Source organism: Eleutherodactylus coqui, chromosome 3 (genome assembly GCF_035609145.1).
Source record: "Eleutherodactylus coqui strain aEleCoq1 chromosome 3, aEleCoq1.hap1, whole genome shotgun sequence".
NCBI lineage: Eukaryota > Metazoa > Chordata > Amphibia > Anura > Eleutherodactylidae > Eleutherodactylus > Eleutherodactylus coqui.
In genome coordinates, this window is record NC_089839.1 from 279,257,364 (window position 1) to 280,410,796 (window position 1,153,433).

General features: G+C 44.9%; 3 protein-coding genes and 1 non-coding gene across 5 annotated transcripts; all 4 read left to right on the forward strand.

The window, feature by feature from the left end:
- The first annotated feature begins 18,335 nt into the window (after positions 1 to 18,335).
- On the forward strand, positions 18,336 to 199,004 carry COP1 (COP1 E3 ubiquitin ligase). Its single transcript, XM_066597491.1, has 20 exons — positions 18,336 to 18,781; positions 27,742 to 27,801; positions 37,088 to 37,185; positions 39,525 to 39,589; positions 41,875 to 41,994; positions 46,647 to 46,715; positions 53,741 to 53,800; positions 55,950 to 56,026; positions 59,859 to 59,916; positions 61,079 to 61,193; positions 70,275 to 70,410; positions 94,768 to 94,911; positions 111,039 to 111,147; positions 113,369 to 113,450; positions 134,873 to 134,989; positions 151,179 to 151,296; positions 152,888 to 153,012; positions 155,123 to 155,283; positions 196,357 to 196,401; positions 198,542 to 199,004. Exons 1-20 carry the CDS (start codon positions 18,501 to 18,503, stop codon positions 198,557 to 198,559), a joined length of 2,058 nt encoding a protein of 685 aa, XP_066453588.1. The 5' UTR covers positions 18,336 to 18,500; the 3' UTR covers positions 198,560 to 199,004.
- Positions 171,381 to 171,514, forward strand: LOC136622686 (small Cajal body-specific RNA 3). The gene has a single exon (XR_010791878.1). It is a non-coding gene; the product is annotated as a small Cajal body-specific RNA 3 (non-coding RNA).
- A 254,191-nt stretch (positions 199,005 to 453,195) lies between the features above and the next one.
- TNR (tenascin R) lies at positions 453,196 to 963,022 on the forward strand. The gene is made up of 23 exons (XM_066597493.1): positions 453,196 to 453,374; positions 596,841 to 596,955; positions 712,972 to 713,490; positions 724,795 to 725,265; positions 777,842 to 778,117; positions 791,201 to 791,316; positions 808,479 to 808,629; positions 809,034 to 809,303; positions 818,279 to 818,464; positions 864,291 to 864,380; positions 879,374 to 879,637; positions 885,616 to 885,882; positions 886,020 to 886,139; positions 886,856 to 886,999; positions 891,308 to 891,427; positions 891,664 to 891,807; positions 926,847 to 926,977; positions 928,231 to 928,363; positions 932,905 to 933,056; positions 936,439 to 936,535; positions 944,757 to 944,918; positions 946,757 to 946,920; positions 961,436 to 963,022. The coding sequence occupies exons 3-23, from the start codon at positions 713,010 to 713,012 to the stop codon at positions 961,544 to 961,546; spliced, it is 4,050 nt and encodes a 1,349-aa protein (XP_066453590.1). The 5' UTR covers positions 453,196 to 453,374; positions 596,841 to 596,955; positions 712,972 to 713,009; the 3' UTR covers positions 961,547 to 963,022.
- A 97,585-nt stretch (positions 963,023 to 1,060,607) lies between these two features.
- KIAA0040 (KIAA0040 ortholog) lies at positions 1,060,608 to 1,121,602 on the forward strand. 2 transcript variants are annotated; one of them, XM_066597494.1, is made up of 3 exons: positions 1,060,608 to 1,060,742; positions 1,101,674 to 1,101,735; positions 1,120,625 to 1,121,602. In XM_066597494.1, exon 3 carries the CDS (start codon positions 1,120,771 to 1,120,773, stop codon positions 1,121,065 to 1,121,067), a length of 297 nt encoding a protein of 98 aa, XP_066453591.1. In that variant the 5' UTR covers positions 1,060,608 to 1,060,742; positions 1,101,674 to 1,101,735; positions 1,120,625 to 1,120,770; the 3' UTR covers positions 1,121,068 to 1,121,602. The 2 variants fall into 2 exon arrangements, with proteins under 2 accessions (XP_066453591.1, XP_066453592.1); XM_066597495.1 differs by lacking the exon at positions 1,060,608 to 1,060,742 and adding an exon at positions 1,061,147 to 1,061,179.
- The last annotated feature ends 31,831 nt before the right edge of the window (positions 1,121,603 to 1,153,433 follow it).

Genomic DNA, 1,153,433 nt, shown 5'->3' on the forward strand with positions numbered 1-1,153,433 from the left:
ATATATCACCGTAGGACAAGATGACCAGACTCAGACTCATCGATTTTGGCCGTGTAATGCGAGCAGATTCGCTAGAAACATCTAAAATGCTTGGACAGATCAGTGGTAAAAGAAGACCCGTCTGACGATGGCTGATACTGTCAGAGCTGATACTGGCATGGATATCACACAACTGAAAGAAGCAGTGCAAAACCGAAAAACATGGAGGGAGTTTGCCTTTAGGGTCACTGAGGGTCATAAATGACTAAACAAACGGTTAACAACAACAGTCCTTGCTCTCTTGTAGTGTCATGTGGTACCTCAGTGCAGCTTTTGTGAATGGTGGAAAGCACTCCAGGAAGTAGACTTAGATGGTGAAAACAATGTAACTATTTGCAGGAAGAGAGAGAACTGTTGTACTTGCAACAGTAACAGAGATTAAATTACATTTACTTGAGGTAGATGATTAACTTGCATTAAATTTACAGACATCGATTTATTCTGTACTTTTCTCAGGGGATTGATACCAGGCATTGCATTTGTAAATTTCCAACTTTTCTCCCCGGCTTTGACTATTACTTTGCTCATGATGAATTATTGACTTGACAACTTGCTGCTGTTTCCCTCTGAGGCTCTGACTCTTCTGCTCTCCATCTATCTCTCTACTCTGTCAACTCTCCAGGCTAAATTGATTTGGTACTCACACTTTAGATGTTCTAGCTTCCCACCACACTGGCTGTGGTAGGTTTTCTTCTTGTTCCCCCCTGGTCTTTTTCTCTGGGACCTCTTTGCTAGGCAACCTCCAGGACTAGACTAAGTTAACTCCACCCACTCTACCTTTTATATAGTCATTCTAGTCCAGCCTATATGTAACAACCACAAATAACAGACCAGCTGTATCAGGTTAATCACTCCCCTGATTGTTGCTAGGCAACACATTACAGTGGAGATATATGCACAATAAATGTATAACTTTTTACACTTGCCACACACTGCGTAAGCACCCAATAAATAGGATAAAGTCAAGACCAAAAGTGCTGGAGTACCCAACTCTGGCGTACTACAACATCCGGGGAAATCGCATGTTGGCTAGTGCAATATCAGTCAGCAATTCATGGCTCAGTATCGCACTCGCCCATGTGAAAGCCTAAGTGTAATGGGAGCAAGTGAAGCGTATAAAAGTGGCTTTATAAGGAACAACCATCATGTGAATAGTTGCTCGACAATCTGCAGTTGCTTCGTGTACATAGTGCCGCTGACCAGCCACCAACTTCGACTGAACAGTCCCTGCTGGTCTTCAAAAAAAAAAACACTTTCAGCTATGGTCTCCGGCTGGTGTGCCCTTCAACAGAACGCTTGGTGCTGCAGCCTCTTGTATCAGCGAGTGTTCGCTCGCAGACCATGTGCGTTCAATGAACTCGGCAACCAATGAAGAGGGTCGAAATTTACATTACATGCACACAAAGGAACGTCACGCTCCCTAACTAGTCAATGAACAATATTTTGGCCCGTGTAATGCTCCCAACAATTCGTTCTGCGATCATGAAATTGAGCAAGTAATTAATGATCATTAATAACAATACATTGTTTCACTGCAAGAGGATTGCACACAAAATCACACAGCTTCAGTATGAAAAAAACATTCTGCACCCATTTCATTCTAAGGGTGGCTTTACACGGGACAACTATGGTCTGGAGTATCACTTGAAATTGTTGCAACAGCATACGAACATCAGTTGTTTGTATACTTTTATACAGAGTGATTGTTCACTTGTTGTTCAATTTGCTATAGCAAGTAGGACATCCTAAAACTACTTCTGTATAGTAACTACAGTACGTGTACTAAAACTAGAGTTAAGCGAATCAAAACAGTCATACCCTGTTTTGGGTTGAACTTTGCAAAAAGTTCGGTTTGGTGTGAAACTTCGAGTGGTTTGTCTCTACTCAACCCACTAAAATAATCTTCTTCCTCTTTTTCCTCTCCCTTTTCTTTTTTCTTCTTTATTAACGTAGCCTTAAGGCTCATTTACATGCAAAGACAATCTTTCAAACGATTGAAAGATTGACTGTTTTAGTGACCAATTTGCATAAAGTTGTAATGCCCATTAGTACTTTATCAGCTTCATTTGCCTCCGGGAGCTGTTTGCAGAGCCCAGCACGTGGTCTGAGCTCTGCAATCAGCTCCTTTGTTCTGTCAGGGGCTGATGGCATGAATACAATGTAATCAGCTGCTCCTGTGCAGAACACAGCATGCGGTCTGTTTTCTCACATGGGCTGCAGAGAGAATACAATGTTATCTCTAGCTCCCATGGAGAACACAGCGTGCGGTCCGAAAGATGATTTTTAAAGCCACCTAAAAATCATCATTCAGACGAAAAGTATGCGATAGTAGCTTTTACACAGAAGGATTATCGCTCATATGCCTTTGTTTTCACGAATTGTGAGCAATAACCGTTGCGTGTAAATGGGCCTCAAATGTACTTAAATGCACTCTTAGATGACCTATGACTTCAATGGCTCTTATGGCTGTTATACACCACTTTTAGGGGTATTGGTGGAGTTCCGGTTCAGTTCAAACAAGTTTGGCAAACCGATTGAACCGAACTTTTTAAATGTTCATTCATCACTGGACAACAGGAAAATGATCCAGCATCCATAAAACCATGGCTTTATTTATAATCACTAATTACTGGTCGGTGATCAAGGGATTATTCTGATTGCCAGATTGGAGTCAGGAAGGAATGTTTTTCCCTTAAATGGGGAAAATTCACTTTTACCAAACTTAGTTTATTTTTGCCTTCCTCTGGATCAACATTGGGGAAGGAAATAGGCTGAACCGGATGGACATACGGTATGTCTTTTTTCGGCCCTTTATACTATGTTACCATTGAGACCTATTAAAATCCCTACAGTAAGTACATACAAGGGCGCAACAATCTTTTTTCTCTGCTGATTGGTTACACATTTCTTTTTAAACTGAGCAGGTGCGGCACGTTCTTCTACTATGACTAAGAGCTGCTGTGACAGCTTGAAACGCGTCAGTGACACACCATTGTATGACTTTCCTATTGGGTTTTAACTATGTCTAAATAAACCGTGATTTTATGGATGCCGGATCCTTTTCTTTCCGCCTTCTGCAATTGATTTCGGTCAAGTCCGTGCGTCCTGCTGGTTCGTTTTCTCTGTACGTTCACTCATCGCTTACTAAAAAAGCCTTTCGCTTAGACAGGTTGACGTCTATTTGCCAGGTAATCTGAATTGACACAAGCGGCAGAACGAATTAAAAGGTTGCAAAAACAGAACATAGACTCGATACAATGTAGCCTATTTAATACTAATTACATTATGTGTATGCAGTTACCGCATTGGAAAAAAAAGCTTTAACTTAGAGGGAATATTCATGAGACCAGTTCTATGCTTATGAATAAAGAAGAATAAGTGGTTTACCCCAATGATAAGGAAATCGACTATAATGGAGATGGAAAGGCAGAGGTAAAAAAAAACCCATCATCATTATCACCCATGAAGCATTAGCCTTAGGTCCCTTATGTCAGTATCACAGATTTATAGAAGCATCAAAAAGCTTTTTGCTTTAGAAGCGTAATAGAAGGCGACGGTTTTGTACTATTAAGTAAATAAGCGTTTATGTAGATTGCGCTGTGATAATCGGCAGGTTATTGTGTGATTCTCTCCCCCCTTCTATGTCTCACTGGTAACAGTTTGAAAGCTTTACTATTACAGTAATTCTTTTTTCAGCATAAATGTGATTTTTTTGATGTTGACATCTTAGAACTGGAGGGGCTTAAGTTTCAGGAGCTGCTTTGTAATTCCCGGGAGCCTTGTATAAAATGTTCTTGATGAGCAAAGAGAAGACTAGTAACAGGATCTCTGCGCTATCGTACCGAGCCAGATCCAGCATTAATCTGCATTCAGATGTGACATTCATTTTTAAACAGGTTGTCTCATCGTAGACAGCCCCTTCAAGATGAGAGCAGCCTCTGGGGTCCGTCTTATAGAAAATAAGGCCCTTGCCAACATAAGTAGCAGCGCCCACACTTGTTGTTTTATACAGTTTTTCTTGTCATCGTAGCTTACATAATACCGCCATATAGTGCTAAGACGTAGCGGAATAAGTTGACGCTATACAAGTAATAGGTCCCTTCCCCCCTTTCCCTTAAGACCAGACTACCTTATACAGCCTGTATAATACTCCCACAAATAGTATGTAGGATCCAAATAGTACACCCCTAAAGAGTCCACATAACACTGCAATTCAGTTCTCTAATGCCACCTGAGAGTTTTGGTCCAAAAGGTCCGGAAACTTTTTTAACGACCTTTATGCCCCCTATTTTTTTTTTGGGCTGCCAAAATTATTTTTTGCAGCATATTCCCTTTTTTTTGTTTTATTACAGGTAGCGTATGGATAAAGTTAAAAGACTTTTTATATTTTTGGTTCTTAATTTTTAAAATTGGTATATTTACACTATAATAGGGTCAGGAATGGCTTCCCTGTTTTGTTTCGGACATTTATATATATATAATTTGCTTAGTCTTGGATTACAGGGTGGTCATGGTGACGTTTTGGTGACGCAGAGTGTTACGGCAGCAGTATGCAGTCCTAAGCTGACCTGAAGGTTAGCCCAGCCTAATACACGCTGGTGCATGAACCCATTGAAATCTAGGGGCTCTATTTTCTGTGTATTGCACCCACATAATGTTCGCGCACACGGGCCTTCGGTTGTGAATAAATTATCACTGTCATCCTGGCACACAATACATCTCTGGCAGACCCCTCTGAGAGGCGTGTAACTATAGGGGTTGCAGGGGATACGGTTGCACCCAGGCCCACGAGCTTAAGTGGGTTCATAAAGTCCTTTTCTCCATATAGGGAGCCCTCTTACAGGTTTTGCATTGGGGACTAGAAGTGTGGTGCCCCTGCGGCCACCCAGACACAAGGCCCACGCTGAGGAGCTGGGAGGGTAGAGTTGGCACTTGTCACGATGGCTCCACCAGACTCCTCCCCGGAGGGACGCACGCAACCTCGGCCCAAGTACTGCTAGGCCTCTTCCAGACAACGCATGTGGTGAACTGTAGACTTGTCACGCGTGACGCCACCGTTCCTTACACACTGGTAAGATCCTCAGCGGAGAAATGAAGGAAGTCCACACACACAATTAAGTTTAATTCCTCAGTCCCCGGGAACAGACAGGGGCTGGAAAGACTTTACCTGTAACTTGACAGTATTCAGGGGAAAACACATCAGTGCAGGTGCAGTGACCAAGGAGCGGGCCACGGCCTAGGAGACAGCGGGGTAGAGTTTGGGCCTTGTGACAGTAACCCTACCGTCTCCCACTAGGATGGTAACCGGTGACACGTCCAAAGGCTGAGGGCAGGTTAGTTAAGGGGAACCCAAATAATGGATTACTTTTAGTCCTGTTTTGTCTCATGACGCCACCGCTTCTTCCACAGCAGTTAATTCCTGGATAATGGAGTAAATCCTCTCCTGTGTAGCTTCTGTGGGGTAATTGCTAGGTGATGGAGTAAATCCACACACGGGTACTGTTTAAGACACAGCCTCCAGAAACGGACGGGCGACTGGTCGTTTTACTTAACTTCAGAAACAGAAATAGTTCAGCAGTTTCTTGACAAGTGATGAGACAGGGAGAACTCACAGGGTGACAGGAGAAACCACACGCTTGGTTACCTGTAGGTACCACACTTCTCTCTCTTTCTCTCTTTATCTCTACCGGGTCACATTAACGGACGGAAAACTCGCTGCAAAACTTCTGGGGAGTAGTAGTCCCCAACATTCACTAGGCCATCCTCTTGGCCTCCTCCATTGTGTGTCTGTGGGTTGCAATCCTCTTCCTGACCGAACCAGAGCAGAACTCAGAATAGACTCTCCTCTCTCACAGCTTGCAAACACATATATCAAGCATCATCAGACAAAAAGATACAAAACCAGACAGTCATCCACCTACCAGACACTTAACCCTTACAGTGCTGCAGCTATGCAATGCACACCAATCTTGCAACATAAAAGACACTGGTAACACAACACTGGTCAGGGAGGAGACACAGGATTACACTGGCCCTACAGTCCTCGTTATCTGTAAGATACCGCTCCTGGAAAGGGAACACCCTGGAGGAGGATGGGGGTAGGATAACTCCACAGACACTCACTTGATTCAGCACTTGGATCACTGCACGGAGGACTCTTCTCTCCACTCAGCTCTCACTCTCAGATGAAGGTTCCTGGGATAGGGACATCAGGATACCTTTCCTCAGCCTCCATGCTCTTCACCACATGAAGGTTGAAGGTACCCCCATCTGGTCGGCACTCTCACTCCTCTCACTACCATTGAAAATTATGGACTTTCACACCACACCCCAATCACTCATATCACGTGACTAGACAGATAATGATACATTTCCAGACATATCCCAGCCACTTTCAGACATTAACCTCTCATATGCTGCAGCGGTGCAATACATATAACAAGAGACTAGAAATTTCGCACAGTGCATCTACACAAAAGTCATGACATGTACGGCATTTATGGAGGGGCCAGAAATATAGAGTTCGGGCCACTACAGAAGTGTCATGTTACGCCTCTGACAATCATGTCCACCGCTAATATATTAATTATATTGCTATATGGCATTAGAATGCCATATCCTTTGTGCTCTTTATTGACTTAAAATTGAATTTGCTGTAAATGGTCATGTGGAATGGATGGCATATATTGTATCTATGAAGATACCTATTCTCCTATACTCACAAAAAGTAATTATAGGGGCTCCAGTTGTCTGGAAGATTCTCTGAATACCTGAGCCAGAAAAGCCTTGTTATCTTTCAGCTAATTTCAATTATTACACATAATATGCTGCTCACCAGCTCAATGAGCTGACTTCAGTAAATTGCTCATGCACGAAAGGCTTCACAGTAGAATCAGGTTTCTCTTTTTACCGAATGCAAAGATTCGCCTACTTTTTACCTATAAGATCATTTCCGAGCAATGACAGATTATATCATGTTTCAATGCATGCATTCACCATTGAATAGGATCGCATTAATTGCATTAGGTCAGGAGGGCAATGGAAATTTTAAATTGCAGGTGAATGGCAAGGAATGTGAAGAATTCTGCAATATGTTCGTTGGCATTGAAATGACTCACAAAGTGAACGATTCTACCGACATTACATGATTTTTAGGCATTGACATCATACAGGGATTTATTGAAAAAATAGAAACACCTAGACGTTTCATGAGATTTTTTTATTAGCAACATGTGGGACGCCTTTGTCAGTAAATACAGACTGAATTCGGTTTGGAATGGACTCATACAGGGAATGTTTCTGTAGGACTTAGTCCTGCAAGAACCAATTAAGAAAAGATATCATACAGAGACATAACAGTCCAAGATGGACAAAAGCGATTTACATATTAGGGAAGGTTATCCCTAATTAACTCAATTAATTCTAGTTCCTGACTCCTGGTCCTTAGCCTGCCTCTGTTCCTGATTAGGATCATTATAAATGCCTGACTGTGCCATTGCACCAGCACATGATTGTTCTGCTCCATAGCATTGTTCTGCTCCAAAAGCTCTACTTTTACCTTCTCCTCTTTGATTGCTACAAGACCTCTTGTTACCGACTTCTGGCTTCCCCTCTGACTACGCTACATGCCTCTTTTATCTGTACTGCAAACCAAGACCTCCCGTTGCCCACTCCTGGCTCTCCCTTGACTACTCTCCAGACCTGCGGCTGCTACACCTGAGGTTCCACCCTAGTGCCACAGAGCCGCAGACCGAAAGGGAGTCAGGCCAGGTCAGGTGTCCACACAGCCGCAGACCGAAGAGGAGTCAGGCTAGGCAAGGCGTCTGCTCAGCCACAGACCAAAGGGGAGTCAGGCCAGGCGTCCGCACAGCTGCAGACCGAAGGGGAGTCAGGACAGGCATCCGCACAGCCGCCCGAAGAGGAGTCAGGCCAAGCGTCCGCACAGCTGCAGACCGAAGGGGAGTCAGGCCAGGCGTCCGCACAGCTGCAGACTGAATCGGAGTCAGGCCAGGCAAGGCATCCACACAGCCGCAGACCGAAGGGGAGTCAGGCCAGGTCACGCGTCCGCACACCTGCAGACCGAAGGAGAGTCAGGCCAGGCCAGGCGTCTGCACACCCACAGACAGAAGGGGTACATTTAGACCAGATTAGGCGCCGACACACCAAGGGACATAGGGGATACATTCAGTCGAGGCATCCGTACACTCACAGATGGAGGGGAATCAAATAGGACAAGAGATTCAATATGCATCAAGGCAAACACCATCAGAACATAGAGTCTAGATACAAACACCAACAGAAAGACTACATCAACCAACAAAACATAGAGCTAGACCACCACCAAACTGGATCCAGACAAAGCGCTGCAAAGCACACATGCCCATACACAAACAGGTAGACTACAGAATGAACCACACCCAGGTATGGACATGACTAGGTTAAGTATACTCAGAACCATGGATGATTGGCCAACTAGGAGACACACCGCCCTGTCCACTAATCAGTCCATTCACCAGAGTGGAGAGGTAGGCCCCACTGAGGAATTCCCAACAGACAAACCTTTTGCAGCCACAGTTAAGAAACAAACATCAGGGCTCAATGCATAGCCATGTGGACTAGGCTGATGTCATAACTAGAGATGAGCGAGCATACTCAATAAGGCAAACTACTCCGGTGAGTAGTGCCTTATTTGAGTACCTGCCCGCTTGTCTATAAAGATTTGGGTGCTGGCAGGGGGCGGGGAGCGGCGGGGGAGAGCGGGGAGGAACAGAGGGGAGATCTCTTCCCCCCCCCCCGGTTCCCTCTGCTCACCGCCGCAACTCCCCTGTCACCCGCGCCGGCAGCCGAATCTTTAGAGACAAGCGGGCAGGTACTCGAATAAGGCACTACTCGCTCGAGTAGTTTGCCTTATCGAGTATGCTCGCTCATCTCTAGTCATAACGCCACCCTGATTCCACAATCTGTTACGAATGGCACACCAAAACAATACAAAAGCTAAACGGTGTGTAATGGCCCCTTGTCATGCAATCATTATTCAGGCCTCAGTAGAGAAGTTGGTGGGAGATAACGTGTTGTCACTCTTGTTTGTGATGATGTTCAGGTCTGGTGACTGTGCTGGACAAGGAATATGTAGAACCTCATCTTCATGCTCCAGAAACCACACCAGGACATAGTGAGCTGCAAGAAAAGGCATTATCAACCCAGAAAATCGCATCTATGTCGGGAAACAATATCTGCACTATTGGGTGGACCTGATCAGCCAAAAGTTAGTCTAGTCCTTGTCAGTCACTCTCCTTTTTAAGGAGATGATGGGTCTTGCAGAAACCCATCAGTTGGCTGCCCAAACCGTGACGGATCCACCACCTTGCTTGTCTCTGTCACTGAGTTTACACTTCCGGGCACTATTGCGTTTACTAAAAGATGTTTTGTCTAGTCATGACTTTTGATACCAAACCTCTGGATACACCAAGTAATGCTAATTTCAGAGGAGGGCGATATCGGGTCGTGAAACTCAGCCAATATCAAGCTCACGAACGTGCGATTTCCCAGAGGATGTGAGGCGTTTCTTCATGCAAAAAAGCCTCGCATCACTTCAGGAAAGTAGCGATCAGCTACGCCAGACGATTGGCAAGTGTTTCTCATTGTTTTGAATGGGAAACCTCGAATCGCAATTGCATGCACCTCACACGCCGCGCAATGCTTTTACTGGCCTCATTCAAAACAATGGGCGATGTGTTCCGAGGAAACACCCAAAGATAGCATCATGATGCGGGAGAAAAAAAAAGGATCGCTTCTGTAGCTGACCCCATTCAAAAGAACCTCTCGCGATTTTCTTGACTGTGTGTAAGATGCCGAAACTGGCAGCTTTCCAACTAGAAGGCACCACCAATCTGCCAGTTCCATAAGGTCAGACATCTCACACGATCCACGATATAAGACACCAAATGGAGATGTTGCACAGACCCTGCACAATAACAGCTAACCGGGGGTATCAGGCTCCACGTGCGCATTATTACGCAAGAGCATTGTCAATCCAAGGTGTTCCTTTATTTTGATAAAGCCCTGTATACTCTAGTGTAGGTCACTAAATAGAAGAAGGGCGGGCTATGGACATACACATATATGCACATGGACACACACCCACAACACACGTGTGTGATAGTTAGTAGCCAACTTTCATAATATTGACAGCCTGTCTGTGAACTATTAACAGACCCCCATAAATGTGCAAGCTACAGTGCCCTGGAAAGAGTTGCATAAGTGCTCGGGAGCACCTCAGCCACAGTGCCCCCGCATCAGAGCAGATCACCTTACGGGTGTCCTCAGACATGGCGGGATTGGTGCAGATGTTCTGCATTAAGAAATTTGCAACAAATTTTGCAACAAAAAATACGTGAAAATCCGCACCATTGGTGATCACATGACCAGCTCGTTCATTCAGACATACGAGAATCCTGAGAGTCTCGGCTGGCATAAAAGGGGCATAGAATTCTCCGTTGCTAGCACAATGATCCCGCTGCCAGCCACAGTGCCATTATTATTGCCTGCTGCAGAGCGTTCACTGCCACAGTGCTCCGAGTAATTCAATCAGCATTCATTTCCAGCCAGAGTCCTAATTTGAATCACAGCACCCCCATTAGGATGCTTTCACACCTGCAATGGGGATTCCGCTTTCCTGCTGGGTTCTGGGAGGAGGAAAGGGGAATCCCTGCGGCCGAATGGTTCCGTCTTTTGGTCTTTTCCGGTGTTTGGTCTCTGAATGGAACTAAACATTGCTGGGCGGACCTCATTGACTATAATGGGGTTCGTCTGCTTTCTGCCCAGCTGACCGGTTTTGGGACGGAAGAAAAAGCGCTGCATGCAATGATTTTTCTGTGGGTATTTGCAGCCAGATCTGCGAAAGAACCTCCGGACAGCGATTCCAACGCAGATGTGAGACCGGCCTTAGCCATTGTTAGGTTACCTACACACGGGCAAGTGCGATATCAAGCCGAGAAACTCGTCCTGATATCATCCTTGCCGGCATGTGTTGTATCGCTGATGCGATGCGTTTTTTTGGCAAAAACGCCTCCCATCAGTTCTGTGAAGTAGCAATCCTCCGGCGCAACTTTCAGCCACGTTAGAGGATCAACAAGTATTTCCCAATGTTTTCCATGTGAAATCTCGCATCACACTTGCGTGCACATCGCACACTGTGCAGTATGTTCATAGAATCATAGAATGGTAGAGTTGGAAGGGACCTCCAGGGTAATTTGGTACAACCCCCTGCTCAGTGCAGGATTCACTAAATCATCCCAGACAGATGTCTGTCCAGCCTTTGCTTGAACACTTCCATTGAAAGAGAACTCACCACCTCCCATGGTAACCTGTTCCACTCACCCCCACTGTCAAAAAGTTTTTTCAAATATCTAATCTGTGCCTTCTCCCTTTCGGTTTCATCCCTGCATTGCTTCTAGTCTTTGCTTGTACAAATAAGAATAGGGCTGATCTCTCTGCACTGTGACAGCCCTTCAGATATTTGTAGGCAGCTATTAAGTCTCCTCTCAGACTTCTGTTTTGCAAGCTAAACATTCCCAGATCCTTTAACCGTTCCTCATAGGACATGATTTGCAGACCGCTCACCATCTTGATAACTCTTCTCTGAACTTGCTCCAGTTTGTCTATGTCTTTTTTTAAAGTGGGGTGCCTAGAACTGAACACAGTATTCTAGATGAGGTCCGACTAACGAAGAATAGAGGGGGATAATTACCTCGCATGATCTAGACTCTATGCTTCTCTTAATACATCCCAGAATTGTGTTTGCCTTTTTGGCTGCTGCATCACATTGTTGACTCATGTTCAGTCTATGATCTATAAGTGTACCCAAGTCTTTTTCACATGTGCTGCAGCTTAGCCCAATTCCTCGCATTCTGTATGTGCGTTCTTCATTTTTCTTGCCCAGGTATAATACTTTGCATTTCTCCTTGTTAAATACCATTCTGTTAGTCACTGCCCACTGTGCAAAGTTTTTTTAGATCTTTTTGATCTGTTTTACTGTCCCATTATAAACAATGGCAATGCGTTCCGAAGCGATATATATGACTCCATTCAAAAGAATAGGGTCCATATTCGCGCAAGATTTGTGTCTCGCAAACGCACAAATCTTGCGCAAGTTTCTAGACTGTGTGAAACCAAACTTACGATGTGTTACAAAAAAATACACAATATTTATTTACTAGCAACAGAATGAAAATAAATACTATTGTAATAGCAAATAGGCAATTAAATGGTCACTGTAGATCCACCTCTCGCTAGCGGCGGCTAACTAAATCCTAGGATCAATAATGCTTTAGACATAAGAAGTAATACAATTGGTGAACAGTAGCAATAATCCAGTGCTAGGATCAGTCCGGGGGAAAAGTAATACACCTAATGAAGCACAACGCACAGTTCGTAGTTTACAGATTAACACTTCACGTGTCACCATGCATTAAATCAGCAATACTATTTAAACAGACTCCAATAACAGCGTCTCCGAGATCCCGGGCTTCACTCTTATTACTGTAACTATCAGTCCTCTCTCCAATGCCCAGATACAGAAAGTTGTAAGAACTGTCTGATCACGCCCTAATGTCTCAGTCCTGATCTGCAGCTGGCCTTTGTCCCTAGCAGTATGCGGGCTGCACCTATAGTCAAGTTTAGGCTAGCCTCACTAACTGCACGTCGCGTAAGAGAGCTTACTTTGACTGACCCAGGCTAGCTTCTATATCACGGTTTCCTTGAATCTCTACAACAGTCCAGATGCCTCTTAAACAGTCTACGTTGCAGACTCTAGCACTCTGCAGGCTATTGCACCTTCCAACAGCTCCTCAGCTGCCTGTTGAACCTCACCGTCCAGCAGCAGCTCCCAGGAGAGTCTCTCTTGCAGCTCCTGCACCATGTGGCACAGAGTTAACTCTTAAGGCCACTTTCGCGCAGCCGAGAAAATCGTGTGTTGCATGATACACAAATATGAACCCCATTCTTTCGAATGGGGTCAAACGCGAGTGATTTTTTTTCTCACATTACATCGCAGTGCAGGAAAAAAGTCGCGGTATATCCTACTTTTGGGAGTTTCCTTGGAAAACCTTGCCCATTGTTTTCAATGGGAAAAATATTGCACGGCGCGAAAGTGCACGCGAGTGCTATACGATGTTACCCATTGAAAACAATGGGAAACACTTGCTGATCCTCCGGCGCAGCTATCAGCTTTTAGCCTGATAGGGTGTTTGACAGCTGCAGGGCTTATTTAGACGACCGTATATCGGCTCGGTTTTCACGCCGAGCTGATATACGGTGTCCTTGTCTGCAGGAGGGGGGGGGGGGGGGATGGAAGAGCCAGGAGAAGGAACTGAGCTCCCGCCCCTTGCCACTATTTGCAATGGGAGGGGGCGGGACGGGGGGTAGAGCTAAGCGGCGGTACTTAGCTCCGCCCCATCTCACCCCCTCCTATTGCAAATAGTGGAGAGGGGCGGAGAGTGGGCGGGAGCTCAGTTCCTGCTCCTGCCTCTTCCATCCTCCTCCCCCTGCAGTCAAGGACACTGTATATAGGCTCGGCGTGAAAACCGAGCAGATATACGGTCATCTGAAATAGCCGTAAGCTGATTTCATTCGAGCGAGTGCAATATCGGGCCCGATATTGTACTCGGAAATGTGTGATTTCCCAATCAGCAAATTATCCCCTATCCATACTTGAAATTGTGGTAAAACCCCTTTAAGTTAGTTCTGCCCTATACAGAGGATCTGAATATACCCTTTGAAGGAGTTTTCCAGTTGTAAACTATTTATCAATAGTAGATCGGCGGGGTTTTCTGCCAGGGACCCCTGATGATCAGCTGTATGCTGGGCTGGTCCATTCAAGCATTGAATTGTTTTCTGAATGAAGCAGATAGCTCTATTCTCATTACAGTGGCCAGGCTTGGTATTACAGGCAAAGTCCCCATTCACTGCAATACCAAGCCGGGCCACCACAGTGGGAATGGAACTGTCTACTTCCTGCGGAAATCAGCTCAATGCATAAGCACACCAGCCAGGCGAACAGCTGATCGACCAGGATCCCTGGCGGCAGACCCCAGCCGATCTACTACTGATGGCCTAATAGTTTATAACTGGACTACCCCTTTAACGATTCTACTATATTGATGCCATGATTGCATGTGGAAGGGAAGGTGTGAGAGGAGTCCATTGACTACAGTACATAAAGGTCTAGCACCACGGATCGGAAAGTGCAGCTGCAGTTGTTTCTTGACTCCCGCCTGATAAAAATCCATACAGGAGGTGAAGTCTTGGAGACGGGATCTCTTTGGCTGCAGAAGAAGGACTTAGGAGTAAAGAGACAGAAGTAGAGGATATGATGCTAGATTAAATCACGAGCTGCAAAGAGGTGATGAAAATTAATCAAGACAGAAAAGGTGATAAAGGTGTCTATAATTCGACCAGATTAATATAGATAAGGGAGACGGGTCAAAAACGAGCTGAGCCTCATGCCAGGAAAGTCATCTGTGTCTGTGTGTAGTCAGGAAAGCCGCGGGATGCCTGCATATTTAATCTTCACCAGGTGCAATAAGTCACGGAAGCGATTCAATAATGAAGATAAGGAAGACGCATCAGGAGAAAAAAAATTTGGAAAGCAGTGCATTGTGGGGAATTTCATTTTAATTAATAAGCAACAAAGCTTTAATATTAGTGGTAAGAAATTTGTGATAGAACAGGAGAATAACATACAACTAACCTAGCTTCCTAACAGTCACATTAAGGCCGCCTGCACATGAGCGGATTTGCATTGCGGTATCTAGAGCGGGCGTCCGCCTCCGGATTCCACAGCAAATACTGCCCATACCATGCTATTGAAAAATGCTTTTTCCTCCACATGAGCGCAAAACGATTGTGATTTTGCGCTCGCGGAGGAAAAATTGCGGCATGTTCTATTTTTGCGCAGATTCTGCGTGGACAGCTTCCATTGAAGTCCATGGAAGTCGGCCCATCTTCAGCCCTTCTGCAATAACTTTCCAGAAAAGTCATGGATTCTGCGCAATTGCTAGCCGATGATGCGGGAAAAGCAGGAGTTAAAAAAAAAACTGAACTGCGTATATCTGACGGTGAGCCATGCGGACCATCCACAGTACAGATGAAGAAAAAAGTAAGCAGGTATGCGTGGAATGCCGCTACTGCCAGGGCCAGATTCCGTTGTGGGATTCTGACCCGCCTGTGTGCAGGCAGCCTAACCCTTTACAATCCAATTTCCCTGCCTCCCGCACACTTCCCAGCTCTTATTTATTTTGGAGCAAACATATGCAGAACAGCTCCCGACATCGGAGCTCTGTCCTGTATAGTGTAATATACATATGCAGAATAGCTCTCAACATTGGAGCTCTGTCCTGTATAGTGTAACATACATACTGTATACAGAACAGCCCCCGACATCGGAGCTCTGTCCTGTATAGTGTAATATACATATGCAGAATAGCTCTCAACATTGGAGCTCTGTCCTGTATAGTGTAACATACATACTGTATACAGAACAGCCCCCGACATCGGAGCTCTGTCCTGTATAGTGTAATATACATATGCAGAATAGCTCTCAACATTGGAGCTCTGTCCTGTATAGTGTAACATACATATGCAGAACAGCGCCCGACATCAGAGCTTTGTCCTGTATAGTGTAATATACATATGCAGAACAGCCCCCGACATCGGAGCTCTGTCCTGTATAGTGTAACATACATATGCAAAACAGCCTCCAACATCGGAGCTCTGTCCTGTATAGTGTAATATACATATGCAAAACAGCCCCGACATCGGAGATCTGTCCTGTATAGTGTAATATACATATGCAGAACAGCCTCTGACATCAGAGCTCTGTCCTGTATAGTGTAACATACATATGCAGAACAGCCCCCGACATCGGAGCTCTGTCCTGTATAGTGTAACATACATATGCAAAACAGCCTCCAACATCGGAGCTCTGTCCTGTATAGTGTAATATACATATGCAGAACAGCCCCCGACATCGGAGCTCTGTCCTGTATAGTGTAATATACATATGCAGAACAGCCCCCGACATCAGAGCTCTGTCCTGTATAGTGTAACATACATATGCAAAACAGCTTCCAACATTGGAGCTCTGTCCTGTATAGTGTAACATGCATATGCAGAACAGCCCCCGACATCAGAGCTCTGTCCCGTATAGTGTAACATACATATTCAGAACAGCGCCCGACATTAGAGCTCTGTCCTGTATAGTGTAACATACATATGCAGAACAGCGCCCGACATCGGACCTCTGTCCTGTATAGTGTAACATACATATGCAGAACAGCCTCTTACATCGGAGCTCTGTCCTGTATAGTGTAATATAGATATGTAGAACACCCCCTGACATCAGAGCTCTGTCCTGTATAGTGTTAGAAATATGTGTCGGACCTTGCCTGGCATCGGAGCTATGCAGGGAAATGTTGCACGAGGTCCGATACTGGATTTAAAAGATTTAAAACTGCAATAACCTTTCCAAGAAAGTAACTTTTTTTATTGTAGATTTTGAAATTATGTATCATGTAAATATATTTGCCACACAACACAGCCCACCTGCACACGGGCGGGTCGGACCCTGCATGCAAAATTCCCGTAGCGGAGTTCAACTCGGTGCCCGTCCGGTGACCTACGCATACCTGTCCAGAGTCTTCTGCGCTGCGGATTTTATGGCAGACCATCCGTCACGCATGCGCAGTAGCCGCCGGCACTCTGCGATGATGCAGATCCCACGATACTTCTGCAGTGCTCGCTGCGGACGGGCCGCGGGTCAGATGGCTTCCATTGACTTCAATGGAAGCCGCCCGTCCGTACAAAATCACAGCATGCTGCGATCTCTCACCCGTAAATGGAAAATCGCAATCGATTTCCACTCGTGGGGAGGAAATTGCGGATTGTCATTGCATGATATGGGCTGGATTTGCTGCGGAATTCGGCTTCGGATTTTGCAATGCAAATCCGCCCGTGTGCAGGAGGCCTTACTTTACGTGCCACCTGGCTGCCTGACTTTGGGGCAGAAGAAAAAGCGCTTCCGGTATTTTGAGTCGGATCTGCGATGGAACCTCCGGACGTAAATGTGAAACTAGTCTGAGACTTGCCTCAGACAGGCGTAAGCGAATTTAATTGCCTTTGTGCTACGGGCGTTGCGTCTTTCTGCATGCCTGCACGTGTTTTACTGCGTTTTTTGCGTGCGCAAAAAATCATGCTCCTATTGGTTGCAGCGGGCAATAAAGTTAATTAGTTCGATGTGTTTTTTTCGTACGTGAATGTGCAGCTGCGTATTTTTTTTTATAAAATGCGCGCAAAAAAAATACTCTTCTGTGAACGAACCAATTGAAACCAATGGTTCTTATTCACTGCATATCGCCGGCGCAAATGTTACGCGTTCAAACTGCTGCACAAATATATCCATGCGACACGGGCCTGTAGGCCGCCAACACAGGAACGTATTTACGCACGCATCTGTGGTGCGTTTTTGAAGAATGGACGTTGCGTGTATTTCCCCGCCCAGCTGCATTCTTTTTACTATACTTTTTGTGCCCGCAATTGTAGCGCATTTGCGTGTGAAAAACCACACAACGATATTCCCAACCATTGAAGATGCTAATTCGTTTAATGAGTTCAATGTGTGCGCAAATGTGCACGAAAATAGAACACGCTGCGCATTATGTCGTGCGACTAAAATGTGCACGCAAAATAGCGAACGAACCTATTGAAATCGATGGGTCCTATTCTCTGCGTCCGCAAATATGTCCACGTGAATCCGGCCTGCGACCGCGTATTATGTGCCTAGATGTGACGCAGACGTACGCATGTACTTGCCGCATACGTCCGATCCCCACAGCCTACCTTGGCATGTATAATACGCGCCATATTCTTTTTTGCACGTGTATTCCGTATGAGCGGCTCTACGCGATATTAGTACTGCGCGTTATGTGCGCTAAAACTGAATGCGAAATACTTCGTGAACACACGCCGGCGTGAACGAGCCCTGATAGGTCGCTGTGCGCCACAAACACCTCTGCGTAAAGCAGGAAAATGTGTTTTATTCACTCCTAGAGCGCATTGAGCAGCTGCGCCCATTGACATGAGGTAAATATGGCCTTTCAGCCACTACATCTGTGGAACCACAGGTCTCAGCATTAGTTTTACACAGCAGCCTGACTCCCATAGCTCTATAGGCGTCCGCTTCGCTTTCCGGCCCTTTTTGTCCCCTCTCGGCCGCCCTAGCTCCAGCTGTTTCGTCGCGAGCGGTGGGCGTGGCTGCCGCCTGGCGCCCCGTCAATGGCCGGACGCTTCCGGTGTCGCTCTGGCGCTGCTCCTTGTTGACACTTTATTGTTCCCCGTCGGTGAACAGAAGGATGCGGCGGGCCTGAAACGGGAAGCGACTTGTCACAGCCCCAGCAGCGAGGAGGATGTCCTCGGGCCGCCAGCAGCTGCCCGGCCCGGGAGGGGGGACAGGCCCATCGTCGTCCTCTTCTTCTTCATCCGCCACCCCCTCTAGTTCCTCTTCCTCGGCGGGGCCCCTCAGGCCGGCGGCTTCCAGTATCTCCAGACTGGGGGTGACGGGTAACGGCTCGGCGCTGACCAGCAGCAGCAGGGCGGTGAGCTCGGGGCCGAGGAAGAGGCCGCTGCCGACCCCGCTGTGCAACGGACTCATCAACTCGTACGAGGACAAGAGCAACGACTTTGTGTGGTGAGAGTCCTAGTGCCCCCTCCCCCCCTGTAGTCTGGTGAGATGGTACGATCCTGCGGGGAAACTCCAGAGTTCTAGAACTACAAGCCTCAGCGTGCAGAACTCGGGAGAATACAGCCTAACCCCCAATAACTACTACTAACACATCGCAGGGGATGCTGGGAGTTGTAGTTCCACAAGTTGGCGCTACATATTCTCATGGGCTACTTTACTCTTAAAGGTTTTTTTTGTGTGCCTGTTATTGTCATGTGACCTCAGGGTAAGGGGCTGCCGGTGGATCAGCTGATTGGCTGCACGCTGTCAGCGCCGCTACTCAGGGATATGGATCTTAGTGTGGCCCTCATTAAAGTCAATGACTACCGTGCCTGTAATTACAAGTACTGGCCACTACATGTGGGTGGCGCTGTAACATCTGCTCCGTACCCCTGCGTGTCACGCCACTGACGGTCAGCATTCCATCAGCTGGGGTCCCGAGTGGCAGACCCTCGCTGATCCACTACTGACGACCTATGTATATTTCGTATCGCTGCGTCCGGAAAAGTCCGATTTATCAACGCCACACGTTATTTATTCCGCGCAGGGAATGCCATCAGCTAAAAAAAAACAAGCGTAATGCTAGAATTGTACTTTTTGGGGGGCCGGCATCTGTCTCCAAGAAAGAAAGAATGTAATCAAAAAGTTACAAGTTCTGCAAAGTGGTAGCCATAGAAACGGCGAGATGGACCGCAAATAACCCTTAGGAGACGTCAGCAATAATATTTCCCTGGAACATCCCTTTAATGATATCGGTACTGCTGGACCCACAGGATAACTATGGCTGCCCCGTCCGTGTCTGCTGATCTCATCAGCCCTGCGGAGATGAGCGGTGACAGGCGCCTCTTATCTCTTCCCACTGATATAAAGCAGCAGGTGTTTGTACTCCCGGGCGTACATTTACGTCATGGGGTTTGTATAGAGCATGAATGCTGATCGCAACGGTTAACCCCATTTCAGTGCACTGATCGGTATGCAGGGGTCCGGAATGCCCCCCACCCATCCAGCGTGATGAGATCGTGAACTGCCACGGCTGTTTGCCTATCCAGCTGTATGCCTGTGCCATGACGTTATAGGCTGCCTGTGACGACCCGCTATAATGCAATACTTTGGTATTGTAGTATACTGTACATACAAGTCCTCTGTGGGGACTAAGGCCGCTCTCACACACAAGGTCCACAAAAGGCTGCGATTTTTACTGCCGTTTTTAGACACAGGCTCCTGCCTTTAACAGCGTTTTTTAACGCACCATGCTGATGGCTGATGAGGTATGTTAATTGCGGTAAAATAGAGCAGACGGCGCTCGAAAATCGTTGCGCTAGAAAGTGCTGCATTTGGGCATATGTCTGCGATGCCCCAGTGACATCAATGGTACTGCGATTACCGCGGCTTTCAAAAACGGATCCGTGAGAGGGGCCTAAGAAGAGAAAATCAGTAAAAATAAATGGTAAGCAAAGCTTAAAAAGACAGCTTTTTCCCATAGTTACGTTTTTATATATATTAGTAACATAGTTCGTAAGGCCGAATGAAGACAAGGTCCATCTAGTCCAGCCTGTTTATCCTCCTGTGTTGTTGATCCAGAGGAAGGCAAAAAAAAAACCAAGAGCAGAAGCCAATTAGCCCTTTTGTGGGAAATTCCTTGCCGACTCCCTAATGACAATCAGACTGTTCCCTGGATCAACCCCTAATAGTTCCTACCTGCCTGTATACCCGGATTAACAATTAACCTAAGATTTATATCCTGTAATATCCTTCCTCTCCAGAAAGACATCAAGTCCCCTTTTAAACTCCTCTATGGATTTTGCCATCACCACTTCCTCAGGCAGAGAGTTCCACAGTCTCACTGCTCTTACAGTAAAGAACCCTTTTCTGTGTTGGCGATGAAACCTGCTTTCCTCTAGACGTAGCGGATGCCCTCTTGTTACCGTCGCAGTCCTGGGTATAAACAGATCATGGGAGAGATCCTTGTATTGTCCCCTCATGTATTTATACATAGTTATTTGGTCAGCCCTTAGCCTGTGTGGCCTCTGTCATGCCAACCCCGCGTTGCTGCTGTACACAGAGTGGGGTGGTGTCTTCCGAATCAACGCACAGGGCACGGGCTTTCAGGTGGCCCAATGCGCACTGACCTCGCTCTGCTCTTCTGCACAGAGCGGGTTGCTGTCTTCTGAACTGGCGGCGGGGAAACAGGCTTTCTGGTGGCCCAATGCGCAACTGAAGAGGGATACGTGAACCTAAGCAGTGCAGTCACCCTTGCATGCTAAGCAGTTCCACCGGCAACTTTACGTTAGTGGGCTGCCAGGACCTGCAAGCAAAGCAGTAGCAGAGCCAATCAGGTACAGGGACCGTCACCCACCTGCCAATCTTGACTCCACCAGGACTGCCCGGTGGCGTCAAGATACACTAATACCAGGGACCCCTAACTATGACGCTCTTGTGCCCTAATAGGGCATATGACCTGGGTGTACCTGTTTAGGACAACGCCTTATGGCTAGGGTTGACTATGACTCTATCTAATGCCACTCGGACAAGGACCGGCTGGATCTCATAATCTGGTGGCCAGTAAACCTAGAAGTGCGCCGCTGCCGTCTTACTTTATGGGCCGTTTTCTGTTGACGTCTATGTGAGGCTTGTCCAGACTTCCATCTGCTTGTTCCGTCCTAAAGACTTGGGCAGCGAATACTGCAGCGTGCTGGGCTGTTTCCTTCTGATTAAATGACCGGCCCCGTTATAGTAAATCACTCACGTGTATGACCCCAGTCAAAAGAAGTTACCGTTTCATATTCATACGTCTCGCAATGCACAAATCTCGCCTGAGAATCTCTGCCTTAGTCAATGGCACACCAGTGTGACCGCGAGTCGTGCCTGAGGGATGCCGCTGGCATCGGAGGGCACTTGGACACTAGTTATTGTGCTCTCTGGCGCATTGATATTTCCTACTTCTCATCCGTGTAATGGACAGGATGAATACGTGCCATGAGCTTATTCACAAAGACTCGTGATAACGCGTCCGCGTGTATCGCCTTATGGCATATAGTGGCGCTGCGTGCCATCCGTGGAATTACGTTGATACTGCATTGCTCCAAAAATGCACTGGTGTGCCCCTAGCCCAAGTTGTACATCCCTGACCTGTTCTATGGTTTAATTTACAGAGGTCAGGCTGGGCTTGCACGACTGGGTCAGATTCTGCATGCGGTAGCCCTTAGCGATGCCGGCCGGCGAAACCCCCCCCCAACCCCCCCCCCCCCCCCGTACCTGGATTTTTCTGTATTGCGGATGACGGTGAGTTGCGCCCGAGAAAAATAAAGGAGATGGAATAATACCTCCACAGCGCCACCTATTGGAAGGCAGCATTTCTTTACGAGCCAAAGTCAGACTCTTTCTACAAGCCTTGTAACAATGACTGGGAATTAAAAGCAAAGCCAGACTCCATGCACAGACAGCTGTTTCAGGGTATTTGCGCTTCATCAGTGTACAGTAGGAGTCTGGCTTTGCTAGTGAGAGGCCTGGGACGGGGGTCAGAAACGCTATCTGACTTGCACCCGAGGGGCTTGGGTGCAATTTGCATTGGACAGCACACAGACACTTTGTGTATTGGCCAATTTACATGGATGCTGCATGTAGACCTGCATGAGCATGTCCTATTTTTCGCCTGTGATACGGGCAGGAACAGGACGCGTGAGGAGGATTTTTCATGGAGACCATCTGTCTGAAAACCGTCAATCTGCATCGCTCCATAGGCTAGAATGGGGCCGGGTGCCCTCTAATCAACTTGGCCCCAAATACTCTTAGGCCTGCGACACAACAGCCAAGCGCAGAACATTATCTCCATAGACTGGGAATGGAGTGGTTTTCACACATCTGTGGCTCCGTTCATTGGGACTCGGAGATGCGCCATTCTCATGACTACCAGCGGTCGGATCCCAGGAATTCTACATTTATGATGTATCCCGTGGATGGGTGCTAAATAATTTTGGTGGGACAACCCCTTCAAGGGTGAAAGCGGCAACATTCGGAATGCCTATTGCTCCATAATATCGCTATACAGGGTCTGTGGATGAACCCGTTGTGTAGACACCTAAGCAGGTGAGCCCCTCACATCTCGGGTGAGTCTTCTCGGGCCAAACTTTACTTCTCTCAGATGTGATTTTTCAGTTTTCCCTGCCCATTTATGAAATCTTCAATAAACCCCATGTAAGAGCGGTTCGTCCGATTATCATGTCGGCGTTTCCGTTTTTCCACAAACAAGTAATTTCCTGCTTATTCTCGGCCTCGCACTGATTCTTGTGTTCGGATCCAGAGTCCTCGTTCCCGAGGATCTAGCATACATGATGCGTCCGTAGGAAGTCGGGAGAATACATACAGTGAAGGAAATAAGTATTTGATCCCTCTGGCAAACAAGACTTATTACTTGGTGGCCAAACCCTTGTTGCCAAGCACAGCAGTCAGACTTTTGTAGTTGATGAGGTTTGCGAACGTCAGAATGAATTTTGGTCCACTCCTCTTTGCAGATCATCTCCCAATCATTAAGATTTCGAGGCTGTCGCTTGGCAACTCTGATCTTCAGCTACCTCCATAGGTTTTCTATGGGATGAAGGTCTGGAGACTGGCTAGGCCACTCCGTGACCTTAACCCTTTCCAATCCAATTTGTATCCTGGTTTTCCTAGGGGGGCTTACTCTTTTTCTGATATTATACAACAGCGTTATATGCTGGCTAAAACCAGTACTGCATGAGGTGACACACTGGATAGGCTTTGACAGTATAGAGGCTGGCAATATACAGTAAGAGAACCCCGACGGGCGTCTTCCAACATCGGAGCTGTACAGCCTTAAATCATAAGGTCTTTAGATGTCAGACAGTGGATTGGAAAGGGTTAATGTGCTGCTTTTTGAGCCACTGCTGTGTTGCCTTGGCTGTATGGTTTGGGTTATTGTCGTGCTGGAAGACCCAGCCACGACCTATTTTTGATGTCCTGGTGGAGGGAAGGGGGTTGTCACTCAGGATTTTACGGTCCATGGCTCCATCCATTCTCCCATGGATGCGGTGAGGTAGTCCTGTGCAGATAAAACACCCCCAAAACGTAATGTTTGCACCTCCAGTTGATTAGGAGCGTCTAACTGCTCTGGAGGATCCGGAACTCTTAATAGTTGGTACGGGATCAAATACTTATTTCTCTGTGCAAAATGCAAATAAATATATATATAATTGAGACAATGTGATTTTTCAGGATTTTTTTTTTTTGGATATTCTATCTCTTTGGGTGCCTGCACACGAGCAGAATTTCAAGCGCGTGATTTTAGGCACATAATCCGCCCCAGACCGCAGCCAATATACTCCTATGAGGATCCGCAGTTGTCCCCAGACGGACGGATGTGTATCGCGTTTTTTCACGCGCGTGAAAAAATCTGCGACCTGTTCTAATTTTGGTCGGATCATGCGCGTGAAGCCTCCAATACAAGTGAATGGGTGCGTTTTTTCACGCAGTACATCCGCAGTGCAGCTGCGGATGGAGTCACTGGTTGCTATGACTACAGGAAGTAGGCATGGTAGGAGGCGTCCTAACACACAGCACAGAGCTTCACAGGCACATTTCAACTGCAGATCTGTCCTTTCAGTCCCCTCATCTACCAGAGAGCAGCCAGCAGACACCAGCCTGCCACAAGCCATAATGATCGACATGGGGAAACTTGTGGCAATCATGCAGGACTTCCCCAGCCTATGGGACAGTAACTCCCCAGAATACCTCGACAAGAACAGAAAGGAACAATCCTGGCGTCTACTGTCCGCGCAGGTTTATGGGGATGCGTGGACGAACGCAGTAGAAGCAGAACAGAAGAACTTGCATGAGTATTATTTGCTATTGCGTCAAATGTACTTTTTTTTTTTCATTTTAACCCCTTAGTGGCCAAGCAGTTTTACTTTTGTTTTTATTGTGCTTTTTTCCATCCTCACTTTTAACCCCTTAGTGACGGAGCTTTTTTGCTTTTTTCCTTTTTTTCCCCCTACTCCCTAAAAAATCGTAGTTCCTTTATTTATCCATCGACGTCGCTGTATAAGGGCTTGTTATTTTTTTGCGGGACGAGTTGTATTTTGCAATGGCACTATTTATTGTACCATATAATTTACTGAAAAACCTTTAAAAATTGTAATCGGAGAGAAAAAAAAAGACTTTCCACCATCTTTCGGTGCGTCCTGTTTCTGCAGCGCGCAAAGTGCAACAAAAACGACCCGATATTTTTATTCTATGGGTCAGTACGATTACTACGTTACCACACTTATATAGTATTTTTATAGTACGTCCGAAAAAAGTTACATGGATCAACCATGCCCACAAAGACATCTGCTTACCGGGTGAAAGCATGTTGCCAGAATAATTTAACGGTGCTCGCACAAGCAAGAGGGACAAAACGGAGTCTGGGTGTTGGTTTTTAAGCTGTTTTCCAGGGAATGGGCAGTTCTCTAGGGGTTGGGTTTACAATAAGGGTGTCTTCCAGATTTTTCTGCGCGGTTTTTTCCGCAACACATCCGCGTATATCCGCGCGTGATTTTTCACGCATCCGCACCTATCCGCAAGCACATTTAGGTACCATACGCACGTGAAAATCCGCTAGTGGAATCCGGAACGCTCGTGTGCAGGCGGCCTTACTGTTAAAATTAACCCTAAAAATGATAGTCTGTTCATGTCTGACAGCGGGCAAACTTACCAAATCGGCAAGGGATCAGATACTTATTTCCTCCACTGTATGAAGCGCTCGAGCTCCAATGCATCGTTCTAGCGCCAGTAATGATCGCTGCTAATGTTTTCTTATGAGAACCGATGTCTGAAATGTTCAGCTCAGTTGTGACAGGGGGCGCACATGAGCGCACCGCCTCACTTCTGTGCCGCCACTAGCGCATCGTTAGCTGCTCGCTTGCCCTCCTCGTATCCCCAGTTTGCTCATTTTTTTCACTAGCTGCTCCAATGAACCATTTTAATAGTAATTCAGTGTCTGTCGTTATCAGGATTACGTCTTTAACTCCTGGCGAGATGTGAACTCAGCCGCGATCGTTGCCCAGCAGACGGGCTGCTGACGGATCTGCAGGGTAGCAGGTGGCAATGTACAACTCCCTGCATGTTACTGGAGCCTACCTGCAGCGCCGGGCCGTTCATATTGTGGAGGAGGTTCCGCCGGGAACCGCCATCACTGAATTCCGCTAAACTAAAGCTACGGACTTGTAGGCAGAGGGGCTGCTGAGTCCGGGGATGGGGCTATCGAGTCTGGAGATGGAGCTATCCTACTGGTCTGCCACCGAGTTCCTTCGTTGTCTGCCTGGGAAGCCGGACCTTGTTGTATGCATCAGACTCCTCTCTTCAGTGCACACACAGTCCTATCATGGACGGAGGGAAGAGACTAGTCCAACTTACGCATCGGCTTACCGGGCAGACTATGCAGTAAGTTTGAAAGTTGCATCCCCAGACTTGGTAGCCCCCTAACCTATGACCCTATAACTTTAGTTCATGGGGCTCATAGGATCTGGCTCCTTTTAAACCCCTCCAAGAGTCGATGTTCGTATGAAGGCGGCCATTCACATTAGTCAGAGGTAGGTTGAGAGTTGACCAACCATTGAAGAAATGATCACCAGGTTGAACGGTTGCTTTGCAGATACATTTTAGTCCGTGTTGGCTCCTACAGTCATTCAAACTGGCCATACATGTTCAGTTACACACAGGGCGACGGATAAGCCATATTTTTAGGAACATTCTCTCAATTTTTTTATTTATTTTTTGGTGGACAAAAGTACTTTCATCTGTCGGGCAAAAAACTTCAACATGGCCAACGAGGTGACATTGTCAACTTTAGTCTTAATTAGTATGGGGTTTTCCAATATATTGAAACATTGGTGGGGGTGGGGGGACTGACATAGATGCAGAAAAAATAAATACTGACCCCCCTCCACTGCCCGCTGCTCCCCGACTGTTGCTCAGGTCCTCCAGTGGTCACATGGTTGTTTACTCATGTGATCACTGCCGCCTATGGGAGGCCCAACAGAGAGGTCGGGGATGTCCTGTAAACCTGATGGGGCTTCTACATAAGAAGCCCATGTGATAGGATGTCACCAGGCCAGAAGACCCGGTGACGTCACCTCTCTAATGCCATGGCTCTAGAGTGCCAGAACTCCACTTTGGCACCATGGTAAGTATATCAATAAAGCAGATTTTGGGCGGGGGGACGAGGACACATTTAGGAGGGGAAAAAAAAGTGACAACCCTGTTGAGACCATTCATTCACATCTAAACGTGCCCATACGCCTTCAGTACCCGTTGAATGAACGTTCGGCCGACTGCTATTTCTTCCACCTTCTTCATACTTGTGAATGCCCGGGACAGCGGAGCACTTGTGTTCTCCATGGAGAAAGGGGCAGTTCTGGCAGTGACTTCCAATGAAGAGGCGTTAAAATTCGGCAAGGCCAATCCTCCGCTTTCCTCAACATCATCTCGTTGGGAGGCCCCATAGACATACAAAAATCGACAGTCAAATGGATCAGCTGAATGGTTTTCCAAAAACCCTTTTAGCCAATAGCATTACGCGTATGGGTCAGGTTTGTCGGATGTTTCCTATTGGTGGCCATTTAAATCCTGATGGATAACCGGCAACAATCGGTCTGCTGGAAGAAACACGTACGACTAGAGGCCAAGAGTTGATGGAGGAACAAGTGCAATCGATGGCCAATGTAGTGCATGTCGGTGTAGTTTCTGGCATTTTTGGAGTTTTTTTTTTCAATTCCTGTTGAATTGAATAGTCAGACTGGGAGCGGAATCTTCTCAGACGCTCTCGTATATATTACTTGTGGGACTCCTCTTCAGACCTTACACTTTTAGGGACTGATGTAATTTCACTGCTCACCTCTGTATTATCTCACCTGCTTCTGTTCATTGTCTTTCAGCCCAATATGTTTCGATATGATCGAGGAAGCCTATATGACAAAATGCGGGCACAGCTTTTGGTAAGTAGACTCTTCTCCTTGTGTCTTGTGTATGCTCTCAAAGAACTCGTAACAGAAGTCCTTAAAGGGGTTGTCCCGCGAAAGCAAGTGGGGGTATACACTTCTGTATGGTCATATTAATGCACTTTGTAATGTACATTGTGCATTAATTATGAGCCATACAGAAGTTATTCACTTACCTGTTCCGTTGCTGGCGTCCCCGTCTCCATGGGGCCGTCTAATTTTCAGCGTCTAATCGCCCGATTAGACACGCTTGCGCAGTCCGGTCTTCTCCCTTCTGAATGGGGCCGCTTGTGCCAGAGAGCTGCTCCTCGTAGCTCCGCCCCGTCACGTGTGCCGATTCCAGCCAATCAGGAGGCTGGAATCCGCAATGGACCACACAGAAGACCTGCGGTCCACCGAGGGTGAAGATCCCGGCGGCCATCTTCGCAAGGTAAGTAAGAAGTCACCGGAGCGCGGGGATTCGGGTAAGTAGTATCCGGTTTTTTATTTTAACCCCTGCATCGGGTTTGTCTCGCGCCGAACGGGGGGGCTATTGAAGAAAAAAAAAACCGTTTCGGTGCGGGACAACCCCTTTAATCTAGAGTTGCATTTCTTGCTTTACCTTATTGCCCATGTTCACTTCTAGGTTCAGTAGATCCTTCAAGGAGCACTTTAATTCTGGACTTGGTCCCGTCAGAGCCCTGTTGTTGGGGTTCTTTATACTACGGTAGTTACAGCATTTTAAATGCCTTGTTCATAATGCGAATGTGAACAAAGCCTATTTGGGGACTCCAAACCACAAATATGTTGGATCATTGCCAAGGAGGGTTTGGGTAACCTGGCTGTCTCGGGTGCCAGCATTATATAAGTGGTCTGTCAGTTTGCAGACCCAGGTCCTTGTAACTTCTGATGCCCCTTTAGGATATACAATGAATGTCCACTTTTTGTTAGAGACACCTGCCCTTTTGTGATTGGAGCTTTCCCGGACCAGTAATCCCGGAGTGCAGCGTTAAATCAAGGGAGCAAGTTTTCGGTGGATTAGTTTCAGTGTGAATCTACATAAGCATGAGAAAATCGAATGATCTAAGCGACTTCCAGTTGAGGCCTGGTCATCAGTGTTAGATGGTCCAGGGCCTGGATTTCATACATAGTTAGCCTTTAGGGGTTTTCTGGTGTATATAGAGAATGGTGTGATTTGGGAAAAAAAAAAAATAGAGTAAAAGGGGATCCTGTGGATGTAAATAACATTGACAAAAGGGGTCAGAGGAGGATGTTAAGAATCGTTACGATGAACAGACAGGGCACAGTCAAACTGTAGCCGAATACAATGGTGTATTAGACTGGGTGATCTAATAAAGCGGTCCTTCATTGTGTATGTTCTGTACCTATAAGAGAGATACAACAATACCTCTGCAGCGCCACCTATTGGAAGGCAGCATTCCTGCAAGTCAATGTTAGACTTTTTATACAAGCCTTGTAACAATGACTGGGAATTGAAAGCCAAGCCAGAACACTATACACAGACGGCTATTTCGGAGAGGGAGGGGATTGCCCCTCGGCAGTGTGCAGTAGGTTCTCCGCCCCTCAGCAGTGTGCAGTAGGTTTCTGGCTTGGCTAGCGAGAGGCCTGTAATGTGGGTCAGGAATGCTATCTTTTCTCCTTAGGGTGACCAGCTAGAAGGTGAGTGAGTGAGGAGACTATCCATGCTCCTCTGGGTAATATGCAAATAAGGGATATGGAACAATACCTCTGCAGCGCCACCTATTGGAAGGCAGCATTCCTGCAAGCCAATGTTAGATTCTGTTCTGTGCCTGTAGCAGAGGGGACCATAAAGGAACCACCACGTCTAGTCACCAGGGAATATAGGCCTTCTGTGACATGAATAGAAATGATAGCGCCGGCTTCCACCCGTTCTATATTGTTTCGGGCACGTTGGCTTGTCCGGATGTCAGATCTCTCCATTTCTGAGCTTTTATGTGAAACCTAGAACGCTGCTCGGAGTTGGACCCTTCATAGGTTTAGTGGTCACATCAGATTTTCTTCCAGAGGGGAGAGGGGTTTAAACTTTTTTTTTTTTTAACGATAATTCCATAATTATACCGTATTCTTTTCTTTTGATGTAGCGGCCAGTCCTCGGAAAAATGCACTGTACGAGAATTTCTTTTATAGACTTTGCAAAGATGTGTTTGGAGCGTGACTGCTGCTGGGCACCAGAAGCCGCGGCCTCCAGATTAGACTTCCTGCTTTTTATAGTTTGTATCGTCGTGTTCCTCTCCTAGGATCTCTAATATTCCCCCCCCCCCCCCCCCCCCCCCCGCCCTCCTTTCCCTTTGTCTTTGGCATTTGTTGGAGACGTGTAAACTATGTAAATTGATAGTTGACATCACCACTAAGTATCTGGAGTTTTTGGAAGCCGTCAATTAGCGGATTGTGCTGGGACAATGAACTTTTGAGTTCTATGTGCCGTTCACAAGCAGAGTCAGTGTTTTCTAATGTTCTCTGTTGACGGACTGCACTCAATTGTTTGCATTAAGCTAGAACATTCAATTCCTCTTTTCACAACCCCTTTTTTTTTTTTTGGATTTCCCTCTCTAGTTTTATGCACTTAACCCACCCTTCCTATAGCAATGTTTGTATCCTTAGATGAACTCTGAGGTCCCACCGAGATGTACTGCAGGCTTCCAAGATCCCAAAAAAACGTAATACCTTGTTTAGTGCTGACCGCAACGAAAGTCGTAGTGATAATCAAGTCAGTCGGATATTACCGATGTACGGTTAGGACCTTTTAAATCCTATGGCTTGTTTCAGAAAGTCTCAGGTTTAACCCTTTTGAATGCTGGAAAGGTAGCAGGGGGGAATTGTGTCTTCAGACTACAAAAGCACAACCAAGAACTTGGTGGAGAGCGTATGAACGTGACGCGGGGGGGACTATAAAACTTCATCCCCCACTCTGTCTCATGTACCCTAACAGCACCACAACTTTGGTGCTGCGGGACGTGACCGGTTCCCTTTTAACACCTTCCTGGCACACATACTGCTGTATACGTTCTAAGTGCACATACACTCAGTAGTTAGGATGTATGTAGACGTCAGAAAGGACAGCGGTATTTAAATGTCTCGAACGGCCCCGCCGCTATAAAATCTTGGGTTTGCTATTGGTGTCATTGCAGCCCTGGGGCCTATAAAGATTGCTTGCCTATTAAAAAATGCCTGTAGTGTGCCTTTTTAATAGGCAGTCTGTAGTACAATATAATGCAATACCATAGTATTGCAGTATATGATAAAAGCGATCAAATGACCGCAATTTCCAAAAAAAAAGTAACAATAAATAAGACCTTTCAATTCCAAAAATGAAAAAAAAAAACCTTTTCCAAGTTTTCATGTAAAAAAACACAGACAGGAGAAATTCCACTTGCTGTGGTCTTTACAGTCATTTCCGGAGGACCCGGTGTAGTCATTCTCTTCAATTTCCTTTTTAAAATGAAGATTTTCAGTGAATGTTTTCCACAGGAGATAGAAATGTTGGTGGGGAGGTCATTTACAGTCCCAATTGGGCATCTCCTTAGCTTTTTGCCAATCGCCTGTCTGTTCACATGCTGCTTTGCAAAGACTTGACATAGTAAGAGTTGTGGTCCCCAGGAATACACGGAGGGTCAATGTCATACATGCAGCAAATACACTAGCCTACCAAAAGTGATTGGACACCTAAACAAGACTCAAAAATAGTATTTATTTCCATATTTTAATACTTAGTGACCCTAATGACATCAGATACTCTCTGTGGCATACTTTCTACTAACGTCTTGATACAGTTTCAGCTGGTATTTCCCTCCAGTCACCCTGCAAATGTCTGGGGAGTTTCCCTAACGAAGATTGACACAATTTATATTTCCTGACCCGATGTACCAGTTCGTCCCACAGATGTTCAGTAGGGTTCAGGTCGGGACTCTGTGCAGCCGGTCCAATCGTGGAACATCGATATCCTCAAACCATCGTAAAACAGTGTTGGATGTGACAAGGCACGTTGTCTTGTTGGAAGTATGGCCGACCATTCCCAGAGTATTACCACATTGTCGGCAGCACATTATGTCAAGGTACACCTCCGTGTCCATGGTTATTCCACTACAACCAACTGACCAATGCCATGCCACGTAAAACAAAAGCCGTTCCCCAGACGTCCTCCATACCCAGATACGTCCACGCCATTGAACATGGAGCAGCGTGATTCATCACTCCATAGAACGTTCTTCCATTACTCAACTGTCCAATGACAACCCTCCTTGCACCAGTGTACGCTGGCCGACGTCTTGTCTTTGAGAGACTCTCCAGACATTTGCAGGATGAATGGAGGGAATTACCATATGAAGTATATGACGTTAGTAGAAAGCATGCCACGGAGAGTATCTGATGTCATTAGGGCCAAAGGAGCCCCACTAAGTATTAACATATGGAAGTAAACACTACTTTTGATTCTTGCTCGGGCGTCTAATTACTTTTAGTAGGATAGTTCTACGTCAATGAGAAAAACAGGCGATGGAAAAAGTTGCAAGTCCTGTGACAGCTGCTACCGAAGGCCTCCTACAGCAGGTGTGTCTGTGTGGGGTCCCAATTTTCACTAGGGTCTCCCTTCTAATTGGGTTTTATTAGTTTCCAGCTTTCTTTCTGCAGAACAGCAACGATCTCCAGTGTCTGAATGGGTTAAAATCCATTTCCTAGTTATAACTTAACGCTCCTGTGCTAAACTTACACGATTCCCAAGTTTCTGTAGAGGGGAAAAAAAAAAAACCCCAAACTAGGAGCGATCTCGGTGAAATCACATCCAGGTGTCAGTCTGGATGCATATCTCCTATTTTTTAAGACCTTTTATAAAACTAATAGCAGCTGCCTCCCTGACATTGGAGAAGTTTTATCCCTGGCCCCCATCCATGTTCTGCGAGAATACAGAGGGGGAAAGATGTTTTTGTTTTTCTGCGGCTCATCTTAAGCCCTTTGTTACTGAAGGGGCCTCATGGTGTTGTGGAGTAATGCAGTGTTGGCCCCGCTGCCGGTACACGGAGAGGTCCTCTGATTTGTCTCTGCTTACTCCGCTCGCCGCTTCCAAACACTGTTCATTGTTCGCAGCTGAATGGGACACTGTTGTCGGCCGTGTTCGCGCTCAGGACTCTGATTTAAAGTAGCAGCAGTTTGTCTTTGTGTGAACTTTTTTACATCTTCCCGTTTAATCATTGGTTTAACTTTTTGTTATTTCTTGCATTGTTTCTGCATTTTGAGAGTCGCTTCAAGTTTAAGGGGGGGGGGGGGGGGGGGGTCTGCCACAAATGGTTATTTTAAGGCTCTATTGGGGGGTATTCGCACATTCACTCCCATGATGTGCCATACACTGATGGCTTGTGTGTGCCCTTTCTTATGCCCCTCACTTGTGCCCATACATACTACATAGGTGTTGCCCAACAGCTTTTTCTCCCAACCCCCTGTATACATGCATGCTCAGTTAGGCTGAGCATGCATGTGTTCACAATACGCTGCGGCCGGGCTGGACTAGCTGCGGTCGACATCCTCCTGTTAGAGCAAAGGATTGGTAATATGCAATGTTAAAGGTGTTTTCTACTTAAATACTATTGATGACCCATCATCAGGATAGGTCATCAATAGTTGATCGGCTGGGGTCCGCACAAACCTCCCATGTAGCGGCCAGCACTTGTAACGGCAGGCATGGCTCCCATTGATTTCAACGAGAGCCGTGCCTGCAGTTACAAGCGCCCGCCACTACACAGAGGTCAGCGCTCCCGCTTCCGCTTCGACTTCTATGGTATTGTGGCGCTAACAGCATGCGCCCGCACAGCTGATCGGTCGGGGGTCCCGAGTGGCGGACCCCAGACGGTGAACGATTGATGACCTATCCTGATAATAGGTCATCAATAGTATTTGAATGGAAAACCCCTTTAATATATCCCACTCAAGAAAGAATGTAGATGCCCCCAGACTCATTCGATCAGCTGGTTTGGCAAATGTTGAAGGGGTTCTCCAGGCAAATGCTATTGATGACCTATCCTCAAGATAGATCATCAGTAGTTGATTGTCGGGGGTCTACCGCTCAGGACGCGGGCTGATTGAGTGGCCGCTGTCAGTGCCACAACACTGAGGTGCATTGTGAAAGTTGCCAGTCCAACCCTCGTGTAGCGGATGGCACTTGTAATTGCAATCACAGCTCTCGTTGGAATAAAGGACAAGTGCCGGCTGCTACATCGGTGGGGTGAGCAGCTTCCATCCGTGCGCAAGTACTGCAGTATTTGGTAGAAGTGATCAAACGCTCGTGAGTTCAAGTCTCTGTTTTGTTAGTATTGTAACAAATAAAGGATATTAAAAGTAAAGTACAGATTACGCCGCGCCATCGCTACGCGACGACGTGGACCCCGAGACCTTTCCGCAATGATGATTGCAGAAGGGCAGCGAGTCAGACGGCTTCCATTGATTTCAGTGGAAGCCGTCCGTGTGGAGTCTGCACAGAATCAGAGCATGCTGCGATTTCTCCTCCGCTTGTGTAGTTGAAATCGCGTTTTACTATTGCATGCTATGGGCGGTATTTGCTGCGGAATCCATCGATGTGCATGCGGCCTAAAAGTCCGATCCATCAAAATAATGCGTTATTTATCCCCTACAGAGAACATCATTAAAAAATACACAATGTCAGAACTGTTTTTTTTTTTGTTTTTTTTTCGGCGTTTGTATTCCAAGATCGTACCGATAGAAACTACAGGTTGTTGCATGCATAAAAAAAAAACCATGCAACTATTTTGATGGAAAAATAAAATAATGGTAGTCAGAAAATGGTGACAGAAGAAAAAATTAAATTAAATAAATTAAAATATATATATACGCGCAGTCTTTGTTAAAAAAAAAAAAAAATCTCGTCCCTAGAAGTTGCCGTAAACTCGTCCTGCAGTTCCATCTCAAGCAGATATACAAATGATGAGAGTTGTGGTGATTAGATGAACGGTCTTCTCACCTGAGGCCCTAAAAGACCTATAAAAGGCTCTTGGAAGCTCCTTGTGCCGCAGTGACCTCTTCTTCCGCTTGTGTAGAGCTTGTTGACCACTAGACGCCTCTACGATGCAGAGAAGAGATGTCACCCGTTACCAGAGTCTGAGAGGAGCGCATTATTGGGATGTAAGAAGCTGGACGTCGTATTGATGAATTGTCCCCCACCGGGCCGTTCTGACCAGACTGTTAGGGGGTGTTGGGACCAGTGGATGGGAGCACACAAGGTGACCGGGCTCAGGACCCCCGTACAGACCACCAGTAGAGAGGAGCGTCTGACCAGACTGTTAGGGGGTGTTGGGACCAGTGGATGCGTGATGGCACACAATGTGACCGGGCTCAGGACCCCCCGACAGACCACCAGTAGAGAGGAGCGTCTGACCAGACTGTTAGGGGGTGTTGGGACCAGTGGATGCGTGATGGCACACAAGGTGACCGGGCTCAGGACCCCCTGACAGACCACCAGTAGAGAGGAGCGTCTGACCAGACTGTTAGGGGGTGTTGGGACCAGTGGATGTGTGAGGACACACAAGGTGACCGGGCTCAGGACCCCCCGACAGACCACCAGTAGAGAGGAGCATCTGACCAGACTGTTAGGGGGTGTTGGGACCAGTGGATGCGTGATGGCACACAATGTGACCGGGCTCAGGACGCCCCCTACAGACCACAAGTAGAGAGGAGCGTCTGATCGCTCAACAAGCACGAGCAGCTCCAAGTGTTCCGTTGTTCATCATCCAGAGACAGGTGGCGCCATCATTACACCCCTGTGACTGTTGGAACCACTTCCAGGCGCTTGGCTGAAGGACATTTGGTCTCATGGCATCCGTTACATGTACGGCCTTTGACACCCACGGTCATCTCTGTTTGCAGTGGTGCCATTAGCAACAAAACTGGGCGCTACAGAGAGGAACCGGGTTGTCTTCAGCAATGAATCCAGGTTTAGTTTGGCCATCGATGACTGCCGTGACCTCGAGGTGAGCGCCCCAATCCTGCCATTGCTGTGGAGCGGCACACTGCCCCCTGCTGGTGTAATGGTCTGGGGGGCCATTGCATACAACAGTTGGTCACCCCTAGTAGTGGTACGAGGGACAATGACAGCTCAGCCATATATTCAGGACATCCTGCAGCCACATGTGTTCCTCTCATGGCGGCTTCCAAGAGGCAGCAGGATAATGATTGGCCGCACACAAGGGGGTCACAGGAATCACCTACTTGTATCAATGTTACAATCACACATAGAAAGTTTCATTCTATTCTGACAACTTCTTCTATGTGGATGATGATGATGATGATTATTATTTTTTTTTTCAGTGTGTGTATATATAATTATATATATTTTAAGAAACTTTATTTTTTAAAAGTAGTACAGCCAAAAAAACTGTAAATTTTGGTATCGACATTGGTGTTTGACGAGCTTTTTTTTTTACGAAAGTGGGGAAGAAAAACCCAAAAAATCAATGAGGGGGAAAAAAGGCCGTGTCTTAGAAGGGTTAAAGATCAGTTCTTTGGAAGCGGCGATGGTTTCCTGTGCTCGCGCACCTCTCTCGTATGACCTCTGGAGCGCACACACGGTTTCATCAGCTTTTTATGTTATGCCTGTCTGCGTTATTGGCCCAAATCTGCATTTAAAGAGCATTTAGCTCCGTCTGTATTGAGGCCCCCCCTGAGCCCAGCGCCGTACAGAAGGGGCCGTTCTCTCTTTATTTATGTACTCTGTGCATGTATAATAATCCTTCCACGCTGAGCAGGAACTATTCCCAGGCTTTAGATACATTTCACATTCACATGTTGCAATCTTTAACGCTTTAATAGACCCGGAATGAAACCTGTTCCCTGTAAGGCGCATGGTGACGTCGGCGCGCCCGAGGACATAAACAGCAGCAGGAGGCTCTGTGATAGCGACTATCGGACATCTCCTTCCCGTGTCGCTCCCGGCGTCTTAGAAGTATCTCGCGGGCGAAGCTCGGTATCATCACAGGCCAGACGCCCAGTTAAAAAGCATCAATTCTCACTAAGAAGCTGCCGACAGCGAAGGCAAAAAAAGCTTTTGATAAAAAGCGCAAATAAATATTAGAACGCAGGCGTGTAAATTTTTGAGTGTATAGACAGCTTATGTCATCTGCCGCAGTCCCGCTGGTGCGCCGCCACGTGGTGCACGCTTTACACCTTTTTAGGTATACACTGTAAAGAAACCTGGTTATTTGATAGATTTTTTTTATCCTCTTCTAGTCGCTGACTACCCCATGTGTGCTTTGTCTCTTCACAGCTACAAGTGCATCCATCAAAGTCTGGAGGACAACAACCGCTGCCCGAAGTGTAACTACGTGGTGGATAACATTGACCACCTCTACCCAAACTTTCTGGGTGAGTGGAATCCTCCTGTCTCGGATGCCATATTTGAGGCCAACGGTATTTTTCATAAGGTCCGCATGCACCAGCTCCATCTTAAGAGCTATTTACACAGAACGATTATCGCCCAGTGTGTTCAAACAAAAATTGCGCAATAATCGTTACGTCCGAATGCACTGCCATCGCACACTATTGGTTTACTCTTCGCTTGTCGCTTACTTTTCACGTAGCTTAAAAATCATCGCTGGGTCCCTCGCTTCTTGCTGCGTTGAAGCGAGCGATACTTGGCGCTGATCTGTCTGCCCAAACGTTCTGCGCGAACAACTAGTGGTGACATCGGCGCTCGTGCAGATGGTTTAGCTGACAGTTATCCCTTGTAAATGGGGCATTAGGAACCAAAAAAAAGTGGCGGATCCAGCACGTTTGTCTCAGAAGGAACCCGTTGGCTATAGTGGGCTCTGTCCACTCTGTGTAAACTGGAGCCTCCAGTGCAGATGTGAATAAAGCCTTACATAAAAGTGACTCTTGGGACCCCATTCATCTGTCAGATCAGTGTATGGCGGTCTTCTGTAGAGAATAACATAGCTGACTATACTATTTTATATAGAGGCATTCAGTTTTTAGTTAAAAGCGTATTCTGCGCAGTGTATGTCTGGTGTGTTTATTTTTTAGCCATTTCCTCCCTTCATTACCAGGCATGGATCTCCTGGACAGTCAGGAACTGATTAGCGCGAGCGCCTATGCTTATACGCTGACGTAGGTCGCAGGCATCCATCAGAATTTCGCATCGCAAAATCATTCTGGCGCAGCCTACAAACAGTGTAACTAGATCGTAGTCTGAAGTTACATGTACCATTAAAGGGGTTGTCTGGGACTCCAATGGACTTTTACTATTGATGATCAATCCTCAGGTAATTAATAGTTGGTTGTCAGGGGTCCGCCATGCGGGATCCCCACCGATCCTCTAATCCCCGAGCCTGCTGTCAGCACAGACAGCGCTGTCCGTATTGCAGTGGCCTAGTTTGGTAGTGCAGGCACGGCTCCTGTTGAATTCAGTGTGTGCTGTGCTGGTAGTACTAGATCGGACTGCAGCAATGTCTGCAGTAACGGTGAGCCCAGGGATCAACTGATCATCCATTGATGACATATGCTGACCATAGTAAGTGTTGGACAGCACCGCTTAATTTTTCCAAGTTGGCCGAGGACAGAGGTGTTCTTATTATGGATATGATAAACTTTTCATTTTATTAGCCAACAATGTAATGCTGCATTTTACGGTTAGCTATGGCCACAGAGAAGCCATAACTGCGGTAATCAGCAGATCGTAGGGATGGCTTTTATTTTGAGATGACCCCTGATGAAGGGGTTGTACCAAGAAGAGAACCCCTGTTAGCCTATGCTTACACCTCGCTGACTTGCTACAGATTTGGTGCAGATCTGCAGCAGATTTCACCCTCCCAATTGGATTCAAATTGAAAGGATGAAATCGGCTGCAGATCTGCAACAAATTTAGCAAGGTGTAACATAATAATAAATAAATAATAAACTTGTATAGCGTCAACATATTCCGCAGCGCTTACATAGACGGGGGATACAGAAAGACAAAGTACAAACATTACAGAACCACGGTTACATAGTAATCAGTTGATGGAAACAATAGGGGTGAGGGTCCTGCTCCAACGAGCTTACATACTACAAGTGATGGGGGTATACCGAAGGTAAAGGGGCTGGAGATGTGCATGGTATGGGGGGGTGGAGAGTGAGGGATTCTATACACACAGACAATGGTCAGACACTTGGCCGTGTGACGGCAGAAACGGTGTGACTGCAGGAGCGGTTTATGATGGCTAGCAGGGATTGCAGTCAGTAGGTCAGGGAGCATGTTATCAGGCGGAGTACAGAGGGGTTTGTTTAGGGAATGCGGTATGCCTCCCTGAAGAGGTGCGTCTTTAGAGCACGCCTGAAGTTCTGCGGGTCCTAGATTGTTCGGGTAGCCTTTGGTAGTGCGTTCCAGAGGATCGGTGCTGCTCTGGAGAAGTCTTGGAGGTGGGAATGGGAATTTTGAATTAAAGGGGCGCTCAGTCTGGTTTCGTTTGCAGAGCGGAGAGCTCGGGCTGGGTGATGGATTGAGATGAGAGAACATAACCTCAATGTGCGCGATTGGTGCACATGAGCGTCCTAGATCCAAGACCACCCGCCCCACGGCCTACTCTGTGACCTGGAACGGAGAGCCGCTCCTTTTCTGGCGTGCTTTGTATTGCAGGACGGTCCTTGCTATGAATGGCCGTCCTGTAATGCAGCATTTTCCCTCCAGTAGTTTCAACAAATCATCTCGTGTTTTTTGTGTTTTTCAGTAAATGAACTTATTCTGAAACAGAAGCAGAGATTCGACGACAAGCGGCTGAAGCTGGACCCTTCGGTAAGACGCGACTAAAGCCTTACTAAATGAAAGTGACACGGGTTATCAGAAAGCAATCACACGGCCCGCGCTCGGCTGATAGCAGGTGTCTAGCGGTTAACAAAGCACCGAGTCCTGTCCGTACTTCACTCCAAGAAGGAATATGTCTTGGGCAGCAAAAATTGGTAAACTTTTACAGAGCAGGCGGCAGGCCATTACCTTGTTGATATGTTGCATCCTTTCGCAAGTCTCCACAACGATGCTCGGGGGACGGAGCCGGCAGGTAACTCGGGCAGCAGAATAGACATCGCCTCCTCATCTGAGGCTTTGTTTGATAGGATTTTCTGCAAGTCAGACTTAATTACTGTATCTAGTCGCAGGTTCTGCTACTTCTTGAGGTACTTTGTTTGTTACTCACCAGTTTTAAGATTGTTTCACTGCAAGAAAGCAACATTCATGTTACAATTCAGGGATTGAACTTGCTCTTTGAGGGTAATCTCGGATCAGTCAGAATATTAAAGCCACCCAACTTATATACACTATCCTACCACTTTGTGGTTCGGTAGCTGTCCTGTGGGATTGGACCAGATTGGCTAGCCCTTGCACTCACGCACATCAGTGAGATTTATGTGCCAGTGACCCTGGCTCAGGTTTATTGGTGGTTCTTCCTTGCACCACTTCTGGTAGGTACGAACCAGGAGCTACCCACGGGACCTGGCGGTTTGCACATGCTCTGATCCAGTCATCCAGCGGTTATAGCCCAGCCCCGTCAGTCCCTCCGGTTCTCATAAATATTCGAGTAAAGGTAATGATCTCCCCTATGGAGCAGGTTATGTCAGCTCCCGTCTTATATTTCTTGCTGTGTCCTCTTTTCAGTATGAAGGAAGCAGTCTCTCATCCATACCGCTCGATCCTAGGCGGTTTCTTGACACGTGCATTTAAATGATAGGAGCTTGGATGCATAGAGATAAAAGCTTTCTTCTATTTATTCAGTATGTGCCCATAATACCAAGAAAAATACAACCGTCCTGAGGACGCGTTTCAACCTTCTCAGGTCTTGATCACTTCACCTGTCGGTGGTTCTAATGTTATGGATCGTTGCTGTATTGGTTGGTCTTCATTTTCTTGTAATACCCAGATTAAGAACATATAGGGCAGTTCTCAGTGAACATATTCCAGTACTGATCTGTGTTCAGGACCTAAAGTCGGATGCCGCCTTCAATTCGGGATCAGTAGAAGGGTTTCTTAATGACCCTAAGTACCCCTTAGGCCTTCAGCACTGCACCCTGATGGCATGCTTACCCATATTGTTCCATGTGTAACACACGCTCCAGAGCGGTTTCACACGAGCTGAGTGAAAATATATCACACGCACTGTTCTCATCCGAATTGGCGGACAAGACTCGCCCAATTCAAGTCAATGGGGATGGAGAAAATAACGCACGGACGGCACACACAGACTATCTGGGCAGTTTGTGTTCTAATAGATGCAGGGGGAGAAAAAAGTTGGGCGTGTTTTTCAGTTTTTTTTTCTTTTTTCTCTTCTTCTTTTTAAATAACGTAACTGCATCTAACGTAACGCAAATCCCCTAAGCTTCCCACCCAAAGCTTTGAGCATACGGGAAGTACAGCATGAGCACGGCTGGGTTGCGATGAAACGTGAAAAGTTTTGCACTGCGGTCGTCGTTGCTATCGTCCGGATGAATGCATGTGGATGGCGCTCTCCAAACCCCTTTCACATGTAGTAGTGTCTGTTGCAAACTGTTGTAGCCTTGTATCGAGTGTTTGGCAGCAGTTGATACTCACAGGGGTTAATACGAATGCTAAGTAGCGCTATCTATATTTTCAACATCCATTTGGTGCCACATATCAGGGTGAAGGCTAGCGCTGGCCGCCTTCCTTCTCATGGTGTGTAATCAGCATAAGGAGTCTTTGTCTTTTCCATCACGCATCGTTGAACTCGTTTTGAAGCACTCGGATTTCAGGATTAAATCGGGTTGGAGAGCTCCAAAAATGTGCCGACTAAAGATCACGGTGGAGAGCGCGGCCTGACATTTACTGCGGGAGCCGGGGAGCAGGCTGCCATTCTGTTACAATGGGAAGGTATTCGGTTGACATCCAGATTGCCAGAGAGGGAAAAGTGTCTCGATATCAAGATCATTCCAGGCCGACTTGTTCTATAATGTTACTTCTGACATGACTTGTCCGGACCGCCCGGCTGATCAGGTTAAGTGAGCAGCATATGAATGTTACATCCGTAAGGGACGAGACTTGTCTGATGTGTTCAAACCTTCTTATTGTCTTAGAATGGCCACCGATGGCAGATCTTGCAAGACCTTCTGGTAACCGATCAAGATAATCTGGATTTGGCCAATGTGAACCTGATGCTTCAGCTGTTGGTGCAGAAGAAGAGGCAACTTGAAGCAGTAAGTATAAATGTGAAGTGATTGTTTTTGCTCCTGGAGAAGAAGGAGGTCGGGGCTGAGGCTAATACCGCACTGTTTGGTCCTGTTGGACTGAATGGTAAGGAACAGTGTGGCTCTTCCCGTATGGCTCTTCCCGTCTAGAGTTGTTCTAGTGTTTTAGACTGGGTGTCCATAGGCTGCACTGCCATCACTGCTGTATTGCCAGGCACTGGCAAAATGTGATGGGCGGTTTATCGGGTGAAGCACGTATGATATGCTAATATAATGTATCATTTTCTATTTATTTTCCTGCCACTTCTTTGCGCTAGCTTGAAATTTTTTATTTTTTCTTGTATTTCCCCTGCATAGCTCCTTACAAGTGGATGTCCCCTCTCTAATTTCATACCTCCTCCTCCAAATGAGGACATGAATGCAGAGCTTGTCTATGCATGGTGCTGCTAACCTCCCTTATCTAGGCCTCCATTACTATAATGGAGCCATTGTTAACCTGCTTATCCTCTGGTATAGGTGAGCAAGGTCATCTCATTATCCTTGGGCCGGTCTCGCACGTCCAGATTTGCATTGCAGAATCCGCGATCCTCACCCGCTCGGTATTCTGTATGCCTTCAGAAAATAGAACATTAGCTACGTCCACTCAGACAGCGATTGCAGTTTTTGCAGGCGGCTATTAAATCGCATCCTCTTCGATTTTCTTGCCGATTACACACGAAAGGCTTCCATTTAAGTCAACAGAAGCCGCCCGGCCTGCGGCCCATTCACAATTGACATTGCGGATAGGTTGCGGGTGCCCGCGGCATTGCCTAGCGACAGTACAGAAAAAATGACCATTTGAAGAATGCAATCCGCAGTAGTGATAAAGCCGACAAGAGACAGGTACGCGCTGACGACGGCTGGATTTTGCTGCCGGCTCCCGGCCTTAGTCTGTACAGCAAAACTGACAAATGAGCTGCAGAAAACTGCCTTATCCTTGGTCAGTGTGAAAACTGGAAGATTTCAAGATCTTGATTAATGTTTGTTACCATCCACAAATATATAATCTTAGGCTGCCTGTCCACAGGCGTTGCGGTATCCTGCGGCGAATCTCCGGTGCAGGAGCCGGCAAACGGATCTCCGCCAGTCAGCCTATCTGACAGGCTGACTGCGGAGAATCGCGGCAATTCGCAGCAAGCTATTTGCCAGCCACGAGCGGAGAATCGCAATGATTCTCCGCTCGTGGACAGGGAAGATGCGCCCTCCATAGAAACGCTATGGAGAGCTTTGACTGCGTTCCCCGGGGCCGGATTATCGCCACGGGGAACGCAATCAAAACTCGCCTGTGGACAGGCAGCCTAAGGGTTCCCTCACGTTTTTACAGTGTATTACACAGGTGGGTTTTGCACACATAATGCACGGTAACTAACCTTGCATTACTTTCCGTAGTGCCTCTCGCACATTGTGGGAAATGCGCATGCAAAATGGTAACTTTATGGTTTTGTAGTTTTTATCAACACTTGATCATCCGAAAGGATCGCCTTTATTTGTCTCCTAACCGTCATCGTGCCGTACCTGTCAGATCGCGTTATTGCCAGACTAAAGGAGTCTTACTGTGTTTTTGAGGGCAGTATAGCCGCCATCCATCTGTCTTCTGCAGGTTTTACATATCCCTGTATACACACTGCAGTATAAAAGTACTTTCACACGGGCCAATAATCGTTTGGTTTCCCCCGCAATCCAGTGAAAATGTTCGTTCATGCACCGACTGAATGACAGCTCATTCGCTTCTCTTTCGGTTTCTACTGTACCAGTGAATGTGAACCTCTGATTGAGCGCTGTTCACTCGTAACGGTATGCCAGCATTCATTTTTTTTTCTTCCTTTATGCCCATAAAATGAATGATGAACGATCGTTCCCTTGTTGGTTGCTTAATCAACGACTATTGCTGAAATTTGCACAATCCACAGATTTTTTTTTTTTGAATGACAATCGTTCTGTTTAAAAAGGCCCTTAGACTGCAGTTTCCATGTACAGGGATATGTAGAAGCTGCGGAAGACAAACTGCAAAGTTTTTTTAATTTAAACCCCTTTTGCAAATTTTTTTTTTTTTTACCCCTAAATGCATTTCTTTTGGGATAACAAACCTTTTGCTCCCCAGAGGTGTCCATTCTCTTGAATTACCACCATACGCTTTCCACATTGCGTAAGATGCAGGTGACCCTTTGTTCTCTCATGTAGGGAACACTTGGTGGACAGGTTTAATGGGATGACTGCTGACGCTGAAGTGACTACGGTTCAGGGTTGACGTTTTCCAGGTACCATAGTCCAACAGGTGTATTCGCAGAGTTCTTGTTTTAAGCGATTTTCCAGAAAACACTTTAGAGGCATGCCATTCCGACAGAACGGTAAGTTTGTTAGGCAGGTGGTCAACTATTTGGAAATTCACTATGGCTGGGAGCCAAGCAACCCCAATATTGTCTATCGTGGGATTGTGGTCTTAGACATACAAGGTCTCTATTAGACTCAATGAAGAGGTCAAAACTGCACTCCTAAGTATTGGAAACCAGTGATCATGGTGTATGACCATTCCAACATTTGGAATCGGGGACTTTGCCTCTGGAACCCAAGCAGTGTGACTTCTATGACTTAGTTGGCTCCATGACGGTTGCTGAATATCTCTGACTTTCGACATTTTGGATGACGTATATCATTTATTTTGTATATCCTTTCTAGATGGAAGAGTAGTATTGACCAGTTTATTTTTTTCCGTCCCTTTCTTGACTGGTTGCATTTCCACAGAGGGTGCCGGTGCCCCCGTTTTCTGTCTCCTGGCAGTTCCCCCTCAGCCTAACGAAGACAGTCTCATGGAACTGATAAAGAGGCTTTCTGTCCCGGTTGCATGCCGTGCCAGTAACAGAGCCTCCCTCCACAGCACATATTGTTCAGCTCCGCTGCCAGGACGGCCATAAAAATATTTGGCCAAATATCACAGCAGCAAAAGGGAAAATAATATAATCTTCAGATTAAATTTAGCTTCAGAGAAAAAAAAAAGAGGGGTCTGAAAGGCAGCCTTACGTTCTGTCTACTAGAGCCTGGCACAGGAGGAAGTTCAGCAGTCCGCACCAGGAGGGTAAAATTAGGGATAAACACGAAGCTGGGAGATCTGTCGTAACTTCTACTCTCAGTTGGCCAGTGATGTCAGTGTTGTTGTAACCTATGGCCAAAACTGATAACGGCCACAATAATCCCAGTTTTCTGGCAGTTCCAACGCTTTGTGTGTTTTGTTTTTTTTTTATTTTAAATCTTTTTTTGTTCTTTTATTAATAAAAATTGTGTTTGACGATTTCACACGATCTTTTACATAATTCTGTTTCTACACAATATTGCCTACAAATGTGGCTTGCATTATGTGTGAAAGGGTTCTGTAGTATGCGGGTTGAACATTTATACACTCAATGGCCACTTTTTTAGAGCCCTCCATCCAGTAGTATGTTGGACTCCGTTGGCTTTTCGGAACCGTAGCTATTCGTTATGGTGTCCGTTCACGGGTGTTGGAGTATGTGTGCCCAGCAAACATTCCCCACATCGTTACTTCACCTTCATAAGCCTCAAGCGTTGACACCTGACTGGAAGGGTTCATCGATTTTATGCGGTTTGAACCAAATTCTGACCCACCAATCAGCATGGTGCAACAGAAATTTGGATTCATGTGACCAGGCGATGTTTTTCCACTGCTCAGTGATACGATTTGGGGGGGGGGGTTTGGTGGACGTAAACAAGTAGTCAACAAAAGAGGTCAAAGGAGAATGTCAAGGATCGTTGTGATGACCAGGCGGTGCCCAGTCAAGCGAATTGTAGCGGATTACAATGCCGGTGGTCAGACTAATGCGTCCAAACGCACAACTCATTGTTCCTTGGTACGGGCTCACCATAGTAGCAGACAACCAACTGCAGCGCCATTGCTAAGAGGAACGGAAAGATGTGACTCCAGTGGGCAAAAAAAAACGCCCAATAGTTGGATCACCAGGCAGTGGAAAAACATCGCTTGGTCCGATGAATCCAAATTTCTGTCGGACCTTGTGAAGGGACGGTGGGAATTTGGGCAAACGGGTGTCAACACTTCAGGCTGATGAAGATGAAGTAATAGTGTGGGGAATGTATTTTCTTTGCGACCGTTCTCCTATATCTGTGAATGGACATCATAACTAATTTTCCCTACTGGCAAGCTCCAACCATCAAAGGGCCGCTAAAAACTTGTACAAACCTGTCGCTGATGGTACTTTTTGGATTGCTGTATGACGCACCTCTATTGGCCAAACTGAAGATTACGACCTACAGCAGCTCTAAAAAAAAAAAAATCATGTGACGAACCAATTTTTTTTGACCAATAATCTGTCACCAGTTGGACAAAAAAATGTGAACTACTTGTTGACATTTTGAAAAAACAGTTATTCCAGCCAAAGGAGACCTGAAAGTCCCTTTAAATTTGGGTTCAAGCTCTTTTGTGTGAGATTTTGCATTGAGCATTAATACCATTGTAGACTTGAGCATTCACCCTTTATATCGGACTGTCAGTATCGCCGTTTTCTCAATACATGTTGTTTTTTATCTACAGTATACCAGCAGCCATTCTTGACACTCTATATAGGGTAAAAAAATGTATTTTTCCATCTCCGCAGGAATCGCACGCTGCTCAAGTTCAGATCCTGATGGAATTCCTGAAAGTGGCGCGACGGAATAAGAAAGAGGTAATACTGGTTTAATGTTAAATGCAGACGTCCTGAAATAGTCTTCATTTCCACAGAGGATTCTTGGTGTGTTTTATAGCTCCCTTCAGTTTTTGAGACGTACGCCGAGCGCCACTGTTTAAAGTGTGTTGTAAAACGGTGGCAGAGCTAAGATTTCGTTGTGTTTTTTTTATTACCCCTTGGAGCTTATAGGGCAGCCCAGACGGTAACAGTAAAAAGTGTCCTATAGTTGTAGGAGCTGTAGAGGCAGCAAATGGGTGTCCTGAGGAGCCTCAAAAATGTATTTTTGTAATTTAGGGCCCTTGCCTTTAGTGGCCCCCTTGCCCCCACCCCCTCTTCTGTTGACAGTAATTATACTAGGCTTCCTTGCAATCATACAGATAGGAGCTGCTAGTGCACATCTCACATTACGTGACTTCCTGACACAGCCGAAGTGGGATAGTGAACTTTCTCCTACCGTTGACGGGTGTGGGTAGCATTTGTCCTCAGGGGGCAAATCTTCACTTTATAGATGTGCCTAGCTCATGTACGTCTGCTGAATGCAAAAGAGAGGCTTTATTTCACTATAGCTGTGCTGTATTGGAGCTGGCTTCAAATGGCGACCAGACTGAAAGGTCTGGGCCGCAAATGGCGACCAGACTGAAAGGTCTGGGCCGCAAATGGCGACCAGACTGAAAGGTCTGGGCCGCAAATGGCGACCAGACTGAAAGGTCTGGGCCGCAAATGGCGACCAGACTGAAAGGTCTGGGCCGCAAATGGCGACCAGACTGAAAGGTCTGGGCCGCAAATGGCGACCAGACTGAGAGGTCTGGGCCGCAAATGGCGACCAGACTGAGAGGTCTGGGCCGCAAATGGCGACCAGACTGAGAGGTCTGGGCCGCAAATGGCGACCAGACTGAGAGGTCTGGGCCGCAAATGGCGACCAGACTGAGAGGTCTGGGCCGCAAATGGCGACCAGACTGAGAGGTCTGGGCCGCAAATGGCGACCAGACTGAGAGGTCTGGGCCGCAAATGGCGACCAGACTGAGAGGTCTGGGCCGCAAATGGCGACCAGACTGAGAGGTCTGGGCCGCAAATGGCGACCAGACTGAGAGGTCTGGGCCGCAAATGGCGACCAGACTGAGAGGTCTGGGCCGCAAATGGCGACCAGACTGAGAGGCCTGGGCCGCAAATGGCGACCAGACTGAGAGGCCTGGGCCGCAAATGGCGACCAGACTGAGAGGCCTGGGCCGCAAATGGCGACCAGACTGAGAGGCCTGGGCCGCAAATGGCGACCAGACTGAGAGGCCTGGGCCGCAAATGGCGACCAGACTGAGAGGCCTGGGCCGCAAATGGCGACCAGACTGAGAGGCCTGGGCCGCAAATGGCGACCAGACTGAGAGGCCTGGGCCGCAAATGGCGACCAGACTGAGAGGCCTGGGCCGCAAATGGCGACCAGACTGAGAGGCCTGGGCCGCAAATGGCGACCAGACTGAGAGGCCTGGGCCGCAAATGGCGACCAGACTGAGAGGCCTGGGCCGCAAATGGCGACCAGACTGAGAGGCCTGGGCCGCAAATGGCGACCAGACTGAGAGGCCTGGGCCGCAAATGGCAGTCCAAACACTGTCCCCACCCTTGCCCCCCTTTTTAAAGGGGTTGTTCCAATATGTAACCTAACCCTTATTCACAGTATAGAGGATAAGGATCTAATTCGATGGTCATCCAACTGCTGGGTCCCCCACTGATCACGAGCCTCAGACTCTGCCTTGCTGTTGAGGAGTTACCTGAGGACTATATTTCTCAGCAGTACAATCGGCTTGCTTTTATATAATCTGCGGAGTAATGGGATATAGAGATGTCCTTTTTTTTTTCGGACACAGAACATGTAGGTGTCCCGGATACACGGCACACTAGAACAGCCGGGGGGGATCGGACAGTGTTTTTCCACGTCGTGTTTGTAATAGATGCCTAAATGTCAGAGCCAGGACCCGTAGTCTGATACTGGAAACGCAGGTCCTTGAAAAATGCCTCTATTTCCCCTCCGGTATGTTAGAAGGCGACCTCTTGCTTTTTACGTGAAACCTAACCTTCAGGAATGTGACAGATTTCAGAGCTTTCATTGTAGAGCTGTGGAATATTCATTCCTCTAAGTACGAGATTTTCAGTGCGTGACGAGCGGAGAGCGGCGTTCTGACATATCGGCTCCTGATGCGCCGAGTGGATTAATTATTATATTTTTAAATATGTAAATTTTAAATGTAACGGGAGCCCCACGATGTGGATTCGGCCGTGTTTTTTTACTATATGTGACGTGTCACAGAAGGGAGAACCTGGACGCGCGTAAGTTGTCATTATGGCAGCAATGTAAAGGGGCGATAGGGCTTAGAAAAACTTTTTTTTTATTTTTGTAAATACCTTTTTTCTAGCGAAATCCAAATTAAAGGGGTTAAGTGGAGACAAAGTGAAAGAGCCTGTACTTTCCTCTTCTACGATGATGTCCTGACATTGAGGCATATGACTGCTGCAACTTCTCACCAACCAAAGTGAGCTGGTAATTTGCTGCAGCGGTCACAAGGTCTTGTTGCTGCAGCAGGACATGAAAGTTATTTTACAGGGGGTTTCAAAAAGGTGGACCAAAGCAGTATATTTCTCAAATGGCAGCATGTTACTAATTGTTTCAGTTACCATTTTAGAAATGCTCTATGTGCCCTCCGCCTACTGTATGGGGCGGATCGAGGTGACCATTGAATTTGTCCCAGACACCTCTGTGTCTTCTGCCACTGAAGTCATCACTACTATGATTTTGTTTTTAAGGTCTCCTGGATAGGTCATTAATGGTGGCACAGAAATGCAGTCTTTGACATATATTATAAGAAAAAGTTGCACAATTTAACTTCTGGTGATATTGGGGGGGCCAGGAGTGTAGTGCCAAGTCTTGGGGTCCCATGAGACCTATCAACATTGAAGCAGTGTGTCATTTTGAAAAAGTCGAACCACGAGGTGCTAATTAGGTGCTACTCCGTCATACTGAAAAATGAAGTAATTGGAGTCTTCCTTAAGTTTGGCAAAGGGACAGTTCTGCAGCATTTTGAGATACATTTGCCCTGTAATGGTTTCCCATAAACCTATCTTCGAGAAATCGCGCATAACACGCTGACTGATCAATGAAACCGCAACTGAAACCAACTCTGTACCCCAACTACGGATTCAGTCTTGCTGAGCGCAGAACGCCTTGTGTGGCGGGGTCGGCATCTTGCGAATGACTGAAGCTTGGAGGCTGTTGTTGCGCCGGAAGAAGCATCTGGTGGTAATCGTGCTTCACTCTTTCAAGTCGTGAGAGTTTCATTCATGAACCGTTCGTGTTTGTGGAGATCTAGTACTTTCAAATTGGGTCCATCTTTGATGGGAACTCCCTGTGTACTCTACAGATAACAAAAACGAACGGCAGCTTTTTGTCAAACCAACGGCAAAGCGGTGTCCGTTCCACTAGTGACGGCGAGCGGTGTCCGTTCCACTAGTGACGGCGAGCGGTGTCCGTTCCACTAGTGACGGCGAGCGGTGTCCGTTCCACTAGTGACGGCGAGCGGTGTCCGTTCCACTAGTGACGGCGAGCGGTGTCCGTTCCACTAGTGACGGCGAGCGGTGTCCGTTCCACTAGTGACGGCGAGCGGTGTCCGTTCCACTAGTGACGGCGAGCGGTGTCCGTTCCACTAGTGACGGCGAGCGGTGTCCGTTCCACTAGTGACGGCGAGCGGTGTCCGGTCCACTAGTGACGGCGAGCGGTGTCCGTTCCACTAGTGACGGCGAGCGGTGTCCGTTCCACTAGTGACGGCGAGCGGTGTCCGTTCCACTAGTGACGGCGAGCGGTGTCCGTTCCACTAGTGACGGCGAGCGGTGTCCGTTCCACTAGTGACGGCGAGCGGTGTCCGTTCCACTAGTGACGGCGAGCGGTGTCCGTTCCACTAGTGACGGCGAGCGGTGTCCGTTCCACTAGTGACGGCGAGCGGTGTCCGTTCCACTAGTGACGGCGAGCGGTGTCCGTTCCACTAGTGACGGCGAGCGGTGTCCGTTCCACTAGTGACGGCGAGCGGTGTCCGTTCCACTAGTGACGGCGAGCGGTGTCCGTTCCACTAGTGACGGCGAGCGGTGTCCGTTCCACTAGTGACGGCGAGCGGTGTCCGTTCCACTAGTGACGGCGAGCGGTGTCCGTTCCACTAGTGACGGCGAGCGGTGTCCGTTCCACTAGTGACGGCGAGCGGTGTCCGTTCCACTAGTGACGGCGAGCGGTGTCCGTTCCACTAGTGACGGGGAGCGGCGTCCGTTCCACTAGTGACGGGGAGGGGCGTCCGTTCCACTAGTGACGGGGAGGGGCGTCCGTTCCACTAGTGACGGGGAGGGGCGTCCGTTCCACTAGTGACGGGGAGGGGCGTCCGTTCCACTAGTGGCGGCGAGCCGTGTCCGGTTTTGCCCGTGGCGGTGAGTGCTTCCTTTTCGGGGGTCCCATCACACTACTGGTTTTGACATGTATGACTGAACCCCCTAGACTAAATCCCACAGCGTAGTGAAAACCTCTGTAGGAACGCTCCCTGACAGAATAGCCAGCCTCCGTGTCAGACTGTCCTATTGATGGAGTTGTGTATTGGCCTTGTTTATCTCGCCTCTTGACTATGAGGTCAGGCCGCACTTCTCATTATCCAGCGTTACTGGCGTTGGATCGCTCCAGTGGTTTCATTGACGAAGTTTGCGGTCTAACTTTCTGATCGGGTCAAGAGATGCTAAACAGATGCTTGGTGTCTCTCATCTGTCAGAGTTACAGATTGCATAACCCGCCGCCTCCTTCCCAAATTTCCTTGGTCCTACTTTTCAGCTTCATATATTTCCTATGTTTTGGTCAAGAATAATTAAAAACAAATGACCAAGCTGCAATGTTGTTTATGTTGGCAGGAAGGGAAGGTAAAGGAACTCCCTCTACACCCCCGGAGATAAACATCGTGCTGATGATATAACCTCCGTACACCGAGCTCCTTGCTTTTTAATTTTAATTTCTTTTTATGCGTTTTTTAACTTTTTTTTTTTCTTCCCCCTACTCTAGGAAACTGTCTGTTTGGGTTTCTAGTTTTGGCATTGGGGATGCTTATTCCTTTCTAGAGATAGGACTCCGTCCATGTTCTGTCCGGTTACTCATTACACCCTTTGACCTCCTATAGTTTTGTTCCATCCAAGAAACCCAGAGCGTGCGTATGATGGGTTTTGGCCGTATTTGACGTGTCACGGCCCAGAATTCCTATCTGCGTTTTGAGTCACAAATGAGGTGAATGGGTTCCTGGGGTCGTAGAAAATAAACATCCCCAGCCCTTTTTTTGCTATGAAGCTCGGTAATTAGTTTGCAAATAATCATGAAAACTTGTTTTTGGCATTTTTTTTCTTTTTGCACTTAGTTACTCTTTTACGTCATCTCCGTTTTAATCAACATATTTGTTTGCTTATGGCGGGATGATCGTAAGTATACTGCGTCAGGAGTTCCAGACGCTCTATTAAAGGGACCCTGTCGGCTCTTGTGAGCCATGTAAGCTGAACCTGGGGGCTGAATCTGACGATATGGGTTCACACGGATAGAATTTCTGTCCATATTCAGCCCATAGACCCTTTGAATTAAGTTGGTGTATTCAGACGTCCTCCCCCCCCCCCCCCCCCTTTTTTTTTCTTTTTACCCGCGAATCAACGTAGTGCGTGAAAAAAGAAAAATTGCAGCATTTTCTATTTTGGTCCGTGTTCACACACCTAAATTGCCTATTAAACTCTGTGGGTGTTTTAAAAAAATGCACTGAGCATGCATTGACATTCATGTTCCCGTTTTCTTTCTTTCTTTAATGTTTTTACACATTCATGAGCCTTTGATATTTGCCTTCCCTGTTAAAGCCACCACTAAATGCATCCGGCGGACTACCTGGCATGCACACAAAAGCAGTGGGCTATAGCATACAGCGGCAGCTTTGACGTCAATGGAAGCAGTCATATCCGCGGCACAGCCACAGCTGTCGTCGTGGCTGTGCCGCGGATCCGCGGGAAAGCAGGGTATTAAAAAATAAATAAATAAATGCACTGCGCATGCATCTGGCTCGTTGCCGGGACGTCCGGACACATCCGCTGTGCTGAAGAAAGAAGATCCGGCCGGCACAGAGGAGGACCGCGCTGGAACCAGAGAGGTAAGAAAAGTTGTTTTGTTTTTTTTACGTCCGTCCGTGCGTGCGTGCGTGCGAGGCAGTAAGTATATATTGGGCCTAAAGAGTCACATCGCCAAATTCAACTTTCCAACTCCTATGAGCCCAAAGGATTTTAGCTTCTGGGTCTCACAGGAGTGGACAGTCCCTTTAATTACATTAGTGGAGCTTTCGACTTTCTCGGGCACTTGCCGTTATGTATAGAGGTTTAGGCCATTTCTTAAGAATGCCAGTTAATAAACATGTTTTTGGTGCATGGGTAGAACATTGAATACTTGGAGCAAACCGAAACGGCCGGCGAATACACAAGTGGAACACAACCCTTCCTCCAACATTCCTTCAAATGTTCATACGCACAGCAGAGCCAGGGCTAGTGGTGGCTGGCTAATCGATCGTTCAGCTGACGGCCGTGTATGGGCCACTTTACCTTATTGTGATATTGGTGTAGGTGAGAAGTTCTCTGACAAATCGGGAAGGCACGTGTTGCCCTCAGCATCTTAACGGTGCGCCCCCGGGCTCTGGCCGCTGAAAGGGCGGGCGCTCCTAACTCTGCATGCAAGTAAAAATCTACATGAAGTGTTTCACGTCTTAATTGTATACTAAACACTCTTTTTGGGTAAGTCTTACAGTGAAACCTTCCCCTGTCATCTGTAACAGTCGGTACCAAATATTAGGATGTAATGGCTGAATCGCTGTGAGTGCGGCTCCGCGGCCGTCTGTCATATAACTCTGTTTTATGTGGCCTGTAAATTTGTAGATGACGAGAAGCGAAGCCGTAAAGTGTTTTGTTTCTTGTCTTTTTCTTCTCGGTTCTTGACCTCCCAGCAATTGGAGCAGATCCAGAAGGAGCTGAGTGTGGTGGAGGAAGACATAAAGCGTGTAGAGGTGAGAGGCTTGATTAAAGTTGTCTGCCACTGGATGCTCTTGGCAATCTCTGCACTAACATCTGTCTCCCAAGCTTAGGTGGCTTTACATGGGGATAGAGAGACCACAGCGTTGTCACGTCTCTTCCTCACGAGAAGCGCTGGCGGTCGTTCTTCTTGCAGCTAAAATGCAGATTTTATTAACTTTTTAAAAAAGTTTTCCAAACTTCTTCATGTAAAGCCGACACTGCGTATCTCAATCTCTAACATATAACCGTATAACTAAATGGTTTTTCCACCATAATCATTGACTTGCGTACAGAGTCTGGGACTGGGACCCCCATTGATTGTTAGAATGAAGGGGCTTCAGCAGCTGCGACTTTTTAAAAACTTTTTTAACGCAGCACCGTCTGAAATTGTAACACCAGTTTCCCTAAATTTGGATGTGTTCCAATTGCTGACTTTGCTGTAGGCTGTTTTGGCATCAGCTTTGGGTCAGCGAGACTTCTGTATACCATCAGGCTTATGGTGACAATAACTTTTTTTTTTAAGTTTCTGACTTTTTTTTGTAGTGTTCTCCTCTGTTATTTCAATTAGAAAAATGCAAATAATGACCATTTTATACTCTCTGCACAAAACTTTGTAAGTGGGCAGCACTTTTTCTGCAGTCTGTGCCTTTACCTATTTCTCATTCTCTGTAGGGGTATAGTGGCCGGACATGGCGGCGGGGTCTGTGTGATAATTTCTTGGATTCCTCGCAGGACTCTGCTTACCATCTCCGAAGCCTCTGCATGTAGTTCGGGAGTCTCGCTGTGTGATCCGCCTTCGTTCTGCATACAGAGGCTTTAGAGACAGTAAGTATGACTGTCGGAGTTTAAACAGTCTCCAAGAGGTCACACTGCCATGTCTATAGACAGAATGAGAAGTAGGTAAAACATGAAGAAAGGGACCAAATAAAAGTTATGTCTAATGATGGTCTTTTTTTATTTTTTAATTCCTTGGAGCACAAATCCTTAAGTTTAAAGGGGTTATGCCACAAAAAATATTAATAGTGTTGGGACATGTTAAAGCAACGTTTAAATGTAGAATTGCTTCAGTTCGGGGTTTTTGTTTCTCTCTGCTCAGTTTTTAGAGGATGTAAAACTGAAAGGCATTCCGCTTTCCTGCGGCCGAGCTGTTCCGTCTCTGGACAGAAGCGAACGGCGCTGGATAAACCCCATTGATTATAATAGGGTTCAATAGTTTTCTGTTCAGAACGCCCAGCTTTGGGACGATACAAAAGCGCTTTTTCTTCCAGTTTCTTGAGCCAGATCTGCACCAGAGGTTCCATTAGGACTGAGCAGAACAATGGAAAACCTATCACAGATATGAACAGACCCTTACATTGGTGTGGGTGGTAGCGCACATCGTGTGTGGTATTTCTTTTTTTTACTTCTCTGTGTACATTTACCTATTGCAAGAACTAAGCTGCACGCTTTTCAGGGCGGCAGGGTTACACTTGCATTAAAGGGGTACTACGGGCATTTACTATTGATGACCAACGTGGGCATAGGTCATCAATCGTAAATGCCCAGAATACCTATTTAATTGCAGTTAGAGATGAGCGAGCATACTCGCTAAGGACAATTACTTGATCGAGCATTGTCCTTAGCGAGTATCTCCCCGCTCGGAAGAAATGGTTCGGCTGCCAGCGCGGGTGAGAGGTGAGTTGCAGCAGTCAGCAGGGGGGAGAGAGGGAGAGAGAGATCTCCCCTCCGTTACCCCCCGCTCTCCCCCGCAGCTCCCCTCCACCACCGGCAGCCGAATCTTTGCTCCCGAGCGGGCAGGTACTCGCTAAGGGCAATGCTCGATCGAGCAATTGCCCTTAGCAAGTATGCTCGCTCATCTCTAATTGCAATATATTACTTGTAGTGTGGTACCGCTGCCTACCCAACCCGTGGACAACACAAAAGAGTTGGGTATCTAACTTGTAAAAAGAGAAAAAAATGAAACCCTTAGAATGAGGCTTTCTGCTAATGCCTGATTATTATTATTTTTTTTTAACTACATTGTTGGGATCGCGCTTTTAATTGAAAAGGAAATCTATACCTATTTTCCCCCCCTAATGGCAGCCATGTGTAATGTTGGTTTTGTAACTGTGAACTGAATTGTATCGGCCTTTTGTGCTGCAGGAGATGAGCGGTTTGTATTCTCCCCCCAGCGAAGACAGCACCGTGCCGCAGGTTGACGACCCTTCCCCGTCACACAGGTAATATTCCCTCCTCACCCAGTGATAGAAATGATTGGTTTCCTCATTATCCTTATGTGCTGGTTTTAATGTTACGAGAGTAAATTCCCCTTTGACCAATGACAAGTACTTCAGTAGTAGATCAGATTGTGCTGGGAGGGTGGGGATCCAACCGCTGCAGACCGAATGACATGGAAGGGAATTATACCAAAATCTGATAAAATGATTCACCCGGAAGCCAGTTTATAGCGTCTACAAGGCAAATGCCTAAATTACCTAAAAACGTACTGCCTTGGACTCCGTGCATGCCCCTATTATAACCTGCCGGGCATTGGAGACCCTCAGCTTCCCGCTGACCTCCTCGGTTGTCAGCACAGGCCTGTTTCATGATCCAAATCAGACGCTGGTTTTCCTATTTTCTGACCGTTGTGATAAATTGGATAAATCAATTTGCATGTTTTAGACTTCCTTTTGGTAAATTTAAAGGGGTTGTACCAGAATTTCAAGTTACCTCCTATTTATAGGACTGGGAATAACTTGCTGATCATGAGAATGGGGGCGACGTGCAGTAAGCCCATTGTGAGGACACAAGACCCCCGTTCTTGAACGTGTCAGCAATGAGACCCCCACCGATCAGCAAATTTGGGGATCGCTTGTAGTTCTGGTACAACCCCATTTAAGTGAAGATTGGGCACCTCTATATGCCCACTGTGTCCTGTAAGCCAAGGCGATCTGCTCATCTCCGCTCTGGAGTACCTGCTGTCGGATGGATCTGTGAACGACGGCGGGAAACTTGGAATTACAATAACTTTGTATATTAGTAAGTTACTATTAATAATTCCTCCAGCGTGTTTAAAATGATGCATTACATAAAAGTAAATGTCAGGTTCCAGCAGAGTCACTACTAGATAGAGGGACCCAGATTAGACAGCTGTTCCATTTCCGGCGTCCGACCGATTACAATTTGGTATAAAACAAGCATCAGTACTTGCCACTTTTTTTTTTCCTGCCGTCCTCTCGTTTTTTTGGGTTTTTTTTCTGCGGTGGCCAGCATGTCAGTGGTCATGTGCCCATACTACTGGCAAGCACGCTCAGTGATGGGAACTATGATGCCAAGAGTGTGGTACGTGACCACTGACTAGCCATAGCAATGACATACTGGTCTCATGTATATACAGACTGGAGGAGGACCGCTGGAGCTTCATCACTGGAGAAAATGAGGCGAGTAACTGTTTGCTTCGTTTTGTTCTTTTTGGGAGCTGATTTTCTTCTTTCTTTTTTTTTTTTTTTAAAGTTGATGACCCCTTTTAAAGGGATGTCCGGGTTGGAAAGACAGTGTTTTTTTTTTTTTTTTTTCTCTTCCAAACCCCACCCTTGTCCGTGGATTGTCTGGTATTGCAGCTCCGCTCCCATTCACTCCGATGGGGTTGCAATACCACACACAGCTCTCAAGGCAATGGAGGTGCTGTGTTTGGAAGAAAGCAACCATGGTTTTCTAACTCTGGACATCCCTTTTCAAGGGGTTATCAGCTCTTTTTTTTTTTTTTTTTCCACTGATGATCTATGCTCTCGCTAGTTGACGGACGGGGACTGCCGCTCAGGACCCCCGTCCGTCAGCTGATCGTCCAACCCTCTGTCAAGTGTAGCAGGCTGGATTTTGACCTAAGAGGACAGGGACGGACGTGCCGACTTCACTCCCATTGAAATCCATGGGAGAGCGGCGCTGCTGCGGCACTTCCTGCTGGTTGGGACGTCACATCCAGTCTGGCCATTGTGAAGGTGCATCCAGTGTGTTGTGTTCTGGGAGGTGCAGTTCAGCCTCACCTGAAATACACGGCGGCAGTCCTGGTCTCTGATGAAACAGTTTGATACGTCTATTAAATCAATGCGGGAACATTAGTTTTGCCGGTGGAACCGTTTGTCCCTCCTGTGTGTACAGAACAGCAAGACTCTGCCAGATATATTAAAATGTCAAAGCATTGAATCAATCAGTGGAGCCCCTGTGTTCTGTCTATATGTTACCGGCCCCAAACGCAGAAGTGCCTCTCAATGTGTGCGGGGCCCATGGAGAACTCCTCCAGATGTGATTTACACCCCTAACACGCAGCGTTATTAATGGCCCCCGCCGCCATGTCTGTACGGAAGGACGCATTGTGCAATTAGATTCTCCTCTGCCGTGGGAAAGCTATCTGTCCTAGCAGCCGGCTCTTGGACTTTTAGAGGAAGATGAGTCTTTCAACTTAATCGACTCCTTCAATCTGTCATCACTCTTCCCTGCTTCCCACCTTGGATCTTCTCTTTGCTCTTGTCCCAGCAATCCATCTCCCTCTCCTTCTATTTAATTTGGTCCGAGCGCCGGTCAGCACTTTCCTGTGAGTTATGAGACACTAAGCCTATCTTTGTAATGTAGTTCATTCATTCAATCTATTGTTCCCTGTTAGCAGCCATTTCAGAGAAGATGAAGGCGACGCTGCTGATTAGGATGAGTCCAGAAAACTTTCCTGTCCCCACGATCACTTCCATATATACATACTTACATATATGAGTGCATGTTACCCGCAGCATACTTTGGGTCTAGTGGGGCTCTGTAGAGGCTTTGTGTAAAAGGACTTTTTTTCTCTTTCCCCTCCTCCAAACTGCACGGATCCTTCCCGAATAGAAAATTGCTATTAAAGTCAGTTGGTTGTCTTGCAAGCTATTTGGGCTTTGCCTTGCAGGATTGTGCCGCTACTCAGGTGTCCCTGGAAACGTGGCGTTTTCAGAATGTCGCTCACTAAGGCCCCTCAGGGTGCGGCCACTTGAGATCGGGTCCGCTGTGGATTTTCCATGCAGTTTCCACATGGGAAATCCACAGCATTTGCAGCAAGGTGGATAAGATTTAAAGGCAGAGGCAGGGTAAGGCTGTATTCGTACGGGCAATTGCGATACATTAAAAAGGGCCTATTTTCCATATGATTTTCATCTATTTATGCTTTTTTTTTTTTTAACTGATGCAAATTATACAGGTTTTGCACGTCTTGGTTCACTTTTTAAATCCTCTTTTTACTCTTACTGTCCAGAATAGAAAAAAAGCCGTTATGAATATCCCCATTTTAAATCTATCTGTTCTATTTCCAAGCATTTTCGGCCCTTTTTTTTTTTTTTTTTTTTCTCCCAAGCCAAAAATCGCACATTGTCAGTATTGTCAGTGTTTGAATGCAGCCTAAATTGAATTGTGCAGATTTTAGGTCTGCAGAACATCAATTCATGCTGTGGATTTCAACCCTTCAGTCGTTGGGGACGGAATCTGTGGTGAATCCACGTTAAATCCGAATGCAACACGTGGATTTTGCAGGAGATTCATTGCGGCTTTTGCTGCTGGAATGCGTCAAAATCTGCCACTTCTAATCCATCCTGTCTGAACGTCCCGCGAGGCTGATTCTGCCCTGCAAATCCACAGCACGTTCCAGTACAATACATGGGGTTTGGGTTCGGGAACCTCGTCCGTACGTAGCAGAACAAAAGCAGCTTCTAATCTACCAAATACTCGATATGCTGCAGAAGACCTTCCCTCCTTGGATCTCACCTCCTCGATGTGGAAAGGTGAAATGTACAAGGAATCTGCAGGGAAATCCTCGGCGGATTTCTTCTGCTATATGGGGATCCGGCCTTAGAGACCTGTTAGGGGCAGACCTCTTTCTCCTGGGCTCGTCTTAATTCCCGACCACTTTGTGAGCAGCAGTAAACTATTGTTTTCATTCAGACAGCAACCGGGGATCTTTAAAATTAAAGAATTTAAATAATCGCAAAGTTGCGGAGGTTTTTATTATACAGTATTTAGGCTTTTACATCATACTTTTTCCTCTTCTTGCAGTAGCATAATCGACTCCACAGAATACAGCCAACCTCCTGGATTCAGTGGGAGTTCTCAAGTAAGTGCTTTTGCTTCCCTTTTATTGCTTTCCTTGCAATCCCTTTAAGAACACTGGGGGGTTTACCTCTGGGACCTCCACTAATTCTACGTCTAGCTTTGCACTGTGCCCTATTCGCTGTACTTGCCCGTCCAAGTGACTAGAGCCCACTGCAGTGTCCTGCGTGTCCGAGGCGCCTCCCTGCAGGTAAAAAGGAGCCCCTTTCATTCTCGGTATTGCTACGGGGCTATGCGATTGCCCTAATATGTGATGGGAGAACTCCTGTAATCCAGATTTAATAGGCAAGAATTTCCAGTAGTTCGGCATTTGTATTTTGCACAGGTAATCGGAACTAAACAGAGCGTTATTAAATTTGTTGGTCATCGTCTTCTATGATTGGTCTACTTTTTCTACGCCTTATTATCCAGCACCTTGTAGTTCCTGTTAAAGGGGTTGTACCACAAATAACTTTCATCGCCCTGTTGGATTGGTTGGGGTCTCACTGCTGAGACCCCATTGATCCTAAGAATGGGGGTCTTGTGTCCCCTGTCCTCATAACTGTGGCTTCGCTGCACCCTTTGCAGTGAGGAGGAGATTGAATGGCGTGATGGCCGTTCATGCATGGTAACCCCCCATTCACGTTCAATGGGCTTGCTTGAGATAGACAAGTACAGGCCAAGCTATTTCTGTCCGCTCCGTTGAAATGAATGTAGCGGCGGTTGCGTATGTGTGGTCATTTCTCCATTTAATGTGACGTGACTGTGGGTGGCAGAAGCATCCCCGCAGTGATGAGAAGAGTGGGACCCAAGTCCCCTGTCCTTGGAATTGGTGGAGGTCTCATTGGGGAGACCCCCACCGATCCTAAGGGATAGGTGATAAAAGTTAATTCTGGCACAACCCCTTCATTGTTGGAGTAGAGGAATGTTACAGTGTTCACGTTATCAGTAGCTGAAGACCTCATCCAAATGCTTCATATCTTCCCTTCTCATTCCTTCCAGTTGTAGAAGAGATTGCTAGTCTGATAAGGATTGTATTCATACGGCTGCAATAAACAGAAGTGTAGAGCCTGCGTAGCTTCATAGACTTTAATACTTTCCATTCTGTATGTAATCTGGGCATAACCTATTCCACTCGTCAAATGGATAATCTACTATTTCCTAATCTCTGCCTCTGTTACACGCAGACAAAGAAGCAGCCGTGGTATAACAGTACGCTGGCGTCCCGCCGGAAACGCCTCACAGCACATTTTGAAGACTTGGAACAGTGCTACTTCTCGACCAGAATGGCCCGTGTGTCAGGTAGGAGCTGATGTCTCGCTAGTGGGACTCTTCCTCTGGACTCTCATTGGAATCTTATCCAGCATTATATATTACTAATATGATAACATGAAATCCCTCATTCAGTGCACAGGGATGAGGGATGAAGGATCTGCGATAACGTCAGTCATGTGATCAGGGGCGAAGCTCAGAGCCCCGATGAATGACTGATCACATGAAATCCCTCATTCAGTGCACAGGGATGAAGGACCTGCGATAACGTCAGTCATGTGATCAGGGGCGAAGTTCAGAGCCCCGATGACTGATCACATGAAATCTCTCATTCAGTGCACAGGGATGAAGGACCTGTGTTGACGTTACCGTCATGTGATCAGGAGGTAGCTCAGAGGCCCGTTGACTGATCACATAACGGTGACACCACATGTAACTCACTCACGGACGGGTAGTCGTTACTATTTTGATTATTGTGTTTTCCACGTCGGAGGTGGTCAATGTGACCTCCTTTGTCGCTCGGCACATATTGAGTTTGTAGTTCCTGCCATACATGTAGCGTATGAAACCTAGAAGCAAAGGGGTAGAAGCATTGGGGTGAACATTGTGCCCTTTAGCGATTGATTTGGCTTTCTTATACAGGCCGACAGTCATTTAAACGACTCCAGGAGCGCTGACGTCACCGCTAAGGTCATCGGCGCTCGTGCAAAGTGTCTATACTGAAAGATATCGTTGGCTTCTCGCTCCGTGCTTTACCTCCTATGTGAAGTGCTGAATGAGAAGCCAGCGATCTAGTGATGGTGTTTTTTTTTTTTTTTTGTTTTTTGTTTTGCTCACTGACAGTCAGCAATCAGAAAACACGACTGAATAGCGAGCGTTTTTTTTCATATTCGCCTTTACACTGAACGATTATCCCTCAAATTCTTTAGTTTGAATGAATTTTGAGCGATAATAGTTCATGTAAATGGGCAATAAGCGGTATGTGGCTTAAGGACGGACTTCAGGCCCTAAGGGCCCATTTACATGGGACAAACAATGCCCAACAGCGCGTTCCAGTGATGCTTGCTGCTTTTTAGAAAAGTTAGTGACCCTAAGGGCTCAGTCACATAGGAGAATGTGAATTCGGTCCATAAAAAAAATGCACTGCTTTTACTATGTGTACATCGCCTTTTTACTGTCATACGTTTTTTTTGTTTTTAATGTCCGTGTTGTATCCATGTGTCATCTGTTTTTCACGTGCACAAAGAAGCAAAAAGGCTCAAGTGATGTCCGTTTTCTTACAACTCACATTAAAACAAGGGTGCGCAAATAAAAGCTGCAGTGAGCACAGATACTAAAGCATATTCGCTGCTTTATTTGTGCACCCATAGACTATAGAGGGTGACTTTGGTTCATGAATATGGACCAAAACGGGATCCACTGCAAAAAAAAAGAGAAAACGCGTTGAGGTACATTGTGAGCCTATGTGCTGTCCGTATACAGTCAGTAAGAAAAATATGGACTGAATACGGAGAGACAATACGCCGGTGTGACGCTCGCTCCCTCCGCTTCCCTCCGGTACTTTTTTTTTGTTTTTTCTTACCTGCTGTTAAAAGGCTGAATGATGTGAAGCACAGAAAAACTAATTCTGGGACTTCAATATATATATTTTTTCCTGCATAGTTGTTGGAATGTGTTTGACTTCCCCCTATGAACCGATCGTTCCTTAGGTGTTGACAGCAGTGAACAGAAGCTCCTCTTCCTTCCGTCTCCTTATGCATTCTTCCCTGCATCCTGCGAGGGTCACTATTTCTATAGTTTTTCATTAACTTTTTTTAAAAGGGTTTATTTATCGGCTGAACAGTGACATCTGCTGGAGGAAGGGAGACATTACCCAACTGACAAACGGGTATTGCAGCCAAACTATGGGACGAAAAATTAACTTTTGTGCTTTCTTGTTCTAGTCCATGTACATGTCTCTTGTAAAGCTCCTTGGATTGGTGTTGGCTTTCCCCTTCGCCTTTTGTAGTGTTGCAGCTGGAAGTTGTATCGCCCCATATTAGGATTAAGCGGACCCCACAGCTGTCTGCTCCAGCTTCTCTGGACACGGCGTGCTTTCAGTAACCTTGGGTAATGTGATCAGGATGTAGATGGGACGAGGGAGCAGATGCGTTGTACTCCAACAGGTGCCCCGGCGCAGACCTAATCCTGGATCCCCCCCTTGTTGTTTGCACACGGACTACTTTATCATCTCTATTCCCAGCCACTTATCTGGTTTCAATTTTTCCTGCTTGCACAGCTGAAAGGAATGGATTCCGATAAAGTGGCCACTGGCTGCAGCAGCCCAGATGTGCCGGCTGTTAAGCCGCCTTTGAACTGCAGGCAGATCTGCAATAATCTTCTCAATGATTTACGTATGTGACCGGAGATAAAGATCTCTTAGCGAGCAGGTGCTAGATGTCTATTGGAGTCCCATCAGCGACTTAGGCCTCATGTCCACGGGCAAAAGAAGAATTAAAATCCGCAGCGGATTTTAACTCTTCTCCCGCCCGCGGATCCGCACCCCATAGGGATGCATTGACCACCCGCGGGTAGATAAATACCCGCGGATGGTCAATAAAAGGGATTTTAAAAAAATGGAGCATGAAAAAATCTGGACCATGCTCCATTTTCGTGCGGGTCTCCCGCGGGGACGGCTCCCGCAGGCTTCTATGGAAGCCACCCGGATCCGCGGGAGACCAAAATCGGAATTTACTCACCCGCTCCGGATCTTCCCTTCGCCGCGGCTTCATCTTCTCTCTGTCGCGGCCGGATCTTTTTCTTCGGGCCGGCGCATGCGCGTGGCACGCAAGCGACGTGCTCTGCGCATCCGCCGGGCCGAAGAAAGAAGATCCGGCCGCGACAAAGAGAAGCCGCGGCGAAGGGAAGATCCGGAGCGGGCGAGAGGTGAGTTAATTCTTATTTTCAGCGCTCATGTCCGCGGGGCAGGAGGGACCCGCTACGGATTCTACATGGAGAATCCGTAGCGGGCCTGATTTTCCCCGTGGACATGAGGCCTAAGGAGGCGCTCGTGGGTAGCTGATTTGCTGCGGATCTGCAGACCCTTTCATTTGACTACAAATCTGATGCAGATCTGAACCAAAATCTGCAGCAAATCGTACCGATCCCTAAAAGGCCCATTTACACGTAGCAATTGTCGCTCAAAATGCGTGCAAACAAAAATGGATGTCCGTACCGTATGCAGTATATACAGCGGACTCGGGAGGCAAGCCAGCTCCATACACGGAAGGTACAACGGCTGCAGTGAGAGAACTGAGATTGCTGAGAACCCTTTATATGCTGCTGTCAGTTCTGATAGCGGCATTGAGATGCCCTGAACAGCCCCACCGCCATAAGATCCCAGGGCTGCTGTTTGGGTGTCATGGCAACTTTGGGCTTTTTGAAGGCCCCCAAGGCTCCAATACTTGTCTGCTTATTAAAACGAGCCTGGGGCATGCCTTAATAGGATACCTGTAATACAGTATAGTGCATTACCATTATACTGTATAAGCGATCAAATGGTCACAAGTTCAAGTCCCTCGTGAGGACTAAAGAAAAAAAGTAAAAAGTCATAAATTTAAAAGTCTTTGCTAGCTTTATATATATATAAAAATAAAATTTGGTTGTTGCATAAAAAAAAAAAGAGGCCATAAAGGTCCAATTTATTAAAATATCGCCTTATTAATCCCACATGGTAAACGTCGTCCGAAAATGAAATGCCCAGTATTGTGCTTTTTTTGGTCATCTGTCCATGAAAAAAAAATAAAGGCGACACAAAAAGGTCATGATAACCCTAAAAATAGTACTAATGAAAACTACCAGTGACTCTTTAAAAAAAAAAAAAAAAAGGGCCCACACACCGCTCTCCATGGTCATGAAAGGGTTAAGGTTACAGCAGACTTGTGGAACAATGTCTCCATCGCTTCTTTCCCAGTAGCTCCCCCCTTTGTTTTCGAGGGTCTTCTACTGTTGGTTCGCAGGCCCATATTGGATGGACCTTTGGCCTGAAGTAACTCGGCTGATCTCTGGGGTTCTGCAGCCATTCCTGCTCTTATCCACAGTTGTCCTCCTCGGGGGTAAACCTTCAGAGCTTTGTAACCATCTCAGTCTATATGTATGGCAGCCCGGATACATAATGCTTCCCAGCGGACGTCTCATTCCTTATCAGTCAGTGATCGTCTCAAAAATGATGATTTAGGAGAAAATTCATGCAAGCGGGAGGGATGATTTCAGCTGGTGAACTAGTCATTTTTTACTTGAGAGGTTTCAATAAAGTAGCTGATTTGCTACATATTTTAGTATTAAAAACAGCGGTTATCCATAATATTTTTTAACCCCTTAGTGATGGAGCTTTTTTGCCCTTTTCCATTTTCGTTTTTTCCTCCTCCCTTTTTAAAAAAAAATAAAATCGTAATTCCTTTATTTATCCATCGCCGCCGCTGCATGAGGACTTGTTTTTTTGCGGGATGAGTTGTATTTTTCAATGGTGCAATTTAACGTACCATATAATGTACTGAAAAACGTAAAAAAAATTCTAAGTAGAGAGAAATGGGATTTTTTTTTTTTAAATAATAAAACTTTGTTTTTGTTTTTTACACTTTATTTAAGTCCCCAGAGAGGACAACAACCAGCGATGCTTTGATCGCTCATGCAGTATGATGTAATGCTATAGCATTACATCATACTGCATTCTGACAGGCAGTCTATCAAGCCACCCCACGGGGACGGCTTGATGGGCAGTCTGAAATGGTATAACTTTAACTAATGCTGAGTTGATAGATCACGAGATTGATGTGACACAAAGTAAAAAAAAAAATAAAAAAAAAATAAAAAATCCTAGCCTCAAGATAGTCTGATAAGCATGAGGCAACACTGCAAGGAAGTGACTGTAATACATAAAGGAGACCTCCAAAGTGCGACAGACGATTGGTTGAAGTGGCAGCGATGGGGAAAAAATGTCTTTTTGCCAGAGTGGCTGTTTTAAATCATATGCACTGATCAGCTGTTAAGTTACCACCTTTGGGTCAAGAGGGGGGTCGTCTCACCTTAAGGACAGGGTACTGGTTTACCTTGACGCCACCAGAAGTGGTGGGTGTATCGAAGTGCTAGGCAGCTTGACAGCCAGCTGACTGCCCCAGTGCCTGATTGGCTGCACTCACCACTCCAGCGCTGATAGACTGCGCTCACCCCTCCGCCGCTGTGTCTTCTGCTGGGCTGCTGACAATTGTCCCTGCCGGCTGCGATAAGTAACCCCAGCGCTGTGGCATGTCCTCGCCTCCTCCTCCTGGGTGCTTGCACTCACCCCTCCTTTCTGCCTTAGTTGCTCAGGGTGCGGCAGGGAAAAGTAACCTACACATGACTACCAGGACACGAGATTTCCCAGCAGAACATTGGAGGAGCGTTGCACTGCCTCTGTGCATCCTTATGCCATCTCTTCCCCAATTGAGCTACGCCACCCGGTCATATGCATGATGTAGAAGAAAACGTGATTCATTAAAAAGCCCATATCCTATTGCTCCATGGTCCAATTGTGATGCTCGTATACCCACTATAGGTACTTTTGGCAGTGGGCAGGGCGCGGCATGGGCACGGTGTGTGGCTACTCCATGCCCCGTGTTATGACACCTTTCTATCTTCCCTAGCAATAACTCTTTTGTAGGATCAGACCAGACTGGGTAGCATTTACTCCCCACACGCGTCATTGAGCCTTGGGCGCCCATGACCCTGACACTGGCTCATTGGTTCTCCTTCCTTTGACCACTTTTAGTAGCTACTGACCCCTGCATATAGAGAACATTCTTCAACACCTGCCGCTTTGGAGTTGCACGGAGAAGGACCAGTAGAAAAGGCTAGATGACTGGGTCAAAGTCTCTCGGGATGTTTGCCCATTTTTCCTGCTTCCAACACGTCAACCACAAAAAATGATTTTTTTTTCTTGCTGTCGAACATTCTACCCCTTGACAAGCGCCGCCAATTCCTGCCGCCATTAACCCTTTCCAATCCACTGTCTGACCTCTGAAGACATTATGACTTAAGGCAGTACAGCTCCGATGTTGGAAGACATCCGTCAGGGTTCTCTTACTATATATTGCCAGCCTCTCAGCTGTCAGAGCCTATCCAATGTGTCACCTCATGCAGTACTGGCTTTAGCCAGCATATAGCGCCATTGTATAATGGCAGTAAAAAGTAAGCCCGCTAGGAACACCAGGATAGAAATTGGATTGGAAAGGGTTAAAAGGACAAACTGAAGACCAATTCAAAGAATCGCATTATGCTCAAGGAACTCCCACAGTGTTCTATTAAGGGCACGCATACACAGGCACATTTTTGGTCCGTATTCCGTGTGTATTTTTACACGTAATACGTACAACATAAACCCCATTGATTTGCATTGGGGTATTCAGGCTGTGTGTTTTTATGTGCGTGTATAAAACCCCCCAAAAAATACAGCATGCATGATTTTTGCTCCATAACTTGGACCAAAATTGCCCATTTTTTAGTCTAAGATCTCGCAAAAACAAAGTACAGTAGAAAAAAACATACACACCAATAAAATAAAATAAAATGTATATATGCAGGAAAAAATGCTAAGTATTCAGGGACTGAGATTGCGTACTACTGCGTGAATGAGGCCTACGGGTATTGGTTAAAAAAAGTGAAGGGTGCTCTTACTGTATTGAGGATTTTGTTATTGGAATATGCTGTTGTGCTCATCAGTGGGATGAGCTCTGATACTTGCACTGTCTCTGGTTCAGTCAGCAGGGGGCAGTATCTGAATGCTTGCCTCTCTGGTTTCCCAGGACAATTGGGCATTTTTAGACACTCTGGCCAAGTGGTTTTGGTAAACTCTGTGTGCGTGCCGACATTACACACATACTCTGTGAGAGCAGGAGAGTCAGAGACTTTAGAGATTATTACAGTGTCTGCAGATCTGTCAGTCTGCAGCCTCTTGAGTACATGTGAGCTGCCTGTTAAAGCCCCTCCCCTGTTGTGGAGACTTTATGTCCTTGTTACTACAGCAGCTCTATACCAGAGTGGATTGCAGAGAAGCTGGAAGAGAGGCCCCTAGTAGCAGCCACTTCAAACTTGATTTATAATGGTAAAGCAAATAGAAATTAATGTAAGTGCATTACTGAAATGATGAGACTAACACAAACTAGTAGATAAGCATAAACTAGCTGAAACGTTGGTTTCCCTTTAACTTTCCCCAATAGCCTAGGACGAGCTCAGGTTGTTCTGCAGAAAAAATGACATTACAGTTTTTGGATGAACAGAACTTATTCTAAAGCCAAGATTCTTGGCTTTAAAGTGGCAGCAGAAGCAAGTCTGCAGTCCTTACAGAACCGGAGGCACAGCTGTTTGAAGTGGGGTCGGGAATACTGAATTTACAGCTTTTCCTTTTTCAGTGGTTGCACAGAGGGCAGATCTGTGATTCTCCTGTATATAGTTCTGTCCCAGGGAAGGGGGTGACATGAAATTTTGTTCATCACTCCCCAAACTTTGCTCTCTGTTTTTCACATACAACTTTGATCTTTTGCTTAGAAAACGAGTGAAAAAAAATGAGGACGGGCTCATCTAATCCTTCCTCTACACCATTTAACCCTGCAGTGAATGTGAATAACTGAACCATTTCTTGCTTTAACAAGCCAACAATGTATCTGCCCGTATAAACAGGCTGCCCAAGCGAACTCTGACATGGTTCGCTCATGCAAACGGTAAATCATTTCGTGTAAATGGACCCTTAGCGGTTCTTAAGGCGAAAATTAGTTTCGTCCTTAGGGGTTAAAAATACACTTATAGTGGCTAAGTTCTGTGCAAAATATATTTATATGACACCTACATTCACAATCTATTAGTGACCTCTTCAAGAGGGTTTTCCCAAATCTGTTGTGATTCTTGGGGGTTAAAGGGAATGTTTGGGTTTTTAAAGGGGTTGTCAGAAAACTGACAATCTAGTCGAAAGACTCATTTTCAGATAAATCCATCACCGTTTCAGCATCATCTTCTGAAACTGTCATACAGCACTCAGTAATATTAGTTTTCTCGCTCCAGACGTATCGCAGGGTTTTATTTATCCTCTTTTACTACTTGTGACTTGGAGTGAATGTAATAAACAGACACATAGAAGCTTTCCATAGACTGCGGAATGTTCACATGAACTTACAAATAGTAGACAATGTACTGCCTGTCAATGCACAAACCCTCTGAGTGGTCGCCTGTCAGAAATCCCTCAGTGTGAAATGTGCCGATTCCCTCCCAGACCTGCTATATGTGCTATAGCTGCCAAGGGGCCCAGTGGAAAGTCGGATAAGGCTGGCGGGTGGGATTTCACATGCAGGATTCCACAGCGGAATCCGACCCTGTGCCTGACTGGTGACCCCGTGTACCTGTCGTCGTCTTTATCAATGCTGCATATAGTCTGGATGGCTCTACGTCTGACATGCTCAGTACAGATGTTTCTCGTGCCGTTGCTAGGCGATGACCCAGAATCCGCAATGTTAATCAGACGATCAGAAATGCTCAGTGAAAACAAATTACAAAAACTCTTCATTTCCAGAAACACACTGATAAAAAAAAAAAATAATATATATATATATATATATATACTTTTTTTTTTTAAATCAGTGCAAAGGTGTACATGGCTTTTTAACTCTTCACATTCCCTTTCATTTGAAAAGAAGGAACAAAATCCATTTAATTATAAAAAACACAATTGGGGGGATATGTTCCCTTTTACCCTTTCCAGTCCAATTTGTATCCTGGTTTTCCTAGGGGGCTTACTCTTTTTCTGCCGTTATACAACGGCGCTATCTGCTGGCTAAAGCCAGTACTGCATGAGGTGACACGTTGGATAGGCTCCGACAGCAGAGAGGCTGGCAATATACAGTAAGAGAACCCCGACGGACGTCTTCCAACATTGGAGCTGTACAGCCTTAAATCATAATGTCTTCACAGGTCAGACAGTGGATTGGAAAGGGTAAAAGTGGCTCATTACTCGTTCCCTTTGACTTGGCTCCTACAAAGTTTATAACAATGTGTCTGCTTTTGTATTGTCTGGTCTTACATTTGAGCTCCTTTCTCTCTCCTGGGCAGATGACAGTCGGACGGTGAGTCAGTTGGATGAGTTTCAAGAGTGTTTATCCAAATTCACCCGCTATAACTCTGTGCGCCCCCTCGCCACCCTCTCCTACGCCAGTGATCTGTATAATGGCTCCAGCATTGTATCCAGGTAAGCCTTTCCAGTTTACCTTTACTATATGGCCTCCATAGAGTTGAGTTATTTAGCTCGAGCGCCCGAGTCTCACTTTTTAGTACTGTATTTTTCAGACTATAAGATTCACATAAGTTTTTTAGCTGGAAAAAGTATGAAAAAAATTCCAAACCAAGCGGTGTGTAAAAATGAGTCCCCATCTGCGGCAGATACACTTTTTAGGTCTTTACTATAATGCAGGATATATGTATATATTAAGGAGGGGGTGGGGGATTGGTATCTTGAACATCACACTGGTTCGTGCCCGTCTCTTACAGCTGCTTTAATAATAATCTTTATATAGCGCCAATGTATTCCACAGCGCTGACAAGACGGGGGAACAGAAACAAAACCACGGTTACATGTAGTAATCAGTTGATGGTAACAGTAGGGGTGAGGGTCCTGCTCCAACCAGCTTACATACTACAAGTAATGGGGTGATACAGAAGGTAAAGGGGCTGGAGATGTGCACGGTATGGCGAGGTGGAGAGTGAGGGATGCTATACACAGACAATGGTCAGACTTAAACCGTATAGTGGCTGAATCGGTGTGACTGCAAGGGGTGGTTGCTGGCGGCTGGCAGGGATTGCAGTCAGTAGGACAGGGAGCATGGTATCAGGCGGAGTAAAGGGGTTTGGTTTAGGGGATATGCTATGCCTCCCTGCAGAGGTGCGTTTTTAGAGCACGCCTGAAGTTTAGTGTGTCAGTGATTGCCCGGATAGTTTTGGGTAGCGCATTCCGGAGGACTGGTGCTGCTCTGGAGAAGTCTTCGAGGCGAGAATGAGAGGTTTGAATTAAAGGAGCGCTTAATCTGATTTTGTCAGTGGAGCGGAGGGTGCCGGTTGGGTGGCGGATTGAGATGAGGGAAGCAATATAGGGTGGCACGGTGCTGTGAAGGGGCTTTATGGATGGGGGCATATAGGGCAATGTTGTAAGGGAAGAATGTGGGAGTGATTGTTGATTGACAGAGAGTGTAGAGTCTATTCTCTGTCCCTCTGGGTATTACATTCCAGGCCCCTGGAACCGAGTGGTGATGGGGAGCCAGGACAGAGAGATGAAGTGGCAGATTTTCAGTGCAGAGAACCCCTCCTAACCCCTCTCCCTCCTGGGCCTTCCAACGGACAGCAGCAAGGCAACAAAACTCTCTGAAGACTCCAATGAATTGTGGCACAGCGGGGTCCCCCCTGATGCACATATCCCTCCAAACTACAGCTGACCCACACAGTGAGAGAGAGAAGAAGGTGATCCCTCCGCCATGAAACCTCCCTGAAGAAGACAGACCGCTGTTTTACAGGGACCCTCAGAAGATAAGCTGCCCAGAGATGTTCTCTCTCTGTTCTGGACATAAAGTATGCTTCTTATAGTCAGACAAATAAGTTGTGCAGAACTTTCCCGGACTTTGTTTATCGCCGCGAATGGGTTAAATTCCCCAGTTGCTTCAAACCCATTTGAAATGAAATAAGCCGCAGAATCCCATTTAACCACTTTTTTTATGCCCCAAGTGAGAGGCGCGCAGTGATTTGTCACTCGCCCGCAGCCGCGCATCGGCAGAATGACAGATTTATCGCTGTTTAGATGCCATTGGACTTTATTTACAGATTTATTATTGCAGCATAGAGATTTTTCTCCTATGATGTATATGTGCCTTCAGTTGTCGGCGTGGTCATTCCAGCCTAAGACACTTGGTGGCGCTCTTGGCATATCTTTTATGTCCTGTATTGCAGCTAATGTCCAACTGCCCTGTGTCTATAGAGCTTTGTAAGGTGCATTTGTATATTAGCAAGTCCAGATCTACGGCTCAGAATTTTCATTTCCACCCTACTTGGAATGAGAATTCTGCGCATCTGATGGTCTTCTGACAACGGTGGAGACTGAGGGGGAGACGAACCACCTTGATGCGAGGGACCTATTGTGCCTTCATGCGGATTCAGGGGCCGCTGCCAGTACAGCTTTAAATCCACGGAATACAATATTAACCCTAGAGCCAATGACCGTTGAGGTTTTGGCAAGTTTTAACCCCTTAATGACAGGTTGCTGGCTTGTTTTGTGAGAGTGCTGTTTTGCAATACCCATTTTCACTGAATTTCTATTTTTTATATATATATATAATAAAGGAAATTTGTTCAAAATATTTATAAAAAAATAGCAAATTATAATTTTTAATTTTTTTAAATTATTTTGTTCATGCAAAATTAAAGTTTAGGGCGTTGCGTTTGATGCCCTGCTGTATAATTTGCATGGTCTTCGATTACAGGGCGACTGTTTGGGTTGGCGTGGGTGATGGGTCGTTTTCTATAAATGTTTTATTTTCATTTAGAATTTAAATCTGTAAATTTTTTTATTTAAACTTTAACTTTGTAACTTTTTTTATTTTTATTTTCACTTTTTTTTTAACATCTTTATTAGAAATGAGCGAGTATACTCGCTAAGGGCAATTGCTCGAGCGAGCATTGCCCTTAGCGAGTACCTGCCCGTTCGAGATAAAAGATTTGGCTGCCGGCATGGGGGAGCAGTGAGTAGCGGCAGTCAGCGGAGGGGGGAGAGAGATCTCCCCTCCGTTCCTCCCCGCAGCTCCCTACCCGCCGCCGGCAGCCGAATCTTTTGTCTCGAGCGGGCCGGTACTCGCTAAGGGCAATGCTCGCTCGAGCAATTGCCCTTAGCGAGTATACTCGCTCATCACTAATCTTTATACTACATGACGCCATAAAGGATCTCCGGGAGAACAATCCCTTTTTCTGTTCTTGTATTCTGTAACTGCTGGGGCATCCATAGGAGCCTCACCTACAGGTGAAAACATCTAGTGTGGCAATAGTCACTGCGAGAGCTGGGCTCGGGGTCTACCAAGACCCAGCAGCTCTGCCATGCTAGGAGTCGTTGGCAGTCACTTGATCGCCAGGGTCCATAGAGGAGATGGTACCTCTGCTTTCCGCGTCCTCAACATGGCGCTCATTGCATGCTACGGGAAGGCAGAAGAAGCTACGGTCTTCTCCTCCTGGTCTTTGGCTCTTTGTGAGAGTCGGACTCCTGACCTGACCCTGTTAGATTGCAGGAGCTTTAACAGGGTAGTCATGTTTTTTTTTTCTACTGATCACCTATCCTCTGGATAGGTGATTAGTAGTTGATGGACATGGGTCTGCCGCTTGGGAGTCTCGTCCATCAGTTGATTGTCTGGCCCGCTGTCCAGTCCAGCAGGTTGAACAGTGTCATCAGCGGGCAGGGGAGGAAGTATGGGCGCTGGCTTCACTCCCATTGAAATCAGTGGTAGAGCTGCGGTACCGGTTCTGAGATGGAGTAGCCGGGTGCGTGCGCGGCCGCTGCTCCGCTCACACAGGAAGACACGGGACCCCTGTGGTATCAAACCAGGTCACTGCAATACAGACAGCAGCGCAATCTGCTTCCAGCGCTGTCCATGCTGTCAGCGGGCTCGGGAATCAGCTGATTGGGAGGGGGATTATTCCAAGTGGCGGACCTCCTATTAACTATTGATGACCTGTCCTGAGAATAGGTCAATCAATACAAAAAGCCCGGAAGGTCCCAAACAACCCTTTTTTTAATTAGTACAATTTATTTTTGCCCTGTTCTGAGCGTGTCTTGCGGCTCGTACTCGTCTGCATCGGAGGCTCCATTCAAAGCCTTTATCGCAGATTTCCGTTGGAAATGCAGGGCCGAATGGCACTAGGAAAAATGGCGTAGCATAACGGAATCTAGATGGACCCTATTAAAGTCAGTAAGGTCCGTTCTGCATGTGCCGGCACTTCCAGGTTTACCATTGTTCAGCTCCTAGGATTGAGCCGAACAATGGAGTGACAGAGAGGCGGTGTTAAGTTGAAAAACCTGCATTTGTGTCTGAGTGTGTTTGTTTGCTTTTTTGAAGTGGCCTCGGTGCTCCGTCTTCCCCGCCGGCTTCTGGAATCGTTGAGCTATAATGAGTCCAACCGTTTTCTGTATTTTTCTTGTGTTTATGTTATGTGGTGCCGTAGAACAGAGCAGCAGGCTGTGCTAGTTCGGCCATCAAAGACCAGTAGGAAACTGAGAGAAAATAATTTGTGCAAGTGCAAAATATGCTGAGAGTGACAAAAGGTGTCCGGGAAACAATCACCGGGAGCGTCCGAGCACAATAACAGACGCCATGACTAATGCAGAGTGAAACGGCAGCGAGCGCCACGAAAAAATAACAAATGTCAAATAAATGACCTCCGATACCCGGGTCAACCAGGTGACCATAACCGGCGGTACGGAAAATACAGGCAGATAAAAAGAAACGTACTAATTATCATACATAACAGCCAAAGTTAATGAAGAAACTTTAAATCTATGGAATGTAATACTCTAAAATGACCAGTGGGGGGAGACTGCGCCTTTGTCCTAGAGGGGATCACTTGAAGGGTAGAGTAACGAGAGTGTCAAATAGGAATTTGGAAACATGAGAAAGAACAATGCACATGGTCAATCAAGTAAGACCGACAGAAGGCAAAATCTCTCATGGTTTCCTTGGGTTGTCCGGGGCTTGAGGTACCCATACGACTTCAATCTGGTGAAAAGGTAACAAGACTGTATATATTTGGCGTGGGGGGGAGGGGGGGGGGGTGGAGCGCCTTCTGCGGTGCTGCCGGCAAAGGCGCGTCACGGCACTGTGTCCTCACTCGTGCCGCTTTTTGGTCTGCCAGGGAAGGGTTTTTTCAGCTGGCCCAATCCTCTGCTGCTGCGGGGGGCCATGAAGAAACAGAGCTGCAGGCCGCCGTGTATTAAAAGGACTTGCAGCTGTAGCATTAGGTTACTGGCCTGCCAGGACCTTCAGGCAAGGCAGCTGTCCAGCCACTCACTACAGGGGGCATCACCTCCCCCCGTCAATCTTGACTCCACCAGGACTTTCTGGTGGCATCGAGATACAATAGTACCCAGTCACCCAAGGTGATTGCTTACGCATGGTGCAGGGTTCTTGCAGTGATAGCCCGGAGTACGGTCACCCAGTGTGATTGCTCATGCATGGTGCAGGGTTCTTGCAATGATGGTCCTGGAGTACGGTCTCCCAGTGTGATTGTTCATGCATGATGCAGGGTTCTTGCAGTGATGGCCCCAGAGTACGGTCACGCAGGGTGATTGTTCATGCATGGCGCAGGGTTCTTGCAGCAATGGCCTGGAGTACGGTCACCCATGGTGATTGCAAATGCATGGTGCTGGGTTCTTGCAATGATGGCCCAGAGTACGGTCTCCCAGTATGATTGCTCATGCATGGTGCAGGATTCTTGCTGTGATGGCCCAGAGTACGGTCTCCCAGTATGATTGCTCATGCATGGTGCAGGGTTCTTGCAGTGATGGCTCCGCAGTACGCTCACCCAGTGGGATTGCTCATGCATGGTGCAGGGTTCTTGCAGTGATGGCTCCGCAGTACGCTCACCCAGTGGGATTGCTCATGCATGGTGCAGGGTTCTTGCAGTGATGGCCCCAGAGTACGGTCTCCCAGTATGATTGCTCATGCATGGTGCAGGGTTCTTGCAGTGATGGCCCCAGAGTACGGTCTCCCAGTATGATTGCTCATGCATGGTGCAGGGTTCTTGCTGTGATGGCTCCGCAGTACAGTCACCCAGTGTGGTTGCTGATGCATGGTGCAGGGTTCTTGCAGTGATGGCACAGAGTACGGTCACTCAGGGTGATTGTTCATGCATGATGCAGGGTTCTTGCAGTGATGGTCGTGGAGTACAGTCACCCCAGTGTGATTGCTCATGCATGGCGCAGGGTTCTTGCAGCAATGGCCTGGAGTACGGTCACCTATGGTGATTGCAAATGCATGGTGCAGGGTTCTTGCAGTAATGGCCCCAGATTACGGTCTCCCAGTATGATTGCTCATGCATGGTGCAGGGTTCTTGCTGTGATGGCTCCGCAGTACGGTCACCCAGTGTGATTGCTAATGCATGGTGCAGGGTTCTTGCAGTGATGGCCCCAGAGTACGGTCACGTAGTGTGATTGCTCATGCATGGTGAAGGGTTCTTGCAGTGATGGTCGTGGAGTACGGTCACCCAGTGTGATTGCTCATGCATGATGCAGGGTTCTTGCAGTGATGGCCCCAGAGTACGATCTCCCAGTATGATTGCTCATGCATGGTGCAGGGTTCTTGCAGTGATGGCCCCAGAGTACGGTCTCCCAGTATGATTGCTCATGCATGGCGCAGGGTTCTTGCTGTGATGGTCCTGAAGTACGGTCACCCAGTGTGATTGCTCATGCAAGGTGCAGGGTTCTTGCTGTGATGGCTCTGCAGTACGGTCACCCAGTATGATTGCTCATGCATGGTGCAGGGTTGTTGCTGTGATGGCTCTGCAGTACGGTCACCCAGTGTGATTGCTCATGCATTGTGCAGGGTTCTTGCAGTGATGGTCCCAGAGTACGGTCACCCAGTGTGATTGCATATGCATGGTTCTTGCTGTGATGGTCCCGGAGTACGGTCTCCTAGTGTGATTGCTCATGCATGGTGCAGGGTTCCTGCAGTGATGGCCCCAGAGTACGGTCACCCAGTTTGATTGCTCATGCATGGTGCAGGGTTCCTGCAGTGATGGTCCCGGAGTACGCTCACCCAGTTTGATTGCTCATGTATGGTGCAGGGCTCCTGCAGTGATGGTCCCAGAGTACGGTCACGCAGGGTGATTGTTCATGCATGGCGCAGGGTTCTTGCTGTGATGGCTCTGCAGTACGGTCACCCAGTGTGATTGCTCATGCAAGGTGCAGGGTTCTTGCAATGATGGTCCCAGAGTACGCTCACCCAGTTTGATTGCTTATGCATGGTGCAGGGTTCCTGCAGTGATGGCCCCAGAGTACGCTTACCCAGTTTGATTGCTCATGCATGGTTCCTGCAGTGATGGTCCCGGAGTACGGTCACCCAGTGTGATTGCTCATGCATGGTGCAGGGTTCTTGCAGTGATGGTCCCGGAGTACGGTCACCCAGTGTGATTGCTCATGCATGGTGCAGGGCTCCTGCAGTGATGGTTGTGTTTGCTGGATCTCCGCTGCTTTGTGTCATCTCTATTGTTTTCTAACACTGACAAATGTTGAATGTATTGTGGCTACGAGCACCTCGGCCAACTGCTCCGGTGTTTGACCCGTAATCATGTCTCATCACTATGATGAATGTTCGCGCCTCGCAGTTGGTGACCTTTTGTGTCAGGCAGTACATGGAAAACATAAAGTAGTAGTCCAGGTCTTATCATCGTCCTGACCGGCCAGGCCGCTTGTAGAAGGGGATTGGGGAAATCATTTGTCATCTGCATGGGCCGCTGTCTCTCTCTCTCTCTTCTGTGTATCTCTCATCTGCACGTGCGGCTGTCTCTCTCCTCCTCCGTGTATCTCTCATCTGCGCATGCGGCTGTCTCTCTCCTCCTCCCTGTATCTCTCATCTGCGCGTGCGGCTGTCTCTCTCCTCCTCTGTTTAGCTCTCATCTGCATGGGCGGCTGTCTCTCTTCTCCGTGTATCTCTCATCTGCGCGTGCGGCTGTCTCTCTCCTCCTCTGTTTAGCTCTCATCTGCATGGGCGGCTGTCTCTCTTCTCCTCCGTGTATCTCTCATCTGCACATGCAGCTGTCTCTCTTCTCCTCCGTGTATCTCTCATCTGCACATGCAGCTGTCTCTCTTCTCCTCCGGTTAGCTCTCATCTGCATGGGCGGCTGTCTCTCTTCTCCGGTTAGCTCTCATCTGCACATGCGGCTGTCTCTCTTCTCCTCCGGTTAGCTCTCATCTGCATGGGCGGCTGTCTCTCTCCTCCTCCGTGTATCTCTCATCTGCACAGGCGGCTGTCTCTCTCCTCCTCCGTGTATCTCTCATCTGCACGGGCGGCTGTCTCTCTTCTCCTCCGTTTAGCTCTCATCTGTATGTGCGGCTGTCTCTCTCCTCCTCTGTGTATCTCTCATCTGCACGGGCGGCTGTCTCTCTTCTCCTCCGTGTATCTCTCTCCTGCATGGGCGGCTTTCTTTCTCCTCCTCCGTGTATCTCTCTCATCTGCTTTTCGCTACCTCCTGGGTTTGCATTCACAATCGTGTACAGCGCCCCGTTACCTGCGTCGGGATTGTAGCAGGTGAAAATCTACCTGTCGGAGACCACAGTGACTTGTATTACAAGTTCACCTGGTTTCCCACCAACTCTGACCCTCTACAGTCAGTGCTGACAGGAGGAATAACAGGGGGCTAGCACAAGTCAAACGTCTAAGAATTATTTAAAAATCCTATTAAAGGGGTTGTATCAGAGTTACAAGCTATTCCTTATCCACAGGATGGAAAAAGCATGCTGATTACGTGGGTCTTATCAAGCTTTAGAGAAGGGATCTTATGTCCCCCTCTGTGTATTGCGTCCGCCCCAAATTTTGCGTGCGCAAATGTTCCCCTGGAAAGCTAGGCTAAGGCTGCCCATGCACATTAGATAGCTGTCGTTTAGTTAAAAGCCATTTCTCCCATTCCCTCATACACATGTAGACTGTGCTCAACTGGTGGGATCATTGTTTTTTGTATCTAGTGAGGGGAGAAAGGCATTGCCAGACCCCCCTGCCGGGGGCTTATCTCCCAAGAGCTGAAGGATTTGAGGTCCAACTGCTCTAACCTTATTCCCCTTGACATCCGGGAAGGATCAGGAAGCCGCCATGCACATCAGATCAGTAAGTTTGGCCAATGCATAACTAATATAGATAGACTTAAAGGGGTTGTCCATGCTTTGTACATACAGACACACTCGCTAACAGCAGGAGCGGCAGACGCTGCAGATCTGTCGGCCTGTGAAGATGAAGAAAGTGTCCCAGTATCCTTGTAACTACAGAAGCTCGATACCCGCTGGAAGGGAGACCCCTAGTGGCAGCTGCTTCAAACTTGATTTAAAGGATTAAGGCCTCATGTCCCTGAGCGGGTTGGATTCCACCAGTGGGAGCCCGCAGCGGCCAAGGTCATTTCTTTTTATCTGTGCGTGTCTTCTCCGTCCCTGTCTGGATCTTGTTTCTCCTGCACCGTGGATGTCTGCGCAGTTCCTTTTTTTTTTTTTTTTTTTGAACCCCTGCTTTCCCGCAGTATCCGTGGCCCATCCGTAATTCAATTACGGGCAGGCCGTGGATCAGACGGCTTCCATTGGCGCCCCTTCAACCTCAACAGTCACGTTTAAAATTGGAAGAACCCTCCGGCACTTTTTTTTTTGTAGTTTTTGAATTTGTCTCATGGAACTATATTTGACGCAGAACTCGGTCGCCGTAGTGACAAAACTAATTTTAGCTTTAAGAGCCAGTAAATCGTTTCCTCCTTCTGGGCTCCAGCGGCCATAACCTTTTATTTGTTCATCAATGTAGCCGTTGTATTTTGCAGGTCAAGTTGTAGTTTTAATGGGATCCAATTTCAGTTGCAGGTCCGGTAAATAACTTTATTTTTATGTGTTTTTTATTTATTTATTTATTTTTTTTTCACGCCCGCAAAATTTTTTTGCAAACACAGTTGTCCGGATTTAGAGCTTAAACATACAAGAAGTACACCCGTGTGAATGGGCCTTTATCCTTATAGAACTGGAGGCAGGGAGGGACGGCTCGGCAGGATGACGTTGGAGGCCCAATGTCCACGGGCGGATCTGAATTGCGGAAGATCCGCATATCAAGCCACCCATATGGGAAGCGTGGGCGTCCGCAGATGACTTTAATTAAGCATGCCGATTTTGTTTTCCGGAAATCAAATCGCAGCATGCTCCATTTCAGTCCGGTTCTCGCACAGACGGCTTTCATTGAAGTCCATGAAAGCCGTCTGAACCGCGGCCGTCTGCAACTCCGTTGCGGTCGGGCCGAGGGAAAGCAGGAGTTTAAAAAAAAAAAAAAAAAAAACTCCACTGCGCTTGTGTGGCAGATGGCGCTTCCGCACGTACCCGCAGTAAAGAAAATGGAAGATCCGAACGGGTAAGCAGTGTCCTCAGCTGCGGGCAGGCTCCGCTGCAGGCTCCGAAGCGCCCGTGGACAGGAGGCCTTAGGCTTTACTCTACAGGCTCATGCACAGTCCACCACTTTTCGGTGATCTCCTCGTACGCGGCGTTGCCGGGGTAAACCTGCTCAATGGTTAAAAGTCAGCGCTTATTTTCTAAGTAAGTTTGTCAGCAGCCAGCAGAAAGCTTCCTGGCGCTGGACTTGGTGTCAGGAGCCTTTGATGTATCCAACCTTGATCTCCCGCTAAAAGTGGAGGGTCAGCACTGAAGTTGCAGAAGTGACGAGCAAGAGATTTATTTGCACAAGAAGGAATCAATGTTGCATCCGAAGAAGAACGGTCTCCTTGTGTGAGATGCCACTCGGAGATGCTTTATCCCGCTAATAACTCCCCATCTGTCATCGCCCTGCTCCAAACACTTGTTCCATGCCTTGTTAGCACAGTAAAGACTATATACCTATGTGTCTGCCTTTATATACCGTAGCAAGCAGATGGATGCAAATGAAGAACTCTTGAACTGTTTCCCATCGAGCAGGAAAAATACAAGATTGTAGTGATGGCGTTACTTCTTGCAAGCGAATACCTTATATTAGAATAGAGGATTTATCGCCTCTCCTGACATGTCTGTTTTAGTCAATACTTGTATTCCTCATGAGCGAACCATCCTGAATTAACTTTTCTCAAATCTCTGCATTGTGGTGTTCCTCTGTTGCTCCTCCTGGAAACGTATAAATAAATAAATAGACAACTGGGTGGTACCAGCTAGAAGTGTGTCCCTGCATAGTCCAATCAGTATCAGGCTGTGGGACACCCTTTGGCAAGGCAAATGTTAAAGTGACCCTCTGATTTCAGGACCAATTCTATCCTGGGCTGTGACATAGGGCGGCGTATATTTCCCGCAGTCGTTCTTCTCTGCCATACCTCTGATCTGCCACTTCTTCCTGGTTCTGTTTTCAGCCATCGAAGATGATGGACACAACCAAATTCTTCCAGTGTTAGACTACTAGTGAACTATACCTTCTCCCTGATTGGCCAGGGCCGATCATGTGACCCGTATGCATAAGGTAGTTAGATAATTGCAGCGACCATCAGGCGGTGGAATGGAGGGACGGCAGAGAAGAACCGCTTCGGGTAATATTACCAATCACCCCTTTGGCCCAAAGTAGAATTTGTATCCTGCAAGCAGAGGGTCACTTTAACACCCCGTTGACAATTTATTCATAAGTACTTGGAGAATTAGAGAGGAACAGCACAACGCAGAATCATGAGACCTGATGGTCCACAATGGCTTCATGACTAATGAAAGTATTTGCTAAGCCAGGGGTCCCCAACTCCAGTCCTCAGGGACCCCCACAGGTCATGTTTTTAGGATATCCTATTGTAAGAACATCTGTTATTATTGTCAGCGCCTCAGACATTGCCACATCACCTGTGCAATACTGAGGAAATACTGAAAACCTGACGGCGGTCCCTGAGGACTGGAGTTGGGGAACACTGTGCTAAGCCAACCGCAGAGCTGACGGGTCTTCTATAGTGTGGTGACCTATTCCCGAGGCGGTGCCCATAGCTACTGCATAGTCTCACGTTATGTCCGCCACGAGATTGGGTCCTGTCCCATGACTTTTGGCAGGTCCGTGTATAAGGTCCGTGGCCGGAGGTTCCATCGCAGATCTAACTGAAAATCTGTCAGCGCTTTTTATTTCCTTCCATCCAAAAGTGGGCAGACCCCATTATGGTCAATGGGGTCCGCCTGGCACAGGATGGAACCGTTCAGCCACAAGGAATCCCCAGTATAGATCGGAAAGCAACGCCACTCTAAGGCCGGGCTCACACGAGCGTCTGCTAATAACGGAATCTGCGATTGGCGCCGTGCAGAGGATCTGCGGTAAAATACGGGCATTTCTTTTTTCACCCCCCCACACTTGCAGGCACAATTTGTGTATTCCGCCATCCAAAGAAAAATCACAGCATGCTGTATTTTGCCGCGGATGGGCTCGATTGAAGTCAGGGGAGGCCGTCCGATCCACATTAACATTTCGTATGGTCTGCAGACCTTAATGACCTTAACGATGCAGACCTTAGGTAACGATGGCGCAGGAAATGCAAATATACAACCCAAAAAAACTACTGCGCATGACTGACGGCGAGCCACGATGGTCATACGAAATACAGAAATAGCAGGTATGTGGGGTCACCGGTCGGGAGCACAGTCGGAATCCGGTCTGCCTTTTTGAGCCTGCCATCCTTCCTTCCACCCGATGGGTTTATTTGCTGTAAGCGTATTTCAGAGGTTCTCCTAAATATATGCCCCTTTCCATGTAGCGGCCGGTGACCCCCGCTGGGCATACACGCAGAGCAGTGGCTCTTGCCCTGGTGGACCGGTCACGTGTTTTGTGATATGCACTTCCTGCCATGACCAGCGCCGACATCCCCAGGGACGACCATGAATCCTCCTTTAGTCGGACTCTGCGGGAACGTTGGCCGAGCTTCCTGTATCGGCGGCCGGAGATCCTTTTGTGGGACCCGCCTCTCTGTACAGTAAGCAGATACAATGGCTGCCTTTATGCGCTGGTAATAAGGGGTTTCTGGGCCCCGTTACGGTAAGGACACGTTCATTCTTCATAAAGGCTGCAGACTTTTTATAGCCAAGTTATCGGTCTTTTGTAGCTTCTCAGCGCTGCGTTTTGCATGTTGTACGGCCGGGGAGATAATTGGTATGTGTATTGTTACCGACATCTTTCCCTGCTTAGCGAGATAACGAGTTACATTCTGCTTACAGGGGATAAACTGGAGGGTGAAAGCCGGCGAATAATTGTTAATGTCTTATTTTTCCACATGCTTACTGATCAGAAATATCTGTCTGCAACCGGCTTAGTAATTGTCCAGTCGTCTGGAGTAAATTCGCCTTCAGGTTCCGTCCTCATTAGCGCACATCTGGTTGCCTTTTGCCTTCAGAGAATACATGATTATTCCATCTCATGTACTATTAAGTTGCTTTATTGACTCGAATTGACTTTTTGTAATTCCAAATGCACTGGCGATATCTGGTATCAAGAATTTCCCCTCATTACTGGAGGACCTTTTACATGCGAGGAGCCACATCCCAAGAGCCGCAGGCGCCTCCTAAGTGACAGCTCTTGGAAAGTTGTTGCGGCGTAAGTCTTTATGGCGGCCAAACACCTTTTAGGGGCTGCAGACCGGCGGGTGTGTAATGCAGATTCTACACTGCCGATCCGCAGCCATGTGTCATGCAAGACGAGTCTGCAAACCTCCCTCCACTTGTAGGAGGAAAATCGGCACAGAAATCGGAGCATGCTGCACATTTTTGCATTGACAACCGCTGCAAGAGCTGCAGATTTATTCTTTTTTTTCACCCTTTGCAGTGAAGAAGGTCAAAAACTGCGTTTATTCTACATGTAACATGTGGCGTTTGCATGGGATTCACAGAGAAATCAGCGGCAGAAATTCTCCACCATGTTTGAGCCTGCAATAAATTATAGGGCTTTTCCAAAGAAATACTATTGATGACCTATCCTCTTCAGGACTTGTCATCAATAGTTGATAGGTTGGGGTCCGCCGCTTTGGATCCACTCGACCAATCCGTATTAAAGCACCCACTGTCAAGGGCAAAATACACAGGGTATGGAGTGAAAGCAGTTGGCACAGACTCCTGTGTAGTGGCCGATTGATTGTAATGGAAGGCACAGCTGTCATTGATCTTAATGGAAGCTGTGCCTGCAGTTACAAGCACTGGCCACTATGCGGGGGTCATATCAGCAGATTCCGCTCCATACCCCTGTGTGTTGCGGTGCTGACAGCAGGCACCTGATCGGCCGGACTTATGAGCATCGGATTCCCTGGGATCAACTATTAATGACCGATCAAGAGGGAAATGTCAGTTCTGGCTTTCTGAAGAGAGGAGTTCACCCTTTGATCCTGAAAATAAAGAGTCTGTAGTGCTGGGTTAGTATTTTCCCCACCAAGGTGCTCGTGGCCCCCCAGTCTACTTGAATAGACAGAAGTCAGGGTGAACACAGAGGCTGGCGCTACCTGTTGGTAGGTGGCGACTCAAAGAAGGGTGTAGTCAATGGAATTGGGTTTATTAAAAATGTACTTTATTTCTAACCAGCAGGTAGTGCAGACCTCTTCACCAGACAGCTGGAATACAAATTCAACAGGGTCCAATATTCAAATTTGTCATGACTATGGCTGGCTGAAGGCCCTCAGCCGTCCAAGGCTTTCGACGGACCACCAATGGTGATGACTTACACCAATAAGTGTGTATTCCAGCTATCTGTTGAAGGGGTCTGACTTACCTGCTGGTTCGAGATAAAGTGCATTTTAATGGAAACCAGTTTCACGGACTGAACTCTCCTTTTCAGTTGACACCAACCAAAAGGTTGCGTCAGAGCTTCGGTTCACCCTGACCTCTGTCCACCTCAGTATGAAACGCGAACATGTCTTTTGGGCGACCAACGTTACTAGCCTGGCAGCACCAATAGCGGTCCTTAGATTCTGCACTTGTGCCCCATCCTTACCTTGAATTCCACAACTTAAAGGGGCGCTCTGCCCATTTCCTCTCTTCTGCCCCATTAACTTGAATGGGGTTGCACAGTGGATTGCTGAGGCGTTGCTGTGCATGCAAAAAACAAGGAGTAGGAAACTGAGTAAAGTCGGCACTGAGGCCCCTCCATTCTCAGGATTAGCTGGGTACAGGTGGGCCCCCACAGATCAAAAATTGCTGGAATAGCCTAGTGATGTACCATCATTGTATAACACAAATAATGCGTTTAGAGTCTGGAATTAGCCTGCATGGTAGTCAATGATAGGGGGCACTAGAGACCTAGTAGAGCACATTTACCTAAGGGTCCCTTCAGACATGACTGTTGTTGGGCGCCTAAGTGCCTGCTAGTAATTCCAATGATTAAAGCCCCCATGATTTCACACAGCAGCCATAATTGTTCAAAAAATGAAGTCAAGTATCCAGAAGTGATCTCCGCCTCTATTCACTGAAGGACTGCCTGTTTACTGCAGAGGTTCCCAAACTTTTTTGCTCCGTAGACCACTTGATGTTTTTTTTTTTTTCTCCATAGACCCCCTGCCCGCCTAAAGTTGTCTGCACACGACCGGGTCGGATTCCGCAAGTGGAAGCCCTCAGCAGAATCCGACCCTGTGCCCAGTTGGCATCCGCACGTCCATGTCATTTCTTTTCGTTTCTGTACTGTGGATCCATGCGTCTTGCCGTCGCACATGTGCAGTACAGATTTAGTTTTTTAAACCTCTGCTTTTCCCGCGTTGTTGCCGTCTCCTGTGGGTCCTCGGCTGTGTCTGACAGCCGAGGACCTGAGCTGCTTCTGCTTGATAGCACGGGATTAAAGCTTCTGCAATCAGCTGTGATTAAATCCCAGGACCAAATGCTGTATGTGTGCGTGTATGTAATATATATAGTGTTTCGTCCTTAAGGGGTTAATTGCCTTTATTCCCCCCCTTTCCCTGTTTTTCTCTTCTGGGGGCGAGTTGTTTTCCATCCCCTTTTTTTTTCCTTCTCTTTTTCCCCCCCTAAGAATCCCTTACTAGCCGGCTCTAGAATCGCTATCTTCCGGGTGAAGAAAGAGCTGAAATGGTTAACATTTGCAGCATTAAAGAATTGATTCCTTGCATAAAGGTTCGGCTATGGAGAAGAGCGTTTATGTAAATGTGCCGCCACAAATCAGTCTGAACTGTGAGGGATGTTGAAAGAAATGATTATTCAAATCTATTCCCCCAAAGTTCGACGAGTACAAAGTAGCGGTATATGTTAAAGAGCCCAGACTCCGGTGGACACATCAGTCCCGGCAGACCCGAGGACAGTCACTTCCCAGCCTTTTTATGTCCTTCCTTTCATATCCATGAGAGTCACCCTGCGCCGGGGCAAGGTCGCAGACAGCGGATCTCCACGGGGGACGACCTCTAGTGTGCCTCGTGTAGGACGGAGCCGCCCTGGGGAGCGGAGCTGTATTAATCACATGTGTTAGGTCACCTCTCCAGGCCACGCTCCACACGCTCCAGTACTCGGGGTCACCAGCCGGCACGGCTGATGTCACCAGAGGGATTCTTATCAGCTAGGAAGAAGCTTCCGCATGTCTGATTTCCACTAGCGAGCGACGTCCTCGCTTCATAGCAGCTGTGCAAGGAAAGGGGTCTCGGCTCTCAACAGAAGCACACGCTGCGGAGATGCCCGGGACATGTGCTCCTCCTAGTCCAGCCTGCTAGAATCTCTGTATATGCATTAGAGGGTACTATTAACCTGTTGCGCTTGCAAGTCCACTTTTTCCGTGTTGCATCGTGGCAGAAACATGCGCCATTTCTTGCTCCAGTTTGTCACTTCTTTAGGCCCACTACTAAAATAGAAATTAACCTGCTACCTCCCAAAATTGTCCATGGTGCTTCTTCTACTGGCCAGCAGGTGCTGCTATAGAATCACAGACGGCGGCCATACTTGCCAATATACTGATCCATAATACGGGTACCGGTGTAGACGCCACACCCCTTAGGGTGCAGATGGGCAAATCGCTACACGGAGGAGCATCGCACAGGTGAACTGATGACCAACCACCCGCCACATCTTACTGCTCCTTGCGCTGCTCTCCCGGCGATTCATAGTTCTCCACCTACCAGTCCATTTGGTGCTGCTCATTCGCCATGGCGTTACTGGGAGTGCCTTTACCAGGATTGCTGAAGGCACACTGCAGATTGTTCACCTATGACAGGTGGTTTATTATGCCGCGATCAGCAGAATTATTGGGAAGATGTTCCCCGTTGATGTAAATATCTCCGTGTCTCATGAATTGCGCTGAGCTGTTTTTCCGCCTTTTTCTTATCAATGTTCGGATAATTGTCTCGTAAGACCGCGGTAAGACGACATATGAGAGAATCTTTAAAGGGCATGAATGATTTAGAGAGCTGTAGTAAGTTCCTTTTACTTCTTCCGCTGACACCCTAAGCAGAGCGATGATCTATACATCAAGTCTGGTGTGAACAGCGGCTCACAAAGGGAATTCATGAATACATTTCGTAGATCCTTGGGTCACGTTCTTCAGTTCTTGCTACATCAAGACAACTTGCTTACTGCCGTTCAGACCTGGTGTGGGAGACGTTCTGTACGGGGTTAATGGGAATCTAAGGATCCGCTGCGGATATTCATGCAGATCTGCTTTGGAAAACTAATTTAACGCACAGATTTTAACCCTTTCCAATCCACTTTCTGACGTCTATAGACATTCTGATTGAAGGCTGTAGAGCTACGATGTTGGAAGACGTCCGGCAGGGTATTCTTAAAATATATTACTGGCCGCTCTGTTGTCCGGCATGTCACATACCGCAGTACTGGATCTAGCCAGCAGATGGCGCCATTGTATAATGGCAGAAAGAGAAAGCCCCCTAGGAAAACCCTGAATCCAAAATTGGATTGCAAAGGGTTAATCATTTAAAGATGTGAAATCTGCGCTGAAAATCCACAGCATTAGGGCTCATTCACACGGGCGTCTGCGTAAACTGCACAGCGCTTGAAATGCATACTGTTCAATTTTTCCTACGTATGATCGTGGAACGTAATTGCGAATGATCTCAGAAGATTTAGGGATGCGAGCGGTTTTCTGCGCAGAAGAAAGATCTCTCTCTCGCCTCCAGCCTGCATTCTGCCTTTTCTGTTTTCCTATGAAGTTGCGAGCGGTTTTGGCACTCATACGCAATGTTAATTGCGTATAGGCTGCGGATCACTCGCATCCATTGAGGCCGTCTACGCAGAATCCGCTCTAAAAACTGAGCATGCGACGATTTCTCTTTTGCTCGTGGAATACGCAATTCATACCCACAAGTGTGAAGGTAGATTCAAAAATGCACGTTTTTCGATACCTGCCTTTTACAGTGAAACGTCTACACGGGCGGCAGTCGCGGCTTCTGCAGTTACAATCTGTGTGAGACCTTCCCTGAGTCTATTCACTGCAGATTGCGTTCCTTGATATACGCGGTTAAATACGCCCGTGTGAATGAGCCCTGTTGTAATCTCCACTACAAGTCAGTTTACACTTTGCTACAACGTGCCAATCAGATTTCTGGAAGTCTCATCTACGCTGCTGGGATTGGTAACGCTGTGGATTTCGCTCCATGGAACTGGCTGCAGAAGGACCCCAGTAGTGGTGAGATCGCCCCCTTGGGTCCTGTTCACACAGCATACGGATTTGGGTGCAGTCTCCATGCCCAAATCTGCAATGAAATCCACCACATTCCAGCGTTCCATTGAAAACTGCGTCACAGAAGAAGAGAACCGACCTGTCCATTCTTTAGGGCGCTATTGCGCAACGTGTTCGTTCTATGAATGTCTTTTTGTGTGCGCGCCTAACGACATAGTTTACTGTACTTTTTGTGCATTGCATGCAGGGCACGTTTTTTTTTTCTTCTTGCGCACTGGATACAATCGCACCTGATTTAATTGGCCAAGGAGTTCCACATGTGTTCTTTTCCTCATGGAATTGTGCATCCCGTCGCATGTTGCATGCACACTTGTGCAGCTCCTTAACTTCTATGAGGACCTTTGTTGCGCAAATATGCAGAAACAGCATGTTTTTTTTTTTTTTTTAGCGCACAAATAAAGGGCGTGAACAAACCCATTGAGATCGATGGGTTCTATTCTGTGTATTGTGCACCCGTGTAAAGCCACCCTTAAAGCCGTTTCCACGTTGGGCGGCTGCACCCAGATTTACCGTGATGACTGGGACTGAATCAGAGTTGGAATATACAGTAGAATTCCGAAGCTCGGCCTCTGCGTTCTGACGCGGGTTAAAGTGTCTGATCCAAAGTGGATCTCATCCTTCAAAGACCTTAAAGGGGGTTTCAGCTATAAAATACATTACTAACAGTGAGGGGGAGGGACAATAGATTGGGAAAGAGTAGAGCTTTATTTTCACCTCTCCGCAGATGCTCCAGTTGGTCTGTTTACATTGTTTACAGCCGTCATGTGATTGTTTACCCATGTGACCGCAGCAGCCAATAGCAGGCCCAACCGGGGATGTCATTTGTGGAGTCCTGTAAGCAGGCTGGGGCTTCTGCTTCCGAAGCTCATGTGACGTTTATCGGATGTCACCAGGACAGAAGACCTAGTGACGACACGGGTCACATACTCTGGCGCTAAAATGGCACTCCAGTGCCACAGGAAATACGTTGAGCTCCCACTGCTATGAAATATTTACAGTCCCCATGAAGAAACAGCCCTGAGACATCGTCTTTTCTTAGAACCCTTCATTGCGCCTTTACTTTGTCAATTAATTCACACGCTTACAATGGGGACACATCCAATTGTCAAAAGGATGTGTCCCTTGACGGATAAGTTGGCACCAGGACTTGTACTGTTGGCATTGGACACTATTAGACAGTGTAAGGACAAATCCCATTGACAAGCAGAATGCTAACAGCCAGTTTACTCATATTGCCAGGAGGAGTGACAGAGGAACAGCACAAAGCATTGTGAGCTATTTCACAGGAATAGACGTATTTACGGAGTAGAGCCGGCCGGAGCCTCTTAGTGCCTGTCATTTAGTTAGTCAGTACCTTTATTGGCAATCAGTTGACCTGATTTCTGAAGCGAACAATTGCCCTTTGTGATTTGCCATCTTTTTATGTAGCGCTGTGTATTGTAGTCCAGAAGCCTCATTCACGGCACATTTACAAGTGGGTCAACGCATCGAAGGGGAGCGAATCTTACTTTTTCTGAACCTAAACATTCTGCACATTAAGCCAAACATCAGCAGCCTCTCCTATTCGACCAATCGGGACGGTTCTTGTCTCCTATTATCATGAAGTCGGCCTCCTCAGACATCTGTTAGAAACAAACCTAATCCCTCTATGATCCTCTAATCTCGTTTGCATCTTTGTATAGTTTGTTGGGTTGTATAAACTGGTCCCAGCACTGTGGGACGACTTCTGTTAATGATGGCTAATGTAATGACGAGTAAAAGTGTAAATCATTTCATTTACTTTTTAAATGACTTTTTTTTGTAGTGAACTGTGATTTACTGTGCTGCCGCTACTGAACTCGTATCTACACTGCTCAGTACTGCTGTATAGTGTCCTCCATGATATATGTGTGTACTAGAGGGAGTTGGGGGGAAAAGAACCTGCAGTTTTACCAATGTGCTGTGTATAAAAGACATCATAACATCCAGTCTCCTCTCACCAGCTCAGAGAGAACTGAGAATTAGTGAAACAGCCTGCAGAGGGGAAAACTGGTAAATGCAGCATGTAAGTCATATGATGGCTAGATATAGCGTTATGCCTATGTACACACAAAACCAACCCGGGCGGCAGCACTATAGACAGCACAGCCTGCTTCCTGCAATGTCCTTGATGACTGTTTTACCGGAAGTAAGCTGATCGGCGAGGATCCCGAGCCGTAGACCCCCACGATCATCAGGATCTATTCCAAGGATAAGTCATCAATAGAAAACCCCCTACAGCCTGGAACAATCCCTTTTAAACCGCTTTATACAAGAAAGTATTGAGTCAAATCCTAGAAATCTATTTATCCCCAAAACCACATTTTCCATGCTGCTACAACCGGAGACCCGGCAGAGCCATTTTAACCCTTCCTGTGTCCTAAAGCATTGTTAGTCCAGGCTCACACGGGCGTCTGTTTACCAGGTATTCGGCAGGATCAGTATGCCCGTGTGATACACGGTAACTCGCAGGCAGCCAATTACATTCTTATGCAGTTCCAATCGCATTCGCCTATCAGAATTGCGTAATACAAGAGTGCAACAAAAAAAAGTTTTTTTTTTGCCGTGTATGTACACAGGACAGAGCCCATTGTTCTCTATGGGGGTGTATATACATTTTTTTAAAAATATACATTTCCTATGCTGCCATTAAGCAAGCCACTAAAAACAGGTGTACTGCGCCCAACAGCGTGTGAGTGCACGGTTATGCATGGTACAATTTCACCGCCATAAGCGGCAGTACGTAGGGTCACTGCCGGCTCCACAGCAGTAAAAACGCTGCAGGAACTCTGTCCCCCTGCGACCGCCCCACTTCATGTGTCCTATTTTTTTTATTAGCCCACTTTAACACTTTGCAATCCAATTTTGGATTCAGGGTTTTCTAGGGAGTTCTCTCTTTCTGCTATTATACCATGGCGCCATCTGCTGGCTAGAGCCAGTACTGCGGTATGGGACATGCTGGAGAGGCCCCCGACAATAGAGCGGCCAGTAATATACAGTAAGAATACCCTGCTGGCCGTCTTCCGACATCGGAGCTGCACAGCCTTCAATCAGAATGTCTTTAGATGTCAGACAGCGGATTGGAAAGGGTTAATACCACATCTTCCCTGATGCAGACTTATATGGGGAACATATGGCCGAAAGCGATCTGAGGGTTTCTGTAGCTGACCTTTACGTGACAAGTGGACCCTCATAGGGCCATTTGTAGGGAATAATTTTCACAATGCACAACTAGGTGGACCCTTCCATCATCGCGGTCGTTATGCAGATGCTGCCTTTTGGCCCCCATATGGCCAGCCCGTCACCAGATCTCTGCTGCGCCCCCACCCAGGTAATCGGCAGTAATCTTTTACAGTCACACCTGCCCTCGGCACTGTGATCTCATTAGTTGCCACGCGGCCGTCATCTCCCCTTCTATCACATTGACTTATGGCTTTACCACCCTGCTGGAAAGGAATTGCAGGGGGCAAGAATTACAGGCTGCCCTCTCCGCTCCACTTTCACCAGCCGGCTTCTTCTCTGAAGAGGGAACTGGAGTTCCTTTCCAGGCTGTCTGTTCTTCCCCTCCCTCCTTTATGGCCATTATTCTTCCTCACACCCTGTGCCACTACTAAATCAGCCTCTCTGCAATGATGTGTCATGGGAAGCTAATGGAGCATTTCAGCCAGGGCACCGGAGGAGGGGAGATGTTACATAAAAATAAAGACTGCGTAAGATGGCTAGCGGACAATTATGTTGTGTAGTGCTGACCTTCAGGGACCGTCAAAACACCGGGGATGTGACCATATCTGTCAAAAGCCAAGATTGAGTTGGCACTACGCACAAATCTACAATTACCAGTGCTGCAATACTAAGCGGAGATGTTCTGGCCATGGACCGCCGTGCGCTCCCATCAAGGACTTTCGCTAGGTTTCTGTCAATCTTAAAGGGAATGTGTCATCAGAAAACGACCCACTGTATAAAGTTAATTATCTTTTTTTTTAAGATTTTTTTTACTTTTTTGTCCCCATATGTATGTTTAGTAAAAGAAAATCCTGAAATCCTGCAGTTTTCACCCCGGCCACTAAGCAGAATAGTCCACTTGTTCTCTAGAGAGAACTTTTCAACAATCGTCTCGTTCTCACATAAGGGATTACAATAAATATAAGGGTGCTTTCACACGGGGACGGCCTCTTGGGCGTAAGATGCCCGGCAGGTCGCCCAGAGATGATCGTTCCTATGTTCTTACATTACCGCTAGTGAATGAGGGTGGGGTAGGTCGGGGATCGTTCCGGCCCGCCAACCTCCATTCACAGTAAGCAGACAGTCGACCATAAGTAAACAACTGCTTGGTTTCACGCAGCGATTTATTAGTTTTCTGCAAGCCAAAATCGAATGACGAAGGAAAAGCGAATGACTTCTCATTTATCGTTCAGTCAGTTCATGCATTTACGCTGAATGATCGTTCATCTAGATCGCAGGAATTCAAATGACTTATCGGCCTGTGTAAAAGCACCTTAACACCTATAGATAACACAGGATCCACCATTCACAATAGGGGATGGTCACAGCTCACCTCCTCCACCTCCCTGCGCAGTGACACCTGCAGAGGTCACTGAGCATGCCTACAAAACGCTCCTGTAAAATTCCATGAACATCTCCCAGATGGGGCTGCTGTAAATTAAATTGTGACTAGTGTTGGCTGCTCAAGTAAGAAGGTCGCCCCCTATAGGCATGTAAAGAAAATACAATTAAAATAAAAAAAAAAATACAGGCAGAAAATAAAAATGTCAGTATGTGGTTTCCATTATTTAAAAAAATAAATAAAAATGCACGTTTCCTTTTAAAAGCTGTTTCTTCCCAGTCTTTAGTGTGCGGCTGGTGTCACTACATGACAGGGTACCTACCCGCACTGTAATTACAGTAATTTACTGGTATTTTTTCTCCTAGCGTTGTTCCCGCAGTGACGAGTATTCAGCATGTTTGTAACAACAAAGTAATCCCACCGCATCGCTAATCTGCACTTCTTATATCATCATCTGGCACAATTTAGACGCCAGACTTCCTTTTTACTTTTGCGTTTTTTTTGTTTTTGTTTTTTTTTTGTATTTTACGCTCAAATGTGTATTGTGAAAAAAAAAAAACAAAAAACCCCGTTAAAGCCTTAAAGGGCTATTCCTTCCACAGCAAGTTCTTCCCGATCCACAGGATAGCGGCTAACGTCCTGTTTGGTGGGACCTCCCAGGTCCTGTGAAAGCAGACTGGGCTTGTCCTGCTGGAGATGGCAAGCATTTTAACTTGGCCTCTGAAGTGAATGCAGTGGAGGTGAGCATACGCATCCTCCGCTGCCCGCACTTCAGGATACGCTGCCTTGGGATTGGTGGGGGTCCCCACGGTCGAACTTCCCCACCCCCACCAATCCGCTCCTTACCCTGTGGATGGGGGATAATTTATTGTGATGCAACAGTATTTTTCAAAATTGGTTAAAGGGCAGATTTAAAAAAATACTCTATTTTTAAAGGGATATTCCTATCTTGACTTTTTATTGTCTGAGATGGGAAAAGCCGGCAGGAGAACCCTGGACAGGAGATTTAAAGGGATATTCCCATCTCAAAAACTACTCGATCTTTAAAGGGATATTCTCATCTTTGCTTTTCATGGCTGAGATGGGAAAACCCAGCCTTCTGTTTCTGTAGATCTCATTGAAGAGAATGGGGGCTACGGCAATGGCGCTGGGCTGAAGCACTAGGTGGTCGGAAATAACTGGGTTTTCCCATCTCGGCCATGAAAAGCCAAGATGAGAATATTCCTTTAAATGTCCTGCACTCCTCTCCAGGGTTCTCCTGCCATTCACATACATGACCACTGAGGCCGCTGATCTGGTTGCAGTGGGCACGTGGCACAATGTTCTATAGCCCACCGTGACCAGTTATCATCTCTGGTGGATTTGGCAGCCATGCATCCATCCCCCCTGCAGGAAATGTAGCATTGTGTTTAGTAACAAAGCCTATTCCTGAGGCTGCCTTTCTGAGACAACCACTTCATTAGGTGATCTGCATCAGGGGTCCAGAACAAGCCTAGATTTACACTTTCTGCATATACGTCGGATGCCCCGGCACGAGGAACGTACTCTATTTACTTTGAGTCTACATGTAGGTCTCTAATATGTTTTGCTCTTGTTCCTGCAGCATAGAGTTCGACAGAGACTGTGACTACTTTGCCATTGCCGGCGTGACCAAGAAGATCAAGGTGTACGAGTACGGCACCGTAATCCAGGATGCCGTGGACATTCATTACCCCGAGAACGAAATGACCTGCAATTCTAAAATCAGGTAAGACGGCACGTTTTTTAATATCGTATTTGCAGTATTAAATGCAATTTATATAAAATTCCCTGGGCATTTGATAAACCGTTTATGATGTCAGTCAATGGGACCCACCACATATCTGCTCCCCTTTTCTTGCTAGGGAGGTAGCTGCTCACTCATGGTCACTATCTGGTGAGATAAAGGGATGTTACATGAACCGGGGGAAAAGGGTCACAGTAGGGTTTTCTTGTACATTCAATGTATATGCTACACTTTTGAACTATGTTTCACCATAGATAGTCAATCGGTATGTCAAGCAATGTGCTTTTTTTTTTTTTTTTTTTTTTGGGTGGTGAGGGGGGGGTCTGTTTTGCTTTTAATTAAAATATATATATGCTTGATGGATAGTAAAATCCTAATGTGAATAGCCCCTAGGGCTGGGTTCACACAGGGCGGAATGTCATGGCGGCAAATCCACCTGCGGCCGCTATTCCTCGGGTTACCCAGCCATGTGAACGAGATTTCTCAGAAATCTTGTCCACACGGGACGGCGAATTCGTCGTCGCAAAGTCGGCATAAGCCAGCGCTGCGGGGCGGTTTTGCCGGCCGCGGCATGTCCATTTTTGTTGCGGCTGCGCTCTCCTCTATGGGAGCGCCGGACACAAAGGAAAAGCGTGCAGCCGAGCCACTCCAAAACCCGCGTCTAATTGCCGCTGGTTTTGAAGCAGTGCTTTTCCGGCGGAAATCTCTCTCTTTTTTTTTTTCCCCGCTGCGGCCAAACCGCGAGACCTCCGCCAGGAATACGTCCCGTGTGACCCCAGCCTAAGAGCAGCTGAAGGTTTCCAAAGCTGCATTTTTTTTATTTTTTTTAATGAGTTTAGCTACATGACCCCTCTCCTCTAGATTAGGTGTTGGAGATCCCAGCAACCACACTTTGATCACATGTCTGACTTGGATGTGCAGATTTTTTTGTTTTTTTTCCCAAGAGATAAGTTAACTGTGAATGTGCACAATAAGCTATGGCTGCAACAAATACTGTACAAACGCATGCTTAAAGGGGTTGTCCCGCGAAAGCAAGTGGGGGTATACACTTCTGTATGGCCATATTAATGCACTTTGTAATGTACATTGTGCATTAATTATGAGCCATACAGAAGTTATTCACTTACCTGCTCCGTTGCTAGCGTCCTCATCTCCATGGAGCCGTCTAATTTCAGCGTCTAATCTCCCGATTAGACGCGCTTGCGCAGTCCGGTCTTCTCCCTTCTGAATGGGGCCGCTCGTGCTGGAGAGCTGCTCCTCGTAGCTCCGCCCCGTCTCGTGTGATGATTCCAGCCAATCAGGAGGCTGGAATCGGCAATGGAATGCACAGAGCCCACGGTGCACCATGGGAGAAGACCTGCGGTCCACCGTGGGTGAAGATCCCGGCGGCCATCTTCGCAAGGTAAGTAAGAAGTCACCGGAGCGCGGGGATTTGGGTAAGTACTATCCGTTTTTTTTTCTTAAACCCCTGCATCGGGTTTGTCTCGCGCCGAACGGGGGGGCTATTGAAAAAAAAAAAAACCCCGTTTCGGCGCGGGACAACCCCTTTAAACACATCTGCATAAAAATGCGTGATTGTTTATACTAACATGAAAAATGCAAGGTTTTTAGCGTGCGATTTGATCAAAATAGTGTGGGCCCATCTGCCACGCCAGGCGAACCTTAATGGATGGGTACCTAGCTCAACAGACACCTCTCATTGGGCTAAAAAGCCTCCGTTGCAATATACATTGCTTCTTTGTAGGAGTGGCATACACTTGTCATGTATTTCATTTCCCCATCTGTCCCAGGTGGTTCAGTAATGGTGTACAGGCAGGTTTCCAACTTTCCCATTCATGTGGAGGCTTTTTAGCTCAAAAAGAGGTGTCTGTAGAGCTAGGTACCCATCCATTAAGGTTCGCCTGGCGTGGCAGATGGGCCCACACTGTTTTGATCAAATTGTGCACTAAAAACCTTGCATTGTTTTATGTGGTTAGTATAAACAATAGTTATGAATTTGTATGCAGATATTAGGTGTGTACGAGTGCTGAAGCATGTGTTTAATGTCTGACTTCGGCTGTGATGGTGTCTCCATCAACGCGCCTGTCAGATGTAATGAGAAGAATACTGCTGAGTGCATCACCGCAGACACCATGACCAAACCTGATGGAACCCATTGTAAGACCATCAGGTCGACCACGTATGGCTCAGTGTAGTGTAAAGTAAAAATCATAAGAAGGTTATATTTGCCGGTTTCACAGGTTCTCCACCAGTTCCTACTTTCTGGCCCTTGTGGACATGCATATGTGACCATTGCAGCCAATCACAGGGTGTATTGGTAACCTACTGCAGCGATTGACTATAGAGGTCACTTGCCTGTGTCTAGAGGGATCAGGAAGTGGGTATCAATAAGGTGAGCATGACTTTATTACTTATTTTACAACAGTCTGAGCCTTAATTTAAGGGGGTTGTTCAATTATAAACTATTGATGGCTTTTCCTCAGGATAGGTCATCGGTAGTGGTCTGGCTGCCTGGGAGCCTTGCCGATGTGCTTGTGCACTTAGTTGATTTCAGCAAGAAGCAGACAGCTCCGTTCTCACTGCAGTGGCCAGACTTTTTATTACAGGCTACTCAGCTCAGTGGGAATGTGGTCTGCTATATAAAGTCTGACCTCTACAGTATGAGTGGAGCCATCTGCTTCCTGCAGAAAACACAGAGAAAAGCTGATCAGAGGAGGTCCCAGGTGATGGACTCTAGTCTATCTGCTAATGATGACCTATCCTGAGGATTGGCCATTGATGGCTTACGACTGGACAACCCCCTTGTCATTTAATAAATGTTTGTTTTTCTGTACAATGGTGTCAGCAGTAATGAAGATCATCCCCAGCCTTGTTCTCCAAACAGGAAAGAAGGGGTCCAAAAAAAGATAAAAAAAATAACTTGAATAAGTTGCCTTATCTCCGTTTGGCATGAGTGCGGTGGAGCTGAATGGTAATATCAATGTCCACTGCAAGCTGGCACCTCTTTAAGTGTGTGCATTGAGTTATGCCGAGAGAAATCTCCTTTTCCCATCAGCGTGTGATACATGTCTGCTCCCGTCGGCGCCGTCCTGAGCACTAATCTGCAGCGTGCCAGCTGTGTCCCCCAGCCCTGACTGCCTCCTCTGTACCAGCATGTACTTGGAGCGCTGCCATACACCAGCTGGATCACCCATTCTCTTCACCTGCTTCCTGAACAAATTTATCCCCTGTCTCTTCCCAATCTCTCATTCACAGCAAGGTCCCTGGAGAACTGCACTTCATTTTCATTTTGTGTGGCATTCCTCCACTCCTGTTGTAGCCACCGGAGCATAGAGGCAATCGGTATAAAGTAGCATGACGTTATGTATGGGTTCTTATAGCAAGTCACTGTCTACTCTCTGTAATAACCCGTCTCCACTGAAAATTGACTCCAATTAAAGGACCACTCTTGATTCTTTTTTTTTTTTTGTTTGTTCTTGAGTCATCATCACCCCCCCCCCCCCTACCCTCAAGTATATATGTCTGCTAGTGTTACCTTGGTTAGTTTATTCCTGAAACTTGTGATCTCATTCTGACCACCTGAGAATCTTTGCTTTATGTACTCACAGAACATTAACCCTTTCCAACCCACTGTCTGACCTCTGAAGACATTATGATTTAAAGCTGTACAGCTCCGATGTTGGAAGACACCCGTCGGGGTCCTCTTACTGTATATTGCCAGCCTCTCTGCTGTTGGAGCCTATCCAGCGTGTCACCTCATGCAGTACTGGATTTAGCCAGCAGATAGCGCCGTTGTATGACAGCAGAAAAAGAGTAAGCCCCCTGGAAAAACCGGGATATAAATTGGATTGGAAAGGGTTAAGTCACTTTTCAGTCAGCATAACTTGATATTACATAGACTCTACCACACGAGCTCTTCATAAGGGGGGCAAACGCCAATCACAGTTACCGATGAGTATTAGATGCTCCTGAAAGCACAAATGCAAACCAGAAACCAGTTCTTCTGCAGTCGCTCCCACACAAGGACTGCCTGGAAACCACAGCAGATGCACAGGAAAAGGGAGTAGGTCCCTCATAGGGTGAAAACTCTTAGGCCTCATGTCCACGGGGAAAATCAGATCCGCTGCAGATTCTAGATGTAGAATCTGCAGCGGGTCCCTCCTGCCCCGCGGACATGAGCGCCGAAAATAGCAATTTAAAAGAATTTACCTATCCGGCGCGGGCGACGAAGCTCTGCTCTTCCTCACGGCCGGATCTTCATTTTCGGCCGGCGGATGAATTCCTGACGCCGGCGGCACGTCGTCGACGTGCCGCGCGCATGCGCCGGGGACATCCGCCGAGCCGAAGCAAGGGAGATGCGGCCGTGAGGAAGAGAAGAGCTTCGCGGTCCGCTGCGGGTGAGTAAATGCTTTAAATTCCTATTTTAGGTCTCCCGCGGATCCGGACGGCTTCCATAGGCTTCAATAGAAGCCCGCGGGAGACCCGCATGAAAATGGAGCATGGTCCAGATTTTTTCATGCTCCATTTTTTTTTAAATCACTTTTATTGACGATCCGCGGGTATTTATGTACCCGCGGGTGGTCAATGCATCCCTATGGGGTGCGGATCCGCATGCAGGAAATCCGCTGCGGATCCTAAATCCTATTTTCCCCGTGGACATGAACCCTTAATCTTTATTGGAAAGTCCAGATAACTTTGAAATTATCACTTAGCTTCTGTATTCACCTAAATAAACAGCAGACCATAAATACACCGTCAGGAGGATGAGCTGTGGTGTCCTTCATTATAACCGAGGAGCACAGGAAAAGGGAGTAGGTCTGGTGTAGGATAAAAACCCTCTTAATGGAAAACTCATAGACTAGGGTTAAGGGCAACATGCTTGCCTGAAACATGTAAGATAGCACCTGCGTCTTGTTCCTCTACACCTCTCTAGATTTTTCAATTAAAAATAATTTTTATCCTACGCTGGACCTACTCCCTTTTCCTGTGCTCCTAAAAGCGCCGTTATAATGGACAACACTGCTCCTCCTCCCGATGGTATAATTATGATCTATAGTTTATTTAGGGGAATACAGAAGGTAATGATATTACAGTGTCATCCTAGCAGGCAGAGATGGTACTGGCTCTAGCTGGTCATGTGATCCTGTGCTGCTACATCATGGGAGTGTTAGTAGACCATAGGCAAAGTGAGAAGGGAGAAATCTCAGCGTCATGATGGTGTCTGTATTAGAAAGGAGGCTGCACTGCATGGAAGTGATTGCAGTATACATAGGAGACCTCCAGAGGGTGACAGGTGAGGGGGCAGGGATGGAAAAAATGTGTGTTTTATCGGAATTGCTCTTTAAGTACAATTCCCTGTTCTTCCCAGTGTGATTAGCTACACAATGGTGAGTTGTCTGGTGAAGGACAGTTTTAAGGTGCTTAAACATTTATTTATTGTTTGTACGTTTTATGACCTGTTAAGTTCAACCCCAAAATATGATAGTTGGGGGTCCAATCCCTTAACTTTGTCCTTTATTGAGAATAAGTCCCATTTATCCATCGAAATGAGTGTTAAATCTATTAAGCACTTTTCTCACGTTCAACAGTTTCTCATGGGACTCTTATTCTCTACATCGTTTTGTAGTGTAATATCCTGGTAATTCGGCATTTGATAACTTTGGTGACAACCTTGTGCTCTCCATGTCACAGGAACGTTTACGGTGACCCGATTTCCTTCACTAGAAGCTTTAGGGCTCATGTCCACGGGCAAAATATGATTTAAGATCCGCAGCGGATCTCCCGCATGCGGATCCGCACCCCATAGGGATGCATTGACCACCCGCGGGTAGATAAATACCCGCGGATCGTCAATAAAAGGGATTTAAAAAAAAATGGAGCATGGAAAAATCCGGACCATGCTCCATTTTCGTGCGGGTCTCCCGCGGGGACGGCTCCCGCGGGCTTCTATTGAAGCCTATGGAAGCCGTCCGGATCCGCGGGAGACCTAAAATAGGAATTTAAAGTATTTACCATCCGGCGCGGGCGGGGAAGGTCAGCTGTTCCTCACGGCCGCATCTTCCTTGCTTCGGCTCGGCGGATGTGCCCGGCGCATGCGCGCGGCACGTCGGCGACGTGCCGGCGACGTGCCGCCGGCGTCAGGAATTCATCCGCCGGCCGAAAATGAAGATCCGGCCGTGAGGAACAGCTGATCTTCTCCGCCCGCGCCGGATGGTAAATACTTTTAAATTCTTATTTTCGGCGCTCATGTCCGCGGGGCAGGAGGGACCCGCTGCAGATTCTACATGTAGAATCTGCAGCGGATCTGATTTTCCCCGTGGACATGAGGCCTTAGAGAGTCAAAAGAAAGTTCACATAATCAAGGACTTCTATATCTGATCTCTAGATCAGGTGTCTTAAAGGGGTTGTCCAGTTGTAAACTGTTGATTGCCTAGCCTTTGGACAGGCTATCAATAGTTGATCAGCGAAGTTCTGACACCTAGGAGCTCAGACTATTAGCTGTTTGCCAGGCTGGTTTACTCGTGCACGGAGCTGATTTCTGCAGGAAACACACAGCTCTGTTCCCACTGCAGTGGCTAGACTTGGTATTACAGGCAAAGTTCCCATTGATGTGAATGGGAACTTTGCCTGTGATACCAAGCCCGGGCACTGCGGTTGGAACAGAGCTGTGTGCTTATTGCAGAGATCTGCTCCGGGCTCAAGCACACCGGCTGAGCAGCTGATCTACTATCCTAAGGATAGACCATAAATATGTCGCAACTGGACGACCGGGATGACTGTGCTGCGTGTTTTACATCAGGGGGGTCCATCACAGCTGCTGAAAACAGCACGGTGATGGAACCCTGAGTGGAGCAAAGTAAAAGGTCTTGTATTGGTGAAACGGACATCACTTTAGTGTTTGTATTCCAAGGGTTCCGTTTCCAATATATTTAGAGGATAGCATAGCGGAGTCGACTACATTATTCTACACTCCGATTATAACGGAGACCAGTGGAACCCTTGTAGTAATAATGGACATCAACGTTGTATCCATTTCACTAATGGAGGTGAAGTCTTCTTGGGGGTTTAATCACAATGCTGTTTTCGGCTCCTGTGACGGGAGCTTCCTGATGTAATCGCACAGCGGTTGTGGTTTGCCTGATCTCGCTACTCATGTTTTCAAGGCTCTTTTAAAGTGGCCTATCTGAGGCAATTAACTTGCCCAAATCCACTCTGGGCTAGCAGTGTTAGCACTTCGTCTTCCAGCCCGATTTGGACAACAGGTCATGTGATGTAGAGCTTCCTCTCCTTCTGCTATTGCGGCTTGATAATGGGGCTGTGCACTTCATTTCAGTAATTAAGCCAGTCCCTTATAATCACGGCACTGATGCTGAGAATGAACTTTATATCACATGAACTGGTGTCAGATCCGGGCTGTAAGTAGAGGCGCTGGCACTGTGGACTCAAACTGGACTCTTTTCTCAGACAACCCCTTTAACGGGTTGGAGATTGACATAGAGTGGTTACCTATGTTATATGTGGCACTAGATGGAGTTTTCTTCCTTCTGAAGGGAAGCTAATTTGCATATATTCCCAGGGGGCTTTGCCTGTAAAGGCCCATTTACACGCAACAATTATCGCTCAAAAGCCATCGTTTGATGTGCTTCCTTTCCATGGTGCTGTATCCTCCATGAGAGCGCTGATTACATTGTATTCCGCTTGCAGCCCGAGGGCAGAACAAAGGAGCTGAATGCAGAGAACAGACTACCTGCTGCTCTCTGCATACAGTTCCTGGAGGCTCATTTACATGCAAATTAAGGTGATAAGCTGCTAATGGACAATAGTGTCCATTAGCAGGTTATGCAAAACAATCGCTCAAAGCCTATCTTTTGAACGGTCATCTTTGCGTGTAAATGGGCCTCAAGTCTCAACAACCGCTGGACTTCTGCAAGAAGTACTACCAAGGCCAGTGGATAAATTCTCTTGACCTTCAGCTACAAATTTTTACCACCCCATACAGGAAAACCCCTTTTAGGTTGTGCAGCAATGTTTGCAATAACTATTAATTTTAGGCTACTTCCATACTCAGCGTATTGTATGTTTCAGGAAAGCCCCTGGTGCATGCTGCAAATGGAACCATAGGCTCACATGCTTGTTTTTAATGCAATGGCAGTCTATGGATGATGAAAGCTTCCATGTGGCATCTGTTAAGTGAAAACGTCAAAGGTTTCCATCATAGATCCTTCTGATGCATACCTTGGACATAAAGAAAGGACAATGTGTGAAAGAAGGCTTACCTTGCCCAAAAGTCTTGCCTAGCCTTACCATCCCTGTTCATTCTGTACATACAAGTATGTCAGAAGCTTTCAGAAGCCAAAGGTTCACCCCAAGGAATCTGGTGTCTACAGACGACACTGATTTGCTATGTATTACGGTCGGTTGTCAGGTCTTCCCGGAACTGCGTTTAACATATTGCAGCTCTTAACCTTGTCTGGTATAACTGGAGGTCGGTGTGTTGGTGTCCACTGTGAATATTGAAAGGATCTCCATTATTCTTCCAGTTCATCAAATCCATCAGTTCTCTTGGAGATAGGACAGATGCCGCTGATACCTTATTAAAATGCTGGAAAGTGACCAGCTAATGTTCTGTACGAGATATTAAAGCGCTGCAAGCTCTGAGAGGTCGTTCATTAACGGTGTTGTCCCAGTGTTGACCTTACAGCAAATGCCTCCTCATCTTGCTGCTTACAGGTCTAATGTACACTGTGCTATCAAAAGTAATTGGACACCTGAACATTTCCCTCTATTCATCCTGCAAATATTTGGCGAGTTCTCTTAAAGAAAATGCATTAACCCATCTACAACTGTACAAGGAGCATCATCATCGGGCAGTTGAGTAATGGAAGAACATTCTACGAAATGACAAATAACGCTACTCCATCTTCAAATCATATGGATGTACCTGGGTATGGAGGATGCTGGTTAACAGCTTTTGCCTGAGTGTGTTGTTGCAACTGTTAAGTATGGCATGGTCTCAGTATGTTGGTTGTAGTGACAAGAGCCATAAACATGAAGGTGTACCCTGATATTCTAGATGATGATGTGCTGCTGACAACGTGGTAATACTCTGGGAATGGTCGGCCATACTTCCAACAAGACAACGTGCCTTGTCACAAATCCAATGCTGATTTGTATTGGCTTGTGGATATAGATGTTCCACGATTGGACCGGTTGCACAGAGTCCCGACCTGAACCCAACTCAACATCTTTGGGATGAACTAGAGCTTCAGGTCAGGAAATACGAACAGCGTTCATCTTCTTTGAGAGAACCCCACAGACATTTGCAGGATGAATCGAGGGAAATACAAGCTGAAATGCATCAGACGTTAGTATAAAGTATGCCACGGAGAGTATCCAATGCCACTAGGGTCAGAGGAGTCCTACTAAGTATTAACATATGGAAATAAATACTATTGATTCTCGCTCAGGCGCCAGATTATGTCTAAAAGGGTCAAATAAAGGAATACATCCGGTCCGGAGCATAAAATCTGATGTGAACAATATTATACATGGGGAAAAATATAGTTCAGAGAACGAGTAGAAGTTAAGAACATATATTGGAAAATGCTTCAGCGCTCTGTACTTCTACAAGTGTCCAATTACTTTTGGTAGTATAGGGTAGATATTCGGTTTTGGTGAAATGCGCCAAAATATGGTAAGCTCTTCCTGAGTTTTCGGACCCCATCCCTTGTTGGACTCTTCTTGCCTTGGTGTAGCTTGGAGCCTGCCGACTGCACTGACCCACCCCGTTGGCTTCTACTAGGAGTTTCTTGGACTTTTCTGCTCTCATTTTGGAGTTCGCCCCTTCATATAAGACTGTTGATTAGGTTTCACAATCTCTCGATCTGGCGAACCGAAGAATGATTTGTAGGGTTTGGCTCACTTTCTAAGCACCAGTTATTGTTGTGCTCCGTAGATTACGGTTGGTATGAACTTTATGGCAGAACAATCGGATTACATGAGTAGCTTCTCTCCTTCCCGCTGACTCTGGTAAATGGTTTTCTGGGGTATAACATATGTATCTGTGCACACAGGTGTAATTCTGGCACTTGCAGTAGGTGGACAAACACTTGAGTGATGTCGTTATCTCTTTGGTTTCTCCATGTGTTCTTCTTGTCAGTCATAATTACACTCTTGATTGAGCGATTGTATTGACTGTAGTTACTCTTCAGCAGTCGCCCACCTTTCCTTCTCATCCAGTTTTCTTGCAGTTCATCTGAATTGTCAGTTATTTCATTTTATTTTTTATTAAAGTGACTCTTTGAGAAACTGTTGCTTTTTGCCCGGGTAGAAGCGCCCGCTGTTCCACCCACAGAGTCTTATCTATAGCCCAGCTCACCTGCTGCTAATGGTCAACGCACTGTAAACATACCCTTAGGCAGAGCAGAGGGGCACTGAAAAGAGCGTCCCCCAATCTAAAGGACCGGGCATGACAAAGGGCATATTCATCGTTGCACTCTGAGCATGCTTGGGGCATGGAAAACGGAGAAGCCAGGACTGTAGTACCAGGCGGTGACTGCTATCGCTAGTCTCCCTCCCTCTCCCCTGGCATCATTACCATTAACCCTTCCCAATCCACTGTCTGATGTCTAAAGACATGATTTAGGGCGTCTTCCAACAGCTCCGATGTTGGAAGACGTCCGTCGGGGTTCTCTTACTGTATATTGCCAGCCTCTCTGCTGTCGGAGTCTACCCAACGTGTCACCTCATGCAGTACTGGCTTTAGCCAGCATATAGCGCCGTTGTATAACAGCAGAAAAAGAGTAAGCCCCCTAGGAAAACCGGGATACAATTTGGATCGGAAAGGGTTAACACGCCCCTTACCTGTGTGCTTCACTCCAGCAGCGTATCAAATGCCGGTCTTAATAAATTTTCCCCCATAACTCCTCTGTACACCCCAATTCTTCTATACACTAACACCTAACGTTGAAATTCTAGTCTGTCCTATGCTGGCCCCTTGAACCATGCACATATATCAATATAAGCTACGTGAACAAAGCGCTAGCTGGTGCCGGTAGCGGGGGTCAAGGCGATCTGGATAACACGGAGCATTCAGATACATCAAAGGTGTTACAGTATATGTCCCTGCAGGAGAATGTTGGTGCCTTTTACATTCCGCTCACCGGGGAGTACGTGAAAATAGGACAGGAGTATTATTGTAGAGTCCAGACATCATTATGGAATTGGGTGACGTCCCTGTGGGGATTCTTACATGTGTTCGGTGTAAGCGGCTTACTGCACCTTGTATTATAGATGGGGTCTTGTCAGACAAGACGAAATGTCTTAATCAGCTGAACCGCCGCAACTCGGAATTTACTTTAAATTAAAAAGTTTGTCCTCTCGCAAACCTTCCAGGAAAGAAGCTTTTTATTTTCCTACAAATCTCCCTTTTCTCCCCCACTTTTTCTATGTCGTACATCTTGGGCGCCGGCAGCACGCAGGATTCAGCTGGGAGCCTCTCGCTCACAAAAGAATGGAGGATTGATGTGTGGAAGCATAAAACTGTACACAATACGGGCGACTGATAACTCATTTGTCTGCTTTAGAAACTGGAATTCGGAAATGTTCCCTTTCGCAGTGGCAGTTTCCTCCACTTTGTACTCGGCTGGTTACAAAGCGCCGCCCGGAGTGAGACGTCGCAGCGCTTCCTTTTAAAACGTGTTGAGATTTCTGACTCTCAAAGACGTTCGACCACATATCAAGGGCCGTCGGATGGCGCTGAATCATAGCGCAGCCATCATGGTTGCCGATTCCAAACCATAAATCTTTCATCGAAGTTCTTTAATCAAAACGGGTTTTGTCTCTCGCGCCTCCCGTGCGTCGCCTCCAGTGATGTCACTTAATTTTTCATCCTTAATTGAATATTTCGAGAGTTGGTAAATTGCTGCTGTTTTCGGCTCGCGTTCGGGAAAACAAAGGCCTTTCTGTCCCCCGGAGAGCAGAGAGATTGTTCGTTACGTGCAGATGGATTCCTTTTACTTCAGCGCACGCTTTTGGATTAAAAATATTATGTTTTCCCTATTTTTTTTTTCTAGGTTTTTGTATACAGAATTGCCATGTAATAAGCTCTTGCGAGGAAGGCCGCCTGCAGACGGGCGGGTCGGATCCGGCGGCGAGGATTCTTGCTGCGGGACCCGACCCGGACGCTTGCAGGGACCGGCGCGTACTCACCCGCGGCTCCGGCTGCTTGATGTGCGCATGCACAGACCGGAGCCGGGTGAGTGACATTTCTGTGCGGGGCTCTGCAATCCTATGCAGGCTTCCAGCGGCGGAAATTCCGCGGGAAATCCTGCCGCGGAATTTCCGCTTGTGTGCAGGTGCCCAAAGGTTTTCATTTATTTATTTTTTTTAAGTGTCTGTACATTGAATGACCCCTTTTAATGGAAACAAACAATAGTAGCATGTTTAAACCTCCCCTGGTCTTCATAACCGAAGAAATTCGTCGTGGCGTCCGTCCTACCATTACTCTATGTTGACCAACCTGACAGGAAGGGTTCATCGATTCATGCTGCTCGCACCAAATTCTGACCTCCCATCAGCTCGGTGCAGCAGGGATCTGGATGCATCTAGCAGGGCGATGTTTTTCCACTGCTCTGTGGTCCTGTTTTTGTGCACGTTTGCTGGCTGACAACTCTCGTTTCTGTTACAATGGCCCCAGAGCTGGTTGTCTGCTCTTAAGGCCATCCGTGCTACAGAACGCCGAGTTGAGCGTTTGGACTTGTTTTTACTGCGCATGTGTGCGCCTTTTTTTCATGTGTACTTGGTGTGTTTGGTGCGTATATCCATTTTATTAACTTTTTTTACATGCGTGTTTCATCCATATTTACTGCATTTTTCACATGACCAAGAAGGACCAATTGATGTCACTTTTTTTTCCTTAACCTCACTGTCTCCTGGTAACATGCGTGAAGAATTTGGTGAATACGCATCCAACTGCTAATTTGCTACTTTTTAAGACCATTCGATAGTTTTTAGTGGGTGATTTTAGTTTGTGATACAGACCGAAATGCTGCGTTCAACACCCTCCCACCCCTTCTCCAGCCTTAATGCATATAAAATACGCACTTTTGGATGCAGCAGTGCAAATCAATGTTGTCTGTATTATTTGTGTATGTTTTATGACATATTACGGACAGAAAATAGTGTTGTATTCACACCTCCTGTTCGTCAGACTGATTCTTGACATCCTCTTCTGGCCTTTTCATTGATGCGCTCGTTACACCCACACGATCCCCTTTCTCTGGATGTTTTTCTCATTCACACAATTCTCTGTACGCTCTCCACACCATTGCATAAGAAAGTTGGCAGTAAGATTCTGGCCTCAGCTAGTCTAGCATTGATAACCATGGTGGGCAGATTGCTATATGGAGAAGCATTGCACAGGTGCAAGATGCTGATGAACATCCACTCTCTCGGAAACCCAGGGTGGCATTACCAGTTTGGTTCCCTTTTAAGGTGCAGGGCAACCCACCAGGCTGAATGGTGTGTGGCGTCATTAATGGGTTGTAAGCCTGCATGGTGCACTACATGTGTCAATGGAACTGGCACCTTTTTGTATGCCTTATCTATGAGCAAGTATAACACTGAGCATCCACTCACCCCAGTATGTGGCAGCTGTGAGAGTGGTCGTTCATCAGTATTTTACACCTCTGCAATGCTCCTCCATATAGTAATCTGCCGAGGGAGGTGATGTCTATACTGGTCCTTGTATTTTATATCAATACTAGTAATTGTTAGAAAATTATATAGTACCAGTGTTTTTGGTGACGCATTGTGCCACACAACTCTGCTTCATGCACGTCACACACACACACACACACAGCTCTGCTATATACGTTCTTCTTACAGCAGGGATGAAAAGCAGCACAGCAGAGTCCTGCACACACTGATCACCTCCTAGTCATGTGACCCCAGACTCCTACCACACAGGTTACTGATCACACTTGGGATGAATGACCTTTGATGACGTCACTGTCATGTGATCGGGGCATGAAGAATGTAACTCACTCACTTTTGCTACATCCCTGATCAACCGGAGTGAGTTACATGCTCTTCCCCTAATCGCATGACTGTGACATCATCACAAGACCTTCATCCAGAGGTCACCCCGAATGAGTGAGGTATTCATCCCCTACAAATCCCTGTGGCCTAAGTTGCTATGGAATGGGACTTGTGATGTCACCGTCATGTGATCAGGGGCGAAGCGCGTAGCTCACTAACTCTGCATGAAGGACCTTTGATGACGACAGTTGTTCGTCTGTGAGTGAGTTACAGGCTCCGCCCATGATCACGACAGTGTTGTCATCGAAGGTCCTTCATCCCAAGTCAGTGAGTTACATGCTCCGCCACTGATCACATGACTGTGACATCATCAAAGGTCCTATTCCATAACAACTGAGACCTCGAGGGTGGGAAGGGGATGCATAACTCACTCATTCGGGAAGACCTCTGGATGAAGGACTTGTAATGGCATCACAGTCATGTGATCAGGGGCGGAGCATGTAACTCACTGACTCGGGATGATGTAACTCACGGACGGACAAGTGGTTGTTAATAGTTTGATACTAGTAAGGGTGTTTTTACACGAGACTGTTCTTGTTTGAGCGAGTGACATCATTGTTAGCTCGTTTGTTCTCAGGCATCCTGTTTAGATGGACACTTTGTTGGTTCGTTCAACCAAGAATCGTTCAGTCTTTCACATTTACTGTATAAGTGACTGAGAGGGACTGAACGAGCGCTGGTTAAACTGAATGATAAGCGAATGACCCAATGATTACGACAAAAAAATCAACGATTCTCATTAGTCATTGTCGTTAGCTCGTGTTTAAACTAAACAATTATCATTCACTTTCACTCGTGTGTTGTTTTTTTTTGTTTTTTTTTTTGTTTTATTCATTCCATCTAAAAGCATTTTACTTCTACCCCCAAAGCTGGAAACGAACAGCTTTGAACACTTGGCAGCGGCCCCAGTTCGTATTCCATTGAATTCAAAGATTACATGAACTCCAATACCAACCCAGGTCACTGCCAAGAGTCATAGAGTTGGAAGGCACCTCCAGGGTCATCGGGTCCACCCCCCTGCTCAGTGCAGGATTCACTAAATCATCCCAGACAGATATTTGTCCAGCCTTTGTTTGAACACTTCCATTGAAGGAGAACTCACCACCTCCCGTGGTAACCTGTTCCACTCATTGATCCCCCTCACTGTCTAATATCTAATCTGTGTCTCCTCCCTTTCAGTTTCATCCCATTGCTTCTAGTCTTTCCTTGTACAAATGAGAATAGGGCTGATCCCTCTGCACTGTGACAGCCCTTCAGATGTTTGTAGGCAGCTATTAGGTCTCCTCTCAGCCTTCTTTTTTGCAAGCTAAACATTCCCAGATCCTTTAACCGTTCCTTATAGGACATGATGTGCAGACCGCTCACCAGCTCTCTACATACTGACAGACTCCGGCAGACGCCTGGCAATCAAGTATTGCTGAGCTCTCCTGAGGATAGGTCATTAATAGTCAAAAAGTGGACAACACCTTTAATTCCCTATTGGAAGAACCTTATCCGTGATTTTATATGTACAGCTATCATCTACATTGACCTTCCAGATCTACGGACCATCCTTTTAATTGAATCACGCATGATGCGACAGATATAAACGTCCATGTAAATGATCCTCCTGTTAAGATTCTTCCCACCAAGGGGAGAAATGCAATATGCTCTGATAAATGAAGCCAGACATGAAACAAGACGCAGAATCCAATAGGGACGATGGCAGTTTACCAGCCACATCACTCCCCCCCCCCCCCCCTCCCATCTCTAAAGTCCTCTTAGGAAACCAATTATTTAACAATAAGGAAAAGCTCGGCGACCGTCTCCAGCTTAGAAATCTCTTAGCGCTCAGGAGTGAATGTGATGCCGCCAGGTGTTTGGCTCGATCCCATGCTAAATGGGCCCTCGTTGTGTTGAATGAGTCTGGTGTGGGGAGCGCGGCGCCCCTGTGGACATAATACGCCGCGCTGACTGAAGCCGCACGGTTTTCTGAGTCTTGTGCTGTAATATATTTTTATCTCTTGCAGCTGTATAAGCTGGAGCAGTTATCACAAAAACTTACTGGCCAGCAGCGATTACGAAGGGACGGTGATTCTGTGGGATGGCTTTACGGGGCAGAGATCCAAAGTATACCAGGTAACGTTTAAATTCAGCTGCTTTTTTTTTTCCCTCTCTAGCGGGTGAGATCCTCGAGCCTCCACTCCGTCTCGATTCTTCTCTTCTTTATACCCCAGGGAGAAAATGTGTTTTGCTAGTTTTTTGTGTCTTTACCTGAATATTGTCATTTTTATTCTTTTTTTTGGTTTGTTAGTTTTTGTTCTTTGTATTGTAATATAAAAGAAACACAAGGAGATCCGCTGGTGGTAAATCCCTTTTTGCAAGCAGAGCAGTAAGTTTGGGCCCATTTTACATGGGATGACCTATCGGACGCAGATGTCCAACAGGTCGAGCCAGCGATAATCTTTGCACAGGAACGAGCATCGCTCAGTGAACGTTGGCGGGACGGGCGGGCCCGCCTGCCTCCTTCATAATAAACGTGCTGTCGTTCATAAGGGAATGGCTGCCTTTTACACGGGCTGATCCATTGCTCAGTTTTTTTGCATGCGGAAGTATTAAGAGCGAGAAGCAAACAAATTCGTGTTTGTGGTTCAGTTGGGCCTGTACTCACACTGAATGATATCGCTCAGATTTCCGCTGGTTGTGGGAATCTGAGTGATTTATCGGCCCGTGTAGAAGAACCCTTTTTTTTTAGTTTTATTTCCCCCCCTTCTTATATAGAGGTCTAATTGCAAAAAATAGCACTTCTCATCATAATTGCACAAGGCTTTGTACAAGTTATGTGATTTAACATAGGCTTGAAGGTAGACCTACTGCACTACCTTAAAGGGGTTGTCCAAAGAAACCTACTTACATCCAGCCCACATCAGTGGTGCCAACACCTGCCCCTCTGGTCTGGCTCTGACACGAAGGCTGCCTGCACAAGGCCATATATGCATTGCGGAATCCAGGGCTGGCCTCCGCTCCGGGTTCCGCAGCAAATACTGCCCATAGCAGGGGGAAAAATCGCAGCATGCTATATTTTTGTGCGGGCTATGCACGGACGCATCATCATTGCGGAAGGGCCTAGCGACAACGCAGGTAAATTTGTAGTGCGCATGTGCGACAGCTCATACATCCACAGCATGGAAGAAAAGAAGAATGACAGGTATGCAGGGGGCACCGGCCGGGCACAGGGTCGGATTCTGGTGCTTGATCCCGCATCCGTAAACTGACTTGGGCGTGTGCAGCCGGCCCAATTCACATGGTATAGGGTTTTTCGCTCTTGAGATCGTCTGGAGTCACAGCAATGACTCTGCTATGGATGGCGGATAACTTAAATTTTAGGTACAACCCCTTTATTGTGTATTCGACATGGATTTCACACTTGGAGGTGAGGTTCTGTGGATTTAAAATCTGCACCGTAGGTCAGTTTACAGATTTTTTTGTCCCACGGTGAGTGGATGAGATTTCTTGAAATAGTATCCACGCTGCTCGCACTTTAAAAGGCTGCGGATTTTCCACATCCGATTCTGCTGCAGAAAATCCGCAGCATCTCTGCAGTGTGTGAACACATCCTTAATGTGGATTTATTTCAGATTTTTACATTCTTACTAAAGTCATTGGGAAAAACCCATAATAAATCCATGCCCATCCCACAACAGAAATTAACAGGCTGCGGATTTAGGAATCGGCACCGCAGATCACTTTCCACAAAAAAAAACTTTTGCAGCAGCGTGGATGAGATTTATTATAATCACTTGACTTACCATTATACATACATGCATCTTCTGATCTTGGGAAAGCCTTTAAAGGGATTTCCAGGCAAAAACTATTGCTGACCTATCCTGATCGACCAGGGACTGATCACCTGGCCCCCACTGTCAATGCAGCGGACTGGACATGGTCATCGGGGTCGTTAGCAGAAGTGCCATAGCAGGCTTTACTCCCATTGAAATCAATGGGAACTGAAGCCTCCGGATTTCAATGGGAGTGAAGCCAGCCATGACCCTTCTGCTTCCGACCCTGATGACTACCTCCAGCCCATTGCACGACCAGCGGGTCAGCTGATCGCTGGAAAACCCAAGTGGTGGTGGGTCCCCTCTGATTAACCATTAATGACTTATTCCAAGTATAGGTTGTCAATAGTTTTTGCTCTGAAAAGCCCCTTTAACCCTCTTCACCCTAGATGATGAGTTATTGAAGCTACTCCCAGTTCATGATTTACGGTCTCTCTGTAGAGTGTCTGCCTGTATCGTGCTTCTCAATGAGTGTCCTGTTTTAAAACTTTGTTTCTTTGTGTCCCAACTTGAAAAAACAGGAGCATGAAAAAAGGTGTTGGAGTGTGGACTTTAACCTCATGGACCCCAAACTTCTGGCGTCCGGTTCTGATGATGCCAAAGGTATGTCACATTTGTTTGCTCTTAGGTTTCATTGTACGGTACACACAGCCCTACATTAAAGGGGTTGTCCAAAATGGAATTTCATTGTAAAAACTGGTCTTCGTATGAAAAAATAAAAATTAATTAGGATCTTGTACTCCCTGCTCCCCACAATCTACAAAAAAGGGAGCAAAAGTGAGCCTGGTAACTACAGGCCAGTAAGTCTCACTTCAGTAACGGGAAAAATTTTCGAGGGGATTCTGAGAGACGCCATCGATGAGTACCTCAAGGAGATTAAGGGAATAACTCCTCACCAGCATGGATTCATGAAGGGTCGCTCATGTCAGACAAATCTGATCAGTTTCTACGATGAAGTAAGCTCTAAGCTGGACCAGGGAGAATCTATTGATCTTGTATATCTGGACTTCTCTAAAGCCTTTGACACCGTGCCACATAATAGGCTAATATACAAAATGAGGCAGCTCGGACTGGGCGAAAACTTGTGTAAGTGGGTAAAAAATTGGCTCAACGATAGAAAGCAGAGGGTGGTAATAAATGGTTCGTACTCTGATTGGACCACAGTCGCTAGCGGGGTGCCACAGGGTTCAGTATTAGGCCCCACTCTGTTCAACATATTTATTAATGACCTGATAGAGGGGCTGCACAGCAAAATATCAATATTTGCAGATGACACAAAATTATACAATGTAATTAATGCAACGGAGGACAATGTGCGGCTACAAACGGACCTGGATAAGCTGGGGGCTTGGGCAGAAAAATGGCAAATGAAGTTCAATGTTGAAAAATGTAAGACTATGCACATGGGCAAGAGGAACGGATGTCACAAATACTCACTTAATGGGGTACCACTAGGGAAAAGTGATATGGAAAAGGATCTGGGGGTATTAGTGGATAATAGACTAAACTGGAGTAACCAATGCCAGTCAGCCGCTGCAAAGGCAAATAAAGTCTTGGGGTGCATCAAAAGAGGAATAGGGGCGAAGGACGAGAACATTATCCTCCCACTATATAAGGCACTTGTCAGGCCTCACATGGAATACTGCGTACAATTCTGGACACCGGTGCTCAGGAAAGATGTCACAGTGCTTGAGGGGGTTCAAAGAAGAGCGACTAAACTAATACATGGAATGACGGGACTGGAATACCCAGAGAGGCTATCCAAATTGGGACTATTTACTCTAGAAAAAAGAAGGTTAAGAGGCGACCAAATAACCATGTATAAGTACATGAGGGGACAACACATGGATCTCTCCCGCGATCTGTTTACACCCAGGACCACGACGGTAACAAGAGGACATCCGCTACGATTAGAGGAAAGTAGGTTTCATCACCAACACAGAAAGGGGTTCTTTACTGTAAGAGCAGTTAGACTGTGGAACTCTCTACCGGAGGAAGTGGTGGTGGCAAAATCCATAGAGGAGTTTAAAAGGGGACTTGATGTCTTTCTGGAGAAGAAGGATATTACAGGATATAAATATTAGGTTAAGTGTCAATCCTGGTATATAGGCAGGTAGGAACTATTAGGGGTTGATCCAGGGAACAGTCTGATTGCCATTAGGGAGTCGGGAAGGAATTTTTTCCCCAAAAGGGCTAATTGACTTCTGGCCTTGGGGTTTTTTGCCTTCCTCTGGATCAACACAGTAGGATAGACAGGCTGGACTAGATGGACAATGTCTTCATTCGGCCTTACATACTATGTTACTATGTTACTATGTTACTAAGTCTCCCTCAGTCTGCCCCGTGACAAGTTGGTTGCAGCGGGCTTTTTTTGGAACAGTTGCTGAGCTCTGTCGTTGGCTGCTGCAGCCTATGATGTCCTATACACCAGCTGCTGCAGCCTGTAACCCATACATCAGCAAGAAGAGACGGAGCAGCCCACAGGGGCCTTTCAGAGAGGGGTGAGTATAAGCTGTTTATTTTTTCACGCGAGGGGCATATTTTTACAAAGTAATTGTATCTCTGACAACCCCTTTAATGACACAGAGCTGAAACATTATATGGTTATTATAGTTTTAGTCCTCTGAAATACCACAACGTGTGAGAATATTGCCGGCTCATGAATGGCCTACAATCGGACTGGCTTTGTAAAATCTACAATCCAATGTTTCACTTCTGCAAACCCTAGGACATTTCCTGTGTATAGATTCATAGCTTCAGCTGCGTGTTAACTTGGACCATCTGATGGCCGGTGTAAATTGGCAATTTGACTTCTTGAATTTTAGGATTATTAAGACCAGTTTCATACAGGTGCATTTTTTGCATCCATAATACGGACAAGTGCCTTGGCCCAACCGTGGGTCTGCTGACTTGGGTTCAGAACATCATAGATCTGATCCATCATGATCTGACTTCAGGTCAGAAGACCCACGAATAGGACATTCGCCCGTATTATGTATACGTTCAGCCATAACATTATGTGAAACTGGCCTTAGGATAAAGAATGTTTTACAAGTCCTGCATACATACAAAGGGAAGACTTGATGCCCGCTTCCCCTGTAGATGGCAGCTGATCACTGGTGGTCCAAGGAACAGAAGACCCCGTGATCAGCAAATTGTTGGGGATCCTTATAACAGGAAAGAAAAGATTGTTAATAGTGAGCGAACCATTTACATCCTACAAGGACAACCCTTTTTGAAAAGTAGGGATTAGTCGTAAAAAGTTTGTACCAGAATTACAAGTTATCCCCTATCCAGAGGATGGGGGAATAACCTGCTGATCAGTAGGGGTCTCAATGCTCAGACACCTGCCGATCTCGAGAGTGGAGGTTTTGTGTCACTACAGGGGTCACTTCTACCCCCATAGTGGCTTCCGAATAAACGGAGCACTGGCTGAGCATGTGTGGTCGGTGCTCCATTAAATTCAATGGGGCTAACAGAAATACCCAAGAGCTTACCGCTCGGCTGTCTCCGGCAGTCCCATTGAAAGTGTCCAGCAACCTCATTGTGCGAGGTGCAGTAAGCCCACAGTGAGGAGGACGGGTAGGCATGGGACCCGATTCTCAAGATCAGTAGTGGTGGTGGTGAGACCCCCACCCAACAGCAAGTTTTTCCTTTTCTGTGGATAGAAGTAGGTAATTCTCTATGAATTGAGGAGAAGGAACTGGAAATGACATGAAAAATTAGTGTTTCTACCTAATTCGACTATGATAAAGCAGAGCATTTTTCATGTCGTGTGCAATCCCAAAATGTCAATTCCATTGACCGCTCTATTTAGTGATGTCAGGGTAAGGGCAGATTAGTGGGGGGTTTTGGTCTGTGTGAGTCTTTTTTTACATTTTCTTCCTTTTTATTTAATGGATGGTCTCCTCACTCCGCAGCCTGGCATGTATTAATAAGGCAGCGCTTGGAAAATCTATATTTCCAATAGTGTTGTGCCAGCGGCCGGTTGGTTTCTTACCTCGTCAATGGGGAAGTGATATGTGGTAAGGTTTAACAAGCCTGCAGTTAATGATGCGGACAGCAACAAATGAAGTCTGATCCTTAGGTCTCATGGACAGTTGAATTGCAAGTTCACTTCCAAAGAGCCTGCTCGAGTCTATTAGAGAATTGTTCCATGTCCGCTTCCCTGTGAGTGCTGAAAATAATACTTCTTATAGGAACGCCCGACGACAAGCCGCATCTAGCGGAGCAAAGCTGGCGATTGCTGAAAGGTGTTGTGTCACCGCGATCTCCAGAGGGGGTTGCAGCCTTTCATTTGAATGGCTCTCCATGTAATATATGGGGGATTGGAGTCCTCAAGAGTCACTCCTTGTAAGGGGCTCTCTGCACTGCCAAGAGGGTGCATGGATGGTTGAGGTCTTGATGAGACAAACCTATTAGAATTACTTAATCTTCTCCAAAACGTGTTACTTCGGTTAACTTAAAGGCATATTTGCACTTTAATGATCTTTTTTTTTTTTTTTTTTTTTTTTTTTTTTACAGCTGTGGGCAGTATAAGGCAACAGCAGAGATGGTACTCCCTCTATTCAGCTCCCTGGGAAATAGCTGAGCGGCTCCTGGTAAATACAGCTGGCGGAAGTCAGGTGACCACTGCAACCAATCGGAGGCTGCAGTGTCGCTGTCCCAAACTCCTGGCATCGTGGCACCCAGTGCCGATGCCAGGAGGCACTGCAGTCTGATTTGCCTGCAGCAGTCACCTGACTTCCACTGGACTAATATACCGAAAGCAAGAACTGCTCTAGAGGGCTGGAGAGCAGGATGTATTCCTCTTTTTGTTGTTTTATGTCATGCCCAACCACTAGGGGGGAAAAAATGATAAACGGGAAATCCCCTGTTAAAGGGGTTGTCAAGCTTTTAATCGTTGCTAGCCTGTTGAAGCTACAATGGACCGCTGCAACTCCATCTCACCATAGCCATGCAGAAAAACAGCGGAGCGCTCTACCCGGGGCTATCTAGTTCAGAGGGGCGACCTAATAACTGTAACAAGGGAACGCCCTCTCCATCTAGAAAGAAATATCGGCGCTCTCTTCTGCGCAGTGTAACGCACATATTCAGTAGAGCGTTCCAATGTCAGACCTTTCTTTCGCATAGCATTAGAAACGCGTCGGTCCTCGCCCAACGGGAAAGCTGGGAAATCTCAATGTCGGATGAGATCCGATACTGGATTGGAAAGGGTTAAATGTCCGGCTACTGCTCCGCACTGTAATGGCCTGACGAAGCCGCCGGTCCTTTGCGGAGAAACTCCTTGCCAGATGTCTTATTGTTCGCCCTAAACTTAGAATCACATTTATTCCATATCCCATTTCACATCGTTGCTTCCGGGTCCCGGCGCTCAGGTCCGTAGCACGGCCGGCGCCAACAGTCATACCGTGTATGAGGTACCTTTAATTGTAGTTGTGTTGGCCCAAAGCTGTGGCTTCCCTGACTTCAGATGCAGATCGGTGATGCACATAGTTTTTTTCTTCCCAGCCTCCTATCCTGACAGATGTGCTCCGCGTTTGCTTGTCGCGCAAAATAGCTTCTTTTTAATTGCTTCTCTCAAACCTTCCACGGAGCAAAATGCTTCTGTCTGCTGGTTTAAATAATAAACAGTCTGTTTGCTGAGCCGGCGACTCCCTGACCCCGGCCGTCTACTGGACTTAATTTTTTTTCCCGTCCCACCGTTGTGTTTGCATGCGGAGGGAGAAGTCATTAGAGCCGGCGGTGCATATTACAGCTGTTACCGCTCTCGTCGAGGGGCACCTCGCCCGCTCACATCTGCCATCCGGCCTCGTCTGCCTAATGGGTTTTGATTGGTGAGACACAACTGTATTGGTCGCAATTACATCTCCATGGCAGCCTTTCCTCTTGCATCAACATCAGCGCGCTCTGCCCTGACAGACCTTCCTCTCTAGCTTTGCTTGACATGTTTTGTGAAGTGTTTTGGAAAGAACTGGCAAGCGCTTTAAGAAATCGCAAGATCCCGGACAGGCGAGATCGCTAACAAGTTATCTATTCATTAATACACACCTCAATGCAAAATAGGAGCGGACTTGGAAAGGAGCCGCTAATCGCATAAACACCGATGTATGATGTATGATGGAACGGAGGAGAAGACGTGGAAAGGGGGGAATTAATCTGAACGGCTTCTTCTTTTCTCTTAGAACAACCATCTAATGATTATCAGTCTTCCCCCTTGATTAGGAGGAGGCAGTAAAAGTGAATGGCTTTCCGTACAGGGTGGCGCCGAAGTAGTTTATAGCATTTTAATGCCATGCGAGTACAACACCAGTGCAATGACATAAATTGTAACAAACGAAAATGAAGCATTCAGAAAGTAAAGCGAAGGGTGGGTTTTACATCCCCATGGTTGAACGGCTCAGTCTTAGGATGGGACCCAACGGACCCCGTTGACTATAATGGGGTCTGTTCACTTTCCGTTCAGCATGCAGCAGCTTCTCTTCCAGCATTTTGCGCTGGATCTACAATGAAACTCCTACCGAAGGTTCCAACGCTGATGTGAAACCACCCGAAGATCTGTTTTCGACATAATGATCAACCCTTGCACCCTCAAGATCGATACATGCGACCACTTGGCTTATTGCCTCCCAGCTTGCATCCCTAGACATTTGAACCGTACTGTTAATGAATTCCTCAATGATGGCAAGCTTCAATTCATCGATTTGTTGAAATGGGATGCCCCAAAGGAAAATCGGGTCGGGGAAGATCCAGTGGCCCGTATCTGCCTATCCAATGTTCTGGAAACATCTCCTCTAACCAGTCACAAAGGCATAGTGCATGATGAACTGGGACCCCGTCCTGCGGCCACCACCTTGCTGAAAATCTCTCAATACTCGAGGATGGGATAAAGTGTGTTGAAACCGATCCAAATACCACTTTAGTGTCACAGATCCCCCAAAAAAAGTTTGGGTTAAACCATTTCTGAAGCGAAATTCCTGCCCAGACCATCAAGCGTGCTGTTACCCACCTCCGTTGTCACTCCAGGGGTCTCAGGTCACCAGTAAACACAGTTGTGTCCGTCTCTGGACACATGAACCTTGGCCTCATTGGTCCCCGGCACTCGTCGGCGCAACTCTGCATTATTTTCAAGTTTTGTAAGCCAGGTTTCAGCAAAGTCAACCTGCTGTTCTTCCCATCATCGGGATATTTTCAACATGTCCTCCTGAGGACCGGTAGTGGGGCCTGTGCTCACAGCATACCACCGTGCAGTAAAATTGGCGGGTCCACCATTGGCACCCTGTGAGTGCAGGTTCAAATTGGGCACATCTTGCGTTCCCAATCCAATGTGTGATTTACACGTTCCCTAGCGGTGTAACCCCCGTCCTCGGCTTGCTTCGTCCATCTCTTCCCCCGTTGTTATGTAGTACGCAGCTAGTATGAAAGCTGTAATTTCAGTACTACTAAACAAAGGAGTATCCGATCTGTAACGCACCTCCCGGGGCCTCGCGCACATTCATCCTTCAGATGCCAAAACACTCGATGTGAGTTTTAAGTGACACCATAAAACATTAGGCACATAATGAGTTATTCATGGCATTTGATCAGGGGAGGCTGTAAAAACTTACTATAGAAAATGTTCACTCAACTTCCCATAAACTGGAGCCAAAGTGATGATATTTCAGCCTTTCTTCTAAAAGACACGAACCGTATTGGGTTTCCCTTAAGGCGCTGAGTATTGTAATACTGTTGGCATTCAATGGGGGGCTCTTCTGCATGGGGCCACACCAGCGTCTCTGTGCCAGGACCTCTACCAGCTGGTGTATAGCACAGTTACAGGCGAATAAGTACAGACCGCTTTATTCTAACTTGCATATATCGCTGTTCTGGGTTTATTGACCTTAATTAGTACAAGATATTCAAACCGTAGCGCTGTAAAGGCAGGAGAGGTCTAATCAAACTGGGGGAGAACTAATGCGAACCAAACATCTCCTTTGGAGGGGTCTTACACGAACATATTTAAATTGCGGAATCCGCAATCGCCGTACGCGCCGGCATTGAAAGTCGTGTAGTTTCAAGGTTTCCTTCACACTCATGGATACGAATTGCGTATTCCGCAAGCGGAAGAAAAATCGCTGCATGCTCTATTTTGCCCTTAGTTCAATGAAGGCATCCAACCCGCAGCCCATGCGCAATTCATATTGCATATGGGCACCTGCGTCATCGCTAAGCGGCGGTGCGGGAAATGCACACTAAAAAAAAACCACTACACATGACTGCCTGTGAGCCTAGGCAGCTATATGGAATACAGGTTAGTACCGTGCGCGGGGTCACCGGCCAAACTCGCAACTGGAATCCGCAGTGGGCCTTCACATGCGGAATCCAATTTGGTCGTGTGAGCCCGGCCCTACTCAAGTAATTTGGAAGATGGCAGAGGGACATTTGGTTCCCTTCAGCAACTCTTCACTCTTCCCTTGCTGCCTAACTTGCATGAGGACATCCCAAGCTCTCTTCCCAGGACCGTCCATGGTTTTAATATGTTGCATAATGCATGTTGCATATGGATCAAGGCAAAAACATCTGTATGCAAGTGTACATAAATAGTGGAGTAATGTTCCTTGACGTGGGCGGACCCCTGAATATTCAGCCGAAGGAGAAATTATAAGCAACGCTTGGCCCCGGTGCACACAGCCACCACCAGGGCACTGAGCGAGAAGTCACTCGGTAGTCGCTCGTCGTACCATTTCATTGAGCTGGAACGGAATTATTGCTCAGCGGCTTCTCGCTCGGTGTAAGCAGGAGGCGTTCAATCTTTGAGCAACTGCCTGTTTTGCAGTAAATGGAGGCGGTGGGCGGCCGGGAGAGATCTCCAACCCGCTCCGCCTCCATCCTCTGCCCAGACTATAGCTCCTGTGTGCAAGCGAGGAATGATGGTCGTTGCTGCTCCGGCAGTCGGGTACCTTTTTTATGAGAGCGTATGGGTCAATCCAAAAATGCATAACTATTTTAATAAACCCACAGTACCTGGGACCAGATTAAAGGGGTTTTTCCACTACTTAAAAATGGTTGTCCTGGTTGCTGCAGCTAATCGGTGGTTACAGTAGTGAGCGATTGGCTAATAGCATCACATGCCCTGGCCAGCAGCAACTGGGAAATACATGGTGGCCGTGAAGCAATCTTAAGTCATGGAAAAACTCCCTTTAAGTTTTTCCTGTGGTGGTTGTGAGATGGCCAGTAGTGTCATACACAGAATGGTCACTTCATTAGAAACACCGGCCCTACACTATTGGAGCTTCTTTGTATGGGAATAAGACCCATCAACCCGGACCGCAGCATAAAATCAAGTGAGCAAGGTTTCCAAAATCTGTTTGTGTAAATCCACATTAGATGGGAAAATCCAGCGATCGGAGCGACTTCCAAAGAGGTCTGGTCATCGGTGCGAGACTAGTTGTGGGGTTCTTGTGCAATAGTGTGCAGAATATACCAAAATTGCTGTGATCAAGGAAAAACATCCATTGAAGGGGTCGTGTGGCTGTTAACTCATTGATGAAAGGGGTCAGAGGAGGATGTCTAGAATCGGCCCGATGACCAGGCGATGCACAGTCAAGAAAATTGAATATAACGCTGGTGCTCAAACTAACATATCTGAATTTTTTGCATCATTCACAGCAGTTTGTGGTGGAAAATATAAATAATTTTTTTTAGTCCTGGGTGGCCACGCTCCCTCCTAAAAGCCTAGCCCATTTTTTTGGAAAAGTGTGTGGAGGTGGGGGGCTGGTGCAGTAAGAAGAAAAGTTGCAAAACTTTTCTGCAAGCTCGGCTTGCGCAAAATTTTCTACTTTTTTATGTCCACATTCTGACGTTCAATAGTTGGTCAATGTCCGACTTAGTCCCTTATGCGGATGATCTATAGTAGCAAGCAAACAATTTGAGCACCAGTGCTGCCCTTGATGAGCAGAAAGGCGAGACTCCAGGGGGCAAAACAATGCAACAATTATACCACTGAGCAGCGGAAAAACATCACCTGGTCAGATGATTCCAGATTTCTATTGCACCGTGCTGATGGGAGGGTCCGAATTTTGTGCGAGAAGCGTGAATCGATGACCCCCTTCCTGCCTGCTGCTGAGAACATGGCAGCACCTCCATCTAATTTGTAGCAACTACAAGAAGCTTCCTGTCCGCAGGGGCCGACATTCCTGCAGTATGATATCGGCATCTAGTGAAATCTACGCCACAATCAATTCACTGCTGTTACAAAGGGCAAACGAGGTCCAACGTGCTACTAGACGGGGTCTCTAATAAAGTGGCCATTATACTATGTAACATATTCTGCACAAAGAAGAATTCGGACTGCGGTGAGCAGCGCTGTATTAGTCGCCCCGAGTCCTCTAGTAGTAACACCCATGGATAGATGTTGGTCTGTATCTTATCATATCGTTAATGCCTTGTATCACCCGTCCTCTATGACGGCAGCCACTTACCTGCTGTGACTGCAACACAAGTATCAATCGCGTTATGGCAGAGATTAATTACGGCTGCATTGCAGATCGGCGCTCCGGCCGTTCGCTACAGTTATCTGCGACATATTCCATGACATCTAGGTGGGAGAAGCAGATTAATACCATGTACTGAATCACATTTACAAGCGGCAATGAAACGGGTCGCCCGGCGATTCCGGCTAATTTAGGCTCGGAAATCTTGGATGTAATCCTGCTGGAAATAATTTGCTGATTAATTACCGGTGTCTCTCTGGGCCTTCCATCCAACGGAGAGGCGCACAAATAGAGGATCTATATATATAGGTCGTTCTATCTGCGATCTCCCATAATCCTTCCACATAATGGACGAGGTAGTAAAGCCGCAGGATACATCTGGAGGCCCGGCCATGTGTAAATCACACTCCATTCACATTTATTATTCCCATATACTTTTTGTAAGTAGGTTTTTTTTCGGAGCAGGCGAACGCGCTGATAAGTGCGTGGCTGCAAGTGGCGGCCTCCTCGGAGGAATAATTATACATGCTTCATAATCACAATGTCTCGTACTTCACGCAGTGCATAAATATTATACAACGAGGAGTCCATCTGATTGTGGGAGATTTAATCAAATCCCCAGCTCTGTGTCATCTTAAGCAATTTTTTTTATTGCTGACGAGTAAGCAGTAATGGCTTTTTTTTTTTTTTTTGTTGTCTATGAAATATTACAGGCTTTATTTTAACATAATAAACTTGGCTCACCGAGGCGCGTTCCGCATTCATTAACATGACTTTTTAATGGGGAACGGAACGTGGCAAATAGAAGCTTATGCAAAATCTACTGACTCTCAGCCACAGCAAGGATACCCATTCAGAGCGCAGTGTTTAACGGGAAGGCGGAAGGAATAAATGTACCGATTGCCGCCCATATGATGGGTTATATATGTTTTTTGGTCTAAAGCATAAGGGTAGGTCCAGACATGGTGCGTAAGCTCCTTTTGCAGATTTTGGCTGTAAGTGCTTGACAAATGTCTGCTGTGCCTGCATCATTGCAAAGGAGAAAATGCATTGCATGTGCCTAGGAATGCTGTCATCCACTAGGTGGCGCTGCAGAGGTATTGTTCCTTTTTCCTTATTTGCATACATTTCCCAGAGGAGCATGGACGTCTCCTCACTCACCTCCTAGGTGCTCTCCTTAAGGTCCTCTCCTCTCGACACACAAAAATGCTGCAAGTTTGAAAACTTGCTCTGATTTCTCTGCTCGCTTGTTGGTTGGATTTTGAAAACGCCATCCGCTTGTTCTGTTCTGTAAAATAAACAAAAAAAAAAAACCATGAGCACCAATAAACTCTAAAAAAAAAATCCAAAACTTTTTCTTATCAGAAATATTTAAAATACAGTACCCCGGATCACATTAAAATCGTAAGCATACAGGATAAGTGTATAATCCTAAATCCATAGTCACACAGAAATCTATAATGAAGAATGATTAAGAGACAGGGAAATAGGGACATTATAGATCTCAAAAGTACTGCAAGTCCCATAACAGGAGAAGAATATAGGTAATGTAACCTCAAAAACATAAATGCCACAAATAGACTCATTGTAAGAAAGGGGAAAAAAATCCCCCCCTGGAAGGAGGAGTTGGGATGGAATAAAACTTTCTCTGTGTGATTGTAAGAGAGGAGAATTTATTGCAGGAAACTGAACCCTTGATACAAGATGTGATATGGGTGGGCATGGAGGCTCTAGTACCCTGTGGTACTGCCTCTAGCTTGGATACAAGATGTGATATGGATGGGTATGGAGACTCTAGTACCCTGTTGTACTGCCTCTAGCTTGGATGCAGGATGTAATACAGGTGGGCATGGAGGCTCTAGTACCCTGTTGGGCGCCTCTAGCACCCTGTTGGGCGCCTCTAGCTTGGATACAAGATGTAATACGGGCAGGCATGGAGTCATATAGGTTCTGTATGGTATCCTGTGGCATATCAGTCCACATTTGCTGTAACCGAGCCTCTAGATCGTGCAAATTCTTAAGCTGTTGAAGTTGGCATCCCAGATGGTCTCATACATGCTCTACTGGAGATAAATCTGACTGGGCAGCCACAGAAGTGTGACAATGTCGTGGGGGCTTCTGTGACCCCCTTGTGTGTGCGGCCGAGCATTATCCTGCTGCCTCTTGGAAGCCGCCATGAGAGGAACACATGTGGCTGCAGGATGTCCTGAACATATTGCTGAGCTGTTATTGTCCCTCGTACCACTACTAGGGGTGACCGACCGTTGTATATGATTGTCCCTTCCCTCACAGACCATCACACCAGCAGGGGGCAGTGTGCCACTCCGCAGCAAAGGCAGGAGTGAGGTGCTCACCCCAGGTCTCCAGACATGAACACGGCCGTCGTCCGTGCCCAAACTAAAGCTGTATTAATTGTTGACAACAACCCGGTTCCACTCCGTAGCGTCCAGTTTCGTTGTTCACAACACCACAGCAAACAGAGGGGATGGTGCATGGGTGTCAAAGGTAGAATACTCATTCGGCAGCCTGCGACCAAATGTCCTTCAGCCAAACGTCTGAAAATGGTTTCGTCAGACCCATGTGCCTGGAATGATGGTGCCACCTATCTCTGGATGGCGGACAAGGAAACCGTTGGAACTACTCATACTTGTTGGACGATATTCTCTACTGGTGGTTAGTGGAGGGTGTCCTTAGCCCGGTCGCCTTGTGTGCCCTCCCACATCCACTGGTCAGAACAGCCCATGTGGCAGCAATTCATTACTGTGACCATCCAACTTGGATTGCGATAACACACCCCTCTCAAACTCTTCAATTCTGTTGTAGAGGCACATTCCCTTTTAAAGCGACCTTCCGGTTTTGGGACAAAACTGAGTCAGGAGGATAGATTACCTGCAGTTATTCTTCTCTGTTCCTCCAATTTCTGGCTGTATTTTTACCCATCCAAGATGGCTACAGCAATTTTCTAACTACTTTCAGGCACACTGTGCACGGTCTCTGATTGGCCAGCACTGATCACATGACCAGCTATGGCCAATCCGAGAGCAGGTATAGTCTAAAACTACCAATGCACTGAAGTTTAGGTCTTCCAAAGTTTGTGTTGGCCATCTTGGATGCCTAAAATCAGGACCTGGAACTGGCGGGTCAGAAGGACGGCAGAGAAGATAACTGCAGGTAATGTGCTTCCTCCTCCTCCGGTTCCGAGTTTTATCTCCGAACCGGAGGTCACTATAAGACTTGACTGAAGTTTCTTTCCCCAATAAACACGTTGCTTTCCTATTACTGACTGTGAGCTATACTTCCATCAAGGAGTCCCCGAGGAAGAGAACCTGAGTTTACAGCTCCTGAATTTTCTATAATTTTTGTGTCTGTAATTACTGCCCGGGAGCGGGCTCCTCTGCCAATCCTAACCGCGGACAAAGCAATATGTAAGTTACTGAACAAACCGGCGCTCCAGTTTGCCTCTGAGGAATTCTCTGCCGCGGCTTCTTGTGCACATCTGAAAGCTTTGCGTGAATTCATTCCCTTAAACTGCAGATCTCGTCTCTCGGTAGAACTATAAATTCTGAATTGCTTCTCTTGTATGAAAGCTGAGGTTATTAAATATGGTCTGGTTAAACTTGTGCAGCGGGAACATGTGGACCATACCAATCGGCCCGGTGCTGCCGGCCACCGTTGGCTTGCCGTATTGTCGCTCAGAATGAGGTGAACAATGCAATCCACTTGAACGGAGCAACGTGGTTGTATTTTCAATGCTACTTACTGCCCTCGGACAAGAGTGGCTTAGATTCTGCATGAAAGCAGACCTATTTCTTAACCCTTTCCAATCCAATTTGTATCCTGGTTTTCCTAGGGGGCTTACCCTTTTTCTGCCGTTATACAGCGGCGCTATCTGCTGGCTAAAGCCAGTACTGCATGAGGTGACACATTGGATAGGCTCTGACAGCAGAGAGGCTGGCAATATACAGTAAGAGAACTCCGACGGACGTCTTCCAACATCGGAGCTGTACTGCCTTAAATCATAATGTCTTCAGAGGTCAGACAGTGGATTGGAAAGGGTTAATCTCATATAACCCTTATAATGAATGCTTGTACCTAAACGTGCCAACTGCCTGGAATGTACAAAAAGCGAGGAAAGAAAAAATACACCACTACGGTCTAAAAATGCTTACGGATTTAGAGAACTGAATGTGCTTTTTGAACTTGGCTTGTAGTAGGGAGGAGCAGGAGCTCAACGAAACCGAACCTCCATGCCATACAAATTGGGTCCGACGGATGAGCGTTGTGGCCGTCAAAACTGGCAGTGCCAAGTGAAGTCTCTCTGCACACCTGCACTGCCTTTTTCAAGGGTTTTCTGCCATAAAAAAGTTCCCCAGGGTAGAAAATGGCTATTCGCACAGTATGGTTTGAACTTCAGGCCTGTTTTACACGGGCGCCAAAATTGCGCGATTTTTCTCGCGATGCAACAGCGCTACAAATCGCATTTATGTGAAGCCCATGCTTTCCAATGGGTTCCTTCACAGTAGTGATGTTTTCTAGGCCACTACATTGCGAGCATGTGGTGATTTACAGCCATGATTTGCGATGTTTTGTAGCCTGTGTTTCCCTATGGAGCCTGCCTTTCTGTTGCATCACACGAAAACATGGTTTTTGTGCACTACGATGCAATGTTTACAGTAGAAAATCCTACTCTTTCCCCTAAAATAATCCCTAGCTGCATCTAAAAAAATCAGACAAACAATACATCACCTAAGAGGCGCTGTCCACTCTGCACAAGTTGTCTCTGCAGCTCCGGCACTTGTTTGTAGTCTTCAGGGAGTGCTTCCTGGTCGGGGGTTTCAAAAACCCTGCCTCCCAGGAAGCACTACCACTGATTGGCTGAGCTGCAGCGCTCGGAAAACCAATCACTGCAGCGCTCAATAAACCAATCCCAGCCATCGCATTGAATGGCTGTGATTGATGCATCAAGCGCTGCAGTGATTGGCTGAGCCGCTGCGCTCAAGAACCAATCAGAGGCAGTGCTTCCTGGAATGGTTTTTTTTTTTAAACCCCTGACCAGGAAGCGCTCCCTAAAGACTACAAACAGGTTCCGGAGCCGCAGAGGAGACTGCGTCGGAGCCAACAACGCCTCTAGGTGATGAATTTATAAATTTTTATTTATTTATTTATTTTTTTTTTTTATGCAGCTAGGGCTTCTTTTCGGGGTAGGGCTTATATTTCAAGCTCCTCCGAAAAAAATCCTGGCAAAAGAGCGCTACAAAGTTGCGCGACACAAAATCGCAAGATCGCTGTGATAAAATGCAGTGAAGCAGAACACGGATGTGATATTGCGTCTATTTCCTCACGGCGAGATCTCGGTCAGCCTTGTGGAAGAGGCCTCACCAGCAAGAATTGACTGAAGCGCGGATTGTAAGATGGTCACTACTCCTGTTCCCAGGCGGAATGTCGGAGTCCATACTCAAGATCTCTCTTACAACCGCACCATCAGCTTCTTAGCCACCAGTAACCATCTCTCTGATACAGCAGCACTGACGCAGATGATGTAGGGCAGCAATGATGTCACGTTCATCACTCGCATGACCGCTGCAGCCAGCCGCTGGCCTCCGCAGTCATATATGCACTTGAGCTAATGCCTGCAATTGGCTTGACCGCAACAATGATGTGAGTGATGAATGGGAGGTCATGGTTTTCTGTATCCGTGGGGAGCGGAGGGAATGTGGGAAAGAGTAATGGCTGTTTTTAATTTTTTTTTTTAAGGGTGCATTCACTCGTACATATTGTTGATTTCGGTCGCGTAAGTACGCTGCGCAAAAACGCAGTATATATACACAATCGCATGCATATTTGCACAGCGTATTTACACGCTCCATATACTTAATACAGTATCTCAGAGCATACATACGCACAACGATAGACGGGCCATGATTTCCATTACGCGCCACAAAAATACGCAATTTTGAATAAACTCCATAGGAAGTCCTAAAAAGGTTTCTTTTGATCTTTTCAATCAGAAATCCCATTAAAGAGCACTTCAGTCATTTTCCACTTCCCGAAATGGCTGTTGACCAACAACCTGTTAATTTGCACATTTTATGCCAAAGGGCTCTCAAAATGGGTGGCACCACCAGGCGTATAATCTGTGAAGGAACAGTCGCCGCCGCAAGCAGTCGAAGTGGAAAATCAATAGTATGGCTCTTAATATAGAGCTAATGTGTATACAGACTGTGTCTTAAGTCACGGACTTCCCTTGTTTTGTTAAGTAGATTTGCTGAGATGTGAAGTTTCGCTTTGTTACTTTACTATTCCCATTCTGTCTGCAAGAATCCTCTAATGCTCTGTAATAGATCTCGGTGCACGGCGCCTATTACATCTGAATGGTAAAGGCCCTTGAATGCAGCCTGAATGTTAATCACTGCCTTGACATTCAGTAGTATTGACTGTTGAGAGTGGCCTGACACCCGTGGTTCCTTAGAAATCTGAGTATTAAATTGCCGTATGAATGAGAGAGTAATTTCCACTCCGTGCATGTTCCTGCATGACTTCCAATCCAGAGGCTGGGGATAAGTTAGGAATAGCAAACCAATGGTGATGAGGAAGCAAATGTGTTAGCAGCAGTAAGGTATAGAGAGAAAGTCAATTCTCTCAAGAAACAGAAATGCTTCGGCAGCAGGATATTTCATGAGGTTGTCAAATACAAACAACCAGGAGTCATTAGATGGACACACTTCCAGTCATGAACAATTGAATTTAAACTGACCTGCTAACGTCTCAAATCAATAGTCCATCTACACCGAGCTGCAGAAAACCTTGTCTAATGCAGAATAGAAGTTTGCGATTTCGGTAATGGGGCTATGCCTATGTCCAATGAAGAGACTCTGTCAGATCGAAAGAAACTGATATGTTCTTCCACCCAAGACAGGAGCTCAGGTTTTGAGTTTTCTGCTTGAGTGGGGATTACAGCAGGCACGCTATTGCTATAGGTGGGCATTGAGAAGTTACTCAGGTATTTTGGCAGCATGGTGAGGGGAGTCTTGTGGCTGGAAGAAATCTTCATGGTGGTCTGGGTCAGATGGAAAAGTGAAATCATCCATTGACCCTTAGTGGTGGAGACCACACATATGGTCCACACTAGTATTCTTTCATAACCTGAGCTGGTGTGGGTGAGCGAGGGGCTTTGCAAGAGAAAAGAAAATCAATGTTTGAATTAGCGGAGGCATGGCTGTAAAGCTATGCAGCCCTTCCTACTGATCAGAGAATGGGGCATTTCCTCTTTAAGAGAGCTAAGATAACTTGAATACCCTATGGAAACAGCTGTTTGCATGTCTGTACCAGGAGCTGGCTAGTTAATATAGACCTGGGACTTCAGCAGCCTTGGCACTGATTCTAGCTGTATATGGAAATGTACTAAAAAGGGAAGAGAGTTAGGGGTATCGAGTATAATGTGAGTGAGCAGGCTTTCCTAGGTACTTTGACCATGACATGGTAGACAATGAATGATGGGTATTTCATTGTTTTCAATCCATATTTTATTTTTGTGTTGCCATCATTATCTTTACCATGCTGAGGATGCACATAGTTGTAATGCTGGCACTATGCAGATACGAAATATGGATACATATTGTTCAGGCACCATTAAATAAATTGAGAGATGAATATTTAAAGGGACACTAATAGAGATGAGCGAGCATACTCGTCCGAGCTTGATGCTCGTTCGAGTATTAGGGTGCTCGACATGCTCGTTACTCGAGACGAGCACCACGCGGTACTCGTCTCGATTAAACGAGCACTGACCATTGAATTCAATGGAGCCGGCAATACAGCCAGCTCCATTGAAAGCAATGGCCTGCCGGCGATCGCGGGATGAATTGTCGGGAAGGGGTTAAATATATAAGCCCTTCCCTGCAATTCATCCAGAAATGTGTAAAAATAAAAAATATATATATACACTCACCTGGTCCCGGCAGACGGAGTTCAGTGCGGCCAGCGGCAGTCCTCCTGAACTGCTCTGAACAGCTGTGAGTAGTATTCAGCAGCCGGGGATTTAAAATCCCCGCCTGCTGAATGAGCTGCCTCTAATTGGTCACAGCCTGACCAATCAGAGGCAGATTCCACTCACACACCCATTCATGAATTTATGAAGGGGTGTGTGACTGCTGCCTCTGATTGGCTCAGCGGGACCAATCAGATGAGAGGCAGCAGTCACACACCCATTCATAAATTCATGAATGGGTGTGTGAGTGGAATCTGCCTCTGATTGGTCAGGCTGTGACCAATTAGAGGCAGCTCATTCAGCAGGCGGGGATTTTAAATCCCCGGCTGCTGAATACTACTCACAGCTGTTCAGAGCAGTTCAGGAGGACTGCTGCTGGCCGCGCTGAACTCCGTCTGCCGGGACCAGGTGAGTGTGTATGTATATATATATATATGTATATGTATGTATATGTATATATATATATATATATATATATATGTGTATGTATATATATATATATATATATATATATATATATATATGTGTATGTATATATATATATATTTTTTTTTATTTTTACACATTTCTGGATGAATTGCAGGGAAGGGCTTATATATTTAACCCCTTCCCGACAATTCATCCCGCGATCACCGGCAGCCCATTGCTTTCAATGGAGCCACCTGTATTGCTGGCTCCATTGAATTCAATGGGCTAACATCGTTCTGCCGGGACACGGTGAGTATATTTTTTTTAATTTTTACACATTTCTGGATGAATTGCAGGGAAGGGCTTATATATTTAAGCCTTTCCCGACAATTCATCCCGCGATCGCCGGCAGCCCATTGCTTTCAATGGAGCCAGCTGTATTGCCGGCTCCATTGAATTCAATGGGCTAACATCGTTCTTCTCTGCCACAGAGATCTTTATGCTGACAGTGGGGGGGGGGGTCCTCACTCTTGCCACTATTGTGGCTTAATAGTCGGACCTGGGAACTTGAGATGCAGCCCAACATGTAGCCCCTCGCCTGCCCTATCCGTTTCTGTGTCGTTCCCATCATTTTCTTGAATTTCCCAGGTTTTCACAAATGAAAACCTTAGCGAGCATCGGCGATATACAAAAATGCTCGAGTCGCCCATTGACTTCAATGGGGTTCTTTACTCGAAACGAACTCTCGAGAATCACTGAAAGTTCGACTCGAGTAACGAGCACCCGAGCATTTTGGTGCTCGCTCATCTCTAGACACTAACTTTTCAGACAACTTATGTTCATGTAATAGCTTGTTTGGCTCCAGAATCGTGTGATATACTTCTATTAAAAATGTTTTTTACCAATGTAAATTAAATTTAAAGTGGCTGCCACTAGGGGTCTCCCTTCCAGACCCTCTGCAGTTCACTGCCTGTTGTTAGGTCCTGAACTTCTGTAGTAACAGGGAAAATAGAATGTGAATGAGGGTCTGTGGGAGAGGTGCTATCTTTACAGCCTCAAAGCTCTGCACTCTCATAGCTCTCAGATCTGCATACATAGTGTCTGCAGTATCAACAATCTCGGCCTCTAAATGCCTGAATTGTCCTTTCAGAGCAGAAGATCAAGCATTTAAATACAGCCTCTGTTGATTTTGTCAAAAAATGAAGTGAGGGAAAGGAAGTTCAGGACAGTGAACCACTGTCAGAGTAGTAGGCTTGCAAAACAACCCCTGCCTGAAAGTGGATTGCACATAGCAGTTCAGCAGCACAGCGTGAAAGACCACCTGAAAATCAAAACTTTAAAAGCGTATAACTGGGGGCAAATGATCGGATACGAAGGCCCTGGTATATTTTAGAAAACTTGTTGAAGTTCAGGTACGCTTGAAGGTCAAACATGGGGTTGGCTGACCGGTAATGGAAAAGGGTTTCCTAAGTAAGCTTTTTTTGGGGTTGTGAATGTAGCCGGAGGCTCAGATCGCACTTTACATGAAAACTGCTGATCCAGTCCTTGGTGCTAAATCTACCACTCAGGCATGGAATTGGATCTAATTCAGTCATGTTCACAAACTATTAGACCGACGCAAATAAAATCTAACGGTGAGACCGTAACACGTTAATGGTTCAGTAATTAGCAGCCAGGTGTGCATTCAGGCTGAATCCACCCCCCGCTGCCATCTACACCTCTTATACATATTGCAACTTAAACCATGAACATCCATAATAGTGTGATTTACATATCAATGCCCCGATGCCTGCAGCGCATGTGCTAATAACATAGGGGCTTATAAAATGAGTAATGAGCCCGGGAGCCCAATTCATGCCCGTATATTTAGTACTTTGTAATGATATAGATACCTATAAGCAGCCAAGTGAGAGCGGCTCGGTGATTGTATTACAGTATCAGCCGGTCTCCGTTTTCTGCACAGAAAATTAAATTGAAAAATAAGTTACAAATGTAAAAAGTTAAATGAAGGTTCAGCGATGCTGGATTTCACTTCCCAGCAGTTGCACACTAGACCGTAAGACCCCCTGTCCACGGGTGTTGCGGTACCCCGCCACGGGAGCCGCCGCCTGGGAGCAGGAGCCGCAGACAAATCTCCGCCAGTCAGCCTAACCTGATAGATAGGCTGACCGCCGAGAATCGGGGCAATTTACAGCATGCTGCGAATTGCTGGCTGCGAGTGGAGAATCACAATGTTTCCCCGCTCGTGGACAGGTGCCGTCGATTTCCATAGCAATGCTATGGAAAGCTTCAGATGACGTGATTCACCGACTGTCTACCGCCGGCGAAATTACTGCTGTGGACAGGGGGCCTAAGGGTGCTATTATATATTAGCACTTGTATTTGCTGCAGAGGGGGGCTGCACCAAGTTGGCAGTGATGAAAAGTAGGGCACACGAGGCACCAGTTCTTGGGATCAGTGGGGAGTCCGGCGGTGAGACCCCCAACATTCAGGCTTACCGTCTATCCCATAGGTAGTTGACAAAAATGTAACCCCCCCCCCCCCCCCCCCAAGAAATCGCACCCCACTGCTTTACATTCGTATATACCGTAGATGCCTTGCAAGAGGGATGGCCTAAAAACCTTAACTTCTGTTTTGGGCAGTAATGGCCGTATCAGTCACCAAGCAGGTAGCGTACACGTATCTGGTATCTTTATACTCAAGAGAATTGGAGGATTACTTTATGGGATAAATTAAATGAGTACAAGGGGAAAGAACCGAGGAAAGTTGTGTTTAGCTTTCCAGTTTGTGTCCTTCTCCCCAAAATATTCAGGCAAATCGAAAAGATGCTGCTTCCTTTTTGCTCATATGAGAAAGGCCTGCCAAAAAGAAAAATAAAACCAAAATATTGGTATAGTGAAATAGTTTTTTTTTTCTTCGACCTTTGAATGTCTTGGTTCAAAACTTTTGGTTTTGAGAGGGTTAAATGCAGCAGTGAAGCTAGTCACAGAAGTGAATGCGGCTAAATGATCATTAAGAGATACTATTTGTTGCTAGTATATCTCCTGACTACAGGTAATGCTAATCAGAATTGGCCCTTATGTGGGCTGTTTTCATAGTCTTGACTGCCTCTTCTCGTCACAGTGTATGATATTTGTCTTTTCCCTTCTCTCCTCTAGTAAAGCTATGGTCTACCAACCTGGATAATTCGGTTGCTAGTATTGAAGCCAAAGCCAATGTATGCTGTGTGAAATTTAGCCCCTCTTCCCGTTACCACCTGGCGTTTGGTTGTGCAGGTAAGTCTTACTTGTTATAATGCTATGTTTAAGAAGTAAAAATGATACTCTGTCACGAAGATCCGTCAATAACATATTACATATGTATTGGAAAGTATATACCATTTATAACCAGTATACAGTCAAACCTCTAGTTTTCGTTGGTTCCAATTTTAGCCGATTTGCTTTCGGACAGATCGCCAGTGAAACTAGAGACAATTAGTTCCATAGGAATCAATGTAAATCCAATTATTTCGTTCTAGACCTTTCAAAAAACACACCAAACTTTATGTTTGTACAGCGGTTGGCTTTCTCAGCGCTAAACTCTGTACAACACTCCCATTCAGCCCCAGCTACACCTTCTAAGAGAAAAAAAAATGATTATACTCACTTCGCAGGTGCCGTATGGGTCCTGGGGGCAGCCCTCCAGGGCTCCGTGGAGGCTTGTCAAGCTGGCAGAGCATTTTGCTAGTGACGGGGGATTGAAAGTCCCCGCCTCTAGCCAGAGATTGCTCTGATTGGCTGAGTCACAGACCCCTCAGCCAGTCACAGCCCCCTCAGCCAATCACAGCCCGCTCTGGATGCTCCAATCACAGCTATTCATGCAGGGCGGGCACACACTCTCTTTAGCATCGCCATCTTGGATTCAGTTCAAGAAACTTCAATGGAAAGGGCGTCATGGGATACATGATATAAGGGTATTAATAACGAGTTTGAAACTCCACTTTCTAGACTCTCTAAGGCCGGTCTAACATAAACGGAATTGAATTGCGGATTCTGCGATCGCCGTCCACATGGCAGATCCGCGCGTATTGAAAGCCACGTATGCTCGAAATTACGTTCAAACTCACAGGAAGGAATTGCAGATGCAGTGAGCGGAAGAAGAATCGCAGCATGCTCTATTTTAGCGCGAATTCTGCGAGGGCGGCCTCCATTGAAGTCAATGCAAGCTTGTGTCCCGCAGCCTAACGCAATGAAAATTGCATACGAGTGGCGGAATCATCTATGAGGATATATAGAAAAGCCAGAGAGATAGAGATAGATTGCCTGCACAGTCTTCTAATGTCATTCCCTGCTTGCCAGTTTTCATCCACGTGGAAAATCGCATGCATCGGCGATCTACCGCGACCGTGTGCAATTACTATCCGCGATGGATCGCTGGTCGTCTGCATGCAGAATCCGACCCGTTCATGTGAGCCCGGCCTGAGTCGATATCTACTCAGATTAAGCAAGAATCCTCTTACCGTAACGCCTGGGGGCTGCATATCAGCGAAAACTACTGAAATACTGCAGGTGACGTTGGCTGGGGAAGCTTATACACTCGTAAGCGAGACCTGGAATGAACTGAATGCTCCCTGCAGATGGTACAAAGCTAAAATCAGAGCCCTCACCTCTGGCCTCCACCTGCCAGCTGCTGGAATATCTGCGCCGGTCTCCAGGTGTGAGGTTGGCGTTCTCCCTGCACCTCTCTATGCAGAGGTCAGTACGTTTCATCTGCTCGCCCGCCGTCTCCGCAACGTGGAGAGAGATACGAGGCATATGCTTCACAAAATGTGACCAGCAGATTTTAGGGATTTTTGTACATCAAGGTGCGAGGAGAAAACTATGTCAAAATCCGTGGAGTCTTCCAGTTTTTCATAGCGGCTGAATTGTGGAAGGGGAATCAATTATTACTAGACCTGCAGCGTTTAGAAGAGACCTATCACTGACCGGGAAACAGATGAACCATCAGCTACTACCAAGATGTTAGCAGAGCAGCATGTGGGCAGCCCGAGAATTAGGCTTATTGTATCTTCTTGACCTGAACTTGCGTTCGTGTAGATGTCCTTCTCATCTTCTGTACCTCGTGTGGCGCAGAGTGTTAAGGCAGCAGCTCTCGCTCACGACCTGAAGGTTGCTAGTTCAATCCCCACTTGGTTGAGGCAGCCGGCTCAAGGTTGACTCAGCCTTCCATCCTTCCGAGGTCGTTAAAATGAGAACCCAGCTTGCATAAATTACCTGAAGGCGCTGCAGAATAAGTTGACGCTATATAAATAACAAGCCCCCCCTTTCTGATGAAGCCTGTAGGTCCCATAGAGTAGTGAGCGGGTCCGATGACTCCTTTTGGGCAGCAGTCTGGCTACCCATATAGGTTAAGAGAGAGAACTGACTCCTCTGCACAATCTCTGGACCCCATTCAGTATTCATACATCTTGGTTCCTTTAACAAGTTTGTTTTGCAATTTTTGCAACTTTTTTGTTCAGTGTGGGACAATGAGTCTTTGTCTGTTATGTTGTAAGTGAATGATGGACTAGTCCTCCACAGTGAATATCTGGCTTACTCCTCTAGCTGCAAGTCCTGTCCATGACCGCTGTTTTGTGGTTTTTGCCCCTAATGGGTTCACAGTACAGTAGGATTCTGGAGTATCTCGGTGAGAGGCCATCAATCCAGGAAGATAATGTTTGCCCTTGTGGTTAGACCTGTAAGGGTGTGGGGTGTCTTATATTATAGGCTATGCAATGCTACCTTGGAAAAAAAGACAGGAGTGATGGAATAATCCTCCACAGCTTCACGTATTGTAATAGTCGCTGTGGAGAATTAGTCCATTACTCATTTGCATGGCTGTTCCCAGAAAGCATTGCATGACCAGTGTAAGATTTCCCTACACCTCGTAGTGGTCACCTTGTAGCACTTTAATAAGCAATCGTTAATGGCAACCCTTGGGGACCCTTCAGAAGAGCACTGCTTGCGATCTCCATAGCAAGGGGAACTGTTCTGGAGCTCCAACCGCCAATCGAGGTAGTAGAAGGGTTAACAGCCGGGATCAGCATGTTGCCGGCAGGTGTCGGCTATCAAAGATAACTGAACCCGCTCTGTATGTAGCGGCTTGGCTTTTAAGCCCACCTCCTATACAGACACCAACATGTGCTATACACAAGCGTTTCGGGGAGGGGTTAGACGGTGTCGGAGGACTTTATCTTCACTTTTAGGTTAGGATGTCGAAGCTCCTTTTGAACAAAAGTACTTGGATTTATATTGAACGTCAGCAATTAGAAGTGAGTGAATGTGTAGAATGCAACCGACCCCCCCCCATACCCCCACCAAAAAAAAAAATAAGATTAGCAGCATCTTGGCAGTCATGAATGTATCTGCCTTCCTTATGATCCATATCAAGACAATCCTCTATTTTGAAGCTTTCCTCCCTCTCCGCTGCGCACGTATTGCTCTCTTGCATTGACATTTTTATCGCCTGCTGTGTCAAAAGCATTTGACAATACAATTAAAAGGGAAAGGGCGCATGTCCCCCTCCCCCAAGCACTTGGTGTCAAGCCCATTATCCAGAGCTGTCTGAATGTCATCTATAACCTCCAGCCATTGCTGGGGCCTGTCAAACTAGAAGGTTGTAAAGAAGAGAAGGGCAGGACATACTCTGTTCAACAGCGGCACATCCATGTGATCACCGCTCCTAGGTAACGAGCCTCGGTCCCCTTACAAGCCAGCCGCGTGTTCGCCGTGCCCCTTGAAGACACTAATGGGATGCTTTTTGGTTTTTGAGCTCGGATCTGTGACTCTAACTGTGAACCTGCAGGCCTTTAAATGACTGTCTGCTACTTGCCGTATCGTAATTATCCCTCTTTTTTTTTTAGCATTGCAAAACCCTTTATCTGAACACCAGTGTCTTCTAAATACCCTTAGAAGAAATGACTACTTAGGCTAGCATTAATTCCAATTTCTGAGTGCACACAGCCATGTAATATCACATATTACATTGTTCAGCCACAAAATAAGATACTTTTTTTCTTCCCCCTCTAGATCGAATATCACTTAAAGCTTACAAAGTGCCTAAAAAGAAGACTTTTGTATCAAGGCACTAAGCGGCTTCTTAATGCACAGTATGATTAGGGAGGCTAAAGTGTGGAATTATACAGAAGCATCCCGTATCTATTTAACCTGATTGGACATTAGAGTAATGGGCATCGTTAGTTAGAATTCTCTGTGTTCTACCGTAACTGGAAAGTAAGAAGTTTTGGTTTTAGTCACAAAAAGAATATTCAGGTTTCTACTGATCTGCCCCTTTTTACTTTAGGGTATGTTCACACGTAGCGGAATCGGTGCGGATTTTCCATAGCCGAAAGCCAGCACCAAAATCGGCGTCCATTTATGCGGCAAAAACTGTACGGAATTTCAACACGGAACATCCAGTTTTCGCTTGGCATGTCACTTCATTTGGAGATACTATTTTCCATATTGGAATTCCGCATGCGGATTTTGCCCATTGACATGGCAAATTACCCAAAAACTGAGGCAAAAAGCGCTAGTGTTTGAGGTGGAATTTTCCGTGGGAAATTCCATAGCGAATCCCGCCCTGTGCACATGTCCTTGGAGTGTTTTTTTTTTTTTTTTTCGCTTCTTCAAAACAAAAGGCCTTTAACACAGTAACCGGGAATGTTAGGCTGAAAAGACATATGTCCACCTAGTTCGGCCTTTAACCCCCTCCACCCAATGTTGATTTCACAGGAAGGCCAAAAAAAAAAACTATAAGGTAAAAGCCAATTTTCCTTATTTAAGGAAAAAAGCTCATTCCCAACTCCAAGTCTGACAATCAGAATAATCCCCGGATCATCGACCCTTCTGAACCTGCCTGACGCTGGTTGTTCCAGTTAAGCTTACAGTTGACTAAGACCAAGCATTCTCATTATATATACCAATCTTCTATGCGGCTCAGTATCAAGCGCCTTGTAAAAGTCCAGATACACAAGATACAGTGACTCCCCGATCCAGTCTAGAACTTGCCTCCTCGTAGAAGCTGCACAGGTTGGTGTGACAGGAGCGACCCCTCAAACCCGTGCTGATAGGACTTATACAGGTAATCCCCTTGACGGCCTCTAGGATGGCATCTCTTAGAAACCCTTCAAACAATTTACCTAGAATAGACTTGCTGGCCTGTAGTTCCCAGGTTTACATTTGGACCCCTTTTTAAATATTGGCATCACATTGGCTATGCGCCAATCCAGTGGAACAGACCCCATAACTATAGAGTCCTTAAATATAAGAAACAATGGTCTGTCTATTACATTACTTAATTCCCTTAGAACCAGGAGGGTCTCTTTTGCTTGTTTTTTTTTTCTTCCTTAAAGGGGTTGTCCCGCGGCAGCAAGTGGGTCTATACACTTCTGTATGGCCATATTAATGCACTTTGTAATGTACATTGTGCATTAATTATGAGCCATACAGAAGTTATAAAAAGTTTTATACTTACCTGCTCCGTTGCTGGCGTCCTCGTCTCCATGGTGCCGACTAATTTTCGCCCTCCGATGGCCAAATTAGCCGCGCTTGCGCAGTCCGGGTCTTCTGCTTTCTTCTATGGAGCCTTTCGTGCAGGATGCCGACTCCGTGTAGCTCCGCCCCGTCACGTGCCGATTCCAGCCAATCAGGAGGCTGGAATCGGCAATGGACTGCACAGAAGAGCTGCGGTCCACGGAGGAAGAGGATTCCGGCGGCCATCTTCACAGGTAAGTATAGAAGTCACCGGAGCGCGGGGATTAAGGTAAGCGCTCCGGTAAGCTTTCTGTACGTCCCTGCATCGGGGTTGTCTCGCGCCGAACAAGGGGGGGGGGGTTGAAAAAAAAAAAAACCTGTTTCGGCGCGGGACAACCCCTTTAAATTATTTTTAGCCATTTCTGCTTCTCTGGAAGCTAGGTGACCACTAAGATGCCATGTCAGCCCTGGCATGGAGTGTTACCTAACACTCTTGTGTTGCCTTATGAATGGGCAGCTTTGCCAGTAAGGAGACTGGGAAAACTCAGTGGTCTTCTGCTAGACACTGCTGGCTACAACAGTCCTGTGGGGTATATGCATTTTCACCTCTGCAGCCATTAAAGTTTGCTGGGGTCATTCCTCTGATTTATGAATCATTTTTTGCATTTGCTAAATCACTTTTTATTCAGATTTTTCACGTTGCATTTTTACAGACAATAAATCTTTTCCATTTTCATGCATCAAATTTTTTGCATTTGTGGCAACCTTTTAGTCTGTATTAAAGGCTACTTCAAGTGCCCCGTGTGGGGCAGATTGCTAAGGCAGCAGAATGCAGTCCTAAGCTCTCGCTCACGACCTGAAGGTTGTGCGTTCAATCCCCGCTTGGTTCAGGCTCAAGGTTGACTCAGCCTTCCATCCGAGGTCAGTAAAATGAGTACCCAGCTTGCTGGGGGGTAAAGATGACTGGGGAAGGCAATGGTAGACCACCCTGCGAAAACACTCACCAAAAAGCCTCACAATGTGCTTGCAACTGGGAACTTTGTCTAAAGCGGACAAGCACTTTAATTACATCTTGTTAGAAGGATTCTAGTTAAAACAATAAAACCAGCAGAACTTTACCATCCTCAGCCCCATGGTGGTCCTGGATTTTGTTGTGAAGTAGACACCACACGGTCCGCTGCAGCCAATCAGAGGTGTGGTGGCAGTTGGGTGCCATTCTCCTGGCATATCCACTCAAATAACTGGCAGCCATAATGATAATTGCACAATGCCCCACATACTGTCCAGCTCCTAGTCCTCCCAGCTATCAGCTTTACTTTGTGAGGAGCTCTGTGGCACGTATTCTGTTTTTTTGTATTGTGCCTTCACAGGGGCATTGAAGTATTATACAGCTTCCTTTATAAGCCACATGTCTGTAATACATCTACTGTACATGTTGGGCAAGAAATTCTGAATGGCTGCTGTTTAGAGATGAAGTTCCTGAGCAGCGGACCCCTCTCAAATACTCAACATTATTCAATGGGGTGTTAGAAAATGGTTTTTCTAAACCTCACAATCCAAGTTGGTTGTTTTACCGATTTTGTTTCTCTCGTTACTTTTTAGAAGACCATAAGTTTTTAACGATGCTCTTACCTTAGATGCCTCCCTTCTCTGTACCGTAGAATAGGGTATGTTGACTGTACATATGATGCTACCCTTTATAGTTTAACCCATTATTACATTAGTAAGATTGTGGCATTCTGCTTTGCTATTGTAGAGCATATTGCCCAAAGAAGAGTCCTCTCCAGTACGGAGACGGAGATTGGAATGGAGAGCTTTGTTCCCTGATGTATTTGTAAGTGATGGCCGCAGATGCCTCTCTTGGCCCGTGTGTACAGTGATGCTGGAAGCGATGGCGGACAGTCTAGCCAGCTCTGGGTCTGTCCCAGCTGAAAAATATTCTGGGCACTGAGGCCAAAATGTAGGCATGGACCATGTAGTAGGCGAGCTCTGGGAAATCTGTCCGGTACAGCAGCTGTTCTCTCCATATAGCTCCTAGTAAACTCTTCCAGCCGTTGAACGTCTTGGTGATCTTTCCAGCATCTCATCTTATGATGCCAACTAAACTTTTGCTACTCCAATTAGATGCTGGCACAGTGCGTTGTGAAGACCCCATACACATTAGTTTAGTCATCAGAACTTGCCAATAACTGTGGAGCCAGACGACTTTCTGATGTATACGGAGGCTGCTCAACTTTCCCCGACAGATGATGTTAGGAGGGGAAAAAGGATCGGGAAAGTTTAATTTTAATGCCCAATCTTTTTTCCCATCACCTGACATGTTGCGGCCTAAATCCCTAAACACACGAGCGTTGAATGTTCATGTAGGGGAGCCGGTGGAGGAAACTGCTATTTGATGGACGAATGACCCGTTGTTGAAGGTATAAGGTCAGCTGAAGGTATATGTGGGTTGTGCCTCAAATTCTGAGAGCTTACTTCGGACATCTGTGTGCTGTCCGAGTCCTGTGGGCGTTGAACATTGCATGTCTTTATTCTGGTCTGTAATATGGTTAAAAATTAGGTATAATACGATCCTTTTTCTTGGGGTGGGGGGGGGGAATCACGTCTGAAAAGCCCCATTAAAGTCAATGGACGAGTGTGCCGTCTGTATGCTGCCTTTTGCAAACATAGACTGCACATGAACAGAATATATGGATGTGCGAATATGCCCTAAGACTTTTTGGCAGAGGTGAGAAGAGAGGTTACGGAAGGACAGCTGTTTTTGATAGATGGCTCTATGAAAAGAATGTCCTTGAACCTTGTATGGCCCAACCTTTTGGGGAAATGTGGGCTGACAAATCCCAGGAGATAAGATGCTTCCAGACAACTTTATCACTTAACTTCCATCCCTTGTTGGGTCTAGTAGCCCAAAGGACTGACCAACTAATTGTGCCATTTAGTATTAAGGAGACAGACTCCGATTCCCTTCTGGTCCAAGGTGAATTAGACGTGCCAGATGTATTTCCTGGGCCCCTCTTGCTTTCCAGTGAGCATATCCAAGGTTTTAGGGAAAGAGGCCATCAGTTGAACTTGTCTACTTGCCGTAGGGAGTGTCTGACTCCATTGAGGTTGTCTCAGTGGCCTTTTCTTTTATTTGCACATCACACTGAGCTCATCTGTTGAGCCTCCGAGCGCTTGGCTTTCGGTATAGGCCTCCCCTGTACTCTCTAAAGCATAGACTGGTTGAATATGTATTCTGTTTTAGATGAGCCTGGCTGTTTGAACCGTGATCAAAGTATATTTTCTTTTATAGCTTGTTGTGTTGTCAGTCACAGTATTTTTCAGTTTTGTAGCTTTCAAGGTTTTATAACAAATTTACATATTGTGTGTGTATATATACTCGGTATTCACGTTCTCATTATTGGTAGTATGGGTAATCTCCATATTAGAGACCTTTTAAAGAAACAGTAATCTTAGAGATGAATGATAGAGTAGATAGGAGATAATCTTACCCCCACTGATTGTCTACAGTCTTGTAGAAATCCTGCTGGGAACCTAGGGTTAACTTCTGCTAATATGTTCCATTTTCAACTGGGGAACAGGGTGAAGCTTAAAGCTGCTCTCCCAACATCTCCCCTGAGATGTAATGTCCACGAGCTGCAGCAGCCGGCGTATGGGATGTCACAGGCTGCTGCAGCCAATGACCCAGCCTGGCACTCGATCGCAGAGCTCTGTGGCGTCCCGTACCCGAGCTGACTGCAGCCTGTAAGCAAAGACCAGGTTCAGAGAACACAGCTGTGGCGCAGAGGATGTTGGGAATCAGGAGAGGTGAGTATGAGATGGTTTATATTCATTGATGGGGAACCTCTGACGGGGCTGGCCGGCATTTTTTTTCTTTAATTAAGCGGCAAGGCAAAAGAATTATTACTTTTTTTCTCCGACTGTAAACTCAGCAGAGGGAGAAGGCTTCTGTAGTCACTTGTCTTACAGCCACACAAAGGATGTATGTGTGTATATATAATATAGCGTATATACGGGTATACACTGTTTTGTTAAAAAAAACACACCTAGGAGGAGTTTTGCTGCAAAACTTGACCTGCAGTTCCATCTCAGGTAGAGATTGTGGGGTGATTAGATGAAGGCTCTGGTATTAGTGTATCTTGACACCCCCGGAAGCTAGGGGTTTGACAGGAGGAACGCCCTTCTCACACACCCCAGTTTCCAATAGGGTCAAGGCTGCAAGGTCCTAGTAGCAGCATGTGCATTGCTTACTGCATGCCCTGCTGCCTTAGGCTGACGGTCACCGCTGTAACATGGCAGCATTAACTTCTCATAATGTAAGGCTAAAAAGAGAAGAGTCCGCATTATTGGGATGTGAGAAGCTGGATGGTCATATCCACGAATTGTCCCCCATTGGGACCGTTCTGACCAGACTGTTAGGGGGTGTTGGAACCAATGGATGCATGATGGAGAACCAGTAGAGAGGATCGTCTGATCGTCCGACAAGTGCAAGCGGCTCCAACTTTTTCATTGTCCGCCATCTGTGTGAACCATTTCTCGTCACTTATGGTATGAAGTCCACCCCCACACCCTACATTGTCGGTGACGTCGTTGCAGTGAGCTGGATATTCGGCTCATTTCAACAACTAAGCGGTCCCTTCGGTCGCTGCTTCAGCCATGATACGGAAGGGGATTGGCTTAATTATTTAGGTTAGCTTAACAGCCAGCCTCTAATGATGACATCACTGGGAATGGCGCTCTATACCATGTGACCCATATCTGAATCGGACCATAAGTAGATGTGTTGCCGCTGCTGGACTGGATCAGATATTTCCATTCCATGAGTAACCCCTTTAAGGGAAGATATGCTAGAATTTTTTTTTTTTTCCCGTTCATTTTCTGTTTTAGTGTTCCTTTTGTAAGAAGTCTAACATATTACATACATACGGTATGTCTTTCACCTGGTGTGTCTCAAGCATTCAGCAGAGTCACACTTCCCTTGGAGAAAGGGAGCTTCCTGTTTTAGGAGTCAGAGGGGGGGGAGGTTTTGTACTTTTTGATTTTTCATCTCAAAAAGTTTTATCTTGCTGACTTTTTTTTTTACCCTTATATTAGATATTTACCAGAAGACGGACTCCCAGCATTCACCAAGTGATGGCATATCCTAGCTATATACCATATCCCAGCTATGTATACCATCACTTTATGAGATGAGAATACCCCTTTAATGTTGCATCTGCACGTTCAGAGGTTTTTTTTCGTTACCGCCGGCTCCACCAAGTTCCGTGCAGTTGACAAACTTCAAGCAGAGCCCGCTAGCCGCACAATGCGTGTTTTTGCTTCTCTTCAGGACGGCTGCTATTCCACTGTTGCTTTTGATAAATGTCACACCACCGTTCTCCATTGTTCATACGGCTTAGAATCCACGCTCTTATCTTCCATTTTCCATAAGTCGCGCTTTGTTGTAGACTATTATTGGAATGCGCTTAATTAATTTCGCGAAGCAATATTATTTTACGCTTTTTCTTTCTACATATTTTTTTTTTCGTACGTCTAATATTTTTTTTCTTACTTTTTTTTTTTTTTCAACGCAGATGGTATTTTTCTCCCTTTTTCTTTAATCTTCTCGTCTGACGGCCCATATGGCAGAGAAGCGGCGCTGTCTCTTTAAAGCTCGGCCAGCTGTTCTGTTGCATTTCCCATTAATGCTTACAGCACCGTTCCATTCTTTTTATAGTTTATAAAGCGGGGATAGGGGGGGGGGGGTAAAGATCGCTCGAATTATGTGTATAGGGAAAAGAGGCGAGGGAAACCAAAACTCATTCACGGAACTGTCTGTGTCAGAGTAATCAATTAATAATTAGGCAACTAATTTTAGCCAGCCAAGGAATGATGCCGAAAGGGATAGAGAACGATTGCCCTGCGTTCACGTGTCGGCACATCGTGTCCAGGCCGGACGCCAGGAGGCAGAGGTTTGTTTCACTTGCTTACACATATCCATAGGGGGTATCAAGGCTACAAGGAGAATGGGTCATTTTAAAGCGATGTGCGCCGGATGGAGCATTGGATACATAGCCTTTTGTTATTTGCAGTGTTCGCAACCTTCGTAATGCCGGCGGCGCGTTCCAGGAGCGCACGTATTGTAGGAGTGCACCTTTTTAAACTTTCTCGTATTCTTCTCATCTCCACTAATGCCTTAGTTGGTATAAAAGGTTAGACATCATTCCTTCTTGAAAGACTCCGCCGCTGCCTTTAATCTTCCCATTTTACCGCAGTTCTACCGGAGCTTTGATTGAACGAATCAATATGTATTTGGAGTGTTGAATAGCGATCGCTCATGTGTGCCTTTGGCAGGTCATGGCGTGGAAGGTTTAACCGTTTAGGGCAATTCTAGAAGTGCTGCGCCTTTGTGCGCGATCGGCTACGCTATCATCTCCTCATCAGTGGCCCCACTTTGTCATTTTGCTTGAGGCAATGCTCTGGAGGAGGCTCATCTTGTCACTTAAATGTGCTTTTATCATATGAAAATGACATCAGAGGGACAATTGGTTGCCATTTAAAAGAGGGGAAAAAAACGGAAGACACTTTGTATCAAACCATCCGCCTACACATAATGTTAAGTGGGTTGTGTATACAAGCTGACAGCAGTGAGCTACTCGGCTTCAAGTTTAGAGGGGTTAGCTGAGAGGAGAACAAAAGGGTCTGGCCGGCCAAAGACGTCACACTTTTTCACAGTCCCTCGAGTATTTCAGCTTGGGCCTGTTCGAGCTGCAATATATAGACAGAAGCCCATGGAGAAGAGTGTGTGCTGTTTCTGTTGCTTCTCTCATACATAGGTACCCATTTTCAGTGATACCTCGGGTTAGAGTGCCCCAGCTTACAAGCTTTTTGACTTGAGAGCAGGCTCTTTCCAGAATTTTTGCTCTGATTTAAGAGCAAAAACTTGGTGTTACAATCCTTGTTCTCAATGGGGCCACCGCTGCAGCCGGTGGTCCCGTTGAAAGCAATGGGCTGTACTTTATATCAACCATAAATATGGCGCCCCGTTGTCATATTGCTGTCTAGCGGGTCAAAGGTTTCTAAGTATATGACTGTTCATACATATCGGTAATGTTGCAGAAGATCAATGCAACAGATTTAGGCTGGATTCACACCTTGCCATTAGAAATGCAGTGAGAAAAGCTACAGAATGCTTGTAGCGGATTAAGTCAATCCCCATTGCAAAATAGATGAAAGGTTGTGAATTTGGCAAATATTCCTGTTTTGTAAGAGTCCAATCAAAGAAGAACAATTTAAACAGCTCAACACAACTCCATATATAATAAGTGGCTTCTGCAAATTCAACACACAATGCCACTTTAGTACCTACTGCTTTCTCAGAATTATTCAACCCACTGAATAGAATCACTCATAAGCGTACACATTTGCAAATCAGGTTTTGTCTCAAGCACACCTGATGCAACTAATCAAGATCTTCATTAGTTGTATCAGGTGTGTTTGAGATAAAACACATCACATACCTGGACTGCGTGGGACTTTTTTTGACAAATGTTTTATTGCATGTTAGATTTATGGCGAAGTCTAGAGAATGGTCCAAAAAGTTAAGAGATCGTTGCACTAGTATTATAAACAGCACATGGTAGGTAGGGGGCCCTGTTACAGATTTTGCATCGGGACCCAAGAAGTTCTAGTTGCACCTCTGGTGAGCCCTTTAAAAAGTTTGTTCAGGACAAGAAAAAGTATGTGCTCTTCTAATCAATTACATCGCACATACATATTCCGCAGCGCTGTGCGCAGATCATCATCGTTCACATGGGCCCGTGTCCCCATGGAGTCTCAGGATTGAAATTCGCCTATTAGAATGTTTCTGAAGTATCATCTGGCCATAGATCATCTGCTATTGCAGTTCAGCTCCATTCACTTGAATGGAGAGGAGCCGCACCACCAGGCGCAGCCCATGGACAGATTTGGTGCCGTTTCTGCAAAACCTCTAGACCTTTTTTTTCTGTCCAATCCTGAACCAAACCCCTTAGGCCTCATGTCCACGGGGAAAATCAGATCCGCTGCAGATTCTCCATGTAGAATCTGCAGCGGGTCCCTCCTGCCCCGCGGACATGAGCGCCGAAAATAAGAATTTAAAAGTATTTACCATCCGGCGCGGGCGGAGAAGATCAGCTGTTCCTCACGGCCGGATCTTCATTTTCGGCCGGCGGATGAATTCCTGACGCCGGCGGCACGTCGCCGACGTGCCGCGCGCATGCGCCGGGCACATCCGCCGAGCCGAAGCAAGGAAGATGCGGCCGTGAGGAACAGCTGACCTTCCCCGCCCGCGCCGGATGGTAAATACTTTAAATTCCTATTTTAGGTCTCCCGCGGATCCGGACGGCTTCCATAGGCTTCAATAGAAGCCCGCGGGAGCCGTCCCCGCGGGAGACCCGCACGAAAATGGAGCATGGTCCGGATTTTTCCATGCTCCATTTTTTTAAAAATCCCTTTTATTGACGATCCGCGGGTATTTATCTACCCGCGGGTGGTCAATGCATCCCTATGGGATGCGGATCCGCATGCGGGAGATCCGCTGCGGATCTTAAATCATATTTTGCCCGTGGACATGAGCCCTTAAAGAAAGTAGATATTTCCTTTTTTGTTACTTGAACTGCTTTTCTCTTATGATGCAGATTGAGTCATAAGATAAAAGCTCTAAAAGCCTACGGAGGGGGGGGGGGGGTGCTGATCTCCGGATAGACCGTTTTCTAGGATCTGTTTCAGTGATTTTATATATTTCTGTGCTGTAAGACTGGTAGATAAAGCCTAGGCCTCTTGTCTCCCGCCCACACACAGTGATTGACAGCCTTGCTGTATGAGATTGTACATGACGGGAGCTGTCAGTCAGCGGTGTGTGGGCGGGGGAGCAGCGCCAGTGCTGCTTCACATCATACAATCCTCATGCCTCCAACTACATATCGCTAGGCTAAATATAATAAGACTTTTCAACCTTTTGTTAAATATTTCCGAGCCGGTGAGTGATCTCGACTTTAAAGGAAACCTCGCTGAAATCCAGAGTTTTTACTTAAAATCCTGGTTTTTGATACTTTTCTTTTGCATAGTAGGATAAGATCTATTGGACTTCAGGCTGTTGCATAGTAACGGTCCATGTGTGCATCAGGTGGCGGTTGCAGACCTCCATCATTCTGTGTGATCTCCTTGTAAACGATGTACGGATATTGACATCCCATCACTCCTCCTCCTCCAGAGCTGCCGGTAGTTGGCTAATGACACTGCTTCCTGCCATGGGAAACCATGATGAGTTTTGTCAGCATAATTAATGAACAGCTGCATTATTATGGCAGGTTAGGTATATTCGTATAGAGTAAAAACCAAGGCAATACGGTGTGTCAGCCGTGCAAGAATCAGACTCTTGGTTTGTAATGCCTTCCTTTTCGCCCATTGAAGTAAATTAAACTAAAAGGGGGGTGTTGGCCAACTTTTAGCAGTTTTGCTGTAGGAAGCGGACAGCTCCATATATTGCACAGTGGCCCAGGTTGGTACTGCAGGCTGTGTTCTTGCTGCATAAAATGTCTAGAAGCGGGACAGGCCCCTTTAAAGCAACAAAACTGCAACGTTTGCGGCACCTTGCAGTTTTTAATATCCAGAAGCTCTTGCAACAGCACGGTTTTCGGATGTAAAGTGTCAATGGTTCTAATTCTTGTTCATCAGCTGGAAACATAGACAATCTGCACTGCTGGCATGAGGATCCAGGGCTATGAACCATTGGCCTAATCTAATTGTCCCCCTAAAGAGCATTTGGGGAAACATTTATTCTGTGTCTGTCATTTTGGTCCTCGCAGCTCCAAACTTCCTTAGTGCACAATCCTCCTTGTTAAAAAGGTAATACCAGCAGCGATGGCCTGTCCCCCCAAAATATCACATGATCCCCATTACAGCTCCTAAGTGGCAGGTCTGCTTAGTCATGCAGTAGTACAATAGTTGCCGTCGCACTCAGCTTTCCACATGGCTTTCCATGGTCCTTGAATAGCAGATGTCTGGTTATGCTGCAGCACAGTTATGTATCCTCGCATGAGGCTCTGCACCCGCTCGGATACATGACCGCTATGACTGATCCATTTTCTAGAACATCCCTAGAGACCCCCATTACCTTATATGTGGTCATATTCCAAAGACCATAATGAAGGTTTATTTCATTAAACTCAGCCACCAACTTGTTGACGAAGGAGAATTTGTTGCCTAGTCGTTGCTTTTCAGCTCAACTAAAAAAAGTCGCTGGTCGATTCATTTTCGTCAGGTGTTAATAGGTCATCGTTGTCTTTCAACGGCTATCCAATGGCTTTGCAGGAAGGTCTCCACTTGTTAACCATGCACCTCCCACCCAATGCTGATTGGAGCCATTGCTATATGTAAAAGCAAACAAAAAACTGTCCGCTATCCATCACCGACTAGGACCGCCCCCTGGACTCCTAAACACAGACTGAGCAGAGATTTACATCAATAAACATACAAGTTATGCTAACTCTCTTCCCACACAGCTACCGTATATATCTGATCTAGTTAGAAACGATTACCAGTTCTTGGGCAGACGTCCAGTTCATCCCATTGTAATTCTTGTAGCCCTAGATTAGTGTTCCCTGTGTTGCTATGGGAGTTGTTCTGTGAACCCAGCCATTGGTGTGCATGGGCCGGCAGCCAAGGAATTGGGTTCCGAGTAACCTGACCCCTGGCCACAATCAATCACCACTAAATAGCTCCCACATCCTCTGCCTTAGTAACAAATTATCCGATCGCTTAAATTGCCAACATGTACTAATTTTGATTTGTTGTTACAATTTACGAGCCTCCACATAAAAAATGGATGTACACTAAAAATCAATGGAATTGTAGTGTTATTAATTTAACGGATGTGATGGCGCCTCGCCGCTTCATTGTAATCCACACTGCAGTTTAACTCCTTTTATCCCCCCTCTATTCCTATCTCCAGATCACTGTGTCCACTATTATGACCTCCGGAACACTAAACAGCCGATCATGGTGTTTAAAGGGCATCGTAAAGCTGTCTCTTATGCCAAGTTCGTCAATGGGGAGGAGATCGTCTCTGCGTAAGTAACTTTTGCGTCTAGGAGGAAAAATAGACTTGAGTGCTCCATGTAGATTTATCCTCAGATGCTTCCCGCTGTCCTCGGATAAGATCCGGAAAGGTGAAATATTTCCATTACCGTACAAATAATGGTTGAGAATGACTGCCTGGTGTGCCGGGCTGCATTGTGTCTGTACGTTGCAGGCATCATCAGCAATTAATGGGCATAATGCCTTCGAGTGGCTTTCCGAGCGGCGAGGAGATCTCCATGGAGACCCGCCAAGTGTTTTCTGTACTTTTACACTGAAGTGCAGCAGCTTATTAACCAAGTGCTGGAGATGGCGGTCCAGTTGGTGCTAATTATGAACATACAGAACTTGCACAGCCCTGATGACTGAGGAGATCTCAAGCCCTGTCCTCAGGGGCCGCAAATTAAGCATTTTCTAACATAGCCATAGTTACTACGGTTGATCGAGAAAAACGATTGCATTACACGAGATGTCCTCTTCTCAGATAGTTAGAAACGTATTCAGACGTTTCTTGCTTGATTCCCTAACAGGCTTCCAAAAGTGACTACCGGAAAGGGCTACTATTTTAAGGGGGTTAACCCACCATAATCATTTATCATCTATCCACATAAAGGACTGAATTCTGGTGTCCGACTGCTGGGAACTCCAGGGTTCATGAGAATTTGAGGCGCTTGTGTTCCCTCTCTCCATTTTCTCCTATAGGGATGACGCAGATAGCTGAGCACTACCATTATGTCTCCATAGACTGTGAGTGGCGCTGTGGTCACATTTGCACACCACCACTCCATTCACCTGGTGACTTCTCCTGATCTCTAGAGTTCTCAGCAGTCATACTTCCAGCGATCAGTCACTTTCCATGTGGGTAGGTGATAAATGATTTTGGAGCGATAACCGCTTTCAGTTCTTGCAACGGTTGCACACGGGGTGCCTTCACACACAGCTGATTTTCCGCAGCGGACAATCCGTACCAAATCTTGCATAAAAAATATTCACACCATTACCTGTGGCTGAGCATTTTTCTAGCCACGGGCACAACATTGAAATTTGCAGTTACCCTTTAATATAGTTACCTTCATGTGTTCTATGTCATTAAGGAATTGAAGAAAGCACATTTTTGTAACCCTTTTGGACACTCAACACAGGAATAAACATTTCAAAAGGTTTCATGGTGAGGTGGACCATATGAGGAACCTGGAGCAGAGATAACACTCTGGCCTGGTGACCCTCTAGAACCAGCATAGAGACCATAAAACTTTCACATCCTTATCAGTGGACTAATTATGACCTCCTCTACTCATCCTGTTCTAGTATTAAGTGCAAATTAATCTCACCATGTCAGCCATTGAAAGGTATCATATCTACAACATTACTGTTGTTTCTCTTACTGAGAACAATCATTTTTCCCCTTTGTTTAACTCTCGCCCCTGTAGGGTATATCGACATTTTGTTTTCTACACTTGACAGATACGTGAAGAATATTGTTGGGTTCCTGCATGTGTGTATAATTTTGTGTCTTAGATTATCATGTTCACTTGTCTATACTGTTCCACATACAGTCCCTGCTCAGTCTCCTTTATTTTGTAGGTCCACGGACAGTCAGCTGAAGTTGTGGAACGTCACCAGACCACATTGCCTGCGCTCCTTCAAGGGTCACATCAATGAAAAGAATTTTGTTGGTTTGGCATCTAATGGAGATTATATTGCCTGTGGTCAGTATTGTCTTATTTGCTTTTATCACAGTGATCGCCGATTTTTATGATCTGATTGACTTTATTTGCACACTATTGTTTTTGATGATCTTGCATATGCAATTAAAGGGGTTGTCCAGGAAAAGCATAATATGTCATGGGGCGGAACAATTCATGTGCAGCCTGGAGTGGTAGGCAGGTGGGCTAACGTTGTACTGTTCTGAATAGTGTGTGGTCAGTCTCCACCCCTGGCTTCCCTCTGCTGTCGGTGTGCCATTAGGTTCTGTCCCTGCCTCCAGTCTACATATTAATTTTCCTGTGCACTGACAGCAGTGATTTTATACCTACCCTGGAAAACCCCTTTAACTAGGGATGTGCTTTCCCATAGCAGCAGTTTTAGGTAACTGCCACTAAAGTCACATGATTATATAAAAATAGGTTGTTTTTTTTTTTTTCCACCAAGTTCTTTAATCTCTTCCGGTCCCAGGACATGCGTGTTACATTCTGGGTGTGCAGCATTTGTGTGGAGCGGGTCAGGAACAGAGTCCGCTCCGACACAGTCGTTGTAAGCTGTCTTTAATAACTGGCACACAGTCACAACAGCTGCAGTCTGCGTTCATGCCAATCGCAGCTGTTATATCCCCTAATCAGGGTGCCTTCCAGATGTCATTGTAGCCGGGGCCCTTCTGAAGCCCCCAGAGATGCTTTGTATTTCCGCTCATTAAGATAGGCCTGTCGCCTGTTTTAATAGAATGCTGGCAGATAACACAATATACTGCAATACTAAGGTATTGCAGTATATGGTAGAAATAATCAAACAATCATAAGTCCAATACACAACGCCAGAATAATGGGGTTTTTTGTTCACTCTGTCTCCAAGAAAAAAAGTGTAATAAAAAGCTATAAAAAAAGTTGTGTGTACTCCAAAATAGTACAAGTAGAAACTACAAGACGTCCCGCAAATTATCCCCACGCGCAGCCACATCGACTGAAAGATTAAAAAAAATAGTATTGTCTGTCTGTAGATGACAAGAAGAAATTGCATTTATTTTTTTAGTTATGTCATTTTTGCTACAGTGTGAACGCTGAAACGCCAAGAAACAGCCCCTCCCCATTAAAGATGGCGGAATTGCATTTTTTCCATTTCACTCCACCTTGGACAGCTATGGTTGACAGAAAAACAAGAGTTTAGGATTTATTTATTTATTTTTTTTTTTTTTTTGTGGGGAGGAGAAACTGAAAATGACAAAAAATAAAAGGACAGGGGGGCTCCGTAATTAGGGGGTTAATGCTCCTACCTTCATCACTGCTTCTAAGACTAACCACTCATTCACGTGAGCACGTGCAGTTTCAGTCTGCAGAATAGTCAGCATTTTCACGGACTGCAGCTGAGCACATTCACTGGGTATTGCATGTATTTTGCATGCATATTCATGGTTTTCCACATGCGCAGAAAAAAAACCACAAGAAGGCGCACGGATTTCATGTGGGAGTATTTTCGTGATCCCTTGTGTGAATAAGGCCAACGTTTCCCAACCTGTGCTTGGCTGGAGGCTGACTGGTCAGACGTGGGCTGCTCATACAGCCATGGGAATGAAACCTACGGCTGGCTAAACTGAAATCCCTGCCGCTGCGCCATATTGGGGACTCTCTTCTATGACCAAGCTAAAAGAAATCAACCCTTTAATACCCAATCCATACACACATTTTTTGGCCAGACACCCCGGCGTAAACTGCTGATCGTTGTGGGTTATAGAAGCTGGATCCATGGCAATCAGCTGAAATCTGTCTTATAAGGCGTCATGTCTTTGAGGTGAACACTTTAACCTTGTATGAAAACATGAAAAAAAAAGTCAGCGTTTCTTGCTGATTTGTAGTCCAACATAGCGTTTTCTTCACATTATACAGCGCGACCAAGATGCCGATTCAGCTTTGGATATAAATTATGAGCGGACTGCCATGTGCATTACAAGTATGAAGTGCAGAGCCGCAGCTTTCCCCATTACCGGCATACATGTGACGTTTGTCCGTAGAGTGGAATATGTTCTTTCTCTTCCAGTGTCCCATTGTGATGCTTGTTTCGGGGTTGGTTCACTTTCAGGACTGATGATATATCTCTTTTTTTTTATAGGAAGTGAAAACAATTCCCTCTACCTGTACTATAAGGGTCTCTCGAAAACCCTTCTGACTTTCAAGTTTGACACTGTTAAGAGTGTGCTGGACAAGGACCGCAAAGAGGATGACACCAATGAGTTTGTGAGCGCTGTGTGCTGGAGGGCTCTTCCCGATGGGGTAAGACCAATCAATGTCAAGCCACTTCCAAAACTTCATTCCATCCATAAAAAAAAGTGAAGGAGTCAACTTTGTTGCAGATAATATGTACAGTAAATGACCCTAGGCAAGATGACAACCAACCGCACTCACGCCACAAGGCGTACCTAAAACCAGTGGGTTCCTCATAATGGAAAGATGTCTTGTTGGTCAGTCTTGAACAGGTTGTCCGGATACTAAAGATCATTTCCTTCATGGGTCCAGTTCTGCTGAGATAACAAAAGGACCTATGCTTGGGTGTTCACAGCCCTCAAGCTCCAACGCCGCCGCACCGCCGTCCTCTCGGCGATTGTTGTGTAGGGTGGCGTCACCGGATGTCACTTAACCGCTGCCACCAGTGCCATCGTTCTGAACTCCTGGCATCATTCTGCCCAGGATGTGAGCACTGATGCCAGGAAGTCAGAATGACAATGCTATGGCAGTTGGGTGACAGCAGGTGACGACCTCCTCCACCACAAACGCCAGGAGGACGATGGGGCTGAGGAAAGGTTTTTTGAGCACAGCTATAGCCATAGAGGAAATGTCTAGTAACTGGACAACCCCCTAATGGGAGGACCCTACCAAAGTGCCCCTAATATGATCGTGGGCTTGTGTGAGGATGACCTGGTGGGTAATGGGAGACACATTTTAGTGCACTTGATTCATGTGGGAACATTTTATAACAATAGCCCATAGACTGAGCTGCACCACTGAGAAATGTGATGACCTCGCATCACCTCGTTATACCTGGAACGTTGTCGTGAAGACCTCGTATGCATCCAAATGACTCCATACAATAATATCTGCATGTAACCTGATCTCTTCATAGTAGCTGTTGTGTGTATATGTAGGGACTAGAGGTGAGCGAGCATGCTCGGTTGAGGCAGATACTCGAGCGAGCATCGCTGTTCTCGAGTATCTGCATGCTCGTCCCAGCAAATGGGGGGGTGGGGTGGGCTGCGAGAGATTTCTCACTCTCCCTGCCCCCCCCCCCACCCGCTCGCTCAAGTATCTGCCTTAACCGAGCGTGCTCGCCCATCTCTAGTAGGGTTCAACGGTGCCCATAGCAGTCTAAAATACAGAAAAAAAAGCATACTCTCTTCTGCAATAGCCGCCTCCATCCTGCACTCTACTGTCTAATCCCACGAGAGACTACAACATTCTCACATGCCCTCTTAGCTAATCACTGGGTTCAGCGGTTGTGTGCCGTAGACGCCCAGTGATTGGCTGAGCAATGAACTGCATGTGACTATTGCAGTCTCCTTAGGGCTCGGACCGGAGTGGCGGCGCTGGACAAGAGAGGCCATTGGAAAGTGTGAGCCTTTTTCTTCATTTTACAGTTACCTGCCCCATTTCTTCTACGCCACTTTGTAGCATTTTGTCGATCGGCTATCTGCTGGGCATGTAAGGTGGCAGATTCATGTAGCAGACCTTTGTTCTACTAGTTACACCACAAAACACCAAAACCGAATCGCATTCTTACTGCTTTTGAAAGCAAAATAAAGTCAGCAAGCGAATCTCTCCGGTATGAAGCGCTGAATGAGGTTCCGAACAATCGCTGAGAAGCTTTCAGAAGTTCTTTTGAGAATCCATCTTCTTAGACCTCCTCACCGCTGAACTTCAGTAAATGCATAACTGACTCCACCGCGTCTAGAAAAAAAGATATTGTTTTGCCGTCCCGCTCTTCGCCGGCGTTGACCTTCAATGCATTCTTACCGCAGACTCTTGTATAAATAGAAGGGCTCAAAGAACTCCGTTAAACAAATGAAACAAACGCAATGAGAATTGTGCTACCCGCTAAGTCCGTTCCCATCACCGCATTGAATTTAGATCAGTTTCAGGTAATAGATGCTGAGCGAGATTCTTGTTTAGTAGGACTTTTTTTTTTTTTTTTTGTTCCTAGCTCCGGCGCTTCCAATAGCTTAAAAACAATACAAAAGGTGTTCGTGCACAAAGCCGAATATGACTCTGCATATTAATTTCTCTTCTCCGACCCTTCTACTCGTTAGGATAAAGCGGAGCAAATTGCTGGCTGTTTGTCTGAAAGAGTTCATTACTGCAGATAAGGCAATTGAGAAGAGGAGGAAGGAAAAAAGGAGGGGGGAGGGGGAGGCGATGCAACTACTAGAAGTACCAAAGAAGTAATATCAGCACTGCAATCAACCAGTAGATCCAGATAAAGAAACTGCAAGCAGAAAATTAGCTTAGGTAAAGGTTAATGCAACTGTAAGCTGGTGGAGAGAGAAAACGCTCACGCAGGCATTGGCTAATGAATCCAGCCTTTTTTTTCGAACATGTACGAAACCTTGAAAAGTGGTTGCAGGGGGAAAATAACTTGCTGCTCAGCCGTGGTGGCATGTTACGTATGTGTGTGAAAGGAGATTTATGAATGCAACATAGATATGATACATACATATAGATAGAAAAAGCCCTTTTTGTGCATTTGGTCTGTCTGTCTGTTTAGTTTAGAATGCCAATGCTATGATACACAGCATTTGCCCTCACCAACCCCGCTCATTGGCTATAGTCCATTTGCACCAGCTGTTTACCTTTTGACCAGCAGTACCTCTTTGTCCGGCCTTCAATAGGACAGCAAGGCACAACATATATGAAATCTGTTAAAGGGTCTGCCCACTTTGGACAATCCCTTACGTTAGGGTGACTTTACGCTGTCCGAAAAAAATTGCTCAAGCGAGTGATGAGAGAAGCAAAGGCCAGCAAAAACTCACTGAGAGATCAGGTTACAGCCGCTACCTATAGAAGGGTATGAAGAGGCAAAAAAGTAGGAGGAAGCTACTGCAGAGTTAGAGCAAAGCATAGAGACGCACACAGACACTGCTGCTAAAGGCTTTAGTAAGTGTTTTAGATCACCCCAGTGCTTTATTCAGAGCTGTACTGCTGTATAATGTCCTCCATGCTTCTGAGGATGAGCTACAGAGAGATAGGAAAGCAGGATCTCCAGGAAACAAAAATCACATAGATGGAGCCTGGTGAGGAAAAAATGGTGATAAATACAGGCTACAAGTCATGTAATGAGCAGATCTGGGTATTCCTCACATACACGCGAGGCAGCTCTCCCCATAGTGACAGGTGTTCTTCAACATTTTGATGACGGTCTACAAGTTGTGGATTGATGTATAATGGAAGACGTACTACAGGGTCAGTCACTACATCTACCTTGAGGCTCCTGGGTAAGGGTTTTTATATTTGGGGCACACATTTCCTTCTCCAGTCCTCTCTGGACCAAGAATGGTGGGCTATTTGGCCGTATGAACCATCACTAGGGTGGATGATCTTGAGTTTGGCTCCCCTGCACTCCTTATATATAATGAGATTTGATTTATTCTCTCCTGATACTGTAGCGTTGTGTTTATGTGCTCCATATTTCATAGATATTAAGACGTACATGGTGAAAACTCTTGATTAGCGCGATCTGCAGAGTAGTCGGGTGAGAGCCGGGTCACACTTCCATCATTCTTTTTTGTCTTCACCGGTTAAACTTTTCACCTTGCTACTTCAAACGCCCCCTTTTTTTATTCCTTCGTATCACAAAGCAAGATAAAGCCTTTCATGTACCACAATCCTTATACACGAGCGATCTAAAGGAATACACACTAAATGCTAGAATTGCAATGTCTTAGCCGACTGGATTTGGAAAGCGCTCAAAAGTTCCTTTTAAAGTTAATTTATAGCAAAACAGGCAAGGGGGAAATAAGAGGTGATTTATTAGTAATCAGCGTTGTGGTCCCCAGCAGGGATATCTGCCGGCTAGCGGTTGACATTTACAGAAGAACAGAGTCTGCAGACTTGTGTTGCTGCTCCGCCAGACCTTGTAGAAGCGGTTTGAAGCCAGGTAGAGGCATCTCATGTTGCAGACGTCTACATTTTCTTCTGTCTCTGTGAAGTTGATCTATTTATTGTGAGTGTAGGATGTCAAAAACAAAAGACAGAGTGATACTCGCTCGAATAACAGTAGCCAGGACAGATTGTATCCACTGGAAATCATGAAACATTCTGATGAATGACCGTAAGCAGCCACTATCAGAGATCACGCCGATCACAGCTGTTAACCATTTAAAGGCCCGACAATAGTAGGGAACTTCCTCTTGTTTCTCAAATGGTCCCCCTACAAGGAGATCACAGGGTGCCGTTCGGTGTCAGGGTAGCCTGGGGTCTTGTGAAGGCCTCCAGGGCTGGCATGTATTTCTGCCTATTAAGCCGTACCTGTGGCAGGGCTTAATAAAATGCCTATAATAATATATACTGCAGTACTGAAGCGTTGCAGTACATTCTATAAGCGAGTAGATGATCGCTTATGGGAACTTAAAAAAAAAAAAGTAAAAAAGATTTTATTTTTGAAAAGTAATACAACAAAAAATATATAAATTAGGTATCCTAGTAATCATACTGACCCACAGAATAAAGTTAACCTCTTGTTTTTGCTTTACCATGTGCGCTGTAAAAAGAGGACCACCCTTCCTTAAAAAATTTCTAAGTGGGGCGAAATGGAAAAAAAATGCGATTTTTGCCTTATTTATTTTTTTTAACGTTTTTTAGTACATTAAATGGTACCGTTAAAAAAAAAAAAAAAAAATACAACTTGCCCCACAAAAGCAAGCCCTAATATAGTTATGCTGTTGAAAAAAAAGGTTGTTTTTTTTGTAAGGAGGCAGGAAAAGCAAAATAAAACCAAATTAGCTGTATCGTTAACGGGTTAACATCCTAATGAGCTTTGGTTCCGGCCCTCTTTAAAGGGATTGTCCAGTTGTAAACTACTGTATATATGACATATCCTTAGAATAGGCTATCACATAGTAGACCAGCGATGTTCCACCAACCAGGACCCCTTATGATCAGCCTAATCGCTGGGCTGGTACACTCGTACTCTGTTGATTTCTGCAAGACCCCTACAGCTCCGCTCCCACTGCAGTGGCCGGGCTTGGTATTACAACGCTCCTATTCCCTTCAATGGGCCCTTTTACCTGTAATACTAAACCTCGCCAGTGCACTGCAAACGGAGCTGACTGCTTGCTGCAGAAATCCGCTTAGTGTAGGAGCACATCGACCCAGCGGACAGCTAATTGGTCGGGGTCCGTAGCCAGGAACCCCTGTTAATCTACTATTGCTGGCCTATCTGAAGGATAGGTCATTAACAGTCAGCAACCTCTTTTATATACTATAGCTTTAATTAATGCACTAACTACTGTTGTTAACGATAGCCCATCATACATGTTAAAGGGGTTAACAGTCAGGCCTACAGAACTCCTTGGAACATGAGCAGCTACCGGATAATTATGACTTTGCTCATATCGATAGAAACAATAGAATCAGGCGGAAGGTAGCAATTAATTCAACTGAACCAGAATGTATGCAGGCGCCACCCGCACTTGTTAATATTACATCGGTACCCAGCAGAAGCGCTCCAAGATGCTACATAGTCTAATTATTTATGTATGTTCTGTCCCTATCAATATGTTTGTGAGGGTCTGTAGGGAGCCGGGGCTGCAGCTCTACTATTCTGCGTCTCCTTGAATGTGAATAGGTGAAGCTGCCAGTAAACAAGTCATGCTGGTCCTGATGAATGTGATCCCCCTAGCACACCGACATACTAATGATCTGTGCCGCTCCCAGCACCAAGGACATTTCCATAAAGCCACATTTTTATCAACTAGTTAACATTAATGTAACTGAGAAAGGAAGGGAAAAGTTTGCCTGACACTGGTGACAACTTCTAGGGCTTCATATGAAACCGGTATTGTGGTACTCCTGCTTATACATTATTTAGCATCTGCTGCAATACTTCTGTCTGTTGGCTCGGTTGTGGGGGAAATAGTCCTAGATCTGCTCCTGTGTTAGACCTGATCGGGGACACTGCTTGCAGGAACCACCACCTGCCAAGGAACCGTGCACGCTATGGCGTAGGGCCATGGCAGGGATAGGAGCAAGCTCTAAAAACTACGCCGCTGTCATCTCCTTGGATCGTACGGGAAGAAGCACTCAGGCGGAATTACATACGGCGGAATTGTTGCAGGTTTTCCCTGCTGAACTCCCCACCAGAAATCTGCATGAATGTGCGGTGCAGTCAAGAATGGCGTTTGCACCCGAAGAGTTAAATTAATCTTAAAGTAACTTTCTGGTCCCAGACCAGCTGAGATGGCGGCAGCGTTCCTTGGAGTACCTGATGTCGTGCATTAGTAGTCTAAAAGTACCTTTTAAAGTTACCTGTGATACCTTGTAGCTCAGCAACTCCGACAGGTGAACGATTTATTCCTCAGTGCCCCGTCGGCGGCCACTCCTACATGGGGCGACTATCTCCTGAATTCGCTGTTTTCAACAGTTATTAGGGCAAAGCTACCTTAATATACTCTGCTTGATTGGCCAGTCCTAGTCACATGAGCACACCGGTCAGAGTAGCATACAGTGTCTTAGACTACCAATGCATACTATACCTCAGGTAATCGGATAAGTGGGGCGGCCATATTGGTTTGTCCAGAAATCGGAGGGTACCGCCAAATCCCTCTCGTGGCTATAGATCTTAGATCTGAGATAGCCCTGTTGCTAGAAATCCAGCACCTTAGACCTTCAGAAATAACCAAGCTGTGCTTGGGGCTCATTCACACGGGGGTATTTCTGGTCCGTATTACGGACAGCATAAGCTCAGTTGACGTGAATTGGGGTGTTCAATCATGTTTTTATGCTCGTATCTTACGCACGTGAAAAGAAAAAACAGCAGCATGTCCTACTTGATCCGTATTACGGACAAAAGACGCCCATGAAAGTCTATGGGAGTAACGCAGAAACAGCATAGCTCGCTGTGCTGCACTTAAGCCTCATTTACACGCAAAGATGATCACTCAAAATTCATTCAAAAGATAGGGAGAGTGACCGTTTGAGCGATCATTTTGCCTAAGCTGCTAATGGGCACTAATGCCCATTAGTAGCTTATTAGCTTCATTTGTATGTAAATGAGGCTCCCTTAGCTGTATGCAGATAACGGCAGGTGGTCTGTTATCTGCATACAGCCCCTTTGTTCTGTCCTGGTACTGCAAGCTGAATACAATGCAATCAGCTGCTTCTGTGGAGAATCACAGTATGTGGTCCCTATCCGCGCTCAGTCTGAACAATGGATTTTAAACTCAACAAAAAATCAGCATTTAGACAAAAAGCAAACGATGGTAGCATTTACACGCAACGATTATCGCTCAAATGCCATAGTTTGAGCGATAATTGTTACATGCAAATGAGGCTTAAGACTAGCTCCACATGGGCAAGCGTGATATGGAGCCGTGAATCTCCATATGAAAGCCCCGTGGATGGAGAGGTGTTTTCTTGTGAAAACAGCCTTGCATCACTTTGGGGAAGCAAGGAATCCCGAGGATCGCGGAGTTATGCTATTGCTGCTGCCACCACCCCATTGAAAGCAATGGAACTGCGATGCGAGATCATGCAGCTAGATAGAACATGCTTTGTTTCCTGCATCGCGGTGCCATACGGGAAAACTTCTCTCGTGTTTAACCTTATTCAAAAGAATGGGGTTCATATTTGTGCGTCTCACAGCGCACAAATCCTGCACGATATTCTTGGCCATGTGAAACCAGCCTAACCCAGGGGCTTCGGAAGCCGCGTAGCTCCCTGTGCTGCGCTGTTTGGGTAACTCCCATTGGCTTCCATGGGAGTTACAGAAACTGGGTCGCTCACCCAAGCTTGGTTCTTTCCATCATCCCAACCACTCCGTAATCACTGGTGTTCCAATGGCAGCCATATTTGACCAAGATGGGAGTGTTCCTTTAAAGGGGTTGTCCCGCGAAAGCAAGTGGGGGTATACACTTCTGTATGGCCATATTAATGCACTTTGTAATATACATCGTGCATTAAATATGAGCCATACAGAAGTTATTCACTTACCTGTTCCGTTGCTAGCGTCCTCGTCTCCATGGTGCCGTCTAATTTCAGCGTCTAATCGCTCGATTAGACGCGCTTGCGCAGTCCGGTCTTCTCCCTTCTGAATGGGGCCGCTCGTGCCGGAGAGCTGGTCCTCGTAGCTCCGCCCTGTCACGTGTGCCGATTCCAGCCAATCAGGAGGCTGGAATCGGCAATGGAACGCACAGAGCCCACGGTACACCATGGGAGAAGACCTGCGGTCCACCGTGGGTGAAGATCCCGGTGGCCATCTTCGCAAGGTAAGTAAGAAGTCACCGGAGCGCGGGGATTCAGGTAAGTACTATCCGTTTTGGTTTTTTTTTTAAACCCCTGCATCGGGTTTGTCTCGCGCCGAACGGGGGGGCTATTGAAAAAAAAAAAAAACCCGTTTCGGCGTGGGACAACCCCTTTAAGTGTTACTGCAACTACACTTTATAGCTAGCAGTTGGATGACCTCCTAGCAAAGCCTTTACTACCTTCCATTTTCCCTCTATTGTTATACTAGTTTGTTTTTTCTATATGTACAAATGGAATACATTGTTCCTGCGCCGGGATCACAGATCATTACCCAAGGATCAGCTCCAGTGTGCTCATGCTATACTAATGGTATTATGCATGTAGACAAATCCATGGGATTGGCATAGACCAATATCGCTAGATTTCACTTTGTTTTGTTGTTACAGCTCAGAACATTAAGCCGATTATTATAATTGGGGCTGTTAAGAAAAGATGATCACATCTGTTTTCAGCAAATGTTGGTTCTGCAGCTACAAGGTATTGAACATCACAGCGTGATGAGAATGAGCGGCTGCATTGTGTTCTATACTTTGAAGCACAGACTTATTGACCAACTCCGAGTGTAGCCGTTACATGTTCCAGGACTGGAGAAACCAAGATGGCCGCACCAGCTTCACTGAATTCTCGATGCACACTGTGTATTAGTATGCATCACTAGGCTAGGACACTACTCTCTCTCTCTGATTGACCAGCGCTGCCCACATGATCATCGCTGACTAGTCAGATCAGCCTGTAATGTCTTAGACTACAGAAGCGTACAGCGTGTATCACATAATCGGAGAAGCAGTTGAGCCATCTTTGTTTCTCCAGGCCTGGAGGGTTGCTTCAAAGCAGTTGTCCACTTACTGGACAACATGCCCCCTGTGCTAAAATAAAAGGAGCCGTACTTACCTGTTCCCTGGTGCCGCACTGTAGCCAAGCAGAAGCTGCAGGCGCATCCTCCTGGACTCCTGGCATTGGGGCGCTCGGGATGTGAAGGCCAATGCCGGGAAAACAAATGGTGATGCTGCAGCCGTAAGTCACCTGGTGACATGTAACATAGTATGTAGGGCCAAAGAAGAGACACATGTCCATCCAGTTCAGCGCATTACCCCCCAATGCTGTTCCAGAGGAAGGCAAAAAAAAAAAAAACAATGGGGTAGAAGCCATTTCCCGTTTAAGGGGAAAAAAAAGTCCTTCTTTACTCCAATCTGACAATCAGGATAATCCCTGGATCACAGACCCTTCTGACATTATGAATGATTTTAACATATAATATTGTATCGCTTAAGAAAGGAGTCCAGACCCCTCTTGTACTCTACCCATTCCATTTATTACTTTAGTTGCCCTCATAAGTCCTTCTTGAGTAACGGTGCCCAAAACTGTCCACAATATTCCATGTGTGGTTTGACTAGTGACTTGTAAAGAGTAGGAACAATGTTCTCCTCATGTTCCCCTAGACCTCTTTTAATGCACCCCATGATCCTGTTTGCCTTGGTAGCAGCTGCCTGATACTGGTTGTTTCGGTTTAGTTTACAGTTAACTAAACACCCCCTCATTTGCCACTTTTCTGCCCCCAACTTATCCAGATTCTCTTGCAATCTCCTTGTGTTAATTTCTTTACATAGTTTTGTCATCTGCAAATATTGCTATTTTACTGCACAATCCTTCTACCAGGTGATTAATAAATGGATTAGAAAGAATAGGGCCCAAAACTGACCCCTGTTGTACCACACTAGTAACGGTGACTTAATCAGAGTATGTACAATTTATAACCCCTCTCTGCTTTCTATCACTGACCAGTTACCCACTTACACACATTCTCGCCCAGACCAAGCATTCTCAATTTATGAGACACGCCAGATCCAGTGACTCCCCGATCCAGTCTAGAGCTTACCACCTCATAGAAGCTGATCAGATTGGTTTGATAGAAGTGACCCCTTATAAACCCGTGCTGATACGGAGTTATACAGCTATTTTCCTTGAGGTCCTCCAGGATGGCATCTCTTAGAAACCCTTCAAACATTTTACCCACAATAGAAGTCAGACTTGCCGGCCTGTAGTTTCCTGGTTCACTGGTGCCAATCCAGTGGAACAGACCCCGTCTCCATTGAGTCCTTAAATATAAGAAACCACGGTGTGTCGTGATCTGGCGCAGCAAACGCCAGCACCACAGCGGGGCTGCAGCACGGTGGCAGGAAATAGGTAAGTAGTGCTCCTCTCGTTTTAGCACAGAAGACAGTAAAGGGGCATCTTGTCCAGTAACTGGACAACCCCTTTAAGCAAAGAAGAAAATACCTGCCATTCTAAGTTCGGAATGTAGTACTTTTTTTGTGAGGTCTTTTTATATCCTGTTCAGCTGTTTCTACTTTAACGTTGCATGTGATGAGGCATGCAATGCGGATGTATCTCCGCAGAACTAGGCACATTTTCCGTTCGGCACCTCCATTTCAATGGGGCTTATGGAAATAGCCGAGCACTTTGTACTTGGCAATGAGAATGAGAGAAGGAACACTGCTCATACGCAACCGCGGATCCATTCAATCTCCTCCTTACTGCATGGGTAAAAAATGGGTAAAAACTTGACAATGCCCAGTCTCCAGAATACCTCTTTTCCAAAATAAAGTAATGTACTGCTTGTTGATGAAAGACTTGGAGTAACCAGTGACTTGAGTCTGTCAGGTTCCCATTTACACTATTCTGGCCATCAAAAGCAGAAGAAACCTGACAGAAGTTAGAAGGGGGAAAAGTGTAAAAGTTATCAAACTTTATTTTTTGTTCCATCATGGTAATCCATTCTGTCTCCTATTATTTAGCAAGAAAAGCCTTTCCTTCACACTAATGATCTTTACTTCTCACAATATGGCTATTCCGCAGCGAGACGGCTCCTTGTGTCAGACAACAAGAATGAAATATGTATGTGGAATGGGAAACCTCCCCTTACATTGGGTGTAGTCTAATTCAGTCAACGAACTCTAATGAGCTCCATAGTGTACGCATTACTGATCAATGGCTGGCAGCCGCCCCGAACTCCTACTTCAGCTGTGATTGATTTTATCTTTATTGCATTGGAATATTGCTCCCCCGTACAACCTCCTCCTCGTCTCCCACGGTGTAGAGAGAACTTCGCCAGGTCTCCTCAGCCGTTCAGGTTGAAGTTGCGTTGCTACTTGATATTTTTCAACCGTACTAAAAATATCTTGAAATGGCCGCTGACAACTACAACACCTACGCAAGTGAGAAACGCAACGCACAAACACCGAGCCAAAGCTACATTCAGCTAGATTAACCCCTTGTTAACTATTCTAGACCCGTAAAATAGAAATTTACATTGAAAAGTATCATTGTTGTAGGCTGCCTGTCCACGAGCGTTGCCATATTCCATGGTGGATCTCTGCCGCAGGAGCCACCACCGGGCAGCTGGAGCCAGCTGACGGATCTCCGCGGTGAGCCTATCCGACAGATAGGCTCACCACAGAGAATCGCAGCATGCCGCGATTTGCCATCCACGAGCCAAGAATCGCTATGGTTGTCCGCTCGTGGACAGGGGGGCTGCGCTTTCAATAGTTCACTGCGTTACCCGTGGACAGGAGCCCTAACAATGTACAGATCTGTGACATGGTAAGCTGAAGGTTAAAGGGTTTTCCAGCCACATATAAAATTGATGCCTATCCTCAGGTTCGGCCATCAATATCTGAGCGGTGGGGGTCCGCCACTCAGGAGTCCTGGCCATGAGCTGATGGAAGGGGCCGCAGCACTCATTCACCTTAATGGGACTGACCTGTAGTACCCACAAAGTGTTGTTTTTTTTCCCCCCCATTTCAATCCACTTAGAAGTTTTTTTTTAAGTTTTTCAGTATATTTTATGGGGCATTAAATAGTACCACTGATTTAAAAATGTAACTCGTCCCTCGAAAACAAGCCGAAGACGGCTACGTTGGCAGAAAAATAAGTTATGATTTGTTGAAAGTGGGATGGAGAAACCAAAAAATGGGGCGGAGAGGGGCGATTGGCTGCGTCCTTAAGGGGTTAAAGATAAACTGTGTAATGATAATCAAATACCGCCAATGCAAGCAGCAGCAGGGCATTGTACAGAATCGCCGCCCCGATGTGCGATTTAACCATTATCCTTTACAGCAGTTAATCCCAGAAACAAGCAGAGGTCAATTCTCTGACGTATGGCTACATTTTGTGGTGGCTTGTATCTATCGAAAACGATTGGGCTGCTTGCTGATGGTGTCCACATAGCTGCCAGAAACCTTTAGACCGGCTCCACACAACCCGATTCCTATTGTGGAATCCACGATCGGCGTCCGCGCGGAGGATCCACAGCAAATCGCACACTTTGAAAGGCGTGTAAAATCGGTTTTTTGCTCACAATCACTTATAGGAACTGCGTGAGCGATGGAAAAATGGCGACATGCTCTATCTTGCTGCGGACTCCGCACGGATGGCCTACACTGAAGTCAATGGAGGCCGTCCAACCTACAGCCCATGCGCAGTTAACATTGTGTATAGGCCACAGGTACCTTGTCATCACTGAGCATTGGAAATACAACTATTGAAGAAAAATATACTGCACGACGGCGAGCCGCCGCGGTCATACGCAATGCAGAAACCACAGATACGCGGGGTCACTGGCCGGAATCCAACCCGGTCATGTGAAGCTGGCCTTAAGCTGACCATAAATAGTCATTTATATTTGTTAGCCCTCGTCCAGCAGGCTTCTGACCCCAGTAACTCCTGTAGCAAGAAGCGTATACTTTCATCTATACTCTCCATCCACTCGCTTATACCTGCTTTACATCACTCCTTATAACTCGCCTGACAATAATAAGCCTTTAGCTCACGGTTTCTTCGAGCCTCCCGAAGCCTCACACAAGCCCTGACAGCCTCTAATAGCTGTTCTCAGGGTTTTAGTCCGTCTCTGCTTTTATCTAGATGGGGACATTTATAATTATCTAATGGCTTATGTAATTTACCTGTCCCGCATTTAGTAGGCCTCTCGTCTGATAACTCCGCTTTATGATATGGGGCGCATTAGTCTAAGGCAGACCATTGCTAATTTCAATACATCCTGGAGGAAGCGGTTAACGCTCCCCCCACCACCCCCCACTTTCTTCCTCCGACGGATATTGAAGGTTGCCGAAGTGCCGTTGTCCGTCTTTTTTATGGCTGGCACCTGGAGAGCGTGATTAACGGCACGGTGTAATTTATTTATCAGAAGATCGCAAGACAACAGGAGAAGCAGAGGAGATACAATGTTAAAGATGTGCTTTGGCATGAAGGTGGCTGAGCAGGGCATGGCTACATTATGACATCCCGGTCCAAACCCATATATATTGCTAAGTGATGTGGGATGAGGCAAGGTAGAACTTTGAAGACACTTCTTGGCATTCGAGCGCGAGAAGATAAAATGCGTTGGCAGCACAGAAAGCTTTTAGATCACACACATAGAGCATCCAAGTCAACGGGGATGTGTTATTAAAGATGTTCTTTGGCAGAATAAGCAACATTAAGGTGGCTAAAGAGCTCCTCGAAATGCCTTCACACCGTTCAGAATAGATGGGGAAGTGACTTGTAACTGGCACAACCTTAATGACTCAATGTAATAAATCCTAATAACTAGTGTGCGGAGCCCTGCGAAGTGCGTAGGTCCTTTCAAGTACACTGGGGCCGTAAATAAATACGATGTAGTGCTAATCCTAGAAGCCGGTGTACTTCTGATACTAAGCCTAGGTGTGTGCAGGGACTAGACCGACGCTTAACCCGTCCCTCCGCATACTGCCACTGGGAAACGTTAGGGGAGGCGCGGTTGCTGACCCAATGGCTTTTCCAGTGGAGGCTTTCAATCCGGAGGCATAACACACTTGCTGGTGGTTATGATGCTGCTATCTGTAAGCAGTAGGGCCCTCTTCTGGTAGTTTAGTATTGGACATGGCACCAACTCTTGCAGGGTAATGGTTGCTCATTTCTGGTAAGGTTTTCCTCCCATTTCGAAGGCCATATGATTTAGTGTTTAGTAGGCACGTTGTGTGCCGTTCTTGCGATAAACACTTGTGCATATGATGATTGTCTTTACACCTTTGAAAACTAAGGCCGCCTGCACACGAGTAGGTCTGATTCCGCATGTGGGATCCCCCAGTGGAATCTGACCCCGCGCCCGGTCGGTTACCCCCGTGTAACTGTCCCTGCAGTCGTCCTATCTGTGCCGGCCGGCACGAATGCGCAGTACAGATTATGCCATGCGGTCACTAGGTGTTGACGCGGATTCTGCGACCTTTCCACAATGATGTTTGCAGAAAGGCCGCAGGTCTGACGGCTGCCATTGACTTCAATAGAAGCCGTACGCATGTATTCCGTTTTGAAATAGAGTATGCTGAAATTTGTTGAATTGAAAGTGAATGGGGCGCTTGCACATCCATTGCTGCATGCAGTCTCCTCTTTATTGCGGGGGGTGCAGGAGGAGAAGGGGGGGGCGGGGTACAGGACCCCTGATTGAGATTGGTGAGGGTATCTGCCGTGAGACCACCACTGATCAGCAAGTTGCCCCCTATCATATTGATAAGGGAATAACTTATAATTCTGCTACAAGCCCTTTCAATGAGTTGGAGTTCTGTCAGTTTCCGTCTCAGACATTATTTTGCCCGTGTGAATAAGCCCTAAAAGCAAACCGTTGTTCAAACGATAACTCCCTTCAATACCTGTTCCAAGCAACTCTTCGGATGATGGTTGTCCAGTGTAAAGCCACCCTTAACTTTGAGGAACAGTAGGATGTTATATGCCCCGCGGCCGCCCTATCCGATGTGGTTTATGGGATATAGGTGCAGTGTATGTATTGTGGGAGCAGATAGACGAGAGACGGTCCTGATGGCAGGCTGCGTACTAGAAGGGTGGATTCACACTAGCGCTTAATCTCGGTTTGGATTCCTGTCTCTGTTCCGTTTTTTTTTTTTTGAGCAGAGAGATTAAATTAAATGGATCTGTTTTTACCACCATTGATTTCAGTGGGGTTTGTAACAACTGAAAGCTTTCCATTTGCTTCCATTTAACAAATACGGCCGTCTGCAGCGCCATTTGTTCCATTTAGCAAAAAGTACCGTAACGGAACAGAAGCAACTGGAAAGCTTTCAGTTTTTAAAGACCCGTGCAGAAAACAGATCTGTTTGATTTCTTTGTTTTGGACTGAGAGGCAGAATTAAAATAAACAGAGAGATGGGAAGCCCAAAAGTAGATGAAACGCTAGTGTGACTCCACCCTGACGGACAGACTATCACTTGTATTCTGCTGATGGTGTCTGGTCAGCAGCCTCTCTACTATTGCACAACGTAGGTTGCGGTAATAGATGTAGAAAATAAAACGCACCAAAATACAATTCTCTAATATCCTATTTAAAGAGCCTAGTAATAGCGCAATGCGCCACACAGCTCTGCTGCATGCACGTCGCACACACAGCTCTGCTACATACATTGTTCATTCCATTCAGCAGGGATCAGAAGCAAGACAGCACTGGAGATGAAGGACCTGTGAGGACATCTCCATCATGCTCCGCCCTTGATCGCATGACAGTTATGCCCTGTTTTTCCGCGATCTCATAGACTTTAATGGGCAGTTTCGCTCCAACATAGGACATGCTGTAATTTTTTTCACGCTTGTCAAACATATGCTTAAAAAAAAAAACACACACACACGTCTGAATAAGTCATGTGATCAGGGGCGGAGCACGCAAGTCAGTCACAAACTCACGGACAGACGGGTTGTTGTTAGTAGTTTGATGGAGCTTCTCTTGATTCTGAGTTTCCAGGTGCACTAGAATTATTGGTCTGATGTCATTGTATCACAGCTGTCACACACAATATATAACCATGCACAATGTATCGGTTTATGGAAGCTGACTGACTCGTCGTGTGCCGGTGAAGTGTCGGCCCACGCTATGAGGCTTCCTATAGTAATGTTCTGGAGATCTCTGTCTGGTTCTGTGCAGCCCCCAGAGCCGGATCGTTCCCCTCCAAACACGCTGTTCCCCAATACACTTGTGGAGTTAGAAGAACCATGCAGGTCAGTGCGCCAACAAGAAGTAGAGGATGGAAGTTGGGTTGTACCTAATGATGCGTTAGTAATGAGTAGTTTCTCCTCTCTCACTTTTGTTCAACGTTTCTTCGCTGCCTGTTGCGTCACATGCTTATTATCCGTTGTAGACGTAAGCCATACCATCAGCGCTCCACCAAGAGAACGTTTCCATATGTTTGTACCACCATATTGGTATCGTGGCTGAAGTTTGCTTTGTTGTGATGCAGTTATAGGAAATGTCCCAGAAGCCATTGTGGAAGAAATGTAGAGGATGTGGCATGCAACAGTACAGTAGAACAATACAACTGTGTCCGTGCGGAGAGGCAGTAGAAGACACCTCACTTATCTTTCCAAGAGGGTTTTAGATGACCGCCAAAGAGGCCACAACATTAGAGGTCAATTTGATTGGCTTTAAAGTGGCCGACCTGGGTAGGGCTGTGGGCAGATCTGTGCCCCCACCTTTGAGTTGCTGATTAGAGTGGTGTAGCCCAGAATCTAAGATGGCGCCTGTTATTCGGGCCCAGAAGCGCCAATCAGGGCATTTAAATACCGCTGTAAAAAAAAAATGGCAGTGGCATGCAAAGGGTTAACAGCCACAGTCGGTGTGAACGCTGATCACAGCTTTTGTCGGCAAGTGTTGGCTGTCAAAAACAACCGCCATGTATGGAGCGCGATCGGATTCTGCGCCATACAAATCCCGCCTGGGAGTGAACATGTATGCCTCTTAGGGTTATGGGGTTAATCCTGTTTCTCTGTGATAACTCCTTGTGGTCCCAATGCTGTACCCCGTGTGCAAATGACCTCACTTCCTGTCTCATTCTGTTAGGGCAGTGTTCCCCAACTCCAGTCCTCGGACCGCCAACAGGTCATGTTTTCAGGATTTCCTCAGTGTTGCACAGGTGATGTAATGATTGTTGGTGCCTCAGACATTGCCACAGGTGTTCTTACTACAGGATATCCTGAAAACATGACCTGTTGGTGGTCCTTGAGGACTGGAGTTGGGGACCCCTGTGTTAGGAGACTAGATCCTGTGGTGGTTACAGGGAGAACAGAGTGGGCAGAAAGCTCCACCCTTGAAAACTTGTATCCTTAAGAACTGCGACAAGCGTTTACTTTCTTCCCCACGTCTGACTTCTCTGCAGTCGCTCCACTATGATCAGGAAGAGAATTTTACTTTTTCGAAAAGAATGTCAAAGATGAAAAATGATTAGTACCATGAAGGAAGGCAGTTACCTCGTTAGAGAAGTCACTAGATTATATTGTTCTCTGTTCTTAACTAATTTGGGCTTTACACACTGCAGGGGGTGATGTTTTTTTTCTGATTCTCTAACCCCTGATAAGCATCTTCTGTGTAAGAATTTAAGCAGAGCCCACTTCACTAGGTGTACTGCGCTTATAGAAGTTCTATGTTAATGTGTGAAGATATTGGATTCCTTACAGTCACATTTTTTGAAACCTGTTCAGGTACTTTATCTAGTCTTATCTGCTGAGACTTGTAGTTTCATCACAGCCGGCGACCAACAGATGAAATCACTGCTGTAATAACTAGCAGCCCTTGCGTGTTCTGTGATTGAACAAAATGTACATTATTAAAAATTTAATATCCACAACATGCTATATTGGCGTTACGATTATACCCTTGAATGGGTGAAGCTTTTAGCCAGTGATGAATACGTTCTGATGAATGCCGCCTGCATAATTGAGTAGCCAGTTTCTTGGGTAATGGTGCTGTATGATGTATTAGAATACAGGTTTGTCTACCAGCAATGGCGGCAGCCAATAGGGTTACATGGTCCATGCTGTATGTATTATGTATTAACGGCACGCACGGAACGTCTCGTCATTTAAATCAGGTTTTTATATTTTAGAAGAAAAAACTTGAAATCTTCCAGTTTTCACTCTGGCCACTACAGCCAATTGTCCTATGCTTGTTTTCTGCAGCTCAGTTGTCAGCTTGGCTGTTTAGAATAGCGTAGGATAAGCAGAATGAATTGGACTGAGCTGGAATAGCGGGCACGGACCCGGTACAGGAAACCCCTTCAGTTGTAAAAATGTCAGTGTGCTTTCCTATATGTTGGTTTGATGCAGTTTTACTGACCATTCATAAGCCATTTCCAGCCCTGAAATGTGCAGCATTTTTACTTAGTATATATGCGTGTTTGGTGTATATGCAACTTTTTGTGCATGTTTTTAGTTTGTTTGTTTTTTTTCATTTGTACAAAAAAAAAGTCACCCTTTTTTTTTCTACACGGTCTACTTTCAACATATGTACAAACACAATATATAAACGTGCAACTGCGTATTTGGTGCGTTTTTACGCGATTTCGTAGATTGTAATGGGCAATTTACGAACCAAAATAGGACATGCTGTGTTTTTTATTGTTGCTTTTCTTTTTCCCCTATGCGCGTAAAGTACACTTCTGAATACCCTAATCCAAATCAATGGGGTTTATGTTATCCGTACTCCACAATACACTTTTATGAGTTCACATAGGCAAATGCAATTTCGCTTTCCGAAATCCACAGTATTTTTACTACATGTATATATGCATGTTTGGGGCGTATGTGGGTTTTATTTATTTATTTTTTTTTTTGCCTGCGTCTTGTATTCCCTTTTTTTTTTAAATGCGTGCGTAAAAAAAGCCACCATTTGGTATTGCTAATTTTTCCTGTCTCCTGCAAACGTGTGTAAAAGCAAAGTGAATAGGCATGCAACTACCAGATTTGCTCTGTTTTTACGCATTCTCATGGGCAGTTTTTGGGCAGTTTCGGTCCAAAATAGCACTTGCTGTAATTTTTTTCACGTTTGTCAAACACACTTTAAAAAAGAACACACGTCTGAATACCTCCATGCAAATCAATGGGGTTTAGGCTGTTTTTATTGCACGCTGTAGGAGTACAGTGTACAGAATGGCCTGCAGAGGGTGACAGACAGCCATTCTAATACCTGAGAGAAAGGGAACACCTGTGGGTGTGGCCGGAACTACTTAAAAAGATCAGTTCTTACCACACTCAAAGGGAGAAAGCTGACTGCTAGTCAGAGAGGCTGTAGGAGCAGCCATCAGGACTGGGAGCCTGAGGCCCGATGTGGACCAGTTTGGGCCCGTTACCTGTCTGATAGAGGAGGACGCCCTGGGTGGGGTTAGTGACTGAGACCCTGTGGGTTGTGAACGCTGGACATTACGTGCTGTTGCATCTTTCACGTTTGCTCTGGAGTGTTTGTACACGTGAGGTGTCCATCCGCGAGTAACCCCGACATGCCATGACACGTAAAAACGTAATATGGTCCGAAAATACGCCTGCTTTAAATGACTCCTAAGCCGAAATAAAATCTCATATATACTTGCCTTCATTTATTACTCAATGCTGCCATTGGCTGAAGAATCTGCAGCACCCGGGAACGCAGCCTCATCGCGGTTTACCAGCCCTTTAAGCAAATAGTCTGGTTTATGGTAGAGACGCATCTCAAAGAGCTTTACAGGTGCAGTTAATTAATTGCCTTTATTGGCTTTGTGCTCGGCGTTCTGCGCTGTGACGTCACGCGTTTCCTGAAACGGCTGGCCCCGAGCCTTTTGGATCTGACCCGTGGAACATAAGCAAGCGCTCGTCTCTGCTCTCCACACGTGTTTGCTGCTGCGCTCCACTAGGAACATGATGACCTGGAATCCACATAACCCTGCGAAAGCTGAAAATCACCCCCACAAAGTGCCAACTAAACAGCGTGTTTCTTGACAAGCTTCAGCAAGTATTGTTACATGAAAAGAAGAAAAATCCATGCCAATTCCCAGTGACTAGCGGCTTCTTATCCATTCCTCCCATATAAAAACCTTCCTGCTGGGCTCTACACAAAGTGACTTAGAAGTGAGTGGGAGCGGGGGGGGTGTACAGCCGCACAGGTTATCATATATAAAGTTGGGGAAGAACTTGAGATGAGATGACTTTACCCTGTAAACTTCAGAGGAGATATGTAAGATGAGGCTGGTAAAATATACCAAGGCTTGGCTATAAATATAGGCACACAGAGATGAGTTTGTCATTTTATGCATTTTTCCAATTTTTTTTTTATCCTGTTTTTCATGCAAAGTTTTTTTTATGCTGATTTTGTGTTTTGCGCTTTTCTGTATGAAGCGTATGAGTTTATTGAAACTGCTGGGATGTATACAGTATAAACACTGTATTTCAGAAGGTATTTTACATCCTGTACTTAAAGGGCCACTCGGGTGAATTCATTCTTCATTCATTATGTAACTAGCCCACCAGTATTTAGAAGTCGGCTAGTGTGATTTTGCTGAGTTAGTTCTTTTTTACCCGGAGTTCTTCTCATGGTCATGTAATCTCAATTCTGACCAGCTCAGATCTACTTAGGTTTATGTCTTCAGTTTTTAGGTAGTTTCTAAGTTTGTGTGATGCTGTTACATGATCCCCAGCACAGACATTGCCTAGAGGGGGACACAGGCACTCCGACCACAGTTACTGATGATTATCACACAGATATAATGAGGGAGATCATAGCTCATCCTCCTGACTGCATACTTAGAGGCTGCAGCTCAGGGGTCCCCAACTCCAGTCCTCAGGGACCACCAACAGGTCATGTTTTCAGGATATCCTATGGTAAGAAGATCTGTGGCAATGTCTGACGCACTGACCATAATTACATCACCTGTGCAACACTGAGGAAATCCTGAAAACCTGATCTGTTGGAGGTCCCTGAGGACTGGAGTTGGGGAACACTGCTGTAGCTTATTTAGGTGACTATAGAAGGTGATGATTAAACTGCCCACTCAGCAGGCAGAAATGGTGCGGCCTCTAGCTAAGGATGTGTTGATGCATCTTGGGATTGATGTGGAAGTGAAAGCAAAATTTTCACCATCAAAATGGTGCGTGATCAGCATCAGACAAGGGGCTGCACTGCATGGAAGTAGCTGGAATATACAGGAGAGACCCCTAGATTGTGCCAGGCAGTCAAGTGAGGAGAAAGGGAGAAAATGTGTTTTCACCATAGTAGCCCTTTTAATATTCAGGGTTGCCAATAATAATGCCCACAGCTCTATGTGTTCCATAGGACTGCGGATTATAATTAGTGTTGTAGAAGTAGCGTTATCTAATGTTGACCCATGCTGTAAAAACTGCTGTATATGCATGATGAAGATTGCTATTCTGCCGCTTGTATGAAGAAGCTACTTGCCTGTAAAATATATAGTATACCCGACAGAGGGAAAGAAGTTCTAATAAGTTATATAATGTGTCCATTTAAAGTACATTTCCTGTTGGAGGTCTCAGCAATCGCTTTACATGTGTTCTCTTCAGGCATATGAATGCTATTATAGGGGTCCCCCTTAAAGAATCAGAATAGAGCTCCCACTCTCTTTGAAACACTTTAAACCCTTTCCAATCCACTGTCTGACCTCTGAAGACATTATGATTTAAGGCTGTACAGCTCCGATGTTGGCAGACGTCCGTCGGGGTTCTCTTACTGTATATTGCCAGCCTCTCTGCTGTCGGAGTCTGTCCAACATGTCACCTCATGCAGTACTGGCTTTAGCCAGCACGTAGCGCTGTTGTATAACAGCAGAAAGAGTAAGCCCCCTAGGAAAACCAGGATACAAATTGGATTGGAAAGGGTTAAAGGAGTTTTTCAGGATTTAAGTATTGCTGACCTATCCTTAGGATAGGAAATGAATCAGATGATTTGAGTCTGACTCACAGCGCCCCCACTGGTCAGCTGTTTGAAGGGTCCAGCACCGTTGCCTCTTCTTTATATACTAGGCACAGCACTATTTTGTAGTGTCGGTGCCTGACCGTGTAGCTCAATATCATTCCAGTTTTTTTGGTGCAGTTCCTCCTATAGACACCTGTAAAGGTAAAACAAAAATTTAACCCTTTCCAATCCACTGTCTGACGTCTGAAGACACTATGATTTAAGGCTGTACAGCTCAGAACCCCGACGGACGTCTTCCAACATCTCTTACTGTATATTGCCAGCCTCTCTGCTGTCAGAGCCTATCTAACGTGTCACCTCATGCAGTACCGGCTTTAGCCAGCAGATAGCTCCGTTGTATAACGGCAGAAAAAGAGTAAGCCCCCTAGGAAAACCAGGATAAAAATTGGATTGGAAAGGGTTAAGGCTGGGACAACATATAATGAAAATGCACATTTCTCCTCTGTGTAGTGTGATTTTAATGTCCTAAAGCCCCGTTCACAGGACTGCAGTAAGGAACTGCATGGAGCCAGACCACAAAGTAAGGAGTGGGCCTTTAGGCTTATCTGTACTCGATTAGTGGTGAGCCTTGCTCCCTGATACCGGCGGGTATGGCTGAACCCTTGCGGTTATCCGGCCCGGTCGCCGACTCTGCTGAGCATTTTTAATTCCTCGCTGGTTAACCACAATGTAGCAGAGAGAAAAAACACAACCATTGAGAGCAATTAAATAACTCGGAGTGACAGGATGAGTAAAATGGTTCGAGGTTTTTAGCGCTCTTCCCATTTTCTCCAGAAGCCGCCGCCAGTTCTAACGCTTTTCCCAGTACTCGTCTCTTGACAACAGCTCTTCATTGATTGCTATGAAGAGCTGAAACAGCAAGCGTGTCATCTTTATTAGAGTATGTTATCTGTATGCACGGCGTAGGGCAGAATGTAATTATCAAAGAACACTGCCCGTAGAACATTACAGATAATACGCGGCTCAGTAATGTCGTAAGTGCACAATTTAATCCCTCTCGACTCCCCAATGGAGTTTTTCAGTTCAGTTTCTATTTACTGGATCGTGGTAACATTGGCGGGATCTGCTTTTGTTGACTGGTCAGATCATTCTTGGATCCAGTGTTTCTTGCACGCTATACCACCTGAGCAAGAACCAAAAGTAGTATTTATTTCCCTATGTTAATACTTAGTGGGGCTACTTTGGCTCTAATGACATCAGATACTTTGTGGCATACTTTCTACTAATGTTCTATACACTTGAGCTGTTTTTTCCCTCCATTCATCCTGCAAACATCTGATGAGTTCTCTCAAATGACACGGTTCATATCTCCTGACCCGACGTTCCATTTCATCCTAAAGATGTTCAGGTTGGGACTCATCCATATCCTTAAACCAATGTAAAACAATGTTAGATTTGTGACAAGGCGCGTTGTCTTGCTGGAAGTATGGCTGACCATTCCCAGAGTATTGTCACATTGTCTAGAACATCATGGTACACTTCATCTTTCTTGTCCCTATAACCAACGGACCGAGACCATGCCACGTAAAACATCCCCAGACCATAACAAAACCTCCGACCTACTTAGAGGTATAAAAAAAATGGTGACTGAGAGCAGCATAAGGTAGGGACTGGTAACACATGCATAGAAGGCTCCATAAAGTAGTCCTGCATATTCATAAGCCGCAGACTAGCTGCACCCACACTGCCCTCCAACCCCAGATTGACCGCTGTGTGCTCATTACTTTGAATAGAATGAGAGCTGTCAATCATGGGCTTTGACTGGAGGCTGGGTGGGTCTGGCTAGGCCACAACTTATGAATATGGATAACCAGTACTGTGCCTGGCGGCTACTAATAGTCTTCTGCACAGATCTACATAGCAAACGTATTGGTGCAGTCAGTGTGACTCGCCTTATGGTGCTCTCAGTGAGGGCTGCAAGAAAATTGTTATGGTCTCTTTAACTGTTGGCACAGCCCACTCCAGCAAAAGACGGAGTAGCATGATTCATCACTCCATAGAACTTTCTTCCAACGTTGCTCAACAGTCCAATGACGACGCTCCTTGCACCATTGTAGACGGGCCAATGCATCCTCTTTGAGAGACTCGCCAGGCATTTGCAGGATGAATGGAGGGAAATACCAACGTTAGTAGAAAGTATGTCACACAGAGTATACGATTGGTCATTGGGGCCCCACTAAGTATTTACATATGGAGATAAATAGTACTTTTGATTCTTGCTCATGTGTCCAATATACTTCTGGTAAGATGGTGTATGTTTACCCATTTCTATTTGATTATCACTACAATCCGTTATTTCCCGATCGGAGCCTTTACCCATTTATGTCCCATTCCGAAAGCCCTCCAGTATCTCGACAGAAGTGGCAATTGAAACGCCTTGTCTCAGAGAGGACGGTTTTCTTAAAATCCTAGTGCTGGTAAAGCAGTTTCCCTTACTCCAGATTTTAGAGATTTCCCTCCACTGTTTCTGGAGTGTAATTGCTAGATAGCGGGCTCCCAGGTCTAAAGCTTCCTAAGCTGGAAGGTGGATCTCCCCCCAGGTTGTCTTCTGTGCACAAATATTTTCTGCTTGAATCACGTTTTTGGATTTAAGGAAGGGGAAAAAAAAGAAAATCTGTTAGGATTTTTGCTTCTTTAGTGGCGAGCTGTGCAGCACAGAGGGGGAGTGCGGCGGCGAAGGAAAAAGCCATTACACACTCAGCTGGTGCAAGATATTTCTGGTCCAGCATTTTCCATTGTCAGGTTGGTGGCTTTAACGCTGTCCTCGCCGGAAGGTAGCAGAGTTGAATTTGTCATTTAAGTCTTCGGGGCCTCATCATTAGCGCATCGTGACGACTCTATTCCTTATTCTGCCCTGAAGGCAGCTAACAGAATAGACCGTAGATAATGGTCAACCTTCCAAAGTGATTTCAGGCACTTACATTGAGCTGACCGCTACTGCTGCCCTTTAGTCCATGCTTCAGCCCTCTGCCTCGGGGCCCCTTCACACACAACAATTATCATTCAGTTAATCGCTGGCTTGTCCAACACGGAGCGATGAACAATAAGAGAATTATTGTTAGTCGTTCATTTAACGTAGGCATAAGAATCAAACTATGGTCAGCCCATGTAAACAGGCAGTCAGGAATCTATGCACAACTGCCTGTTTACGCTGAATGGAACGGGTGGCTGGAAGAGATCTCCGGTGGGCTCTGCCTCCGTTCAGTGAGGGGTTTACCACTCCTGCATGGGAAAGCTCTGGAACGTCAGTCATTGGGACGGCTTACTGGTGCTTAAGTTCCCGGCAGTCGTTCCATGTAGGAGGACCCTTATTTCTGCAGCCGTCCTACAGAGTACGGAGAAAATGACCAAAAAAGACAACTGATTATAGAAGGTAGGGAAAAAAAATGTGCAGCTGTCCCAGTGGAGGTTGGGTGCAGTAGGAACAAATATTTTTGTCCTAGTTCGATATCTGAATGATGAGTCATATATGCATGAAGTGGTGCAGCCAACCCAGGAAACGTACAAGCCATGTATAGCACAGAATGGTATGGACCAAAGACTGGGAATAAGGCGCAACCCTTTGATGCACATACGCAAATGATGTTAGATTAGTTTCTGCATTTTTATTGATAATACCAGCTTTAAAAAAAACACATTTCGAAGCTAAGTACCATGTAGAGAGAGGACACATGCAGCTTTTTGCATAGCAGGGGCTGGACGCGCATGTTGGAGAAATTGGGCCATACCATTCCGTGCAAAAAGGAACACAAACACATTTAGTTCTGCTGCATCCAACAAACTTGGCTGCGCTACTCTTCAAGCATTAGGGGGTGGGGATGTTCTGGATGCACATTGGCTAGAATTAGAACCTTTCCCCTAGATGGCGCTTGCCAAACAATCCAGGAAAGCAACCATTGTATAATAAGAAATGGAAAGGTTATACCTCCTTAACCCACAAGGATCCTCAATCAATGGTTCTTGGTTAATCTGTAGAAGGGGGAGATCGGTGTTGAAATCTTTGTGTACAGGTTAGACCAGGGTTCACTTCTGCGTTGGAACTTCTGGTCAGAAATTCTTTCACAGATCTGGCTCAAAATATCGGAAGAAATGGCATTGTATGCTGAGCTTTTTCTTCCGTTCAACAGCCGGGCAGTTGGGCTCAATCCGAATGGACCTCATTATAGTCAATGGGGTCAAACCGAATGGACCTCATTATAGTCAATAGGGTCAATCCGAATGGACCTCATTATAGTCAATGGGGTCAGTCCGAACGGACCTCATTATAGTCAATGGGGTCAATCCGAACGGACCTCATTATAGTTAATGGGGTCAATCCAAACGGACGTGATTATAGTCAATGGGGTCAATCCGAACGGGCCTCGTTATGGTCAATGGGGTCAATCCGAACGGGCCTCGTTATGGTCAATGGGGTCAATCCGAACGGGCCTCGTTATGGTCAATGGGGTCAATCCGAACGGGCCTCGTTATGGTCAATGGGGTCAATCCGAACGGGCCTCGTTATGGTCAATGGGGTCAATCCGAACGGGCCTCGTTATGGTCAATGGGGTCAATCCGAACGGGCCTCGTTATGGTCAATGGGGTCAATCCGAACGGGCCTCGTTATGGTCAATGGGGTCAATCCGAACGGGCCTCGTTATGGTCAATGGGGTCAATCCGAACGGGCCTCGTTATGGTCAATGGGGTCAATCCGAACGGGCCTCGTTATGGTCAATGGGGTCAATCCGAACGGGCCTCGTTATGGTCAATGGGGTCAATCCGAACGGGCCTCGTTATGGTCAATGGGGTCAATCCGAACGGGCCTCGTTATGGTCAATGGGGTCAATCCGAACGGGCCTCGTTATGGTCAATGGGGTCAATCCGAACGGGCCTCGTTATGGTCAATGGGGTCAATCCGAACGGGCCTCGTTATGGTCAATGGGGTCAATCCGAACGGGCCTCGTTATGGTCAATGGGGTCAATCCGAACGGGCCTCGTTATGGTCAATGGGGTCAATCCGAACGGGCCTCGTTATGGTCAATGGGGTCAATCCGAACGGACCACATTATAGTCCCGTCTTGGTATGGAGCCATTTAGCTGCCGAATTCTCCTTTCCTGTTTTCAGGAGGAAGCGGCAGCGGTCAAGTGCATATCATTGTACATGTGATAGCCTGGTCAAGCATACGATGAAGAGAAAGTGACCACTGCAACTTGTTCCTGGATCAGGGCGGCTCTGTTTGATGTGAGGGGATTTTTAAGAGGGGAGTATGACTTTTTTTTATGTTACATCATTCCTAGCCCACCCCCACCCCCTCCTCCAACCCCACCACTCCAGTCGCTGAAGCAACTGCAGCAGTCACATGCCATGCATCGCTCGCATACGATTGCCTGCTGAGGCCCGTGATTGGTCATGTGATTGATGGCTGTTATATGAACAGTGTAGTCGCTTCCAGGACCATCGCCCCTGCCGATCAGCCTATTGGAGCTGCTGTTGCCTCCTTTCAGGCCTATGACATCCCGTTCATCATTCACATGGCCCGAGAGCAGCATAGTCCGCTTCAAATGAATGGCATTAAGCTGTAATACCAGACACAACTGCTATATACAATGTACAGCGCTGTGCCTGGTATGGGCTGAAATAACAGCAGCGCTCAAAACTGGGGATCCCAAGTGGTGGACCCCTGCCAATCAACTATTGATGACCTGTTTTGAGTATTGGTCATCAATAGTTTAGGGATGGACAACCTCTTATTAATTTGTGCTTCCTTGAACTTGAATGGGGTCTTCGGAAAATTTGGGTGACTACCGGCATGCCATCTATTTCGGTGTGGCCGAATTGGTTCTCAAGAACTGGTATTTTTTTTGTTTTACGGTAGATATTGCTGCCCCTTTTAGATGCTGGTTCATTGGAGAGTGACGTCTAATGGAATTTATTTTGCGGAGCGTGTGATGTTGTAAAGATCCCCGGCTTTGAACAATCAAAAGTCCTATGAATACGGGGAGAGGCGGCTGTAGCTGCAGGGCTGCTCCTACTGGGATAGTTTGGAGTAATAATAGGTCCTGCCTCGGGCATGTTTAATTTACAAGCTTTCAGGGTGGAGCTGTGCTGTGAACCGCATGTGGGAGATCTACAAGAAAAGAAATTTGCACCGCTGTGCGCACTTGAGGTGTATCGCCTTATCCAGGCATGAAGGCTTCTTTCAGCACTCGGGCTGCAGGTGAATTAGCCGGTGGAGCGTTCCTGCTGCTCCCAAGCTCTGCGAATTGACAGGTTGTCGGTATCAGATCAGCGGAAGACGCTTTAGACAGGTTCGCCGGTAACGACTTGCATGTTTGCAGAGAAGGTAAACAAGTGCTTGATGAAAGACGTCTTCAAGGCTATTAACAGCTTTTGGCCCCATCGTAGGCTATAATACATAAGGAACAGCAAGCTAATCCTGCTTTACTGATCACAGCTGCAATTCTTTGTTTTTCGGTCTTGTGCTTTTGTTGTGACACCGCCACGTAATGGCAAATTGCAGGTTTTGTCAGGCTTGTATTTTCAATAGGGCTGTAGTGTCATAAAATGACTGCGGTGCTGCAGACTGCAATCCACCTGATAACCAATCCCTAGTATTCTACCCCTGCATCCAGCGTCTTCAGTGTGCAGTATAGGGATTGGTCCTGTTACTTCACAGCATGGTGGCTTGTGGGATTTCTTTTAAGGGTACGTAACATTTCATAATAAATGGTGTTATAAGAGATAACACTATTTCTGATTTGTGTGCATATTGCATTTATCACCCTTTCCCCCATCTGCAGGCTGTATCTTTTGATTTTCAGTTTTCTCTGAGCTGGTGGGAAGAGACTATGGTTTTGATGTCTTCTATACACTGCACATGGAGAAAACTGCAGATTCTACTGTTTGTAGCACACACATGCAAATCATTGAATCGTGGAGGACATTAGAGAAGTACAGAACTGTAAAGTTTTCAGTAGCTGTAGCACAGCAAATAACTTATTTCTATCAACAGGCTGTCCTTGTGAGTCTCTGCCTCTCCTCACCTCTTCATTTCTTCCCTATAGATTACTATGGGCAGCATGAGTCTTCATCCTCCTCCACTTCCTGTTGTTTGTCTTATCTGTTACTAGAGACAGACTTCACTTGACAACAGGCAGTGGATGGCAAATTAGGAAAGGAAACTCCCAGTGGCTAGAACTTTAAAGGGATTTTTCAGCACAAAGATGTAATTTTAGGGTGTTAAATAGAGATGAGCAAGCATACTCGATAAGGCAAACTATTCGAGCGAGTAGTGCCTTATTAGAGTACCTGCCCGCTCGTCTCTAAAGATTCAGCTGCCGGCGCGGGTGAGAGGTAAGTTACAGCGGTGAGCGGGGGGGAGAGAGGGAGAGAGGGAGAGAGAGATCTCCCCGCCCCTTGCCAGCACCTGAATCTGTAGAGACGAGTGGGCAGGTACTCTAATAAGGCACTACTCGCTTGAGTAGTTTGCCTTATCGAGTATGCTCGCTCATCTCTAGTGTTAAAGTGATTCGCACTTGTGCTATTTATCACATTGGCTGTCATATAAGCAAAAGAAGTTTGAAAAGTTAGATCCTGAGGGAGTTATATTGTCACTATTTGCCATAACCGCTTTATATGAACTAGATATGCCCAGGCTAAGCTATTCCTAGTCTGTATAAATCCTTACTATAGGAAGCAGACCTAATTAGTGAACCATGCTGATGTGAAGGCTCTTGTAACCATCATCAAAGAACAACCCTGTGGCACTGGTCATTCCAATGTTCCTAATAATCTCAATGTAGGATAGTTTGAGCGAGTCGCTTCAAGCGCTATACCCAACTCTAGTTCTGTAATCCCAGATAACCCATTTACAGTTTCCACCATACATTCTTTTTATGGTGGCTTTTTTACCCATTAAAACAAATATAGTTTTTTTTCACATGTAGCTGATTTGCCAAAGACTTTGGTGCAGATCTGAGTTGAATTGAGAGGGTGAAATCTGCTGTAGATCTGCACCACGGAGCATGAGAAGCACTCACATACTAACGGACAAGGGGTCATTAGTAGTTTGATACAGCCTTAAAATAAAGAAAAATTGAATACTTGCCTATCCCAACTGCTCCGTGTCTAGTGCTGCAGCCTCGGTGCCCACCACACGGAAGCTGGAAAAAGCGGTGGGCGGACATGTGCTGTTCATTATGCATGTGACTGCTCGGCCACTGATGGGCTTCAGTGGCCATAGAAGAATCACCGTTGAAGCATAGGAGTGGCTGCACGGACATGCGCACAATGAACATCACGTGACTACCCTCCCCTTCTTCCGTGTTTCGAGCGACGGGTAACGGGGCTACAGCGCCGGATGGGGAGCTGCCAGAATATGCAAATATTCAACTTCTCTTTCCTTTTAAGGCCGTAGAACTTTTTTTTTGATGTCCTGGAAAACCCCATAGTGTCTTGAAATCGCACCCCCATCCCTACTTTTAAAGCGTATGTTCTTAAAACAAACATTACCAACCTAGCTACGTTGCCTAATATGGCCTGACGAGTAATGTATATACAGTATATGGTGTCAGAATGGGAAATGGATTCTGATCAGATTAGCTTCTTATGGTGCAGAATAAAACGGTGCTAGGAGAATGTCCCCTTTAAGAGTTTTTCTATATATTGAGAAACGTCATTCTATCCAGGATAGCTGACCATTTTTTTTTTCTTTTCATGTCATTGTAATAGAAATCTGAAGTGTTGATTCAATAAACGTCTCTCCGGATCTATATAATACTGTTGTGTGCCGGCATCCTCAGCTAGCGGATTGTCATAAAATAAACTGTCAAACTCAACATTTTAAGGAAATGAAATCCATGTTCTTTGGAATGTAAAGCACACAAGGCAATTTTCAGTCCAACGTCAGATAATATAACCATGCTCACTCTTCTGGCTGGATGTGAGATTAATACCGCATTTCTATAGGACTATGAATTACCAGAACATGGAGGTCACCCTCGCTTTTTTGTTTTTCTTTTTAGAACAAACCGCTTTTATTTTAATGTTGGCGGTCTGCATGGAAAATGCTAAATGAGGGATAAAATAGATAGAGAAAGTCTTTAATCTTAAGGTCATCAAATAAGACTAAAAGTAAATACCACAATTTCTTGTGATACCCTTTTGCTTGAAAAAATGCATTTTCCGTGTAAGGCAGGAATCAAGGGCTCTGTGAATGTTTTATTCCTACCTACTTATGGCTGCCTAGGTATTCTGGAACTTGGAGCTCTTCAAAACTCGTTGGAAGTGTGTGGCTTCATAGGTATAGGGTCAATGGAAATTCACCCGTATCAAACCTTATCTAAACATTTTCTGTGATTTGCATAATGTAGGCATGGTTCTTCACTTGATGGACACTTTATTTTATAAGGTATGACAAGACTCAAGTAGGGATTGAATGATCTATCCTAGTGAAGTTGGAATTGAGCAGACTAGAACAAAAGTTCTTCAGCTAGAACTATCATACGGTGTTGTGGCAGGAACTGCTACATGCCCTAAGGTAATGCTGATAGTCTTGACACTTGGGTAGTCTCCAATGAGGACAACCCAGTCCGTTTAGGATAAGGATCCCATCATTTGGACCAGTTTTTTGGGGGAAAACCTGCTCTACCTCTCTAAATGATCTCGGTTGTGAGATGGTAGACATCCCTTCTACTGCTTTGGCTACAGTTGGAGTATTCCCATCTCATTGAATTGTGGCATACCACTGGGCTATGCCATAGCCTTATAACTGTGTCTGCCTGACTTCTGGGACCTCAAGCAACCATGAGACCCGAGGTCCCTTTGATTTATTCCCTGCACAGCACATGACCAAAAAAAGTCACCGCTCCATAAAAGTGAATGGGGTTGTGTAGTAGCTCCGGCCACCCCCTGTGCAGGGGAAATTAATTTTGAGGATCAGTGTCAATTCTGGCAGTCAGACTTCCACCAATGACAAAGTGATGGGTTTATCCTAGCGGCATGCCATTACTTACTATAGGGTAAAATAAAAATCCTTTGAGGGGTTGTCCACTTATCAAAAACATTGTCCCTATAGCTCCAATTGTGTTAAAAAAAAAGAAGAGCAATACTTTACTTACCTCTCCTCTGGGATCCAGCGCCGTAGCAGTGCCACATTCCCCGGTGTGTATTGTGGAAGTCACTTGACAGCTGCAGCCAATCAGAGACTGCAGAATCCCCTTTCTGAACTCCTAGCATCCTGGTGCCCAGTATGTGAGAATTGGTGCCTGGAGAACGGGCTGTGATGCTGCGGTGGTCAGTTGACTTCCGGTGATGACCTCTTCCACAACAAACAACGGCACAGTCACTGGACCACAGGGCAGGATCCCTGTGGCAAAGGAGGGGCAAGTGCTGCTCTTTTTGTTTTAATGCAACCTAAACTATAGGGGCAATGTTGTCCAGTAACCAGACAACCCCATTAAATAGATTGTCCCATCAGAGAAAACCCCTTTCAGCATGTGGATCCCTTGGCAATAGACTGATTGGTCAGGGGAAAGAGCTATCAGCCTGTAGGGGAAATGTAGCAGTATATGACAGCCATTGAGATGAATGGCCATCCTTGGACTACAAGGACCGCTCAAGCTGCCAGAATCGGCGACACTCTTTGTTCAGGCTCATACTGGGGTTGTCCCAAGAAGACAACATCTGCTCTGTTAGAGAATATGGATGTGAAGTTCCATCACAACAGCTGGAACATGGAGAAAACGAAGATGTAAAAGACCCTTGTTACTCTACCGGGAACTCGTAGAGTCCCCCGCCAACCGGTATACAGGCAACACTTTGCTATTTGTCATCTAGGTTGACTGTCACTTTAACACATCCGATTCATCCAAACCCATTCCCCGGTCGTGTTTTGGATGCTGTCACTGTAGCATTTCCCAGGCAGATTAACAGCAAGATGTATATTTAGACCTTTTGGAATTTATAGTTGAGTGCGTCGAGGCGAAATCACAGCAGAATACAAACAAGTCTGGCATCGGAAATGGCAAAGCAGCGCTGGCGCACAACGTAGGAGCCAAACGGGTGACATTCTATCTGGATGCCACAGCGTTGAGGATATGGCAGTCCTTTTTGGCATTTGAATTCTGGAGAGCTTTTATTCGACAGGCCTCTTAGAAGTAATTGCTTTGCTCTTTTTTTGCTCAGTTTTTATAGTCTTGAGTTATATTTTTTTTTTTGTGTGTTTGTTCCAACATTCACCCTGAATTTGACACGACTTGAACTATTTAAGAATTACTCGTCAAAAGCAATTCGCAGTTCCACCGCTTTGACTCTTTAGGGGTTTCCGCAGAACGAACGTAAAGCGGCAGGAAAAGTATGCCCCCTACGGCCCGTTCTCCCATTCTTGCAATAACTTGTCATTGCATTTAGTTAATATGCCTGGAAATGTTTTTTTTTCATTTCCTGCTTGTGGCTCGGCTTTTAGAAAGCAAGGTCTTCGCCCACAGCCATGACATCATATTATATCATGTAATTACATTCACAACCTCGGGGTCGCATGCAGGAGATTTCATAATACAGCGCATTATATCCTCGCACAAAGAGCAGCAGCGAGTAGAGCCGAGCGCACGTCTCCGGCTGCTAAGTGGTTAAGTGCTGCACCTCCTACCATATTGCATTTGAGTGCAAGCGCATAACCTCTTAATTATCTGCCAGTGATTCAGTCCATTAATACAGTTGGCCTCACTTTTATATTTATCTTTTTATTAGCGCTTTAGTCTCCACATTCCGTTTTATTTACAAGGCCACCGCAATCACTTCATCTGTATGCCTTTTACAGCCTACCATCTGATGCATCAGAATATTACGCCGACAATGGAAACCGTAATCTTTCACGATCAGAAGCGTGCCCGGGCTTCTGAACAATCCTCGGCGGAAGGAGGGAGACCGGGCTTGGAAATGGTCTCCGCGTCACAATACCACTAATATGAATAGAAGTCAGCGATAGGGTCACACGGGAAGGGGAGGTTCACCTCCTCCTATTTAAGGTTTGTCTTTTAGGCATTTTCTAGCTGTGGTTTAATGAGAAGTGCAGGAAAATGTCTCCATAATTAACAGCGTTTCAAATTTAAAGGGGCTTTATGGATTTCAGAAAATGTGGGGCTCACTATAATTAAGGGGTCGCAACACAATATAATTGGATGCCTCTTGGTCAGGAATTGCTGTGCACAAAGCAAGGATGATCAAGGCCAGGGGTGCATAACCTGCAACCCGTAATGTCGTCATGTGTTGCCCCCAACCACAGGATAGGGGATAACTTGTTGATTGGTTGGGGCCTCACCGCTCAGACACCTGCTGATCCCAAGTACGGGGGTTCCATGTGCCACGTCGTCCCTACTGCAGGGTTACTGCACAACTGCTCTAGTGTTCCATTCGCTTTCAATGGGATTGCGGAGATGGCCAAGTGAGTGCCACTCAACTGTTTCCATTAGCCCCTTTGAAATGAATGGAGTGCTGACCATGCTTGCTACATTAACAGTGATATGGGGGTCCTGTTTTCAAGATCGGGGAGACTCCCACTGATCCGCAAGTTAAGCCCTATGTTGTGGATAGGGGATAACTTATAATTGCAGTACAACCCCTTTAAAAGGACAATGTAATCATCCTTTTTATTCACTTGTGCGGAATGACGCACACTGATATTTATCGGCAGTTGAATGAGATATGCGGTGAGGGTGTCATGGATGTGAAAAATGTGCATCTGTTGGTTTGAGAGTACTAAGAGGGCTGAACATCATTGTGGGAAGCAACCAAAGGAGCCTCGGCCATGCACTAACTGGTCCAACAACATGATTGCACCAGTGGACCAAGTGGCTATACAGAACCGTTTATTGCCTGCAAAGTCTGCATCTCCATAGAATCTGTGCACACCGTTCTGTATGAAGCCCTGATGATCCGGGAAGTTTCCTCCAGGTGGGAGCTGCAAATCCATCAATACGGCGATCCTGCTCATGCAGCAGCCCTATTTAGGGTTTTCTTCGTGACAACTTTGAAATGGTTTCTTATGCTCCCTACACACCTGACCTTGCACCAGCCATTTTTTTTTTGTTTTACTTTTTTCAAAAACGAAGGAGACTCTCCTTGGTTGCACATTTACCATTTGTGCCACTCTTGCGTCAGCTAATTATTTATTTTTGTGGGCAAAACAGGCCCCGTAAAGAAGCATTCATAGCGGCCATGCAATCTGTACATCAGGAGAGACCTTATGTTAAGTGACAATACTTAAATGGGGTTGTCCCGCGCCGAAACGTTTTTGGTTTTTTTTCAATAGCCCCCCCGTTCGGCGCGAGACAAACCCGATGCAGGCATAAAAAAAACAAACCGTCCAGTACTTACCCGAATCCCCGCGCTCCGGCGACTTCTGACTTACCTTGTGAAGATGGCCGCCGGGATCTTCACCCTCGGTGGACCGCAGGTCTTCTGTGCGGTCCATTGCCGATTCCAGCCTCCTGAATGGCTGGAATCGGCACGTGACCGGGCGGAGCTACGAGGAGCCGCTCTCCGGCACGAGCGGCCCCATTCAGAAAAGAAGAAGACCGGACTGCACAAGCGCGTCTAATCCGGCGATTAGATGCTGAAAATTAGACGGCACCATGGAGACGAGGACGCTAGCAACGGAACAGGTAAGTGAATAACTTCTGTATGGCTCATAATTAATGCACAATGTACATTACAAAGTGCATTAATATGGCCATACAGAAGTGTATACCCCCACTTTGTTTCGCGGGACAACCCCTTTAAGCTTTCTGGGCTAAGTAAAAAAAAAAAAAAAAAAATACTAAAGAAAAAAAAATTAGGAGACCTCAGAACTTGAATACACCTCAGAGGTAGAATGGGTGGGGGGTTCCTGATACTCCGGAAAGGAGTAAATTAGGTTGAGTGGTGGCCATGCATGAGTGCATCTCTCTTTATTGTACTTTACGGGAATATTGAAACATTCGGCTATTTCAGCAACTCATGGAACCTAAAATGGAGAGCGCTGCATGGATTTACGGTCTCCTTCTTTTCTGGAGTGTAAATGGGGAAGATACTCCTGGAAGGTGGGAGTCCTCGAAATGGAACCGGCTCCTTTCAAATATTTACATTATATACTTTTGATGCCCCATAAATATTTCAGCGGATAAAGAATTGTTGCGGCCCTTGTTATTGGTTAAATTTGACAATATGACCCTTGGACAAGAAACCGTTGTGCGTCCCTGGCCTAGGTTTAAGAGGTCCTATACTGAAAGCTTGGGACCCTTTCATTCATGGCATTCTTCAGTGACTACTCCAATCTATGGAGATCAAAATTACAGTGGTTGTACCAAGATTGAAAGTTGTCTCCTGCCCACAGTGGGTCAGAATGCTGGGACCTCACCGATCCCAAGAATAGGGCTCCAAGACATCCAGAAATGAGCAGTGGCAGGCGCACATTTCGATGGGACCACTGGAGATGTGAGAGGTCAAACACTTAGCTATCTGTCCCGTTGGAATGAATGGAAATGTGTTATTACTTGGCACTCCTAAAAATCACTTGACAACTGTGCAATATATGATCACTTTGAGACCTCCAAGCAGAAGACATGTTCTTTTTTTAAAGACCTTCCCCCTATGGAAAAGGAGCCGTTTTGATGGCCTTACGCTAATAAAATGCATTTTGCTTTAATATTCATACTCTTTAAAACTTTATATTTGTATCGGTGTTAGATTCTTTCCGATGTATTGCTTGTGGGCACATTATGGAAAATGACCAAAGACTACTGCATTTATCCTGATCCCTTCGCAAAGCTACACACAAGCCAACATTCACTTCTCCTCTGTGGTCTCTTGCATGGAGGATTACAGAAACCGTTTTAACAATTAAAGGGGTTGTCCCGCGAAACAAAGTGGGGTTATACACTTCTGTATGGCCATATTAATGCACTTTGTAATGTACATTGTGCATTAATTATGAGCCATACACAAGTTATTCACTTACCTGTTCCGTTGCTAGCATCCCCGTCTCCATGGTGCCGTCTAATTTTCAGCGTCTAATCGCCCGATTAGACGCGCTTGCGCAGTCCGGTCGTCGTCTTTTCTGAATGGGACCGCTCGTGCCGGAGAGCGGCCCCTTGTAGCTCCGCCCCGTGCCGATTCCAGCCAATCAGGAGGCTGGAATCGGCAATGGACCGCACAGAAGACCTGCGGTCCACCGAGGGTGAAGATCCTGGCGGCCATCTTCGCAAGGTAAGTAAGAAGTCACCGGAGCGCGGGGATTCAGGTAAGCACTATCCGTTTTTTTTTTTTTAACCCCTGCATCGGGTTTGTCTCGCGCCGAACGGGGGGGATATTGAAAAGAAAAAAACCCGTTTCGGCGCGGGACAACCCCTTTAAGTTGAAAGTTCATTCTGCTACCCAGATGTTGTTTCCGTATTCTCCCATTATTCGAGTCAATGGGTTTCGCTGTGCGGTGCTACTTTTATGATCACAGAAGGATCAAACCACAAGGAGGTTAAAGGATCCTTGTAAGATCAATGCTGCGGTGTGCCATGAAAGGGCCAACATGATTGCTGGGATTTCAGCTTCCACTGATAGAATTCTGTATCTTCGCCTTGAGAAGAAATGACTGGGATTCATTCAGTGCAGAAAGTGGAGCATCTTCCCATGTGCGGTGATCAGTGAGCGACCTGCCCGGGCTACCGGCGGCTGAAGTGTAATGAACCTGTCCTGTGTGATGGGAGCTCGGCAGCGTCCTTGGCTTCTGGACTTGACGGCATCGGTCAGCTGGGGGAGGTGCAGAAGATACGGTCTTTGCTCTTATTGCACGTGTGTTTATGGCAGTGCCTGTATCACGTTTCTGTATGCACAATGTGGTAAATCTGCTTATTGTTGGCCTGGCATCGGAATAAATTACAATTTTGCTTTTCTAGGCTAGTAAAACAATATTGCTTGTGGATGTATCTCAAGAAGGGGGAAATCTGTAGAAGGATAGAATGGAATCGGTTTTCCTTATACTTCACAGCGAGTATACACGCCTACTTTCATTTAGCATTTCTTTATCTTGCACCCCTACCGAGTCTATCCACACCTCCTATAATTTTTTGCTTTACTCCTAATCCATCTTCGCCTCGTGGCGTTCTGCTAGGAGACTCCAGTTTTCTCGCAAGCCCCATCTACTCGGATCTAGTAATTTTCTTGGAGTATTGTGATTTTCTTGTCCTCAAAATACCATGCATGAGATTTCTTAGAATGCTTACTTAAAGTGTAACTAGCATGTTCTAAAACTTTTGACATGTCCGAAGTTTTGATCCATCTGGTTCTGGGTGAAGAGTCACAGACTGATCACTAAAACAATGGGGCAGAAGCCATCAGCTGAGTGCTAGGCACCTTCGGCTTTGAAGGTCTTTGCTTGGTTCTCCTCGAAGAGTCGAGCATGCGGTGTACAGACTCCTATACTTGCTATGGATTCATACACTGAAGCCAAGGGGGCACAGCACTCGGCTAACAAGGGGTAGAAGTGATCGGCTGAGCTCTATTCACTTCGGCTTTGATCGGTTCCCCTTGAAGAAACGAACAAGCCAATAGAAAGTATGAGTCTATACACCACATGCTTGGCTCTGAACGAAGACTTTCTAAGTTGAGTGGGAACAACACTCGGCTAGTTACTTTTTTGTGCCTTTACTTTGACAATCAATGGGGGTAACTGTGCCCACCAATAAAAACTTGGAGAAAGCAGTGGGTATCCTTTTAAAGAGTCCACTTGATGTCTACTGTTCCTGAGCTACAGCTTTTACTGTAATCCAGAGCTGTATTCAGAATTCTGCAGACTACGGAGTTGAAATCTACCTGTATTTCTTGCTGGATCAGTATCTGCACATAGATTTGCAAATTTCTTTTTTTTACTTTAAATCCTGGAAAGTATTCATTTTTGCACCAGGTGCTTTACAGTTTTAGAAGCTCGACCAAGCTGTTAGGGATGTTTTTGGCAACAAGTTTGACCGTTTCCGATGATGACTATCGGATCTGTGAAAGGAATTCAGGACCGACACAAAATCGAGAGGTGTGTTTTACATACCTGTGTGTTCTAACCCTTTGAGAACCAACGGACATATGTGTTCCATAATTTTAAACTGTTTCAAATCTAATTGAATAAATTAAGTTCCTGGAAGGGTTAAAGAGGTAGTCCAGATGTATACGATTGATGGCCAACCCTTATCAATAGTAGATCTATGCATGGTCCATTAACAGCGACCCCCCACAAATTCTGTTCTCTGGCCCTCGCAGTCATGGACTAAGCTGATTTCTGCAGGAAGCAAACAGCACAGTTCTCACTGAAGTGGCCAGGCTTGGTATTACATGCAAAATTCTAAGTGAAATGAATGGTTCCTCCAGTGGACAGCTCTGAACTGTAGGCCGAGTTTCCAATCAGCAAAGTGCATGAGCACATTGGCGTAGAGAACAGCTGATCAGGGGAGGTTCCGGGCAATGGACACCTGCTGATGTACCATTGATGACGTAATGAAGAGTTTACAACTAGACCACCCCTTTAGGACTTGGATTAATTCTATATATGTTCTCTAAAACAAAGGTGGACGTTGCGCGTTTAAAATCTTTTGTATCTCCATTTGCTGTATGGCAGAACGCTCATTATTTACGCCACCTTGTAGTGTTCTGCAGTTGGATTATTAACAGAAATGCCCCCCAACAATCATTAAGTTGTCATATATTCCTGGTTCTGAGCACTTCCAGAAAATATGTAAATAAATATGTGGGAAAGTTTTAGCAGATTTTCTTCCTAGACTTATTTTTAAAGTTTTTGGACATTTCACCCCATCTGTCATCAGGAGGCAAATAGATGTCAACAGAGGTAACTATTGCTGTATTATATTGCCTTGCCATAAAGTTCTGACCGCAGCTAGAGGAGGGCAGGGGTCAGTGTATCCCTATTGGTTTTGATCAGCATTCATGGATTTGTTACGAGTAAACAAATACCCCTTCTCACCATCCCGTCGGTGCCGGAGATCAGGACATTGCTCATAAATTCTAACGTAGAGCATATGGAAAAATCAATGACCAAAATCATTACAGGATTGTTGCATTGAGTATATTCGGAAACTAAAGCTGGTCTTGTGCTCTCCTAATTAAGATGTATTCTTGTACTCCCGGACAACCCCTTAAATATTTAATTTTACATCCTCATTTCCGTTCTCTTGTGTGCCACCAAAGTCAGCAAGGTGCGTTCTCTCTTTATGTGCCGTAGGGTAAGGCTTGTTAAATTAGACTTTAAAGGAGTTATGCTGTTGATGGGGGCTGGTTTTAAACTTGGCACAAGTGCCTGATCGTGAGCATCTGACCACTGGGACTCCCATAGATCAGGAGAAAGGGGGTCCCACGTGCCCATTATGAGTGGTCGAGCATGCAAGCTGCTGTTTCATTCATCTCCCTGGAACACCAAAATTGACGAGAATTTATACTCAGCTATGTCTGTTAGTCTCATAGAGATGAATGAAAAGGCAGAGTACATGCTCAAGTGCCGCTCCATTCATATGGGGAGAAACGGGACCCCTGTTCTTGTTATCTGCGTTCAAACGAGCAAAAGGGAACGATGATAACCGTTCCATCTAAATATGTGCCAATGACCAAACGACGAATGATGCTTCACTTTTATGCTTGCATAAAATAGACAAGCGAAAAGTCATCATTCACTAATAGTTCAGTTAAAACAGCGCTCATTTAATCGTTCTCATTCACATATACAGCGAATGTGAAATGCTGAACAATTTCTCGTTGAATGAGCCAATTATGTATCTCCCTCTATGAATGAGCAGACTCTGACAACATTCGCTTGTTCGAGCGATATCAGCTGGTGTAAAAAGACAAATATCCTGTTTGGCGCAATCCTTTTAACAGAGAACATCCATAAAACCCGCTGCTTCTCCCATTTATTCCAAGTAGTATCCGCATTTTTGAAGGTCACAATGTAACAGGCCTCCTAAAGTAGCTTTTAATGCCATCAATAGTCCCACTTTTTGAATAGATGTTTTTGATGATTCAAGTATCCATTTACACAACTTTTTTTTTTCTTTTTTCATAGGAGTCCAATGTTCTTATTGCTGCTAACAGCCAGGGCACAATCAAGGTAAGTAGTACCATTCATCTCTGTAGGCATTAGTCATGACTACCAATTTGGTGGTTATACAAGTTATTTGTGTCCACTTGCACCTGTTATCTTTAACCCTTTTAGTGACTGGCCTATCGTGTTTTTACATCTTGCAGCTGCAGGACGTGTATGAAGGGAGATCGCAGGGTGATCTCCCTCCATACATCGCGGCTGCCGGCTGTTTCTTACAGCCAGCACCCAGCGGCAACAGCTCCGATAAGCCGCGCGACTCATTGGAGTTGTTAACCATTTAACTGCCCCTGTCAATTCTGACAGCGGCATTTAAATCCCCCCTTGATCACTAAGGGGTTAAATATCATACAAAAAAAAATGTGAAAAAACATCAATTCATAGAATTATTCCTTAAGATCTACAGATTAGGAAAAACTGTGTTCGTTTTGCAGAAAAAGGACATTGAAAAAAACAAGCTTTGTTCAGAACTGTAGACGGCTGTAGCTCCGGTTTGATCAGTGCTACTGACATGCTTTTGGTGTTATTTTAAAGCCAATTTTCTTGGAATGTCTTTAGCACTTGCTGAACCGCAGCTACAGCTGTTTGATGTAGGGTTGAGAGTGCTGTATTTACAGCTGTCACTTTTGAGTCAGTGTGCAGAGCAGAGAGGGAAGGAGAGGTGGATGAGCAGGCAGCAGAGATTTGTGAGTCTCCTGCCTCTGGCCCCTTTCCCAGCAAAGGTGTGACATAGACTTTTCTTCATGTTATCGCCCCCATGCCCCAGTATCAAGCAATATATTTGCACTCTAATTGTCATGTATGGGTTCTTTTTTTCCTACCAGAAAAGGCGTGAAATCTCCCCTAATCTGTCCTTTCTTTAACCCTGAAGATGCTGACTTCAATATTTTACTGAAAACTTTAAAAAGATTTTTCACCTTACTGAAGGCTTTAAATGTTGAAAAAATTACTGAAGAACTATACATAGTTGATATCTAGAGATGAGCGAGCGTACTCATTAAGGCAAATTACTCGAACGAGTATCGACATTTTCGAGTACATGCCTGCGGGGGTGAGCGGTGAGTTGTGGGAGTGAGCAGGGGCGAGAGAGATTCTCTCCACCCCCCCCCTCTTCACCCCCCCGAATCTTTTTGGGCAAGCAGGCATGTACTCAAAAATGCCCATACACGCTCAAGTAATTTGCCTTAGCGAGTACGCTCGCTCATCTCTATTGATATCGCCATAACAACCTATACTATTAAAATATGACATTACTTATCCAGCACGGTAAATTATGTAAGAAAGAAAATTACAAATTAGCAAATTTCAGATGTTTTTCCCCAAAAACCGGAATAAAACATAAATAAAAACCACAAGTTGTCCTGCAAAATAACAAGTTCTCATAAAGCTGTCAATGGAAAATCCGGTCGTCAAATGTGGCGCCCCACACAAAAAAAAAAACATTTTTGTAGAGAATAGTGTTTATATTGTGCAAAAGTATTAAAACAGAATAAAACCTTTATAAATTTGGTGTTTGTCATAAACATAATGACTCGTAGAATAAAGTTAATATAATAACCACATGATGCACACTGTAAAAATGAATCCACAAAACAATGCAGAAATTGCAATTTTTCATTTCTTCCCCCCCCCCCCCCCAGCAAAAATACGTTATTTAAAATATCTGTACCAGAAATTGATTCCTATTAAAAACTAAAACTTGACCCGCAAAATACAAGGTGTCATAAAGCTACAATGAGGAAAAAATAAAGTTATGACCGCTAAAATGAGTAATGTCATTAAGGGGTTAAAATTGTACTTAAAGCGACTGAGTTCTGCGCTAAATATATTTACATGAGGCATAAATTCAAGATCTGCAATAAAAAAAAAATTGATATTTTCGATAGTATTTTTCTTAACCAGGCAGGTTTTTTTTTTAGGACTTGTTGTCTTGAACTACCTCATTATTCTTGGCTCCTTTTCATAGCTACAAATCACCTAGTATATACCCGCGTCAGGTATTTTACGTACCTAATGCAAATATACCTTTTATCTTGGTGTGGTGGTTCGAGTTCAGATGATTGAATATTATGGGGGAAATAAGATTTTTTGTTCTTTCTCAGTAAGTTTCTATTGCAGAGACCATAATGTTCTTTCACCTTCTTTTCAGGTACTGGAGCTGGTATGAAACATGGACATCTAGTTCACAAATGAAGAGTTCTTCAAACTGTCTTGTCCTGTGCAGGATCTCCACCTGCAAAAAACTCTAAAACTCTTCCTGATGGAGACCATCAAAGCATTATGTCACTTCTGGACTCTCACGAGAGGGGAGGGCAAAAGTGGGAATGAGCATAAATAGACTCAATGGTTTATGCTGCCATCCCCGGACGCTCAAGAACTCTCCCACCCTTATAACTGTGTACTATTTCTCTTCTGGTGCTGCTTTATACCTTAGTAATTGGAGGGCCTGTATCCTGTTGCTTTGTGCGCGGTTCCTACCAACACTGAGGACATAACCTGAGAGGTAGAGAAAAGCTTCATTTTTATCGTAGGGGAAGCTACTAAAAACAGATCACGCAAAAAAAGTCCCAAAAAACAAAAAAATAAAGATTTAAATATTTCTAAGGACACCATGTGGTCTGAGTATAATGTCATTTTATTTGTTTAAAAAATGTACATTTTCGAGTGTAATAGGGTCGTGTTCAAGGTAAATCTTATCCAATCTTACCTTCATTTTGTTCCCCCTCTCTTTTCTGGACATGTGTTAATTCAGTACAACAGAGCGCACCCAGTGGGTTATTGAAGGGAACTATGCACATGCCATGTGATTAGGTACTTGTTCTATGTCCCATAGCCATGTTGCAGACTGACTGTCCCAAGACTTATGACAGCATCCCCACACTATTTTTTCCTGTGGGATTCCATTTAGAGGGTACCGTGACAGCTACCGAAAACTGTATTGTTATGGAATCTGTCACACTCTGGACATCTCCTATCTATATTGCAGTGACATCCATTCATTGTAGCCTTCCATCTGATCAACATCATGTGAGTAGCTAGAGCCAGTACCATCTCTGCCTGTTGGGAGGACAATATGATAAATTATAATCTTCTGTATTCACCCTGAATAAGCTACAAACCATAAGTTTACAGATGGGAAGATGAACTGTCCTCTCCTTCATTATAGCGGTGGGGTGGGAGCCTCTAATCATTAGCAGTAACTTGATAGGAGTTTGTGTCCCCCTCTAAACAGCTTGTGTGATAGGGTCCATCACACAAATTATACTGACTGAAGAACTGACCCCTTGAGAGACCATAAAGCCAAGTAATTCTCACCTGAGGAAAATGACACCAGGAATTTATAACTAAACTAGGTAATACTAGTTGATGTATATATCATAGAATGGTAGAGTTGGAAGGGACCTACAGGGTCATGTGGTCCAACGCCCTAGTTATATAATGAATGAAAACTTTTCTTAGGGTGGTCCTTTAAAGGGATATTACCATCGGAGGCATTTATGGCATCTCAGTCTGACCAAATAACAGTCTACAGCACGATGTGTTCTGTTAAAACAACAGAAACCAAAGGAAATAGAAGCAAATGGAAAGCTTTCTGTTTACTTCCTGTTTTACAAAAACCCCATTGACATGAACTGAGTAAAAAACTGATCCATTTAGCCCTTTTTTAATTCAGTTTCTCTGCGCCAAACACAGGGCTTCAGTCGTAATTCCGTTTCTCTGCTCCAACATGTGAACTGAGCCTTATTTAAAGGGATTCTGTCTCCAGGTTCATGCTGCCTGAACTACGGGCAGCATCAACTCAGGACAACCATGCTCATTACCCCCTGTATGTTTTTGTTTTGAAACAATGTATCGTTCCAGAATACACACTTTGAAGTTTAACCCTGTCCCCCGATCATGTAGAGCAGCAACTCTACCCCCATGCACAAAAGGAGAAAGAACGATCACTCTGCATAGTGTGGGTAGGGAGAAGTCTGCGTGGCCCGCCTCCCTGACTCGGAGCTTAGCTTTAGACTTCAAAGTGTTTTTTATACTGAAACCATTACAGAATCCCTTTAATATGACAGGATGTTTCAATTCTGCAGTTCTATTTTAGCATTAGCATATGTTTTCTTCTCTGATGGCACTCGGCCTGGACGGCACCTATGTTGGTTATTTCTGTAAATGTTTCATCCATAATAAAGTGGTTCGATTTACATAAAATAAGGCACGTCTGTAAGTGCGCTTGGCATTTGTAAATGGATCTACTGGTTAAAATCACATCGTATTTTCAGTTTTTTTCTCTTGAAAATGAGGCTTAAACGTTATGCCAGTGCGTATGATGCCATTATGTATGCAAATCCCTAATGCGTGTTATGTACAAGGGCAGACAAATAAGATCTATGCTGCTTATCGTTGTCTCATAGATTGAAATCCGAATGTAAGAGGGGAATAACTCAGTATTTTTTCCTTTTTATTCCTTCTACTTTCCAGCAGAAGAGCTGTGTTATAAATGCTCTCTGTCTTTGTTCGTGATAAAAGCACTGCTGGTCTGCTCATAAAAGGTTTAAAAACCCAAATTACTTCCTTCATTACCACTCGTAATTGGCCCTGGTCCTTGACTGGACCTTTTCTTGACACTCCACTACTTAGCTTTCTCTGAGCAATAACATGGCAAGATAGGAGACCATTCATCCATATCTTCTATAGTCACTGTGTAAGATTTATGCTATGTCAACACAGGAATATATATATATAAATTACCTTAAAGGGAATCACCAGATTGTTGCTGCCCTATCTGAGGACTGCATAAACTGATGGCGGACACCCAGATTATAGTGCCCAGGTCACTTTTCAGTCTTTCAGCAGTTTTTTTCATAAAATCACTGTCTCCATCTTGGTGCATGAGTAACGGTGTAGTCCTCATTCATGAACTGCAGCTACCCTGCTCAGCACAGCTGACTGATAACTTTCTTCCTGTATCCTGCATAGAAAGGAAGCTACAAATCCACCAATGGGAGGCAGCCATTGGCAGCTCGTGAATATTGACGACTACAGAGCATGCATACAGCATTGAGCAGGCTAACAGAGTTCGGCCCACTCTGCAGCACAGATGGATTTTATGGAAACTACTGAAAAATAAAACTGACCCAAAATCAAGGTTTTTGTCAACACAGTAGCATTTTAGCTGATAGACAAAAAGATATAAAAAGTGAGCGATGCAACTAAACTAACTACTTAAATTTCATAACCAAACAGGGAATTACAAGTTGCATGTCTGTAGAGGAAGATTTCTTAAGTCTTGGGATCACAGCAGCCTCTGCAATGCGAGAGGGACAGAGAAACAGACTTTTGTAGATATGGTGACTGGGGTTGCAGCTACTCTATATCTGTAACATGGCAGACAAGAACTGTTTAGTAAATTAGAAAGTAAAGGGCCAAGGAATTTTACACTATTAGGACATTTTTAGGACTACTGAAAATTTAGGACTAGATCTTACAAAGGAATAGAGTGATGGGGAAGAGATTTAAAGAATGACACCTCTTCCTTGTAACAGCTTGCCACTTGGTTCTTAAATGTAACACTTCAACTGAATATTTTCATGTTTTAGGGTGCCTGCACACGAACGGAATTTCCAGCGCGTTATTTTAGGCACATTATCTGCCCCAGACCGCAGCCAATATACTCCTATGAGGATCCGCAGTTGTCCCCAGACGGACGGATTTGTATCGCGTTTTTTCACGCGCGTGAAAAAATCTGCGACCTGTTCTAATTTGGGTCGGATTCTGCGCGTGAAGCCTCCAATACAAGTGAATGGGTGTGTTTTTTCACGCAGTGCAGCTGCAGATGGAGTCACTGGTTGCTATGACTACAGGAAGTAGGCGTGGTAGGAGGCGTCCCAACACACAGCACAGAGCTTCACAGGCACATTTGTAGAGGGAGATAGGTAGTATTTCTTGCCAATGCAGGATGTAAGAATGCAAAATCTGTAGTAATGAATTCCTCTTGTGAATTTTTTTGCAGTGACTGAAATAAAGTCACGCTGGAGAAGCGCCTGAAAAAAGTTACATGGATCAACCATGCCCACAAAGGCCGCCTGCAAACGAGCGGGTCGGATCCGGCAGCGAGAATTCTCGCCGCAGGACCCGACCCGAGACCCTGCAGAGACGAGTGCGTACTCACCCGCGCCTGGCGGCCCCGGCTCTTTCATGTGCCGGCTGCCGCGCAGCCGGCGCATGCGCAGACCGGAGCCGGCGGCCGGGTGAGTGCGAGCCCCGCACAAAAATAGGACATGCCGCGGTTTGTTTGCGCGCGGCCAAACCGCGGCCGTCTGCATAGGAGTGCGTATTGTAATGCACTCCTATGCAAACTTTCAGTGGCGGAAATCCCGCGGGAAAAACCGCCGCGGGATTTCTGCCCGTGCGCAGGCCGCCAAAGACCTCTGCTCACCGGGTGAAAGCATGTTGCCAGAATAATTTAACGGTGCTCGCACAAGCAAGAGGGACAAAACGGAGTCTGGGTGTTGGTTTTTAAGGTGTTTTCCAAGGAATGGGCAGTTCTCTAGGGGTTGGGTTTACAATAAGGGGTGTCTGCTGGTTTTTCTGTGCGGTTTTTTCCGCAACACATCCGCGTATATCCGCGCGTGATTTTTCACGCATCCGCACCTATCCGCAAGTACATTTAGGTACCATACGCGCGTGAAAATCCACTAGCGGAATCCGGAACGCTCGTGTGCAGGCAGCCTTAGTCTTTTCACATTGGCTCTCTCTGATACAACTGGATTCGAGGAACATTATTTTATGCTCTGAATTCCTATTGTTCCAATACACCACAGAAAGGGTGAACTTCAGATATGGCTTGATCATGATTTCTAGGCATGCCCATTCTAGTACGGCCTCTGGCCTTTCCTATAGATAATGCATCATGATGTTTAAGCATCAAAGGACATCAGGAAAGCTGAAATATTATGAGTGAAATAAGCTTGTTCATCAAAGGGCCCACAGCAAAATGTTTCTGTATACACCTGACAGGTAATGTCCTAGCATTCTTATTATCCGGGTTCCATTGTAGTGAAGCATGGCAGCATACTTTATTTTCCTTAATGGCCAGAAAAGGTCCCCAAATCTGAACCATAATTATTTTTAGGATTATATGAACCCATCTAATTTTGCAAAAGTGGTGTGCAATGTGCTGTAATGCTGGCATGATATAACATCGTTGTTACATTAGTGGAATCCATGATGCATCTTATTGGGTGTCATGTCAAGTACCGTTGGTAGCCACTAGCCATTAGTGAATCAACCCCCGGCCATCTTTCCCAGAGCATAAGATTATACTTTTAAGGCTATATACGAGCTGTAAGTGCAAGTTGCACCCAAGAGACTCATCGGACCACACACAGACACCAGTCCCTGTGGTATACACGGACACAGCACATTGACATGCATTGGCATGTGCCATTTCTTATCCGTAAAACAGATAGGAATAAGATATGCCATTACATTTTCACGCAGACCTGCAGTCCATGTGAATAATTGTCCATGTGTATAACCCCATAGGCTGTAACGGGACTTTATGCTGTCCTTGGAATTATACGGCAGTTAACGACCTCAAAATACACTAGTATGCCCAAGCCCTAAGTCTGTTCTCATAATATGTGATCCAGCACTTTAATCTGTCAAGGAAGAAATGTTGACTTCCTCTTTTCGAATTTAGTAGAAATCTAGTATTAGCTTTTGGAGAGATTTGAAAAGGTGTGCATGCATCTCCTGTACTTTTGCCCCCTGGGTGGCTGATGATAACCACTGCATGGGGCCTAGACTTGCAGCCTTGGTGAAGGAGTTGCCAATTTGAAGACCCCAATGGCTCTTCAGAAAGGCAAGTAATAACTTTAGGGATGGGATGGGGCCTTCTCTCTGGCTTTTCAAGGAGGACAAATAAAGATGGTCGAATTACTTCAGCATCTACCTGATGTATATTGTGCATAGTATGCATTGGTAGTCTAAGACGCTACATGCGCCTCTGGCTGGCCAGAACTGTTTATGTGGACAGCATTGGTCAATCAAAGCAGGTGTAGTGTAGACAATGCATACTAATTAGAGATGAGCGAACGTGTCCGTTACGGACACATCCGCACCCGGACACCGGCTTTGCCGAACACTGCAGTGTTCGCGCGTAAAGGTCCGGGTGCCGCCGGGGGGCGGGGAGATGCGCGGCGGCGCGGGCGGCAGTAGCGGGGAACAGGGGGGAGCCCTCTCTCTCTCCCTCTCCCCCCCACTCCCCGCCGCACCCCCCCCGCGCTGCCACGGCGGCCCCCGAACTTTTTCGCCCGAACACTGAAGTGTTCGCAAAGTTCGGTGTTCGGGCGAAAAAGGGGCGGGGCCGAACGTGTTCGCTCATCTCTAATACTAATACATAATGCGCATCAGGTAGAGAAGCTGGTGCAGCCATCTCTGTTCGTCCAGGCCCAGAGGGTCGCTTTAAGCAAACATTGTGTTAACAAAAATCGGAAAATTAGACAAATGTTTCCAGCATGGATCTTGAGTCGTTGCCTGTGATTTGGCTTTTATTGCCTGTATGGAGGCGGAATATTGCCTTGATTTGAACAGTTTTCGCCTCTATATTTTTTGAGACATGGTCTTCATTCTTCACACTATCGTGTCGTTGTAATAAGACGTGCCGTGGCCTCTTCATATACAGTGTTTCAGCAGTCTGCATACTCCAGATTGTGTAACTAAGCACGTCGGCCGAGCATGTTTCCTGCGGCTTTCAGCTCTTCTGGCTTTAAAGACTAATTTATTATTAACCACCTCGTTTATTTCCAGGATTTATTATTTGCAGCCACAGAAAAAAAGCATCTGGCTCTATTTCAATAAACAATGCCTGTGTTCTGCTCCCTCTCGCTGTTGTATATTGAATATGTCTCTGAATATTACACCACCAGCTTGGATTCGGGGTAGTCTGCCAGCAGTATGCACAGCTGAAGTTTATTGAAATATGTTTTATGGAATATGAATATCACAAGAAAATGAATTAATGTTTAAAGGTGCTAGAAATGTAATAACTGTCTGCCTTAAAAAAAAAAAACAACTTGCATATAATGCTTTAGAAGCAACTCAAGAGTCTAGACTGTGAATACGGTAGCAGCTCTCTCTGCCTCTCTCAGGAGGAAACCCCAGCAAGTTAGCACCTCTCCTAACAAGCTATGACAGTTGGATATTCTGTAAAGTGAGGGCTTGCTTCTAGGCAATCCCACAAATCAATTGTTGGAAGACACTTTCCCTGTGTGCAAATGGGAGATTTCCCCTCGTCATTGTGACAGCATACACATGGAGGTTGTCCTCTGAACTCCTGTTGGGACAGGAAGCGGAAGCTTATAAAAGAACTTCCCCCACCAGTGTTTTCCTGTCCCTACAGGACAGTCCAAATGGATGAACCTCCATGTGTAGGAAGGAGACTTCTAGCAAGTCGCAGCCCGTCCGCCCAGGGGGGGTCTCCTCTCTTTTTGGGCTGGTGGGGACTGCGTGGGTGAGACTCCATATGCGGGGCTCTCACCCGGCAGGACAAGCGAGGCAGCCGGCTGGACAGTGGCCAGAGCGTGGCACTGTGTAGCGCCATGCCCGGCAGGCAGAAGGAGCTGTCCTGGAGCTAGTAAGCGCAGGGCTGGGAGCGGTCTCCATCTTCACAGCCTGGACCTCCCCAGGGGATGGCATCCCACCTTGGCCTCGCCGGTATCGTCATTGCGGCAGCGGCCTCGTAAGACTCGCCAGTGGCAGGAGCTGTCGTCTTCCTGGTCTTGCGCGACGGTCAGACGTTCCGAGCCTCGGCCCCAACCCGAGGGGGTTTGACTTAGCGCAAAGGTTTGAAAATGAGATACTGCAGATGCAAGGAAAGCTCTGCCACTGGGATGTCTGCCAGAAAGAATCTGAGACCTACAAACCATGAGTGGTCCAATGGGCTGATCAATGCACACTACCACCATGTCGCACACTAGAATATCTGCACTCCATCTCTCGCGGAACAGGAAAAAGTCTAACCCCATGTCCAGTCTCCATCAGCAATCCTTTCTACATTTACTAGAAGGACAAGGCTCACGACTCCGGATTCAGAGTCTAGGTTATGTAACAACCCCTCAGGGGGCAGATGAAGTAAGGAATACAGCAACCTTGTTCCATACAAGGACGAGATGTTTTCAGGTCTTGGTGTAAAAACCTGTGTTTCCGGTAAATGCGATTCTGAAACGCCTAATTCAAAAACACGGAGCATAGTCCTGTGTTTATCAAAGGACTTTAAAGATAGACTCCTATTTTCAGAGACAGATATATCAGTCTTTGAAAATATCCCCAGGGTGGATAAAACCATGTCTAAAATATCCAGGAAGTCTGCCTTACCTGTTTAGAGTGTCTCTCACTTACTGGAGCCCATGGGTAGTAAGTGGATAGTGTGATGCAGGAAGCTGGGGCTACAACCGCCCTAACAATTACATCTAACAGTCCACAGGTAGATGGCTCCGAGTGAGAGCTACCAACTAGAGCTCAGGAGATCCTCAGTTAGATTCCTGACACAAAGTGTTGTAAACCTGGGACTCCTCAACTTCTGCTTTCGTTGCATTTAGTGGAAACACTTCCCCATTAAAGGGTCAGCAAAAGAGTACTACTAACCTGAAATTCTACACAGACGTAGACAAATATGTACAGGAGAGGTAGCAGCATAACAGGTGCTTCCAAAGTATTTAAGAACAAGAACGTTATTGTTTCATCCTTTTAAAACGGGCAACGTTTCGACCTTTTACGGTCTTTCTCAAGCCGATAAGAAAATGAAACCGGGCAAGAGGTCCAGACAACTCATGCAATACTTGCAGTCGTGGCCACGTCTGTGGCTAGATCGATGTCCGTATGGCGGGATCAACTCATAGTAACATATGTAAGGCCGAATGAAGACAATGTCCATCTAGTTCAGCCTGTTTATCCTCCTATGTTGTTGATCCAGAGGAAGGCAAAAAACCCCGAGGCAGGAGCCAATTAGCCCTTTTGGGGGAAAATTCCTTCCCGACTCCCTAATGGCAATCAGACTAATCCCTGGCTCAACCTCTAATGGTTCCTACCCTCCTGTATACCCAGATTAACAATTAACCTAAGATTTATATCCTGTAATATCCTTCCCCTCCAGAAAGACATCAAGTCCCCTTTTAAACTCCTCGCTAAACTAATTGACCAAATAGCCACAAGGGAGGAAATTCTCTATCTTTTGCACATCATTGGCCACAGGGTTCGTAATAGTCGCCTCTATGGAATTAGACTGCTAGAAGAGTTATGGGTTAGGGCCCAGTATGGAGATAGCTCGTCAAAGAGTGTACTCTGCACCTTGCCGTTCCAAGGCCACCACATATTTGGCCAGGACTTAGAACGACTACTGGAGTAAGCAGCCGCTGAAAGCCAGCAGATACAGCGGCCTGAAGAGACCATACACCCCCAATCCCTCATCCAGAAGATACAAGGGGAAGGGGAAAACTGGATGATTGTCTTACCCTAAAGGAGGAAGGGGATGATTCCAGCCAAAAATCCCTGTAGTCCTTCCGCTCAACAAATGGACGGAAGTCTACCTTATTTTCATAGCGCATGAGAGAATATGACATCTAACGAGTGGGCGACTAATCGCAAACGGCATGGGTTGACTTCTCCTAGTTACTTCCAAGGAAATTTGTGGAAATCTCCCACCAGTCACCCTCCCTTCAACAGGCCTTAGGTTAGGAATTCAGATTCTGTTGGCACTAGGGGCTATCATTCCTGTTCCAGAGCAAAACTACCAAAAAAGGTTTTATTCCCTGCTGTTCTTGATAAAGAAATCAGACGGTTCTTATCAAACCACAATAAACTAAAAAAATAAATAAAAATGTTTTGCCCATTAAAGCAATGTGCCCCTGGATTAACGTAGACAGTGCCATGTCCAATATAGTTTAAAGTATGCATCTTAGCACATCTCTATGCATCCTAACTCTCTGAGATATATCTGAGGTTCACATTGCAAATAGAGGGTTCGGTCCACCACTTTCAGTTGTTTGCCCTTTTTGGATCTCCTCGGCCCCTCGCGGTTTCTCTAAAGTAGTTGTAGAGATGGGAAAACATTTGCACAGACTAGGTATAATCATTATTTTTTATCTAGTTGATTTCCTTATCGCAGAATCTAATCCGATTCCATAGTAGAGGAACACAATCCTTCATCCTTAGAAAATCTGGGTCAGAACTCAATTTTTCACTAAATCGAGTGGTCTCAAGGTCTCCTAAGGTCAGGCATTCCCTTGTTGGTGGATGTCTGTAGATAATATTACTAAAACTAGAAAGTGGAATCAAGATGATCAGTCATTATGACCATTGCCAGCTTCTACATGGGTATGATTCTCACTTTGGATGCTAGAGGTCCCGGGTTCAGATAAGTGGAAAACATGTCAACATCTTTTCAGATACTATAACTGCTGTATCACTTATTCATCACCAGGGATCCACCAGGAATTCTCCTCTTCAACAGATGGCAGCAGAGATACTATGGGCGGAACAACTAACACGGTCACTATCAGCTATTCATGTAAAAGCAGCAAACTACCTCCACAGGAGGAAAGTGGATCCCAGATATTGGACACAGCATTTGAACCTTTGAGGATGCACACCGTGGAATGGGGATTCCCACAAATAGGCTTATTCACTTCCAAGGGAAACACCTAATGTCCCCTATTCTTCTCAGGCCGTAGGCACAAACGCCCTCTCTCACATATGTGACTGGGACCTAGCTTACGCCTTTTTTCCCCTGCTTCTAATCTCTCTGGTGCCAAGAGGTCAGAGCTACTGTGATGATGATGGTTCCCTTTTGGTCCAAATGGCCCAGGTTACCACCGCTAAATTTCATTAGGGTTCCCATTCACCTACCGATGAGGACCCGGAGATTCAGTTTCAGGCTAACTGCCAGGATGCTGAGAGGGTAAAATTCTTAGAGCTAGGTCTATCTAATAAAGTCGTATCAACCCTCTGCGAAAGCCTCAAACCCTTGATTAGGAAAATCTACTCAAAAGTTTCAGGGAGATTTTCCAAGTGCAGGGGTCAGGATACCCAGGAATGTCCTCAGCCAGAGACCTCCAAAATCCTTAACTTTTTACAGGCAGGATTAGATAAGGGTTTAAGCCCAAATACTCTAAAAGTGCAGGTTGCGGCCTTGGGGGGCTTTCTTTGACTTTCCCAGGCAGAAGACAGATGGACCAGGAAATTCCTTGTGTCAAAAATGCCTCACATCCCTTCAGCGAAGTAGCGATCCTTCAGTGTGGCTGAAATCCGCGCCAGAAGATCGATCAGCGTTTCTTATTGTTTTCAGTGGGAAACGTCGCACTTGTGTGCACCTTGCCTGCCATGCAATGCTTTCACCGGCCCTATTGAAATCAATAGGCAATGCGTTCCAAGGGACCGCCCAAAAATGGCACCTGCCACAATTTTTTTCCCGCACCCGATGTGGTAAAATATTACTCTTCTATATGACCCCAATCAAAAGATATTCTCGGCTGCGTAAAAGTTGCCTAAATTGTCAAATTTTGGAAAAATGTTCGGTCCAGTCCAAACTGTCCAAACCAAACTTTTGACAGGGGCACAGGCTATCAACATATTAGTCCCAGAAAATCCCTTTTAATGTCTTTGTAATCAGCACCAGTTTTAGAGACGTTAGGGATGTGCCATTGAGCAAAAGAAGACATACCCACATGCAAACTTTTGGAGAGTTGCTCTGATAATTCCAGCAGATAATACTGCCACTTACAGCTCCCATTGTACCAATATATAGTACCCTAATAATCTTTAATAAATAATACTCCCTGAAAGATCCATGTAATACCACCGTACACCGCTAAATCATAGTAAGTGGTTTGTTTGCTCATGTGAACCCCTAGTAAAACCAGCCTGATCTGCAGTTGGTAAGTGACTTTTGTTCTTACAAAACGCCTCCGGCTGGTAGCCGCTTGTCTGCTTTCGGCTCAGACTCCGTCCCACTGTGGCGCCTCAAAACAGCAGTCACCTACACAATCTGAAGTGCGAAAAGATAAAATCGTAGCTCACGTAAAAGAGAATAGAAAATAAAAAGGTGCGTTTAGCCCACTGTGGTGTTGACGTACGCTTACCGCATATTTCAGCTTCGGTATTCCACAGACTTTTCCTGGCGCTCTTTACAGTAGCAATAAATAATGAACAACTCTGTTGAGCTCTTTGTATGAAACACCTACAGCACTCCAAGCCGATGTTCAGGCTCAACTACCCATTTACTCTACAATCATTATTTTACTGCGTCTTGTACAAGTACCAAGCGCTACGGAATTTCTCTACGTGCTTTGCTACCCATTACAGCAAACCTGACAGGCCTATAGACCCCATGCGGGGTTTATTACATTACTGGGGGGAAGTGAAATGGATATACTGTAGATGTTGAAGATATACTGTAAGGTGGAATATGTTGTATCTTCACGGTTATTGGCTGGGCTGCATCTGCCGACTCAATCCGCGGCATAATTGACATAAAATAGATCCACAAAAGTCAATCGTTGCTCAGCTCCATGTGCAACATGTAAATGCCCATCAATACTTGTGTAACCGCTTCATGAACTAATTAGCAAGTTGCACGCACAGTAGGCATTGAAATCCGCATTCGTCTATGCCGGCATTGATTTACGGCAGGATACATACAACGGGACAGGAATGGAGTTTCCAGATTTTTTTTATGTAAGATTTAATTAAATTTACTTCTATTGTGACCTTATGTATCATGGATTTCAATGTACTGTTAATTGAAATCGGCCATGTTTACTTTCCACTTAAAGTTCGCCATGCATGGCATTTTATAATGATTTCTCTGTACTTTTTGGTATGTTTCTATGGAGACGTGTATTAATGAATGTAGTATGAAAATAGAAGAAGGTACGAGCACAAAACTATTCTCCAATTCATTTATATAGTAGAGCAGCACAGTAACTCGCTGTTCTAGCACTGTTCCCTTGCTGGTTTTAGGTCTGACCATGGACAACATCTGCATGGAGGTTGTATGTTTTTCCAATGTTTGCGTAATTTCCACTAGTTACTTTGCTCTTCTCCCAAACTCCAAAAACATACGGGTAGGTTAATTTGGATATGAGATTGCCATCACTTACTGTGCTATTGAGGCTGACAATCTCTGTGCAGCACAGTGGAATAGGTATGTGTTGTATACATGCATTAAATAAACATGGAGGACTCATTCACATGGGCGTAAATGCAGATCGCTGAATCCCCATTGATTTGTATTGAGGCTTTCAGACCTACGTTTTTCATGCGCACGCGGAAAAAAAACACAGCATGTCCTGTTTTGGTCCGTATTACAAACCGAAATAGCCCAAATGCATACCACATGCTTATTAACTGCACATTTAAAATTAATGGGACCTGCTTGAGGGTTATTTTTTGCATGCCTAAAATATGCTAACAGGGCCAGATGTGCAGTGTTTTGGTCCATGAATCGTCCTGAGCCCGGTTGCCTTGTGTGCCCTCACGCATCCACGGGTCCCAATACCGCCAAACACCTGACAACTGATGACCCTTCAGCTTCTCACAGTCCAACAATTTGCCCCCCTCTCAAACTCTGTTAACTGGGCAAAATATCTTCGACTGCATCGTAGAGGCGTCTAGTGGTCAACAAGCTCTACACAAGCAGAAAAAGAGGTCACTACACACAAGGAGCCTCCAAGAGGGTGGAACTACTTTTAGGGCTTCAGGTGGCAAGACCATTCATCTAATCACAACTCTACTCATTTACATATCTGCCTGAGATGTAACTGCATGCCGAGTTTTGAAGCAGAACGCCAGCTGTGAAGCATCTGTGGGGGTGTGAGTGATGTTCAAGCTGGAAGGTAGAACATCCAACACCATTTGGTAGTGCATTCTAAAGTGAGACATGGAGCGACGTGAAGAAAAGAGCTTCCGTGCCTTTGAGGCTGAGAGGAGTGAAGGCAGATCAGGAACGAGCTGCTCGAGAGACGAGATATTTAAGTATGGAATCCAGTAAAAAGCTGACCACCAGCCAAAAATTTAAATTCCTATTTGCGCAAACTCTTTGGTTTGAGGGAACTCAACCCATGCGGCTGCCAATATTGCAATTAAATACTGTCGGCAAGCAATTATTTGATGTCCGTGTGAGCCTATGCTGGCGTTCCGCCTAGTTCCATGTCGCCCGTGCAACCGGAAATTCTTCAAGTGTTATGGCACCAGAGAAGGTGAGGTAATCCCTTAACATTGGGCCTAATACTCTTCAAGGTGAGACTGTAAATTCACCAGCTTAAAGTAGATTGAAGCATGCTAAGGACACGGAGTGTCCTCTTCCTCACATGGCTGCTCCTGAGTCACCAACGGTCTGTTTAGAAAAATTGTAGTGTGAATAGCCCCATTGACTGCTATGTCCATCTGAACAGGCTCTTACAATGACATGTAAAGATATCGGGACATAATGAACTTTAATAGACTTTAGAGACACTTTCTCATTATGTACCTTGCGTGAGTACAGATAATACTTGGTTGACGATGAAAGAAGCAGAAAACCGTATACCTGAAGGGTCTGACTACACAGGTTTTGTTGTCTGTTACCATGGAGACACATATCTCTGGTTAGGAGCTGTATGCAAAGTGATAGGAATTTTTTAATCAAACCTATTTACAAAATAGTTGGGATGTGGTCATAGACCTTAAAGAATGAAGCCATGTATATCCTAATTTAAGATATGCATGTGACCTATAAAGTTGTTTGGTTTGCTTGCCTACTTCATTTGCAATGTAAGCAACACCATTCTGTAAAATACAATCCTTCCAACATTGTACATACATCTGTTGCCACAAATCTTCTCCATTTATTGACCACCTGAAGAATTATGTTTAAATGCATAACTTCTGACACCACTATTTCTCATGTGACAAGTGCTGACTCATTAGTTGTTTCTCTTTGTGATAAATTGTTACATATAGAGAGCCCTGAATGTATTAATTAGTCATTATAGATGGATTACCTGATGAAAACCATCCCAGGGTCTTTAAAGATTTGGGTTTAGTACTTTATTTGTTTATGCAAACAAAGAGATGGAAGAACACCTCTACAGCGCCACCTATTGGAAGGCAGCATTCCTGCAAATCAATGTCTGACCCTTTATACAGGTCTTTATAACACTGATTGGAAATTGAAAACCAAAAGCCAGAAAACCATACCCATACATTGTTTCGGGGTTTTTGCCCCTCATCAGTAGGTTTCTGACTTGGCTAGTGAGAAGCATATGAAGTGGGTTGGGAAGGGTATCATCTCTTCTTAAGGAGAAAACCTAGAAGGTGTGAAAGGAGACACTTTGGAGGTGTGTGAGTAGACTGCTTCTCTGGGAAATATGCAAATAAGGAAGATGGAAAATACCTCTGCAGCGCCACTTACTGGACAGTAGCATTCCTGCAAGCCAGGTATTCTTCCATCTTCCTTATTTGCGTATTCCCCAAAGAAGCAAGCATGGCCTTGTAATTCTTCTATATAGGGCCTCAGGTGGCAAGACCATTCCTCCAATCATGCCACAACTCTAATCATTTGCATATGTGCAACTGCATGTTTTCAATAGGGCTGGCAAAGTATTGCATTGCGTGTGAGGTGCAGATAAGTGTGGTGCAAGGTTTCCCATTGAAAACAATGGGAAACCTTTGCCGATCCTCCGGCGCAGCAGACAGAAAAACACTTCCCATCCGTGGGAAAATTGCACATTGGCAATACAGTGGTGTCTGTTAAACTCGTCCCGATATCGTATTCGACAAAGTTGTCCTCCACCCACCTAAGTGTTCTACAAACTTTCCTGTTTGTATCTTTGTTCAGAAGCTCCTAACTTTGAGGCACCCAGTGTAACCTCCTGAGAATGGGACTCTGCTAATTAGAAAAGGCAACAATGTATGGTGGAGTGACCAACAAAATGAATGAAAGACTAAAGATCTTGAATGTTGAGAAGGCTAGAGATCTAAAGAAAAGACCATCTTTTGACGATATGTTGTTCAAGACTTTATGATGTGAGAGGAGGGTGAGGTTACACACAATATCAGGTGACCCACTCCGGACCAGGATCCCATCACACACTTCCTGTTTTGAGAACGTATTTGAAGAGTTCCATTGTACAAGCCCTTAGTTCCTAGTACTGTGGAATCTGCAGGGGTCGAAATTGTCCCAGACCTTTGTGCTAGATGCAGTCACCAGAGACTAGAATCCACAGGCTTACTAGTCCAGTAAAGAAGTTTGTGACCGCATCTCACGTGCAAAAGAAAATGTTTTTCCTCCAACATGGGAACATTTCAATGGTAATCGTCTTTGTTAGTGTTGAGCGAACCAAAACAGTAGAACTGTCTTTCGGGTCAAATGTTGCTAAAAATGTAGTTTAATGCAGACCCAAATCTTGGATGGCGCATATTGGCCAAGTTTCATTAAAATCCTTCCCTGTTCATTAACTTTGCCTTAGAAACAGCTCAAAAGTACTTAAATACAACCCTAAGTGACCTAAGCATGTTATTCAAAGCTTTTATGTCTCTTAAACACTGTTATACACCAGTTTTAGAGGTCTTGGTGAAATTCTAGTTTGGTTCATATTAATTTGGATTGAACCACACTTTTTGCCTAAATTTGGCGAACCGGCCAAACTGAACTTTTGAAAAAATTGTCCGTCTCTACTCTTCGTCAACACTGCATAATGGAGAAATAAAGATTTTTCTTTTGCACATGAGATGCTATCACAAACCTCTTTTAGAAAAGGTCTGCTCTTCATCTACAACTAGCGCCATTCTAGTCCATGGGTTGTTTCTGGATATTGCAGCTCATTTCTTTCAAGTGAAGGAGGCTAAGCTGCACCACCGGAACCAGCCCAATGACAGGAGTAGCAGAGCTGGTGCTGCTTATGGGATAAAGCAGACCTAGTGTTCTAGTACCGGACACCCCTTTGGAATCTGCAGAAGGAATCCCAATGTATAACCATAAATAAGATCGAATCTGTGAAAGATCAAGCAGACTTTTAATATTACAAGGAAAGGAATACAAGAGAACGCAATGTTTTTCCTAGGGCAGGACCAGATGTCAGGACACGTTGCCTCCCTACGATTGATGATTGTATTCTTTTGTCCTCTATAACTCTAACATGTTTATTGCCTGGAAAACTGTAGCGGTCAGCATCCCTCCGAGGTACGAGTTGTAATAGATGCACTGGTGTGAACTGGACATTATGAGTCAATAATGCTTATACCCAGCAGCTTCCTTCGGGGTCATGAAACGCGTATTGTACACTATTATAAAGAAAAAACAATGTATGACTTGGAATGTGTGCAAGTAATTAGTGCAACCGTATTCACGTTCAGAGTATCCTTTACCTATGAGTTACATCGTGAACCCTTTATTGTTATCTTTTTATTTTTTAGGTAGGTTCGTTTGATATCCAAGTCACATTTCAAGGCTCTTGAACAATCATTTTTTGGTAAATAAAAATATTCGAACAGCTTGGCGTGGCATAAAATAAAGAGACAATACTCAACCCACTCAGGAAAGAGCTGAGCAGCTCAAGCTCCCCATATGTATGTCTAATGGAAGTTAGGTAAGCTGAGGAACCAGAGGCTGGCTGCAGCATCAGCATTCTGAATTTCTTCCATTGTGGTACCCAGCATGTGAGCGCTGATGCCAGAAGTTTAGACAGTGACGCTGCGGCCTCTGATTGACTGCAGCAGTCAGCTGACTTCCGCTGGACGTACATATTGGGAGCCAGAGCTGCTCAGCTGTTTTCCGGAGGGCTGAAAGGAGGTGAGTATCGTCAATTTTTCTCGCCCGTATCATTGGGAGGCACAGCAAGACCTTGGGTATAGCTTCTGGCACTAGGAGGCGACACTAATAATTAAAGTGTTAACTCCTTCTGCCTAACTATACCACTCCTGCAAACATTAGGCTAGCTCAGTTTTTAGCTTGGTGTCTGCAGGAGGTATACATGTTAGTGTTAGGTCTTCACAGAAGACGTCGGTTTGTGGGCCTTCCCCTGTCCTCCCAGGGAAGGGCAAACAGTGCTGTTACACCCGACCCAAAGAAGAAAAGGTGGCTCGATTATGCCTGTGCTCAATAGATCGCTGCCCGCCAGCCATAGTGTAACCCACCCTGCAGCAACTCCCATCCTCCGTGAAGGCGAATGCGGTGGGAAACACTGAAGACTGAGGCAGTGACGGAAGTTCGACATGGCCGCGGACGGATCTCTACAGATCTTCTAGAAGAGGCGTGGGTATACAGAGGTAAGTATATTCCTCTCCCACACTTCTTCCCCCTGGAGCGAGGCAAGCTGTTGGCAGGAAGAGAAGACTCCCCCCCTCCTCTTCATATCGGGAGGACTTCTCTGGAAGAGGCCCCGCACCTCCCTCCTGGTCAAAGATTATCTTTTCTCTCCCACTTTCTTCCTGATGGTCACAGCTCCTTTGGGGTCACCACAGCTGCGAGGATTCCGCCAGAGGTGGTGGTGGCGGCGAGGGCTGTGCTCCTTGGGCCATTACTCTAGGCCCCGGCTATTCGCTCTCACCAAGCCCAGCTTGTTTTTTGCTGCCTATATGGCAGCCTGTTTGGCACTGTTGATGGCCCCCGAGTCAGCAAGGGCCCCCATGGGCTTAGCGGGCAGCAGCGGCACAGTGAGCTCGAGTCCCCAGCTTCAATTTGCTTCCTGTAAGGCATTGTTAGTGCCCTCTGAGGCGGCAGGGGTCCCCATCAGCATTGCGGGCAGCAGCGGTGGCATCAGGTGCCATGGCTATAAATTTAGACCCTGGCTTTTCGGGCCTGCCTTTTTGCTCACCTTCAGGTAGTTAGGGCGAGGTGTTGCTGCAGGCCAGTGGACTCTGCGGGTGCAGTGGTGGCCCCCTTGGACAGTACTTGCTTGGAGGGAAGAATGCAAATTGAAGTCCCAGCTTGGGCCTGCTCTAGGCAACGCCCATGCTATGTGAGTGCAGGAACTTTAAAGGAGGGCCCTTGAAGCCAAGGTGATCAACTCGCCTCTCATCTTCTGGTGCTGCTGTGCAAGGCTCTCACCCCTCCTCGCTCTCCCCTTTGCCTGTTGTTCCATGTTTTCTCTGACACCTGTGAACTGCTGCAGCTGCATTGGAGAAGTGCTTTTACAATCCAGAAGCTCCAGCTGTGATCCGTGTGTCCTCTGGCATTGGGTAAGCTCTGCCTGAGGCAACTTCCACTGCGCTGTACCTCTCCTGCAAGCCATACTGCCCAGTAATCTGTGCGCTGTATTGTGCAAACTCCATGTCCAATCCGACACCAGAAGGTTCGGGACAGGCTACAGCCAGAGCCAAGTTTTATGCCTGTGCTCACTGTAACGCAAAATTTGCATGCGGTCGGTATGAGCCATGCTGTGTGGACTCCTCCCATCATTGGCGCTCTTCTGCAACGACCCTTTCAGTTTCCCCTGCCACCTCAGTTGCCAAGTGGTCGAACCTAAATGAGCACGTTCCCTTGCCTCGGAGGTCTCCAGTCTAGCCTGCACGTCTACAGCCATTTTACACAGCATATGTTAGGAGGAAACTTACCGGCAGCGCGTTCGCATCTCGGCGGCGTTCCGGTCCAGCTACGGGGGTCCAGGCGCGACATTCTTCCTTCCGGGCCCGGCGCTGCTTCCCTTAGGGTGGCAGTGTGGCTCTGAGAGCCTTTTCTGATGTGAGTGGGTGGGTCTTCTTCCTCCACCCACCAGCATGTCATGTGCTCCGCCCCCTTGCTAGGGATAAAAGGCAGCAGCTGGCTAGGTTCATTGCCAGTGTCTGTTTGTACCTAGTGAGGTTAACTAGGTCTCTCTGGTCCTCTTACCCTTGCTTCAAACCCATGCTTTAACCCTTGCTTCAAACCTTGCTTTAACCCTTGCTTCAAACCTTGCTTTTGCCCTTGCTCCATCCCTTGCTGTAGGTTTTTTCAGCCTCGAGTTTCTCTCAGTTTTTGTGCTCCTTTTCCCCTTTAGGATCTGGGTTCCCTAGACAGTATAGGGACCGCCGCCCAGTTGTCCCCCTGGGTTTAGCCAGGGCGAGGCAAGTAGGTAGGGTCAGAGGGGTGGTTGGTTTTTAGGGACTCCCAGTCTTCTTCTGTACCCATCTAACAGAAACACTGGCCGTATAAAAAAAAAAAAGGGGGAACCTTTTTTTTTCTCTCTTCCCCTCTCTCCCCAGCGCTCAGCGCTCCAGTTTTTGTTTTGTATGGATGCGCTTACCACTCTTACCGAACAGGTTAGAAACCTAACTGGTGTGGTACAAGAATTGTCCAGCAGAGTTGTTCTCCAAGAACAGACCATCTCCACGATGCCCCGTCCGGTTTCTGAACCCAAGATTCAGTTGCCGGACGTTTTTTCTGGGGATCGGCGAACCTTTTTTTCATTTCAGGAAGGGTGCAAATTGTACTTTAAGTTGCGGCCCCATTCTTCAGGTACTGAAGCACAGACAGTAGGTCTCGTTATTTCTAGGTTAAGAGGGGGTCCTCAGAATTGGGCTTTTTCCTTGCCGGCCGATTCTCCCGCGCTATTGTCGGTTGATAGTTTTTTTTAGAGACCTCGGTCACATTTATGATGAGCCTGATCGTGCCGGTTTTGCCGTCAGCAAACTTTTAGAATTGCGTCGGGATAGACGTTCTGCAGAGGACTATTGTTCTCTGTTTAGACAATATTCGGTGTAATCTGGGTGGAATGACCACGCTCTTAAAGATCTGTTTCTCATTGGATTGTCAGATTCACTAAAAGATTTGCTTTTGTCTAACCCAGAGCCTAGAACTCCGGAACAGGCCATGACGTTAGCAGTCAGAGCTGACCGTCGGCTTCGTGCTAGACGCAAGCCTCCCAGGGGCCCGGTCATTACACCTCAGCGGAAGGAGCCCCAGGATTCTCCTTCGTCCACAGCTGAACCTATGGATGTGGATTCCATGTCCCCGCTAGAGCGCAGAGAGTTTCGCGTCAAGAATCGGCTATGTCTGTATTGCAGCAAACCAGGCCATGGGATCGCTGCATGCTACAAGAGAAGACAGCAGGTAAACTCCAACTCCTAGACGATTTGCGGAAGGATCGTCTAGGAGAACAGGTACTTCCGAGATTTTCTAAATTGTTTGTTCCTTGCGTATTGCATTCAAAACTTTCAAGTTAGAGTGGGATTGCAGGATTGACCTCATTCCTGGTAGCAAGATCCCCAAGGAAGGGATTTATAATTTGTCTGTTCCCGAACGTAGTGCCATGAAGGAGTACATAACTGAGAGTCTGAATAAGGGACACATCCGACCCTCTAAATCACCCGCTGGGGCGGGATTGTTCTTTGTTGAAAAGAAGGATGGTTCTCTCCGTCCCTGCGTGGACTACCGCGCGTTAAACGAGATCACGGTTAAGAACCAGTGCTCGTTGCCACTTATTCCCGATTTGCTCAATCAGATTGTTGGAGCCCAATGGTTTTCTAAGTTAGATCTTCGAGGAGCATACAACCTGAGTCGCATAAAAGAAGGTGATGAGTGGAAAACTGCATTTAATACGCCCTTAGGGCATTTTGAGTGTTTGGTCATGCCTTTTGGCTTGTGTAATGTTCCAACCATTTTTCAGAGTTTCATGAATTCTATCTTTCATGACATTTGTGGGTCCTTTTTGGTGGTCTATCTTGATGATATACTGATTTTTTTCCCCCGACTGGGAGACACATGTAAAACACCTACATATCGTGTTATCTCGTCATCGCACTCATAACTTATTTGCCAAGTTAGAGAAGTGTATTTTTGGGGTTCAAAAGATTTCCTTCTTAGGGTATGTAATCACTCCTACTAACATCCTAATGGATTCTGACAAGGTCAAGGCGATTTCTGAATGGGCACAACCCACCAACTTGAAAGCCTTACAACGGTTCTTAGGGTTTGCAAACTTTTATCGTGAATTCATAAGGAATTTTTCCACTATAGCCAAACCTTTAACTGATATGACTAAAAAAGGGGCGGACTTTAGCGCTTGGTCAGTAGAGGCAGTCCAAGCCTTTTCTCAGTTGAAGAAGGCCTTTTCTTCGGCACCAGTTCTTGCCCAACCTGATTTTGATCGGCCATTCGTTGTTGAGGTTGATGCGTCAGAGCATGGTGTGGGTGCAGTTTTGTCGCAGGAATTCCAAGGAGGCTCGGGCTTGCAGCCTTGTGTTTTCTTCTCCAAGAAATTCAATCCAGCCGAGCGAAATTATAATATTGGCAATAGGGAGTTATTGGCCATAAAATGAGCCTTTGACAAGTGGCGACACTTTCTTGAGGGTGCCCGGCATACTATTACAGTGCTTACCGATCATAGGAATTTAATTTACTTGGAAACGGCTAAACGCCTTAATGCCCGACAAGCTCGGTGGACACTTTTCTTTTCTCGGTTCAACTTTATGGTTACATACATTCCGGGTACTAAGAATGTCAAGGCAGATGCCCTGTCGCGCAGTTTTGAGGCACCTGATTCCATGGAGTGCCAACCAGTAAATATTTTACAACCAGGCACTGTAGTGGCTACTCTCTTCTCTAGCTTGGCAACTCAACTTCAAGTGGAACAACGGACAGCACCAGAAGGTGTTCTGGAAGGGAGGTTATTCATTCCCAGTACCATGAGATTAGTGGTTTTGGAGGAAATGCATTCGTCAAGATTAGCAGGGCACCCAGGTATTAGAGGAACCCTGAGTTTGTTTCGCGTCTTTATTGGTGGCCGCAAATGTCGCGGGATGTTAAGAGCTTTGTTAGGGCCTGTTCAGTCTGCGCCTGAGGGAAGGCTGTTCGCAGACCTCCCGAGGGTCTGCTTCTGCCTTTACCCATTTCTAACAAACCGTGGTCGCACCTTTCGATGGATTTTATCCCGGACTTACCCGAATCGTTAGGTAACTCCGTCATCCTAGTGGTAGTCGACAGGTTTACCAAGATGGCTCACTTTGTTCCTCTTAAGAAGCTACCCACCGCTTCTGAGTTGGCCACCGTTTTCACCAAGGAGATTGTTTGGTTACACGGCATTCCCACCAACATTGTTTCTGACCGTGGTGTCCAATTTGTAGCTCAATTTTGGTGAACTTTTTGTAAGAGGATCGGTATTGAGCTATCTTTTTCCTCCGCCTTCCATCCCGAATCTAATGGTCAGACTGAACGGATGAATCAGGAACTTCTTCAATACCTTAGGTTGTTTGTGGGTGACAACCCCAGTCATTGGGCAGAATTCTTGGCGTTGGCAGAGTTTGCCATTAACAATCATGTAAATTCTGCTACTAAGATGACTCCGTTTTTCTATAATTTCGGTCTGCATCCTCGATTCTCAACTTTTCAATTCTCTTGAATCTAACGTGCCGGCGGTAGAGGATTGTATTCAGGAATTTCAAAAGATTTGGAATACTGTGCGTATTAATATCAAAAAGGCATGTTAGGAAATGCAGGATCGTAGCAGAAAGAGGTGTACTATTTCTCAGCCTTTTTCAGTGGGTCAATTGGTATACTTGTCTACCAAGAACCTTAAATTAAAGGTACCTTCCTCTAAGTTCATGCCTCGGTTTGTGGGACCATTTGTTAATACTCGGGTCATCAACCCGTTGGCCTATGAGTTAGATTTGCCCAAAACCTGGAGAGTCCATAAGGTGTTCCACAAGACATTATTGAAGGAATTCATTCCTGCGGTGGTGCCCACCTCCGATCCCCCACCGCCCACCCTCGTTCAGGGAGAATTAGAGTACGAGGTGGAGAGGATATTAGACTCCAGGATGCTTCGTGGTTCCCTTCAGTATCTCATTGCCAGAGAAGTTCATGCTCCTCGTCTTGTGCGCTCTTTTCATAGAAGGTTTCCTCAGAAACCTGCCCCTATGATCGGGGTTCCGGAGATCTCCCGTAAAAGGGGGAGTAATGTTAGGAGGAAACTTACCGGCAGCGTGGTCGGGTCTCGGCGGCGTGCTGGTCCAGCTGCGGGGGTCCAGGCGCAACGTTCTTCCTTCCGGGCCTGGCGCCGATTCCCTTAAGGCGGCAGCGCGACTCTGAGAGCCTTTTCTGATGTGGGTGGGTCTTCTTCCTCCACCCACCAGCATGTCATGGGCTCCGCCCCCTTGCTAGGGATAAAAGGCAGCAGCTGGCTAGGTGCATTGTCAGTGTCTGTTTGTACCTAGGGAGGTTAACTAGGTCTCTCTGGTTCTCTTACCCTTGCTTCAAACCCATGCTTTAACCCTTGCTTCAAACCCATGCTTTAACCCATGCTTTAACCCTTGCTCCATCCCTTGCTTTTGCCCTTGCTCCATCCCTTGCTGTAGGTTTTTTCAGCCTTGAGTTTCTCTCAGTTTTTGTGCTCCTTTTCCCCTTTAGGATCTGGGTTCCCTAGACAGTATAGGGACCGCCGCCCAGTTGTCCCCCTGGGTTTAGCCAGGGCGAGGCAAGTAGGTAGGGTCAAACAGGTGGTTGGTTTTTAGGGACTCCCAGTCTTCTTCTGTACCCACCTAACAGCATAGCAATTCGTTTTGCCACTGTGCAGCATTTGCATTCCGCTTTCCCTATGTGTTTTGCACCGTGTGGCCTATGTATTTGTCGTCCATGTGCCTTCAGTCAATTGCTGCCATATGGCTTGCTTGTGTGCCGCTGTATTGTGGCTGGTGTAAATTGTGCACCGTGCAGAGTTTTTTGCTGTCAATGGCCATCATGCAGCCGCCGCACAAACAGTCCCTGTTTTGGTCTGCAAGGCGGACGGTGTTCCCATGTGGCAGGTACTGTGGCCTAGACATGGCCTTTGTGTGGCGCTGCAGCTTATGTGTCGCAAGGCGGATAGTGACAAACATTGCTCCATAGGTGGCAGTGCTAATTAAGTCACACCCAAGGGTGGGCCTCTGCTATGGATGCCTGCTGTCCAATCCGTTCACAGCTTGGCCTCCCCTTCCTCCCCAACCATTATTGGGCTCTACTGGTCTAGGCTCCATAGCCCCACGTCTGCTCTGCCCAATCTACATCAGCGTAAATCTGGTTTGGCTGAGACCTGTAGTACCATCCTTACTGGAAAGAGTACTTTGCACAGCGATTCTCTGGACACATCGAGCCTCATGTCTGCTCTGCACTGGGTGGAGCCTTGCCTAATGGCTAGCTCCCCTGTTGCACTCAAGGAGGACTCTGTAACTCATAGTAGTCTCCAACTAAGTTCCTTGAGCATTTCTCCACAGATCCTTCCTCCGCAGGTACAATGCGTAGGGTTCTGGTCCAACTTCGGAGCCTGTCCAACAATTGCTTCACTAATTCGAAGAGTTGGGATGTCGTGCATCCTCTGGTGTTTCGTTTGACGACACTCAGTTCACTCTATGGCTGACGTGCCTCCCTTTAGGTGGGTGAATTTGCATCAACAAAGGATTTACTGGAGTTCCTCAAGAACTACGCACAGACCAGGTAATTTCTGTCCCTTCACGGGACGAATTGTATAGGGAAGTTAAGAGCTAAACTTCCCATATATGGACAATTTTTAGCTTGGCCATCTCTGACATGCTTGCACTCTGCCCCTGGAGTTACTGTCACTGGGATTAACATCTCTAGATGCAAATGCTATCTTTCAAGGTCCTTTCGTTTGGCACAGGTCTTCTGCAACTAGTATGGCCGGGAGACGCTGGTGGTAGGCATTTCTGCTTATCACAGGTCTGGTTCAGTTTTGAGACTATGCCTTATACTGCGCTGTCTGATAGACAAAACGTTTACATCAGACAGATGCGGAAGTATGCTGCGATCCTCCTGCACTGTTGCTTGCAGGAGGCCGTGGAACAGTATACACTTATACTGCTTTCCATTATTAGCGCTTGTCCCTCCCTCCCTACTTCTGAGGTTTGCATGATGGGACCTGCAAGATTCATGTACTTGTGTAATCTTGTAGTAATGTCAACTTTTTTTGTGCCTCATTAGTTATGCGGTTGCTCTGACATCTTTGTAAGTGGCCAATCCTAGTTGTCTACCTAAAGAGTTTCCATTCCAAGGCTGGACTTCTTCAAAAACCCATAGGCTTCATGCAGAAGGTGGCATTCTCTGTGGTAGTTGTAGCTCCCATGCATTCACCTTGGATGCATCCTTCTCACCCTTCAACATCGGTACGGTTGCTTGACAACAGCCTGTCTGTCTGGGATGGGCGCAAAAACCTCTTGGTGCAAGTCCCTTTCACCCTACAGCTAATAAGACAACCGATGTCGCGTGTGGGGGTTGTCAGAATATGTCGAATAAGGGCCATGCTTCAGCTATGCAGTCTTCGGCCAGACAGCGGTGCCGGTGTTCTAGGTACCCCATATTCTGAAAGTAGTCAACTGAATATACGACTTTCTCAAGATAGTTGACCTGGGGAAACATGAGCTTCTCCTGGCAAGCTTTCCAGCCATGGTCATCGTGGGACTGCAACCAGACACGGTTGTAAAACGCAAGGGGTCTTTGTTAGTGTCTGGAATTGATCTGCCTCCTTCACAGCGGGACTGTAAAGGCAGTGTTTACAGTCTGGATATCGGTGGAGGCTGCCATTAAACCAGATCCACAGCTAGAAGGCCCCAGCGCTATGAAGTTTTCAGCTCCTTTGGCTGCTGATGGCACCACAGCTTTTTTGGATACTTATTTGTACAAAAGGTGTTCCAGGTGAGGTTTTTTTTTTCACTCCCTGAGGTCATGTACAGCTCACCCTAGGTACCAATCTTGATTCCGAGCAAAAGGTTCTATCAGGTGGACTTTTCTACAGTCCTTTTGTCATCAGGAGTAGGTTGTTATCCTCCTGTTGCATATTCCCTCATGGTAGGTGGTCTCGGGATCCACTTAAAGGATAACTTCGGTTGTCATCTTTATCGATGGCAGCTCGTCCCAGGGATGCGACGGTCACAAGTAGCCTCTGTCTGACTTTGCAAGATTACCCCTCTCAAGGGGCATTCTTCAGTCTCCCTAGCTCTCTGCTGGTCCTCCTGACAAGAAAAGTCATGTCCTTGAATTTCCAAGATGGGCTCCTTGTACGAACTCTGTTCCGCGGTAGTACAGGGTTACCGGATGCCCTCGCTTTTGCTGAAAAAAGCAAGAAAGAAAATATCAGGAAAATCCTCCTAGAAGAGCCAAACTTTATATGGGGGAAATCAGAATCACTATAAATAATGGCAGCGGAGTGCTGACTACTGTTTATCATGAGTTTAAATGTGATTGGCTAATAAGAGGGTGTTAACACTTCTATAACCACATTATTCTAGTTTTGGTATTTTTATTTTTCCACCCTAAATGATTTCAGATAATTTTTTTTGTGGAATTATACAGATAATGGGTCACAGGGAAGGTGTAAACCTGAAATGATTTATCTTTGTCCAATAGTTTAGCATGACATAAATATGGCAATTTAACAGGTATGTAGACTTTTTCTACCCACTGTATGTGTGTGTATCACTTTAAGGGGCAGAGGTTGCTGTGAGCTGTCCACAGAGAAGCTGAAGTGCTTTGTGGCACCAGTGTGAGACAGATGCAGCATTGTTGGCCTCCAGCACCAGGGTAAACCTTGACTATAAGATTAAGGATGCCACTGACCAATCTAGGTCTCCTAAATTCATAAGTGAGAAAGACCTGAAAGTCGCCAATTCTCTTTGCAGCTGGGACATTGAGATGGTAATCATGGTGGCTCTGTTGTTCCTGCTGGAAAGCTGGTAGAGCGGGTCTGGGACTGAGACCACTGCAGTTGAAAATTATATTGGCAGTTCTGATTGTGTGCTACCTGCAGAGTCAGGCACGGTAAGATGTTAATTTGTCGTGATGCCAGCTCGTCTACAGGTAGGGACCTATTCCGAGCAAAATAATAAATACAAAAATTTTGAGAATTAAACAAAAATGGGGGTAGTAGGTCTGGCTGTCCTGTGGGCATAGTGTGGTACCTCAGTGCAGTCGTTATGGATGGTGGAAAGCACACCAGGAAGCAGACTTGTTTGGTGTAACAGTTTTATTGAGACGGAGTTCTTATCGTGGTAGCAGTTGCACTGATTGCAGTTGCATTAAATTGAAGTAGATCATGACAGGCATTATTGGACATAAACTCCACGAGCATCATTCACTATAGATTTAGTTAGCTGTTTTGGACTGGTAAGGGATAACTTGTTACTGACTTGCTTCAGTACACTGACTCTGACTTCTGTTTCTTCTCCCTGAACTTTTTTCTTTTCTGTCTCTCTGTTTCTCTTTTCTGCTGACACTTCAAACTGACTTTGCTTTTAGTACTCACACTTTAGGTGTCCTAGCTTCTCACCCCACTGACTTGGGAGTTAAGATAGATACCGGGGAGGAAAAAGGAGACTATCTCAGGCTTCTCCACACTAGACTCTCTCCAGGCCTGGACTAGACCCTTGGATCCGACCACAGGGTCAGACCCTGAAAAAGACCTCTAACTCCGCCCACTACTCTCCTTTTACACCACCAAGCTAGCTTAACCTATGATGAGAATTTAAACTACCAATCCCAGGCTCTCTATTCTTGCTAAGCTTGGCTAAACACTCCTTTGACTTTTACTAGGTGACCTGTACACACCAGGGGCTGGATAATATTGTCAGAACATACATAACAGGGGATAAACATAAATAATGACATCATAACTTTTCACTCTTATTAAACATCACCTTAAGACCTGATAGTAAGGATTTAGTGGGCACAGACCATGCTAGGGTACCCAACTCTGGGGTACTACACAGCTATTGCCTTGTTTAGCATCGCCTACCACAGCCTTCATCATGCAAACACTGTAAGATCTCTCCAGCTCAGTCAGTGCATCAAACTGTATATTCATTTTACATCAAAAGTTGCTTGCAGCATCCAAATATGGAGCAACAATGCTCCTTATTGCAACCTACGGAGATGTAGATTCGGGAGTTGGGATTGGAGAGTCGCACAAGCCTGGGCTTCTACCACGTACCTAGGTAAGCCTGGTGCCTCAAAGCTCACCCACATGCTAGCTTCTGGTGGAGTCCTGAAGCTCGGAGAGCCTTCTAATGGCAGTTATAGTCTCCATTGAAGGCCACATATGGTCCCGGCCTGAGTCCTGGGAACCCCCTGCGCCCCTCTACAAATGTAGGTGAGGTTTTGACAAACCCACCATTTGTATTGTACTGAAAATTGCTGTTGATTTGTAGTACAGACACCGAACAGTAAATCCACTATGTCCAACGTAACCTAGTGGAGCAATCCAATCCAGATATGAACACATCCTCATGCTGTAAGAGGGGAGCAGGAGCAAAAGGGCAAGACAGCTGATCGGTTAGAGAACAGCTCTATACCTAGAAGATCTGGCTCATTCACCGAAAAGAGTATGAACATTACAGACATTATGCGGGGGTTCGGAAACACCCAGAATATGCAGGTGACACACATTTATGACTACTCTACATCCAACATAAATCAACCTACATGAGGAGACATTGGAAATTCTTAAAACTACAGGTATTCCTTAATAAACAGCACATAATTAGAAATAATTTTTTCAACTAAACATTCACCATAACTTGGTGCAGAAGGGTGTGAAGCTGTAATTAAACAAAAAAGTGGCAAAACTGTGCTATAAAGGTGTGCAAGAATACTTTCTATGTACAGCCAGCGGGACTCCATGGAAAGACTCCACAGTAAGACCAATTATCTCCAAAGACTTGGAACAGTGGTAACTCAAAACTGGCTGACCTAACAAAGTTTCTTTAAGGTACAATGCCAACTCACTGAAGAAGTCTTAAAATATCTGAAGAGAACATCCAAGAAACTACAAATTTCGCTAGACTCCGCTAAGGTCAGTGTTCACAACTCCATAAAAAGGAACAGAATGAGCAAAAGTTGGGAAATTAGAGAAGTAGAAAAATGCTATTCAGCAGTAACTTTAATGGCCAGGTACACATAATATCTGGATATTTTTTATATGAAGGTGGGACTCTCTAGAGTCTAGACTGTTTAGGTCTCTTTACAGATGTGACAATTGTTAACAGAACTGGTGCATTGTGATTAGTGTTGAGCAATTATTGAAATAATTGGGTCAATCGAGTCAGGAGTGACCGACCCAGTTGTTAAAAATAATTGCAAATTGGGACTCGTGATTCGATTTCCATTAAAATCAATAGAAGTTAAAATCAGGTTCTCTAATTTGGCCTGCTTGAACAAGAGTGGAGTTGGTGGCAGCAGCCCAATGGTCAGCACTTCTGCCCTGCAGTGGTGGGGTTCCTGGTTCAAGACTGCATCAAGGTCAGATTCAAATCTAGGACTCTGGCACTACATGGCTAAAAAATCAAATTGGGATAATCCGATCCGATTTAGCGAAAATTGGTCTGAATTTATCGCCCAACTAACCACGACGAGCAACACTAATCATAGTAACTCGATTTACAGGGTAGTAATACATTGTGGTTACATTATCATAACACATTAAATGTCAAGTTCGTGTTTGAAGTGAATTTTCAAAAATTCTGGATATGAAAGGTGTTTTCACCATATTTTATGCACAGCTGTTGCATAAATAGTGCAGCCATTACCTTCTTATCCTGCCCTCCATTTCCGATGTTTTCCAACACCGCTATTTTCCAGGATGGCTGCCGCATTTCTGCTGACATGCAGCTTGAAACTACATTTTGCACAATTCCCTGCTCTCTACTTCCTTCCTGTGTGCGACTCCACTAAGTGCTGCCCTGCTATTGGTCAGCAATCTGGTCCCGCAAGCTTAAAGGGGTTGTCTCGCAGCCAAAACGAAAAAATTTTCACACCGCAGTCCCCCATGTTAAGCAAGCATCACAAACTACCCATGTAAATCGGTTTTTTAGAGCGTTTCTACTCACCATGAAGCTGTTTCATCTATATATATAAAAATGAATGTATGTCTGTGTGCGTACGTGCGTGTCTGTCTGTCTGTCTGTCTGTTTGTCCTTTATGCGCTACTACACCATTCATCCGATCGCCATGAAACTTTGGGAAGTTGTTGAGTGCACTCCTGGGAAGATTATAGGCATAGTACAAATATTCTATGATAAATGGCGCATGCTCGAGCGTCATCGACGGTTTACGACCCCCCACGTAGATCGTTTGATTTCCATCATTGCCACTAATTCTCTCACTTCCCGATGTCATAGAAACATGAAATTTGGCACGAGCATTGAATATGTCATAACTAGGAAAAGGTAATGGGTCCCAACTTGATTATTCAATTCTATGCGCAAAAGAATTAGCGTCCAAATTTTATGTGCGGAATCTAATTCTCTCGCTTCCCAATGTAATAGAAACTTGAAATTTGGCACGAGCATTGATTATGTCATAAATAGGAAAAGTTAATGGGTCCCAACTCGATTATTCAATCCTAAGCACAAAAGAATTAGCGTCCAAATTTTATGTACGGAATCTAGCGTCCAAATTTTACGTACGGAATCTAATTTTCTCGCTTCCCAATGTCATAAAAACTCGAAATTTGGCACGAGCATTGATTATGTCATAAATAGGAAAAGTTAATGGGTCCCAAATTGATTATTCAATTCTAAGCGCCAAAGAATTAGCGTCCAAATTTTACGTACGGAATCTAATTTCCTCGCTTCCCAATGTCATAGAAACTCGAAATTTGGCACGAGCATTGATTATGTCATAAATAGGAAAAGTTAATGGGTCCCAACTCGATTATTCAATCCTAAGCACAAAAGAATTAGCGTCCAAATTTTATGTACGGAATCTAGCGTCCAAATTTTACGTACGGAATCTAATTTTCTCGCTTCCCAATGTCATAAAAACTCGAAATTTGGCACGAGCATTGATTATGTCATAAATAGGAAAAGTTAATGGGTCCCAAATTGATTATTCAATTCTAAGCGCCAAAGAATTAGCGTCCAAATTTTACGTACGGAATCTAATTTCCTCGCTTCCCAATGTCATAGAAACTCGAAATTTGGCACGAGCATTGATTATGTCATAAATAGGAAAAGTTAATGGGACCCAACTCGATTATTTAATTCTAAGCACAAAAGAATTGGCGTCCAAATTTTACGTACAGAATCTAATTTCCTCGCTTCCCAATGTCATAGAAACTTGAAATTTGGCACGAGCATTGATTATGTCATAAATAGGAAAAGTTAATGGGTCCCAACTCGATTATTTAATTCTAAGCGCAAAAGAATTGGTGTCCAAATTTTACGTACGGAATCTAATTTTCTCGCTTCCCAATGTCATAGAAAATTGAAATTTGGCACGAGCATTGATTATGTCATAAATAGGAAAAGTTAATAGGTCCCAACTCGATTATTCAATTCTAAGCGCAAAAGAATTGGCACCCAATTTTTACGTACGGAATCGAATTCTCTCACTTCCCAATGTCATAGAAACTTGAAATTTGGCACGAGCATTGATTATGTCATAAATAGGAAAAGTTAATGTGTCCCAACTCGATTATTCAATCCTAAGCACAAAAGAATTAGCGTCCAAATTTTATGTACGGAATCTAGCGTCCAAATTTTACGTACGGAATCTTATTTTCTCGCTTCCCAATGTCATAAAAACTCGAAATTTGGCACGAGCATTGATTATGTCATAAATAGGAAAAGTTAATAGGTCCCAACTCGATTATTCAATTTTAAGCGAAAAAGAATTAGCATCCAAATTTTACGTACGGAATCGAATTCTCTCACTTCCCAATGTCATAGAAACTTGAAATTTGGCACGAGCATTGATTATATCATAAATAGGAAAAGCTAAAGGAATTAGCGTCCAAATTTTACGTACAGAATCTAATTATCTCAATTCCTGATGTCATCTATATATAAAAATGAATGTATGTCTGTCTGTCTGTCCTTTATGCACTACTACACTAGATATATAAAAACGAATGTATGTATGTCTGTCTGTCTTCGCAGCAACGCGCGATGGGCAAGCTAGTGAAGTTATAAAAATCTTCTTCCAAGATGGCTGCCGTCATTTCCCAAGGTGCACCGCTGGTCTTCTCCCATGGTGCACTGAGGGTCTTCTCCCATGGTGCACCGTGGATGTTCTTCTCCAGTCTGAGCTCCACTGCCGATTACAGCCACCTCATTGGCCAATCGGCACCATGTGATGGGGGCGGAGCTACGCGATGATGCTGAGAAGGGGAGGAGCCAGGATGCAGCTCGTGAGCCCGGACCCTCCAGAAGAGTATTCCTCTCTGCGCAAGCGCGACTGTTGCGGCGACCAGAGGATAAGTTTGATCGTCGCCATGGAGACGGGGACACCAGCATCGGAGGGGGTAAGTGTATAACTTCTGTATGGCCAATATTTAATGTACGATGTATATTACAAAGTGCATTAATATGGCCATACAGAAGTGTTTAACCCCACTTGATGTGGCGGGACAACCCCTTTAAGAGAAAAAAAAGTCATTCCTTACCGGGCATGCCCGATCTGTAACATTGGACTGCCTACAGGTTATATCCAGGGCAACCTGTAAATAAACTCTTCTGAAGTGCCAGAAGAAGATGATGGCTTATAGAGCTACAGACACAAAATCCAAAGCAGAACTACACTGAAAACTTTAATAATATTTCATTAACATTCATTTCACAGCAATGTTGCATAACCGGAATACCCCTTTAAGAATACTTTACACCAAAGGAGGCACAAAGCACAGCAGTTACGCTCGAAATGGGTATAAGCTTGTTGGTTGCAGAGTTTATATAAGGCACAGAGCTTGGAGGTTACAGTAATGATACAATACCTATCATGTATGGTGCAAGCTCGTCTCCGGAGCCTGCTCCATAGACAGCATATGCAACATCTGTATATGTCCTAACTGCATGGGGATATGCCCTTAGGACGTATATAGTCGTATGGCTGACTCGAAGGGGTTGACATTAAAACCTGATGGACACATTCCCTTTATACCCACACAATGTCCCTATGACAAAGCCACAGCACGAATGGAAAGTATTATCATGATGACATAGGAAAAGAACTAGTGCAGGGACTCAGCCTTGTAACTTCCAGCCACTTGTTACATTTGTTGTGTCCCGCGAGGCGGAGGACCGCTGCTATACAGTATTGACTGATTATATCTCGGTGTCCTTGGCTTTCAATTCCTAATAAAACTTTCATCAGCTACATATTCAATGCACAAACCTTTCTGAATTTCTTGTCACTTGAGTGTTGATACCGGTTTATCTGCGATGCTTCTTCTTTTCTCCGCACTCATCCATTCAATATTTTACAGAGAAATAGATAAAATGTCTTTCAAGACTCTGATCTGCTCCTCATCCAGGTTTGCAGCGCGCCGCTGCCAGCTGTCTGCTTTATCTGCTGTATGAAACCTTTCCGTCTATTTACTGAAGGATGCTGCCATCCCCCACCCCCCTTCCCCTTTCTTTTCGTCTTTCTTCAATGTCAATATTAACAGCAGCAAAGATATATATATATATATATCTTACTATATATATCTGTGTCATATGGTACATGACAATGGGATTGTATTAAAGTGGCCTTTGGGGTCATGGGGTGCTGTGTGTACAGTTCTCCACATTTCCTATGGACCTGTCTTTGCTTAATGGCATCTCCTCTGTATTATGAATGGGAGTGTGAATCGACAGACGCTGCGCAGCAGCCGCACTGCAATCATAACAACTTGACTTTCTTTTCAGCTATTGATTCCCTTCCGCCTGCACAGTCGCACATGCTTCCTACTCCCCATGTTGATCAATATCCTCAACGACCTTTACACGGGACCCCAGGACTTCAGGAAGCTGAAATATCACTGCCAAAATCCAAATGTCGCCCAATCCTTTAATAGCAAACAAATACAGGATCCATAGATCAGCGCAAAAGACTGTTTCTGTAAGTCCCCTGTATAGTAGAGGGGCAGAGTGCTGCAGCAGTTTCCAGCAAATGTAAATCCTTCCCTTGTCATCTGGAATATGTTTTCCCTAACCATGTATAATGTTGTTCACATCTGATTTTATGCTCAGGACAGGATGTAGTCCTTTATTTTACCTTTTTAGACTACACTATTCAATAAAAATGGAACCTGACACCTGAGCAAAGTAGTATTTGTTTCCATATGTTGATACTTAGTAAAGTTATTTTTTGCCTTAATGACATTGGTCACTCTTCGTGGCATACCTTCTACTGTCTGATACACTTCAACTGGTATTTCCCTCGATTCATCCTGCAAATATCTGGTGAGTCTCTCAAAGATGATGGATGCTGTTCTTATTTCCTGACCAGTTCGTCCCAGTGATGTTCAGCAGGGTTTAGGTCGGGACTCTGTTCAGCCGGTCCAGTTGTGGAACATCCATAGCCTCAAACCAACATAAAGCAGCGTTGGATTTTGTAACAAGGCACGTTGACTTGTTGGAAGCACGGCCGACCATTCCCAGAGTATTGCCACATCATCAGCAGAGCATTATGTCAAGCTACATCTCCATGTCCATGTTTCTTGCCACTGCAACCAACAGACCAAGACCGTGCCAAGTGTGTGCGCAGGACCACCACTCTATTAATTGCATTTAGACATGCACTATGTTCAGCTATCCCCTCAGTCCCATAGAAGTGAATGGATAGGTGGTCACGCATGCACACTGCTATTCACTAGGGAGACTTGCAAAGTGCTATTCGCATGATTACAGGAGTCATAGAGATCGGTCCCTAAGCAATCACACATTTGTCACCTGTCCTCTGCGGACATGACTTAGACTGTCAGCCAAAACAGAGGCTGCTGTTTTGGATTTGTCACTCCAGGTAAATACAGACCAGGAATCTGATTGGCTGTGTGAGAGGCCGTGTTGCGGCACGAATACTAGAAACGGTCATTTATAGGGGATTTCCAGTTTCTGCATATAGAGGCTATTAATATTGTAATATAATGTTATGCAGTTTTCTAGTATACTTTTGCATTATCTCTGCTTTTGCTCATTGAATAAGAACCTTCCATGGGTTGGAAATCTGCCCTGTTGTTGAGATACTCACAAAAGAGAGAGCTTACTAGAGAGAGCTTAGATTAATATACTGTAACTAAGAAGGTGTGCCGCTGTGTGTTCACTACCGGATAGTTCCGTCTGGAAGTAGGGTTGCTACCCGTTCAGTAAACCATCAGCCCAGACGGAAATTAATCGTAAAGGCCGGTGCCGATATTTACTTTTTTTTCACAGGAAAAAAAAAACTAATTTAAATTCATGTTTTATAGACAGAAATAACAATAATATCCCCCATCCTTTACAGTGAATGTGTTCTCTCCCATCAGTCTCTGTTATTAAACTTTTGAAAAGTTTGGAACAGCCAGTTCGTTGAATTTCGGCAAAAAGTTTGGTTTAGTCCGAATTACTTTTGACTGAACTAAAACTTCATGAATATGCCTAAAACTGGTGTATAACACTAGAAAACAAAAACAAAAATGGACAACTCCAGAAAAAATGTCACCTGAGATCACTGGAGGTAACTGCACTGTAATCAGTATTACTGTGTAGAGGTGGTAACTGACTATTATATGGTGACTATATTGTTTAGGGGTATCTTAGAGCTGAGCTGTTGTACTGTATCTGAGCCTGCTGTTATAGAAGTTGTCTTATTGAAAAAAAAAATATATATATATTTTTTTTATTTTTTTTTGGGGGGGGGGGGGGGGGGATCCTGGTAGAAAAGAAAAGTAGAGGTAAAAAATCACATCTCGTGTTAAGCCATGCCCCCAAATCACATCCCTTTTACCTTTGCCAGTATTTTTTTGTGAAAAAGGTGAGGATCCTATCTGGAAGTAGATAATGGACTCCGCCCATCAATTAGGCCACACCCTATGTTATATATGAATTTAAAATATTTGTCTGCTCATACAAAAAAAACAGAACATGTGATGCGTTTCTCAGAACTTCTACAATCCCCTGTAACTTTTCCTTTCTCTCTCAATGGCTGTTTTCTTCTCCTTCCCATAGTTCCATGCCTAATTAACATAACTTTTCTCCTTAGGGAGAGCACCTAGACGGTGAGTGAGGAGACTCAAATGGCCATGCACACTCCTCTCAGTAATATGCAAATAAGGGAGATGGAATAAAGCATCCACAGTGCCACCTATTGGAAGACAGCATTCCTTCAAGCCAAAGTCAGAATTTTTATACAAGCCTTGTAACAATGACTGGGAATTAACATATAAATGCTCCAAATGTAAATATGAATTCATACCACTCAGTGCATTTATATGTAAATCTCCATTTCACAGGAACTTTAACCCTAAGGCTATCTATATGCACAACGCTATGGTATGTCCCTAATTGTAAATCTGTCTCTGTATGGAGTACTGATCTGCTGGCCATGTAGCCAATGTTAATCATAGGTGGAGCTTCTATGCATGTTTGCTGTAATATATATTATTTATTGCATTGTTTATTTTTCTATTATATTCACAATATACTCTTCAACATTGAAATTGCAACATCAAGAAGCAAAAGATGTAATATGCAAATTGAGGAAGTTGAAGGTGTCACTAATATATGCAAATGATCAAATTTACAAGAACATAGCTCCAATCTGTGGCATATGGGAGGGGCTTCAATGGTATCAAAGCCAAATCGAAAGTAAGTTTTTTCATTCACATGAAATCTCAAAAATCAGATAAAATATTGTGGTAGGATTGTGTGATACCTCCTGTCCATCGTCGTGCCAGTTGATTTTTTGCAAATTGAGAGGGACAGAATCCTTGACTCAGGCAGATTGCCAAACGCGTAGGTCGAGATATCAGCACTGTTCAACATTGCGTGTCCCAATGGTTGGGAAAATAATGACAAACTCGAATGACAGCAAAAGGTGAACCTCATCAGATTAGAAGGTTGGCGCGTAGCGATCCATTGTTTAATGCAAGTGAAATTGGGCATCACATCCCAAGTCTAGAGTGTTGAACTGTAGCTACGCAAACCATAAGAAAGCACTTGCATGACACTGGGCTACAAGCCAGACATTCAGCTTCAGGTGTTCCATTGACCTCACACCACCGCTCTCAAAGGCTATAATAGTTCAGAGCAAGATGGAAATGGAGGATGGAATGGAGGTCTATCCTCTTCATCAATGAGTCTTGCTTTTGTTTCAGATGCAATAATAGCCAGAGATTGGTCCGGAAACCACGGAGGGCAAAATCATGAAGAGGCCGTCATGAGAGAATGACACACTGGTCCTAATCTTGCTTTTTCTTGTGGGGTGACATCATGTATAGTAGCTGGGCCCCTTCATTTCAGATATACTAACAGCTCAGTGTTATCATGATTCGGTTGTGGAACCGGTGGTATGGTCATTTTTTTTAAAGTGTCCCAGGGACAGGTTTTCAACACGACAACACCTGGCGGCATGTTACCCTGAAACTGTGAGCAACCTGCGTGGCCTAAATCTGGTACCATGGCCTGCAGCATCTCCAAACTTGTCTGGGACATTAACCCTTTCCAATCCAATTTGTGTCCTGGTTTTCCTAGGGGGCTTACTCTCTTTCTGCCATTATACAACGGCGCTATATGCTGGCTAAAGCCAGTACTGCATGAGATGACACGTTGGATAGGCTCAGACAGCAAAGAGGCTGGCAATATACAGTAAGAGAACCCTGACGGACGTCTTCTAACATTGGAGCTGTACAGCCTTAAATCATAATGTCTTCAGAGGTCAGACAGTGTATTGGAAAGGGTTAATAGTCGGCAATTGCAAAGTGAGCTGCCGGCAGCACATCTTGACGATTTACGTGCCCATGATAACCATTAATTTCCGAACACCTCTGAAGAAATCCATCAATACAATGGACGTATGTCCCCAGCATTTCCTGAGGAAGAGGCCTGCTGACGTCAAAACGGGTATATATGTGCTGGTTTCATAAATAAGTAGAGAAATTTGGCAAAATCCACTTTGTGCAAGTATATATATATATATATATATATATATCTCAAGGTCATGCCTTAGACCCAACCTTTCTGGTATTCATTGCCTACACACCCATCCAGGAGGGTGTGTGGCTGCACCGGATATATATATATATATATATATATATGAGGAATACCCCCTTTTAATTTACATTCTTCAATCAATAATCCTCCACTAAGAACACAGTCCTCATATCTCTTTTGTTATTCTCTTGGGTTGCTCCTTCCCTTTCTATCCTGTTCACCAGGCAACCATTAATAGTTCCACTGATAGCATGCCAAGGTGTAAATGTGTGTATTTCTGCATGTTGCACTCATACTTAATACTGAATAAATCAAGATGTTTTGAAATTTTTTTTTCCATTTCTCATCATTTGCATATTATTAACATATCTGTCGATCCTGTTATTTCCATAATTCCATGACCTTTCCTTCTTGGTGTTGCGATTAAGGAGTATATTATAAAAGTCTCAGCACTATAAGGAGAATGCTCTTTCCCTTACAGAATCTTCAGCTCCAGCCCAGCAGGTTGTCTGCTTTCTTTTCTATATTTAAGTGTTGTATATGCGAAAAATAGAAACTTTGGTGAACTTTTTCCTCCACCGTGTAAGTGATTTATTGAATTGTAATTTCAAAATCAAGATGGATATTAGTCTCACTGAACTAAGAAATTGGAAGCAATCATACTCAGTGGTTTCAAAAGTCAAAACGTAAGTGGAGGAAATCAATAGTATTATGAGTTAATGCAGAGCTCTACGTTATGTGCACGGTGATATATCTGCCTGTCAACCATAAAGACATTAATACCGCTCTTGTATGACCACTCTACTGTAATTATAACAGTGTGTGGGTGTCCGTTATTATCAAGTAGAAAAGCGCTGGCCATCTTTGGTGCAATTATGGCTTAAGAGTAGAGATGAGCGAACGTACTCGTCCGAGCTTGATACTCGTTCGAGTATTAGCGTGTTCGAGATGCTCGTTACTCGTGACGAGTACCACACGATGTTCGAGTTACTTTCACTTTCATCTCTGAGACGTTAGCGCGCTTTTCTGGCCAATAGAAAGACAGGGAAGGCATTACAACTTCCCCCTGCGACGTTCAAGCCCTATACCACCCCTGCAGTGAGTGGCTGGCGAGATCAGGTGTCACCCGAGTATATAAATCGGCCCCTCCCGCGGCTCGCCACAGATGCATTCTGACATAGCTCAGGGAAAGTGCTGTCTTGCTGGAGCTGCTATAGGGAGAGTGTTAGGAGTATTTTTGGCTTCAAGAACCCCAATGGTCCTTCTTAGGGCCACATCTAACCGTGTGCAGTACTGTGGAGGCTGCTTTTTGCAGTGTTGCACATTTTTTTTTTTTTTTTGTATATCGGCCGTGCAGAGCATTGCGCCCTGCAGTAATTATACATACTCCAGGGCCAGTAGTGGTGGTGAGGCAGGGACAGAAGACATATATTGTGAGGCAGGGACAGAAGACATATATTGTGAGGCAGGGAAAGAAGACATATATTTATTGAATATAGGCAGTGGGACTTTCCAAAAACATTTGGGAAAAAAAAAATCTATTTGGGCTGCCTGTGACTGTCCTCAGTGTACTGGGTCTCTGCTGGGGGTAGTTGTCCTCCTAATTCATACGCAGCCAGCTAAGTGTTACAGCAGGCTTGCGCAAAATTATTTCCTGGCTCTGTGTTGGCTGTTAAATCACCGCTGTATTCCAGTCCACAGTGCAACAGTGTGCAGTTATTTTACATACTCCAGGGCCAGTAGTAGTGACGCAGGGACAGAAGACATATACAGTGTATATAGGCAGTGGGCCTTTCCAAAAACATTTGTGGAAAAAAATCTATTTGGGCTGCCTGTGACTGTCCTCAGTGTACTGGGTCTCTGCTGGGGGTAGTTGTCCTCCTAATTCATACGCAGCCAGCTAAGTGTTACAGCAGGCTTGCTCAAAATTATTTCCTGGCGTTCCGTAAGCGAAGTCAGCCTCCAACCACAGGCCAATAAGCGGCACATTTAATTACAGCGTTCTGTTTCTGCACTACTGGTAATACACCATGCTGAGGGGTAGGGGTAGGCCTAGAGGACGCGGAGGCCCAAGTCAGGGTGTGGGCACAGGCCGAGCCAGTGCGGTGGCCCGGGGTAGAGGCAGGGCCAGACCGAATAATCCACCAACTGTTTCCCAAAGCGCCCCCTTGCGCCATGCCATCCTGCAGAGGTCAAGGTGCTCTACGGTGTGGCAGTTTTTCACAGAGACGCCTGACGACCGACGAACAGTGGTGTGCAACCTTTGTCGCGCCAAGATCAGCTGGGGAGCCACCACCACCAGCATGCGCAGGCATATGATGGCCAAGCACCCCACAAGGTGGGACGATGCCCGTTCACCGCCTCCGGTTTGCACCACTGCCTCTCCCCCTGTGCCCCAACCTGCCACTGAGATCCAACCCCCCACTGAGGACACAGGCACTACCGTCTCCTGGCCTGCACCCACACCCTCACCTCCGCTGTCCTCGGCCCCATCCAGCAATGTCTCTCAGCGCAGCGTCCAGACGTCGCTAGCGCCACTGTTTGAGCGCAAGCGCAAGTACGCTGCCACGCACCCGCACGCTCAAGCGTTAAACGTGCTTATTGCCAAATTGATCAGCCTGGAGATGCTGCCGTATAGGCTTGTGGAAACGGAGGCTTTCAAAAGCATGATGGTGGCGGCGGCCCCGCGCTACTCGGTTCCCAGTTGCCACTACTTTTCCCGATGTGCTGTCCCAGCCCTGCACGACCACGTCTCCCGCAACATTGTACGCGCCCTCACCAACGCGGTTACTGCCAAGGTCCACTTAACAACAGACACGTGGACAAGCACAGGCGGGCAGGACCACTATATCTCCCTGACGGCACATTGGGTGAATTTAGTGGAGGCTGGGACAGAGTCAGAGCCTGGGACAGCTCACGTCCTACCCACCCCCAGAATTGCGGGCCCCAGCTCGGTGCTGGTATCTGCGGCGGTGTATGCTTCCTCCACTAAACCACCCTCCTCCTCCTCCTCCTCCGCAACCTCTGTCTCGCAATCAAGATGTGTCAGCAGCAGCACGTCGCCAGCAGTCGGTGTCGTGCGGCACGGCAGCACAGTGGTGGGCAAGCGTCAGCAGGCCGTGCTAAAACTACTCAGCTTAGGAGAGAGGAGGCACACGGCTCACGAACTGCTGCAGGGTCTGACAGAGCAGACCAACCGCTGGCTTGCGCCGCTGAGCCTCCAACCGGGCATGGTCGTGTGTGACAACGGCTGTAACCTGGTGGAGGCTCTGCAGCTCGGCAGCCTCACGCACGTGCCATGCCTGGCCCATGTCTTTAATTTGGTGGTTCAGCGCTTTCTGAAAAGCTACCCACACTTGTCATACCTGCTCGGAAAGGTGCGCCGGGTCAGCGCACATTTCCGCAACTCCAAGACGGACTCTGCCACCCTGCGGACCCTGCAACATCGGTTTAATCTGCCAGTGCACCGATTGCTGTGCGACGTGCCCACACGGTGGAACTCTACGCTCCACATGTTGGCCAGGCTCTATGAGCAGCGTAGAGCTATTGTGGAATACCAACTCCAACATGGGCGGCGTAGTCGGAGTCAGCCTCCTCAATTCTTTTCAGAAGAGTGGGCCTGGTTGGCAGACATCTGCCAGGTCCTTGGAAACTTTGAGGAGTCTACCCAGATGGTGAGCAGCGATGCTGCAATCATTAGCGTCACCATTCCTCTGCTATGCCTCTTGAGAAGTTCCCTGCAAAGCATAAAGGCAGATGCTTTGCACTCGGAAACGGAGGCGTGGGAAGACAGTATGTCGCTGGATAGTCAGAGCACCCTCATGTCTATATCTCAGCACATTGAGGAGGAGGAGGAGGAGGAGGGGGAGGAGCATGAGGAGGAGGGGGAAGAGACAGCTTGGCCCACTGCTGAGGGTACACATGCTGCTTGCCTGTCATCCTTTCAGCGTGTATGGCCAGAGGAGGAGGAGGATCCTGAAAGTGATCTTCCTAGTGAGGACAGCCATGTGTTGCATACAGGTACCCTGGCACACATGGCTGACTTCATGTTAGGATGCCTTTCTCGTGACCCTCGCGTTACACGCATTCTGGCCACTACGGATTACTGGGTGTACACACTGCTCAACCCACGGTATAAGGAGAACCTTTCCACTCTCATTCCCGAAGAGGAAAGGGGTTCCAGAATGATGCTATACCACAGGGCGCAGAAGGCACAGTTCCGAGGGCCAGGTAGCAGGGGAGGCGCAGAGATCAGGCAGCATGTACAGCGCAGGCAGGGGAACATTCTCCAAGGCCTTTGCCAGCTTTCTGGCTCCCCAGCAAGACTGTGTCATCGGTCCCCAGTCAAGGCTGAGTTGGCGGGAGCACTGTAAAAGGATGGTGAGGGAGTACGTAGCCGATCGCACGACCGTCCTCGGTGATGCCTCTGCCCCCTACAACTACTGGGTGTCGAAGCTGGACACGTGGCCTGAACTCGCGCTGTATGCCCTGGAGGTGCTTGCTTGTCCTGCGGCTAGCGTCTTGTCAGAGAGGGTGTTTAGTGCGGCTGGGGGAATCATCACGGATAAGCGTACCCACCTGTCAACCGACAGTGCCGACAGGCTTACACTCATCAAGATGAACAAAGCCTGGATTTCCCCAGACTTCTCTTCTTCACCAGCGGACAGCAGCGATACCTAAGCAATACGTAGGCTGCACCTGCGGATGGAAGCATTGTTCTCTATCACCATCAAAAACGGGGACATTTTTGCTTCATCAATCTGTGTATAATATTCCTCCTCCTCCTCCTGCTCCTCCTCCTGAAACCTCACATAATGACGCCGAACGGGCAATTTTTCTTAGGCCCACAAGGCTCAGTCATATAATTTTTGTAAACAATTTTTATACGTTTCAATGCTCATTAAAGCGTTGAAACTTTCACCTGAACCAATTTTTATTTTAACTGGGCTGCCTCCAGGCCTAGATACCAATTAAGCCACATTAACCAAAGCGATTAATGGGTTTCACCTGCCCTCTTGGTTGGGCATGGGCAATTTTTCTCAGGTACATTAGTACTGTTGGTACACCAATTTTTGGGGGCCCTCGCCTACAGTGTAATCCAATTAATTTTTAGCCCACCTGCATTACAGCTGACGTTACATCAGCTGTGTTGGGCACTGCAATGGGATATATTTATGTACTGCCGGTGGGTTCCGGGGAGCCACCCAAGCCGTGGGTCCACACGGAGTTGTAACTGCATGTGTCCACTTCTAAAGAACCCCAGTCTGACTGGGGCATACAGTGTGGGCCGAAACCCACTTGCATTAAACATGACATTACCTCAGCTGTGATGGGCACTGCAATGGGATACATTAATGTGCAGCCGGTGGGTTCCAGGGAGCCACCCATGCTGTGGGTGCACACAGAATTCCCATTGCGGAGTTGTACCTGCCTGTGACTATTTATAAAAAAAACCGCAGTCTGACTGGGGCATGCAGACGACACCTTGACAGAATGAATAGTGTGTGGCACATAGGTTTCCCCATTGCTATGCCCACGTGTGTCCTGATGGCGGTGGCACAGGATTATATTTCTCATTGCTTCTGTACAGCATTGTGGGCTATCGCCCCGCCCCTTTAAAGAGGGTCGCTGCCTAGCCGTGCCAACCCTCTGCAGTGTGTGCCTGCGGTTCCTCCTCATGGCAGATGCACTTATAAATAGACATGAGGGTGGTGTGGCATGAGGGCAGCTGAAGGCTGTGCAGGGACAGTTTGGTGTGCACTGTGGACACTGGGTCGTGCGGGGGGGTTGGGCAGCATGTAACCCAGGAGAAGTGGCAGCGGAGTGTCATGCAGGCAGTGATTGTGCTTAGTTGGAGGTAGTGTGGTGCTTAGCTAAGGTATGCATTGCTAATGAGGGCTTTTCAGAAGTAAAAGTTGTTGGGAGGGGGAGGGGGCCCACTCTTGCCGGTATTGTGGCTTAATAGTGGGACCTGGGAACTTGAGATGCAGCCCAACATGTAGCCCCTCGCCTGCCCTATCCGTTGCTGTGTCGTTCCCATCACTTTCGTGAATTGCCCAGATTTTCACAAATGAAAACCTTAGCAAGCATCGGCGATATACAAAAATGCTCGGGTCGCCCATTGACTTCAATGGGGTTCGTTACTCGAAACGAACCCTCGAGCATCGCGATAATTTCGTCACGAGTAACGAGCACCCGAGCATTTTGGTGCTCGCTCATCTCTAGAATTATCAGAAACCATGTTATGATATGTCCAGTGGTGTGCCACTATTGTAGGCAGACTAGGCAACTGCAATGGCACCTGTGGGACAAAGAGGCCTAGCACACCACCTGCCACACCACCACTGTCTCACTGGGTCCTCTCTGAAAGTCTGCCCCTTGGCAGCATAAGTCTCTTTGTTACTCACACTCCTTCTGGTTTGGACACTGCTCTCTCGGTGCAGATGCCGTCTCCTATCCCTCCCCCCAGCAATACTATACGAAGCACAAGGGAGAGGAGGAAGCACCCACTGCACTTAGAGAAGCAGCATCAGGACCAGCAAGTGAGAGAGACTTATGCAGCTGGTTGGAAAGACGCAAAGATGGGACACTATAGAAGTTTGAGGGTCCACAGAGAGGGCACTATATACATTTCAGGAGCCCCAGAGGGAGCACTAACCAAATTTCAGGGTCCATAGATGGTGCATTATATAAGTTTCTAGAGCCATAGAGAGGGCATTATATATGTTTCAGGGTTCACAAAAGGTGCACTATATAAGATTCTGGAGCCACCGAGGGGGTACTATGTAAGTTTCAAGAGTCAGAGGGACGCTATATAAGTTTCAAGTCTCAGGGGCAACAGAAACGGCGATAAATATGTTTTTGTCAGGACAGTGTCCGGGATATGGGGGTCCCTGAGATATCCCGCAACCCCTGTCCCTGCCTACTTGCCCCCCTGGGCTAACCCCCAGGGCGACAACTGGGCGGCGGTCCCTACCCTCACTAGGGAAGCGGGACACGGGAAGACAAACAGACACTGAAGACAAACAACGGTAGAATGGTCAGACAATCCGGGTCGGCAACAGGAGGGTGCGCAGTACAGGGGGGTCAGGCAAAAACGTAGTCAAGGTCCAAAAGCAGAGGTCAGGAAAGCCGGGGTCACAAACAGGAGTCAAAGAATACGCGGGTGCAGCTGGAAGACCAAACTAACACTGGCAAGGCCTGAGAGGAAAACACACCTATTAAAATGCTGTCAGCGCTCCCGCCCCAGAAGCTGATTGGGGCGGGGAGCCTGACAGCAGCAGGGCTAATCAGGGCGGTGCTGGGGGCACGCCCCCAGTCTAGCTGCACAGACAGTTACTAGGGAAGCCAGCCTGGTAGTCAAGTGACTAGAAGCACCAGCTGCCTCCCTAGCAACCCGGCGGCGACCAGTCTTACAGCGGCCCGGGGAGATCACAAGAACCGGGGTACCTCTGCGCCGCGCTCCTGTACCCCGGGTGGCCGGACCGGTGGTGCGGGCACGGCGGCCCCGAGAGTTGCCGGTTCTGACAGTACCCCCCCTTCTACGGGGGGACACCGGACCCCCATGGCCAGGTGCGGGCTTAAGCGGGAAAGCCCTGTGGAATGCCTGGACTAGGCGTGGCGCATGAACGTCCCTGGCAGGGACCCACGTCCTATCCTCAGGGCCAAATCCTCTCCAGTGGACCAGGTACTGCAGCACACCTCTAACCCGTCGGGCATCCACCAGCCTTTCTACTTCATACTCCAGTTCCCCCTGTACCAGAGAAGGAGGAGGCGGGTTCTGGGTGGGTAGAACTGGAGTCACATACTTCTTAAGTAAGCTTTTGTGAAAAACCTTGTGGACCTTCCAGGGGTCAGGAAGTGCCAACTTATATGACACCGGGTTGATAACCTGAGAAACAGTAAATGGGCCAATGAACCGAGGAGCAAGTTTCAGGGAGGGAACCTTGAGTCTCAGATTCTTGGATGACAACAAAACTTGCTCCCCGACTACAAAAGGTGCAGAGATGGTACGTCTTTTATTTGCGTATTTACGCAGTTTCTCTTGGGAACCCTGAAGGTTCTTACGAACCTGGGCCCAAACTGTGCACAGTTCCTCAGAGGATATGTCGGCGGCCGGATTGTTAGAGACCACAGGAGTGGAAAGCGAGAACCGGGGATGAAACCCATAGTTACAAAAAAAAGGTGACACTTGGGTCGACGAGTTAACATGGTTGTTGATAGCAAATTCGGCGAGAGGTAAGTAGTTGACCCACTGATACTGGTTATCAGAGACAAACAGTCGCAGATACTGGATAAGTTCTTGGTTCATTCGTTCCGTTTGTCCGTTACTCTCGGGATGGAAAGCGGAGGAGAAGGACAAATTTACGTTTAGATTTTTACAGAAGGCTCGCCAGAAGCGAGCGACGAACTGAACCCCTCTATCTGACACAATGTCCTCGGGGATCCCATGTAACCGAACAATCTCCTTGATGAACATTTCCGACAGAAGTTTGGCGTTAGGCAACTTGCAAAGCGGAACAAAATGTGACATTTTAGAGAAACGGTCTACTATTACCCAGATGACCGTATTCCCCAGCGAGGATGGCAGATCAGTAATAAAATCCATGGACAAATGGGACCATGGCCTGGACGGAATGGGCAAGGGAAGAAGAGGACCCTCAGGACGTCTCCTGAGATTCTTCCCCCTTGCGCAAACCGGGCACGCGGACACAAATCCCCGTACCTCCTTGGCCATGTGCGGCCACCAATAGAGTCTGGACACTAACTCCAGCGTACCCCTGATGCCGGGGTGTCCAGCTAGGACTGAAGCATGTGTCTCCTCTAACACTTTCAATCTCAGTGACAACGGGACAAATAATTTGCCTTCCGGAAGGGCTTCAGGAGCAGATTGTTGAGCGGCGTGAATGAGAGGTGAAAGGTCGGAGGAGACAGCAGCGAGGACCACCCCAGGGGAGAGAATGCTCTCAGGCTCCGGCTCGGCAGGTTCCGGAGAACCAAAGCTCCTAGACAGGGCATCAGCCTTGACATTCTTAGAACCGGGTCTATAGGTAACCACAAAATTGAACCGAGAGAAGAACAAGGCCCAGCGGGCTTGCCGAGCATTTAACCTCTTAGCGGAATCTAGATAGGTGAGGTTTTTATGGTCTGTGAGTACCGTGATCTGGTGATGGGCTCCTTCCAAAAAATGCCTCCACTCTTCGAAAGCCCACTTAATCGCCAGCAATTCCCGGTTGCCTATATCATAGTTCCGTTCGGTGGAAGAAAACTTCCTAGAAAAATAGGCACACGGTCTAAGGTTGGTGAGAGTGGAGGGACCTTGGGACAGTACCGCTCCCACACCAAACTCAGAGGCATCTACCTCCACCAAAAAAGGGCTGGACAGATCCGGTTGTACTAGGACAGGTGCAGAAGAGAACGCCGCCTTTAGGGTATCGAAGGCCCTCAGAGCCTCAGAAGACCAGGTCCTCACATCTGCCCCCTTTCTGGTGAGGTCCGTTAGAGGTTTGGCCACCACGGAGAAGTCTTTGATGAATTTGCGATAGTAGTTGGCGAAGCCGAGGAAGCGTTGAAGGGCTTTCAACGACCCTGGCTGGGCCCACTCCGTGATGGCTTTCACCTTTTCAGGATCCATCTGGAAGTCGCATGGCGTGATGATATACCCCAAAAATGATATCTTTTGTACCCCGAAGACACATTTCTCGAGTTTAGCAAACAGCTTGTTATGTCTGAGTCGAGCTAGTACAGTCTGAACGTGAGTATGGTGACTCGGCAAGTCGGAGGAAAAAATCAAAATGTCGTCTAGATATACAACCACGAACACCCCCATGATATCCTGAAACACTGAGTTCATGTACCCCTGAAAAATGGCGGGGGCGTTACACAATCCAAAAGGCATAACTAGGTATTCAAAATGCCCGAGGGGCGTATTGAAGGCGGTTTTCCACTCATCCCCCTCCCGAATGCGGATGAGGTTGTATGCTCCCCTGAGATCAAGTTTGGAAAACCATCGGGCACCAGCGACCTGGTTGAGGAGGTCAGGAATGAGTGGAAGAGCATACTGGTTTCGGACTGTGATTTTGTTTAGCTCTCTATAGTCAATACAGGGCCGGAGACCCCCATCCTTCTTCTCAACGAAGAAAAACCCGGCACCCACCGGGGATTCTGAGGGCCGGATGTGCCCCTTGGCCAGGCTGTCCTGGATATAGTCCCTCATGGATTCTCTCTCAGGAACCGTAACGTTATAAATGCGGCCCTTAGGAAGTTTGGCCCCAGGAATCAAGTCTATTTTACAGTCCCATTCCCTATGAGGGGGCAGAGCTTCAGATAATTGTTTGGAGAACACGTCAGAAAACTCGGAGAGGTATTCTGGTAGGGGGGTCCCCTCGCAGGTGGAGATTCCCATCTTCACCGCACAAAGGTGGTTGGCACAGCGGGGACCCCACTTTACCAGTTCCAACGTGTCCCAATTTACTACCGGGTTGTGCTCCCGGAGCCAGGGGAGGCCTAGGACGACGTCCACAGACAAATCTCTCATCACTAGAAAGGTGCAGGTTTCCACGTGTAAGGCTCCTATAGTAAACCTTACTTCAGGGGTAACCAGATTAACCACCCCTGCTTGCAATGGGGTGGAGTCCACTCCTGAAACCAGAATCGGGGTCTCTAAACGTAAAAAAAACCCCGGACAGTTGAGCAACGAAATTAAAGTTAACGAAATTTGCCGCAGCCCCAGAATCAACAAAGGCTTGCCCAGTACGGTGGAAAGCATGAAATTCTAGGGTGCAAGGCAATAACATTTTGGATAACACAGGGAGTACCTTGGCTCCTAGACAGTCCTCCGGACAACTGCCTAGGAGCGGACGTTTTCCCTGCCATGGCTTCTTGGCGCAGGTAGCAATGCGGTGACCCGGCTCCCCACAGTAGAAGCAGAGGTTCTTCTTCAGGCGATTTTCCCGTCGTTGCTTAGGGTTCAGGGCTCCCAGCTCCATGGCCTCGGTGGTGGGAGGTGGAAAAGTCGGGTCAGTAGAAGAAGTGGGCGTGGGGAGTGGAGTGGTCCGAGCGGCGTGTCTGGCCCTCAAACGTCGGTCAGCCCGAATAGCCAGCGACATGGCTTGCTCCAGGGTTCTTGGCTCCGGGTGGGCCACGAGTAGGTCCTTCAGACCCTCAGACAGACCGGTCAAAAATAGGTCTTTTAGGGCGGCATCATTCCACCCGGATTCTGTACAGTGCTGGCGGAATTGGGAACAGTAGTCCTCCGCCATCTTGCAACCCTGGCGCAGGGCCAGAAGCTTGGAGACTGCGTAGCCGGCACGGTCGGGTTCGTCATAAATTTGACCCAAGGCGGAAAAAAAGGCGTCAGGGGATAGTCGGGCGGGAGAGCCAGCAGGTAATGAGAAAGCCCAATTTTGGGGCTCTCCCCTCAGGCGGGTAATTACAATTCCCACTTTCTGGTATTCAGTACCAGAGGAGTGGGGGCGGAGATCAAAGTAGAGCTTGCAGCTCTCTCTAAATGCGAAAAACTGACCTCTCTCTCCGGAGAAACAATCCGGAAGCGTGGCTCGAGGTTCTGTCATTGTTCCTGGAGCGGAAGCGGGTTGCATGGGACCTGCAGCTGCCGCTTGTTCCTGTCGCTGCAAGCGGGCTGTTAGGTCCTGGGCAAGGTTCGTAAGGAACTGGACCTGGTTCGCTACAGCTGCCATGGCCTCCATCGAGGGGTTCAGAGTTGCCGGGCGGATGCAAGGGTCTGACCTTCGTTCGGCCAGTGTTACTGTCAGGACAGTGTCCGGGATATGGGGGTCCCTGAGATATCCCGCAACCCCTGTCCCTGCCTACTTGCCCCCCTGGGCTAACCCCCAGGGCGACAACTGGGCGGCGGTCCCTACCCTCACTAGGGAAGCGGGACACGGGAAGACAAACAGACACTGAAGACAAACAACGGTAGAATGGTCAGACAATCCGGGTCGGCAACAGGAGGGTGCGCAGTACAGGGGGGTCAGGCAAAAACGTAGTCAAGGTCCAAAAGCAGAGGTCAGGAAAGCCGGGGTCACAAACAGGAGTCAAAGAATACGCGGGTGCAGCTGGAAGACCAAACTAACACTGGCAAGGCCTGAGAGGAAAACACACCTATTAAAATGCTGTCAGCGCTCCCGCCCCAGAAGCTGATTGGGGCGGGGAGCCTGACAGCAGCAGGGCTAATCAGGGCGGTGCTGGGGGCACGCCCCCAGTCTAGCTGCACAGACAGTTACTAGGGAAGCCAGCCTGGTAGTCAAGTGACTAGAAGCACCAGCTGCCTCCCTAGCAACCCGGCGGCGACCAGTCTTACAGCGGCCCGGGGAGATCACAAGAACCGGGGTACCTCTGCGCCGCGCTCCTGTACCCCGGGTGGCCGGACCGGTGGTGCGGGCACGGCGGCCCCGAGAGTTGCCGGTTCTGACAGTTTTAAGGGCTACAAAGGGAGCACTATATAAGTTTTAGTGGATGCAGACAGGGCACTATATAAATTTCAGGGGCCATAGAAGGGAAACTATAGTAGTACTTTGTGGAGGTACTACTACTGAGAGAAGCATTGGGGGTAGTGGCAAGATGAGGAGATACACGTCATGGCTGGAGGATGTCTTCATGGTAGTCTGGACCAAGATAAAGTAGAAAGACGAAAATGGACATCAGCAATCAGAGGAGACTTCACCTGTAATCACTGGAAGTAACTGCACTATAATCACTATGTAGAGCTGCTGTCTCACTACTATATAGTGACTGCATTATTTGGAGGTATACCAGTTAGAGATGACCGAGCATACTCGCTAAGGACAATTACTCAATCGAGCATTGTGCTTAGCGAGTATCTCCCCGCTTGGAAGAAAAGGTTCGGCTGCCGGCGCGGGTGAGAGGTAAGTTGTGGCAGTGAGCAGGGGGGAGCGGGGGGAGAGAGGGAGAGAGAGATCTCCCCTCCGTTCCTCCCTGCTCTCCCCCGCCGCTTCCCGCCCGCTGCAGGCAGCCGAATCTTTTCTTCCGAGCGGGCAGGTACTCACTAAGGGCAATGCTCGCTTGAGTAATTGCCCTTAGAGAGTATACTCGCTCATCGCTAATACCAGTACAAAGTTGTTGTATCTGAGCTTTCCGCACTATGGTATTTTCGCTATAATTTTTTTCGGGGGGAAAGGCGGGGACAATTCTGAGTTTTGCTTTGAGGCCCCATGAGTTCTATGTACACTCCTGGGTATCTCTATTTCTAACCAGGGTGCAAGAAGATAAAGATCTTTGACTTATGTAGACCTTTTAGTTATTACTGTAGATCCTTAGGCTTACCAGAGGTAATCCTCCTGAGCCCCCACTCCCCCTCACACTTGTGGAATATGATGGTGGGCTTTCCAAAAGTAATTGCACTCAACAATGACTTTTCCACAAATATCTGCCTTCACTTGGCATAAAATGGTCAAAATCATATTTTCTATGAAACTTCCAGTGTATGTATGGCTTTATATAACGGGCAGAATAAATCAAAGATTCTTTTGTGGCAGTCTTTAGCGGATGTAGATAAAGGTACATGCCAAACAAGATCACAGCACCACGCGGAAGGCCTGTCACTCCGGGCTACACAGAACAAACTTTCTTTAAAGAAGACGTGAAGGTTTAGATAAAACATTGCGCTGACCTGCGGAGAGCTTAATAGTTTTTTTTCCTCTTTTATCAAGCCTTTAATGTAACATCCTATGGGATTGGGTGTGAATTTTTATATAACTTCTAATTAATGATTGTTTTTCCTCCTTTCAGTAACATTCAAAGAACAAGTAAAGAACTTTAGTGTCGTCAAGTATCTGCGGGATGTCTCTAACTTCATCAGCAATAGACAAATACTATGTTTAGTTATATGTCATGCCAGGTGCTGGTGCATAAAGGATGTTCCTTCAAGATAAATCACTTTTCGGAAGTGCAACATGGAAATAAACACCGAGATTACACTACAGACCTTGACATAGATGGGATATAGCTTTGACAACATAGGTTACTTGTGATGCCGCTACAATGATAGAACCACAATAGCACAGGGTCAACTCCACATGATTGTTGCAGCTTGTCGGTCGTGACAACGTCATGGCATGGTGGCTTTTACACAAGCCAAGACCAGTTGCCTGGTTAAGCAGGTCAAGGGTTATTGCATCATGTGCAGAATCAGCTATTGCTGTCTGCCTTGCTGCATGACTGCATGTTGGATTAGCCATGGCTGAGAGTAGGGTGGAGGTGTGGTTCTCTATTCACTCTGCCATGGTTTCAGGTGCAGAGTAGCTATTTATTCTCTGCCCTCCTGGTTATCAGTGCTGCTTATTTTCATACACAGTGGAGTACGTGGAGCCGGAGCTTTACTCTGCCGAGTGTTCTGCAACTGCAGATAAGTAGCTGCTGGGTCTTTTCCAGTTGTTGTATTGTTTTTCTATTCTGTTAACATTGCGTGTTGGTGCGTCTCTCCAGGGGTTCCTATAGGGACATTCAGGCCCCAGAAAGAAGACCGCTGGGCTGCCTTCTATCGAGGTGATGTCCCCTATTTAGGTAGGGACCTGTCACCCTTCCAGCTAAGTTAGGGCCAGGCTTCCTTCCTCCCCTGGAGTTGGTGCCACCATCCCGCATTATGGTGTTTATGGTTTTTCTACCGTTTGTACATTCCCTGTCACCATGCAGTGTGGTGTACTCTGGTGTCGCACGGTCATAACTATCATGGTTATCATCATCCCGCATCCGTGCTAAGCATGGTGTTAGGGTTCTGCACGGACACGACAATGATGACTTTGAAGTATGCTTGGAATCGTTCTTCTGTTGGAAGGTCCAATTAAGCCCAATATTCGGCTTCCTCATATCAGGCATGACATTTGCTCTTAGGATTTCCTGCAGAGGAAGCAAAACAGCCCAAAGCATTATTGAACCACTGCCATGCTTCACTGTAGGCAGAATGTTCTTTTCAGTATATGCTTCATTCTTCTTCCTCCAGGCATACTGCTCATCCATAGGACTGAAAAGTTCCAGCTTTGTTTTATCCCTCCACAGAACGGATTCCCAAAACGTCTGTGGCTTATTTACACAGTTTTGAGCATATTGGAGGTGACTTTTCTTCTGCTTTTGGTTCAATAGAGGTGCATGTATTGGAGTTTGGGCATGAAGACCTTCAGCATTTAGTATGCACCTTACTGTGCAAATAGAAGCCTCAGTGCTGCCACCAAATCTTGGGCAATTACTTGAGGATTTTTGATCACCTGCCTGCACAGGAATCTGATGGCAGACGGTGATGGCTTCCTATTTCTGCCACATCCAAGTAGTGTAACCAGTGTTCCTTTAACTTTGAGCTTACAAAATGTTTCTAACTATATCTCTAGAAACATTCAGTGCCTTTGGTATATTTTTGTATCCTTTTCCTTGTTTATGCAAGGTAGTGATCGCTTCTCTTAACTTTTTGGACCCCTATCTTGACTTAGCCTTATTTCTAACATGCAGTGAAACATCACACCATGTTAAACAAACTCCAGCCAATCCAGGTATTTGATGTGTTTTATCTCAAGGACACCTGATGCAACTAATGAAGCCCTTGATTAGTTGTATCAGGTGTGCCTGAGACAACATGCAATTTGCAAATTTGTGCGCTTATGAGGGATTCTATTCAGGGGTTGAATAATTTTGAGACTGCAGTAGTCATAAAAAGTGACTTTGTGTTGAATTTCAAGAAACCACTTGTTATATTAGTTGTGTTGAACTATTTACATTTTTCTTGTTCGCCAAAAACAAACTAACAATCAAACAGCCAGAAAATGTGTAAATTTGGCAAATACAGTAAACCTAATTTGCAATGGAGTGGAATAATTTTGCTTGGCTAGATGCCATAGCAATATGAATTTCATAACTGATAGAACAGAACAATTTGTACCAATCAATTTTTAATTAAATGACATAATATAGTGAGTTCAAGACATATTTCTGTATATTGGTCTGATATTTGCCTTGGACATTTCATATAAGGCCTTATCATTTTAACCAATGTGTAATTTAATGTAAACAAAGTAAACCGAGACAGAAGTCTTAAGAACATTTCTCTTTGGAAAGAAACACAAGGTTTTCTATTTGCCTTGAGACAACTCTGGCCAAAATAATCCAATGTGACTAAGAATGTGTTAAAGAAAGTGGGACGTCAGAAAAAAATCCGCGCTCAATTTGGAGTGAACTGAGGACAGCTTCACATATAAGAAATGGTTTGGTATAACACTTACTTGGAAGGAGGGGGGTATGATGCACAAATGCCCCCTCCTCAGAGTGTCTTCCACAGGATATAGAACTATGTTCCAGGGTACATAGTACTACTCACCAGGACAATCCAACCTTGCTCCAAGGAAGCCCCAATACGGGATTATATCATACGGAGACGCTGCACACGGGGGAGTTCTGGTTCCAGACCCCCTGCAGCTCTCCTTTGACTCAGAGGATTGGAGTACTGAGGAAAAGATTCATCGTGATTGCTTCCGCACATCCCATCAACCGTGGATTTTACTTACCTGTGGCGCTCTCTACCTTTTTCTTGACTTCCTAAGAATGTGTTAAGTCATAAAAGATGGGTCAGTGATGGGCCAGTCAATATGTAAGGTAGTTTTTCTTGGCATTTAGCTAGAATTCCTAATCTTAACCCTCAACCACTTGGTGAAAGATAGATTCTGGCGCTACCTTTTGGCAGGAGTCTCTGTTAAGCTCATTCTTATTCTTTTCTACTTAAAATTTTCTTAATTCTTTCAACATGAGACCGAATCATTTGGGTACCGATTAAAGATGAGCGAGCATACGCGATAAGGCAAACTACTTGAGCGAGTAGTGCCTTAGCCGAGTATCTCCCCGCTCGTCTCTAAAGATTCGAGTGCCGGCGGGGAGCGGCGGCGGAGAGCGGGGAAGAACAGTGGGGAGATCTCTCTCTCCCTCGCTCCCCCCTGCTCACCGCCGCAACTCACCTGTCACCTGCGCCGGCAGCTGAATCTTTAGAGATGAGCGGGCAGGTACTCGAAAAAGGCACTACTCGCTCGAGTAGTTTGCCTTATCGAGTATGCTTACTCATCTCTAGTACCGATGTATTGGTTTTCCATGACACAACAAACATTTTGTTTGAATGAGTGGCAACAATAACTAGACTCTTGTTTGACATCTTGTGCAGTATGTAAAAGCCATTAGACTTGGAAGGTATATGGCAACATACATCGTGGTTAATCCATCCTTGTTCCAGCTCACATTTGAACTTTTAGTTTCCAAGCTGTGCGCTCATGGGGATTAATTTATTTCTGCCATTTGTCTACAGAATTAGTGAAGGTTTTATCTCAGAGATGAGATGATAGATGATAAGACGTAAGATGAACTGAAAGAGCAAATGACATTCAGATACGTAGAAGAGAGGTTATGGAACAGACCGAAGACAAGAGCGGGAAGTGGAAGAGCTAAATACCAGCCAAATATAGAAGTCTTATGAGTAAATGTTAATGGACTCAGCTTGTGTCCTCCTTCCAACCCCAGTAATCACCATGTAATGTCTGTGTAGCGGTAGTGAGGAACTGAGTCATAGGTCATAGGACTTAAGTTTCCATGTCGTACAATATTTTTCTATTGAACACCACAATGACCTTCATATCAGAAACTCACTATTCGTATTTTAGAGAGAGATTCTGAAATCACAGTTCACAACCATGTGAGATATAGAGTGAAACTCCACTTTTGAATCTTTTCTAACACTGCTTTGACCCCTACTGCTGTAAATGTACTTGTCAGATCCACGTTTTCATGTTCTGCATGACTCTTAATAGCTTTTTGTATTTGAGACCACACACAATATCCGTGGACACCAGTAGTTGACAATTGAGAATACGACAGAACTGCTTTTGTAATATCACTACCAACTCATCCTTCATTTGTATGTTAACATCAATTACTCAACCCTGGAAGACATACACCAGAAGTAAGAAGGAGCTGTATACAGAGGACAGCGCTCCAGCTGTCTTCTGCATACCCCGCTCGGAGCACTCAGTTGTATATCAGCCGAGCGCTCCAAGAACACAGCAGCAGTATGCAGAAGGCAGCGCTCCTGCTGTCTTCTGTATACAGCGGAAGCCTTCATTTACACACTAATAAGTTCTTAAGTAGCTAATTTACTACTTAAGAGCTTATGCAAAGTGAATGCTCAGAACTGTCACCCAAGCTGCCATCTGGAGTTCCAAATTTGGCCACCAATTTGCCACATCCTACCATTATCACCAACCACTTGAAACAGGCTAAGTGGTACCACAACTAATTTGCAGAAGGCTATTCTTAATTGTTCAGCCATACCTTCTACATGGAAACAAGACCAAGGAACTCATCTATGCACAAAAACATAGGAACTGGCCGATCTCTCCTGGCACCGCCCCATCACTTAAAACAGGCTTATGGAGATTTTTCATCATCGCCACGAGACGGGTGATACCTAGATTTTGGAAGCGGGCTACAGAAGTTCCCAGTAGTGCATGGGTAGAGGCGATAGATGAGATCAAACACCTAGAAGGGCTCAGATCGGAGGTCTCCGAGGCAAGTATTGAGGGTTTTTACTGTACATGGGCAGTGTGGGCAGACATCTGGAATACCCCTACTTTCACCAGATGGCTACAAGATGGCACATGTAAATAGTGGGATTAAGCAACACACAGAGAATGATGCTTGGAGGGTCGTGCCTGAACCAATCCCCCCCCCCCCTTCTTGTGTCTCCCCAGATTCCCCTGTCTCCCCATGTTTGTGGTCATTGTGTATAGTTAAGTATGGCAGAGATGGGTGATGTTATATTGCATATCTATATAGGTAGCCCGGGCATCTGGCCTATGTTATTATTCAGCGAAAGTTATTTTGACAGCAATGTGTTGCCATTAGAGATGAGCGAACACCAAAATGTTCGGGTGTTCGTTATTCGGAACGAACTTCCCGCGATGTTCGAGGGTTCGTTTCGAACAACGAACCCCATTGAAGTCAATGGGCGACCAGAACATTTTTGTATTTCGCCGATGCTCGCTAAGGTTTTCATGTGTGAAAATCTGGGCAATTCAAGAAAGTGATGGGAACGACACAGCAACGGATAGGGCAGGCGAGGGGCTACATGTTGGGCTGCATCTCAAGTTCACAGGTCCCACTATTAAGCCACAATAGCGGCAAGAGTGGGCCCCCCCCCTCCTAACAACTTTTACTTCTGAAAAGCCCTCATTAGCATGGCATACCTTTGCTAAGCACCACACTACCTCCAACAAAGCACAATCACTGCCTGCATGACACTCCACTGCCACTTCTCCTGGGTTACATGCTGCCCAACCCCCCCACCACCACCACAGCGCACACCAAAGTGTCCCTGCGCAGCCTTCAGCTGCCCTCATGCCACACCACCCTCATGTCTATTTATAAGTGCGTCTGCCATGAGGAGGAACCGCAGGCACACACTGCAGAGGGTTGGCACGGCTAGGCAGCGACCCTCTTTAAAAGGGGCGGGGCGATAGCCCACAATGCTGTACAGAAGCAATGAGAAATAGAATCCTGTGCCACCGCCATCAGGAGCTGCACACGTGGGCATAGCAATGGGGAACCTATGTGCCACACACTATTCATTCTGTCAAGGTGTCTGCATGCCCCAGTTAGACCGGGCTTTTTAATTCATAGACACAGGCAGGTACAACTCCCTATTGTGAAGTCCCTGTCGACCGACAGCATGGGTGGCTCCCTGGAACCCACCGGCGGTACACAAAAATATCCCATTGCATTGCCCAACACAGCTGAGGTAGTAATGTCGTGCGTAATAGAGGTGGGCTTCGGCCCACACTGCATGCCCCAGTCTGACTGGGGTTCTTTAGAAGTGGACACATGTAGGTTACACTCCCTGTGGACCCACTGCCTGGGTGGGTGCCAGGAAGCCACCGGCGGTACATAGAAATATCCCATTGCATTGCCCAACACAGCTGAGGTAGTAATGTCGTGCGTAATACAGGTGGGCTTCGGCCCACACTGCATGCCCCAGTCAGACTGGGGTTCTTTACAAGTGGACACATGTAGGTTACACTCCCTGTGGACCCACTGCCTGGGTGGGTGCCAGGAAGCCACCGGCGGTACATAGAAATATCCCATTGCATTGCCCAACACAGCTGAGGTAGTAATGTCGTGCGTAATACAGGTGGGCTTCGGCCCACACTGCATGCCCCAGTCAGACTGGGGTTCTTTACAAGTGGACACATGTAGGTTACACTCCCTGTGGACCCACTGCCTGGGTGGGTGCCAGGAAGCCACCGGCGGTACATAGAAATATCCCATTGCATTGCCCAACACAGCTGAGGTAGTAATGTCGTGCGTAATACAGGTGGGCTTCGGCCCACACTGCATGCCCCAGTCTGACTGGGGTTCTTTACAAGTGGACACATGTAGGTTACACTCCCTGTGGACCCACTGCCTGGGTGGGTGCCAGGAAGCCACCGGCGGTACATAGAAATATCCCATTGCATTGCCCAACACAGCTGAGGTAGTAATGTCGTGCGTAATACAGGTGGGCTTCGGCCCACACTGCATGCCCCAGTCAGACTGGGGTTCTTTACAAGTGGACACATGTAGGTTACACTCCCTGTGGACCCACTGCCTGGGTGGGTGCCAGGAAGCCACCGGCGGTACATAGAAATATCCCATTGCATTGCCCAACACAGCTGAGGTAGTAATGTCGTGCGTAATACAGGTGGGCTTCGGCCCACACTGCATGCCCCAGTCAGACTGGGGTTCTTTACAAGTGGACACATGTAGGTTACACTCCGTGTGCACCTACAGCATGGGTGGCTCCCTGGAACCCACCGGCGGTACACAAAAATATCCCATTGCATTGCCCAACACAGCTGAGGTAGTAATGTCGTGCGTAATACAGGTGGGCTTCGGCCCACACTGCATGCCCCAGTCTGACTGGGGTTCTTTAGAAGTGGACACATGTAGGTTACACTCCGTGTGCACCTACAGCATGGGTGGCTCCCTGGAACCCACCGGCGGTACATAGAAATATCCCATTGCATTGCCCAACACAGCTGAGGTAGTAATGTCGTGCTTAATGCAGGTGGGCTAAAAATTTATTTGATTACACTGTAGGCGAGGGCCCACAAAAATTGCTGTATCAACAGTACTAATGTACATCCCAAAAATTGGCCATGGCCAGCCAAGAGGGCAGGTGAAACCCATTAATTACTTTGGTTAATGTGGCTTAAGTGGTAACTAGGCCTGGAGGCAGCCCAGTGTAACGAAAAATTGGTTCAAGTTAAAGTTCCAACGCTTTTAAGAACATTGAAACTTTTAAAAATTGTTTAGAAAAATTATTTGAGTGAGCCTTGTGGCCCTAAGAAAAATTGCCCGTTCAGCGTGATTACGTGAGGTTTCAGGAGGAGTAGCAGGAGGAGGAGGAATATTAGACACAGATTGATGAAGCAGAAATGTCCCCGTTTTGGATGGTGAGAGAGAACGTAGCTTCCATCCGCGGGTGCAGCCTACGTATTGCTTACGTATCGCTGCTGTCCGCTGGTGGAGAACAGAAGTCTGGGGAAATCCAGCCTTTGTTCATCTTGATGAGTGTTAGCCTGTCGGCACTGTCGGTTGACAAGCGGCTACGCTTATCTGTGATGATTCCCCCAGCCACACTAAACACCCTCTCCGACAAGACGCTAGCCGCAGGACAAGCAAGCACCTCCAGGGCATACAGCGCTAGTTCAGGCCACGTGTCCAGCTTCGACACCCAGTAGTTGTAGGGGGCAGAGGCGTCACCGAGGATGGTCGTGCGATCGGCTACGTACTCCCTCACCATCCTTTTACAGTGCTCCCGCCGACTCAGCCTTGACTGGGGAGCGGTGACACAGTCTTGCTGGGGAGCCATAAAGCTGGCCAGGCCCTTAAAGACTGTTGCACTGCCTGGGATGTACATGCTGCTCGATCTCCGCACCTCCCCTGCTACCTTGCCCTCGGTACTGCGCCTTCTGCCACTAGCGCTGTCGGATGGGAATTTTACCATCAGCTTGTCCGCAAGGGTCCTGTGGTATAGCAACACTCTCGAACCCCTTTCCTCTTCGGGAATGAGAGTGGGCAGGTTCTCCTTATAGCGTGGGTCGAGCAGTGTGTACACCCAGTAATCCGTTGTGGCCAGAATGCGTGCAACGCGAGGGTCACGAGAAAGGCATCCTAACATGGTCAGCCATGTGTGCCAGGGTACCAGTACGCAACACATGGCTGTCTTCACTAGGAAGATCACTTTCAGGATCCTCCTCCTCCTCCTCAGGCCATACACGCTGAAAGGATGACAGGCAATCAGCCGGTGTACCGTCAGCAGCGGGCCAAGCTGTCTCTTCCCCCTCCTCCTCATCCTCCTCATGCTCCTCCTCCTCCTCCTGTACGCGCTGAGAAATAGACAGGAGGGTGCCCTGACTATCCAGCGGCATACTGTCTTCCCCCGCCCCCGTTTCCGAGCGCAAAGCAGCTGCCTTTATGGTTTGCAGGGAATTTCTCAAGATGCATAGCAGAGGAATGGTGACGCTAATGATTGTAGCATCGCCGCTCACCACCTGGGTAGACTCCTCAAAATTACCAAGGACATGGCAGATGTCTGCCAACCAGGCCCACTCTTCTGAAAGGAATTGAGGAGGCTGACTCCCACTGCGCCGCCCATGTTGGAGTTGGTATTCGACTATAGCTCTACGTTGTTCATAGAGCCTGGCCAACATGTGGAGCGTAGAGTTCCACCGTGTGGGCACGTCGCACAGCAGTCGGTGCACTGGCAGCTTAAAGTGATGTTGCAGGGTGCGCAGGGTGGCAGCGTCCGTGTGGGACTTGCGGAAATGTGCGCAGAGCCGGCGCGCCTTTACGAGCAGGTCTGACAAGCGTGGGTAGCTTTTCAGAAAGCGCTGAACCACCAAATTAAAGACGTGGGCCAGGCATGGCACGTGCGTGAGGCTGCCGAGCTGCAGAGCCGCCACCAGGTTACGGCCGTTGTCACACACGACCATGCCCGGTTGGAGGCTCAGCGGCGCAAGCCAGCGGTCGGTCTGCTGTGTCAGACCCTGCAGCAGTTCGTGGGCCGTGTGCCTCTTATCGCCTAAGCTGAGTAGTTTCAGCACGGCCTGCTGACGCTTGCCCACCGCTGTGCTGCCACACCGCGCGACACCGACTGCTGGCGACATGCTGCTGCTAACACATCTTGATTGCGAGACAGAGGAGGAGGAGGAGGAGGAGGAGGGTGCTTTAGTGGAGGAAGCATACACCTCCGCAGATACCAGCACCGAGCTGGGGCCCGCAATTCTGGGGGTGGGTAGGACGTGAGCGGTCCCAGGCTCTGACTCTGTCCCAGACTCCACTAAATTCACCCAATGTGCCGTCAGGGAGATGTAGTGGCCCTGCCCGCCTGTGCTTGTCCACGTGTCCGTAGTTAAGTGGACCGTGGCAGTAACCGCGTTGGTGAGGGCGCGTACAATGTTGCGGGAGACGTGGTCGTGCAGGGCTGGGACGGCACATCGGGAAAAGTAGTGGCGACTGGGAACTGAGTAGCGCGGGGCCGCCGCCTCCATGATAATTTTGAAGGACTCAGTTTCCACAACCCTATACGGCAGCATCTCAAGGCTGATGAATTTTGCTATGCGGACGGTTAATGTTTGAGCGTGCGGGTGCGTGGCGGTGTACTTGCGCTTGCGCTCGAACACTTGCGCAAGCGACGGCTGGACGGTGCGCTGAACTACACTGCTGGATGGGGCCGAGGACAGCGGAGATGAGGGTGTGGGTGCAGGCCATGAGACGGTAGTGCCTGTGTCCTGAGAGGGGGGTTGCATCTCAGTGGCAGGTTGGGGCACAGGGGGAGAGGCAGGGGTGCAAACCGGAGGCGCTGAACGGCCTTCGTCCCACCTTGTGGGGTGCTTGGCCATCATATGTCTGCGCATGGTGGTGGTGGTGAGGCTGTTGGTGTTGGCTCCCCGGCTGAGCTTTGCGCAACAAAGGTTGCACACCACTGTTCGTCGGTCGTCAGGCGTCTCTGTGAAAAACTGCCAGACCTTAGAGCACCTCGGCCTCTGCAGGGTGGCATGGCGCGAGGGGGCGCTTTGGGAAACAGTTGGTGGATTATTCGGTCTGGCCCTGCCTCTACCCCTGGCCACCGCACTGCCTCTTGCAACCTGCCCTGCTGATGCCCTTGACTCCCCCTCTGAAGACCTGTCCTCCTGAGTAAGCGTTGCACACCAGGTGGGGTCAGTCACCTCATCGTCCTGCTGCTCTTCCTCCGAATCCTCTGTGCGCTGCTCCCTCGGACTTACTGCCCTTACTACTATCTCACTGCAAGACAACTGTGTCTGATCGTCATCGTCCTCCTTACCCACAGAAAGTTGTTGAGACAGTTGGCGGAAGTCCCCAGCCTCTTCCCCCGGACCCCGGGAACTTTCGAATGGTTGGGCATCAGTGACGATAAACTCCTCTGGTGGGAGAGGAACCGCTGCTGCCCAATCTGAGCAGGGGCCCGAGAACAGTTCCTGGGAGTGTTCCCGCTCCTGAGCAGGTGTCATTGTAGTTGAGTGAGGAGGCTGGGAGGAAGGAAGAGCAGCAGACAGAGGATTCGGATTTGCAGCAGTGGACGGCGCAGAACTGCGTGTTGACGATAGGTTGCTCGAAGCACTTTCTGCCATCCAGGACAGGACCTGCTCACACTGCTCATTTTCTAATAACCGTCTCCCGCGTGGACCCATTAATTGGGCGATGAATGTGGGGACGCCAGAAACGTGCCTCTCTCCTAATCGCGCAGCAGTCGGCTGCGACACACCGGGATCAGGAGCTCGGCCTGTGCCCACACCCTGACTTGGGCGTCCGCGTCCTCGGCCGCGTCCACGTCCTCTAGGCCTACCCCTACCCCTCAGCATGCTGTATTACCAGTGATTTGATTTCACAGGCAGGAAATAAATTGGCGCAAGACTGCAGGCCAAATATAATTTTTTCCCTTTTTGGAAAACGAAAGGCCCCACTGCCTCTAGTGAATGAATAATCTAAGTTTAATAACTGTGCTGTGTCCCTGCTAATGTGTCACAGAACGTGAGGGTAGCAGAGTTATTATAACTCTGGCAGAGCAGGTATTTTTTTCCCAATTAAGGAAAGCAAATGGCGAAGCCAGCAGTAAAGCGTAGCTGGGTGCGTCTGATTTTTTAACGTTGTACACGCAGCTCACACGTGTCCACAGCCCTTAGGACGGACAGAGGCTGGACAAATAGATTTGTTTTCAGTTTTTTTCCACCAAAAGGCAGCACTGCGTATATTCAATGAACATGAGAAGTTTAATAACTGTGCTGTGGCCCTGCTAATGTGGCACAGAACGTGAGGGTAGCAGAGTTATTATAACTCTGGCAGAGCAGGTATTTTTTTCCCAATTAAGGAAAGCAAATGGCGAAGCCAGCAGTAAAGCGTAGCTGGGTGCGTCTGATTTTTTAACGTTGTACACGCAGCTCACACGTGTCCACAGCCCTTAGGACGGACAGAGGCTGGACAAATAGATTTGTTTTCAGTTTTTTTCCACCAAAAGGCAGCACTGCGTATATTCAATGAATAATAACTGTGTTGTGGCCCTGCCTATACAATTCTTTCCCTGCAGTATCAATGGAGGGTGCAATGCTCTGCAGAGGCGATTTTGAGAAGAAAAAAAATATGCAGCACAGCTAACAGCAGCCTGGACAGTACTGCACACGGTTAAATATGGCCCTAGAAAGGACCGTTGAGGTTCTTGAAGGCTACACTCACTCCTAACACTCTCCCTGCCTATGCAACACTTCTGTCCCTAATGCCGGGTGCAACGCTCTGCAGAGGCGATTTTGAGAAAAAAAAAAAATTGCCACTGCTAACAGCAGCCAACACACAGCTATCAGTGGCCCTAATAAGGACCTTTGGGGGTCTTGAAGCCTACACTAACTACCAATTCTTTCCCTACAGCAGCTCCGGTACAAACAGCACTGTCCCTCATCTAACTCACCAGGCATCTGAGGCGAGCCGCGGGAGGGGCCGACTTTTATATTAGGCGGACACCTGATCTCGCCAGCCACTCACAGCAGGGGGGTGGTATAGGGCTTAAACGACGCAGGGGGAAGTTGTAATGCCTTCCCTGTCTTTCAATTGGCCAGAAAAGCGCGCAAGCGTCTCAGGGAAGGAAGTGAAAGTAACCAGAACACCGCATGGTGTTCGTTACGAATAACGAACATCCCGAACACCCTAATATTCGCACGAATATCAAGCTCGGACGAACGCGTTCGCTCATCTCTAGTTGCCATTGAAATGGGTCATCAAAGTGGTTAAAGAATGAAAACTGTATATGATGTGTAAAGTCAATAAAAATTTATTGAACACAAAAACATAGGAACTGGGGTGCAGAAAAATGTCAGCAGGTGCTCCGGACTGAGAAGTCAAAGTTTGAAATTTTTGGCTGTATACAGAAAGTACTTTGTTCGATGAAGGGCTCGGGAGAGGGACCTTAATGAGTGTCTGCAGGCAGCAGTTAGGCATGGAGCAGGTTCCTTTTGAGTCTGTGGCTGCAATTCAGCAAATGCAGTTGGGGATTTAACGGTGTCCTCAATGCTGAGAAATACACGCAGATACTTATCCATCATGTAATCCCATCAGGGAGGCATCTGATTGGCTCCAAATTTATTCTTCAGCAGGACAACGACCGCAAACATACAGCCAATGTCATTAAGAACTATCTTCAGAATAAGGCCTTAGTCACACGGGCGTTTTTTCCCGCGATTTGCGGATCGCATAACGGATGCGCATCCGCAAATCGCGTGACCGGGGCCGAAAAATCGGCCGAAAAAACTGCTCATAGCCGCGTTTCAATAGAAACGGGCCGGAGCAGTGCAGCGCTGTCCAGCGCATTGAATTCAATGGAGCCGGCAATACAGCCGGCTCCATTGAAAGCAATGCGCTGCGGGCGATCTCACAATGAATTTTCGGGAAGGGCTTAAATATATAAGCCCTTCCCTGCAATTCATCCAGAAATGTGTAAAAAAAATATATATATATATATACTCACCTGGTCCCGGCAGACGGCGTTCAGCCGCGGCCGGCGGCAGTTCTCCTGAACTGCTGTGAGTAGTATTCAGCAGCCGGGGATTTAAAATCCCCGCCTGCTGAATGAGCTGCCTCTGATTGGTCACAGCCTCACCAATCAGAGGCAGCTCTCACTTACCCATTCATGAATGGGTGAGTGAGTGCTGCCTCTGATTGGCTCAGCGCAGGGACCAATCAGGGGCAGCTCTCAGCTGAACTCCGTCTGCCGGGACCAGGTGAGTATATATATTTTTTTTGTTTTTACACATTTCTGGATGAATTGCAGTGAAGGGCTTATATTTTTAAGCCCTTCCAGAAAATTCATCCCGCGCTCGCCGGCAGCCCATTGCTTTCAATGGAGCCAGCTGTATTGCCGGCTCCATTGAATTCAATGGGCAAACATCGTTCTTCTTTGCCACAGCTGTAACAGCTGTGGCAGAGAAGAATGGTTTGTCTACTATATGTTCTCAATGGGGTCGGCGCTGCTGCCGCCGGCCCCATTGAGCGCATATAGAGAAGAGAACAGGAATCGCAGATCACAGATAGGTGCGATCTGCGATTTCTGTTCTATAATTTATCGGACGAGCGCATAAAAAGCCCTCATGTGTCCGATACCATTGCAAAGCAATGGTTTTATAAAATCGCCGGACGCATGCGCATGCGCAAATCGCGTGGAAAAACGCCCGTCTGACTGAGCCCTAAAGAAGAACAAGGAGTCCTGGAAGTGATGATATGTCCACAGAGCCCTGATCTCATCATCCAGTCTGTCTGGGATACCATGAAGAGACAGAAAGATTTGAGCAAGCTGCATCTACAGAAGATCTGTGATTAGTTCTTCAAGATGTTTGGAACACCCTCCCTGCCTAGTTCCTTCAAAAACTGTGTGCAAGTGTCCCCAGAAGAACTGATGCTGTTTTGAAGGAAAATGGCGGCCACACCAAATATTGGTTTGATTTAGATTTATTTTTTGTTCAGTCACTTTACATTTTGTTAATTGACAAAAATATTTTTGAAAGCATTCATGCAGCACTCTTTCCATACCAGCCTAAAACGTTTATAAAGTACTGTATATGTGCATGAGCATTTAACCCCTTACAATAGCTAAAGGCCCATTTAGACACAACGATTATTGCTCAAAATTTGCTCAAAAGCCGTCTTTTGAGTGATAATCGATCTCTCTAAACGCGCTGCTATCATGCACTGTTCGTGCACCATTCGTTTATCACTCATTTCTCGCAAGCTAGAAATGAGCAATGATCTTTATCAGTGCCACACACTGATTTTCTCAGTGGGTGGCACTGATAGCATTCTTTCAGCTGGTATGCTGCTGGGACTTCCCAGCGGGATATCAGCTGAAAGTTCGGAGAACAAAGGAGCTGTATACAAAAGACAGCGCTCCAGCTGTCTTTTGCATATCCTGCTCAGAGCACTCAGGTGGATGCAGCAGCTGTGTACAGAAGACAGCACTCATTCTGTCTTCTGTATTTAGCGGGAGCCTTCATTTACACACTAATAAGCTCTTAAGTAGCTAATTACCTACTCAAGAGCTTATGCAAAGTGAATGATCAAAACTGGGCGTTAAGAGTTTCTGCAGTCCCAGTGAAATGAATGGAGTGGAAGAGCACAGGTGTGACCATCGCTCCATTCATGTGGGGACCTTTTGGTTGGACAGCTCCTTTAAGTATCAGAACTAAAGAACAAACTGCAGTAACATTGACTGTGACTCAGTTATTGTGGGTGGAAAGGGGTATGTATGGGGCTGACTTTAATGGAGGAATATTTAGACATTTGTACTGATTTACTTAGAAAACTGTTTCTCTAACATTATTGTTTCCATGGAGACAGAATTGCCTTACTTTACAGCAAGAAAAGTTTTGGGGAAACACAAAAGCTCTAAGATGAAAATAGAGAAAAAGGTAATGAGAAGGACCGAAAGATGGACTACAGAACTCTGAAGCTGAAACTCAGATTTCTGCCGTGTATTAGCCTGCAGATCCGCAAGGGGATTAGCCCAATTGTTATTCAATGTAGCTAATCTAAGGCTTTCCTTGCAAATTCTGCTGCAATAGTCAACATGTTGTGCATGTTGAAATCTGCAGCATTATCATTATTCCTCGTCTTCAAGAGCTTGTAAAAATAAAATACCCCATTTCAAGTATTGCCGGTAGAATGTCAGCTCTGAGATCTGGATGCAAAGTGGCAAGTTGGAAAACATCAAGTCCTGTGAACCACACCTGGAAGGGATCTTGCCCTGTAAAATGCCCAGTAAGTAGGGGTGCAACTGTAGTGAGTGCAGAAGATGCAATCACAACCGAGCCCTAGGGTCTGTCTTTGCCATGTGAGGAGACCAATATTATAAATGAAGCATTATAATTTTGGGGTCCTGTTACAGAATTTTCATTGGGGTCCAACAGCTTTGAGTTACTCCTCTGCCTGTAAGTAAGACCAGAGCTTTACTAACCAACCAGTTTGTCGCTCCAAGAACGCCTGTGGGGCTAAGTTGCATGTGAGAGCATGTACTGTGGGGAGTATACTGAAGCCTGATGGTGTGCTAAAAACCGTATGCATGACCAGAGGTAAAAGAGGGCCCTGCTAAGTGGACAATTGTCCAATATGCCTGTGGTAGAGACCGAGCACGGAGGTAGAACCGCACCAGAGTGCAGGCAAAAGACTGTGTAGTAGAGATTTACTATTGTTGCTCGTTGTAGTAAAGCATCAGAGACTGTGCTGCTGCAAACCACCAAAAGGCTCGGTCCGGGTCCTCCTGCAGCTCTCCAGAGCTCCACTAGGTGTCCTGCAGTACTGATTCACCCACAGAAGATCACTTCCTGGTTGTGGGATTCAAACATCCTGCCTCCAGGAAGTGATTGCTCTGATTGGTTCGTCCAGCGCTACTCAGCCAATCAATGCAGTGCTCAATGAACCAATGCGTGGGGTTTGATTGGTTCATCCAGCTCTGCATTAATTGGCTGAGCAGAGTTTGAAGAACCAATCACGTTGTGGAGGTGGGATTTATGACTTGACATTGATTGACATGTTGAGTCAATACTAGTTTTACTTCTACATTAGAAAATTATTGTTCTACCTCCTATCCAACACTCTACCTCTTCTTCGCAGTCACTAAAATCATCAGCCTATAACTTTTCACAGTATTTCCATAGATATGAATAAAAACTGCCTGGGGGCTGTCTTATCGGGTGCTATAAACTGATACATTTATCTATTTCAAAGGGGGAAAACTTCAAAGGTGCAAAACCTGAAACAGGTCCATCCCCACCATTTATAATGCTGGTACCTTCTTATGTGAAAGATGAGCTATGAGCCCTCTAAGACACCAGGGTGGGCATATGACTATCTACCCGCTATAGCTATATCCCTGCTATTCTCCTGCTTACATGCAGGTATGCCCAATACTGCCAGTTATACCAATTACTACTCTGACCATAAATGGACCATTTGTGGGGATTTGAAAGTTATTTCCATGTTACTAGGTCAACAAAGTGGTTACACAAAGTTTCCATGTTTCCTCTGTGAATGGGATAGCCGTGACAGGAAACACTATGTCAAGCAGACCTGGCCAATCAGAAAGGCTATTATTCCTGGAGTTAAAAATGTTCAAAGACAAAGTTTAGTGGATCCTAAAAAGATCTTACTTCCACCACTTCATATCAAATTGGGACTAATGAAACAGTTTGTGAAAGCATTACACAAAGAAGGAGAGTGTTTCAAGTATCTTTGTGAACAGTTTCCTGGTCTATCAGATGCTAAGCTAATAGAGGGAGTCTTTGTTGGGCCTGACATAAGAAAACGTTTAAAAGATTAAATCTTTGTCACTAAAATGGAAATGGAAGAAAAAAATGCCTGGAATTCATTTAAACTTGTTGTAAAAGGCTTTCTTGGAAATAAAAAAGACCCAAACTACAAAACTTTGGTTGCTGAATTGTTACAAAACTACAAAATCTTGGGCTGCAACATGAGTGTCAAAGTCCATTTCCTTCACTCACATCTGGACTACTTTCTAGAAAATCTTGGGGCTGTAAGTGAGGAACAAGGAGAACGTTTCCATCAAGATCTAAAAGAAATGGAGCGCAGATACCAAGGTCGATGGAATGTCAACATGATGGCAGACTACTGTTGGATGTTAAAAAGGAAAAATTCACTAGAACACAGCCGAAAAAGTACCAAAAGAAGCTTTGATGGAAAAAGAAAACGTTTTTACAAAGACTTATAACTTTGCAACACATGTGTATCACTATTATGCTTATTTTAGCTAGGTATAGTTGTTTTTTTTTTGCTTTTACTTCATGTTAAAATAATAAAAACAAATAAAATTTTTTCCGTTTTTTGTATTTTTTCCAAATACTTCAACTTTATTTTGTAGGTAAGCCTTACGTGATAGAAAAAAACCCATGTCATTTTTGAAATCTGTGCAAAAAACTACATAAAGATGATTTAACAAAATCAAAACAATTTTTAAAAAAGATTTTTTTGCAGACCTGTGTTATTATTGAACCCTATGTTCAATGGAGGAGAAGCTATGTTGTACATAGGATTACCACCCAGCCAGTAAACCAGCAGCCCGGACAGTCATAACGTCCAAAGGCCGGTGCCTGGATTTATTTTTTACCAGCCTAATTGCTGGTAAAAAGTTATTTAGTACAACTCCCCACCTCACCGCCTGCAAAACCCGGTTAGCAGGAGGATCCACTCATTATGTCACATGGATGCTGGAAGCCGCACTGCTGTATTTACAGCATAACCCGCCTCCTCCGTGTCTCCTGAACACACTTTATTCAGGACGGAGAAGTTGGGTTATGCTGTGATGTAAAGCATTGCAGCTTCCAGTGTCCTGCAACTCTATGTGATGCAATTAGTGGATCCTGCTACTACCTGGGTTTTGTGAGTTGAGCAATATACTTCATTGGGTCACAGAAGGATATATTATTACTTCATTGAGGGCACTATTACATAATTAGGGCCACAGAGTGAAACATTACTTAACTGGGGCACCATCACTTTGTTTGGCCACGAAGGGGTCAAGATACTACTTTACAAGCCACAGAGATTTCACTTGTATTTTCGGGGGGTATTGAGATGTTTATTTGGTTTGGGAGTAGCTATAGGACAGGGAAACTTATAGAAATGAGTCATGGCTGGAAGAATTCTTCATGGCATTCTGGGCTGAGATAAAGAAATAAAACAGAAATGACCAACTCTAGAACAAACACCACGACTGGAAGTAACTGCACTGTAATCACTATCACTGTGTAGAACTGCTCTATATCTATTACATGGCAATTGCATTATGTAGCGGTACCCTAGCACCGAGCCACTGTATTATACCGGAGCCTGCTGTTATATAGGTGATCTTATAGAATATATAACTTTTTTTTTTTTGTGCGGGGGGGGGGGGGGGGGTTAACCAGATAAAGATCACATGTTGTGTTAAGCATCGCCCCAAACTATGTCCCTTTGACTTTGGACGGTATTTTTTGCTTAAATAGGTGGCAACGCTAGTTGTATAGTATCTCTACATACAGTATAACTTCTAGCAGCCTTCTACCTCTATTAGATAGCATTTCGTGAGGCGAATAATCCCAAGTATTGAGGCAGCAGCATCCGTATATTAAAAGAAATCTAAATGCCTATACATCAAGTCAATGTGTATGTGAGAAGTTGTTGGCTCGCTCTCGCCGTACACATAACTTCCTGCCCCTCTCACCACTTTATACCACTTATTGTGGGTTTCAAAGCTTTTGAGAAGCTCGATAAATATGTTTTGGTGCTTAGATGAGAAGCGATGGGCAATAAAAGACATAAGACCAGCATTAAGATCCCTAACCAGATTAAACACTACAGATGTCTCAGGGCGGTGTGAGTGGAAGGTTGAGGAGTTATAGGAAGTCTCCCAGAAAGGAACTTTTGCGATGACTCCGCGTCTTGCTCGGCAGAGCTGTTTTTCTTCTTATTTCTCTGCAGAAACCAATCTTCTTGCTCATAAATAATATTTCACAATACAATAGGTGGCTTACTGATTTCTGTAAGGAATGGGAACACCGAGATTAGTGCAAATGATTATTTCTTTTTTCATGTATTTGCTGAGCCAAATCTCAGTCTCTTCCTTTTCAAGCTTTGTATGTAATGCTCAGAAACCGGAGAGAGAGGGGAATCCAGGACTAATCGGGCAATTGGAGTATGAGAATAGACAGAAGGGATTAGGGACCATTGTACATGCATATGGAAGCTAGAAAAATGTTTGTTTTTTTAAGAAACAGCACCACTCTTGTCACTGGGCTGGGTCTGGTATTGCAGCTTAAAGAGGTTGTCCGGTATTTTGGGTGTTAGATCTATTGATGATGTACCTTAAGGATAGATTTATCTATGGATGATCGAGGGGTGGTTCTGCTGCTTGGGATCCCTGTCTATCAGCTAATTCCTGATGCCTATGTCAATGTGTCAGGACTGGAAGTAGATAGTGTTTCTGCCTGGTTTGATACTGCAGGCACAGCTCCTATTGAATTAAATGGAACCTGTACCTAAAATACCAATTTGGGCCACTACACTATGGATAGTACAGTCTGCTTCCTGTGGGTGGGTCATGAATAAAAAAGACACCCTGACGACCCCTTTAACTCCATTAATAAGACTGAATCCCAGTGATGTAGATTGTTAAAAAGGTTTTCTGACCCCAAATAGAATTTTTGAAATTGACCATCCCATATCACATTGATGCCCATAAAAAGTCCCACATACCCTATTCACATTTTTAAGCTTTTTTGCGCTCTTCTAGCAAATGCTTGTTTTTGGTCATTCAGCGCTTCCGGCTCACATAAACTTCTGGCCACCACTCCAAGAGTGCATTGCACCTAATTCAGAGATTGCCCTAACCCCGCATTCTCAGTCTATTGCTGAGTACTTCCAGACCCAGTGTGCCTCACGTCACCTATGTCGCTCCATACACAAGGAGGTCGGAAGAGTGACTGAGCTGTTCACCAGATGAGATGGTATTGGAACGCTATGGACTGGAATAAGGGGAACGCTGAGTTTTGCAAAACATATTTAGATTATGATCTCTCACAGTTTGGGAGCTCAAGAATAATAGAGAGATATCATTTGGGCCCCAAAACCTCTTTTTTTTCTCATGGAGAATCACCAGAAACTAAGTCTTCATACAAATGTTTGTTCTCTTCAATTAGAACCCGTTTTTTAATTTTACACTTTTCCACTATAGCTGGGGCATTCATAGGAGCAGCATCCATAGGAGCCCCAGTTACAGAGAAACAATCCCCCTGTAATGACAGTAGTCACTAACACAGCTCATCTGGGTCTGCTAGAACCCTGCAGCTCTGACTTGGCAGGAGGCACCCTGTGGTCACACGATCGCTGGATCGAATAGAGGAAGTAACAGTTCCACTTTCTCTCTTTACTATGCAGTGCTCATTTAGCACTATGTCGCCTGCAATAGAGAACGCCTATCTTCTCCTCCGGGTCCTCGGCTGTGACTAGCAGTTGGGGACCTAACTGTCTTCTGCTAGATTGCAGGAACAGGAGCTTTATTTCTGCGCCATAGTTTTCACAATCATCCAGGATTAAAGAACAGGACCAACTGCCATAAATTTACAGTGCTTGGTCCTTAAGATGTTAAACAGTCCCTACTTTTTAAAACGGAGAAGTTAAGTCAGTGCATTATATGGTATATTAAAGAGTTCCACTGAAAAATATAACTCATCCTGCAAAAAACAAGCCCTCAGACAGTTCCCTTTAACGAAAAAATAAACATTTTAATTTTTTTGAAAATGGGAGGAAAAACCAAAAATTAAAAAAAAAATTAAAAATGGCCGTGTCATCAAGGGGTTAAAGCAATTTCACTGCATATGGAAATGATTTAAAACATAAGCCTGGATACATTTATGACCTGGAGGAGTCCTATTAATATTAACTCCACCTGGTTATTACATGGATATAACTAGGATTGTTTTAGGCGAAGGCTGGATTCTTGACCTATGCAAAGCAGTTGCTAAATTGATGTCCTTCCCGCTATATATGGGTATATATTCTGACTCCCCGGATGTATAAATCACATTTACACATGCAGCGTCTGAGGCGCAGGCATTTATCAGAGGCCCGGTATCGCTGTACCTATTACATGTATATTATATTTATGCGGAAGGTGTACTTGCTATACTGATAAATCCCTAGTGAAAACATTTAGAAGGGCTCGGCTACAGGGGGATCTGATTTATACATACAGTAAGGATGTCATCAAAATTTTATGCATTTAGTAAGTGAATCATCAATCGTTCTCCTTGCAAAAAAAGCTACACGACTCCGATGAACAAATGAAATCACGAACACGATATCTCTCTCCGGTATAGACGGAATAGAGTGCCGCTCCCCGTTAATGATCGTTGATTGGTCAAACTTTCGAGGCTTATGGAAGAGAGAAAATCTGCATTCCTTCACTTCCACCGGGAAATCATCTTCAGAGGCAACCTGTGCTGTCCAGATGTTTCTGGGACTATTGGAAAATACAGGAGCAATGTCCTTGAGCGAGATTCTCAAGGTCATGAATGTTACGAGTCCCAAGCCGAAGATTAAATGACCACTAAAACCTTCCATAGGAGCTGAACTCGTAGAGAAAGGCGTCTTGTAAAATGAAATGGCACATGGATCTGATAGATCTGAGGTTTCTTGTAAACTTGCTGCTTATGGGCAAATACGTAGTCTTAGCTGAAGTTCTCCTGGGAACGATACAAGTGTTCAGAAGTGTGTTTGCCCATAAGCAGCAAGTTTACAGGAAATCTCAGATCTAAGACGACGTTGAACGTGTCTTGTCTTGAATGAGATCGGCATAAGCTAGCAGGACAAGAATCAAAGACAACTCTCGAACATATACTCTATAATAAAGAGGCACCCCACTGAGAAGGTTCTTTGTTTGGGACCCCCATTATAGTAAAAAAAATGTAGGAACCTCCTACCATTTTCAAACAGTTCCAGAGAAGACATTGAGCCTAATGAGTTACCTCTTTGTTACCATGAAGGAACTCACTGTGTACTGGTTTATTATTGGGCTTAAAGGGAACCTATGATCAGTGTTATGGCTATAAAACCAGCTACGCCAGTAAAAGAATGGAGGAATGCACATGTCCAAAGTTATTTTGTAAGACACCCTTGTGGAACCGTGCCTTACCGCGCGGTGAGTGGTCTGGTGGGCTTCCCCTAATTACACTTCTCTGTTAGTGGGACATGAGACATTCTTCACTTCATCAAGGCAGAAATCCAACTCTCATGCATATTCCAGGAGCTCCGGGACCTGCGCATGCGTAGTTCATCCCACCGTTAGGATTGATTACCCACTAGTGTTCTTTTTTTAATTGATTTAAATGGCTATTTAGTCTAATGAGCTACAGATCTGGTCTTCTTCCAGTGGAATTGTGCAACTTATTGTGCATCTCCTGGCATATTGCGTGCGCGTTTAGGTACCAACTAGAGATGAGCGAGCATACTCAATTAGGCAAATTACTCGAGCGAGTAGGGCCTTATTCGAGTACCTGCCCACTCGTCTCTAAAGATTCGGGTGCCAGCAAGGGGTGGGGAGCGGCGGGGGAGATCTCTCTCTCCCTCTCTCCCCCCAGCTCCCCCCTGCTCACCACCGCAACTCACCTGTCACCCGCGCCAGCCCCCGAATCTTTAGAGACGAGCGGGCAGGTACTTGAATAAGGCACTACTCGCTCAAGTAGTTTGCCTTATCAAGTATGCTCGCTCATCTCTAGTACCCACCCATAGACGTCTATTGTTACCCCTGGTAGACAAATGCACACAAAGGTAGAGCATGCTGCGGGATTTTTCTGCACATGCGCAAAATTTTTCGCATGCGAATTCGCTAATCTGAAGCCAGCCTTCGTTCGGCTTTGCATAAGTGTATGGGTATTTGCGCGCACATAAATGTAGTGTTTTTGTGGAATGAACTATGTTTTTTTGTGCGCACATCGGCTTATTTTACTGTGCTTTTTGCATCCACAACGCATTTTCATTTGTGCGCGGCAAACAAAGACGCACTGATTAAAATGGCTAATTAGTCTTTATGAATTCCAGATGTGTTCTTTTTCCTGTGCGATTACGTTGTTTTTCACACATTTCCTTCCGTATTGTGTGCGCATTTGCTCACTGCCCATTGATTTCAAATGGGACTTTTCGTGAGCAAATACGCATAAAACTAGAACAACTTATATATTTTTTTGCGTGACCAAAATGTGTGCGCCAATTTCGTAAATGTGAACAAACCCAATCAATGGGTCCTATTTAGAGATGAGCGAATCTACTCGGTTCGGGTGTTTTTGAACTCGAGCACCGCTTTTTCCGAGTAACTCACTACTCGGACGAAAAGATTTGGGGGGCGCCGGGGGTAAGCGGGGGGTTGCGGAGGGAAGTGGGGGGGGGGGGGGAGAGAGAGAGAGCTCCCCCCTGTTCCCCACTGCTACCCTCCGCAACCCCCCGCTTACCCCCGGCGCCTCCCGAATCTTTTCGTCCGAGTAGTGAGTTACTGGGAAAAAGCGGTGCTCGAGTTCAAAAACACCCGAACCGAGTACGCTCGCTCATCTCTAGTCCTATTCTCTGCATATTACGCATACAAATATACCCGTGTGAAGCCAGTCATAGCTTGTAACAGGGCTATCCAAGCTGTTATCATCCAGATGTCCCACATCGCTCTTGGATGACTTGTGTAAATGTCTTTATCGCCTTTTATAAGTGCCCATAAGTATCATTTAATAGCCGGGTGTTATCACTTTCTGAGCCCTGCATCCTATAAACTTATATTGGCGCATGCTCTCTAAGATAACGCCGTAAATTGCTTATTAGCAGTTATTTCAGATGCAGAGACGCGCATTTTATATTCACTTTATACAAGGCTTGTAAAATAAACTGAATATAAAAAATGCCGTTTAGTCTCTCCCATTCATACCGAGGGTAACGTGAAGCTTCGTCTTTGGGGAACCTTTCAAAATATATGAAGGGGTTGTTCAAATTGCAATTCCTAATCCTGGCACGGTTTTTGCAAGTGCTCCTTTATCTGTCAATAATAAACCTATCAGCTTTATAGCTGTCTACAATCTACAGACAGCCGGAAGCAGTAGCCTGTTTTTTACTTATGGATTGGTGCCCCTTTGTTATTAGAGACCACTAGGGGTCCCAGTGGAGGACCTCCATCTTTTACATGAACATGTGTAAGGAGGTGATGCAAGGGCAATAGAGAATGTTCGTCCGCACATCTAAATAGAGCAAATATTCACGCACTCAAGCAATGCCCACCCCGTCTTGGTACTAGTACTAGTGACCATTTTGGACAATATAAAGAGTTATCACTGCAGCATCAGCCAGTGCAGGAGGTGCCGCTGGGAAGACAGCAGAAGCAGTGTGTGCTGCAGTAAAATAGTGAAGGGCCACCAGCCCAACACCGATAACATGACGATGGCCGTTGCTGTAGAGGGTGGTTATCATGCTGTTCCCATACTGGGAAGCAGCATCAGAGGCTTTGAAAGTGGCGGACATCGCAGCATCAGAGGTGACGGAAATGCCTTAGGACTGAGAGAGACAAAGACCATGTGGTGCTGCTGGAGACCAATATGGACTGTCTGGAAAGAGCTGTGCTTGGAACTGGGACTTAAGTACTATGCTGTAAGTTATGACCATGGTCCGGAGTGAAGGGGTCCAGGATTCTTGAGGAGCCCATGGCATGGAGTCAGAGAAAGGGCAGCACTGTACAAGGAGCTGCAACATGGAGGACTGATGGTGGTTGAGGTGTATCTCCCATCAACGAGGTGTAAATTGGGCCTCCATGATTCGGTGTGTACACCAATAGAGATTATAAGTAAAAGGGTTTACAGGTCTGCAATAGTTTGAAAGATTACGGGTTCATAGTGACAGCTTACAAAGTCTGGCAGAAATTGCATGGCAGCCCCAGCAGACATTTTAAAGTATTTTACCTTATTTAACTTAAAAATGTGCCATGGTGTTGATATGTGGATATTAATTACAATGGTTGGGCAGAGGCCGTCTCTCTGAGATACTACCTGTGTGGAATACAAAGACACCTAATTGCAGGAGGTGATCCAGGACATATATTTGTGGACAAATAGGACAGTGCCACCACCTCCCCAACCCCAGTAGCATCACTACATGCCCTTCGAAACTGGCCATGGGTATCAGCCTTCATCGGATAGAACCCATGGTCAGTTTCATAGAGATGACCACTATTATGTCACTCCTACTATCTTCAACTTCCTCCTCAGCCTTGCACGAGTACAATGGTGAGAACACAAAGGCCTGAGCCATTGGCTTCACAGGCCACTAAACATTATTTGAGAGATCTGTAAAGGGTAATTTTTTTGTTGGTACTTTTTGTTTCCTTTTTGTGAACTTTTTATTTAAAAGCATGACAGTAATGTATAATTTATGATATTAATGATAAAATAGTTCTGTTGAGCAAACTACATTGTCGAACTTCATGCAACCTAGATGGTAAACAGGTTAATGTCTACAATTTGTCAAATGTCACATTTTGTGGCAGTTATCATACATTGGCCCCATTATGACCCCTTCAATGTTTACTCACAATATAGGCACAATAACACATGGTTGATGCTGCTATTATGTTGCTTTTATACAGCATGCTCCCATTTAGTTTCCCACAATGTATGAAAGCAATAGTGCACATGCAAACAGTAGGGCGGCAGTATTGCATTACTGTGTCCGACAAGTTCCCAACACACTTTTAATCAGCAAACCCATGGACAAACCCATAATGAGGTATGGGTTAATAATTTGGCAAAATTTTATACACAGTGTTAAACGTCCTAAAATTAAAATGTTAAAACTGAATATAAAGTGTATTAATTTTAGCAAATTATTTCAAGCTCACAACCTACGTCAAGGGTCTCTGTTGTCTTGCGAGTCCCTAACTAAACATGTGCCAAAAAGTAACTAGCTAAACAAAAAAATGAAAGCAGAGCCAGTTAATAAAAAGGATGCTGTTTGGAGAGATCAGTTCATCTGGTTACTCGAACATAGTCCATCTGCCACAAAACTGCTCCCTGACGACTCAGAAAGTAGTCCATTAAAGTGTCCCTGACTCAGAGACCAGATGCCACTTTTCTGCGATGCAGCCTGGGGTCATCCACAACTTCTCATGGGAGAGTTGTAACTTCAGACGCTTCTGCATTCCAACCAGCAATGTTGTCCTGACAAAAATTATGCAGAACCACGCAGGCTCTAACTACTGCACATACGTTGCCAGGTTTGTGCTGTGGAAAGCTCTCCACTTGTTGGTGAGAGTGCCAAAGGCACACGCCACCAAACGCCGAGTAAGTGTGAGTCGGTAATTAAAAAACCACTAGAGATGAGCGAGCATACTTGTTAAGGCAAAATACTCGAGTGAGTATTGCCATTTTCGAGTACATGCCCGCTCATCTCTAAAAACCACTTTTCGTGGTTCTGGCAGGAACAACTGGACAACTCAAAGTCGCCGACCCATTCTGCAATCCCTGAAAATGTGAGCATCTGCAGCGCTTCCATAGGTCCCAATAGCCAGAATTATAAATCAGTAGTTACAGCAACAGCTAATAGCACTAACAAGAGGTACTGCCTATAATTGTAATATCAGGACTCTGAGTGCAACGGCTTTTTAACACGAATGTGTTTGCCACCCAGCACCCCAATGCAGTTCAGAAACTACTCAGCAAAATGGAATCCCTCAGCGATGTCCATCCAATCTTCATGAGAGGGCAGAGTCATCACCAAAGGCACCAGACTCTGCCAAAGGACATCACAAGTCATCCTGATGATCCCACAAATCGTAGATTTGCTCAACAGAAACTCAAAATGCAGCAAAGCATACAAATTCCCAGCAGCCAAAAACTTGCACAAAGAGCTGAACCGGCAAATGACAAAGACGATGAACTTGTCCAGATGGCTCCTCAGGTCAGCATAAAGAGTATAGAAATCCCCCTTACATTAACATGCTGTGACACCAGAGGATGAACCCTGAACCTCCTTCTCCTTCTAGACCCGTTCTCCAGCATCTCAAGGGACTGTCCGAATTGGTGAGACAGCAACCAAGCCAAAAGAACATCATTTTCATTCAACCTCAGCAACTCTCTAACAAACCCAGAAAGTACAAGAAGCAAAGCAAAATAGTATGGCACCACACACGTGACCAATTTATGATTGATTACAGTGCACAGGGTCAATTATGACAACTTCTGGTCTTGTTTGTGCATTTTTTTTGCGAGAGCAATAGCACATACGGCCTTGTGAAGGAGCCCTAAGGAACAGATGTTATTACAGTATCAGACTACGAAGAGATTGTTGTCTGTTACCATGGAGACACACAGTTCTGCATAGGCGCTGTATATACATTGCAACAAAGAATTTTTAATGAAGAACTAATGCAAAGTTGTTTCAATTTTCAATAAACATCTGTTGCGATGGTGACAAACACTGGTAGAGTCCAGCTTAATCTTCTAGTACATCAGAAACTCATATAGGTTTGACAATCATTGTGTATTACATGGAAAAAATGTAAATCCTTAACGAGAGGTTCTTGAGAAATCACTTCCCGCAGTCCCCTCAATGGGTAGCGATTTCATCCTCCTACATGTAGTCAGTGATCCTAAAATGTAGGAATAAAAGACTTGAATTGATGAAGCGAGAGGGGATTTGGCAGGTTGTAGCATTAGAGAGAAATAGTGTTAACTTTACATGGATGACTTGATGCAAACTGATGTAATGAGATCTCACATCCACAAGTGTTAAATGTATTCCTCCTGCGGGTGATAAGGTCAATGGTGTAAATGTGGAGTGATAGCAGCTGCCTGAGAAGATACTGTATAAAGCATCAAGTGCTAAAAATGTAACCAAATCTTCCCCCAAAGCAGCAAGATGTTAAAAGTGTATTTATCTGAGAATCTTAATGAGGACCAAACAATGCTTAATGTAACAAGTCATGTAGCAAGAAGTTCACACTCCGGTCTAATAAAACATTCACACATTTAATGAGGATCACTGGTTTTAATTACATATTGCTAGAAGAGCTCAGAACAAAAGTCAAAATCCAAATGCCCTATTAACATTTCTTAATTGACCCGAGCATGCTCACTGAACTGGCTGTGACTGGTGGATGCTGTAATATAAAGTACAAATGTTACTGTTAAGTAGGCAGAAAGAAGACATGCAGAGACTGTGAGAGGAGACTGGAGGGAGCTCAGTTCAGGGACACCTAGACTGGACGGAAGGCCATGAGATTGGTTACCTGAGCTGCCAGAGGAGCTGCCAGTGCCCTGAGCTAAAGAGGGCTTTTCTGCACTGAGAAGGAGACAGAGAAAGGAGCAGATAGTGGCGTTCCCGACTCTGGGCCATGTTGCAGGATCGCTTTGGTAGGTAGAAGGAGAAACTCTCTGCATTGCACCGTAAGTGAGGCCAGCCTCAAGAGGGACTTAGGTGTGCATACCCATAGGATCAGAAATAGTTAGCTAGTAGAGATGAGCGAACGTACTCGTAATGAGTACTTACGCACCCGAGTACCACCATTTTCGAGTACTTCAGTACTCGGGCGTAAAGATTCGGGGGGCGGGGAGAGGCGCGGCGGTGCGGGGGGTAGCAGCGGGGAACAGGGGGGAGCCCTCTCTCTCTCCCTCCCCCCCCCACTCCCCACTGCTACCCCCCGTGCCGCCACGGCGCCCCCCGAATCTTTACGCGCGAGTACTGCTGTACTCGAAAATGGCGGTGCTCGGGTGCGTAAGTACTCGTAACGAGTACGTTCGCTCATCTCTATTAGCTAGCAGGCCTGCTGCAAGGGAGGAAGCCTACACTGAGTAAGCTGGACTGTTGTCAAGTTTTCATTGCTTGAACCCCCCACCCCCGTTAACAGACTGAGCTATTTTTGCAAGGGGAAGGGACGTGGCTCGCGGGTAGTGGACTAAGCAATACATACTGTCATGCCATGAGCCTCTATATTAAAGACGCTTCCTTCTGGCCTTACATCTGATTCAGTTAACACTTTGTGTTTATCTATATGTGAATTGTATCCGAGTGTGACATAGTTATGGTTAAAGTATTGCTGTCTTAGAGCCTGTTAGGCCTAATGCACACGGCCGGATTTGTCAAGCTTTGTCATGCTTGACATAGATCTTACCATAGATCGAAACGTTGCAGCTTCTTTTACAATGGAGGAATAAAAGCTTTGGTTTTACTTGCATCCACTAATGCTGCTGCGGACCTTGTTTATTTCTGGTTAATGTTGACTTCAATGGAGGCCGTCCACACCGATTCTGCTGAAAAATTGAGCATTCAGCGATTTTTATTCCGCTCACGGAGCACGCAATTCGTATCCACAAGTGTGAAGGAAAACTTAAAACTACATGCCTTTTGCTGCAGAAAGTCAGTGCGGACAGCGATCGGGGATTCCACAATTAAAATCCAGTCATGTAAGACCCTCCTAAAAATGAGGTTATTTCTGTTCAATCTGTTATTTACCTATACCCCTCTGTACTTGAATAAACATTGTATATTTTTGATAACACCATCTGCATGTCATATCTTCGAGTCATGCCCTGTACCCTGCGACAGCTATATCTAGTACCATGTTACCCTAAAAATAGGTGCTACCCCAATAGTAAGACCTATCGGATTTTCAGGGGAGGCTTGAAACATAGGTCCTATTTTCAGGGGAGGCCTTATCTCGGGTGCCCACCCCCCCCCAAGTCAGTACTCACATGGTCTGCAGCGTCCAGAGGGGGTCTGCGTCGACCCAGCGGTGTCTGCAGAGAACCGAGGGTGTCTGCGGCATCCCAGCGGCGTCCTGGCGGTGTCCCGAAGGTGTCAGCGGCGGTGAACGGGCAGCGTCTGTGGCACTGTCTTGGCGGTGTCCTCCTCCATCTCACAGCTGCCTTCTGCTGGCGACGGGGCTTTGAATACCTCGCCTCCAGCAAAGACATCACTTAATGGCTGTGAGCGGCCAGCACTTGACTTGCCAATCACAGCACTCACTCTACTGGAGGCAGGGTATTCAAGGCCTCGTCGCCAGCAGAAGGCATCTGTGAGACGAGGAGGACGCCGCATTGCCAACGGACACCATCAGGACGACGCGGACCAGGTAAGTAAAAGCCCCCCCCCTGAAAATAAGACACTGTGCCCTTTTTGGGGAAAAAATATAAGACAGTGTCTTATTTTCGGGGGGCACGGTACAGCTCAGTCGCATTTACTTGAATGGAACTGAGCAGCACAAAGGCCATGCGACCAATAAATACAATGAAGAGACCAGTGTTTGCGCAAGAGCCATGATCCTTGAAATAGTTGATCGGTAGGGGTACCGGCAGTTGGAAAACCTCAGTAGTTACAAGGCTATATCAACCATGGTGACTGTATTTGCCATATTATTTGTGTCCCAGGATGGTTTCAACCTTTGTCAGTGGCTTCTCCCCATCTCCACAGGCAATGCAAAGTTACCAAACTTCAGAGAAAGTGCTGCCATGCTTTTCTCTACCAAGGGATGAACACATACCAGGCAACTGTCAAACAACATTGCCTTTATAGCTCCAACTGTGGTAAAGTAACAAAAAGAGCAGCGCTTACCCGACCTCTGCTGCGGGGATCCAGCACTATAGCCCATCCATCCTACCGGTGTTTGTTGTGGAAGATGATGCCAACAAACTAAAGCATTACTCCCCATTCTCCTGGCATCATTGCTCACATCTTGGACCCCATAATGCCAGGATTTCAGAATGGCAATGCTGCAGACTCTGATTGGCTGTAGCGGTCAGATGACATCTTCCACAACAAAAACCGGGAGGACAGTGGGGCTATAGTGCTGAATCCCTGCGGTAGAGACTGGGTAAATACAGCTGCTGATTTAACACAGTTGGAGCAACAGGGGCAATGCTGTTTGGTAACTGGATAACCCCTTTAAAAAAAAAGTCACAAGGGTCTTATGCTTGGCTTTCTCAAAATGGCCTGACCCAAATATCTTTTTAAAGTGCTATTACAAGATTAGAAAAACATGTCAACTTTCTTCCTGAAACAGCGCCATACCTGTACACAGGATGTGTCTGATATTGCAGCTCAGTTGGAGCTAAACTGCAATACCAGATACAACCTGCGGGCAGGTGTGGCATTATTATAGTAAAAAAGCAGCCATGTTTTTCAAAGGGGATGCAAAAACATTGGATTATAGTCGTACGAACTTGCCGATGAAGACAGGGGTGGATGACTCCATGATGGGTAAGGAGGTGGCTCAACATTTTCCCACAGATGGTGTTGGGAGGAAGAAGTTTGAGAGATGTTGAATTTCAACGCCCAATCCTTTTGCTTCTGTGGAGATAAACCGGCTGAATGTTCATGTATATGGTGAGGCTCGGTAAACCAGCTTTAAAGGTAACATGTCATCTGCCTAAAACACCATGAACTAAGTTATGGTGCTGTTAGGGTGCTTGCCAGGAAGACGGGTTGATGTGTTTTTGAGACTCACCCGCTTCCTGCTTTCCATAGTGCCCGCTGCTGAAGTCCGTGCACCGAATGAAAATCTGACTCTTTTTAGAGTCCCATGGGCACGCTTCCCTATACAAGGCTATGGGAGAGCATGCAAACGGGACTCGTCCGACATGGATTTTACAGACGGGCACTGCAGGAACCAGGAAGCGGGTGAGTATAAAAAATACATCAACCGTCTCCCTGTCACCTCCACTAACAGCATCATAACTTAGTTTACAGTACTTTAGGCAGGTTCCCTTTAATGTAAGAGAACTACTTTGATATTTTCACATGTGTATTTTAGACAAATCCAGCAATCACAGTCATATTTAATAGGCACGCAACGTATTTAAAATATCTGTTTTCAATAAAATCAAGCAATTATTGTTTAAAGCACATCCACTTAAATTGTACAAAATCTCCCTATCAGCTGTCTTGTGGCTGTGATTTTCTAAATTACTAGTACATATTGCTATTCTTAGCTGCAGCCGAATAAATCATGAAGAAAGAAAGTGGAGAGACGTGTATATTGATCTGCCAACGGGAGCGGGGGAGGGGGGGGGTTTATTTTAGATGGTGGATTGTGGGGATATTTTCTTAACAGAGGCGTAACGTGAAGCTCCTGGGCCTCAATGCAAAACCTGTAACAGGGCCCCCAACTATAATGCTTTAGTCATAGTTCTGGGCTCCCTATATGGAGAAGAGAGGCCTTATGGGCTCCTTAAGGCTCCTGGGCCCAGGTGCAAAAGCATCCCCTGCAACCGCTATAGTTACGCCAGTGTTTCATACCTTATATGTAGCTGTTTAACCCCTTAGTGACGGCCCCATAGTGTTTTTACATCCTCACTAAGTGGGCTTTAATCCTAGAGGACGTAAAAACATACATCCTCTTAGGATTAAAGCCCTGTTAGCTGAGGACGTGACACCTCCATGCTGTCGGTGCCCGCAGGTAGCTGACAGCATGGAGCTGTCATCCTGGGTTGCAGGCAGTCCCCCCCGGCAATGGGATCGCAGTCCCCCCCGGCAATGGATAGTGCTGATCGCAATAAAGTAAACAAAAAAGTTAAAGATTCAGCTGCCCTGATGAATCGGATCCATCAGGGCAGCTGAAAGTACTTACCTGGCTTGTCGGAGGTGTCCTGCAGTGAAAGGGTCCTCCGGGACCCGGCACCGCTGTTCTGCGCATGCGCGCCAGACGTATGCCAGCCCCGGCAAGTTCAAAATCTCCTGGCTCCCGGTTCCTGAAGGTAGCCGGGAACCAGGAGATATCCCCAGGGACCGCGGCGAGCGTCCCCGGGCCCGCGATCTCCACTGTCCAGTGGATAGTGGCAATCACGAAAAAGTAAAAAAAAGTGTCAGTTTCACCCCCCTTCATGGATTGGATCCATAAGGGGAGGTGAAAATACTCACCTCGGGTCTTCCACAATGTCCTGGTCTCCCGGGACCCAAGGTCCCCTTCTGTGCATGCGTGCCCGATGTCAATCATCGGGAGCGTGCACAGAGGGGCTTGAGCCCCGGGAAATTCAAAATCCCTCTGCTCCTGGCTGCCATGTGTAGCCAGGAGCAGAGGGATGTCACTGGAGACATGATCACTGTTATCCAATGGATAACACTGATCATGTAAAGTAAAAAAAAAGCTGTAAAAAGAAAAAAAAAAGTTAAAAAAGCTTATGTTTCATCTCCCCCCACGGATCATATCCGTGATGGAGGATGAAATGACGTACCTAAAGCCCCCGGATTTATCCGCGGACCTTACCCCAGCTTCTGCGAACGCAGGCCGTCGCCAAAATGGCAGACGCATGCGCAAAAGCCATGGATAGCCTGGGGTAATTTAAAAATCTCCCTGTCCTGGCTACAAAACTTAGCCGAGAGCCTGGAGATTTCACGGGGGGCCGCGGTGAGCGGTTCCTGATCACGTGTTTGCGGTTATCCAATGGATAATGGCGATGAAGTAAAAGTAAAAAAAAGGTGAAGCTTCATCTCCCCTCACCGATGCGATCAGTGAGAGGAGATGAAACTTTTTACCGGAGGCCTCCGTATTTACACCCCGACACGATCTTCCTCCGTGAACTTTCCCTGATTCTGCACATGCGGCCATCGGCAAAACACCGGACACATGCGCAGGAGGCGGGGAGCCCAGGAAACTTAAAACATCCTTACTCCCAGCGACCAACGGTCACCAAGAGCCTGGAGCAGTGACGGGTAGGGGCCTCGTTGAGCGGTCGCCGGTCACATGATAAAAAAGTAGCGATCTACCTTAGGCCGGTCTCACATGACCGGATAGGAATTACGGATTCTGCATGTGTCTGATCTGCGGTAATACGCAGATCAATCACATTGGATGACACAATTCCACTCACATTAGTGGGTCGGAATTGCGTAATCCACTCGCAGAAAAGAGAACGCAGCAGGTTCTATTTTACCGTGGATATCCGCAACATAGAGCCCATTGTGCTCCATGGTCGCGGATATACCCGCAGCCCATACGCAACTACCTTGTATACGGGCTGCGGGTACCCGCGTCATCGCTAAGCGACGGTGCGGGAAATACAAACAAAAAAAAAAAAGTGTACTGCGAATGACTGCCTGTGTGAGTAGGCAGTTATGCGCAGTACAATACGCGGCCGTACACAGGGCTCACAGCTTGGATCCGCTGCAGGCCTCCGCAAGCGGATTCCACATCCAGCCGCGTGAGCCCGGCGTTATTCAGACCGCTACCTGTAATACATATTTTACAAGAAGCCCGGGGAATGCTCGCCTTCATGCAGTTCCAGGAGCACCTCAGCAAGCTTACGGAGACTCACAGAGCGCCACTTTTTACACCCCATACCCGCCACTGAGGTTACGAAATACCCTCCAAAAAGCATGAGAGGAGGGGGGATACCTGGTTTTATTGCCCCATATACCCATCCCAACCAGCCTCCGTAATTACCCCTGTCTTCTGAAATACCACACAGTTCACATTATTACTTTTATGTAAGATTTGGGGAACACCGAAAAGGGCGCGGAGGGGGGGGGGGGGGGGGGTTTAAGGTGTCAATTTTTATTCCGTACAAGTGCGCGATGAGGCCTGGAATTTATTCAGTTGTGCCCTGAAATCCAACGGGTGTTCCCTCCATTACAGGCCTTGCCATGTGTCCTGTAAGTAGATTACGGTCACAACAGGAATGTTTTTGAACACGGGACAAACGGGGGTATCCATTTTGTGGTGACCGTCTTCATTCCTATGTACACTGCACAAAAAAAACTGTTTTTAAATTGACAAATTTGCCAAAAAAATTAAAATCATAATTTTTTCCTTCTGCTTTGCTTAGATTCATTCAAATACTGTGGGGTCAAAATATGCAGTACACCCCTAGATGAATTCATTAAGGGGTCTGGACGCTCAATGGCGTTGTACCCTGAAATCCAACGGGTGCTCCTTCCATTATATGCCTAGCCATGTGTCCTTTAAGTAGATTAGGGCCACAAGGGGTATGGTTCTGAACACGGGAAAAACAGGGGTATCCATTTTGGGGTATAAGTCTTCAATCATTTGTGTGCTGTACAAAAAAAACAGTTATTAAAATGATACAATTGCCAAAAAAATGAAAATTGTAATTTTTTCCTACTGCTTTGCTTAGATTTATTCAAAAATTGTAGGGTAAAAATACACAGTACACCGCTAGATAAATTCGTTAAGGGGTCTAGTTTTCAAAATGGGATCATTTATTGGGGTTCTCTGTCGGTTTGGCCGCTCAAGGGCTCTACAAGTGGGCAATGGGGCCTAAATCACCTTCATGCTAAATTTCTGTTCTGAAAGACACTGACTACTCCTTTCGTTTTGGGCCCCGTTGTGCATCCAGACATAAGATTAGAGCCACAATGCAGGGGCGTAACTATAGGGGATGCAGGGGATGCGGTTGCACCAGGGCCCAGGAGCCTTAGGGGGCCCATAAGGCCTCTCCTCTACATATAGGGAGCCCAGTACTATGAATAAAGCATTATAGTTGGGGGCCCTGTTACAGGTTTTGCATTGGGGCCCAGAAGCTTCAAGTTTCACCTATGCCACAATGGGTATATTTCTGAACACGGGAGAAACAGGGGGATCCATTTTGGGGTGTCAATCCTCATTTTCATGGGCACTATAGGAAAAAAATTTCTTTAAAATGACATATTTACAAAAATATGAAATTTATTTTTTCTCCTCTAAATTGAATTAATTCCTGAAAAAAAACTGTGGGCTCAAAATACTCATGACACCCCTCAGTCAATACATTAAGGGGTGTATTTTTTAAAATGGGGTCATTTGGGGGGGGTATCTATTATTCTGACACTCATGAGCCTTTGCAAACTTGGCTTGGTGCAGGAAAACAAAGTGTTCCTCAAAATGCTGAAAAGTAATGTTAAATTTGTACATCTAAATGGTTAAAAAAAACACAAAAGTTTTTCAAACGTGCATTCAGAATAAAGTAAACAGATGGAAATATATATCCTATCAAAAATTTGTACAGTATTAGAGATGAGCGAACGTACTCGCCCGAGCTTGATACTCGTTCGAGTATTAGCGTGTTCGAGATGCTCGTTACTCGTAACGAGCACCACGCAATGTTTGAGTTACTTTCACTTTCATCTCTGAGACGTTAGCGCGCTTTTCTGGCCAATAGAAAGACAGGGAAGGCATTACAACTTCCCCCTGTGACGTTCAAGCCCTATACCCACCCCCCTGCAGTGAGTGGCTGGGGAGATCAGGTGTCACCCGAGTATATAAATCGGCCCCTCCCGCGGCTCGCCACAGATGCATTCTGACATAGCTCAGGGAAAGTGCTGCTGCTGGTGCTGCTGCTATAGGGAGAGTGTTAGGAGTTATTTTAGGCTTCAAGAACCCCAACGGTCCTTCTTAGGGCCACATCTGACCGTGTGCAGTACTGTTGAGGCTGCTTTTAGCAGTGTTGCACAATTTTTTTTTTTTTGTATATCGGCCGTGCAGAGCATTGCGTCCGCAGTCTGCAGTCATTGTACAGAGTATAGGGCCAGTACTGGTGAGGCAGGGAAAGAGATATTCAGGCTATATACGCAGTGGGCTTTTTCCCAAAAATTGATCGCCGTCATCCCGCCAGAGGGAAACAGTATACATAATATTATACGCTGCCTACAGTATCTATCTGCTGGGGGTTGTAGTCCTAATTAATACGCAGCTAAGCGTTACAGCAGCCTTGCGCAAAATTGTTTCCTGGATCTGCTGTCTCTGCTACATGATCGCCGTCATCCCACCAGAGGGAAACAGTATACATAATATTATACGCTGCCTACAGTATCTATCTGCTGGGGGTTGTAGTCCTAATTAATACGCAGCTAAGCGTTACAGCAGCCTTGCGCAAAATTGTTTCCTGGATCTGCTGTCTCTGCTACATGATCGCCGTCATCCCACCAGAGGGAAACAGTATACATAATATTATACGCTGCCTACAGTATCTATCTGCTGGGGGTTGTAGTCCTAATTCATACGCAGCTAAGCGTTACAGCAGGCTTGCGCAAAATTGTTTCCTGGATCTGCTGTCTCTGTTACATCAGCGCTGTCATCCCTTCAGAGGGAAAGAGTATACATAATATTATACGCTGCCTACAGTATCTGTCTGCTGGGGGTTGTAGTCCTAATTAATACGCAGCTAAGCGTTACAGCAGGCTTGCGCAAAATTGTTTCCTGGATCTACTGTCTCTGTTACATGATCGCCGTCATCCCGCCAGAGGGAAAGAGTATACATAATATTATACGCTGCCTACAGTATCTGTCTGCTGTATCAGCTCAGCATTTTGAAAAAATAGAAGCAAAATACTTAAGGCCTACTACTGGCCTTTGGCCACTTGACTGCTTCTGCGCTGTGAATTCCACTAGCTCAGTCATAGGCACCTACGTCTCACTACAGGCATGCGCAAAATTGTTTCCTGGCTCTGCTGTGCGTTCCGTAAGGGAAGTCAGCCTCCAACCACAGGCCAATAAGCGGCACATTTAATTACAGCGTTCTGTTTCTGCACTACTGGTAATACAGCATGCTGAGGGGTAGGGGTAGGCCTAGAGGACGTGGACGTGGGCAAGGACGCGGAGGCCCAAGTCAGGGTGTGGGCACAGGCCGAGCTCCTGATCCAGGTGTATCGCAGCCGACTGCTGCGGGATTAGGAGAGAGGCACGTTTCTGGCGTCCCCACATTCATCTCACAATTAATGGGTCCACGCGGTAGACCTTTATTAGAAAATGAGCAGTGTGAGCAGGTCCTGTCGTGGATGGCAGAAAGTGCATCCAGCAATCTATCGACCACCCAGAGTTCTGCGCCGTCCACTGCTGCAACTCAGAATCCTCTGGCTGCTGCTCCTCCTTCCTCCCAGCCTCCTCACTCCATTACAATGACACATTCAGAGGAGCAGGCAGACTCCCAGGAACTGTTCCCGGGCCCCTGCCCAGAATGGCCAGCAATGGTTCCTCTCCCACTGGAGGAGTTTGTCGTGACCGATGCCCAACCTTTGGAAAGTTCCCGGGGTCCGGGGGATGAGGCTGGGGACTTCCGGCAACTGTCTCAAGAGCTTTCAGTGGGTGAGGAGGACGATGACGATGAGACACAGTTGTCTATCACTCAGGTAGTAGTAATTGGAGTAAGTCCGAGGGAGGAGCGCACAGAGGATTCGGAGGAAGAGCAGCAGGACGATGAGGTGACTGACCCCACCTGGTTTGCTACGCCTACTGAGGACTAGAGATGAGCGAACACCAAAATGTTCGGGTGTTCGTTATTCGGAACGAACTTCCCGTGATGCTCGAGGGTTCGTTTCGAACAACGAACCCCATTGAAGTCAATGGGCGACCAGAACATTTTTGTATTTCGCCGATGCTCGCTAAGGTTTTCATGTGTGAAAATCTGGGCAATTCAAGAAAGTGATGGGAATGACACAGTGACGGATAGGGCAGGCGAGGGGCTACATGTTGGGCTGCATCTCAAGTTCACAGGTCCCACTATTAAGCCACAATACCGGCAAGAGTGGGCCCCCCCACCTCCCAACAACTTTTACTTCTGAAAAGCCCTCATTAGCATGGCATACCTTTGCTAAGCACCACACTACCTCCAACAAAGCACAATCACTGCCTGCATGACACTCCACTGACACTTCTCCTGGGTTACATGCTGACCAACCGCCCCCCCTCCCCCCCACAGCGCACACCAAAGTGTCCCTGGGCAGCCTTCAGCTGCCCTCATGCTACACCACCCTCATGTCTATTTATAAGTGTGTCTGCCATGACGAGGGACCGCAGGCACACACTGCAGAGGTTGGCACGGCTAGGCAGCGACCCTCTTTAAAAGTGGCGGAGCGATAGCCCACAATGCTGTACAGAAGCAATGAGAAATAGAATCCTGTGCCACCGCCATCAGGAGCTGCACACGTGGGCATAGCAATGGGGAACCTATGTGCCACACACTATTCATTCTGTCAAGGTGTCTGCATGCCCCAGTCAGACCGGACTTTTTAATTCATAGACACAGGCAGGTACAACTCCCTATTGTGAAGTCCCTGTCGACCCACAGCATGGGTGGCTCCCTGGAACCCACCGGTGGTACACAGAAATATCCCATTGCATTGCCCAACACAGCTGAGGTAGTAATGTCGTGCTTAATGCAGGTGGGCTTCGGCCCACACTGCATGCCCCAGTCTGACTGGGGTTCTTTATAAGTGTACAGATGTAGTAAAAACTCCGTGTGCACCTACAGCATGGGTGGGTGCCAGGAAGCCACCGGCGGTACATAGAAATATCCCATTGCATTGCCCAACACAGCTGAGGTAGTAATGTTGTGCTTAACCCTTTCCAATCCAATTTGTATATGGTTTTCCTAGGGGGCTTACTCTTTTTCTGCCGTTATACAACGGCGCTATATGCTGGCTAAAGCCAGTACTGCATGAGCTGACACGTAGGATAGGCTCCGACAGCAGAGAGGCTGGCAACATACAGTAAGAGAACCCCGACGGACGTCTACCAACAACGGAGCTGTACAGCCTTAAACCCTAATGTCTTCACAGGTCACACAGTGGACTGGAAAGGGTTAATGCAGGGGGGTTTCGGCCCACACTGCATGCCCCAGTCAGACTGGGTTTCTTTATAAGTGGAAACAGATGCATTTATAATTCCCTGTGGACCCACTGCCTGGGTGGGTGCCAGGAAGCCACCGGCGGTACATAGAAATATCCCATTGCATTGCCCAACACAGCTGAGGTAGTAATGTTGTGCGTAATACAGGTGGGCTTCGGCCCACACTGCATGCCCCAGTCAGACTGGGGTTCTTTAGAAGTGTACAGATGTATTAAAAACTCCGTGTGCACCTACAGCATGGGTGGCTCCCTGGAACCCACCGGCGGTACACAAAAATATCCCATTGCATTGCCCAACACAGCTGAGGTAGTAATGTCGTGCTTAATGCAGGTGGGCTTCGGCCCACACTGCATGCCCCAGTCAGACTGGGGTTCTTTACAAGTGGACACATGTAGGTTAAACTCCCTGTGGACCCACTGCCTGGGTGGGTGCCAGGAAGCCACCGGCGGTACATAGAAATATCCCATTGCATTGCCCAACACAGCTGAGGTTACGTCAGCTGTAATGCAGGTGGGCTAAAAATTAATTTGATTACACTGTAGGCGAGGGCCCACAAAAATTGCTGTATCAACAGTACTAATGTACATCCCAAAAATTGGCCATGGCCAGCCAAGAGGGCAGGTGAAACCCATTAATCGCTTTGGTTAATGTGGCTTAAGTGGTAACTAGGCCTGGAGGCAGCCCAGTGTAACGAAAAATTGGTTCAAGTTAAAGTTCCAATGCTTTTAAGCGCATTGAAACTTTTAAAAATTGTTCTGAAAAATTATTTGACTGAGCCTTGTGGCCCTAAGAAAAATTGCCCGTTCAGCGTGATTACGTGAGGTTTCAGGAGGAGGAGCAGGAGGAGGAGGAGGAGGAATATTAGACACAGATTGATGAAGCAGAAATGTCCCCGTTTTGGATGGTGAGAGAGAACGTAGCTTCCATCCGCGGGTGCAGCCTACGTATTGCTTACGTATCGCTGCTGTCCGCTGGTGGAGAACAGAAGTCTGGGGAAATCCAGCCTTTGTTCATCTTGATGAGTGTTAGCCTGTCGGCACTGTCGGTTGACAAGCGGCTACGCTTATCTGTGATGATTCCCCCAGCCGCACTAAACACCCTTTCCGACAAGACGCTAGCCGCAGGACAAGCAAGCACCTCCAGGGCATACAGCGCGAGTTCAGGCCACGTGTCCAGCTTCGACACCCAGTAGTTGTAGGGGGCAGAGGCGTCACCAAGGATGGTCGTGCGATCCGCTACGTACTCCCTCACCATCCTTTTACAGTGCTCCCGCCGACTCAGCCGTGACTGGGGAGCGGTGACACAGTCTTGGTGGGGAGCCATAAAGCTGGCCAGGCCCTTAAAGACTGTTGCACTGCCTGGGATGTACATGCTGCTCGATCTACGCACATCCCCTGCTACCTTGCCCTCGGTACTGCGCCTTCTGCCACTAGCGCTGTCGGCTGGGAATTTTACCATCAGCTTGTCCGCAAGGGTCCTGTGGTATAGCAACACTCTCGAACCCCTTTCCTCTTCGGGAATCAGAGTGGGCAGGTTCTCCTTATACCGTGGATCGAGCAGTGTGTACACCCAGTAATCCGTCGTGGCCAGAATGCGTGCAACGCGAGGGTCACGAGAAAGGCATCCTAACATGAAGTCAGCCATGTGTGCCAGGGTACCTGTACGCAACACATGGCTGTCTTCACTAGGAAGATCACTTTCAGGATCCTCCTCCTCCTCCTCCTCCTCCTCCTCCTCCTCCTCAGGCCATACACGCTGAAAGGATGACAGGCAATCAGCCGGTGTACCGTCAGCAGCGGCCCAAGCTGTCTCTTCCCCCTCCTCCTCATCCTCCTCATGCTCCTCCTCCTCCTCCTGTACGCGCTGAGAAATAGACAGGAGGGTGCCCTGACTATCCAGCGGCATACTGTCTTCCCCCGCCCCCGTTTCCGAGCGCAAAGCAGCTGCCTTTATGGTTTGCAGGGAATTTCTCAAGATGCATAGCAGAGGAATGGTGACGCTAATGATTGTAGCATCGCCGCTCACCACCTGGGTAGACTCCTCAAAATTACCAAGGACATGGCAGATGTCTGCCAACCAGGCCCACTCTTCTGAAAAGAATTGAGGAGGCTGACTCCCACTGCGCCGCCCATGTTGGAGTTGGTATTCGACGATAGCTCTCCGTTGTTCATAGAGCCTGGCCAACATGTGGAGCGTAGAGTTCCACCGTGTGGGCACGTCGCACAGCAGTCGGTGCACTGGCAGCTTAAAGTGATGTTGCAGGGTGCGCAGGGTGGCAGCGTCCGTGTGGGACTTGCGGAAATGTGCGCAGAGCCGGCGCGCCTTTACGAGCAGGTCTGACAAGCGTGGGTAGCTTTTCAGAAAGCGCTGAACCACCAAATTAAAGACGTGGGCCAGGCATGGCACGTGCGTGAGGCTGCCGAGCTGCAGAGCCGCCACCAGGTTACGGCCGTTGTCACACACGACCATGCCCGGTTGGAGGCTCAGCGGCGCAAGCCAGCGGTCGGTCTGCTCTGTCAGACCCTGCAGCAGTTCGTGGGCCGTGTGCCTCTTATCGCCTAAGCTGAGTAGTTTCAGCACGGCCTGCTGACGCTTGCCCACCGCTGTGCTGCCACACCGCGTGACACCGACTGCTGGCGACATGCTGCTGCTAACACATCTTGATTGCGAGACAGAGGAGGAGGAGGAGGAGGGTGCTTTAGTGGAGGAAGCATACACCTCCGCAGATACCAGCACCGAGCTGGGGCCCGCAATTCTGGGGGTGGGTAGGACGTGAGCGGTCCCAGGCTCTGACTCGGTCCCAGCCTCCACTAAATTCACCCAATGTGCCGTCAGGGAGATGTAGTGGCCCTGCCCGCCTGTGCTTGTCCACGTGTCCGTAGTTAAGTGGACCGTGGCAGTAACCGCGTTGGTGAGGGCGCGTACAATGTTGCGGGAGACGTGGTCGTGCAGGGCTGGGACGGCACATCGGGAAAAGTAGTGGCGACTGGGAACTGAGTAGCGCGGGGCCGCCGCCTCCATGATACTTTTGAAGGACTCCGTTTCCACAACCCTATACGGCAGCATCTCAAGGCTGATGAATTTTGCGATGCGGACGGTTAACGTTTGAGCGTGCGGGTGCGTGGCGGCGTACTTGCGCTTGCGCTCGAACACTTGCGCAAGCGACGGCTGGACGGTGCGCTGAACTACACTGCTGGATGGGGCCGAGGACAGCGGAGATGAGGGTGTGGGTGCAGGCCATGAGGCGGTAGTGCCTGTGTCCTGAGAGGGGGGTTGCATCTCAGTGGCAGGTTGGGGCACAGGGGGAGAGGCAGGGGTGCAAACCGGAGGCGCTGAACGGCCTTCGTCCCACCTTGTGGGGTGCTTGGCCATCATATGCCTGCGCATGGTGGTGGTGGTGAGGCTGTTGGTGTTGGCTCCCCGGCTGAGCTTTGCGCAACAAAGGTTGCACACCACTGTTCGTCGGTCGTCAGGCGTCTCGGTGAAAAACTGCCAGACCTTAGAGCACCTCGGCCTCTGCAGGGTGGCATGGCGCGAGGGGGCGCTTTGGGAAACACTTGGTGGATTATTCGGTCTGGCCCTGCCTCTACCCCTGGCCCTGGCCACCGCACTGCCTCTTGCAACCTGCCCTGCTGATGCCCTTGACTCCCCCTCTGAAGACCTGTCCTCCTGAGTAAGCGTTGCACACCAGGTGGGGTCAGTCACCTCATCGTCCTGCTGCTCTTCCTCCGAATCCTCTGTGCGCTGCTCCCTCGGACTTACTGCCCTTACTACTACCTCACTGCAAGACAACTGTGTCTGATCGTCATCGTCCTCCTCACCCACAGAAAGTTGTTGAGACAGTTGGCGGAAGTCCCCAGCCTCATCCCCCGGACCCCGGGAACTTTCGAATGGTTGGGCATCAGTGACTATAAACTCCTCTGGTGGGAGAGGAACCGCTGCTGCCCAATCTGAGCAGGGGCCCGAGAACAGTTCCTGGGAGTGTTCCCGCTCCTGAGCAGGTGTCATTGTAGTGGAGTGAGGAGGCTGGGAGGAAGGAGGAGCAGCAGACAGAGGATTCGGATTTGCAGCAGTGGACGGCGCAGAACTGCGTGTTGACGATAGGTTGCTCGAAGCACTTTCTGCCATCCAGGACAGGACCTGCTCACACTGCTCATTTTCTAATAACCGTCTCCCGCGTGGACCCATTAATTGGGCGATGAATGTGGGGACGCCAGAAACGTGCCTCTCTCCTAATCGCGCAGCAGTCGGCTGCGACACACCGGGATCAGGAGCTCGGCCTGTGCCCACACCCTGACTTGTCCCTCCGCGTCCTCGGCCGCGTCCACGTCCTCTAGGCCTACCCCTACCCCTCAGCATGCTGTATTACCAGTGATTTGATTTCACAGGCAGGAAATAAATTGGCGCAAGACTGCAGGCCAAATATAATTTTTGCCCTTTTTGGAAAACGAAAGGCCCCACTGCCTCTAGTGAATGAATAATCTCAGTTTAATAACTGTGCTGTGTCCCTGCTAATGTGTCACAGAACGTGAGGGTAGCAGAGTTATTATAACTCTGGCAGAGCAGGTATTTTTTTTCCCAATTAAGGAAAGCAAATGGCGAAGCCAGCAGTAAAGCGTAGCTGGGTGCGTATGATTTAGCAATGTATTTCACGCAGCTCACACGTGTCCACAGGCGTTAGGACGGACAGAGGCTGGACAAATAGATTTGTTTTCAGTTTTTTCCCACCAAAAGGCAGCACTGCGTATATTCAATGAACATGAGAAGTTTAATAACTGTGCTGTGTCCCTGCTTATGTGTCACAGAACGTGAGGGTAGCAGAGTTATTATAACTCTGGCAGAGCAGGTATTTTTTTTCCCAATTAAGGAAAGCAAATGGCGAAGCCAGCAGTAAAGCGTAGCTGGGTGCGTATGATTTAGCAATGTTGTTCACGCAGCTCACACGTGTCCACAGCCCTTAGGACGGACAGAGGCTGGACAAATAGATTTGTTTTCAGTTTTTTCCCACCAAAAGGCAGCACTGCGTATATTCAATGAACATGAGAAGTTTAATAACTGTGCTGTGTCCCTGCTTATGTGTCACAGAACGTGAGGGTAGCAGAGTTATTATAACTCTGGCAGAGCAGGTATTTTTTTTCCCAATTAAGGAAAGCAAATGGCGAAGCCAGCAGTAAAGCGTAGCTGGGTGCGTATGATTTAGCAATGTATTTCACGCAGCTCACACGTGTCCACAGGCGTTAGGACGGACAGAGGCTGGACAAATAGATTTGTTTTCAGTTTTTTCCCACCAAAAGGCAGCACTGCGTATATTCAATGAACATGAGAAGTTTAATAACTGTGCTGTGTCCCTGCTTATGTGTCACAGAACGTGAGGGTAGCAGAGTTATTATAACTCTGGCAGAGCAGGTATTTTTTTTCCCAATTAAGGAAAGCAAATGGCGAAGCCAGCAGTAAAGCGTAGCTGGGTGCGTATGATTTAGCAATGTTTTTCACGCAGCTCACACGTGTCCACAGGCGTTAGGACGGACAGAGGCTGGACAAATAGAATTATTTTCACTTGTTTTACAAGCAAAAGGCCGCACTGCGTATATACTATGAATAATAACTGTGTTGTGGCCCTGCCTATACAATTCTTTCCCTGCAGTATCAATGGAGGGTGGAATGCTCTGCAGAGGCGATTTTGAGAAGCCCAAAAAAAATGCAGCACAGCTAACAGCAGCCTGAACAGAACTGCACACGGATAAATATGGCCCTAGAAAGGACCGTTGAGGTTCTTGAAGGCTACACTCACTCCTAACACTCTCCCTGCCTATGCAGCACTTCTGTCCCTAATGCCAGGTGCAACGCTCTGCAGAGCCGATTTTGAGAAAAAAAAAAATGCCACTGCTAACAGCAGCCAACACACAGCTATCAGTGGCCCTAATAAGGACCTTTGGGGGGTCTTGAAGCCTACACTAACTACCAATTCTTTCCCTACAGCAGCTCCGGTACAAACAGCACTGTCCCTCATCTAACTCACCAGGCATCTGAAGCGAGCCGCGGGAGGGGCCGACTTTTATATTAGGCGAACACCTGATCTTCCCAGCCACTCACAGCAGGGGGGTGGTATAGGGCTTGAACGTCACAGGGGGAAGTTGTAATGCCTTCCCTGTCTTTCAATTGGCCAGAAAAGCGCGCAAACGTCTCAGGGAAGTAAGTGAAAGTAACCAGAACACCGCATGGTGTTCGTTACGAATAACGAACATCCCGAACACCCTAATATTCGCACGAATATCAAGCTCGGACGAACGCGTTCGCTCATCTCTACTGAGGACAGGTCTTCAGAGGGGGAGGTAAGTGCAGCAGCAGGGCAGGTTGGAAGAGGCAGTGTGGTGGCCAGGGGTAGAGGCAGGGCCAGACCGAATAATCCACCAACTGTTTCCCAAAGCGCCCCCTCGCGCCATGCCACCCTGCAGAGGCCGAGGTGCTCAAAGGTCTGGCAGTTTTTCACTGAGAGTGCAGACGACCGACGAACAGTGGTGTGCAACCTTTGTCGCGCCAAGATCAGCCGGGGAGCCACCACCACCAGCCTCACCACCACCAGCATGCGCAGACATATGATGGCCAAGCACCCCACAAGGTGGGACGAAGGCCGTTCGCCGCTTCCGGTTTGCACCACTGCCTCTCCCCCTGTGCCCCAACCTGCCACTGAGATCCAACCCCCCTCTCAGGACACAGGCACTACCGTCTCCTGGCCTGCACCCACACCCTCACCTCCGCTGTGCTCGGCCCCATCCACCAATGTCTCTCAGCGCACAGTCCAGCCGTCGCTAGCGCAAGTGTTGAAGCGCAAGCGCAAGTACGCCGCCACGCACCCGCACGCTCAAGCGTTAAACGTGCACATAGCCAAATTTATCAGCCTGGAGATGCTGCCGTATTGGGTTGTGGAAATGGAGGCTTTCAAAGGTATGATGGCGGCGGCGGCCCCGCGCTACTCAGTTCCCAGTCGCCACTACTTTTCCCGATGTGCCGTCCCAGCCCTGCACGACCACGTCTCCCGCAACATTGTACGTGCCCTCACCAACGTGGTTACTGCCAAGGTCCACTTAACAACGAACACGTGGACAAGCACAGGCGGGCAGGGCCACTATATCTCCCTGACGGCACATTGGGTGAATTTAGTGGAGGCTGGGACAGAGTCAGAGCCTGGGACCGCTCACGTCCTACCCACCCCCAGAATTGCGGGCCCCAGCTCGGTGGTGGTATCTGCGGCGGTGTATGCTTCCTCCACTAAACCACCCTCCTCCTCCTACGCAACCTCTGTCTCGCAATCAAGATGTGTCAGCAGCAGCACGTCGCCAGCAGTCGGTGTCGCGCGGCACGGCAGCACAGCGGTGGGCAAGCGTCAGCAGGCCGTGCTGAAACTACTCAGCTTAGGAGAGAAGAGGCACACGGCCCACGAACTGCTGCAGGGTCTGACAGAGCAGACCGACCGCTGGCTTGCGCCGCTGAGCCTCCAACCGGGCATGGTCATGTGTGACAACGGCCGTAACCTGGTGGCGGCTCTGCAGCTCGGCAGTCTCACGCACGTGCCATGCCTGGCCCACGTCTTTAATTTGGTGGTTCAGCGCTTTCTGAAAAGCTACCCACGCTTGTCAGACCTGCTCGGAAAGGTGCGCCGGCTCTGCGCACATTTCCGCAAGTCCCACACGGACGCTGCCACCCTGCGCACCCTGCAACATCGGTTTCATCTGCCAGTGCACCGACTGCTGTGCGACGTGCCCACACGGTGGAACTCTATGCTCCACATGTTGGCCAGGCTCTATGAGCAGCGTAGAGCTATTGTGGAATACCAACTCCAACATGGGCGGCGCAGTGGGAGTCAGCCTCCTCAATTCTTTACAGAAGAGTAGGCCTGGTTGGCAGACATCTGCCAGGTCCTTGGAAACTTTGAGGAGTCTACCCAGATGGTGAGCGGCGATGCTGCAATCATTAGCGTCAACATTCCTCTGCTATGCCTCTTGAGAAGTTCCCTGCAAAGCATAAAGGCAGACGCTGTGCGCTCGGAAACAGAGGCGCTGGAAGACAGTATGTCGCTGGATAGTCAGAGCACCCTCCTGTCTATATCTCAGCGCGTTGAGGAGGAGGAGGAGCATAAGGAGGATGAGGAGGAGGGGGAAGAGACAGCTTGGCCCACTGCTGAGGGTACCCATGCTGCTTGCCTGTCATCCTTTCAGCGTGTATGGCCTGAGGAGGACGAGGAGGAGGATCCTGAAAGTGATCTTCCTAGTGAGGACAGCCATGTGTTGCGTACAGGTACCCTTGCACACATGGCTGACTTCATGTTAGGATGCCTTTCTCGTGACCCTCGCGTTACACGCATTCTGGCCACTACGGATAACTGGGTGTACACACTGCTCGACCCACGGTATAAGGAGAACCTTTCCACTCTCATACCCGAAGAGGAAAGGGGTTCGAAAGTGATGCTATACCACAGGACCCTGGCGGACAAACTGATGGTAAAATTCCCATCCGACAGCGCTAGTGGCCGAAGGCGCAGTTCCGAGGGCCAGGTAGCAGGGGAGGCGCAGAGATCAGGCAGCATGTACAGCACAGGCAGGGGAACACTCTCTAAGGCCTTTGACAGCTTTCTGGCTCCCCAGCAAGACTGTGTCACCGCTCCCCAGTCAAGGCTGAGTCGGCGGGAGCACTGTAAAAGGATGGTGAGGGAGTACGTAGCCGATCGCACGACCGTCCTCCGTGACGCCTCTGCCCCCTACAACTACTGGGTGTCGAAGCTGGACACGTGGCCTGAACTCGCGCTGTATGCCCTGGAGGTGCTTGCTTGTCCTGCGGCTAGCGTCTTGTCAGAGAGGGTGTTTAGTGCGGCTGGGGGAATCATCACGGATAAGCGTACCCGCCTGTCAACCGACAGTGCCGACAGGCTTACACTCATCAAGATGAACAAAGCCTGGTTTTCACCAGACTTCTCTTCTCCACCAGCGGACAGCAGCGATACCTAAACAATACGTAGGCTGCACCCACGGATGGAAGCATTGTTCTCTATCACCATCAAAAACGTGGACCTTTTAGCTTTATCAATCTGTGTATAATATTCATCCTCCTCCGCCTGCTCCTCCTCCTGAAACCTCACGTAATCACGCCGAACGGGCAATTTTTCTTAGGCCCACAAGGCTCAGTCATATAATTTTTCTAAACAATTTTTATACGTTTCAATGATCATTAAAGCGTTGAAACTTTCACCTGAACCAATTTTTATTTTAATTTGGCTGCCTCCAGGCCTAGTTACAAATTAAGCCACATTAACCAAAGCGATTAATGGGTTTCACCTGCCCTCTTGGTTGGGCATGGGCAATTTTTCTGACGTACATTAGTACTGTTGGTACACCAATTTTTTTGGGCCCTTGCCTACAGTGTAATCCAATTAATTTTTTCCCCACCTGCATTAAAGCTGACGTTACATCAGCTGTGCTGGGCACTGCAATGGGATATATTTATGTACCGCCGGTGGGTTCCAGGGAGCCACCCATGCTGTGGGTCCACAGGGAGTTGTAATTGCATGTGTCTACTTCTAAAGAACCCCAGTCTGACTGGGGCATGCAGTGTGGGCCGAAGCCCATCTGCATTTAACATGACATTACCTCAGCTGTGATGGGCAATGCAATGGGATATATTTATGTACCGCCAGTGGCTTCCTGGCACCCACCCATGCTGTCGGTCCACAGGGAGTTGTAACTGCATGTGTCCACTTCTAAAGAACCCCAGTGTGACTGGGGCATGCAGTGTGGGCTGAAGCCCACCTGCATTTAATCTGACGTTACCTCAGCTGTGATGGGCACTGCAATGGGATACATTTATGTACAGCCGGTGGGTTCCAGGGAGCCACCCATGCTGTGGGTGCACACGGAATTCCCATTGCGGAGTTGTACCTGCCTGTGACTATTTATAAAAAACCGCGGTCTGACTGGGGCATGCAGACACCTTGACAGAATGAATAGCGTGTGGCACATAGGTTCCCCATTGCTATGCCCACGTGTGCAGCTCCTGATGGCGGTGGCACAGGATTATATTTCTCATTGCTTCTGTACAGCATTGTGGGCTATCGCCCCGCCCCTTTTAAAGAGGGTCACTGCCTAGCCATGCCAACCCTCTGCAGTGTGTGCCTGCGGTTCCTCCTCATGGCAGACGCACTTATAAATAGACATGAGGGTGGTGTGGCATGAGGGCAGCTGAAGGCTGCGCAGGGACACTTTGGTGTGCGCTGTGGACACTGCGTCGTGCGCGGGGGGGGGGGGGGGGGTTGGCAGCATGTAACCCAGGAGAAGTGGCAGCGGAGTGTCATGCAGGCAGTGATTGTGCTTTGTTGGAGGTAGTGTGGTGCTTAGCTAAGGTATCCATTGCTGATGAGGGCTTTTCAGAAGTAAAAGTTGTTGGGAGGGGGCGGCCCACTCTTGCCGCTATTGTGGCTTAATAGTGGGACCTGGGAACTTGAGATGCAGCCCAACATGTAGCCCCTGGCCTGCCCTATCCGTTGCTGTGTCGTTCCCATCACTTTCCTGAATTGCCCAGATTTTCACAAATGAAAACCTTAGCGGAGCATAGGTCCCATACAAAAATGCTCGGGTCGCCCATTGACTTCAATGGGGTTCGTTACTCGAAACGAACCCTTGAGCATCGTGATAATTTCGTCCCGAGTAACGAGCACCCGAGCATTTTGGTGCTCACTCATCTCCATACAGTATGTTTGGACATATTTGAGATATTACAGTTGAAAATGTGAGGATATGACAATTTTTTCAAAATTTTTCCAATATTGGTACTTTTAATAAATATACACAAATTATATTGGTCTATTTTTACCACCTAAATGAAGTACAACATGTGGCGAAAAAACAATGTCAGAATCACTTGGATATGCAAAACCTTTACGGAGTTATGTTATGTTGAACGACGCATGTCAGATTTCCAAAATTTGGCTCCGTCACTAAGGCGCAAACAGGCTTCGTCACTAAGTGGTTAATATGTATTCATAAATGGCAAACATATGCACTGACAATGGAGCTAGGGATGTATCCATCATAGACAAGTGTGCTCTGTAAGTAGACAGTAGCTTTTAAGGTAGATATAGTGGAGTATTCCATTGACCTTGTTTCCTGCCAGCAGGATTACAACAATAGACTCCAGTGCTGCACCAGATCGTGACACCTACAATATTTGGAGCCGTGTAAGTGCATTGGGGTTTGCAAAATAGTTTAATCATTAAACTTTAAATTAGATAGGTTATTTACAAAGTGAGATGCTAAATACCTACCTGCGGCCCCAAGAAGTTTAACGTATTTAATTTTGGCCCCTACCTACTGCCAAATTTTGCTGGCCTGATCTATAGGGTGGCCACGGAAAAGTAGGCCAGGACAAGACTCTTATGAAAGCTGTCCTAAAGCTGTCTGTGTTTCCCATACCAACCAATCATGGCGCAGCTTTCATTTTGTATACTGCTGAGGTAAATTGAAAGCTACGCTGTGATTGGTTGCTAGGGGCAATACAGGCAGATTTTCTTACTGACAGCTTTTATAAGAATGTGGTGCCGGGCTAATTTTCCGTGGCCCACCATGTACAATAAGTTTCGCTGCAATGCTGTTTTCTGGGAAATATTGTAATTAGATGCACTAAGAGTAAAATAAAAGTCTGCAAAGTTTTTTGAAAAGTTCCACCGGTGTCTATAAAAGTAGGCCAGTGGGGCAACAGGCAAAGCGACCTCCATATTGGTTTGCCCTGAGTATTTTGTATCTTCGAAATACCTGAGGCCTTTACATTATAAGGCCTTAGTCAGACGGGCGGTTTTTCGCGCGATTTGCGGATCGCATGACGGATGCGCATCCGCAAATCGCGTGAACGGTGCGCGGAAGTCGCCCGCAAATCGCCCGAAAATCTGCTCCTAGCCGCGTTTCATTAGAAACGGGCCGGAGCTGTCCAGCGCATTGCATTCAATGGAGCCGGCAATACAGCCGGCTCCATTGAAAGCAATGCGCTGCGGGCGAGCCCGGGATGAATTGTCGGTAAGGGCTTAAATATATAAGCCCTTCCCTGCAATTTATCCTAAAATGTGTTAAAATAAAAAAAAATTGTATACTCACCTTCTCCCGGCAGCCGGAGCTCCGCGCGGCCGTCCTGCAGTGGGTGTGAAAGGGGTGTGAGTCAGACCTGCCCCCTGATTGGCTCAGCGCTGAGCCAATCAGAGGCATGCCTCACTCACACCCATTCATGAATTCATGAATGGGTGTGTGAGTGAAACCGGCCTCTGATTGGTCAGGGCTGTGACCAATCAGAGGCAGATCATTCAGCAGGCGGGGATTTTAAAGCCCTGCCGGCTGAATAGTGCCAAGAAGCAGTTCAGGAGAACTGACAGCGGCCGCGGCTGGACTCCGGCTGCAGCGGAAAGGTGAGTATACAATTTTTTTTTATTTTAACACATTTTAGGATGAATTGCAGGGAAGGGCTTATATATTTAACCCCTTCCCGACAATTCACCCCGCGCACGCCGGCAGACCATTGCTTTCAATGGAGCTGCTGTATTGCCGCTCCATTGAATTCAATGGGCAAACATTGTTCTTCTCTGCCACAGCTGTTACAGCTGTGGCAGAGAAGAATGATTTGTCTTCTATATGTTCTCAATGGGGTCGGCGCTGCTGCCGCCGGCCCCATTGAGCGCATATACAGAAGAGAACAGGAATCGCAGATCGCAGATAGGTGCGATTTTTTGTTCTATAATTTATCAGACGAGTGCATAAAAAGCGCTCATGTGTCCGATACCATTGCAAAGCAATGATTTTATAAAATCGCCGGACGCATGCGCATGCGCAAATCGCGGCTAAAAACGCCCGTCTGACTAAGGCCTTAGGGTGCATTCAACTCAGACTGATATCGTGCTTGGAAACTTGGGATAAGGTAAGACCATCTACCACATTACTCCAAGGAGTCAAAACTAGAATACATTCATTAAAGCGCCCCGAAAGAAAAATAAAAGAAACAGTGTGCCATTCCGCATTGATATAGGGTTTTAAAAAAAAAAGGTCATAAATAATATAAGCTGTAGCAAGCCATGGAAGGTTCATAAGGTCAGCAAACTCTGAGCAGCAATTATTAAGTCCAATTACCTTATATATAAGAGCCCCCCACTGCTACTTCTCGGTAGGCTGTACACAAATTACCATCATGTTCTTGTCCATCAGAAGTCAGACTGGATGTGACAGATTTGAGTGAAAGAAACTTATAGCAGAAGCTTATAGGGAATTTCCAGGCAAATTGTGGCTGCAATTACCAGTGCCGACCACTACACAGGGGTTGGAGCAGCGGCTTCTGCTCCAACCCGGGAGTATTCTGTTACAGCTCCAGGGATCGAAAACACTGCTCGGATGAACAGTTCTTGGTTTGTCCTGGACACCAACAATTTCCCTGAACTTCTGAGTAAGTTTTCTGACAGTTCATTCACTCATTGGCTTCATCTCACTCATCTTACTGGCTGTTCTTGATCGAAAGCCTCGGCCACCTCATGTGAACTTCGGTTACCGACCATCAAGATTATCTCAATTCTGTCCTGGATTGTTAATGGCCTCTTCTGGTACATGAAAACACATGATGAGTGTTTTCTATACCCCATAACTCAACATAACAGCTTTATTAATACTTAACATGGCATCATCCATAACTCGAAAATAGTTGCATGTAGGGCTGGGATAATTGTGCCTAAGGCCTCATGTCCACGGGGAAAATCAGGCCCGCTATGGATTCTCCATGGAGAATCCGTAGCGGGTCCCTCCTGCCCCGCGGACATGAGGCATAAAAATAAGAATAAACTCACCTCTCGCCCGCTCCGGATCTTCCCTTCGCCGCGGCGTCATCTTCTCTGCGTCGCGGCCGGATCTTCTTTATTCGGCCCGGCGGATGCGCAGGAGACCCGTACGAAAATGGAGCATGGTCCAGATTTTTTCATGCTCCATTTAAAAAAAAATCACTTTTATTGACCATCCGTGGGTATTTATCTACCTGCGGGTGGTCAAGGCATCCCTATGGGATGCGGATCCGCGTGCAGGAGAAGAGTTAAAATCCGCTGCGGATTTTAATTCTTCTTTTGCCCGTGGACATGAGGCCTAAAACTAAAATTTCGATTTTTTTTCAAACTTGATTAGAGAGAGGGAAAGAGAAAGAAAGAAAACACTGGGAAAAAAAAAGCTCGGCACCCGGCGTCCCACATACAAAAATGCTTGAGTCTCCCATTGAAGTCAATGGGGTTCGTTACTCGAATAGAGCTCTCGAATTTTAAAAAAGCTCGACTTGAATAACGAGGGCCCGGGCATTTTGGTGCTCGCTCATCTCCAATGTTAACCCCCTTAACTTCTGGCCCATTTTAGGCTTTAATGACCAGATCATTTTAATTTTTTTTTTGCTGTTGCATTCCTAGAGCCATAACTTTGAATTTTTCCATCGACGAAGTCATATGAGGACTTGTTTTTTGTGGGACAAGTTGTATTTTTTTACAGCATCTTTTTAGGGTACATGTAATGTATTGTATAACTTTTATTATTTTTTGGGGGGCGGGGTGGGCAGGGAGAAAAAAAGAAATTCTGCCATTGCTTTTTGGCTTTCATTTTTGCAGCATTCAGCACACATAATAAATAATGTGATAACATTATTCTCTGGATCACCATGATTCTAGCGATACAGAGTTTATACAGTTTTCTATGTTTGCCTATTTTTGTACACTAAAATACTTTTTTTTCTTTCTAAAGATTTACTTTTGTGTTGCTGCATTCCAAGAGTCATATTGTTTTTATTTTCCCATCAGCGGTGCTTTATGAGGGCTTGTTTTTGCAGAATGACCTCTAGGCTTCAGTTATCTTGTTTTTAGTAATATTTTTTACAATTTTCTTTACCATTTTTACATTTTTTTATTTTTATCCAACTGGAGGTTTCAATGTCACTACTTTTGACCCCTGCTATAATACACAACAATACTTTAGTATTGCAGTGTATTATATTGCCTATGAGGCTCAGCCAGGGGTTGAGCCTTAATGCCACTGTAGATGGCAGACCTGGAGGCCATCTTTAAGCCTCTAGGTGCCAGAGCAACCTATTCTTTATTGCTTGGAATGCAACTTGGGTACACTAAATTCTGCTGTTTCTTATGTGAATGGGACAGCAGAGATAGGAAATCTCAGTATATTTTTAATAAATGGCTTAAACATGCATAGGAGATAGAAGGATGCTTAGGAGATAGGGACAGAAGGAGCTCTCTCTATCAGCCTTTTACATGTCTTGGTTACATTGATCTCAGCATGTTAAAAGTTAAAAAACTGTATTGGCTTCTACAGATGAACCACATAATTTCAAGGTGCTTTACCAAAAGAAGCCGATCAGCTGAAAACTGCATTGCAAAACTGCGGTGTCTCGCAGTAAAACGCATGCGGTTTTCAGGCAGCGATATGCATGTGCAATTAATCTGCCGATCGCAAATGCTATAGAAATGCAATAAAACGTGCAAACTGGAAACACAGAAGAGAGTTAAATTGCACAGCATTTTCAACTGTTGGCTCGCCATAGACGGTTTCTGGAGGATCAGTGTCAGGATTTATGCCACAAGCTAAAACTTCTATACTGATTAGGTTGCTATATGTCAATCTGCTGCTATAAGTCCTCATGCTGATCCTTCAGAGAGACCAACTTCGCACATTACAGCACAATCCTGCAAACATTGTCAGCGGCCTCAACTTCACAGCTGGAGAAATACCTGGATTTCAGTGTATCATTGCAGTGCTTACTGTTTGTGCATCATCCCCTGCTGCTCACTGCCCTTCTACGCTTTTTGTTTTCTGTCCGGCTGTAGTTTTCTTGCCCCAGATATCAGCTCCACCCACAAGGGCAGGGTTAATAGCAATTTCACAATTTTGAAGAAATTCAAAATAGTGACTAATTGAAATGGCGAATTAGTTTGATTAGTTTCCCAGCCCTAGTTGCAGATATTGCAATTAAAAATGCCTGCACTTCTCAATTTCTGATGAAATTTCACCCTTAAATCATGTGTTTTATGACACCGTTACCATTGAATTTTCTTGAGCTGAATTCAAGATGGCTGACAGGCACCACCATAGTGTCAAAGTCTAAGTGTTCTCCAAAGTTTCCTACTAATATTCCTTTTTGTTCAGAAGATATTTTGGGTGGTTCTGACTTTTGAAACGTTTACATTGTGAAGGGCGGGGTAGCTAATAGAGATGAGCGAGCATACTCGGTAAGGCGATATACTCGAGAGAGCATCGCCTTTTTCGACTACCTGCTGGCTTGTCCCTGAAGATTCGGGAGGGCCGCGGGGTAGGGGGCGGCGCAGGGCAGCGTGGGGGAGCAGGGAGGAGAGTGAGAGTGAAGGGCGGGGTAGCTAATAGAGATGAGCGAGCGTACTCGGTAAGGCGATATACTCGAGAGAGCATTGCCTTTTTCGAGTACCCGCTGGCTTGTCCCTGAAGATTCGGGAGGGCCGCGGGGTAGGGGGCGGCGCAGGGCAGCGAGGGGGAGCAGGGAGGAGAGTGAGAGAGATCCCTCTCTCTCTCCCTCCCGATCCTCCTCTACAAGTTCAAGGGTGGAAGGAATAACCCCTTCAGTACTACCGATAAGTCCCATCATTGAATAGGCTTAAGTACCATAGGCAGTATTCTGGCTGCACCCTTTTATGAACCTTCTTAGTAAGGGATCTTGGAACAATCATTTACCTTAAAAAAAGCCAACATGGCTGAAAAATCTGAACTTTGAGAGTAGAAATATCAAGTCCTCTATCCAATCGGGCTTGCAGAAAATCTGAGATGCTGCTGATTGAAGGATCTTCGGTATTAAGATGTTTTTCTACACAACAGGATATGTAAACTTTCCTAATTCTGGCATATGTCTTCTTGATAGGGTTCCGCCTAGAGTGGGCTACTGTTCTCAAGTCCACTTGGGATAGCTCTCTCAGGGACGGAACAAGGTATGTAGGCAGATGGGGTAAATGTCCTCATGGCACACAAGTATAATAAATTTGAGGCAGAGGAATGTAAAAAACAATCCTGCCTTTGTTTCTTGGGTTTCATCTTTGCAGCATTAATGGTGTGGTAAAAATGAAATGTTATCACTATTCTGTAGTTCGGAGCTTTATGGGCACAGAGATAACACTACATCTTCATTTTATTAAAGTTTATATTTTTTACTTGAAAACTGTGCAAAGGCTTTTATTGAACGTTTAATATCTATGTATATACTTCTTTCTTTTTCATTTACTTTTTTTTTTAATTCTTACTTTTTTAACATTTCTATGTAATAGTCCTAAGTCTAAAGTCACTCCTCCAATTAGTACCCTTCCCATATTATTAGTTTAGACTTCAGAGAAATCCATCCACATTGCAGTGCCCCATCAGGAACCAATTGTCCTGCCGGAGACACGAACGAGTGCTTCCCTGTTTATTGATACAATGCACCACCTTTGTATTGTCTGTTCTTATTTGTACTACCTTTCCCCTTATTTGGGGAAAGAAATTAGGTAATGCTAGACGAACTGCTTTGAACTCTCTGAAATGTTTATGAACTCTGTTCTTCTAGATTCGTCCAAGTATCCTGAACTGGTACTTCTTCTAGATGCACTTTCCAACCTGGCTGGGAGGCATCTGTGGACCTTCCATCCTTTACATAGCTACATCGTGTTTGGGAGTGACAAGTTCACCAAGACAGTGTGCATCTTCTGTTTAAACCACTGAGAATACGATCTCAGTGGGCCAATGCTTCTCTTCGTAACAGTCTCATATGAGATAGAGTCCAAGGTGCTCCCTATACTATAGCTGCCATTATACCCATTGCTTTTATTACGGTTTGAACAGATATATGTCTGGGAACTGCTAAAAATCTTACTGCCGCCTTTATTCTGGCTTTCCGTGCTTGAGTAAGTTAGATCTTAATACGAACTGAGTCTATTATAAACCCCAGAAATTTCTTTCTGATGGCTGGAACCACCTCTAACTTCTCCCAATGTATTATTCAGCCTAGATCTTGTAAAAGGGCAGCAGCCAGATGGAGCTCTTCCTTTAGAAGATGACTTCAATCATCTTTTAGGAGTCAATCCTCTAGATAAGGGATTATGACTAGACCCTTTATCCTAAAGGCTGATGCTAGAACTGAGATCACCTTTGTGAAGACCAATGAAGCTAATGATATTCTGAATGGAAGGGCTGTAAACTGATAATGCTCTCTTGTCCCCTTGATCTTGACAGAGGTTCTGAGATACTGTCTGCAAGCATTTGATTTAGTAATATGAAAAATAGGCATCCTTGACATTGAGATCAGTCTCCTCTGTGATGAATGGAGGAAAGAGATCTTATTGTTTCCATCCAAACCCACCTTCTTTTGATGTGACAATTGAGGAATCTTAGGTCTATGATTATTCTACAATCTCCAGACTGTATTCAAATTAGGAAGGTAGGCTCTAGGGCTCCTTTGCTGTTATACTGCATAATGGAATCTTCCAATACTGATTACTTTTCTGCAGAGAGAGGACCAGTCCGGACAAATTTGTCTTTTGGTAAATTAGTGAAGCCTATCCTGTAGCCTTTTCTGATAATATCTAGGACCCAATGGTCCTCTATGTTCTCTTGTCCAACCTAAAAAACCATGCTAAGCAAACTCCTACTGGAACCCGAGTGACTAGTAATTGAACTTCTAGCGTCAGAAGTTAACTTTCTTGTCCTTTCCGAGCCACAATCACATCCCGTCCCTCTCCTTTGTCCAGAGCCTCTATGAAACAAAAAGATCTGGACTGTTGGGACAGCTGAGGAGCTTTTCCTCTTTTTGTTCTTTTACTGCACCCTTGAGAGGACTAAAGTAGAGTCTTGCCTTTCTTATCAGAAAGACCCTTCATTATTCTATCTCAAGCCGAACTAAAAAGCCTGACACAAAGACGGTCACACAGGTAAAATTTATAGGAACTATCAGCTTTCCACAGTCAAAGATAAAGAACTCTTTTGGCTGCCGTTGCCAGTGCCGTGGGTCTGGCCGCGAATCTTGACTGCTGGGAAGATGCATCACATAAATAGTCCACAGCCAGAGAAAGGTGTTTAAATGATTGCAGCATCTCATCTTGAGGAGATTCTTTCATAGATTATAAATCACTTCATTTGAAGCTAGGGCTACAGGACTCTGAGTATATGCAGATGAATAATTTCTTCTCAAAACACAATCTGCTCTGCAGTCCATTAGGTCCTGCAAACTAGACCTATCCTCAACAGAAACTACTATGCGCTTCATAGCTTGGCTATTGCCATATTTACTTTGGAAGGTGGACTCTAGCAGTTATATTCCTCCTCTTCCAATGGGAACATGGTTCAGAATTTCTTAGATATACCTTGTCTCCCCAAAAATAAGACCTGCCCTGAAAATAAGCACTACCCTGATTTGGGGGGGATTTTCGGGGAGGTTTGAAATATAAGCCCTACCCTGAAAATAAGCCCTAGCTGCATTATATTGAAAAAAAGCAATACATTACCTAGCAGGCTTGGTCCATGTTCCTCCTGCTACTCCTCGGAGCTCTAGCACCCTTTCTACACGGCTGCCACAGAAGATCGCTTCCTGGTTACAGGATTCAGAAATCCTGCCTCCAAAAAGCGATGGCTTTGATTGATTCTCGAGCGCTGCTCAGCCAATCAATGCAGCACTCGATGAGCCAATGCGATGGCTGTGATTGGTTCTTCCAGCGATACATTGATTGGCTGAGCAGTGCTTGAGAACCAATCAAGCCATTGCTTCCTGAAGGCGGGATTTATGAATCCTGTAACCAGGAAGTAATCTTCTGTGGGTGGCCAAGGACTGCAGGAAGCCTGCCAGAGCTCCGGTGAGAAGCGGGAGGTATGTGGACCAAGCCTGCTAGATAAGTATAATAAGGCATCCCCCAAAATAAGACCTACTGTTACTTTTGTGGCAAAAAAAATAATATAAGACAGGGTCTTATTTTGGGGGAAGCATGGCAATTGGAGCCTTTTCCTGATGTTTCCATTTGGCTAACATTGCCTTTTTTAAGGCCTCATCCACTTTGAAGGCCCTAGGTCCCCTAGAGGTGGACTTTGATGCTTCCCTTTGATTAACAAACAGTTCACAGGATCAGCTGGACTTTATAAATGTGTTTATTTTCTCTATAGGAAAATACATCTTGGTTGCATCGTTTTCTTTCTCAGAAGATGAAATAACTGAAAACAGTATCTGGAATCCTCTCTCAGATGATTATACATTCCTTGTTCTTCTATTTTGGCATCTAGACATCCTTTAGCTTTCTCATAGTCTTGGATAAAGTCCTTAACCCATATAACTGTGTCCTACATTGTAGGTTCATCATCTTTGGGGTGACATGCTCTACTGTGATGAAATTCATAATGATCAGATTATGAGTTTAAAGCTTAGCATAGGCTTTCCTGCTGCCTTGAGCTCTTTCAGTAGATCCTGTACTGGACATCCTGAAATTGGATAATACATTTAAAATGGAGGAGAAAAAAACAAGGATATACAAAAAAATAAGAACTAATTGCTTCCAAAAGTAGAATATTTAGAAACAGAAGGCTTAGCAATAATAAAGTACTGATGAGCACAGAAATGTCATCTGATGTCTCTAAAGAATCCTAGAATGGTAGAGTTAGAAGGAACCTCCAGGGTCATCGGGTCCAACCGCCTACTCAATGAAGGATTCACTGCATTGAGGAGGTTGGAGGGTCAATGATGGCTCCTTAAATAAGATGCCTACTGTAGACGGCTGGTAACGCCTCCTTTTAACCGTCTTGACCATGTAGGAAAACCTGCGTCACAACACTGCGAAAACAGATTCCAAGCCACATACTATGATGCAGGTAAAAAGTGAGCAATGCACCAGCAGAGGACCCAGAAGAAAAGTGGTTCAACAGACCAAAATCCATCTGTTTCTGACATAACACAGAAAAAAACACCAGCTAGTTCAGGATGAGCTGAATTTATAAAGGAGAGTTAAGCCTAATTAATTAATTTTTTATTCCTTCTCATTAAACATTCCATCTGTCCTACCAGTGCACAGGGGCATAAATACTCCATATTGCGCTGCTGGTAGGATGCAAGGGAATAGGAGACTTTTAGCCAGTGTCCATGAAAAATAATTGATACATCCGTGATTTTTTTGAGGCTGTTAGTCCTGGAACAGGTTATTATGACTGCAGTTATCAGTAAATTATTCATATCAGTATGCGACCTATAGACATGTACAGTATTACTTCAAATCTTTATCATTCATTATGATTTTCCAATCTATCCATAAAAAATGTTGGTTATCTATGATTTTTGGAAAACTTGTTTAGATGAAGATCAGTACAAAATAACGTAATAAACTCAGTAAGTTACATATTAGGCTACATTCAGACTCAGGGGCGTAACTAAAGGCTCAAGGGCCCTGATGCAAAAGGTGAGCTGGGGCCCCCCTCTATCTGTACCCGTACCCATACCTAAACCATGCTGCACAGAGGCATAACTTGAAGCTTCTGGGCCCCAATACAAAACCTGTAACAGGGCCCCCAGCTATAATGCTTTATTCATGGTACTGGGCTCCCTATATAGAGAAGAGAGGCCCTATGGGCCCCCTAAGCCTCCTGGACCCAGGTGCAACTGCATCCCCTGCACCCTCTATAGTTATGCCCCTGTTCAGACTGTGTTTGGGGACTACACTGTTTCTGTCCCAAGGTTGCATCTATAGAGCTGAAAATGATATTCAAATAGGCGTCATTGACTTTAATGACGTTAACAAAGACCAAAGGGGTAAACTTTACTTTTCTGTTTGACATGGTCTTTTTTGGAAGACGACGTAGAGTAATCAATGATACTATTCTGTCCTCCAAAAAAAGTGAGACCATTTCAAACTGAGACTAAAGTTTGCCAGTTTGATTCTATTTGCCTACTTAAAGGGGCTGTAACAGAATTTCAAGTTATTCCCTATCCACAGAATCTCTTCCCCCCCATCCTCCTCGCTGTAGGGTTACTGTACCCCCACAGTGAAGAGGAAACTGCATGAAATGCTGGTCATGCAAGTGCGTCAGCGCCTCATTCACGTTCAATGGGACTGCCAAGATACCCGAGTGGCACCCTCTCGGGTATTTCCATCAGTCTCCTTTAAATGGACTTCACATGTGTGGCCTGTGCTTCATTCAGAGCAATATCACTGCAGTCGGAGAAGTAACCACTGCAGTGGCAGTAGAGTAGGACACATGAGTCCTGTTCTCGAGATTGGTGGGGGTCTCATTAATGAGACCTCCACCAATCAGCAAGTTAGTTACTATCCTGTGAATAGGGAATAACTTGAAATTCTGGTACAACCCCTTTAAAGTCAATGGTTCTGTTCTAGGTTTTGTTTGAATACTATTTTTGAATATACAGATAGAACTTTGGGTTGGAAACCTCAACGTAGACCCTAAACAGAGTCTGAAAGTAGCTTCACGCTGGAAATCAAGTCACCTATGGCATTTCCAAGAGGAATACATAGTATATGAATATAGTCACACATTGCTGATAGGATCAGTGTGCATATATGGTCTAGAAAAGTACAGAAGGGGCCTAGCTGGGCTGGGGACCGACAGTGTTTAGTTTTGTGACTAGGCTTGCCAAATGAACATGGAACATAAATGAGAGCCCTTCATACAGCTCACAGGAACAAACTTTCACAAATGTACCTATTTTTCTTCAAAGCGCGATTGTTCTCAGTGAGAGAAACCAAGTAATCTGGTAGATGTGATACCTTTTAATGGCTAACAAAAATACATGATGTTACAGCAAGCTTGCGGATCTTCTATGGATCCTTCATCAGGTTTCATTATAGCCTGATAAAGGATGGATAGAAGACCCAAAAGCTTGCTGTCACATCTTATATTTTTGCTAGCCATTAAAAGGTACCATATCTACAAGATTACTTGATTTCTCTCACTGAGAACAATCACCTCCGAAGGGTGGAAATCAAGGTAGGGTGATGCAGGGGTATACCACGGCTGAGATGAGTCAGTAAAAGATAGGTGATGCCAGCCTAGTACATTGGTGGACTATGGGTGATGTTAGAATCACAATGTGGGATGAAGAGAAGTGTGAGAGAACTAAGGCTGTGGCGCAACCTGTTTGTAGGTGTAGACTTCAAGCAAAGTGGAGTCGATCAAATTGATTTCTTTAAAAATATGCTTTATTAAGAGCCAGTAGGAAACACATTTCAAGGTTCACGGACCTCTTCCTCAGACAGGTGGCTTATATATTGCTATGCAGGTATACAAATTCCTCAGGGTCCAGTTATGACTAGTAATGAGCAAACTTTTCAAAAGCTCGATTTGGCCGATTCACTAAATTTGTGAAAACGTTTGGTATGGTTCGAATCAGATCGAAGTGCACCGGAACTTCACCATTACCCTTAAAACTAGTATATAACACTTCTGCGAGCCCTACAAGCCTTGTGTAATGCTCTTGTGTCACCTAGGAGTGCATCTTAGTACTTTTGAGCTGTTTTTAAGGCAAAGTTAAAAATATATATAATTAAGCTGTCTGATGAAGAGGTCTGAGAACCTCAAAACGCATTATATGCTGGATGTATGGACATTATACCAGGAGTCATTGTAAAAGGTGACATTTGCTCTTGTCCACTTCATCTGACCATGTATCACATTTGCACCATATAATACCATAGTTTTCATGAAATGTGTGTGTAAGAGCAGATTATCCTGGAAATAACTGATTGCTGGAGTTTTCAAGAGCCAGACCTCCTCATGATTATCTGATTTCCAGGGGATTTCTTCACCGGACAATCCTTTTAAATATATTTTTCATTGAAGTCTTTTCCGAGTGAACTTTCTATGATATACAACTGTTAATGATATAAAAAAGTGGCAGATGTCACTGTTGGTGTGTTCAGAGCCGTATTCTCCTACAGTCCTACTAAATTATCATTACCCGCTGCTTGCATCCGGGGTAAAAGCCTGTCTGATCTCCACAGTGAGCCAGAACACAGAGAAACATTTCAATGAGGCCTGATTTATTGAAGTTTCTTCATCTTGTTCTATTTACCTGTTAGCAAAGATTCTATCGCTGTTCGCCGCCGTTCCCTATCTGATCTGTGACTTCAGCACCCCATAGGATCAGGCAACTTTTTAGTAATAATGATTAGTTTTCTTGGAAGGGGTATCTTATGGGCCAGAGGATTTGCTGCAGATTTCACCCCTTCAGTTCAATTGAAATTAAATGGGTGAAATCTGCTGCAGATCTGCAACAAAATATGCACCAAATAGTGATGTGGAAATTATGATGTGGATTTTAGTGCAGATTTTTTCCGCTACTTTAAATCCACAGCAGATCTGCTAGTAGTGAATTCACCCTTATGGCACCTGCACACTGGACTATTTACATAGTAACATAGTTCGTTAGGCCGAATGAAGACAATGTCCATCTAGTCCAGCCTTCTATCCTCCTGTGTTGATTCAGAGGAAGGCAAAAAAACCCCAGAGCAAAAGCCAATTAGCCCTTTTGGGGGAAATTCCTTCCTGATTCCCTAATGGCAATCAGACTGTTCCCTGGATCAACCCCTAATGGTTCCTACCTGCCTGTATACCCGGAATAACAATTAACCTAAGATTTATATCCTGTAATTTGCATACGTTTTTCCAAATACTCAGGAGTTTGAAAAATAAAAGCAGGAAGATAGGTCTGCAGCGTTCCATAGGATAGCTTTGGACACACGACATACGCTGAGGAGCTGGGAGGGCACGATGCTGGCTTGTCATGGCAGCACTTACCACGCTCCCTGCCAAAGGGACGCATGTAGCCAAGGCCAGGGCAGCGCTGGGCCTCTTACGGACACCCCCGGCATGGGGATGCCCAATAAACTGGGGAGCAGTGGTTGTAGTTGTCCCGGGTGATGCCACCTTTCCAGTACCCCCCCCGGCATGAAAATCGGCAGGGAAATAAAGGAGCCACAGACAATAGTATAGTACTTCAGGTCCCCGGGAACGGTCAGGGCCTGGAGTAACTTTTACTTGCGAACTTCACTTTAGCAATACAAGGCACAAACAACAGAATTTGAATAGTGCAGGAATTAAAGAAACTAGAGTACCTCCACATGGCAGACCCAGACTTCAGGACGCCTGCGTGTGACTAATTAAAGACGCGTACTTCCACTCAGCGGGATTCAGACTTTAAGTCGCTTGAGTGTGTGCAATGACTAGAGTACTTCCACCAGGCGGTCCCAGACTTCAAAACGTGCAGGTGTGTAAAACAAATGATTGAGTACCTCTGCACTAGGCATTGACAGACTGAACTTGCTCTCTGCTCACTCTTTCTCTGGGGCTCACTTACAGTTCATGCTGAAGACAAGCATTCCGAGAAACCTCTCCTCTTCTTCCATCTTCAACACATGAGGGCTGAAGGTGCCCACATGTGTGTTCTCTCACTGGTGGCACTCAAGATGGAAGACAGATTGAATGCGAACCCCTTCCCGCTCTCAAGCACTCACATTTATACCTTCTCTCATACCATGTGACAGGAAAGAATTGTTACATCTACAGGCAGACAGCTCATGGTTTGCAGACATTAACTCATCACACACTGCAGCTGTGCAATACACACAACAGAATGAGAAGACATTTTGCACAGTGCATCAAGACAAGGCTTACATGTATGACATTACAGAGGAAGCCAGAAAAGTATGTACTGGGCCACTACAGGTCCTGCCCTAAATTTGTGCAAACAATATGCAGAGAATATAAACCATTGATTACAATGGGTTCACTTATGTGCCATTTTCTTTCCACGCACATTTCACACGCACAGAAAAAAAAAGCATGCTCTACTTTTGTGCGCATTTGCGCACAAAGGTTCCCATAGAAGTTAGTGAGGAATGCGCAAATGTGCACGCAATGCGCAGCGGCATGAGCAATATGCTGCACAATTTCTTGGAAAAAAGAAACACATCTGGAACTCATTTTAAATTAGGGCCTGGTTGTGTCTCATGTAAAAAAAAAAAACATACCCTGCAAGTGCAAAAAGTACAGTAAAATACACAAAAAAGACTCATTCATAGCACAAATACATTGAGCTGAGGCGTGTACAAAAATGCACATGCCCATGTGAAGGAGCCTTTGGGGTATGTTCACAGGGCGGAATTCACTGCAGAATTTTCTACTGAGAATTCTGCCTCAAAAGCCACCCAAAATACGTGGCTGCTTGCAGCAGTTTTGGACTTGGATCCACATGTGGGCTTTGTGCTGTCTGCAGGCAAAATTGGCATGCTGAAGTCCTGTTTCGGCATTTGGAAGTGACATGTCACATCTTGATGCGGAAACATACAGAATTGCTATTTTCCGTGTTGGAATTCTGCAAGCGGATTTTGTCCATTGACAGGGCAAACTCCACATGCGGCTCCAGGCCAAAAACTGCTGCAGACAACCATGGATTTTGAGGTAGTTTTTGAGGCAGAATTGGCTGTGGAAAGTTCCACCATGTGCACACACCCTTAGGGTGGATTTACACGAGCGTGTCTATGTGCGTGCATACACGTGCGCAAAAACACGCGTCTATTACAACCACTGCATCCCCCATGGTGGGTTCACATGTCCGTGTTTTACAGGCGTGCGCCTGCAAAGATAGGACATGCGTGCACCATAGGGAATGCACGCATTGCCTTAAATGGAACCGCAACTGCTGCCGGCGGCTCCATTGAAGGCAATGGTCTGCCGGCACCCCTTAATTGATTTTCAGGGAAGAGCTTTAAATATAAGCTCTTCCCTGTAAAACAAGCCAAACTAGTGTAAAAATAAATAAATAAATAAAAAATATATATACTTACCTGTTCGCCACTGCCGTGTCCCCCTGTGGCAGATGTTTTCTTTATCCCCACGGGGAACAAAGAATTCCCTGCTGCACTTTTCACAGATGTTGAAGATGACAGCTGCGGTAGAGGATCCAGCTGCCGGAACCCTTATGGTTTTTCAGGGATAGGCTTTAAATATATCACAGACAGCTCTCGTCTGTCATTCACTCAGCGATAGCTGCCTGTGATTGGCTGAGAGTCTTAGCCAATCAGAAGCAGCTCTTTTAGCAGGCAGGGATTTTAATTCACCGGCTGCTGAAAGAACTTCAGTGCAGACCCAGGGACAGCAGAGACAGGACGTGGCTTAGCCCCGGCAGCTGAAGAAACGTGAGTGTTTTCTTTTATTTTTTACACTAGTTTGGCTTGTTTTTCAGGGAAGAGCTTATATTTAAAACTCTTCCCTAAAAACAATTAAGGGGTGCTGGCAGACCATTGCCTTCAATGGAGCCGCTGGCAGCTGCTGCGGCTGCATTGAAGGCAATGCACGCACCTTCACATACGTGTGTTTTTGCATGTACAGGGGTGCGCACCTATGTACGCACACGCTCATATGAAGCCACCATTAGACAGTTTCATAAATCTCCCTTTGCTTGTTTACTCTATGCAAATTTTGATGCACCCATACTTTATTTTGTTATTATAGTGTTTTTTACACTAGCAGTGGATATATTATTTTTTAACAGAGGCAAAACTAAACACAATTGTAATGCTCTATCTATGTAGTAAAAGCCTCGTTCTGATGCCATACCTGTGTAGTAAGTTTGGTTATGCTAGCGTATCTATTTTATCTATGTAGCAAGCTTGGTTGAGTTACCATATCTATTGTATCTACATAGTAAGTTTGGTTCTGGTACCGTATCTGTGTAGTAAGCTTTGTCCTAGCATTTTATCTATGAAAATAAACTTAGTTTTTTGCAGTATGTTTGGCTTTTGTACCATATCTATGGAGTAAAGAGCTAGTTCACACCAGCCTTTAATCTCACTTTTGGATTTCCATCTCTCTGTTCCATTTTTGGAGCAGAGAGACAGAAATAAAACAGAATTAAATGGTTCTGTTTTTTACTTAAAATGGAAAGCAAACAGAAATACTTTGTTTTGAAAAAAAAAAAAAGAAGAAACGAATGGAACGGAAGCAAAAAAAAAAAGTATTTCTGTTTGCTTTAAGTTTTTTAAAAACCCCTGTTAGCGCAAATATTTGCTGATTGGTATGTTTTCAGGTATCCAAATTAATTGTTTTTATTAAAGCTTGAAGAAGCTTATAAATCACACACATTGGAAATTGGAAGCTATCTGTTTTTTCAATTAATAAGCAGAAGTATATATACAAAGATATTTGAAATGAGGCTAGAACACGCCTCACTTGTAATAATTAGAATTTAAACTAAACAAGAACAGTGATTTCTTAGTTAGAGGCAGGGTTGTGTAGTCTGGTTATCTTGTCTCAATTGCTGAACATATGGGATGTACTGACCAAGCAAGGTTGTATACTAGATGTACATCTGCAAAGTTCTCGTAAAAGGAAAATGTCAACAATATGATATGACAGGCCGAAGCATACAAGATGGATACAAGAGTCAAAATGCATATACATTTACTGCTTTAAAACCCCACTGGAATCAATGTTTAATTCTGTTTTGTTGCTGTATCTCTGCTCTAAAAATGGAACAGAAAGATTTACATCCAAAACGAAGATTAAGTGCTAGTGTGAACGAGCTCTAAGCTTGGTTCTGTTACTGTATATATATGTTGTCAGAAAATTTAAAAAACTTACATTGGCGAGGGGCCCACAATCTTCATACAACCCTGGGCCCATGGCAGCCTTAATCTGCACCTGTAGGGGAGTTTATAATAAGGGTCATACACAGGTTCCTCCTCTTGCAAATTTGTAATGCACTGGCAATATATGAGGCGGAAGCATGGCACTTTTCCCTGGATGAGGCAACTAAGAGGTCCTCACATAGCAGTATTGATTTCAGTGGCAGCGCTTTCTCACTTGCGGGGGAAGCTATGCAGACATTCATGCAAGCCTTGAGAGGCCAATTCTAAGCCAGTGGTCAAGTTAGTAATGTGGCAACCAGAGAGCCAAGAATTTTTTTCTCCTGAAAACGTGTAGCATGCATGGGTTTTCTCTTCTTTCTCTAGTGCGGTGGTGTTTTTTTCATTGGATAAAGAATCAATGTGCGTAGAACATTCCCCCTTATAGCTTTGATTAACATATGCTACAAGTCTTCGTCTACAGCTCTTTTGCAGACCTTACCATGGTAACAGTTTACATGATGACCCTGTGTAGTCCTAGCTTGCAATTATACTATTTTCCATCTGCCTCCTCCTTCTTGCTAATCTGTCTGCATTCTGTAAGGTTGGATTCACACAGCCATATGAGAATTAACTCGGGCACAACTTATACCGGACAGCACATGGACACCCACTTGTGTGCTGTCCAATCTACCCAGACCCTGCACATTGCATGTCAAATTTTTGTCTATAAAGAGGTAGGAGAATAGGACATGCAATAATTTTTTTACACACAGACCATCAGTCCATTTGGAAAATCGGGCATGCGAATAGCCTCATGGGCTACAGTGGGGCAGTGTGCTGTTCATGGAATACATGGACACCACAAAGCTCGATTATATACTCCCTTGTGAGCTATCCCTTAGCAGAAATAAGGTGACAATTGGAAAGGAGTGTGACTGCAGAATCAGACTACACAGGGTGTGATTGTGATCTATTAAGTCAATGGTTGTGTGAAAGTATTAAATTATGTTTTACGCAGTGGTATAATGTGCAAAAGACATGCATTTTAGTGAACTATTACTAATAAGGTATCATGTGCTGAGTATGCAGCTTTATGATAATTAACCTTTGTAATGATTTAGTGTTAGCTGTATACGGTGAATTGTTACCTTTGTGGGGGATGCCACACTATATGAACTCTTGCATGAGAACAATAAAACAGAAGAACTGCTAGAAACACACAAGTGTTTCTGTGCTGACTTCTCCATTGCACCGCCCATAATTTGGCTTCATTGACTGATGAGGCTTCGATACCCCTTGAGTATCACCTAAAGCAGCCAATTACTCTAATAGTTGCAATGGTGCATATTTAGTAATGAAAGTGATGGTTCTAGCTACTTTTACTAGAAAATCAACAAAAACATTACTGAGCGAATAGAAAACCATTCATTATAAAATATTTAATGCCATAAGATTGAATAAAACACATGTAGACTATGTATATACATACAAATATACACTGAATGGTCATTGTATTACAGACTTTGTAGCACATGAGATCTGCTTTGGTCTTCAGAATTGCAGCAATTTGTCATAGCATACTGTACATTCCACTAGATGTTAAAATTGGATTGAGGGTGTGCCAAGAAAACAATCCCCACACCATTACTCCACCTCCACCAACCTGAACTGTTGTCACCTGATTCTTGCTGCTTGCACCAAATTATGACCCTCCTGTCAGCATGGTGCAACAGAAATCTGTATACATCTCACCAGGCAATGTTTCTTCCCTGCTCAGCTATATAATTTTTGTGCTCTTTTGACCCCTGGAATCTCACTTTTCTGTTTCTCTTTGACAGTAATGCCACTAGAGCTGGTTGTCTCCTGTTATAACCCATCTCTACCAAGAAATCACGAGTCGTGTATTCAGTCACATTAGTTGGAGCACCAGCGTTGTATTCAGCTGCAATTTACTTGAGTATGCACTGACTGTTCATTAGAACTACTCTTGACATTCTCCTCCGACCTCTTTAGTTGACAAGTTGTTTGCATCCACTGGATCCCCTTTTGCTGGATGTTTTTGAAAATCACCTCATTCTCAGTATACTCTCCACACCATTTCATGAGAAATCCCCATAAGGTCGGCAGTGTAGGAAATCCTGGCCCCCGCTTGTCCAGCACCAATGACCAGGCCTCGTTGGAAGCTGCTCAGATAAAGGATTTTCCCATCTAACGGGGATTAGTAAGGAAGCAGGCATGCAGTCCTAAGCTCTCGCTCCCAACCTGAAGGTTGCGAGTACAATCTCTGCATGGTTCAGGTAGCCGGCTCAAGGTAGCCGCTCAGCCTTTCATCCTTCCGAGGTGGTGGTGGTGTTGGGGGGGAGGGTGATAAACAAATTACTTCAAAGCGCTGTGGAATAAGTGAGCGCTACACTATACAAATAGCAAGATTCACACTGAAACTGATTTTGGAAAACTTGTCAACTTGATTTTATGCTGCACTCTGGGGTCATGGGTCTCATTTCCATACGGAGAAGCTCCACTCATAAAATACCCAGTGTCTGTAATAAAGGGACCATTCAGTGTAGTAGTGTAAAAAGTTTTAACTTTGTCAAGTCAGTGAATTTCCTTTTTTGTGACTATATTACAGTACAGAATGTAACTTGAGATTTAATGCGTAATGATAACTTTGTGTACCATAGTTTGTTTACATTTTTAATTGCTTTACAATAGCTTTAGTTATCTTACGACAAGAGAATATATTTTTTTAATCCCTTTAGGCCTTAGTCAGAGGGGCGTTTTTTCGCGCGATTTGCGGATCGCATGACGGATGCGCATCCGCAAATCGCGTGACCGGTGCGCGCAAGTCGCCCGCAAATCGCCCGAAAATCTGCTCCTAGCCGCGTTTCATTAGAAACGGGCCGGAGCTGTCCAGCGCTTTGCATTCAATGGAGACGGCAATAGAGCCGGCTCCATTTAAAGCAATGCGCTGCGGGCGAGCCCGGGATGAATTGTCGGGAAGGGCTTAAATATATAAGCTCTTCCCTGCAATTCATCCTAAAATGTGTAAAAATAAAAAATATATATGTACTCACCTTCTCCCGGCAGCCGGAGCTCCGCGCGGCCGTCCTGCAGTGGGTGTGAAGGGGGTGTGAGTCAGACCTGCCCCCTGATTGGCTCAGCGCTGAGCCAATCAGAGGCAAGTCTCACTCACACCCATTCATGAATTCATGAATGGATGTGAGTCAGACCTGCCCCTGATTGGCTCAGCGCTGAGAGGCAGCAGTCACTCACCCATTCATGAATTCATGGATGGGTGTGTGAGTGAAACCTGCCTCTGATTGGTCAGGGCTGTGACCAATCAGAGGCAGATCATTCAGCAGGCGGGGATTTCAAAGCCCCGCCGGCTGAATAGTGCCGAGAAGCAGTTCAGGAGAACTGACAGCGGCCGCGGCTGGACTCCGGCTGCAGCGAAAAGGTGAGTATACAATTTTTTTTTATTTTAACACATTGTAGGATGAATTGCAGGGAAGGGCTTATATATTTAAGCCCTTCCCGACAATTCACCCCGCGCACGCCGGAAGCCCATTGCTTTCAATGGAGCGGCTGTATTGCCGGCTCCATTGAATTCAATGGGCAAACATCGTTCTTCTCTGCCACAGGTGTTACAGCCGTGGCAGAGAAGAATGATTTGTCTTCTATATGTTCTCAATGGGGTAGGCGCTGCTGCCGCCGGCCCCATTGAGCGCATGTAGAGAAGAGAACAGGAATCGCAGATCGCAGATAGGTGCGATCTGCGATTTTTTGTTCTATAATTTATCGGACGAGCGCATAAAAAGCGCTCATGTGTCCGATACCATTGCAAAGCAATGGTTTTATAAAATCGCCGGACGCATGCGCATGCGCAAATCGCGGCTAAAAACGCCTGTCTGACTAAGACCTAACACCACTGGACACACAGTTACGTCTCCAAAGATCTGACGCTCTTGCTTCAGTCCTCAGCAGCCAACAGAATATCGCTTCCTGGTAACAGAGTTTGTAAACCCCGCCTCCAGGAAGCAATGGCTCTGATTGGTACTCCAGTTCCACGACTGAACCAATCAATGCAGCGCTTGATGAACCAATCACAACCATTCAATGAGATGGCTGTGATTGGTTCTTAGAGCACTGCATTGGTTGGCTGAGCTGCAGCGCTTGAGAACCAACCATTACCATCGCTTGCTGGAGGCGGGGTTTACAAACTCCGTTACCAGGAAGTGATATTCTGTTGGCTGCTGAGGACTGAAGAAAGAGAGCTGGAGCACCGGAGACCAGTAGGAGGAACTCGGACAGCATATGCTGGGTAAGTATAAAACATTCCCTAAAAAATAAGACCCTGTGCCTAATTGGGGCAAAAATTAATATAAGACAGGGTCCTTTTTTCAGGGAAATACAGTATCAAGTCTTGCCCATGGTGTGGCTTGATAGACTGCCTGTAAGAACGTGGTATAATGCAATACTCTTGTCAAATGATTGCATGTTCAACCCCCTAAGGGGACAAAAGAAAAATAAAATTTGTATTTCCCATATTAAAAATAAAAAATAAATTAAAACATATTTGGTATTGCTGCATCCATAAAATTCCAATCTATCAAAGTAACACATTATTTATCCCACACGGAAAAAAGAATTCACAACGCCAGAATTGTACTTCTATGTTCACCCCATCTCCAAGAAAAGATTTAATTAGAGATGAGCGAACGTACTCGTCCGAGCTTGATATTCGTTCGAGTATTAGCGTGTTCGAGATGCTCGTTATTCGAAACAAGCACCACGCGATGTTCGAGTTACTTTCACTTTCATCTCTGAGACGTTAGCGCGCTTTTCTGGCCAATAGAAAGACAGGGAAGGCATTACAACTTCCCCCTGCGACGTTCAAGCCCTATACCACCCACCTGCAGTGAGTGGCTGGCGAGATCAGGTGTCACCCGAGTATATAAATCGGCCCCTCCCGCGGCTCGCCACAGATGCGTTCTGACAGAGATCAGGGACAGTGCTGCTGGTGCCGGAGCTGCTATAGGGAGAGCGTTAGGAGTTATTTTAGGCTTCAAGAACCCCAACGGTCCTTCTTAGGGCCACATCTAACCGTGTGCAGTAGTGTGGAGGCTGCTTTTTGCAGTGTTGCACATTTTTTTTTTTTTTTATATCGGCCGTGCAGAGCATTGCGTCCTGCAGTAATTATACATAGTCCAGGGCCAGTAGTGGTGGTGAGGCAGGGACAGAAGACATATTTATTGAATAAAGGCAGTGGGCCTTTCCAAAAACATTTGGGAAAAAAAATCTATTTGGGCTGCCTGTGACCGCCTGGGACGAAGGCCGTTCACCGCCTCCGGTTTGCACCGCTGCCTCTCCCCCTGTGCCCCAACCTGCCACTGAGATTCAACCCCCCTCTCAGGACACAGGCACTGCCATCTCCTGGCCTGCACCCACACCCTCACCTCCGCTGTCCTCGGCCCCATCCACCAATGTCTGTCAGCGCACCGTCCAGCGGTCGCTAGCGCAAGTGTTGGAGCGCAAGCGCAAGTACTTCGCCACGCACCCGCACGCTCAAGCGTTAAACGTGCACATAGCCAAATTTATCAGCCTGGAGATGCTGCCGTATAGGGTTTTGGAAACGGAGGCTTTCAAAAGTACGATGGCGGCGGCGGCCCCGCGCTACTCAGTTCCCAGTCGCCACTACTTTTCCCGATGTGCCGTCCCAGCCCTGCACGACCACGTCTCCCGCAACATTGTACGCGCTCTCACCAACGCGGTTACTGCCAAGGTCCACTTAACAACAGACACGTGGACAAGCACAGGCGGGCAGGGCCACTATATCTCCCTGACGGCACATTGGGTGAATTTAGTGGAGGCTGGGACAGAGTCAGAGCCTGGGACCGCTCACGTCCTACCCACCCCCTGAATTGCGGGCCCCAGCTCGGTGGTGGTATCTGCGGCGGTGTATGCTTCCTCCACTAAACCACCCTCCTCCTCCTCCGCAACCTCTGTCTCGCAATCAAGATGTGTCAGCAGCAGCACGTCGGCAGCAGTCGGTGTCGCGCGGCGTGGCAGCACAGCGGTGGGCACGCGTCAGCAGGCCGTGCTGAAACTACTCAGCTTAGGAGATAAGAGGCACACGGCCCATGAACTGCTGCAGGGTCTGACAGAGCAGACCGACCGCTGGCTTGCGCCGCTGAGCCTCCAACCGGGCATGGTCGTGTGTGACAACGGCCGTAACCTGGTGGCGGCTCTGCAGCTCGGCAGCCTCATGCACGTGCCATGCCTGGCCCACGTCTTTAATTTGGTGGTTCAGCGCTTTCTGAAAAGCTACCCACGCTTGTCAGACCTGCTCGGAAAGGTGCGCCGGCTCTGCGCACATTTCCGCAAGTCCCACACAGACGCTGCCACCCTGCGCACCCTGCAACATCGGTTTCATCTGCCAGTGCACCAACTGCTGTGCAACATGCCCACACGGTGGAACTCTACGCTCCACATGTTGGCCAGGCTCTATGAGCAGCGTAGAGCTATAGTGGAATACCAACTCCAACATGGGCGGCGCAGTGGGAGTCAGCCTCCTCAATTCTTTACAGAAGAGTGGGCCTGGTTGGCAGACATCTGCCAGGTCCTTGGAAACTTTGAGGAGTCTACCCAGATGGTGAGCGGCGATGCTGCAATCATTAGCGTCACCATTCCTCTGCTATGCCTCTTGAGAAGTTCCCTGCAAAGCATAAAGGCAGACGCTTTGCGCTCGGAAACAGAGCCGGGGGAAGACAGTATGTCGCTGGATAGTCAGAGCACCCTCCTGCCTATATCTCAGTGCGTTGAGGAGGAGGAGGAGGAGCATGAGGAGGATGAGGAGGAGGGGGAAGAGACAGCTTGGCCCACTGCTGAGGGTACCCATGCTGCTTGCCTGTCATCCTTTCAGCGTGTATGGCCTGAGGAGGAGGAGGATCCTGAAAGTGATCTTCCTAGTGAGGACAGCCATGTGTTGCGTACAGGTACTCTGGCACACATGGCGGACTTCATGTTAGGATGCCTTTCTCGTGACCCTCGCGTTACACGCATTCTGGCCACAACGGATTACTGGGTGTACACATTGCTCGACCCACGGTATAAGGAGAACTTTTCCACTCTGATACCCGAAGAGGAAAGGGGTTCGAGAGTGATGCTATACCACAGGACCCTGGCGGACAAGTTGATGGTAAAATTCCCATACGACAGTGCTAGTGGCAGAAGGCGCAGTTCCGAGGGCACGGTAGCAGGGGAGGCGCAGAGATCAGGCAGCATGTACAGCACAGGCAGGGGAACACTCTCTAAGGCCTTTGACAGCTTTCTGGCTCCCCAGCAAGACTGTGTCACCGCTCCCCAGTCAAGGCTGAGTCGGCGGGAGCACTGTAAAAGGATGGTGAGGGAGTACGTAGCCGATCGCACGACCGTCCTCCATGACGCCTCTGCCCCCTACAACTACTGGGTGTCGAAGCTGGACACGTGGCCTGAACTTGCGCTGTACGCCCTGGAGGTGCTTGCTTGTCCTGCGGCTAGCGTCTTGTCACAGAGGGTGTTTAGTGCGGCTGGGGGAATCATCACAGATAAGCGTACGCGCCTGTCAACCGACAGTGCCGACAGGCTTACACTCATCAAGATGAACAAAGCCTGGATTTCCCCAGACTTCTCTTCTCCACCAGCGGACAACAGCGATACCTAAGCAATACGTAGGCTGCACCCGCGGATGGAAGCATCGTTCTCTATCACCATCAAAAACGGGGACATTTTTGCTTCATCAATCTGTGTATAATATTCCTCCTCCTCCTCCTCCTGCTCCTCCTCCTGAAACCTCACGTAATCACGCCGAACGGGCAATTTTTCTTAGGCCCACAAGGCTCAGTCATATAATTTTTGTAAACAATTTTTATACGTTTCAATGCTCATTAAAGCGTTGAAACTTGCACCTGAACCAATTTTTATTTTCACTGGGCTGCCTCCAGGCCTAGTTACCAATTAAGCCACATTAACCAAAGCGATTAATGGGTTTCACCTGCCCTCTTGGTTGGGCGTGGGCAATTTTTCTGAGGTACATTAGTACTGTTGGTACACCAATTTTTTGGGGCCCTTGCCTACAGTGTAATCCAATTAATTTTTTGCCCACCTGCATTACAGCTGACGTTACATCAGCTGTGCTGGGCACTGCAATGGGATATATTTATGTACCGCCGGTGGGTTCCAGGGAGCCACCCATGCTGTGGGTGCACACGGAATTCCCATTAAGGAGTTTAGGATTCCCAGTTGTACCTGCCTGTGACTATTTATAAAAAACCGCGGTCTGACTGGGGCATGCAGACACCTTGACAGAATGAATAGTGTGTGGCACATAGGTTCCCCATTGCTATGCCCACGTGTGCAGCTCCTGATGGCGGTGGCACAGGATTATACTTCTCATTGTTTCTGTACAGCATTGTGGGCTATCGCCCCGCCCCTTTTAAAGAGGGTCGCTGCCTAGCCGTGCCAACCCTCTGCAGTGTGTGCCTGCGGTTCCTCCTCATGGCAGACGCACTTATAAATAAACATGAGCGTGGTGTGGCATGAGTCCAGCGTGTGGCATGAGGGCAGCTGAAGGCTGCGCAGGGACAATTTGGTGTGCGCTGTGGACACTGGGTCGTGCGGGGGGGGGGGGGGTTGGTCAGCATGTAACCCAGGAGAAGTGGCAGCGGAGTGTCATGCAGGCAGTGATTGTGCTTTGTTAGAGGTAGTGCGGTGCTTAGCTAAGGTATGCATTGCTAATGAGGGCTTTTCAGAAGTAAAAATTGTTGGGGGGGGGGCCCACTCTTGCCGCTATTGTGGCTTAATAGTGGGACCTGGGAACTTGAGATGCAGCCCAACATGTAGCCCCTCGCCTGCCCTATCCGTTGCTGTGTCGTTCCCATCACTTTCTTGAATTGCCCAGATTTTCACAAATGGAAACCTTAGCGAGCATCGGCGATATACAAAAATACTCAGGTCGCCCATTGACTTCAATGGGATTCGTTATTCGAAACGAACCCTCAAGCATTGCGATAATTTCGTCCCGAGTAACGAGCACCCGAGCATTTTGGTGCTCGCTCATCTCTAGATTTAATAAAAAGGGATCAAAAAGATACAAGAACTTCATAATGCTACCAATAGAAACTATATGATATCCTACAAAAAATGAGCCCTCACACAACTGTTAAAGGAGATGTCCCGAGGCAGCAAGTGGGTCTATACACTTCTGTATGGCCATAATAATGCACTTTGTAATATACATTGTGCATTAATTATGAGCCATACAGAAGTTATAAAAAGTTTTATACTTACCTGCTCCGTTGCTAGCGTCCTCGTCTCCATGGTGCCGACTAATTTTCGGCCTCCGATGGCCAAATTAGCCGCGCTTGCGCAGTCCGGGTCTTCTCCTCTTCTCTATGGGGCTCCGTGTAGCTCCGTGTAGCTCCGCCCCGTCACGTGCCGATTCCAGCCAATCAGGAGGCTGGAATCGGCAATGGACCGCACAGAAGCCCTGCGGTCCATGAAGACAGAGGATCCCGGCGGCCATCTTCAGCAGGTGAGTATGAAGACGCCGGACCGCCGGGATTCAGGTAAGCGCTGTGCGGGTGGGTTTTTTAACCCCTGCATCGGGGTTGTCTCGCGCCGAACGGGGGGGGGGTTTAAAAAAAAAAAAACCCGTTTCGGCGCGGGACATCTCCTTTAATGGAAAAATAAAAAAGTTAAGACGTTCAGAAGATGGCGGCAGAAAGGAATTTTATTTTTTTCCCAAAGATATTTTGTTTTTTAAAAGTAACAGGAAAAGTATATTAAATTATAAATCTAAATGCTATTAATTTGGTATTGTTGTAATCCTACTAACCCACAAACTAAAACTATCATGTTGTCTTTTCCACAGTGTGTACGCCGTAAAGCTAGATTACTCCAAAGATAGTGGAATTGCGATTTCGTTTTTTCCATTTAACTCCACTTAGAAATGTTTGAACGTTTTTCAGTACATTATGCGGTACATTAAATGGTACCATTGAAAAATGTAACTTGCCCCACAAAAAAACAAGACCTCATTCAGCTGTGTGAATGGAAAAATAAGGATTTTCTGAAAGTGAGTAGGAAAAAATGAAAATAAAAAATAAAAGGCCGCCTCATTAAGGGATTAATGGTTTCAAATAAGATAACTTGTTGCAGGAAGTTATCTCACACAGATTAAACTTTGCTACATTCGGTATTTAATTAACTTTCTAGAAAATTTTAAAACAATTATTTTCAATTACTTTTAAATATCTAGGAAATGTTACGAAGCAGCAATTTACAAGAGTAGTTGACAAAAGAAGCTCTAGTCTTCGGGTTGTCTGGTTCTTGTTTCTAGAATGACCACAGCCTCATTCTCTTGCTTGTATAAGTTTATTAATATTGAAGATTACTGGGGAAATGCAAATACAAATGGAATAGCTGATTTCAGTAAGCAAAATTCTACCGAGATTGTAGCCTTTGAATTTCAACCTACTGTAGACTCTGCTCCATGTGACATGGCTTACCGGCGTAAAATCCTTGAAATTTTTACATCAATTACATGATTAAGTCAAGGATTCGAAAAAGACATTAGAGCCCTAAATGGAAAAGTAAACTTTGCTTTTACTGAGTTCTGTAGATCTAAGTGGACTTATCTAATACATAATACATGATCATCTATTTATGAGTACTCCACATGTGACTAGTAACCTGGAGTGGCTCCTGGTAGTCCTCATTGCCTTTCAAAGTTTCAAAAACAAAGGTGAGATCGGAAGTTTGGCCTAATTACATGACAGATGGGTCTTTCTTTAGCTTGACTCTTTTAGACGAACCAATTCTCTTTGGACGAGCAAATGACGCCATCACTAGCTCGTTCACGCTCATTCAGCCTGTATAGACAGGCAGATACATTGTTGGCTCCAGAGGCATAACTTGAAGCTCCTTGGCCCCAATGCAAAACCTGTAACAGGGCCCCCAACTATAATGTTTTATTTATTGTACTGGGCTCCCTATATGGAGAAGAGAGGCCTTATGGGCCCCCTAAGGCTCCTGGGCCCGGGTACAACCACATCCCCTGCATCCTCTATAGTTACGCCCCTGGTTGGCTCATTCTAAAGATCATCATTCAGTCTTTCACATTCACTGTATAAGCAAATGTGGAAGACTGAATGACTGCTGTTTAAACCGAACTATAAGTGGATGAGCCAATAATGGTATTTATGCCTGTAGAAAATGAATCAAACTTAGTGCAGAAAAAAGAAAGCCCGGCGCTCGAAAAGGGAGGACCCGAAAAATTCCTCCGTAATAGTAATATGGATGGTCTTTATTACCAAAAACAGTACAACGCGTTTCGTCGCAAGCTGGGCTCTCTTTTTTTTGCACTAAGTTTGATTCCATTTTTTAGCTTTCTCGAGGAGAGTTGATATACACATTCTAGGACGTGGAGGTGTTGATGGGTAACCATTCCTTTGATTGTCCCACTAACGCCGGGTAAGTCCTATTTCATTTTTATACATAGCTTATTGAGATTGGTGGAGCGCTGTCCCTCATATATGGTTTCTCGTAGAAAATGAATGACAAGCGAAAAGTGAACAATTATCATTTATTGTTTAGTTGTTGGCTCGCGATTAGACTGAATGATTATTGTTCACTTTCGCTCATTTGAACAATTTTTTGAATGATTATAATCGTTCTGTCTAATAGTACCCTTAATGTGACCTGGTATTATGGTGTGCAGTGCTATCAGGGTGGTTTATTTACACTTGGGATTACTTTACAATGCGTTTTGTTGTGTTGAGATAAGAGCTTTTTAATGGGTTAAGATAAGATAATGTTCTGCATCAGGATGTCATAATTAAGGTAAATTGTGTTGCATCTGTAGACATCTGAACATTATTGTAAGATTTCGTGTGATTTAGAGAATTCATTTTCAAGTACTGTGAGTTAATAGAAGAAGGTCCATCATTAAGGATCCTTATTTAACCCCTTCATGACCAATGAATGACCGGTACGTCATGGAGCATCGGGGTATGTATGAAGAGAGGTTGCGTGGCAACCTCTCTTCATACAGTGCAGGCATCAGCTGTTTATAACAGCTGACACCGCGGCAATAGCCACGAGCGGCCAATCGCGGCTATTAACCATTTAAATGCCGCTGTCAATTCTGACAGCGGCATTTAAATCCCCCGAACGATGTTCGGGGGTCCCGGTGAGATCGGGGGAAGCCATGCAGGTGTCATGGCAGCTGGGGCCTAATGAAAGGCCCCAGGGCTGCCTTAACAGACTGCCTATCAATCCATCCCTGTGGGGTGGCTTGATAGACTGCCTGTCAAAAAGCAGTATGACGTAATGCTATAGCATTATGTCATACTGCAGGAGCGATCAAAGCATTGCATATTGAAGTCCCCCAGGGGGACTTCAAAGTAATGAAAAAAAAGATCAATAAAGTTTTTTTTAATTGAAAAAAAAAGTCGTAAAAGTTTAAATCACCCCCCTTTTGCCATATCTATTATTAAAAAATCTAAATAGTGAAACAAAAATATGCATTTCATATCGCCGCGTCCGTAAAAGTCCTAACTATCAAAGTAGTGGACTATTTTTCCCGCTCGGTGAACGTCGTCCGAATAAAAAAATAAAGAACGCCAGAAATGCACTTTTTTAGTTACCCTGTCTCCCAGAAAAAACGCAATAAAAAGCGATCAAAAAGTCATATCTATTCCAAATTGGTACTATCAGAAACTACAGAACATCCTGCAAAAAATGAGCCCTTGCTAAACTATGTCGACGGAAAAATAAAAAAGTTATTGCGCGCACAAAATGATGGCAGAAAATAATTGAAAAAAATTAAATGCCTTTGAAAAAAAAGGAGGAGTATTGTAAAAAAAAACTGTACAAGTTTGGTATCGTAGTAATCGTACTGACCCATAGAATAAAGTTATCATGTCGTTTTTGTTGCCGTTTGTGCGCCATAGAAACAAGACGCACTAAAAGATGGCGAAATGTCGCTTTTTTTTTCATTTTACTCCACTTAGAATTTTTTAAAGTACATTATATGGTCCTTTAAATAGCACCATTGAAAAATACAACTCGGCCCGCAAAAGACACACCCTCATACAGCGACGTCGATGGATAAATAAAGGAGTTACGATTTTTTTAAAGGGGGGAGGAAAAAACGAAAATGGAAAAAGAAAAAGAGCCACGTCATTAAGGGGTTAAAGAGGACTTCCCGACTCTCTTGACATGTTTGTTTTAGTAAATACTTGTATTGAACATGAAAGAAATCAATGTTGGTGCATCTTTTTTCGTAATTCTGTTGTTTTTTCCTCTGCTATTCCTCTTGAGTATTTATGAGACAACTATTACTATTCTCCTTCTTAAAGGAGTGTGTCCCTACACAGAGAATTCCATGCAGGAAAAAGTGTAATCCATGCTTGCTTGCAGAGTAAAATTAGTAATCTTCTTATATTTAGTCATATTTAAATTTGCCAGGTATACACATCTCTAACCAGACGCGTATTGGCTGCACAGAGCCTTCGTCAGTGGTATGATCTGAATAGAGTGTGGGACTAGCTTAAATAGGTGGAACAGAACAAATAATTACATTGACTGTCAGCTGTACAGGCTATAGGGCAAAGGGAAAATACACAGAAACATCAAACTATGGGTGAATTCACACGAACGTATATTGGCTCGGTTTTTACGCCGAGCCGATATACGTTGTCCTCATGTGCAGAGGGGGGAGGATGGAAGAGCCAGGAGCAGGAACTGAGCTCCCGCCCCCTCTCTGCCTCCTCTCCGCCCCTCTGCACTATTTGCAATGGGGAGAGGTGGGATGGGGGCGGGGCTAAGTTCCAAGAATTAGCCCCACCCCGTTCCGCCTCTCCCCATTGCAAATAGTGCAGAGGGTTGGAGAGGAGGCAGAGAGGGGGCGGGAGCTCAGTTCCTGCTTCTGGCTCTTCCATCCTCCCCCCCCCCCCCTGCACATGAGGACGACGTATACCGGCTCGGCGAGAAAACCGAGCCGATATACGTTCGTCTGAATGCAGCCTATTACTGGTGAGATAATGCTTGTGATGAAACTTGTGATCAAACACATCAACATGACACGAAATGGATACCATCGGGTGCTCTGCCAAGGCTTCATATATTTCATTTATTGCAAGATTAACCCCTAGTTGCACTTTATTTATATCTATTGTGGTTGACCTTCACAATTGTGTTGCAAAAGACCATATACAATACCCATTATTTTTTTTTTGCTTTTTTCTGGGACTAGACCCCTTTAAGGGCGCCACACTGCAAGTCAGACTAATATCATGTATATAGAAACATCTTATATGCAAGAATAAACGTAAGATATCTTTTCATGGAGAGAAATAGGGAAGGTTTTTTTTGGGGGGGGGGGTTTCCCCTTCTTTCTTTGATATAATCGAATATGCAGGCTTACTGCTCTATAAAGGGGAGCTAAGTATTATGCTATTGTATAATAATGGAATAAATAAAAGAAGATTACTAATTTTACTCTGCAAGCAAGAGTGGATTACACTTTTTCCTGCATGGAATTCTCTGTTGTTTAAAGCCCAGGACCGGGGGCAGGTGAACCCGCTTGAGCAAGCAGTGGATCGTGAGATATATGAAGTGAGCAAGCCAACAGCACAGCACACCATATTCAAGTGTGTGTCCCTACACAGTCAACTCCGATTGGACATTGTGTAGGGACATCCATCTTTCAATTTAATCATAAGGGGTCAGTGCCTACAGCTGAGTTCTCTGGGAACTTGCAGGCCAGACCAGGTTTTGGGTGTGCCCTTGCTTCTCCTGGAGCTGAGGGCCGTGATAGTTGCAGGAGTAACGTCAGTCAGCACCTGCTGCTGAGTAGCTTGGCTCCTACTTAAACAGTGCCAGCATGATCTCCTGTGCTGGTCAATCCTTCAGTTACCTTTGAACAGCGACGGAGGAACACACCTTGGCTGAAGCTCCTAGCTAAGTTCTGTTATGCTTTGTTTGATTTTCTGTTGTGCTAGGGCTCCCTTACAGGGACTTGTCAGTGGCCTAGACACGCGTGCGGGCTCGCACTTGTCAGAGCGATCGGTCCGCCGAGTAGGCAGGGCCCCCTGCCGGGTTAGGGGACTATAGGGAGAGAATTCCCCTTAGTTTTATGTTTCCTTTGCACAGTTGTGCCTTTTGTTTGTGTTATTGAGGTTGGACGTCCTGAGGACGCAACACTCTGGACTGGATCGCAACCCTGTCCAGATTAAGAGCCTGGGAGGGAGATATATTCCATCCACCATTTCACCCTTTAACTGCCTACATATCCCCCCCCCCTCTTCTCCTGACCGGAGGGCTGGACTTCTTTGGTGATCAGACAATGCACACTAGACAGGGCATCAGCATTACCTTGTGACTTGCCTGGTCTATATTCGAGGGTGGACTTGAAGTTCTGAAGCAAAAGAAACCACCTTGTCACCCTCGCATTCTTTTCCTTATTTAGCTTCATCCAGGTCAAGGGGGCATGGTCTGACACTAATTTGAACTCTCTCCCCAAGAGATAGTACCTTAACATTTCCAGTGTCCATTTTACTGCTAAATATTCACGTTCAACAATAGCATAATTCTTCTCCACAGGAGATAGTTTCCGGCTTAAATACAGTACTGGATGTTCTTCCCCATTTATAGACTGGGACAACACTGCACCCAACCCTACATTAGAAGCATCTGTCTGTACAATAAACTCTATCGAGAAGTCGGCCGTTATCAATACTGGCTGTTGGCAAAGAGCAGACTTTAAATTTTGAAAGGCCTATTTGGCCTCGACGGTCCATGCCACCATTATTGACTTGCCCCCTTTCGTCAAGTCCGTAAGTGGTGCTGCAATGGAGGCAAAGTTAGGCGCAAACCTACGGTAGTACCCGGTCATTCCTAAAAAAGCTCTGACCTGTTTTTTTGTTAAAAATCTAGGCCACGCCTGTATGGCCTCTACCTTGTTGACCTGGGGTTTAATGACGCCATGGCTGATAACATAGCCAAGGTACTTGGCTTCCTCCAGGGCTAGTGCACATTTTCCAGGGTTTAAGGTTAAACCTACCCCTTTTATGGTTTCCATGACTGCCTGTACCTTCCCAAGGTGACTCTCCCAATTGGTACTATAGACTACAACATCGTCTAGGTGCGCGGCAGAATAGTTATGGTGAGACCTCAAAATTCGATCCATTAACCTTTGAGAGGTAACAGGCGCACCATTTGGTCAAAACGGCATGTCTTTGTACTGAAACAAGCCCCCCCGGTGGTTAAGAAGGCCGTTTTCTCTTTGGCCTTGTCCGTCAGAGGTATTTGCCAGTACCCCTTGGTAAGGTCAAGAGTGGTGATATATCTGGCATTACCCAATCTCTCAATTAATTCATCAACCCTGGGCATGGGATATGCATCAAATTTGGAGATTTCGTTTAATTTCCTGAAATCATTGCAAAACCTCTGGTTTGAGGACTAACACAATGGGGCTTGACCACTCGCTTTTTGATTTCTCTATCACCTCTAATTCCAGCATGCGCTTAACCTCGGCAGAAACTGCTTCCCTTCTGGTGGCCCGACCTCCTTCCCGTCATGCCACAGCTTTTCTCCGGCATCTTGTGGTCTCTTATTCCGTGTAGGTATGGAACTCGTAGCGGGGGTCTGGATGGAATGGACGTCCCGGAGGTAGTTCTCAGTCGCTGTGTAGCAGTCGACCAGATCTACCAGCTGGTTGGCATCCTTGGGTCCTCCATGGCCGACCCAGCATTGCAGATCTGCCGGCAGGGCACGGGTATAATGATCCACCACGACTTTATCGATCATCTGGGCAGATGTGCAAACGTCTGGCTCCAGCCATTTTTTTACCAGATGGTACAGGTCAAACATTTGCGACCTGGCTGATTGGTCGGACCTGTAGCTCCAATTATGCACTCACAGAGCCCGGACTGCCGCCGTAACACCCAGACGAGCCAGGATCTCTGCTTTCAATCTGGTGTAGTCGTTTACCTTGTGAGCACTGAGGTCATGGTACGCCTTCTGTGGTTCCACTCAGCCTTGGGGAGTTTCTCTTGTTCGGCTGAAAAGGTCGCCATCCTGTCCAGATTAAGAGCCTGGGAGGGAGATATATTCCATCCACCACTTAACCCTTGAACTGCCTACATTAGTATTGTGGAGAAACTTTTACTGTATTTTTAGTAAGCTGGCAGGTCCTTTTAAAGCATCCTTATTTATCAGCTACAAATAGTGTCCAGCACTCTGGAGGACCAGGTATATCCATGCTTTACGTGGATAACCCATTGATGGTGGAACTGTTCGATGCTTAGGCACATCTGGGATATGATCTTTCAGATTTACAGTACAATAACAGGCGGTATTGTTTTAGCAACCCTGCAGATGGCACTGCATTCTCTCCTCCCCGGCGTTATCTCAACCATAAAGAAAACTCTCCTGCACCATTTCTTGACTAGATGCTCTATGGCTAGGGCAGATATTTCGCAGCATTGGAAGAGTATCAGACGTCCTTCTGGGTGCAGAAAGTAAATCAGCGTTGGATTTGTGAAAAGCTACGTTGTCTTGTTGGAAGTATTGCTCTCTTGGACTACTTGAGCACTTTCCTTCTCTCCACTTTTCACTTGGCCTTTTTTTCTCATGGCCACAGATTTCTTTCTACATTCTTTAACAGGTCTCACTTTCTCTTGGTAATGCATGGGACGCTCTACTTCGTTCTCTCACAGTTACACACCACATCACACCCCACCCTCACAGAGCAAGGGTTTTTGCTGTCTGGCCCTTTCCTCACACACGGCACTCTCCATATCTTGCTGCATACAATTACATGTCAGGGGAAAAAAAAATATTTTTCTTAAAGGGTTATCCTTGGCTTCTAATATTATGACCTATCTACAAGATAGGTCATCAACAGTTGATTGGTGGGGATCCGTTACTCAGGATCCTGTGGCCTCTGGCCTGCTGTCAATGTAGAGGGGTCGATGTCGTCATCAGTGGTCAAGGCTAGAAGTGTGATAAAGGCTTTGCTCCCACTGACATCTAATGAGAGCAATGCCTTCTATTACACTTGGGCCTCCTAATTGTGGTCAGAGGTGGAACTGTAGAAGGAGGCATCCTTCCCTTTGATTTCAATAGGAGCAAACCCTTTATGATGCTTACGACCCTGACCATCGATGCACTGACAGCGGAGGATCAGTTGATCAGCAGGGATTGCGAGTGGTGGACCTCCTTTGATCAACTATTGATTACCTATCTTGAGGATAGTCATCAATCGTTAAATCCCAGAATACCCCTTTAAAGACCCAGAGCATCTGTGCACAACAATTATTAAACACCCCATATGTTTGCTGCTCAGTCACACCATAGATCACGGTCTGTTATTAGCTTATCATTAAGATTCCCTTCTGACAAAACGAGATTGTCCAAAATGTACAACCCCCTAAATATAACCACAGTCTATACAACAGTCTGGGCAATAATCACCCATAGTATTCTAGAGTGAGTTCTACAATCTCAGTCAAGTTACAGCAATACTTTGGGCAATTAATAGCAAACTAATGCAATGCAATTAGAGATCGCTAAAATTCTGCACATGGACTCATTTTTGATGACCTTCGCTGTAAAACTTTCCACATAAATTAGTTTTCTGACAACTTATTCAAACAATAACAAAGTGATGAAGAGCGAACAAAATACTACAACCATGGTTGATGCAGACAAAACCTAATTAGAGACAATTAAAATATCCCCTAGAAGCTCATGTAAGTTGATGTATAAAAGCTCTCGAGAATTTCCAAGTCTGCGTCCCTGAACCAAGTAGCAGATGCCTCCAGCATAAACATACCCTCCACTCATCTTATCCGAGATCCTGAAATATTAACTGGATTTTATATGACAGTTCTTCATTATGTATAGAGAAGCAATGTTTTCTCACCGCTGCACCACATAAATAGTGATATACTAAGGCCTACCACATAGTGCACAGTCAAAAGTGACAGTAAGAAGACTTGTACTCCACCTCATGCTATAAAATAGATCTTTAAGAGGGGAATAAATAATTATTTTTGCACATTAACCAATCCCATCAGGCATTCCTTATTAATTTATTTGCAACTGGTTGCTAAAATTGGTGCCGCATAATTCTGCACCCAATTAGGCCAATAGCGAGTCAGGTTTATATGCACAGTGTCTGTGTTAATAGGGTCACTGACGTCTTTTATGACTTGTTTAAAGAAGTTCTAATGTCTTTCCTCCATTGACTGTCAATCCTGTTGATGAGACAGCAGGACAAGTTCAGGAACCTGAAAGCCCTGGAATTGTGTGGGAACAGTCCCAGGAATTTACGTCAATTAGGGAGAGGCTATTCATGTAATTTTAATCTAATGTATTATTTAAAGTGGCTCCAAAATAGACTTTAGCTATTAGACATGTGGCAGATCCAGACAGCACAGTGTCTTAAAGGCAGAGAAAGAACCTGAGCTGAAAATTCAATCACTAATATTCGTATACACTATCCTACCTAATTAACACCTGAGTAGGAATTAAAAGTAGAATTTATGTACATAAGTTAATACTTAGTGGGGCTCCTTTGATCGTAATGCAGCGTCCGACGAGTGGGCCCACAGACGAGAAGACAGCGGGGTAGAGAAAGGCCTTGTCACGGGGCTCTACCACCTTCTCCCCTTGGGGTAGCTCTGGACCTGACCTAGTAACTGCTGGGAAAGATCACAGGGGTTGTAACTGGGGGTTACCTTAAGTCCAATTGTCACATGTGACGCCACCATTCCATCCTCTGTAGCAGATCTTCCAGGTGTAATAAAGTTGACCACACACACAGGGCAACTTTCGGAACAAGAACTGGGAACGGCTGGTTCTGTCCGTTTACTGTAACTTCCCAAACTCCAATTCAAATAAACAGTTCTGGTACAAGTACAACAAGTTAGAGTGGTGCAACAGGGAGGATTCTCGGGGTATCCAGATAATCCATAGACTAAGTTATTTGCGTGATCCCGCTCCCGGCGACTCTCTCTTTCTCACACTCTACCGGTCAACACTCCCTCTCGTTGTCCTCTTCTCGCTATGAAGCAGCTTGTCTCCTTCTCAGCACTCAGTGGTAGCACCAAAATCTCCTGGGTAGAATGGGCCCAGGCCAAGCATAAGGGAGTCGCTCGGCTTCCTCCATTTTTTCCACACATAGACCGATCTCTGTAGTGTCTGTGTGGCTCACTTACTGTCAGACCTCACTCCTCAGACTGACAGACTTCTTCTTCTTCTTGCAAACATATATATATATATATATATATATATATATATATATATATATATATATATATATATATATATAATAGTCACATGATGCACAAAACATTACATTTTTCAGACAGGACACCACATACTAGACGTTAACCCTTGCAGTCCTGCATACACATAAACCAAATGCATACCCCAGACAAGTTGCTGACAACACAGTGACACAAGACAGACATAAAACATTATGGAGGGGCCGTACTAACTCTGCGCCACTACACTAATGACATCAGATACTCTCCATGGTATACTTTCTACTAACGTCTGATACATTTCAGTTGCTATTTCCCTCCATTCATCCTGCAAACATCTGGCTACAAAGAAGATGCATCGGCCCATCTATAATGGTGCAAGGAGTATTGTCATTGGAGAGTTGAGCAATGGAAGAACCTCAGTGGAGTGATGAATCATGCTACTCCACCATCAAATCAGATGAAGGTATCCGGGTGTGGAAGACACGTGAGGAATGCCTTTTGTCTGAGTATGTTGTGTGATCAGTTAAGTACAGCGGATGTTCCGTTATGGTCTAGGGATGTTTTACATGGCATAGTCTCGGTCAAGTACCATGAACACGAAGATGAACCTTGGCAATCTAGATAATAAAGTGCTGCTGAAAGTGTGGTAATACTCTGAGAATGGTCAGCAATTGTTCAAACAATACAACACACCTTGTCACAAATCAAGTTTGTTTGAGGATATGTATGTTCCACAATTAGACTAGCCTGTACAGACTCCCGACCTGAATCCTACTGGACATCTCTGGGATGAACTGGAACGTTGGGGCAGAAAATACGATCAGTGTCTATCTTCTTTGAGAGAATTTGCCAAATCTTTGCCGGATGAATGGTCGGAAATACCAGCTGAAGTGTATCAGACGTTAGAAAGTATACCATGGAGGATATCTGATGTCATTAGAGCCAAAGGAGCCCCACCAAGTACTAACATATGAAAACAAATACTACTTTAGATTCTTTCTCAGGTGTCCAATTACTTTTGTAGGATAGTTGTACGTAAGTAAGGCTAGAAGCCATCTGAAGACTACCATAGTGTACTTTTTGCATATATACAGGTGGTATATACCTGCATATCTTTTTAATTAGATGTACTGAATAGCATAGAAAAGTGATTTTTTTTAAAATTTCAATTCAAAGGCATCCCACCAAACTGGAGCCAACGGGTGACTTATGCAACTGTATAGCATATAGTTAAATACATAGGACATTTAGATTTGCAGCATATGTCTGAAAATGTTCCTAGTGCTTGTGCCAAATGAAAAGAATGAAATGAAATCTGAACGCTTCAAGCTCCATGACTTAAAGCAGTGGCATATCTGGAAGTGAGGGGCTATTGAGGAATGTGCTGAGGGTGCTGGCTATCAGGAGGGGATGCCAACAAGCCACTATGCCTTAGCCAGTGTATTTAGATACAGGGCTATGGTAGAGTGCAAAACTTTTGCGCCAGGTGAAGAAATTCCTAGCTATAGCTCTGTTTGAAGGGTTTTCCCATTATTAATATTTATGGAATACCCAAAAGGTACCATAAATGTTTGATAGGTGAGTGTCCCACATTAATCTCCAGAATAGGAGTTCCACAAGTGCACCCAAACATCCTTTACTCCTAATGGCGACCTTAGCAGGCGAGATAAAGGTCAGAGGACTCCTGTTCTGGAGATAGGTGAGTGTCCCACCTCTGGGACTTGCAGCTATCAAGCACTAATGGCATATCTTGTGGATATGGCATCCAAGGCTAAAATAGCAATACATCTATAAATTTATTAAACTTCTATAATTACTATTACCTATTCTCCAAAAATACTAACTTACATATATTAAAGGGCATGCCGAGCTTTAAACTGTTAATGGCCTGTCCTCAGGATAGGCCACCAATATTAGATCAGTAAGGGTCCACCACTCGGGTCATACACTGATCAGCTGTTTGCCAGGCCAGTGTCCAGTATGCTTTTCCACTGAGCTGTTTTGTGCAAGAAGTAGACAGCTTTGTCCTCACTGCAGTTGTCCAGCTTGGTAATACAAGCAAATACAAGGCCGAGATCCCCACTGGCTCCAAGAATGGCTATTGCAGAAGGACCATTGAAATTAATGCAATGGTTATGAACATATCTCAACCACCACTCAATTCCTTCAGGGAGCTTTAGGATCTCCATTCTCACACGCAGTAGAGGTTCTAGCGGTCGGACTCCAACCCATCAGCTAGTTTTTCCGTATCCTGTGGATAAAGGATAACTTTATTTGGCGGGACAAATCCTTTAACTCCCTAGTGACAAGCCTATTTTTTGCCTTAAGGACCAAGCGATTTTCATTGTCGCACTGCAAGAGCCATAACTGATTGACATAGCTGTATGAGGGCTTCCTTTTTTTGAGAGGAGTTATATTTTTCATTGGCCCCACTTTGGGGTACATATAATGTATGGTATAACTATTATTACATTTTTTGGAGGCGGGATGGAAAAATGCACCGGAAATTCCACCATTGCTTATGGTTTCTGTTTTTATAGTGTTCATCATTTGGTAAAAATAGCATGATAACTTTTTTATCTGGATGAGCATAATCACTGCGATACCAAGTTTAAATAGATGTTTTTATTTTTTACTATCTTTGCACAAGAAAATCAATTTTTTAAAGAAAAATAAATTTGATCTGAATCACCGCAATGTAAGACCCATAACATTTTAATTTTTTTAGTAGCAGATGTCTATGAAGGCTTGTTTATTTGTGGGAGGAGTTGTAATTTTAATTGGTACCATACTGAGAAACATGTGACTTGTATCTAAATTCCGATTTTGTATCTCTTTTCTCTCAGAAAGTATATGGAACATAAACGGATCTTCCCTGTGCTATTGGTGGAATAAGATAATGCAGGCTATCTATAAGCAGAGAGATGGTGAGGGAACATTTAGCTAATTTAAATGAATTCAAGTTTCAAGGTCCAGATGAATTACATCTTAGGATACTTAAGGAAACAGCAGAGGTAATTGCTGAACAACTTGCCACAATCTTTGAAAATTCCTGGAGAATTGGAGAAGTCCCAGAAGATTGGAAAAGGGCAAATGTTGTCCCTATCTTCAAAAAAGGGAATAAGGAGGATCCAGGAAACAACAGGAAAGATCTTTGAACAAATTATTAAACAGCACGTATGCAAGTACTTGGATAAAAATGGAGTAATTAACCAGAGTCGGCATGGGTTTGTAACAAACAAGTCATGCCAGACTAATCTAATTTTCTTCTATGACAGAATCACCGACTGGGTTGATCAGGGAAATATGGTGGATATAGTAAATCTTGACTTTAGTAAAGCATTTGACAAAGTATCTCATACCATACTTATTGAAAAAATGACCAAATATGGGATTAACAAGGCAACTGTTAGGTGGATTCACAACTGGCTGAGTGATCGTACTCATCTGGAGTACTGTGTCCAGTTCTGGGCACCCCACTTTAAAAAAGATATAGACAAACTGGAGCAAGTTCAGAGAAGAGTTACCAAGATGGTGAGCAGTCTGCAAACCATGTTCTATGAGGAACGGTTAAAGGACCTGGGAATGTTTAGCTTGCAAAAAAGAAGGCTGAGAGGAGACTTAAAGGGGTTGTCCCGCGCCGAAACGGGTTTTTTTTTTTCCAACCCCCCCCCCGTTCGGCGCGAGACAACCCCGATGCAGGAACTGAAAAAAAGAACAGCACAGCGCTTACCTGAATCCCCGCGCTCCGGTGACTTCTATACTTACCGGTTGAAGATGGCCGCTGGTATCCTCTCCCTCCGTGGACCGCAGCTCTTCTGTGCGGTCCATTGCCGATTCCAGCCTCCTGATTGGCTGGAATCGGCACGTGACGGGGCGGAGCTACACGGAGCTACACGGAGCCCCATTGAGAAGATAAGAAGACCCGGACTGCGCAAGCGCGTCTAATTTGGCCATTCGACCATTTTAGACGGCGAAAATTAGACGGCAACCATGGAGACGAGGACGCCAGCAACGGAGCAGGTAAGTGAAAAACTTTTTATAACTTCTGTATGGCTCATAATTAATGCACAATGTACATTACAAAGTGCATTATTATGGCCATACAGAAGTGTATAGACCCACTTGCTGCCGCGGGACAACCCCTTTAATAGCTGCCTACAAATATCTGAAGGGCTGTCACAGTGCAGAGGGATCAGCCCTATTCTCCTTTGCATAAGAAAAAACTAGAAGCAATGGGATGAAACTGAAAGGGAGGAGACACAAATTAGGTATTAGAAAAAACTTTTATAGTGAGGGTGATCAATGAGTGGAACAGCGGGAGGTGGTGAGTTCTCCTTCAATGGAAGTGTTCAAACAAAGGCTGGACAAATATCTGTCTGGGATGATTTAGTTAATTCTGCACTGGGCAAGGGGTGGAACCAGATAAACCTGGAGGTCCCTTCCAACTCTGCCATTCTATGATTCTATAAGCCATCACCTTAAAAAGATGTATGTGCAGGTTTAAAGCCCATTAGTGCACTCAGTAAAAAGGCGTATTGGCCATCACTAAGTGGACGTAGCTATAAAAGCGCATATATTAGCGCCAGCGGGATTCTGTTGCCTGGTAAGCCCAGATGCCACTCACATAAGAAGACAACAGTATTATTAATGCTACATGGTAGGTGGGAGAAACGTGTGTGTGTATGAGAAAGAACCCTTGAGTGGCATGGAATTGTGGTCAGGAATCAAGGCCATTGAGAACAGGACATGGCAAAGACAAAAAAAGGAAGCCTGTTATGTGGTGTGACGCAACATAGTCCGTGTGGTCTCTGTGAGCTGAACAAGGACCTGCTGAAGGAAGCCCTACAACTGCTTGTTTAACTGCTTGCAACATTCGAGGAATTCTCTCACTATGTGTACTGAAACCATCAAGATTATAGTGCCTCTTCGAATGACAGTAATCAAAACATGTTCTATGCTATTGTAATTTTGACTAGTAAGGTTTAACTGTACAATTTTATTTGGGCTTCTTTCTTAACGAGGAACATCATTGTGGGAAAATATCCTAGACAACATTACAATGGCAGTGTAACTAGAGCGTGCGCTGAATGTATAGTTATCTGCATAGCAGAACACACACTGCTCATACAGATGCTAGACCCTGACATCTCACCATGTACTGTAATACTAGTTAATTATATTCCAGCAATTATAACTGTGTTTTCTCCTTTTTAAGAAACAGTGGCCCGCAAGATTAGAGGTCATCTCATGATGTGCCATCTACAATCATATGTTACTTGTCAAAAATCAATTGCAAGTTGTTATCGATTAATGCATTTTAGACCACAAAGGCATGCTATAGAGGGTGTCTCAAAAGTGTGGAATCACCCATACAGAGTGAAAATGGTTTGGCAAATGAGGATTCAATTTTACATAGAAGCTGCAGGGGAAGAAGGAAACCTGTTGGGCCATGTGTCCAACATGACGGCCATTTTGAATGTTGCTATTTTCGATTCAACTCTGATTTTTCCAGTGGGAAGGTGGGTGTTTGATATACCATACTGGAAGAGAATTACACCAGCAAAACAATTGTGTGCTTCATTGCAACATTACTTTAATTGTTTTTATGTTAATAGTGATTTTATGTGAAATCAGAAAATTGACCATAATCTCTACAGAATGTATTTGAAATGTTGTCCACTATGTTTGAGCGTTAACCCTAACCTTTTCATCCATTCCAGATGAACTCTCACTAAAATCAGGCAGAATTCTAGCACAAGCATCAACAATTCTGTGTTTGAGATGAGTAAATGCCTTGACATGACCCCATAGTTAGAAATCTAAAGGGGTCAAATCAGGAAAATTAGTGGTCATTTGACTGGACCCCTAAAATCAATTCACTTTTAGGGTAACCGAACATCACGATTATCTCTAATATGCATCTGTAATGAGGTGGGCACTATCTTGTGGAGGAATTCTAGAAATATTCCGTCCTCTGACAGTAATGAAGGAAACCTTGTGTAATTGTCTTCTCTTTATGGTGATGATTATCCATTCAGTCGCATCTGACCTTCAGTCACTTTATGGATCAATGTTCTCCACGCATTCTCCACCGCTTCTTTTAGTTCGGCGATTGAAATGTTCATGGTGACCTTGAGTGTATCTAGCCATCTGGTTCTTTGTCATCCTGATCTTCTCTTTCCACTGACTTTGCCAAGCATCAGTACTGTTTCCAGTGAGTTAGCGCGCATCACATGGCTAAAAAAAGAGAGCAGCTGTTTGATGATTTTGCTCTCTAGAAAAAAGGGCTTATAATTTGGGTACACCATATCAACACTTTAGGTGAGGCAATTAAATTAAATGGATTAATCCAGGGAGGGTTCGTGTGATCAGTGTCGGTGATTTTGTTTGTTGACTTCACCATTTGCTTCATCAATGAACAGCACCTGGTAAGGATAATGAGAGTTTATCTGAAGTTGCCATGTTACCCATTCTGCAAAGTCCATCTGATAGTCTGGGTCATCCTCTTTCAGGTGTGGAAGCATCTGCAAATTGTAAGGATGCCATTTATTCGCTGTATGGAGGCATGGCTAACCCCACTTTCTTGAGATAGCTGATGAGTGCTTCGCTGTGGGTCTTACTGTATGATGCCAGAACAGTAGTTGCTGATGCTTTATCAGTGACAGTTTTCAGTTATCCAGATTTGGGTTTATCACAGATAAACCTATTTCTTGGAATTTGGACAGAAGTTTGGTACTGCACTTTGGGTAATGGTAGGTCTGGTTGGGTGGCCACAATTGAAATCTGCTGCAATAATATGTGTGCTTCGTTCACCTGATATAAGGATGATCTCAACATGTCCTGCTTGATATAACACCATCATTCACATTACCTATATGTAGAATTCACTGTGCTAACATCAGAATAACTAAAGTTATGTTAAAAAGAAGCACACAATTGTTTTTCTGGTGAAGTTCACTGCTAGTTTGATAGATCACATACCTACCTTTCCATTGGAAACAAAGGATTACATTTAAGATGACGGCATTCAAAATGGCCATTATGTTGCACCAAACAGGTTTACCCTTTCTCCCACAGCTTATTTGGGACAGTCAGTCTTAAAAGTAGTAATAACTAAGAGTAATAAGAGAGTATAACATAGTCCTGCCAATTATGTAATCTAGATCAATGGCTCTAACTATTCTACTCTACTAGTCTTTAGTGACTGGAATGGCACAGGATAATACTTCATACTAAATGATGAATATCCATGTGAATGACTCTGGCCTTTGGAGACATTTAAAAGGTGTTATTTTATTCTATTCTATAAGTAGCTATTACAATGATCTCTGTCCCATCAGTCTACCTCCTGCATTTACAGCAGTGAATAATATGCAGGTTCAGTGACCTCTAATGTGCAGCGAGAACCTTTGTACGTTGTCCTGTCAGAACATTAGTACTTACATCAAACCACCGCATCATTATTCTTTTTTATTACTTATAAGCTGCTGTGAATTCTCCCGGTTGGTCTCAGATCCATTCACAGAAATGCCTGAGGCCAGATTAACTTGAGATTTCAAAACACGAGACCCACAACCTACTTTTATTACTTTCTGTATCTAATAGTTATTTACCAGAGCTTTTAAATTTATGATGTGTAAAGAAAGTACATTGTAGATTAATTACCGCCTTACCTGTTCTATTGTGAGCTGGGGAGTTGCGGCATCGGCCTTTCTGTAGTTTCGGATCTGGCTCTGTACATCAGCCTTAATAACTCTGTTTTTTGCATGTTAGTTTTCCAATTAGGTATTGATCACAGTATATTGAATATAAAACAAGGTTAATGATGCGTACTTTTCACAATGAAGTACCTAAAGTTTTGGACCATCCCACCAGAGGATCAATTGTTGAGCTCAGCCTCTAAAATGATAATTGGCCCCAAAAGTCCAGATTCTTACCCTGTTGCTACACATTGGAATCGGCTATATCAGTTTAGCTGCTGTTGACTGGTTCTATGGTTGGTGTGAATATTAGAGCAATCAAACTCATTAACTGATGCTTATTAGTATCCAAATAGTTACAGCAACCGTCGGGTTTTAGGAAAAGTTATGTCCCAGGGCCTGAGGGAAAGTGGGGCATCTTACCTACAGTTGTTCATTTTTGACAGCTTTCCAATCCTCCAGTTTATGCTCCTGTTTTGGCCAATCAAGATGGCCAATGACTACCTAATCCCTACAGTGCATTGGTAACGTTAGACCATCAATGCAATATACCTGCTCTCTGATTAGCCAAGGCTGTTCATGTGATCAGCACTGACCAATCAGAGAGCAGTGCACAGTGTGCATTAAGTGGTTAGAAAATTGCAGCAGCAATTTGGATGGCCAAAAATGGGACCTGGAACCAGCGAATGGAAGGGACAGTAAAGAAGAACACCTGCAGGAAATATTCTGCTCTCAACCTGCGGTCCAGGTTCTGCCCTGAAACTGGAGCTTTGCTTTAACATAAGATTGTTTAATGCTTGCAATGGATAATAATGGTCAGGGATGGGATGTTGGGATATTAAAAACATTTATGAAGACCTTGTCCAGCAGTTATTTTCCTCAGTGATAAGCTCTGATGGGAACCTCAAGGTATTGGCTAATACTGGAGAAAGTAGCTGCTTAGAGGGGATGTCAGCTTTGCTCAAGCTCTTTTTTTCTTTAAAGGATACCCTGTCAATATGGTGGTCTCTGGGCATCCTGGTGCTGGGACCCTCAGGTGTCAACTGAAATCAGTGAGGAAACTTGTTAGAAAGTATTATATTTTCCTTTCATTTTTCATTTGTTTTCCTGCTTTTTGAATGCAAATTAATGATATTACATGTCTCTGCATTGTTGTACATAGGTTCACCAAACGATCACTGCATTAGGAATTATTGCCACGTGACATCTTGTCATCAGGAATGCAGTACCATGTGATGGCTGCATCAGGATCTGCTTTCCGATAATGTGCTGACCTCTCCTCTGCATAGCAGAAGGCAACATTTGTCAGTCATCGGTAAATGTGGCAACTTGAGTGACTTTGACCGCAGGCAGATTATTGGTGCCTAGAGGTGTGATACCAGTATTTCTGAAACGGCTGCACTTGTTGCCTGTTCCCAAACCACAATATCAAGAGTGTACCAAGACTGGTTGAACCATGGACAGACATTTAAAATAAGTTCACACAGCCGCAGGCCATGTGCGCTTGATCCTAGAGGCAAGCATTGGGTGGTATGTCTGGTACTCAGTAACGATGTGCCACAGTAGACCAACTGACCCAGCAGTGCAACAGTGGGGAAGTTAGACAAATTTCCACAATGGTCATGTAGTGTTACTTGCATCATCTGGGGATCAATAGCTGAAGACAAACAATGGTGCACCTGATGACACTACGTCATCACCAACAACACCTTGCATGCACTCAGGGAAGGCATTAATATACAATGGATACATGGCAGAAGTTTTTCTGTAGTGATGAATCTCATGTACTGCTGAACCATATGGATGGCCAGGTCTGCGTCTAGCGTAAACAGCATGAAGCCATATCCCATGGTTGCACAGTTGGGATTTAACAAGGCAATGGTGGCAGTGTGATGGCTTGGGGAATGTTTTCCTGGCATGGCCTAGAACCATTGGTCATCATACCACAATCCTTAAATGGTAAATGCTACAGGGACCTGCTAGCTGGCTATTTGCACCTATATTTGCAGGGAGTCTTCCCTAACCACAATGCCATCTTTCAACAGAACAATGCTTCCTGTCATCGAGCTGGGGATCACTAGGGAGTAAATTCTCCACATTGCCTTGGCCCCCGAACTCACTGGCCTGTAACCCCATTAAACATGTTTGGGATATGCTGGAAAGGGCTGTGAGATGTGTTTCCACTTATCCACAAAATGTGCACAAACAGACAGAGCTGCTGCAGCACACATGGGTCAACTTTAGTGTGGAGAATGCTCTGCCCCTTGTGGATTTGTTCCCTGATGTCTGAAAGTCATGATTGCTTGAAAAAGTGGACCAACCTATTGAGTAAGTGTTCCAGGGATTGGAGCTGCTGAAAGATCATTTTCATATTCTCTGTGCATTCTGGGGAGAGCAAAGAATCACTGTAAGTGAGAAGATTTCCGGGGTTAAGTTGGGTCTAGTTGCTCACAGGCCATCGCCAGACCACATGCCTAACAGGGCCCGAAGTTGTACACTTAGTAGTATCTTATAAGTTATGTATCTTCACTGCAATTCTTGACTTTTAGAAGCTTAGAAGAATACATTAACTGACAACATGGAAAAGGAGAGGAGCCATATGGTGAGCTGCAACGTATGTTATATGTTTACAGACCTTCCAGAGGATAAGCCAAACTCACCTGCCAGAAATGCAAGCTTGTGTCTCTACTGAAGGAAAAGGTGCAGAGTCTTCAGGTGAGAATGAAACTTAATAAGGAAGGTGAGGATTTTCTTGGAAGAGCAGAAGAAAGTCTTCAAAATGTTGAAGGAAAAGAAATTTCCAGTGTACCTGCAGAAGCCGAGGAATAGGAGTTAGCCAGCACCCATAGTGCTCGGGAACCAGTACCAGGTTCTCATGCAGAGGAGCTAGCACTGGTTCCTGAGCAGAAGGAGAAAGCGGTACAGCAAGAAATATCTACCCAGAAAGAACAGAGCAGAGGAAAAAGAGGTACAGCAAGAAATGACTCTACTCAAAGAACTGTGTAGTAAGCACACAGAGTCCTCTTGAATGGAGAAGTGCTGTTATGGGGGAAAAAAAGGGGAGTGGTGGTCGTGGGGGATTCCCTATTGAGAGGCACAGTGGCTGCTGTCTGCAGACCTGACACCCCACGAGAGGTGTGCTGTCTTCCAGGTGCACATATTAAACATGTGTCTGATAGGCTGTCAAGACTCTTCAGTCCTACAGAACACCACCCATTCCTACTAATACATGTAGGGACAAATTACACTGCGAAAAAGGACCTTGCAACTATTTGCAGAGACTTTGAAGACCTTGGAAAGAAGGTGAAGGAACAAGGAGCACTGGTGGTTTTCTCATCCATCCTCTCAGTGGATAGCCATGGAATAAGAAGATGGAACAGGATTCTAGAGGGGAACAACTAGCTACGTCGATGGTGCCATCAGCAAAGATTTGGATTTCTAGACCATGGAGTAAATTACCTATATGATGGACTGCTTGCTAGAGACGGGTGGCACCTTACAAAAACAGATAAGCATACAGATAGTCCCCGACTTGCGAACATTCGAGTTACGAATTTCGCTAGATACGAACTATCTGTTCTGCACAGTATGATGTAATGCTATGGCATTACATCATACTGTGCAGGGACCGGGCAGGCTTCTATCAAGCCTGATAGAAGCCTGTCCGGTCACATCGCGGTTGCTGGGCAGCCGGGGGCCTTCTGAAAGGCCCTAGGCCTGTCTATGCAGAGCGCCTATCAAGCCGTGCACTTGATAGGCACTCTGCATAGGCAGCCCTGGGGCCTTTCAGGAGGTCCCCGGCTGCCTAGCAACCACACAGCGTCCCGTGATCTCATCGTGGGACGCTGTACGGGCCCCCTGAACGTCGGGTGCAGGCTGTTTCTTACAGCGGGCACCCGGCGGCAGCAGTTCCGACGAGCCGCGCCGCTCGTCAGAACTGTTAACACTTTAAATACCGCTGTCAGAGCAGTATTTAAAGTGTTAACAGTTCCGACAAGCGGCGCGGCTCGTCGGAACTGCTGCCGCCGGGTGCCCGCTGTAAGAACAGCCGGCACCCGACGTTGTATGGAGCGGGATCCACCCGCGATCCCGCTCCATACTACCATTTGTTCGACTTGCGGACAAAACGGACTTGCGAACGGGCTCCCGGAACGGAACCTGTTCGCAAGTCGGGGAGCACCTGTATATTGGGGGGGCGCCTTGCTTCACTCATTAGGAGAGCTTTAAACTAGAACAGTATGGGAAGGGAACTGAAAGGCCAGGTAAAAATATACATCTAATTAATACATTTAAGAACCTCGCTATTAGAAGTCGAAAGAAAGAACAAAGACAAAAAATTTTGAAGGAAAGTAGAGAAGCAAGAGACACCGATCACAAACTGAAATGTTTTTACACAAATGCCCAGAGCTTGGGAAACAAACAAGGAGAATTGGAGCTCCTAACACAGGAAAAGAAATATGATGTCATAGACATCACGGAAACTTGGTGGGATGATACACATGATTAGAATACAAGGGATGAAGGAAATGGTTGGGGAAGTAAGGGTGGCTGGGACCTTAGAAGGCAGTGATCATGCTAGAAAGGCAGATTTTAATGGATTCAGAAAGAGGAAATGTCCAAGAAGGTTGGGAAATATTGCGAAATGAGATTGTAAAAGCACAATCGTTAACAATTAGAGATGAGCGAGCATACTCGCTAAGGCAAACTACTCGAGCCAGTAGTGCCTTATGCGAGCACCTGCCCGCTCATCTCTAAAGATTTGGGTGCCGGCGAGGGAGACCGGTGAGTTGCAGGAGTGAGCAGGGGGGAGCGGGGGGGGGGGGGGGGGAGAGAGTGAGAGAGAGATCTCCCCCCCGTTCCCCCCTTCTCTCCCCCTTCTCTCCCCGCCCCCTGAATCTTTAGAGACGAGCGGGCAGGTACTCGCATAAGGCACTACTCGCTTGAGTAGTTTGCCTTAGCGAGTATGCTCGCTCATCTCTATTAACAATCCCTAAAAGAAGGAAGAATAGGAAGCATTTAAAGAAACCAGGATAGATTAGCACAGAACTTGCACGCATGTTAAAAAAGAGAAAAAATATGTTTATCAAATGGAAAGAGGGGGGAATATCTAAAGAAGAATGCGGTCTGCAGAAACTGTAGAGCAAGTGTCATAAAAGTTAAAGCTAATAATGAATTGAGGCTTGCAACAGAGGCCAAAAGCAATAAAAAAGGATTTGGGAGGTATGTCAAAAGCAAAAGAGAAGTCAAAAATACTATCGCATACTTACAAGATAAAAATGGTGAATTGGTTTAGAATGATGTTGAGAAGGCTGAGGTTTTAAGTTCCTATTTTGTATCTGTTTTCTCTCAGAAAGTAGATGGAACATCAACTGATCTTCCCTGTGCTATTGGGGGAATAAAAGAATGCAGGCTATCCATAAGCAAAGAGATGGTGAGGGAACACTAAAGGCCCATTTACACGGAGCGATGATCACTCAAAGATCGCGCAAACGACAGTTTGAGTGATCATTTTGCATAAACTACTAAGTAGCCACTCAGCTACTTAATAGCTTAGTAGCATGCAAATGGAGACTTTAGCTGAATGCAGTTAGTAGATGGCTCTTATTTCCATTCAGCTCCTTTGTTCTCCGATGGGTAACAATGCTATCAGCAGTACCCGCGGAGAACTCAGCGTGCAGTCCTGATAAGACCGCATAATGATTTTTAGGTTGGCCTGAATGTAATGATCAGCCAGCAGTGCATGAAAAGTGCATGATGGCCGTGCGTTTAGATGCAAACAATTATCGCTCAAACGATCACTTTTTAGCGATTTTTGAGCAATCATCACTTCGTGTAAATGGGCCTTTAGCTAACTTAAATGAATTCAAGTCTCAAGGTCCAGATGAATTACATCCTAGGTTACTAAAGGAAGCAGCAGAGGTAATTGCTGAACCACTCGCCATAATCTTTGAAAATTCTTGGAGAACAGGAGAAGTCCCAGAAGATTGGAAAACGGCAAATGTTGTCCCTATCTTCAAAAAAGGGAAGAAGGTGGATCCAGGAAACTACAGACCTGTGAGCCTGACTTTTATAGTGGGAAAGATCTTTGAACTAATTATTAAACAGCATGTATTCAAGTACTTGGATAAAAACCAGAGCCAGAATGGGTTTGTAACAAACAAGTCCTGCCAGATGAATCTAATTTTCTTCTATGACAGAATCACCAACTGGGTTGATCAGGGAAATGTGGTAGATATAGTTTATTTTGACTTTAGTAAAGCATTTGACAAAGTATCTCATGCCATACTTATTGAAAAAAATGACCAAATATGGGATTGACAAGGCAACTGTTAGGTGGATTCACAATTGGGTGATCATACTCAAAGCGTGGTCATAAATGGCTGCACATGCAAGTGGAAGAATGTATTAAGTGGGGTACCACAAGGCTCTGTCCTAGGCCCAGTGTTGTTCAACATTTTTATAAATGATCTGGAGGAGAGAATTGATGGGAAACTGATCGAATCTGCCGACAACACAAAGCTAGGAGGGATAGCTAACACTAGGGAAGAGAGAGTATTCAAAAAGATTAAGAAAAGCTTGAACAGTGAGCGTCGATGAACAGAATGGTATTTAACAAGGAGAAATGCAAAGTCCTACATCTGGGCAAGAAAAATGAAAAAAGCACATACAGAATGGGTGGAATTGGGTTAAGCAGCAGCACTTGTGAAAAAGACTTGGGTATACTAATAGATCATAGACTGAACATGAGACAACAATGTGATGCAGCAGCCCAAAAGGCAAACACAATTCTGGGATGTATTAGGAGAAGCATAGAGTCTAGATCATATGAGGTAATTATCCCCCTATACTCTTCCTTAGTCAGACCTCATCTGGAATACTGTGTCCAGTTCTGGGCACCCTGCTTTAAAAAAGATATAGACAAACTGGAGCAAGTTCAGAGAAGAGTTACCAAGATGGTGAGCGGTCTGCAAATCATAACCTATGAGGAACGGTTAAAAGATTTTGAAATGTTTAGCTTGCAAAAAAGGCTGAGAGGAGACTTAATAGCTGCCTACAAATATCTGAAGGGCTGTGACAGTGCAGAGGGATCAGCCCTATTCTCATTTGCACAGGGAAAGACTAGAAGCAATGGGATGAAACTGAAAGGGAGGAGACACAAATTAAATATTAGACAAAAATTTCTAACAGTGAGGGTGATCAATAAGTGGAACAGGTTGCCACGGGAGGTGGTGAGGCTGGAAAAAATATATTTCTAAGATGATTTAGTGAATTCTGCACTGAGCAGGGAGTTGGACCAGATGACCCTGGAGGTCCCTTCAAACTCTACCAGTCTATGATTCCCAATGCAGTGCTTGTTTAGGGTATATTTGTGTGTTTCTTCAGATATACGTTGTTACCTTAGTCTGATGAAGAAGCTTAAGTAGCCTTGAACGCTTGCAAATATGATTTTTTTGGTTAGCCAATGCCAATAAAGATATGACCTCCAAAGCTAGACTCTAGGTGTGCGGCCTGTGCGACTGCACAGGTCGCATCACTCCACTAAAATGCAGTGGGTGCTCCTGCTTCTGCTCCTAATACTCCAGGTGGTGAAATACACATACACACTCACACAGTGGCTGCTCCCACTGTCTGATGCGAGTCGATGCGAGTCTGTGCAGTCTTTCATAACAGAGCTCCTTTACCCTCCCCCTCCCGGCTTCAGTCGAAGTACATTGAGTGCCAGTACCTAATGCAGGGTGATGAGAGGAAGCTAAGCTACAGAAGACTGTACAGACTCAGCATGTCAAACAGTCTGAGCATCCAGCAGCCACTGTGTGTTACTGAATTTAACCCCTTCCACCACAACAGTTTTAGGAGAGGGGCTCAGAGGCTTTAAGGAGTTTTGCAGGCAGAAGTACTATTGATGACCTTTCCCCAGTATAGGTCATCAATATTTTATACGTCAGGTCCATCCCTCAGGACCATGGTCGATCAGCTGATCGGGCACTGGCAGTCAGCGCCAGGCAACACATGGGTCACAGCAGAAGCCGCTGTTCCATCCCCTGTGTAGTGACCAGTGCTTATAATTGCAGATGCAGATACAGTCACTGGCCATGTGGTTACACTGTAGTGAGCATAGGGTTGGACCTGGAGGTCCCTGCCAACTCTACCATTCTATAATTCCATGATAAATCTCTACATGGCTTATACTGTAAATGCTGCGGATTTCTGCAGCAAAATCCGCAGCGGAACTTCCACAGCATTTACGCTGTGTGAAACTGCCTTAACCCTTTCCAATCCACTGCCTGACGTCTCAAGACATTATGATTTAAGGCTGTACAGCTCTGATGTTGGAAAACGTTCGTCAGGGTTCTCTTACTGTATATTGCCAGCTTCTCTGCTATCGGAGCCTATCCAACGTGTCACCTCATGCAGTACTGGCTTTAGCCAGCAGATAGCGCTGTTCTATAATGGCAGAAAAAGAGTAAGCCTCCTAGGAAAACCAGGATACAAATTGAATTGGAAAGGGTTAAGAGCTAGAGATGAGCAAGCGTACTCGTCCGAGCTTGATACTCGTTCGAGTATTAGGGTGTTCGAGATGCTCGTTACTCGAGACGAGCACCACGTGGTGCTCGACTTCATCACATTTCCTTCCCTGAGAAACGTGAGCACTTTTCTGGCCAATAGAAGCACAGGGAAGGCATTACAACTTCCTCCTGTGACATTCCAGCCCTATCCCAACCCCCTTCAGTGAGTGGCTGGGTAGATCAGATGACACCCGAGTATTTAAATCTGCCCCACCCGCGGCTCGGCACAGATGCATGGTGACAGAGATCAGGGAAAGTGCTGTCTTGCTGTAGCTGCTATAGGGAGATTGTTAGGTGTTATATTCGTCTATTCGTCTTCAAGAACCGCAACGGTCCTTTTTAGGGCCACATCTGACCGTGTGCAGTACTGTTGAGGCTGCTTTTAGCAGTGTTGCACATTTTTTTTTTGTATATCAGGTGTGCAGACCATAGCGTCCTCAGTCTGCAGTCATTTTACTCAGTATAGGGGCAGTACTGGTGAGGCAGGGACAGTGGTACAGGGAAAGAGTTATACTGGCTATATAGGCAGTGGGCTATATAGGCTGCGCCCGTTACATGACCGCCATCATCCCGCCACAGGGAAAAACAGTACACATTATATCCGCTGCATGCGGTGTCTCTGGTTTTTCACTTCACCATTTTAAAAAATTGAGGCAAAATACTTAAGGCCTACCACTGGGCTTTGTCCACTTCACTGGTTCTGCGCTGTGAATTGCAGCAGCTCAGTCATACGCACCTAGGTCTCACTACAGGCTTGCGCATAATTGTTTCCTGGCTCTGCTGCGCCCGTTACATGACCGCCGTCATCCTGCCAGAGGGAAGCAGTATACATAATATACGCTGCATACGGTGTCTGCTGGGGGTAGTAGTTGCTAATTAATACCCAGCTAAGTGTTACAGCAGGCTTGCGCATAATTGTTTCCTGGCTCTTCTGCGCCCGTTACATGACCGCCGTCATCCCGCCACAGGGAAAACAGTACACATTATATCTGCTGCATGCGGTCTCTCTGGTTTTTCACCTCACCATTTAAAAAAATTGATGCAAAATACTTAAGGCCTACCACTGGGCTTTGACCACTTCACTGGTTCTGCGCTGTGAATTGCAGCAGCTCAGTCATACGCACCTGGGTCTCACTACAGGCTTGCGCATAATTGTTTCCTGGCTCTGCTGTGCGTTCCGTAAGCGAAGTCAGTCTCCAACCACAGGCCAATAAGCGGCACATTTAATTACAGCGTTCTGTTTCTGCTCTACTCGTAATACACCATGCTGAGGGGTAGGGGTAGGCCTAGAGGATGTGGACGCGGGCGAGGACGCGGAGGCCCAAGTCAGGGTGTGGGCACAGGCCGAGCTCCTGGTCCAGGTGTATCGCAGCCGACTGCTGCGGGATTAGGAGAGAGGCAAGTTTCTGGGGTCCCCAGATTCATCTCAAAATTAATGGGTCCACGCGGTAGACCTTTATTAGAAACTGAGCAGTGTGAGCAGGTCCTGTCGTGGATGGCAGAAAGTGCATCCAGCAAGCTATCGACCACCCAGACTTGTACGCCTTCCACAGCTGCAACTCTAAATCCTCTGGCTGCTGCTTCTCCTTCCTCCCAGCCTCCTCACTCCATGAAAATGACACATTCTGAGGAGCAGGCAGACTCCCAGGAACTGTTCTCCGGCCCCTGCCCAGATTGGGCAGCAATGGTTCCTCTCCCACCGGAGGAGTTTGTCGTGACCGATGCCCAACCTTTGGAAAGTTCCCGGGGTCCAGGGAATGAGGCTGGGGACTTCCGGCAACTGTCTCAAGAGCTTTCAGTGAGTGAGGAGGACGATGACGATGAGACACAGTTGTCTGTCAGTGAGGTAGTAGTAAGGGCAGTAAGTCCCAGAGAGGAGCGCACAGAGGATTCGGAGGAAGAGCCGCTGGACGATGAGGTGACTGACCCCACCTGGTGTGATAAGCCAACTGAGGACCGGTCTTCAGAGGGGGAGGCAATTGCAGCCGCAGGACAGGTTGGAAGAGGCAGTGCGGTGGCCAGGGGTAGAGGCAGGGCCTGACCAAATAATCCACCAACTGTTTCCCAAAGCGCCCCCTCGCGCCATGCCACCCTGCAGAGGCCAAGGTGCTCAAAGGTGTGGCTGTTTTTCACTGAGAGTGCAGACGACCGACGAACTGCGGTGTGCAAGGTTTGTCGTGCCAAGATCAGCCGGGGAGCCACCACCACCAGCCTCACCACCACCAGCATGCGCAGGCATATGATGGCCAAGCACCCCACAAGGTGGGACGAAGGCCGTTCACCGCCTCCGGTTTGCACCACTGCCTCTCCCCCTGTGCCCCAACCTGCCACCGAGATCCAACCCCCCTCTCAGGACACAGGCACGACCGTCTCCCGGCCTGCACCCACACGCTCACCTCCGCTGTCCTCGGCCCCATCCAGCAATGTCTTTCAGCGCAGCGTCCAGCCATCGCTAGCGCAACTGTTTGAGCGCAAGCGCAAGTACGCAGCCGCGCACCCGCACGCTCAAGCGTTAAATGTGCACATAGCCAAATTGATCAGCCTGGAGATGCTGCCGTATAGGCTTGTGGAAACGGAGGCTTTCAAAAACATGATGGCGGGAGCGGCCCCGTGCTACTCGGTTCCCAGTTGCCACTACTTTTCCCGATAAGCCATCCCAGCCCTACACGACCACGTCTCCCGCAACATTGTACGCTCCCTCACCAACGCGGTTACTGCCAAGGTCCACTTAACAACGGACACGTGGACAAGCACAGGCGGGCAGGGCTACTATATCTCCCTGACGGCACATTGGGTGAATTTAGTGGAGGCTGGGACCAAGTCAGAGCCTGGGACCGCTCACGTCCTACCCACCCCTAGAATTGCGGGCCCCAGCTCGGTGGTGGTATCTGCGGCGGTGTATGCTTCCTCCACTAAACCACCCTCCTCCTCCTCCTATGCAACCTCTGTCTCACAATCAAGATGTGTCAGCAGCAGCACGTCGCCAGCAGTCGGTGTCGCGCAGTGTGGCAGCAGAGCGGTGGGCAAGCGTCAGCAGGCCGTGCTGAAACTACTCAGCTTAGGAGAGAAGAGGCACACGGCCCACGAACTGCTGCAGGGTCTGACAGAGCAGACCGACTGCTGGCTTTTGCTGCTGAGCCTCCAACCGGGCATGGTTGTGTGTGACAACGGCCGTACCCTGGTGGCGGCTCTGCAGCTCGACAGCCTCACGCACGTGCCATGCCTGGCCCACATCTATAATTTGGTGGTTCAGCGGTTTCTGCAAAGCTACCCACTCTTGTCAGACCTGCTCGGAAAGGTGCGCCGGGTCAGCGCATGTTTCCGCAAGTCCAACACGGACGCTGCCACCCTGCGGACCCTGCAACATCGGTTTCATCTGCCAGTGCACCGACTGCTGGGTGACGTGCCCACACGGTGGAACTCTACGCTCCACATGTTGGCCAGGCTCTATGAGCAGCGTAGAGCTATAGTGGAATACCAAATCCAACATGGGTGGCGTAGTGGGAGTCAGCCTCCTCAATTCTTTACAGAAGAGTGGGCCTGGTTGGCAGACATCTGCCAGGTCCTTGGAAACTTTGAGGAGTCTACCCAGATGGTGAGCGGCGATGCTGCAATCATTAGCGTCACCATTCCTCTGCTATGCCTCTTGAGAAGTTCCCTGCAAAGCATAAAGGCAGACGCTTTGCGCTCGGAAACGGAGGCGGGGGAAGACAGTATGTCGCTGGATAGTCAGAGCACCCTTATCTCTATATCTCAGCGCGTTGAGGAGGAGGAGGAGGGGGAGGAGCATGAGGAGGAGTGGGAAGAGACAGCTTGGCCCACTGCTGAGGGTACCCATGCTGCTTGCCTGTCATCCTTTCAGCATGTATGGCCTGAGGAGGAGGAGGAGGAGGAGGATCCTGAAAGTGATCTTCCTAGTGAGGACAGCCATGTGTTGCGTACAGGTACCCTGGCACACATGGCGGACTTCATGTTTGGATGCCTTTCTCGTGACCCTCGCGTTACACGCATTCAGGCCACTTCGGATTACTGGGTGTACACACTGCTCGACCCACGGTATAAGGAGAACCTTTCCACTCTCATACCCGAAGAGGAAAGGGGTTCGAGAGTGATGCTATACCACAGGACCCTGGTGGACAAACTGATGGTAAAATTCCCATCCGACAGCGCTAGTGGCAGAAGGCGCAGTTCCGAGGGCCAGGTAGCAGGGGAGGCATGGAGATCAGGCAGCATGTACAGCGCTGGCAGGGGAACACTCTCCAAGGCCTTTGCCAGCTTTATGGCTCCCCAGCAAGATTGTGTCACCACTCCCCAGTCAAGGCTGAGTCGGCGGGAGCACTGTAAAAGGATGGTGAGGGAGTACATAGCCGATCGCACGACCATCCTCCATGACGCCTCTGCTCCCTACAACTACTGGGTGTCGAAGCTGGACACGTGGCCTGAACTTGCGCTATATGCCCTGGAGGTGCTTGCTTGCCCTGCGGCTAGCGTCTTGTCAGAGAGGGTGTTTAGTGCGGCTGGGGGAATCATCACGGATAAGCGTAGCCGCCTGTCAACTGACAGTGCCGACAGGCTTACACTCATAAAGATGAACAAAGCCTGGATTTCCCCAGACTTCTCTTCTCCACCAGCAGACAGCAGCGGTACCTGAACAATACGTAGGCTGCACCCGCGGATGGAAGCATCGTTCTCTATCACCATAAAAAACGGGGACCTTTTAGCTTCATCAATCTGTGTATTATATTCATCCTCCTCCTCCTGCTCCTCCTCCTGAAACCTCACGTAATCACGCCGAACGGGCAATTTTTCTTAGGCCCACAAGGCTCAGTCATATGACTTTTGTAAACAATGTTTATACGTTTCAATTCTCATTAAAGCGTTGAAACTTGCACCTGAACCAATTTTTATTTTAACTGGGCTGCCTCCAGGCCTAGTTACAAATTAAGCCACAGTAAGCTAAGCGATTAATGGGTTTCACCTGCCCTCTTGGTTGGGCATGGGCAATTTTTTTGAGGTACATTAGTACTGTTGGTACACCAATTTTTTGGGGCCCTCGTCTACAGTGTAATCCTAGTAATTTTTATGGGCTTCGCCTGCACTCATGCTACAGCAAGGTGTTTGGGGTTGGCCTACACTTTTGCTACATAAATGTAACTGGGGCCTTGTCTATAGTGCAACTACTGAAATGTGAAAGAGACTGTTATCTCCCTAAACTGCTGCAACAGGAATGTTACTGTGGCCTGTCTTGACTGCTACTACTACTGAAATGGAACTAATACTGTGCTCCCCCTATACTGCTGCTAGTGATATGTTACTGGGGCCTGTCCCTAATGCTACCTCTGAAATGTTACTAATTCTGGGCTCTGACTATACCGCAGCTAATGCTATGTCACTGTGGTGTGGAAACGGAGGCTTCCCAAAGACATGATGGTGGCGAGGCCATTTCCCACCAACGCGGTTACTGTTAAGGTACATATTACCAGCCTGACTGGGGCATGCACTGTGGGCCGAAGCCCACCTGTATTGTATGTGACGTTAGCTCTGCTGAGCAGGGCACTGCAATGGGATACATTTATGTACCGCCGATGGGTTCCAGGGAGCCACCCATGCTGTGGGTCCACAGGGACTTCACATTACAGATTTGTACCTGCCAGTGTCTATGTATTAAAAACCCCGGTCAGACTGGGGCATGCAGTGTGGGCCGAAGCCCACCTGCATTTAATCTGACGTTACCTCAGCTGTGCTGGGCAATGCAATGGGATTTATTTATGTAACGCCGGTGGCTTCCTGGGACCCACCCATGCTGTCGGTCCACACGGAGTTGTACCTGCCTCTGTCTACTTATAAAGAACCCCAGTCTGACTGGGGCATGCAGTGTGGGCCGAAGCCCACCTATATTTAATCTGACGTTAGCTCTGCTGTCCAGGGCACTGCAATGGGATTTGTTTATGTACCGCCGGTGGGTTCCAGGGAGCCACCCATGCTGTGGGTGCACACGGAATTCCCATTGCGTAGTTGTACCTGCCTGTGACTATTTCTACAAAACTCCAGTCTGACTGGGGCATGCAGTGTGGGCCGAAGCCCACCTGCATTTAATCTGACGTTACCTCAGCTGTGCTGGGCAATGCAATGGAAATTATTTATGTACCGCCGGTGGCTTCCTGGGACCCACCTATGCTGTCGGTCCATGGAGTTGTAACTGCATGTGTCTACTTATAAAGAACCCCAGTCTGACTGGGGCATGCAGTGTAGGCCGAAGCCCACCTGCATTTCATCTGACGTTATCTCAGCTGTGCTGGGCAATGCAATGGGAATTATTTATGTACTGCCGGTGGCTTCCTGGGACCCACCTATGCTGTCGGTCCACACGGAGTTGTAACTGCATGTGTCTACTTATAAAGAACCCCAGTCTGACTGGGGCATGCAGTGTGGGCCGAAGCCCACCTGCATTTAATGTGACGTTACCTCAGCTGTGCTGGGCACTGCAATGGGATTTGTTTATGTACCGCCGGTGGGTTCCAGGGAGCCACCCATGCTGTCGGGGGCACACGGAATTCCCATTGCGGAGTTGTACCTGCCTGTGACTATTTATAAAAAACCCCGGTCTGACTGGGGCATGCAGTGTGGGCCGAAGCCCACCTGCATTTCATCTGACGTTACCTCACGTGTGCTGGGCAATGCAATGGGAATTATTTATGTACCTCCGTTGGCTTCCTGGGACCCACCTATGCTGTTGGTCCACATGGAGTTGTAACTGCATGTGTCTACTTATAAAGAACCCCAGTCTGACTGGAGCATGCAGTGTGGGCCGAAGCCCACCTGCATTTAATGTGACGTTACCTCAGCTGTGCTGGGCACTGCAATGGGATTTGTTTATGTACCACCGGTGGGTTCCAGGGAGCCACCCATGCTGTGGGTGCACACGGAGTTCCCATTGCGGAGTTGTACCTGCCTATGACTATTTCTAAAAAACCCTGGTCTGACTGGGGCATGCAGTGTGGGCCGAAGCCCACCTGCATTTCATCTGACGTTACCTCAGCTGTGCTGGGCAATGCAATGGGAATTATTTATGTACCGCCGGTAGCTTCCTGGGACCCACCTATGCTGTCGGTCCACACGGAGTTGTAACTGCATGTGTCTACTTATAAAGAACCCCAGTCTGACTGGGGCATGCAGTGTGTGCCGAAGCCCACCTGCATTTAATGTGACGTTACCTCAGCTGTGCTGGGCACTGCAATGGGATTTGCTTATGTACCGCCGGTGCGTTCCAGGGAGCCACCCATGCTGTCGGGGGCACACGGAATTCCCATTGCGGAGTTGTACCTGCCTGTGACTATTTATAAAAATATGAGGCCAGCGTGTGGCATGAGGGCAGCTGAAGGCTGCGCAGGGACACTTTGGTGTGCGATGTGGACACTGGGTCGTACGGGGGGGGGGGGAGGGGTTGGGCAGCATGTAACCCAGGAGAAGTGGCAGCGGAGTGTCATGCAGGCAGTGATTGTGATAGCTAAGGTATGCATTGCTAATGAGGGTTTTTCAGAAGTAAAAATTGTTGGGGGGGGGGGCACTATTGTGGCTTAATAGTGGGACCTGGGAACTTGAGATGCAGCCCAACATGTAGCCCCTCGCCTGCCCTATCCGTTTCTGTGTCGTTCCCATCACTTTCTTAAATTTCCCAGATTTTCACAAATGAAAACCTTAGCGAGCATCGGCGATATACAAAAATGCTTGAGTCGCCCATTGACTTCAATGGGGTTCGTTACTCGAAACGAACCCTCGAGCATCGCGGAAAGTTCGACTCGAGCAACGAGCACCCGAGCATTTTTGTGCTCGCTCATCTCTATTAAGACCCCATTCACACGGGCAAATGCGAGTTGTGCCTGAGATTCTCAGGTGCAGCTTTCATCAAACAGCACATGGACACATAGATGTTGGTGTGGATCTGCAGCAGATTTCCCCCCTTCAAGTGTGGGTACACACCAAAATACGCATCGAATTCCATGGAAATGGTGTAGATTTTGATACGGATTTGCTGTAGATTCTTTCCACGTCATACGAACATTCCCAAATGCTGGGTCTCTACTCATAGGCGAGTGATTTGTGCTTAGCCCACAATGCTAAAATTTGCAGCCAGCCCCTTTGCAGTGTTGTGCTTGGCTCGTAGAGCTGCAACTCACCTCTGTTCTAAAGTGGACATCCCAACTCTGTTTTACCTAGTGTTTCTTACTATCATGGGAATGAAGTGCAAAAAAAAAAAAAAATTGTACAGGGCGCCATCTAACCTAAGGCCGACCCGATGACCTCTATAATACTTTTGTCTTCTTTATACAAGAGTATTTGCCATCACATAGATTTTTCTGGCTCACACGATACCATGCTATTTTTGCACACTGTAAACTAAAGCAATACATACAGGTAAATGATGTTTTCCGAACTGTGTAGTCCACAATAGTATTCTGTAGAGCAGTAGATGAATATTTCATCAGATCCATCTCGAAAGCTGAAGGATATTGAGTCTTACATAAAGTCCCTCATGTCAGTGTCTCCAGGTCAGATTGCTGCTGAAGTTCTGGTCATCTGTTCAGACAATATGAAGAGCAAGTGATGGAAATAGGGAGCACATTAACTGTGATCCAATTCATCCGCATACTTCAATCTCTTCAGTAAACTGTGGCTTGCACTTTCTCGGCTCCCCATTGTATACATTCACTCCTGCAAATATCTCCGAACCAAGAACAGGCAGGATAGATAGGAGCCATTCATCACCTTTACTGCCTGTGAGCTTTGTTTGATGTTAGGATTACAATTAAGTTTCTGCCCCCTTTCATGTATTATATGTCACACATCTGATATCATTGCAAATTCATTTTTATATATTGCTTATAAGGTTGGGACATGTAGACTCGGTATATATGGACATAGTGTAATTACTAATATTAGAACTTGACGGGGTTGTCTTATCACGGAGATCCACAACAGGGATCAACTTATTGATGTGGGTCTGTCTCCCAATATCCAGAGGAAAACAGATGATTTTTTTTACGGGGATGATACGGCCACATGACAAGAATGGCCATCCATGTAATCTGCCCTGGTTCACAGAGTATGGTCCTGAGCAAGGAACCCCTTGATGGATTTGTAAGGTGTAGATGGATTGGTGATAGAAGGTCGTAGAAACATTGTTATCTCTTCTTTTACTGGAATGTGTTTAAAGAGGGTGAATACAACTATAACAATCTGGACATAGCTCTTACTAAATGCACTTGATAACCGATACCGTGTTTCCCCAAAAAATAAGACCTACCCTGAAAATAAGTCTTAGCCTAATTTTTGGGGATGTTTAAAAAATAAGCCTTACCCCAAAAATAAGCACTAGTTGCAGTACATTAAAAAAAAACCAAAACATTACCTAGCAGGCTTGCTCTAGGTCCCTCCCGCTGCTCTGTAGAGGTTCAGCGTGGTTCAACACAATTCCCACAATCCTCAGCCACTCGTAGAACATCATTTCATGGTTATGGGATTCATAAATCCCACCTCTAGGAAGCGATGGTTGTGATCGGTTCTTTGACTGCTGCTCAGCCAATCAATGCACGCTGGATGAACCAATGCGATGGCCGTGATTGGCCGCGGCTCAGCCAATTCATAAATCTCGCCACTACAATGCAATGGCTGTTGATTGGCTGAGAAGAATGAATCAACAGCCATCGTGTTGTAAAGGTGGGATTTATGAATTGGCTGAGCTGTTGCCAATCACAGCCATCGCATTGGTTCACCAAGTGCTGCATTGATTGGCTGAGCAGAGGTCGAACAACCAATCACAGCCATCGCTTCCTGGAGGCGGAATTGATGAATCTCTTAACCAGGAAGTGATGTTGTATGAGTGGCCGAGGACTGTGGGAAGCACGTCGCAGCTGTAAAGAGCAGCAGGAAGGACCTGGACTGAGCCAGCTAGGTAAGTATGAATAAGACATCCCCCCAAAATAAGACCCTGTGCCTCTTGTGGGGCAAAAATTAATATGGCAGGGTCTTATTTTCGGGTATACGTGGTAGTAAGCACAGCTCACATGAACGTATTCGAATTGCATATTATGCGCACAATATATGTGCGTATAATACACAGTACATCCCGGCAATTTGCTGTTACACTCACGGTAGCGTTTTTTCATTGTGTATAATACACAAGTAATAAAGAACGCAACATGTTCCATTTTACCACGTATTACGTGCAATAGAGCCCTTTTGTTCTCTACAGGTGCATACAAAATGCTGTACATACACAATTACATATGTGCGGCATTTATATCGCAATGTTGCTAAGTGACAGAGCAGGAAATAAAAAAAAAAATGAAACCAGGAAGCCTGTAATTACAGCATGCGTGAGATATGCTGACATGTGCAGGCAAAACCCGCTGCAATACGTGGCAATATGTGGGTCCACATCACGGTAAAAGGCTGCATTATATATGCAGCGTTGTACCACATTCTCGTATGAGCCTACCATAACAGTCTCACTTGAATACTGTGAAACACATAGAACAAAAACTGGAAAGGTGGGCAGAGCTTCTGGAGGGGAAGAGATACGGAAATTTGGAGGCAAAAGTTGCTGCTGACACTACAGAGCCAGTGGGCTATACCAGTGTCAGGTACATGAAGAAGAGGAGAAAAAACTAGGATCTTAGCGTGAACCGCAAAAAGGGATAGTCAAATTGGAAATGGTGGATGGTGAAGAACTTTTTAAAATGTCACAATGTGATGTGTTTCGAGGAAAAACAGATGTAATGTGTTCAATGGGTATGATATCAAAAGAATCAAAATGGCAAGTATGCACATTAGCCACATGGCATGAGACACTATGTAGAAAAACTTTTTCAAGTTCCACTACAGATAGAAACTATTCACTCCCAAGTACTATATTCTTCAGACCTGCTGTAAGATACATCCAGACTGTTTCAATCTGCGCCACCAGCTTTCACAACCAACCCCTATTATTAATACTGAAATGAACCTTTCTGACAACTACAGGGGTTGATAAATTCATCTTTATCTCTTCTCCCCTTAGTCTTTTCAGATATCAGTTCCTGTTCTCTTTCCACTACAGAAAAAAATTAACACCATGTCTCCAACATACCAGAATTGACCCCTGCAAAGACAATCACCAGCTCCTCTTCTTCTCCATCTGCGGTTTTAGAAGACTCCCTCTAAACAGTATATAACACTACTGCTTCCCTTACCTCAAACCCCAGGCTAAATTTTAGTAATACTACTTCCAACTATTCTCTGTCAGTAAGTTATTTTGTATCTTTTTTAGAACTTCTCCCAACCATCAATCCAAATCACACCTATCACATTCGTCAAAGCCCCCAAACAACTTGAATTACTTAATTCTTCAGCTCTTTGGGCCAGAAATGACAACTATGCATAAAAGAGAATAAAAATCTAGAAGCGGTATGGGTGGAGGCAGGAAAAGAGCCTTTGCCAAATCCAAAGAGGAACAAAACACATCCTCAAATGAAACCATAACAATTTTCAATTAATCTAAACACATACTCGCCAAAGTAGAAATTAGTTTGCTAGAGAAAGTTCTTTCTTTTCGTCAATCTAGTAAGATAAATTAATTTGATTTGTTCATTGATCTAAATAATTACGTAAGGATTTTAACTCTCACAAGACATTTCACTATCTTGGGATCATAGGAAAATGATACAGAAAAAGAAACTCCAATAGAAGAGTCCATTTCACCCCTGATGGGTCCCTCGGATGCAATCTTCCCCCCTCCCCCCCCCCCCCCTCCACATTCCCACTTCGCATTAATCTTAGACCAACGTTTACCCTGTCCAACATAAAGACCATTTACATGCTTTAGTGTTAGAGGAGTTCAGAGATATCAGTACCAACATCACACTCCAATATAATCTCAGAAGAGATGAATGTTCAGCTTTTAAACAACTTACCCCTAATACTGAAATAATCTCCTGTAAAGGGGGGAGTGGTCTTACAAAATCATGACTAGAGTTGAGCGAACGTACTCTGTCGAGCTTGATGCTCGTTCGAGTATTAGCGTACTCGATGGTGCTCGTTACTCGAACGAGCATCCCGCCCCAGTTTTTGGCTCCTCCCTGCTGTGACGTGCCTGTTTTGGCCCCTCTCCGCTGCGACACAGCGCGCGTCATTGGCAAATTTTTTCTCTGGTAGGCAGGGGAGAGAGAGACAAAGCTAGGAAAAAAAAAAGCTTGGCACCCGGCGTCCCACATACAAAAAAGCTCGAGTTTCCCTTTATAGTCAATGGGGTTCGTTACTCGAGTAGAGCTCTCGAATTTTACGAAAAGCTTGACTCGAATAACGCGGACCCGAGCATTTGGGTGCTCACTCATCTCTAATCATGACGATTATGTGAAAGAAGGCCTTCACATTTTTATGGGACACTAATAGAGATGAGCGAACATGCTCGTTTAGGACAATTACTTGATCGAGCATCGCTTTTTTCGAGTAACTGCCTACTCGGACGAAAAGATTTGGGGGCGCTGGGGTGGAGCAGGGAGTAGCAGAGGGGTCCAGGGGGGAGCTCTCTCTTTCCCCCCCTACTCCCCCACGGAACCCCCGGCTCATCCCCGGCGCCCCCTGAATCTTTTCGCCTGATTAGGCAGTTACTCAAAAAAGTGATGCTCGATCGAGTAATTGCTCTAAACGAGCACGTTCGCTGATCTCTAGACACCAACTATTATCATCATCATTTAGGATTCACGAATGGCAACATTCTACTATATTCCCAACATTCACAAAAACCTTCCAGGTGAGCAAATCATTTCGGGCATAAACAGTATGAAAGGCAACCTTCCATATTGGGTAAAGTTACTTCTCCAAAAATATGTACAGAATTTGGACTCAAGGACACTCCCACTCTCATTAAACTCATTAAACTTCTTTCTGGAATAATATGGGAATTTTCTTTTTTTTGGCAACTCTTAGCATCATGACCCTCTATTCAAATATACCATGCCAGCCTGGTATTAACCCTTTCCAATCCACTGTCTGACCTCTGAAGACATTATGATTTAAGGCTGTACAGCTCCGGTTTTGGAAGATGTCCGTCGGGGTTCTCTTACTATATATTGCCAGCCTCTCTGCTGTTGGAGCCTATCCAATGTATCACTTCAGGCAGTACCGGCTTTAGCCAGCATATAGCGCCGTTGTATAACGTCAGAAAAAGAGTAAGCCCCCTAGGAAAATCTGGATAGAAATTGGATTGGAAAGGGTTAACGTAGTTTCCCATTTCCTAAATGCAGACTTCACAATTCCACACATGCAAAGAAACAATGTTTTGGATGGCTTTTCATTTATATTGAAACACATTTTTTTCAGCTTTGATTCAAAATTATATCTTCAGTTGTTAGGCACAGCGATGGAGCAAAAATTTGCCCTTGGGTATGGGCCTTTGAATCAAAATTTATTCTGTCCGCCCACCCTTGGAGATATAAAATTATTTTATACAAAAGATTTATAGATGAGCCTTTGTTTATCTGGAACGGACAGCTTGAAGAGTTGCAGTCTTTTAATATTTACTTAAATAATACTCGGAACCTTGTTTTTACGAGCAAATGCTACCGTTCAAATATAGAATATCTATATCCAATAGTAACATGTTCCCCGAAAATAAGACCCTGTCTTATATTAATTATTGCCCCAAACAAGGGTCTTATTTTCAGGGGGTGTCTTATACTCACCTAGCAGGCACCATCCAGGTCCCTCCTGGCAGAATCTGGTGCTCCGGCAGGACTCTGTGCAGACCGCAGTGCCGACAGAGCATCGCTTGCTGGTAATGGGGTTCTCGAGCGCCGCAGCTCAGCCAATCAGAGCTGACACTCGATGAGCCAATCACAGTTAGTCAATACGATGCTGTGATTGGTTCATCGAACGCTGGTACTTATTGGTTGAGCCACGGCACTTGAGAACCAATCAGAGCAATCGCTTGCTAGAGGTGGGGTTTACAATCCTCATTACCAGCAAGTAATGTTCTGTCTGGGGCTTCTATGGATGCTGCTCCTATGGATGCCTCAAATACAGTGGAAAAGTATGAAATTAAAAAAAAGACAATGTAAATGACCCCAGAGGTCTTATGATGTCATCGGGGGCATAGATGGTAAAAAAAACATAGCTACAAAAATAAGTTTAAAAAATTACAGAATAAAATAAAAATATATACATAGAAAAGAAAATGACCCAAAGCCGACGCCAACCAAAAGTGTTGCCATATGCACCATATAATCCAAAACTATGCAAATCATATATCAAAACGTTCGAAACAACATGAGAAACCCATTCCAATACTTTATTTTAGTGTAAATATACTAATATTAATAATAAACTATGAATTTAAAAAATAGATATTTTTTTTTTAGCTTTTTACCCACTATAAAGCTAAAAAACGGGGAAAAGATCACTGGAAAAAGCCCTACTTGTGATGAAAAACAAATGCAGCAAAAATAATTTTGATAGCTGAAGAATAGAAAATAGTGCAGTAAAACCACCACATGGGTAAAATCTCTAAAAAGTGTCTGTGTTACGATTGTGTGGGCAAACCAAGCACGGGGCCCATACAATCGTGACCAAGGGGGGGATGCACACAGGTTTAGCAACTGGCCCTGTGTTACAGGGAGGATGACATGGTCTTACCTGAGCGGGAAAATTGCCCCAATAAAGAGCTGCCAAGCGGTCTTCGGAACTGGGCCCTAGCTGATCCTAGGAACCACACCACCAAAACAGGACACATACACATGCCACATGACAGGAGCAGAACAACAGGACACACAGAGCCAGAAAACACAGCATACAGCAGCCAAAAATGCAAACCCTAAAGCAGATAGTAAAGCTGAATATGAATACCAGGTATTAGTTGACATTTTGATCAAAACATGGAAGCTAGCGGGCCACTTCACATTTCCTGGCAATACGACTAGTCCATACACTAACCAGGAGTCCAGAGGCACCTGACGTAGATCACACAGCAAGCTGCAACAGGACAGAACACAGGTTACACAGCAAGCTGCAACAGCACAGGACAGAACGCAGGTCACACAACAAGCTGCAACAGTACAGGACAGAACACAGGTCACACAACAAGCTGCAACAGGACAGAACACAGGTCACACAACCAGCTGCAACAGGAAAGACAACCCGGCACGGACTCTACTGGCATGGACTCACAGCAGACTACAACATATAGTGAAAACCATTCAAACTCTACCCAGAGCTCACATGCACACAGATGTAAATCACAGCAAGTCTATGTGTCCTCATACAGAGGGGATACACAGCCAGCCACCGAGCCGACATAGGGAATAGTGTCAGGGATCCACCAACTGACACACAGATGAGACATAAGAGGTTTGGAGGCCGCACCTCTTAGGGGAAGGGAAAAGGGGCGCTGTATGTGCTACAGACAAGAACTACAGGTGTCCAAACCATCATTAGGGAAGCAGAGAGACACAACAGACCCACATGCAAACACAGATCTGAGTGGGAACAAGACAGATATATCCAAACAGTACAAGACCAGTATCAACTACTGACAGGAGCTGGGTTTATATGTGCTTCAGGCTAAAGGGGATTGGCCGCTGGAGAACACCCCACCCAGCCAGCTCAAGTAACCCCAACCTATGGAGCAGTGCTGCTAGGAACCTTAATACTACAGATCCCAGCAGCACAGTCTGGTCCTTTAGGACCAAAACACCCTGGTCCTTAAGGGGAATAAAGTATCTTTAAATAAAAGTTTATATTTTAAAAGGGGTATCCATTATCTGTGATAGTTGTACAGTAGCATCCACTACAAAAAAATGGCTTTGAATATGCTTTTCAACCAGCTTTATAGAATCAAACAAAATTGTACCAAAACAAATGCTTTTATTACATACACTAAAATGATAAAAAGGTGTTTAAGTACAAAAGGTTATCCAAAATCCTTGATAAACAAAGCTTTTAAGAAAGCATCTTCCCACTCGCCAGCTATAGAAAATAAAATTCAGCATTGTGAAAATATTGATGATAAAAAGATCCCGCTTCTCTCATAACTCTATTATTACTTACAATACATCACATTCGACTGTCAGAAGAGTTTTGGAAAAGTACTGGTACATTTTGTTATGCGACTCATTTTTAGCAAAATGTGGTCTTTGTAAGCCCGAGATAGCATATAGAAGAACAAAAACACTCAAAAATATACTATGAACAGAGGAAATTAAAGAAAAAAACAACCATCAGATCCATCACCCAAAACAGCACTTCCACGTGTTCTTGACTCCTTTAACTGAGGCCAGGCGAGATGCAAATATTGTTTGGGCATCACATAATAATAATAATAATAATAATCTTTATTTGTATAGCGCCAACTTATTCCGCAGCGCTTACAAAATTAACTTACCGTATATACTCGAGTATTAGCCGACCCGAGTATAAGCCGAGTCAATAAGTTTCCCCACAAAAAATGGGAAAACTTGTTGACTCGAGTATAAGCTGAGCTATACTCGAGTATATACTAGGTAAAAAGAAAACCTCCATACTTACCTCCCAGTCGGCGTCTGTGTCCGTGCGACAAGCTGCTTGAAATCTCCCAGCTGTCATCCCCTGCCATCCTCTCTGCTTGGCTCTGTCAGTGCTGTGTAAGTAAGCACTGTGATTGGATTGAGCACCAGCCAATCACAGCTGGTGCGCGATCCAATCACAGTGCTTACTTACACAGCAGTGACGGCAGGGGATTTGAAAGCCGAGCAGGAAGATGACAGCGGGGAGAATTCTAAAGCAGCTTGATTGGCTATAAATAGAGATGAGCGAACGTACTCGTCCGAGCTTGATACTCGTTCGAGTATTAGCGTGTTCGAGATGCTCGTTATTCGAAACGAGCACCACGCGATGTTCGAGTTACTTTCACTTTCATCTCTGAGACGTTAGCGCACTTTTCTGGCCAATAGAAAGACAGGGAAGGCATTACAACTTCCCCCTGCGATGTTCAAGCCCTATACCACCCCCCTGCAGTGAGTGGCTGGCAAGATCAGGTGTCACCCGAGTATATAAATCGGCCCCTCCCACGGCTCGCCACAGATGCATTCTGACATTGTTCAAGGAAAGTGCTGTCTTGCTGGAGTTGCTATAGGGAGAGTGTTAGGAGTTATTTTAGGCTTCAAGAACCCCAACGGTCCTTCTTAGGGCCACATCTGACCGTGTGCAGTACTGTTGAGGCTGCTTTTTGCAGTGTTGCACTTTTTTTTTTGTATATCGGCCGTGCAGAGCATTGCGTCCTGCAGTAATTTTACATAGTCCAGGGCCAGTAGTGGTGAGGCAGGGACAGTGAAAGACATATACAGTCTATATAAGCAGTGGGCTTTTCAAAAAAAATTTGGGAAAAAAAATCTATTTGGGCTGCCTGTGATCGTCCTCAGTGTACTGCGTCTCTGCTGGGGGTAGTTGTCCTAATTCATACGCAGCCAGCTAAGTGTTACAGCAGGCTTGTGCAAAATTCTTTCCTGGCTCTGCTGTGCGTTCCGTAAGCGAAGTCAGCCTCCAACCACAGGCCAATAAGCGGCACATTTAATTACAGCGTTCTGTTTCTGCACTACTGGTAATACAGCATGCTGAGGGGTAGGGGTAGGCTGCGAGGACGCGGAGGCCCAAGTCAGGGTGTGGGCACAGGCCGAGCTCCTGATCCAGGTGTATCGCAGCCGACTGCTGCGGGATTACGAGAGAGGCACGTTTCTGGCGTCCCCACATTCATCTCACAATTAATGGGTCCACGCGGTAGACCTTTATTAGAAAATGAGCAGTGTGAGCAGGTTCTGTCGTGGATGGCAGAAAGTGCATCCAGCAATCTATCGACCACCCAGACTTCTGCGCCGTCCACTGCTGCAACTCTGAATCCTCTGGCTGCTGTTCCTCCTTCCTCTCAGCCTCCTCACTCCATTACAATGACACATTCTGAGGAGCAGGCAGACTCTCAGGAACTGTGCTCGGGCCCCTGCCCAGAATGGGCAGCAATGGTTCCTCTCCCACCGGAGGAGTTTGTCGTGACCGATGCCCAACCTTTGGAAAGTTCCCGGGGTCCGGGGGATGAGGCTGGGGACTTCCGGCAAGTGTCTCAAGAGCTTTCAGTGGGTGAGGAGGATGATGACGATGAGACACAGTTGTCTATCAGTGAGGTAGTAGTAAGGGCAGTAAGTCCGAGGGAGGAGCGCACAGAGGATTCGGAGGAAGAGCAGCTGGATGATGAGGTGACTGACCCACCTGGTTTGCTAAGCCTACTGAGGACAGGTCTTCAGAGGGGGAGGCAAGTGCAGCAGCAGGGCAGGTTGGAAGAGGCAGTGCGGTGGCCAGGGGTAGAGGCAGGGCCAGACCGAATAATCCACCAACTGTTTCCCAAAGCGCCCCCTCGCGCCATGCAACCCTGCAGAGGCCGAGGTGCTCAAAGGTGTGGCAGTTTTTCACTGAGAGTGCAGACGACCGACGAACAGTGGTGTGCAACCTTTGTCGCGCCAAGATCAGCCAGGGAGCCACCACCACCAGCCTCACCACCACCAGCATGCGCAGGCATATGATGGTCAAGCACGCCACAAGGTGGGACGAAGGCCGTTCAGCGCCTCCGGTTTGCACCACTGCCTCTCCCCCTGTGCCCCAACCTGCCACCGAGATCCAACCCCCCTCTCAGGACACAAGCACTACCGTCTCCTGGCCGGCACCCACACCCTCACCTCTGCTGTCCTCGGCCCCATCCACCAATGTCTGTCAGCGCACCGTCCAGCCGTCGCTAGCGCAAGTGTTTGAGCGCAAGCGCAAGTACGCCGCCACGCACCCGCACGCTCAAGCGTTAAAGATGCACATAGCCAAATTTATCAGCCTGGAGATGCTGCCGTATAGGCTTGTGGAAACGGAGGCTTTCAAGCACATGATGGCGGCGGCGGCCCCGCGCTACTCAGTTCCCAGTCGCCACTACTTTTCCCGATGTGCCGTCCCAGCCCTGCACCACCACGTCTCCCGCAACATTGTACGCGCCCTCACCAACGCGGTTATTGGCAAGGTCCACTTAACAACGGACACATGGACAAGCACAGGCGGGCAGGGCCACTATATCTCACTGACGGCACATTGGGTGAATTTAGTGGAGGCTGGGACCGAGTCAGAGCCTGGGACCGCTTACGTCCTACCCACCCCCAGAATTGCGGGCCCCAGCTCGGTGCTGGTATCTGCGGCGGTGTATGCTTCCTCCACTAAACCACCCTCCTCCTCCAACGCAACCTCTGTCTCGCAATCAAGATGTGTCAGCAGCAGCACGTTGCCAGCAGTCGGTGTCGCGCGGCACGGCAGCACAGCGGTGGGCAAGCGTCAGCAGGCCGTGCTGAAACTACTCAGCTTAGGAGAGAAGAGGCACACGGCCCACGAACTGCTGCAGGGTCTGACAGAGCTGACCGACCGCTGGCTTGCGCCGCTGAGCCTCCAACCGGGCATGGTCGTGTGTAACAACGGCCGTAACCTGGTGGCGGCTCTGCAGCTCGGCAGCCTCACGCATGTGCCATGCCTGGCCCATGTCTTTAATTTGGTGGTTCAGCGGTTTCTGAAAAGCTACCCACGCTTGTCAGACCTGCTCGGAAAGGTGCGCCGGCTCTGCGCACATTTCCGCAAGTCCCACACGGACGCTGCCACCCTGCGCACCCTGCAACATCGGTTTCATCTGCCAGTGCACCGACTGCTGTACGACGTGCCCACACGGTGGAACTCTACGCTCCACATGTTGGCCAGGCTCTATGAGCAGCGTAGAGCTATAGTGGAATACCAACTCAAACATGGGCGGCGCAGTGGGAGTCAGCCTCCTCAATTCTTTACAGAAGAGTGGGCCTGGTTGGCAGACATCTGCCAGGTCCTTGGAAACTTTGAGGAGTCTACCCAGATGGTGAGCGGCGATGCTGCAATCATTAGCGTCCCTATTCCTCTGCTATGCCTCTTGAGAAGTTCCCTGCAAAGCATAAAGGCAGACGCTTTGCGCTTGGAAACAGAGGCGGGGGAAGACAGTATGTCGCTGGATAGTCAGAGCACCCTCCTCTCTATATCTCAGCGCGTTGAGGAGGAGGAGGAGCATGAGGAGGATGAGGAGGAGGGGGAAGAGACAGCTTGGCCCACTGCTGAGGGTACCCATGCTGCTTGCCTGTCATCCTTTCAGCGTGTATGGCCTGAGGAGGAGGAGGAGGAGGAGGATCCTGAAAGTGATCTTCCTAGTGAGGTCAGCCATGTGTTGCGTACAGGTACCCTGGCACACATGGCTGACTTCATGTTAGGATGCCTTTCTCGTGACCCTCGCGTTACACGCATTCTGGCCACTACGGATTACTGGGTGTACATACTGCTCGACCCACGGTATAAGGAGAACCTTTCCACTCTCATACCCGAAGAGGAAAGTGGTTCAAGAGTGATGCTATACCACAGGACCCTGGTGGACAAGCTGATGGTAAAATTCCCATCCGACAGTGCTAGTGGCAGAAGGCGCAGTTCCGAGGGCCAGGTAGCAGGGGAGGCGCGGAGATCAGGCAGCATGTACAGCACAGGCAGGGGAACACTCTCTAAGGCCTTTGACAGCTTTCTGGCTCCCCAGCAAGACTGTGTCATCGCTCCCCAGTCAAGGCTGAGTCGGCGGGAGCACTGTAAAAGGATGGTGAGGGAGTATGTAGCCGATCGCACGGCCGTCCTCCGTGACGCCTCTGCCCCCTACAACTACTGGGTGTCGAAGCTGGACACGTCGCCTGAACTCGCGCTGTATGCCCTGGAGGTGCTTGCTTGTCCTGCAGCTAGCGTCTTGTCAGAGAGGGTGTTTAGTGCGGCTGGGGGAATCATCACGGATAAGCGTACCCGCCTGTCAACTGACAGTCCCGACAGGCTTACACTCATCAAGATGAACAAAGCCTGGATTTCCCCAGACTGCTCTTCTCCACCAGCGGACAGCAGCGATACCTAAACAATACGTAGGCTGCACCCGCGGATGGAAGCATTGTTCTCTATCACCATCAAAAACGTGGACCTTTTAGCTTCATCAATCTGTGTATAGTATTGATCCTCCTCCTCCTGCTCCTCCTCCTGAAACCTGACGTAATCACGCCGAACGGGCAATTTTTCTTAGGCCCACAAGGCTCAGTCATATAATTTTTGTAAACAATTTTTATACGTTTCAATGCTCATTAAAGCATTGAAACTTGCACCTCAACCAATTTTTATTTTAACTGGGCTGCCTCCGGGCCTAGTTACAAATTAAGCCACATTAACCAAAGCGATTAATGGGTTTCACCTGCCCTCTTGGTTGGGCATGGGCAATTTTTCTGCTGTACATTAGTACTGTTGGTACACCAATTTTTTGGGGCCCTCGCCTACAGTGTAATCCAATTAATTTTTTGCCCACCTGCATTAAAGCTGACGTTACATCAGCTGTGTTGGGCACTGCAATGGGATATATTTATGTACCGCCGGTGGGTTCCAGGGAGCCACCCATACTGCCGGTCCACACGAAGTTGTAACTGCATGTGTCCACTTCTAAAGAACCCCAGTCTGACTGGGGCATGCAGTGTGGGCCAAAGCCCACCTGCATTAAACATGACATTATCTCAGCTGTGTTGGGCACTGCAATGGGATTTATTTATGTACCGCCGGTGGCTTCCTGGCACCCACCCATGCTGTCGGTCCAGAGGGACTTCACAATAGGGAGTTGTACCTGCCTGTGTCTATGAATTAAAAACCCCGGTCAGGTTGGGGTATGCAGTGTGGGCCGAAGCCCACCTGCATTTAATCTGACGTTAGCTCTGCTGTCCAGGACACTGCAATGGGATACATTTATGTACAGCCGGTGGGTTCCAGGGAGCCACCCATGCTGTGGGTGCACACGGAATTCCCATTGCGGAGTTGTACCTGCCTGTGACTATTTATAAAAAACCGCGGTCTGACTGGGGCATGCAGACACCTTGACAGAATGAATAGTGTGTGGCACATAGGTTCCCCATTGCTATGCCCACGTGTGCAGCTCCTGATGGCGGTGGCACAGGATTATATTTCTCATTGCTTCTGTACAGCATTGTGGGCTATCACCCCGCCCCTTTTAAAGAGGGTCGCTGCCTAGCCGTGTCAACCCTCTGCAGTGTGTGCCTGCGGTTCCTCCTCATGGCAGACGCACTTATAAATAGACATGAGGGTGGTGTGGCATGAGTGCAGCTGAAAGCTGCGCAGGTACACTTTGCTGTGCGCTGTGGACACTGCGTCGTGCGGGGGGGGGGGGGGGGGGGGGGGGCAGCATGTAACCCAGGAGAAGTGGCAGCGGAGTGTCATGCAGGCAGTGATTGTGCTTTGTTGGAGGTAGTGTGGTGCTTAGCTAAGGTATGCATTGCTAATGAGGGCTTTTCAGAAGTAAAAGTTGTTGGGAGGGGGGGGGCACTCTTGCCGCTATTGTGGCTTAATAGTGGGACCTGGGAACTTGAGATGCAGCCCAACATGTATCCCCTCGCCTGCCCTATCCGTTGCTGTGTCGTTCCCATCACTTTCTTGAATTGCCCAGATTTTCACAAATGGAAACCTTAGCGAGCATCGTCGATATACAAAAATGCTCGGGCCGCCCATTGTCTTCAATGGGGTTCGTTATTCGAAACGAACCCTCGAGCATCGCAAAAATTTCGTCCCGAGTAACGAGCACCCGAGCATTTTGGTGCTCGCTCATCTCTAGCTGTAAATGATCGAGCACCGGCTGTGATTGGCTGACGTTCGATCCAATCACAGCTCTTACTTACACAGCACTGACAGCGGGTGATGACAGAGCCGAGCAAAGAGGATGTCGGGGGATGACAGTGGAGAGAATTCAAGCAGCCTGCCGCACCGCTGCCGGAGACACAGATGCCAGCTGGGAGGTGAGTATGGAGGTTTTTTTTAAAGCCTTGCCTGACTCGAGTATAAGCCGAGAGGGGCTTTTTCAGCACACAAAAATGTGCTGAAAAACTAGGCTTATACTCGAGTATATACAGTATTTAAGAGTCATTCTACAAGGGAATAATTTTATATCCCCTCCCCCCTTAAATTGCTCCACCGATCTTGTTACTTATTTAATGTAAACAATACGTAGGCTGCACCAGACAAATGCTACGGAATAGGGTTAACAAGCATCAGAACAATGTGGCCAACGACTTCATCAAACACGCCATGCAGCTAATGTGCACACTCGCAATTTTGATTCTTTTTGATCACACCAATTCAACACATTCTGTCAAATACCGACAACAGCTCTGAAAAACTCAAACGCCGAGAAATGTATTGGATTTTTTAATTGAATGCACTGAGTCCGATTAGTCTAAATGAAGGTTTAGAACCCGTTTTTGACTATTCTCCCTCCCTTTTTTCAGCAACTCTTAACCTCTTTTATGCTTTTTAAATGTAGCATTTTTATGATTATATGCTTACGTAAGTATTACCTATTTTGGATCTATTGACACCCAGGTTGCTTTTTATTCTTTTACTATTTGAGCATTTCTTTCATACATTCATATAATGTGAAAGCCTTGATTTTTAATTGCTCTCAGAAGTTACTACATACTTTTGAAAATGTGCTTTAACCCTTTGCAATCCAATTTTGGATTCAGAGTTTCCTAGGGGGTTTTCTCTTGCTGCCATTATACAATAGCACCATCTGCTGGCTAGAGCCAGTACTGTGGTATGGGACATGCTGGAGAGCCCCCCCCCCCCCCCCCGACAACAGAGCGGCCAGTATTATACAGTAAGAATACCCTGCCAGATGTCTTCCGACATTGGAGCAGTATAGCCTTCAATCAGAATGTCTTTAGACCTCAGACAGTGGATTGGAAGGGGTTAAGCAGTGACAAGTGGACCTATTTCTAAGGGCTTAAACAGTCGGGCGTGATTTTGTCCTGTTATGCGGCCTTGAAAATCACAGAGAGATCATCTGGCCCCACAGCATGTCTATATAGCGCTGCCAGTTTAATTGTGCCCGCTTTTGCGGATATTACTTTTTGCGACCGCAGAACAGGTTCCTGTGCATTCCTGACGCCTTTCCCATGATGCCCCATAACATCCATTATCATGGATGCATGGAGAGTGAGGGCTCTCATGGTTCTCGTGAGTGCGCTACCATGAGTGCGGGTGCCTATGTAGTATGAATCTCTGATACCGGTCATCTGACCGCTGGTCGCTATTTATGCCGAGTGCTTCCATTGAGACACCACAGCTTCGTAGCCAATACTTGGCACACCCTTGTTGCTGATGCCCACTGGTGTGATCATATTCGCTCCTACTAATATGTTTATAGGTGTGATTGTACAATATAATTCCATTTACTATTATTACCGCTAACACAGGTAATACCGCGTCCCAGAGATTCATTGCACACTATTCCATCTGACATCTCATTTGATATCCCTTCAGCAATAAATGTGTTACGAGCTTTTATTATGTTTTTTATGAAAATGATTCTATTATTATGCGGCTTATAGATATGTGTTTTTTTTTCTGATATTCCAATAGATTATACACATTACATTTTAGGTCTACAGGCGGTTTACCTCATAGTTCATAGTCCATCAACCATTTATTGTCTATTGCACACAGCGGACTGTTTTTTAGATGCTACATCTATATATAAAAGATTTTACATTATCTTTTTATTTCTTTGAATGAAATGTGTAATTCAGTCTATGCTCGCCTGTATTTTAGATCATTGGAGAATTAATGAAGGGGGTTTCCAGGCAGCTCTGGCTGTCAATGCCGGGATATACCTGAGTCGGAACGGAAGCCACTGCTACAACCCATGTAGTGGTCAGCGCTTGTAATTGCAGGCGTTGCTCCCTTTGATTTCAATGGCAGCTGCGCCTGCAATTACAAGCACTGGCCACTACACAAGGGTCGGAGCAGTGGCTTCCACTCTGACCCTGGTGTATCCCGGCTTTGGCTGCAGGTGCTGTTTGGAAAACCCCCTTTAAGCAAGAACTTTCATCTTTGAGATAGGAATGTAGAAATGTTGAACTAACTTCATTTTATCCTATTTTCATTAAATCCCTTCTATGACTGTTATTTTGCTGTCATTCACTGTTCACTTTCATCCTATTGTGTTAATGTACACTATGGTATATAGTCCAGCTGTTTGAGAAAGAGGCTGTTTTGCCTTGAAACACATCACATGCTGGCATTTAATAAAGTTCTCCACCATCCACCATTTCCAAGTCGGCTATCCCTTTTAGTTTTTTTGTGCCAAGATACTAATTTTCTTTCCTGAACCCGTTCTTCTCTTTAATATTGGTGGGGGGTAGAACAGTTCTCACAGACTTTATGTAGAGGGGTATTGCCAAGCTTACTCAGTTGGGAGTGCTTTATTTCGTATTAAATAAATGTTTTCATTACTTTTTATTAAAGGGCTTTACCAGGCAAAAGCTATTAATGACCTATCGTCAGGATAGTTAATCACTTGGGACCAGCCCCAGTGACTAACTGATCACCCAGCCAGCTGTCAGTGTAGCAGACTGGATGTGTGTGATAGTAGACAGTACCAGAAGTGCCCTACCTGGCTCCACTTCCATTGAAGTCAAAATAAGACCCTCTCATATAAATTTTTGCCCTAAAAGAGGCACAGGGTCTTATTTGGGGGGGGGGGGCCTTATACTCCCAAGAAGGCACTGTCCGGGTCCCTCCCGCTTCTCTCCGGTGCTCCAGCAGGCTTCCGTATAGTTCTCAGTGCCAACAAAGCATCTCTTACTGGTAACGGGACAAGAGATTGCTCTGATTGGTTTGCGAGCACTGTCTTAGCCAATCAGAGCCGGAGCTCAATAAACCAATAACAGCCATTCATTATTGGAGTGGGTCTTATTTTTGGGGAAACACAGTATTGCACTTCCACAGCCAACCTGTCAGGACAGTGTCCGGGACATGGGGGTCCCTGAGATATCCCGCAACCCCTGTCCCTGCCTATTTGCCCCCCTGGGCTAACCCACAGGGCGACAACTGGGTGGCGGACCCTACCCTCACTAGGGAAGCGGGACACGGGAAGACAAACAGACACTGAAGACAAACAAACGGTAGAGTGGTCAGACTATCCGGGTCGCCAACAGGAGGGTACACAGTACAAAGGGGAAGGCAAAAACGTAGTCAAGGTCCAAAAGCAGAGGTCAGAAAGGCCAGGGTCACAAGAGCAGTCAAGGTAAACGCGGGTGCAGCTGGAGAACCAAACTAACACTGGCAAGGGCTGGAAGGAAAACACACACTTTTAAATGCTGTCAGAGCTCCCGCCCCAGCGGCTGATTGGGGCGGGGAGCCTGACAGCAGCAGGGCAATCAAGGAGGTGCTGGGGACACGCCCCCAGCCTACAGAACAGACCATTACCAGGGAAGCCTGCTTGGTAGTCAGGAAATAGAGAAGCACCTGCTGCCTCCCTAGCAACCCGGCGGCGACCAGTTTTACAGCGGCCCGGGGAGATCACTAGAACCGGGGCTCCCCTACGTCGCACTCCTGTAACCCGGGTGGCAGGACTGGTGGTGCGGGCACGGCGGCCCCGAGAGTTGCTGGTTCTGACACAACCCCAGTTTCAGAGACGGAAGTGTAATAGCTAGCTTCAGCTCCCACTTATTTCAATAAGAGAGAAGCCGGATAGGGCACTTCTGGTGCCGTCTACTATGACACTAATCTAATGCACTGCTATGACAGCTGGCCAGGCGATCAGGGGATCACGGGGATCCAGTGTGGCGGTTCCCTGTCGATTAATTATTTATTACAAGTTGGCGCTATACAAATAAAGATTATTATTATTTATTATTATTATTATATCCTGAGGATTGTTCACTAGTAGTTTTTGCCCAGAAAACCCCTTTATCCCCTAGGTTGCTAGACGTGGAGGCATTAGAGTCAGGGTCAACCTAGTTCAGGAGTTTATAAAAGAAAGTTCTGGTGTTTTTGGTGTGATAGAGAGCGCCAAGTCAGGAGAATGTGAGTGTTCTTTTGCATAGTAGTAAATTGGCCACAACTGAGCAAACGTGCTGAAGGGAGTAAAAGAGTCGCCTGCAAATTATTGCCAGTGGCTGTGAGTTTAACAACTCAATTCACATGCTGGCGCCACACCTGAGGTTGTGTCATAGGAACAGAAATCTTATCTCCATGTGTACACCCTGCATCTTTTGCTTCTGTGATCGGTATTGGGCTCTTGAAAGATTGTGAACACACTGTTAATAAGAGAAAGTTTTACATTTTCTGGTCTGCTGAAATGCTTCGATGTGGAATATCCTGCGACCGTGCATTCTTCACCGAATGAGAACTGAGCCTCGAAACTTACTGAAGGTATGGCGGATCTGAGGTTGAGTGTAGGGACGTCAGCGGAGTTCACAATGCAGGTAATCCCATTGCTCCTTTTCCTGGCCCAAATTGCCTCCTATGTGCCACAATACGGGATAGTAAATTTACAACAACAGCAGTCTCTTGTTATAACAGCTAGAACAGAGTTAATATGAAGCAGTTCTTAACAGCCTCTATAGCACTCCTCAGCAATCTTTTCCGGAAACACCCAGTTTTTAGCTCCTGTTGATAATCAGGGTTACTGGTGCCCTTTTTGATCTGCCAGGTACCCTTTTCGGTCTGTACAGCAACTCTGAATTGCTCAGCTCTGCAGCCCTCTTAAATTCCTGTTGCTGTACTTGTCCGAAAACTTTGACCAGTTGCAGGGATAGTTCAGATGTTTGTTGCATGCTCTTCTTGACACACTGTGTCAGGACTACTAGGTCATCTCTATTACTCCACTGATCCCGGTATCCTTCTCAGATTGTTCTGTCCTCATGGTGTCACCTGACATCCACATATATGTAGCCAACTGTGCATGTGCTCTGAATGTAAGGGGGAAGGGGGGTGGATGGTTTATCTCCTTGAGAACAAAAGAATCGGGCAGTTGACATCCAACTGCCCGATTCTTAGCTCCCCCAAAATCTGCTATTGGGGCATAGTCAAGAGAACCCATATGTCACATCCGTGCAGCACACGAGCACTAAGCTTAGCACAGACACAGGGTGATGATAACCATGACAGTAGTTGATTGCCTATTGCACTGACGAACAGTGCGCACAACAACCAAAGTATGTAACCTAGAAGTAAGGCCCATGTGACACTAAAGTACAACACTCCCCATGGCTACAGGGAACGTACATACGGTAGAAAATAGCCATGCACCACGCTATGCGGGACGGTAGCACCACTCCAGGGAGAGGGAAGGAAGCCTGGCCTTAACTTAGCAGGGAGGGTGATGGGTCCCTGCCTAAAGCGGGGACATTGCCTCGATAAAAGGCGGCCCAACGGTCTTCTTTCTGGGCCCTGATTGTCCTTATAGGATTCCCTGGAGAGATGAACTGACACACAAAGCAAAAACAGAAATGAAAAAAAAACAAAACAAACAGGAAAGGAACCAGCAGCTACTTATCTGCAAGTTGTAAAACGCCTGGCACAGCAGAGCTCCAAACTCCAAGTTCTCCACTATGGAACAGAATAAGCAGCACTGCTCACCAGGAGGGGTGAGAATATATAGCCACACTGCACCTAAAACAATGGCGGAGTGAATAGAAAACCACACCTCCACCCTACTCTCAGGCATGGCTAATCCAGCATGCATCCATGCAGCAAGGCACACAGCGCCAGCAGACCCTGCACCTGATGCATTAACCCTTGGCCTGCTTAACCAGGCAACTGGTCTTTGCCTGTGTTGAAGCTACCATGCCACGATATTGCCGTGACCGAGATGCCGCAACACCATACACATTAGATGCTTAGCTAAATCCACCGTAATCGTCTTGAACATCTGATATACCATACATCTAATGAGTATGGCCATACTTATTCCGGAATGGTACAGTTTTAGTCACATGCCGGATTAATGGAATTTTATTTTAATAGTTTTCCTGTCCCATCCACTAAAAGAAGAGTAACAAACGTGCGTGGGCCTGATTATTGAGTTTGGGATGTTTATGAAAACCTAATCATTCAGGGAATGCAGAGAATAAGAATGGAGTCTTTAAAACGCTCAGCTGTCTGCGCTAGAAATCAAAAACCAACATTGTAATCACACACTGCCCGGGCTGCCGCTATATCTGGGATGAGAAATGGCAGCTATATTTTACTGGCAGGGAAGAATAGAGAAAACCTCCAGACTGCAATGTAATAAAAATCAAATATATTACCACACAAAGCGTAAAACAAGACTGTACATATTGTGCATCACTAAAAATCTCCGTTATTTCATACCCCCCTCCCTGCTAGACATCTCTGCGTGATAGAACAGTACGCGGCTTGTAATCAAACTTCTCTGTCACCCTTATGAATGTATTATATCTTCTATCGGAAGGATATTTAAAGTGAACCTCACATAGATATACCCCACATATCACCGATGAACTATGTATAGCATAGATGGGTGCCACGAGGTCGACAAATTACTGGTCTGGTTGGTATTTTTACTGGGAAGTAGATGCTAGTAGAAACTCTGCAGAGTACAGCGTATGGAACAGATACTGCAGTTTTTTTTGCTGAGCGGGTAACCAAAAAATAAACCAGGAATTCATTTCCTAAAAATAATCTATTTATTTGTACATTCTGAAACTTCAGTCTGCTTCAAAGTTCTCTCCATCCGAAGCAATACATTTGTCCAAACATTCTTTTCAACTGCTCAAAGCGTTTTTTAAACTCATCGTTATTGATGTCTTTTGGTATTTGTGCCATTTTTTGTTTCACCTCTTCAACATCAGCAAAATGTTTTCCTTTGAAGTCTCTCATAACTAAAGGAAATAAAAAAGTTGCGCGGAGTGAGAGCGGCTGAATACGGAGGGTGAGGCAAAGGATGTTGTGAGTTAGAAATTGTTCAGCGCTGCATGGGTCGGTGCGTTGTGATGATAGAAGGACCAGCCACCTGTTTGCCAAAAATCGGGATGCTTTTTCTGTAAATTGTGACGCAACTAGAGATGAGCGAGCATACTCGATAAGGCAAACTGCTCGAGCGAGTAGTGCCTTATTCGAGTACCTGCCTGCTCGTCTCTAAAGATTCGGGTGCTGGCAGGGGGCGGGGAGCGGCGGGGGAGAGCGGGGAGAAACGGAGGGGAGATCTCTCTCTCCCTCTCTTCTCCCCGCTCCCCCCTGCTCACTGCTGCAACTCACCTGTCACCCGCGCCGGCACCTGAATCTTTAGAGACGAGCGGGCAGGTACTCGACTAAGGCACTACTCGCTCGAGTAGTTTGCCTTATCGAGTATGCTTACTCATCTCTAAATGCAACCTTTTCAAAACTTTCAAACAAAAACTTTGGTTGACTGTTTGACTCTGTGTAATACATTCTACATGCATTATCCCTCTCACTTCAAAGAAGCAAATGAACATTTACATACGTTGTTCATGTGAATCAGCCATCATAAAATAGGTGAAATACTGAACAGCTTGCTAAGAGAAGATTACTGGAGTCGAACGTAACCTTCCCCAAGAAGGTTGGCCGGCATGCCGCCTCAGAAGGGTTCCGCAGACATTCACTTAGCACCAGAAGCTTGTACTAGTAATACCCCGCCCACCAGAAGAAGATTCCTGTTTCTTTTGGGTACTCCCTCGTATATTTAAGGTAGCTATGTTGGGGGACTATGTGCTAAGAAAACAGTCAAATCACACTTTTTTACCTTGAGCAGTATTTTGTGGTGAGAAAGATGGCAGCTCCAATAGTATAGTACAATGTACAGGGTGTTTCATTTGAAGTACAACCGAGTCATTTTTGCAATATTTGTGTTAGGGACAATGGTACCTCACAAGTGTGAATACTGATGCCTATCTTGGTTCTTGATGAGTGCAGAGTTGACACAGAAAAATGTTGAAATTGGTCGTCGCCAACCTCCAAGCACTCCTGAACTCCATGTTGTCGAAACTGTGCTTCAACATGCTCGCATTGATTGCACGTCTAAAGTTATTCTTCAGTGTGGCAATGCTGTGAGATTTATTGGCAAATACTTTACCCTTTAAGTAGCCCCACAGAAAAAAAGTCTGCCGAATGTAAGATCTGCTGATCCCTTCGCGGTGATTCTGTCCCTGGAGAAAGAACAAATTTCCACCCTGCTCTGGTTAGACATGTGACAAGTTACCCTGTCCAGATGGCAGTTCCTCATCATCCAGCTGGTTCACAAATGCTGTGAATATTATCAGGTAAGGTTCAGTGTTAATGATGTCTTTGAAGAAGATATGGCCAGGATAAATTGCACCACACATCGACTTATGGGATTCAGTGGTTTATCATGGATTTCATGCCAGTTAGTTGTGGCCCAAATTTGTGTGTTTTGGCTATTCATGTGTCCACACAGGTGGGGCCACGCTTCATCTGTGAACCACGTGACGCCCAACAGTTTCTGATGTTGGCCAAGATTTTGCTAGAATATCTCCACATTCTCCAAACACTTCATCATATCCAGCAGCTGTAGTTCCCAAACAACCAGGACGCGGTGTCTTGTCTCATTTTCTCTTATATTGAACCAAAAAATGTTTGTACCTGGATACTTGATCTTCAACTACAGATAGTACATGCATGCCAAGTGAGGGGATATGTTTTAAAACCCAGTAAGAATCATCGATTTTGGCTTTAAGGGTGATGTCAAGGGACAAATGATTTATTTCACTTATTTATGTAGTGCATACATATTCCGCAGCACTACACAGGTTGTCTTCACTTACATTGGGCCCTGTGACCACAGGGCTCACAATCTATATTTGCCTATTAGAATGTTTTTGGAATGTTTTGAAGTGAATGGGAGAGAGCTGCAAGGCCAAAGCGGGCTACTATGGTATGGACAGCATTCCAAGCTTTCCAGACATCCATAGCAGTTTCTCATCAGCTGGTCACAAGGGTGGTGGTGGACCCCATTGATCTGCTATTGACAACTATCTTAAGGACAGGCCACCAATACAGAGTGTTTCCCTGGAAAATCCATTTAAAAACACCAGTTTTAGGGCGCCCACCCACTGGCGTTTGCGTTTTCCGCGCGTTTTTCGCGGCGTTTTCGCGGCTTTTCCGTTAATTTCCATTGACATTCATGGGTGCATTAGGAGAAAAATAAGGACACATATGCAACTGACAGTTCCTATGTTAAAAACGCAAACGCAACGCAAAAAAAAACGCCAGTGGACAGGAACACATGTTATCTCTATGCCTGTGCAGGAAAAACGCAAAACGCAAAACGCAGGTAAAAAAACGCCAGTGGGTGGGCGCCCTTATTTTGACTTTATATGTCAGGGATAATATGGCCCGTAAAAAAACATTGCATTTAGGCAGGCTACGGAAGAAGAAAAATATTCACATTTAAATGTTTTATTCTCAAACACGCTAATAATCCTTCATCCTAAAGACATCTCCTGACTAGAGATGAGCGAGCACGCTCGGTTAAGGCGATTACTCGAGTGAGCATCGGTCTTTTCGAATAACTGCATACTCGTCCAAGAAAATAAGATTGATGTGTGATTGAGTTTTGTTCAAAATGATCGCGTGCACAAAATTTTTCTCCAAATTTTGGTACGGTAGAACAGAGCATGCCAAAAGGACAATTATTGATTGAATGAGGCAGGCACATAAAAAGGATAATTTGGTGCTGTCGAAGGGGAGAGAGCGTAGAGTGCAGGATAGTGAGAAGTGCTACAAGATCACAATAGTCTGTCTCTTTCTCTCCCCCCCCCCTTGCAACCCCCTGCTCACCCCCGCCACCCCCCCCAAATTTTTTTGGACGAGTATGCAGTTACTCGAGAAGAGCGATGTTCACTCAAGTAACTGCCTTAACCAAGTGTGCTCGCTCATCTCTATTTAGCACCCTATGCTTATTAATACAGTATTAATGAAACCACAGAACCTGAACTCCCATTGACATGTTTCTCTTGCACAGACTCACATTCCTGTATTATTGTCTCTGTGATCATGAGCAATGTCATTTAGCTAAACAGTCCAAGTCTTTCTTATAGAACAGGCCTATCAAGTCTTAACTATGTCCCCAATATGGTCTGAGGCCGACCTCACTTACAGTCATTGCTACTACCAGCCCAGGTTTCTTTGGGGTCAGGAGTGAAACTCTACCTCAGTTTTCTTGGATCCTTGACACAATCCAGATGCTCCACCAAGGTGGGGATGTGGCACGGTCTCTCTCTTGCAGCAAACAGTCTGGTTTCTATCTTTACTGTCTCTACAGAAGTGCAGCATACACTTCTGTCTTTTGCAGGCTGTAGCTCCTCTCACATCCACTGAGTCCTCCTACTGTCCCTGCAGACTATTGTGCTCTGGTAGCACTTCTCACTATCCTGCACTCTGCGCTCTCTCCCCTTCGACAGCACCAAATTATCCTTTGTATGTGCCAGCCTCATTCAATCAATAATTGTCCTTTTGGCATGCTCTGTTCCACCGCACCAAAATTTTGTGCACGCGATCATTTTGGCACCAAACTCCATTACACATCAACCTTATTACCCCCTTAAAGAAGCCCCTTACATCAGCACTGGACACTAGCCTATAAAGCCTGATCATAAAATGTCTATCAGTAGCCGGCATCTCCCGTAGTTTATAAAATTGCTGCTGGTTGTACTTAATTGAAATTAGAAACAATATCAGCTTTTTTAATTGACGAAATTCCCACTTGATCAGATGATAGACACTTAAAGGAATCTTTACACTTTTCTGACAAGTCAATGCATTATCTTTGATGCTGCTACAGATTGTAAGCTTAAAGGTCTTCTACACCGGTGGGAAATATTTTAGATGAGTTCAACAACTAGTAGAAAACACATCTCTAATTTTCAAGAAAACTCGCAGAAGACTTTTCACACTATTATCTTCACAGGTTAGAATCCTTGTGACAGGTTGTGGGGTGTTTAACTTGGCTGTAGACAAATATAAAATTATTTCAGTTGACTTAGAAACCAGACAAACGGTAATTCTAATACAGTTATCTATCTATCTATCTATCTATCTATCTATCTATCTATCTATCTATCTATCTATCCTGTCATCTGAAGCGGGCCGGACCAAGGAGAGGGCCAGCAAAAATTATGGTAGTCATGGTGGCATGGTTGATCCTCTCCAATTGGCAAAATGTGGCCTGGCTCAGAGCTGCAGAGTGGTAAATTGGCAGTTCTTATTGCGTGCTGCCTGCGGGGTCAGGCAGGGTAAGCTGGTGATACTCCAGTGGGGCGCTACCTGTGGAGTAGGGTAAGGGAAGATGTTGCTTTGTCACGATGCCAGTCCATGTACGGGTAGAGACCCGTTCTGAACAAAATAATAATTATAAAAAGTGGACAAATAAATATAACAGGGGGTAAGGCCTCTCTTTCCCTGGAGTGCGTAGTGTGGTACCTCAGTACAGGTGTTAAGTTTGTGGAAAGAGACTCCAGGAGTCAAGCTGTAAAGTAAACCAAAACCAGATTTATTTCCCAAAAGCAGACGAGAGTTCAGATTAATGTGCTTCACACAGTTCACATGAGATGACTTTGAAATGAGCAGTTACATTTGCAGGCATTAGTTTCTACTCTTGCTATGTATCTCTCCTTCTCTCCTTTCCCCTCTGATGCTCTCAACTTTCCAGATCTTGCTCTTGAGTACTCACACTTTTGATGTTATTCATTCCCACCCCACTGGTTACTCTGCGATGACTTGGCAGAGGCTTCTCCTCGGTTTCTATCTCTGGCTTCTCTGGACTAGACTGACTTAGCTCCCGCCACTCCTCACTTTTATACTGCCACACTAGCTCAACCTGTAAGAGGATTCTATTCTACCAACCACAAGCCCTCTTTTCTTGCTAAGACTGGCTAACCACTCCTCTGGCTGTTGCTAGGTGACCTGTACTCACTAGGGGACTGAAGAACATTGGCAGTAAACATCATACAGGGAGACATGAAACAACATCATAATAACATGAAAACAACTTTTTTTTATAACAATAGTTTTTATTGAATTTTCATTTAGACATTCAAAGGCATAACAGTATGAAAAGATTTCGAGTCATAACACAATAATGTAGCTACACACTTTATATCTTCTGAATAAAAATATATAACAAAGTAATAGCAATCAATTGTTATCTTAGTTTACATCTTGTGTTGCTATTTTCAGAAAGAGCATTGTACAATAAGGAACAAAGGCCTGTCCAGGGCCAAATCACATTTCTAGAAGGGAACAGGGAAGGGTAAAATGGTGGGGTGGGGGGTATTCCCTCTGTCTCAGGACTGCCGCTCCGAAGGGCACAGATCCCAGGAAATTATATTTAGGTTATTAGGCCCAACCCCGCTGTAGGAAAGGCGTAATTTATCCATGGAGTCCATATACTAAGAAATGTATCACCTTTATCTTCTGTTATGGAGGTTAGCTTTTCATTTAGCAGATACCACTTCATTCAGAGTTTAACTTCAAAAAAATCCAAAGAAGCTTTACGTCAGGAATAAGCAGTAGTTTGTTTTGCAGCTAAGAAGAGGAAAGAAATCAACCTCCTGGAATTTGGGGGTATATTCTCAATCTTTTTGTTCAGCAGGGCCTCCAATGGATTTTTGCGCAGGTTATGATACGTTACTGAATAGATTAGGGAGTATGTCCTAATCCAAAGTCTTTTGTGTTTAGGGCAGGACCACCATATGTGGAGCATGTCTTCAGGGCAAGAACAACATTGAGATTTCCAACATTATATGTTACGGACGCCACGGTTGGTGCATATCCAAATCTGAGACCACTCCTCCTCACTCAGAATGTCCCTCAGGTCCCGCTCCCATTTAGTTACATATCATAATTATGTACGGTATGTGGTATGAACAAGATTCAAATATATTTGAGAGATGAGACCTTTTGCCTGTGGGTGTTTACGGCAGAAGGATTCAAAGGGGGTGGGGGTGTATGGAGGTTTCGAATTTTTCAATAGGGAGGACGACCAGTTCTTTAACTGTAAATAACAGAATATTTCTGAGGATGGTACATCCTTGTTTTTCTGTAGGATAGGAAACGTAGTCACACCCTGCTGAGAGAGTAAGTGATGTACCTTGGTGATGCCTCTGTTTGTCCAATTTTGAAAAGCTAGAAGGGAGTCGTGGCCCGGAGGAAAGAGCGGGTTACGTAAAAGTGGTAGAAGGGGTAGGTGAGGGGAGAGCAGATTCCCTGAGTACTTTATGGAGTCCCAAACTCTAAGAGAATGTTTTATAATTGGGTTAGATATGATAGGCCTGTGGGGACGGGGGGATCCACAATAGTGAATCAACTGTGAGGAGGTGAATTTCCATGGCCTCTATGGAGAGCCAAAGAGGGATGTTTATGGTGGAATGTAAGAAGGCTAGCTGGGTCACCTGGTAATATTTAGTTATATTTGGGGTTCCCAAACCTCCTTGCTGCCTATGCCTATACAAAGTGGAACGTGATAGTCTGGGGATAGAGTTATTCCAGATAAAGCGGAGGGTCCTCTGTTGAAGTTTTTCAAAAAATGCCCAGGAACGTGTACTGGAAGAGCTCTAAAAAAATAGAGAAGTTTAGGAAGGAACGACATCTTTAAGGAGTTCACTCTTCCAATCCACGATATATGGTATTGGTCCCAGCTTTCCAATAGTACGCAAAGTTTCCGGAGGAGTGGTATATAGGGTTGCCACCTTTGTCACGAAAAAATACAGGCGATTGTAAAAAGGGGCGTGGCTTATTGCAGCATTTTTTCCCCTTTATCTCCTGAATCCCGTCCATGCGCGGGATCCAGGCCAGCGTGTTCTCGCGAGCAGATGACGTTTAGTGTGAATGAACTCGCAAGAACAGGCTGCAGTCTGCAGATGCTCGCATTGCATACAATCTACACATATGTAATTATATACAGGAGATACCCAGGTTACCCCAGCACGGTCTATATCACTATATACAGGAGATATACCTCCTCTGTATATACTGATGCTGATGTAAGGTAGAAATGTCCTGTATGTAATTATATGTACAGCTGGTATAACATATACCACCTGAACATACAAGAATACATGCAGTACATGGTACATACCTTGTTGTACCGCATGTACTGCTCCTCTTCTCTCCTCCTCGGGTCCCGACACTGTCACTGCAGGGCCGGCCGGACATCCATTCTGATGTCTGATACCCAAACATCACACACACAGCTCCACTACATCCATCCTGACCCCCAGACATCACACACACAGCTCTGCTATATCCATCCTGACCCCCAGACATAACACACACAGCTCCACTACATCATCCTGATCCCCAGACATCACACACACAGCTGCGCTATATCCATCTTGACCTCCAGACATCACAAACACAGCTCTGCTACATCCATCCTAATCCCCAGACGTCACACAGCTCTGCTACATCGATCCTGATCCCCAGACATCACACACACACAGCTCTGCTACATCCATCCTGACCCCCAGACATCACACTCACAGCTCCACTACATCCATCCTGATCCCCAGACATCACACACAGCTCCACTACATCCATTCTGATCCCCAGACATCACACACACAACTGCGCTACATCCACCTTGATGCCCAGACATCACACACACAGTTCTGCTACATCCATCCTGACCCCAGACATCACACACAGCTCTAGTCCATCCATCCTGATCCCCAGACATCACACACAGCTCCACGTCATCCATTCTGACCCCCAGACATCACACACAGTTCTGCTACATCCATCCTGACCCAAGACATCACACACACAGCTCTGCTACATCCATCCTGATCCCCAGACATCACACAGCTCTGCTACATCCATCCTGATCCCCAGACATCACACAGCTCTGCTACATCCATCCTGGTCCCCAGACATCACACACACAGCTCTACTACATCCATCCTGACCCCAGACATCACACACATAGCTCTGCTACATCCATCCTGATCCACAGACATCACACACACAGCTCTACTACATCCATCCTGATCCCCAGACATCACAAACGCAGCTCTGCTACATTCATCCTGATCCCAGACATCACACACATAGCTCTGCTACATCCATCCTGATCCACAGACATCACATACACAGCTCTACTACATCCATCCTGATCCCCAGACATCACACACACAGCTCTGCTACATCCATCCTGATCCACAGACATCACACACACACACACACACACACAGCTCTACTACATCCATCCTGACTCCAGACATCACTCATACAGCTTTGCTACATCCATCCTGATCCCCAGACATCACACACACAGGTCTGCTACATGCATCCTGATCCACATACAACACACACACAGCTCTACTACATCCATCCTGATCCCCAGACATCACACCCACAGCTCTGCTACATCCTTCCAGATCCCCAGACATCACAAACGCAACTCCACTCACTCCCTCACTCAATCCATCCATTCAGACGCACACACAGAGCACAGCAGAGTCCTACATTTACTGAGCCTCCCATGGTCATGTGATTCCTGACTCCTCCCACACAGGGTGTCACATGACAAGACATCATTGGAGGTCCTGGAAGCTTTCGACTCTCAGGTCTGTGTTTCCCCCTGATGACAGGACTGCTGGGGGAGGGTTAACTGGCGCAGTGCAGGCTCTGAAAATACCGGCCTGTAATAGGGCTGGTAAACAAAAAACACCGGCACCGGCCTGCCAGAAAAAATACCAGCCAGGCCAGTGAATTACAGTATGGGTGGCAACCCTAGTGGTATATAGCTTTGCACATCGTGGGAATTAGTCAGACTCACCCCCAGATAGCTTGTGACCCTGTCATCTATTGAAATGGGAAGTTGGATTGTAATAAAGAAAGTGTGTGTGAGGGCATGATAAGATTAAAAGCTTTTGATTTTGTCTCATTAATTTTCAAACCAGAGATCGACCCGAATCTGGACAGTTCTGCCATGAGATTCAGAATTGTAGTGTGGGGGGATGATATTATAGCAAATTATTGTCTGCAAACAGGCTAATTTTGTGGTAGACCCCAGCAATTTCGATTCCTCTAATATCAGGGTTGTTACGGATTTTTATAGCTAGTAATTCTAAGGCTACAATGAAGAGGATTGGGGAAAGGGGGCAGCCCCGCCTCCTACCCCGCTGGATGGTAAAATTATCAGAGCAAAAGCTTTTATAGCAAACAAAAGCTTTAGGAGAGTTATGCAGGATTCGCAATGAAGTTAAGAACTCGGTGGGAAACTTCCAGTGCTCTAATACCGAGAACAAATATGACCAGCTTAGGGTATCAAAGGCTTTATAGACGTCCAGGGGGAGGAACATTGCAGGGATACCCCTGGTTCGACAGATATGTGTGAGGTGTGCAATTCGGCGGATGCTATCTGGGGCTTGGCGGCCTGGAATAAAACAGACTTGGTCCTTTCCAATTATAGATGTTAAAGCCGTATTTAGTCGTAAAGCTAGAATTTTAGTGAGGAGTTTTATATCTATATCGATTAGAGAGATGGGCCTGTAACTTTGTCCAGCAGATCTCTTTCAGGCTTGGGGATCATGGAGATAGCTGCCATAAGTAATGTTTGTCCCACTTGTTGACCGTCCCGCATCGCGTTAAAATAATTAAATTTTTTGTAGTAAGTAGTGGAGAAGCCGTCCGGCCCCGGGCGTTTTTTCACTTTTAATGTTTTTATCTTTAACCTCATCTGGAGTGATTTCTGCAGCCGGTTGTTCCAAGAATGCCTCTGGGAGTGTGGGGAGTGTGGTGTCTCGGAGGTATGCATTAAGTAGTTTTGTTGGTGTATTTTGGGATTGGGGTATAATTTGGCTAAGAATTTTCTGAATTCAGCCGTTATAGTCAATGGGCTTGCCGTGATTGCGCCATGTTTGTACGAAGCTTGAAAAAAGGGCTCACTATAGGATGAGCGTGGAGTCTACGAGCTAGTGGTGTTGTTGGTTTATTATTTAGTATATAGTATTGCTGGCAAGACGAACGCAATTTTCTTTCAACTAGATCCATAATACATAGATCCAGTTCTGCCTTAGCTTGGGTAAGCACTTTTTTATTTTTGCGAAATGGGCATGTTTTGGCAGCTTCCTCTAGATGTAGAACTTTCTGTTCCTGGTCTAATTGCCTTTGCAAGCGTTCTTTTTTCTTCCAAGGTTAGGATCAGGATACCACCAAGTACCACTTTATGGGCTTCCCATAAGGAGATAGGGGATGAGGTTGAAGGGCTATTGATTGTAAAATATTCCTCAAGTTGAGGTGTTAAGGAAGACACTATATCAGGGAGTGCTAGTAAAGAATCGTTAGTGGTCCGGGAGGTATTAGTAGGTTTTGACATCAAGGAGTCACAGGTTAAGGATACTGGACTATGGTCGGACCAAGGGACAGATAGGACAGAGAGAATGGCCAACATAATGAAATAGCATTGTAGATAAGACAAATGACTTGTCTAATAGAACTGCAGTAGTAATCATAGCAGCAACTGCTAACAGTAATGGCACACTGCTAAGGTGCCAGAGAGGAACTGAGAAATATATTAAAAATTTGAAGTGATAAGACCCCCTTTCTTGGGGGAAAACATGGGAAAAGGGAAAGGGAAGATTAGAAGGGAAGAGCAAATGAGGAGAAATGAATAAAAGAGGAGAGAAGTAAAGGAAAAAAGAAAAAAGGGGGAGGGGAGAAGCTTACTACCAACAGCAGTAAATAACATGTGTTAGTCATCAGTCAATGGAAACCAACATTCAGCCTTGTGCATCGGCCAACTAGTGGGCTTGTCACTTAAACTGGAGAACAGTCATCTTTCTCAGAAGACCTACCATTGAACCCCAGATAGGTCAAATCCGGAGAATAAAGGGGAACAACCCTAGAAGAGACGACCGAGGATAGTGAGTTATTTTTACCGAAGACAATGTGTCCCAGGTAGTGCCAGACAGTCCAAGACAGCCATAGTTTTTACGAAAAAAGTTTCAGAAGGGAAGTTGTTAGGGATAATGAATAGCACGTCCTGAGTAAGAGCAGTTTCGTGGGTAGATTCCTGGTTCTTTGTCATTCTCATTGATTCTACTGGGAGATCTAGAGGGCTGCGAAATAACTGGAGAGTCCGACTCTTGGGCAGGTTGCTGAAATTACAGATCCTTGAAGCAGCGTCACACTCCCTCCGTGGATAAGATACTGTGAGATCTATCTTGAAAGGTGAACTTTAGTCAGAATGGGAACCCCTACCTATATTGTATTCTTTTCTGCTGTAGAATCTCCAGATAAGGCTTGAGGGCTCTTCTTTTCGCCAACGTTGAAGGGGCATTTTAAGAACTATGTCCCTCGGGATACCTCCTGGTTTGCAGGCTCACAATCCCTATGAACTCCATCTCCAGCCTCTTTATAGGGATGTTGGGGCAAAGTTCTTGAAACAAGGCCGTTGTGGTGGATTGGAGGTCCTGGATGTATTCAGGAAGGCAACGAAATCGTAGGTTGTCCGGGCTCTGTTTTCGCCATCTTCCAATTTGTCGTGGAGGATCAAAATTTCCTTGTGTAGCTGCTCTATTTCTTTTTCATGGGACTCAAGGGCGTTTGTTGCATTATCTATGCAGTTTTCCAATGCTGCCATTCGGTAGCTGAGGTCTCGAATCTCTTAAGTAAGCTTAGACATAATGACATCTGAGATTTGTGAGAGCTCTTTTTTTAGAATACGTTGTATTTGGGGCAGAAGAGAATCATATAGAAGTTGTAATAGCTTCTGGGTTGGTAGGGCCCATAGGTGTGGAGATCTGGCTGGCTGAGGTGCATTCTGTTGACGAACGAGAGGACTCGTCTGAAGTGGCTAGTGGCAGCGTCAGTCTTGAAGATCGCTTGATCATTGTCTAGGAATGATCGTTCTTTCCTTGTTTCGTATGAGTAGGATGCATAATTTCAGTGAAATGTCATAGGAAGCAAGTAGGTGGGAGAGGTTGGGGTAGAAGTTGGGGTCTCCTAAGGTTAATATCCTCTGCTAGGCACTCGGCGCTAGTTTAGCTACATTGGGGCCATTTGGTCACCCATGTGGCCAAATGTCGTCTGTAGCAGTTTCAGAGGGCAGCAGAGCCTAGGCCACCAGTGTATGTGGTGGATACGGTTCTATAGTTAGTGTCCTGTAGTAGTCCTGTAGTTAAAGTTAGTCAAGAGGGTATATCGTTGACTTATTCACTTGAAAGTAGTGGGTTTTTAATGTCCCTTTTCAGCAAATTGATAATAGATTACGGTAGAAGAAAAGGAGATAGCGGTCTAACAAGTGGGGGACTGGAGATTTTTGACTGTGTCTCATACAGGGTAATTTGTTTAGTTAACTGTCAGGTCCAGTAAGGCAATTACTGAAATTATGAACTGCAATTGAAGCTGAAGCTTTACTGTCGAATTATAATTTTAGCTACTAGGTGGCAGCACAGTCAGACAGAATCAGGGAACTGAGGTGTAACTCCAGGGAAGCAGCCCTGTTATGTCATCAACAAAATGGAGGCTCAGTAATGTAGATGGATCTGCCTGTGCTTGGAGAGAGAGAAGAGCAGTGGATTTAATCCTGCTGGGGTGACAAGAAGCCCTTGCCTCTTCAGCTGCACTCCCCCTCTGCTCTTACTGCTCTCCTCTGTAGCCGTAGGGGAGAGCCCGTTTATTGGTGTTCCCACTTAAAATGGCGGGTGCCCCATGTGCAGGGAGCTCCCCCACCCCGATCAGTAGCCCCAAAGCGGTGGCCCTAAGATAGTAGTGTCACTGTCTCTGGTGAGGAAGGGGCAATGTCCTACTCATTACATTCCCTGTTGTCCTCAAGGACGTGTTCAGTGGCAGCTAACAGCATGGGAGATCCTCCCTCTTAGCTCCGGTTGTCAGTGTCACCACGGGCAGGTGCCAGAAGCAGCGGAGGCTACTGGCGTCCCAGGGGAATCCCCCCACCCAGTTGGAGAGAAGGATAGGCCTGGGATCCACCGGTCAGGGAGGGAGAGCTATGAATGCAGGCCTAAGGCTCCTGGGAGGTAGCAGGCCAGACCAGGCCGCAAGCTGGTGTCACGGGACGGCAGAAGATGTAGAGCTGTGGACCCTCACCCGGGTGAAATGGGGAAAAGGGTAACCTGCAGTAGTGCCTCCCTAGAGCTGGTAGTGGTGCCGAAAATCTGATTTTTGTGGCATAAATTGTAGGAGCGATGGAGTCCTGAGTCCTCTCAACCTGGCTGCTAAGCCATGCCCCCAACATGGAAACAACTTTATAATGCATGACAACACACATGAATTAAACTTTTGATTACTACAGAAATGTGGTGTAGAGTGTTAAGGCAGCAGAAATGCAGTCCTAAGCTCTTGCTCATGACCTGAAGATTGTGAGTTTAATCTCCGCGTGGGTCAGGTAGCCGGCTCAAGGTTGACTCAGCCTTGCATGCTTCCGAGGTCGGTAAAACGAGTACCCAGCTTCGTGGGGGGGGGGGGGGGGGAGAATAAATAAATTACCTGAAAGCGCTGCGGAATAAGTTGTCTCTATACAAATAACAAGATTTATTTATTTATTTTTATCCATGCAATATTCTATGTATTATTGCTTATAAGCATGCTTGATTTTTTCAGATGCATTTGTAAAAGCTCATGATGAAAACGGTTGTAATTTAAGGGCGTTATTCCAGATACAGCTTCAGTATAAAAATAAGCCCCACTGGGTGTTATAATAAAAAGCTCATACCACTCTCCGCTTTTCCCCTGGTGGCGGCTCTGCATCTCCTTGCTTATGTATTGCTTACAAGCTGCAGTCAGCCTATGCCGTCCCGTAAACCTGCTGCTACAGCCAATGACAAGCTCAGTGATCATCGCTGAGCTCTGTCATTGGCTGCAGCTGCAGGTTTACGGTCAATATGGGCTGATTACAGGAATGCATCAGCAAGGAGGACAAGCAGGTAGCAGAGATCGTTGAGTAAGAGCTCTTTATTATGTTTTGCACACCCGGGACTCATTATTGTGCACAAGTTGTAGCTCAGACAACCCTTTTAAGTTCATTCAGATGACTACATTCTGAATACCTGCTGTACAAGGGATTTGTAATAAGGTTTCTATCAAAGGGGTTGTCCAGTTGTAAACTGCTGATAATAATAATAATATTAATCTTTATTTGTATAGCGCCAACATATTCCACAGTGCTGATGGCCTATCGGCAGAATAGGTCATTACAAAAAGATCAGTAGGGCTCTGCGCCCGAAACTCCCACCAGCAGCTGTTTTCTGAGTCTGTGTGCTTGTTCACTGAGTTGGTTTCTACAGGAAGCAGAGAGCTCTATTCTTGCTACAGTGGCCAGGGATGGTATTACTGATTCCCTGCAGAAATTAGCTCAGTGCATGCTTGCACCAGTCTGGAGAATAGCTGATCAGTGGAAGTCCCAAGCAGCTGCCCCCCACTCCCTCGATCTACTATTGATGACCAATCCTGCGAATAGTTCATTAATAGTTTACAACGAGACAGCTCCTTTAATAATGGTTAACCCATTCTGTAACCCTATATACTACACTGTGCCTCTGATATTATACAAAGGCGAATAGAGGTTTTTTCTTCTCATACTGTAGATTCATACAGAATCCATAAAAAAATAATCATGCCATGTTCCATCTGCTTCCATATTACAAAGGAGGAACAGGGGAGTTTTAATCCATTGCGCTCTCAGGGATCCAAGCCAGGTAGGTATAAATGTCTTTATTTTATTTCATGGCCTGACAAACCTATTAGTCTGGGATAGCGAAACGCGTTGTCTTTACTGTTTGGAAATAAATACATTTATACTTACCTGGCTTGGATCCCTGAGAGCGCGCTGGATGAAAACTCCCTTGTACCTCCTGAATATTGATGATCAATTGATCGAAGCCGGCAGACCCGGGGTGCATTCTGCATACACTGACTACGCTGCATGAGATACAGTGCCCACAGGTAAGTAGTTAGCAACTATTGCTACCTGTCAACCCATGCTCACAGGTATACTCATGTGGCACATTTATATCATCCCTATCCATACTATAAAGGCACTCTCTCCTAGTAGCGCTGTCTCTAACGACCGACTCGCATGCCAATGATCTGTGCCAGGGCCATTTTCTTTTTACAGACTGAGAATCAGCTTATGGGGATAATGGATCGCTAATACAATCGTTTGTCCCTATAGGCCGGCTATACATCTCTCTGTTCACACGGGGAGATTTACTGCTGAACAGCAAGCCTTTTTATGCAAGTGTTTGCATGTTTATCAGCTGAAGGTTGGTCCCTTTACACAGCCTGATTGTCGGGAGAATGAGTTTTCTGAGGAATGCTTGGCCTCAAGCATCCTATTCGCTGTGGTGAAGGGTCCATGCATGCAGCTACGCTGTTTCACCTGTATTATTTTTCAACTTTTTTTGTAACATCATTACTTATATATAGTAGTTTAGTTCAAGCTTATGGCTTTGTGCTATGAAATCCTAGAACGGTAGAGTTGGAAGGGACCTCCAGGGTTATCGGGTCCAACCCTCTGCTCAGTGCAGGATCACTAAATCATCCCAGACAGATATATAGAATCATAGAATGGTAGAGTTGGAAGGGACCTCCAAGGTCATCGGGTCCAACCCCCTGCTCAGTGCAGGATCACTAAATCATCCCAGACAGATATATAGAATCATAGAATGGTAGAGTTGGAAGGGACCTCTGGGGTCATCGGGTCCAACCCTCTGCTCAGTGCAGGATTTACTAAGTCATCCCTGACAGATACATAGAATCATAGAATGGTAGAGTTGGAAAAGACTTCCGGGGTCATCGGGTCCAACCCCCTGCTCAGTGCAGGATCACTAAATCATCCCAGACAGATATATAGAATCATAGAATGGTAGAGTTGGAGGGGACCTCCAGGGTCATCTGGTCCAACCCCCTGCTCAGTGCAGGATTCACTAAGTCATCCCAGACAGATATATAGAATCCTAGAATGGTAGAGTTGAAAGGGACCTCCAGGGTCATCGGGTCCAACCCCTTGCTCAGTGCAGGATTCACTAAGTCATCCCAGACAGATATATAGAATCATAGAATGGTAGAGTTGGAAGGGATTTCCGGGGTCATCGGGTCCAACCCCTGATCAGTGCAGGATTCACTAAGTCATCCCAGACAGATATATAGAATCCTAGAATGGTAGAGTTGGAAGGGACCTCCAGGGTCATCGGGTCCAACCCCCTGCTCAGTGGAGGATTCACTAAATCATCCCAGACAGATATATAGAATCATAGAATGGTAGAGTTGGAAGGGATTTCCGGGGTCATCGGGTCCAACCCCCTGCTCAGTGCAGGATCACTAAATCATCCCAGACAGATGTCTGTCCAGCCTTTGTTTAAAACTTCCATTGAAGGAGGACTCACCACCTCCTGTGGTAACGTGTTCCACTCATTGATCACCCTCACTGTCTAATATCTAATCTGTGTCTCCTCCCTTTCAATTCAATTCCATTGCTTTTAATCTTTCCTATCGACTGTTGCCCAAGGTGGTGCTACATGATGACATTTGGTTGTACATGGGTCACAGTAAAATTGTAGGATTAACAACCAACCTGCATGTTTCCCGTTAGAAAACAATGTCACTGGTAATCTTGAGTGCTTTGCAAAAAGTGACCCTGTTTGCCACATGGAAATGTTATCCCGTGCGGTGTAACCAAAGATCAATAAATTGTCTTAACTGGAACTAGTACAAAGATCTGTTGCTCATAATGGGTCTAGCTTCAGGTTGCACCTGACCAGACAATGTATGACTGCCTATGTAATGCATGGACAGGTCCACGTACAACGGTGATTTTGTTTCAGCTCATACAGGGGTCTTGGGGTTGTAGTTGCATCTAGGCCTTGGTGCATTAGGGCAGTCTTCCCCAACTCCAGTCCTCAGGGACCGCCAACAGGTCATGTTTTCAGGATTTCCTCAGTATTGCACAGGTGATGAAATTATTGTTGGTGCCTCAGACAGTACCACAGGTCTTCTCTCTATAGGAGATCCTGAAAACATGATCTGTTGGTGGTCCTGAGGACTGGAGTTGGGAACTCCTGCATTAGGGGATCTAAAGGCTCTTCAGCCCATAAGATGACACCAGTCATAAGTCTAACTTCATGCTACTCTACCCCAATATATAATGTGTAACAGGGTCCCCTAACTATAATGCTTCATTTATAGTGCTGTTTTCTTATATGGAGAAAATAGACCTTATGGACCCTCTAGGGCTCCAGGGCCAGGGTACAACTGCAACCTCTGCACCCACTAATTGAAGTGGAGCGCTCCGGAGATCTCTTCTGGTGCCCTCCTCCATTCATTGTGGGAGGCGTAACTATAAGGGATGCAGTGGATGCGGTTGCACCTGGGCCCAGGAGCCTTAGGGGGCCCATAAGACCTCTTGTCTCCATACAGAGAGCCTAGTACTATGAATAAAGCATTATAGTTGGGGGCCCCCTTACAAGTTTTGCATCGGGGCCCAGAAGCTTCATGTTACACCTCTGGTAAACAAGCAGTCATTCCAATATTGAATGACTTCTGTTTACAGTCAGTGGCACAGAGCTGAAATAAAGCAACTAGTGACTACTAGGCAATTTCTTGCTCAGTGCCGTGACTGTGTGGATACAGGACGACTATCACCGAAAATCGTTGTCCCAAGTAATTATTTGGGCGATATTCACCCCATGTAAAGGTTCCTTAAGGACTCCTTCAGAAGGACATATTTGCGTGCGCAGAGAATAGAATCAATTTATTTCAATGGGTTCATTCTCATTTCTCTTTTTTGCACGCACATTTCGCACATGCTCTATTTTAGTGCATATTTGTGCACCAAGGGTTCCCATAGAAGTCTACAGAAGGGCATATTGAGCAGCATGAAATTTATCATGCCACGTGTGCCGTTGTGATAAATTTTGTGTAACTGGCACCATTTTCTGCTTCTCAAAAATGCATGAAACCAGTAATGGTAAATCTGCCCCTTTGCAGACAGATTCAAGATGACCCAAATCATGTTAATGATCTACTGAAAATCGATGCTAACATAGCTGGTCATTGAACAATACTTGGTCAGACATTGATTACCCATAGGGCTGTGAATACAATTAGTAGCATGCGGCTGAAGGCTGGAATCATCCAGACAATCAATACAAGCACTGAGTCTGTCATACATGCTGATACAGGGGCAGCCTCCTGTTCTGTAGTCCTAGCTTTTGGGAATGCAAATACACTTTGCTAGCAGGTCGCATTATCCCATATTGGGGTCTTTAATGTGAAAAAAGCAAAATATTTCACCTAAAATGTAATTGAAAATGTATGAACTGGATATTAGACCTTGCAGTCATCATGGTAACCTGGAGTACAAGTAAGCATCATCACTATTACTGCCGACTATGACATTACTGTAAAGTTACATCCCGTACTCAGTGCAGAACTTTGTTGGCAGAAGCGAGACCAACATTCCGTAACTCAGTATAGTACGATGTTAGTGAATGCGGTTCTAGGGCAGCTTCACACGAGCAGTTTTCATATAACACTGTATTAATAATTATTTGTTTTATATTTTATTCATTTTTAACCCTTTGTTCTCCCCTGCCCCCTGCTCTGTCCCCAGTGGCGTGCTGTGAAGGAGAAGCCATTCTATGCTGCAGATGGCTTCTCCATTTGACAGCACCCTCTTCCCACTGGGCTCAATGTAATGGCAAGTAGGGGCACCAGAAATTAGATTTTTTTTAATGAAAACCAATTACAGAAAGTCTTAATTTCTACAAACATATTTGTTTATAAAAAAAAGAGTGAAAATGTGTACATATCCTTTAAATAGGGTTTTCAAGACTTTACTATTGATGACCTTTCCTCTGGATAGGTCATCCACAGTTGATTGGCAGGGGTCTGCCGCTTGGGACTCCTGGCAATCAGCTGATATCACGCACTACTAGTGCAATGGGAGCTTTGCCTGTAATTACCAGCCCAGGCTGCTGCAATGGGGACAGAGCTGTCAGCTTCTAGCTTCATCCGCAGTGACAGCTGGCCCAATATCAGCTGATCGCTGGAGGTTCCAAGTGGCAAACCCTACCAACCAACTATTGATGACCTATCTTAAGGATAGGTCATCAATAATGAAGTATTGGAAAGCCCTTTAATGAGCTACTACGTTGCATGAAACATGTCAATGACAAATCCAGCACTGCTACATCTGCGTATGTCTATGTAAATATTAAGGAGTCTGTCTTTGCATTAACATAGCAAGTGTTGTAGGGCTATAGATAGGCAAGTGAAGGGAAATAGTAAGAAAGGAACATAGCATTTCCCCTTTTATAATGACTCATTCCAAGAAAATTTCTACTTCATCTAAAAGAAAGATTTCAGAGCATTCTTCAGTATGACCCCAACGGCAAAAGTGTATGCAGAATGTTGGTGCAAGGTGATGATAAGATCAGAGTAAATGCCAGACAGATGATGACTCTGATGGTACAGAAGTTCATTCATATGTCAGAAGTCTGAGATATTATTGGCTTTTCGTGAACTGCTCTGAGGCAGTCTGAGCGCAAGACTGCAATGCATTACCAGTAATAATGCCCCCCCCCCCCCCCCCGCCCCTCCAGCACCACTGAACTACTGCAGGCTCTGAAAAGTCTTATCTCTTCAGTTTATTAAGGTATTTAGAGATTTTTCGGAGCTCCTAGTGAAAGTAACACTGCGGGGATCAATACGTAAGAGATAAATGATATCCACAGCTGATGAAACGTCGCTACTCCTTAAAAAGGATCATTCGGCTCTCCTGTCACGTCAGTTTTATAAATACTTGTATTCCCCATGAAGTAACAATAACTTTTTTAGGACTCTGTGTTCTGATAGTCCTCTGTTATTCTACACTAGAGAGATAGTTTTCTTCCTTCTGGAGAAAAGCTAATTTGCATAACTTTTCCCAGGAACCATTGCCTATAAGACTCTTTATGTCAGCTGGTGGTCTCCCTAAGGAGAAGCAGTGTTCATGAAGAAGCCACATCTGCACTATTAAAAATGTCAAAAATATGCCACATGCACCATATAAATCATCATGGAATGCTTGATGGCAAACACAATCAACCCAAAATATTAGAAAATAATACTGAACTTTACTCACCTCATTGTAGATCAGATGAATATAATATAGTGTTACATGACATAAAGCAAATTTTGGAACTTGGAGTGCTATTGACATTTACCAATGCCATCGCCACCATTGTCACCAACATTCACATCTACCACGTATTCCAGTGTGTCCCAGGTCAGAAGCCGGCCCTCCATCCCCCAGCTATGGGAACCAAAATAAAAATACTACCTCGACCATCCATGAGTACAGAGCCTGGACACAAGAAATGCACAGCTGGTTGCAATGAAAATTCTGCCCTTCAAGCTAGTGGACACAGATGCCTTCTGTACTGTGATGATCCCTGCTAGCCGACAGTATCAGATACCCAGCCAACATTTATTTTCCAAAAGGAGCTATCCCTGCCCTGCACGTCCATATGAGTGATAACCTGTCCCTGGCAGGTTGCACCTGGCCATGGACACGTGGTACAGCAAACATGGCCAGGTCCATTTACCCTTTCCAATCCCATTTATATCCTGGTTTTCCTAGGGGGCTTACTCTTTTTCTGCCATTATACAACGGTGCTATCTGCTGGCTAAAGGCAGTACTGCATGAGGTGACATGTTGGATAGGCTCCGACAGCAGAGAGGCTGGCAATATACAGTAAGAGAACCCCGACGGATGTCTTCCAACATTGGAGCTGTACAGTCTTAAATCATAATGTCTTCAGAGGTCAGACAGTGGATTGGAAAGGGTTAAGTATTCTTAACAGCACATTGGGTCAATGTCCAGCAGGTGGGGCACGAACCCAAATCTGGTGATCCATGCTTCATGCTACCCCCAAGAGTTATAGATTATATATATACCTTCATGCTCATCTGTCATCTCCTCACTCCCCTCCTCCTTCTTCTTTTCTTCCACCTCTTTATACCACCTTTCAGCACCCTTCGCATCGACACAAATATCTGTGTGTGACAAAATCCGACCTCCATGCAGTGGTGCATTTGGCAAACCCCAAAATGCTATCCTAAAACTCATATGTCTAGGGGAGTACAGCGACACAGCCAAATAGCCGTTGATGGCTCTGCAGCCCCAGGCTGACATGTGGTAGATGCCGCCCAATCTGAAGCCAAGCAAGATTGTGTGTGACAATGGGGCCAACCTACTGGAAGCCATTCACCTCGGAAATCTTACATATGTATTTTACCTCACCAATGTGGTGAACCTGGTAGTGCAACACTTCCTATACAATTACCCTGGTTTACATCCGGAACTGAAAAAGACTAGCAAACTATGTTCACACTTTCAGCATTCACACCCAGCCACCTCTCGTCTGGAGGAGCTGCAGCAATAGTTCGGTCTACCGCCCTTCTGCTCCATCTGTGACATGCTTACGTGGTGGAATTCCATGTTGCATATGTTGCAGAAGCAAAGCCAGCAATAAAGAGTGATCACAGAGTACCAGACGGTGTATGCCATTAGCAGACACTGTATAGAGGTTGGTCTGTGGAGTGGCTGCAGATCAAAGACAAGTGTGCTGTTTAAGCTTGCTTTCAGGAAGCAAACAAAATGGTCAGTCGTGATGACGCAATCAACAATATGACTATCCCTGTTGTCTACCTGCTGGAACAGATGGTTTCCCCAACACATTTTTCTACCCATGGGAGAAGCATAGAAAAGGAAGAAGAGTAGGATGATGGGGGAGATAATATAGGTCCAGAGGCAAGAGATGGGGCTATGCAATGTTCTTCTCCATCTATCACTAACCCAAGCTATGGATGGCGGGACCAACTGGAGGGCACACTTAAGCCTGATCCCAAGAAATTTGGACCATCACCCATAAGCACTTTGATGCATATGAGTGCTTTTACGCGACAGTGATTGCAGAAAGACCATCGCATGCATAGCCCACATCAAAACATCAGATTATTACTGGGTGGCTACCCTCCTTGATTCCAGCTACAAGGCCAAAATGACAAATCTCATTCCATTCAGGGAAGATGGACCTCATAATGAAGCACTATCAGGACAGACTGTTAAGCAGCCTGAGCGCAACATTTCGCCATGGCTGCAGGTATGCATTTGCAATGGATGGCAGCAACTACGGCTCATGGCAGATGGGCAGGAAGACATAGGAGCCCCACCACCACTACTGGCAGGGGAATTCTAACAGGCTTAGCATAGTGTTTCCAACTTGCTGCACTCTGCAGCAAAAGCACAGGGTAGGACACACAGTCATAGGCGGGGCTTATCCATGATGGTTCAAGAGTATGTCAACTCACATGTGGATGTACTCAGACATGGGATTGGCCCCTTTGATTTCTGATTGTCTAAGTTGGACAAGTGGCTAGAGCTTGCAGCACATGCTTTAGAGGTCTATGCCTGCTCCGCTGCCCATGTGCTATCAGGAAGGGTATTATTCAGCACAGCTGGGGGTGTGATAATTGACAGATGCATCCACCTGTCCAGAGACAATGTGGATTGCCTTACATTTATAAAAAATGGGAGATTCCACTGACTAGTTAGCATACTGGCTATTTTTACTCACATATAACTTAGCATAGATTTATATTAAAGACCACAATATGCCCTCAAGATGCTGTTGCTGGTTGGAGTAGTGCTGCTGCTGCTCTCCTTCTCCTACTTCCACCATGTCTACTCTTCCTACTTACCCCCAAATGAAAAATATGTTTCCACAAGGGTCACTCTCTACTCTCAAGGTGCTGTTGCTGCTGGTGGTGGAGCAGCTGCTGTTCTTCTCTTGCTTCTGACGTGTTTCCTCCTCCTTCTCATCACAAGAAACAGCTGAAGCTCTATAGTTTTTCTTTGGAGAAGGTCCGTGCTCGTCTGCTCTGTTCACTTGGTAATATTTTTCCTTTGTAAACTTTGACATTGCTTTTAAAACAAGCATTTCACCTGCTGTCTTGCATAGCACATTTTGTGGTAGCTCTACAGCTGTTCCTTGGAGTAGAGCCGTGCTTGAGTGTTGTTTTTACCTGACAGAATTTGACCTTGTAAAATTTATGGCATTTCTTTTCAAACAAGCAAAACACCTGCTGTCTTCCTTGGTGCAATTTTTGATCTATGAGACCCTATGTGGGTCTTCTTTTCTGTGACACCCCTGTCCTACGATTGACCCCTACACCATTCTACACTATTTTGACCAATTTTGGGGAGGGGTACAGTGTTCCCCAGATATGTGACTGTATTATCATGCAATTTGGGGGCTTTGGCTGCATTGGGAACCTTCTGAAGGGAAAATTAGTGAAGCTGATTTGTACTCCTATTGACTTTAATGGCAATTGGAATTGGCCATCCCAATTCACAATAATTTTTGAGAAATTGGCATAATACCAACATAAACTGATTATTCCACTAATTGCTCATCACTACCCTTGAAAACAAAGTGTTATTTACCTGATGTCCCATGGTACATATGATATTTGGGCTTTTGTATCCTCCAATCCATGGATCCAAAGAAGAGAGGGGAGAAGCAGGCAGTCTGAGGGTCATGCTCCTAGGAGGGATTTGTACCTTTCAATACCGCTGGTTATAACTACAAGATAATACTGACAGTACTCAAAGTAACAGTTTAGATGCCAGCTCTAACATAATGCCTTCCCTGCTTGCACCTATCCAGAGCTCCAACCTCCATAGTATGTAGTACTTACTGTTTCAGGTTCAGTGTATTAACTATAGAGTCAACTTTCTAGATAGCACAACATTGTCATCTGTTCCACATGTCAAAACAGTTCCTTTTATCATTATCAATAACTAGTGATGAGTGATTATTGGAATAAGCTAATTTGGAGTGATTGGACCAATTTTTTAAAAATAATCAGAAATCATGATGACTCAATCTCGATTTTTATTAAAGACAATAGGAGTAAAAAGTAGGTTCACTCATTTGGCCTCCGGATGGCCCCTAATACTGTCAAATGCACCAAAATTGCATGGAAATACAGCCCCACATCATGGTCGTAGTGCCTCTTCAAGGAACATGGCTCAGTGGTAAGCACTGATGCCTTGCAGCGTTGGGGTCCTAGGTACAAATCTTTATCAAGGGCAACATCTCCACGGACTTTGAAAATTTTCTTATAGATGTTGCGCTTGATCATATTTGATCTTAGAACTCCAGCACTACAAGGTAGTAGTGCTAACAACTGAGCCACCACAGTTGTTCTCCAGAGAAGGAGAAACATAAATGCATAGAGAACATTAAAACTCCATACAGATGTTGTCCTTGGACAGATTTGAACCTAGAAGTCAAGCAGTGCAAAGCAGCAGTGCTAACAACTGAGCTACCACACTTCTTCTGCCTTTCCGAAGGAGAAGGAGAAGGAGAAGGAGAAGGAGAAGGAGAAGGAGAAGGAGAAGGAGAAGGAGAAGGAGAAGGAGAAGGAGAAGGAGAAGGAGAAGGAGAAGGAGAAGGAGAAGGAGAAGGAGAAGGAGAAGGAGAAGGAGAAGAAAAAAGAAGAAGAGAACATGCAAACTCCATGCAGATAGTGTTTAGATGTGAACCTAGAATCCCAGCACTACAAGGCAACAGTGTTGGCTACTGAGTCACCAAGCTTCTTCCTCTCTGTAGCAGTCTAAGTAGAAAAAAAAGTCAATCTTATTCTAATTCTCCTCCTCCTCTTGCTTCTTATTTTCCTTCTACCTTCTTCTTCTTCTCTTTTGGAGGTGGAAGAGGTAGAAGAAGGAGGAGATAGTAGAAGGAAGAACAACTGTCCAGCAAGCGTCATGGTACAGCTGATTTTCACCAAAATTCAGGTCTATCTGCTTCTGTGAAAAATTGGTCCGATTTTACCCTCCGGATGATCACGATCAGTAACCCTGTCAGTAATCGAAAAGAAATTCCAAGTGAGCAGGTGGTTATACATATCATCTTCTTGTATCAAGGAAGAGATAATCACAAGAAAAGGTAGTGTGTTCTGCAGGAGCGCTATATTACTGATTACTAATGGTGTAGTCTAGAGGCATAAGAAGATGCTAGTATAATAAATGGCACATTGCGCGGGGGGGGGGGGGGGGAGGGTGGTGGTCCTTTTAAAGATTTAGCATTTTGGCCCAGGAACTTCAATCAGGAATGGTGCCCCTTGCAGTCATGGCAGTTTACTACCTTAGGCACAGTGCTCAGTCTTGCCAGGGGATACCTTAAGGTCTTCAGATTGTGGGACCCTAATAAGCAAGATGTTTTGAGTGAAGGGTGGGATGGGGGTTGTGTTAATTGATCCTATTCTAGGAAGAAATGAATTTTTAATTGTTGCCTTAGGTTGTACTTTGAACATTTATTTTTGCTATTTTCCACATAAAGTTCTACTATCCACGTCTGGCGAGGAGATGATCATGTTACAGGCAATTTCAGCTTCTCCCAGGGAGATGTCACTTTGGCACAGAAGCATCTCGAAAAAGACAAGTATCTGATTTTATGATCGATATGGATAATAAATTCATTTTAGACACGTTTTAATAAAGTAAAAAACCTCGTTCCATGGAAACAAACAGAAGACAGAGACTTTATCTGCGGGAGACAGCACGATGGCCAGCCACTGTGACAGGACTTCCTTACACTTTATAAAGTCAAATGATCCATATGGCAGAACGCTGACTGACAGCATTGCTTTCCAACAGATTCCGCATAGTCAAGGTCACGCTGAACTCTTCCTCTCTATCGGCCTATAGAGCTCAGTATTGCCAGAGACATAGGCAGCTCAAATATCCTGTCCAGCAAAAATGAGTTTGCCCCCTCTGTGTGATAAGCAGCTATCACTTTAGGTGCCGATGACTATGGCTTTTAATAGAAAAAAAACTCTTTTCGCTATTGAGCATTACAAACAGCGGGTTATTTGTGCTGCACCAGACTTCAATATTTGCAGGGTGCAAATAGAAGCGACTGCTGTGCATTCTTGTACTAGCAAGACGTCGCCTGTTTAGATTGCAGAGCCAGGGTTTTGCTGGTAGTGACACCCTGCATTTAAGGGTGTCAGTTTGAGTGGAGAGGGAGAAGCATAATTCACAAGCCCCATCTGTCTCCCATCTACCTGTCAAAAAACTGCTGCTACTGCCAGGGCCTAAGCAAAATAATAAAACTCATTGAAGACAGGAGCAAAATGAGAGAAGTGCAGAGGAAGGGAGGGGAGGTACACGAGGGGACGAAGGGTAAGGTATAACATGTTAAAGGGGATATGTATTAGCTCAAAAATTGTGCAGAGAAAGAAAGAGAAACTAAAAAAAATCATAACATATACAATATACACAGAATGAATACTTCATTAGAGACCCCCGTCTAAAAAAATGGTTCATGTGAAAGAACACATTGACATCAATAAGTTCTATTATCTTTGTAGTGCGTGTGTAAATGTTATGATGCGCAAATATGCATGCAAATGCATCCATTTAAAGGAGGCTTTAATCTTGTAGTTTTGAACTTAAGATGCGCAGATTTTAACAGAATGAAATTCAACCCCTATAGGGATAACATTGTGATGCTGAAATATCCGTGTGGACTAGTTCCATCCCATGAGATAGGTCCCTCAGGCTTCTAGAAAAGCAGGAGTTCCTTGTGACATAAATTCCACTGGTTGTTGAGATCATTTTAGAGGAATATTGGCCTCTGAGGATGTAACACAGGTGCACACACAAGGTAGTGGTGTGATAGGGAGGATTCACGGGATGGCAGAAGAAGCCACAGTCCCAGTTATCTGCGGGGTTCTGCTCCCGGCCACTCTATTTCTCTCTCCAGCTCTTCACCGGTCAACACTCACATTTAGAAGTAGCACTCAGCACTGCCTGCGCGGTTCCTCTCACACTCTCTCTCGGTCCTCCATATTAATAGCAAGGAGGCCTGGGTTAATTGGGCCCAGGGCACACATCAGGCCATTGCTCAGCCTCTTCCATCCTGGGGATCCTCACAAGATGAGCCACAGTTTCTCCTACTCAGCAGAAGTTTTCTCCACAACTCACTTGCATAGACTGACTCGCAGACTGACTTTTGCAAGAAGACTGTTGCACGACACTTTGCATACACATATATAAAACATGATCATGTGACACACAACAAGATACATTTCTCAGACATAACCCAAACATTAACCCATTCAGTGCTGCAGAGGTGCAATACACATCACAGATGCATACTACATAGAAGACACTGACAATACAAATGCACAATACATTCAACATTATGGGGGGGGGGGGCGTTAACTCTGGGCCACTACATGGACAGGAAGCTTTTTGAAATTGGCACAGATTCCATGAAGGTGCTGACATGTTCTGAACAGGAAGGGGTCATCGATTCATGCTGCTTGTGCCAAATTCTGACCTCCCATCAGCATGGTGCAGCAGAAATCTGGATTCATCTGACCAGGCGATGTTTTTTCACTGCTAAGCAATATAATTTTTGCACTTTTTACCCACTGGGGTCTCACCTTTTGTTTTCTCTTAGACAGTCATGGAGTTGGAACTGGTGTCTGATGTTATAGCCCATCCATGCTGAAGAACAACGAGTTGTGCAGTGTGATGCGAGTTGAAGCACTAGCATTGTATTCTTCTGTAATTTGCTTGATTGTATATCGCCTGTTCATCAGAACGATTCTGCGAGAGATGCCAATTAATTTCCATTGGAGCCAATTGCCATTTGCGCACCCAAGGAACCATAGGGTGTGCAATTTCGTGGTATTAATCAATAACACTAATGACTAATGTGAACGGGCCTGGCAGTGTAGAAAAGTACAATAGAATGTGCGGATACGTGCGCTACAGATGGCGAGAGTGCTCTCTTCACAGCGCAATTGCATCACGCAAGCGTATATATATGCCTACGCTCGTCTACCGAAGCCCTCACTATTGTAACAGCATGCAATTTTCACACGTGTGAAAATCTCATGTGCATCAATATGATGTGAGGCATTTTTCTTGAGTCACGTGTTTACAAGAGCAATATTGGTCCAAGTTTCTTTATAAAAAGTCTGTAAGCCCATCTACAGCCACTGTAGTAAGAGGAGACAGCTCTCAGAGGAGCGCTCCCATTGCTTCATTCTAGCGATTGGTGGGATTTCAGTAGCCAGACCCCAGTGTTGAAAACTTTTGACAGGTCCCTATGACATGTCAAAAGTTTAGAGAAAGTGCAATTAGACTTTAAGTGTAACTATAGTGTTCTATACTCACATATCTAACCTCAGGTGGGGCCACCTAGTTGACAGCACCTCTATTGCTTGTTTTCTATAGGGCCTCGTGTGGTGCAGAATGTTAAGCTCTCGCTCACAACCTGAAGGTTGTGAGTTCAATCCACACAGTTCAGGTAGCTGGCTCAAGATTGACTCATCCTTCCGAGGTCGGTAAAATGAGGACCCAGCTTGCTGGGGGGTAATAAAATAAATTACCTGAAAGCGCTGTGGAATATGTTGGCGCTATACAAATAAAATGTCTCTTTCCCCCTTCTATAACCCTGGGCCTATACCTAGGACTCAGGCTTTTGACGCCTTTTGAGTTTACTCCATCCTTTTATTTCATCTTCAGCAGTTACACTTGATATAACTTTCAGTACATGGCTGTTTGGTTGTTGTATGGTATGATACGTTGGTGTTACTTGAACATGGTATGATAGTACTGTATTTACGTTGGCACTACTAGACTACTGGCAATGCTATGTAGTTTGGTAGTAGAACTATACAACAATGTTAAGAATGGAGTTGTGCTAGCTTTTAAACACACCTCTATCCATAGAACAGTGAAAAACTATCTGATCGGTGGGAGTCCAATGCTGGGACTCCCGCCGATCACAAGAACAGTTGTCCATGTCCCCATATCTGAATGGAACAGCGGCTGCCCAAGTCAGCTGCTACTCCACTCATCTCTATGGGACTACTAGAGATAGCCAAGCACTACACTCATCTATATCTGGCAGTCCCATAGAGCTGACTGGATTGGCCATGGACATATACAACTATATGCCTATCCGGAATATCCAACAATCCATAATATTTGATAGTTTGACCCCCGTCGCACAAGACTTAGGGGATTTTGCTCTTCCTATAAATGCATCAGAATATCCTTATATTCTGCAAAGGTATGGTGATTTAATCTGTGCCATGAAACGGTTAAACGGTATAAGATAATGGAAACATGAGAATGAGAAATTCCTCCGGAATGTGCTGGAATAAAGGATCGGGAAGCAGTGAGAGATAAGCGCACATTGTTATACGGTGATTAGATTGAAAGACAATCTGAACACAAGGAGAGAAAGAGATGTATTAAGTAGCTGCGGCTCGGTATATCGTGAATGGGTCTTCACGTTGGAATGGGCGTTTCAATGAGGATAACATCTTCTTTATCAGATGAATAGTGGCATAGTGGTGCGCAAGTGGAGGAAGGCAGAGAAATAGTGAAGGCAATATAATCGAGGCGAACGGTCTAAACGGCAGTCAAAGTCCCCGGCTATTGTGTTTCAGATCTGACAATCTACACTTCCTATAAGAGACAATAGATAATATTATAAAAGTCGATACTTGGTATTGTCTACAGAGAATTAGGAGCCATCAATCGGCATATTATTAATTATCTACAGCTTGGAATAATATCTACAATGTACAACAGGGTCATTTATTTATAAAAGGGAGGTGTCAATGTCACGGAGTAGAGATGGCGCAGATTAGAGATGAGCGAGTATACTCGCTAAGCCACATTACTCGAGCGAGTAGTGCCTTAGCCGAGTATCTCCCCGCCCGTCTCTAAAGATTCGGGGGCCGGCGGGGAGCAACGGGGGAGAGCGGGGAGGAACGGAGGGGAGATCTCTCTCTCTCCCTCTCTCCCCCCGCTCCCTCCCGCTCCCCGCCGCAACTCACCTGTCACCCGCGCCGGCCCCCGAATCTTTAGAGATGAGCGGGGAGATACTTGGCTAAGGCACTACTCGCTCGAGTAATGTGCCTTAGCGAGTATACTCGCTCATCTCTAGCGCAGATGCGTATGCAGTGAATCTTTCGAAAACTGAACTTCTAGTGTGTCTGCCATCTACTAATCTATATAAGGGTAGATACGGAGCGTAGATGCGCATGAATGAGGTTTTTCTTTTTTTTCGCTGGCTGTCCAAGCTCCGTACCATAGCGCCGGAGTTTGAAAAAAAATTGCGGAAAGATAGGTCCTGCCCTATATTTCCTGCATGTAGTATTCACTATGAGCGGGAATGATGGAGTAAGTCCTATCTTTTCTTGCCCGTAGAATTAGCAGGCGTTAACAAAACCACTGAAATCAACGGTTTTGTTTTATTCTGTTATGCGGACGGGATTATCAAGGTCACATAAGGTGTAAAGGTGTTGCATGCTAGTATTTTTCACAAACATATGTCAGATTCTTGGATCCAGCTCTCTCTTCCATTCTCTTAGGCTGCTTTCACATGACCGCGAGAATATCGTGCGAGATTTGTGTGTTGTGAGACGCACGAATACGAATCCCATTCTTTTGAATGGGGTCATACACATGAGCAATTTTTTGCATCGCGGTGTGGGAAATAAAATTGAAGCGTTTCCTATCTTTGGGCTTTCCCTCATAATGCCTCGCCCATTGTTTTTAATGGGGCTGGCAAAGCATTGCTTGACGTGTGACGTGCACAAGAGTGTGGTGCGATGCAAGGTTTTCCATTGAAAACAATGGGAAACACTTGCCGGTCTTGACAGACGCACTTTTTAATACAAAAACGTCTCGCATACGTGGGGAAATTGCATGTTGGTGGCATGATATTGGGCCGAGTTTCACGATGGTTTAACCCTTTCCAATCCAATTTTGTATCCTGGTTTTCCTAGGGGGCTTACTCTTTTTCTGCCATTATACAACAGCGCTATATGCTGGCTAAAGCCAGTACTGCATGAGGTGACACTTTGAATAGGCTCCGACAGCAGAGAGGCTGGCAATATACAGTAAGAGAATCCTGATGGACATCTTCCAACATCGGAGCTGTACAGCCTTAAAGGGGTTGTCTCGCGAAATCAAGTGGGGTTATACACTTCTGTATGGCCATATTAATGCACTTTGTAATGTACATCGTGCATTAAATATGAGCCATACAGAAGTTATTCCACTTACCTGCTCCGTTGCTAGCGTCCTCGTCTCCATGGTTCCATATAAATTCGCTGGCGGCTTGCTTTTTTAGATGTGCTTGCGCAGTCCGGTCTTCTGCTCAGCGCGAGCCGCTTCAGTGTGTTAGCCGCTACAGCTCTTCTGCGCATGCGCAGACGAGCTGTAACCTCTCGGGAGCGCGCTGGAGGGCCATTCTGCTACCATCCTCTGTTAGAGAAAGGTGCAGAAACTTCAGCAGCCCAGCCGAGCGGAGACGAGAAGCCCAGCCCAGCCGAGCGGAGACGAGAAGCCCAGCCGAGAAGCCGCCCATGTAAGTGAGGGGTCGGAGGTGATGTGTTAGCCTACCGCCCTGCCCCGTAGCCCACTAGCCCACCGCCCTGCCCCGTAGCCCACCGCCCGGCCCCCGAGCTCACCGCCCGGCCCCCGAGCCCACCGCCGGACATCGGAGCCCACCGCCGGACATTGGAGCCCACCGCCGGACATCGGAGCCCACCGCCTGGCCCCGGAGCCCACCGCCGGACATCGGAGCCCACCGCCTGGCCCCGGAGCCCACCGCCGGACATCGGAGCACACCGCCTGGCCCCGGAGCCCACCGCCTGGCCCCGGAGCCCACCGCCGGACATCGGAGCACACCGCCTGGCCCCGGAGCCCACCGCCTGGCCCCGGAGCCCACCGACGGACATCGGAGCACACCGCCTGGCCCCGGAGCCCACCGCCGGACATCGGAGCCCACCGCCGTGCCCCCGATGCTGCCGCCGTGCCCCCGAGCCTGCCGCCATGCCCCCGATGCGGCCGCTGTGCCGCCCGAGCCTGCCGCCATGCCCCCGATGCTGCCGCCGTGCCCCCGAGCCTGCCGCCATGCCCCCGATGCGGCCGCTGTGCCGCCCGAGCCTGCCGCCGTGCCCCCGAGGCCTATACATACATACATACATACACGCATACATGCATACACACGCATAAATATATACACATGCACACATACACATATATACACACACATACATATATATACATGCATACACACATACATATATACACATGCACACACACACATACATATATATACATACATACATACACACACATATATATATACACACGTGTGTGTATGTATGTATGTGTATATATATATATATATATATATATATATATATATACATATATACACAGACACACGTGGGTGTATATATGTATATATACACACACACATATACAAACACGTGTGGGTATATATATATATGTGTGTATGTATGTATATATATGTATGTGTGTGTGTGCATGTGTATATATGTATGTGTGTGTGTATGCATGTATATATATGTATGTGTGTGTATATATGTGTATGTGTGTGTGTGCATGTGTATATATGTATGCGTGTGTATGCATGTATATATATGTATGTGTGTGTATATATGTGTGTGTGTGTGTGTGTATGTATATATATATATATATATATATATAATATATATATATATATATATATATAATGTGTGTGTATATATACACTCACGAATACGCGTATGCGTATACTCGTACACACGTATACTATATATATATATATATCTATATAAATATATATAGATATATATATATAAAATGTGTACACGCATATATATTTAGGTGAAAAAACTATTTCATCTAAAACAGTGGAAAGTGAATTGCAGGGAGGCATTACAGTACCTTCTGCTGAGAATTCAGCACTGGACAGCTCCCTGCTATTACGAAGCCTGGGTTACTTGTGCAGGGGGAAAGGATCAGCACTGGACAGCTCCCTGCTAATACGAAGCGTGACCGGCGTCTCGGGAGCGAGCACGTCGGGCTGAAGCAAGCGCAGGGAGAAGAAGCGGCGGCCATCTTTGGGAAACTTTTTATAAGTTCATGAAACGCCAGAACTGTAAGTAGGAACCGGCTTTAAAAGCCATTTACATTGGTACTTAGTAATGTATGCTGAAGAAGGGGGACTGGGCAAAAAAAAAATTTCACTGCTGCCTCGAGACATCTCCTTTAAATCATAATGTCTTCAGAGGTCAGACAGTGGATTGGAAAGGGTTAATATCACACTCGGCAATGTGAAATTAGCCGTAGTGGAAATTTGCATAATCCTATAATAAAGTACATATGAGCTTTAACCATTTGGTCCCTTTTAATACATATATTTAAATTACCACGAAACAACGAACGTTTTTAGACACGCAGTGAAATAATGTATCTGTAAATAAATACTTATAAAGTTCTCCTGTCATTAAAGGGTATTGTTAGCTGCTCATGTGACATGTGAGTCTCTTTACAGTAGTTGTGCAATAGTGGAAATACTTAGAGAAATCTACTTAGAAATATTCAGCTAAAGGATGGCATATTGAAGTAAATCCATGGGGATATATTCCGTCGGGAGGGCACTCTGGGGTTTTTGCATGATTATGGAATATTTTCTTTGCCTTTAAAGATATATATGTAAGTCAGTGGGGAGAGACGGGAAGGTAAGGATAAGTTCTACAAAGGGATCACAAGTATATATTATATATTAAGTCTGAATATGCTAGATAATTCTCTATATGAACACAGTGTTTTTGCATTTCAAACCTCCACCAAGGAGCTAATTGGGAGATGTGTGTAGCCAGGTAATAGTCATGGATGTCTGGGAAGCCCAGACCTCCCACTCACCTATCCTTGTAAGTGTTGTACTAGCTTGATGAGGTTAATGTTGCAGCCAGTGTGATAGTTTCTGGTTCATGGCTATAAAAAAGGCGTGTTTTCCCAATAGTAAGACGCAAAATAGATATGATAATTTTAGTAGCAAAAACATTTTGAAAGTAGCTATTCTTCCCAGCCACAATATCCCAAATTTAGATAGTCTTTTAGATTCTTTCTGCAATACCCTCAGCATAGGTTCAAAGTAATATTTGTAGAGATTTTTATATGAGGGAGGTATGGTTACGCCCAAGTATTTAATACCTTCATGTTGTCAGTCAAAAGGCATCCCTGCTATTTAAAAAAAACCCATAATAAATCATTGGGAATATTTATAGGCAGAATCTGGGATTTTTGTGTTTATTTTTGTCTGAACTCTTTAATAAGCTCCAACGCCTTTTCTAACAAAGATGTGGGATCTGTTAATGTCAAAATGATATAATCTGCATATAAAGATATTACGTGGGATCCCCAATCCTTATTGCTTACATTTAAGGTGTTTTTCTCTAAAAACTTGATCCAGTGGTTCCAAAAATAATATAAAACTAATGGAGATAAGGCCTCCCGGCCTAGTGCTATTAGTAATATTAAATTTGTCTGATAGAGACCCATATGTAAACATCCAGGCTGAGGGGTTTGAATACAATGTGGAAGAGCTTTGTAAATAAGACCCTTTAAAACCCATTTTGTCTTGAGCTAAAAAGGTGTACAACCGGTTTGTGCAGTCAAACGCCTTCTCAGCGTCCAGGGAAAGAAGGCCTGCAGAAGTTTTCATAAACAAGATGTAGTGTATTAGATTTATAACCCTAGTGCCTGTCGGCCCGTTACAAATCTCACCTGATCTTCCTTGATCAAAGAGGTCAAATTAGGTGCTAATCTTAAGGCTGATATTTTTGTATAGATCGTGACATCAGTATTTAGTCAAGAAATAGGATGAAATTTTTGAGGGACATTTGGGTTCTTCCTCGGATTAGGGAGGGTAACTGCTAGAGCTTACTGGTTTTCTCTGGGGAAAGAGCCTTCTGCAACAATTAACTGTAAGGCTGGGTTTCCCTAGGATGGAAATCCTGCGGAAATCTCGCGGTTTGGCCGCACTGAAAAGCTGAGAGATTTCAGAGGGAGAGACGCAGCCTCAGAACTCGCGGCAATTTGCCTCCCCACAGAGAGGAGTGAGGCCGCAACGGAAAAAAGAAAAGAATCAAATGCTGCAGCTGTCAATTCCGTGCCACTTCGCCCGATTCCACCTGGCTTTGCCGCGATGGATTAGCTGTCCCGTGTCCCGGGATTAGGAGCCATGGGCAGATTTGCCACACAGAAATTCTGCATGGAATTCCCCCGGCAAATCCGTGCTATGTGAACCCAGCTTAAGGCTGGGTTCCCACAAGACAGAAATACAGCGGAAATCTCGTGGCTTGGCTGCACCGAAAAGCCATGAGATTTCCATTGGAGTACTGCAGCTTCAAAACCCATGGTATTTCGCAGCGGGTTGTGGAGCGGTTCGGCCGCCGGCATCCCGTTGCGGCTTTCTCTCCCCATAGAGAGGAGTTAGGGCACAACAGAAAAAAAAAAGAATCAACATGCTACAGCTGTCAATTCCACGGCACATTGCTGGTTCCCCACGGCATTGCCGCGACGGATTGCCTGCCCTGTGCGGACAAGATTTTTGCAATATGTCGTCCACATGTCTGGCTAATCCCGGGGTTAGGAGCCGCACAGAAATTCTGCACTGAATTTCTGCGGCAAATCCGTCCCATGTGGACCCAGCCTTACACATATGTGGAGATAAAAATCTCACAAAGTTTTGTAGTAAACATTTGTTAGCCCATCTGGGCCTGCTGATTTACCAGTTGGTAAGGAGTTGATAGTGTCAAATACTAAAGTAGATTAATATTTTGCAAAAATCTTTGCCTATGGTGTGTTGCACTCAGAAGCAAAAACGTGACCACTTTTCAAGTTATATGAGGCCAAATAGTAGTCTCTTAAACTATTCGCAACATCTACGGAATTTGTTGGGTTTCCTTTATTCTTTTGGCCTTACAAATATGAAATTTGAGATTTAAGATGTTGGACTTTAGGCTGGTTTCAGACAGGTGACAAAATTGCGTCATTTTCTCGCAATGCGACAGTGCTACGAATCACATGTATGTGAAGCCCATGCTTTCCTATGGATTCCTTTACATCAGCAGTGTTTTGTAGGCTGCTACATTGCAAGAAAAAAACATCCTGGGCTGCTGAATATTGCTGCAAATTGAGATGTTTTGCAGACCATGTTTCCCTATGGAGCCTTCCTTTTTGTTGCGTTGCGTTTTTGTGCGGTGCTAAGCAACTTTTACAGTAGGAAGTCCTACTGTAAAAGCCCTAAAATAAGACCAAGCTGCATGAAAAAAATAAACAAACACAATACATCACCTAACAGCCTCTGTCTGCTCCGCTGCACTTCTCCTCGCAGGCCCCTTAGCACTTATTCGAAGTGTTCTGTTAGTGCTTCCTGGATTGAAGGTCCAAAAACTCTGCCTCTAGATAGCACTGGCTCTGATTGATTCTCGAGCGCCACAGCTCAGCCAATCAGAGCCAGTGCTCGATGACCCAATCACAGCCATTCTATGCGAGGCTGTGATTGGTTCATCGAGCACCGCAGTGATTGGCTGAGCGCTCGAGAACCAATCAGAGCAATCGCTTGCTGGAGGTGGGGTTTACAAACCCCGTTACCAGCAAGCAATGTTCTGTCTGTGCTGAGAATTGCATTAATATCACCATAAATAAGGAGTTTGCCTTGCTTACACTTAGAAACAATACGTAGAATCAATCTCCTTTGTTTTTTGTTTGGGGTATAAATTGAGGCCAATGTATAAACTGTATTATTTATAAAGCGAAGTGTTATAATATATCTACCCTATCTTTCCATTTTCTCTTGGATAAGTTGAAATCAGACAGACTTTTATCACAATTAGGACTCCTCCGGATTTGGAAGTAAAATTAGATTGAACTATTATAGGGTAATCATTGTGTTTTATACGGAAAGGATCTTTTGAAACAATATGTGTCTGCTGCACACAGAGAATATCTTGGGACAGTATTTTTACATTTGTCTACATAAATGCCAGTTTTGTGGGCTATTTAACCCTTTAACATTTAGGGTGGATTCACACCAACATGTTTATGTGTGTACAGTTGTGCGCACAAAAACACGCTCCTATTAGAAACATTAGTTTCCTATGGTGTGTTTACATGTCCATGTTTTACAGGCATGCAAACGCATGTACATGCAAAACATAGGACATGCGTGCACCATAGGTCCGTGGTGCACATCAATATTCCCCACAGGGTCTCCCCACGTCACTGAACACTGTGACAGCACTGTCATGGTGATCAGTGCTAAGAGTACCCCCACAGAGAGTAAAGAATCCCCTGCTACAGCTGTGATAGCTGTGGCAAAGGATTTCTTCATCTCCGCAGGTAGTAAAGAATCCCCCGCCACAGCTGTCAAAGATGTGACAGAGGATCGCGATGTTCTCTCATTGCTTTCAATTCATAGAATTCAATAAATGGCCAAGCACTGCCTGTGATTGGCTGAGTGCTGTGACCAATCACAGGCAACACTCAGCTATCATTCAATGAATGGCTGAGAGCTGCCTGTGATCGGCTGAGCGCTCAGCCAATCAGATATAGCCCTTTCAGCAGGCGGAGGATTTTTAATCCCCGCCTGCTGAAAGAGCTTCAGAGCAGTGCAAGCAAAAGACAGGCTAGATGCGCCTGATTCCCGGAAGCTGAGGAGAGGTGAGGATTATTTTTTTTTATTTTTAATACATTCTAGAGATGATTTTCAGGAAGGGCTTATATTTAAAGCCCTTCCCCGAAAATCCCTGCAGGGCTTGCCAGCAGCCCATTGCTTTCAATGGGACTGCAGAAGCGCCGGTCCCATTGAAAGCAGTCGGAGAACATTGCAATCCTCTGCCACAGCTGTCACAACTGTGACAGCTGTGGCAGGGGATTCTTTACTCCCCGAGGAGATGAAGAAATCCTCTGCCACAGCTGTGACAGCACAGATCACTGTGACAGTGCTGTGACAGTGTTCAGTGACAAGGGGACTCCCTGTGGGGAATATTCACACTGCAGCGGCATAGAGGTGAGTATTTGTATATATATATATATATATATAATGCCCTTCCTCAAAAATCACTACGGGGGTTGCTAGCAGCCCGTTGCCTGCAATGGGGCCGTCAGCAGCGGTCGCAGCCCCATTGAAAGCAATGGGCACGGACCTGCATTTGTGCACCTATGTACAGCTCCCGCTCGTGTTACACTGCCCTTACTGATGCTACTTTAACCCCTTAAGGACATGGCCTTCTTTACAATAATTTTTGGGGGATTTCCATCTGCACTTTTCAAAAGTCATTATTTTTTCATCGACAGCCGTATGAGGACTTGCTTTTTGTGTGGTAAATTGTCGATTTTATTGATACCATTTTGGGGTAAATGTAATGTAGTGTAAAACTTTTAGTAATTTTTTTTGAGAGCTGGGAGAAAAAAAAAATACCCTAATTCTGCCATAATTTTTTTTACAGTGTTAATCATGCAGCATAAATGACATGACACATTTTTTCAGCATGCTGGTAGAATTATGATGATACTGAAATTATTATTATTTTAGTTTTTTTCAGTTTTTCACAATAAAAGCCCTTTTTTTTGGCAATTATTCTTTTTTTCTACATTGTTGCATTTAGACTCCCATAACTTTTTTATTTTTACATGAATGAAGATTGATGAGGGCTCGTTCTTCACATGACAAGCTGTAGTTTTTATTTGTACCATTTTGGGGTACATACGGCTGTTTTGATCACTTGTATTGTGTTTTTGGGAGGAAAAATGAGCAAAATAATAATTTTGTCTCCGTTTTTTAGAGTTTTATTTTTTACAGTTTTTGTGATGCAAGATAAAATGTGTGTTCGGTTTATTATAGAGATACAATGACACCAAATATGTGGGATTTAAAAAAATTTAAATATGCGACAAAAGAGAAAACACAAAAGAGAAAAATACGACAGTAACGGTAAACAGTCCATCGCGGAACTATGAATAGGCATAGCAACTCGGCAAGAGTTGAGTAAAATGTGTGGGTGGTATGAGTTATCAGGTGTATCCGAATTTTATTGTTGTACCATTACCTGACAGCAGGAAAGGCTTATCTTTCAACGTTGAACTATTTTACGAGTTTTCACTTCTCGCCATTCTTCTGCTATTTGTTGAGAAGACTGTTTAGAGTCTTTAGTTGGTAGGGAAACATTTAGGTTCCATTCTTGTAATAGGTTGATCCATCCGTCTTCCAAGGAGTTAACGACAAAGATGCTATTGTAGGTGATGGGAAAACATATAGGTAATCCCAATTTGTATGGAATTTAGTTATCCCTGAGTGATGTAGTGACAGGAAGTAATTGTCGCCTTTGTAATAGAGTTGCCATAGGCAAATCCGCATATAAAGACAATCATTGGTACGGTGCAGGTAGTGGGGCTTATTCCTAGCAGCTGTCATCAATTTCTCTTTTACATGGAAGAAATGAACACGTGTCAGAACATCTCTCGATATATGATCCACCTCATGCTTTGGGCAAGGGAGTCTAAGAGCCCTGTCTATTATAAAATCTTGTAAGGAGCAATCCGGCAGCAATGCTTTCACAAGATTCTGCAAGCACTGCATCAGTTTGGAGGCCAGCACAGTTTCTGGAATCCCTTGGAATGTGACATTATTGCGGTGTGACCTGTCTTGTAAGTCAGCTACGTTGGCTTTGCGTCGGTCTAGCTTTCATGCCAAGGTGTAATGTGCATCAATGAGATTATATGACGTTGCAAATTCTGCCATTTCAGTCTCTACATGGTTAATTCTATTTTCTGCCTCCGTAATGGCTGAGATGATAAGTTGAATGAGTTGAGCCAAGTTAGATTGCAAGGCAATTTGCAAGACTTTCAGCAGATATTTCATGGAGGTATCAGTAACAGATGTATAAGTCACGGGACTGTCATCAAAAATTACTGCCATATGCAGTAATTGTAACTTGAAGCTCCTGGGCCCTAATGCAAAACCTTTAACGGGCCCTAACTATAATGCTTTATTCATACCGTGTTTCCCCCCAAATAAGACACTGTCTCATATTACATTTTGCCCAAAAAGAGGCACAGTGTCTTATTTTCAGTGGGGGGGGGGGGAGGTGGTCGGCTTATACTCACTTGGTCCGGGGTGTCCGGGTCCTCGCACTGCGGCAGGTTGCCGTGTCAGCCTGACCGAGGATTCTATTCTTTCTGGTAATGGGGTTTTGAATTACCCCGCCTCCAGCAAGCGAGTGCTGTGATTGGATCAAGCGTCAATTGGAACCGGCGCTCAAACCAAAAAATCACAGCCATTCAGTGACGTCATTCACTGAATGGCTGTGACTGATCGAGTGCCGGTTCTGATTGGCTGGCGCTCAATCCAATCACAGCACTCACTTGCCGGAGGTGGAGTAATTCAAAACCCCGTTACCAGAAAGAAGAGAATCCTCGGTCAGGCTGACACAGCAACCTGCTGCAGCGTCGGTGACCAGTGCAAGGACCCGGACACCGGTGGCTAGTTGAGTATTTTTATTTTTTTATAACTAGTTTAGCTAGGGCTTATTTTCGGGGGAGGGTTTATATTTCAAACCTCCACCAAAAATCAGAGCAGAGCTTATAATCGGGGTAGGTCTTATTTTCAGGAAGCACATTAGTACTAGGCCCCCTATATGGAGAGGAGAAGCCTTATGGGCCCCCTAAGGCTCCTGGGCCCGGATGCAATAGCATCCTCTATAGTTACGCCCCTGGCCATATGAGAAGATGTGTTATTAGGAGGCATTTGATCACTCACCCTTACTCCAGATTACTCCACAAAGCAGTCCAAATTCTGTCTTTGCTTTGCTGGGTTGGTGGAGGGAGAAGAAACTCACAATGGGGCCATGTTGATTGATGACAATGCTGTTATGGTGGCATCGCATGTTCTCCTGCGGGACTCCCCTTTGGTCCTCAGAATGTAGCAGTAAGCAATGGTGTATAGCTAGGAGGAGAGGTCCTGCTGTCAGGGGGAACGAAGCTCACCTCTGACGCAACTCAGAAGGGTTCATGTGCTCAGCTGAGCCTCCTGCAGGCTGTGACACTGGAGAGCTTCCTTGTGAACTTCCAGCAGCACCATCTTGGTCCCGCTCCAGAACCAAGAGATGTAAAAATTAATCAGCTTCTATGGTTTGGTAACTGACTGCTTCCCTCTCCATGGCATCCTGGATGTAAAGGCAACATGTAGGCCTGTGTTGCTATGAATTATCGCTGTGAAGTCACTGTAGTGCCCTGGTGGTACAGGAGCTTTGCAATCATTTGCTTCAACAGCCAAGCTACGCCCCATCCTTTATTTTTTACGATCATAAAAAAACTTTTTCACTCTTTTTCTTAGTCCCTAAAGGGGACTTGTACTTACAATTATTTGATTGCTTATACCATATGCTGCAGTTCTGCAGTATTGCAGTATATGGTAGATACTTCAGTATGCAGTATATGATACTCCTGCAGGCTTTTTATATGGTATTTCTACTAGCCTGTCTTAATAGAGAAAAATACATGTCATCCCTGGGTGCCTTCAGAATGCCCCCGGCTGCCTTGATAGCTGAAGGCTGATTGGGATCACTAAATACCATTGTCAGAATTGAAAGTGGCATTTAAAGGATTAACAAATGTGCACAAAGGGTGCTTGCTGCAAAAACGATATGAACACAGCCTGAGGGTGAAATTTAATTTATGATGGTGGTGTAATATCTGGCAAAAAAAAAATAGCAAATTTTCAAGCCAGTCATATCTGTGCAAAAATTAGCGACTTTTGGCCTTTTTATACCACCCTCTTCACTTTTCTAAAATATGAGCAGGACTTTGCCGTAGAGGGTTGGGTCCTCCCACAGACCAACAAATGTCATTTTTTTTATCACAGATAGGATTACAATGACAGGTAGCATCTTTAAATAGTGAACACAGAATCTGTCATTCATAGTAGGTGATGTTCACAGCTCACCTCCTTCTCCTCCCTGCACAATGACCTCAGGTCACAAGGCATGCCCACAATGCTCTCCCATAGAAGCCATTGGGTCACCTCCTGTCCATTATATCTATGGCCCATGAAGCTACTTTAAAGCACATCTCTAAATGCTGTTGACTGTAGCTCAGGCAAGATGGCCGCCCCATAGTCATAGAAAAGAGAATTTAAAAAAAATCTGAAAATATAAACAAATTAGTAAAATGGAACATATATTTGAGTTCATGGCCACGGCCACCAGCTTGCCTCTCCCCAGGTATTAATTGATTAAACTAATATAGTTAATACTTTCTCTTTAAGGGCGCCCACCCACTGGCGTTTTTTTACCTGCGTTTTGCGTTTTGCGTTTTTCCTGCACAGGCATAGAGATAACATGTGTTCCTGTCCACTGGCGTTTTTTTTGCGTTGCGTTTGCGTTTTTAACATAGGAACTGTCAGTTGCATATGTGTCCTTATTTTTCTCCTAATGCACCCATGAATGTCAATGGAAATTAACGGAAAAGCCGCGAAAACGCCGCGAAAAACGCTGCGTTTTTTCCCCGCGGAAAACGCAAACGCCAGTGGGTGGTCGCCCTTAGGGTGCTTTTACATAGGATGGTTTTAAGGTGCTGAAAGCCGTCCCAACGATTATCGCTCCGAGGCTTTTACGTAAAAGTGATAGTTGTTCCTTGAATGGAGGTGGAGCCCCCAGGAGATCTCTTCCGGCCGCCCAGCACCATTCACTGTGAACAGGCAGTCATTCATACATGAACGGCTGCCTGCTTGCACTGAGCGAGAAGTCGTTAATTAGTCGTGAGCTGAAACAAAGCGAATAATTAGCGATTTCTCACTTCTCCAGATCCCACTTTTACACGGAATGACTATCAAAGTCAAAATTGCTCATTTGAGTAATTTTTCGGCTGATAGTCGGCCCATGTAAAAGTGCCCTAAAGTGGCTTCCCACTTTGAACAATCCCTCCTTTTTGAAAAGAGGGTTCTCCTACAATAAGCTGATCACAGGGCACCACAGCTGATTACAGTCCTAAGCAATCACCTCTATGTGGGTGGATCCCAGCATCAAGTATTCAATTCCCCTGCAGCGCCACCACAGTATTAATGAAGAATTACACCATGCCTACTGAAATCAATGGGCTACCTAAGTAATACACAGATGCATTGAGCCCTCCGGAGTGAGTGATAGTCTTTGTAGCTTTTTCACTTATCTGGCCATGCTATCAAAGCCTTTCTTTAAGAGAAATACCTTTTCTGTTCAAGCAATTGAGTTGAGCTCAATACTGATTTGATATCTGTCAGCGGTATTGAATTGCAAGTGTTAATATACATAATGTAATGTGCTTCCCTCATAGCAATTTCCAGGAGTTGGCAACTCTTAGCCTAAAAGTCACATTATTTAAAAGTCGCAAAAGAAAAACATTTCGTTTTGCAGTTATTCAGTGCGATCGTTCTGCTACTTGGCATGTTTTACTGTAATATAACTTATAAAGCCCATGGCATATGTGTGTTCATAAATCCGATTTACGAGTTCACGTATGCCTCTCCCTACTTAGTGTTTACTACAACTGCAAAGAGCATTATTCTAGATAAATAATCTGTAGCCTTACAATAAATAGATGTTGCTATTAATCTTATAGTCGATGATTTCTTTTTTTTCCCCATCTAATGCATTTAGTAGAAGCCTCATAAATCCAATGTGGGCAGTTTCCAAACTTCCGATAACCCATTAGGTTACAGCCGAGAAAAACAGTTTGTTTTGCAGATATGATTTATTTCATATGCAAAATATTGGACGTAATTCCTCTATATTTTGCATTCTGGATATCGTTTAAAGAGATACCAAGTGAAATAAAGTTTAATGTTGCACATTTGATGGGGATTAGCATAAAGTCAGGAAAATATCATGTACATGGCAATAAATAGGCAAAGATTAGGAAAACATGGCTGCTTTCTTTCAGATTAGATATGGTATCCTGTACCTGACCTGCCTGATAACGTTTGTACACAGTGAACTATGTCTGGTATTGCAGCTTAGCCATGTTCACTTGACTGGGTTTGTGTCACTCACCAGCCGTGTTGGAGGATCAGGACCAAGGTGATATCACGGTGTCAGCCTTGGCCAATGTGATCATCATACCGGCACACACTCAATATCATTTTAGCCCTATATGCTAACAAGGACACTTTTCCGCTGGTATGTTGATTGGCTGGGAGGTGTGTATCCCAGCTGGCCAATCAGCTTTACTTTTTCCAAGCTCCTCCCTTCAGAGGATGCTGGTTATACTCTCTGCCTGAAGGTGCTTCTGGTCTAGTTGGGGGCTTCTGGTCCTGACCTGCATCTCAGTTCAGATAAGTCTGTCTGGTATATTTTTTTTATCTGGGGTGTTGTTACATCTTATCTCCTGTACATTTGTAGTTCATATTGTTGTGCAATCTAACCTTAGCCACATTCCCTGTCACCATCTAGGAAGAGTCAGAGTCACCTCAGGTTCCTGATATATGGTTGCCCTCAGCAGGGCCGTTGCTCTCATTTTAAGTAAGCTATCTTCATATGAGTAGGTTAGTTTCAGACTCCACCATTTCTTCATTTTTGCACCTCCATATGTACTATTTTTTGCTATCCGCATATGTACTAAGAGTGTATATCCATCTCTTAAGGACACTATAATAATGTCTGGCTCAGACATAACAGTCTGACCTGCAATACCAAACACAGACTGTGGATAAAAGTGCTGCTGCTCCATGGAAAAAGGTGTTATTTAGATCAGATGATCTCAGCTCCTGCATTTACTGTATCCACATTAGAGTTGGTGCCGGAAGTGCAATAGAAGTATATAACTCCCATTAATTTCAATAAAAGCAAAGCCATATATTACAATTCAGGCTCTGAACCCAATGCGGACTTCCAATCCTTCTGCACTAACAGTGGGCTGGAGGATCAGATGATGGTCCTGAATAGCAGACCCCCACCAATCAATTATTGATGACTTATACAGAGAATAAGTCATCAATGCTACAAAGAGTAATGGTATGGAATACCCCTTTAAGAGGAGAAAGCCTCTTCATAGGCCTATCCACTTTAAAGAAAAAAGCCATGTGAGCTAGCATAAGCTCTCAAAAAGTATTATAGTAATTGCACCAAACGTGCAACTTCTTGACACCACAATTCAGATGCAAGCCGGGTAATATATATATGCCCCATATAGTTAGTAAGATCTAACAGGTTACTTGTGAATCAGTCTATACAAAATAGGCACTTGCGACAAGTGATTGGTAGTGATGAACAATTAGTGAAACCATTGTTTTGTGTCGGTATTGGGCCGATTTAATGAAAATCCTTGTGAATTGGGATGGTCAATTCAATTCACATTAGAGTCAATAGGAGTAAAAATTGGGTTCACTTATATGCCCTCCAGAAGGTACCCAATGGAGCCAAAGTTCACCATCACCACCACCTCCACCCATTAAATTGCATGGGAATACAACCACATATTTGGGGAGCACTGTACTCCTCCCACAATTTGTCATAATAGTGCACAGTCGTGTAGGGGTTAATCATAGCACAGGAGTCTCACTGGAAATAAAAGAAAGCCCACATAGGGTCTCCTAGATTACAAATTGCACTAAGGGAGATATCAGGTATGCTGCTTGTCTTAAAAGCAATGTCATAAATTTTATAAGTAGAAATTGTGCCAGATGAATACAACACTCAGCCACTTCACAGGTGTCAAGGCGACCGACCTCAATACAGCGCCTGCTAATGGCATACACCATTTGGTACTCTGTGATTGCTCTCTGCAGCTGGATTGGCCTTTGCAACATATGCAGTGAGGAATTATAGTGGCCCAGAGTTAGTAGGACCCCTCCATAAGGTTAAATGTGTTTGTCTTTTGCTAATTGTATTGTCAGTGTCTTACATGTAGTTTGCACTTGATGTGTATTGCACCTCTGCAACACTGAATGGGTTAATGTCTGGGTTATGTCTGAGAAATGTATCTTGTTGTAAGTCATGTGGCCTTGTGATATATATGTGTTTGTAAGTGGATCTAAGAGGGTGTCTATGCTGAGAGTAGTCTGTGCAAGTCAATGAGTGAACCGTACAGATACAGATTGGGCAGTGCGTGGAGAAATGAAGAAGCTGAGTGATATCCTTCAGTTTGGCCTGGGCATACTCTACCAAGAATGTGCCGGGGCTATCACTAAAGCACTGGAAGAGAGAATGGGACAACCATCTGAAGCGTGAGGGATGACCAGTAGAGAGTTGGAGGGAGAAGGAGAATTGCTGGGAGCGAGATCACACAGATAACTGAGACTGTGGATAGTCCAGATTACTCCAAAGAGTGCTCCCTGTCACACCACCTTCTAGAGGAGTAATTCTGTGTCAGTGTCCAGGTGTTTGTTGGAACTGTTCTGAAGTTAAAGTAAACAGACACTACTGACCATTCCCGGTTTGTCCATGAAAAGTTACCCTGTGTGTGTGTACTCTTTTATTACAACATCCAGTTTCACCGCAGAGGACGGGACGGTGGCGTCACAAGTGACAAAAGACATTCAAGGTAATTTTCAGTTGCCTTTCCCTGTGACCTCCCCCAGCAGTAACTTGGACAGGTCCCATGCTACCCCAGGGGAGGAGATGGTAGTGCCACCATGACAAGACCCTTCTCTATCCCTGCCATCTCCTCGGCTGTGGGCCCACTCCTTGGACGCTGCAGAATTCCACAATGTAGGCACATCACAGATGAGATGGCTGGGTGGTGGCTTGAGATGTCACTGCACCTTTACTAGCTGAGAGGAGGTTGGGTGTGAACGCCGAAAGTGTGATAAAATTTTTCTGGGCTTTTCCAGCGATGCGAACCTGGATAGTTGTTTAGGAAGCGCTGTACTACCAAGTTAATCACATGGGCCAGGTAAGGTACATGGGTGAGACTGCCAAGGTGAAGGTATGCCAGCAGGTTGGCCCCACTGTCACACATGGCAGGCAGGTTCAGCCATGTGTCAGCCTGGGCCTGCAGAGCTGTCAACAGCTCTTCGGCCGTGTGGCTGGGATCCCATAGACATGGATATTTACCCAGTCCGCTGTTAAGGATATGTAACGCCCCTGACAATGCTGGCTAGACCACATGTCTGTAGTTAGGTGCACCCTGTCACTCACAGCGTTTATCAACACCAAGGATTCGCTATCACTCACGATGTGGTGCAGGGCAGGGGTGGCTTTTTGGGCAAATAAATGGCGGCTGTTCATCTGGTACTATAGGTTAGGACAGAGCATCACGTTTTGGAAAGTGCCTGTGTCCACTGACCTGAAGGATAGCATTTCCATTGCAAGCAGTGGTGCAATGCTTGTGTTCAGACTCCGTGTTCTTGGATCATTGGGGTGATATTTTTTTAAGAAGATAATGGTGATGGTGGCGGCCCAACCTTGGCTCGTCATTTCTTATTCTAAAGCCTGCAGCCTGACCATCAATTGCAGAGGAGAGGCCTTAAGCAGGTGTGCTGCACCCCCCCCCCCCCCCCCCCCACAAAACTGCTGCAGTGACCGAGGCGCTGGGCTCACAGTTGTAGAGATGGCGGGGTAGCTGTTAGGGATGTCATGGTGGCACTACTATCTTCTCTCCTGAGGGACGCATGCAACCCTTTGCCAAGGCCCTGGCAGGCCTCTCCAGACAACGCTGGTGGTGCAGTTACCTGTATAAATCGCTGCGTGGAAACCTCAGTATATGTCACGGGTGATGCCACCAATCAATCCATCCACTGCAGTGAACTCCAACAATGGTGCAATAAATAATCCACACACACAGTGCTGTACTTTAAATAGACTAAACCGGGAACGGTCGGTGAAGTCTTTCTTTACTGTAACATACAACAGGGATAACACACAACAGTTCTTGCAATGGAGGATTGGCTTTAGGACAATGGTTATTTGTGAGGAGGCAGGGAGGCAACTCGGAGCATCTTGATACTTACAGTCCTCATTATCTGTAGGATCACTCTCCCGGACAACTTCTCTCACTCTGTCTACCGGCTAACACTCACGGTTTTGTTTTCCATTAGGTCACTCTCTCAATCCTTCCATGATGACTCTAGAGCAACTGGGGATGAAATGGTTTATTCTCCATTTCCAAGTAGATGGGAAACCGCTCCGCTTCCTCCATATTGGATAGGCCTAGTTGGATCTTTCTCTTTACTTTCACACTGCTTTCATATGGATTGTAATCCACAGGGAGACATGCAGGCTTGCTCAGAGACTGTCTGGCGGGATGACTTGACTGTCTTATCACCCACCCTCCATCTCTATCTCTCTGGACTACTTAACCAATAGAGATGAGCGAACGTACTCGTCCGAGCTTGATATTCGTGCGAATATTAGGGTGTTCGGGATGCTCGTTACTCTTAACGAGTACCACGCGATGTTCGGGTTACTTTCACTTTCATCTCTGAGACGTTAGCGCGCTTTTCTGGCCAATTGAAAGACAGGGAAGACATTACAACTTCCCCCTGTGACGTTCAAGCCCTACACCACCCCCCTGCTGTGAGTGGCTGGGGAGATCAGATGTCACCCGAGTATAAAAGTCGGCCCCTCCCGCGGCTCGCCTCAGATGCCTTGTGAGTTAGCTGAGGGACAGTGCTGCTGGTGCCGGAGCTGCTGTAGGGAGAGTGTTAGTAGTGAGTGTAGGCTTCAAGAATCCCAACGGTCCTTCTTAGGGCCACATCTACCTGTGTGCAGGCTGCTGTTAGCAGTGGATATATTTTTTTTTTCCTCAATATCGGCTGTGCAGAGCATTGCACCCTGCATTAGGGACAGAAGTGGTGGTTAGGCAGGGAGAGTGTTAGGAGTGAGTGTAGGCTTCAAGAACCCCAACGGTCCGTTCTAGGGCCATATTTATCCGTGTGGAGTACTGTGCAGGCTGCTGGCTGTGTTGCATATTTTTTTTTTTTCTCAAAATCGGCTGTGCAGAGCATTGCACCCTGCATTGATACTACAGGGACAGAATTGTGTAGGCAGGGCCAGAAGACATATATTATTGATTGAATATAGTCAGTGGGCCTTTTCTTTAAAAAAAAAAAGGGAAAAAAGTATATTTGCCCTGCCTCTGTCAGTCCTCAGGGCTCTGGGTACGTGTGTGCTGCGCGGAGAACGTAAAAAAATCAGACGCAGCCAGCTACGTTTTACAGCAGGCTTGCGCCACTTTCTTTCCTGCCTATGAAATTCCTTGCTCTGCTCTAGTTAATAACTCTGCAACCCTGCAGTTCTGTGACACATTTGCAGGGGCACAACACAGTTATTATTCATTGAATAGATGCAGTGGGCCTTTCCTTTTAAAAAAAAGTGAAAAAAGTATATTTGGCCTGCCTCTGACACTCCTCAGGGCTCTGGGTACGTGTGTGCTGCGCGGAGAACGTAAAAAAATCAGACGCAGCCAGCTACGCTTTACAGCAGGCTTGCGCCACTTTCTTTCCTGCCTGTGAAATTCCTTGCTCTGCTGTAGTTAATAACTCTGCAACCCTACAGTTCTGTGACACATTTGCAGGGCCAGAAGACATATATTATTGATTGAATATACGCAGTGGGCCTTTTCTTTACCAAAAAAAGGGAAACATTCAATGTGGCCTGCCTCTGACAGTCCTCAGCGTTCTGGGTACGTGTGTGGTGGGTGCAGAACGTAAACAGAAATCATACGCAGCCAGCTACGTTTAGCAGCAGGCTTGCGCCAATTTCTTTCCTGCCTGGGAAATCAAATCACTGGTAATACACCATGCTGAGGGGTAGGGGTAGGCCTATAGGACGTGGACGCGGGCGAGGACGCAGAGGCTCAAGTCAGGGTGTGGGCACAGGCCGAGCCAGTGCGGTGGCCAGGGGTAGAGGCAGGGCCAGACCGAATAATCCACCAACTGTTTCCCAAACCGCCCCCTCGCGCCATGCCACCCTGCAGAGGTCAAGGTGCTCTACGGTGTGGCAGTTTTTCACAGAGACGCCTGACGACCGACGAACAGTGGTGTGCAACCTTTGTCGCGCCAAGATCAGCTGGGGAGGCACCACCAACAGCATGCGCAGGCATATGATGGCCAAGCACCCCACAAGGTGGGACGATGCCCGTCCACCGCCTCCGGTTTGCACCACTGCCTCTCCCCCTGTGCCCCAACCTGCCACTGAGATCCAACCCCCCTCTGAGGACACAGGCACTACCGTCTCCTGGCCTGCACCCACACCCTCACCTCCGCTGTCCTCGGCCCCATCCAGCAATGTCTCTCAGCGTAGCGTCCAGACGTCGCTAGCGCCACAGTTTGAGCGCAAGCGCAAGTACGGCGCCACGCACCCGCACGCTCAAGCGTTAAACGTGCACATTGCAAAATTGATCAGCCTAGAGATGCTGCCGTATAGGCTTGTGGAAACGGAGGCTTTCAAAAGCATGATGGCGGCGGCGGCCCCGCGCTACTCGGTTCCCAGTCGCCACTACTTTTCCCGATGTGCCGTCCCAGGCCTGCACGACCACGTCTCCCGCAACATTGTACGCGCCCTCACCAACGCGGTTACTGCCAAGGTCCACTTAACAACAGACACGTGGACAAGCACAGGCGGGCAGGGCCACTATATCTCCCTGACGGCACATTGGGTGAATTTAGTGGAGGCTGGGACAGAGTCAGAGCCTGGGACCGCTCACATTCTACCCACCCCCCGAATTGCGTGCCCCAGCTCGGTGGTGGTATCTGCGGGGGTGTATGCTTCCTCCACTAAACCACCCTCCTCCTTCTCCTATGCAACCTCTGTCTCGTAATCAAGATGTGTCAGCAGCAGCACGTCGCCAGCAGTCGGTGTCACGCGGCGTGGCAGCACAGCGGTGGGCAAGCGTCAGCAGGCCGTGCTGAAACTACTCAGCTTAGGAGATAAGAGGCACACGGCCCACGAACTGCTGCAGGGTCTGACAGAGCAGACCAACCGCTGGCTTGCGCCGCTGAGCCTCCAACCGGGCATGGTCATGTGTGACAACGGCCGTAAGCTGGTGGCAGCTCTGCAGCTCGGCAGCCTCACGCACGTGCCATGCCTGGCCCATGTGTTTAATTTGGTGGTTCAGCGCTTTCTGAAAAGCTACCCCCACTTGTCATACCTGCTCGGAAAGGTGCGCCAGCTCTGCGCACATTTTCGCAAATCACACACGCACGCTGCCACCCTGCGGACACTGCAACATCGGTTTAATCTGCCAGTGCACCGACTGCTGTGCGACGTGCCCACACAGTGGAACTCTACTCTCCACATGTTGGCCAGACTCTATGAGCAGCGTAGAGCTATAGTGGAATACCAACTCCAACTTGCGCGGCGCAGTGGGAGTCAGCCTCCTCAATTATTTACAGAAGAGTGGGCCTGGTTGGCAGCCATCTGCGAGGTCCTTGGAAAATTTGAGGAGTCTACCCAGATGGTGAGCGGCGATGCTGCAATCATTAGCGTCACCATTCCTCTGCTATGCATCTTGAGAAGTTCCCTGCAAAGAATAAAGGCAGACGCTTTGCACTCGGAAACAGAGCCGGGGGAAGACAGTATGTCGCTGGATAGTCAGAGCACCCTCCTGTCTATATCTCAGCGCGTTCAGGAGGAGGAGGAGGAGCATGAGGAGGATGAGGAGGAGGGGGAAGAGACAGCTTGGCCCACTGCTGACGGTACCCATGCTGCTTGCCTGTCATCCTTTCAGCGTGTATGGCCTGAGGAGGAGGAGGAGGAGGATCCTGAAAGTGATCTTCCTAGTGAAGACAGCCATGTGTTGCGTACAGGTACCCTGGCACACATGGCTGACTTCATGTTAGGATGCCTTTCTCGTGACCCTCGCGTTACACGCATTCTGGCCACTACGGATTACTGGGTGTACACACTGCTCGATCCACGGTATAAGGAAAGCCTTTGCACTCTCATTCCCGAAGAGGAAAGGGGTTCGAGAATGATGCTATACCACAGGGCGCTGGTGGACAAACTGATGGTAAACTTCCCATCCGACAGCGCTAGTGGCAGAAGGCGCAGTTCCGAGGGCCAGGTAGCAGGGGAGGCGCAGAGATCAGGCAGCATGTACAGCACAGGCAGGGGAACATTCTCCAAGGCCTTTGCCAGCTTTATGGCTCCCCAGCAAGACTGTGTCACCGCTCCCCAGTCAAGGCTGAGTTGGCGGGAGCACTGTAAAAGGATGGTGAGGGAGTACGTAGCCGATTGCAGCACCGTCCTCGGTGACGCCTCTGCCCCCTACAACTACTGGGTGTTGAAGCTGGACACGTGGCCTGAACTCGCGCTGTATGCCCTGGAGGTGCTTGCTTGTCCTGCGGCTAGCGTCTTGTCAGAGAGTGTGTTTAGTGTGGCTGGGGGAATCATCACGGATAAGCGTACCCACCTGTCAACCGACAGTGCTGACAGGCTTACACTCATCAAGATGAACAAAGCCTGGATTTCCCCAGACTTCTCTTCTCCACCAGCGGACAGCAGCGATACCTAAGCAATACGTAGGCTGCACCCGCGGATGGAAGCATCGTTCTCTCTCACCATCCAAAACGGGGACATTTCTGCTTCATCAATCTGTGTATAATATTCCTCCTCCTCCTCCTGCTCCTCCTCCTGAAACCTCACGTAATCACGCCGAACGGGCAATTTTTCTTAGGGCCACAAGGCTCACTCATATAATTTTTCTTAAAAATTTTTATACGTTTCAATGCTCTTAAAAGCGTTGAAACTTTAACTTGAACCAATTTTTCGTTAAACTGGGCTGCCTCCAGGCCTAGTTACCACTTAAGCCACATTAACCAAAGCGATTAATGGGTTTCACCTGCCATCTTGGTTGGCCATGGCCAATTTTTCTGATGTACTGTACATTAGTACTGTTGATACAGCAATTTTTGTGGGCCCTCGCCTACAGTGTAATCAAATTAATTTTTAGCCCACCTGCATTACAGCTGATGTTACATCCGCTGTGTTGGGCAATGCAATGGGATATTTTTATGTACCGCCGGTGGCTTCCTGGCACCCACCCATGCTGTGGGTCCACAGAGAATTATAAATGCATCTGTTTCCACTTCTAAAGAACCCCAGTCTGACTGGGGCATGCAGTGTGGGCCGAAGCCCACCTGCATTAAGCACGACATTACTACCTCAGCTGTGTTGGGCAATGCAATGGGATATTTTTATGTACCGCCGGTGGGTTCCAGGGAGCCACCCATGCTGTGGGTCCACAGGGACTTGTAAATGCATCTGTTTCCACTTCTAAAGAACCCCAGTCTGACTGGGGCATGCAGTGTGGGCCGAAGCCCACCTGCCTTAAGCACGACATTACTACCTCAGCTGTGTTGGGCAATGCAATGGGATATTTTTATGTACCGCCGGTGGGTTCCAGGGAGCCACCCATGCTGTCAGTCCACAGGGACTTCACAATAGGGAGTTGTATCTGCCTGTGTCTATGAATTAAAAACCGCGGTCTGACTGGGGCATGCAGACACCTTGACAGAATGAATAGTGTGTGGCACATAGGTTCCCCATTGCTATGCCCACGTGTGCAGCTCCTGATGGCGGTGGCACAGGATTATATTTCTCATTGCTTCTGTACAGCATTGCGGGCTATCGCCCCACCCCTTTTAAAGAGGGTCGCTGCCTAGCCATGCCAACCCTCTGCAGTGTGTGCCTGCGGTTCCTCCTCATGGCAGACGGACTTATAAATACACATGAGTGTGGCGTGGCATGAGGGCAGCTGAAGGCTGCGCAGGGACACTTTGGTGTGCGCTGTGGACATTGCGTCGTGCGGGGGGGTTGGGCAGCATGTAACCCAGGAGAAGTGGCAGCGGAGTGTCATGCAGGCAGTGATTGTGCTTTGTTGGAGGTAGTGTGGTGCTTAGCTAAGGTATGCATTGCTAATGAGGGCTTTTCAGAAGTAAAAGTTGTTGGGAGGGGGGGGCCCACTCTGACATCACTGTGTGCTTTCTTCCCACTCTCTGACAGGACAGTGTGCTTTCTTCCCGTTCTCTGACATCACTGTGTGCTTTCTTCCCATTCTGTGACATAGCTATGTGCTTTCTTCCCATTCTGTGACATCACTGTGTACTTTCTTCTCATTCTGTGACATCACTGTGTGCTTTCTTCCCGTCCTCTGACATCACTGTGTGCTTTCTTCCCATTCTCTGCCATCGCTGTGTGCTTTCTTCCTATTCTCTGACATCACTGTGTGCTTTCTTCCCATTCTCTGACATCACTGTGTGCTTTCTTCCCATTCTCTGACATCACTGTGTGCTTTCTTCCCATTCTCTGACATCTCTGTGTGCTTTCTACCCAATAATTTTCATTGGGTTTTATCATAAACAGAGAATAAAAGAAAGTTGACATATTTGTTGCGTTAGAATTAGAGATGAGTGAGTATACTCGCTAAGGCTAACTACTAGAGCGGGTAGTGCCTTAGTCGAGTATCCTCCCGCTCGTCTGTAAAGATTCGGCTGCCGGCGCGGGTGACAGGTGAGTTGCGGTGGGGAGTGAGAGGGAGAGAGAGATCTCCCCTCCGTTCCTCCCCGCTCTCCCCCGCCACTCCCCGCCCCCCACCAGCCCCCGAATCTTTAGAGACGAACAGAAGGATACTCGGCTAAGACACTACTCGCTCCAGTAGTTAGCCTTAGCGAGTATACTCGCTCATATCTAGTTAGAATACAATTTTTGTACAGTGGTATGCATATTTTAAACATGCAATAGTAATGAGACTGATGTTCCTTCTTACAAAAGAAAATAGTTGCCAGGTAATGCAGTACGTCACTTGAGTACTAGATATCAACTATGAACCAGAAACTAGAAACTTAATGTTTTCTGACATCATTAAGAATTTTATTTTTTGTTACGATTTTGGAACGCAGGAACTTTGAGTTACTTCTGTTTATTGCTATGACCCGGACATTGTTTCTCATAAATAGTCATACATCATCTACAACGTATTATGCATTTATTATCTCATTATTAGATCTTCTTATATTGTTACCACACAAGAAGGTCTTTCTACTGGAAATCGATGAGATTTTGTAGAGAGTATTGAGCTGATGCTGCTCCCAAGACATTTAGGATAGAGAGCGGCAGTGTTCTACGTCAATGACTATTCAATGAAAATGTTTACACAGAATGAAGGCTTCAGGATAATGTTAAGATTTTAATCATTAGGAAAGGAAAGGAGATTTTCCATTATTGGTTTTTAATGTAATCTGCATATTATTGCAGAGGTTGCTGCTTCTGCAAAGGCTTAAACTAATTACAGATTTCAAAATTATCACTGCACATTTATCATGTGGTAGAGATAAGATAGTCAGCTCTTTGGTACACAATTCTTAATGGAAGGCCTTGGAGTACAAGAGCAATTTAAAGGGTTTGTCCATTTTAGAAAATCCATTTTCAAATACCCTATTAGGACACTTTTAGTTGATAACAGAGTCTGTCATTTACAACCTCCCTTTATTAGACAAAGGTGAAGGTAGATATAAAGAGTATCTGAAACTTTGGAAGACCTTGCTCATCATTTCAAAGACAACCTATTGTATGGGGCTAATCTGCATGTGAAACCATCTGCTATATGGCAGATCCGCATCTAAAAATTAGTACCATGGAACACCTACTGACATCTCCCTTCTGCTGAGTGATGGCTGTAGTGGTCTCATGAATGGATGCTGGAGCCATCAGTCAGAGTAGACTTGAACTTGCAATCTTATGATTTGTCAGATAATACACTGCAATACTTCTGTACTCCAGTGTATTATGTAATGTATTTGTCATTAATTGCTATGGAAAAACCCATAGGACCATGCTGTACCTCCATTTGCCTCCTTGCGATTTCATGGCAGAGGAAGTTCCATCCCTCGGTTATCTTCATACATGCTGCGATCAACATTGATCATGTCATGTTAATAGTGGGGGTTAAAGTTCTCGCTAATTCCCACCATCACAATGGGACATCAGTCAGTCACAGCCGGCTCCTACTGCAGATGGCACACAGGCTAAGATCCTAAGCATGCACCATTTACATGCCATAAATGTACAACATTTTGCATGAACCCCCTCTGGCCTGTGATGTATATGTTTGTCATGGGTGTGAAGGGCATAAAGCTATACATGTAGCAGAGGAAAATCTGCTGTGGAGTTAAGTGTGGATCCATGTCGAAATCGATATAAAACTCAACTTGTAAGGGCTTCTTCACATGAGTTTTTTTTTTTGTCCTGTTATGCAGCCGTGGTTATCACGGCCATATAATGGGATGAAATGAAACCGTTGATTTTAATGGTTTCTTTTTTAGTAGTGGTATTCTCCCCCATCAGGAGTAAGGGCGACGAAAGACTTATCTTTCTGCAGTTTTTTTCAAACTTTGAACAGCCGGAGAATAAAAAGAAAACAAAAAAACATTCATGCGTCACTGTGCTATATAGCGGCAAGCGTAGTTGTGCATACGGCCGTTTGAAGCTGCCTTTAGTCCCGTTATACGGTCGTGAAAATTACGCCCACATAACGGGATGAAACTAAACCATTGATTTCAATGGTTTGTTTTCACTAGCAGTATTATAAAAATATAGGACTTGCGCTTGGGATACGGCAGGACCTACTGTCTGGCTTATTTATTTTCCAACGTGCACGCATTAATGCGAAGTTTGGATAAAAAAAGCTAGCACGCTCAGTAGCGGCGAGAGTACTAGCGCATGTACCATTGTATTTTTGCCCTAATACGTTCTACGGTCTAATTCCGTGGCAAAAAATCCACGTCTTTTCTACCACGTGTGAACACATCCCAAGGCCTTATTCACATGATGGGATTTTGACTGCAAACCTACAGCATTTTAGCATTCCACTGAAAGCTATGAAATCTGTGCTATACGTCTCATGGAATGGATGTTTCTGTACACAAATTTTGAAATCCGTGTTGTTGAAAAAAAGGAAATAGCGGCTGGTGGCCACATGCAAATTTACTCCATTGACTGAGGTAAGGTAAAGTTCCCCGGTGCAAGTACCAAGTCATGACTGACTCCTAGGGTAATGTCTAAAGATGAGCGAGCACCCTCGGTTAAGGCAGTTACTCGAGCGAGCATCGCTCTTTTCGGGGGAGGGGCGGCCGGGGTAGGAGAGTGAGAGAGATCTCTCCCCCCCCCCCCCCCCCCGTTGTTCCCCAAATCTGCTCGGACCAGTAAGCAGTTACTTGAGTAAAAGCGATGCTTGCTCGAGTAACTGCCTTAACCAAGCATGCTCGCTCATCTCTAGTAATGTCATATCGTGATGTTTTCTTGGCAGACTGTTTTTGCAGGGTGGTTTGCCATTGCCTTCCCCAGTCATGTTTTACCCCCCACAAGCTGGGTACTCGTTTTACCAACCTCAGAAGGATGAGTCAACCTTAAGCTGGCTACCTGAACCATGCAGGTACTGAACTTGCAACCTTCAGGACATGATTGAGAGCTTAGGACTACATTTGTGCAGCTTTAACACTACACCATACAGGGCTCCAATCCAACAGATTTGAAGTTCTGTTGCAGATTAAAGTATCAGGTCCACATGGGAAAACTCCAAGTGGATCCGACACATTGTAGCCGTGTGATCGAGATCTAACGCTACTATTTCTGGCTTACGCATTCACAATGAACGTCAACACCGCTATGATCTGACTGCTTTCTTCCCCCTTCACCTATCTAGTGCTGTCAGCAGTTCCAAGGGGTCAGAACTGCTGACAGGCTCCCTTTAACTAAATAAGCATTGCTTTTCCTTGAGTGTAACTTTTATACAGTTGGGAACTTGTTATTTCTAAACAAAAAAAAGGCAAGAAGCGTTGATGGATGAGGAAGACAAGCGTGTCACTCATTAGACGGCACCAGGATTTCAGAGGCGGAGATATCAAATAAACATATGTTCAGAGAGCGGCTCTGCACTTTCCTTCTGTAATCCTTTCTATAAAAGCTTCTTGTTTATTTCCACGTTCTCTCCGTCCTCTAAATGGCATGAAACTCCTGCAGCCGGTATGACTGCAATGAGAATGATCTGCCCAGCGTAGAACGTGCTCTTTCAGGGCTCCTTCAGACGAACGTATGTGCAATTACGCACACAACAAATTTGCGCCATTAACAAGACACTTTCGCAAGTGTATTGGCGCATTTTACAGTACTTTTTGCAGATGCACGGCATGTTTCACATAGATGTTGGACCCAACCTCACCCCCTGTGATTTAAAAGGCTATTTAGCCCAATGAGGTTCAGACGTGTTCTTTTTTTTCAGGGAATGATGCAGCGTATTGCACATTTGTGCGCACATTGGGCAAGCATTTACGCACCAAAAGTTCACATATAAGTCTATGGGAGGTGCGCAAATGCGAACAAAAGTAGAGCATGTCCTATTTTTTTCCATGAGCGTAAAAAAGGAAAGTGAAAATGAACCCATTGAAATCATTAGGTTCTATTTTCTGCATATTGTGACCACAAATTTGCTACAGAAAATCTGTTCGGACTTTCCACAACAAATCTGTAGGGAATTCCGTAACGACAGATCTGCAGCATTTTGGTGCAGATCTTTTTGCAGATGTGCCGCTGAAGAACATTAAAAAAAAATGCCAAATACATACTTTCTTCATCTTCTACTGACTTCATACAGAGGTTTGCCACCGATGACGTGTCGACTAGAGATGAGCGAGCACGCTTGGTCAGGTCAGTTACTCGAGCGAGCCTCGCTCTTCTAAAGTAACTACCTTCTCATCCGAGCGTGCTTGTGGGGGCAGCAGGGGAGAGCGGAGGGGAGCAGGGGGAGAGTGAGAGAGATCTCTCTCTCCCCCCTCCCGCTACCCCCCGCCGCCCCTCGGGCACGCTCGGACAAGGAGGCAGTTACTCAAGAAGAGCAATGCTCGCTCGAGTAACTGACCTTCCTGAGCGTGCTCGCTCATCTCTAGTGTCGACCAATTCAATTGCTGCAACCTGTGATTAGTTACAATTAGAGAAGAGTGAGAACACTCGGATACAGCAGTTACTTGAGCAAGCATGGCTCTTCTCGAGTAACTGCTTGCTGGTCCGAGCGTGCTCAGGGGGGCGGCGAAGAGCGGGGGTGAGCGTCAGGGGGTAGTGGGGGAGAGAGTGAGAGAGATCTCTCTTCCCCCCCCCCCCCCTGCTACCCACCACCGCCCGCCGCCCCCCAAGCATGCTCGGACCTGTAAGCAGTTACTCGAGAAGAGCAATGCTCGCTCGAGTAACTGCTGTATCCGAGCGTGCTCGCTCATCTCTAGTTGAAATGGTTAGGCCTCATGTCCACAGGTGGGTTGGATTCCGCAGCAGAATCCGACCCTGCCCATGGCTGACAAACCTGCGCACATGTGCGAATCTCCATTCTCCCAGGACATCTGTACTGCGGATGGTCTGCACGGCTCAGTACAGATTACATTTTTTTTCTTTAATCTTCTACTCTTTTTGCAGAGTCCGTGAACGAACCGCGGATCGGATGACTTCCATTGACTTCAATGGAAGACGTTGTGCAGGAACCGCAGTGAAATGGAGCATGCTGCGATTTGTTTTCCACATCAAAAGATCTGCAAAACAAATCCACATGCTCTAATTCAGGTGCGGACACCAATGCTTTTCTATGGGCACCTTAAACTGCGGTTCCTACGCAAATCAAAGCCGCCCGTGGACATTGCGCCTTAAGTATCTGTAGCTGCATAAATAGATCTACACACTTAGCCTTTGTGTTTAGGGTGGTTTTTTCAAGTGCGTATATAAAGATGACATTTTCCATTGAGTTTTCTATCCAGGGTGCAGTCAACAAGACGGATCCGGCGCTATATCTCAATACTGGTGTCCTATATTGAAATAACAATAGCGTACTTAAATAGGAAGGCATGGATGCACTACACACTGGTATGGGGCATGAGTCCCTGGGGGGCCCCAGAACATGGATTTCAATTTTGTGTTGTGATCTCTGTAAGGGCGCTGGCGTTTTTTTACCTGCGTTTTGCGTTTTGCGTTTTTCCTGCACAGGCATAGAGATAACATGTGTTCCTGTCCACTGGCGTTTTTTTTGCGTTGCGTTGCGTTTTTTAACATAGGAACTGTCAGTTGCATATGTGTCCTTATTTTTCTCCTAATGCACCCATGAATGTCAATGGAAATTAACGGAAAAGCCGCGAAAACGCCGCGAAAACGCTGCGAAAAACGCAAACGCCAGTGGGTGGGCGCCCTAAGAGATAGAGAGAAAAACCTCTCAAATCCTACTCTTCAACCTCGCAGTTGAGTTTTCCGCTCTATCTCTTAGACCAGTATAGGGCTGGATCATGTTTTTTTAATACACCCTGTATTTCCATATTTATATTTGAAGAGCTCTAAGTTTTATGTCTTTTTACAAACTTCACAAATGGCTTCAAGATGTATTGGACCATCTAGCTGAAATTCATAGGCAGCCAAAATTATTATGAATCATTTGCAAATTCCAAAATGAGTCATAAAGATAAAAAGTAATATGTGTCAATGTCTCCCAGCCTAATATGAAGCCATTAGCAGCATTTATTGTACCCTGCACAATCATGGTAATCTGCAAAAGCTTCACCGGCTTTAAAAACATAGTTTCATCTACTCTTTATAAGGAACACTGGACATAAGTCCACTATGTTTATTAACAGTCCATGAAAAATCTGTGAAATCCCTGACTGAAGCTCAGGATTTCTTCCATGGTTTTGCAGCTTTACACACACAGATTTCCATGTGGATTAGCTTTACTGCAACAGAATCTGCTGTACCCGAGAAATGAGTGTTATAAAGTCTGTGTTCATCATTGCCTGCAGATTTCTTATCAGAAGGGGTAAAGTTTCTCCTTGGGGAGATCACCTGGGAGGCGTGAGGAGACTTATAAGGCCATGCATGCTCCTCTGGGAAATATATGCAAATTGAAAGAAGGAACAATGCCTCTACAGCACCACCTATTGGAAGGTTGCATTCCTGCAAATCAGTCCCTGATCTTCTAACAGGCTTTGCAACATGACTGGGAATATAAGCCAATGCTCGATTCTTCTTCAGAAGGAAAAGTTAACCATGTACAGACGGATTGTTTGGGGGTTTTGCCCATCAATTTACAGAAGGATGCTGACTAGAGATGAGCAAGCGTACTCGCTAAGGGCAAATACTCGAGCGAGTATTGCCTTTTGCGAGTACCTGCCCGCTCGTCTCAAAAGATTCGGGTGCCGGCGGGGGGTGGGGGAGAGCGGGGAGGAACAGAGGGGAGATCTCTCTCTCGCTCCCCCCTGCTCACTCCCGCAACTCACTGCTCACCCCCGCCGGCACCCGAATCTTTTGAGACGAGCGGGCAGGTACTCACAAAAGGCAATACTCACTTAAGTATTTGCCCTTAGCGAGTATGCTCACTCATCTCTAATGCTGACTGAGTGCGAAGCCTCTATACATGGGTTGAAAGGGGTCAGGAGAACACCTAGTAGGTGTGATGGAACTTATAAGGCCATGCATGCTCCTCTGGGAAATTTATGCAAATGAAACAATGCCTCTACAGCTCCACCAATTAGAAGGCAGCAGTCATTGTTACAAAGTTTATTGAAAGGTCAAAAATTGACTTGCAGGAATGTTACTGTCTAATAGGTGGCGCTGTAGAGGCATTGTTCCATCTTCCTATTTGCTTAGACTTTTTGCTATAGCATGTGAATGGGGTTTCCAATCAATCCAGACAGAATCCGGTCAATATCAACATGGCCATAGAGAATTGCAAATATGATAGAAAGACAGGCAGATCAGACCCTCACCAATCTAAAACTGGAGTATAGGCTATCATTAAAAAAAAAAAAAAAACTTTTTAAATCCAAGTCTATGTAGGTGTCAATTCACCTTAAATGCCCACATACTGTATAATGCACTGTTCATACTATATTACTGTATTTACTTTTCATAACTTTTCATAAGATTACTCCTTTCCTTTTTTATGGACCAAATAACATATGGTTGATATCTGGAGGTCGCTAGTGCTGCAGTTCCGCTAAGCCGGACATGTTCTGTATTTATGAGTTGTAAGGATGTCATTTTACCTTTTTTTTTCTATCTAAAATGTTTCAGCCCAGTGGCCACTTTATAAAGAAAAATGATAGAACTCAGTATGTGGTAAATGGAAGCAACAAACGCACCAACAAAGTCCTTAACTATAGAGCACAGCACTTTCTGCCTGATCAATTCAGAGTCTTAACTCCCGTTGACCCTTCTCTAGGTGAGACATGGCAATGAACTCATGTAGGAACTGGTAAGTCTGTGTCAATTGCTTCCATTCCTTGTGCTAGGAAGGTGTGAAATTAGATGCCCAGTTTCAATGTGAATTGTTGATTCATATCTATGGTGGCACAGTGTTAAGCACATTGGCATCATATGAGTTCCAATTCAGTCAGGATTTGTGTGTTCTTTCTGTGTTGACATGGGTTTCCACCAAGTAGTCTGGTTTGCTACCACTGTCTATAAATCTGCTAAATCAATTTACCACCCAAAAAAATTGCCTCCAAAGAACTGATCACCTGCCTCACCAGCTTTTGCAGAACTGCAACTAATGTTGAGTGACTTTTTAAAACTTCCCTTTGAATCTTCACATACTCCCAAAATTGATTGTGGTGTAAAGAGTTTGTTTGTTCTTCTCACGTTTTATAGCAATCACTTTTATTTATGTAGAACGTGAATATTTATGCAGCGCTTTATATCACTTAATATTTTCTGTCCTCATTGCGGCTCACAATCCATATTCACCCATTACTATGTTTTTGTAGTGTGGGAGGAGATCCATACAATCATAGGGAGAACTTACAAACTCCATGCTGATGTTATCTTTGGTTGGATTTGAACATAGGACCTCAGCCCTGCAAGGCAATGGTGATAAACATTGAGTCACAGGTTCTCCCCCTTCTCCTCTTCCAGTTCCTCCTCATCTACCCCTTCCTCCTTCTCCTCTTCCTCTTTCCCTTCCTTCTCTTGCTCTTCCCCTTTCTTCTCTTCCTGCTCCTTCTTCCTCCTCACTCTCCTTCTCTTCCTCCTTCCCTTCCTCCTCTTCCTCTTTTCCTTTCTTCTCTTCCTATTCCTCCTCCTCTTCACCTTCCTCCTCCCCTATTCTTCTTCCTCCTCCCTCCTTCTCTTCACCTTCCTTTTCTTGCTATTCCTCCCTCTCTTCTTCCTCTTACTCATCCCTTCCTCCTCCTCTTCCCTGTCCTCCTCTTTCTACTTATCTTTCTCCTGTTTTTCCTCTTCCCCTACCTTACCTTCCTATTCCTCATCCTCTTCTACCTCCTCTCTCCTCCTCTTCACCTTCCTTCTCATTCTACTCCTCCTCTTCTTCCTCTTACGCCTCCCCTCCTCTTTTTTCTGTTCCTCATCCTCTTCCCCTTGCTCCTCCTCTTCCTCTGTGCCCACCTTCTCTTCCTATTCCTCATCCTCTTCTCACTCCTCATTTTCTCATTCTCCATTTCCTCCTCTTCCTCTTTTTGCGCCTCTCCTCCTCCTCCCTCATCTTCCCCTTCTTCCTCATTCTCTTCATCCTCATTATTCTCCCTCCTTCTCTTCCTCCTCCTTTTTTTTCCTTGTTTCAATTTAATCAGGATTTGCATGTTGTTTCTGTGTTGACATAGGTTTCTCCCAGGTACTCTGGTTTCCTACCACTATCTATAAACCCACTAAATCATTTCACTTCCTATAAAACAGCCTTCAAAGCACTGATCATAAAACTGTCTCACCAGCTTTTGCAAAACTGCAATTTCCACCAGAGCTGCAGACCATATACTGAAAACCTGTGGAAGAGATGGCACTGGGATGCACTATGGGAAGAAGACAAGTCTTCTTGGTTCTTGGCATTCATATGGAGGTTTTTATGACATGTACCACCGACCTAAACATTGCACATATCCTTCATGGTAGCAAAATTACCTAATGGCAGCAAGCTTTTTTAGTAGGATAATGATCCCTGCCACATTGATAATATTGAACAGTAACGGCTTGAGGAAAGTGACAAAGAGCTCAAGATGATGACTTGGCCTCCAAACTCCCCAGATCTCAATCCAATCATCATGGAGCCCACACCTCACAACTTATAGGTCTTAAAGGATTTGCTGCTACCATCTTAATGCTAGAGATTACAGAACACCTTATGAGGTCTTGTGGAGTCCATGACTTAATCAGAAATATTTTGACAGCATGAGGAACCTACACAATAATTGATGGGCAGTTTTAACGTTATGACTATTCGGTGTTTCTGTCCCTCATTGTGCCTTAAAGCGTTGTTATACTAGCAGCATATAGCCTATAACTTCAAGGTGACATTAGTCAGCTGCAGCATTGATGTTGCATCATAGTCAGCATTTAATACTGCCTTATAATAACAGTTGGACATTCTGTATTTTTTTTTTTTACCTCTGCTAGCCTAAGACATTTAATGGGGTTGCTTGAGATTAGAAAAGAAGTTCTACTGTTTTCTAGAAACAGTGCCACTCTTGTCAATAGGCTGTCTGTTGGTGGAGCTTAGCCTCATTCAATCAAATGGCACTGCGGTGCAATACCAGACACAGTCTATGGGCAAAAGTGTTGTTAATGGAAAAAAATTTCTGACACTTTTATTAGTTTCAGACAATCTTTTTAATCAGTAATGAAATAGATCATTGCACTGCAACTGCATTGCTCATCCATTCACAATTTATGGTGCAAAATATTAATGTGAATGTACAGCAGACATATGGTGGAAGGAAGAAAAAACTGTCTAACACGTTTACTAAACTGTGCCAAATATATTATGCTATCTATGCCGCTCAGATATAGATGTGTCATTCATTAACGTATCTCTACATTCAACATATCCCAAGACACAGTTGGGTGTATGATTAACTAATTATACCAAACAGGTGATAATGATCATCATTTTTTAATTTGTACGTTGAATCAGCTGTGTAGGAGGCTTAAAATTCTGTGAAGAACGGCCAAACTCTGCCACAGAGGTGAGGTTGTGGAAGACAGTTTCATGTCACAGGTCATACACCATCACTAGACAGAGCATAGCAACAAGACACAAGGTAGTTATACTGTATCAGTAAGGTCTCTGCAAGGCAAAGATTTCAAAGTAGACTGGGGTTTCATCCTGACCTGACTTTTAGCAAGAATTGAGTGAGTGTTTTTCTATGAATATGGTTCAGTGGGTAGCACTATTAGCTTTCAGAACTGGGGTCCTAGGTTCAAATCCCAAAAAGGATAATATCTGCATGGACTTTGAAAAATTCTATCCAGATGTTACCCTTAGTAAATTTTGAACCTGTTACTTCAGCACTGGAAAGCAGCAGTGCTAACAAATAAACCACTAGACCTGTCTGGTCTGGTCTGCTAAAAGTGGAAAGGCAAGATGAATAAACACAAAGAGAATGTAACAAATCCTATTCAGATGTTGCCAGTCGCCAGATTGAAACCTACAACTGCAGCACTAAGGCCGGCTTCACACGGCGGAGCCCGTCACGGCGCCCCCCCCCCCCCAGAGACTCCAATACCTACCTCCGGATCCGGCGTCCTACGTGCCGCATGATGCTTCGGCGCGCATGTGTCATATGACACACCCACAGCATCACATGACGTGCCGGCCACGTCATATGATGTGGCTGGCGGTAGGCAGGGAAGCGGTTTCACGCTATCTTCTGCTGTACTACAGCGGAAGATAGTGTGATGGAATGGAAGCCATCCGCGCTTACACCTGCGGCAAATAGAGCATGCCGCGGGTGAGGACGCGTGATTTTACGGTGCGGAATTCCGCGGTGGAATTCCGCACCGTAAGCACTGTGCTATTAGGTTCAATAGAACCTAATAGCTGCAGGTAACGCAGCGAATTTCCGCCGCGTATTACGCAGCGGAAATCTGTCCATTGGAAGGAGCCCTAAGGCAACAGTGCTAAAAACTGAGCCACCACAACTTTCCTTTCTGCCATAGAGGAGGAAAGCAGGAAGAATAAACACAAAGAGAGGTAAAATAACATCTAGATATTGCCCATAGACTTACTTGAACCTACAACTGCAGCAGCACAAGGCACCATATTTTTCTCTTTCGCACTTCATCAGAGGAGGGGAAGATAGAGAAGAACAACACTAATAAACACAAACAGAACATGCATACTCCATGGATATCTTGTCCATATTCAGACATAAAACTAGAACCCCCGCGCTACAATGCAACAGTACTTTATACTTCTTACTACTTCAACTTCTCCAGAGGAGGAGAAGAAAAAAAGGCGAAGAAAAGAAGATCTTTTATTTTCCTTCATTTCTTTCTTTCCTTTCTCCTCCCCCTTCATCTTCATGTTGGCTCAGTCTTTAACACTGTTTCCTTGCAGTGCTGTGGTCCTAGATTCAAACCTGTCCAAGGAAAACATCTGCATGGACTTTGTATATTCTCTTAGTCCTCCTCTGTCTTTTTCCCCTCCTACAGAGAAGGAAGAGTAGGTGTGGTGGCTCAGTTACTAGCCCTTCTGCCTTGCAATACTGGAGTTCCAGGTTCAAATCTGTCCTAGAGCTCCATCGAAAACTGTGAGCAATTGTACCTAGAAGAGTTGATGCAGTTTTGAAGGCAAAGGGTGGTCAAATAGTGTTCTTGTTCATTCACTTAGCATTTTGTTAATTGACAACAAATACTATTAACACTTCTTACTTTGCAGCATTTTTTCCACATCTGCCTAAAACTTTTGCACATTACTGTATGTGAATGCTTGAGATAGAATTAGATATCAATCCACTGCTGATAGCACTGACAGATGACTTTACTATACAATGCTTTTTGAATGAGCCAACATGATGCTACCACTTAGAATATAGGTATCATATAATAATACATGAAATACTAAACTTTCCACATATAGCAAGAGTTCTCATGTACATTACTGCAAATACCATGCACAGTAACAAGTAGGATATCAGCATACGTTCACACAGCCTTGTGAGCACTGTGTACATAGAGTTGCTCTGTGTGGGTCACTGATTTAATCTTGCCTGCTGCATCCATCTCAGTCTGTCCACTAGGGGGCCATGCTAGACTGAGCACAGTAGAAGGGCTAAGAGGAAGAAGGAATATGACAGTGCTGGGTTTCTGCACTCTAATAAACCCCAGCAGGATCATCTACAGTGTACTAAAGGCAGTGTGATCCGACAAAGCCTGCAACAGATACCCAGTCCTACAGTCAGAGACCTTGGCTGTCCCCTGCAAGGAAGGTGGGGGATTGCAAGACCCTATTACTGCTGGATTGTGCGGAAGCTGCTGAACATACCAACATCCCTCCAACCTGAATCAGTGCTCCATCCATCCCAGATCAGCCTTCCCAGCCGGGTGAGTTTCTCCAGTACTTCTCAATCTGCTTGCAGAGCTGATTCATTTCAGCACCTTGGACAGTGCTCTTGCAAACTGCCCATTACTGGCAATACAAGCATTTATTTCTACATCCAATATGCTTTAGAATGCAATTATATATTAGCTACCATTCTAAATATTCAGGTCTGGGATCTATTTAATAGTTGGAATCTAGAAATATTACTTGCTTTGCTGCAATGTTATGGCTAGAGAGGATGGATACTTGGCTGCAAAACATATTATGCTGCCTATAGCCTCTAGTTACATTTCATACTTTACCTGCTAGGAAGCACATTTCAAAATGCATGGCAATGTAAGAGTTAACCTCTGAGGCTTGCAGCAGTTACATTGTATCACATATTATACAAATAATATTCTTGCCTATCCATAATATTTACATTAAGAATTGAGGAAGTTTACTAATATGCACCAGGCTGTTTAACCCTTACTTTAACTCCAGCCATTAACACAGTGAGATAAATAGTATTTAAGTTTCTATCAGCTAATAGCATACGTGAGATGGGGAAAGAAAGCAATTTAATGTAGAGATAGCTTGCAGCAGCAGTTGAAGGAGTGTTTAATATTGATCCAATCTGGTACAAAATGCTATTCTGATAGGCAGCAGAAAAACTGCACTTCACACTTGGTTTCTGCTATATACTTATACATGTTTATACTCAGATGACTGAAATTATTCGTATGGACTTGCTACAAGGGATCATTTACAGGTCTCTTATCTGCTAGGGAGTACCTTAGTCATTTCACAGGTTAATCTGTGTGGGCTCAGAAGAAGTCAACTCACTCTATGAGTATATATAGCATGCAGGTCAGTGGCATCCTCTAAAGTTAAGGCATGATAAAGCAAGCAACTTAGGTAAGGATTTATATAAGGTGCAGTCAAAAAGACTGATCCAGCACTATATCTCAATACTGGTGTCCTATGTTGAAATGACCTAGTGTGCTTGAATAGGAAGGCATGGATGCACTACACACTGGTATGGCACATTGGTCCCTAGGGGTCTTGGAACATGGATTTTGTGTTGTGGTCTATGTTAATTATACGGAGTAAAACCCAAAGTTGAAGAGCAGCATGTGAGAAGCAGAAATCCACTTTTCACTAAGTTCTGTGGGACAGCTGGTATGGCTGAAGTAAAGAACGCGTACTCGAAGTGACCTCCTTCTGCTCCGATACATACATGGAGCCACCATTGGACCTATGTTTATTCTAGGGACTATCAACAAGGAACAGTACCTGAATCTCCTGAGGACGATGGTGGATGACTTCCTGGATGATCTGCCCCTTTCATAGCAGAAGAAGGCAACTTCAAGTACGCTTTCATTACTTCAGTCATAGCAGTACTTCCATGGTACGTGGAAAGTGGATTTCTGCTTCTCACATGCAACTCTTCAAGTTTGTAATTGGGTTTTACTCTCTATCTCTTACAGGAACCATAACACAAAATTGAAATCCATGTTCTGCAGCCCCTCGGGGGGCAGTGCACTATACCATCATGTAGTGCATCCATGCCTTCCTATTCAAGTACGCTATTGTTATTTCAATAAAAGACACCAGTATTGAGATATAGTGCTGGATAAGTCTTTTTGACTACACCCTGTATAGCATGCAGGTTAGTTGTGTGGTCTAAAGTTAAGGCATGGTGTAGCAAGCAACTTAAGTGAGGCAGCTATATTCTGATACAGCTATGTTCAGGGGTCTTAGCTTCTGGCTTAATGCTCTTGGCTGTGTGCAAGCATCTCATGTCATGGCAAACCAAGTGTTCACTACGGTACATTAATATTGAGGTTGGACTCATCCTTAATTTCTTTCAAATGTCAGATAGTTGGCATCAGTTCTGGGCTGTGGGGATAATGATTGCACATATACATATTTATTAGGTCAACTTTCAGGCCTATTAATTATGTTGACAATGTAACATACCTTGTCTTACACTGGATTAGAAGGTTTCTTGATATCTATGAAATGCTACTGTATATACATGGTAAAGCACTGTGCAAAGGTTTAAAGCAGGTTTGCAAAGTAAGAAACCTTTCAGAAAAAGAAATGTTAATAGATTTATTGTCAAATCAAATGTAAAGTGAATGAACAAAAGAGAAATGTAGATCTAATCAATATTTGCTGTGACCATTATTTGCCTTGAAAATAGCATCAATTCTTCTAGGGACAATTGCACACAGTTTTTGAAGGTACTGAGCAAGGAGGTTGTTCCAAACATCTTGGAAAACTAACCACAGATGTTGTATGGATGTAGCTTGCTCAGTTCCTTCTATCTCTGCATGTAATCCTGAGCAGACTTGATGATGCTGAGATTAAGACTCTGTGGGGGCTATATCATCACTTCCAGGACTCCTTGTTCTTCTTACTCTGAAGATAGTTCCTAATTACATTGGCTGTATGTTTGGGGTCGTTGTCCTGCTGCAGAATAAATTTGGTGCCAATTAGATGCCTTTTTTTATTTTATTAATTTTTACTTTTCTGCATTTTTCCCACACCTGCCTAAAACTTTTGCACAGTACTGTATATAAAGCATTGGTAATCTAAGAGAAGTGAATGACTGGAGACATTATCCAAATATGGAGAGTAGCTTCCTATCATCCTTCATTCTGCATGTGCCTCATACTTCCATTATCTGGCTTCTTAAGGAAACAGCAGGGAACCACTAAGAACCTCTTCTGACTAATTACATAAGATAATATGAGAGACTTATCTTAATATTGAGATTATATATTTTCAAGGGTTTAAAGGTCAAGGATTGCACTGGGCTGTGATGTTAGATAAAATCAGATTTGTTGGTTTTGGGGATGGTAGACCCAATAAAGTTCCATCTGAATTTCTCCAAACATTGGATGAAGATAACTAGTGTATTTCTCTGTCCATTAAAGTCATACATTTGGATTCAAAGATGAACATGAATTTATTGGTACTATTGGGGCATTTTTAGAAAATTGGTCTGTGAATATACTGATGTAACATATGGGCAGTGGATGGAGGATTATGGGAGTTATAGACTAATTGCACTTGAATGTTTATGTATAGTATTGCTATAGGCATTTGGTACTACATCATAGCTTACAGTAGCTCTTGTTTATATGTCATTCCATATTAAAACCAAACTTCATTGGACATTTGATATTTCAGATGGGAGCTGCTAAAAAGGTATTATGGTGGCAACTAATGCAGCTTAGTTATTGTATAATGAAAAGGTATGGCATTTTCTAAAAAACTGAAAGGGGGGAGACACAGATTAGATATTAGAAAAAACTTTCTGACAGTGAGGGTGATCAATGAGTGGAACAGATTACCACAAGAGGTGGTGAGTTCTCCTTCAATGGAAGTGTTCAAACAGAGACTGGACAGACATCTGTCTGGGATGAGTTAGTGTATCCTGCACTGAGCAGGGGGGTTTGACCCGATGACCCTGGAGGTCCCTTCCAACTCTACCATTCTATGAGTCTAACATACAGTGTGCCTCAAAAGTGTGGAAACACCCATATAGAATAAAAACTGTTGCTGATGTTTCCTCTGTAATGATTTTTGGTCATCCAGATTTTGATTTATCTGTAACAGAACCTGTTTCTTGGAATTTGGTAAGAAGTTTAGCCAATGTGGCTAATGGGAGATCCGTCAGGGTGATATTGATTGAAATCTGCAGTGACGATGACACATGCACTTTGTTCACCTGACATTAGAATGATCTGAAGCCGTTCTTACTTGACATAATGCCAACATTCATATTGCCTGTAAAGAAGAAAAATCAGTGTGTCAACGTGAGAATGAATAAAGTTATGTTAAACTGAAGCACACCATTGTTTTTCTGGTGACATTCCCTGCCAGACTGATATATCACACACCTGCCATTCCATTGGAAAAATTAGAGTTGAATCCAAGATGGCAGCATTCAAAATGGCCGTCATTTTGGTGATATGGTCTAACAGGTTTCTCCCATTTTCCTGCTGTTTTTATGCAAAACTGGATCACTGTCTGCCAAACCATTTTTAATCTATATGGATGTTACCACACTTTTGAGGCACCCTGTACTTTGCGTACCAATGTTTTATGGTTTCCAAGATCCGTGCTTGCGGTGATCCAATAGCAACATTCATCATTTACTTGCAGAATTTGAAATGATCACCTAGATTTATAGCTCATTTCAGTTACATAGAGTCATCATATCTCTCTCCTGTAATGATCCATCTACCTGTGTGACTATCACATGTCCTGGACAGTAGCAATCAATGAAGATTTATCTTCAATAGCTACAATTATAGAACTTGGAAATCATGAGGACTTAATACAGAAAGTATATTAGAAATTTACTTGAGTTCAAAAACAATGTCTGACAACAACAGCTATTTGATATAATGACCCCAACAAAGAACACCCAAATATTTCAATCTCAGTCCTATATGATATGTGGTAAGGGGAATAATGTGCCTGAAGCTCAGTGGTTAGCACTGTTGCCTTGCAGGTTTGGGATTAAAATCCAGCCAAGAGCAACTACTACATGGAATTTGTATGTTCTCCCCGTATTTGCGTTTCCTCTGGCCATACTGGTTTCCTCTCACAGTCCCAAAACATACGAATAAGAGAATTTAGTTTGTGCGCAGCAATGGTAACTGGGACTGATGTAAGAGACGGCATTCTATGGATAGCACTGCAGAATATTACGCACTATATAAATTAATAAAATACTGCATAATAAATTGGAATACTCAGAAGTCATTTGGGTTTTAGCATGTGCACTGCATAATTCTTGTAGTATTCCGTAACATCGTGTCTCAGCGCCAGAGTCCATAAGAAAGTCTATATCTGGAGTCTGTAATGTCACCTATGTGTACTGAAAGGATATAAAGAAGGACATGTTCCTATTGCAAATGTCCCAATAAACATAAAGTTACATTTTCTTATGAAATGTGTTTTTCTGGTCTGCAGTGTTATAGCTTTTTCACATTGGAGGTGTATACTATCCATTCTATCTATCTATGTATCTATCTATCTCATATCTATCTATCTATCTATCTATCTATCTATCTATCTAGCTAGCTATCTATCTATCTATCTCATATCTATCTATCTAGCTATCTATCTATCTCATATCTATCTATCTATCTATCTATCTCCTTATCATCTATCTATCTATCTCCTATCTATCTATCTATCTATCTATCTATCTATCTATCTATCTATCTATCTATCTCATATCTATCTATCTATCTCCTTATCATCTATCTATCTCATATCTATCTATCTATCTATCTATCTATCTATCTATCTATCTATCTATCTATCTCCTATCTATCTATCTCATATCTATCTATCTATCTATCTATCTATCTATCTATCTATCTATCTATCTCCTCTCTCTCTCTCTCTCTCTCTCTCTATCTATCTATCTATCTATCTATCTAGTATTATTAGGTTAAATTCTGCTGCAAAAAACCCACAGTATTTATGCCTTGTGTGGCTGTAATCTTACACATTGTATGTCATTTTCTAGAATATTTCAAGTAAACCATCATATACTGTGTATCATTGTCTAGCAACATAGTTTCTATGATTGAAAAACAAGACATGCATTCATCTAATTTCCCTATCTATCTATCTATCTATCTATCTATCTATCTATCTATCTATCTATCTATATCTACATCTTCTTCATATTTATCTATCTATCCTTCCATCTTCTTTCTATCTATCTTTTTCATATCAATCTGTCTATCTATCTCTGCATCTTCTTCATATCTATCTATCTATCTATCTATCTATCTATCTATCTATCATCTATCTATCTGTCTCACATCTATCTATCTATCATCTATCTATCTATGCATCTATCTATCTCATATCTATCTATCTCTCTATCCCATATCTATCTATCTATCTATCTATCTATCTATCTATCCATCTATCCATCTATCCATCTACCCATATCTCCATCTTCTTCATATCTATCTCTCTATCTCTCTATCTCATATCTATCTATCTCATATCTATCTATCTATCTATCTATCTATCTATCTATCTATCTATCTATCTATCTATCTATCTCATATCTATCTATCCCCTATCTATCTATCTATCTATCTATCTATCTATCTATCTATCCCATATCGATCTATCTATCTATCTATCTATCTATCTATCTATCTATCTATCTATCTTTCCATCTTCTAGCTATCTACCCATATCCCCATCTTCTTCATATCTATCTATGCAATATTATTGGTTAGATTCTGCTGCAAAAAATCTGCAGTATTTATGGCTCTTGTGGCCGTAACCGTACACATCATATGTGATTTTCCAGATGATTTCAAGTAATCCTATCACATACCATTGACTAGTAACCTAGCTTCTGTGGTGGAAAAAGGACAACTTCATCCATTTCGCCTATCTACTTATCCCAGTTCAGCTCTTCTACATCTCAATATGTCTCTAATGGATGGAACTACTGTATAACCACCTGATAAAAGTCTAACCAGCTTATACATACAGCAGTTTTATGCATTTGTCTGCTTTTTATTGCCTTCACTAGTTCCCTGTAAGTGCAGCACGGACACACAGTACTTCTCTCTTGTTGCATCAGTGTCACCTGCCTCCAACAAACTAGAAGCCTCCTAATCTGTAGTTATGGACTTCTTTCTATTGGCTTTATGCAGCCTATTAATAAATCTTTTATTTAGGAGCACTGATGGAGCGTTGTTTGGAAATTGCCGTCCGCCGGGCCTGTCTTCTTCTTTTTTCCGCTTTCCCTGCGTCCACAGTTCATTAATTCTAAAGTAGATTAAGAGCATAAAATAATATAGTTACAAGCGCCTTTTCTTGCCTTTGCAGATTTATTTTTGTGTTAACTGCAGGCTTTTAAATTTGGAATAAATATTAGGCTCTGAACTGGAACTGCGCAGACCGGGTTCCCTGCTAGATTTGGCGTTCATTACGCTGCTCCTCTTTGATAGGATGTGAGGCAGATCAGGGAATGTCCCAGTGCCCAGAAATGTGGGTTATTCTTTCTTGCCTTCAAAAGCAATAAACAAAACTAGATTTGTGTGTGTATGATTGTTCTGTATAATAACAGATGTACAGCAAGTCTCTGGCAGGGAAAACGTTGCTTTAGATATACCCGGCCAAGCTTCATTGCTAGGCTCCTAATATAGAAAGTGCCTGAAATGGTACGTTGCGATGGGGCAATGCTCTGAAGATTACGCATGTCAGGTATTTAGAGAGCGATTTTGTAGCATGGACAGTGTAATGGAGCAAAGACAATACAAGGGAGAATGAGGAACGTTTCCCTGCATGAACATAATTGATTAAGAGATATTGCATGGAGGTGTGAAGAGTGCTCGAATGGTCAGTGGCTGGTAGGCGGCCCATTTGTGTTGGCGGTCATTCTGCTCCATCAGTCTTGAAGACCCAAGGACCTTCGGCTCATTTTAACATCTCTGAGAAGTACAGCATTGTATTTAGGATTCATGACTATCACAGCAATGCCAAGAACAATCTTTGTACCTTGTCAGTGGAAGATTAGCACTACCATTTAGCCTTACAGAGAGATAAGCACATAGGGGGAGAGTTACAGGTGTATTTGTGCATGCAAGATTTGCAAGCACAATAAGTAAAGAAAAAAAACCATTGCTGTCAATGGGTTCAATCTCATTTCCTTGTATATTCCTGGCCCCTCCCTGAATGTCATACATGAAATGTATTTTGCGTAGATGCACTGTGCAAACTGTCTAGTCTCATGTTATGTTTATTACACAGCTGCAGCAAATGAGAGGTTAATGCTTGCATGAGACTGGGAGATGCCTGCAAATGTGTCAATATTTGTCTAGTCACGTGATTCATGTTTATAAGTATGAGTGTTTTGGGTGTGGTAAGAGGTCTGCATTTTCTAAGGTTGAGAGTGGTGTGGGGTGCCGGCCACATGGGGGTACCATCAACTCTCATGTGGTGAAGACATGGAAGAAGAGGAGTGGTTCCTGAGAGTCCATATACCGGGAACCGTGGAAGAAAGAAAGTGAGAGAAGTAAGAGAGAGAGAGTTTGAGAGTGAGCGTGAAGGCTGAGATCACCGTGCAGAGGTACTATACCCAAGAATGTCTGTGGAGTAACCCTACCCCTATTCTCCTCTGGAGAGTTCCCCTTCCAGGAGCGGGTCCTGTCAGATAAGTTCGCCTGCAGGACCAGTGTTATCTTGTGTTTTCTCTTACCTCCAATCTGCTGTTTTGCCTTCACGGCCGTCTTTTGCATTTGTGGTTTGTATCACGTTTATCAAGTAAAGTTTTGCCTGGCCCTGACCGTTCCGAGGGACCTGTACATTACACAGTCTTCGGCTCCTTTATTTACCACCCAGGGTCATTCCGGTGGGTAAGGGAATGGTGGCGTCACCTGTGACAACCTTGTATCCTGTTCTCATGTTTATTGGCCATACCTCTCCTAGGGGTGTCCGGAAGAGGCCCAGCACTGCTCTGGCAAAGGCTACGTATGTCCTTCCGGGAGGGAGCCTGGTAAGTGCAATCATGACAAGTGACCACTCTACCCTCCCAGCTCCTCAACGTATGCCCTGTGTCCTGAGTTACCCTACGGGACGCTGCACAATACTCTGCGCAATTCTCTGAAAAAAAGAACACATCTGGAATCCATTAAGCTAAATAGCCATTTAAATAAGGGCCTGTTCGTCCGTCGCATGCTAATAAGCACACCCTGCATGGACAAAAAATACAGTAAAATATGCCGATACGCGCACAACTAAACCTCGTACAAAGCTCAGGTACGTATACGCCCGTCTAAGGAGCCCTTAAGTTGATTTTCGATGGAACGATTATCGTTCCAAAAATCATTTGAAAGAGCAAACGATCGAACGACGAGCCATAATCTTTTCATTTGTCATTCATTTTATGCAGGCACAAAAATCATTCTTGGCTCATTCACTTATCGTTCTTCGGTCCTTCTCATTCACTTTCATAGGCTGAACGATCAGGAACGATTTCTCGTTTGAACGAGCCAACGATGTATCTGCCTGTTTAAACTGGCAGCACGAGCGAATGAGCTCATCCAAATGATAAATTGGCTCATCAAAAAGATCAGTGTTTTTTACATTTTGTGAAGTGCGCTGGAAGGAAAAGTGACAAATGTATTAAGGCAATAGCATTTTAATAAGCATTTGAGGGGCATAGATGTCCCAAAGATGCACCAATCTGAAAGCCAGTAAATCTGGAGTAAATGATAGTAAATCTGACGGGTAGTGGTAGATTAGAACATTTCCGCTAAGCTATGCGCCCTTTTTTCTCCACTTTTCAAAAGTTTTGGGGAAAGTTAAGTCTTAAATTTTGATGCAAATCTAATGAGTGCCAAAATTTTTGAATTTTGTCATTAAACTGGCATAAAGAAATTATAAACCTGACCCATATTCTTAAAGATAATTACATTAACTTTCACAAGATCTATAGTGAACTCCAGTGTTCTCAGACTTTAGTGCTCATACAGTATAATGCAATACCATAGTATTGCATTATACCATGTTCTGATAAACAATCAGGCATGGCAGCCCTGGGGCTCCAGACTGCCTAGGCAGTAGAATGGCACCTTGCAACTTCAGTGAGTGTGGGATGGGGGGCATTCAGGACTTCCACTGTCAGAATAAAGAGCAGCATTTAAAAGGTTAACAGCCACGATCAGGGCTGATTATGGCTGTTGCGAGTGGGTATTAATTTTCAAAGACAGCAGGCGCCAGCCATGTGTAGAGTGGGATCATTTCTTGATCCCGCTGCATACAAACCCTGTATTCTCAGGATGTAAATGTATGCATGAAGTGCATAAAGGGTCTGTCCCATGAAAAATACTGCTTTTAGTATAATTCAACCCATAATTAAAACCATTTTTAGTATTTACATAAATGATGGGGCTTATTTACTATGAAAAATTCAACAGTCAAAAAACTGTCGAACCTGTTTTGTTCCACTTTTACTTTGTACTTCAGACACTTTTGGGCATTTTTTGCTGTCTGACAAAAGAGTGTTTCTTCGTTTAAAAAAAGGGGGCGTGGCCTTAATTGTGGCAAAAGATTGGTGAAATTTTTGATGTAAACTAAGCCAACTAATAGGTGGTCTTAACTTAAATTAGACTGTCTTCAAGTTTAACAGATTTATAATTCAGCAGAGCTACTGTGATAAATCCGGCACATTTTAAGATTGTCCAGTTTGCACTTTCTAACCGTAATAAGCCCAATCGTTTCCATCCCTCCAATATTCCTTGACTAATATGAGAATAGCGCTATGTGCTGTTTCTATTGAAGGGCCTTTCTGTGCCCGGTCTTCCTCAGCATATGTTCCAAGGTGGTCCTGTTTAATCTCGCTTCTCTGCGGCCACTCGCCACAATAAGGATCCCTCAACATACCTAGTAGAGAATAGAGGGAAGCAGGACTGTGCAGATGGAAAAATTACTGAGGTGGACACAGAATAAAGACAGCAGGTGGTACTATTCTAACATTAGTTATGCAATATAGATGGATACAAATAGTAGGTGGCGCTATTCTAACATTACTCCTGGAACATCTGGGGATGTAAACAATAGGTGGCGCTATTCTAACATTACTCCTGAAATATCTGAAAATATAAATAACAGTTGTTGCCATTCTAACATTACTTCTGCAATATATGGGGATATAAACTGCAGGTGGCGCTATTCTAATATTACTACTGGAATATCAGAAGATATAAACGGTAGATGGTGTAATTCTAAAATTACTCCTTGGAATATCTGGGCACACATCACCTTAGTGGGGTCGCCCTTTTCAGGGCGGGTCCTGCACTTGAGGGATTAGTCCAGTTCAGGCAGTTCTGGTCAACTAGCTCACCAATACCTCCGCTCCTCACTGCACTCTTGGTTAGCTCAGAAAGACTCAGATCACTTACTCACTGATTTGACTAGCACTTGTCACCTCCACCTGTTCCAATTAGCTGTACCAGACATGATAACAAAGAACTAATCTGATATTTGTTTTTCTTCAATGTAAAACGCAGGAAGAGAAACAAACAGCATGACACGTCCAGGTGCTGGCCACAATCTGCATAGCTCCACATGCATTTTGCGCCTGAGAGATGCTACAGGGGGTGGACAAAAATATGGAAACACCATATGAAATGCATGGGAATTCATATGGTGTTTCCATATTTTAGCACTGAGCTGCTCTTTTGACCCTTGCTTGGCTGAGAGCTTTACTGCCAAATTTGTTTTTACTTCACCTCTTGCCCTGCTCTGGGTGGCTTTGGGAGCCAGCTGGTAACAGCAGCTGATTGGCTTAAAAATACCTGACCGATGAAAACCCTGTTGCTCGGGCAAATGTTCAATTCTGCCTGGCAGCATCTATATCATATTATCTCCACTTAAGTTACATGGGATTATAAATCATATTTCAATAAGCTATGTAGAGACCGATTTTAAGGCATGTATTTCGTACCATGTTTCCATATTTTTGTCTCCCCCCTGTACATGTAATAGCAGCCTCTAATGGGTTTTCTATACCAGAAAACCCCTTTGAAGGACTTGTCTGCAGCAAGGTCAGTTATGTATGACAGTTTGCGACTTGTAACTGGCTGTTATATAGTACCAGGAAGGACATCTCACTAGTCTTCACCCCACCACCACTATCGGTGTTGTCTGCTATGAAACATAACATGCTTGATAGAGTTGCATGGATCATAGTAATTAAACTAAACGTAGCATTCCAACTCCAGAATTCCTTCTCGACCCTATCTCACGAGCGGGCATCCATTTTTAACAGATAGTGAACCATGGTTGACCGTTCTTCCAACCATTCATGAAACCAAAGTTTGAAGGTATTCCATTAAGATTTATTAACATTGCAGTTTCTTTAGCCTCGAGCACTAACGATATTCATTAATTTTATTATCACGTACTGTATATTTCCAGTGAACAGAGCCATGCCATAAAAACAGAGGTTAACATATGATCATGCCCTCTGCTGTGTGGTCTTAATTTCCTGTCCTATACTGTGGCAGCTGCTGCCCCTCCTTTCTATTAACCCTGCGGCATTTGGTTTGAAGTTAACGAAGCCCTGGCAAGAGCGTACATCACTGATTGATCAGCTGATCAATGAGTCTCTCTGCTCATTTAATTTAATCAGCAATCAATTAGCGCTGGTGCAGAAATTATCTCAGTACTTGAATGTCCAGCACAGACCTCACAAACAAAAGCAAAGCTCTGAGGTGTTGCCAAAGTGAACATGCGAGGATATGTGCCAACCTCTGCCAGTTCAGTCTGGCTTCATCATTGCTTTACATTGTAGGAGAAAGCTTAAAAAGTGAAATGTTTCTTGTTTCAATTCCAAATGTTAACACCGATGAATAAATGCATTCATTTACGGGTGACTAGCTCCATTCCATGGCACTGATTTCATTACTACAATGTCCCAGCTTATATCATCATGGCAATTACTACCAGGGTAGCAGGAACAGCAGCTGCTTTGGGGCCCAACAATTAAGGGGTGCCCACTACCACTAAGATCTACATTAGTAATAACTATGTGCAATGCATGGGGATGTGGAAAATTAAATGCGGTCCGATCCTACGTTTTGCTGTGGATCCCCATGCTAACCACTGTTGTGCACATCATCCCCTATCTGCAGAATTACTAATTCAATGTACTAAGGCATCATAATGCCTGCATGTGACATCATTACATTGTTTTTTTGCTATGTTGTGATGTCACTATTTACATGCTGACCTAATTGTATGTGAGATATCCCTGTGCTGTGATATCATATTAGGCACTGTGACATCACTGTGTGCATTATGCTTGGACTATGACATCACTGTGTTCATTATGTTTGTACTATGACATCACTGTTGCATTATCCCTGCACTGTAACATCACTGTTTGCATTATGCTTGGACTATGACATCACTGTATTCATTGTGTTTGTACTATGCCATCACTGTTGCATTATCCCTGCACTGTGACATCACTATGTGCATTATGATTGGACTATGACATCACTACGTGCGTTATCCCTGTACTGTAGAATCACTATGTGCATTGTCTCTGTACTGTGACATCACTGTGTACATTATACCTTCCCTGTATTGGGACATTGATGCCTGCATTATTCCTATACTGTGACATCTGTATCCATTATCCCTATATGGTGACATCACTGTGTGGAATATCCCTGTAACACCACTGTGTGCATTATACATGTAGTGTGACATCACTGTTTGCATTATCCCCATACTGTGACATCACGGTGCAGAATATCCCTGCGACTTCACTATGTACATTATCCTTGTGAATAAACGTGCAGTTTTCATGTTCTGAACTTGTTGCTGGATATGATACTGGGGCTCCATTGCATATATTGCTTTTGGGCTCTTTGGTTACTAGTTACACCCTTTTATACTATACTAATTGGAATCTTACCAGCACAGGCTCCTTAAAATTAAGGCTCATGTACACAACTTCTTAGTTGTGTAGATCCGTAATGCAACACCTATAGAAGCCTTTGAGGCCCTACTGTACCTTCTCATCCCTCCTATGTACAAAGCCTTGAGAAGTATTGAGATTACTCATATGAGATTAGTAGATTTCGTAGAAGCTTCAAGTGACTTTTATTTTGATGACCTAGTCTTAGGAGATGACATCAATATAAGGTTGGTGGAGTCTGATTCCTGTTACTTCCACAGATCATTTTACTGAAGGCTTGTTAAATTCTTAGTTTAGGTGTGGTACATCCCTCTCTCCTCCACTGTTGATCTGGCAACCTATGTTTTAGCAGAAATGTCACAAGCTGATAGTCCACCAATATGACAACCACCAATGATACCATGTATAAACTCTATAAGTTCCTTGGAAAGAGGCAAGTTAAGGGAAACAAAGCTAAACAGGCTATGGCTGACACCTCCATGGGTCGGCATCTTATGTAGCATGGTTTAGGACGAGTCACAGGCTAATAACACACGATCCATTTAACTGATAGGAGTATATAAATATTTTTGGTAAGATAGTGTAGATGTGTATGGCCAACTGTAAACTTCATGAGTAGTGTTGAACAATTCCAAGATATAATTGTGAATCAGGACAGCTGATTCAGATTCTCATTGATTTTAATGGGAGTAAAAATATGATTCACTAATGTACATGGGTGTGTGTTTGTTTTTATTAATGTGGCCCAGTTATTAGCACTGTTGGGGTCCAAGGTTCAAATCCCATCAAGGTTAACATCTGCAAGGACTTTGAAAAACTCAATCCAGATGTTGCCCTTGGTCAAATTTAAAACTACAGCTCCAGCACTGCAAGGCAGCAGTGCTAACTAAGCCACCACATCTTCCCATTCTGCTCTATAGAAGGAGAAAAATAAACACAACAACTCCATCGAGATGTTGCCCTTGGTCAGATTTGAAAAAAATAGAACTCCAGTGTGGCAAGACAATAGCAGTAACAACTGAGAAATTATGCCTGGTCTTCCTTTTCTGGAGAAGATGGAGAAACACAAAGACAGAATTCCAAGCAGATGTTGCCCTTCAAGGCAATAGTGCTAATGACTGAGCCACCATTCTTTTTCTTACATCTTTTCCCCTGCCTCTCTCACCTTCCTCCTTCTCCAGAGGAGAAGGAAAAAAAAATAGAAGTAAGATAAGTGAATTGAAGAGAAGAAATGGAAGAAGTAGATGGAGAATGAGAATATATTCTCTGTCTTATTATTTTTCTCCTTCTTCTCCTTTGGAGAAAAAAGAACCAGGAGGAGGAAGAAGGAAAAAGCAAAAAGTTGGGTGGCTAGCACTGTTACCCTGTAGCACTGGGGTTCTCGGTTCATGACTGATTATGGACAACATCTGCATGGAGTTCATCTGTTCTCTTTGTGCTGATTATTCTTGCTCTTCTCCATCTTCTCCTTCTCTAGAGAAGAGAGATGAAAGAAGTGTAGTGGTTCAGTTGTTAGCACTGCTGCCATGCAGTACTTAAGTTCTAATTTCAAAGTTTTTATGTTGTATTTGTGTTTATTCTACTTGACATTCTCCTTCTCTGGAGGAAGAAGGAAAAGTGTGGTGGCTCACTTGTTAAAACTGTTTTTTTGCAGTGCTGGGTTCAAATCTTTGCAAGGGCAACATCTGGATGTTGTTTTTATGCTCTCTTTGTGCTTATTTTCCCTGTTCTTCTTCTTCGGAGCAGAAAGGACAGTTGTGGTATCTCAGTTGTTAGCACTGCTGCCTTTTAATGATGGAGTTCAAGGTTCAAATCTGACAAAGGACAATATCTGGGTGTGTTTTTTATGTTATCTTTGTGTGTTTATTCTTATAGTTGTTCGCCTCCTGTGAAGCAGAGCAGACAAGTGTTATGGCTCAGTTGTTAGAGCTGCTGCTTTGCTGTGCTAGAATTGTAGATTCAAATCTGAGCAAGGGCAACATCTGGATGGAGTTTTTCAAAGTCTATGCAGATGGAATTTGACCTAAATTCAACAGTGCTAACAATTGAGACACATTCTTCGAAAACACACACCCTACCTACTTTATTGGAAAGCTGTTTTTTTTTTTACCAAAAGCGGGTTGGGACGACTCAATTCGACCTTGCAAAAATCGTCCCGATTTTATCACCTGGCCAATCGTGATGAGCAACACTACTCTTGACCCAGAAAAGGAAGACCAAGCATGATGACTCAGTTGTTACAGCTATTGCTATCTAGCTCTGTTCACTGTATTATCTCTTGCTTACAACTCTTTACATCCTAAACTAAAAAGGTATTTCTTATCGCTCCAAACTACAGATAAGCAGATGTTTCAAAATTCTATTCTCTGTTGACTCTTTGAATTACGATTCGCTACAAATCTGAAATCTGGTGAATGAATTCTATCATCTGTAGTCCAAACTTATTAATCACAATCTTCCATTTCCAACTCTTACATCAATGGCCTTCTAGCTAACATCTGCCTGTCGAACACTATCAAAGACTGCTCTCTTCTCTGTAATGACTCAATTACCTGCATTATAGTCAAAAAATATGTCTGTCATACCTGCTGAATGCTGTGATGTCGCTGAATATAAAACACAATAGACAATACGGAATGGTTAAAGATTACCAATCATTTCAGGTGACTTTTCAGAATAAACTGATCTAATTCTCAGTCTTCCCTGAGCTGGTAAGTGTAGATTAGGTATAAAAGATATGCTGTTTCCCACATTTTGCACACAAAGTGTAGAGGAGATCCTGCTCTCCTACCATTATCTGTCATATACAGAGAATCAGCAGTAGCATGAAAGAAATTGTACAGTAATATTGAACAGTGTAGATGTGACTACAGTATCTATAAGGCAGCAAATCCCTTAGTTTTAGATGCAGCAACACCTTTGTATGTGTCTCTCTGCTTCTTTCTCACTTGGATCCTCCTCCCACCTTCTATCTCTATAGAGTTCTGTGGGCAGCATATAATCTGATCTGTCAGTGTTAGTCCATCTTGTCAAGCATGATGAATTTTTGCATTTCTTTCAGAGTGATTGAACAGTTTAGGGGAGAGGGGAAGAAAGAAGGGACCCTGATAAATGGAGGAAGAAAAATTCTCTAAAAAAATGTATTACACATTTTCTCACATGCACATGTACTTTTTTTTTAAAAATGGCATTGACCATTTAAAGTGGTTGTCTGCGACTTTTGGGCATTCTTGGGTTAGGATATCAATAGTTGATCGAGATCCCTGCCTACCAGCTGATAACTGGGCCTGCTGTCAGTGTGGACAGCACTGGAAGCAGATAGCGCTGTCAACATTGCAGTGGCTTGATTTAGTACTACAGATACAGCTCCTATGGAATTCAATGGGAACTGTGTCTGCAGTTCCAAACCAGGCCACCACAATGTTGACAGGGCTATCTGCTTCAAGCATTGTCTGCAATGATTACATGTATTTGCCCTTTGATTAAAGCTTCCTAGTTCCTAGGTGACTTGTCCAGGATAAGGCTTCTCAATCTTTCTCTACTGATGCCACACCAGCAAGTACACGGTGACACCAGGTCTTCACCACCAGTAGACAAATTCCATGCCAAAATTAAAAATATGTCTCAAGCTTAATTTATATTTCATTTAGTTCTGAACTCAGCATAGCATTAAAATAAGCACAAAAGAGAATCATTATTTTGGTTATCAAAGATTGATGCAGCCAAGGAAAGGTGTGCACAGCAGGAAACTGGGTTGATCAAGAAAATGCGGTAGATATAGTATAGTATATCTTGATTTCAGCAAAACATTTGACAAACATCTCATCTTAACTGGCTGAGTGATTCAAAGAGTAGTCATAAATGGCTGCATATCCAATTGGAAGAATATGTTAAGTGGGGTACCACAAGGCTCTGTCCTGGGACCAATATTGTTCAATATTTTTGTAAATTATCTAGATGAGGAAATTGAGGGGAAACTGATCAAATTTGCCAATGACGCAAAACTAGGAGGGATAATTGACGCTGGGGAAGAGAGAGAGTGTTCAAAGAGATCTAGACACGCTGGAACAGTAGGCTTTGACTAATAAAGTGGTATTTAACAGGAAGAAATGCAATGTCCTGCAAGAAAAATGAAAAAAGCATATACAGAATGGGAGAAATTCGGCTAAGTAACAGCTTATGTGAAAAAGACTTGGGTATACATATAGATCACAGACTGAACATGAGTCAACTGTGTGATGCAGCAGCGAAAAAGGCAAACACACTTCTGGGATGTATTAAGAGAAGCATGGATTCTAGATAACAAGAAGTAATTATCCCCTCTACTCTTCCTTGGTCAGACCTCATCTGGAATACTGTGTCTAGTTCTGTGACAAACTGGAACAAATTCAGAGAAGAGCTACTAGGATGATGAGCGTTCTACAAGCCATGACCTATGAGGAACAGTTAAAGGATCTGGGAATGTTTAGCTTGCAAAAAAGAAGACGGAGAGGAGACTTAATAGCTGTCTACAAATATCTGAAGGGCTGTCACAGTACAAAGAGATCAGCCCTATTCTCATTTGCATAAGGAAAGACTAGAAGCAATGGCATGAAAGTGAAAAGGGGGAGACACATTAGATATTAAGAAAAACTTTCTGACAGTGAGGATCTTCCTTGAGTGGAACATGTTGCCACAGAAGGTGGTGAGTTCTCCTTCAATGGAAGTGTTCAAACAGAGGCTGGACAGATATCTGTCTGAGCAAGGAGTTGGACCCGATGCCCCTGGAGGTCCCTTCCAACTCTATCAGTCAATGATTCTATGAAAAATCAGCATATGATCCTATCAGAAGTGCCTCTCCAGCCACGCCTCACCAAGAGGTGAGTGTGCTGTACCAGTGAGGTCTTCCAGTAGTTTGAAAAGCACTGGCCTAGAACAGGGCTTCTGAAGCATAGCTTTTGGGACGTTACCAGCCAAACCATGGTGACACCTGCCCCTCTGGGAAATATGCAAATGAAAAGGTGGTGCTGCAGATGTATTGTTCCATCTTTGCAATTGCCTATTTCCCAGAGAAGCATGGATGGCCTTATAAGTCTCCTCACACCTTCTAGGAGCTCTCCTTAAAGAGAAAAAATACCCTTCCTGACCCACATCACAGACCTGTCACTAGCCAAGCCAGAAACCTACTGCACACTGACAAGGGGCAAACACCCTGAAACAGCTGTCTGTGTATGGCATTCTGGCTTGGCTTACAATTCGCAGTCATTGTTATAAGGCTTGTCTAAAAAGTCTGACATTGACTCGTAGGCATGCTGCCTTCGAATTGGTGGCACTGCAGAGCTATTGCTCCATCTTCCCATTTGCTTATCTCTGTACTGTGACATTCCTGTGTGCATTATTCTTATGCAGAAGAGTAGCTTGAAGCTTCTGGGTCCCAATGCAAAATCTGTAACAGGGTCCACAAATATATTGATTTATTCATAGTACTTGGCTCCCTATATGGAGAAGAGGGGCCTTATGGGACTCCTAAGGCTCCTGGGCCTGGGTGCAACTGCATCCTCTATGCTTCTTTCCCTATACTGTGACATCACTGTGTGCATTATTGTGTACTCTGACATCATTGTGTGTATTTCCATGTGCTATAACATCACTTTGTACTGTTGTCCGTATACTGTGACATCACTGTGTGCATTACCCTGTGCTGTGACATCACTGTGTGCCTTACCCTGTACTGTGACATCACTGTGTGCATTACCCTGTGCTGTTACATCACTGTGTGCATTACCCTGTGCTGTGACATCACTGTGTGCATTATCCTCATGCATAAAGGAAAACAAAATCATACAATTTTCATATTCTGAACTTTCTGGTGAATATGATCATGGTACAGTGGGGCCCCGTTATATGTTTTGCTATGTGGCCCCTTAGATACAAGTTAACTCCTTGCTCATCAGTAAGCCTGCCTGCCTCACAGCGTGAAAAGCACTGATCTAAGATTTCTCAGAGCTCAACTCTTGTTCCTGACACATCATGGCTAATTATTGGCTTATCCTACAATGCAGCTTGATTCGCTGTGTAAAATCACTATGAATAAAGACTTCAATCAAGATATAGAAAAATTTGACACAATTTGAATATTTGCCAAATTTCCTGTGTTATGAAAGTTCCAATCTGCAGTTAGCGGCATATTACAGTATCAAACTGTTTTCACTTAGAATTTAATCCTGTGCAAAGTAGAACAGCGCCTCAAAGCAAACATTTACGTGTATTGACAAACAGACAAGTATGTTTCCTCCAAGAACTGCATTCATTCATATAATAGCCTTGTCTAATGTCTACATGTGTTTAGATGTTTTTTTTTTCCGCTTCTTGATGGCTCAATTTGAAAGCTTCTTAGGTGCCGGATTGCAGCTGAATGTTCTGTTAATAATAGTTACTTACTATACAATTAAAACCCAGTATTTGCAATCTTTCAGTCCTATTAGACAATATGGATTGCCCAATCTTGATATTAGAGTACGCCTCATAATTGCCTCATTTGCATAATCCCTATGTGCAGACTCACAATTGAAAGGTTTGTACTGAGAATGGTGTGACAGGGATTTAGAGGATTAAAATTTGGGAAAAACATAAAGCATTGTAGTTTGTTAAACAAATGCTGTTATATGTGTAGAATTATAGCTGACCGTGTGTAGGTTACATTCTTCTTTTATCTGGCTCATGGATATGGCTCTGCCATGTAATAGAGTTTGATCTATTACATTGTATTGAATTTAAAGGCTTTCTGCATGAATACAATACGCACATATCTTACTAAGTACCTGCAAAAGAAAAGATGCACTTATCTACTTTTATTTATTTATTGCATTGCCCTTGTCATGCATTTAAAAAGCCTCATACTTCGTTTTCAGGCTCACCTACATTCAAATTTCTTGCTGGGGTACATTCTCAGCACTGACAAGCTGGTCTCTCTCATGAACAGACATAAGCTCAGTTCCCCTCCCATTTTCTCTTTCCGAGGCTGTGTAGCATAACCACACCCATTCAATACTACACAGCTAACATATCTTCTCTCTGAGCAGCTGCTGTTCCCCTTCCCCCTCAATGCTGTTAAGAACAGAAAATTACAGCCCTCTGTAATATTAGCTTTCTCTGATTTTTGTCCTCCTGATCTCCACCATTGCTCTGGCACTGTCATACAGCCCTCTGTAATAGCTCGGTGAAAAGGCAGTGAACATACATTCACAACAGGGAAGCATACTAGGGGAGGAGCTGTCAGTTTACTCAGAATTTGATAAGATTTCAGTCCTCCAGTATTCAGTACCATGGAAAAATATACTGTTATAAGGGGGCTACGGCCAGTCACTTGAGAAACCAATTGTTGCAGCAGTGCTGAGATCACTGCTGGCTTGACGGAGTCCGGTGCGGGATTTAGACTTGGTTCTGCACCTTCTAGCTCAGTAGGTGTGATGTAATGTAGTCACATCTGTGGGTAATTAGCTGGGTATTTACCTGGGCTGATACTGAGCTAAGCTGATGTGATTTGCCAGCTGCTCGCTGTCTGAGCTGGTAGTAAGTGGACCCCGTGGACAGTGTGGTCTCCACTGTGATGTGAACAGAGGACGGCTCTGTGTGCTGCGGCTTCACCACCATCTAAGTGTAGTGTTCCATTTGTGTTTCCTTTTGGGGTTTGCTTTGTCCTTTATTTTGTTGGCCAATTAGGGTTACTTAGGTCCCAGAAATGAGTGCAGGCCTGCATCTATCGAAGAGATCAGTCTGCTGTGCTAGGCAGGGCCCTCTCCCTCATCGTCACATATTTAGGGAAAGATTTCCCGTTTGTTTTGTGATGTTTATTTCAGTTGCTGCACTTTGGGCTATTATTGTGCATAATCGCAGGTGCAGGTCCAGCACGTCATTTGCAGACTTAACACCAATCTGCCATTCAATCCCACCCTATTTCTTTCTCCCCACCCCTTCAACTGTTGTAATTAAGATGCCAAAATATACATCCAAACATTTAAAATTGTTGCCCCTCGATGACCTTTGTCCCTTTGGAGGGTCTCCAATTTAATTCTAGCAGATTTCTTATTCCATAATAAATTGCTAAATATCGAATGCAGTCTAAAGAAATATCGTGAGCTGTGGGATCAAAACTATTTTAATAAGATTTCCTCTGCCAATAATTGACAAGGGGAGACGATTCTAAATGACCTTATCTTCAAGCTTTTGTATTGATGGAAGCAAGTTGGCAGAAATAAAGTCTCAGGGCTAAAAAGAAACCACAACTCCCAAATATTTATAATGAAAAGGGGTCTTGGGGAAGAATTGCAGATTTCCCCCAATCAATAGTAAGACCCAATATCTTACCAAATATATCAAAAATATGATCCATAAATTTACTCACTTCACCAGTATACAACAACAGATCATCTGCATAGAATGAGACATGTACCTTGATTTCTCCATACTGCAATCCAACTACATCAATTGCCTTATCAAACCAGTCAGGAGCTTGATTGCCAAGTCAAAGAGGACTTGTTCCCCCAATACCATCAATCCAGAAATACGACCATTTACTCCCACTCTTGCCCCCAACTTTGAGTAGAGCAGTTTAACCCATGCCAGAAATTTCTCACCAAAGCCCATAAAACTTTGGCAGTTTCAAATTAAGAAACAGCCCTGATCCCACTGACTCGATGGCCCGATTGGAAATTCAAATATAGTCTCCTTAAGTTCATAGTGGTTGATTTGTTCGACATATAGACTAATTCTCATGTCATAACCAAAAGTAATCTTTTAGCAAATAGCTTTGCCAGAATTTTCATATCAGTGGTCAATAAAGAAATTGGGAAGAGACAAATCCTTTCTGGGTTAAGGAATTAGGACAATCATAGTATCTCTCATCGATGGTGGAAGTATACCTTTATGCAGTGATTCATTGAAAACCGTTAGTAAGTGTGGCAGAAGCATATCTTTATAGCACTTAAATAATTTGTTTGGAAGGCCATCTTTCATGAGGGACTGTCCTCCTGCATCCTTTAATTCACTCAATGTCTGAGGAGCCTCTAATATTACTCTCTGATCAGTAGACAAAGTTGGCACTTGAGCTAAATATTCATAAAGATCTTCATGATCCACACTTCGCTTAGAGGCATACAGAGTTTTAAAATAGAGGAAAATTGTCTCTAAAATTTCATCCTCTCTTTCAACTAGAGAATTATGAGGTCTTCTCAATGCAGCCGCATTAGATTATAATCCCTGTGCTTTAATTATGGGGACCAAAGAGGGACCTCAGCTTTCCCTTCCTCAAAGTTCTTCCACTATATAAAAAAATACGTCTACTTTTTGCAACACCTCTCAAATGATCTTCAAGGCGCAACTGTGCCTCTTTCCTATTAATTTCCGCCTGGTTAGTGGAAGAATACATATATATATATATATATATATATATACACTTGCTCTGCTTGTTAGGGCTCTTTCACACAAGCGTATATCGGCCACGTTTTCACGACCGGACGATATATGCTATTCATCTGATGTATTGGTTTCCAATGTATCAGTTCAGATGGGTGTACTCCGATGTGTAAAAATGTCCGGCCGGCAAAGATAATGCATACAGTGCACAGTCCAGCCGGATTTTTTTACGCTGACCAGAAAAGATTCTGGAACTATCTTTGTCCGGAATACGGCGACCGTTGCCATAGACTCCTATGGGAACCTATGACAGCTGATGGAAAAGGGAGGTGGCTTCTAAAAGGACGTGACTGCTAAACTCCCTCCCCCTTCTCTCCCTCTCTCCGCCCCTTGCCGGCTGTCTGCAATGGGAGGGCAGTGGGATGGGGCGGGAGCTAGTGTGCTAAAGTCCCACCCTGTCCTCCTTGCCGGCAGCTTCCATAGGCTGGAGCGGAGAGTGGGAGGGGCTAGCTCTGCTAAGCTCCTGCCCCTCCCCTTGTCGTAAGCCAGCAAGGGGCGGTGAGGGAGCCGGAAGGGGGTAGGGGTTTAGCAGAGCTAAACTCCCTCTCCCTGGTCGATGGTACTCCTGGGCTGCGGGATATATGCACCGCAGTCTCCGCCATCTGAATGGGCATTAAAACAGGAGTTGCAGCTGTGACTTGGTCACGGCTGCCTCTCGTTCATGGAATTTTCAGCCATGGCATGACCGTGACACGGTTGACCAAAAATCATCAAGCCCATGTGAATGAAGCCTAAAACTCATTACTGAAGGATCATAATAGCATCCCAAGTTTTCGACTAATCGTCTAGTCAAAGTTTGCAGTAGATATTTCAATCTATGAAAATGAGAAAGCCCAGATGGAGTACCTATCGGGGGATCTATGTATAGGTGCTAAAAGTCAATTTTGGTAAATCCCTTTAATCAGGTGATAAGTGTTTAATTGGTGGGGGTCTGACCATTGGGACCACTACTAATCGCAAGAACAGGGATCCTGTGACCCCCATTTGAATGAAGCAATGCTCCTTTAAAAAGCTATGGGACTGCCAGAAATAGCCAATCTTTTTACAGTATCTCCAACAGTCCCATAGCACTGAATGGAGACAACCTTATTTTATCCTATAACTTTATGACTATCTGGAGTATTTGAAGCTCCGTATCAGAAAAAAACTGATCTCGAAACGCGATAAAGATATATTAATCAGCATATAATTTAAATTAAGAAACAAAATGGCTTTCAAGATTGAACATTCACTTTAAAGTTCTTAATGCTGTTGTTTCATGGTGCCTGATTAAAGAGAATGACAGGCAGATCTTTTACTAACAGGAAAACCAGAATGCTATTTCTCTTAGTGGTAGGCTCCATTAATTATTATAATAGGATGCCGGCGCTCTGCATTAATTCTTCAGTAAGTCAGGAGCCATTATTGATTGAGAGCTAATTCCTGAATAAATCACCTGTCTATAGAGTGATGAACGTGGACCATCTGCAGTGAAAACCTAAAGTAGAACATCTCTTGCTGGACGTGAGAGTGTTGTTAGAGAGTCAGAACTATACCGTCATCCGCCTGTGCCTTATAGAAACGTATGCTGCTCCCACATAGGGATGGAGGGCTCTCATCGATTTAGATATTTCACTAGTAAAATATTTGGATGATTATTTGATCTGTAACATGTCCTAAAGAGTTAATATAAGGTTAGGGGTGAAGTTCATCGCACTCAGGATACATTAGGGCTCTTTCATACGAGCGTTACGTTTTTACGCTGGCCGCATCGTGGCCAAAATATGTGTGATAAGGAAAAAGCCACGATTGACTCGAGGCCAAAATTAGTGTTTTCTCATCCATTCACACAGCTGGGTGTGACATATTAGCAAAAAAATATACCGCCACCCAGAAATCCCTCAGTCTGCATAAATCCTCGTAATGACTTAATAGAGGCACCTGTATGTTTTTCGCAGCGCTGGACGCTGCTAAACTGCCTCCTCCTCCTTTTTTTTAAGCTCCCATAGGAGTCTATGGGAGCCGCAGTGTATATATCGGATGAACGATAGGGCAAGACCTATCTTTTCCGGCAGCGTATAAATTTGGAAACCATTGCTTCAGGTGGCCGCAGTTTTTGGTCAACATATAAACACGGCTAAATAGCAGCGTAAAAACGCTTGTGTGAATAAGACCTACTCTTTCAGAAACTTTTAACATGTCATAGAGTCATTTCAAAAGTATTGATCGGTGGGGTCCTGCTGCTGAGGCCCCTGCTAATTGCTAGAATGTGGAGGCTGCAATGCTTACCGAGTGCTGTACCCCATTGGCTATGTTTATTCATTTTCGGCTGCTTCCGGCAGTGCAACACAGCCTCATAGAAGTGTATAAAAGCTTCCAATACAGTTCTGTGAGGCTGTCCTCACCTACCAGATGCCGTCAAACACAAGCAAAAATAGCTGAGGGGGTACAGGGCTCGCGTGTGTGCTGCAGCCCCCTCATTCTAGCAATCAGCGGGGATCCCAGCATCAGGACCCCCACTGATCAATACTTTTGACATGTCTCGACGACACGCTAAAAGTTTTCTGAAAGTGCAGTTACTCTTTAATACTAATCTTCTGTACAATTCATAGTAGAGCGAGCCTTGTCCTTGAGGACCTTGCACAATGGACTGAACAAGTCTGAGCCACAGAGCTTGGAAAGTTTAAGTTTCAGGTGTAAATGAATCAGTCTCCTTCTACCCTGTTAGATGGGCTATCTATAATACAAAAGATCAAGATATGTGATTGCCACTTCCAAGATGGTGCTAATAGTCTACTACATAAGGTTGTGGCTTACTTTATAAGTGTTAATAACTGCCATGCAATCTTCATATGTGTTAGATTTCATGTAGGATTAATTTATATACCTGGCATTGCCTGTGCTTCCACTCCTACAGCACATTCTTCGTGTGACAGTTGCTGCATATTTGGTCCATTTATCCAATAAAAACATTCGGATGTTGATCGTAGTTTTTGTGCGGATCATAGTGCAAACCTTCCAGCAACAAGTTAGAATGCCTTGCCACCCTCGATGTCCAGGCTTTGCCGTTCTCTTTTTGAATGTGTCCCTTATGCTGTTCTGAGGTCTCTGTAGCCCTTGATGTCCTGGATCTTTCCCTATCTTTTTGAATTTGGGCCTCATGTTGTTCTGGGGTCTCTGCAATACCCTATAATAACAAAGTGAAAACAGAATGTTAGAAATCTTTATAAATGTTTTAAAAATTAAAAACTAACATTCTGCATTGACATAAGTACTTGGACCCTTTGGTATGACAAATTTAGTTTTGGGGGTCTCCTGTTACTCTTGATCATCTTTGAGATGTTTCTACACCTTGATTAGAGTCACCTGGGGTAAATTCAGTTGATTGGACATCATTTTAAAAGACATACCCTCTATGTATACAAGGTTTCTCAGCTCACAACACATATCAGACCAAAAACCAAGCCATGAAGAGGAAAGAACTGTCTGTAGAGCTCAGAGACAGGATTGTGTGGAGGCACATATCTGGAGAAGGGTACAAAAAATCTCTGCTGCACTGAAAGTTCCCAAGAGTACAGCGACCTTCATAATGGCAGAATGGCATCAATAATGGCAGATTGGTTCAATCACAGCCATTCATCAAGTGCTGGCTGTGATTGGTTAAGCTTCAGCCAATCACAGCCCGGGCTCCCAGAAGGTGGGGATTTTTAAATCCCTGGCCAGAATAGAAGAAGAAGATCAATGCCGGGACCCGGGGAGAAGATGTGTCGGGCTGAGAGCGCGTCTAAGGTGATGTATGTGTTTTTTTTCTTTTCTCTTCTTCAGCTACAGCTTATTTTCGGGGTAGGGCTTATATATCAAGCCTCCCCAGAAAATCGTCGCAACTTTGTAGAATCACATGTGACTTTGTAGTGCTACAAAATCACGGTATTGCCGCGAGAACACACAGCAATATCACACGGACCAGCGATGCAATATTGCTGCAATTTTCTCGCGGTGATGCCATGTCGCCCATGTGAACGAGGCCTTAAGTCTGTATTCACACGGCCTATATTCCTGCATGAGTTCTGTTCGTTTCTGAGACAGACGGGATCTGTCCAACTAGATTGCTGCATAGCCCCAATGTGATGACGATATTCTAAAAGGGGTCAAAAAATGAACCTGGAAACTACAGGCCAGTAAGTCTTACTTCCATTGTAAGTAAAATGTTTGAAGGGTTTCTAAAAGATGCCATCTTGGAGGACCTCAAGGAAAATAGCTGTATAACTCCATAACAGCATGGGTTTATGTCAAACCAATCTCATAAGCTTAAATGAGGACACAAGGTGGCTGTAAATGGATCTGGATGAGTTGGGGGCGGAAAAGTGGAAAATGAAATTTAACACTGATAAATGTAAAGTTCTGCACATGTCACCATTACACACTAAATGGGAAACTACTGGGTAACACCGACATGGAAAAGGACTTGGGGATTTTAGTTAACTGTAAGCTTATCTGGAGCAACCAGTGTCAGGCAGCTGCTGCCAAGGCAAATAGAATCATGGGGTGCATCAGAGGAGGTCTAGGGGCACATAATGAGAACATTGTTCTTCCTCCTTACAAGTCTCTGGTCAAACCACACATTGAATATTGTGTACAATACCCATAAAGGTTATCAAAATTGGGGTTATTCACTTTAGAAAAATGACAGCTGGGGGACGACCTAATAACTATGTATAAATATATCAGGGGACAATACAGAGATCTCTCCCATCATCTATTTATATCCAAGACACAAGGGGGCGCCCTCTTTGTCTAGAGGAAAGAAGGTTTTTACATTGACACAGAAGGGGGTTCTTTACTGTAAGAGCAGTGAAACTATGGAACTTTCTACCTAAGGACGTGGGAATGGCGAACTCAATAAAAGAGTTTAAGAGGGGCCTGGATGCCTTTCTTGAGTGTTACAATATTACATGTTATAGTCACTGATAACTTCAGAAGGGTCGGTGATACGGCAATGATTCCGTTTGCCAGATTGTAGTCAGGAAATAATTTTTTCCCTTAAATGAAATATTGTGTGAAAAGAACCCTCAGATGTTTTTACGCTTCCCTCGGCACTTAAAAAATAAGTATCTATAAACGAGGTTAAGCAGAGTTGTCAAATGCAAGATTTTTTTTGCCTGGTGTGCAGCACATTAACCAATTTGTGATGCAGGGAGGGAAAAAGTGTCTAACGTGTCTAAGAAGTTGCTCCAAATTTTAATAGAGGGCGTGCCATTGTAATAAATTTAGTGCATTTTCTCTCTGGTCTAGCTTCCTCCCGTCTACCTTTAGGAGACCATCAATCAGCCTCAGTGTATTTTTGCTACTTTCAACATTTGAATATTTTTTCTTTACACTGTGAATGATTTGCATAAAAAGCCATAAAATTTTGAACGCAAAAAGCGCTGAGTCTCCAGAAGGCAGTCACCCGCTCCGACTATTTACTCGTTAGCGTTCCATTCATCTTGAGGGTTCGGCGATGGGAGTTCACCAACTTCATTTCTCCAATCGAACTCTTTTACAGCTGCATTGGGTCTTTCTTTTCTATAACACCTTTTAACGGTCCAGCGGGAAAGTTGTTCATGTGTGTAATAAAGTAGTTTATGAAGCTTTGTGCAGCGATAATTTCACAATCAAGCCTCCAAAACCGGACTTCAATCAAGAAATATTCTAAAGCAAGAACGGGCGAGGGCGAAGAAACTGAAATAAATGAGGAGAAGAAGAATAAATAGATGTGGGAAGAAAAGCCTTTAGTGTTAAAATGAAGTAAGATTGTGGATGTAATTGTTAATAGAGATGGAGCAATGAGCGCAGAAGCCTTAAAATAGATCTAATGAGAGGAAGGTGGCGGATCGAGAGGGGAGATGATGCGGTAAAAGCAGCACCATGTTCCTGTGGCATAGAAGTGTAAAGAGGCAATGTGACAGAGAAATAACATGTCATTATTGGGTATGTAGAATTCTGGAAGTTGGTATTTAGGTCATGAAGTTTTATTGTAAATGGCTATAATGGTCACAAGAGGCTTAGACTGAATGTCCACTACCTTTTTTTTAACCCTTTAGTGACCGACCAAGCACTGTAAATATATGGCGCTTGGTTGGCTTTAAACCCACATTATAGTAAATATATGGCAGTCTACTGACAGCCGAGCACCTACTGTATCATCCAGGAGTTGAAAAAACTTTCACTCCTGACTGTTTAGCCCTTTTCATGCTGCGAACAAGACATGGAAGCTGGTGACAGCTCTGTTACTGATCCGCATCCTATAATGCGTTTGCAAAGTGCTGATAGGTTACAGGGGGCCTAACAAAGGCCTCCATGTCTGCTGGTATTTCAGCCTATTAGACCCTGCCTCTGGCAGAGTATCATTGGCTGATAGCATATGCATAGTATACAGCATTACAGAAGTAATGCAGTGTACTATGCTAGCGATCAAACAATCACATCTTCAAGTCCGCTTCGAGGACTAAAAAACTGTCTCAAGAGAAAGTTCAGTTATGTTTATTAAAGAAAAAACATTGTAAAATTAAAAAAATATATATTTCCCCCATAAAATAGTTTTAAAATGACAAAATCGTATAGTGAGTATCACCATGCTCATACCGACTTGAGCAACTCAAGTATTTCATTATTTATCCCACACAGTGAACAATATAAAAAATATTTTAAAAAAAAGTTAGAATCGCTGTTTGTCATCCATTTGCTTTGCATAAGGATGTAGTAAAAGGCAATCAAAAAGCTGCATGCCAAAATGGTATCAATGAAAAGTACAACTCCTGCAAACAACAGGTCTGATATACAGCAGCTCCATAGGTGGAGAAATTTAAAAGGTTTTGGAATGCGGCCATACAAATTCAGTTTTTATTTCCATAAAAAGTGTTTTTATTGTGTAAAAGTAAAAAATGTAAAAAACAAAATAAATTTGGTATTGCTGTCATCTTATTCACCTGCTGAAGGAAGCAAAAAAGGTTTTTATGACACACAGTAAACTTTAAAAACTTTTAAAACTTTTCTAGAGTTGCTGTTTTTTGCTGCTCCTACCTCCTAAAAAAGCGGAATAAAAAATTTGCAAAAAATTCATTTTCGCCCTGCATGCTGCGAGATATACTCATGTGAGCCTGGCCTTTCTCAGAGCATCCCATGCTGAATGGACAGTAGATTTAAAGATCCATAATAGAGACACAGAGCTTCAAACACGGTCTGGGATAGCTTTAAGGGTAGCAAACTGGGCAACTGTGCTCCCCCAAGGGCAGAAACTAAAACCACCTAGACCTAGTACAAGATGGGCAGCAGAAAATTAGCCCAACACTTCACTGTTATGAAAAGTATCTAAAAGAAAATCTTTTGCCCATAACAACCAATCATAGCGCAGCTTTCATGTTACCTTAGCAATATGAGAAATGAAAGCTGCGCTGTGATTGGTTGCTATGATTGAGTCGCAGCACTATGTTAGAATTACTGATATGTCCATCCTTAACCTTCCATAATTTAAAGAGGTTTTCAAGCAAATTGCTATCCATGACCTATCCTTAGAATAGCCTTCCAAGTGGCGGACCACAGATGATTAGCTGATCGGCACCACAATGCACAGGACTCAGAGCGGAATTTGCTGCGACGCTGGTGTAGTAGCTGGCAATTCTAACTGTAGACTGGGGTCGCATTGAAATCAATGGGAGGTGCACCTGCAGTTACAAGTGCCGGCCACTATACCAGGGTCCGAGCAGCAGCTTACAACATTGACAGCAGGCAGCTGATCAACTGATCGGCCAGGGTCCCAAGTGGTGGATCCCAGCCGATCAACTATTGATGACCTATACTGAAGATAGTTTATCAAAAGTATTTTCCTGGAAAACCCCTTTAAGGACACCAAAGTTTTACATTACAAAATAAATATATTATCGCAACATTCTAGCAAAACCCTTGACAGGCTGCACTCCACATCACAACCACTGGGGGGCTACACATTGAAACATATAGTATTGTGAAATCATATTTTTATTCAAAGCTGGTTATCTCGTGTCACACATCTCAGGACAAGCTCAACCAAGAGGAAGAGGAAGGGAGAATACATCTGCATGTGGATCAAGAGAAGCCTGAAATACTGGAAAGTGCTGCAGCCTTCTTGATGTGAACAGATTTCCAAGACAGAATATGGTCTGAATTCTCTTTTATTGCTAAAAACCAGCAAAGAGACCCGTTTAGAGGTGCAAGACCTCTTCCTTAGCAAAACTGGGGTGCACAACTGTGGCATGTAAAACCCTTAAAGGGTACCGGTCGTGTCCCAACAGCACCATAAACTAACTTATGGTGCTGTTAGAAGACATGATAGGGAGTTGGGGATATATTTTTTATTCTCACTCGCTCCCTGGTTTCTGCAGTGCCCACCACTAAAGTCCGCACATGGCACTCAAAATCTGACCCTTTTCAGAAGCCCGTGTGCGTACTGTCCCATAGACTTGTATAGGAGAGCGCAGTCACAGCACTGTGAAAAGAGTCAGTTTTCAGTGGCATGCGTGGCAATCACCCGGCCCCCTTCATGTCCCCCAATAGCACAATAACTTAGTGACAGATTCCCTTTAAGTATGTATCTTGGCACAGATGGAGAAGTACTCCTGAGACCGGTCTCACACGACTGGATTCGGATTGCGGAAGCAACAACCGATCAACAGGAATAAAGCATTCGCATTTCCGCTCACATGAGTGGACAGCGATTGCGATTTCCGCTAGCGGAAATAAAATTACAGCATGCCCTATTCTTGTGCAGATTCCACATGAACGGCTTCCATTGAAGTCAATGGAAGCCGTCTGACCCACGGCTCTTCCGCAATTGACATTGATTGATTTTTCGCCTAGCAACGGCACGGGGGGAAAAAAATGAAAAAAAATCTGTACCACCCGATCATCCGCAATACTTTTTGGTGTGGAGGCCGGCCACGGTCAGAGCTGGATTCCACTGTGGACTCTCACTTACGGAATCTGACCTCTCCGTGTAAGAGCGGCCTGGAAACGCGCCTCGTTGCTGTTTTTCATCAATAGCGGAGAAGTCCGACCATATTCTGTCTTGGAAATCTGTTCACATCTAGAAAGTTGTAGAACTTTCCAGAGTTCTTCTCCCTCCTTTTGATTCATATCCCTCTAGTTGGTGTAGCTCTGAACTTGCAATGCCTCCTGTCCAACACTCACACCCCCTCTTCTGTAGTGCTATTGAGCCCTATGCAGCATACACGTTCTGCTTTTGGAGTGCTCCACCGGATTTGCATCATTTTCCATATTTTCCACATCTAGCAGTATTATGTGTGCTCTTTTTCTGAGCAGTATTACATATAGGCGGCACATATTATCCTTGTTGTATTATAGCGGTATGCTGGATTTATGTTGATTCAAAGTGTGAAAAGAAAAGCTACTATATCAGAAAATGCTCAACCGCAGGGAGGCTACTTTGCTTATTGCTCAGGGTCTCATTTTCTCTAATAGCAGTCCTGAAGACTCTAACAATATACTTTTGTAGGTATGAATTAGTGTGACCTTCTGCCTGCATTTATTCAGCACATGAAATTAAATATAATCTTTGTATTTAACAGAGCAGTGAAAGTAAATGTTCATCCCATGCTGCATAGGGAGTCAAGCACTTCTCACCATGGATCAAGCATTCTTCTGAGATTCTGCAGTAGTTGCACCTTCACACTTTTTTATCTCCGGTTGTATGTCTATGCTAATGTATGCCCATCTGGAACAAATTTCAGTTTATCAAATTTACACATTATTCATCCATTTCTTTCCAGTAGCACTAAATAATATTGGCATTATGCAGCCTCTGGGGCTGTCCTAGCCGTCCATATATCTTATGTGAAATGTAGCCTTATACAGTAGATGCAGACACATTGTTAATATATTCATAAATGATACAAGATTGACGAATCCTGGCACAATCACGTTTCTTTTTGCTACATCTAAAAAGCACAAGAATGTATTATTTGCACATTTAAATCATTCGGGTCTTGTAACCTAAGATGAATACTTATCTTGTACTGATACAGAGTTTCAGCCTGTGTTATAGTCCAGAGCTGCATTCATAATTCTGCTGGTCTGTTATTGGAGACAGCATTGGATACCCTGCTATGCTCTTATAATACAGTGGGGGCACTGTATTTCCCTTCCTGCACCGCACTTTCCAGAATGTAAAACATTAGAACAATCCCTTTTCCGATAATAGGTCAGTAGGAAGGGTGTTTTGACACTGCTGTTTTAGGAAAGTTGCCCTGATCTTTGCTGCAATTGACCAGGTTTATCGCTGTGCTTTTTTGGGCATGTTAGATGTAGCTATGAAATATGCAAAAAGTGAATTGTTTCATGTGTTTTTCTTCCCTTTTGTCTTTTTTTGCATCCATGGGCCTAATAGACTAAAAATATGTATATAGGAACACATTAATGATGTTACTTTGTCTTCTGGGCATAATACCTCCAATGCTTCTAAGCATTTTATTAATGCTCATGACACGCTTGAACTGTGAGCTGTGACTAACAGAATGGAATTTAACAGGGAGAAATTCAAAGTCCTATATCTGGACAAGAAAAATGAAAAAAAGCACAAAAAGAATGGGAGGAATAGGGCTAACTAATAGAATACAGACTGAACATGAGTCAACAGTGTGATGCAGCAGCAATAAAGGTAAACACAATTCTGGGATGTATTAAGAGAAGCATAGAGTCTAGATCACGTGAGGTCATTATCCCTCTCTACTCTTCCTTGGTCAGACATAATCTGGAATACTGTGTCCAGTTCTGGGTACTCCAAGACACATAGACAAACTGGAGCAAGTTCAGAAAACAGCTACCAGCATGGTGAGCGGTTTGCAAATCATGTCCTATGAGGAACGGTTAAAGGATCTGGGAATGTTTAGCTTGCAAAAAAGCAGGCTGAGAGGAGACTTAATAGCGGTCTACAAATATCTAAAGGGCTGTCACAGTGCAGAGGGATCAGCCCTATTCTCATCTGCACAAGGAAAGACTAGAAGCAATGGGATGAAACTGAAAGGGAGGAGACACAGATTAGATATTAAATTTCCTCTATTTGACAGTTACACTTATCATACTTAAATCCTTTATTTGGTTTTGGCATGTATCTTGTGTATTTTTTTTACTGCATTTAAGTGCCTCTATTTTAAAAGCTTGCAATAATGCAAGGGTTAAATATTGTACATTTGACGCGTCTCTGCCTAACGATTGATAAGCTTGATATTCACATGGCCGCTTTTCATAACTTTTGATTGGTGATCAATCATGTATTTCAAAGGGTGGCAGGTGTTCTGTGCTTGACATACTATGACTAAAGGCACACTATGTGCCCGAAATGCATCAGCGGTTTTTGCGTGATGCTTTAAATCATTGCAATAAAGTTTCATGTGTTTCATCCTGAGAAGCTGGATCCATTCTTTATTGTAGATCTTCATATTACCCATATAAGGAATATGTAGGGATGCACAGAGATGTGTAGGGATGGCTGCGGATGAGTCCTCCCATCATTGGATAATGTAGAGGTTAAAATGTGACTCAGCCGCTAGAAAAGGGAACTGTGCTTCTCCTCTATAGAACATTCTTGCAAATGGTTGTATCTGGCATTTAAGTGAATGAGATGAAGACAGATCAAAGAGAACTAAGGCTTTGGCAGAACCTGCTAGTGGTTGATGACTCGAAAGAGAAGAAAGTTGATGGTATTGACTTATTTAAAAACAAACTTTATTCTGAACAGGAAATGCGTTTCGAGGAACATAGACCTCTTCATCAGACAGCTGGATTACACACTAGTATTTGTAATAATGTGTGAGTTTTAAGACAATGGAGTGAAAAAAGCAAGGTATAGATAAAAAAGAAAAGAGTAAAGATATACCCTTCCAGTTGACTTACTACTCACATATCATTGCATTGCTATAGTCTGTCTCACAAAGAGAATATAGCCGATAGTGGCAGCGTTGAGTATATTGCTCTGCTGCTTGGGGATTGGCCATATGTTCTCTCCTCCGGTCAACAGAGATGGCCATGTGTTCGGCACCAGTGATGTTGTCCCAGGGGACCAATCCCCAAACCTCAAACAGCGGAGTGATACCCTCAATAATGCCACATTAGCTGCATTCTCTTCATGGCACAGACTATGGTTTGCAATCCAGTTGTCTGATGAAGAGCTCTACATACCTCAAAACACATTACTTGCTGGCTCTGAATAAAGTTTGCTTTCAGAGAAACCCTTACCATCAACTTTACTCTCTTCCAAGTCATTGCCCACCATCAGGTTGTGCCAAAGCATCAGTTCTTTTTGATTCCTCTTTATCTCAATGCTAACATAACTGTTCAACCAGCAAACTGGGTTGATAGCACCTATTCCTCGCTGACTTCCTTTAACCCCTTGAGTGGCGGGTTTCCTACCAGCCTGTCGTGCCCACCAGGGCAGGTTTTTTAAAATGGTCTAATCATTGAATTTCAACTAGTTTTGCAGTTGTGTCTCAAGAGCCTTAACTTTTTCTTTTTTTTCATTGACACGGCCATATGAGGGCTTGTTTTTTGCGGGACAAGATGTGATTTTTTAAACAGGGGGGAGGAACAAAAGAAATGGGGAAAAAAGAAAAAAAGGGGCCATGTCATTAAGGGGTTAAATAATGTATTAACTTCCTTCTCTGGGTCATTACGACGCACACGGATACCACATGTGTGATTGTATTTTTGATTTTTTACAAAGTAAAGGGAGACAAGTGTTTTTTGTTTTTTTTTTATAATTTTTTTACTTTTTAAAAAAAATTTTTTTTTTTGTCCCTTTAGGGGACTTCCACAGGGACCCATCAGGACCCCTGATCACATTCCGGGGGTCTGATGGTGACAGCCCTTTACATGCTGCAGTGACAACCCTTTACATGCTGCAGTCACATAGACTGCAGCATGTAAAGGGTTAACACAGCAGAGATCGGAGGTTTTCTCTGATCTCTGCTGTAAGAGCTAGTACCTAGCTGTCCTCTGACAGCTAACAACCAGCTCTCCCTGCCACAGAGACCATCGGCTTGCTTCTGACAAGCCGATGGTCTCTATGGCAACCTGTAAACAAAGCAGGACATTGCCGACATATCGGCAATATCTTCTGCTGGTTTTTCAAAGCCCTTGCACTGCTCTGTGTGGGTCTGTGCAGGCAGAGCACACTGTCATAGCTTGTGGCATTGTGCTCTGCAGCTCCCATAGTGATACATAGCCCGGAAATCTTCTGGGCTATGTTGCTATGAGCAGTGGAGCTCGTCCCCGGAAATTTTCCGGGCGTGCCACTCAAGGGGTTAAACCAGCCACACTTGTGCACCATCTTGCCTTGAGTCCCACTCTTTTGACGTGCTCTGCCCATTTCTTCTCCTTTTCCTCATTCAAGTAAATGAAGCTGAACTGCAATTCCAGAAATAACCATTGGAAAAGATTGGCGCTGTTTCTGGAAAATAAAGCCGAAACGTTTCTCTAATCTCAATAATGGTAATAATATTCCTTCTAGTCCTATGCAGAATCACAGGCAACCCATAAAATATATTCTCAACTCAATTATGTCCATTTTAACACATTCTACATAACAAATAAAGTCATTACAGTCTACAGCTGATTACACCAGAGCGTTCATTCAAGTCCTCGCATATATTTTCCTCTTGTACATATTGGCAGATTAGGAAACCCATTAGAGAGATAGTCCATGACCTTGTCTAGGGGCTCCGATACCTCTCCTACTACACATCTCTCAGGATCAGAGCTCTCATTATTGGACACTAGTGCAATCAATGCTCGGTATCACGAAACAGAAAAGTGATTGACAGCCCCATGGCCCAAGGGGTTCTGCAGTTGCCACCCCATAAACAAATCACTTTAATAGCGCTTAGATCACAGCCGCCATTCCGTCTCTAAACTCCCAGTGTATGCAGCCCCCCGGCTGTGGCACATACTGAGCTTAATACAAATATCTTGTGTTTTCCTATAAAAGACTATGGAAATGGGAAGAGAAAAAAAAAAAGAAGAAAGACAAGGGGACTGAAGAGACAAGTGGCAAGAAAACCCATCGAGGAATCAAGGCTTAGAGAAATGCTCCAGTATTCTGCTTGTCATTAGGACAGTCAATGAGACTGCACCTGGGGAGATGTGGAGCAGTAATCAGCCGGCAGACGAATCCGTGTGAAATGCTCTGACCGAAGCAGCAGGAGGTTGATATCTTCACAATTTTAACATAGAGAGTGAGAAATATACTATCCAGGTGAAATCGCACTGTGAGCCCAAAAACCGACGAGGGCGGAAGACGGGCAAAGTGCATTCTTAAAATTATTTATCACCCTTCATAGATTCTCATCTTTTTAATCACAGCCATTTTCTTTCTATTTCCCTAGCATCTACTCCGCCGTTTCTCCTCTGGCTTGTCTTCTACCTTGAATTTCTGATGTTCAATTCCCATTTATTCTTCTCCTCCTCTCTCGCCTCTTGTCTTGCTCAGTTACGGCTTCTCTCTCTCCCTCTCTCATGGTAAAGGTTATACATCCTAATGTCTCTGACATTCACAATAAGGCGCCATCTATTACACTGTTCCTGGGCTATTCTTGCTCCTGTATATAAATGTCTCTTTCCCTTCCCCAGAACAGTCGGAGCCCATATAATGCACATAATGCATATGGTGGTCATTTACGATACAAAAAGTTTCATGTTTCTATATAATTGAGTTGAATCCTTATTAACTTTTTACTAATTATTATCTCATTTATTAGATTCATTTTCCAGGATTTCAGTTAATCTTCTTAAAGGATAAACAAGTTAAAGCCGTTTCTGCGGCGTGCATTTCAATAATGAGCCTCCAACCGATGAAGTAGAGATCAGTTTGTCAAAACAGAATTGAGTTTGTTCTATGACACCCAACTGATAAGTACATCGTGTCCTTTTGACATTTGGCTAGTAAATATTACTATACTTTTACCTTAAAGGGGTTGTCTAGTTGCAAACTATTGATGGGTCTATCCATACGATAGGTCAACCATAGTAGATTGGTGGGCTCCATCGCCCAAGACCCCCATCGATCAGCTGTTTTCTGGGCCGGTGTACTCATGCATTGAGCTGATTTCTGCAGGAAGCAGATAGCTCTGTTCCCACTGCAGTGGCTAGACTTGGTGTTACAGGCACAGTTTCTATTCACTTCACTGGCAAGTTGGCCTGCAATAACAAACCCTGGCCTCTTCAGTGGGAACAAAGATATCTGCTTCCTGCAGAAATCAGCTCGATGCACAAGTCTACTGACACAGAAGGCAGTTGACTGGTAGGGACTCTGGGAGCTGGACACACACCTATTTGCTATTAATGGCCTGTACTTCGCATAGGTCTATCAATAATTTGCAACTGGACAGCCCTTGTAAAAGCTATGTACACCTTTGCACTTTTTTAACGTCTTTTTGTAATTAGTTTTTATTAAAAATTCTGATTGTGTGATTCTTATGCTTGTATTATTTTCCAAGGCACTGCAGGTGGGAGGGCTGAAGTCCTGGCATATTCTGTTAGCTAGCCTGCTCCCCTGTCGTGAATGTGCATTCACTGCTTTCCATTGAGCTATTACAGAGGTCTGTATGACAGTGTCTGGGGAAAAAGGAAGAGATCAGGAAGACAGAGAAAAAAGCAAAGAAAGCTACTATTACAGAGGACTGGTGAATTTTGTGCTTTTATCAGCAGTTAGGAGGAAGGAGACTACTCAGAGAGAGAATGTGTTAGCTGTGTAGTATTGAGTGGGTGTGGTTATACTACACAGCCTCTGAAAGAGAAGTATGGAAGGGGAACTGAGCTTGCATACATTCATAAGAAAAAACAGCTAATCAGTGCTGATCACCAGCTGGAAACATGAATATAGGACATCCTGCAGACCAGGTATGAGGCTTTCTAAATGCATGAGAAGAAAAACTCAAAGCAAACAAAAGATAAGTCCATTATTTTTCCTTCTGCAGGGACTTGGTAAGATATGTATGTATTGCACAAAGGTTTCCATAGTTTTTAACTGTTGATTATGTTTTTCAATACAACTGTATTCAAAAGAATGTAACAGCTTCAGAATATGTCACAGTGATCATAATGCGGAACACAGTATCAACCTATCCTTATATTTGGTTGCCCATAACATTTATTAAACCTAGCTTATGGAACTATGACCATGCTCAATGGCAACAGTTAAAGTGATTAACCCAACAGGGCACCCATTCAGAGACAAGAGGAGGGCTAGGCAGCTGCCTAGAGCAGTGTTAAGTGGGGGTACAATTTTTGTATTTAAAGAAAAACTCTAAATGGGTTAGGTAGGTAGCTGAGTGGCAGAGCTCAGGTAGAAGTTACAGTGGACCTTCTGTGGTATGGCCCTTGCAAATTTAAGGGGTCCTCCAGGAATGAAAAAAGAAGGCTACTATTCCTGTACCTGAGAAATCTGTCCTAGAATGTAACTTGGACAGCTTGAATGTGCAAACCAAGTCAATTTCTTTATTTACCATGACATGATAATGACGTCTTCATACAGAAATAGCTTACACGTTTCGATCTGTAGTCTTAAGCATAGGTATGATTAGGACTATAGCTCGAAACTTCTATGTGAAGACGTTTTAATCATGTCATAGTAAATGTATTTATTTTATTTGCACATCCTGCGGAGTAGGGAGTTTTTCCATATCCTGCTGCTGGCAAATTGGTGATCTTGCGCTTCTGTGTGGGATGATGGGTGATGGCTATATGGCTAGCTGAAACTTTTTTGGTTGTAGAATGAATTGAATGTAGCTTTAAACTGAAGGGGAAAGACGGCGAGTGGGATGGGGTCTACCGCTACATTGTACATTCCTAGTATGCTTACTGACACTAAGCCAGATAGAAACAAACAACAGCGTGGTGTTAGGGCCCTCTTACACAGGACGATTTGTTGAGAGCAGATGGCTGACGGGTCGTCCCAACGATGATCATTCCTCTATTTTTACACAGAAATGATCATCACTATTGATTGGAGTCGGAGCATGCTTGTTCTGGCCCGCTCACCTCCATTCATAGTTAACAGGCAGTATTCATAGATGAGCGACTGACTGTTCACATGGGCCAATCATCCTTCACTTTTTATGCATGCAGAAACTGAACTACAAGTGATAAGAAAATATTCATTCATTGTTCAGTCGGTGCATACGCTTACATTAAATGATAAGAGTTCAGATTCTCGATGGATTGTGGCAATGCAAACAATTATTTGCCCGTGCAAATAGGCACTTAGACTGCATCCCCATCCACGGCTCTGCTCTATTTCCCCTCCAGTTTAGAGCTGCATTCATCCCATCCTAGTTACATTCTGGGACGCGTTTCTCAAAGGCTGCCGGGACAGCGGCCATTCTTACAAATTCATCTGCTCTATATCTACATAAACTTTAAAATCTGTTAGTCCACCATACACATCACATGGTTGGCTGATCCTGCAGAAACCATTGGATTTGGCTGATATACATCTAATGTATATGGCCAGCAGTAGGTTTAGGCTGGCTTCACACGGGCGCATTCACGCACACAATATGCGGAGAATAGAACCTATTGATTTCAATGTGTTTCTTCACATTTTCATGTTTTGTACGTGCATTTCAGTCACGCAAAAAAAAAAAAAATATATATATATATATCATATTCTTTTTTTCTGCATATTTGCGCACCAAAGGTCCTGATAGAAGTCAATGAGTTGTGCACAAATGCATGTGCAATACGCAAGGAATTGCGTGAAACACTGCGTAATTCTGCTGGAAGAAGAACACATCTGAAACGCATTAAGACTAGGGATGAGCGAGTATACTCGCTAAGGCACTACTCACTCGAGTAATGTGCCTTAGCCGAGTATCTCCCTGCTCGTCCCGAAAGATTCGGGTGCCGCCGCAGCTGACAGGTGAGTTGCGGCGGGGAGCGGGGCAGAGCGGGCGGGAGAGAGGGAGAGAGAGATCTCCCCTCCTTTCCTCCCTGCTCTCCCCCGCAGCTCCCCGCCCCGCGGCGGCCCCCGAATCTTTCGGGACGAGCAGGGAGATACTCGGCTAAGGCACATTAATCGAGCGAGTAGTGCCTTAGCGAGTATACTCCCTCATCCCTAATTAAGACTAATTAGCCATTTCCATTGGTGTGTATTTGTTTGCCGTGTGCAAATGAATACGCCTGGAGAGCATAAAATACACCGATGTGCATAGAAAAAAGTTTGGTTCATTCCCCAAAAACACAGGCACGTGCAAATACGCATCCGCCCGTGTGAAGGTTCTGTCCACATCTGCATTTGGGTGTCCGGTTTCCTGCTCTGTCACAGAAGCAGGAAAGCAGAATTCATGCAGAAAACAGATCCGTCTTAACCAAACTGCATTGAATTGACCCCATTGACTATAAAGGGGTCTGCCCAACTTTCGTCATACCCTCCAGCATTTTTCTGGAGGAAATAGCACAGCATGCTGCATTATTTTGACCGGGGTGTTGGACGTGGTGAACCAGCGAGACAGATGTGATTATAGCCTTACTTGTCAAAACCCCAGAGCCTCACATGCAAGAAGCTAAAGCGTTCTTCCGACACTAGAGAAATGTCATTAATCACACACACCTCCCAGCTGTCCTGGGAACTCAGCTGTGTAGCTCAGAACTAGAAAAATTAGATATGTAACTTATTCTTCATTAGACATAAGACAGTTCAGAAATATGTCTCAGATCTGCTGTCTTCTGCCATGTCCTCCGGTGCCCCCCAGGAACACTTACATTACTAATTGACTTGACATTCCTGTGTCCTAATTACAGGTAGTCTAGATTAAGATTTATATTCTTGTGGATATTTAGTTTTTTTTGTACCTTTTATGGTTTTCTATCTACAATATCTTTACACTAAGCTTCCAAAAGTAATTGGACACCTGAGCAAGAATCAAAAGTAGTATTTATAATTTCCATATGTTAATAATTAGTGGGACCTACTTTGGTCCTAATGAGATTGGATACTCTCTGTGGCATACTTTGTACTAACGTCTGTTACACTTCAGCTGGTATTTCCCTCCAGTCATCCTGCAAACATCTGGTGAGTTCTCTTAAAGGCATTGGACTGTCTAGAATACTATATGGAGTGTTGTCATTGGACAGTTGAGCAATGAAAGAATGTTCTATGGAGTGACGAATCACATTACTCCATCTTCACATCAGATGGAGTTACCTAGGTGTGGAGGATGTCTGGGGAACGCATTTTACCTTGGTGTGTTGTGCCAACAGTTAAGTACAGTAGAGGTTCTGTTACGGTCTGGGGATGTTTTATGTTGCAAGGTCTTGGTTCATTGCTTGTAGTGGCAAGAACCATGAACATGAAGGTGTACCCTGACATTCTAGATAATAATGTGCTGCCAACAATGTGGAATACTCTGGGAATTGTCAGCAATACTTCCAACAAGACAACTGCACAAAGTTCCAACTTGAACCCTACTGAACATCTTTGGGATGAACTGAAAAACGTTGGGTCAGGAAATATGAACAGCGTCCATCTTCTTTGAGAGAACCCACCAGATGTTTGCAGGATGAATTTAGGGAAATACCAGATGAAGCGTATCAGACATTAGTAGAAAGTATGAAACGGAGAGTATCCAATGTTATTAGGGCCAAAATAGACCTCCACTATGTATTAAGCTATGGAAATAAATACTACTTTTGATTCTTGCTCAGGAGTCCAACTACTTTTGGTAGGATAATGTATACAAATGTCTCAACCTCAGTTTGTTTGTATATACGTAATATCTATAATAATGTCCCCTTATTCTGAATAAAAAGTATATTAGATGTCACCAAGGAGTTTTGTGATCTTGGAAAAGAACAAGACCAAATACTGAGTACATTTATACAGGTCACAGAGCTCTGCTGATTTCTAATCTCTTTTATAATTGATAGCATGGAAGACATTTTTTCTTATTTTAGATGCCTTAGCGGCTGCAGAACCTCTTGTTGAAGATTTAATAAGACTAACGTCTCTTAAACCAAAGTGCATTGGAGTTAGCTGCATCTTGGGCTGTTCCTGCACTTGAAAATACCCCCCCCCCCCCCCACATGAAACCACGCCCATGTTTCCAACACTTTTCAAAAGTGGCAAAAAGTTGAAAAAAGTAACACATTTCTGCGCAAATATAGAAGGTGCAAAAATTGTGATTTACACAAGAAAACTGGTGCAACTTAATAAATTCTCCCTTTGTATCTATACCCCTCTCCAACCCAGCAAGAAAATGGTTAAAGGAGTATTTCCAAAAGAGATTTTTATTATCTATCTATAGGCTAGGTATTACAAGTCTAATCAATGAGGTCTTACCGCTGAAACTCCCACTGATCCAGAAAATAGTGGTGCCTTGTGTCCTTTTCCTCATTGAAGGCCCACTGTACCAGTGAGGAGGAGAGCGAATGGAGAACATGCGCAATGCCAATCCATTGATTTTTTGTTGTTGAGCAAACCAAAACCGTCGAGCCTTGTTTCGGGTCGAACTCTGCTAAAACCGAAATCTTTGCCTGAGCCCACTAAAATGGTGTTTCTTCTTCCTCTTCTTCTTCTTTGACCAGTTTTAGATGCATCATTGAAGTTCGGGTTCAGTTCAAAATTTTTCTGACCAAACTTTTTTTGCCGAAATTCGGCGAACCGGCCGAAGTGAACTTTTTGAAAAGTTCTCTCATCACTATTCATTCTAATAGGGCTAACAAAAATAGCTAAGTTCAAGCACTCAACTATCTCTGAGGCTTGACTACTACTTATTCAATCTCTTTCTCATTGCAGGAGGAGCAGTAAGTCCGGAGTGAGAAAGAGAGGGGGACACGGGATCGTCATTCTCGGGATTGGTGGGTCCTAAGTGCTGAGACCCACACCGATCAAACTGTTATCACTTATCCTGTGGATAGATGATACAAGTCAATCTTGGAAATATCCCATTAAACGGATGGGATGTTCAAGTACCTGCTGTGGTCAATCTGCTGTAACTGCATACTAATCACTACTAATTGCCACTAATTGGCATTAAGTCTAGGTGCCTCCCCACAATTAGCGGGGATCTGCATGTGGTGACAGCGGATCAAGTGCAGTGCCCTTAGTCATGTCATGTATATATAGACCACATCGTTAATGTACAATGTCGGATGTATACAGATAAACCACTGTATGGTTATGGTTACATCTCTGGGAAGTCCATCACCGGCCGTTGGCCCAGACACCGTTGTATTATAGGCAATGGCTGCATTCATATGAGTGAAAAGCATTGCCTGGTTGTACCTGTGGATGTGGATTTGCTGACTCGTCTCTCATTCTCTTTATTTTGCTCACGGCCTCCTTCACACATGATTTACATCTTTATTAGGTGCTCTCAAGACATATAAATAATCCCCCTGTTTAGATTTCTAGAACTGGAGGCGACGGAATGAGATCTTTATGCAAAGGAAAGCTCTGATCTATACTCGCTGCCTGCTCTATTCTTTATATGAGTTTTGTGCTACTTGTTTCAAGATTTTATTTGTGTCATTTATATTACAGCTTTTTTTTATATATCATCATTAGGTGTTATGTCGTTTCTAAAGGTTCACCTGTCACCAATCATTGACAATGAACATTAGGATTCCAAAGCATACGGAAAAAAATACATTTTTCATAACTCCTGCTTGATCTGTGTTCTTATGTAACTGCCTATAGATATGCGTCTGTACATCAGCAGAGGGCGACTGGTTACTTTAACTTACTTTAGATAGCAGCGTCTTGTCAGCAGAGCTGTAGCTCTAAATGGCCATTTATACGTAACGATTGTTGCGCAAATCAAATCCACCCATGGACATTGGGCCTAATTAAAATTTAAAAATGGGCTATACTCACCTCACCTGCTATGTCACTCCCTGGTAGCTGCAGTCGGCACTGTTGAGCTCCGGGTTGCAATTATGGGATGCATACACATGATCGCTGACGCCAGTCCTGGCCTCAACATTAGTGAGGCTGGGGAATGTCTGCAGCGATCATGTGTGTCACATGATCCCAACCCAGAAGTCAGCAGCGCCAACTACAGCAACCAGGGAGTAATATAGTAGGTGAGGTGAGTATAGCCTGTTTTTTTTTTTAATACTGAGGCCTATATGACTAAATGGGGGGCACTAAAGAGGCTGTTATTGCTAAATAGGGGCTAAAAGAGACCATTTTAATTGAATGGGGGCCAAAAGGGAATATTATTACTGAAAGAGAGCACAAGGGGCCATTATTACTGAATATGGGGTATAAGGGGCCATTATTACTGACTGCAGGCAATAGGGGGTACTATTATTGAGAAGAGGCAAAAAGGGCATTATTATGAGATATAGAGGGTGTGGATTTGCATAAAAAGGCATGGCCTGGCATAAAAATGTGCTGCGGTGTGCGTAGAGTGCCGTTACAGCTGCCCCTCTTCACATTGTTCAAAAATTGAGAGGTATGTTGGAATGAGCCATTAGGACTCTGCCCCACTCATCTTGAGTCTATGACCGGATATATTGTATGTGCTGCCTTTGCAGCTGAGCAGGGGGTCTGTAGGTAAGGGGGCTGTCCTATTTTTTTAAAGAATAACATTAATACTTCCAGAATTAATGGATTATATCAGGGGCGTAACTAAAGGCTCAGGGGCCCTGATGCAAAAGGTGAGCTGGCCCCCTCTATCTGTATCTGTACCCGTACCCATACCTAAACCATGCTGCACAGAGGTATAACTTGAAGCTTCTGGGCCCCAATGCAAAACCTGTAACAGGGCCCCCAACTATAATGCTTTATTCATAGTACTGGGCTCCCTATATGGAGAAGAGAGGCCTTATGGGCCCCCTAAGGCTTCTGGGCCCGGGTGCAACCGCATCCCCTGCACCCTCTATAGTTACGCCCCTGGATTTACAATCCCCCATACACATGAGGGAAAAGTCATCTAAACCTGCCAATTGTGGCAGGACTGCCCAATTATTTATTGTGTATGGGTGCTTCCCAACTCTCCTTTGACGGATGATGTTGGGGGGAAGAAGGATCAAGCATTTCAAATTCTGATTCTTTTTTTCTCCCCGGAGATAAGCTAACAGCAGAGGTTTCTAGCAGTGGTTTACTTCATTCTGCCCATTGAAATCAATGGGAGTGATGCCTTCTATTACACTTCTGGCTATGACCCCAATGAGGAGGGTGGTGTCAACACCTGGCTTGGCTGCAATGAGTGCAGAGTCTGAGATCAATTTATCGCCAGGGTTGACAAGCAGCAGTAGTTGCTTATGAACTATTGATGACCTATCCTGAGGATCAGTCATCAATAGTACAAGGGCTAAAACTCCTGCAATACAAGAGTTTGGTGGAAATTAATAAAATATATGTAAGGCCTCCTGCACAATAGCGTATTTGGGTCTGTGTACTGTTCTTGTTAATTCATGGGCAGCACACGGCCCCATTATAGCTTATAGGGCTATGCAGACTGACGTTTCTTATGTGGACTTATGGTCCACATGAAAAACTCATTGCATGTCCTTAACATGTCCCTGTCTGTAACATGGATGAAAAATAAGCCATGCTAATGTATGCCGTGAGCTATGGCTATGTGCTATCCGATGCGAGTTGCGCCTGAGCCTCTCGGGTGAAACTCGCACACATGGAAAGTGTGCACCCGGTCTTATACAGAATCTTTTCCCTCAAAACTATAAATGAAACTACTCAGCTCCTCCTGCTCTATAAAATGCTTCCTACAGATCAGACTGTTAGTTCAGTATGATGGATCCCTTGAAGTCAGTGTGAAACTCCATCTGTGAAGTCCCATTTCCATGACGTAATCTAAGGGTCAGGAAGGATCAATAATAGCATTTTAATAAATTATTATTTAGAAATCCTCCAATATAATGTATAAAGCAGAGGCCCACTTTACTTGGAGTTATGATAGGATTTATGCCCCATGACACTGGATACAAATAAAATAAATAAATCTTGCTATTTGTATAGCGCCAACGTATTCCGCAGCGCTCTCAGGTAATTTATTACCCCCTACCAAGCTGGGTACTCATTTTTCCGACCTCGGAAGGATGGAAGGCTGAACCAACCTTGAGCCGGCTACCTGACCCAAGTGGGGATTGAACCCACAACCTTCAGGTCGTGAGTGAGAGTTTAGGACTGCATTTCTGCTGCCTTAACACTCTTCACCACATGAAGCCCAGCCACTAATTATTATCAAGCTCATTTATATGTCTGCATTTCTATTACTATCCTAATAAGAAGTTAGAAGTAGATACTCACTGACCTTAACTATAAACGTAGCATTCTTATTACAGTCCTAAGGCTAAGAACAGCTTTTTTTTTTTGTAGCGTGAGTAATGCTCAAAATTTCAGAACATATAACTGGGGCGCCATAAAATCTACTCAATGTTATCTGACCTTTGACACCAGAAGGATGCTCAAAAGTCCCAATCTCTAAAAGACGACATTTAAGCATCATTAAATGGTAGACTGAGTATTTTTCCATGGAGTAATTAGAAGACATTCCCTCAGTATAAAGGTAAATCAAATATTTTGTTTAAAGCACACAGAAGGCTTTGTTTAAAGGCTTACAACAGAATAAGTCTGGTTCATAATTTCTAATCTCCATTCCAATACATGTCCCACCAGCCAATCATATTAGTAGAACCTGAAAACAATGCAATTATCTTCATATTAATCCCTTTGCACCCAAATAGGTATTAAGACGTTCTTGAGCTTTGGGATGTTGACAACCCTACGTATTAGGGCCAAATAGAAAAGGGCAAAAGAGGCAATTGCAACCACCGCTTAGGGGTCACCACCTCCCAGTTCCTACGCCCCCCTTTCAGACACTCCTGTCAGCAAGATATATGAGCTAGAGACCTTTTTTCAATGCGCCTTCTATTTTATGTTAGCAACCAACTTGCCTAGCCATTGTTTCTTCAACAGCAGACTTTGAGGTCTGATGGCCTACCCCAATATATGTTACTTTGTTGGCAGATCCTGTACATATTGGCATGATATACTAACAATTATCTAATGTATATGGCCAGCTTTAAATGGCTATCCAGCACTTTAAAATTGATGATCTAGCCTTAGGAGAGGTCATCCATATCAGATTGGTTGGGAGCCAACTGCTGGTATGCTGCCAATCAGTGTGGCCTCTTTATTGTATACCAGATACAGGGTCATTCATTTTGTATCAATGGTGTCTGACATTGCATTTCAGTCCCATTCATTTGAATGGGACAGAGCTGCACAATAGCCATGTGGCCAATGAATGTGTCATCACAGGCCGAGGAAGAGGCCACTGTGCTTGGTTGAGCATCACTGCCTCTTCACACAGCTGTTTGTCACAAGTGCCAGGAGTCAACCCCACTACAATCTGATATTGATGACCTATCCTGAGGATAGGTCATCAATTTCAAAGTCCCAGAAAAGTCCTTTAACCTAGCCATGCATTAGATAATGTTTTTTTTAAGAAAATGCAGTAGCCCCCCACTAGTTTTTTGCCAAAAGACCTCCATTTAGAGCAGCAAAAATGGTCCTTGTAGTAGGGAGCAATTATGAGACTTTTTTTCCCCTTGCGGCCTTAGGTTAGATGCTGCCTTCTGCAGAATTTTTTTTAGAGACCCTTTACCCGTCATAAGAAAATATCTATATATATTGCACTGATAAGCAGTCTGCTTGTATTCTACTTGGCAGAAAGCAGCAAGATAGCACCATACTGCCCCAAGAACAGATCAGTGAATAAGCACCAGAATCAGGCTCTTAACATAAATATACCACCAGAACCAAACTAAATGCATACATACAGCACCAGGACCAATCTCAGTACATTTACACAGCACCAGAACCAACTTCAGAATATAGCACCAGAACTAAGCTCATACCATAAATACAGCACCAGAACCCAGTGGTGGAAAGTCCCTGCCTATAAACAGCAGAGAATTTGCCCTGACAAGGGCGATCATGCACGGGAACCTGGGCACTGTTTAACCCTATCACCAAGAAGCCAGAAACTGGATAACACCAAGCCGTCTGAAGAATCAAGGAATGAGTGGGCAAGTTCAGGTCTAATCTGGAAGTACCGAGCAAACAGAAGACTAAGCACCAACTAGAAACACAGTAGCAGCAGGAGCAACTGCGACATGTGTCTTTATGAGAGGACTCATTCAATAACACTGCAGCACAGGCTGTCAGGTCTGAGGCATCTATATAGTGTTGAAGAGATGGCAAACAATCTGCAGCTGGGTGGGAGAGGCAGGACCAATTTAACCATGGATGTGCTGGAAAAGGGCAATGACAGATTCAGAGAGCGACGCCCATGTCTGCCAGGCCTAACACCCACAATCTGAGTGTCTGCCACCCTGTGCAATCGCATTGGTCCTATACAGGTAAAGCCGGCCATGAGTCTAATTAAGCCTCATCATAAATTGTTGCAACACTGTGCATTATACAATATAAAATACAATATCTTAAATGGTAGAACCTTTAATTCCAATTATGTCATCCTTTTTCATAATATTTTTTTTATTCAGCGGTTTTAATCTTCTTCTCCATAGTGTTGGTTGCTAGAAACTGGAAGCACAATCTACCATTGTTGTACTCTCAAGGCTAAAAATAGCATCTACACATGTGCGGTTGTATTAATAGCCCAGCTTCACCCATGGTGCTCACGCATGCAGCTGGGATCTTTACCGGGGTCTATAGAAATCATTTAGCAATTTTGGCACTTGATAGAGTGGCCTTCTGTTCCTGCAGACTTTGCATGCAGTACGAGTCTCGTCTTTCTTCTCTCTTATAAATAGTCTTATAAACATTGATGTCTTATGAAATCTAGTATTTCAGCGTCTTCCGTATTGGCTACGGGTCTGCCAATAGTTAATTCTTCTCCTTCTGAATACACTTCCTAAGACAGCTGCTGTATTATGTCTTTTTATAGGATCATCCCTAATCATGAATCGGGGCAGTTCTGATGGATTCACCTTGGCTTCTATAAATAAGAGTATACGTTCCCATCATCCATTCATCATCACCTCATTCGCCCTTTAGATTCCTCGTCTTTTAAAGCATTCTGTAAAGTCTTTCAAAATCCATTGAGGCTAAAAACCTTGTGAATGGCTTCACGTGCAGCCTCTCGATTTGTGTTCAAGCAGATTCCACATCTATATCAAACGACCTTGATGGCGTGAATTTTCTGCATTATCCCGCTAAGCACAGATAGCCGTAACCCTTTCAGTACCGACATCTATTTCTTGTCATGTACGAAGCAAAAAAAAAAACAGCCAGGCAAAAGCGTAAGACTGGAAGAAAAAACAAAAAGTACAAAGGAAAAGGTTTATTTCTGCTATTTCTTTTGTAGTCAAAGCTTTTTTACACAAATTGGAATAAAATAGAACATTTCTGCAGACATTTCAAAAATACAATCTACACATCAAATAAAGGAGTTCACGTGAATTGACTTTTTACGTTTTGCTTTTAGGGTGCTAGTACAAGAGCATTAGTGCCATCGCTAACACTCGCAATTTACAGCTAATTGCCAGGGTACACCTGGACTTGCGATTGGTTCAACTTGCAAATCCAAGTGCGCCTGGCAATTAACCCTTTCCAATCCACTGTCTGACGTCTGAAGACATTAGGATTTAAGGCTGTACAGCTCAGATGTTGGAAGACATTCGTCGGGGTTCTCTTACTGTATATTGCCAGCCTCTCTGCTGTCGGAGCCTATCCAATGTGTCACCTCATGCAGTACCGGCTTTAGCCAGCAGATAGCGCCGTTGTATAACGGCAGAAAAAAGAGTAAGCCCCCTAGGAAAACCAGGATACAAATTGGATTGGAAAGGGTTAAGGGTAAAATTTGAGTGCTACTCCCAACAGGTGATGCACATGTAATAGCCCCCCTGGGGTGCTATTACACAAGTATTTCTCCCCTGCAAATCGCATGCAGAGAAACGCTGGTTGCGGTCGGCACTTGGACTTGTCAAGTCAGTCACCATGTTGAGTCCATGTGCCGCCGCAATCAGAATTTCTGATGTGTAATTGTAAGGGCTTAAACAGATGGGCATGATTTCGTCCCATTATGCAACCGTGATAATCAATGGATGTAAAGAAACCATTGATCTCAATGGTTTCGTTTTCACTAGCGTTTTTCTCGCCCATTAATAGTACAGGTAAGAAAAGATAGGACTCACCCTAGAAGGATAGGGCAGAATCATTCTTGCTGCTTTTTTTCAAACTTGTGTGAAATAGCGCAGAGTTCGAAAGTTAAAAAAAAAAAGAAATTTTTTTACCTCGTTCATGCACAACTATGCTCCGTAGCAGCGAGCGCAATTGCTAATGTGATGTCAATAATGTTGGATGTCTTCTGCAAAAAGACTGACTTCGTATGGGGCATTATAGATTGAGGATATAGGTATCCTCCAGTTCGAGAGGTGATGTAAAGGAGATGTACTTGTTTTATGCAACCATGGGGGAGGGAGAGCGGGAGGGAGAGAGGGAGGGAGAGAGGGAGGGAGAGAGGGAGGCAGGGAGGGAGAGAGGGAGGGAGGGGGGGAGGGAGAGAGGGAGGGAGGGAGGGAGAGAGGGAGAGTGGGAGAGAGAGAGGGAGAGGGAGAGAGAGAGGGAGAGGGAGAGAGGGAGGGAGAGAGGGAGAGTGGGAGAGAGAGACGGAGAGGGAGAGGAAGAGAGAGAGGGAGAGGGAGAGAGAGAGGGAGAGGGAAAGAGAGATCTCGGCGCCCAGCGGTCCACATGCAAAAGTGCTCGAATCTCCCATTGTAGTCAATAAGGTTCGTTACTCGAGTAGAGCTCTCCTATTTTACGAAAAGCTCGACTAGAATAACAAGCACCCGAGCATTTGGGTACTCGCTCATCTCTACACACCACCCACCTACTTCATAGTTTCACTCTTAGGCTGCTATTGCATGAGCCCTTGTGGCTGCCACCAGTGTTTGCATTTTCCCAATAGTAGCCAAGCTGAACCTGCAAGGACAGGTCATGTAAGCCGGCCATTAGCATTATTATCCAATTATTAAAGACACTTGTGTAATAGTGTGCTTAGGGTAGAGACACACTCTAACGCAGCTGTAATATGCCCGAAAACCAAGTCAACATGCTGCCCCTCCAGTATTTAAACTAATGAAGTGGTCACATGATTTTTCTTTAAAACAGTTGTTTCACCCACAAAACTCCACAGCCATTACAATTAGCTACATGGTTTTGTGCGTGAAACAACTGTTGACATGCATTTTGGCTTCTAGTGACAGATATCAACAAGTGCCATTTTAAAGGGGGTGTGGATAGGGAATAACTTTATGATTGGTGGGGAGTCCAATTACTGGGGCCCCCAATAATCCCAAGAACAGGCATCCGGTCAGTCCCAAAGTCAATAGAGCAAAGTTGCACTAGGTCCCACCCATCATCCCAGACCCTACTGATCATAAAGTTATTCCCTATCAATAGGATAGGGTATAAGCTAATAACTTGACACAGCCCCTTTAACAGCTGACATTTCTCAACATTGTTGTCAGTCCGCTAGTGTTATGCTGTGTGCGACTCCATTCATTCAGGAACCGACCGGACTTCCAACTTTGGATCGGTGGGGGTCCCAGCCATCGGACCCCCACTGATCATAAAGTTATTCCCTATCAACAGGATACGGGATAACTTAATAATTTGGCACAACCCCTTTAGCAGCTGACACTTCTCAACATTGTTGACAGTCCGCCAGTGCTGTATTACCGTATATTACTCTCTGGCAGGCGTGTTTCAATGCGAAAAATATAATTTTAGCATTAGCCTTTTGTTGCTATGTGTTATAATAACACATCATAACAAACTGCTAGGGAGATGGAACCAGACGCCAGCTGTGAAGTTGGAGCCTGCAATGCATTTTAAATCATATATTGATGTAAATGCAAAGAAGCTAAAAACACAGTTACCGTCATTTAGTAAATGTTTATTGGTAAGATATGTGCCATGCAGGAAATCCATAAAGTGTTGTTTTGTGCTCTTCTGGTATTATACATTTAGCTTATCAGGACTGATCACCCCATACAAGGGAACTTGATGTTGATTGTCATTTAGTGGAAAGAGTAGGAAATACTTTGACCTTGCGAAGGGCATAAACCCTATACATCCATACAGAGGCATAACTAGAAGCTTCTGGGCCCCAATGCAATACCTGTAACAGGGCCCCCAACTATAATGCTTTATTCATAGTACTGGGCTCCCTATATGGAGAAGAGAGGCCTTATGGGCCCCCTAAGGCTCCTGGGCCGGGGTGCAACCGCATCCCCTGCAACCTTTATAGTTCTCCCCTGCATCCATATAGGAAAGTGCGGGTCTGGCTGAACATTGGCTTAGCAATAAATGGATTCTCCTCTTCCCCTTGGACTTGGACATACTGTAGTTACAACCTCTGTGACCTTTATAGCTATTCTGCTGATTGAACAGTACCTGTTGTCTTAAAACCCTTGATTAAATTGTCCTACTAAAAAAGGCGATAATCACTCAACACATACCCTGATGGATTCCTATGCATTTAGTGCATTGCTAATTAAGACTCATTAAGACAAAGACATAGAAAGAGAATGAAATATGACATTTGCAATGATGTCTCTGTTCGCATAGATAATGGTTGATTCCCTTGGCAAGCCACACATGCGTGCACAGCTTTCCTTTTAATTTGGTGTGGCCAGAGGTGGTTTTCATCAGCCATTTTTCTACAGAAATCAGGCATCGGCAATCACAGATCACAACCCAATGTCTTCATACTGCTAGGGAAGCTTGCTACATAATGGTTTACAATTTGGTGCATTGGAGGTTCTCTAGGCTGAAAGAGGCTTCAGCAATATCAAGTTTCCTGATGCTTTGACCTTAATAAGACATGACTTCTAACCTGATTTACCATGGAGCCAACCAGATGAGGTTGGCTTGGTTTAGTGTTAACCAAAAGGAGATGGTTTCCTAAGGTGACAGCTGGTATAGGACAAAGAATAGAATAATTGTTGCATTTTGCCAGTCGGACCAAATATTATATCGGAATCGGGGCTGAAGTAGTAAATGTTAAATTGGCTGTGTTTGAACACCATGAAATCAATTCATGATGGAATCATAAAATCAGAATGCTGACAAAATGTCGTGAAGCATCTTAAAGGGGTTGTGCCAAGATGCACAACCCCTTTGAGAATGCTCGGCTCAGGTCTCTCAGCTGATGTCCCCGAGTCCTGCTCTTGTCACCCTTGGCAAACAGTTGATTTTGTCTAGGAAAAGCCTTGGCTAGCCTGGCACTTTCCGTGAAGAAATGTAGCATTATGGGATGGCAATTAACATTAATGACCAGTCTGCATTAACAGGATGGCAGAACATTCTTCAGGATGGGAGCTGCTCTGTAAGAGTAGCTATACATTCTTGGCCATAGAGGCGAGTCCTCAGTAGGGGACCATGCTCTATAATACGGCATTTGAATAGGGAATGCCATCATGGAACAACTTCTGCAGAGGGATTGTGATACCATAGAATTTATATTTATTCTTGCCGACAACATGACATTAATTATTTTTGTCATTTCCACTTAAAGTGGTTGTCTCGCAGCAGCAAGTGGGTCTATACACTTCTGTATGGCCATATTAATGCACTTTGTAATATACATCATGCATTAAATATGAGCCATACAGAAGTTATTCACTTACCTGCTCCGTTGCTGGCGTCCCCCGTCTCCATGGCTCCGTCTAATTTCTGTGTCTTCTGGCATCTTTAGACGTGCTTGCGCTGTGCGGTCTTCTGCCTGGTGAATGGGGCCTCTCGTGCCGGAGAGCTGGTCACCGCGTCGTCATTGTAGCTCCGCCTCTGTCACGTGGTGCCGATCAGCCAATGAGGTGGCTGTATTGGCAGTGGAACGCGGAAGACAGAAGAAGAAACTCCACGGTGCACCGTGGGAAGACCCGCGGTGCACCCTGGGAGAAGACCAGCGGCGCCATCTTTAAAAGAAGAAATGAAGAAGCTGCAGAACGCTGATGCAGGTAAGTGCAATGTGCTTTTTAAAAACTAACAAATGCTTTCTTTTTCACAGGGCATAATGCAGAGGTCCATTTAAAAAAAAAAAAATTCGCTTTCGCCGCGAGACAACCCCTTTAATGATAACGGATACTCTCCATGGCCTACTTTCTATTAACGTCTGATACGCTTCAGCTGGTATTTCCTTCCATTCTTCCTGCAAAAGTTCTGTTAAAGAAGATGGACATCATTCATATTTCCTGACCCAATATTCCAGTTCCTCCCAAAGATTTGTGACCAGGTGCATTGTCTTGTTGGAAGTATTGCTGTCCATTCCCGGAGTATTGAGGGATTGTCGTCAGCACAATATTGTCTAGACTATCAAGGTCCACTTCTGTGTTCATGGTTCTTGCCCCTACAACCAACAGACCAAGATCATGCCACATAGAACATCACAACACACTCAGGCAGAAGTTGTTCCCCAGATACATCCATCTGATCTGAAGGGGGAGTAGTGTGATCATTCTATAGAACACTCTTTAATTGCTCAAATGTTCAGATCTCTCTCCCCCCCCCCCCCCCGCTCCTCCCCGCCGCCCCTCCGTATATGCTTGGACGAGTAGTCAGTTACTTGAGAAGAGCGATGCTCGCTCGAGTAACTGCCTTAACCGAGCGTGCTCGCTCATCTCTAATGGCATTCCTTGCACCATTGTAGACGGGCCAAAGCATTGCACTTCATGCTAGCCAACTTGTTTACAGCAGCACAACCCATATATTCAATAGCGTGCAGTTCCCATCATAAACTATAGCTGACACCTCCAAAGGTCTGTATCTTATGTAGTATAGTTTAGGATACATGATATGCTAATAAGGCACAATCCATTCTAATGAGAGACATGTCCAAGACTTTTGGTAGGATGATGTAGTTTCAACAATGTGTATGCATAGTACAAGCAGTGCCATGTTGGGTGACTGTGAACAATATTTTGATAGCACATGCTCGGCCATCAGAAGGGAAACATAAGTGGATGCCTAAAGTAAGCACCATCCTTTGCATTAAAGGTGTTAGCGCAATTTTTGCTATTATAGATATACCGTGCGTTCCAAATTAGATAATATGTACAGGCCTGGAGAGCCTTTCAAAGACCACACGTATGACCATCATGTGTCCCCAAAAGAATCTGTCTTTATTAACGTGCGTAAAAGTTTTAAATGTTTCAACACAGGAAGTGAAGTAATTTAGGATACAGTTACATTATTTAGCGTGCTGATTGGTCGTTCTCAGAGGGAGGTATTTGTGAGGTAGCTTGTGATGTCATCCATCTGGGAGGAACTTCGTTGAGCACGCTCAGTTCATTCTTGAATTTGGTCTCATGAGAAGAACATCCTGTTTCTCCTCTCTGTTTGTCCGAGACATTCCTAGATAGGTTTTTGCCAGTTAGAACCGGTTTGACCAGTTTATGGACAATAAGCACTACTCCTTAAATTCTTGTGGAGGTGGGGGGTATGGCGATGTTCTCTTCCCCCAAAGGATTAGACCATAGACAAAATACAGTATATTCACAGTTGAGAACAGAAAATACATACAAAATCGTGAACCTATTGGAAATTTCCCACAAAGGTATAAATCTTTGGGATTGTCTTCCACCTGGAAACCAATGTCCCCACTATGAAAGAACCTGCAGATCAAGAATATGTCTCTATAGTCACCTACGGACCCACTGCTAAGCTGCTATACTTGGAAGACACTCATGCTTGGTCACGGGCGGATAGCCTATGATGAGGATGATGATAATGATATATCTTTGTAATGGGGCATCATTTTTAACCCTTTGCAATTTTGGATTCAGGGTTTCCTAGGGGGGTTTCTCTTTCTGCCATTATACAATGGTGCCATCTGCTGGCTAGAGCCAGTACTGCAGTATGTAACATGCTAGAGAGGCCCCCAACAACAGAGTGGCCAGTAATCTACAGTAAAAATACCCTGCCGGACGTCTTTCAACATCGGAGCTGTACAAGCTTCAATCAGAATGTCTTTAGACGTCAGACAGTGGATTGGAAAGGGTTAATAGAGGCGATTGGAAAAAAATTATTAGTGCAACTTTTTCAGGAAGAATACATATAACTTCTATGGCAGCACAACCCATTTGAGTTAAAAGCCACCAAAAGACTGAAATGTTTGCTGAATGAAAAAGTCAGATATATGTAGGTTGACAGCAGCACTCACCAAATCAAGCCGGATGCACATGTTCTAAGCCTCACTGCCATCAGTCTTGTACTTTTCAACACTAACTATGTAAGAAGACGGCACGTCAAAGCAGCATTTCTAATGCAGATTATCTCTTCATTTATTGATGGCTACTGTATGACTTCAAAGCATGTTAACAGTGAAATCTCAGACCTGATTATCTCTGCGGGTTGGTAATGAGAATAATGGTCATTCTAGAGGCTGGAATCGCCAGGTCTAATATGTTGCTGGGAACAAAATGCTGTGAAAATGTAGCTTTACTGTGTTATCTTGTGATATATGGGGTGATTCAAAATGTGCAAAAAAGTAAAGCTAATTCAATCACACATGAATTATCATACAACAGCCAGAATGACATAAAAAGAACTCTTCAAGTTTTTACTGCACCCTGCTGATGTTCAATGTGAGTGCTATTGGTGACACTAGACAACCTAAAACACCACATCTCCAATGCAGTGGAATCAAGAACAGAGGACATAATGGAAGATGTCTGGATAGAACTGGGCTTTCCACTTGACATCTGCTGTATCATCAATGGCGCCCATATTGAACATCTATAAGGTGCATTAAAAACTTTGCTCTTTTCATGTTATTCTGGCTGTTGAATGTAAATCCACGTATGAATAAATTACAAAGACACAACTCACAGAAAAAGAAGCCAAATATGCATCACCTGATACTGTAGGGCAAGCTCAATCACCATATCCCCCAGTAGCATGCAGAAAGCCAGATTGCAATATGAGGGAACTGAATGTTCAGTGCAGCCACTCAACTCAACCCAGATTGAGGGAGGGACAACTACAAACAATATAGTCCATATATATGAATTTATAGCAAGGAAGCCAACCCTGCATAACTGTACCACACCATACAGCAATGCAACCCCTACTGGCAAAGCAGTGGATTGCCCTGTATCACAGTGCGCCACACTGGTATGACATCCAGAGCTCCCCCAGCATCTATAGCACACTGCATGCAAAAACCACTGATAAATGGAGGTGTTAGTTTGCATTTTGACCAAAACACGTAAGCTGATGGGCCGCATGGTACACCATGCATACGTCAGAACCTACTCTATCTCACTAATAGCTAAATAAAATCACAGAGGTGAGAGAAAAAATGTACAAAGACATAACTTACAGAAAAAGCCAAATATGCATTACCTGATACTGAAGGGCAGGCTCACTCACCATATGCCCTAGTAGCATGCAAAAGGCCTGATTGCAATATGAATGAGCTAAATGTTCAGTGCAGACTAATGTGCAGGCATGTATGAGTAAATGAGCCTAACGTTTGCACCATTCTTCTTGAATCCCCCTGTATTTAATGTAGGTGACAGCAATTACTAGATTTGAGCAGGATTAACCTATACTCTGGGCCAGGAGGAATGGACAGGGTAGAAAAGTGAGGCAGTGTGTTTAGAAGCATGCATTGATGTTGTAAGGGGAAAATGACTGTTTTGTTATTTGTTTTCTATGTACGTCTATGGATGTGTGCTCTCTGTAAATTGGAGTCTGCAACTCTCAAGGCGTGGAGGATTTGGGGAGTGGGAAGTAAGCAATGTGTGAGATGGAAAGTGTTTTGAAGCAAATGTGCTGAGGAGGGCTCTGTGATCTTGCAGGCCTGGTTGTATATCGTTGCTCTATGGGTTTATACATTGAGGATGAGGTAGTATATGGGATTGAAGCTTTAAGTTGTGAGAGAATAAGCACCATTGCATCAATGCCTGATGTATCCAGCTTCACTCCGGATCCTCTCACCTGAGTTTGCAGCCTGGTAGAAGATCTGTGCATATACCTGGTATCCAGGTGCCTTGTTGTATGTTTAAAGACAATATAAACTGCATAATTCTTGAATATCTATTGCCTGGTTCACGGATTTCTTACTTGTTTTGGTGGCAGCGATACAGCATAGTGTTTTACTGAGCCTTTTTATATTAAAGTTACTGCAGCAGAGATGGTGGGTTCTATGCCTTTCACCACCTCTCCACATAGCTTGTAGTATTCCTCTGCATCTTGTACACACCAGTGTGGTCCAAGCCAAGCCATTTCCAGACCAGAACTTGTCTACAAGTGCTTAAAGTTGTATTCCAGGTTTCAGCATGTTTTTTTTTCAAATTTTCACCGATTCACTAGATTGGTGAAAACTGATAGATCATTGTGGATTTTCCCACTGGGACCCCCACCGATCCCGAGAATGAAGGTCCCATGTCCTCCCAATTTCATAGTTGAATATGCAGATGCCCATTTCTGTTATGTAGTAGGGAATGGAGCCATTAGTTGCACATGGGTAGCAGCGGCTCCATTCCACACAATGGTGCAGACACTAGCCGAACATTGCACTCAGCTATCTCTGTCTGCCCCATAGAAATGAATAGAGTGGTAATGTTCCATTTATTTTGATGGGGCAGATAGAGATAGCCATGCACAATGCTCAGTTATGTGTTTGTGCCATTGTGTGGAATGGAGCCGGCATGTGCAACCAGCGGCTCCATTCTCCATTATACTACAGAAATGGGAGCCCTATTATCAGGATCGGTGGGGGTCCCAGCAGTCGATCTATTTGTTTTCACCCATCCAGTGGATGGGTGAAAACTTGACAAAACATCTTATAACTGGAATATCCCATTAACGACACCTCTGCCGATCTACAAGGCTAAAAGAATTATGACCCCAGTGAATACTCAAGTGGTGACCCAAACTGAGGTAAGCCCCTCACTGCTGCACTGGCCCAGTCCCCTCCGGAGGACAAGAAAAAACCCCAGCCTGAGTCCCTCTCCATCCCTATAATGTCATGAAGTAATGGTCCCAATGCATAAATCCAACATATACCTGGTTGCATAAGAGGAAGGAAGAGCAATATGCACCTGCAGAAGTAAAAGAGTCAGCACAAATCCTTTTCATTGCAAAAACTTTCTAAAGTTTGCAAAACCATTTAAGTCATTTCCTGATATGAGACAGGAACTATCAAATGAGTTTCAGCTATTACTCAGTGTTCTGTGTAAATATGGGCCATCATCAGCTCGGGTAATGAATAGCTCCCCTGGCTAGTAAGTAAATTGACTGAAAAAATGATGTCTCTAAGGGAGATATGAGGAAGAAAAAAAACTGCTGCCAGATTCATGTTATTAGTGTAAATTGAAGCGCTTGCTGTACGGTTAAGAGATAAGAAAGTGTTTCATGGTTGTCCACTTATCGCATAGTCTATAAACTGTTATTTGTGAGAAATCTATAAAATGGAGGTGCTTATATTAAAATGTAAATTAAGCTTACTGAGAAATTATTACCACTCTGAATGTGCAGAGGAGACTTATAAGCCGGAGAGTATTGGGACTGCTCAGCAAGAGGATTGTGATAGTAGAAATGATGCATTCCAAAGTATGATAGGGTAAAATATATATACTGCTTCATAGTGTCACTAACACATTATATAACCAGGGCCTCATAATTGGCATAGAATGTTCTTATGACCTCACCATGGGTGGGGGATAACTTCTAGCAGTTGTTTGAACCTGCGACCTCCTGCGACAGCCCTTCATGCTGAGCTATTCAGCATGCTGGATAGCTCCCTCTGATTCCTAGTCTCATGTTCCTTGTCATTGTCTCCTGTTCCTTGTTCCTGGTTCTGTATCTTCACTGTCTAGTCCATCCCGTGTCTTGTTCCTTACCCAATTAGCCCTCTATTTAAACCTGGTGCTGCTCCCTCCTTCCTCGCATGTTTATTGTGTCACAAGTCTATCGCAGGACTGGAATGATGTGTTGTAGCCACTTACTAGTGGGTAGCGTGGTCCAAGAGTAGCCGAGGTATGTGCATCACAGAGGGTTTAAGCATTAATGTAGTCAAGAGGAATAGCCGAGGTCTGGTACATTAGATGGACAATCAGTTGTAGAGGAGCAGGGATGTGGGAGGATAGCTTGGTTAGAGGCACAGGGCACAATAAACACATAGGGAAGAGGGCTATGTTTATATAGAGGGCTAATTAGAGCAGGACTAAACAGGGAAGACAAGGAACATGAGACCAGGAGTTAGAGGGGTCTACCCAGCATACTGAATAGCTCAATATGAAGGGCTGCCGCTTGGGGTGCAGGAGGTCGCAGGTTTGAATTCTAACAACTCCTTTAAAGCAATCCTAGAGTGCATTGGTTGTGTTATCTACATGGGCTAACTATCAGCCGAAATATTACTCAAATGCACACTTTTCACCAACAGTGAGAAATTTTTAGACTACTGATACACTATACCTGCTCTCTGATTGGGCAGTGCTGCTCAAGTGATCAGTAGTAGACAGTGTTCAAATTAGCTAAACAGAAGATTGCAGTGGCCATTCTGGACAAACAAAAATGGAACTAAAACTGGTGGATCCGATGGGCACAGAGAAGAACAAGTGCATGTAATATATGCCCACCTTCTGCTCCCCAGGGTCAGACCACTAATGGTCCTAATATCAGAGGGTCACTTTAATGCACATTGCTATCATCCCACAGATTTTGTGGGATGTTTCTAGAAAGTGTCTGACTGCGATTCCTTAAGACCATTAAATGAAATTATTCTACACAGAACATGTGCTTAATGCTTATCCATTTTAATTACTCTATAAACTTTATCATTGTGCACAGAGGACATATCACCAATAAGGTCAAATATGCTGTTTGTGGATCAGTCTGCAAGAAATACCCTAGTAGTATTTGCTCCAAAGTTGGCTTCAAATTAGATTGCCTTTTCCAAGACTTTTGATATCCTCCTGTATTAGTGGTCTGACCCTGGTTAGAGATTGGTGAGATTGTTAATTGTTGAATCAAATAAACAGGTTGAGGATTTGCAATAAAACAAGGATCTACATCTTTTCTTCTAGTTGAACTTGATGGCCAGATGTCTTCTTTTCAACCGAAATATGTCTTTTGGAAAATTTACTGAAAATAATTGAAGAGTTTTAAAGATTTATGCATCTGTTGATCCAGAGGAAGGCAAAAAACTCAATGAGGTAGAAGGCAATGTTCCTCACTTTAGGGAACCAATTCTTTTCAGACTCCATTCTGGCAACCAGAATAATCCCCCGATTACCAACCCTTCTGAAGAAATCAGTGACTATAACATGTAATATTGTAACACCTTTTTGCCCTCTTTCAGTGAGTTTACCTCTTCATAGTCTCACTGCTTTTACAATAAAGAATCCTCTTCTATGTTGGTATAGAAGTTTATAGAGAGTGCTACCTTGTTACAGTCCGGGTATAAATAGATCATGGGAGAGATCCCTGTATAGACTTTTGATATATTTATACATAGTTATTGGGTTGCCCCAAAAGACCAGCTAACCATAACATCATAAACATATTTTAAAGAGATATCATGAAAACAATGCACAACTATACAAAGGTACTATTCTTAGACGGAGCCATTAAGCCACGTGCATTTCCCTTTCCTGCTCCCGAATAGAGCAAGGAAGCGGGACACCAGACGCAAGTGTGAAACCACCCTAACTGTGATCATATCTCTGGGTATTGTGGTCCATTGCCTCCATTTATACTTTGGTTGCACGCCTTTGAACATGCTCAAGTCTATTGTGCTCTTGGATATCCTGATGCATATAAATAAATGTATCAAAGGACAATGAGTTAGGCCTCATGTCCACGGGGAAAAGAAGATTATAAATCCGCAGCGGATCACCCGCACGCGGATCCGCACCCCATAGGGATGCATTGACCACCCGCGGGTAGATAAATACCCGCGGATGGTCAATAAAAGTGAATTTAAAAAATCCTGGAGCATGAAAAAAAATGGACATGCTCCATTTAGGTGTGGGTCTCCCGCGGGGACGGCTCTCGCAGGCTTCTATTGAAGCCTATGGAAGCCGTCCGGATCCGTAGGAGACCCGCGCCTTAATTAAACTCACCTGCTCCGGGCGATGCAGATCTTCCTTCCCGGCAGGATCTTCTTTTTTCGGCCCGGCGGAGGTGCCCGGCACATGCGCGCGGCACGCAGCCGGCGTGCCGAGCACATGCGCTAGCCTAAGAAAGAAGATCCGGCCATGAAGAAGAGAAGACACGCACGATCCACTGCGGATAAGTTTATTCTTATTTTCAGCCCTCATTTCCGCGGGGCAGGAGGGACCCGCTACGGATTCTCCATGGAGAATCCGTAGTGGACCTGATTTTCCTCGTGGACATGAGGCCTTAGGGGTAAATCTAAAAACTGAGGGCCATTCACCCCATTTCTAATCAACTCAACCAGTATCTTGGTCCTACTGAAAAGCAGAAGTTCTTGAATTGATCAATGATATTTCTTCACTTATGCTTTTCACCTATAAGAAGGTATAAGAAAGCTGCTAAAGAACATTAGAGATTGTTAAAACACAGTTGGGATTATGGACAGAGATATTTCACTACATACAATTGACTTAGAACCGACACTTCTTTATTCAGAATACTAATGCTTCACTGTAAATACAAAGAGACAGGACTATTGTTATCACATAAGACAAGCAATATTTGTAGCTGGTGTAAAATGTGAGCATCTACTCATGAAATTGGTAGAGACTAAATCTAATTTTATGTATCAAGGGACTGTCAAACCTCTTCTACTTCATAATCCATCATGAATTGTTTTATTCGGCTTTCTTTGTAATGTTGCTCACAGATCCTAGTGGTTGTGGACTGAGTAGGAAGAGAACTGAACTAGGCAGATGTTCACCTCTGCTTTCAGCCACGTTCTGAATAGCTGTCTTGTGACTCTACTCATTTCCTTCACTCCTTTATGTTGTTGGGTTTATTGGACTACAGTGGCGGGGAGCTAGTAACCAATTCAGTTAAACAATTATGAGATGTAAAAGGTAGCAAGGATTCCAAACCTAAGAAAAGACAATATTCATGCATGACTAAGAGGAAATCTATTAACAGCTTGGTATTTCAGGATCCAAACCCAGAAGTACATACTGCAGTAGTGGGGCTTCAGGTCGGTGGACATCATTGGTGAAGTAAAGGTTGTTTAGACAGAACCAGATGACCTGAAAAATATCAAACTCAAGTACTGTATGTTAAATGTATCCAAGGAGTGCACCATTTTTGTTGCTTGACTGAAACCAACCCTTCCGGTTCTGGAAAAACAGAGATAACTGAACCACCTCTCTGACTACCTGATGAGCACTGTGCATTTGTATGCATCGTTAGTCTAAGACACGACATACTGGCCAGCGCAGTTCATGTGGTCAGCACTGGTTAATCAAATCAGGTGTAGTGTATTAGACTAATGATGCATACAAATGCAGTGTGTATCAGGTAGTCAGAGAAGCTAGTGAGGCCATCTTTGTTTTTGGAAAAGAAGGTTGCTTTAAAATTAATCTCCACCCATGAACAACATTTTTTTTAAATCTAGGTCCAAAATTTAGTGCTGAGCATTTTTTTAAATATATCTTGATAGACATCAAGTTCAATCTTTCAGATATAGATCTAAATCCTTTGCACAGTCATGGTTAGAGATGAGCAAACTTTTGAAAAGTCCACAAAAAAGTTTGGTTTTGTCCAAAGCAGTGGGTGTGGTTTAAGGGATGTGGCTCGTGCTGCTACCTTGCATTACTGGGATTCCAGGTTCAAATCTATCTGAGGACAACATCTACATGGACTTTGAAAAACTCCATACAGATGTTGTTCATAATTAGACTTGATCCTAGGACTCTAGCACTGCAAGACAACAGCACCAGTGTCTGAGCTACCATACTTCTTGTCCAGAGAAGGAGAACAAGACGCATAAAGAGAACATACAACTGTTGTCCTCAGTCAGATTTGAAACTACGACTCCAGCGCTGCAGGGCTACTATGCTTCCTTTACTTCCCTTGTACTTATTCCTACTCCTGATGAAGATAAGAAGAAACACAGAGAGAGAACATAAATACTCCATGTTGATGTCCCTGGACAGATTTGCAAGAGGAGAAGGGGATCTTTGTCTTCTTCTCTTTCTTTATCTTCTTCTCCTTCTCAAGCTTCTTATCCTCCTCCTCCATCTCCTTCTCAGAAGGAGAAAGGAGTAGGAGGAAGAAAGAAGAATGGGAGCTGTGTGGACAACATCTATATGGAGTTTGTATGTTCTTTTTGTGTTTTTTGTTCTCCTCCAGACCAGAAAAAAGAACTGTGGTGGCTCAGAGGTTAGTGCTATTGTCTTGCAGTTATGGAGTTCTAGGTTCAAATCTGCACAGAGAGGTTGTCAATAGTAAAGTCTCAGACAACCCCTTTAAGAACTGCTTATTGTCTATCTTGTTGTTTTTAATGTGTTCTACTGTCAGATTTCTTTTCACATATGACAGATTGACAACCCAATAAATGTACACTTACAAATACACACAACATGTACACATGAAATTTCCTTTCCTATAACCTTGCCCCTCCTTCCTGTACACAGGATGTAGTAACGGCTGCCTGGGTGGTTGAACAGTGGGCTGCACCAGTGAATGCTCTACTCCTCGCCTCTCCATATATATTGGCAACACTAATTCTGTCATCTGCCTGCAGTATTTCTCTTCAGGGCTGCCAGCTGCAGCCCGTTTGTAACGTTTCGTCGTATCCCTGTTTTGATTAAGTAATGGGGGTTTCACACCTGCATTTGAAATTCTTTTAAAATTGATCAGTTTTTAACTGAATGTGGACTGATTTCAAACAGAAGCAGAACTGATGCATGTATGCAAATACCATTTTTGGGGAGAGTAGTTGATTATTGGATATGCAGGTAGTTTTCACACTGCCAGAGTTCTTTCTCCAAGCCAGCACAATGCCCACAATATACAGATAGTCCCCGACTTGCGAACGTTCGAGTTACAAACTGCACAAGATGCGAACAATCTGCCCTGCACAGTATGATGTAATGCTATGGCATTACATGATTCTGTTCTGTGCAGGGACTGGACAGGCTTCTATGCGCTTGATAGGCACTCTGCATAAGCAGCCCTGGGGCCTTGCAGTAGGCCCCCGGCTGCCTAGCTGCCGCACAGCGTCCCGTGATCTTATTGCGGGACACTCTACGGGCCCCCTGAACGTCACGTGCCGGCTGTTTCTTACAGCGGGCACCCCGCGGCAGCAGTTCTGAATGGAGCGGCGCCGCTTTAAATACCGCTGTCTATTAGGACATTTAAAGTGTTACCAGTTCTGACGAGCGTCGCAGCTCGTCGGAACTGCTGCCGTCGGGTGTCCTCTGTAAGAACCGCCTGCACCCGACGTTGTATGGAGCGGGATCCACCCACGATTCTGCTCCATACAACCATTTGTTCGGACTTGCGAACAAATATACTTGCGAACAGGCCCCTGGAATGGAACCTGTTCGCAAGTAGAGGACTATCTGTACACTCCTGGCTTGTGGGTGGTGGCTGGGCTTCTCCCTCCCCTTCTTCTTCTCTTCTCTTCCCTCCCCTCCCTCTCCCTCTGAGTTCACCCATTATTTTGATTTGCAGTGTGCTGATAAAAAAGATCCTTTCAACACTGAAGGCAGATGGAAGCCTTTCAGTTTGCTTCTCCCTGTTATTGACTTAAATGCAAAAAACAAAATGGAAAGGTGCTTTCTGTTCGCTTTCCATTTTTTGGATTGGAACAATAACAATGCAAGCTGGGCTTCTTTTCCATTCAGAAAAAGTGAATGGAGCAATGCGGAACAATGGAGTCAAGCAGTGAGAAAATGTATCGCTCTCTATGGGTTCAGTTTGCTTCAGTTTTTTTATTTAAAAAACTGAAAACAAAGACTGTGGGACAAAGACGCAGATGTGAAACCACCCTAGCCAAGCAATGTTAGCAAACTAGGCATTGTTGTAGCTACACCACTGTAGACAGGTATAAAGACAGAATACATATAATAAATACCATAAAATGTGAATGGTGGTGTGGTATAATGACATTAGTAAAGTGTTACCCAGCTTTCAGTGTCAATTCGCCATTGTTCTGGACTATGGGAAAGCTAAGTTGAACTCCTCAATATTCTTTCCCCCCTCCCTCACATCTGCAGGTACCTTTGAGGCACATTCGTCCTAGGAAGTCCTTGATCCTGATGGTCATGAAGTTATCCAGTGACAAGGGTATGTTATATACCCCCTTCCCACCAAGCCTTTGTTGCCTCTTATATTTCAGAGAGATGTTTCAGCTCCATGCCTAGCTAGTGCCCTTATCAAAGGAGAATTTTACAATTAGAATTATGGGTCACCCGAAGGCCCCAGCTCAACGTCAGGTAAATTTTCAGAACCGTGAGGACACTGCTGACATGTTGCAATTACTCCCATTGCTGTGCAACCCCCATAAACCCCAGAATTGCCTGTATGCATAACCAATCATCTATTCCCGATTATGCTTGGTATCCATGGGTAGATGAATTCCTGATATTGAGGCCTCAGTCAGACGGGCAATTTTTCATGCGATTTGCGCATGCGCATGCGTCCGGCGACTTTTAAAAACCATTGCTTTGCAATGGTATCGGACACATGAGCGCTTTTTATGCGCTCGTCCGATAAATTATAGAACAGAAATCGCAGGTCGCACCTATCTGCGATCTGCGATTCCTGTTCTCTTCTCTATATGCGCTCAATGGGGCCGTCGGCAGCAGCGCCGACCCCATTGAGAACATATAGAAGACAAATCATTCTTCTCTGCCACAGCTGTAACAGCTGTGGCAGAGAAGAACGATGTTTGCCCATTGAATTCAATGGAGCCGGCAATACAGCCGGCTCCATTGAAAGCAATGGGCAGCCGGACAGCGCTGGATGAATTGTCGGGAAGGGCTTAAATATATAAGCCCTTCCCTGCAATTCATCCAGAAATGTGTTAAAATAAAAAAAATATATATACTCACCTTGTCCCGGCAGACGGAGTTCAGAGCGGCCGGCCTGCAGTGGGTGTGAAGGGGGTGTGACTCAGACTTGCCCCTGATTAGCTCAGCCTGAGCCAATCAGAGGCAGGTCTCACTCACACCCATTCATGAATTCATGAATGGGTGTGAGTGAGACCTGCCTCTGATTGGCTCAGCGCTGAGCCAATCAGGGGGCAGGTCTGACTCACACCCCCTTCACACCCACTGCAGGCCGGCCGCGCTGAACTCTGGCTGCCGGGACAAGGTGAGTATATATATATTTTTTATTTTAACACATTTCTGGATGAATTGCAGGGAAGGGCTTATATATTTAAGCCCTTCCCGACAATTCATCCCACACTCGCACGCAGCGCATTGCTTTCAAGGGAGCCGGCTGTATTGCCGGCTCCATTGAATGCAATGCGCTGGACAGCTCCGGCCCGTTTCTAATGAAACGCGGCTAGGAGCAGATTTTCGGGCCCCGGTCACACGATTTGCGGATGCGCATCCGTCATGCGATCCGCAAATCGCGCGAAAAAACGCCCGTCTGACTAAGGCCTGAACGTGATGGCCATATCTTCCCCATTAGAGTGCCTCCCAGGGAAATATGGCTGATCCTCTTTCTGTGGTGCCTCCCTGCATATCAGGACTATCCGAAACAACATAGACTGGTATTTTAATTTTTTTTTCCTTTTGCTTTATACTGTTTGTGTGTACTTGTATACTCCTTATCTTTTATGTAAATAATCTCTTGTATATTTTTATCTAAAGGCCCATTTACATGGAGCAATGATCACTCCAAGATAGCACAAACAGTTTGAGTGACAGATTTGAGCAATTATTTTGCATAAACTATTAAGTAGTTCCTCAGCTATTTATTAGCTATTTAGTTTGCAAATAAAGCCTTTAGCTGAAAGCAGTTAATAGCCTGAGGTCCCTTATCTGCTTATGGTTCCTTTGTTCTCCAATGGGAAACAATGCTATCAGCACTACCCGTGGAGAACTCCTGATAAGGCTGACCGACGATTTTTAGGTTGGCCTGAATTTAACAATCAGCCAGCAGTGCACAAAAACGATCGCTTTTTAGCAATTTTTGAGCAATCATCACTCCATGTAAATGGGCCTTAAGCACTGCTGCAGGACCATTTACACGGAGCGATGATCGATCAAAGATCACTCAAACGACAAAGATTGCTCTTCTTTTTGTAGAATAAAGATTTAAACTTTATTTGTCTCCCTTGAATGCTTTAAGGGATTCAAAACTCCGAAGTGTGGTGATTGTGTGGTGGCTGACCTACCTGTGGTGGCAGTGAGGTGTGTTGGGGTGTATTAGGCCTTATAGGGTGGGATTTGTGCTCCATCTTGAGTGAGTGCAGGATCCGGGGAGCTGGAACTAAATCAATCATACGGGTCTGCCCCGGTTGTCGATGTCTCAGATAGGTGACCGTTGGGCTGACGTTCATGACAATTGGTCGTAGCAGAAGTGTGAGTTTCCATAGCAGGTGGTATTTGTAAAGACAAGAAATATATAAAATAAGAGTTAAGAAACTCTTACATAAAGATTTGTATAGAAAATCTAAGATAAAAATGCAAAAAATGTGGGAGAAAGAAGGGTCTGAGTGAAGGAAAAATGACAGACAGGTGGGTGTAAGACAAACTCAAAACAGATAACATGCTTCGGTGAAGGAAGAAGAGGAAAGAAAAAAAACGCTCAATTTAACATCCTTCCAAGTTGTATCTCTAAAATGCACAGAATGAGCTGAACCAAGTAATGGTTAAATATCGTTTTTTTCATTTCTTGCCTTTTTTTCTTATTCCTCTAAGTGGGTAATTCTAGGAAAACATTTGTAAGATCCTGGACAATGATTATGAAAAAAGTGCTGAGAATTGATGCGCCTTTTTTTATGAACCCTATCGTTTGTAGAACGCTAGTGCGTGAACGATTCCTTTAGTATTGGCTATTGAGCTTCAATATAAACAGCATTACCGTGCAGGAAATAATGTGGCCAGTAAATCTCGAAGCCTTTTCTCCTGGTAAAGGGCAGAGGCCCTCAACAGGCCTTAAATAATACACTGGTGCTTGTGCTTGCTGTAGTCGAGCCTATTAGGAGGGTGTTAGCCTTGTCTCTTCAGCTTCAGTGGTGATCACCATATACTCTAGAAATGGATTTTTTATTTGCTTCTTTCTCTCATTCATTTCTATTGAGGCCAACCGATGCTTTCACCAAAGGCCTTCAAAGTAAATGTACACTTATTCTTCTTCATTCAGCCACTTCTATTCCCTATTTTATAATCAAGGATCTGTAAGCATCTTCTTTCTTCCAAACAAGATTATTTATCAGTCCTAATAGTATCAGACAGCAACACCGTTATTGCAGCAAATATACAATGCAGAAGCCTTGGTTGTCTGTATGGATGTTTTGTGGTTACTCTACTTTTCTTGTATACTAAATTCTTCCAAATAAGTCCCATTTGGGTATATAAAACCAACCAGTTTCGCACTATTTGATGTGATGCTAGTAGACTGGAATTTTAATAGAATTTTCTAGAAGACATAGTTGGGTCAGGGGCTTTTATCTACTATCCTGGGATTAATTTTTCTTTCCACTCTGCTCCTAGCTATGCATATTTGCCATATGTAAGGGCGTACAGATGTAGCATGCACCAAACTAGTCTTTACATTTGTTTATTCAATGCACTGAACGGTACATATAATTACTGTTGGGCAACACAAATTGCATAGGTGTGCTATATTAGTAGTGTAACATGCTGTTAAGTTCAATTTCAGAAGTGATGCATCTGTACATATCATGGAGGCTGACCATGTTGCTGCTATGGACCCGTGTGAAATGGTACCATTGGTGGTTGAGGTACTAGTATAATGAAGCACAAGACTGGATGGGGGTTGACTGTTATTAACAACCATTGGATGGGGACCAATGCAGCTACAGAGACAGCCTCACTTCTCGATGTGGCCGGTATAAGGGTGCTACTGGTATTAGCTGGCCAGGTGTTTAGCTTTAGATTCCATATATTCCATTTCACTCCTTATGACCCCATACTTCGTATTAGTGTAGAGAAAACCAAACCATGTATCAGGTCAAAGTTAGTTAAAAGTTCGATTTGACACAAATCCAAACCACGCCATCAGCAATTTTCTACCTGAAACAGGGCTCTACTGGTTCGGTTCGCTCAACACTAGTCCTGGACACTGGTGTATAGCATAGCCTATGAGCCATAAGAGCCCTGGATAACACTCATTGAGTGTTATACAGGGATTTTATGGCTCTCATTATTATTGACCAGTTTTAGGGATTTCGGTGAACTTCCAGTTTGGACAGAACTAATTCAGTAATTAGAGAAAATGAAAACTAATTTGCAAAAGTCTGGCGAACCAGTCAAACCGAACTTTTTAAACGTTCACTCACCCCTACTTCTTATGCAAACAACTATTGTACAGGTGGCGAGGAATCATCCGCGAAGCGATAAAAGATTGGCGCTGAGTCTGACTCCACATTATCTGCTCTTTTGAACTCCATTTTAGTAGGCAACAAATATTGTCCTCATATAATAATTAGCAAACCATTTCCAACTTAATGGCAACAAGTGATCTTACGATCCATTTCCTTGGGTTTTGCCTGTCTCAGCACCAGGAACCCCACTCATCAAAATTTTTGACATGTCAAAAAGTTTGTAAAAAGGACAGTTATTCTTTAAAGAAACATATATGTTATACAGAAGTGCCCCAAAAAATTGCATCACATGCTCCATTCAGTGTTTGGTACTGAAAACAATCAGTAAGCTGCATAAAATCTCCCTGAACTCTTATAAATAATAGCAAAAAAACATTTTAAAATTTAATATAAAAAACATTTACAACAGTTTCTCTGAAGTTTTATGCTACTTTTCAGTATCAAATAACAAATGGAGCATTTTTTGCACACCTCTGTATGAAAAATCACCATGGGTTTCCTCAATATTTTTCACATGGAGATAAGCAGCTCAACAATGTTTGGTCCAATCCACATTTCTGCTGGGTTGCTGGAACCAATGCAGAACTTCTCTCTATAAATGAATTGAATGACTCCAAATGAATGGACTTGGAAATCATGCGAAGTGTTATGGAAAGGGACTGGAGGGGAAAACAAAGACCATACCCTTTTATTCTGGGTGTCAAAATCTAGCACCTTAATAAAGGACCCATTTTGATCTTTGTTACAGTGCCCCCTTTTTTCTATGTGCACCACTTGCTGTATTGTACTTTATAGGAAAAAGATCTAGATACAACTAGCTGTAAATGACACATTCATAATTATAGCAATATTCCTACAGTGCATTTCCGAGTTCATAAGTTATAGTTCTGGGATATAAAAAAAATATAAGAAGGTGCTTCAAAAATGATTATTATTATTATTATTATGACCCCAATTCCAAAAAAGTTGGTCCGCTGCGTAAAATGTAAATAAATGTAAAGAAAAAAAAGAATACAATGATTTGGAAATATCATATACCCATATTATATTCACAGTAGTACATAGAACACATATGAGAAGGGGAAAGTGAGATATTTTTGCATTTCGTAAAAAAAAAAATAACTAATTTAAAAATTGATGGCAGCAACACATCTCATAAAAATTGGACCAGGGCCGTGTCTGTCGTTGTGTAGCATCACCTCTTCTATTTACAACAGTCTGAAAACCTAACAAACCAAAGGTGCAAGACTCAAAAAATGCCAAATATAAACTCTAAAATGTATTATACATTATCAAGAACAAAGTTTGAAACACGCATATAAGGCAATAAAAACAAAAAAAGCTGCATTTATAATATTTAAGAATATTGTTCGCAAAAATATTAGAATTTCAATGGACAGGTCTAAAAATTTTATTGGATAGGAAAAAAGATAAACGGAAGTCCATTGTAGTAACATACAACAAATTTATTGAGAGGCACATACGTCAATAAATTTGGTGCATCTTGGGCTGCCTTCAAGAATACAAAATATATGTGTTATGTTCTTGTGGTCAAGTGAGCACCGGGCCCACGCGAATGTTACCAAGGATAGGAAACACCACATTAAACTATTACTGATTAACACCTCTCCCTATCATTTACAAAGGAAGATGACCAAGGGCCTACCTGAGCGGGGACATCACCCCAGTAGGGGGCGGCCCAGAGGTCTTTAGATCTGGACCCTTGCTGCCCCTAGGAACCCATGCACTCAGGCTAGGACGCATACACATGCCACCACCAACAGGGACAACTGGACAGGATAAGAAGACACACAGAGCCATAATGACACCATACAGCAGCCAAGGAATGCCAGGTATTTGTTAACATTTTGGCCAAAATATGTAAGCTAGCGGGCCACGTCACATCTCCTGGCAATACCGCTAGTCCCTACACTAACCAGGGGTCCAGTCACAATAAGAAACAAAACCACAAGATACAAACCTTTCTTGCAGCCACCATACATAGAACCTGCTCACACCACACACAGAGAGAGAATGAGAACACAGAAAGCTGACCACACATGGGAAGACAGCTTATATGTGACTGATCTAGAGTGATTGTCTGACTGGAGACACACACACAGTCAGCACAATCCCCTAGACCTGAGCAGGAAAGCTCCAGAGAACCTATAGTACCACAGATCTCAGGAGACAGATGTGGCAATATGCCTAACTTTAGCAGATTTGTTTGCCATTTTTTAAATTAGGATGTCATATTGTATTTTTCAGACATTTTAGCAAGAAAACTTTTGCTAAATAGAGTGTACATCTTTTGGTCCAATGTCGGAAGTACTTGGCATCGCAAGACCCCTATGACTGCTTCCATAATGATCAGTGACAGCACAAAAGTGACTCTAGAAACTCTAACTAGACTCTGACCTCTGACACTTTCTCCTGTCATTTGAGCTGTGTCTACAAGAAGTGCAGTAATACAGTTGTCAGGAGGAAGTGTTACAGGTCATAGACTGTGATACTCAGTTAAAGTACTTCCAGGTGAGGTTGCTGCCCTACCACCAGAGGTACTGGGGGCATTGTTACCACTCGGGGCCACAATTATTACTGGGGGCACTATTATCCCTAGAGGCCACTATTAGTACCGGGACCACTGGGGGTCACTGTTACGTCTAGGGACACTACTACTACTTATGGGCCACTATTGATACTGGGGATACTGATCGGGGGTACGATTACTACAGGGTCACTGAGATGGGGCAAGATTACTATTGGGTCCACCACAGCTATCCACATCCACTTGAAACTAAACCAGACGCTTCTTTAGACCACCAGGGAGCATAGTAACATAGGGAAGTTTTAATTAGTATGAAATATCTTTATCCTATTTTCTTTTGTCTAAACCTGGGTGCATCTTATAGTCAGGTGAGTCTTATAGTCCGAAAATACAATAAATTTGTCAGACCACTGTTGTCCACACCACTTACAATAAACTCTGTAACCATTTAATCACTACTGCTCAAAAGTAGAAAGAGAAGTAAAAAGTGGCACATCTTAGCCCAAAAATGTCATGTTCCAAAATGTTGAATTTTGGCACAAAACCCTTGATAAATTTCCCTACGACTTTTATTTTACGGATGACCCTGATGTGTAACCGTTTGTACATTAATGTAACTTAAACCCTGTCTGTGGTCTGATATCTCACTCTGGGCATGGGTGACAATCCTGACGATGGACAGTGACAAATGAATGCAGGTATAAAAATGGACAAAGGAAGAAAGTGATTCAATAAGATATCAATAAACCTATGGATGAGTTAGGAAAGAGACAGAATCAGTAAGAGAAAATGAAGAGATAGCGCTGTGTCTATTCATTACATGCCACTGTTACTAATGAAAAATCTCACTTCACAACAGCAAAGTCACATTCTGCCTAACTGCTGGCTGTGGATGTTCCTCACTAGGAGATTTCTTTCTTGTACGCCACTGTGGCAGCGATCTAACGTAACATTACGGATTTGTTTACACATGTGAAGGTCTTCTTGGGTCTCATTAGGTTCTGAACGCAGCATGCTGTAGCATAAATGGAGGCTGCGAAATGACACTCCCCGGATACTAGGAAATCATCTACAAATATTTTCTATTCATTATCCTCCGTGTAAAGGTTGAAAACTAGTGTTTAACCCGATCAGCATTTCTGCTGCAATGAAATCTAGCTGCATTTTTATAGGAAAGATAAAAGATTACGCATAGAGAATCCGCCACTTAGGAATGTCTTGGATTAAAAATATTTTTGCATAAAGTTGTATATAAAATATACATCCTTGTGCTGTCTTCTGTTCTTCTAAATCCCAATTAAAAAACGGACAGCGCTCTTTGTCTGGAACAATCATACACATCAAACAGCATGCTTGGTGTAACTTTATCTAGCATTTCGATGGTGTCTCATCTGGGGCAAATGCAACTCATTGGTTGCATCCGTTATATATAAAACATAACCTTTATTGTTGTTGGCCGTTTAGTTGTTCGCGACCCTCAAGGTGAGCTCCCTCCATGTTTTTAACCATTATTAGTTTAGTGTCGGGACTCAAACCTGGGACCTCTTGCTCTCATAGCGGCAGCTCTTCCTGCTGAGCCCTCCAGGCCTTTGGACAGTTCCCCTGCATACCATGACCTTGTTTCGAGATCCTACTATCCAGCCCCTGTTTTAGCTCCGCCTGTTCCTGATTTGAACGTCCTATAAAAGCTTGGCCCTTTCACTCCTTCCTTGGGTGATTATTCTGCCCCACAGCATGGTCAAGCCACACTCCTGCTGGCTCTTTTGCTATTGCTACAAGACCTCCTGATACCGACCCCGGGCTTCCCTTCTGGCTATGCTACCCACCTCATCTGAGACCTCCCGTTGACAACTCCTGGCTCTTCCCTGACTACTCTCCAGACCTGTGGCTATTACACCTGAGGCTCCAACCACTGCATTTAAATTAAAACAACCATCTAAACCTATTAAAGGTTGCTCTATATATAAGTGAGGCAACCAATGAGTTGAATTTGCCAAGACGGGCAATCCTGAGAATATGCAGCCTGAGGGCTTAGTCAGACGGGCGTTTTTTGCCGCGATTTGCGCATGCGCATGCGTCCGGCGATTTTTTAAAACCATTGCTTCGCAATGGTATCGGACACATGAGCGCTTTTTATGCGCTCGTCCGAAAAATTATAGAACAAAAAATCGCAGATCGCAGCTATCTGCGATCTGCGATTCCTGTTCGCTTCTGTATATGCGCTCAATGGGGCCGGCGGCAGCAGCGCCGACCCCATTGAGAGCATATACTAGACAAATCATTCTTCTCTGCCACAGCTGTAACAGCTGTGGCAGAGAAGAACGATGTTTGCCCATTGAATTCAATGGAGCGGCAATACAGCCGCTCCATTGAAAGCAATGGGCTGCCGGCGTGCGCGGGGTTAATTGTCGGGAAGGGGTTAAATATATAAACCCTTCCCTGCAATTCATGCTAAAATGTGTTAAAATAAAAAAAAATTGTATACTCACCTTTCCGCTGCAGCCGGAGTCCAGCCGCGGCCGCTGTCAGTTCTCCTGAACTGCTTCTCGGCACTATTCAGCCGGCGGGGCTTTAAAATCCCCGCCTGCTGAATGATCTGCTCTGATTGGTCACAGCCTGACCAATCAGAGGCCGGTTTCACTCACACACCCATTCATGAATTCATGAATGGGTGAGTGACTGCTGCCTCTCAGCGCTGAGCCAATCAGGGGCAGGTCTGACTCACATCCATTCATGAATTCATGAATGGGTGTGAGTGAGGCATGCCTCTGATTGGCTCAGCGCTGAGCCAATCAGGGGGCAGGTCTGACTCACACCCCCTTCACACCCACTGCAGGACGGCTGCCCGGAGCTGCAGGCAGAAGGTGAGAATGCAATTTTTTTTTATTTTAACACATTTTAGGATGGATTGCAGGTAAGGGCTTATATATTTAAGCCCTTACCGACGATTCATCCCGGGCTCGCCCGCAGCGCATTGCTTTCAATGGAGACGGCTGTATTGCCGTCTCCATTGAATGCAATGCGCTGGACAGCTCCGGCCCGTTTCTAATGAAACGCGGCTAGGAGCAGATTTTCGGGCGATTTGCGGGCGACTTGCGCGCACCGGTCACGCGATTTGCGGATGCGCATCCGTCATGCGATCCGCAAATCGCGGCAAAAAACGCCCGTCTGACTAAGGCCTAAAACAAACTTACTTGTTTAAAGGGGTTTTATATATATATATATATATATATATATATATATATATATATATTAGAGATGAGCGAGTATACTCGCTAAGGACAATTACTCGATCAAGCATTGTCCTTAGCGAGTATCTCCCCACTCGGCAGAGAAGGTTCGGCTGCCGGCACGGGTGACAGGTGAGTTGCTGCAGTCAGCTGGGGGGAGCAGGGGGAGAGAGGGAGAGAGAGATCTCCCCTCCGTTCCTCCCTGCCCTCCCCCGCAGCTCCCCGCCCGCCGCCGGCAGCCTTTGCTCCCGAGCGGGCAGGTACTCGCTAATGCTCACTCAAGTAATTGTCCTTAGCGAGTATACTCACTCAGCTCTAATATACATGTGTATATATATATATATATATATATATATATATATATATATATTAATACCTCTGCACTACTGTGTTGCTCCCCTGCTGCCACTCTGGTCCTAGAGGTTGCTCTATTTTCTTCGGCGGCAACAGTCATACGTTTGTTTACCCATGTGACCGCTGCAGCCAATAGGAGGCCACGATATGGACATCATCAGTGATATCCCATAATCAGGCTGAAGAAGCGTCTACATTTTGAAGCCCACATGACTGGTTTACAAGATGACATCGGCTCCAGGGTTAGCACATTACTAATTTGTATTTTAAGGCTGGGGGTACTAAAAAAATAAATAAGTCGGAAAACCACTTTAAGGAGATAGTGAAATCTACGGTCTAACCCCTTCCTGGATGGCCTATCAAAGTAAAGAAATTCTGCACGGAATTCACTTGTCTGCTTAAAGGATTCCAACGACTCACAATGGACCAGTTGCCATATTTATTAGATACCAGAGGGAAACATTGAAGTTAAAATAGACACCTGCTTTCTCAAGCATAGAGGGGTTCCAAGAGCTCTGTCCATGCTGAAGAAAGGGGGTGTCTGTTTTACGTCTGAAATGCGCCATCTTGAAAACACTTCTGCCCTTCTCCTAATACGGCCCACTTTTTAGCGCTTGGTGTTTAGATACAGTAAGTCATTCCTAACTACTAGAATATTCAGAGGTTTTACTACAGGATGGATTTTGGTATTGACAATGGAAAAAGCTTTGTTACAAAGTCAACATGTTCTTCTGTGACTAATCCTTTTAACAAGAGTAAAGAATAAGAGTGCCGACTGGATTTTTATGTCTTGTAAAGGCAACAAATTAAAAAACATAGAAAAAAAAATAACGTTCACCCAGAATGTCTTTTAAATTACATGTAAGGGATTGTGTTAATGATTTCATTAGTTCACAGTCATTGGTGAATTGCAGAACCTTGGAAATTATGCTTGAGAAAGAAGGCTGACTGTATGGTTAATCCTCTGAAATGTCTTGCAGTTCTCTTGTTTTCCACTTATGGCTTATCTCACTAAATATCCAATTACGATATAATTATGGAATGATTTGTAGACTGTGATGTGAAAGACCATTGCTATCCTATGGGCCCTCCTAATATGGCCCACTCAGAGGGGGTATGTGGTTTTGTTCTGCTACCCCCCAGTGAAGTGAGTATAGACTTACTCATCTTTATTACTATCTCTATCCTCTTGTGTCTGTGACCCCTGAGCGCTGGTGTGTATGTTTTATCTTCTATGTTGAGAAATTATCAAGGAAGTCATGAGAGAGGAGCTCTATTATGATCACTTTTGTCTTGTCATATTGGTCGATAATAGGCATTAGGCATAAAGGGTACCACATACAGCCCTCTTCTGTCTATGTCCTCCTCAGTTCACCAAAATATTGGTTTGTCATAGACCAGCTAGTGCAGTATCAATCAGGCAAATATTTTGTGAACCTCATAGAAAAAAAAAAAACATTGTATATAGGATGTCATTGGGGGCCAAAGGAGGCCCCACTCCATATTGAAATACAACCCCCAATTCCAAAAAAGTTGGGACGCTGTGTAAAATGTAATTAGATGTTAAGAAAAAAAATGAATGCAATGATTTAGAAATCTCCTATAACCATATTTTAACAAAAGTCAGAAAACGTAAGTGATATTAATGAAAACAGCTGGCAGGTCAATGTTCTACTAAGTCATATGATTGCATATAAAAAGTGTATGTTAGAGAGGCAGAGTCTCTCAGAAGCAGAGCTGGTCAGAGGTTCAACAACTGTGAAAAACTGCATCTAAAAATTGTAGAACAATTCCAGAAAAATGTTCCTCAACATAAATTGTGAAGATTTTGAATATCCCACCATCTACAGTACATAATATCATCAAATAGAAATTCATGTGCAGAAGGGACAAGGCCAATGGTCAATATTGGATGCTCGAGATCTACAGGCCCTCAGGTGGCACTTCATTAAAAACATGCATGATTGTGTAATGTCAATCACTGGGCTCAGGAATACTTCCAGAAATCATTGTCTGTGAACACAGTTCCCCGTGCAATCCACAAATGCTGTATAATTCAAAGAAGAAGCCATATATCAACACAATCCAGAAACGCTGGCATCGTCTCTGGGCCAAAGCTCATTTAAAATGATCCGAGGCAAAATGGAAAAGTATTCTGTGGTCAGATGAATCAAAAAACATTTGGAGCATTAGCAACCAAAACAAATCTGACAAAAACGACCAAGGACTGTGGAGGAGATGAGCGAGTATACTCGCTAAGGCACATTACTCGAGCGAGTAGTGCCTTAGCCGAGTATCTCCCCGCTCATCTCTAAAGATTCGGCTGCCGGCGCGGGTGACAGGTGAGTTGCGGCAGGGAGTGGGGGGGGGGGGGGGGGAAGGGAGAGAGAGATCTCCCCGCTCTCCCCCGCCGCTCCCCGCCGGCCCCGAATCTTTAGAGACGAGCGGGGAGCTACTCGGCTAAGGCACTACTTGCTCAAGTAATGTGCCTTAGCGAGTATACTCGCTCATCTCTACTGTGGAGCAGCTAGAATCCTACATCACACAGGAGTGGGACAACATTCCTCTCCCAAAACTCCAGCAGATGATCTCCTCACTTCCTAGACATTTACAGACTGTTGTAAGAAGAAGAGGTGATGCTACACAATGGTAGACATGGCCCTGGCCATCAATTTCTAAATGAGTTCATTTTTTTTTTTAATTAAATGGAAAAATGTCTCCCTTTCACTTTCTGATGTGTTCAATGTTCTATTGTGAATAAAATATGGTTACATGGTATTTCCAAATCATTGCATTCTTCTTTTCTTTACATTTTATACAGCGTCCCAACTTTTTTGGAATTGGAGTTGTAACTGCTACTTTTAATTCTTGCTCAGGTGTCCAATTACTTTTGGAAGAATAGTAAACTTTCCAACTTGCCATTATACTTTCCATCATATACTTATTGGTTTATTGTATATTTCACTTTTTCATTTACCTCTACTATTCCATGCCTCTGTACCATTTCCCTTTTATCCTGTCTTATTAAAATTGTTGCTCCTTTCACCATACTTCACACATTTCTTTGCCGGTTAGACATCCTCTGCTCATACCAATTCTTCATCCTTACGTTCTATATATTTTCTACATTTTTTTTTCTTCTTAGTTTTCATTAAAGTTTTTTCTCCTTTCCGTCCCTCCGCTCGTACTTCAGTTACTGCCTGCAATTTTCCTTCTGGTTATCTCTACCTCTCACACCTTCCTTACAGTGGGTAATGTATCATACCTCACTCACCTTCCTGCCTCTTATCCTTGTCCTTCTCCCCCCTCTCCTTGGCTCTCATTTGAAAGAATAATTTATAAAACCATCCATTTAATGCATTTTGGGACAATGGATGCCGCATCACACATATTTATGCCTCACAGAATCCATTAAGCTCCTTAAGGGTTTGCAAGTCTCACATATGATGTTTGTGCATTTGGTTGAACGTCTTCGTGTTGCACTAAGGCACGACTGGTTTTAGACACTTGAGAACCTATTAGTTATACAGGCATTTGTTGCTTCTTTTAAGATAATTGACTAAACAGCAGCACTCACTGATTGTTGGGTAGGTGATAATACCATTCCCAGTACTTTTTTTTAGTTAGACGGCTGAGAGTCTTACATGGAGAGTATTATACAGAGAATATATAAGATTCTGTATAATAAGCCTTCCAACTGTGGTTTTTTGGCCAAATGTTTTAGCTAAAACCTTTTAACTCAGCAGCTACTTTTGAATGGATATCTATGGTTTTCAAAATGCTTGTATTGTGGCACGCTGGCCACAATCAGGAAGTGTGTTCGGGCTGACCTCACGGCATCCGCCTCAGCCTACGTGACTGTGAGTAAAATATGGTTATAGGAGATTTCATTGCATTCTTTTTTTCTTTACATTTCACATAGCATTCTAACTTTTTTGAATTGGGGTTGTACTTCCATATATTAATACTTAGTGGGGCCTCCTTTGGCCCTAATGACATCGGATACTCTACTAACATCTGATAAACTTCAGCTGGTATTTTCCTGCATTCATCCTACAAACTTCTGGCTATTTCCACACCCGATGTTCCAGTTTGTCCCAAAAATGTTCAGTAGTGTTCAAGTCGGGACTCTGTACAGGCCAGTCTAATCGTGGAACATTCATATCCTCAAACAGCGTTGATCTGTGACAAGGCGCGTTGTCTTGTTGGAAGTATGGCCGACCATTCCCAGAGTATTACCACATTGTCCGCAGCACATTGTTGTCTAGAATGTCAAGGTACACCTCCGAGTTCATGGTTCTTATCACTACAACCAAGAGACCGAGACCATGCCACGTAAAACATCCCCAGACCATAGCGAAACCGTTACCATACTTTACTGTTGGCACAACATACTCAGGCAAAAGGTGTTCCTCAGCATTCTCCACACACAGGTACATCCATCTGATCTGAAGATGGAGCAGCGTGATTCATCATTCCATAGAATGTTCATCCATTGCTCAATGGTCCTATGATGACGCGACTTGTAGCATTTTAGAGGGGCTGCTGCAATTTCTCTCATAGAACTCAACAGACATTTGTAGGATGAATGGAGGGAAATACCAGCTGAAAAGCATCAGAAGTTAGTAGAAAATATGGCACGGACAGTATATGATGTCATAAAGGCCAAAGGAGCCCCACTAAATGTTAACATATGGAAATAAAAACTACATTTAATTCTTTTAGTAGGATAGTGTATAAAGGGTTAAAATAACCTATTCATAAATGAGGCACATTTTTATAGAATTCAGTAGGATGTAAATTGGGGTCAAATGATGACCATAAAAATCAGAGGAGAGGGGAGGAAATGGGTCAGGATGGGCCCATTGTTAAAGGAACTGAAAACTGCTCCAAGGGTCACACTGGGCTTCATGGGGAAAAAAAGAGTGAAATCCCTCTGCTTCCGCATGTTGGGCTTTATGAGCCAGCACAAAGTACAAATACAAAAGAATTATATACAAGCGAGAACATTAAGGACATTAAAGAAATGCACCAAAAAGTTAGAAATTCAATTTTCGCTGGAACTTCTCCAGCGCCGTAAGTAATCCAGTACCTAGATCTACTTGTTCGAAAACATCAGAGGCTGACAGCCCATACTGAGCCCTATCTTCCTTTTAATTTTGTTGGTGTATTGTAAGACTCTTTTGCACTGCCCTATACGACCATGGCCGGCCTTACCTACATGTGACCCCAGTGGTCACGCAGGGCATCAGCCACCAGCTTGTAAGGAGGGCACTAGGTGAATATAGGCTAGGCGTGGTTGTCCTCCTTAGGTTCACCTAGCCAAATGATTTTCTTCCTTTGTGTGGCATCATCTTCTAGAGCTATATGAATCAGCCTTCTCCTGGTTATATCTCCTCCCCTGAGGTGCTGCTGTCAGTTCATCAGTGCCCTTGAAACACAATTGCTTAGTTCTGCTACTGTATTTATATTATGAGCTTGGTTCTAGGGTTGTATTTATGTCCTGAGTTTGATTCTGGTATTGTGTCTTTGTACTTAGTTTGGTTCTGATGCTGTATTTCGGGTTCTGCGCTTGGTTCCAGTACTGTATTTCTGTTCTGAGCTTGGTTCCAGTACTGTATTTATGTTATGAATTTGGTCCTGGTGATGTATTTATGTACTGAAATGGGTTCTGGTACAGTATTTACTTTCTGAACTATTCTGGTATGGATATGCTGATATCTTACTGCTTTCTGCACAAGAAGAATACAGACAGACTACCTATCAGAGCAAAATATATAGAGGTTTTTTTCCTTATGATGGGGTGGGTGCAAAAAAAACTACAAAGGGTACCATCTAACTTAAGACCAGCATTGTATGACTATAAAGATATGAATGTTTTGCTAAACCTATTAAAAACTATTGGCTCTAGACATCAGGACTCCTTGATGAAGTATTACTTATGGACTGGGGTGTACTGTAAGTATCATTGCACATTGCACAACCAATCAATCACTATTTTCTATACAACCCTAGAAAACCGAATTATGAATTTGATTGGTGCCTTATTGCCATTAGTCTTGTCCATACTTTTTTTTACATCAATTCTATTATAAAAGGTTAATGCTTAACAGTATTATCTGAGCGAGATACACTGATGGAAGAATAGAAGCCATTCTTTTCTATGCAAGCCATATATTTTCAGAGGTGCAACCAGAATCTCCTGGGTCACAATGCAAACCTACAATATGACATTTTTAATACTGGTGTCATCCAGAGGCAGAGTTTAGCCTTGTGGGCTCGGATGCGAAAGTACAGCATCCGGGCCCTGCCACAACTCCCGGGCCTTCTGGATCATTAGGTCTCTTAAGAAGCCCATCGATGCAACACTAGCAGGTGTGGACATTGCTAGAATCTTAAAAGAATAGGTAGAGGCTATGTGCCATTTATAATATTAGTGTTTTCTTATATGAAGGAGGGGCCTTTGGGCCCCCTAAGGCACCAGGGCCGGTACCTACTGCTACCTCTGCACCCCCTATAGCTACACTCCTGGTGTCATCCTATGTAGCAAAGTGGCCTTTATGTCTCATCAGGCACCAAGCTCAGGAGAGACCTCTGCACTTCATATAGCTACATCCCTGACTTCACATTGATATTAATGCTGCTTATAGTTCTACTATACAATCAATTATATGATCAGGATTAAGATACAAGCATATTTTCCATTTCTGACACAAATATCCTCTATACAGTAGTATGCAGTGGCATACATAGAAGCGATGGGGGACCATACCAAAAAAGTAAATGGCCCCCTATTGTGGTGTCTGATTTTGCCCCTCAGGACAGGGGGGCCTTGTGTCTCACATTCTTTAAAATTTCCTTGGGTCAATTCTCCACCTTATCTTGGCTAAGAACGCAGTTCCTATTCGGAGGAAGTTCCTACATATGTTCTCACTAGCTAGTAGCAAAAGTGATGGTGCAATTAAAATTGAGGCCCCACATTAGTGGCCTATCTCTATGATACGTATGCCCATGACATGAAGGTAGATAATGCTCAAAAGACAGAGGAGCTTATATCCTAATGCTATCTAGTTAGACAGTGCAAACTTAGAATAAACAGCCTTAAACTGAGTCTTTCAGCTTGAATATTTTGCCCAAACTGCAGGCATCATGTTATAGGTCAAGAGGAGCTGAGCAGATTGATATATAGTTTTTGTCAGGTCCGGTGGCTCTCGGGGTCTCCATGCCCGCACTACCGGTCCTAGTACCCGGGCTGCGGGGGTGCGGCACAGGGAGCCCTGGTCTTTGCCACCTCTCCTGGCCGCTGTGATCCATGTGCGCCTAGTTAGTCGGGCTGCTAGGGACGCCGCAGGTGCCGTCCCATGCCGTGTTCCCATTGCTATGACTACTGGGTGCGCCTGCCTGTCCTTAGCAGGTGCCGGGGGCTGTTTCTTCCAGTGTCCGGGTTTTGGCTCCTGCTGCTGTCAGGCTCCCTGCCCCAATCAGCTGCTGGGGTGGAAGTTCTTACAGCATTTAAATGTCTCAGTTCCTGCCAGTATTTGCCAGTGTATGTTTGGTCTCCAGCTACACCCGCGTATCCTATGTTTGATTCCCTGCTGTGACTTGCTTGTTTCGGACTTGAATTTGCCTTTGCCGGACCCCTTGTACCTCGTTCTTCTCTGTTATTGAATGACAGCTTAGAGCTACCTCTGATTGATCCCTGCGCTCAGCCAATCAGAGGCAGCACTCAGTCACCCATTCATGAATGGGTGAGTAAGAGCTGCCTCTGATTGGTGAGGGCTGTGACCAATCAGAGGCAGCCAATTCAGCAGGCGGGGATTTTAAATCCCCGTCTGCTGAATACTACAGAGAGCAGTTCAGGAGAACTGCCGGCCGGAAGCGGCTGAACTCCGGCTGCAGGAAAAAGGTGAGTATACTTTTTAAAAAATTTTTATACATTTTCAGGGGAGGCCTTTTAGAATCTGTTTGTGCCTTCCATTAGAAATGAATCTGCTTTGGATCCATCATATCTCTGTTATTTCAGTTTCTTTTACTAGATAGAAATGAGTAGTAGGCGTCGCTGCTCTGCTTGCTAAAACTGCTAAAACCTGAGAGACTGATATATAATTGAAGCCGTTTGGTGGCATTTGCTGTAAGAAAATCGCCATTGAGATGAATGGTTAATGGAATTTTTTTTTGTATTTTGCATAAAAACTATGTAATAAAATGTGGAGATAACTATCAGTGTGAAAATATCTTATGTCTGTAATATAATGTGTTCTGCATCTGTTACGTAAACAGGTAAAAAGACTTTTTAATCTGCTTGGGTGATACATTTCGGGGACTATTTTGGTTCATACCATTTTCACATATTTGCTCTTTATACCTAAATACCAACTAAAAAGCTTTTGTGACAAAAGATCACACTGATAAAAGGCACGTCGAAGGAAAAGTTCACACAATGGGAGAATGGGAGCTTATGGTTATTTTTTAAGAACTTCTCTGAAATGAATGTATATCATTATAAAACACTCTAAACATCAGTTCCGTAACACCCGTGGGTAGGATTACGTAATGAAAATAACGCGCTTCTACCAGACAAAAGAACCCCGAACACCAAAAATCCTCCTCATTCTGTTAAAGGTAGAAGCTGAGTTAATGTCACAATAGAAGCTTTATAACTTGTGGGGTTCCACTTATATAAGCATCATTATTTGTATTCCTAATACTTGTCAACGGATCTGACTAGTTTCAGCAAAATAAACCAACAATCCAAAGTTCCTTTAACATGGAGGAATTTGTTCACCACCACTCGTCTACCGGGCCTTTATGTAGGCCGAATCAAAATCTTATTAGGGGGCGACCGATTGTTAATACCACCTGATGCCCCAATAGAGGCATTGGTCAACTCTACAACTTCCCATTTACACAGGGAGATGTTCTGCAGACCAGCGAGCATAATAATGCTTAAGTAAATGGAACAATCAGCTGATGAATGAGCATTCATTCATTCATTCATGAGCTGATCATTTGCACTTTTACATGGCCCAATGATCAGGAGAATGGTTAGGCGAATGTTCTTGCCAATTTTGGGCCATGTAAAGTGTCCTTAAATGGACTGTCACATAGATCAATTATTGGGCACAAACTTTCCTAGGAATGTTCATTAGCCCAATGATCGGGCTGTGTAAAAGAGGACAATCAACGAAGAAATGAGCAAATGCTAACTTTTGGCAAGCATAAAAAAACCAGGCTGATTGGCAGTATATCTCGTCATGTAAGTGGGGAGATGCACACCCGGCTTATGGGGGAAAATTACTGAAATTACAATTGTTACTCCCCATAAGATGATTCTCAGCTCGTATATAAGAAAAATAAACGAGTGCTGATCAACATGCTGATTGGTGCTCGTTACATCAGGTAAAGAATTCAGCCAGTGCAAAAGCACCCTAAGGCTTCATTCACATGGTTGTGAAGATTTTCGGCTGGCCGTGTCATGACCAAAACATGGCCGAAAATCACGAGAACAAGAGGCAGCCGTGACCAACTCATGGATGCAACTCCTATTTTAACGCCCATTCAGACTGCCGAGGCTGAAGCGCATATACAACGCAGCCTCGGGATACCTTCAGCCTCTTCCCGCCCCCTCTCCACCCCTTGCCAGCTTACGACAATGGGGAGAGGTGGGAGCTTAGTAAAACTAGTCCCTCCCCCTCTCCGCTCCAGCCTATGGGAACTGCCGGCAAGGTGGAGGTTGCGGGACTTTAGCACACTAGCTCCTGGCCTGTCCTGCCCCCTCCGATTGCAGACAGCCAGCAAGGGGCAGGGAAGTGGGAGAGAAGAGGGAGGGAGTTTAGCAGTCATGCTGCTAAACTCCCTCCCACCTCTCTTCTCCGGCATCTGTCATAGGTTCCCATAGGAGTCTATTACGCCTCTGCAGTGGTGTAATAAACAATGACACTTGACTGCTACAGAGTTGAACTGGGTTGTCTTCAGCAAAGAATTCAGGTTTAGTTTGGGCTGTACTGACTGTTCATGTCTTAAGACCTAGGGTTAAACGCCTCAATCTTGCCTTTACTGTGGAGTGGCACACTACCCCTACTACTGGTGTGGTGGTCTGGGGGCCATTGTATATGACAGTTGCTCACTCCTAGTAGTGGTACGAGGGACAATGACAGTTCAGGACATCCTACAACCACATGTGTTCCTCTCATGGCGGCTTCCACAAAGCAGGATAATTCTCGGCTGCCAACACAAGGGGGTCACATGAATGTTCCCACAACATTGTCACACTTCCGTGGCCTGCCTAGTCACCAGATTTATCGCCAATGGAACATGAAGGGGACCATCAGGGACACCAACTTCGACAGCCTACAACTTTGCACAATCTAGAGGCTCAGATATAGCCAATGTTGACCAATATGCCGCAGTATACCATATGAAACCTGTATACCTCCATGCTCAGTCATATCACATATTGCATCCAAGCTAGAGGCAATACAACAGGGTACTACTGTGGTTTGCCAAAAATAAGACCCTGTCTTATAATATTTTCTTGCCCCAAAAGAGGCACTAGGTCTTATTTTCAGGGAATATCTTATTGTATTTACCTAACAGCCGCCATCTGTGTCCTCCCACTGGTCTCCAGAGCTTTATGAATCCCGGAACCAGAAAACGATCTTCTGCTGGCAAACAAAGACTGCAAGCAAGCGCGCCGGAGTTCCGGAAACCAGTGGGAGGACGTGGACTGCGGATGCTAGGCAATGTATTTTTTTATGTAATTCAGCTAGGGCCTATTTCGGGGGTAGGGATTATATTTCAAGCCCCTTCCCAAAATCAGGCTAGGGTTTATTTTTGGGGTAGGTCTTATTTTCAGGGAAACTTGATAGAGCTTTCCATCAAGGGTTTGTGTTTTCCACAATAAATTATTCCTTTGCTCTGATATTATAATCACTTACTTATATCAACATTACAATCACACATAGAAACTTCTATTCAATTCCAACAACTCCTTCTAGGGACTCGATTTTGTTTTTGACAAAGAGTGCACACAGAGTGCACAAAGAGTACACTCTTTGTCAAGTGATTTACCACTGTAAATCAAGTTTGAAGTGGCTGCTACAAGGGGTCACTGTAAACCACTGCCTGTTGTTAGGTATTGCACTTCTGTAGTAACGGAAATGTTTTCTTAGATGTGGGACAGAGGCTATCTTGATAGATAGATAGATAGATAGATAGATAGATAGATAGATAGATAGATAGATAGATAGATAGATAGATAGATAGATAGATAGATAGATAGATAGATAGATAGATAGATAATGTACACTGGTAGATGCTTAGAAAATATGACTGTAGAGTATGGGAGGAAAGCAAAGTACCAGAAAGAAAGTCTGTAAGCTCATAAAAAAAAGCTTTATGCACATATATCCCTAGTCAGTCTTGAACCCCAGGGCCCCTGTTCTGTAAGGCAGAAATGCTAACGGCTATTTATGACACCTCTGCCCCCCCTTTATAGTGAGCTGCCATGTGGGTACAATGTCCTTATCTCTATGCCATATTACACCCCAATACTCTGCACTAAATAACCCAGTGTGCGATAGACTTGTTATTTATTTTGCTTTCATCTGGTAAATTTACTGTTCACAAGATTAGCTTTCTTCATCTTGATACATATGCCCTTAGGAGAAAGATATTGTAAGAAAGTAACAAGTTGGCACAGAAAAATCAAAATAAGCAGTGAAATGTGCAGAAATTCAGGGAGGATCGAGGCTGAAAAAAATCTCCAGTCTCCCAGACCCTGTTTCTGTTTGTTTATAGCATCCGTTGGGAATGTGAGTGGAATACAGATGCAGCATCTGATTTTCCGACTCTCTTTAAAGCTGTGAATTGTCAGGTGTTTGCAGCCATACTGCTGTGCCTTTATTAAATAGCTCTCTGCAATGGTCGTCCTTGCCTAGACTTGTGCGTGTTCCTCAATTTGTCAGGAAATGCAGGGAACAAACTGCTCAATTACCACAAATATACTGATCTCTATAGAACGCTATTAATGTACGCCGCGTTCTAGAGAAGCATCAAGAATATCTTAGAATAAATGAAGAGAAAGTTAGATGCAAAATGACACAAACAATTGGAAATCGTCACTTTATGGACTGTATCACAAGTAGCTGGAGCTTTCCCAGCAAGGTAGTAGACGAAAGGTCCTTTCTGTCTGAAGTGCTTTGTTTCTATGAATATATGTTTATTAATAAAGGCAAATGATATTCAGATAGAAATACCAAATGTATATAAAGCAATTTACTCTCTACGTGTCATGAAACATGCACATGTATGGGAGGGGGATTCTTAAAAGTCATGAAAACTGTATATTAATGCTACCTGTTGTGCTGGAGATCTTATCTTGTCTTGAAGTTGCAAAATTGACACAGGAAGGAACTTGGGAATATTAGTAGGCAGCAAACTTAACTTTAGCAACTAGTGCCAGGCGGCTGCTGGCAAAGCACACAAGATAACAGGGTGCATCAAATTTTTTATGGATGCAAATGAGACAATACATGGAGCTTTATGTACATTTGTGGGCATCGGTGTACATTAAAGGGGCACTAATGCCCACTTTACATGAGATGATTCTCATTTAACCCTTTCCAATCCACTGTCTGACGTCTGAAGACATTCTGATTGAAGGCTGTACAGCTCCGATGTCGGAAGACGTCCGGCAGGGTATTCTTACTGTATATTACTGGCAGCTCTGTTGTCGGGGACCACTCCAGGATGTCCCATACCGCAGTACTGGCTCTAGCCAGCAGATGACACCAATGTATAATGGCAGGAAGAGAAAACCCACTAGGAAGCCCTGAATCCCAAATTGGATTGCAAAGGGTTAAACAAGCGCACGAGCGAGTGGTGTCACCGCTAGTTTTTCACGCTCATGTAGAATGTTTAGACAGGCAGATCATTGCTGAGAATCACTGACTTCTCGTTTAGTGATTCACATTCCTATGTGACACACTGAGGGGGGAGCGTTTGGACTTAACGAGAAGTGAGCGAAGCAGGGATGATTTTTATGCAGGCGGAAAGTGAGCGACAAATGAAAAGTGAATGAAAAGTGCAGGATGGCTTTGCATTTAGATGTGATTATCATACACTTTTGTTTGTTTGAACGAATTATGAGCGACAATCATTACATGTAAATAGGCCATAAGTTTTCAGACAACTTACCCGCATTTTTACCACTGTAAATCAAGGTTGAAGTGGCTGCTACAAGAGTTCACTGTAATCCACTGCCTGTTGTTAGGTATTGTGCTTCTGTAGTAACTGGGATGTTTTCTTAGATGTGGGAGAGTGGCTATCTTCATGAGCTACTTCTATCAATGCACAGGGTGACAGATCTGCAGACAATGTGTAAACACTCTCTACATTTTCTGTCTCCTCCTTTTTCAGCACAGATGTTCACATTGTTTAGGTTAACTAATCATTTGGTCAGAATGTCTCCTGGGACAAGAGAAGAGTGGGCATTCAGATACTGCATCTCTGCTGACTGGACCAGAGATAGTGCGATGCAGCAAGTGGAGTGAAGGAAAGGAGGTGCAGGACAGTGAACTACAGGCAGAATGGTAGGCTTGCAACACACCCTCTGCCTGAAAGTGTGCTGCAAACAGCAGGGCAGCAGAAAAATGAGGAAAACGACCTGAAAATCAGAACTTAAAAACATGAAACAGGGTGTAAACAGCTACAAAGGAATCAGTAAGGAGAACCTGGTGCATTTTAGAAAATTTGTTGAAAACTCAAGTATCCTTTGAAGACATGGAGTGACAGCAAAAAACAATTAAAGTTATAAGTGGAGTGGGGCAATTGCAAGATATTTCTTCAAGATTACGCCTATTCATTTAATGAAAACTTAAAGGCTATGGGCAACTTCACTGACTTTATTTTAAAATCTTAGCATTTTTACTTAAAAATCATTTTTGTAATGGGATATTATAAAAAAAATGTTAACTGTTAAATGTTAACAATGCTTGTAGTGTGCTCCAATACACTGCAGTGCTGGAAGACTCAGAGTCTTGCAGATTCTGTCAATCAGGCAATTAGTTGACTATATTACATTTTATAACGCCATGTAGTTGTGGGGTGGAGTAGGGAGGTGCTAGCATGCTATCATTACAAGAAGTGATAACTGGGAGCGGGCTTACTGTGCTGTGTGCTAAGAGGACCTCACAGATAATTAATTTTCACTGCTGCTGTGGACATTCGGGCTCCCCCACCCTCAGCCTCCATCCATCAAAGCACCAGTAAAGAAAGTTTCTGCATCATCATAGGAAGAGATTCTTTACTGTAAGAGGAGTACAACTATGGAACTTTTTGTTACTGTCTTACCGTGCTACTAAAATAAGACTTTGGACATTTCTAAGGTCTAAATGGGGCCGTGTTCAGCTGCCTTGTGGTGGCGCTGCAGGGAAATTGAACACTTACTGACGAGTTCCAGGTGATCACTGAGAGTTGAGCAAGGGGTCACTTTGTGATCAGCTTATTATCAATGGACTCCTATAGCAAGTATAGTTAATATGAAAACGTGTAATCCCTTTAACGACTTAAAGCTTTTCGGGTAAGGATGGATTTTCTATTAACATTCCACTTTATACACTTTAACCATTTCAGGACCGCCAAGCGACTATAAATGGCCTTGAAGTATGCGTGGATCGGGCTCAGGAGCTGTGTCTGCTCCATACCTGGAAGCTATCAGCTGTTTTTAATAGCTGACAGCCACCGGTAACTGGCAGTTAACTGTTAAGGTTCTGTGTATCTAAACAGTCAGCAAAAGGGGGTGCTGCCGCCTCCAGCACCCCATTTCTACCTCCCGCAGCACTGATTAGCTATCATGGTAAGCCCTGAGTCTACCGATAGCTGCGCATAGATCAAAAATCACAATACTGATGCATTGCAGTATATAGTACAAGGGCTCACATGTTCGCAAGCTCAAGCCCCCTGTGGGGACTAATTATATATTTTAAAAAGAGATTTAATAAAGTTTTTTAATAGTTAAAAAAATACGTAAAAGTCCAAACTATTAAAATATTACAATATTTATCCCGCACGGTGTAGGCCATGAAAAAAAGAAAAAGACAGAATGCCAGAATTGCTAATTTTTTTTCGAATCCTGGCTCTCAAAAAATTTGGATAACAAGTGATTGAAAATATCAAAATCATAATAATAAAAACTACAGCTGAGGGTAGATTCACACCAGCGTGTTTATGTGTGTACAGTTGTGCGCACAAAAACACACTCTTATTAGAAACATTGGTTCCCTATGGTGTGTTCACATGTCCATGTTTTACAGGCATGCAAATGCATGTAAATGCACAACATAGGACATGTGTGCACCATAGGTCCATGGTGCGCGTCAATATTCCCCAGCAGGGAGTCCCCTTGTCACTGAAAACTGTGACAGCACTATCTCAGTGTTCAGTGACAAGGGGACTCTCTGCGGGGAGTAAAGAATCCCCTGCCACAGCTGTGACAGCTGTAGCAGAGGATCACAATGTTCTCCCATTGCTTTCAATCGGACTGGCAGTTCTGCAGTCCCATTGAAAGCAATGGGCTGCTGGCAAGCCCTGCAGGGATTTTCAGGGAAGGGCTTTAATTATAAGCCCTTCCCTGAAAATCATCCCTAGAATATGTTAAAAATGAACAAAAAACTCACCTTTCCTCAGCTGCTGGGGCTCAGGCGCTTCTAGCCTGTCTTCTCCCTGCACTGCTCTGAAGCTCTTTCAGCAGGCAGGGATTTAAAATCCCCGCCTAGTGAAAAGGCTGTATCTGATTGGCTAAGCGCTCAGCCAATCACAGACAGCTCTCAGCCATTTATTGAATGACAGCTAAGTGTTGCCTGTGATTGGTCACAGCACTCAGCCAATCACAGGCAGTGCTTGGCCATTCATTGTTTTCAATGGAGCCGGCTGAATTCGGTTGGAGAACATCGCGCTCCTGTGCCTCAGCTGTCACAGCTGTTCCAGAGGATCGCAAGCTTCTCTGTACATCAATGGGGCCGCCACTGCTGCAGCCAGCCCCATTGATCAAAGGTGGAACCCCTAGATGTGACAGAATCCAGGGGTTTCACATCCAAGGAATCCCCTGCTGTATGACACGCTGTATTTACGCATGCGTTTTTGTGCACATAAATTCACACATAAAAGCGCCCGTCTGACTGAGCCCTCAAAATTTGTTTAAAGTTTTTTCCCTACATTGTATGGTAAATAAACGATAGTATTAAAAAAACAACTTGTCTAGAAAAAAAAGCCTATACAGCTATGTCAATGAAAAATGAAAAAGCTATGGCTCTTGGAAGGCAGGAACGAAAAAATGAAAATAAAAAGTGATAAATCTCTGTTAATAAAATGGCTAAGCAAGATGAACTGTTCTACCCTTAGGGTGCCCACCCACTGGCGATTTTTTTTTCTTTGCGTTTTGCATTTTTTCTCAAGAGCAATTAGAATTGAATGTACTCCTGTCCACTGGCGTTTTTTTTTGCGTTGCATTGCGTTTTTTAACATAGGAACTGTCAGTTGCATATGTGTCCTTATTTTTCTCCTAATGCACCCATGAAAGTCAATGGAAATTAATGGAAAAGCCGTGAAAACGCCGCAAAAACGCGGCAAAAAACGCCGCGAGAAACGCGGGAAAAACGCCGCGAAAACGCTGCGTTTTTCACGCACGAAAATCGCAAACGCCAGTGGGTGGGCGCCCTTAAAGAGCACATGTAATCAGAAAATGACTTATGCGTTAATCAAGTTTTTATCTTAAACATATATCTTAAGAAATTTTGGTGACTTTTTAAAAAAAGTTTAATGTCATAAATCATAATCTGTTTTAAAAATCCTGAAATCCTGCAGTTTTCACTCTGGCCACTAAGCCTTATACTAGTCTGACACAGGGGCATACTTATAGGGGGTAGAAGATTATCAGTTGCTACTGGGCCCTGGAGCATTAGGGGGCCCAAAGGCCCCTCCATCACATAAGAAGTCACGAGTTTTATAAACAGCCCATGGTAGGTATGGGGCCCTGTTACAGATTTTGCATTGGGGCCCAAGAGCCTTTAGATACACCTCTGGTCTGACACTTCCTATTCTGAAGGGAAAACTTTTTAGCAGCTATCTCATTATTATCCCAGGCAGGGTTAAAATAGAAGATAATACTTGTATATATAAATAACGCAGAATCTATCACAATAAATGATGGTCACAGCTCACCTCCTCCTCTCCCTTCACAAATCACAGAGCATGCCCACAACACTGTCCCGTTGAAGTTAATGGGACCCCTGCTGTCCATTGTGTTTATGCCCCATGAGCGCATCTCTAAATACTATTAACTGCTGCTCAAGCAACATGACCACCCCCACGGTCATGTGCAGACAGTGGAATAAAACAAATTCTACAATCAGAAAATAGAAAAACTGGTTTGGAAATGAAAAATGTTTCACTACCTGTTTTTAACGAAATATAAATATAATTTAAATCAGTGATCCCCAACCTTTTTTTGCACAAGGGACCGGCTTAAAGCACGACCATTTTTCCATGGCCCAGCAGGGCAGGGGCTTTGGTCATATGGTGACGGGGTTTCAGTGGTTTCAGTAGTAATGCTATTACTACTGGGGCCGATATAGGGGACACTATAGCAAATAGTATCCCCTATATCAGCCCCAGAAGTAATAGCACCCCCACTGAGACCCATATACTTACCCCTTCCTCCTCATGCAAGCGCTGCTACTCCTCTGCTCGGCACTACTAGCGGCGCTGATCCTGGTGCACACTGTGACGTCAGTGTGCTGCCGGACACCTCCTCCCCCTGCTCTCGCGGAACCAAGTAAGAGACATCAGGGGATGGGGGAAGAGGATTCCGACTGCACAATGATGTCACAGGGTACGCCGGTATTAGTGCCGCTAGTAGCGCTGCTTAGGTACCGCTAGTAGAGCCGGCTGGGGCCGCGGCCCCTGCCGGTATTCACTACTAACGTAGTGAGCGGCCAACAGCGGCGCTGCGGACCGGCAACAAAACCCCCACGGCTTGGTCCCCAATCTGCGGACCAGTAGTTGGGGACCCCTGCTTTAAATCATTTAATCAATAACTTCAGCAGTCAATAACTTCTAACCATATATTGCTGTGATGCTTAGTAAATGCCTGTACTCCTTCAGCTCTGATCGGTAATTTTAGCCATTAGTTTCAAAAACTAATTTTAAGGTCAGTCATAATCATGCACTATGAGAAGCCATATAAATCAATAGACTTTCATTCCCAGCGCTGAGCAGAGTGTAAATCTCTCTTCTGATTCTGTTGCTGAGATTTAGCACCTTACAATTTAAGGCACTGAAATAGGTCTGACCCCATGTATCAGTCTCTCATGAAAATCCGAGAAGCAAAGAACCTTTTTCCTAGATCTGAATGCTGTCATTTATTGTGAAAATGGCAAAGGAAAGGTTCTTCATAAGTTCATGGTGAACCAGGGCAGAACATTTAGTTTGACATCTCTTTGAAGGCCAACATTATGGCCCGGACTGCATCACACATGCTCACTTTCCAGCATAGTTTACCCTTCTCAGTTTGTTGTGCACATATGATTGTCTTAGCATTGACATGATATTTTATAATTACAAAAATCTAAAAAGATTATGTTTTACATTATTTTTTTGCATTCTTGTTTCATGCTTAAAGTTAGACATACAGTAAATATATATATATAGACAAAAAGTTGAGGTTTACTTGAAATCCAACATTATTTTTCTAGCTCTGGTAAGACGTCTCGTTGGTTGCTTTGAAGGTGTAATAACATTGGGCTGCCAGGACATTGAAGCAGGGAGTGTTATATTAGACAAGTATATGTGGATCTGCCTTGCCACATACCAGTATGACTTTGGGCTATCTGAGGAGGAAGCACTTGAGGTACACCGGTTTTCACCTTTGATGCCTCCAAGCACAATTTGGTCTTCTCTGTGGGGTTCCCAAGCCATTACTTTCACAGATAGGCCCAGTAGTCATCACAAGGCCAAGGTGTGGTACCTGAAGGTGTGAACAGGTGCTTATCCAAAGGACTAGATATGGTCAGGACTGGCAGCAGGCAATAATAAAGTCCAGAATGCAGAGTCGGGGTCAAGGAGCAAAACAATCTGAATAATCAGGAACACGGGCAAAGGTCAGAGCCGGAATGCACGAACAAGGGCTTTGTCAGAATGGCTATAGGAGATGGATTGCTTAGGCATCCTCCATATAGGGAGCAAGCTTAATATAGCAGGACTTGGTTGGGCATTGGTGGGGAGATGTTTAGGGCATGTATGCTGGCCCTTTAAGGAAAGAGGCAGAAGCACACAAGCACCCTACGGGGAGACATCAAGGAGGCATAGGAGGACGAAGTGTACTGTGCAGCACATAGACAGTGACATTGCCTGAACACGGGCTTAGCAACAGATGAGCAAGGAGATTGGTGGTGGGACAAAGGCACAAAACCACTTCTCTAATATTACTATTGAAGTTTTTTTTTTTTACTTTAAATGGTTGCTGACTTTTAAACTTGTACTTATAAGAAAGCCAATGTAGAAACTAGCAAAAGTACAAATCACTTTTTAGCTAAAAGGACATTTTTTTGTGCTGAAAAGTCCCTCGGAAATGCTGGCCACTAGGGTTCTTCGTTCCATCTAATTTGCTGTCCAGTGCTGTAGTCAAGTGATGTCAATCTCTAGTATCAGAGATAACAAGACAGATAACAGAAACTGGGGGATATACTCCTCATAGAAGTTTACGGTGAGGAGAGCGGAAGGGGATGCAGAAACAGAGACTCACACAAACATGCTGTGGGGGTCCCAGGTGATAGGAACTTCAAAGTGAATGGAACTTTGCTTGCAATATCAGTATGTGCCACCGCACTATGTCCATGTACAGCTTCCAGCTCTGTGTGGCTTTGAACCGTGCCAGCAAGCTGATATAGACCTAATCCTGTTCTCAGCTAAGAAGGGGATACAGTTGTATCTAGTCTTGGCAATGCTCTGTGAGCTAAACACATCAGTAGCAGTTGCACAGATCTTTCTGACAGTTTGCTACAATGTATCAGTCTGGAGGCCGAGATGTTAAAGGGGTTGTCCCGCGCCGAAACGGGTTTTTTTTTTCCCACCCCCCCCCCGTTCGGCGCGAGACAACCCCCGATGCAGGGGTTAAAAAAGAACACCGGAGAGTGCTTACCTGAATCCCCGCGCTCCGGTGACTTCTTACTTACCTGCTGAAGATGGCCGCCTGGATCTTCTCCCTCGGTGGACCGCAGGGCTTCTGTGCGGTCCATTGCCGATTCCAGCCTCCTGATTGGCTGGAATCAGCACGGGGCGGAGCTACACGGAGGCGGCATCCTGCACGAGCGGCCCCATTGAGAAAAGAAGAAGACCCGGACTGCGCAAGCGCGGCTAATTTGGCCATTAGACGCCGGAAATTAGTCGGCTCCATGGGAACGAGGACGCTAGCAACGGAGCAGGTAAGTGAAAAACTTCTTATAACTTCTGTATGGCTCATAATTAATGCACAATGTACACTACAAAGTGCATTAATATGGCCATACAGAAGTGTATAGACCCACTTGCTGCCGCGGGACAACCCCTTTAAGCTGGGCAGCAGCTACTCTGTATCTCCAAATTATTTCTATAGAGAGTGAAAGTGAATAAAAACACACGGAACCCGCCACCAAGAAGGTAGACTCAGGGATTTCTCATTTTTGGGATGGATAAGTGCTCTGTGTACACATATTTATATGTAAATAAATATTATGCAAATGTAAAAAAAACTATCAAAATCGCACAAAAAAATATTTTAGTTTTACTGCATTGACGGCAAAGTGACGGAGGTGAACCATGACATTCTAGACAATAATGTGCTGCCAACATTTTTTCGAATGTTGAAAAAATGTTGCGCCGTCTTGTTGAATACTTTCAACAAGATGGCGCACTTTGTCAGAAATCCAACGCTCTTTTAAGTTAATTTGAGGATATGGATGGTCCATGATTGGCCAAGCCTACACAGAGTCCTGACCTGAACCCTACTGAACATCTTTAGAATGAACTGGAACATCAGGTCAGCAAATATGAACAGTATTCATCTTTTTAAAGAAAACCCACCAGACATTTGCAGGATGAATGAAGGGAAATACTAGCTGAAGAGTACCAGATGTTAGTTGAAAGTTGGCCACAGAGAGTATCCGATGTCATTAGGGCAAAAGAGGCCGCACTAAGTATTAACATATGGAAATAAATACTACTTTTGATTCTTGCTCAGGTGTCCGATTACTGTTGGTAGGAGATAATTATGAGTATGTATCATATAGGGTACCTAGAAGGAACCAGTGATTTTTCAGCAACTTTTTCTTCTTTTATGGATCACCTCTACTTACCTTTCTTCTTACTTGATTATTTTTATACTCTTGCATAAATTGTCTTAGTTATAAAAAAAAATACACCAGCAACTAAGGACACTACTTGGTCATGTGTATAATTGGATGTGTACCACACTCACCACTGTATAATATGTGTTTGTCACAATCCAATTATAAAATCCAATTAGTGGTTGGCACTGCCATGGCCTTTTCTCCACAATGCTGTCATAAAAGTCATTTTGGGGGCAACCCCTTTAAGCTTTAATTTAATTAAAAAAAATACTGCTTACAATTTCCAGCTAATGGCTATTTTCTTTTTTACCTAAAGGGGTATTCTATGTACTGGAAAAAAATGTTACTTTTTGGATACACTGCTCATTACAGATACAGTAGAGTTATCATAGCTCTATCCTATATGGAGCAAATGTCTATGCAAACATTACATGACTGGGGCAGATCTTTAGTCTCTTACATGGAGGTACCTAATATATGACTGCAAGGAATTAAGACACAAAATGTATTGGACACTTATATTCATTATATAACATAGTATGTAAGACATATGTCCATCCAGTTCAGCCTATAAGCCCCCAATGTTGATCAAGAGGAAAGCAAAAAAAAACAACCAATGAGGTAAAAGCCAATTTTTCCCCATTTCGGGTGCATCCACACAGGTGCTGGGAATAAACTAGAGAAAAAAATATTTAATGGATTTGTCTTCTCCTCATCACCTTCTACAATTTCTCCTACATTATTTATTAAAGGGCCAACACTTTCAGTATCAATTTTGTTTTCATTATTTAGAGTTAAAGAACAGTTTAGAGATAGTTCTACTCTCTTGTGTCCATCTTGCTGTTTTTATCTGATTTTTACATAATTATTTTTTTTTAGGTTTTTAGTGCTTCTTTGCTGCCTTCTTGTTCTAGTAGTTTAAACGCTTTATTGCTAAGTCTTTTATTTCTGTAAGGTATGTACCTCTCACAGTAAGTAATTGGGATGTTTTTAAACATTTCCCATTTGTTATTTGTACTCTTTTTTTGAGGACATTATCCCAATCAATAAAGTTAGGGCCATTACTAAGCTGATTGAGCTTGGCCTTCCCAAAGTTTAGTATTTTCATAGCTCCCCTATAAAACTGTCTTGAAAGACAAGTTCAAATTTATTAGGTTATAGCCACTATTTCCCAGGTGCCCCCCAATTTGCACCCCTGTTATTCTGTCAGGCCTGTTGTTTAGTATTAATCCAAAATGGCCGTCCCCCTAGTCGAGTCCTGTACAAGTTGGGTGAGATAATTATCTTTAGTAATTGACAGAAAGTTGTTACTTTTATGAGATCTGCAGGTTTTGGCTTTCCAGTTTATATAGGGATAGTTAAATTCCCCCATAATAATTACCTCATTGTGATTTGCTGTTTCATCTATTTGCTTCAAAAATAGATTTTTATGGCTTCTGTTATATATGGTGGCCTATAGAAAGTCTCAATGAAGATTTTATTGGTGTTTTTCCCTGCATGTATTTCTACCCATAGAGACTCCACATGTTCATCTTCCCGTAATGTGGACTTAATATAAGATTTTACATAAAAGACAAATGCCTCCCTCTTTCTGTTTTTTACAATCCCTTCTGATTGTAACCCTATAAATTCACCGTCCAATCACAGCTTTCATCCAACCAGGTCTCTGTTATTCCCACTATGTCGTAGTTTTCCTCAGACATTATTACTTTTAGTTTGTCTATTTTATTGGTCAACTAGAGGGAATCCCTTATTTTGGATCTACAGGACTAATCATAGCAGAGAACTGATAGAAAGAGCATCTCTCTCTGGAGGACCCAGTGCATTTCACGGGTAATCTATGTACACTGTTGGAACTACAGTGAACATAAACAATTACGGCCAAATTCTCTTTGAAATTACAGTTGATCTTCGAGAGGCACACTAGTAGGACTCTTTATTGTTGTGGGACTCTTCTGATAAAAATGTGGGTAATCCCTTTAAAGACAAATCACTTTGCTTTTGGTTTTAAAGCCGTTATCCCACTTCTAAGACTGATGACTTATCCTCTGGTTAGGCCATTAATAGCTGATCACTGGGGCTGGTGTTCTAATGTACAGAGCTGCTTTGGTGTTGAAAGCAGGCAGCTCTGTACATTGCATAGTAGCCTGGTGTAGTATTGCAAGCTCAATCCCATTCACTTCACTGGGAGTCAACCTGCAGTACCACACTGGGCCACTGCCCAATGTATGGCACTGTCTGCTGCCGACAGCAAAGTAGCTCCATACATTGAAACACCGTCCCCGGCGATCAGCTAATTAGCATGGTTCCCAGGTGACAGATCCTTGCCAATCATCTATTGGGTCATCAACATCAATCTTAAAATTGGGACAACTCCCTTACTGTAATTAAAAAAAAACATTTTACACCCAATATACTGTATATTCTTGTTGGTTTCTTTATAACATCAACTACCATGATACTGGAACTTTTTATATTTTTGTTAGTCTCTTTACCTCCTCCCTGTGGATCAAAGCTGTGGAGACCTTTTTTTTGGCTGACGTTGACTTGTTTCTCTTAGACTGCAGTTATTTCATTTTCTTTACTGCTGTTTTCGCATTCTTTTATGCTTTTCCTGTGTACTTTTATGTGCTTTTCTACGTCCTCCTATAAAATAGTTTCTGCAGGAGAATTTTGGCAGCTTAACTGCAACCTATATAATGAGTTTGATTTAAAGTCTACTCACTTGTTGTGTCGTATAGCTGATTTTTAACATTGCTGTAACAGGCCACCCCAAAAAATCCATAAAATATAATGGAGAAAAGTTTAGTAGGAAAGAAATAAAATCCGCAAATTGTGGATAAAGAATCCAAAATTCTGAATAAATAAAAAGATAAAAGGTATGAAATCGTTATACGACTAAATCAATTATGATGAAAATAAAAGCTTCATGCTCGTGAAGTAGTTTCAGTTTTTTTTGGATCACGCTGACATTACAAGGTGATTATTAAATCAATTAAATAATATGGAAGATGCTAAGAAGATGTTTTTTTTTTTTTTTAGAAAGAAGTGTCTAAAACTAGAGGAGAAGGACAATGCATTGTGAGCTGTTGGATGGAAAAGCAATACGTGTTGTCTGGTCATTAGTGTAAATTGTAATATTCTTTTCATAGTCACGAGTTTCTTTTTAAACTTGATGGCGCAGATTATCCTGCATCACTCTGAATGTTAAGCTGGTGTGTATGAAAAGAGTATTTGTGACTCTACCTTTAATCCATGAACAGATATTAACCCCTTGAGTGGCAGGTTTCCTATCACCCTGTCGTGCCCACCAGGGCAGGTTTTTTAAAATGGTCTAATCATTGAATTTCAACTAGTTTTGCAGTTGCGTCTCAAGAGCCATAACTTTTTCATTTTTCCATTGACATGGCCATATGAGGGCTTGTTTTTTGCGGGACAAGTTGTGATTTTTTAAACAGGGGGGAGGAAAAAAAGAAATGGGGAAAAAAGAAAAAAAGGGGCCATGTCATTAAGGGGTTAAATAATGTATTAACTTCCTTCTCTGGGTCATTACGACGCATGGATACCACATGTGTGATTGTATTTTTGATTTTTTACAAAGTAAAGGGAGACAAGTGTTTTTTTTATTTTTTTAATTATTTTTTTACTTTTTTTAAAAAAATTTTTTATTTTTTTTTTGTCCCTATAGGGGACTTCCACAGGGACCCATCAGGACCCCTGATCACATTCCAGGGGTCCGATGGTGACAGCCCTTTACATGCTGCAGTGACAACCCTTTACATGCTACAGTCACATAGACTGCAGCATGTAAAGGGTTAACACAGCAGAGATCGGAGGTTTTCTCTGATCTCTGCTGTAAGAGCTAGTACCTAGCTGTCCTCTGACAGCTAACAACTAGCTCTCCCTGCCACAGAGACCATCGGCTTGCTTCTGACAAGCCGATGGTCTCTATGGCAACCTGTAAACAAAGCAGGACATTGCCGACATGTCGGCAATATCTTCTGCTGGTTTTTCAAAGCCCTTGCACTGCTCTGTGTGGGTCTGTGCAGGCAGAGCACACTGTCACAGCTTGTGGCATTGTGCTCTGCAGCTCCCATAGTGATACATAGCCCGGAAATCTTCCGGGCAGTATCGCTATGAGCAGTGGAGCTCGGCCCCGGAAATTTTCCGGGCGGTGCCACTCAAGGGGTTAAAGGGCCGCTCCAGTGATTTAAAAAAATAATAATTCATTATATAGCTATCCCCTAGTATATATAAATAAGCTAGTGTTACCTTGGTTAGTTATTTCTTTCTGTCTGAAATGCTCAGCCTCTTTTTCCCCAGAGGGTCATGTGATCTCAGTTGTGACCAGCTCGGATTTATTTCAGGATATGTATTCATTTTCTAGTCAGATTCTCAGTTTGTGTAATGCTGTTGCATGGATCTACCATAGAAACTGCCTAAAGGGGGATACAGACACTCTCATCGCAGTTATCGATGATGATCACACAGGTATAATAGGGGAGATCACAACTCATCCTCCTGACTGTATACTTATCGACTGTAGTTTATTTAGGTGACTGTAGGAGGTAGTGATAATTAAACTGCCCTCTCCGAAGTAGGCAGAATTGTATAACTTTAGCTAGGGCTTAGGATGAATCATGGGATTAATGTGAATGAAAGTAAAAAATCTCAGCCTCAGGCCTTAGTCAGACGGGCGTTTTTTCGCGCGATTTGCAGATCGCATGACGGATGCGCATCCGCAAATCGCGTGACCGGTGCGCACAAGTCGCCCGCAAATCGCCTAAAAATCTGCTCCTAGCCGCGTTTCATTAGAAACGGGCCGCAGCTGTCCAGCGCATTGCATTCAATGGAGACGGCAATAGAGCCGGCTCCATTTAAAGCAATGCGCTGCGGGCGAGCCCGGGATGAATTGTCAGGAAGGGCTTAAATATATGAGTCCTTCCCTGCAATTCATCCTAAAATGTGTAAAAATAAGAAATATATATGTACTCACCTTCTCCCGGCAGCCGGAGCTCCGCCCGGCCGTCCTGCAGTGGGTGTGAAGGGGGTGTGAGTCAGACCTGCCCCCTGATTGGCTCAGCGCTGAGCCAATCAGAGGCATGCCTCACTCACACCCATTCATGAATTCATGAATGGATGTGAGTCAGACCTGCCCCTGATTGGCTCAGCGCTGAGAGGCAGCAGTCACTCACCCATTCATGAATTCATGAATGGGTGTGTGAGTGAAACCTGCCTCTGATTGGTCAGGGCTGTGACCAATCAGAGGCAGATCATTCAGCAGGCGGGGATTTTAAAGCCCCGTCGGCTGAATAGTGCCAAGAAGCAGTTCAGAAGAACTGACAGCGGCCGCGGCTGGACTCCGGCTGCAGCGGAAAGGTGAGTATACAATTTTTTTTTATTTTAATACATTTTAGGATGAATTGCAGGGAAGGGCTTATATATTTAAGCCCTTCCCAACAATTCACCCCGCGCACGCCGGCAGCCCATTGCTTTCAATGGAGCGGCTGTATTGCCGGCTCCATTGAATTCAATGGGCAAACATCATTCTTCTCTGCCACAGCTGTTACAGCTGTGGCAGAGAAGAATGATTTGTCTTCTGTATGTTCTCAATGGGGTCGCGCTGCTGCCACCGACCCCATTGAGCGCATATGGAGAAGAGAACAGGAATCGCAGATCGCAGATAGGTGCGATCTGCGATTTTTTGTTCTATAATTTATCGGACGAGCGCATAAAAAGCGCTCATGTGTCCGATACCATTGCAAAGCAATGGTTTTATAAAATCGCCGAACGCATGCGCATGCGCAAATCGCGGCTAAAAACGCCCGTCTGACTAAGGCCTCAAGGTGGTGTCTGATAAGCATCAGACAGGGGGCTTCATAGCATGGAAGTGGTTGGAATACACAAAGGAGACAACTAGAGTGTGGCAGGTAGACAGGATGGAACATTGGAGTGGCCCTTTAAGAAGTATTTGTCAGGGAAGGAGAGGGGGGACCCTAACCGATCCAGCCTCTGTCGCGGATTTGTCACAGATTGACTATTTCGAGTGCTCTCACTGCTGTGAATACTGGTCATGGCAGAGCTTCAATCAATCATACTAGCAGGATTGCAAGCCTAGAGTCGTGGATTTGTACCCAGCTTTGCCAGGCTTCTGCACGCATACAAAACAAAAACTCAAATCAACACCTGATCTGATCTAACAGCTACACATACTCGCTGTCCCCACCAGTTGTTAAAGGTAAGCTGGAACCCAGGCTATGAATTATGAACACAATCTTTGGAGTTATAGTTCGTTTTAAAATGGACAAGGCTTGACTAATAAATTGCAGATTTATTCTAAAAAAGACTATCAGTGCTGAATATTTATAAGTATACAAAAATATATGGAAAAGGATGTTACAGTGGAGATAAGGTATACAGACATACACAGCAGACAGTATTTAAAAATAAAACAAGAAGAAAAAAAAGAAAGTTACCTGAATTGGGATACTCAGCCCAAGATTCTGATTCATGCGGAGTCACTGAACCAAATGGGAAAGCCTTACCTCATAGCATATCTCTGAAGTCTGACCACTGGGTCTCTGTGAGACCCTAGTTTTTAATGTTTCCTCAGAACACACTCCCGTCTTTTGGATAGGCAATGGTAGTTGATCTATGCAGATCACCTCCAAAGCCCTGCCTTATTGCCTCATCTTGATTGGACAGTCGATCCGCATTGCCATGTTTACTGCCCTTCTTGTGCTGAATAGTGAAGTCATGGGACTGCAGAACCAGACTCCAGTGTAGGAGCTTGCCATTTTCTCCAGCCACATGGTTCAACCAGGTATTCAATATATACTCATAGCAGGAAAACTCCTATGTTACACCTAGCACAGGCTGGCAATTAAAAATATTCCTAATCATGTTTATGGATCTGCACACTGCACATACACATTTTTGGAACTCTTGGGAGCTGTGGGCTAACATGGTATCCATGCATTGCCAGTTTAGAAGAACACAGCTTAGATTCCTTACGGAATGTAAAATATTCTGACCTGCACACTGCCTCTTTAATAGGAAAGAGGAAAGCTTTACTTTACAATAGCTAATAGAATGGTTATAAAATGTCTCATAGGATAATTTTGTAAAAATCAGCGTCATACATGGTTTATAAGTTCACTACCGACAAAGGCAAGGCATCCCTCCACCCTGTTTTTTCCATGTATCACTCATGCTAAGTATAATATTGTTTTGCTCTTCCGTATCTTGCTGATACACTATTTGTATATCCTGTTTGTGTACTTTGACCTTACATGTCTCTTTTGATATCTTTCTTGATATCTTGGATTTCTTTTGATATTTTCCATGTATATCTACACTCATTATCCAAAAAAACTAAGCACCTAGAAGGAGTTGTAGGAATTGAATGAAACTTTTCATGTGTGATTGCAACGTTGATATGAGTAAAATGATTGCAATATCAGAGAAAAAGGATAACGAATTGTGGAAAAATGAACACTTGAAAAGAGGCTCTATTACCGTGTTAGGCCGCCACTAGCTTGGATGCAAGATGTGATATGGGACCATGGAGATATGGTATCCTGTGGCATATCGGTCCACATTTTCTGTAACTGAGAATCTAGATCGTCCAAACCCATAGGCTGTCAAAGTTGGTCCAGACGTTCCCATACATGTTCTATTGGTTATAAATCTGGCAACGGGGCAGCCACAGAAGTGTGACAATGTTGTGGGGACATTCTTGTGACCCTCTTGTGGAAAATGCCTCTTGGAAGCAGCCATAAGAGGAACACATGGGACTGCAGGATGTCCTGAACATATCGCTGAGCCGTCATTGTCCCTCATACCACTACTAGGGGTGACCGACTATTGCATGCGATGACCCCCCAGAACATCACACTAGCAGGGGGCAGTGTGCTGCTCCACAGCAAAGGTAGGATTGAGGCGCTCACCCCCAAGGTCTCCAGACATTTACACGGTCATCGTCAATGCTCAAACGAAGCCTTTGGTTATAAATCTGGCAACGGGGCAGCCACAGAAGTATGACAATGTTGTGGGGACAATCTTGTGACCCTCTTGTGGAAAATGCCTCTTGGATGCCGCCATGAGAGGAGCACATGTGGCTGCAGGATGTCCTGAACATATCGCTGAGCCGTCATTGTCCCTCGTACCACTACTAGGGGTGACCGACTGTTGCATGCGATGGCCCTCCCAGACCATCACACCAGCAGGGGGCAGTGTGCTGCTCCACAGCAAAGGTAGGATTGAGGCGTTCACCCCCAAGGTCTCCAGACATGAACACGGTCATCGTCAATGCTCAAACTAAGCCTGGATTTATTGCTGAAGACAATCCGATCCACATGATGACAATACAGTTTTAGAGAGCGAGAGACCGACCACTCTCAAAAAAGGTCAATGACCTTTGCATAGGTCACAGAGCATTTCCACAACATCCACCTACAGAAGTCCCCTCCTGTCCATTGTGTCTGTGGCAGATGAGGCTGCTGTATAGAACCGGAACTCAGCCTATAGTGACAAGAGTGAAAACTGCAAGATATAAGGAATTTTTTAAAGTATACAAAGTGACATAGAAAATTACTAAAAGTAAAAAATACTTTATTTTTTATTGTAGATGCGTTAGGATAATAACGAGTATTTGCAGTAGTGCGCACAAGCTCATGTCATTCACTACATTGATTATAGAAATTGTGTGTGAAAAGTGCACGGTTCTTTTCTTGTAAGCTAAAAAAGCCAGTATATCAGGAACGTTTATGTGAGACAGGCAGGTAAATCTGCTGAGACTGCACAAAAGCTGACAACTGGTAGAGCGATAAAAGTTGGAGTGAATGGCACTCACAGTAAAAACTCTGTAAGCACTAAGAATTCTTAGCAGAAAATTGTGAAGACGTTTTTAGCACAGAGACGGGAGCCATATTTTATTCTATCACATAACTCTGTAATGTCTCTAAAAGATTTTTCATTCAGCATTACTTACCGTACAGCAAATGGCTCTTCCTGCTTTGAATTACGCACAGTGAAAAAATACCATTGCTTTTCTAGTCCATAGAAATGTAAAAGTTTACTTTTGCTGTTTTCTTTCATGGTCTATATTCTGGGGTGTAACTAAGCCCCAAAGATCCCGCAGAAGTCAACCCCATAGGACGTTAACTTTGTAGGCAATCGCTAAAAGGGGCATTGACCTTTCAGATAACTTATGCACATCTACTAGCTTGTGCTAGTCTCAGCATTTCTGTAATATGTTTGTATTAAACATTTTGTTGCTTTAGCACTGTAAATAACGTTTGAAGTTGCTGCCACTGGGGGTCTCCCTTCCAGCATCTTTACAATCCACTCTCTGTTATTAGGCACAGAGCTTCTGTAGTAACAAGGATGCAGAGACATTTCCATTGTAACAGGGAGAGGGGCTATCTTTACAGGTGGCCAATATGCACTCACAGGCTGCAGGCCTGCAGATCTGCAGACACTGTAATAACAATCTCCACACTCTTTGCCTTTCCTACTGTTACAGCATCTGTGTGTGTGTGCACACATTACACACACACACACATACACACTGATCATTCTGGGAAAGCAGAGGGGTGGGCATTTAGATACTACCTTCCTGCTGATTAAACCAGACATAGTGCAGTGCAACATGAGAAGTAAGGAAGTCAAGACAGTAAACTACTGGCAGTATGGTAGGCTTGCTACGTGCCTCCCTCCTTGAAAGTAGATTGGAAACAGCAAAGCAACAGAAAATTGGGGGAGACCACCTTAAAATCAAAACATACAGGCATGAAATGGGTTGCAAACAGTAGCAAATGGGTGGGTAAGAAGAACCTGGTATATTTTAGATAACTTATTGAAAATTCAGGTAAGCTTTAAAGGGAACCTGTCATGTCTCATAGAGCGGAGAAATCACAATGAGATCAATTCCTGCTATTCTCCTACAGGTCCTTCAACAAAATCACGTTCACTATTTTATGGCAGCTTTATATTCTGCTAGAAACAGGCTGTGTTTGTTGACAAACTGCAGGAAGTATAAATTCCCTTCAGCCTTCTCAATCTATTATCGCATCATTGCTCCTACTTGTAAAGCCATACTGATTCTAGAAACACATGTATTTATTACAGAATTGCTTTGCTAGCCTACAAAATATACCTTTCCTTAGATGCTAGAAAGCAAATTTACAGTACTGCTCCATTACCTGCATGAAATTGTGGAGTCAGCAGTACTAAATATATATCTTCTATGTAGTTTCAGCTAGATCTGCCAGCCCCTTGAGACTACAATAAGGAAATCAATGCACCCAAGCAGAACATCAATGTATAAAATCGATTAGCCTACTGTATAGAAATGTGAAGTGAATTGATTTGTCAGTGGGAAAACTAATATCAGTTTATCAAGCAGAAGCCCAATTCCTATCTATCCGCTGGCACTACCAATCAGATGTATTGAAAATATACACACTCACATTATAGTGGGTTTTTCGAACCATATGTCTAGAATGTCTGTAAATGTCTGATCGTAAGCAGAGGTCTGGGCATTCAGATACTGCCTCCATGCTAATTGGACCAGAGATAGTGCAATGCAATGTGGGAAGTAAGAGCAAGGAAGTCAGGACAGTGAACTACTGCCAGAATGCTAGGCTTGCTGTACGCCGCCTCCCTGAATGCAGTTTGCAAACAACAAAGCAACAGAAAAATGGGTAATAACCTGGATATTTAAGGAGGCCCGCTGGTGCTTGTGGACACCTCACAGAAGTAAGGGAAAAGTTTTCCTACTCTCTTTTTCTCCTTTCGTCTACTCGTGTACCAGGAGCGCAGGAACCTTTTAGAACTTCTTGTTTCATGAATTATAAATCTGACACTCCTCACATAATAATATTTCCTTCTACCTATAATGAGTATTAACTGGTTATCTGAGAAGCATGAGCGCTTCATGAAAGCCCAGGGGAGTCAACTTCTTACACAGGGGTCATAAACAACACCATAATGAAAGTGAGTAAAGCAAAAAACAATCACACATCTTCTTTGCTGATGCACGAATCAGGAATAATAATATTATAACGAATGTGACCGCTGATACTTTATTCTACGCGATCTTCAAGATGGGTCATTTAATATTTTTATTTCATTTCCTTACTCAAATAAGAAATTACTATTAATCTATGATGCAATAAGCAACGGCAAAGATTATCTTCTCATTATCCTAAGTAAACATCTTGGCTCGTCCAAATGCTACATTTTACGGTACCTCTGTGTGTCTTTTATTTGATAATCTCCCAGATAACCATACATCCTGCCCTAGATCAGCTTTATAAAAATGAATCAGCAAATTACATTAGTATTTAAATATGCAGCATTAACAATTCCTTTCACACCCTCTGACTGTTAATAATCCAACATGGTCATTTGCATTGCCAAAATATTTGCTTCTTTGCATTTTTATACACTGGAATTTGAATGAGGACTTGGATCTCGGATTTTGGCATAAAAAAAAAATTTGTATGATAATTTTGAGATGTTCAAATAACTGAAGTTTACATATGCTTTTGAATGTACTTCACAGCAGTTTGTGCTCATTTGGGTATTTTCAAAGGTAGCATTTTTTGGAAAAATGACAGTAGTTTTTGATGCCGGGTTTTGAGTCATAGCCAGAAGTTGATCTAGCAGGAAGGAAAACACACATTAGATATTAGAAAAAAACTTTCTGACAGTGAGGGTGATCAATGAGTGGAACAGGTTGTCATGGGATGTGATAAGTTCTCCTTCAGTGGAAGTCTTCAAACAAAGGCTGGACATACATCTGTTTGAGATGATTTAGTGATCCTGCACTGAGCAGGGGGTTGGACCCGATGGCCCTGGAGGTCCCTTCCAACTCTACCATTCTGTGTATGTGTCCTTTCTTTATATTTCTCATTCCTTTTCAATCTACTTTTGGATTTGTCTAAAAAAACTGCATAAAACACTGCCGCCAAAACTGTAAAGTTTTTCCAAAAACTATGTGTTTGATACCACTCTTCTGATGTTTCTTCAGCAAGTAGATACTTGCAACTGTAAGGGAAGTAATGACTAGTACCTTTCTCTTCCTTTCATTTTGATGTGAACTTGGTATGCCGTATCTTTAGGGTGTGGGAGGGCAGGAAAGGAGGAACGATGCCAAGTGGGAAGAAGAGATGGAAGTATGTGTTGAGATGTGCATTGTGGAAGATGGAGGTGAAAGAGAATTGCCCTTATCTTGTACTACGATGTAGCCCTTGCTGACAGTCCTAAGGACAGTGCTTTCCGGGTAAGGAACAAGCAGATCGGGAAAGGTCAGGAAGTCTAAAAAGGCAGAAGGCAAGTATGCCTTTGTTTCTGCCCCTCCAACTACTATGAACCCATACTAATTGGCCTTAAGTGAAATAACTCCTGGTTAACCCGGTACAGGACTTTGGTTGATAAGCAGTTTACATGGATCTTTGAACTATTCTGAGAGACTGAGTTACCCTAAATTACCAGATGACAAGTTGTAAACTCCCAATAAGTATCTTAGCCAGCCCCAAAGCCTTTGGGACATGGCCACCACTCAGGCCTACTTCAAAACCTGGCTCTTATCTGATCAGTATGGCCGGAACCATGAGTCCCTAGATGGAGAGAGTCGGGAGGCTTCGATGCACATTGGATGGTTGACTGGTCCCATCAAAATCATCAGGTTCAACCAATATTCATCTATGAGACTTGGTTGTCCAGTGAACTGTCCCTTGACCATTAGTTTTAATGAGTAATTAGTATACAGTATGCAGGTCCTGTAAACAAACTTTGCTATATAAGCTGTATTGAAGAACGAAAGCACATATACAAATGTGTGTGTGTCGATGTTACATTGATCAGGCTGGAGTACCAAGAGGTTCTTAAAAGTAAGCTTGCCGCACCCACTGAGAATGAAGTAATCAATTGAAACCGTCACCGCTGTGTCTTGCAGAAGTGGGTTACTAAGTACTTTGCAAACTGCAGGAGGGGAGAAATAGAAAAGTATTAAGTTAAAATCCTCCTCCGTTAACAGAAACACATACTTATTTCACACTGACAAAAAATAAGGTGTTCAGATTAAATATTGGTTTGTGGTAATCCAAAAAGTGCATGGGGTGTTTTCCTTTCTGCATTACACATTGTGGGAGTAATTCACCTCTCTTATGCAAGAATATTAATGATGTGCTGTATTCACGGGGACTGAATCATGGCTGTGAGATTTTCAAGGATCAAATGGTTATATCTTCACTTAACTTAAACTAATTCAACAATCTTCCAGTGCCATAGGCATCCTTTTGTATCCAGAGGATCCCGTAAAGCTGGATTAAGAGTCACTTCATGACTTTGTCCCCAATAAGAAGCTACAAGGACTCATGCACATGAGACAGTACAGAGATATCATAAAGCATCCATAGCAGTCTATGAACTCCATGGTGCTTTCATGTGCCTCTTTAAAAAATTATGGCATGCTCCATTGGATGCCATATTACATAGCTATTCTCCTATAGTAGCATTACTTCTAGGGAAGATTATCTCATCCTATGGCTCAGTATAGAAGCAGAATGTGACAGCATAAGTGGTGCCTGTGGCTTTGCACTACTGTGAGCCACTATAAACGCTTCATGCACATGACTGTGCCATAAACACGAGACCTTCAATTGTAAATTTTTGATTTTGAGTTTAATTTTCCACACTTAGAAGTTTTCCTAGTCTAGAAGCGCCCTTGAAGTGGTACCATGAGGTCTTCTGGTTAAATAGATATTATGTATACTTTAGTATTCAGTAGAATGGCTATTTACTTATGCTACTACCCACATACTTGTGAATGCAGACTTCTAGTTATCCTGAAGAATCCCACATCTTTTTTTATCTTTTACCCCCAAAAAGCAAGTTTGCAAGGTTTTTCCCTAATCTTTACATGATGCTGACCCTAACACCAAACAACATTGCCCCTAATACCCCTAATGGAAACCCTGTCTGAAACACTGACCCTGACAAACAATGAAGGGTACAAAAACCTAGAGAAAAAAAAAATAAAAACTGAGCTAAGCTGAACTAAGAAGCAAGGCAAGGCAGATGCATGCAGGGGTAAAGCAAACAACAATTATAAGTCTAAGAAGCAAGGACTGGACTAGAAATAGCCATAGTAACAAAGTGACACTGACAAGAAACCAAGCTAGACTAGGAAATAGAATCTACAAGCATATAAATATAAGGAATATGGGATTTAACGACACATACTTTACGTTATAACCAGCATTACATTGAAGAAGCCAGGAATATCTCAAGAGAAGTTAACCAATGAGGAACTCTTTCCCAAATGAGGCTAGACTGAGAAGTGTGGTCAGCTGACCAACTCTAATGCATCAGCTATGAGAAAGTTGCACCCTAACAACAATGTAGTAGACAGGAGATGAGGAAGGAGTGGATGCATTCCTGTTTATCACAACAGCTCAACTCAATATAATGCAAATATCCTTCTTCCTGGAGAAAAGTTAATCAAATTTTTACAATGGTAGGAATAACGGGAATTATTTGTAATTGCACCATAAACTTTGTGGTTGCATCATTTCAAACATCTAATATAATATTTTTGATGCAACTCATAAGACAAAGACTCTATTGGCAAGTGATTAGTTCCAAAGTCTGCTCCAACTACAATTGCCATCAGCTGGACCTTTGGGGACCATTGTGGCAGAGCCTGAGCCTATAGATTACTCTGGTTGGCCAATCCCAATCGAATTTCAAGCTATCATATGGCATATAAATATGCAAATAGACACATTTACATGTGATTTGTGTTTGTAGAACTGCTACTAAACTCTAGAAATTGTCCTTGAATATGTATTTCAATACCTTCGATTGCGACAAACAGTTAAAACCCTCATAATACAAATACATTTATTACATTTCCACATTCTGTTTGCAAACAATTATCTATTCTGCGCAGGACTTTGCTTTAAAAAAGTAATTTCAATGAGACGCAAATCAATATCCTTACGAGAAATAGCCGACCATTCTGAATCCTTCCAGTGAGAGCCGCTACTGAAATGTTTAGCAGATAGGAATAAATATTAGTTGGTTGTTAAATCTCATAGAGCTGGAAAATAACACCAGGAATTTTTATTTCCCCCAGAGGAGAGAACCTTCCCAGAGAGAACCTCCCATCTATCACATGATGACACCTTCAAGCAGGAGATTTTTATAAAGTGCGAGATATTTATCTTTAGTGTATCGGAAGTTCATTTTAGCTGCATTTAAGGAAAGTACCCAAGAGTTGTCATAAATTAAGCAGGGAGATTTGCCTTAGAAGAGATTTGTGGGACTAAAATAGACCCACAATAACATGGTTCTCAATAAGTAGGGCGGGCAATGAGTAAATTTAAGAGACAATTTGTGACTAGGGGGTCCTTCATACGCAGAGAATAGAACCCATTCATTTCAAGAGGTTCGTTCACGTTTCGGTATTTTGCGCACTCAATTTAGTTGCGCAAGAAAAACAAAACAGCATGCTCTATTTTTCTGCGCATTTGCGCACCAAAGGACGTCCATGGGGGATGCACAAATGTATGCGAAATATACAAGGAGATGCGTAATTCACTGCGTAGTTCCGCTAGAGAAAGAACTCAGACTAAGGCCGCCTGAAGACGGTCGGAAATTCCGCGGCGGGATTTCCCGCAGAATTTCCGCCCTTGAAAGCTGCCATAGGATTGCGTTAGCAAATGCAATCCTAGGCAGATGGCCACGGTTTGTCCGCGCGAAATCTCGCACGGCAAACAAACCGCAACATGTTCTGTTCCTATGCGGGGCTCGCAGAGCCCAGCACAGAAACGTCACTGCCCGGCCGCCGACTCTGGTCTGCGCATGCGCCGGCTGCCTGGCAAGCCGGCACATCAAACAGCCGGAGCCGCGGGTGAGTACGCTCTGCTCTCTGCATGGCTAGGGTCGGGTCCCGTGGCGAGAATCCTCGCAGCCGGATCCGCTCGCCCGTCTGCAGGCGGCCTAATTAGACATTTCAGCTGGTGCATCTTTGTTTGCTGTGTGCAAATGAACATGCCCTGCAGACAGAAAAAGTAGAGTTAAATACGTCGATACATCCGTAAGAGTCTTGTTCAGGGCGCAAAAAAGGGGCGTGCAAATGCGCATACCTAAGGAATAACCTTGTCTCAGGAGGAAGAGAGTCCTAAAGGCTCCTTCACATGAGCGTGTGCGCATTTGCATGTGCCTCAGCGCAACTTTTTGGCACACTGAACTAGACTTTTTTGCGTGCATATCAGCGTATTTTACCATAATTTTTCAAACACACAGGGCATGTACATTTGCGCACCGCTTGACATAGGACGGGAAGGGTGTCGTTCCTCCTTAAGGAGAGCACCTAGGAGGTAAGTGAGAAGACTTATAAGGCTATCCATGCCTCTCTGGGAAATATGCAAATAAGGCTGCCCGCAGACGGCCGGGTCGGATCCCGCTGTGAGAATTCTCGCAGCAAGACCCGACCCGAAGCCCCTGCAAGGACCAGCGCGGCACTCACCTGCTCCCGTGGCTCCGGCTCTGTGATGTGCCAGCTGCCGGCAAGCCGGCACATGCGTAGAGTGGAGCCAGCGGCCGGGGAGTGACATTTCTGTGCGGGGCTCAAAGAGCCCCGCACAGAACTAGAGCATGCCACGATTTGTTTTCCGCGAGAGATTTCATGCGAACAAATCGCGCCCGTCTGCATAGGATTGCGTTTTCTAATTTCCATCCGTGTGCAGGAGGCCTAAAGAAGATGGAACGATATCACTACAGCGCCACCTATTGGAAGGCAGCATTCATGCAATGTTAGACTCTTCATACAATTTTTATACCAATGACTGAGAATTGAGAGCCAAGCCAGAATCCATACACAGACAGGTATTTGGGGAATTTCGCCCCTCATCAGTGTGCAATAAGTTTCTGGTTTGGCTAGTGAAAGGTCTATGACATAGGTCGGGGAGCGTATCTGTTCTCCTTAAGGAGAGCACCTAGAAGATGCATGAGGAGACATCTAGGAAGTGAGTGAAGAGACTTATAAGGCCATCCATGCTTCTAAGGGAAATATGCAAATAAGAAAGATTGAACATTAGCCGCTTGGCAAAGATGCTCCTCTTTAAATGTCTAATTAGTCTAATGAGTTCCAGATGTGTTCTTTTTCCAGCGGAATTGCGCAGAGTATTACACATCTCCTTGCTTATTGCACGTGTATTTGCATAGTCCATTGACTTCTATGGGGATCTTTGATACACAAATGTGCAGAAAAGTAGAGCATGATGCTTTTTTTTTTCTTTTGCACAAAATATGAAAATGTGAAAAAACCCATTGAAATCAATGGGTTCTCCTCTCTGCTCATGAGAAGCATTTCTTTGTGACTAAACAAGCTACAGCTTACAGAGTTGGTTTAATGTTCTTACACAATGTGGTCTGCATAGAACTCAAAAAGTACCACCTACTGTGGCGAGCTTCACTGCTGAGATTCAGCCTCGTATTTATTGTCTGTCTTCTCATTGCTGGTCTTGTTTTGAAATTTCTTATAATGCCAAAGATATGTAAGTTTTAAAAAAAAAATCTGTACTGTGTACCTCAATCGCGGTCGATTTGGTTACCCTATATTTTCTGCATATAGCAATGCCTTATCCCAGGGAGTCAGGGAATGGGTATATAGCAACAAGTGTGGAGCGATTGTTGGAAACATCAGGTCACCAGTGAACAACGCAATAAAAAAATAATTGTGAATCGGGACTCCTCATTCCGACTTCCATCATGTGCAGTCTGGTTTGGCCTCCGTGAACAACATTGGCGATGGTGGCAGCAGCCCAGTGGTTAGCACTGCTGCCTTGCAATGGTGGGGTCCTAGGTTTAAACCCCCATCAAGGTCAGACTCAAACCTAGAACTCTATAAGACATTTCTTATTTTGTCCTTTATATGTTTTAACTTTTAGGAGTAACTTCACACAAACTATGCACCAATCAGCCATAACCTATCTATCTATCTATCTATCTATCTATCTATCTATCTATCTATCTATCTATCTATCTATCTATCTATCTATCTAATATCTATCTATCTATCTATCATCTCATATCTATCTATCTATCTCATATCCATCTATCTATCTGATATCTATCTATCTATCTCATACTATGTTTCCTCGAAAATAAGACTCTGTCTTATATAAATTTTTGCCCAAAAGAGTCTGAGTCCTCCCGCTGCTCTCCGGTGCTCCAGCATGCTTGCTGCAGTCCTCGGCTGCCCACCAAAGATCGATCACTCCCTGGTTACAGGATTCATAAATTCTGCCTCCAGGAAGTGATGGCTGTGATTGTTTCTCGAGCTCTGCTCAGCCAATCAATGCAGAACTCGGCGAACCAATCAGAGCCATTGCTTCCTGGAGGTGGGATTTATGAACTGCCTAAGCAGTGGAATTGATTGGCCAATGCATAGATCCCGCCTCCACAACATGATGCAGTGCTTGATGAACCAATCACAGTCATCACATGGGTTTATTGAGTGCTGCATTGATTGGCTGAACAGCACTTGATAACCAATCAGAGCCAAACGCGCTAGAGCTCCAGAAAAATCAGCGGGAGGGACCTGGACTGAGCCTGCTAGGTAATGTATTGCTTTTTTTTGTAATGTAATACAGATATGTTTTTTTTTCGGGGTGGGGCTTATAGTTCAAACCTCCCGGAAAATCAGGGTAGGGCTAATTTTCAGTGTAGGTCTAATTTTCTAGGAAACAAGGTATCTATATCAAATCTATCTATCTTATATTTCTCTATCTATCTCATATCTATCTATTGGTCTGTCTGTCAGTCGGTCTTTTGGTCTGTCCAACTCACCTATCCATCTCTCCCTCTTTCTGTCTCTATCCAAAAGTGTGCTTTACTGGTTAAGTGAAATGTTCCTAGTTATAAGATTTATACAGTAAATATTCAGCTTTTGTCTCTTTTGTTACTCTACTTCAGCATATTATGATGCTTATCAACCTGCATAAAAATAGAGAATGATGTCTGCAAGCTCTGCAAATTAACCATAAGTGTCTTTATATTACAAGAAGTGCATGGATAGATGTGCTTCTAAAGGTGATAGTTTAGATGAAATGGTATATATATAGAGAGAGAGGGAGAAAGCACAGAACGCATTACCATGGATATCATAAAATGTAATCAAGACTGAAAAAAAAACAACATTCTGCTTGAATACACTGGAAGCAAAGAAACCTTCTGACAATTGGGATTTTCATGGAAGAACAAGGCTTTTGCAGAGAAAAGTAGACTTCTTACATGTTAGGCAAGTCCCTGATGTCCGGACAAAGAATCTTCTGACAATACAAATGAAATAGGATTTCTAAGGTCTCAATGTAAACCTTACCTTTAGGCGCTTTGTTTCTGGTAATTCCTATTTATCCTTGATTGGACCATTTAGATTCCTCTGAAAATCCACAAAGTCTATACTTTGTATCCTACAAAAATTCTATGAAAAGTAACACATGCCGGACATTCCCTGGACGTACACGAATGCCAAACATTTCTGTTCAAAAGTCAAGTTAAAGGGATAGAACTATTATGATATATTTACATGCAACAGATTTGTTGCAGAGACTTCATCAACTATCCCATTCAACTGAATGAGGATTGCTGAAATCCATGTGTTTGCCACCTAAACAAACCCATACTGATAACATGATAAGGAGCCTGAATGGAGCGCCAGCCATGCAAGTGCATGGATGCTTCATTGATTTTCAATGGGACTATCTAAGATATCCAAGAGGAAAGCACTTGGGTTTTTTGCACCCTAGTGAAATGAATGGACAGGCTGCCAAGTCTTCATTCAATGGGACATTAGCATAATGGGAGAAATGATCCCACAGTGACTAGAAGAGGAGCACTCAGGACCCCCATTCTAAGGTTCAGTGGTGGTCTCAGCCGTAATTCAGCAAGTTATCTCTGATACTGAGGGTAGGAAATAACTTGTACTTCTGCTATAACCCCTTTAACCCCATTATCTTGGATTTGGGCTTCACTGCAGACCCCCTAGAATGGTACTCTGGAAGTGGCCCTAGTATTGTGGCAACTGACACTACTAAAGACCATGATGTGGTACCTGAGGATGGGAACAGAGGTGTAGTCGGGGCAGGTTGCACAACTTTGGAACAAGAAAGAAGCCAGAGGTTGTCAACATTAGCATGTTACAACAGGCCAGAGGTCGAGGCAGACAGTAGCATTGTCAGTATAAGGCCTTAGTCAGACGGGCATTTTTTCGCGCGATTTGCGCATGCGCATGCGATTTGCGCATATATAGAACCAATGGTTCGCTATGGTATCGGTCACATGTCCGCTTTTTATGCGGATATGCGAAAAATTATAGGACACGACGATTCGCAGATCGCGCCTATCTGCGTTCTATGTGCGCACCAAAATCATGCGCATTTTGATGCGCACGGCGATTTTTCTCCGGTCAGACGGGCGTTTTGCTGCGACGATTAACGCGGCTAGGTGCAGATTTTTCCCGCGATTTTTCGCCTCCGGTCACGCAATTTGCGCATGCGACATGCGATGCGCAAATCGCACGAAAAAACGCCCGTCTGACTAAGGCCTAATAAGCTTAGATCAAAAGTGGAGAATGTAGAGTAGTAAGAGCATAGCCAGTTTGGATCACTCTCCCCACCTATTCATGTTTGGTCAAGTACCTTATCATCTTCCACCTCCTCTTCCTCTTCATCATCCTTCTCTTCCTGAGTGGACTCTATGTCGCCTACATTTCCACATCCATGGCATACACATTGCCTGTGGAGGGTTGACCGCACGAATTGACCCACCCTCATCTTCCTCTTTGGAGGAGATAAATGGTTGGACATCAGTGCATTCAATGTCTTTGTCTTCTCTGTCTGTTAGTTTGGACTGCCCGGTTGACATCGATTGCACTGAATGATCAAGCAGCTCTTCAGACTGATCCATTGGAACAGCTTTGGAGGGTGAGTGAGATGTGACATGGGGTAAGGTATAGGGGGAATGCTTATGGCCGACTGGTGCAGACTGACTGCTGTGTGCATGCAACTGGGAGGAAGAGTAGGTGGTGATACTTGAGGCATGCTGTCATCCACTCCATGATTTGTTCTGCGTGCTGCAAATGTAATGCTTCAGGCAGAACCACTTCTAAGGAATGCCAGCAGGCTTTTATCGCCTCCTGCAGAACATGGAGCTATTGCTTCAGTGGGAGCCGCGTAAAGTGCCAATGTGGCCTCCACCATCATCAACACGTCCCCCATACCTTGCTTTCTTAAGATTTTCTTTTCATTTAGTTTTTCACTTAGTCTTTTTTTTTTTGGTTTAGTTTTTAGGGTAGTTTTATGTAACTTTTCAGCTAACTTTGCAGTTTACAGAAAACTACTGCTATGGCCTGCAAATAATTCATAATGGCCATACTGACAACTTTGAATGATGTCTAAGGCTGCTGACACACACTGTGTGTATTTGCTGTTTCCCTGTTGCGCACTGTTCCTGTTTGGCGCAGCATCATTGAGTTTTCCAAACCCCTACTGCTAGCTGTGTAAAGCCTACAAATAATTTATAGTGGCCGGACTAGCAACATTGAACAAGGTTTATGTGCCAGAAAGTCAAATGTACACTAGCTATGGGCTGATGTAGATTTGTGCCATAATTTACACAAGTCTCTGGCACTAATTATAAATTTATTGGGCCACACTCATCCCTTTCAATCCCCAACCACTTTCTGTTAAAGTTTTGAAAGTGTGTGTGTTTATGTGGGAGGGGGGGCACAAAGTTGCAAATTTTGGTACAAGTAAAGCTTACACAAAAATATGTTTCTTTCATGCCCCAATTCTAGCACATGGCCTTTCTTAAATTACCCCATTTATACTTTCACTGATCTAAGAGAGATAATACTTAATCATGAAATAGCTCCCACTCTGATTTTTATTGTAAGCTTTTTTTGGCCGGCTCTTATCACAAGCCTATGGCCGGCTTCAGTTATCGGAACTGAATTTGAGTTTTACAAGGATCAATATTTGCTAATATAGTAAGCTAGTAAATCAAAAAATAATTTAAAAAAATGTAATTATAGTCAATTTATCTTCGTTTGGTTCTGGATACTTTTGCCATTTCTGCATACCAAAGCTTGGATGGAGCGCCTAGCATTTCCTATTCACAGTCTATCATGTGGAATTTATATAACATTTGCAGAACAAACAAATAAACCACATATGCTCCTTACCGGCATGTTTGCTAGCATAGGTATAAAGAAAAATGATGACCTTTTGCGTATGTGAGAGCTGAGCGTAAGTACAATACTCACAAGAGCTGTGCTAAGACCAATCTTGTTTAATATATTTTTATTAGTGCTATAAGACATTCCTTAGACAGGAACGTTTGACTTTTGCGGATGACATAAAGGTCTGGGAGACTGTTGCCTTTTCCAAATGATTAATGACTTAGGTAAATTAGGGGAATAGACAAAATGTGGCAACTGCAGTTTAATGCCGAAATAGTGCAAAATAATGCACCTGGGCTACAAAAATCCAAAGGCAGGTTACAGGATTAATGGGACGATAATGTCAACTTCTCCAGAGGAATGGGGCCTGGGAGCTATCATTTCAGATGACTTAAGAGGTAGTCAGGTACCATAGCTAAGCAGTTGGAGAGTTTGCTGAATGTGAAGATGGGTATAAAGGAGATAATGGAGGCAAAGGAGAAAACTAGTGATAAATATTAATAGACCACTAGTAAGACCTCACCTGGAGTGCTGTGCTTAATGTGGTGCTCCATATTTTCGGAAGAGGTTCATAAACCTACTCTATCACGAAAGACCAAAGGACTTTAGTGGCTCAGAAAATAAACTAGACGTTGAAAATTGTACAGAACTGCTCATATGAAAAACATTTACGGGAGGAATAAGGAAATTCAATGGAAAATTAGACCTTTTCAGGTTTCTGTAGTTCAGTCAATTTTTTAAAAACATTTTGTGATTTCTCATAGGTCCCATCACTGGGCTGCTGATGTGAAATAATTGCTAATATAATGTGTGTAGTAAGGCAATAGTTAACGTAATTCTCATCTCTCCGCTCTTGGCATATAGTGGGAACTATGACTGGGTGCTGGACCGCTCTTTCTCAGCTCTCCAGTGGCCCACAAAACTCTTTTCGCTGCTCTACTTGAAGAGCTTTCTTGTGTTTAAAACCAATACATCTCAATGTGCCAGATCTCAACTTTTCTCAACTTTCATGCAGTATATACTGTAGACGCCCTGTACCAACTGGATTTGTTGACTTATGAGTTAAGGGCTGACATTTCCTCCTACACCACTTTTTATGCTTGTGTGGTGATTAGTTTTAATTACATTGGTAGAGCATTTTCTCTAAACCGGCAACTCGAATGAGAAGCAAGTAAATATTGCTGAACAACCCCAAATAAACGGCCATATCAAACTAGGCAAGCTCATGGGTTTATGGTAATATCCTTAGGTTCTAGGGCACAGAACAGGTCAATGTTTGCAACCTTGGTGATCTAGGTCACTGAAGAGGCTAATGTCAAAATTCCAGTGATCAAGGGTAGAGGTTGGGTAAAGTCAAAATCTCTCGTGGTCTAGGATAGAGAAAGAGTTAATGTCACAATCCCTGGTGGTCTACAGAGGATAGGGAGTTAATGCCAGTATGCTTGGTGATCTAAGTCAGTGTTTCTCAACTACAGTCCTCAACTGGTCATGTTTTCAGGATATCCTATAGTATGAACACCTGGGAATGTTTGAGGCACCAACAATAATTACATCACCTGTGCAGTACTGAGGATATCCGGAAAACATGACCTGTTGGGGGTCCCTGAGGACTGGAGTTGAGAAACACTAATCTAAGTCACTGAAGGGATTAAAGTCAAAGTCCCTGATGTTCTACCATACTGAAAAGGTTATTTTCGCAATCCCTGGCGGTCTAGTGCAAAGAAAGGGTTAAAGGGGTTGTACCAGAATTACAAGTTATTCCCTATCTGCAGGATAAGGGATAACTTGCTGATCGTTGGGGGCTCGCAACTGAGACCCCAAGTATTCCTGAAAACGGGGGTTCCACAACCCATTGTTTTCATTACTTTGGGGATGCCTCTCTCACCCACAATGACATCACACTGGCTGAGCATGCACGATCGTCACTGCATTCATTTCAATGGGCTGACAGAAACACCAAAGTGCTTGCTGCTTGGCTTTCTCCGGTATTCCTATAGAAAATGAATGGAGGGGCAGCGCAGATGCATGACCATCACTCCATTCAGTCCCCTCACTAGGGAAGGGGGTGCAACAAGCCTGAAGTGAGGAGGAAGGAGGACACAGGACCTGCCGTTCTCGGGATCAGTGGGGGTTTCACCGATCAGCAAGTTATCATTCTGATTCAACCGCTTTAATGTCAAAATCCCTGCTGGTTTAGGGCAGAGAAGGTGGTAATGCCAGTATTAACTAAATCGTTGGGTTAGTTTGGGGTCCATCATAGTATAAAAACAGTTGTATACAAGAGCATAAAAATGTAAAAGTCAACAAACCCTATAAAAATGCAAACCCACAAAAGAATGAAAAGTTCTAAAAAAGTTTCTTTTTTTTGCTTTTTGCATTTTTCATGTTTTTTTTTCACATGTTTTCATGCTTTTTCTCCCTATGGTCCTTGTTTATTTTAAATATGCCCCCGTATACATCCCTTCTTATGCTATGACTAAGAGCATTTTGTATGCTCGAAACACATAAACAAGCTACAGTGAGAACTTGATGCATGGCGTACATTTTCCATTCATCTCAATGGAGAAGATTGGATTTTATGTCACCGCTGTAACTAAATACCCTAGCCAAAGCAAAATGACTTTTTGGGTGTTTTCCTATCACCCACTACCCCAAACACATGTCCTGCCAGGCACCCCTGATATTAGCTGCCGAAGAAAAGAGACGAAAAGTAAATCCTGAAGGCAATTTTAGAGCTAGAAGATTTAATGCAAGACTAACGGACGTTAAGACCATATGTAAACTTGTGATGTCAGTGGGTGAGAAGGGAAATGTTATTAAGTGGTACTTACTCAGAAATTAAGTCACAGCATGGACCCTGTTAAATGTTTTAAGACAAGGAATATAAGATAAACAGAAATTCTTCTTATCACCCCGAGCTGGGCAAAGAGAATAATGCTAGTGATTAAGAAGATCTGAACCTTAGAATAGAGAAAGGGCAGATGTAATGGGCAAAGTGGCTTGTTTCCTGCCCCGCAAGTCCGTTTTTCTGAGAAAGAACATAGACTTGTTTGAAATAGCTCGGCCGCTTGAGAATTCACATTATTATGAATTATTCATTCACAGCAATTATCGCACAGTAATAAAAAATACACATCACTTTCCAATATCATCACTTAAAATCCCCATATTTGTATAGGGCTCAGAGGTTGTCTATACCAAATCGTATTGCTGCATAACTCCTGGATTTACCTATAATCTTTCTCCGGTGCATAGGCATTTTGCTCTAATTCGGCATGAGGATTGTAGAAAGGCGTCATTGAGATTTCACAATTATGTCTGGTAAAGCTAAGACAATTGGCCTAATAATCGTTAGCAATAAATTAAGGACATTACGTCATCTAAGCAATTGGCTTTATTTGTCAATACTTTACCATAATGGGTATACCTGTTGCCTCAGCTTCTATCTAGTTGCGTTAGCAAAGTTTATAGGACTAGATGGCACAATGTTATAATGTGTTGTTATCTAGTGGCTAAATACGTAGTATGACAATGACATACCTGTGGCTACATACAAAAAGTCGGTAGTGCGCGATCTGGTAAACGCAGCAAGGACATGTATTCCTAGGTTATGGCGGCAGAATGTGTCTCCTTCCATTCTGATGTGGTTTAGAATGGTTGGAGAGATCATGGAGATGATGGAGGATTTGACAGCATCGGTGAAAGGTACACATGATAAATTTTTGAAAACGTGGTTTTATGGGATCGAATTGCAGGACTCTTTGGAATTCCGTAACACATACAACTCATAAAACCACAGGAGCGCTGAATCAGTCCTTTAATAAGGTCCACCTTCCCTTTTCTCATGGGGTTGGAAATTCTGGAACAAGCATAATTCACGTTCATACTTGCAATACCATAGCATTACCTGAGTGGCCTAACCTCCGGGGGTTTATTATATGTGCTTCAAGGTTTAGCATTGTGTCTTAATCCAGTAATGGAATTTTGTACCACCATTTTTGTTGTGGCTTGTCAATATCTTTGCTCTACTTAACGGTGATTAACTTGTTGCTTTGAAAAATGAAAAGCTTTTAAAGGGGTTGTCCCGCGAAAGCAAGTGGGGGTATACACTTCTGTATGGCCATATTAATGCACTTTGTAATGTACATTGTGCATTAATTATGAGCCATACAGAAGTTATTCACTTACCTGTTCCGTTGCTAGCGTCCTCGTCTCCATGGTGCCGTCTAATCTCCCGATTAGACGCGCTTGGGCAGTCCGGTCTTCTCCCTTCTGAATGGGGCCGCTCGTGCTGGAGAGCTGCTCCTCGTAGCTCCGCCCCGTCACGTGTGCCGATTCCAGCCAATCAGGAGGCTGGAATCGGCAATGGAACGCACAGAGCCCACGGTGCACCATGGGAGAAGACCTGCGGTCTACAGAGGACAGGGAGTTAATGCCTGCGGTCCACCGTGGGTGAAGATCCCGGTGGCCATCTTAGCAAGGTAAGTAAGAAGTCGCCGCAGCGCGGGGATTCGGGTAAGTACTATCCGTTTTTCGCGCCGAACGGGGGGCCTATTGAAAAAAAAAAACCCGTTTCGGCGCGGGACAACCCCTTTAAGTAAAGAATTTATAAAAATATGTAGTATGGTATATTCCATAAGAAACACATTGCTTACTACTAGAGATGAGCGAGCATACTTGATAAGGCAAACTACTCGAGCGAGTAGTGCCTTATTCGAGTACCTGCCCACTCGTCTCTAAAGATTCGGGTGCCGACAGGGGGCAGGGAGCCGCGGGGGAGAGCGAGGTGGAACGGAGGGGAGATCTCTCTCTCTCCCTCTCCCCCCCCCCGCTCCCCCCTGCTCACCGCCGCAACTCACCTGTCACCCGCGCCGGCAGACGAATCTTTAGTGACGAGCGGGCAGGTACTCGAATAAGGCACTACTCCCTCGAGTAGTTTGCCTTATCGAGTATGCTCGCTCATCTCTACTTACTACCCCAAAAAAGAATCTGATACCTGATGCACATGAAGTTCCTTATGAATTGGTAGACTTAAAATGGTTGTCCAGCTCTAAACTATTGATGGCCTATCCTTAGGATAGGACTGTCAATATTAGATTGGTAGTGGTTCACCACCAAGGATCCCCATTGATTAGCAGGTCTCTTGACCGGTGTGCTTGTGCAATGAGTTGATTTCTGCAGGACATCTCCATTCCCACTGCAGTGGCCAGGCTTAGTATTGCAGGCATTGGGAATTTTGCCCGTAATATCAAGCCCAGACACCGCAGAAATCAGATCACTGCACAAGCACATCCATCTGGCAAACATATAGTTGGCAAGGATCTCGGAAGGTAGATCCTGGCCAATCTACTATTGATGGCCTATCCTAAGGATGGGCCATTAATAGTTTACAACTGGACAACCACCTAAGGGTACGTCCACATGGTGGAATTGTCACAGAGTCTTCCACGACGAATTACGTACACAGATTTTGCCCATTGACAGGCCAAATTCTGTATGTGGATCCGCTCCAAAAACCATGGCAAAAAAAAACATGGATTTTTGCGCGTTTTTTGAGGTAGAATGTGACACAGAAAATGACACTGTGAATTGCGCCGTGTTACCATACCTGACTATCTGATTTATAGATTTGCAGAGCAGTTCAAAAAATGTCAAGCTAAACTGAAATCAAAATCTTTTTTTTACTATTTTCAGAAAGACTGGATGACTCAAACCCATTTTATCAATTTCTTGCAACCAAACTGCCCCTGGCTCTCAATGCATATAGATAAAAGTTGTCTGCAAATGAAGTCAGTGTAAGATTTGGGGATTATTTAGCCTGAAAGGCAGTAAGTTCCTGGATATCACAGAGACTTGGTTTGTACTTAAAACACCTTATTTCTTTTCAGCATCTAAAATTAGAACCGGCCGAATAATAGCATTCACATATCTCAGAAATTATTCCCCACAACCCTTTGTGAACCCTTTCAAACACCCATTCCCACCATAATACACCCGCTGTGATTTTTCCTTCATTTGCGAATTGTCCCTTAGGTTCACATAATCTTGATACCACTTCTTCAGCGTACCAGACTTCTTTGGATTGACTATATTAATGGATCTCTTGGTTCCCTATTTTCCTACAGCATATAAATAGCACTTCCTTTTTGTGAACCCTTGCTCTAAAGTTAGCTGGAATTGAGTATGGTTGCAGGCTTTTTAATTCTCCTTTCAAGCTCTCTTCACATTGCGTTATGGCTTTGTGTTCAAAGGTACAGGCCAGGAAAGTCTGCCGAGTTGCTCAACGTAGAGCCCTGAGGCTTGCAACTATATACTGTACCATATAGTTGAATCTATTACCCATAGATCACCATTGCAGTGGCTAAGCATACAGAAAGTTACACTTTCCTATACAGTGAAATCAGATGTGCAGTATGTGCTTTTTGCATTCATTGTAAAAGATACAGTTCCCTTGTGCAAGCACCGAGTCATGACTGACTCTTGGGTGACGTAACATCATGACATTTTCTTGGCAGACTGTTTTTGTGGGTTGGTTTGCCATTGCCTTCCCCAGTCAACTTTTACCCCCCACTAAGCTGGGTACTCATTATGCCGACCTCGGAAGAATGAGTCAACCTTGAGCTGGCTTCCTGAACAACACGGGGATTGAACCTGCCACCATCAGGTCGTGAGCCAGAGGACTGCATTTCTGCTGCTTTATCACTCAGCGCCACACAGGGCTCTTATTTGCAGGCATGGGAACTCTGTAAATTTTGGGGAAGCTAGCTTTTATGGATGGCACAGAAATAATGGCAGGCTGAGACAAGGTCATTTAGGGTGGGTCCAGGCCCACATTAGATTCCCTCCAATTTTTGCATCAGTTTATTGTCTATTAGTGTGATGCAACTTCATCGGCTTCTGGGTGTACCATCCTGACGACCACACCAAGAATGTAAATTTGTAAATATCTGGGCAAGTAGGTTCTTTTAGATGGTTTAGAACTAATGGCATGCAGAAGCAAAGTTTTTTTTAAATTTAAGGTGGGTTCCAGCCACAGGCCCATAAGGGATTATGGAGTTACTTGACCCCAAATTCAATTCATTGTGAACATAGCTTCATCAGCAGGGGCGTAACTATAGAGGATGCAGAGGATGTGGTTGCACCCGGGCCCATAAGACCCATCTTCTCCATACACGGAGCTTAGTAATATGAATAAAACATTATAGTTGGGGGGTCATGGTACAGATTTTGCATTGGGGCCCCGAATATTCTGCTCATCAGTATATATAATGGCATCACTTCAGCACCATCTAGTCTGACACCGTCACATCAGATACTGATATAGTCATGTACTGTACGTCCGGGAAATAAGACATTCTGTGTTGCCTTGGAAATCAAGAGATTATTGTCTCGCCATTCCTAGCACGCTATCAGTATTTTCTAATTGGGTATCATAGTCTTGGAAATTGCATCTTGGCTCAGATTCCCTCCACTGTATCGCAAGTCATGACTCAAAACACAAACCAATAACCGTGTCGCCTTTGTTCATTTTCCTGTAGTAAGATGGATTACCATAGCTGCATATTCATGAATGGTTTATAGTAATTATGTCAGCCCAAGAAAACAAATTATTGTTCATCTTCAACTTAACACGGACATGTTTTCACTCCTTTCATGTTATTTAGTCGATTTGGCACACACCCACACCTGCTTAAGCGGCTATGAATAATACATGTAGAGAGACTTGGAAAAACTCCTTTAAAATACTTTGTCAGTAATAAACAGGTAATGGTACTAATTTGATAAATTGCGCAAACCACTGAGGCAGTTTGCCTTGCATTTTCGTATGAAGGCAAGAAAGAGGTACTGAAGCTGGCACTCACTACAGAAAGTATGCCAATATTTGTTACCAAGACAGAACAGTACCGTAAGCCAGGATTTTCTGGATGAAACTCACTATGCACATCAAGGGACAACAAAGCACCTTGATTCTTTGAAAAACAGACACAGGTATGGAAATCAGTACCGTGCAGAGATTTGTAGAGTGCTTTGGCTCAAAGCTCCAAGTTCTTTTACCCTTTGTTTTCAGACTTTAAAACAAAAAGTAAAGAAAAAAAAACAAACTCCGTCGTGCAAAAATCAAAAACACACTATCGGTCTGGCTCCCACTAACCCAAAAATCCAGCTGTAGCCTTAAGGAATAGTCTAAAAAGGTGGCCAGATGGGGTTCCTGAAGCCGTACTGTAAAATACTGCAATTTGATTGCACATTGCTTGAATAGCAATTCGCTAATATGAGGTTATTATGAGATTAGCCAAGCAAATGATCTGATAATAACATGGGAAGATGCCAAGGAAATTAATATTCTTAGTGATTCCCTTTTTTGACTTGACACTGATATTGACTACAGTCTGTAGTTTGTCAAGGGACGCAGATCCTGGGAGGGTTGCAAATTCAGACAAGATAGAAGAAATAAGTGGCCGTGTTTTCGTCACATAGTGCTTTGCCTAACCATATATTCTCGAAGCCCGACTATGACCAAGGTCGTTGTTGTAGCCATGCTGGCTGGACACAAGACGGCAGAACTGGACTTCACCTATAGAAGTTCCTTTTCTTGAGTACTAACAGTTCTTCCCAGTTCTCAGATATCCCGAGAACTGATAGTCGTGCCAATCTGGACAGTTGAATGAACAAATACACAAAGAACATATAAGCACTGATATCTAATGCAAAAATAGGAACTCACCAATGGATGACAGCAGCAGGGTAGTCTTGGTAATCAGATGATGGCATAAACAGATCGAGCGAGCATTGCCTTTAGCGAGTATCTCCCCCGCTCGAGACAGAAGGTTCGGGTGCCGGCGAGGGGGAGCGGTGAGTAGCGGCTGTCAGCAGGAGGGAGCGGGGGGGGGGAGAGAGGGAGAGAGAGATCTCCCCTCCGTTCCGCCCCGCTCTCCACCGCAGCTCCGTGCCCGCTGCCAGCACCCGAACCTTCCGTCTCAAGCGAGGGAGATATATTAATTAATGGTTAATGTAAATAGAAATAACAAGCTGATAATATCTAATGCTCGCTCTCTCTAACATCAGGCACCACTGTCCCTAAGTAACTCTCAGATATCCCTATTGAAAACCTTATCTGAAACACTATCCCTAATAAAGAGTGATCAGGCAGTAGGATACAGAGACAAGATAGCCAACTGAGCAGAAGTGAACTAGAAGCAAGACAACAAAAAAGCAGCAAAAACAAAAAGGGTAGAAGTGAGGATCGGACTACAAAAACCACAAATACAAACTATACTAGCAAGAGACAAAGCTGGGCTACAAACACAGCACTAGAAGTATACAAGTAATCATATAACTAGGCTAGGAACAAAATACCAAAAGAAAACAATAGTGCATTTACATGTACATAGCTTATACTATAACCAGCAACACAATGCGGAAGCCAGGAATATTTAAAGAATATTTACACTTTCAGAAAACTTTTGACATATCATACAGATATGTCAAAAGTATGATCAGTGGGGATCCCTTTGTCTATGTTTGCTAGTTTTCAGTTCTTCCTGGCAGCTGAAAACAGCCTCATAGAAGCAGCCAGAAGCAGCTGAAAATGAGTATTCATAGCCAAGGGGGCACAGCACTCGGCTGAGCGTTGCAGCAGCCTCATTCTAGCGATCAACAGGGGTCTCACTGATCAATACTATGACAAGTCAAAGTTTTCTGAACATTCAGGTACTCTTTAAAGAGAGGCTAGCTAATAAGGAACTCCTTCCCAAATGAGACTAGCTGCAGCAGTGTGGTCAGCTGACCGACTCCAATGGATCACCTGTGGGACAGTTACATAGCAATTACCCCAACAATAAACTAGAAAACCATACAGATGATGTAATACGTGTTATCAGAGCCAATCATACAAATAGTAAATGGAGGTGTATGCCGAAATGAACCAAACCTGCACCGGTGTATGTTACAGTAATCACCAGCTCAGCCCATGAGAATGGCTCCCTCTGTGTTGTGTAGATGCCCACTTGAATTCTGAATATTTCATCTTAGCCTTAAATATTATTTTGTTATATGAAACTAGATTTGTGTACAGCCTCTACACCGCAAGAGCATGAATTACTAGCAGTCGATAAGAGCTATCATATAGTGGCACTTCATTGGATAAATAGCCTACCAGGTTTGCTTAAATCACTAGGTTCCCCCAGGCACGGAAGCAATGTGTTGCATTCTTGTCCAGCGTTTGGCATCCTCCAAAGAATTGTAAAGCAGTGACAACAAGCTTTGTTCACCGCTTTCCCAGTATGTTCTTAATCAAACCTGCTTCTGATTTAGCTGCTCTTTATGCAAATCAGCTCATTTGCATTTGCTAACTTGATAACATTTCTGAATGTAATGACTTGAGTTGATGCTTGATTGAATCAGCTCCGATTACCAGGAACCGGCTAATTAAATGATTTAACTACAAACTGCTTAATTGATTCCATCTCATAACCTGATGGACTCGGGGTTGCAAGAATCCTCCTTCATGGATGGCTGAGCTAAGGGGTTTGGTGTAACAGCTGAGCTGCGGGGACTGTCGTATTCTCTAGCAGCTCCAAGTACATATGTAACCTGTACCATTGATAAGTCAGCCGTGAAATCTTGTAATACAACGAACTACACTATGACAACTTTGAATTATTTGGAACATCTGGGTTATTCCACTTTGTACTGTAATAAGCTTTGTGTTTTGTGGTCGGATCACATCTGTGTGCCTGAGCAATTCTTGCAATGACATCTATTACTTAAATTGTTTTTTAAAGAAGAAAACTGGGCTTAAGTGGGTGGGTGTAGACATGTTATCGGTGTTATTTCAGGCCTATTATAGAAATGCATTAAGAACGGCTGCATTGGGGTCAAATAATATGACAGTGGGACTCTACTAGTTCTCCTGAGATGTGCAGAACAGTCTTCACTTCAAACTCCTGGATCTCACTGTAAAATCTTTTAGGAGGTCCCTACTTACCATTGAGACTTGTGTGGCGCAGAGTATTAAGGCAGCAGAAATGCAGTCCTAAGCTCTCACTCATGACCTGAAGGTTGCAAGTTCAATCCTGCATGGTTCAGGTAGCCGGCTCACGGTTGACTTCTGAGGCCAGTAAATAAATTACCTGAAAGCGTTGTGGAATAAGATGGTGCTATACAAGTAACAAGGTTTACTTATTTTATGTGCCTTTCATAATACTGGTGTCTTCTCAATGACAGAGGGGTAGAGATGAGCGAGTATACTCGCTAAGGCACTACTCGCTCGAGTAATGTGCCTTAGCCGAGTATCTCCCCGCTCATCCCTAAAGATTCGGGGAGAGCGGGGAGGAATGGAGGGGAGATCTCTCTCTCCCTCTCTTCCTCCTGCTCTCCCCTGCTCCCCGCCGCAACTCACCTGTCAGCCGCGGCGGCCCCCGAATCTTTAGGGACGAGCGGGGAGATACTCGGCTAAGGCACATTACTCGAGCGAGTAGTGCCTTAGCGAGTATACTTGCTCATCTCTACAGAGGGGCCTTTGAGCCCCCTCAGGAAAAAGGGCCTGGTTGTAACTGCAACCTATGCACCCCTTATTACTACATCCATGATGCAGAATAAAAGGTTTTGACACACACTCACCTGCCTTTACTTGCTTGGAATTAAAGAGGTGTTCCCACCTCCGCTAAACACGGCTGCCATAGGAACACTGCTGTATACAAGGTCTTTGTCCACTGCAGTTGCCCCTCTTCTTGATGGCAGTCTCTGCCATTTTAATGACCTGCTCTGCTTCATACTGTGCTGGCTTCTGCATCACTGCTCAACCGCTATGACGCAGCTCACACTATTCTAAATTAAGCACTTAGCCCCATTCACTGCCCCTACATGGTGGCTGTTCTTCTTAACAGTGACATGCTACCCCCATCATTGCTGACATCATCTGGCAGTCAGAAATTCTCATCAGTAGTATGAGCGCTTTCATTTATAGCGCTTCTGTGCTGTTTCTCCCCTACCCAACTGTTTCACTGTCCAGCAGAGAGGTTTCTTCTCAGCAACACCTGAAGGACCTCTCGTCTTCTACCTTATGGGGTCCCATGCAGGGAACAGGGCTACCCATCACTGCTGATAGAGCAGTTTAGCTGCTCAGTAAGGGGGGAGCGGGGCACCTCTCACCCCTCTTAAATATATCGCATACCACTTTAATATTTGTTTGGCCAAGTCAAAAGTCTATGGTAATAGATGGATCAACTATCTTCAGATATAAGACATCTCAAAGCAATAATTGCAGGTATTAGTTGAACTTTATATAGTAATTGGTTGAACGTAAAGCCTCTACTACCTTGGCATAGAGGCCCAAAGCATCTACCTGTGTTGATTTGTGGATAATACAGTATGGCCAGAGTCAGAACTAATATAATATGTTTTCATCTCATATATGGTTCATTTTTAATTACATCCTATATAATCCTTTGAGTCTTCCTCTGCATTAAACAAAGCAGAACGTTTAAAGCAAATAGATCAATACAAAACAATGTTGTCCTCTTACCGCCGTTCATTACATGGTGTATTTAGTGCTTGGCTGCCATTATTTTTGTGTACTTTCCAATTGCATTTGCTGAATTCATTCATTCATGGGACACAGTGTTCTTTCAAACATCAATTAAAGTTTAGCTCATTTTTCTTTTCTAACTACTTAATTTAATCTACTGGTTTACAAATAAAATGCTATATTCTTCACAAGACTAGCTAGACAATTGCAACAATCTCTCATTCCCCAGAAAAAAAGATGTAATTTAATTATATTCTAGACTGTATGTTGGAAGTCGCCCAAGCTTATGGCATGTGATCACGAAACTCCATATGTCATTTAAAATGAACCCACTAAGATGACTTTTTAGAATGTATTATTGTGTGTGTACATGAGGAAGAACACTATTTATTGCCATCATAACAGCCATAGAGGATATTATACAGCAGTAACGAGTAGTGTAGATGTGATCTCAGTAGCTACAGCACAGCAAATTGCTTATTATCGGTACCACCCACATCAGTGTGAGCCTCTTTGCTTCTCTCTCACTCCGCAGCAGCTTCCTTCTCCGTGTCTCCTCTCCATTGAATTCAATTGGCAGCACAAGACAATTTCCCATTTCTTGTTATCAGCATCAGTGTCCCTGTTGGTACAGATAGACTTCACATGACAACATGCAGAGGACAGCAAATTAGAAGAAAGGGATACTTCTAGTGGCCAGCACTTTAGAGTGACTTTTCAGCTAAAAAAAAGCCATTTTAGGTAAATAAAGTGAGAGAGTGGTGACCATTTTTAACAGGCTGCATCTTAGAAAATTAGAAGATGTATTTATTGTGCATGGGCGGTAAAATTAACTACATAGATGTAGCAAAACTAACTTGACATTTAACAACTTATGATAACCCAAGTGCATTGTACTACAATGCTATACATTGAGTTATAACATCACAATGCGCCACTGATGTTAAAAATTGCTACATCTGTATTTTCAAGTGTTAATTATATAGCCCTGCTGATATATTTATATGTATATAAAACTTTCCTCTAACCTTGTCATGGCTTGTCGTCAGTGTTGGAGAATCGAGCCCAGAGTGACATCAGCCCTGACCTATGTGATCATGACCCAGTGCCATTTTGGCACTAGATGCCGACTACAGCTCTTCTCTGCTGCTGTGTGGATAGATTGGTTTGCTGAGAAGTGTGTATCTTAGGCAGCCAATCTGTGTACAGGCTAGCGTTGATTGGCTGCCTAGGATACATGCCTCCCAACCAACCAATCAGCACTTGTCTGCACACATTTATTCCAGCCCCTCCTCACAGAGGATGCTGGTTATACTTCTAGTCTGAAGACCTTTCTGGTCAAGTTGTCAGCTTGCTTCTGCCTTGTGCTGTAGTTCAGATAAGTCTGTTTGGCCATAAAGATATCTGAGGTATTGTAACATCCATCTCCTGTATATTTGTGGTTATTGAATTTGTGTTGAATTTAGTTCCTTGTGTACTTATGTAATATCTGACCTTACATGTATAGCTATACATCTTTTGCAGGCCGTTATCCCTGTTTCCAACTAGGGAGAGTTAGGGTTGCCCCAGGTTCCTGACGTAGGGTCGCCCTTATCAGAGCAACCACTCTGCTTATAGATAAGATTATGTAACACTTTGTGTTATCTGCATTTGCAAATTATGGCTAAACTATTACGTCCCATCTGAATGTGGTGTTTTGCGCCTGCTCAGATAACTCACTGAATAGTCCACTCTCCCTTTTCCTTCTTTTCAGCTAAGGTACTGATTATGTCAATCAAGAACCCAAGCGTTGAGCTGTTAGGTAAAATATACTATTGATATTGTGCTGTAATAACAGCCATTTTTTAATAACGCCTCCCGGGTGCCTAATTGTTTGCTCAGTTTTTTAAACTGTAAAGTACACATCATTCTGCTGGGAGGAAACATGCTAAATGTATACATTGCCTATAATTATGGCCCTTTATAGAAATCCCCTACTGTTATAAGGCTTGGGCTCCACAGGGAAACATCAGATACTCTTGCAGCGTTTACTGCACTATGCCGTCGTAATACAACAGCCCGGATATCTATTAATACACGCTTACAGGCAAGCCTGCAGATCCACGGTGGTTTACATGGAAAATCTTCAGTGATAAGATTGCGGGATATCGGAATATTAAATAACTCAGTAAAATTCACAAGTTGGGAGCCGAACGGTAAAACACGGAGAAGAAAAGCTCTTGTTTACCCCAGTGCTCCACGGTCTTGCGGCAGTGAATGACTGACGACTCTGCTATCTCTATAACACGCTACAAGTTCGGCTAAGCTCATCAGCCTTCTTCTTTGCAAAAGAAGAATTGGAGAGCAAACAATGGAAATAATTGAATGAGTAAACAGACGTGCCGGTATTTTTGTTCAACACTCTCTCCTTGGATTGGTCTTTTATCTAGCGGCATTACCGAAGCCAGAATCATCTGTAGCTTCAGTTAAAATATCACTTGCCAGCATTGTGTTCTTCTGTCTTTATCATGTTCATTTCAATATGCATCGCAGTCAGAATCTGGTATACTGCCACTGCTTAAAATGACTGCACTTCAAGATTTGTTACAAAACAGGGCCCGCTCGTCGCGTTTATTGCGTGCCATGAAAATGAAATGAGATAAGAATATACTTTGTAGCTGTAACTACCGCTCGAGTGAAAATGGTCCAAGCAAGTTCTTCATGTTGCTTCTTGCTCTTCGGCGGTGGACATTTACTGGACGCATTGAGTTGTAAAATACATTATAGTCTAGACATAAATGTACGGAAACACATTCATTTATTCGTTATTGGAATGGGTTCCTTTTTTTTAATTACAAAACTTTGGCTTCAAGAATGACTTTTAAGTAGGTAGCTGCTCTGCTACACACAAAACTCTGACCTAGAATCAAGTCATCTACAAGGAATTTAGCACCGGGGTCCTTAGGAACTTATGATGCAGTCCGGGAGAGAGGTACAGGGCTTTCTGATTGTGCTCTGGTCCCGTGTCGTGCAACTTTACGTGCCGGTGCTCCGCCTTGCGTTAACAGTCCTGGCTATCTGAGGTCAACCTGGGCTCCTAGGCAGTGTGGTATTGTTATGGTTAGAAGGGATTCTGATGGAGGTATTCAGTCATAATACCACAGATGGTAATGTTGACCCACTGGCTGCTCAGCCAAGCGTATATACCAAATTTCTGTACCTGTGGTTCCTCTCGTACAGAGCAAGATTACTATTAGGCCAACGTCCTCATCAGTAGGGTAAAACTAACTTGTCTTAATCTAATCCCAACTCAAGTATTACTGGGTGGACAATCTAATGCTTGGAGAACTCTGCTTCACAATGATAGAAAGAAATAACATTGAAGGATCAAAATACAACCCTGTTCCTCTTTTTTTAATTGGGGAGGAATTTCATGTAATACAACCCTGACAATTCAGACTGGAACTTAAAGGGGTTTTGTCATTTAAGAAAAATATCTAAACTTACCTATTCCTTTCCTGTCTGTCTCCTTATCACATCTTCTCCTGGTTGAGCTTCTCCAGTGCCCCAGGCCAGCTCACTGCAGGCTGGGACCAGCTTGTTATGAGGGCTGCTTATCTCAAATTCCTTCCGGCTGGGTCAGTGAAGGTCACATCCCTGTGCTGTAGCTTCACTGCCTAGGAAGGAATTGTAAACTATTTCAGAGATAGCTCTCTTGAACAATCTCTGAAGAAGATAGGCAGTCCCCCTCCTGGCATGTGAGCTGTGATGTAATGTTCATTGGTTGGCAGACAGAAGACTGCCAACCAGATGTACGTAACCTCACAGGAAGGAGAGGAATCAGGCAGCTGGAGGTGAAGTGAACCCCCCCCCCCCCCCCCCCCCCCCGCGCCGACTGCAGGAGACAGGAGAAGATAGGGGAGGTGAAGATCCGGTAAGTTGACTGATGGGGGAGGAATAGATAAGTATGGAATTTTTCTTTTTTAGTGACAGAACCCCTTTAATGCATTGAAGTATTTCCAATGGTGGATGGGCGAAGAAAATAGGGAGTGTGAGGGTGAATCCTCAGGATTATGCTTTTTCTGGCCCACATGCTGAAACCTAGTACATAGAGATGGAAACTTGGACCTAACCATAGCCTTTAATGTGTGAAGTAAAGACCACTTTGTTCTCCGTTTCACAAGACTTTCGTCCCTGTTAGTCTGTTTACAAGACAACGCTTTTTTATACTTCTAAAAAGACTGAATGGGACGGAAACCTTGTCTTTATTTCACACAATGAAGGATATGGTTCCGTCCATAATTCCATTTTAATGCATTTTTCATCATGTAAGACAGAAACCCAAGAGAGCGTGGACAGACCTGAAAACACTATGTGAAAAGAACCTAAAAATCTACTTAAAATGCTGTGTTCCTTCCTCTTATAGAAGACCATTTTTGGCTTAGTATACACTGTCCTACAAAAATAAATTGCACACCTAAAAAAAATCAAAAGTAGTATGTATTTACATATGTTAATACTTAGTGGGGCTCCTTTGGCCCTAATGATATCAGATACTTTCCGTGGCATACTTTCTACTAACATCTGATACTGTTAGGTTGCTTCCAGTGTCTGCTGTCTTCTTGCTGTTCCCGGGCGGACTCGGCGTTACTCTGCTCCTTCTATATAAATGTACTTGTTTCTTCTATTTTCTATGAGCACTGAAGGAGTTAACCAGTTCACTTACTCTTAGCTCAGCTGCAGGGTTAATAGGCATTACTCTCCTATTTAAACTGGGCTGATGCACTTCCTCTTTGCCTCAGTATTGTCGTGTGTTTGTCTCAGACATTCAGCACATCTCGGTCGCCTGTCTCATGACTGTTTTGTCTATGTGATCCTATATCTGTATCGGTTTATGCTGTATGTTCTTTGCCCTGTGCTTTAGTCAGTGTGCGTTTGTCCATTTCCTTCCAGTCTGTGCATCATTACCCTCTCTGTGGTAAGTCAGTCCTGTTATGTGTGCCCTGTGTTCAGTACATTGTACCTATGTCCTGTCAAGGATAGTTAGCCCCAAGGTTCCAGCACAGGGCCATTATCAGAATGCCTTTAGGCAGAGGTCTTCCCATATTCCTGATTAACTAAGAGCAAGATTCCCATCTGAGATTGCCCTGCAACTGGGGTCTGCTGCCAGCCACAACAGGTCTGGTCCAAAAGCCAGGCTGGTTGGTTAGCACAGTGGGTCTACAATCAGAGTCCTTAACAGATACATTTCAGTTGGTGTTTCCTTCCATTCATCCTGCAAACATCTTGAAAGTTCTTTCAAAGAAAATGGACACTGTTCATATTTCCTGACCCGACATTCCAATTTGTCCTAAAGATGTTCAGTAGGGTTCAGGCCAGTCCAATTATATAGCATTTATAATCTCAAACCAACATAAAACAACGTTGGATTTGTGACGAGGGGTGTTGTATTGACCATTCCCAAAGTACTGTTACCTTATTGTCTAGAATGTTACGGTACACCTCCGTGTTCATGGTTCTTGCCACTACAATTAACTGACTAAGACCATGCCATCTTCAAACATCTTCAGACCATAATGGAACCTCCACCATACTTAACTGTTAGCACAACACACTTAGGGAAAAGGTGTTCCCCAGCATCCTCCATACCAAAGTATGTCTATATGATTCGAAGATGGAGTAGCGCGATTCGTCACTCCATAGAACGTTCTTAATTGCTCAACTATCCAATGACAATGCTCTCTGCACCATTATAGACAGGCCAATGGATCTTCTTCTCGCCAGATGTTTGCAGGATGAATGGAGGAAAATACCAACTGAAGTGTAACAGATGTTAGTAGAAAGCATGCCATGCACAGTATCCAATGTCATTAGGGCCAAAGGAGCCCCACTAAGTATCAAGATAAGTAAATATGTGCTACTTTGGATTCTTATTCTGGTGTCCAATAACTTTTGGTAGAATAGTGTATATACGCAAATGAGTGATGGAATAATCCTCCACAGTGTCATCCATAATGGTAGGTATCCTATGAGTCAATATCCGAATAGGCCTTGTGGTATAACTAAGGATATGAGTCAAACCAGAATATCCATGTACATGCAGCTGTTTTGGAAACTACTTCAGACTTTCTTAACAGCTTAGTCAACATGCACCTGGCTGTACCCTAAGGGTGTACTCATGTGTGGCATAGTTTACAACATGGCCATAACTTTTTCTACATGTATTGTTGGAAGCAAAATTTCATCATAAACTTCAGTGCTAAGTGATATTTGTATACTGAATCTGCAAAACGATTCTGCAGCAAGCATACCTCAACATCTGCAACAATAATTATGCTTGCATTTCTTTTCTGCTGAATTGCTGTTGCAGCTTTAGTGGGGGTTTTATACCGCATGTGAATCCATCCAACGTGCAGAGCCTAAAAGTAGCCAAATAACAGGTAATTATTAGAGATGAGCGAACGTACTCGTAATGAGTACTTACGCACCCGAGTACCGCCATTTTCGAGTACTTCAGTACTCGCGCGTAAAGATTCGGGGGGCGCCGGGGGGCGGGGAGAGGCGCGGCGGTGTGGGGGGTAGCAGCGGGGAACAGGGGGGAGCCCTCTCTCTCTCCCTCTCCCCCCCACTCCCCACTGCTACCCCCCGTGCCGCCACGGCGCCCCCCGAATCTTTACGCGCGAGTACTGCTGTACTCGAAAATGGCGGTGCTCGGGTGCGTATGTACTCGTAACGAGTACGTTCGCTCATCTCTAGTAATTATCATCTATGGGGTAGCGGCATAAATATTTTTTTAGACCTCAAACCTAAACCTGTAGCAACAGGAAATATGAGAATGCCTTACTAGCTAATGTTAAAGAGATATTACAAGCCTTTTACTACTGATGACCTACCCTCAGCATAGGTCATCAATAGTTGATTGTGGGGGTCAACAGCTTAGGATCCTAATCAGCTAATCCTCCAGCCATGAAACTAAACGTTTGCTCAGGGGTATAACTAAAGGCTAAGGGGCCCGGGGGCAAAAGTTCAGCTCAGCCTCCTCCCCCCCCCCCCCACCTTTACCTGTACCCATACCCAGATGCATAACTTGAAGCTTCCGGGCCCCAATGCAGAATCTGTAACAGGGCCCCCAAATCTAATGCTTTATTCATAGTACTGTGCTCCCTATATGGAGAAGAGTAGCCTTATGGGCCCCCTAAGGCTCCTGGGCCCACGTGGAACCTGATCCTCTGCATCCCCTATAGTTACGTCACTGGTCTGCATCGATTGTCAGAGACGGATGTGTAATAGATGGCTTCACTCCCACTGACATCAATGGAAGTGATGCCTTCTACTACACTTCCAGCTCCTCATTGGGATCAGAGCCAGAAGTATGATAGAAGGCATCATTCCCATTGATTTCAATAGGAGTTAAGCCTTCTATTACACTTTTGGCTCTGACCATCGATGCCAATATCTGCCCCTGCTGCACTGAGAGGCAGGAATCCTGAGTGGCTAAGCTCTACCGATCAACTATTGATGACCTATCCTGAGGAAAGATCATTAATGGTAAATGCCCTGAATACAGCTTTAGGCCATCTGTCCACGGGCGATGTAGTATCCTGCAGCGAAGCTCCACCGCGGGAGCCGCCGCCCGGGAGCAGGAGCCGCCGGCGAATCTCTGCCAGTCAGCCCTATCTAATAGATAGGCTGACCACGGAGAATCGTGGCAATTCGCAGCATGCTGCGAATTGCAAGCCACGAGCGGAGAATCGCAATGATTGTCAGCTCGTCGACAGGTGCCGGCGCTTTCCATAGCAATGCTATGGGAAGCATCGGCCGGTGTGATTCGCCAGCGGTTCAAACTGCCATGGACAGGGGGCCTAAAGGCCATTTAACCAACCCCGCGGCCAGGGGCGAAACTAAAGGCTCAGGGGCCCTGATGCAAAAGGTGAGCTGGGCCCCCCCCTCTATCTGTATCTGTGCCCATACCCATACCTAAACCATGCTGCACAGAGACATAACTTGAAGCTCCTGGGCCCCAATGCAAAACCTGTAACAGGGCCCCCAACTATAATGCTTGATTCATAGTACTGCGCTCCCTATATGGAGAAGAGAGACCTTATGGGCCCACTAAGGCTCCTGGGCCCGGGTGCAACCACATCCCCTGCACCCTCTATAGTTACGCCCCTGCCCGCGGCTGTTTTACATGTGAAATATGGTAAAATGTTAGTGAAATTCCATTTTGTTTATTTTGGTTTGTTAATGAACTTACCAGAATGTTAGTAAAACAAACAGCAGATATTGGAGAAAATCGTAATCATTTACATAAAAAGTCGTTTTATATTCCTCTCATAAATTCTGATCTCGATTCAGTCTATATTAAAGCCCAGAGCAGAATTCGCAATTCTGCAAACTTCAGAACTGACATTTTCCTGCTGTCTCAATGTCTGCAAAGAGCTTTGTATCCTAGAATGAGTTGGCTTTGCACCAGGCACAGTAAATCTACCATAGGAAACATTAAAGCCATGTGTACATGTCAGAGATTCTGTCAGCAATTGGGCACGGATTCCGCATCTAAATCCTGGCAGGATCCACTGACATTGCTGCAATGTATCTGTAAAATCCCAGAGCAAATCCACAACATGTGAACATCGCCTAACTGCTGGTACGTTACAGGAGCCCAAGTGGAGGGTTCTAGGTGCAGGTCTTGATAGTCCTGTCAACACTTTCTAATAGCAACCAGCAGAATTATGAGTGCAGCTGTAGACTATAATATAGGTTGCAACTCAGAATCAGTGCAAAATAAGGAATGCAGAGCATTTACAAAATTAACTGATCATATATAGGGGCTGGACAAAAATATGGAAACACCATTTAAAATGCATGACTTAAATTACATGGGTTTATTATAAACCATAATTCGATAAGACCAATTTTTAGTGGAGGTAACACAGATGTTGCAGGGCAGAAGTGAACATATGACTGAGCAACAAGGTTCCATTGGTCAGGGGTTTGAGCTCTCAGCTGCTGTTATCAGCTGGCTCCCAAAACCACCCAGAGCAGGACAAGAGGTGAAGTAAACACAAATTTGGTGAGAATAGCAAGCAGCAAGCAGGGGTCAAAAGGGCAGCTCGGTACTAATAATTAAAATCCCATGCATTTCATATGGTGTTTCCATATTTTTGTCCACCCCCTGTATATTATACTCTTTAATGTTGATCTGTCCTCAGACTATGCTGCTCTATGCATAGATACAGTAGCATGATATGGGGACAGGATTATTCTGACTAGGTGATGTTTTACTATTGCTCAGTGATACAATTTCCATACTGACAGGGGTGGACTAGCTATTGAGGTGCAATAATACTGAGTGAGGGGCATTATTACTAAGTGGGGGCCTATATGAGACATTATTACTAAGTGTGGGTCTGTGAGTTGCATTATTACGGAGTTGGGGCCTATATGGAGCATTATTAATGAGTGAGGACTAATATGGGTCATTATTACTGAGTGGGGGCATAAGAGGAACATTATTATTGCATGGGGGCACCTTTACTGTGTTGGGGATACGAAAAATGGCACTTACCATGTGGGGCCTACATGAAGCACAAAAAGGGCAATACTGTGTGGTTCACCTCAGGTGGCATTACTACTATCTGAGGCATTATGGAATGGCAGATTAGAAGTTTGGAAAATTGAGCTAGATCCCTAAAAAATGAGGAGTTAAAGATGTCTATGTCTTATTCTGCAGAGAGAAGTTGCGACTAGGGGAAGTCATCATGACAGCCTGGGCCAGATGAAGAAAAAGTGAAAGTGAACAATACCACTCAGAGGAAAGACATCACCTGTGATCACTGGATATAACGGTACTGTAATTATTTATATGGGCTGTAAAGTGCCTGTGTAGATCTGGTATATATAGCTATCTGGTCACTATGTGTGTGTGTGTGTGTGGGGGGGGGGGTAATATTTTTCTTTGTGTAGTGTTTTTTAGCAACACTGTGGTAGTATCATATGTTATAGGATGGATCATTGTTGTGGTCTTTATGCGGTGACAGTATGTTGGTATTAATCCCTATATGGGGTAATATGTGATCACAGTGTGGCGGTATTATATAGTGTTATTATTGGTAATGTTGGTCTTGGTATAGAGGGTTTTGTTTAATGACAGTATGGAGGTGATTATATGGGCCATGATAATACTGTGTTCGTAGTTTATTTTTCTTCACTTCTACAAAATAAAGAAAATGTATGTTTTTTTATCTCTGTAAAACTGTTTTTAACCAACTTTATTACCATTTATTCCGCTATATATTTAGACCCACTAGGGACGTCACAATTAGAGATGAGCGAGCACCAAAATGCTCGGGTGCTCATTACTCGAGACGAAATTTTCGCGATGCTCGAGGGTTCGTTTCGAGTAACAAACCCCATTGAAGTCAATGGGCGACTCGAGCATTTTTGTATATCGCCGATGCTCGCTAAGGTTTTCATGTGTGAAAATCTGCAAAACCCAAGAAAGTGATGCAAACGACACAGCAACGGATAGGGCAGGCGAGGGGCTACATGTTGGGCTGCATATGAAGTTCCCAGGTCCCACTATTAAGCCACAATAGCGGCAAGAGTGCCCCCCCCCCAACAACTTTTACATCTGAAAAGCCCTCATTAGCAATGCATACCTTAGCTAAGCACCACACTACCTCCAACAAAGCACAATCACTGCCTGCATGACACTCCGCTGCCACTTCTCCTGGGTTACATGCTGCCAAATCCCCCCCCCCCCCACGACCCAGTGTCCACAGCGCACACCAAACTGTCCCTGCCCAGCCTTAAGCTGCCCTCATGCCACGCCACCCTCATGTCTATTTATAAGTGCGTCTGCCACAGGAAAAGCAGGCACACACTGCAGAGGGTTGGCACGGCTAGGCAGCGACCCTCTTTAAAAGTGGCTGGGCGATAGCCCACAATGCTGTACAGAAGCAATGAGAAATACAATCCTGTGCCACCTCCATCTGGAGCTGCACACGTGGGCATAGCAATGGGGAACCTATGTGCCACACACTATTCATTCTGTCAAGGTGTCTGCATGCCCCAGTCAGACCGCGTTTTTTTATATATAGTCACAGGCAGGTACAACTCCGCACTGGGAATTCCGTGTGCACCCACAGCATGGGTGGCTCCCTGGAACCCACCGGCGGTACATAAATATATCCCATTGCAGTGCCCATCACAGCTGATGTAATGTCGTGCTTAATGCAGGTGGGCTTCGGCCCACACTGCATGCCCCAGTCAGACTGGGGTTCTTTAGAAGTGGAAACAGATGCATTTACAACTCCCTGTGGACCCACAGCATGGGTGGGTGCCAGGAACCCACCGGCGGTACATAAATATATCTCATTGCAGTGCCCATCACAGCTGATGTAATGTCGTGCTTAATGCAGGTGGGCTTCGGCCCACACTGCATGCCCCAGTCAGACTGGGGTTCTTTAGAAGTGGAAACAGATGCATTTACAACTCCCTGTGGACCCACAGCATGGGTGGGTGCCAGGAAGCCACCGGCAGTACATAAATATATCCCATTGCAGTGCCCATCACAGCTGATGTAACGTCGTGCTTAATGCAGGTGGGCTTCGGCCCACACTGCATACCCCAGTCAGACTGGGGTTCTTTAGAAGTGGACACAGATGCATTTACAACTCCCTGTGGACCCACAGCATGGGTGGCTCCCTGGAACCCACCGGCGGTACATAAATATATCCCATTGCAGTGCCCATCACAGCTGATGTAATGTGGTGCTTAATACAAGTGGGCTTCGGCCCACACTGCATGCCCCAGTCAGACTGGGGTTCTTTAGAAGTGGACACAGATGCATTTACAACTCCCTGTGGACCCACGGCATGGGTGGCTCCCTGGAACCCACCGGCGGTACATAAAAATATCCCATTGCAGTGCCCATCACAGCTGATGTTACGTCAGCTGTAATGCAGGTGGGCAAAAAATTAATTGGATTACACTGTAGGCGAGGGCCCACAAAAATTGGTGTACCAACAGTACTAATGTACCTGAGAAAAATTGCCCATGCCCAACCGAGAGGGCAGGTGAAACCCATTAATCGCTTTGGTTTATGTGGCTTAATTGGTAACTAGGCCAGGAGGCAGCCCAGTTAAAATAAAAATTGGTTGAGGTGAAAGTTTCAACGCTTTAATGAGCATTGAAACGTATAAAAATTGTTTAGAAAAATTATATGATTGAGCCTTGTGGGCCTAAGAAAAATTGACCGTTCGGCGTGATTACGTCAGGTTTCAGGAGGAGGAGCAGGAGGAGGAGGATGAATATTATACACAGATTGATGAAGCAAAAAGGTCCCCGTTTTGGATGGTGATAGAGAACGATGCTTCCATCCGCGGGTGCAGCCTACGTATTGTTTATGTATCGCTGCTGTCCGCTGGTGGAGAAGAGAAGTCTGGGGAAATCCAGGCTTTGTTCATCTTGATGAGTGTTAGCCTGTCGGCACTGTCGGTTGACAGGCGGGTACGCTTATCCGTGATGATTCCCCCAGCCACACTAAACACACTCTCTGACAGGACGCTAGCCGCAGGACAAGCAAGCACCTCCAGGGCATACAGCGCGAGTTCAGGCCACATGTCCAGCTTCGACACCCAGTAGTTGTAGGGGGCAGAGGCGTCACCGAGGACGGTCGTGCGATCGGCTGCGTACTCCCTCACCATCCTTTTACAGTGCTCCCGCCAACTCAGCCTTGACTGGGGACCGGTGACACAGTCTTGCTGGGGAGCTATAAAGCTGTCAAAGGCCTTAGAGAGTGTTCCCCTGCCTGCGCTGTACATGCTGCCTGATCTCTGCGCCTCCCCTGCTACCTGGGCCGCGGAAATGCGCCTTCGGCCACTAGCGCTGTCGGATGGGAAGTTTACCATCAGTTTGTCTACCACCGCCCTGTGGTATAGCATCATTCTCGAACCCCTTTCCTCTTCGGGAATGAGAGTGCAAAGGCTCTCCTTATACCGTGGATCGAGCAGTGTGTACACCCAGTAATCCGTAGTGGCCAGAATGCGTGTAACGCGAGGGTCACGAGAAAGGCATCCTAACATGAAGTCAGCCATGTGTGCCAGGGTACCTATACGCAACACATGGCTGTCCTCACTAGGAAGATCACTTTCAGGATCCTCCTCCTCCTCCTCCTCTGGCCATACACGCTGAAAGGATGACAGGCAAGCTGCATCTGTACCCTCAGCAGTGGGCCAAGCTGTCTCTTCCCCCTCCTCCTCATGCTCCTCCCCCTCCTCCTCCTCCTCCTCCTCTGGCCATACACACTGAAAGGATGACAGGCAAGCAGCATCTGTCCCCTCAGCAGTGGGCCAAGCTGTCTCTTCCCCTCCTCCTCATGCTCCACCCCCTCCTCCTCAACACGCTGAGATATAGACATGAGGTTGCTCTGACTATCCAGCGACATACTGTCTTCCCCCGCCTCCGTTTCTGATTCCAAAGCGTCTGCCTTTATGCTTTGCAGGGAACTTCTCAAGAGGCATAGCAGAGGAATGGTGACGCTAATGATTGCAGCATCCCCACTCACCATCTGGGTAGACTCCTCAAAGTTTCCAAGGACCTGGCAGATGGCTGCCAACCAGGCCCACTCTTCTGTAAATAATTGAGGAGGCTGACTCCCACTGCGCCGCCCATGTTGGAGTTGGTATTTCACTATAGCTCTACGCTGCTCATAGAGTCTGGCCAACATGTGGAGCGTAGAGTTCCACTGTGTGGGCACGTCGCACAGCAGTCGGTGCACTGGCAGATTAAACCGATGTTGCAGTGTCCGCAGGGTGGCAGCGTGCGTGTGGGATTTGCGGAAATGTGCGCAGAGCTGGCGCACCTTTCCGAGCAGGTATGACAAGTGGGGGTAGCTTTTCAGAAAGCGCTGAACCACCAAATTAAAGACATGGGCCAGGCATGGCACGTGCGTGAGGCTGCCGAGCTGCAGAGCCGCCACCAGCTTACGGCCGTTGTCACACACGACCATGCCCGGTTGGAGGCTCAGCGGCGCAAGCCAGCGGTCGGTCTGCTCTGTCAGACCCTGCAGCAGTTCGTGGGCCGTGTGCCTCTTCTCTCCTAAGCTGAGTAGTTTCAGCACGGCCTGCTGACGCTTGCCCACCGCTGTGCTGCCACGCCGCGTGACACCGACTGCTGGCGACGTGCTGCTGCTGCTGACACATCTTGATTGCGAGACAGAGGTTGCATAGGAGGAGGAGGAGGGTGGTTTAGTGGAGGAAGCATACACCCCCGCAGATACCACCACTGAGCTGGGGCACGCAATTCTGGGGGTGGGTAGGACGTGAGCGGTCCCAGGGTCTGACTCTGTCCCAGCCTCCACTAAATTCACCCAATGTGCCGTCAGGGAGATATAGTGGCCCTGCCCGCCTGTGCTTGTCCACGTGTCTGTTGTTAAGTGGACCTTGGCAGTAACCGCGTTGGTGAGGGCGCATACAATGTTGCGGGAGACGTGGTCGTGCAGGCCTGGGACGGCACATCGGGAAAAGTAGTGGCGACTGGGAACCGAGTAGCGCGGGGCCGCCGCCGCCATCATGCTTTTGAAAGCCTCCGTTTCCACAAGCCTATACGGCAGCATCTCTAGGCTGATCAATTTTGCAATGTGCACGTTTAACGCTTGAGCGTGCGGGTGCGTGGCGGCGTACTTGCGCTTGAGCTCAAACAGTGGCGCTAGCGACGTCTGGACGCTACGCTGAGAGACATTGCTGGATGGGGCCGAGGACAGCGGAGGTGAGGGTGTGGGTGCAGGCCAGGAGATGGTAGTGCCTGTGTCCTCAGAGGGGGGTTGGATATCAGTGGCAGGTTGGGGCACAGGGCGAGAGGCAGTGGTGCAAACCGGAGGCGGTGAATGGGCATCGTCCCACCTTGTGGGGTGCTTGGCCATCATATGCCTGTGCATGCTGGTGGTGGTGCCTCCCCAGCTGATCTTGGCGCGACAAAGGTTGCACACCACTGTTCATCGGTCGTCAGGCATCTCGGTGAAAAACTGCCACACTGTAGAGCACCTTGACCTCTGCAGGGTGGCATGGCGCGAGGGGGCGCTTTGGGAACCAGTTGGTGGATTATTCGGTCTGGCCCTGCCTGTACCCCTGGCCACCACAGTGGCTCGGCCTGTGCCCACACCCTGACTTGGGCCTCCGCGTCCTCGCCCGCGTCCACGTCCTATAGGCCTACCCCTATCCCTCAGCATGGTGTATTAGCAGTAGTGCAGAAACAGAACGCTGTAATTAAATGTGCCGCTTATTGGCCTGTGGTTGGAGGCTGACTTCGTTTACGGAACGCCAGGAAATAATTTGGTGCACGCCTGCTGTAACACTTAGCTGGCTGCGTATTTATTTGGAGAACTACTACCCCCAGCACACACGGACCCAGAACACTGAGCACAGTGACAGGCAGGCCAAATAGATTTTTTGCCCAATATTTTTTTGAAAAGGCCAACTGCGTATATTCAATCAATAATATATGTCTTCTGGCCCTGCCTACACAATTCTGTCCCTGGAGTGTGTGACAGAACTGCAGAGTGTCGCACTGTTATTAACTGCAACAGACCGGTGATTTCTGAGCCAGGAAATAATTTGGCGCACGCCTGCTGTAACACTTAGCTGCCTGCGTATTTATTTGTAGAACTACTACACCCAGCACACACGGACCCAGAACACTGAGCACAGTGACAGGCAGGCCAAATAGATTTTTTGCCCAATATTTTTTTGAAAAGGACCACTGCGTATATTCAGTCAATAATATATGTCTTCTGGCCCTGCCTACACAATTCTGTCCCTGTAGTATTACTGCAGGGCGCAATGCTCTGCACGGCCGATATACCAAAAAAAAAAAAAGTGCAACACTGCAAAAAGCAGCCTCCACACTACTGCACACGGTTAGATGTGGCCCTAAGAAGGACCGTTGGGGTTCTTGAAGCCTACACTAACTCCTAACACTCTCCCTGTAGCAGCTCCGGCACCAACAGCACTGTCCCTCAGCTATCTCTCAATGCATCTGAGGCGAGCCGCGGGAGGGTCCGATTTTTATACTCGGGTGACACCTGATCTCGCCAGCCACTCACAGCAGGGGGGTGGTATAGGGCTTGAACGTCACAGGGGGAAGTTGTAATGCCTTCCCTGTCTTTCAATTGGCCAGAAAAGCGCGCTAACGTCTCAGAGATGAAAGTGAAAGTAACTCGAACATCGCGTGGTACTCGTCACGAGTAACGAGCATCTCGAACACGCTAATACTCGAACGAGTATCAAGCTCGGACGAGTACGTTCGCTCATCTCTAGTCACAATGTGATCTTTGGTATACTCAGTGTGGCTGGCTGCACAAGAGCGGGGTTGGATTCTGCATGCGGGAGCCAGCAGCGGAATCTGGCTCTGACTGCGGTGGGTGACCCTGCGTACCTGCTTCCTCCTGTAATATGGATGACCACGGATGCTTGCCATTGGTCATGCGCAGTACAGGTTTTGTTTTTTTACATCTCTGTTTTCCCCGCACTGTCACTAGGCGATGACGCACCCAGTCAATTGCAGATGGGCCATGGGTCGGACAGCTTCCATTAACATCAATGAAAGCCATCCATGCGGATCCCACTGAAAAATAGAACATGCCGCGATTTTAAATCCACTTGTGGAAATCGCAATCGCCATCCGCTTATGTGAGCGGACATGCAAATGTTCTATTCTTTCAATGGGTGCCGATTCCACAATTCAAAAAACGCCCGTGTGCAACCAGCCTATAACAAAGAATTATTTTATGTGTGCCTAAAACTGCAAGGCGATCTATTAGGCGGTGCCAAAGGCTTGGCCTAATAGGTAAACAGCTGTGGCATGACATGGCATGCTTTCAAAGGCCTCCAGCTGCCCTTGGTAGCCATCATCATCCCAAAATTGCATTTATGGGGGGGCCAATGGGGACAGAGATAGCTCCCTATAACTAATCACCTAGATACCATGGTCGCTATTGACTGTTACATCTAGGGAGTTAAATGACAGGGATCAGAGCCTTCCTGATCCTTTCCAATATGGCGAGAGCCTGGCTGTCAATCAGCACAGAGATCATGTGGGCGCAGGACACATAACATAAATGTCTGTCATAGCAGCTAAAGACAAGCCAGTCTACGATGTTCATTTATGTCATGGCGGCTTAACAGGTTAGAAATAGGCGGCACCTCAATGTTATATACCTCCAGTCCTAACATGTTCTATTCTCCATAGTAAATTTGCCGTGGTGAGCTATGCATGCTGCAAAGGGTTCTCCCCTCCTACCACCTTCTTGGTTGCAGCAACCAATTTGCTGACCCCAGTCTACTTGTATGCACCCTACTTGCTGGCCCGTCTACAACATGGAGCCACTTTTTAAAATTTCCAGGGCCACTTTGATTTCCCAATTCACCCTGCATACAGGGAAGCTCCAATCATGAAATGGCTGGGGTCACTAATAAAGGGACCGTTTAGTGTTAATGTCACTTACTGTGGGTGTTGGGGAAGAAGGGGTGTGTTACATATTTTGTACTGGAGACAGTTACGCCTGGGCTTATAGACCGTTAATTTATTTTCGCACTGCAGGTTGTAACCACTCATATATTTTCATAGAGGGATCAGTAACCCTGTGGCGAAGGTATTAAGCTTTCATTAAGCTTTCCAATTGGATGAAGTTAAAAGTGCACACTGATAGACAAGCCAGTATATTATAGCCGTTTAGTCATTTTCATTTAGAGGTATGAGCCAAAGCATGATAATCCGTGATTCTGAATCTCTTATGTAATTACTGTAGCCAATGGCAAATTGTAATAGGGGCATCCCAGGCCCGAGGCTCCAGGGGAATCCATGGCCATCCGAAAACTGCCCCTATTATAATCCCTTGCAAGTTTGCCACTGCTGTAATAAAACCCAAAAAGCAGCTATACTCATCTGTGTCGCTCCTCCTGTTCCTGGCTTCTGCAGTTTGTGCCGCTGATCCCCAGCTTGCTTAATGGTAGGCCGATCATATAACAAACATGTTGTCATCTGCTCACGCTAACTGGAAGTCAGCGGGGGCCCAGAGGCTCCGACTGCAGAAGGCAGAAGCAGGAGGACCAATGCAGATGGGGTGAGTATAGCTGTGGTTTTTATTATAGTAGCTACAAAGGGCACTTTTTATTAAACAGCGCCATGAGAGGCATTATTACTAAATGGGGCAAAGTGCAGCATTATTAGTAAACAGGCCAAATAGGGCATTATTATTAAAGGGGCCGAGTGGGGCATCATTACTAAATGGGGCCGTGTGAGGCATGAGGCACGATGGAGCATTATTAAACAGGGCATAACTACTAAATAACGCCATGAGGGGTAATGGGGAAATATGACTAAATGGGCACTATTACTAAACAAAGCCATAAGGGGCATTATCACTTAATGGAGGCTAAAAGGGGTATTATCATTAAATGGGATTATGAGGCACTCTATAACTTAATGGATGCCATGAGGGTCATTATAAATTAATGGGAAGAGTAAATAAGTCATTATTATTGATTGGGGGTATTTTGTGGGTTCCCTGAGGAGCACAAAAAGGTGGACACTATTACTCTGTGAAGCATGATGGGTGGCATTATTACTACCTGGGGCATTATGGATGTGGAGATTGTGTAGAAGTTTGAAAAACAAAGCCAGGTGGCGCAATCGTGCCGCCCAACACGACCCCTTCTTCTGCTTCCCCTACCATAGCACTGAGCCAATGGAGGGGGACTCTTTCCCCCGACTCCTGGTGGTGGGTTTACACAGAGCGGACATCAGCTATTCTGAAACAGCGGCAGTGCTATTGTCATGTTTAACAAGGAGTGTAGCAATTCTACCCCCTTATACAACAGTCATGCGTCATTCATGCAGACATGATTGCTGAGGCCAGTAATTAGCTGCATTGGTCATGTGAATGAAGAACTGGCCCATGAACAATACAGGGCCACGAATATTCTACCAGGGGGTGGAGTGGAGGGGGAGGACGACACATTGTCTGTGTGAGGGGCCCAAGGTGTGTGAACAGCTCTGTGCCTTTGGTCCCCTTATCTGCCACTGATTGTTGCTTTAACCCTTTCCAATCCAGTGTCTGACCTCTGAAGACATTATGATTTAAGGCTGTACAGGTCTGATGTTGGAAGATATCCATCGTGGTTCTCTTACTATATATTGCCAGCCTCTCTTCTGTCAAAGCCTATCCAACGTGTCACCTCATGCAGTACTGGCTTTAGCCAGCAGATAGCGCCCTTGTATAACGGCAGAAAAAGAGTAAGCCCCCTAGGAAAACCAGGATACAAATTGGATTGGAAAGGGTTAATTCTTAGAGCTCGTCCACAATTTTTGTATGGTAATATGCAGTGAATAGAACCCACTGATTTCAAGGGGTTCATTTACACAAGTATATTTTTTCCCACCGCTTTTGATTGTGTGAAAAAATATGCGGCATGTCCTACTTTGGTGCATATCCAGCACCGCAATAGACCATTAAAGTAAATGGGCTGGTGCAAATACGCAGAAAACCAGCATATGTACATGGGCCCTTTTGCATACTTGCATTCACATGTGCAGAAGCCAGCAAAATACACAGGCATAAGTGATTTTTTTGTTGTGTGAATACACAATGTCTGTGAATAAGTCTTTAGTCAGCAGGAGGTTACTGTCCCCAGATCTATGTTAGTAGACTGGCTCAGCTTGCGGCTGATATAAATCTTGTTATTTGAATAGCACCAACGTATTACGCAACGCTTTCAGGTAATTTACTTATCATCCTAAAGCAAACTGGGTACTCATTTTACCAACCTCAGCTACCTGAACCATGTGGGGATTGAACTTGCAACCTTCAGGTCATGAGTGAGAGCTTAGGGCTGTATTTCAGCTGCCTTAACATTCTGAGCTGCACAAGGCTCTAATGTGATATAATGGCGCACCTGTCTGCATCCGGATTATAACTCACTCATTTATCAAATATTGACATCACTTTAATCATTCATGGAATCACAATCTAATTACTTAATGAAATGATTTTCTGCGCATTATGATGGATTGTAGATTGAAAATGGCTGCAATTTGCAAACAACACAGTTTGTTCTCATTGTTTTCCAATTCGGCTTCAGCTGAATATTTATACCCTCCGTGTAAAATGTCTAAGCATGAAGTTCACTGAGGTGAGGGGCACCAAATGTGGCGCACAATCGGATGGCAAAACCGCGGTTTCAGTGTCATTCTCTCCCCGGTTGCTTTTGTTAAAGGAGCTCCTATTATTTCCTGGGGCAGGTGAAAAAAAATGCATTGTATGCCATGTGAATTGCAGTCAAGCGCGATGCGTTTTTTTCCATTTTAAGGGACGCTTCACATAAGTGTATACGAAAAAATACTGGTCTCCGCACAACTTGAATGAGTTTGATTTGTGGGCCTGTCTATGCATGTTACTGTACTTTTTGTGCACGCACAGCCAGGTTACATAAGCGCATGACACACCCCTTCCATGGATTAAAAGGCTGAGGTCCAGATGTGTTCTTTTTTTTCCCGAATTTTTGCAATGTTTCACGCATCCCCTTGCATATTTATGCACCTCCTGTAGACTCCTACAGGGGCCTTTGCTGCACATAGCGCAGAAAGATAGAGCCGGTCCTACTTTTTTCCGCGCGTGCAAAACATGCTTATGTTCCATCTTTCACGGTGCTGACATATTTACGCACCGCATAATCGCCCATGTCAATGAATGCGTTGGGAATAGAGATGAGCGAGTATACTCGCTAAGGCACATTACTCGAGCGAGTAGTGCCTTAGCCGAGTATCTCCTCGCTCGTCTCTAATGATTCGAGGGGCGGCGCGGGTGACAGGTGAGTTGCGGCGGGCAGCGGGGGGAGAGAGGGAGAGTGAGATCTCCCCTCCATTCCTCCCTGCTCTCCCCCGCCGCCCCCCAATCTTTAGAGACGAGTGGGGAGATACTTGGCTAAGGCACTACTTGCTCGAGTAATGTGCCTTAGCGAGTATACTCGCTCATCTCTAGTTGGGATCCAATGCGTCACATGGGTAGCGTATATAAGCCCGGGCGTGAAGCCTGAGCCTGTAATTAATGATTGTCTATGTTTCGTATCACATTGGGCTGAGCGTGGTAGCCTAGAATGAGGTGTCAGATATACCGTATTTCTGCAGGGTCTGAATCGGCGGGTTCTGTCTTGTTTTGATAAAAGGCCTCTGTCTCTTTGAGAAAAGTGACAAGCTCAGTAAGAAAAAGCGCAGTAATATAAAACTGAAGGAGCACAGAGATAATCATATTAGCAAAGCTCAAGATGCGAACATATCCTCATTAGTTTTACCATTCGCTGTATCATTTTTCAGGCTAAATAACAAAAAAAATGCTGCGAGGGATCATTTTTCTAAATGTCTTAGATTCATTCTAAATATCTTTAAAAAGTGAAGAAGAAAAGCAAGAATGAGATTAGTCTCTGTTCACACCGGGGTTGTGATGTGTCCATTTATGATGGAACCACGACAGACATCTAATGGACTCCATTATAAGGCAGTGGGGCGAAGAGGTTTTAGCAAAACCTGAACTATTAGGCTATCACGTTTTTATTGATAAATAGGCAAAATCTTTATTACAGGCTTCCTCTCTTAAAGGGAAAGTATTGTCAGTAAATGACACAAATCAAATAGGTATGTGTTATGTGATTATCTACATTAAAATTATAAAAAATTATAAAAAATTCCAGTGTTTACAACTCACACTATAGCAAACGCACTTTCTGTTTTCTACAGCTCAGCTTTTCAGTATTGACTGGGGTAGCAGCAGCAGAGTCATGTCATTTAATGATAGATGTCAGCTCTATTGTACTACTGGAGGCTTTGAACAGGATCATGTAAAAAGTGGTCTAATGGGGTACAAACATTCATCTCAATGTACATCTGTTCATGTAAATGGGGAAATATACAGCTGGCCTATGGGGACAAACAACTGTAATTATAATCGTTCGTCCCCATAAGCCAATTTTTGGCTCCTGTAAAACAAATTAAACGAGTGCCGATCATCATGAAGATCAGTGCTCATTACATCAGGGTGAAAATTCAACCAGTAAAAAACAACGCTCAGACCTCATTCACACGAGCGTTTTTATGTGGCTATTTTGCTGCGATGAAACGTCTCCTGAAAATCACTACCATGTGAAGCATTGTATTCCACATAGGCGATTTTCGGGTGCGTGAAAAGAACACAGCATCAAAACGTCAAATCACTGGACATTTTCAGTCGCCAATTTTTCACGCTGCGTCAAAAGATGGGTCTTCTCTTGACCTATGTTTTGATGAAAATCTCTGGTGGCTCCCATAGACTCCTATGGGAGCTGAAAAAAGTGAGGGGGAGTAAGTTTACCTGCATCCGGCGCTCGGGAAAGAAGGCAGCTGGCTCTATTTAAGCTATTTAAGCTTTAAGAAGGGTTTCTGCTGACCAATGTAATTCCATGCTGCAGCGTATTTGTCACACAATACGCCTGTGTGAATGGATGAGAAAACGCTAACTAATTGCTGCACATGCGCAGTGGAGGTCGTTTTTTTTTAAACTCCTGCTTCCGTGAAATTGCCTACAGGCTGTGTATCGGTCAGCTTCTATTGACTTCAATGGAAGACATCCATGCGGGAACCGCACTGAAACGGAGCATGCTGCGATTTGTTTTCCGGATCAAAAGGACCGCAAAACAAATCCCCATGCTTTAATTCATGTGCGGATGCCCACGCTTCCCTATGAGCGGCATATCTCCACGCAGATTCCGCAAATCAGATCTACCTGTAGACATTGAGCGAACGTACTCGTTTAGGGCGATTTCGCACTCGAGTACCGCTTTTTTCGAGTAACTGAGTACTCGGGCGAAAAGATTCAGGGGGCGCCGGGGGTGATCGGTGGGTTGCAGAGGGGAGTGGGGGGGTGGGAGAGAGAGAGAGAGCTCCCCCCTGTTCTCCACTGCTACCCCCCGCTCCACCACGCCGCCCCTCGCCCCACGGCGCCCCCCGAATCTTTTCGCCCGAGTAGTCAGTTACTCGAAAAAAGCGCTGCTCGAGTGCAAAAACACCCGAACCGAGTACGCTCGCTCATCTCTACTCTTAACCTTACGAATTCTTCACTTTGATGAGATTTATTGTGGAAGCAACTGAACGGAAACTTTGTGTGCTCTGCAGCCCTTAGATACTTTTAAGTCAGACATTATTTAAATCTCTTCTGGAATATTCTCTTGCCTAGTTTTATATTAACTGTCTTGGCATCAGGTGACAAAATGATATTCTAGACTTTTCCTTGCTGGGTTTTAAATATGTTTTATCTCAGCGGGCTGTTCATTAGAGGAGCTATCGGAAGACAAAGGAATTATTAGCACATTCCAGGCTAGGGTTTATGATTTTCTGTCAATCTTCGGCTAAGTCATAAAAATCTTCTTGATTGAATAAATTACAAAGTGTGATTTAATCTTCCATTGCAACATTTGAGTGGTTAGTGCATCTTAAATTGAGCTTGGATATGTCTGGATAAAATGAAGTCAGTGACACAATGATTTGCTTGTTTGAGGAGGAAGAATCGGGTCAACGATACAGAGTTCTGCTAACACTGGCGGCGGCGAGTCATTGATAAAGTGCTCTACGAGCACAAGTCATCTACACACTTCCCCGTGACTTCATCTCCAGCCGTAAATGTTGACATACATTATGTAAGATATTACAATTTCTATTTAAAGAGAACAGATGTTGGTGAATATTGAACAGGAAAGTAAGAGAGTCATTTAACACTTTGGGAAATGCTTCAATATTAAAGAGCACTAATAAATTCTCAAATAGAAAAGTCGAGGAAGCGTGCCAAACTTTGCCGCTACCTCCTGGATGTCTTCTTAACAGCTCCAATTTTTTAAAGGTTAATACTGTTGTCTAAATACATTGAGTTAACGGAGAAGTATAACATAGTGGTGAATTGCATGACACGTAAAATAAGCGACTAAAAACACAGATGCAATTGGGCTCAACGATCTGTCTATATTATACATATTGCTTAATGTTCATATAGACTGTGGAACTCTCTGCCTGAGGACGTGGTGATGGCAAAATCCATAGAGGAGTTTAAAAAGGGACTTGATGTCTTTCTGGAGAGGAAGGACATTATAGGATACAAGTCTTAGGTTAATTGTTAATCCTGGTATACAGGCAGGTAGGAACTATTAGGGGTTGATCCAGGGAACAGTCTGATTGCCATTAGGGAGTCGGGAAGGAATTTTTTCCCCAAAAGGGCTAATTGGCTTCTGCTCTTGGTTTTTTTTGCCTTCCTCTGGATCAACAACACAAGAGGATAAACAGGCTGGACTAGATGGACATTGTCTTCATTCGGCCTTATGAACTATGTTACTATGTTACAATATAATGGAAAATGTACTGTTTATACAAGTGGAGCATACTTCTATTTTCTAACACCGTCACCAATCCTCTGCCACGCTAATGGAGCTCTACACTAATTCTTTGGATATTTGAAGCTTAGAAAAGTGTTCTGGATTAGTAGATATTGAAAAGTCCTGACAGTGAATAGAAATCAGAACATGTAGCCAATATATACATAACCTCTCCAAATAAGAAGACAAGTTATGTTTTTTGCATTCTGTATTAAAGGGGTTGTCCCGCGGCAGCAAGTGGGTCTATACACTTCTATATGGCCATAATAATGCACTTTGTAATGTACATTGTGCATTAATTATGAGCCATACAGAAGTTATAAAAAGTTTTTCACTTACCTGCTCCGTTGCTAGCGTCCTCGTCTCCATGGTGCCGGCTAATTTTCGGCCTCCGATGGCCAAATTAGCCGCGCTTGCGCAGTCCAGGTCTTCTCCTGTTCTCTATGGGGCTCCATGTAGCTCCGCCCCGTCACGTGCCGATTCCAGCCAATCAGGAGGCTGGAATCGGCAATGGACCGCACAGAAGAGCTGCGGTCCACGAAGGTAGAGGATCCCGGCGGCCATCTTCACCGGTAAGTATAGAAGTCACCGGAGCGCGGGGATTAAGGTAAGCGCTCCGGTAAGCTTTCCTTAGGTCCCTGCATCGGGGTTGTCTCGCGCCGAACGGGGGGGGGGGGGGTTTGAAAAAAAAAAAACCCGTTTTGGCGCGGGACAACCCCTTTAATTCTGAAGGGATTCTCAATTTCACAGTAAAAAATAGCAGATTAGGTTAAAGGGAATTTTGGGGCATTTTTTATTGATGACCTATCCTCATGATGGGTTATCAATAGTTTATTGGCGAGCATCTCCACCGATCAGCTGATTCTCCGGCAGTGGAGATGGATATCTACATTGGGATCAGGATCACCCAATTCCTCATTCTTGCAGTGTCCCCTGGCAGTTTGACTCTTTTTATGCACATTCCTCCCATAGAGATGAATGAGAAATGCATGCGCGGAAAGAGGCAAGTTTGCTGTGTGTGCGCTGATTCGCCAGGGAACCCTGCTGGAATCAGGGACTGGGTAAGTATGGGACATGGCTCTTAGGATTCCCCTTCACCTAATCTATAAGCACCATAACTTATTTTATGGCACTTATAGTTGATGATGGGTTCCCTCTAGAGATGAGCGAGCGTACTCGCTAAGGCAAATTACTCGAGCGAGTATTGCCATTTTCAAGTACATGCCTGCTCGTTCCAAAAGATTTGGGTGCTGGCGGGGGAGAGCGGGGAGGAACGGGGGGGGGGGGGGGGAGATCTCTCCCCCCCCCCCCCCGCGCTTCCCACTGCTCACTCCTGCAACTCACCGCTCACCCCCGCCAGCACCCGAATCTTTTGGCTTGAGCGGGCATGTACTCGAAAATGGCAATACTCACTCAAGTAATTTGCCTTAGTGAGTACGCTCGCTCATCTCTAGTTCCCTCTAATCAATATTATTTAAAAAATGTGTTTATTTTAATTTATTGGGTTTAGTTTATTCTTAGGGCCCTTCTACATGGAACGATAATTGTTCAGCTTCTCGTTGAATCGCTGGAATCTGAATGATATCGATCAGTGTAAATGTTGCCAACGACTGCACAAAGGAAGATAATTTGTTTGCTTATTGTCCAGCATTCAGTTTCAGTAGGCATTGAAAGCAAACGATAATCTGCCTGTGTAAACAGAGAGTTGTTCATCTGTGAATGACTGCCTGTTTACTGATGGGTCATGCCTAAAAGCCGTCCGGTGTAAGAGAACCCTTAGAAATCATAACTTTAATGAACAAATAATTAACTTTTCCTCCATTAGTTGACTTTTGCTTTCCGTGTAATTTCTGCTTATATATCTGTTACGGCACTCTGCCCCCCAGAGCGCCAGGTGGGGTGCCCTGATCTTCCCGCACCCCACTGTCCCTGCCTACTTGCCTCGGTCCTGGCTAACCCCAGGCGGACAACTGGGCGGCGGTCCCTGCGCTGGCTAGGGACCTGGCGACTACCTAGATGGAACTACTAACAGGGGACAGAGTGCCGACAGAAGAAGCAGGTGGAACAAACCAACAAAACTTACAAGCAGAGTAAGTCTGGAGATGGAGCTCACAGGTAAACAGACAGGCTACTGACGAGCAACTAGCACAGACTGGGACAGACCTGACTAGAGGCTAGCAGAACCAATAACTGGCAGTGAGCTCAGGTCACTGCCAGCCTTTTAACTAAAAGCCTCCGCCCAGGGGCGGAGAGTGGGAGGAGCCGACTCTCCCACTGTTGCATAAGGAAGGTGGAGGAGAGCGGGCGGCACCCTACGGGCGGACACGCCCACGCCGCTGCACGCTGGCTGCTCCACGCCGCTGCACGCTGGCTGCTCCACGCCGCCAGGAGAGCCCCGACAGCAGAGCTCTGGGACGCCGGAGCCGACATCGGAGCGCCGCGCGCCGGCCGTGGGAACCAGCGCCGCCCTGCATGGTAACAATATCTCTGTATATCAGCACATTGCACCTATGAATAATAATACAGAGGTATTTAGGTACTTCGGCCTCCCATTAACAAGGTCCTGAGTTTGCCAGGGTATGTGAGAAATAATAGAGATATGTTCGAAAGCCCTGAAAGAGAAGGTAGCAGGGTATCCCTCCCCAAAAATGCCAGAGATGCATCGGCACTGCTGTATAGAATCACAAACTTTAACACATGAGAGTCGTCCCCCCCCCACCCCACATACACACACGGCTATTATAAGGATAAAGCCCTGCTTAAGGCCTCCTGCACACGGCAGAGACGGATTCCGCATGTGGAATCCTGCAGCGGAATCCGGCCCTGGGAGCAGCTGTGTGCGCATGTGTACCTGCTTACTTTCATTTTCATCTGTACTGCAGATGGTCCACATGCCTCGCCATCGGACAAGCGTGGTACAGATTTTTTTTTAATTCTTGCTTTTCTCATGTCATCGCCTATTGATGCCGTGAAATCCGAGACCTTTCCACAATGTCAATTGCGGAAGGGCCATGGCTCGAATGGCTTCCATTGACTTCAATGGAAGCCGTCTGCACGAAATCCGCGCAAAAATAGAGCATGCTGTGATTTTTCCTTTGCTTGCGGAAACTGCCGTTGGTTTCCGCAAGTGTGCAGGAAGAATTGATTTTAATTAGCATGCTATGGGTGGTATTTGCTGGGAATCCGCGGTACGGACGTGAGCAGGAGGCCTTAATAAACTATTACACTGTGACCAGAGCCTGTAACTGCTTACTATGTTTGGCTCTGTCAAAATTGTGTGAGAAGTTTACTTCTGCTGGATAACACTGGGAGGTGGTGACTTTTATAGCCCTGATTAGTCCAGTCTGCATTCTGAGAGAGAGCGCAGGGTATAAACTTTCTCCTCTGTGGTGTTTCTGCTACTTTGTGTCCGGATCAGCTAAAGAATGATGCACAATACAAGTCCTGCACTGTTTGGTTGAGGCTCGGCCAATCAATGCAGATTGTAAACTGCATAACTCCCTGGCCACCTCAACACTTTTTCTCTCCTCCAGTAGATATAAGCCTCCCCTATAGGAGGCAGCTGGTCAGCCTCCAGTGTGCATGGAGCGGGCAGCCCACTGGGGATCTTCCCAGTAAAATACATGGCCAATTGGCCATTACTAAGAACCATCGATTGTGGCTTGGGACAGGATCATGTTTACTGTACGATGGCTCAATGATTTGTCATGTTGGAAAAATCTATAGATATGGTACAATGCGCGCTCCTTGTACATGCTCACTGAATTTTCTACCACCTCACTAATAATAAGGTTTAATTAGCAAGGCCTGTTCAGGTCAGAGTCATAACACTGCAGTCGTATTATACCAATCTAAATACCAGATTGACAGAATCCTTTCACCAGCTACATTATATTGTACACGCCATACCGTTTGCATACAGCACCAAAAATTTCCCTGGTGGCAACATTTTCTTCAAGAAACCTAAACCCTATCCCCCACTGAGTACACACACTAACTTTTTTGGGGTCCTGCCCCATAGCTTTTCCACTGGAGACCTCTGAACATCTCTAGTTTAAATATGATCACCCTGCACAAGGATGGCTCAAATCCACCAGAATGGGAGCCACTATTACAGAGCAGTTCTGCATTCCAGCTCATAGAGAGGTAGGTAGAAAACCCCACTCTATGATGTCCATATGCCCGAATGGAGCATATGAACAAAGTTTGTCTTCTTGTGACAACCCTTTTAATCCTCCTTCAAATAGTATAATACTAGATATAATAAGTCAGGAACACTATCTTTTCTCCTTAGGGAGAGCACCTAGAAGGTGAGTGAGTGAGGAGATCTACAAGGTCATTCATGCTCCACTGGGTAATTTGCATATTACTCAGAGGAACATGAATTGCCTTGTAGGTCTCCTCACTCACTCACCTTCTAGCTGCTCTCCCTAAGGAGAAAAGATAGCATTTCTGACCCACATCACAGGCCTCTCGCTGGCCAAGCCAGAAGCCTACTGCACACTGATGGGGGAAACACCTCGAAACAGCTTTCTGTGTATGGATTATGTTACAAGGCTTGTATAGAGAGTCTAACATTGACTTGCAGGAATGCTGCCTTCCAATAGGTGGTGCTGCAGAGGTAGTGTTCCATCTCCCTTGCTTGGATATAGTAAGAGTTGTTCTATAGTAATATCAACTAAAGCAAAGTATTGTATTAATTTCTAGACTGTACCAGTACTTTTGTAAGAAATCTCTCATACATGGTCCCTTAGAGGTAGCCCTGGAAGCGGAGAGGTGAATGTCTACCTTTTAATATCATGTCATTTTTTGGTCCAACATTCTATGATAATTAATATCTTATAGAGGTTGGAGCTCAGTTTTTTTTGATACAGTGCTCTGAATCCCCCGCACAGACTTAGATTTAAATGATAAATTTGATAAATTAATAATTTAGTGATAATTTAATAATTTAACTCTTAGTCTTTTTGGAAATCTGTAGCAGAAAAATGGAAGTTAAACTGCTATAAAACGACATTAATATATTAATATCTGCATATTCCAGTGCCCAGCAATAGATTGAGGGAACAGAAATTACAGAATTATTTTTCACACACTATCGGCAATGTTATTCCGAGCACTTTCATATAACATAACACGAATCACAGGTTCAGCAGTTCTAGAAACTGTTGACTTCCGAGATAGTTTAATTCGAAGTTTTGTACTATTGTGGAGAAAATTGCTTGACTCCTTCAGCATGGAGCAACCCCAAGTGCCAGACAGAGCTGACAATAACAGGCTTGAGCCCTGTTGATGAATGCCGCCCCATGGTGGAATGACTGACAGTTGAGACAGCTGGAAATCAGTTCATCAGTTCAGTGGCATGTATGCTGATTCATTTATCTCTACAGAGAAGTTGAACATATGTTATTACCATGGCTTAGGAGAAGAAGTGGAATATGTAATGTAGCTATGAGATTGATACTGAATTTGGGAAAAAAAAGCAATATCCATAGAGTTTGAAAAGCGAAGAGAATGATAGAAATGGTTGCAGCGCAGTGATAATGTAATACGCTGAGACACGACCTGTGAGCATCTAATCCTAGGGTGATGCAAAGAAGCGCTGCTAAATAATGAGTAAGGGAATGTTTGGGAATATCTGTATAAAACTGGGTTTGTACTTCGCAATTTAAGAATTTTAGGATAAACCCAAGTATAGAAAATCCGAAATTTAAGCAAGAGAGATAAAACCTTATTTTATGCATTGTGCAATGTGACAGTTTAACTGAGGAACTGCTTTACATAGCAATTTTTTCACAAGATGTTCTCGTTACGAATGCTACCTTTAGCCTCAGGAATAATTCACTAATAACCAGCATGCACGCTTTTGATGCAAGAATAAAACCGAGAGATTGCAGGAAAGGTAAAAAAAAACATGTGGCTGTCCGCAGACCCAGCCACAGGCTGCAAGTTATTATATAAGCAGTTATGCCAATGGAAACTTGCTCCCTTGATCAGAATATAATGCTCCAGTGCAGACGGGGGCGTCACAGGTTCTTTGCATTGGTCGATGAGTAGAAATAGGAGCATGCCTTGGGTGCCGAAGGAAACAACTCTGCCCTCATGTTGCCATAAGTTAGCAGTCTCTTTAATTATCTCTTCAGGCAGTCGGTTGGTATATTTTAATATAGATTGACATAGACAACTTATCAGAACCAGACAATGATTCAAACACTGCAGTTACTGCGCTAAATTCTGTCAACTTCTGTTATGGTGTGCTACTGCCACGGCTCACAGATCATTGAAGCTGCGGTTGGGCGTCAATATGCCCCTTGTTTTGCACACCGGGCTCTGTGTACTCCATGGTGCGCATCCTCTGCTCGCTCATGCTCTCTGCTGCCTGTAGGGCACACGATCTCCCATTCCCTTTTTTAAAGGGTCAGCATGCGCTCCTTAATTGGTCCCTTATCAATCCCAGTTCACTTCCAACTATATTAGTGCTTCTCCCTCTATGGAGGTTGCCTAAGCAATTAGTCTACATCAGCCACTGTACTAAAGCTTCTGTTTGTGTTTGTTCCGATTCTGACTCCTGTTTGACTCCTGACAACGCTGACTCCTGTGCTTCCTGACCTTGGCTCTGTATACTGAACTTTGCTATTGCCCGCTGCCTGCCCTGACCTTCTGCTTGGACCTTGTTGCTGCACCTGTGCCACCAGCCCTGACCACTGCTCTATAGTTCACACTATCAGGTATCATGCCTCAGCCTTGTGCAGGGACAAGTAATTGCTTGGAGATTCTGCAACAAAGGTGGAGGGGTCAAGGGTGAAAACCGGGAGGGGTTCCTCATGTGCCGCCTCCCTAGATAGCTCTAAGTAAAAGCAGTGTGTGGCAAGGTGGATCCTCATCTGTCCGCTTGACAACTTCCAGGGATACTTTGGCCTCCTGCACGCGGCATCGCCAAATTCCACATTCGGAATCCTGCAGCGGAATCCGGCCCTGGGAGCAGCATCGTCTGCACGTACCTGCTTTCTTTCATTTTAATCTGTACTGCGGTTGCTTTGTACGGTTCGCCATCAGCCATACGCAGTACAGATTTTTTTTTTTCTAAACTCCTGCTTTTCCTGTGTCATCACCCAGCGATGATGCGGAATCCGCGTCAATTGCAGAACGGCCGGAGATCATACAGCTTACATTAACTTCAATGGAAGCTGTCTGCGCGAAATCCACGCAAAAATGGAGCATGCTGCGATTTTACCCTCTGCTTGCGGAAACCGTAAGTGTGCAGGAAGAATCGATTTTCCATAGCATGCTATGGGTAGCATTTGCAGCGGACCCGCGGTGCAGATGCCCGCCAAGAATTCTGCAGCAAATACCTGCCCATGTGCAGGAGGCCTTTCTTTGGCAGACGGCCCCTGCTGGCACTCTACAGGCTATGACTGCAATGCTCTGCTTGGTATTGCATGCTAGTCTTTTTAATAATAATAATCTTTATTTGTATAGTGTCAACATATTCCGCAGCGCTTACATAGACAGGGGGGAATACAGAAAGACAAAAGTACAAAAATTACAGAACCACGGTTACATAGTAATCAGTTGATGGAAACAATAGGGGTGAGGGCCCTGCTCCAACGAGCTTACATACTACGAATAATGGGGTGATATAGAAGGTAAAGGGCTGGAGATGTGCACAGTATGGTGAGGTGGAGAGGGAGGGATGCTATACACATAGACAATGGTCAGACATTTAGCCGTGTGACGGCAGAAACGGTGTGACTGCAGGGGGCAGTTGATGGTGGCTAGCAGGGATTTCAATCAATAGGTCAGGGAGCAATGTTATCAGACGGAGTACAGAGGGGTTTAGTTTAGGATATATGGTATGGCTTCCTGAAGAGGTACGTTTTGTGAGTCCTAGATTGCTCGGATAGCCTTTAGTAGTGCGTTCCAGAGGACCGGTGCTGCTCTGGAGAAGTCTTGGAGGCGGGAATGAGAGGTTTGAATTAATGTGGCACTCAGTATGATTTCGTTAGCAGAGCAGAGAGCCGGGGCTGGGTGATGAATTGAGATGACGGAGGCAATATAGGGTGGCGTTGCGCTGTGGAGGGCTTTATGGATGAAGGTAGTGAGTTTAAATTGTATTCTGTATTTGACAGGCAGCCAGTGCAGTGACTGGTACAGGGAAGAGGCATCCGAGTAGCGGCTGGACAGGAAGATGAGCCTGGCTGCCACATTCAGGATGGATTGGAGAGGGTAGAGTCTGGGACGGGGGAGGCCGATCAGCAACGAGTTGTAATAATTGAGCTGATAAGGGCAACAGTGAGCATTTTTAGCGTGTCTACGGTGCGTAAAGAGCGGATTCTTGCAATATTCTTGAGGTGAGGCTGACATGTTCAGGCCAGAGATTGGATGTAGGGGGTAAAGGAGAGATCGGCATCAAATATGACCCCAAGGCAGCGGGCGTGCTGTCTGGCAGTTATGGAGGTGCCACACACTGAGATGGAGATGTCAGGATGAGGTCGGTTAGTGGAAGGGGGAAAGGTGCAGAGATGTCACGGGAAGAGGTGTATAGCTGGGTGTCGTCAGCATAGAGGTGGTATTGAAGGCCAAATCTCCTGATGGTTTGTCCAATAGGGGCTGTGTAGATGGAGAAAAGGAGGGGGCTGAGAACCGAGCCATGGGGGACCCTAACAGCAAGGGAAAGAGGAGGGGAGGTAGAGCCAGCAAAGGAGACGCTGAATGAGCGGTCAGATAGGTAGGAGGAGAACCAGGAAAGAGTAGTGTCCTTTAGGCCAATGGAGCGAAGCATACTGAGGAGGAGTTTATGGTCAACAGTGTTGAATGCTGCGGAGAGGTCGAGGAGGATCAGTAAGGCGTAGTCACCCCTCGATTTGACTGTCAGGAGGTCGTTAGACACCCTTGTAAGGGCAGTTTCTGTTGAGTGTAGGGGTCGGAAGCCGGACTGTAGGGGATCAAGAAGAGAGTTTTCTGATAGATACCTTACAAGCCGGGAGTAAACCAGGCATTCCAATTGTTTGGAGATGAAGGGGAGATTAGAGATGGGTCAGTAGTTGGCAGCATCAGTCACATCAAGAGTCGGCTTCTTTAGCAGTGGGGATATGATGGCATGTTTTAAAGAAAAGAGAAAAATGCCAGAGGTCAGAGAGAGGTTGAATATAGTGATGAGATAGGAGATAACCACTAGGGAGAGGGATCGGAGGAGGTGTGAGGGGAGAGGGTCACTAGTGCAGGTGGTGGAGCGAGCAGAGGAAAGCAATTTGGAGACTTCTTCCTCTGTCGTTGGTCTGAGTACAGGCAGTGAGCAGGAGCTAGATGCAGTATTAATGTGACTAGGGTCAGGGCTAATCTGAGATTGCAAAGTTATTCCCTGATGGATGTCATCAATTTTCTTTTTCAAGTAGGCAGCCAGCTCTGCGGCACTGAGATCCATCACCGGGGGCTGCAGTTTAGGGCTGAGAAGGGAGTGAAAAGTATCAAAGAGACGTTTACGGTTGTGAGGTAGTGAGGAGATGAGAGAGGTGAAATAAATTTGTTTGGTGTGGTGGAGGGAGAGGTTGTAGGTTCTGAGCATGAATTTGTAATGGAGAAAGTCCGCAGACGTTTGCTCCTTTCTCCACAGCCATTCAGTACTTCTCGAGCACCGCCGGATGAAACACGTTTGAGATGTGAGCCAGGATTGCCACGGTCTGCATCGGATGGCTTGGGTCATGGGTAGTGCCTCTTCATCCAGGGCATGTTTTAGAGTGATGTTGTAATGTGCAGCAGCCAGGTTGGGGCAGGAGAGGAGAGAGATGGGGGACAGAGAGGACTGTAGGGACTCAGCAAAGTCCTGGGTGTGAATGGCCTAAAGGTTCCTGTAAGAACGGTAGGTAGGAGGGTCTGGAGAGATGTTAGGGAGCTGGACTGAGAAAGAGAGGAGGTTATGGTCCGAGAATAGAAGAGGGGAGTTAGTGAAGTGGGAAGCAGAGCAGAGACGAATGAAGGCCAGATCGAGAGTATTGCCATCCATGTGAGGCAGAGAGGCAGTGATTTGAGAGAGACCAAGGGAGGAGGTGAGCGATGGGGAGATGATATCATTAGTTGGGATGTTAAAATCACCTAGAATGAGGGTTGGAATTTCGCAGGATAGGAAGTGGGGGAGCCAGGCGGCAAAGTGTTCCAGAAACAGGTGAGGAGCACCTGGGGGGAGGTATATAACTGCTACTCATATGGACATCGGGCGGAAAAGTCGTAGTGTATGTACCTCAAATGATGGGAATATGAGTGTGAGTGTACTGGTGGGATGACTTGGTAGGTACATTTCGGGGAGAGAAGACCACCTACTCCTCCACCACGCCTGTTTTCCGGACTTGAGGTATGAGAGAACTGCAGGCCATTATAGGACAGTGCAGCAAGGGAGGCCGTGTCAGACTTTTATATCCATGTTTCTGTGAGAGCTAGCAGGTTTAGGGATTTAGCAGTAAAAAAGTCGTGGATGGTGGAGAGTTTATTACATGCTGACTGGCAGTTCCAGAGTGCACATTTAAAGGAGTCAGGGGAGGATATGCATAGGCTAGCAGTTGGGCTTGAGGGTTGTCTTAGTGAGTCAGGTAGGGGGTAATAGTTAGGAGCAGTGGAGGGTGGGCCAGAATTGGGAGAGATATCCCCAGCTGCTAGTAGCAGCAAGATAGTGAGAGTGAGCAGGTGGTTAGGAGATTTATGAGAGCGACTGTTATTTTTGTTGGTGGCATTAGGCATCTCGTCTCAAATTCCAATAAACCACTCTCTGCTCTCAGGCACAGATTCAGTTTGCCTCCCTGCAGGAACAACCCCATCACACACTTGTTCTATCACACAGTGATTTTGGCTAAACTTTGCCTGGTGGTCGCTTTCCACCATTGCAACTGATTTGTTTGGCAAACTTGATGAGTCACCATTATTTAGGAAACACTATGACTAAACGACAATAACATCCTAAACAATACTGGTTGATTGTTGGCATGCCTGTACATCCCCTCTCCGTGCATTAAATCAAATGTAGATTAACAATGCGGCTTGATGCACCTATATGCATCGTCACACATCCTTACGCATACATAACTCCTGTAGCAATAAACAACTGGGTCCAACATCTGCATGTGTGCCCTTACAAGAACCCCTAGTGATAAGCAGATTGATGTGGATCCGCCTTGCCACACTCCTGTTTAGCTGTGGGCTAACTGAGGAGGCAGTATCTGGGGGAATTGATTTTTACACTTGACTCCTCCAAATGGGATACCAACTTTTCTGTGGGGTCCTAAAGGCATTGCACACACATATAGTCTCAGTAATGTGTCGGCGGCTGATGCTGCACTGGCCTGTGGCGCAGTACCTCTCCGTGTGAACAGGTGAGTCAGGGTTGGTAACACAGCTGCATAAACGAGATACACAATATAGGTCAGAGCATGCAGCAGGCAAAAGCAGAATCAAAAATACAGAGCTGAGGTCAGGGAGCACAGAAGTTAGAATAGTCAATAGAAGGTAAGGGTCATAATCAGGAATACACACAAACTGGGGCTTTGTCCCAATGGCTAATGAGACAATGGCTTAGGCATCTTCCATAAGCGGAAGATGTCTAATGTTGAAGAGTAACTGGTGATTGGTGGGGAATGGGATTAGGGAGCGTGTACTGACCCTTTAGGAGAGGGGGTAGGACCTCTACGGGCAGAGGCCTGGTAGCTTGCAGAATTAGAGAAGTGGTATGCAGCAAATGACAGTCAGTGGCATCTAACTGCAACCCCAGGAGTAGGTGAACAGCGGCAATGTGCCATGACACTTTGGCTAGGGTTCCATGGCAAAATTTGGTTCCAATAACTTAAGATACCTATAAGAATCACCAATTGTGGCAGCAAGAGATAATCCACTGCCAGAGGTATCTGCAGATTATGTGGTCACCTTCACCGCATTGCTAGCAAGTCGCTTCTTGGACTGTGCCTAGCAAGCTCAGTGCTAGCAAAGTATATTATGGAGCTTAAATAATTCCATTATAATGAGAAATTCACGGCAACTCAATATTGTTACAGAATAAACCATGAAAAAATATAATTTTTCTCCATTCTGTATAAGGGTCAGGCAGCTCAGTGTATCATCTGGCATTTCAAAAGTCAAAGACAAAGAATCAGACCAAACGCCAACATCCAATGTCTTGATCCAGAGTGATTAAATATTCCTCCACATCCCGCTGTAATATACAGTAATCTCCTGAATGAGAACCAGAAGGTTGTTCAGGTCTTCTGCCAAAAGAGAATCTGTATTAAAACGCAACCCTGCGCACAAAAAGAATCACATTATGTCAAAAAGGACAGTCGAGGGATAAAATATGATGTTAATGCTAAATCCTAAACACTCCAGAAGATAAACGGAACAAGAAGAGGTTAGGAAAGATACGCTTGCTGAAAATGTAGACACTTCCAAATTTCCGCAATATGAGCTAAGAATTGATATACAAACAGTTGTCCTAACTGTACCTGAAATATAGCTGCATGTTGGTTGTCGATGTGTTTTGGAGCATAATTGGTATACGGACTGTGAAAAGTTTTGAGAAAATCAAAGGGGTTGTACCAGAGGTGTAACTTGAAGCTCCTGGGCTCCATTGCAAAATCTGTAAGAGGGCCCCCAACTATAATGCTTTATTCATAGTACTGGGTTCCCTATATGGAGTAGAGAGGCCTTATGGGCCCCCTAAGGCACCTGGGCTCGGGTGCAACGGCACCCTTTGCATCCCCTATAGTTACGCCCCTGGGTTGTACTAAGATTTCAAGCAATCCCCTATCCTGTGGATAGAGGATAACCTGCTTTTTGGTGGAGGTCTCACCGCTGAGACCCTTGCTGTTCTCAAGAACGCTGTCCACTGTTACCAACCTCCTCACTGTAGGATTACTGCACTCCCCGCAGTAAGGAGGAGACTGAATAGAGCATTAATCGTCCAAACATTCTGGCACTATATTCACTTTCTATTTAAATGAATGTAGAGCCATGCCTACTGTGCATGCTCAGCCAGTGCTCCATTTATTTTCAACCCCCAAAGTGACAGAGGGCGAGACGGGACCCTCATCCCCAAGAACAGTGGGGTTCTCAGTAGTAGAGTGGGATCAGGATTCGATCCGGTTACATATATGGCAGATGCCTGCGGTCTTTGAACGCTGATCGTGGCTGTTAACCCTGTCAGTTCCAAAATTGGTATTTAAATGCCCAAATTAACATTGTGGGGTCCCGATTGCCCCCACCACACACACGATCGGGAGGGGCCATTTAGTTGTCAGCCTGGGACTAGCTAAAGGCCTTCAGCCCTGCCATTGCTGATTACCTATCAAGCTATGCCTATGGCATGGCTTGACAGACTGCAGTATAATGCAATAATATGGTATTGCATTATACTGTATGAGCGATCAAATGATCACAAGTTCATGTCCCCTATGGGGACTAAGAAAAACAATGTAAAAATTAGTTTAAAAAGGTATAATCATTTTTAGAAAAAAAGAAAAGGTATGAAGTTTAACTCCACCCTATTGCCATATTTACAAAAAAAAAAATCAAAACAAAAAAACATATTTGGTATTGCTGCATCTGTAAAAGTCCGATTTTCTTTCTTTCTAAAGAGATTTTATTTTTAAAAATAGTACAGCAAAAAAAAAAAAACCTATGGAAACTTAATATCATTGTAATAACACAAACCCATAAACTAAAGTTATGAAGTGTGAAGGCCCCAAAGATGGCAAAATCTAGTTTTTTTACATTTCACTCCAATTTTTAAACTGCTTTCAGTACATTATGTGGGACATTAAATAGTACCACTGAAAAATACATCTTGTCCCGCAAAAAAACAAGCCCTCAGACGGCTGCATTGATGGATTGATAAAAGAGTTATGATTTTTTGAAAGTGGGGAGGAAAAAACTAAATTAAGCAAAAAAATGGCCGCATCATTAAGGGGTTAACATGAAACCTTTATTTATACAATAAGTCCCGTTGTGATGATACATCTCCTTTAAAGTGATTTAAAATGAATAGTTGATATAAATAGTTAATTAAGACCAATTACTCTTGTCTGTGATGGCTGACTGAAGCTTGGCTGACAGTTTCCTCCGTGACTTTCCCTCCTGCCTGCGGACTGGGGGAATTATTTGGTATGAGAGGATGACCAGTGATTTTATTGCGCTCTCGGGAATGTTGTCTTTCAATCTTTAAAAAATTCTGAAGTGTCCTTTAAAATACTTTTCCCAGCACTTAGGTTTATAGAAGCAGAGCAATGAGCTCTCCCTGCGCTGGTCTTGCTGCTCGTGTGTGTTACAGATCTATTTCTTGCCCAATAAATCACACTGGGCGCCAGAAGCTTTTTACAAAACACCAACTTTTCATTCAGCAGTCATTCAAAACACTCGATTTAATTAGAAAGCCTGGTTGCTCAGACATCAAGCGATTTATGAGCCCGGTCTCCTTACTTTTATATATGATCTTTTATTAAATGTTTCACGAGATTCACCTTTATGAATGTGCTATGTGAGAAATAAGTGATTGAAAGAGCTTTGAGGCAGAACCATAAGTTACCACAAATAAGACCAAATTAGACAATAAACTATTTTCTTAAAGGGGTTGTCTGGGCTCGTTCCGACGGATGACCTCCCGTCCATCAACTGATCATCTATATCCATCAGCTGTCCAGTATGTTGTCATCAGCGGACAGGGGAGGAAGTGCAAGCACCAGCTTCACTCCCATTGGAAAAGCAGCTTGCTGCACTTCCTGCTCCTGTTATGGAACATCCTGTCCTTGCCAGGAAGCACAGTAGCAGTGCAGCTCTCCTAATAATTTCAATGGGAGTGAAGCCGACACATGCACTTCTTCCCCTGTCCACTGATTACAACGTCCGGCCCCCTGCAATGGACAGGGGGCTGGACAATCAGCTGATAGGTTGTTATCCCAAGCAGCGGATACTTGTCCATCAACTACTGATAACCTATCCAGAAGATAAAACATCTATTAAAATGAGCCCAGACAACCCCTTTAAACGGTTGTCTCCAGTGTCAGAGCTTCATTGCATGTTACACTTTGCTCACATAGCTTCTTTTATAACAAACCAAGACATATTGTACAAGGTATACCACCATGCCCGACTGACCACAGTGTAATTCTTTTTGGCAAATATGATAAAATCTGCTTGTTGCGTCTGAGCTGGACATCTAAAAACCTCATCTAGATCAGACTAAATAGTTGTCCAAAGGGACTGATGTACGTTCTTGTAAACTCGAAGAACCAAAAGGATCAAAAACTAAACTTAACATGTGCGGAGGGAAATCTCAGTCTAATGTACTTCTCGGAAATTCTGACTAACGTGAGGAGATCGCCCTGAAGGGGGTAGCTCCGCGTCCGGAACCTGTGAACTTCCAAAACTGTTCCAATATAGATAAGGGGAAAAGCTTGGACAGATGGCAAAATTAGTCATAGTAAAGAAAGCAAATGAAACACCACAATAAAAGTATGAACACCAGGGACTTATCTGAATACAGGATGACAACAGGGAAACTTCAACTAGACCAGAACAACAACGGAAGAATAACAGGCACCCTCTGAGGGGAGGGGCCGAAATTTAAACACTACAATAAAGGCTGATTTGCCTCTCCACTGACCAATGAGGACCCACTATAGAGAGATGTTAACACATTGGTGCAAGGCACCAAACGACAGGGTGCATGTGACAATGTTGCAGTCTCATGATGTCACACTTCCGTATCGTAGCTGTCGTGCTGTAACACTGCTATGGAACCTCAAACATAACTATGTCATCATTAAAATGAGATGCATTTTGTGCATTTTACAAAATCGAGGCCCATCTGTACTGTTATTGAGCAATGGGACAGAATATCTAATTGCCTTCAGTCACCCTATGTTCTATCGGCAAGATCTGCCAGCGACCGTTGAGTTTTGAACTCCATCCTTGTTTTTTCTATAAGAAAGGGTATCATTAGGCAGGGATTTTCCTTATCATATCATTTGTCTTTCTGTCTCTTCTTCAGGGCCAATTTTGACCTGTCTTGGTCATCAAATTGGATCACTTAGTTGTATAAAATTACATGGTCTTTCTCTTTCTAACTGCATCCACGACCTATCAAATTTTTATTTTTTTTGTTATTTTCGGAATATCCTCAGGTACCATCAGATAATTTATTCTGATTGTTAGAATTTGTTCTATATATATGCGTCCAGGTTAATGTGGATATTATTCCTCATCTCCTCGCTTCCATCAACCCTTTCCCATTTTTAATTCCTGTCTTCCCTAATCTCCCCCTCAAACGATGACTTGCTTACAGTTGGGTGTTGCAATACTTGTTTTTATTCCAATTTTTTTTTTTTTATGGAAAATAATTAGGCTTATAATTAAAAAAAATTATGCCGAGTGACTACTTTATTAGAGACACCTGCCCTTTCACAGTTGGAACTTTCCTGTATGGAAATTCGACCCGTGACCCCAGAGTGCAGCATCACATTAAGTGAGCAAGTTTTCCGTGAACTGGTCAGATGAATCCAGCTTTCTCTTGCACCATGCTGATGGGAGGATTAGAATTTGGCACAAACACCATGAATCCTTCTGGTTAGATGTCAATAGTTCATTTTGGTGAAGGTGGGGTAATTGTGATGGGAATATTTTCTTTGTACACCATTGTTACCTGTGAATGGTCTGAAGCCCAAAGGAGGTCCAATGCACTACCAGATGGTGTCACTTATAAAGTGGCTATTTGGTGTATATTGTTTAGCAGAAGCAACCAGTATAATAGATGGTTGACCCTTTTGCTTTGTTGTTATAGTAACATGTAAATAGACCTCCTGCAGAAAGAAGAAAACCTCTTTAACTCCACCTATGGGTGACCACCCTATTAGTCAATATCCAACCTTTTAAACAGCATTGAACTATAACTTGGGTATAGCATCCAAACAGAGATACCCATCTCTTGTCTCTTTTCAAATAAGTAAGATGGAACAATACCTCTGCAGCGCCACCTATTGGATAGCAGCATTCATGCAAGTCAATGCTTGACCCTTTATACAGGTCTGTAGAACAATGATTGGGAATCGAAAGCCAAGCCAGAATCCATACAGACAGCTTGTTTTGGGGGGTTTGCCTGTCATCTGTGTGCCAGTAGGATCCTGGCTTGGCTAGTGAGGGGCCTATGATGTGGATCGAGAGGAGTAACATCACTCCTAAGGGTGAGCACACTAATAAGAGGTGAAAATCCTGCAACAGCTGCCTTATAAGTCTCCTCGCTCATCTTCTTGGTGCTTCTTCTGTCGACCTACGTCATAGGCCTCTCTGTAGCCAAGCCAGGATCCTACTGCACACTGATGAGAGGAAAACACCCAGAAACAGCTGTCTGTGTATGGATTTAACTTGGTTTTCAATTCCCAATCATTCTTTTACAAACCTGTATAAAGGGTCAAGCATTGATTTGAAGGAATGCTGCCATCCAATAGATGGCGCTGCAGAGGTATTGTTCCATCTTCCTTATTTGTATATTACCCAGAGGAGCATGCATGGCCTTATAAGTCTCCTCACTCACCTTCTTTCTGCCCCTCCAAAGGAGTAATGTTATCCCTCCTGATCCTTGTTTTCTTTCAACACAGCAGGGATTTGATTGACTGCATGAGCTGCCATATGTACTGTCTCTCGCTTAGAGGCAATTTTCTTTGTTTCTTCAGGAGAATATTTTTGGGTCTTTTCCCACAGAACATTGCCCTAAAGCAGGGGTAAGCAACTATAGAGAGGTGGAGATCTACTATTATAGCTTGGGAGGGTCTTGAGATCTACTAGGTTCCAAGCTATGACAGAACTCAAGGAGGAATGGTGTGCATGGTATCTGTGGCATCCCTAGGGTCTTGCATGCCACTGTCTCTGGATGGATAATACGTTTTAAATAAATTCATCACTACAGAACATCTAGAAGAATCTAGTGCTGATCAGAATCAGTCACAGTCAGAATATATAACAATAATACTAAACCTAGAGGAGCCCATAAAGAACATTAAATAGCAGATTCAATGTTCTATCACAGTTTTTAATTTCATCCGGGTCATGAGGACATGGGTCAAGTTAAAAGGGACACTTAGGCCAGGATCTGCTTGATACCCTTTGGCAATCAACCTGCCAATCATGATGAACAGGTTGCCAATCCTTTGAAGGGTTGTCCAGTTTTAAACTACTTATGGCCTATCCTTAAGATAAGCCATCAATAGTAAATTGGCCGCGTCTGCCACCAGGGACCTCTGCGTATCAGCTTTTTTCCGGGCCGGTTTGTTCATACACTGAGCAGATTTTTGCAGGAAGCAGACAGCTCCGTTCTCACTGCAGTGGCCAAGCTTGATATTACAGGGGAGGTTCCTTTTCCCCCGAATGGCAACTTGATCTGCACTACCAAGCCTGGCCACTGCAGTGAGAACAGAGCTGTATGCATCCTGCAGAAATCAGCTCAGTACATAAATGCACTGACCCAGCAAACAGCTGATAAGCAGGTATCCCTGGTAGCATAACCCCGTCGATCTATTATTGATGGCCTATCCTACAGACAGATCATCCATAATTTATAACTGGACAACCCTTTTGAAGCTTCTCTAACAACAGGATCTCCCCATGGAGAATCATTACTTTCCGAGAGTTTATTGTATGAATGTAAGTCTTACTTTAGAATAAACCTGGAGCTCCTTGTATTTTAATACACTGAAATCCCAGTACTTTTCATAACTACACGCAGGTAGCCAGCTCAGCAGATGTGCAGCTGCCACACTTTGGCCCCCCTGTGTCTTTGCCTTGGGAGAGATGCATATACAGCACAAATTCTAAAACTGGTGTCCTATAAATCATTTGAAAAGATGGAGATTTTCACTTCCACTCAATGCCATAGATACATTGCAACCCATATAGTCACCTCTTGTGATTTGTCCTCTGCCCCTCTCCTGGGGTAAATCATTCACTTGTCCCTACCCCACAAATCCCATCGAAATGTCTCATTTCTGGCATGTCCTCCTTGACAAATGAATTATACTTTTGGTTTGCTACAGAAACTAACCGTGCAGTACAATGTTACGTAAATATTTCAAGGTCCTTGATTCTAGTTTACAAGCACTTATCTAGAGATATTGTTGCACGAAAAAAATAAGTGAACCCCTTGAATTACATGGATTTCTGCTCTGACTACTAATAAAATGAGGTCTGATTGTTAACTAAGTCAGAACTACAGACAAACACAATCTAGTTAAGCAAATATCGCACAAACAGTTGTACCGTTCATGTCTTTTATTGAATACGATGAATAAATATCCATAGAAAAGAAAGTGAACCCTTGAATTTAATAATCTGTAAATTCACCTTTATCAGTAATCCCCTCCAGAAAACATTTCCTGTAGCTACAAATAAGATTTGTGCAACTTTGAGGAGAAATTTTGGTTGATTCCTCTCTGCAAATGTGCTTCAGTTCATTAATATTTCTGGGGTGCCTTGTGTACACAGCCCTCTTCTTGCAATGTCATGGCATCTCAATAGACTTAAGGTCAGAATTCTAAAACACATTCTTTAGTTGATTTTCTTGTGTGCTTTGGTTCACTATTGTATCGTTTCTTCATCTTGAGGTCATGGATGAATGCCATTACATTTACCTGTAAAATGTTTTGATACGCCTTTGAATTTATTGATCCTTCAGTCGTAAGGCCTTCAACAAGGCAGCCCCAAACCATGATGTTCCCTCCATCATGTGTCACAGTTGGAACCCGTTTTTGTTATTGGCGTGCAGTGTTCTTTTTCATCCAAACATAGCATTGTGCATCTGTGCCAAAAAGTGCAATTTTTGTCTCATCTGTCCATAGAACAGTATTGGGGAACAAGCTTGATATAGGCCACAATGTTATTCTAGACAGCAACAGATTCCTTTGTGGTGTCCTTTCTTGAACATCATTTTTGTTCAGTAATTTTCTAAAAGTGGACATATGAACAAAGGTTTTTGCAGTCTTCTGTAGGCTTTTTTGTTATTACCCTTCTCTCTCAGGATTGCCCATTGTGCCATCTTAACAGGATGCCCAGAAAGAATTGCAGCAGTCCTGAATTTTTTCCATGTGTAGATAATTTGCCTAACCATGGATTCATGTACACTTAGGTCTTTGTAGACTTTTCCAGTGTTAGGAATCTCTATAACACGTCTTCTGATAGTTGTTTGCATTGAGGCATGGTTTACACTGACCAATCCTTCTTGAGAAGAACAGATTTGGCAACATTCAGACTTTGTGTGCTTTTATTTAATAGGCAAACAAGCTATAAATCTCACAGTTCTCCTTAATTGAAACACCTTTTATCAATTTGCTCTTGGAAAAATCATTAATAGAGAGGTTCACTTACTTTTTCACTCTGCACTATCTATATTTAGTTATTGAGGTTAGTTAGATTGTGTTTGTCTCATATAACAATCAGACCATATTTTATTAGTCTTTCCACCCTCAACCAGCCAACCTTCCTCCGACATCTCCATATCGGTATCTGGCACCACCATAACCCCTTGGGGTCACACTGGACTCTGACCTCTTCTTTTCCCTCCACATCCAATCTCTGGGCCGAACATGCGACCTACAACTTAGAAATATTGCTAAAATCCAGATGTTTCTCACCACGGACACACTAAAGACACTCGTTGTCATCCTCATCTATTCCCGACTTGACTACTGCAACTCACTGTTCATTGTCCTACCCTGCACGAAACTCTCCTGTCTCCAATCCATATTAAATGCGGCAGCTAGGCTGATTTTTCTACCCAGACATTTCTCAAATGCGACTGCACTATGCCAGTCATTGCATTGGCTGCCCATCCACTGCAGAACAAAATTTAAACTCCTCACCCTCACCCACAAAGCTCTCCATGTACCCATGCCACCGTAGACCACCTCCCTTCTGTCCATACACCACCCAGCTCACACACTCCAATCCGCTAACACACTCAGACTAAACACCCCTCTAAAACAAACCTCACATGCTCGCCTACAGGACTTCACCAGAGCAATACCCATGCTCTGGAACGCTCTACCCCAAGGCATCCGGACAATCCTCGATGCACAAAGTTTCAGACGGACCCTAAAAACACACCTGTTCAGGGAGGCATACCAAATCTCCCGACTTTGTCCCCTTGTCCCTTCCAACGGCTCCCCACACTTTCCACCCAGCCTATCGCATATGACCTCTACCCCTGACCTCCTTACTGCCTCCACCCTGTTTGCTTCATAATAATTGATTTCCACATGTAATTCCCATACTGCTTGTGTTCCCCCATGCCTCATCTCACCCCCCACCCCCACCCCGTACCTGCTGTATCACCCTCACCCCTTAGTTTCAAACTGATTGTATACCACATGTAATCTGTTGTACTTGTCTGTGTTCTCCCGTGCTTGAAACCACTGCGGAATAATTTGGCACTATACAAATAAAGATTATTAGTAGTAGTAGTAATCAATGCAGAAATCCAGGTAATTCCAAAGTATTCACTTAGTTTTTCTTGAATAGTTCTGTCCTTAAATAAATGACATCCATGTTAAGAGGTCTCTTGTCATGGATGACCCATGACTTCTGGGTTCTCCTTGGGCCTGGAGCAACATCAGTGCATCATGCTGTACCATGCGATGCTCTGGGTGGCACATGTACTATTGCATGCATTGCTGGACATCAAGGAATTAACATTTACCTTTGGTTCCAGCTACTAAGCTGGTTGGGTTGCCATTTAAACCAGTCAGCCTATTAGTGTTAGTTGTACAATATATAAACCACCCCCTTAGTCATAATAGCTATTTCTAGTTAACTGGCCGCACTGTGCAAGACGTCCTCAATGTGTTTAGTGGAAGTTAAACAATTAGTTCATTACGCTTGGTACATTTAGTGTTACAGTTTAAGAGTTTAGTGTAATTGTCACCAGTTTAATCTCAGGCTGGTTCCCTGTTTCTCTCTCATAGCAGGGTTGCCCTTTTCGGGACTGGTGCTCCACTTGAAAGATCAGTCCAGTTTGGGCAGTTCTGGATAGCATATCCATTTAGTCCTTCATATCTTTTTACATTTGGTTCTTCTTTTTTAATCAGTCTGTAAAAGATCTGTATAACGAGCTATCCGTTGAGTCCTGTACTTGTCACATCCTGCAATGTAGTCATACCAGACGTGACATCTCTATTTTTACTAAACTAGACCTATTTTTATAAAGCATAGTTTATTCTAAATCCAGAATCTGGGAGACCAAACCAAAACCCACGCGCTTCCTATAAAAAACTCAGGAATCTGCATGCTTCTCTATCGTACTGAGTTTCCAATACATGTGAATAGGAATAATTGCATCACATGTCAAAAATGTCACTTTGTTACCTACGTCCAATTTTGTAACATTGTATACAATGAGCAATCTACGAAGGGGCCTTGTGTGGCGCAGAGTGTTAAGGCAGCAGTATGCAGTCCTACGCCCTCACTCACGACCTGAAGGTTTCAGGTTCAATCCCCACATGGTTCAGGTAACTAGCTCAAGGTTGACTCAGCCTTCCATCCTTCCATGGTTGCTAAAATGGGGGGTAATAAATATATTACCTGAAAGCACTGCTGAATAAGTTGGCACTTTACAAATAGCAAGTCCCTTTCCATGTGATGTCAAAGTGCTACTTTTGTTTTACCTTGTCCCTGCTTTGCTTTTACTTCCTCCCCAATCCTTATAGGAAAAGCATTGTACAAAAAGTCAGAGATTTCCCATTTTGCTGATAAAAATAATTCTTAAAAGCCGACTTGCTTATTTCACATGCTGACACTAAACATTTCACTCCGCGAACTGGGTGTCAGTGACAGAGCCGTAAATAGTTTTATGCCATATCTTTGTCCCCGTATATCCTACACTGCCGGTAAAACTTTCCAATGACTCCAAATGAACCATGTCCAAGCCAAGAGCCGTTGCCCACGACTGTGCTCGGCATAAGGTACGCCAACTACCCCGGCAACAGATAGTCAGCATCCCATCCTCCGACCGGGCAAACAATATTTATATCCTCATTTTCTACCCTCCAATTTGCGCCAATGTTATTTCAGGACAGCTGTATGCAAGAAATGATGTCAGCAGATAATAAAAAAAGAACCAGTGGTCCTTTTACAAAATTAAATTGGCATCAGCCCTTAGAAATGGAAGTATTGTAATTTAATTCTTCTGGCAGACCAATTAAACGGAGTGAGGGTGAATTATTGAACAGGTTGCTTTGCCGTGTCAGTAGACACTGTACATATATTTTTTGCATTTTGTCATTATTTAATTAAGAATTTTTTTAGATGCGAAGATACATTGATATGCAAATCTTGTTGTTTTTTTTTTTTCAAGCCTATCCAGGAATATAGTACAAAGAGTCTAGAGAAGCTATGAACGTAATCAACAGATAGAACTGAGACGCGGCGGTTTAGGGAGCTGGAATTTTCACAAGGCTCCACTGCCTTTGAATTAATCAATTCAATCATGCCAGAGCTGGAGTACATATGGAAAAGAAGAATATATGTTCTCTTCAAAGCCTCTGAATAAATAATGGGTGTCTGATGAATAGTCTTCTTAACCCATCTCCTTCCACAGAATAGGAACGTGTAAGAATCTATCCAGGCCGTTATTAAATTGGCTTTTTTTGGGTAGACTTTGAAAATGCCGCACTCGCCCTTCAATATCTTTGTTCCACTTTTTTTTGGTTGCTGAGATTCCAAGCTTGAGGGCTGGAATAAATTGGTCACCAAGGATAGACACCAGACAAATACAAATCAATGTATTTTGCCACTAGGTTTTTTTTTTTTTTACCCTTTAACGGTAAGAATTAGAATTGTGTGTATTATACTATAATAATGTTAAAAGAATACGGCACATTATTAGAGATTTTTTTTTCTGCTGCAAAGGAAGAGTATCAAAGGGCTACATCGTCAAGAAAGTGGGATTTCGAAATATATGTCATGGCCACACTGCACCTAATCGCTTCTTCTAGGTCTGTCCACTGTAGTGTGTGTGGGCTCAGTCACACGGGCGTTTGTACGCACGTCTGACAGGTGCGTTTGCGATCCGCATCTATATAGACCCAATGCTTTTCAATGGGAGGGGTTACATGTGCGAATTTTACATGCGCACAAACGCATACGGCGAAAATTATGGGACACAACTGTAACTGCATTCTGTGGCAAATCGGTGTTCTGTGTATGTGCACTCAATGGGGCTGGTGGCAGCAGCACCGACCCCATTGAGAACATGTACTGAAGATTGCGATCCTCTGCCACAGCTGTCACAGAGGAGCGCGATGTTCTCCCATTGAGTTAAATGGAGCTGGCAATACAGATGGCTCCATTGAAAGCAATGGGCTGCCGGCAAGCGCTATAGTAATTTTCAGGAAAGGGCTTCAAATATAAGCCCTTCCCTAAAAACATCCTAAAAAAGTTTAAAAAATAAAAAAAATCTATACTCACCTCTCTGCAACTGCCGGGGCTCAGCCGCGTCCAGCCGGCTTTTCTCCTGAACTGCTCTCAGTAGTATTCAGCAGGCGGGGATTTAAAATCCCCACCTGCTAAATGGGCTGCCTCTGATTGGCTGAGCACTGTAACGAATCAGAGGCAGCTCTCAGCTATTGAATGACTGCTAAGAGCTGCCTCTGATTGGTCACAGTGCTCAGCCAATCAGAGGCAGCACTCACCCAATTTATGAGAGTTGATGTTACTTAAAGGGATATTCCCATCTCGGGAATCCCATTCCAACAGGCTGCAAATATGGAAATAAAGCACTTGTCCATGACACACTTGTTTCAAAAAAGCCCCCGTCTCTTGAAAAGCTGTAGTATTCTTTAAAGTTGATAAACTGCTAGTTGCTAGGAGGACTGACCACCACCGCAAAGGAGTGGGGATGGTGGATGCTTGCACACCTCTAACTCCTTATGTTAATTGATTGACGCGATGTTCGCTACACAAACGTAAAATGGGTTCATTCGCATTTGCGTTGTGATCCTATGCAGGGAAAAAAAATCGCAGCATGTCCTTTCTTCTTGTGATGTCACCATTGAAAACAATTGGAGAACATGGCAATCCCCTGCTGTGGCTGTGACAGCCGCATTGGGGGATTCCTGCAGGGATGCGAGGATGTTTCCATGTGAAAACACCTTACATCCATGGGTTTCCACATGGATTGTGAGGGCGATATTGGGCCCAATATCGCCCTCACCAGTGTGAAGGAGCCTTGACTGAAGCACAACAGCTACACTAGACTTAACATTGGAAGTTTGACCTTGCCTGACACGTCACTCAATGGATCAAACTCAAATTTGATGATTTTACAGCGGTGGTGATGATGTCACATATCTAATGCCACCAAAATTATCCACCAAAGGTCACACAAAGAGGTCAAATTGTGTGTGTTTTTTTATATATATTAGATGTGCTGTTGGGTGGCTGGCATCTCTGGTGCACATGCGCATTAGTTCCCGGCCCAACCGCCCGCTACCATTGTGCTCTGCTTTTTCTTTCTGTAGAAGGCCTTCTGGGTAGCGCAAATAAATCCTCATTGTTTGCCCTGCCTAGAAGGACTTCTACAGATAGAAAAGGCAGCATGCAGAGGAAACTGGCTGCCAGGCAGGGAGCTAGTGCGTATATGTGCACCAGAGATGCCAGCCACCCAACAGCGCATAACATAAGGAGTTAAAGGCGCACAAGCGCACATTAAAATGCATCTTTTGAAATGGGAACACCCCTTTAAGAGCTTCAAGTCAATTACTGAGCTCTATAGAATTACAGAATAAAACCGTCTTAGCTCCACCAAGTTTGCACTTAATGTTCAATGCACATAACTCAAAAGTCAAATACTAAAACTAAGATGCTTATCTATATCCCATTAAGTACTTTTAATTTAAACGCTCTGGTGGCAGTGCAACCGTTTATTAAAAACTAGAGGACAATAGTAAAGAAACAATATCAATAGAGAAGGGTTGACTTACATGGCAGAGATGAAGGAGACCTATGCCAGGCCTCCAGCTGCCATGGGAACCCTTTGGTACCTGGCGACTGCACTGCAGGTGCTGATGGCTGACAAAAGAAGCCACCTTCCCCTGTCATTTACTTACAGACTGTAGTTGCTATTGATTGTGGCATGTAAAAGGTTAAACTGCCAGGATCTCAGTTTTCTACATTATTGACAGTTACCGCAGGAGCCTGGCTGTCAGAAGTCCGCTAAGCCACTGCCTTAAAAAGATGCATGCAAAGGTTTAAAGCCCATTAGTGACTGCTGTAAAAAGGCATATTGGTGGTAATTAGAGGGGTTAAACTGCCAGTATTTCAGGTTTCTACATGCTTGACTGTTACAGCAGGAGCCTGGCTGTCAGTAGTCTGCTAAGCCACTACCTTAAAAAGATGTGTGTGCAGGTTTATTGCCCATTAGTGACTGCTGTAAAAAGACATATTGGTAGTAATTAGAGGGGTTAAATTGCCAGGATCTCAGGTTTCTACATGCTTGACTGTTACAGCAGGAGCCTGGCTGTCAGTAGTCCGCTAAGCCACTGCCTTAAAAAGATGCATGCAAAGGTTTAAAGCCCATTAGTGACTGCTGTAAAAAGGCATATTGGTGGTAATTAGAGGGGTTAAACTGCCAGGATTTCAGGTTTCTACATGCTCGACAGTTAGAGCAGGAACCTGGCTGTCAGTAGTCTGCTAAGCCACTACCTTAAAAAGATGTCTGTGCAGGTTTATTGCCCATTACTGACTACTGTAAAAAGGCATATTGGCGGTCCTTAAGGGGTTAAACTGCCAGGGTATCAGGTTTCTACATTCTTCACAGTGCCGCAGGAGCTTGGCTGTCAGTAGTCCGCTAAGCCACCGCCTTAGAAAGATGTATGTGCACGTTTAATGCCAATTAGTGAATCCTGCACTGAGCAGGGGGTTAGACCTGATGACTTTGGAGGTCCCTTCCAACTCTACCATTCTATGATTCTATGATTAAGGGGTTAAACTGCCAGGATCTTAGGTTTCTACATGCCTGCTAGTTATGGCAGGAGCTTGGCTGTGTCAGTAAGCCACCGCTTTAGGGCTTCTCCCCACTATCGTTTTTTTAACGCTGCGATATTGCGGCGTTTTTTTCGAGGGACTTTCTAATGTTAAAATCGCATCGCACAAAAATCGCAAGCTCGTGCTTTTGCGATTTTTGTGCAATACGATTTTAACATTAGAAAGTCCCACTAAAAAAAAAGCACGGAAATCACAGCGTAGGGTGACTACCCACTACAGTTTTTTTTTTCACTGCGAAATTCGCAGCGTTTTTTTTTCTGCAGGGGTCTATGGGACTTGTAATGTTAAAATCGCGATCACGCAAAATTGCAATTTACCTCAAAATCACAATTTTGCGCGATTGCGATTTTAACATTAACAAATTTCATAGACCCCTGCAGAAAAAAGAATGCTGCGAATTTCGCAGTGAAAAAAACTGTAGTACGTAGTCACCCTTAAAAAGATGTATATGCAGGTTTAAAGCCCGTTAGTGAGGTCAGTAAAAAGGCGTATTGGTGGTCATTAAGGGGTTAAAGGGGGATTATTAAGCCGAAGAACAAATAGTCATTCCTACATTACGTTTCTAGTAATATATGCAAATTGGGGTACGATGTAGATGAAAAGCAAATATTCCCAATATGTATCACAGGCGAATTATCAGTTTTCGTAGCCCAGCACAAGCTTATCTGTCTCTGTCCCTGGTGCTGAAGTTGAGCTCCGTTCAGGGATAGGCTTATTATTGGCCACAGTAGGTCGGTGCCGCTAGGTTCAGTTCAAGAGGCTGGCAGCTAATTCTTTGCACAGTTTGCTTTTCAAGCTTACTTTCCTCTCGATTAATAATAAACCGATGTTGGCAGGAACAATCTGAAGTTACCTTTTTCGACCTCTGAAATCATGGAAAGTAAGTAATGTTTGCAGCTTTGATACAGGAAATAGTATTTATTTGATGAATCAGAAGAATACATGAATAAATGTCCTTTGCTACAGATTGAGTGCTCTCATTACACGGATTGTACCGTATCTTCCATTATTACCAAAAGGGCTGTTATAGACATGGAATAATATGTGAATAGATATTGAAGGCTAGAGGCCGCTCTGTCTAGACTGGTATTTGCTTTTGTCTTTGAAATGTTGCATAATTGCACTTTTTCTTTATTGTTAGAAGAAAAGTTGAAATCTTGTCACCATCTCTATCTTATTACCTACAAATGGTTCCGTAATTGTGCCCTTTATAGAAAAGTGCTCAATTGTTCGACATCTTCATCTCATTCAAAGCCAATAAGTTGAACAACTCTTACATTAGTTGTATACTGTAGTCTAGAAAACCCATTTCACTCAGGCGAGCGCGAGATGGGGCTGTGAATCCCACCCCTATACTGGCTCCCCACCATGTGAATTCCATCCCTATACCGCGCTCCCAACCATGTGAATTCCACCCCTATACTGGCTCCCCCCCATGTGAAGTCCATCCCTATACCGTGCTCCCCACCTTGTGAATCCCATCCCTATACCGCGCTCCCCACCATGTGAATCCCATCTCTATACCACGCTCCCCACCATGTGAATCCCATCCCTATACCACGCTCCCCACCATGTGAATCCCATCCCTATAACGTGCTCCCCACCATGTGAATCCCATCCCTATACCGTGCTCCCCACCATGTGAATCCCATCCCTATACCGTGCTCCCCACCATGTGAATCCCATCCCTATACCGCGCTCCCCACCATGTGAATCCCATCCCTATACCGCGCTCCCCACCATGTGAAGCCCATCCCTATACTGGCTCCCCACCATGTGAAGTCCATCCCTATAACGCACTCCCCACCATGTGAATCCCACCCCTATACTGGCTCCCCACCATGTTCAGTCCATCCCTATATCGCGCTCCCCACCATGTGAAGCCCATCCCTATATCGTGCTCCCCATCATGTGAATTCTCCAAGGATGCAAGGCGTTTTCATGTCAGAACAGCTGCGCATCACTTCAGGGATGCAGGGATCCTCTGGCATGGCTGTCAGCCGCAGCAGGAGGATTGCAAAGTTTCTCCCATTGCTCGCAATGCACAAATCTCATGTGTAAAAGCAGTCTTAGAACGGCTTCACATGGGCGATAAAATCATGCGGGATTTCTGCATTAAGAGATGCACAAATTTCACACAAATATAAACCCCATTCTTTTTAAAGGGGTCATACACATGAACAATGTTTTGCTGCATGGCAACGCGTTCACACATTGCTGATTTGCGGCCAATTTTGTTGCAGATGTACAGCAGATTTCACTCCTTCAATTTGTTTTCAATTGAAAGGGTGAAATTTGCTGCAGATCCACAACAAAATTTGCCGCAAATCAGCAATGTATGAAAGCACCCTAAGGCAATTCTAAATCCTTATCTATTAGTTAGAGTGAACCTAGAAAAAGGATATCTCCTCTCAAAGACATGGTCAGTCTTTGCATTTCACTTTAAGCCCATTTATCGCAATGTAGATTAACTGTGTAGGGGTATGTTCATATAATGGTAGAGTTGTAAGGGACCTCCAGGGTCATCAGGTCCAACCCCCTGCTCAATGCAGGATCACTAAATCATCTCAGACAGATGTCTGTTCCGCCTTTGTTTGAACACTTTCATTGAAGGAGAACTCACCACCTCCTGTGGCAACCTGTTCCACTCATCGATCCCTGCACTGTCTAATATCTAATCTCCTCCCTTTCAGTTTCATCCCACTGCTTCTCGTCTTTCCTTGTACAAAGGAGAATAGGGCTGATCCCTCTGCAGTGTGACAGCCCTTCAGATATTTGTAGACCGCTATTAAGTCTCCTCTCAGCCTTCTTTTTTGCAAGCTAAACATTCCCAGATCCTTTAACCGTTCCTCATAGGACATGATTTGCAGACCGCTCACCATCTTGGTAACTCTTCATGTAGCATTCATTTCCGCAGCAGAAAATCCAAAACCGCATGAAAATCTTCCACATTGCTGCGCCTGTAGCATATTTCACCCCTTCTATTAAAAAGGGCGAAATCAGCTGCGAATCCACATCAAAATCTGCACCACTGGTACGAATTTTGATGCGGTTTTGATGCAAAAATTATGTGGATTTGGGGGTGGGAAAAGAAAGAAAATACTAGACTGCAGTGGGCAAAGGAGTGCAAAAAATGTATCACTGAACAGTGGAAAAATATAACTTGGGCAGATGAATCCAGATTCCTGTTGCAATATGCTTATGGAAGGGTCTGAATCACAACCATCTGAAGCATTGGATTCCAATGCATTTGCTCAGATGGGTGATTTTTCAGTGCGTAAAATCGGCCAGCTGGAAAAGATAGGTCTTGTCCTATCTTTTGCTGGAATATGCTGGCCTTTCCCATAGACTCCTATGGGAGCCTATGAGAGCCGTCAATAGATGGAATAGAGAGGGAGTTTAGCAGTGTCTTGCATTGCTAAAGTCCCTCCCCTTCCCTTGCCGGCAGCTCCCATAGGCTGGGAAGGGAGTTTGGCATGACTAGCTAAGCTAAGCTCCCGTCCCATCCCGTCCCCTCCCCTAGCAGGCAGCCAGCAAGGGGAGGAGAGGGAATTTAGCAGAGCTGAACTCTCTCCCCCAGCCGACGGTATTCTGGGTGTCTGAATGGGCAAGACTGCCTCTCGTTCATGCAATTTTTTGGCCCCCGATTCGGGTAGCCAAAAATCGCAGTGCCCGTGTGAAAGAGCCCTTATGTAGTAAAAGTCTAATTGACTACAGGTATATTACATGGAACAAGTCATTTGCATAGTCAGTAAGAGGTCAACCACAGCGCGGCAACGGGTACCTGAACTCTCCTTGTACTTGTCATTATAGCAGAAATTTACCCAGGTACTAGATATTTGGAAGACTTTACGTCTTCACTGCAGAGTTTGAAATGCTAACAGACATTGTTGTCAAAAAATGATACCTTCTCCTATTGTCACATTAAAGTTTCTCCTAAATAGATTTCTTCAAAGGAACTCAGCAGCTTTCCTGCATTTCCAAAACATCACACAATTCCCTCTGAAGTCCTTTTTGGCAGGATAGTATACATTAAATTCCCCCAAAGAAATCTTTTTAAAGAGACTCTCTAGAACAAAGAAACCTGTGGACTACAACCTGTTGAAAGTTTGGATGAAATGACATCTTAACAACAATTTTTCGAGCATAATTGAATAAGTTCTCATCTTCAGCCAGCGAGAGAGTTGTCATACGCTAGTCAAAGAGAGCATAACATCAGCTTTTGTTTTATAGTCTTGATCAAACTGGTAGAGGATGGAAAGGTTGAAAATAAAGCCGCCCTATTGTAAAATAACCGCATAGTCCATTCTGTGCTGCTCAATAGCATATTGGTTTGAAAAGCATCCTCGCATGAATAGAGCATTGAAGGCTTTACGAAATATGCCTTTTAGCATTTGAAATAGGGAAATTCAGACAGTGCCTCTCGTATATAGGTGATGGAAATATCTCTTCCTCATAGACTTCTTATAGGACATGCAAATTGACACGTAGAGCCCATATAGTTCTCTTTGTAGTAGACCATGGCAATTTCTAAGGGATATAGATCCCCTACAAGAAAACTTCCACGTTAAGAGTCTAGGTTCAGCACAGAAGTTTCCACACTTTCATGAGAAACTTGCATGAGGTTGTGGACCTCGACTTCATGATATGGTGCATCCATTTTTACTCATTCACCCTGACAGCTAGATATATGTAAGATCCTATCAGCAGCTACTTGCTACTTGCATGATCCATCTAAAGACCCATTTATACGGAGCAATGACTGCTCAACAATCTCTAAAAAGCGATAGTTTGAGCAATAATTGTTGCGTCTAAATGCGTGGTAATCGTGCTCTTTTCATGCACTGCTAGCTGATCGTTAAATTCAGGTCAACCTAAAAATCGGCATGTGGTCTTATCAGTTCTCCGAGGGTAGAGCTGATAGCATTCTTTCCCCTTGGAGAACAAAGGAGCTGAAAGCAGATAAGAGCCCTCCGGGTATTAACTGCATTCAGCTAAAGGCTTCATTTACACGCTAATAAGCTATTAAGTGGCTGAGTAGCTACTTAATAGTTTATACAAAATGATCGCTCAAAGCTGTCACTCAAACTGTCGTTTGAGCGATCTTTGAGTGATCATCGCTCCATGTAAATGGGCCTTAAGGCCAATAGCCACTTAACAGCCACCCCTTTCTCCCAGAATTGGACTGTCCTTCTTGCTGAGCATCCATACAAATAGGCAGTCAGTAACAACATGCAAATAATAATAGCACAGGTGGAACTTGAAGCTCATGGGCCACAGTATTCGGTACATCGCCACCACCCGACGTGCTATTTATAATACTGGGATATGCTCACATGGCAAAGGGACCTTTGGGCCACCTCAGACACCATGGCCTGGGTGCAATTGCTGCTTCTGCACTCCTTGTAGCTACAGCCCAGGATAATAGTGTTAACTTGGAATAGGTGTGCAACAATTTCCATACAACCGGCAGGATCTTGAAACAGGCAGTAGCAGTCTGCAAAATGGGCATGATAGTGACTCTATTCTGATACCCAGCAACCTAGTAATTACCTCAGCCATATGTACTATCGTGGCAGATCCAGCTTTAGGTTAGATGGCACCCTGTGCAGAATTTTCATTTGTGCCATAAGGGAAAAAAAGCAATATATATTGCGCTAATAGGCACACTGCTTGCATTCTGATTGCGCACAAAGCAGCAAGATAGCAGCATACCCACACCTTAACAGCTCATAGCATAAATACTGTACAAAGCAAAAAATCATAACATAAATACAGCACCAGAATCAAGCTTAGTGCATAAATACAGCAACAGAATCAAGCTTATAACATAAATACAGCACAAACTAGTCTCTGTACAAAGATACAATGCCAGAACCAAGCTCATTACATAAATACAGCACTAGAACCAAGCTCAGTACATAAATACAGCACCAGAACCAAGCTCAATATATTAGTACTGCCATGTAAGTAGGGTGATTGCTCAAAGCCTATATCCACCTGGTGGCCAAACACAAGCTGGTGTCTGGCACTCTGTGCAACCACACAGATTGTGTGTGGCTAAAGTTGGCCATATATACAGGTTTTCAGTGTATACACAACAGTTCAAGGCCCCTATTTCATAGAGCAAGTCATCCATGGCAACAGGCCTTTAATGCAGATCCCAGTATGAACATCACAAGACCTACGTATTTATATTTGCAGTGCCACCACCATTGGAATGCCTCCTACTCCTTGCCGGAGCCTTGGAGACAAATGATGTCACTATTTCGCCAATGAAGCCTGCGGAGCAGTAGAATGGTATTTAACATTCCACTAAGCACTACAGGGTTATTATTAGATTACTTCAACTTTTACTGCCCATGCTCATGCTAATAGACTTGTCCTCTAATGGATTTTCTGTTTCATTTGCAAATGGACATGCTTCCCAACATTTTTATTGCTTAAAGAGTACTGTATGGTTCTTTGTAAGATCTGCTTTTTCATGCATGGTCATGGTCAGCAGTCTTTCATTTACCTCAAAAATGACTGAATTTAGAAATTTCTAAGCACCAAATGACATTAAAACCAGGAGATAATATTGAAGCTCCACATTAATATGCCATTAAGAATCAGATGGACTCTTTCCATAGAGAATAAGTCTATTTCATAGAATGTAACTTCATTCCATCAGAAATAAGAAATCAGTTCATAATTAAAGATTATACTCTTGACTTGTCCTCTTTTCTAAATTCTTAACTCATTAAGGTCCAAGCACAGTAAAATAATGGTGCTCGTCCTGGGCTTTAATCCTGCCCAATAGTAAAAATAAGATGCGGGATTAAAGCCTCTGCTTCTGCAATCAATCAGAAGCAGGAAGGCTTGTCAACTGTTAGTCACACCTGAGAACTCGGAGGAGGAGGAAGAAGTGGTTTTTAACTCCTTCTGCCTACTCCTTTCCCTAGTACACAGTGCTCAATGAGTGCTATGTACTAAAGAGTGAAAGTGGAAGTTTTTCCTCCACTACGCGAGCTGGTGGTCACGTGACCGCCAGGATCCCCCTGTTACAGCAGAGCTGCAGGGTCCTAGCCGACCCAGATCAGCTCTGTCAGTGACTATTATCACTACAGGTGGATGTTTTCCTATGGGTGCCCCAGCTATAGTGGAAAATTTTCAAATAAAAAAAGACCATGTGAATGTCCCCCAGAGGTCTTATATGACGTCATGGGGAACATAGATAGTAAAAAAAAGTATTACATAAATAAGTAAAGCAAAATTACAGAATAAAACAAAAATATATACATAAAAAAGAAAATAACCCAAAGCCGACGCCAACCAAAACTGTCGCCATATGCACCCTATAATTCAAAACCATACATATTATATATCAAAACGTCCAAAACAAAATGAGGAACCCATACTTTATTTTAGTATAAATATACTAATTAAAAAAATATAAAAATAAATGTTAAAAAAAACAACATTTTTTTAGCTTTTTACTCTCAATAAAACTAAAAAACAGGGGTAAAAAGGTCAATAAAAAAGATATTAAAAAATAGCCCTACATGTCATGGGAAAATAAATGCAGCAAAAATAATTTTGGTAGCTGAAAGTAAAAAGAAATAGGGAAGTTAAACCTCCACTTGGGTAAAATCCCTAAAATGTATCTGGCCCTTCAGGTACAAAGCAGCCTGGTCCTGAAGGGGTTAAATAACACTGAACATAGAAAATGCACAAAAATCTATCTAAGCTTTTCCTCCCTTAAATGGGTGTCTGATTAAGGGAAACCCCTCTCCATGAATTAAAATAAAAAATCTGAAGTTACTCACTTCTCTGTGCTCTGTCATTTCTCCCCCACCGACAGCTCTAGTCTCCAGTGTCTGTTTATAGGCAGCTATGACGTATTGTAAATCTGCTGGAGCAGCCAATGACAGCACTCGGCCATGATTGCTGAGTGCTGTCATTGGCTGCTGTAGCTTGTTTGTAGAGGTGCTCAGCCTGTAGAGTGACATCACAGGAATCCCGGAGGCAATGGGAGGGAATGAACAGAGGAGGGGAGGAGGCATGGAGAAAGGTGAGTAACTGCTAATTTGTTATTTTAATGTGTGAGGACCTATTGACAGGGGTTTTCCTTAACTCAGAGAACCCCTTTAATCTGCTCCGTACTTTGGCCTCATATTGTAATTAAAATTGAGAAATATATTCAGAAATCTTCCTTGTTTGCTACAGGACATTAGCCATGCCTCCCATACTAGTCTTCACAATCCGGAATATGGCTGTAAGACAACCGGCTGCAGCAGGAGCCTCTCCCTCTGCTTTGACTGTAGGGCAACAAAAGCATTGTTACTTCCCCTTACTTGACTAAGCCCTGCCCTCTCAACCTTCCACCAGTAGAAGACATAACAGATCAGCAGGAGATTAAGTCCTGTGTTCTCTGTAGGATTTCTACAGAACTCTCTCTTTTAGTAACATGCAGAAAATGATGAAGACTAACAAACGATGAGGAACGCTATGTTTCGTGTTTATTTGTATCATTCATTTCTAGGTTTAGCGTTACTTTTAAAGGGTTTTATGTGAATAAAAGAAGAAAGATCATTTTTTGCCAGAAACTCTGCCACTCTTGCATGAGGGTTGTATCTGACATTGCAGTTCAGTCCCATTGAAGGACAAGGTGGGGTTGCTTCTTGAAAAAAATAGACCCTTCTGTACATATTATACTAATTCTTTAAGTATTTGATTCAGTTGTTACCCACATAAAAGTTTTCACTTTTTAAAACCCCTAAGTGGCAAATTTGGTTAGTTAGGCAGTGTGTCAAGACAGCAGACATGGATCCACTGTGTCTCCAACCGATTTGATTTGGGCTAAGCCTAGGCGCTGCACCTGAAAATCCTCAATTTTCATCCTTTAACCCCACCAGTTGGGATCTGGTCTTTGCTACAGGATGCCGCAGGATGCTTTCCCAGAAATGGTCTTAGTAAAGAGACAGCTGACATTACATGGTCAAAAGGTTGTAGACAGAAATGGGCTCAAAGAAAAAGCCAAGGTCAAGTTTGGTGAATAATTTGCGTAGTCAAGGTAGAGACCAAGGGCCAGGGCAGACAGATTTCTTGCACAGAAAACATAGAATATGCAGCAGCACCCCTCAAAAACCCGTAATACGGGGTGGGAGAAAAAAAGCAGCAATAGTAGCGTGCACGCTGGGTCTGAGCCCAGACTTTTCAATGAGCCCAATGGATATCAAAATATACAAACGACCAAGGGGCCAGCAGCACGTACAAAAGATGCTTGATGTAAGGAGGAGATCCACTGCGTAGTCAAGAGGTAGAAAAAAGCATACCTTTATTAGATATCCCAGATAAAACACGGACAGCAGAAACGTTTCGGCTTTTGGTTAGCCTTTGTCAAGCTCATTAGTGTAACATACAGACACCATATTTAAATAAACCAACACCAATCAAAGACGACATGTAAAAACACACCTACAAAATACTTGCCTCTGATAGGAGCGTGGAACTGTCCATCACGGGGTGCCACCCCGGGTCATCAACAACAACACCTGTGTTGCCTGAAAAAAGCCTAAGAGCTAGTAATGCCATAGCTATGATGGCATCACATGGAGACCAGCAGCTCACATGTCGTGCCTGCACCCGGTCGCCATGGTGATGTGTAAACAGCTGAGGGGTGAGGAGGTGAAGCATCATCAGCAGCATCAGCAAAAACGCCCTAGAGCTTTCCATCATGTTGCAAAGGGGCGGGACCGCCGTATATATGCAAACAGTTGAAAAGTTAGTCCTAATCGCAAAGGGCAACCCGGCCGGCTCCGGCGTGTCACAAGGGGGCATGGCCTCGCGATTCCGGCGCGTCATAGCGCGTCATAATGGGGCGGAGTTATGGGGGGAAAAAAAGCACACAAATGTAGTCCCAGTGCCTGCGCGTCACAACGGGGCGGGACTTATGGGATACGCCACGTCATAGTGGGGCGGGATTGTAGGGAAAGCACACTCATGTGAACCCAGTGCCACCGCGTCGCAACGGGTCATAGCTTAAGGGATGCGCCGTGTCATAGTGGGGCGGGATTGCTAGGAAAACCTACACAACATCCCACTACCATGAGACACAAAAATGTGCAGGATAATCGCAACATGGGTGCGTCACAACGGGGAAAGGCACACACGTGCGATCCCAAAGCCGACGCCTCTTAGCGGGGCGGGGCTTAAGGAATTACTAGGGGAACCTACACAGCTTTCCACTCCTATAAAACATAAGGAAACGTAGGGTAATCACTACCCTGCGCTGTAACTGAGGAAAAACTGCCAAGAACAAGGACCAGATAGACTAAGGATGTACACATGAATGAATCAAATAGACTGAAAACATGCACATAAAAAATGTTTTATTGAATGGCGCCAAAACAGCAGAACCACAAATTTGGAATCAGACACGAGATAGAACTGGTGTCACAAGACAATATATGCGGTAGGGCAAAAACGGGCGAAACAAACACTCCCTGCAACCACAGCCAGTAAGAAAAGAGGATCAAGGCAGGCAACTAGATGAGCCGGAGCAGCACACCAGAAACTGACAGTCCACATCCACCTATAGAGAACAACACAAAACACAAAAATCTGTTAAAACCATGTAGGACCAAAGAAAACACACAAATCATATGGCAAAACTTATGAATAAGAGAAGAAAAATGGACATGTGTAACAATACAGCCAAAATACATGCATGAAACAAGAGACAAAACTAATAAAAGACAGATTAAAAAAAGGGAGTAACATTGTACTCCAAATTCATGCCACCAGGCTGGAGCGTGCCCAGCCTGAAAATCCCTTTTAACTCAAGGAGTTTGAGTTTCCTTTCCCTGTTGCCTCCACGGGTAGATCTTGGTACCCCGTCAATTACGCGATAGCGTAATTGGCAAACTGAGTGGCCTGCGGAAACAAAATGTTGTGCCACTGATCTGGATTATGGTTTTCTCCAGCAGGTTTCGGGGTATTTTGTAGCTTCCAAATTGTATAGTGTGCACACATCATCGACCAGATCAGACACAAGCTATCAGTCTCATATCCAAAATGGCTCTCTGGGCAGAAACACCCAGACAGCCCCTTTTATTGTAAAGCATAACACCTGCCCTTTAATGGGCGTGCAATAGATTACATCAGTAACATATAGGATTCTCATTTATCGGATCATATAGAATCCCCCCTCCTTCCTGCCCACCTTCTCTCAACTCCAATATATAAGCAAGTCTTTGTCTTACAAACATGTGCTCAAACCTGAAACTGAAAGTAAGTATCTCTTTGTTGAAGAAGATTCTGTGTGGGGGGATGGGGAAGGACTGGGAAAACACTCAAGATGAACACAAGCAATAACATATAACACTGTGATTTAACTCTTTCCTTATGCAGCAGAGTTCCACATTAGGCTGAAGTCACAAAACACATATCTTTTCACCATTGTCCAGCAATTACTATAATGAAATTATGCAGTCATTAGCCTCTAAGAGTTAAAGTCACTACAGCTGCGTAATACCTCTAGTTTAGTAAAAATTAATAGACATTTTACACTGACTAATCATCATGTCTATCACACCACAGGTACACTCAGATCCTTGGTGCGGATGGTAGTCTTATGTTTAGAGATGTGGGATTTGACATCCTTGGTGGTTTCCCCTATGTACATGAGGCCACAGGGGCACACGATCATGTAAATGACATAGGAGGACAAACATGTGTAGCTGCCGCGGATGTCAAATCTCTGACCTGTCCTGGGATGATGGAAGCAATTGCCATGGATTAGGTTGCTGCAGCTGACGCAGCTAAGACATAGAAAACAACCTTGTTTAGCACTAGGAACGGAAAGGTGCAACTTCCCACACTTGTTATGCGTGCTATCCGTGGTCACAACCATATCTCGAATGTTGGGACCCCGTCGGTAGCTCATCAATGGAGGATGCTGAAAATACTTAATATCGGGGTAACATTTAGATAGGAGAGGCCAATGTCTTCTGAGGATTTGAGAGACCTGGCCACTAATGGGGCCAAAGGTGGACACAATTGGTAGGCGCTCCAGGTCTGACTTGACCTTATTCTTGGGTGATAGATCACGTGGAGTTGATGCTATCTTGGAAGACAGTTCTCTCAAAAGGGGTGCGGGGTAACCCCTGTCCAGGAATTTGGAACACATGCGTTCCACCTGGAGGTCAAACCGGGGCCCCTCAGTGATCCGTCGCACCCTGAGGAATTGACTCCAAGGGAGCGAACGGATCATCCGAGGGGGATGGAAACTCCGGTAATCCAACAAGTTGTTTCTATCTGTGGATTTCACAAACAAATCAGTCATAATCCGGTTATCAGAGACAGAGATGGAGACATCTAAAAACTGCATCTCACACGGTGAATAAGAGATGGTAAATTTTAATTCAGGGGTAATGGAGTTAACCTGTTGGTGGAAAAAGAGGAGTTCTTGTTCACTGCCACGCCAGATCAAAAAAATGTCATCAATGTACCTCCACCAGACCTGGACCGAAGTCCAGGCCAGGGAGGTAGAGATGTAGGTGTCCTCAATCATATTCATAAAGAGACCTGCATATGTAGGGGCCACATTCATCCCCATTGCCGTTCAGCGTTTTTGTCTGTAGAAGGCCCCATTAAAGAGAAAAACATTTTTAGTGAGGACATCCTCCAGTAAACCTAGTAAGAATTCAATGCAACGTGTAGACATTGCCGAGGCACATAAGGACTCTCTCACAGCCTGGAGGCCCTTGTGGTGATCAATGATGGTATAGAGCGATACCACGTCAAACGTGACCAACAGGCTGTGGGGGTTCCATGTCACTTGGCTGATTTCTTGAAGGAAGTCTGTAGTGTCACGTAAGTAAGACCTGGCTTTAGTAACATGGTCCCTAAGTATGCGATCAAGAAACCTGGAGACGTTATTAAAAAGCGACCCCCTACCCGAGATGATGGGACGTCCCGGGGGTTTCCTCAGGTTCTTGTGGACCTTAGGGAGCGAATAAAGGATTGGTACAATGGGAAATTCAGGAAATAAAAAATCACGTAATTTCCCATCGATGATACCCAATTGAACAGCCTCCTCCAGAAACATATTGAGATCCCTCTGAAATTGTGGTGTGGGATCGTAAGCAAGAGGTTCATAGGTGTTAAGATCAGACAATTGAGACACAAGATCCGCTATGTACCTAGCTGTGTCCATAATGATCACAGCTCCGCCCTTATCCGCTGGTCGGATTGTCAATTCTGGATCCTCTTTCAATGATTTTAGGGCTGCCATTTCAGCTCGGGATAAATTGTGTCTCACCTTTCTTTTACAGATAGATCTCTGTAATTTCTGTAGGTCACCCCTCACAAGCTTCTCAAAGGTGTCAATCGCTGGAAAAGAACCTGGTGGAGTATAGCTGCTTCTGCCACGGATTCCAACCCCTACCGAGATTTCTTGCACAATCAGCAACAAGTCAAGGATCAGTGCAGACAAGAGACCAAAATGTGTTGTCAAAAAATGAACCGAGATCAGGAATGTAGAAAGTTGGGAAAGCTGGGTGATTCAGTCATGGGTCTATTACCAGGAGATCAGATAGGAAACAACTAGCACCTTTGCACAGTACAGACTGATTGCTCAAGCATCTGCTGATGCGTGGAGTAACCCTCCGTAGTCCAGGACCTGTCAGGATTCATTGGAGGTAGGAGACGACAATGCCCTGAAACCATAATAGAGTGAGCCAATTTATTATTGTAGAGCTAAGCAGATTTGGTATTCACGATAGTTACAAGACTTTCAGGAACTGACAGATATTTTGTATTGGAGGCATGAAGACTTTGCGCCGGTCAGATAGGATCCTAAGGCTCCTTTTAGACGAGATGATTGTCATTTGAACAAGCGAACGAACGAGTGACGTCACCATTATCACTACTTTTGCTCGTTTGAACAATTTTTTGAACGATAATTGCTATGTCTAAAAGCTTCATAAATCTTCACTGAACCTCCTCAGCATATTCTTATCCATTTACTGGTCCTTCGTCATAAGGGTTTATTGTAAGGGAGGTTATTCCACCCCGTCCTTACCTCGCACAAGGGACATTTCTTGTACGTGACTTTATTTTCATGACTACTAATAATGAAAAAATGTAATATTGATTTAATGTCATTGTGATTGTCATTCCGTCTGATGGAAAATGGTCAAGATTCGAAAGGAAAACAAAAGGAATTACTCAAGAAAAACTAATAAACTGGAATACCTGAAAAATTGTGCTAATTAAAAACGAAAAAAAAAAAAACAACCATTTCCTTCAGAACATATGATGAAAGTAAACAGAGAAGCGAAGGCGTAAAATATAGCAAAGGGAAGCTCAGTATACACAGTGATATCTATGTTTGAGCCTGCTAAGCTTGTTAAGTAGATTTCAGAGGATTCGGCTAACCTATTCAGTGCCCCCCTGAGATTCTCATGTCAGATAAAAAAGGGTTTCACAAGAAAAATTGAAGACATAGATAGACTGTAAGAGAATGAGTCCAGGTAATAGAAACTGTGCAATCTATTATCTTCCTTTCATTGGAAATTACAGATGAGAATGTGTGAACACGCATACATTGCATGTCTAATAATGGATTTATATGTGTACTAGTGCAGTGTCCGAGGAGCGGGCCCACAACCGAGGAAATAGCGGGGTATTCACAGGATGACAGATGAGTCCACAATCCACGTTATCTGCAGGGTTCCGTTCCCGGCCAATCTCCTTCTCTTTCTCTCCAACTCTCTACCGGTCAACACTCACATTTAGGGAAGGGCACTAGGCACTGCATGGCGGTTCCTTGCACTCTCAGTTCTCCAGGTCAATAGCAGGTGAATTGGACCCAGGGCATAAACACAAGGCAATCGCTCAGCCTCTTCCATCCTGAGGATGCACACAAGAGAAGGCATGGCCTCTCCTACACAATAAAGTTTCTTGCTTTCTCCAGACTGCTGCTAAACTCTCTCAAGAAGAAGAACACTCCCTAGACTCCTTTAGACTCCCTTAGACTAATTTGCATACACCTTGCAATCACGTATATATTACATGGTTACATGACACACAACAAGATACATTTTCCAGACATAACCCAGACAGTAACCCATTCAGTGCTGCAGAGGTGAAATATACATCAAATTCACTCACATAGAAGACACTGACAATATATAGGCACAGTACAAACAAATTCAAACTTATGGAGAGGCCCCGTTAACTCTGGGCCACTACACTGGTAGCGGTGTACATAGAAGAAAGGGAGAAGCACTGATTGACCTAGTGCTGTGTTTTTCTACCCATGGACAGAAGGGACGTAAGTTTGCGTTCCCCTTTGAAGACACTTTTTGCCGATTTTTGACAATTACATTCCTCTTGAGAGTTTAGTCCTCACAGGATCTCAACACTTAGTAGAAAAGTGCATGGGATAAGGTGATCAGATTTTCCCAGGGTCAAAGAGGAACAAAGGGGTGTGGTTAGGGCCGGGGCTTATCACAACATGTGTTTTTACCTCTGTCCGTAAAAAGTACAGGGCCGGCTCAAAAAAGTAAGGTAGGAAATTCCACAGCATTTCTGCATCCAAAAAATAGTCAAGATACGTCTCTTGCTGTGGATTTAGACTGGAAATTAGCCGCATGACCTGGGTATGATGGAGTCGTATTGCTGTAACCTCTCCACCTTCCTTCACCCTCCAAACATTACCTAAATAACCACGGACACCTTCTTTTGGATTAAATTGGCCACAGCAGCCATTTATTACAAGCAACCAAATATTAAATCTCATAACGTATCATAGCATTCCCAATCCCCAGAGAAAGGCAGACCCTTGGAGCCTCACCAACCAACAAAATATTTGTAGTGCCTCCTGTCGCACAACAACCGACTCAAGAGTCCCTATTTCCCAAACCATGTCTCCCACCGCAAGCCAACCAACTCAGGAGGCCCAAACTCACCAACTAGCCTCTAATTGCCTACCTCCTGACACCGAGGCCCACTAGCCATACCCAGGCTAGCCACTCCAATCATCTTGGCAGGGACTCCACCCTGTCAAAGCCAAGAGGTGACAGACCCACCTAATGATCAATCAAAGGGGGAAAGGTAGCTATACAGCCCCTGCCTTTCCCCCATACCCCAATTTTGTGCTGACTCCAAGGACCCCCTTACCCACTGCCATGACAAAAACACTGATTTCCACCCATCCTTTCCCCGGGTGGGTGGATGGGACTGTTCTCCGTCCCTGCGGCATGTCCTTCTTCTTTATCACTCTGCTCCAGGACTAAACTTCCTCCCCCTTCTCTTCTCCTCTTTGCCCCTTGCCGCTGTTTGCAATGGGAGGGGGTAAGACTGGGGCAGAGCTAAGCTCCACCCAACCCCTACATTATTGGCTGCAAAAAAGGAGCAAGAGCTTACCTCCACCCTGCCCCCTCCCATTGCAAACAGCTGGAGGGGAGGAGAGAGGAGGTGAGCCGGCGAGGGGGAGGGAAGGGGAAGACAGCTTAGCAGAGCTAAGCTGTCTTCCCCTGCCTGATGGCATATATGCACAGACGTGCGCAAATTAACCTCATTCACTGTGCAAATACGTTGCGCTGAAGCAAGCGTATTTGTGCATGCACTCGGCTGAAGCCACCCTAACATGGATCTACACTGAAAATGATCTATGGAAAGCTTGGCACTTTATTTTAAGCTGCATTCTACCTCCCCCCCCTTCCCCCCCTCCACCACCACTCGACTAACTTCCATGCAGGGAAGCTCCAACCGTGAAAGGTCCGAAGGGACACTATTGTTTGGCATCATACATTTGTGGGAAAAATGGTCTTTAATTTAGTGCTGATCTTTGATATCTTACAATTGTATTTATTTCTCCGTAAACTGGAGCCAAAGATATGCTGAATTCTCAATGTTTGATTCTGTATTCCAAATACATAAAACTTTATGAAGATGCAGTTATGCCAGAATATTTTATTACTATCTGGGTAGATGTATAGATTTAGATCTGAAAAATTCCTACTTGCAAAATCCTTGTTATTATTGCAGTACAGTCTTGTACAGTCTTGTTCCCTGAGATTACTCTGACGAAGACAACCAATCAGAATAGGAGTTCATCTTACCTCTATGGTATTATATAGTAGACAGAGTTCAGGGAGGTGAAGTAACGAACTTAAAGTTACAATAATGCCTTCCAACCACATAATGAAATATACATCATGCAGTCATGAAGGGTGTATGGAGTGGGCTCAGGAGGCAAATCTGCTCCATACCTGGCAGCTATCAGTTGTTTTTGACAGCTGACAGCCGGGATCAGAGTTAGCTCTGATCACAGAAGTTAACTGATTAGAGGCTCCCAGGGTTGACTTACACAGATGTCTATCAAATCCTGCCTGTGGCAGTGCTTCATAGACGACCTTTAAAAAGTTATATACTGAAGTATTGCGGTATATAGTACAAGTGATCAAATGATCCCAGTTCAAGTCCCCCAGTGATGACTAAAAAAAATGTAATAAAGTTTGTGAGCAGTAAAAAGATAAAATCATTTAAAGTTAAAAAAACAACTTTTCCCATTTTTCCAATAAAAATGTAAACAATGTAAAAACCCACATATTTGGTTCGATTTATTAAAATAGCACAATATTTATTCCACATGAAGAATGTCTTTAAAAAATACAGGACAATTTTTTTTTGTTTATCTTTAATACAAAGTGTTTAAAAAGACATGACTCCCAAAATGGTACAACTAAAAATTACCGTTCACCCCACAAAAAACGAGCCCTCACATGACCAAATCAATGAAAAAATAAAAAGTAACAGGTCTCAGAATATGAAAAGCATAGAAAGCAATTTTTGTTTAAAAAAATTATTAGCTTTTTAAGGGCTCAGTCAGATGAGCATTTTTTTTGTGCACCTATTTGCGCAAAAAAAAAGCACTCCACGCATTATCAAAATGCGCTTGACCATAACTCCATGCCCATTGCTTTCAATGGGGCCAGTGCTGCTGCCCCCGGCCCCATTGAAAGCATAGGGATGCAGGCAACCACTGCTGTGATTTTCGGGGAAGGACTTGAAATATACGCCCTTCCCTGAAAATCATTTCTAGCTCCTGTAAAAATTAACAATGCCGCCGCTGTCGGGGCTACTGCAAGTCTTTTCTCTTCCATACCGAGACTGCTCTGAAGCACTTTCTGCTGGCTGTGGATTTAAAAATCCACGCCTCCAGAAAGTGCTGGTCTGATTGGCTGAGCGCAGGCAGTGCTCAGCCATTCATTGAATGACAGCTGAGCGCAGCCTGTGATTGGTCACAGCGCTCAGCCAATCAGAGGCAGTGCTCAGCCATTCATTGAATGCTTTGGATCAGTGCAAACATGCAAAAGAAATGATGCACCGGAGCCCGGACAGCGCTTTTTATTTTGTTCTACACCTAGGGATGATTTTCAGGGAAGGGCTTATATTTCAAGCCCTTCCCCAAAAATCTTTGCAGGGGTTGCTTGCATCCTATTGCTTTCAATGGGGCTGATGCAACGCCCGCCCCATTGAAAGCAATGGGAGAACATCAGGATCCTCGGCCATAGCTGTGACAGCTGTGGCAGTGCATTCTTTCATCCCCGCGGGGAGTCCCCTCATCACTGAACACTGTGACAGTGCTGTCACAGTGTTCAGTGATGAGGGGACTCCCTGCGGGGATTTAATACGCACAGCACGGACCTTAGCGGTGCATGCATGTGCCATCTTTTGCAGGCGCAAAGATTTTGCGCCTGTAAAAAACGGACATGTGAACACCGCCTAGGAAACATTGATGTGCACAAAAAAACGATCGTCTGACTTCATCCTCAAAGTATAAAACATAAACTACATACATTTGGTATCACCGTATTCATACTTACTCATAGAATAAAGTTGCCATCAACAATGGCGCATTCACATTTTTTTTCCTTTCTCCCCACTTTAACATTTTTAAAAGAGTTTCTGTACATTAAATGGCACTATTGAAAAGAATCATCACGCAAAAAAAAAATCAAGGACTCATATGTCTATGTCAATGGAAAATTTAAAAAGTTATGGCTCTTTGAAGGCAGGGATGAAAAAACGAAAAGTCTCTGATCCTCAGGATCAATAATTGAACAGCAGGGATTCACCACTTGGGAACCATGCTGATCTCATGTTTGCCAGGTCCACTGTCAGTATGGACAGAGCAGGAAGTGGACATTCTGGATTGGGACTAAATTCAATGGGAACTGTGCCTACCTTACGACTTCTTTTTGGGCTATGGCTTGTGCCGCCATTCTCTCTGTGCTTTCTGAACCTGGAGATCCTTCTCCGCCTGTGCCCAGCTGACTAATTGTGCCTGCCTAATTGTATATCAAGAAGTTAAGATTTAGGCCGCCAACACATTTCCCGTGTGCCCGAGTTGCGCCTGAGAGGGTTGGACACAACTCGCATCACACACCACACGGACAACTGTGATACAGATAAGAATAGGAGATGTGATGAGTTCTTTTCCCGTAGTCCGTATTTGTGTGAAGAAACTCGACAGTGTGTGCTGCCTCATTGAAAATTATTGGTCCATATACTGTATGGAAGTCGTCCATTTTTTTAATGTCTGACCCACGTGTATCGGTGGTCTTACACTGACTGACAGTAAACTGCTTCGCACCATTTAAGTAAATCATGTTTTGTTGAAGTAATAGGTAGAACAAGTGGGAGTTTTTACTTTGCTTGGCCCAGGTCAAGAATGAAAAATGTGAAAGGGGATAGTGTAAAACTGCCTCAAATCTGCGAACCAAGGCTTGGTTCCAACTTGTATGGAAGCGGTTGCTTCTGCAACCACTAATGATGAAACTCAGTCACAGAAATACAAGAGGCTTACCAACTGAGTAGGGAGGGTACTGGACAGCCTCATACCTACAATTACATTGACAGCAGATCTGGCAAACAGCTAATTGGCGTAAATCCTGAGGAGCAGTGTCCTCTCTGTAGGATATCCACAGCAATTTCATGAGATGTTGGGGGGACTGGAAGACTGAAGTTGAGAATCGCTGATGCAGCAAACCGGACCTAGGAGGCGATTAAACAGCGGGGCAGAAATGAGATGGTAGTCACAGTGGCTCCATTGCGCCTCCTGGAAGATAGCAAAAATGGTGGTCTATTGGGCTGAGCCAGTGGTAAAAATAAATAAACAGGCAGTTGTAATAACCTGCTACCCGTAGAGTCGGGTAGAGTGAGATGTTAAAATGTCATGACACCAGTCTGCATATGGGTAGGGAATGGATCCATTCTGAACAAAAATAATAACTATGAAAAATTGGATAAATGAACAATGGGGTTAGTAGTCTTTGTCCCTGAAGCATTGGTGTGATACCTCAGTGCAGTATGTCGATGATGGGAAGGCACTACAGGTAACAGACATTAGCTGGGCAAATAACTTTTAACTCTTTATTGCAGGAAAAGAGAAAGTACTTGACTCGGCAGTAGTTTTATCCCTTGCATTATATTCACTAGACGTAGATCACAGAATCCACATGCATCATTCACTATAGATTCCATAAGCTGACTTGGACTGTAAAGAGTTAACGTGTTACTTGCTTGTTTGCTTAACATTGCTTGTTTCTGTTTCTTTCTCTCTCAACCTTTCCTTCTTCTTCTCTCTCTATCTCTCTCCTTCCTCTTCTGTTCCTTCTAACAATTCCAGCTGTGTCAGTACTCACACTTGATGTGCCTCTTCCCACCGCACTGGCTATGGTAGATGCTCTCCTTATTCCTCCCCGGTCTCTATCTGTGGGCTGTCTTCACTCCATCAACTCCAGGACTAGACTGGCTAACCCCACCCACTCTCTACCTTTTATACCTTTCCTGTTTACCAATCCTGAGCTTGAGGAAAACTCTCTATCCAATCCCAGTATTAGCTAGGGGTAATTGATAGGTGTGAGAGAGCAGGTTAGGGTGTAATCTGCAAAGCCATGCAGTGCTAAGTGGTAGGAACACCAAAAGTTAACCCATCATTAACCATTTAACGTAATACACATAATTTCACACATTTACACACATATACCCACACTTTACACGGAGTTAGCAATAGCAATGCTGTGGGACCACTAATCTGGGGTACTAAACTGGTATAGACAATCTGACAGCACAATTAATAGGATTAGTACCAGAATACCTTGCATGTGATGTTTCCTCATGGCCTAAAAAAAGAGAACCCTAAATGACTCTGCTCAACAATGGAAGATTTGTTTCCAGAGAACACAAAGATCCATACAACAACCCCGGAGAGATGAAAATATTCTTGACATTGATTTCATTCTTTCCCTTTTGTAATTTTAGGAAGTGAATTCTCTGCAACTCTTTTGAAAAGTCAAAATTAGGTTCTAGGAAGAAAAAAAAAGTTTCCGGGTAACCATGGTTTCTAAAAATGTGGAGTGTTTTTTAGTGTACTCATCGGTGCATCAAAAGCTGCGGTCAATGACAATGAAATCCATTAACCTGTACTGAAGCGTAATGGAACAAAAGGCTGCAGCTACATTAAAAAGGCCTCTTCATTATATGTTGTAAAGTAATTGCACTTTCTGAATACTTTTCAATGTAATATTCCCATTAACATATGCATCGTCTCCTCCCCTTATTACATTGTTTCAATTGAAAATTGAAAATCAGAATATAGTTGGAGACAAAAGCGGATGACGTAAGTGACATTTTCTATTCAGCTCTAATGATCCGCTTATGACACATTGGAGTAAAGATGAGAAAGGTGAACTTACCAGTTAGTACTTAGTTTATCCATTGAGCATTTCACTGTGCAGAGTCATCAGCAAAAACAAGGTCAGATAGTATATAACAGGATGAATTTCAATCATTCTGACCTGGTAGGCTGTGATAATGGAGACAGCTTTGTAATTGCTTTACAATTGGGTCTATTTTCTCAATAAATACTCTTAAAGGGGTTGTCCAAAATGTAATAATAACAGTGCCACTGCTGTCCATAGGCTGTATCGGGTATTGCAACTTACCCTCAAGTGAATGGTGTTTAGCTGCAAAGATAACAGATGAGAATTACACTTTATTTAAAAAGTCCTAGAAACCTCTTTAAAGGGGTAGTCTCATCAAATAAATCCTTTTCACAGTGAAGACAAGTTGACGATCAGTCAGTGGATGCAGGTCTGAACCCCCTGGCAAATAGCTGATATAGTCAAGAGTCGTTGTGGTTGGCTATTAACAGTGCCAGCCATGAGATAAATGGCATCTTGTGCAAATTGTTTTTGTCCCTCTCCCTAATCATAATGAGAAAAAATGAAATACAGCACCAGAACTAAGCTTATAATATAAATACTGCACCAGAGCCAGGTTCAGTACATACATACAGCACTAGAATCAAGTTCTGTACATAGATACAATACCAAAATCAAGATCATAACATAAATACAGCACCAGAACCAAGTTAGGTACTAAGTTCTGGTGCATAGATATAATTTCAGAACTGAGCTCCTAACTTAAATACAACCCCAGAACCAAAGCCATTATGGTGGGCTTATTAGTGGACAATTATAATTGGTTTTTTTGGTTCGAGACACCAGTGCCCTTGGGAACGATTTGTAATAGTGAGTAGTGAAGTGCTGAATAGCACACGGAGGCAAATATTCTGTTTAACTTGTAGTAAACATGGTGTTATTATTGTATTAGACAGGGAGATGAGGTAAATTTCTTCAACACACAGTGAGTAACATATGATATCTCCGGCGAATTACCTGTGAATTATATACAATGTGCAACAATGAAGATACTGGTGTATAACACGTTTATATACTGGTTGCTTACTCTGAATTTATTTTCTCCATCCCTCTTCATATCTACATCTCTTTATCTCTCCTGTCCTCGGCATCTCCTCCTTGCTACAGCAGACTTCCCTCTACTCACTGTCACAGCTGACTCTCCTTCTCTGCTTCTCTCTGTTTCTCTGCCTCTCTCCTGCTTCTCTCTTTCTTTTCTCTCCTGCAACCGTTGTGTCCCCCTATATATCGCCTCAGTAACCTGTCTGTGCAGCCAATCACAACCTATTTGTTTGCTAGGCTACCTGCATTGCCTGAGTCTCTAGGCATTTTCTCTATTCTGGGCAACTGAATAAAAACGACCTAACTGGTTGCTAGGTTACCTGCATCACCTGTGCAAAATGACTCAGATGACAGCGCTATGTAGTGCCTTTTTTTCCGGCCACTAAATACAGTAGCAGAACTAAGTGATTGTTTTGCAGCTGACAACAGTTCCTCGGAACATAAGAGTGGAGGAAATCAGGGAGGAGAAGGATTCATGTAGCTTTATTAGGTGCTGTCACATGAAGAAAGAAAATAATCTGGCCAGGAGAAACTAAGGAGAGGGATCACCTCAAGCATACCTCCACCTTCTGCCCCCCCCCCCCCCTACAAGCTGGTAGCCAGTGCCCCGTGCAATCGCACGGGTCACACATATAGCTAAGTCCAGCCATAGCCATTAATTTAAGTATTACTTGTTGACTATGTAAATGGTGTCCAGTCTGAGTCCACCAAAATGACAGATGCTCTTTACTAGCAGCTCTTCACTATGACTAATAGAGCAGAATATCACAAAATATAGAAATGTATCATCTAATTGAGCCAATTCCTCAAATTTACTAAGGCTTAAACTACTTAGTGACATTAGATCGCCTTTACTATGCATCACCTCAATGTTTTCTTATAGGAGAGAAAGTTACAATTGCTTAGTGTACGAATTTGGTATTGCAGCTCTTTCCTCTTCACTACAATCGGAGAAAGCTGCAATACCAAATCAAACCATTGCGTTACAGATGGCGTTTTGACGGTTCAAACCATCCATGGCAGCTTCTCATCTGCTGATTGTTGGGGTCCTCAGCGGTGGACCACCACCAATCTGCTATTGGTGACCTTTCTTGAGGATAGATTACTAGCAGTTTTTCTCCTGGAAAACCCCTTTAAACTGATGCTCTACCTTTCACTGGCTATAAATTAAAAGGTAGCAAACAGCATATTCTCTACCATCAGGAGTTTTATTTTGTGTTATTAGTTTCAGTTTGTGTTTATTCTGTATAGTGTAGAAAATAATTTCTGGTCACTATGTGGAAACTATCAACAAGCTGACTCATGTGTTACTCTTATGTATCTCTATTCAATACTTTGAATAGTGAGCTGTGGAATGATACGAATGGATGGGATACACATATAGATCTGATTGGCTCAATGGCTTATTCGAAATATCCAATGGAATCAGACAGTTTGGATTGTCAAGTGAAAAAGGGATGGTCTCATTAAGGCACTTCCTTTCAGTACGCCCTATTAGTCCTCCACTTAGGACTTGTTCTACTTGCTGGAGCTGAAAGTTGCTAACAAATAGATGTTCTCTCTCTAACCATATACAGCCTTTATAAATAGTTGCCATGTAATGCAAAATGTTTTTATATGGCTAGCTACACCTTGCCTCAGTGATCTTGTCTGATGCTGAAGGTTTCTGGAGTCAGACTGTAACAAAATGATGCCAATCGCCTAATTACTGAAGGTTTTTTTTACACCTAAGAAGACTCTCCTTCCTATGACACCATATTTCAGCTATTTTCAGTTTCTCTAGTGACCAGTACGTGATACTATACACTAGGACTCTCTATAGTGGTTAGGGGGTTGCATACGCCACAGCTCCCTATAGTGTACCACCACCTTTCTATCTTTTCTATCTCTGAGTCATGCTAGGGGACCAATTAAAGGACATGGCCTGCACATTCCTAGCAGCTAAGTCTATTTACCTTATGGTGGTACCTAATGAAGACCAAGAGTCTTGTTAGATGCCACACCTTGACACTACCAGTGCTAACCCTAAGCTAGTAAAAAGAAATCAGTATATCCTGATAAGTCCCACAATGAGCAGCTTCACATTTGAAAAAGGGTTGTCTTGATGAGATAACTCCTATATTAACCCTGAAACACCAAAGGTAAGTCTTCTAGACTCATGCCGTAATGTTTTTGAGAATTTGCAGTACTTCCTTTTAGCTTTGTGTAATATTCCCTTCCCTATTCCTCCATCATGTTGTTCGATATCTAACACAAATTTGCACTTTCTTTCTACATAATATATGAACCAGATAAATGCTATACTTAACTTTTTTTACATGGACACCAACCATGAGTCTGATGGACCTACAAGATATTTTGTCGGTCACTTATTCTTCGCGTCTTTGTACTTTTTGTGGATGGGAGACAATGTATCACAGTGGTTTTGGGTAGATCCAACCACAATTGTGAGAGATATATCGAGAACCATTTGCCAGATACTAGTAGTCGGAGAACAAGCGCATGTGTTTATAATTTTTTTCCTGCTACTAGTGTTTCGCCATGTTGAAAAGAAAACTGAGTGTCGCAGAAACAACTTGTTTGGGGAAGAAGACAATAATGACATACAGTTCAGCAATGATGAATTCAATCCCAAGTCAAATGACAGTCAAGAGGATCGCATGAGTGTTGCGAGTGAAGTCCCAGACGAGCAAAGTACTGAAAATATTGATGATGATTTGAAAAGTAACTTCACTACACCACTGGCTGCTGAAAATTTCTGCTATGTATGGAAAGACTGCAGAAATCCACCGGTGCCATGCAGAGCGAGAAGACACAATATTATCAAGTCCCAAACAAACTTGGTAAAGCTGCCGCCTTTCAATATATCGGAGATTCCAGTGGCTGTTTTTGATTTGTACATCACAAGTGATATTACTGAAAAAATTTGTTGAATCCACCAATTTGGAGGCAGAGAGAATTTTAAAAAGAAAACAAATTATTGCTTATGTGGCAAAAAATGCAATTTAGTAGAAATTCAAGTTTTGATTAGACTGCTGATGACTGTAGATCACTTGAAAAGCAATTTCTCAAATATCCGTATAGTGTGGAGCAAGAAATATAGTCCACCAATTTTCCATGCCACTATGAGTAAGGGAAAATTGAAGACATAATGATTCACTTTTTGAGGTTTGATAACGGGTCATCAAGAAGTGTTTGATGGGCTACAACAAATTTTGTTCCTTTTCATGAAATATGGGACCAGATAAATCATAATCGTCAAAACTACTACCTTCCAGTACTGTTGAGCAATTGGTCCCATTCCGAGGTCGCTGTTGCTTTCGCCAGTACATAGAATAAAGATAGTCTGGATACGTGACTCCTACTACTTTTTACCTACTGAAAGGCTCGCCCCACTTGGGTAAAGAAGGCAACGGGAGGAGCACCCATCAAAATATTACCATGGACAATTTCTTTACATCAATGGAACTCGTTGGCTACTAGCTGAAGAATGGGTCAACACTGGTTGGCACAGTGCGTCAAAACAAGACTCTCAAACCAGAGGAATTTCTCCCCTGCCAACACAGGGCAATAAAGAGTTTTCTATTTGGTTTTGTGAGAGACCATTCCTGAGTGTCCTACATGCACAGAGCATTGTACTTCTCTCCATGATGTACTGCACCTCTGGGGTTGTTGCAGAGGAGTGTTGGAAACCAGAACTAATTCTTCATTACCATAACACAAGAGGAGGTGTTGATACTCTTGATCTGATGGTGCACACCTACACTTGTAAAAGAAAAACAAGGAGATGGCCACTCACAGTATTCATGAACTGCATGGTCGGAGTTGAGTCATACGTGGCCTTTTTGGTGAAAAATCCTGACTGGAATGCGAATAAAATGAAAACCAGAAGAAAAACCTTCCTTAATGATCTTGCTGAAAACTTGATTTAGGAATATATTAGAAGGAGGTCAAAACAGGGGCTGCAGAAAAACGTCACTCAGTCTATAGAAAACAATTCTATTCGTGCCAGTGGAAGCTCACCTGTTGTTACATCAGATACACCGAAGAAAAGAAGAGGCCACTTACATGATCCCAAGAAAGAATGTATGCAGGAACTAAGTAAGAATAATGTGTGCAGTGAACACTCTTCAGTTACAAGGAAATGCCTAAAATGTTTAAAGTAAATTAACATTGCAGTATTATTTGGTAACACTTGTTTCAATATCTTGTACAAGAAAAGAGATTAATAAAGAGTTTCAAGGATAACTTGTAATGTCTGTTAGTGATATTCTCAACCACTTAAGGTTGAAATAATAGATCGTAACAAATAGTTAAGAAAGGGGTCTTCCAAAGCCAAATTTGCTGCAAAATGTGCGATACAGTGCTCAGAATTAACTGTGAGCTTAGCGTACTCACATTGGGGGTCCGCGTGAATCAAAAATCTTAGGACTCCAGGGTTAAAGTAATATGCTAATATACACAGCCCCTTTAAGAATATGGGCTGTGCACAATCGGTGGTCACCCTGAGTCCCGCTCTTGGCACCCATGTCAAACTAATTTGGGGAGACTGTGGCCAGCCTTACGTTTCGCCATGTGGCAACCACTACGTGGAAAACGTAGTATGGCCAACCTGTAATATGACAGCAGAAGGTTTACCAGAATGGCAGGCGTCCTTACTGAGCATCTATTCGTTCTGGGGCATGTAGGGGATCCCCGCTCTATGATGTTCACATCAGGAGCAGACACAGAATGCAGAGGACTCCTGTGCAAAGAATGTACCTGTTCCCCCCCACTCAAAAATAAAAAGAATGTACAAAAACACATACTATAAGACAGCACAGGGCGGGCTTAAATAGTGGTTCATCTCTAGTAGACATCTAAATAATGTAGTCACCAAATAATTGTCAGATGTCAGTTCTACACAGTAATAGTGATTACAGTATGGTTACCTCCAGTAATTACAGCAGACATTACCTCTAATTGATGACTTTTTGATTTTCTTATTGAGGCCAAGACCACCATAAAGACACTTTCCAGCCATGACCCATTTCTTCACAGACTCCCCATACTGTCACTAGCCCCTTCTCTCTATTCCCCCATTAACTAATAGTGCCCCTTCGTCCTGTTGCCCTCACAAAGAAATAATTTCCCCTCAGTAGCCCCAACTACTAACACTGCCCCCAATAGTTATAGTACCACTCTTAGTGGCCCCAGAAGTAATACTTCCTCCTCTCAGTGGCCTTATTAGTAATAGTGGCCCCAGCAGTAGTGGACTCTCTCAGTGACCCCAATTGTAATAATGCCCTTATTAATGGCCCCAATGGTAACAATGAACCTCCGGCCATGCTGGAAGTGCTTTCACTCACTCAAACTTTGCCTCCACCGCTGCCACTGTATTCAGAGAAGACCTTGATTTTTGCCCCAACATTTGAGCTGTGTTCAGTACATGAAGGAAACCAAATGCCTACTCCGAATACAGCAACAGCATCTGGACTGGTGACTGAAGTACAACTTGTGTGAGTGAAAGTGCATACTAGTGTGGCTGCTGCCGGGCCGGAGGTGCACACAGCAAGGAATTATTTTTTACCAGTCGTTAATAGAGCCGGTGAAAAATAAATACCAACGCTGGCCTCAAGAGCAAATTACTGGCCGGGCCAGTGGTTTACTTGCCGGTCAACCCTAGACAGGAAGAGGGGCCATTTGGCCCTGCCCCCTTCTCAATTTGGTCCCTTGTGCCACCAAACCAGCTGCACAGGCGGTATGCCTACCATGGTTCATAAGTCCTGATAGGGCATATGCATTGTGAATGACATCATGGCCCAACCCCTTCAAGCATTAGGTTTTCTGGAAATAGTCAAAAATGATAAGCGTTTTCTTTATCCTCTAATTTCAGTCTTTTCCACATCTGTACGTTAACCCGACTTAACAATAAACTAAAAGATGGCATGAAATGCTAAAAATGTATTATATTCTGATGATATCAAATGTTGCCATGTTTCTCCATCAAACCTTGATATCCCAAAGTAGAGCACATTAATTTCGTCCTGATATCCCAGCACTCTCGGATCTGAGTCGATTTATTTGGTTATTTCCCTGCTAATAAATCACAGGATTGCAATTACAGTAAAGGCCTTACAATAAATCTTAGCAGAAGTGAACTATTCATTCTAAAGGTATTTTTTACCACTTCTTCAATTTAATAATAAGCGCTGCTATTAAACCTGTTCATCTCGCCACTTACCAGAGCCCATTCCTCTTATAACTTCTTCTCCCAATGAAGAGACAATAAAATTCAAAGTACTTTTATTATATTGTGAACACAGAGAGAGCAGTTTACGATAAAATGTAAAAAGCCTTTTTTTCCCAACACAATAGTCATAAAAAATGAACAATATGAAATGTACCCGCCATTCTGCCCTGAAAAACCAACTGCTAATAGTTCGGTCGGTGTAAAAGTCAATTTGTTTTGTGCCCATCATTCTTGAGAAAAACAACAACTTTATGCCTTTATTTAAAGGGAAGCTGTCGTATCATAAACTGAGTTATGGTGCTTATCACTGGCGTAACTATAGGGGATGCGGTTGCACCCAGGCCAAGGAGCCTTAGGGGCCCATAAGGCCTCTCTTCTCCATAGAGGGAGCCCAGAACTATGAATAAACCATTAAAGTTGGGGGCCCTGTTACAGATTTTGCATTGGGGCCCAGGAGCTTCAATTTACTCCTCTGTGTTAAGAGAAGTTGGGGGGCCCAAGATAAACTTTTACACCCAGGCTCATGAGTCTTTAGCTACACCCCTGGTGCTTATAGTCTAGGTGTAGCGGAGTCCGTGAAGCCACTTTTCATACTCACCCGATCCCCCGATCGTTTAATGTCCGCCATTCATCTCTATGGGAGAGCGCACATGCCTGCACAGCCTTCTAAAAAGAGTCACGCTGGCTGAGCATGCGCTTACTTTTTCAGCAGCAATGAGGACCAAGTGAGAATGAAAAAAGGCCCCGTCACCTAAATACAAGCATCATATCTTAGGTACTTATAGTTAATGACAGGTTCCCAAAATAATTTTTATTTTGCCCATATTGTTTTTCCAAAAGGGACAACTTTACCAAAGCAACCCCTTTAAAAAAGTCGTCCATCTTTTCTAACCCCGGCAATAAGCTGTCACCATCATGGGAAGACTAATCTGGCAATACATATAAATGACCCTCCATGTAATGCATAAACACAATGGTTCCACTAGAGTGGCTCTCTTCTCTAGTTTATTAATAGCAGACCCCCTTTATGCCTCTAATAAGGGCTTGCCCCGTTACTAGACAACATGCCCCATTTAGTGCCCCCTGTGCTGAAGTAAGAAGAGGAGCAATACTTACTTATTCCCTGCTGCTGTGATCCAGCGCTGCAGCCCCGCTGTGGTCCTAGCATTTGTTGTGACAGATGATGTTGCAAGAAGTCTGTTGATCGCTGCAGCCAATCAGATGAAGGCGGCTTTAGAGTTGAAATGTACGTTGGGCTCGTCATCACAGCCTTCATTATATGGAAAGTATTTTGTTTACAATTACCTGTTTGCACTTTATCTCTCATGTACATGCAATGGATACAGTGCAGGTTAAAATATATTTTTTTATTTTATCATATGCTGCATGGTGGGATGGCCACACTGTCTATAGAACCCTTGTTAACTACCCCCAAACCACCCCTCTTTCAGTAAGTGATGTGGGGATGTTCTCCCTATCATTGCAGTGGTGGGCAAAGTCTCTTGCGTGCACCGTGATGTCCGAGATTGGCGCATGCACAGTAGCAGTGGGAGAATCTGTTCACAGATGTATTGCGCCATTCTTGAGCGTCACGGTGCCTGTGTGGGATTTTGACTGCCATTGTGATGACATAGAGAACATCTTAATGTCACTTGCTGAGAGAGGGTCAGTGTTGGGAAAGTTAACAAGGGTTCCATAGTGGTCTGGCCAACCCACCATCAACAGTTCAGTCCTTCCATTGGTATCCCATTGGGGGATACCAAAATTTCTTCCCTTTTTATCTGTGTTTGGAAGGTGAAGATAGGGAAAACGTGGTGACAGGTTCCCTTTAAAGAGACTCTAAAGTTAGGAACTCAAAACTGATATGTGAGGTCCTTTTCACATCTGCATTTGGGCTCTATTAGGGCTTTCCGTTTCTCTGTTCTAGTTTTGGAAAAGAAAAACTGAGGTTTAAGGCCGGCTTCACACAGATGTATTTACATGCGCAATACACAGAGTAGAACGCAATAATTTGTATCAGTTTGTTCATATGCACGGATTTTGGCACGTGCATAAAAAAAAATAAATGCTCTATCTTTCTGTGTATGTGCACACCAAAGGTCCCCATAGAAGTCAATGGGGGCATGCACAAATGCCCACACAATACGCAAGGAGATGCGCGAAACACTGCGTATTTGCGCAGGAAAAAGAACACATCTGGAACTCATTATCCATTCCAGTGTATGCTTGTGCCCTTTGTGCAAAAAAACATACTCGTGAGCAGAAAAAGTATGGTGGAATCCACTTAAAAGGCTTGTTCATAGCTTAAAAAAGTTGTACAAAGGCGTGCGCAATTCTGCTAATGCTCCTGTGATGTTGGCCTAACTGAATATAAAGGTATCCGTTTTTTTCCCTCTGATATCAATGACAGAGAAAAACATAAATGTTTCTACTTGAATCCATTCCATTTGACTTCCATTTATTTTTACAGGGCCAAGAGCGCTGCAAACTGAGTGATTTTTGGGGCGCGTAAAAAAACGTGCTGTCAAAAATAGAACATCAGCGAGTGCAAATGGTCACCAATTTTATACAGAGTGTGAAAAGATAGGTAATGCCCTATCTGTTGCCGAGATTTGCTGGAGGCTCCCAAAAAGAAGGGAGTTTTCCTGCGTCCAATGCTGGGAAAAAAAGACCACTGCTCTATTTAAGCATTAGTAGTCATTCCGAGGATTTCTCCTGACCGAGGGATTTACGGGCAGCGGCGTATTTTTTTGTCAACATGCCGCAGTTGCCCATGTAAATATATGAGAAAACGTTGCTTAAGATCAGGACTCAATCACGGCTTTTCATCATTCACACGATTTTACGGCTCGCGCGGCAAACATAAAAATGCTTATACTCATGTGAATGAACCCTACATATGATGATAACCTGGTATTTATTTTTCCTCAGATCTTGCTCCTTGGCTGATTTTTTAGCTTTATTAGAGATCTGTGACTATAGTTTAGCTAAAGTGCCTAATCTTAGGTAGTCTAGGACACGCCCCCTGTCTTATCATTGGCTCAAACTGCCTTCTCAGTAGCCTGAACCAATGATTACAGAGGGTGTGTCTCAAGCTACTTTAGATTAAGCACTTTAGCTAAACTGTAGCTACTGATATAAATAGAGCTGAACTAAAAAGCAGCCAAGAAGAAAGATCTGAGGAAAAATAAATAGCAGGTAATCATTCCCTGTAGGTACTAACTTACACATCAATTTTGAGCTCCTGACTGGAGGTCGCCTTAATTAATAGTGGATTTTAATATTTCATTGGTGTTTTTTTTATTGCGTATGTATCAAAAGGAATAGTAAAGAAAATTTTAGAGGAATCTTTTTTTTGTATCAGCCTCCCGAGATCAGAGAATCCATAATTACCTGAATTATCAGTCCAAATCCGCTCTTCATAATAATCCTAATAGTAAATGCTGGGATATCAACTACATGGCAGGTCAGTAAATAATAAATGAACTCAATACTATATGTTGAAATTCAGCACAGCAGTTATATAATGGCGCATCAAAGCTGATCAATGGAAACAAGAACGGAATGGCATGTAGGATGGTAAGAGGGAGCCATCTACTTGGGTTGAGAGATGGAAGCAATTCTTTGGAAGAGAAAACTTTTAATACAGAGTGTGTTTTGTACTTAGGAGATCACTAATGCTGTCATTTTTGGGGGCATAGGCTGCACTATCGGGATTACGGATTTATCTAGACAGAGTTTAAAGGGGTTCTGTCACTAAAAAAGAAAAATGCTCTACTTATCTATTCCTCCCCCATCAGTCTACTTACAAGATCTTCACCTCCCTTATCTTCTCCTGTCTCCTGCAGTCCTGGTGCTCACTTCAGCTCCAGCTGCCTGATTCTGCTCCTTCCTGTGAGGTTAGGTACATTAGGTTGGCAGTCTGCCAATGTACCTTCCATCACAGCTCACAGGCCAGCAGGGGGACTGCCTATCTTCTTCAGAGATTGCTCATGTGAGTTGTCTCTGAAATAGATTACAATTCCTTCCTAGGCAGTGAAGCTACAGCACAGGGATGTGACCTTCACTGACCCAGCAGGAAGGAGTTTGTGATGAGCAGCCTTAATAACAAGCTGGGCCCACCCTTCAGTGAGCTGACCTGGGGCACTGGAGAAGCTCAACCATGAGAAGATGTGATAAGGAGACTGACAGGGAAGGAATAGGCAAGTTTAGATAATTTTTTTTAATGACAAAACCCCTTTAATACAAAATAGATATTTAAAAGAGCCTCTCAGTTCTAAGAAAGAAGATCCGTCTCGTTATTGTAATCTATGACTAAAAAGATAAATGGATAAAACATTGATACGTACCTCCAGCGTGATGTGGAATCGATCTCAGCAGCGCCCACTGAAACCCCAATTTTCCTCCAATAAGTGCTACAGTTTCAAAAATTGGTACTTTGAAGGAAGCACGAACACGTCTAATCCTCTGTTCACACTGTTGGTATGACATTCTCTATGACATCTCCATTCTCAAATGGATCAATTGTACAAAATTCAATGAACAGAATTCCAAGAGAATTCTGAGGGCTCCCTTAGACTGACAATGGGGTTCATCAAGTTTCCATTGGGTTTCAGATATTTTTAACAATGCTATTTTTGATGTAAAAAATATTTGAAGCCCAATAGAATAGTCTGTTATGTGTGAACATGGGGAGTAACACTATTTCTCGCCATTATATGACTTGCATATGGCATTTTTATCAACTTTCCCGGCTTCTTATTTTTCCTCCTCCTGCTCTTCCTACTCATCCCCCGCCTTCTTTTTCTCTTCTTTTCTTATTTTTCTTCATTTTTTTCTTCTTTTTCTTCTTGTTTTCCTTCTCTTTATTCTTCTTTTTTCTCTTTTTCTGCTTTTTCAATCTCGTTCCTATTGCCTTTTCCTTCTTTTTCCTACTGCCTTTTCCTTCTTCTGTTTTTACCTTCTTCTTTTTCCTTCTTCAGCTTTTTCTTCTTTTTTTTCCCTTTTCTGCTTTTCCTTCTCCTTCTTTGTTCTTCTTCTGCTTCTTTTTCCTTCTTCTTTTAGCGGGTTTGGCCAAGACAACCTGCCTGAGGTTTGGGTTCTGACTGAAGTGAACTTTTTATCAAAGTTGTACCTGAACTATTTTGGTTCACTCAACACTAGTTGACCTGCTTCCACATATATATATGTTTTGATACCAAGAATGTATGAAAGTATATTGCTTGACAAGCCCATAGACTATAATTGCTAAAATGTACTTCAAAGGTCATACTTTTGACTACATTTGACCTTCCTTAACATTTGCGTATGTTTTTTTTTTTGGTAGGCTAGAAAAGTAGAGCACACCACATTTTTCTGTCCCACAAAAACATATGCTTAACATACACATTTTTGCTTTACATTACAGCCAAGAGGATACAAATGGAAACGTGAAAGTGTTCAACTATAAAACTAAATTTAAAAAAAGCCTTTTCAGTGAAAATCCTGTCCTTTTTTAAATGTAAAAATCAGACACAAATGCATGGAAACATACGCTGTATGTACATTTACCATACACTAAAAAATCATACACACATGCTTAAAAGTGCATACTTTTGCACACTTTTGACATATATGCTAAACGTACCTTAAAACGTAATATGATAGCCCTAAGCAACTTAAAAATGGACTTTTCTGACTTTTCCCATTAAGCCGAATTAGCATATGCCATTTTCCAAGCTCTTGGATTGACTGCTTAGCAATGAACTTTATGTAAGTGTCTTTTACAGGTTGCAAATTAGTTTTAGCATATCGTGCCAACCTAAATATGTCAGATTTGAAGCGGTTTCAATAAATTGTGTTTTATAGACGGTACCTGTGGTTATCACTGTGTAACCAGCTACATTCACAGCTCCCCAGTGATAAGTTATTACTCCACATTGCTAGCAAATAATCCCTAAAGCCCTGTGGTCTCGAGTCAAACTCTATTGATGGGAGCTAAGGAAAAAAAATCTTCTACCGGCAGTGTAATGGAATGTAGAATTGGCTTTTGTAGAAAAAGCCATTATTTTATGAATGGATTTTGTTTACCGGCTTCCGCTGCTATTTACCGCCCCTGTATTGCAGATAACCCCACAGTGTAGTGACACACTCATTATTTCTGAATTCTGTTGCCAGCCTGTAATAACGGTGACACTATCTTGTACGATGGCCTCTCTCAAAGCCGAGCCTGCATGGTGTGCGCACATCAGAACTGGTTAAACCGAGAGGTGCATACGGCTTTTTCTGTCTATATTGCTTTTATTTAAATTCAATGTGGAGGTTATGATCTCATTAAGCATCAATTTGACCTTTAACTATCAGATAGACCTGCGTCTCCTCCAAAATGCCTAGTTCTCTTTTATTCAGCTCTTCCATGGTAGAGTTTAAAAACACGGATACCGCCCAACATTTTAAAAGGCTAAAATAAAGAACATCGGGAATGTACTCTACTTTTAATAAACCTTCAATTAAAAAGTTTCTTAAAGGGGTCATGTGGTTTATCAAAAACCCATTTTCAAATACCCCATGAGAGTAGTTAGAATTAATAGAGGGGAATCCGAGTCACTAATTTGGGACCTCAATTGTCTGTGAAGAGCATCTCTTTTTCTCCTTCTCGGGCCCACGCATTACACAAGCAGCTCATTAATTTCAATGTACACCATGTAACACCTGATTTTCCCTGTGGGGGCACTGCAGGGAAATTGAAGACTTGCTACTGAGTTTCTACCCAGGTTAAAGCTAATCTCTCCCAGCAGTTTGTGATTAATTTAGGTTAGGGAGACCCTTCTGTTCAAAGTGGCCAACCTCGTTAAAGGAATTCTCTAATCATATTTTTTATACACACTCTACCTCCCCAAGGGCTCTTTCATACGCCTGTAGGCTGGCGCCTTAAAAACGCGTGAACCGGTGCACAGATCTAATGTTTGTGCGCCCGTTCAGACAGCACAGCCCCGGCGCACATACGCCGAGGCCGCAATGCCGTTGGGCGTGAAGAGACAGCTCAGCTGTCTCCCCTTTCCCTACCCTTCGCCAGCTCACCTCCTGTCTCCTCCCCTCTGGCTGTTTGCAATGGGAGGGGACGGGACAGGGGTGGACCTAAGCTCCCGCGCACTCCCCTCCCCTTGTCCGCAGCCAGCAATGGATGGGATGGGACAGAGCTTAGTTCCGCCCCCTCCCATTGCAAACAGCCATAGGGGAGGAGAGAGGAGGAGAGAAGGGGGAGGGAGTTTAGCAGTCATGCTGCTAAACTCCCTCCCATCTCCCTTCTCTGGCCGCTGTGGCCACTGTCATTGACTCCCATAGGAGTTTGTGCAGTGGCCTACATATTCCGTCCGAAAAGATAGTTCCAGCACCCGGCGCTATATTGGCCCGGCCAGGTGCTTTTACGCCGCGGGAACATGGCCATGTGATCTGATGCATGGCGAGGGACTCCCTTCAACTCTGTTGCAGGGCTTCCCTTCATCTCCCTGGGGTTCCCTTCATCTCATAGAAGTATAGAATGGTAGAGTTGGAAGGGACCTCCAGGGTCATCTGGTCCAACCCCCTGCTCAGTGCAGGATTCACTAAATCATCCCAGACAGATATTTGTCCAGCATCTATTTGAAGACTTCCATTGAAGGAGAACTCACCACCTCCCGTGGTAACCTGTTCCACTCATTGATCACCCTCACTGTCAGAAAGTTTTTCTTAATATCTAATTTGTGTCTCCTCCCTTTCAGTTTCATCTAGAGATGAGCGAACGTACTCGTTTCGAGTAATTACTCGATCGAGCACCGCCATTTTCGAGTACTTCAGTACTCGGTTGAAAAGATTCGGGGGGCGCCGGGGGGCGGGGAGAGGCATGGCGGCGCGGGAGGTAGCAGCGGGGAACAGGGGGGAGCCCTCTCTCCCCCCCCACTCCCCGCTGCAACCCCCCGCACCGCCACGGCGCCCCCCGAATTTTTTCGCCCGAGTACGGAAGTACTCGAAAATCGCGGTATTCGGGCGAAAAAGGGGCGTGGCCGAGCACTTTTGCTCATCTCTAGTTTCATCCCATTGCTTCTAGTCTTTCCTTGTACAAATGAGAATAGGGCTGATCTCTCTGCACTGTGACAGCCCTTCAGATATTGTAGACAGCTATTAAGTCTCCTCTCAGCCTTCTTTTTTGCAAGCTAAACATTCCCAGATCCTTTAACCGTTCCTCATAGGACATGATTTGCAGACCGCTCACAATCTTGGTAACTCTTCTCTGAACTTGCTCCAGTTTGTCTATGTCTTTTTTTAAGTGGGGTGCCCAGAACTCCCTGGGGTTCCCTCCATCTTCTCGGGGGTTCCCTTCATTACACAAAAATAGGACATGCAGCAATTTTTTTCAAACTCTGACTATTGGTCTGAGTGAAAAATTACTTGTCAAGTGAATGGGTTCTTTTTCCGTGTACATTCTGTCCATCTCGGATGCAGATAGAACTCACGCGTAAAAACAACCCATGTAAATATAGTCTTAGGATGGTTTCACACAGGGACTAATTTGACGGCTCAACCGGTTCAAAAACGGCACCAGTGTATACCGCACCAATGTGCATGGGCTCAGCAGCATAAAAAGGTACAGTAAAATGTGCAGGAACGCACGCGAAAGCATGTGATAGCGCTCCATTTACAATGCAAACATGTCATGCGCTCGCAAGCGTATCTACTTGTACGCTCGTGTGCAAGAACTCTAAGTACGGCTTCAGTCATTGCGGTCCTTCTACTGTCCTGTTGCTACAGGACAGCCATTCATGTGAATAACTGTTCGGTAATACTACATTTCCCCTACAGCAGGGAATAACTGTCCAATTTCCGTGCACCGTGCGCAATGCAGGAAAATTGAGCTGTTATTGACAGTTTTCTCTGCAGATTACAGCTGATTGCTGAGAAAGCTCTGTAACCATCTTAATGTCAATTTTTATTTAACTTTTTGATGAAAAGGGATTATTCTAACCCCTTTATGACTTTATGACTCCTTAACAATCTATGGCTTAAAATAATGATAAAAATGTATACTTAATTAATCAACTAATTACCTAATTAAATAATGAACTAACCAATTAAAATAAGTGCATTGCGGTCCTTACAACTTGCTTAACTGATAACTGTGTATGTTTCTGAAACGTTTCCTTCTATTAGGGCGGTTTCAGATGGCCGTATCAGCAACTACATTCGCCGCTAGGGGGAATAGTTGCACATGAACAGGGTTTGTTTTATCCCTTCTCAGGCTTCATTCACACGAGCGTGAAGATCATGAAGGAGTTAGCTGCAAAAAAAATTGTGGCTAGCTCGCAAGAAAATTGTATGAATGGACGATTTCCCACTATCAAGTCCCAAGCTTAATTGGTGGTGAAAAATTGGCCATTCCTATTCACAAAAAAACAGGGGCTCCTGCTCCAAAAGGGGAGAGAGAGAGATGAAGAAAAGCCCCACAGGGCTTTCCTTCATCGCAGCAGGGATGGAGGGTTTCCTCAGCAGCTGAGCTCTAGCGGGGAGAGAGAGAGTGAGATGAAGGGAGTTCCCGGTGAACCACTCTTAATACTGGGGACTCCCTTCATCTCAGCGCAATACCAGCATTCCCCTGCAGGGGAGAGTAAGGGAATCTCTGTAGTGGGGGCAGGGCTACAGGGCTTCCCTGAGGGCTTCTTTGAGAGAGGATGGTGGGGCTAGTGGGAACCATCATCTAACCCTGCACCCCTAGCCCCACCCTCTCTCCTTGTTATGGGGGAATGCCTGGGAGAACCCCTTTAGCACTGCCTTCTCTCTAGCCCTGCCCTCTCTTTCTTCCTGTGTTATGTTCACTGGTTGCACTAAAGAACTGCGTCTCAGCACGAAAGCAAGATGGTGCCCTAATAAAACTGCAAACACATTCACGTAGTATTTGCAAGGACCAATTACACCACTCTAGGCAAAGGTGAAAGGAAACCTGTCCCTTACTAATCAGGGGAAGTGGGGCATCCCTGCCTAAAAGCAGGATAGACGCCCTAATAAGGACGGCCCCACTATCTTTATCTGGACCCGGTTATTCCTCATTAGGAACCTGGAGAGATGCACCAAACACAAAACATGCCACTGTTCACACCTATACACAAACCAGAACAGTTCATACGCCATATGTCTGGCCACCAACACAGACTCAATGCACACGTCATTGTTCACACTAACACACCAGGTAATGCATACCGCACATAACAGGATAGTTCATACACCACAAGTCTGGCCACCTGCACAGACCCAATGAAAATGTCACTGTTCAAACACATATCTCAGGTAATGCAAACCACACAGAACAGAAACCCCACTCAGAACTCACATGCAAACAGCTAGTAAACCACAGCTAGTACAAGTGTCCTTACACCAAGGTGAAAGAGAATCAGCCACTGTGCTGACAGAAAGAGAACTGTGTCAGGAATCACCCACCTGACCATACGTGACATCAGACATCTGGAGGCCGCACCTGTAATAGGTGAAGGGAGAAGATGTAGACGGGGACAACTGGTGTCCAGACTGTCCTCAGGGAAGGTGGGGGAAACACTTCAGACTAACATGCATAACAACCAGCTCCGAGCAGGAATAGAACAAAATGAGTAAAATCAACAGCATCCTTTAGCTAGAGGGGGTGGTATTTATATGCAGGAGACCAGGGGGATTGGCTGGCTGGAGAAACTCTACACCCACTCCCTGCCCCCTCTCTGCACTATAGGGGATTTCCCTTCTCTCCTCAGCAGCGAGCTAGAGGGATATTACACTGCAGGGAGAGAAGTAAGAAATCCCATATTGCCGAGAGAGGGGGCGGGCTAGAGAAGGGTGGGGATAGATACTTCCGTCTAGCCACACCCTCTTTACTCCAGCTTCTGGGGAAGCCCCAGGGTAGCCCTGTGCCCCCCTCTTTCCCAGCTATAGTGATTCCCTTGTTCTCCCATGCAGAGGAATACCTTATTCTCCCCTGCAGGGGAATGCCAGTATTGCTCTGAGATGAAAGGAGTCCCCAGTAATGAAGTGGGTTCCCCGGGGACTCCTTTCATCTTTCTCTTTCACCTCTGCTGGGAAATTCCTCCAGCCCTGCGTAGATGAAGGAGTCCTCTGGAAAGTCTCTCTCATTCCCGCGGGGACTAACAGACGCTTACAGCGGGACATTTAAAATATGTTTCTGGCTTTAGCAGCAATGCAGCACTCCCCCCTCCCTTATTTCTCTTCCTCTCCCATTCCCATTGATTAGAAGTTTAAACTAAACAATTGGAATGTTTAGCTAATCTCCTTCCCCCTCCCTTGTTATCCAGCTCCCATAAGTGTCTATGGAAGCCATTGGTTCTAATAGCCGCAAGTTTTTTTTACACACATGATTTTTGCGCGCATAGGTCCCCGCGTGAATCCGCCTTCAGGCTTTTCAAACTCTGCGCCATAGCACAGGAATTTGAAAAAAATATCGGGAAGATAGGTCCTGCCCTAACTTTCCCGCACTGGTGGGTGTCTTGCCTCGTTGTTGAAAGTAGATTTTTTTCGGACACCCCAATGCAGCGTGTCCGACTCTTGTCCGATTTTTAGACAAGAATAGCACATGCCAATGTGTGGTCTACCGCACATTGGACAGCATATAGACGAAATGTCTGTGTGCTGACCTATACAAGTTGCATCTTTGTGCACCTTTCATAGTCTTCTATGGGGCCTTTGTTGCGTAACTGCACACAAAATAAAGTGGGTGCTATAAATGTGGCGTGAGAAATGTCAGCGCAAAATAAGGAAATGGGAACAAACCCATTGAAACCAATAGATTCTATTCTCTGTGTAATGCATTCGTAAATTTTATGTGCATGAAAACGTGCGCAAATCTGCAAAAAAAAAAATAGACACATTTTTCACCAGCATTTCCATGAACAAAGCTGTTTTGCTGTTTCGGAGTCCTATCCCTTTAAGTTCTGCTGCAATTTCAGGACAGATTAAAGCAACGCCTCAGTGGAGCTGCCTGATATAACAATGCAATTAACAGAAAACATAGATGCTGCTTCTCTACAGGCTACCGATTTTCAAAAGTAAAAACAAAAATTTCCATGAAGGCTGCCAGCATTATAAATATAAGAGAGCGATGAGTCTGCCTCCAAATGTGAATGCAGTTTTGCCTGGCATTCTTGCATTAAAAGACTAATATGGTCCTGGCATATGGCACCCTATAAACTAGTGTGGGCCAGTCTGGTCAACACAAGGAGGGTTGCAATTAATCAGCTGTAGTTCTATCCTTTACCACAAGAGGGCAAAATGTGCTATGGTTTTCCACTACAGTTGAAGCATGCCTTTATGCCTCTGTGAGAGCTTCCTCCAGTTGTGCTACTGATAACTCAATGTCATTAATTGGCTTTAATATTGTACCTGACAGCGACAGCCTGTAATCATCTGTAATACAAGCCATGGTTTCTACATTCAGGTTATGTGTCACATGGCTCAGTGTAAGCTGAAGTCACCATCTATGGCCATGGTGTGCACTTTATTTGCAATTCTAGATATAATTTTGATTATAGAGTCAATTTTGCCGTAAATTATAGAAAACGTGCACATAGCGAAAGGCAATATGGAGGTACTTTGCATCCCCTATTTGCATATCTTATTTCTGGGGGGCATTGCATAGACTATATGGTCTGTAAGGCCAAAAAAACACATGTCCATCCAGTTCCGCCTATTAACAACCATTGTTAATCCAGAGGAAGCCAAATTAAAAACAATGAAGTAGAAGCCAATTTTCCCCATTTAAGGGAAAAAAATTCCTCCCGGGCAATCAGAATAATCCCCAGATAACCAACCCTTCTGAGGTTATTAATGATTATAGGATATAATCTCGTATCACACAAGAAAGGCATCAAGTCCTCTCCTAAACTCTTTTATCGAATTTGCCATCACCACATCCTCAGAGAGTTCCACAGTCTCACTGCTCTTACAGTAAAGAACCCCCTTTTATGTTGGTGTAGAAACCTTCTTTCCTCTAGATGTAGAGCATGCCTCCGATATAAGACTCTCTACACCAACTTGATGCCCTCTAGAAGGAGAAACTCTATACCCTCAGCCCCATGTCAAAGGCTTCCAGCCAGCCAGCACCCTGCTCTGCACTGACCAAAGTCAAACACCTTGAAATAACCTGTCTGCAGATACTGTAGGTTTATTTTCCGTCTGGAGAAGACTCTGGCTTATATTCTTAAGTCATGCTGAAAGTTTGATGTTGACTTACAGCAAGCCACCTTCCAGTAGGTGAGGGAACTTCAAGAATGAGATGGAGATCCCCAAGAAAGGTTTCCTTTAGTGAGATATGGTATTTTCGTGCCTTTGTGGAATATAAGCTGGTGGTTAACTGGTGGAACAAGTTGCAGGTGCAGAATATGACGCCGGTTATGGAGAGGCGTTACACCAGTTCAGTTGGACAAATTGAATAAAGAACCTTATATTATTTGGATACAATGCAAACAGTTTACTATTATTCATTTAACACTATAATTCGGTCTGTAGCCTACAAAGAGGTTTTACTTAATACTGTGCATGTAATATAGAGTCAATGCAGTCTATAAATGGTCTACCCTGGCCAGGGGCAAATAGTTCCATAGATGTTGTTTGAAAATAGGAGTCTTCTCTGATGTAATTAGGGTCACTTTAACATCTGCGGCAGGGATTCTGCTTCCCTGCTCCATTCGGGGAGCAAGGAAAAGGAATCCTCGTGGCCGAACTATTGCATCTCTGGATGGAACTGAACAGTGCTGCATCCACCCCATTGACTATGATCGGTCTAGCCACTTTTTCTGCCCAACTGCCCAGCCTTTGGATGGAAGAAAAAGAGCTGCATGCAGTGCTTTTTCTTCTGGAATTTTCAGCCTGATCCATGACAGAACCTCTGTCCGGAGGTTCCAATGCAGATGTAAGACCAGCGTAGGTCTTACAGAAACTTTGGTTAACCAAATGACTAAATAAACTAAATGAAATATGCTGTCATTGCCCCCTGAACAAATTATTAGCACAGAACCTTTGGGGAGTATGTAGAGTGATGTCAAAAAAATCAATTTTACTAGTGATGAGCCTGGGTGATGGTGCTCATGATTATAAACTGCTGAATCTTGAATATCCAGATACTTGCTGTTGGTCTAGTTTCTCTCACTGGTGGTCTCTCTCCTGTTGACGGCTTGCAGTCAGTAATTGCAGCTGTCATTTTCGTAGACAATCAGCAGACCCCCCTCTGACATTCTTGCTGCAACAGCTGGGTAGCACCACTCTAGAAATCTGAGTTGCCCTCTCTCACTCTCTAGCACAGGAAAACCCAGCTCTCAAGCAGCACTATGGCAGCTCACTCCTCACAAGGCTCTCTGCAAAAATTGCTGAGCCACCATCCAGAAACTACATTTTATACCCCGCCCATCAGCCAATTAACAGGCAGCTAAGGTCCGGTTAGTCTTCAGCAGCAAAGTTACGGCTCAGTCACACATGTGTATTTTGGCTGCACACTATGCGCATAATTTTTATACGCATTACATGCAGTACACAACAAATACACATGTAAAATGCATATTCACTGCATATTTTAAGCACTTGTAGACTTTCATGGTGTGTATTATGAGTGCAATGTGTACCAAAATAGGACATGCATTTGGCTTTTAGCACTGCTCATAATACACAGCCAAAATACGCTCATATGAGTTTTTAACCCCTTACAGTGATAGAAGTGGTAAGGTGCTATCTACCCAGAGGAATACCACAGCAATAAGACGTGGGCACGGTACTGAATATGTTGGGTTTAAGGCCACTTCCACACGGGCTACAATATCGTGATACAGTGATACAAATCGCATGTATGTGAAGCCCACATGAGCGATGTTTTGTAGCCTGCCACATTGCTAGAATACAAAATCACGGCATGCTCTATACAGCCACGATTTGCTGTTTTGTAGCCCATGTTTCCCTATGGAGCCTTCCTATGTTTTGCATCACATTGCTCAAAAAACACGGTTTTCGTTTGGTGTGATGCAACTTTTACAGTAGGAAATCTTACTGTTTGAGCCCTAAACTAACCCCATCATTGAATGGCTGTGATTGATTAATCGAACACTGGCGGCGCTCGAGAACCAATCAGATGCAGAGCTTCCAGGAGGCGGGGACTTTCAAAGTCCTGACGAGGAAGCTCTGCTGGAGAATTTCCAGCGAATGCCGGGGAGCTTCAGGGGAAACGCGCGGGGAGTTGACAGCGCATGAGAGGTGATGTATTCTTGTTTTTTTTAAACTTTTTTATGCAGCTAGGGCTTATATTTCAAGCCACCCCCACCCCTGAAAATCCCAGCAAAGGAGCGCTACAAAGTCACGCAACTTTGTAGCAACGCAAAATCATGATATTGCCGTAAGAGAGCAGCGATATCGTACAGAACACAGATTTCTCGTAGCGATATCGCGTTGCCTGTGTGCTAATAAAAAGAGAATCCAGGTTTAATCTTTGAATCGGTGCATCTTCTCATACAAAAAAGTTGCACTTCATCCCAATGTCTTTCCACACCAATTTTCCTCTTCCATTAGGTGGCGCTGTATGAGTGCTTTTTTTCCCCTTATTTGTCCACCTTTTTCCCAAGGAGTTTTGTTTGGCCTAAAAGCTAAACGTATAGCCTCTGCTACATCTTTAAGGAGGACGTATCACCACTCCTGAAATGTCTCTTTTAGCAAATTACTTGCATTCCCCATAAACTAACAATTCTGGACCCTCTTCCCCTACCTCTCTATGTTGTGCGCTTCCTCCATTATTCCATCTAGAAATTTGAATAAATTGACAACTGGATGTTACCACTTATGTCTCTACTTAGCACTGATTGGACAATGTCAGGTAGTGTTAAGACACACCCCTAACTGGTAACACCCTGGAGGATAGAGAGAGGAACAGCACAACACAGAGCTCTGAGAAAAGATGCCCTAGACGTGTTTTTCATGAAAATTACAAGTATTTACAAAAATAGTCATGTCAGGAGAGGTAGCAGATCCTCCCTAAGGAGGTCACCTTTATTGGCAATCCGCGTGCTGAATCCTGTAGCCATATCCCATTTGGTACTCTACTCTGGAAGGCAGCTAGTCCTCTTGGAAATCAATGGAAAATAAAGTCAAATAAGCATAAAAAGAAGGGTATATTTGCTCCAATGCATTAAAAACAAAAAAAGGAAGCAAATTTGCCAATTGTCCTGGAAAATAATGTCCTGCTGCTTTGTGCCCATAGCCCCTATGTAGACCTATTAGTCTCCAGACCTACAACAACCCTTACTTGCCGGGGCCTGTCATATAAAAACGGGTCAGTAAGCTGATGAGAGTTTTTGGTAATCTGTCATTTGAGTGTTTTACAGTACTTATGGACTGTGGGGCTTCAGGCCAGTCTAAGGCCTCTTTTACACGACCCGTACGCCCCATAAAATCGCATATATGAAGATTAGCCACGATCAAGTCCTGATCTTAATTAGCATATTCTCGGCCATTCACATGGGCGACTGCTGCGTATTGGCAAGAAAATATGCTGCAACGTGGAAATCCACTGCTTGGCAGAAATCCTCGAAATTACTGCTAATGCTTTAATAGAGCCAGCTGTCTTCTTTTCCCAGCATTAGACACAGGTAAACTCCCTCCCCTTCCCTTTTTTTTAAAGCTTCCATAGAGGTCTATATGAACTTCCAGCGTATTTCGGCATAAGATAGGGCAAAGCGGTTGCCGCTATTTAGCAGTGTGTATACGGTCGTGTGAATAAAAAGCCTAAGTCCATCTCTACTAGGCATGTTTTCTCAATAGTTGAATATGTGTACTCTGCAGGGAATGCTTATTATTGTTGGATGACACATATATATTAGTTATAATTATAAAACTTAGCATGTCCTGTGTTGGTTTGTAACCAGAATACTGCCACCTTGTGGTTGGATAACTGCTTGACAAGCTAAGACATTATTATAGGTGGCCAATAGAGGGGGACTTGAGGCCTAATGTTTTATACTGTAGGGGACACTGTGAACTGCACTTACAGGTGGGGGTTGGGGTAGAATAATGCTGTGTCACCCACTTACTGGTCTAGTACAGGGCAGCTCCTGCTACTCTCACAGTCAGCGCCCGCATCGAAGCGCTGTACAAGAATATTCGCCCAGCATGATGTGGGTGGTACCAAGTGGAAAGAAAGCCGTCTCAACCCGTGGCTGCCATATATATAGATTGCATTCGCTGTGATGGGACAAGAACGCTGCCCTTAAAGGGGTTGTCCCGCGCCGAAACGGGTTTTTTTTTTTTCAACCCCCCCCTGTTCGGCGCGAGACAACCCCGATGCAGGGACTTAAAAAAAAAAACCGCACAGCGCTTACCTGAATTCCCGCGCTCCGGTGACTTCATACTTACCGGTTGAAGATGGCCGCCGGGATCTTCTACCTCCGTGGACCGCATGCTCTTCTGTGCGGTCCATTGCCGATTCCAGCCTCCTGATTGGCTGGAATCGGCACGTGACGGGGCGGAGCTACACGGAGCTACACGGAGCCCCATTGAGAAGAGAAGAAGACCCGGACTGCGCAAGCGCAGCTAATTTGGCCATTAGACGGCGAAAATTAGACGGCAACCATGGAGACGAGGACGCCAGCAACGGAGCAGGTAAGTGAATAACTTTTGATAACTTCTGTATGGCTCATAATTAATGCACAATGTACATTACAAAGTGCATTATTATGGCCATACAGAAGTGTATAGACCCACTTGCTGCCGCGGGACAACCCCTTTAAGTCGATGCATTCTCTATTACAGTCACCGTCTTGGGACAGGCTATCTACTACTGTACCATATATGTACTCTACATTCAGATGTGGCAATTCTCTAGCTGCATTTAGCTGACGACAAGCGATGGATTCCAACCTGCATCCAGCCGGTTAGACTGTATAATGTATGAAATTCGCAGGCAATTAGTGACACCAGTTATGAAGCGACACCTTTATCACATCACACCCGTCACGCCATACAATTATGTATAAATCATGTTAGCGCTATGACAGCTTCGAGACAAACTACCATTACGTTACTTTTTTGTAAGAAATTGCAATTACACATCATATAAAGCCTTAAAAAACATCCCCCCCCCCCCACACACACAAAATGAGGGTCAATCAACCTCTTCTGTTAAGTTGTTAAACATTCTCTTTACCTTTTTAAAGGGAATATATTACCTACATATTTTTTTCTAATTAAAACCAGAAAGTGAATCATAGTCCATTTTTCTAATCTGTTTTTATTTTCTAATTGCAGATTTTTTTTTTTTATGTTAATGTCTCTACATGACTATGGGGTTCGCCACCTTGCCTCTTCTGTACAGGTGTGCTTTAACATTAGAATTCATTCACACAGTGGACAGGAGGAGATCGTTTGAGGTCTATGAGATAGTGTGGTGGACATGTTCTGTAACCTGTGCAGAGATCATTGTGCAGGGAGGGGGAGGAGGTGAGCTTTGACCATTTCCTATTCTGGTAGATCATGTGTTCTCCAAGGCAGTCTGCATCATGTCTTGTCATCACTTTACTCTTCTGCCCCACCCTCTGCTCACTCAACCCTTCAGCTCACCAGGTCCCAGCTGTTTCCTTCTCATCACCGCTGCTGTCGCCCTCACTTGTCATTTCATACAGGGAGGCTTCCTTTCCTCCCACAAGCTAATATTTTGCTGGGCACCATTATCTTGAACATTCTTTTTACATGCGTCACGGGAGATGGTTTTGCGATGCAGGCTCAGGATACGATGTAGCAAACAGAATTACAAAATATACAATCAGAAGTCAGAATGAATAATGTTATAATAGCGGAGACAGTTCACCTTTTATCATAGATTAACCCTTTACTGACTACGGCTAATTCAATCCTAAAATTGTTAGCTTATGCACAATGAGAACACAGTAATACATTGTTCTTAGTATGAAACAGTTAAAATGCCAGTAAAACACAATAGCAATAATGCAGTTTGTTGCCAAAACAGTAGCAGTCAACCACTTGCGAATTGGTAAGGTGGGAACATAGTTTGAAGAAACTTTAACAAGGCTTGACTCTGGTTAATGTCACAATAATAGTCTAGTTCTGGCTGCTCGAGCCCAGAATTCGCCACTACTTTCCAAATAACTAATGTTGAAATACTCGCTGAGGTCCCTATACTATCTCATGGCAGACCTGCTGACTGACTATTTTTTCTTTAGTAGTGTGGTGAGCTTTTACTGAGGCCGCCCTCACTTACGAGCTGATGCCAACAAATTCCTTGATGTCCTCTCTAAGCCTTGATCAATAGTGTAGTACCACACTCTTTTTTATTGGCAGCAGGCAGTTACACTTTTCTATCTGCCTTCTCCAAACAGCCCCTCAGCCCAATCTGTGTACAGAGTGTTGCACCCTTTCATCACCGGCCTACAGCAACATCTTTTCTTTACACAGTCCCTAAGCTGTCTCCTAGGTGCAGCAGCAAATTGTCCTTTTATAGTGCTGACACCACTATAAAGTTCTAGGACCTCCCACACATTTGACCTCCCGACAGCCAATCAAAGCATAGTACAATGCGGTTTTTCAAAATGACCACTAGAGGTCATTTTAACTCCATGTTTCTCACGTCTATATGCAGGGTCCCATAGGGAAACCCCTGGCACTTGGTACACGCTCGGGAGCTGAGAGGGTATAGTGCTAGCTTGCCACGGCAGCACTTACTATGCTCCATCCTGAAGGGACACACACAGGCAAGGCCAGAGTAGCACTGCAGTCCACCTCGGACACCCCTATGATGGGGAATGCCCAATAAACTGAAGAACAGGGAAACACTTGTCACGCGTGATGTCACCATTCCTGCATATGCCGGTATGACCCTAGGTGGATAAGAAATGTAGCCACAGACAGTTCTTTAGTATCAAGGGTCTCTGGGAATGGTCAGAGCCCAGTAAAAACTTTACTTGCATAAAGCGTATCACAGTGCAGGCAAATGAACAGACTTCAGAGATTATTAACTTGCAGTACCTCCACACGGCTCTTGCTGACCTAGAGAGGCACGTGTTTGAACAAAGATTAATGACTTATTGTACCTCCACCCAGCCTTGGAGATGCGTGGGTGTGACAAATAAAGGGTGTACCTCTACGCGGTGATCCAGACTTCAGACCGTCGTATAAGAAAATTATTGACCAGATAGTACTGGGCCTTGTAGATGCTCTCTCTCTCTCTCACTTATTGGGGCTCACTCTATTAACATCCAGTTACATACAAAACGGGAAATCTCTTCTCCTCTACCATGCTTCAGCACATGAGGCCTGAAGGTGCCCCCATGTACCTGGACATCCTGAACAGCAACACTCCTGAAGACATGGACTCCCTTCCCGCTCTCAATCACACACTTTTATATCCTCTCTCATACCACATAACATGACAAACTTGATACATTTGCATTCAGACATTTTCAGATTTTAGCAGAAATTAACCTCTCAAGCGCTGCAGCTGTGCAACACACATACTGGAAATGACAATACAGTTTTGCACAGTGCATCAACATAAGACATACATGTATGACATTTATGGAGGGAACCCGGATAGTGTACTGGGTCCCTACACATAGCAACTTAACTCTTTAGGGAAGCTCATTAGGGGTCAGTCCCATAGACATGCAGAAGGGAAATCATCATGTCACTTCAAGCACAGTCTTCGAAATGGCCTTTGCCACTCCCGTGATATCCTTGATAATGCCAGCAGCTCCAACTAAAGGGGAAAGGCTTAGCAAAAAGAATCAGAGCTTTGCGGTTTGCATCACTGCCTGTTTTCTGCAAGGTGGCATCTACTTACGGAGGAGGTAAGCTCCTCCACTAACTTACATATCTATTCCTGTCTCTCTTTATTGAGGGAGTTAACACATTGGACAAACAGTTAAATCTCCTGCAGTGCTGTATTATATCCCGCCATGAAATCACATCCTTAGGGCAGGATAGTATCTCTTTCTTATGTGGCAGGAAGGCCTAGAAGCCCCCTGGCATAAGGAAACACTTGCAATTATAAACTTTTCAGCCCCTTTTGCTAGACCTCAGCACAGCACTCTGACGGTATGTCATACGAGAGCTTACGGTGTCGCATTCATTTAGTGCCACCTCCATTGTATCATGCCTGTCCCCTGTGTGACTGTTGATTCTGCTGGATCATATATCTCTACCTTCACTCCTGTCTTCTATTCTGTCATTATCTTCTTGGTATCTCCGAAAATCTCTTCTCATTAGCCTGAGTTTGCCCCTGGCCCCTTCCTCTGGAGCCGGATACTCTAGAGATTAGAAGGAACTAATTATTCTTAGCAGCAGAGCATCTTTCCCTCGGGCACCCAGTAATGAGGATCTCTGCTCCCCTGTTATTCTGCGTGCCAGCTTGCACTGGCAGTTTGCAACCATCTTGTTCCGGCCATTTGTCTGGAGTAAGTGTAAGGAAGCAGAGAGTCTCGGAGATCTTCTACCACGCAGCTGTCGTGGCGGGGTATGGGGAGCTGAGCACACAGCTGTATGGGTTACAAGCAGTTTGCTATAAGCAATACACATGTAATTCCGGCTAGGCTAGAGGAAAAGCATGCATTAGTAAGAGTAAACAATTCCATTTTGCCCACTTCAGATAATAGACAGATTTGGAGAGCACTTAGGGCCATATTTAATAAGTCATATTTTTCCACTAGACCTTCTGGCTCTACAGCTAGCTAAAAATCCGAAAGGTTACAGGAAGGGTAAAAGGCGTTTAATTCCTGTTTTATGCTAGAAATAGTACATATGCTACAAGATGAATGTGCAATAGGCTTTTTGAGGTTAGGAAAAGTTCATTAATTCTCCTATATATTCCAGTTTCATGGGCTTGTAAGTGAATAATGTCATAAAACTTAATCTCCCCTTTAAAACTGACTGACAGATAGCAGTAATAAAGTTTAATATATATAGTTAAATCCAGTGTCGGACTGGGGTGCCCAGGGCCCACCAGTAAAATTGTGGGGGAGCTCTATACAGCTACATGCAAATATTACCTGATCCCCGGTCACAAATTCTGTGCCGCTGCCTTCATTCTCCATATACATCAATACAAAACTGGCTGCATTTATGTGTGGCTCCGCTTCCACTGAATTCAGCAGGCTGAAATCCCATTAACTCAATATGTACAGATACTGTACACAGCTTGGGTGAGGGGTTGGGGGCCCACTTTGGCTCAGGGACCACCGAAGGGGTCAACTGTTCCTCTGCGGAACATTCCGAGACTGGTTACATCTGATTCTGGGAAAGCTGGATGGCATCTAATATGGACGCAATGCATCCATCCATCATTTATCTACACTCTCCTACCAAAAGTAATTGGACACCTGAGCAAGAATCAAAAGTAGTATTGATTTCCATATGTTAATATTTAGTGGGGCTCCTTTGGCCCTAATGACATTAGATACTCTCCGTGGCATACATTTTACTAACATCTGACACCTCAGCCGCTATTTCCCTCTATTCATCCTGCAAATATCTGGTGAGTTCTTTCAAAGAAGATGGATGATGTTCATATTTCCCATTCCGTCTACAATGGTGCAAGGAGTGTTGTCATTGGACAATTGAGCAATGGAAGAACATTCTATGGAGTGATGAATCACACTAGTACATCTTCAGATCAGATGGATGTACCTGGGTGTGGAGGATGCTGGGGAATGTCTTTTGCCTGAGTGTGTTGTGCCAACAGTTAAGCATGGCGGAGGTTCTGTTATCATCTGGGGATTTTTTCATGGCCTAGTCTCGGTCTCTTGGTTGTAGTGAGAAGAACCATAAACACGGAGATGTACCCTGACATTCTAGACAATAATGTGTTGCTGACAATGTGGTAATACTCTGGGAATGGTCGGCCATACTTCCAACAAGACAACATGCCTTGGTCACAAATCCAACACTGGTTGACACTATAGATGTTCCACTATTGGATGGCTGAGTCCCGACCTGAACCTGACTGAATATCTGTGGGACAAACTAGAACCTTGGGATAGGAAATATGAACAGCATCGGTTTTCTTTGAGAGAACTCACCAGACATTTGCAGGACGAATGGAGGGAAATACTATCTGAAGTTTATCCGATTTAATAGAAAGTATGCCACAGAGAGTGTCCAATTTCATTAGGGCTAAAGGAGCCCCACTAAGTGTTAACATATGAAAATAAATACTACTTTATATTCTTGCTGTGATATGGAATTACATTGGGTAGCATATCTTTGCATAATATGATCTTCTGTGCTTGTTTGTTTGGATACATTTCTAGGAATTACTAATACATTTTTAGTGTAATTATAGTGAGGTTAATTTTAACTGTAGTCCTTCTATTCTCTGCTTGGAAGTACCCCAGTAGGAGTTGTCGTGCCTCCCAGGAAGAAGATGCACACATTACGTTTTATGCATGACATAGGATGGCTACAAAGTGCAGATGAGTTTCAAAGAGCAGCCAAGCGGCATTCATTTTAGCTATTTGCACAAGCAGAATGGCATTTTGGATATCTAGGTGTCTGCTCTGTTTAAGTAGAAGATTATGTAAGGCAGGGCAGAGAGAATTAACGATGGTACATTAACAAGGGGCACTTAAACCAATAATGCACCAAAATTCTAAAATATACAGCAAGGTGTCAAGTCCAAAACATTACAGTCCGTCCAGATTTATCTCGCTAACAGATGACAATGTTAAAAAGGAACTGATGCTCTCAGCCTAAAATGTCCTTTCAGTAATTGCCTCTTCCCTTTCCACTATGGCTAGGGCTGTATGGCAACTTTGGCTATGGCACGGGTCTTCCTAAGGCCAAAGACTGCAGTGTAACCATAACATCTCCTAATCTAACACTGCAGTCTTTGGCTATGTGGCATCTAATAATTGCCAATGGGGTCAAGTTGTGACCTGCTACCTGACGTGACTGCAATGCAACGATCGCAAAGAAGACGCAAACATGCTAGCATTTTGGCTGTAAGTTGCAAATCAAACTAGACTTTAACATAGTAACATAGCATGTAAGGCTGAAAAAATACATATGCCCATCTAGTTAAAGGGGTGGTCTCGCGAAACAAAGTGGGGTTATACACTTCTGTATGGCCATATTAATGCACTTTGTAATATACATCGTGCATTAAATATGAGCCATACAGAAGTTATTCCACTTACCTGCTCCGTTGCTAGCGTCCTCGTCTCCATGGTTCCGTCTAAATTCGCCGGCAGCTTGCTTTTTTAGACGCGCTTGCGCAGTCCGGTCTTCTCCATTCAGCACGAGCCGCTTCAGTGTGCTCCCCGCTACAGCTCTTCTGCGCATGCGCAGACGAGCTGTCACTGCTCGGGAGCGCGCTGGAGCGGACATTCTGTACCTTCCTCTGTTAGAGGAAGGTGCAGAGCTGCCGAGCTGTCCGGAGAAGCCGCCCAGCTGTCCCGCCGTCCAGCTGTCCTGGTAAGTGATGGGCCGGGGGGCTGCCGCTGCGCCGGGCTGCGCCGGAGGGGGGGGCTGCCGCTGCGATGGGGGGGGCTGTCGCTGCGCCGGGGGAACTAACGCTGGGCCGGGGGGGGCTGCTGCTGCGATGGGGGGGGCTGTCGCTGCGTCGGGGGAACTAGCGCTGGGCCGGGGGGGGCGGGCTGTCGCTGCGCCGGGGGAACTAGCGCTGGGCCGGGGGGGGGCTGTCGCTGGGCCGGGGGGGCTGCCGCTGTGATGGGGGAACTAGCGCTGGGCCGGGGGGGGGGCTGTCGCTGGACCGGGAGGGCTGCCGCTGTGATGGGGGGGGGGCTGCGCCGGTTACCTTCTGCTTGGCGGTGGGTGACAGGTCGGCCGTGTTCACTCCAGGGGTCCGGTCGGCGGCTGCGGGGTGTCTGGTTGCCATGGAGACACAGCTGGTAGCGTCTCGGGAGCGCGCACGTCGGGCTACAGCAAGCGATGCGAAAAGAGCTGGCGGCCATCTTGGGAAAAAGTTTTATAAGTTGCTGAAACGCTGGAACGGTAAGTAGAAACCAGCTAGGAAAGTAATTTACAGGGGTAATTAGTAATGTATGTTTAATTAGGGGGACTGGGCAAAAAAAAAAATTCACTGCTTCCTCGAGACATCTCCTTTAAGTCTATTACTGCTCAATGTTCATCCAGAGGAAGGGGAAAAAAAACAATGAGGTATAAGCCAAATTTCACCCAAAAAAGGCGTTCAGGCCCCTTTTAAACTCTTTTATCAAGTTCACCATCACCACGTCCTCAGGCAGAGATACACAGTCTTACTGCTCTTACCCAGTTCTATGTTGGCGTAGACATAGAGGGCACCCCCTTGTTACAGTCACAGTCCTGAGTATAATTAAATGATGGGAGATATCTCCGCCGTATTGTCCTCTGATTTACTTATACATAGTTATTAGTTCAGCTTCCAGACTTTTTTTTCTAAACAAACTAACCCCAATTTTCATTGTATTGTAGTTCGCCCATTCTTTTTATTACTTTAGTTGCCCAGCTTTGTACCCGCTCAAGCTCTGATATGTCCTCCTTGAGTACTGGTGCCCAAAACTGTTTACAAGATTCCATGTGTGGTCTGACCAGTGACTTGTAGAGAGGTAGAACAATGTTCTCGTCATGCGCCCCTAGACCTCTTTTGATGCACCCCATGATCCTATTTGCCTTGGCAGCAGCTGCCTGACACTGGTTGCTCCAGTTAAGCTTACAGTTAACTAAAATCCCCAATCACAATTTAGAAAAGTCTAAAGTAGATCCAGAGTTGTTGAAAATATATAGAGGAGGATTGGATCTTGCCTGGTTGAACCAAAATGTACTTATTTAATACATACTTTTTATTCAATACTTTTTTTCCATTTTGGCATTAACAACGCCCAGTATCACCAAGATAATTGGTGGTCTTTGATCAATTTGTAGACCGCATTAATTTAGGGAACATTGAGCTACAGAACAAGTCATAGAGTTGTTCTATTATTCAGAGAAGCTAGAAACTTCAGGAACTGGAGACGATCCCATTTGAAGTATGGCTTCCTCAAATCTGATGAACAAGACACTTGTCCTTGTAGACTTAAAGTGTTTTTCCAGGATGATTATATTGATGGTCTATCTTTAGGATTGTTCATTAACGTCAGATTAGTGGGAAGGGCGGGTCCAGCTCTTGGCACCCATGCCAATCAGCTGTTTGAATGGTCCATAGTGCTTAGGTGATTGCAGTAGCCTCTTCAGTGTATACTAGACACAGAGCTGTACATGCATAATGGTTCTACCTGGCATTGCAACTCAATCCCATTCACTTGAATGGTCCTAAGCTGCAAAAAGACCAAGTGAGGATGAAGAAGTCGTCACAGACCAAAGAAAAGGTGGGCAACAGCTCTCACCTCGACCCATTTGAAACAGCTCATCGTTGCCAGGAGTTGACCTTCTACTAAACTGATATTGATGACTATCCTAATAGTTAAGTCCCATATAACAATATAAAAATCCTCATTGGTGGAACAAGACTGTGGTTGAAAGGTTCTAATAGGTACAAAGATTTGCAGAGAGTTACAAGTGACGGCCACAAACCAGAGGCTGGTGTGGAGACTTCCACTGCTTCCGCTCCGACCTCTGTGCATTTGCAGTACTGGCAGCATGCACCTACTCAGCTGATTGGTCAGGGTCCTAAGCGGCGGACCCCAGCCGATCAATATTATTTCCCTGGAAAAACCCTTTCATTTCCCTTATGGAGGTGCTGCAGAGGAATTGAACACTTGTTGCTATGTTCCACTCTTGTTTGAGATCACAACTGCTCCAGGGACTCCAGCACAAATCAAACACAAACTGCCAGATAAAATAGCGCAGCATGCTCTTCAAATTTGTCTAGTAAGGCAGGGTTCCTATCAGCCATTTTGGTATCCGTTGCTTAGCTCTACAAGCTGAACAGAAAAAACAGAAGTTCTGGATTCGGTACATACCAGACTTGAATGATGCCTGATAGACGCCATTCGCAATAATGGGATGCTTCCAGTACTTTAGGCTTAAGTTCATACTTGTGTTCCTCATTTCTATTATTTTGCTCTATCACAGGAGCAGAACAATGAGAATGATGGAAGTGCCGAATTAGGCACTGATCTGAAGGACACCCATAAGGTCCGTTGGGCTTCCATCATACGGTCCTACATTTTACCCGGCAAAACAATTCGGCATGTTCCACTGTTTTGTACATGATTTTTTGTTTACCAGATCTGCAACAGAGGCTCCAAATGCTGATCCTAGACTAGAAATTTTAGATGAGCAGTTTCTGAATGACTTATACAGTAATTTACGGTTGGTTTGTAAAGGTTGTAGTTCTAAATTACAGTGTTACGTGTAGAAACCATTAATCATAGTCAATTGGCAGTTTAATCTCTGCCTGGCTCTGAGTCTTGGGCTGGGTTCCTACTAATGAAGTAATAAAGATGTTTGTAAACCCATCCCACCCCATATCGAATGCAGATCTGTCAAGTGTCAGTCATTTATCAGTCTCGTTCATTTGTTCTTTAAGCTTTGTTTAGTTTTTCGGAAAATGTTGCAGTGACACTGTGTAGTTGCTTTTTATGCTGTCAAGTGACTTTGATTGAAAATTGTGACTGATCCCAGCCTCGGGGGCACTTCTTTGTAATGTCCTTTACTTCCCTTTAGAACACTTGAGAAGGAAACAAGCACTATAAAATAATACCAGGGTGAAACTAAAGTAGTACAGGATGTTTACAGGCCACGGGTAACACCAGAGGACGGAGCTTTTTAGTTCAAGAAATCAATTCCCATCATTGTCAACCATGAAGAACCAAAGTTTAGCCAACTGACAATATCTTTTTATATGTGCCCCGAGATATGTTTTGGCCTCAGCAGAGGAATATCATTCTTAAAGTGGCCATAATTGAAGAAATGATCAAAACAGTCCTCACATTGAAAGGTGGTTTCTCTGGTGAGGGATCCCCAGCTGTTGATGAATAGCGGCTGAGGGAGCAGTTTTGACAGGGCAGTTTGGAAGTGATTAATATTTCTAACTTTGTTGTGAACTTTGCCCACTGGTGAGGCATGATGGTGATTTGTCCGTTCAGTCATTGCCGACTTTCGGTCACCCTGTGGATCAGCATACGCAATGCTTCCCTGTCTTTGGCCACTTCCTTCAGATCTTCCACAGTCATGTTTGTGTCAACCTTGCATGTTTGTGTCAACCTTGATTGTGTCTAGCTAGCGTGTTCTTCGGCGTCCTCTTCTTCCGGACCCACTGACTGTGCTGAGCATTAATACTGTTTACAGAGAATTGGCTCGTATGACATGACCAAAGTATGAAAGCCGTTGTTTGGTGATTGTGCTTTCTACTTTGGTCTAACACGGTCTAGGATTGCCTTATTTGTGATCATCTATGTCCATGGTATGTGCAGCATACGCAACAGCACCACAGATCAAAGGCCTAGATCCTACTTCTGTCTACTTTCTTGAGTGTCCAGCTTTCACAAGCATATGTAGCTATTGGAAAAATGATTGTGTTGATTATATTTGTAACTTTGTTGTAATGCTGATGTCTTTGCTTTTCCATATCTTTGCCAGTCCTTGCATTGCACTACTGTCAAGGCTGATTCTTCATATGATTTCAGGCCACTGTGGTCAATCTTGGAACCAAGGAAAGTGAAATCTTGGACTGATTCAATTTCTTCATTGTCAATTGTTATGAGTGGTACAACATTGCTTGTTGTTGTCAGCAGCTTTGTTTTCTTAATATTGAGATACACTCCCATGTGTTCGGGTTCTTCTTTGACTCTTCGAATTAGATATTCAAGGCCCTTTTCATTTTCAGCAAGTAGAGTTCTGTCATCAGCATATCAAAGATTGTTTATGTTTCTTCCACCAATTTTCACTCCAATTGGGGATTCATCCAGATTGCATCGCCTTATGATCATTTCGGCATACAAGTTGAACAGGGCTGGGGATAGAATGCAGCCTTGTCAGACTCCTTTCCTGATTTCAAACCAGTCAGTGTTACCAAAGACAGTCTTGAATGTGCCTTCTTGGTTCTCATAAAGTGATCTTATAAATTCTTCCAGATGCTCTGATATTCCCATTTGCTTTAGGCATTTCATCAGCTTGTCATGTTCAACGCAGTCAAAAGCTTTGCTGTAGTCGATGAAGCACAGGTATATGTCCTTTTGGTGTTCATGGATCTTCCCCATGACCCAGCGCAAGTTTGCGATTTGGTCTCTGGTTCCACACCCTTTGCGGAACCCAGCTTGAACATCAGGGAGTTCCACTTCAATAAAGGAAGCCATAAACGTTTTTGAATGATCTTTAGCAGAATTTTGCTTACATGTCTTATAAAAGTGATGGTCCAAAAATTGCTGCACTCTTGTGCATCACCCTTTTTGTGAATTGGGACAAAGACTGATCTTGCCCAATCCTTTTGCCATTATTTGGTCTTCCAGATCTGTCTACAAAGGGTTGTTAGCAGTGTAGTCTGTATTGGTTTGCGTAATCCAGCTGGTCGATGCCTGGGGCTTTCCTGTTTGGAAATTATTTCAGCGCCCAGTCAACTTCCTCCTCAAGAATATCAGGTTCTTGTTCCGTCAAATATTCCTGGATGGCTGATTGGTGTGATCTTGCCACCGTTGTTTAATTTGCATACAATTCAGTAGTGCTTAACCATTCTGATCTTTGATGGTTGTTGCTTTTCAATGTGCAAAAGGTGTTCATGACAGCTTCACCTAGTCAAACAGCTCACAGGTGTGACCTTGCTTGCGTCTTCCAATAAGTTGCAACGCTCATTCCAATAAGCTTCATTATTAGAGATGAGCAAGCACCAAAATGCTCGGGTGCTCGTTACTCGGGATGAAAATTTCACGATGCTCGAGGGTTCGTTTCGAGTAACGAACCCCATTGAAGTCAATGGGCGACCCGAGCATTTTTGTATATCGCCGATGCTCACTAAGGTTTCCATTTGTGAAAATCTGGGCAATTCAAGAAAGTGATGGGAACGACACAGCAACGGATAGGGCAGGCGAGGGGCTACATGTTGGGCTGCATCTCAAGTTCCCAGGTCCCACTATTAAGCCACAATAGCGGCAAGAGTGGCCCCCCCCCCTCCCAACAATTTTTACTTCTGAAAAGCCCTCATTAGCAATGCATACCTTAGCTAAGCACCACACTACCTCCAACAAAGCACAATCACTGCCTGCATGACACTCCGCTGCCACTTCTCCTGGGTTACATGCTGCCCAACCCCCCCCCCCTTCTGCACGACCCAGTGTCCACAGCGCACACCAAAGTGTCCCTGCGCAGCCTTCAGCTGCCCTCATGCCACACCACCCTCATGTCTATTTATAAGTGCGTCTGCCATGAGGAGGAACCGCAGGCACACACTGCAGAGGGTTGGCACGGCTAGGCAGCGACCCTCTTTAAAAGGGGCGGGGCGATAGTCCACAATGCTGTACAGAAGCAATGAGAAATCCAATCCTGTGCCACCTCCATCAGGAGCTGCAAACGTGGGCATAGCAATGGGGAACCTATGTGCCACACACTATTCATTCTGTCAAGGTGTCTGCATGCCCCAGTCAGACCGTGGTTTTTTATAAATAGTCACAGGCAGGTACAACTCCGCAATGGGAATTCCGTGTGCACCCACAGCATGGGTGGCTCCCTGGAACCCACCGGCTGTACATAAATGTATCCCATTGCAGTGCCCTGGACAGCAGAGCTAACGTCAGATTAAATGCAGGTGGGCTTCGGCCCACACTGCATGCCCCAACCTGACCGGGGTTTTTAATTCATAGACACAGGCAGGTACAACTCCCTATTGTGAAGTCCCTGTGGACCGACAGCATGGGTGGGTGCCAGGAAGCCACCGGCGGTACATAAATATATCCCATTGCATTGCCCATCACAGCTGAGGTAATGTCATGTTTAATGCAGGTGGGCTTCGGCCCATACTGCATGCCCCAGTCAGACTGGGGTTCTTTAGAAGTGGACACATGCAGTTACAACTCCGTGTGGACCGACAGCATGGGTGGGTGCCAGGAACCCACCGGCGGTACATAAATATATCCCATTGCATTGCCCATCACAGCTGAGGTAATGTCATGTTTAATGCAGGTGGGCTTCGGCCCACACTGCATGCCCCAGTCAAACTGGGGTTCTTTAGAAGTGGACACATGCAGTTACAACTCCGTGTGGACCGAAAGCATGGGTGGCTCCCTGGAACCCACCGACGGTACATAAATATATCCCATTGCAGTGCCCAGCACAGCTGAGGTAATGTCATGTTTAATGCAGGTGGGCTTCGGCCCACACTGCATGCCCCAGTCAGACTGGGGTTCTTTAGAAGTGGACACATGCAGTTACAACTCCGTGTGGACCAACAGCATGGGTGGGTGCCAGGAAGCCACCGGCGGTACATAAATATATCCCATTGCATTGCCCATCACAGCTGAGGTAATGTCATGTTTAATGCAGGTGGGCTTCGGCCCACACTGCATGCCCCAGTCAGACTGGGGTTCTTTAGAAGTGGACACATGCAGTTACAACTCCGTGTGGACCGACAGCATGGGTGGGTGCCAGGAAGCCACTGGCGGTACATAAATACATCCCGTTGCAGAGCCCAGCACAGCTGATGTTACGTCAGCTTTAATGCAGGTGGGCAAAAAATTTATTGGATTACACTGTAGGCGAGGGCCCCAAAAAATTGGTGTACCAACAGTACTAATGTACGTCAGAAAAATTCCCCATGCCCAACTAAGAGGGCAGGTGAAACCCATTAATCGCTTTGGTTAATGTGGCTTAATTTGTAACTAGGCCTGGAGGCAGCCCAGTTAAAATAAAAATTGGTTCAGGTGCAAGTTTCAACGCTTTAATGAGCATTGAAACGTATAAAAATTGTTTACAAAAATTATATGACTGAGCCTTGTGGGCCTAAGAAAAATTGCCCGTTCGGCGTGATTACGTCAGGTTTCAGGAGGAGGAGGATGAATATTATACACAGATTGATGAAGCTAAAAGGTCCACGTTTTTGATGGTGATAGAGAACAATGCTTCCATCCGCGGGTGCAGCCTACGTATTGTTTAGGTATCGCTGCTGTCCGCTGGTGGAGAACAGAAGTCTGGGGAAATCCAGGCTTTGTTCATCTTGATGAGTGTAAGCCTGTCGGCACTGTCGGTTGACAGGCGGGTACGCTTCTCTGTGATGATTCCCCCAGCCACACTAAACACCCTCTCTGACAAGACGCTAGCCGCAGGACAAGCAAGCACCTCCAGGGCATACAGCGCGAGTTCAGGCCACGTGTCCAGCTTCGACACTAAGTAGTTGTAGGGGGCAGAGGTGTCACGGAGGACGGTCGTACGATCGGCTACGTACTCCCTCACCATCCTTTTACAGTGCTCTCGCCGACTCAGCCTTGACTGGGGAGCGGTGACACAGTCTTGCTGGGGAGCCAGAAAGCTGTCAAAGGCCTTAGAGATTGTTCCCCTTGCCTCTGCTGTACATGCTGCCTGATCTCTGCGCCTCCCCTGCTACCTGGCCCTCGGAACTGCGCCTTCGGCCACTAGCGCTGTCGGATGGGAATTTTACCATCAGTTTGTCCGCCAGGGTCCTATGGTATAGCATCACTCTCGAACCCCTTTCCTCTTCAGGTATGAGAGTGGAAAGGTTCTCCTTATACCGTGGGTTGAGCAGTGTGTACACCCAGTAATCCGTAGTGGCCAGAATGCGTGTAACGCGAGGGTCACGAGAAAGGCATCCTAACATGAAGTCAGCCATGTGTGCCAGGGTACCTGTATGCAACACATGGCTGTCCTCACTAGGAAGATCACTTTCAGGATCCTCCTCCTCCTCCTCCTCAGGCCATACACGCTGAAAGGATGACAGGCAAGCAGCATGTGTACCCTCAGCAGTGGGCCAAGCTGTCTCTTCCCCCTCCTCCTCATCCTCCTCATGCTCCTCCTCAACGCGCTGAGATATAGACAGGAGGGTGCTCTGACTATCCAGCGACATACTGTCTTCCCCCGCCTCTGTTTCCGAGCGCAAAGCGTCTGCCTTTATGCTTTGCAGGGAACTTCTCAAGAGGCATAGCAGAGGAATGGTGACGCTAATGATTGCAGCATCGCCGCTCACCATCTGGGTAGATTCCTCAAAGTTTCCAAGGACCTGGCAGATGTCTGCCAACCAGGCCCACTCTTCTGTAAAGATTTGAGGAGGCTGACTCCCACTGCGCCGCCCATGTTTGAGTTGGTATTCCACTATAGCTCTACGCTGCTCATAGAGCCTGGCCAACATGTGTAGAGTTCCACCGTGTGGGCACGTTGCACAGCAGTCGGTGCACTGGCAGATGAAACCGATGTTGCAGGGTGGCAGCGTCCGTGTGGGACTTGCGGAAATGTGCGCAGAGCCGGTGCACCTTTCCGAGCAGGTCTGACAAGAGTGGGTAGCTTTTCAGAAACCACCAAATTAAAGACGTGGGCCAGGCATGGCACATGCGTGAGGCTGCCGAGCTGCAGAGCCGCCACCAGGTTACGGCCGTTGTCACACACTACCATGCCCGGTTGGAGGCTCAGCGGCGCAAGCCAGCGGTCGGTCTGCTGTGTCAGACCCTGCAGCAGTTCGTGGGCCATGTGCCTCTTCTCTCCTAAGCTCAGTAGTTTCAGCACGGCCTGCTGACGCTTGCCCACCGCTGTGCTGCCGTGCCGCGCGACACCGACTGCTGGCGACGTGCTGCTGCTGACACATCTTGATTGCGAGACAGAGGTTGCGTAGGAGGAGGAGGAGGAGGGTGGTTTAGTGGAGGAAGCATACACCGCCGCAGATACCACCACCGAGCTGGGGCCCGCAATTCTGGGGGTGGGTAGGACGTGAGCGGTCCCAGGCTCTGACTCTGTCCCAGCCTCCACTAAATTCACCCAATGTGCCATCAGGAAGATATAGTGGCCCTGCCCGCCTGTGCTTGTCCACGTGTCCGTTGTTAAGTGGACCTTGGCAGTAACCGCGTTGGTGAGGGCGCGTACAATGTTGCGGGAGACGTGGTCGTGCAGGGCTGGGACGGCACATCGGGAAAAGTAGTGGCGACTGGGAACTGAGTAGCGCGGGGCCACTGCTGCCATCATGCCTTTGAAAGCCTCCGTTTCCACAGCTCTATACGGCAGCATCTCCAGGCTGATAAATTTGGCTATGTGCACGTTTAACGCTTGAGCGTGCGGGTGCGTGGCGGCGTACTTGCGCTTGCGCTCCAACACTTGCGCTAGCGACGGCTGGACGGTGCGCTGAGAGACATTGGTGGATGGGGCCGAGCACAGCGGAGGTGAGGGTGTGGGTGCAGGCCAGGAGACGGTAGTGTCTGTGTCCTGAGAGGGGGGTTGGATCTCAGTGGCAGGTTGGGGCACAGGGGGAGAGGCAGCGGTGCAAACCGGAGGCGGTGAACGGCCTTCATCCCACCTTGTGGGGTGCTTGGCCATCATATGTCTGCGCATGCTGGTGGTGGTGAGGCTGGTGGTGGTGGCTCCCCGGCTGATCTTGGCGCGACAAAGGTTGCACACCACTGTTTGTCGGTCGTCTGAACTCTCAGTGAAAAACTGCCAGACCTTTGAGCACCTCGGCCTCTGCAGGGTGGCATGGCGCGAGGGGGCGCTTTGGGAAACAGTTGGTGGATTATTCGGTCTGGCCCTGCCTCTACCCTTGGCCACCGCACTGCCTCTTCCAACCTGCCCTGCTGCTGCACTTGCCTCCCCCTCTGAAGACCTGTCCTCAGTAGGCGTAGCAAACCAGGTGGGGTCAGTCACCTCATCGTCCTGCTGCTCTTCCTCCGAATCCTCTGTGTGCTCCTCCCTCGGACTTACTCCAATTACTACTACCTGAGTGATAGACAACTGTGTCTCATCGTCATCGTCCTCCTCACCCACTGAAAGCTCTTGAGACAGTTGCCGGAAGTCCCCAGCCTCATCCCCGGACCCCGGGAACTTTCCAAAGGTTGGGCATTGGTCATGACAAACTCCTCCAGCGGGAGAGGATTCGGAACCATTGCTGCCCATTCTGGGCAGGGGCCCGAGAACAGTTCCTGGGAGTCTGCCTGTTCCTCAGAATGTGTCATTGTAATGGAGTGAGGAGGCTGGGAGGAAGGAAGAGCAGCAGCCAGAGGATTCAGAGTTGCAGCAGTGGACGGCACAGAATTCTGGGTGGTCGATAGATTGCTGCGTGGACCCATTAATTGTCTACCGCGTGGACCCATTAATTGTGAGATGAATGTGGGGACACCAGAAACGTGTCTCTCTCCTAATCCCGCAGCAGTCGGCTGCGATACACCTGGATCAGGAGCTCGGCCTGTGCCCACACCCTGACTTGGGCCTCCGCGTCCTCGCCCGCGTCCACGTCCTCTAGGCCTACCCCTACCCCTCAGCATGCTGTATTACCAGTAGTGCAGAAACAAAACGCTGTAATTAAATGTGCCGCCTATTGGCCTGTGGTTGGAGGCTGACTTCGCTTACGGAACGCACAGCAGAGGCAGGAAATAATTTTGCGCAAGCCTGTTGTAACACTTAGCTGGCTGCGTATGAATTAGGACAACTACCCCCAGCAGAGATGCAGTACAGTCAGGACGGTCACAGGCAGCCCAAATAGATTTTTTTTCCCAAATTTTTTTGGAAAAGCCCACTGCCTATATAGACTGGATATGTCTTTCACTGTCCCTGCCTCACCAGCACTACTGGCCGTGGACTATGTAAAATTACTGCAGACTGTTTCACTCTGGACAGGATGACAGCGGTGATGTAAGAGGCAACGCAGAGGCAGGAAAGAATTTTGCACAAGCCTGCTGTAACACTTAGCTGGCTGCGTATGAATTAGGACAACTACCCCCAGCAGAGACGCAGTACAGTCAGGACGGTCACAGGCAGCCCAAATAGATTTTTTTTCCCACATTTTTTTGGAAAAGCCCACTGCCTATATAGACTGGATATGTCTTTCACTGTCCCTGCCTCACCAGCACTACTGGCCATGGACTATGTAAAATGACTGCAGGACGCAATGCTCTGGACGCAATGCTCTGCACGGCCGATATACAAAAAAAATAAAATGTGCAACACTGCAAAAAGCAGCCTCCACAGTACTGCACACGGTCAGATGTGGCCCTAAGAAGGAGCGTTGGGGTTCTTGAAGCCTAAAATCAATCCTAACACTCTCCCTATAGCAGCTCCGGCATCAGCAGCACTGTCCCCGGTCTCTGTCAGAATGTATCTGTGGCGAGCCGCGGGAGGGGCCGATTTATATACTCGGGTGACACCTGATCTCCCCAGCCACTCACTGCAGGGGGGTGGTATAGGGCTTGAACGTCGCAGGGGGGAGTTGTAATGCATTCCCTGTCTTTCTATTGGCCAGAAAAGCGCGCTAACATCTTAGAGATGAAAGTGAAAGTAACTCGAACATCGTGTGGTACTCGCCTCTAGTAACGAGCATCTCGAACACGCTAATACTCGAACGAGTATAAAGCTCGGACGAGTACGTTCGCTCATCTCTATTCATTATTCCTCCTTGCTACTCTCTGAAATTCTGCATTTAGCAATCTGAATTTGATGTTCTTGCTTGCAGCTTTGGCAGCTCATTTCTTTTTTTTTTTGCAATTTTGATCGCCCCTTCTGAGAGCCATTGTGGTCTTTTTGTTGTTTTGTGTATGGAATGGATTGTTCTGCTGTTTCAATTATGATTGATTTCTTTTGTTGCCATAGTTTATTCGGATCTTTGCCATATGTGCTAAGTGGCTGGAATCTATTTTTAACCTCGACTGCATATTTTGTTGGGATTTTATTGGTGTCAAAGCTTTTTGTTGGGGGTGGTCTTTGAATCGTGTTGAAACACATTTTGACTTTTGCAACAAGTAGTTGTAAAAGTAGTAGTGAGGCATACTGACCACTATATCCTGTCTGGTGGGGCCACAGTAGAACAGCTTTGAGATCTCTTGTGAACTTCTGTCACGGTGAGTCGATGCTGCTTACACCAGCTACCCTGCTTTCGCTCGCTCCCAGTCCTCTGCCCGTAGGGCTTGCGCACACACCCGTCCCCTTTCTTAAAGGACCAGTGTATGCTCCCTAATCCCATCCCCCACCAATCACTAGTCATTTCCTGCTATATTAGGCACCTTCCCCTCGCGGAGGATGCCTAAGCAATTGGTATCATTATCCATTTGTGACAAAAGCCTCCATTTGTGTATATTCTGTTTTTGACCCTTGTCTAACTCTGACTATTCTGACTTCTCCCTGACCTCAGCTCTGTATTCTGGGCTTCGTTATTTGCTTGTGCAGTGATCTAGACTTAGGAGCGGCTAAGCAACAAGGAAAAATAAGATGGTAATCACGGTGGCTCTACTGCTCTTCCTAAGAAGGTGGTAAAAATGGTCTGCCGTGGTGCTACACAGCTGCAAAATTTTACAGCCCAGGGAGTTGGGCAGGAGCAGATAGTGATACCCCTGGGGGGTGCTACCCGAGTCAGGTAGGGAAAGATGTTGTTTTATCATGACGCCACTCCGTACATGGGTAGGGACTAGAGATGAGCGAACGTACTCGGTAAGGCTGATTTCGCAATCGAGCACCGCGATTTTCGAGTACTTCACTACTCGGGTGAAAAGTACTCGGGGGCGCTGTGGGTGAGTGGGGGGTTGCAGAGGGGAGTGGGGGGGAGAGGGAGAGAGAGAGAGCTCCCACCTGTTCCGCGCTACTACCCCCCGCTCCACCACGCCACGCCCCGCCCCACAGCGCCCCCGAGTACTTTTCACCCGAGTAGTGAAGTACTCGAAAATCGCAGTGCTCGATTGCGAAATCGACCTTACTGAGTACGTTCGCTCATCTCTAGTAGGGACCCGTTCCGAACAAAAATAATAAAATACAAAAGGTGGAGAACTAAACAAAAATGGGGGTAGTAGTCTTTGCCTCTGGAGCGTGTAGTGTGGTATCTCAGTGCAGGTTTTATAGATGGTGTAGATTGTGATAAGTTACTCCAGGAATCAGGATTTAGCTGGTAAAAGACTTTAACACTTTATTGGCATGGAGAGAGAGAGAGTTCTTTATTTGGTAGCAGTTACACAAGTTGAATTACATTTACTTGAGGTAGATGAAGACAACTTGACATTAGAAAAACACTTTGATTAGACTTGAGAGGTGAGGGTTGAATTTCCCCTTCTTGTACCCTTGCCTTTACACTCCAGCTTTACTTCTCTGGCTGGGATTACAAAGAGCTGACTGTTTCTGGATTACTTGTCTGTACTTGTTTCTTGCTGCAGTTCTCTCCTGGCCAAACTCCTTTACGACTTTATCTCTCTATCTCTCTCTACTGCTAACTCTTCAGAACAACTTGTTCTTGATTACGCATACTTTTGATGTTCCACTTCCCACTGCACTGGCTTTCTCCTTGTTCCTCCCTGTCCTCTCTCAAGCTGCAGCTTAGCTCTGGACTTGGAAAACTAACCTAACTCCATCCATTCTCTCCCTTTTTTACTGTCATTGATGCAGCCTATCTAGGGGGCCTTACCAATCACTGGCCCTCTATACCTGGCTAAACACTCCTTTGACTGTTGGTAGGTAATCTGTACTCCCCAGAGGCTGGAGAATATTACCAGAACATAATTCAGAGGAGAAATATGGACAATAATTTTATAACTTTTTACACTTATCATACATCACATTAGGACCTGATTTTAACACTATAGTCAATGTAGAAATTGCTAGAGTACCCAACTCTGGGTACTACACTTGCTGTCTGCCCTGACCTTCAGCCTGGACCTTGCTATTGCACTTGTGCTGCTAGCTCTGACCACATCCTGTATTCCTGCAATACTCTTGTTCAGATCATCAGGTACTGTGCCTCAGCCCAGTGCAGCATCAGCAGCAACACTTCCAGAAGTATTAAGATCAGTTTGGGAATCCTGCAGCAAAGACCATATCCCACTTGGAGGGATGAAAGGTGAAAACCAGGTTTCCCTAGGTGCTGCTTTTACATATAGCTCAAAGTCAAACGGCTGTGTGGCAAGGTGGATCCATATCCATCTGTATGACAACTAAGAGCAATACATTTCCACTGTCAGGGCTTGATGATTGTCAACCATGCAGAAACAATACCAAATCCTACCAACATATTTACCTTGAGATCAGGATATGAGATGTCAGGAAAGCTGGGTGAACATGCATGATTCAAAACCAAGAAAAAATCAGGAACACCTTCCCAGAACTTATTGCGCAGACACTCTCCAGTAGGGTGAAGGTGCATTAATTAACCAAGGAAGTGTCCAGGTTTGTTGGAAATGGAACAGCTGGACATGGATCCTAGCTCTTTAAGAGGCTGTCCAGGCATGCATGCACCCTACAGGTGGAACTGACAGCCAGGAGTATGGTGCAGCATCTGCTGCGCTAAAGATGCTGGGATTGCCAATAGATGCACACGGCGGGAGGAGGAAATGCGAAAAACTATTAACTATGGCCAGCTGCCGTAACACTTAGTGCAATGTCATAGAAAATGTTCATGCTAAATATAGTAAGCAACAAGAAATACCTAAATATATACATTTTCTTATTAAGCAACATAATCTCCTTCCCCTATAGCCTTCCTATCACCAAATAGTGCCGATTCTGAGGCAGTTTTTGATGTGGATCTGCACTAAAATCCGCCGCACCAAATATAATCTGCTCAACAAAATCCACAACAAGTGAATGTACCCTGAAAGAGTTTTCCCAAGTTTGTAATCATTTTCTATATTTGGTTAGGCAATAACTGATTGGTGGGGTTTCAACTGCTGGGACTCCCACTGATCATGAGAACAAGAGTCCTGTGTCCCCCAGTGTGAAAAGAGCGTTGGTCGAGCATGCGTGCTGCCTTTCCATTCATTTCTATGGGGCTTCTGGAGGTTGTCGAGTTCAAGCACTTGCCTATCTTCAGCAGTTCCTTAGAGGGGAATGGAATGGATGTGCACATGCCTGACTACTGCTCCATTCACATGGGGGAACTCAGGACCGTTGTTCTTGTGATTGATGGGGGTACCATTGGTTTGACCCACACCAATCAAACAGTTACCACCTATCTTGTGGATCTTAGGAAAACCCCTTTAATTAATTGTTTATGAAGTGATACCACAGGATGGCGTTGCAGTACCACTCCGGCATAGTGACAGAGTATCTCAGGACTTGCATTAGTGACATACTTTGCTGTCTGGAATCTCAGCATCTACACAAGTACCTGTTTGACTGTCTGGAGGTCTCCCATCTAATCTGGTACTGATGGCGGTCTGTGCCTAGTCGGTCGTATGTTGGTCTTTTTGAATACTTAATACCAATGTACTCAGGCTCCAAGGCCAGTGGATGATGAACACTCAGACTCACACAGCTCCATTTGGCTCATCCTCAGTTGCACTCACAAATACTGGGCCTAGAAGAGCTGATCGCATGGCATTCTTGGATCTATCTAGAACAGACTGTCTCTTACTCCATATTTTTTGCTTCAACTTAACTTTATTGCAACCTTCTGCCATTATGGAGTCAGGAAGGAATTGCCTGGACCAAGAAGGAAGGGGTTGAAACAGGCTGAACTAGATGGACATTGTCTTCATTCAGCCTAACATACTATGTTTATTTTGTCTCTGATGGCAGCAGAGTGTAACTTTCAGAGTAGGCTTCTCAGTAGTCAAACCATCTCTTTTCTAAACTTCGGTCTGCTGACTCTATCTGGCAAACTCTTACCAGTACCTCACTTTTGTCCCACTTACCGATTCTCTCTCTCTCACACACTGATGACCGTCCCACTCTTGCTGTAACAGTTCTGATGCCCTGCCATACTCTTGTTAATATGTAATGGGGTTTCAAACATCAATTCAGAATGGACATGGCTGTCTCTCGGAGATGGGTCTAGCTGGTGTTTTGGGGGTAGAACGGCTTGTCCAACGTAAACCTACACTCTACCTCGGTCTCTCTGTGGTAGTTGTATTCCGTTGGCCCTGGCCATGGCTCCTGCCAGATCACACACAGTAGTCATCAAACACTTGTCTCTGGTGCACTTCCGACACCTTTTGACCTAAAATTGGCCTCTCATTGTGGTATTCTCTCTCTTTTTTAGAAATGTCTCTCACTTACATATAGATTTATGAAAATATTCTTCTGGTCCACAGGGGTCAATAAAAACATAGCATGTACTTCCTAAGCCATTTGTATGACTAATCTAGAATACAACGGTTGATACATGAGGCTAACACATTTTGCAGCACTGAACCACAATCTAAATGTAACTGCTCTGTTGCTTGTACTTGGTTGACATACTTCCATGAATGATCATATTATGATGAAATTACCGTTTATCTCAATGTTTCAACCGTCTGTCTTCAGATAAGAAGAGAATAATGGGAGATATAATTGATATGATATTACAGCACAGCGCAGATCAGGGCAGAACCATCCACGTTTGCTTGAGAGATTAAGACCTGGCGCCAGAAATTGGACACCAGACCTTTTAGGTCGTATTTTATTTGCTGGTGATAAGGATATACATTTAGTTTGAGTGCTAGAAAGGTAGAGTTAATAAATTTTTCCCATTATCGTTGGAGGCGGCACAACCTGTAACATCACTATGGGAGTAGAATGTGTAACGGGGCTGATAAAGCGATGGACGGGGAGGGATAAGAATATGATATTCTAATATACGCTCGTAGAGACTGTCAGATGTAATCAACTCAAGCAGCCTTCAGCAGTCCTGATTTCTTCTATTCTAGCTCTTTTGCCGAATGTGATAAGAAGAGGCAAAAACTTTGGATACAGTGCCGCATATATTTACATCGAAGTTAGGACTTTATAGGATCAGAAAACTAAAGAATTGTATTAAAGTCTTTAATCGTGAACTTCTACATGGTGGAATAGCGAATGCTACTATCAATAGTCTGTGGGTCAACATTCTTTTATGATCAAGACACCTTTGAGACACTTTCATATTTGCTTTTATGCATGCTACAATAGAAACTCAAGGAATTGTCCGGTTGGAACAATCGCTCTTTGTTAGAAAGGTCCATCAAAAACAAGCTGATAACAGGGTGTCTGATGACTGCTAACCGTGAATTTCCACCTTTGATTACCATTTTTTATCTTAAATAGATTCCAAATACCGCGCAGATTATTTTCTTTAAACTGGCCGAAGCTTTATTCTTCTGATATGAAAAAGGTAGCATGGCGCGATGGCGCGGTGGTGACAGACCAAAGAAAGGCAGTTGGTTGCAGCAGTAACAATGTGTACTCAAATATAAATAATACGTATGTTATATCACCCCACAGGAGGGTTCGTATGCTTGAACGTTGCATCATAACGTTAGGTATCACAGCATCTTCTTTAAGCGGCAGCAACTGAACATTCACTGAAATGCAGACTGATAATTATATAATACGGTATAACAGATTGGTTTCTCCGAATTGGTAGCAGCAAGGCATGTGTCAGTTCTGGCTTTCACGTTTTGTGCCTGATCTAGCTAGAACTTAGCAGTTCACTTATCAGTAGTTCTAATCAATGCACATGCAGGGCTATAACTATAATTGTAGATACAGGCAGCTGCTGGGATTCCACATCCAGCTTCCTTCTGTTCATGTCATGTGGAGGCTGGTTAACTAGGCATACTCAGTAAATGATAAAAGCACAGAAGTATTCACTAAAATATACATTTCTTGTGACAACCCGGAGCCCATACTTCTGGGAATCAAACATCGGAAAGTGCGGAAGCTTTGTCTCATATATTACTGCCCACAGTATCATCGCAGTGTTATATGTAACTCAAAATATGCAATGCCGCTCATTATCAGTCTTTACTTTTGTTATTCAACTAGTACCTTGCTGGGATATAGCAACCGAAATAAACGATATATCCAGAGGCGTAACTTGAAGCTTCTGGGCCCCGATGCAAAACCTGTAACAGGGCCCCCAACTATAATGCTTTAGTCATAGTACTGGGTTCCCTATATGGGGAAGAGAGGCCTTATGGGCCCCCTAAGGCTCCTGGGCCCGGGTGCAACCGCATCCCCTGCACCCTCTATAGTTACGCCCCTGAATATAACTATTACTTGACTACTCAAGGCCTTGTACTAAAATGGCAGCATACTCAACACTGTACGGTTGCATTAACCCTTTCAAGGAGTCCAAGTAGGTCCAAAATTCCCACCCTGGTCTGGGATTTTATAGCGCTCAGAAGCAGGGTAATGAGTGCACTCACAACCGCCATTGGGAATACTTCTGACGGACAGCTTTCGGCTCACCATGGCTCGCTCACCCTTTTCTTTATAAGCGCAGTGGCTGCTGCACAGACCTTTATAGCGATATCCTGTCTATGCCTCAGAAAAATGGCAGGGAGGGAAATTTCATCTCTTCCGACGCCCTTTGCACCCATCTTCAGAGCTCAGTTCATTTCAGCTTTTTTAGTTCACCAGCTTCCACTTACTTGGCCTCTCAATAGTTGGCCACACTCCATCCTTTGTGGCTGCTTCCAAGCATGGGGACCAGCCGCATGTTTTGCTGGTGCTATAATATGGCCTCCGCCACTTTAAACTGCCTGCTGACTCTACGTTCCTATTGGGTTGCATCATGCTCCCTTGATGGCACCAGCCGGCACTTTTATATGGTGCCTGCTCAATGCTGAGAGCTTTCTTGCTGCGTTGGGGATGGGGTTTTCCTTTTCTGGCAGCCTTCCCCACCTATCAGGCCACTGGTAAGAGGCAGGGCTCAGTTCCCATGGCTTTCGGAGCAGTTGAAGCCTCACTCTCAGTGTGTGTGGAGGAATGGATGTGCTTCTCCACCACCTTACAGATACAAATTGGAAGATATACTAAATATTGGTGATCTTACGCCAGTCTTTAGCAGCAATAAGCTGAGGAAAGATGAGCCAAATTTCTTGAGTCAATTGCCACTCAATTCATTTGCAAAATGCGCCAACTTGCACCACTGCAAGGCTCTTGGCCACATCCTGGCCACATCTTGATTGCGTTGCATCCGCCACATGAGACCCTACCATAAGGGAAGCTTTCTCTGTTGGAACGTTCTATAATTGACCGCGGCTGTTTGGAACTGTCTATACGTGAGATTACACAGCAGGACAAGAGAAATTCATTCTGCTCCATTGATGATCCTGTTCCGAACCAGATGATAAGTCAGGAAAGCGCTGCAGCATGTGGTATATACAGCACCCCTAAGGGTACGCATATGACGTGTTAGGAAGTGCTGCCCTACTTGTTCTCATCTATTACCAGCAGTAAAAAATTCTGTGTAAATTGGATTTAATAGGAGCTAACACACCAGCTGTTATCAAATCCCATGGAGACATAATTATACTGACATGCAGAGATGTCTGGAAGCAAACAGCACGGTTCCTGATCAGTAAACAGGACATTAATATGGAGTATTTACAACAGGTACTTGTCCGTTATCGGAGGAGATCTGCAAGTTATTAATGTGTGAACTTTAAAGCACATCAATATTTGTCTAGCTAGCATCTAGAAACTCACAGTACTTTGCAATAAGATTCAATAATGATTTATAGCACCTAACACACACTTGAGTATATTTTGTGCGAACCTACCATACCATGGTTATTTAAAGGATATTTCATGGATATATACCCTCGGGAAATGTTAAAAAGTATCCCTGCAGTGGTCCATTAAAAATTAAACTGCTAAATCGCAACTATTGACAGTGAATTCACAGTTGCGCTGTGACAATTCATTCAATCTGGACACAACTGTTGCTAAAAACCCAGTGGATTTCAACATGACCACATTCACTATCATTAGGTGCAATTTAGTAATGCTACATTGTGATCTTAAAGGGTTTGTCCCACTTTTAGCTTTTTTGCTACAGCTCTGTACATTTCTCAGTGGCCCTAATTGGTAGTGCAGGCTGAGACGCATTAATTCAAGTACCAACTTGGGCCACTACAGAATGTATGGAGCTATCTGCTTCCTGCAACAATACTTTATAGCCTTGACCTAATTCAGTCACTTGAATCCAATCATCAAGGTGCCATACACCATACAGAATTTTCCAAATTATATGATTGCAGTTGTGTACCTCTACAAATTTCAATGTGACGGAATTATCAGCTAGAGTGTAAATGCAGAAGAGCCTTTCCCAATAGGCGACCCGAGGAAGATTCTTGAATCAGTGGTAAAACATCTTAGGTGTCTAATGAAGTCTAGTTGACTTTTGAGTTACTACTACTATAGATTTGATGGACTTGATTATTGAAAACTGCGATATAACACTCTTTAGTCTACTTTTAAGGTCATTCTGGTCTAATATTGATTTTTATCATTTTTTTATGACAGACCTCTGGTCCTTGGCTGTGTTACCTCGTTTGAAGAAGATGGGGAGCGATGGAGCAAGTGGTGCCCTTGGTCCACTACAAGTTGGAGGACATCTCATTGTACTTCTTTGTATAATCGGACACTCAAAGTGCTTTGCTGAAATAGCCACCAACCAGACACCTGGGCTACACCTTCCTGCCAGAGATGGGGCTAATCTGACAGCATCTGCCACTAGGCACCAACCTCTAGTTTTTAATCATGTCTACAATTTCAACGTTCCCATGGGATTTCCATGCACGATGGAACCAGAATCTCCAGAAGAAGCAAGCTGGGTGTCTCAGCAGACAGATAACACACCAGATTCTGGAAGCCAGATCACCTTTACACACAGTATTCGGGTCCCACAGAGGTTATGTCAATGTTATACAGCTCCACAGTCCGTGCAGCACCTCCTGAGCAGGATTGAAGCTCTGGAAAGAGAAGTGATGTTACTTCGGGAGCGCTGTAATGAGAGAGGATGTCAGGACGCAGAAGCCACAGGTATAACCATTTTTTGGGGATCTGCCTTAAGCCTAGGTTGCAGGAATGACAGTTTTGCTGAATTTAAACTTAACAAGGTGTTCGAAGAAAGTTTTTTCAGTATGTTGGAAATGTCTAAAAAAAAAATTTAATTTTTTTAAAAATTTTAATTGGGTCAAATTAGCGAACGATGAACACGAGGTGAACCTTTACATTACACTGCAGAACAGAGGAAAAGAAGATGATCAAAACCTTCCTGTCTTTTCAATCATGTATCATGTCTTAAAGCTAATGGCCACTAATTGGCCCTACTAAGTTGTCTTTAAAATCCAGAGGGCAACCTACACTTTTAACAGAAAAAAAAGTAGTGGAGAATGAAGTCATCCGTGCAATGAATGTTGAATGAAGGACTTTACAATCTTTACTGTTGCAACCCCATTCCAATGTGGTGTATGCTAAAACAATGTACACATAGCCATACCGAGTCTAGTTATAAGCATCATACACATCCACTTTTGAACAATGAAAAGAGGGACAATTTTTGTAGCACGTTACGTTAATTTTTATACTATTGGCCACGCCTCTTTTACAGAAAGCCACACCCTTTGTGTCTCCTCAAAAATATTTGGTGTAAATGACAGCACTGAACAATAATTCATTCTTCATTCATTCTTTAGTGTAACATTGACTTGCATGATGCTGCCTTCTGCAGACGTATTGTTCCATCTCCCTTATTTGCATATTACCCAGAGGAGAATGAATGACCTTATAAGTCTCCTCACTCACTATCTAGGTGCTCTCCCTAATGAGAAAAGATATAATTCCTGTCCCACATCACAGGCCTCTAACTGGCCAAACCAGAAACCTACTGCACACTGATGAGGGGCAAACACCACAAAACAGCTGTCTGTGCATGGATTCTGGCTTGGCCTTCAATTCCTAGTCATTGTTACAAGGCTTGTATAAAGAGTCTGACATCGACTTGCAGGAATGCTGCCTTCTAATAGGTGGCGCTGGAGAGGTATTGATCCATCTCCCTTATTTGCATATTACCCAGAGGAGCACGAATGGCCTTCTAAGTCTCCTCACTCACAGTCTAGGTGCTCTCCCTAAGCAGAAAAGATAGCGTTCCTGACTCTCATTCATTTCACTTTATAAATTGTATACACATGCCTTACATACGGTAAGATTTGTCACTTACTAATGTACCCTCTGCAGCTGTATAGACTTTGTAAAGCAGTCTCATGCAGTGATTTACCGTACCCCGCACCTGGCATTTATGTCCTGATTCTCTGATGCCCCGAGCGTGGTTATCTCCTCTCTCCCCCTCCGTGATGTACATGAAGTCACATATCACATGGCTCTTTTCTTGACTTCTCGCTGTCTTCGCCATGCTGTGCAGCAGATAATGCAGAGTCAGTGGGCGAAACAATAGCAGAGCAGACAGGGAGCAATTACAGCATGTAAGACCGGGGGATGCAGGTAGCTGTAAATAGAGGCAATGGAGAAAATGTACCAAGACTAGCTTTTTATCCAGAGATTATTCCTATTGCCGGATTGGAGTTGGGAAGGATTTTTTCCCTTAAATGGGGAAAATTGGCTTCTATCTCATTGGTTTTTTTTGCTTTGCTCTGGATCAACATGAAGGAAGGGGGGCGCGGGGGTTATAGGCTGCTCTAGATGCACATATGTCTTTTTTCCACCTAACACATTATGTTACTATATTATATGCCAGTCTTAAACAAAAACAAGTTGCAGTAAAATATGCCAAATTGATTAAGAGGTGCATGCCTTTTAATAAATCGGGTCCACCTGTGAGCTGGAATTTGAATTATTTGAGCTATTTATGCCAATATCTGGTGTAAATTATAGAAATTGTGTTGGTCTTTGCAAGTCCCACTCCTGCTCATTTTTCTCACCACTATTTACAGGTAGCACTCAGTTGTTATTCAAAGAATGACTGACAGCTGCCTGGGATTGGCTGAGCGCTCAGCCAATCAGATACAGCCCTTTCAGCAGATGGAGATTTTATATCCCCACCTGCTGAAAGAGCTTCAGAGCAGTGCAGGGAAAAGACAGGCTATACGCGTCTGAGCCCTGGCACCTGAGGAGAGGCGAGTATATATATTTTTTATTTTTAACACATTCTATGGATGATTTTCAGGGAAGGGCTTATATTTAAAGCCCTTCCCCGAAAATCACTGCAGGGTTTCAATGGGACTGCAGAAGCGCCGGTCTCATTAAAAAGCAATGGGAGAACATCACGATCCTCTGCCACAGCTGTGACAGCTGTGGCAGGGGATTCTTAACTCCCTGCTGGGAGCCCCCTTTGACACTGATTACTGTGACAGTGCTGTCACAGTGTTCAATGACAAGTGGACTCCCCATGGGGAATATTTACACAGCAGTGGCGGAGAGGTGAGTAAATATATTTTTTAATTTTTTTTTATTTTATTTTACACAAACAGGGTTGATTTTCAGGGAAGGGCTTATATTTAAAGCCCTTCCGCGAAAATCACTGCAAGAGTTGCCAGCAGCCCATTGCTTTCAATGGGGCCGCCGGCAGCAGCCGATCCAGCTCCATACAATGCGGGTGCCGGGTGTTTCTTGTAGCCGACACCTGCCCACAACAGATCTGATAAGCCACGCTGTTCATCGGAGCTGTTAACCCTTTAAATGCCCCATATGGCCCCCTGCGATAAGACCGCAGGGAACCGTGTGGGTGTCATGGCAGCCGGGGGCCTTCTAAAAGGCCCATGGCGTGGCTTGATAGATTGCCAGATCATAGTATAATGGAATACTATGGCATTACATTATACTGCAAGAGCGATCACAGCAGCAAAAGTTCTTGTGCCTACTGGTGGATAAAAAAAAAGTTTTAAAAAGTTTTACCAATCATTAAAAAAGTAGAAAGTTATAACATTAAAAAAAAAAAAACTTTTGCCCTATTTATAATAAAATAATCTAAATAATAAAACAAAAATACATCCTTGGAATCGCTGCGTCCGTGAAAGTCCAATCTATCAAACTAATGCATTATTTACCCCGCACGGTAAATGTCGTCAGAAAAATAAAACATGAATGCCAGAATAAAAGAATGCCAGAATTGTGCTTTTTTGGTCACCCACTCTCCAAGAAAAAAATGTCATAAAAAGCGATCAAAAAGTCGTATGTATTCCAAAACGCTACCAACAGAAACTACAGGATGTCCAACAAACAATGAGCCCTCGCACAGCTATATCAACGGAAAAATAAAACGTTTATGGCTGTCGGAAGATGGTGACAGAAAACAATTTAAAAAATGAAATATCTTTGAAAAGAAATGAAAGTAGTACAGCAAAAAAACTATGTAAGTTTGGTATCGTAGTAATCGTACTGACCCATAGAATAAGGTTATTATATCATTTTTGTTGCAGTGTGTACGCCATAGAAACAAGGCGCACCGAAAGATGGCGGAATTTCATTTTTTTTACCATTTCACTCAACTTAGAATTTTTAAAAAGTTTTTCAGTACATTAGGGGCTCAGTCAGACCATTAAGTTTTGTCAGACCTCTGATGACTGAATTCTTGGCGTTAAAAATTCACATACGCTTCACTAGTATTGATTCTTCCCCTCTGTCTGCAGGGGTTGTACAATGTGGGTGTTCTCCATTCTGAGACTCTGTCATTCTTGGTTATGGAAAGGAAGTCTGTTGATTTAGTGCTTGGTATGCCCTGGTTGGCACTGCACAATCCCCGATTTGATTGGTCCACTCGGGAATTGACACATTGGGGGCTGTCCTGTCATAGTCACTTAGCTACTATATCCATGTGTTCAGCAGATACCATACTTGAATTCAATGGGAGAACATCGCGCATCTCTGCCACAGCTGTGCCAGAGGATCGCAATCTTCACTGTATGTTCTCAATGGGGTCAGCGCTGCTGCCACCAGCCCCATTGAGCATAAGGTGAAACCCCTGGATGTGACAGCATCCAGAGGTTTCACATCCAAAAACACGGATGCCGCAGTTACCTGCGTTTTTAAATCCGCTGCCCTATATTTACCGCTGCACATTTTTGTGCGCAGGTAAATATTAGGCATATGACCACTGCCATTGAAAAGCATTGGTTCTAAATACATGCGGATCACAAGCGCAGGTAACATACGCAAATAAAAACGCCTGTCTGACTGAGCCCTAAATGGAACATTAAATAGTACCATTGAAAAATACAACTCGTCCCACAAAAAACAAGCCCTCATACAGCGACGTCGATGGGTAAATAAAAGAATTATGATTTTTTAAAAGGAGGGAGGAAAAACCGAAAATGTAAAAAAAAAAAAAAAGGTCCGCTTCCCTAAGGGACTAACTGTGTAAAGAACAAAACCATATATATGAATGGTCAGAGTCACAAGAAGAGATCAGCACCTGAGATGACACTGCATTCGTTTTAGGCAACTGCCATCATCTATACTGTTTCGTGTTAACCATAGGTGTTATATACACGGCGTACGCTGTATCTTTTCAGATGACAAGTGTTTTTCCATTCACTCATGTGTTGCCACTGTATATTACGGCACATCTGTGTTTTTGAAAGTCTGCAGAGCACATTCACTCAACAGCTCTTGCAGAAGCCCAATATTTATCCAATTCTCACCGATGATACATTGTTCACAAAGGATCCAGCTGTATAGAACAACTCTACGGATCAATGCCGCACGGCGCACAATCCATTAGCTGTGAAAGCACAACATGCATGCTATTCCTTTCACTTAAAATAAAAACAGCCATTTACTTTAGAAAATATTTTCCCTTGTTCTAGACAGTCCAAGATTTTCCTCTATGCAAAACTGTCATTAAAATATGCTAGAACTCACGGAGGACTATTTACTAGCATGAAGTTGGATGGATAGCGGTGCTAGTAGTCGAAGAAAGTGTCCTATTGAACTTTAAAGGGCCCCACCAGCAAAAACGGTGGTGGCTACTCTGCCTACGTAGGCAGCTCAAGCTGCAGGCGAGGTTGTAAAAGGGTTTTCTTGGCTAAAGCGATTAATGCTGATTCTTCGTGACGCCAGTGCCTTAGTGTAAGTGAGTTCTATGTTGAAATGAAGAGACAAGTCTTTTGATGAAACATTAAAACTGAAGGCACACAGTTTGCTTTGACTTGATGACCAAGCACTATGCACATACTTTTCTCATAGCAAAAAGTAAAGTATACAGCATCTTCTTCAACATGTTGAAACACATCCATTGATTCCTCCACACTCCCTTTAGAATAAAATGAGGCTGCCAGGCTAGTTAAAGGAGTTGCTGTGCTCTAAGGTTATTTGTAGAGGCATGGAGGAACAGTACAGGCTCCACTGTGGGCACGTTGACTCCTAATCGTGTGGGGACAAGTTGAACTCACAGTTGGGATGTCCGGTATCTTTTGAGCTCACACAAGGATCTCACCTGGTTCAGGTGCCTCCTGGCAGGGGTGAAATAGCAACTTCTCTAGCTTTGGGCTCTGTCCTCTCCTGCACTCCTCTCCACCTTCTTTTTCATGTCCTCTCTTCTATGCTGACTCACTTCCCTTCTCCCACCAGCTGCAACTCCTGGGCTTTCTTGACTCCTCCCACTCCACCAATCACCAGGGTTCTCACAAGTCTCTGCTTTACCAGGTTACATGGCCAGTCTTGCCCAGTAACATAAATCCTATCTTGAGAGGAAGCTGACCAACCAGAAAATTAGCTGCAGTCAGCCAATCAAAGAGAGCACTGTTGCTAGGCAGATGTTATTTAACCCAATAAGCAGGGGAAAACATGCTTTTTCTCCTGAAGGGTGCCTCCTATGTCCCTCTAAGGGCTCATCGCGAGGTCTCTAGGACAAATTAACCCCAAGATTGCCCCATAGGACCCTCTGGATCACTACAACTTCAATTACAACTTCCAAGCAGTGCAGCCCCTTATCTGATGCTTGGCAGCCACCATCTTGATGGTGATTTTTTTTTTACTTTCTCTTTAGCTCAATCTTACAATGCATCAGCTTAGTATTAGTTAAGGCTATATCATTTTTGCCTGCAGTGGGGAAAGTTTACTTGTCATTATCTTCTAAATTCACAGTATATTCTATATTCTAAGTGTACAGTCTGGAGGATGAGCTGTGATCTCCTCTACTATAACTGTGTGACAGGCACTGTGTGATTATCAACAGTAAGAGCGTCCTCAGACGGTCATATTTACATGTGTTTTTGCGCAATCAAAAATTGTGTGCAAAAGACAGAAAATACACATTTCAATGTGTTCATTCTCATTTACCTTTTTGCCTGTACATTTCTCGCGTGTGCAAAAAATAAGACTTGTTCTATTTACCTATATATATGCACATAAGGGCCCCATAGAGATCTATAGAAAGCATGCAAAATGCAATATGTGCAATTCTGTGAAAAAGAGAGCACATCTGGACCTCATTAGGCTAAATAGACTAAATTGTGCGCAAAAACATACCGTACTATGAGCCAATATATGTGCAAATCAACCTAGTTCACTGCGTAAATGGTTTGTGCCGCCTTAACTGTGACAGAAGTGTCTATATTTCCCTCTCTGTAGGGATCATGTAACAGCATCACACAGACTGAGTATCTGACTAGAAATTCAATACATAACTCCAAGCAGATCTGAGCTGGTCAGAACTGAGATCACATGACCATCTGAGAAAATTTCATACAGAAAGAAATAGCTAAGCAAGATTCTTGTAGCTCACTAACATATATTAAAGGATACAATGAATAAGTAAAAAAAAATCACAAAAGCGTGCATAAATGCACTTACACTCATATGACACTAAGGCCACGGTGCTTTGCCGCATTTTGCTCTCGTCCGCAGCTATAAAGCTCAGAGCTGAAACGCTGAAAACCGTCTGTGTGAGGGAAGCCTAAATGGGGTACTGCTACGGAAAAGTTATATGCACAAAGACCTGGGGGTACTAGTTGACTGTAAACTTAACTGGAGCAATCAATGCCAGTCAGCTGCTGCAAAAGCTAATAAAGTCTTGGGGTGCATTAAAAGAGGTATAGGGGCGAGGGACGAGAACATTATATTTCCACTATATAAGGCACTTGTCACGCCCCACATGGAATACTGTGTACAGTTCTTGTCACCGGTGCTCAAGAAAGATGTTGCAGTGCTTGAGGGGGTTCAAAGAAGGGCAACTAAATTAATACATGGAATGAGGGGACTGGAATACCCAGAGAGGCTATCAAAATTAGCATTATTTACCCTGAAAATGGCAGTTAAAGGGTGATCAAATAACTATGTATAAATACATGAGGGACAATACAAGGATCTCTCCCATGATCTGTTTATACCCAGGACTGCGTCGGTAACAAGAGGGCATCTGCTACATCTAGAAGAAAGCAGGTTCCATCACCAACACAGAAGGGGGTTCTTTACTGCAAGAGCAGTGAGACTGTGGAACTCTCAGCCTGAGGACGTGGTGATGGCAAAATCCATAGAGGAGTTTAAGAGGGGATTAGACGTCTTTCTAGAGTGCTATGATATTACAGTATTTAGACACTGAATAGTCAGAGTGGCCTACTGATAGCGGAATCTTCCGACTGCAAGACTTAGAGCTAGTAAGGAACCTTCTCTGAAGAGTGTTGATCCAGGGATTATTCTGACTACCATTATGGAGTCGGGAAGGAATTTTTTTGCCCAGGGTGGGGCAAATTGGCTTCTGCCTCATCAGGATTTTTTTGCCTTCATCTGGATCAACATGGTGGATCGGAAGCAGGCTGAACTGGATGGACATTTGTCTTTTTTCAGCCTAGCATACTATGTTACCAGCCTTAAGGGGAGCTTACCGCATACAATTTATACAGGAATCTCAATTAAAGAAAAAGTAGCATGGAATAGAAGTTAATCCTTTTTTGGCCACAAGTTTCGCTTTCCACTCTGCTGCAAAAGGACATGCTGCTTTTTGAGCTGTTGCAAAACTACACATCCCAGCCTAAAATATGGGTTTAGACTCTAATTCAGTGAGCTGTGGCTCTGCAGCTATTCCAGAACTACACCTTTCAACATGTTCGCAGCTTGGAGCAGTAGAGCCACAAATTAGGCACAACCCTCCACGTTACATGTATCATATTCCCATCTCCATTTGTCTTTGCCCTTTCATCTATTATTAGATGAGACAACACTTAGTACTTGGAGAATGTCCAGTAACCTTTGTGATGGTAGATAAATTTCTGGAGGTTCAGGAAGACAGAGGTAGCACATTGGGTCAAACTCTGCTCTTACAGAAAAGTTGTGATCGAGAACACAAGTCTCTAATGAAAGGGTGATGGATGCGGATTACAGGCTGCTAGCTAAATTTACATGAAGACAGCAACAAATGTATAAAAATGCTTAGAAAACACCCAGGAGAGCTCTCCAAGGTAACCGAGTGAGGAAATACAGCAGCTCCTAATTAATACTTATCTGACAAGTATTTATGAGGAATGGAGCCTCTGCAATCTCATTACACATCAGTCTGGATGCTGCCTGAGCAGAAGGTTGGCAGGTCGATGCGGTGGTCAGTGGGAAAAGTGGATTGTTAAGTAGCGGATGAAGTAACAGTCGGATGTATTGATGAACATCTGAGGATGAAGCATCACAGAGAGGAATCAATGCAGAAGGTGATGAAAGGGCAACGACGGAGAAATTATGGGACGTGATTTCTTTGATTAGGATGTCATAGACGTATGAAAAGAACAGGCAGAACTGGCAATTATTATAATACCCTGCAGGGAAACTGGTAATTTGCAAACAAGGAGATAGAAGGCCAACAACAAACACGGCAATGTGCATGTGTATATAATTTATGGATATAAACTAACTGTAAAAAAAAATCCATCCCCCAGAAGGAGTCGTCAGAATGGAATAAACTGTCTCTGTGTGATTGTAACATTGATATAAGTACGAAATTACAATATCAGAGCTAAAGGATAATTTAGTGTGGAAAACTGACGCCTTGAAGGGAGGCTCTCGTACCCTGTTGTACCGCCTCTAGCTTGGATACAAGATGTGAAACGGGGGGGGGCATGGAGGCTCTAGGACCCTGTTGTACCGCCTCTAGCTTGGATACAAGATGTGGAATGGGGGGGCATGGAGGCTCTAGGACCCTGTTGTACCAACTCTAGCTTGGATACAAGATGTAATACAGGGGGCATTGAGGCTCTAGTACCCTGTTGTACTGCCTCTAGCTTGGATACAAGATGTGATACTGGTGGGCATGGAGGCTCTAGTACCCTGTTTTACCACCTCTAGCTTGGATACAAGATGTAATACGGAGGGGCATGGAGGTTCTAGTATCTTGTTAGGCCGCCTTTAGCTTGGATGCAAGATATGATACAGGAGCATGGAGGCATACAGGCTCCATATGGTATCCTGCGGTATATCGGTCCACATTTGCTATAACTGAGCCTCTGGATTGGGCAAACTGGATTGGGTAGACTGTCAACGTTTCTATGAGAGGAACACATGAGACTGCAGGATGTCCTGAACATATCGCTGAGATGCCATTGTCCGTCTTAGCTCTACTAGGGGTGACCAACTGTTGTATATGATGGTCCCCCAGACCATCACACCAGCAGTGGGGGCAGTGTGCTGCTTTCCAGCAAAGTCAGGATTGAAGCGCTCACCCCTACGTCTCCAGACATGAACACGGTCGTCATCAGTGCCCAAACTAAACCTGGATTCATCGCGCAAGACAACCCCGTTCCATTCCATAGCAGTTCAGTTTCGACACTCACAACACCAACAGAAAAGTGAGGTGACAGTGGATGGTTGTAAAGGGCATTACACGGAATGGGCGCTGTGAGACTAAATGTCCTTCAGCCAAGCGCCTGGTAGTGGTTTTGACAGACACGGGGGCCTGTAACGATGGTGTCACCTGTCTCTGGATGGTGGACAATGAAACAGTTGGAGCTGCTCATGCTTTTTGAATGATCAGATGATCCTCTTTATTGGTGGTCTGTCAATGCTGTCCTGCTGTCCTCACATTCCATTGATGCATCCCCTCTCAAATTCTGTTAACTGGGTAAAGTCTCTAAAATTGTGTCGTAGAGGCGTCTAGTGGTCAACAAGATCTACACAAATGGAAAAAGAGATCACTGCACACAAGCAGCCTCTCAGAGCTTTATTATAAACCAATGGGGGGAACAACTTTTAGGACTTCATGTGGCAAGACTGTTCAGCTAATGACACCACCACTCTGCAGGGACATACGAAAAACCCATTTTGCTTGCTTTTCCCTTAAAAAAAAACAATAATTATTACAATTAAAATAACACATGTTCAGTATCATCCCATTCATAACGAATGTGGAAAATGCTTTTTTATTTATTTTGCCTCCCAAAAAATGCAATAAAAGTGATTGAAAAAGTCATATGTACCCCAAAATGGTACGAACAAAACACAACAGCTTATCATGCAAAAAACAAGTCCTTAGAAAGCTTTATGCATGGAGAAATAAAAAAATGTTGTGGGTATTTGAATGCAGTGATCCGAAGAAAAGATAAGAAAAAAGTATTTTTTTAATTGTGTAAATGTAGAAAACCCTAAAAAAATCTATAATTTTGATATTGTTGTAATCAGATCAACCCACAGAAAAGAGTTATGTCATTTATACTAAATGTCGTTAAAAAAAGTCAGAATGTTATCCTTTGTTATCCATCAAATATATCCTTTCTCCTTGCCTTCCAAAAAAAAAAAAAAAATCAAAGTTATACAACTAGTCATATGTCCCCAAAATAGTACAACTAAAAGCTAAAGCTCGCCATGAAAAAAATAAGCCCTCATATGTCGATGGCAAAATTGACAAAGTTATGGCTTTTGAAAGAAGGTGATGAAGTTGATGTGGGAAATGTGACCTGCCCATTTACACTAATATTAATGAGGGCAGAGTTGCAATTGACAAACAAGGCCTAGGGCTTTAAGATTTATATCAGGAACTCATACTTTATAGAAGCAGCGACATATATATCATAGAGGAGGCATATGCAGCTGTTATGAGTCACTTGGAAGAAGGGTCAGTCCTGGTTTGCCCCCAACCCCTTGGTTGAACCTTCTCAGGACTCCCCTCTCCAAAAGAACTGCATTGTTAGCCCTCAAGACATGGGAAAGTGAAATAAGTGTCATGGAAAGCGGATGGAAGGAGAAAGAAGCATTGAGTCTTCCTGTCTTAAGTGGTAAAACCCAACACTGTAATAGAAGGGGGAGGGGCAGTGTGAACTTTACTGTTCTGTATTTGTCAAACGTTTCTTTATTTTGAGTGTTTATTGTCCTTGCATTGTAACTAAAGAGCATTATTCTATCCCATCCCTACAGGTCTCACAGAATTTGCACCTCCTTGCAGTGGACATGGAAACTTTAGCCTGGACTCTTGTGTATGCAGCCAAGGTTGGGGAGGCGAAAACTGCTCAGAACCTCTGTGTCCCCTGGGCTGCTCTGGAAGAGGAACCTGCATAGAGGGCCTCTGTGTGTGTGAGCCGGATTACACAGGGGAATGGTGCACGGATCTGTTATGCCCTGAGGAATGCAGCCCACATGGGCATTGTCAAGATGGGCAATGCGTCTGTCAAGAACCATACACCGGTATCGGCTGTACAGAACTCCGCTGCCCAGGTGACTGTTTGGGAAAAGGACGTTGTGCCAATGGGACCTGCGTATGCCAAGATGGTTATGCCGGAGAGGACTGCGGGCGCATGTGGTGTGTGAATGCCTGCAGTGGGCGAGGGCAATGCCAGGATGGTGTCTGTGAGTGCGAGGAGGGGTACAGTGGGCAGGATTGTTCTGAAGGTAAGAAAAAGGTACTTTTAAGATATTACCTGACCTGATCAAAGTTTGTTCAAGAAATGAAAGTCCAAAACGTATCAACACATAACAGAAGAAATGTCATTCAATGTCCATATCCATCACTCATGAAGTTTTCTACAGCATCAAAAACTAAACCAAAAACTGTAGGCAGATACCCTATCCAACCAAAAGTAATTAGACGCCTGAGCAAGAATCTAAAGTAGTATTCATTTCCATATGTTGATACTTAGTAGGGCTCCTTTGACCCTAATGATACCGGATACTCTCCATGGCATGCTTTCTATTAATGTCTGATACACTTTAGCTTGTATTTCCCTCCATTCATCCTGCGAACATCTGACAAGTTCTCTTAAAGAAAACAAATGCTGTTCATATTTCCTGACGTGACGTTCCAGTCTGTTCCGAAGATTTTCAGTAGAGTTCAGGTTGGAACTCTGTGCAGACCAGTCCAATTGTGGAACAACTATGTTGTCAAACCAGCGTAAAACAGCGTTGGATTTGTGAAGTATTGCTGACCATTCCCAGAATATTGCCACATTGTCGGCAGCACATTATTATTCAGAATATCAATGTGCACCTCTGTGTTCATGATTCTTCTCATTACAACCAATAGACTAAGATCATGCCACATAAGATCCTCGGACCATAACAGAACCGCCGCCATACTTAACCGTTGGCACAACACACTGAGGCATAGAACGTTCTTCCATTGTTCAACTGTTAATGACGACGCTCTTTGCACCATACATCTTCTTTGAGAGAACTCACCAGATATTAGCAGGATGAATGGAGGCAAATATCAGCTAAAGTGTATCAGACTTTAGTAGAATATATGCCACAGAGAGTATCTAATGTCATTAGGGTCAAAAGAGGCCCACTAAATATTAACATATGGAAATAAATAATACCTTTGATTCTTGCTCAGGTGGCTAATTACTTTTGGTGATGTCATAAGTCTTATAGACATCCATCAAATCCATTCTTATCATGAAATCAGACCAGGACGTTCCCACATGGCACAGGGTAGATAGAGCTGATAGTCAAACTGCCTTCTTCATCCTTCAAGTGAATGTCAACCTTTTATCATCATCTCATCTATAGGTCCCACATTCTGTGCTGATACAATTTGTTAATATATATTTATAGAGGTCAAAGCTCTGTTTTCCTTATACAGTGCTACAAATCGTCACCATTTAACCCTTTCCAATCCACTGTCGGACCTCTGAAGACATCACGATTTAAGGCTGTACAGCTCCGATGTTGGAAGACGTCCATTGGGGTTCTCTTACTGTATATTGCCAGCCTCTCTGCTGTCAGAGCCTTTCCAACGTGTCACCTCATGCAGTACTGGCTTTAGCCAGCATATAGCGCCGTTGTATAATGGCAGAAAAAGAGTAAGTCCCCTAGGAAAACCAGAATACAAATTGGATTGGAAAGGGTTAAAAAGGTGGCTCCACAAAAAGAGATTATCCCTTATTCATAGGATAAGGGATAAGTGCTTGATTGGTGAGGCTCTGACTGTTGGGATCCTCATCGATCATGAGAACAGGGGTCTATGTATCACTAGATGATTGGAGAGGTGGTCAAGGATGTACGGTAACTTTCTATTCATTTGAGTGGGACTGCCAGAGACAGCCAAGTGCTTGTACTGAGCTATCTCCAGCAGTCCCATGGAGATCAGTGGAGCAGTGGTGCACAAGGTCGACCACTACTTCATTCATAGAGAAAGACTGACTCTCATGACTATTGTGGGTCCCGGCTGTCAGACCCTCACCCATCAGACCTATATCGTGGATAGATGAAAAGTTGTCTCGTTGGGTCAACCCTTTTAAAGCTGTTTTCTGCCCTTTTATAACTGATTAACTCTCCTCTAGATAGGTCATCAGTAGCTGATGGTTGGGGGTCCGCTACTTGGGACCCCACGTCCATTAGCTGATCATGCAGCCCACTATTAGTGCAGCAGGCTGGACCTTGTCATTAGCGGTCAGCACAGAAAGTGGGAGTGCCACATTGAAATCAATAGGAGCGCCGTGCTGCTATTCTTCCTCCTTGTCTCATGGTAAAGATAGCACATCCACTCCTGATCAAAAAGTGGAAGAGAAGCGTGGCACTCCCATTGATTTCAATGGGAGTGAAGCTGGCGTTCCTACTTCCTCTCCTGTCCGCTGATGATGATGTCCAGCCCGCTGCACTAGACAGCAGGCCGGATGATCAGATGGTGGATGGGGGGTCCCAAGCGGTAGGTCAGCAGTTGAAAAAGGGCAGAAAACTGATTTAAGGTAATACATTACATGCAAATCTAAAGTTTGATGTCCTTAAGCGGTAAAATTGTCTTTTTTGGCTGGGGGTGCGGGGATTCATCTGGTTCAGTTTCTTAATCCAATTCTTATACAAAATGTAAAGCAGAAATACTACTTTGATGACTGAACAAATGTAAATTTTCTAAGACTTCTGCCAAAAACCTGCCTTATTATTGTACTCTCAAGAACTCCTCTGAATAGTCAACATGAGTAAAAATAAAAACCATAGATCAACAAATGCGCTGCCAAATATTACAGAACGTCACAACTTTAACCACCTAAATCGGAGTTATTATTTACATGACGACAACTCTTCCAGTTTCTAGAAAACTAAGATGTTTACGTTCTCTGTTCTATGTGTCGCTGGTGCAAACACATTTCCATTTAGCTGCAGAGGGTCAAAACAACTTCTGAAAGGCGCAGCGGGGGGTTGTGGAGCTGAAAGAAAAGCACCTGCAGTATTAGAGAACTCTCATACAGAGAGACCCAATTCATCCCGGTGACATTATCCAACTAACGGAAGACTGGAAGATATTTTAACACCTGCGTAATAAACCAATACTTTATGTATGCTCTCTATAGAGCTGAAGAGGGCACCCCATAGGGTAGTGCATCCAAAGAAGAATGCAACAAAGGATATAGCAAGTGTTTCCTGGCATCGTGTTAAGAGGAATGGTGTTGGCAGGTCGTACCCGAAGGCCGTCTGACACGTTTACCGTTATGAATGAAACTCAGGTGAAACTTCTTAAAGAAAGTTTTCCTGCACTTTTCTATTTGGCACGACTATTGTTCAGTAGCCTACACTGCACTCCTCCATACTAGATTTCCTTGTTACAGGATATAGGGCACTTTATCTGTAATTGCTGACTGGTTTCACGCAACCGAGAATCCGGCCAAAGATTTGTGCATTGCGAGGCGCACAAATCTCGCATAAATTCTTTTGAATGGCGTCATACACTTGAGCAATTTCTTTCCCTCATCGCACTGCGATGCAATGCGGGTAAGGAATCGCGGCATGTCCTATATTTGGGCGCGCCCTCGCATCGCCCATTGTTTTCAATGGGGCCGGCAAAACATCACCTCGCGTGATAGGTGCGAGTGCGATGCGATGCTTTTAGCCGCAGTGAAGATTGCTACTTACCCAAAGTGATGTGAGGTGGTTTTTAACACAAAAACTCCTCGCATCCGTGGGGACATTGCATGTTGGCGAGCGCGGTATCAGGCCGAGTTTAACGACTCAATATCACACTTGCCCCTGTGTGAAATTAGCCTTACTCTGAAGAAGTAATTAGGTCTTTATATATCTTCCTCATTGCATTTGAAGTACAACACTAGTGTCATGTGGCCACGTCAAAAGGCACATAAATACATAAGTATAGCGCCGGTTAAACTAGAGAATGCATATATTCGGTAACTATGCAAATATTTGAACTCAGATTCACTTAGACTAGTTATCATAAAACTCACAAAGAGATGTTACTGAAAATAGCCTAACTAGACCAGTCACTCAAGCAGAGCAACCGCCTTGAAAAGGGCAACCCCACTATGGGAGAGAAGCTGAGACCAAGTCTGAGCCAAACTAGCTGCAACAACCAGAAACCAGGCGCTGGTAAACTAAGTACTGTACACTAGGCTCACAAACCACTAAATGTGGCAAAACACATGCACTAAGCCGTGACCAGGAACACAAACAATATAACGGGCATTCTTAGTACAAATGAGACAGTTTAAATAGCAACACAAAGAAACTAATAGGCCGACTGAGCTGAAAGACGGGCATCCAGCTATTTTCCTCTGTCTCAATGGACTGGCTCATGGGATCATATTGTACATGTGTTGTGACTGCTTAGATCTACCCTTTCCGCAATGTGTAGAGGCTGTTGGATTTAGTGCGGCTCAGTACTTTCATAAATAAGGTGAGCTCTTTCATATTTTCCGATGTCACGTTTCATTTTTCTGTTTCAGGCAGATACATGGGCCCCATTATTGCAACCTCTGCCATCTTAATCCCTCCATCTAGCTTTAATACTTGCCCTGTCAGTGACTGACAGAAAGAAAGCTTGGCTGTAAATATGGATAAATGGAATGAGAATTCCATTTGACTGAATAATGGCACGTCACATATTGTGTAGGGTTTACTGCCGCTAAAGCCTGTGTCTAGAGATGAGCAAATCTTAAAAAATGCTATTCTTCATTGATTCACCAAAATGTGAATCCTCTGCAAAATTTCAAGCTGCCAAATCAATTCAAGCATCTCTACTTGTGTCATTTGGACAGTGCAAGAAGGTTGCTGGAATCAATTAAAGAATAATGGACTGTAATGAGAAATCCTTTCCGAAATTAAGGCAATTTCCCTATAAGCTTTTACTTTCTGAATAAAACTCCCTTAGAGTCTGAACCTGATCGACCATAGCAAAAATCCTTTGTAGGACTGTATTAATGAGCTTATACTCAATGCATATATTCCAGGTAAAGTTCTTTTGTAGTAAAGGGTTCAACTGTGTTCAAAGGGGTTGCACCAAAATTGCAAGCTATTCCCTATCCACAGCATAGGGGATAACTTAATGGGCAGTGGGGGGTCTCAATGCACAGACCTCCACCAATCTCGACAACGGGACTACTGTATCCCACTCTGACTGTCATTGCTGGGGTTGCTTCTTCCCTCACAATGACTTCAATGTGAATGGAGCACTGGCCGAGCATGCACAGTCAGCGTTCTATTTCAATGGGGCTGATGGAAATACCCAAGCGGGTGCCGGTAAGGTATCTCGGCAGTCCCATTGACACTGAATGGAGCACCAGTGTGTTTGCACAGCGAGCACTCCATTTAGTCTCCTCCTCACTGTGGAAGGTGTAGTAACACATGGGGAACACATGACCCTTCGTTCTTGAGATAGGCAGGAGTCTCAGCAGTGAGACCCCCACCAATCAGCAAGTCATTCCCTACCATGTGGATAGGGAATAACTTGCAATTTTGGTACAACCCCTTTAAGATGTACAACTATCATCAAAAGGAATTGGACACCTGAGCAAGAATCAAAAGTATTATTTATTTCCATATGTTGATACTTAGTTGGGCTTCTTTGATTCTAATGACATCAGATACCCTCCGTAGAATACTTTCTACTAACGTCTGATCCACTTCAGCTGGTATTTCCTACCATTTAACCTGTAAAGTCTGGCGAGTTCTCTCAAAGACGATGCATCAACCCGTCTACAATGGTGCAAGGAGTGTCGTCATTGGGCAGCTGAGAAATGGAGGAACGTTCTATGCAGTGACGAATTGCACTACTCTGTCTTCATATCAGTTGGATGTACCTGGGTGTGAAGGATGCTGGGGAACACCTTCTGCCTGAGTGTGTTGTGCAAACAGTTAAGTAAGGTGGAGGTTCTGTTATGGTCTGGAGATGTTTTACGTGGTATGGTCTGGTACCGTTGGTTGTGGTGATAAGAACCATGGACACGGAAGAGTAACTTAACATTCTAGACAATAATGTGCTGCAGACAATGTGGTAATACTCTGAGAATGGTCGGCCATAGTTCCAACACGACAACATGCCTTGTCACAAATCCAACGCTATTTCACATTGGTTTGAGAATATGGATGTTCCACAATTGGACTGGCTGCACAGAGTCCTGACCTCAACCCTACTGAATGTCTCTGGGACGAACTGGAACATCGGGTCAGGAAATATGAGCAGCGTTTATCTTCCTTGAGAGAACTTGTCAGATGTTTGCAGGATGAATGGAGGGAAATACCAGCTGAAGTGTATTAGATGTTAGTAGAAAGTATGGGTAGGGAAAAGGGTCCGGATCGGAGTCCTCAGATTGTGACCAACTCGGCAGGAACAGTGTTGGGTACATAGTCAGGAGGAAGCTGGAGGTCATACACTGAGAAGCAGTCACAGCAGAGCAGCAGGCATGTCCATAGTCAGAAGGAAGCTGGAGATCATACACGGAGAACCAGTAACAGTAAGGCAGGTACGTGAGCTTGACTATAGGCTGAAAGCTCATGTACCTGCCTGCTGTGTTACTGTTACTGCGTCTCCATGTATGACCTCCAGCTTCCTTCTGACTACATACTAGACACTATTCCTGACGAGTTGATCGAAACCAAAAGACTCCAATCCAGACCCTTTTCCCTACAAAATAATCACATGAACACACCAGGGATTTGCATACAACACAGAACACTAAGCATACTGGACAGGACGGTTCACACCACACGCCAAGCGCCCTGAACAGACACGCAGAAACATGACATTGAACACACTGAACAAACAGAGAAAAGCCCAGCAGCCTCTAGCAGAGCTGGTATATATGAGCAGCAGACTGGTGGTGATTGGCTGGTTGTAAAAATCCCCACCCAGCCAGCACAATCAACCCACCTTCTAGGGCAGCGCTGCAGCAAACCCATGTAGAGCAACAGACCCAGCAGCTCACTCTAACAGTATGGCACGGAGAGTATCTGATATCATTATGGCCAAAGGAGCCCCACTAATTATTAACGAATTTCTGCGACACACATCGCACAGCCGAAGATCTCAGTGTCGCCCTTATGTAAGTGAATGTGATTACATTACAACATGCAAGTTGCTGCAACTGCAAAACAATGGTTACAAGAAATCCGGCAGGTCTGGATTTATTGCAAGCCCTATGTTCTGGTCGCACAATGTGATCTTTGGCCGCAGGATGAGTGTTATGGCAAAACTCGCTGCATAGCTCTGGCCTAAAGTCTTTAACATGGGACATTTATAACGAGCGTCAGTCGACAAATAGGATGTGGATTGGTGTTTTTAACCAATGAATGAGCTGATCACAAGTATATTCATACAGGCCAGTGCTTTGGCAAGAGAACTAAAAAACGTTCATATCCCATAATCTGAACGTGTAAAGGGGCTTTAGAAATTCTTACTGCACTTTGAGACAACTTATGCTTGTATGGTAAACAAAGTGATAACTAGCAAAATGACATTTTAGTACTGAAAATCTTTTCCCGGTATCTGAGAGAACAAGACAAAACATAGGAAGTGAAGAATGCTGATGATCCTGCACCATAGAAGTCTATAGAGAGCAGAAGGGAGGGGGGAGGAGGAGAACGGATGTAGGAGAATCACAGATGTGCGTCTGGAGCTAACTGAAAAGTACAGATGCAGCCTGTAGAGAGGTGATAAATGCAGGATACAAGTCCTATAATAATCAAAAATAGTGTCACTCCTCATGTAGGCACACAGCAGTCAATTCTAAAAAATGATCTGAAGGTGCAGGTACGCCGAGTGTCCCACCATTATAAATTATTAGCAATGTGCTTAACCCCTTGGTGCCGATCCATTAGAGAGAACTGCTTAAGGGTTGAACTGCTTAAGATTCCATATCCATCATTATATTCACCTTCCCTTTTGGTTTATTTTTCTCCCTGTTTCTCGGCTGGCAGATTAGCAGGGGAGTACTTCTGTCCTAGGTAGCAAAATGTTAGCAATATATAAATTATGCAGCATTGCTTTGTGCCTATTTATAAAGCACATGTGTAAAGTTATTGTTATAGGAAAGGAGCAAGAATGTGTGAGCATCCATCTAGGGGCCTAGGAGAAAACGAAGGAATTTAGGTCACAGAATAGCAGAATTTTTGCCCTGAATGTATTCACTAGTTTCTACTATTTGGTCCCATTATATGAAAAAGTTCATTGCTTCATCTCCGATAAATACGTAAATGTGTAGTATTTATGTTCCAGCCATTGTACACTTAGAGAAAGTGGGAATAATGCGGGGAAACCATACAGAAATGATGTTAAAAATCATAAGTTTAGGAAAATTGAGTATTTTTACATTGAATTCAGTGGGGACGAATTGGCACAAAAATGTTGCACTTTCACATAGGTGTTGGGGCTCAGATGAAGTTTCCTTTGGACGGTACAAGGGTGACCTCTACTCGCCGCCATCTCCCTATGGACTGCTGTACATTAGGGAGATGGCGGTGAGTAGAGGTACATGTCTGGAGGACTTGTGACGATAGAGAGATGCACAGGCTTGGTGTGTTCGAGTGGGAATTGTGCCAGCTGGCCACCAGGTGAGAGAGGGGGAAAGCCCGATAGAGATATGAATGGTGCTCAGCCTTGAGAGATTGCATTGCAGGAAGAGAGAGCTGCAAGGAGAGTAAGGAGAAAGCTGAGGGAACTATGCAAGATGAGTCCTGGAAATTTTGTGCTCGCTTGAGAGCTAGACAGTGTTCACCAAATTTTGGGACTTTTATTCAGCAGTTTCGAGAGTAAACTCTTTGATAAATCAGCCCCTACAACTGTGTGTACTCTTTACCATTGCTGGCATACCTATGGCTATATATGTCCTAACTGCACATACCCTATGCAGTTAGGGTGTCTATAGCCATCCACAGCAAATGCTATGTATGACGTGGGCTCGAGAGGTGAACCTGCTTCATGCACAGTGGACATCAGCTGTCTTTGACAGCCAACACCGGCTTGTTACAGCCACAATCAGAGATAACTTTAATTGCGGCTGCTAACCCTTTAAATGGCGCTGTTAGTTCTAACAGCGGCATTCAAATGTCCTGATTGATTAGAATTGAAATGTCCCAAACGGCCTCCCCCCACAACAATGGGTGCAGTCCAGGTGTCAGGGCAGTTTGGGGCCTTCCGAAGGCTGCCTTGATCATTTGCCTATTAGGTACGTGCTTGTGGTACCTCTTTAATAGGCAGCCTGTTAAAATACAGTATAATATAATATCATGGTATCAAATGATCAATTGCAAGTTCACGTCCCCTATGAGGACTAATAAAAAAAGTTGAAAAAAAAAAATCTAAAAATTTGTATCACTACATCCGTAAAGATCCAATTGTTATGATCATGTGAGAAAAACTAAGCACGGGGCCCACACAATCGTGACCAAAGAGAGGACTCGGTACACACATGGGTATCAGGTAACTTGCCCTGTGCTACAGGGAGGATGAACTGGCCCTACCTAAGCGGTGACATTGCCCCAATAAGGGCAGCCCAGCGGTCTTCAGATCTGGGCCCTAGCTGATCCTAGGAGCCACGCACCAGAACAGGACGCATTCACATGCCACATGACAGGGACTGAACAACAGGACACACAGAGCCAGAATACACAGCATACAGCAGCCACAATGCAACCACTAATAGCAGATGATAAGCTGAATATAAATGCGAGGTGTTAGTTCGTACTTTGGCCAATGAACTTAAGTTGCAAGCCCCGGCAAGGCCCCTCGTATCTTGCAGTCCCTACACTAGCAAGACACATCTACTAGAGGGCCCTAGGGGCCAACCTAGCAAAGACATAGCAAACAAACTCAGCAGACCAAACTGACACAAAATAAACGAACCACAAGGCACAGATCACACAGCAAGCTGCAACAGAACAGAAAACAGAGAACAAGTAACAGGACACATGTCACAGATAGATCCAAACAGTAAAAGACCAGCTTCAGACTGACCAGGAGCTGGGTTTATATGTGAGCCCAGACCTAGGGGATTGGCTAGCAGGAAGTACCACACCCAGTCAGCTCAATCATTAACCCTGTGAGGGCTGTGCTGCTGGAAGCACAGTAGTACAACATGTCTCAGCACATGTAACAGCAATGTACTAAAATATCACATTATTAATCATGTATGGTTAACTTTATCAGAAGAAAAGGTACGCAATGGCAGAATACCACTCATTTTGGTTACCCATCTGCAAGAAAAAAATTAAATAAAAAGCAATCAAAAAGTCACATGTTCCCCAAATTGGTACCAATACAAACTACAAGTCACCCTGCAAAAAAATGCGCTCTCATACAGCCTCATCAACGGAAACGTTATGGAGGCCAACATATGGCAGCAGAAAGCATTTTTTTTAATTGATATATTTTTTTTATAAGTATTACTATATTAAAAAATTATATAAATTTGGTATTTCTGTATCCGTGCTGACCCACATAATAAATACATGTCCTTTTTACTGCACCATAAATGCTGCAAAACTAAAACCATTTTTTTTCTATTTAGCCCCACTTAAAAATGTGTGAGAATCTTCTAATACATTATGTTGTTCAAAGCCAGTACAAATTATTGAAATTAATTATTATTAAAATTGCAGGCCTTACGCAGCTACCTGTGGTTTTCTGCAAACTACAAAGTTAGCTGAAAAGTTGCCTAAAAACTAAATTAAAAAGCAAGCAAAAAAAAAAACTAAATAAAAAAAAAACATGAATACAGCAAGGGGTATGGGATGTCTCGGTAGTGGTGGTGGTGGAGGTGGTAGAGGATGGGCCAAGTTGGCACTTGAAGCAAATCCCACTGAGGCAAGAGCTCCTCGTTCTGCAGGAGGCAAGGCGAGCCCTCAGTCCTTAGAAGAGGTTGTGCCTGTGCGTTATATCCGCAGCACACAGAACAGGTCATAAAATTGATGACACAGCATGCCTTAAGTACCACCACCTCCTCTTCCTCCCAGTAGCAGGCACACATCAGTCAGTCTGCACCAGTCAGGCATGAGCATACTCACTCAACTTCACCCAGTGCCAAAACCCCCGCACCCTCAAGGATCAGTCTGAGGAGCTGCTTGATCATTCAGTGTCATGGATGTTATTGGAACAATCCAAACAACCAGAAGACCAAGACATTGAATTCACTGATGCTCAACCACTTTTTCCTCTGAAGAGGAGGATGAGGGCGGGTCAGCGCATGCGGCCAGCCCTCCACCGGCAATGTGTACTCAGGGGGATACAGAAATGGAGGTGCCAGCTCCCAGTGCCCACTGTGACATAGTAGGAGAAGGACAATGAAGAGGAAGTTGGAAGAGGGTGAGGTACTTGATCTAACATGGACAGGCAGGGAGAGTCATCATAGCAGCTTGCTTCGGGGGAGGAGGAAGAGGCAGACATTGCGGGGACAGCACCACACCGAGACAGAAAGTAGAATGCCACAGAGAAATAAAAGGGCCACCATCAGCTACTACTTATCGCAGCAGCACCAAAATCAGGGCCACTATTAGATCTGCTCGCAGTACTTGTGCAGCCTGGGCATTCTTTGAAACTGCGGCTGATGACAGAAGAGCGGCCATCTGTAAGATCTGTGGTAAGTTTTTAAAATGTGGCAAGAATGTAAAGAAACTTAAAACAATGTGTATGAACAGCGACATGAACTACCACCACTTGCTGCCTTGGAGAGAGACCACCAGGCCCTGAGGGCAAAGAGTCATCCTCATCCTACTCCCTCTTCCGCTGCTGTAGTTGCCTCTTCCTCCATCTCCCTCCCTGCTCATGCAGAAGCCACTGATCACAGAGAGGCAGTTTTGTATAGGGGCAGTAGCACATCTACTTCAGGCCTGTGCTCCACAATTACTGACCAGGCTGTAGGCTTTAGAGCTAGGACTGGGAAACAGAGAGCAGAAATTGAGCCGCCACCTTAACCAACATTTACTCCTACCCCATATTCCAGCATGTCCCAGGTCAGCAGCCAGCCCTCCATCCCCCAGATATTGGAAGATAAAAAAATCCCACCCCAACCAGCACAGAGCCTGAAAGCAAACATTGCACAGCTGCTTGCAATGGAAATGTTGCTCTTCAGGCTTGTGGACACACATCAATGTGATGCTTCATGATAACCCACATTACCACATGCCCAGCCACCATTTCTTTGACCAAAAAGCCGTCCCTAACCTGTACGACCATGTGAGTGATAACGTGTCCCTAGTATTGCAGAATGCTGTCAGTGGCAGGTACACCTGACCATGGACATGTGGTCCAGCAAGCATGACTTAGGGCATTACATATCCTTAATAGCACACTGGGTCAATTTCCTGGAAGTGGGGTATGAAGCCAAAAGTGGTGGGCCATGTCTTGTGGTACCCCCAAGCCTTGCAGGACATTCACCTTTGTCTGTCCCCTACTCACCACACCCTCTTCCTTCTCCTCATTCCCCAAAAACATAAATTTTGTAAAGCACAAGAAACAGTTGTAGCTCTACAGCTTTTCCTTGGAGAAGGTCCGTGCTTGTGTCTTCCATTCACCTGGTAGAATTTCTCCTTTGCACTATTGAAAACATTGCTTTTAAAAGGAGCAGCTCCTGCTCGGCATAATTTTTTGGTAGCTCTACAGCAGTTCCTGGGAGCAGGCCTGTTCTTGGGTGTTCTGCTCAACTGGTAAAATTTGTCATTTCCTAAATTTATAACATTGCCTTTAAAACAAGCATTACACCTGCTGTCCCCCTTGGCATAATTGTTTATCTAGGAGACCTTATGTGGGCCTTCTTTAGTTTTCAGTGACACCCCTGTGCTACGATTGACCCCTCCAACACTGTTTTTACAAATTTTGAGAAGCATAGTGTTCCTCTGATGTGTGGCTGCATTTCCAATCAATTTGGCGAGCTTTGGCTGCATTATGTACCTTTTGGAGGGCAAATTAGTGGATCCAATTTTACTTCTATTGACTCTAATGGAAATTGGAATCGGCTTTCCCGAATTACAGTAATTCTAGTGTAATCAGTTCGATCCTGACCCGATTATCCCACTAATCGCTCATCACTATTCAGCAGCTCCCTTCCATGTTTGGCACCGTGCCTGTGTAAACAATAAGGGGGATGCAGAGTTTTTGAAGTGCCATGACCCCTTTATTCAGCTACGGTAATCATCAGTGTTGCTGGGTGTCAGATTAACATTACAAGTCCTGGAAGGCCCTTTAAAAACTACGATGCCAAAAATATAATTTCAATAACATGCAAGTTAATAGCATAGTAGTATAAATGGACAGAAAAGCAAAATACAAATGACCGGATTATTACTCTTATGCTTTTTTTCTATTTTATCATTGTTTAATTAGCCTGTGGTGAGCAAATTGGAGTTAATGAAGTCTGAGTTTTATAGTCTCCCAAGGGTTTGGAAAGCTTAAATCATACTTTACACAAATGGCCGTATGCATGACTAACGCTTAAAACGAAAAAGGTTTACTTAATATTTTGTTTGGCACAAAGCATGGAGATGCTTGTATCTTACTGTCATTACCCATAAAACGTCATATTAGATGACGGTTTGTATTGTCTTCGTATCAGTGATATTGTCAGGGGGCAATTAATTAGACAATGTAAGGAGCACCTGTTGGGGAGTGTTGGTATTATTATACAACAACCATTAACGATTTTACTATAGTGCGGAAATAACACTGATTTATGCAAATTGTAAGGTGTACTAGTGTGAGATCTGGAAGAGGACACCAAGATGCCAGGGTAACATGGGAATGCGAGTGACACAAGAGCATTGCACACCTCACATCGCATTGGGAAGTCATATTGAGGGTCGGATTACTGTCCTCTACTGGGGTACTCTGGGGAGTCATAGTGGGGGTTGGGTTTCTGTCGTCTACTGGGACACTCTGAGGAGTCACATTGGGGTCGGTTTCCTGTACTCTAGTGGGACACTCTGAAGAGCCATATTGGGGGTCGGGTTCCTGTACTCTAGTGGGACATTCTGAAGAGCCATATTAGGGGTCGGGTTCCTGTTCTCTACTGGGACAATTTGAGGAGCCATATTGGAGGTTGAGTTCCTGTCGTCTACTGGGACACTCTGAGGAGTCATATTGGGGGTCGGTTTCCTGTACTCTAGTGGGACACTGTGAAGAGCCATGTTGGGGGTTGGGTTCCTATCCTCTACTGCAGACCTGGGCAAAGCACGGCCCGCGGGCCACATCCGGCCCGCTGAATAGCTCGGACCGGCCCGCAAAGAGTGTCCTGGTGACTCACCAATGAGTCCGGTGCTCATGTCCACGGGGAAAATCGGGCCCGCTACGGATTCTACATGTAGAATCTGCAGCGGGTCCCTCCTGCCCCGCGGACATGAGCGCTGAAAATACAAATAAATGACAATAAACTCACCTCCCATCCGCTCCGTTTCTTCTCTTCGCGGCGACGTCATCTTCTCTCGTCGCGGCCGGATCTTCATTCTTTGGCTCGGCGGATGTGCACGATGACGTCGGTGACGTGCCCCGGAGCGGGTAAGTAAAATGTGATTTTTGTGTCCCGCGGATCCGGACGGCTTCCATAGGCTTCAATAGAAGCCCGCGGTAGCCGTCCCCGCGGGAGACCCGCATGAAAATGGAGCAAGGTCCAGATTTTTTCATGCTCCATTTTTTTTTAAATCACTTTTATTGACGATCTATTGCGGATCCGCGCGCGGGAGAAGAGTTAAAATCCGCTGCGGATTTTAATTCTTCTTTTCCCCGTGGACATGAGCCCTAAGGGCTCATGTCCACGGGCAAAATGAGATTTAAAATCCGCAGCGGATCTCCCGCGCGCGGATCCGCACCCCATAGGGATGCATTGACCACCCGCGGGTAGATAAATACCTAGACCTAAAATAGGAATTTCAAGGATTTACTCACCCGCAGTGGGCCGCGAAGCTCTTCTCTTCCTCACGGCCGCATCTCCCTTGCTTCGGCTCGGCGGATGTGCCCGGCGCATGCGCGCGGCACGTCGACGACGTGCCGGCGACGTGCCGCCGGCGTAAGGAATTCATCCGCCGGCCGAAAAAGAAGATCCGGCCGTGAGGAAGAGCAGAGCTTCGCCGCCCGCTACGGATAGGTAAATTCCTTTTTATTGTTATTTTCAGTGCTCACGTCCGCGGGGCAGGAGGGACCCGCTGCAGATTCTACATGTAGAATCCGTAGCAGGCCCGATTTTCCCCGTGGACATGAGGCCTAAGTGATGCCACTGTAACTTCTGAGTGGAGATGGGAGTGCTCCTTACCGCTCCCCTCTCCATTGGCAGACACGGGGCCGCGCCGTAAAACGGGGTGAAACACCGGGTGTTCACCGCGCCGTATTACAGCGCCATTCATTTTCAATGGCGGCCGTATTCTGGCCGCAAATCGGGCGGCTGGAATACGGCCCCATTAAGGCAATGTGCATGGAGCCTTCGTATGTTGGTCTGGCCCTCTAAAACCATTCCAATTTCTCATGTGGCCCCATGGGAAAATTAATTGCCCACCCCTGCTCTACTGGGACACTCTGAGGAGCCATATGGGGGGTCAGTTTCCTGTACTCTAGTGGGACACTCTGAAGAGCCATATTAGGGGTCGGGTTCCTGTTCTCTACTGGGACAATTTGAGAAGCCATATTAGAGGTCAGGTTCCCATCTTCTACTGGGACAGTCTGAGGAACCATAGTGGGATTCGGGTTCCTGTCCTCTACTGGGACACTGAGGATACATGCTAAGATATCCCAGTGCAATGGTGATGCCGTGGAGCATAGTTGTAGTCTGTGGCCTGGGTAGCAGGTGCAGGCCTGATGCAGATACTCAAAAAAGTGCAGCTGTTTAACCCCTAAAGGACATGGCCTAGTTTGGACCCAGTTTGGACCTAAGAATTCAACGATTTTTGGTAATTTTCATCTCCACGTTTCAAAAGCAACAACGCTTTTATTTACCTGTCAACATAGTCCTATGAGGGCTTGTTTTTTAGTGTTTTGAGCTGCAGTTTTTATTGGTACCATTTTGAGGTACATGTATAACTTAATTTTTTTTTTGCTCTGGGTGAAAAAACATCAAATTTGCCACTGTTTGTTTGCTTTTATGCCGTTCATCATGCAGTATAAATAACATGATAACTTTTTTCTGCAGGGCGGTACAGCTGCAATGATAGTAAAATTATTTTTGGGAGGGATTTTTTTTTTTTTTGTTTGCATTCAAAGACCCATAGCTTTTTTGTTTTTCTGTCAATAGAACCGTGTGAGGCCTTGTTTTTCGTTTGACAAGCTGTTGGTTTTATTGATTTTTTAGCACATTTATTGTATTTTCTTGGAAGGCAAAATGAACAAAAAAAAGCATTTTGGCTCTGTTCTTTGCTTTTTTTAAAATAGCGTTTACCGATTAGTGTTGACCAATTTGAAGGGGACTTTTTGTAGGCATTGAGTGTATATTGAGATTGTATACAATGGCTTATACAGCCATTATACTGCCTGGTACAAGTAGTAAGATATTCATGTAACTAAACCCATAGACTAGGGGGTATCCAAAAAAAAACAGGAATAGAGATGAGCGAACGTACTCGGTAAGGCCGATTTCACAATCGAGCACCGCGATTTTCGAGTACTCGGGGGCGCTGTGGGGCGGGGGGAGGCGTGGTGGAACGGGAGTAGCAGCGCGGAACAGGTGGGAGCTCTCTCTCTCCCTCCCCCCCCCCACTTCCCTCTGCAACCCCCCGCTCACCCACAGCGCCCCCGAGTACTTTTCACCCGAGTAGTGAAGTACTCGAAAATCGCGGTGCTCGATTGCGAAATCGGCCTTACCGAGTACGTTCGCTCATCTCTAAACAGGAATCTACTTCTGGTAGGTGAGGTGTTACTAGTACAATCTTTTGTTGCTATGTGAATGTTTGCAGAACCCTTCTGCGCCAAATGACGATGTTGGGGAGGGTTACGTTCGGCTCCAGTGATCTTCTTTTTTTCAGCAATTTTGTGATGGCCGATTCATATAAACAATGTGCAGTTGTGAAATTTTATTTCCCTTTCCACGGCTCAAAGCACTCGTAAAAGAAAACGGCGCACAGACAAGATGGGCTAAATATGGAGGGCGAGGCAAGGGTGTCATACAGTTTTTCGTCAAAAATGGCTAAAACGGTCAGCGCTGTGTAGGCAAACAGTTGAGTGCTTCCTCCATCATGGCAACACACCTGCCCATGCAGCACTGAGTGTTAAGCAACTTTTTTTTTGAAGAGCAGCATGACCCCCTTGCCTAGGTACCCGAAGACCAAGACGAACTAGACTGAGATGTTAATATCAGTGCCTGAGATTTTTTTTTTCATATCAGACATTAAAATAAGATTGAAGAGGAAAAAAGCAAAACTTTCTGTGGATGTCGTCTGTGGGAATAATGAAAAATTAACAAGGAAAGATAGCTGAAGTAACCGAATTACCAGGAAAACAGTCATTTATCAAAGTCTCTGCACTGCAGAACTGTATCCCCACGCCTGTAAACAAAGGTAACACACTTAAGTGATGGTTGTTTGTCATGGGCTACATATGGGAGTCTTCGGACCGCCGGTGTGCCGCCTAATATCAGCCTCTTAAGAGCACATCCTGTTACAATGAAAAATCCCACTGCTAAATGATTATTAGTGCTAATCTGCTATCTGCGGGTAGGGCTGTTTTTTCAACTTTTGGAAAACATTGATTAATAGACCGCAAAGTCTCTAAACTGCATAATTTGATAAAATGACTGAACACAAAAGGCGATGCATTTGTCAAAGAAGAAAATTGTGTTTATTTCATAGGGAGTCATTTTAAGGGTTTATACGCTTTTTTTTTCTAGAAGAAAAAACAGTAAGCTACTTCAATAATGGCTGTATATAAAGCAGAGGGAGCCCAGGGCAAACATTTAAGCCCTCACTCTAAAGACCTCATACACAGTAAACTACAGTTGGCCAAACCCATTGATTTGGAGGGACCAGCCGACTGTCACATCTATCTGTAGGTCTCCCAACTCTCTAGTGATAAATTATGTTGGGGGACAGAAGGATTGGGCGCATTAGATTTCAACAGACAATCCTATTGGCTTCCCCCCATGCAGATAAGTCACCACCAGAGCTGTCTGGCTGCAGCTTTCTCTATATAAGGGCTCTTTCCCACGAGCGTAGGCATGTTTACGTGTGCCTACCGAGCCGTAAAAAAGTGTGAACAGGCGCACAAATCTAATGTCTGTGTGCCTGTTCAGACGGCACGGGCCTTGGCGCATATATGCCAAAACCGCAATGCCCCTACTACCCCTCGCCGGCTCACCTCCTCTCTTCTTCCCTCCGGCTGTTTCCAATGGGAGTGGGCGGGATGGGGCGGAGCTAAGCACCTGCTCCTTGTCCGCAGCCAGCAATGGGAGGGGGCGGAGCTTAGCCCCCCCTTCCTATTGCTAACAGCCGGAGGGGAGGAAAAAGGAGAAGAGAAGAAGAAGGGAGTATAGCAGTCACCCTGCTAAACTCCCTTCCACCTCCCTTCTCCGCCCGCTGTCATTGGCTTACATAGGAGTCTACGCAGCGGCCAAAGTATAATGGGCACAAAGATAGTTCCAGGACTATCTTTGCTGCCCGGCGTAAAAGCACCCGGTGCTATATTGTCCGGTCAGGCAGTTTTACGCTGTGGGAATACGCCCATGTGATCTGATGCATTGTAATCCAAGGCATCAGATCGTAGCGTATATCGGCCGTCCGTGAAAACGGCGGCCGATATACGCTCATGTGAAAGAGCCCTAAGCCTCTAACACTAGCATTTTTTTCATCCATGTGTCGTACATTAAAAAAATTAGCGACATACAGACCCATATTATCTAATGAGGCAGCACACACTACCACGTTTTTTCACACAGGCAAGGACTGCATGAAAAAACTCATGACATGTCCTATTCTTGTCCGTATCACGGATGACAATTAGGATATGCAAATGCATGTGAATGTGCAGGCTGTCCGATGTGAGTTGCGCCCGAACTTTTCGGGCGCAACTTGTACACATGGCAAGTGTGTCAGTAGCCTTAAATACATGAAAGCTCAACCAACACCACTGGTGCAGATTTTAAAGCGGCATTTCACGGGAATCCGCAACTGACTTCACCCTTTCAGATGTAGAGGTGAGGTCTGTTGCAGATCCACATCAAAATCTGCACCAGGGATGTAATACGGAATTTAACGCAGATTTTGGCAGGGATTTTCTGTTACAGAAAATCTGCACCAATCCACACTATGTGTGAACGTACCCTTACATTCATTTATTATATCAATTAGTTATTACATGAATTAGTTTAACCCTTTCCAATCCACTGACGTCTGAAGACATTCTGATTGAAGGCTGTACAGCTCTGATGTCGGAAGACGTTCGGCAGGGTATTTTTACTGTAGATTACTGGCCTCTCTGTTGTCGGGGGCCTCTCCAACATGTCCCATACTGCAGTACTGACTCTAGCCAGCAGATGGCGCCATTGTATAATGGCAGAAAGAGAGAGCCCCCTAGGAAACCCTGAATCCAAAAATGGATTGCAAAGGGTTAAAGCAATCATCAATACCATTTAAATAAGCAAAGAATTATAAATTACATATAAATAAAAATTAAAAACAATGTACGTTAGAATTTTAAAAGTGAATGTTTAATAAATGAGTTTCCTAAATTACTCAGAAAAGGGCATAATTTTTCAAATGTGTATCCAAAATAAATAAGTGAAAATATATCTGATAAAAAATGTGCACAATATGTATGTACATACAGGGGCACCCCTATCATAAGGCAACCTGAGCTTGCTGCCTTAGGCAGCAGTCTGCAGGTCTTCAGAGGGGCGTCTATTTGCCACCTGTCTGGTAATAATTTTTTTACCAGCCATATTAATTGACAGCTGTGTCAGCAAGCTGGCCAGGCAGCAATACAACATATATTCAATTCACTCACCCCATTGCTTTCATCAGGTAGTGGATGCTCCTGCCATGTTCAGAGAGTGACACTTGTCCTCTCCCAGCACCCAACCCCAGTGTCTGTGCTCCTGCACACAGGCTCTGGGCAGAGAGGTCAGGAATCACGCTCTGGCTAGACAGGCGGAAAGGGACAAGTGAATTGAATGCATATTGGATTGCTTCCCAGCTGAAAGTGAACTTCGGGGGACACTATTAATACTGGGGCTACATAAAGGAGGTCTCTATTACTACTGGGGCCATTATAAGAAACACTATTACTACTTGTGCCACAATGGGACACACTTACTACTGGGGCCACTGTGGGGGACACTTTTGCACACTGTGGGGCACACTATTACTTCTGGGGCAACTACAGAGGTCACTATTACTACTGGGACTACTATGGGGTTCACTGAGGCAACTAACACGGATACTTACTACTGGGGTCAACTGTAGTGGACACTATTACTACTGGGACCACTAACAGGGGACATTATTACTACTGGCTCATCTAACATGGGGCGCTATTACTTCTTGGGCCCCTCTGGGGGCCACTATTATTACTGGGGCCACTAACAAGGACACTATTACTATTGAGGCATTTAACAGGAGACATTATTACTACTGGGCCACTAAGGGGAACGCTATTACTACTGTGGCCACTGACTGAGTCACTATTACTACTAGGGACACGAACAAGGTCACAATTACTAATGGGACCACTAATGAGGTTACTACTACTACTGGGGCAATTAAGGGGGTCACTATTACTCTGTGACTTCAGACAAGTCTAGGTGGTTCAAATATGTGTTGGTTATCTTGTGTATCAGCGCTTTCAATGTCTATAAAATAAGTGTTTTTTTGTGGGAGGAGGGGCGCCATTTCTCACTTCTCCTCAAGCAGCATAAAGGTTGGGGAACCCCTGTGTACTTATTTGGGATACTGCAGTAAAATTTTTCTTAATTTTTTGCTTGTTTTAATAAATATGCACGAATCATTAGCAGTCCACTTTTACCACCTAAATAAAGTACGATATAAGATGAAAAAACTGTGTCAGGATTACTTGACTATGTAAAACCTTTACAAAGTTATTTTTTGCACTACGGACTGCATTTTGACAGTTCTGGACATCCACAGTTACTACTGATCAGCCAAATGCAGGGGGTCCCAAAAGGCAGTCACCAGAAAATCAGCGACAGGTCATCAATAGTTTTAACCTGGAAAAAACAGTTAATGCATTTCGGACCACTTCTCAATTAGGCCGAAGTCAGGAGAGCATTTTTTTGTGCCACCTATGTGCGCAAAAAAATTTACATCTATTAGAAGCATTGGTTCCCTATGAAGTGTACATTTTTTGAAGGCGCAAAATACTTGCACCTGCAAAAGATAGGACATGCATGCCTATAAGGTCCATGCTGCGCGTAAATTTACAGTGGTGACAGGGAAAAAGGGGACGCGCGGAGGATTCCGTTAATCCCCGTGGAGAGTCCCCTCATCACTAAACTCTGTGACAGCACTGTCACAGTGTTCAGTGATGAGGAGACTCCCCCCGGGGATGAAAGAATCCCCTGTCACAGATGTGTCAATGGACTACAAATGCGTCCCATTGCTTTCAATTGGGACGGCGCTGCTGCAACCCCCCGCAGGAATTTTCGGAGAAGGGCTTGAAATATAAGCCCTTACCTGAAAATAAGCCCCAGAAGCTATAAAAAAAATAAAGAGATATATACATCACCTAGCAGCGCTGTCGGGGTTCCGGCGTGTCTTCTCCCTGGCTCCCAGCACCCTTCTGTAGTATTTCCTTCTGGCCAGAGATTTAAAAATCCTGCACCCCCTGAAAGCGCAGCCTCTGACTGGCTAAGCACTATGACCAATCAAAGGCAGCGCTCAGCTGTCATTCATTGAATGCCTGAGTGCTGCCTCTGATTGGTTAAAGCGCTCAGCCAATCAGAGGCAGTACTCAGCCATTCATTGGGGCAGCGCCAGCCACATTGAAAGCAATGGGATAGCATCATGGTCCTCTTCCACTGCATGGAGCTGACAGATCCGTGCAGCTCATTTTTTTTTTTGCGCACATGGGTGTGCAAAAAAAAACGCTCGTCTAGCCGAGCCCGTATAGTGTATGCTTTTGTAATATTTCATAATAACTCACTTCCTTTCAACTGTCATTAAAATAAATGTTTATTATCCGCTTCTTCCATGAAAACAAAATCTGCTGTTGTATAACCTCTAATGGGTATTTTTATATAAGCCTTTATACTAGATGAGGACCCTGCTAATTAAAATAAATAATCTCATTGCTTTCAATTAAATTATTCTCTGCAGTAAATGCCGTGTCGTGTTTTGATGATGTTAGGTAAGCAACCTCAAATGACTCTCTATTGATGTCTGCACATCCCGATTCTGCTACATGCGACCTGTAACCCCCTTAATAACATGCCTCTTCTCCATCTTCAAACTTTATAATGCATAAAGTCCCCTCCGGCCGTTGGATCTCTATCTTGTTTTTTTTCTGCCAATCATGCTCTTTCCCATTTTTCTTTGATAGCTGTAAATTAAAGGGGAGTTTTACAGTAATTAAGTTAATTACGTTTTCTGTTCAGCGCTAATAAAGAGAGCGAAAAGCTGGGGTTAATTACTGGAGTGTGCAGTATGAAGCGGCTGCCGTGCAAAATAATTTGTAACCTCATCTTTATAATAAAAAAATAAAAAAATTTCATTTTTATTGAAGAAGTTTTGAAACTAACAAGTTACAAATTATTAACATGTATGAGTTTGTAAACAGAGGAAAATGTGAAGTACAATAAAACACTTAGGTAACAAATATAGCCACAAAAGAAAAAAAAGATAGAAAATAAGTAGCACAGGGCTTAGTCATGATCAGTGCATATTAAAAACTGAAGTAAGAAAACGTAATAGCTGTCTACAAATATCTGAAGGGCTGTCACAGTGCAGAGGGATCAGCCCTATTCTCATCTGCACAAGGAAAGACTAGAAGCAATGGGATGAAACTGAAAGGGAGGAGACACAGATTAGATATTAGACAATGAGGGTGATCAATGAGTGGAACAGGTTGCCACAGGAGGTGGTGAGTTCTCTTTCAATGGAAGTGTTCAAACAAAGGCTGGACAAATATCTGTCTGGGATGATTTAGTGATCCTGCACTGAGCAGGGGATTGGACCAGATGACCTTGGAAGTCCTTCCAACTCTACCATTCTATGATTTTTTGATATATATGCACCAGCAATTTTTATTTACTAATCTGGTTATTTCAGATGTGGAAGCAATGAGAATATGAAACAAGGGGCTCTGAAGTTGACCAGTTTGTTCAGAGTTTATATTTGGTAAAGCCATAGCAAGATTAGGTTGGAGTTGAATGTTACTAAGGTTTGACATTAGATGAAAGACCTGATTCCAAAAGCTCAGAAATTAATGTAAGGACAATCTCACCATAAATGTAGCCAAGTACAATCCACTAAACCATACCTCCAACAGCGGTTAGAGAAGTGGGGCACAATTTTATTAAGAATATGGGCAAAGAGCTACCATCTATATAAGACCTTACAGGAATTTTTTTAAATGGTTTGTACATCTGGAAACTGAGAGAACTGAAGAAGAAGCGTTGGAAGAGAAAGAGGAAGTTTTTAAATCACTTTCCCATTTCTTTTTGGGATTGACCATATGGTCATCTGAAGAAAAATGTAAAATTTGGTAGCGGATAGGCAGGCCTTTAGTGGAACCCTAAGAAGTCAACCAGGTATCAAGTTTGGAAGGTATATTAATTCTCTGAAGGGGAAGGAAGGATTTTTATAAGTGGCAGATTTGAAGGTATTTGAAGAAATCTAATTGAGGGATTTTCAATCTGAGGGTCAAGTCTGGGAAAGACAAAAAGGATTCTCTATCCCATAATTGGTTAAAGGGGTTGTCCCTCGCCGAAACGTTTTTTTTTTTTTTTCAACAGCCCCCCCGTTCGGCGCGAGACAACCCCCGATGCAGGGGTTAAACAAGAACACCGGACAGCGCTTACCTGAATCCCCGCGCTCCGGTGACTTCTTACTTACCTGCTGAAGATGGCCGCCAGGATCTTCTCCCTCGGTGGACCGCAGGGCTTCTGTGCGGTCCATTGCCGATTCCAGCCTCCTGATTGGCTGGAATCGGCACGTGACGGGGCGGAGCTACAAGGAGTCGCTCTCCGGCACGAGCGGCCCCATTGAGAAAAGAAGAAGACTGGACTGCGCAAGCGCGTCTAATCCGGCGATTAGACGCTGAAAATTAGACGGCTCCATGGAGACGAGGACGCCAGCAACGGAACAGGTAAGTGAATAACTTCTGTATGGCTCATAATTAATGCACAATGTACATTACAAAGTGCATTAATATGGCCATACAGAAGTGTATAGACCCACTTTGTTTCACGGGACAACCCCTTTAATCTGTGTTAGGCCCACAGTTTTCCAGTTTGCAAGAGAAAGTTTTCCGTTTGCAACTTCTAATAAATCTAGGTCAAATTTATGAATAGGAAAGGAAATCAATGCTTTATTATTAGAGATGAGCGAACACCAAAATGTTCGGGTGTTCGTTATTCGGAACGAACTTCCCGCGATGCTCGAGGGTTCGTTTCGAACAACGAACCCCATTGAAGTCAATGGGCGACCAGAGCATTTTTGGTATTGCGCCGATGCTCGCTAAGGTTTTCATGTGTGAAAATCTGGGCAATTCAAGAAAGTGATGGGAATGACACAGTGACGGATAGGGCAGGCGAGGGGCTACATGGTGGGCTGCATCTCAAGTTCACAGGTCCCACTATTAAGCCACAATAGCGGCAAGAGGGCCCCCCCCCCCTCACTGTCAGCATAAAGATCGTTCTCCTCTGCCACAGCTGTAACAGCTGTAGCAGAGAAGAACGATGTTTGCCCATTGAATTCAATGGAGCGGCAATACAGCAGGTTCCACTGAATGCAATGGGCTGCCCGCGATCGCAGGATGAATGGTCGGAAAGGGGTTAAATATATAACCCCTTTCCTGCAATTCATCCAGAAATGTGTTACACTAAAAATATATACCGGCGTATAAGGCGACCGGGCGTATAAGACGACCCCCCAACTGTCACCTTATACGCCGGTAATACAGTGGAGCAAAGAATAAAAATCATTACTTACGTTTTTAGATGATCTGCGGCGCTCCTGCAGGCTGTCACTCCCTCCTAATCCACGGCAGACAAGCTTTCTCTATGAAAGGCTTTAAATCCCTGCCTCCAGAAAGACACGTGCCTTCAGCCAATCACAGCCAATGACAATGATGTCATTGAATGGCTGTGATTGGCTGTGTTTCTGGAGGCGGGGATTTCAAGCCTTGAAATATCAGTGTTTCTTTTCTGATGGTGTGCACCATGCGGGATAAGTAAGGCTAGTTTGTAATGTACATAATTGTACGTGGATTTGTGCACGCAATACACGGAAAATAGAACCTATTGATTTTAATGGGTTTGCTCACATTTCCGTATTTTGCGTGCAAATTCTGGTTGCGCAAAAAAAAATACAGCCTGCTCTATTTTTCTGCGTATTTAAGCACCAAAGGCCCCCATAGAGGTCAATGAGGGTGTGCAAAGTGCAGGAAATATACAAGGAGATGCGTGAAAAAAAAACATCTACAGCTCACTAGACTAATTAGCCATTTCAATCGGTGCGTCTTTGTTTGCCGTGCGCAAATAAACATGACTTGTAGGGCCAAAAAGTACAGACGCGCACAAATTCACGTGAACTTGTCTGAAGGGGGCCTAAAGAGTTATTTCAATAAATTAGGCTTGTACATATGCAGCCATACCAAATATGTATTTTTTTGTTTTGTTTGGGTTTTTTTTTATTATAGATATAGGCAAGTTTTTATTTTATTTTATTTTTTATTATTCTGTGTAATTATTACTTTTTTCCACTTATTTTTACTTCATTTTTAGTGATTGTCTGATCCCTTATACAATATACTGCAGTACTTCTATATATTGTATTTTGGCAACCATTTTATTAAGAGTTGCCACAGGCACCACTTAATAGGCAGAAGTACGGATGTAGCATTTATTAACATGATTGGCACATCGTGATAACTGAATTTACAGCATTACAGTTAATTAGCATTAAATATTAACTTAGTGTTTGTTACATCTGTACTTGGGAGTCCTGAGGGCCTAAACAACGCCCCAGGTTGCCATGAAACTTGAAACTGATTTTATCAAATTCTTTCTCCAATTGATCCTGGGGTTCTTAATGGGAACGTTCCTTCCAAACGATGAACTCTCAATAATGTTGCGCAAAGCCAGAAAATAGTTTCTTTGAAAGCTCACCTTAAAAGTCGAGGTAGCCAAGTCACAGTTCAGGAGAGGAGTGGAGCACATTGGGACGAGAACCTGAGCAGGTATTCAGAGCTTCATACCTTCTCCGGTTTCTGGAATTCCTCATGTTTTAGACACTGTGATATTACTAAATCCAATGATCCCTCAGAAGGAAACCGGTGCCGCTCTTGGAAAGACATGCCACTCTAGGACAGTTGTCTCACACGTCCAACGCACTCTGGAAACATGGCACCATTTCCGCCCAGTCTTGTGCCAGAGTCCTAGTTCCTCTTTCTTAGACCGCCCATTCTAGAGGTGGAAATCTGCTTTAGCACAAAAATACACTCATGCTAATAAACATTTGTATGAGTGTAACAAATATTTGTAAATGTGTTTGCATTTGCAGGCGTCCTCCTTACCCATATGTTATGTGAGTAGGAGGCTTATTGCAACAAGAGCGTGTAGGAAGCTGGTGAGGAAATTCAGTTGGCACAACAGGAGGTGCTATAAAATGATTTTCCACTCTACTGTGCTGCTAACACCAGATGAATCTTACCCAGTTAGATTTTGCCCCGAGCACTTGGTTAAGATAGTTGCACATGAGGCTTTCTTCTGGCCTCTGGGTAAATAAATGCTTCCCAAGATGCTTGACTACATTAGTTCACACTTTATGGAAGTGTCAAGGTGAACAGAGGCGCCGCACGCTGTTCTAAGTGCTTGTAATGTGTTACTTATTACAGATATTGACAGGTTAAAGAGACACAAATATGGCATGTTTTCTGCAATAAGCAATAGACCTTCAGCTTGTAATTAGGTATCATGCCGAGCAATGTCATTCTACTCCATTATGGCTTTCCTTAGCGTGGCTCGCATTTCTTATATTCAAGGGTGTAGCTATAGGGGGTGCAGAGGTAGCAGTCACGTCTTTGGGCCCAAAAACCTCTGTTCTACAGAAGAAGATACTATTATAACTGGCTTGAGTTAGGTGGGGTCCTGTTACAGGTTTTGCATTGGGGACCAGGAACTTCAAGCTATAGTCCATCTCTGCTTATTTTGCAAAGAGTATTCTGTGGTACTATTAGGGTCATTCTATCAGCCTTTAATTTTTTTCATCTTTTAAAGGGGTGTCTGGTTAGAGAACAACATCCTTTCCATAGTGCTGACAGTAGTAAAATAGAAGACTGAGCATTATGTACCCTTCTACCGCCACTAGGATCCAGCACTGCAGTTTTGTGTGGTCCCAGTGTTTGTTGTGACAGCTGACATCACCGGGAGTCAGTTGACCGTTACAGTCAATCAGAGACTGCAGCGTCACTTACCGTCATGGTGCTCAGGATTTAATTCCAATGCCATGAGAAAGCGCAGTGATGTTTCAGCCTCTGACTGGCTGCAGCGGTCATCTGACTTCTGATGACATCAGTTGTCATCAGAAAGGCTTGGACCACAGTGGGGCTGCAACACTGGACCCCAGTGGCAGTTGAGGGTCAAGTAATGCTCAGTTTGTTATTTTACTATTGTCAACCTATTGAAGGGATATGGTTCGGTAACCAGACACCCCCTTCACCTACAGTATCTTTATCTATAGGATGCCTAATAGAGATGATTTAATGAGTGTCTGAAGAGCCTTTTAGTTGGCCTGATTATCGGCCAAGAGCATTTGCCCAAGCATTTGTTTGCCCAATCATTGGAGCACGTAAATATGCACCCAATCAGCCAATGAATAAGCATAACGCTTGTTCATCGGCTGATTGGGTCATCTATGCTGAATGGAAAATCAACGTCTGCAGCACATCTTCCAGGAAAATGCTGGAGAATATGCCGGAAGCTTGTCTATAGTCAATGCAGTCCATTGAGCAACAGTTATTTTAGGCATGTTCCTGATCCAGGCATCCCTCATTTAGCTTCTATGATAGAGCCAAATAGTGTAAAATAAAAGTGCTGGCATGAACACAATCTTCGTCATTAAGGTCCAAAGTAGGCTAGCCACTGAGGGGTTAAAAGGCTTTTCTAGGATCACAATATTGATGGCTGATCCTTACGAGAAGCACTTCAAGATCAGATCAGCAAGGTCTGAATCTCGGCACTGACCAGCAATAAGCTGTTTGAAAGGGCCGAAAGTACTTCATTGCTTACATCAATCCATATACTCAGCATGCTGTACATTTAGTACTAGCTGTAAATGGGAATAAGCTGCATTGCCCAGAACAGCATACAGGTGTATGGATCAACGTAAGCATTTAGGTACATTTATACATGTATTTTATTTCATATTGTACCAAAAACTCCAATAAAGTGGGCCTGTGACCCCGTTGTTTTAGGACCCTAGGAATGCCTCTGCTAGGGATCATAAGATACACTCAACCGCATGTAAATGTCTGCAAAACATGGAGCCCCTGCTGTTCTACTTAACTCAAAAATAGCCTTCCAAAGGAGGGTAAAAAAAAAATGTCATGAGGTAGAAGCCAGTTTTCCTCATTTGAGGGGGGGGGGGGAATTCCTTCCCGACTCCAATCTGGCAATCAGAATAATCCCTGGATCAACACCTAGAGATGAGCGAGTATACTCTCTAAGGCACATTACTTGAGCGAGTAGTGCCTTAGCCGAGTATCTCCCCGCTCGTCTCTAAAGATTCGGGGCCGGCGCGGGTGACAGGTGAGTTGTGGCGGGAAGCGGGGGGGAGAGAGGGAGAGAGAGATCTCCCCTCCTTTCCTCCCCGCTCTCCCCCGACGCTCCCCGCCCCCCGAATCTTTAGAGACGAGCAGGGAGATACTCGGCTAAGGCACTACTCGCTCGAGTAATGTGCCTTAGCGAGTATAATCGCTCATCTCTATCAACAACCCTTCTGAAGTAATCACTGACTATAACATGTAACATTGTATCGCTCAAGAAAGGCATCCAGGCCCCTCCAACTCCTGTATCGAGTTCACCTTCACATCCTCAGGCAGAGAGTTCCATAGTCTCACTGCTCTTAGAGTAAAGAACCCCCATCGATGTCGTCTCCATAAAAATACCGTATGAAATCAACTAAGCAGTAACCACCGTACAAAACGCAATAAAATAATAATAAATGTTAAAAATACAACATCGCACCTTAGTAACTTGTGAGTGACTCATCCTTCAGTAGTGCCGCTATCTAGTTTAACTGCACAGAAAATCCCTCCTCGGTATGTTTGTTTTCTTCTTAGAAGACAGTTTTATAAGAAGTGATATTTCGGCATAACCTTTGCTAATTTGATTCATGCATTAATTATAAAATGTACGTTCGTTACTATATGCAGGCTTAATGTGTTGATAAGGCCTAAGGCAATCAATATATTATTTATTTCACTGATAACACAGAGCTTATTTCACAGATAGCGGCTTCATTTCCCTGGTCTGTGTGATGCCGTGGTTTAGCTTGTAAACACAGCAAATTATGATAAAAATGCTCCAGTAAATAAAAGTCCTCCAGTCATCCTCTTCTTTCCCATTATTGAAAGGGTTGTCTAACTTAGAGAAGCCATCTTCATATACCCTATTAGAGTTATACGAGAGCTGTGCACAATTCCAAAGAGCCTCACTCACTTTGGAGGATTTCTTGTGTCCTGCATTACAGAAAAAGTTTATTGATTTGTATGGGCATTGTGTAATGCCTAGTTTCCCCTGTGGAGGTGCTGCATAGAAATCAAACACTTACTGCCAAGTTTCCCCACAGATTACATCTGATCACTGTAGAGGGAAACTATGTGGTCAGTTTATTGTCAGGAGTTTCTTTGAGGACACAATGAAAAAGTGTCAGCAGCAAAATCAATTTTCTACCCTATTTAGGGCCAGACCTTTATGCAGTCGCCAGAAGAAAGCCTCAAACAAACGCCTCCAGAAGTAGATTCAGTCATACAAAGAAGTGCTGGCAGCATATCCAGATGCAGTAAAAACTGAAGGTTTTTATTCTCCCATCACCACAAGAAACAGCGACGTTTCGGCCGAAGAGCCTTCTTCAAGCTTCTTTGAGTTTCTTTGAGGAGGGATTTACAACAGTACCACTAGCGCCGATTGGAGCTGGACACGGCCGCGGGTCTGGGCTGATGTAATCACACTGGTGCCGAAGCACATGATGTGCCATTTTGCACAAGTGCAGTGTGCTCTGCACTTTCCACTGAGGGAGCGACAACTTGCCTCTGTCTCTGTACTAATCTGAGTGGTCAATGATCTCTGTCAGCCTATCAGGAAACATTGGTAGAGAATGTAAACCAGCTCCTCCTTGCAGAGGACACTGGTTAAACTTTTTGTGTACTGGTCAGTGCTCAGTTTTTCGTGCTCAGTGTTTGATGATCAGTTGCCCTTGTTTCTCTCTGACTTGAACGTTGCTTCTTTCCACCAATAGGGTTACCCTTTTTGTGGCAGGTACTCCACTTAGATCCAGTTAGATGAGTTTTAGCAGTACTTTGTAGCTTTATCTTTTCAGTCATTTACCATTGTCAATGTTTGCCTCCTACGTCTGGTTCAAGCCTCCCATATACTCATTTCTCAATCTGTTGCAGTGTCTAGCTTTCTAGGTTTATGCCATCTTTTGTGCCGACAGACCAGAGCAGACGTGACAGAAAACTCTCAAGTGGAGAACCCCCTTTAACAAGTTTGTTCATCTGTTTCCAAAGATGGCAATAAACTTAATGACTGTCATTTACTATCTAACTGATTTTATGGTTGTTAGCAATAATCATGTCCATATACTATAAACCATCGGTTCTAAACAAAGCTGCTCCATTGGTCAGAGTCGTTATTGTTTCTGCTTTAAAATTCATTTCATTCACTTAAAGCGACCCTCCTAGCTTGGAAAAACAAAGATGGCTGCACCGCTTCTCTGACTACCTGATGTATACTGTGCATAGTATGCATTGGTAGTCTAAGACACTACATGTTGCTTTGACTGGCCAGTGATAATCATGTGGGCAACCCTAGTTTGTCAAAGTAGGTGTAGCGTCTTAGTGTAATGATGCATATTAATACCCAGTGTGCACCAGGTAGTCAGAGAAACTGGTGTGGCCATCTTTGTTTCTCCAGGCCCGGAGGTCGCTTTAAGTAGAATAATGTCCATTTTTATCATTGGTGTCAGGGAAGCAATGTCAGCTTTTGCACTGACCTTTTTCATAATGAAATCAATTGGACAATAGATGTAAAATATTGTGTGACATCCTTGACATTCATCGTTTTGATAGATCCCATTTGTTTTGTTATTGACTTTCATGTTAAAAAACTAGATAGTGTATCGCTTCGAATGATGGACGTTGGTCCACTGGACACGAAAATATTGCATGCATTTCCCTCTCCATCCTGAACTATGACCAGGACTCCACAACAATCACTAGTCACCCATTGGTTGCCGTAAAATCACAACAATACTGACCTTAGTGTTCACCTATATATGTGAAAAAGTCACTGACAATTTGTGATGATCAAGTGTATTCTGATCAAGTTGCAGTTTTTGCAAATGTCTTGGAGCTTTTTCTCCTGCAGGGAAACAAAGAGGTTGCAGTAACATTGCAGTTTTTCTGTTACTTGTGGATGACCAAATGTCACCACGGAGCCATAGCCCTAGTGTAGTCAATGAAATAAATGACACTCATTCCTGACTTCTATTTGATGTCATAAGATGTCATGGACTCAAACAGTAGATAAGTCTGAATACATTTTTAGTCAACGGTGTAGCTGGGGAGCTAGCAGTGCATGGGCATTGGATTATGGGTGCTAGGGGGTATCAACAAGCTTGTAAAGTTAAGTTTCAAGTTTAGGGTCGGGCACCAAGTTGAATATTTGCCCCAGGTGAAGGTAAAACATCTGCCTTAGTTGAAGATGTTTCTGTATGTTAGATATTATAATATCTGATAGGGTTTCCATTACAGCTTCCACAGGGAATGTCACTTAGATGTCCCAGACTTCATATCTGTCTACTTATAGAGTTATAAATCACCATCTATGGCTGTGCAACTAGGCAGATTGGCAATTCAGGAGACAACCCCTGTGGGATTTGTAATGGCAGGCGTTGGGTGTCAGCCAACTTTCTCAGAAACAGATGTAACTAAGAAACTGCTACACAGAATAGGAAAGCTAAGTGACTTACTAGGTTTACTATAAATCTTAAAGGGGGTTCTGTTCTTTTAAAAATATGGCTCCATAGATTTGCCTTTGAAAATAATGGCACTTTCTAATATACCTCAGTTTTGTGATTGTCTCCCTTTCTCATCAACTGAATTGCTAAAACAATGTGATGATCATAAACTAACTCCACTGTGCATAGACTTCCTGTCATGTGACCTGCCCTACAGGACAGGAAGTTTGTGTTCAGAAGTCTTTTCAAGCTACCATGGCAAACCCAGGAATATAGTAACATTACTGTAGCCTTTAAAGGTTTTGTGACCAAGTTTATGCTGCCCCATCTGTATAAAGTAGTGACAGAGACTCAGATTATAACACTTTATTACTTACTTTTTTTCTTGACATACATTTTATAATATCAGTGTTTACCAGCAACAACAAAAGCTGAGACTGGAGTCCTTACAAGGCTGCGCTTGCACTGCTGGGTTCTCAATATTTATGAGCAGCCAGTTCCCATGTTGATTGATAGGTTTTTCCCTACGCAGAGTATAGGAAGAAAGCTGTCAGTCAGCCGCTTATAAACAGTACCAACCTTAGGTTAGATGTGGGATTTTTTTTTACTTCCCTCTCCCTCCATTAAAAAAAGTGATATATACTAGAACCAAGCCCATGAAATAAATACAGCACCAGAACTAAGTCCATGACATACATACAGCATCAGAACTAAGTCATTGTACTCTGGCATCCGCTTATGAACAGTACCAGCCTTAGGTTAGATGCTGAATTTTTTTGTGGTCCCTCCCACCCCTATTTTAAGAAAAAAATGATATATATATTAGAACCAAAGCCATGACATAAATACAGCACCAGAACCAAGCCCATCTCATATAAAAATAACCTACAGGCTTTTTCTTGCATCACACTTTGACCCTTTTCTGTGACCTTTGGTGGATGATTTTGGTGTCATTAGATTTGTTACATCCTCACCACCACTGTAAAATCATAAAATTTGAGTTTGATGCATTGAGTGACCTGTCAGGCAAGGTCAAATTTCCTATGTTAAGTCTAGCAGTGTGTGCTGTTGTGCTTCAGTCAACAGCGCCGGGAGGGAGAATCAAGCGTTGCTAAGCGATGTTCATAGCAAGTTGATATAAAGAATAGTGCTTACCAGTTTGACTGTTGCCATGTACCCAAAATGTGAAAGATCAAGGCCTTGACAGCGAAGAGTTCAAGCCGAATCCTCGGCTCGACAGTTCTTTAAACATTTACAACCACTTTTCTAAACATTTAATGTTCCCGTAGTAAACTTTGGGCCATCTGGTTACATAAATACAGCACCAGAACTAAATAGTTGTGCTGTGGCAGCTCCAATGGGTTGATTGTGTTATCTTGGAGCATTAGAGGGGAGGTGACAGAGCCAGAAGGAGAATGATTCATGTAGTTCCACAAGACACTGCCGCATGGAGGAAGAAGATCATCTAGCCAGGCGAGCCTACTGTAATACGGGAGGGCGATTGCCCACAGCCTACATCCATCTTTTTCCCCCCTCTTACAAGCTGGGGGTTGCATGTTGTTAAGGCCGACCATGCTCATGAACACGAGGATTCCGAGCTTGGTTCCTGCTGTGTTTGATTTTAAAGTGGTTGTCCAGTTAGAAATTCACTTTTAAATTGTAGAGTCAAATCACTTAAAATAATAAAACAAATGGGTACTTACCTTCTTGAGCCTCAGCAATTCAGTGCTAAAGCCCCTCAATTAATCTGGTTTCTGTTGACAGCGGAAGTCAGGAGGCCACCGCCTCCCAATCAGAGGTCGCAGAAGTTCAGCAGGATAACTGCCAAATTGACAATTACTCATTTAGATTCTTCCTGCCTTCCTCTTCTCCACCAATCCTTCACCTTTTTATATATAATACATACTCCCCCATTTCCCTCCAACCCTACTTTTCTTATATATAAGCACTATGATGCTCAACTCTTGCCGTCTTCAGTTCTTGCTTCTGTTTTCAGGCAAGTGCTGATAAAGTGGTCACCACTGTACCCCAACATCTACACAGTTATCAATAGACTAAACCAATGGATTCCATTTGACTGTTCAATGATGCCTTAGGCAAATGCCTACCCTGCCTAGTTCTCATCCAAGCTCTAGTCTCTGTGTAGTCGCCCAGAACACCATCCTGGTCCCCTCCGTAAATGTCATACATGTTTGTCCTATGTAGGTGCACTGTGCAAAGCTTGTCCTGTAATATCCAGTGTGTGTTGCACAGCTGCGGCACTTGAGAGGTGAACTTCACTAAAATCATTGCCTGCATGTAAATGTTTCAGTCTGTCATGTCATGTGGTGTGAGTGAGGGTATAAATAGGAGTGCTTGAGAGCAGGAAGGAGGTTCAAGTCCTTCTTCAGAGAGTTCCAACTGCTGTCTACCTAACACAGAGCCACATGGAAGCAACTTCAGCTTCCATGTAGGTGAAGATGAAGGAAAAGGAGAGATATCCCATAGCGATCTGAGTCTGGATGTGAGTGGAGTGAGTCTTAAGACAGTAAGAGAGAGTATCCCCAAGTAATTCTGTATATAGAGACCCATTGTACAGGTACCAATTCACATCACAGGTTTTTCTATGCGGCTGTCCAACTCCAGGATCACCGTATAGAGGTACGCTGCTGAGTCACACCCACGCGCCTGCTGTGTCGGGAGTTATCACTACTCCTATAAGTAAATAATTGTTGCCAGAGTGACCCCTGCCCCTCTTCCTCCTCTGGAGTGTCCCAATCCAGGAGCGGTACCGTACAGATAACGCAGACTGTAGGACGGGTTTCATCCTGTGTATTATCCTCCCCTCTGAGCTCTGTTCTACTGTCCCTGTGAAGAATTGTACCTGCATTTCTATGAATAATTGTTTGTCAAAGTTTATTACAAGTAAAGTTATACCAGGCCCTAACCATCCTGGGGACCCGAAGTACTATACACAAGTGTCTGTGTTTATTCTCCGCCGTGTAGCATACCGGTGTGTGGGAACGGTGGCGTCACGAGTGATAACTACTACCCCGATCATCCCATTTATTGGCATGACGTATCCTAGGGGTGCCAAAGCTGGCCTGCAATCCTGCTCTTGCCTTGGCTACGTGTCATCCCTCTGGGACCAGAGTCTGTTAATTAGCACTGTGACAAGCAACACTTAACCCTTCCAGCTCTTCACGTTAGTCAAGTGTCCGGCCTACCCCTCTGTGGTGTTGCATTAGGTTGTGGAGAATGTCCAATTTGCAGTCTACTCAGCAGAAGCATTGGCCAAATGACTTCTCCTGCCAACCTATGATGCCAGTCCATTAACGGACTACAGACCACTGTACAGTCTGCTGAGCAGTCTACACGAAATGCTCGGAAATTAGAAATTACCTCCAGCACGGCAGATTATTAGATCACCGTTAATCTCTTAATAACATGCAGTATTAGGAAATGATGAATTATACAATTTCTTAATGCGTTCTTATAAGTGGCTCCAAAGGCGACATTATACCGCAGTCCTATTTTCCATTTCTCACATTATCTGATATATTAGCTGGTTGTGTGAATTATGTGAAACAAAGTTCCATGACTGTCATTTGGAATGTGTCCTCACTCCTTTTATGTAATATATTATCAGAGTGAGAACATTGAAGCGCTTGTCTAATTTATTCAAGGAAAATCATTTAAGCAAATATACTTTTTGGTGGAATTTACTCTTAATACATTTTTAATTTGCATTGCAAATAAGTGCATTTCAGCTAATTGTAGGAAATGATTATGGCATAAACAGTCTGCTTTTTATGCTTAGGGACTAAAAAAAAAAAATGTGAAAAAAAAAGAAATGAAGGAAAGAGTGAAATCTGTAGCCATGGAAATATCCCCATAAGTTGCAGGTTTTGTGAACTCGCGCATAATTGGAATTACGACAGCGGCTTTTGAGTCTGATATATCGTTTACATAGAGAAAGCGTCTATATTTATCAGAGACAAATGGGACTGTTCTGAGGCTCCAACAAGAAAAAAAAATTGCATCTAAAGAGCAAAACATAATAGTTTTTTTTTTCGGTTGTCGCTCTATTTTTAAGTTCTTCTAATATTCCATTCTTTAGCTGTTTCTGTGCTATCTTTGTGAAACAGATGTTGGAGCTGACAACCAGAGGCGGGAAAAGCTCTCTGGGTGAATAAGAAAGGAATTTCAAAATGCGCCGCCCCCTCCAATTAATTCGCATTGTTAAGGTGCCCCCAGCTCCCTTAGTACTCTTCCTGCGTGGGTTAAATTTTTTCTGGCAGTACTATAGCTCTAGCTTTATATTCATTAATATTCATTATATTCACTCATACAAAAATGACACGGTATTATAGAGGTGATAACTTTATTGGCTAACCCGAAAAGTTAGATGTGCAAGCTTTTAAGGCTACTTCTTCGTCCAGCGTTGAAAGCTTGGATATATAGTTTTTCTGGTCACCTCTATAGTACGGTTGTCTTTTTTTTATACAGGAGTATTTACATCATATATATTTGTAGCTAACATGGTACTGTGCTATTTTTGCATTATATTCATAAAACAGAAAGTTCAAAGTCAACATTGAAGTGGATCTGAGCTAAAGGAGTGTTCCCACCGCATTAGCTATCCACAGGGGAGGTGATAGTTGCAGGATCGCTGGTGGTCATGTAATGCAGGCCTTACTTCAGGTTGCAGGTGGGACCAAAACTAGCTAGAGCTGGGCGGACAATTGAATAGGTTGTCATACACAGGCGGCACTTTGTTTGCTTCTCTACTTTGTATTCTTATAAGTCAATGGGAAAACGATGAGTAGCTCACAGTCTCGAACTTTCTAACATGGGTTTTGGCACAAGGGAGTGTCTGTTACAAATGCCACGGGTAGGCCAACGCCGGGAAGCAAGTGCATCACTTCACTTACGTTTCCAAAACAAAGCTTCTGAAACTGCTGCACCCCTTGTCCTCGTCAATGCATTTTGGGAACTAAGTGAGCTCTGGTCTTTCTTTCTGTTGATGTGGGACCTCTTCTTCTCACATGAAAGACCTGCTTACTGCACATGCACAGTCTGCTGCGTCACAGCACTAATTAATTGCCTTATACCCCTTTCCATCTGCATGGGGTTTCTAAACTTTCCCTGGATAGCATTCTGGCCATACAATATTAAAGAGAACATGACATACTTACCAGTGAAAACACAAAACAAACAGCACATCCTTACACTCAGACCACTAAGAATCCCAGCGATCATGAAAACGGCAGACCCTGAGTCCTCCAATTAATGGAGCATTAATGTGCATTTATGACCATCACTCCATTTATTTCCATGGGACTAATGGAGATAGTCAAGCACACTAGTTGGCTATCTCCATAGACAGTAAATGCAGTGATGGTCACACACGCGCACCGCTACTCCATTTACTAGGGCACTCAAAGACTACCATTCTTGTGATTCCTGGGGATCCTAGCAGTCTTTCTCAACTACGCAGATAGGTGATAAATGTATTTGGAAGGAAAACGCCTTCAATGGTACGTTATGTACTCTTTCCTAACTAAAAGGGCTTATGTTCCCTGAACAGCGGCATATAGTTTTATAGGTCCTTATTTCAGACCCATATGTACTTTGGCACTGCATGAATAGAATACCTGTGTAATAGGGTAGACATTGGAACATCCCATTTTTTCTCATAAATACTGCATAGGGAAAAACTCTGCATGCCTCTGAAAACAATTGGCGGTACACAAAAACATAGAAAAAATATAGATCATAGCCTATGGTAGGCTATGGTCACCATATAAAGGCTTGTTAATGTGGCAGTGTACATGGGGCCTGAGACCCTCTTTTTAAGTTGAAAACAATTGTATGTACAAGTTGGTATCCTATTTCTTAATTTTGTCCATTGAAACTTGAGTGCATCAACTACATATAGTAGTAAAAGGCAAATAAACTTTCTAGTTCACTATATGAGACCCATTGCTTTATGTAGTGATTAAAGTTACAAACATGATAAATCCTATGAATCAAATAGTTGTCCAATAAGATCTTCCATTTATTTATTTTATTCTTGTTTTTTGTGCTTCGTATGTGACTCTTGGCTGCTTTACATCAAGTATTAAATGAAAGGCTATCTTTTGCTATTGGCAGATCTGCAGGCTTTTAAGTCTCAAGTCCATCCTCAAATTCCTCACTTTCGCTTTACATTCATTCAACTATGTAATTTTTTATGACACCACAGACTGTACAACACCATTCTTGTTTTTATGAGGATATGAAATGGACATTGATTATATACAGCTGCAGCAGACAGGCCGGACAGCTGCCCTGTATGGCGACCCTGCTGTCAGTGCGCAGTACATCTGCCATGTCTAGGAGGAAATGACCAGGAAAGGTTTTCGAAATAAATGCATCAGTTTACTGTTTTCCTTTGTTGGCAGAACTAATTCTTGTCTTATAGAAGTACATATGGCTCATAACTGGGGCGTAGCTAAAGGCTCATGGGCCTGGGTCAAAAGTCTATCTTGGGCCCCCCCAACTTCTTTTAACACCTTAACGCAGAGGCGTAACTTGAAGCTCCTGGGCCCCAATGCAAACTCTGTAACAGGGCCCCCAACTATAATGCTTTATTCATAGTACTGGGCTCTCTATATGGAGAAGAGAGGCCATATGGGCCCCCTAAGGCTCCTGGGCCCGGGTGCAACCGCATCCCCTGAATCCCCTATAGTTACGCCAGTGGCTCCTAAGCTATTTGCTGGTTAATGACATGCTAAGCTTGCTACTCTTTAAGGTCAAGATGCACATTTCAGGCGGCATGCATGTTGAAGGGATATATATGATGGGCAAGGGCAATGAAAAGCATTGAGGCATGGATATATAAGTATGTTGAAAGAGTTTTGGCCTGAAACACCTTTGTGCCACAAGAGGATTTTCTAGTTACTCTATAAATGGTAATGGGTGATGAAGAAATATAGAGTCCTCTTGACTGGTCATGGTGTACTTTGAAAGGTTATTCACATATTACATCCCCTTTCTTATGAGGTTTATAAGAGTTAAAATAGTCTTATTACAGCCTTGTTATAGATAGGATTGTTGCTAGTATGTGCCACTAATGTCGGAACAGCATAGTCCTTTTGCTATGGCCAATTTTTAGATCAAAGTGCTGGTGCTAAGAAAGGGCTGTGCCAATTTGTCTCCTGATTACTCTCCTGAGCTTTTCCAAGGCAGCTGCATGGACAATGTTACATACGCACTTTTCCGGCATGCGACGTGGATGTGACTGCAAGAGGTTAATCTATCTCACTCAATCTTGCACTCATCCTCCCCTTGAGTTGCAAACTGAATGTTAATTACACCCCAACACAGTCCATATATCCTATATTCTTGCTGCCACCACTCTTGGAATGCGAGGTCACAAGTCCCCCAAATTCACACAAACACTACTCTTCCGCAGCCAAAGGGTTAAATCCAACCAGGGTGTTTCAGGCAAAAATACCATTGATGACCTATCCTCAGGATAGGTCATCAATAGTTGATTAACTAGGCTCTATCACTCGGGATCCCAGCCAAACAGCTGAGCAGGCACCCACTGTCAGCTTTACTACACACAGGGGTCGGAGAGGACCCCTGTGTAGCAGCTGGTGCTTGCAATTGCAGGCAACGTTCCTATTCATTTTAAAGGGTTTTTCTAGGGAGAATACTACTGAGACCCTCCTCAGGATAGGTCATCAATAGTTGATCGGCTGGGGTCCATTGCTCGGGACCCATCTGAGCAGCTGAGCAGACGCATGCTGTCAGCATCTCAAATACACAGAGGTCAAAGCGGAAGCAGTGAAAGTCTCCACGCCGATCTCTGTGTAGTGGTCGGCGCTTATAACTGCAGGCATGGCTCACATTATTTCAATGAGAGTCATGCCTGCGGTTACAAGTATTGGCCACTACACAGAGGTCGGCGTGGAGGCTTCTGCTGCTACCACTCCAACCACTGTGTATTTGTGGCACTGACAGCATGCGTCTGCTCAGCTGCTCAGTTGGGGTCCCGAGCAACGGACCCCAGCCGATCAACTATTGATGACCTATCCTGAGGAGGGTCATCAGTAGTATTCTCACTAGAAAACCCCTTTAATGAGAACCCATCCTGCAATTACAAGCAGTGGCCACTGCACAGAGGTCAGAGCAGCAGCTTTTGCTATGAACCTAGTGTGTAGTGGCGCTGACATTTGATGCCTGATCAGCTGATTGCCTGGGATCCTGAGTGGCAAACCATGACTGATCAACTACTGATGACCTATCGTGAAGTTATGTTAAGAAGAGTATTTTTGCCTGGAAAAGCCCTCTAAAGGTTCAACATGGACCAAGCTTATTAAAGTGTTAGGCTTTAATAAAAAAAATATGCAGTGTTTATAAAAAGAGAAAAAGAAGACAAAAGAAAATGATATTCAAATAAATGCAAAAAAGTTTTGAAAGTTAAATGGAGAAACACTTAGACCTACAACGTACAGGGCATTCTGAAGTCTTTGTTCTGGAGGGTTGATAGAAAAATAGAACACATTCCATCTGCAGGGCTGCCCACTACAAATGTGACCCTTTCCCATTGTTTCTCATACTTTTTTTAATACTTCCATCCTGAACTCCAGGTGTACTCCCATCCCTTGATCCATTAAGCAAATCCCTATTTTAGGACAGGGCAGCCAGGTAACAAGGAGGCAACCCAATGAATATTAAACAGTGTATCTTGTACTTCCTCTCTGGTGATGTGGCCTGCTTCATTTGAACAGAGCAATTTGCATTTGGCTTCCTCTCAAAATCAGTTTAGCTAGACTGGAGTGAAAAAGATACACTGCTCTCCAAGGATAAAAGTGACCCCCTATGGAGTTCCTTCCAGTGATGAAAGACTCTTGTTCAAAGAGCAAACTAAATTGACTCCTGGAACACCAAATATATACACATATATACACTCATGTTATATTTTCATCAAAGACGGCCACAGATACGCCTCCGGATTTCTTATGAGCTAACGTGTATTAATGCCCATTCATATTGGACCATTATCTCTTTGATTTGTTAGTTTACAAACAATCATCGCAATACTTACCCTATGTAAAAGGCACAAAAAGATTAACAATCTACAGACGTCATAAACTCGTTGATCTGTATGAATCGAGCATACATAACAAATCAATGCTATTGTCACTCTTCAGCTAGGCAGCAGTGAAATTCTTCAACAGTCCAGGGGGAAATTCCCTCTTGCTGAGGATATTTAAGATGGAAGACTGTTCATCGGATCCTTAGTAATTAATTTTCAAACCACTGATCATTCATTTCACCTTTGTTCGTCTGGCTTCTCGATTTCAGCCTATAACATCCCCGTAAAGAGATACAAGGAGATACATACAGCCACACAAGCCAAAGGTCATGGATATGTAGTTAGTAGATGGTAAATAGTCAATGGTCCCCATTAATAATAGAAAAGCATAGATGCATTATCAGCAGGCAAATATGTGGTGAATGACATGCAAATCTTGGTACTCTTCAAGGTCAAAGATGCACATTTCAGGGGACATGCAAGTTGAAGGGATGTATTATGGACAAGGAGCAATGCACAAACATGGAGGCTTGGACATACGAGAATTTTGAAAGAGTTTTGGCCTGAAACTTCTTGGCGCCACAAGAGGAAATGATTGAAAAATGGCACCCCAACTATACAGACAAAGCACAAGTTCATTGCAATGTTATTTCTTTGATTATATAATTTAATGATTTTTCAATAAGGACAAGATGGTTATTTTAAAAAAAAGTATGAAACACTCCCAAAACTTCACACAGTATTGTCCACTTCTGGGATCTATAGGGTCTATTGTGGTTGAGCCTTCCAGATCATCCTCTGGTGAATTAGTCTAACCTTAGCAAAGGCATGTTTTAGTAGATACTACAGCAAGCATCATAGCATAATCTCTGTGCTACGTTGCCACTGGTGCCAACAGCATTTGGGCACATGCAGTGTGATGTCACAGCGGCAGTACTAGACCGCCTGATGTGCTTGTCGGCACATGCACAATAGTCTTTGGCACTGATCGCCAAGAGAGAAACATCTCCTTTTGTTATAAAGCTGACAGGCCGGCTGAGTTGCTTACTATCTCAGCCAGCCGATCAGTGGCTTCTACTGGGTGTTTATTCCGGCTCCTCTTTACAGAGGATGCCAATAATACCTTTACATACTGGTCATGCTCAGTGGTTAGGGCTGTTTGCCTTGGAGCTTCTGGGTGTTTCTCCTGGTGTCTTCCCTTTACTGACTTCAGAACTTTGGATTACTATTGCTCTGACCTTTGTCGCTCTTGTATTCTTTCCTGGTCTTATGCTTTATCTTTTCTGCACTCCCCTGTTCTCATATAGTGCCTCTGCTTTATTTTATGCCTAGAGATATATAGGAAATAAAGTGAGGTTCCAGAAATGGGGTTGCCCTATTAGGGGCGGGTGCTTCGCTTAAATGGCACGTTCAGTCAGGGCAGATCAGGGAAAGGTCTTAGGATAATCTTCATTTTACCACCAACAGTTGTATTGTCCTGCACATCCAGCAACCTACTAACCCCTTTATGTTCTACTTGCCATTCCACCTATCCATGTACCCTGTTCCTACATTTATTGGTCTGTTTCCTCGACAGGACTGGATGGATGTGAAACTCTACATAGTTTGAAGGCATTTTTCTGCACACTTTAAGCTAATGTTCATCTATAGCATAGTGTTTGCCCTCACAGCGGTCTCTAATCACAATGTCAGACATGGCACCCTTTGAAAAGGAACGGACAAGTAAAATCTCTTCTATGAGCCATTTAAGGTTTATTTTCCATCAAAGCATTTGAATTGTATTCTATTTCCAAGGCATTTTGACCAAGCTGTACCGATGACAGTAAATTGTATCAGATTTTGCATCAGTCTGTAGGCCAATATTAACTTTATGTATTCTAGTATTTGCCATAGATCAGTAAGAGAATCATGCAAGTAGTGTGACCTACACTGATTTGCGCATAATGTCTATCTAGGCTGTATTTACACAGAACAGTGCGATGTGGATCAGGGAAAATCTGACCTACAATGCACTCAATTTGTTTCAGCAATTTTTCTACAATTCTAATGCATTTTGGGATTAAGCATGTGTGATTCGCATTGATGTACATGTACTTTTCACGTTCATTTTTCACGCAAGTGAAAAAAATTTGCATGTTGTTCTAATAGTTGAAATGGTTAAAAAACTCATGGAATTCGCATGCTTATCGCATGGCATGTAAGTGCAATAAGGTTTTTTTTTCACATCACAAATAATGGAACTTGCATGGGAATATCTCCCATATAAATAAACCTTTATAGAGATTTTGACCTTGACTCTGTCTGGGTAATTTAAAATAACTTTTACATTTTTTTTTAGAAAAAAAGTTTTTTTTTGGAATTTATGGATTTTTTTAAGGATGGAACTACAGTACTTTTGTCCCTATGCCTCAGCTCAGTGACTATCATTAAGCATTGACTCAGCCTATAAATTGTCTACCTCTAATGGGTTTATTAACCCCTTAACACCACAGGATGTACAGTTACGTCCTGGGGCTTCTGGGATTGTATAGATCGGGATAGGAAGCCAATCCTCTTATAGCAAACAATCACCTTCTGTATGGATGTTGAAACCTTCTTTCCTCTAGAGGTAGAGGACGCCCCCTTGTTACAGTCACAGTGCTAAATAAATGATGAGAGAGATCTCTGTATTGTCCTCTGATATATTTATACATTGTTTTTAGGTCGTCCATCAGTAATGACCATACCAGGTCATTACTAAATATATTAAAAAGAATAGGGCCCAAAACTGACGGTGTGGTACCCCACTAGTAGCGAGGGCCCAATCAGAGTATGTACCAATTATACCCACCCTCTGCTTTCTATCACTGCTCAGTTACTTACCCACTTACACACATTCTCGCCCAGACCAAGCATTCTTATTTTATATACCACCCTTTTTATGCAGCATAGTATCAAACGCTTTGGAAAAGTCCAGATACACGAGATCCAGTGACTCCCCCTGGTTCAGTCTAGAACTTACCTCCTCATAGAAGCGGATCAGTTTGTTTTGACAGGAGCGATCTCTCATAAACCCATGCTGATACGCAGTTATACAGCTATTTTCTTTGAGGTAGTCCAGGATGGCATCTCTTAGAAACCCTTCAAACATTTTACCTACAATAGAAGTAAGACTTACCGGCCTGTAGATTCCAGGTTTACATTTTGACCCTTTTTTTGGCACCACATTAGCTATGCACCAACCCAGTGGAACAGACCCCGTCACTATAGAGTCCTTAAATATAAAAAGGAATGGTCTGTCTATGATATGGCTCAATTCCCCTAGAACCCAGGAATGTATGCTATGGGGACCCGGTGATTAGTTTACTTTTTTTTTTAATACGGCTTTCCACTTCTTCCTGGGTTAGACTGGTGATATTTAGTGGAGGGTTTACATTATCACTCTGCATCTCATCTGGCATTTCATTTTCCTCGGTGTATACAATGGAGAAAAAACTATTAAGATTTGTTTTCTCCTCATCACCTTCTATAATTTCTCCTGCATTATTTATTAAAGGGCCAACACTTTCAGTATTAATCTTTTTACTATTTATATAGTTGAAGAACAGTTTAGGGTTATTTTTACTCTCTTTCTCAATAAGTCTCTCTGTCTCCATCTTTGCTGCTTTTATCTGAAGTTTTTAGTTCTTCTTCGCTGCCTTCTTGTTCTAGTAATTTAAACACTTTATTTTTGCTGTTTATTGACCCCTTTTCATCTTTATTGAGCCACATTGGTTTTCTCCTATTACTAAGTCTTTTATTCCTGTGAGGTATGAACCGCTCACAGTAAGTAATTAGGATGTTTTTAAACGCCTCCCATTGACTGTCTGTACTCTTATATTTGAGGACATTATCCGAGTGATTAAGGTTAAGGGCATCACTAAGCTGATTGAGCTTGGCCTTCCTAAAGTTTAGTATTAGAGATGAGCGAGCACCAAAATGCTCGGGTGCTCGTTACTCAAGTCGAACTTTCAGTGATGCTCGAGAGGTGGTTTCGAGTAACGAACCCCATTGAAGTCAATGGGCGACTCGAGCATTTTTGTATATTGCCGATGCTCGCTAAGGTTTTCATTTGTGAAAACCTGGGAAATTCAAGAAAGTGATGGGAACGACACAGAAACGGATAGGGCAGGCGAGGGGCTACATGTTGGGCTGCATCTCAAGTTCCCAGGTCCCACTATTAAGCCACAATAGTGGCAAGAGTGAGACACCCCCCCCCCCCGCACTGTCAGCATAAAGATCGTTCTCCTCTGCCACAGCTGTAACAGCTGTGGCAGAGAAGAACGATGTTAGCCCATTGAATTGAATGGAGCCGGCAATACAGCTTCCGGGCTTCCGGCGATCACAGGATGAATTGTCGGGAAGGGCTTAAATATATAAGCCCTTCCCTGCAATTCATCCAGAAATCTGTAAAAATAAAAAAAATATATATACTCACCTGGTCCCGGCAGATGGAGTTCAGCGCGTTCGGCGGCAGTCCTCCTGAACTGCTCTGAACAGCTGTGAGTAGTATTCAGCAGCCGGGGATTTAAAATCCCCGCCTGCTGAATGAGCTGCCTCTGATTGGTCACAGCCTGACTGCTGCGTCTCATTGGCTCAGCGGGACCAATCAGATTGGTCCCTGCGCTGAGCCAATGAGAGGCAGCAGTCACTCACCCATTCATGAATTCATGAATGGGTGTGTGAGTGAGATCTGCCTCTGATTGGTCAGGCTGTGACCAATTAGAGGCAGCTCATTCAGGAGGCGGGGATTTTAAATCCCTGGCTGCTGAATACTACTCACAGCTGTTCAGAGCAGTTCAGGAGGACTGCCGCCGGCCGCGCTGAACTCCGTCTGCTGGGACCAGGTGAGTATATATTTTTTTTTTATTTTTACACATTTTTGGATGAATTGCAGGGAAGGGCTTATATATTTAAGCCCTTCCCGACAATTCATCCCGCGATCGCCGGCAGCCCATTGCTTTCAATGGAGCCGGCTGTATTGCCGGCTCCATTGAATTTAATGGGCTAACATCGTTCTGCCGGGACCAGGTGAGTATATATTTTTTTATTTTTACACATTTCTGGATGAATTGCAGGGAAGGCCTTATATATTTAAGCCCTTCCCGACAATTCATCCCGTGCTCGCCGGCAGCCCATTGCTTTCAATGGAGCCAGCTGTATTGCCGACTCCATTGAATTCAATGAGCTAACATCGTTCTGCCGGGACAAGGTGAGTATATATTTTTTTTTATTTTTACACATTTCTGGATGAATTGCAGGAAAGGGCTTATATATTTAAGCCCTTCCCGACAATTCATCCCGCGCTTGCCGGCAGCCCATTGCTTTCAATGGAGCCGGCTGTATTGCCGGCTCCATTGAATTCAATGGTCAGTGCTCGTTTAATCGAGACGAGTACCGCGTGGTGCTCGTCTTGAGTAACGAGCATCTCGAGCACCCTAATACTCGAACGAGCATCAAGCTCGGACGAGTATGCTCGCTCATCTCTATTTAGTATTTTCGTAACTCCCCTATAAAACTCTCTCTTGAAAGACAAGTTGAAATGTATTATATTATGGTCACTATTTCCAAGGTGCCCCCCAATCTGAACCTCTGTTATTCTGTCAGGTCTCTTGATTAAAATTTAGCCCAAAATGGGCGACCCTCTAGTTGTGTCCTGTATAAGTTGGGTAAGGTAATTATCTTTAGTAATCAATAGAAAGTTGTTACCTTTATGAGATCCGCAGGTTTCGGCTTCCTAGTTTATATCCGAATAGTTAACGTCGCCACATAATAATTACTTCATTGTAATTTGCTGCTTCATCTATTTGCTTCAATAATATATTTCCAGTAGCTTTTGTTATATTCCCTGGTCTATAGAAAACTTCTATGAGTATTTTAATGTTGTTTTCCCCTCCATGTATTTCCATATTTCCACCCATAGAGACTCCACATGTTCATCTCCTTCCCATATATCTTCCCATATTGTGGACTTTATATATGATTTTACATAAAGAGAAATCCCTCCCTTTCCGGTTTTTAAGATCTCTTTTGAACAGACTGTAACCCTGTAAGTTCCCCGCCCAGCAACAGCTTTCATACAACCAGGTCTCCGTTATTCCCACTATGTCAGTTTTCTCCAGAGATTATTACATCTAGTTCATCAACTTTATTGCTCAAACTTCTAGCATTAGTCATCATACAGTTTAGAAGGTTTCGGTTATTTTTTATATTAAGTGTATCCCTACTAACTATTCTGCCAGTTATAACCCCTCCCACCACTCCACTCCCATTTCCATTGCTTAGTCCCAGGTCACTGTCTACACGGTTTTCCCCTCTATCTATCTGGTTGCCCTCTCCACCGCAGGAAGACAACACACTGTTCGAAGATCCCGGTCTTTGTGGCATTTTGCCCTGTCTGTCCTCCTACTAATTGGGTCTTCCACTACCAGGACCTGTCTAGCCTGCCCTGTTCTCCTATGTCCCTTCTTACTGGAGCAGACATCCCTCTGGTGGTCAGAGGCCATGTTGTGCTGCAGCAGTGCTAATCCGGAAATGGCATTCCCTTCATCTGCCAACTTTATATACTTGTTGGGCTGTGCCAGTTCAAGACTAGCCTCCCTGGATCTCTTAACTCTACTTCTCCTAAGATCGCATTCACACACGGCATTGGTAAAACGGCACTTTTCAAGCATGGTGTTTTACCACTATTTTGATTGGCGTTTTTGAACACGTCACTGCATTGTACAGCATTTTTTGATGCAACCCATCATTGTGATGAGTGATGAGGTGCAATAAAAAGTGCGAAAATGCACAAAAATAGAGCAGACAGCGCTCGAAAATCGCAGTGATTGAATGCTAGTCTGTGAGGCTCCATTGAAATCAATGAAAGTGTTGTACAGCGATGAGCACAATATTTGAAATGCTGCGCAAATCTATTTAAAAAGTGTCCTGTGTGAGAGTGGCCTGTCATCTAGCTAGCTGCTGGCTGATCCTGCTCTCCCATACTACCATCCACCCCCACATCTACCCCAGAGAGCGTCTACTCAGTGAGTAGTAAACTCCTTTCCATGTTGCCATTGGATCTCAGTATTGCAAGCAGCTCATTTAGATGCAGGATCTGGGTTTCCAAATGTGCAACACACTCACATCTCGTACAGCAGTATGGACCCGGCTGTTCAAAGACTGCATACATGGCACAAGACGTACACTGGACGGCATTGTCAATCATGGAGCACATTCTAAATGGAGATCGTACAGATACATTAGATAAAAGTAGTGTATGCAAAAATTCAAATAGATAAACAAGAATTAAATGCAAATGACTTTTCCAAAGTACCTGACTCCAAAGTCACTAATCCCAAATCACACTTATGACACAGTACACTTAAGCCCCATTTACACACGATTATCACTTAAACAGCCAAATAAATGAATCGACAACTTTTGCATAAAATTTAATGGCTTGAATTCATCTCTTTTTCCCGAATTAGCTAAAGAAAACTTTAGTAGAAGTAGAACTAGTTGTTGGCTCAGGTGGGCATCTGTTTATGTGAGGGATTATCTGACCAGCAGGATTCCATTGTCTTCTCCTAACATGAGTAAACAATGTACCCATTGTGTATGCAAGTCATACACAATGAGTGCATTGTCTACTCTCTTCAAGCCGCTCAAAAGACTGCAGGATTTCTATTCAAACGGAACAAATTTTGAATTGCCTGGCCACTATTTTTATGTTGGCTAAAAAGCAGTGCTAAACAGATAATCTTTGCATGTAAATAGGGCTTTAGAACACACTACACCTATTAGACAGCCATGTGCACACACTTAGGTATTGATTAATATAGCACTTAGTTGTAGCGCTTCTGTTGCTCCTCTGTTTGGAATAGACACAGGACGTTCCACAGATGCAATTTATTAGAGCTTGATTGATTAACCCCATCCCTAATTATTCACCTGTGCTAAGCAATGGAGACTGCAACCCACAAGCAGACTATATGTGTTTTTTAAATGTAACAATGCTTATCAATGCAATATCAAACAATAATTTTTCAATACATACCCTGTTTCCCTGAAAATAAGACCTACCCAAAAATAAGCCCTAGCCTAATTTTCGAGGAGGCATGAAATATAAGCCCTACCCTGAAAATAATCCCAAGTTACACTACATAAAAAAACATTATCTAGCAGGCTCAGTCCAGGTCGTTCCGTCTGCTCTCTAGAGGTTCATTGCAGTTTGGTGCGGTTCCGGCAGTCCTCAGCCGCTCGTACAACATCGCTTCCTGGTTACAAGAACCATAAATCCCACCTTCGACCGCTGCTAAGCCAATCAATGCAGTGCTGGATTAACCAATGTGATGGCTGTGATTAGTTGCGGCTCAGCCAATTCATAAATCCCACCTCTACAATGCGATAGCCATTGATCGGCTCTTCCACAACTGCTAAGCCAATCAATGCAGCGCTGTATAAACCAATCACACCATCGCATTGGTTATTATGAGCAGCTGAGGACTGCAAGAAGCTTGTTAGAGCTGTAGAGAGCATCGAGAGGTACCTGGACCAAGCCTGCTAGGTAAGTATAAGTCCTCCCCTGAAAATAATACCTAGTGCTTATTTGAGGGCAAAAAAATATAAGACAGGGTCTTATTTTTGGGGAAACACGGTAGTCATTTTACATATACACATTTAGGGCTTATTCAGACTACCATATATCCGCTGCATTTTCACGCCGAGCCGATATACGGTGTCCTTGTCTGCAGGGGGGGGGATGGAAGAGCCAGGAGCAGGAAGGAGCTCCTGCCCCTTCCTCACCCCTCGCCACTATTTGCAATGGGAGGGTGGAAGGGGGGCAGAACTAAGCACGGTACCTAGCTTCGCCCCTGTCTCGCCCCCTCCTATTGCAAATAGTGGCAAGGGGCGGAGAGGGGGCGGGAGCTCAGTTCCTGCTCCTGGCTCTTCCATCCTCCTCCCTCTGCAGACAAGGACACCGTATATCGGCTCAGCGTGAAAACCCAGCCGATATACGGTCGTCTGAATAAGCCCTTAAGGTGCTGCTGTTACTCAAATAATTGTCATCCAAGTGTCGGCTGCTCAACTTTTACTTGTTTTTTAAAAGCTAGAAAAAAGTAAATGATGACAGTAAAAGTTTAAACGTTGCTTCTTGCATGACCTCCAGACATGATTATGGTCACCAGAATGTATTCTTCCTTTCCTCCATAATGCATAATGTCTTGAATTGCTTAGGTGTAGCCATTGGCGCTACGAGAAATGTATGGTTACTATTACAATGTTTGGTGAGGAATAGGCGCAAAGCAAGATTCTGAAGATCAAATACATAACATTAAAAGAGGACTTTTATGCAAACTGACATCAATATGGATTTTCCCCATACAAATGTCTAAATAGGCTTATAAATCTGAGTGACAGATTGCCTTAAAATTAGTCATGGGATTCACAGTCAGAAAGCAAGACAGGAGAAGGTGGGGGCTCCCGGTGGAGAGTGGGTATAAAACTCAAAAGCTATGCAATTGTCCACGGTATTTTGCCTGGGTTTTTACAGCTAAAAGACTTTGGTTCTGGGATTTTAAAGCAATCTTTGAGAAAATTGACAGAAGTAGTCATTTCTATCCTTCCCTCTGATCATCAAAGAATGGAAACACTTTGCCTCAGTTTTCACGCAGTGCTTCATTCTTCAGTCAAAGATGGTTTAAAAGGAAAGGTTGAAGCATTCACTTGTTATAACGATCAGGGGTTTTCAACTTGTGTCCTCCAGCCTCCAAACCAACAATGCAGATTTGGATGTTCCGCTCGCTGTATCATACGGTGATATTAACCCCAGCAGGTGAATGTGTCAGAGCATAGACGTTCTGTCCTAGTGACACGAGGATCACGGTTCCCACCTGTGCGGTAGTAGATAGTATTACCACATTGGTTGGGGTCAGACATAGAGGGCAGGAGGCTTTTCCTGGATATCCATCATGGTACAAAAAGACTCAGTGCCTACCCCCCCTTCCCTTATAGGCAGTGCTGTCTCAACAGCATTATGGGCACCCGGGCAAAAGCACTGTACTGGGGCCCCTACAACAACTACTTCACTATATATATATATTACATGGAGATGCAGCAGGCATGGGATGACATCGAGAAAACTTGGGAGGAAGACCGAGTAAGTGACCGGTGACCTAGACCGGAGAACCGGAAGTCTGAGTCTCTAGGGTCCATTTTCCTCTTGCACTGTAGACGTCTCTTTGTTCATAGTGCCAGGCTACATAACACTAAAAAAGTTACGAGACGATGTACTACACTTCACAAGACGATCCACACACCCATTAAGTGGGAAATCTCTCTTTTTATTATAGAAATTATGGATGATTTACAAAAGGAGTTATGGGTAATTTGAAAGTGAAACAGAAAGTGACAAAATTAAAGTCTTTACACATGGCATAGACACATTAGAGCCAAGTTCATATCCCGTCACACAACATTATCATATATGATACAAGGTGCATTGAAATATTAACATACATAGATTAGTGTGGGGCCCCTATGCTTGTGAGGCCCCCGGGCAAGTGTCCATCAGGCCCATGCATTAAGATGGCACTGCTCATAGGAGATGAGGACCATAAGGTAGGTTACCCATTGTTTGTTAGAAATGAGGACAGATAAACCCATGTGATCTTGGGTCACCATGCTCTTAAGCACTGCAGTGCTGCCCAGTATGCCCCCACAAGAAAGAAAAGCTGCAAACATGTATTTCCTATACATGTGATAGGTATTATTAAAGGGTATTCTTGGCATTTAGCCCCTCTCGGAACCCTAGGTAATCAGCTCCTGCCCTCACTAGAACTAGCCAGTTGTTGACAGCTCCATCCGCACTGGAGTCAGAGCCAGAAGTCCATTGAATTCAGTGGGCTTCTATCAGTCTTCTATTACACTTTCGCTTCCAACCCCTTTGCAGACGGAGCTGAGTTGAACTGATTGCCTGGGGTCCCAAGCTGCAGACCCCCACTGATCAACTATTGATGACCTATCCTGAGGACAGGTCATCAATACTGCAAGGGGCTACATCCTAGGACACCTAGCCTGGCACCTCACATGCTTGTTGATGGTTTCTAGGTAGTAGCAGAATCATTGATTACTGGTGGTATTTTTTTTACATTTGCCTATTATTACTTTACATGCAATTTAATGATCAAACATGTTTTCTCAGTCCATCTGTTATAAATGCATAATTTAATACATTATAAAGAGAATCTGCCAAATTGGTTGATCATATTGTAATATGTACCAATATTATCATAGAATTGCATTACTTCATAACAAGACATTTCTTTTGATTGTCCTTATGTCTTCTTCCAGTTGCTCCTCCAGTGGATTTCAGTGTAACAGGCGTGGGAGATCATTGGATAGACTTGGTATGGGAAGGAACCACTGCTGTGACCGAGTATGTCATCTCATACCAACCAGCAGTGCCAGGAGAATGGGGACCCCAACAAAAGCTACAGCAGAGGGTACCTGGAGATTGGAGCGCTGTGACCATAAAAGAACTAGAGCCAGGAACAACATATAATATCAGTGTATGCTCCGTCATCAGTGACATCAGCAGTGAGCCAGCCAGTGTTACCACGTCCACACGTGAGTATCTGCCCATACCTTTATTACATATCAACCTTACATAGATGATAAGGGAATGAAAATATGGTCAATCTGGTTTATATTGGAGGAGGTTTTGACAAAAGATGGTCTTTTTGACACTTTTTACAGTAGGCTATTCTTTTTAGGTACGGAGAAACATTAGTTAAACCGGTATTCTGGGACTTTTACTATTGATGACTAATCCCTAGAACCCCTGGTAATCGTCCAGCCGGCTGTAAGTGCAACCGGCTGGAACTCATCATCTGTGGTCAAGGCCGGAAGTGTAATAGATGGTTTCACTCCTATTTAAATCAATGGGAGCACTCCTATACTTTCATCTCTGAGGAGCCAAAGGTCTCATAGGAGGCATCGATCCTATTAATTTCAATGGAAGTAAAGCTGGCTATTACACTTCCAATCCTGACCACCGATGATGACGTCCACTGACAGTGGGCTGGACGATCAGCTGACAGCAGGGATTCCAAGCGACGGACCTCCGCCAATCAACTATTGATGACATATCCTGAGGATCATCATCCTGGAATACCCCTTTAAGGTTCTCCTGTATGTCCACTTTCTTGATTATTGGCCCATCTGAATATACCTACAAACAACAGACAAACAAGTAAACACTCATTCATCGGCTGATTTTAACTTTCATGCAGGCATAAAACTGCTTGCTCCTTGGCAGCAAATCTTACCATTTAAACAGGGGAGTGTGCTGCCAACGAATACTATCTGTATGGGGACAAACCATCACAGTAATGATTTTTTGTCCCCATACCAGCGATCTTCTTCCATATGAAAGTAGCCGAACCAAGTGATAACTGGCATGCTATTTGTCGATTGGCAGTAGAAACAATTAAAGAGTGGGCATCGCTTTATCTCTAGGTGTAAGAAGAACACAAACCAAGGTCAAAGTTTTACACGCTCACCAGGCATGTTGGTGATACCCACCATTATACCAAACGTCCAAGATAGCTTTCAGATAATAAAAATGGTCCCAATTTCCCATTTCTCAGAACATCCAACCAGAAGGGAAAACCAGTAAGTTGTCCCAGATGACCCAATGGTATTGGTAAGCATGTGTAAAAACCAAAAAACAAGAATCATTAGTTCTCATGGGTGTGAGAACTAGTAGGAAAAAAAGCAATCAACATAATACGGCAGGTAAGACTTACTTTAAGCATAGAGTATAGACATTCCCGACATTCTATCGATGGCCATCTAATATTGCACACCAATAAATGCTTAACTTCCTACATGCGCCATCCCCTATGATGACTATTGTCGTCCTTGCATTTCTCCTCAGAGATAAACTTGGGATATGTCAATTGGCTCTCGTTATACCGGTAAAAGGCCACTAGGTTGCATTCATGTCTATGTCAGCAACTTTGTAAGGCTGGTTTTAAATGGGACAACTATCGGCCAAAAACTCACTCAAATGAGTAATTTTCAGCGCTGGTTGTCCTATCTAAACATGGGACCAAACAGGGTACTGAGCAAAAAAAAAAATCGCTCAGTAGACACTATTTACTCAGTTTCATCTCACTAAAATGAAGCGACTAGTGAACAAGTTCTCGCTCAGCGTAAACAGGCGGTTGTTCATTTTTGAATGACTACCTACACGCAGTGAATAGAGGTGGGCTTCTGGAAGAACGCTGGCGCTGTTCATCTCCAATCACTGAAATACTATAGTTCCTGTTTGAAATACTAGTTAGATAAATACTAAATAGTGCAACTTGATTTATTTGATGTTTGCTCCCTCCCTTATTCCAATGTTGAGGAATCAGATATATCTTGGCTTTTGATCATTCCACTTTCTTTTCCTATTTTGGGAATCCTATTTCAATGTGTTCAAAATTGCAAAACCGTGCACTCACCCATAAGATGTTCATTTCCAAAATGCTCCGTTCTCCAGATATTGGAGCTATTAATTCCTCTGCCCTCTATTTGTTTACTGCTCATTGCCAAGAAAAGAGACTACCTCTTCTAAGCAAAGATATAGTAGAGCACAAAGGGAGCTGGTGGCCAGGCCAAAAGCTAGTCTCCATGCGCTCCTGAGACTCCGGCCATCAGATTTAGATGAAAGAAGTGCAGAAGCGTAAACTACCAGAGGACAGAGGAATCAATATCTGCGTTATCTGGAGAACGGAGCATTTTGAAAATAGACATCTTATGGGTGAGTGCATTGTTTTGTGATTTCAAACACATTGAAATAGGATTCCCAAGATGGGGATGCCCGTTAACTATTTAATATCCTGCTGTTGCCATGTTCGGAGATAAAGTGAACTTCCACCTTTGAGTAATATTGGTTAAAGAGTAAGCAAATGTAAATGTTGAAACCTTTTTGATACATTTTAATTAGAGATGAGCGAACGCGTTCGTCCGAGCTTGATATTCGTGCGAATATTAGGGTGTTCGGGATGTTCGTTATTCGTAACGAACACCATGCGGTGTTCTGGTTACTTTCACTTCCTTCCCTGAGACGTTAGCGCGCTTTTCTGGCCAATTGAAAGACAGGGAAGGCATTACAACTTCCCCCTGTGACGTTCAAGCCCTATACCACCCCCCTGCTGTGAGTGGCTGGGGAGATCAGGTGTCACCCGAACATAAAAGTCGGCCCCTCCCGCGGTTCGCCTCAGATGCGGTGTGAGTTAGATGAGGGACAGTGCTGTTTGTACCGGAGCTGCTGTAGGGAAAGAATTGGTAGTTAGTGTAGGCTTCAAGACCCCCCAAAGGTCCTTATTAGGGCCACTGATAGCTGTGTGTTGGCTGCTGTTAGCAGTGGCAAATTTTTTTTTCTCAAAATCGCCTCTGCAGACCGTTGCACCTGGCATTAGGGACAGAAGTGCTGCATAGGCAGGGAGAGTGTTAGGAGTGAGTGTAGCCTTCAAGAACCTCAACGGTCCTTTCTAGGGCCCTATTTATCCGTGTGCAGTACTGTCCAGGCTGCTGTTAGCTGTGCTGCATTTTTTTTTGCTTCTCAAAATCGCCTCTGCAGAGCATTGCACCCTCCATTGATACTGCAGGGAAAGAATTGTATAGGCAGGGCCACAACACAGTTATTATTCATAGAATATACGCAGTGCTGCCTTTTGGTGGAAAAAAACTGAAAACAAATCTATTTGTCCAGCCTCTGTCCGTCCTAAGGGCTGTGGACACGTGTGAGCTGCGTGAACAACATTGCTAAATCATACGCACCCAGCTACGCTTTACTGCTGGCTTCGCCATTTGCTTTCCTTAATTGGGAAAAAAATACCTGCTCTCCAAGAGTTATAATAACTCTGCTACCCTCACGTTCTGTGACACATAAGCAGGGACACAGCACAGTTATTACACTTCTCATGTTCATTGAATATACGCAGTGCTGCCTTTTGGTGGAAAAAAACTGAAAACAAATCTATTTGTCCAGCCTCTGTCCGTCCTAAGGGCGGTGGACACGTGTGAGCTGCTTGAACAACATTGCTAAATCAGACGCACCCAGCTACGCTTTACTGCTGGCTTCGCCATTTGCTTTCCTTAATTGGGAAAAAAATACCTGCTCTCCAAGAGTTATAATAACTCTGCTACCCTCACGTTCTGTGACACATAAGCAGGGACACAGCACAGTTATTAAACTTCTCATGTTCATTGAATATACGCAGTGCTGCCTTTTGGTGGAAAAAAACTGAAAACAAATCTATTTGTCCAGCCTCTGTCCGTCCTAAGGGCGGTGGACACGTGTGAGCTGCTTGAACAACATTGCTAAATCAGACGCACCCAGCTACGCTTTACTGCTGGCTTCGCCATTTGCTTTCCTTAATTGGGAAAAAAATACCTGCTCTCCAAGAGTTATAATAACTCTGCTACCCTCACGTTCTGTGACACATAAGCAGGGACACAGCACAGTTATTAAACTTAGATAATTCATTCACTAGAGGCAGTGGGGCCTTTCGTTTTCCAAAAAGGGCAAAAATTATATTTGGCCTGCAGTCTTGCGCCAATTTATTTCCTGCCTGTGAAATCAAATCACTGGTAATACAGCATGCTGAGGGGTAGGGGTAGGCCTAGAGGACGTGGACGCGGCCGAGGACGCGGAGGGTCAAGTCAGGGTGTGGGCACAGCCCGAGCTCCTGATCCCGGTGTGTCGCAGCCGACTGCTGCGCGATTAGGAGAGAGGCACGTTTCTGGCGTCCCCACATTCATCGCCCAATTAATGGGTCCACGCGGGAGACGGTTATTAGAAAATGAGCAGTGTGAGCAGGTCCTGTCCTGGATGGCAGAAAGTGCTTCGAGCAACCTATCGTCTACCCGCAGTTCTGCGCCGTCCACTGCTGCCAATCCGAATCCTCTGTCTGCTGCTCCTCCTTCCTCCCAGCCTCCTCACTCCACTACAATAACACCTGCTCAGGAACGGGAACACTCCCAGGAACTGTTCTCGGGCCCCTGCTTAGATTGGGCAGCAGCGGTTCCTCTCCCACCAGAGGAGTTTATCGTCACTGATGCCCAACCATTCGAAAGTTCCCGGGGTCCGGGGGAAGAGGCTGGGGACTTCCGCCAACTGTCTCAACAACTTTCTGTGGGTGAGGAGGACGATGACGATCAGACACAGTTGTCTTGCAGTGAGGTAGTAGTAAGGGCAGTAAGTCCCAGGGAGCAGCGCACAGAGGATTCGGAGGAAGAGCAGCAGGACGATGAGGTGACTGACCCCACCTGGTGTGCAACGCTTACTCAGGAGGACAGGTCTTCAGAGGGGGAGTCAAGGGCATCAGCAGGGCAGGTTGCAAGAGGCAGTGCAGTGGCCAGGGGTAGAGGCAGGGCCAGACCGAATAATCCACCAAGTGTTTCCCAAAGCGCCCCCTCGCGCCATGCCACCCTGCGGAGGCCGAGGTGCTCTAAGGTCTGGCAGTTTTTCACAGAGACGCCTGACGACCGACGAACAGTGGTGTGCAACCTTTGTCGCGCAAAGCTCAGCCGGGGAGCCAACACCAACAGCCTCACCACCACCACCATGCGCAGACATATGATGGCCAAGCACCCCGCAAGGTGGGACGAAGGCCGTTCACCGCCTCCGGTTTGCACCCCTGCCTCTCCCCCTGTGCCCCAACCTGCCACTGAGATGCAACCCCCCTCTCAGGACACAGGCACTACCGCCTCATGGCCTGCACCCACACCCTCATCTCCGCTGTCCTCGGCCCCATCCAGCAGTGTAGTTCAGCGCACCGTTCAGCCGTCGCTTGCGCAAGTGTTCGAGCGCAAGCGCAAGTACGCCGCCACGCACCCGCACGCTCAAACGTTAACCGTCCGCATAGCAAAATTCATCAGCCTTGAGATGCTGCCGTATAGGGTTGTGGAAACTGAGTCCTTCAAAAGTATCATGGAGGCGGCGGCCCCGCGCTACTCAGTTCCCAGTCGCCACTACTTTTCCCGATGTGCCGTCCCAGCCCTGCACGACCACGTCTCCCGCAACATTGTGCGCGCCCTCACCAACGCGGTTACTGCCACGGTCCACTTAACTACGGACACGTGGACAAGCACAGGCGGGCAGGGCCACTACATCTCCCTGACGGCACATTGGGTGAATTTAGTGGAGGCTGGGACAGAGTCAGAGCCTGGGACCGCTCACGTCCTACCCACCCCCAGAATTGCGGGCCCCAGCTCGGTGCTGGTATCTGCGGAGGTGTATGCTTCCTCCACTAAAGCACCCTCCTCCTCCTCCTCCTCCTCTGTCTCGCAATCAAGATGTGTTAGCAGCAGCATGTCGCCAGCAGTCGGTGTCGCGCGGTGTGGCAGCACAGCGGTGGGCAAGCGTCAGCAGGCCGTGCTGAAACTACTCAGCTTAGGCGATAAGAGGCACACGGCCCACGAACTGCTGCAGGGTCTGACACAGCAGACCGACCGCTGGCTTGCGCCGCTGAGCCTCCAACCGGGCATGGTCGTGTGTGACAACGGCCGTAACCTGGTGGCGGCTCTGCAGCTCGGCAGCCTCACGCACGTGCCATGCCTGGCCCACGTCTTTAATTTGGTGGTTCAGCGCTTTCTGAAAAGCTACCCACGCTTGTCAGACCTGCTCGTAAAGGCGCGCCGGCTCTGCGCACATTTCCGCAAGTCCCACATGGACGCTGCCACCCTGCGCACCCTGCAACATCACTTTAAGCTGCCAGTGCACCGACTGCTGTGCGACGTGCCCACACGGTGGAACTCTACGCTCCACATGTTGGCTAGGCTCTATGAACAACGGAGAGCTATAGTCGAATACCAACTCCAACATGGGCGGCGCAGTGGGAGTCAGCCTCCTCAATTCCTTTCAGAAGAGTGGGCCTGGTTGGCAGACATCTGCCATGTCCTTGGTAATTTTGAGGAGTCTACCCAGGTGGTGAGCGGCGATGCTACAATCATTAGCGTCACCATTCCTCTGCTATGCATCTTGAGAAATTCCCTGCAAACCATAAAGGCAGCTGCTTTGCGCTCGGAAACGGGGGCGGGGGAAGACAGTATGCCGCTGGATAGTCAGGGCACCCTCCTGTCTATTTCTCAGCGCATACAGGAGGAGGAGGAGGAGCATGAGGAGGATGAGGAGGAGGGGGAAGAGACAGCTTGGGCCGCTGCTGACGGTACACCGGCTGATTGCCTGTCATCCTTTCAGCGTGTATGGCCTGAGGAGGAGGAGGAGGAGGAGGATCCTGATAGTGATCTTCCTAGTGAAGACAGCCATGTGTTGCGTACAGGTACCCTGGCACACATGGCTGACTTCATGTTAGGATGCCTTTCTCGTGACCCTCGCGTTGCACGCATTCTGGCCACGACGGATTACTGGGTGTACACACTGCTCGATCCACGGTATAAGGAGAACCTGCCCACTCTGATTCCCGAAGAGGAAAGGGGTTCGAGAGTGTTGCTATACCACAGGAACCTTGCGGACAAGCTGATGGTAAAATTCCCAGCCGACAGCGCTAGTGGCAGAAGGCGCAGTACCGAGGGCAAGGTAGCAGGGGATGTGCGTAGATCGAGCAGCATGTACATCCCAGGTAGTGCAACAGTCTTTAAGGGCCTGGCCAGCTTTATGTCTCCCCACCAAGACTGTGTCACCGCTCCCCAGTCACGGCTGAGTCGGCGAGAGCACTGTAAAAGGATGGTGAGGGAGTACGTAGCGGATCGCACGACCATCCTTGGTGACGCCTCTGCCCCCTACAACTACTGGGTGTCGAAGCTGGACATGTGGCCTGAACTAGCGCTGTATGCCCTGGAGGTGCTTGCTTGTCCTGCGGCTAGCGTCTTGTCGGAGAGGGTGTTTAGTGCGGCTGGGGGAATCATCACAGATAAGCGTAGCCGCTTGTCAACCGACAGTGCCGACAGGCTAACACTCATCAAGATGAACAAAGGCTGGATTTCCCCAGACTTCTGTTCTCCACCAGCGGACAGCAGCGATACGTAAGCAATACGTAGGCTGCACCCGCGGATGGAAGCTACGTTCTCTCTCACCATCCAAAACGGGGACATTTCTGCTTCATCAATCTGTGTCTAATATTCCTCCTCCTCCTCCTCCTGCTCCTCCTCCTGAAACCTCACGTAATCACGCTGAACGGGCAATTTTTCTTAGGGCCACAAGGCTCACTCAAATAATTTTTCAGAACAATTTTTATAAGTTTCAATGCGCTTAAAAGCATTGGAACTTTAACTTGAACCAATTTTTCGTTACACTGGGCTGCCTCCAGGCCTAGTTACCACTTAAGCCACATTAACCAAAGCGATTAATGGGTTTCACCTGCCCTCTTGGCTGGCCATGGCCAATTTTTGGGATGTACATTAGTACTGTTGATACAGCAATTTTTGTGGGCCCTCGCCTACAGTGTAATCAAATTAATTTTTAGCCCACCTGCATTACAGCTGACGTTACCTCAGCTGTGTTGGGCAATGCAATGGGATATTTTTATGTACCGCCGGTGGGTTCCAGGGAGCCACCCATGCTGTAGGTGCACACTGAGTTTTTAATACATCTGTACACTTCTAAAGAACCCGTCTGACTGGGCCATGCAGTGTGGGCCGAAGCCCACCTGTATTACGCACGACATTACTACCTCAGCTGTGTTGGGCAATGCAATGGGATATTTCTATGTACCGCCGGTGGCTTCCTGGCACCCACCCAGGCAGTGGGTCCACAGGGAGTTTAACCTACATGTGTCCACTTCTAAAGAACCCCAGTCAGACTGGGGCATGCAGTGTGGGCCGAAGCCCACCTGCATTAAGCACGACATTACTACCTCAGCTGTGTTGGGCAATGCAATGGGATATTTTTATGTACCGCCGGTGGGTTCCAGGGAGCCACCCATGCTGTAGGTGCACACTGAGTTTTTAATACATCTGTACACTTCTAAAGAACCCGTCTGACTGGGGCATGCAGTGTGGGCCGAAGCCCACCTGTATTACGCACGACATTACTACCTCAGCTGTGTTGGGCAATGCAATGGGATATTTCTATGTACCGCCGGTGGCTTCCTGGCACCCACCCAGGCAGTGGGTCCACAGGGAGTTTAACCTACATGTGTCCACTTGTAAAGAACCCCAGTCTGACTGGGGCATGCAGTGTGGGCCGAAACCCACCTGCATTAACCCTTTCCAGTCCACTGTGTGACCTGTGAAGACATTAGGGTTTAAGGCTGTACAGCTCCGTTGTTGGTAGACGTCCGTCGGGGTTCTCTTACTGTATATTGCCAGCCTCTCTGCTGTCGGAGCCTATCCTACGTGTCAGCTCATGCAGTACTGGCTTTAGCCAGCATATAGCGCCGTTGTATAACAGCAGAAAAAGAGTAAGCCCCCTAGGAAAACCATATACAAATTGGATTGGAAAGGGTTAAGCACAACATTACTACCTCAGCTGTGTTGGGCAATGCAATGGGATATTTCTATGTACCGCCGGTGGCTTCCTGGCACCCACCCATGCTGTAGGTGCACACGGACTTTTTACTACATCTGTACACTTATAAAGAACCCCAGTCAGACTGGGGCATGCAGTGTGGGCCGAAGCCCACCTGCATTAAGCACGACATTACTACCTCAGCTGTGTTGGGCAATGCAATGGGATATTTCTGTGTACCGCCGGTGGGTTCCAGGGAGCCACCCATGCTGTGGGTCGACAGGGACTTCACAATAGGGAGTTGTACCTGCCTGTGTCTATGAATTAAAAAGCCCGGTCTGACTGGGGCATGCAGACACCTTGACAGAATGAATAGTGTGTGGCACATAGGTTCCCCATTGCTATGCCCACGTGTGCAGCTCCTGATGGCGGTGGCCCAGGATTCTATTTCTCATTGCTTCTGTACAGCATTGTGGGCTATCGCTCCGCCACTTTTAAAGAGGGTCGCTGCCTAGCCGTGCCAACCTCTGCAGTGTGTGCCTGCGGTCCCTCGTCATGGCAGACGCAATTCTAAATAGACATGAGCGTGGTGTGGCATGAGGGCAGCTGAAGGCTGCCCAGGGACACTTTGGTGTGCGCTGTGGGGGGGGAGGGGGGGCGGTTGGGCAGCATGTAACCCAGGAGAAGTGTCAGTGGAGTGTCATGCAGGCAGTGATTGTGCTTTGTTGGAGGTAGTGTGGTGCTTAGCAAAGGTATGCCATGCTAATGAGGGCTTTTCAGAAGTAAAAGTTGTTGGGAGGGGGGGGGGCCCACTCTTGCCGGTATTGTGGCTTAATAGTGGGACCTGTGAACTTGAGATGCAGCCCAACACGTAGCCCCTCGCCTGCCCTATCCGTTTCTGTGTCATTCCCATCACTTTCTTGAATTGCCCAGATTTTCACACATGAAAACCTTAGCGAGCATCGGCGAAATACAAAAATGTTCTGGTCGCCCATTGACTTCAATGGGGTTCGTTGTTCGAAACGAACCCTCGAGCATCACGGGAAGTTCGTTCCGAATAACGAACACCCGAACATTTTGGTGTTCGCTCATCTCTAATTTTAATTTCTTTTTGCTGTTGTCACGGTGTCTTTTTTCAGTTTTTACTCTATACAGTACATAAAACTATTACTGCTGCCATCTACACACTGGCTGCTGCTGACAAATGTTTTTAAAGACAATAGATACAGCAGAAAAATGGATGAAGCTAACCCACAGCACAAGTGAGGCCAGAAATATAGTGTGCAGGCTGTGAATTCATAAAAATGATGGTTGGATGATATGGAGGTACTCCCAACCAGATGGATGTCACACTAAGTAGGTGTGAACAGAAGTGGATGTGATAAGCAGCAAAAACTGCTGACATGGCGCTACCTTCCAAAGACAACTAGTTATTGTCGATGTTATAGTCTCTGGTTAATTCAGGACAGTTGTTGATCCAGGTAAATGTTCTGATTACCAGACTTGGAGTTGGAAAGGAATTTTTTTTCCCAAAAATGAGGAAAATTGGCTTCTGCCGTATTGGACTTTTTTGCCTTCCTTTGGATCAACATTGGGGAGGGAGGAGGGGGGGATAGGCTGAACTGAATGTGCAACATCCCATAGGGAGACCCCGTACACCTGACATACGCAGGGAGCTGGGAGGGTATAGTGCTGGCTTGTCACAGTGGCACTTACCAAACTCTTTTCCAGAGGGAACACACGTAGCCAAGGCTAAAGTATTACTGCAGGCCACTAGGGACACCCCTAGGATAGGGAGATGCCCAACACACAGGATAACAGGGGTTGTAGTGGTCACGAGTGATGCCACTGTTCCTTCACACACCAGTGTAACCCTCGGCAGAGAATAAATATAGCCACAGACAGTTTCTTAGTACCACGGGTCCTTAGGAATGGTTAGGGCCTGGCAAACTTTACTTGAAAACTTTAAACAGGAAATACAAGCAGTACACTTATATACTTCACAGTGCAGGCAAAAGGTTAGTTTTCAATGCGTAGCACCTCCACACAGCTCTCACAAGCTCAAAGACACACGTGTGTGAACAGTGATTATTTTCTCTTGTAGTACCTCCACCCAGTCTGGAAGACGTAGGGGTGTGTGAATTAAAGGGTGTACCTCTACGCGGTGATCTAGGCTCAAGACAGCCGTGTAGGAAGATTAATCAGTGAAGTAGTACCTCTGCACTGGCCTTGAAAAGAAGCAGTCACTTACAATTGCTCACTCTCTTACTTTTGGGGGCTCACACCATTAACATCCAAACTCATGCAACACGGGAAACCTCTCCTCTCCTTCCATCTGCACCACAGGGAGGCTCAAGGTGCCTTCATGTGGCTCTTTGCTAGGTGGAACTCAGGTGGTAGACAAGATCGGAGACCCTGCTACTCCAGAAGATGGAACTGTTTTCCGCTCTCAGTCACTCCTATTTATACCTTCTCTCATACCACATGACACGACAGACTTGATACATTTCCATGCAGGCTTTGGATTTTTATTAAAAGTTAAGCTCTCAAGCGCTGAAGCTGTTCAACTCACACACTGTAATTGACAAGACAGCTTTGCACAGTGCATCCACATAAGACGTACATGTATGACATTTATGGAGGGGATCAGGATGATGTACTGGGTCACTACAAATGGGCTGAATAGTCTTTTTGCAGCTTAACATAGTATGTTACTATGTTATAAGAAGGAGTAAAATCCAACTTCTCTTATAGTTCAACAATCGGCAATAAAAACGTGCTTCACAGTATAGGACCCCTTCTTCACTTTGCCAGAATAGGTACGACAATAACCAAATCGCTGTAGAGGGGGAATTTAATTTTTATGCACTCCCATAATTTATCATTACTATTAATATTATTTTTATGTATATATTGCATTCCTATTATTTATGCTTGTTCACATGTATTGCCAACTTCTTATTTACCATCGTACCATGATTTGGTTGTTGTAGACCCTATTCCAGCTAAGCTGAAGAAGGGGTCCTATACGTCGAAACACATTTTCATTACTCATTGTTGAAATGAAAGAGAAGATGGATTTTACTCCCTTTTGTCCTCTAGTCGTCTCTAGAAGGGTGTGCCATGTTTTAAAGGGAATCTGTCATCAAATATAAGCACCATAAACTAAGTCATGGTGTGTTATAGTTTAGGTGATGTGGAGTCCGAGGAGCATCTTTTCATACTCACCGGTCCCCCATTCTTGCAGTGAAGTCAGCATGCACATACCAGTTTAACTAATTTCAGAAGGCTGTGCGCATTCCCATTCATCTCCATCTCACAGAAGAATTTGTGAGTACAAGTTTATAATTATCATTGATACTGTCAAGAATGGAATGAACCTCGGAGGGGGCTATTTGCATCAGCGGAGAATATGATAAATCTGGACAGAGACAACACACAGGCCTGGTGACAACCTAACACCAATTTAGAAACCATACAACTTTCACATCCCTTATCAGTGGACTAATTAAATATTTACTTCTCTGCTCATCCTATTCTGGTACTGTCTTAAGTGCAAATTAATCACACAATGTCTGTGGCTGTCCACATGTATGTGTATATAAATTGTTAATCGAAGATGGAGCCTCATTTTAAGGTTGTACAGTATTGTTTTTCTTAGCAACCTCGCTATTGAAAACTTACCTTTAATGCCATGAAATAAGAACATTGATGTAATTGGGCCATGCTATAGCCATTCACATTAGCTATTCTCCTGACCACTATTATTTCATTAAAGGGGTTTTCCAGGCACAGACACTACTGATGACCTATCTTCAGAATAGGTCATCAATAGCTGATTGGCTAGGGTCTGCCGCTCGAGAACCCGGCTGATCAACTGAGCAGGTGCATGCTGCTAGTGCCGCTATACACAGGGGTCGGAGTGGAGGTCACTGCTCTGAACCTTGTGTAGTGGCCAGCGCTTGTAAATGTAGGCACAGCTCCCACTGATTTCAATAAGCTGATTCTGCTCCAAACCCTATGTGTAGCGGCACTGACAGCGGGCGCCTACTCAACTGATCACCTGAGTCACGAGCAGCGGACCCTGGCCAATGAAGTATTGATAGCCTATCCTTAGGATAGGTCATCAATAGTATTTGTATCTGGAAAACACCTTTAAGTAGTATATGAATGTATGAATATCTTGATGGTTGTTGTGTGCTGTGATGAACTATTTTATCATCATACATTATCACATTTCTTTCCAGATATTTCTCCACCTAGAGGACTTCAATTTAAAAATGTGACTCAGACCTCCGTGGAGGTGCAGTGGGAACCATCTCAATTCCCTATCGACGGCTGGGAAATTAGTTTCACCCCTAAGGTGCGTTAACAACTATCACATAATATATTCTGTATGTGTCTCCTTGTTTGTCAATAAGTATAAATTAAGACCAGACTAGCATGACATAATGGTTTTCTTTTGGCACCCTCCTCAACATGACCCCCAAACCCTCCTCACAATTCTATACCAGAACCGGAGAGTTTGGGGGTATTTTGCCTCCAATTATTCTTCTCTGCTGCCCCGCTGATCTTCCGGTTATGAGCCCCATTTTCAGCTATCCAAAATAGGACAACAATTTTCCAACTACTTGATGTGCTACTTGCACTGCTCTGTGATTGGTTAGTGCTGATCACGTGAGTATTTCAGGCCAATCAGAGAGCAGGTACAGTACATTAGTAGTCTAACACTACCAGTGCACTATGGAAATTAGGTAATCTGAAGATTGCGAAGACCATCTTGGATGTCTGAAAACGGGACCTGGAACTAGCGGATAAAACTTGCAGACAGAGAAGGTCAACTGCAGGTAATATCCTCACTACCTCCTCTGGTCCTGGTGTAAGGCCTCATGTCCACAGGCAGATCGAATTCCGCATGCGGGAGCCCGCAGCAGAATCTGACCCTGCCCGTGACCGAGGACACTGCAGATACCTATCCTATTTTGTAATCTGCGGATGTGTGAGTAAGCCCGGCTGGTGCATGCATGTGCAGTACCTTTTTCTTTTGAACTCCTGTTCCTGCCCTGATGTTTGGTTGTTTTGCCTTTCTTCGATTTTGTTTTCTTTTTTTGTATACTCAGTTATATGTGCCTGTTCCTTTAATGTTGGTGGGAAAGATACAGGGAATCGCTGGTTCTGGTGGGACTCCACAGACCCAATACTGGAAGTGGGCAGAGCGTGAGGAACTAGAATTTAGTGACATGCTCTGGCACCTACAGTGCATTAGGCGGCAAGCTTGACATACCGCAAACCTTTGGTAATACGGAGTACAATGATGAGTATGAAGTACCACGAGGACAGTGGTTAGTGATGATGGATATAAGTATAAATACAAAGTGCCTTGTCCCACCAAACTAATCCCCTTATGTGTAATTGACAAGGTGGCAAAAGACTCAGAGGGAAGTAGAGGAGATGAATCTTGAACCTATGGTGCATTGATCCCACATGCGTGGAGTATAGAGACTATTCTATGTAGACATGTTATAAGTGTGAAATTCCAGTTAATGATATGTAACATTAAACGTATTTGTACCTTCCCATGGAATGACATAGACAAAGAATTCCAGATTCTTTAGTAAAGTTAGTTTTTTATAAAATGGTCTACCTCTGCCTCCGTCCATCACCACCAAACAATACATAACACCAGGGGCGTAACTATAGGCTCATGGTCCTGGGTGCAAAACTTTATCTTGGGGCCCCCTAACTTAACCCCTTAACGCAGAGGCGTAACTTGAAGCTCCTGGGCCCCAATGCAAAACCTATAACAGGGCCCCAACTGTAATGCTTTATTCATAGTACTGGTCTCTCTATATAGAGAAGAGAGGCCTTATGGGTCCCCTAAGGCTCCTGGGCCCGGGTACAATGCCTCCCCTATAGTTACGCTAGTGCATAACACCAACCACCTGCTTCAGCTTTAAGGAGGGTACCAACAGAAGACCATCATTCGACATTAATCCGGTCTTGATTTAGGCTTATTGTCGTTTGATCCCAAATGCCTCAGTCATTAGTTTGGCTTTCATCTGAATTCCCTTTGAACCATGTCCCAGCTGTAACACCCCATACAAGCTGCATTACATACGCTGTGTGACTCATTTTGTTTTCGGCAACGATATAGACTTGTTTTTCCTTTCAATATTCTATTACACTTAATACAGTAAAACTGGTGCTAATGGTCTGTCAATTCTAGGCTTTTTCATGCTGATCAATTCATTCTTAATACGACCCCAGATGTCTCTTGGCTTCGGGAATATGAAAGCTGTTAAACTGGGTATATGCCAGATATTACTGCATGGGATTTTTTTTTTCACCTGCCTGAGAGCTGTTTTGTTCATTCTCCGACAACAACTGAGAAGCGTGTCCTTGTATTCTTCCACGTGACCAGGCTTAAAAAGATCTCTGGGAGTCATGACATGTGTGATTGAGCTTATGTCACTTACCTTTTATCAGGAAGAAAAAAAAGATCTTTTAAGAATTGGTGCTCGATGGCGTTTGATGGGGTGAGAGGAGTGTGTGGGCGAGAGATCAACTCTCATCCAGACAAGAAAACCCTGCAAGGGGATTGAATACATTGAGGCTTTGTTTGTTACTGCGAAAGAATTGTCACGTTCTGTTGAATGATTTGATGTCACAGGATGCTCATAAGCTGCATGCTTCACTGACCGGTTGAATGGAGGAGCCATCACCGATAATGGAAAATATAGGGGAAGGATGCAAGATAAGAAGCTGGACTTGCCATTTTCAGGGCTCTAAGTAAAACTGACAGATTTATGGGAATATTAAGCTCTCAGTAATGTCCAGAGACTGTAGAATTCCATATAATCTTGTGTGCAGGATGTACCTAGAAGCAGAGGATTAAAGGAAAATCCCCGAGGCATCAAATGGGTATTTCAGGACTTTAATTGTCATCAATAATTGGTCAACGGGGGTCTGCCAGTCAGAATCCATGCCGATCAGCTAGTCATCCGGCTCAGTATCAGTGCAGCAGGATGGAAGTCCTCATTGGTGGTCAACGTTGGAAGTGTGTTACATGGCTTCACTCTCATTTAAATAAATGGAGGGATACTTCTTAGTACATTTCTAGTTCCTCATTGCAGTCAAGACTGGAATGTCCTTTCCAGAATTAAAGTTATCCGCTATCGGTAGAATAGGGAAAAACTAGCAGGTCATAGAATGGTAGAGTTAGCAGGAACCTCCAGGGTCATTGGGTACAACCCCCTGCTCAATGCAGGATCACTAAATCATCTCAGACAGGTGTCTGTCTAGCCTCTAATATCTAGTCTAATATCTAATCTGTGCCACCTCCCTTTCAGTTTCATCCCATTGCTTCTAGTCTTTCCTTGTACAAATAAGAATAGGGCTGATCCCTCTGCACTGTGACAGCCCTTCAGATATTTGTAGACCGCTATTAAGTCTCCTCTCAGTATTCTTTTTTGCAAGCTAAACATTCCAAGATCCTTTAACCATTGCTCATAACCTGCTGCAGTTTGTCAGTCTTTTATTAAACTGGAGTGCCCAGAACTCGACACAGTATTCCAGATGAGGTCTGACCAATACATCCCAGAACTGTGTTGGCCTTTTTTTGCTACTGCATCACAATGTTGACTCATGTTCAGTTTGTGATCTATTAGTATACCCAAGTCTTTTTTGCATGTGCTGCTGCTTAGCCCAATTCTTTCCATTCCGTATGTGTTTTTTTTTCTTGCACAGATGTAGTACTTTGCATTTCTCTTTAAACACCATTCTGTTAGTCGCCACCCGCTATTCAAACTGGTCCAGATCTTTTTGAATCCTCTCTCTCCTCCAATGTTAGCCATCCTTCCTAGCTTTGTCAAAGACCGGTGGCATACTGGTCGAAACATTGCAGCCATGCCTTGAAATGGAGGAATAAAGGTTTTTTACCTTTATACTGCATCGCTGTGCTGCAGCAGACTATTGTACTTCCTAGCTTTGTGTTGTTGGCAAACTTGATCAGATTTCCCGCAATTCCCTCCTCTATATCATTTATACAAAATGTTGAACAGCACTGGGCCCATAACAGAGCCTTGTGGTAGCCCATTCGAAACATTCTTCCACTTGGATGTGCAGCCATTTATGACCTCTCCTTGAGTATGATCACTCAGCCAGCGGTGAATCCACCTAGCAGTTGCCTTGTCAGTCCCATATTTGGTCTTTTTTTTTTAACAAGGATGGTATAAGATACTTTGTCAAATGCTTTACTAAAGTCAAGATATAATATATGTACTGCATTTTCCTTATCAACCCAATCGGTGATTCTACCATAGAGGGAAATTAGATTTGTCTGGCATGTCTTTTTGTTACAAACCCATGCTGGCTCTGGTTAATTACTCTATTCTCATGTAAGTTCTTGCATACATGTTGTTTAATAATTTGTTCAAAGAACTTTCCCGGTATAGTAGTCAGGCTCACAGGCCTGTAGTTTCTTGTGTCCACCTTCTTCCCTTTTTTGAAGATAGGGCCAACATTTGCCTTTGTCCAATTTTATGGTACTTCTCCTGTTCTCCAGTGGGGGTCTGATTGCTGAGATGCGCATATAATGCCAGAATAGGGATCCCATGTCCTCTGAGAAATTGGTAAAATGAATGGAGCAGCAGCGTGCACGCTCAGCCTTTGCCATGTTCATTTCAGTGGGAGTGCCCAAGATTATTGAGTGCTTGAATTTGGCTATTTTCGGTGCTCCCATTGAAATATATGGAGTGGTAGCTGGGCGTGTGTGCTGCCACTCCATTCATTTTGGTAGTCTCTCAGGAAGTATGGGTTTTCCATTCTGGCGATCGGTGGGAGTCCCAGCAGTCAGATCCCCACTGATTATTTAGTTATTGCCTATCCTGTGGATAAGAGATAACTTAATGTCACTGGAATACCCCTTAAAAGGGGACTTGTAATTTTGTAAAGTCAGCAGGCCTGCATGTACAGTTCTGCAGCCATGGCCTGGCTGATTCTATCACCGCTTCTCAATTCTTGATACTCACCCTGTTCACCCTTTCAGGCTTATCGTAGTTGCGGATGCTATGAATCTGTCAAGTCTGCAGTCTCCACTGCTCACTGTCAATGGGTGCCATCAGACTTGATTGACAGTGACACAAATAGTTCCACTCGACATTGTCAAAAGCTTTGGTAGTATCAAATGCCCACAAACTCGATGATCCGCCTGAAGATTCAGATATAACCTCAGTTTATTTGTTTAGCACACAGCTGGACTGATCCTCATGTATTAAATGAGTCATTACTAAAAGACATATATTCGCAAGTACCTTCGCCAGGAATTTAACATCAGTGGTCAACAGAGATGTTAGATGATAGTAAGAGACAAATATTTTCCTGGGTTAAGGAGTTAAGACAATCATAGCATCTCAGATTGATGGTGGAAGTATACCTGCATGCAATGATTCATTAAACACCATCAATAAATGTGGCTTAAAAATTTATTTTGGAGACTATCCAACCTAGGCGTCTTTTCATTAGGAAGTGTTGCTACTGCATCCCTTAACTAATTCAGTGTCAAAGGAGCCTCCAACATCACTCTCTCATCATCAGACAAAGTTGGCAATTGCACCCGAGCCAAATATTCCCAGTCATTGTTACAAGGCTTGTATAAAGAGTCTAACTTTGGCTTAAATAAATGCTGCCCTCCAATAGGTGGCACTGTGGAGGTATTATTCCATCTGCCTTATTTAAATAGTCATAAAGATCTTCACAATCCACACTTAACTTAGAAGCATGCAGGTTTTAAAATTGACAAAAAATGTCTCCAAAATGTCATCCTCCTTTATAGCCAAAGAATTGTCAGTCCACATAAGATGGTAATTCCTGTGCTTTAATTATAGAAGCCATTAAACGACCCCCTGCTTCCCCTTCCTCAAAGATCTTCCGCTTTATAAAAAGACGCTTATTTTTTGCAACACCTCTGCAAGAGACCGTGCCTCTTTACAAATAATTTCCTTCTGATTAGTGGGAGAATATATATACGTTTGATTTGCATCTAAAACTCATCGCTGAAGGGCACTAATGGCATCTACAGATTTATACTTTTCTAGACTAATCGACTGCAATGCATTATCATAGCAATCAGAGCATTTATAGTTCAAGTCCCCTACAGGGGCATAAAAAATGGAAAAAAAAAATTCTTCGTGCACTTTCCCACTTCTAGAAGAAAATTAAAACACTTTTAAAAACCCACATATTTGGTATTGTTGTAACCACAATGACCTGTAAAGTAAACTTAACACTCTATTTCATTTATCCTGTACAGGAAAAAAACGTAAACAAACCCCATAAAAAAACAAAGGTAAAATACTTACCATATATACTCGAGTATAAGCCTAGTTTTTTAGCACATTTTTTTTTATGCCTGAAAAGCCCCCCTGGGCTTATACTCGCGTGAGGTAAAAAAAAACAACAAAAAAAACTGCAATACTCACCTCCCAGCCTGCGTCTTTGTCCCCGGCGCAATGGTCTCCATGGTGGTGCGGCAAACTGCTTGAGAATTCTCCCCGCTGTCATCTCCATGCTCAGCTTTGAATTCCCCCGCCGTCAGTGCTCTGTAGATAAGCGCTGTGATTGGATTGAGGGCCAGCCAATCACAACCGGCGCCCGATCATTCACAGCCATTCAGTGGTTGACATCACTGAATGGCTGTGATTGGTATATCAAGCGCCGGCTGTGATTGGCTGGCGCTTGATCCAATCATAGCGCTTACTTACACAGCGCTGACGGCGGGGGAATTCAAAGCCAAGCAGGGAGATGATAGTGGGGAGAATTCTCAAGCAGCTTGTCGGACCGCCGGGGAGACCATTGTGCCAGGGACACAGACGCCAGCTAGGTGGTGAGTATTGCATTTTTTCTTTACCTAGTATATACTCGAGTATAGCTAGGCTTATACTCAAATCAATAAGTTTTATCAGTTTTTTGTGGTAAAACTTATTGACTCGGCTTATACTCGGCTCGGCTAATACTCAAGTATATACGGTATTTTGTTCATTTTACCTTTCAACAAAGAAGCCCTCACAGAACTCCACCCATGGAAGAATAAATAAGTTATGGGACTGTGAATGCAAGGATGTAAAAAAATAATAATTTCCAAAAAATGGGGTTTCATTGTTCAAAAGTAGTATTTTTGGTATTCTCGGAATCATACCAGCTTACAGAAAAGAAAATTGCATGTCATTTATGCTGCATAATTAACACTGAAAAAAAATGGCACAATTGCTGTATTTTCTTTTCCTGCCTTCAAAAAAAATTAATAAAGGTTTTTCAATATACTATGTATACATGAAAATTGTACCAATAAAATCTACAGTTTGCCATGCAGAAAACAAGGCCTTATATGGCCATATCAACGGAAAAATAAAAAAAGTTATGGCTTTTGCAAAGTGGAGATGGCCAAAATAGGCCATGTTCTTAATGTAAGAACAGCAGGTAATATAGCCACAAATTCCATCGCCCTCATAATACAATCGCTGGAAAGCAAAGGAGGGGTATACTGTGCCACCAAAACATATTTCTTTTGTGCAATAATACATTTAGGACAAATGAATCTCCCTATAGAATCTATAAGGCCCCGTACACAGGCGGAAATTCTGCAGCTGGATTTTCCGCAGATTTTCTGCCCGTGGAAGCTGCCTTAGGATTGCATTAAAAAACGCAATCCTAGGTAGACGGCCGCAATTTGTCCGCGTGAAATCACACGCGGAAAAAAAATCGCGGCATGTTTTATTTCTGTACGGGTCTTGCAGAGGCGCGCACAGAAATGTCACTCCCGGCGCCCTGGCTCCGCTCAGTGCATACGCCGGCTGGCCAGCAGCCGACACATCAAAGAGCCGGAGCCGTGTGAGAGGTGAGCGCCGCACTGGTCAGGTCGGATCCCGCTGCAAGAATTCTCGTAGCGGGATCCGACCTGGCCATCTGCAGGCAGCCTAAAAGATGACTCACACTGTAAAGAGAGATTTTTATGAATTTCTACACTTACTTTACTCGAATGACTGCAGTACACGGAATGAAAGAATGTGCCCAATGGAATGGTGAGCCAAGTGTACAGTATCTTTTATTCACTATGTTTCTAATGGGCAAACAATAGCTGGTTAAATTGTTGAATAGATTAAAAAACAACTATCTTTTAGTTTTGTCCCCCATAATCCACACATTTTACGAAAATATATATTAACCTCTTGAACCATGGTAAAAGATATTATTTAAGTTTTATTTTTCAATGGCAAATATTTAATATACCATATAATGTATTGCAAGACATTTAACATTTCTAAGTGAAGAAAGTAAAAAAAAAAAGTTGCACCGTTTTGGGGAGGGTGGGAGCGCTATTTTTCCAACATTCAGGGCGTAGTCAGACGAGTGTTTTTTTACCCGCGGTTATGGGTGCAAAAAAAAGATCGTCCATTAGAACCATTGGTTTCCTATGTAGTGTCCGTTTTTTACAGGAGCAAAATCTTTGCACTTGCAAAAGATAGGACATGCGTGCACTTGCTAGGTCCGCACATAAAGATTCCCCGTGGGGAGTCTCCTCATCACTGAACACTGTGACAGCACTGTTATCACAGCTGTTGCAGAGGATTGCGATGTTCTCCCATTGCGCTGCAGCCGGCCCCATTGAAAGCAATGGGATGCAGGCAAACCTCGTAGTGATTTTTGGGGAAGGGCTTCAAATATAAGCCCTTCCCTGAAAATCATCCCTAGCTGCTGTAAAAAATGAAAAAGATATGTATACATCACCTCTCTGTCACTGTGCAGCTCCGGCGCGTCTTCTCGCTGGCTCCTCGGCACTGTTGTGAAGGTTTTTTCTCCTGCTTGGGATTTTAAAATCCCCGCCACCTGAAAGAGCTGGGTCTGATTGGCTGAGTGCTCAGCCAATAAGAGGCAGCACTCAGCCATTCATTGAATGACAGCTGAGCATTTCCTGTGATTGGGCACAGCACTCAGCCAATCACAGGAAACACTCAGCCATTCATTGAATTCAAGGAGGCGGAGACTTTTACATCCCTGGCAAGAGAAACAGCTTCAAAATAGTAATGGGGAGCCAGGGAGAAAATGTGCCGGAGCTGCCCAGTGGCGGAGAGGTGATGTATGTATTTTTTTTTCTTTCTTACAGCAGCTAGGGATGATTTTCAGGGAAGGGCTTATATTTCAAGCCCTTCCCCGAAAATCATTGTGGGGGTTGCCTGCATCCCATTGCTTTCAATGGGGCCGGCTGCAGTAGCGCCAGCCCCATTGAAAGCAATGGGATGCAGGCAACCCCTACAATGACTTTCAGGGAAAGGTACTATTTGGTGATCCATTTGACTTTTTGATCGCTTTCTTTTCCGTTTTTTGTGAGCCTAGATATGCAAAATTAGCTACTTTCGCTATGTTATAATTTTTTCCAAAGTGTGCACTATGTGGGTTAAACAATATACAGTGATCCCTCATCTATCACTGCGGTTACATTTCAGAGACCCGATATGTGAAAATCCGCGAAGTAGCGGCATTATGTTTACACAAATCAATCTGTCAGGTGAACTGTTAAACAAGCGTGAAAGTGAACAAACAGACCGATGCTACGATCAGTGAGCCAATCAGCGCCCGATAAAGAACACATTCCATCAGCCAATAGTGTGCCGTGTACAATCTCGCATTTGCAGGCGCTTGTGGTGTACTGTATCTCCTGCATGCATCACAAAATGCCACGATATAGCGAAAAACTCTGCGAAAACAGGATGTATGTATGGTCTATCTAAAATCTGCAATGCACTGAAGCCGCAATCATTGAACTGCAATAGAGCGAGGGATCACTGTACTAACTTTTTAACATGGGTCATTACAAATGTGGCTATAGCAAATTTATGATGTTTTGTTTTTTTTACACACTGTGGGAGGAAAGGTGGGTTGTTGCCTTTCTTATTTTTATTTTCTTATATATTGTTAACATTTTTTTTACGCTGTTTTTTAACAGTTTTTTTGTCCCATTTTTGATTGTTACTAGAATGCACTGCAATTCTTGAGTATTGCAGTTGTAACAGTGTCCCCCAGGGGGTGGGGGTGGCAACGACACACTGGACTCAAAAGTGCATAAAAACTTACTTCAGTCCTTATTTAACGCATGCTTCCAGGCAACAAAACAGCAACACAAAAGTCCATGCGATATAACAGATGAAATGCTGCACCACGCAGGGTGCTCAGAGGGTTTCCTCCTCAGGCTGTCAGACCCTGACTCCTTGGGAGCTGCAGCCTTTTATGCCCCAGTAACGGGGTCAGTGCCTACAGCTGAGCTTCCTAAGAACCAGGGTGAAGTTGTGGACTGGACCGCCACCCTGTCCAGACGAAGAGCCTGGGAGGGAGATATACTCCATCCACAACTTCACCCTTTAACTGCCTACACAGTGTACTATACTGGTCTATGAGGCTCAGTGCAGAGGCCACTGTAGATGGCAGATCCTAAAGCATCTTGAAGCCTTCAGATGCCATAAGTACCCATCAAGACCCTGCAATGAAATTGTGAGCATCCGATAAGTGACAGAGAGTGCCCCCTCCCTCTGTCAGCCTTTTACATGCTACGTTCCCATTGACTAAGGCATGCAAATAGTTAACCAGCTGCAATCGGCGGTTTCTTCACTCTCTGCCATTAGAGATTCGAAACCTCCCCCCCCCCCCCACTCCCGTGCCGGGCTTTCAAAGCTTTAACATAAAAAGGCATGTGCGTCGGAATAAGGCCTCTTAGTGACCGCTGTAAAAAGGTGCATTGGGGGTCACTAAGGGCTTAAACATGAACATTTCCATACTAAGACCTAGCGATAGGGCCAAATTTTTTTGCATAAACTATTGATAGCATTTCCTATAGTAAAGCTTTGCATTTACGCACTTAATATCTAGAATGATAGCGTTTCCCATAAGACGTTAGCACTTTATATCACTTTCCCATCTAAGTATTAGCATATAGTATCATCTCTCTAAACAAACTCCAGCATGCATAGCATGCAACCGATCATGCTGAGTTAACTTTTTCTAATCCCCCTCCCATGTTTATGACAGCATAATAGTAGTTTGCTAAACAAGTGACAGTATAGCGCTCCTTATGATTAGCAGTAAAACGAAGCGTTCACAGGTAAGTTTTCTCCTGTCAGCATCCTGCAAAGAACATAAGAATTGATGTTGCTATGGAAACTCTGCAAAAGAATGCATTTTACTAAGCCGCACGCCGTATGAGGTCCAGCCGCTCTAGCCGGACAGAAGCGTGGAAAATCATTTGAATAATTTAAAAAATAAATATTAGCCCCGAGCAGGCGAAGAGCGCCAGAGTGATATATACATCGTATGGGTAGTAAATGAATATTTCATAGCTACCTTTACTTCACTACATGTAGAGCACCTGGAACAAGTTATTTTATAATTAGTGTCTGATTATTAATGCGGCCTATGTCGCACACGAGGACTTTTTTTCATTCCAACAGAAGTTGATGTATAGTACTGTGTAAATTATTGAGAGCAAATAACTGATTTGTTACCGCGAACAGGAAGGGAAATGTGACCAATTTTTTGGATGACTTTCTTGGGCGATACAATATTGTATGTTATAGTCACTAAGAATTTTTGAAGGGTCGGTAATCCGGGATTATTCCGATTGCCAGATTGGAGTTGGGATGGAATTTTTTTTCCCTTAAATGGGGAAAATTGGCTTCTAATTCATTAGGGCTTTGTTGCAGCCGTTCTGAGGCCTGCACCAGGCTTGCAGGCCAGACCAGGTTTTGGGTGTGCCCTTGCTTCTCCTGGAGCTGAGGGGCGTGATAGTTGCAGGAGTAATGTCAGTCAGCACCTGGTGCTGAGTAACCTAGCTCCTACTTAAACAGTGCCAGCATTATCTCCTGTGCTGGTCAATTTCTTCAGTTGCCTTTGGACAGCAACGGAACAACACAGCTTGGCTCAAGCTCTCCATACTAGCTAAGTGCTTTTCTGTTTTGGGTTTTCTGTTTCACCTTTCTTTTGTGCCAGGGCTCCCTGATAGGGACCAGTCAGTGGCCTAGTGTTACCATGCAGGGCAGCGCAGGGTCCCGCGGTCAACGCATGCCGCCCTGGTGTCGGCTCCGGCGTCCTGGAGCTCCAACGTCGGGGCTCTCCCGGCGACGTGGAGCGGCTGGTGTGCGGCGGCATGGGCATGTCCGCCCGTAGGGTGCTGCCTGCACTCCTCCACCTCTCTTGTGCAGTAGTGGGGGAGCTGGCTCCTCCCACTCTCCGCCCGGGGCGGAGTCTTGTATTTATAAGGCTGGCAGTGTCCTGAGCTCACTGCCAGTTATTGGTTCTGTTAGCGTCTAGTAGGTCCTGTCTGTAGCTAGTCTCAGTTCAGCCTCTAGTGTGTTTGTCAGCTCCTTTTCTCCAGCTTTGCTTTTGCTCTGCATTTTCTGTCGGTCTTTCCATCTGCCTCCTCTGTCGGCACTCTGTCCCCCCTTTAGGTAGTTTCATCTTGTCAGTCGCCAGGTCCCTTGCCAGCGCAGGGACCGCCGTCCAGTTGTCCGCCTGGGGTTAGCCAGGACCAAGGCAAGTAGGCAGGGACAGTGGGGTGCGGGAAGTTCAGGGCACCCCACCTGGCGCTCGGGGGGTCAGAGTGCCGTAACATAATAACTGGCCCTTTTTACATGGAGGCGATCAGCTCCCTTGCGAACCAGCTACAAACCCTGGTGCCGGTGGTCCAGGATTTATCCGCTCGCATGGCAGCCCAGGAGCAGCAGGGGTTGTCGCAGGGGCCGGACGTCTCAACCAGTCCAGAACCCAAGTGCCCTCTTCCCGAGGGGTTTTCGGGGGAGAGGAACGGATTTTTCGTTTTCCAACAGGAGTGTCGCTTGTTTTTTCGGATGCGCCCCCGTTTGTCCGGGTCAGACGCTCAGCGGGTCGGGCTGATCATGTCCCTGCTGCGGGGCTCTGCCCAGACCTGGGCTTTTTCCATTCCCGATGGGTCCCCCTGCCTGCAGTCCGTGGACTCGTTTTTTCAGGAACTCGGGGGTATCTTTGACGAACCGGACCGAGCAGGGTTGGCAGTTTCCCAGCTGCTGGCGTTGCATCAGGGGTCGCTTGGTGTGGAGGATTATTGCTCCAACTTCAGACGCTATGCGGGTGATACAGCATGGAACGATAGCGCCCTAAAAAAAAGTTTTTCTGCAGGGCCTCTCAAACGCTGTAAAAGACCTGTTGGTTTCCCATCCCGTTTCCGGGTCCTTAAAGGAGGCTATGGAGCTAGCAGTGAAGGCAGATAGGAGGCTCAGGGCTAGGGAGCAAGATAGACAAGCCCATAGAGTCAGGGAGGTCGTCTGTCCAGGTCCTTCTTCGTCCTTACCAACCGCTGTTCCCGAGACGATGGAGGTGGACCCGCTGGACCCCAAGGAGCGACGCCAGATTCGTTTGTTGCATCATCTCTCCTCTACTGTGGGAAAGCTGTACATCGGGTGATCACCTGCCCCCTGAGGCTTCCGCGCTTGCAGTCTGAACCGGCGGAACTCCGAGTCCTAGGCGATTGTAGGGAGGATCGCCTAGGACTTAAGGTACTTCCTAAACTTCTGGTACCGTGTCCGGTAAGATTCCGGGATTTTTCCCGATCAGGGCAGGCGTTTATTGACTCCGGAGCAGCCGCTAACCTGATAAGCCTGTGTTTTGTCAGACCCCTGATGGCTGAATTTGTGGCGCTGAAAACGCCAGTTCATTTTACTAGTATTGATGCTACCCCTCTCTCTACAGGCCTGGTTCGATGGAGGACCCCAGGATTACAGTTCACAGTGGGGGTCCTCCACTCGGAAGAACTGTCTTTCCTGGTTATGGAAAAGATGTCGGTTGATGTGGTGCTTGGTATGCCCTAGTTGGCACTGCACAATCCCCAATTTGATTGGTCCACCCGGGAATTGACTCATTGGGGATCATCCTGTCACAATCACCTATCTACTATAGCCATGTGCTCCGTAGATAGTGTGCTTATTCCGGAGTATTTGTCAGACTTTCAGGATGTATTCTCCAAAAAACTGTCTGAGGCTCTGCCTCCCCATAGGGAGTGGGACTGTGGTATTGACCTAATTCCCGACAGTCCCATCCCTAAGGGAGCCATTTTCAATTTGTCGGGCCGTGAGCATGAGTCCCTCAAGTCCTATATCTCAGAGGCTCTGGCCAAACGACATATCCGGCCATCCAGGTCCCCTGCTGGGGCAGGTCTCTTCTTTGTAGAGAAGAAGGACGGGACATTGAGGCCTTGTGTGGATTATCGGGCCTTGAAAAGAATCACAGTGAAGAACCAGTGTTCCTTGCTCCTAATTCCTGACTTGTTGAATCAGGTGGTAGGGGCCCACTGGTTCTCCAAACTGGACTTAAGGGGGGCGTACAATTTAATTCGTATTAGAGAGGGAGATGAATGGAAAACGGCGTTCAACACCCCGTTAGGACATTTTGAATGTCTGGTCATGCCTTTCGGACTCTGTAACGCTCCCGCTGTGTTTCAGGGGTTTATGAACGCGGTCTTTCACGACTTCCTGGGGGTATTTCTGGTCATCTATCTTGATGACATTCTGGTGTATTCTCCTGACTGGGATACACATGTGCGGCACCTGAGGTTGGTTCTGACCCGTTTGCGCGAGTACCAACTTTTTGTCAAGTTAGAGATATGTACTTTTGGTTCTAAAAAAGTATCTTTCCTTGGTTATGTGATTTCACCCACAGAGATTCAGATGGAGTCTGATAAAGTAGCTGCAATCTCCCAATGGGTCAGACCAGACAACCTTAAGGCTCTCCAGCGGTTCTTAGGTTTTGCAAATTTTTACCGCAAATTCATTAGGAACTACTCGGTTATTGCTCAACCCCTGACCGATCTGACTGAGAAGGGGGCCGACTTGGTAAAATGGTCGCCTGCAGCCCTTGAGGCCTTTAGTCATCTAAAAAGGGCATTTACGACTGCCCCGGTGCTAATACAGCCGGACGCACGACTACCTTTTTTCATTGAGGTAGATGCGTCTCAGGTGGGGACAGGAGCAGTATTGTCGCAGGAAGTCAGTGGGAGATCTGGGTATAGCCCATGCACGTTCTTCTCACGGAAGTTTAATTCAGCAGAACACAACTACGACGTAGGTAACCGTAAATTACTGGCTATCAAATGGGCTTTGGAAGAGTGGCGACATCATCTTGAGGATGCTAGACACCCAATTACCGTGTATACTGATCACAAGAATCTGGTATATCTCGCCAATGCTAAAAGACTCATAGCTCGTTAAGCCAGGTGGGCGTTGTTCTTTGCCAGGTTTAATTTCGTCGTGACATATATCCCAGGTGAGAAGAACGTGAAGGCGGACGCCCTGTCACGGAGTTTCGGGGGGGTCGGAAAGTGAGACTATGACTCCCGAGAATATCTTGGCACCTGGCGTTGTGGTGGCAGCTGTAGAGTCTAACTTCGTCCCCCAACTACAGAATGCCCAGCAGGACGCTCCTTCGGGGGTGCCGGAGGGCAGATGGTTTGTGCCAGAGACCTTACGTCTTCGTGTCATGGATGAATCTCACTCGTCGGTTCTCGCAGGGCATCCAGGGTTTCAGGGAACCCTGGATCTTTGTTCCAGACACTTCTGGTGGCCAGGCATGTCTCAGGAGATCCGCAACTTTGTTAGGGGATGCTCAGTCTGTGCTCGCAACAAGAGTCGACGGCGTCCTCTGGAGGGTCCCCTGAGACCGCTACCGGTTCCTTCCAGTCCATGGTCGCAGTTATCGGTAGATTTTATCACTGATCTACCAGAAGTGCACCACTATCTTAGTGGTGGTCGACCGGTTCTCAAAGATGGCACATTTTGTGGCGTTAAAAAAAGCTACCTTCGGCAAAAGAATTTGCCAAGATTTTTGTAACAGAAATAATTCACCTACATGGGGTTCCCCAAAATATTGTATCTGATCGCGGGGTTCAGTTTGTGTCGCAGTTTTGGCGTGCCTTCTGTAGAAACCTGAGAGCGTCACTTTCCTTCTCGTCAGCATTTCACCCGCAAACTAATGGTCAGACTGAGCGGAAGAACCAAGATTTAGTGCAATATTTACGGTTGTTTGCTAGTGAAAAGGCTCATCAGTGGGCAGAGTTCCTGCCGTTGGCAGAGTTTGCACTAAACAACCGCCCTTGTTCTTCCACTGGGGTATCTCCATTCTTTAATGTGTATACGGTCAGCATCCTCGCTTCCTTACAGCAATACCTACTCCTTCGGTCTGTCCGGCAGCGGATGTCGTCACAGATACGCTTCGGGGAGTATGGAAAGAGGTACACAAAAACTTGGAAGCAACAGGGACTCGTATGCAGTTGCGTAGTGAGAAGAGTCTGTCTGTATCTGAACCGTACAGGGTGGGACAGAAGGTATACCTGTCTTCTAGAAATCTCAAATTGAGGGTCCCATCCTTGAAGCTAGCGCCACGTTATGTGGGTCCGTTTGTCATCACACGTGTGGTGAACCCGCTCGCCTACGAACTGGGTTTGCCAGCTACATGGAGGGTTCACAGGGTGTTCCATAAATCTTTATTGAAACCTTTTGTCCCTTCGGTGTTCCTGTCTCAGTGATCATAACGTCTAGTCTTCTAATAGACCTAACTAAGATGGTCACAGACAATAATTCCTACAGGGGTGCAGGAGAGAACAGGACATAGAGGTTATACCCATGTGAAAGTGGTTGTAGCAAGCTTTAAACTTATCCTCTTTTCACAAGATGAAGGATAAGTGTCTGATTGACGAGAACTCCAGTGGTTGGAGAACAAGGATCCCTGAGCTGTCCATATGAATGGAGCATCGGTTTACCTTGTGCAGTTGTGAGAGGGCATGGATATCAGGCTCGGGCTTCCCCATTTGTTTGAGGGAAATGTCATATGATGGACTACCAGAAGAGAAAACTCTCGGACCAGGAATGCCTTACTGATCTCAGAGAGGGTGGTCATGGTGTCCTTGTCCTCGTGGTTGGGCAGAGGGGTCAACAGCAACTCATGGCACGGCTCCAGCCATACCAGTTCAGGAGAGGGCTGGGTCCAGAAGTAAACCCTGTTGATCATCGTGGTACAAAAACTCTGTGGGCAGCTAAAATATCCTTCAGGAGCTGACATCTTTGTACGGATAACCGTAAATTTTAATAACAGAAGGGAAGGTCAACAAATAACTCAACTCTGTTTCTGGGTCAACCTAGTCCTCTTTTGAAGTTTGGCCCATTCTGGTTTAACCATGGTAGCGTAAGTTACTTAAAGTCAGTACCTGTGTATCAGGTCTGCAAGTCCCTACACAGTTACCGGGATCAAGAATACTGTTCGACGTGGTTGGGAAGGAGGGAATGAGGTAGAGATAAAGCTCTTTTTGGTCCTCTTTCCTATCCCAGGTGATACCATACCTGTAGGGCAATTCACTGGAAAACCCATTGTCACCATTGCCTGTGAGATGCCAGTCATAGTGTCCTATTAGAGTGTATCATTCTAAATCTAATATTTATCACACCATTTTGTCATTGACAGAATAATGAAGGTGGGCTGACGGTTCAACTTCCCAGTAGTGTCACTTCTTACAACCAGACGGGGTTGAAGCCCGGGGAAGAGTACACCATCAGCATCATTTCCCTGAAGGAGCAAGCAAGGAGCCCCCCAACATCGGGCAGTGTTTCAACTGGTAAGAAAGGTGGTGCAGACATATATAAGCTGGCCAGCAACTGGATGCTGAAGTAATTGCAATTGCTGAGGAGACTCAGTCTATATGTTACAAATGTGAGGACGATCCCCTCTCAACAGCTTTAATTCATTACAAAAAATAACAGATAGTAGGGGGAAGATTAATACAGCAACAAATAGCACAAGACATAGGGAAGATTTATGGTGACAGTGCATTAAGTACATTGGTCAGCTCAGGAAGTCAGCAATACTTTAGAAGTATATTGGCTTACATCTAAAATAATGAATCTTTGCTCACACATACAGTAATGTGTGAAGGTCTGATCAAGGACAGGGATATGGTTGTACTGAGAAAAGCAGATTCAATTGAAAATACAGTTTAATAATGGTTTGTCTTCTCCATAGCCATTGATGGCCCTTCCAACATCCTGGTTCGAGATGTTTCTGACACAGTAGCTTTCGTGGAATGGACCCCTGCTAGAGCAAAACTGGACTTCATCCAGTTGCAGTATGGACCCATCAATGGAGAAGGAGAGAAGACCACCTTCCGTCTGCAGCCGCCTTTGAGTCAATACTCCATGCAAGTCCTGCGGCCTGGAGCTCAGTATGATGTGTCAGTGTCTGGCATCCGGGGAGATATTCGCAGTGACCCCGTCAATGCTACCTTCACCACAGGTACTCATTCTCATTGATTTATGTAGACATAATCTTAATGTTCTTGGTTTTGTGGCACAGTAGAAGGGTGGATGTGTACTGTCACACTAGCACCAATTGTGAACTTGCCTGTGAACTTCATCTACAAGAACAAGTGTCATTTCTGTACTCTAGTCCCACTAACTCATGGCTTACTGGCCATGTCTGATCAGGAATGGGGTCACATCACACCGACAGTCTTGGCCCATGCGATCCATACTGCGGCACCTGCTCAGTGCGCTGAGCGCCGACATGACCACTTCTGTTTGGATGCATTGGTCGTCTGGGAGGTGTGTGTCCGAGCTGGTCAATCATCACCTGTATACATTTATTCTTGCCCCCTCCTCTTAGAGGATGCCTGTTACACTTCTAGTCTTTGTGGGTTCCTTGGCCCTGGTGATCCGACTGCTCCTCTATTTTCAGCGGTCGCCTTTTCAACACTGACACCTTAGTCTCGTGAAATAGTGGGGAGACCACCCCCAACCCGTCTCTCTCCAAATAAGTGTATACCACATGTAATTGTCTTGTTTGTGTTCCCCTGTGCTTTGAAAGCGCTGCGGAATACGTTGGCACTTCACAAATAAAGATTATTATTATGTAAATGCGCTTTGAATGGAACATGATCAGGTCGTGAGCGTTCCTGTGCAGATAAGTATCCTTCTCTGCACTGCTGGGCCCGTTCCGACCTGCGCCAGTTTCGAACCGATTTAGCAGCCTAGTCACTGGTTTTTGTAATAAACACTGCAAAATTGTGCAGTTAGGGCTCCCACCCACTGGCGATATTTTCTCCACTGCGATGCGATTCTAAAGTTAAAGTCTCGCATCGCAGTGCGAGAAAAAAATCGACATGACGCCGGGATATCGGCATCACGCGGACATATCGCCAGTCTTTTCAAAGGGGCCAGCGGCAGCAGCGCTAGCCCCGTTGAAAAGAGAAGCAGAATGCCGGGGACTTCTGCCACAGCTGTAACAGCTGTGACACCTGTGGCAGGAGTTTCCTTCATCCCCGCTATGTGTGATTGCCTGAGCGCTCAGCCAATAGTTAAGCAGTAGCTGCTATTGGCTGAGCCCTCAGCCAATCTGCACAGCTCTTTCAGGAGGCGGGGATTTTTAAATCCCCGACTGCTGAAAGAGCTTCATAGCAGTGCCGGGGAGCCAGCAGGAGGACGCGGCTGAGCGCAGGAGAGGTAATTTTTTTTTTTTCACAATTATTGATGATTATCGGGGAAGGGCTTATATTTCAAGCCCTTCCCCGATAGTCATTCTGCAGGGCTTGGCTGAAACCATTGATTTCAATGGGATAGGCAGCAGTGCCGATCCCATTGAAAGCAATAAAATAGAATGCCGCAGACTTCTGCCCCAGCTGTGACAGCTGTGACAGCTGTGGCAGAGGATTCCTTCATCCCCGCGGTCCCCACGGCGATAAAGGAAACTCCTGCCACAGCTGTCACAGCTGTCACAGCTGTGGCAGAAGTCTGCGGCATTCTTCCAATGCTTTCAATGGGGCTAGCGCTGCTGTCGCTAGCCCCATTGAAAGCACTTGCGATATGCCGGTTCTATACCGGCCTCTTCCTTGCGCTGCGATGCGAGATTTTTCTCGTGCTCTCGCAGCGCAAGAAAGAAAATATCGCCAGTGGGTGGGAGCCCTTACATACATGATTTCATGCACATGCGTGCACATTTACGCACCCACATAGACTCCTATTGAGCTTCGGGTGCGCACAAAAATAGAGCATGTCACAAATTTTTTGCCCAAAGGGAACCTATTGAAGTCTATGGGTTTTGATGGTTGCAGTTTCTGTGGCCAATTTTCTGCACGTAAAGCTGTGTGGAAAATTGCCCATCTGCAGGAGGCCTAAGGCAAGAAAGAAGTGACAAATCACTTTTTGATATAGATTCCGTGTTGTTTCCATGTGGAATCTGCACGTGGATTTATCCATTGAAAAGAGCTAAAACCGCGTGTGCCAATTATTTGCATACCTGCAGCAGAAATCTGCAGCTCAGGGCTTAAGCAGATGGATCTGATGTTGTCCCGTTATGCAGCCCACATAACGGGATGAAACAAAGCCATTGATTTCAGTGGCTTACTTTTCTCTATCAGGACTCTCCATGAGAAGAGATAGGACTTGCCCAATCTTCCTGTTTTGCTTTTTTTCAAGCTCACGCACAATACCGCAGAGTTTGAATGGTCAAAAAAGAAGACCCCAGTTCATGCGTAACTACTAGAGATGAGCGAATCTACTCGGTTCGGGTGTTTTTGAACTCGAGCACCGCTTTTTCAGAGTAACTCACCGGGGGTGAGCGGGGGGTTGCAGAGGGGAGTGGTGGGGGGGAGAGAGAGCTCCCCCCTGTTCCCTACTGCTACCCTCCGCTCCACCACGCCGCCCCCCACCCCCCGGCGCCCCCGAATCTTTTTGCCCGAGTAGTGAGTTGCTCGGAAAAAGCGGTGCTCGAGTTCGAAAACACCCGAACCGAGTAGGTTCGCTCATCTCTAGTAACTACGTTCCGTAGCGGGAAATAATCAATGTCGATTCCGCCGTGTGAACATGCCCTTACAAAAATCTGGATAGCTGGGAATTACATGCAGTCTATATAGTAGAGACATAAAATTGCTGAGCTGGCCGTTTTTCTAAAACCTTGAACCTTAAGAAAGATGAACTACAGTAAGATCTTTATCCCTTTATTCTAAATGAAGATGGACTGACAGCTGTCAGCGCATTCAACGCGATCGCTTCAGCCTGCAGGACAACCGGAGAGAAGCCTCGTTTCATGTCGCTGCAGTCGCTCAGCAATACTCCAGCTTTAATGAATTTTGTTGTCTAGTCAAGGGTTATGAGCACATCTTGAAGACTGTATTTATAGAGCTGCTTTGCTTCTTTGGGTATTGAAGGATGTATTGTGATTGAATTTCACTTACATTTAGAAAGAATCAATAAAACCTCTCGCAGATCTACTCCAAGGAAAACCACATTCCTGCAGTCAGGTTAAGGACCGTGGAGGCCCCTAAGTGACATTTTCTTGGGTTGTCCCTCCTAATTATAGATAGACATATAGGCCCTTGTTTATAAATATTGCGCCAATTCATTTTAGAAGTCTTACATTGCATCATATTTAAAAAAAGTGGCCCACAGACTTGTTAATTTGGCCAATTTACACTACACAACAAATAGTAAAGCGCCAAAAATGCCGAAATATGTTTTGCACACATCAAAAATTCTACTGTAAAATATTCTGCAAAAATCATTATCTAATTACTGATTTTAACACATAAAATGGGGGCGAAGACATGAAAAAAAAAAACACCGTACCCTTATAGTTTATTTTGTGCCACAAAGTGCACCAATTTCCACATAAAGCTACTACATGCACCAAAATTGTGTCAGTTGGCATTCGGAAATATGTTTCACTCCTAAAATTCTATTCTGTATAATACTTAGTCAACAAGCAGAATAATAATAACAAAACTAAAAATTTAGGCAAAATCAAGCACAAAAAAAACTGTCCATGTAGTCGGATTTGCACCAAAAAAATGTGCCAAATGAGTGTAAACCACAATATATATACATATATATAGGTACAATATATATATATGAAAGTAAGTTTATTATGGCACTTATGTATGGATGTGTCTATATATATATATATATATATATATATATATATATATATAGACACATCTGTTGGAGACACATCCATTTAGAGGGCATATATATATGCCAAGGCTGATGGATGCGTGTGGGGAGCAAAGGCTGGCCTGTCTGGTCTGATCCTACGAATAAGCTACTGTAGTACAAATTGCTGGAAAGGTTCATGCAGGCTATGATAGCTATATTATTATATATATTATTTGTTCTGGTACAATAATATACTTTTGATTTAAGCCACCGGGCTAAGACCTGAGCCGTCTGATCCTCAATGTAATCACTGCCCTGTTTTTGCTTGGTAGTAAGCTTATATAAAATGTTATTTGCCCTCTATATGTTTTGGTTACCAAGTTGTGAAAGAATATAAACTTTTCTATGTACTTATTTTAAGCTCATCTCCTTGGCGTTTGGTAGAGGGCTTTATATCATAGCAGGGTTTGTGCAACCCACTGAGCCTTAAATCACTCATCTCAGTCGTCTGGTTTTTGATTTCTGTAACTAAAAATCCACAAAACATATTTCAAACGCAAGTAATTAAATGTACAACAAGGGTTTTTAAAGGACAAGTGTGACCACTACTGTAAATTAAGGAGTATTTCCCAGAGAATACAATAACACCTAGACATGTGAGTCCTTGAATTGTCCTCTTTTGTCAAGCCGTTAAAGGGGATGTTTCATAGAGACAAATGCTTACCATTTAGGCATGTGGAAATCATAAAGGGGTCTCTGACTAACACGTCTCCATTAGTTAAAGTGGTTCATAAAGAGTGGTTCTTGGTCTGGCAGGCCTGACAGGTCTTTGCATTACAGGATGGGGTATTCATTGAAAGCATACCTACACTTTTAGATGACTTTTCAGAATAAGTTGTTGTGTGTATATGAGTAATTACATTATGTCTAGCTGTTTTATGATTTGCATCCTGCATTTATCACCAGCTTACCTCTAAGACTTACTTTTCTGGAAGCATATCTGCGTGAACATCTCTCCCTCCTCCTCCTCCCTTCCCTCCGCTTTCTATATACTTCTTTGGGTAGCTTGAGCCATCCCTCTCTGTCACTTCCTGTTCTCTTTCTTGTTATCTCTGTTAGTAGAGATGGATTTCACTTGACAACAAAAGTGAACAACCGATTAAAAGTTGAGGAGACCCCTAATAGACAGTACTTTAGTACCTTAATTTTCCAGCACAAAAAACATAACTTTAGGTAAAGTTGCCAAAAAGACGGATGTTGATCCACCTTGCAACACACTGGTTTCACTTTGGGCTATGTAAGTAGGTAGCGCCTCAGTTTTCACTCTTGACCCCTCCAAGCAGAATTTGTTTTTTTGTTGTGGGGTTCCCAAGCCATTACTTGCAAGATACTCCTGGTCATGTCGTTGCTGATGCTACAATAGATGAAGGCGCAGTACCTGATGGTGTGAACAGGTGTGTAACCGGAGAACTTACAATGGTCAGGATTGGCAGCACAGTATCAATAACAGGGTCAGGGCATGCAGCAAGCAATAATGAAGCCCGATAAACAAGAGGAGGTCAGGGAATATAAAAGTCAGATAGAACAGGTACACCGGCAGGAAGTCAGAACTTTAAGGACCACAACAGCCAAGGAAAGCGATTGCTTAAGAATCCTCCATGAGATGAAAATGCCTAATATAGCTGGGGATGTCTGGTGATTGGAGGGGAAGAGTATAGAAGAGCATGTGACAGCCCTTTAAGAAAGGGGGCAGAAGTGAGCATGAACCCTATGAGCAGGAAGGCAAAGGAAGGCAGTAATGGTACCCGACTACGGCCCCAGCAACAGGAGAGCGGCGGTGGCTTTTCTTTCTGTTGTGAGCTTGACAATCTTCAGAGCTTTCCTTGAAATGAATAGGGTTGCGGTGTACATGAGCAACCAATGCTCTGTTCTCTAAGACCAACTGGACCCTGTTTTCGGGATCGGTGGGGGTCCGACTCCTCTATCAGTTTTCATTTATCCAATGGATGGGTGAAAACTTAAAAAAACATTAGGTTTTTGGAATACCCTTTAATGAGGCTGTGTGCCTAGGGAAGCATAAGCCAAAAATACGGCTCTGGCCATCAACTGTCATGCTGGGAGTTGTTGTTTTGCAATATCTAGAAAGCCACAGGTTGCTATATACGGTAGCGAATATCATTGGAGTCAATGAATCAGCCACATTTTTCATGTTCGCGGTTTTCTGCCTTTGTATTATATGCACATTGGTAAATATTTCATGCTGTAATTTATGATGATGCAGGTTATGGGAGCAGGCATGCTAGATGGAACCTAAGAAATGTTAATTGCTAGTCTCACTGAGAAAATGAAGGACGAATTGTACAATCGTTTCAAACGTTGGCATCTGCTTAAGTCCCCATTAGAGAAGAATCATGTTTAGATCATTTCACCGAAAGTCCTCTCAATGAATGATCTGCCGGCTACAGACTCTTCTCCGATGCTCCGCCGGTCATTGATCTATTCATTAGCTGCCTCAAATCTCCTCTTAAAAATTTGTGAACCGTTAACCTCCACACATTCACTACAACTACCATTATTATTATCATTATTATTATAGATTTAAATGGCGCTATCATGTTGTGCATGCGTAAAATCAATGAAGTAGGCAATGGAAAATGGCCAGAAGACTTATCATAAAGCCCTTTATGATATTTTGTTATGTCCTTCATTGTTTTTTCATTTGTCCTAATCCATCATTGACTTGGCTTACTATGGAAATGTTTTGTAAACCTAGCCCACCTAACCAGATGAAGTGTCTATGTTACGGTCAGAGTGCCCACCGCAATCAATACTGACCGTAAAGTGCCCCCCAATAAACAGTACTATCAGAAGAGTGTCCTTCACAAACAATACCTCCATTTATGCATCCATAAATGTAGGCGAATGTGCCTATAGTGGCCATGTGATTGTATAGTCAGGGCTGAACTTTTTGCTATGGTGGGCCGATATGGTAGTCTTAACTCTTTCAAATCCACTGTCTGACGACTGAAGACATTTTGATTGAAGGCTGTACAGCTCCGATGTCGGAAGACGTCCGGCAGGGTATTCTTACTGTATATTACTGGTTGCTCTGTTGTCGGGGGCCTCTCCAGCATGTCCCATACCGCAGTACTGGCTCTAGCCAGCAGATGGCGCCATTGTATAATGGCAGAAAGAGAAAAACCCCTAGGAAACCCTGAATCCAAAATTGGATTGCAAAGGGTTAAAACAATGCAGATATACCCCTAATTGAGAAATACTTGTATGGGATGCAGACCTTTCTGATAAGATTTCTGGTATCTCAGCTGGGCTGGCCTAAAACACCAAACTCATTATTTAACTCTGAGACATTAACAACCATTGAAATACCTGCTGGGTTAACCCCCTAGCACCCCAATATGTATATGTAAGTCCTGTATACACAGGGTTTGTATGGAGCAGGATCAGGAGTATTGCTGAAGTATTGCAGTATATGGTGTAAGCGATGAAACGATTGCAAGTTCCCAATAGGGACTAAAGAAATAAATAAAAAGACGTTTATTATTGAAAAAAATAGAGGATATTAAAAAGTGAAAAAAATATAATTAAGTTCCAAAGTTGGTACCGGCATTTATTTTTTACCAGCCAAATTAACAGTGGGTAAAAAATAGTTGCTCATTGGGAATAATGCCAGGCAGAAACCAGGGCCGTAAGCACTTCTACTCACCAAAGCAGCTCTACTCCGACTGCTGTGGCTTCTGTATGCACAGACCCTGCTTCCTCAGACGTCGGGAGAGGAAGCATAGTCTCTGTGTACACTCATCCACTTCTTAGGTGAGTAATACTATTGGCAACCATGGTTGTTGCCTAAGGGCACTAAAGAGGCACAATATTACTGTTAGGGACATTCAAAGGGCACACCATTACTATTTGGTCCACTATCGGGAATGCACTATTATTATTGGGGGCACTACTACCTTTGAGGCCACTAAAGTGGGAAGGCTATTACTATTGGGGGTTACTAAGAGAAGAGGCACTTAGAATTGGGGCCACTATCAGGATACTATTACTATTGTGGTCACTAGCGTGGCATAGTATTGCTATTGGGGCTACACTATTATTATTTGGGATACTATCAGGGCCACTATTACTATTGGGGCCATTACGTCGGTATGCTATTGTTATTGGGTCCACTAAGGAGGCACACTATTACAATTGGGTGCACTGTAACCAATGGAGCCACTGAGAGGGGGCTCGTTTACTACTGGGGCCTCTGAGATGGGGTGCTATTACTTTTGCAAATGACACTGTTGTTGATAATACCAACAGATGCAAGTGGCAAGATGTCATATCATCTTTCCGCTTACTCTCCAACACAGTCGATGGAGAAATATTTCCAAGGTTACTTTCTGATATTTCCGTGAGACTTTTTTGTGGTTTTGTCATTTTTTTTTTACCATGATTTGTATAATTGCTGTAAAACTATGATAATGAGGCAAAAAGTGACAAAGTCGCAATAACCTTCTATACAGCTCCAACGAGCCATCTACAGTCCCAATGCACTAGCAGCAGGTGGTCGAACAGCAGCATATGATGAGATTAAACTCATGTAATTTTACAAGTGCCGTGAGGACTGTGTCTACAGGGAGAAGCAGCATTCATATGCTCAGGATCCATACAAGGATCCCTATGGACCTAACCCATGTCTGGAATATTAATGAGAGTGAGTTGGGGCGTTTTTATGTCCTTGTTTGCATATTAGAAATTATAAGTGATTGTGAATACTATTTTTTTATTTAAAGGAGTTGTGCCAGAATAGTTAGTTATCCCCTATGCACAGAATAGAGAATAACTTTCTGAACGGTAGGGGTCTTACCACTGAGATCCCATTGATCTAAAGAATGGGTATCCTGTGTCCCCCATCATTCTCACTGTGGGGTTACTGCCACCCCACAGTGAGGAGGAGACTGAATGGAGTGCTGGTCACGCAAGCGCACTAGCGCTTCATTCTCTCTTAATGGGGCTGCCAAGATACCAGAGTGGTGGTAACCCGCTTGGGTATTTCCATCACTCCCATTGAAGATGAATGGAGTGCTGATTGTGTATGCTCGGCCAGCACTCTATTTAGAGTGATGTCATTGGGAGGGGAGAAGCGACCCCCGCATTGACAGGAGAGCAGAACATGGAAGACCCGTTCACCAGATCAGTAAGACCTCCATCGATCAGCAACCTATCCCCCATCCTTAGGATAGGGGCTAGCTTGATATCTTGAACAACCCCCTTATTATGGTCATTTTTGATTATGTATCGTATATACTATATTGTATCCATTTTTTCCCCCCACAGAGCTTGACGCACCCAAGAATTTACGTGTTATATCTCGTGCATCATCAACTTTGGAACTTGAGTGGGACAACAGTGATGCAGAGGGTGAGGGGTACCGAGTGGTATTCAGCACCTTAGCTGGAGATCAGTACCACGAACTCAGGGTACCACGGTATGCTGGCCAGACCACAAGAGCCACACTTACAGGTGAGCATGTGAACACTGGCATAAAGTATGGCAAAAGTTTGAAGAAACTTTTTGGAAAAAACTGTTGTGTCTCATGTAGAGCTGGAGGGAGCAATGCACGAACATTGAAGAGAGAATTTATGTGTCATGCAACTCCCCCTCAGGCATTGTATTAAGCATTACATAGTGTATCACTTTTGCCCGGAATGTTCCTTTAAGTTGTTGAGAAACAAAAATGTGATACAAAAATATATGTGAACCAAAAATGATTGCATATTTTTAGATAAAAGTTAAAACAAAGGCACACAACCATATTTAGTGTGACTGCCTGTGTATTTGTAAAGGGTTAACCCTATTGATGTGACTGACTTTATATTGTATAGTATATGCTTAAAGACCTTCCAGGGAGGTCACATGACACAACTGAGCCTTGTTTGGATAAAGTGAAAACTACCTTTGGCTCTGCCTCCATCTGTCACCACTGTACCATCACATACCATCCACCTGCTTCAACTTGGCACACTAGTCAGGATGGCACAACTGGTGGCAGGCAGAGATATTGAGGATCTTGCCAGGTTACCGAGGACAGCAACCAAAAAGGAAGGGTGGAAATGTAATGCGTTAACACTATTGATGTGCCTGAATTTACAATGTTAACATTGTATATGTGTTTAAGGACCTTCAAGAGATGTCACATGATGTAAATGATCCCTTGCTCTGATACAGTGAAAATGACCATTGACTTCACCCCTGTCTGTCACATACCGTATTCCATGGATAAACCGATGGCACATGAAAAAACTCATGACATATCCTATTTCTGTCTGTTTTCAGGGATAATAATAGGGCATGCAATGTGCAGGGTCATGGACAGCATATGAAAAGGTGTCCATGTGCTGTTCAATGAGACTTGTCACCAAGTTTCGTGGGTGCAACTCACATTACAGCCATGTGCCCTCAGCCTTATTTCCTAGCAATACATATGGACCATGCCCTACTGTTCTGCCAGTGGATGTGACTTGTCATGATGTATGTATCTAAGTCAGAATGCTAAATATATAAATGTTACGGACAAACTGTAAACCCATAAAGTGCTCCATACTTCATTAATACTGGGCAGCCTCCAGCCCTGCTGTTATCTTGGAGGACATCCAATGCAAACTTCCCAGTGAAATGTTAGGTCAAAACCAGCATTAACATATTGCACCAAACGGATACTTTAGTACTCTTAATTTTAAGAGGTTTAATGGCTGTGGCAATCATTACATTAACACCCCGGGCGAAAATGTGCAGCGCCGGAGGGGGTGGTGCGTGACACAGAGATACAGAGAACTCCAGAGTTGTGCACCATCCCCTCAGGTTCTGCAGTAACCATAAGGCAGGCTATTGGTTCTGGCTGTAGAGTCCTTGTGTTGGCTTGCAGAATGCTAAAAAAGAGAAAACAGAAGCAAAGTCTGGAGAGAAGTCTTTGAAAAATGTATTTAGCCATTTCTAAATTGTATTTGTATACAAGGTGACCAACGCTAATGGCGGCCAACGCTTTCCACAGTCCACTAATGCAATATTAATAGTGTTCTAGAACATTCTACTCCCCTCCTCTTACGGGTTGTCTCTGTAGGAGGCAAATTCATTAGCTCTCTTTTAAAGCAAATTTGCGTATTGTAAGCCATCCGTAATATAGATATGTATTATAGATGTGCTACAGTTGACATTACAACTATATGTAAGTCAGTATTTCATCAGTATTTGCCTCCATATTTACTGTAAGTTTTTATTTGCTACTTGGCAAATACTGATCTCTTTTTGCCCAACAGAAATTTACCAATACGAAAGCAAAAACGAAAAAAAAATGGTCATGCTGCATTTTTGCAGTCCACAAAACATGGACTAAATACAGTAAAATGTGGTCATTTGAAAGCGGCTTATTTTCAAATGATTTTTTAATTCATTTTCAATGGCACAATCTATATATTAAAAATCCCACTAAGTCTAATAATAAGTTGATAGTTTCACTGTGCCTAAAAGTAAGTTGACACTCCCTATTTTGTAGAGGAAAGTTTTCTGCAGCCATCATCATTACAGGAATGATTACAATCAGAGGTAACACCTGTATAATATATATATATATATATATATATATATATATATATATACACACCTTGTCCGCAACTGCCAGATGAATATATGTTTCCCTGGCATCAGGTGAGCTAACACATTTTTAACTGCCCGGCCTGCTCTTAAGTGCCTATCCGTGTGCACTAGAGATGAGCGAACACCAAAATGTTCGGGTGTTCGTTATTCGTAACGAACTTCCCGTGATGCTCGAGGGTTCGTTTCGAACAACGAACCCCATTGAAGTCAATGGGCGACCGGAACATTTTTGTATTTCGCCGATGCTCGCTAAGGTTTTCATGTGTGAAAATCTGGGCAATTCAGGAAAGTGATGGGAATGACACAGTGACGGATAGGGCAGGCGAGGGGCTACATGTTGGGCTGCATCCTAAGTTCACAGGTCCCACTATTAAGCCACAATAGCGGCAAGAGTGGGCCCCCCCCCCCTCCCAACAACTTTTACTTCTGAAAAGCGCTCATTAGCATGGCATACCTTTGCTAAGCACCACACTACCTCCAACAAAGCACAATCACTGCCTGGATGACACTCCGCTGCCACTTCTCCTGAGTTACATGCTGCCCAACCGCACCCCCTCCCCCCCACAGCGCACACCAAACTGTCCCTGCGCAGCCTTCAGCTGCCCTCATGCCACACCACCCTCACGTCTATTTAGAAGTGCGTCTGCCACGACGAGGGACCGCAGGCACACACTGCACAGGGTTGGCACGGCTAGGTAGCGACCCTCTTTAATAGGGGCGGGGCGATAGCCCACAATGCTGTACAGAAGCAATGAGAAATACAATCCTGTGCCACCGCCATCAGGAGCTGCACACGTGGGCATAGCAATGGGGAACCTATGTGCCACACACTATTCATTCTGTCAAGGTGTCTGCATGCCCCAGTCAGACTGGTTATATGCACCTTAACAGTAACCGCGTTGGTGGTAATGTGGTGGTGACTGCGGACCTAGTACCACGGTTGTATTTTGTTGGTTTTCGGAATGCGGCCAGGATTAAGTGGGCCGTGGCGGGGGGATGGTGTGGGGGCTCTCGTTGTGTCGGTAAAGGTGAAATTCTTGGACTGCCACCAGACGAAGCAATGCAAAGACATTTGCCAAGAATGTTTTCCCTGTTGGAGGAGGAGGGGGATGTTTTTGAGGCACTACGTGTCCTCTCCACGTGTCCGTGGTTATATGCACCTTAACAGTAACCGCGTTGGTGGTAATGTGGTGGTGACTGCGGACCTAGTACCACGGTTGTATTTTGTTGGTTTTCGGAATGTGGCCAGGATTAAGTGGGCCGTGGCGGGGGGATGGTGGGGGGGCTCTCTAGTAGTGTCGGTAAAGGTGAAATTCTTGGACTGCCGCCAGACGAACCAATGCAAAGGCATTTGCCAACAATGTTTTCCCTGTTGGAGGAGGAGGGGGATGTTTTTGAGGCACTACGTGCCCTCTCCACGTGTCCGTTCCATGTAAGCAATAGTAGCACTCAAGACAGGCCCCAGTAACAATTCTGAAGCAGCAGTATAGCGGGAGCGCAGTCTTCGTTCCATGTAAGCAATAGTAGCACTCAAGACAGGCCCCAGTAACAATTCTGAAGCAGCAGTATAGCGGGAGCGCAGTCTTCGTTCCATGTAAGCAATAGTAGCACTCAAGACAGGCCCCAGTAACAATTCTGAAGCAGCAGTATAGCGGGAGCGCAGTCTTCGTTCCATGTAAGCAATAGTAGCACTCAAGACAGGCCCCAGTAACAATTCTGAAGCAGCAGTATAGCGGGAGCGCAGTCTTCGTTCCATTTCAGTAGCCTTAGTATAGCCAAGGCACAAGTGACATTTATGTAGCTAAACTGTAGGCCAACCCCACACACCTTTCTGTACCATGAGTGCAGGCGAAGAACATAGAAATTACTATGATTACACTGTAGGTGAGGGCCCCAAAAAATTGGTGTACCAACAGTACTAATGTACCTCAGTAAAAATTGGCCATGCCCAATCAAGATGGCAGGTGAATCGCTTTGGTTAATGTGGCTTAAGTGGTAACTAGGCCTGGAGGCAGCCCAGTGTAACGAAAAATTGGTTCAAGTTAAAGTTCCAACGCTTTTAAGCTAATTGAAACTTATAAAAATTGTTCTGAAAAATTATTTGAGTGAGCCTTGTGGCCCTAAGAAAAATTGCCCGTTCAGCGTGATTACGTGAGGTTTCAGGAGGAGGAGCAGGAGGAGGAGGAGGAGGAATATTAGACACAGATTGATGAAGCAGAAATGTCCCCGTTTTGGATGGTGAGAGAGAACGTAGCTTCCATCCGCGGGTGCAGCCTACGTATTGCTTACGTATCGCTGCTGTCCGCTGGTGGAGAACAGAAGTCTGGGGAAATCCAGCCTTTGTTCATCTTGATGAGTGTTAGCCTGTCGGCACTGTCGGTTGACAAGCGGCTACGCTTATCGGTGATGATTCCCCCAGCCGCACTAAACACCCTCTCCGACAAGACGCTAGCCGCAGGACAAGCAAGCACCTCAAGGGCATACAGGGCTAGTTCAGGCCACGTGTCCAGCTTCGACACCCAGTAGTTGTAGGGGGCAGAGGCGTCACCAAGGATGGTCGTGCGATCCGCTACGTACTCCCTCACCATCCTTTTGCAGTGCTCCCGCCGACTCAGCCGTGACTGGGGAGCGGTGACACAGTCTTGGTGGGGAGCCATAAAGCTGGCCAGGCCCTTAAAGACTGTTGCACTGCCTGGGATGTACATGCTGCTCGATCTACGCACATCCCCTGCAACATGGCCCTCGGAACTGCGCCTTCTGCCACTAGCGCTGTCGGCTGGGAATTTTACCATCAGCTTGTCCGCAAGGGTCCTGTGGTATAGCAACACTCTCGAACCCCTTTCCTCTTCGGGAATCAGAGTGGGCAGGTTCTCCTTATACCGTGGATCGAGCAGTGTGTACACCCAGTAATCCGTAGTGGCCAGAATGCGTGCAACGCGAGGGTCACGAGAAAGGCATCCTAACATGAAGTCAGCCATGTGTGCCAGGGTACCTGTACGCAACACATGGCTGTCTTCACTAGGAAGATCACTTTCAGGATCCTCCTCCTCCTCCTCCTCCTCTTCAGGCCATACACGCTGAAAGGATGACAGGCAATCAGCCGGTGTACCGTCAGCAGCGGGCCAAGCTGTCTCTTCCCCCTCCTCCTCATCCTCCTCATGCTCCTCCTCCTCCTCCTGTACGCGCTGAGAAATAGACAGGAGGGTGCCCTGACTATCCAGCGGCATACTGTCTTCCCCCGCCCCCGTTTCCGAGCGCAAAGCAGCTGCCTTTATGGTTTGCAGGGAATTTCTCAAGATGCATAGCAGAGGAATGGTGACGCTAATGATTGTAGCATCGCCGCTCACCACCTGGGTAGACTCCTCAAAATTACCAAGGACATGGCAGATGTCTGCCAACCAGGCCCACTCTTCTGAAAGGAATTGAGGAGGCTGACTCCCACTGCGCCGCCCATGTTGGAGTTGGTATTCGACTATAGCTCTACGCTGTTCATAGAGCCTGGCCAACATGTGGAGCGTAGAGTTCCACCGTGTGGGCACGTCGCACAGCAGTCGGTGCACTGGCAGCTTAAAGTGATGTTGCAGGGTGCGCAGGGTGGCAGCGTCCGTGTGGGACTTGCGGAAATGTGCGCAGAGCCGGCGCGCCTTTACGAGCAGGTCTGACAAGCGTGGGTAGCTTTTCAGAAAGCGCTGAACCACCAAATTAAATACGTGGGCCAGGCATGGCACGTGCGTGAGGCTGCCGAGCTGCAGAGCCGCCACCAGGTTACGGCCGTTGTCACACACGACCATGCCCGGTTGGAGGCTCAGCGGCGCAAGCCAGCGGTCCGTCTGCTGTGTCAGACCCTGCAGCAGTTCGTGGGCCGTGTGCCTCTTATCGCCTAAGCTGAGTAGTTTCAGCACGGCCTGCTGACGCTTGCCCACCGCTGTGCTGCCACACCGCGCGACACCGACTGCTGGCGACATGCTGCTGCTAACACATCTTGATTGTGAGACAGAGGAGGAGGAGGAGGAGGAGGGTGCTTTAGTGGAGGAAGCATAGACCTCCGCAGATACCAGCACCGAGCTGGGGCCCGCAATTCTGGGGGTGGGTAGGACGTGAGCGGTCCCAGGCTCTGACTCTGTCCCAGCCTCCACTAAATTCACCCAATGTGCCGTCAGGGAGATGTAGTGGCCCTGCCCGCCTGTGCTTGTCCACGTGTCCGTAGTTAAGTGGACCGTGGCAGTAACCGCGTTGGTGAGGGCGCGCACAATGTTGCGGGAGACGTGGTCGTGCAGGGCTGGGACGGCACATCGGGAAAAGTAGTGGCGACTGGGAACTGAGTAGCGCGGGGCCGCCGCCTCCATGATACTTTTGAAGGACTCCGTTTCCACAACCCTATACGGCAGCATCTCAAGGCTGATGAATTTTGCGATGCGGACGGTTAACGTTTGAGCGTGCGGGTGCGTGGCGGCGTACTTGCGCTTGCGCTCGAACACTTGCGCAAGCGACGGCTGAACGGTGCGCTGAACTACACTGCTGGATGGGGCCGAGGACAGCGGAGATGAGGGTGTGGGTGCAGGCCATGAGGCGGTAGTGCCTGTGTCCTGAGAGGGGGGTTGCATCTCAGTGGCAGGTTGGGGCACAGGGGGAGAGGCAGGGGTGCAAACCGGAGGCGGTGAACGGCCTTCGTCCCACCTTGTGGGGTGCTTGGCCATCATATGTCTGCGCATGCTGGTGGTGGTGAGGCTGTTGGTGTTGGCTCCCCGGCTGAGCTTTGCGCGACAAAGGTTGCACACCACTGTTCGTCGGTCGTCAGGCGTCTCTGTGAAAAACTGCCAGACCTTAGAGCACCTCGGCCTCCGCAGGGTGGCATGGCGCGAGGGGGCGCTTTGGGAAACACTTGGTGGATTATTCGGTCTGGCCCTGCCTCTACCCCTGGCCACTGCACTGCCTCTTGCAACCTGCCCTGCTGATGCCCTTGACTCCCCCTCTGAAGACCTGTCCTCCTGAGTAAGCGTTGCACACCAGGTGGGGTCAGTCACCTCATCGTCCTGCTGCTCTTCCTCCGAATCCTCTGTGCGCTGCTCCCTGGGACTTACTGCCCTTACTACTACCTCACTGCAAGACAACTGTGTCTGATCGTCATCGTCCTCCTCACCCACAGAAAGTTGTTGAGACAGTTGGCGGAAGTCCCCAGCCTCTTCCCCCGGACCCCGGGAACTTTCGAATGGTTGGGCATCAGTGACGATAAACTCCTCTGGTGGGAGAGGAACCGCTGCTGCCCAATCTAAGCAGGGGCCCGAGAACAGTTCCTGGGAGTGCTCCCGCTCCTGAGCAGGTGTTATTGTAGTGGAGTGAGGAGGCTGGGAGGAAGGAGGAGCAGCAGACAGAGGATTCGGATTGGCAGCAGTGGACGGCGCAGAACTGCGGGTAGACGATAGGTTGCTCGAAGCACTTTCTGCCATCCAGGACAGGACCTGCTCACACTGCTCATTTTCTAATAACCGTCTCCCGCGTGGACCCATTAATTGGGCGATGAATGTGGGGACGCCAGAAACGTGCCTCTCTCCTAATCGCGCAGCAGTCGGCTGCGACACACCTGGATCAGGAGCTTGGCCTGTGCCCACACCCTGACTTGGCCCTCCGCGTCCTCGGCCACGTCCACGTCCACGTCCTCTAGGCTTACCCCTACCCCTCAGCATGCTGTATTACCAGTGATTAGATTTCCCAGGCAGGAAATAAATTGGCGCAAGACTGCAGGCCAAATATAATTTTTGCCCTTTTTGGAAAACGAAAGGCCCCACTGCCTCTAGTGAATGAATTATCTAAGTTTAATAACTGTGCTGTGTCCCTGCTTATGTGTCACAGAACGTGAGGGTAGCAGAGTTATTATAACTCTTGGAGAGCAGGTATTTTTTTTCCCAATTAAGGAAAGCAAATGGCGAACCCAGCAGTAAAGCGTAGCTGGCTGCGTATGATTTAGCAATGTTTTTCACGCAGCTCACACGTCTACACAGGCGTAAGGACGGACACAGGCTGGACAAATAGATTTGTTTTCAGTTTTTTCCCACCAACAGGCAGCACTGCGTATATTCAATGAACCTGCGAAGTTTAATAACTGCGCTGTGTCCCTGCTTATGTGTCACAGAACGTGAGGGTAGCAGAGTTATTATAACTCTTGGAGAGCAGGTATTTTTTTTCCCAATTAAGGAAAGCAAATGGCGAACCCAGCAGTAAAGCGTAGCTGGCTGCGTATGATTTAGCAATGTTTTTCACGCAGCTCACACGTCTACACAGGCGTAAGGACGGACACAGGCTGGACAAATAGATTTGTTTTCAGTTTTTTCCCACCAACAGGCAGCACTGCGTATATTCAATGAACCTGCGAAGTTTAATAACTGCGCTGTGTCCCTGCTTATGTGTCACAGAACGTGAGGGTAGCAGAGTTATTATAACTCTTGGAGAGCAGGTATTTTTTTTCCCAATTAAGGAAAGCAAATGGCGAACCCAGCAGTAAAGCGTAGCTGGCTGCGTATGATTTAGCAATGTTTTTCACGCAGCTCACACGTCTACACAGGCGTAAGGACGGACACAGGCTGGACAAATAGATTTGTTTTCAGTTTTTTCCCACCAACAGGCAGCACTGCGTATATTCAATGAACCTGCGAAGTTTAATAACTGCGCTGTGTCCCTGCTTATGTGTCACAGAACGTGAGGGTAGCAGAGTTATTATAACTCTTGGAGAGCAGGTATTTTTTTTCCCAATTAAGGAAAGCAAATGGCGAACCCAGCAGTAAAGCGTAGCTGGCTGCGTATGATTTAGCAATGTTTTTCACGCAGCTCACACGTCTACACAGGCGTAAGGACGGACACAGGCTGGACAAATAGATTTGTTTTCAGTTTTTTCCCACCAACAGGCAGCACTGCGTATATTCAATGAACCTGCGAAGTTTAATAACTGCGCTGTGTCCCTGCTTATGTGTCACAGAACGTGAGGGTAGCAGAGTTATTATAACTCTTGGAGAGCAGGTATTTTTTTCCCCAATTAAGGAAAGCAAATGGCGAACCCAGCAGTAAAGCGTAGCTGGCTGCGTATGATTTAGCAATGTTTTTCACGCAGCTCACACGTCTCCACAGGCGTAAGGACGGACACAGGCTGGACAAATAGATTTCTTTTCAGTTTTTTCCCACCAACAGGCAGCACTGCGTATATTCTATGAATAATAACTGTGTTGTGGCCCTGCCTATACAATTCTTTCCCTGCAGTATCAATGGAGGGTGCAATGCTCTGCAGAGGCGATTTTGAGAAGCCCAAAAAAAATGCAGCACAGCCAACAGCAGCCTGGACAGTACTGCACACGGATAAATATGGCCCTAGAAAGGACCGTTGAGGTTCTTGAAGGCTACACTCACTCCTAACACTCTCCCTGCCTATGCAGCACTTCTGTCCCTAATGCCAGGTGCAACGGTCTGCAGAGGCGATTTTGAGAAAGAAAAAAAAATCCCACTGCTAACAGCAGCCAACACACAGCTATCAGTGGCCCTAATAAGGACCTTTGGGGGGTCTTGAAGCCTACACTAACTACCAATTCTTTCCCTACAGCAGCTCCGGTATAAACAGCACTGTCCCTCATCTAACTCACACCGCATCTGAGGCGAGCCGCGGGAGGGGCCGACTTTTATATTAGGCGAACACCTGATCTCGCCAGCCACTCACAGCAGGGGGGTGGTATAGGGCTTAAACGTTGCAGGGGGAAGTTGTAATGCCTTCCCTGTCTTTCAATTGGCCAGAAAAGCGCGCTAACGTCTCAGGGAAGGAAGTGAAAGTAACCAGAACACCGCATGGTGTTCGTCACGAATAACGAACATCCCGAACACCCTAATATTCGCACGAATATCAAGCTCGGACGAACGCGTTCGCTCATCTCTAGTGTGCACACATTGTTTTTTTCTGAGGGCCCACCTCACTTACGTATCTCCGTGTTTGATACAATTATGTAGGTGAAGCAGCTTTGGATGTCTGTTGGAAGTACCCCGATGTTCGCTCAGCAACATCGGTACTGATTAGAGATGAGCGTGCATGCTCAGTAAGGTCAGTTACTCGAGCGAGCATTGCTTTTCTCGAGTAACTGCCTTCTCATCCAAGGGTGCTCAGGGGGCAGCGGGGGGAAAGAGAGAAATCTCTCTCACTGACCTTACCGAGCGTGCTCGCTCATCTCCAGTACTCATGCATTATGGAGCTGCGCTTCTTAGCTACAGGCTGCCTCCACTCTTGTGCCACTGTGCCTCTCTAACAGGCACAGAATCTCCAAGACACATCTTGCACGGCTCCCTCAGCCAATTCCTCACTCTTTTTGCGTCTCTTTCTCCCTGCAATGCAGCTGAGTATCACTGGGATCGCTTTCTTCCCCGGTGTCCAGCTCCTGCAGTTCACGTCTGAGCACACCAAGCCCGTGCATCTCTCTATCATCCCCAGCCCTCCAGACATCCCACCTGATCTCTGCACCCAATGGGCAGTGGTATGCAATACTCCATAAAGAAATACACAAAATTCAGTAATGTATGACAGCCAGTAGAGGTCGCCCTTTTACCATCCAAGGAAACATCATCTGAGCCCCTGTCAGGCCATCAAACCCTATATTATAAAGTATATATTATCAGGCAGTGGCTTTTCATGACACCATAGTGTCGATTCACTATCACTTTGACTTTAGGGTTGTTTAGAAATGAGCTTTCCTTTATATCATTATTACTTTTATTTTTCAGAAGGAAAAGTGAACTAAAAACCTCCAAAACATTACACATAAGTATCACCTGACATGTATACCCTTGAAATCTGTGGAGCAATCATACGCAGGCAGCACTCATTCACAGCTTGATTCCCGTCTTATTTTGTGAAGGGGTCTGAGCACTAGATATTTGGGTCAGCAGGTATAATTATGGAATTGATTTGTCATGCTGTGTTGCTACTTTTTGGAGTGTTCTTACACCAACGGCTCTTAAAAATCTGTGTTTTCTGCTGATTGCATCTCTGATTTTTGTCATAGCCAGGCACGCTGTATTTTGATATACGGTTTGGGCTGACACTAATGATTTGTTAGGCAAAACTTTTAATGGCTTCAAACTATGCAGCAATAAAAATAAACTCCTAAATATGCATGAAATATACTGTATGCTGTAGAAATTCTGCAATCACTTCAAAGTTCTCCAAATCTAAAGTCTTGTATTATAAATAAATAGCATAATAAAAAACACTACAATACTTTAAAAAAGGGCATGTAATAAATTCACATCCATCGGTGCAGCAGTATCTGGTGATTTGCAACTCAACTCTGATTTTGGTTTCAAAGTGGATTGTGTGCAAATGAAGGTGCCTTTCAGTGGGATATGAGGAGATGCACCATGTGGTCAGGGGCAAGGTTCCTTTCATGCTAAAGTGGTGTGACTGCTGTTGTCATTTAGGGCTCACACCCACTTGCGTTTTCATTTCTTGCTCTGCGAGAGCAGGTGAAATCACTCGCCTTGCAGTGCAAGAAAAACGTTGCGATATCGCCAGTGCTTTCCATGGGGCCAGCGGCAGCAGCACTAGCCCCATTGAAAACATAGGGAGAATATCGCGGACCTCTGCCACAGCTGTCATAGGCATGACAGCTGTGGCAGAAGTCCAGCATGCTATTACATTGCTTTCAATGGGGTCGACGCTGCTGCCGACCCCATTGAAGCGGTGGTTTTGTGGCAACCCCCGCAGCATGATTTTCGGGGAAGGGCTTGAAATATAAGCCCTTCCCTGAAAATCATCTCTAGCTGGTCAAAAAAAACAAAAAAGAACTTTACTCACCTCTCCGCCACTCAGACGCGTCCTCCGGCTAGCTCTCCTGCACTGCTGTCTAGCACTTGCAGCATCAATGAATAGCTAAGCGCTGCCTGTAATTGGCTGAGTGCTCAGCCAATCAGCGCAGCCCTTTCAGGAAAAAAAAAACACTGAACAATAAAACCGACAGCGCTTGAGCACAGGTGTGAGAAGCCCCATTAAAAACAATGGGAGTGTTGTATCGCAGATGCCGCGCTAGTTGCTGTAAAAAGCGGTGTGTGTGGGAGTGGCCTTAAGCAGAGCCCTAAATAGACGATATTTATTAAAGGACTTCTTTCCCTTTTAAGAGAACATCACATGAGCGTATTTTGGCATATTACGTCCGTAGTATGCAGTGTCGAAAACCAATTGTTTTACATTGGACCATTCAGACCTGCATTTTTCTTGCATGTGCTTTACATGCATGAAAAACAAGTGGATCTGCAGCTGATTTCGGCTTGCCGCTCCTCTCACCTTGCAATCAGCAAGATGGCCCCAAGATGGCAGGTTGTGTGGGGTGTTTCCACTATATAGTGGTAGCACCTACCAAGAGTGGTCCAAGGAAGGACAACTAGTAAATCGGTGATGGGTCATGGATGCCTAAGGTTCATTGATAAATGTAGAGAGTGAAAGCTATCCCATCGGGTCTGATCCTACAGAAGAGCAGCAGTAGTACAGATTGCTGAAAAAGTAAATTCTGACTATGATGGAAAGGTGTCAGAACACACACTGCAATATAGCTTGCTGCATATGGAACTATGTAGCCACAGACTAGTCAGATTGACCCCATGCACTGCCAAAAGCACTAACACTGGACATGTGAGCATCAAAATTGAAGAAAAGGAAAAAGTTTGGTATGGTGTTAGCCAGTAGAGCAAAATGTGATTGTTCTCAGTAAGAGAAACCAAGCAATCTTGTAGATATGATACCTTTTAATCGCTAACAAAAATACATGATGTTATAGTGAGCTTTTGAACCTATATAGGGTTAAGAAAGTGACTTTCTGGCCTCCTGCTCCAACAAACCATTGGCCTATTTCCACTACATTGATGACATCATAATCATCTGGACCAACTTCGAACAAGAGCTAATAAACTTCCATGAGAGATTCAATGCATTCCACCTATCATACACCTGACATTAAGCTACTTGTATACAGAAATCAACTTTTTGGACACCACCATAAGAATTTCAAACGACTTAAAGGAGATGTCCCGCGCCGAAACGGGTTTTTTTTTTTTAAACCCCCCCCCCCCGTTCGGCGCGAGACAACCCCGATGCAGGGGTTAAAAAAACCACCCGCACAGCGCTTACCTGAATCCCGGCGGTCCGGCGTCTTCATACTCACCTGCTGAAGATGGCCGCCGGGATCCTCTGTCTTCATGGACCGCAGGGCTTCTGTGCGGTCCATTGCCGATTCCAGCCTCCTGATTGGCTGGAATCGGCACGTGACGGGGCGGAGTTACACGGAGCTACACGGAGCCCCATAGAGAAGAGGAGAAGACCCGGACTGCGCAAGCGCGGCTAATTTGGCCATCGGAGGGCGAAAATTAGTCGGCACCATGGAGACGAGGACGCCAGCAACGGAGCAGGTAAGTATAAAACTTTTTATAACTTCTGTATGGCTCATAATTAATGCACAATGTACATTACAAAGTGCATTATTATGGCCATGCAGAAGTGTATAGACCCACTTGCTGCCTCGGGACATCTCCTTTAATACAGACATCCTTGTACCAGAAACTTATTGTTCGACCCACATACCTCAGATGGGACAGCTTCCACACTAAACACATCAAAAATTCCCTTGTCTACAGTCAGGCCATCAGATATAACCAAGTCTGCTCCAACCCAACAGACAGAGATGAACATTTACAGCATCTGAAAAAGACATTTATAATCAGGGCTACCATCCCACCTCAGTTGATGGCCAAGTCACCAGAGCCACAAGGATACCCAGGAATCAACTACTCCAATACACAGAGAAGGAAGGAAACGGTTGTGTACCACTAGTGGTGACCTACAATTCACAGCTAGAGGTACTAAGGAAAACTACAAAGAAACCCTATCACACCCTACACAAGGATGACCGTCTAAACACCATATTTCCGGACCCTCTGCTTCTGTGTTACAGGCAATCTCCAAATTTGAGAAACTTTATAATCAGGAGTGCCTTGCCCTCTGACACACAAAAGGAACCTATCCCTGCCATGTAAGGAGCTGTAAGACCTGCTCACATATACTGACTGCAGACAGGATACGGATCCCCAACACACAGCAGGACTATAAGATCCCGGGGACATTCACATGTTCCTCGTCTGATGTTGTGTACCTGAACCTGTGTAGTGAATGTCCTGTTGGGGGTCTTTATGTTGGAGAAACAGGACAAAAATTAAAAGCCAGGATGAGATCTCATCACCACACAATTAAAGAAAGATAGAATTACCTGTGGCCGAGCATTATTCTTGTCATGGACACAACATAGAACAAATGAAAGTCACTATATTAAAAGGCAACTTCAAATATCAGCGTCACAGAAGAATTTGGGAGTACAAATTTATAACCATCTTTGACACTTTCAACAGAGTCCTAAATTTCTCAATAGGGTTCATGCGTGCAGGTGATTATGAGAAATCTATAGCACAGATAACACTCTGGCCTGGTAACCCCCTAACACTAATTTAGAGACCATAAAACCTTCACATCCCTTATCAGTGGACTAATTAAGTATTTACCCCCCCCCCTCCCCCTGCTCATCCTGTTCTATTATTATTTTAAGTGCAAATTAATCACATTATGTCTGTGCCCTTTCATGTTTATATGTTTACATATGCCTTTTTGTATCTATTTCACTTATCCTGTGAAAGAACCCTAAGTAGGTTTGAAAGCTCGCTATAACATGATGTACCTTTATTAGCCATTAAAATCTACAAGATTACTTGGTTTTTCTTGCTGGGAATAATCACATGAAGGAAAGGAGTAATGCAAAAAAATGATCTGGCCTGATAAATCACGTTTTCTTATACATTGTGTGGAATAGTCGTATACCAGGCACAGGGAATAGATTTAGAATTCCAAAAACATACGATTCAAGTCAGTCTAGGGGAAAAAAAGAGCAACAGGTCAATGTGAGGCTGGAAAAACAACAAGAGGGATTTAAAGAGCAGTTTTTTTCAGTGCTTTCTGCTAGACAGCCCTTACCAAGACATTGCAGTTGGGAATCTCATATGTGTCTGCACGCCTCGGTGACCAGGAGAATGTGTCTCCAGCAACAGAATAAAAAAGACACACATAAGTAAGGAGATAAGAAACTCTTATTATATCTGCCATACATCCAAGTGGATAGTATCACTGGGTAGATGAACAGAGCTGCACACAGGTCAGGGGAAGAATAAGTTGGGATATTGCTTGTCTCTATGCGATATTATAAGATAAAGCTGGCTATTTTGTCTTATAAAGATTAATGGGGCTGTCAATTCTTCATGGAGACTGAGAGATGGCATCGGATAATCTACTTCCATAAACTTATCTACACCTTCTGCATCCTTACTGGGATCCTGTACTCAAAATGTCTTTTCATCTATAGAGATTAAATGATATGTCGGTTTACTATAAAGATTTATTCTGTATATGGCCAGGTGCAAACTACAGAATTGCAGATAGTCTTCAACAAAAACAACTCCACTCTTATCCTTGAGCTGTGCCAGTTTGTATGGGGAACACCAAATAGATGTAGGCTGGGTGAGAGCGCCATCCATCCTCTGCCTGGCCAGATAATCTACTTCCTCTGTGCATCTGTATTTTGTGGAACTACATGAGCCATCTTCCTCCTGGCTCTGTCCCCTCCCTTCTGATGTTCCAAGGCCCCGATATCAGCCCTTTGGCATCCGCACAACACAATTACTTAGTTATGTCACAGTATTTATCTTACGAGCTTGGTTCGGGTACCGTATTTATGTTATGAGCTTGGTTCAGGTGCTGTATTTATGTTATGAGCTTGTTTATGGTACAGTTGTTATTTCCTGAGCTGTTCCGCTGTTGATAGACTGCTGTTTTACTACTTTCTGTGGTGATCAGGCGCAGACCTTACAGAGAAAATAGTGGGGAATAAGATGGTAACTCTGCTGCTCCTCTCAGTTGGGCAGGATAAGATGGTAATACCCCAGTGTAGCGCCACCCATGGAGTCAGGTATGGGAAGATGTTGTTTGTCATCACGCCAGACAATATACAAGTAGGGACCTGCTCCGAACAAAAATAATAAATATATAAAAAGTGGAGAAATAAATATTACAGGGGTAAAACCTTTGCCCTGCCTGGAATACTTAGTGCGGTACCTCAGTTACAGATGGAATGCATGATGGAAAGTGACTCCAGGAGTCAGGTAGTAAATTAAGTCAAAACTGTTTTATTCTTCAAGAGCAGATGAGGGATAAACTTGACTTGTTGCATACAGTACATATTAGATGACTTTAGCAGGACCAGTTACAGTTGCAGGCATTAATTACTTCTGTAGTTGCTCAGTGGCTTGATACAGAGAACTTTGTTTATCATCTGTGCTTTTCATTCCAGCTTCACTCCCTGGCTGTGCCTATCCCTGGCCAACATAGCTTTTTTCTTGCTTTGCCTATGCATGGCTAGATCTCTTTCTCTTTTCATCCTTTTTCTCCTTTACCAAACTGATCTTGCTCTTGAGTACTCACACTTTATATTTTCTACTTCCCACTGCACTGGTTTTCTCCTTGTTCCTACCCAGCCTCTCTCAAGCTTGAGCCTAACTCTGGTCTTGGAAGACTGACTCATCTCCGGCCACTCTCTACTTTTGTACTGTCACTAACCCAGAATAACCTAGGGGCTTTAGCAATCACAGGATCTCTATACCTGGCTAACCACTCCCCTGACTGTTGCTAGGTGACCTATATTCACCGGGGGCTGGCGAATATTACCAGAACACTTAATTCAGTGAGAAATATGAAAACATAACATCATAGCTTTTCACACTTTTTATACATCACATTATAACTGATTTAACACTGTAATCATCACAGAAAGTGCTGGAGTACCCAACTCTGGGGTACTACATTTCTGCACAAGCTAAATGCAGTCAAACTGCCTGTTAGTGCAATATATATGGTTCTTTTCTTATTCTCGAAGGAGGAGGAGGAGGAGGAGGGCTGTACAAATTCCACTCAGGGTGCCATCTAACCTAAATGAATTGGTATTGCATTTTAACCCTATTCAAGTGAATGGGTGTGAAGTGCATTACCAGGCACAGCCAATGAACAAGAGTGGCACTGCTTCTGGAAAAAAAAAGTCAATGTGGTTGACCTGCAATACCAGTCACAGCCCATAAACAAAAGTGGTGCTGTTTCTGGGGAAAAAAAAGTGAATGGACTGGAGCTGCAATTCCATTCAAACTCCGTCCAAGAACAAAAGTGGTGCTGTTGGAAGGGGGCCCAGGCTCAACTCAGTTAAGTAGGCTGCCCTATATGTTGTCTGTTATTTAATCATTATCGTGTTTCAACAGGCAACAGCTAATCAAATTTCTCAATTACCATTTAGCCACTTCATGCATCAAATTATTCTCTAAGCAACCTCTGAAGAATATCTTATATCTTTCAAAGGTTGCTTAACAAATAATTTGAGATACTAATCTTAATCTAGCCTCCGAGATATGATAGCTTTGCTAAATAAGATTATCAAAATTCTTAATATTGCACTGTACCGTGGAGACGTCCGAGACTACTATTTCGTTAATTTCAAGTCAAAGCGGCCATTAAATAGAAGTTATTAATCCTATAGCTTCAGGAAAATGCAGAAAACAAATATTTGAACGAAAATTACTGAATGACCTCAACAACCAAATTTAATGTGCCGACTCTTTGCCTTTATTACAATTTGCAATTTTTCTCTTACAAAGAAATCTGCAAAGAGATTTTCCAATTTTAGAAGTTGGATGCATTCTCTTATTTTTGCTTTTTTTACCAAAATATTTTTAGGTTATATGATACATGAGCTGGGGATGGGGACAATTTCATAGATTTGGCCACTCTTCCCAGGCCATCTTGATGGTTCAAAAGTTCAAGAAGCCCTTGGCTACATTGGTTAACTCCTCAGCCACATATTCAACAGTGGTCCTTATGTTTCTGAAGGCAACTTCACAAGCACTGCTGCAGAGAAACCAGATGGCTTGGTTGACTCTTTGGAGAAGGAATACATCCTTAAAGGGGTTGTCCCGCGAAAGCAAGTGGGGGTATACACTTCTGTATGGCCATATTAATGCACTTTGTAATGTATATTGTGCATTAATTATGAGCCATACAGAAGTTATCAGAAGTTATTCACTTACCTGTTCCGTTGCTAGCGTCCTCGTCTCCATGGTGCCGTCTAATTTTCAGCGTCTAATCGCCGGATTAGACGCGCTTGCGCAGTCCGGTCTTCTTCTTTTCTGAATGGGGCCGCTCGTGCCGGAGAGCGGCTCCTTGTAGCTCCGCCACGTCACGTGCCGATTCCAGCCAATCAGGAGGCTGGAATCGGCAATGGACCGCACAGAAGCCCTGCGGTCCACCGAGGGTGAAGAACCCGGCGGCCATCTTCACCAGGTAAGTAAGAAGTCACCGGAGCGCGGGGATTCAGGTAAGCACTCTCCGGTTTTCATTTTTAACCCCTGCATCGGGTTTATCTCGCGCTGAACGGGGGGGCTATTGAAAAAAAAAAAACCCCGTTTCGGCGCGGGACAACCCCTTTAATAGAGATGAGCGAGCACCAAAATGCTCGGGTGCTCATGACTCGAGATGAACTTTTCGCGATGCTCGAGGGTTCGTTTCGAATAACGAACCCCATTGAAGTCAATGGGCGACCCGAGCATTTTTGTATATCGCCGATGCTCGCTAAGGTTTTCGTTTGTGAAAATCTGGGCAATTCAAGAAAGTGATGGGAATGACACAGCAACAGATAGGGCAGGCGAGGGGCTACATGTTGGGCTGCATCTCAAGTTCACAGGTCCCACTATTAAGCCACAATAGCGGCAAGAGTGCCCCCCCCCCTCCCAACAATTTTTACTTCTGAAAAGCCCTCATTAGCTATGCATACCATAGCTAAGCACCACACTACCTCCAACAAAGCACAATCACTGCCTGCATGACACTCCGCTGCCACTTCTCCTGGGTTACATGCTGACCAACCACCCCACCCCCACGACCCAGTGTCCACAGCGCACACCAAACTGTCCCTGCCCAGCCTTCAGCTGCCCTCATGCCACGCCACCCTCATGTCTATTTATAAGTGCGTCTGCCAGAGGAACGGCAGGCACACACTGCAGAGGGTTGGCACGGCTAGGCAGCGACCCTCTTTAAAAGGGGTGGGGCGATAGTCCACAATGCTGTACATAAGCAATGAGAAATCCAATCCTGTGCCACCTCCATCTGGAGCTGCACACGTGGGCATAGCAATGGGGAACCTATGTGCCACACACTATTCATTCTGTCAAGGTATCTGCATGCCCCAGTCAGACCGCGTTTTTTTAGAAATAGTCACAGGCAGGTACAACTCCGCAATGGGAATTCCGTGTGCACCCACAGCATGGGTGGCTCCCTGGAACCCACCGGCTGTACATAAATGTATCCCATTGCAGTGCCCTGGACAGCAGAGCTAACGTCAGATTAAATGCAGGTGGGCTTCGGCCCACACTGCATGCCCCAGTCAGACTGGGGTTCTTTAGAAGTGGACAGATGCAGTTACAACTCCCTGTGGACCCACAGCATGGGTGGGTGCCAGGAAGCCACCGGCGGTACATAAATATATCCCATTGCATTGCCCATCACAGCTGAGGTAATGTCCTGTTTAATGCAGGTGGGCTTCGGCCCACACTGCATGCCCCAGTCAGACTGGGGTTCTTTAGAAGTGGACACATGCAGTTACAACTCCCTGTGGACCCACAGCATGGGTGGCTCCCTGGAACCCACCGGCGGTACATAAATACATCCCATTGCAGTGCTCAACACAGCTGATGTAATGTCAGCTGTAATGCAGGTGGGCTAAAAATTAATTTGATTACACTGTAGGCGAGGGCCCTCAAAAATTGGTGTACCAACAGTACTAATGTACCTCAGAAAAATTGCCCATGCCCAACCAAGAGGGCAGGTGAAACCCATTAATCGCTTTGGTTAATGTGGCTTAATTGGTAACTAGGCCTGGAGGCAGCCCAGTTAAAATAAAAATTGGTTCAGGTGAAAGTTTCAACGCTTTAATGAGCATTGAAACGTCTAAAAATTGTTTAGAAAAATTATTTGACTGAGCCTTGTGGGCCTAAGAAAAATTGCCCGTTCAGCGTGATTACGTGAGGTTTCAGGAGGAGGAGCAGGAGGAGGAGGAGGAATATTATACACAGATTGATGAAGCAAAAAGGTCCCCGTTTTTGATGGGGATAGAGAACGATGCTTCCATCCGCAGGTGCAGCCTACGTATTGCTTAGGTATCGCTGCTGTCCGCTGGTGGAGAAGAGAAGTCTGGGGAAATCCAGGCTTTGTTCATCTTGATGAGTGTAAGCCTGTCGGCACTGTCGGTTGACAGGCGGGTACGCTTATCCGTGATGATTCCCCCAGCCGCACTAAACACCCTCTCTGACAAGACGCTAGCCGCAGGACAAGCAAGCACCTCCAGGGCATACAGCGCGAGTTCAGGCCACGTGTCCAGCTTCGACACCCAGTAGTTGTAGGGGGCAGAGGCGTCACGGAGGACGGTCGTGCGATCGGCTACGTACTCCCTCACCATCCTTATACAGTGCTCCCGGCGACTCAGCCTTGACTGGGGAGCGATGACACAGTCTTGATGGGGAGCCATAAAGCTGTCAAGGGCCTTAGAGAGTGTTGCCCTGCCTGTGCTGTACATGCTGCCTGATCTCCGCGCCTCCCCTGCTACCTGGCCCTCGTAACTGCGCCTTCGGCCACTAGCGCTGTCGGATGGGAATTTTACCATCAGTTTGTTCGCCAGGGTCCTGTGGTATAGCATCACTCTCAAACCCCTTTCCTCTTCGGGTATGAGAGTGGAAAGGTTCTCCTTATACCGTGGGTCAAGCAGTGTGTACACCCAGTAATCCGTAGTGGCCAGAATGCGTGTAACACGAGGGTCACGAGAAAGGCATCCTAACATGAAGTCAGCCATGTGTGCCAGGGTACCTGTACGCAACACATGGCTGTCCTTACTAGGAAGATCACTTTCAGGATCCTCCTCCTCCTCAGGCCATACACACTGAAAGGATGACAGGCAAGCAGCATGTGTACCCTCAGCAGTGGGCCAAGCTGTCTCTTCCCCCTCCTCCTCATCTTCCTCCTCCTCCTCACCGCACTGAGATATAGACAGGAGGGTGCTCTGACTATCCAGCGACATACTGTCTTCCCCCGGCTCTGTTTCCGAGCGCAAAGCGTCTGCCTTTATGCTTTGCAGGGAACTTCTCAAGAGGCATAGCAGAGGAATGGTGACGCTAATGATTGCAGCATCGCTCACCATCTGGGTAGACTCCTCAAACTTTCCAAGGACCTGGCAGATGTCTGCCAACCAGGCCCACTCTTCTGAAAAGAATTGAGGAGGCTGACTCCCACTGCGCCGTCCATGTTGGAGTTGGTATTCCACTATAGCTCTACGCTGCTCATAGAGCCTGGCCAACATGTGGAGCGTAGAGTTCCACCGTGTGGGCATGTCGCACAGCAGTCGGTGCACTGGCAGATTAAACCGATGTTGCCGGGTGCACAGGGTGGCAGCGTCCGTGTGGGACTTGCGGAAATGTGCGCAGAGCCGGCGCACCTTTACGAGCAGGTCTGACAAGCGTGGGTAGCTTTTCAGAAAGCGCTGAACCACCAAATTAAAGACGTGGGCCAGGCATGGCACGTGCGTGAGGCTGCCGAGCTGCAGAGCCGCCACCAGGTTACGGCCGTTGTCACACACGACCATGCCCGGTTAGAGGCTCAGCGGCGCAAGCCAGCGGTCGGTCTGCTCTGTCAGACCCTGCAGCAGTTCGTGGGCCGTGTGCCTCTTATCTCCTAAGCTGAGTAGAGACGCTTGCCCACCGCTGTGCTGCCACACCGCGCGACACCGACTGCTGGCAACGTGCTGCTGCTGACACATCTTGATTGTGAGACAGAGGTTGCGTTGGAGGAGGAGGAGGAGGAGGAAGCATACACCGCCGCAGATACCACCACTGAGCTGGGGCCCGCAATTCTGGGGGTGGGTAGGACGTGAGCGGTCCCAGGCTCTGACTCTGTCCCAGCCTCCACTAAATTCACCCAATGTGCCGTCAGGGAGATATAGTGGCCCTGCCCGCCTTTGCTTGTCCACGTGTCCGTTGTTAAGTGGACCTTGCCAGTAACCGCGTTGCTGAGGGCGCGTACAATGTTGCGGGAGACGTGGTCATGCAGGGCTGGGACGGCACATCGGGAAAAGTAGTGGCGACTGGGAACTGAGTAGCGCGGGGCCGCCGCCGCCATCATACTTTTGAAGGACTCCGTTTCCACAGCCCTATACGGCAGCATCTCCAGGCTGATAAATTTGGCTATGTGCACGTTTAACGCTTGAGCGTGCGGGTGCGTGGCGGCGTACTTGCGCTTGCGCTCAAACACTTGCGCTAGCGACGGCTGGACGGTGCGCTGAGAGACATTGGTGGATGGGGCCGAGGACAGCAGAGGTGAGGGTGTGGGTGCAGGCCAGGAGACGGTAGTGCCTGTGTCCTCAGAGCGGGGTTGGATCTCAGTGGCAGGTTGGGGCACAGGGGGAGAGGCAGCGGTGCAAACCGGAGGCGGAGAACGGCCTTTGTCCCACCTTGTGGGGTGCTTGGCCATCATATGTCTGCGCATGCTGGTGGTGGTGAGGCTGGTGGTGGTGGCTCCCCGGCTGATCTTGGCATGACAAAGGTTGCACACCACTGTTCGTCGGTCGTCTGCACTCTCAGTGAAAAACTGCCAGACCTTTGAGCACCTCAGCCTCTGCAGGGTGGCATGGCGCGAGGGGGCGCTTTGGGAAACAGTTGGTGGATTATTCGGTCTGGCCCTGCCTCTACCCCTGGACACCGCACTGCCTCTTGCAACCTGCCCTGCTGCTTCCCTTGCCTCCCCCTCTGAAGACCTGTCCTCAGTAGGCGTAGCAAACCAGGTGGGGTCAGTCACCTCATTGTCCTGCTGCTCTTCCTCCGAATCCTCTGTGCGCTCCTCCCTCGGACTTACTGCCCTTACTACTACCTCACTGATAGACTACTACCTCACTGATAGACAACTGTGTCTCAACGTCATCGTCCTCCTCACCCACTGAAAGGTCTTGAGACAGTTGGCGGAAGTCCCCAGCCTCATCCCCCGGACCCCGGGAACTTTCCAATGGTTGGGCATCAGTCACGATAAACTCCTCTGGTGGGAGAGGAACCACTGCTGCCCAATCTGAGCAGGGGCCCGAGAACAGTTCCTGGGAGTCTGCCCGCTCCTCAGAATGTCTCATTGTAATGGAGTGAGGAGGCTGGGAGGAAGGAGGAGCAGCAGCCAGAGGATTCTGAGTTGCAGCAGTGGACGGCGCAGAACTGTGGGTGGACGATAGATTGCTGGATGCACTTTCTGCCATCCACGACAGGACCTGCTCACACTGCTCATTTTCTAATAAAGGTCTACCGCGTGGACCCATTAATTGTGCGATGAATGTGGGGACGCCAGAAACGTGCCTCTCTCCTAATCCCGCAGCAGTCGGCTGCGATACACCTGGATCAGGAGCTCGGCCTGTGCCCACACCCTGACTTGGGCCTCCGCGTCCTCGGCCGCGTCCACGTCCTCTAGGCCTACCCCTACCCCTCAGCATGCTGTATTACCAGTAATGCAGAAACAAAACGCTGTAATTAAATGTGCCGCTTATTGGCCTGTGGTTGGAGGCTGACTTCGCTTACGGAACGCCAGGAAATAATTTTGTGCAAGCCTGCTGTAACACTTAGCTGGCTGCGTATGAATTTGGTGAACTACTACACCCAGCAGAGACCCAGAACACTGAGGACACTCCCAGGCAGCCCAAATAGATTTTTTTCCACAAATTTTTTTGCAAAGGCCCACTGCCTATATTCAATCAATAATATGTCTTCTGTCCCTGCCTAAGCACTTCTGGCCCTAGGGTATGTCACAGAACTGCAGAGTGTTGCACTGTGAACTGCAACACAGCGGTGATTTCAGAGCCCAGACAGAGCCAGGAAATAATTTTGCGCAAGCCTGCTGTAACACTTAGCTGGCTGCGTATGAATTTGGAGAACTACTACACCCAGCACAGACCCAGAACACTGAGGACACTCACAGGCAGCCAAAATAGATTTTTTCCCACAATTTTTTCCCACAAAGGCCCACTGCCTATATTCAATCAATATGTCTTCTGTCCCTGCCTAAGCGCTTCTGTCCCTGGAGTATTACTGCAGGACGCAATGCTCTGCACGGCCGATATAGCAAAAAAAAAAAAAAGTGCAACACTGCAAAAAGCAGCCTCCACAGTACTGCACACGGTTAGATGTGGCCCTAAGAAGGACCGTTGGGGTTCTTGAAGCCTAAAATACTCCTAACGCTCTCCCTATAGCAGCTCCAACAAGATAGCACTGTCCCTGATCTCTGTCAGAATGCATCTGTGGCGAGCCGCGGGAGGGGCCGATTTTTATACTCCGGTGACACCTGATCTCCCCAGCCACTCACTGCAGGGGGGTGGTATAGGGCTTGAACGTCGCAGGGGGAAGTTGTAATGCCTTCCCTGTCTTTCAATTGGCCAGAAAAGCGCGCTAACGTCTCAGAGATGAAAGTGAAAGTAACTCGAACATCGTGTGGTACTCGTTACGAGTAACGAGCATCTCGAACGCGCTAATACTCGAACGAGTATCAAGCTCGGACGAGTACGTTCGCTCATCTCTAATCCTTAACCTATCTTCTAATTATTCCAGCTCTACCAACAAGAGCGGAGTCTTCACAAGGACCACTGTTGATGATGGCATTCATCAACACTTGCAGAGGTTCTCTCCAATCAGCAAGTGCATGATCTCAAAGGCATGCTTCACAATACTGACGGTCATCAGTTTCCCTGCCTTTGTTCCTATCGCACATCATTAGTCACTTTGTGAGACATACCACAAAAAGCACTGGTTGCATTTCCTACTTTTCGCAGTCCCACATGTATTCAGTGATGTTGAAATCTAATTTGTGAGACTGGTCAATTCATTTTTCTGAGAATACTAGCAGCCCTCTTGTATGAGATCCTTCACCATTCTTTACTGATAGTTGTAGACAAAGTTTAAAGAGTCTCCTTGCTTTGGTGGTGCTCATAATATTTTCTATAACTTCCACATGTCTTACGTTGAGACCAATCAGCCCATAAAACATTCTCAGATGTCCAATTTGGATGTTAAAGTGCAAATTGCCATCTTTTGTGTTTATTACCTTCAGTTCGAGCTTTTTTGACAACTCTACATCCTCTCCAGCATATAGTACTGAGTTGTCAGAAGGATGGAGGGAAGAGTGCAGCTTAATTTTCCCCTACTGTATCTCTCTGACCCCAAACACATTAGCTGGTCGGCCAGTCCAGTTGAAATTGGTATGTTCATCCAATATTAAAGGGGTTAACTTGGACTTTTAAATACTGATAAACTTATCTTAGGATAGGTGATCAATATCAGATTGATAGGGTTCCAACGCCATGCAGCTGATGAAGGAGCCTTAGCATTTGAGTGAGTACTACAACTTCTTCTTTGATTTGTGACATCACTGCCATTGGTCACATGGCCTTTCTGCAGCTCAGTCTCATTTAAGTGTATGTGATTGAGCTGCAATACCAGGCATTCATGCTACACAATGTTTGTTGCTCTGCCAAGTATACAATGAAGAAGCCGCAGTCCTCGCCTGAGCACCATGGCCCCTTCAAACAGCAGCTGATACCAGGAGTCGGACCCCCACTAATCTGATATTGATGACCTGTCCTAAAGATAGGCCATCATCAATATTTAACTCCCCGATAAGTCTCTCTTTATTCTAAATTCCACGGTGGGTTTTATGGTCTACCAAGTCTTGCATGCTTCATAGTCCAATTTTCTCTATATTTCTAATAACTTTTTGAATGCTATTGTTGGAAACTCCAACTTTTTTCATGTATTTTCCTTTGACCTTTCTTGTTCTTATGTAAATGGATTACTTTATATCTAATCTTCTCAGAAATATCTCCTTTAGCCATTTTAGATTTATATACCATACATCAGAAAGGAATCTGGAAGGCAGCCAAGTTGTGTTCGGGTAGTGGCTTATGTAACTGTTACTATCTTTATGATGGGTAAAATAATCATCTGTGTTGTGAGGACATGTCTGTAACTTGTGGATTTTTAGATTGAAATGACTGAAAAATTAGAGTGGCAGTGGGGTGCACAAAATTATATATAAGGGTCGGGGTCTCCTGTCTAATCTTTTGCTGTACTTTTCCATACACTTGTATCTAAAGAGGTCATACAAGCAGCCAAAATAATTATTCTATCCAATCTAGTCTAGCGGTGCTGGCACTAATTACTTCCAGCCCAGTCCCGATTCCGAGTATCATACCGTAGTTATGAACCTTCCCCACCTTCCAATTGTCTATGATGTCCTTTCAGGGAGCTAGCTGTTCAGATCATTTCAGTAACTAATTCTGCCCCCTTTGCCGTCTCTACCAGATGAGCATTTGCTCTCTCTGCTTTTGTGTATAATTAATGGTTGTGCAGCAGCCCAGACTTAGGAAGGGTTAAGTAGCGATGCAAACTAAGATGGTAGTCACGGTGGCTCTAGTGCTCCTCCTGGAAAGGTAGTGAATATGCTCTGGTGCGGTGCTACACAGTGGTTAAATTTTGGAAGTTCTTATTGCATGCTGTCTGCGGGTTTCAGACAGGGTAAGATGGTGATACTCCAGTGGGGCGCTACGGGTGGGTAGGAGAAGATGTTTTGTTATGTCTCCAGGCCGTATGTGGGTGCAGATCCATTACAAACAAAAATTATATAAAACGTGGGGGTACTTAACAAAAATGGGGGTAGACGTCCTTGCCTCTGGAGCATCTAGTGTGGTACCTCAGTGCAGATGTTATAGATGGTAGGAGGGTACTGCCAGAAGCAGGATTTCGCTGGTAAATGTGGTGCTCAAGTTGAGTTCTTTATAGTTCACAAAAAATGTGTAGGAGTTTTGAATCGTGACTATGGACTTTTATTACTCCCTAATTCTTAATACAATTGTAGTAACCTAGAGTTGGGTACTCCAGCACTTTCTGTGTTGTCTATGGTCTTGGAATCAAGTTTAAGTGTGATACATGATAAGTGTGAAATAAGTGTGAAAAGTTATGATGTTATTGTTCATATTCCTCACTATAATATGTGTTCTGGTAATATTCTCCAGCCCCTGGTGTGTACAGGTCACCTAACAACAGTCAAGGGAGTGCTTAGCCAGGCTTAGCAAAGAATAGAGGACCTGGGATACGAAGGTGATAGGCAATAGTCCTAGTCAGACAGTTCACATGTAAAGGCAGGCAGAGTTTGCCGACATCAAGAACCCAATGGGCTATTGAATTCCATAGTCCTAATTTTTGGTAGCGCATGTAATTGTGGTATCATTGGGCCAGCTGGTAGGTCTTCAGACCAGTCAATCATCCTTCCCTCCAAAGACAATAGCACTAGCCCAGCTTAAGGCATTGCAGGTGTCACAACTGTGACCCGGTTTGTAAGCCAAAGGGACTCACATAGACCCTTCGCCACATTATTATGTTGGGAATGTGTCTTCCTACCCTTTCTACTCACCCCACGTTGCTAACAGCCCAAATGTCATCTCACTGTCCCTGGCCTTGCACGCTCAGTGACGTAACCCTGCTGCATGACAGCCTGATTGCTAATCTGTGTCTGCTGGGTTATGTGATTGAGCAGCATTTGAGTTCCTGTTACCGCTCCTCAGTCACCTAACCCGGAAACATCAGAGCCCAACTTCTCCTCTGTGTCTCCAGCGCTCACACAACCCTGCAAACAGAGATGAGGAGTCAGGCTCGGATACTTCTGGGTTAGGTGACCAAACATGGTGGCATGAAGTCTGTGCTCAAAGCAATGCTGGGTGGCCAAAGAATCTACTAGTCTAAGGGGCCAATTTGGGGCACTGTTATTGAGGTGGCCACATTTGGGAGGGCACCGTTACTGAAGGGGCCGCATTTATGAGTATTGTTACTAGAGGAACCATGTTTGGGGACACTACTATTATTATCATAACACATAGCAACATTAATGCCGATTTTGGTGTGGATCAACAGTGGCATTCACCCCCTGCATTGAAAGGGTGAAATCTGCTGCAGAACGGTACCAATGCAAATTTTGACAGCGGTTTTGGTGCGGATCCAATCCAAACTCCGCAATGTGTGAACATGACTTTAAAGGGATTGTCCAAGTTAAATTTTTTTATTTGACGTGATGTACTTTAGGCTTCTTTCACTCGGGTGCCGTTTTCATGCAGAATAGGCGCATCAAAATATTGCGTCTATTAGAACTAGAGATGAGCGAACGTACTCGTCCGAGCTTGATATTCGTGCGAATATTAGGGTGTTCGGGATGCTCGTTACTCGTAACGAGTACCACGCGGTGTTCCGGTTACTTTCAGTTTCCTCTCTGAGACGTTAGCGCGCTTTTCTGGCCAATTGAAAGACAGGGAAGGCATTACAACTTCCCCCTGTGACGTTCAAGCCCTATACCACCCCCCTGCTGTGAGTGGCTGGGGAGATCTGATGTCACCCGAGTATAAAAATCGGCCCCTCCCGCGGCTCGCCACACATGCCTTGTGACTTAGCTGAGGGAAAGTACTATCGTGCTGGAGCTGCTGTAGGGAGAGCGTTAGGAGTCAGTGTAGGCTTCAAGAACCCCAACGGCCCTTCTCAGGGCCACATCTACTAGTGTGCAGTACTGTGTTAGCACAGTAATTTTTTTTTTTTTTTGTCCAAAATTGGATCTGCAGAGCATTGCGCCCAGCAATAGGGACAGAAGTGGGGGTTAGGCAGGGAGAGTGTTAGGAGTTAGTGTAGGCTTCAAGAACCCCAACGGTCCTTTCTAGGGCCACATCTATCCGTGTGCAGTACTGTCCAGGCTGCTGTTAGCAGTGTTGCATTTTTTTTTTTTTTCTCAAAACCGGCTGTGCAGACCATTGCACCCGGCATTAATACTACAGGGATAGAATTGTGTAGGCAGGGCCAGAAGACATTTATTATTCATTGAATATACGCAGTGGGGTCTTCCCTTTGTTAAAAAGGAAAAGAAATTATATTTGGCCTGCCTGTGTCAGTCCTAAGGTCTCCGTGTACGTGTGTGCTGCGTGGACAACGTACAAAAATCAGACGCAACCAGCTACGGTTTACTGCAGCCTAGCCTTTTTTTTTCTGACTGGCAAATACCTGCTCTGCTAGAGTTAATAACTCTGCTACACTATAGTTGTGTGACACTTTTTGAGGGCCACACCACAGATATTAAACTTCTTGTTCATTGAATATACGCAGTGGGGTCTTCCCTAAGCTAAAAAGGAAAAGAAATTATATTTGGCCTGCCTGTGTCAGTCCTAAGGTCTCCGTGTACGTGTGTGCTGCGTGGACAACGTACAAAAATCAGACGCAACCAGCTACGGTTTACTGCAGGCTTGCGCCATTGTCTTTCCTGACTGGCAAATACCTGCTCTGCTAGAGTTAATAACTCTGCTACACTATAGTTGTGTGACACTTTTTGAGGGCCACACCACAGATATTAAACTTCTTGTTCATTGAATATACGCAGTGGGGTCTTCCCTAAGCTAAAAAGGAAAAAAATTATATTTGGCCTGCCTGTGTCAGTCCTAAGGTCTCCGTGTACGTGTGTGCTGCGTGGACAACGTACAAAAATCAGACGCAACCAGCTACGGTTGAGTGCAGCCTTGCGCCAATTTCTTTCCTGCCTGGGAAATCAAATCACTGGTAATACAGCATGCTGAGGGGTAGGGGTAGGCCTAGAGGATGTGGACGCGGCCGAGGACGCGGAGGGCCAAGTGAGGGTGTGGGCACAGGCCGAGCCAGTGCGGTGGCCAGGGGTAGAGGCAGGGCCAGACCGAATAATCCACCAACTGTTTCCCAAAGCGCCCCCTCGCGCCATGCCACCCTGCACAGGTCAAGGTGCTCTACGGTGTGGCAGTTTTTCACAGAGACGCCTGACGACCGACGAACAATGGTGTGCAACCTTTGTCGCGCCAAGATCAGCTGGGGAGGCACCACCAACAGCATGCGCAGGCATATGATGGCCAAGCACCCCACAAGGTGGGACGATGCCCGTTCAACGCCTCCGGTTTGCACCACTGCCTCTCCCCCTGTGCCCCAACCTGCCACTGAGATCCAACCCCCCTCTGAGGACACAGGCACTACCGTCTCCTGGCCAGCACCCACACCATCACCTCCGCTGTCCTCGGCCCCATCCAGCAATGGCTCTCAGCGCAGCGTCCAGACGTCGCTAGTGCCACAGTTTGAGCGCAAGCGCAAGTACGACGCCACGCACCCGCACGCTCAAGCGTTAAACGTGCACATTGCAAAATTGATCAGCCTACAGATGCTGCCGTATAGGCTTGTGGAAACGGAGGCTTTCAAAAGCATGATGGCGGCGGCTGCCCCGCGCTACTTGGTTCCCAGTCGCCACTACTTTTCCCGATGTGCCGTCCCAGGCCTGCACGACCACGTCTCCCGCAACATTGTACGCGCCCTCACCAACGCGGTTACTGCCAAGGTCCACTTAACAACAGACACGTGGACAAGCACAGGCGGGCAGGGCCACTATATCTCCCTGACGGCACATTGGGTGAATTTAGTGGAGGCTGGGACAGAGTCAGAGCCTGGGACCGCTCACGTCCTACCCACCCCCAGAATTGCGGGCCACAGCTCGGTGGTGGTATCTGCGGCGGTGTATGCTTCCTCCACTAAAGCACCTTCCTCCTCCTCCTCCAACGCAACCTCTGTCTTGCAATCAAGATGTGTCAGCAGTACGTCGCCAGCAGTCGGTGTAACGCGACGTGGCAGCACAGCGGTGGGCAAGCGTCAGCAGGCCGTGCTGAAACTACTCAGCTTAGGAGAGAAGAGGCACACGGCCCACGAACTGCTGCAGGGTCTGACAGAGCAGACCGACCACTGGCTTGCGCCGCTGAGCCTCCAACCGGGCATGGTCGTGTGTGACAACGGCCGTAAGCTGGTGGCTGCTCTGCAGCTCGGCAGCCTCACGCACGGGCCATGCCTGGCCCATGTCTTTAATTTGGTGGTTCAGCGCTTTCTGAAAAGCTACCCCCACTTGTCATACCTGCTCGGAAAGGTGCGCCAGCTCTGCGCACATTTCCGCAAATCCCACAAGCACGCTGCCACCCTGCGGACACTGCAACATAGGTTTAATCTGCCAGTGCACCGACTGCTGTGCGACGTGCCCACACAGTGGAGCTCTACGCTCCACATGTTGGCCAGACTCTATGAGCAGCGTAGAGCTATAGTGGAATACCAACTTCAACTTGCGCGCCGCAGTGGGAGTCAGCCTCCTCAATTACAATTTACAATTTACAATTTACAATTTACAGAAGAGTGGCCCTGGTTGGCAGCCATCTGTCAGGTCCTTGGAACATTTGAGGAGTCTACCCAGATGCTGAGCGGGGATGCTGCAATCATTAGCGTCACCATTCCTCTGCTATGCATCTTGAGAAGTTCCCTGCAAAGCATAAAGGCAGACGCTTTGCGCTCGGAAACAGAGCCGGGGGAAGACAGTATGTCGCTGGATAGTCAGAGCACCCGCCTGTCTATTTCTCAGCGCGTTGAGGAGGAGGAGGAGGAGCATGAGGAGGATGAGGAGGAGGGGGAAGAGACAGCTTGGCCCACTGCTGAGGGTACAGATGCTGCTGGGCTGTCATCCTTTCAGCGTGTATGGCCTGAGGAGGAGGAAGAGGAGGAGGAGGAGGATCCTGAAAGTGATCTTCCTAGTGAGGACAGCCATGTGTTGCGTACAGGTACTCTGGCACACATGGCGGACTTCATGTTAGGATGCCTTTCTCGTGACCCTCGCGTTACACGCATTCTGGCCACTACAGATTACTGGGTGTACACACTGCACGACCCACGGTATAAGGAGAACTTTTCCACTCTGATTCCCGAAGAGGAAAGGGGTTCGAGAGTGATGCTATACCACAGGGCGCTGGTGGACAAACTGATGGCAAACTTCCCATCCGACAGCGCTAGTGGCAGAAGGCGCAGTTCCGAGGGCCAGGTAGCAGGGGAGGCGCAGAGATCAGGCAGCATGTACAGCGCAGGCAGGGGAACATTCTCCAAGGCCTTTGCCAGCATTATGGCTCCCCAGCAAGACTGTGTCACCGCTCCCCAGACAAGGCTGAGTCGGCGGGAGCACTGTAAAAGGATGGTGAGGGAGTATGTAGCCGATCGCACGACCGTCCTCCGTGACGCCTCTGCCCCCTACAACTACTGGGTGTCGAAGCTGGACACGTGGCCTGAACTCGCGCTGTATGCCCTGGAGGTGCTTGCTTGTCCTGCGGCTAGCGTCTTGTCAGAGAGGGTGTTTAGTGTGGCTGGGGGAATCATCACGGATAAGCGTACCCACCTGTCAACCGACAGTGCCGACAGGCTTACACTCATCAAGATGAACAAAGCCTGGATTTCCCCAGACTTCTCTTCTCCACCAGCGGACAGCAGCGATACGTAAGCAATACGTAGGCTGCACCCGCGGATGGAAGCTACGTTCTCTCTCACCATCCAAAACGGGGACATTTCTGCTACATCAATCTGTGTCTAATATTCCTCCTCCTCCTCCTGCTCCTCCTCCTGAAACCTCACATTATCACGCTGAACGGGCAATTTTTCTTAGGGCCACAAGGCTCACTCATATAATTTTTCTAAACAATTTTAATATGTTTCAATGCTCTTAAAAGCGTTGAAACTTTAACTTGAACCAATTTTTCGTTAAACTGGGCTGCCTCCAGGCCTAGTTACCACTGAAGCCACATTAACCAAAGCGATTAATGGGTTTCACCTGCCCTCTTGGTTGGCCATGGCCAATTTTTTGGATGTACATTAGTACTGTTGATACAGCAATTTTTGTGGGCCCTCGCCTACAGTGTAATCAAATGAATTTTTAGCCCACCTGCATTACAGCTGATGTTACATCCGCTGTGTTGGGCAATGCAATGGGATATTTTTATGTACCGCCGGTGGGTTCCAGGGAGCCACCCATGCTGTAGGTGCACACGGAGTTTAACCTACATCTGTCCACTTGTAAAGAACCCCAGTCAGACTGGGGCATGCAGTGTGGGCCGAAGCCCACCTGCATTAAGCATGACATTACTACCTTAGCTGTGTTGGGCAATGCAATGGGATATTTCTATGTACCGCCGGTGGCTTCCTGGCACCCACCCATGCTGTGGGTCCACAGGGAATTATAAATGCATCTGTTTCCACTTGTAAAGAACCCCAGTCTGACTGGGGCATGCAGTGTGGGCCGAAGCCCACCTGCATTAAACATGACATTACTACCTCAGCTGTGATGGGCAATGCAATGGGATATTTTTATGTTCCGCCGGTGGGTTCCAGGGAGCCACCCATGCTGTCGGTCCACAGGGACTTCACAATAGGGAGTTGTACCTGCCTGTGTCTATGAATTGGGGCATGCAGACACCTTGACAGAATGAATAGTGTGTGGCACATAGGTTCCCCATTGCTATGCCCACGTGTGCAGCTCCTGATGGCGGTGGCACAGGATTCTATTTCTCATTGCTTCTGTACAGCATTGTGGGCTATCACCCTGCCCCTTTTAAAGAGGGTCGCTGCCTAGCCGTGCCAACCCTCTGCAGTGTGTGCCTGCGGTTCCTCCTCATGGCAGACGCACTTCTAAATAGACATGAGTGTGGTGTGGCATGAGGGCAGCTGAAGGCTGCGCAGGGACACTTTGGTGTGCGCTGTGGGGGGGAGGGGGGGGCGGTTGGGCAGCATGTAACCCAGGAGAAGTGGCAGCGGAGTGTCATGCAGGCAGTGATTGTGCTTTGTTGGAGGTAGTGTGGTGCTTAGCTAAGGTATGCATTGCTAATGAGGGCTTTTCAGAAGTAAAAGTTTTTGGGAGGGGGGGGGGGCCACTCTTGCCGCTATTGTGGCTTAATAGTGGGACCTGTGAACTTGAGATGCAGCCCAACATGTAGCCCCTCGCCTGCCCTGTCCATTGCTGTGTCGTTCCCATCACTTTCTTGAATTGCCCAGATTTTCACACAAGGAAACCTTAGCGAGCATCGGCGAAATACAAAAATGCTCGGGTTGCCCATTGACTTCAATGGGGTTCGTTATTCGAAACGAACCCTCGAGCATCGCGAAAAGTTCGTTCCGAGTAACGAGCACCCGAACATTTTGGTGCTCGCTCATCTCTAATTAGAACCAATGGTTTCATATAGAAACATTCAGATTAAGGAAATTTAGATGCGCATCTAATGTCCGTGCTGCACAGCAGTTTCCATAGACCCCTATGGGAGCTGGATGAGACGCAACATCCCGATCATGTGAATGGGCAATTTCACCGCATCTATTCATGCGATTTAGCCGCAATTTTTGACGCGCCTATATTTCACTAAAACCAAGCCCGCGTGAAAGAGCACTTAGGCCTGAAGATAATAAAATAGGCTATACTGCCCTCAGCTCTGACCCCACTAGCGATTTCACGGTAACCGGGTGCAGTCAACCTATAAATGGGACATCACAGGCTTTTGCAGCCAATCATAAAGCTCAGCGTTAAAACACTTACCTCTACAATTGGCTGCAGCACCCAGTGACATAGAGGAGACCGGAGCTGCCGATACTGATATGCGGGGAATCGGGAGAGGTGAGTATAGGATATTTATTATTTTCATGTATGGAGAGCATCAGCCCCCCCCCCCCCCAAATTAATTAATTAACTCGGACAATCCCTTTAATATTCTGTTATTCCCTCACTGTATGGCGGCACTATTCAGCAACTATATGGTGGTACTATTTAGTCATTGTATAGTAGTGTTATACCAATATTATCCCATAACAGATTAGTAATGCTATGTAGTATGGTGGTATTATTTAGTTGATAGAAAATCACAGTATGGCAATATTGGTGGGGAATTTGGAGAATAGGGGCACAAGCTGAACTTTTGCACTTGGGTCTATGACTCTGTAGCTACGTCCCTGGATAATAGGGGTGCATATAGGTTATGATCTACCGTATTTACCCTTAGCTGCAGCTTTATTTTACTTACATCTCACTGAGATGGTATAAATGGAAATAATACCGCCTATGAAGACATAGAAAGCTGCCATGATCTAAGTGAATGCTATATTAAGAAGCAGCTGAAAGTGGTGACCTGATTATATGATGTGTTATTGTATTCCTGACAACCGTGACTGGTTTTGATGGCGCAGTATTGTAAGGAATGCCGGTGTTGGTATAAATTGTCTTTATTGCAATATACGGGGTATAATACGCCTTGCAGAGACCTGAGCAGAACAGGAGAGAAACCATTTATCAAGGTCCAGGATCAGATTCCTCGTTACAGTACATAGTACATTGGCTCACGTTGCGAACATCTTCTTGTATGATTAATGACCTTGTGGCGCAAAGCTGCTCACCCAGATTGTCAGCAAAAGATTTATCTTAAAATCTAACAGGACTTTAATTTGTTTTCAGCAGTTTTTTAACTACTCTTGATATTTCAACTTTCTAAAAATATATCCCTTTTCACATTGCAAAAGGTTGCGCAACAGACGTATTACTGGGTACGGAAAGACCAGCCAGTGATATAAATCAATGTGACAGAATTCATTAGCTTTCCTGACATCACTGCCTCTAATTCATAAATTGCACCAAATTACATCACTCTATTTTAGCTCACCTTTTCAAAGCATATTTTACGGTTCCTTCATGTCCATATCATTCATATGTAAAAAAGTTGTCTTAGGCTGCCTGTCCAAGGGCGTTTTTGCATTGCGTTCCCCGTGGCGATAATCGGGCCTCGGGGAATGCAATGCACGCTTTCCATAGCAACCCCCCTGACCACGAGTGGAGTATTCTCCGCTCGCAGCTGGCAAAACGCAGCATGCCAGCCGTCTGCTGGCTCCTGCTCCCAGGTGGCAACTCCTGCAGCGGAGATCAGTCGCAGGATATCACAACGCCCATGGACAGGCAGTCTTAGGCCTCAGTCACGCGGGTGCATCGGCACCCGTACACCGGCGCCGATGTGCCCGTGTGACTGACACCAGCAGATGGACGTACCTGAAGACGGCCGTCTCTCTGCAGCTCCGGGAGGAAGAACATGTGGCCGGCTCCATTGCCGGTCATATGTTCTATGATCAGCTCTGGAGAGAGACGGCCGTCTTCAGCTACGGCCTCATGTCCACGGGGAAAATCAGATCCGCTGCAGATTCTCCATGTAGAATCTGCAGCGGGTCCCTCCTGCCCCGCGGACATGAGCGCTGAAAATAGCAATTTAAAAGCATTTACCTTTCCGTAGCGGGCGGCGAAGCTCTGCTCTTCCTCACGGCCGGATCTTCATTTTCGGCCGGCGGATGAATTCCTGACGCCGGCGGCACATCGCCGGCACGTCGTCGACGTGCCGCGCGCATGCGCCGGGCACATCCGCCGAGCCGAAGCAAGGGAGATGCGGCCGTGAGGAAGAGCAGAGCTTCGCGGCCTGCTGCGGGTGAGTAAATGCTTTAAATTCCTATTTTAGGTCTCCCGCGGATCCGGACGGCTTCCATAGGCTTCAATAGAAGCCCGCGGGAGCCGTCCCCGCGGGAGACCCGCATGAAAATGGAGCATGGTCCAGATTTTTTCATGCTCCATTTTTTTTTAAATCACTTTTATTGACGATCCGCGGGTATTTATCTACCCGCGGGTGGTCAATGCATCCCTATGGGGTGCGGATCCGCGCGCGGGAGATCCGCTGCGGATTTTAAATCTCATTTTGCCCGTGGACATGAGCCCTAACTGTCAGTCACACGGGCGCATCGGCGCCGGTGTGCGGGTGCCGATGCGCCCGTGTGACTGAGGCCTTAGGGTGGTTTCAAATCTGCAGCGAGGGGGGTTCCGGTTTTCTGCTCCATTCTGGGAGCAGGAAATGGGAATCCCCTCGCCTAACGGCTCCACCTTATGACGAAACCGAACAGCGCCGAATGGACCCCATTGACTATAATTAGGTCTGTTCGGTTTCCGCTTAGCTGCCTTGCTTTTTGGTGGATGGAAAAACATTGCATGCAGCGCTTTTTCTTCCAGCTTTTTGTTCCGAGTCTACAACGGAACCTCTGACCGGAGGTTCCAGTGCAAATTGAAACGACTCTTATGTCCCATTTAGAAGGGGCGAGAGTCGACTATACGACTGCACAAGCGCTGATGTCACCGCTAAGGTCGTTAGGGCTTGTGCAGAATGTTGAGATAGGCAGAGAACACCGCTGGATTGGGGGCTTCCCACTGGCTTCTTACTCAGCGCTTCTCATTAAATGTGAAGCGCGGAGCGGTTACACGCAGCGAGAAGCCTGCGATCCAGCGATATTTTTTATTGCCGGCTGAAAGTCAGTAAAAAAGAAAAGGGCACAAATAGTAAACTATTTTTTTGCATTGAGTGATAATTGTTTGGGGTAAATGGCCCTTTATGTAGCCTCTACATTGATTAGCTTATCTCTTCAAATTGTCCTCTCTTACCCATGATGTGCATTACATGGTAGCCACTCAAAAAGAAAGGTCTCTATGCAGGGGCGTAACTATAGAGGGTGCAGGGGATGCGGTTGCACCTGGGCCCAGGAGCCTTAGGGGGCCCATAAGGCCTCTCTTCTCCATATAGGGAGCCCAGTACTATGAATAAAGCATTATAGTTGGGGGCCCTATTACAGGTTTTGCATTGGGGCCCAGAAGCTTCAAGTTATGTCTCTGTGCAGCATGGTTTAGGTATGGGTACGGGTACAGATACAGATAGAGGGGGGGCCCCAGCTCACCTTTTGCATCAGGGCCCCTGAGCCTTTAGTTACACCCCTGTCTCTATGTATTACATAGATATGTCAAGCCCATCAGGGCAGTGTCACGGTGCCACTGCCGACGTGATCTTCCTAGTCCTGATGGACTGCCTGAGATGATTGACAGCCCAGTTAGCAACTTTCTTATGTTATTTATTCTAGCCCCTCCTCACATAGGGTGTCGGTTATACACCGTATATTCTGGCCCTATCAGGACTCTCAGCATACCTATATGATTGTCTCTCTTGAACTCTCTCTATTATTGTCTGTTTGTCAGTGTTCTGCTCTCTGAATACAGTCTTGTCTAGTCCCCGATGGGGTTCACTGGTTCCCTGGTTCCTCTCTGACGTTGGATGTTGCCATGTGTAAGCAGTGGGGTCACTCTTTTCGGATCGAGTGCTCCACTTTGTGGCAAGTTCAGGGAGTTCAGTTCCGTCCTTTGATGTTCTTTCCCATCACCTGTCTAGCCCTGTGTCTAGCAAACCTTAGTTTCCTACATACACATCACCCTGACTGACCCATGTTCAGGCCTCCATAGTTATCGTCTGCATTCATTGGTCATCCCAGACAGATGGGACAGGCGGATGCTGGTTTTATATAGCATCGCTCTATTAAGACTCATAGAGGGAGATTAGGGAATTGCAGGGCTGTGCAAAAATGAAATTCCCTACCACAGTACTGTAAATCCATTCTTTGCCAACAGACTACTTATTTTAAGATTAGGTACAACATAGAGAAATGATTACCTTGATGTGTTGCGCTGATGACACAACATGTAGCAGAGCCTCTCTGCCTCCCCCAAATGGACCAGCCAAGCCTTCTATGTCCAGTAATTAGAATGCAGGAAAATAAAGTTGCCATAAAAGAATCTTAACCCATTACTGGCCCTGGCTTTTGTTACTTCAGCAGCACCAACCATCCATTGTTTTCTAATTACAACAGAAAGAGCTGATTTGGAGCAAAAACTAATTCTGTAACAAGAGAAATACAGTGCAAGATAGGTCATCAATAGAGATGAGCGAGCACCAAAATGCTCGGGTGCTCGTTATTTGGGACGAACTTTTCGTGATGCTCGAGGGTTCGTTTCGAGTAACGAACCCCATTGAAGTCAATGGGCGACCCGAGCATTTTTGTATTTCGCCGATGCTCGCTAAGGTTTCCTTGTGTGAAAATCTGGGCAATTCAAGAAAGTGATGGGAACGACACAGCAACGGATAGGGCAGGCGAGGGGCTACATGTTGGGCTGCATCTCAAGTTCACAGGTCCCACTATTAAACCACAATAGCGGCAAGAGTGGCCCCCCCCCCTCCCAAAAACTTTTACTTCTGAAAAGCCCTCATTAGCATGGCATACCTTAGCTAAGCACCACACTACCTCCAACAAAGCACAATCACTGCCTGCATGACACTCCACTGCCACTTCTCCTGGGTTACATGCTGCCCAACCCCCCCCTCCCACCTCCCCCCCACAGCGCACACCAAAGTGTCCCTGCGCAGCCTTCAGCTGCCCTCATGCCACACCACCCTCATGTCTATTTAGAAGTGCGTCTGCCATGACGAGGAACCGCAGGCACACACTGCAGAGGGTTGGCACGGCTAGGCAGCGACCCTCTTTAAAAGGGGCGGGGCGATAGCCCACAATGCTGTACAGAAGCAATGAGAAATAGAATCCTGTGCCACCGCCATCAGGAGCTGCACACATGGGCATAGCAATGGGGAACCTATGTGCCACACACTATTCATTCTGTCAAGGTGTCTGCATGCCCCAGTCAGACCGCGGTTTTTAATTCATAGACACAGGCAGGTACAACTCCCTATTGTGAAGTCCCTGTGGACCCACAGCATGGGTGGCTCCCTGGAACCCACCGGCGGTACACAAAAATATCCCATTGCATTGCCCAACACAGCTGAGGTAGTAATGTCGTGCGTAATACAGGTGGGCTTCGGCCCACACTGCATGCCCCAGTCAGACTGGGGTTCTTTACAAGTGGACAGATGTAGGTTAAACTCCGTGTGCACCTACAGCATGGGTGGCTCCCTGGAACCCACCGGCGGTACATAAAAATATCCCATTGCATTGCCCAACACAGCTGAGGTAGTAATGTCGTGCTTAATGCAGGTGGGCTTCGGCCCACACTGCATGCCCCAGTCAGACTGGGGTTCTTTACAAGTGGACAGATGTAGGTTAAACTCCGTGTGCACCTACAGCATGGGTGGCTCCCTGGAACCCACCGGCGGTACATAAAAATATCCCATTGCATTGCCCAACACAGCTGAGGTAGTAATGTCGTGCTTAATACAGGTGGGCTTCGGCCCACACTGCATGCCCCAGTCAGACTGGGGTTCTTTACAAGTGGACAGATGTAGGTTAAACTCCGTGTGCACCTACAGCATGGGTGGCTCCCTGGAACCCACCGGCGATACACAAAAATATCCCATTGCATTGCCCAACACAGCGGATGTAACGTCAGCTGTAATGCAGGTGGGCTAAAAATTCATTTGATTACACTGTAGGTGAGGGCCCACAAAAATTGCTGTATCAACAGTACTAATGTACATCCAAAAAATTGGCCATGCCCAACCAAGATGGCAGGTGAAACCCATTAATCGCTTTGGTTAATGTGGCTTAAGTGGTAACTAGGCCTGGAGGCAGCCCAGTTTAACGAAAAATTGGTTCAAGTTAAAGTTTCAACGCTTTTAAGAGCATTGAAACATATAAAAATTGTTTAGAAAAATTATGAGTGAGCCTTGTGGCCCTAAGAAAAATTGCCCGTTCAGCGTGATTACGTGAGGTTTCAGGAGGAGGAGCAGGAGGAGGAGGAGGAATATTAGACACAGATTGATGAAGCAGAAATGTCCCCGTTTTGGATGGTGAGAGAGAACGTAGCTTCCATCCGCGGGTGCAGCCTACGTATTGCTTAGGTATCGCTGGTGGAGAAGAGAAGTCTGGGGAAATCCAGGCTTTGTTCATCTTGATGAGTGTAAGCCTGTCGGCACTGTCGTTTGACAGGTGGGTACGCTTATCCGTGATGATTCCCCCAGCCGCACTAAACACCCCCTCTGACAAGACGCTAGCCACAGGACAAGCAAGCACCTCCAGGGCATACAGCGCTAGTTCAGGCCATGTGTCCAGCTTCGACACCCAGTAGTTGTAGGGGGCAGAGGCGTCACGGAGGACGGTCGTGCGATCGGCTACGTACTCCCTCACCATCCTTTTACAGTGCTCCCGCCGACTCAGCCTTGACTGGGGAGCGGTGACACAGTCTTGCTGGGGAGCCATAAAGCTGGCAAAGGCCTTGGAGAATGTTCCCCTGCCTGCGCTGTACATGCTGCCTGATCTCTGCGCCTCCCCTGCTACCTGGCCCTGGGAACTGCGCCTTCTGCCACTAGCGCTGTCGGATGGGAAGTTTACCATCAGTTTGTCCACCAGCGCCCTGTGGTATAGCAACACTCTCGAACCCCTTTCCTCTTCGGGAATGAGAGTGGGAAGGTTCTCCTTATAGCGTGGGTCGAGCAGTGTTTACACCCAGTAATCCGTAGTGGCCAGAATGCGTGTAACGCGAGGGTCACGAGAAAGGCATCCTAACATGAAGTCAGCCATGTGTGCCAGGGTACCTGTACGCAACACATGGCTGTCTTCACTAGGAAGATCACTTTCAGGATCCTCCTCCTCCTCCTCTTCCTCCTCCTCAGGCCATACACGCTGAAAGGATGACAGCCCAGCAGCATGTGTACCCTCACCTGTGGGCCAAGCTGTCTCTTCCCCCTCCTCCTCATCCTCCTCATGCTCCTCCTCCTCCTCCTCAACGCGCTGAGATATAGACAGGCGGGTGCTCTGACTATCCAGCGACATACTGTCTTCCCCCGGCTCTGTTTCCGAGCGCAAAGCGTCTGCCTTTATGCTTTGCAGGGAACTTCTCAGGATGCATAGCAGAGGAATGGTGACGCTAATGATTGCAGCATCGCCGCTCACCACCTGGGTAGACTCCTCAAATTTTCCAAGGACCTGGCAGATGGCTGCCAACCAGGGCCACTCTTCTGTAAATAATTGAGGAGGCTGACTCCCACTGCGCCGCGCAAGTTGGAGTTGGTATTCCACTATAGCTCTACGCTGCTCATAGAGTCTGGCCAACATGTGGAGCGTAGAGTTCCACTGTGTGGGCACGTCGCACAGCAGTCGGTGCACTGGCAGATTAAACCTATGTTGCAGTGTCCGCAGGGTGGCAGCGTGCGTGTGGGATTTGCGGAAATGTGCGCAGAGCTGGCGCACCTTTCCGAGCAGGTATGACAAGTGGGGGTAGCTTTTCAGAAAGCGCTGAACCACCAAATTAAAGACATGGGCCAGGCATGGCACGTGCGTGAGGCTGCCGAGCTGCAGAGCCGCCACCAGGTTACGGCCGTTGTCACACACGACCATGCCCGGTTGGAGGCTCAGCGGCACAAGCCAGTGGTCGGTCTGCTCTGTCAGACCCTGCAGCAGTTCGTGGGCCGTGTGCCTCTTCTCTCCTAAGCTGAGTAGTTTCAGCACGGCCTGCTGACGCTTGCCCACCGCTGTGCTGCCATGCCGCGTGACACCGACTGCTGGCGACGTGCTGCTGACACATCTTGATTGCGAGACAGAGGTTGCGTTGGAGGAGGAGGAGGAGGAGGAAGGTGCTTTAGTGGAGGAAGCATACACCGCCGCAGATACCACCACCGAGCTGTGGCCCGCAATTCTGGGGGTGGGTAGGACGTGAGCGGTCCCAGGCTCTGACTCTGTCCCAGCCTCCACTAAATTCACCCAATGTGCCGTCAGGGAGATATAGTGGCCCTGCCCGCCTGTGCTTGTCCACGTGTCCGTTGTTAAGTGGACCTTGGCAGTAACCGCATTGGTGAGGGCGCGTACAATGTTGCGGGAGACGTGGTCGTGCAGGGCTGGGACGGCACATCGGGAAAAGTAGTGGCGACTGGGAACCGAGTAGCGCGGGGCAGCCGCCGCCATCATGCTTTTGAAAGCCTCCGTTTCCACAAGCCTATACGGCAGCATCTCTAGGCTGATCAATTTTGCAATGTGCATGTTTAACGCTTGAGCGTGCGGGTACGTGGCGTCATAGTTGCGCTTGCGCTCAAACTGTGGCACTAGCGACGTCTGGACGCTGCGCTGAGAGACATTGCTGGATGGGGCCGAGGACAGCGGAGGTGAGGGTGTGGGTGCAGGCCAGGAGACGGTAGTGCCTGTGTCCTCAGAGGGGGATTGGATCTCAGTGGCAGGTTGGGGCACAGGGGGAGAGGCAGTGGTGCAAACCGGAGGCGGTGAACGGGCATCGTCCCACCTTGTGGGGTGCTTGGCCATCATATGTCTGCGCATGCTGTTGGTGGTGCCTCCCCAGCTGATCTTGGCGCGACAAAGGTTGCACACCACTGTTCGTCGGTCGTCAGGCGTCTCTGTGAAAAACTGCCACACCGTAGAGCACCTTGACCTGTGCAGGGTGGCATGGCGCGAGGGGGCGCTTTGGGAAACAGTTGGTGGATTATTCGGTCTGGCCCTGCCTCTACCCCTGGCCACCGCACTGGCTCGGCCTGTGCCCACACCCTCACTTGGCCCTCCGCGTCCTCGGCCGCGTCCACATCCTCTAGGCCTACCCCTACCCCTCAGCATGCTGTATTACCAGTGATTTGATTTCCCAGGCAGGAAAGAAATTGGCGCAAGGCTGCACTCAACCGTAGCTGGTTGCGTCTGATTTTTGTACGTTGTACACGCAGCACACACGTACACGGAGACCTTAGGACTGACACAGGCAGGCCAAATATAATTTTTTTCCTTTTTAGCTTAGGGAAGACCCCACTGCGTATATTCAATGAACAAGAAGTTTAATATCTGTGGTGTGGCCCTCAAAAAGTGTCACACAACTATAGTGTAGCAGAGTTATTAACTCTAGCAGAGCAGGTATTTGCCAGTCAGGAAAGACAATGGCGCAAGCCTGCAGTAAAGCGTAGCTGGTTGCGTCTGATTTTTGTACGTTGTACACGCAGCACACACGTACACGCAGACCTTAGGACTGACACAGGCTGGCCAAATATAATTTTTTGTCCTTTTTAGCAAAGGGAAGACCCCACTGCGTGTATTCAATGAATAATAAATGTCTTCTGGCCCTGCCTACACAATTCTATCCCTGTAGTATTAATGCCGGGTGCAATGCTCTGCACAGCCGGTTTTGAGAAAAAAAAAAAAAATGCAACACTGCTAACAGCAGCCTGGACAGTACTGCACACGGATAGAAGTGGCCCTAGAAAGGACCGTTGGGGTTCTTGAAGCCTACACTAACTCCTAACACTCTCCCTGCCTAACCCCCACTTCTGTCCCTATTGCCGGGCGCAATGCTCTGCAGATCCAATTTTGGACTAAAAAAAATAAAAATGCTGTGCTAACACAGTACTGCACACTAGTAGATGTGGCCCTGAGAAGGGCCGTTGGGGTTCTTGAAGCCTACACTGACTCCTAACGCTCTCCCTACAGCAGCACCAGCAGCAGCACTTTCCCTCAGCTAAGTCACAAGGCATGTGTGGCGAGCCGCGGGAGGGGCCGATTTATATACTCGGGTGACATCTGATCGCCCCAGCCACTCACAGCAGGGGGGTGGTATAGGGCTTGAACGTCACAGGGGGAAGTTGTAATGCCTTCCCTGTCTTTCAATTGGCCAGAAAAGCGCGCTAACGTCTCAGAGAGGAAACTGAAAGTAACCGGAACACCGCGTGGTACTCATTACGAGTAACGAGCATCCCGAACACCCTAATATTCGCACGAATATCAAGCTCGGACGAGTACGTTCGCTCATCTCTAGTCATCAATAGTTGATTGGCATGGGATCCCACCTGATCACTAGGCCAGCTGTCAGCACAGACAGTGCTGGAAGCACATAGCACTGTCCATACTGCAGTGGCCAAGTTTGGAACTGCAGGCACAGCTCTGTGCCTGTAGTACTGAACCAGGCCACCACTTACCTTGGTAACAACGCAATCTGTTTCCAACACTGTCTGCACTGACAGCTGCGGTGGGGATCCCAAGCAGTGGACCCTTGCCAATCCACTATTAATAACCTATTCCAAGGCCAAGCCTACAATAGTAAAAGTCCTGGCCAACCCATTTAACCAGAAAGGTAGGTATATGGCTCTAAACTTGTCTGGGGCTGCACCTCTTAGAAGAAACAATAGGTTAAAAATTAAACCTGTCCATTTCCTTTGATGGGAGACTCATTGTGATGTGACACTGGCTACTAAGTACATGCAAATATTCATAAAAGAGATGATAGAAGTCTGATCCTCGCTCCTTTATTATTAAATATGGGATCATTTGATGTGATATTTTTTTAGCAAAATAAAACAAAAAAAAAATTCAATATACATCAAAAAGCATATTGAGCGGCAGTTCTGAGATGCCACTTTCACGGCATCAAAGAGAAGCAATTTTTCGCGATTCCTTAGCCTTTGTGCAAGGAAGTGCCCGTATCCATCTCCGCACGAGGAGTTAAGTGACACGGATCCTAAAAAGGCGACGTATTAATGTGGGGGTGTCAAGGCGTTCATGTTATGTGCTTGAAAGCGTATCAGTTTAGAACCGAGCTGACAAAAATTTGATTAAAACTTGATTAATTCGCTTTCTGCTCTTAACATGACACGGGAAGAATGATAAGAGGAATTACAGGAGTTTAAGATGTGTAAAAGGTTCACTTTGTGAGAGATAGATTTGACGATGGGAACATCACATGAAGGCAGGTGGTGTGCCGAATCGTTTGCTATGATGGACAGTGGATGAGCCCTTGTACTTCTAATCATTCTATGTCCTTCTGTTCTCCAAGATTTGATCCCGGGAACGGAATACGGAATTGGAATATCTGCTATCCGAGATAATCTTCAAAGCGCGCCGGCAACGATGAACGCCCGAACCGGTGAGTGATACATTACATGAAAATTGGCCGTGTTTTTGATACTTTGTTAATTCTACACTATTACAGCTAAAGTACTATTTTTATGGCTAATCCATGAGTTTAAAGCCCTCCACAAAACACCTGACTTGAACTCACTGTAAAATGTTGGAAGTGAGGACTATGTTGTACCCTTGTAAAGAAAAGTAAACCTAAGGCCTCATACAAATGGCTGTATTAGGTCACATGGGGCGAAATTTCCGTGTGGACTCTCTGCAGTTTTTATCATTGTGACCAATCATAGGCAGCAGGCTGAAAGGCTGCCTCTGATTGGCTGAGAACTGTGACCAATCATAGGCAGCACTCAGCTATTAAATGACAGCTGAAAGCACTTCAGAGCAGTTCAGGAGAAGACCCGGCTGAACGCACCTGAGCCCCAGCAGCTGCAGAGAGGTGAGTGCATGTATATATATATATATATATAATTTTTTTTTACACATTTTGGGGATGATTTTCAGGGAAGGGCTTATATTTAAAACCCTTCCCTGAAAATCACTGTAGGGCTTGCTGGCAGCCCATTGCTTTCAATGGAGCCGTCTGTAGCACTGGCTCCATTGAATGGGATAGCATTGCGATCCTCTGCCAGAGCTGTCACAGCTGTGGCAGAGGATTTCTTCATCTCCGCGGGGAGTCCCCTTGTCACTGGACACTGTGACAATGCTGTCACAGTGTTCAGTGACAAGGGGGACTCCCGCGGAGCTGAAGAAATTCTCTGCCACAGCTGTCACAGCTGTGGCAGAGGATCATGATGTTCTCTGCATGCCAATGGGGCCGCCGCTGCTGCCACCGGCCCTGTTGACAAAAGGTGAAACCCCTGGATGTGACAGAATCCAGGGGTTTCACATCCAAGAAATCCCCTGCTGCAGCTGTCACTGCCGCAGCAGGGGATAGCGGGCAGCACACTTTATGTGTGCAAAAACGCGGCCAAGTGTGTTTTTTTTCAGCGTGACGCCCGCTTCTGTAGCTCCAATTTTTATAGCCACGCGTTTTTGCGCACATAAATTCATACATGAAAAAGCCCGTCTGACTGATCCCTAAAGTACAATTAAGAGATACAACTTATGCTGCAAACAACAAGCTCTTGTATTGTTATGTTAATTGAAAAATTAAAACGTTATAGCTCTTCAGATTTGAGGCTGAAAAAAATGCAAAAAGAACCCCAAAAAATTGCTGGTAGGTAAAGGAGTTATTTGGGGCTGAAAAATCTTTTCACTCCACCTCAAGCTTATGTAAAAAATTAATAATAATAAAAGAAGCCGTACTCATGTCTCCCACAACCCTGCAGCTCCTGTTCCACTGGTGCTCGACCCCCAACTAATCTTCACTTCCCAGATACAGCAAGTTAGCAATGACATCACCCAGACTCAGGACATGTGACAGCTGCAGCCGATTACTGGCTCACTTTGGCTAGTGATTAGCTGAAGCAGTCACATGATGGATTGTCGGGAGGTCATCAGTAGTGCACCCGGAAGTGAAGACCTACAGGAGACTAGGTAGCATCAAAATAGAAGCAGAAGGGAATCAGATGAGATGGGTATGGCTTTTTTTCCTTTCTTTACAGCAGGCTGAGCAGATTTGAAAAAGTGTTTATTCCCCACATAACTCATTTAAATAAACATTCATACAATTTATATATAGTGGTAGACAAAAATATGGAAACACCGTATGAAATGCATGCCTTAAGTTACATGGGATTACAAATCATATTTCAATAAGACAAGTAAGACCAAATGGAGGTAATATGACACAGTTACTGCCAGGAAGAAGTGAACATCTGCCCGAGCAACAAGGTTCCATTTGTCAGGGGTTTAAGCCACTCAGCTGCTGTTACCAACTCACTCCCCAAACCCTCCCAGAGCAGGGCAAGAGATGAAGAAAACACAAATTTGGCAGGAAAGCTCTCAGCCAAGCAGGGGTCAAAAGGGCAGCTCAGTGCTAATAATTACAATCCCATGCATTTCCTACAGTGTTTCCATATTTTTGTCCAACCCCTGTATATTCAAACACAATATAATAAATAATAAACTTTATTTGTATAGCGCCAACATATTCCGCAGCGCTTACATAGACAGGGGGAATACAGAAAGACAAAATACAAAAATTACAGAACCACAGTTACATACAGTAATCAGTTGATTGATACAATAGGGGTGAGGGTCCTGCTCCAACGAGCTTACATACTACAAGGAATAGGGGGATACAGAAGGTAAAGGGGCTGGAGATGTGCACAGTATGGCGAAATGTAAGAGTGAGCGATGTTATACACATAGACAATGGTCAGATATTTAGCCGTGTGACAGCAGATACGGTGTGACTGCAGGAGCGGTTTATGATGGCTAGCAGGGATTGCAGTCAGTAGGTCAGGGAGCATGTTATCAGGTGGAGTACAGAGGGGTTTGTTTAGGGAATGCGGTATGCCTCCCTGAAGAGGTGCGTTTTTAGAGCACACCTGAAGTTCTGCGAGTCCTGGATTGCTCGGGTAGCCTTTGGTAGTGCGTTCCAGAGGACCGGTGCTGCTCTGGAGAAGTCTTGGAGGCGGGAATGAGAAGTTCGAATTAAAGGGGCATGCAGTCTGGTTTCATTAGCAGAGCGGAGAGCCGGGGCTGGGTGATGGATTGAGATGAGGGAAGCAATATAGGGGGGCGCTGCGCTGTGGAGGGCTTTGTGGATGAAGGTAATGAGTTTAAATTGAATTCTGAATTTAACGAGCAGCCAGTGCAGTAACCGGCACAGGGCAGAGGCGTCCGAGTAGCAGCTGGACAGGAATATGAGCCTGGCTGCCGCATTCAGGATGGATTGGAGAGGGTAGAGTCTGGTGCAGGGGAGGCCGATCAGCAACAAGTTGCAATAATCGAGCCGGGAGTGGATGAGGGCAACAGTAAGCGTTTTTAGCGTGTCCACCGTGAGAAAAGAATGGATTCTTGTGATGCTTTTGAGGTGCAGCTGACATGTTCGGGCGAGAGATTGGATAGGGGGTAAAAAAGAGATCAGAGTCAAATATGACCCCAAGGCAGCGGGCATGTTGTCTAGGAGTTATGGTGGTGCCACACACTGAGATGGATATGTCAGGATGAGGTCGGTTAGTGGAGGGCAGAAATACCAGCAGGTCAGTTTTAGAGAGGTTTAGTTTTAGGTAGAGAGAGGACATAGTGTTAGAGACAGCGGACAAACAGTCGGTGATGTTTTGGAGGAAAGGTGCAGAGATGTCACGGGAAGAGGTGTATAGCTGGGTGTCATCAGCATAGAGGGTGTATTGCAGGCCAAATCTCCTAATGGTTTGTCCAATAGGGGCTGTGTAGATAGAGAAAAGAAGGGGGCCGAGGACTGAGCCCTGGGGGACCCCAACAGCAAGGGGAAGAGGGGGGGAGGTAGAGCCAGCAAAGGAGACACTGAAAGAGCGGTCAGATAGGCGGGAGGAGAACCAGGAGAGAGCAGTGTCCTTTAGTCCGATGGAGCGAAGCATACTGAGGAGGAGTTTGTGGTCAACAGTGTCAAACGCTGCAGAAAGGTCGAGGAGGATCAATAGGGAGTAATCGCCCCTCTATTTGGCTGTCAGTAGGTCATTGGATACACTAGTAAGGGCAGTTTCTGTCGAGTGTTGAGGTCGGAAACCAGACTGTAGGGGGTCTAGGAGAGAGTGCTCTGATAGATGGCTTACAAGGCGGGAGTAAACCAGGCGTTCTAGTAGTTTGGAGATGAAGGGGAGGTTTGAGATGGGTCGGTAGTTGGCAGCATCAGCAATAGCAGTGCTGTGGGGTCCCAACTCTGGAGTACAAGTATTTCTAAAAGGTATGATTTATTCAAAAAGTAAAACAAAATAAGTATATATATATATATATATATATATATATATATATATATATATATATATATATATCTTTAAATATGTAAACTGTGTGAAATTATGTATATGTGACTTTAAAGGGTCAATAATGGGTTAACTTTTAGTGTTCCTACTATCTAACACTGCATGACTGTGCAGAATACACCCTAACCTACTCTCACACCTGACAGTCACCTCTTGTTAGCCTGGGATTGGACAGAGAGAGTTCCCTTAGCCCAGGATTGGTGGACAGGATAGGTATAAAAGATAAAGAGTGGGCAGAGTTAGTCAGTCTATCCAGCTCAGCAGAGTCTAAGGGAGACTGGGGAGGAACAAGGAGACCCTATGCTTTCCATGGGGCCAGCGCTGCTGGCTCCGGCCCCATGGAAAACAATGGGCGATAGCGCAGATTTTTCTTAGCGCTGCGAGTGTGCAGTGAAGGCATCGCAAATGAGAATAACACCATTGAAAATCATTGGTTTCATTTTCATGCGTTTTCACTCACTCTTGCAACGCAAGATAGGCTATCGCCAGTGTGAAGCCGGCCTAAGTAAAGGAGAGAGATATAGGGAGAGAAGAGAAACAGAAGAGCAAATGAGAAAGAGGCAAGTCAGTAATTTATCTGCCAAGCATTAGTCAAAGCTAGGGATGAAAGCTGGAAGTATTTTGCTGCAATGTGTTGACACAGCCCCCTGAGAAAGAGTTTCCATGCAATGTCTACTACTGTAATTCCAAGTCATTACCTACCTCAAGTCATTGTGATTCAACAGTTACTTCATGCGAATGTAAATTGTGTTTATCTACTGCAAGATCCACAGTCCCTCTCTCTCCCTGCAATAAAGAGTTAACTCTCCCTGCAATAAAGAGTTAAATTGTTTTCACCATCTAAAGCCCCATTTACACACAAAGATGATGACTTAAAATTCCTTCAAAAGATAGGATGATTGACAGTTTGAGCGATCATTTTGCATAAGCTGTTAATGAGCACTAATGCCCATTAGCAGCTTATTAGCTTAATTTGCATGTAAACAGTGGCAGCTGTGTCAGAAGTCCAGTATGCTATCCCATTGCTGTCAATGGGGTTGGCGCTGCTGCCAGCCCCATTGAAAGCAGTGGCTTGTGGCAACCCCCGAAGTATGATTTTCAGGGAAGGGCTTAAAATATAAACCCTTCCATGGAAATCATCATTAACTGGTTAAAAAAGCAAAAAAAAATGTACTCACCTCTCTGCTGCTCAGACATGTCCTCAGCCAATCAGCAAAGCCCTTTCAGGAGGCGGGGATTCCGCCTGCTGTAAGTGCTGGACAGCAGTGCAGGGGAGCCGACCGGAGGACGCGTTTGAGCGGCAGAGAGGTGAGTAATTTTTTTCTTGTTTTTTTTTAACCAGCGTTTTTCTTGCGCTGCGAGGTGAGTGTTTCCACTTGCTCTCGCAGCACAAGAGAGAATAAAACGCCAGTGGGTGTGAGCTCTAAAGGTATTATTCATTTAAAAGGCAACATAAAATAATTTTCCGAAACCGCTCTGCTGCAGTATTCTGTAGTTTTAGTTGGTTTCACATGTTTAGGCTAATTTTACATGGGCAAGTACGATATCTGGCCATGAAATTCAGCCCAATATCGCGCTCAGAAACGTGCAAGGTCCCTGTGGATGCAAGGCGTCTTTGTGTCAAAAACTCAGGGAAGTAGCGATCCTTTGGTGCGACTTTAAATGGGAAACCTCGCATTGCATTTGCGCGCACTTCGCATGCCGTGCAATGCTTTTGCCGGCCCTATTGAAAACAACGGGTGATATGTTAAGAAAAGACATACTGCGATTTTTTTTTTTCCACACTGTAATACCGGGGGGAAAAAAATCGCTCCTGTATATGACCCCATTCAAAAGAATGGGGTTCATATTCGTGCAAAATTTGTGCATTTCGCAATATATTTCGCAATGCACAAATCCCTCTCGATTTTTCTCACTCCTGTGATAGCAGCCAAAGGGCTCACTGCACACTGGCGATCGCAATTATGCCGCAAAAAGATAAAAATCATGTCTTTGCTCCTGCGATTTTGCAGCAACAACGATGCCTTTTCTCGAGAAGGCTCTCACATCACATCCCTGCTGCCCGCGATAAAGTCGTGTAATTTTTTGCGCAAAAGTCAATAGGACTTAGTAATGTTTAAAATGCATTGAATTGCACAAAAAGTGCAACTTTATGTGTTGTGATGCGATAAAAAGAAGGCTCCATAGGGAAAAATGGTAAATTTTAAAAAAAGGGAGAAAGATAGGACATGCTGCAATTTTGCTTTTCACTCCAGTAAAAGCATCGCGAATGGAAATAAAACCACTGAAAAGCATTCGTTTCATAATTCAGCGTTTTTGCTCACTCTCGCAGCACTCAAATTCACATGCTTTTATCTCAAGTGTGAAGACCACCTTATAAGTGCTAACTTTTTGTTGTAATCTGGTAACAATAGCTTTCCAATGACTTGAGATAAGGTAACTTGTTGCTGAATGTTATCACAGTCAAGTTAAACTTTGCTACATCTTTACAAATACATTAAATACAGTTTTTATTAAGTCGCGTTTTTTTTTTCTCCCCCTATGAGGCCCGATAGTTTCTGGGCTTTTAATTTTTAATCACGCAAACTTTTGGGTATATCAAGAGCTTTTGATACTCGGAAATGCTATCTTACATCATATGTGGCGACCAAGCGCAGACCTTAGAGGGGAAGACAGTGGGGAAAGAAGAAGGTAGTCAACGGTGGCTTTGCTGCTCTTATCTGAAGGTAAAACATGGCCTGGCTTGGCTGCACAACGTGGTAAAATCAGGCAGTTCTTATAACCTACTACCCGTGGAGTTGGATAGAGTAAGATGTTCCAACTTTCATCCCTGGCTTTGACTAATGCTTTGCAGACAGATTACTGACTTGCTACTTTCCTGTACTCCTCTTCTCTGTCTTTCCTCTCTCTCTCTCCTCTGCTAAAACTCCAGCCCAACTTCTCTTGTTAGGTACTCACATTTAGATGTTCTTCTTGTAACTCTATGACTAGGCTCCAGAACTAGACTACTTTTTAGAAAACTTTGTGTAGATGTTCGCCTTGTAACTCCCCAGTCTCTATCTCTGTCTGTCTTCTCTCAGCTATTTCCAAGACTAGACTTCCTCCATGGCTGAGCTCCAGGACTAGACTGCCCAACCACACCCAAGTGCTAGCTTTTATACCTCCCAACTAACCAATCCTGGGCTTGAGGAAATTCTCTCTACCCAATCACAGGGCTGGCTACAGGTGATTGACAAGACACAGAGCAGGTTACGTTACATTCTGCAAAGTCATTCACAAGTTAGCTAGAGAGACACCAGGCAAAAGCTGACCTGTCTAGACCAATACACACAACCAGACACAGTTTAACAGACATATACACATACACTTCACTTGAAGTAGTAATAAAGTGCTGTGGGGGGGCCCTAACTCTGGTCCACTACACATACATCATCATATTCACACCTCGATCTACTGCTGTAATGCTGCTTAGAACATCCATTCTAGGGAAGGGTTAATTGTGGAATGCCGTATAGAGTAAATGTAATCTTGGTTTCTACAAATGTATTACAAATCCCCAGCCTGATAGTGTGTACATTGTACAATTGTAAAGAACACCAGTTGTGCGTAAATTAGCCGTCATGATTCTGCAATGAAAGTCCCTGGAAGCTGGGGAACGAGCGACTCCAACGCAGAGATGTCATTGTTTGCGTTTGTGGTCTAGTTGAAGTCTCATTAAAATATAGTAAGCTGTACGTCTGTCGGTCTCCCTTACATCCACTTAATTCTCACAGCAGATACAATCAGAGTTTTTAATGTGAGAACTGTCATCGGAAGTTTAAAGCATGGGGCTCCAGTGGAATCTACTGACTGCCGGCGATTCAACTGGGGTTTTTTTTTTTCTCGAATTGTTAAAAGATTGACTTGAATGTTCTGAAATAGTTTTTTTTATCACTTGCTGGCATGCCAGATGTCACTCCTGATGTCGGCAGCGTTGACTTAATACAATAACCTTGCCCCAAGACACAACGCAACATCAACAAATTATATAAATTTGATAACATTTGCCTCGAGGGATGATGTTTTTTTCCTAAACACTAGCGAGACAGAACTTTCTGTGCTGTGAACCGTAATTCATGAAGTTACACATTTGCAATTCGCTTGGAAATAAGGGTAACAATGAGGCACGAGGTATACGGGTGCCTCCAGCTGATTTAGGAATGCACTCTTTTTATTTCAACCCGTAAATGGGATGGAAAAATCAGATCCTGGTGATAGAAAATAGTACAAATTATACTATTTCTACCATTTATGTGTTGCTGTCCAGGGGCGTAACTAAAGGTTCAGGGGCCCTGATGCAAAACTCGAGCTGGGGCCCCCCCTCTATCTGTACCCGTACCCGTACCCATACCTAAACCATGCTGCACAGAAACATAACTTGAAGCTTCTGGGCCCCAATGCAAAACCTGTAACAGGGCCCCCAACTATAATGCTTTATTCATAGTACTGGGCTCCCTATATGGAGAAGAGAGGCCTTATGGGCCCCCTAAGGCTCCTGGGCCCAGGTGCAACCGCATCCCCTGCTGCCGTTGCTTCAAATTGTCCTATAAGGGGCTATAACACCGGCGGAACTATTCTGCGAGGACGCTGTATTATGGAATACGCAGTACCAAGATCTACACTGACAGTTGTGATACAGAATTTCCCATCAAAATCCACATTGAGGGCTCCTGCAGACGAGCGTAGGCGCCAATGCGTTCGCTCGCGAGCAACGTATTTGTGCGGTGAGCTTTTTTTTTGCGCGCGCACAACAGCGTATATTTTTTTCAATTCTCAATAGCTGCACATTTGCGCGTGCATAAAGACTAGCAATGCGTGCTAGTAATACGTCATGCTGTCATCAGTGACCCCGCCCCCTGTAATAACCCATAAATATTAAACATGTGCAGCATGACGCTATCCTGCAGGGCTTCTGGTACGATCTGGGTTTGTGAGGGAGTAGCCGACGTTGGAGACGTCTTCTGATGAAGAGGATATTCTTTCCTTGGTTAGCTGTTGAGCAGATTTGGGCAGTCATGTGAGATGGTGGAGGATGTTCCAAGAAGGAGGAGTCGGCAGTTCGGGGTTCATCCTTTGTTGCCCCAGAGTAACGGCCTCCGCTCAGCTAAATTAGGGCTCAGTCAGACAAACGGATATTCCGCGCGGAAAAAAAACGCACTGCGTTCACCGAAAAAAATTTGCACCTACAAAAGATAGAACACGTGAGTGGCAATGGATGTGGCCATGCAGATTTTTTTCTGCACGCAGTGCATTTTTTTTCCGCGTGGAAAACGCGCGAATATCCGCTTGTCTAACTGAGCCCTTAATGAGCATCTCCATCTCAACTTGGTTGAGCTTCCAAAATAAGATGATCCTAAACAATTCCCAAAATGACTGTCGTACCTTCCCTGCAATTAACTGCAAACTTTGGAGCGTCCTGACAGGTGGTGGTGCAATTACGCCATTTTTCACGTAAGTCCATGGCGTATTTGTGCTTCCCCATGGACTTCTATGGGAACATTCATACACAAATGCGCACAAAAGTAGAGCATGTATAAACGAGTAATGTGAGCATACGGTTTGCGCAAGTGTATTTCCGCATGCGAAAACATGCACAAATACGCCGGTGTGAGAAGACCTTAGACTTGTGGATTTTGGTGCAATGTCAAATTCCACAACATTCATACATAATAATTCTGCCCATGTTAAAGCCCCCTGAGGCCAGATTCAAATGAGTGTATGCGTATTGGCGCACACATTTGCATCCTGTTTTTGTGCATCAGGCATTGCATATTTGTACGCGCAACTGCGTTTTTAACTATACTTTTTTGCGCATGCATATAGTGCATATTTGCATGTGTAATGGATTATTTGTATAATTAGTTCGATATGTTCTATTTCCCTGCACAAATGCACAGAAAAATAGAACATGCTGTACGTTTCTGTGCAACGGAATTGCGCTCACAAAATACATGTATCTGAACAATCCATTGAAAGCAATGGGTTCTATTCACTTCGTATTGCATGCGCAAATACGGTCGTGTGAAGCCGGCCTAAAGCAGCATAAAATGTAAACTCCATTTTGCAATGTTCATGAAGAGTAAGGCTGGCTTCACGCGGGCGCTAAAATCACTGAGAGTCGCGGCGGAGATTTCCTGCACCCCCAAGGTAATGCGAGGCTGTTTTCGCATGAAAACGTCTCGCATCTTCGGGGATTTCCCATAGATGGTGATGAGGGCGATATGGGGCCGTGAGTCAAGTCCCGATATCACCCTCGCCCATGTGAATTTACCCTTAGGCCACTCTCTCAAATGCGCTTTCTACTGCGATTACCACAGGTACAATGCTAATCGCGGTACAATGATCCCACTTTGCCGCTTTTTTCGAATGCTGTTTGTCCTTTTTTGCTGCGTTTTCACACTTTTTAACGCATCTCATCACCCATCAGAATAATAGGATGCATTAGAAATGCTGCTGAAAGCCAATATAAATCGCGGTAAAACGCCGTAATAAAAATCGTGGCGTTTTACCAACGCCGTGTGGCCTTAAAGGGTTTGTTCCACAGTCTCCGACCATTGGGGTTCTGACCAGTGGGACTCCAAACCAATCATGGGGACAGAGATCCTGGGTGTTCTCACATGAACGAAGCAGCAGTCAGGGGTGCAAACTGCCATCCCATACATCTCTATGGGACTGCCGGAGATAGCCATGCGCTCAGCTAGAACCAGCAATCCCATAGAGATGAATGAAGCAGCAGCATGCATGCATGACCAGCACTCCATTCATACCGGGAGACTTGGGACCCTCATTTTTGTAAATAGGTGATAAGTATTGATGAGCGAGCATACTCGCTAAGGGCAATTGCTCGAGCGAGCATTGCCCTTAGCGAGTACCTGCCCGCTCGAGAAAAAAGGTTCGGGTGCCGGCGGCGGGCAGGGAGCCTCGGAGGAGATCGGGATGGAACGGAGGGGAGATCTCTCTTTCCCTCTCTCCCCCCCCCCCCCCCCCCCCCCCGCTCCCCCTGCTCACTGCCGCAACCCACCTGTCACCCGCGCCGGCAGCCGAACCTTTTCTCTCGAGCGGGCAGGTACTCGCTAAGGGCAATGTTCGCTCGAGCAATTGCCCTTAGCGAGTATGCTCGCTTATCTCTAGTGATAAGTTATTTTTGTGAGACAGACCACCTTCAAAGGGGTATTCCCATTTTACAAAGTATGATATACTATGGGTTAGTGATTGGTGGAGGTCCAACCACCCACTGATCCTGAAAGAGACAGCTTTTAGCACTGCACCAGCAGAACCGCGCCGCTTTTATCCATAGGCTGTGCCTGATATTGCACCTTGGACTCATTCATTTGAATAGGACTGAGCTGCAATACCAGGTACAGCCCATAGACAAGAGTGGCGCTGTTTCTCTTTCATGTCTTAGTTCTACACAGCAAACAACGTTTTCAGAATGTAGCGAATACCTGGAGAAATCAGAAGAAGTTTATTCAAAAGCAGGAAAAAAGCAAAAACTCCCTGCAGAAGTGATCCAGATGTGATTTAAATTGGTGGTCCCAGTTCTAACAACGTACTAACTGCTAAAAAAACATGCTGTCTAATTTTAGGAAATTGCAAAACAAAAGATTTAAGCGCCCTTGACACAGAATACGCACCCACAGCGCAGTACTACTACACGCACATCAATCCAATGTACTTGCCAGTTGTTGGAACAGATGGATTACAAATGAAACCATAGTCTACAACATTAGAAACCCCACGGAGCCCAGTCTACTGCTCTTGTGGAAAAGACGACATTTCGAATAATAACTGCATAAGCATTCGCACGGCAGAGCTGATCTGACTACCTAATGAAAAAGCAAAGTCTGGTGGGAGCCCAAAGTCTTAGAATCTAGATAAATAAAACACAGTAAGAACCAATTTACACTATCCTACCAAAAGTACTTGGACACCTGACCCAAAAGTAGCATTTCTTTCCATATGTTCATCCTTAGTGAGGCTCCTTTGGTCCTAATGACATTGGTAACACTGCATGGCATACTTTCCACTAACATCTGATACACTTCAGTCGGTACTTCCCTCCATTCATCCTGCAAATGGCTGGCAAGTTCTCTCAAAGGAAAAACATTGTATGGAGTGAAGAATCATACTACTCCATCTTCAAGTCCGATGAAAGTATCTTGGTGTGGAGGATGCTGGGGAACGCCTTTAACCTGAGTGTGTTCTACCAATATCTAAGTCTGCAGAGGTTCTGTGGTCTGGAGATGTTTTATGTGGCATGGTCTCGGTCCTTTGGTTGTAGTGACAAAAACCATGAGCATGGAGGTGTATCTTGATATTCTAGACAATAATGTGCTGATGGCAGTGTGGCAATACTATGGGAATGGTCAGCCATACTTCCAACAAGAAAACGCGCCTTTTCACAAATTCAACGCTGGTTTGCATTGGTTTGAGGATATGGATGTTCCACGACTTGAACCCTGTTGATCATCTTGAGACAAGATGGAACGTCGGATCGGGAAATATGAACATTGTCCATCTTCTTTGAGAGGACACACCAGATGTTTGCAGGATGAATGGAGGGAAATGCCAGCTGACGGGTATTAGGCATTAGTAGAAAGTATGCCATGGAGAGTATCTGATGTAATTTGGGGCCAATGGGGCCTCACTAAGTATTAATATATGTAAACAATTACTACTTTTGATTCTTGCTCTAGCTCTCAATTGCTTTTTACAAGATATTGTGTTTTCGACAATAAAATTTAAGGCACCACCTCGCTTAGGAGTGATATACATGCTACAGTACTCTGACTCCCAGTGGGCAAGTCCACCTCCAAGACTGTTTTACCACCATACATTCAGCCACCAGCTATGACTTGATATAATCCCAAGGACATATAATAGCAGTGCTAAAATGAGAAAAAGTATCAGTGCATACAAAAACATACATCAACACTATCTGTAATAGAAATACGTTGCTCCCTAACAATGTATATAGAAAGGGGCAGCGGGACAAAACATTCCCAGAATTTATGGGGGGGGGGGGGGAGGAAGCAACCCGATATTGGGGGAGAATTAGATGGCCTCTGTGGTGTAGATGGAGGCTTTGTTCTTGTTGAGCCGACTCCTGGATAATGCCAATATCACAGGGGGGCTTAGAATTAAAGGGTCTCAATCCATTTGCTACCCACTCAAACCAATAGAATGCAGAAGGAGGGGAAAAGGGAAGTCAGGCTTCCAGACCTAAGGCTACCATGGAAGGGGTCCCATCAGGTAGGGCTTGTCTTACTAACCTGTTGGGCTAGCTTCATGCCTACTGGTGCATCAGGACCATTGAAAGATGATAAGGGTGAATGTAACACAAAAACTACACCAATGCTCGTTGAGGACCATGAATATGGTCATTTGGATGCTTCCTCGAAACTTGTAGGCATTAATCTACTATAAATACTTTCAAATAGTTTGGTTTTATTCTTCTAATTTTCTAACCTTGCTAGAAGAGGGATCACTACGAGATATCAGCAAGATTGTGTTGCAACCAACTGTTGATGTTTCTTGGGAACAGTAGATATGTGCAGGTGTGGAAACAAGTGACCCAAATGTCTACAGGATCCTCAAGACATTTCCTATGTAAGGAACATATGGCCCAAAACAGTCATATCTGGTGAGATGGATGGTCTGGCTAGGTTAATGTGATAATTTGTGGCATGGTTGGACCCTATTTTCTGTAGGTTCTTCCTGAAAGGTCTGATTGTTGCTCATAGGCTTATCCTTCAACTAAGCTTTAATGGTTTTGTAATGAGCCATAGATTGGTTTGTAGGATTTACCCAGGAACTCTTAAGATTCTACTCTAAAATGAAGCATCTCAGGTACTTTTTATAGTCAGAGGCTCATAATTTTAAGCAGTCCTGACAATATTGATTATCCTCGTTTATCTGTGTCAAATATTGGATAATTTGATGTATCTTAATAAAAATGTGTTTAGAAGATTCCCAGGTGTTTTATTCAAAGATTTGATTGATTTTTCAATTAAAGATGCAAAATACAATACTAATGTTTCGTTATTAAACACAGAGTACCTGAGAGTAGAAAACACTCTAAACATACAAACAATAATTAGTGAATATTGGCGAGGAAGGCTCTCAGCTTAACTGGGCTGATTATGAAAAGGGGGAAGGAAAGCAAAAAGGCAGAACTGGGTATGGGAAAGAGCTAGGGTATCACGATGTAGCAGTGCTACCCACGATGTAGAGTAACATTGGAAAGTTATGTGCCATACCGTGGATTCTAGACTAAAGTGGACAACCCTGGGACACATCCACCAAATGTAAAGCATTGTTCCGGGGTCTGAACACCCAAGAAAGAGGGTAATTAGATGCATAAAGAGTGATCGGACACCAAGTGCCATCTCATAAGCACCTTGTAATCTGGTTCTGGATGGAGTATTCCCATCTTGGCAAGCTATTCCCTGTCCATTGGACTCTCCGATCGGTGATATTCCAACTACTGGAATCTCCACCAATCCAGATATCAATATCATCCCTAGTGCATTACTGAAAATTGAAATCGGTGGCCATGCACGCCCATTCACTTCGATAGGAACTGCTGAAGATTGCTGATTTCAGGCACTCGTCAATCCGTCTATCCCATTCATTTCAGTGGGACTGCCGAAGATTGCAGAGAGCGCTTCAACTTGGCTATCTCTGGCGGTCCCAGTGAAGTGATAGGCAGTAGGGTGTGACCACCACTGTTAAAATTTCAAGATGAGCCTGGGGTGAGTTCTCTGGATTGGTGAGAATCCCAGTCATGACACCCCACCGATCAGCCAGTTTTCCCCTACTAACTTGCCGAGATGGGAATACCCCTTTTATAGAACATTTGTAAATCATTAGTCATATTTTGTTCCAACTAAGGGGTCCTTGTTTTGCCCTCCCAGATAACTTTTTCAATATTTTACCCATCTTACAGCTGCTTCTAATCAGTTCAATAAGATTTTATTATCCAACTGTTGCTTGTTCCTACTCTGAAATTAGATTAAAAACTTCTTACTTCTTTGTCTTTCTGTCTTAGACTTGGACAACCCAACTGACCTAATGGTCTCAGGCTCCACCGACAAGACCATCTCTCTAACCTGGACCAAAGCTCAGGGCCCGATTGACCACTATCGCATTTCTTTCACCCCCTCATCTGGAATGGCTTCCGAAATCACAGTTCCCCCTGAAATCTTTCAGTATGACCTCACAGACCTTGACCCAGGAACCGAATACACTATTACTATCATCGCAGAAAGGGGGCGACAGCAGAGCCGAGAGACTACGGTGGATGCTTATACAGGTATCATTCTAGTTCTTATGTCTCCATAATGCAGATTATTGTGTTTTATGTTCTTTTCTAATATGGTTCTATCATTTCCCCTGCATACCATTCCAACCGTAAACCTCCTCCCATATTCCACCTGGATAGAGCCTCAGTGATTTGTTTTACGGCTACATCACAGCTAAACAAATTAGGTCATAAATTTTACTTAAAGATCGCCGCATATTTGTAACAATAAAATAAGTAAAGCCAATTATTTATAGGAGCCTATTCATTATGCTGACAATGACTGGACTTGCATGGCGGCGTATCTATTAATTAATTATCCCTTGTCCAGGAGAAAACAATGTTTTAGACTTAAATTGTTTCTGGCGTTTCTAGACAATATGCAAATCATGTATGCTAATACAGGCAGACTCCTTTCTCTGCTCTTTCAAACTGTTTTTTGGTCTTTCACTTATTAAATATACTGCAAATGGTTGTTGTTCCATTGTGGACCGAAAATGATTGGAACTCATGAGATTTAAAGTGACAAAGGCAAAAACAAAATCAAATTCCGCATTGTTCCAAAGAGTTTTATAATTGGTAATTGGTGAAATACCTTTATGGAATAACACAATAATGTAGGATTAGAACTATGACAACAAAGAAATATAGCAAGAGACATTTAAGAGTGTGTGACCACAATGCAAAAGAGTATTGTGATGTCATCAAGGGCTAATGTACCATAGAATGAGAGAATCGGTGCAAAAATGTTGGGATATGCCGTAACTTATTTTATTGAAATAAGCACAACCTGACTTCTCTTTTATTGTTTAAAACAAACAAATAATACATTTTGGGGATGAAGCCCCCTCCTCAGATACGATAGGTGGTACACAAGTTTGGCAAATTAGGCAAGCTTTGTTGTACCCAATGAAAAAGAGAACCAAGAAGAAGAGACACAAGGAGGATCAGGGAATGCTGGACAAATGAAGCCAGCAGGAGGATGTTTTGTTGCAGCTCCGTACATTGTGCAGTGGCCCGGGTTAGTACTGCAGGTTGTGTCCTATCAAAATGAAACTCAACCTGCAGTACCAGTCCTGTCCACTGTTCATTGTACGGAGCTGCAGCAAAACAGCTAGAAATGGGACAACCCCTTTAAGGAGAAGCTTTATTTGGCAACATTTTTCGGCATTGGATTAATGTCTTCTTCTGTCTTCCAATGTTGAAACACGTTGCTCCATAAAGCTTCTCCTGTTACTGGCTTCTCCTGTGTCCTGCTACTGCCTTCATCTATCTAGGGTCCTCTTTGTTTCTTTTCTCCTTTGTTCTACAAACAGTGATCCTTGCATCCTGCAGACGGAGGTGGTTGCAATTGAGAGGTCTTGTGGCGTGTTGTGTCCCAAGCCCAACTATGTGAGAGTGTCACTGCTCGTACTCCTGTATTCCCTTAGCATCATATACACTGAAGTGCTGTTTTCTTTGAACTTACAGATATAGTAAAAAGACAAGTCGGGTTTTTCTTCAATTCTATGCTTATTTCAACAAAAAGGTTGCGTCATGTCCCAACATTTTTGCACCTCTTCTCACATTCCTCGCATTCAGTATCTCGACCACTTCTTTTAAGTTAATGGCGTTTTCTGGGTCGGCAGCACTTGTACTTGAACTTTTTCGGAGTAGCTCTGCCTCGTTTTTGCACTCCTTATGCACAATAGAGGTAGACCATGTGAGTGCAGTACGGACCTTGGAAAGATGGTGCCCAGCTCGGGTTGGTCCCATTGTTTGCTATTGAGTAACAAGAAGCTGTGCATAGCTCTCTTCTCCAGTGAAAATGAATTAAATTTGTGGCAGGGATGGATATTGGCCCGAGTGTCGAATACCTTCTATCCTGAGTGGCGAAACTAGACAACATAATGAAGGCCCATTTTGATTTATAGACCCAGCAAGGCAGAATCTAGCATTCCACTTTTATGACTACAAGCGACATTTGGCCTTTGGTTATAAGGCCCAGACTTATACTCTGGTCAGGCATTTATATGGTAATGGGGAGGGATGTGAGAGGCATTTACATGTATAGGCCTCCATACATATTATGGAAAAGTCTTCAAAAACAGAATTTTCAGGAGGACCTGATGAATTATCGTACTTGTATGGGGCCTTTCCCAGTTTTCTTCGACTGATGATATTGGGTGGAAGAAAGATGAGAAACGTTCAATTTTAACACCCCATCCTTTTGTTCTCCCTGCAGATAGGCCACCACCAGAGGTGTTTGTCAGAGGCTTACTCCTCTATACCCTTGAAAACACATGAATGCTTGTCCCTTTGGAGTGTTGATGTGAATGGAGGAATTGGGAGAAATAGCTGTTGGCCAAATGAGTATTTATGTGTAGAATGGAATTGGGAAACCTTTAGTTAACCAAACATCACATTAGGCTACAAATGAAGTCAACAGGCACATAACAACTTGACCACAAAACCTATAGTCTTAAACGGCTTCTCTCGCAAAGACTATTGTTTTCTTAAAAGGCTTTTCCAGGCATTTGCTACTAATGACCTATCCTCAAGGTAAATCATCAGTAGTTGATCAGGATCCCACCAATCAGCTGATCGTTAGGCCACTGTCAGTGTAGCTGAGCAGGATGTCTATATTGGAATTGGAAATAGAAGTGTAATGAAAGGCTTTGCACCCATTGAAATCAATGGAAGCATTACCTTCCATGACATGTATGGTTCCTCATTGCAAACAGCCTTATATTACACATTCAGCCTGCACTGACAGTGGCCTAGGATCAGTTGATCAGTGGGAATCCCAAGTGGCAGACCCCCGCTGATCAACTATTGATGACTAATCCCAAGGATAGGTATCAATGGTAGATGCCCAGAAAACACCTTTATGTTAAAACTGTACTGGGATTCAACTGATCACTGTGGGTGCATCTTCAAATAACCTTAGCAATCATAATTATTGCTGGGGTAAACTTAAACTAGCCATACATTTTCTTTGCAGCAGTCAATGCAGAAAAAATGTAGCATTTCATGCCAGTTAATCAATTTTATGGTTGACCATGTAATGCTTGGACGGAATTGGTGTACCCGAGTGATAGGTATCCCCCTTTATGATGTCCACATGCCCTAAAAGGGGACATAGAAAGGAGTACTATTTATGAGATGACCCCCTTAATAAAAGTATTTAGGTTAACACACTCCTTGTGGTTCCTTCCTCTTGGATAAGAGCTCCTTGGGCTTTCTTGCCTTCTTACTTATTTGACTCAATAGTCCTCTATGGACCAAGACTGGATCATCTGCATAGCAAGTGGAAGTAGTAGTTATCCCACTATATACCTATTACCATGCTGTGGCTTGAGGGCATCCCCTCCAAAGTAGTGCATCTCTTGTGGTTCAGGTGACGTCACACTACAATGTATGGTATTAACCTATAGAGTGCTATGCTCTCTTTTTCCAAATACTTTTTCCAGTGCTAACTGGCTTGAAAATTAGACTCTCCAACCTCTTATGGTATATATTATATATAGTACATCAGCATAATAAACCTTTAGTAATGCAGATAGTGTGTATAGAAATTTGCACTTCGAACTCAGTAGCTATCAATCAACAAAGGCCTTAATCTAATTTGCGTCTTGTGCAGCTAATGAAAATATGACATTTACATCGGGTGAACCATGGGTGGTCCATGCCTAATTTAATCAGGCAGCCAGTAAATTAGTATAACATATGGAAGAGCCATCTCCAAAAAATATTAGTTGATTACTTTCACCTTTAAATGCTAAAGGTTTTGGCCTTATACAGATTAAATAGCAGGTGGCCGGCAAAGCAGTGAACATTTATTCAGTTCATCTACGAGTTTTGGGACAATGTTGACCTATACTGTTACCAAAAGCAATTGGACACCTGAGCAAGGATCAAAAGGAGTATTTATTTCCATATGTTAATACTCAGTGGATCCCCCTTTGGCCCTAATGATATTGGAGACTCTCCGTAGCATACTTTCTACTAACATCCTGCTAATGTCTGGTGAGTTCTCTCAAAGTAGATGCATCGTCCCATCTACAACTGTTCAGGAAGTGTCGTAATTGGACAGATGAGCAATGGAAGAGTGTTCTGTGGAATGACAAATTACGCTACTACATCTTCAAATCAGATGGCTGTACCCAGGTGTGGAGGATGCTGGGGAATGTCTTTTGCCTGAGTGTGTTGAGCCAACAGTTAAGTACTTCCAATATGGTCTGGGGATGTTCTACGTGGCATTGTCTTGGTCCGTTGGTTGTAGTGGCAAGAACCATAAATACAGAGGTGTACCTGACATTCTAGACAATAATGTGCTGCCAACAATGTCACAATTCTCTGGGAGTGGTCGGCCATACTTCCATCTAAGCGCTTTGTCACAAATCCAATGCTGTTTTATGTTGTTATGGATGTTCCACAATTGGACTGGCTAAACAAAGTTCCAACCTGAACCCTACTGAAGATCTTTGGGATAAACTGGAACATTGGGTCCGGAAATATGAACAGCGCCCATCTTCTCGCCAGATGATAGCTGGATTAATGGAGCAAAATACCAGCTGAAGTCTATCAGATGTTAGTAGAAAGTATGCCACGAAGAGTATCTGATGTCATTAGGGCCAAAGGAGCCCCACTGAGTATCAACATATGGAAATAAATACTACTTCTGATTCTTGCTCAGGTGTCCAATTACTTTAGTTAGGATAGTGTACAGTACATGTGCATAAAATAGTACAGCACCTGGATCCTTATGCTATCATATATGGTATTGAAGGATCTTCTGCATTGGAATATTTGTAACACTATAAGACGTGTTAGTGTTCAGTAACATACATAGAAGAGAGGGCACCTCATGACAAAGTTCAAAATGGACATCTCTTCATAGTGCCTGTTTTTATTATCCATAATAGAAGAGCCTGGTGTTTGTTTCCCTCTCTTCAACTTTTCTACATTCCTTTAGCCACTCATGCACAGGTTTGTGCCCCCCAATGGCAAACAGGATACCCTCTCATCAATGTCTCCTCAGCCGTCATGTTGGCTGTGTCTATGGTACATGCATCCTTGGAATGTTGGCCATACAGATAAGATGAATTCTGGCACAACCAGCCAACCATATAAAGAATCAGACATGTTGGATTTCAATATGTCAGATCCTTTTGTTCCCGAAGCAGATAAGCCACTGCCAGAGGTGTGTGGCAGTGACTAATTCCCCTCTTCCTATTGAGTAAACATGCACACTCGACTGACAGCTATCTAAGCCATTTGGCTACCTTAAAAGCTATGTAAACCTAATCAATATGTTTTTGGAACTGAAGACATTATGTAATTGACTTGCATAAAAAATTTCTGATTGTTTGATTTCTATGCTTGTATTGTTGTCCAAGGCATTGTAGACTGGAGGATTGAAATCTTGTCAGTTAGAGTAAATGGACTGACTCCTCGCCCCTTGTTGTGAATGTGCATGTACTGCATTTTCACTGAGCTATTATGGAGGGCTGTATGACAGTGTGGGGGATGGTGGAGGAGGACAGAGAGCACAGTAGAGAATGCTACTATTACAAAGGGCTGTAATTCACTCCTAGTGAATTTTTTGCTCTAAGGAGCAGTGAGGAGGAAGGAGACCAGCAGCTACTCAGAGAGAGGATGAGATAGCGAGATAGCTGAGTAGTATTACGTTGGCGTGGTTATGCCACACAGCCTCTGAAAGAGGAGAGGGAGGAGGAGCTGACAGACCAGCTGATCAGTGCCAGAAACTTAAATGTAAGAGAACCTGAAAATCAAGTAACCAACTGTGAGGCTTTATTAATACATGAGAAGGAAAACTCAATTCTTAAAAAGTGCATAATCTTTTTCTGCAGGTACTTAGTAAGATACGTGTGTATTGATTTTTAATGCACAAAGGTTTCTATGGCTTTTAAGTACTGTATGAGAATTACTCAATTTTATATTACAAACATGTTGCAGCTATATTTATTACTCTCTTTTATCCACAGGTTTTCGGCCAATCACACAGCTGTATTTCTCTGGAATCACAGCCTTTAGTGCCAATGTTTCGTGGACTGATCCCTCTCCACCAGCTGATAGATTCATCATCAGCTATACCCCCATAGGTGGTGATGAACCCATAGAGCTCTCACTCGATGCTAACACACGCCAAACACAGCTAACGGACCTGCTGCCAAGCACAGAGTACCTGGTTACTCTATTGCCTGTACATGGGATTTTAAGAGCAGAACTAGTCGAGGGGACAGTAACGACAGGTCAGTTAGAAGCCTTTCTCATTCTCCAAAACCCTTGTTAATATCCATGCAAAGTAATCTGCCATTAAATTATTTAATGTCTTTCTGTAATCATGTAATTTTAAGTTTAATGAGTGTCTTACTTGTATTTACTACAGGGGTGGGACCTCCTATGGATGTATTTGTGATAAACGTAACTGAGAACTCAATGACAGTGATTTGGAGACCACCACCTTCATCTTTCCACCACTACCGGCTGTCTTACCAGTCTACCAAAGGTAGAATAGATGCTGCTAGAATTCTTAAATACTACATTTAAGGTAGTAACCAGGTCATGAATGTACAATAAAGCATATTTTGCAAGTTGCTGAAGGACATTGCTCCATAGTCTTCAAATAGTGCAGGGTTACCTCAATGCTTCAGATAAAAGCCAGATCTTTTCCTATAGGTACTGTTCTGTACATTTAAAGGGACTGTCCAAGTGTGAAAAAATATAAATAAATGGCTGCAAATATGTTAAAACAATAAAAGCAGTTCATACTCACCTGCTTGTTTCCTCGGCAATCCAGCACTGTAGTCCCCCTGGACCTTCATAAATCGCTGTCACCTGTCTGTTGCAGCCAAAGACATTGTAGGCATTTGCTGTTCTCCTTGCTTCATGGTTCCCAGCATCTGAGTGGTGATGCAAGGAGAACAGCACATGACTGCTGTAGCCCCTCATTGGCTGCAGCAGTCAGGTGGAAGCTATTCATAAAGAAAAGACCAGGAAGATCGCGGGATCGGCATCACTGGATCGATGGGTAGGTAACCATGGGGTGAGTACCACTGCTTTTATTATTTTACCACATTTGAAGCCATTATTTTAACACAATTGAAAATCCAGAATACCCCAACCTTAGTGTGAGGATGTTTTTCTACTTACAAGAAAGGTGTTCCTCATGGATTTTGAGCATTTATGTGAAACATATAGATATGCTTGGTTTGCTTTCTGCAGGGAGGATGGACAGTGTGGTAATCGCTGATGATCGGACTCAATACACACTCACCAATCTCCAACCAAAGACTGAGTACAGGATCAGTCTGAGCAGTGTCTGGGGTCGTGAAGAAAGTGAAAGAATCGCCGTAGTGGCGGAGACAGGTCAGTATAGAACAAATAGGTACAATATGTCTACAACTGAAAGGGTTTGGAACTCAAGGCTGTCAATACACAAACAATGTCCCAATGCCTCGGGCTTCTTGGTAGACAAGTGTTGAAGAGCCATTGGGTATTTTATCCTACTAAAGGTCTTTGTTTGGCTTCAGAGACAGAAGTTGAAGTCCCTAGGCACCAGTCCTCACAGCAATCGTACAATATTGTTGGGAGGTAGTATACTTGTCCATCACTGCAGCAATAAAACCATTTTTCATAAATGATATTAAAACCCAACTTATTCCAATATAAACAACACTGATGGCAAAACATTGGGACATTTTTCATTGCCCATTAGTGACAATATATGTAATTCGTATTGATTTTAGTTACAGTTTGTAGACCAATTTCAAACCTTGTAGATGTAGCTTTAATTCCACATGTAGTGCCAGATATATATAAAATGAATAAATATACTAGCAAGTCCCCACAATTGCCCTAAATCCCATCCCTACCTAACTGCGGGGATATTGCCCTGAAAAGGACGGATCCGCTCAATGATGGCTGTAGTGATGTTCCTGGGCACCAATGCAAAGTCTGCAACAGGTCCCCCTACAATGTGTCCTTTAAAATACGGATGGCCTCTTAGGTGGCCCCTTTAGGCACCAGTATGTTGGTGTAAAAGTACCTAAAGTTCCTTAATAGTTCCAAAACTGTGTCACATGGTATTGAGTCTTCCTCCCGTTTTTCATTGTTGGTGATGTGACTGTAAGGGACTGGCTGACTGCCTCATTTCAATAACTAAGCCAGTCCCTTTCTGTGTCACGGGCTGCATTAGTTATTGAAATAAGTCAGTCAGTCCACTACGATGACATCATCAACACTGTGGTCCAACACTGGAACACACAACATTACCCTGTATCAGAACTGGTCCATAAGTGGAGGTGTCAGTACTATACGAACTAAACAGGATTGCTTTAAGGGGTTGTCCTATTTCTAGCTGTTTTGGTGCTAGAAACAGACAGCTCCATGCATTGTATAGTGGCCTGGATTGGTACTGCAAGTCTCATTCACTTCAATACGACTCAGCCTGCAGCATCAACTGACGCCAATGAGCAATGTACTGAGTTATCTGTTTCCTCCACCAAAACAGCTAGAAGTGGGACAACCCCTTTAGGTTTTTCCGCTCCACAGATAACCCCTTTAGGTTACACACTAGCATAAAACTGGTTGCCCTAAATCTAATATATACACAGCTGTAATTTTTTTTCTTGAGCGGTATTTTATACTTTGTACATCTGCAGTGTTATAATTTACCATATGGACCAGAAATAATTAAACAATTCACCGTGTAATCATGTAAGAGATCTCTGATGAATTTGGTTGCGAATAACCTGAGATATTATGTTTAATTACTAAAAATCTGTTCTACGGCAACTTTTTCGAAGCAATAAACCACTTCCTCTCCAGACGCAAACTCCTGAGAAAGATTCAAGAACTTAATACCATACAGCAGGAACTGCAGATGTTCACAGCTAACGTCCTACACATTTGGCCATTGTCATGGGGTTACATGCGTAATGCAGCAGGCTGCAGGACTTGTGCAAGTGGAAGGACACACAATTAGCCGGTTTCACACAAATGTATTTGCGTAGCTCATTATGCACAAAAAATTTGCGCGTACAATATGCAATGAATAGAATCCATTCGCCGTAAAATGCGGGCATTGAAAGGCATGCATATTTGCTTTTTCGTTCACACTTGCGGATAGGAATTCCGTTTCCGCGAATGGAAGAAAAATCACAGCATGCTTTATTTTGTTGTCAATGGAGGCCATCTGACCCGCAGCCCATACACAATTTACATCGCGTATGGGCTGCGGGTACCCCTGTTATTGCTAAGCGACACCGAGTCACCGGCTGGGTCACCGGCTATGGTCACAGACAGATTCCAACCCACTCGGCCTTAGAATTGGAAAATCCAGCAATCTGAGTGACTTTAAGGGCAGCCTCTTATGAGCATAAGCAAATATACGCCCGCTATCGCCGGATGTATGCGCTATGCATGGTGCATTTTACTGTACTTTATTGCGCTGTCAAGACCACTCACATCAGTGAGGTCCCGGGAGCGCCATGTTGGAGTAGGCTAGACCGCCTACTTAGTAGGTGGGGCAGCCTACTTCTAAGCAGGTCAGCTGACTCGGGAGGCGGATCAGTTGAATCGCTAGGCCCAGGTGTTTTCGATTAGGCCCGCAAAATCTTGCACTTCACTATGTGAATTCAGGCAGCCTGTGTCCTGCACAATTGCGCAGAAAAATAAAATATATTGTATGTTTTTTCCCAAGCTTTCGGAAAAATGCCACATGTGAAGGAACCCATTGAAGTGAATGGGTTCTATATGCTGCGCCTTGCGGGTGCAGACTTTGTGGCCGCAAATGCGCTTTTGCGAGGCCACCCTAAAAAAGACGCATTCGGTGCTAGACTAGGCGTGGCCAGGATTTCACTGCCAACCTTGTGAAATTTCCTCCGCAATGGTGTCAAGGCTATACTGGGAATAGTGTGATTGAGGACAACATTCAGCTAAGGGGGATCCTGTTGACATATGTCACCGATGGAAGGGGTCAGAGGAGGATGTCAAGAATCATTTTGATGAACAGGCAGTGCACAGTGAAGCAAATTGTAGCTGAATTCAATGCTAGTGCACAAACTAACATGCCAGAATACACAGATCGTTGTTTCTTAGCACAGATGGGATATAGCAGCGGATGACAAGTCCAGGACTTTCTAAGAGAAACAGAAAGGTGCAAATCCATGGTGCGCAAGAGTTCAAAAATCGGATCATTGAGCAGTTGCAAACAGCAAAAAAAACACCCAGAAAGATAGTTAGGAGAGCACAACATTTGTGTGTCGTCGGCCCACATAAAAAGGCTCTAAGAGAGAACTGAGGGAGGTCTCATCATCCTCAACTATTGGAACACTTGGCTTTGTATCGATCAACCAACTTAAACTTTGTTACAAGTAAAAAAGTCTAAAAAAAATTTGATAGCTGAATAGAGATGAGCGAGTAGTGCCTTAGCCGAGTATCTCCCCGCTCGTCTCTAAAGATTCGGGTGCCGGCGCGAGTGACAGGTGAGTTGGGAGCGGGGGGGGGGGGGGGAGAGAGGGGGAGAGAGAGATCTCCCTCCGTTACTCCCGCTCTCCACCGCCGCTCCCCACCCCGCGCTGCCCCCCGAATCTTTAGAGACGAGCGGGGAGATACTCGGCTAAGGCACTACTCGCTCGAGTAATATGCCTTAGCGAGTATACTTGCTCATCTCTAGCCCTGCCCTATCTTATCTCCCACATATAACAACTGTGCAAGAAAGATAAGCCAAGTCCTATCTTTTCTCGTGTGTCGGAATATCCTGCAAGAATCACGCTGGTGAAAATAAAACCTTCAATGGCTGAATTCCGTCACGTTTTACGGGTGTGATTTTCTCACCTGCAGAATGATCCGAAAACATCTTAGTCTGAAAAAGCCGTAAGATAAATAAATGGTTTAGGCCGGCTTCACTCGGACGCATTTGCGCACGCAAAATTTGCAGAATAGAACCCGTTAATTTCAATAGGTTTATTTACCAGCGCGTATTTTGGGTGCGCTGTATCCTTCTGCGTATGTGCGCACCAAAGGTCCGCATTACAGTCAATGAAGCGTGCACAAATGCGTGCGCAATACGCAAGGAGACACTGAAAACACAGCATAACTGCGCTGAAAAAAGAACACACCTGGAAGCTGCCCATAGCTTCTTGGAAAGGCTTTAGGGCTCTGTCACATGCGCGTACGCATCAGTGCAACGTATTTGTGTGCATGTCTGTGCATTGTACTGTAGTTTTTTGCGCACGCAGTCCTTGATTTAAAAGGCTATTTATCCTAATGAGGTCCAGATGTCCTCTTTTTCCGGCGCAGTTGCGCAGCGTATTGGACACTTGCACTCGCATTGAGTGTGCACCTGCGCACCCCCCATAGACTTCCATAGGGACCTTTGCTGCACAAATGCGCATGTCTTATTTTTTTGTGCCCATGCAAAAACGGAAGAGCTGTACAAATCCACTGATAGCAATGGTTATATTCTCTGCATCTTGTGTGCGCAAATCTTGCATGCACAAATACCCCCATGCGAAGGAGCCCTTCGGTCAATACACAGAGTTCTTCACCGCAATAACTCCACCTGTACCTTTACATCTGTGTCACGGCGTAGCTAACACACACTCCCGCTCGCTCCTCCACCGTCGCGCTCATCCTCGTGTCACTTTTATTGATTTTTTTCTCTTTCTGTAGCCTTGGATCCCCCGTTTGGCCTGAGGGCCAGTAACATCTCCGACTCGGGAGCAGTTCTGCAGTGGGTGCCACCGAGGGCGGACGTGGAGAGTTACATAATCACCCTGACGCACCACACAGGTCAGTAAAGATCACGCAGAAACCGCATGTTTACAGACATCAATGGGACATAAAACCACACGCTTGCCTGGGGAACAATAGAAGTAGCTGGCAGATATACGGACGCGATCATGGTGACAGCTGGTCCTTGTAAATAGCCATTAACCTCTGCAGCGGAGAGCCATTGCCGCCTGCACGGTAGAGCTGTATACGCTACCTGTATAATGTCTGACTATATGTTGTCTCCTATCATTCAGTTCCAGGGGAGACCATTCTCATTGACGGGGACAGCCAAGAGTTTCAGCTGCAGAACCTCCTGCCACATACCCATTATTCAGTATCTCTGGCAGCCAGCGTTGGGCCCCAAGCCAGTCGGAGTGCTGGCGTCAGCTTCACCACATGTAGGTATACGGGCTGGCCTCCCTCTATTCAATGAAGATAGGATTTTTATCATAACGATGGTAACTGGTGCTTTTTTTTTTGTGTTTCCCTCTTTTGTTGGATTATCTGATTTTTGTTAATAGTCGTTTAAAAAAATTGTGCGTGTTACATCTGGAAAAACGGCCATTTTCCATCCGCTTGCAGTTCAGTGTGACGTCCTTATGCAGTCCGTGTGTCCGTTTTTTTTAATTCCATGAGCCATTCATTTCTCATGTCCATAAAAAAAAACAAAAAACAGGCCCAATTCTTTTTTTGCATCTCTCAAAAAAAGCGGACAGCACATGGATGGCACGTGAGGGCTGTTTGCTTTTTTTTCAATCCCCATTGACTTTAATGGGCAAGTCTTTCCATAAATTGGGTCTGAATAGTGCATGCAATCAGTTTTTTCACATGTTGAGTCCATTTTTTAATTGGACTCTATATGGACAAAAAAAAAAAAAACGCTACTTTGATGGGGGTCTTAAAGGGATTTTTCTGTTTTATGCTACTAAAGCTTAAAGAGTACCTGCACTTTCACTTCAGAGCGCTCCATCACCTGTTCTCTGGACCTTCCGGCAGCTGAAGACTGCCCCATATAGTGCTATGTGGGGCAGTCTTCAGCTGCTGGGAGAAGCCAAAAATGCCCGGCGGAGCAGGAGGACTCCGAAGTGAAAAGGCAGGTATACTTTAAAGAGGTTGTACCAAGATAGAAAGTTATTCCCTATTCACAGGGTAAGGAATAACTTTACGATAAGTGGGGCGTGACCACTGGGGCCCTCATCAATTCCAAGAACACAGTCTCAACAGTCCTCGCACAAATGAAATCGTGGTCGCACATGCGTGCAGCTGCTCAGCTTATTATAATGACACTGGAGATTGATGAGTCAGCAGTTTCTAGCGCAATCATTGAAATGAGCATTGGCAAGCATACACAACTGCAGGGACCCTCAGGACCCCCATTATCAGGATTGTTGAGAGTCCCGGCATCAGACCAATCGAAAAAAGTTATGCCATATTCTGCAGATTTGGTGCAACTACTTTAATTGAAAATATTCTAGTATGTTCTATCATACTTTGGAGGGAAATTTACTGAAAACTAGAAATCCTGTTCCAGGCTTTAGGGGCACTTGGGGAAAGTCAAGTTGGTGAAAGATACTCCAGATTTATTAAGACTTACACGCCTCTGAATAAGCATGGCACATTTTTGGATGTTTTTGCACCAGAAGTACAAATCTATGTCAGCTATGAGAATAACGCTATAACTTACAGCAGTTTGTGGTGTAAGATATAATAAAAGTGGCGGCTGCTGGAGACCACACCTCTCCTGTTAAGCCCCAATCGCTTTTTCAGCACTTAAAAAAAGTGCAAACAGGGCAAAACAATTGTGATTTATAGTGCAGCAGTGGTGAGCGCTAGAGATGAGCAAGCGGGTGCCGGCAAGGGGTGGGGAGTGGCAAGGGAGAGCAGGGGGAACGGGGGAGAGATCTCTCTCTCTCTCCCCCGCTCCCTCCTGCTCACTCCCGCAGCACAGCGCTCACCCCCGCCAGCCCCGAATCTTTGCAGGCAAGCAGGCAGGTACTCGGTAAGGACGATACTTGCTCGAGTATCTGTCCTTACCAAGTACGCTCGCTCATCTCTAGTGAGCACACTAGCTTGCAACTTTTTGACGTACAAGTTGTGGTGCACAGTCTTAGTTGGGAGTTTACTAAGACTGGTGTTTCTAGTGCCAGTCTTAAAAGGGTTGTACCAAAATAGACTTTTATTTGGGCATATGGGCATGGGTTGTTCTACTATGACAAAACCTTTAAAGGGTTATTTCCAGGAATTAATTATTGAAGACCTACCCTCAGGATAGGTCATCAATAGCTGATCGTCCGGGATCTGACACTCAGGATTCCCGCCAATCAACTGATCCTCTGGCCACTGTCAGTGCAGCCAACCAAGATGTCACATTGGGGTTGGAGCCAGAAGATAAACGGGAGCGAAGATGTCTATTACATTTCTGGCCCTGACCAACGGGCTGGATGTCCACATCGGTGGTTAGGACTGGAAGTGTAATGGATGATTTTACTCCTATTTAGTTCAACAGGAGCAAAGCCTCATATAAAAGCCTCATGTGAGTGTTAAGGCAGCAGAAATACAGTCCTAAGCTCTCGCTCACAACCTGAAGGTTGAAGGTTCAATGGTTCAGGTAGCCGACTCAAAGTTGACTCAGCCTTCCATCCTTCAGAGGTCGGTAAAATGAGTACCCAGCTTGGTGGGGGTAATAAATTACCCAAAAGTGCTGCGGAATAAGTTGGTGCTATACAAATAACAAGATTTATGTGTTTATTTATTTCAATTCCGGCTCTGACCCCAATGCAGACATCCAGCTCGGCTCCGCTGACAGCGGGCAGGAGGATTAGCTGATCAGTGCAGATCCTGAGGGCAGACCCCTGCCGATCAACTATTGATGACCTAGCCTGAGGGTAGGTCATGAATAGCAAATTCCAAGAAAATGTCTTTAAGTAAGTCATTTTATACCCTCAATATATTGTGTTGGCTTTCTCTAAAGTCTATTTAAAAGTTGCCTCTCGCTGTACAAAGTATTATTTAAAGTCTTCTAGAATAAATTGCTCCCCTGCCTCTCAGTATTGTACATCCGTATTATCTCATTTAGATAGACGCATTCCCAGATAGGTATTGATAGCTGCACATGAATGACCTATTAAACTAGGAATAGGGCTCTAAACTCAATTTGTTCTATGACTGGTAGCGAGTGCAGTTCTTAAGGGCTCCGTGATCAAATCTCTGATAGATCCTGCGCTAGTAAATTGAATTTATTCTGTGCCGAAAATATGTAAATTGCATCAATTCTGTAGCTCATATTTGGCAGGATAAAGACTATTTTTTCCTGATTTATGACGGTATTGATGTCCGCGCAATCTATGTCTCAATGTCTGAGAATTTACATAAAACACAATAGAACACATGAACAGTAAAAGCTGTCAGATACCAAAGTTATTCTATGCTAAGGGGAAACAGCAAGACTGGAATGAGACCGAAATGGTAATTCTAAGACATTGCATAGTCGAGAACTAGAATACAGGCGGCGGATAGAATAGAAACGGATGGACATATCTACAGAAATGTTACAATGATAAAAGTTTATGAACCCTAACCATAATCTATACAAGATCTCCTACAGCCATAATACGACTTCTGTCTAGTTGTAGCCGTTCCTGGTAAGGCTAGATGAAAGCATATGTCTTTCCGAGATTCCCAAAGCACAAATCTGAGTAGTTATAAGGTCCTCAATTCTCTTTTAACCCCTTAAGGACCAAGCTGTTTTGTACCTTAAGGACCAGACACTTTTTAGGGATTTTACCCAAGTGGTGGTTTTACTGCTCCATTTTTTTCCCTTTAGCTACCAAAATTATTTTTGCTGCGTTTTTTTTTTCCGTGACATATAGGGCTATTCTTTTAATATCTTTTTCACTGACTTTTTTTTTTCCGTTTTTTTGTTCTATTTGGGGTAAAATGCTAAAAAAAAAAAGATTTTTTTTTTAACATTTATAGTTTTTTTTTTTTATTATTTTTATATTTACACTAAGATAAAGTATGGGAATTGGTTCCTCTATTTGTTTCGGACGTTTTGATATATAGTATGTATGGTTTTGGTTTATAGGGCGCATACGGCGATGGTTTTTGTTGGCGTCTGCTTTGTGTTATTCTCTTTCCTATGTATGTATTGTTGTTTTATTGTGTTATTTTGTCTTACTTATTTATGTGATTATGTTTTTTTACCATGTATGTCCTCCATGACGTCATACAAGACCTCTGAGGGACATTCACTTTTTTTTTAAATTTATTTGACACTTTCCCACTATAGCTAGGGCGTCCATAGGAGCCCTAGTTACAGGGTAAAGCAACCCCAGTGGTGACATTAGTCACCTGCAGAGCTGCCATGGTCTAGTCTGGCCCTCCAGCTCTGCAGTAGCAGGGAATCCTGAAACGTCGCCTGTCTTACTTTTATGGAGGAATAAAAGCCATTTTTTAATTTTGCAAAAAAATCATCAGCTGCTGCCTGGTCACTCTATATCTTCAGGAAATCCCTGGAGGTCACATGACACCCCCCCCCCCCTGAGGCTCCCGTAGTGAAAGTAAATGTTACTTTCAGTTTCCCCATACAGTGCTCACTGAGCACTGTATATCGGGGAAGCAGAAGGAGGAAGGGTTAAAAACCTCTCCTGCCTTCTGCTCCGGGTTATCTGCTGTCACTAACAGCTGATAACCCGTTCCTGCTCTGACTGATTGCAGAGGCAGGAGACTTACAGCACCGCCGTAATTTTACTATCGGCGGTGCTCTAAGCCCAGGACCAGCCGCTGTAAATTTACTGTGGCTGGTCCTAAACAGGTTAAGATCAGTCCTGTTGGTGTCTTATAGGCCAGGGCAAATTTTGGAAATCTGGCATGTGTCATTTTAACAAAAAACTGTAAAGTTTTTACGCATCTAATTGACATTGTTCTTCATCATATATTGCACTTTATGGAGGTCGTAAAAGTAGACCAATATGATTTGCATATACAGGAAATATATACAAAAAAACCATCGAGCACCTAGAAGAAGTTGTCGTTTTGCTGAAAAACTCGGCATGCTGTTCCATCTTAGGCAGATATGCAAATGATTAGAGCTGCGGCATGAATAGATGAACAGTCTTGCCATCTGAGGCCCTCAAAGTGGTTCCATCCGTGGCCTATAAAAAGGCCAAGAGCCCAGCAAGCTGCAATCTAAATTTACCATTGGCGGTTATGAAGTGATTAATGGAAATGAGTCATCAGAAAATGACCTATTGTATAAATCAAGATTTTATGTTATTTTTTAAGAATTTTTGGTGATAATTTATTTATATTTTTCTTATAATCTATAGTTACAGGGAACCAGCCATCACTTTTACATCCCTAAACCTGCCTACACAGGTAAAAAAAATGAAGTAGTGTACTTTTCAAAATGTATTTTGGTATACTTGATCAATGTATCCCTTTAAAAAAACATATTACTTTTCCAACTCTGCATGGTAGTTCTCAGTGAGTGGTCTGGTGAGTAGGCTGGACTATGTCCCCCCCTAACACCGCCCTCTATGGCACTGTAACGTAGTGATGTAAGAAACATTACTTAATCGTCGCTCAAAATCTGTATCAGCTTATGCACTGCTGATCAGATCCGGAAGTGAGGGTTTAGTGTTATATGTGCAGTTCAGCCTAGTGAATCGGCCCATAAAAGGGCTAGATGAACTATGCATGCGCCAGTCTGGTACTTACCGATGTGTGCAAAAGACTTTGAGCTGAGTGTCAATGACTCCTACGTCAACCATGTCACAGTGCCAGAAAGGGACAACTAGGAGAGACACCCACCTCACCCACTAGAGATTCTCGGCCATTCAATAAATGACAGGTGAGAGCTGCCTGTGATTGGCTGAGCGCTCAGCCAATCAGAAGCAGCTCTTTCAGCAGGAGGGGATTTTAATTCCCTGCCTGCTGAAAAAACTTCTGTGCAGAGCTGGGGACAGACAGGATGCAGCTGAGCCCCAGCAGCTGAAGGAAGGTGAGTATGTGATTTTTAATTTTTTACACTAGTTTGCCTTGTTTTTCAGGGAAGGGTTTATATTTAAAGCCTTTCCCTGAAAAACAATTAAGGGGTGCCGGCAGCTGGATCCTCCAGCGCATCTGTCATCTGTGACAGCTGCGGCAGGGAATTCTTTATTCTCCGCGGGGAGGAAGAACTCCTTTGCCGCATCTGTCATCTGTGACAGGTGCAGCAGGGAATTATTTATTCCCCGCGGGGATGAAGAAAACATCTGCCGCACGTGGCAGATGTGTTCTTCATCCCCGCGGGGGACACGGCAGTGGCGGACAGGTAAGTATATACATTTTTTTTTCACTAAGGGCTTAGTCAGACGGGCGTTTTTTGCCGCGATTTGCGCATGCGCATGCGTCCGGCGATTTTTTAAAACCATTGCTTCGCAATGGTATCGGACACATGAGCGCTTTTTATGCGCTCGTCCGAAAAATTATAGAACAAAAAATCGCAGATCGCACCTATCTGCGATCTGCGATTCCTGTACGCTTCTGTATATGCGCTCAATGGGGCCGGCGGCAGCAGCGCCGACCCCATTGAGAACATATAGAAGACAAATCATTCTTCTCTGCCACAGCTGTAACAGCTGTGGCAGAGAAGAACGATGTTTGCCCATTGAATTCAATGGAGCGGCAATACAGCCGCTCCATTGAAAGCAATGGGCTGCCGGCGTGCGCGGGGTTAATTGTCGGGAAGGGGTTAAATATATAAACCCTTCCCTGCAATTCATGTTAAAATGTGTTAAAATTAAAAAAAATTGTATACTCACCTTTCCGCTGCAGCCGGAGTCCAGCCGCGGCCGCAGTCAGTTCTCCTGAACTGCTTCTCGGCACTATTCAGCCGGCGGGGCTTTAAAATCCCCGCCTGCTGAATGATCTGCTCTGATTGGTCACAGCCTGACCAATCAGAGGCCGGTTTCACTCACACACCCATTCATGAATTCATGAATGGGTGAGTGACTGCTGCCTCTCAGCGCTGAGCCAATCAGGGGCAGGTCTGACTCACATCCATTCATGAATTCATGAATGGGTGTTAGTGAGGCATGCCTCTGATTGGCTCAGCGCTGAGCCAATCAGGGGGCAGGTCTGACTCACACCCCCTTCACACCCACTGCAGGACGGCTGCCCGGAGCTGCAGGCAGAAGGTGAGAATGCAATTTTTTTTTATTTTAACACATTTTAGGATGGATTGCAGGTAAGGGCTTATATATTTAAGCCCTTACCGACAATTCATCCCGGGCTCGCCCGCAGCGCATTGCTTTCAATGGAGACGGCTGTATTGCCGTCTCCATTGAATGCAATGCGCTGGACAGCTCCGGCCCGTTTCTAATGAAACGCGGCTAGGAGCAGATTTTCGGGCGATTTGCGGGCGACTTGCGCGCACCGGTCACGCGATTTGCGGATGCGCATCCGTCATGCGATCCGCAAATCGCGGCAAAAAACGCCCGTCTGACTAAGGCCTAAAAGTGATGATTTTTCAAGGAAGAGCTTAAATTTAAAGCTCTTCCCTGAAAAATCACTTCAGGGGTGCCGGCACACCATTGCCTTTAATGGAGCCGAAAGGAGCAGCCATGGCTTTCAGAACAGACATTTTGCTTGAAGGTGATTTAGGACCCATAGCACACTTGTAGAGCCCTTGATAGGCCAAAACAACCCCCAATGACCCCACTTTGAAAACTAGACTCATTAATGAATTGATCTAGGGGTGCACTGTGTATTTTAACCCCACCATTTTTGAATCAATCTAAGCAAAACAGAAGGAAAATTTTTTCATTTTCATTTTTTTGGCAATTATGTCATTTTAAAAACAGTTTTTTTTTTTTTTGTAAAGCACACATATGAATGAAGACTTTAACCCCAAAATGGATCCCCCTGTTTGTCCCGTGTTTAGAAACATACCTATTGTGGCATTAATACTATGTATCTATGCACAACAGGGCTCCAACCGAGTGGAGCATCAAACTTCAACTGTTTTTTTACTTTTACATGATTGCCATTATCCATTGAATAACAGCGATCACGTGACTGGGGACCGCTCACCGCAGCCGTCGATCACTGCTCCAGGCTCTTGGCTACCTTTAGGAGCCAGGAACAAGGGGGTTTTAAATTTCCTGGGCCCTCCTCAGCTACTGCGCTCATGACTGCCATTTTGCCGACAGGCGCATGCGCCGAAGTTGGGAAAAGCTTTCAATTACTATGGCAATCTCCGGCTTTTGTGCATGCATTCGCCATTTTGGTGACAGGCGCATGTGCAGAAACTGGAGAAACATCCACGGATAAATCCAGGAGCCTCAGGTATGTAATTTGAATGAACTCTAACTTTTTTCAAATTTTATTTATCTACATGCGATCAGCGCTATCCATTGGATAGCGCCAATCGCATGACCCGCAGCCGTCAGTGTGGAGCTGTCACGTCTTCAGCTCACATGGCTTTAATCCTCAGAGGAAGCATGTTTTTACGTCCCTGAGGATTAAAGCTTAGCTAGGACATAAAAAGGCAATAGGGCCATTACTGGGGTTAAAAAGTACACTGCTTCATTATTTTACCGATGTAGACAGGTTTAAGGACACAAAAGTGATGGCAGGTTTTCTTTAAAAGGTTTTAGGATCTTGCAGTGGCCACTAAGCCTCATAATAGTCTCATGTTTCCTGTTTTGTTCTCTAGTTATCTCATTATCATCACAGGTAGGATTGCAACATATAGATAGCACAGCATTCAAGAAGTTGGTCACAGCTCCCCTCCTCCCCCTCCCTGCATACTGACCTCTCCACAGGTCATAGAGCATGCCCATGTCACTCTCCCATAGAAGTCGATGGATCATCTCCTGCCCATTTTGTTTGTGGCCCATTTGGTTGATATAAAGTGTATCTCTATATGTTAACTAAAGCTCAGGCAACATCACTGCCCGCATAGTCATGTGCAGACAATAAACTAAAAAAATCTAGATTCAAAAAATAAAAAATGAGATTAGGAAAAAGGAATATGTGTCACTATCTGGTTTTAATTAGTAAAAATATATATTTGATACATTCCCTTTAAGGTCTCCTTCACATATAATGTTCACTTTTTTTGCATTTGTTACATGTGTTTTAATAAAATATGTGATTGTTCCCAGTGAGAGGAACCAAGTAATCTTGTAGATATGATCCCTTTTATGTTATAGTGAGCTTTAGGGTGGTTATTATCAACCCTTCATCAGGCTAATGGCCGATAATAACCACCGAAAGCTCACACTTTGCTCTACTGGCTAACACAGTACCAAACCTTTTTTTAAAAAAACACGCTGCATATATGGCCTTTATGGCATTTTTTCATAGGTTTCTCTATAGGACTAGAAAAATGCCAGAAAAATAATTCAACTACAAAACGTTTAAAAATTAAAGAAACACCATCAAAAACGCTTGTAAAATAAAAAAGCTTTGAAAAGCACTTGAAAGCGTGGTTTCACACCTTTGTTGCGGTTTCTGCTTCTCTGCTCCATTTGGGGAACAAGCAAGGGAAATCCACGCAGCCGAATGGTTTATTGTCATTGTCCATTGACTATTATGGGGTTCATCCACTTTCAGCCCAGCTGTAGTAAATCCAAGCACTGCATGCAGGGAAATACATTGAGAAGAGAAAACCTTCGTGGTTATTGCCAAAGATAGAGACAAAATGGCAGATTAAGAGTGGACACTAGAGATGAGCAAGCATGCTCGATAAGCCAAACTACTCAAGCGAGTAGTGCCTTATTCGAGTACCTGCCCGCTCATCTCTAAAGATTCGGCTGCCGGCGCGGGTTACAGGTGAGTTGCGGCGGTGAGCAGGGGGGAGCGAGGGGGAGAGAGGGAGAGAAAGATCTCCCCTCCGTTCCTCCCAACTCTCCCCTGCCGCTCCCCACCCCCTGCCGGCACCCGAAACTTTAGAGACGAGCGGGCAGGTACTCGAATAAGGCACTACTCACTTGAGCAGTTTGCCTTATCGAGTATGCTCGCTCATCTCTAGTGGACACCCACTTGCTATGCGATAGCTTTGCGATGCGAGAGTGAGTGAAAATGCAGAATAATGAAACCAATGATTTTCAATGCCCCGGGGACCGTGGGGATGAAGGCATCCTCTGCCACAGCTGTCACAGCTGAAAAATCCCCGCCTCCAGAAAGCACTGCCTCTGATTGGCTTAGCGCTGTGGCCAATCAGAGGCAGTGCCCAGGCGTCATCGAATGACAGTTGAGCACTGCCTCTGATTGGCTGAGTGCTGTGGCCAATTAAGAATTTTAGCATAGATTTTGACATCACTGTTCAATGGGGAAATGGGTCAAAATATTGCTGGGGAAATAGCGTCTTTACCAGATTTAGGCAAAGTGACAATCAAAGCTTCCAACATTTCTGAAGATAAAGTATACAGATGAGCGAACGTGCTCGGCCACGCCCCTTTTTCGCCCGAATACCGCGATTTTCGAGTACTTCCGTACTCGGGCGAAAAAATTCGGGGGTCGCCGTGGCGGCGCGGGGGGTTGCAGCGGGGAGTGGGGGGGAGAGGGAGAGAGAGAGGGCTCCCCCCTGTTCCCCGCTGCTACCCCCCACGCCGCCACGCCTCTCCCCGCCCCCCGGCGCACCCGAGTACTTTTCACCCGAGTAGTGAAGTACTCGAAAATCGCGGTATTCGGGCGAAAAAGGGGCGGGGCCGAGCACGTTCGCTCAACTCTAATAAAGTACCCTTAGCCATAGCCGCATTGAACACCAAAACTAAATAGAGAGTCAGAAGAGTATTTTTAGAGTATCCATTGGGAAAGCCATCTGAAACCGGCGATGTAAGACCTTTCAGCATTTTAATGGCCTCTAAGACCTCAAATGCAGAAATAAGCTAGTTGTTCGGGAGATAGGTGTGGAAGGTTAGTGCTTTAAAGAAAATCCAAGATTTCCTCAGGTTTTGGTTATAGAGAGAAGAGTAGTATGAGGCAAATGCATTACCAATTTCCTAAGGGTGGTTAATTTCGTGACCTTTGGAGTCTAGAAGAAATCCAGCATAGGATTGCATGTTCATTTTCTGAAAAGTAATGTCATTAGAAGTCTTTGAAGTTTAGCTCGTAACTTAAATATCTCTTCTGTTCTGTGGGGTGAGGGGTTCGCCTTATTTAAGGAGTCAATGCTGTTAATTTGAGAGGTCAGAAAAGTTACTTCGTTTTCACTCTTCCCTCTTCTTTTTAGCCCTAGAGCACGATTTGTTAAAACTAGACCTCTCATATAAGATTTATGAGCGTTCCACACCAAAAATACGCTGGGAGCGGAGAAAGAATTGATATTAAAAAAAACATTTCCATCTCAGTTTTCAAAATAGATTCATATTCTGGGTAAAAAAGAATGTATTAATTCCATATCCCTGGGAAGGAGGGGAATGGGAAAGCCTCTCTTGTATTGATAAAAATATGTGGGCATGCTTCGACCAAGTAATGGTTCCTATCTCAGTCTGTATGACTTCTCCCAACCCTCTAGCACTAGAGATGAGCGAGCACCAAAATGCTCGGGTGCTCGTTACTCGAGACAAATTTTTCGCGATGCTCGAGGGTTCGTTTCGAGTAACGAACCCCATTGAAGTCAATGGGCGACTCGAGCATTTTTGTATATCGCCGATGCTCGCTAAGGTTTTCATTTGTGAAAATCGGGGCAATTCAAGAAAGTGATGGGAACGACACAGAAACGGATAGGGCAGGCGAGGGGCTACATGTTGGGCTGCATCTCAAGTTCCCAGGTCCCACTATTAAGCCACAATAGCGGCAAGAGTGGCCCCCCCCCTCCCAACAATTTTTACTTCTGAAAAGCCCTCATTAGCAATGCATACCTTAGCTAAGCACCACACTACCTCCAACAAAGCAGAATCACTGCCTGCATGACACTCCGCTGCCACTTCTCCTGGGTTACATGCTGCCAATTCCCCCCCCCCCCCACGACCCAGTGTCCACAGCGCACACCAAACTGTCCCTGCCCAGCCTTCAGCTGCCCTCATGCCACGCCACCCTCATGTCCATTTATAAGGGCGTCTGCCACAGGAAAAGCAGGCACACACTGCAGAGGGTTGGCACGGCTAGGCAGCGACCCTCTTTAAAAGGGGCGGGGCGATAGCCCACAATGCTGTACAGAAGCAATGAGAAATCCAATCCTGTGCCACCTCCATCTGGAGCTGCACACGTGGGCATAGCAATGGGGAACCTATGTGCCGCACACTATTCATTCTGTCAAGGTGTCTGCACGCCCCAGTCAGACCGCGGTTTTTTATAAATAGTCACAGGCAGGTACAACTCCGCAATGGGAATTCCGTGTGCACTCACAGCATGGGTGGCTCCCTGGAACCCACCCGCTGTACATAAATGTATCCCATTGCAGTGCCCATCACAGCTGAGGTAGTAATGTCGTGCTTAATGCAGGTGAGCTTCGGCCCACACTGCATGCCCCAGTCAGACTGGGGTTCTTTAGAAGTGGAAACAGATGCATTTACAACTCCCTGTGGACCGACAGCATGGGTGGGTGCCAGGAAGCCACCGGCGGTACATAAAAATATCCCATTGCAGTGCCCATCACAGCTGAGGTAGTAATGTCATGTTTAATGCAGGTGGGCTTCGGCCCACACTGCATGCCCCAATCAGACTGGGGTTCTTTAGAAGTGGAAACAGATGCATTTACAACTCCCTGTGGACCCACATCATGGGTGGGTGTCAGGAAGCCACCGGCGGTACATAAAAATACACCTTTGCATTGCCCAACACAGCGGATGTAACGTCAGCTGTAATGCAGGTGGGCTAAAAATTCATTTGATTACACTGTAGGCGAGGGCCCACAAAAATTGCTGTATCAACAGTACTAATGTACATCAGAAAAATTGGCCATGGCCAACCAAGAGGGCAGGTGAAACCCATTAATCGCTTTGGTTAATGTGGCTTAAGTGGTAACTAGGCCAGGAGGCAGCCCAGTTAAAATAAAAATTGTTGGAGGTGAAAGTTTCAACGCTTTAATGAGCATTGAAACGTATAAAAATTGTTTAGAAAAATTATATGACTGAGCCTTGTGGGCCAAAGAAAAATTGCCGTTCGGCGTGATTATGTGAGGTTTCAGGAGGAGGAGGAGCAGGAGGAGGAGGAGGAATATTATACACAGATTGATGAAGCGAAAAGGTCCCCGTTTTTGATGGGGATAGAGAACGATGCTTCCATCCGCGGGTGCAGCCTACGTATTGCTTAGGTATCGCTGCTGTCCGCTGGTGGAGAAGAGAAGTCTGGGGAAATCCAGGCTTTGTTCATCTTGATGAGTGTAAGCCTGTCGGCACTGTCGTTTGACAGGTGGGTACGCTTATCTGTGATGATTCCCCCAGCCGCACTAAACACCCTCTCTGACAAGACGCTAGCTGCAGGACAAGCAAGCACCTCCAGGGCATACAGCGCGAGTTCAGGCCACGTGTCCAGCTTCGACACCCAGTAGTTGTAGGGGGCAGAGGCGTCACGGAGGACGGTCGAGCGATCGGCTACGTACTCCCTCACCATCCTTTTACAGTGCTCCCGCCGACTCAGCCGTGACTGGGGAGCGGTGACACAGTCTTGCGGGGGAGCCATAAAGCTGTCAAGGGCCTTAAAGAGTGTTGGCCTGCCTGTGCTGTACATCCTGCCTGATCTCCGCGCCTCCCCTGCTACCTGGCCCTCGGAACTGCGCCTTCGGCCACTACCGCTGTCGTATGGGAATTTTACCATCAGTTTGTCCGCCAGGGTCCTGTGGTATAGCAACACTCTCAAACCCCTTTCCTCTTCGGGTATGAGAGTGGAAAGGTTCTCCTTATACCGTGGGTCGAGCAGTGTGTACACCCAGTAATCTGTAGTGGCCAGAATGCGTGTAGCGCGAGGGTCACGAGAAAGGCATCCTAACATGAAGTCAGCCATGTGTGCCAGGGTACCTGTATGCAACACATGGCTGTCCTCACTAGGAAGATCACTTTCAGGATCCTCCTCCTCCTGCTCCTCCTCCTCCTCCTCCTCAGGCCATACACGCTGAAAGGATGACAGGCCAGCAGCATGTCTACCCTCACCAGTGGGCCAAGCTGTGTCTTCCCCCTCCTCCTCATCATCATCCTCCTCCTCCTCCTCCTCCTCCTCACCGCGCTGAGATATAGACAGGAGGGTGCTCTGACTATCCAGCGACATACTGTCTTCCCCCGCCTCTGTTTCCGAGTGCAAAGCGTCTGCCTTTATGCTTTGCAGGGAACTTCTCAAGAGGCATAGCAGAGGAATGGTGACGCTAATGATTGCAGCATCGCCACTCACCACCTGGGTAGACTCCTCAAAGTTTCCAAGGACCTGGTAGATGTCTGCCAACCAGGCCCACTATTCTGAAAATAATGGAGGAGGCTGACTCCCACTGCGCCGCCCATGTTGGAGTTGGTATTCCACTATAGCTCTACGCTGCTCATAGAGCCTGGCCAACATGTGGAGCGTAGAGTTCCACCGTGTGGGCACGTCGCACAGCAGTCGGTGCACTGGCAGATTAAACCGATGTTGCAGGGTGGCAGTGTCCGTGTGGGACTTGCGGAAATGTGCGCAGAGCCGGCGCACCTTTCCGAACAGGTCTGACAAGCGAGGGTAGCTTTTCAGAAAGCGCTGAACCACCAGATTAAAGACGTGGGCCAGGCATGGCACGAGCGTGAGGCTGCCGAGCTGCAGAGCCGCCACCAGGTTACGGCCGTTGTCACACACGACCATGCCCGGTTGGAGGCTCAGCGGCGCAAGCCAGCGGTCGGTCTGCTCTGTCAGACCCTGCAGCAGTTCGTGGGCCGTGTGCCTCTTATCTCCTAAGCTGAGTAGTTTCAGCATGGCCTGCTGACGCTTGCCCACCGCTGTGCTGCCACGCCGCGCGACACCGACTGCTGGCGACGTGCTGCTGCTGCTGACACATCTTGATTGCGAGACAGAGGTTGCGGAGGAGGAGGAGGGTGGTTTAGTGGAGGAAGCATACACCGCCGCAGATACCACCACCGAGCTGTGGCCCGCAATTCTGGGGGTGGGTAGGACGTGAGCGGTCCCAGGCTCTGACTCTGTCCCAGCCTCCACTAAATTCACCCAATGTGCCGTCAGGGAGATATAGTGGCCCTGCCCGCCTGTGCTTGTCCACGTGTCCGTTGCTAAGTGGACCTTGGCAGTAACCGCGTTGGTGAGGGCGCGTACAATGTTGCGGGAGACGTGGTCGTGCAGGGCTGGGACGGCACATCGGGAAAAGTAGTGGCGACTGGGAACTGAGTAGCGCGGGGCCGCCGCCGCCATCATGCTTTTGAAGGACTCCGTTTCCACAACCCTATACGGCAGCATTTCCATGTTGATAAATTTTGCTATGTGCACGTTTAACGCTTGAGCGTGCGGGTGCGTGGCGGCGTACTTGCGCTTGCGCTCCAACACTTGCGCTAGCGACGGCTGGACGGTGCGCTGAGAGACATTGGTGGATGGGGCCGAGGACAGCGGAGGTGAGGGTGTGGGTGCAGGCCAGGAGACGGTAGTGCCTGTGTCCTCAGAGCGGGGTTAGATCTCAGTGGCAGGTTGGGGCACAGGGGGAGAGGCAGCGGTGCAAACCGGAGGCGGTGAACGGCCTTCGTCCCACCTTGTGGGGTGCTTGGCCATCATATGTCTGCGCATGCTGGTGGTGGTGAGGCTGCTGGTGGTGGCGGCTCCCTGGCTGATCTTGGCGCGACAAAGGTTGCACACCACTGTTCGTCGGTCGTCTGCACTCTCAGTGAAAAACTGCCAGACCTTTGAGCACCTCGGCCTCTGCAGGGTGGCATGGCGCGAGGGGGCGCTTTGGGAAACAGTTGGTGGATTATTCGGTCTGGCCCTGCCTCTACCCCTGGCCACCGCACTGCCTCTTGCAACTGCCCTGCTGCTGCCCTTGCCTCCCCCTCTGAAGACCTGTCCTCAGTAGGCGTAGCAAACCAGGTGGGGTCAGTCACCTCATCGTGCTGCTGCTCTTCCTCAGAATCCTCTGTGCGCTCCTTCCTCGGACTTAATGCCCTTACTACTACCTCACTGATAGACAACTGTGTCTCATCGTCATCGGCCTCCTCACCCACTGAAAGGTCTTGAGACAGTTGCCGGAAGTCCCCAGCCTCATCCCCCGGACCCCGGGAACTTTGCAATGGTTGGGCATCAGTCACGATAAACTCCTCTGGTGGGAGAGGAACCATTGCTGCCCAATCTGAGCAGGGGCCCGAGAACAGTTCCTGGGAGTCTGCCCGCTCCTCAGAATGTCTCATTTTCATGGAGTGAGGAGGCTGGGAGGAAGGAGGAGCAGCAGCCAGAGGATTCTGAGTTGCTGCAGTGGACGGCGCAGAACTCTGGGTGGACGATAGGTTGCTGGAAGCACTTTCTGCCATCCACGACAGGACCTGCTCACACTGCTCATTTTCTAATAAGGGTCTACCGCGTGGACCCATTAAATGTGCTATGAATGTGGGGACGCCAGAAACGTGCCTCTCTCCTAATCCCGCAGCAGTCGGCTGCGATACACCTGGATCAGGAGCTCGGCCTGTGCCCACACCCGCACTAGGGTCTCCGCGTCCTCGGCCGCGCCCACGTCCTCTAGGCCTACCCCTACCCCTCAGCATGCTGTATTACCAGGAATGCAGAAACACAACACTGTAATTTAATGTGCCGCTTATTGGCCTGTGGTTGTAGGCTGAGTTCGCTTACGGAATGCCAGGAAATAATTTTGCGCAAGCCTGCTGTAACACTTAGCTGGCTGCGTATTTATTTTGAGAACTACAACCCGCAGCAGACACAGACCCAGAACACTGAGCAGAGTGACAGGCAGGCCAAATAGTTTTTTTTCAAATATTTTTTTCAAAAGGACCACTGTGTATATTCAATCTATAATATATGTCTTCTGGCCCTGCCTACACAATTCTGTCCCTGATGTGTGTGTCACGGAACTGCAGTGTTGCACTGTTATTAAGTGCAACAGAGCGGTGATTTCAGAGCCAGGAAATAATTTTGCGCAAGCCTGCTGTAACACTTAGCTGGCTGCGCTTTTGTTTGGAGAACTACTACCCCCAGCAGACACAGACCCAAAACACTGAGCAGAGTGACAGGCAGGCCAAATAGTTTTTTTTCAAATATTTTTTTCAAAAGGACCACTACGTATATTCAATCTATATATGTCTTCTGGCCCTGCCTACACAAATCTGTCCCTGATGTGTGTGTCACGGAACTGCAGTGTTGCACTGTTATTAAGTGCAACAGAGCGGTGATTTCAGAGTCAGGAAATAATTTTGCGCAAGCCTGCTGTAACACTTAGCTGGCTGCGTATTTATTTGGAGAACTACAACCCGCAGCAGACACAGACCCAGAACACTGAGCAGAGTGACAGGCAGGCCAAATAGTTTTTTTTCAAATATTTTTTTCAAAAGGACCACTGCGTATATTCAATCTATATATGTCTTCTGGCCCTGCCTACACAATTCTATCCCTGTAGTATTACTGCAGGGCGCAATGCTCTGCACGGCCGATATAGCAAAAAAAAAAAAATGTGCAACACTGCTAAAAGCAGCCTCCACACTACTGCACACTGTTAGATGTGGCCCTAAGAAGGACCGTTGGGGTTCTTGAAGCCTACACTAACTCCTAACGCTCTCCCTACAGCAGCTCCAACACTATAGCACTGTCCCTCAGCTATCTCACAACGCATCTGAGGCGAGCCGCGGGAGGGGCCGATTTTTATACTCGGGTGACACCTGATCTCCCCAGCCACTCACTGCAGGGGGGTGGTATAGGGCTTGAACAACGCAGGGGGAAGTTGTAATGCCTTCCCTGTCTTTCAATTGGCCAGAAAAGCGCGCTAACGTCTCAGAGATGAAAGTGAAAGTAACTCGAACATCGCGTGGTACTCGTTACGAGTAACGAGCATCTCGAACACGCTAATACTCGAACGAGTATCAAGCTCGGACGAGTACGTTCGCTCATCTCTATCTAGCACCCAAGAGGAACATATCTATTCTTGAATATGAGGAGTGAGGCAAAGATAAAAAAAGGTGTAATATCTCTCAGAACCATGAAGACAGCGCCAAGTATCTTGCAGTTTCTCTTAAGGCCGGATCCATAAATGAATTAACGCTTTCCAATCCACTGTCTGACGTCTGAAGACATTCTGATTGAAGGCTGTACAGCTCCGATGTCGGAAGACGTCCGGCAGGGTATTCTTACTGTTTATTACTGGCTGCTCTGTTGTTGGGGGCCTCTCCAGCATGTCCCATACCACAGTCCTGGCTCTAGCCAGCAGATGGTGCCATTGTATAATGGCAGAAAGAGAAAGCCCTTTAGGAAACCCTGAATCCAAAATTGGACTGCAAAGGGTTTAAAGTGCCTTTCCGAATCTTAGAAATTTCTTTCAAAACATGTGTGAAGAATCTAGCTTGCTGTTTATGAGAAAAATATACCTTTACTAAGATAATTGGGCCATTGTTCATTTCGCAAACAAGAATCCTGAAACATCCTTGAGAGTCTAGGTATACATTTTGTTAAGAAAATGACACCGAAAGACGAAGTTCAATTAACACTCCTCTTTTTTAATTAGAATTAAGTGCAGTAAAAAGGTGTGGGAATTTAGGATGCGAGCACTTCGGATGCTTATCCTTTATGAAATGTGTTTCTTGAACAAAAAATACATCGCTGCGTAATTTGAGGGCCTCACGCAATAATAAACTACGCTTAAATGGGCTGTTCAAAGCCTTAACATTTGAGGAGGAAATAGTTATAGTCATATTGTACAAATAAGCAAATATGCTGCACTGTATTCATGGTAAATCGAGGGTGGTGGACGTGTAGCATGCAGCATGAATATATTAAACTAAACAATTAAAGAACTGGAAAGAAATATAATATTGTTCACCTAGTCGGCACGGCACCAAAGGTGAGTAATAATAAATATTGGGGGAGCTTAATTGAGGTGTTTAATAATTTATACACCTTAAGTAGCTCCTTAATGTAAATTGGTATCAAGAGGCAGAAAAAGATAACAACATCATTACAGCACTAATCAATTAAGAATAACGACTATTCTAACCAACAGAGGTAAGGTTGGGACATCGGAATCCGATATATCGAAATATCGATATATCGCTAATGCTTTGGCGATACTTTTCATCGATATTGTTATGTCCGATATATCAGTAACATCGATAGTTTAAGGCGATATAATATCCATTTTTGTAAAGAAACGTGTCTTGTGGTCCGGTGACCAGATTTTCCCTCTTTAGATTCTGCCCTTTCCCTTCTGTTGGTACAGGATGTAGTTTTGCTCGAGGCACTAATGAACTTATAAACAAGTTCTAGAAACTTTTCGAAAGTGTGAGGTGACTCTTTTTCACCCATAAGTTTTGCTCCAGGCAAAACAACTCTCAGAAAAAGTGGGGTCTTCGGCCCCTCCTCCACATGAGTTTGTTCATCGCGTTAGACGCAGACTCTGAACGCTTGCATCTAACGCGATGGCTGTGGGCAATGCTTTCTAAATGAAAGCATCTCCACATGCAGATGGAGGGCTGCGCTGAACGCACGAAGGTCGTGTCCATAAAGGAGACGCGGCATGTTGTGCATTCAGCGTCTAACGTGAATGCAGCGCCCATAGAAAAGATAGGAGACCCGTCTAACGCAATTACAATTGCAATCCGGGCACAGCGTTCGCGTTACCAGGCCCTGTGTTGTTTACAAGCTGCCATGGAGACTATTGGTCCCTCAACGGCAACTTAAAAAAATGCAGAGAGTACTCTCCAACCTACCTTCTGGGCTGGAGATGCTGTTACGTTCTGGTCCTGTGGTTGTCAGACTTAGTTAGGATAGTAATTTGGGCATCATTCCCAATAATTGTAGACCTACCAGTTACCATCATCATTATTTAGGGTATATTAGTATCGGATCAACTACAGGATTCCTCGTATTGCCACCACCCAATATCTGATTTAAGAATCACTAGTGCCTTTTATAACTATAGGTATACATCAAATTATTCAAAGTCCCTCATCTTTATTAGTGGAGGGTACTGGATGTACTTTGGGTACCTATCGAGTGTCTAATGGGGGTATCGTATTGGTTATCTTCTAACCCCCTATTTCACCTCAATTGATACATTGGTTTTGTTTTTGTCGTTTTGTCTCTTTGTCCTATGTGTCTATGAGGCGTATGGTTTTAAATATGATAATAAAAGTTAATTTTTAGGGGATCAATACAGTGATATTATTTTAGGCTCTTCCTTTTGATCCCTCTGCCTCAGTGAGAAATGTTTTATTTTTATACACCATTTTAAAAAGTCAGTATATCGAAATATCGGTAGTTTTCCACCAATATTTTACAAAAATCGATAGTTTGTTCAGCGATAGTCGATACTATCGACTATCGATATTTTTCTGTCGATGTCCCAACCTTAAACAGAGGACCACTCTTGTGTAACTCAAGGTGGAGACTTGTTCATTGGAGGAGGTGCGGTTTGGTTAACAGAAATGCTCCATGTTTTAAGAAGGGACAACCTGTCTATCACAAATGCTCTGTTCCTTAAAATAAAAAGTTTATTGGGGAGGCCTCATTAGTACTTAATGTTGGCTCCACGTAGACTAGAGGTAACTGAAGAGAATTGTCTGCGAAGTTGCAAAGTTGCTCGAGAAAGATATGGAATTCAGTATAGAATTGTATGGAGTGGACAGAGATCCTCCAGTCTTCCTTCAGCTAGTAATTTCTCCTTAGTTTTTGTAGAAATGAATTTGAGCCAAGATGTCTCCGAGTATTTCCTGGGACAGAGTGAGCCTTAGGGATCCTGTGGGCTCTATCAATAGCATAGTCCAATGACGATAAGGTTGGGAGCGGTTTGAAAAGCTTGATAGTGAGGGAGATCTGTTGGACATACAGATTCCGGAATATTATTTCTTCTCGACATGTCCTTAAGGTCTATAATTTTTTTCACACAGACTGGAAACTTCCTCTTCCAGAGCATTATGGGCGTCCGTCCACTAATTGGTTATGTGCGATGGAGAATTTGCCCATTTTGGGGTCAACATGGCCTGTGCGGGCGCCCAGCCAATCAGTATTAGACTGCGGCTGTCAAGAAAGATTTTGCGCATCTCGAGATATATCTTTCTTAAGTGACAAGAGTAATTCCTTCAACGTGTTAGTAGAATACTGATTGCGAGAGAGTTTTCCATGTCCAGGGCGTCAGATGTAACGGTGTCAGATCCTTTTTTAGAGGAAGGCCCCTTAGAGCAAAAAGGAAGCCTGTAAGGAGCCAGTAATGCTTCTTTTAGTAACTTCTCAAGCAGTTAGTTTGTGTTCTACAGCTTCAGGTGATAAAGAGTGAGTGGTTGATTGTTACAAGCGAGAGTGACTTTCATGGGTTGCCGTTATAACCTTATCTGGGTCAGGGCTATGGTCATAATTTTCAGTATTTTTGCCAGCATTATAAGAGTCAGAGAAAACAAAATTGTAAGCTTCCTTGGAGCTGTACATTTAATACCCTTTTTCGACCCATAATTGGTTGCAGGTTGCAAATTCTGCGTAAATTGACAATGCTTTTGGAGCTGGAACAGGAAAATAGTGGTATTGAGTAAAATGCTCTTGTGATTCATGGACCAATGGAGTAGAGGTGATCTCAAGCATAATATAAAGAGTAGGCAAAAATTGGGCCAAATGATCCTGTTGTGGGCTACGGAGCTACAGGCAATTGGTATTGCAGCGTTTAGTCAACCACGGCTTTCTAAGAAGTATGTAGTGTTGATATACATAACAGACCATAATAAGTGTAGACATCTTCTTGGTAGAATCAGGAATACAAATGTAATACAGATGAATAAGTAATAGTCTTGTGTTAATTAACCCTTTCCAAGACTGTACAGCTCCAATGTTGGAAGACATCCGTCAGGGTTCTCTTACTGTATATTGCCAGCCTCCCTGTTGTCGGAGCCTATTCAACATGTCACCTCATGCAGTACTGGCTTTAGCCAACAGATAGCGCTGTTGTATAACGGCAGAAAAAGAGTAAGCCCCCTAGGAAAACCAGGATACAAATTGGATGGAAAAGGGTTAATGAGTAGCTGGTTCTTGTCTCAGCAAACACATTGAAGAGGCACATTAGACTCATCTTGGACCATCCCTGCACCAAAAATAAAAATGTATGCCAGCTATAAACTGGTGTTGATTTTAGCCATAATTAACATCATTTCCAATGCTGCTAAGCCCCACCCACTTAAAAAAAAGCTGTTAGGCTGGCCTAAAAAAAATGTAAAAGTTGCTCTTTTTTTGTAAAAAAAAATAGCGGTGTGCAAAGTTTTCACCAGATATCCAGTGAAGGTTTAATGTTAAATTCCTCTTTATCCGTCCATCATATTCTTTCAGTGCTTCCAGTACTGAAGCAATTTTATTTTGTGCCAATTTGGCTACTAGCAGTATGGACTCGTAGCAGTAATGTACTGCCTTCACAAAGGGCAGCATATTAAGCCTCTGGCAAAGACAGACTGACTGGTTGCTGCCACCATTGGCATCAAGCAACTAATACATATACCCCACCCCACCTATGCCAATGAAGTGAGTTCAGGATGAAACATAGTAACTAAGTTTTCATCAAAACTCACCTAAAAGTTTGTTTCACAAAGTAAGCATTAAACTTAGAGTAAAATGATGCATAACAGTTCACCATTTACTTTACCGCTTACAAATGATACAACCTCTGCCAACACATCACACTGTGTTAATCTAAACCCTAAAATTCAGCAAATTAAAATTTTCTGCACAAAAATAATCCTCCGGTAGCAGATCATAAAGCTGTAAAGCGCTCATTCATCTTGGCACATGAAAAAAGCAGGTTGAAAAAAAAATCTGTTTGACCAGCGCGTTTCTTGGCAACCAGGCCTCTTCATCTGAAGGGCAGGAAATAAGGTATTTATGCCTGAATTGTAACTTTAGTCTCATTAATGGAACACTTTATTCTGATGTTTTACATCATCTTTCGTGACACAAACACTGCACAGAAATAAATTACATCGTTGCCGATAGTCGAAAAGAACTTTTTGTTACAGACAGGCCAATAGCAAAATAACAATAGTGCAATCAAAGGGGTTGTACCAGAAATGATCCCCTATCCACAGTTTGCTAACTGCTTTCACTAAAAGTCCACATAAAAGTACAGCCGTCAACACCTGAGAATTGGAAACACTTCTCCATCGACCGGTTCTGGGTTTGTCCTGGGGACTACCAGTTTCCCAGAAAGTCTGAATCAGTTTTATGACAGTTCCGGCACTTGATTGAAAGCCTCTTCCACCTTGCATGAACTTCTGTTACTGACCATCAGGATAATCTAAATTTTATCCTGGATTGTTAATGACATCCGTGCCGTATAATTCAACATAACTTTATTAATACTCAACATGACATTATATATAACTTGAAAATAGTTGCAGGTATTGAAAAAATGACTGTGCCTATCAATTTCTGATAAAATTCTTCCCTTAAATGATGTATCCCATAACCCCCTTTCCATTCAAGTTTTTTAGCCTGAATCCAAGATGGCTGTCACAAGATGGCCAACAGGCACCACCGTAGTGTCAAAAAAGTTTGCCCCCACCCATCTGTGTTCTTCAAAGTTTTCTACTGCTAACTCTTTTCGTTCAGAGGATATTCTGGGTGGCCCTGACTTTTGAATCACTCTGTATAGTTGTATCCAGTCTAGACAATACTCTGTGAGCTAAATACATCAGCAAGCTTCTCTGCTAGTTTTCTACAGTGTAATAGCTGTGAATCCAAGTTTTTTACGGATGCTGTCACACCTGCGTTAGAGCTCAATTCTCTGCTTTGTTTTTAGAGGAGAGAAACTGAAATATAACTAAAAAGAAAATGGATATTTTTTTCACCATTGATTTCAATGGGGTTTTAGAAAAATGGAAAGGCTTTAGTCTACTTCCGTTCGGTTACTTCTGTTTCCTGCGTGGACGATCGGTGGATATTCCGCGTCCGTTACAAGAACAGAACATTCCCATGTCCGCTCGCATGAGCAAACAGCGATTGTGATTTGCACGAGCGAAAATAAAATCGCAGTATGTTCTATTTTTGTGCGGTTCCTTGAAGGCGATGTCGCAGGAAAAACTGAGATTTGAAAAAAAGATCTGTACTACGCATGACCAACGGCAAGCATACACAGTCATCTGCAATACAAAAGAAGACAGGCATGCAGGGTCACCGGCCACGGTCAGGCAAGGAAAAATGGAAAAAAAAGCACATACAGAATGGGAGGAATTGGGCTAAGCAGCACATTTAAAAAAGACTTGAGTATACTAATAGATCATAGACTGAACATGAGTCAACAATGTGATGCAGCAGCCAAAAAGGCAAACCCAATTCTGGGATGTATTAAGAGAAGCATAGAGTCTAGATCACGTGAGGTCATTATCCCCCTCTACTCTTCCTTAGTCAGACCTCATCTGGAATACTGTGTCCAGTTCTGGGCACCCCACTTTAAAAAAAAAAAAACATAGACAAACTGTAGCAAGTTCAGAGAAGAGCTACCAAGATGGTGAGCGGTCTGCAAATCGTGTCCTATGAGGAAAGGTTAAAGGATCTGGGAATGTTTAGCTTGCAAAAAAGAAGGCTGAGAGGAGACATAGGGCTAATTATCCTGCAGCTATTAGATTCTATTAAACCTAATAGCTTTCTGCCTTTCAATGTTAACGCTGCGGAATACTACCGCAGAATTCTGTAGCGTGAAAGAAATCACAGCATTTTCTAATTGCCGCTGAAAAACGTGCGGCTGGCTTCCATTGTAGTCCATGGAAGCCATCTGTCATGCGATACTCCCGTTGTGAGCACAGCGGAAGTATCACGTGATTACGCGTCACTGTCCACCACAGGCGCGTCATGCGCTGCACTGCACATGCGCGCCGGCTCACCGGATGGGACTCGCACGGCGGTACTGGAGAGAGGTGAGCATAGGGTCTTTGGGGGGGTGCCGTGTCAGACTCTGCTGTGATATTCTGCTGGCGGAGTCTGACATGGCCTTGGCATGAGGCCCTAATAGTTGTCTACAAATATTTGAAAATGCAAGTATGCCAGCATACTGTGAATACATTTACATGTGAGGAGGGCGAACTGCATACTTTTGCAAGTTGCCGCAACTGCGATCCACAGCTCTCAGGAAATCAAGCAAGTCTGGATTTCTTATGATTAAGAGCTACCATAATGAGCTACCAGGATAGTGAGCGGTCTGCAAATCATGTCCTATGAGGAACGGTTAAAGGATCTGGGGATGTTTAGCTAGCAAAAAAGCAGGCTGAGAGGAGACTTAATAGCGGTCCACAAATATCTGAAGGGCTGTCACAGTGCAGAGGGATCAGCCCTATTCTCATCTGCACAAGGAAAGACTAGAAGCAATGGGATGAAACTGAAAGAGAGGAGACACAGATTAGATATTAGACAGTGAGGGGGATCAATGAGTGGAACAGGTTACCACAGGAGGTGGTGAGTTCTCTTAAAGTGGAAGTCTTTAAACAAAGGCTGGACACATATCTGTCTGGGATGATTTAGTGATCCTGCACTGAGCAGGGGGTTGGACATGATGACCCAGGGGGTCCCTTCAAACTCTGCCAGTCTATGAGTCTATGACTATGCTGTGGGTTCCTGCATGTGGAATCCGTCCCATCCGTGTGGGACTGGCGGGATATAAAAAAAATAGCCAGCAGTCTAATTGCTGATTATAACACATAAAAAACACCCTATCCATTTAGTTTATTTACTGCCAATTTCTGCATAACATTACTATGTGCGCCCAAATTGTGTCAGTTTGCATTCATAAATATGTTTTGCTTCAAAAATGTTGTTTTGCATCATTTACTAATATAAAATAATTAGTCAACATTCAGAATAATGATAATGAAACAAAAAATAGGGGCAAAATTAAGGGGAAAAAACTATCAATGTAGTTGGATTTGTGCCAAAAAATGTGCCAACACAAGCATGTGCCGAAAACGTGCACCAAATGCCTCTTCATTTACAACAACTTTCTTTAAGTTTAATTAGAGCCTGCTTTTACTGACACTACCAGCAGAAGCTTGCCACACCCACTTTCAGTGAAAGAAAATGTGCAAGCTTGTCGGATCTTTTTGGTGCAAGCCATTTGTAAATTTGTGTAAAACTCTGTGCACCTTAATTCTGGCACAGTTTTACGGCTTATTCACACATCTATTTATATTGTCCAGGTTTTCACGCCTGGCCGATTTTCGGTGTCCCTTTCTGCAGGGGAAGGAAGCGGGCCGGGCTGGGAGCAGTGCACTGAGTCCCCGCCCCCTTTCCGCCCCTCGCCACTATTTGCAATGGGAGGGGGGGGCAGAACTTAGCTCCTCCCCTGTCCTGCCCCTCCTATTGCAAACAGTGGCAAAGGGGTCGAGAGGGCGCTGGAGCTCAGTGCACTACTCCTGGCCCAACCCGCCTCCTCCCCCTGCGGAAAGGGACACCGTATATCAGCTGGGCGTGAAAACCCGGACGATATACGGACGTGTGAATAAACCCTTAGACAAGCATCTGTCAGAAAACATTGATAAATAGTGGGTTGCTGACTATGTGAAAATATTCTGGGAATGGTCAGCAATACTTCCAACAAGACAACACAACTTTTCACAAATCCAATGCTGTTTTACATTGGTTTGAGGATATGGATGTTCCATGATTGGAACCTTAACCTACTGAACATCTTTGGGACAATCTAGAACTTGGGCCTGGAAATATGAACAGCGTCCTTCTTTGGGAGAACTCACCAGACATTTGCAGGATTAATGGAGGGAAATACCAGCTGAAGTGTATCAGTTGTTAGTAGAAAGTATGCCACGGAGAGTATCTGATGTCATTAGGGCCAAAGGAGCCCCACTAAGTATTAACATATGGAAATAAATACTACTGATGATTCTTGCTTAGACGTCCGATTACTTTTGGTAGGACGGTGTAGTTCCCAATATATAGTCATTTGAATATTGGCAAAAGCTATATGATTGTTAGTCACTAACCTATTGGAAATAGTGAATAGAAATGTAAAGTATATGAAAAAGTTCCAAAACTTTTCACTTATATAATGATTAAGCCTAATTTATGTAAAACAAGAAAACCTCTGACATACTGTACACAAGTGTCTATGATGTCCCTTAAGAACCAATGGAAAATATTGTGATTAGTCATAAATAATCAATTTCATGCGACAGATGATTAAATTACGAATGCAAGAACTTGCTTAAGATATTCAGGGTTAAGCTGCAGTCACCGCACTTACTTGGACCATCTAAGTAATGGAGTTGTACAGTTGAAGGTCTGCCAATTGTCTGCGCCTGTGCACACTTTGTTTCGGCAATGCCTTTGTTTATTTTATTGCTGTCGTGCCCGGTGTTAATTAAATGCCTTTTATATAAAAATCAGGGTCTTGCAAGATTGTAAGACTGGGTTAAAAATAAGCCTCATTTGTACCGGAGAGTTCCCCTTTTATCTGGTGCCCCAGGAGTGTCTTTTGTGATTTGCAGATGGTCTGTGACAATCTGTGAACCCTGGGCTTTTACAAGCTGTTGAGATATGCGTGCCTCAAAGGCAATGAGGGACTGCGGGAGTCCATCATTGTTATGAAGCTGTCATCATGCAGCTGAGCAGCGGCTCAAGAACGCCATCTGCTGTCCACGGGGCTGGCGTGCATTAATTTATGCTGTCGTTTGGCAGCGGATTGTAATACACTAAAGTAAAATGTGAGATTATAAATAGCTCTTGGCAGTTTCTTATAAATTAACTAATTTTTTTTTTATATCTCCATTTCAAATGGATTTGCTCGGGATGAGAAGAAAAGATATCATCCAATAAATGGGCATAAATGGTGTCATTATTTTATTTAAGTACCCTAATACTTTGGAAGATATAACACAGTTTTACACATTTTCACAGAATTTTATATTTCTAATTTGAATGCACTGAATAGACATGATGAAGTAAAGGTAAAGTCCCCTGGTGCAAGCACCGAGTCATGACTGACATCACATTGTGACATTTCTTGGCAGACTGTTTTTGCTGGTGGCTTGACATTGACTTCCCCAGTCATCATATACCTCCCAGCAAGCTGGGTACTCAGTTTATCAACCAACCTTGAACTGGCTACCTAAACTAAGCGGGGATTGAACTTGCAACCTTCAGGTCATAAATGAGAGCCTACGATTGCATTTCTGCGCCATATGAGGCTCTTGTACCAAATTAGACATCACCTATCTGTATGATAGATGATAAAAGTCTAATCGGTGGAGGTCTAACCACAGAGAGCCCAACCAATCCCAACAAAGGGGATCACTTTTCCCCTGTGCTTCTCATTGTGGGCTTGCTGCACCCACGAATAGACTTAAACGGAGCTATGGCTGCCCATGCACAGTGCCACTCCATTTCAATGGGGCTAATGGAGATGACAAAGCTCTTTGGTTATTTCTTTCAGCCCCATTGAAAGGAACAGAGCAGCACCAGCGCATGCATGGACAGCACTCCATTAAATCTGACGTCATTGTAGATGACCCCACAGTGACAAGAAGAGGGGTACATGGAATCCCCATTCTCAACATTGAGGTTTCCACAGTGAGCCCCTCAGCGATCATGCTTTTATTACCAATCCTATGGATAGGTGATATAGGCCAATTTTGGTACAACCCCCTTAACAACACAGTATATACAGTTGGATTTTGTACGCTCAGGGTTTGTATGGAGGGGGATCGAGGGTTGATTCCATTCCATGCTGTGCAGGTGCCAGCTGATTCTTACAGCTGACACCTGCCGGTAACAGCCACAATCAGCATGAACGCTGATAGCAGCCGTTAGCACTTTAAATGTCATTGTCAATTCTCACAACAGCATTTGAATCAGCCTATCAAAGTTTGGGGGGTTCTCTTCTGGCAGCTGCTTATCAAACTACTAAGGACTACTTGTTAGTGAGTATGTGAGTGCTTCTCATGCTCCGCCCCTGGTGACGTCATCATTCAGCCCCCTGGTGACGTCATTGAAGGTCCTACAACATATATAAAACACAGAGCTTGACTGACAGAAGAACAACAAAGTTAGGGCTCTTGAAAAGCGGAGGACAAAAATAACACGATGAGAATACAAGTAAGCCGTTATTATCTCAGACACAACTCAGCAGTCCTGACAGAAGACACTGACCTACCACCATCACAGAGATCCGGTGGGCTAAAGTACCTGCGGTGATGTCACTACTGTGGGAGGAACCAAGCTGAGTTTGTCATGTGTGGGGCTCAAGATGGATGTAGCAGAGCTGTGTGTGTGATGTGTGGGGATCATAATGCATGTACCATGTAGCACAGTTGTGTGGCGCATTGCGCCACCAGAAACACTGGTACTATAATTTCCTAATAATTACTAGTCTCTTAAGGATTGAGCAGTTGAAATCCAACTTCCCAATCCTTATCTCTCCCAACATTTGCAATCAAGAGAGAACTGGGAGACCACCATACACAATATATGATTGTCCAGACCCGCCGAAATTGATAGGTTCGACTACTCTACTTCTAATGGGTATTGCTATTCTAATGATGTGGAGAAGGGAATCATCCTCTTCTCCTTCCTCTTAGAAAAATATTTGCCCCCATGAACACTACTTTATCTGAGAACATCCAGTGTACATTTGCATGTATATGTTTGCGAATATAAGCAGCAGGGGCCTAGCTATGGGGATGCAGGGGTAGCATTTGCATCTGGGCCCGGTGCCTAAGGGAAGAGTTTAGTGTTTATTGGTACCATTTTGGGAAACATATGACTTTTGAGTTTTTTCATAGGCGGACAAAAGAAAAATACCATTACTTTTTAAAATTATTTTTCCAGTGTTCATCATTCATTTAAAAGAGGGTTTTGTGGGAAAAAGGTGTATTTTTTAACGTGATTATTATTTTTTTTAAGTAAACTTTATTGAGCTTTTGTTGACACTATTTTTCAGTCCCTCAAGGGAACTTGAAAATGTGATTGTTCGATCACTAGGATAATACACTGCATTACTTATGTAGTGCATTCTACTAAGCCTACAACATAAGCCTGTGAGATTCTGCCAGAGGCGGGGTCTAATAGGCTTAGTTACATAGCAGACATGGAGGTCTTTGTCAGTCCTCCAACTGCTATAGGAACCTGTTGGTGCCTTGTGATCGTATTGTAGGGTGACGATGGGGACAGGAGGAGCCCTCTTCCCTTGTCATCAACTTACATGCTGAGATGTAAGGGATTAAGTGGCCATGATTTGAGGTTTTTCTGCTTCTGGCAATTAGAGCAGGAACTTGGCTGTCAGTAGTCAGCCAAGCCACCGCCTTAAGCTGATGCAAGTTCCAGCTGAAAGCTCGGGCGCAACTTATAGCACATGGATGGCCCGTCCGTGTGCTGTATTTAGTCTAATGACGTCCAGATACATACCTTTTTTTCACAGAATTGCATAGCGCATTGTGCATTTATATGCATTTTGAGTGTGCATTTGCACCCCTTCCATAGATTTTTATAGGGACCTATAGAGCAGGTCCTACTTTGTTCTATGTATGGAAAACATGGAGATGGGAGCAAACTCATTGTAATCAATAAATTCTATTGTCTGTGTATTGCGGGCAAATACGGTCGTCTGAAGGGCGCCTCATATATTGGCCATCCCTAAGGGGTGACATGGGTCAGGAGCGCCATCTTTTCTCCTTAGGGAGAAAAGGCCATTCATGCTCATAAGGCCATTCATGCTCCTCTGGGTAATATGCAAATCAGGGAGATGGAACAATACCTCTGCAGCGCCACCTATTGAAAGTCAGCTTTTGCTATGACTTTGAGAAACATTGATGACATCTGTGAAGTATTTCACTTCTATTAATCTGTTTGACCTGTAATTCGCCATATTGGTTCACTTTCAGGCTTAGCTAAAGTTGAAGTGGCGAAAGAACAGCGAAAAATCTTCAATAGTCAAAACTAGCGAGCAGAGAGAAGACTTCTGCTTCACTTCTGAATAATGCAGGGATTTCGGCAACCAGGGGAATTGTAGACCTGTCAGAATTCATAATACCCTGTAATGGACCAAGGAAGTTCTATTGCACCCGCACAAGAATCTATCTCCTACATGTGCAAAAGACACCTCTGAGAAATCTGCGAGTCACTGCTGAGATACACACTATTAATGCTATGCTAATCCATTCAATGTACCGTAGCACATTGCTTTTCATTGCGCTGGCAATAAGGCAGTTAAGGAATAGGCTCCCATCGCATCATTCCTCTTCAATGGGGCAAAAAGAAAGCGATAAATTGGGCAATTATCGAAGGGCTTTATCCAATGTGATGAGGGCAATTTTTCAAGCAATGTCAGGTGGAAAATAAGGATGACGTTAATCAGGATAATTCCTGCAGAAATAGCCAGAAAAAGTTTGCTAATCTCTGGCCGGTGAAAAGATGGCTGTAAATGCCGAATAAAATATGCTCTCTGCTGACTCCTGCCAGTTTTCTGACACGTAACAGATGAAAAACTGACAATATATATAGATAGACTGATGATAAGCGACACTTCAACTACCTTGTTTTGCAGTGATTGACAGCCAAATGACACATGTTCTGCATAAATACATCAGGGCTGCTCTGTGATTGTGTTCTTCTACTGTAGAGTGGCATTGAAACTAATGGCGCCAAATGACTGCGGGTAATACTGGTGGGACGCGAATGGCTGAGAATACTCTTTTTGTGTATTTTTGAAACAAATCAACACTTTGGAATCTGCATTTTATTGCTACGTCTTAAAAAAATCTTAAAGCATATTACTTTTATAGCACTTGCCTACAACTACCATATGAAACCTGCCTGCATGCGGGGTGATCGTCCCAACAGGAACAGCCCCACGCTGGAACTTAGGGACCTACCTCACCCTAGATCAGAGTTCCCCAACTCCAGCTATAAGCTATGGTTGGAAATCACATTTTAATTTCTGCAGGTCCTATCTGTGTGATCTGCTAGTAAAGTAATGCTTTAGGGTCCTTGGCTTCGGTTGGCATCATCCCTTGTGTTATGGGATCTGTTCCCTTCTAGTAATCTGGTTCAGGTCTTCGTTTTGGTTCTCTTCATCTTCTGGCTCTGGTGGGTGTGGTATTAGGTGAGACTTGCTTGTTCTCCTCTGTGGGTAATTTGAAAGGACTATTTAATCTGGCCTGGTGCTTAGCTCATTGCTGTTTAATTCAGTCTTCCTCTGGCTGCCCTGGAAGTTAGAATTTGGTGCTTGATCTCCTGTTTTCCTGATGCTTCACAAAGCTAAGTATTGCGGTTACAACTGTTTATATCTTGTTTTCTGTGGTTTTGTCCTATCTCACGTAGGGTCTGAGTCAACAAGAGTGAACCTGGCCAAGGTATGTGGTCAGGTTCACTCTTATTAGGGCGGGTTATCCATGTATAGACAGGTCCCTTTTCTGGGTAAGGGGTTTATAGGGACAGTGTTTCGCTGGTGTCTAGTTTCTTTATTGTTGACCACTGTTTTATGTGCTCTTGCGGTCTCTTCACAGCCTGTGAGTATTCCAGGGTTACGGATCCAGAGCATCCAGTCTGGACATGACACCTTGTTTTAATAGGTGGTGCATAGAGATGAGCGAACGTACTCGGTTCGGGTGTTTTTGCACTCGAGCACTGCGTTTTCCGAGTAACTGACTACTCGGACGAAGACATTCGGGGGGCGCCGGGGGTGAGCATGGGGTTGCAGAGGAGAGTGGGGGGGGGGAGAGAGCGAGAGCTCCCTCCTGTTCCCCACTGCTACCCCCCGCTCCACCACGCCTCACCCCGCCCCCGGCGCCCCCCGAATCTTTTCGTCTGAGTAGTCAGTTACTCGCAAAAAGCAGTGCTCGAGTGCAAAAACACCCGAACCGAGTACGCCCGCTCATCTCTAGTGGTGAAGATCTATGCAGGGATTTCTTCTCCACAGACCCTACAGCAAGTGTGAATAAGAGCTTAAACAGATGGGCGTGATTTTGTCCTGTGTAGCGAAAAAAAACATTGATTTCAATAGTTTCATTTTCCCTATTAGGATGCCCGTGTGTTAATACAACGTGCAAGATAAGAGAAGACTTGCCCTACTTTTCTTGTTTTTTTACGTGTAAGAAAAATAGGGCAGGACCTGTCTTCTTGCTTCTTTTTTCAAAGTCATGTGCTATAGCGGGGAGTTTGAATAGTCAAAGGAAAAAACTGGTTCATGCGCTAATCCACTCTGTAGTAGCGAGCGTATTAGCGCAGGCGCCCATCTAAGTCCCCACAGCTATTTCACCTGACACCCCACATACAAAAATGCTTGACTTGGCTAAGTGTGCATGTGCTACTCTCTTCTCCTGGCTCAGGATGCAGGCAGGAGGGAAGTAAGGGATTAAACACAGCTCAGTCCCCTCCATAACACAGTGGTGATGTCACTGCCCAGGGTACAGCTCCCTCTATAGAGCGCAATGGGGATCTTCTCTCCGGTCCCTCCAGAAAGGTCCTGAAGATTTGGTAGCCATATAAAAAGAGCTGTAGCTGTGACACTGAAGAGAGTACAGCAGCACAGGAATCAGCAGGAGGGCAGCAGTGATCTATGGCATGAAAGAGTGAAGACCTGTACAGACTATTGTGGTGCAACAGGCCTGCAATAAGAGAGTTCTGGGACTCTGACAGGTACCAGAGTGTGATTCCATTCCAAAGAAGGGCTGCTACAGAGAAGACTGAGGATTGAAGGAGACAAGTGGAGTCAGAAGGACACCATTGAGATATCTCACTAGCAGTTACTGTCAACTAGAGGCACTACACAACCAGACCAGAACCAGGAAGGATATTTCAGGGGAAGCCCACTTCGGACCGTAAGTGAGGACGGCCTCATTAAAAGCCAAAACCATATGCACACTTTTCACTGACTAATTAGAGCTGCTGACAGCTTAGTAAGACAAATACTATTTATTTGGACACTAACAATTCAGATGCTTGAACGTTTAGCAGAATACCACAATGTGACTTTTAAGGGAATGAGCCTTAGACTACTGAACATTATTGTACTATGGAAACGCTGCCAACCCCCAGGTTGTAGATGGAATTTTTGTTATTTGTTTGCTGTGTGCAGCAAACCGTGCTTATTGTTTCTAGATATTGTGCTGAGTGTTAAATTTATCTTATCTGCTGTGTGCTACTAACATCATAAGGATTTCATACGAAGTGCAAAGCATTGTTATTCTTTAGTATGCATAACATATTAGCTGTAGGCTTTAGTTAGTGGAGGCAGGGTTACGAAATGGTGCCAGGTTATTTGTTTTCTGCATTGCTTCTAATACTGCAAAAAAACTCTTTTTCTTCAGTCACACTGTATGTTGCGGAATAAAAATTTCCAATTTTGTAATTCTGCCGTATTCTGTGTTGCATCCCACTATCCACGACACATGCATAGAAATCTATGCGTCTGTCTAAGTGGGGAACCAACACAAGCATCATAGAAAGAAGATGGTGGGACAAACAAGCACCACAGGTGGTTACAGTTGGTTGACTTCCACTCAGATGAACACAGCTGGTTGTATAATGTATTTTTCTACACTAGACTAACATGATTGTGGGGGAGATGGCAAGAAGGGGATCCAAACCCAACATCTCCACACTGTAATAGAGCATTTGCATAGGTTTTCCTCTTTTAATGCTTGCTTTTGATAATTCAAAAGAAGGAATCCCATAATACAGGGTGATTAAAACAATGGTGCAAAAGTTTTCTTCATGCATGAACTGACAGAATCATGTGAAAAGATAGAAGAACTCTTCAAGTTTTTAATGTACCTTACACAGAGGCGTAACTGGAAGCTCCTGGGCCCCAATGCAAACCTGTAACAGGGCCCCCAACTATAATGCTTTATTCATAGTACTGGGCTCCCTATATGGAGAAGAGAGGCCTTATGGGCCCCCTAAGCCTCCTGGGCCCAGGTACAACCGCATCCCCTGCATCCCCTATAGTTACGACAGTGACCTTACAGATGTTTGATGTGGGTGCCATTAGTAACATTGAAATGTTTCAAGTCAGTAGTCCAGTTCTGCCCTACTGGATATGCTCTGTTATCAATTCACTGCAGCTGAGATGCATTGTTTTAGGTCATCTAGTATCACCATTGGCATCCACATCAAACAAGTGTAAGGTGCAATAAAAACTTGAAGAGTTCTTCTATCTATTCATGTCAATGTGGCTGTTACATGACAACTCATGTATAAAGAAATCAGCTTCACTTATGCACCATTTTTTTTTAATCACCCTGTACGCACCTAGTAAATGATGCAAATCAATGACGTGTGAAGATATAACACTGCTTGAAACTTAAAGCACACTCGGCAAAATAATTGACATAATGAAGAGTGTACTTACCGTACTTTCCTCTTGCCTCAGTTTTAGATCCTCCTGGAAACTTTACAGCCACTGAGGTGTCCAGAACAAGCGCTCTAGTCTCCTGGCAGCCTCCCGCATCTCCCATTGAAAATTACATTATGACATACAAATCTACAAATGGCTCCAGAAAGGTAAGTGGCCAGGCAATGCATGTCTTTTATTTTTGACCTCTCATTGAACAGTATAGTGTGAGGTTATGCAATGTGATCATGGAAGCACGGCTTGACTGCACCTTGCTTCCATTTTCCTAGATCATTAATTTTCAAATATTTGGCGAATAGCAATTACTTCCTTAACTTATGTGCTGCATTTTATATGTACCAACCTAAAAGCAAATAGTTCCAGTAGGTAGAAATGTGATGAACGGAACAAATGAGGCCAGCTCTAGGTTTGTGTTGTCTCTTGGGTGACAAAGTAATAATGGGCCCTTATCCATCTCACCTTTGACAAGCATAGAATTTATTTACCCTGATCAGGGGCGTAGCTAAAGGCTCATGGGCCTGGGTGCAAATTTTATCTTGGGGTCCGTCAACTTTTCCCAACTTCTTAACGCAGAGGATTAACTTGAAGCTCCTGGGCCCCAATGCAAAACCTGTAACAGGGCCCCCAAATGTAATGCTTTATTCATAGTACTGGCTTCCTTACATGGAGAAGAGAGGCCTTATGGGCCCCATAAGGCTCCTGGGCCCACGTGCAATCGCATCCCCTGCATCCCCTATAGTTACCCCAGTGATTGCCACAACAGAGATAACCGAGTATAGCACTCAGCAATCTCCATCAATCCCAGAGGGATGAATGGGACAGCATCTGCATGCAATTTGCATGCTCGACTGCAGTTCCATTCATTTTGCGGTACACGGAACCCCTGCTCGTGTGATCGGTGGGGGTCCTAGGCTTCCACCGATCAGACACTTATCCTATCGTTATGGGATAAGTTTAAACTTAGTATTAACTTATTTTTAAAACTACTTTAACTTTAGGTCTATGTGGTGGATTTGGAGCTCTGACTGTTAGGTGGGATCAACTAAAGGGGTTGGCCTACCAACAACATTTATCACCTGTCAACAGGACAGGTGATATAAACATATGACCACTGCCTGTTTACACGGGCTGATAGTCACTTGGGTTTTAGGTGAGCTAAAACCTAAGTGACTCCAAGTGAAAATTTCTTACTCTGTCTGTGGCCATGTGTACATGGAACCATTATCACTTGAATTCGATATTTCCAACAAGTACCTTAAATTACGTCTTCAGTATCTTTCTGCTACCTCTTTGTATCCAGTTCCAGTAATATGATGGTAAAATTACAAAAATAACAAAAAAAGATTTGCTTCTTCCTGAAATGTACGCAATGTATGGTAGCGTTTATCTGTCATTGTGTTAGGAATTGATCGTGGACGCTGAAGACACTTGGATCCGCCTGGAGGGTCTTCTGGAGAGCACACAATACAATGTCACTATCCTGTCAGTTCAGGATGGAGAACGAAGCGCTATTGTTCATACAGTGTTCACCACAGGTCAGTTTTACTCGACGCCACAAAATATAAATCATCTGTCTAAAGTATACTAGTATAATGTTGCTGTCAAGTTTTCTCTTAAGAAGATCCCCTAAGGACACTCTTCTTAAGTACAAAGACGTGTATGGGATCTTCAGTCACTTTCAAGCATATTGGGAAATGTTGCTTTCTAAAGCGTGATTTTTTTTCTGGTCAAAGAGGGACATTTGCAGTTTATTATAATTGTTTTTAATCTTATAATGCTTATTATTGTCTTTACGTGGACTTTTCTTATATACAGAAGTGATGTGCAGGTCTAACAATTTGTCTTGGTTCTCATTGGAAGGACCTGCTGATTGCACTCGGGTTATCCCACTATCATGTGCAAGTTATTTCCAAGGACGGTGTTAAAGGGGTCGTCCAATTATTGGACAACCCTTTTCAATAGGACCACCGGGGGTAAAATAATACCACAGGAAAACCAGTGGACTGCTGCAGCCAATAATAGCTACAGCATCACTGCCCGTTCTCCTGGCATGGGCCCTCATATGCTGGGCAGCATGATGCCAAGAATTCAAGAACGTGACGCTATTGCCTCTCATTGACTGCAGCCGTCACATGATTTCTCCCGACATTCGTCACAACAAACCCCGGGACCGCAGCAAGTTACTGGATTACAGCATCTGCAGAGGGGTAAGTATATCTCTGTTTATTATTTTACTCTAGGGGTCCTAATGAAAAGGGGTTGTCCAGTAACCCGATAATCCCTTTACATTTTAAAGAGATTTTCCAGGATTCTGTATTCTAATAGTCCTTTTACATGGGTCGATTATTGGGCCCAGGCATTCCTCCGAACACTCGCTCACCTGACAATGGGGCTGTGTATGAGGACCAACAATCAGCCCATGAAGGAGTAAATGCTCGTTTATTGGCTGATCATTCAGTTTCAGCGAGCATAAAGATGTTTGCAGATCATCTGTACATCTACCTCAAGTGAGCGGGAAGACGCACAGCCAGCTTATGGGGGTAAACAATTGTAACTAGGATAGTTCAGAAAATTAAACGAGTACCGACTGACATTTGTTTTGATCAGTGCTCATTGGATTGGACCAGTAACTCGGCTAGTCTAAAAAGATCATTAGGATAGGCCATCAATGTGTGAACAATGGGGGTTCCAACCACAGGGCACCTTGCAGAATGAAGGGACATTGGCACTTACTGGAATGCTACAGCCTCTCCACCAGATGCAGCAATGTCTATATGTGTGTGTAAGAGGTGGAATAAGATGAGCAATAAGCTCGGTTGCAGTTAACTATGTCTTTACTGAGAATTTTGTGGTAAGAATACAACAGCGTAACGAGTAGCGCAATGCGGAATAGTGTATGTGTGTAGTACACTCGGAATTGGCTTAGAAAAAGGGATACTCTCTGCCAAGATCTGGCCCGCCTGCTCAATAGCACTCTAAATATTAGGCTCTGTACTTTCTTTACATAATTGCTTCTCACCCCAGGTGCCTTTGATTTACTAAAGTACCCTTATACTCCGGTAAAAGACTGGCTTTTAACTTAGATCAGCACTATGTTCCATGTTTGTCTCTGCTTCAATGCTGCTACGCTCAATGATCAGCTCTCTCTGTGAGACAGTCCCAGCGCTGGAACACTGCAAGTGACGACTGTTCTTCAACTGCACACAAGGCAGATTCCTGCTCTCTCTCTCTGCTGAAGGATTCCTTAACTGAACACAAGCTGCCCTGATACCACAAATGCTCCTGCAGACGTTGTAACGCTCCCAAGAGCATGACATTATTGCTCTCTGAATGGAGCGCTCTCACGTCACCATTTGCGAGTGGATCCACGCTCCTTACCGTACTTTTTTCCACTGCTGTGCCAAAATAGTAGGCGGGCCAGCCCACTTAGCCCCAGGTGTAACCCATTCTCCCTACGAAATTGTGTTGTACAGTGCGTAATTTCATTTAGACAGTGTGCACCCCCATAGTCTTCTACTGAGACTCCGATGCGCACAAAAATAGAGCAGGTTGTGTATTTTTTTCACCTGACAGAAATGCAGGAGCAAAAAATGCTCCATGTGACGGAACCCATTGAAAACAATTGGTTTATATGTACGATTTTGCGCATACAAAGCCGTGAGCAAAATAGCCCATGTGAAGGAGTTTGAATAGACCTCTTTCCTGTTCCAGTCACCACTTCTTATCTGGCTGTCCTGACTAGGACTGTAGCAAACTCTTCTTTAGGAAACAGTTACATCTGATCTTGACACTGCAGCTCTGTGTGTTGCATGTATGCAGGTGCATCAAGTACAACAGGTCAGCACATTGAATTGAAGCAACTACCATTGTATCTAAACTCTCCCCACTGACGGCTGCAGCACACATTCTCTCCAGCTCCGCTACTGGTGTCTGGCTCTGGCATCCTCTCTGGCTCTGGCATCCTTTTTGGCTCTGGCATCCTCGTTGGCTCTGTGCATGCATAAACTTGCGCCAGCACACACTTTCCTATTTCATCTCCTGCCAGTCATGGACCACCTGTGGTTATATCCGGCACTTTCCCCTCAGCTATTGGTCTTTCTATTCATTTGTGTTGACTTCTTCATTTTTTGACTGTGGCTACGCAGTGTCAAAGGAGCGGGCCAACAGCCAAGGAGACAGTGGGGTAGTGAAAGGCCTTGTCACTGAGCTCTACCATCTCCTCCCCTTAGGGTAGCTTGGGACCTGACCAAGTTACTGCTGGGGGAAGTCACAGGGATAGTAACCAGGGGTTACCTTACATTTAGTTGTCCCAAGGGACACCATAGTTCCCTCTTCCAATGCCGAATTCCTTGAATAAAACATGTAGTGCACACAGAAGAGTTCTTTCTGAACAAAATCGGGAACGGTCGGTTCTGTCCGTTTACTGTAATTTTCCAAACTTCACTTCAAATAAACAGTTCTGGTACAGGTACAACAAGCCAGGGTGCTGCAACAGGGATATTCGGATAACCCACAGTCCAAGTTATCTGTGTGATACCGCTTCTGGCGACTCTCTTTCTTTTTACCGGTCAACACTCACTCACGTTGTCCTCCTCTCACTATGAAGCGGCTTCATTCTCCCAGCACTCAACAGTGGTACCGAGGCTCCTGGGTGCTCACGGGCCCAGGCTTAGCTTCAGGCCATCGCTTGGCCTCCTTTATTTCCTACACACAGACCAACCAGTGTCTATATGGCTTAAACACTTCTCCTAGACTGACATTTTCTAGACTTCCTTTTTCCAGACCCTCCTGCCTTGCATTCAGCAAACACCTATATACATATAAAACATAGTCACATGACGCACAAAACGTTACATTTTTCAGACAGGACACCACATACCAGCCATAACTCATTCAGTCCTCCAGCCATGCAGTACACATAAACCAAATGCATACCACAGACAAGACACTTACAAGACAATGACACAAGACAGACATAAAACATTATGCAGGGGCCCTACCAACTCTGGGCTACTACAGCTATTCCTGACTTCCCTCCATTCTCCACTCCTGACCTCAGTTTGTTGTATTGACCATCCTCCTGTCTGCCGCCTGCCCCGACTCCTGGCCCTCTTGCACCCTACTGAACCTGCTCTGTGAGTTCTGATTCCTGGCTTATCCCACATGTTGAAGTTATGCTGTCTGCCTTGACTTAGAATTCTCTGACTATGCCTCAGTTCACAAACCCAAGTACCGCATCCTGTTCTATTATAGAATCAGCTGCCACAGTACTTCCAATGTAATGCCCAGGGGAAAACACAGGGAAGCCCAGAACCCAAAAGATGGGGTGAAATAGGTAAGATCAGGGTTCCTTAGGTATCACCTCTGGATTTGGGCCAAACCAGTGTGTGGCACAATGGGTCCACGTCCATTGATCCTGAGAGTCAATACTCCAGTGTGCATCGTTGCATGCTAGTTCCGTTGATTAGGCGATATTCCTGGGTCTTAGGCTCCCACTTTTCAAGCAATAATAGCCTATCCTAAACGCCAATGTAAAACCCCTTTAAAGATCTGTTGTGTTAATTGTTTTACCTAGAAATGTCATTACCTGACTATCTGTGTAACACAATTAGTTTTAATTAATTGAAAAAAGTAATTCTTGCTTATGCTCGGGGTTTTACTCTTTTACATGTGATACTTAAGTTGACATGAAAAATCATTATATGATCTAAACTTCGTTCCTGATCAATAAGACGCAATCAGCAACAACTAAGGTTATTATAGTCGGCTCGTAATCAACTATCAGTGATGTTTCCATTGGCACAGTATTTACACTGTAGAATTTTACAGGCAAAAGACCAAATTAGGTCTCATTTGTTTACAGCTACAAGTCCTGACCCAGCTGTGGGTCTAATGACCCAAACTAACTGTATCATCGAGATCTTTGATGCTGTTAGTTCGGGTCATTAGACTCACGGTCGGGTTGGGACTTGTGATTGTAGTACAGATGCTAAAATGCGTTCAACAATATAATTGTACATCTGGCCTCACTGGAAGCTATCATTGCAGACGTAACCCTTCTTTTATATCTCCTCAGGAGGACGAGTGTTTGCCTATCCACAAGATTGTGCGCAGCATCTACTAAATGGAGATACCCTGAGTGGCGTATATACTATCTACATCAATGGCGACCAGAGTCAGAGTGTGCCAGTATTCTGCGACATGACCACTGATGACGGAGGATGGATTGTGAGTCTTTAGAAGACAAAACCATTACATTGCCCTTATTTTTCTACCCTTCCAGATTTTTTTTAAATTAAAGTGCAATTAAAATGACAAAATCCTCCGTGGAGCTTTCTCTTTAGGACAGACGTATCCGCAATGCAAAATTTCCTTGCCTGAAGACATAAAATGACTGGCAGCTTCTTCCAATCAACCATGTCAATGCCCCCTTATATAAAGGACACAATTAAAATGCTGAGGCACATTTACTAATCGTGTCTAATACATAGTGTAATGTTAGACTAGACAGTCTAATAATGGGCCAAATTAAGCACAGTATATAATAAATTTGGTACAACTTTAGACACTTTAGTCTAACTTTACGCCATCTACTGGTTGATTATTTTGCTTCGAAATTTTGAACTCAATTTGGTGCATGCTTTAACATTTAAGCCACGTCCCATTTAATAACAAACCACACCCATTTAGTCCAAACCACACCCCTTTTGTCAAGTGAAGTGCAGAAATTTTCTAAAATACATAATAAATTGGATACAAATCATGTTTTTTTTTTGGTGCAAAGTGAGCTAGAATTCTGTCATGTTTAACTTTAATCTCCCTACTAAGTCACCGAAGGGAACCACTGATAATAAAACTTAACTTTTAATAATAAAATTATTTAAAACTGCGTAGTTGGATATATGTTTTTCTGTTCTATGCACTCATAAAAATGCTCCGTAATCTGCAGACGTTAGTGCTGCTCTTGCTTGTCTCTGTCTAATCAAACCACCCTGATGAAGCAGTAGTTCTATCTTGCTGCGGAAACGCGTTGGTGGCAGGCTATACAGGAGAAGATGAACTTTAAAAACTTGAGATAGTTCATCTTCCCCTCTTCTGAGGAGTGACCATTCATGCCTGATTATCATATGCATGAATATGGTCTACCTATTGAGCAAGATACTAGATAATTGGTCATAACAGAGCAATTAGCTCAGTGATCTATTTAAACAGAATATTTGATTCTGTATTGGGGATTATGTCACAGGTGAATCGGTACTAACTAGAGAGAAATGACAATTATATCTATACATTCCTCTCTATATTACTGTGTGTCATTCATACTAAGAGCCAGGGAGTACACAGACTAAAATTACATCAATCTGTTGGACTCTGAGTCTTCTATGGCCACTATATCACCTGTTTGCTCTAAACTGAATGTCAGAATAACAGAAATTAACTAACTCCGTTTGACCCACAGTATTACCATCTACCACACTTTATACTCAGCGCTGAGTTCACTATATCAATATCCTAGCATATGAGTCATTATGGTGGCAGATGGTGATAATCGTTTGGCGGACATATATTGAGTAGAGATGAGCGAACGTGCTCGGCCACGCCCCTTTTTCGCCCGAGCACCGCGATTTTCGAGTACTTCCGTACTCGGGCGAAAAAATTCGGGTGGCGCCGTGGGTGAGTGGGGGGTTGCAGCGGGGAGTGGGGGGGAGAGGGAGAGAGAGAGGGCTCCCCCCTGTTCCCCGCTGCTACCCCCCACTCACCCACGGCGCCCCCCACCCCCCGGCCACCCCGAGTACTTTTCACTCGAGTACTGAAGTACTCGAAAATGGCGGTACTCGATCGAGTAATTACTCGAAACGAGTACGTTCGCTCATCTCTAATATTGAGCTATTGGGTCAATACGATATATCGCTCACAAAAACATATCGCAACTGATTCCATATCAGGAGTGTACATACCTCCATTTTTATGAGTGCATAGAACAGAAAAACATATATCCAACTACGCAGTTTTAAATAATTTTATTATTAAAAGTTAAGTTTTATTATCAGTGGTTCCCTTCGGTGACTTAGATTTTCGTTCCAGTGGGAACTTTTCTGCCTCGGTGATAAATTTAATCTCCCTACTGTACTAACATAATAGAGTGCATTGTAGCATATAAAGAGTCAAAAAATACTGTCACACAACTTCCAAATACAACCAAACGTATCATTTTATACAAAGGAACCATCCTTTCCCCAGAGCTCATACAACAGATCCAGCATAGTGTCCATAATCTTACCCACAACAGGGTTTATGTTCCAGTGCCAGCCACAGGGCCGCTGTAATTTAACCTGCACTGCTTTGTTCTTGCAGTAATGTATTGAAGTTATAAAGGAATTTGCTATGCTTTAATTCCTTCTGCCTACACAATGCTGTATTCAAATTTGTATGTCACAGTGCCGCCGGCCACTTCTGGGTTTGAGGACGGTTCTGGGGTCATGCCACAGTGCCAGCCCCAGCGCACATGATCCACACATCAGTGCATGGGCAATTTGATTTAGGCGCTAAATGCCAAGGGAGATACATCTGTCTGGTGGCTGATTGACTGGCTCTTTTCCATCGTCCGGTCCTTTCTTCCTGTGTCTATAGTCTAGTGTGCTGGGAGCTATGTCCTATCCAGTCCTTCCCTGGCCTTCATCATTTTCTCCCGTATATCATCTAAGGTTATTACAGGGAAGCCCCAGGTTCCTGTCGCGAGGTCATCCTTTTCGGGGCGGATGTACTGCTTGGTAGGTAGACTTGGCTACTTTAAGTTCAGGGACCAGTCTCTGCCCTTCCTTTTCTCCTTCCTTGGTGTGTTTCTTTTCCCCCAATCCGTCCGAATCCATGTGGTTTCCATGTAGTCCTAGTCAGACGTGACACTGTAGCTTTTTTTTTCGCCACCCAAGGAAAATATTCAGCTCATTGACCTGGGCCTCTAAATACCTCATCCAAAGTAGAGTGACTTATTGGTACTTTCACTAGCACCGGTGCTAGCAGCCCCATTGCTAGCCACTGCAATATCTTTAGAGATCCGTGCAGAAAGAAGTGTGCTTCATAGGCATAGCGTATGATAAAGCACCTATGCCGACAGCTCATGGACAGTAGGGCTGCCTATAAACATAAATCTCCCATGCCTCTAGGTCAGTTTATCCCAGCATATCCCATTGGCAGCTCAGCTTATTTCTACATATTAGTCTTCTAAGGAATTAAGACTGAATGATATAGTGCCAACCTGATTAGGGCTCTGCAAGTACATAGTATTCAGTCCTTGCCGTCCTAATGCCAGCATCCTGTTGTGCTCCTCATTTCCAGATCTGTACATGAAGCTCATTACTGTACAGTAATATAGAGGATAGGAGCATAGTCATTACCGTACAAGAAATGGCCTACTGAATGAGCCGTCTCAGCATGGTGTTCACATTTCTGTAGTAACTTTGGTTACGTTATGTTAAAATTCCTTGCACATAGTGAAGGCAGCCATTGTGTGCCACAGTCAGTAAATATTATTAATCCATCCGGCTTTAGATTATGTAATGGCATGTACAAAAATGATGCATATTTGCAAATGTGGTTTTATTCCTTTCAGGTGTTTCAAAGGCGTCACAATGGACTGACAGATTTTTTCCGTAAGTGGGCTGACTATCGAGTTGGGTTTGGGAACCTTGAGGATGAGTTTTGGCTGGGTAAGTAACATGACAATGACAAATACTAATATACCTACCCACCTATATACTTTTCCAACTGATCTATTGTACTACAAAAAAATAAATGATATTACGAGATTTAAATGAATATTTAAGTAACAAAGAGAAGAAAATATTATCAGGAAGATGATGCTCCTCTTGTGACTTGCACATAATTTAGTTTCATCATTAGTATTGGAGTGGAGTTCCTTGAGTCCACCTGATCAAATGATTCAGGTGGCCACCCTCCATCTATATAGGATATGTGCATGTCCACTTTAAATTGCATCATAAATGGGGTTAGCATTGAACAATAATAAGGTCTAATAGGTTATTTGTGAATCAATCCATAAGAAATGGCCCCTAGTGGGAAGTCTACAGAGTTGTCTCCAAATGGGGTTGTCTGCTGGTGGACCTTTGAAACTCATTATTGTGTCTCAGTTCGACACTGCTGGACCTTTGAAACCCATTATTTTTATCGACACTCAGTTCGACACTGTTGATCATCCATGGAGGAAGCCATAGAGTATTTTTGCTGAGGCTATGATAAGTTTGATTGTAAATGTTTCTCTGTAATATTGGAAAATTCTACTTTCTCCAGTGCAATTTTGCTCTGCTTCTGCCTACATATTTGCTTAGGGTCCTTTAAATTTTTTGTGATGCAGGAGTTTGATCAGTGGCGATCATTGAGATCTGTGCTCACACACCTGGTCCTTTATGCAAGCCAATTCAGACTCTATGGGTGACAAATGATTACGTTCATGTGGGCAAGTGAACACCAGACCCACACGAACGTGACCAAGGATAAGGACTGCTAACAGGAAACCAACACTTACATTGCATACCACCACACATAGATGGAATTGCTGTAATAAATACAAGAGATTAGTTCATGAATTGGCCAGATCCCTTAAGCCGCGAGCCCAGCTTCAAGGGTCCTTGTGTCTCGTGGTCCCTACACTGGCAAGACATATGACCCCAAGCTGCAGGGAGAATGACAGGACCCTACCTAATAAGCAGGGTGATTGCCTCGATAAAGGCAGCCCCGCGCTGGAACCTCAGTCCTGACTATCCCTGAAGGGTTAATACATGGAACCAGACAGACTGGCACACGGGACATAAATCACACAGCAACACACTAGGGCTAGCATGCAAGACAGAACAACCACATAGAACAGGGCAGTTCACTCCTTATGTCTAGCCACTAGCACAGACATACAGAACATGACACAGTTTACACCATATCCACAGGGCAGGGCTATCCACGCCTAATGTCTGGCCACCTGCACAAACACTTGGCAAGCCCCTCTTCAAACACATAACACCTGTACAGGCATGCAAGACCAACAAACCCTAGAGTGAAGGGACACCAGCTTCCTCTTGCAGCGGAAGGATATTTATCTGCAAACAGACTGGGGATAATTGGCTAGCAGGAGAACACCACACCCAACCAGCTCAATCATTCCACACCTGTGAGGCTGTGCTGCTAGAAACCTATGTGATACAACAGATCCCAGCCAGCACAACCCTTACAGATTTTTCATACAATGGTATGTTCTCCATTCACTTTAATCACTGTCGGCAGGAAGATGCGTTGGCTAAAACGATGGATTTTCCTGGCTGCACAAAAATGCGATCAGCCAACGAATTAACCATGAATGAGCATGAACAATCATTTGCCTGTGTAAAAGGATCCTTAGTTTCATAACAATGCACTTATACAATATATGTTTCTATGCATTATATGTTAGAGCACAGCTAATTCTGGCTGCGGGAAGCAAGTAAATAAAAATGGCTTGAACCATTGAAAATTATACTTCAGCTACTAAGATTTCCTACACTCTTATTCTTTGCAACTTCAAGACTGAATGCCTACTTAAAGAAATTGATTTAAAGATGAAGGTGCAAACTGAGATGTGGGATTATTCCATATGGCTGAACCAACATATTCATGGAAATTACTTAACCATAAAGAGCCTTATAGCATTGCATTAACTCTAAAATACTTATTCGATGGTGGCCCTAAGCTGCGCCTTCTGGCAAGCTCTCTCCTGAGTGCGTGCATTGTTTATAATATACCTTTGCTTAGTGATATGTGCTGCTTTATACATGATCTTTATTAAGGCCTCAAGATACTAGACATATCACTATCAATTCTACAGTATGTGTAAATGGGTAGAAAGCTTACTTTAGATCAGGAGTAGACATCCCATAGAGACTGCCTGTGTAACCGCATTGGTGCCTTGTAGACCAAGGGCCTACCAGCATCATAAGAAAAAAATAACTGGGCCACCTCTCTCTACTTAAATGGGTTTTCTGGGGAAAATACTATTGATGACCTATCCTCAGTCTGGCGCTTGTAACTGTAGGCTGGGGTCTCATTGAAATCAATGGGAGCTGTGCCTGCAGTTACAAGCACTGGCCACTACACAGGGGTCGAAGCATACCTGGAAAATCCCTTTAATTGCATATAAAGAACTGTTAATTATCACCAAGACTAGTTGTTGTATTGAATATAGGACCAATGCTTTTTCCACCCATCTTTCAGATGGACACCGATCCATATCTTAAAGTATTGGAGATTTGGTAGCTGCTAGAGATGAGCGAACGTACTCGGTAAGGCCGATTTCGCAATCGAGCACCGCGATTTTCGAGTACTTCACTACTCGGGGGAAAAGTACTCGGGGGCGCTGTGGGGCGGGGCGTGGCGTGGTGGAGCGGGGGGTAGCAGTGGGGAACAGGTGGGAGCTCTCTCTCTCTCCCTCTCCCCCCACTCCCCTCTGCAACCCCCCGCTCACCCACAGCGTCCCCGAGTACTTTTCACCCGAGTAGTGAAGTACTCGAAAATCGCGGTGCTCGATTGCGAAATCGGCCTTACCGAGTACGTTCGCTCATCTCTAGTAGCTGTACAAAAGTCAGGCCCCCTGTCCACGGGCATTGCGAAGTCCCGCGGCAGAACTCCGCCGCGGGAGCCGCCGCCTGGGAGTAGGAGCCGCTGCCAAATCTCCGCCGGTCAGCCCTATCTGGTAGATAGGCTGGCCGCAGAGAATCGGGGCAATTCGCAGCATGCTGCAAATTGTCTGCCGCGAGCGGAGAATCGCAATGATTATTCAGCGCTTTCCATAGCAATGCTATGGAAAGCGTCGGCAGGCATGATTCCACCTGCGAATACACGTCCGTGGACAGGGAGCCTCAATGTGTATTGAGGGTTGACACTTCTAGGGAATGTGTCATCAGAAAATGACCCTTTATATAAATAATGTTTTTATGTCAAACATTTTTTTAGACATTATGATGATTTTTTTAAATTTTTCGATGTCATGATCTATATGTATTTTTTTCAATGAACCAATGGTGGGTCCAGAAAGTCTTCAGATCCTTTCACTTTTTTGTTATGTTGGGGCCTTATGCAAATTTAAAAAAAATTCAACTTTCCTCCCATTATTCTGCACTCAGTACCCCCTAATGACAAAGTGAAAACAGAGTGGTAGAAATCTTAGTCATTTTTTTGTAAATGAAAAACTAACATTTTGCATTTACATAAGTATTCGTGTCCTGTACTCAGTATTTAGTTGAAGCAACTTTGGTAAGGGAAATAAAGAATTGTGAGAGGAGAGCGCCAAAGCAATTAAAAGACCAAACAAATACAAACGTGGTGAGATAAAGCTATTACTCACCGGGTGCTCAGGTGAGACTAAGCTGAAGACCTAGATCTCACTGGCACCGGAATCCTAGAAGGCATATATATAGCTTGTTCCCTTATCCGTAGAGAGCCGCACAGCATCTAATACGAGTAACATCCAAAAACTATTGGAGCTCGTTGCAATCGTTTAGGAAAAAGAAAAAACAATCCTTGCGCTCGCGGGAAAAAGCAGGAAAAAAATGATCAATTGATTAATTTTACCTAATCAATTTATTAAACACATAAATTACAAACGTCAATCTGAGCTACGCGTTTCTGCGACTTGCATGTCGCCTTTTTCAAGCTCAATAGCATATTTTAACACGATCAATTTATACAAACATTTAAAAGGCTGGCTTACCAGACGCTGTGCAATGCTAATTTTTAAACGCAATAAAACTTTACAAAATATGATTGTTCCTTCCAATCCCAACAGGAATAAAAATATAAATAAAAATGAGAATGATAATAAATATGATAATCCAATAAAAACTGGTGTTTATAAATGTTTCCAAAAGAATTGTAAGTGCTGTCCATTGATTTCACACAATAAAACAGAGGTTTTAAACAGTAAAAATGTGAGTTTTAAAATTTCTCAAAAATTGAATTGTAACAGCTCTAAAGTTATCTACCTCATTGAATGCCCATGTAAATTGAGTTATATAGGGAGAACAATAAATAAACTGAAAAATAGAATTGGGAACCATCGGCAGAATATTTTAAAAAATTTTCGGAATCATAGCCTTTCCAGACATTTTTATGACATTCATGATGGAGATGCATCGAAAATGCTAGTAACTCCATTGGAAAGCATAGACTCTAGATCCATTGCAGCATTGAGAAAAAAGGAAATGTATTGGATCTACAGGCTAAACACCTTAGTTCCCGCAGGGCTCAACGAAATGTTGGAGAAAATATGAAATTCATTTTAATATTTATCAATGGTAATTTTAAGACGTTTTGTTATAATGAAGAATGAATTGTCGGGATAAAAATGCGTTTTTATAGTATTAGTTGGTTTTACATTAAAGTTTATCATGTGGCATATTAAAATATAAACTATATATCGAGTAACATATTGGATACTATATATTTGTATTTAATATATTTTATTTAAATTATGGTGGTGTTTAAATTGTAGTTGGATATGATATATGTAAGCTACTAAATCGGGTGTTATTCCTTTAGTAGATGGATCGACGAAAGTAACCATTGTTGGAACCTTTCAACATGTGTTGATAAAGTTCATTGTAAAAAACTTTGACACGCATGATTGCGAGTCAAAAAGTGACGTAATTACGTCCAATTAATTACTCCTAGGTAGCGGTATCTCCGCCCAAACACATTAACTGAACGGTATGCAGCGGTAATTGCACAGCGTCTGGTAACTTTAGAGCTGTTACAATTCAATTTTTGAGAAATTTTAAAACTCACATTTTTACTGTTTAAAACCTCTGTTTTATTGTGTGAAATCAATGGACAGCACTTACAATTCTTTTGGAAACATTTATAAACACCAGTTTTTATTGGATTATCATATTTATTATCATTCTCATTTTTATTTATATTTTTATTCCTGTTGGGATTGGAAGGAACAATCATATTTTGTAAAGTTTTATTGCGTTTAAAAATTAGCATTGCACAGCGTCTGGTAAGCCAGCCTTTTAAATGTTTGTATAAATTGATCGTGTTAAAATATGCTATTGAGCTTGAAAAAGGCGACATGCAAGTCGCAGAAACGCGTAGCTCAGATTGACGTTTGTAATTTATGTGTTTAATAAATTGATTAAGTAAAATTAATCAATTGATCATTTTTTTCCTGCTTTTTCCCGTGAGTGCAAGGATTGTTTTTTCTTTTTCCTAAACTTTGGTAAGGATTACAGCCTCCAGTCTTCTTGGGTATGATGCAACAAGGTTTAGACACCTGGATTTGGGAATTTTCTGCTATTCTTCTCTGCAGATCCTCTCAAGCTCTATCAGGTTGGATGGGGGCCATCTGTAGACAGACATTTTCAGGCCTCTTCAGAGATGTTCAATTGGGCTCAAGTCAGGACACTGGATGGGCCACTCAAGGGCATTCACAGAGTTGTCCCTAAGCCCTTTCTGTGTTGTCTTGCCTGTGTGCTTAGAGTCATGGCCTTGTTGGAAGGTGAACTGTCGGCCCATTCTGAGTCCCCTTGCACTCTGGATCAGGTTTTCATTAAGAACATCTTTGTGCTTTGCTCCATTGAGTTTTTCATCAACTCTGACAAGTCTCCCTGTCCTAGCTGCTAAAAAACACCCCCACCATGTGATGCTGCCACCACCATGCTATACTATAGGGATAGTATTGGGCAGGTGATGAACAGCGCCTGGTTTCCTCAATACATAACGCTTAGGATTGAGGCCAAAAAGTTCAATCTAGGTTTCATCAGACCAGAAAATCTTGTTTCTCACAGTCTGAGAGGCCTTTAGGTGCTTTTGGCAAACTCCAGGAGGGCTTACATGTGTATTTTACTGAGGAGAGGCTTCTTTCGATATGCTGCGCCATAAAGCTCAGATGGGTGGAGTGCTGTAGTGATGGTTGACCCTCTGGAAGTTCTTACCAAGGCCCTTCTCCCCCGATTACTTAGTTTGGTGGATCGGCAGCTTTAGGAAGAGTCCTAATTGTTCCAAATTTCTTCCATTTCTTCCAATTATGGAGGCCACTGTGCTCTTGTAAGCTTTCAGTTCAGCAGACGTTTTTTTGCAGCCTTCTCCAGATTTGTGCCTCCACACAATCTTGTATCTGAGCTCTACAGGCAGTTCCTTTCTCCTTATGGCTTGGTTTTGGCTCTCATATATGCATTGTGAACTTTGAGACGTCATATATATAGGGGTGTGTCTCCAAGTATGATCACCATAAACTAAGTTATTGTGCTCAAACGGCAGGTTCCCTAGAGTCTGGGCAGGTATTTCTTATACTTTTCTGGCTTCCCAATACAGTGCTCTGACCGTTAGTCAGCACAGATCATGCAGCCTATACCACTAGTTACATGTACGTGTGTGCTGCTATTGATTGCTATGGGAGTGCATGCACAGTGTGCAGCCAGCAGTCCGTCAGCACTGCCCATGCTGACTTTCAGGGTTAACAGAGCTGGATCTGGGAGCTTGGCACGTATTAGAAATTACTCCCTGAACTCCAGAGAATCTGCGTATGAGCACAATAACTTAGTTTACGGTACTCAAGCCCGGTGACAGGTTCCCTTTTAACTGAATTTACAATGATCAAGAGAAATGCAATGCTCCAAGAGCTAAATTTCGAGTGTCATAAGAAAACTCTAAATACTTATGTCAATGCAAAAAGTTAGTTTTTCAATTTTATAACATTTACGAAGATTTCTTATTTTCTGTTTCAACTTTATCATTATGGGGTACTGAGTACAGAAAGATGGGGAACAGTTAAAACTATTTTTCATTTGCACAGGGACGCAACATACCATAATGTAAAAAAAATGAAAGGATCTGAAGTAGTGATGAGCGAGCATTGCCCTTAGCGAGTACTTACCCGCTCGAAAGAAAAGGTTCGGCTGCCGGCGGTGGGCAGGGAGCAGCGGAGGAGAGCGGGGAGGAATGGAGGGGAGATCTCCCTCCCATTCCCTCCTGCTCACTGCCGCAACTCACCTCTCACCCGCGCCGGCACCCGAACCTTCTCTGCCGAGCGGGAAGATACTCGCTAAGGACAATGCTCGATCGAGCAATTGTCCTTAGCGAGTATGCTCGCTCATCTCTAATCTGAAGACTTTCTGGACCCACTGCAAAATCTTACAGATCCCAAAATGTCTCCTAAGCCTATCTGACACTTCCTGTTCTGTAAGGAGTGTGCAATTCTGCTTACGTCAGTGTGATGCCAGTCTAATAGGCGCCATCAACAATGCATATGCAGTAAAATGCAGGCAGGACCCCAGTGACCGGTACCTGTCCAATATTTGACCACACTAAGCATTAGTCATGTAGCTTTGAGCTCCGAGTAAACAACATAAAGTGATGACTATATGTGACCAACATATCTGATGAGTAAAGCTGCGCACATCCATATGAATTGTGACCTTTCTTTATCCAGAAGAGATAAGGATGAATTATTTTCTGAGACTCGGCTCCCCTTGAAGGCATCTTCCACCCCCAAATTTGTATTAACCTTATGTGAGATACAACTCTGCAAGACGACGGGGAAAAGGGAATATTGTTCTGTACAAGTGACAAGAATGAGGCCGTCAGATGCCACATCAGCTATAATTACTTTCCCTTTTTGAAAGCTGGCAACGGTAAAGCCTAAGACAGCTATTATTAATATTACTATTCTGCAGAGAGATGCGCCCTCACATCAGGCTTAATAGTGGTAATACAATTTTATTATTCTGAGACATTTCTGGGCGAAATTACATCTCTATTATGATGCATATATCCGTTTTTTTCCTAGCCTTCTAATAATAAATGTATATTGAATAGAAGCAAAAACATTTGCAAGAAAAGTTGTAGGAAGCTCTGAAGAACCATTATTCCGTGTTTCTCCTTTCACAGGGCTGGATACTCTCCATCAGATAACTTTACAGGGCCGCTACGAGCTCAGGATTGACATGCGAGATGGGCAAGAGTCTGTGTATGCATATTACAACAAGTTTTTCGTGGGGGATCCACGGAATATGTACAAACTGCGCATTGGGGACTACAACGGAACTGCAGGTACAAAGACGGTGTTCTGTATAGTGCTCAGGTATTTGTGTCCAATATATGTGTTCTCGAAGATCTAAAGGGGAACAGTCTATTTTTTCTGGCAGAAATAGCCCTACCTTCGTCCATGGGCCATGGGAGGTAATACACCTCAGCACAGTTCATATGGTAAAAGGTAGAGTCCCCATGACTGACTCCTTGGGTGACGTCACATTGTGATGTTTGCTTGGCAGGTTGATTTGCCATTGCCTTCACCAGTCATCTTTTACCAGGAGCTCATTTTACCAGCAGGATGGAAGGTTGAGTCAACCTTGAGCTGGCTGCCTTAACCAAGTCAGGATTGAAACTGCAACCTGCCTTTCTGCTGCCACACGGGGCCTATTGTTCATATGAATGGGGCTTAAAAGTGACATCAAACAGCAGCCTAATTAACACGTTTGGGAACTTAACCCTTTCCAATCCAATTTGTATCCTGGTTTTCCTAGGGGGCTTACTCTTTTTCTGCCATTATACAATGGCACTATCTGCTGGCTAAAGCCAGTACTGCATGCGGTGGCACATCGGATAGGCTCCGACAGCAGAGAGGCTGGCAATATACAGTAAGAGAACCCCAACGGACGTCTTCCAACATCGGAGCTGTACAGCTTTAAATTATAATATCTTCAGATGTCAGACAGTGGATTGGAAAGGGTTAAAGGGTTGAACCAAGATAGACTTTTATCACCTATCTGTAGGAAAGGCAATAAAAGTATGAAGAACAGAGGTCTTGCCAAGACCCCCACCAATCCCGAGAATCAGGCTTCTGTGTACCCAACTTTTCGTCACTGCGGAATCAATTTTCCTAATTGCAGTGCTATCAGATTGAATGTAGTGTCAACCACAGAATTTTCCGTGCCGAATCGACCTGTAAAACCTTGGCACATGCCCTTAGGGTACATTCACGCATAGTGGATTTCCATGTGGATCCGCAAGAAAATTGTGTCAAAATCTGCACCTTTGGTGCAGATTTTAATGTGGATCTGCAGCAGATAAGAGTTAGGGTTTACAGAAAGGGGCAGTGCTCAACAGTCATGTTGTCCTACTGCAAACAAGACAGACAGGGGAGAGGCTCCTGCTGCAGTCAATTGTCTTAGAGTCTTTCACAGGACACTGAGGAAGAGCAGAGGCAAATAGCTTATCTCCTGGGACACAAAAAGAGAAATTCTTAATATATTTCTCAGTTTTAATTGTGATATGAGATGGTTATAATCACATGACCGTTTTAGCAAATGCACATATTCTCATGGGTTAACACAATGCCACAGCAGGCTTAAAAGGGGTTAAACAGGATTAGCAAAACATGGCTAATTACTTCCAGGAACAGCGCTACCCATATCCATGGGTTGTTTCGAGGTATTGCAGCTGAGAGCCATTGAAGTGAATTAGGGTGCGTACTATACAGCACGCAACTTGTGGATAAGTGTTGCACTATTTTTTGTAGTAATCAGCCATATTTTTTAACTATGTGCACCCCCTTTAGGAACTAAGGCACATCTTCATTCTACAACAGCAACGTCTAGTGCCGGAATGTAGACCCCCATCGTTACAATCGCCGGCCGCTATACAGGGTTTGGAGCAGTGGCTTCCGCTCCGACCCCTTTGTATTTGCATTGCTGTTAGAGGTCGCCTGATCACCTGATTGGCCGGGCTCTACAGCACCGGACCCAAGGCAATCCTGAGGATAGATCATTACTAGTATTTTCCCTGGAAAACACCTTTAATTTCCCTCAATATTGGATGTCCAATTTATTAGAAATACTCTTTAATTGGTTTATAACTAAATATTTGATCTGAATTTTTGTTTCTCATAGGGGATTCCCTTACCTACCACCAGGGGCGCCCATTCTCTACCAAGGACAGAGATAATGATGTTGCTGTAACAAATTGCGCCTCTTCATATAAAGGAGCATGGTGGTATAAGAACTGCCACCGAACTAACCTCAATGGCAAATATGGAGAGTCAAGACACAGCCAGGTACGAGATAACTAATAGTATCACTAGATAATGCATGGCATTCAATTCACCATTCAGCGGCTGTAATATTATGGATGATTGCTTTGTGTTTGTGTATATATTTGCATATATATACTTTATTTAAAGAGTACCTGCACTTTCAGATAACTTTTGACATATCATAGAGACATGTCAAAAATGTTGATCAGTAGGGGTCCCACTGCCAAGACCCCCTGTTGATTGCTAGTATCAGGGGCTGCAGCGTTCACCCAAGCTCTGTGACCCCTTGGCTATTCTCACTGGTTTTTGGCTGCTTCTAGCAGCTGAACAAGGTTCACATTGGGGGATATAGAAAGCACTATACACCTCTGTGAGGCCATCTACAGCTGCCGGATGGAACCAAAAACTAGCGAAGACAGCGAAGGGGGAGCAGAGCTCATCTAAGCACTGCAGCAGCCTCATACTAGCGATCAACAGGGATGGTCTCAGCAGCGGGACCCCTAGTGATCAATACTTTTGACATGTCTCCAAGATAAGTCAAAAGTTATCTGAAAGTCTAGTGTAGTTACTCTTTAACCTCCTTTTTTTTCAGTTTTTCGTCCCCACTTTCAAAAGTCTTTTATTTATCCATTGACATGGCTGCCTGAGGGCTTTTTGCGGGATGAATATTTTTCAATGAAACTAGTTAATGTACCATGTAAAGCTTTTGTAAAAAAGCGCAATTCTGCCATCTGTGGGTGGGTCTTGTTTGTACAGCATACTCACTGCAGCAAAAATGACACGATAGCTTTATTCTATTGGTCAGTCAGATTATGACAATGCAAAATTAAAGGGGTTGTCTCGCGAAAGCAAGTGGGTCTATACACTTCTGTATGGCCATATTAATGCACTTTGTAATATACATCGTGCATTAAATATGAGCCATACAGAAGTTATTCACTTACCTGCTCCGTTGCTAGCGTCCTCGTCTCCATGGTTCCGTCTAAATTCGCTGGCAGCTTGCTTTTTTAGACGCGCTTGCGCAGTCCGGTCTTCTCCTTTCAGCACGAGCCGCTTCAGTGTGCTCCCCGCTACAGCTCTTCTGCGCGTGCGCAGATGAGCTGTCACTGCTCGGGAGCGCGCTGGAGCGGCCATTCTGTACCATCCTCTGTTAGAGGAAGGTGCAGAGCCGCCCAGCTGTCCGGAGAAGCCGCCCAGCTGTCCTGCCGTCCTGGTAAGTGATGGGCCGGGGGGGCTGCCGCTGCGCCGGGGGGGGCTGTCGCCGCTGTGCCGGGGGGGCTGTCGCTGTGCCGGGGGGGCTGTCGCTGCACCGGGGGGGGCTGCCGCTGCGATGGGGGGCTGTCGCTAGGCCGGGGGAACTGTCGCTAGGCCGGGGGAACTGTCGCTAGGCCGGGGGAACTGTCGCTAGGCCGGGGGGGGCTGTCGCTAGGCCGGGGGGGCTGTCGCTAGGCCGGGGGAACTAGCGCTAGGCCGGGGGGGCTGTTGCTGGGCCGGGGGGGCTGCCGCTGTGATGGGGGGGGGCGCTGCGCCGGTTACCTTCTGCCTAGCGGTGGGTGACTGGTCGGCCGTGTTCACTCCAGGGGTCTGGTCGGCGGCTGCGGGGCGTCTGGTTGCCATGGAGACACAGCTGGTAGCGTCTCGGGAGCGCGCACGTCGGGCTGCAGCGAGCGAAGGGAAAAGAGCTGGCGGCCATCTTGGCAAAATTTTTATAAGTTGCTGAAACGCTGGAACGGTAAGTAGAAACCAGCTAGAAAAGTCATTTACAGGGGTAATTAGTAATGTTTGCTTAATTAGGGGGACTGGGCAAAAAAAAAAATTCACTGCTTCCTCGAGACATCTCCTTTAATATAGTGTTTTTTGATTTTTCAATCAACATAGTTGTGTGAGGGCTAGTTTGCGGATCGTCCTACAGTTTCTATTGGTACCGTTTTGGAGTGCATATGACTTTTTGATTGCTTTTTATTGCATTTTTTTTTTTTTTGAGAAGCGTTCACACACACGCCAGAAGCACACACACAATGCACACTGAACACCAAAGGTAGGACTTCGTACTGAACTCAGGGGCAGACAAACCTCCCTGCAAGCAGGGCGATCATCCTGATAAGGACTAGAACTTATGGACCTACCTATCCCTGGATAGCAAACGATCCACAGCAGGACAGGATGCAGCTCACACCAACTCACAGAACAGGACTGTTCATACCTGATGTCTGGAAACCTGCACAGACACGCACCACACAACATGCATAAAAGTAAAACTCCGAGCTCACATGCATACAGATAAACCATTGCTAGCACAATTGTCCTCACACCAAGGGGAAAGAGTCAGACACCGTACTGACATACAAGGAACAGTGTAGGCATCACCCAACGGACACACACAAATGACATCAGACGTCTGGAGGCCGCACCTGTGAAAGGGAAGGGAGAAGGGGATCTGCATAAGATGCAGAGAAGGACTACAGGTATCCAGATCATCCTCAGGAAAGCTGAGAGACACTCTACAGACTAGACATGCATAAAATCAAGCTCAGAGCGGGATTAAAGGGGTTGTCCCGCGGCAGCAAGTGGGTCTATACACTTCTGTATGGCCATATTAATGCACTTTGTAATGTACATTGTGCATTAATTATGAGCCATACAGAAGTTATCAAAAGTTATTCACTTACCTGTTCCGTTGCTGGCGTCCTCGTCTCCATGGTTGCCGTCTAATTTTCGCCGTCTAATGGCCAAATTAGACGCGCTTGCGCAGTCCGGGTCTTCTTCTCTTCTCAATGGGGCTCCGTGTAGCTCCGTGTAGCTCCGCCCCGTCACGTGCCGATTCCAGCCAATCAGGAGGCTGGAATCGGCAATGGACCGCACAGAAGAGCTGCGGTCCACGGAGGTAGAAGATCCCGGCGGCCATCTTCAACCGGTAAGTAAGAAGTCACCGGAGCACGGGGATTCAGGTAAGCACTGTGCAGTTTTCTTGTTTAACCCCTGCATCGGGGTTGTCTCGCGCCGAACGGGGGGGGGGTTGAAAAAAAAAAAAACCCGTTTCGGCGCGGGACAACCCCTTTAACACAGAGAAGCTGGCAAGAGTGACTCGTATTTATGTGCAACAGACCAGGGAGGGGGATTTGCTGACTAGAAAATACCACACCCAGCCAGCTCAATTACCCCACAGCTGAGAGGGTGTGCTCATGGAATCTCATAGAACTACAGATTCTAGAAGCACAACCTAACATTAATTTTGTTTATTAATTGATAACATTTTTTTAAACTGATTTTTACTTTTTATTTTAGTCCCCACAGGGGAGTTGAACTTGCGATCCTTTTTTTGCTCCTGCAGTATGATGCAATACCATGGTAATTCATTATACTGCGATTTAAGAGGTATAATGAACCACACCACTGTGAGTTTGAATAAAACAGCGGGAAGATAGGTCCTGCTCTATAGTATTAACTACGTGCGAGAAAGGTAGGGCAAGTCCTAACTTTTCTCACTCATATTATTAACGGGTGAGAATACTGCTAATGAAAACGAAACCATTGAAATGAATGATTTGGTCTTGTCCTATTATGTGGCCATGATTACTGCTGCATAACGAGACTAAAACATGCCCATCGGAAGAAGCCCTAAAACATTAAACTGTTTGGGATACCCCTAACATTCAACTGCAGTTCTGTTGAAAGATTTTTATATCACCCAATTAAAGGCTGTTCATTCTATTGTAGATTTTGAGTTTATGTCTCAGGTAAATAAATTTGATGCAGAACTCAGTCACCTGAAGTGTATTTTTAAAACCTTAGGCTGGCTTCACATAAGCGTGTTTTTGTGTGTGCATACGCACGCACAAAAACACATTTGTATTTGCAACATTGCATTCCCTATGGTGCGTGCACATGTCCGTGCTTTACAGGCGTGTGCCTGCAAAGATAGGACATGCATACACCATTCGGAATACACGCATTGTTTTCAATGGAGCCGCGGCTGCTGCCGGCGGCTTCATTGAAGACAATGCTCTGCCGACACCCCTGCATTCTTTTTCAGGGAAGGGCTTTACATAGAAAAAATATACTTACCTGTCCGCTGCTGCCGTGACCCCCGCGGGGAGGAAGAACACATTTGCAGCATGCGGCAGATGTTTCCTTCATCCTTGCTAGTTAAAAGAATTCTCTGCTGCTGCATCTGCCACATCTGTGACAGATGCAGCAGAGGAATCCTTCAATTCTCTACCGCAGCTATCACACATGTCAGCTGCGGTAGAGGATTCTGCAGCCGGCAATTGATTTCAAGGAAGGGCTTTAAATATAAGCCCTTCCCTGGAAATCAAGTAAAAGTGGTTTTAAAAGAACAAAAAAAAATAGATACCTTGCTTCAGCTGAATTGCAGCCAGCAGAATCCTCTACCGCAGCTGACATGTGTGACAGCTGCAGTAAAGAATTGAAGAATTCCTCTGCTGCATCTGTCACAGATGGGGCAGATGCAGCAAAGAATTCTTTTAACTAGCGGGGATGAAGGAAACATCTGTCGCATGCGGCAGATGTGTTCTTCATCCCCACAGGCGTCACGGCAGCGGCAGACAGGTAAGTATATATATATTTTTTTTGAACGCTAAAATCTTTCTTTTTCAGGGAAGGGCTTATATGTAAAGCCCTTCCCTGAAAAAGAATGCAGGGGTGCAGGCAGAGCATTGTTTTCAATGAAGCCGCCAGCAGCAGCCGCGGCTCCATTGACAACAAGCACGCAGCTGTGTTTACGCATGTTTTTGCTCGTACCTAGGTGTGCATGTATGTACGCACCTAAGTACGCACAAAAACATACTCGTGTGAACCCACCCTTAGAGGCTAATTTTAGCCATAAGATTGGGTACATCGTTTACCCTATTTTGTTGTTTTCTTTTTTGAGTTTTTTACAGAATTTACCATGCTGGATAAATAGTACAATATTTTATAGTATGGGTAGTTACGGATGTGGTGATACCAATTATGTGTCATTTTATTTTTGCTATATTTTTTTCAATATATAAAACATTGTGTAAGGGAAAAAAATGTTTTCTGTAAAAATGTTTAGACGCCATGGTCACCAATCTATGTGGTTAGGCGGCATAGAGAAATTATTAGATGAGCAAGTTCTCTTTACACTCCTTTTCTGGGAAAAAAGACCCCCCTATGTGACAGTCAGAGAGTAAATTTGTTCTCCAATTGATAGGGGGAGGGTGGTAACATGAAGAAAAATCTCTGTCACCTCTCCCCTGGAACAGACTAAAGAATCACAGATACAAGTATTCTCTGCTGCCTGCATGTATTTCGTTGCCCTCCTATTCTGCAGACATAGCTGTAAATTCAGTATTCCCTACCCCATTTCAAATGGCTGTAGCTCCGGTTCTATCAGTGCTACCAACATGCTTTTGCTCTCCTTTTAAAGCCAAACATGTTGCTAGCACCTATGGATCTGGGGCTACAGACAGTTGAAGTAGAACAAGCTTATTTAGTCCTTTTCCTCCAGAATTACCTCTATTCCTGGTACAATCCCGTCAGTGGTCAGAACACTTTCATTTAATAGTGGTCATTCTGAGTACTACTCAGCTGATCAATGGGACTCCCAAGCAGCAGACCCCCACCGATCAGATATTGATGGCCTATCCTGAGAATAGGTGATGAGGCTGGATAACTCCTTTAAGATCTGCAATGTGCGGAGGACTTCCTTGGGACTTTAAACCAGATGGTCAATGTTAGAGCAAGCGAAAAAATACCTGTTTGGGTCAACAAACACGGAATATAAATAAGTTAAAATATCTGAAGCCAAATCAAGGCACGGAGATTGAAAAAGCCAAACCTTATGAATAGTTTGCTGCTTGGTGGGGAGCCAAGACTGCAAAGTGAAGACTTAAAAGGAATGATTAAAATTTCAGGTCTTAGCATTTTCTTGGCCTGTTTATATACAATCTTCTACATCACAAAGCAGTAATATTGTTTGCTTCAGATTCATATCCCGCATATATTTCTTAAGTAGATATAAAACCAAAATTATGTTAGATATTTTATCTAGTTTTCATTAAAAGATAACATTACATAAAATGAAAAAGGAGAAAATCTGCATGGTACTAACCTCTGCTCATGTACATGTACCCATATAATAATAATAATATTTATTCATACAGCGCCAACATATTCCGTAGCGCTTACCATACAGGGGAAATAAAACAAGACCACAGTTACATGTAGTAATCAGCTGATGGAGACCGTAGGGGTGAGGGTCCTGCTCCAACGAGCTTACATACTACAAGTAATGGGGTGATACAGAAGGTAAAGGGGCTGGAGATGTGCAGAGTATGGCGAGGTGGAGAGTGAGGGATGCTATACTCATAGACAACGGTCAGGCTGTATAGTGGCGGAGTCGGTATGACTGCAGATGCTGGTTGATTACGGCTAGCAGGATCTGCAGTAACTAGGACAGGGAGCAGGGGCGTAACTATAGAGGATGCAGGGGATGCGGTTGCACCCGTGCCCAGGAACCTTAGGGGGCCCATAAGGCCTCTCTTCTCCATATAGGGAGCCTAGTACTATGAATAAAGCATTATAGTTGGGGGGCCCTGTTATAGGTTTGCATTGGGGCCCAGGAGCTTCAAGTTACGCCTCTGACAGGGAGCATGTTATCAGGTTGTTCAGAGAAGTTTGGTTTAGGGGATATGGTATGCCTCCCTGAAGAGGTGCGTTTTTAGAGCACGCCTGAAGTTTTGTGTGTCAGGGATTGCCCGGATAGTTTTTGGTAGCACATTCCAGAGGACTGGTGCTGCTCTAGAGAAGTCTTGGAGACGCAAATGAGAGGTTCGAATTAGAGGGGCACTTCAGTCTGATTTCGTTAGCAGAGCGGAGGGCGCAGGCTGGGTGGTGAATTAAGAAGAGGGAAGCAATGTAAGGCAGGCTATTATTTGTTTGTCACAGTCACATTATTATTAGCACCTCCTACTTTCAATGTACGTAGCACATGAAGGACATGATGCGTGGTGGGCTGGCTTGGTGGGTATATAAGGTGTGTATTAGGCTGTCTGCTCACATATTGCTTGTTGTCATGGGTAAAGATGGTTATTTATCAGAGTTGCAAAAAAGGATGATTATTGGTTTTCGGGCCAAGGGTGGCGGTATAACTCAAAGAGCGCAGTTTGCATGCTGCTGTGGTAAAAGCATATTGTGAGTGGGCTGTCTGTTGGGTTTGAGCAGATCCGGTTGTATTTGATGGCCTGGCTGTAGACAATGAACTTTTTGATGTGTTTAGGGTGGAAGCTGTCCCATCTGAGATATGTGGGCCGATCAATCGGTTTTCGGTATAGGGATGTCTGTATTGAGTTGTTTGAAATTTTTATGGTGGCGTCCAAAAAGTCGATTTCAGTATGCGAGTAGCTTAATGTGAGGTTTATGGTGGATGGAATGCATTGAATCTCTCATGGAATTTTATTAGTTCTTGTTCGGTGTTGGTTCAGATGATTATGATGTCATCAATGTAGCGGAAGTTGGCCAATAGTTTGTTGGGGCAGGAGGCCAGAAAGTCACTCTCCAGTTTTGCCATAAAAAGGTTGGCATATTACGTTGCCATTTTACTGCCCATGGCGGTTCCGGTGAGTTACAGGAATATCTCTTTGCCAAAGGAGAAATAATTGTATGTGAGGATGAATCTCAAGAGTTATAACATGGATTTAGAGGCAGCCCCATTGGCCTCAAGGTGTCTATCCATCTTCATGTGGGAAGTTGGAATAGAAGGATTCTTCCCTACAGTTATGCCACTAACTTAGTTGGGTTTATAGCTCTTCAGCATGTAATCTCAATGTCAACTGCACCCATATGTCATAAAGCACTAAGAATAGTGGCTGAGTCTTTGCTATGGCTTCACAAGTCTTGATACATCTTCCAGGATTTAACTTGATTTATATAAGCTGGATAAACCAGTTACAGCAAATGAACATCACTGCTACACTGAAAGGCTAATCAAATACCGCTGCATTACTGAGATGTAAGATGTGTGTTGCTGGTAGGAATCATATATCAGCAACGGGCAGTAAATCTATTAACACGGACAAATATAGCAATCCACTCCATCAGGAAGATTACATTTTCCTTTAATTACAGTGTTGTTTGTTACTGAGTTCCCAATATCTTCAACAGCAAATTATTAATTAGTGCATACCCTTCAGTTCTACATGCCAACATCTTTACCATGGCAAGAGGTCCAATGCTTATAGTGATGCCAGTATGTTAAGTTGTAAAACTGACAGATGGCTCAAAATCTTTAGTGCTGTGAGAAAGTATTTACCCCCTTCCCAGAGTTGGAACTGTAAGAATGGAACTTTGGAACCACCAACTTTCCTTCCTTTGCATCACTAACTATGGGCAGCAACATAGGATGACGAGCCACAGCTGCTTGATACAATGCTTATACAATGTTTCCCCAACAATAAAACCCTAGGACACTAGGTCTTATTTTTAGGGAATGGCTTATTTTACTTACCTAGCAGGTGTGGCCTGGGTCTCTCCTGCTGGTCTCCGAGGTTCTGTAGCTCCGCTGTGCATCCTGCACTCCTCGGATGCCGGCTGAACCAACGTAATGGCTGTAATTGGTTCAGCAAGAGCAGCACTCGTGAACCAATCAGAGCCTTCGCTTCTTGGAGGCAGGATTTATGTCAGTGGAGGGGGTAGGATGTGAAGCAGAGCTACGGAACCTCGGAGACCAGCAGGAAGGACCCGGACTGCGTCTTCTAGGTAACGTATTCATTTTTTTAGTAGTCTAGCTAGGGCTTATTTTCAGGGTAGGGCTTATATTTCAAGCCTCCCGGAAAATAGTCAAAAATCAGGGTAGGGCTTATCTTAGGGGTAGGTCTTATTTTCAGGGAAACGCTGTATCACTGTGTGCCTATTTTCATAGAAGATCATGATAACAAATTATTAATTCACAATCACAATCTTCAAAGTCACGTTTACTTAGTATCTGTATGATGTGTGCGCCATCTTCTACTTAGCCCCTCCCACGCAGGCCGGCAGACTTCAGAAGTAATTAGTGATTATAACATGTAATTATGTGACTCTCAAGAAAGGCGTCCAGACCCCTTTTAAACTCTTTTATCAGATTCGCCATCCCCACGTCCTCAGACAGAGAGTTCCACAGTCTCACTGCTCTTACAGTAAAGAACCCCCATCTATGTTGAAACCTTCTTTCCTCTAGACGCAGAGGATGCCCCTTTATTACAGTCACAGTCCTTGGTCTAAAAAGAATTGGTTATTGTGACATTTGGAACTACATCGATGACAATCTTCGTAAATAACGAGACATCTTTATTACTATGCCTTGAATCCATTTTTCAAACAGGCCCCACTATAAATATTGTACAGTCTGAAGACGGTGAATTACGAATGACTGTTGCCTACATATAAATCCCTTTAGCAGGTCTAAGCTTTCTCAGCATTCCTATTGATTGCTAAGGCAAAAATGATGGCTGTAAGAAAACATACATATCTAGAAGATGCTTCCAAGTTCAAATTACATCTCAATTACACTGGTGAGATCAATGAAAATAATGTACTGTGTACAAGAGACGCGGACTGCTTGATGTCCCAGCCTCTTGATGAGGAACACTTAATTACACATTAAAACACTTACACTGGCAAGGTCATTTGTGATTTACTTTAATGAATCTTTTGAAAGAGCATTAAATATGATTTTACATTTCCCGGGAGTAGAAACTCACAGTATGAACTGGCAATATAATGTCACTATATGCCATATAGCATACATTTAATGGAAGGCACGGCATATTAGAAGGCTATAACAAGTCGGCAAGGATTTCTGCAAGTATACAAAGACTGTTTAGACTGAGCGTATAATGCAGTTATCCCGGAATCATGATTTATCTACACGATGCGTCCGATCACTGGACGACCTGAGTGCCTATATTGGACCCCGTCGCTCCATTCAGTCTAGGCAGCCATCATCCTGAGTCCCATATACTTTGAATGGAGTGACTATGTGCATACTAGACCTATGTTGCAATGAAGCAGGTGATAATTTTGGATTCTAGGACAATCCCGCTGCACACGGGCGGATTTGCATTGCAGAATCCGGAGTGGGCGACCTCCTTTGGATTCTGCAGCAAATACCGCCTATAACATGCAATGGAAAAGGGTTTTGTTTTTTTTTACTGCACACAAGCGAAAATCAATTGCGATTTTCCGGTCGCGGAGGAAAAAGGAAAAATAAACGCAGAAGCCGTTCAATGTGCGGCTTTTCAGCAATCATTTGTGCAGAAAGGTCGCGGGATCCGCATCATTGCCTAGCGATGGAGCGGCAAAATCTGTACTGCACATGTGCGCCAGCCCGTCCATACGCAGCACTGAAGACTCCAGATAGGTAAGCGGGGGTCACCAGCCGGGCACAGGGTCAGATTCCGCTGCGGGATCCCACATGTTGAATCCAACCCTTCCGTGTACAGGCGGCCTTAGTCACTACCAAAAAAATGAAATTATTTCTTAAATGGCCACTCTAGTGACATTTTTTGCTAATTCATTATGTAATATGTTTGTTTAGAAAAAAGCGCAAGATAGCCGCATACCCATGCAAGAGCAGCCCAGTGAATAAATATTGTACCAGAACTAAGCTCCTAACATAAATACAGCACCAGGACAGCTCATAACACACATACAGCAACAGCACCAACTTATAGTATAAATACAGCAATAGAACGAAACCAATAAATACAGTACCAGAACCAAGCTTATAACATGAATGCAGCACTAGAACCGAGTTCTTACCATAAATACAGCACCAGAACAGCTCAAAACATATATACAGCAACAGAACCAAGCATATAGCATAAATACAGCACCAGAACCAAGTGCATAACAGAACTAAGCAATTGTGTCACAGGGGTGCCAAAGCACTGACAGTGCTTCATAACATCAAAAGGGAAGAAATAAAGCTGCCAGGAGGATGATACATGTAGTTCCAAAAAGACACTGCCACATGGAGGGAAAAGATCATCTGGCCAGGCTAACATAAGGTGGGAAATTGCCTCAGCCTACATCTGCTGGTGCCTTTCCATACAAACTGGTGGCCAAGGTCCTGTGCAAGTGCATAGGTCACATGTAACTAAAGGCTGGCTACGATGATTAGTGTCCTCCCAGCAGGCAGAGATAGGAGTGTCTCTAGCTGGTCATGTAATTCTCTGCTTATGCATCATGGGATTACTAGCACAGCATGGCAAATAGAAAACAGGGAGAAATTTAAACGATAAGTTGGTATCTCCTAAGCATGTGTTTTTGCTGTAGTCACCTTTTAAGCAACGAACAGTAGATGTGTATTAGAAATGTTATGTGTGACCTGCTTATTTTGAGGCGTCATCTCTCTATGGGGTCTGCAAATGTTCATTTTCCTTTTATAACTGTACTATGTGGTCCTGGTCTTTATGATGTGTAGAACTCTATGTGTTCTGACCAATCAGATTCTTCCTGCCCCTACTCCCTGTTACCTCTCACAGCATGAGCTTCAATACAGACTGCAGCCTCAGCCCCTTCCTACCCCTCCCTCTCCTTTGTGTCTATTCAGTTACTGTTACTGAAGACTAAGTAGGTTTCTGAACATTTACAAAGAACCTGCAAGCATAGGAAGGGGAACTAAGGCTGTGCAAAGTTGGGAAAATGTCTCTGCCAAAATGAAAGGCAGTATATAAGAAAGTTTCATATACTCCCATGTACTACTGATTTAGGCACAATAAATAGTACCAACAGATACACTTAACATATATAGGATTAAAATGTACTTTGCATTGAAGAATCCAGCCCATTATTCATCCAAGACTTCCGGCCTTCCTAATTAATTGGAAGGGGCATTCTGATTTTGGCCAAACATGACTGTGATGGAAAATTCCCAGTATGAGGTGGCCAGAAGGACAGGAACTGCCAAGCATGGTTGTGCTACAATGTTTCCATAACTCCCACATAGGTGAATGGCTGTTTTTAGAAATTCAAGACCTGCGGAAACAGCCAGTCTATGGGAGTTACCGAAACATTCTAAGACAGTCTACTCGGAGGTTTACTAATTTCTGACTACCCCTGGCCACTCCATTCAGCTGCCATGGTGCAGTTGGGCCAGAACTCAAGATAGGTGCAGGTCCCAGAGGTGGGACTTGCATCAATCAGACTTTTATGACATATCCTATGGATACTGTATGCCATAAAAGTCAAGATGGGAATACCCCATTAATGCTTTATCGTTTTCCTAGTGTTTAGAAGCCATTAGTCATCACCGACTATTATGGTATTACCAGATATGGTTAATACAAAACGTGCCTGTATACGCACCACTTTGAAGTTAATGGGTCTAACTTAGATAGCTCCTTTCCATATGCCCTATTAGCTCATACGGATGTTATACCTCTATAAGGTAGAGTGGAGATCAGTTAAGTATCACCTATTGTGAAAGAGATAAGAAGAGCAAAAGTTTTATATTACAAAATACCCGCAAAGATTTTTAGACAAGGGATTTCTATCTTCCCGGTCAGCTGCGCCGGCCGCCGAATCTTTAGAGACGAGCGGGGAGATACTCGGCTAAGGCACTACTCGCTCATCTCTATTCAGCTATCAAAGGGACATCAATCAAATGTTTTTTAGACTTTCTTACTTGTTACAAAGTTTACGTTGTTGATCGATACAAAGCCAAGTGTTCCAATAGTTGAGGATGATGAGACCTCCCTCGGTTCTCTCTTAGAGCCTTTTTATGTGGGCCGACGACACCGGTCTACATATAAAAAAAAATGTTGTGCTCTCCTAACTAATGGAACGGATCCTATACAGGGTCCTCATTCCAAATATGAAGAGAGAAGTGATGCATCAGGTCACATTTGTTTTTAGAAATGAGAAATGTTTGTTTACTGATCATTCAGTTTACATTGAGGAATTACCAAACTTGCGAAGAGCATGATGACCCCTAATATTGGTGCAATACGCAGAGAATAGAACCCATTGATGTCAATAGGTTCTTTCACATGAATGATTTTTTTTGTGCGTATGTTGGTCACGCGCAAAAGTGGGACCTGCTTTATTTTTCCGTGTATTTGCGCACCGAAGAGCCCCATAGAAGTTTATGGATGGTTCATAAAGAAGTACGGTACTGTATGCTGATACATGCGCAAATGTTCGCTGTGCAAATACATTGCGCTGAGGCCAGCGTATTTGCACATATGCTCGTCAGAAGCCGCCCTAAAATGTAGCATATGGTATCTAGTCTAATTAAACGAACGTTACTTAATCGTTCAAAGCGAAAAGAGTCGCATAGAATTTACCTTTGGTTTCTTCTTGGCACAATGATGATCTCTTTCTTGTAGACACTTCATGCAGGCTATGACTTAGGGCAGCTTCATACTAGCGTATGCAAATACGCTCGTCTCAGCACAATGTATTTCAGCAGCTAACGAGGTTGATTTGCGTATATATCAGCGCATTGTAATGTACTTTTTTGCACAGGCCGGACCTGTTCACATGCAAGCGCAACACAGCCCTGCCCTGATTTAAAAGGCTAATTAGCCTAATGAGGTCTAGATGTGTTCTCACCTTCACGGAATTGCGCAGTGTATAGCACATGTTTCTGTATTCTGTGCATATAATTGCACGGTTAAATAGTGCAGAACCTATGTTATTGCATACGCACAAAATGCCTGTGCAAAAATAGCTAATGAGAACAAACCCGTTGACATCAATAGGTTCTATTCTCTGTGTATTGTGAACAAGCGATACATATGTAATAATGATGAGCGAGCAAATTCGATGTTAACCAAAAGTCAAAAGTTAGGATTCCACACGTTTCCTGAATTTGTAAAAGCTTGCGAATGCCTTTATTGCAGATTAGAGATGAGCGAGCACGCTCAGATAAAGCAGTTACTCGAGAGAGAGAGAGAGAGCATCGCTCTTCTCGGGTAACAGCCTACTGGTCCGAGCAGGCTCGATGGAGCGGCAGGGGGGTAGAGGTGAGTCGGGGGCGGCGGGGAGTAGCAGGGGGGAGAGTTAGAGCGATCTCTCTCTTTTTTCCCCCAGCTACACCCTGCTGCCCCCCCTTCCTCCGAGCCTGCTCGGACCAGTAAGCAGTTACTCGAGAAGAGCGATGCTCGCTCGAGTAACTGCTTTATCAGAGCGTGCTCGCTCATCTCTAATCTGTAATAAAGGCGTTCGCAAACTTTTGCAAATTCAGGAAGCGTGTGTAATCCTAACTTTTGACTTTTGGTTAACATGGAATTTGCTGCAGAACCAATGAAAGAAAATCTGCCTATCGGCCCATTATCACATAATGGCTGCTCTCCATATGAATAGATGTTCATCACCCCCATGGTGGCCTTGAGACATACGGTTGTTATGTACAATGTAATTTTATAGAGAGTAAATAAATTTAATTTGTCTACTAGTGTTCAGAGAAACATAAAGGAGGAAGATGACTTGTACTATTTTATATATTATTATTATTATTATAATATTTATTTGACTTTATCTCTTATATTTTGTACCCTTTTCTCCATAGGGAATAAACTGGTATCACTGGAAAGGCCATGAGTTCTCCATTCCATTCGTGGAGATGAAGATAAGACCGTACAACCAGCGTACAATGAAGAAACGCTCCCTTCATCTCTGATTTTAGTTGACCCTTTCAATAGACCTATTTCCCCCACATCCACCTAGTGCTGCCCTCCACTACACTTTTGGACCTGCACAAACACACATACACATTATTCCTTTCCCCTCAACGATCAGTGGTGGGCAATATTATATTCTTCAGGAACCTGGACAGCTACTAGTATTACAATTTTTTAACTTCACATAGAATTATCATGGTAGAGTCAGGACAGAGCATTCACCAATAGTAAGTAGATCTATGGACGGATGAACAAACCGGTCCCCGCAAGGTTCCCGTCATCCATTCATGGATTAAGTTGCTCGTTGGTACATGTGAAAGCATTCTTCTAATACTATGACAACAAAATCACACAAAAAACAAACTAGGGTGGTTCTACCACCAATGTCACGTCAACTTGTTGCCCACCACGGTTTCAGCCCATGCATCTAACATTGATACATCAGTTTGCAGAGCATTGATCTTCTCCAATGTACTTTGGCCCTGCACTTTCTTACTTTAGACTTTCTTCTCTGTACAGAACCTTCTCCTCCATTTTCCATTATCATATATTGAAGCTATTTCGACACACCACCCCAGCCTTTCAGCACCAACAGAGACTTCTCATTTATCCAGAACTAACACTTCCTCCCTTTGTCAAGACGACTGAGCCTCCATCCAGTCAGATGTCTTTTTCATGTCTATAGGGGCATGGTGCTGTATAATTGTCTATTTACCCTGCTCTCTTTGGAACCTCAGACCCTTTAGCACCCAACAAACTTTTTTCTGCGGTCAGGAGTAATTGTCTTGCTAACGATTGATGTGCCAAATTTTTTAGCCCCTATCTCTTGCACTTCCAAGTATTTTTGATCTCTTTTTAGAAAAATTGCCAAACTTATGCAAGAGGAGGGGGCTTCCCTTGTAGCACTGAAGACATAGAAGCAACCAGGGAAACTTTAATGACCCTTCCCCAAACTCCATCTATGACAACATCTGTTATCTAGGTTATGTAGGAGATCCAGTACTTATATATTGGCAATATATTATTGATAATGTGCATTGGCCAAAAAAAGCACAAAAGTGCTTTATTGCCTTACAGAATAGAGGTCTAATTGATATGAGTGTCATGAGGTCAATGTTTTCTTACAAGTATCCAAAATGTTTGCTTTGAGGGGGTTGGGTTCCCTTTCTTTTTTAATTTCTTATCAGATTTAATCTGTACCCTACGTTAGAGCCGGTTAATATGCAGATGCCCCTGGTTCTAAAAACTAGAGAACATAGTGCTATGGATGGTGGCACTTCCAATAAGGAGATAGGATGTATTAAGGATAATGGAAGTTTTAGGAAGCAGGTCCTAACTGCCAAACAAAAGACTACTGAGAGGTGCCTGCCAGAGGGTTAATTGCCCTATATAATCTTGTTTCTCTAGTCCTGGATGCTGTTAGCTGATGTATAGATCCTTTTTTTAATGCATTTTCTATACGTTATTAAAAGATTCCTATGGGATGATATTATGTGTGTCTGAGTCTTTCCTGAGAACTTGCTGAGCACCATCAAGGTCTCGTGAGACCTGGAGAACATCATTTCACAGAACTGTTTTTCATTCGGAGGATCGTCTCCCTGGGGTCTTCATCATGCAGTGTGAAATACTCCATCGGCCTTTCTTCTACATGTTCCATTTACTTTTAATTCAAAAGAGCATTATTTTGTGAATTCCATTACAATGGCCTCTCAGCAGAACGCTGAACTAAATTATAGATTGAAGGTCTGTGTTTTGTGGGCTAAAGCTAAGTCTGCAGTCAGTGTCATCGCTAGGGCTATTAATACCTGACAATATCAAAAGAATGAATGCTAGATGCTGCAATTACTCTTTACTTTGCTGAAGCTTTTAGCATTTTATCCTCCTTTTTGCTTATTAAGTTATTGTTTGTGATTTTTAGCCTTTAGTATATTTGCTGTTTTTTCTGAAAAGCATATAAGAGATCCTAAAATTATTTCCCAGGCGGACAACGTTATGCCGTATATCACTAAACCAGTTTGCATTACAACTTTGAAACAATGGTAGATATTTACTAAGCTAAATGCCTTAAAATATATTTACTTTGTGTTTCAGACACTTCCATGGGCTTTGTTTGACAAGGATGCATGACTTAGGCCTTAGTCAGACAGGCGTTTTTAGCCGCGATTTCCGCATGCGCATGCGTCCGGCGATTTTTTAAAACCATTGCTTTGCAATGGTATCGGACACATGAGCGCTTTTTATGCGCTCGTCCGATAAATTATAGAACAAAAAAATCGCAGATCGCACCTATCTGCGATCTGCGATTCCTGTTCTCTTCTGTGTATGCGCTCAAGGTGGCCGGCGGCAGCAGCGCCGACCCCATTGAGAACATATAGAAGACAAATAATTCTTCTCTGCCACAGCTGTAACAGCTGTGGCAGAGAAGAACGATGTTTGCCCATTGAATTCAATGGAGCGGCAATACAGCCGCTCCATTGAAAGCAATGGGCTGCCGGCGTGCGCGGGGTGAATTGTCGGGAAGGGGTTAAATATATAAACCCTTCCCGGCAATTCATCCTAAAATGTGTTAAAATTAAAAAAAATTGTTTACTCACCTTTCCGCTGCAGCCAGAGTCCAGCCACAGCCGGAGTCCAGCCGCGGCCGCTGTCAGTTCTCCTGAACTGCTTCTCGGCACTATTCAGCCGGCGGGGCTTTAAAATCCCCGCCTGCTGAATGATCTGCTCTGATTGGTCAAAGCCCTGACCAATCAGAGGCTAAAAACACTCACACACCCATTCATGCATTCATGAATGGGTGAGTGACTGCTGCCTCTCAGCGCTGAGCCAATCAGGGGCAGGTCTGACTCACATCCATTCATGAATTCATGAATGGGTGTGAGTGAGGCATGCCTCTGATTGGCTCAGCGCTGAGCCAATCAGAGGGCAGGTCTGACTCACACCCCCTTCACACCCACTGCAGGACAGCCGCACGGAGCTCCGGCTGCAGGCAGAAGGTGAGTCTACAATTTTTTTTAATTTTTACACATTTTAGGTTGCATTGCAGGTAAGGGCTTATATATTTAAGCCCTTACCGACAATTCATCCCGGGCTCGCCCGCAGCGCATTGCTTTCAATGGAGACGGCTGTATTGCCGTCTCCATTGAATGCAATGCGCTGGACAGCTCCGGCCCGTTTCTAATGAAACGCGGCTAGGAGCAGATTTTCGGGCGATTTGCGGGCGACTTGCGCGCACCGGTCACGCGATTTGTGGATGCGTATCCGTCATGCGATCCGCAAATCGCGGGAAAAAACGCCCGTCTGACTGAGCCCTTAAAGTGTATCTGAGTGTTCAACAAGCTTTCTAAAATATAACAGGTTCTCCTTATCATGTCTGTAAGTTCAAATTTTCAGGTGGTCTTCCCCATTTTTATGCTGCTCTAGTGTATGCAATCCGCTATCAGGCAGGAGGCATGTATCAAGCTTAGCATTCTGCCAGTAGTTCACTGTCCTGATTTCCTTGGTCTCACTTCCCATGGTGCATTGCTTTGTCTCTGGTCCAGTCAACAGTGAGGCAGTATCTGAAAGCCTATTCCTATGCTTTCCTGAGATGATTAAGGCATTCAGATACATTCTGAGCAAGTGGTTAGTAAACTCAAAGTAGTGTACACACACACACATGCTGGAGAGGCCAAGATTGTTGAGTCTGCAGTTCTGTCAGCTTGTGAGTGCAGGGCAGTGGGCCAATGAACATAACCCCTTCCTCACATTTTAGAGTCCCAGTAACTTCAGACGTTCAGTACTGGTAAAAGGCAGTAGATTGCAGAGGGGCTGTATGGGAGACCACAAGTGACAGCAACTTTGGACTTGATTCACAGTGGTAAAACAACAACATTTTTACAGAAAGTATCTTACAGGATTGATGACACACAGGCTAGTAGATAAGCATAGTCATCTGAAATGTTAGTGCCCATTTAAATGCCACTCCATACACGATTGTGTCCCTGCTCCAGTCCTCAAGGCACCCAAACAGGTCATTTTTTCAGGATTTCCTTAGTATTGCTCAAGTGATGTAATTATTGTCAGTGCCTCAGACATTACCATAGCTGTTCTTACTATAGGATATCCTAAAAACATGACCAGTTGGGGGTCCCTGAGGACTGCAGTTGGGAAACACTGCAATAGGTGGTATAAACTTAGATAAAAGGTGTTTACAGGCACAAAATGTATCATCCAACATGATCCCTCAAGATGACATTGACACATTTTATACTATTAAAGGGGTTGTCTCGTGAAATCAAGTGGGGTTCAGCACTAGAGATGAGCGAACGTACTCCGATAAGCACTACTCGTCCGAGTAATGTGCTTTATCCGAGTACCTCTCTGCTCGTCCTGAAAGATTCGGGACGCGCTGCGGAGCGGGGAGCTGCAGGGGAGAGCGGGGAGGAACGGAGGGGAGATCTTTCTCTCCATCTCTCCCGCCCGCTCTGCCCCGCTCCCCGCTGCGACTCACCTGTCAGCAGCGGCGCTCCCCGAATCTTTCAAGACGAGTACAGCGGTACTCGGATAAAGCACATTACTCGGACGAGTAGTGCTTATCCGAGTACGTTCGCTCATCTCTATTCAGCACTTCTGTATGGCCATATTAATGCACTTTGTAATATACATCCTGCATTAATTATGAGCCATACAGAAGTTATTCACTTACCTGCTCTGTTGCTAGCGTCCCCTTCGCCATGGATCCGCCTAAATTCGCTGTCTTCTGGCGTTTTTAGACGCGCTTGCGCTGTGCGGTCTTCTCCCTGGTGAATGGGGCCGCTCGTGCCGGAGAGCTGGTCCTCGTAGCTCCGCCCCGTCACGTGTGCCGATTCCAGCCAATCAGGAGGCTGGAATCGGCAATGAACCGCACAGAGCCCACGGTGCACCATGGGAGAAGACCCGCGGTGCATCGTGGGTGAAGATCCCGGTGGCCATCTTGGTAAAGGAAGAAAGAAGTCACCGCAGCGCGGGGATTCGGGTAAGTAATAAACTTTTTTTTTTTTTTAACCCATCCCTTTGGGTTTGTCTCGCGCCAAACAGGGGGCCTATTGAATTAAAAAGAAAAACGTTTCGGCGTGAGATAACCCCTTTAAGTCTAAGTGTGCGCTTCCTATTGCATAGGCTTAGCAAATCTGCCCCAGTATATTTTGATATGGGCCTGCATGCCAAAGGTGCCTAAAGATGTGCCAGATCAGAATGGATGATTTCAACCAGAATGATTATCCGTTGGGTGACTTAACAGCAGACCATTGCAGCCAATCAATGACAGACTGTCATCATGTGGAAAAAAGTCTGCCATGTTGGAATTTTTGCTGGACAACTGGACTAAAGATCTTTTGTCTATGAATGATCTTTTTTTTTAAAGACTCTTCCCAGAAAGCTCTTTCGTTCATCACCCGTTGACGTTGAGCGTGTATGGCTAGTTTGAATGATTGTATCAGCCAATATGGAAAAGGTATGCAGATGAGCTTTCCCTCAGGAAGAAGGGAAACTGTCCCTCTACTGCCTCTGTAGCTACCTTTCAATAGGTGGCACTAGAGAAACAGTTTTCTTCCTTGTGGAAGGAGAGCTAATTTGCAAATAGTAGGACTTATCAGAGGCGTAACTTGAAGCTTCTGGGCCCCAATGCAAAATCTGTAACAGGGCCCCCAATTGTAACGCTACATTCATAGTTCTGGGCTCGCTATATGGAGAAGAGAGGCCTTGTGGGCCCGGGTGCAACTGCATGCTCTGCATCCCCTATAGTTACTTCACTGGGCTTATTTACTAAGACTGTCTAATAGTTATCATAGTAGGGCCCAATGTCCACGGGCGGATCTGATTTGCAGAATCCACAAATCAAGCCGCCCATAGGGAAGCGTGGGCGTCTGCACATGAATTAAAGAATGTGGATTGTTTTGCAGACCTTTTGGTCCGGAAAACAAATCGCAGCATGCTCCATTTCAGTGTGGTTCCCGCACGGGTGGCTTCCATTGAAGTCAATAATGTGTCTTAAACACATAGTATATCAGGTGCAAAGCCTGTTTGACAGTTTTCTGGTATAATATGCATTCAGTTCTCAATAGTAAATAAGTCCCGGTATCTTTGGAAGTTTTAGAAGTATTTGAATAACTTTAAAGGAGTGGTGCATGAATAGAAAAATATGACTGCTCCAACAACTGCACCCAAATACCCAAGCTTGTTTTGGGTACTAAAGTGGTGGAAGGGGCTGGCTGTTATCTAAGCTAGTCCTAAGGGACATCTTGGCCTTTTTCTGACCAAATGGCGCACCATAACCTCTCTGGTAGAAGAATTTGAACTACTTTATCAGTAACCTAGAAAAAAATAGATACATACACTATTTTGTTTTATGTTTGTTGTTATTTTCGGAACATGATCAATGGATAAGGATGTTGTGTGATATGGTATCTCCGGTTAATTAAAGAGTACCTGCACCTTCATCTTCGGAATGCTTCTGCTCTGCTCTGTTGGCCTTTTGTGGCTCTTTCCAGCTGTCGAAGACGGCTCCATATTGTGCTTATATTGTGCTATATGACTGAAAAGAAAAAGGGCTGCAAGCAAGTAACACCAGCAAAAGGAAATATGAATGGATATCATATGCAAAACTTTATGAAATTAATATCAAAAGGGACCAAACATATTAAAACTAGAGATGAGCGAGCATACTCGATAAGGCAAACTACTCGAGCGAGTAGTGCCTTATTCGAGTACCTGCCCGCTCGTCTCTAAAGATTCGCGTGCTGCCGCGGGTGACAGGTGAGTTGCGGCGGTGAGCAAGGGGGAGCGGCGGGGAAAGAGGGAGAGAGAGATCTCCCCTCCGTTCCTCCCCGCTCTCCCCCGCCGCTCCCCGCCCCCTGCCGCCACCCGAATCTTTAGAGACGAGCGGGCAGGTACTTGAATAAGGCACTACTCGCTCGATTAGTTTGCCTTACGAGTATGCTCGCTCATCTCTAATTAAAACCATTTAAAACACGCAAAATGCAGGTGACTACTGTAGGCGAGAAAGATTACACACAAATAATACATCAATGGTGGCTGCACAAATAATCCAAACTTATGTAAGAGGATAATAGATCTAGTAAATGACCACTCATATACATAAATACTTGCTCAGAGTGCAGGATTTTGTGCAAAGAGAAGAATATCAGAACAATTACTAAGGAGGGGCCACCAGAATAGGATGTGAAGCAAGGGTCTCCCTAAAGAGAACGATAAAGGCTACATGTGGTCAACCCACCAACCAATTGTTCTGGTATACTTCTCTGCAAGTCATACACATTGTGCCCCTCGTTACCAGGTTTCCTTATTATGTAGTGACCACTATTTTTTGGTTTTTCACTCTCTATATTGCACTACATGGGGCCATCTTCAGCTGCCGGAAGGAGATGAAAATGCCTGGTGGTGCAGAAGCGCTTCGAAGGTGAAAGTGCAGGTACTCCTTACAATATGTTAAGTAGTTACATTTATACAGTCTTAGGCCGCCTGCAGACAGCCGGGTTGGATCCCGCTGTGAGAATTCTTGCAGCGGGATCCGCCCTGCACCCCTGCAGGGACCAGTGCGGCTCTCACCTGCTCCCGCGGCTCCGGCTCTGTGATGTGCCGCTGCCGGCCAGACGGCGCATGCGCAGAGCGGAGCCGGCCCGGCACTACTGACATTTCTATGCGGACCTCTGTGAGACACGCACAGGAATAGAGCATGCCACGATTTGTTTTCCGCATGTGATTTCACACGGACAAATCGTGGCCGTCTGTCTAGGATCGCATTTTCTAATGCAATCCTATGGCAGCGGCCACAGGCGGAAATTCCGCGGGAACTCCCTCTGCAGAATTTCCGCCCATGTGCACGGGGTCTTACAATTACAAACGGCTCTTTCAAAGCACTCGTAATGCTTATGAGGCCCTTGGTTAAAATGAGTTTGACACCCCTGGTATAAGCAATCAAATGATCGCTAGATCAAGTCCCCTAAGGTTGCTTTTACACAAACTGAATATTTCTGCAATCCGCACCTAAAGACAGAAAATTCCACACCAAAATCCGCATGTGTACATGTGGGTTATGAAGCAGAAATCCTCAGCAGCAGATTAAGCTGTATCAACAGGTGCAGATTGTGGAAATATTCAATTCGTGCGAAATCACCCTATTGGGACTCAAAAAATGGAAAAGCAAACTTAATGAATATTTTTATTTATTAGTAAATTTATAAAAAATACTAAAAGTAAAAAAAAATTCCAGTCATTTCATCAAATTTTATTTTATTTTTTTAAACTGATATCACCACAACCATATAAGTCCAGTTTATTAAAATAACAAATTACAGTATTTATCCCACATTGTGAACAGCAGCAGGAAAAAAAACAAAATTGTGCTTTTTTTGGTCACCCTGTCTCCTAGCAAAAGACGGGATAAAAAAGCAATCAAGAAATCATACCCCAAAATAATAGGGCATGGAAAAATGAAAGCAAAATAAAGGGGCTGCAGCTGGTAAGAGTTGTGCAAACAAGTAAATAGGCTGTCCAAGTAGGAAAATAGGCAGGCATGTGATAAATAACAAAAGAAGCAGTACTTACCTTTTAATCCGAGATGTGAGCGCTGATGCCAGGAGAATGGGTGGTAACACCGCAGCCTCAGATTGGCTGCAGCAGTCACATGACTTCCGGTCTATGTTGACAGCAGGATCTTCACCGGAGCCACTTGGAGGAGGAGGGAGGTAAGTACTGCTTCTTTTTTTATTTTATCACATGCCTGCCTACTTCATTTTTTTTTACTTGGACAACCTCATTAAAGTAAATCCCCTATCAACAGAAAAGGGAATAATTTTTTATATATTGGGGGTCCAACCCCTGGGACCTTCATCAATCCCAAGAATGGGAGTTTGAGTACTCAGCTATCTTCAGCAGTCCTATTCAAATGAATGGCTTAGCCAACCCTTGTTCTTGGGATTGGTAGAGGTCTGATTGGTTGGACCCCTATAAATCACAAAGTTATCCCCTTTCTGTTGTTTGGGAATAACTTTGAAGGGATTGTCCAAGTTGTACCATCTCCGTACAACCCCTTCTTATTGAGTAAGAAACAAATTGTCATATACTCACCTCGATCACTGACCTGTCTTATTGGCTATAGCCCCTGTGATGTCCTGTAAACCGGGCGGGACTGTACGAGTAACTGGAAACAGAGACTGGAGTGGGAGACATGGACATGCCAATCCCTAAAAACCAGAGGACTTTTTTCCAGAGTCTGTGAAAAAAAACCAAATGTGTCTTATTTCTGTAAGGCTGGAAGTGCTTGAGTAGGTTATTATAATTGTAATTATCATCATTTTACAACCCACAGTAACTGATGGTTATTAGTTCCCATCAGTATAATGAGATATAGACGTGTATCACTCATCTTTACCATTTATCATGACTACTATTTGACTGTGAAAAATGTCAGCTTTCTCTCATTTTCTGATAAGTTGTGATGGAAAAAAATCAAAATTCATGTGGTAACCCTGGAGGCATAAAGTAGTTACCTACATTCAGGTCCATTGGAGGAGATAATAACCTGTAGTGTTTTTGTGTTTTCTACTATTTAGCTTGGCCCCATGGTATCTCACCGATACCCAGAGCTGTCATGAGAACTCAGAAAATATTGAAAATGCAATGAAATACTAGATCTTGTATGTCAAATCCAGAGTTCTTAGATGTAACTAGAGTCTTTCATTACCCAAACTGTTTATTCCTCATCAGGAACACAATGTCCAAAAAAGAGTACGTTTAATACCCCTACCCTCTCACAAGCCATACGCATACTGGTCCAGGAAGCAGAGGTATGGACTGCTGTAGACAGAGCCATTTTACTACCTGAAAGCAGTGGAGCCCCTACCATGAGGAGACATACAGGTTCCGTATGGTATCCTGTGCATATTGGTTCACATTTGCTGTAACCGAGCTTCTAGATCATGCAAATTTGTAAGCTGTCCAAGTTGGCGTCCCAGATGGTCCCATACATGTTCTACTGGTGATAAATCTGGTGACCAGGCAGCCACAGAAGTGTGACAATGTTGTGGGGGCTTCCTGTGACCCCCTTTGTCTGCGGCCAAACATTATCCAACTGGATGTCTCTTGGAAGGAACACATGTGGCTGCAGGATGTCCTGAACATATTACTGAGCTGTCATTGTCCCTTGTACCCCTGCTAGGGGTGACCGACTGTTTTATGCGATGCCCCCAGACCATCACACCAGCAGGCGGCAGTGCGCAGCTCCACAGCAAAAGCAGGATTGAGGCGCTCACCCTGAGGTCTCCAGACACAAACACGGCTTTCATCAGTTCCCAAACTAAATCTGGATTCGTCATTGAAGACAAACCAGTTCCATTCCGTAGTGTCCAGTTTTGTCATTCACAATAGCACTGCAAAAGGAGGCGATGATGGGTGGGTGTTAAAGACAGTAAACGTAATGGGTACCGCGAGGCCAAATGTCTTTAAGCCAAGTGCCAGAAAATGGTTCCAACACATACAGGGGCCTGTAACAATAGTGCCACTTGTCTCTGGACGGTGGACAATGAAACAGTTCTGGCTACGAGGGGTGTCCGACAGTCGTATGCGATTGCCCCCAAGACCATCACACCAGCAGGGGGTAGTGTGCTGCTCCACAGCAAAGGCAGGATTGAAGCGATCACCCCAAAGGTCTCCAGACACAAACACAGCCATTGTCAGTGCTAAACCTGGTGAAATTGTATGCTTGTGCAGATTTTTGAAGGCTAATTTGGACCATAAGTGTATAGACCTGTCATCCTACAGGCTCCCCACACCAGGTGAGTCCATATCTACGTTGATTTTGTACCTCATTGCTGTTCACTCACATTGATTCCTCCTTGGAGCGCAGGTACTATTATCTATTTCTAAATCTGGTTTCGTTGGTAAGGACAACCCGGTCTACAATTCGCCGATAGGACCATCCAACTTCTCACATTCCAATAATGCGCCCCCTCTCAAACTCTGTTAATTGGTCAAAATCTCTTGGATTGTGCCATAGAGGCGTCTAGTGGTCAACAAGCTCTACACAAGCGGAAAAAGAGGTCACTACACACAAGGAGCCTTTTAGACTCCTTTCATAGGCCACTGGGGGAAACACTTTTAGGGTCTCAGGTGGCAAGACCGTTCTTCTAATCACACCACAGCGCTAATCATTTGCATATCTGCCTGAGATGGAACTGCATGCCGAGTTTTGTAGCAAAGTGACAACTAGGAGTGCAATTATTTTTGCTTTCTTTGACAAATAGTGTATATTGCAGTCTATAGATTTTCTTTCTTGGGGGTGGGCGATTAATTTTCGGTCCAGGCAGCAGTAAGGCTAGCGGCACCACTGCTTGGAAGATATTATTGATGGAATTCATAGAGGTGATAAATAGGAAGATGTGAACGGGCATTTACTTAAAGGTTCCCATTCACTTACAGTAGATCTTTGTGCCATTGTAAGATGACAGCACTTCTTTATCTTGCATTATTAGTGGACGGCCATTTCTGCTGCATCACAAACCGTTCTTCAGATGCTAAAATCCTGATGTGCCGCCCAAGTATTTTTTTTAATAATCTGTCGCTTTCAGTATAATGACCGCTTAATGAAAACACAGTCATTTACATCAGGCCAAACACTGCAATTCCTGAAATTGTCGAAGCCAGCAGCATATAATCTAAATGCAGATCTCCGCACGACTCTTATGTTTAAAAATTGAAGAATAAAATTAATATTTAACACTAGATTTCAAGACAAGCTGGGGTAAACTCAAATTAATTCATCTCCAGTAAAGAAAAAGATTACTTCATGTTCAGTAAACAGCAACTTCACCGAAACCAATTGTTAAATGTCATTTCAGTGTGTTACAACATTCCTGGGGTGATATAATCACCTCTGTCTAAGCTGCGCACAGAATGAAAACTTATTTTATTATTTGACACTACAAGTTAACACTGTAAGTACTTTATTACAAGCTGCATACACGCCACAGCTAACGCCACACGTTAAAATGGGAGATGGCAGCCTCTCATACATGCGATTTTGGCGATGTGGGCGGACAACATTCACAGCGACCATGTGAAGGAGCCCTCAGTTTGGTGGGTTGGCAGCTCTAGTAAGAGTCCTGGTTGTTCCAAATATCTTCCATATAAGAATTATGGAGGCTGCTGTGCTGTTGGGAACTTTCAGTGCAGTCGAATTTTTTCTGTAGCCTTCTCCAGATTTGTGCCTCCACACAATCCAGTTTCTGAGATCTGAATTCTTTCCTGCTCATGGTCTGGTTTTGGTTCTGATATGCATTGTGGGCTGTGAGACATTATATACATAGGGAGGTGTCTTTTAAAATGATGTCCAATCAACTGAATTTACCACAGGTGACTCCAATCAAGGTGTAAAAATGTCTCGAAGATGATCAAGATGATCATACTTATTTCAATGTAAAATGTTAGTTTTTCATGTTTAAAAAATATACAAAAATGTCTAACATTCTGTTTTCACTTTACCATTTTGGGGTATCGAGTGCAGAATGATGGGGATTTTCTTTAACATAACCAAATACAAAAAAAGTCAAAGGGTCTGAAGACTTTCCAAATTCGATAGATAGATAGATAGATAGATATAATAAAGGGAGATAGATAGATAGATAGATAGATAGATAGATAGATAGATAGATAGATGAGATAGAGAGATAGATGAGATAGAGAGATAGATAAGAGATAGATAGATGAGATAGATAGATAGATAGATAGATAGATAGATGAGATAGAGAGATAGATAAGAGATAGATAGATAGATAGATAGATAGATAGATAGATAGATAGATAGATAGATAGATAGATAGATGAGATAAAGAGATAGATAAGAGATAGATAGATAGATAGATAGATAGATAGATAGATAGATATTAGATAGATATCTATGAGATAGATAGATAGATAGATAGATAGATAGATAGATAGATAGATAAGAAATAGATAGATACATAGATAGATATGAGAGATAGATAGATGTGAGATAGATAGATATGAGATTGATAGATAGATATGAGATAGATAGATAAGAAATAGATAGATAAATAGATAGATATGAGAGATAGATAGATAGATAGATAGATGTGAGATAGATAGATAGATAAGAGACAGATAGATATGAGATAGAAAGATAGATATTAGATAGATAGATAGATAGATAGATAGATAGATAGATAGATAGATATGAGATAGACAGATAGATAAGAGATAGATAGATAAATAGATAGATATGAGAGATAGATAGATATGAGATAGATAAATAGATAGATATGAGATAGAGAGATAGATAAGAGATAGATAGATATGAGATAGATAGATAGATAGATAGATATGAGATAGATAGATAGATAGATAGATAGGAGATAGATAGATAGATAGATATAAGATAAATAGATATGAGATAGATATAAGATAGATAGATAGATAGCTATGAGATAGAGAGATATGAGGTAGATAGATAAATATTAGATAGATAGATATGAGATAGATAGATATTAGATAGATAGATAGATAGATAGATAACTATGAGATGGAGAGATAGATAGATAGATAGATAAAAACTTTTATAACATGGTGAGCTCAGATACAGAGGCTCAGCTCCAGTTTACCACTAAATAATGTAGTCACTATACTTACAGCCGCCTGCAGACGGGCAGAAATTCCGCGGCGGGATTTCCCGCAGAATTTCTGTCATGGAAGCAGCCATAGGATAGTGTTAGAAAACGCAATCCTATGCAGACGGCCGCGATTTGTCCGTGTGAAATCTAGCGCAGAAAATAATTCGCGGCATGCTCGCGAAATGTCACTCCCCGGCCGCTGGCTCCACTCTGCGCAGCTCCCCAGCTGCTGGGCTGCAGCCGGCACATCACAGAGCCGGAGCCGCGGGAGCAGGTGAGTGTCGTGCTGGTCTCTGCAGGGGCTCGGGTCGGATCCTGCTGCTCTACACAGTGATAAGGGATTTCAGTGCAATCACCCTTGACCACAGATTACAATCATTGGTGTCATCCATTTTTAGTTTTCTCCTTCCTGGCCATCATGACAACTTCTTCCAGCGGCCACTCAGTCCTCCCCATCCTGCTGCTACTAATAGTGCCTCCCTCTCTCCCCCTCCATACAATTATAGTGTGCCTCTTCATGCCCTCATACAGTTGGTGTTCAATCTAATAAAGCTAAGACCACTCTATTTGTCTAGTGCTATGGTTTCAACCCTGATACCAAGTTCTAGTAATGCTTTGATCTCACTAGTGCCACTATAGCTCACAGTGGTATCTGTAGATTCCAACCACTGCAGAGTCCTTTTTAGGCAGTTGGGGAGCCACATCTAGATCCCGCGCCACTGATTCTTCATGACATGCAGAGGACAAAAAGTTCTGTCCATCTTTCTTCATACATCTATTCAAAAACCTAAAGTAATTCAGGAGCCCGCTTCTAATAATTACGCCAACCGATTCATAGTCATTGTACCATGACAGAACATGCTTAGACTTCCACGGACAATAAACCTTACAGCTGTCTCAGGTCGAGAAACACAATATTAAAGGAGGCATCATTAAAGATTTACCAGATATGTGATCCAGAATCAGGCTTACTATATGATCTATAAATGTCCTTTTCCATGTGACCTGTATGATAAACTATGAGTAATTAGTACAATTGAGCTCTGCAGAATAGTTCATTATGGAAGCAGAATATTACATTATATGCTGTATAGTTTCCTAACATTTGATACACTTCTTAATTAAACCAGATTAATTGGTCTCTACCATTTCTGTCCAGGATTAGAAAAACATGGTTGCTTTCTCCCCAAAAGAGAACCAAACCTGTCCATGTTCATGTCTAGTATTACAATTTGGCTCCATTGAAGTGAATGGGGATGAGCTCCAATACAAGCCTAACCCTATGAACAAGTGGGGAGCTGTTGTTCCTCAAAATCGGCCAGGTTTTTCTTACCCTATACACCACCTTTAAGTTGCTCATCTTAATTGATTGCTTGTAACACTTGCCTGGTGTCCATCTTACTCTTATGGAACACCCAACAATAGTGTTGCAAGTGACAGAAGTGGACTGTCGTCTCACCAGCTTCCGGGAACATTTGCAACTACTGTATCAAAATCTGTATATCTTGATGAACCCTTTTAGCATGTACTACCTGCTGGCTCCATGATACAGACTAATTAAAAGGGGTTTTCCAAGACTTAGCTATTGATGACTATCTTCAGGATAGGTCATCAATATCAGATCGGTGGGTGTCTGCCACTTGAAACCCCCAACAATCAGTTGTTTGAAATGGCGGTAGTGCTCACTTCAGTGCATACCAGGCACAGTGTCATACACTGTATAGAGGCTATGCCTGGTATAGCGGATGTAGGCCATGTGACCAGTGACATCACATAAGTGCTGCAATCTCTTCAAACGGTTGATCAGTGGAGGTTCCAAGCAGCAGGTCACCATCTATATCTGAGTCCCGGGAAACCTCTGACACAGCAGTACTTCATGATAGAAGAAATGGTTCGATGATGCGATAACCACATGCGACAAAAGTAACTCCTACCTGCAGAAGCCAATAGCTGCACAATCTTGCCAGCAATAGCATGAGGCCATTGCAGGTACTACAAGATCAGACCATTCCCTGGAGCTGCAGCCATGTGTACATAAGGAATTACCTTGTCCAATGTGACCTTATTTTAGATGCCCTCCTTACGTCATGATGGGATCAGAATGGGCAAGAATGTGGCTTAGGCAGTAATGCTGATGGCACTGCTTATACCCTGCAATTTCTTCTTCATTTGGTCTGGGCAGGGCAGAGAGCAACTACAAAAAGCATACATCATTCTGGAGACCATTGTCTTGATAGACTTTGATGTCAATGAGAATTGTGCAATACTTAAAGATGTTGTCAAGCCCTCACATTTTTTTTGACACTTGCTCAAGTCATATTCACCTCACCAAATACCCCATTACTCCCATCCCACTGGTGCCTGGTCCCCCACTACTATCCACTATCAGCAATGATATCCCAACAATAGGACATATGCCCACTACAGTTAATCACCATTCATTGTGAAATCGGTGACACCATTGCTGCAGTAGGAAGTGGAGAACAGTGGGGGACTGCGCAGAGCAGAAGTGGTGGGGCATTCGGTAAGGTGAATATGTCTTGAGCAAGTGCCAAAAATTTTTCGAGACTGCATAGCCCCTTTAATTTCCCCTATGATGGTGCTGTAGGGATATTAACCAGTTGCTGCTAAAGTAGATTTTCCTTCATGCCAACAGGTTATCACTAGGGGTCTAAACGGTGGGAAGCCCAGTTGCCCTGTGATCAGTTTAATACTTGGGTCAGGGGTGTAACTATAGAGGATGCAGGGGATGCGGTTGCACCTGGGCCCAAGAGCCTTAGGGGGCCCATAAGGCCTCTCTTCTCCATATAGCAAGAGCAGTACTATGAATAAAGCATTATAGTTGGGGGTCCTATTACAGATTTTACATTGGGGCCCAGCAGCTTCGAGTTATGCCTCTGACTTGGGGACTCTACTTACAAAACTTTTGCATTGTACTTTCTTTACATACAAATAGAATTAAATAAGTGCTATGTGCAATTAGGTTATCTTTTCATCTTACATGCTGTACTACTTGACTCTCGGCCAACCCATTACAGTACTGCAAAGAAAGGGACTCCAAGCAACCAGCGAAGTGTGTGAGATAGGATTTAATAGAAAAGACCAAATCATCATCCAAGTATTGAGTCGGGAAGAAAGCAAGGTCAAAAGCAAATGATGGCACCAAGTTATAAAGCCAAATCAAAATATTAATCATGAGCCAGAGTCAAGTAAGAGAGAAATCTAACAGTGAGCGAAAAGCTAGGTCAAAACCATAACTCAATTCAAATAAAGAACAAAGCGGAAAACAAGAGCAACACCTGCAAATGTGTTAGTCAGAGACATCATGAGGTGTGTATGAAGAACTGTCTGAACCAGAAGACGACTATTGTTCCTGCACAGAAAGCTGATGCCAACATAATAAAAGCACAAAAGGCTGCAATCAGCAAAGTGCCACAAAGTGATTGTTAACAAACTACTGTACAATTTGCAATCTCATGGTTTTTGCAAATTGTAGCTCAGTGCAGCATTTAAATCCAAAGAGGCTTGTCACTGCTTAGGGTTGTAAACTCAGATGAATAAACATTGGCCTCCATGAGATACGTTTAGTTTTGGCATAAAAAAGTCACACATTTTAAGCAAAAAATTTGTGAGTTTTCTTCTTTTTGACCGGCCCCGACACGCGAAAAATTGTAAAGGGTGAGGAGGAGAAAGTAAATCTATTAAGGCCCAATGTCCATGGGCAGATCTGATTTGCGAAAACTGCGCGGGTGATCAGCGCGGAAGATCCGTAAATCAGGCCGCCCATAGGGATTCATGAGCGTCTGCATATGAATTAAAGCATGTGGATTTGATTTGCAGACCTTTTGGTCCGGAAAAAAGAATCGTACCATGCTCCATTTCTGTGCGGATCCCGCACGGACAGCTTCCATTGAAGTCAATAGAAGTCGTCTCATCCGCGGGAAAGCAGGAGTTTAAAAAAAAATTTGCCACCGGCGCTTCCGCACACATCCGCCGTGAAGAGAAAGAAGACCCGGATGAAGATCCGGATCGGTAGTTTTCACATCCGCAGTGTTGGATTCTGCTGCGGGCTCCCACATGAGGAAACTGATCCGCCTGTGGACATTGGGCCTAAATAGCTTTTTCTCCAGTGTATTCACAGAGGAAAATTAAATGTCAGATGAGATGCATAGTGACAAAGTAAACTCTCCACTAAATGTCACTAGTGTAAACTAGGAAGAAGTGCAGAGCCACCTGAAAAAGATTAAAATAGACAAATCACGGGATCCCGATGGTATACACCCCACGGGTTTTAAGGGAATTATGTAATGTGATAGACAGACCCTTGTTTCTTATATTTAACCCCTTAGGGCTCAGTCACATGGGCGCCGATCCGCCCGTGTTTCTGGACGATAAAGACGACCGCAGCACGTGCGGACGAATCTTCGCATGAGTGGCTGCATTGCCAGCCATATGTTCTTTTTTCCAGCCAGTGTGGAGAGTCGTCCGCAACTGCAGTGCGGCCATCTTATCGTCCAGAAACACGGGCGGATCGGCGCGCGTGTGACTGAGCCCTTAATGCCATTTATTTGTGCTTTTTCCCCTATTACTATAAAAAAATATTAAATTAAAAATAACAAAATAAAATCCCACATATTTGGTATCGTTACATCCATAATGACTCGCACAAAAAACTGAACACATTTTTTAACCTGCACGGCAAAAGGCGTAAAAAAAACTAATAAAACAAAGGCAAAATGCTTATTTTTTTCATTTTGCCTCCCCAAAAAAGGAATAAAAATGATCAAAAAGTTGTATGTACCCCAAAATTGTACCCATAAAGACTACAGCTTGTTGCACTAAAAACAAACTCTCACTGAGTCCCCTGAGTCCATGGAGAAATAAAAAAAGTTATAGGACTTTGAATGCAGCGATTTAGAAAAACAAATAATTTCCAAAAAAAAGGGGTTTTATTGGGAAAAAAAAGTGGAAAAACCTAAAAAAAAATTTTGGTATCGTAGTAATTGTATCGGCCTGCAGAAAAAATGTATTGTGTCATTTATGCTGCATGAGTAACGCTGTAAAAATAAAAAACACAAAAAACAATGGCAGAATTGATGCGTTTTCTCTCCCTGCAATCATAAAAAAATTAATAAAAGTTTTACAATATAGTCTATGTACCCAAAAATGGCACCAATAAAAACTATAGTTCGTAATGCGGCCGTATCGATAGAAAAATAAAAAAGTTATGGCTTCTGAAAATCCCCCAAAAATCGTTGCATCCTCAACGCCAAAATAGGCCATGTCATTAAGGGGTTAAGGTTTCAATAGTGACGGGGTCTGTTTTACTGGAGTTGCTGATATTCAAAAAGGGTTCAGAAAGTGAACCTGGAAGCTACAGGCTGGTAAGTCTTACTTCTATCATGGGTAAAATGTTTGAAGGGTTTCTAAGAGATGCCATCCTAGAGTCCGTCAAGGAGATTACCTGTGTAAGTCCTATCAGCACGGGTTTGAGGGGTCGCTCCTGTCACACCAACCTGTGCAGCTTCTACGAGGAGGCAAGTTCTAGACTGGACCGGAGAGTCACTGTATCTTGTGTATCTGGACTTTTACAAGGCGCTTGATACTGAGCCGCATAGAAGGTTGGTATATATAATGAGAATGCTTGGTCTGGGCAGGAATGTATGTATGTGGGTAAATAACTGTCAAAGCAGAGGGGGGTTATAAATGGTGCATAACCTGACTGAGTCACCGTTACTAGTGGGGTACCACAGGGGGGGGGGGGGTTTGGGCCCTATACTTTTTAATATATTTAGCAATGACCTGGTAGAAGGATTGTGCAGTAAAATAGCAATATTTGCAGATAATACAAAACTATGTAAAGAAATTAACACAAGAGAGGACAGAATAAGGTTGCAAGAGGATCTGGATAAATTAGGGTCTTGGGCAGAAAAGTGGCACATGGGCAGGGAAAATATATGTCACCATTACACACTGAATGGGAAACCACTGCACAAAACGGACATGGAAAAGGACATGGGGATGTTAGTTAACTGTAAACTTAACTGGAGAAACCAGTGTCAGGCAGCTGCTGCCAAGGCAAATAGGATAATGGGGTGAATCAAAAGAGGTCTAGGGGCGCATGATGAGAACATTGTTCTTCCTCTTTACTGGTCAGACCACACATGGATTATTGTGGACAGTTTTGGGCACCGGTGCTCAAGATGGACATATCAGAGCTTGAACGGGTACAAAGACGGGCAACTGAAGTAATAAATGGAATGGGTGGATCAGTGATTATTTCAGAAGGGTTGTGTGGCGGCTTGTCAATCGTGATGGCGTCGTGGCATGTTGGCCATGATGCAGGGACAGACCTGTTACCCTGCCACTATGCAGGACACAGGTTAACACACACAGTGTGGTGGTGGCTGCTGCTGCCTACCTGGATGCTGCATACTGATGTGCTACCTGAGTGTCCTACCTGTGAGAAAGGGTTTGAGGTGTGGTTCCTTATCCATACTACCTACCAGCAGGTGTGGAGGGCTTTATATTCCTACCCCTCCCTTCTCTCTTGCTGTTTATTATGTCACGTCCTATAGCACTAGAGCACCATGCCCAGCACGGACGCAGGGCGGCGCTCACACCGAAATGCAAAAGTACGTACAATACTAAGGGTAAGACAGACTATATCACATCAGGCAATAGAAGAGGGAGAATCCTGTCCCTTACTAAGCAGGGAGATGGGAAACCCCTGCCTAAGCACGGAGTAAACGTCCGGGTAAGAATGGCATAACGGTATTCACCTAGGACCCGACTATCCCTGATAAGGCACCTGCACTAAACACCACAAAGCTACTGTAAAGATGAACATAGTAAAAGAAAAGAAAACCAGCACTTAGCTGAATAGCTTTCACCCAGGGTAGAGGCTCCAACTACCAACTACATGGCATCGTGGCCAACATGCCATGACACCGTCACAACCGACAAGACAGGTTGTTGAACCAGGGATTATTACAATTGCCAGATTGTAGTTGAGAAGGAATTTTTTCCACTGCGTGCGGAAAAAAATCCGTGTGACCACGTCCATTGCCACCCATATGTTCTATCTTAGGTAGGTGCAGAAGAGCGTGAATATCCGCTCGTCTGACCGAGTCCTAATTGGGTTTTTTTTTGTCTTCCTCTGGATCAACATTGGGGGGGGTATTAGGCTGAACTGAATAAACAGCCTTACTATGTTACTTTTTTTAAAGTGGGGGCTAGGCTTGTTGTGAGGTGTGAATAAGTCCTTGTATTGGTGCATTCATGCATGTGAAAAAAAAAACACAGGCCAATAGAAATCAATGTCATACGAAGGTATTTGCAAAGCGTTTCATTTGCGCATTTTATCTGCGCAAAAAATACACATAAAACTGTATTTTCCTGCGGATTTGCGCAGGAAAATAACACCTATTGAACTAATTAACTTAATTCCCCATTTCAATGAATTGGAAGCATGGTTGCATGTTTTTTTGTGCATGCAAAATGTACAGTAAAAAAACGCAATGCCCGTTGAGCAAATGCACTGAGCCAAAGGGCAGAAGTAGCCTGAGTGGATGTACTAATGGTAGTGTGGTCACGGTGGTGGCTACTCCGGCTGTAATGGCTACTCATGCAGTAGGGGGATTGCAATGCACATCGACGCAGTTCGTGTAATAGTCAGATCGTGATGCCTGTACCTTTGGGGGTGGACGTGTGTTTAAAATGATGAAATAATTGAGACAAATTCATGTAGTTTAGGGTAAACCGAAGGTACACAGTTTGCTCAGTACTTGAGAAGATCATGAAGCAGTTCACACTTTGCAGATGTTACAGACAACATACACACTTCAATCGATTTCCTGGTAACACGCATAACAGGCTTTGATTTCTTAACTCTCTCTCTGTCTAAGTTATCTGGGGGTGGGAATGCCTCCGAACGGTTATTGGTAGTGGTTTTGAGGGACTTGTGCAGAGTTGGCTGTACTCTCTCTGTCTGCTAGCTACACAGGGACAAGTTACACTCACGATTGAAAAGTACACCTTCTGCCTAGCTTCCACGGGGTCTGCCCTGACTCTGGTTCCTTCCGACAAGGTGGAAAAAGACTCTGCTCCTACACTGTCGGCTCACTACTCCTCACTGCTCCTTGTTCCCAATGCTCTCCTCCAACTCCTGACCTCCGGAAGCTGTGAAAGGGGAAGCAGCTCCTCAATGTGCTGCCTCTCTCTACTTTCTCAGACGACTAACTCCTTCACTTCTTGACGTTTCCCACACTTTCTCTCCCTCTGCTGACTCACTTCCTTCTCCACCCATCTCACTTTGACTGGGCTTGACTCCTGTCCACCAATCAGGAAATTGATGACAATCAGCCAATCAGGAGAGGGCTGCTGTCGGGCAGACTAGCTTCAGCCCTTCTGCAGAATGCCCCCTATGCCCCCCTAAGGGCTCATAGCAAGGATCCCAGGACTTGTTAACTCCATTGACTACCCTGTAGGACCCTCCGAGTCACTATACAAAAACACAGCGCAAATACGCAAGCAAAAACGTATACGCACATGTAGGCAAAGAAGCTCCAAAATAAAGAGAACCTTCACAGTCTATACATCAAATCACATAACTTCATCTACAGATTATTCCATTTCCAAATATCTCCAGCAGGATGTATAATAATCCGACATGAATTTATGACTCCGCTATCCATGCACCAGCGGAGCTCTCATCTGCTCGTACCCAATGTGCCGCTTGTTCGAGATTAAACATATTTTACTGACAAGTGTCCCGGCATCACCAGGGGACTGTGGCCATTTGCTCTACTGACGTGTGACGATTCTGCTGAGCAGCGTTCATGCAAATCCACTTAGGGGAATACTTCTGTACGTGCGAATTGGAATTGGTGAATACATAAAAATCATATCCCATCCTGCATATTAGGAACATCTGTCTATAACCCGGGAGGTCTCCCAGCTGTCGGAAGCCGGAGTGTCAGAAATGACTAAGGCTTGGCGCTTCCAAACAAATTGTGTCATTTTAATGGAATAAATCTGCAGGACAGTCCATTAGAAGGCGGACTATTAATTATGGGAATGTCAGAACGTCAGTACCAATAGGACCCGCCGAACAAATGAGATCTCACAAGACTGGAAGGGTATTGATTCCTTCCAGCGCTCCCCTACTTAGCGCAAGGAGGGGCTATTAATCCGCAGTGTGTAAAGCCATAAAACAAAGATAAATCCGGTGAAGCTGGAGTGTGAAGGCAGCGCTATCAATCACTCAACTTTTTAACCAGTTTCCTGCCAGAGAGGGAGGCACATGGGTGGCAGTGAGAGATAAGTGTTATTTATAATGATATTTTAATTGAAGTGTCACAGATATGCTCATTACCATAATTAGCGTGCAATCTTCAGGCGGGAACTAGAGTGTAATGAATAGCGAGAATAATATTAGCTTGGGACACAGTCAGGCTGAGCTGTGTGCCAGCAGTAAATTGGGCAATTTGCATAACGAGATGGCAGACTTGTTAGAAGAACCACAGGCCTGTAAGATATGACAACCTTTCCTGAACACGGACCGTGCGAAAGGAAGAGAAAGAGATCCTTCAGCCGGCATTTTACAAGCCAAATATTCTTTCCTATGTACCGGGGAGATTTGCAGAAAAGCACACAGGAGCCGCCATACTGGGAGAAGCCGCACTGTGCTATTCCAATAAAATAAATCACTTTGGTGCTCTTAAAGTCGGCGCTTGGCGCTTTTTTTCCGGGAGTCTTTCTGTTGTCAGGAGATAGAATTTGGCTTACGTAATGTATGTCTACTGATCAGTCAGACGGTAAAAGCCACACATCACTCATAATTCATAAATGTATCATAAACCACAAAAAAATGGTTTTAGGGCTCCTGATGGATATTGGCTGCGGAATCTGCGGCGTCCGCAACACGGATCCGCGGCAAATAGTGCCCGTAGCATGCTATGGGAAATCGTTTTTTCCTCCAAACTTGCGGAAACCAGCTGCGGTTGAGGAAAAAATGCAGCATGCTCCATTTTTTTGGCGGATTCCGCATGGACGGCTTCCGTTGATGTCACTGGAAGCCATCAGATCTGTGGCCCTTCTGCAATCATATTGCGGAGAGTCGCGGATTCCACAACATCGCTTGGCAATGACGTGGCAAAAGCGGATGGTTTTTAAAAAAAATCAGGGTCTGCAGTGTGCAGGGGGCCTTAAGCAGTATATACGGGGTTGTTACAAATGATCTTCCCGATTTGAACCCTTATAGCTCATTTAATGTATTTTTTTTTTTAATCGCTCACACGCTCTCATTGGCTACTTACCCTCAGTCACAAGAATAGCCGTGCTAAAAAAAATCCAACCAAAAAAATCTCACATTGCAAGTAGAAAAATCGCATGACCGAGTGCATGTGCACTCGCATGTCCTATCTTTTGCAGGTGCGATTACTTAGCGCCTCTAAAAAATGGACATGTGACCGCTTTCATTGGACAGCATTGGTTCTCATAGAGCTGCTTTTTAAACGCGCCTATTTATGTGCTAAAAAAATTAATTGCTCGTCTGACCGCTGCCTTAAACACAATTACACACACTACACACAATTACACACACTTAAGTCGAGGTCAGACAAGCATGTTTTTTTGCACACCCATGTGCAAAACAAAAATGTGCTGCTCGCATGGGTGGAAAACGTGTGACAGCCTTAGTTTGATGTGTGCAGCGCATGAAACTTTGCCCGTTCACTGGAGCAGCTGCTCCACGGAGGTTGCCTCATCACTGAACACTGTGACTACACTGTTACAGTGTTCAGTGATGATGAGACGCCGCAAGGGGATGAAAGAATCATCTACCACGGCAGTGGCAAAGGACCACAATGCAATCCCATTGCTTTCAATGGGGCTGGCATTGCTGCCACCCCATTGAAATCAATGGGATGAAGGCAAACCCCGCAACAATGATTTTCAGAGAGGACTTGAAATACAAGCCCTACCCCGAAAATCATCCCTAGCTGCAGAAAAAAAAAATCATAACTCACCTAGAAGCGCTGTCTGGCTCTTCTCCCCAGTCCCCGGCAGTATTCTTCTGTATTTTTTCTGTGCGGGGATGGAAAAATCCCCACCTCCTGAAAGTGCTGCCTCTGATTGGCTGAGTGCTGTGACCAATCAGAGGCAGCGCTCAGCTGTCATTCAGCCGATCACAGGCAGCGCTTTCAGGAGGCGAGGATTTTTCATGCCCCGCATTTTTCAAGCTCCTCCTGCTGCTCTGGTATCTGCTCTCTTTTCCTCTTTCTCCCTCCAGACAGATCCTTCCAGCAGCTCTTTTCCACAGGCTCTCCTGGTCTTCTTGCGGCTCTGGTGCCCCCCGACGCTCCCCTGCTCCATGGACTCTCTGCTCCCGCTGACATCACTTCTTTCTAGTGGTACTATTAGGGAACCTGTCACCTGCCTAAAGCACCATAAACTAAGTTGTAGTGCTGTTAAAGTTATACTCGCCCTCTCCACGAGTCCCGCTGTGCCCAGGGCACAAAAATCTTACTCTTTGCAGATTGCCATGCGGGCACTCGCATATATAAGTCTATGAAAGAGTGAGGGCTTGGAACTTTTAAAAGAGTCAGATTTTCATGCACCACGCGGATTACAGTGACAGGCACCATGGGATCCAGAGAGCTGCGAGTATAGAAAATACATCACCCAGCTTGCCGTCACCTCGTCTAACAGCACGTTAGGTTAGTTAATGGTGCTTTAGGCAAGTGACAGATTCCCTTCAGGTGAGGCACAAGACTTTTGTTGGGTCATATTTGGTAGGATCTGTTGGCAATCTCATGTTTAGTGTGAACCTAACAGTCAAAGTATTTCATTGAAGGAAAGGAGTGAACTGGACTTCATGCTGTCTTATTCTTTGCAGTCCTGGGAGATAAGCAGTGACAGTGCTGCTGCTGCAGGTTGTAGTATCGCAACGCAGGATTCAGCATATGATACAGCAAATGGAGTAACCACAATATGCAATGTTTATTTAAGAACAAAGAATTGAAAGTGAACAATAGAAATATGACAATTAAGCAATTAAACTTGTCCCGTTAAATAACCTGGCGCTACGTAACTGCGGCTCGCTAGATCCTAGGATTATTAAAGGGGTTGTCCCGCGCCGAAACGTTTTTTTTTTTTTTTTTTAACCCCCCCCCCCCCCCCCCCCGTTCGGCGCGAGACAACCCCGATGCAGGGGTTAAAAAAACAAACCGCTCAGCGCTTACCTGAATCCCGGCGGTCCGGCGTCTTCATACTTACCTGCTGAAGATGGCCGCCGGGGTCTGCTCCCTCCGTGGACCGCAGCTCTTCTGTGCGGTCCATTGCCGATTCCAGCCTCCTGATTGGCTGGAATCGGCACACGTGACGGGGCGGAGCTACAAGGAGCCGCTCTCTGGCACGAGCGGCTCCATTGAAGAGAGCAGAAGACCCGGACTGCGCAAGCGCGGCTAATTTGGCCATCGGAGGGCGAAAATTAGTCGGCTCCATGGGAACGAGGACGCTAGCAACGGAGCAGGTAAGCATAAAACTTTTTATAACTTCTGTATGGCTCATAATTAATGCACAATGTACATTACAAAGTGCATTAATATGGCCATACAGAAGTGTATAGACCCACTTGCTGCCGCGGGACAACCCCTTTAACTCTTTGTGCACTGTACAAGACAAAAACACAAGATCAATAACACATACAGTGGTCAGTACCAGCCGTACAGGTAAACTGTAACACAGGTCACACACTCCATCCTTTAAAGGGTTGACCCTCTACCATTAGCAACACAGTCCACTTTAACCCCTTCATGACGCGGCCCTTTTTTTTTTCATTTTCGTTTTTTCCTCCCCTTCTTAAAAAAATCGTAACTCCTTTATTTATCCATCGACGTCGCTGTATGAGGGCTTGTTTTTTGCGGGACGAGTTGTATTTTTCAATGGTGCCATTTATTGTACTATATAATGTACTGAAAAACTTTTTCAAAATTCTAAGTAGAGTAAAATGAAAAAAAAACGACATTCTGTCATTTTTCAGTGGGTCTTGTTTCTATGGTGCACAAACTGCAACAAAACCGACATGATAACTTTATTCTATGGGTCAGTATGATTACTACGATACCAAACTTTGTATAGGTTTTTTTACTGCACTACTCTTTTTTTCATACATATATATTTTTTCAATTATTTTCTGCGGTCATCTTGTGCGCGCAATAACTTTTTTACTTTTTCATCGACGTAGTTGAGCGATGGCTCATTTTTTGCGGAATGTCCTGTAGTTTCTGTTAGTACTAATTCAGAATATGTATGACTTTTTGATCGCTTTTTATTGCGTTTTTTCTGGGAGACAGGGTGACTGAAAGTGCATTTCTGGCGTTCTTTTTTTTTTTTTTTGGGACGACATTCACCATGCAGGAAAAATAATACACTACTTTGATAGATCGGACTTTTACGAACACAGCGATACCAAATATGTATTTTTATTTTAATATTTAGACTTTTTAATTATAGATATGGCAAAAAGGGGGTGATTTAAACTTATGTTACTTTTTTTTCACAATTAAAAAAACTTTATTGCTCTTTCTTTCACTTTACTTTTATGTCCCCCTGGGGGACTACAGTATGCGATACTTTGATCGCTCCTGCAGTATGACTTAATGCTATAGCATTACGTTATACTGCATTCTGGCAGGCTGCCTATCAAGCCACCCCACCAAACGGGGATGGCTTGATAGGCAGTCTCTCAAGGCAGCCCTGGGGCCTTTCAGAAACTTGCACGGCTCCCCCGATCTCACTGTGGGGGGGCCATGCGAGACCCCCCGAACAGCTGACGCCCATACTGTATGCAGAGAGGTCGCCCCGCGACCTCTCTGCATACATACCCCGACGCTCCAGGACGTAAATGTACGTCCTGGAGCGGGAAGGGGTTAAACATAGTGTAACGTCAAACTGGGACATGAACACTCAGCAGAGTCTTACTGGCACGTGAACTGCAGAATGGCGAACTGGACACCAAACTTGCTGGCAGGTGAACTGAGACTGAACCGCAGAACGACGGACTGGACTTGGAAACAGTGGACATAACTGAGCAGCAGACATAAACGCCACGCCACTCACGAACTAGGGAAATCAGACTGAACAGCTGAACTGCGAATACTCGCGGAAAGACATAAACCAATGACAGATTGGAAAACACATAGCCAGGTGGAATAACTATAGAATGTACAAGGTATTCGTTCTTATTTTAGCCAAGATACTTAAGACGGCGAACCCGACTTCAAGGGTCCTCGTTGTCTCGTGGGTACCTACACTAACGAGACAACTAACCCCCGGAAACCTGCCTGCAATGCGGGGCGATCATTCTGATAGGGACGACCTCACGCTGGAATCTAGGGACCTACCTTATTCTAGATAAAGGACCCACCACAAGACAGTTCATACTACACATATCGAGAGCTGCACAGACACGCAGGAGCATGACACTGTTCATACTTAACATCCTGAACGCTGCACAGACACCTCATGTCCAGCACATGCACAGAAGATACAGAAGACTGCAGTGACATATGATTCTATGATAACAAACAGGTTCTCCAAATTCATCACAAAATGACACTTTTAATGATTACTGCACTTTCAAAATTATTCAGTCCCTTCATAAGAAGCATCTTTAGTATTTCAATGAGCACCTTTTGCTGCACACCTGATGAATAGCCAGACAGCAGCTTCTGACATTGTTGCTCAGGAATCTTACCCATTCCTCATGGACAATGGCCTCCAGTTCACTGATATTCTTGGGTTTGTGTGCTGCAATCAACTTCTTTCCATCCCATCAAAGACTTTCTATGCAATTCCTATCAGGTGATTACGATGACATGACTACTCCAGAATCTTCCATGACTTCTTCTAAAACCAAGTCTTGATGGACTTTGAGGTATTCTTGGGATCATTGTCCTGGTGGAAGGTCCAATGATTCCCAAGGTTCAGGTTCTTCACAAAAGGCATGGTGTTTTTTTCCTAGAATTTCCTTATGCTTATCTTGCACTCCACATGCTGCAGGTTTCCAATTGCAGAGGAAGTAAAGTAGCTCCAGAACATCAGCGAGCCACCACCATTCTTCACTGTAGGCAGGATGTACTTTTCAGAGTATGCTTCATTCTTCCTCCTCCAGACATATCACTGGTCCATAGGACTGAAAAGTTCTGTTTTATTTCATTGCTCCATGGAACAGAATCCCAAAACTTGTGTGGCTTATTTATATGCTTTTGAGCATATTGGTGCCAACTTATCTTGTGCTTTGGGGTCAGTAGAGGTTATGTCTTGGAGTTTAGGCATGAAAACCTTCAGTGTTTAGTATGCACCTTACTGTGCATATGGAAACCTCAGGGCCTGCTGCCACCAAATCTTGCTGCAGGTCTTTTGCAGTCACTTGAGGATTTTTGACCACCTGCCTCCTCAGGAATCTGATGACAGCCACGATAGCCTCATCTTTCTCCAACATTCAGATAGTGTAGCCAGGGTTCCTTTAACTTTGAACATTTGAACTATGCTTCCAACTATATCTCAAGGAACATTCTGTGCCTTTTGCATTCTTTTCCTTGTTTATACAAGACAATGATCTTCTCTCTTAAGTTTTTGAACCACTCTCTTGCCATATTTCTAACATTCAATCAAATGTCACAGTGCAGGTATATGATGTATTTTATATCAAGCACACCTGATGTAATAAATAATAAAGCTCTTGATTAGTTGCATCAGGTGAGCTTGAGACAACACATGATTTACAAATATGTGCCCTTATAAACGATTCTATTCAGGGGTTGAATAATTCTGAGACTGTAGTGGTCATTAAAAGTTGCATTTTGTTTTGAATTTGGATAAACCACTTGTTATATTAGTTGTGTTGAGCTGTTTAAATTGTTCTTGTTTGATGTAAAAGGCTGAAACTTTGTAAATTTGGCAAATAAATTTGACTGCAACTGTAGCTCCCAAACTCACTCTCTCTTTCTCTCTCTCTCCCTCCCCTGCATGCCAGACAAAAAAATTGCCAATGACGCGTGCTGCGTCATGGCGGGGAGGGGCCAAAACAGGCACGTCACAGCGGGGAAGAGCCAAAAGCTGGGGTGGGGTCGAACATGATTTGATGCTCGTTCGAGTAACGAGCACCATCGAGTACGCTAATATTCGAACGAGCATCAAGCTTGGCAGAGTATGTTTGCTGAACTCTAGCGAGCACCCATAAGCTCGGGTCCGCGTTATTCGAGTCGCGCTTTTCGTAAAATTCGAGGGCTCTACTCGAGTAACGAACCCCATTGAGTACAATGGGAGACTCGAGCATTTTTGTATGTGGGACGCCGGGTGCCAAGGTTTTTTTTTTCCTAGGTTCGCGCCTCTCTCTCTCTCTCCCCTACCAGACAAAAAATTTGCCAATGACGCGCGCTGCTTTGCGGCGGGGAGGGGCCAAAACAGGCAAGTCACAGCAGGGAGGAGCCAAAACTGGGGCGGGGTCGAACACGGCTTTCTGCTCATTCGGGTAACGAGCACCATCGAGTACGCTAATACTCGAACGAGCATCAAGCCCGGCAGAGTATGTTCGCTCAAATCTATTAGTAAATATTAGCATTTCCCATGAAATAGCAATTAAGGAGCATTTTTTCTCATAACTCAGCATAGTGCTGTTCTTCCTGAATATTTACAAAATAAAATTGACAACTGGGTGTTACCATTCCAATAGGAATAACAGAGGAACAGCACACCACAAAGTTATAAGAAAATGCATTTAAGAATTAGTATAATACAGGGAATACAATTGTTTACTAAAACAGACATGTCAGGAGAGGTGACATGGGTACTGGTGTATCTTGTTGACACCAGAAGCTAGGAGCTGACTGGTCTTAGCTGGAGTTGACACCCCCTGTCACACCCCTAGCTTGAGATTGGTTGATGGACTGTCTGGATATCCTCTACGGATTTAATTCCTCTGCAAGGCAGTGGCGCCACCTGACCTGGCACACAGCGGCTATAGGCAGCAAAATGCAGTGTGATCAGGTACAGAGAGCCGCCGGGGGACAGAGGTGTGAGCCGCCACACTGTGCTGTATTCCTCCTGCAGTGCTGTCACTGACCTCAGCACTCTGCCTTGTCCCATCGGCGCTCCTGTGCTAGCCTTCTCCGCTGAAGACAGAATCAACTCCGCTCCAGTCCCGATAACACTGTGGACATCTCCTCCAGCCAAGGAAGCCGCAAGGCAGCGGTGCAGGGAAGCTCCGGCACCTCTGTGCCCTCCGGCAGAACATCAGCCAATCCACAACTTGGGGGTGTTACCTGTCACTCTGCAGGTCTCCATCCATATTTCTGGTGGAGACAAGATACACCAATACCGGTAACATGTATTCTTTCATAGCACTTATTATCTAGTTTATGGTTGTCTTTCCACAAAATTATCTTTCACCTACGAGAGCTCACACCACTCGCCATAGAGCAACATTGGTCCTAGCTGGTAAAATATGATCATGTTTTCCGAAGCTAAACATGTAGTTTGCAATTAAGTTGAACCATCTGCCTTTAGAACACATAGATTATATTGACAGCATATTCTTGTCAGTATAATTATGCGCTGAATGTAAAAAATACGGTATAATAAGAATTTTCGGTCTATGCAACCTGCATAATACATATTGTTATTGTTACATTGTCAGCGCTGCATAGGTCTTTCTTAGAGATAACAGTTATCGCTTGCAATTTGCTCAGCAGAAATACAGTTTACAACAGTAAGCATAAAATTATCTGTGTTGTAAGAGAGAGTTACTGCAACATAAAGAAAAACAAGCAGGGCCGTTTCATTGACGTATATTTCAATATAACGCTCAGGAATTCTTTCTTGCAAACTCCCAGCAGAGCATTCTAGTTAATTTGCAGGCTGCATATTTCACTAAAAAGTTAATAAAGATTTAAATAGAAAAGCAGACAATTGTGCTCGAGGTGCTGGGGGTAGCATTTATATGTATTGAAGCCACTTCCATTAGTTCTTGCATTGCATCTCCAGAATTAGGAAAACTTTTACAAGTTTCCGTCTAACTATGTATTATTACTATGTTTATGATGCACTTCGGGTTCGCTTTCTTTTAGTCTTTATATTTGATCAGGAAAGTTTTTTTTTTTTACTATTAGAAGTTATTTTGTATGAAAAAAAATAATTGTTTTTGTCTTTTTTACGACTTTTGCAATTCATCAACGTGGCTTTAAGGACATGATTGTTCTGCTACATAATAAGCGCAGACTGCCATCTGTTCTGCTTGTTATTTAATTGTTTTTTATCTCATCGTTTCAAAGAGCTAAATTACACTTTGTTACTGTCTCTTTCACTGTAATTCAAATAGGAAGTTCTGCGTCGAGCGCATTAAAGCGCACTCTCATCTTCAGTGTCCTTGAATAGAGATGCCTTTTAAATGATCAATTATAGTTTTCTTAAGATGCATTCCTTAAAGAGATCTTGGATCCTACAGAGCATGGAAAAGTTTAAGTGAATGCTTCATGTTTGTTCATTATATGAGTGTTGCGGTGCTCCAGATGCAACCAAGAAGCAGAGCCAAGGTGACATCACGACGTCCTTTCCAGACGGCGTGAACGTGCCTTCAGCGCATGCGCCCTGTCATTCGATAAGGGCTAGGGATGAGCGAGTATACTCGCTAAGGCACTACTCGCTCGAGTAATGTGCCTTAGCCGAGTATCTCCCCGCTGGTCCCGAAAGATTCGGGGGCCGGTGCGGGGCGGGGAGCCACGGGGGGAGAGCAGGGAGGAACGGAGGGGAGATCTCTCACTCCCTCTCTCCCGCCCGCTCTCCCCTGCTCCCCGCCGCTACTCACCTGTCAGCTGCGGCGGCCCCCGAATCTTTAGGGACGAGCAAGGAGATACTCGGCTAAGGCATATTACTCGAGCGAGTAGTGTCTTAGCGAGTATACTCGCTCATCCCTAATAAGGGCCTTTATTCCAGATGTATAGCAGCTTTTCGATCCTCTTTTACCACTAGAGATGAGCGAGCATACTCGCTAAGGCAAACTACTCGAGCAAGTAGTGCCTTATGCGAGTACCTGCCCGCTCGTCTCTAAAGATTCAGGTGCTGGTGGGGGGCAGGGGAGAGCGGGGAGGAACGCGGGGGAGATCTCTCTCTCACTCTCTCCCCCCACTCCTCCCTGCTCACTCCCGCAACTCACCGCTCTCCCCCGCCGGCACCCGAATCTTTAGAAATGAGTGGGCAGGTACTCGCATAAGGCACTACTCGCTCGAGTAGTTTGCCTTAGCGAGTACGCTCGCTCATCTCTATTTACCACTTATGATTTGGAGTGAATGTAATAAGCAATGAAATCGGCTATGGATTGCACTTCCCTGTATGGAAGACTCACATGAACGTACAAATGACGGACATTTGTGTTGCCTTCTTCCTGTCACTGCACAGAGGCCCTGAGGTGCCATCTCTCGAAAATCCCTCAGTGGGCTTAGTGTATAATGTTGCCTTATCCACAACCCTGCTACAACATTTCCTGTGGTGTGTAGACTGATTGGCTGAGAGGGAAATGTTTCCCCTAGCTGACCAATCAGCCCTATTGGAAGTGTATTCAATCCAGACACGCCTCTACATGGGTGCCGGTTATTGTCCTGCCTGAGGTGTTTGTATTATATACATTGCTCTTTCTTATGGCATTTAACATCTTTCCTATCTTCCATCTAGGGACAGACTAGGTCACCTAGTTTCCTAATGGGGGATTGCACCTATCAGGGTGATTGCCCTGCTTATAGGCAAGGTCTGCCGTACCAAAGTTGGTTAGTGATAGCATTCCCATCTCTATATTTCTGTTACTTGCCTTATTTTGTGTTCTTTGAGTTTTGTTTTAATATATTTCTATATTTGTCCATGGTGGGCATTAGAGATGAGCGAACGTGCTAGTTTAGGACAATTACTCGATCGAACATCGCTTTTTTCGAGTAACTGCCTACTCGGGCGAAAAGATTCGGGGGGCGCAGGGGATAGCAGGGGGGAACAGGGAGGGACCCCCCGAATCTTTCCACCCGATTAGGCAGTTACTTGAAAAACGCGATGCTTGATCGAGTAATTGCTCTAAATGAGCACGTTCGCTCATCTCTAGTGGGCATCAATTACATCTTGGTCAGACATATTGGTGACGTCTGTGAGGGGAGTCATACTTGTATCCCGCACAAATGTAATAATAAGGTATCAGGATTTAGTTAACTGTTGATTGGAGTAGTCCATCATTAATTATATAATGTTGTCAATTTCTGTGGCACAGGGGATACAATTATATCAGTTTGTGTCCCAGTGAGGAAGGCAAAATCTAATTTTCCTTTCTTAAGAGGGACACAAACTTCAGGGCACAATTCTAGCCACTAAACAAAGCTTGTTTTTGATGATATCTGGAACAAACCTAGACAACCACAAGAAAAGAGGGAAACTTCATGCAAAGGTTGGCTTGGTAAATTCAAGTCTAAGAGTTCTTTTACATGGTCTGGTTTGAGCCAGATGAAGAGCATTTATTGACAATATTGGCAATTTTTTAAATAGCCTTCACTCTTGCCTTTACAGACTGTATGGGGATCCAACGATTATTTTGCTAATAGGGTAGTTCATACCCTTTACATTTTCATTGTAGTTGGCAGCACACCCCCTATTTACACAAGAAGTGGCTCGTTTGTGGACTGATTGCTGATGCCTTCACACTGGACAATGATCAGGTGAACAAAAATGCAAAAGATCCTTTTAATATAGATCAATCAAATCAACATACCACCCCTCTTTTGGACCTACATTCAAATGTACAGGTATCAGCGCCACGCGAGGGGAAGAAAATGCAATGATATCCAAATGGACTTCACTCACCTAGTGCACGGTGGAAATCCACGGCACAGGGAGTCCACCTGGACCTATTCTCCGGGACTGCTCGTCATCCTAAATCCTTAATCCAGATAATTTGGAGTGGCGCATTTGGGAACACAGCTCTCTGGGTGACCAGGGACTTCTAGAGGATCCGTTCAGTGTAAATGAAAAAAATCCCCGCACTCCGGGATTAGGAAGGCAATAGACCGCAGTCTATACAAAGCACTCTTTTATTGCTGCCAGCAATAAAAGAGTACTTTGTATAGACCGCGATCTATTGCCTTCCTAATCCCGGAGTGTGGGGATTTTTTTCATTTACACTGATTGGACCAACATTGGGGGTAATAGACGGAACTGGATGGACATACATCTTTTTTCGGCCTTACATACTATGTTACTTTATTGGCATAACATAACAATATATTATATAGTCCTCAACTACAACAAGACCCACTCTTAACTAAGGCTCAACCTCAGATTCACCGGTTTATACAACTTCACAGTCAACTTTCTTCAGACATCTAAAAAGAAAGTTTAAAAAACTTTGCAAATAAGCTTAATTAAAAAACTATATATATCGTTTTGTGTCAACAGCTCCTATGGAAACCTAGACATCACCATGGTTACAGACTGCAAACAAAACCAATGCCTCTCATTGTGCAATCATGCCCTCTTCCATCTGTCCCCTACGCCTTAGTAATAAGCATAAGGTTACTAAAGAGGGGACAGATTGAGGGCAATATGAGTGCAAGAATAGATTACAAAAAGTTTCTTTAAAGTTTTTAACCATGGAAACATATACATCTCCTTAGGAACAGTAGGCGCAAAGAAACAGAAGATTTTTATTCAGAACTGCTTGTTTTTTTATTTTACATGCAACGGAACACTTGAAAAATGGTTTCATGCTTGGACTTAGTATTCAAGAACAGTCAATGGCCAGTGACAATCTACAGCCATGACATAGTGACGACGTTGTATTCTCCACTTTGGCCTACAATGGGTTTGCATTGATCTCACAGGTATTACAGTCAAAGTTGAAGACATCACTGAGCAGATCCATATGGTGTTATGTAGATGAATAGCATGCTTTTTTGCCTGACTTTGTATCACCAGGAGGAAACTTCAGGCTTTAATCACAGATACATATATGATCTGGGAAATTGGGAAGTTTAATTCATATACAGTCAAAATAAATGTTGACCACCAGTGCTCAAATATGCTGAAGAAATAGATAACTGTTGCACCAAGTAGGTTTTGCATTCAGATGAGCTATGTGTTGACTGAAGTATATCATTTCTGTCTCAAGTTCATCTGGCATGAACCCGCAAAGTTACATCTAGTGAAACAGTGATCACTTTTCAGGGGCCCAACAACCTGTAATGGCCTGTCTAACCAGGTTGACCTTTTTAAAGGGAAACCCCTTAAAACTGGGCAGATTGATTGAGTTTTGTGTGAAAAGGTTCAGTTAAGGTGGGATTTATTGATCTAAATCCTTGATCAGTTCTGGCTTGTGAGTCCAATGGGTGATCTCACTTAGTGATTGACAACCTTCCCTGTATGAGTGTACCTATAGACATAGATATTGTTAGGTATAGCAGACTGGTCTGCTGCTCTGCCCTGTCTGTTATCTGAGTTTGCATTTATTTTGCTCCAGTATCTCCGGAGTCAACACTTCCTGACTCCTCCACCCAGCTGGAGGCTGTTTGGCAATCACTCCACTATATAGCTTCCCCAGTTCTGGTTTCCAGTGCTTCTGGGTTGTTGTTTTCCTATGATACCTCGTGGCTGCTGCTCCTGCAGTTTTCTTTGTGGCAATCTATCTCCAGTCTGCACCTGCTCACATCCTCAGTTCCATTTCCTGCTTGGTGCAACTTGTTCCTGTTGTAGGGCTTTGACAGGGTTATTCAGCACCCAGGTTCCTGCTCAGGGCCATTCTTGTCAGGACGATTGCTCTGTTTATGTTAGGCAGGGACTTTTTATTCCTCACCAGCCCAGGGCTAGCCCAGTCCTAGTTTCTGTCTCTTACCAAGCTACACGCTGAGAAGTGAGCATCTGTCCTCTGGGTCAGCTGTCGCTCCGGCTGGGAGTTTTCCACCTGCCCAGAGGGCCAACACAGTGGTTCCACACTCGCGTATGTAACAGATATGAATCCGTGAGAAGGATGCAGTGATTTAATGCAATAAATGACTAAATGGCCAGTTACACTGAATCCAATAAAACTATGTAGCACTCCGCTCAACTCCTTCAATAATATCAAATGTTTCATTGACTAACAGAATTATCTTAGTTTCACAAACAGGCACAGTGGCAGCCAAAATAACATCAAAACTCTTAATGTTGCCCTGATCCAGTTCTCTAGAATTCACTACCTCTAACAATCAGATGAATTCCCAACACCCACAGTTTTAAGCATGCCCTAAGAACATTACAGAATCATGCCTGTTTTTAATGCGGTGATGCCAGGGGGTCAATAGATCTCGAGCATCTAATATTGACCATCGGCCTTGTCACTTGTGCACATGAATTTCTCCAGATTCTCTGAATCTTTTGATGATATTCAGTACTGTAGATGGTGGAATATTCAAAATCTTTGCAACTTTATGTTGGGGAACATTTTTCTGGAATCAGTTTTTTACAGATTGGTGAACCTTTGACCATCTTTGCTTCTGAGATACTCTGGCTCTCTAACATGCTCTTTTTATATATAGTCATGTGACTTAGTAGAATTGACCCTTCAACTGTTTTTCATCAATACTTATTTACACTGGGAAGAGCCCACTAACTAATTTTAAACATAAAATATAACTTTTATTCACTCTGTTAAAAATTGAGCTCACTGACAAACATACACAGATATATATCAATCTAAATGATCAATTTACGATCAGTAAAGTGTCAACACTGTAGTTCCAATATCAATAGATTCTGTTGGTGGACAAAAAGTATATAAATTATGCACGATCAACTTGTTTTTGTGTATCGTGCAGAAATTAATTTATTCTCCCACAGTCGACGCGTTTCTTCAGTCACCTCCAACCTGTGACTGATTCATCAGGATGGGGAGACAGTATATTACAGAAATAGGTCCACTTTGATGATGGATAGTGAGGATGTATTAATCACTTATCAAAAACTCCCTTTTTTTTCTTGTGGATTTTTATATAGTACGGGAGTTTTCTTTTCCCCAAAATTTGATGATACTTGTGTTGCAAATGGTCTGAATTATGATATTAATTGGTTTCAGCTCAGTATTTGAAGTATCCAGCCCAGATTGATTTAAGTTTAATCGTGGTTAACGGATGCCATCCGAGCTAAATCTCTAACCACATTAATGATATCATTCAGGAATCATGTGGTTACGATAATACACGGACTGGTATCCAACTGATGTATGTATCTTCACTGTGACTCAAATGACGTCTTGTGATAGGTGCAAACAGAGACGAGCCCCCAATGAGAGGGGAGGAGTTTGGTATACTTAAACCCTGGCAAACCAGAGGATACCAGGTCTGTCAGTTTATTGTGGGACATTGATCCCAGCGGTTGCACATGCTGTGCTGTGTGGGAAAGGTTGAAGGGTGCTATCAGATATCACATCCGATTCCAGTACTATGTTACAGCTCTCTTTAGTGATCTGGGCAGCAAACTAAGTCAGCTTTAGTGTTCAGTCACTGCAATTGAGCCAAAGTATCTAGCTCTTTTGACTTAGACTAACCTAAAGCTGCACTAAGGACACTAATGATAACACAGTTTATCAATGGGCTCATAATATTGAGGCCCAACTGTGTTTATGACCGCCTATATAAAAACATTTCAAGTAGCTGTGTAACATCTGTTAGCTACTTACTGATGGTTTATACACAAACATCAGGGACAGCTACACAGAAGTACCCCAGTAAGTTACTAGAATAATTTATGGAATAAGATCACACTGATGACCATTAGTCTAACAGAGTCACAGTGAAGATACATACATCAGTTGGATACCAGTCCGTGTATTATCGTAACCACATGATTCCTGAATGATATCATTAATGTGGTTAGAGATTTAGCTCGGATGGCATCCGTTAACCATGATTAAACCTAAATCAATCTGGGCTGGATACTTCAAGTACTGAGCTGAAACCAATTAATATCATAATTCAGACCATTTGCAACACAAGTATCATTAAATTTTGGGGAAAAGAAAACTCCCGTACTATATAAAAATCCACAAGAAAGAAGGGAGTTTTTGATAAGTGATTAATACATCCTCAATATCCATCATCAAAGTGGACCTATTTCTGTAATATACTGTCTCCCCATCCTGATGAATCAGTCACAGGTTGGAGGTGACTGAAGAAACGCGTCGACTGTGGGAGAATAAATTAATTTCTGCACGATACACAAAAACAAGTTGATCGTGCATAATTTATATACTTTTTGTCCACCAACAGAATCTATTGATATTGGAACTACAGTGTTGACACTTTACTGATCGTAAATTGATCATTTAGATTGATATATATCTGTGTATGTTTGTCAGTGAGCTCAATTTTTAACAGAGTGAATAAAAGTTATATTTTATGTTTAAAATTAGTTAGTGGGCTCTTCCCAGTGTAAATAATTAAGTTTAAAAAGAACCCTACTGTCACAGTGATTAGTTTTTCATCAATACCACTCACTTTTCCAGCATTTTGTTACCCCTGTCCCAACTTTTTTGAGATGTGCTGCTTCCATCAATTTCTAAATGAGTTAACCTTTTAACTGCAAACAAAGAAGATAGAATAATACCTCTGCAGCACCACCTATTGGATGGCAGCATTCTTTCAATGCTATTGAATGAATTGAGGTATTGTTCCATCTTCCTTATTTGCATATATTTCCCAGAGGAGCATGCATGGCCTTAGAAGTCTCCTCATTTACCTCCTAGGTGTCTCCACACACCTTTTGGTGCTCTCCTTAAGGATACCATTCCCGACCGAAAATTTTTAAAACTAAAACAGAAAACTGTTTCACTTTCAACTTCTGATATGTCTTCTATGCTCTAAATAAAAGATAGGTATATGAGATTTCCAAGTCATTGGTAATTTTTTGGAATTAGGGTTGTATATTGACATGGTAAACCGAGCTTTCTCTTTAAGTTGATGATATCTAGAAGTGTCAGACTAAGGAGCCTTGATCTCACCAGAATAACAGTTTTTGAGGGCTCACCCTTCAGTAACAGAATGAATGTCATGTACAAGTTTATACTTCTGCGTATGCAGAAAAAGTCAAGCTGTTGTGACAACTTCGCATAATCACAGAGCTGAAAAAGGGAAACCTGCTGAATATGAAACTTAGCGCCCTGAACTCAGTGTCCCCTCACCTTTGAGCCCCATAACCCTGCAGCAATACATACTTATATGTTCAATAGGGGCACTCACAGTACTGTGGGAGTGAGAGGAGGACACCAAGACAGACCACAAAGGGCAAATGATGTAAAAAAACACAGTATAAGATGTATCCAACTCAATGGACTGAGTCTATGATGCAAGACAATGTGTGTCTACAGACTCTTGAGATGTAAATTCGGTAATTCTTATGAGCCTTGTTGTTGGGCCCTCTTAAAAAAGAGGAACCCAGGCCCACCATATTATCCATCTGTCCTCTAGTACTCCAATTCAATCCTATGTAGAAAAATGGTAAACACTGCAGAGTCACGTTGCGCTCCTAGGACCTTTACTTTTGTGGGTTTTCCAGGAGCACACTTCCACATGTGTGGGATGATTGAGCTGGCTAATGGTGTGAGTTCTACAGCCAGCCAATCACCCCCCGTCTGCTGCATATAAATACCAGTCACTGTTTCTAGAGGACACTGGTCATTTATTCTTTTCACCATTTTACTCATTCCCTCTCCGAACCCTGTTTTTTGGAGTCATGCGTGTTCTGCTATGGTGTTGCTTGCTTGCATGTGTTTCTGGGTAGGATTCCCTGTTTGTTGGTGTGAACAGCGACATGTTCAGGGTCTGTGTAAGTGATCGGACACTTGGTGTGATCAACTCCCTGTTCAGGGTGTGTGTTCCTTGTCTGTTCGTGTGTGTGAAATGTGTCCTGTTCAGTGTATATGTTGTATACCATCTAGAGTGAGCCAGGCCCCTAGGTTCCAACATGGTCCGTCCCTATTGGGATGATCGCCTGCTTGTAGGCAGGACTTTTGGGGTTAAGTTGTTAGAGTAAGGACTCACAAGACAACGAGGACCCTTGTCGTGGGCTCGTGAGCTTAAGTATCTTGGCCAAAATATGAACCAATACCTTGTACGTACTTTAGCTATTCCATCTGCTGATGCATGTTGGTATTATGGGTAAGTGTTTTGGCGTTTGTTGTTTGTTTGCACTCACGTCTGGTTTATTTGTTGTAGCATTACAGTACAGATTGTTGTTGATATCTGTTGCATGTGTTGTTGTGTATGCACATTTTCTCTCCCTGTGTGAACACAACTTTGCATTCATCCTGGGCGTGGTGTGTCCTTGGCTCAGTGAACACAATGGAGTGTCCAGTCCTTGTTTGGGTTGTGTTCCTGTAAGCCATTTCCGTGGCCTGCACAGATAACCAGCCTTCTATTTGCATTTGTCCAGGGTGTGGGGTGTCTTACACTCAGGGAGAATGTGGCATGCAAGTTATACAGGATGTTGAAACAACTTTTTAGATTCTTCAGGCACAACATCTGACTTTGGTGCCTTATATTAGTGCCATCTGAAGGTGTACATTTTAATCCCATATATTTCAGGTCAAATATATACAGTAGCTCCAGAAAACAAACCTAAATGTACTGTAGCTAATGTAGTGATTAAATGTGTCCTGGCTCTGTGGGATAACGGTAATCAGATATCTACTCGAAGCTTTCCAAGCTTATACATGTAAACCTATTACACGTAATCCATTCTCCCTGGCCAGCATGATGTACTGTACAGGAAGTCTCTCCCTGTGGAAGCAGAAGGACTTAGCAGAAGTCCAATTACTTCTGCTAACAGGGACTACCACCCACCAGCTTTAGCATCACAGTTATTCTATATTTAAAAAGTAGTTTTCATTTGGGGACAGATAAAAATAACTCAGGCTTGGGGTATGAAGTAGAAGACAGGACACTAAGTTAGCAGAAATAAAATATTTAGTACAAAACTTTAAAGATAAGTTCAATGACAAAAAAAAAAGTTAAAATATCAAAAGTACAAAAATTGGTGTTTTCCAAAGCAGTTTTTCATTATCAGCAGTAGCCTTGTTGCTTTCTGTAGGAATAGTTATATCTCTAATATTTTTGATATTTGGGGTCTAAACTACTAAAAAGGGTTGCATTAAAATATGGTTTGGTATAGACAGACTTATGTAAGGCAAATAAGCTTGGAAGGGCACAACAATCACATACTGTAAGGGCTCCTGCCCCCTTGCGTTTTTCTTGCGCGTTTTTTTCACGCAATATCACTGTTTTTTTTCACTCAATTGTCAATGGGACTTTCTAATGTTAAAAACGTATCGCACGTTGGTGCTTTGCAATTTTTGTGCGATACAAACAACAGTAATCGTGACCCCCACAGTGGCCCCAGTAGTAATAGTGACCCCCCACAGTGGCCCCAGTAGTAATAGTGACCCCCACAATAGCCTCAGTAGTAATAGTCTCCCTCACAAGGGCCTCAGTAGTAATAGTGGCTCCCACAGTAGCTTCAATAGTAATAGTGACCCCCACAGTGGCCTCAGTAGTAATAGTGATGACCACAGTAGCTCCAGTTGTAATAGTGACCCCACAGTGGCCTCTGTAGTAATAGTGATCCCCACAGTAGCGCCAGTAGTAATAGTGTCCCCTATATCAGCCACAGTAGTGATAGTAACCCCTATAGTAGCTCCAGTAGTAATAGTGACGCCCACAGTGGCCCCAGTAATACTACCATGTTTCTCAGAAAATAAGACCCTGTTTTATATTAGTTTTTGGTCCAAGAGAGACACTAGGTCTTATTTTGGGGGGATCTCTTATTATACTTACCTAGTAGGAGCCGTCCAGGTCTATTCCTGCTGCTGTCCAGAGCTCCGGAGTCCTGCAGTCCTCAGCCGCTCCTGCAGCATCACTTCCTGGTTACAGGATTCATAAATCCCGCCTCCAGGAAGCAATGGCTGTGAATGGTTCTTCAACTGCTGCTCAGCCAATCAATGCAGTGCTCGATGAACCAATCACAGCCATCGCATTGGTTCATTGACCACTGCATTGATTGGCTGAGCAGTGGTCGAAAAACCAATCAACAGCCATCGCATTGTGGAGGCGGGATTTATGAATTAGTTAGCAGCGGCCAGCCAATAAATAAATCCCACCTCCACAACATGATAGATGTTGATTGGTTCTTCGACCTTTACTCAGCTAATCAATACAGTGGTCGAAGAACCAATCACAGCCATCGCATTGTGGAGGTGGGATTTATGAATTGGCTGAGCCGTGGCCAGCCCATTCATAAATACCACCTCCATAATGCGATGGCTGTTGATTCGTTCTTCAACCGCTGCTCAGCCAATCAATTCAATGCTCGATGAAACAGTCACAGCCATCACTTCCTGGAGATGGGATTTATGAATCCCATAACCAGGAAGTGATGTTGTATGAATGACCCAGTTCTCTGGTCTGGTCAGACTAGTGTCTGAAGACTCCCAGTCTGAAGAGGTTTCTGGTCTCGTTGGCAGCACCTGGTTCAGCCCTGCAACTTGCTTAAGATAAGTTTATCTGGTGGCTTTACTTGTGTCCATATTTGACGCTATTAACACGTCCTGCACGAACGTAAGAGATTGGGGCATGACTGGAACATGACTACCTTCAGCAGCAAGTTCAGAACATGAGAACGTGAGAGGGAAACTTGGACAGAACTAAGACGGAACCATAGAGGATCAATATGTGAGAAGACGTTTTTCTATCCAGCTTTAAAGACTAACAGGGATGGAAACCTTGTAACACGAAGACCAATCTCACATATTGAGCAGGACAGCCAGCCGGAAACCCAACAGATCCCCATCATAGTCAATGGGCTCTGTTCTGTGCCATTTGGTACCATCATATAATGGTTCCATTCAGCCAGTAGGTTCCATTTTCCATAATGGAGCAGGAAAATGGAACCCATAGTACTAGTATGAGCGAGCACTAATTTACTGTAGTTTCAACACTAGAACCATTTGTACAGAGATCTTACAGCAGTAGGATAACGTGCACAGTGATGTCACAACATAGTTATTATATGCACAGCTATATCACAGTGCAAAGATACACTGCTACGAAATTAAAACGCAAGAATCATATAACCAGTGATGTCACAATGCAAGAATCATGCATACAGTAATGTTGCAATACTTGGATAATGCAATATACAACAGGGGTGCAACAAGTAACGAGAGGGCTCCACTTCTCATTCTTCTATTACCCACAGCCATCGCTAACCTCTCCTGACCTGTATGTGGATATGGGCCTCATTAAGGCCGGCTTCCCACGGCCGTGATGGGCTCCGCCGCGGCGACCCCCAGACACCCCAATACTTACCTCCGGGTCCGGTGTCTTCCGTCCCGCATGACGCTTCGGCGCGCATGCGCAATAGAGCGCGTGACGCGCCGCAGCATCATGTGACACGGCTGGCAGTGGGCGAGGAAGCGGTTTCACGCTATCTTCCGCTGTGCTACAGCGGAAGATAGCGTGACGGACGGCTTCCATTGACTGCAATGGAAGCCGTCCGCGCGTACACCTGCGGGTTCACTATTATTGCTAAGGCCACTGTAGGGGGGCCACTATTATTGCTGGGGCCGTTGTGGGGGGTCACTATTATCACTGGGGCCGCTGCGGTGGGGTCACTATGACCACTGGGGCCACTGTAAAGGGGTCACTATTATAACTGGTGCCGCTGGAGGGGGTCATTATTATAGCTGAGCTGTTGGGAGGGGTCACTATTATCGCTGGCAGATTCACTATTATTGCTGGGGCCGCTGGGGGGGTTCACTATTATCACTGGGGCCGCTGGGGGGGTTTCACTATTATCGCTGGGGCCGCTGGGGGGGTTTCCCTATTTCGCCACATGTTGTACTTCATTTAGGCGGAAAAAATAGACCGAGAGAATTTGTGTTTATTTATTAAAAGCGCCAAAATTGGGAAAATTTTGAAAAAATCGTCATTTTTTCACATTTCCAACTGCAATATCTTAAATATGTGCAAACATAATATAGAAATTTTTGCTAAGATTTATATTTCCATCCGTTTACTTCATTTTGGGCGCACATTGGAAAAACGTTTGTTTTTTTTAACCATTTAGGAGACGTACAAATTTAACATTACTTTTTAGCATTTTGAGGAACACTTTGTTTTAATATACCAAGCCAAGATTGGAAAGGCTCATGAGTGTCAGAATAATAGATACCCCCCCAAATGACCAGATTTTAAAAACTACACCCCTTAGTGTATTCACTGAGGGGTGTCATGAGTATTTTGACCCCACAGTTTTTTTTCAGGAATTAATTCAATTTAGAGGAGAAAAGGTAAAATTTCATATTTTTGCAAATCTGTCATTTTAAAGACATATTTTTTTCCTATAGTTTACATGAAAATCAGGATTTACACCCCAAAATGGATACCCCTATTTCTCCCGTGTTCAGAAATATACCCATTGTGGCCCTATTGTTATATCTGAGTCCACAACGGGGCCCAAAATGAAAGGAGTAGTCAGTGTCTTTCAAAACAGAAATTTTGCTTGAAGTCCTTTTAGGTCCCATAGCACACATGTAGAGTTCTTGAGCCCCCAAAACCATAGAAACCCCCCACAAATGACCCCATTTTAAAAACTAGACCCCTTAAGGAATTTATCTAGGGGTGTACTGCATATTTTGACCCCACAGTTTTTGAATTAATTCAAACCAAGCAAAAGGAAAAAATTGTGATTATTGTTTTTTGGCAATTCTGTCATTTTAAAAACAGTTTTTTTTGTACAGCACACATATGAATGAAGACTTGCACCCAAAAATGGATACCCCTGTTTGTCCCATGTTCAGAGACATACCCATTGTGGCCCTAATCTTATGTCTGGATACACAACGGAGCCCAAAATGAAAGGAGCGACGGGTGGCTTTCGGAACACAAATTTTGCTTGAAGTCCTTTTAGGCCCCATTGCCCACTTGTAGAGTTCTTGAGCGCCCAAAACCATAGAGAACCCTCACAAATGACCCCATTTTGAAAACTAGACTCCTTAACAAATTTATCTAGGGGTTTACTGTGTATTTTGACCCCACAGTTTTTGAATGAATTCAAGCAAAGCAAAAGGAAAAAAATTGGATTTTTGTTTTTTTGGCAATTCTGTCATTTTAAAAACAGCTTTTTTTGTACAGCACACATATGAAGGAAGACTTGCACCCCAAAATGGATACCCCTGTTGGTGCTGTTTTCAGAAATATACCCATTGTGGCCCTAATCTTATGTCCGCATGCACAACGGGGCCCAAAATGAAAGGAGTAATCGGTGGCTTTCAGAACATAGATTTTGCTTGAAGTCCTTTTAGGCCCCATTGCCCACTTGTAGAGTTCTTAAGCGCCCAAAACCATAGAGAACCCTCACAAATGACCCCATTTTGAAAACTAGACTCCTTAAGGAATTTATCTAGGGGTGTACTGCATATTTTGACCCCACAGTTTTTGAATAAATTCAAGCAAAGCAAAAGGGAAAAAAAAGGATTTTTGTTTTTTTGGCAATTCTGTCATTTTAAAAACAGCTTTTTTTGTACAGCACACACATGAATGAAGACTTACACCCCAAAATGGATACCCCTGTTTGTACTGTTTTCAGAAACATACCCATTGTGGCCCTAATATTATGTCCGCATGCACAACGGGGCCCAAAATGAAAGAAGTAATCGGTGGCTTTCAGAACATAGATTTTGCTTGAAGTCCTTTTAGGCGCCATTGCCCACTTGTAGAGTTCTTGAGCGGCCAAAACCATAGAGAACCCTCACAAATGACCCCATTTTGAAAACTAGACCCCTTAACGCGTTCATCTAGGGGTGTACTGTGTATTTTAACCCTACAATTTTTGAATAGATCTAAGCAAAGCAGTAGGAAAAAATTACGATTTTCATTTTTTGGGCTATTGCGTCAATTTAAAAACTGTTTTTTTTGTACAGCACACATATAAATAAAGGCTTTCACCCCAAAACGGATACCCCTGTTTGTCCCGTGTTCAGAAACATACCCATTGTGGCCCTAATCTACTTACAGGACACATGGCTAGGCCTACAATTAGAGATGAGCGAACGTACTCGGATAAGCACTACTCGTCCGAGTAATGTGCTTTATCCGAGTATCTCGCCGCTCGTCCTGAAAGATTCGGGGCGCTCCGCTGCTGACAGGTGAGTCGCAGCAGGGAGCGGGGCAGAGCGGACGGGAGAGAAGGAGAGAAAGATCTCCCCACCGTTCCTCCCCGCTCTCCCCTGCAGCTCCCCGCTCCGCAGCGCGTCCCGAATCTTTCAGGACGAGCGGGGAGGTACTCGGATAAGGCACATTACTCGGACGAGTAGTGCTTATCTGAGTACGTTCGCTCATCTCTACCTACAATGAAAGGAATACCCGTTGGATTTCAGGGTACCACTGAATACATTTCAGGCCCCATTGCCCACTTATAGAGCCATTGAGCGGCCAAAACTATAAAGAACCCCCTCAAATGACCCCATTTTGAAAACTAGATCCCTTAACGAATTCATCTAGGGGTGTACTGCTTATTTTGACCCCACAGTATTTGAATGAATCTAAGCAAAGCAGAAGGAAAAAGTTACGATTTTCAATTTTTTTGGCAATTTTTTCAATTTAAAAACAGTTTTTTTGTACAGTGTACATAGGAATGAAGACATTCACCCCCAAATGGATACCCCCGTTTGTCCCAAGTTCAGAAACATACCCATTGTGGCCCTAATCTACTTACAGGACGCATGACAAGGCCTATAAAGGACGGAACACCCGTTGGATTTTAGGGCACAACTGAATAAATTCCAGGCCCCATTGCTTATTTGTACGGAATAAAAATTGACTCCCTATAAATATCCCCCCCCCACACACACACACACACACACTCACACACACTCCGTGCCCTTTTTGGCGTTCGCAAATCTTAGATAAAAGTAATAATGTGAACTGTGTAGTATTTCCGAAGACAGGGGTAATTACGGAGGCTGGTTGGAATGGGCCCATGGGGCAATAAAACCGGTATCCCCCCTCCTCTCATGTATTTTGAGGGGCTTTTCTTGACCTCAGTGGTGGGTATGGGGTGTAAAAAGTGGCGTTCCGTGAGTCTTCGTAAGCTTGCTGAGGTGCGCCGGTCTCACACAGAAGGCGCTCAACAAGGTGCTCCTGGAACTGCAGGAAGGCGAGCGTTCCCGGGGCTTCTTGTAAATTACGTATTACAGGTAGCGGTCTGAATAACGCCGGGCTCACGCGGGTGCAGGCGGAATCCGCTTGCGGAGGCCCGCAGCGGATCCCAGCTGTGAGCTGGCTGTGACCCTGCGTACGGCCACGTGATGTACTGCGCATAACTGCGTACTCACACAGGCGGTCATGCGCAGTACACCTTTTTTGTTGTTTGCATTTCCCGCACCGTCACTTAGCCCATACGCAACGTAGTTGCGTATGGGCTGCGGGTATATCCGCGACCATGGAGCACAATAGGCTCTATGTTGCGGATATCCGCGGTAAAATAGAACCTGCTGCGTTCTCTTTTCTGTGAGTGGATTACACAATTCCAACCCGCTAATGTAATCCAATGCGATTGATCTGCGTAATACAGCGGATCAGACGCATGCGGAATCCGTAATTCCCAGCCGGTCATGTGAGACCGGCCTAAGTTAGATCGCTACCTTTTTATCACGTGACCGGGGACCGCTCAACGAGGCCCCTACCAGTCACTGCTCCAGACTCTCGGCGACTGTTGGTCGCTGGGAGCAAGGAGATTTTAAATTTCCTGGGCTCCCCGACTCCTGCGCATGTGTCCGGCTTTTTGCCGGCAATCGCATGTGCAGAATTCGGGAAGGTCCATGGTGGAGGATTGCGTCGGGGTTCAAATACGCAGGCCTCCGGTAAAAAGTTTCATGAAACTTCAAATTTTTTTTTTACTTTTACGTGATCGCCATTATTGGATAATGGCGAACACGTGACCAGGAACCGCTCACCGCGGCCCCCTTTGAAATCTCCATGCTCTTGGCTACGTTTTGTAGCCAGGAGCAGGGAGAATTTAAATTATCCTGGCAATCCACAGCTTTTGCACATGCGTCCGCCACTTTGGCGACGGGCGCGTGCGCAGAAGCTGTGGTAAGGTCCGCGGATAAATCCGGGGGCCTTAGGTAGGTACTTTCATACTCCCTTATGGATATGATCCGTGAGGGGAGATGAAACGTACGCTTTTTAAACTTTTTTTTAACTTTTTTTTACTTTTTTTTACTTTTTTTTTTTTTTTTACTTTTTTACACTTCTTTTTTACTTTACATGATCACTGTCATCCATTGGATGACAGTGATCATGTCATCGGTATAATCTCTCTGCTCCTGGCTACACATGGCAGCCAGGAGCAGAGGGATTTTAAATTTCCCGGGGCTCGAGCCCCTCTGTGCACGCGCCCGATGTCAATCATCGGGCGCGCATGCGCAGACGGGGATTCGGGTCCCGGGACATCGGGACACTGCTGAGGACTGGGGGTGAGTATTTTCACCTCCCCTCATGGATCCGATCTATGAGGGGAGGTGAAACTGACTTTTTTTAAACTTTTTTTCTTTACTTTTTCGCAATCGCCACTATCCAATGGATAGCGGCGATCGCGTGCCCGGGGACCGCTCACCGCGGTCCCCGCTGACATCTCCTGCCTCCCGGCTACCTACAGGAGCCGGGAGCCAGGAGATTTTAAATCTCCCGCGCCGGGCCTTCTGCGTATGCGGCTGACGTAATGCCGCCTGGCGCGCATGCGCAGAAGACCGGCTTCGGGGCCTGGAGCAGCAGGAGAGCGGGGAGCAGCATGCCGGACCCGGGTGAGTAACTTCAGCTGCTCCGATGGATCCGATCCATCAGAGCAGCTGAAACTTTAACTTTTTTTGTACTTTTATTTACTTTTTTGCGATCGGCGCTATCCATTGGATAGCCCGGGATGACAGCTCCATGCTGTCGGCAACCTGCGGACACCGACAGCATGGAGCTGTCACGTCCACAGCCCGAGGGGCTTTATTCTCTGCAGGATACGTGTTTTTACGTCCTCAGAGAATAAAGCCCACTTCGGGAGGACGTAAAAACACTATGGGCTGGTCGTTAACGGGTTAAGAGCACATGAATCAATGTCCTGCAGGTGGGGCATGAAGCTAAAAGGGGTGGTCCACATTTCATGGTACCCCCCCCAAGACATGCGGGACATTAATTCGCGTCTGTCTCCTCTTCTCCCCCCTGCTCCTTCATCTCTTCATACCACCTTCTAACACCCTTCACATCAGCACAGAGATCCATATGAGACAAATTCTGGCCTCCATACAGCAATGCACGTGGTAAAAGCCAACATGATGTTCTAAAACTCATATATCTAGGGAAATGCAGTCACACTGCCGAAGAACTATTGATGGCTCTGCAGGCTCAGGCTGATATAATGATAATAATAACCTTTATTTGTATAGCGCCAACATATTCCGCAGCGCTTACATAGACTGAGGGAATACAGAAAGACAAAAAAAAACCACACAATCTGAAGCCAGGTGTAGTGTCCCGGAGTGGGTACTACATAATATTTCATAAAAGTCTGTTTTTATGCATTTATGATACAACATTTTGTTGGTTGGAGAAGAAAGGGTTAATCACAATTTTGCATGACAACCCCTCTGTTCCCCCATTGGCTGTCTGTCACCCAGCTCCCCAGTGGCCATTCTGCTGTATGGCAACAGCTTAGAGATTGGCCGTCAGACATTGGGGTGATTGTGAGAGTAAGCCTGTGATTGGTAGAAAACAAGGAAAGCCCCGCATGGGAGGACGATTGAAAGTCCGTTAGTAAAAATAATCAGTTAGTGAGGAGTGAGAGAGGAAAGAGCGAATATCAAGTAAGAGCAGGAGGGAGAAAGAGGAGTAAATAGTGCTGTGAGAAGGAAAGGTGGAGTTTAATACAGAAGATTATAATAGAAAGATATAGAAAAGCCGTATAAAGAAGAAGGATACAGAAAGAAGAATGGTAAGAAGAAAAGAAAGATATAAGAAAATGTGTATATATATATATATATATATATATATATATATATATATATATATATATATATACATATACAGGAGGCTAGAGACAGAAGATTCTAGACGAAAGAGAGAAAGAGTTGTGAATAGAGAAGATAATTATTTATTTAACGAAAGCAAATATTGCTCCAATCCTCAAACTCCAGAAAGGACCTCTGTTACCTGTCAACTGCCTAAAGTCAATGAACATTAAGAATAAACATGAGTTGTATTGTTTTACCCATTAACCCGATTCTTGGAGCTTACTTCTCACCCAAGACCACCTGTATAATACTGAATACTACACCTCCCTCCAAGGGAAGAGACTACAACCCCCAATATCACCAAATCCCCTTACAAGCACTTTGGTCGTAACAGGCTCAGGCCTGGCTATGAACTGGCATCACAACAACAGTAACCATTGTTGCCTACTTGAGCATGAATAGCAATAATTTAAAGTCTTATGCCAAATAGTCTGTCAGCCGCTGCCTGCTTGGGGGACAACAAAACGTCCGCCACCACTACTGCCCTGACCCCCGTTCCGAATGGGGCACCATGCAGGCAAGAACATGTGTGACAATAGGGCCAACCTACTGGCAGCCCAATCTCACACATGTACCTTGTTTGGCCCATGTGATGAACTTGGCAATGCAGCATTTTCAGTGCTGGAAAAGACCAGGAAACTGTGTTCAAACTTTCAGCATTCACACCTCACCACCTCTCGCCTGGTGGAGGTGCAGCAACAGTTTAGGCTACCATCCAATCGCCTCAATTGTAATGTGCCTACATAGTGGATCAGAGCAGGGATGTAACTATAGGGGATGAAGAGGATGCGGTGGCACCCGGGCCCAGAAGCCTTAGAGGACCCATAAGGCCTCTCTTCTCCATATAGGGAGCCCAGTACTATAAATAAAGCATTATAGTTGGGGGCCCTGTTACAGGTTTTGCATTGGGGCCCAGAAGCTTCAAGTTACACTTCTGGATCAGAGAGTACCTTTTTAGCCTGCTTTGAGGAAGCAACCAAAATAGTCAGTCGTGACGACACACTGATCAGTATGACCATCATTTTTGTTTGTCTACAGGGCCTCAGTGACAATGACATGGTGTTGTCACAGGAGGAGGGGTTACCAATCTCCCAACTGTCTGGCCAGTCCACCATTACTCAATACCACAGGGAATGTGGTTTTGGGCAACAAAGGGGACATCTTCTCCAATATGTTTCTCCACCCATGGAAGGATAGAGGAGTAAGAACAGGAGGAGGAAGAAAAGGAGGAAGAGGAGCAGGATAGCATAGGTCCAGGAGCATGAGAGGGGGCTATGTAACGTTCCTTCCATCCATTACTAACCTCAACTGTTCTACAGATGGTGGGACCAACCGGAGAACACGCTTAGGCCCAGCCCCCGAGGAATGTGGTATTGTATCTATGTACTGATGTTGGTTCATGCTGTATGTATATCATGAGTTTGGTTCTGGTGCTGTATCTATATTATGTTGGTTCTGGTACCATTGAGCTGTTCTGATATGTGTATGCTGCTATCTTGCTGCTTTCTGCACAGCAGAATTCCCTGATATAACTTCATTTGATCATCCTGTATCTCAGCATAGAAGTCATATATTAACAAGTGGTTGTCACATTCAATGTCTTTTGTTACATTTCTATTAGGTCTATTTTAAGCAAATGTGCTATTTAGGTGTCAATGAAAGCTGGATGACATCTTCTAGAGATGCTGTAATGGAAGCTATATTGGTTGCCAGTCAGCTTTCCCAGAAGCAGACTTAACCAAGAAGAGGGGGGGGGGGGAGTAACTTGGTGAAATCAGATGCTCTTTTGACAAGTGTCTGGAATTTAATTAGAATTGAACTTTTTGTGTCCACAGCAGCAGCAGCACAATACATACAATGTATTCAGTCACATCTGTCCCTGCGCCCACTGGGACTTCCAATGTCATTTCCTTGTCTGAGGCACACACATATACAATATGGCCAAGTTGATAGAAAGCCAATTAACTTTAGGAGTGTAGAAGGAGATGGTGCTGACCGTGGAGCCCAAGAGCTGTAGTGTGTGTCCTATACTATCCCTTCATCATTGGGATGACCTTCAGGTACACGTGCATGTTTTTCTCATATATACCCCTCCTTCTCCGTATCTTCCACACTTCGGCACAACACATTAATCTGTGAATTCCGATTTAATTATCAAGTGCCATTTTTTATGCATTTTCCATTTTTTTGGAACTATCATCTTTTGTGTTAATCTATGCCGGGTCCGTTGTGCCTCATTATCATGCATTCTAAATGACATGACTTTTAAGCACCGTTATTTTTCCAGAAAATCACTAGCAGCTAAATTCAGAACATGACTTACAGCTAAATCAATTTTCCTGTAAGTCATTTTTTGCAGAAAAGCTTAATTGTGCCTGTGGTTACCTCTGATTACATCCTGTTTTTTGTTGTATATTCTTGACTTTGCAAAGTCCTCATCCAGGAAGATTTGAGGCCAAATAGTATAAGCTCCATACTTAAAAGAAAACTTTCGTTTCAATTGTTGCTCGAAGCAGTACACAGTTTAAAACATACCTTTTGTTACACTATTATAACTTTTTTTTGCAGAGAGCAGTAGAACACTGAAATGAAACTTATTATATTAACCCCCTAAGAACCAAGCACAATTATTTTATGGCAATAGGAAAAATACAGGGCAGGATTAAAGCTCCTGCTTCTGTGTTTCAGCAGGAGCAGGTGGGGTTTTTGGCTGTAATTGACAGCCAAGGACCCAGAGGAGAAGTCAGAAGCTGTTTTTAACCACAAAGATAAGCTCTTTTTTAGCCTTCAACTGGGGCTCCTATGGATGTTCCAGCTACAGTGGAAAATAAAAAAATAAAAAAGACAATGTGAATGACCCCCACAGGTCTTATATGATGTCATGGGGGAAATACACTATATGGACAAAAGTATTTGGACACTACAGAAAATCAGCAAATATGCAAATACTGAGTTTGTCGAACGGTATGCTGGGAAGGGCATGGGTAAAATAAAAAGCTGCTCAGATTGTAATAGCTAATTATTCATCCAATCGAGCACTTGTGAAACGACTGGAGTGACTGGTACGACACTGCCACCAATGCCCATCTTCACAACAATCTCTTCTCACAGCCTTGCACGAGGAATGGCGAGCTATTCCTGCCCAGACTTACAGAGAACTTGTGGAAAGTATGCCTCAACGTGCTGCCGCTGTAATATAAGCAAAAGAAGGGCCGACACGTTACTAAATAGAAGAATAAAGCACTTTCTCTGAAAAACCTGCAGTGTCCAAATACTTTTGTCCATATGGTGTAAATGTTTAAAAAGGTCCCAAATTTACCTGAGAGAAGAGAAGGGTGGAGTGACTTCTATTATGGACGTGATCCTAATATTCAGAATAGTTTTTGTAGAATAGTTAGTAGCAAGCTGCCAGTCCAATTACTGTCACCATAAAAATGTTTAATTGTAAAAAGGAGAAAATGATGGACTGTGGGCGCAACCCTTGTAATGTAAAGCAGGACACCTGTATGGGTATGTCTGGATGAGCCAAAACCTGCAGACACATTCAGTTCCCTCCTAAAATCCAGAGAGAGAGGCTGCAGTATCAGCATCTGGAACTGGAAGCCTGAGGTCTGGCATGGACCAGACTGGGCCCATCACATGTCTGACAGGGGAGGAAGACCCCTTGACACCCCGGGTGGGGGATAGTGACGGGGACCCTGAGGGTTGCAAACCCTGAAGCTGTTATATGTTCCAGAGTGTTAATGCTATACCTTTTGCTGTTTTTAATAAAGCTGGCAGAGTCTTTATGGTTGAGAAAGCTGAAGTATATGAAGCTCAAATCCAGGAGCTTAAACAGAATCATGCTGAAGTTAAGGAGAAACTGTCCAAACAGTTGGAGCAAACTAAACAGGCTCTGGAAAGGGAGATAATGAGTTGAACAGTAAGATGAAGGTACTTCTGCAAGGCAAGAGGGACTCTGAACACAAGAGAAACACGGTAGAGATGCAGCTTTAAAGGGGTTGTCCCACGCCGAAACGTTTTTGTTTTTTTTCAATAGCCCCCCCCCGTTCGGCGCGAGACAAACCCGATGCAGGGGTTTAAAAAAAAAAACGGATAGTACTTACCCGAATCCCCGCGCTCCAGTGACTTCTTACTTACCTTGCGAAGATGGCCGCCGGGATCTTCACCCTCGGTGGACCGCAGGTCTTCTGTGCGGTCCATTGCCGATTCCAGCCTCCTGATTGGCTGGAATCGGCACACGTGACGGGGTGGAGCTACGAGGAGCAGCTCTCTGGCACGAGCGGCCCCATTCAGAAGGGAGAAGACCGGACTGCGCAAGCGCGTCTAATCGGGCGATTAGACGCTGAAAATTAGACGGCACCATGGAGACGAGGACGCCAGCAACGGAACAGGTAAGTGAATAACTTCTGTATGGCTCATAATTAATGCACAATGTACATTACAAAGTGCATTAATATGGCCATACAGAAGTGTATACCCCAACTTTGTTTCGCGGGACAACCCCTTTAAGAGCTACAAGTAAAAAAAAAAAATCGCTGAAGGCGACAGGTTACAGACAGAGCTGTCTGAGAAGGCAAGTAGACTGCAGATGGAAATATAATCACAGATCCAAGAGTCTCAGAAATTGTTGCAAGAAGAAATTAGTCAGAAGCTTGACCTTAGTGCACACCTGAAGAGAATGGAAGATGAGAGAAATGTGTTCCTCAAGCAGTTAGAGGTAGATGCAGAAACAAAGAGAAACCCGTTAAAGCAGATTTCAATTAGAGATGAGCGAGCATACTCGGTAAGGCAAACTATTTGAGTACCTGACCAGGCCAATACACACAACAATACATGGATACACATACACACACACACAGACACTTCACATGAGGTTGCCATGACAGTGCTGCCGGACCCCATCTCTGGGACACCACAGTTGCGAACCCTGAAGCTGTTATATGTTCCAGAGTGTTGATGCTATACCCTTTTTTGTTGTGTGGAATAAAGCTGGCAGAAGTCAGAGTGTTCAAGTAAATCCAGTCTTCTGAGCCTCTATGGATTGGTGCCAACCACCTTGCATGGAGAAGATGACGATCTCGTAAGCGAGTAATCTCCAGGTTGCCACACTCTCTATAATAAACTTTTATAGGTGTTATCTCATCGGGATCAACTCCTATTTAGAAAGTGGTGCCCGTAGCGCAGAGCTGATTTTTCCAAGGTAAGCCAGGCCAGTCAGATGTATTACATGTGTAATACGCACCAATATAGGCAATGGGGAAATAACATGCACAGCAAATATACATGTTAGATGCGTATTTGCTGTGTACTGTGTATTACGCACGTGAAAGATGCACAGGCCACATACCCCCTTTTAATGAGCCCTAAACTTTCTTTTTTCACTAGATCGCTTAACCCTGTACATGCTGCATGAGAGGCAGAAACACTAACCATGGGCCAGAGACTGCACTGATATCTATGTGAAGATTTTCACTGACTAAAAACCACAATAGCATTCTTCTTCTTATGAGGAAAAAATGTGCTAGTACTGTGTTTCACCGAAAGTTAGACCTAACTTGATAATAAACCCTACCCTCAGCCAATTACAGCCATCGTTTGTGGGGGAGGAATTTTTGAATTGGTTGAGTGGCGGCCATCGCTCAAGGCCGCTCAGCCAATTTATTGGGTGAAGCGATGGCTGTGATTCGCTGAGTGCTGCCGCTCAGCCAATCACAACCATTGCTGTGGGGGGGGGGGGTTGAAATGGCTGAGCCATGGCCATCGCTCACTGCCACTTAATCAATTCAAAATAAGAAATCCCCTGGAAATAAGCAGTAATGCATATTTTGGGGCTAAAATAAGACACTGTCTTATTTTCGGGAAAACAGGGTATGTACAGATTTATCTCTGGATGCCATTACGTTTGAATGAAAAGTTAAAGTTTTATCTCTGTAGTGACTAAAAATAATGACGCAAAACACCAGGGTGTTTTGATCCAAAAGAACAAGAAACATTTTAGGGAATGTATCCAAGTGGTGGTTTTACAGCCCTATTTTATTTTTTCCCAACTACGAAGAATATTTTTGCTTTTATTTTTGGTCATGTAATTCCAGGTCGAATAGCGGAAGCTGCACTTTTGCTTTCTTTATTCACTACATAGTGCTCTTTGAGCGTTATGTAGCCTGCAAGGGAGAAGTCAGAAGTAGTTAAAAACTACTTACCGTATATACCGGCGTATAAGGCGACGGGGCGTATAAGACGACCCCCCAACTTTCACCTTATACGCCGGTATTACAGTGGAGAAAAAAAAAATCAGTACTCACCTCCCCCGGCGTTCTGTCACGCTCCGGCAGGATGTCGCTCGCTCCTCGTCCCCGGCGCAGCATTGCTTTCTGAATGCGGGGCTTGAAATCCCCGCCTCCAGAAAGCTAATACACACGCCGTCAGCCAGTTACAGCCATTCAATGACATCATTGAATGGCTGTGATTGGCTAAAACACACGTGGCTTCAGCCAATCACACTATTCAATGACATCATTGAATGGGTGTGATTACTAACACACGTGCGCCTTCAGCCAATCACAGCCATTCAATGATGTCATTGAATGGCTGTAACTGGCTGACGGCGTGTGTATTAGCTTTCTGGAAGCGGGGATTTCAAGCCCCGCATTCAGAAAGCAATGCTGCGCCGGGGACGAGGAGCGAGCGACATCCTGCCGGAGCGCGACAGAACGCCGGGGGAGGTGAGTAATGATTTTTTTTTTTTACACTTTTTTTTTTGTATTACCGGCGCATAAGACGACCCCCGACTTCAGAGCAGATTTTTCGGGGTTCAAAAGTCGTCTTATACGCCGGTATATATGGTATACCTTCTCCTCTGGGTCCTTGGCTGTGACTAACAGCTAAGCACCCAACCTGCTCCTACTACATTGCAGAAGCAAAAGCTTTAATTCCATGCCATATTTTTACCAGCAGCTGGGGTTAAAGCCAAGGGACAAGTGCAGTAAATTCACTGTACTTGATCCTTAAAGGGGTTGTCCCGCGCCGAAACGGGTTTTTTTTTTATTCAATAGGCCCCACGTTCGTCGCGAGACAAACCCAATGCATGTGTTAAAAAAAAAAACGTTTAGTACTTACCCGAATCCCCGCGCTGCGGCGACTTCTTCCTTACCTTAGCAAGATGGCCGCCGGGATCTTCACCCACGATGCACCGAGGGTCTTCTCCCATGGTGCACCGTGGGCTCTGTGCGGTCCATTGCCGATTCCAGCCTCCTGATTGGCTGGAATCGGCACACGTGACGGGGCGGAGCTACGCGATGACGCGTAGAAGGGGCGGAGCCAGAACTCCGCTCGTGCCGAGACCCAAGAGAGGGGAGAAGACCCTTCTGCGCAAGCGCGTCTAATCGGGCGATTAGACGCTGAAATTAGACGGCACCATGGAGACGGGGACGCCAGCAACGGAACAGGTAAGTGAATAACTTCTGTATGGCTCATATTTAATGCACGATGTATATTACAAAGTGCATTAATATGGCCATACAGAAGTGTATACCCCACTTGCTTTCTCGGGACAACCCCTTTAAGTGGTTAAATAAACATAAAAAAACAGTAAACATAGACATACTTGGCAGCTTGGTGGTTAGTCCACAGCAAAATCTGCCGATTACACATGAGGATATCTGCCCAGTGAGTATGTCCTAGGTTGTTTTGTTTTTTTCGTGCCCTCAGACCCTTTTTTTAGTTTCCGAAAACCCCTTTAGCACTTTGCAAATCTATTGCTCTTCTCAGATTGTGTTTTCATTTCCATTCATGTCAAAAGCTAAAATCAGAGTTTCCTGTAATGACAGAACAATGCATTGTGGGAGCTCTGATAATACTTACCAAGAGATAAGCTGCTAATTCACCTTACTGACAACAGGAATGAATGTTAAACCTTCCTCCTTGGCGGTTTTCAAGGGCAATTGAAGCATTTTGATAGCAGCAATGTAAATGGAGAAAACAATATGAAACTAATTTGCACCAAAAAAAGTTAAGAGCTTGCAAATGTTTTTCACATTTTCAGGAAAATATGTGAAATGTTATCAATAATAATAAAAATGAGCTGTCCTTATTCTGTTAGTGAGTTTGAAGCCAAAGGTAAATCCATTTTCCAAATTTGAGATGGATGAACCCAGGGTTGTAACTATAGGGGATGCTGGGGATGCAGTTGCACCCAGGCCCAGGAGCCTTAGGAGGCCCATAAGGCCTTTCTTCTCCATACAGTAAGCCTAGTAGTATGAGTAAAGCATTATAGTTGGGGGCCCTTTTACAGATTTTGCATTGGGGCCCAGAAGCTTCTAGTTATGCCTCTGGATGCACCCCCTTTGTATTGTGTCCCATGGGAACATTCTCTATAATCACCTGTAGTCTATGATAAGTAGCTCTTATCTGAATACCAGTTAATGGCTCTTTATGCAGACAGAATACATGTGGCAATGCTTCATTATAATGTGTTTCTTCATTACACTTACACAATGCTTTTGGCATGGTTTCCATCTGAAAAAATGTTGCTTAGTGGCATATGGCACAATGCATGCTTTATGATAGTTTGGTAATTGTTATTGTCCTAATCACCATTGTTACCAGGAATTAACAAACTAACACATTAAAGAAGTAACTTCATGAATCGGGCTAATATGCCAAGGAAGTAATAAGTTTGTTGGTGAGTTCTTACTAATTTCAACTACAAAGTAAAGCTGGAATGCAACAGTATACACCAATATGCAAAGAAAATACAGACCAGCTAATGTTAATGGGGTTGACCAGTTGTAAAGTATTGATGGCCTAGCCTCAGCTTAGGTCATCAATAGTAGATCTGTGGAATTCCGTAGCCCATGAGCCCCACGGATTAGCAATTCACTGGACCACTATGCTAGTGCACTGAGCTGATTTCTCCAGTAAGTAGATAGCTCCGTTTGCACTGCAGTGGCCCGGCTTGGTATTGCAGGCCAAGTTCCCATTCCTTTAAGTGCCTGCAATACCAAGCCTCACCACTGCAATGGGAATGTATGTTTCCTGCAGAATTCTACTCAGAGCCTAGAGAACAGCTGATTGGTGGAGGTCTCTGGTGATAGATGCTCAGTGAGTAATCTATTATTGATGACCTAACCTGAGGCCAAAGCTATAGAAAGAAAAGACTGGTGGATAGGTGCGACTCTTCAGATAAGATATCTGTATATTAAAAACCAGCATAGGAAATGCGTTTTGGGGTGAACCCCTTCTCAGTCAACTGGGCGGGACATAACTTCTAAGACTTCAGGGAAATGGATCCCCAAAATGCTGGTGTAACCAGTGATGGGGCTGAGAACTTGGCAGTAGAAGTGGAAGATAGGGTGACTGAAGAAGGTGTTCACCCCGAAACACATTTCCTGTGATGTTTTTTAATATACTCGATAAAAGAGAAGTTGGATAATACATCCTACTGTCCCACTATCTTTTCTGGAGGGTTGAGCCTATCCACCAGTCGTTTCTTTCTATAGCTTTGAAAACAACTGTCGGCCCACCATTGGTGGGCTCTCCTGGTTGGCAGCACCTCCACAGTTCATTCAATTTTCACAGCCCATTCTAAGGCTTTTTGGTTTATAGATAATCATATGGTACCAAAACCACAGATACTATCAGGTTTGCTCCATCCCTCTCATTTTCTACTAACCCAAGAACAGGCCAACAATACTTTACACCTGGACAGCCCCTTTAAAAGATCTTTATTGAATATATAAAAACACTAAAATTAAAAAATGAGTATTGCAGCAATAAGGAACACTATCTCCTTCATATGTGAAGTAATAATCCAAGATGCACATAACAAGACTGCATACAAGGTATGACCAGTGGTAGGTAGGACTTGAAACAATCAAAGTACACTGTTAGGTTGTGCTGCTGGAGTTTGTTGTTCTACAGGGTTCCAGGAGCACACCTGCACAGGTGAGGGTTAATTGAGCTGGCTGGGTGTGGTTGTTCAGGTCAGCCAATCCCCTTGGTCTGGGTGTAGATATATACCCCAGCCCCTCTGCAATGAGGAAGCTGTATTTCCTCAGTCTTGTCTGCTGTGTGAGTAGTGTCTGGTCAGCTTGCAGCTTGCTGTGTGAGTAGTGTCTGGTCAGCTTTTAGCTTGCTGTGTGTGTAGTGTCCGGTGCGGCCTGTTTAGTGTCTTGCTAGAGTAGGGACTGCAAGACACGAGGAGCCTTGTGGGGGCCCTACAGCTTAAGTTTATTGGCCAATGTAGAAACTAATCCCTCGCTTTTATATTCAGCTTTACCATCTGCTTTGGCATGCGAGGTTGTGTAGTAAGTGAGTTTGGCCATTTAATGTGTCAGTTCCGCCTGGTTGCGAGTATCACCCTTTCAGGGAGAGCAGGGCCAAGGTTTCAGCGTGGGGCGGCCTTTATTGAGGCGATTGCCCTGCTTTGTAGGTAGGGCCTTGTCATCTTCCCTGCAGCACAGGGTCAGTTTCCCCTAACCCGTGTTTTTAAAACATGTACGTGTGGGCCTGGTACTTGTTTGCTCCCACAAACGTAACATATAAAAAATTGAAAATAAAGTGTATTAGTGCACGAAAAACATATCACAAATAAATAAGTTATAATTATAAATGTGGATCATATGCAGAGGTGACAAGAGAAAATGGCACACGTTTCAGTATTACCTTTGTCAGGTAGTGGCACCATAGTGCTTGCAACACTATTAAAGCACACTAGAGCCAATTATACTTCGCTATATCCATTTGCATACTCTGTTCAAATCATTAAACTCACTGCCCCTTTTTACATGGCCCAGAAATATGTGTCTTCACAATGCATGATGGGTGTCATAGACATCACGTCGTACCGAGCACATGCATTAATGCGTGTGTATATGCCTGCACATGCGTGTAAATGCCTTTTTCTATGCAAGAATAGTACTAAGCAGCTGCCCCACCTCAATATGACAAAGGGGTGTGATTTGTTGTTCGTCAGTACCTTGCACCTGTGCAATAGCTCCCCCATTTAGCAGTTTGGCTGTCTGCATGTTTAGTATTGGGGTGTTTTTACCTGCCCTCTTGTATTAGTATATCAGTAAGTATGCGGCCACTTTCTGTGATTTTTTTTTTTTTTTTTATTTCCCTTTTCTGTGATTTTGATTGATGTTAGTGTAGGCTCATAAGTATATAAGGAGGACCCTTGACGCGGGTTGTGAGCTCACTTATTTTCCCAAAATATCAACCAATACCTCGTATTTATCAGTATGTATGAGCAACATGCAATTCAGCTTTTATTGCTGGGGGAGCCCAGGGTGCTAGGGTGGTTTACTATTGGGGTGCAGCTGCGCCCGCTGGATTTAAATATGGCGTTATTAATAGCCTGTAAGCCTGCATGGTGCACTACATGTACTATATGGCCTAACACCCTGTATATGCCTTTTTGTGCAAGAATAGTACTAAGCAGCCGCCCCCTCAATATAAGAAAGGGGTAAGAGTTGTTGTTCATCAGACCTTGCACCTGTGCAGTCGCTCCTCCATTTAGCAGTTTGGCCTTTCTGCATGTTGAGGGATGTGGTGTTTTTACCTGCCCTCTTGCATTAGTACATTGGTGAGTATATGGCCGCTTTCTGTGATTTTTTTAGGGATACCAGAGCATGCGCACATGGCGTAAAAACTGACCTGGGCATACAGAAGTTCACACTGAATCAGAGGTGTAACTTGAACTTTCTGGACCCCAATGCAAAGTCTGTAACGGGGACCCCAACTATAATACTTTAGGAAAAGAGAAGCCTTACGGGCCCCCTAAGGCTCGTGGGCCCGGGTGCAACCATATCCTCTGCATCCCCTATAGTTATGCCCCAGCACTGAATGTATGATGCGTGTAAATTGAATTGGTAGCGACTGGCATAAAAAACCTTATTGAATAAAGCTTGGAAAAAATTGGAATATATATCAACCGTGAATACAGTGAAATCAGAATAAAGGGAATCATATAAAGTGAGGTAAAACAATACATAGTGTTGCAAGTGAGCACAAACACAATATACAAGTATGTAATAAACAACGTAAAATAAATTTGTTTGTTGTGACAAAAACAAGTGTATGAAGTGAATATCAAGTGAAGAGGAAAAAAAAGTCCAATCTGCATAACTGTAGCGCACCGCATCGAGTTTTCCCAAGAACGATAGACGCCAAGTGCATAAACATCCTGAAAATAACCAGCTGGTTGGTGTGAATCTAAAAACATAGAAGAAGAATGGAATTAATATAAACCAATACTACAATGCAAGACCACAAAGGTGCAGTAATCAACTTTGGCAACTGGCCATTCAGGCCTTTAGGTTAAAGCATCTTCAAATGCCAAATCCATCTGAATTTGTGTTGCATTAGTTTCTGGATGAGATTGCCACTATGAACGCTGCTTGGGATGCGGTCACACCCCGTACATGAACAAGCTACAAATCAGAATGATGAAATAACCAAAAATATATAGGCATGGTCTAATTGTCCCATTACACATTCTCCCTTCCTAGCCTCAATGTGCCGTATGTGTACCTTGACGTCTGTTTTTCATTCTCAAGTAGTCAGACCCATCTATATTTTAGAACATGGGCATACAACATATTATTGCATGGCACCTTTTTGTATTCGTGCCAAGTAATGCAATAATTCTCTTGTCCATCTGATTCCACAAAAGTATCAGTTACATCAATGTTTAAACAGGAGATACATCTTGCACACAGGCTACATCCCATTTGGGTTCCATGTGCCCAAATCTACGGCTCGGTGGAATCATCGCCAAATGGCTCTGGACAAGTAAATCTTTCATGTGTTTGGCCATCCTTGATGTTATTAAGGGGGTTGTCCAGTTGCAAACTATTGATAGTCTATCCTCAGGATAAGTCATTAATAGTAGATTTGTGGGAAACTGGGACTCCCACTGATCAGCTGTTCAACAGGGCGATGCACTTGTGTGCTGATTTGATTTCTGCAGGAAGCAAGCAGCTCTGTTCTAACTGCAGCGGCCTGGTTTGGTATTGCAGGTCAAACTCCTGTTGAAATGTCTGGGAACTTTGCCTGTAATTCCAAGCCTGGCCACTGCAGTAAGAACGGAGCTGTCTGAGTCTGCAGAAATCAGCTCAGTGCACAAGCATGGCGATCTGGTAAGCAGGTAATTAATTGGTGGGGGTGACAGACTCCTGCTGTTCAACTATTGATGGCCTAACCTGAGTATATGCCATCAATAGTTTACAACTGGACAACCACTTTGAAGGAAATGGTAACAACATCTGTTTCAAAACAGGATTGGTCAATAATATGGGGAAATGTTTGCGCAAACAGGTTTTCAAGTAGTTTATTCTGGAATGATTGGTTGCAATAAATCTCACCTGCTCATCTTTCCATGTATTCCCATTGGGTTGAAGTAATCTGGATCTGTCAGAGGATGCAGCCTTTAAGTATGCTTTGTTGATAGATCTATTACTGTAACCCCCCCCCCCCCCCCCCAAACAGAAACCAGAGAACGGCCATATACCTACTGATATACAGATACAAGAGGGCAGGCATATACACCACTTAACCCCCAACATGCCGACAGCCAGACTGCTAAATGGAGGAGCAAGTAACACATGTGAAGAACACTGATGAGACAGCCACTCATAAACCCTCCTTATACTGAGGGGGTGAAGGAGGGCTGCTTAGTGTTTATTCTTACACAAAAAAAGTAGATACCCTCAGTATAAGGCCTCCTTCCCACGAGCGTGACGGGCTCCGCCGCATAATATTCCGCAGTGAAGCCCATCACGGCGCCCCCCCAGAGACCCCATACTTACCAGCGGAAGATAGCGTGAAGACGCTTCCCCGCCCACCGCCGTCGCGTCATGTGACACGCCCACCGCGTCACATGACGCGCGGTGGTAGGCGGGGAAGCGTTTTTTCACGCTATCTTCCGCTGGTTGCAGCGGGAGATAGCGTGAACGGACGGCTTCCATTGACTGCAATGGAAGCCGTCAGCGCGTACACCCGCAGCAAATAGAACATGCTGCGGGTGAGAACGGGAGATTTCACAGTGCGTAATTCCGCGGTGGAATTACGCATCGTGTGCATTGTGCTATTAGGTTCAATAGAACCTAATAGCAGGGGGCAATGCAGCGGATTTTTGCCGCGGATTTACGCGGCGTAAATCCGTTCGTGGGAAGGAGGCCTAAGGCCTCATGTCCACTAGGAAATTCAGGCCTGCGCGGATTCTCCATGCAGAATCCCGCAGCGGGACCCTCCTTTCCCGGGAACATGAGGCCTGAAAAATGATTTTCCTTACCTGTCCGGACGCTGCGGGTTCCCGTCCGTCGCGACCGGATCTTCTTTCCCTCTGCCCGGCGGATGCGCTCGGCACGCCCGCAGCGTGCCGCGCGCATGCGCCGTGCACTCTTTTTTTCTTTCTTTTTGAACTCCTGCTCTCCCGCGCCGGAGAGCAGAAATTCAGCTGCGGGTGTACCATGGGAACGGACGGCTTCCATAGTCTTCTATGGAAGCCTGTGGGAGCCGTCCGCGCAGGAGACTCGCAGAAAAAGGAGCATGCTGCGTTTTTTCTCCCGCACGTGAGAAAACGCAAATCCATTAAAATGCCATCCGCGGGTGCAAATTTCAATTTAATTGACCGCGGATGGCCAATGGATCCCTATGGGCAAAATTGAATGCGGATTCCACAGCGGAATCCGCAATTCAATTTTGCAAGTGGACATGAGGCCTAAGGAGGGTTTATGAGTGGCTGTCTCATCTGTGTTCTTCGCATGTGTTACTTGTTCCTCCATTTAGCATTTTGGCTTTCGGCATGTTGGGGGTTAAATGGTGTCCATGCCTGCCCTCTTGTATCGGTATATCAGTAAGTATATGGCCATTCTCTGATTTTTTTTGTCTGTTTGATATTTCCCTTTTTGTGATTTTATTACTGTAACCACAATCAAAAAACTATTGTTTCAATACTCTATATCGCCTGTTGCAGTCAGCATTAGTAGAACATATTCTTCTCACATGGAGAACCTGGCCCATTGGGATAGCTTGTATGGTCGGTATGGGATGAGAAGATGTGGCGTGTAAGAGGGGATTCACAGAAGTCTCTTTTCTTAAAAGATCTGTCTGAAATAAACCATCATGCTTAATGAGTATATCAAGAAAATCAATCTTGACTCTATCCCATTTTGCTATTAGGCGAATGTTGTGAGAATGTTGATTTAAAGTTGTAATGACCTTCTGCAACTCATCCTCAATTCCCTGCTAGATCATAAGAATATCATTGATGATCCATGCCCAAATGGATATAGTCCATTGGCACCCCATGATCTGAGAAGAAAAGGTTCCTTTCCCGCAGCCCCAGCGAAAGATTGGCATATGATGGTACGCAAGCAGTCCCTATTGCAGGAAGGGAATTTATTTATTCCGGTCTGTGAAGTATACACGCAGCAGACCGGCCGTCTGAATTGGCATCAAAATGGGAGATGCAGCCGTGACTTGGTCGCGGTTGCCTCTCGTTCATTTAATTTTTGGTTGCAATGTGGCCATGGCGTGGGCTGACGAGAATCGCAGCGCCAATGTGAAGGAGCCCTGAATGTGAAAAGCTATGAGTGAACAGAAATTGAAATGATTATTGCAAGAATTCAGAAAAATCTTTGCCCAAATTGCTTATGCACAAAAAAAATAGGTAATGTCTGCTGAGCCATCACCATGACTAATGTGGGTATATAATGGTTCAGCATCACATTACTAGTCATGTACGCTATCCTGCCAAAAGCAATTGAACACCTGCACAAGAATCAAAAGTAACATTTATTTCTATATGTTAATACTTAGTGGGACTCCTTTGGCCATAATGACATTGGATCCTCTCCGTGGTATATTTTCCACTAATGGCTGATACACTTCAGCTGGTATTTCCCTCCATTCATCCTACAATGTTTTCTCTGAAATGCCGCAACGCCTTAGTAAAACATATGAGTACTTAACATTGCAATTAGTCTTCAGCAAACTGAACCAGTAGATGTTAGAGTACTCGTAGTCTGCACAGGTACGCACGGCGCGGGACGCCCTGACCCTCACCCACGCCAATGTCCCTTCGTGGAGGTAGCCCCAATGGTGGACAGGTCCAGGCCGCCAACACTGACCCTAGGCTGCCTAGTGGCAGTATAGGAAGGAACCGCCGTACCTGTGCAGATGGCAACTTATTAGTACTAACAGGCTAGGCCGATAGAATAAACCAACATGACAGGAAAACCACAGAACACAGGCAGAGCTGGATCGAGACAAGGAAACTTCCACCGGCGCAGGACCGAAGTCAGACACACAGGGAACGGAACCAATAACTGGCAACTGCTATCAGCAGCTGCCAGACTATATTTAGGAGTCTCGGCCCGGCCCCATGGGCGAAGACCAATCAAGCTGGCTGTCCGGAGCTCCCAGCCAACCACTATAACTCACAGAGGTAGAGCGTGCGCGCCCCTCATAGCAGGCACACGCGCGTGCCACACGCCGCACCCACACACCAAAGCACGCTGCCGCCGCCCACCGTCCAGAATGCCGCGGTGAACCGTGCCACCACCACCCGCGGTCCCTGCTCAGTAACAGTAGAACCCTAAACCCTTTGTTAAAAGTTTGGTTTGGTACAAAGCTGAACCTTGGGAAGTTTCTTTCGGTCAAACCCACCAAAGAAGGTGCTGGGGGTCCTACAGCTCAGCCGTTAGCACTGTTGCGTTGCAGCACTGGGGTCCTAGGTTCTTACCAATGACAGCATCTGCATGGAGTTTGTATGAATGTTTGTAGTAACCCACAAAAACATTCATGCAGATTTTGTCCTTGATCAGATTTTAACCTAGGACCCCAATGCTACAAGGCAACAATGTTAAGGAGGAGGAGATGGAGATCTATGGTTCTTAGGTCTCCTTCACCTAGGCGGATTTGCATTGCGAAATTCGGAGTGAGATTCCGCCTCCGGATTCGTCCACAAATGCAGCCCATAGTATGCTGTGGCAAAACGCGATTTCCTGCCCATAGGCGGAAATAGATTGCGATTTTCCACTTGCAAATGAGATACGCACATCCGGCTTCCATTGAAGTCAATGAAAGTCGTCCATCCCACGGCACTTCCACAGTGAGCACTGCGGAAGTATTGCGGGATCTGCACTATCGCAGAGCACCAACGGCTACTGCTCATGCACAACAGAGTGCCGCCCCGCACATCTGCAGCGCTGAACAGAAGCCACAGGACTGGTAAGCTGGGGTCACCTGCCGGGCTCGGGGTCGAATTCCGATGCGGGAATCCATACGTGGGAAGGAGGCCTTAGGCGTATTGGTGACGTTCTGGCTCAGTTTGAACTAATTTGGACTGATTTATACATTTTATGCCTAAATTCATCAAAACAGAAAAAGTAAACTTTTCCAAACCTCGCTCAGCACTAATTGCTATGCATTTGAGGTTAGCTGAGATTAACTGCACTTTCTGATAGATCTTTCCAAAACACTTCCATTTAATTATGTTGCAATCACCACAGATTTTTCCTATATTTTCAGTCAGACCGTGGGTTGTCACCCAGGACAAGAAGAGAAGGAGAGAAGGTCCCCAGGTAAGTGCTAAGTGCCTTGTATTCTAACTAAAGTTAATACAATTTTAACAGCAGTGATGAGAACGTAACAAGTGTTAATGAATGTGACATTGGGAGTGTGAGCGAAACACATATCACACAGACTATAGAGAGATATCTGCTAATGGGAAACAGAATCAGAGAGACACAACTGGGAACAATACAGTATACACAGGAGTCACTTCTACTAAATAACCACTAGTGTGTGCCTGGAAACTGGAGGAAGGACATTCCCTTGTAGACTTGATGCATAATGGAAACGTTGAGCTAAAGCAAAAATATGTGATTCAGACAACAAGGCAGGTAGATATGAGATAGATAGATAGATAGATAGATAGATAGATAGATAGATAGATAGATAGATATGAGATAGATAGATAGATAGATAGATAGATATGAGATAGATAGATAGATGATAGATAAATAGATAGATATGAGATAGATATATAGATAGATAGATAGATAGATAGATTTAGAGAGATAGATAGATAGATAGATAGATGATAGATAAATAGATAGATATGAGGTAGATAGATAGATATGAGAGAGATAATAGCTAGCTAGATAGCTAGATATGAGATAGATAGATAGATAGATAGATAGATAGATAGATATGAGATAGATAGAAATGAGAGAGAGATAATAGATAGATAGATAGATAGATAGATAGATAGATATGAGATAGATAGATGATAGATAAATAGATAGATAGATATGAAATAGATAAATAGATAGATATGAGATAGATAGATAGATATGAGATATATAGATAAATAGATAGATAGGAGATAGATAGATATGAGAAAGAGATAATAGATAGATAGATAGATAGATAGATAGATAGATAGATAGATAGATAGATATGAGATACATAGATAGATATGAGATAGATGGATCGATAGATATGAGATAGATAGATAGATAGATAGATAGATAGATAGATAGATAGATAGATAGATAAGAGCCATATTCAATGATTTAGTCTTCGCAGGTCCTCCTCCCAGCTGGATATACTCTGCTTCGTCTTACTGCCCTGGTGGAGAAGTATGAACCTGTCTGAATGCATTTTATATGGTGGAGGGCAGGCTTATCCACAAAAGTATTATGGAACAAAGATAATCTGGAACATACATGACCAAACATGCTTCTTCTTGTCCGTAAATTCCATTCATTGCTAATAATGATCCTAATCATGCATATCCGTGAAGTATTACTTTCTTGTATTACATCTTGTGACACTTGTGCCATCCATTAGCTGGTGAGATCTGACACTGCCCAGTTGTAATGGATGATCTGTGTTCTTCTGCTGCGTGACACAATCGTATTTATTATTACAGGTCACTTATAAGCATAAGATATGAGATAGAAACAGGTGTCATGTGACAGATGCTTCGGAGGAGTCATTGCTCAGCCACTTGACCTCTTAACAGTTTACATAGATGTAGACCCAGTCATAAACCTCAGCGGCAGTTTAAGACGGGACTTGAGCGTTACAATGTTACATGTTACAGTCACTGATTACTCAGAAGGGTCGGTGATCCGGGGATTATTACCAGATTGAAGTCGGGAAATAATTTTTGTTTCCCTTAAATGAGGAAAATTGGCTTCTACCTCACTGGGATTTTTTGCCTTTCTCCAGATCAGCATTGGAGGGTAATAGGCTGAACTGGAATGACTTATGTCTTTTTTCAGCCTCACATACTATGTTACTGTGAAGCAGAGGAATTGAGAAGCCACCTGTTCCTAGATCACTTCCTTTTTCTGCTTGCACTCACACCTGGGACTCCTCACCCATATTAACACGAGACTGAAACCGCTCACCTCTCACACCCCTCAGTACTCACTTCTGCTTGCTACACTTCTCCTTTCTATTTTAAAACTTTTTTAAAACTTTAGTTTCTCAACTTACAGGTGTAGCAGAAGTTGACATTTAAAACCCTTTCCAATCCACTGTCTGACGTCTGAAGACATTCTGATTGAAGGCTGTACAGCTCCGATGTCAGAAGATGTCCAGCAGGGTATTCTTACTGTATATTGCCGGCTGCTCTGTTGTCAGGAGCCTCTCCAGCATGCCCCATACCGCAGTACTGGCTCTAGCCAGCAGATGGCGCCATTGTATAATGGCAGAAAGAGAAAGCCCCCTAGGAAACCCTGAATCCGAAATTGGATTGCAAAGGGCTAAAGCATTACATACACTGTTGTAGATACATAAGAGAGATACATGAGGCAAATTCTGCTCAAAAGCATTGTGCCAACATGGCTCAAAGGTATTGGTAAAGGACCCATGACCATTATTGTCTAGGTGCCCAGACCATCAGCCCCCTTGTCAGCCTCATTCTACCTTTGGCCTAACATACTCAATAGAGGAAAGTTTCTGTAAAATCAAAGAGGTGTTTTCCGGTTTTATATAAATAAAACTTAAAGAGACCCTCTCGTAACAAGGCAAAATTTGTTCAAGGAGCAGAGGGGGGACTTATATTACCTGGTGCCATCTTTTCTTCCCTTCTCAGCCATCAGTCCACTTCATACTTACAAGATAACTGCATTGATTCTTAAACTTCCAGTTGCTCACTTAGCACTGGTGTGCCTCGGTAGTCTAAGACACATGCCGCTCTGATTGGCCAGCGCTGCTCTTGTAAGCTACACCAGCCAATCAGAAAGCAGCATGCAGTGTCTGATTACTCATACATAGTGTGCATTCAGTAGTGATGGCCATGTTGGAGGAATGAAGAGGGACCTCAAGAAGGTGCAGATCGGCGACTGAACTGGGAGCAAGAACAGCACCAGGTAAGATAACTCCACCCTCTACTCTCTGGATGACTTTTCTGCCTAGAACTGGAGGATAACTTTTCTCTTGTATGATGTAAAGTTCTGCTACAACCTAAGTAATGTTTTTCAATTCCTCCCCATTTGCAAGAACCCTGCTTGATGTCAGTGAGTGGAAACATTCAATGTTTATATTAAGAGGCTGAAAACCCATCCTGACCTAATAATCCCAGCTGAGGGTTTGCTACAATTGTATTCCATCTAGGCAATTCTGTTTGAGCTAAACTGATACATTGTAACAAATGATCAGGACAAGAAATAGATATTGCTGTCTTAGTTCACAGAGGATTGTCTAGACAGGGTACAATTGTACCAAACCCTCAGCCATAAGAACTATGAGTTCTATTATGCAGAGAATAGATCGGATGCCCATTCGGCACCTAAAGAGCCCCCCCTGGTGGTCACAACCAAGGCAAACCTAAGACTACTTGCGTTGGAAGGGATTCCATTATATAAAGGATGATAGTCTCTGTATGAAATAATCCGATCTTAAGACAAAGATCCGAAACACAGAACTTCAAACACTTCTGTGATAGCGGAGAGGCATCGATGGCAGAGACCGGAATAGATGAATCCAGAGGTCTTACCTCCAACCCCAAACATTTTACCGTCTCCTGATGAATTAATTAGATTGACACTAGCTCCACAGTCCAAAAAGACATGCTCTATTTTTGTGTGCATTCGCCCACCAAGTTTCCCCATAGAAACCTATGGGAGGTGCGCAAATGTGCACTCAATGCACATGCAAATGCATAATACTCTGCGCTATTCTGTGAAGAAAAGAACATATCTGGACCTCATTAGGCTAAATCACGACAGGGGGTGTCATGCGCCAATGTGAACATGCCCTGCTTGTACAAAAAGCACAGTAAAATGCGCCGATACATACATATTCATAGTGCAAATACATTGCGCTGAAGTGCGCACAATTGCACATATGTCTGTCTAAGGGCTCATTCACATGACCTTATTACGTGCGAAATGTGCAGTGAATAGAACCCATTGATTTCAATGATTTTGTTGACCAGAGCGTATTTTTCATGTGATGTCCGATCATGTGAAAAAATACATGGCATGTCCTATCTTGGTGCACTGAAATCAATGGGCGTGCATAAATACGCATAAAACAAAGCAGTACTTACCTGTCCTCTCACCTGGTGATCCAGCGCTGCAGCCCTGTAGTTCTTCCAGTCTTTGTTTAGGAGCGGGTACCCCCTGACCACTGCAGCCAATCAGAAACCGCAGCCACCAGGTGTCGTCTCCCTGGCATCATCATTTAGAATCGGTGAGCCGTGATGCCAGCAGAATGGCACCTGACCGCTGTGGCCTTAGACTGACTTCAGCAATTGGGTGGTATTTGTTCCCAAACTAAGACCAGGGGATCTGGAGTCTGCAGCGCTGCATCACTGGGGTAAGAGGACAAGTAAGAACCGCTGATTTTGTACTTTACCGCTTTTATGTATTTGAACACTTTTGCAGCCATACTTTAAAGAAAATAGTCCGGTAACCAGAAAACTATAGCAGAAAATACAAGAAATCCGAAACTTGCCCGTAGCCTTTTGAATCAGCAGCTGCAACAGCGGCCGCTCTTGATATTCATCTAAGCCTTTGAATCTAATTTATAATATTCACTAGCTTTTCCGGGTCACTGACTTATGAAATCTAGTGCTGTTTCCTCGATCGCAAATATTATAATTTTGCAAGCGGTTTTACAAGCTGCAGGCTGTGCATATTGATTGTGAGTAGAGGCGCAGTTCTGGAAGTCGTGGATCCGGTCCAAGAGTTTCATCAGAGTTCCAAATAATTATACTGATGCGATTCCATAGAACTCACTGAACATTCTTACATGAAAGATAAAAGGAGAAGTAGAGGGAGAAGTTCAGTAAAGTCTACAGCCTGTCTAATTAATCAGACACTTTGGAATGATGAAGATACTTAAAGGGATTATCTGTCTCCGTACTAAATGTCTACAGGAGTTCCCAATTCCTCAAATCAGAAAAATTAGGCAGGTTATAGATGGTCATAGAAGTATAAACAGCAATTATCAGCATATTTAGGCAGCCTTCACTTTTGCGTTTGGGGTTCCGTTTTCTTGTTTCATTCAGGGAGTAAGAAAGGGAAAGCCCCTGTCCAAAGGGCCGCAGGACTTTTGCCGCCCTATTGAAAGCAATGGGATGAAGGCGTCCCCTGCAGCGATGATTTTTGAGGGTCTGGGGAGGCTTGAAATATAAGCCCTACCACGAAAATGATCCCTAAGTGTAAAAAAAAGTTTTAAAAAATAATTAACTCACCTAGAAGAGTAGTGTGACTCTTCTCTCCGTCAGTCTTCATCTGTCTTCTGGTGGCCAGGTATTGAAAATACTGCCTCTGATTGGCTGAGCGCTGTGACCAATAACAGGCAGCACTCAGCTGTCATTTAATGAAGGCTGAGCGCTGCCTCTGATTGGCTGAGCACTGTGACCAATGACAGTTAGCACTCAGCTGTCATTCAATGACGGCTTACCGCTGCCTCTGATTGGTCACAGCACTCAGCCAATCAGAGGCAGAGCTTTCCAGAGGTGGGGATTTTTCAATCCCCGGCCACCAGAAGACAGATAAAGACTGATGGAGAGAAGAGCCAGACTGCTCTTCTAGGTGAGTTAAGTATTTTTTTAGGTTTTTTTTTTTAAGGCTAGGGATGATTTTTGGGGTTATGTTTCAAGCCCCCACCCCCGAAAAAATAATCGCTGCAGGGTATGCCTTCATTCCATTGCTTTCAATGGGGTGAAAGCAGCGGGATAGCATCGCCTTAGGCCCAATGTCCATGGCACCCACGGATTCTGAGTGTGGAATCCCGCACAGAATCTAGGTGTGCCTGCTGCCATGGGACTTTTTCTTACCTCTCTACATCCAGCACGGGTCTCCTCCGTTGCGGCTGGATACTCTTTCTTCTGCACGGCAGATGCATCCGGGTGCACCGGTCGACGCGCCCAGCGCATGCACAGTGAATTTTTTTCTTCAAAGTCTCCTGCCTTACCGCAGATCTATGGCACATCCACAGGGAATCCACAGAAAATGGAACACGCTGCGATTTTCTCCGGCATGTGCGATCTGCACGCGGGAAAAAAATTGCCATCCACATGCTTTCATTCATTTTGCGGACACTAATGCATCCCTATTGGCGGCTTTTTTGGGGGGATCTCCCATGCGGGTGCCCCACACTGGTTCCACAAATCAAATCCGCCCGTGGACAGTGGGCCTAAATCTACCAGCCTGTGGAGCTCCACAGCTGTGATCCTAGCCACTAATAGTGATGAGATGACTGATGCCTTCACGTTAAACTGGACAAGCTGTAGAATGGCAGGAAGTGTCAGTCTTTTGTAAGGGCATAGTAAAAAAACTGATATTTCAGGGTTTTTTTTATATAAGCATAACATAGAAAAAACACCACAGAATTAAAAAATATATGTTTAACATAAAAATATGATTCAAAGGGATTTTCTACCAAAGCATTTATGACATATCTATAAGATATGCCATAAACATGTGATTGGTGTAAGGCCCATCTCTGGAAAACCAAGATCGCCAGACCTAGACTAAAAAGGTATGTGACATTAAGGAACGGGTTGACTGTAATCAAATCTGTTTCCAGATCACCACAATCACTAACATACTTTTAGTTCTGAGAACTTTCATGAACATTTATATTCATATGTGTGAGTACCAAGCACCACCGCAAGGAGAGAGGTAAAACCTGAAGGCCAGGCACTACTGGTGGGCAGAGTGGAGGGATGGAGCATCCACAGAGCTGTTACCAGGAGCCACAGGACTCACATCTCAACAGTCTCAGCATCTCTTCAGTACAACGCCAAGGGTAGAACTACCGCCCGGGAAATCGCTCCACTGCTTTATCCTCACGAGATCGGAGGTTCCCCTTCTACATGTGTGTAAACTGCTGTTGTGGCCCAGAGTTAGCAGGGCCTCTCCATAAGTATGAACGTGTTTGTCCTGTGCAATTGTATTGTCAGTGTCTTCTATGTGTGTGAATTTGATGTGTATTGTACCTCTGCAGCACTGAATGGGTTAACGTCTGGGTTATGTCTGGGAAATGTATCTTGTTGTAGGTTAGGCTTGATAAAGACATCTGTGTCGAAATGTTGCCTTTATACAATATGGAGCGATAAAGAGAAATTGATTTTATTACACCTTTGATGCTGCCACTACCTCATACATTGTTGGACTGCGCTTGGGGATTGGGAGGTCCATAATCCTCGTTTGGTGGCTCTGCATAGTAAGGTACCTCACCCCTGTATGGGACTTACTACAGGGTGCTGCCGGACACTTGAAACTTTGATTGTATCTTGTTGTATGTCACATGATCATCTTTTATATATGTGTATGCGAGGTGTAGTGCAAGGATCTTCTTGTAAAAGTTAGTCTGCAAGTCAGTCTATGCAAGTCTGCAAAAGTACAAGCAGTGGAGCCTGTCTTCAGGTAAAAGAACTTTTGTTGAGTAGGAGAAACTGTGCCTCGTCCTACGAGAATCCCCAAGATGGAAGAGGCTGAGAGATGGCCTAATGCCTGCCCTGGGAGCAAATCACCCAGATGTCCTCAGTGCTAAAATGGAATGTGAGAGAGAGTGAGAGGAACCACCAGGCAGCACTGAGTGTGACTTCTAAACATGAGTGTGTACCGGTAGAGAGCTGGAGTGAGAGTAAAAGAGAGTCGCACAGATAACTGGGACTGTGGACTCGTCTGCCATCCTGTGAATCCTACCTGTCACACCCCTATTCTGTCTACACCGGTGTCCTGCTGGCTGATGTAAAGTTTGTGGACTGTAAATAGTTTTATTCAAGTAAACAAGCTCTACCAACTGTTCTTGGTTTTGCTGAGAATGTTATCCCTGTGTGTGGACTATTTATTTACAGTTTCTGGGTTCACCACAGAGGATGGAACGGTGGCATCACTCCATTTACATTCACTCTCCAAACGCTATGGGATATCGCTCCTCCACTTCCATCTTCACCTACATGGAAGCTGAAGGTGCTTCAATGTGGCTCTGTGTTAGCACTCTCTTGGGTCCCTGAACAAGATGGCACTCACAGATTGAAGATAGAACTCCTTTCCCGCTCTCAATCACTCCTATTTATACCTTCACTTGCACCACATGACATGACAAACTGATACATCCACATGCAGGCAATGATTTTATTACTGTTAACTTCTCAGACATCGCAGCTGTGCATCACACACACTGGATATGACAGGACAAGCTTTGGACAGTGCATCCACATAGGACAAAACATGTATGACATTTATGGAGAGGACCAGGATGGTGTTCTGGGCGACGACACAAGTGCAGCACCACACCTGCCCATGGGTGGTGTGGGGTAGTGCAATTCAGCCCCATGCACTTCAATGGAGCAACTGCAGTACCGGATATGACACATGGACAGGGGTGGAGCTGTTTATGGGAGAAAGCAGCCCTGTCTGGTAGGTTGTGGGCCCCATCGGGTGCACGGACCGACGGAAGTGATAATCTGAGCACAGCGCTGTGGAATAGGTAGGACTTTAAAAAGCAAGAGGAAGTAAATACTTACAATAATAAATACTTGAATGGGAATATTTGTGTAACAGAATTTGACTCAAGAACATCTGGTAACGTCTTCTCAATGGACTTAATGGGAACGATTGAAGAGTCCTATTTCCACGGATATGGAATAACCACATTGATTTGTTCAGTTCTCCATCTTTAGTCGTCTTAAGGCTTATAACAACATACACCACAAACGAGGAAGACAGATCTGAGAATAAGACCATGGAAATACATCTAGAAGATTAGTACTTCACATCTGTGGAGATCTAATCTATGGTGACTTCACATATTGACGTCACGTCATCTGTATTAAATAACGTTTGAGAAATGTGCAATAAACCTTCTAGCATAGCCATAGTTTAGATGATAAAGAAACACTTAGGGCTTATGTCCACTTGCATCCCGCAGCGGTATCCATGCGTGCCCGCAGACATGGAGAGGGAAAGACAGTTTCTTACCTCTCCGGATCCAGTGCAGGTCTCCTCCGTCATGGCCGGATCTTCCTTCTTCAGCACCCGGCGCATGCGCAGTGGTTTTTTTTATTTTTCTAATCTCCTGCTTTCCCGTGTGTCCGCGGCACGTCCACAGTGACAGCAGCAGGCGGTCTGCGGATCAGACTGCTTCCGTTTGACTTGAGTGGAAGCCGTCCATGCAGGATCCGCAGGAAAATGGAGCATGCTGCAATTTCTTCCTGCGCGTGCGATCTGCACGCCGGGAAAAAACTCACATCCGCATGCTTTGCGGGTGCCCATTCATCCCTATGGGTGGCTTAATTTGCGGGTGCCCATTCATCCCTATGGGTGGCTTAATTTGCGGGTGCTCCGCGCCGGTTCCGCAATTCAAATCCGCCTGTGGGGCCATGACTTCAGTGAGTTCCTTCAAATATGGTTTTTTTCCACGCACATTTCAAGCGTAGGGAAAACAACATGATATGTTCTATTTCCAGGCGCTATTGCGCACCAGAGAGCCCCGTCTATACAAAATCACACACGGAGCTGTGCAACTTTGCGGGGTTAAATAATACCACCTGGGCCGACTAGGTCAGCTAACCCCCCCAACTAAGTAGGCTGCCCTGCGTACTCAAATATGGCGCTGCTGGGGCTGCGACGATGCAAGTGGCTCCTGCAGTACAATCAGGTACAGTAAAATACGCCAATATGGGTGCAGTAGCCGCGATGTGCACCCTGCACAGCGTATATCTGTCTCCTGATCCTGATAGCAAGCGGATATGGGCTTACACCCATGTGATGCCACCCTTAGTGACTCAGCCTATTTTCGCCATAAGGACGCAACGATTTTTTTGTGATTTCCCAAATTTTTGTTTTTCCACTTTTACACAATAAAACCTCTTTCTTTCTGGAAAATACGTACATTTTTTTCCTTGCATCACTGCATTCTAAGTCCCAATTTTTTTTATTTCTCAGTCGACAGTGCTCCGTGGGGACCTGTTTTTTTGAATGAGTTTTAGTTTCATTGGTAGCATCTTTAGGAACATATGGCTTTTTTGACGTCAGGAGAGGGCACTAAGAGGAAAATGTATATATAAGCGTAATAAACACAAGGCAGGCGTTTTATTATACTGTGCTATGAAAGCTTCTATGCCTGCACTGAGATAACAGCGCAGGCACAGCTGGAACTCCCTGTCCAGCTATGTACTCAGATACAGAGGCGTAACGTGAAGCTCTTGGGCCCCAATGCAAAACCTGGAACGGGGCCCCCAACTATAATGCTTTATTCATAGTACTGGGCTCCCTATATGGAGAAGAGAGGCCTTATGGGCCCCCAAAGGCTCCTGGGCCTGGGTGCAACTGCACCCCCTGCATCCTCTATAGTTACGCCCCTACTCAGATACATGAAAATGGATTTCTCAGCATCGTCTTCACCTAGCTGTATAGAATGCTTAGAATCACTCATACAGAGACAATGGAGCTCTTTGCCTGAGGATGAGGTGATGGCGAACTGGATAAAAGAGTTTAAGAGGGGCCTGGAGCGATACAATATTACATGTTAGCCCTTATTCACACGAGTGCTTTTATGCAGGTAATTTAGCCACAATATTAAAAAAAAACGTAACCATGTGAAGCATTGGATTCCAATGCATTAATTCACATGGAAGATTATCTGCGTAAAAACGTCCGGCCGGCGAATATAGGACATCAGTGGACAAATACGCCAGCTGATGTTTTGACACAACCAGAAAATAAAGGTCTAAGCCCTATTTTTCGGCCGCGTTCAGCTGGTGGTTCCAATAGGCTTCTATGGGAGCTGTCAGCAAAGAGAGGGAGTTTAGCAGCGGCTAGTGCTGCTAAACCATGTCAGCTGGCTCTATTAAGCCATTAGAAGTCTTTTAGAAGATCTTTCCCAACCGAAGGAATACCGGGCTGTGGCGTATATACGCTGCACCCGGTCATGTGAATGGGCGAGGGAAAGGAACATTTAGCCGCGACTCTGTGGCAGTTTTTTTTTTCATTCATGCGATTTTCAACTGCGACGCAGGCAGATGCAAATTGCAACGCTCGTGTGAAAGGGGCTCTTAGTCACTAATTACTTCAGAAGGATTGGTGATTCTATTACCAGATTGGGGTCGGGAAGGAATTTTTTTCCCTTAAATGAGGAAAATTGGCTTCTACCTCATTGGGTTTTTTTTCCTTCCTCTGGATCAACATTGGGGTAATCGGCTGAACTGGATGGACGTGTCTTTTTTCTTTGTCCTAACATTCTATGTTGCCATGTACATTTTCAAGAAAATATGCATGTAGGTACTTAATTATGTGATAATGAGAGGTCAATTCTGTTCATAGCTGACAATCGTGACGAATGGTTCCAGCCGTACGACTGCAATAATCTTACGCTGGCCTCCTATGTAAGACATTAATACTCATTTGCAACATTTCTTGATAACTTCTGATTATCCTGATTTTTTTTTACTGATCCCATCAAGAAAAAGGCATCAACTATACTTTTCAAAAGCATAAAATATACATTAGGCCTCCTTCACATGGGCGACACCGCAGCATAGATATGAGCGAGCACCAAAATGCTCGGGTGCTCGTTACTCGAGACGAATTTTTCGCGATGCTCGAGGGTTCGTTTCGAGTAACGAACCCCATTGAAGTCAATGGGCGACCCGAGCATTTTTGTATATCGCCGATGCTCGCTAAGGTTTTCATTTGTGAAAATCGGGGCAATTCAAGAAAGTGATGGGAACGACACAGCAACGGATAGGGCAGGCGAGGGGCTACATGTTGGGCTGCATCTCAAGTTCCCAGGTCCCACTATTAAGCCACAATACCGGCAAGAGTGCCCCTCCCCCAACAACTTTTACATCTGAAAAGCCCTCATTAGCAATGCATACCTTAGCTAAGCACCACACTACCTCCAACAAAGCACAATCACTGCCTGCATGACACTTCGCTGCCACTTCTCCTGGGTTACATGCTGCCCACCCCCACCCCCACCCCCACCCCCCGCACGACGCAGTGTCCACAGCGCACACCAAACTGTCCCTGCCCAGCCTTCAGCTGCCCTCATGCCACGCCACCCTCATGTCTATTTATAAGTGCGTCTGCCACAGCAAAAAGCAGGCACACACTGCAGAGGGTTGGCACGGCTAGGCAGCGACCCTCTTTAAAAGGGGCGGGGCGATAGCCCACAATGCTGTACAGAAGCAATGAGAAATCCAATCCTGTGCCACCTCCATCTGGAGCTGCACACGTGGGCATAGCAATGGGGAACCTATGTGCCACACACTATTCATTCTGTCAAGGTGTCTGCATGCCCCAGTCAGACCGCGTTTTTTTATATATAGTCACAGGCAGGTACAACTCCGCAATGGGAATTCCGTGTGCACCCACAGCATGGGTGGCTCCCTGGAACCCACCGGCGGTACATAAATATATCCCATTGCAGTGCCCATCGCAGCTGATGTAATGTCGTGCTTAATGCAGGTGGGCTTCGGCCCACACTGCATGCCCCAGTCAGACTGGGGTTCTTTAGAAGTGGAAACAGATGCATTTACAACTCCCTGTGGACCCACAGCATGGGTGGCTCCCTGGAACCCACCGGCGGTACATAAATATATCCCATTGCATTGCCCTTCACAGCTGATGTTATGTCAGCTGTAATGCAGGTGGGCCAAAAATTTATTGGATTACACTGTAAGCGAGGGCCCACAAAAATTGGTGTACCAACAGTACTAATGTACCTGAGAAAAATTGCCCATGCCCAACCGAGAGGGCAGATGAAACCCATTAATGGCTTTGGTTAATGTGGCTTAATTGGTAACTAGGCCTGGAGGCAGCCCAGTTAAAATAAAAATTGGTTCAGGTGCAAGTTTCAACGCTTTAATGAGCATTGAAACGTATAAAAATTGTTTAGAAAAATTATATGACTGAGCCTTGTGGGCCTAAGAAAAATTGCCCGTTCGGCGTCATTACGTCAGGTTTCAGGAGGAGGAGCAGGAGGAGGAGGAGGAATATTATGCACAGATTGATGAAGCAAAAAGGTCCCCGTTCTGGATGGTGATAGAGAACGATGCTTCCATCCGCGGGTGCAGCCTACGTATTGCTTAGGTATCGCTGCTGTCTGCTGGTGGAGAAGAGAAGTCTGGGGAAATCCAGGCTTTGTTCATCTTGATGAGTGTTAGCCTGTCGGCACTGTCGGTTGACAGGCGGGTACACTTATCTGTGATGATTCCCCCAGCCACACTAAACACACTCTCTGACAAGACGCTAGCCGCAGGACAAGCAAGCAGCTCCAGGGCATACAGCGCGAGTTCAGGCCACGTGTCCAGCTTCGACACCCAGTAGTTGTAGGGGGCAGAGGCGTCACCGAGGACGGTCGTGCGATCGGCTACGTACTCCCTCACCATCCTTTTACAGTGCTCCCGCCAACTCAGCCTTGACTGGGGACCGGTGACACAGTCTTGGTGGGGAGCCATAAAGCTGTCAAAGGCCTTAGAGAGTGTTCCCCTGCCTGCGCTGTACATGCTGCCTGATCTCTGCGCCTCCCCTGCTACCTGGGCCGCGGAAATGCGCCTTCGGCCACTAGCGCTGTCGGATGGGAAGTTTACCATCAGTTTGTCCACCAGCGCCATGTGGTATAGCATCATTCTCGAACCCCTTTCCTCTTCGGAAATGAGAGTGCAAAGGCTCTCCTTATACCGTGGATCGAGCAGTGTGTACACCCAGTAATCCGTAGTGGCCAGAATGCGTGTAACGCGAGGGTCACGATAAAAGCATCCTAACATGAAGTCAGCCATGTGTGCCAGGGTACCTGTACGCAACACATGGCTGTCCTCACTCGAAAGATCACTTTCAGGATCCTCCTCCTCCTCCTCCTCCTCCTCCTCCTCTGGCCATACACGCTGAAAGGATGACAGGCAAGCTGCATCTGTACCCTCAGCAGTGAGCCAAGCTGTCTCTTCCCCCTCCTCCTCATGCTCCTCCCCCTCCTCCTCAACGCGCTGAGATATAGACATGAGGTTGCTCTGACTATCCAGCGACATACTGTCTTCCCCCGCCTCCGTTTCTGATTCCAAAGCGTCTGCCTTTATGCTTTGCAGGGAACTTCTCAAGAGGCATAGCAGAGGAATGGTGACGCTAATGATTGCAGCATCCCCGCTCACCATCTGGGTAGACTCCTCAAATTTTCCAAGGACCTGGCAGATGGCTGCCAACCAGGCCCACTCTTCTGTAAATAATTGAGGAGGCTGACTCCCACTGCGCCGCGCAAGTTGGAGTTGGTATTCCACTATAGCTCTACGCTGCTCATAGAGTCTGGCCAACATGTGGAGCGTAGAGTTCCACTGTGTGGGCACGTCGCACAGCATTCGGTGCACTGGCAGATTAAACCGATGTTGCAGGGTCCGCAGGGTGGCAGCGTGCGTGTGGGATTTGCGGAAATGTGCGCAGAGCTGGCGCACCTTTCCGAGCAGGTATGACAAGTGGGGGTAGCTTTTCAGAAAGCGCTGAACCACCAAATTAAAGACATGGGCCAGGCATGGCACGTGCGTGAGGCTGCCGAGCTGCAGAGCCGCCACCAGGTTACGGCCGTTGTCACACATGACCATGCCCGGTTGGAGGCTCAGCGGCGCAAGCCAGCGGTCGGTCTGCTCTGTCAGACCCTGCAGCAGTTCGTGGGCCGTGTGCCTCTTCTTTCCTAAGCTGAGTAGTTTCAGCACGGCCTGCTGACGCTTGCCCACCGCTGTGCTGCCACGCCGCGTGACACCGACTGCTGGCGACGTGCTGCTGCTGACACATCTTGATTGCGAGACAGAGGTTGCGTAGGAGGAGGGTGGTTTAGTGGAGGAAGCATACACCCCCGCAGATACCACCACCGAGCTGGGGCACGCAATTCGGGGGGTGGGTAGGACGTGAGCGGTCCCAGGCTCTGACTCTGTCCCAGCCTCCACTAAATTCACCCAATGTGCCGTCAGGGAGATATAGTGGCCCTGCCCGCCTGTGCTTGTCCACGTGTCTGTTGTTAAGTGGACCTTGGCAGTAACCGCGTTGGTGAGGGCGCGTACAATGTTGCGGGAGACGTGGTCGTGCAGGCCTGGGACGGCACATCGGGAAAAGTAGTGGCGACTGGGAACCGAGTAGCGCGGGGCCGCCGCCGCCATCATGCTTTTGAAAGCCTCCGTTTCCACAAGCCTATACGGCAGCATCTCTAGGCTGATCAATTTTGCAATGTGCACGTTTAACGCTTGAGCGTGCGGGTGCGTGGCGGCGTACTTGCGCTTGCGCTCAAACTGTGGCGCTAGCGACGTCTGGACGCTACGCTGAGAGACATTGCTGGATGGGGCCGAGGACAGCGGACTTGAGGGTGTGGGTGCAGGCCAGGAGACGGTACTGCCTGTGTCCTCAGAGGGGGGTTGGATCTCAGTGGCAGGTTGGGGCACAGGGGGAGAGGCAGTGGTGCAAACCGGAGGCGGTGAACGGGCATCGTCCCACCTTGTGGGTTGCTTGGCCATCATATGCCTGCGCATGCTGGTGGTGGTGCCTCCCCAGCTGATCTTGGCGCGACAAAGGTTGCACACCACTGTTCGTCGGTCGTCAGGCGTCTCTGTGAAAAACTGCCACACCGTAGAGCACCTTGACCTCTGCAGGGTGGCATGGCGCGAGGGGGCGCTTTGGGAACCAGTTGGTGGATTATTCGGTCTGGCCCTGCCTCTACCCCTGGCCACCGCACTGGCTCGGCCTGTGCCCACACCCTGACTTGGGCCTCCGCGTCCTCGCCCGCGTCCACGTCCTATAGGCCTACCCCTACCCCTCAGCATGGTGTATTAGCAGTAGTGCAGAAACAGAACGCTGTAATTAAATCTGCCGCTTATTGGCCTGTGGTTGGAGGCTGACTTCTTTTATGGAACCCCAGGAAATAATTTGGCGCACGCCTGCTGTAACACTTAGCTGGCTGCGTATTTATTTGGAGAACTACTACCCCCAGCAGACACAGACCCAGAACACTGAGCACAGTGACAGGCAGGCCAAATAGATTTTTTCCAAATATTTTTTTCTAAAGGACCACCCTGCGTATATTCAATCTATAAGATGTCTTCTGGCCCTGCCTACACAATTCTGTCCCTGATGTGTGTGTCACGGAACTGCAGAGTGTTGCACTGTTATTAACTGCAACAGACCGGTGATTTTAGAGCCAGGAAATAATTTGGCGCAAGCCTGCTGTAACACTTAGCTGGCTGCGTATTTATTTGGAGAACTACTACCCCCAGCAGACACAGACCCAGAACACTGAGCAGAGTGACAGGCAGGCCAAATAGATTTTTTTCAAATATTTTTTTCTAAAGGACCACTGCGTATATTCAATCGATAATATATGTCTTCTGGCCCTGCCTACACAATTCTCTCCCTGGAGTATTACTGCAGGGCGCAATGCTCTGCACGGCCGATATACCAAAAAAAAAAAAAGTGCAACACTGCTAAAAGCAGCCTCCACACTACTGCACACGGTTAGATGTGGCCCTAAGAAGGACCGTTGGGGTTCTTGAAGCCTACAATAACTCCTAACGCTCTCCCTGCCTCCACACTTCTGTCCCTGGACTATTACTGCAGGGCGCAATGCTCTGCACGGCCGATATACCAAAAAAAAAAAAAATGTGCAACACTGCTAAAAGCAGCCTCCACAGTACTGCACACGGTTAGATGTGGCCCTAAGAAGGACCGTTGGGGTTCTTGAAGCCTACACTAACTCCTAACGCTCTCCCTATAGCAGCTCCAGCACGATAGCACTTTCCCTCAGCTATCTCACAACGCATCTGAGGCGAGCCGCGGGAGGGGCCGATTTATATATTCGGGTGACACCTGATCTCCCCAGCCACTCACTGCAGGGGGGTGGTATAGGGCTTGAACGTCGCAGGGGGAAGTTGTAATGCCTTCCCTGTCTTTCAATCGGCCAGAAAAGCGCGCTAACGTCTCAGAGATGAAAGTGAAAGTAACCCGAACATCGCGTGGTGCTCGCCTCTAGTAATGAGCATCTCGAACACGCTAATACTCGAACGAGTATCAAGCTCGGACAAGTACGTTCGCTCATCTCTACCGCAGCACCGCGAGAAAATCGCAGCGATATCACATAGCTGTACAGTGCGATATCACTGCGATTTTCTCACAGCAATACTGCGATTTTGTAGCGCTACAAATTCGCATGTAACGCTACAAAATCGCGCACTTTGTAGCATCACGTGCAAGGATTTTCGGGGGGAGCTTGAAATATAAGCCCTACCCTGAAAATAAGCTGTAGCTAAAGGAGAGAAAAAAAACTATACACCATCTCTCCCCATGTCCTGGCACTGATCTTCTTCTTCATCTTCTGGCCGGGGATTGAAAAACCACAACTGCCGGGGGAAAAAAAAACACACATACATCACCTCTCCCCTGCTGTCAGCCCAGCCGCAGCTTCTTCCCAGGTCCTGGCACTGATCATCTTCTTCTCTTTTGGCCGGGGATTGAAAAATCCGCTGCTCCTGGAAGCACTGGCTGTGATTGGCTGACACTTAGCCAATCACAGCCAGTGCTCGGAGAATAGCTGTGAATGGTTCAATCACTGCTATTCATCGAGCACTTGCTGTGATTGGCTAAGTGTCAGCCAATCACAGGCAGTGCTTCCAGGAGCCGTGGATTTTTCAATCCCCGGCCAAAAGAGAAGAAGATGATCAGTGCCAGGACCTGGGGAGAAGCTGCGGCCGGGCTGACAGCAGGGGAGAGGTGATGTATGTGTGGTTTTTTTTCCCCTGGCAGTTAGGGCTTAGATTGTAGCTTTGACAGTAGCATTTGCTACTGTCAAAGTTGCATTGCATCGCATTGCATGCAAACCGCGTTTTCATGCGATGCGATGCAATAGAGAGGAAAGCTCCATAGGGAAACATGGGCTACAAAACCTTGCGTGTCGCGGGCATATCGCCGCACCTGCGAGGTTTGTGTGTCGTTTCGTAGCATGCAACAAAACATCGCATGTCTGAAGGAACCCATAGGAAACCATGGGCTTCTCATACATGCGATTTGTAGCATTGTAGCAACGCTACAAAATCGCCCGACTTTGTCGCCCGTGTGAAGGAGGCCTTAAAGATACAAAATACCCCATGCAAGAAACAGATAAGATACCGAAAGGACGAGTTAATATTTTTGGGCTCGCAAACATTAATTGTGTATTACGGCGTTCACGATGTGAAGTTTCAGCTACGGAGATGTTTAAATATCACTGACCCCATCTACACCTGCTCTGCCTGTAGACTGCTTGAATATGCTGCTCATGACCCCGTTCTTCCACCTTGCCCGGCCTTGCAGAACCCCTTCATATATCTGTAATATCCCCGGTAATGAACCCTCCTCCTCACAGCTGTGTTACTGCATCTTAATCCTGCCCCGAAGACCTACTTCTGATTCATTTCACTCTCTCTCTTTTTATCCACTTCAGTTTTATCCTTTAAAAGAAAAAAGAAGGAATGAGACAAGTTCTATTCTTAGCTTTTCTTACAAATTTAAAAAAAAAGCCCTCTCCTGGCTCCCACCATTGGGGAATGTAAAAGCGTCTGAATGGAGCAGACTTTCCATGACTCAAGATCCCACAGCTGGAGAAACAGAGAAATTTGTGTCTGGACGGAATCTTGTGTCTTGTACACCCCGCTCATTGAGAACCTGTTATGTACATAAGCGCACAGGCGTCTCGGTTTCCTTGACTATAACATGATACAATTACTCCAATGTTTCATAATAAAAGAAAGTTGTAATAAAAAGTGTGTGAATGCAATAAAACAAATAACAAAAACAAATAATCAGACTTCTTCAAATATTTAGACTGTAAGTGAAAAGTTACGTTCCAACAGGTGACGGGTTCATATTAATGCAGATTCCTTGGGTAGATATTTACTCGAAGCTTAAAAGGGTGTTCCGTTTTTTTAAAGGGTGTCCAATAGAGATGAGCGAGCATACTCGCTAAGGGCAATTGCTCGAGCGAGCATTACCCTTAGCGAGTACCTGCCCGCTCGAGAGAAAAGGTTCGGCTGCCGGTGCGGGTGACAAGTGAGTTGCGGCAGTGAGCAGGGGGAGCGGGAGCGCTCTCCCCCACCGCTCCCTGCCCGCTGCCGGCAGCCGAACCTTTGCTCTCGAGTGGGCAGAGAAATTGCCCGAAATTGCTCGAGCAATTGCCCTTAGCGAGTATGCTCGCTCATCACTAGTGTCCAATCATGAGTTACATGGGTTGTTTAAGAGTGCTTTTAGATGGAACAATTAGCGTTCAAATGAGCGACAGTGAACGATAATCGCTCGGTCTGAACGCGAGCCAATGACTGAAAAGGAATGAGAATCGTTCGTTATTCATTGTTCATTTTAGGGCTCCTTCAAATGACCCCAATCACAATTGCGCGCACTGTAACGTATTTGCGCTGTGAAGGAGGTTTGATGAGGTAGAATTGCGCGCGTATCGGAGCATAGTAATAAAAGGCTATTTAGGCTAATAAGGTCTAGATGTGTTGTTTTTTTACATAGAATTGCGCATTTCCGCCATATTCAGTGCATATTTACACACCTCCCATAGATTTCTATTGGGCCATTGGTGAACAAAAATCCAAAAAAGAGCAGGTTTGTTTATTTTTTCGTGCATGCGAATTGTGCAAGCAAAACACATTCATGAGAACGAACCCATTGACATCAATGGGTTCTATTCTCTGCACACGTATATTTTGCGTGAAACGGAAAAGCACACAGATACAGATGTCTGAAGGAGCCATTTTTCAGGCATGAAAATCATCGTAGGCTCATTCGGTTTTAACAGCGTTCATTCAGTCCCTCTCATTCACTTATAGAGCGAATGTGAAGGACTGAACGATTCTCGTTTGAACAAGCCAAAAATGGTTTGGCCCATCTAAACAGGCTGTGCAAGAGCACCTGAGTTAGCAGTGACGTCACTCGCTTGTTCTTACGAGAATTGGCTCATCTAAAACTACCCTTAGGAAACATCACTGCTCTTATGGATAGACTGGTTGTGGCATCAGATTTCATACCCATTAACCCTTTGCAATCCAATTTTGGATTCAGGGTTTCCTAGGGGGCTTTTTCTTTCTGCCATTATACAATGGTGCCATCTGCTGGCTAGAGCCAGTACTGTTGATAAATGTAAAGGTTATGACATGCTGGAGAGGCCCACGAAAACACAGCAGCCAGTAATATACAGTAAGAATACCTTGCCGGACGTCTTCCGACATCGGAGATGTACAGCCTTCAATCAGAATGTCTTCAGACGTCAGACAGTGGATTGGAAAGGGTTAAGGTGAATGGAGCTCAGCTGCAATGCCAGGCTTTGCTACAAACAATAGGCTATGGGGAAAGAGAGCTTCCTGCGTATGCAAAAAAGTTGCTACCTTTGCAAGGCAATGCTCTGTTTATAGGATGTGAGTATGTGCAGAAACCAGTGTGAAAAGAGTCGAATTTTCTGACCCTGCACAGGAGCAGAAATGCAGTCCTAAACTCTCGCTCACTGCCTGAAGGTTGCAAGTTCAATCCCCGCGTGGTTCAGGTAGCCGACAGGTTGACTCAGCCTTCCATACTTCCGAGGTCGGTAAAATGAGTACCAGCTTAGTGGGAGGTAAAAAATAAATTACTTGAAAGCACTGCGGAATAAGTTTTAACTTAGTTTACGGTGTTGTTTGGAGGCGAATAGTTCCTCTTAAAGGAAGTCTGTCGATGCGAAACTGCTGACGGCGCTAGGTAGAGGTAGGAAAGAGGAGAATATACATTATTGTAGCCTCCAACCCCTGCAGCTGTCAGTCAGAGCCGCGGAGTACTTCAATGAGAAGGCGCTCCTCAAGACCACTTGTGGCTGCGATGCCCTGGCGATTCCAACTTTATATTCTCAGGGTAGCTGATACTAAAACCCTGGACAAAAGTATGTATAATCCGCTCTCCCCTGCCCTATCTAGCGCTGTCAGCAGTTTTACATCAGCAAGAACTGCTGACAGACTCCTTGTAAATGTTCTTCTTTGTCACCTGGGAAATAGAATTGCATTCATAAATTTATTACATTGCACGAGAAACTGTCTGCTTCCTCTCTATATAGTAGAGCCCACATTGTAGAATAGTTCATGATTTGGTACAATTTATATCTTGGAAATTCTATATCCAGATGATTTATGGGTTAACATGTAAATTAAAGTATTAAAAGTTATTCTTTTTTGCACTATTGACATTTTGTCAAAATCTACCTGTTATGTGTGCTGCTGGTAACTTTAGTTCTAAGCTTCCTAGCAGCACAGCCCGCTCAGGTAGGGCCATGCCAACCTCCCGGTAGCACAGGGTCAGTTTGCCTGAAAATCATGTGACCTTGGTGAAATCCGTGTGCGTACCCCGTCCCCTTTGGTCACGATCATGTGAGTCCCATGCTTAGTTTGCTAACCCTGACCACCATACAGAGACTGACCAGGAGCTGGGTTTATATGTGAGCACAGACCCAGGAGATTGTCTAGCAGGAAGTACCACACCCAGCCAGCTCAATCAATTAACCCTGAGAGGGCTGTGCTGCTAGGAAGCTTAGAACTACAGATCCCAGCAGCACAAGTAACACTACCTCTATTATCACTTGTCTTTTTGTTGGTTTCTTAATCCTTTTATGTTGATTCTATAATAGAATTTTAATTAAATCTACAATAAAAGTTATATTTTAAGGGGTCCCACCCAGGGATTATGGTAAATTAAAAGTAAGTGTATTGACAGGCGAGGAAATGGGGATCATTCACACCATAAACTATTGACTGTCCAAAACGTTGTGAAGTATGGCTATATACATTGGGGACAGGATTAGCATTCATCACATTATAATCACAGGTGATATTTCCATTTATGATGTTGTAGACCGATAACATAGGATCCATCCTTGACAGTAGGTGATGGTCACAACTCACTCATAGGTCACAGAGCATGCCCACAACACCATAGAAGTCAATGAGCCATGTCTAGACTTCAGGAAGTTATGGCTACTGGAAAGCATATCTCTGAATTGCTAGTGATTATTGGGAATCCCAGTGGGCAGCCCCAATTGAATTTTACATTTAGCTCCTACCCTATAGATAGGTGAAGCATTTTGGAGAAAACTCTTCTATGAATGATAACAAATCCGATGTTTTATAATACCGCTTGTCTTACATGCAGGGGCCCCATGTCCACTATAGGCTATACAGAAAGTGTTTAATAATAATAATGGCTTTTCTACAGTCTATAATAACAGCTGTTTGCAGCCCTTTTATGTTTAACAAGAATTAGCTATTTTTCCAAGATTTCCACCATAATTGTATGTAGCAGGAGTTCTCTGTTCTAACAGGTTATATTCTTCACTACGGTATCCTCTGGTGTTATTATAGTGTTCTTATCAAAAGATTTATACCAGGATATAGCAGCGTATAATTACTTTATTAGAACGTAATTCCCTCCCGCTCCCGGCTCAGCCACATAATAACCTGTGACATGATTACTTGAGATATAATGCAGAAAGTTAAAAAAATAAAATATTCAAAAAGCGCTGAAGCTAAAAGACAAGTGATTATATAAGAACACCATTCAGTATTATATCTCTGCACCCAACGTACCGGTGACCTTCTCATCAGTAAACACTTAGAAACGGACTTTGTTACAATTGAATATTAGGCAAAGATAAGAAAGTTCTAAGGACTTCATAATGAAAGTAATCTTACTCCGAAGAGATATAGCTTCAACTACACTGGAACCGCCATGGGAAGTAAAATGTCACCGCAATACGCTAAGCTTTTCATGGCAAAACTGGAGAGTGACGTCTTGACATCCTTCTCTCCATCAAACTTTTAGCTGAATTAACTTGTAGATATCTTGGTGGCTCTGGTGATTACATGGTCAATTGAATAGGGATGGTATCCCTCATTTAATTCTTTTTATGTTGGTTTTACAAGTACTTAAAAGTTTTACATTAAATGGTACCATAAAAAATACAACTAGACCTGCAAAAAATAAGCCCTCATAGAGCTATGTCAATGGAAAACTTAAAAAAAAGAAGTTATGGTTCTTGGAAGGAGGGCAGGAAAAAAGAAAGAAGAAAAGAAAAAGAAAAATCTCTGGTTTTGAAGGCGTTAAGGGTCACTTTCCATAATGCTGGCTTTGTCTGCTTACCTCCCCACTGGTATTGCTCAACACTCTTCCATGGTAATACACAGTTTCAAGCCTTCAATCACTACTCAGCGCGGGAACCCAACTGCTATAGCACATCCTACATGCAATCCACGCCTCCACTCACACAGACAGTCCTGCCAAGAATGCTGTTTACGCATCAACATATATCTGCAATATCATACCTTTATTAATCTGATAGGGACCAAGCATCATAAATTTACAGCGCTTGGTCCTGGGATTTAATCCCAACCAATAGTAAAAATGCAGTGCAGGATTAAAGCCTCTGCTCCTGCAATGTAGCAGGAACAGGTCGGGTATTCAGCTGATAGTCACAGTTGAGGACCCAGAGGAGAAGGCAAAAGCAGCATTTAACTACTTCAGCCATGCAGGCTACATAGGGCTCATTAAGTGCTATGTAGAGAATAGAGAAAGAGGAAGTGCCACTTCCACTATTCGACCCAGGGATCATGTGACCGCCGGGAGCCTCCTGGCACGGCAGAGCTGCAGAGTGTTAGCAAACCCAGATCAGCTCTGTTAGTGATTACTGTCACTACAGGGGGATGTTTTACCCTATAGCTGGGGCTCCCCAGCTACAGTAGAAAAGTGTGAAATAAAAAAACAAATAATAATGTGACTAACCCCCAGAGATCATATATGACATCATGGGGAACAATGATGTTAAAAAAAATAGTTATACAAATAAGTATTAAAAAAAAAAAAATCACTGCTGACCATTGCCATGTGCTCTGTGTAATCTGAGACAATACAACTTATATATCAATGTGTCCAAAACAAAGGGCTCCTTCCCACGGACGGATTTCCGCCGCCTAATACGCAGCGGAAATCCGCTGCGTTGCCCGCAGCTATTAGGTTCTATAGAACCTAATAGGACAATGCTTACGGTGCGGAATTCCACCGCAGAATTCTGCACCGTAAAATCACCCGGACTCACCCGCAGCATGCTCTATTTGCGTGGGTGTACGCGCGGACGGCTTCCATTGCAGTCAATGGAAGTCGTCCATCACGGTATCTTCCGCTGTAGCACAGCGGAAGATAGCGTGAAACCGCTTCCCCGCCTACCGCAGCCGCGTCATGTGACGCTGTGGGCGTGTCATATGACGCGGCTGGCGCGTCACGCGCTCTATTGCGCATGCACGCTGAAGCGTCATGCGGGACCTGGGACGCCGGATCCGCAGGTAAGTATTGGGGTCTCTGGGGGGGCACTGTGACAGGCTCCGCCACGGAATTCCGTGTGAAGCCGGCCAAAATGAGGAGCCCATTCCTGTACCTTATTTTAGCAAAAATATACTAATCCTTAAAAACAACTAAAATTGTTTAGATAAGGTTTAATAATATAAAACAACTTTGACAACTGTTGAGGGTTTCAACACTTGTCCACCTGGTTGACCTGCTTGTGTTAACCGTGACATCCATAATTGGTTTTGACCTAGAGATGGCTAAACTATAACATCTAGCATGCCAAGAATCAGGAAGTTGTGGGACCCTAGGCAAAGTTGTAAAGTTTAGAAAATGGGCCCTACCTCAGGCGAAACTAACTTTTTAACTTTTTTTTTCCAAGAGTTTTACTTTAAATTATCTGAATTTAAGCAAGAGACATTCTTGGGCTAAAAGTTATCATGGAACAGGAATATGATCAATCTCAAATTGTAGAACAGTAAATGAGAAATTCTGCCCTTTTAACTTGTAATATACTGTTTGTGCCGAGGCAGTATTGATTATTTCAATAGGAAGCCCGAAACTAACTGCACAGACTTGCTGATGCAGAGTTGGAAGTGACCCTGGAGACACCCAAAACGGCAAGAAGAACTGACAAAAGAGAACAGAAGTGCAAATGTCCAGTATAAACCAGAGGAGAGGATTTTTCCCCCCCTTAAATTGCTTCAATTCCACTTAGCTTATAAAACAGCAAAGTATTATATTCCCGGGAGAATATTCTCTGCACTCCGGACTCCACTCTGGTTGATATAAGGTAAGATTAGCTGCCAGGTAAATGTGTCTCATGGCTGATTGTATGCAGAATGAATTGTGATATTTTTCAGGATTTCTACCATTCATTTTAATATATTTTGCTCTTTGCTTGTTGAAAGGGGTGTGAATAAATAATTGGATGCAATGCAACATACTTATCAAATTCTGATGTCATACAACCATGAGGGAGGCAAGGGGTGAGCGTAATAGGCAGTCCCCTAAGGTATCATTATGGGGGAAATCAATTTATGGCACAGAAGCGAACAATCAGCTGTTAAATTTCTTCGTGCAGCCAATTGGACATTATATCCAAGTGATATTGATAGTACTGTATGTACTGGAGGCTGGTTTGCCAATTAAACTTTCCCTGCACTAACGTGCTTATTGGTGTAGGAATTGCAAATGCTACACAAGAATAGACTTTTTCTCTGTTACAACCAGTACAAACAATTAGGCTTCTCCATAGAAAAGCAATTAGCTCATAGTTAAGAATAAGCATTGGCAATAAAGGAGGGACATATTGTAAATCCAATGAGGCAGAGCCTTTGGAAGTAGAAACTCTAGGAATAGGAAACGGGGAAAGAGGATACTCAATGTCCGGCAGAACATGGACCGTAGTAGGCTCTGAATCACTCCTAGCAGGTCTCACCTTGAATGGTCCTCACCTCCACGAATGACAATGCCTCCATCTTTTCGACTATGGTGGCCAAGTCCCATTGTCAACAGATCACCTCACCTGATAACACTTATAGAAGCACATGCAAGTCTGACATGGCATTTGGCGGAACACTGGCATAAACTCACGCAGACACCACATAATTGCTTGTTGACAAGGAACTCCTTTATTAAAACTGGTACACAGTTTTTAATGGAAATTAGAGGAAGAAAGGAAGAGGGTGGATTGAATCCAAAGGAATATCAGGCTTGAGACCCAAGTATATATATCCAGGACTCAAAGAGCCTTGAGGAGGGTTGTAGAAAGTAGGTGAAGGTGTTGCCAACTACGTGAAACCACAAATGGTGGACAGACCAGATATGTGGAAAACAAAAGCTGGTGTTTTGGAGCAACACTCCAATAGAAGGGCAATGATAGCAGTCACAGGTATAGAATTTACTCAATAGGGAAGAGTTTGCACCAGTAATAAGAATTGGAATCTCAGTCGGTTAGGCAACTTTTCGCCAGGCTCCGTACTTCAATATCTCATCTCTCTGATTTCTGTTCTCCCCTTCCTTCAACTTCAAATGCATGGGAGCGCTCTTTCCTCATGTCTGTCCATGTCTCACTTTAGGATGTATTCTTCAAGATGGAACTGGATGCACTTTCTTTACAATGTACACCCCTCCCTTCCGGTTGGAGCATGACATACACTCCCATAGTCGCTTCAATAAAACAGTTTTAACATCAACGCCAAGATATCTAGTGAAACCCTGTATACAACCAACGGGTTAAACCGGCTTACTCTACAAATCTTGTGGCATGAGGCACAGATACATACAGTGTACATACAAGGCAAAATGGGGAGGCTGAGCGCTGCAATATTAATGCACCAAACCGAAAGTCCATGTAAATTGTCCAAACTAAACCTGGATTCGTCTCTGAAAACAACTCGGTCCAATTTCTTTGTTCACGACACCACTGCAAACAGAGGCGACAGTGGGTGGGTGTCAAAGGCATGTAAAGGGCGTCGGGAGACCAAACATCCTTCGGCCAAGCACTTGGAAATGGTTCTGACAGACACTGGGGTGTAACAATGGCACCACCTGCCTCTGGATGACGGACAACAAAACAGTAGGAAGCAGAAACCAAAGAGTGGCAACAAAACAGTTGGAGCTGCTTGTACTTATCCGACGATCAAACAATTCTCTCTACTGGTAGTCTGGCCTCACACATCCACTGGTCCCAAGACCTCTTAACAGTCTGGTCAGAACGGTCCAGGTGGGGAATAATTCATCAATTCGACCATCCAAGCTTCTTACATTCCAATAACTGAGTGAAATCTCTTCTCTGCGTCGTAGAGGCGTCTAGTGGTCAACAAGCTCCACACAAGCCGAAGAAGAGGTCACTACACACAAGGAGCCTCCGAGAGCCTCTTATAGGCCAAAGGGGGGAACCACTTTTAGGGTCTCAGGTGACAAGACCGTTCATCTAATCACCACAACTCTCATCATTTGTATCTCTGCCTGAGATGGAACTGCATGCCAAGTTTTGCAGCAAAACAACAACTCCTTCGAGGTGCTTGAGTATTTTTACAAAGAGTGTATTTGCCTGGAAGACACCTTTAATGTGATGTCAAAAAGGATTATGATTACTACTCATATCCAATTCTTCGTACTTACTGACAAGTGCAATTTTATCCTTTTCTGTTAGTAAATTAGTAAATGACTCAAGTAACCGATTAAAGAGAAGCGATGCTTTTTGACACCTACAAAAAGCATGATGAGAAGTAATCGTTCCATTACGTAGCCTACAAAGACGAGCTTTGTGACTTGAAGTTATCTACAGCCTGGAACTATGCAAATATCTTCCTGTTCCGGCAAAGATGTGTTAGAGATATAAGCAGCAGTCTTGTGTGTATAGATTAACCGCTTTAGGACCAGACTATTTTTTTTTCATTGCGACATTCTTTATTCTGATGTAAGGAGAAAGAAAATACTAGCTTGTGTAGTGGGTTAATGCTATAACTGTTGTATTTTATGTAGTTGTTTAATCTGATTGTGGTGGCCCCCACAGACAATGGGGCATAGCTATTCATTTTTGCACACCACTTTTCTGATGTACACAAGTAGCAATTTGTGCACACATTCTAATATTGCAGCTTTTGCCTTTGTATGAAGGCCTCCACCACTTAGCATCTCATTTTTGAATTAAATTTACTTTATGAGTATGACAATCACCAACGACGTAATGATGCGCTAGTTCCTCAGCTCCTCAGTGTGCTATGACATAAAGTTGAGGGAAAGACTCAAAAGTAGTTTGAAATATTTAGTATGTTCTGATGTGTCAGTCATGGTGCAGTATACAGTACAGTCATACCTCTACTTCCGTCACCTTCTTCTTTCGCCGGTTCTTCAATGCAGGATTCCGCTTCTTCTTTTGTCACCTGCTTCTAGTTTCGCCAGCAGCTGCCAGCCCATGTGACCTCGCTGTCCAATCACAGCCATTCATTGACTGGCTCAGCCAATCAGAGCCGGCAAGTCAATGAATGGCTGTGATTGGGCATCGAACCAGCGCCGAGAACCAATCACTGCAATTTATTGCTGGAGGTGGGGCTCTCAAACCTCACTTACAGCAATAGATGATCTGTCAGTGCAGGGGAGTAACAAAGATTTAAAAAAAGGAGGGTGGAGCAAGACCCAATGAGAGTGGTGAAATAGTTCTGGAATAAAAGGTGTTTCAAATAATGGAGGTGCAGGGGAAGCCTGCAGCAGAGCCACAGACCAGGACCTGGACGGCACCAGCTAAGTGAGTTTTGCTTTCTTTTTCCATCTAGTGTAGGTAGGGCTGATTTTCGGGGGAAGAGCTTATATTTTAAGCCTTCCCCCTGAAAATCGGTGTGCGGTTAACGCTGCTAAAAACGCGGCACCAAGCTGTGCTGCATTTTCAGCAGTGCTGAAAGCGCTGCCCATTCATTTCAATGGGCGACGTAGGGCCGAAAACTCTTGTTTTAACAGCCCCACTGAAATGAATGGGAGCGTTGTACAGCATTGAGCACTGTGCTGGAAAAGCAGTGCTAATTGCTGTATAAAAATGTCGTTTGGTGTGTTTTTTGGAATGCCTAGAACAAATTTATTGGATTTATATTGATTCCTATGGAAATAATTGCCTTGAGTTTCATTGGTTTCAAGTTTAGCTGATTGCTTTTGAACGGATTACCAATGAAACTAGAGGTTTGACTGTACATGCTGTAGGCAGTTAAAGGGTGAAGTTGTGGATGGAGTGTATCTCCCTCCCAGGCTTTTAGTCTGGGCAGGGTGGCGCTCCAGTCCACAACTTCACCCTAGCTCACAGGTAGTGCAGCTGCAGGCACTGGTCCCGTTAAGGGAGCATAAAAGACAGCAGCTTCAGGAAGTCAGGGCCTGACCAGCACAGGAGAGGAACATCCTGCAGCCTAAACCTGAGTACCCTGCGTGGTGCACCTTTACTTTGAATTAGACTGTTTCTGTTTTGTTTCTTTGAATAAACTGAGGCAAGTTTATCCCCGTTGACTCCCCAAGTGTCTGTGCCGCCGCACCCCCTGGAGGACTATTATAATGCATATAAAAGTGCAACATTTTCAAGTACAATTAACATCAGCGATGTATGACTATGGCTAGCCTTAGCTAAGTGCAACCTATGCAGTCACACAAGGGAATGGCCTCTAGCTTGGAGGTCCACCCGGCCAAATAACCTTCTTCCTCTGCAGCAGAGCTACTTGAATCATCATCCCCCTGGCTCTGTGTCATCCCCTCTTATATTCCTAGACTGCATTGTTAGCCCATTAGTGTCCCCACAACACAGTAGCTTAGTTCTGCTACTGTATTTATGTTAAATGCTTGGTTCTGTATTTATGCTTGGTTTCAATATTGTATCCATGTACTGAGGTTGATTTGCGCTGTATTTATATAATGAACTTGGTTCTGGTGATATATTTATGGTATTAGCTTCATCCTGTTGCTGTATTTATGTACTGGGCTTGGTTTTGGTGCTGTATTTATGTACTGTGCTTGGTTTTGGTGCTGTATGTAGGTACTGAGCTTGGTTCTAATACTGTGATTATCTTAGGAGCTTCCTTCTGATGCTGTATTTATGTACTGAGCTTGGCACTGGTGTTGCATTTATGTTTGGTTCTATGTTCTGAACTTGTTTCTGGTGCTGTATTTATTTCTTAAGCTAGGATCTGGTGCAGTTTTTATATTATGATTTTAGTTCGGGTGCTGTATTTATGTACAGAGCTTGGTTCTGGTGCTGTATTTATGTACAGAGCTTGGTTCTGGTGCTGTATTTATGTACTGAGCTCATTTCTTCACTGAGCTGTTCTGGTGTGGGTATACTGCTATCTTACAGCTTTCTGTACAAGCAAAATACAGGCAGACTGTCTAGTAGTGCGATATATATAGATTTTTTTCTTCTTATAATCGGAGGTGCACCAAAAAAATTCTACCTAGGGTGCCATCTAATCTAAGTCCAGCACTGTGTATAACAAAGAACAGGTGTTGTAGGTGGCCTCGTGTTACATATTCCTCAGACCAATCGAGCAATTTTATCATATATCATATAGCTGAGATAGCTGCTTCTTATTTTCCAACCTTGTAAAATTAAAATGACTTGTTCTACAACTAGAAACCTTCTCTAGATGCTCCTCATGTGTCTGCGCCCAGCCAAGCCCTGTCAATTGAGGCGAGTTACATCAGTTTAACTAGTTGGCTGGCAGCCATCTACAAATATGTAATGGCATGCACAAGCATGAGAAATACACACAGCACAAAGAGTAGAAGGAAGCTTCAGACAGGGCAGCATTACTCACAAGAACCCACAGGTACCATTGAGCAAGGGGAGGGCAGCTCTGGAGGAAATGTTACAGGGGAGAGGCGAGGGAGGGGAGCTGAGCAGACCTATGAGAAGACTGACAGCCTTGTGGAAGAAAATACAGCCTCTTACTATTTCCTTGACGTATCTGCAGAGCAAGAAAAGTTAACTTTACAAAGTTTTCTGTAGCGTTTGGATCTAACCCTCACCAGCAAGGTAAGTCCTATTCTGTACAGCTAAGCAGAGTAACTACGGTAGTAGGTGCAGTAGTAGCTCATATAGAACTTTCTAGCTGTCATTGGCATTAATCATAGTCACTTCTTCTAAATGGAACATCTTGCTAACAGTCTGGTCGCTGTGTTATTTAGGTGATCTGCAAGTGGTTGGAGAAAGTTGTAGTAGTGAAAAGTGGGGAAAAAGTTTATTAATATGTTTAGTTTGTTATTAATGTTGTTTTATGTTGTTGTTATGTTGTGTTAGACGTGTTTGCTATTATAGAACAACAGGTACAGGATCAGCTGAGCTAGATACAATGGTATATTCATACAAGGGCGGCATTACTGCAGGTTGTTAACCCCTTGTGCACACATGAGGGCTGTTAGTTTACAGACTCTACTGTACAGAACGGGACGTGTAAGCTGTGAACACTACAGGTAACTGCCAGCCGAGTGACACCTGAAGGAAGCCTGCATATATTACATACTAGGGCTCCTTCGCACGAGAGTATGCGCAAATGTGCATGTTTCAGCACAACGTATTTGCGCTATGAACAAGGTTGATTTGCGCACGTATCAGCGCATCGTACTGTACTTTTGCACAAGTACAAAGCCTGTTCATATGCGAGAGCAACGCACCCACGCCCTGATTTCAATGGCTATTTCACGGAATTGCGCAGCCTACTGCGCATCTGTGCACGCATATGCCCAATTCCCATAGCCTTCCTTGGGGATACTTGGTGCACAAGTGCAGACAACAATAGTGCAGGTCCTATCTATTTACATGCAAGTGAAATGTGTGTGCAAAAAAGGAAGTGAGAACGAGCCCATTGAAATCAATGGGTTCTATTCTCTGTGTATGGTGCGAAAATACGTCCGCGTGAAGGAGCCCTTAGATTGGATTTACACGAGTGAGTGCGATGTAGGTTGGGGAAAAACGGACTTTCACCTGCGATTTCACTGCAATTTTCCTGCATATACGATGCGTTTTTGAGATAACATGTGCGATTTGCGTCAGATGTACATCTGTTTTTCCTGTACGTTTTTCGCGTGAGTTTTTACCATACGTTTTTCATGTACGTGGGGGGAGAGGGGTCGGGGGGGTGCGGAAATCGCATGTAATTCCAATAGTAAAATGCTTGAAAATATACATTGCACTTTTTTTCATGCTCCTGTAGAAAATAATGGGCAATTCATGCGGCAGAATCATAAAAAAAAAAATAGGGCATGCTGTGATTTTTCAATCTCGGACTTTCGGTCTTGAGAGAAAAATTGCTCATGTGCAATAACCCATTAAAGTCAATGACTTGTTTTCCTTTGCATATGGAATTAAAGAGAGTCCATGGCTTGACCTGAATGGAGAAAATGTGCTATCGAGTCCTAATATGCAAGGCCTCCAACTGCAGTGGGAGGTTGGGGTACTTATTAACAAATATATGTTCTGCCTCTTACATACTGGATATAAATTGGTTGCGGCCGTGAGGGGATATTTGTTCTCATCATGCTCATCCATACAGGTCTTGTACATATCTTTCATAGCTTAGCTGTATCAGAGCATTTTGAGAATTCACGGCCTACCAGCATTAGACTGATATTGATAGACTCAATATACCTGCAGCATCATGGGGGACTGGAGGAGGATACAGATACAACTGAATACGATTATCACTGGTGTTAGTAGACAATATATTGACTTATAGGGTGGTTACGATTCCAATAGGAGGTGCTATGGAACACTATTCCATCACTCATTTGCATGGCCTTTTCCCAGAGACCATTGCATAGCCTATATAAGACAACCTACACTCTAGTGATCTCTCCACAAGGAGAAACATTACCCAATGGACTGACCTCCACAAGACAAATTTTGTCATGATGCATATTAACATGTAGAACTATATGACCTCCGCTACTGTTAGTTTAAAGGGTTATGCTGGTTGAAAAAAGTTATCCCCTAGCTCAGTGTTCCCCAACTCCAGTCCTCAGGGACCGCCAACGGGTCATGTTTTCAGGATTTCCTCAGTGTTGCACAGGTGATGTAATGATAGTCAGTGCCTCAGACATTGCCACAGGTGTTCTTACTATAGGATATCCTGAAAACAAGACCTGTTGGTGGTCCCTGAGGACTGGAGTTGGGGACCCCTGCCCTAGTTGATCGTGGGGAAACGGACCACTGGGCTGACGGAAATAGCCAAGTTATAGCGCTCAACTACTTTCGTCAGCCGCATTGAAATGAAAGGAGCGTCACAGCGCATGCGCTGTCACAGCAATAATGCAGAAGTGACCCAAAATGGTGCAAATGGAACCCCCCATTTTCAGGATCAGTAGAGGTCTCAGTGGTCATACCCCCATCCATCTATCAGTTTTTCCCTATTCAATGTATAGGTGAAAACTTGAAAAAACATTCCTTAACCAGAATACCCCTTTTAAAGGGATATTCTTGTTTGGACCAAACATGACCAAAATAGGAGCATCGCTGACAATAAGGTGACTGAGCAACGCTCATAGAAGTCAATACAAGTTACATTGTTTCCGCGGCTCCCGAGTTACACATTGACTTCAATGGGAGCTATAGAAACAGTGTAGCACTACGCTCGGCTATTTCCATCCTCCAGACCACTGCAGGTTGGTTGCAGGCAGTGCAGGCCCTAACTGGTCTGAGATAGGAATAACCCTTTAAGTTATATCTTCCACCAAGTCAATATGTCATATGTGCAAGAAGGTTTTCCTTAACATCTGTCATAATGCAGGAGTGATCCCAGAAAAGGAAGAAACCTAAATCTTTCCCTTGAGACTCTCCCAAGAAGTGTTGATCAGAACCAGTCAGACAAATCTTAATGAAAGGATTGTCTTTGTTTTATTGGCTGTTTCTAGAAACAGATCATTAACTTTATTCCTGTAGCAAATGCAGGTTCCTGCAGGTTTGACATTGCCCACTTATCTCACGGCGTACTGCAATAGCACAGGGTTAATATTGACATAGTGCGCAGTCATATTGGGCTGTGTATACATGACAGCAGAAATTCCCATGGATCAGGATGAGGAGGCGGAGGATCCCTCTTGTTGAGACTTTTTTTCCTGGCATCCGTCATCGGTTCGCTCTCAGTATGATATAGTCCGTACGCCTCCTTGTATACAATGCCTGTGTATGAGAAGGAAAAACAGGCGCCTGTGTTTATTTCACTAACATCTTGCATGACAAACAAGTCCTGTTTCCCCTCTTCTTTGTAAGGACACTGCAGGCATTGAACTTGCTCTCCCTGGGGCTTCTCCACAGCCCTGTGATAACAATTTAGAGGAAAAACTTTTACGCCCCCGCTCATTAAAGTTGAAAATTCCACTAATCCCAAATATAGGCAATCTGAGCGCGTGAGCCGAAAATAAAACTGGTCGCTTGTGCCTCGGAGTTAACACTTTAGCTGCATGAGAGTGCAAAGATTGCACAAAACTCCAGTAATAGCCTAAAACAAGTGTGTTCTGCGCAGATGGGGTAATGTTTTATGACCGGAGTCTGGAGGCCTACATGTAGAGCAGCTCATGTCATAAAACAGTAAAGTACACATTACCTAGTCCAGTACACATCAGATACTCCAACTAGATAGATAGATAGATAGATAGATAGATAGATAGATAGATAGATATTCTGCATGGCCAGCCTTAGTCACACAAGCCACCAACTGTAGGGCAGAGGGGTCAATTAGTGATGTGGGGCAAAGGAAGAAATAAGTTCTGGTGCTCTATTTCTTATGAGCTTGGTTCTGGTGCTGTATTTATGTACTGGTTTTAGTTCTGCTATTGTATTCACTGAACTTTGTTCTGATACCGGATTTAATCTCAAAGATTAGTAATCTGCTTTTTCATTGGATTTGGAGCTGGGACTATATTTTTTACTCACTCAGTGAAGTTGGGCGAAAGTCCCGGCGGGCTCTTGCTTCTGATTGCAAACATCCCTTCCCCTCAATAACCAGGCATGATGTACTCAGAGGACAGTGGCAGGAGTGGAGATTGACTTGGGTGGTACATCTGTCAAAACATAACGCAGGTGCCCTAAAGCAAAGTAAGAGAGAATAGAAATCTCTCATGGAGGAGAAGGGTGGCTCTGGTTTGGGTATGGCACTATGTTGGTCCTGGCAGACATAGAATATATGCCCAGCAGTGCAAGATATATATATATATATATATATATATATATATATATATACTGTGTTTCCCGGAAAATAAGATCTACCCAAAAATAAGTCCTAGCATGATTTTTCAGGATTTGCAGGGAGGCTTAAATTATAAACCGTACCCTGAAAATAAGCCCTAGTTACAGTTCATAAAAAAGTTAATAGGAATGCATTGGGTGCGTGAAAAGGGCCGTAAAAACACAATTGCTGCATTTTTATAGTGCTTTTCAGGGTCAGCCGAGTCACTTACCCAACAGGCTCAGTCCAGGCACAGCCAATCAATGCAGCATTCAAAGAACTAATCACAGCCATTGCTTTGTGGAAGCTGGATTTATGAATCGACTGAACAGCAATGGCTGTGATTGGCTCTTCGAGCGCTGCATTGATTGGCTGAGCCGCAGCGCTCGAAAAGCCAATCATAGCCATTGCTTTGTGGAGGCGAGATTCATGAATCCCGTAACCGGGAAGTGATCCTGTGTAGGCAGCTGAAGACTGTGGAGAGCAGTGGGAAGGACCTAGACCAAGCCTGCTAGGTATGTAAAATAAGACATTCCCCAAAAATAAGCCCTAGCGCCTCTTTTGCGGCAAAAAATAATATAAGACCCTGTCTTATTTTCGGGGAAACGCATATATATATATATATATATATATATATATATATATATATATATATATATATATGGATTGTGACTACTTGGGAGTTGTTAGCTCATTAGATCGCCATCTTTCCTCCACCAGATGAATGGTCCCACAAAAGTAAACTTTGTCCAGGCCAGAAGTTTTGTAAAAGCTTAGTAAATGTGTCCTTTATTGTGGTAAATCATATCACGATCTTCACACTGTTGGTACTTGTCACAGTGTACATGATACATTCAAGTCCCAGGCTTTACACTCAAAGTCCATCACCTCATACCCATCCAGGGTGCCAGTATAAGTCCCATCCAGCTTGTCAGACTTGCGGTTCTCCCAGGTAGCAGCAAGAGATCCACGCTAGACCAAAGCTTGGTCTCCAATGGGCCAGAATGGACACCAAGCTCAGAAACTCATAAGCTTTTCTGTACTGCAGCTACACCCACCCAGGTTTTGGCTGATTAATTAGGAAAGAACCCTTTCTTCTCAAAATCTGTTCTCAAGCCCCCTAGAGGTCACTTTGGGTACTGCATTCCTACTTTATAATATATATTTTTTTAATTTATGGGGGGTGGAGCATCAAGATTTTGCACAGGGTGCAATCCAACCCAAGGCCGGCCCTGACAATCTGATATTCTCAATTATGCCTGATTATTGACTATTCTCAAACACTAGATACCAATATACTCACTAAATATGCACACCTGTATGTACCGTATTTTACCTGATCTCTAGGTTCTGTTTGGCTCCACCTATATACAACAGTGTGGAAAGAAATATTAGATAAATTCCAGTTAATCCAAGATGGGACTATATTTTGATGAGTGCTAGATTATCGGGGCCTCTAGACAATAAAGTGTTGGATTAAAAGATTTTTACTAAACTAGAGATAGAAATATATTTGAGATGTAAGAAAATGTCCCATTGTAGACCAATCTGGCCGCATCTTAAACCTCATTAATTCCCGTCTCCATGTTAAATAGATAAACTCCGATGGGAATCAGGCTGCTATTCTGCACATCGGGAGCGTGATGAAACTAATATCACTTTTAATAGTCCTTTAAACACTATTTCATTGAAGTCACAGTCAGATGAATCCTATTCACATAAGGGCTTATTTAGACGACTGTATATCGGCTCGGTTTTCACGCCGAGCCGATATACGGTGTCCTTGTCTGCAGGGGGGGGAGGATGGAAGAGCCAGGAGCAGGAACTGAGCTCCCGCCCCCTCTCCGCCCCTCGCCACTATGGTCATCTAAATAAGCCCTTATAGTGAGAAAGATACATGATTTAATAGGACTTTAAGATTACATTCACATGTAGACTTTAGGGCTTATTTACGCGAGCGTATCACGGCCGGCCGATATACACTTCCGTCTGAGCAGTCCCCCCTTCCCCCCTCCTCACCGGCTCTCTGCCTCTCTCCTCCACTCTGGCGTTTGCAATTGCAGGGGGCAGGATAGGGCGGGGCTAAGCTCCGCTCTGCCCCGCCCACTCCCATTGTTGGCTGCGGATAAAGGGCGGGGAGGGGGCTCGAGCTTAGCTCCACCCCTGCTCCGCCCACTCCCATTAAAAAACAGCCAGAAGGGAGAGGCAGAGAGCCATCTTCATTTTCGTCATTTTTTTTTCTGTGCCGATTTTTTTTGGACCTGCCCTATCTTGTGCTTGTTTGCACACCAAGAGCCCCATAGAGGTCTATGGGAGGTGCGCACACACGCACATCTGCATGCGCATGTATGCACTAAATGCAGTGCATACCTACGATCACCGGCACCTCTCTAGGCAAATTAGCCTTTTAAATCAGGGCTGGGTAATCCACCTTCCCCTATGCGAACAAGCAGTGCCCGCGCAAATGAACTCCATATTTGGGCAGGCACAATCGCTAAATAGACTCGTTCACTGCGCAGGAGTGAGCGTATTGCGTAACACGCACGTCTGTAACTGAGCTGTAATACCAAATACTGCGCTACTTCTGCAAAAACTAAAAAAAGCAGATGCCTTCTCCTTATCCACATATAATCCCTTTCTGGGCAGTTCCTACCTATTAGAAGGCTCCATTGACAATAAACTGATCACAAAGTGCTCCCCGCTTGTACCCCCAATAATCACAGTAATCTGACAGCACTCTACGTGTTCATTGTCCCTGCAGCGCCCCCACGGGGCTGGACCTCCAGAGCGTGAGATGTTCTTTATAATCGTTCTCCATTCTGGCCAAGAGATGAGCATCCTGAAGAAAGGACTTCCCTCTATTAACTCAGAATTCCCCAACATGGTGTATAATGATGGGTTTTCCAAACTGCACAACCCCTTTAAAATCTATTTAATATGCAAAAGGTTACCGAACATGCAAACGATGCCTCCAACTCTAGGAACTCGAGTATCTCCTGGAACATTCCGTGCCTTTGCTATCTTTTTGGATCTTTTCCTAGTTTGTACAAGGCAATGATCTCTTAACTTTTTGGACTATTCTCTTCATTTAGCCATATTTCTAACATGCAATCAAACATTACAGTCAAAAAAGCCTCAGCCAGTCCAGGTGTTTAATGTGTGTTATTTCAAGCACACCTGATACAACTAATGAAGTCTTTGATTAGTTGCATCAGGTGTGCTTGAGACAACACTTGATTTGCAAATGTGTGTGCCTATGAGGGATTCTATTCAGGGAATTGAATAATTCTGAGACTTCAATAGTCATTAAAGCTGTTCTCCCAGAATTAACTTTTATCTTTTAACTTCACCACTTAGACCTCCACCGATTCCAAGAACAGGGGAACTGTGTCCCCTTTTTCCTATCACTGTGGGGATGCTTCTCCCATCCACAGTGACATCAGATCGAATAGAACGATGGCCATGCATTAATCTCAATGGGAGAAATAGCTGAGTGTTTGCCATCACTCCATTCTCTTCACTGCAGAGGGTGCAATAAGTCCACAGTCAGGAGGGGAACACGGGACTTCATTTGGGGGATAGGTGGAAGTCTCAGCGGTGAGACCCTCACCGAGTAGACTTTTATCACCTATCCTGTGCATGATGAAAGTTAAGGGGATTATCCAGGTATCGCCCTCTCGGATACAGCGGGGTCGGAGCAGAAGTGCTGCTCCGACCCCTGTATAGTGGCTGGTGTTTGTAATTGCAGGCTGTGGTCTTATTAAAATCAATAGGCACTGCGCCTACAATTACAAGCGCCAGACACTACACAGGGGTCGGAGAAGCGCTTCCACTCTGACCCCGTTGTATGTCGATGGATGCTGCCTGGATAACCCCTTTAATTCTGGTACAACCCCTTTAAAAGCGATATCTTGTGTTGAATTTGAAGAACGCACTATATTACTTGTGTTGAACTATTCAAATTGTTCGTGTTTGATATATATACTGTATATATATATATATATATATATTTTTTTTTTTTTTTTGCAAAGAGCTAAAAATGGTGGGGAGGGGATAATTTTGATGGTAACTGTATATGAGGAAATCCCCATAACATTGTGACTAGGGTGGTCATCCAAATGAGTAATAGACTTTGAGATTCTCTTTAGTGTCTGCTGCTGTAGATTCTTCACAATACGGCTGTCACTCAGCTACATGCAGCCATATGCAAAAACAGATGTCTGATGATCAAAGAAAAGAAAAGCTGACACAAGCTGAAGTCATGAACATCTGCCGCTTGGCCAAACTCCTGAAATTTTTGAAAATCTTTGCACGTCTATCACCTAAGTCAAAAAGTGCTATTTCTCCAGCATCGGTAGATTTACTGCAGGTTACATTCCTTCTAGTTCACCTATAAAACAACTCGTACCTTCATGTTTCTAGCTGCCTGGATGACTCAACCATATGCATACGTCTACTAAAACATGACAAAGTGTTGTGCTGACTAGTAAAATATATTTTGTTTGCACTTGGGGCACATTTTGTAGATCCCCTGTTTTCTCATCTACCTTTTGGCCTGCGTATATTGCATTAATTGTAATTCCCTCAATATAAAATATGACAACATTAAATTGGTTATTCAGCACCGAATACAAAAGTAAAAGGAAGCTTGTTATATGTATGATTTATTCCTACTGGGTAAGATAAGCCCTTAAAGGGGTTGTCCAGGACTTTATTATTGATAGGATTGGTCGGTACTAGTGTAGTATGTCTCCACCGGAAGTACAGGTTGACTGGGCTCAGCTACAGGTAACACCCAGGTCACGCCCAAAGCTCCTGATTGGCTGCCGCACACACACCTTCATAGATTCCGAGCTCTAGACCAAGGGTTTGGACTTTTAGGTCCTCAGGTAACAAGACCGTTCATCTAATCAGCACAACTGTAATCATTTGCATATCTGCCTGAGATAGACCGGCATGCTGAATTATGCAGCAAAACGACAACTTCTTCTAGGGGCTTGATTGTTTTTTGGCAACAAGTGTATGGCCGCCTGCACATGGCCAGGTCGGATTAGGCATGTGGGATCGCACAGCAGAATTTGACCCTGTGCCTGGCCGGCGACCCCATCCACTGCCTTCCAATCTGTACTGCGGATGTGCCTGCCAGCGCACATGCGCAGTACAGATTGTGCCGCATTGTCGCTAAGCGATGACGCGGATCCTATGACCTTTCTGCAATGATGATTTTGGAAGGGTCGCAGGCGGGCAGGTTCCATTGACTTCAATGGAAGCTGTCTGCACAGAGGCCACACAGAATAGCAGCATGCTGCAATTTCTCCTCTGCAAGTGGAAAGTTGCAATCAATTTCCGCTCATGTAGAGGAAATCGCGTTTTGCCATAGCATGCTATGGCCGGCATTTGCTATGAAATCCGGAGGCGGACACCCGCTCTGGATTCCACAATGCAAATCCGCCCGTATATTGTAAGTTTATGAATTATTCTGCAACTTTGTTACAATGTGTCCCTTTGACTCCCTTTTTCAATCTGATTTTTTTAATTAACTTATTTCATTTTCTGTACACTATTAACCGGCATCGCACCACAAATCTGGCATAAAGGTAGAAATGCCAACTGAGGAGACTGTTTTTCTTATACTGTATTAATGTGATTACTCATTGCCCAATTTTGTGATCCCTTCCACACATTCCTCTGCTCAGTGTTACATGTAATTGGCTCATAAACTTCCCCAAGCACATACATCTCCCTCCTGCTGTGCCGAGCGGCCTGCTCTCAACTCCCGATTGCTCTGCCAATTCCTAATTCCTGCAATAACAATGACTATTTCTGCATCAGCCACACACATAAAGTGCCAATGCACCTCTACTCTGCCCTGCAGTATGACTTCTTCCACTATAAACTCCCACTCACGGATCCGTGCCAATAACAACGCCAACCTGCCCTGTAGCACAATGTGTCATTCTTATAGACGCTCGTACAGCTCTTCCAATGTACCTGATTTTTTGACGTCTCTCCAAATTCAAACTTAAGACATATATTTCGTCTTGGAGTGTGTGCCCATAAGAACCACAGCCCAAGAATTCTGCAGAATTGTCATGTGTCAGCCAGTCAGGCTGTGCAGTGGATATGAGAATAACATGACATTGCTTTGCATTTAGTATATACAGTATTACACCAGTGTTTATTTTCTGTGCGTTTGGCACGTACCCTAGCAGTCATAACATTTACTTTATTTTTGCAGGGCGAAATGAATAAGCCCGTAAAAACTGATACATTCTATTATGTCTAATGTAGGTCCGGAGGGGGCGGTGCATGACACAGGCATTTAACCCTTTCATGGTTTACTGATTTTGTTTTTAAGTCCTTGCCTTCCAATAGTCCTAACTTTTTAATTTCTCCATTGAAATAGTGGGAGGATTTGCTTTTTTTTTTTTTTACTAAACAATTGTTTTTTGTAATGGTACCTGACATAGATGGGAAAGAGAAGACCTGACAGATCCGGCCTTTATCACCGATGTGTCACAGATTGATTATTCCGAGCGCTCTCGCCGCTAAGTGCAATGGTCACGGCCGAGCCTCGATCGATCACTCTAACGAGATTGCGAGTCCACAGGCTACAGGTGGGTTTGTAACCAGCTTTCACTCGGTCCTGCCACATGCAGAACAAAAGCACAAACCACCCCCTGATCCAGCCTAATGCACTGCAGCACGCTACGCTGCCACCACCAGCTATTAAGTGAAGCTGGGACCCAGACTATGAATTATGAACGCAATCTTCGGAGTTTATGGTTCGTTTTAAAATGGACAAGTATAAACTAATAAATTGCAGATTTATTCTTAAAAAAATAGCATTTCATATATATATATATATATATATATATATATGATATACAAAAAGGTTGTTACATGTAAGTATTAGGGTATACAGGTATACACAACAAGACAGTATTTTAAAATAAAACGAGGAGAAAAATAAATGAAAGATGCCAGATTTCGGATGTCCGGCCCAAGATTCTGATCCGTGCAGTCACTGCAGCAATGGGAGCAGCCTTACGCCAAGGTGTATCTCTAAAGTCTGACAACAGGGGTCTGTAGAGCCCCGAATTATAAAGGATTCCTCAGAACACACCTTCCCCACCCCCTCTGATGTTATTCAGGAGCTTGGGATGGAGGCATGCGCCCCTTGTGGAACAATCATAATTCCCCATTTCAGCCATATTTCCACACAAGATACTCTGATCGGGAATATGGGCCTGGCGTATTCTTGGTCAGGATTTTATCTATTCAGTGATATCAAGCATGACACATAAATTATAACCAGGTACACAGATACGTTTGGGGGTAATACTGAGATCATACCTCAGCATGTGTAGATGCATTTCATTCAGCTGGCCCGCCCGATGCCAAAAATATAACTCATATGGGGATAGGACCTTCACACAACCATTTTCCATTAAAGGGGTTGTCTCGCGAAAGCAAGTGGGGTTATACACTTCTGTATGGCCATATTAATGCACTTTGTAATATACATCGTGCATTAAATATGAGCCATACAGAAGTTATTCACTTACCTGCTCCGTTGCTAGCGTCCCCGTTGCCATGGTTCCGTCTAACTTCGGTGTCTTCTTGCTTTTTTAGACGCGCTTGCGCAGATGCATCTTCTCCCTTCGGCTGGTCTTGGAAGCATCGGCGTTTTGGCTCCGCCCCCTTGTACGCATCATCGCGTAGCTCCGCCCCATGACGTGTGGCGGTTCCAGCCTCCTGATTGGCTGGAATCGGCACGTGACGGGGGCGGAGCTACGCGATGATGCGTACAAGGGGGCAGAGCCAAAACGCCGATGCTTCCAAGACCAGCCGAAGGGAGAAGATGCATCTGCGCAAGCGCGTCTAAAAAAGCAAGAAGACACCGAAGTTAGACGGAACCATGGCAACGGGGACGCTAGCAACGGAGCAGGTAAGTGAATAACTTCTGTATGGCTCATATTTAATGCACGATGTATATTACAAAGTGCATTAATATGGCCATACAGAAGTGTATAGTCCCACTTGCTTTCGCGAGACAACCCCTTTAATCTGACTTTCGGTGACAGGGAGTCTGCGGAAACTACCTGAGGTGTTAAGCCTCACTGGCAGGGAGGCTAATTAATATCTACCTGTCACTGGCTCATTTTATTGCCATCATGATCAAAAGACTTCCTGAAGCCCAATGCATATCAGAGGCCTCGCAGATGTGAGAGAGGAAGGGAAGATTAAAACATTGAATTAATCTTTCCCGGTATCCTGAGCGGCAAGTTGCTATGGATAGTTGGGAAACACTTTATCATTATCTCTACATCACATTACCATTTAATGTACCGTATATACTCGAGTATTAGCCGACCCGAGTATAAGCCGAGTCAACAAGTTTTACCACAAAAAACTGGGATAATTTATTGACTCGAGTATAAGCCGAGCTATACTCGAGTATACACTGGGTAAAAAAAAACCTCCATACTCACCTCCCAGCCGGCGTCTGTGTCTGTGCAGCAAGCTGTTTGAATTCTCCCCACTGTCATCTCCCTGCTCGACTTTCAAATCCCCCGCCATCAGTGCTGCATAAGTAAGCGCTGTGATTGGATCGAGCACCCGCCAATCACAGCCGGGCCTCGATCATTTACAGCCAATCAGTGAATGTCATTCATTGATTGGCTGTGAATGATTTAGTGCCTGCTGTGATTGGCTGGTGCTCGATCCAATCACAGCGTTGACAGCAGTGGATGACAGAGCCGAGCAGAGAGGACGCTGGAGAATGACAGCGGGGAGAATAGAAGCAGCTTGCCGCATCGCCGCCGGGAACACAGGAATTCAAGCAGCTTGCCGCACCACCGCCGGGAACACAGACGACGACTGGGAGGTGAGTATAAGTTTTTTTTGTTTTTTTTTAACCCTTCCCTGACTGGAGTATAAGCCGAGGGGAGCTTTTTCAGCACAAAAAAATGAGCTGAAAAACTAGGCTTATACTCGAGTGTATATGGTAATTTTAAAACTTTAAAAACCGAAAGGAAACAATAATGAAATTGTTTTTTGAGCTTTGTTTATAAGACATTCACAATGCTGTAAAAATGACATGCCCACTTTATTCTTCAGGTCAGTATTTTTACACTGATATCAAATTTATATAGCTTTTTATTCATGTTTTAGCACTTTAAAAAAAAAATCCTTAAAAAAAAATTTTCTATCGTCAGCTTCTGACCCCCATGACTTTTATTCGTTTATATCAAAGGGGCTTTGTGAGGGTATATTTGTAATTGGTACTAATTAGAAGTACATACAACTCTTTGATCACTTTTAATTACATTTTTTTGTCAGACAAAGTGCCAAAAATACTCGCATTTCTGGCATTGGGAATTTTTTTTTCTTTATGGCGCTCTCCATGTGGGATAAATAATGCGATATTTTAATGGTTCAGATTTTTACAAATGCGGCAATCTTTAAGTGAAAAATGGAGAAAAAGTTGTTGTTTTTTTTATAAACATTTTAAATAAAAAATGGTGTTAAACTTATTTTTATCCTTTCCTCTGTAGTCTCACTAAGGGACTTGAACTTGCAGTCGTTTGATGGTTTACACAAAATACTGTAATACTTTTGTACTGCAGCATATTATACTTTTAAGGCTACCTATACACGGGTGAGTGCATCACAGGTCAACAAAGGGTTAAATAATCCCAAAGAGAGAATCCTTGTGTCATACACTGGCCTTTTAGGCCTTGCATGAGCCATATCACCATGTATCAGTTTTATCCATAGTGTTCCTTTAAAAGAGTTGCCATGACTGATTCATGATCAGCACCATTGCTTTGCAGCTCTGAGACGGCCAAAGATGTACTGACAGCTTAAGATATGCCAAATTTATTAAGAAACCTGCAGTTCTTAAGAAGTTTGGCACATCTTTCCCTGGCTCAATGCTAAAGACTGGCATAAGTCGCTAATAAATTCTGCCTACATGTAATAGCCCCTTAACCCCCCCCCCACACACACACACACACACACACACACACACCTGCTATAGAACTTCCACGATGGACCAGAACCTGCAACAGCAGAGATTACCATATGGACTATAAAGCCACAAGTAAGCAACATAATACATGATAACACATTAACAAGAGTGATGGCATCAGCCTTGAGATACACATCTCTCTGCAGCGCATGATTCATATCTTAGACACGAAGAACTCTTATCTTTATGATCATGTGCAATGAGGAACACAATGTCAGGTGGCTCCACCATCAAGCAGAGTGCTGTGGTGGACCACAAGTGGTGTTACTTTATGTCAGTTTTCTGATATGCTAAATATAATATCTCAGGCTAATAGAAGCACGCAATTCTGAGGTCATTAGTGTGAGTGAACCAAATCAGTAGAACCCTGGTTCAATTTGGCACGAACCCGAACCAAACTTTTAGCAAGGTTCTACCTGAAACAGGGTTCTACTGGTTCAGTTCACTCAACACTAGTCCTGAACACTGTGTATAAAACTGCCTAAGAGCTATAAAAGTCCTGTATAACACTCTGAGTTATACAGTACTTTAATGGCCCTTAGTTAGTGATATACACCAGTTTTAGGGATTTGGGGGAACTTCCAGTTCAGTTCAAACTAAGACCTCTTTCAGATGATAAAACACCGGCCAAAAATCACAACCATGTGAAGCATTGGATTCCAACGCATTTTTTCAGATGGGCGATTTACTGGTGCATACCGTGGACATTTTTGGCCGGCTGCGCATCCAGAAAAGATAGGACTTGTCCTATCTTTTGCTGGAATACGCCGGCCGTTCCCATAGACTCCTATGCGAGTCTATGAAAACCATCAGAAAAGAGAAGGGGGAGGTAGTTTAGCAGCGGCTCGCATTGCTAAAGTCCCTCCTCTTACCGGCAGTTCTCTTAGGCTGCTCTAGTCTTATCTTGTATCTAAATACTCTGGCCAGGCCAGAGCGGCTTATTATCACCCAGTACCCATGGCACATGTCGTGTCAACTGCCCGTGCTACACCCTTGTTTCACTATGGGGGTACCTAAGGATATGGTCCCACAGTAACTGTTAGGTCGCATCCAGAGAGCCTTGCGCAATTTGCACCTGGGATTTTCAAGTGTAACTCACATAAGACAGCACACAGACACCGATGCGCGGAACAGTAGACACTACATGTCCTACTCTTATTTGAGGACCAGAATAGGACATGCTGCGATTTTTTTGTTTCACACAGACCATTGATCTATGTGAAAACTCACAGGTATGAATAGCCTCATAGGTTACAATGCGTCCGTGCGCTGTCCGTAAAATACATGGACAGCACTCGGACAGGAAAAATGGCCATGTAAATTGGCCCTAACAGTCCCTGCATGTAGTCGAAGCCCTGCCCACTTGTGGCAGCTAAAGGCTGCCGATATTGGGAATAATGCTGCCCACTTATCAGTAAAATCTGCCGCCCATTGGCTATAATTACCAAACTTTGTTCAGTACTGTAACTTCTGATTTTTTAGTATACGGACACTTTTACGCTTTAGGTGGAATTTCTTTTTACGTTTTGAACCATTGGCCTCCCATGAAGTTTGCTTATTTTACGTAGCGTCGTCTTAATATTTCACTTGCTATAATCTTAACATAACTCAGCACAATAGCAGCTATTTGCCAAGTTTTCTCAGATAATCTGCAGAGAAAGCCAGAATCTTTCTGTAATTTTATTGCTTCCATGTAACTCAAAGTGAAACCTAGCAGTGTATTGTAATGAGTCACATAAGCAGTCATGCATTGCACCCTTGTCGACAACCTTTCTTGGCTAATTTCGGTTCTTACAAACTGTTATTTTCAGTATTAATCTTTGATCACACTTGTCAGTTTTTCATAATGTAAATGAATGGGGTTTAACAAGTATCACTCATACTTACCCATACAGATTCATGGACTTGCATAACTCCTCCGAACCGTTCTCATGATTCATTTTACCTATTAACTTCGTAAAAGTTAAAGGGGTTGTCCAGAATTCGAAAAACATGGCTGCTTTCTTCCAAACACAGCAGCACCCATGTCCGTGGGTTGTGTCTGGTAGTGCAGCTAAGTTCCCATTCCCTTTAATAGAGCTGAGCTGCAATACCACACACAACTGTATAGACAAGGATGGCGCTGTGTTTGGAAGAAAGTTGCTATGTTTTTCTAACCCAGGACAACCCCTTTTATATTGTTACTTAAAGTTCAGGCTGTGAGAACAGCGACCTACATGAACGCAATCTATTTAAGGCTGAAGGGAAAGGATATGGGGTTATATATTCACAATCGGACACAGTTCACACCTAATATGAACCAAACACCAATCAGCTAAGGATGAAAGAAGTTACACCAAACATAAACCAAATGTGCAAGCAACAAAGAGAAAACAGGGACATAGACCCTACACCATCACCAAGTGGCCAAATAGTTACCAAAAGTACTACAACAAGACAGATGGAAATATCAATTAGTATGAGGTATTAGTATTTTGGCCAAAGTACATAAGCTCACAAGCCCAAGTCAAGGGTCCTTGTTATCTTATGAGTCCAAACACCAACTAGACAACTAAAGCCATGAAAGGGAACCCTGCCAACTAGAAGGGTGATTGTTCCAATAAAGAAGGCCCCACACTTGAACCTAGGGACCACCTGTTTTGACCTAGATAGGAATAGGCAAGACCACCAGACAAGGACATAGCACACAACAGATGTCCACACACCAACATGCAGACGCCAAACAAGACATTGCTCACACCAGATGTCTGCACACCTACAGACAGCCACTGAACAAAGCATTGTTTACACCAGATGTCTGCACACCTACAGACAGCCACTGAACAAGTCATTCTTCACACTATGTGTCTGCACACCTACATTCAAACACTTAACAAGACATTGTTCCCACCAGGTGTCCACACACCTACAGATAGACACTGAACAAGAGATTGTTCCCACCAGGTGTCCACACACCTACAGATAGACACTGAACAAAACATTGTTCCCACCAGCTGTCTGCACACCTACAAATACAGGAGAATCCCACCCAGAACCTCATGCATGCATGCATACACGGAAACAGGCATAGTTTAAACATCCACACATGTAATGGGAAGAGCGTCAGACAACACCCATCTGACGGAAAAGGTACAAGATATCAGACATTATCCATCTGACAGCATAAAGGACATCCAATGTTTGAAATCACAGCTGACAAGAGTAAGGGAGCAGGGGTCTGCAGAACATGCAAACAGGGTAATCAGGTGTCCAGACCATCCTTAGGGAGCGTGTGGGAGAACAACATAAACTAGCCTTACAGGTTGCATGACTGATAGAGAAGGATGAGGAATGGATAATGACCAGCACCATCTAACAAGAAGAGCTGATACCTATATATACAGATGCATGGTGATTGGCTGGCTGGAGAAACCCATACCATTAGCCAACCAAATCAACCACATCTGCAGTAATGTGCTCCTGGAATACCATAGAACTACAGGTCCCAAGAGCACAAATGTGACAAATATGCTAGACTGCATTTCTTAAAATTGGCAAATTCCCTTTTTTGGAGTTTATCAAGGGTAAAGAAAAAATAGATCCCATGTGTGCAGTATATTTATTTACAATTGTCTGCTATTTTTTGCATGTTCTCATAAATGATGGCTGCCAAGTTTTAATATGTTACATTTTGCCAAGTGTAATTTGTGCATTTTCTGCTGAGAGTTATGTTGAGTGCATTAACCAGTTTGTGGAAGGAGAAATGGGACACGCGTCGAAATCACGCAAAAACAGTTTTTATTTTGGCAGGCAAGTACCGAGTATACTCATGCAAGTAAACAGAAGGACGGGATTGGGAAAGAGTCTTTTTCCGCACGCATTTCAGAACTGTCGCAGCTCTCCGCATCCTCCGCACCCAGCCATGCACTCAGCCCAGAAGGGTACTTCTTTTTGGGTAGTCCACTCAATTCACACTGGTCAGAGACACCTTTTCTCCATGGCTGGGAAGCTCCAGGGTCACTCACAGTCGCTCCAGCAGACTTTATCGCCTTACCTAACCCCTTGCAACCTACAGCACTGCAAATCCTCTTTTACACCCAACTCTCTCCTCTTATTCCTTACTCTTGCTCCTACCTGGTTGCAGGGCCTCTCAACTCTATTCATTCTCTATGAATATTTGTCTTGCCCCAGTGCAGTGACCGGTTATTTCATGATCACCGCACCGAGGCCAAGACCCATTTCACATTGTATCCAAACACAACCATACCAGGACCTATAACAAATAAAACAGTCAGCACATAAAAAAACACATTATTACATGTCTATGCTAAAACCCACACCAAAAGGGAGGAGCAGACTCCTCTACCATGGAATAGGTATATATGAATCAAAAGAATACTAACTCATTAGGGGTGGCAGTAGATGTATGCAGGCCCTTGGTGGACAAGCTCACGGTGCATCCTCTTTCGACTTAAACCTTGGTTTTAGGTTTAATCAGTCTTTATTAAAGTTTTGAGAATATTATAAAATAAACAATAGCACAAAGAAGTGTATGAAAATGGTAAGCTTAACATTTTCTTATGTGATTTCAAAACATAAATTTTACATTTCTTCTTCCGATTTTGTGATTTGTTAATGTTTACATTATATTGTTATAGGACAGGGAGATCCTTGAAAGGGAGGAGACTAGAGATGAGCGAGTATACTCGCTAAAGGCAATTGCTCGAGCGAGCATTGCCTTTAGCGAGTACCTGCCCGTTCGAGAGACAAGGTTCGGGTGCCGGCGGCACACAGGGAGCTGCGGGGGAGAGCGGGGAGGAACGGAGGGGAGATCTCTCTCTCCATCTCTCCCCCTGCTCCCCCCTGCTGACAGCTGCTACTCACCGCTCCCCCGCGCCGGCACCCGAACCTTGTCTCTCGAGCGGGCAGGTACTCGCTAAGGGCAATGCTCGCTCGAGCAATTGCCCTTAGCGAGTACGCTCGCTCATCTCTAGAGAAGACACAAATTAGATATTTGAAAAAACTTTCTGACAGTGAGGGTGATCAATGAGTGGGAACAGGTTGCCATGGGAGGTTGTGAGTTCTCCTTCAATGGAAGTGTTCAAACACAGGCTGGACAGACATCTTTCTGGGATGATTTAGTGATCCTGCATTGAGCAGGGGGTTGGACCTGATGACCCTGGAGGTCTCTTCCAACTCTATCATTCTATGATCCCCCAGAACTTATGAAACTAACAATTCTAACTTTCACATTGCCTGATCTATGGATCGGTTCTATTCTAGTTATTCTAATTAGAGAGATGACTAAGTATTAGAGATGAGCGAACACCAAAATGTTCGGGTGTTCGTTATTCGTAACGAACTTCCCGTGATGCTCGAGGGTTCGTTTCGAACAACGAACCCCATTGAAGTCAATGGGCGACCGGAACATTTTTGTATTTCGCCGATGCTCGCTAAGGTTTTCATGTGTGAAAATCTGGGCAATTCAGGAAAGTGATGGGAATGACACAGTGACGGATAGGGCAGGCGAGGGGCTACATGTTGGGCTGCATCCTAAGTTCACAGGTCCCACTATTAAGCCACAATAGCGGCAAGAGTGGGCCCCCCCCCCCTCCCAACAACTTTTACTTCTGAAAAGCGCTCATTAGCATGGCATACCTTTGCTAAGCACCACACTACCTCCAACAAAGCACAATCACTGCCTGCATGACACTCCACTGCCACTTCTCCTGAGTTACATGCTGCCCAACCGCACCCCCTCCCCCCCACAGCGCACACCAAACTGTCCCTGCGCAGCCTTCAGCTGCCCTCATGCCACACCACCCTCACGTCTATTTAGAAGTGCGCCTGCCACGACGAGGGACCGCAGGCACACACTGCACAGGGTTGGCACGGCTAGGTAGCGACCCTCTTTAATAGGGGCGGGGCGATAGCCCACAATGCTGTACAGAAGCAATGAGAAATACAATCCTGTGCCACCGCCATCAGGAGCTGCACACGTGGGCATAGCAATGGGGAACCTATGTGCCACACACTATTCATTCTGTCAAGGTGTCTGCATGCCCCAGTCAGACTGGTTATATGCACCTTAACAGTAACCGCGTTGGTGGTAATGTGGTGGTGACTGCGGACCTAGTACCACGGTTGTATTTTGTTGGTTTTCGGAATGCGGCCAGGATTAAGTGGGCCGTGGCGGGGGGATGGTGTGGGGGCTCTCGTTGTGTCGGTAAAGGTGAAATTCTTGGACTGCCACCAGACGAAGCAATGCAAAGACATTTGCCAAGAATGTTTTCCCTGTTGGAGGAGGAGGGGGATGTTTTTGAGGCACTACGTGTCCTCTCCACGTGTCCGTGGTTATATGCACCTTAACAGTAACCGCGTTGGTGGTAATGTGGTGGTGACTGCGGACCTAGTACCACGGTTGTATTTTGTTGGTTTTCGGAATGTGGCCAGGATTAAGTGGGCCGTGGTGGGGGGATGGTGGGGGGGCTCTCTAGTAGTGTCGGTAAAGGTGAAATTCTTGGACTGCCGCCAGACGAACCAATGCAAAGGCATTTGCCAACAATGTTTTCCCTGTTGGAGGAGGAGGGGGATGTTTTTGAGGCACTACGTGTCCTCTCCACGTGTCCGTGGTTATATGCACCTTAACAGTAACCGCGTTGGTGGTAATGTGGTGGTGACTGCGGACCTAGTACCACGGTTGTATTTTGTTGGTTTTCGGAATGTGGCCAGGATTAAGTGGGCCGTGGCGGGGGGATGGTGGGGGGGCTCTCTAGTAGTGTCGGTAAAGGTGAAATTCTTGGACTGCCGCCAGACGAACCAATGCAAAGGCATTTGCCAACAATGTTTTCCCTGTTGGAGGAGGAGGGGGATGTTTTTGAGGCACTACGTGTCCTCTCCACGTGTCCGTTCCATGTAAGCAATAGTAGCACTCAAGACAGGCCCCAGTAACAATTCTGAAGCAGCAGTATAGCGGGAGCGCAGTCTTCGTTCCATGTAAGCAATAGTAGCACTCAAGACAGGCCCCAGTAACAATTCTGAAGCAGCAGTATAGCGGGAGCGCAGTCTTCGTTCCATGTAAGCAATAGTAGCACTCAAGACAGGCCCCAGTAACAATTCTGAAGCAGCAGTATAGCGGGAGCGCAGTCTTCGTTCCATGTAAGCAATAGTAGCACTCAAGACAGGCCCCAGTAACAATTCTGAAGCAGCAGTATAGCGGGAGCGCAGTCTTCGTTCCATGTAAGCAATAGTAGCACTCAAGACAGGCCCCAGTAACAATTCTGAAGCAGCAGTATAGCGGGAGCGCAGTCTTCGTTCCATTTCAGTAGCCTTAGTATAGCCAAGGCACAAGTGACATTTATGTAGCTAAACTGTAGGCCAACCCCACACACCTTTCTGTACCATGAGTGCAGGCGAAGAACATAGAAATTACTATGATTACACTGTAGGTGAGGGCCCCAAAAAATTGGTGTACCAACAGTACTAATGTACCTCAGTAAAAATTGGCCATGCCCAATCAAGATGGCAGGTGAATCGCTTTGGTTAATGTGGCTTAAGTGGTAACTAGGCCTGGAGGCAGCCCAGTGTAACGAAAAATTGGTTCAAGTTAAAGTTCCAACGCTTTTAAGCTAATTGAAACTTAGAAAAATTGTTCAGAAAAATTATTTGAGTGAGCCTTGTGGCCCTAAGAAAAATTGCCCGTTCAGCGTGATTACGTGAGGTTTCAGGAGGAGGAGCAGGAGGAGGAGGAGGAGGAATATTAGACACAGATTGATGAAGCAGAAATGTCCCCGTTTTGGATGGTGAGAGAGAACGTAGCTTCCATCCGCGGGTGCAGCCTACGTATTGCTTACGTATCGCTGCTGTCCGCTGGTGGAGAACAGAAGTCTGGGGAAATCCAGCCTTTGTTCATCTTGATGAGTGTTAGCCTGTCGGCACTGTCGGTTGACAAGCGGCTACGCTTATCGGTGATGATTCCCCCAGCCGCACTAAACACCCTCTCCGACAAGACGCTAGCCGCAGGACAAGCAAGCACCTCAAGGGCATACAGGGCTAGTTCAGGCCACGTGTCCAGCTTCGACACCCAGTAGTTGTAGGGGGCAGAGGCGTCACCAAGGATGGTCGTGCGATCCGCTACGTACTCCCTCACCATCCTTTTGCAGTGCTCCCGCCGACTCAGCCGTGACTGGGGAGCGGTGACACAGTCTTGGTGGGGAGCCATAAAGCTGGCCAGGCCCTTAAAGACTGTTGCACTGCCTGGGATGTACATGCTGCTCGATCTACGCACATCCCCTGCAACATGGCCCTCGGAACTGCGCCTTCTGCCACTAGCGCTGTCGGCTGGGAATTTTACCATCAGCTTGTCCGCAAGGGTCCTGTGGTATAGCAACACTCTCGAACCCCTTTCCTCTTCGGGAATCAGAGTGGGCAGGTTCTCCTTATACCGTGGATCGAGCAGTGTGTACACCCAGTAATCCGTAGTGGCCAGAATGCGTGCAACGCGAGGGTCACGAGAAAGGCATCCTAACATGAAGTCAGCCATGTGTGCCAGGGTACCTGTACGCAACACATGGCTGTCTTCACTAGGAAGATCACTTTCAGGATCCTCCTCCTCCTCCTCCTCCTCCTCAGGCCATACACGCTGAAAGGATGACAGGCAATCAGCCGGTGTACCGTCAGCAGCGGGCCAAGCTGTCTCTTCCCCCTCCTCCTCATCCTCCTCATGCTCCTCCTCCTCCTCCTGTACGCGCTGAGAAATAGACAGGAGGGTGCCCTGACTATCCAGCGGCATACTGTCTTCCCCCGCCCCCGTTTCCGAGCGCAAAGCAGCTGCCTTTATGGTTTGCAGGGAATTTCTCAAGATGCATAGCAGAGGAATGGTGACGCTAATGATTGTAGCATCGCCGCTCACCACCTGGGTAGACTCCTCAAAATTACCAAGGACATGGCAGATGTCTGCCAACCAGGCCCACTCTTCTGAAAGGAATTGAGGAGGCTGACTCCCACTGCGCCGCCCATGTTGGAGTTGGTATTCGACTATAGCTCTACGCTGTTCATAGAGCCTGGCCAACATGTGGAGCGTAGAGTTCCACCGTGTGGGCACGTCGCACAGCAGTCGGTGCACTGGCAGCTTAAAGTGATGTTGCAGGGTGCGCAGGGTGGCAGCGTCCGTGTGGGACTTGCGGAAATGTGCGCAGAGCCGGCGCGCCTTTACGAGCAGGTCTGACAAGCGTGGGTAGCTTTTCAGAAAGCGCTGAACCACCAAATTAAATACGTGGGCCAGGCATGGCACGTGCGTGAGGCTGCCGAGCTGCAGAGCCGCCACCAGGTTACGGCCGTTGTCACACACGACCATGCCCGGTTGGAGGCTCAGCGGCGCAAGCCAGCGGTCCGTCTGCTGTGTCAGACCCTGCAGCAGTTCGTGGGCCGTGTGCCTCTTATCGCCTAAGCTGAGTAGTTTCAGCACGGCCTGCTGACGCTTGCCCACCGCTGTGCTGCCACACCGCGCGACACCGACTGCTGGCGACATGCTGCTGCTAACACATCTTGATTGTGAGACAGAGGAGGAGGAGGAGGAGGAGGGTGCTTTAGTGGAGGAAGCATAGACCTCCGCAGATACCAGCACCGAGCTGGGGCCCGCAATTCTGGGGGTGGGTAGGACGTGAGCGGTCCCAGGCTCTGACTCTGTCCCAGCCTCCACTAAATTCACCCAATGTGCCGTCAGGGAGATGTAGTGGCCCTGCCCGCCTGTGCTTGTCCACGTGTCCGTAGTTAAGTGGACCGTGGCAGTAACCGCGTTGGTGAGGGCGCGCACAATGTTGCGGGAGACGTGGTCGTGCAGGGCTGGGACGGCACATCGGGAAAAGTAGTGGCGACTGGGAACTGAGTAGCGCGGGGCCGCCGCCTCCATGATACTTTTGAAGGACTCCGTTTCCACAACCCTATACGGCAGCATCTCAAGGCTGATGAATTTTGCGATGCGGACGGTTAACGTTTGAGCGTGCGGGTGCGTGGCGGCGTACTTGCGCTTGCGCTCGAACACTTGCGCAAGCGACGGCTGAACGGTGCGCTGAACTACACTGCTGGATGGGGCCGAGGACAGCGGAGATGAGGGTGTGGGTGCAGGCCATGAGGCGGTAGTGCCTGTGTCCTGAGAGGGGGGTTGCATCTCAGTGGCAGGTTGGGGCACAGGGGGAGAGGCAGGGGTGCAAACCGGAGGCGGTGAACGGCCTTCGTCCCACCTTGTGGGGTGCTTGGCCATCATATGTCTGCGCATGCTGGTGGTGGTGAGGCTGTTGGTGTTGGCTCCCCGGCTGAGCTTTGCGCGACAAAGGTTGCACACCACTGTTCGTCGGTCGTCAGGCGTCTCTGTGAAAAACTGCCAGACCTTAGAGCACCTCGGCCTCCGCAGGGTGGCATGGCGCGAGGGGGCGCTTTGGGAAACACTTGGTGGATTATTCGGTCTGGCCCTGCCTCTACCCCTGGCCACTGCACTGCCTCTTGCAACCTGCCCTGCTGATGCCCTTGACTCCCCCTCTGAAGACCTGTCCTCCTGAGTAAGCGTTGCACACCAGGTGGGGTCAGTCACCTCATCGTCCTGCTGCTCTTCCTCCGAATCCTCTGTGCGCTGCTCCCTGGGACTTACTGCCCTTACTACTACCTCACTGCAAGACAACTGTGTCTGATCGTCATCGTCCTCCTCACCCACAGAAAGTTGTTGAGACAGTTGGCGGAAGTCCCCAGCCTCTTCCCCCGGACCCCGGGAACTTTCGAATGGTTGGGCATCAGTGACGATAAACTCCTCTGGTGGGAGAGGAACCGCTGCTGCCCAATCTAAGCAGGGGCCCGAGAACAGTTCCTGGGAGTGCTCCCGCTCCTGAGCAGGTGTTATTGTAGTGGAGTGAGGAGGCTGGGAGGAAGGAGGAGCAGCAGACAGAGGATTCGGATTGGCAGCAGTGGACGGCGCAGAACTGCGGGTAGACGATAGGTTGCTCGAAGCACTTTCTGCCATCCAGGACAGGACCTGCTCACACTGCTCATTTTCTAATAACCGTCTCCCGCGTGGACCCATTAATTGGGCGATGAATGTGGGGACGCCAGAAACGTGCCTCTCTCCTAATCGCGCAGCAGTCGGCTGCGACACACCTGGATCAGGAGCTTGGCCTGTGCCCACACCCTGACTTGGCCCTCCGCGTCCTCGGCCACGTCCACGTCCACGTCCTCTAGGCTTACCCCTACCCCTCAGCATGCTGTATTACCAGTGATTAGATTTCCCAGGCAGGAAATAAATTGGCGCAAGACTGCAGGCCAAATATAATTTTTGCCCTTTTTGGAAAACGAAAGGCCCCACTGCCTCTAGTGAATGAATTATCTAAGTTTAATAACTGCGCTGTGTCCCTGCTTATGTGTCACAGAACGTGAGGGTAGCAGAGTTATTATAACTCTTGGAGAGCAGGTATTTTTTTTCCCAATTAAGGAAAGCAAATGGCGAACCCAGCAGTAAAGCGTAGCTGGCTGCGTATGATTTAGCAATGTTTTTCACGCAGCTCACACGTCTCCACAGGCGTAAGGACGGACACAGGCTGGACAAATAGATTTGTTTTCAGTTTTTTCCCACCAACAGGCAGCACTGCGTATATTCAATGAACCTGCGAAGTTTAATAACTGCGCTGTGTCCCTGCTTATGTGTCACAGAACGTGAGGGTAGCAGAGTTATTATAACTCTTGGAGAGCAGGTATTTTTTTTCCCAATTAAGGAAAGCAAATGGCGAACCCAGCAGTAAAGCGTAGCTGGCTGCGTATGATTTAGCAATGTTTTTCACGCAGCTCACACGTCTACACAGGCGTAAGGACGGACACAGGCTGGACAAATAGATTTGTTTTCAGTTTTTTCCCACCAACAGGCAGCACTGCGTATATTCAATGAACCTGCGAAGTTTAATAACTGCGCTGTGTCCCTGCTTATGTGTCACAGAACGTGAGGGTAGCAGAGTTATTATAACTCTTGGAGAGCAGGTATTTTTTTCCCCAATTAAGGAAAGCAAATGGCGAACCCAGCAGTAAAGCGTAGCTGGCTGCGTATGATTTAGCAATGTTTTTCACGCAGCTCACACGTCTCCACAGGCGTAAGGACGGACACAGGCTGGACAAATAGATTTGTTTTCAGTTTTTTCCCACCAACAGGCAGCACTGCGTATATTCAATGAACCTGCGAAGTTTAATAACTGCGCTGTGTCCCTGCTTATGTGTCACAGAACGTGAGGGTAGCAGAGTTATTATAACTCTTGGAGAGCAGGTATTTTTTTTCCCAATTAAGGAAAGCAAATGGCGAACCCAGCAGTAAAGCGTAGCTGGCTGCGTATGATTTAGCAATGTTTTTCACGCAGCTCACACGTCTACACAGGCGTAAGGACGGACACAGGCTGGACAAATAGATTTGTTTTCAGTTTTTTCCCACCAACAGGCAGCACTGCGTATATTCAATGAACCTGCGAAGTTTAATAACTGCGCTGTGTCCCTGCTTATGTGTCACAGAACGTGAGGGTAGCAGAGTTATTATAACTCTTGGAGAGCAGGTATTTTTTTCCCCAATTAAGGAAAGCAAATGGCGAACCCAGCAGTAAAGCGTAGCTGGCTGCGTATGATTTAGCAATGTTTTTCACGCAGCTCACACGTCTACACAGGCGTAAGGACGGACACAGGCTGGACAAATAGATTTGTTTTCAGTTTTTTCCCACCAACAGGCAGCACTGCGTATATTCAATGAACCTGCGAAGTTTAATAACTGCGCTGTGTCCCTGCTTATGTGTCACAGAACGTGAGGGTAGCAGAGTTATTATAACTCTTGGAGAGCAGGTATTTTTTTTCCCAATTAAGGAAAGCAAATGGCGAACCCAGCAGTAAAGCGTAGCTGGCTGCGTATGATTTAGCAATGTTTTTCACGCAGCTCACACGTCTACACAGGCGTAAGGACGGACACAGGCTGGACAAATAGATTTGTTTTCAGTTTTTTCCCACCAACAGGCAGCACTGCGTATATTCAATGAACCTGCGAAGTTTAATAACTGCGCTGTGTCCCTGCTTATGTGTCACAGAACGTGAGGGTAGCAGAGTTATTATAACTCTTGGAGAGCAGGTATTTTTTTCCCCAATTAAGGAAAGCAAATGGCGAACCCAGCAGTAAAGCGTAGCTGGCTGCGTATGATTTAGCAATGTTTTTCACGCAGCTCACACGTCTACACAGGCGTAAGGACGGACACAGGCTGGACAAATAGATTTCTTTTCAGTTTTTTCCCACCAACAGGCAGCACTGCGTATATTCAATGAACCTGCGAAGTTTAATAACTGCGCTGTGTCCCTGCTTATGTGTCACAGAACGTGAGGGTAGCAGAGTTATTATAACTCTTGGAGAGCAGGTATTTTTTTTCCCAATTAAGGAAAGCAAATGGCGAACCCAGCAGTAAAGCGTAGCTGGCTGCGTATGATTTAGCAATGTTTTTCACGCAGCTCACACGTCTCCACAGGCGTAAGGACGGACACAGGCTGGACAAATAGATTTGTTTTCAGTTTTTTCCCACCAACAGGCAGCACTGCGTATATTCAATGAACCTGCGAAGTTTAATAACTGCGCTGTGTCCCTGCTTATGTGTCACAGAACGTGAGGGTAGCAGAGTTATTATAACTCTTGGAGAGCAGGTATTTTTTTCCCCAATTAAGGAAAGCAAATGGCGAACCCAGCAGTAAAGCGTAGCTGGCTGCGTATGATTTAGCAATGTTTTTCACGCAGCTCACACGTCTCCACAGGCGTAAGGACGGACACAGGCTGGACAAATAGATTTCTTTTCAGTTTTTTCCCACCAACAGGCAGCACTGCGTATATTCTATGAATAATAACTGTGTTGTGGCCCTGCCTATACAATTCTTTCCCTGCAGTATCAATGGAGGGTGCAATGCTCTGCAGAGGCGATTTTGAGAAGCCCAAAAAAAATGCAGCACAGCCAACAGCAGCCTGGACAGTACTGCACACGGATAAATATGGCCCTAGAAAGGACCGTTGAGGTTCTTGAAGGCTACACTCACTCCTAACACTCTCCCTGCCTATGCAGCACTTCTGTCCCTAATGCCAGGTGCAACGGTCTGCAGAGGCGATTTTGAGAAAGAAAAAAAAATCCCACTGCTAACAGCAGCCAACACACAGCTATCAGTGGCCCTAATAAGGACCTTTGGGGGGTCTTGAAGCCTACACTAACTACCAATTCTTTCCCTACAGCAGCTCCGGTATAAACAGCACTGTCCCTCATCTAACTCACACCGCATCTGAGGCGAGCCGCGGGAGGGGCCGACTTTTATATTAGGCGAACACCTGATCTCGCCAGCCACTCACAGCAGGGGGGTGGTATAGGGCTTAAACGTTGCAGGGGGAAGTTGTAATGCCTTCCCTGTCTTTCAATTGGCCAGAAAAGCGCGCTAACGTCTCAGGGAAGGAAGTGAAAGTAACCAGAACACCGCATGGTGTTCGTCACGAATAACGAACATCCCGAACACCCTAATATTCGCACGAATATCAAGCTCGGACGAACGCGTTCGCTCATCTCTACTAAGTATCCATATTAGCATCCTAAAAGGAGGTACTTAGCTCCAGGATTTAACATACCGTAACTATATTGAACTCTATAAGTAGGTTTAGTATTGTTAACTTAGAAGTAGAGTTTATCAGAAAGCGGATAGAGAAAGAAAGAGTGAAGAGAGAGTTTGGGAGGGAAAGAAATAAAAGAAATAATTAAACAAATATTAATAATTAATATTTTTTTTATAAAGAAAATAATAGACACATTTCAGAGGAACCCCAAGGAAATCTGAGCTGATCAGAATTGAGATCACATGACCATCTTAGGGAGAAGAGGCCGGGAGTTTCAGATAGAAAGGAATATCTAACCAAGGTAACACTGGCCAACATATATACTGGGGGATAGCTACATAAATGGCCCTTTTTTAAAGTTTTTTTATTACAAATTGGCCATTTTTTCTTTTTGCATTTACTGCCTCCCTGTCCAATTACACATAGCAATTATCAATAAGAGGCAGCAATAAACTCTTACAATAACTGCACTATAAATGAGTATAAAGATACTAGAGGACTAATAGAAATATTATTCACTATGGGAATTAATTACGTGTGCAATAAAAAGGTTGTTTACTGGCAATAGCCGCAGTTAAGCACTGTTTTACTATATCAGATATATCTGCCGGAAAGATCCGCCACGGTTTCTGAGAAAAGAATATAATATAGAAAACTACGTTGGGTGACACAGTATATATCCTGTCAACTTCTCTTCCGAAATTTTCATGTTTTTCGAAAAGGTTACTTCCTTTATTGCTATTAATAGGCGCTATTAACGAAGCAGTCTATTATCTGCAGTGCTCAGGGATTTCTAGACAAAGGTATCATATGCAAATTGGGGAATCGGTCCTGAAGTGATAGATTAAAAATACTTGTAGTTTCCTACAATTCCCATGATATTCAGACAGATTCCCTCATTGAGGACCATGTCCATGTAGCAGGATTCCTTTAGATTCATTGATTTCCAAGCGACCGCATCGATTGTCATCAAGTGTAAATGCACAAAACAATCAATAATAAATATTGCAGCTATCGGTGATCAGAAGTGATTGTACAGACATGAAAATCTCAGATTTACAGTAAGTAGAGCATCAAAATTGTCTAATTGTCAAAGTGGAGGGATTCGTATGTTGTTTGTACTGATGGGAATGTCCATAGAGGTGACATACTGGCATACTGAAATGTCTAGAGCTAGGCTGGATAGTATATGCAAATAAGGAAGAGGGAACAATTCCTCTGCACCGCCACCTATTGGATAGCAGCATTCCTTCAAATCAATGTACGACTCTTTAAACAAGTCTTTAAAACAAAGGTTGGGAATAGGAAACCAAAACTAACTAGTGTAAGGACTGTGATGTAGGTTGGGTGGGGCATTGTTTCTGCCCAATGAGAGGACCCAGAAAGGGTGTGGAGGCACTTATGGGATGAGTAAGGAAACTTATAAGGCCATGCATGCTCCTCTGGGTAGTATATGCAAATAAGGAAAATGGAACAATACCTCTGCAGCGCCACCTATTGGATGGCAACATTCCTTCCTGCATGGGCCTATAAAGGCCCATTTAGATGGTACGAGTTTCAGGCAAACGATGCCCGACACTTGTCACCACACATACTAGCTCCCGTGCACCTGCACGGGAGCTAGTATCGCTGGCTCACAGCAAGGAAGCAGCAGGAGATTTCTCTCTTCGTGCTCCCACGCCCCTCTCCATTGGCATAACATAGCAGCCGTTTAGTACTGAACGGCTGCTATTTACACTGAGCAATCAGCGATATGCTCATCGTCCATCATTTATGCTGCTGATCACTCAGTGGAAATAGCTGCTGTTTAGTACTGAACAGCCACTATGTTAACTCAATGGAGAGGGGCGGGGAAGCCCGAGGAGAGAAATCTCCTGCAGCCTCCCCGCTGTGAGCCAGCGATCCTAGTTATCGTACAGATGTATGGGAGCTAAGATGTGCGGGGACGAGTGTTGGGCATTGTGTGCCCGACACTTGTCCCGTCCAAATGGAGCTCTAGTCTCCTCACTCACCTTCTAGGTGTCTTCACACCTCTTCTTGGGGCTCTCCTTAGGAAGAGATAATGCTCCTCCCGACCCACTCACCTCCTAAGTGTCTCCACACACCTTGTGGGTGCTCTCCTTAAGGAGAGACAACACCACTCCTGACCCATGTCACAGGCCTCTCACAAGCCAAGCCAGAAACCTGCAACACGCTAATGAGGGGCAAACACCCCAAAACAGCTGTCTGTGTATGATTTTCTGTCTTGGTTTCCTATTCCCAATCTTTCTTTTAAAGACTTGTTTAAAGAGTCGTACATTGATTTGAAGGAATGCTGCCTTCCAATAGGTGGCGCTGCAGAGGTATAGTTCCATCTTCCTTATTTGCATAGAGCTAGACTTAGATGCAAAGACCTTTCCTTAATACATTTACAAAACAGAGACATAATATAAAATTTGTCACACCACGGGCATCTCCGGTGCCCAACTGACCCTATTGCCTTACAGTGAGGTCCATCAAGTTCTGCCAATGTGTCTATCATTTGATATTAAAAATATTGTTGCATCTAGATAAAGCCTCCAAACAGGGGTCTACATAGAAGAGATGGGGCCCTATAGCAAAAAATTAAAATGCCCCCCTCTCCCCCTTCCATTATAGTGTCCAGTTTTGCCACTCAGGACAGTAGGCTACAGTGTTTGTTTCTTGCTTTATTTGCTGGCAATGCAGTTCCTCTTTGGAGGAAGGTCTTGCTATCCAGTAGAAAAAGTGATGATGCCATCACAGCTGAGTCCTCTCTCTCCAAGGGTTCCATAGAGCATGGTCTGCCTCTATTGTATGTTGTACACCCTTGCTTCCAACATACACATGCTGAGTAATATGTTTACACTTCCTTATATTTTCATTAAAAGGGTAATCCCATCTCAGACTTTTATGCCTTCTCCACAGAGTATGTCATAAACATCTGATAGTTGCTGGTCCCACCTATCTTAAGGATTGACCTCCCCCGACCCCATCCTGGCTGTAGTTCGCTGTGCTACAGTGTTTCTGGAACTCCCACTAATGCCCAAGCTTAGTTGACTGTTTGACTACTCCTGGCCACCTTGGCCGCAACGTGCAGAGAGGTATTCTCATCTCCACCATGATTGTCCAAGATGGCAATACACTTTAAATAGAAACTAGGAGACGCAATATTAATCCTAAACTGTATGAGTAAATTCCCATTAATATAAAAGCGGGTTAATGAGATAACATTACACCCACACAGAGCAGTTTCAAACATGTATTTGTTAACATTAGATAGTGACCTTCCTGATATGATTATCATAATACCTTGAAATTCTCAAGAATTGAGATTAGAATTCAGTGGGAACTGTGCCTGCTGTGTACGAAACTGAGCTGCTGCAATATGGACAGTGCTACCTGCTTCCAGTACTATCTGCACTGACAGTGGTCCAAGGGATCAGCTGATTGACAGGCTTACCAAACAATGGACCCTTGCCGATCAACTATTGATGACCTATTCGAAGGATAGGTCATCAAAAGTAAAAATTCTCGAGAACCCCTTTAAAGAGGGCAATTAAGGGTGTTCCAGACGTGGTGGATGTGCCACGGAATTCACAGTAGCGGCAAAGTGGATGAGATTTTGAAAATCTCGTCAACAAGCTGCAGAAATAATCCACAAAAACCACATGTCAATTCTATCGCTGTTTCCACAGCGATTCCACACAAATTCCGTAGATTTGGAAGCAGGCTTTTAGCTGCTGATCAGCAGATATTCGCTACAAATCAGCCCCTGTGTGGACCAAGCCTAAGAGTACTCCTTTTTGTTGAAGTCTTGGAAAAAAAGACTGATCACCGGGTGTCCTGCTAGTGCCCTGCTAGTCCTTCTGATAGTGAGGGTGATCAATAAGTGGAATAGGGTTGCCACGGGAGGTGGTGAGTTCTCCTTCAATGGAAGTGTTCAAACAAAAGCTGGACAAATATCTGTCTGGAATGATTTAGTGAATCCTGCAATGAGCAGGGAGTTGGACCCGATGACCCCAGAGGTTCCTTCCAACGTTACCATTCTATGAGAACCCCAGCGTTCAACTGTAATCTGTATGCTAACCCAACAACAAGTGTTCAGTTTCCCTACAGTGCCTCCACAGGAGAAATGAGGCATTACCCTATTCTCATTAAAACCAATGGGCTGTCCATACAATTCGCGGACCTGTCAGGTCCTCCAGGGTGAGTGATGATCTTTGTAGCTGAGTTCCTCTACAGGTAAAGGGTCTTGATGATGGGGCACAAATGTTCACCAGAATGTTCACCTGCCTGATTATTGGCCTGAATAAACCAGCAATCAGCTAATGAACAAGCAAACGCTAATTAGTCAGAGGCAAATCTTTTATGCTGGCCATTAATTGGCAGCACATTCCCTTGTGGCAACAGGGGCTATGCTGACGAAAAATGCACTTTGTACAGAGGCGAACCATCGTAGTAATGATCATTTGTCCCCATACCACTAATCCTCTGCCGATGTGAACAGCAGAACCAGCGCCAACTGACATGCTATTATGTCAATCTGCATTCGCCCATATTGGTAGAGGATTGGACTGTTTAAAAAATAAGTATGATAAGGATCCTGAAGAGGTGACCTCAGACAACCCCTTTGTTGTGTCAGCTTTGCTTATAGCCTAGTATATAATACTGTATACCCTATATCAATATAGAATCATAGAATGGTAGAGTTGGAAGGGACCTCCAAGGTCATCGGGTCCAACCCCCTGCTCAGTGCAGGATTCACTAAATCATCCGAGATAGATATATAGAATCATAGACTGGTAGAGTTGGAAGGGACCTCCAAGGTCATCGGGTCCAACCCCCTGCTCAGTGCAGGATCACTAAATCATCCCAGACAGGTATATAGAATCATAGACTGGTAGAGTTGGAAGGGACCACCAAGGCCATCGGGTCCAACCCTCTGCTCAGTGCAGGATCACTAAATCATCCCAGACAGATATATAGAATCATAGACTGGTAGAGTTGGAAGGGACCTCCAAGGTCATCGGGTCTAACCCCCTGCTCAGTGCAGGATTCACTAAATCATCCTAGACAGATATACCAGTCCTTTTGCTTAAGATAACTTGTATAGATAAAATTTCAGCCTTTTGGAACTGTGTATTTAATGCTTGGACACATCTTCAGATAAAAGCTGACATTCAGACAATGCAACCTAAGCTAAGCAAACACTAGGCACAAATCACCAGCTAGGCAAATAGCTATACAATTGTGTACTTTGTGTGCGCTTACCTACACACCCAGAAGTATAAATCTATTACCAGACTGGGTACACAAATAATAGGAGCTAATAAAAGCCAGAAAGCCTATTATATTAAATATCAATATAATTAAAACACAATAACATGTACAATGGAGAAGTTTTACAAGAGCCGCATTTTTATGTCATACCTTTATAAATTGATCTCATTAATCCATGTTAATGGTTGGGCTTTACTACATCAATAATATTCTTCCTTTTCAAAACATGTTTATGAGAAGTTTAACAGAAATTAGCAATCTCAAACCACTCTGTTTAATGCCGCAATTTCAATCGCTCTGTTTTCCCGCCATTTAACCGCCGTTTCGGACGCAAGCAATCACAGTACAAAGCACATATGTGAGAGTGGACTGAGTAGTGTTGAGGTCTGCTAAAAAGTCTAAAGATCCATACACATTAGTGTCAGCTAGGCCTGCTGACTTCGATGGGATCAGTCAACTGGTGTGTATGGAGGCTTCTCAACTTTCCTCTAGTAATAGATGTTGGGGGAGATAAGGATCAGGCAGTTGGACTTCTTTAGGTTTGGAATTCAGATACTCAGACAATCTGGATAGATGATATAAATGAAGCAAGCATAGTCAACAGTCCAGGTGTCATGGCGCACTGGGCGCAAGTGAAGATCGGGAGCGGGGTGACGTCACGGCATCAGCCTTGGCCCACATGATCCTCACGCTGGTGCATGTTCACTGTCATCTCTGCACTAGACACTGATGGAGACACTTCCCTGTCAATGTGTACACTAATATAGTGGCTGGAAGGTGGTATCCTAGCCAGCCAATCAGAATTGATTTGAGTATATTTATTCCAGCTCCTTCACACAGTGGACGCCGGTTATACTCTCAGACTGAAAGTGTTTCTGGTCCTGTCAGTGGCTTCTTTGTCCTCACCTGCATTCCTTTTAAATAAGTCTGACTTATTTATCTGGAGTCTTTTTAAAGCTTATTCCCTGTACTTTTGTGATTTATTAGTACATCGAGTGTCACCTTCTTCTGCCACTTTTCCCTGTCACCATCTAGGAAAAGTCAGGGTTGCCCCAGGTTCCTGATGTAGGATCGCCCTTATCAGGACGAGCGCTCTTCCGGTAGGTGGGGTCTTCCTGTATCTTAGCGTTTAGGATTTGATTTCCTGTCTTCCTGTTTTGTGTTTCCTTAATACATTTTTTGTTATCTACATTTCTACAGTGTCTATATTCGTACTTTTAGGACTCAACAGATAGTCCAGGTCAGACGTAACATCAGGTTGGGTACACAGATAGACAGTAGGTTGTAGCGTGAGACAGGGATGTAGTTAAAAGCAAATTCAAATTCAGCACATAGGTAAACAGCAGTAGCTTTTAGCACAAGGCACAGGGGCGTAACTATAGTGGATGCAGGGGACGCGGTTGCACCCGGACCCAGGAGACTTAGGGGGCCCATATGGCCTCTCTTCTCCATATAGGGAGCCCAATACTATGAGTAAAGCATTATAGTTGGGGGCCCTGTTACAGGTTTTGCATTGGGGCCCGGGAGCTTCAAGTTATGCCTCTGGCAAGGCAGCAATGGTATCAGCAAGCTAGACCACAGGCTGGAGCACAATAATCTGGCAAGGAGAAAATACTAGGACCAGGCTTATATAGGAAGTCAGAGGTAGCTCTAATTAGGCAATCAAGGCAAGAAATTCCAAAAGGCAAGGAATAAGCAATACGTTCTGCAAAGAAGCTCTCCAGTTGCTCAGAGAGAAGAGATGTGATAAAGGGTTTTTCGAGTTAAAATCTTGAAAAAATCCTTTTGTTCTCAAGAATATAAGCAACGACAAATGAAGTCTTGCAGCAAGATGGGAGGTTTGGAGAGATAGCCGTTGGCTGATGGAGTGTTCAACAGACATGTATCATAAATGTATGTCCAATTTAAAGGGGTTTTCAAGGGAAATACTATTGATGATCTATCATCAGGATAGGTCATCAATAGTTGATCAGCCGGGGTCCATTGCTCAGTACCCCGACCGACCAGCTGAGTGGGCGCATGTTGACAATAACACAGAGGTCGGAGTAGACGCCTCTGCGCTGACCTCTATGTGGTGACCGCCACTTGTAACTGCACACAGAGATCTCATTGAAATCAATAGGAGCTGCGCCTGCAGTTATAAGCGCTGGTCACTATAAGGAGTTCGGCGAGGAGGCTTCCACTCTGATCTCTATGTTATTGCGGCGCTGACAGCTTGCACCCATTCAACTGATCGGTCGGGGTCTCAAGCGATGGACCCCAGCCAATCAACTATTGATGACCTATTCTGAAGATAGGTCATCAATAGTATTTCCCTGGAAAACTCCTTTAATGTCTGGAAGATGCCATCAACTATCTATTGTCAGATAAAATATATCCACCATGTTATCCCCCTTCCTCTGTAGATATTAAAATGCTCTTTAAGTTGACCCAATTTAAATTTGGATGTGCCAACAGCCTATGGAAACAAATCGGCTGCCTCCTGACATCTTGTTCAGGCACTAGGGTGGAGCCTCAGGTGTAGCACCCGCAGGTCTGGAAAATAGTCATGTGGAAAGCCAGGAGTCAGGAATGGGAAGTCTAGGTATGCATTACAATGGATGAAGCGGGTATTGTAGTCAAAAGGGAAGCCAGAAGTCAATAATGCAAATCCTCAGTATGTAGTACAATGGATGAGGCTGGTAATGTAGTCAGGAGGGAAGCCAGAAGACGGTAATGGATAATCATGGTGTGCCGAAGAGGAGCAGGTTTAGGAGAAGATGCTTGATCAAGACAATAGAGTACAATGATCCAGAGGAGGGGGAAAAAAAACTGAGGTAGAAGGCAATTTGCCCCATTTAAAGGGAAAAAATCCTTCATGTATTTCTATTCTTTATATTTGTATTTCTGTAGATACGCATCACCAAAGTTGTCTGACTGCCACTACTCTTCTGGCTGACTCAGTTCACCTTTGTGTCTGAATCTCCATTCAGAGCCTCTGTTGGAAATCTTGCCTGACTTGATGGCAAGAATACCGCAGCACTGCATGTAGTGCTACTCTTTCTGTCAAAACAGTAGATACCATGACGGAAGTCAATGGAGTCAACATAAATCAATGCAGCCCACTGTTACCTTTTGTATGACGAATCCAGGGGTAGCTTTGATTATACATGAAAGCCACAACACAGATGTAAACAGAGCCGACCGTGCTTGTTTAGCACAACACTTCCACTGCAAACTTGGCATTGGCATCACAAACAGTGGTTGTCACTTTATAAGACCATCGATGCTTGTCCTGACTCAGTGATAATATCGCCCCCTACAGACAAAAATGGAAGTCTAATCTGTCGGCAGAATTTTTTCGATATGTGACTGGTTGCATAGGCTTTTTTTTTTGCTTTTGCCAGAAGTGACGTATTGTATGTCAGGCAGATGAGATAGTTGTGGACGCGCCGTAATCTGTCTTCTATCCTGCCATTTTACTTTCAGAATTTGTCAATTTTACAGCAAGTTTTGACACAGATTTGACATTTATGAAGTTTTCTCCATGATTTACGCCAACATTTCAAATTCACTTGTCACAATGCAGTCATATCGTTAGATTCAATAGGTAAACAAAAAGTTATGGCTGTCATGAAAAAGAATTATTCTTGGGCGGAAGCTCAGTGTTGGACGATCTTTTACCCCATCTACGAAGTTACACTCAAAGATCCTTTAAGACATAACTTTGGGTAACAAAGTTTTTGGGCCCCAATATAAGAAGTTTTCCCACCCATGTTCCATTTATAATACTGAAATCCCTTAGGCACTAGAGATTGGGTGTGATTGCTACATCTGCACCCCTTAGGGTGGCTACATACACAACATATATGCTGCAGAAGCACCACAGCATATACAATATAAGCCACTTGAAGGAGACTCTAAGGCTCCCTTCACGCAGGCGTATTTGTGCGCACACGTACATTGCACGCACAAAATGCAGAGAATAGAGCCCCTTCATTTCAATAGTTTCGTTCCAATGCGCATTTCGGTCACGCAAAAAAAACCCATTTTCCTGCGCAGCAAGGGACCACACAGAAGCCAATGGGGGGGGGGAAGCACGCACAATACACAAGATGTGTTATGCGCAGCGTAATTCAGCTGGGGAAAAAACGCTCCTTAAGACTAATTAGTCGTTTCAGTTGATGCATCTTTGTTTGCCGCACGTAAATGCATATTCCTAGCGGGTGCAAAAAGGACAGTAAAATATGCTGATGCGCATGCAAAAACGCATAGTTGGTTTTGCAAAACCCAACGCTTATGCACTTTCAAAAATGCATACGTCCGGTTAAAGGGGGCCTACATCTTTAGTGCAGCTCTCATTAAAATTAACGTCAGCCGTGCCTGCAGTTACAAGCGCCGGTCACTACACAGAGGTCGGCGCAGAGACTTCTGCTGCTTCAGCTCCGGCCTCTGTGTATTTGCGGCACTGACAGCATGCGCCCACTCCGCTAATTGGTCGGGGTCCCGAGCGATGGACCCCAGCCGATCAACTATTGAGGATAGGTCATCAATAGTATTTTCCACGGAAAACCCCTAGGGAATTTCGGGGCTACGGTGTGTTTTTCCGGCAGACAGCCCTGTGAATGGACGGGAAAATCGCGAATAATAATAATTCTTCGTTCATGCGATTTTTGGCAGAGATAGTCGTGATTTTATTGCTTGGCCAACTTTACCGTGAAATAACATTTGCGTGAAAGAGGCCTAAAAGCTGCGTAAAGCCTTTCAGAAATCCCCTCCATATGCTTTTATGTGCAGATTTAGATGGCACTGATGCAACGGCTCTGCAAATCTATGCAGCGCATTTTCTTCCAATAAAACTCCAGACAGCTGAGCGGACCCCATTATAGTCATTGGGGTCCGTTTGGGGATGGCGGTTCCATCAGAAGACAGACCTGTTCAGCCAAGGCATTCCCCTTTCCTGCTTCCCGGATGGAACAGGAAAACGTAACCCCGTTGCAGATGTGAAGGCAGCCTTAGTTGAAGAATAGAGAATCGATGACCGGCATGGATAAGTACAATAGGGAGGATTTATCATCATGGAGAATGCTTGATGCCAATTTTCTGGCACCTTTTTTGCCTTCTCCAATTTAAAATGCAATTTATTTTTCAAATCTCCGCGATATTGATACATTTGTTGCATCTTGAAATATGTCTAGAAACGTGGAGTCTAGAGATGAGCAAGCATGCTGGTTTAAGCCTTATGCTCGATCGAGCATTGATATTTTCGAGTAACTGATTACTCGACTGAGCGCCATGCGGGGTGGGGGAGGAGAGAGAGTGAGTGAGAGAGAAAGAAAGAAAGAAAGAGAAAGAGAGATCTCTCTCTCACTCCCCTCCCCCCCCCCCCCCCCCCCCGCCACCCGCATGGCGCTCAGTCGAGTAATCAGTTACTTGAAAATATCATCCATAATGGAGCAGGAAAGCGGAATCTGTAGGGCAGAGGTGAATAGAACCTAAAAAGTTCAACTCACGCCAGAATGCTGGCAGAACACCAAATGTATCTCAGTGTCGTCCATGCAGCTGTAATCTCTGCTATTACTCCTATTAAGCATTTGCATAACACAGAGCTGCTAGGTCCCAAGGCAAAGTCTGTAACAGGCCCCAAATGATGATGTGCCATGTATAATACCAATATCTTCTTAATCAGTGGAGGATATCTGAGGGCCCAATGGAACTGCTACCACTGCACCCCCTATAGCTACACCCCTGCTCTTCTGTTACCTGTATACATAAACTATTTCAGAAACACCTGGTTAAATGTTACAGGTCGATTTGTGATTAGGTTGCATCCACGTGGGACCCATTTCTGGCATTTTTACCGCAGTTGCCAGGTGTGCCGTAATAATAAATGGAAATTTATGGAAATCCCACTCAGACATTGCTCTTTTCTGCACTTTTCCACTTGTAAAGTTTGCTATGAATTTAAAATGATGTCGATTTTGTGTTTATAGAGTCATTTTCCTATTAATTTCAATTTTAAAAAAAGCTAAAAAAACAGAAGCGATGCATTTGAACTTTTTACAGAACAGTACAACATTGAACAATATAATACTGGACAATTCAACGTGAGTGACGCAAAACTAAAGCTGATTTCTTCATACATGAATCAACATACACCAGCCAGCAGGACATAAAAAGACAAAAAGAACTCCTCAAGTTTTTATTGCACCTCACAGATAGTGGGCTCCAATGGTGACACTAGATGACCTAAAACAACGCATCTCCACTGCAGGGGAATCGATAATAGAGGATATGCCAGGATACATCAGGGCAGAACTGGAATACCGACTTGAGATGTGCCGTATTACCATCGACGCCCACATCAAACATCTACAAGGTGCAATATTAACTTGAAGAGTTCTATCTTTTCATGTCATTCTGGCTGTTGTATGACAATTAGAGATGAGCGAGCGTACTCGCTAAGGCAAATTACTCGAGCGAGTATTGCCATTTTCGAGTACATGCCCGCTCATCTCAAAAGATTCAGGGTCCGGCGGGGGGCGGTGGGGGAGAGCGGGGAGGAACAGGGTGGAGATCTCTCTCTCTCCCCCATGCTCACTCCCGCAACTCACCACTCACCCCCGCCGGCCTCCGAATCTTTTGAGACGAGCGGGCATGTACTCAAAAATGGCAATACTCGCTCGAGTAATTTGCCTTAGCGAGTACGCTCGCTCATCTCTAATGACAATTCATGTATGAAGAAATCAGCTTTGCTTTTGCACCATTTTACTTGAATCGGCATGGTATTTTCTAATGTCTAAGATTAATTATATTCTTTTTTTATTTCACAGGGGTGAAACAGCACTTTTACGCCTCACTGAATATAGCACTGATATTGTCACCTATACTGTAGGTAAGTGGCCAACAGGGTTCATCAAATAGCACTGATTAGAAATATCATACCGTTTTTTATATACAGCTCCTATGTAGGCATACTGGTAGGTGTTTCCTTAGACTATAAACAAACTCAGTGTGCATTCTGATCCTGCTGTAACCTCTTTATATCTTAGGGCCCCGTGTGGCGCAGACTGTTAAGGCAGCAGAAATGCTGTACCAAGCTCTTGCTCACGACCTGAAGGTTGAGGTTCAGGTAGCCAGCACAAGGTTGACTCAGCCTTCCATTCTTCCGAGGTTGGTAAAATGAGTACCCAGCTTGGGGTAAAGATGACTGGGGAAGGCAATGGCAAACCACCCCATAAAAATAGTCTGCCAAGAAAACTTCACAATGGGACGTCACCATTGCACCTGGGGACTTTACCTTACCTTTATATCTGCCCCTGTTCCATCTGTAGGTTAACAAGAAGCAGATGGAAGGTGGTAATAATAACCTCTGAGAGACACATTGGTCTGCAGACGATCTACACAAAAAATTGACAAATAATAATACCAGAGAAAGAATTGCTGGAATCAAATGTGAATGTAATGATGATATATGTAAGTGATTACAATATTAGAGTGCAAGGGGAAAAGTTCAAACGAGGCTCTAGTAACCCATTGGGTATTAGATACTACTGGATAATAGATATTGCAGCTGGGCTTCTAGATCCTGCACACTCATAGGCTACCAAAGCTGGCATCCTGTTTGGTCCCATAAATGCCCAGGCAGACCAAGAAAATGTCGCAACCTGGCTGAGGCATTCCTGTGACACTTGCTGTGTGCAGCCAAGCATTATCCTCCTGGAATATGCCTGTTGGACTCATTGCCATGAGAGGCAACTCATGAGGCTACAGGATTTCAGCCCCATGGCGCGGAGCTGTTTGTGTCCCTTGTACCACTACTAGGGGTGACCAACTGTTGTATGCAATGGCTCATCACTAAATCATCACACCAGCAGGGGGTAATGTGTCGATCCACAGCAAAGGCGGGATTGAAGTGCTCACCAGGAGGCTTCCATACTCAAACATGACCATCACTGGCTGCCAAGTAGAAGCTGGATTTGTCACTAAAGGAAATACTGTTCCAACCCGTAGGAGGCCAGTAGTCTCTTTATAAGGCAACGGGGGAAGCACTTTTATGGCCTCTGGTGGCAAGACCCAGTGACTAATGAGACTACAACGGTAATCATTCCCACATCTGCCTGAATCATAATGGCTAAGGTTTGCAGCAATTCAACATTTCTGAGTGCATTTTTTTTGTCAATGAGTGTATATACACGAAATGGTAGAATATTTTTGAAGGGCTCCTATGAACCTCATAAGGTAAAATGATGAGCTCATAGGAGCTGGAACACTAAATCCACGGAGCTGGCTATTATACTTACCCTCCTCGACGTTCCCCCGCTGCTCACTCTCAAAGCTGTGGCTGCATGCATCCTGCGGACTATGGTACATAGGCAGACATTGCATGAGAGGAAAAGTCTTCTTGGGTGGCAAAAGGACCTTTGGGCCTCCTTATGCCCGTTTTACGCAAGCCAATTCTCTTTTGAACGAATGCACCAGTGAGTGATGTCACCGCTAACTCGTCCGCAATCATCCGTCCTCGTCCAGCCTGTTATGGCAGGCAGATCATCATTGAGAATGGTTCACTTCTCGCTCAGTGCAAAGGGAGGGGGCGGGATGGGGAGCGACAATCTAACAACAGCTGCTTCGCCCTCGTAGCTGCTGTTCATTCACCCAATTTAACGCTCAGATAGCCATGCTGTTTTAGCACGGCTATCTGAGCATTAAAATGACGATCGTGTGAAAGAGCCCTCAGACATAATGATAATCATTCACTTTCATTCGTTTGAGTGAATTTTAAGCGACAATCGTTACATGTAAACGGACCATTAGACTGCAGGGGGTGGGAATGCTACCTCTGCACCGTCAGATGGACGTATTTGTGCATGTTTTTGCACATGCAATATATACGTGCGCAATATGCAGAGAATAGAACCTATTAATGTCAATGGGTTCGTTGCCATGAATGGCGTGAAGTAAGTCCTGCTCTATCTTTCTTCGCATTGCGCAGCAAAGGCCCCCATAGAAGTCTACGGGAGGTGTGCAAATACGCAATATGCTGCGCAATCCCATAAAAAACATCGGGACCTCATTAGGCTAAATAGCCTTTCAAATCAGAGCGGAGGGGGGGGGGATGTTGCAAGAAGACGTGTGAACAGGCCCTGCGTGTGCAAAAAGTACAGTACTGTCCTCTGATACCCACACAAATCTACCTTGCTGCGCAGAGACATGTGGCAATCACGCCCGTGAAACATGACAAAGTCATTGATTGCAATGGTTGGTTGCACCAACCTGATTCTTGCGCGATATTACTACGTGCGCGAGCGTATTTGCACATGCACCCCTCTGAAGAAGCTCTTCTAGAAACCTCCGGCACTAGCATTGTGTGCAGCCCAGGCAACAGCCGGGCTGATGAGGTGCAGAACGTGCAGTTTTGGTGTTGTTCTCTCTCCCCGATGACAGTGAGTACTATTGTAGCAGCCACATTCCAGGGCCGGGCTGCGGCCGCCGTGATTCAGGCTGCTGCTATTTACCAGTTGACTACACAATGTTCTCTCCGCTGGTAATTGTCACATAGTTTCATTTTTTAATCTTGTTTGCTCAAGTCTCTGTTCTGTCCTCATTTTCCTGGTTAGCACAGAACTGTCGTCATCACTTGGGAAATCCTTGTTCCACCGGCTTGCAAGTTTCATCAGATTTAGGGCTTAAACAGACCAGCGTGTTTTTGCTTGTTTCTGTGCGTGGGAAAATCCCGCCCGACAACTATGGAGAATGGAATCCACTGATTTCAATAGGTTCATTCAAAAAAGTTGGACCTGCACTATCTTGTGTATGTTTGCACACCAAAGATCCCCATAGAGGTCTGTGATAGGTGCATAAACACGCATATCTGCACGCGCGGATATGCACTAAAAGCATACCTGCGATCACTGGCACTGCGGAAGCCCAATGAGCCACAGAAATCAGGCAGGTGTGCAAAATATACTCATCCAGGGCTCGTTCACATGAGGGATGTTAGCGCGCAAAAAGTCACGGCTAATAACTGCGTGAATGGATGAGTACCGGCAGGGATCGCTTTCTTAGGGCTTGGGGCTTATTCAGACGACCGTATATCGGCCGCGTATTCACGCCGGCCGATATACGACGTCCCTCTCTGCAGGTGGAGGAGGCTGGAAGAGTCGGGAGCAGTACACTGAGGTCCCTCTCCACACCCTCTCCGCCCCTCTGCACTATTTGCAATGAGGGGAGGTTGGACGGGGGCAGAGCTAATTCTCGGAACTTAGCCCCTCCCCCGTCCCATGTCCTCTCATTGCAAATAGTGCAGAGGGGCGGAGAGGGTGTGGAGATGGACCTCAGTGCACTGCTCCCGACTCTTCCAGCCTCGTCTCCCTGCACAGAGGGACGCCGTATATTGGCCAACGTGAATACCCGGCCAATATACGGTCGTCTGAATAAGCCCCAAGCCCTAAGAAAGCGATCCCTGACGGTACTCATGGCACTCAAGGAAAAGTAGAGTGAATTTGGTAAAAATGAGTCAATTTAAACTTTATGCGAATGATTACTGTTTAATCGGCCACATACCTCCGACATACGTTCTACGTCTGGTCGCAGCGTACCTTTAAAGACATATAAAGTAAAGTACATTTCTTGTATAAGTCTTCCCACTGCTCACAATTCAGCAGTCGCAGCAATAACCTTGATGTCTTCGGTCACGATCCGGCTTCGGGTAGGTTATATTTTAGTAAGGTAAGATACACTACTAGCTGTAAGGTGGGGACGAAATAGCATAATTCCTCTACTGACTCTCAGTGATAAATGAGCCAGATGGAACAAGTAGTGCCGGATCAAGGTGTCTTGAAACCCAAGGCAAGGACATACTGCATTTCCTATTCTATTGGCTCTCACAATATAATCAAGGGATAAAAAACATAGTTTAGACTGTTCCTGAGGTTAGATATGGAGGAGAAATTGTGTTTTCAAGGGCATCCTTGCACTCTATGAGATTCCACAATAAAGAAAACCTATGGCTACATTTCCACCCAGGGGTATAATTATAGGGGGTGCGGAGGTAGCAGTTATACCTGAGACGTATGGCCTGAGGAGTCCAGTGATCACTCCATCACATAAGAGGCCAACACGTTAGTTTAGCCCAGTTAGGGATTTAAATCGAAGCCCCCCAAAATAGTGAAATTATGTTGCAACCAGCAAAAACACTGTCAACACCCGAAGGCTTCTTTCACACGAGTGCATATCGGCCGGCCGTTTTCACGGCCCGCCGATATGCACTCAAATATGCCCATGTGATCTGATGCATTGGATTCCAATGCATCAGATCACATGGGCATATTTGAAAGATGCAAAAACACCCAGCCAAGCCAGTATAGTGCCGGACGTTTTTATGTCGGGCCCAAAACATAGTTCTGGAACAATGTTTTGGACCAGACTACGTCAGCCGCTGCATAGGCTCTTATCGGAGCCCATGGCAGCGGCCGTAGGTGGGAGATAGTTAAACTCCCTCCTCTATTCTCCTCCCCTTCCCCGTGCAGGATCACCTCTCTTCCTCCCCACTCGTTCAGTGCAATGGGAGGAGGCGGAGCTAAGCGTCGGTCCGCCCTGCCTCCTCCCATTGATGGCCACCCCTTGTCCATAGCCATCAATAGGAGGAGGACGCTTAGCTCCGCCCCCCTGTTGCACCGAACTAGCGGAGAGGAAGAGAGGTGAGCCTGTGATGGGGAGGGAGGGGAAATGGGAGATGGCCTGGTGAGCTTGGCGCATTTGCACCGACCTCACCAGGCCATATGAATGGGCGCACAAACATTTGATTTGTGCACCCATTCACTAGTTTTTTCGGCCCCAATGTAGCATATATCTGCCGGCCGTGAAAAGGTCCGTCCGATATGTGAAAGAAGCCTAAATCAAAGGATTGAGCACATTGCTTGTTAACTACAGTTGTTATCAGGACTTTTATACTGATGAGTGATGACTTATCATTGGGATAGGTTATCAATATCAGATTGATGGGAGTCCAGCTGATCAGCTGTTTGAAGGGACCCCTCTGTTGAGTGTTTCATTGTACACCAGGCACCATAGTGGCAGTTCCTGGTATTATGGTTCCACCCCATTCACTTCAATGGGACTGAAGTGCAGAAAGGCTACATGACCAATAAATATGATGAATGAAAGTGGAACTCGGAGTTCCAATCACACCAGGGAACAAGGAAAGTAACTATAAAATGTCTTTATTGCAGGATGCAAGTAATACATTTCATCATTGGACTAACAGCTGTTCTATTCATTCTTCTTTCGCTCTCCCTGCCCTGTCACATCCTTGATATGAAATTTCAATGTCCATTCCTCTTAGACTTTTGCAAATTGGTTCAGCAGCCATGATGCATACTTCCTTTCTACCAGGCAGACAGATGTAGATCCACCTTCCTATATACCGGTTTGACTTTGGGCTATCCAGGGAGGCAGCACCTAGCTTACCCCGATTTTCAGCCTAGCTAGCTGTGGTCAGGGCTGGCAGACAAGTGTAGTGGCCCAGAGTTAGTGGGGCTCCTCCAGAATGTTCTATGCTTGTCTCATGTCAATGTCCTGTCAGTGTCTTGTTTGTGGAGTGCATTAGATTTATGTGGATTGGATGTTTGCAGGACTAAAAGAGTTAATGTCTGGTATGTTGTGTCCTGTCTGGAAAATGTATCGTCTTGTGTGTATCGTTTGTGGTCACGTGATGGTGTTATATATATATATATATATATATATGTGTGTGTGTGTGTTTGCAAGAATGCAATGCAATAGGCAGAGAAGGGCATGGGACCTCGTTCTAGGGATTGTTGGGGGTCTCAGCGGTGAGACCCTCACTGATCAGCAAGTTATCCTCTATATTGTGGATAGGGGATAACTTGTGATCCTGGTACAAACCCTTTAATTGTTAAAGGGGTTTTCCAGCTTCCATACATTGATGACCTATCCTAAGTAGTTAATTTTTAATGATTATGTACATACTCAGTATAGATTGATGGTTGACTCTCTGAATATTTTCTCCCAATGTATCCAAGACATGCTAGTCCATCACAGGTAGTGGATGAAGAGTAGCTTCTCTACATTAGAACACCTTATGGAAGCCCTTAAATATAAGGATCTGCCTGATGGCATATAGCTTTTACGTTTCAGAGTCTCTAACGGTGTGTTGGGAAGTTCCACTTTCCTGCTCCATTCAGAGAGCAGGAAGGAGGAATCCCCATTGCCAAACAGCTCCGTCTTAGGACAGAACCCAACAGCGCCGAATGGATGCCATTGACTATAATGGGGTGCATTCACCTTCCGCTCAGCTGACGGCTTCTAGCACTCCGACTGGAGGTTCCAATGCAGATGTGGAACCACCGGCAGCTAATGTTTTTCCCCTTTAAATAAAAAAGGGAATTTACAGAAGACATTTCAAGTATTCACATTGCGTTGCATGCACTTTTCTTCCTTCTAATTGCAGCCTGTCTTTATCTGCTGATCTGTAGATTCTAATAAAGAGACCTCTAGTCTAACTTGTTTTACATTGATACCATAAAATAACCATTACTATCGAACAGAAATTAAAATACACAGGCAAGCAATTATTTCTCCCAGGGTTGATGTCAGCCCCGCTAACATTTTATATCGGCTTTCTAGAAAATTGATCAATCCCACAATGTTTCATTTATGACCTTTTATTACACCATTCTCCAAACATAATCATTTAAAAACTTTGAGTTTATTATGACTGAAAGAAAAACATCGAAAAGTTTTAACCTTTCTCTTGTAGAGGATAAGTGGGATTCGGTTCTCACTGCTGAACAGACTTTTGCCTCCGACTTGGTGACCTTCATTAAGGACTGCAACAATTAATCATTCTTAGTACAGTCATGTCATAAAATAGGCGGTATGTATTAAAAGGGTTATCTGGTATCTAAAACAAACATGAAAATAGTTACAAACAGTGAACAAATGTAAAAACAAGGAGTTCTCCCCTCCTCGCCCCCCCCCCCCCCCTCCCAATCCATTGCTGATGCCTTGGTGATACCTCCAGGTCTTTGTTTACAAACAGCTGGTACGTACCCATGGTAGCATGGTAGGCCAAAAAAGTAATGTGTCCATCCAGTTCAGCCTATTACCCCCGCCTCTTACCCCCTAATGTTGATCCAGAGAGGAACAGCTGAGGAGATGGCAGGGTAGATAAGGATTTTTGTCACGGTGGCTCTACCATTTCCTTTACTGAGGGTAGCTTGAGACCCGTGCAGGTTACTGCTAGGGGAAGCAGATACCTTAAAGTCTGTTGTCACTCATGACGCCACCTTTCCATCCTCTGTGGGGAATCTTGAGGTTGCAATAAAGTAGGCCACACACAGGGATAACTTTTTGAACATAATCTGGGAAAGTCAGTAATGTCCGTTTACTTCAACTTCCAACAAAGTAAGGCCCCCTGCACACGAGCAGAAATTCTGCGACGGGATTTCCCGCGAAATTTTCGCTGCTAGAAGCCTGCATAGGATTGCGTTAACAAACTGCAATCCTATGCAGACGGCCGCAATTTGGCCGCGCAAAATACCATACGACAATCAAATTGCGGCATGCTCTATTTCTGCCCGCGCACAGAAACGTCACTCACCCCCCGCCGGCTCCGGTCTGCGCATGCGCCGGCTGCCTGGCAAGCTGGCACATCAAACAGCCAGAGCGGTGGGTGCGGGTGAGTACGTGCTGGTCCCCGCAGGCGCTCAGGTTGGGTCCTGCGGCGAGAATCCGAGCCGCCTGCCTAACAGTACAACAATGTAAATTAAACTCTTTGAAGTAGGGTTGACAGGCAGGCTCTCCCTGGGAAATCTAGACAATCCACAGTCCCTGTTATCTGTGTCATCTTGCTCCTGGCCACTCTTCTTCTCTTTCTCTCTGCCTGTCACCACTCACACTTCAGGTGCTTTTCTGCCTTCTCTCATTCTCTGTGTTCTAGTAATGGCACCGGCACATCCTGGGTAAAGCAGTCCCAAGTCAGGCTGATATGTGTCTCTTGGCCTCTTCCATTCTTTACCACACAGACCAGATAGCATCTGTGTGGCTCACTCAATTGCAGACCTCTCACTTCCAGACTCTTGCAAGACAAGCCTGAAGCCCCAATTCCCCAAGTGACTTACTTATAACCACATATATATAACATAGTCACATGACATACAACAAGATACATTTCTCAGGCATAACCCAGACGTTAACCCGTTCAGTGCTGCAGAGGTGCAATACACATCAAATGCATACTACATGGAAGACACTGACAATACAATTAGCACGAGACAAACACATAACACTTAGGAGGGGCCCCGCTAACTCTGGGCCACTACAACAGCTGCAGCCGAGGAGCACCAGGCTAAACAAACTCAATAGGGGAAGCACAGTGGCCACTCTATGCAGTGAGTAGGGCAAAACTGCACATATATGATTAAAACAAATAGAAACTTGTTCTGCAGTACCATGTTGGGCCACAGCAGTGGAAATAGAGCTGTCTGCTTTCTGCAAAAATCATCTCAGTGTACAAGCTCACCAGCCTGGCAAACACCCGATCTGCAGTGGTCCGGGTCAATGGACCCGCCAATCTACTATTGATGACCTATCCTAAGGATAGGCTATCAATAGTTTATAATTGGACAATGCCTTTAAGGTAGATTTGCTAAATAAATCCTGCATCTTAAAGGCATTGTCACTGGCATACGCACTAGAAGGAAAGATAGATCATCAATAGTTGATCCGCTGATTTTTACCACTCGGGAGCCCCACTGAACAGCTGTTCTCTGGGGGCTGTCAGTGTTTATGGAGCTCCATGCACATTGCAGCAGCCCAAGTTCGTAATGCAGGTGCAGGTCCCATTGAATTCAGCAGTGCCTGCATTGTGTCTTCCTGATCCACACAACTGACAGCCACCTGGAAAGGAGTTGATCGGTGGGATCCCCTGCCCTTACCTATTGATGATCAGTCGTGAGATATATAGGCCATCAATAGTTCAGTGCTCATTCACACAGGCGTATTTACATCACGTATAACACACAATTTGTGCGCGTGTAATATGCAGTGAATAGAACCCATTGATTTTTATGGGTTTGCTCACATGAGTGTATTTTTACATGCAATGTTCAATCACATGAAACATTGGGCGGCATGTCTTATTTTGGGCACTGCAAGAGCCCATTGAAGTAAATGGGCTGGCGCAAATACGCACTGAATATGTAGAAAACCTGCATATTCAGGGCTCCTGCAGACAAACATATGCGTGGATATGCTCGCGATATCGTGATGTAATAGTGCTGTAATTTTCTGCCCTGCCAGGTCCAGTCACATTGGCGTGGGATACACCCACGCCGCGATTGAATGGGCTGAGCAGCCTATTCAGTCTCCAGTGTTATCGATTAACACCGCAAAATCGCGCAGTTTAGTGCACGATTTTGTGTGGAGGGTGTGCGCACCTCCATAGACTCCTATGTGGCTTGGGGACACATATGTGCACCAAAATAGAGCATGCCGCTTAGATGTTCGTGCATATAAAATATAGTGCAAAAAACACTGAATGTGAGGAACCCATTAAAATCAATGGGTCTCTACTCACTGCGGTGTGCGCAAGCGATTCTGCACGCACGTTTTTGCTCATGCAAAATCTCCCATCTGCAGAAGCCCTCACTGTGTATTTGCGCACCAAGTCCATGACCCCTTCTATGTACTATTTTGCATGCACAAATATGCACTGTATTTCTACGCGGGCGAAATACACAGCCGTAAGCTATTAATATGCATCGTATATACGCAACTGAAATACACTTATGCCCATGAAAATGGCCTTAGGGCAGCCTCACACGAGCGTAAGCGTATATATATATGCTATCAAGAGAAGTATAAGTGCTATGCAAGTTGCACAATTGCAATTCATTTTACTGTACTTTATTGCGCTGCCGGGACCCCTCACATCGCTGCGGTCCTAGCAGCGCCATGTTTGAGTACACAGGACAGCCTACTTAGTAAGCGGGTCAGCTGACTAGTACGTTGCCCGGGGGCGTCGTTTTAACCAAAAAAAATTGCGCAGTTCCATGCACGATTTCATGCAGATGGGAGCCTTTGGTATGCAATTGTGTCTGAAAATAGAACATGTTGCATTTTTTCCCCGCACTCGAAATGCGCAGGAAAGAACACTTGTAAAGGAACTCATTGAAGTCAATGGGTTCTATTTACTGCACATTGCAGGCGCAGATGCACTCAGGTGAGGCCGCCCTCAGAAGTGAACAACCCATATAATTAAAAAATTAAAAAAGCAAATCTCTACCTTCAGGCATTTTAAAGTCTTGCAGTTGCTCCTTAGCCCCCCCTATCCCCCTCCTTCCCCTTCACCCTGCTGCTGTCACTCTGTTTAAAAAAAAAAGTTTTCAAAAAGTTTAAAACTAATGTTTTATGACATTGGGTGTTCCCCAATGCTAATAGACACCAAAGCGTTAACTCGCGCATTAGTTAGACAGAATGGCAGCGGCAGGGTTAACAGGGGGGCTAAGGAGCAACACAGTCCACAATTATGTAGCAGAAAGCACAGAACTGCAGTTGCCTGTAAAGGAAATCTCTCTGAAGGTGGAGATTTCCTTTAACTCTCGCTTCTTTGCCAAATCCTATTGCTGTGTAGTGAAATGCTCTTTCCATGTGTTCTGCCCCTTTGTGATGCTGAGCCCCATAGCAGTCAGGCCTAGAATTAGCTTCCACAAGCCCAAGGCTGGGAAAGCAAGAGTCACAACATAAATTTTCATTTGTGAAGCATTGACTCAATAAGAGCGGAATCATGTCACTGCATCTTATTTCTACCGGCTGTTACAAGTTTAGAACCACGGAGACACATCAGTGTTTTATAACTCCCCCCGAGACGCATCAAAAGGAAGCACGGGGTTGGCGAACAAGCTCATCTACAACTATATGGTACAACTCCATAGATCTCTATTGTTTTTCTTCTAAAGTTGCACAAAATAAAATTAATTACTGAATTGGGGGGGGGGTCTCACACACAGATTCTAATTGCAGAATCCGCAATCACTGTCCGCATGAAGGATTCACGGCAAAACGCAGGCATTGTAACGCATGAAGTTCTGCTTTTTCCTTTACACTTTTACACTCACGGATACGAATTGAGTATTCTGCGAGCAGAAGAAAAATCACAGCATGCTCTATTTTGCCGCAAATGGCCTCCATTGGTGTCAATAGAAGCGTCTGACCCGCAGCCCATATGCAATTAACATTGCATATGGGCTGCAGGTACCCGCGTCATTGTTTAGTGACAGCGCGGGAAATACTAACACTGAAAAAAAAATTGTACTGCACATTACCGCCAGTGACCCTCCGCAATACAGAAGGATCAGGTACGCAAGGTGACCGGCCGGGCTCACTGACGGAATCCGCTGCAGGCTTCCGACAAGTGGAATCCAGTCCATTCGTGTGAGCCGGTCTTAGCAATTACTGCTGGTAAAATGAATGCCATAAATATAATTTGTCAAATCAGGGAGGATGCAAATTCTTTTGGCTAAAGGTTGGCAATTCCGTGCTATCCAATGGCGATATATTAGTTATTGAAGGTTACATAAGAGCAGCGCAAATTGAACATAATCAGTCTATTATATCTCTATGACCTAAAAAACTCCAAACACGGAATTTTAACCAGCAAGTAATGGGCATGCGATGCTGTAAATGTGTCAAGTGGGCGGTGCTCACCTGCCACTGTCAGTTGGTATGTTAGACTTGAATGGCAGTGAGTGGTGGGGATGGCCAACTTGATACATTCACATTGTCAGGAGGCGAATTTCAGTTGAGCACATACTGGGGTGAGTATGAACCAAAGAAACACGTCGTTGGAGTCATTGGGGTGGGGCTGAGGACGTCACATGGGATGGTATAGGCCACACAACGTACCACCAATAGTAACTTGGTCACCATTGCAGGATAGTTCCCGTCCAGGGGAGCTGTTTTCAGGATTCTAAATGAAACCCCTACGGGACCCCTGGACACAGGCCATAAGGAGGTCTGAAAAGGCCAATAGATAGCTGTTGGCCGAACGCTCATTCAACAATCAACTATCCTCCCCAACACCCCCATACATATAGGGGACTTATAGAGATGTATAGGAGAAATCATAGCGTGCACCAAAATTTGGCGCAGCGGAATTGAGCATGCTCACTGGACACTAATTGATGAAGCTATAACAAGGTCTGAACTGGCCCTAATGTCAGAACTGGTCAACCTAACCATAAAGACATAATAGCACCTGCCAACATCAGCTAACTTACAGTTGTCTACTTTTTTTTTCCACATTGCAACAAAAATATAAAAACAGCAAATATGAACATGTTGTAGCGACCTGCGAGACTTCAAACCTGCTGACTATATAACTTCTTAGCCAGATCTTCACTTTATCACAGTTCTTAGCAAGCACTAGAGTTGGCAGTGTCGTAGCTTTCTCATAGACAGATTCCAGCTGCTCTCAAGCAGTATACACGAAAACGCGGTTCGCTGCCAGTCTTGACACAAACAGGATGTGTAATGCTCCGAGACGTTAGTAAGAATGGTGAAGACTTATAAACAGGAAGTGCACTGCATAATACAGAGAGCGCCCTCCGTCACCCAGAGACCTCACAATACTAGACTGGAAGGCGTGGGCTGCAGTTTATTATACTGTATTACTTCTCTATACTGTTCTACTTCAATGAGATGTATATGGGGTTAATGACAATATGTACAAAAGCAGAATGTGGACGGAATAGAAATAAAGAAGGAACATAAACATCTCCATTTTTAATGATTTCATTCAGGGACGTAGCTAAAGGCTCATGAGCCCTGGCAGGGGTGTAACTAAAGGCTCAGGGGCCCTGGTGCAAAAGTAAAGCTTGCCCCACTTCCCTACTCAAAAAATACTCTTCATAGCTTCCATTCTTGGTCTGCCTAGAACTTTCCCACTGTTGCAGCTTTAGAAACCCCTCCTATCAGTGTCTTCCGATAACAACAGTGCCCTCTTTTATGTCCCATAAAGTAATGGTGCTGCTGCACAGTAATTATTCCTGCAGACTACCCAGCATTAATGTCTCCTTTGTAACCCCCACATAGCAGCAATTCACCTTTGGGCCTCCACACAAGATAATGATGCCCACTTTATGCCCCCAAAAAGTAATAATACCTACATGTCCACAAAGTAATAGTGCCTCCTCTGCACCCCTACAAACAAATAGTGCCTCCTCTATGCCATTACAAACCAATAGTGCCCCACATACCAGTAGTGTTCCATGTGTCACCATATACTAGTTGTGTCCCCACATAGCATTAATTGTACCTCTGTGTTCTCTCTGTGTTTTCACATACTAATAGTGCCCCCACATAACATTAATTCTCCCTATGTATCTCCACATTGTAATATGGCCCCCTCTGTGCCCTCACACCCTAAAAAGTCTTCACTTGAGCCCCCACATCCCCAAATCCGGCAGCACATAAACGTTCCTTCCTACCCACTGTTACCTGACATCATACACAACGTAGCTGGCAGGGTCTTCACTAACAGTGTGCTTCCAACCCCGTCTCCTGATCTCAGGGTAGATTAAGCGCTGGAGCCAGGGGAGGAGATGGCCTATAAGGCCCTTTTAGACACAACTATTTTCGCTCAAAAATCGCTCAAAGCCATCATTCGAGCGACAACCATTGTGAGTAACTGCACTGACATTGTGCAGTTTTCGTTAGGCCGTCGGCGATCACTGATCTTTTAGCATGCTGAAGGATCAGCGATCAGTTATTAGGAATTCACAGCGGGAAACAGCTGATACTATTGTTTCAGCTGTATCCGGCTCCCTGATGACAGGCGGGGTATGAAGAACAGAGAGGTCCAGCTGTGTTCTCCATACCCCGCTCGGAGCGCTTGGCTTTATAACAGCCAGGCGCTCCAAGCGGGGAACAGCTGGATGTAGAGGACAAGCGGCCCCACTTGTCTTCTGCATCCCCAGCTCGGAGCGCCAGGCTGTATAACAGCGGGGACACCCTGCTTGTCTTCTGCATTCTCTGCTCGGAGCACAAGGTGATCGCTCAGCAGCATCCGGTGGGTGGTTATCATTTGCTAATATTACTATAGTGAGAGGGGCCTTTGGGCCCCCCAAGTTTAGGGGTCTGGTAGCAACTCCAACTACTATGACCTCTATAGTTATAACACTGATTTGCTTGCTTTGTATGAAATAATACAATGAATGCTGAAGTCTGTATTGGATATGGCAGCCCCCAATGCAAACATGTATTACAACACAGAGCCGGGAGCAGAACAATCTCACCTTGGTGTTCTCCCCCATCCTCAGACTGGGGCATGCTGCAATATTTCAGGGATCCTCCTCCTTCAAGCATCAGCATACTGGTGACTTCATGGATAAGAATTAGTGGGGAAGTTACGGATTTCATTTTCTAATGTGCCCTTGAAAACCGCAGTGGTTTATACCAGCAACATCTGCCGCTTTCTAAACCAGTTATTACACGTGATGTGCATGTTTAATAAAGAACTACCAGAAATGTTATATAAAAAGACCTTTCAATAAATATATGGTATATACACTCATTGACAAAAAAAATGAATGCACCTAGAAGAAGTTCTCAGAATCTAATGCAACTTTCTGTGTGTGATTGTAATGCTGATATAAGTGATTACAATATCAGAGCCGAAGGATACTTTATTGGGGAAAACTGTACAATTCAAAGGAGGTTCTAGTATGGATATGTATCTAGCTTGGATACGTGATGAGATATGGTTGGGCATGGAGGCTACGTATGTTATCCCATGGCACATTTGCCCACGCTCGTCTGAACGAGGCCTCATATATAGAGATGAGCGAGTATACTCGCTAAGGCACATTACTCGAGCGAGTAGTGCCTTAGCCGAGTATCTCCCTGCTCGTCTCTAAAGAGTCGGGGGCCGACGCAGGTGACAGGTGAGTTGCGGCGGGGAGCAGGGGGCAGAGAGGGAGAGAGAGATCTCCCCTCCATTCCTCCCCGCTCTCCCCTGCCGCTCCCCGCCCCCCGCCGGCCCCTGAATCTTTAGAGACGAGAGGGGAGATACTCGGCTAAGGCACTACTCGCTCAAGTAATGTGCCTTAGCGAGTATACTCGCTCATCTCTACTCATATACATACGTATTTATTTAGTCCCCCCCCCCTTTTTTTCTCTTCCTTCCTCTTCTCTCTCTCTCTCTCTTTCTTCTTACTTCCTAACTTTTCTCTTTGCCTCTTTTCTACAACTTATACTACCATTAGTACGCTCTGAAGTTGCTACGATACTGGGTTCTCTCAGCTGTAAAGCGATAATCCGCTAAAGTGAGTATGCGTGACAAATAATTTCATGATGAGCAATTTGCCTTGACAAAGAGACTCACAGCATAGAAAGGTAATTCTACAGCCTGCTACCGAAGAAATGGCTGAGAACCCTAATCCAACTGTTTTTCATACATGCTTTTATATATGTTCATATATTCAATACGTGCTGTTATCGTATTGGAAAGACGGATAAGAACTAGTTGGTACAACTCTTACAGTGGAATGAATTTAAGGCCATGCCTTAAAAATATATAACCGTACCTCTGTTTACCATTTTATGATTATATTTAACATTTAATAAAGAGATTAAACATAAATAATCTTGATAAAAATGTGTGTGTCTGTTGGTCCGATATCAGAAAGGGTCTGGCATTGCCAGAGCCCTCTGACTGCTTCCATTATGATCAGTGGAGGATTTATTCCATCTCCCTTATTTGCATATTACCCAGAGGAGCGTGCGTGGCCATTTGAGTCTCCTCACTTAGTTTATAGTATATAGTTGCTCTCCCTAAGGAGAAAAGAGCGTTTCTAAGCCACTATTAATAATGGTACAACTGAGAGGGGCATGCTTACTATTGGGGCCACTACAGCTATCCACATCCACTTGAAGCTAAACCCTCAACTTCTCTAGACCACCAGGAAAGCTTTACTTAGTATGAAATATTTGTATCCTCTCCCACTCACAGGGTTCGCAACACTCTTGATTTGGTCTTCCTCCGTCTCTGCTCTGCTTCCAACTTCACTAACTCCCCTCTCCCGCTCTCAGATCATAACCTCTTCTCTTTCTCTGTCACACTCCCTAACATCCCTCCAGACCCACCTACCTACCGTACCTACAGGAACCTTAAGGCCATTCACACCCAGGACTTTGCTGAATCCCTACAGTCCTCTCTGTCCCCTATCTCTCTCCTCTCCTGCCCCAACCTCACTACAACACAGCTCTCAAACATGCCCTGGATGAAGCGACGCCCCCCCATGACCCGAGCCATCCGATGTAGAACGCGGCAATCCTGGCTCACGCCTCAAACACGCTTCATCTGGCAGTGCTCTAGAAGTGCTGAAGGCTGTGGAGGAAGTCGCAAACGTCTGCAGACTTTCTCCACTACAAATTCATGCTCAGAACCTACAACCTCGCCCTCCACCACGCCAAAAAAGTCTACTTCACCTCTCTTGTCTCCTCACTATCGCACGACCCTAAACAGCACTTTGATACTTTTCACTCCCTTCTCAGCCCTAAACCGCAGCGCCCTGTGACGGATCTCAGTGCTGAAGAGTTGGCTGCTTACTTCAAAAAGAAAATTGATGACATCCATCAGGAAATAACTTCCTAATTCCAGACTAGCCCTGACCCTCGTCTCATCAATACCTCATCTAGCTCCTGCTCACTGTCTGTACTCAGACCAGCAACAGAGGAAGAAATTGCTCTTCTCTGCTCGCCCCACCACCTGCGCTAGAGCCCCCCTCCCCTCACACCTCCTCCGATCCCTCTCCCTAGTGGTCATCTCCCATCTCACCACTATATTCAATCTCTCTCTGACCTCTGGCATCTTTCCCTCTTCTTTCAAACACGCCATCATATCCCCACTGCTAAAGAAGCTGACTCTGGACGCAACTGATGCTGCCAACTACCAACCCATCTCTAATCTCCCCTTCATCTCCAAACTACTAGAACGCCTGGTTTACTCCCGCCTTGTAAGCTATCTATCAGAGCACTCTCTGCTAGACCCCCTACAGTCTGGCTTCCGACCTCAACACAAAACAGAAACTGCCCTTACAAGGGTATCCAATGACCTACTGACAGCCAAATCGAGGGGCGATTACTCCCTACTGATCCTCCTCGACCTTTCCGCAGCATTTGACACTGTTGACCACAAACTCCTCCTCAGTATGCTTCGCTCCATCGGCCTAAAGGACACGGCTCTCTCCTGGTTCTGCTCCTACCTATCTGACCGCTCTTTCAGCATCTCCTTTGCTGGCTCTACCTCCCCTCCTCTTCCCCTTGCTGTTGGGGTCCCCCAGGGCTCGGTCCTCGGCCCCCTCCTTTTCTCTATCTACACAGCCCCTATTGGACAAACCATCAGGAGATTTGGCCTCCAATACAACCTGTATGCTGACGACACCCAGCTATACACCTCTTCCCGTGACATCTCCGCACCTTTCCTCCAAAACATTACCAACTGTCTGTCTGCTGTCTCCAACACCATGTCCTCTCTCTACCTATAACTAAACCTCTCTAAAACTGACTTACTGGTATTTCCACCCTTCACTAACCGACCTCCTCCTGACATCTCCATCTCAGTGTGTGGCGCCACCATAACTCCTAGACAACATGCCCGCTGCCTTGGGGTCATATTCGACTCTGATCTATCATTTACCCCCTATCCAATCTCTCGCCCGAACATGTCAGCTGCACCACAAGAATCCGCTCTTTTCTCACTGTGGACACGCTAAAAACGCTTACTGTTGCCCTCATCCATTCTCAGCTCGATTATTGCAACTCGTTGCTGATCGGCCTCCCCTGCTGCAGACTCCTCCCTCTCCAATCCATCCTGAATGCAGCAGCCAGGCTCATCTTCCTGTTCAGCGGCTACTCAGATGCCTCTGCCCTGCGCCGGTCACTGCACTGGCTGCCCGTTAAATTCAGAATTCAATTCAAACTCGTTACCTTCATCCACAAAGCCCTCCACAGCGCAGCGCCCCCCTATATTGCCTCCCTCATCTCAATCCATCACCCAGCCCGGGCTTTCCGCTCTGCTAACGAACCCCTGCGCACCCCTCTAATTTGAACTTCTCATTCCCACCTCCAAGACTTCTCCAGAGCAGCACCGGTCCTCTGGAACGCACTACCAAAGGCTATCCGAGCAATCCAGGACTCGCAGAACTTCAGGCGTGCTCTAAAGACGCACCTCTTCAGGGAGGCATACCGCATTCCCTAAACAAACCCCTCTGTACTCCGCCTGATAACATGCTCCCTGACCTACTGACTGCAATCCCTGCTAGCCATCATAAACCGCCCCCTGCAGTCACACCGCTTCTGCCGTCACACGGCTAAATGTCTGACCATTGTCTGTCTATAGCATCCCTCACTCTCCACCCCGCCATACCATGCACATCTCCACCTCACCATACCGTGCACATCTCCAGCCCTTTACCTTCTGTATCACCCCATTACTTGTAGTATGTAAGCTCATTGGAGCAGGACCCTCACCCCTAGTGTATCCATCAACTGATTACTATGTAACCATGGTTCTGTAATTTTTGTACTTTTGTCTTTCTGTATTCCCCGTCTATGTATGCGCTGCGGAATATGTTGGCGCTATACAAATAAAGATTATTATCATCCTATTGTCTAAACTTGGGTGCATCTTATAGTCTGAAAAATACGGTACCAGCTGTTTATATTCATTAAAAAATTCAACATTTGTCTCTTTAACCACTCAGGGTGAAGCCCGCCTTTTGGATGAATAATTGGAATATCCCTTAGAAATGGCTACGTGACTGCATTAGACTGCATTAACTGCCTATTGACCTCTGAGCCAGTACAAAGACTCTGAGGAATCGGGATTCCAGAAACTTCAGTTCTCACTATGGAGCCAATAAATGCTTTCTTCCAAAGGATTTATGACATGATCCAATACAAGCATGAGCAGGGGATATACAACACCATCTGCCTGGGGGTTCTGCTTGCCCTCCCTTTACTTGTTTTACTCATTACCAGCATTATTTGTTGTCACTATTGCTGTTGTCGGACCAGAAAAAGTAACACGTTGAAACCTGTACTGAGCAAAAAGAAAAAAAAGAAAAATGATGAAGAGGACTTATGGATACCGAGTCCGCAGGCCAAGTCCATCATGCTGGAAAAAGTGCCTTCATTTTCTGTATAGCTCGGGGTAAAATTGGACTATAGTCTGCTTATCTGCTGGAGCGAAATGCAAAGGTGCCGCCAACTGTACAGCCACATTATATACGACTGAGTATAGTAAGCTGCTGCAAGGGGATAATAGCCAACGGTATTGGCCATCCCCGACTCAGTAAGCAGAAAGCATTCACATTTCCTTCCATATACCATGAGAAAAAGTGATATATTCTGGAGGTGTAGCAGATACTTGGACTAATTACTGTACTGTCCCGTAACTCTGGAATAACGAGGACCTTCCAGAAATGTCTCCAGTGGGCAGTAGACATCACAATGCATTTAGGAACAATGACGTCTAGAAATTAAGCAAGTAAAACTTTTAAGCAATGAGGTCACTTTAAGGCAATCTGTCCCCACCCTTAAGGTATACTACATGGCATCCTTAGTGACAGGCTCGCTGATTGCACTGATAGGTCTTATGTATCTGTGAAGTCATTTTTCAGAAATTTACATTCTATCAGTAGCAGCACACAGAGGATTACCGGAAGTAGTCCTTGATATTCATGAGCCGCAAGCTAGTCCTGCCCAGCTGACCCTCCTGCCAGTGATTGACAGCTGCCTGCAGGTTACTGTGCATAGAGAAAAAGCTGCCAATAGGTGGAAGGAGGTCGGATGGGCGGGACTAGCTTGCAGCTCATGAATACCAAGGACTACTTCCGGTAATCTTCTATGTGCTACTGATAAAATGTTCCTTTCTGGCAAACTAGTTCACTGATACATAAGGCCGTATTTACACACGTGAGTGTGAAGAACTGACCATTTTACATACGCTTTTGCCATCTACTTTTTACATCCACAAAAAACTAAAACAAACCCAATTCATTTTTTTCGACATCTTTTTTTTTTTTCAAACGGACAGCACCCGGACTGCAATCAAATGGCATCTGTGTGTAGTTTTTTTTTTCTATATCCATTGACTTCAGTCACCAAGTGTTGTTCGTAAAACGGATCAGAATAGTGTATGCAATGGGTTTTATAATGTATTCAAAAAACTCGCTGGCGTGTGTCGCCACATTGCATAATATGGGTCCGTTTGCTGTCAGTGTGTAGTCCGTTTTTAAATGGACTACATAGGGACGAAAAAAACGCTAGTGTGCAAGCCTATCACTACCGTATGCTGCCCTCAGAGAGGATACCATAAAAATGGGGACAGATTCCCTTTAAATGCTGTTTTGGGACTTTGTTGTTTAGTGTGACCCTAAGTAATGTTCATTCCATTTTTATACTCACTTCCAAATCGCCCAGTTGGAAGGTAAGGTGTCCAGAGTCTAGTGAAACGGACAACTAGAATCAGAGCGCAAAAAAATAAAAATAAGGGCCCATCTGTGGGGGCGCAGAGGTTGCAGTCTCACCCAGGCCCTGGTGCCTGAGAGGGTCCAAAAGCCCCGTGTCTTTGTTACACATTGTAACATATCAGTATTACATATTGTCAGGGGCGTAACTATAGGGGATGCAGAGGATGCGGTTGCACCTGAACCCAGGAGCCTTAGGGGGCCCATAAGGCCTCAGTTCTCTATATAGGGAGCCCAGTACTATGACTAAAGCATTATAGTTGGGGGCCCTGTTACAGGTTTTGCATTGGGGCCCAGAAGCTTCAAGTTACGCCTCTGCATATGGCACATGGTAAGTTACAAGTTTGCATCTGAGTCCTGGAACTTCAACTTACAACCACTGCAGAAGAGAAAAGCACTTAATCCAAAAATATCTATGGTGGTCAGTGAGGACATCAGATGCAGAACGGACCATACAGGTTCATATTTGGAGTATAAATATATAGTTTGTATTAAATTCTCAACTTAATTGTCTTAAAAATATCAATAGTAATATTTAATAATTTATGATAAAGGTTACCCTAAACTCTTCTAGAAGCCGGAGCAACACTGTTACCATAAGAGTATTCTGTATGGGACTAAAAATCTTGAAGTCTGTGTATGGTATGCAAAGTAACACATTGTATCTATACATGTATCCAGTAGAAGAATAATGGTTTACACAGTCATGTAGAGTGATATTTAACTGTGGGGTAAAGGTTTCACATATTACCAAGAAAGGAAGTGTTATAGGGTTACTAAGACAAAATGTATTGTTATTGACTATGTTGCACCCCTTGGTAACAGGGTAACGATTAGCCGTCATGTACTCAGGTTAATGGAGATGGTTGCTAAATCCCACTAGCTCAATTTCAGCTCTTCCTTTTCTTTTTGCTCCCCACCCTTCCTCTTCTCTTGTACCAAGTCCAGTTACATTCGGCTCCCAATGCCTTGAGTCCCCACCACTCACTGTCAATGAATGATGTCAGATTTGATGGACAGTGAGCGGTGGAGACCATCCATTTGGTAGATTTAACCATTTCCAATCCACTGTCTGACGTCTGAAGACATTATGATTTTAGGCTGTACAGCTCCGATGTTGGAAGACATCCGTCGGGGTTCTCTTACTGTATATTGCCAGCCTCTCTGTTGTCGGAGCCTATCCAACGTGTCACCTCATGCAGTACTGGCTTTAGGCAGCAGATAGCGACGTTGTATAACGGCAGAAAAAGAGTAAGCCCCCTAGGAAAACCAGGATACAAATTGGATTGGAAAGGGTTAAGGCATTGGGAGTCAAGTCTAACCGTGCTTTTAGACGGAATGATTATTGTTCAAACAAATGAAAATGAATGCTAATCGTTCGGTCTAAACGCGAGCCAAACAGTGAATGACGAACGAGAATCATTTGCTTTTCGTTGGTCATTCATGGTATGTAGGCATAAAAACCATCGTTGGCTCGTTCGCTTATCATTCAACTTAAACAGCAATTATTCAGTCCCTCTCATTCACTTATACAGTGAATGTGACAGACTGAACGATTCTTCTCTGAACGAGCCAACAATGCATCTGCCCGTCTACGCAGGCTGCCCATCTATGCAGGCTGCCCGTCTACGCAGGCTGCCCATCTACGCAGGCTGCCCATCTACGCAGGCTGCACGTCTACGCAGGCTGCCCAATAGCGAACGAGCTAACGATGACATCACTGACTTGTTCAAATGAGAATTAGCTCGTCTAAGAGGCCCCTAACTGAACTTGGTACAAGAAAACATGTGTGAGGGATGAAGTTGGAACAAAGGAAAATCCGCAATAAAGTCAGTGGGGCTACGGCTGTAAATCTATGCAGCTAACCTTGGTGACCTGAGGACATAACAGGTCCTCTTCAAAGGAGTTGTCCGGTTACTGGATAACCCCTTTTTAATAGCACTCCCTATGTGAAAATAATAAACGGAGATATACTCACCCCTGCATGGCCACCGGGATATAGTGCTGCAGCCTTGCTGTGGTCCCTGGGTTTGTCATAAGAAATCAATGAGAGGCTGCAGCGTCACGTTCTTGAACTCCAGGGTGCTCAGGATGTGCCAGAGAGAATGGGCGGTAACACTACAGCCTCTCATTGGCTGCAGCAGTCAGCTGATTTTCTGTGTCATCATCTGTCACAACAATCATCGGGACCACAGCGGGCTGCAACGCCATGGATGGGTAAGTATATCTCTGCTTATTATTTTCACACAGGGGGTCTTATTGAAGAGTGGTTGTTCAGTAACAGGACAACCCCTTTAAGTTCATAAAGGAACGGTACCTTTAAGTTCAGAATTTTGGACCTAAAATGTTGACAAAAAGTGGAAATTTACTTTGTAGGCTTAAACAGATGGGCGTGTTTTTGTCCTGTTTTACGGCTGTGAAAGTCACGGCCGCCTAATGGAACAAGGCAAAACCATTGATTTCAATGGCTTGGTTTTTACTATTGGGATTCTCACCCGTTAATACTGCGCAAGGGAGACACGAAGATTTTTCTATTTGCATGCTCTATTTGTTACGGAAATGGTGAGGATTTTCACATATTCATTCGCTGCCATGCAGTGATTTTGGAGCAGATTCTCTCTACAATGTATGCACATATCCTTAGGGCTCATTCACATCACGCTCGGGGAATAGTTCCATCTTATTACGGAACCAAACATCGCCAAGCATTCCCCTATTGAGTATAATGGGGGTCCGTCTGATTTCTGCCCACCAGTTTGGCATTTTGCTGAAACGTACAGGATGAGAAAGCACTGCTTGCAGAGCCATCTCATCCTGTTTTCTAGCGGAACTTATTGACGAAGGTTCAAATCGGAACCTCTGACGCTTATGTGAATGAACCCCGCATTTCGGTCTGTGAATAGACAGCTAATTTACGGGCTGAAATACGCTGTTGCCTTAAGTTTTCCTGCCCATCGGCAGTCTTATTTTAAAGTCCCGCTGCGCGAAAAAAGAACACGAAATCGCATTGATTTTGTGCATAAATACACAGGTTTCCTGCATACTTTGCTTGTACTTATACGAAGCCCATTGATTTTTGTGGGCTTCTAGGGTGCATAATACGCATCAAAATAGGACGTGCCGCAATTTTTTTCACACGATCGCACATTATATGCAAAAATACGCTCAAGTGAACCAACCCATTGAAATCAATGGCTTCTATTCACTGCATGTTAGGCACGCAAATTTGCGTATGTAATACGCTGTGCAGATACGCTCGTCTGAATGAGCCCATAGGCATGTAAATCAATGTTCCTCAAACCTTTCCACAGCAGCCCAACAATGTAATTGTAATGATATTTGTAAATACAGTTAAGACGTCTTCAACCGAGATATCCTGAAGTTCTTCAACTCCTGGAGGATTCGCCTGGGAGGCTCTGCAGAAACTTCCGTGCGTCTTCCTTCGCTGTATTTGTTATGTAATGCGCAGTGTTATTTTACTGAACTTGCACTGAAATTTGAAGATAAGATTTCTGTATAGTTTGAATTATCTACATTATTTGGGGACTGAAGAAAATGTCATGTAGAAGAGTGACAGATAATGGAGCGTAATTTGTTACGAAGTGTTTGTGGCTTTGTTTTTGCACTAGAAGTTGTTGAACTCTGCGGCTGGCAACGGTGTGAAAGAAACTATATGTGCAACATTTTCCATGCCTGAGGGCTAAAACAGATGGGTGCATGTGCTAATTGGCTCACGTCTACAAAGTGTATTAGCGCATATACTTTTTTTTACTTTTGACTATTCAAACTCTGCGCTATTGATATAGTCTGACTGCCCTGTTCAAATGAATGGAGTGCTGACCGCGCGAGTGTGGTCAGTGCTCTATTCAGAGTGGCAAGAGATCGGGACACAAGAGTTCTTAGAGGTCAGACCCCCACTGATCAGCAAGTTATCCCCTATCCTATGGATGGAGGACAACTTCAAATTCTGTTACAATGTGGTAACTGCATGCATTGATGCCCCACTTTCTCATGTTAGCCAATGCCCACACATACAGAATGGGAGGAATTGGGCTAAGCAGCACATGTGAAAAAGACTTGGCTATACTAATAGATCATAGACTGAACATGAGTCAACAATGTGATGCAGCAGCCAATAAGGCAAACACAATTCTGGGATGTATTAAGAGAAGCATAGAGTCAAGATCACATGAGGTCATTATCCCCCTCTACTCTTCCTTAGTCCGACCTCATCTGGAATACTGTGTCCAGTTCTGGGCACCCTGCTTTAAAAAAGACAGACAAATTGGAGCAAGTTCAGAGAAGATGGTGAGCAGTCTGCAAATCATGTACTATGAGGAATGGTTAAAGGATCTGGGAATGTTTAGCTTGCAGGAAGAAGGCTGAGAGGAGACTTAATAGCTGTCTACAAATATCTGAAGGGTTGTCGCACTGCAGAGGGATCAGCCCTATTCTCATCTGTACAAGGAAAGACTAGAAGCAATGGGATGAAACTGAAAGGGAGGGAGACACAAATTAGATATTAGACAGTGAAGGTGATCAATGAGTGGAACAGGTTACCACGGGAGGTGGTGGGTTTTCCTTCAATGGAAATGTTCAAGCAAAGGCTGGACAAATATCTGTCTGGGATGATTTAGTGAATGAAGGCCCCTTACAATTTTTCCAGCATTATGGGCAATGTAAACTTATTCCATGCCACAACTAAATTGTACACCTTCAGGTAGTGACTCAACGAAGGGCCAAAAAGACACCCTTTTACCATCGGTCATGTGAATGGAGTCCTATGGACACATCTGCTGTATACATTGGGAGCTTTTCCCAGCATATGCACCAAACGTAGGCTCTTAACACGACATGGACAGAGTCTTAGTCCTACGAACAACGCAAAGTATAAGCCTTAAATGTTTTTTTTATTGCTTTTGCACCTTCACAGATGCAACCTGAAAAATGTGCCCACTAGGCTCCATTTATGTAAATTGTCAGTAAAATTAGTCCTGTTACCCATAACAACCAATCAGAGAGCTGCTCTTATCCAGAGTAGTTTAAGAAATCAGTGCTGAACTCTGATTGGTTGATATGGGCAACAGGTCAGACAGTTTTGATAAATGAGGTCTGGAGTATCTGCATCTAGAAGCCTTAGGGCCAGACCATAAAATACATGTACTATTACTTCATCACCACCAGTTCACTGAAGATATCTAACGCAGTGTCAGACTTAAAGGGAATCTGTCAGCTACTTTTAGACCTTTAAGCTAAGCTTCTGGGTTAAAAGTAGATGGCCCTTTGAGTCTCTGAACTTACCTTCCCCGTAGTTTCTTCGGTGTCACCACTGAAAGCTGCTTCTCAATGCATTCTAGTTTTATTATGGGCAGACTACTTAGCAGCGCCGCTTAATGCACTGAGCGGTGGCTTCCGACGGTCACACCGGGGGACAACGGGGAAGGTAAGTATAACACGGACTAGGCAGGGCACCTACTTGTACAATAAACTTAGCTTATAGAGCTAAAAGTAGATGACAGATAGAGATGAGCGAGCCTACTCGGTAAGGCAGTTACTCGAGCGAGCATCGCTCTTCTCGAGTAACTGCTTAGTGATCCGAGCAGGCTCGGGTGGGCTGCGGGGAGCTGGGGGGGGGCGGAGCCGGAGGAAAAGTGAGAGAGATCTCTCTCTCTCTCTTCCTCCCGCTCTGCTCCCCCCCCCCCCCCCCCCCCCCCCCCCGCAGTCCATCCGAGCCTGCTCGGATCACTAAGCAGTTACTCGAGAAGAGCGATGCTCGCTTGAGTAACTGCCTTACTCAGTTGGTTCGCTCATCTCTAATGACAGAGAGCCTTTTTAAGCTTTTTGGTCGTCTTCCATCACATTTGGAGCATCCAAGAAGAACTCATTTATTGAATCTGCAGATTTTCTAATGAAATAAACCCATGAAAATAGCAGTTCCTGCCTAGAGAAAAATATAATAGTTGATGTTGATATGCTTTACATATGCGTTGAGTTTACATTCAGCCCATCGTATGTACAGATATTTATTCAGTTCTACATTACATTGGCTATTTTTAACCCCTCGGTTTCCGGAGAGTACACAACTTTAGGAAACTTCCAAGAATAAATAAATTCTTTTTTTTTTTCAGTTGAGTTTTCCTGCAATAAATAAATAAAACATGTAATAAAGTGTTCCCGCCGTTATTGTATGTCCTGCGTTATCCATCACATCCTTGTCACAAATACTGACTCGAGATTATTTTCTCGCACAGCCGGAGTGCTGTAACCCATTGCAGTGCACAGACAGGATCCATTTGTGTTGTAAGGTGGTTCTACAGATTTATAATTATTAGTACTATTTATTATTACCATATATAACACGCGGGGGAATCATGTGACAGCCATGAAATATATGGGTGTCAGTAGTCCTGTCAGCTCTAAATGATAAGAGTCCTGGGAAAACGAGAATACGGGGCCTCCGGCAAGCAAATTACTGCTTCCAATAAAACTTGAGAAATGGAAATTGTAGTCAGATTGGTGGATATGGGCATTATATTACTGCCATCTTCATTTGTACCAGTTCTTATAATAGATACTTAACAAGTACAATGTTACAATGGCTTTATGCCTATAAATAATCAGGGAAGCACATTTAGTTTGCCTTCACAGCAAGACACCAAGTGGCACATTTGTTTAAAGATTTACAGCAGGTTTGAGGTATAGAAAAGTCCCATTTTGGCGCACATGATGCAAGATGGCAATTTTACGCCAGTTTTTAAAAAAGGGAATGGGATTTAGCATTTTCGGACTTGGCCACTCACATGGCATAAATCATAGCTGACATGTACGCCAACTTATAGCTGGCATAGATTTCAAATTTGGCACACAGACAGCCTCTTATTACCTTTAAATGGGAAGATGAAACAATACCTCTGCAGCACCACCTACTGGAAGGTAGCATTCCTGCAAGTCAATGTCAGCTTTAGCTGTCTGTGTATGGTTATTCTGGCTTTAGCTCACAATTCCCAGTCATTATTATAAGGCTTGTTTAAAAACTCTGACATTGACTTTTTAAAAGTGCCTAGAAAGATGGCAGGGTTTGAGTGGAGCGAAGTCTTCAGAGACATTTATAACATATGCAAAGTTTGTTGCAATTAGTAATGAGCGATTATTGGAATTATTGGGTCAGGGGTGCCCAGCCCGATTTTTCAAAAATAATAAGAAAATTTGAATGACCTGATTCTGATTCCCATTAAAGTTAATGTAAGTAAAAATAGGGCTCACTAATTTGGCCTCTAGAGGGTTTCTAATGGGGTGTTAGTTCGTTAATGAATGTGTCGCGGTGGGTAGCACTGTTGCCGGGGTACTAGGTTCAAATCTAATCAAGAACATCATTGAAAACTCCTTACAGATGTTGCCCTTGGTAAGATTTAAAGCTAGAACTCCAGCACTGCTAACCACACTTGTTCTTTCTCCTCCAGAGTAGAAGGATGTAGAGATATGAAGAAAACATACAAAGTCCTTGCAGATGATGCAGATTTGAACCAAGGACCCCAGCACTGCAAAGCATCAGTGCAACTATGTTACCATGCATGTAACTGACTGAGCTCTTATTCTTTGTTCTCCTTTTTCCTATTCCCTTTACTTGCTCCTCCTCCACAGAAGAAGTAGAAAAAGAATGAAGTGAAGGAGAAGATGTAGAAGGGAAAATTAAGAGGGAGAAGAAGAATACGTTCTTCTTCTTACCCTTCTTCTTATCATCCGTCTCCTCCTGCAGAGGAGGAAGAAGCTTGGTGGTTCAGTGGCTAGCCCTGCTGCCTTGGAGTGCTGGGATTCTAGGTTTATGTCTGACTATGGACAAAATCTGCATGGAGTTTGTATGTTTTCTTTGTGCTTATTCTTCTTTCTATTCTCCTTCTTCTCCACCTCTGGACAAGGAAGAAAAAGGTGCAGTGATTCAGTTGTCAGCACCGCTGCCTTGCAGTGCTGGAGTTCCAGGTTCAAAGGGCAACATCTGTATGGAGTATTTATCTTCTGTTTGTGTTTATTCTTCTTTTTCTCCTCTTGTGGAGGAGAAAGAACAAGTATAAAGGCTCAGTTGTTAGTACTGCTGCATTGCAGCCCTGGAGTTGTGGGTTCAAACCTGAACAAAGACAATATCTGTATGGAGTTTTTCAAAGTCCATGCAGATGTTTTACTTGATGAGATTTGAACCCAGAACCCCAGCACTGCAAGGCAAGAGTGCTAACCACTGAGACGCCTTCATTGAAGAACCACCACAAAGCATTAGGCACCCTCCGTAGCCCAAATTAGTGAGCCCTATTTTTATTCCTTTAATTGGAACCCCAATTCCCAATTATTTTTAAAAATTGGATCAGGCACTCCCAACCCAATTATTCCAATAATCACTCATCACTGGTCCAATGAGTATGGGCACCATAAGTTATTTCAGGGCAGCTGTCAGGATCAACAGAAGTAATGCTCTGCCACGCACTGGATTGGTTTAGGGCCAAATCCAGAAGAGACACCTGATGAACCCTAATCTTCACCCTTTAACCCCAGCCAGAGGCTTAACCTGAAGCTCCTGGGCCCCAATGCAAAATCTGTAACAGGGCCCCAACTATAATGCTTTATTCATACTACTAGGCTTACTATATGGGGAAGATAGGCTTATGGGACCCCAAGGGTTCTGGGCCCGGGTGCAACTGCATCCCCTGTAACCCCTATAGTTACGCCAGTGACCCCAGAAGTTTGTATGTGTCCATTAATGCAGGGTTCCCAAGCCATTTACTCTAGAAATGGCCTCAGTAATGTGGCGGCTGAGGCTACTGTAGACCAAGATGCAATACCTAAGGGTGTGAACAGGCTGTAATCAGACAATTCAAGTTGAGGCAGGCAGCACCACCTCAGAACGAGGAATAAATTGGAAGTCAGGGCACACGGTACAACAGTCCAGAGGTCAGGGCAGGCGGCAGACAGTAGCATAGTCAGTACAGCAACTCGAGGTCAGGTATGGAGAAAGGAACAAAGTCAGGAACCAGAGAGTAAGAACACACTAGAATAGCATCTTAAACAGGATGAAAGTGACACAAACTCTGGCACCATGGGTGAAGGATGTCTATGTTACTACATGATTGGCTGGGGAAGCTTTTGCAAGGTGCGCGCTGACTCTTTAAGTGCACATATGCATCCTCTAGGGCACAGACAATGATCATGCAGACTCCAGAACAGGGCACCTGCTGAAGACAGGAGTAAGACATGCACAGCGACTGCCAGAAAGGGTAAGCTGGCTGCCTCAAACTCTAACAACAGTATAGCAATAGAGGCTGCAGGCATTATTATAAATAGCACATGGAAGGTAAGGGGTCCTGGTTCAAATTTTGCATTTGGGCCTAAGAGCTTCTAGTTACGCCTCTGCATTGGGCTGCTATATCAGGTTTCTGTGCCTCATTAGATTGCCGAATATATTACACCAGGGGCATCAAGCTACTACTGAATGACAACAACCTTTTTGCTGAATTCAATAACAATATATACACAGCAGATACACGTTTACTGTATCTTCTACACTGCCAAATAATACACTAGTAACAATGCACAGATGAAAAATGCAATGTGTAAAAAAGCACAGAGTATACATTTAAAGGGAAAGGCCAGCAAATTCCAAGGAATTATTTTATGATTTTTTTAGGCAGCAATCCAAATATAGGGCCAAAAATATGGAAAGACAGTATGAAATGCATGGGATTTCAATTAGCACTGAGATACCCTTTTGACCCCTGCTTTGCTGAGAGCTTTCCCACCAAATTTGTTTTTACTACACCTCTTGCCCTGCTCTGGGTGATTTTGGTAATAGCAGCTGAGTGGGTCAAACCCCTGACCAGTGGAACCTTGGAGCTTGGGCAGATATTTACTTCTGTGTCATATTACCTCCACTTAAGTTACATGGCATTATAAATTATACTTCAATAAGACATGTAGAGACTAGAGATGAGCGAGTATACTCGCTAAGGGCAATTACTCAAGCGAGCATTGTCCTTAGCGAGTACCTGCCCGCTCGGAAGAAAAGATTCGGGTGCCGGCACGGGTGAGCGGTGAGTTGCATGAGTGAGCAGTGGGGATTGGAGGGAGAGAGGGAGAGAGAGATCTCCCCTCCGTTCCTCCCCGCTCTCCCCCGTCGCACCTGAATCTTTTCTTCCGAGCGGGCAGGTACTCGCTAAGGACAATACTCGCTCAAGTAATTGCCCTTAGCGAGTATACTCGCTCATCTCTAGTAGAGACCGATTTTAAGGCATGCATTTCGTACGGTGCTTCCATATTTTTGTTCGCCCCTTGTATATCAACAGTGAGGGGATGTCAGGTGTGAAAACAAATGGGGTCTCGTTACACTACAGATAGGCCACTACTGAGTATTTCTACATGCCACCAGCATTTCTGCTCCTTTCGCCATAGAGGCAAAGATTTTAGTTTGTTTTTTCATCATTTTTGATGAGTGTCCAGCAGAGAACTGGCAAGACATCCAAGTCCGTGTTAAGTCACGGCTGACTGGCCAGCCAGGGTACACGGCTGGCCGATGAGTTTTAACTCATTGCTCCTGATGTTCGCTAACCCTCTCTATTCTCTCCGATAAACAAAAGGGTTTTAATCAGCGCTAAGTAATCAAGTTCAATGAAGCGCGATATTTTATTACGAGGCGTCCGATTTTAAGATTATATTGGTCTACGTGCCGTGAGAGGTTCAAGGTAAAGTTACATGCCAGGGACGCCAATGCACATTTTTTAAAGGTTAGGAGAAATTTATTTTCTTAACAAGTAGTGCGGATGCTGATTTCACACCTCATATCTCCTGAGAGCAATAGAGTCTACTCAAGGTGAAATTGTAGATTTAATGAGCTACAGAATAAATTTCCACTGTACTAAGAAAAAAAAAAAAAAAGAATAATATATATGATTATTTTTAACAAGCAGTTTGAATTACTGCCCTAATCAGCCACTACTTATTAGAAGGTCTTGGGCACCCTAGATACTAAATTGCATTCTTAAAAATTAATCTTTTACGTAGCCCCCTACAGTAACTGAATAATAACGACATTTGCAAAATCAATACCATCCGTGCACTTTGCTCTCATCATTTGTACTGGAAGCGATCGGGAATGTATTACCGCCGAGCGGATGCTTGGAGGGCCTTAGCCAGTATTAGGGACATTTATGCTAATTTATGCACCACCTACATTTTCTTAATGACTTGGGTTCTCAGATTTCTCTTGGCAATCCAATGGGGGGAATCCATTTTTTCTTAAAGAGGCTGTCTGGTTGTTGGATGCTTTTTTTTAACCCCTTAAGGACCAGGCTGTTTTGTACCTTAAGGACCAGATACTTTTTAGGGATTTTTCCCATGTGGTGGTTTTACAGCTTTTTTAAAATTTTCCTTCAGCTACCAAAATTATTTTTGCAGTGTTTTGTTTTTCCGTGACATATAGGGCTATTTTTAAAATATCTTTTTTTTCCGTTTTTTGGTTTTATTGGGGGTAAAAAGCTAAAGAAAATATTTTTTTAAACTTTCATAGTTGTTGTTTTTTTTAACTAGTATATTTACGCTAAAATAAAGTATGGGAACGGGTTCCTCATTTCGTTTCACACGTTTTGATATATAATATGTATGGTTTCGGATTACAGGGCGCATACGGTGACGGTTTTGGTTAGCATCGGCTTTGGGTCATTTTCTTTTTTATGTATTTTTTTATTTTATTCTGTAATTTTTATTACATACTTATTTTTGTAACTATTTTTTATACCATCTATGACCCCCATGACGTCATATAGGACCTCTGGGGGACATTCACATGTTTGTTTGTTTTATTACACACTTTAACCCTGTAGTTGGGGCATCCATAGGAGCTCCAGTTACAGGGTAAAACATCCACCTGTAGTGACAATAGTCACTGGCAGAGCTGATCAGGGTCTACTAGGACCCTGCAGTTCTGCTGTACCAGGGAATCCCAGCGGTCATGTGACCGCCGGTCGCATAGTAGAAGAAACACTTCCACTTTCACTCTTTAGTACATAGTGCACATTAAGCACTATGTATCCAGGAAAGGAGAAGGCAGAAGTGGTTAAAAGCACTTCTTCCTTGGCCCCCGGTTTCTCAGCTGTGACTAACAGCAACAATTCCTGCTTGATTGCAGGAGCTGAGGTTTTAATCCTGCGCTGTGCTTCTGTGATCGGATGGGATTAAAGACCAGGACTGAGCATCGTAAATTTACAGTGCTTGGTCCCTAAGGGGTTAAAGGAGTTTATTGACATTAGTGGCAGTTTGGGGGGGGGGACCGCTGCAGCCAATGGGAGGCCGGCAGGGATGTCATCAATGTGCAGGGAAAATATGGAAATGAGAAAAAACTCATTGAGATCAATGGGTTCTATGCTTTACATATAGCGTGCGCAAATACAGCCGCGTGAAGCCAGTGTTAAGCTCTCTCTACCCCTACCTTCTGACATTATCTCCAAAACACCTATAACCACAAAGCGGAAAAAAGTCAGCAAGCACAAATATGTTCCAGACAAGCCGGTGATGTTTGACACTTAGAGTTTTATAGAGGGAGTAAACTATAAGTGGATGTATAAAAAGCAATATTACTCGTCTTTCATAAATAGTCATTAAATGTCTGTGACCTTTACAGAACGGTATTAAAAACGATGCAGGAATCTCTCACTGAAAACTGCTTTTAAACGAAGAAATTGCTGCTAAGATAAGCATCTTTAGATACAAGGGACAAGTATCGCTATAGCTTCAGTGTTTTATTGTACGTTATGTTCTCTGCAAATGCCGCAATTTAATTGTTACAAAGTTATTACTGTTCATATTACAGAAAGTTAGCTGTGATGCTTGCCAGGTGCTTACAGAACCTATTTGCAGTTTCTGAAGAATTTGCAATATCTGTTATTGGTTCTCGTTCTTTGAGCCCTTCCATATCCTGTGAGATGTCATCATGTTCATTACTGGGCAGATCCCCTATTTACTCACTGCTAGACTGACTAAAGGGTCTTTTACACAGCCCAATGATTAGGCAAAGACTTTCACCCAAACATTCTTTTGCCCGATCTTTTGCCTGTGCCTAAAACCTTGCTCATCAACTGATCACATCATATATATACGAGCTTATAAATACTAGCTGGTCAACTGTACATCTCTCGGTGTAAACAGAGAGGTGTGCAGCAGACCATTAATGGGGATGAAAGGAGTTATCTAGTTGTAAACTATTAATGGCCTATCCTGCGGATCAGCAGGTATCCGCTGTTTAGAATCCCTGCCATTCAGTTGGGTCAATGTGCTTCTATACTGAGCTGATTACTGCAGAAAGCAGACTGCTCCATTCCCACTGCAGTGGCCCAGTTTGGTATTACAGCTAAAGTTTCCACTGAAGTGAATGGGAACTTTGGATATAATACCAAGCTTGGCAACTGCAGTTGGAATAGAGCTGTGTGCTTCCTATATGCTAAGGTTAGGCCATCAATACTACTGGACAACCAGTTTAATGATCATTCATTGCCATACTGGTCATGCTCTGTTATGTGTGAATGACAATAAATGAGCACCCATTAACATGCTTTGTTGTTAAAGATGTCTGTGTGCCAAATTCACAGAGACAAGTTATGGCTTGGAGAAGTTGTCAAGGCAATCTGGGCTGGCTACAGAAGAAAAGGGGAACCAAATGACTCAGGTTAGAGAGCACATCACCTGTAATCGCTGGATAATGGTACTGTAATCACTTACATGGTATACAAAATACCTGTTATATGGTTACTGTATGTGGTGCTGTAGATTTACTGCCATATGTAATAATAATCTTTATTTATATAGCACCAACATATTCCGCAGCTGTTAGGATGACAGATGGATGACTTATAATGTTGGCTTACAGCCTATTAGTGATGCCCATACTGTTAGATAAGGCAAACCCGCACTTTCTATCTATATCACACAAAGTACGGACATCCCAGACTCACCCAACATCTTAAGGATAAACTGCTTCTTTTAAAATAATACAAATGAGGTATTAGGTGATATTTTGGCCAAAATACGCTTAAACCTTAGAGATCACAGCACCAACATTGAAATCCAGTAGGCCATGAGTTCTAGAGATACTTCATTCCTCTCATACAAAAAAAGGCTGTTCTTCTGGTTCCAATTCTGTTGGATGTGATTCCAGTTCCTGGCTGTACATCCAATATGGATCTTGATATCAATTTGCATGTTTTTAGAACCAATGCAGATCGTCTGAATTTTAGAGACTCTATTAAAGTCAATGGAGAAAATTCATTGCCAGCCTGAAGTCTGCAAGAAGAATGAGCATGCTGTGCTAAAATCATTGTGAAATCTAATAAGGATCAAAGAAAGAACTAGGCTTCCAGCATGACTTTGATAGACAAAGACGACACTCAAGTCCAAGATATGTAACTTGGCTTCTCCTTATTGAATCCAACAAAATGACGTATTTCGAGGTAACATTCCTCTTCCTCAGAGACCTGGGTGTATATACAAGCGTGATAGGTTCTGTTCTGCTGCCTGTTCAGTAAAGAATTCCAATCTTGGATAGGCGGTAGAACAGGATATTCTCTCTCCCTTGATATTCTCTCACTTGTATACACCCTCAGCGAACCCAAGAAGGTTTGCCCCAAAACATGTCATTTTGATGGATCCATTAAACAGAAGTCAAGTTTCATTTCTTGGTCTCAAGTTTTGCCTTTGCCTATTAAAGTTATGCTGGATTCAGTCCCTTCTTTGATCCCTCTTACATTTCCAGAAAGCTATATAAAAAAAAATCTGTTTCATGAAGAGAATGCAGTTGATAGTGGTGGCATTGAGTGTATCAATCCGACGTTTGTGGTTGGGGATTGGCGACCTATTCTCTACTCCGGTCAACAGAGATGATCATGTGATCGACATCAGTGATGTTTGTCACAGGTGGCCAATCCCCAACCACAAACGGCGGAGTGATACACTCAACTGCTATCGGCTACATTCTTTTCATGAGACAGACTTATAACAGCATGTTGGATAGCGTCCCTAGCTAGTAGTACCTTTGTAGGCTAAGCAGATATGGATGGAAAGGGCAGTAGCTAGCGATGGGGCAATTTACTGAAGGCGAAGTATGCCTTCTATTCCGCAAGCAGAGTTTGGAAATGCTTTAGACTCGTTTTTCAGTATCTGTGAGTGTTGCTCTCTTGTAGAGGGTCCCGTGTCAGACAGAGTCCAAAGCAAGCAAAGTTCTGTGGCAGAACTTGGAAGCACTGGAGCAGAATATTCTTCCACAGTAGTCTTGCAGCGGATTACTTCTCTGGAGTGCTCCTTGTACTTGACTTTGACCCAACCCTTCTGGAACCAGGGAAGCACATTCCCAGTATCACTACACAGTCCTCTATTAACCCGTTTAGGACCAGCCGCCGTAAATTTACGGCGGCTGGTCCTGGGCTTAGAGCACCGCCGATAGTAAAATTACGGCGGTGCTTTAAGTCTCCTGCTCTGCAATCAAACAAAGGCAGGAACGGGTTATCAGCTGTTAGTGACAGCTGATAACCCGGAGCAGAAGGCAGGAGGGGTTTTTAACCCTTTCTGCCTTCTGCTTCCCCGATATACAGTGCTCAATGAGCACTGTGTGGGGAAAGTGAAAGTAACATGTACTTTCCCTACAGGAGCCCGGGGGGGGGGGGGGGTCATGTGACCTCCCGGGACTCCCTGCTACTGCAGAGCTGGAGGGTCAGACTAGACTCTAGCAGCTCTGCAAGTGACTAATGTCACTACAGGGGTTGCTTTCCCCTGTAACTGGGGCTCCTATGGACGCCCCAGCTACAGTGGGAAAGTGTCAAATAAAGAAGAAAAAAAAAGCATGTGAATGTCCCCCAGAGATCTTATATGACATCATGGGGGACATAGATAGTAAAAAAACACAATTACATAAATAAGTAAAACAAAGTAACAGAAAAAAACAACAATACGTACATAGGAAAGAGAACAAAGCAGACGCCAACAAAAACCATCGCCGTATGTGCCCTGTAAACCAAAACCATACATACTATATATCAAAACGTCCGAAATAAATAGAGGAACCCATTCCCATAGTTTATTTTAGTGTAAATATAAAAATAAGTTTAAGAAAATTATAAATGTTTAAAAAAATCATTTTTTTTAGCTTTTTACCCCCAATAAAACTAAAAAACGGGAAAAAAAGTCAGTGAAAAAGATTTTAAAAAATAGTCCTATATGTCACGGAAAAAAACGCAGCAAAAATAATTTTGGTAGCTAAAAGAAAAAAAATAGAGCAGTAAAACCGCCACATGGGTAAAATCCCTAAAAAGTGTCTGGTCCTTAAGGTACAAAACAGCCTGATCCTTAAGGGGTTAAAGAAGCAGTCATGTATATATTGCAATATAGTCATAAGTCACATATCAGCAATAAAACATTCTATGAGGCGCAGGGATACGGCCCTTACACCTTGTTCACCTACACACCAAAATTGTTAGCACATGCCATATTATAACCTCAGGAGAGCCTACACGTCATGGTTCTCCCAACTTTTGACACATGCACCTAACCACTTGCCAACGAGGTGCTCTATTCGCACCTTCTTCCAACTAACCCTAGACAAAATCCCCTTGAAAGCCTCAATATGTGAACATAGCCTAGTTGTGAATTTATCCAATTCAGTCCAATTATGTGAACTCAGCAACAAGCCGCCTAGGACATGCGCCGATGTCAGTAGCGGCATTACTTGTACTTATGAGATTCTTGGGGTTGGCGAAGTCATTTATACATTAGGAAAACGCTTTAATGACATTGAACTTAGTTTTTATGTAAAACGGTAACAATAAAAATAAATATTTGACTATGGAATTTAGCGGACACGAGTATCTCTATAAAATTTTACTAGCTCAATTATCTTAGCCCAAAAAAAGAAATGTTATTTTTTTATGCGTTGCCTTTGCATATAAAGTCACTTTATCCTCCCAGACATTAGATTTTCTGCAGGATCTTCGCTCTTCCGCCGAGTTCCTATCACAGAGTGTGAATTATTCATAATTTTGCACTCATAATTTTATCAAAAAACTTTGGATATAAAAGTTAAATGTCTTCAGGATTATTTGGGGCGTTTTCACACTTTTCGAGCAAATGATATATTCAGAATAGTTATGGATTAGCAGCAGATGCTGTATGTGACAAGTAATGCGAAGAGGGTGACGGCGGGTGGCTGTCTGCTCGTAAATGTATTAGTTTTCCACAAAATGCTATAGTTAAAGGGATTCTAGATTTTTTTTAGTTAATAACACTACAATATAAAATATCGGAAGCGCCATATTATTACATCCTGCTGATGGTCAGGCACAGAAGTAATCAGCAGCTGACATTGCACTGTAAAAGCTGGGATAGAAATAACCACTTAGATGCCACAGTCCATAGTGACTACAGAGAGCGCGCCGCAATACAGGAACGTTGCAATGTGTTATACAGGCAGTCAAAACATCACAGATTTAGGGCCCAAAGTGGGACTTATATCTGTAAAATTATTCTATAAAGCATACAAAAGGTAGAAAAAAGGTGTAAATTTAAAAAAATCTATCATTTTCTTGCAAAATAGTGTAAAACTGACATGCAAAAGAAAATGCATACTTGGCATAGTAGCATTCTTAGCGTTCTAGTATAATATACCGTGGGGTGCATTCCCACGAGCGTATATTGGCTCGGTTTTCACGCCGAGCCGATATACGTCGTCCTCATCTGCAGGGGGGGAGGATGGAAGAGCCAGGAGCAGGAACTGAGCTCCCGCCCCCTCTCTGCCTCCTCTCTGCCCCTCTGCACTATTTGCAATGGGGAGAGGCGGAACGGGGGTGGGGCTAAGTTCCGCAAATTAGCCCCCCCCTGTTCCGACTCTCCCCATTGCAAATAGTGCAGAGGGGCGGAGAGGAGGCAGAGAGGGGGCGGGAGCTCAGTTCCTGCTCCTGGCTCTTCCATCATCTGCCCCCTGCAGAGAGAGACGACGTATATCGGCTCGGCGTGAAAACCGAGCCGATATATGTTCGTAGGAATGCAGCCTAAAGGAGTTGCCAAGTTTTAAACTATATTAATGGCCCATCTTTAGGATAACAGGGGTCAGCTGTCCAGGATTTAAAAGCCTATTAAGCCTAATGAGGTCTAGATATGTTCTAATTTTCACTGAATTGTGCTGTGTGTTGCTCATTTACACACCTTCTCATAGACTTCTATGGGGCCTTTGGTGCACAAGTACGCAGAAAGATAGAGCAGGATCTATGTTTTTGCACATGCACGAAATGCGCACAAAAAAATCATTAGTGAGAACGAACTCATTGACATCAATGGGTTCTATTCTCCGCCTATTGCTTATGTGTAATGCGCGGCACAAATAAGTCCGTGTGAAACCACCATTAATACTATAGACAATGTTCTTATTCATTTCAGAGGGAACATTGCCTGCCATACCAGTCCCGGCCTTTGCAGTGGGAATGGAGCTGTCTGCTTCCTCCAAAAATCAGCTCAGTGCACGAGCACACCAGGCCAGAGAACAGCTGATCAGTGGAGGTCTCAGGCAGCAGACCCGCACTGAAAAATACAACTTGTCCTTCATGAAATACGTGGTCACACAGATACATTGACAAAAAATGTATGGCTCTCTGAATGTTGTGATTAAAAAACTAAAAAAAAAAATAGATGGATCCTGAAGGTTTAATTTTCCCACGTCTTTCAGGTGTTAAGGGGTGCTAAAGTCAGCATTTTGGGGATCCAACAGATCTATGTTCTTCAAGAACATCTTCCAACAAGGTTGTTGGCATATAGTAAGAGCTGTCCATTCATCCTATTGAATATCAGTCTTCAGGATTCTACAATACTGCGTATGGCATGGCTGCTACTGAGGATAAGATGCTTATTTGAGACTATACAATACAGAAATGAGGAGAGCGCCCCCTATGATATTTGCCCTGTGATCTGTAAATTTCAATTTCCCAGAAAATTACTGCTACTTCTGCAATTAGAAAGTGTAGCTGGGGTGACGTTATGATGTCAGCCTCGGTCCACATGACTGCGACTTCAATGCTGGGCACTAAGTGCCTTCTTCCTGTTAATGCAAAAGGCCACTGAGGTATCATCTGTCACTAACGGGGCGATCACCCAACTTTCAGGCATGCCAAACTTGGTTAGGTAGAGCATTCCTACTACTGCATTTTTGTTATTTTTTGACCCTCTTTTGTGTTCCCCTTATGTTAGTTTTTAATATATGTCTATACTTGTCCCTCAGGGACAAGAGTAACATCTTGGTGAGACTTGTGTGAAGTCATCTACTTTTTAAAAAAAATCCTACGAGTTCTACCAGAATTTCAAGGATAGGTTAGAACTTGCTGATCGGTGGGGGTCTCACTGCTGAGACCACTGCTGATCTCAAGAACGGGAGTCCCATGTTCCCTATCCTCCTCACTGTGGGGTTACCGCATCCCCCGCAGTGAAGAGCAGACTGACTAGTTGCGCAAACGCCTCAGCACTCCATTCACTTTCAATGGGACTGGCGAGATACCCAAGCAGCACCCATTCCGATTGGGTATTTCCGTCAGCCCCATTGAAATGAATGATGTCACTGCAGGGGCAAAGGCGACCCTCGCAGTGACAGGCAATTGGAACATTGGAGTCCCATTCTCAAGTTTAGCGGGGGTCATAGTGATGAGACCTCCAACTGATCCGCTAGTTATCCCTTAACTTGAAATTCTAGTATGATCCCTTTAAGTGTCTTTAAAAAAAGCAAAACTTATTTTTCTGTAGAAGATTAGAAAAGAAGTTGTTATAAATGTGACTATTTCGATGTTACGGCTGCTGACAATATGATTAGTATAATGCAAAGCTGACGTTGGGAATAGAAAACGAAGAAATGTAAAACAATTGAATTTCGATAGAAATTAAAGTAAATAATTCAAGAAAATAAACTTTGTGTTTGTTCCAGCACACAGAAGGAATTAATAAGAAAGCAATCACCGGCGCTGGAAACAAATACATAGGAGGTAAATTAAAAGGCAGCAATTACTATTATAGACTGTAGGTAGCACAGTGGCATATAGCGATGCCGAATAAACAACTGCAGGATAATGGCTTTATTACAGTAATACCGGGGATGTTCTACAGACTCAGGATTTACAGCCTGAAGTTAAACTTTCGTCAAAGTGCTAAAATAAAAGATATGACAAAAAGATTTAAAAGCTACATGAAGATCATCTTGGAATGGCCTTCCGGGCTATGAACCAATCAGGAGGCGGCATATTAATATGTTTTCTGGGCTATTACACATTTTTCATTTTGAATTATTTTGCAATGACTTTCGAAGTCCACCAAAGGTCAAGTCTAGACCTGCCAATGAAATATGACAGCTGCTACCAAAACTTGCTGCCAAGAATCCATACACCAAACCTTTACCTCCGTGTTTGATCCCAGTGAATGTTGGCGATCAACAAAAGTCACAGAAGACTTTTTCATAGATTTGAGGACATTTTTTTGGGCAAGGAATCGTATCTAATAGGACCGCAGACAAGGGTCTCGGAGCTTGAAATTATGATTTATGACTATTACCGGGTTGTGTTGCTATGCAACATCAGATACATCAAGAAGACATCAGACTAGCTCACTCTTGGGGCTATTTTGATCCTTGTAGGCGAGCTCTCACAATGAGTGTTCTTAAAGTTGCTTAGTTTGCTTAGTTGCTACTTATTTAAAAGGGTTGTGAAGTTGTAAACAATTGATAGCCAGTCCTTAGGGTAGGACATCAGTAGTAGGTTAGTTGTGGTCTGCTGCCAGGGATCCCTGCTGATGAACTGTTTGCCGGATCGGTGTGATCCTGCACAGGGCTGATTTCTGCATAAGGCAGACAGCTCCGTTCTATCAACAGTGGCCAGGCTTGGTATTACTCCCATTTATTTCAATGGTAACTTTACACATAATACCAAGCCTGGCCACTGTAGTGGGAATGGAACTGCCTGCTTCCCTCAAAAATGAGCTCAGTGCACAAGCACACCGGCCCAGAAAATAGTTTATTGGCAGGGGTCCTGGGAAGCAGACCCCCACCAATCTAATGTTTAAGGTCTATGCTAACTATAGGCCATTATTAGTTTGCAACTGAACAACCTCTTTAAATGGTTTCTCCAGTCCTACAATACTGGTGGCCAACCTTTAGGATAGGCTCTCAATATCAGATCAGTGGTGGTTGTCAATTAGGTAGGACTGGAGAACTCTTAAAGTCTCTAACTAGAGCATTCTTGTTCATCTTTGGTACCCTTATCCATTAGCAACAGCAGGGATGACTATAAAGAGCTCGCTCTATCTCCCTTTGAAGAACCTAGAAGGTCCATTGATTTCAGTGGACACTGTGATATGTTGCATTTTCCCTGTAATTCTGGTGCAATTGAAATGAACAGCAAATACCAAGTTCTATTACCAATTACAGCTGATTGCATTGGGTCTTAGCAGCAGTAGACCCTATAATCAATTTACCATTGTGGAATCCTAACTATAAAAAGGTATTTGTCCCAAGTTGACATGTAAGCGTGGCTCCCAGAAGATGATAGTTAAATAGATGTCTTTGACGGTGGCAGAATCTTTCATTGTGGAACTAAACCAGGGTCAGGCATCTGTCACACAGTCGTTGACCAGACTTTGCATTGGTCGCTCTACCTAGTAGGGTCTTTGAGAACTCCTGGTCTTCACCCTTGCCCTGCTCATGGAGGGTTGGACTTGACTGCAAGAAGCCTTCTGATTATGTCCACAGAATGATCGCCAACAGACTGAGCAGATGGAAGGAGCATGAACCGTAGAAATCCAGGGGTCAATACCAGGAAAGCAGAATAAACATATTAGCCAAAACAGAAGACTAAAATACAAGATGGGGACAAGGTAAGGTCAGACTACAAGTCCTGTGAGTCAGCAACAAGTCCTCTGAGTCAGCAACAAGTCCTCTGAGTCAGCATCAAGTCTTGTGAGTCAGCAACAAGTCCTCTGGGTCAGCAACAAGTCCTCTGAGTCAGCAACAAGTCCTCTTGGTCAGCAACAAGTCTTCTTGGTCAGCAACAGGTCCTCTGAGTCAGCAACAAGTCCTCTGAGTCAGCAACAAGTCTTGTGAGTCAGCAGCAAGTCCTCTGGGTCAGCAACAAGTCCTCTGTAACTAGACAATCCTCTCAATCAGGGGCGTAACTAAAGAGGGTGCAGGGGATGCGGTTGCACCCGGGCCCAGGAGCCTTAGGGGGCCCATAAGGCCTCTCTTCTCCATATAGGGAGCCCAGTACTATGAATAAAGCATTATAGTTGGGGGCCCTGTTACAGGGTTTGCATTGGGGCCCAGGAGCTTCAAGTTATGTCTCTGTGCAGCATGGTTTAGGTATGGGTACGGGTACAGATACAGATAGAGGGGGGGCCCTAGCTCACGTTTTGCATCAGGGCCCCTGAGCCTTTAGTTACGCCCCTGCTCTCAATGCAAAGGAATTCTGGGAAGCAGCAGTTGCAGCAGCTTGGGCAAGATGGCTATCAGCATAATCATATAAAGTTCATAGAATGAAAAAGTCTACAATCAGAAAAAACACAGATTATAGAAAAACAATACAATATGTTTCAAAAAGGTGATAGATTCCCTTTAATTACAACATTCGTTAATTCATTCTACAGATGAGGATGTAATAACACCTCGCATTGGATATCTGTGATACATGAAAGTTGATTTTCCAGTGACCCCAGTCATTGTCCCCGCCGTATCTATCCTGACGTCATTCCATTGTGGGGTTTTGTTGTCTATTTTCGGTCATTGCAGACGCCGCAGTGTTTCCTTCCATGCTTTTCTTCAAAGAGAATTTAGGGATGTGATGCCAGTGTTTATACATGTGGGCAGGCTGAAGGGGCAGAGATCCAGGCAGGACTTGGCATTCAGTGCAAGAGTACTTTATGCGGAGGCGTTCAGTGCGGAGATACAGACAGCGATGCTTCAGACACAATGACCCGGCTGCAAGGAGCTGCTGGGAAATGAGCAGATAATGATATGGTGCTATTTTAGGTTTTCTAGATATTTACAAAGCAGCAGATTTACTATTGAAAATGTGCCAATTTTCTGGTGCACATTGTGGCAGAAAACTGTCTTACATTAAGGCCGGCTTCACACGGTCGTGGCGGGCTACGCCGCGGAATTCCGCAGCGGAGCCCGTCACGGCGCCCCCCAAGAGACCCCAATACTTACCTCCGGATCCGGCGTCCAAGTCCCGCAGGACGCTTCGGCACGCATGCGCAATGGAGCGCGTGACGCGCCGCAGCATCATGTGACACGCCCACAGCGTCACATGACGTGCCGCTGGCGGTAGGCGGGGTAGCGGTTTCATTCTATCTTCCGCTGTGCTACAGCGGAAGATAGCGTGACGGACGGCTTCTATTGACTGCAATGGAAGCCGTCCGCGCGTACACCCGTGGCAAATAGAGCATGCCGCGGGTGAGGACGGGTGACTTTACAGTGCGGAATTCCGCTGTGAAATTCCACACCGTAAGCATTGTACTAATAGGTTCAATAGAACCTAATAGCAGCGGGCAACGCAGCGGATTTCCACCGCGTAATCCGTCCGTGGGAAGGAGCCCTAACATTTACTTAGACCGGCGTTTCATACATCGGTCTACGTAAAACTTGCCGTAGACTAGGGGCCTCGACAGACAAGTGTGCGAGCAAATGTGCCCGCCACAACAGAGCGTATTTGCGCATGAACATGGTTTGGAGATGACAATAATCGGGCTGCTACGCGGGGTCTGTGCAGAGTACTGTAAGTTTTGCGCTCGCGAGGCCAGTTCACACACGCGCATGTAACTGACTTTACTTGAATAGAATGGCTATTTTAGACAAGTCCTATCTTTTCTCGCGCACAGGAATTGCGCATAATAAACACGCCCATGAGAACGAACCCATTGAAATCAATGGGTTCTATTGGTCACATTTTGCGAGCGTGATTTTCACGTGTGCAATAAAATGCGCAAACACATTAGTCTGCTTAAGCCCTTAGTCCTAGACATTATATACCGTCCACAGCGCTGACCAATCAAGCAGCATGTAGTGTCTTAAGGCCGATGGGCGTAAGCGCATGTGCGTGTTTTACTGTACGTTTTGCAAGTACAATAGAGCACGCAAGCAATCATTGAAACGGACAATCGAGTTATCATTACTTCAAAATGTGCTATTTTCGTGCGCAAATGTGCAGGAAGATTGAGCGTGCTGCATTTTTTTAGCGCAAGCTAAATGAGCGCGCAAAATACGCTCATGTTAACGAACCCATTAAAGTCAATGGTGTTATTCACTGCATATTGCACGGGCAAATTTTGCGCCTGCTGCCCAAATATTTCACAGGGGGGGAAGTACATTTGTGTGACACAGGCCTTATAGTAATGATATATATAGGGCACAGTGCACATCCCGTGGTCAGAGAAGCGATGCAGCCATCTTTGTTTGTCCAGGCCCAGAGGGTCGCTTTAATAGATTTGTCTCATCTCTGTACGCCGAATGGAAACCCATGCCATCTGCGAGCTGGTGTAGCGTTCTGCATAATGTACAACAGTTTCTGGCATATATTACAATAAATGCGGCGAGCCATAACCCTAATGATAGGCCCCACCCACTTTCTGAAACAGCATCAAGGCCCGGCATAAAAGCCCTAAAAGTCACAATTTTGGTACATGTGCCAAAATTGCAATTGTTTTGTACACCACAAAACCAACGTAGGAGGCATAATACATAATGCCATAATCAGACAATATTTTTGCCTAGTCAGAAAAATGGGTGTGGCTTAACAGAAAAGACGTGCGGTTTCTTGGAAAGTGGGTGTGGCCTAAATGTGATTTATTTATTATTATTATTTTTAATCTTCCCGCCCTTCTTTAAAAAAGATGAAAATCAACAATATTTTGGTCAACTAATAGGTAGTATAAGCAAATAAAGACGTGCTAAAATCTTCATCGTGAATGAGGCGCTGTGATAAATCTGGCGCATTTTAAGACTATGGGCATATCTACGTTGGGGCATTTCATACGCTGGTCCAAGTTAAATATGTTAAATATGCATCCGCCTTCCTGCCACAAATATTTTAAGATGCTTGTGCCTCTTAATTAGAGTTGCTAAGGCTTGGAAGAAAACGGAAAAATTGGGGAAAAAAACTGTTTTTTTTCCAAAGCCATTTTTTACCGGAAACAATGAAGAAAAAAAAAGGTGTATAGAATCTGTTCATCTAATGATAAATAATATATCTATGACATCATAGAACATAAAAAATCCCAATTTTTCAATTTTTTCCACAGGTCTTCCCCTCTCTACTCCTAATACATTAGTCTCATTAGGCAACACCTCCGTGCACGAGATGGAAACCCATTCCAGCTCCGAGCTGGAGTCTCTTCTCTAATGTGTACCAGTCTATGTATGACAGTGATACAGGGGTAGCTGTCAATCACTAATAGCTCCGCCCATTGGACCACTCAGCTCATAATGAGCAGAGATATGAATGAATAAAATACTAGTTCTGCCGAGTCTTCCCATAAAACTATATATCAATCTGCTCCGTTCCTCCTACTCTATAATTTCACGCCTGCAGTTTGGGCACAATGTTTGGGCTGACAGTCTCCCTTAATTATACATTAAAAAATACAACTTCTCTCGCAAAAAAACAAGCCCTCATACGGCTATGTTGAGGAGAAAATCAAAAAAGTTATAGTGCTTAGAACACAAGGATGAAAAAAGTGTAAATGAAAACCCAAACATGGCTGCAGTTAAAGGGTTAAAGAAGTTTGGTCTCTTGTTTTTACTCCTATCCTTCAGCGGGAACAGAAAACAATCCCCGTACTGAATGATTGCATTCAATATCATCTGCTCCGCTGCCAGCCCCGGTGCGAGAACACTTTAAAGCAAGAACACAGCTTAAAGCATAAATAAACTCTCGGTTGATTTGTGTGTGCACCAGGAATAACAGCATTTCTGACAGTATATCACTTCCTTCCAACATTTTTTTTAACATTTCCCCTTCCGTAGGCTCAATTTCTCATTGTCAGTATTCTCTGAGCTCACCTCCAGGTTGGGTGCAAACTAGCTGCTATGATGTCTCTGTAGACTGCACATGGAGGAGAGCAGGATCTCTTCTCTAGCTCTCTGTAACACACCTTCAAAAGCTGCAGCATCATGGAGGACATTATACAGCAGTACTGAGCAGTGCAGCTGTGAATTCGGCACTGGGAAGAGATAAATCACTTAAAGGGGTTGTCCCGCGGCAGCAAGTGGGTCTATACACTTCTGTATGGCCATAATAATGCACTTTGTAATGTACATTGTGCATTAATTATGAGCCATACAGAAGTTATCAAAAGTTTTATACTTACCTGCTCCGTTGCTAGCGTCCTCGTTCCCATGGAGCCGACTAATTTTCGCCCTCCGATGGCCAAATTAGCCGCGCTTGCGCAGTCCAGGTCTTCTCCTGTTCTCTATGGGGCTCCGTGTAGCTCCGTGTAGCTCCGCCCCGTCACGTGCCGATTCCAGCCAATCAGGAGGCTGGAATCGGCAATGGACCGCACAGAAGAGCTGCGGTCCACGGAGGAAGAGGATTCCGGCGGCCATCTTCACAGGTAAGTAGAGAAGTCACCGGAGCGCGGGGATTAAGGTAAGCGCTCCGGTAAGCTTTCTGTACGTCCCTGCATCGGGGTTGTCTCGCGCCGAACGGGGGGGGGGGGGTTGAAAAAAAAAAAAACCCGTTTCGGCGCGGGACAACCCCTTTAATAGAAACTGCAACCAGATGTGTCGTTCTGTCCCCATCCAGCAGCTCAATACTCCTCCTCCCTACCCTCTCAATAGACTTCTAGTAGACTGAAGCTGTAATCTGTGTATGGACTTCTGTGCATGGATTTTGTCAGTATAGTGAGTGATCAGTGCAAGAGGGAGAAGGAAAAGTGGCTTATTAGTGGAAAAAGTATTTTTTGTATTAAGATAGATTACAAGCTTAGTTATATTTTCTTGTATTCATGATTTATGAAAAACTATAAAAAGTTTGATTATTCATAAGGACAAACAAAGCTGTGACATCATCACACTAGACTAAAAATAAGATACTGTAGAGACTATAAATGCATCATTATAGAGCATTGATAAACATTATTGTTACATCGTCACCATAAAACAATGCCGGGCAATAAGGGATAAAGGAATTGAGATGTCACCACAAGAAATAATAGTCTAGACATAAATACAATCACTGATGACATCATCACTATAGAGTGAAGCCTATAAACAAAGATCCACTTTTTGGATTTGGAATCACCATAGAACACAGCAGTAAGGGTGCGGGCAGACGAGCGCATAAACGGCGCGTTTTTGCGACCAAACGTATATACGTGACCATCTGAGGCAATGGTTTCGAATGTATTCGTTCACATGGGCGATTTTACGGCGCGTAAAAACGGCAATTCGAAAAAAAACGGAACATATGCGACCGAAATACGCGCCAACGCATATTCGATGGCCGAAAAGACCGTTTGCAAAGTAGGAACAAACGAAAATACGCTTTCTAGCTCTGGTCTTGATCGGTGAAAAACGATCGCTCGGGCGATTATACGTTGCGCTCGTGCGAACGTAAATACGCCTACGCTCGTCTGCCCGCACCCTAAGGCTGGATTCAGACGACCGTATATCAGCTGGGTTTTCACGCCCAGCCGATATACGATGTCTCTCTCTGCAGGGGGAGGAGGTTGGAAGAGCCAGGAGCAGTGCTCTGAGCTCCCGCCCCTCTCTGCCTCCTTTCTGCCCCTCTGCACTACTTGCAATGAGAGGAGGTGGAACGGGGCGTGGCTAAGTTCCAGGAATTAGCTCCGCCTCCGCCCCGCCTCTCCTCATTGAAATTAGTGCAGGGGGATGTAGAGGAGGCAGAGAGGGGACGGGAGCTCAGAGCACTGCTCCTGGCTCTTCCAGCCTCCTTCCCCTGCAGAGAGAGACACCGTATATCAGCTGGGCGTGAAAACCCAGCCGATATACGGTCGTCTGAGTCCAGCCTGACGGTGCGGGCAGACGAGCGCATAAACGGCGCGTTTTTGCGACCAAACGTATATACGTGACCATCTGAGGCAATAATTTCGAATGCATTCGTTCACATGGGCGATTTTACGGCACGTAAAACGGCAATTCGAAAAAAAACGGAGCATATGCGACCGAAATACGCGCCAACGCATATTCGATGGCCGAAAAGACCATTTGCAAAGTAGGAACAAACGAAAATACGCTTTCTAGCTCTGGTCGTGATCGGTGAAAAACGATCGCTCGGGCGATTATACGTTGCACTCGTGCGAACGTAAATACGCCTACGCTCGTCTGCCCGCACCCTAATGGTGAGAAAATAATGCAAAATGAAAGACCTCCCCCCTTCCTTATCAAAAATGGATGTGAGATAATGCCTGCCGCCAGGTCATAGGGGGGTATGGAATTAAAATAACATGTCTGCTCTCTCCCATACACAGCGCCACATCTGTCCACAGGCTGTGCCTGGTATTACATCTCCATTGAAGTGACTGTGGCTCAGCTGTAATGTTCCCAGTATAAAGGCTTCTTCACATGGGCGGATTTGCGCTTAACACAGAAAATAGAACTCATTGATTTCAGTGGGTTCGTTTTCAGTAGCGTGTTTTGCACGCACATTTTACACACGAGGTGTAAATTAGGACCTCTTACAGTTTCCTGCGTTTCGCCTGCGCAAAAAAATATGCAGCATGTTCTATTTTCCTGCGCATTTGCACAAGGAAATAGAACACATGCAACTAATTAGGCCAATTAGTCAGTTCAATGTACTGGACCATAGCTGTGGGGTTTTTTGCATATGCAAATGAACACAATTTGCGCTTTCAAAACGCATAATGCGCGCAAATACGCAATGCCTGATGTGCAAATGCGCATACGCTAATGTCAATCCACCACCATATAGAGTAATCCCAGTGTTGTTCTGCAATGTGAGTTAGCAGAGGTATACAGCGTCCGGTACGATATTTCGTATATCACATGATGACGGCTGCAGTAGTGGAAGTCATCAGACCCCGGCTCTCACTTGTCCTGTCATCCTCATATACTTATAATTATCTCTTTACCAATCGTTTCCCTTGACCTCCTACAAATTGGAATAATTGGTCTGTCGGGTGGTATTGATTTTCAGTGAGTCTTCCAGTCGCTCTTACTATTTTTTTAGCGTCAGCAGTTTCCAGCGTTCGCCAGTCATCTCCATTTAAAACAATATCCTTCATTTCCATCAAGATCCCATTTTCTTTGCGATTATTCAGATTTCCCTCATTTACACTCCGCGTTGGTCACGTGCCAGAATCCTGCAGCAGCTTAAAGGTGAACGAGAAGATATTTCATGGGGGAGGAAGATTTACGTTTTTTTCCCTATAAACACTCCGAAAAGTGATAAGTGTAAAAATTCCGGCAGTACCGCAAATGTAGCAGAGCTGAATGTCTAATGGGACGGCTCCTTTTGTGCCTTGTCAAGAAGATGCTGAAGGTTTACTTGGAGTTCTGTGGAGATAGATGGCATGGGATGATGCGTTGTGCCATATGACAAACTCAGCACTGCCGCATCTAGGCCCATGCTATCCAATGGGTTCCTTCACATGAGCGATGTTTTGTAGCCTGCTGCATCGCAAGAACAAAAATTGTGGGTTGCTGAATGTTGTTGCGATTTGCAAGGTTTTGTGGCCCCCATGTTTCCCTATGGACCCTTCTTGTGTGTTGCATCGCACGAAAACTCGTTTTTTGTGCAGTGCCATGCAACTTTTGCAGTGGGAAATCCTACTGTTTCCCCTAAAATAAGCCCTAGCTGCATAAAAAAAGCAATACATCACCTAAGAGGCGCTATTCGGCTCAGCCGCACGTCTCATTTGCATCTCCAGAACTTGTTTAAAGTCCTCCGGTAGAGCTTCCTGGTCAAGAGTTTGAAAAACCCTGCCTCCAGTAAGCGCTGCCTCTGATTGGTTCTCGAGCGCCGCGGCTCAGCCAACGAGAGCCAGCGCTCAATTAAGCAATCACAGCCATTCATTGAGGTAGGGCTTATATTTCAAGACCACCTTCTCTTTCCCCCAAAATCCCGGCAAAAGAGTGCTGCAAGGTTGCATGGCTTTGTGGCACCACGCGCGACTTTGTACCGGAAGAAAATCGCAATATTGACACGAGAAAAAGCAGCAATATCACACAGAGTACCAATGCGATATCGCTGTGATTTTCCCGCGGTGATATCACTGTTGCCCATGTGAAAGAGGCCTCACACTGCGGTAGGAACAGCTTGCACGTGATATCTTGTGATCAGTAATGTGGTACTACATGATGGGTGCATCAAGATCTGCTCTCATGGAATGTTCTGACCTCTTATCTGTGCAGTAGAAGGCAACAATAGGCAGTCATAGAGCAGCACAATAGCAGGGAAGTTAGACACATGTCCACAATGACCATGTGAAGTACCTTATATCGATTTGAGATCAATAGGCAAAAGCCAACAAGGTTGCCTCTGATGGCTCCAATTCCATCACTAACAACACCTTGCATGGGTCCAGGAAAGGTATCAATGGACGATAGACACATGACAGAAGGTGGGCTGGAGTGATGGGTCCTGTTTCCTGCTGAACCATATAGATGGCCCCATCTGGCACAAACAGCATGATGTCGCATTCTACGGGTGCACCATTGGGGTTCAACAGGCCGGTGGTGGCGGTGTCTTGGTCTGGGGAGCATTTTCCTGGCATGGCCTATGACCGTTGGTCATCATACCACAATCCTTGAATGGTGAACCCTTCAGGGACCTGTCAGCTGACTCTCCGCACCCAAATCTTCTGGTAGTCTTCCTCGACCACAGTGGCATCTTCCGACAGGACAACAATTTGTGCCATCAAGCTCACATCACTAGGGAGCGGTTGCAGAAACGACAATGAATTCTCTACATTGCCTTGGCCCCAGACTTACCGAGTATAGAGGATGTTCCACCCTGTGGAATTTGCTCTCTGA

Coding starts and splice junctions, on each gene's coding strand:
- COP1 (XM_066597491.1), top strand. CDS start 18,501: ATGTCCTCGGGCCGCCAGCAGCTGCCCGGCCCGGGAGGGGGGACAGGC. Junction 94,912..111,038: donor ACCTGCAATTCTAAAATCAG/GTAAGACGGCAC, acceptor TATCTCTTGCAG/CTGTATAAGCTGGAGCAGTT. Junction 111,148..113,368: donor AGAGATCCAAAGTATACCAG/GTAACGTTTAAA, acceptor TTGAAAAAACAG/GAGCATGAAAAAAGGTGTTG.
- TNR (XM_066597493.1), top strand. CDS start 713,010: ATGGGGAGCGATGGAGCAAGTGGTGCCCTTGGTCCACTACAAGTTGGA. Junction 887,000..891,307: donor CGCCGTAGTGGCGGAGACAG/GTCAGTATAGAA, acceptor CTCTTTCTGTAG/CCTTGGATCCCCCGTTTGGC. Junction 936,536..944,756: donor TGAGGATGAGTTTTGGCTGG/GTAAGTAACATG, acceptor CTCCTTTCACAG/GGCTGGATACTCTCCATCAG.
- KIAA0040 (XM_066597494.1), top strand. CDS start 1,120,771: ATGGAGCCAATAAATGCTTTCTTCCAAAGGATTTATGACATGATCCAA.